Source organism: Rutidosis leptorrhynchoides, chromosome 1 (genome assembly GCF_046630445.1).
Source record: "Rutidosis leptorrhynchoides isolate AG116_Rl617_1_P2 chromosome 1, CSIRO_AGI_Rlap_v1, whole genome shotgun sequence".
Classification (NCBI taxonomy): Eukaryota; Viridiplantae; Streptophyta; class Magnoliopsida; order Asterales; family Asteraceae; genus Rutidosis; species Rutidosis leptorrhynchoides.
In genome coordinates, this window is record NC_092333.1 from 463,340,966 (window position 1) to 464,494,398 (window position 1,153,433).

Here is a 1,153,433-nt window from a genome sequence, read left to right on the forward strand (position 1 = left end):
TTCAAATTATTTAAAATCGCTCCTTTACCGAGTTATTCAACTTAAGTCAAATAGTTTTGAGTAAAACGGTGCACGTTGTACCTACTTTTAAATTTACTAGGAACTTCATTCCGTTTACGTTGTCACAACAAACATTTGAAGGTTTTGTTTTTCAAAATTCCGTTAGTTGATTTTATTAAAGGTTTTCGTATTATACTACACCATGTATGGAACACACTTTTCTCGCCCTCTGATAAGAGATGAAACTTACTATTAAGATCTTTTGTTAAAAACTCTTGAGCCACCTTGGATGACGATTTTATAAAAAAAAAAGAAGAATTTATTAGAAAATCCTTGCACTCATAAAATGTTCTTTTAAAGCTAGACATGACAAAACGCGGGCCGATAGATCAGTTTACTGAGGTACACTCATTGGTCATCCTATTGTAGAAAAGGTACCAGGTGAGTTACTGTTCTCAATACTTCACGACAAATCACAACTCCCTCGTAAACCTCATCTCTATGAATCAGTATATTGAGACACGTGAATCATTTTTGGAGATTCTTTTCACCCGGAGTAAACCATTCGTTAGGACCAAGGGTTCACGTATCTTCTCATCCGCACACCCCCTTAAGTACACGGATAAATTCAAAACGAGCCACTCGAAGAGTTCACTCTCGTTCAAGACCACACCTTCGTGCAATTTTCTTTCGAAGATGTAATATAAGATACTTTGAGAACCTATGCATCTCGTTGTCCCTTTTGGGAAGAGACTGCTTAAAACATTTGCGACACTCAGGTGGCTACTCTACATATTTCCTCCTTCATCGGTTGCAACTGTATGTTGCTCTAGTTAACGTTAACCCTAACTTCAACATATAACTAAAAGGATGAAGTTACATCGCGGAACTGTGTTTTCATCTCATCCAAGGATAGGTTCACCTGCAGTATGGTAAACTAGGTGATATTCCTCTTTGTTCGTTCAGACCGTCCTGGAGGCACTATGAATAATTATGGCTTGCAAGTCCGGTTGGTCACTTTAGCTAAAACTACAATTCACTCATTCAAATGGAACATTCTTAATTATCGGGTCCTTTATGCATTAGGCCTCCTTCTGAAATCAAGGGATTAGTAAAATCCGTGACTAACACTATCCAGACATCAAATCGCATGGTTGTGATCACCATGTTTTCCATCCTAACTGTCAGCTTTGTATTACGACATAAACGCTTGATGTTTTAAATAAGTCTAGAATCATTCAAGTGCGTATCACGCATCCAGCTTACTGAAGGTGCCTGTAAGGCTAAACACACCATCTTTCCTTTTGTGGATATACATTCAGATAACATACTCATGTTAAGCAGAAACGAAATCGATTTGTTGATCTCTTAGGACAAGAGACTTAAAGTAACGGCATATACCTATTCTTACCTTCATACGCCGAAGTACCTTTCAAGGTAGATAACTTACTTCTGAGGCCACGGGTCTCATAGAACTATGACACGCTCTTTCTTATTCGAATACGGCACCATTGTTGGTCACTCCTTAAAATTTCGGGACGAAATTTTCTTTAACAGGTGGGTAATGTAACGACCCTGGTTTTTCCAACATTATTTATTAATAATTATTATTATTAATACGTGTGATTAAACGAATGTATGCTATTACATTTACATGTTGCCTCGATTGCCCGTACTTGACTTTTAAGTGCCCGAAACGTCTTTGTGACACACGAAACTTCACGAATAATATTTTTAGAATATTATTTACATTCATGATTATTTATTATTAATCATTTTAATTAACCAAGGTTAGTGGTTAATTACTTGGGCTTTATCTATTTAATTGCACCTTTATTTAAACTTGGGCCTTTAATTAATAGATTTGGGCTAGTAAGCCCACCCTACTCATTATATGGACTTGTAAGCCCATTCCTTAAGCTAGTATTACATTAGACATAAGCTTGTCTTAATTAAGCTAATTAAGGGACAAACTTTTCAAGCATGCTACTCCATACTCCCATGCACTTAACCTTACTACCCCATTCTAGCATTCACCCTTTTTCCACACATGAAAGACAAGTTTTGACCTCCCCCTTTCACCTAGTAAACCGTCGGCCAGCTTGGTACACAAGGGGAGCTCAATTTCATTTTACTTATTACATTATTACTTGCTTTTCTCTTACATTATCACACACAACAATTTACACTTCAACTTCCTCTCATATTCTCTCTAGTTGTAAGTAAACCAACTTCATTTTCTTCTTCTTTTTCTTGTAAAGAAACCGAAGCATATAAGCTTCATCATCATCATTTCCTACTTGTTAACTACTTGTTCTTTGTTTATGGTTACTTACTTATTGTTGTTGTTACTTACTACTAGTTATAAGGATCAAACTTTCTAGTTGATTCTTCATACCATCTTGTTTATTCAAGAACATACAAGAATCTAAACTCTCTAGTTTATGGTTCTATATTTAGTGTTTTCAAAGATTTAAAGTTCATAAATTGTAATCTTCTTTATTTTCATGATTTGTAGACTTGAACTCTTAAGATTCAAGACTTAGTTTGAATCTTCTCAAGTATGAAACAAACATGAATAATACTTAGAGATCAAGTTATTTTCTTCATTATGTTCACTTTAAATTCATGTTTTCAAGTTCATAAGTTTTATAACTTATTATGATTTCATGTTTGTAGACTTAAACACTAAGATTCAACTTTGTTTTGAATCTTCCTAAGTATGACATGAACATGAGACATAATACTTGTAGATCTAGTTTGTTTCTTCATTTTTACTTACTTTAAAGTTATGTTGATGTTTATGGTCAAGTATTACTAGTTAAGACTTGATCTCATATTTCTTGAAACCAAAAGTTAACTTTGTAGGTTCAAGAACATGGAAGTTTAACTTCCTAGTTACAACATCACATACTTGTGTTTGATTTAACTTAAGAACTATAGATCTAGACTTTTGAGTCTTGGATCTTCAAGATCTAACTAAGAACTATGTTCTACAACCTAAGATCTTGTTTACTTAAGTTTACTTTCAAGTTTGTAACTTATTACTAGTTTTAAAGTTCATGTATGTGTTAGATCTAAGACTTTGATGTAACTTTGGTTCATCAAACTTCATACAACTCTTAAGTAAGTTGATATACATGTCTTAGACTCACACTTGTGTTATAATTGTCAAAACTTAGTTGTACTACTTTTACATTTCATGTTTGTGCTAAATCTAAGACTATTGATGTAACTTTGGTTCATCAAAACACTTACAACACTTAAATGAGTTGTGCTTCATGTCTTAGACTTGCACTTGGGTTATGATGGACAAATCTTTGTCAAGATGATGTTAACACATCCATGAGTTGTGCACTTGAAGCTATATGCATCAAGGATGAGAACCATGATGAACATCAAGCACCAAGACCACCGGAATCCTCAAAACTCACTGTTTCTGTCCCAAACATCCTGCTCAGATGTTTATGGAACAGACCCGAAGGTCTGGGCTGACCAAACCATGATTTTTGGATAGAACTTTTCGAGTAGATAATTTTTCATATAGGACTCGTCTTCATTCGAGTCACGGTTTAGGAGTTATGGCCCTCCGTTCGTCACTATGTCCATTTAACGTTGTGCAGAAATTTCAGACCTACTCGCACTTATACCGTTGCCACGGTCAAACGAAGACGAGTTAGCTTCTGGAATTTTTACCACAATTAAACGACTCATATACGGAGCCATATCCACTGGTCTCACCTCTGTTCGGTTTGTGTAGAGGCCGTGGTGACTGATCCAAGTCAGACCTTGTTTTAAACCACTTTCATAAACGAACCTTACTTGTTACCTTTTGTTTAATGATGATTGATGATGACCCTTATGACCTTAATTACATACTTATAAACCTTTTGAGACGACTTACTGACTTAGTACTATTTGACTTAGGTTGAGGACATTCGGACCGTTACTTGCACACCTTTCCCGACTACTACTTTACCGCTACTACATAATCATTGTGAGTTATAGCATTCCCTTTTTACTTTAACTTATTTTGGGAACTGAGAATACATGCGGATTTTATGTTTTACATACTAGGCACGAGTACTTAAACTTTATATATGTGTGGGTTATATAACGGCAGAAACATTCCCTTTAGCTCGGTAACGTTTAATCATTGGTTTTTGAACCGTGAACGCGAATCTTAGATATGGATCCATAGGGTTTGACATCCCCACTCGGGCTAGTCGCGCTAGCATTTAACGAGTGTTTAATACTTCGAGGTTATACGCACTTGCCAAGTGCACTTTCAGGGGGTACATTAAACGTTAAGTTAGTTACCGGGTGCCCACGGTTAAGCATATACTTTTACATACTTTGAAACGCTCTTTGTAGCACTGAAATCTCGTGGCCTACTTACATTACTGTTATACTTAAACTATAGCTCACCAACCTTTGTGTTGACGTTTTTAAGCATGTATTTCTCAGGTGCTTGAGGTTGCTTCCGCTGTCTTACTTGTTGTGCTGTAGACACCCGCTGCTTAGAGTTGTCCACGCATGAACTACTTTACTTTGCATTCAAATACTAGTACTTTTGAATTATGACTTGTAACGACCATTTGGGGTCACGTACACTTACTTATTGCTTCTACTTAGCGAAGCAGGCTTTTGAATTGTAAAACATTTGACGTTTGATATGACGTCACTTTTATTAATGAATGCAAACTCTGTTTTGAAAACGCATATAGTACTTAACCTTGTAATGATCCTGTTGTTGATGGTCCGTACATGATGATTTAGTACGGGGCGTCACAGAAAACATCTACGTTTGCGGATAATATACCATGTAACTTAGCCTTGGTTTCAGCTGATAAACCTGCGCCGATTTTGAAATGTCCCGTTCTTATTGATTAAAAACGTTCCATATTAATTGATTTCGTTGCGAGGTTTTGACCTCTATATGAGACGTTTTTCAAATACCGCATTCATTTTTAAAACAAACCATAACCTTTATTTCATAAATAAAGGTTTAAAAAATTTTACGTAGATTATCAAATAATGATAATCTAAAATATCCTGTTTACACACGACCATTACATAATGGTTTACAATACAAATATGTTACATCGAAATCAGTTTCTTGAATGCAGTTTTTACACAATATCGTATAAAAATGGACTCCAAATCTTGTCCTTATTTTAGTATGCAACAGCGGAAGCTCTTAATATTCACCTGAGAATAAACATGCTTTAAACGTCAACAAAAATGTTGGTGAGTTATAGGTTTAACCTATATATATCAAATCGTAACAATAGACCACAAGATTTCATATTTCAATCCACATCCCATACATAGAGATAAAAATCATTCATATGGTGAACACCTGGTAACCAACATTAACAAGATGCATATATAAGAATATCCCCATCATTCCGGGACACCCTTCGGATATGATATAAATTTCGAAGTACTAAAGCATCCGGTACTTTGGATGGGGTTTGTTAGGCCCAATAGATCTATCTTTAGGATTCGCGTCAATTAGGGTGTCTGTTCCCTAATTCTTAGATTACCAGACTTAATAAAAAGGGGCATATTCGATTTCGATAATTCAACCATAGAATGTAGTTTCACGTACTTGTGTCTATTTTGTAAATCATTTATAAAACCTGCATGTATTCTCATCCCAAAAATATTAGATTTTAAAAGTGGGACTATAACTCACTTTCACAGATTTTTACTTCATCGGGAAGTAAGACTTGGCCACTGGTTGATTCACGAACCTATAACAATATATACATATATATCAAAGTATGTTCAAAATATATTTACAACACTTTTAATATATCTTGATGTTTTAAGTTTATTAAGTCAGCTGTCCTCGTTAGTAACCTACAACTAGTTGTCCACAGTTAGATGTACAGAAATAAATCGATAAATATTATCTTGAATCAATCCACGACCCAGTGTATACGTATCTCAGTATTGATCACAACTCAAACTATATATATTTTGGAATCAACCTCAACCATGTATAGCTAACTCCAACATTCACATATAGAGTGTCTATGGTTGTTCCGAAATATATATAGATGTGTCGACATGATAGGTCGAAACATTGTATACTTGTCTATGGTATCTCAAGATTACATAATATACAATACAAGTTGATTAAGTTATGGTTGGAATAGATTTGTTACCAATTTTCACGTAGCTAAAATGAGAAAAATTATCCAATCTTGTTTTACCCATAACTTCTTCATTTTAAATCCGTTTTGAGTGAATCAAATTGATATGGTTTCATATTGAACTCTATTTTATGAATCTAAACAGAAAAAGTATAGGTTTATAGTCGGAAAAATAAGTTACAAGTCGTTTTTGTAAAGGTAGTCATTTCAGTCGAAAGAATGACGTCTAGATGATCATTTTAGAAAACATACTTCCACTTTGAGTTTAACCATAATTTTTGGATATAGTTTCATGTTCATAATAAAAATAATTTTCTCAGAATAACAACTTTTAAATCAAAGTTTATCATAGTTTTTAATTAACTAATCCAAAACAGCCCGCGGTGTTACTACGACGGCGTAAATCCGGTTTTACGGTGTTTTTCGTGTTTCCAGGTTTTAAATCATTAAGTTAGCATATCATATAGATATAGAACATGTGTTTAGTTGATTTTAAAAGTCAAGTTAGAAGGATTAACTTTTGTTTGCGAACAAGTTTAGAATTAACTAAACTATGTTCTAGTGATTACAAGTTTAAACCTTCGAATAAGATAGCTTTATATGTATGAATCGAATGATGTTATGAACATCATTACTACCTTAAGTTCCTTGGATAAACCTACTAGAAAAGAGAAAAATGGATCTAGCTTCAATGGATCCTTGGATGGCTCGAAGTTCTTGAAGCAGAATCATGACACGAAAACAAGTTCAAGTAAGATCATCACTTGAAATAAGATTGTTATAGTTATAGAAATTGAACCAAAGTTTGAATATGATTATTACCTTGTATTAGAATGATAACCTACTGTAAGAAACAAAGATTTCTTGAGGTTGGATGATCACCTTACAAGATTGGAAGTGAGCTAGCAAACTTGAAAGTATTCTTGATTTTATGAAACTAGAACTTTTGGAATTTATGAAGAACACTTAGAACTTGAAGATAGAACTTGAGAGAGATCAATTAGATGAAGAAAATTGAAGAATGAAAGTGTTTGTAGGTGTTTTTGGTCGTTGGTGTATGGATTAGATATAAAGGATATGTAATTTTGTTTTTATGTAAATAAGTCATGAATGATTACTCATATTTTTGTAATTTTATGAGATATTTCATGCTAGTTGCCAAATGATGGTTCCCACATGTGTTAGGTGACTCACATGGGCTGCTAAGAGCTGATCATTGGAGTGTATATACCAATAGTACATACATCTAAAAGCTGTGTATTGTACGAGTACGAATACGGGTGCATACGAGTAGAATTGTTGATGAAACTGAACGAGGATGTAATTGTAAGCATTTTTGTTAAGTAGAAGTATTTTGATAAGTGTCTTGAAGTCTTTCAAAAGTGTATGAATACATATTAAAACACTACATGTATATACATTTTAACTGAGTCGTTAAGTCATCGTTAGTCGTTACATGTAAATGTTGTTTTGAAACCTTTAGGTTAACGATCTTGTTGAATGTTGTTAACCCATTGTTTATTATAACAAATGAGATGTTAAATTATTATATTATCATGATATTATGATATATAATATATCTTAGTATGATGTATATACAGTTAAATGTCGTTACAACGATAATCGTTACATATATGTCTCGTTTCGAAATCATTAAGTTAGTAGTCTTATTTTTACATATGTATTTCATTGTTAATACACTTAATAATATATTTACTTATCATTTAACATAATTAACCAAGTGTATCAATATCTTAATATGATTCATATGTACCTAGTAAGACGTTGTTATAACGATAATCGTTATATATATCGTTTTCGAGTTTCTTAAATTAATAGTCTCATTTTTATGTATATAACTCATTGTTAAAATACCTAATGAGATACATACTTATAATAAAAACATGTTAACTATATATATAACCATATATATGTCATCGTATAGTTTTTACAAGTTTTAACGTTCGTGAATCACCGGTCAACTTGGGTGGTCAATTGTCTATATGAAACATATTTCAATTAATCAAGTCTTAACAAGTTTGATTGCTTAACATGTTGGAAACATTTAATCATGTAAATACCAATCTCAATTAATATATATAAACATGAAAAAGTTCGGGTCACTACAGTACCTACCCGTTAAATAAATTTCGTCCCGAAATTTTAAGCTGTTGAAGGTGTTGACGAATCTTCTGGAAATAGATGCGGGTATTTATTCTTCATCTGATCTTCATGCTCCCAGGTGAACTCGGGTCCTCTATGAGCATTCCATCGAACCTTAACAATTGGTATCTTGTTTTATTTAAGTCTTTTAACCTCACGATCCATTATTTCGACGGGTTCTTCGATGAATTGAAGTTTTTCGTTGATTTGGATTTCATCTAACGGAATAGTGAGATCTTCTTTAGCAAAACATTTCTTCAAATTCGAGACATGGAAAGTGTTATGTACAGCCGCGAGTTGTTGAGGTAACTCAAGTCGGTAAGCTACTGGTCCGACACGATCAATAATTTTGAATGGTCCAATATACCTTGGATTTAATTTCCCTCGTTTACCAAATCAAACAACGCCTTTCCAAGGTGCAACTTTAAGCATTACCATCTCTCCAATTTCAAATTCTATATCTTTTCTTTTAATGTCAGCGTAGCTCTTTTGTCGACTTTGGGCGGTTTTCAACCGTTGTTGAATTTGGATGATCTTCTCGGTAGTTTCTTGTATAATCTCTGGACCCGTAATCTGTCTATCCCCCACTTCACTCCAACAAATCGGAGACCTACACTTTCTACCATAAAGTGCTTCAAACGGCGCCATCTCAATGCTTGAATGGTAGCTGTTGTTGTAGGAAAATTCTGCTAACGGTAGATGTCGATCCCAACTGTTTCCGAAATCAATAACACATGCTCGTAGCATGTCTTCAAGCGTTTGTATTGTCCTTTCACTCTGCCCATCAGTTTGTGGATGATAGGCAGTACTCATGTCTAGACGAGTTCCTAATTCTTGCTGTAATGTCTGCCAGAATCTTGAAATAAATCTGCCATCCCTATCAGAGATAATAGAGATTGGTATTCCATGTCTGGAGATGACTTCCTTCAAATACAGTCGTGCTAACTTCTCCATCTTGTCATCTTCTCTTATTGGCAAGAAGTGTGCTGATTTGGTGAGATGATCAACTATTACCCAAATAGTATCAAAACCACTTGCAGTCCTTGGCAATTTAGTGATGAAATCCATGGTAATGTTTTCCCATTTCCATTCCGGGATTTCGGGTTGTTGAAGTAGACCTGATGGTTTCTGATGCTCAGCTTTGACCTTAGAACACGTCAAACATTCTCCTACGTATTTAGCAACATCGGCTTTCATACCCGGCCACCAAAAATGTTTCTTGAGATCCTTGTACATCTTCCCCGTTCCAGGATGTATTGAGTATCTGGTTTTATGAGTTTCTCTAAGTACCATTTCTCTCATATCTCCAAATCTTGGTACCCAAATCCTTTCAGCCCTATACCGGGTTCCGTCTTCCCGAATATTAAGATGCTTCTCCGATCCTTTGGGTATTTCATCCTTTAAATTTCCTTCTTTTAAAACTCCTTGTTGCGCCTCCTTTATTTGAGTAGTAAGGTTATTATGAATCATTATATTCATAGATTTTAATCGAATGGGTTCTCTGTCCTTCCTGCTCAAGGCATCGGCTACCACATTTGCCTTTCCCGGGTGGTAACAAATCTCAAAGTCGTAATCATTCAATAATTCAATCCACCTACGCTGCCTCATATTCAGTTGTTTCTGATTAAATATGTGTTGAAGACTTTTGTGGTCAGTATATATAATACTTTTGACCCCATATAAGTAGTGCCTCCAAGTCTTTAATGCAAAAACAACCGTGCCTAATTCCAAATCATGCGTCGTATAATTTTGTTCGTGAATCTTCAATTGTCTAGACGCATAAGCAATCACCTTCGTTCGTTGTATTAATACACAACTGAGACCTTGCTTTGAAGCGTCACAATAAATCATAAAATCATCATTCCCTTCAGGCAATGACAATATAGGTGCCGTAGTTAGCTTTTTCTTCAATAACTGAAACGCTTTCTCTTGTTCATCATTCCATTCAAATTTCTTCCCTTTATGCGTTAATGCAGTCAAGGGTTTTGCTATTCTGGAAAAGTCTTGGATGAACCTTCTGTAGTAACCAGCTAGTCCTAAAAACTGGCGTATGTGTTTCGGAGTTTTCGGGGTTTCCCACTTTTCAACAGTTTCTATCTTTGCCAGATCCACCTTAATACCTTCTTTGTTCACTATGTGACCGAGGAATTGAACTTCTTCCAACCAAAATGCACACTTTGAAAACTTAGCGTACAATTCTTCCTTCCTCAATACTTCTAACACCTTTCTCAAATGTTCACCGTGTTCTTGGTCATTCTTTAAGTAAATAAGTATGTCATCAATGAAAACAATGACAAACTTGTCAAGGTATGGTCCACACACTCGGTTCATAAGGTCCATGAACACAGCTGGTGCATTAGTTAAACCAAACGGCATGACCATAAACTCGTAATGACCGTAACGTGTTCTGAAAGCAGTCTTTGGAATATCATCTTCTTTCACCCGCATTTGATGATACCCGGAACGTAAGTCAATCTTTGAGTAAACAGACGAGCCTTGTAGTTGATCAAATAAGTCGTCGATTCTCGGTAGTGGGTAGCGGTTCTTGATGGTAAGTTTGTTCAACTCTCGGTAGTCGATACACAACCTGAATGTACCATCTTTCTTCTTGACAAACAAAACAGGAGCTCCCCACGGTGATGTGCTTGGTCGAATGAAACCACGCTCTAAAAGTTCTTGTAATTGGCTTTGTAGTTCTTTCATCTCGCTGGGTGCGAGTCTGTAAGGAGCACGAGCTATTGGTGCAGCTCCTGGTACAAGATCTATTTGAAATTCAACGGATCGATGTGGGGGTAATCCCGGTAATTCTTTCGGAAATACATCGGGAAATTCTTTTGCAATGGGAACATCATTGATGCTCTTTTCTTCAGTTTGAACTTTCTCGACGTGTGCTAGAACAGCATAGCAACCTTTTCTTATTAGTTTTCGTGCCTTCAAATTACTAATAAGATGTAGCTTCGTGTTGCCCTTTTCTCCGTACACCATTAAGGGTTTTCCTTTTTCTCGTATAATGCGAATTGCATTTTTGTAACAAACGATCTCCGCTTTCACTTCTTTCAACCAGTCCATACCGATTATCACATCAAAACTCCCTAACTCTACTGGTATCAAATCAATCTTAAATGTTTCGCTAACCAGTTTAATTTCTCGATTCCGACATATATTATCTGCTGAAATTAATTTACCATTTGCTAATTCGAGTAAAAATTTACTATCCAAAGGCGTCAATGGACAACTTAATTTAGCACAAAAATCTCTACTCATATAGCTTCTATCCGCACCCGAATCAAATAAAACGTAAGCAGATTTATTGTCAATAAGAAACGTACCCGTAACAAGCTCCGGGTCTTCCTGTGCCTCTGCCGTATTAATATTGAAAACTCTTCCGCGGCCTTGTCCATTCGTGTTCTCCTGGTTCGGGCAATTTCTAATAATGTGGCCCGGTTTTCCACATTTATAACAAACTACATTGGCATAACTTGCTCCGACACTACTTGCTCCGCCATTACTTGTTCCGACACCATTTGTTCCTTTCGTTCTGTTAACCCCTGGTCCGTAGACATCACACTTCGCCGCGCTATGACCATTTCTTTTACACTTGTTGCAAAATTTGGTGCAGAACCCCGAGTGATACTTTTCACACCTTTGGCATAGCTGCTTCTGATTGTTGTTGTTGTTGCGATTATTATTGTTGTTAAGATGATTGTTGTGGTTGCTGTTGTTGTTGTTGTTGTTGTTGGGCCTTTTGTTGTAGTTGCGATTGATGTTGCGATTGTTAGGATAGTTGTTGCGATTATTGTTGTAATTACTGTTGTTGTTGTATTGGTGATTCTTATCACCGTTTTCCTCCCACTTTCTTTTGACTTGCTTCACACTGGCCTCTTCAGCAGTCTGTTCTTTAATTCTTTCTTCAATCTGGTTCACGAGTTTGTGAGCCATTCTACATGCCTGTTGTATGGAGGCGGGCTCGTGTGAACTTATATCTTCTTGGATTCTTTCTGGTAATCCTTTCACAAACGCGTCGATCTTCTCTTCCTCATCTTCGAATGCTCCCGGACACAATAGGCACAATTCTGTGAATCGTCTTTCATACGTGGTAATATCAAATCCTTGGGTTCGTAACCCTCTAAGTTCTGTCTTGAGCTTATTGACCTCGGTTCTGGGACGGTACTTCTCGTTCATCAAGTGCTTGAATGCTGACCACGGTAGTGCGTACGCATCGTCTTGTCCCACTTGCTCTAGATAGGTATTCCACCATGTTAACGCAGAACCTGTGAAGGTATGCGTAGCGTACTTTACTTTGTCCTCTTCAGTACACTTACTTATGGCAAACACCGATTCGACCTTCTCGGTCCACCGTTTCAATCCGATCGGTCCTTCGGTTCCATCAAATTCCAAAGGTTTGCAGGCAGTGAATTCTTTGTAGGTGCATCCTACACGATTTCCTGTACTGCTAGATCCAAGGTTATTGTTGGTATGTAGCGCAGCCTGTACTGCGGCTATGTTTGTAGCTAGAAAAGTACGGAATTCCTCTTCATTCATATTCACGGTGTGTCGAGTAGTTGGTGCCATTTCCTTCAAAATAGTCAAATGGAACAAGTTAATCATACAGAATATTAAGAGTAGTTAATAGTATTTCGTAGCATAATATGAACTCATTTATAAAAGCTTTTTCTTCATATTAGCGTTTTATAAGTTTAAATTCGGGTAGTACCTACCCGTTAAGTTCATACTTAGTAGCTAATATACAATTCAACTACTACAATTCTATATGAAAAACTGATTATAATAATATTTCGCGTTCAAACTTTTACACAATATTTTACAAACTTACAATACCGCTTATTTTACATATAGCATGAAATATAGCACACAATAAATTTGATACAAGATGGTTGTGAAGATAATTCTAGCTAGTACACAAGTCGTTCAGCAAAGGCAATAAAGACACGTAATTCATACGTCCAGAAACAAGTCATGCATTCTGGTTTTACTAGGATTACTTCCCATCCTTGGTCTTGTGGAACATAACCATTATGGCCGTTGATAAAACAGCGTGTTGTAACATCGTCAAAGGGACGAGGGTTACGTAATGTCCAACAGTCCCGTAACAATCTAAAAACCTCATTTCTTACCCCAATTACCGACTCCGTCACTTGTGGAAACGTTTTGTTTAATAGTTGTAGCCCGATGTTCTTGTTCTCACTTTGGTGAGAAGCGAACATTACTAATCCGTAAGCATAACATGCTTCTTTATGTTGCATGTTAGCCGCTTTTTCTAAATCACGAAGTCCAATATTCGGATATATTGAGTCAAAATAATTTCTTAACCCGTTGCGTAAAATAGCATTTGGGTTCCCCGCAATATATGCGTCAAAGTAAACACATCGCAACTTATGGGTTTCCCAATGTGATATCCCCCATCTTTCAAACGAAAGTCTCTTATAAACCAAGACATTCTTGGAACGTTCGAAGAATGTCTTACAAACTGATCTCGCCTTAAATAGTTGTGCCGAAGAATTCTGACCGACTCTAGACAAGATTTCATCAATCATGTCTCCGGGTAGGTCTCTTAAAATATTGGGTTGTCTATCCATTTTGTGTTTTTATACTGTAAAATATACAAGAGTTAGATTCATAAAAAAATACTTATTAATACAAGCAATTTTTACATATATCATAAAGCATAAGCACACTATATTACATATATTACACCACACGAATACAACTATCTTATTCCGACTCGCTCATTTCTTCTTGTTCGGTTTTGGTTCGTTTTGCCAAGTTTCTAGGGATATATGATGTTCCCCTAATACGAGCCGTCGTTGTCCACATTGGTTTAGAAAAACCTGGTGGTTTAGAGGTTCCCGGGTCATTGTTACAACTTAAGGACTTCGGGGGTTGACGATACATATAAAGTTCATCGGGGTTGGAATTAGATTTCTCTATTTTTATGCCCTTTCCCTTATTATTTTCTTTTGCTTTTTTAAATTCAGTTGGGGTAATTTCTATAACATCATCGGAATTTCTCGTCGGAATCCGATTCATCGGAGAATTGGTAATCCTCCCAATATTTTGCTTCCTTGGCGGAAACACCATTGACCATAATTAACCTTGGTCGGTTGGTTGAGGATTCTCTTTTACTTAACCATTTTATTATTTCCCCCACCGGTTTTATTTCTTCTTCCGGTTCCGATTCTTCTTCCGGTTCCGATTCTTCTTCCGGTTCCGACTCTTCTTCCGGTTCCTCTTCGGGAACTTGTGAATCAGTCCACGAATCATTCCAATTTACATTTGACTCTTCATTATTATTAGGTGAGTCAATGGGACTTGTTCTAGAGGTAGACATCTATCACATAATATCAAACGCGTTAAGAGATTAATATATCACATAATATTCATATGTTAAAAATATATAGTTTCCAACAAAATTTGTTAAGCAATCATTTTTCAAGTAAACAAGGTCGAAGTCCAGACTCACTAATGCATCCTAACAAACTCGATAAGACACACTAATGCAAAATTCTGGTTCTCTAAGACCAACGCTCGGATACCAACTGAAATGTCCCGTTCTTATTGATTAAAAACGTTCCATATTAATTGATTTCGTTGCGAGGTTTTGACCTCTATATGAGACGTTTTTCAAATACCGCATTCATTTTTAAAACAAACCATAACCTTTATTTCATAAATAAAGGTTTAAAAAATTTTACGTAGATTATCAAATAATGATAATCTAAAATATCCTGTTTACACACGACCATTACATAATGGTTTACAATACAAATATGTTACATCGAAATCAGTTTCTTGAATGCAGTTTTTACACAATATCGTATAAAAATGGACTCCAAATCTTGTCCTTATTTTAGTATGCAACAGCGGAAGCTCTTAATATTCACCTGAGAATAAACATGCTTTAAACGTCAACAAAAATGTTGGTGAGTTATAGGTTTAACCTATATATATCAAATCGTAACAATAGACCACAAGATTTCATATTTCAATACACATCCCATACATAGAGATAAAAATCATTCATATGGTGAACACCTGGTAACCAACATTAACAAGATGCATATATAAGAATATCCCCATCATTCCGGGACACCCTTCGGATATGATATAAATTTCGAAGTACTAAAGCATCCGGTACTTTGGATGGGGTTTGTTAGGCCCAATAGATCTATCTTTAGGATTCGCGTCAATTAGGGTGTCTGTTCCCTAATTCTTAGATTACCAGACTTAATAAAAAGGGGCATATTCGATTTCGATAATTCAACCATAGAATGTAGTTTCACGTACTTGTGTCTATTTTGTAAATCATTTATAAAACCTGCATGTATTCTCATCCCAAAAATATTAGATTTTAAAAGTGGGACTATAACTCACTTTCACAGATTTTTACTTCGTCGGGAAGTAAGACTTGGCCACTGGTTGATTCACGAACCTATAACAATATATACATATATATCAAAGTATGTTCAAAATATATTTACAACACTTTTAATATATTTTGATGTTTTAAGTTTATTAAGTCAGCTGTCCTCGTTAGTAACCTACAACTAGTTGTCCACAGTTAGATGTACAGAAATAAATCGATAAATATTATCTTGAATCAATCCACGACCCAGTGTATACGTATCTCAGTATTGATCACAACTCAAACTATATATATTTTGGAATCAACCTCAACCCTGTATAGCTAACTCCAACATTCACATATAGAGTGTCTATGGTTGTTCCGAAATATATATAGATGTGTCGACATGATAGGTCGAAACATTGTATACGTGTCTATCTTATCTCAAGATTACATAATATACAATACAAGTTGATTAAGTTATGGTTGGAATAGATTTGTTACCAATTTTCACGTAGCTAAAATGAGAAAAATTATCCAATCTTGTTTTACCCATAACTTCTTCATTTTAAATCCGTTTTGAGTGAATCAAATTGCTATGGTTTCATATTGAAATCTATTTTATGAATCTAAACAGAAAAAGTATAGGTTTATAGTCGGAAAAATAAGTTACAAGTCGTTTTTGTAAAGGTAGTCATTTCAGTCGAAAGAATGACGTCTAGATGATCATTTTAGAAAACATACTTCCACTTTGAGTTTAACCATAATTTTTGGATATAGTTTCATGTTCATAATAAAAATCATTTTCTCAGAATAACAACTTTTAAATCAAAGTTTATCATAGTTTTTAATTAACTAACCCAAAACAGCCCGCGGTGTTACTACGACGGCGTAAATCCGGTTTTACGGTGTTTTTCGTGTTTCCAGGTTTTAAATCATTAAGTTAGCATATCATATAGATATAGAACATGTGTTTAGTTGATTTTAAAAGTCAAGTTAGAAGGATTAATTTTTGTTTGCGAACAAGTTTAGAATTAACTAAACTATGTTCTAGTGATTACAAGTTTAAACCTTCGAATAAGATAGCTTTATATGTATGAATCGAATGATGTTATGAACATCATTACTACCTTAATTTCCTTGGATAAACCTACTGGAAAAGAGAAAAATGGATCTAGCTTCAATGGATCCTTGGATGGCTCGAAGTTCTTGAAGCAGAATCATGACACGAAAACAAGTTCAAGTAAGATCATCACTTGAAATAAGATTGTTATAGTTATAGAAATTGAACCAAAGTTTGAATATGATTATTACCTTGTATTAGAATGATAACCTACTGTAAGAAACAAAGATTTCTTGAGGTTGGATGATCACCTTACAAGATTGAAAGTGAGCTAGCAAACTTGAAAGTATTCTTGATTTTATGAAACTAGAACTTTTGGAATTTATGAAGAACACTTAGAACTTGAAGATAGAACTTGAGAGAGATCAATTAGATGAAGAAAATTGAAGAATGAAAGTGTTTTTAGGTGTTTTTGGTCGTTGGTGTATGGATTAGATATAAAGGATATGTAATTTTGTTTTCATGTAAATAAGTCATGAATGATTACTCATATTTTTGTAATTTTATGAGATATTTCATGCTAGTTGCCAAATGATGGTTCCCACATGTGTTAGGTGACTCACACGGGCTGCTAAGAGCTGATCATTGGAGTGTATATACCAATAGTACATACATCTAAAAGCTATGTATTGTACGAGTACGAATACGGGTGCATACGAGTAGAATTGTTGATGAAACTGAACGAGGATGTAATTGTAAGCATTTTTGTTAAGTAGAAGTATTTTGATAAGTGTATTGAAGTCTTTCAAAAGTGTATGAATACATATTAAAACACTACATGTATATACATTTTAACTGAGTCGTTAAGTCATCGTTAGTCGTTACATGTAAATGTTGTTTTGAAACCTTTAGGTTAACGATCTTGTTGAATGTTGTTAACCCATTGTTTATTATAACAAATGAGATGTTAAATTATTATATTATCATGATATTATGATATATAATATATCTTAGTATGATGTATATACAGTTAAATGTCGTTACAACGATAATCGTTACATATATGTCTCGTTTCGAAATCATTAAGTTAGTAGTCTTATTTTTACATATGTATTTCATTGTTAATACACTTAATAATATATTTACTTATCATTTAACATAATTAACCAAGTGTATCAATATCTTAATATGATTCATATGTACCTAGTAAGACGTTGTTATAACGATAATCGTTATATATATCGTTTTCGAGTTTCTTAAATTAATAGTCTCATTTTTATGTATATAACTCATTGTTAAAATACCTAATGAGATACATACTTATAATAAAAACATGTTAACTATATATATAACCATATATATGTCATCGTATAGTTTTTACAAGTTTTAACGTTCGTGAATCACCGGTCAACTTGGGTGGTCAATTGTCTATATGAAACATATTTCAATTAATCAAGTCTTAACAAGTTTGATTGCTTAACATGTTGGAAATATTTAATCATGTAAATACCAATCTCAATTAATATATATAAACATGAAAAAGTTCGGGTCACTACAGTTTTTGATACGCTTATCAGGATGCAAACGGTTAGCGATCACCGCACTGCTTGCAATCTGTTTTCCCACGCTGGGAATGTTTGCTGGCACAACTGCCGCACATATTTCATTTGTTTTATGCGACGCCATTGTGGCAACTCCTCCCTTAGTGGGAAACTTAATCAAGCCATGCACTACCGACGGTATGATGTTAAAACGCCGTATGAAATTTCTCCCCAGCAGCGCATTATATCGCGAAGTCGAACGAATGACATAAAAGTCAACTAACTCATGTCTTACTAACTGCGGATTCTTATCATCTTCGAGCTCTATCAATAACTCTATTCGGCCCAACGGCCATGAGCTTTCTCCAGAGAAACCAGACAGCGTAATATCGGACTGACGTAGCTGCGCCTTTACGTTTGCTGGGAGAAATCGATAGCAATGCTCGTACATAATGTCAACGCCACTCCGGTGTCGACATGCATATGCTTAACCTGTACCCCGCAGGTAGGGATGCGACACTTGATGACAATAGGCTCGTTAACTGTGTCAATTGACATTACAGGAGGGAAAGTGATTGGAAGAAGCTCCCAATCCTGATGATCATTGTACTTTCTTCGCTGACTAACTTTTTATGCATCAACCATATTGATGGTTAAGTCGGCGCTTTTGGCTTTGTCGACTTTCTGCCATGCGAAAGTTTTAGCTTTTGACCCCTCATCTGCGGTTTTTCCCTTATCCTTCTTTGGCGGTTTAAGGTGATCCAATTTACCCGCACACAATGCCTCAAGAACCCGCTCAATCAAGTTTTTACATCGATTAGTATCATGGCCATAATCGTCATGGAATTCGCAATACTTTGTTTTATCCCGCTTACCAAATTCTGTAAGCGGAGTTGGAATTGCGAAGGTCGCGCATATTGGTTCTGTTGCCAAAATTTCCTTTGGCATTTTAGACAAACTTTTAAGCAACGCATAGTTCTGATTATTGATACCGCGCTGATTATTGTTTCGATAATTGCCACCGGTCTTCCCTTTATCATTCCTGATAGGACCACCGCTGTGATACCGTCCGCGAGAGTTGTTCCCGCGGCTTTGATCACGCAATCGATCATCATCATCTTTCCTTTCATTCCGTGAGCTAGCGGTGGGAATATCGCTATCTTCGCCACTCCGCATGTAATCATGGCATTCTTTAAGTGCTTCAGCGTAAGTTGTTGGCACAGTATGGCGCAAACGCTTGACCAGCGTAGGGTGACGCTCTGAATTTATACCGTGTATGAGCCCTGAAATCTGTTGCTCCGGCTTAAGATCTGGTATGCGCAAGCATTCATTAGTATACCTTGTAAGAAACTCCCCCAAAGATTCCTTGGACTTCTGCACGATGTCATGGCATTCAATGTGAGTGCGCTTGCGCGGTCTTTGATTCTGATACTACTGTAAAAACTTTGTCCGCGGATCCATTAACCCGGCAATACTACCTGCCGGTAATTTATTAAACCATTCACGAGCAATACCCTGTAGTGTCATAGGAAATATCTGACACGCAACCGGATCCACCCAACCTTGAGTGCGCATTGCGCCTTCAAAACGCTGTAGAAAGTCATCTGGATCTGTTAGGCCATTGTAATTACCCAACGTGCTAGGTATCTTTGGCGCCGATGGAAACGGATATGCAGTTATATGCTTGGAGAATAAACGCGTTAAGACCTTCGGCTACAATAAGGAAAAGGTATGGGGATAGAGGGTCCCCTTGCCTTACACCTCTATGTAAAGAGAATTCCTCGGTGGGACTACCATTTACTAAAACCGAAACCGAAGCCGAAGAAAGACATGCCTGAATCCAATTTCTCCATTTAACACCGAAACCCATTCTTTCCATGACTTTAAATAGGAAGTCCCAATTAATACTATCAAACGCCTTTTCGAAATCCGCTTTAAAGATGAAGCATTTTTTCTTTTGTCTTTTAACTTCGTCAAGCATTTCATTAGCTACTAAAATGCCATCAAGAATGAACCTTCCCTTTAAGAACGCACTCTGTTCGGCCCCAATTAACTTGTGAATCACCTTTTGGAGACGCCTTGATAAAATCTTGGAAATAATCTTGTAGTAACTCCCGATTAGGCTAATCGGTCGGTAGTCGCCAAGATTCATCGGATTAACTTTTTTCGGTATCAAGGATAGAAAACTAGCATTACACCCTTTTGAAATCGCTTCCTTGGACCAAAACCAGTCAATAGCCGCTTTCAAGTCATCTTTAATAAGCCAAAAGAATTTTTTGTAGAAGCTTAAGTTGAAACCGTCCGGACCCGGGGAACGGTTTGAGTCGCAGTTCTTGATTGCTTCCCAAACCTCTTCTTCAGTAAATTCAGTCTCAAGCATCCTCGCTTCCTCACAAGATATTCTTTCGAAAGGAAAAGAGTTTAAAGTGCTCAAATCAGGTATGTCATCTTGTTTACACTCGAATAGCGTCTTGTAATAATTGAAGATTTCCTTTTTTATTGCCTTGGGGCATTCGTCCCATAAGCCATTTATGAACAGCCCTCTCAAATTATAACGATTAAATCTTCGCCGAATAGAAGCATGAAAGAAGAAGGTGTTCTCGTCCCCTTCGACTGCCCATTTAAGCCTCGCCTTTTGTTTGAGCATCTCTGCTTTCTCTTGCTCCTTTCTCAACCAATTTACTCTCGCATCCAACCACTTCTCACGATCCTCATCGTCTAAAACACCGATATCAGCTTTTATTTCAAGCTCAGACACCGCATTCTGCCATTTTTCTATTTCAACGTCCAAAGCACCATACTTTGTTTTGCTCCAAGATCTCAACACCTCTTTGACGGATTTAAGTTTGTCTCTGAACTTACAATCCAACCTGGAACCTGCCACATTACTACTCCATGCTTCCACAATAATCTTTTCGACTTCCTTCGATTCTAACCAAACATCGAAAAGTTTAAATGGTTTAGGACCAAAGTCCACGTGTTTGTCCCTAAGGAGAATAAGGCAGTGATCTGATTTGTTGCGATCTAAAGGTATAACCGAGACATCATCCCAAGATTGGAGGAAGGAGTCACTCACAAGGAAACGGTCCAGTTTACTGAATATAACACCCCTATCTCCTTGGGTTAAGTATGTGATATGTAAATGTATATAACCACTCCTATCTCCTTGGGTCCCAAGCCATATGAGTCGAATCCTGATATGTACTGCCACAATAAGAATACCCCTAAACTATCTTCCCCGATATACCCTAAATAAGCATAAAAGATGAACTACAAAATTAGGGACGGAGAGAGTAACATTGATCAACCATACCATCCATCAAACAATTACAATAACATTGTAGCAAGTAACTTTCTTGATTATGTTTCTTGTAAATTAGCGTAGTCAATAGCAATCCCACATAAGTGGGGTATGGGCAGTGGCAGAAGTAGGTTTTTTTCCATCGGGGACAAGTAACTTTCTTGATTATGTTTCTCTCTTAATGTTTTATTTATGGATAGAGAGACTGCTTCCGAATGGACATCCGACTAATAAGTAGGTTAAGTGTGAGACGCCATGAAATGGATTATCCAATTTTACGATGGTTGTTATAATGACAATAGTAAAAAAATACGAATAACCTTGTATTTTGCGATATGTTTGTGTTTTGAACGCGACCCGACCCGACCTGATTTGACCCGCCAAATTCAATATTTTGTGCAAGTTATCAAATAAAATTTTGGGATTCCATTGGGTTTTGATTCTACTGCATGTAGGGTATTGATGTAAATTTTGAAAATTTTAGAAGCATTCTTGTCATTTTGATTTTTAAAAGAAAAATTCACGAACTGGGCCCTGAGTTGTCTCAACCCTTTGTTATGAAGATTAATGAAATGAAAGATATATTAAAATTGTCAAATTAAATTTAAGAAAAGTTACATTGACGATCTTTAGAAAGGTGTTAATCAGAGGAACATAATGGGTAACATCTACGGCCACAAGAACTGTCCACATTTATAAAAGATTTAGGGGCGCATTTAATAGTATCATACAAACACTACATATAATATCCTTATAGTGATAGTTTTTTCTATTTAAAATATCGTCTTTAAATACAGTTTAGATAAATGTGGAAATTTAATAATCAAGAGCGGGCATGCTTAAGTTGAACAAGAGAAATATATCGTTTTGATTTGGTCTTAATTAATGTAAGAAGTTTTAAGTTTCATTTTGAGAGGTGAAAGTAACACTTTCATAAAAATAATTTCCGATACCATTTTAACTGAAGGTCCTCGTAAAGAAGATACTTGTAAGTCATAACTGTATATGCGTAGGTCATGAGATAAAGAAGAAGAAAACTGAAGAAGATAAGTTGCACAATGGCTCCAAGAATGATACAATATAGTGAAGTTGTCTAATTTTGCAACAATGGAAAAAGACACTAGTGATAATTATACATATTATCAATCAATTACAAAAGGATTGGGTAACATACAACAGTATCATCTATATAAACATACAACATTATCATCTAAATTAACTTCACTAATTAGCGATCTTGTAACTTACTCAAGCATCTATGAGTCGAATATCAAAGGTATTTGGACGGATCTGCCACAGATTCAGCCCTGCATATTCCTCTAAACGTTCTTTCAGTTGAGCTTCAATGTACAACCATCAAATTAAACAGTTGGTTTATATAACTTAACTGAATGTAACAAAAACAATAAGCATATCAGATACAATAAAAGAAAGTGAAAGAGGCTAAGCTAACCATTCTTGAAATCAGGTTGTGAGAGCCTGTGCATAGCTTACGTCCATCTTATTCGCCCTTGAAACTTCATAGCGTAAGATTGAATAAATATCTGAGATGGCATCAAGACCAGACCGCGTCGATCATCGGAGTAGAAAGAAAACTTTGACATCAGCATCAACCTAAGTGACTCATCCACATCACTCTGACCAACAGTACAAAACAAAATTTCATTACTATATTGTAATTTAGAAAAGAAAAAATAAAATAAAAAAACTCACAGCTGATATATCCTTAGAATACTGACAAGAGTTCTGATGGTTGGGTATGAAGTTGGGCGCCTGTTTGATTTTTTCTTATTATTGTACATTATAAGTATATTGCTTGAGTATATGCAGCAGCTATATACTCCTCCAGCTGTCTTGGAATAGATAGATGGAGACGACTTTTTTGGGCAGCATAAATGTTATGCCCTATCATTCAACAACCAATCAGAATTTTCAACTTAGAAAGCGCAGTTAAGTAAAGAACAAGACTGCACAGTATATTTACCGATTAGCAAGTTGGAAAAGTCGCAAGACCGGGACATTTTGAAACGACTAGTCGGTCGAGTCGGGGTCAAGTCGGATGTTGAGTAACGTTGACTTTTAGTAATAAAAATATGCAACACACACACACACACACACACACACACACATGAATATGTACAACACAAAAAGTATATCAAACCTAAATATTCCAAACATATGTACAGGGGGCACGATATCTGAATACAAAAATATTTAAAATTTTGACATACCTTTGACCAACCTTGACTTTGACTGACTTTCTAGCATTGACCGACTAATAATAAGATGTTATTGGGCGAAACGGGGCAAGATAGTCACCAACGTTTACAGCACCGCCCATTAGACATGGAAAATACCTAACTAACAACGGAAGCTTCAAGTGGGGCAGGTGATTCTCTATCCTTGTTGAACATAAACAACATGTGAAGCCAATTCAAGATCATTGTCCATATTGGCTTTGTCTATTCTTGTGAACATAAACAACGTGTCTAGCCAATTCATGATCATTGTCCATATCTGATCTGTCAAGGATCAACCACAAAAGATCAAATCTTGATAGTAGTGCTGGAGGGAGTTCTACGTAGATCATATCTTCCCCTTCAAGAAAATAAATATATTTAAAATTAACACAATACAACAGTGACGAATAACTAATATAGAAACAGAAGAAGAAAAAAAAAAATGTTTAGAAAGTATCACACCAGGCAGGATTGGCAGCAGCAAGGACAGCGGTTCTTGCTTTTAAAGAAGTGGTGATCCCAGCCTTGGCAATGCTTACGGCCGCCTGCTATCTATCTGACTCATCTATTGCACAAATCCCCATATCTGCCAACCAACACCTGATGAATCAATCACACACCAAATTTCAGATTCGGGTCATTTTGAAAACTAGCTAATTAACGAATCGGTAACAAATTGAAGAATTCTTAATTCGTAAAACCTTTTAAACCATTTTTATTAGAAGTCTGAGTTGATACCAAATGATACATATTGTGTAATTTTTGTAATCATATTTGACAATCTAATGGAAGATTTAGAATTTTCAGCAGTATGTAGGCAACACCCAATCTGTTTAGAATTTTTGTAATCATATTTGACACAATTCAAAGATTTTTACTAATACAAAATAAAGTTTGAATTCATTATGATCCAACAGTTTAATCAATTAGGTATAGGTATTCAGGAATTGATGGAAGATATCCACTAGAAGCAAACAGTGCATTATTATGGTTCGGAGAAATATACTTCAATATAAGATATTTATGAGTTATGACTACGATGATCTTGTAGTTGCTTATACTCCTCGTATCTTTTCTTAAAACGGGAAACTGACATACCCTCCAAATATGTATCTGCTACTAAGCCTGCTCGCATTGCCCTAAATCCAGTGTAAAGGAAGAGGTAGAAATATGCCATATAGCTCAACAACATCGCCGGGGGATACCTGAGAAGTTTAAAAAGGCTATAAATTCTTAGTTACACACAAAAAAAACCATGAGAATATAGATTGTCAACTTCATAGAAATCAACCTTTCTTGTAAGTTCGCATCGAAAGTGGACAGTCAAGGTACGACGAATATGACCTTTCGGAACATGTTCAGCTAGCTCTTGAAAGCTTGGCCTCGCATATTTATTAAAACAACTCATGTAAGATGATGATCACGAATATCATAAAACATCAGACTAACCTCCTCCTCCTCCTCCTCCTGAAACTTCAAAAACTTAAAACCTATAAGTTTGCATGATAAGATTTCCTTTAAGCCCGATTAACATTACAACGCCTTGATGGGCATTCAAACAGAGGCATAAACACTCGACCAGTTACCTCCTATTTCATAGAAGTAGCATCTTACATAAGCAATAACGTTCAATAGTAAAAATTTTAGAGCGCTAACCAAGCACCTGCTTTTTTTACTAGATGTCTAGGATATAGCTTTGGTAACCCTAAATTCATTGTCTAAGAATCCACAATCTTTTATACATGCTAATTATACATTAAAATTGTTCCCAGGTTCTAAAAGAAAATAGATACTACTATACTAACAGAATTTACAGCATATATAACAGAAGTTATTATCACTGTTATTATTATTCAGCTCCTTCTTCAGCTCTGTGTGTCATTAATATATCATGATCATCCGTCACGTCAGGTAAAAGCTTCAGTTTGCTCATGAATCATCTCAATTTAGCATCAGCAAAAAATAAAGACGATGTTTGTACAACTTTATAATATTAATATAAATTAGTACACGAAGATAGAACTTAAATAAAGACAATAATCTTTTCTTTTTTAGGAAAAGCAATAATAATTTCATCATAACATTAAAAAACTACAAGATACATTAGGAATCATGTCTGTGACGAGTGGAAACTACACGCATTCTCGGAATAAGCACATACTCAAACACGTCAAACCCAACCCTACTAAATCCACCGTCACCCCACTTCTCACCATGCGTGTTCTTGATTTCACACCATCGCTCATTAGGATCGGTTGGCCGGGTATCAATTCCCACAATAACGACCGCATGCTGTTCCCCATATGTTTTAACGGCGTCGTCTTCATTATTAGGTAGTCGAGGGTGATGGAAAGGGGACGTGCCTACATTGGCAAATTCCTTTGCAATTTCGGGGTTTACCAATTCACCCAAACGGAGCACCCCTATACAAGGTAATCTTTCGCCTCCTTCTTTAAACATTTTTGTCAAACGTTTTTCTACTTCGGCCCCACCACCCGGATAGTAGACTAACTCCAAGTTGGGACCTTCGGCTGCAGCTATTCCTTCATAGTAACCTAAATATCGAACGGTATGACGCTCGTCGGGGTCGGTTTGATATGCTATGCCCCTAGATCGTTTATACCGAATGAACGGGCATACATCAACGCTTTCCAGCCCTTTTTCTCTATCGGTACAATAGAGCACTGTCTCTCTTAGGTCTGTCTTTACTGGTAAGTCAGTAAGATTTTGTGGTGAGACCACAAGCTTCGTATTCATGCTTCCATGTATGCGTAGCACAGTTCCTACCATGTCTGCCAAGGCCATCTTCATGCACAGACCTTCTTCTTTCTGATTTGAGACCTGTTCAGTTGCAGCACGGCATGAGAAGTTGACTGCTCGTCGTGGAGCCATTTTCTATTATGAAGTCAACGAGCAATACGTTAGTAATGAATATATATATAACAATCATTAGTATGATTACAGTAAACTAATTAAATGAAACTAAACTTGAAAATAAGTGAAATGTTATGCGAGGACAAGTATAATTCACCCATTGTTGATTTGATCTAGTAGTTACAATTACTAGGTCTATAAATAAGCAGTTAATGTAAGATTATATAGATGTTTATTAGATTTTGTTTTTTAAAACAGTAACAAAAGAAAAGAAGAAAGAAAGAAAGAAAAGAAAAAAAAACAAAAAAAGGCTAGAGTGTATTGGTAAGCAAAACAAGAAAAACAATCTATTCTACTCCTTTAAACCTCTAACTTAATGACATCATTAAATAAGAATTTTCCTTCTTTAAAAAAAATCAAAAAATAAAAGAAAAAAGGAGAAGGCATCTGCATGATGTCATAACAGAATTATTTTACAATTAAATTTAAATGTTATGAATTATTTAACTAATATAAATTTAAATACTGAAATTGATTTTTTTTAGGCACGCGTGACTAATTAAAATACAGACTTTTTTTTGAGACTAGCAACATTGCAGACACCTCTCCACCACCACCACACGCCTCTTTCTCCAAACCTTGAAACCATTTTGATTTTGAATTTGAATTTTAAATCTCTCATCCACCTCTATAATATCAGTCATCATAATCGAGCATTCATCATAATCTTTCATTTTGAGCAGATGAAGTTAAACCCAATCAAGGTATAATTGTTAAGTTTCAACTTCATCCTTCATCAACCACCACCGTTGCCGCCACTACGCCGCCACCGCCGAGACCACCGCCACCGCGACCGAGACCACCGCCACCGCGACCACCTCCACCGCGACCGCCACCGTTAGATCTCTTTATATAAAGGTTCGATTTTTACGATTATTGATTGTTTATATTGATTATTTGATTTGTTTCACATGGGTTTTTATTTTGTATTTCTTGATTGATGGATGTATACTTGAGGCTTTTCTGTTGAAGATATGAAGATGAATTTTTATTTTGTAGGATTTTTGGCAATATATGGTAAGGATGTTCCAAATAATACAAGTTACACTTGACCTTTTTCTGTTGAATTTGATCTTGATTTTTGATGATGGTTTTTATATAGGACACATGAAGATATGAAGATGGATAACAAGCTTGAATGGAGGTTTTGTTATTTGTTTTATGTATACTATTTAGAATGTTATTTGATCTTAATCAAGTGTTTGACGTAATGTCCCAGTGAACCTAATTTTGACCCTGTTGTAAAATCCACCTAAATTGAAGCTGCAATGAAGTTATAAAAAACACTATGAATTTATTCTTTTCTAATCGTCACCCAAGGTAATTTATTCTTTTCTAATCAGTTCACTGTGGATTTTGAACATTTATTTTGTTGTTCTTAGGAGTTTTCTTAACATAATTTTCATCTACTATTTCTATTTGTATTTTATGATGCATGTTTTGTTCCTACATAAGACGAGACACATACAGGTTGTAACTTAGATCATCTTCACACAAAGCATTGAAATGAATCTATTCAATTGATGTATCGTTTCCATTATTTGTGAATCAAAATATGGTGTTTGTCATAAATTTCTGATTTAAGTTTTTTGATATTTTTCTTTATGTACAGGAAAAAGATTCAAGGTTTTTTGTTTTCTTATCAACTTTGGATTTGAAAGTGGAAGAAGGCTAATAATCTGAATCGAATTGAATTTTAGTTGGTGCTATTAAATTCTATTCTATCTCACCTCAAATACTTTGGGCTTTATGGATCTTATGGAGTAATTAATTGTATGTACAGATCTCATACTTGGCTTAATGAGCTTCTTATGTTATATGCAACTATATTTTCTTCTTTTTTTATTATAGTATTTCTTTTGAACTTTCTGACTATTATAGTGTTTATGTGATTTTTTTTAGGAGGATGTCAAGGCTACTCCATCTGGTGAAATGGTTTTTGGGCTGAAAATTGTATTTTGACTCTTAGATAATGGGTTATTTAATATTTAAATTGGTATTTTTTTTGGGTCAGATTGACTGCAAAGTTGCTGGTTTATGGACTTAAATCAAGTTAATATCAAGGGTGATTGGGGTAATGTTGGTTTGGCTAACCCAAATGGGTCTTGAATGGTTTTTTAATGATTGTTCAAGTGGGTTGTCTTTTTGTCAAACGGGTCACTAAGAAAATATTTAATAACAGGTAAATGGTTTTAAACAACCCGTGATTGTTGCTTAATTGATGCTTATTGGTATAGCTATAAAGGAGAGTAAGGTGTGAATGTAATTGTAATGATATTGGCTTGGTTAATTGATGTTGGCTTATAAAATGGTGTCTAGGACTGATTTTTACTACCAAGTGAGAGTCAATTTTGTTAATGTTGATCTATATAGCAAAACTTTAGTAAATGGGCATCGAGAACACATCTTTTATCCTATTATCTTTTTAATTCTTTGATCTTAATAGTGAAAGCTGAAGCAGAGAGATAGTGAATAAGCGAGAAAAAGAAGGAAGATGAAGGCGTTTGGTAAGTCTCGTGTGGGTCCCAACAGCAGTGTTCCAAAGTGTCCCAAGTTCTGAAGGTAAAATCTCATTAGTTTTGTATTTTTGCATTTTAAACTTCAATTTCTAACTATGTTTTGTATTTTGAAGTTGAAAACGCTGCATTTTTTGGCAATCTGTTTGATTTTAGTTTATTCTTAACAACACTTGCAGATGAAATAAGGAATAAGGAGTTAGATCATGTGAAGCATTTTGATAAACTTAGTTGGTAAGGACTTAGTTGCCGGATTTTGATGAAGTTTTAATTTTGCTTCCATATAATTGCTTTACTATCAGGCACACATTTGGCGGGTCCACTCAATGAAGTTTCAATTAGTAAGTTTTTTTTGTTTAAGGAGATTCAATTCAGTATTTGTTGTTTAGTTGATTGTTTTATATAGCATTTATTTTGTTAATAAAAATTGTTATTTTGTTGAAAAGATTGAAATGGAATATTCAAAAACTATTAGTACATTGTTGGAGACTTTTGACCCATTTGAGCAATATGAACCATTTATATGTTTTGTCAGTAAATGAAATACCAAGTGTACCATAAATTAGGATAAGCAAAGGTTATTTCATATAGATGGGAATGTTAGTTGGGCAATTGGTTTTATATTTGAAGACTATAATGATAAAGATTAGGACTAATCATGAACATTTTTCAGGGGATAATGATCAAGACCTTTTGCAGTTCATGAATCTGGACGTTCGCTTTAAAGACTGTGCATTTCAAATATGATATCGTAAGTTGATTGCTTCATTTATATATCTCAAAATTTTTTACAGTAATTCTATTTATTCTCTTTTTATATGATTTTGGATTTATATTTTGAGTTTGAAATTTTATTAATGTATTTCTGTGGTATATGGTTTCAAGAAATACCACTGATAGGCTGGTAGTTGAATGAATTTGAACATGTTGAGAGTTAGGGAAAAAGTCATACATATTGTGTCTTTGATCACTTTTTTGACTGATTAATATGTGCTAAATTGTTGATGTAGTATCTATACCTACTATGTTCAAAATGTAAGTACTCACTGATAAAAATTTCTTATGTAGTTTTGTTAGCAATAGTTTGGTAATTTCCAGGAGCATGGTAGTGAGTCTTCTTCGATAATTTAGTTGGTGTATTTTGCAGCAATTTCTAGGGCCAAATTCCAGGAGCATGTTTTTCTTTAGTTATCTACATATCAAGTCACTACTCGAAGCAAATAACATGTTTTGCAGGAAATTTCAGGAATCAGGTTTGCGTTTTGGATTTTTGTTCACTCAACCAACTGTACTTTGAGGTTGGATTCAGAGCAGATTATGGATATATAAGTTGACAAGTCTGATAGGAATACATTAATGTTAAAGTAGTTTAGTAAATAATGTAGTGCATCGAGTGGTAGGACCTTATTTTGACATTCATTTATTATACAATCATATAGAGTCATGTTTAAATAACCATCTTCAACTAAAAGTTATCATTCAAATATTTTTTCCTTTAAAACCCCGTGTTACCACGGGTCCTTGAACTAGTATAATCAAAAGCAACTAGCTTCTTTCATTACTATTAGATAGCTATTATATAGCTTCACAACGTCTGCATTTTAATAGCATATCACTCCCACTCCTCAATAGTCAGTCAAATTAAAACCAATTCTACTTGGATAAACAATTATCTTCCAAAATGAAACCCTAACTTATAACAAAAATAAATGTACTTATAATTAAATCAATTCAAATATCAACTATTAGTAATTTATTCTAAACTATTGAGGAGTGGGAGTGATATGCTATTGAAATGCAGACGTTGTGAAGCTATATAATAGCTATCTAATAGTAATGAAACCAATTCTACTTGGATAAACAATTATCTTCCAAAATGAAACCCTAACTTATAACAAAAATATATGTACTTATAATTAAATCAATTCAAATATCAACTATTAGTAATTTATTCTAAACTCGTAACCAATCAGGCAAACAGATAAGTTGAGTTAATCGATAGAGGTGTTATATATAACTTACCAAGTGGTCGGAAGCGGTGGAGTAGCGAGCCGGATTGAAGTTGATTTTGGTGTCGGCGTCAACACTTTTAGGGTTACGGGTGAAAGAATAATCGAGGAAAAGAGGTTGGGTGACAGTGATATGAATCCAATGTGAGGTCCGGGCCGTGTTTCGTAATGGGCCACATGTTCAATGTCCTAGAACATCATCAAGATTAGGGGCCACTATTTATTTAAAATATAGCCCATACAATATCTATAACCAAGGTTGAAGAACTCGGAACTCGGGGAGTTTTCGGCAGGATAATTTTTGGGAGTTCTCGGAGAACTCGGGAGAACTCGGTTGTTGACTAACGTTGACTCTCTAATATAAATATATATTTTCCAATATATATGTATAAATATTAGAATTTTGAGATAATTTTTATGATACATAATATAATATGTAGCTATAAACAAATGTTGACCGAGATTTGACCGAGATATTTAATTTATCGGACGTTGACCGAGATTTGACCAAGATTTGACCGAGATTTGGCCAAGAAACTCAATTTATCGGTCGTTGACAGATAAAATCGGAAGCTGACCGATTTTTTGAAAGGAGAACTCGGCAGTCTCCTAAAAACGAGTTATCGGGGAGTTCTCGGCCTATTTTTCCGATTTTTGCAACCATGTCTATAATAACTATATAAAAAGTGACTCCTTGAGTCATAATTATGCACATTAACTCAACTAATTTACCCATTTACCACCACTTAATATTAACCCATTTATCCACTTATATATCTATCTATCTATATATTTTTAAAGACTCCCAGCTTATTAAATATGAGTATTTCTCCATGTCATTTAATAATTAAAATTGTATTAGCTACTTATATAAAATTGAGTTCAAGAAAAATAAATGTGATTAATAAATATGGCTTAGTAAATAACATAAAGTAAAATCTAAATTAATAATGATGTTTCAGGATGGAATACAAGGAGAGTAGTATAGTTCCAAATTCTCCGACAAATAAATAATACGAAATATATAATATTGATAGTTTCATTCTGAATCTATTCATCTCCTTTCATTTCCAAAAAAAAATCTCCATATTAAATATTTCAACTTATGATCCATTATAATTATGGATAAATGTTTGAATGAGAAACTTGCATTAACAATTTAACTTATTACATGACTAGCAAAATAATACCCTTTTATTTTCTAAACTTACATTAACTTATAACATGACTAACAAAATAATGCTCTTCTATTTTTTTAGCTTTTAATATCATTAATTAATAATTTAAATGCCAAACTTAGTGACCAATGAAATAGAATATGAAAAGCTTACGTAATAAATTAAACAACTCTTTATTTTCTTAACTCAAATATAATGAAAACATGCATTTACTCCATATAATCCACTATATATAAACCATATTTTATGTTATTTGTGAAACATTGTTTTCAAACAATCTTCAATTAAGCATTTCATGGTAACAAATTATACAAAATGGTTGATACACAATTCTATATACCACATGACGTGTATAGATGCTGATAATATTCAATGACAAACTGCATCGATACATATATTGAAGAATGAAAATTGATTTGTTTTGTTATTGACTTATGGGTATGTTACATTTATTTGTTGTCTTTTTCTTTCTTTTAATTCTTGACATTTTATTTTGATGTTTGTATTATCAGTTGTTTAATTTCGACAATGATGTATGTGTTATAGTCCATTGATAATGTGTGATAATGTGTTAATAATAAGAACATGTCTTTTTTGTAACTTCAACAAGAAAATTATAAAAATGCATTATTTATGCTATATGATTTATGATTGAACCCAAATAAGACTATACTAATTTAATCGATCACTATAGTTTATGAATGAATATTAAATGTCACACATTGTCTAATATTAATGTGTGGTAATGTTAAACTTACTTCTATAGAAGATTAGTTCTGAAATTGCAGTACAATTTGAATTAAAAACAATTAAACAACTAGGATATATAACATATATAAGTTCGTCTACATTGCATGATGAATTATAGTTTAAAGTTTATGATAGATCCTCAAATGGCATAAGATACTAATAGATGTTAAGAATATAAAAAAATAATGGGCCACATGTTCAATGTCCTAGAACATCATCAAGATTAGGGGCCACTATTTATTTATAGCCCATACAATATATTACCTTATTTTTTAAGTCCAAATATAATATAATACTCCGTATTAATTTTAATTTAGCCAAACAAATTATGTGCAATCGGCCCAAAATTTTACAAAGGCGAGCACGTGATTTACTTTTTTTTTTTCCCTTGTCTTTGCCTAAAAATAACGATAACAATAACATTTAGTGCTATTAACAAAAGGAACCTTCATCGAAGATGAAGGAACCTAAACAATTATAACCGAGACAAGGGACGATGGTTCGAAGTCAATAAACACAAAAACGAGCAGTAACTAAGGCAACAAACCACAACTAATAATATGTTGCTAACTGAAGCATATGATGGAGAAAGACCTTGGACATCTATTTAGATCATGGAGTTCAGTGGCGGAGCTATGTTATGTGCGACGGTGGCAAAGTCCACAAGTCAACTTGAAGTTAAATGCCGAAATTGATAGCAATATCACATATCTCTTGCTAGATCAGTTGTTAAAGTACGACCCCTCTAAGCTTGTAGTATTACGTTCGAACCATGCATTCAATATATCTTTTGTTTTGACTTTTCCTATGTTAAGTTTGTAATATAATATAAGCGGTTACAGAGTATAATATATTGTTGGTTAGTTTCTTAGTTAAATTGGTAGAGTACAAATCTCTTAATTTTGTATTCAAGACCCACTACAACAAATTTGCTAATTAACCACGCATAAATTTACACACTTTTATAAAGTGTGTACTTTTTTGTTAAATTCCTCACACTTGTAAAGGTTTGTAAATGTATTACATTTATAAGTGTAGAATATCATTATAGTTTCACACATAAAAGTGTGGAGAAAAAAGTTCACACTAATTTGTGTGTATAATTATAAATATAACTACACTTAAGAGTGTTAAGTTAATTTTGTCGCACTAGATTTGTTCACGCTCCCTCATGTGTGAAGAAATGAGGTGTAACAAATTTTACTCACATTTCTAAATGTGATTAAATTTGTGTTTGTATGCACTAATAAGTGTGAAGAAACTTTTTCTACAATTTTAAGTGTAAAATTTGAATAACATTCAACATTTATAAATGTAACAAACTTATACATATCTATAAGTGTGAGGAATTTGACAAAAAACTCACACTTTCTTACAAGTGTGTAAAAATATGCGTGAACAATTGATAAATTTGTTGTAGTGACCCACACACCCACTTACACATCCATATTTTTATATATGCAGTCTTATTTTTTACTTTTTAAATTTTAATGTTTAATTTACCTATTATATTAAAATACATCCATAACTATATCGTTTGACTTAAACACCTATGATAAAAAAAAATATAATAATAATAATAAAAAAAAATTACATCCCTAACTGTGTCGCACTACAACAAATTTGTTAATTAATCACGCATAAATTTACACACTTTTAAAAAGTGTGTACTTTTTTGTTGAATTTCTCACACTTGTAAATGTGTGTAAATGTATTACATTTATAAGTGTAGAATATCATTATAGTTTCACATATAAAAGTGTGGGGAAAAAAGTTCACACTAATTTGTGTGTATAATTATAAATATAATCACACTTAAGAGTGTTAAGTTAATTTTGTCGCATTAGATTTGTTCACGCTTCCTCTTGTGTGAAGAAATGAGGTGTAACAAAATTTACTCACATCTTAAAATGTGATTAAATTTGTGTTTGTATACACTAATAAGTGTGAACAAACTTTTCCTACAATTTTAAGTGTGAAATTTGAATAACATTCAACATTTATAAATGTAATAAGCTTATACATATTTATAAGTGTGAGGAATTTGACAAAAAAACTCACACTTTCTTAAAAAAAAAAACTCACTATAACTTTACAAGTAACTAGTGAATTAAACATTAGAAGAGTCAACTTCTCTGTGTTAAATATTTATGCATGTTACATCAATTAGTTTAAAAGAATACTATACATTAAGTTATGATCCATCCTACAACTTATAATCCATGAAATTTGTAAGCATATATTCAGTTGTATTATTACAATTCTGACTAGTTTAGGGTTTATAAACCTGAGTCGCCGAGTATATATTGTTCAAATGGGATGGATGTGCTTGAACAATGGCACGATATGCACTCCTCCTCCCCTGGATAGTCTGGAGCAAGAATAAACAATCAGCTAATGAGCAGAAGTTCACCGAAATGGTAGTTTTAAGTAGCATATATATAAAGATGATAGTGAGACACAAATACCCCAAAGTCAAAGAAGAAATTTGATGGGTCAACCATAAACAATTCCAGAGCACTTCTTCTTAGTAGATACCTGTCAGTTCAATATAACTGTTAGGCCAGTAATAACCAAAAGAACCAAGTATAAAAGAATGAAAAATGACTTAACCTCCTACTTTATTCTCCTATACCCTTGTCCCATGTGTCAATCTCTTAGGTATTAGGAGGATAATTAGGATAAATATATTAGGAGGATGTTGGAAGCTTCGACGAGCCTAACACACCCACTATAGAGGACCTAGGTTATACTCACTCACTACACCAACACTTTGACGTTGGTTAGCCTTTAATTTTATGAATTCTTAGTGCACAATAATACTTAGCGACAGTGTCGACCATATATCGTTCAGGCGGTATAACCGACCATATATCACTTAGGCGGCAAAGCCGACCATATAGTAGATACAACACAAGTGCACTAAGAACTTAAACACAAACTGAGGCTTAACCGGGAAACTTAACAAAGAACACTTTTATTAATACAAAGAAACAATTACAATATTACTTATAAGTTTTCTTTTCTCTACTTATAAGTTCTCTCTAACTCACACTCTTCTTACTTGACACCTTACTTCACACTTCACAATACCAAATGAAAACATTCACCCATATTTATACTACTCCATGGAACCTTCTACACACTAGATATTTCCATGGATATATAAATATCTAGATATTTCCTACACATGAAAATATCTAGATTTTTCTACCATATACAACTATCTAGATTTTCCTTTTACATTTTAATATCTAGATATTTTTCATATACATATTAATATCTAGATATTTTACCCATACACATTTATTAATTTCATATTATTCTAAATTTGCATTGTATTTTAACACTCCCCCTCAATGCAAATTTTCTTCCAACGATGTCTTGCAGACCATTCCAAGTGCTTCTCTGAATTTTGTAAACTTCGGTTTACTTAGGCTCTTGGTGAATATATCTGCAACCTGTTCATCTGTCTTTGTTGGCACCATCTTGATCTCCCCTTCAAGGACCTTCTCGCGAACATAGTGATAGTGCACTTCTATATGTTTTGTTCTTGCATGAAAGACTGGATTCTCTGCTAATCGAATAGCTGATAGATTATCGCAGAAAAGTTTTACTTGATAATCTGTTGATTGATGAAGATCTTCCATTAGTTGCTTCAACCATGTAATTTCTTGTGTTGCTGATGATGCCGATCGATATTCTGCTTCTGTGCTTGACAAGGATACTGTTGGTTATCTCTTGCTGCACCATGATATTACTCCCGATCCAAGACTAAACATTTATCCAGTTGTTGACCGTCGTGTATCATAGTCTCCAGCGTAATCGGCGTCACAATATCCAGTCACGTGACATTCTTTTGTTTTCTTGTACAAAATACCAAAGTTAATAGTGCCTTTAACACACCTTAAGATGCGTCGTACAACATCAAGGTGAGGCTTCTTCGGATTGCTCATGTATCGACTAACCACTCCAACTGCATAAGATATGTCTGGCCGGCTTAGTGTGAGATAAATAAGACTTCTCACCATCTTTCGATACATGCTAACATCTTGAAGACTTTTTCCTTCATCTGCTCGTAGTTTTGTATTCGGATCCATCGGAGTTGAGATAGGTTTGCAATTAAGCATTCCGTACTTTTGTAAAAGATCTCGCGCATATTTCTGTTGTCCCAGAAATAATCCTTCTCTCTTTCTGCTCTATTTTGAGTCCAAGAAAATGTTTGAGTTCTCCAAGCTCCTTCATATGAAATCTGATAGACAGATTCTCTCTTGTCCTTTGGATCTCCTCACAGTGATCTCCCGTGATGATTAAGTCATCCACATATACTAGCACTATCGCTAGTTTTCCTTGATCTTGTTTCACAAATAAACTAGAATCTGAAGGAGCAACTGTGAAACCACTTTGTACTAAGAACTCGCCAATTTTCCCATACCAAGCTCTTGGAGCCTGCTTCAAGCCATATAGTGCCTTCTTTAATTTGCAGACATGCTCAGGATGGAACTTGTTCTCAAAGCCTCTTGGTTGCTCCATATAAATGTCTTTGTCAAGTTCTCCATGTAAGAAAGCGTTCTTGACATCCATCTGCCACATCTTCCAAGATTTGCTAGCGGCTAAAGCTAGTAGAGCTCGAATTGTTGTGATCTTCGCCACTTGACTAAACGTTTCTTCATAATCTAGCCCATATTGTTGAGAAAAACCTCTAGCAACAAGTCGAGCTTTATACCTTTCAATGGAGCCATCTGATCGAGTCTTCACCTTGTAAACCTATTTACAAGATATTGGTTTCACATCTTTTGGCTTTGGAACTAAACTCCATGTCTGGTTTTCTTTTAGTGCATTAATTTCTTCTTCCATCGCTTTCTGCCATTCTCGACTTTGCGCTGCTTCTTCATAAGTAGAAGGCGCAATAGGTATTGATTCATCCACATGAGCAGCATTGGCATACCTTGGATTAGGTTGTCTCGGCCTTGTTGATCTCCTTAATTCTTGTGCATGCTCCTCGACTTCCTTTTGGCTTGGACGAACCTCCTCGGATATAGATTGATGTACACTCGTTTTCCATGGACTCTTTTCCTTAGAGTACGACCCTTCTTCTTTAATTGGATCCGATATGTGCTCTTTAGGTTCTTCTTTTTCTTCTGGACCTTCTTCTAATCCATGAGATTCTGGAAGCTCTATCTTTTGAGGTGACCACCATGAAGAAGCTTCATCAAATACCACATTTCTTGAAGTATGACACTTTCCAGTATTTGGATCACAACATCTCCATCCTTTTCTTGATTCATCATAACCGACGAAAATGCACCGAATTGCCTTCTTATCAAATTTGCTTCGTAGATGATCTGGCACGAAGACGTAACATACACATCCAAAAACCTTAAGATGGTTGACGGTTGGCTTGATCTTTCATAATCTTTCATACGGTGAAATATGCCCCAACTTGTTTGTGGAAGCCTATTTATCACGTATGATGTCGTTCTCATGCATTCAGCCCAAAATCTTCCTTGCACATTCTTACCATGAAGCATACTTCTACAAGTTTCGGCAAGGTGACGATTCTTGCGTTCTGCGACTCCATTCTGTTGTGGAGTATTGGGACAAGTTAATTGTCTTCTAATCTTGTGCTTCTCAAGATAGATATTGAACTCAGTCGATAAATATTCTCCTCCATTATCTGTGCGTAAGCACCTAATCTTATTATTGAGCTCACTTTCTATCTTCTTCTTGAACTCTTTAAACTTCTGAAAAGTATCCGACTTTTCCTTCATGAAGTAAAACCACACATACCTTGAGAAGTCATCAATGAATGTCACCATATACTTCATACCTCCAAGTGATGTTTGTTTCACTGGGCCAAAGACATCTGAGTGTATGAGCTCTAGTGGTGTCTTGGACTGATGCGTTGACTCCTTGAATGGCAATTGGTGAGCTTTGCCAAATTGACATCCAGCACATATTGTATCTGTTCGGATATCAATTTGAGGAAGGCCATTTACTATGTGTTTCACCATCATCTCCTTTAACTTGTTGTAGCCCACATGCCCAAGACGTTCATGCCAAAGATCAGCCGTCTCATTCTTTCGAGTCTTATCCACATATGCTGTTTCAGCAGATGGTACATAGACCGACTCTATTCTTCTTCCTTGCATAATTGGATCGCCAACCACCTTTACTCTCTTGAATACGGACACATCTTCTGGTCCAAAGAGCACATAATTCCCTTCTGCTGTCAATTGTGGTACTGACAGTAAGTTCTTCTTTAGGCCAGGGACAAGATACACCTTCTCGAGTTGAAGCTTATGAGATCCACCTTCACTTGGAATTATTGTCTTTCCAATGTGAGAAATAGACAACCTTGAATTGTCGGCTGTCAATACGACTCTCTTTCCTTTGTAATCATCCATTTCTTGCAGCTTCGTCTCATCATTGGTCATATGATTTGAGCACCCAGAATCGATGATCCAATCATCTTTGTAGTTTATTTTTGACTTTAAAGTTGTTGTAAGAGCTTGATCATCTATGTCAGTTTCAACAGAGAGTCCAGCTTCTGCATCCCATGTTTCCTCATTAATGGTTGCTTCAAATGTGACCTCTTTCTTCTCATCTCTTGCGGTAGACGCATTTCCTTCGAAAGTTCGCCTTCTGGGGAATCTACAATCTCGAGCAAAATGACCCTTCTTGCCACAATTGAAGCATTCACCATTCTTTCTCTTATCATTTTCCCCGTAATGTTGGCGATGATCTCTTCTTCCTTGTTGAGCTCCCCCTGAAGCGTTGCCTTTTGATTTTGGGTGACCCTTCCACCCATATGTCTTACTTTCTTTTATCGCCTCTTGTCTTCGAGATGTTGCTTTCTTCTTATTGGTGAAGAGTGCATCTTCTCCGTCTTTTATGGTTACTTCATTCATCTGCTTGGTTAATGCCTCTTGATTAGCCAATAAATTCTCCAGCCCTATTAATGATGGTTGAGTAGGCCATCCTCTCACAGCGGCTATAAATCCATTATACTCGGATCTTAAGCCGTGGATGATAATTCTCTTCATCCTTGCATCACTCACTTTCTCTTCAGGAGCAAGTTGAGATATCTCACGACAAATAGATTTCACCTTGGTGAAATATTGAGAAATAGATAAACTTCCTTGTGAGATACATGCGAGCTCATTTTCCAAGAGCTGGAGGCGTGCTTCATTCTTCTTTGAAAATAACATGTCAAAAGTTTCCCAAACTACATTCTGTGTTTTCTCGTCACGGATGTGCTCCAATAGATCCTCCTCGATTGTAGTCTTTAGTATAAATAAAGCCTTCCCAGCCTTGATGTTCCATTTTCTCAAGGCTTCGGCATTTTCTTTTGGTGGAGGCGTTGCGTCACTGCCAGCAACTATTTTCCATAAATCCTGACCTTGTAGGTAGGATTCTATACAAGTCTTCCAATAACCATAGTTGTGGTTATTGAGTCTCTTGATTCCACTGCTCGTACTTGCAAGATCTGTCATCATGACGTCCAACGTCAAATAAGCTTGGTCCCTGACCGATGAGCTTTCACAGTTCCTAACTGTGCTCTGACAAAATCTCCCTTAGGGCCTTGGTGTTAACAAGATGATGTAAACGTCCAACGTTTACCGATGAGTACCTCCACTAGCAATGGTCCCGAACGACCCGCTCTGATACTAATTGTTGGAAGCTTCGACGAGTCCAACACACCCACTATAGAGGACCTAGGTTATACTCACTCACTACACCAACACTTTGACGTTGGTTAGCCTTTAATTTTATGAATTCTTAGTGCACAATAATACTTAGGCGACAGTGTCGACCATATATCGTTCAGGCGGTATAACCGACCATATATCACTTAGGCGGCAAAGCCGACCATATAGTAGATACAACACAAGTGCACTAAGAACTTAAACACAAACTGAGGCTTAACCGGAAAACTTAACAAAGAACACTTTTATTAATACAAAGAAACAATTACAATATTACTTATAAGTTTTCTTTTCTCTACTTATAAGCTCTCTCTAACTCACACTCTTCTTACTTGACACCTTACTTCACACTTCACAATACCAAATGAAAACATTCACCCATATTTATACTACTCCATGGAACCTTCTACACACTAGATATTTCCATGGATATATAAATATCTAGATATTTCCTACACATGAAAATATCTAGATTTTTCTACCATATACAACTATCTAGATTTTCCTTTTACATTTTAATATCTAGATATTTTTCATATACATATTAATATCTAGATATTTTACCCATACACATTTATTAATTTCATATTATTCTAAATTTGCATTGTATTTTAACAGAGGATAGATCATTACTAAAAGAATATCGCAAGAAGTCGAAGAAATGTAAAGTCTTCATTATCCAGATGTGATCCAAGACCTTTAAAGTCGAATGTATAAGAGAAACAATGCAATGGAAAAAAAATTCATTTTTATAGCTTTCATTATTGGCGGTTTGGTGTTAGTAACGTCATTTAGGTTACACGATTTAGATGTGGGTAAGGAGGCATAGTAGTAAGATTCTTTATTATATAATAATGACATATGAACCAACATTTTATTCAAAAAAAAAAAAGAAGATAATAAGCTATTAATATGACCTCATTGTCACGGACTTATCTCGATAAGCTCACGTGCGGCACTTAGTCTCTACTAAGTCAGCCTTACTCGGACCTTATAACGATTCAAGTAACCAAAAGAGAAAATATTATAGAACAAGTGGAATTGAAGAAAATACTTATATTGCTTGAGAATGCTTTACAAGAGAGAATGTTTGAGATTTGAGGTGAGATTTGAGGTGTGGTGTGCCAAATGAGACCACCCCTATTTATACTACTTCTAACACAAAATGGATGGCTAAGATTAATCTAAATCAATGGTTAGGATCTAAGTACTAGAAACTTCAAGTATATACATGGAGATAGATGTTTCCATGAACATTCCATACCATTCCATGGAAGAACTCATGGGAAAGTTCTAGGGAGCTTCCATGATGTTCTTGGGCCTTCCATGAAATTCTTGGGTTAAAACCCTTAATTGGGTCATAATCTTAGTCGGTTGGGCCACAAACTTATTGGGTTGTGACATTCTCCCCCACCTAAGCTCGCGACGTCCTCGTCGTGTGATCCTCGTGATACTTCTTGATTTTGTCTGTGAACTGCCACAATAAGTCTTCGGCTTCCCAGCTTGCTTCACTATCGGGCAAGTTACGCCACTTAACCAGGTATTCTCTATAGCTCGGCACACCTCGTCTCCGTACCGTTCGATGCAACAAGATATCTTCCACTTCACGATCGAACGAAGTCGCAACTGCCATTGGTGCTCGTTTGGAAACTCCTCGTTCTGGGTCTTCCTCGTCCCCATGATAAGGTTTTAGAAAACTTACGTGGAAGACTGGATGAATCTTTAATTTGGGCGGTAGTTGAACTCGATAAGATACATTCCCAACACGTCCAATTACCGGGAATGGGCCTTCATATCTCCGGATCAATCCTTTGTGCACCTTCCTAAATGTTTTGAATTGTTGAGGTAAAAGCTTCACCATCACTTGGTCCCCAACTTTGAACTCAACATGTCGTCTTTTCTCATCCGCCCATTTCTTCATTTTCTTGGCCGCCTTATCTAGTGATGCTCGCGCCAAGTCGGCTTGTTCATGCCACTCCTTCATCGTTCTATAAGCGGCTGGGCTGCTTCCATCATATGAAGCGGCCAAAGCATTCGGGGTCAATGGTTGGCGTCCTGTCACCAACTCAAAAGGACTCTTCCCCGTGGACTCACTCCTTTGCATGTTATAAGAGAACTGAGCAATATCAAGAAGCTTAGCCCAATCATGTTGATTTGCACTTACATAGTGTCGAAGATAGAGCTCCAATAGTGCATTCACCCTTTCCGTCTGTCCGTCTGTTTGGGGATGAAAACTCGTGGAGAAATTCAAGTCCGTCCCCATGATCTTGAACAACTCCGTCCAAAAACGCCCTGTGAACCTCGGATCTCGATCACTTACTATCACATGCGGTATCCCCCAATACTTCACCACATTCTTGAAAAATAGTTTTGCGGTTTCATCCGCGGTAACTTCGGATGATGCGGCTATGAAGGTACCATACTTAGAAAACCGGTCTACCACGACTATAATACTCCCACACCCTTCCGACTTAGGTAAGCAAGTAATGAAGTCCATGGAAACACTCTCCCATGGTCCTTTCGGTGTAGGTAGCGGCTGTAATAGTCCTCCTGGTTGGCGTTGCTCTATCTTATCTTGTTGGCATATTAGGCATGTTCGCACGTACGTCTCTACGTCGTCTTCCATCCTTGGCCAATAATAAGTGCCTTCTACTAATGCCAGTGTCCTCTTGATACCTGGATGACCAGCCCACTTTGAATCATGACACTCCTTCAAGATTGTCCGTCTAAGATCACCCCACTTAGGCACATATAACCGGTCTCCTTTGGTGAATAATAGATCACCCTTGAGCCAAAACCTTCGCGTTTTCCCATCTCGAGCCAATCCAACAAGGTTTTTGGCTATAGAATCATGCTCTAATCCCTCCTTTATACGATCTTGAAGGAAGAATTGTGGTTTTGTGATCGCTGCAAACTCCGCCTTACGACTTAGGGCATCAGCTACCACATTGGCTTTCCCAGGCTTATACTCCAACACATAGTCAAATTCGGCTAGGAAGTCTTGCCAACGAGCTTGTTTGGGACTCAACTTCTTTTGGGTTTGAAAATAACTCGTTGCCACATTATCCGTCTTAATCACGAACCTTGATCCCAAAAGATAATGCCTCCATGTCCTCAGACAATGAACCACTGCCGTCATCTCCTTCTCCTGCACAGTGTACTTCCTTTCCGCCTCGTTAAGTTTTCGGCTTTCGAACGCGATTGGGTGACCCTCTTGCATTAGAACTCCTCCAATAGCAAAGTCCGATGCGTCTGTGTGTAACTCGAACGGAATGGTCACATCCGGAAGTCTCAACACCGGTTCTTCCATGACCGCTCCTTTCAACTCTTCGAATGCTGCTTGACATTTCTCATCCCACAACCAAGCTTTGTTCTTCTTTAACAATTCTGTCAATGGAGCCGCTTTCGCCGAGTATCCCTTGATAAAACGACGATAGTAGTTTACTAAACCAAGAAAAGATCGTAAATCAGTCACCTTCATTGGTGCCTCCCACTCTTGAATTGCCTTGACCTTAGCCCCGTCCATGAGTAACTTCCCATTTTTAATTCGATGTCCAAGAAAATCCACCTCCTCTAATCCGAATGAACATTTCTCTAGCTTCACATACAACTCGTTGTCCCTTAGTACTTGGAATACTTGCTTCAAGTGCCTCACATGATCTTCCATGGTATCGCTATACACGACTATGTCATCCAGGTACACCACGACAAACTTGTCGAGGAACGGGTGGAATAATTTGTTCATCAAAGTACAAAATGTGGCAGGGGCATTGGTTAAACCAAAGGGCATGACTAGGAATTCATAAGTGCCATACCTCGTCACGCATGTGGTCTTAGCCTCATCTCCTTCGGCAATTCGGACTTGATAATATCCCGATCTCAAGTCTAACTTGGAGAAGTATCTCGCCTTCCCAAGTTGATCGAACAAATCAGCAATAAGTGGGATTGGGTATTTGTTCTTGATAGTTACCTTGTTGAGTGCTCGGTAATCTATACACATCCGCAAGGACCCATCCTTCTTTCTTTGAAATAGCACCGGAGCACCATACGGGGATTTTGACGGTCGGATGTATCCCGCATCCAGCAACTCCTTGAGTTGTCTTCGCAACTCCTCTAACTCGGGTGGTGGCATTCGGTATGGGGCTTTGGAAGGTGGTTTTGATCCCGGCTCCAACTCGATCGCATGGTCAACCTCCCTTCTAGGTGGTAACTTCTTTGGTAACTCCTTGGGCATGACATCCTTGAACTCATCAAGGACCTTCTCAATTTCCTTGGGTACCTCTAGTTTTCCCTTATCTTCAATCGTCTCTTGCTTTGCTACCGCTAAATAGCATGTCTCATTCTTGTTGTACCCCTTCTTGAATTGCATGGCCGAAAGTGACTTGGATGCACTCTTGCTTCCACGTTCGGCTGACACCATACAAGTCTTCTCACCATCCAAGATACACAGTGAATTAGCAAACGGCATAGGGAAACCGCGTACCTTATCTAGGAACTCCATCCCAAGTACCAACTTGAAGTCGTCCATAGGCACGACCGAGAGATCAATCATTCCTTCCCATTCTCCAATCTTCACATATACGTCTTTAGCCACCCCACTAATCGGTCTGGCACTCGTGTTCACCGTCTTCATCATGCCACTCTCTTTTGTTTCCTTAAGTCCTAGCCTTTTGGCTTCATCGATGGAGATAAAGTTATGAGTTGCTCCCGTATCCACCAAAGCTCGTACCCGATCTCCACAAATGTTAATATCTACGAATTGGAGTCCTTTAGCCACTACCTTGGGTATCTCCGTCTTGGCCTTGATTGCGTTGAGGATATGCATTGATCCTATGCACCGCTCCTCATCCTGACAACCCGCCTTTTGAGCTTCCATAGCATGAAGGCTAGCTTTCTTCGGACAATCTCGGGCTCTATGCGGTCCATCACATATGAAACATCCATCATTCTTGTAAGAAGTTTTTATGCTCTTGTTATTCCCGGTTGGTGGCTTACGTGTATTATCATTCCTTGATTGGGCGGGCTTATCTCCCCCACCTTTCTCATGGCTCACCTTCTTATCTTTTGACTTGAACGAATCTTTCCTATTAGCATGATCGACTAGTGCCTCCGCTTGAGCAATTGCGGTGGCAAGGTCTTGGACTCCTCGTCTCTCCAACTCCGTTTTAGCCCAAGGTTGCAAACCATCGAGAAAATAGAAGAGGAGAATATCATCGGGAATATTTGGGACCTCCAGGCTAAGGTTCGTGAATTCTTTAATATACTCCCGAATCGTCCCGGAATGATGTAATTTACGTAGACGACTCATCGCATCCTTTTGAGCATTCTTGGGGTAGAATTGATTCTTAAGTTCAGTAAGGAAATCATCCCAAGTATCAATAGTAACCGTACCTTTCTCGATATCTCCATATCGACGACGCCACCATAACGCTGCGGTATCCTTCAGGTAACGGGTTGCCGTCTTGATCTTCATTGCATCATCCACTATGTTGACTCCCTCCAAGTATTGTTCCATCTCCCATATAAAATCATCAACCGCTCGGGCTTCCCGCTTCCCCATGAACGGTGACGGCTTGGGAACGTCCACCTTCGGATCATTGCATCCAGTGTTGCTACCCCCACTAGCCATGAATCTCAAACAAGAGTTCATGTTGGTTTGTAAATCCACGAGGCGTTGGTGAATAGTGGAGACCTCCCCCTCCATTTCGCCTCGCAACTTCGTAATCTCACCCATGAGCATACCCCTTAAGTCATGGATCTCACGTCGCATGTCAACGTCTAGCACGTTGATTGCACTCTTGCAATCATCTTTCAATTCGTCAAAGTCCCCGTCCAAACCATCCAAACGTTGGTGGACGTCTTCGACCTTTGCTTTCACGTCGTCCATGGATGTCTCTACATCCATGATCCTCTTGTCCAAGTTTGCGACAAAGTCTTTGGACATACCTCGGTTCTTCTTGGCTCCTTGTCGAGTCTCTACCCGACCACGAGTCTCATCACCCATCACACCACTTGTTGCGCTCACATTCTTCTCGGTCTCGGTTGCCATCTCCTTGAATCGACCTGGCTCTGATACCAAATGTCACGGACTTATCTCGATAAGCTCACGTGCGGCACTTAGTCTCTACTAAGTCAGCCTTACTCGGACCTTATAACGATTCAAGTAACCAAAAGAGAAAATATTATAGAACAAGTGGAATTGAAGAAAATACTTATATTGCTTGAGAATGCTTTACAAGAGAGAATGTTTGAGATTTGAGGTGAGATTTGAGGTGTGGTGTGCCAAATGAGACCACCCCTATTTATACTACTTCTAACACAAAATGGATGGCTAAGATTAATCTAAATCAATGGTTAGGATCTAAGTACTAGAAACTTCAAGTATATACATGGAGATAGATGTTTCCATGAACATTCCATACCATTCCATGGAAGAACTCATGGGAAAGTTCTAGGGAGCTTCCATGATGTTCTTGGGCCTTCCATGAAATTCTTGGGTTAAAACCCTTAATTGGGTCATAATCTTAGTCGGTTGGGCCACAAACTTATTGGGTTGTGACATCATGCTATATACTTGATGAAGAGAATATATTAACTAACTGCGGTGCTTATCTTTAACTTTGCTTTCACTTTTTATGCTCTAATCCATCCTCTGATACATTGCTCTCAGATTTAGTAAGAAGAAAATTAATTTTTTTAGTCGTAATCTGGGAACATAAACACATGTATATTAAGATCAATTCAGATAGTTTAAATAGATATCACATAGATGCCAATTGCCAAGTATTAGGTATCGTATACAAAAGATTAGAAACCAAGAACCCAGGGTTCTAAAAAACTATTTGATTATACAGATATTTTGGTCTGCATTTCAAGGTCCTATATTCATCCATCTATAGAATAAGAAGGACGCACACCCATCTTAATTTTTACTCGCTGATGCATTACAACAACCAGTGGCGAAGCTAGAGTTATGAGCCAGCGGGGTCACCGAATATAGAGAAATGAGTGACGATTCCTACAATAAAAATTTTCAGCAATACACCACTAAACATGCTTTAAAGCATTTACTGCTTTGAAATATATTTAGTGGTATATGATTAAAAATGATGATGTAAAAATTAACTTTTGACAAACATATCGAGTAAAATTTTCTATTCAAACACTATAACTATAAAAAAAAAAAAATCATGTTACCTCTTTTTTTTTGTCAAGCATACAAACTTTTTTGTTCATTTAATTTAATTATATAAGGAAGAAGTACCAAATTTTTGTGATTACATTCCTTACATATACACCGAATAACTTTTGAGTGAGTGAGTGAGTGGGGTCACATGCTTATTTTCACATCTTAAATCCATTACTTACATACGTATATAATGACTTTCGAGTGAAATGAATGAGGTCAATTGACCCCAGTGCTTTACAAGTAGCTACGTCACTGGCAACAACAATAAAACCCAATACCATATAAGTGGTATATGGGGGAGGTGAGATGTAGAAAATTCTTCTCCTATCCGAGAATAAACACAAGTCATTTCTCCACCCAGAGTCAAAACACTCTCAAAAGTAGATAAAGTCATCCCTCTCTCTATTCGACGGATAGAGAGATTGTTTTCGAGTGGACCTCCGGCCAATAAGTAGGAAAAAAATATTTAAAATATTAAATTAAATTGAAAATAAAATTGAGACGCCATGAAAATGGTAAAATCAAATTTCCACGGGTTTTAAATCTTGCCTAAAATTTACTTTAAGCTCTAAGAGTCAGTCAAGTCGCCAATAAATCGACGCTTACTGTTGACTCAAAAACTAGAGTCGTACCCGCTGATGCTTTAGAACTAGCAAAGTGTAACTATTGAATGGCCAATAAAGTTTGGACTTACTTTTATTAATGAAACTACATTTGTTTGTCTCATGTAATTTATATCTGGCATGTGATTACAATCATCTCTAACAAGAGAGAGAGAGAGAGAGAGAGAGAGAGAGAGAGAGAGAGAGAGAGAGAGAGAGAGAGAGAGAGAGAGAGAGAGGCTATTTGGTTTACTTCAGCAGCTGGATATTCCGCAATGGAAGTGAGAATGCATCACTATGGACTTTATTACTAAATTGCCCAAGACTTCTAGTGGCAATGATACTATTTGGGTCATAGTGTATCGTCTTACTAAATCTGCACACTTCTTACCCATCAAGGAAGTCGACAAAATGGAGAAATTGTCACAACTTTATATCAAAGAGATTGTCTCACGTCATGGTGTTCCTATCTCTACCATCTCTGATCGCGATAACCGATTCACTTCTAGATTCTAGAAATCCTTACAATCTACTCTTGGAACTCAACTCGACATGAGTACTGCTTATCATCCGCAAACCGATGGTCAAAGTGAACGAACCATTCAAACATTGGAAGATATGCTTCGTGCTTTTGTTATCGATTTCAGCAAAGGTTGGGATAGACATTTGCCATTAGTTGAATTCTCCTACAATAATAGTTACCACACAAGTATTAAGGTTGCACCTTTTGAGGTCTTATACGGGGTCCCCACTGTGATTGAGTGTAAACTTTGCTTTAACACAACGTTGACCGAATTGTAATTTTTAGTCAACACTTCCTGTTAATTAAAGTTAATACATCTCACGTCTCAAATCTTAAAAATTGTCTTGCTTATGATACTTTCGTTATTCCTTGGGATGACCTTCGCATTGATGATAAGATGCATTTCATAGAAGAACCCCGTTGAGGTCATGGACCGATATGCTAAACTCTTGAAACAAAGCACTATTCCTATTGTTAAGATCCGTTGGAATTCACGAAAAGGCCCCGATTATACCTGGGAGCGTGAAGACCAAAAGAAATGGAAATATCCCCATATCTTCTCAAACGATGATGCATCCGAGAAGTCTACCTAAAACTTCGAGACGAAGTTTTCTTTTACGGGGGGATACTGTGACAACCCTCATTTTTTCATTCCGAAAAGACTATTTTACCCATAGGGTTTCTGCATGCTTAATTAATATAGTGGTTAATATGTTATTACTATATAAATTATTCAAGGTTGACTAATTATAAATGTTTAGACAACACTATATATTAATTAAAGTTTATATTTATTATATAATTAACTTTAGTTAATATTACAAATTATTAAATAGTAAGGTGCATTTATATAAAATGTAAAACTATAAGGTAACCTAATTAACTAAATGATAAATTATTTAATTAATTTATTTAAAAATCGAATTTATTATTTATATTTAATTAAAAATCGGTTTTAATAATAATAAAGAAATCATTGTATTTTTCTAGAATTTTTCAAGTAAAGAATATGCCAAGAATATGCCAAACTTGTTCTTAAAGAAAAATATATTATCAAATCTTTAAGATAAGATCAAATCTGTTAAAATAAATAAAAAGGATTTTATCCATAAATTAATGGAACATTCTAGAGCATATTTTCTAAGAAACTTCCTAATTAAACTTTAACTTGTTCTTGAAGAAAAAGTTACCTAAGCCTAATATTTACCCTATAAATAGACCCCCTAGCTCCTTAGTTTTTCATTCATTCCAAAACCAAAAACACCTACAAAAATTCTCTCCCTCCACTCTCCTTGATTTCGACCGACCGAAGTCATCACCATCACCATCGACTATTTTTGGTTGACCACCACCACGCGCCGCCTTGAGCCGTCGTATCTCCGTCCACCGCCATCACCGCCGAATTTTACCGTTTTTCATTTCGTTCATCTTCTTTTGAGGTAGATCTATTTTTTTCAACTTATTTTACTAAAACATAACATATAGATCTGAATATATCGAGTATCTTTAACTATTAAACTTACTAATTTTGTTTTAAGGGTGGTTAAATTCGTATTTATTAAAACCTAATTTTTCAGAAACTTAAAAAGTCTTATTTTCTTATTTTGAGTTCATATTTAGATTCTTCATTCGAAACCATTAAAAACGCATATATGGAACATGTTTTTTCGATTTAAAACGAATTAGTTATGATTAAAACAAGATTTTGAAATCCATTGTTAGGCGCATACGGGATTTTGTATAAATTTTCATTAAAATTATATTTTAATATCTTTATAAGATAAGTAAAATATATTTAATTTATATATTATAACTATCTTGTTTTACAAGATAAAAATAAAGATTTTGTATATCTTCTATATTTAGAAAATATATATGTTACTGTATATATTGGATATTGGATTTATTAAATATGAACATTAATACATTTATTATATTAAAACTTTTATGGATAATTATTATAAATAATTGGATATTTATATATAATATAATTATAAACTTGTACGTGTAATATAATAATAAAAGTGAAGTGATAATGGTAAATACACATGATATAAGATAAAAGTTAAACCTAATACTATAAGGATACTTAAAACATGATAAATATAAAGTAATATGAATTAAAGAATAAATAATATAATAATAATAAGAAAACACATTATTATACTATAACATTATAATTCAACTAATATTAATTAACATATTATATTATACTAATTAATAAAAACTTTAAAGTATAATAATAATAATAATAATAATAATAATAATAATAATAATAATAATAATATATTAACGTATCGTATTTATACGCCTATAATACGTGAAGGTTATAATCAAAAGATAACGTACAATATATACGAACTTCGTCGCTACTTACGGTCGTAAGGGGATGATGTCTAGGTTGCCATTTATGGGACAAGCTTGTGGATCTTGAATGTCATGACTTAGTTTCTGATCAAGAGTCTTGGGCCCCCGGTTACATCTGCTCGTCCCCAACTTACTTGATAGCAACAAAGTTCAGGAAAAGTTGTACAACGTCTTTGTGAAGGATTATAACTCAAACTTTCTAAAACTAAAAACTTACTATAAGTGGAGGCTTTCCATAAATAGTAACTTTCTGAAAATAGAAATTTTCGAGAAATAGGAACTTTTCTCGTGAACCGTCACTGTTAATATAGTTGCTATATTAATAAACATACTTTTTGTCTGTTAGACAAATAACTAACCAAACGTTATATCTCTAGGTTGAGATCTCCGGTCACTTACTCTGTTCATTCTTCTTTGCATGGAATAACTTACTTGCTACTAAGGTGAACTTCATAGCCCCACTTTTTACTATTTCTTAATTGTTTACAAATTTTGGGATGAGACACATGCTTGCTTTTAAAACTGTTTTACGCTTAGACACATGTACTCAAAACTGTTTAACAGTGCTGCCATGTTATGTTTCATGCTAAATCCCTACCATGATATCGTTAATTGCTTAGTGAACACAAACTTAGTTAATGTGAGTAGGCCTGATATCGGCTAAAAAGTCACGTTTTCACCCCAGTATTGAGGCCCAAAAACAAGAAAGATTCGAACTTTGTTGGAAAAATACCCACTTCGTTGGTTAGAATTGAAGAACAAGAGATTACGCAGACGGTGCAAAAAAAATCAAGAGAATCGGAGCTAAAACGAAGATTCTAGAGCGAAAACGGTGAAAGACAAGAAATCAAGTTACGATCCAGGGAATTCAGGCTGACCAGGTGCCAAAAACGGCCTGCCATACGGCCTGCCAAACGGCCTGCCGTATGGAAACGACCTACCATATACGTGCCACCACACGTGTTGCCAAACGACCTGCCACAAAAACGGCCTGCCAAATACGGCCTGCCAAACGGCCTGCCGGCCGTATTTGGCTATTTTCCAAGTCTATTTAAAGGGTCTTTGTCATTCATTCCAACACACACTTCAATTCACATCTTTCTCTCTCTTGTACAATATTAGTCATACTCTCAAGGCCTTCGACTCCGTGCGGGAAACCTAGTACCCAGAGAAGAACGCTGAAGATTGTATTAGGAGCGGTCTGGAGTCTTGAAGTTGTCACTTTTGTATTCAGAACTCGTTTAATCTACTGGTACTTCTATCCTTTATCTTATAGGGCAAATTGCCCAAAAAGGTAACATAAGAATCACTATTTTCCAATAAAGGTAATATCGATTTTTCTTTTGCCCACAAAGATTTCTAATTTGAATTTAGTGCGTAGAAGGGTCACTGATTAGAAAAATGTTGCAATTGGGGTAAAAACTGACATGTGCCATTTTTTTTTTTTTTTTCTTTTGTTGAGGTGTAAATTCCATGTCAAATTTCAATGCCACATCATTGTTCCGATCATCTTCTCCGATCAAATTCCGGCCAAAACACAACACATAGAAACACGTCGTCATTTTCTCTGATCACATTCACGTCAAAACACAACACATAGAAACACGTTGGAAAATAATACGGAGTATGAATCTGGGTCCATCTTGTTTTATTTTAGGTAATATATCAATTGTTGTGTATATAATAAATCTAATCAACAAAAGTATAAGGTATTACATTGCAGCAAAAGTGACGGTGACTGAAAGAACCAACGCCATCTCCGACCATGGTCGCCAACACTGAATCCACCATGGATCTTTCGTTCCAGATCTGAACGATGGTGGTGATGTCATGTTGGGTCTTTCGAATCTGCTCATAGTGATAATCAGTGGTCTTCTTCATCTCACATCTAAAAGATCATGTTGTTCTATTAGGGTTTAGCCACCGATTGTCGGCACCGGAGTAAATGTTCCATCGTGTTTGGGATTTGTGTTTACTATATGTTTGTTGGGAATTTGATGTGTTTATGTTTGTTGTGTTTTGACTGTAATTATCAAACCTGCAACCTATTTGTTGTTGATTAGTTTATTTGTTCAATTGCAACTATAACTATATTTGATTCTTTGTTATTTTTTCTAACTGATTTTCTCCCAATTTCAGCTTTTTTTCAAGTGGGTAAGTTGAAATTGTGAGACTTTTGCAAAAAGGTTTAATCTTTATTGTCCCAACTTCAGTTTTTCATCTGCTCAATTTCCAGTTTTAGTGAACTGAAACTTTGTGAATTTCGCTCAAAGTTAGAGCCTTTATTGTACCCAAATTCAGATTCTCATCTAGGTTTCTCTCAATTTTAGTTTTTAGTAACTGGGTGATTTGCCTAAAACAAGATAGATCCAAATTCATATTATTTTCCGACGTGTTTTTAATTGTTGTGTTTTGACCGGAATTTGATCGGAGAAGATGACCGGAAAATTGATATGGCACTAAGGTTTGACATGGAATTTACACTTCAATAAAAGAAATAAACTTAAAATGCCAAGTGTCAGTTGTTACCCCAATTGCAATGCTTTTTCAATCAGAGACCCTTCTTCGCATTAAATTCAAATCAGAGACCTTTGTGGGCAAAAGAAAAATCGATATTACCTTTATTGGAAAAAAGTGGTTCTTATATTACCTTTTTGGGCAATTTGCCCTATCTTATATAATGTTTTATGATATTGTTGCCATGATTAGCGAGTAGTTATCTTTAGTGTATGCTATGATGTAAGCAGTTATAATGCCGAAATAATATTATGGCTTGTGTATGTTGTCGAAATGCTTTTCGATTATGCTTTAAACTCAATCGCTTTTCCAACTAATAGAACGTAGTTATAGGCTCTGTTATTGGGAAGTCGCGAACCCCGATTCATAGTACACTATCTGTGTCACCCCTTGGTAAGAGAAGTCTCTCGGATACAACGTAAGATCTACTGAGGCACACCGGTTGTAGTAAGTCTATCAAGCCTTGGACTCTGATTGAGGACTCTTTCGTAGTGAAACATCTGACTAGACCCTTAGTACATTGTCGGTCCCAGACCATGCTAGTGTAGTCACAAAGCATATAAACTTCGTACGTGCACGCTGAAGCACATCGGTTGTTGTAAGCTGTACCTCTGCTAAGTAAGGCCATGGAACACGGTTAGTGTTGACCAGTACACTGCACCATAACGCGGTCTCAAGCATTGCACCCCGCTTGAGGGATTCTTAGTTAATTAAGGAACTGTTTGTTTAGACGCATAAAGGATTGGACCGTTAGGATAACCGAACGTGTTCATGGAAGTCATCTTGACTTGGCCATGGTGTTCCTTATGGTTGAACTCTTTTTAGGGCCTAACTATATTTTACCAATCATTAATGAAAGCATTGAAACACATCACGTCTCTCGGATATGGTAAACCATGTATTCTATTACGCTTAAGAAAGTTTAGACCATTTTGGAATGTTAATACGTCACCCAACCGAGTCGCTCAATTGGATGAGCCGTCTGAACGTGTATGCCTGTAGTCAGACTGCACGGGCGTCGGGGGTAAGGGACGTTGCTGTCTATTCAGAATCTTCAAGCCTAACGCATTACCCAGTGACATGTCTTATGACAGGGGCGTTTAGGACTAGTGTAATGAATACAAGGCCTCTGCCTATTTATGAGCCAGCATTCCATAATCTCGGCAGAATAACTGACGAAATCATAGTATGGACTTACTTTAACCTTATCTGAATTACAAATTTTATCGCATTTACTTTATCTGCTTTATAAATAAGAAAATCCCAAAATAAATATTCACTACTCCCTAACTATTTTAGGTTAGAATATAGGTTCGATGTTACTGATATCTTAAAAATACGACCCTAGGTCATACTTCCCTTACTTATAAGGAGTAGTAAGATTAAGGTCCCGCTAAATATAAATTTAAAACTAGTACCCTTTCCCATGAGTGGCTGATTCTGGCGAGCCGCGGCTTAACGACACCGCGCAATTAAAACCATCCGTTTCGGCCATATCACGGAAAGAACTGTAGTTTTTGGCGCCGCTGCCGGGGAACTCAATACTGTTTCAATCAAACTTATTCACAAGCATTTAGTGGTGTCTAAGAAAGACAATTATACACGGACTTGGTTATTGGATTTTCCGAACAGTCGCCAATTATATTGGGACCAAAAGGATCCTGCCTCTCCGTAGTTGGCCTGGCCACTTGGTTTGTTGGATAGTTTGTGCGGATCTTTGTTACCGAAATACCAGGTAATCAGTAGCCAGAACCAAAAACATATTCCACCGTAGAGTAGTTGATGAAATGTCCCGTTCTTATTGATTAAAAACGTTCCATATTAATTGATTTCGTTGCGAGGTTTTGACCTCTATATGAGACGTTTTTCAAAGACTGCATTCATTTTTAAAACAAACCATAACCTTTATTTCATAAATAAAGGTTTAAAAAGCTTTACGTAGATTATCAAATAATGATAATCTAAAATATCCTGTTTACACACGACCATTACATAATGGTTTACAATACAAATATGTTACATCGAAATCAGTTTCTTGAATGCAGTTTTTACACAATATCATACAAACATGGACTCCAAATCTTGTCCTTATTTTAGTATGCAACAGCGGAAGCTCTTAATATTCACCTGAGAATAAACATGCTTTAAACGTCAACAAAAATGTTGGTGAGTTATAGGTTTAACCTATATATATCAAATCGTAACAATAGACCACAAGATTTCATATTTCAATACACATCCCATACATAGAGATAAAAATCATTCATATGGTGAACACCTGGTAACCGACATTAACAAGATGCATATATAAGAATATCCCCATCATTCAATGACACCCTTCGGATATGATATAAATTTCGAAGTACTAAAGCATCCGATACTTTGGATGGGGTTTGTTAGGCCCAATAGATCTATCTTTAGGATTCGCGTCAATTAGGGTGTCTGTTCCCTAATTCTTAGATTACCAGACTTAATAAAAAGGGGCATATTCGATTTCGATAATTCAACCATAGAATGTAGTTTCACGTACTTGTGTCTATTTTGTAAATCATTTATAAAACCTGCATGTATTCTCATCCCAAAAATATTAGATTTTAAAAGTGGGACTATAACTCACTTTCACAGATTTTTACTTCGTCGGGAAGTAAGACTTGGCCACTGGTTGATTCACGAACCTATAACAATATATACATATATATCAAAGTATGTTCAAAATATATTTACAACACTTTTAATATATTTTGATGTTTTAAGTTTATTAAGTCAGCTGTCCTCGTTAGTAACCTACAACTAGTTGTCCACAGTTAGATGTACAGAAATAAATCGATAAATATTATCTTGAATCAATCCACGACCCAGTGTATACGTATCTCAGTATTGATCACAACTCAAACTATATATATTTTGGAATCAACCTCAACCCTGTATAGCTAACTCCAACATTCACATATAGAGTGTCTATGGTTGTTCCGAAATATATATAGATGTGTCGACATGATAGGTCGAAACATTGTATACGTGTCTATGGTATCTCAAGATTACATAATATACAATACAAGTTGATTACGTTATGGTTGGAATAGATTTGTTACCAATTTTCACGTAGCTAAAATGAGAAAAATTATCCAATCTTGTTTTACCCATAACTTCTTCATTTTAAATCCGTTTTGAGTGAATCAAATTGATATGGTTTCATATTGAACTCTATTTTATGAATCTAAACAGAAAAATTATAGGTTTATAGTCGAAAAAATAAGTTACAAGTCGTTTTTGTAAAGGTAGTCATTTCAGTCGAAAGAACGACGTCTAGATGACCATTTTAGAAAACATACTTCCACTTTGAGTTTAACCATAATTTTTTTGGATATAGTTTCATGTTCATAATAAAAATCATTTTCTCAGAATAACAACTTTTAAATCAAAGTTTATCATAGTTTTTAATTAACTAACCCAAAACAGCCCGCGGTGTTACTACGACGGCGTAAATCCGGTTTTACGGTATTTTTCGTGTTTCCAGGTTTTAAATCATTAAGTTAGCATATCATATAGATATAGAACATGTGTTTAGTTGATTTTAAAATTCAAGTTAGAAGGATTAACTTTTGTTTGCGAACAAGTTTAGAATTAACTAAACTATGTTCTAGTGATTACAAGTTTAAACCTTCGAATAAGATAGCTTTATATGTATGAATCGAATGATGTTATGAACATCATTACTACCTTAAGTTCCTTGGATAAACCTACTGGAAAAGAGAAAAATGGATCTAGCTTCAATGGATCCTTGGATGGCTCGAAGTTCTTGAAGCAGAATCATGACACGAAAACAAGTTCAAGTAAGATCATCACTTGAAATAAGATTGTTATAGTTATAGAAATTGAACCAAAGTTTGAATATGATTATTACCTTGTATTAGAATGATAACCTACTGTAAGAAACAAAGATTTCTTGAGGTTGGATGATCACCTTACAAGATTGGAAGTGAGCTAGCAAACTTGAAAGTATTCTTGATTTTATGAAACTAGAACTTTTGGAATTTATGAAGAACACTTAGAACTTGAAGATAGAACTTGAGAGAGATCAATTAGATGAAGAAAATTGAAGAATGAAAGTGTTTGTAGGTGTTTTTGGTCGTTGGTGTATGGATTAGATATAAAGGATATGTAATTTTGTTTTCATGTAAATAAGTCATGAATGATTACTCATATTTTTGTAATTTTATGAGATATTTCTTGCTAGTTGCCAAATGATGGTTCCCACATGTGTTAGGTGACTCACATGGGATGCTAAGAGCTGATCATTGGAGTGTATATACCAATAGTACATACATCTAAAAGCTGTGTATTGTACGAGTACGAATACGGGTGCATACGAGTAGAATTGTTGATGAAACTGAACGAGGATGTAATTGTAAGAATTTTTGTTAAGTAGAAGTATTTTGATAAGTGTATTGAAGTCTTTCAAAAGTGTATAAATACATATTAAAACACTACATGTATATACATTTTAACTGAGTCGTTAAGTCATCGTTAGTCGTTACATGTAAGTGTTGTTTTGAAACCTTTAGGTTAACGATCTTGTTAAATGTTGTTAACCCAATGTTTATAATATCAAATGAGATTTTAAATTATTATATTATCATGATATTATCATGTATGAATATCTCTTAATATGATATATATACATTAAATGTCTTTACAACGATAATCGTTACATATATGTCTCGTTTAAAAATCATTAAGTTAGTAGTCTTGTTTTTACATATGTAGTTCATTGTTAATATACTTAATGATATGTTTACTTATCATAGTATCATGTTAACTATATATATATCCATATATATGTCATCATATAGTTTTTACAAGTTTTAACGTTCGTGAATCACCGGTCAACTTGGGTGGTCAATTGTCTATATGAAACATATTTCAATTAATCAAGTCTTAACAAGTTTGATTGCTTAACATGTTGGAAACATTTAATCATGTAAATATCAATCTCAATTAATATATATAAACATGGAAAAGTTCGGGTCACTACAGTACCTACCCGTTAAATAAATTTCGTCCCGAAATTTTAAGCTGTTGAAGGTGTTGACGAATCTTCTGGAAATAGATGCGGGTATTTCTTCTTCATCTGATCTTCACGCTCCCAGGTGAACTCGGGTCCTCTACGAGCATTCCATCAAACCTTAACAATTGGTATCTTGTTTTGCTTAAGTCTTTTAACCTCACGATCCATTATTTCGACGGGTTCTTCGATGAATTGAAGTTTTTCGTTGATTTGGATTTCATCTAACGGAATAGTGAGATCTTCTTTAGCAAAACATTTCTTTAAATTCGAGACGTGGAAAGTGTTATGTACAGCTGCGAGTTGTTGAGGTAACTCTAGTCGGTAAGCTACTGGTCCGACACGATCAATAATCTTGAATGGTCCAATATACCTTGGATTTAATTTCCCTCGTTTACCAAATCGAACAACGCCTTTCCAAGGTGCAACTTTAAGCATGACCATCTCTCCAATTTCAAATTCTATATCTTTTCTTTTAATGTCAGCGTAGCTCTTTTGTCGACTTTGGGCGGTTTTCAACCGTTGTTGAATTTGGATGATCTTCTCGGTAGTTTCTTGTATAATCTCCGGACCCGTAATCTGTCTATCCCCCACTTCACTCCAACAAATCGGAGACCTGCACTTTCTACCATAAAGTGCTTCAAACGGCGCCATCTCAATGCTTGAATGATAGCTGTTGTTGTAGGAAAATTCTGCTAACGGTAGATGTCGATCCCAACTGTTTCCGAAATCAATAACACATGCTCGTATCATGTCTTCAAGCGTTTGTATCGTCCTTTCGCTCTGCCCATCAGTTTGTGGATGATAGGCAGTACTCATGTCTAGACGAGTTCTTAATGCTTGCTGTAATGTCTGCCAGAATCTTGAAATAAATCTGCCATCCCTATCAGAGATAATAGAGATTGGTATTCCATGTCTGGAGACGACTTCCTTCAAATACAGTCGTGCTAACTTCTCCATCTTGTCATCTTCTCTTATTGGTAGGAAGTGTGCTGATTTGGTGAGACGATCAACTATTACCCAAATAGTATCAAAACCACTTGCAGTCCTTGGCAATTTAGTGATGAAATCCATGGTAATGTTTTCCCATTTCCATTCCGGGATTTCGGGTTGTTGAAGTAGACCTGATGGTTTCTGATGCTCAGCTTTGACCTTAGAACACGTCAAACATTCTCCTACGTATTTAGCAACATCGGCTTTCATACCCGGCCACCAAAAATGTTTCTTGAGATCCTTGTACATCTTCCCCGTTCCAGGATGTATTGAGTATCTGGTTTTATGAGCTTCTCTAAGTACCATTTCTCTCATATCTCCAAATTTTGGTACCCAAATCCTTTCAGCCCTATACCGGGTTCCGTCTTCCCGAATATTAAGATGCTTCTCCGATCCTTTGGGTATTTCATCCTTTAAATTTCCCTCTTTTAAAACTCCTTGTTGCGCCTCCTTTATTTGAGTAGTAAGGTTATTATGAATCATTATATTCATAGATTTTACTCGAATGGGTTCTCTGTCCTTCCTGCTCAAGGCATCGGCTACCACATTTGCCTTCCCCGGGTGGTAACGAATCTCAAAGTCGTAATCATTCAACAATTCAATCCACCTACGCTGCCTCATATTCAGTTGTTTCTGATTAAATATGTGTTGAAGACTTTTGTGGTCGGTATATATAATACTTTTGACCCCATATAAGTAGTGCCTCCAAGTCTTTAATTCAAAAACAACTGCGCCTAATTCCAAATCATGCGTCGTATAATTTTGTTCGTGAATCTTCAATTGTCTAGACGCATAAGCAATCACCTTCGTTCGTTGCATTAATACACAACCGAGACCTTGCTTTGATGCGTCACAATAAATCACAAAATCATCATTCCCTTCAGGCAATGACAATATAGGTGCCGTAGTTAGCTTTTTCTTCAATAACTGAAACGCTTTCTCTTGTTCATCATTCCATTCAAATTTCTTCCCTTTATGCGTTAATGCAGTCAAGGGTTTTGCTATTCTGGAAAAGTCTTGGATGAACCTTCTGTAGTAACCAGCTAGTCCTAAAAACTGGCGTATGTGTTTCGGAGTTTTCGGGGTTTCCCACTTTTCAACAGTTTCTATCTTTGCCGGATCCACCTTAATACCTTCTTTGTTCACTATGTGACCGAGGAATTGAACTTCTTCCAACCAAAATGCACACTTTGAAAACTTAGCGTACAATTCTTCCTTCCTAAATACTTCTAACACCTTTCTCAAATGTTCACCGTGTTCTTGGTCATTCTTTGAGTAAATAAGTATGTCATCAATGAAAACAATGACAAACTTGTCAAGGTATGGTCCACACACTCGGTTCATAAGGTCCATGAACACAGCTGGTGCATTAGTTAAACCAAACGGCATGACCATAAACTCGTAATGACCGTAACGTGTTCTGAAAGCAGTCTTTGGAATATCATCTTCTTTCACCCGCATTTGATGATACCCATAACGTAAGTCAATCTTTGAATAAACAGACGAGCCTTGTAGTTGATCAAATAAGTCGTCGATTCTCGGTAGTGGGTAGCGGTTCTTGATGGTAAGTTTGTTCAACTCTCGGTAGTCGATACACAACCTGAATGTACCATCTTTCTTCTTGACAAACAAAACAGGAGCTCCCCACGGTGATGTGCTTGGTCGAATGAAACCACGCTCTAAAAGTTCTTGTAATTGGCTTTGCAGTTCTTTCATCTCGCTGGGTGCGAGTCTGTAAGGAGCACGAGCTATTGGTGCAGCTCCTGGTACAAGATCTATTTGAAATTCAACGGATCGATGTGGGGGTAATCCCGGTAATTCTTTCGGAAATACATCGGGAAATTCTTTTGCAATGGGAACATCATTGATGCTCTTTTCTTCAGTTTGTACTTTCTCGACGTGTGCTAGAACAGCATAGCAACCTTTTCTTATTAGTTTTTGTGCCTTCAAATTACTAATAAGATGTAGCTTCGTGTTGCCCTTTTCTCCGTACACCATTAAGGGTTTTCCTTTTTCTCGTATAATGCGAATTGCATTTTTGTAACAAACGATCTCCGCTTTCACTTCTTTCAACCAGTCCATACCGATTATCACATCAAAACTCCCTAACTCTACTGGTATCAAATCAATCTTAAATGTTTCGCTAACCAGTTTAATTTCTCGATTCCGACATATATTATCTGCTGAAATTAATTTACCATTTGCTAATTCGAGTAAAAATTTACTATCCAAAGGCGTCAATGGACAACTTAATTTAGCATAAAAATCTCTACTCATATAGCTTCTATCCGCACCCGAATCAAATAAAACGTAAGCAGATTTATTGTCAATAAGAAACGTACCCGTAACAAGCTCCGGGTCTTCCTGTGCCTCTACCGCATTAATATTGAAAACTCTTCCACGGCCTTGTCCATTCGTGTTCTCCTGGTTCGGGCAATTTCTAATAATGTGGCCTGGTTTTCCACATTTATAACAAACTACATTGGCATAACTTGCTCCGACACTACTTGCTCTGCCATTACTCGTTCCGACACCATTTGTTCCTTTCGTTCTATTAACCCCTGGTCCGTAGACCTCACACTTCGCCGCGCTATGACCATTTCTTTTACACTTGTTGCAAAATTTGGTGCAGAACCCAGAGTGATTCTTTTCACACCTTTGGCATAGCTGCTTCTGATTGTTGTTGTTGTTGCGGTTATTATTGTTGTTGGGATGATTGTTGTAGTTGCTGTTGTTGTTGTTGTTGTTGTTGTTGGGCCGTTTGTTGTAGTTGCGATTGATGTTGCGATTGTTGGGATAATTGTTGCGATTATTGTTGTAATTGCTGTTGTTGTTGTATTGGTGATTCTTATCACCGTTTTCCTCCCACTTTCTTTTGACTTGCTTCACATTGGCCTCTTCAGCAGTCTGTTCTTTAATTCTTTCTTCAATCTGGTTCACTAGTTTGTGAGCCATTCTACATGCCTGTTGTATGGAGGCGGGCTCGTGTGAACTTATATCTTCTTGGATTCTTTCCGGTAATCCTTTCACAAACGCGTCGATCTTCTCTTCCTCATCTTCGAATGCTCCCGGACACAATAGGCACAATTCTGTGAATCGTCTTTCGTACGTGGTAATATCAAATCCTTGGGTTCGTAACCCTCTAAGTTCTGTCTTGAGCTTATTGACCTCGGTTCTGGGACGGTACTTCTCGTTCATCAAGTGCTTGAATGCTGACCACGGTAGTGCGTACGCATCATCTTGTCCCACTTGCTCTAGATAGGTATTCCACCATGTTAACGCAGAACCTGTGAAGGTATGCGTAGCGTACTTCACTTTGTCCTCTTCAGTACACTTACTTATGGCAAACACCGATTCAACCTTCTCGGTCCACCGTTTCAATCCGATTGGTCCTTCGGTTCCATCAAATTCCAAAGGTTTGCAGGCAGTGAATTCTTTGTAGGTGCATCCTACACGATTTCCTGTACTGCTAGATCCAAGGTTATTGTTGGTATGTAGCGCAGCCTGTACTGCGGCTATGTTTGAAGCTAGAAAAGTACGGAATTCCTCTTCATTCATATTCACGGTGTGTCGAGTAGTCGGTGCCATTTCCTTCAAAATTATCAAATGGAACAAGTTAATCATACAGAATATTAAGAGTAGTTAATAGTATTTCGTAGCATAATATGAACTCATTTATAAAAGCTTTTTCTTCATATTAGCGTTTTATAAGTTTAAATTCGGGTAGTACCTACCCGTTAAGTTCATACTTAGTAGCTAATATACAATTCAACTACTACAATTCTATATGAAAAACTGATTATAATAATATTTCGCGTTCAAACTTTTATACAATATTTTACAAACTTACAATACCGCTTATTTTACATAAAGCATGAAATATAGCACACAATAACTTTGATACAAGATAGTTGTGAAGATAATTCTAGCTAGTACACAAGTCGTTCAGCAAAGACAATAAAGACACGTAATTCATACGTCCAGAAACAAGTCATGCATTCTGGTTTTACTAGGACTACTTCCCATCCTTGGTCTTGTGAAACATAACCGTTATGGCCGTTGATAAGACAGCGTGTTGTAACGTCATCAAAGGGACGAGGGTTACGTAATGTCCAACAGTCCCGTAATAATCTAAAAACCTCATTTCTTACCCCAATTACCGACTACGTCACTTGTGGAAACGTTTTGTTTAATAGTTGTAGCCCGATGTTCTTGTTCTCACTTTGGTGAGAAGCGAACATTACTAATCCGTAAGCATAACATGCTTCTTTATGTTGCATGTTAGTCGCTTTTTCTAAATCACGAAGTCCAATATTCGGATATATTGAGTCAAAATAATTTCTTAACCCGTTGCGTAAAATAGCATTTGGGTTCCCCGCAATATATGCGTCAAAGTAAACACATCGTAACTTATGGGTTTCCCAATGTGATATCCCCCATCTTTCAAACGAAAGTCTCTTATAAACCAAGACATTCTTGGAACGTTCTTCGAATGTCTTACAAACTGATCTCGCCTTAAATAGTTGTGCCGAAGAATTCTGGCCGACTCTAGACAAGATTTCATCAATCATGTCTCCGGGTAGGTCTCTTAAAATATTGGGTTGTCTATCCATTTTGTGTTTTTAAACTGTAAAATAGACAAGAGTTAGTTTCATAAAAAAATACTTATTAATACAAGCAATTTTTACATATATCATAAAGCATAAGAACACTATATTACATATATTACACCACACGAATACAACTATCTTATTCCGACTCGCTCATTTCTTCTTCTTCGGTTTTGGTTCGTTTTGCCAAGTTTCTAGGGATATATGATGTTCCCCTAATACGAGCCGTCGTTGTCCACATTGGTTTAGAAAAACCTGGTGGTTTAGAGGTTCCCGGGTCATTGTTACAACTTAAGGACTTCGGGGGTTGACGATACATATAAAGTTCATCGGGGTTGGAATTAGATTTCTCTATTTTTATGCCCTTTCCCTTATTATTTTCTTTTGCCTTTTTAAATTCAGTTGGGGTAATTTCTATAACATCATCGGAATTCTCGTCGGAATCCGATTCATCGGAGAATTGGTAATCCTCCCAATATTTTGCTTCCTTGGCGGAAACACCATTGACCATAATTAACTTTGGTCGGTTGGTTGAGGATTTTCTTTTACTTAACCGTTTTATTATTTCCCCCACCGGTTCTATTTCTTCATCCGGTTCCGATTCTTCTTCCGGTTCCGATTCTTCTTCCGGTTCCGACTCTTCTTCCGGTTCCTCTTCGGGAACTTGTGAATCAGTCCACGAATCATTCCAATTTACATTTGACTCTTCATTATTATTAGGTGAGTCAATTGGACTTGTTCTAGAGGTAGACATCTATCACATAATATCAAACGCGTTAAGAGATTAATATATCACATAATATTCACATGTTAAAAATATATAGTTTCCAACAAAATTTGTTAAGCAATCATTTTTCAAGTAAACACGGTCGAAGTCCAGACTCACTAATGCATCCTAACAAACTCGATAAGACACACTAATGAAAAATTCTGGTTCTCTAAGACCAACGCTCGGATACCAACTGAAATGTCCCGTTCTTATTGATTAAAAACGTTCCATATTAATTGATTTCGTTGCGAGGTTTTGACCTCTATATGAGAAGTTTTTCAAAGACTGCATTCATTTTTAAAACAAACCATAACCTTTATTTCATAAATAAAGGTTTAAAATGCTTTACGTAGATTATCAAATAATGATAATCTAAAATATCCTGTTTACACACGACCATTACATAATGGTTTACAATACAAATATGTTACATCGAAATCAGTTTCTTGAATGCAGTTTTTACACAATATCATACAAACATGGACTCCAAATCTTGTCCTTATTTTAGTATGCAACAGCGGAAGCTCTTAATATTCACCTGAGAATAAACATGCTTTAAACGTCAACAAAAATGTTGGTGAGTTATAGGTTTAACCTATATATATCAAATCGTAACAATAGACCACAAGATTTCATATTTCAATACACATCCCATACATAGAGATAAAAATCATTCATATGGTGAACACCTGGTAACCGACATTAACAAGATGCATATATAAGAATATCCCCATCATTCAATGACACCCTTCGGATATGATATAAATTTCGAAGTACTAAAGCATCCGGTACTTTGGATGGGGTTTGTTAGGCCCAATAGATCTATCTTTAGGATTCGCGTCAATTAGGGTGTCTGTTCCCTAATTCTTAGATTACCAGACTTAATAAAAAGGGGCATATTCGATTTCGATAATTCAACCATAGAATGTAGTTTCACGTACTTGTGTCTATTTTGTAAATCATTTATAAAACCTGCATGTATTCTCATCCCAAAAATATTAGATTTTAAAAGTGGGACTATAACTCACTTTCACAGATTTTTACTTCGTCGGGAAGTAAGACTTGGCCACTGGTTGATTCACGAACCTATAACAATATATACATATATATCAAAGTATGTTCAAAATATATTTACAACACTTTTAATATATTTTGATGTTTTAAGTTTATTAAGTCAGCTGTCCTCGTTAGTAACCTACAACTAGTTGTCCACAGTTAGATGTACAGAAATAAATCGATAAATATTATCTTGAATCAATCCACGACCCAGTGTATACGTATCTCAGTATTGATCACAACTCAAACTATATATATTTTGGAATCAACCTCAACCCTGTATAGCTAACTCCAACATTCACATATAGAGTGTCTATGGTTGTTCCGAAATATATATAGATGTGTCGACATGATAGGTCGAAACATTGTATACGTGTCTATGGTATCTCAAGATTACATAATATACAATACAAGTTGATTACGTTATGGTTGGAATAGATTTGTTACCAATTTTCACGTAGCTAAAATGAGAAAAATTATCCAATCTTGTTTTACCCATAACTTCTTCATTTTAAATCCGTTTTGAGTGAATCAAATTGATATGGTTTCATATTGAACTCTATTTTATGAATCTAAACAGAAAAAGTATAGGTTTATAGTCGAAAAAATAAGTTACAAGTCGTTTTTGTAAAGGTAGTCATTTCAGTCGAAAGAACGACGTCTAGATGACCATTTTAGAAAACATACTTCCACTTTGAGTTTAACCATAATTTTTTTGGATATAGTTTCATGTTCATAATAAAAATCATTTTCTCAGAATAACAACTTTTAAATCAAAGTTTATCATAGTTTTTAATTAACTAACCCAAAACAGCCCGCGGTGTTACTACGACGGCGTAAATCCGGTTTTACGGTGTTTTTCGTGTTTCCAGGTTTTAAATCATTAAGTTAGCATATCATATAGATATAGAACATGTGTTTAGTTGATTTTAAAATTCAAGTTAGAAGGATTAACTTTTGTTTGCGAACAAGTTTAGAATTAACTAAACTATGTTCTAGTGATTACAAGTTTAAACCTTCGAATAAGATAGCTTTATATGTATGAATCGAATGATGTTATGAACATCATTACTACCTTAAGTTCCTTGGATAAACCTACTGGAAAAGAGAAAAATGGATCTAGCTTCAATGGATCCTTGGATGGCTCGAAGTTCTTGAAGCAGAATCATGACACGAAAACAAGTTCAAGTAAGATCATCACTTGAAATAAGATTGTTATAGTTATAGAAATTGAACCAAAGTTTGAATATGATTATTACCTTGTATTAGAATGATAACCTACTGTAAGAAACAAAGATTTCTTGAGGTTGGATGATCACCTTACAAGATTGGAAGTGAGCTAGCAAACTTGAAAGTATTCTTGATTTTATGAAACTAGAACTTTTGGAATTTATGAAGAACACTTAGAACTTGAAGATAGAACTTGAGAGAGATCAATTAGATGAAGAAAATTGAAGAATGAAAGTGTTTGTAGGTGTTTTTGGTCGTTGGTGTATGGATTAGATATAAAGGATATGTAATTTTGTTTTCATGTAAATAAGTCATGAATGATTACTCATATTTTTGTAATTTTATGAGATATTTCTTGCTAGTTGCCAAATGATGGTTCCCACATGTGTTAGGTGACTCACATGGGATGCTAAGAGCTGATCATTGGAGTGTATATACCAATAGTACATACATCTAAAAGCTGTGTATTGTACGAGTACGAATACGGGTGCATACGAGTAGAATTGTTGATGAAACTGAACGAGGATGTAATTGTAAGAATTTTTGTTAAGTAGAAGTATTTTGATAAGTGTATTGAAGTCTTTCAAAAGTGTATAAATACATATTAAAACACTACATGTATATACATTTTAACTGAGTCGTTAAGTCATCGTTAGTCGTTACATGTAAGTGTTGTTTTGAAACCTTTAGGTTAACGATCTTGTTAAATGTTGTTAACCCAATGTTTATAATATCAAATGAGATTTTAAATTATTATATTATCATGATATTATCATGTATGAATATCTCTTAATATGATATATATACATTAAATGTCTTTACAACGATGATCGTTACATATATGTCTCGTTTAAAAATCATTAAGTTAGTAGTCTTGTTTTTACATATGTAGTTCATTGTTAATATACTTAATGATATGTTTACTTATCATAGTATCATGTTAACTATATATATATCCATATATATGTCATCATATAGTTTTTACAAGTTTTAACGTTCGTGAATCACCGGTCAACTTGGGTGGTCAATTGTCTATATGAAACATATTTCAATTAATCAAGTCTTAACAAGTTTGATTGCTTAACATGTTGGAAACATTTAATCATGTAAATATCAATCTCAATTAATATATATAAACATGGAAAAGTTCGGGTCACTACAGTTGATATGGCCGAAACGGACGATTTTATTTGCGCGCTGTCGTTAAGCCGCGCCTCGTCAGAATTAGCCACTCGTGGGAGAGGGTACTTGTTTTAAATTTATATTTAGCGGGGCCTAAATCTTACTACTCCTTATAAGTAAGGTAAGTATGACCTAGGGTCGTATTTTTAAGATATCAGTAACATCGAACCTATATTCTAGCCTAAGTTAGTTAGGGAGTAGTGAATATTTATTTTGGGGTTTTCTAATTTATAAGACAGATAAAGTAAATGCAATAAAATTTGTAATTCATATAAGGTAAAAGTAAGTGCATACTATGACTTCATCAGTTATTCTGCCGAGATTATGGAATGCTGGCTCATGAATAGGCAGAGGCGTTGTATTCATTACACTAGTCCTAAACGCCCCTGTCATAAGACATGTCATTGGGAAATGCGTTAGGCTTGAAGATTCTGAATAGACAGCAATGTCCCTTACCCCCGACGCCTGTGCAGTCTGACTACAGGCATACACGTTCAGACGGCTCATCCAATTGAGCGGCTCGGTTGGGTGATGTATTAACATTCCGAAATGGTCTAAACTTTCTTAAGCGTAATAGAATACATGGTTTACCATATCCGAGAGACGTGATGTGTTTCAATGCTTTCGTTAATGATTGGTAAAAGATAGTTAGGCCCTAAAAAGAGTTCAACCATAAAGAACACCATGGCCAAGTCAAGATGACTTCCATGAACACGTTCGGTTATCCTAACGGTCCAATCCTTTATGCGTCTAAACAAACAGTTCCTTAATTAACTAAGAATCCCTTAAGCGGGGTGCAATGCTTGAGACCGCGTTATGGTGCAGTGTACTGGTCAACACTAACCGTGTTCCATGGCCTTACTTAGCATAGGTACAACTTACAACAACCGTTGTGCTTCAGCGTGCACGTACGAAGTTTATATGCTTGGTGACTACACTAGCATGGTCTGGGACCGACAATGTACTAAGGGTCTAGTCAGATGTTTTACAACGAAAGAGTCCTCAGTCAGAATCCAAAGCTTGATAGACTTACTACAACCGGTGTGCCTCAGTCGATCTTACGTTGTATCCAAGAGACTTCTCTTACCAAGGGGTGACACAGATAGTGTACTCTGAATCGGGGTTCCGACTTCCCAATAACAGAGCCTATAACTACGTTCTATTAGTTGGAAAAGCGATTGAGTTTAAAGCATAATCGGAAAGCATTTCGACAACATACACAAGCCATAATATTATTTCGGCATTATAACTGCTTACATCATAGCATACACTAAAGATAACTACTCGCTAATCATGGCAACAATATCATAAAACATTATATAAGATAAAGGATAGAAGTACCAGTAGATTAAACGAGTTCTGAATACAAAAGTGACAACTTCAAGACTCCAGACCGCTCCTAATACAATCTTCAGCGTTCTTCTCCGGGTACTAGGTTTCCCGTAAGGAGTCGAAGGCCTTGAGAGTATGACTAATATTGTACAAGAGAGAGAAAGAAGTGAATTGAAGTGTGTGTTGGAATGAATGACAAAGACCCTTTAAATAGACTTGGAAAATAGACAAATACGGCCGGCAGGCCGTTTGGCAGGCCGTATTTGGCAGGCTGTTTTTGTGGCAGGCCGTTTGGCAACAAGTGTGGTGGCACGTATATGGCAGGCCGTTTCCATATGGCAGGCCGTTTGGCAGGCCGTTTGGCAGGCCGTTTTTGGCACCTGGTCAGCCTGAATTCCCCGGATCGTAACTTGATTTCTTGTCTTTCACCGTTTTGGCTCTAGAATCTTCGTTTTAGCTCCGATTCTCTTGATTCTTTTTGCACCGTCTTCGTAATTACTTGTTCTTCAATTCTAACCGATGAAGTGGGTATTTTGCCGACAAATCTCAAATCTTTCTTGTTTTTGGGCCTTAATACCGGGGTGAAAACGTGACTTTTTAGCCGATATCAAATATCCCACACTTAGACTTTGCTTGTCCTCAAGCAAACTCTCATTTTAAAGACCTTTTCAGCGTTTGTTTTCTAATAGCCTAAGCGTTTTGCTTTTATTATAAGAGCAAAAAGATAAGGTGAGTCATCTATGTTAGGATTGAAATTATCTCTGCAAGCATGCGAGGAGGTTACATGACATAGGCTAGCTTTCACGGGTCACTCAAATCACTCAAGTGTTTAGGGTTCCCTATAGATCTAAGAAATGAATACACTCATAGCCAGTCATGTTGCGTTCATCGTCATAGGCTTGATAAAGACTCAAATCCTTGCTGCTAACGCGAGAACGGTAGTAATCTCAGCTTTATGGGTCATTTGTCAATGATGGAAAAGGAATTTTGGAGTGGTAGTGAAGTTGTTTTTGAGGGGTGAGATAAAAAGGGTAATGTAGTCTTTCTACAGACTTTTATTCGGATAGGAGTGCTGAAGTATTTGAGAAGCACTTTCGAACTTTTCTTCGTTTGATAATCATTTTCGGTCGAGTTCTCTTCGGCGTTTCTCGAGAAACTTTTTGCCGGTAAACTTTTTCAAGACCTTTGCCATGATACTTGAGAGGTTCATAACATCGGGTTTTCGGAAGGGATCTCATTTTCTGGATTTTCTAATAAGTAATAAAGGTGATGTGGATGTGGTGGTGGAGTAGAAGTAATGGATGTACGGAAGGTTTTTGTTTGACAAATGGGTAGCTATTTTGATTACAGCCGAATCATGCTTTGCTGCTTGGAGATGTAGATCTAAAGAAAGTTCTGATTCTGAGCACAGACATCGGCACTCTCAACGGAAAATAGTGAAGCATTGAAGATGAATGCTGGTCTTATTTGGGGTGCCTCACCATAATCAATTTAGGTCGATAATGCCTTAGTCATGCAATGCTCTATTAGAGATCTCAATCTAACAAGATTTCCACCTTACTTAAGCCTTATTTTTATTGACAAACGTTTTAGGTTTTCAAAAATACTTTTTCGAAAAGGGGTTTCTTTGAAAAATTTTGAAATTTGGCTTAAGGACTTGGAATCTTCATAATGGTTTATTATGATATAGCATAAAAAGATACCAACATCCCACACTTAGACGAACATTGTCCTCAATGTTCTAGTGTATCCCACACTTAGGAGTTTTAGTTGAAGATTTTGGAGTATTTGTCTAGTGTTTTTATTGGGTGTTATCCCACACTTAGTGATAAGCTAGAATGCGGTATAATTTGAATCTTGAGCTAGTAGCGATAGAAAGAAATACCCCTAGCAGATGCGGCTGGTTTCCTTGCTTCTTTATCGGCTCATTTGTCATCCTTTATTCTTCTACTCTACTTTATTGCACGGGTTGCCTCCCAAGAAGCGCTTTTGTTTAAGGTCGTTAGCTCGACCGTAGTGACGCTTCAAAAAGCAAACATTCCTTGCTGATGGTGGTGATCTTGGTCTTCTCGAGGGAATGTGAGTCTTGGTGGATAAATCCTGAGAAAGTGTCGGACCAACAGCGGTAACAGATCCGACACTTCTTTTGAAGGTCTTATGAAAGATAAGTAGTGCGCAGTTTCTGCTCTTGATAAATCCTGAAGTCCAATGAGAATGTGATCCACAGCTCTGCTGGTTGACCCATGGATGTCGATAATGGTAGCAGTGCTGGTGTTGATGATTTCTCTGACGGGATGCTCATTTATGAGGTCTTCAAACAATGTAAGAAACTGTATCTTTAGAATTTCGAAGTCTTCGGAACGGTGATCTCCACAGTAAGAGTCTGTAGCTTTGCATAGATCAGTTAAGAGACGAAGCTGGAAAGAAGTGAACAACAATCCTGATCTGAGTATCAATTTCACCGTCTTTGAGTATATCTCCCGACATCCAGCTTTGAATGTGAAACTAGGATCTGTGGATTCGTGGAAGATATGTGATAGCTGCTTCGTAACATAGGTGGCAATGTTGACTCGATCTGGTTCAAGATGAGAGAACGGATTGTTTCGTCTTGCTTCCTCCATGACAGCGTCTTGTAACTCTTTGATAATTAGATTAGCGTGGTGATCAATCGTCACGTAAATCACTAGTCTGTCTGGTGTGCTTTCAAAGTTATCTCTCTCCAGAAGAGCGAAAAAGCTGTGAATATCCTCGATTATTTGCAAATCAGAGTGGTAAGTCGGGCGGCCGGTGGAAAGATCCATATGCTTCCGGATGAGAGTCAGTAGTGCTCGTTCGTTTCATGAGAACGGAAGTGCAGATCCAGCCAAGGCGTTATAATGCAGATATACGGAGAGATAAATATTCTCAGATAAGAATAGTTGTGAAAATTTAGAAACATTCATACTTTAAAACATTCATATTTTAAACTTGGAGGTTTCAAAATTTAGAAATTGACACAGTTTCTTTTATGTTGTAATGCAGATATTACGGAGAGATAAATATTCTCAGATAAGAATAGTTGTGAAAATATCTCCAGAAATATGGAGAATATGTATAACGGAAGATATGAAGATATCTTATAATATCTAAGATAAGATGATGATGAAGAATATCATCGGGAGAGGTTTAGAATAAGGGGTAGGGTTTTTACTAATGGTTTCAGCAGACACTGAATCGTTTGAATCCTTTGAAAGCAGATTCAGTTCTTGTTATTTATCCACAACCTCTTTCATACTTTGCTCAAACCGTTTTCCGGTTCCAACTCTTCTCTTTCTCTGAGTTTTATCGACACACTGTGCTTCATCATCAAACTTTTGACTGTTTAAAATCGTTTACAATTTTCGCTGCTTCATCAGCATTTAAAGAACTACTTCATAATTCAGGGTGTTTTTCAGAAACTTCACCTTCGGAGTATGAAATCCTTAGGAATAGACGTTATAGGTATGACTGAGAAGTTTTGCGAGATTTTTAAAATACTAATTGCGGATTCTGCCAAAAAGATGACAAGCTGCTGGTACATGATGTCGTGGAATATGAAAGGTTCTCCGGTAACAATGGTGAAAGGACAAGGTATATATATCGAGGTTATAATAAGAGTGGTCCTACTGAGAAATCAAAGTGGAGCTGTGACAAAATTGACTTATATTGAAAAGAGAAATGTAAGGTTGTTTTTGCCAATGAATGATAAGGAATTTGACGCGGATAAGTTTTAACGATAACTTCGGTTTTGAAAGTTTCAGGTGTATAACTGTATGCATAAATCTTTCTTCCGTAAACGAGGTGCGGCTGGTTCAACTTCTCGATTGAAGTGTTTTCAAGAATCATGAAAGATTTGAACGAGGATTATAATTGTCGAAGTACAAATGAGGTTTAGGATGAAATCAAATGGCAAACTTGAAGAATTATTTAGTTTCATATGTTATAATCAATATTTTAATTTAATTCATTTTAATTGTCCAAAGTTAGCAGTCCAATAGTCCGATGGTTCAATGATTCATATATAATTTAATATATAATATTCGAATTAAATAATACGTATCGTGACCCGTATACCGGTCTCGGTGTCGATCACAACTCAAAGTATATATATATTTTGAAATCAACTCCGACCCTGTATAGCCAACTCCCGCCTTCACATATAGAGTGTCTACGGTTGTTCCGAAATATATATATAGATGGGTCGATATGATAAGTCGAAACCTTGCATACGTGTCCCGTTATTTAAAGTGCGTAAAAGTAAATAACAGAAATTAAATGATGATAAATAAAATTGCGAGAATGTAAATTGCGATAAATTAAATGTTAATCAGTTAACTGGGAACAGTTAGCCGGAACAGTTAGCGTGAAATCCTATCACAATTTCAATTAATTAATTCGTTTGTTTCTAACACTTTTTATTTTTGTCCAATGTTTTCTTCATTATGCCACTTGTTGGATTCTGATAGATCAAAATCCAAATATGAAATTTGAATAGAAATGGTTATTCTGTGGTGAACGGATACGTATATCGGTAGCTGTAAGTAGGATAGTAAATGACCGTTGAATCAGATTTAGAGAATGTACAACGTAACTTATTAATGTGAATTCTAAATATTCCTCGGGTACTACCCACCCGTTAAAATATTTTCATCATTAACAGTTTGTACGAAAGAATTTTTAATTACAATCTTTATAAAAATATACTTGCATATATATTTTCTTCAGATGTAATCATAGATTCAATGAGTCAATGAAGTATTAAACTCATTTGATTTATCGTTAATACTAGATTACATAACTTCTAAAGCATTAGAGATTACATAATTGCCAGGTCGAACGAAGATAAATGAGGTAAAACGATACGTAAAGCGAAGATAATCGATGTAGAACGATATATAGAACGAAGATCATACTCGAAGTTCCGATGAGGTTTTTGAGGTATGTGATGTTGATATCCGAGATACAGTTTGTGATGTTGAGATTTTGGGGGTGACAAGAGTACTGTCGGCGTTGTTGATAGTGATACAGATTATGCTGCTGGTGCTGCTGCTGGTGTTTGTAACCTTCGCACCGTATTTTCTAAAGCCACTACCCGAGCGCGAAGCTCGTTGACTTCTTCTATTATACCGGGATGATTGACAGTTGGAACGAGCGAATGAACAAGATTCGAAATATGGGATAGTATGTAGTCATGACGAGATACTCTAGAAATGAGCGAGAAAATGGTGTTTCGAATAGGTTCGCCGGTAAGTGCTTCAGGTTCATCGTTAAGAGGACAATTTGGTGGATGGAATGGATCACCTTCTTCTTGCCTCCAGAAATTTAGTATATTACGAACCCATCCCCAATTCATCCAGAATAGATGATGGGAAATTGGTTGATCCATTCCGGTAACGCTGTTCTCGGAGCTCGAATGGAAATCCATATCGGCGAAGCTATCGAAGTCGGAGGAAATTGAGCTGGATGAAGAATCCATCTTGTATGGTCGGAGAAATGAATTTTTGGTTTGGAATAGATTATAGGAGTTGGGTTTGGTACTCTTCAATACATAATTTACATATGTATATATAATATCAAAATCCCATGAATTACGGAGAATCTTTGAAATACGTCAGGCAATGTCTATAGTAACAGATACGCTAGGATATGAATTTTGTCTATACACTATCGATGCACTAAATGCAGTAAGACGTGTCTAGACTTAAGAATGATAAGCAGGCAGTTCCCTAAGGATGATAAGCAGATGATTTCCGACTAGGATTGATAAGCAAAACTTTTGACAGGCAGACACGGTCAAAGTCCAGACTCACTTAATGTATCCTAACAACTACTAGTTAGACACACTAATGCAAGGCCTGGTTCGCTAAGACCAACGCTCTGATACCAACTGAAAGGATCCGAAACTAATCATCCGGACGTTGTCCATATTGATTACAAACGAATTACAATAGTTGATAACATTGCGAGGTACTTGCCCTCTATATGATACATCTTACAAACGTTGCATTTATTCTTAAAAGGCAATCTATAGTTACATCCAGAATTGACATAATCGCCTGACATTTCATAATATTCAAATGACCTAAACCGCCATTTACTTAATAATAGTCTCTATGAACTTCAATGACTCGAATGCAACGCCTTATGATATAAGTCCTTAATAGCCTCAAGTAGTATCCTTAGTACGAGCTAATGCACAGCGGAAGACTTAATTCATACCTGAGAATAACATGCTTTAAAATGTCAACATAAAGTTGGTGAGATATAGGTTTAATGCCGGCAGCGATATATATATATATAGACCACAAGATTTCATATATAAACATTTTCATAAAAATATTCTAAGTGGTTGAGCACTTGGTAACCATACTTAACATTCAATCACGTCGCATATTCCCTTTAATATGAAATCTTACTACACCGTACCAAGTGTAGTCACAAAACGAAGTACTGTGCAACTGTTGAATACTGGTCGTCCAGTCCGGTTGGGGTTGTCAGGCCCGATAGATCTATCAACAGGATTCGCGTTTACAATACCGCTGTAAATATTAGTTACCAAGCTATAGGGAAGTATGCCAGTGGTACAACTCAACGTAGAATATATTTTTCAGTTACTTGTGTCCATATCGTAAAACATAAAATACATGTATTCTCATCCCGAAATATTTAGAGTTTAAAAGTGGGACTATATACTCACTGTTGTCTTGAAGATATAAATATTTTGACTTGGTCTTCCGGTTGATATCACGAACCTATCCATATATAATATATCAATATATTTTCATTTTTAAACAATCGTCACATATATATACTTGTTATACTTTTAATACTTTTAATAATTCCTTGGTCCGTAGTTAGCAGTCCGATGTTAGTAATTCAATTTTAATGGTTCATTTTTAGGTGTTTAATAAACCCCCAATGAAATGAATAAAACCCCCATCGTATATGTATTGGTCGAGATTAATCTTGACCCACGGTACCGGTGTTGTCAAATGACGTGTTGCGTACATAAAGTACCGGTGTTGTCAAATGACGTGTTGCGTACAATCATGGGATCTTATGATTAATCTTCTCGTATTGTTTACGGGTGATCCTGAACCATATAAAATTGAATTATGAGTGCATATATATAAAATATCATGTTATCTTAGAAAGATGTGATTTATTTAATTTCTCCCAATTATTTTCGTGGCTAAACTAGTCTTGGATATCCGATTTTGTTTCGGTCATAGTTTCTTCGTTACAACTCCGTTTTTGTTGATTCAACTTGCCATCTCCTTGGATCGAGTCCCTCTTTAAGACTATGAACTGTAAATACCTTAGTTTGTATTCAAAATCACACGGCATAGGTGAAACTTTAGTGAAACTTATGAAGTTAAACATTTTTGTTACAAAAATATCATTTAATGACCATTTTTCTAAAAATACCTATACTTTGAATTAAATCATGAAATTTTTATGTGTTAACATATTTATAGTAAAAATCATTTTTCCAGAAAATAAACCTCCAATTCAAAGTTTAAGATGGTTTTTAATTATCCAACCCAAAACAGTCCCCGGTTGCACTCCGACGTCGTAAAAATAGTTTTTAAGGTATTCTTTGAAAAACCAAGTTTTACCTTGTTAAATTAGCATATATTTAAGTTATATTACAGGTCTTGAAGTATTTTAAAAGTTAAGTTAGAAGGATCTATTTAGTTTGCAAACAAGTTTGAAAACTTTCAAACTATGTTCTTGTTGTTAAAATTTTATACCACAAAATAAGATAGCTATATATATATGAATCGAATAAGATTATGAACATAGTTACTACCTCAAGTTCCTTGGACAAGGTTGCTGTAAAAGAGGAGTAAGAAACTAGAACCAAAAGGGTGATGGAAGTGGATGAAAGATTGGAAGTAAGTTTGTGTTCTTGGAAGGATTTCTTGAAGTGTTTTTGTATGGTTTTCTTATGTTGATTAAGTAAGGTTTTTGAAGCTAAATGATGGGGAAAATGCTTGTAGATGATCAAGTATGAAGTTAAGAGTATTTTGAGAGAGAAATGGGAGTGTAAGTATGAGAAAATGGGGTGAAGAAATGGTGTGCATGCATAAAAACGTTTTTAGTATATAAAGAAAAAAAATGATACCTAACTTTGTTTTCTTGCTAAATAATTCATGCTACTTGACAAATGGTTGGTTCCACATGTTTCTTAATCATTTAAGGCTGCTAAGGAGCAGATTTTTATTGGTATATACCAATAGTAAATACATCTAGAAGCTGCGTATGATACGGGTACATATACCCTAAATATACGTGTAGAAATCTTTGAGAAAACGGAACGAGGATTCAAATATAGCTATCTTTTGTGAATATACTTATATTGTTTTATGTATTTAAGTCCTTAAAAGTGATTAAATACATTACTTATACGTTATATGTATAAACATTATAAGTCATAAGTATTTATATCAAATAACGTTATGTATGGTTATTGTTTTGAAAACTTAAGTTAGTAGTTTCAAAATATACTTATAACTTATTGTTATTAATACAAAATGAGATATTAAAACATCCATAAACCATGTTAAATATGTATATATACATATATATACACAAACGTATAATTATCATATGTTATATAGTTCGTGATATCATCGGTCAAACTAGACGGTCAAACGTTGTGTAAAACTCTTTTCGAAAACATAAGTCTCAACAATTTGGATTGCTTATCATGTTGGTAAGGTTTAATTTATGTAAATATTAATCTTATAAGTATAGAACGATCGAAAAAGTGCGGGTCAACTTTAGGGTTTTTGCTTATCGTGTCGGAACCATATAGAGATTAGAGTTTAAATTTGGTCGGAAATTTCCGGGTCGTTACAGTACCCATCCGTTAAAGAAATTTCGTCCTCGAAATTTGGTAGAGGTTGTCATAAATAACAATAGGAATGTTTTCATGACGAATATGAGGTAATAATGAAATTTTATCATTATTGAAAGATTTAGATAAAACGATTTGGTTATGTGAGACGCACGAGCGAAGCTATCACAAAAGAGTGAATTGAGTAAATATAGAATTGTTGTAACCGATGACGTGATTATGATCGATTTCCGGGATTTAAGGGTTTTAAAGAAAATCTTATGTAATAAGATTTAGTTTTGCGGCGATCAGGATCTTCTTTGATTTAACGCGGCAATCTGTTTTGATTTCTTTGTCGAATATTTCACTATAAATTTACCTCCTTCCCTTTCTTTCTTCCCACATCTTCTATTCTTTCTCTTTAGTTCCTACTTTAAGACATTCGCTAATATGCTCCATCCCATTCTAACCCTTGTTATATTTCTAACTTTCATATCTTTCATTCTTCTTTTTCATCTATCACCAGAAGAATCTATTCTCTTTTATCCTTTCCTTGGAATTATAATGTTTTTAATTCTCCCGTGCCTTTACGTTGCAATACGTATTGATATGCACGGTTTGTAGTTTCGGGGTTGTTGTTAGGTTTTATACCTTCCCTTATATTTCGATGTTCCTACTCCCGTCCCTTAAAATCATTGTCATCCACAGTTAATGCTCTCTCTTATTTGCTATAGTTTATGTTCCTATTTCTATTCTGAGGTTTTGTCCCTTCATTTCTTCTTCCCGTCCTCGAGCCAAGCGAACAATGGTCCGAAATTCGTAGGTAGGAAATTTGGAATGAACCTAGCTATTGGTTTTAGAATGAAATTGTAATGGCACGATCTTGATTCGTTAAATTACTCGAATATTCCGAAAAAATAGAACTATCAAGGTGATACGTTCTAATATGTTTGGAGACTTGATAGAAGGTAAGAGCCGTGTAACATGGCACATGATGACGGTACTGTGAATCATCACATTCCATTAGAAACTTAACATGACTTACTGTAATATAATGAAGTTGATCAAGTTTCATTATATTATACTAATTCATGCATCAGTTCCCAACAGTACTTTAAAACATTCATATTTTAAACTTGGAGGTTTCAAAATTTAGAAATTGACACAGTTTCTTTTATGTTGTAATGCAGATATTACGGAGAGATAAATATTCTCAGATAAGAATAGTTGTGAAAATATCTCCAGAAATATGGAGAATATGTATAACGGAAGATATGAAGATATCTTATAATATCTAAGATAAGATGATGATGAAGAATATCATCGGGAGAGGTTTAGAATAAGGGGTAGGGTTTTTACTAATGGTTTTAGCAGACACTGAATCGTTTGAATCCTTTGAAAGCAGATTCAGTTCTTGTTATTTATCCACAACCTCTTTCATACTTTGCTCAAACCGTTTTCCGGTTCCAACTCTTCTCTTTCTCTGAGTTTTATCGACACACTGTGCTTCATCATCAAACTTTTGACTGTTTAAAATCGTTTACAATTTTCGCTGCTTCATCAGCATTTAAAGAACTACTTCATAATTCAGGGTGTTTTTCAGAAACTTCACCTTCGGAGTATGAAATCCTTAGGAATAGACGTTATAGGTATGACTGAGAAGTTTTGCGAGATTTTTAAAATACTAATTGCGGATTCTGCCAAAAAGATGACAAGCTGCTGGTACATGATGTCGTGGAATATGAAAGGTTCTCCGGTAACAATGGTGAAAGGACAAGGTATATATATCGAGGTTATAATAAGAGTGGTCCTACTGAGAAATCAAAGTGGAGCTGTGACAAAATTGACTTATATTGAAAAGAGAAATGTAAGGTTGTTTTTGCCAATGAATGATAAGGAATTTGACGCGGATAAGTTTTAACGATAACTTCGGTTTTGAAAGTTTCAGGTGTATAACTGTATGCATAAATCTTTCTTCCGTAAATGAGGTGCGGCTGGTTCAACTTCTCGATTGAAGTGTTTTCAAGAATCATGAAAGATTTGAACGAGGATTATAATTGTCGAAGTACAAATGAGGTTTAGGATGAAATCAAATGGCAAACTTGAAGAATTATTTAGTTTCATATGTTATAATCAATATTTTAATTTAATTCATTTTAATTGTCCAAAGTTAGCAGTCCAATAGTCCGATGGTTCAATGATTCATATATAATTTAATATATAATATTCGAATTAAATAATACGTATCGTGACCCGTATACCGGTCTCGGTGTCGATCACAACTCAAAGTATATATATATTTTGAAATCAACTCCGACCCTGTATAGCCAACTCCCGCCTTCACATATAGAGTGTCTACGGTTGTTCCAAAATATATATATAGATGGGTCGATATGATAAGTCGAAACCTTGCATACGTGTCCCGTTATTTAAAGTGCGTAAAAGTAAATAACAGAAATTAAATGATGATAAATAAAATTGCGAGAATGTAAATTGCGATAAATTAAATGTTAATCAGTTAACTGGGAACAGTTAGCCGGAACAGTTAGCGTGAAATCCTATCACAATTTCAATTAATTAATTCGTTTGTTTCTAACACTTTTTATTTTTGTCCAATGTTTTCTTCATTATGCCACTTGTTGGATTCTGATAGATCAAAATCCAAATATGAAATTTGAATAGAAATGGTTATTCTGTGGTGAACGGATACGTATATCGGTAGTTGTAAGTAGGATAGTAAATGACCGTTGAATCAGATTTAGAGAATGTACAACGTAACTTATTAATGTGAATTCTAAATATTCCTCGGGTACTACCCACCCGTTAAAATATTTTCATCATTAACAGTTTGTACGAAAGAATTTTTAATTACAATCTTTATAAAAATATACTTGCATATATATTTTCTTCAGATGTAATCATAGATTCAATGAGTCAATGAAGTATTAAACTCATTTGATTTATCGTTAATACTAGATTACATAACTTCTAAAGCATTAGAGATTACATAATCGCCAGGTCGAACGAAGATAAATGAGGTAAAACGATACGTAAAGCGAAGATAATCGATGTAGAACGATATATAGAACGAAGATCATACTCGAAGTTCCGATGAGGTTTTTGAGGTATGTGATGTTGATATCCGAGATACAGTTTGTGATGTTGAGATTTTGGGGGTGACAAGAGTACTGTCGGCGTTGTTGATAGTGATACAGATTATGCTGCTGGTGCTGCTGCTGCTGTTTGTAACCTTCGCACCGTATTTTCTAAAGCCACTACCCGAGCGCGAAGCTCGTTGACTTCTTCTATTATACCGGGATGATTGACAGTTGGAACGAGCGAATGAACAAGATTCGAAATATGGGATAGTATGTAGTCATGACGAGATACTCTAGAAATGAGCAAGAAAATGGTGTTTCGAATAGGTTCGCCGGTAAGTGCTTCAGGTTCATCGTTAAGAGGACAATTTGGTGGATGGAATGGATCACCTTCTTCTTGCCTCCAGAAATTTAGTATATTACGAACCCATCCCCAATTCATCCAGAATAGATGATGGGAAATTGGTTGATCCATTCCGGTAACGCTGTTCTCGGAGCTCGAATGGAAATCCATATCGGCGAAGCTATCGAAGTCGGAGGAATTTGAGCTGGATGAAGAATCCATCTTGTATGGTCGGAGAAATGAATTTTTGGTTTGGAATAGATTATAGGAGTTGGGTTTGGTACTCTTCAATACATAATTTACATATGTATATATAATATCAAAATCCCATGAATTACGGAGAATCTTTGAAATACGTCAGGCAATGTCTATAGTAACAGATACGCTAGGATATGAATTTTGTCTATACACTATCGATGCACTAAATGCAGTAAGACGTGTCTAGACTTAAGAATGATAAGCAGGCAGTTCCCTAAGGATGATAAGCAGATGATTTCCGACTAGGATTGATAAGCAAAACTTTTGACAGGCAGACACGGTCAAAGTCCAGACTCACTTAATGTATCCTAACAACTACTAGTTAGACACACTAATGCAAGGCCTGGTTCGCTAAGACCAACGCTCTGATACCAACTGAAAGGATCTGAAACTAATCATCCGGACGTTGTCCATATTGATTACAAACGAATTACAATAGTTGATAACATTGCAAGGTACTTGCCCTCTATATGATACATCTTACAAACGTTGCATTTATTCTTAAAAGGCAATCTATAGTTACATCCAGAATTGACATAATCGCCTGACATTTCATAATATTCAAATGACCTAAACCGCCATTTACTTAATAATAGTCTCTATGAACTTCAATGACTCGAATACAACGCCTTATGATATAAGTCCTTAATAGCCTCAAGTAGTATCCTTAGTACGAGCTAATGCACAGCGGAAGACTTAATTCATACCTGAGAATAACATGCTTTAAAATGTCAACATAAAGTTGGTGAGATATAGGTTTAATGCCGGCAGCGATATATATATATATATAGACCACAAGATTTCATATATAAACATTTTCATAAAAATATTCTAAGTGGTTGAGCACTTGGTAACCATACTTAACATTCAATCACGTCGCATATTCCCTTTAATATGAAATCTTACTACACCGTACCAAGTGTAGTCACAAAATGAAGTACTGTGCAACCGTTGAATACTGGTCGTCCAGTCCGGTTGGGGTTGTCAGGCCCGATAGATCTATCAACAGGATTCGCGTTTACAATACCGCTGTAAATATTAGTTACCAAGCTACAGGGAAGTATGCCAGTGGTACAACTCAACGTAGAATATATTTTTCAGTTACTTGTGTCCATATCGTAAAACATAAAATAATGTATTCTCATCCCGAAATATTTAGAGTTTAAAAGTGGGACTATATACTCACTGTTGTCTTGAAGATATAAATATTTTGACTTGGTCTTCCGGTTGATATCACGAACCTATCCATATATAATATATCAATATATTTTCATTTTTAAACAATCGTCACATATATATACTTGTTATACTTTTAATACTTTTAATAATTCCTTAGTCCGTAGTTAGCAGTCCGATGTTAGTAATTCAATTTTAATGGTTCATTTTTAGGTGTTTAATAAACCCCCAATGAAATGAATAAAACCCCCATCGTATATGTATTGGTCGAGATTAATCTTGACCCACGGTACCGGTATTGTCAAATGACGTGTTGCGTACATAAAGTACCGGTGTTGTCAAATGACGTGTTGCGTACAATCATGGGATCTTATGATTAATCTTCTCGTATTGTTTACGGGTGATCCTGAACCATATAAAATTGAATTATGAGTACATATATATAAAATATCATGTTATCTTAGAAAGATGTGATTTATTTAATTTCTCCCAATTATTTTCGTGGCTAAACTAGTCTTGGATATCCGATTTTGTTTCGGTCATAGTTTCTTCGTTACAACTCCGTTTTTGTTGATTCAACTTGCCATCTCCTTGGATCGAGTCCCTCTTTAAGACTATGAACTGTAAATACCTTAGTTTGTATTCAAAATCACACGGCATAGGTGAAACTTTAGTGAAACTTATGAAGTTAAACATTTTTGTTACAAAAATATCATTTAATGACCATTTTTCTAAAAATACCTATACTTTGAATTAAATCATGAAATTTTTATGTGTTAACATATTTATAGTAAAAATCATTTTTCCAGAAAATAAACCTCCAATTCAAAGTTTAAGATGGTTTTTAATTATCCAACCCAAAACAGTCCCCGGTTGCACTCCGACGTCGTAAAAATAGTTTTTAAGTTATTCTTTGAAAAACCAAGTTTTACCTTGTTAAATTAGCATATATTTAAGTTATATTACAGGTCTTGAAGTATTTTAAAAGTTAAGTTAGAAGGATCTATTTAGTTTGCAAACAAGTTTGAAAACTTTCAAACTATGTTCTTGTTGTTAAAATTTTATACCACAAAATAAGATAGCTATATATATATGAATCGAATAAGGTTATGAACATAGTTACTACCTCAAGTTCCTTGGACAAGGTTGCTGTAAAAGAGGAGTAAGAACCTAGAACCAAAAGGGTGATGGAAGTGGATGAAAGATTGGAAGTAAGTTTGTGTTCTTGGAAGGATTTCTTGAAGTGTTTTTGTATGGTTTTCTTATGGTGATTAAGTAAGGTTTTTGAAGCTAAATGATGGGGAAAATGCTTGTAGATGATCAAGTATGAAGTTAAGAGTATTTTGAGAGAGAAATGGGAGTGTAAGTATGAGAAAATGGGGTGAAGAAATGGTGTGCATGCATAAAAACGTTTTTAGTATATAAAGAAAAAAAATGATACCTAACTTTGTTTTCTTGCTAAATAATTCATGCTACTTGACAAATGGTTGGTTTCACATGTTTCTTAATCATTTAAGGCTGCTAAGGAGCAGATTTTTATTGGTATATACCAATAGTAAATACATCTAGAAGCTGCGTATGATACGGGTACATATACCCTAAATATACGTGTAGAAATCTTTGAGAAAACGGAACGAGGATTCAAATATAGCTATCTTTTGTGAATATACTTATATTGTTTTATGTATTTAAGTCCTTAAAAGTGATTAAATACATTACTTATACGTTATATGTATAAACATTATAAGTCATAAGTATTTATATCAAATAACGTTATGTATGGTTATTGTTTTGAAAACTTAAGTTAGTAGTTTCAAAATATACTTATAACTTATTGTTATTAATACAAAATGAGATATTAAAACATCCATAAACCATGTTAAATATGTATATATACATATATATACACAAACGTATAATTATCATATGTTATATAGTTCGTGATATCATCGGTCAAACTAGACGGTCAAACGTTGTGTAAAACTCTTTTCGAAAACATAAGTCTCAACAATTTGGATTGCTTATCATGTTGGTAAGGTTTAATTTATGTAAATATTAATCTTATAAGTATAGAACGATCGAAAAAGTGCGGGTCAACTTTAGGGTTTTTGCTTATCGTGTCGGAACCATATAGAGATTAGAGTTTAAATTTGGTCGGAAATTTCCGGGTCGTTACATGATCCGTCTAGTGGAAATAGCAAACATCTCTGCCTGTCCAGAAAGATCGGTTGGTCGGTCAATTTTGAAGGTAACGCTCTCCCCATGTGATCGCAAGATCATGGTTTGATTGTACACATCAATGACAATCCTAGTCGTATTCATAAAAGGTCTTCCTAACACTACTGGGGTGTGTAGGTCTTCCTTAATATCCATTACTACGAAATCCGTAGGATACAAGAATTTGTCGACTTTCACCAAGACGTTCTCAACTATGCCCTTAGGATATCGAATTGTGTGATCGGCAAGTTGGAATGTCATTTTGGTAGGTGACAAGTCTCCTAACTCTAATCTCTTGTAGAGAGAGTAGGGGATTAGGTTGATACTTGCTCCTAAATCTGCTAGCGCATGAATGGTTCCAGATTGGTAGATTGAACACGAAAATACGAATCGGCCCGTATCTCCTAGCTTAGGTGGTAGAGAGTTTCTGAGCAATGCAGAGCATTCTTCACTCAGTGGAATTTTGTTAGAGTCTGGTATCCTCTCCTTTGTAGAAAGAAGCCTTCGGATGTATCTCTTCTGGTTGGGAACTTTGGACATAGTGTTCAGGAATCTTCCATCAAGTTTGAAGGAATCAAGCTTGGATGGTTCTCCTTGTAGCCTCCCAGGAAAAGTACGCGAACTGGAGTTTCGGGAGTCAGCTTCTGAGTATATGTTGATTTGTTCTTGAGCCTAGCTGATCTTCTCCTTGGTTCTTCCTCTGAGATTACGGAATCCATTTGCTTTGCTTCTTCTATGTGGGGATTTTGGATAGTATTACTTGGCAATCTTCCCTGCAGTCAGGTTTCAAGGCGTTGTGATAACTGTCCGAGCTGCGTTTCCAAACTTTTGAGCAGAGCCAATTGATTTCTCATTAGTATCTCCGTCTGATCTTGTCTGGCTGCAGCTCTCTGATTTAGCTGTTGTTGTCCTTGAATGAACTGAGTCAACTGGTCATCAGCTCCGAGAGTGGGGTTAGCTGCTTTTGTAATCTGGGTGGTAGGGGAATTTTCCTCAACTGGGGACCAGTGAGTGGAAGTGGTTGATCGTAGGTCAATTGAGATTGTTGGGCTGGATAAGGTGGATAGCGATAGCGGAAAGGTTGATTGCTTCGTTGAAATTGATTAACCCTTGGTGGTTGATTGAATCCGGGATTTGGTGGACGAGCTGGGTATTGAACGTAACAGACTGAACCGTCAGGATTTTCGTACTCAACTTGATATTCTTCAGTGGATTGCGGGTTGGTACAATTAGCACAAGCCTGAGCTTGGTTAACCTGTTGCGGCTGCGTCTTCAATTCTCCTAGCTGCTTAGCAAGAGATTCCATCTTATCCGTGAGGGATTTGATAGCCTCCGTTTGATTGTTAAGTGCGTAGAGCGGGGCAGATGATGAAGTTGTTTCACCACTGTTCCAGTCATGATGATGCATCGTCATGTTCTCGAGCAATTCCCATGCTTCATCTGTGGTTTGGTTCATCAGATTCCCTTGAGCTGCTGCATCGATCGTCGTCCTATGATTTACCGTAAGACCATTGTAGAAGGTACAGATTTGGGCTGACCGTTCTAACTGGTGATTAGGGCACTTCTTCAACAGGGTTTCGAAATGCTCCCATGTGGTATAAAGAGATTCATCATAACTTTGTTTGAAGTTAATGATGTCATTCTTTAGTATGGTTTGTTTAGAAGGAGGAAAATATTTGGTTAGGAATTTAGTAGCCATCTCCGTCCATGACGTGATGGAATCTTTTTCCAGTCCTTCAAACCAAGTTTGAGCATGATGAGTGAGAGAATAGGGGAACAAGTATAGCCGGACTATATCCTGTCCTATCCCTGGTTGTTTGTAGGAGTTCGAAAGAGATATGAATTTATCAAGGTGAGAATTAGGATCGTCATTCGGTAATCCATGAAACTGACAGCTATTTTGAATGAGCTGAATGATGTGATGTTTTAACTCGAACGAGTGTCCTTGAATCTATGGAAATCTGATCGGTCCTCCTCGACCTTCAATCGAGGGTTTGGTATTTTCTGCTAAAGTAACGCGTAACGCCATTTCGTTTCTGATTCGTGCTTCCTTGCGTGCTTTATAGATTATTGCGTTTGGATCAGGTACGAATAACAACTGCCATGGTCTAGATCGGGTTTGGGTCATACACTGGGTATGCCTTTTTGTTTTTAATTTTTCACAAATAAACTAAATTATAAGAAACTAAATTATACGGCAGGCCGTATGGCAGGCCGTTTTTGGCACCTGGTCAGCCTGAATTCCCTGGATCGTAACTTGATTTCTTGTCTTTCACCGTTTTCGCTCTAGAATCTTCGTTTTAGCTCCGATTCTCTTGATTCTTTTTGCACCATCTTGGTAATTACTTGTTCTTCAATTCTAACTGACGAAGTGGGTATTTTGCCGACAAAGCTCAAATCTTTCTTGTTTTTGGGCCTTAATACCGGGGTGAAAACGTAACTTTTTAGCCGATATCAGTAGTTAGTTAATTAGAATACTTTAGATTACCTTATATTAGATTACCTTAGATTAGATTACGATTAGATTAATTTAGCTTACCTTAGATTAGATTAGTTTAGTTTCTTATAATTTAGTTTATTTGAGAAAAATAAAAAACAAAAAGGCATACCCAGTGTATGACCCAAACCCGATCTAGACGAGGGCAGTTGTTATTCGTACCTGATCTAGACACAATAATCTTTAAAACACGCAAGGAAGCAAGAATAAGAAACCAAATGGCGTTACGCATTACTTTAGCAGAAAATACCAAACCCTCGATTGAAGGTCGAGGAGGACCGATCAGATTTCCAGAGATTCAAGGACACTCGTTCGAATTAAAACATCACATCATTCAGCTCATTCAAAATAGCTGTCAGTTTCATGGATTACCGAATGACGATCCTAATTCTCACCTTGATAAATTCATATCTCTTTCGAACTCCTACAAACAGCCAGGGATAGGACAAGATATAGTCCGACTATACTTGTTCCCCTATTCTCTCACTCATCATGCTCAAACTTGGTTTGAAGGACTGGAAAAAGATTCCATCACGTCATGGACGGAGATGGCTACTAAATTCCTGACCAAATATTTCCCTCCTTCTAAACAAACCAAACTAAAGAATGACATCATTAACTTCAAACAAAGTTATGATGAATCTCTTTATACCGCATGGGAGCGTTTTAAAACCCTGCTGAAGAAGTGCCCTAATCACCAGTTAGAACGGTCAGCCCAAATCTGTACCTTCTACAATGGTCTTACGGTAAATCATAGGACGACGATCGATGCAGCAGCTCAAGGGAATCTGATGAACCAAACCGCAGATGAAGCATGGGAATTTCTCAAGAACATGACGATGCATCATCATGACTGGAACAGTGGTGAAACAACTTCATCATCTGCCCCGCTCTCCGCACTTAACAATCAAACGGAGGCCATCAAATCCCTCACGGATAAGATGGAATCTCTTGCTAAGCATCTAGGAGAATTGAAAACGCAACCGCAATAGGTTAACCAAGATCAGGCTTGTGTAAATTGTACCAACCCGCAACCCACTGAAGAATATCAAGTTGAGTACGAAAATCCTGACGGTTCAGTCTGTTACGTTCAATACCCAGCTCGTCCACCAAATCCCGGATTCAATCAAGGACCACCAAGGGTTAATCAATTTCAGCGAAGCAATCAACCTTTTCGCTATCGCTATCCACCTTACCCAGCCCAACAATCTCTATTGACCTATGATCAACCAGTTCCACTCACTGGTCCCCCAGTTGAGGAAAATTCCCCTACCACCCAGATTACAAAAGCAGCTAACCCCACTCTCGGAACTGATGAACAGCTAACTCAGTTCATTCAAGGTCAACAACAGCTAAATCAAAGAACTGCAGCCAGACAAGATCAGACGGAGATACTAATGAGAAATCAATTGGCTCTGCTCAAAAGTTTGGAGACGCAGCTCGGACAGTTATCACAACGCCTTGAAACCCGACCGCAGGGAAGATTGCCAAGTAATACTATCCAAAATCCCCACATAGAAGAAGCAAAGCAAATGGATTCTGTAATCCCAGAGGAAGAACCAAGGAGGAGGTCAGCTAGGCTCAAGAACAAATCAACATATACTCAGAAGCTGACTCCTGAAACTCAAGTTTGTGTACCTTATCCTGGGAGGCTACAAGGAGAACCATCCAAGCTTGATTCCTTCAAACTTGATGGAAGATTCCTGGACACCATGTCCAAAGTTCCCAACCAGAAGAGATACATCCGAAGGCTTCTTTCTACAAAGGAGAGGATACCAGACTAACAAAATTCCATTGAGTGAAGAATGCTCTGCATTACTCAGAAACTCTCTACCACCTAAGCTAGGAGATACGGGCCGATTCTTATTTCTGTTCAATCTACCAATTTGGAACCATTCATGCGCTAGCAGATTTAGGAGCAAGTATCAACATAATCCCCTACTCTCTCTACAAGAGATTAGAGTTAGGAGACTTGTCACCTACCAAAATGACAATCCAACTTACCGATCATACAATTCGATATCCTAAGGGCATAGTTGAGAACGTCTTGGTGAAAGTCGACAAATTCTTGTATCCTACGGATTTCGTAGTAATGGATATTAAGGAAGACCTACACACCCCAGTAGTGTTAGGAAGACCTTTTATGAATACGGCTAGGAGTGTCATTGATGTGTACAATCAAACCATGATCTTGCGGTCACATGGGGAGAGCGTTACCTTCAAAATTGACCGAACAACCGATCTTTCTGGACATGCAGAGATGTTTGCTATTTCCACTAGACGGATCACTTCCGATGATGAGTCATTGCCACCAGCGGAAGATATCGAGATGGGTGTCGAATCACAGCCTGTTGACGACCCAGAAACGGAAGAAGAGGATCCTTGCGAAGAAATAGAGGAAGAAGAGGAATCTGAAGAGGAAGAGGAAATGGAAGACGTAAAAGAAACTGCAACAGCACCCGTTCCAAGCACTGAGCGTCACAAAGAAATAATGAGGCTTGAGACGACAGATCACAGTTTAATCATTCGCTTCAACAAGAAGACCGTGAAGGCTGAGGTTAAGGATATAGAAATTGATCCTGTAAGTATCAAAGTGGAAAATTAGAATACTGAAGAAACCCGTTCATCAGACGCATCCTCAGAGGAGCAAGATACCGATGATGACGAGGAAGAGCATCATGAAGACATTCTGACTAATTCGCGCTCTCCAACCGAACCAGATCAAGGGGAGCCGGACTCTCCAGATCGAATTCTGGTTATATGCACACATGCAGACATGATCACCTTCATCAATGATACCGATGAACTTGAAGACATTCTCGAAGCCATCCGAAAATCAACCATTGATTTTTCGCTACGCTTAACAGAACGAATCATGGCTATCAGAGAAGAGCACCACCTCTATCTCCGAAGAGAGGACAATGATGTCTAAATCCTAGAAGAACGCATTCAAGACTTTATCAATTCTCTTCACGATCATATCTATCACGAAGAAAGGCAGCGAGAGCATAATTCAGTGGTTCGCACTATTCTCGAAACAATATTCTGTCGAGATCAGAAGATCATTTACTCTAAGGTTTATAACGCCTTATCCGGATCTGCACTTCCATTCTCACGAAATGAACGAGCACTACTGACTCTCATCCGGAAGCATATGGATCTTTCCACCGGCCACCCGACTCACCACTCTGATTTGCAAATGATCGAGGATATTCACAGTTTTTTCGCTCTTTTGGATAGAGATAACTTTGAAAGCACACCAGACAGACTAGTGATTTACGTAACGATTGATCACCATGTTGATCTGATTATCAAAGAGTTACAAGACGCTGTTATGGAGGAAGCAAGACGAAACAATCCGTTCTCTCATCTTGAACCAGATCGAGTCAACATTGCCACCTATGTTACGAAGCAGCTATCACGTATCTTCCACGAGTCCACAGATCCTAGTTTCACATTCAAAGCTGGATGTCGGGAGATATACTCAAAGACGGTGATATTGATACTCGGATCAGGATTGCTGTTCACTTCTTTCTAGCTTCATCTCTTAACCGATCTGTGCAAAGCTACCGACTCTTACTGTGGAGATCACCGTTCTGAAGACTTCGAAATTCTAAATATACAGTTTCTTATCAAGACCTCGGAAATGAGCATCCCGTCAGAGAAATCATCAACACCAGCACTGCTACCATGATTGACATCCATGGGTCAACCAGCAGGGCTGTGGATCATATTCTCATCGGACTTCGGGACTTATCAAGAGCCGAAACTGCGCACTACTTATCTTTCAGATGATCTTCAAGAGAAGTACCAGATCTATTACCAGTATTGGTCCGACACTTTCTCAGGATTTATCCACCAAGACTCACATTCCCTCAAAAAGACCAAGATCACTACCATCAGCAAGGAATGTTTGCTTTTTGAAGCATCACTACGGTCGAGCCAACGACCTTAAACAAAAGCGCTTCTCGGGAGGCAACCCGTGCAATAAAGTAGAGTAGAAGAATAAAGGATGACAAATGAGCCGATAAAGAAGCAAGGAAACCAGCCGCATCTGCTAGGGGTATTTCTTTCTTTCGCTACTAGCTCAAGATTCAAACTATACCGCATCCTAGCATATCACTAAGTGTGGGATAACACCCAATAAAAACACTAGAAAAACACTCCCAAATCTTCAAATAAAACTCCTAAGTGTGGGATACACTAGGAACATTGAGGACAATGTTCGTCTAAGTGCGGGATGTTGGTATCTTTTTATGCTATATCATAATAAACCATTACGAAGATTCCAAGTCCTTAAGCCAAATTTTCAAAATTTTTGCAAAAGTAACCCTTTTCGAAAAAGTATTTTTGAAAACCTAAAGCGTTTGTCAGTAAAAATAAGGCTTAAGTAAGGTGGAAATCTTGTTAGATTGAAATCTCTAATAGAGCATTGCATGACTAAGGCATTATCGACCTAAATTGATTATGGTGAGGCACCCCAAATGAGACCAACATTCATCTTTAATGCTTCACTATTTTCCGTTGAGAGTGCCGATGTCTGTGTTCAGAATCAGAACTTGCTTTAGATCTACATCTCCAAGCAGCAAAGCGTGATTCGGTGGTAATCAAAATAGCTCCCCATTTGTCAAACATAAACCTTCCGCACCTCCATTACTTCTACTCCACCACATCCACATCACATTTATTACTTATTAGTAAACCCAGAAAATGAGATCCCTTCCGAAAACCCGATGTTATAAACCTCTCAAGTATCATAGCAAAGGTCTTGAAAAAGTTTACCGGCAAAAAAAAATTTCTCGAGAAGAAATCTCAAAAAAAAAAAATTTATGAAGTTCTGAGAAAAGGAGCAGAACTAAGTAAGAGAAATGCCGAAAAGAACTTGACCGAAAATGATTATCAAATGAAGAAAAGTTCGAAAGTGCTTCTCAAATATTTCAGCACTCCTATCTATCCGAATAAAAGTCTGTATAAAGATTACATTACCCTCTTTATCTCACCCACAACTTCACTACCACTCCAAAATTCCTTCTCCATCATTGACAAATAACCCATAAAGCTGATATTACTACCGTTCTCACGTTAGCAGCAAGGATTTGAGTCTTTATCAAGCCTATGACGATGGGTGCAACATGACTGGCTATGAGTGTATTCATTTCTTAGATCTATAGGGAACCCCAAGCACTTGAGTGATTTGAGTGACCCGCGAAAGATAGCCTATGTCATGTAACCTCCTCGTATGCTTGTAGAGATAATTTCAATCCTAACATAGATGAATCACCTTATCTTTTTGCTCTTATAATATAAGCAAACCGCTTAGGCTATTAGAAAAGAAACACCGAAAAGGTCTTTAAAATAAGAGTTTGCTTGAGGACAAGCAAAGTCTAAGTGTGAGATATTTGATATCGGCTAAAAAGTCACGTTTTCACCCCGGTATTGAGGCCCAAAAACAAGAAAGATTCGAACTTTGTCGGCAAAATACCCACTTCGTCGGTTAGAATTGAAGAACAAGAGATTACGAAGACGGTGCAAAAAGAATCAAGAGAATCGCAGCTAAAACGAAGATTCTAGAGCGAAAATGGTGAAAGACAAGAAATCAAGTTACGATCCAGGGAATTCAGGCTAACCAGGTGCCAAAAACGGCCTGCCATACGGCCTGCCAAACGGCCTGCCGTATGGAAACGGCCTGCCATATACGTGCCACCACTCGTGTTGACAAACGGCCTGCCACAAAAACGGCCTGCCAAATACGGCCTGCCAAACGGCCTGCCAAACGGCCTGCCGGCCGTATTTGGCTATTTTCCAAGTCTATTTAAAGGGTCTTTGTCATTCATTCCAACACACACTTCAATTCACTTCTTTCTCTCTCTTGGACAATATTAGTCATACTCTCAAGGCCTTCGATTCCGTGCTGGAAACCTAGTACCCGGAGAAGAACGCTGAAGATTGTATTAGGAGCGGTCTGGAGTCTTGAAGTTGTCACTTTTGTATTCAGAACTCGTTTAATCTACTGGTACTTCTATCCTTTATCTTATATAATGTTTTATGATATTGTTGCCATGATTAGCGAGTAGTTATCTTTAGTGTATGCTATGATGTAAGCAGTTATAATGCCGAAATAATATTATGGCTTGTGTATGTTGTCGAAATGCTTTCCGATTATGCTTTAAACTCAATCGCTTTTCCAACTAATAGAACGTAGTTATAGGCTCTGTTATTGGGAAGTCGCTAACCCCGATTCAGAGTACACTATCTGTGTCACCCCTTGGTAAGAGAAGTCTCTCGGATACAACGTAAGATCGACTGAGGCACACCGGTTGTTGTAAGTCTATCAAGCCTTGGACTCTGATTGAGGACTCTTTCATAGTGAAACATCTGACTAGACCCTTAATACATTGTCGGTCCCAGACCATGCTAGTGTAGTCACCAAGCATATAAACTTCGTACGTGCACGCTGAAGCACAGCGGTTGTTGTAAGCTGTACCTCTGCTAAGTAAGGCCATGGAACACGGTTAGTGTTGACCAGTACACTGCACCATAACGCGGTCTCAAGCATTGCACCCCGCTTGAGGGATTCTTAGTTAATTAAGGAACTGTTTGTTTAGACGCATAAAGGATTGGACCGTTAGGATAACCGAACGTGTTCATGGAAGTCATCTTGACTTGGCCATGGTGTTCCTTATGGTTGAACTATTTTTAGGGCCTAATTATCTTTTACCAATCATTAACGAAAGCATTGAAACACATCACGTCTCTCAGATATGGTAAACCATGTATTCTATTACGCTTAAGAAAGTTTAGACCGTTTTGGAATGTTAATACGTCACCCAACCGAGTCGCTCAATTGGATGAGCCGTCTAAACGTGTATGCCTGTAGTCAGACTGCACGGGCGTCGGGGGTAAGGGACGTTGCTGTCTATTCAGAATCTTCAAGCCTAACGCATTACCCAGTGACATGTATTATGACAGGGGCGTTTAGGACTAGTGTAATGAATACAAGGCCTCTGCCTATTCATGAGCCAGCATTCCATAATCTCGGCAGAATAACTGACGAAGTCATAGTATGCACTTACTTTAACCTTATCTGAATTACAATTTTATCGCATTTACTTTATCTGCTTTATAAATTAGAAAATCCCAAAATAAATATTCACTACTCCCTAACTATTTTAGGTTAGAATATAGGTTCGATGTTACCGATATCTTAAAAATACGACCCTAGGTCATACTTCCCTTACTTATAAGGAGTAGTAAGATTTAGGCCCCGCTAAATATAAATTTAAAACTAGTACCTTTTCCCACGAGTGGCAGATTCTGGCGAGCCGCGGCTTAACGACACCACGCAATTAAAACCGTCCGTTTCGGCCATATCAAGGCCTATTGAGAGTGACGTCTCTATCTAGTTGACCGTTGGTCAATGGATACATGTTAATGATTCAACGACACGAACGAATAAAGTGTTTAGGGTAACTTATGTTTAGTCTCGATATCATAACTTCAGCACTTACTTTTGAACGATGTCTCTACATCAAACTTTATAACTAAATCTTGTGGTCTAAAATCTTTATTTCAATTATTAAACCTATGTTGTTCATTCAACCTTTGTGTTGACTATTTAAGCATGTTTTGTCTCAGGTAACGATTAGCTTAAATGCTGATGATGATTGCTATATGTGTGCTGCCTTGCATTGGAGTCTAATATATTTTATTACTTATTAAACATTTGACATTTACTTTTAGATTATGATGTAAAACTTCATTTTTATTCCGCTGCAATACAATTTATGTTTTTATAAAACGTCTCATTTAGAGTCGTTCTCGTTATATACTTGTGTTTTGGTATTGAAAGGCCACATTTACCCCCGGTCCTATTTGGGGGGTGTGACACAACACATTCATGTACACGTACAAGAATTAAAATACCACTATCCTCTACTACCCACATTCTTCTACCTATTAAAATGGTAAAAGTCAACATGCATCTAAAAGTCAATCAACATGACTATCGAAAACAAACTAACATACAATTAAATATTAATTTTATCCTAACATTTAGGATCATGGATGACCCACTACTTCTTACATGACCATTCTTTCTAATGCAACTAAAGTCTGACTTCTTCTTTCTACTTGAACTTTACTACTTGGACTTGTTAGCCCAATAAATTGGACAAACGGGTTGGAACACTTCCGATCCTTTTGGGCCTTTGAATTCCCAAATCTTTGGGCATTCAAGATTACACTAACAATCACCCCCTTAATCTTGAAAACCTAGTTGCTTTTATTTTACGCTTCTGCCTTTTTCTTTTTGTTTTTTTGCTGCCACTGCATCTTCCTTCCTGCTGTTACTATTTTCAACTGCTTTTGTTGCTGCTATTAACAACTTCTTCAACCTGCTATTTTCCTACTGTAAACTGCTGATGCGTTTTGATGATCAATCGTGATCATTGCTGCTAAACTGCTGCTAAGTTAAACTATTGCACATTGTAGCTGCTTCCAACTGCGCTTTTCTGCTACGATTTCTGCTATTTTTCTGCGGCAAAATTGCTTCTTCTTTCTGGTACAACACTCTTCTTATTGCTTCTAATCACCGGTGATTAGAAGCTGCTGCTAATTTGTTGAATTTTCTGCTCATGAATTCAACCCTGCTATTGCTTTTTTTTTTTATCAAAATATGATCAACCCTGTTGCATCTTTTCTTCTGTTGATGCTTTTCTGCTACCGCTTTTCTGATCTTACTACAATGACTAGATCATTGCCTGTGTTCTTTTGATGATCGATGGTGATCATCCTTTCTACTATGACTGCTTTCTTTTAGGAATCAGGACCTACTTCCTGCTCTAGATACCAATTGTTGGAACATTCAAGTTTCTTCTTGCTTTTGTTTCATTACAAATATTAAAATACTCCCAAAATACACTCAAATATAATAATTAATAAAGATTTTCACTTATTGGTCTGAAAAGACATTTTGTCTCTATCAAATAATGGATGAGTTTCTGCCACGCATGTATGCAAGTGCATGCATGATGCCGAGCAATGGAATCAACTTGAGTATATCTATCGGCCTGAGAATAGGATTGGAAAATTCCTTTGAAAGGGGGTGTTCGAAAGTTCGTTATAATAGCAAGTGATATTGAATAATCATAATCACATAATCAGCTGTGAAAGAAAGGGTTGTAACCAAGTGATGTACTGATGTGCTTCAATTACTTTCAATGGTGGGCTAATCAGAAAATCAGACGTTTGAGTGCTCGGCCAAATCAGAACTTGAAAAACTGACGGATAAAATCATAATGAAGAACATAATTGTGAAAGACGGGTCATTAAATGAAAAAATCTCTCCTGAGAGTATGTTAAAATTCAGGGGTAAATTGTGAATTTATAAAATTAGTTTTGTTACAAGTGGTGATTATCCAAAACTGATTATTTGACCCCCTAAATAAATAATCAGATAATCAGAAGCACTTGCAACACTAAAAGTGAATAATACTGCATGAAGTCTCCATAATCAGAAAAGTAAATTCAAATTGCAAAGCTAAACATTAAATTCCATAAGTTTCAAATAGACCGCAATAAGGAACAGTTGGTGCAATGATACCTCAGATCGTTGCATGTTTCGTATACACTGGTTTATTACTATCAGCAGACGGGAAACATTCTGTCCTGGCATTTTCCATTGCTTCAGAAACGTCCCATCTCTTAACACGGCCTGCATTACTTCCGTGTCGTCTCTGTTGTAGAATTAGGACTTAACACAAACAGATACAAATGAAGTTAGATGCTTAAAGTAAATGGAAGTAACACTAGCATATGCACTCAAAACAATATGCTTTTCTGGGATATATTAACATGCTGGAAAATGACTCTATAAATAGAGTTACATGGAAAATAAAATAATATAAAGCACACTTCATAAAGCCACAATATGCTCCACTACTTCTGTGTGACAGAAATAAAGCCACAATATGAGAAATAAATAAACAACCACCAACCCACTTATTCATTTAAGGAAATATAAAAGATAAAGATGGTGATCATGGGTTGGTCTACTGACTTTGTCATGATGATGTTGCCACTTTTAACACTCCCCTTCAACATCAAGAATCTTCATCCCTAGCTGACAACAAAATTGTTCAAACTTGTTGCCAACTAAACTCTTCGTGAATACGTCTGCTACTTGATCATTTGTCTTGACATGATTTAACTGAATTTCCCCCTTCAACACTTTTTCTCTTATAAAATGATAATGGACCTCTACATGCTTAGTTCTAGCATGGAAAACGGGATTCTCAGCCAATCGAATAGTTGACAGATTGTCACAGTAAAGCTGAACTTTATAATCAACTTGTTGATGTAATTCAGCTAGAAGTTGCACAAGCCACGTACTTTCCTGAGCTGCCATTGCAGCTGCACGATACTCAGCTTCAGTGGTCGAAAGTGACACTGTAGGTTGTCTTTTGCTGCACCACGAAACTGCTCCATTACCAAGCAAGAACACGAATCCAGTAGTTGACCTTCGTGTATCAAGATCTCCTGCATAATCAGCATCACAAAATCCAACTAGCTTGCAATCTCCTCCTTTCTTGAACATAACTCCACGTCCAAGTGAACCCTTAACATACCTTAAGATGCGACGAACAACCTCTAAATGAGGTTTCTTTGGTTCTTGCATGTAACGACTCATCACACTGATTGCAAACGAGATGTCGGGCCTAGTTAACGATAGATAAATCAAACTGCCCGCTAGTTGTCTATACATTGTTCCATCTTCAAGGTCATTACCCTTATGAGCACACACTTTGAAATTTGACTCCAGAGGTGTTGAAATAGGTTTGCACTGAAGCATCCCAAACTTGTTCAAAAGATCCACTGAATATTTAGTTTGATGAAGTAAAATACCTTCATCACTGCGATCAAGTTCCAAACCAAGAAAGTGCTTGAGTTGCCCTAGATCCTTCATTTGGAAACGAACAGATAGATTGTTTTTAATTTGAGCAATCTCTTCTTCCCAATCACCTGTAATGATAAGATCGTCCACATATACTAGCACTACTGCTAGCTTCTTTTCAATTACTTTAACAAATAAACTTGAGTCAGCTGCAGTTACCACATAACCGTTATGAGTAAGGAATTCAGAAATTTTACCATACCACGCTCTTGGTGCTTGCTTTAGCCCATAGAGTGCCTTCCTTAGTTTGCACACATACTCCGGATGGTGATTACTTTGAAACCCCATTGGTTGATTCATGTAAATTTCTCGGTCCAATTCCCCGTGCAAAAACGCATTTTTTACGTCCATTTGCCATAAACTCCAATCTTTGTTAGCTGCAAGAGCTAATAATACTCGAACAGTTGTAAGCTTAGCAACTGGACTGAACGTCTCTTCATAATCTAGTCCATATTGTTGTGAAAAACCCCGAGCTACTAAACGTGCCTTGTATCTTTCAATCGATCCATCCGTACGGCGTTTTATTTTGTACACCCACTTGCAAGAGATCGGCTTCACATCAGCAGGCTTTGGTACAAGATCCCAGGTCTGATTTTGCTTTAATGCCACTATTTCTTCCTTCATAGCTTTGAGCCATTCGGTATTAGATACCGCGTCTTCAAAAGATTCAGGTTCAATTTCTTTCTCTTCAGTTACTATAGCTGCATTGGCATACTTGGGATTTGGCTTCCTGTTTCTTGTTGATCTTCTTGGTGTATGTGATGTTTCTTGTTCTTCAAATTGTTGATGCAAACCAGTGGTCCAAGGATCATTTTCTTCAACTACTTTGTCATCATTGACAGCCTTTGCTTCTTCAGATATGAGTTGAATTGTTGACCCATTTTGCTCTTCATTATCCACATCGTCATGTGGTAATTTTTCATTAGTAGAGGACCACCAAGATGAAGCTTCATCAAACACCACATTTCGTGATGTATAACACTTTCCTGACGTCGGATCACAACACCTCCACCCTTTTCGATGATTATCGTAACCTACAAAAATGCACCGAATGGCTTTCTTCTCCATTTTGCTGCGTAAGTGATCAGGAATGAACACATAACATACACATCCGAAAACACGAAAATAACTAACCGAAGGCTTAGTTTTCCATAATTTTTCGAAGGGTGATTGATACGCTAACCGTTGTTGAGGAAGTCGATTCACAACATAAGCACCGGTTTGCATGGCTTCTGCCCAGAATCGTCCGGGGATATTCTTTGCATGCATTATACTTCTACACACCTCGGCAAGATGTCTGTTCTTCCGTTCTGATACACCATTTTGTTGAGGTGTATTTGGACAAGTAAGATGATGACGAATTTTGCATTCTCGAAGGTAGCTTGAGAACTCACTCGAAACATATTCGCCACCATTATCTGTACGAATGCATTGCACAGATTCATGCAGCTCCGATTCTGCTTCTTCCTTAAACATCTTGAATTTTGTTAGAGTGTCAGATTTATTCTTCATAAAATACACCCATACATACCTTGAAAAATCGTCTATAAATGTCACCATATACTTCATTCCACCTATTGATGCTTGTTTGACAGGACCAAAAACATCTGAGTGAACTAGCTCAAGTGCCCTCTTTGCCTTAAACTTGGAATCATCAAATGGCAATTGGTGTGCTTTACCGAATTGACAACCTGCACATACTACATCCTTTCGAACTTCAAGTTTGGGAAGACCCTTGAGCATCGATTTCTTCATCATCATGTCCAACTTATCATAGCCAACATGACTTAGACGCATATGCCATAGATCAACAGTTTCACTCTTCCTTGTCTTGTCCATGTATGCTACCTCAGCCGACATAACATAGACCGATTCTTTCCTTTTTCCCATCATGACAGGCTCTCCTATAACCTGTATTTTCTCATAAACTTTTACATCTTCGGGACCAAATAGAACAAACTGACCCGATGAAGTAACTTGTGAAACAGAGAAAAGGTTTTTCTTCAACCCAGGAACATGATAAACATTTTTCAAAGGAACTTCAGTTTCACCTTGTGAAGATGTGACAACAGTATTACCAATATGAGCTATAGGGAGCTTAGAGTTATTTGCTGTCAACACAACTCTATTACCTTTGTACTTTACCATATCTTGGAGCTTTTCTCTACCTCCGGTCATATGGTTTGTACAACCAGAATCAACAATCCAATCACGATCATTATCAAATTGTGTGGATTTTGCAGCAGTCAGTGAGAAATCTTCTTCTTCTGTTGCCACCAGTGCCTCGGCGTCCCACTCATCTTCACTTTTAGATTGAGCAGTGTTGCTTTCTTCTACCTTCTTTGAACGACAATACCTTGCCAAGTGCCCCTTTTTACCACAATTATAGCACGTTGGTCTATACTTTTTACCATTAGCACGATTTCTTTGTCCGTCTTGAGAACTTTTTCCATCATCAGGTTGTTTTCCTTTGTCATCGGTCTTCTTTGATCCAATGTTATATGGTTGCTTCGATTTCCACTTGCTCTTGTTAACATAGAGGGCTTCTTCTTCATTCTTTGATGAAACTCCTCCCATTTGTTTTGTCAATGCTTCTTGTCCACCAAGTAGATTTTCGAACTCCACAATTGATGGTTGTGTTTGCCATCCTTGTACAGCTGCACAAAGCTTCGGAATTCTGCCTTCAAGCCATGGATGATTATTCGTTTCATCCTAGCTTCACCTATTCGAGCCTCTGGATCCAACTCTGAGATTTCGCGACATATAGATTTCACCTTGTAGAAATATTGTGAAATCGACATGTCCCTTTGTGCCACAGATAACAATTCACTCTCCAAAAGTTGGAGCCTTGTGTCATTTTTCTTGGAAAATAGCTTCGTGAACGTATCCCATGCTGCCTTTGGTGTTGCTGCTTCCCGAATGTGCTCTAGCACATCTTCATCGACCGTTGTTTTTAACACAAACATGGCCTTTCCAGCTTTCACTTTCCATTTTCTTAAAACTTCATTGTTGTCTTCTGTTGCCGGTTGTTGAGTGTCATTACCATTCACAACCTCCCACAAATCTTGTCCTTGCATGTAAGACATTATACATGTGGACCAAGAATTGTAGTTCTGATTGTTTAGCCTCTTAATTCCTCCAACAACTTGTAGATCGCCCATTATAGAAATGGCCTGCTCTTGATACCAGATGTAGAATTAGGACTTAACACAAACAGATACAAATGAAGTTAGATGCTTAAAGTAAATGGAAGTAACACTAGCATATGCACTCAAAACAATATGCTTTTCTGGGATATATTAACATGCTGGAAAATGACTCTATAAATAGAGTTACATGGAAAATAAAATAATATAAAGCACACTTCATAAAGCCACAATATGCTCCACTACTTCTGTGTGACAGAAATAAAGCCACAATATGAGAAATAAATAAACAACCACCAACCCACTTATTCATTTAAGGAAATATAAAAGATAAAGATGGTGATCATGGGTTGGTCTACTGACTTTGTCATGATGATGTTGCCACTTTTAACATCTGTGTAGCACGAGCAGCAGATAGCGATGCAGCTTTAGCAGAAGCCTTATCCCTTACAGTTGATGACTTGCTAACTTGACCCATAGGCTCTTGAAAGCTAGAAAAAGACTGAAGCTTTGGCTTCCTGTCGAGTGTAGAAGATTCCCGCTTTAGATGCGTGGTTGCTGCCGGGGCAGAAGCTTCCCCTCCTCCAGCACCCGCAGTAATCATTACCAATGCCAATGCAACAGGAGGAGATGCAAAAGCTGCAGCCCAACCAGGCGAGATCATAGCAAGAGCACCCTAACTGCACCAACAAGTATAAACCTAATGAACATTTATCATTGGAAAAAATTGCAACCATTACAAATTTTTAGTACATATCAAGAAGGTCCATTTTCTAAATTGGTCACTCGACTAACATTTTGAGATGGCAAGAGCAGCAGGTTAAATTAAAACTGCAAACAGTCCAAGCAGGGCAAAGTAAACCCACAAATATTTTTGTCCCTTTTTTTGAAGTTAAGAAATAATTTATTTGTTAATACTTAATAATGATTTGTAAAACAATATTGTTTTCGAAAAAGTACAAAAGCAATATTATTGAATGATAATGTGGGTTACTTTTGAATATATCATATTTGAAGATGATAAACATTCGAGCTCAAATTTTTTTTAATTAGGCTTGATTTAGATAGAACCATCACACTTTTGAACATTGTTATAAACCACATGCAACTTTCAGAAACTGTTAGCAAGCTAATAGACAAGCTACATTTTCAGAGTATAATTTTTTTAACAAATCTACAGAGGAATTAAAAAACCTAAAAAGAAGTTTATAATCTGCCAATTCAGTAGTTCAACCTCATAGGCAATGCATCAGCAGCCAGAGCAGGGTCATCAACAGCAAGAGGATTTAAATCATCGGTACCAGCAAGTTCATGAATTCAAGCTAAATACGGTCGCCATCTCCTTAAATAAGGTGGCAAAATAGCTTCCAGTTTTTGTAGAGGGACTCTGTCACGGCTAACCGCATGCCACACCTACAATTGTATTGTATTTTCATTAAGTAACAGCACAACGATACAGTATGTTCCCTGCCATATGTTAAAATAGTAGAATTACACATTTTAAAAAGTTTCAATGTTAAGATAAGTTATCTATTGACTATTATCGTTAAAGCAACACCTGCGCTATCTATTTGGGTCCACAACACTATTTTATTTTCCCCTTACTTGAAACTATTTGAGATACCCAATTTTTTTTTCATATGTTTTATTAAGCTATATTTCATATCCATGGTTAAAATATCATGGGAAAAGAGGCATACAGATAAGCAATTGAAGAGAAAAAGTTAATAGTGTAAGTGAGTCATAAATTATTTATAAAAAGAACCTCGGAATATAAAACGGAAGAGGCAACCAATAATCACTGTCGCCTGGACTCTGAAATTAGCATGTTCAACAGGGTCGAAAGGACGATGTTCATCATCAATGTAAGAATTAGTTAACCCATCCAAGTAATATAACTTACAGAAATAATTCTAAAATGTATATGTGCACACACAAATCACTAGAAGGCATATTGAACTTACTAAGCTTCACTATAGTCAAGATGAATTATAAAATAAACATCAAGACATATACGAGTACATAAGAAGGTTAATACTAAGAAACCAAAGAATACAATCAAACAATCATCATTTAAAAGATTAATATCGATATTAGATACCAAATTAATTATTTACGAGAACCCAAATCTTAGATACAGTCTCCCTTATCCTATTTTAATGTCGCACATCATTTTAAAAGGATCTAATGGCTTTAGCATTCATTTGCACTAGAAGGGTGTGATATAAAAATGTAAGACTAATTAATAGTGACCTACAAATTCAACTCAGGCCTTTCAATAGATCTCCTGCAGTCCTGCCTTATGTACCTCACTCCACATAAACTTAAGGCCCCACCTCATCAAAGATGGTGGGCCACAATGGATACATCTTGATAGATATATATTATACCTCCGTAATAATGCATAACGAGGCTGCCTCAATGATGACCGAGGACTGTTGTCCAAAGATGATGGAACACTTCCATCTTGTTCACGTGATCCTTTGAACGGGCCTTCATCAACGCTAACACTCCTAGTAAGCATATTATTTTCACCATTATCTTCTTCGATCATAGATACAAGTATCATCCGAAGCATACATAAAAAACGCTTGATCACTATCTAACACCTGATAAAGAGGAGCCATACCACCCATCCATGTACCCGAACCACCCCCCGATACCAAGACCACCACAGAGTCCTGACTCATCCAATAATAAAGCTTGTAACATGGAAATACACTTATTCACCAATTTATGTTCAATCCAGTTTCCATTTGAATCTTTCTCCAAAGACGAACTCCAAGCATCCCAGCCGCTGCCGTTGAAGTCGGATGTTTTCGAAAGACCGACACCGTACCATAATCTAGTTCTGTATTTCCAACCTCCAACTAAATCTAAAGCACGACTACCATATGATACAAATGCACAAGAAACGGAGTCATAGGGTTCTGTATTTGGAGGTTTGGTGTTGTTTCCTACGCGAACCTCAGATGAAATAGAAGGATCAGAACCAGCTTGAAGGGAAAAATGAAAAGTTTGCTTTGCAATCTCAAATGATCTTCAACAAGCATTAACACCACGATTGCATTTTCGACTAAAGCCACAGAGAGTAGTGCAACATTCTCTGCTTCTGATTTGGAAACCTCGGGGTGATAATCCATAAGCTAAAGATGATTTATACAGCTTATGTTAGTTTCCGACAATTACCATGCTCAAGGACACATTTCATCTCAATATATGCAATAAGATTATGCCTTAAAAAAAGGATCCAACATCAAGACAGAAGAATTACCTGAACCTGCAGCATCGCTGTTCTTTGATTCATCATCTCCCAAATCATAGACACTTATCAAAATCATCGATTCATCATCTAAAAGAAACATCGATGTTCTTTGAATCGGGATAGAAAATCATTTAATTGAAACCCTAAATCTAGCGCTCCAAATTCTCCGTCCTTTCTCAACCTGTCTTTCACAATTCCAGATTATCTTTAGGCATTCTTTATAATTAGCAGAACTTGTTGCTTTGTTGGTTAACTTGCTTCTTTGATAGGCATTACATTTCAACATAGGTATATAAAGAGGTATGTTGATGTCAGGTGCGCTTTGATAGGCATTAATATTGATTCTTTAAGGTTCCATAGATATTATGCTTGATTATAATGGCACTTAATTTATTTTATGGGTTTTAACCTTTCATCTTGTCTACATCTTCTATTATTCATTTTGTAAGTATTTTTTATCAGTCAACAACTTTGCTTTTACATTTGACATTCTCCCCTATTTTAGTTGGTGTAGTTATTAATTATGCGATGTCTATCCAAAATTGTTTATTTATAATTGTGCTATATCTATCAACTTTGCTAGATCATGTTTATTTATAAGTTTTTTATCTTGATCATGTCATGTAAATATATGCAGACCAATATCAAGGCCTGAGTAATACCAACAGTCCAACACGAATGATCATTGACCTTCACTAATATCAAAGTGAAGGTTAATGTATAATCTCATTGTTGTATAATGACATTTTATCTGATTATAACTAGTTGGGGGTACAAATATAGTTTTGTCGAGGAAGCTGTAGGTGATATCCGAACGTCCAACAATTATATTTGGTGCAGATGTAACCCATCCTCAACCTGGGGAGGGTTCAGGCCCTTCGATTACTGCTGTAAGTTTATATTTGTATTTATGATCACCATATCTTAAATATTCAATAAGATTAAAATTAATAATGCACTCACTGAGTTTAATTCGATACATTTATAGTTAGTGGCATCAGTTGACTGGCCACACGTTACCAAATATTGAGCATTGGTATCTTCGCAGCCCCACATGCACGAAATCATTGAGGATCTACACCATGACTGTTGTGGATGAAAAGAAAGGTTTGGTTCACAAGGGCATGATCAGGTAATTATATACACAATCAAACATGTTTGAACTGATTTAATTTTATCTTTCAAAAGAAAACTTGAACTTATTGTTTTTGGATACTAAATTGAATACCTGCGTTAAGGGGATCACCTTATTGCATTCAGGAGAGCAACTGGACAGAAGCCTTACAAGATCATCTTTTATAGGTTGGTATATTAAGACAGTGTTTGGTTGTGCTGTTCAAATCTTATTTACCTGATTTGGTTGTGGAGAATCAACCAAAAAGCCAAGTAAGCAACGAATATCATCGACTGCCATTGAGGGAGGAGCTACCACCACAAAAAGTTCAATAAGCACAAGGAGCTCATCAACTAAAGCATTCACTTCTCCAATTGGACGTGTAGCTTCATTAAGCAAAAAAGTATTCATTAAATCTTTCTCACGAATGATCCAATAACATATCCTGCAACTATCAAGAAGAGCATGAATAGCTTTTGCATCACGCATTACATATGACTCTGTAAAAACAATATTCGCTAAAGAAGCTAAAAGCTTCTTCTATAAAAGCTTCTAAAAACATTTGAGCTCTAGATGTATTCGGTTGGACCACCAACCTGTATAGCAGGTGTAACTCCCTTGCGACCTGCAACGAGAACAAAACTAAAATGAAGAACACACAAATTGAAGAAACATATAGAAATATATTAAGACAGTGTTTGGTTGTGGGTTCAAATCTTTTTTTACCTGATTTGGTTGTGGAGAATCAACCAAAAAGCCAAGTAAACAACGAATATAATCCACAACCAATGAGGGAGGAGCAGCCACCAAAAAAAGTTCAATAAGCACAAGGAGCTCATCAACTAAAGCATTCACTTCTGCATTTGGACATGTATCTTCATTAAGCGAAAAAGTATTCATTGAATCTTTCTCACGAATGATCCAATAACATCTCCTGCAACCATCAAGAAGAGTCTGAATAGCTTTTGCATCACGCATTCAGATGACTCTATAAACACCATATCCGCTAAAGATGCTAAAATCTTCTTCTGTAACCCGTAACTGCATAAGCTCAACAATACTCTCTTGATCTAATGAAACCTACTCAAATGTAGCATCGGCTGCTAATCTACTTTCAGAATTAACTCTTCCTTCATCGTAAGTGATGTTAACATCAACCATGTCGATATCTCATGCATCGGATATTTCTACTCTTAAATCAACACCATTGCTCCTCCCAACTTCACCATTTGAATTACCTTCAAAAATGTCTACATGTTCTTCCATAATATCACTTCTATAAGTTATCAATTAATAAATCCTTAATGATCAGTCACCTACAGAGATCAAATCATGTAGCGTCCCTGACAAATCGTCATTTGACGGCGTCGTCTACTTAGGTCACGTTACGTGGTCGTAAGTCATTAAAACAGACGTTTGACCCAAAACATGTCGCATTCATTTCAAATGTAAATATTGTTTCAATGTTTACAAAAATAGATCAACCATTGTTACGTTACATCGTTAAAAGTACAATTGAAACCGATGCGACACAATTTAAAAGTAGCCAAAAGACGCTCCATGTATGCATATATACTCGACATCCAATGCAGGTATCAAAAAGTGAGCGGAAGCATGTATCACATATCGTTCAAGGACCTGAGAAAAACATAGAAATCTGTCAACGAAAACGTTGGTGAAATCATAGGTTTAAGTAAGTAATTGAATAAGTAAGTAAGTGGAACCACAAGATTTGCAACAATGAAATAATAGTAACACATTCTAAGAATTTATATTCACGAGCACCCAATTATCAAGGCTTAACTTTCCTTCCATAGAACCCCATCACAATAGTGTTAGAACATACACTGTTTCTCGAAAATATATTTCATCCGAATAACGGTAGCGAACCGTCCGAATGAGGGTTTGTCAAACCCATATGGCCATATAACATAAGTTCTCGCTTACACCCGGAAAGTGTAACTAATGATAATCGAATTGAGGATTTTTGTTCAAACTCGTATGTAGAATGTTTGTTTTCGTGTACTTGTGTTCACTTAGTAAAAATGAAACGTTTATGTTTTCCCATCCCAAGTATAAGTTCAAAAGAGTAAAAGTGGGACTATGATCTCACCTTGAGCGCGAGAGTATTAAAGTACTTCAACAAGTAAACGTGTGCAAAGAACAATGCTAGTCTTGACCTAAACAAATAGATTGTATCAATAACGATAGTCACGATTGGTCAAAGATGTTCAATTAGTCCTATGGCTCGTCACGACTCGATTATATAGCATGTGGATCAAATTGTCAAGTTTCATGCAAGATACAAGTATAGAACCATGTTAGAACAATCGCATAAACGTTTGGTTAAGTTTGAAAAAAAGTCAAACTTTGGTCGGGTCAAAGTCAACGAAAAAGTCAACACATTCGGGTCGGGTCCCGAACTATTTTTCCGAGGTTATTAATCATATATAAGCATGTTAGAACAAGTTGTATGTGAAACGGAGGCCCATAGCATAGCAAACATTGTACGTGAAAGTGACAAGTGAAACAGAACATGGACCACGACAAACGTTGCGCCGCGGCCCCAGGTGTCGCGCCGCGCCAACAGGCGTGGCCTGGTGCCTGGTCTGTTTCAATTGTCCAAGACTTAATCAAAATTCAATCAAACACAATTCACAAACCGTAAACACTTATGACACGTATCTTATATCGTTAGAAAGGTAATTTGACAAGGAACACAACTAAACACATTTCACCAACCAAAAACATCATTTGCAACAACCGACTTTCCAAATTGAATGCTCAATTAATGCTCCTCATTAATGTTCAAGTTCATAAATGCATAATTATGATTCGGGAATTAAATGCATACATATGACACGCCGTTTCGTAGGTAATCAAGCATACAATCTAACTAACCACTTACCAACAACAATTCATGGCATTCAATACATCAAAAGTTCATTTCAAGTTCATCAAACCCTAAACCAAATTCACCAAAATCAATAATCAAGTTTATGAAGTTTTCTAAAGCAACCTACACATCAGATTGAAGCTAGTGATCTTAGGAACACATTTAATACATGTACTTATAACATTTAACAACATTCAAGCAACAAAATCACCAAATCAAACACACCAAAGTTCATGTTCATGCTAGTTGCTTAAAATAACAAGATCGAACATATAAATCACATATTCATGTTAGACTTGAGCCATAGACACTAATTAACAACTTTGTAAGTTAAAAACATCAAGAACACAAAATCTAGTGATTTTAGAAAGTTACCCAAATGAGATGTAATCGGTATGGAATCAAAGAGGAAGTTGCAAGGATTCCAAATATGTAATTTGTTTGAATTGAAGCTTGCTAGATTTTGAATAGATGATGAATCTTTGAAAGGGTGTTTGAGAGAAAAGTGTGAAAGTATTTAAGAAAAAGGAAACATGAATGGATAATGAATGGAGGAGAAAGAGTTGACTCCTTTGACCTAGTCAAATCTTTGGCACTTTGGCAAGTTTAGTCCCTCAAGTTTCATTCGGGTGCGTGAATTACCTAAACGAGATAATTTAAAACGCGTATCAACGGGAGATGTTATAATCATATAACGGACTTTTAAAATAGTTAAACGGAAAGTAAACGGAAAAAAGGCGGGATGTTACATTACCTACTCCTTAAAAGAAATTTCGTCCCGAAATTTAAGTTGGCATAGTAGTCGTTGTTTCTTCCTCGGAATCTTGCGTTTCCGGTTCCGGGAATAGATGAGGGTATTTCCTTTGCATTTGATCTCGTCTTTCCCATGTAAACTCGGGTCCTCTTTTGGTGTTCCAGCGGACCTTGAAAATCGGTATTCGGCTTTGTTTTAGCTTCTAATCGGAGGTGTCCACAATTTCAAGCGGTTTCTCCACAAAATGAAGTTTCTCATCAATAGTTAGTTCCTCGAGAGGGATGACGACATTGGGCGCGGCAAGACATTTCTTCTAATTTGATACATGGAAGGTAAGATGAACGGAGCTCAATTGAGGCGGAAGATCTAAGCGATATGCAACGGTTCCAACACGCTCCAAGATTTTGAAAGGACCAACATACCGCAGATTTAGCTTCCCACGTTTCCCAAAACGACTAACACCTTTCCAAGGTGCGACTTTTAACATTACGCGATCACCGACTTGAAATTCGAGGTCGTTGCGTCTTTTGTCGGTATAGCACTTTTGACGACTACGGGCCGTCCTGAGTCTATCTCGGATTTGAACGATCTTCTCGGTCATTTCGTGAATAAGTTCGGGTCCGGTGATTTGTACGTCGCCTACTTCGGCCCAACAAAGAGGAGAGCGACATTTTCGGCCGTATAATGCTTCAAAAGGTGCGGCCTTAATACTGGCGTGGTAACTATTTTTGTAAGAGAATTCAGCGAGAGGTAAGTGCTTGTCCCAAGCTTTTCCAAAATCGATAACGGAAGCTCGTAACATATCTTCCAAAGTTTGGATTGTGCGTTCGCTTTGTCCGTCGGTTTGTGGATGATATGCGGTGCTCATGTCCAATCGCGTTCCCAACGCTTCTTGTAAGGTACGCCAAAATCTAGAAACAAAACGGCCATCTCGGTCAGAGATAATCGATAAAGGTACACCGTGTCGGGCTACGATCTCCTTAATGTAAAGTTGTGCAAGTTTCTCCATTTTGTCGGTTTCTTTCATAGCGAGAAAGTGTGCGAATTTGGTGAGACAGTCAACAATAACCCAAATAGTATCATATCCGCCCACCGTCTTTGGTAGCTTGGTGATAAAATCCATTGTTATTCTTTCCCACTTCCATTGTGAGATTTCGGATTGTTGAAGTAACCCGGACGGTCTTTGGTGTTCGGCTTTGACTTTGGAGCAAGTTAGGCATTTTCCAACGTAAGTAGTGACGTCCCTTTTAATGTTTGGCCACCAATATTGTTCTTTAAGGTCATGGTACATCTTATTGGCACCGGGGTGAATCGAGTATCGTGACTTGTGGGCTTCATTTAGGATGAGGTTTCGTAAATCCCTATATCTAGGTACCCAAATTCTTCCGGTGAAATATCGAAGTCCGGTCTCCTTAACTTCGAATCGAGAGACGAGAATGTTTAAAGGTTCGCGCGAAATGTTTTCGTCCTTGAGAGCCTCCTCTTGGGCTACATGAATTTGGCTATTAAGGTTTGTGTGGATGGTGATGTTTAAAGCTCGGACACGAAGAGGCACCGCTCTTTCCTTTCGACTTAAGGCATCGGCTACTACGTTTGCCTTTCCGGGATGGTAACGAAGCTCACAATTGTAATTGTTCAAGGTTTCAATCCACCTTTGTTGTCTCATGTTTAGTTGCTTTTGGTCGAAGATGTGTAGGAGACTTTTGTGATCGTTAAAGATAGTACTCTTGGTTCCATAAAGATAGTGTCTCCACATTTTAAGTGCAAAGACAACGGCTCCGAGTTTAAGATCATGGGTCGTGTAGTTCCGTTCATGAATTTTTAATTGTCGAGAGGCGTAAGCAATAACATTCATTCGTTGCATCAACACACACCCAAAACCACTTTTCGAGGCATTGCAATATACAACGAAGTCATCATTGCCTTCGGGTAGGGACAAAATAGGAGCGGTGGTTAACTTTGTCTTCAAGATTTGGAATGTGGTTTCTTGTTCGGATGCCCAAATGAATTTTCTTCCATTTTGAGTTAACGCGGTTAGAGGACTAGCAACCAAGGAGAAATCTTTGATGAACCTACGATAGTATCTGGCAAGACCCAAGAATTGACGAATGTGAGTAGGAGTAGTAGGGGTCTCCCATTTACTAATGGCTTCGATTTTCGCGGGATCGACTTTAATACCTTGATCACTTACAACATGACCAAGAAATTGAACTTCCTTCAACCAAAATTCACACTTGGAGAATTTGACATAGAGTCGTTCTTTTCTCAAGAGTTCAAGCACGAGTCGGAGATGTTGTTCGTGTTCTTTCTCGCTTTTAGAATAGACCAAAATATCATCGATGAACACGATAACGAATTTGTCGAGCTACGGTTTGCACACGCGGTTCATAAGATCCATGAACACCGCCGGTACGTTAGTGAGACCAAATGGCATTACAAGAAATTCATAACTACTGATGATACGCATAACGATCCATCTCAAATTAAGTAAGCGTCTTGGCAAAAACCATACCCGGCACCACGCGTCCCGGTTTGCCAACTCCTTTTCTTGCAATCCGTCTAGCCGATTCCCGGACATTCTACCATAATGGACAAATGCAAGACCAAGAACCTAGATGACATACACGTAACCGGCACCTTATAGCTGGTCAATATAATCATAACTAGGCACCGCAAAACCAACCATCATAATCGTGACCGACAAGAAACACTTGGAACGTGCCTAGGCGAAACTTACCCGGCTGGACTGAGAGTATCGTAATGCCACAACCGGGATCAACTTACCGAAATCATCATTTTGATCCACCTAGCCAACATAAGGGCACTCTCGGGACAAGCACGTCGTCCCGGGACAAGAGTGCATCACCTCGGAGCAGGCACCTCGTCCCGGAATGATTACTCGGTGACGGAGCGAGCATGCAAGCAAGTTGTATGCCACGTCAGCTCGCAAATCTAGGGAAGTTCGTTAGGATCTGTTATTCTCCATGAAAGGGACAGGTGCCACGTCACCTCTCGAGATTGGCAAAGTTTGTTACAACTATGAAATGGACATGTGCCACGTCATCATTCCCACCATAACATCTATAAATACGCAAGTGAAATCATTCATCATAACGACGCTGGATGCATGAACGTTACTCTGCCAAAATAAATTGCGATAACGTTACTCCAGTCGTTAACTTAATTCCGACCGGTGCTCCGATCACCGTCTGAGCTAATACAAGCTAAGATATTAACTTATTCGATTCCGATCGAATAAGGTTAATTCACTTGGTTGTTTTACGCCCTTGGAATCCAGATTCCAAATTGGGGTTTGCACAATTATTGGAGTTAAAACAATCAACCTACTCTTTTTCCCAAATTAAGCACTCAAACCCGAAATCTAATCACACTTAACGATTTTGGTTTGATCAAATGGCGCCACCAAAAGGTACGAACAACGCATTGAAACCAAGTAGCAAAAACGGCAAACAAGAAAGGTACGACCGACGATGGTCAGCCACCTTTGGACAAGAGAAGCTCACCACCGGTGGAACCACCTCAGCCTCCAAAGCAGTCAATCACCCACATTCACACTAGTGATACGTCGGGAGACGAAATGAATGTCTCTGACGACGATGAGTATACACATGAGGGATCACCGCTTGGTGGAGACAGGTTGAAACTCGGCACCCTTGGCCCCAAAGCTGGTGGATCAAGTGGCATCGGATCGTCTCAAAAAACCACCGACATGATCACCAAAATGATATCAGTCGATGTTGAGAAGCAAGTAATCGATAAACTGAAGTCCATGCTAAACGATAACGGTCTAGCAGAAAGGCAACAATCTCAAACTCTAGACATTCTGAAAAATGGCCCGATGCTAAACGTCGGTACAGGAAGTGGGGTGTCAGCAAGGATGCCGCAAAAGCATGGTTGACTGAGCTCCTCGTGCAAGCTGCGCCGCCGGCATACAAACACTCCCTGTCACAACCCTCCGTCCAGGGGACAGCACTTGAAAATCTCTTTGCACTAATCACCGGTAACAAGGCAAAGCGACCGGTTGAGACGTCAGCTACTAGCCAGAAGTTGTGCAAACGAATTGCTAGCTGCACGCTCCCCGCTAACATCGTCATACTGGTCACTTTGGGGGTGTATAACGGCACCACAGACCCGGACGATTTTCTGCAAATTTTTGAAGGTGCCGTGAAAACCCAGCACTGGAGTGATGAGGTGGCGTGTCATCTCTTTCCGACGGTACTACAGTCGGCCGCCAGGGAATGGTTTGCAAAGTTACCACCTAACGGTATCACTTGCTTCGCGGACCTGCGAGAAAAGTTTCTCATGCAATACCAGAATCTCCGCCGACACACGTACACACATCTGTACGCTCATGAAATCCCAATGTACCAAGGAGAGAAGATCGAGAGCTTCATTACAAGGTATATGCTGGAGTGTCAAAAAATCCCAGGACTCCCGGAAACACAACAGATTTCCGGATTTATCACTTGCCTGAACAAAGACACACACCCGTCACTTGTCTCGGAACTCCGTTGGAACATCTCGGGTACATTTGCAGATGCCATAACGGTAGCCAGGCAGTACCAACACTCGGGAAGGGAGAGACAAGTCGGGTATCATCGAGAAGAAAGGAAGCGAGAAGAAGAGAGAAGAAGCGACAGCAGACACCGCCATGACAGCAACAGGCGCAATGAAAGCCACAGTAAACACCACAACAGTCACGGCAAGAGTCATGATAGTCATAGGCATGACAAAGGTGCCCGGAAGCCGTATGACAAAGGGTCCCTAATTGACAACCTTTCCAAAACTCCCAGGGAGATACTGCTGACAGAACCCGCGAAGGCAAAGTTTACTCCGCCGGCACCGCTGGAGAAGCGTGACGGTCAAAAATCAGACAAATATTGCGAGTTCCATGAAGACAATGGCCATGATACCGATGAATGCAAGGCACTAATACGTGAAATCGTCGCCAAGATTAAAGCAGGTGAACTCAATCACTTGTTGACTGGAAGGAAGTTCAAAAAGGCCGACCCCAACAAAACGTTTAGTTGGCAGAAAGAAGACAGAAAAAGCGAGAAAAAGCAAAGGATAAAGTTGTTATCAACATGATTAACGTTCAGAAGGACGATTTTGCCCCACATAACTCCTGGAAAGATGCTGCCATCACTTTCCCGGGAATACCAACATGGTACTCGTGGGATGAGCCGGTAGTCATCACCGGACTGATAGATGGATTCTCGGTGAACGAGATGTACACCGATACGGGAAGTGAATTCGAAGTGATTTACGCTCATTGACTCTCCTGGTTACCCAAGCGTGTCGGGAGGAAGATGAGGCAATCTAATACCATCATCTCTGGATTCTCTGGTCACGCTGAAGAAACAATTGGAAGGCTCAAGGCCACGGTCACGGTGGGCACTCGACCCTACCTTCACAGCGAAGAGATTGACTTCTATGTCATCAAATCTGTGACTGAATGTAATACTGAGGAGACAATTTTTCAAAACGTTCGGCGCCATAGCATCCACTGCTCACGGTGTACTCAAGCTCCCCACCCGGCAAGGTGTGGTAACGATTCAATCTACCCGACATCCTTTTCCCGGCAATGAAGCTATTCAAGACAGGCAAAATGACGAGTCACAAAGGACACCCCATGTCATGGAAGAGGAACGTGTCTCGGTTCTTAGAAGACAAACCTTTTTCTCCCCAACGACACACCCCGGCAACCAAAGTGCAAACATGCTTCATAAAGCAGAGAAGGCAATTGCCGGCAGACATCGCCGATCAGAGTGGGAAAAACCTCTTAAAGGCACGCATGGAAAGGTTAAACCACTTCGCCCGACACTCAAATGGTCAAGGACCGAAAGTCGTGAAAGTTCCAACCGAGACAAGATGGCGGTTGAGGAAAATGAAAGTGGCTGAAATAGCAACCGAAGTTTCGATAGGTACCGTGATTGAACTTGATCACCTCAATTCACGGTTATCTTGATTTTTATCTTTTGTTTCTTGTAATAAAAGATCTGACGAATGTAATTTCCCTTTCAAGGAATTAATAAAAAGCTTTTTATCATTTGCAATAACTTTGTCATTATGTTATTCACAACAATGTTCAAACAATCATAAACGGCCAGTGGCAAAATGGATTCCGACATCCAAGTAAGTCCCATGCATGTTTTGTACCCCCTTAAGAGGTGACCGCCTAGCCCTTGCCGATATGAGTTTATACTGATAAACGGCCAATGAGTAGATGGCATAAACACGCGTGACTGCACGGTGTACACGCCAAAACTAACACAAACGTATTTCTAGGCATACATATGAAGATATAAACTAGTTCAACTCAAGAAAGATCGATACAAAACATATACAATTAAAATTTCATTAGCCATGCGCAACTCGTTACAAATCCCAATGGAAGGTACATAATAACCACGGGATAACTATTACAATAATAGGCATCCGTAGTACACACCTCGGATGCACGGCAATTGCCCGGTAAAACGACGAACCTATGTCCTAACAACTGGTCAAGACGTACCCTCGCCCGGCGTACGGACCACGTTTATTAAAATAGCTACTCACTACTATCCACACCATAGGTGTCACCTGGAAGGTGCTGGATTAAACCCTGACAGTCATCCCTAGCCCGGGAGCAAGGTCAGGTTCGAAACAGTGCCTCTACGAGTGCACAAACGTGTTGGACATCGGCAGTAGCAAGAGAAACCGATGGTTCAATCACGATCGACGGGACGATATGCCGCATCAATAATGGCGGAAATCAAGGTCCCGGAAACACAAGACTTCCTGGTTAAAACTAACCACAAAGCGCTATAGGCCGTGAGGGTTCAGACCCAACCGGCTCCCGCCACATCAACAAATGAAACGAAAACCAATTTCAACATATCCGACGAGGGCCCCACAGGATCGATATCTATGTGAACAGCATAGTTAAACATCAAACTCGAAGAACGATTGAACAAACTAATTCCTCCTAGAACAGTCAGGTTTACCCTCGGCTAGATCTTCGACTAAAACCCACCAGGGTCACCCGGTATCATAAGAACCGCGAGAGTATTCTAACGGATTCTTTGTCTCTTTCACAAGAACAAACAAAAAACGAAGAGTTAAAAAGAATTCACAGACAGTTCCACAGTTACGGTTGCAAGAAGACTCCTTCAAAACGGAACACGCAAGCATGAAGAAAAAAATATAAACATATATGTCGTCAATATACTGTATAAACATTTACATCAAGACGGAAGACAATTACAGCTTAATTCATTACTAAGAATGAAAATTAAACATACAAAAGAAGTAAAACCTAACAACCTATGGTTTTCAACACAGACATCCGGTCTAATACAAACAAGAGACAGCTTTTGCATGCAGTCTTTCCAAGATCTCCCTGAAAAAGAAGAAAGGCGGGCACGGATGTTGAAAGAAATCAAAAGTTCCCTAACGAACACCACCACCATGGCCCGGCCGGTATTGGGAAGATCGCAGCACAGACGAATGTCCGACAGTCACATAGGTCGACGTTTTAGTCTTAAAATCAGCCGGACGCACAAGAAACAACTCTCGTTCGCAAGGGATGAGCATAGGACATCAGCATCAACCATGAACCATGAACGAGTCATGTTTCTCAAATCCAGAAGTTCGAACGACCCAGATACCAGCCGGATGACGTAAGATGCATCGAACGACCACCGGCATCCGGTTGTCCCCAATCTATCCGCAGTTGAAAGCGGAACACATTTGGAAAAATCCAAGGATTCGAAACAAGTCTTCGGATCCAAATCAAAGCCTGAAATAAAACAAAACAGCAATGAGAAGAAAAAACGCAAAGAGAAAGGAAAGAGCGCAAATACTCACCAATGTCGTGGGTAAAATGGCTTAGAAAGTGACGGCAACGCCGTCCTTTGGGAATCAACAACAACATCAATGAATATCCAAGCAAATACGCTATTCATAACATTGACAGACGACTTTCGAAGACTGAAGATTTATAAAGATAGCACTATTGAAGAACAACAATTTACCAATGGGAAGCAAATGTTCCAAAAGAAATAATGACAAAAGGGGAAAAATTGCTCCTTGGAAAATGTTCCAAGACATCGATAAGAGGAAAAAAGCATAAAAAGGAGGCGCGTTTGCAGAAACTGTCTTTTTACGCTGACAAGCATTAAATGCATATCCAATCAGGAAGCATGGCCTTGTCTTAGAGGTTTGACAACGGTAACCATTCTGGCTACCCTCATCAAACTGGGGGACTTGATGATACGCATAACGATCCGTCTCAAATTAAGCAAGCGTCTTGGCAAAAACCATACCCGGCACCACGCGTCCCGGTTTGCCAACTCCTTTTCTTGCAATCCGTCGAGCCGATTCTCGGACATTCTACCTGATAACTCCTAAATTATACAGTTTTTTAATAACATTTTGAGGAGTTATCTTAGTATTTTTAAGTCATTTTTATTCCAAAACACACTAAAATGGGTAAAAGGGGGAAAATGGTAATTCTAATGATTATGTTCAAGTTATGTATCAAACAGGATCAAAAATACAGGAAAAAGCAAGTTGGCTGCATGAAGCCGCCGGCCTGGCATTAAGGAAGCCGCCGGCTTTGTGATGAAAGTTCCAGAAAGTCTCAAATTCGATAAAAAATTGAAAGAACTTGTTGATCAAGCAAAAAGGCAAGGAAGCCGCCGGCCTTCTACTGAAGCCGCCGGCTTGGATAACACGGTTTTTCTACTTATTGATCAAGTCAAGTAAAAATGGAAACAAAATCAAGATAAAATTAGAAAGATCCGGCAAATCTTTGAAGCCGCCGGCCTGGCTTTGAAGCCGCCGGCTTTGTTAAAGCGGTTAAGAAGATAACTTGTTGGTTACGTATAACTTGCACAAGGAGTCACCGACTCAAGGGCAAGCCGCCGGCTTCCCACTGAAGCCGCCGGCTTGGGCTGCCGACTCAAAACAGTATAAATATCAGATTTTTGTTCAGTTTTTCATATGTTCAAAAGTTTTAAGCTTTTGTAGGGTAGTTAGTTCGTTTAGGGGTTCTCTCTAAACCCTTTTAGAGTAGATTTGTTATTTTGTAATCAAGATTCAAGTTTAAATCAAGTTATTTTACATCTACCTTCATTTATAAGGTATGATTCTATCCTTATTTTATTATTTTGTCTCTTTTATTTTCTGTTTCTGTTTCTGTTCGTCTTTTATCATGAATTAAACGTTTACAGTATTTACGTGGATTAAAAGTCACTTCGTCTGGAATTCAGATGAAGCAGCCGGCTTCACTCCCAAGCCGCCGGCTTGGAGTGAGCAAAGCCGTCGGCTTTGTGCTCTATCCTGTGCAGTTTCTGGTTCTTTTCCAGATCTGTATGGTTGAGTTCCTGTGATGATATTTGAACTGTTTTAAATCTGTTTTGTTTGATTATGCTTGTTTGCCATGCTTAATGTTTAAATAACATGATTTTAGGATTGATTAGTCCTTAATCTTATAAATCTATTTATTTGATTCATGCTACTTGTTTAGATCTAGTCCATCAAACTTGTTAAATTGAATTGCATGCAACTAAGTTAAAGAACTTAATAGAGATAAACGTGTTTAATTGGAATTACGCTTATATAATAAAGATTGATTTTGTTAGGTTTAATCGAAGACCCTTCGTTTGGATTTGTTTAATTAATGATTGCATGAGAACTTAGTAGTAATTGACTTTCAGCTAGTAACTTGAGTTGATCTACTTGGTGTTTAATAGCTTATATAATTTGTCAGTCTATTTGCATATTGGTCCTCATCACAAGATTGATATGTATCATGTAATTGAATTAAACATGAAGAATTGAGATGTTAGTTATGCACATAAAATATCTAGCATATGCTTTAAATCCTACTTATTAATTGATATGCGACACTTAGTTTAACCTATCAAGGGATAATGATTGGTCTATGATTGTTATTCTACTTTGTGTTAATATAAGTTATGAGCTCTTCTAATATGAATTCCGTATGAATTGATTATCCATGTAATTACTTGTATAATAATTTGTATTTATATTTATTGATTTATTTTTGAATCTTTAATTCCTTGTTTTATTTTATTTATATCTTGAAAAACCAAAACTCTTTCCTAAGAGAAATCTATCCTATAAAATCACAAAAATATATCTTTAATTCTTTAATAAGAATTAAATAATAATAACAACTTTATTCGTTTTCAAGCTTCTCTATTGGGACGATAACCTATAATACTACATCTAAACTTGGTTTTGTTGCTCGTTTGGGTGTTAAAGTGTATTAATAAAAGGTTCTATAAATTTAAAAGTTTGAATATTAAGATAAGCACTACTGCACACACTTTCAACACATCAACTTTTTGGCGCCGCTGCCGGGGAGAAGCGCGGTAAATACGGAATTTGAATATACTTTGGTTATTGATATTTCTTGAAAACGAGTGATGACTGCCTTCCTTTAGGAGAGGGTTGCTGGGGTTCCGATTTAAAGGCTCCTGCCCAAACCTAGACGCGGACGGGTCACTTAAGTATTGAAAGATTCAATAGGCCGAGTATGTTTGATTATTCGTTGTTATGCGATAAAAGTTGTTAGTTAAAATTTATATTAGTAATTATTATATATTTAATATAATTTAATTTTTAATTTAAAATACTTCTTAAATAGAAAATTAAAGAGAGAAACATAAATCCTTTAAGGCTTAAAATTTTTCTTCTAAAACATTTTTTTTTATGATTCTAGATTAAATGAATACTCGATCCAAGAAACCGGTCTTACAAAGAACATTGTCAAATCCTGATATATTACTTAAGCGTTAATGAAAGCTGGTCAAGAAGAGTTAGGTCATGCTATTACTCAGCCCGTAATTAAAGAGAATTTTGATATTAAGGGGCTTATTTTTCATTTGTTAAAAGATAATCAATTTAGGGGTACGGAGAAGGAAGATGCTAATGCTCACATTCGAAATTTTAAAGATATCTGTAATCTGTTCAATATTAATAATGTGGAGAGTAATGTTATTTATCTTCGTCTCTTCCCATGGTCACTAAAGGATGAAGCTAGGGAATGGTTGAATTCGTTACCTGCAGGAGATATTACTAGTTGGGATACGATGATTGAGAAATTTCTTACTAGATTCTTTCCTGCATCTAAAACTGTCACTCTGCAAATTGAAATTACTAATTTTCGTCAGAAAACTAATGAATCTCTTTATTCTGCGTGGGTTCGTTTTGGTCAAATGCTTAGAGGTTGTCCGCAACATGGTTTGGATAAGTTTAAAATAGTAACTACTTTTTATAAGGGTTGTGATATTGCTACTAGAAGGGAAATTGATACATCTGCTGGAGGAAACATTATGAGCAAAACTGCCGAAGAAGCCGAAACTCTTATTAACAAGTTGGCTGCTCATTCCCATGAATGGCACCAAGACTTAGATATTTCTCGTTCGGTAAAATCTGTTAGTTATGATTCTGAAGATATGGTTAAAGCTATGAATGTGCAACTGGGTAATTTAGGCAGGCAGATTGAAAAGCTTACTAAGGAAATGCATATGATTAAAGTAGGTTGTGAAAAATGCCAAGGTCCTCATGCTACTAAGGATTGTGTTGCTAGTCTTACCATGGAGCAAGTCGAGAATGTTTCGTATGTTAATCAATTTCAAGGAAACCCGAACTACAGAAATAATTATAATGCGCCTTATCCTAATAATAATAACAATAATAAAAACCCGCCTGGTTTCTTTCCTGTGAGAGCACCTTTCATTCCGAATTCTAATGCTCAAAAGTCTAATCTTGAAGAAAGCATCCTCACATTTATTAAAAATCAAAATGAAGCTAATGATAACATAAAAGCTCAACTTTCCCAAGTACAAAATAATCATCAAGCGTCAATTCAAAACTTAGAGCGCAATGTTACTAAGTTATTCAAACTTGTCGAGGGAAAAGTTCCGGTTGAATCTGAAGTTTCTAAGGATGTTTGTTTTGAAAAGGTTAATGTTATTAGAGAAGTAAATAGGGTTGATGTTTATGAGCCTGGTGTGAAATACTTATGGGAGTTTGATATGGTTGAGGAAGAGTATGAACAAGAAATAAAGAAGTTAACTGCTGTTGAGGAAGATAAGTCAAAAGATGCTAAGGTTCGAGGTCTTGATCGTGATGAGGTAATTTTTATGCATGAGTTGTTTGATGAAGAGGAAGAAGTTAGTAAAAAGGATGATGAAAATGATGTAGTTGAGAATGAGAAAATTGAAAAATCGGAAGGTGAAAATAAGGAATATTGGTTAGCTGATACTATGAGAGAGTTAGAAAGAAGGAGAAAGGAAGGTTTTCGTCCTCTTTATTCATTCACCATTAATCCGGTGGATCCGTATTCATCACCTGAAGTTCCTGTTGCTATGTGCACTGATCCTGGGGAATTTCAAATTCCTTGCTTGATTCGTGGTCCAATACCAGTTATGGGATTAGCTGACACTGGTTCTAGTATTAATGTTATGTCATTTTCTGTCTATAATCGTTTGGGATTACCGTCATTAGAACCAATCAGAGGGAATGTTTGTTTTGCTGATAGTCATCCAAATGAGCCGTTGGGGATTGTTAAAAATATTGAAGTGATTGTTGGTTATGCTTTTTATAAGATTGATTTTATTGTGATGGACATGAAAGAAGATCCAATAACTCCGTTAATCTTAGGATCTCCGTTTTTAGCCACTGCTCGTGCTACCATTAACTATGCTGATAATTCATTAACTATCCGTTATGGTGCAATATTCGAGACTATTCCGTTAGTTCCGAGATCTAAGGTTCCCCGCTCTAATGTTAAGATAGTTAAAGTTGATAAGGAGGATGATGATGACTTCACGGTGGATAAAATTGTTACTGAATTCATAAAAGAACAATATAAGCTTAGTACTGAAGTAAGAAAGCATATTCATGAATTAAGTGTTTCGTTCGAAATGTCTTTTCGTAGGGGTCTTGACACTACATTGAACTTCTTACAACAAATTAAAGCTTTGAATGAGTATGAAAAGAGTAAGAGTGAAGAAAATAAGTCTAAGGAATAATTCGTTGAGAAGAAAAGAGACGCGAAAACGACTCTATAATCAAAACTACCTATCCCTATGTGTTTGTTTATTAGGACTATATTATTGTCCAAGTGTTTTAAGTGTTTTAATTATTTTATTATGATTGTAAGAGCAATATAGCTCATAAGTGTCTAAGTGTTTTAATGATTAAGTAATGATTGAATGATGAATAAAATATTATGTTTGTGTTATTTTTTTGTTATTTAATATTTTTGTTAAATTATTTAAATTCAAAAGAAGTCCATGAACACCAAATTCTATGATGATCCTGCAAATCAAGTAACATCACTCTTTCCCTTATTTTTAATTATGTCCTTTAATTATTTATTTTTATTCTTTCATAAATGCAATGAGGACATTGCATAATCTAAGTGTGGGGAGGGAAGTGATTAATCACTTAAGTATAATGAACATAAAATATTATAAAATTTTCCCGAAAAGGTTGAAAAAATGGGTATAATTTTAAATTTTTCGATTTTTCGAAAGTATAAATTCTTAGTCAAACTTATGTCTTTCTACTAACTTAATCTTAAAGTTAATAAAAGAACTACTCTCAATTTCGAGATCGGATTACTTGTTTAAGATAAGTAAATTGAAAGCCAAAAATTGTGAAACGAGTGCGAACTTATAGCCACTACCATATGGCATAATAAGCATGGACCACTGAGGTAAAAGCAAAAGAGTCCCAATGAGGGCCAACTTAGAAAATTGCCAAGTGTAAAGCTAAAAGCTAAGCATGAAAGCAAAAGAAATGAAAAAGGAAAAAGAGCCCAATGAAGGCCAATAAAAGAAAAGAGTTCCAATGAGAACCATACACTTATAAAAATTAGAAAACAAAAGAGTCCAATGATGACCAAACTGTATAAATTTGACTTAATAACCGTTAGGACTACTTGTAATCATTGGTCTGGTTCAGACTAGTTCTTATGAATAATAAATACTAACTTTTTAGTAAGACATATTTTTGATTTTGCAATTTTACTTTGAAATACCCATGATAAAAGTTCTAAGGTTTACTTGAGGACAAGTAAAGTTTAAGTGTGGGGAATTTGATAACTCCTAAATTATACAGTTTTTTAATAACATTTTGAAGAGTTATCTTAGTATTTTTAAGTCATTTTTATTCCAAAACACACTAAAATGGGTAAAAAGAGGAAAATGGTAATTCTAATGATTATGTTCAAGTTATGTATCAAACAGGATCAAAAATACAGGAAAAAGCAAGTTGGCTGCATGAAGTCGCCGGCCTGGCATTAAGGAAGCCGCCGGCTTTGTGATGAAAGTTCCAGAAAGTCTCAAATTCGATAAAAAAATTGAAAGAAATTGTTGATCAAGCAAAAAGGCAAGGAAGCCGTCGGCCTTCTACTGAAGCCGCCGGCTTGGATAACACGGTTTTTCTACTTATTGATCAAGTCAAGTAAAAATGGAAACAAAATCAAGATAAAATTAGAAAGATCCGGCAAATCTTTGAAGCCGCCGGCCTGGCTTTGAAGCCGCCGGCTTTGTTAAAGTGGTTACGAAGATAACTTGTTGGTTACGTATAACTTGCACAAGGAGTCACCGACTCAAGGGCAAGCCGCCGGCTTCCTACTGAAGCCGCCGGCTTGGGCTGCCGACTCAAAACAGTATAAATATCAGATTTTTGTTCAGTTTTTCATATGTTCAAAAGTTTTAAGCTTTTGTAGGGTAGTTAGTTCGTTTAGGGGTTCTCTCTAAACCCTTTTAGAGTAGATTTGTTATTTTGTAATCAAGATTCAAGTTTAAATCAAGTTATTTTACATCTACCTTCATTTATAAGGTATGATTCTATCCTTATTTTATTATTTTGTCTCTTTTATTTTCTGTTTCTATTTCTGTTCGTCTTTTATCATGAATTAAACGTTTACAGTATTTACGTGGATTAAAAGTCACTTCGTCTGGAATTCAGATGAAGCCGCCGGCTTCACTCCCAAGCCGCTGGCTTGGAGTGAGCAAAGTCGCCGGCTTTGTGCTCTATCCTGTGCAGTTTCTGGTTTTTTTCCAGATCTATATGGTTGAGTTCCTGTGATGATATTTGAACTGTTTTAAATCTGTTTTGTTTGATTATGCTTGTTTGTCATGCTTAATGTTTAAATAACATGATTTTAGGATTGATTAGTCCTTAATCTTATAAATCTATTTATTTGATTCATGCTACTTGTTTAGATCTAGTCCATCAAACTTGTTAAATTGAATTGCATGCAACTAAGTTAAAGAACTTAATAGAGATAAACGTGTTTAATTGGAATTACGCTTATATAATAAAGATTGATTTTGTTAGGTTTAATCGAAGACCCTTCGTTTTGATTTGTTTAATTAATGATTGCATGAGAACTTAGTAGTAATTGAATTTCAGCTAGTAACTTGAGTTGATCTACTTGGTGTTTAATAGCTTATATAATTTGTCAGTCTATTTGCATATTGGTCCTCATCACAAGATTGATATGTATCATGTAATTGAATTAAACATGAAGAATTGAGATGTTAGTTATGCACATCACATATCTAGCATATGCTTTAAATCCTACTTATTAATTGATATGCGACACTTAGTTTAACCTATCAAGGGATAATGATTGGTCTATGATTGTTATTCTACTTTGTGTTAATATAAGTTATGAGCTCTTCTAATATGAATTCCGTATGAATTGATTATCCATGTAATTACTTGTATAATAATTTGTATTTATATTTATTGCTTTATTTTTGAATCTTTAATTCCTTGTTTTATTTTATTTATATCTTGAAAAACCAAAACTCTTTCCTAAGAGAAATCTATCCTATAAAATCACAAAAATATATCTTTAATTCTTTAATAAGAATTAAATAATAATAACAACTTTATTCGTTTTCAAGCTTCTCTCTTGGGACGATAACCTATAATACTACATCTAAACCGGGTTGTTTTGCTCGTTAGGGTGTTAAAGTGTATTAATAAAAGGTTCTATAAATTTAAAAGTTGAAGATTAAGATAAGCACTACTGCACACACTTTCAACACATCACTACCATAACGGACAAATGCATGACCAAGAACCTAAATGACATACACGTAACCGGCACCTTATAGCCGGTCAAGATAATCATAACTAGGCACCGCAAAACCAACCATCATAATCGTGACCGACAAGAAACACTTGGAACGTGCCTAGGCGAAACTTACCCGGCTGGACTGAGAGCATCGTAATGCCACAACCGGGATCAACTTACCGACATCATCATTTTGATCCACCTAGCTGACATAAGGGAACTCCCGGGACAAGCATGTTGTCCCGGGACAAGAGTGCGTCACCTCGGACAGGCACCTCGTCCCGGAATGATTACTCGGTGATGGAGCGAGCATGCAAGCAAGTTGTATGCCACGTCAGCCCGCAAATCTAGGGAAGTTCGTTAGGATCTGTTATTCTCCATGAAAGGGACAGGTGCCACGTCACCCATCGAGATTGGCAAAGTTTGTTACAACTATGAAAGGGACATGTGCCACGTCATCATTCCCTCCATAATATCTATAAATACGCAAGTGAAATCATTCATCATAACGACGCTGGATGCATGAACGTTACTCTGCCAAAATCAACTACGATAACGTTACTCCAATCGTTAACTTATGTAATGACCCGCACTTTTTCGATTGTTCTATACTTATAAGATTAATACTTACATAAATTAAACCTTACCAACATGATAAGCAATCCAAATTGTTGAGACTTATGTTTTTGAAATGAGTTTTACACAACGTTTGGCCGTCTAGTTTGACCGATGATATCATGAACTATACAATATATGATAATTATACGTTTGTGTATATATATGTATATATACATATTTAACATGATCCAAGAATGTTTTAATATCTCATTTTGTATTAATAACAATAAGTTATAAGTATATTTTGAAACTACTAACTTAAGTTTTCAAAACGATAACCATACGTAACGTTATTTGACATAAATACTTATGACCTATAATGTTTATACATATATCGTATAAGTAATGTATTTAATCACTTTTTAAGGACTTAAATACATAAAACAATATAAGTGTATTCACAAAAGATAGCTATATTTGAATTCTCATTCCATTTTTCACAAAATTTCTATACGTATATCTAGAGTACATGTACTCGTATCATACCTAGCTTCTATACGTATTTACTATTGGTATATACACATCAAATCACCACCAACCAGCCCTTGTTCAATGCCTTATGTATAAGGTAACTACTTTTGTTATCTAGTATGACAATTTCACATGATTAAAAGATTTTTTCACAAAATTACAAACTTATACACCTTTTACATCACCATTTATACTCCATCCATTTTCAATTTTTGATTCATTTTTACCTCAAATCTCTAGCTAAAAACACACACACTTTTAAGAGTCTTAAACTCCATAACCATTCAGCTAATATCCATGAAGATCTAGCCATAAAAACATCACTTAATCACCATAAGAAAACTCTTACAAAAACACTTCAAGAATCCTTCCAAGAACACAAACTTACTTCCAATCTTTCATCCAATTCCATCACCCTTTTGGTTCTAGGTTCTTACTCCTCTTTTACAGAAATCTTATCCAAGTAACTTGAGGTAGTAACTTTGTTCATAACCTTATTCGATTCATATATATATAGCTATCTTATTTTGTGGTATAAAATTTTAACAACAAGAACATAGTTTGAATGTTTTCAAACTTGTTTGCAAACTAAATAGATCCTTCTAACTTAACTTTTAAAATACTTCAAGACCTGTAATATAACTTAAATATATGCTAATTTAACAAGGTATAATTTGGTTTTTCAAAGAACACCTTAAAAACTGTTTTTACGACGTCGGAGTGTAACCGGGGGCTGTTTTGGGTTGGATAATTAAAAACCATCTTAAACTTTGAATTGGAGGTTTATTTTCTGGAAAAATGATTTTTACTATGAATATGATAACACATAAAAATTTCATGATTTAACTCAAAGTATAAGTATTTTTAGAAAAATAATCATTTAAGGTTGTTTACATGATGGAAAATGATTAACTTCATAAGTTTTACTAAAGTTTGACCTATGACCTGTGATTTCGAATACAAACTAAGGTATTTACAGTTCATAGTCTTAAATAGGGACTCGATCCAAGGAAGTGGCAAGTTGAATCAATGAAAACGGAGTTGTAACGAAGAAACTATGACCAAAACGAGATCGGATATCTAAGACTAGTTTAGCTACGAAAATAATTGGAGAAAATTTAATAAATCACATCTTTTTAAAATAACATGATATTTTATATATATGTACTCATAATTTAATTTTATATGGTTCAGGATCACCCGTAAACAACACGAGAAGATTAATCATAAGATCCCATGATTGTACGCAACACGTCATTTGACAACACCGGTACTTTATGTACGCAAACACGTCATTTGACAACACCGGTACCGTGGGTCAAGATTAATCTCGACCAATACATATACGATGGGGTTTTATTTATTTCGTTGGGGGTTTTATTTATTTCATTGCGGGTATATTAAACATCTAAAAATGAACCATTAAAATTGAATTACTAACAACGAACTGCTAACTACGGACTAAGGAATTATTCAAAGTATTAAAAGTATAACAAGTATATATATGTGACGTTTGTTTAAAAAGAAAAGGTATTGATATATTATATATGGATAGGTTCGTGATATCAACCGGAGACCAAGTCAAATTATATATATATATCTTCAAGACGAAAGTGAGTATATAGTCCCACTTTTAAACTCTAAATATTTCGGGATGAGAATACATGTATTTTATGTTTTACAATATGGACACAAGTAACTGAAAAATATATTCTACGTTGAGTTGTACCACTGGCATACTTCCCTGTAGCTTGGTAACTAATATTTACAGCGGTATTGTAAACGCGAATCCTGTTGATAGATCTATCGGGCCTGACAACCCCAACCGGACTGGACGACCAGTATTCAACGGTTGCACAGTACTTCGTTTCATGACTACACTTGGTACAGTGTAGTAAGATTTCATATTAAAGGGAATATGCGACGTGATTAATTGTTAAGTATGGTTACCAAGTGCTCAACCACTTAGAATATTTTTATTAAACTGTTTATATACGAAATCTTGTGGTCTATATATATATTGCTGCCGGCACTAAACCTATATCTCACCAACTTTATGTTGACCTTTTAAAACATGTCTATTCTCAGGTGATTTCTAAAAGCTTCCGCTGCATTATGTTGAATTTGAGCAGGATCTTGCGTACGCATATTTGTGTCAAAAATAAGACTGCATATCCAAGAACTTGTGTTGTAAAATATGCTAGAAATCGTGTTGTTATCATCATTTGTAAAGTTTGTATGTCGAAGATTATCGCTAAACGATAATCATCTTTATTTCGTCCAAAGCTTGTATCAAAAATAAGAATCATGGTTTGTAATGTATAATATATGCAGTTTTTCTTTTAAAAATGTCGCATATAGAGGTCAATACCTCGCAATGAAATCATACGTTATCTAACACGTTCTTACGGTTAAGGACGGGTTATGACATGTGGTATCAGAGCGGTGGTCTTAACGAACCAGGTTTGCATTAGTGTGTCTAACTGATAAGTCGTTAGAATACATTAGTAAGTCTGGACTTTGACCGGGTCTGATTTAAAAACCATTGCTTATCATTGTTGGTTAAAATTTATATGTAAATATTATGTAGTACTAATGGGTTAGTTGTTGTGTGATAGATGTCAGGCTCAAAACTTGTTATCACATTCAGCGACTCCGAACCAGAATCTTCAGATGGTGTTCCAGTCATTAACCTATCCGATGACGAAAATAATATCTTTGGGGAAGACTCACAAATTCTGGATGAACCGACTATAGAGAACCCGGAAAGTGAACCCGAGGAGGAAAGTGAACCCGAGGAGGAAAGTGAACCCGAGGAAGAAATACAGGAAATTACGAAAGACAAGTTCGAATTAGGAAATAAACGAAAGGCTAATGAATTAGAAAATTCAAATCCCGAGTTTAGTAATGATGATGTGGCACCAACTCCACTAAACACTACCACCCCTATTCCCGCTATTCCTATTCGTTCTATCCCGGCATCTAGTTCTTCAGTCCCACAGCCAAAATATAGGCAGACAGCCAGGATAAGCGTTAAGCGATTCTTTGAACCTAAACGTCCTAGAAAATAGACCAAACGATGCGCTGCCGTATTAAACCATGGGATCATATAATGTTTTGTATAATATTATTAGTGTGGTTTGCTTAATGTTCGATGTAAGATAAGCATATGTAAAATAGTGAAGTGTGAAATGCAATAATTTTCCATGGTTAAGTATTATTTAGATGGTAGTAATTGAATCTGTACTAAGCTATTAAGTATGGACATTAACGGGTAGGTACTACCCTAGATATAATTATAAAACGCTAATAAGAAGAAAAGGCTTTTATAATAATACCTGGTTCATATTATTAATAAGCTATAATGTACTGTAAATATACACTACATCTATAATATTCCATGTGAATAATTATTTTCTTTTCATTCTTATAGAAGAATATGGCGCGATTGAACCGAATGACGGAACAAGAAATCCAGGAACTCATCAATCAGCGAGTGAACGACAGAATGTTATGGGTCGAGGCTGCAAGAGGTGCTGCAGTTAACCCAAATCCTCGTGTGGGGTGCACTTACAAAACTTTTCAAGCTTGCAAGCCCTCATCATTCAGTGGAACAGAAGGACCGATCGGTTTAACCCGGTGGATAGAAAAGATGGAGACTGTGTTTAAAATCAGTGGTTGTGTTGAAAAGGACATGACCAAGTATGCATCGTGCACTTTACAAGATAGTGCACTCACGTGGTGGAAAAATTATGTGAAGGCTGTAGGAGGAGATGTAGCTTATGATACTCCATGGGAAGAATTCAAAATAATGTTAATCAACGAGTATTGTCCAAGGAACGAGGTTAGAAAGTTGGAAGATGAATTACGAAGCCTGAAGGTTGTTGGTACTGAAATCACCAACTACAATCAGCGATTCATGGAATTAGTTTTGCTATGTCCTGAATTGGTTCCAACCGAAGAACGGAAGATTGAAATGTACAAAGATGGTTTGCCCAAAAAGGTCAAGGCAAACGTTACAGCATCGAAACCTAAGACAATTCATGAAGCTATAACCATGGCAAACGAGCTAATGGATCAGGTCATCATGGATAAGAAAGCATCCAATACTGATGTGAAGGTATCAGGTAACAAAAGAAAGTGGAATGGAAATTATGATCGAGGTAACCAACAACAATCTTTTAAGAAACAAGAAACCACGCAAGGTGCAGGTAGTGGTTCAAGCTTTGGTTACAAAGGACAAAATCCTTTATGCAACCGATGCCACAAACATCACTCTGGCTACTGTAATGTGGTATGCAACAAATGTAATCGAAAGGGTCATCTTGCTGAAGATTGTAGGGCTCTCGTTACAAATACAAATGGTACCAAGACTCCTGCCACCAATGCAAATAGAACTGCTTTGGCTACCATTACTTGTTATGGGTGTGGAAAACAAGGTCACTATAAGAGCCAGTGTCCGAATCCAGAGAAGAATAATGGATCTGCACGTGGAAGAGCATTTGTTATTAATGCTAGAGAGGCGTGTGAAGACCCGGAGCTTGTTACGGGTACGTTTACCATTAATAACTTATCAGCATCTATTATATTTGATACTGGTGCCGATAGAAGTTACGTGTGTAGAAATTTTTACACTAAATTGAATTGTTCATCATTACCTCTAGATGCTAAGTACATGATTGAGTTAGCTAATGGTAAACTAATTAAAGCCGATAAAATTTGTCGTGATTGTAAAATAAATTTAGCCAGAGAAACGTTTAAAATTGACTTGATACCCGTAGAATTAGGAAGTTTTGATGTAATAGTCGGCATGGACTGGATGTCCAAAGTAGGAGCTGAAGTTGTGTGTGCCAAGAAGGCAATTCGCATTCCTTGTAAGGATAAAATGCCGGTGATGATTTATGGAGAGAAGGGTAACTCAAAGTTAAAACTCATTAGCTGTTTGAAAGCCAAGAAGTGTTTAGAAAAGGGATGTTATGCTATTCTAGCACATGTTAATAAAGTCGAAAAGAAAGAAAAAGAGAAGTGCATCAACGACGTGCCTGTGGCAAGAGATTATCCTGAAGTTTTTCCGGAAGAGTTGCCAGGATTACCTCCATTTAGATCTGTAGAATTTCAAATAGATTTAGTACCAGGAGCTGCACCAGTGGCTCGTGCGCCATATAGACTTGCACTGTCCGAATTAAAAGAACTTCAAAGTCAGTTAAAAGAATTACTAGACCGTGGATTCATACGACCAAGTACTTCACCGTGGGGAGCTCCAATTTTGTTTGTTAAGAAGAAAGATGGATCTTTTAGGATGTGTATAGATTATCGTGAATTAAATAAGTTAACTATCAAGAATCGGTATCCACTACCGAGAATTGACGACTTATTTGATCAACTGCAATGATCATGTGTGTACTCAAAAATTGACCTAAGGTCGGGCTATCATCAATTACGTGTCAAAGAAGAAGATATACCGAAAACTGCTTTTCGGACACGTTACGGTCATTACGAATTTTTGGTCATGCCGTTTGGATTGACGAATGCGCCAGCTGTATTCATGGACCTCATGAATCGAGTTTGTAGTCCATATTTAGATAAGTTTGTTATCGTTTTCATTGATGATATTCTTATCTATTCCAAGAGTGAGCAAGAGCATGAGCAGCATTTAAGGTTGATATTAGAGTTGTTGAGAAAAGAACAGCTATATGCTAAATTTTCTAAATGTGCTTTCTGGTTGAAAGAAGTGCAATTTCTTGGCCACGTTGTTAGTAGCAAAGGAATTCAGGTTGATCCAGCAAAAATTGAAGCCATTGAAAAATGGGAGACTCCTAAGACACCAACGCAGATACGCCAATTTTTGGGTTTAGCCGGTTATTATAGAAGGTTTATTCAAGATTTTTCCCGAATAGCTAAGCCGTTGACAGCGTTAACGCAAAAAGGGAAGAAATATGAATGGACCTCTGAGCAGGAGAGTGCATTTCAATTACTAAAGAAGAAGTTAACTACGGCGCCCATTTTATCGTTACCAGAAGGGAACGATGATTTTGAAATATATTGTGACGCTTCGCGACAAGGTTTTGGTTGTGTTCTTATGCAACGGAAGAAAGTTATTGCATACGCATCCCGACAATTGAAGATTCACGAGCGAAATTATACGACGCATGATCTAGAATTGGGAGCAGTCGTGTTTGCATTGAAGATGTGGAGACACTACTTGTATGGAGTTAAATGCACTGTGTTTACTGATCATAAAAGCCTTCAACATATTTTTGATCAGAAACAGCTGAACATGAGGCAACGTAGGTGGGTCGAGTTAATAAACGACTATGATTGTGAAATTCGTTATCATCCCGGGAAAGCGAATGTGGTGGCTGACGCATTAAGCAGAAAGGAACGAGAACCAATTCGAGTACGAGCGATGAACATAAAAATTCGCATGAATCTCAACTCACAAATCAAAGAAGTTCAACGAGAAGCACTTACTAAAGAAAACATAAGAAATGAAATAATGAAGAAGTATGAGAAGCAACTCGTTATACGGGAAGATGGAATTCGATATTTTGCAAACCGTATTTGGGTACCAAAGTTGGGTGGATTAAGGAAGTTAATATTGAATGAGGCACATAAGACAAGATACTCGATACATCCTGGAGTTGGAAAGATGTATCAAGATCTTAAGACGCATTATTGGTGGCCTAATTTGAAGACAGACGTTGCAACATATGTTGGGGAATGTTTAACTTGTTCCAAAGTCAAAGCAGAACACCAAAAGCCGTCAGGGTTACTTCAACAACCAGAAATCCCAGAATGGAAATAGGATGGTATTACCATGGATTTCATCACGAAGTTACCAAAGATTGCCTGGGGTTACGACACCATTTGGGATTGTTGATCGTCTCACCAAGTCTGCACATTTCTTGCCTATAAAGGAAACGGATAGAATAGAGAAACTATTACGATTGTATATAAAGGAAGTTGTTTCAAGGCATGGAATACCTATTTCCATTATATCTGATCGTGATAGTAGATTTACCTCAAAGTTCTGGCAATCACTACAGGAGGCACTAGGAACTCATTTGGATATGAGTACCGCATATCATCCGCAAACGGACGGGCAGAGTGAAAGAACAATTCAGACTCTTGAAGACATGCTCAGGGCATGTGTGATCGATTTTGGAAACGGATGGGATAAGTATCTACCATTAGCAGAATTCTCGTATAATAATAGTTATCATGCGAGCATTAAAGCTGCACCATTCGAAGCATTGTACGGAAGGAAGTGTAGATCTCCTATTTGTTGGAATGAAGTAGGAGATCGACAATTAACTGGACCCGAGATCATCCATGAAACTACTGAGAAGATAGTACAAATCAAGGAGAGATTGAAAACAGCCCGTAGTCGCCAAAAGAGCTACGCCGATGTCCGAAGGAAACCATTAGAGTTTCAGGTCGGGGACATGGTTATGTTAAAGGTGTCACCTTGGAAAGGTGTAATACGTTTCGGCAAAAGGGGTAAGCTGAACCCAAGATATGTAGGCCCGTTCAAGATCATCGAACGCATTGGACCGGTAGCTTATCGACTCGAGTTACCGCAACAACTCGTCGGAGTACATAATACATTTCACGTCTCGAACCTTAAGAAGTGTCTTGCAAAGGAAGACCTCACCATTCCTCTTGAAGAAATCCATGTCGATGAAAAACTTCAATTCATCGAAGAACCAATCGAAATCATGGATCGTGAAGTTAAACGGCTCAAGCAGAGCAGCATACCGATCGTTAAGGTTCGTTGGAATGCTCAAAGAGGTCCCGAGTTTACTTGATAAAGAGAGGTTCAGATGAAACAAAAGTATCCACACTTGTTTCTCGATGACGCAAAATAGGTACAATTTTAAAATTTCGGGACGAAATTTATTTAACGGGCAGGTACTGTAATGACCCGCACTTTTTCGATCGTTCTATACTTATAAGATTAATATTTACATAAATTAAACCTTACCAACATGATAAGCAATCCAAATTGTTGAGACTTATGTTTTTGAAATGAGTTTTACACAACGTTTGGCCGTCTAGTTTGACCGATGATATCATGAACTATACAATATATGATAATTATACGTTTGTGTATATATATGTATATATACATATTTAACATGATCCAAGAATGTTTTAATATCTCATTTTGTATTAATAACAATAAGTTATAAGTATATTTTGAAACTACTAACTTAAGTTTTCAAAACGATAACCATACGTAACGTTATTTGACATAAATACTTATGACCTATAATGTTTATACATATATCGTATAAGTAATGTATTTAATCACTTTTTAAGGACTTAAATACATAAAACAATATAAGTGTATTCACAAAAGATAGCTATATTTGAATTCTCATTCCATTTTTCACAAAATTTCTATACGTATATCTAGAGTACATGTACTCGTATCATACCTAGCTTCTATACGTATTTACTATTGGTATATACACATCAAATCACCACCAACCAGCCCTTGTTCAATGCCTTATGTATAAGGTAACTACTTTTGTTATCTAGTATGACAATTTCGCATGATTAAAAGATTTTTTCACAAAATTACAAACTTATACACCTTTTACATCACCATTTATACTCCATCCATTTTCAATTTTTGATTCATTTTTACCTCAAATCTCTAGCTAAAAACACACACACTTTTAAGAGTCTTAAACTCCATAACCATTCAGCTAATATCCATGAAGATCTAGCCATAAAAACATCACTTAATCACCATAAGAAAACTCTTACAAAAACACTTCAAGAATCCTTCCAAGAACACAAACTTACTTCCAATCTTTCATCCAATTCCATCACCCTTTTGGTTCTAGGTTCTTACTCCTCTTTTACAGAAATCTTGTCCAAGTAACTTGAGGTAGTAACTTTGTTCATAACCTTATTCGATTCATATATATATAGCTATCTTATTTTGTGGTATAAAATTTTAACAACAAGAACATAGTTTGAATGTTTTCAAACTTGTTTGCAAACTAAATAGATCCTTCTAACTTAACTTTTAAAATACTTCAAGACCTGTAATATAACTTAAATATATGCTAATTTAACAAGGTATAATTTGGTTTTTCAAAGAACACCTTAAAAACTGTTTTTACGACGTCGGAGTGTAATCGGGGGCTGTTTTGGGTTGGATAATTAAAAACCATCTTAAACTTTGAATTGGAGGTTTATTTTCTGGAAAAATGATTTTTACTATGAATATGATAACACATAAAAATTTCATGATTTAACTCAAAGTATAAGTATTTTTAGAAAAATAATCATTTAAGGTTGTTTACATGATGGAAAATGATTAACTTCATAAGTTTTACTAAAGTTTGACCTATGACCTGTGATTTCGAATACAAACTAAGGTATTTACAGTTCATAGTCTTAAATAGGGACTCGATCCAAGGAAGTGGCAAGTTGAATCAACGAAAACGGAGTTGTAACGAAGAAACTATGACCAAAACGAGATCGGATATCTAAGACTAGTTTAGCTACGAAAATAATTGGAGAAAATTTAATAAATCACATCTTTTTAAAATAACATGATATTTTATATATATGTACTCATAATTTAATTTTATATGGTTCAGGATCACCCGTAAACAACACGAGAAGATTAATCATAAGATCCCATGATTGTACGCAACACGTCATTTGACAACACCGGTACTTTATGTACGCAAACACGTCATTTGACAACACCGGTACCGTGGGTCAAGATTAATCTCGACCAATACATATACGATGGGGTTTTATTTATTTCGTTGGGGGTTTTATTTATTTCATTGCGGGTATATTAAACATCTAAAAATGAACCATTAAAATTGAATTACTAACAACGAACTGCTAACTACGGACTAAGGAATTATTCAAAGTATTAAAAGTATAACAAGTATATATATGTGACGTTTGTTTAAAAAGAAAAGGTATTGATATATTATATATGGATAGGTTCGTGATATCAACCGGAGACCAAGTCAAATTATATATATATATATCTTCAAGACGAAAGTGAGTATATAGTCCCACTTTTAAACTCTAAATATTTCGGGATGAGAATACATGTATTTTATGTTTTACAATATGGACACAAGTAACTGAAAAATATATTCTACGTTGAGTTGTACCACTGGCATACTTCCCTGTAGCTTGGTAACTAATATTTACAGCGGTATTGTAAACGCGAATCCTGTTGATAGATCTATCGGGCCTGACAACCCCAACCGGACTGGACGACCAGTATTCAACGGTTGCACAGTACTTCGTTTCGTGACTACACTTGGTACAGTGTAGTAAGATTTCATATTAAAGGGAATATGCGACGTGATTAATTGTTAAGTATGGTTACCAAGTGCTCAACCACTTAGAATATTTTTATTAAACTGTTTATATACGAAATCTTGTGGTCTATATATATATTGCTGCCGGCACTAAACCTATATCTCACCAACTTTATGTTGACCTTTTAAAACATGTCTATTCTCAGGTGATTTCTAAAAGCTTCCGCTGCATTATGTTGAATTTGAGCAGGATCTTGCGTACGCATATTTGTGTCAAAAATAAGACTGCATATCCAAGAACTTGTGTTGTAAAATATGCTAGAAATCGTGTTGTTATCATCATTTGTAAAGTTTGTAAGTCGAAGATTATCGCTAAACGATAATCATCTTTATTTCGTCCAAAGCTTGTATCAAAAATAAGAATCATGGTTTGTAATGTATAATATATGCAGTTTTTCTTTTAAAAATGTCGCATATAGAGGTCAATACCTCGCAATGAAATCATACGTTATCTAACACGTTCTTACGGTTAAGGACGGGTTATGACAACTTAATTCCTACCGATGCTCCGATCACCGTCCGAGCTAATCCAAGCTAAGATATTAACTTATTTGATTCCGATCGAATAAGGTTAATTCACTTGGTTGTTTTACACCCTTGGAATCCAGATTCCAAATCGGGGTTTGCACAATTATTGGAGCTAAAATAATCAACCTACTCTTTTTCCCAAATTAAGCACTCAAACCCGAAATCTAATCAAACTTAACGATTTTAGTTTGATCAACTACCATAACGAGTCTGGAAAGCGGTTTTGGAGACATCTTCCCCCTTAACCCTTAGTTGATGATAGCCCGAACGGAGATCGATTTTTGAGTATACACAAGACCCTTGTAGTTGATCAAAGAGATCATCGTTGCGAGGAAGAGGATATCGGTTCTTAACCGTCAATTTGTTTAGTTCACTATAATCAACGCACATTCGTAGGGATCCATCTTTCTTTTTAACGAATAAAATTGGAGCGCCCCATGGTGAATGGCTAGGTTGGATGAAACCACGGTCAAGTAGTTCTTGGATTTGACTTTGCAATTCTTGCATTTCGGATGGAGTGAGTCTATATGGTGCACGTGCTACGGGTGCGGCTCCCAGAATAAGATCGATTTGAAATTCAACCGGTCATTGAGGTGGAAGACCCGACAATTCGTCGGGAAATACATCGGAAAATTCACTAACTATTGGCACATCGTCGATACGCTTCTCATCGGTCTCGACTTTCTTAACGTGAGCTAGAATTGCGAAGCAACCTTTACGAAGTATCAAGTCAATTTCAAAACTCCCTAGTTCCATGGGTATCAAGTAAATTTCAAATTCATTACCCAAAATGTTTAACGTACACCCCCAGTAATATGTGTCGGCACTTAATAGTTTTCCGTCGGCCACTTCGATGGAATAAGTAGTATCTAAGGGGTGTGGTGGAATGCAAAGAGTAGGAGCTAAAGTCTTGGATACAAAACATTTATCGGCACCCGAATCGAATAAGCAAGTAACATAAGAGTTGTTGAGAAGAAACGTACCTGTGACTAGTTCATTATCATCTCGGGCTTCCTCGGTGTTAATGTTGAAGGCTCGGCCACGTGTGTTGGGGTTGGCTTTCTTCTTCGGGCAGTCGTTCCTATAATGGCCCGTTTGGCCACATTCGTAACAAGTGACCGTCTTTGGTGTGTTGGGCCCCTTTCGAGCGACGGGGGCAGCACTTTTACAATCATTGGCCTTATGACCAATTCCTTGGCACCGGTGGCAAATTAGCTTTCTACATTCGCCATAGTGATGCTTGTTGCATTTGTTGCAAAGAGGTAGGTTTCCGGCATAACCCTTCTTGTCGTCGTTGGTGAAAGGCTTTTTGGTGAAGTTGTTGTTGTTGCTTGATTGGGGGGCTTCCCACTTTCTTTTATTGCCACTCGACTTATCCTTGGCCTTAGGTGCCGGTACTACGATTTCATCTACCGTCTCAATCAATTGACGGGCCATCTTTAAAGCTTCTTGGTGGTTAGCGGGCTTGGATGACATTACCCCGTGTTTGATGCTCTTTGGAAGACCATCCATGTAAAGTTCAACCCTTAAAGATTCGGGGTTCACAAGGTTGGGGCACATCAAGGCTAGTTCGGAGAATCGTTGATTATAGGCCTTGAGATCGTTTCCGACCGCTTTCAAAGATCTTAGCTCTTGTTCGAGCCTTCGGGTTTCTTCACGAGAGAAATATTCGGTGATCATCTTTTCCCTTAAATCGGCCCAAGAGAGGGCGTGAGCTTCATCGGTACCCAACGATTGTACACAAGTGTTCCACCATGAGAGAGCGACACCGGCGAAGGTGTGGGTGGAGTATTTGACCTTGTCTTGGTCCCGACAACCGCTTATGCTAAAGACGGCTTCCGTTTGCTCAAACCATCGGGTGAGCACAACCGGTCCCCCGGTTCCATCAAAAGTATGAGGTTTACACCCCATGAAGGATTTGTAGGAGCACCCTTCGCTTGAGTTATCGGCCCCTTGATTGTTGTTGTTGTGATTGTTGTTATTGTTGTTGGAGGAGTGACCGGCCATGGCCGCATCCACAGCGGTGGCTATCATCTGTTGAAGAGCTTGTTCGGGAGTTTCGTTGCATGGCACACGGTGAGGAGGCATTGTTCCTTCAAAACAAAAGAATATCGTTGATTAGTATTCTCAATAATACTAACCATGATATGGAATAAGGATAGAGAGAAAATTTTCCTTGACTCGCCTTAAATTCTTTACGTTCATACTCGACATCCAATGCAAGTATCAAAAATAGTGAGCGCAAGCATGTATCACATATCGTTCAAGGACCTGAGAAAAACATAGAAATCTGTCAACGAAAACGTTGGTGAAATCATAGGTTTAAGTAAGTAATTGAATAAGTAAGTAAGTGGAACCATAAGATTTGCAACAATGAAATAATAGTAACACATTCTAAGAATTTATATTCACGAGCACCCAATTATCAAGGCTTAACGTTCCTTCCATAGAACCCATCACAATAGTGTTAGAACATACAATGTTTCTCGAAAATATATTCCATCCGAATAACGGTAGCGAACCGTCCGAATGAGGGTTTGTCAAACCCATATGGCCATATAACATAAGTTCTCGCTTACACCCGGCAAGTGTAACTAATGATAATCGAATTGAGAATTTTTGTTCAAACTCGTATGTAGAATGTTTGTTTTCGTGTACTTGTGTTCACTTAGTAAAAATGAAACGTTTATGTTTTCCCATCCCAAGTATAACTTCAAAAGAGTAAAAGTGGGACTATGATCTCACCTTGAGTGCGAGAGTATTAAAGTACTTCAACAAGTAAACGTGCGCAAAGAACAGTGCTAGTCTTGACCTAAACAAATAGGTTGTATCAATAACGATAGTCACGATTGGTCAAAGATGTTCAATTAGTCCTATGGCTCGTCACGACTCGATTATATAGCATGTGGATCAAATTGTCAAGTTTCATGCAAGATACAAGTATAGAAGCATGTTAGAACGATCGCATAAACGTGTGGTTAAGTTTGACAAAAAGTCAAACTTTGGTCGGGTCAAAGTCAACGAAAAAGTCAACACGTTCGGGTCGGGTCCCGAACTATTTTTCTGAGGTTATTAATCATATATAAGCATGTTAGAATAAGTTGTATGTGAATCGGAGGTCCATAGCATAGCAAACATTTTACGTGAAAGTGACAAGTGAAACAGAACCTGGACCACGGCAAACGCCGCGCCGCGGCCCCAGGTGTCGCGCCGCGCCAACAGGCGTGGCCTGGTGCCTGGTCTGTTTCAATTGTCCAAGACTTAACCAAAATTCAATCAAACACAATTCACAAACCGTAAACACTTATGACACGTATCTTATATCTTTAGAAAGGTAATTTGACAAGGAACACAACTAAACACATTTCACCAACCAAAAACATCATTTGCAACAACCGATTTTCCAAATTGAATGCTCAATTAATGCTCCTCATTAATGTTCAAGTTCATAAATGCATAATTATGATTCGGGAATTAAATGCATACATATGACACGCCGTTTCGTAGGTAATCAAGCATACAATCTAACTAACCACTTACCAACAACAATTCATGACATTCAATACATCAAAAATTCATTTCAAGTTCATCAAACCCTAACCCAAATTCACCAAAATCAATAATCAAGTTTATGAAGTTTTCTAAAGCAATCTACACATCAAATTGAAGCTAGTGATGTTAGGAACACATTTAATACATGTACTTATAACATTTAACAACATTCAAGCAACAAAATCTCTAAATCAAACACACCAAAGTTCATGTTCATGCTAGTTGCTTAAAATAACAAGATCGAACATATAAATCACATATTCATGTTAGACTTGAGCCATAGACACTAATTAACAACTTTATAAGTTAAAAACATCAAGAACACAAAATCTAGTGATTTTAGAAAGTTACCCAAATGAGATGTAATCGGTATGGAATCGAAGAGGAAGTTGCAAGGATTCCAAATATGTAATTTGTTTGAATTGAAGCTTGCTAGATTTTGAATAGATGATGAATCTTTGAAAGGGTGTTTGAGAGAAAAGTGTGAAAGTATTTAAGAAAAAGGAAAAATGAATGGATAATGAATGAAGGAGAAGGAGTTGACTCCTTTGACCTAGTCAAATCTTTGGAACTTTGACAAGTTTAGTCCCTCAAGTTTCATTCGGGTGCGTGAATTACCTAAACGAGATAATTTAAAACGCGTATCAACGGGAGATGTTATAATCATATAACGGACTTTTAAAATAGTTAAACGGAAAGTAAACAGAAAAAAGACGGGGTGTTACAAATCACATCTCAAATAAATAATGCCAGAAATCACATAAATCAACAATATACAAAAGTGAAGAACACTCCATAAATCTAATTGAATTTATTAAGTACAAGATCCAAATACATACCAACACTAATTCGCACACATTCTATATATTTAACACTTACATCTAATCATAAAACCCTAACTAAACGAGCTAACACAATAACACTAACAAAACATAATCAAATCATATTCATTCCACATAAAATCATTAGCACACTAAGTTTTAATCGCATTAAGTACGGACAAAAAGTAAAAACACAGTAAAAACGTAAAACTATACCTAATTATCGTAGATGTTGATCCAACTGTTTAGTAGAGAGATCGAGATCAATGTTGAGTAATAACAAATAACAAGTGTATAATAGATCTGTAATAATGGATAATACACCGGGTTTAGAACACTGTCAACCTGGCCGAGTGTGTGTATTACTAGCATTTTTTTATAAAAACAAAAAAACAAAAACTATATCACTATCGCTATTTCATCGAATGATGAAAGAGGCCAACAGAATTACAACCGTGAAACGGAAAGACTTGAAATAAGAAAAACATACTACCAAACGAAATATGCTAACTACGACCAAGCCTAACCAAAACCTATATCAACTTAACAAGAACCAACAAACCAAAAAAAGGAAACGCAATAATATAGAAACCTACTAAATAAACTAACACGACAAATACCAAACGACTCAAACACACAACGAACCTAAACATATTAGAATATACATAATATAGGGGGAAAAGTGAAACAAGCTAAGATAACTTACGCTCCCTATAACCCGATTTTCTCACTTTTTTGTCCACATTGTCGAAATGAACGCCTTTTTCGACCAATTCACAAAAGAATACGATAAAATATTTGGCGGCTCGTTAACATTCAAAACCAAATTTGGGAGGGGAATAATTCCCTTATAATTAACCAAACCTTCAAAACCAAGTGTATTACTAGCCTCTAAGATTTCATAATAATGAGTACTTAATAATAAATATAATTATAATATAATTATTAATATCTGCATTAAATATGTTTAGAGTATTTCAAAGGATTATCCTCTTTTCATTTTCACTAACATAACAAAATTAAGGAAACTTTTATTTTCATTTATTTTCATTTTTGTACTGTAATATTTTCATAACCGTTGTTATTATAAATGGTCATTTTTTTAATTCTAAAACTGTACTCCGTAATAGACTTCGGAAATTGCTAAATAAACATTAAGATACACAGAAATTATTTAAATACTAGTTTTATGAGCATGTGCGTTGCACGACATTTGTATAAATTAGTAGTCGATAACGTTAATATTGACACTTATCATGTAACGACCCAACCCGTTATCCAACCGAAAACACTTAAATTTTTTTTTTTATAAACAGTCCAGTTTCAGGCATATGGAGCGCCGCTCCATATAGGGGCACGCCGCTCCAAAGTGGCCTGTCCACTTTCTTTTTATGCTCGTTCGTAAAACACGTTTTTCAACACTTTCAAATGAAACAAATTGTCATAACACGTCAATATAAGTAAAACTAAGAATTTTCCACAATAAAATCGAGTTTTACAACATCGGGGCCACATCGACCCAAATTACTGTTTAGTAGAGAGATCGAGATCAATGTTGAGTAATAACAAATAACAAGTGTACAATAGATCTGTAATAATGGATAATACACCGGGTTTAGAGCACTGTCAACCTGGCCGAGTGTGTGTATTACTAGCATTTTTTTATTAAAAAAAAAACTATATCACTATCGCTATTTCATCGAATGATGAAAGAGGCCAACAGAATTACAGCCGTGAAACGGAAAGACTTGAAATAAGAAAAACATACTACCAAACGAAATATGCTAACTACGACCAAGCCTAACCAAAACCTATATCAACTTAACAAGAACCAACAAATCAAAAAAAGGAAACACAATAATATAAAAACCTACTAAATAAACTAACACAATAAATACCAAACGACTCAAACACACAACGAACCTAAACATATTAGAATATACATAATATAGGGGAAAAAGTGAAACAAGCTAAGATAACTTACGCTCCCTATGACCCGATTTTCTCACTTTTTTGTCCACATTGTCGAAACGAACGCCTTTTTCGACCAATTCACAAAAGAATACGATAAAATATTTGGCAGCTCGTTAACATTCAAAACCAAATTTGAGAGGGGAATAATTCCCTTATAATTAACCAAACCTTCAAAACCAAGTGTATTACTAGCCTCTAAGATTTCATAATAATGAGTACTTAATAATAAATATAATTATAATATAATTATTAATATCTGCATTAAATATGTTTAGAGTATTTCAAAGGATTATCCTCTTTTCATTTTCACTAACATAACAAAATTAAGGAAACTTTTATTTTCATTTATTTTCATTTTTGTATTGTAATATTTTCATAACCGTTGTTATTATAAATGGTCATTTTTTTAATTCTAAAATTGTACTCCGTAATAGACTTCGGAAATTGCTAAATAAACATTAAGATACACAGAAATTATTTAAATACTAGTTTTATGAGCATGTGCGTTGCACGACATTTGTATAAATTAGTAGTCGATAACGTTAATATTGACACTTATCATGTAACGACCCAACCCGTTATCCAACCGAAAACACTTAAATTTTTTTTTTTATATATAAACAGTACAGTTTCAGGCATATGGAGCGCCGCTCCAAAGTGGCATGTCCACTTTCTTTTTATGCTCGTTCGTAAAACACGTTTCTCAACACTTTTAAATGAAACAAATTGTCATAACACGTCAATATAAGTAAAAATAAGAATTTTCCACAATAAAATCGAGTTTTACAACACCGGGGCCACATCGACCCAAATTACGACAAAGTGACCATTTTGACCCATTTTAGTTTAATACAAAACATAGACCGAGCATGGCGATTGGGGATACGCTACCCAATCCTAATCAAATCCAACAGCACGTCTTCTAAAGCAAACTACGCAAGTCCACTAGTCCCCACACTTACCTGAGCCATCACCTCCACGCAAATCTATAAATATGTAAACAACGAGAGGGTAAGCTAAACGCTTAGTGAATTCAATAATTATACATATACATATATAACCTACTTACTTGCAATCACTTACACAATTACCTCGTACCACCTAGCAATTTATATAGCATACCATCGCAAAGTATAACGCTAAAACTTCAAGACCACAAGCTAGCACAAACAATAGCATATGTAACTCGAACAATATAATATGCTACACTGCAACACATAACCATGGTTAACCATTCGCACACGGGGATGGTACTCGAATTTCCCATCGGTGTTCATAACAACAGTTAGTGTAAAACGACATATATCATTAACCCTTGGGCGGTGACTGAAATGTCCCGTTCTTATTGATTAAAAACGTTCCATATTAATTGATTTCGTTGCGAGGTTTTGACCTCTATATGAGACGTTTTTCAAAGACTGCATTCATTTTTAAAACAAACCATAACCTTTACTTCATCAATAAAGGCTTAAAAAGCTTTACGTAGATTATCAAATAATGATAATCTAGAATATCCCGTTTACACACGACCATTTCGTAATGGTTTACAATACAAATATATTACATCGAAATACGTTTCTTGAATGCAGTTTTTACACAATATCATACAACATGGACTCCAAAACTTGTCCTTATTTTAGCATGCGACAGCGGAAGCTCTTAATAATCACCTGAGAATAAACATGCTTTAAATGTCAACAAAAATGTTGGTGAGTTATAGGTTTAATTCCTACATATATCAAAACATAATAATAATAGACCACAAGATTTAATTTTTCATAACAACCATCTCAAAATCCGGCATTCGCAAACGGCAGAGATAAAATCATTCATATGGTGAACACCTGGTAACCGACATTAACAAGATGCATATAGAATATCCCCAATCATTCCGGAACTACCTCGGACCTGATTAAAATCGAAGTACTAAAACATCCGGTACTTTGGATGGGGCTCGTTGGGCCCGATAGATCTATCTTTAGGATTCGCGTCAATTAGGGTGTACGTTCCCTAATTCTTTGGCTACCAAGCTAAAAGGGGTGATATCCAAATTCGATCATTCAACCATAGAAAGTAGTTTCACATACTTGTGTCTATTTTGTAAAGCATTTATAAAACTGCATGTATTCTCATCCCAAAAATATTTAGATTTTTAAAAGTGGGACTATAACTCACTTTCACCGATTAACAATTCGTCGGGAATAGACTTGGCCACTGGTTGATTCACGAACCTATAATATATACATATATCAAAATATGATCGAAACATATTCACAATATTTTCTTTATTACGTGTTGATGATTTTTAGTTGTCCAGTTAGCGGTCCGAAGTTAGAAGTTCCATAATTTATCGTACATAAATAACTTAATATATATATCTTGAATCAATCCACGACCCAGTGTATACGTATCTCAGTATTGATCACAACTCAAAGTATATATATATTTTGGAATCAACCTCAACCCTGTATAGCCAACTCCCACCTTCACATATAGAGTGTCTATGGTTGTTCCGAAATATATATATAGATGGGTCGATATGATAGGTCAAAACATTGTATACGTGTCTATGGTATCTCAAGATTACATAATATACAATATAAGTTGATTAAGTTATGGTTGGAATAGATTTGTTACAAAGTTTCACGTAGCTAAATTGTGTAATTTTTACCAATCTTGTATTACTCGTCATTTCTTCGTTTCTAATCCGTTTTGAGTGATTCAAGCGGCCACGGTTTCGTATTGAACTTATCTTTTTGAAACTAAACAGAAAAAGTATGAGTTTATAGTCGGAAATACAATTTTCAAGTCGTTTAGTAAAAGGTAGTCATTTCCGTCGAAAGAACGACATCTTGATGACCATTTTGAAAAACATACTATCACTTTGAGTTTAACCATGATTTTTGGATATAGTTCCATGTTCATAAGAAAAATCATTTTTCCAGAAATATAGCTTTTAAATCAAAGTTCTTCATAAATTTTAATTATCCAAACCAAAACAGCCCCCGGTTGTACTACGACGGCATATATCCAGTTTTACGGTGTTCTTCGTGTTTCCCGGTTTCAAATAATTAAGTTAGCATATCATATAGATATAGAACATGTGTTTAGTTGATTTTAAAAGTCTAGTTAGAAGGATTAAATTTATTTGCGAACAAGTTTAGGATTAACTAAACTATGTTCTAGTAATTACAAGTTATAATCTTCGAATAAGGTAGCTTTATATATATGAAACGAATGATGTTATGAACATCATTACTACCTTAATTTTAGTAGGTAAACCTACTGTAAGTGACAAGAAATGATCTAGCTTCAAAGGATCCTTGGATGGCTTGAAAGTTCTTGAAGTAGAATCATGACACGAAAACAAGTTCAAGTAAGATTTCTACTCGAATTAAGATATTTAAAGTTATGGAAATCGAATCAAAGCTTGAATATGAATATTACCTTGAATTAGAATTATAACCTACTGTAAATAACAAAGATTTCTTGAGGTTGGATGATCACTTGAAATGGATTAGCAAGATTGGAAGTAAACTAGTAAATTTGGAAGTGTTCTTGATGTGTTCTTGAGTAATTATTTTTGTGATGATTATAGGTAATAACCAAAACTTGTATTTGATGATTTTTACTGGAAAAATAGTAACTTAGACGTTCATAGAAGAGTGTGTGTGTTTTGAGAGAGAATTGGGAAGGAAATTGGAAGTGAAATGGAGTAGGTGGTGAGTGGTGAAGGTGAGTGGGGTTAAAAGGAGTTCTTGTTTTTGTTTCCTTGCTCATAAGTCATGCTAGTTGTCTAATTGTTGGTTCCACATGTTTGTTGACTATCTAGGGCTGCTAAGAGCTGAATTATTATGGGTATATACCTTTTTAACGGAGTCGTTAAGTCATCGTTAGTCGTTACATGTTTTGATTTGTTTTGAAGTCCTAAAGTTAACGATCTCATTTAATCTTGTTAATCCATAGTTTATTATATCAAATGAGATGTTAATTATTATACTATCATGTTAACATGATATATAAATATATCTTAATATGATATATATACATTAAAATATCGTTACAACGATAATCGTTACATATATGCCTCGTTTCGAAATTCTTAAGTTAGTAGTCTTGTTTTTACTTATGTAGTTCATTGTTATAACACTTAATGATATATTTAATTATCATTTTATCATGTTATACACATATATTTATTCGTATATGTTTCATCATGTCATATACAAATTATAGCGTTCGTGAATCATCGGTCAAACTGGGTGATCAGACATTTACATAATTTCCGTTTCAAATAACCAAGTCTTAACAAGTTTGATTGCTTAACATATTGGAAACATTTAATCATGCAAAATATAGTTTTCATGTAAATATATAATCATAGAAGAGTTCGGAAAAGTTCGGGTCACTACATTACCTACCCGTTAAATAAATTTCGTCCCGAAATTTTAAGCGATTGAAGGTGTTGGCTCATCTTCTGGAAATAAGTGCGGGTATTTCTTCTTCATCTGACTTTCACATTCCCAGGTGAACTCGGGTCCTCTACGAGCATTCCATCGAACCTTAACGATTTTAAATGTATTTTGCTTGAGTCTTTTAACCTCACTATCCATTATTTCGACGGGTTCTTCAATGAATTGAAGTTTTTCGTTGATTTTGATTTCGTCTAACGGAATAGTGAGATCTTCTTTAGCAAAACATTTCTTCAAATTCGAGACGTGGAAAGTGTTATGTACAGCAGCTAGTTGTTGGGGTAACTCGAGTCGATAAGCTACTGGTCCGACACGATCAATAATTTTGAATGGTCCAATGTACCTTGGATTTAGTTTCCCCCGTTTACCAAATCGAACAACGCCTTTCCAAGGTACAACTTTAAGCATGACCATCTCTCCAATTTCAAATTCTATATCTTTTCTTTTAAGGTCCGCGTAACTCTTTTGTCGACTTTGGGCGATTTTCAATCGTTGCTGAATTTGAATGATTTTCTCGGTAGTTTCTTGAATAATCTCTGGACCCGTAATTTGTCTATCCCCCACTTCATTCCAACAAATCGGAGACCTGCACTTTCTACCATAAAGTGCCTCAAATGGCGCCATCTCTATACTCGAATGGTAACTGTTGTTGTAGGAAAATTCTGCTAACGGTAGATGTCGATCCCAACCGTTTCCAAAATCAATAACACATGCTCGTAGCATGTCTTCCAAGGTTTGTATCGTCCTTTCGCTTTGCCCATCAGTTTGTGGATGATAGGCAGTACTCATGTCTAGACGAGTCCCTAACACTTGTTGCAATGTTTGCCAGAACCTTGAAATAAATCTGCCATCTCTATCAGAGATAATAGAGACAGGTATTCCATGTCTGGAAACAACTTCTTTTAAGTATAATCGCGCCAGCTTCTCCATTTTATCATCTTCTCTCATTGGCAGAAAATGTGCTGATTTGGTGAGACGATCGACTATTACCCAAATAGTATCATAACCACTTGCAGTCATTGGCAATTTAGTAATGAAATCCATGGTAATGTTTTCCCATTTCCATTCCGGGATTTCAGGTTGTTGAAGTAGACCTGATGGTTTCTGATGTTCAGCTTTGACTTTAGAACATGTCAAACATTCTCCTACATATCTTGCAATATCAGCTTTCATACCCGACCACCAGAAATGTTTCTTAAGATCCTTGTACATCTTTCCCATTCCGGGATGTATTGAATATCTGGTTTTATGTGCCTCCTTAAGTACCATTTCTCTCACATCTCCAAACTTTGGTACCCAAATTCTTTCAGCCCTATATCGAGTTCCGTCTTCTTGAATATTAAGATGTTTCTCCGATGCTTTGGGTATCTCACTTTTCAAATTCCCTTCCTTTACAACTCCCTGTTGCGCTTCTTTTATTTGAGTAGTAAGGTTAGTATGAATAATTATATTCATAGCTTTTACCCGTATCGGTTCTCTGTCCTTTCTACTCAGAGCGTCGGCTACCACAATCGCCTTCCCCGGGTGGTAACGAATCTCGAAATCGTAATCATTCAACAATTCAATCCACCTGCGCTGTCTCATATTCAGTTGCTTCTGATTAAATATGTGTTGGAGACTTTTGTGGTCGGTATATATAGTACTCTGGACCCCATATAAGTAATGCCTCCAAGTCTTTAATGCAAAAACAACTGCGCCTAATTCCAAATCGTGAGTCGTATAATTTTGCTCGTGAATCTTCAATTGTCTAGACGCATAAGCAATTACCTTCGTTCGTTGCATCAATACACAACCAAGACCTTGCTTCGAAGCATCACAATAAACTACAAAATCATCATTCCCTTCTGGCAATGACAATATAGGTGCCGTAGTTAGCTTTTTCTTCAACAATTGAAACGCTTTCTCTTGTTCATCCTTCCATTCAAATTTCTTCCCTTTATGCGTTAATGCAGTCAAGGGTTTTGCTATCTTGGAAAAATCTTGGATGAATCTTCTGTAGTAACCAGCCAATCCTAAAAATTGGCGTATATGCTTCGGAGTTTTCGGGGTTTCCCACTTTTCAACAGTTTCAATCTTTGCTGGATCCACCTTAATACCTTCTTTGTTCACTATGTGACCGAGGAATTGAACTTCTTCCAACCAAAATGCACACTTTGAAAACTTAGCGTACAATTCTTCCTTCCTCAATACTTCTAACACTTTTCTCAAATGTTCTTCGTGCTCTCGATCATTCTTTGAGTAAATAAGTATGTCATCGATGAAAACAATGACAAACTTGTCAAGGTATGGTCCACACACTCGGTTCATGAGATCCATGAACACAGCTGGTGCATTAGTTAAGCCAAACGGCATGACCACAAACTCGTAATGACTGTAACGTGTTCTGAAAGCAGTCTTCGGAATATCGTCTTCCTTCACCCGCATTTGATGATACCCGGAACGTAAATCAATCTTCGAATAAACCGACGAGCCTTGTAGTTGATCAAATAAGTCGTCGATTCTCGGTAGTGGATAACGGTTCTTGATGGTGAGTTTGTTCAACTCTCTGTAGTCAATACACAATCTGAACGAACCATCCTTCTTCTTGACAAATAACACCGGTGCTCCCCATGGTGATGTGCTTGGTCGAATGAAACCACGCTCCAAAAGTTCTTGTAGTTGGCTTTGGAGTTCCTTCATTTCGCTGGGTGCGAGTCTGTATGGAGCACGAGCTATTGGTGCAACTCCTGGTACAAGATCTATTTGAAATTCAACGGATCGATGTGGAGGTAGTTGATAAGGCTAAAAAGGAACATATATTTAGGCGCATTATCCCTCAAGAAAGACAAGATTTTAGTTGTAATTGTTCCATATTCAAGCGATATTCGTTTATATTTAATAAGTGCGAAGACAAAAGGCGAAAATGAAGATTTGAAGACAAAAAGGTCCAAAATGCTCAAATGTACAAGATACAATTAAAAAGGTTCGATTTATTTATGAAGAACGTCTAAAAATGACAAGAGTACAAGTTTCAATACGCAAAGTACACGATATAAAATAGTGCGAAAGGACGTTCGAAAATCCGGAATCGGGACATGAACCAAGAAGAAACGCTCGACGTAACGGACTAAAAATATCTAGTCTACTATGCAAGGGAATAAAATATAATATATAAATAATTATTTAAATTATTTATATTTTATATTTAATTATTATTATATTATGTCGGCAGAAGAAAAAAAAAAGGAGCTGTCTCCAGCTGGGGCGCGACTCGCGTTGATTTCAAGCATAAAGTGGCGCGACTCGCGCCACCACGGGTCCCACATTCTGCCTATAAATGAACACGTTTTCTGCTGTTTTTCATCATCCCATATCCATTTCAATCTCACTCTCTCTCGATGTATTATATATTTATAATATAAATTTTAATTTTAATTTTAATAATAATGTAATTTTAGTTATGTAATAAATAAATTACGGGTTTTAAGTCAGAACTCTGCCCGTGTAATACTACGATATTATTACCCACTGTAAGTTATGTATTTCCTTTTTAATTTAATGTCTAGTAGCTAAATCGTTATTATGCTTATTTAATACCGAAGTAATCGTGATGTTGGACTAAATTAAGACGGGACTATTGGACTTTGGACCATAATTAGGATATGGACAAAAGACCGACACCTGTGGACTTTGGACCATGGACAATTAATAGATGGGGGGTATTGTCTAAATTAGATGACAACTAATGAGAGCCTGTCGAACCTATCTTCAAATTAATTAATCTAAATAAATTATTAAATGGTTATGGGTGTCCTATTTAGTGACGTTTATTCGATATCCTTTACAATCGTTTAATTAATTATTCGGGTTGGGTAATTTATTATTCACGAAGGCCAAGTGGATAAATTAATATTCATGGACCAATAAAATAGGGGTGGATTACTTTCGAGGGAAATTGGGGTAATTGTTAACAAAGTATTAAAACCTTGGATTACACGCAGTCGTTAACCCGGTGTATTCATTAAAAACAAAGTATTAAGACCTTGTTACAGTTCGGATTCCTAATTAGTTGGAATATTTGACTTCGGGAAATAAGGATAAATTGCCGAGTGATTTATAATTATGACCGATGAACTTTTATGGACAAGAACCATTTGGGTATCAAATAAACCAGGACAAAGGACAATTAACCCATTGAACTAAACTAAAACCAAACAGTCAAACATCATGATTACGGAAGTTTAAATAAGCATAATTGTTTTATTGTATTTCTTACCGAACCTTTATTTACTGTAATTTTAATTTCTGTATTTTTATTTTCTGTCATTTACTTTACCGCAATTTAAATTCTGTAATTTATTTTATTGTCATTTATATTTACGCTTTAGTTAAAATCGACAAACCGGTCATTAAACGGTAAAAACCCCCTTTTATAATACTACTATATATATATATATATATATATATATATATATATATATATATATATATATATATATATATATATATATATATATATATATATATATATATATATATATATATATATATATATATATATTTATATTTTTGTGTGCGTTTTACTTCACGTGCTTCCCTGTGGAACGAACCAGACTTACTAAAAGCTATACTACTCCGCGACTAGGTACACTGCCTATAAGTGTTGTAGCAAGGTTTAAAGTATATCCCATCCGTAAAATAAATAAAACTTGTAGCATATTTCATCGCTTTTCGTACTAAAAATTAACACTATTTCGTACCCCTCGCGACACACATCAAGTTTTTGGTGCCGCTGCCGGGGAAAGCCGAAGCGAAACGCCATTAAAAAAAAAAGATTTTTATTAAGTTTTTGTAAAATATATATTTTTGTTTAAAAAAAAAAATCTAAAAACCGAAAAAAAAAATATATTTAAGTTTCTTTTTAAGAATTTTGTAAAATTATATAATATTTCTATTTTTATTTTAGTTTTCTAAAAATATAAGTTTTTATTATATATATTTTATATTATTGTTAAAACAGAAAAAAGTAAAAACAGAAAAAGTAAAAAAGAAAATAAATATAAAATAATAATAAACGTACCTGAACCTGTCAAAAGAAACTTGACCTGTCCCGTGACTTTTGAACCACCGCGAGTCGCGGTCAATTTGAACCAGGACCAGCGCGACTCGCGCCGCCCCTCTGACAGGTCACAGGCCAGCTGCCGACATGCATTAATTACGGGTATTATTATTATTATTAATTACAAAACCCTAATTAGGTTATGTTTATTATATTATTTATTTTTAGTTTTGTTTATTTAGTTTTAATTAAGTTTTAACTAGTTTTATTTTATTTATAAAACTTAATACTTTTATAAAATAATAATATAAAAATCATATTTTTATAAAAATCATATTTTTACAACTTTAAGTCTTATTTCTATTTTGTATCTTTTTATCGTTTAGCGTAGTATTTTATATTTGTCGTTCGTAACTAGTTTTAAGTCGTAGTTTTTGCCGTAGCTTATTATTCATTTCTAGATTTTTAGGTTTGCCGTAAAATCCCTTAAGTGCTTATTCCTTAGACTAAGATTTAGGTGCTTTAGAATTTTGCGACGCCGTTTTTCGTGCTACTTTCTTATTTTTATTTTTCGACGCCTACTTTCTATCTTTTTATTTTTCGACGTTTTTCGACGCGCAATCTATTTCTTTCTTATTTCTCGACGCTCTAGTTTTAGGACTTAGAATTTTCTCTATTTCTTATCTAATTCTTCAAAACGGAAAGAAAAATTATTTAAGCGGTTAAATTAATAGACGTTGACATTTTTCTGGTTCGTAGTAATAGTTGGATTTGTTAGTGGCTAGTTGTGGGCTTCCGATTTAAAGGGTCCTGGCTACCTGCTACATCTTTTGGCTATTCGAAACGTGGGCAAAATCAGAAAAGTCTATTAATTGGACAACTTATATAAGTTTTTCTTATTTTTATAACTAATAGGATATTCCTGAACCATTAACCCCAAACCATTAAATCAGAATCCTCTAGTGATTCAGATACAACAAATCCAATCATGGAAAATCTAGAACCTCTAAGTATGGAAGATCGAATGAGAGCTACACGCACGGGCCAAGGTCACGCCATTATTAAGCCAGAAGTTAATGCGCCAGATTATGAAATCAAAGGACAAATTCTACATATGGTGACTAACCAATGCCAATTTAGTGGTGCGCCGAATGAAGACCCAAACGAACACCTTCGTACATTTAATAGAATTTGTACACTATTCAAAATCCGAGAAGTAGAAGACGAACAAATCTATCTCATGTTATTTCCATGGACTTTAAAGGGAGAAGCCAAAGATTGGTTAGAATCGTTACCTGAAGGGGCGATTGATACATGGGATGTCTTAGTTGAAAAATTTCTTAAACAATTCTTTCCGGCATCCAAAGCCGTAACACTTCAAGGAGAAATTGTTACGTTCACGCAAAAGCCAAATGAAACTCTATATGAGGCGTGGACAAGATTCGGAAAGATGTTGAGAGGATGTCCTCAACACGGATTAGATACTTTTCAAATAGTACAAATATTCTACCAAGGTGTCAACGTTGCTACACGAAAAGACATCGACATAACAGCTGGTGGTTCCATTATGAAGAAAACCGCAACTGAAGCTTACAAAATTATTGATAACACAGCCTCCCACTCACATGAGTGGCACCAAGAAAAAGATATCCTTCGATCATCTAAAGCGGCTAGAGCCGATTCTAGCCATGACCTTGGTTCCGTTTCCGCAAAAATAGATGCTTTCGAAAGAAGAATGGAAAAGATGAATAAAGATATTCACGCTATACGAATTAGTTGTGAGCAATGCGGTGGACCACACTTATTGAAAGGTTGTTAAATTGAACCAACGATGGAACAACGAGAGAATGTTTCTTATATGAACCAAAGGCTGGGAAATGATTACCAAAATAATTATCAACCGCCAAAGCCGAACTTCAATCGAAATCAATACATTCTTTACAATCCAAAAGGACCCGAAAATAATTCGTATAACCAACAAGGTCCGAATAACCAACCAACTCAAAACAACACTTTCAATCAACCAAGACCTAGCTTGTATAAACCACCACAACAAACCGAAGAGAAAAAGCCAAATCTAGAAGAAATGATGGCAAAGCTAGTTGAATCTCAAACACAATTTATTACAACTCAAACCCAAACGAACGAGAGGTTTGATCAGTCATTAAGAACTCAACAAGCTTCCATTTTGAATCTAGAAAAACACGTAGGTACTCTTGCTAGCATGATGAGTGAGAGGGAACAAGGAAAGCTACCGAGTAATACTGAAGTGAATCCTCGGAATGAGAATGTTAATATGGTGTCAACAAATCCTGAAAAACCAGCTCCAGAAGATGGGAAGGTTTTAGATGTGAGTAACAATGAAGAAGTTACACCACCACCACCACCCGAGTATGTAAAGCCAGTGGTGGCACCATACAAACCACCCATCCCAATTCCAAGAAAAGGAGTTGAGTATGAGCAAGTGATAGGTAATAAAGATTGTGATACCTCTGGAAAGAAGAAGAAGAAAAAGAAGAAGAAAGTACAAGAAACAAAAACCGTAGAAGTAAACCCGGTGAAGACAGTTCCACCTAAACCTCCACCTAGAGTAGGTGATCCGGGTGAATTTATTGTTCCTTGTCTACTTAGTGATTGTGTCATGTATGATGCACTAGCAGATTTAGGTGCGAGTGTAAGTGTTATGCCTCTTTCCTTATATAAGAGATTAGGTGTAGGTGAGTTAAGTCCAACGGATATGAGTGTTCGACTCTTTGATCAAACCATTAAGCACCCAGTTGGAATTGCTGACAACCTACCCATTCAAGTAGGTAATTTAACCTTTCTAGTCGAATTCATTGTCATTGACATAGAAGAGGACCCAAACATTCCTCTAATTTTAGGTCGACCATTTTTAGCGTCCACCGGGGCGTTATTTGATGTAGGAAACGGTAAAATGACACTTAAAAGTGGTAACAAATCAATCACCTTTATGATTCGAAAGTCTAAATCTCCACCAACCAAAACTGTTGAACCAGTAAAAACGATTGGTAAGAACCATGTGGTTTTACCAACTCCAACGGTAGTGCTTAATAATAATGAAACGCCTAAGTTGAAATGTCCCGTTCTTATTGATTAAAAACGTTCCATATTAATTGATTTCGTTGCGAGGTTTTGACCTCTATATGAGACGTTTTTCAAAGACTGCATTCATTTTTAAACAAACCATAACCTCTATTTCATTAATAAAGGTTTAAAAAGCTTTACGTAGATTATCAAATAATGATAATCTAAAATATCCTGTTTACACACGACCATTACATAATGGTTTACAATACAAATATGTTACAACAAAATAAGTTCCTTGAATGCAGTTTTTACACAATATCATACAAGCATGGACTCCAAATCTTGTCCTTATTTAAGTATGCGACAGCGGAAGCTCTTAATAATCACCTGAGAATAAACATGCTTAAAACGTCAACAAAAATGTTGGTGAGTTATAGGTTTAACCTATATATATCAAATCGTAACAATAGACCACAAGATTTCATATTTCAATACACATCCCATACATAGAGATAAAAATCATTCATATGGTGAACACCTGGTAACCGACAATAACAAGATGCGTATATAAGAATATCCCCATCATTCCGGGACACCCTTCGGATATGATATAAATTTCGAAGTACTAAAGCATCCGGTACTTTGGATGGGGTTTGTTAGGCCCAATAGATCTATCTTTAGGATTCGCGTCAATTAGGGTGTCTGTTCCCTAATTCTTAGATTACCAGACTTAATAAAAAGGGGCATATTCGATTTCGATAATTCAACCATAGAATGTAGTTTCACGTACTTGTGTCTATTTTGTAAATCATTTATAAAACCTGCATGTATTCTCATCCCAAAAATATTAGATTTTAAAAGTGGGACTATAACTCACTTTCACAGATTTTTACTTCGTCGGGAAGTAAGACTTGGCCACTGGTTGATTCACGAACCTATAACAATATATACATATATATCAAAGTATGTTCAAAATATATTTACAACACTTTTAATATATTTTGATGTTTTAAGTTTATTAAGTCAGCTGTCCTCGTTAGTAACCTACAACTAGTTGTCCACAGTTAGATGTACAGAAATAAATCGATAAATATTATCTTGAATCAATCCACGACCCAGTGTATACGTATCTCAGTATTGATCACAACTCAAACTATATATATTTTGGAATCAACCTCAACCCTGTATAGCTAACTCCAACATTCACATATAGAGTGTCTATGGTTGTTCCGAAATATATATAGATGTGTCGACATGATAGGTCGAAACATTGTATACGTGTCTATGGTATCTCAAGATTACATAATATATAATACAAGTTGATTAAGTTATGGTTGGAATAGATTTGTTACCAATTTTCACGTAGCTAAAATGAGAAAAATTATCCAATCTTGTTTTACCCATAACTTCTTCATTTTAAATCCGTTTTGAGTGAATCAAATTGCTATGGTTTCATATTAAACTCTATTTTATGAATCTAAACAAAAAAAATATAGGTTTCTAGTCGGAAAAATAAGTTACAAGTCGTTTTTGTAAAGGTAGTCATTTCAGTCGAAAGAACGACGTCTAGATGACCATTTTAGAAAACATACTTCCACTTTGAGTTTAACCATAATTTTTGGATATAGTTTCATGTTCATAATAAAAATCATTTTCTCAGAATAACAACTTTTAAATCAAAGTTTATCATAGTTTTTAATTAACTAACCCAAAACAGTCCGCGGTGTTACTACGACGGCGTAAATCCGGTTTTACGGTGTTTTTCGTGTTTCCAGGTTTTAAATCATTAAGTTAGCATATCATATAGATATAGAACATGTGTTTAGTTGATTTTAAAAGTCAAGTTAGAAGGATTAACTTTTGTTTGCGAACAAGTTTAGAATTAACTAAACTATGTTCTAGTGATTACAAGTTTAAACCTTCGAATAAGATAGCTTTATATGTATGAATCGAATGATGTTATGAATATCATTACTACCTTAAGTTCCTTGGATGAACCTACTGGAAAAGAGAAAAATGGATCTAGCTTCAATGGATCCTTGGATGGCTCAAAGTTCTTGAAGCAAAATCATGACACGAAAACAAGTTCAAGTAAGATCATCACTTGAAATAAGATTGTTATAGTTATAGAAATTGAACCAAAGTTTGAATATGATTATTACCTTGTATTAGAATGATAACCTACTGTAAGAAACAAAGATTTCTTGAGGTTGGATGATCACCTTACAAGATTGAAAGTGAGCTAGCAAACTTGAAAGTATTCTTGATTTTATGAAACTAGAACTTTTGGAATTTATGAAGAACACTTAGAACTTGAAGATAGAACTTGAGAGAGTTCAATTAGATGAAGAAAATTGAAGAATGAAAGTGTTTGTAGGTGTTTTTGGTCGTTGGTGTATGGATTAGATATAAAGGATATGTAATTTTGTTTTCATGTAAATAAGTCATGAATGATTACTCATATTTTTGTAATCTTATGAGATATTTCATGCTAGTTGCCAAATTATGGTTCCCACATGTGTTAGGTGACTCACATGGGCTGCTAAGAGCTGATCATTGGAGTGTATATACCAATAGTACATACATCTAAAAGCTGTGTATTGTACGAGTACGAATACGGGTGCATACGAGTAGAATTGTTGATGAAACTGAACGAGAATGTAATTGTAAGCATTTTTGTTAAGTAGAAGTATTTTGATAAGTGTATTGAAGTCTTTCAAAAGTATATAAATACATATTAAAACACTACATGTATATACATTTTAACTGAGTCGTTAAGTCATCGTTAGTCGTTACATGTAAGTGTTGTTTTGAAACCTTTAGGTTAACGATCTTGTTAAATGTTGTTAACCCAATGTTTATAATATCAAAAGAGATTTTAAATTATTATATTATCATGATATTATGATGTACGAATATCTCTTAATATGATATATATACATTAAATGTCGTTACAACGATAAACGTTACATATATGTCTCGTTTCAAAATCATTAAGTTAGTAGTCTTGTTTTTACATATGTAGTTCATTGTTAATATAATTAATGATATGTTTACTTATCATAATATCATGTTAACTATACATATAACCATATATATGTCATCATATAGTTTTTTACAAGTTTTAACGTTCGTGAATCACCGGTCAACTTGGGTGGTCAATTGTCTATATGAAACCTATTTCAATTAATCAAGTCTTAACAAGTTTGATTGCTTAACATGTTGGAAACATTTAATCATGTAAACATCAATCTCAATTAATATATATAAACATGGAAAAGTTCGGGTCACTACAGTACCTACCCGTTAAATAAATTTCGTCCCGAAATTTTAAGCTGTTGAAGGTGTTGACGAATCTTCTGGAAATAGATGCGGGTATTTCTTCTTCATCTGATCTTCACGCTCCCAGGTGAACTCGGGTCCTCTACAAGCATTCCATCGAACCTTAACAATTGGTATCTTGTTTTGCTTAAGTCTTTTAACCTCACGATCCATTATTTCGATGGGTTCTTCGATGAATTGGAGTTTTTCGTTTATTTGGATTTCATCTAACGGAATAGTGAAATCTTCTTTAGCAAAACATTTCTTCAAATTCGAGACGTGGAAAGTGTTATGTACAGCCGCGAGTTGTTGAGGTAACTCAAGTCGGTAAGCTACTGGTCCGACACGATCAATAATCTTGAATGGTCCAATATACCTTGGATTTAATTTCCCTCGTTTACCAAATCGAACAACGCCTTTCCAAGGTGAAACTTTAAGCATGACCATCTCTCCAATTTCAAATTCTATATCTTTTCTTTTAATGTCAGCGTAGCTCTTTTGTCGACTTTGGGCGGTTTTCAACCGTTGTTGAATTTGGATGATCTTCTCGGTAGTTTCTTGTATAATCTCCGGACCCGTAATCTGTCTATCCCCCACCTCACTCCAACAAATCGGAGACCTGCACTTTCTACCATAAAGTGCTTCAAACGGCGCCATCTCAATGCTTGAATGGTAGCTGTTGTTGTAGGAAAATTCTGCTAACGGTAGATGTCGATCCCAACTGTTTCCGAAATCAATAACACATGCTCGTAGCATGTCTTCAAGCGTTTGTATCGTCCTTTCGCTCTGCCCATCAGTTTGTGGATGATAAGCAGTACTCATGTCTAGACGAGTTCCTAATGCTTGCTGTAATGTCTGCCAGAATCTTGAAATAAATCTGCCATCCCTATCAGAGATAATAGAGATTGGTATTCCATGTCTGGAGACGACTTCCTTCAAATACAGTCGTGCTAACTTCTCCATCTTGTCATCTTCTCTTATTGGTAGGAAGTGTGCTGATTTGGTGAGACGATCAACTATTACCCAAATAGTATCAAAACCACTTGCAGTCCTTGGCAATTTAGTGATGAAATCCATGGTAATGTTTTCCCATTTCCATTCCGGGATTTCGGGTTGTTGAAGTAGACCTGATGGTTTCTGATGCTCAGCTTTGACCTTAGAACACGTCAAACATTCTCCTACGTATTTAGCAACATCGGCTTTCATACCCGGCCACCAAAAATGTTTCTTGAGATCCTTGTACATCTTCCCCGTTCCAGGATGTATTGAGTATCTGGTTTTATGAGCTTCTCTAAGTACCATTTCTCTCATATCTCCAAATTTTGGTACCCAAATCCTTTCAGCCCTATACCGGGTTCCGTCTTCCCGAATATTAAGATGCTTCTCCGATCCTTTGGGTATTTCATCCTTTAAATTTCCCTCTTTTAAAACTCCTTGTTGCGCCTCCTTTATTTGAGTAGTAATGTTATTATGAATCATTATATTCATAGATTTTACTCGAATGGGTTCTCTTTCCTTCCTGCTCAAGGCATCGGCTACCACATTTGCCTTCCCCGGGTGGTAACGAATCTCAAAATCGTAATCATTCAATAATTCAATCCACCTACGCTGCCTCATATTCAGTTGTTTCTGATTAAATATGTGTTGAAGACTTTTGTGGTCGGTATATATAATACTTTTGACCCCATATAAGTAGTGCCTCCAAGTCTTTAATGCAAAAACAACCGCGCCTAATTCCAAATCATGCGTCGTATAATTTTGTTCGTGAATCTTCAATTGTCTAGACGCATAAGCAATCACCTTCGTTCGTTGCATTAATACACAACCGAGACCTTGCTTTGATGCGTCACAATAAATCACAAAATCATCATTCCCTTCAGGCAATGACAATATAGGTGCCGTAGTTAGCTTTTTCTTCAATAACTGAAACGCTTTCTCTTGTTCATCATTCCATTCAAATTTCTTCCCTTTATGCGTTAATGCAGTCAAGGGTTTTGCTATTCTGGAAAAGTCTTGGATGAACCTTCTGTAGTAACCAGCTAGTCCTAAAAACTGGCGTATGTGTTTCGGAGTTTTCGGGGTTTCCCACTTTTCAACAGTTTCTATCTTTACCGGATCCACCTTAATACCTTCTTTGTTCACTATGTGACCGAGGAATTGAACTTCTTCCAACCAAAATGCACACTTTGAAAACTTAGCGTACAATTCTTCCTTCCTCAATACTTCTAACACCTTTCTCAAATGTTCACCGTGTTCTTGGTCATTCTTTGAGTAAATAAGTATGTCATCAATGAAAACAATGACAAACTTGTCAAGGTATGGTCCACACACTCGGTTCATAAGGTCCATGAACACAGCTGGTGCATTAGTTAAACCAAACGGCATGACCATAAACTCGTAATGACCGTAACGTGTTCTGAAAGCAGTCTTTGGAATATCATCTTCTTTCACCCGCATTTGATGATACCCGGAACGTAAGTCAATCTTTGAATAAACAGACGAGCCTTGTAGTTGATCAAATAAGTCGTCGATTCTCGGTAGTGGGTAGCGGTTCTTGATGGTAAGTTTGTTCAACTCTCGGTAGTCGATACACAACCTGAATGTACCATCTTTCTTCTTGACAAACAAAACAGGAGCTCCCCACGGTGATGTGCTTGGTCGAATGAAACCACGCTCTAAAAGTTCTTGTAATTGGCTTTGCAGTTCTTTCATCTCGCTGGGTGCGAGTCTGTAAGGAGCACGAGCTATTGGTGCAGCTCCTGGTACAAGATCTATTTGAAATTCAACGGATCGATGTGGGGGTAATCCCGGTAATTCTTTCGGAAATACATCGGGAAATTCTTTTGCAATGGGAACATCATTGATGCTCTTTTCTTCAGTTTGTACTTTCTCGACGTGTGCTAGAACAGCATAGCAACCTTTTCTTATTAGTTTTTGTGCCTTCAAATTACTAATAAGATGTAGCTTCGTGTTGCCCTTTTCTCCGTACACCATTAAGGGTTTTCCTTTTTCTCGTATAATGCGAATTGCATTTTTGTAACAAACGATTTCCGCTTTCACTTCTTTCAACCAGTCCATACCGATTATCACATCAAAACTCCCTAACTCTACTGGTATCAAATCAATCTTAAATGTTTCGCTAACCAGTTTAATTTCTCGATTCCGACATATATTATCTGCTGAAATTAATTTACCATTTGCTAATTCGAGTAAAAATTTACTATCCAAAGGCGTCAATGGACAACTTAATTTAGCACAAAAATCTCTACTCATATAGCTTCTATCCGCACCCGAATCAAATAAAACGTAAGCAGATTTATTGTCAATAAGAAACGTACCCGTAACAAGCTCCGGGTCTTCCTGTGCCTCTACCGCATTAATATTGAAAACTCTTCCACGGCCTTGTCCATTCGTGTTCTCCTGGTTCGGGCAATTTCTAATAATGTGGCCTGGTTTTCCACATTTATAACAAACTACATTGGCATAACTTGCTCCGACACTACTTGCTCCGCCATTACTCGTTCCGACACCATTTGTTCCTTTCGTTCTATTAACCCCTGGTCCGTAGACCTCACACTTTGCCGCGCTATGACCATTTCTTTTACACTTGTTGCAAAATTTGGTGCAGAACCCCGAGTGATTCTTTTCACACCTTTGGCATAGTTGCTTCTGATTGTTGTTGTTGTTGTTGCGGTTATTATTGTTGTTGGGATGATTGTTGTAGTTGCTGTTGTTGTTGTTGTTGTTGTTGGGCCGTTTGTTGTAGTTGCGATTGATGTTGCGATTGTTGGGATAATTGTTGCGATTATTGTTGTAATTGCTGTTGTTGTTGTATTGGTGATTCTTATCACCGTTTTCCTCCCACTTTCTTTTGACTTGCTTCACATTGGCCTCTTCAGCAGTCTGTTCTTTAATTCTTTCTTCAATCTGGTTCACTAGTTTGTGAGCCATTCTACATGCCTGTTGTATGGAGGCGGGCTCGTGTGAACTTATATCTTCTTGGATTCTTTCCGGTAATCCTTTCACAAACGCGTCGATCTTCTCTTCCTCATCTTCGAATGCTCCCGGACACAATAGGCACAATTCTGTGAATCGTCTTTCGTACGTGGTAATATCAAATCCTTGGGTTCGTAACCCTCTAAGTTCTGTCTTGAGCTTATTGACCTCGGTTCTGGGACGGTACTTCTCGTTCATCAAGTGCTTGAATGCTGACCACGGTAGTGCGTACGCATCATCTTGTCCCACTTGCTCTAGATAGGTATTCCACCATGTTAACGCAGAACCTGTGAAGGTATGCGTAGCGTACTTCACTTTGTCCTCTTCAGTACACTTACTTATGGCAAACACCGATTCAACCTTCTCGGTCCACCGTTTCAATCCGATCGGTCCTTCGGTTCCATCAAATTCCAAAGGTTTGCAGGCAGTGAATTCTTTGTAGGTGCATCCTACACGATTTCCTGTACTGCTAGATCCAAGGTTATTGTTGGTATGTAGCGCAGCCTGTACTGCGGCTATGTTTGAAGCTAGAAAAGTACGGAATTCCTCTTCATTCATATTCACGGTGTGTCGAGTAGTCGGTGCCATTTCCTTCAAAATAGTTAAATGGAACAAGTTAATCATACAGAATATTAAGAGTAGTTAATAGTATTTCGTAGCATAATATGAACTCATTTATAAAAGCTTTTTCTTCATATTAGCGTTTTATAAGTTTAAATTCGGGTAGTACCTACCCGTTAAGTTCATACTTAGTAGCTAATATACAATTCAACTACTACAATTCTATATGAAAAACTGATTATAATAATATTTCGCGTTCAAACTTTTATACAATATTTTACAAACTTACAATACCGCTTATTTTACATAAAGCATGAAATATAGCACACAATAACTTTGATACAAGATAGTTGTGAAGACAATTCTAGCTAGTACACAAGTCGTTCAGCAAAGGCAATAAAGACACGTAATTCATACGTCCAGAAACAAGTCATGCATTCTGGTTTTACTAGGACTACTTCCCATCCTTGGTCTTGTGCAACATAACCGTTATGGCCGTTGATAAGACAGCGTGTTGTAACGTCATCAAAGGGACGAGGGTTACGTAATGTCCAACAGTCCCGTAATAATCTAAAAACCTCATTTCTTACCCCAATTACCGACTCCGTCACTTGTGGAAACGTTTTGTTTAATAGTTGTAGCCCGATGTTCTTGTTCTCACTTTGGTGAGAAGCGAACATTACTAATCCGTAAGCATAACATGCTTCTTTATGTTGCATGTTAGCCGCTTTTTCTAAATCACGAAGTCCAATATTCGGATATATTGAGTCAAAATAATTTCTTAACCCGTTGCGTAAAATAGCATTTGGGTTCCCCGCAATATATGCGTCAAAGTAAACACATCGTAACTTATGGGTTTCCCAATGTGATATCCCCCATCTTTCAAACGAAAGTCTCTTATAAACCAAGACATTCTTGGAACGTTCTTCGAATGTCTTACAAACTGATCTCGCCTTAAATAGTTGTGCCGAGGAATTCTGACCGACTCTAGACAAGATTTCATCAATCATGTCTCCGGGTAGGTCTCTTAAAATATTGGGTTGTTTATCCATTTTGCGTTTTTATACTGTAAAATAGACAAGAGTTAGATTCATAAAAAAATACTTATTAATACAAGCAATTTTTACATATATCATAAAGCATAAGCACACTATATTACATATATTACACCACATGAATACAACTATCTTATTCCGACTCGCTTGTTTCTTCTTCTTCGGTTTTGGTTCGTTTTGCCAAGTTTCTAGGGATATATGATTTTCCCCTAATATGAGCCGTCGTTATCCACATTGGTTTAGAAAAACCTGGTGGTTTAGAGGTTCCTGGGTCATTGTTACAACTTAAGGACTTCGGGGGTTGACGATACATATAAAGTTCATCGGGGTTGGAATTAGATTTCTCTATTTTTATGCCCTTTCCCTTATTATTTTCTTTTGCCTTTTTAAATTCAGTTGGGGTAATTTCTATAACATCATCGGAATTCTCGTCGGAATCCGATTCATCGGAGAATTGGTAATCCTCCCAATATTTTGCTTCCTTGGCGGAAACACCATTGACCATAATTAACTTTGGTCGGTTGGTTGAGGATTTTCTTTTACTTAACCGTTTTATTATTTCCCCCACTGGTTCTATTTCTTCATCCGGTTCCGATTCTTCTTCCGGTTCCGATTCTTCTTCCGGTTCCGACTCTTCTTCCGGTTCCGACTCTTCTTCCGGTTCCTCTTCGGGAACTTGTGAATCAGTCCACAAATCATTCCAATTTACATTTGACTCTTCATTATTATTAGGTGAGTCAATGGGACTTGTTCTAGAGGTAGACATCTATCACATAATATCAAACACGTTAAGAGATTAATATATCACATAATATTCATATGTTAAAAATATATAGTTTCCAACAAAAATGTTAAGCAATCATTTTTAAAGAAAACACGGTCGAAGTCCAGACTCACTAATGCATCCTAACAAACTCGATAAGACACACTAATGCAAATTTTCTGGTTCTCTAAGACCAACGCTCGGATACCAACTGAAATGTCCCGTTCTTATTGATTAAAAACGTTCCATATTAATTGATTTCGTTGCGAGGTTTTGACCTCTATATGAGACGTTTTTCAAAGACTGCATTCATTTTTAAACAAACCATAACCTCTATTTCATTAATAAAGGTTTAAAAAGCTTTACGTAGATTATCAAATAATGATAATCTAAAATATCCTGTTTACACACGACCATTACATAATGGTTTACAATACAAATATGTTACAACAAAATAAGTTCCTTGAATGCAGTTTTTACACAATATCATACAAGCATGGACTCCAAATCTTGTCCTTATTTAAGTATGCGACAGCGGAAGCTCTTAATAATCACCTGAGAATAAACATGCTTAAAACGTCAACAAAAATGTTGGTGAGTTATAGGTTTAACCTATATATATCAAATCGTAACAATAGACCACAAGATTTCATATTTCAATACACATCCCATACATAGAGATAAAAATCATTCATATGGTGAACACCTGGTAACCGACAATAACAAGATGCATATATAAGAATATCCCCATCATTCCGGGACACCCTTCGGATATGATATAAATTTCGAAGTACTAAAGCATCCGGTACTTTGGATGGGGTTTGTTAGGCCCAATAGATCTATCTTTAGGATTCGCGTCAATTAGGGTGTCTGTTCCCTAATTCTTAGATTACCAGACTTAATAAAAAGGGGCATATTCGATTTCGATAATTCAACCATAGAATGTAGTTTCACGTACTTGTGTCTATTTTGTAAATCATTTATAAAACCTGCATGTATTCTCATCCCAAAAATATTAGATTTTAAAAGTGGGACTATAACTCACTTTCACAGATTTTTACTTCGTCGGGAAGTAAGACTTGGCCACTGGTTGATTCACGAACCTATAACAATATATACATATATATCAAAGTATGTTCAAAATATATTTACAACACTTTTAATATATTTTGATGTTTTAAGTTTATTAAGTCAGCTGTCCTCGTTAGTAACCTACAACTAGTTGTCCACAGTTAGATGTACAGAAATAAATCGATAAATATTATCTTGAATCAATCCACGACCCAGTGTATACGTATCTCAGTATTGATCACAACTCAAACTATATATATTTTGGAATCAACCTCAACCCTGTATAGCTAACTCCAACATTCACATATAGAGTGTCTATGGTTGTTCCGAAATATATATAGATGTGTCGACATGATAGGTCGAAACATTGTATACGTGTCTATGGTATCTCAAGATTACATAATATATAATACAAGTTGATTAAGTTATGGTTGGAATAGATTTGTTACCAATTTTCACGTAGCTAAAATGAGAAAAATTATCCAATCTTGTTTTACCCATAACTTCTTCATTTTAAATCCGTTTTGAGTGAATCAAATTGCTATGGTTTCATATTAAACTCTATTTTATGAATCTAAACAAAAAAAATATAGGTTTCTAGTCGGAAAAATAAGTTACAAGTCGTTTTTGTAAAGGTAGTCATTTCAGTCGAAAGAACGACGTCTAGATGACCATTTTAGAAAACATACTTCCACTTTGAGTTTAACCATAATTTTTGGATATAGTTTCATGTTCATAATAAAAATCATTTTCTCAGAATAACAACTTTTAAATCAAAGTTTATCATAGTTTTTAATTAACTAACCCAAAACAGTCCGCGGTGTTACTACGACGGCGTAAATCCGGTTTTACGGTATTTTTCGTGTTTCCAGGTTTTAAATCATTAAGTTAGCATATCATATAGATATAGAACATGTGTTTAGTTGATTTTAAAAGTCAAGTTAGAAGGATTAACTTTTGTTTGCGAACAAGTTTAGAATTAACTAAACTATGTTCTAGTGATTACAAGTTTAAACCTTCGAATAAGATAGCTTTATATGTATGAATCGAATGATGTTATGAATATCATTACTACCTTAAGTTCCTTGGATGAACCTACTGGAAAAGAGAAAAATGGATCTAGCTTCAATGGATCCTTGGATGGCTCAAAGTTCTTGAAGCAAAATCATGACACGAAAACAAGTTCAAGTAAGATCATCACTTGAAATAAGATTGTTATAGTTATAGAAATTGAACCAAAGTTTGAATATGATTATTACCTTGTATTAGAATGATAACCTACTGTAAGAAACAAAGATTTCTTGAGGTTGGATGATCACCTTACAAGATTGAAAGTGAGCTAGCAAACTTGAAAGTATTCTTGATTTTATGAAACTAGAACTTTTGGAATTTATGAAGAACACTTAGAACTTGAAGATAGAACTTGAGAGAGTTCAATTAGATGAAGAAAATTGAAGAATGAAAGTGTTTGTAGGTGTTTTTGGTCGTTGGTGTATGGATTAGATATAAAGGATATGTAATTTTGTTTTCATGTAAATAAGTCATGAATGATTACTCATATTTTTGTAATCTTATGAGATATTTCATGCTAGTTGCCAAATGATGGTTCCCACATGTGTTAGGTGACTCACATGGGCTGCTAAGAGCTGATCATTGGAGTGTATATACCAATAGTACATACATCTAAAAGCTGTGTATTGTACGAGTACGAATACGGGTGCATACGAGTAGAATTGTTGATGAAACTGAACGAGAATGTAATTGTAAGCATTTTTGTTAAGTAGAAGTATTTTGATAAGTGTATTGAAGTCTTTCAAAAGTGTATAAATACATATTAAAACACTACATGTATATACATTTTAACTGAGTCGTTAAGTCATCGTTAGTCGTTACATGTAAGTGTTGTTTTGAAACCTTTAGGTTAACGATCTTGTTAAATGTTGTTAACCCAATGTTTATAATATCAAAAGAGATTTTAAATTATTATATTATCATGATATTATGATGTACGAATATCTCTTAATATGATATATATACATTAAATGTCGTTACAACGATAAACGTTACATATATGTCTCGTTTCAAAATCATTAAGTTAGTAGTCTTGTTTTTACATATGTAGTTCATTGTTAATATAATTAATGATATGTTTACTTATCATAATATCATGTTAACTATACATATAACCATATATATGTCATCATATAGTTTTTTACAAGTTTTAACGTTCGTGAATCACCGGTCAACTTGGGTGGTCAATTGTCTATATGAAACCTATTTCAATTAATCAAGTCTTAACAAGTTTGATTGCTTAACATGTTGGAAACATTTAATCATGTAAACATCAATCTCAATTAATATATATAAACATGGAAAAGTTCGGGTCACTACATAAGTGTGGGGAAAATGAAGTAACACCAAATGATGACATGATAACAAAGAACCCCGTTGTTGATACGAAATTAGATGACCCCGTTATTAATAGTTCAATGAAGAAACTTATTAAACGGATTCGCGATGCTAGAACCAAGGGGAACTTTAAGTTATGTAACCGGTTAGTATCCAATCTATCACCTAAAGAAAAGGCGAAGCTAGTTGAAATTGTGGATATTACACAGGAATCCGACCAATGGCTTAAAGAAAAATTCACAGATACGCAAGTTGATTATGGACCAAGAGAAATTGACGATGAAGTTAATCACAATTTCGACACCACAGCTACCTAAGTGTGGGGAGATTCAAATGTTCTAAAAAGAAAATGCTATCTAGAGTTATTTGTTCTGTTCTCGTGTAGTTCCGAGAATGGAATCCGATTGGTCTTTTCCGCTAGCAGACACTAAAGAACTAGTTTTCTCCCCCCATTCTGAATTTTTTTGTTTTTTTTAGGTTTTATTTAAAATTTATATGCTTTTTAAAATTTCGTTTTGTGTGATTTTTAAAAAACAAAATTTACTTTATTTCATTAAGTTAAAAATTGATTTCTAAAATTCGTCGTGAGTTGAAGACTAGGTCGTTGAGCCGAAATTGCTTTACCCGAGGGCGGGACGACAAATTTTGTTATCATTATTTTTAATTTTATTGATTTAAAGTATGCCAAAAAATATTATATTTTATAAATTTTTGAACGTGGGGTTATACACCAAACTTCAAAAATATGTTTATATGTTTGTATTTTATCATGTACACAACAGGGTAAAACAACGCATTTTCAAAGACTGTCATTAAAGTTCAGCAAAAGGTACTAATTTTGACGAGAAGACGCAAAATATCAAATGTGATATAACAACAATATGTTTGCAAACTCGGTATTTTTAATCACTTTTCTACACTAATCACCCTCATGAATTTATAATTAGAGTCTGATTTCATGCAAATGAGGGCATTGCATGATCTTAAGTGTGGGGAAGGGTTATAAATTCTCTCGGGTTTATACTCGATTTATTTGCCAAATTTCGTGAAAATTTGAAAAAATTTCAACTAAAATACTAGTAACGCAGTAGTTGTATTAGAATCTAGTGCTCTCTGATAACAAAGAACAGCCCTAGTCTTATATACTGACTACCCACTTCTAGTAAATTTTTCAAAATTTTCAACAAAATGAATTCAAAATCATGTTTATACATATTTATGAACGATTAAAACTAGGTCATTGAGCCGAAATTATCGTTACCTCGGAAAGGACATAAATTGAGAAACAACCAAAACGTTAGAATTCATTTAAGAATGGAATAGAGGAGAAAAAGGCAAAGAAAGGATAATAAAAGCCAAGTGTGGGAAATTTTTACCAAACTATTCAAACATATATCACATATTTTTGTACAAATTTTTGAAAATACTTTTGTTTTGGACGATAATCAACTGTTTTATCCACTAAAACTATTGAAGAAGAGATGGATCTACACGATGAATCAATTCCATCATTAAAAGGAAGTAAAGTCTTCCGAAAAAGACACGCGCTTCTTGATTTAGGTCATGAAGTTGTCGTCCAGACCAGCTGTAGGTTGACGAAAAATCTAGAAAAGTCATCTCTAAAATCAGCAGGAAATCCACGGACCTCAGCATCAAACAGGGTCGCCAAGTGGTCAGATTTATCCTAACCATGAGAAGGATTTATCTCGTACAATGGGGGGCACCGTGCAAATTAGCTGGATAAGACTAATGAATCAGATCCCCAGAAAAGGATAATCTCCTTAAAGATTAAAAATCAGCTTTTAAGCCTGATATTACTCAATCCTTGAGATTGACCTTAAAGATTGAGAATTACAAACTCATGGAATTCAATGATATCTAAACTCGAGCTTGAACGATAAAATATTTTGATCAAAAATACAAACCGATTTGTTTTCTGAAAACCCATTTTCAATGCGTTCATTACCATTAAACGTAAAATCCTAAGAATTCACCTGGAATTCATTAGGTTACCTGAACCAAATCGGGTGTCAACCGTAAGAACGGTGGTTGCATAGCATGGTCGGAGACAGGACCTTGTGCCAGACCGAAAAATTAAAGGATGATCTTTACTATCGCTCCTACCAAGGATAGTTCTAGCATCCGACACGTTAATAAGACCATAATCATCTGCATGTAACGGGACATTACCTTAACAGTTTCTTGTTCATCGCTTTCCTTTACAACCGGACGGTAGTTTATCGAAAGGTAATATACGGAACATGTAAACTGGATGTGTGCTATTCGATACCGGGATAGCAGTGGATTACACGAACCTAAAAGTTTTTAGCCAAAATATTGATCCACAAATATATTTTGCAACACCGATGATGGATCAAATCAGAAAACTTGTCTAGGGTAAAATCTAGCATGAATTTTCAAAAGATCAAATGTTTTCATAAAGATCCAATTTCCTTAAGGATCTAAATTTTTATAGTCATGTGGGACTGTAAACCACCTTTCAAATGTGCACTTTGCTTTGGAAACCGAAAGTAAATCGGCTATTTGATTGCCAGTGTCGTTGACCTAAACCCGAGGTAACTATAAAAGACACAACCACCTTTAACCATGGTTCTATCATTACTATCATTGTTTATACCGCCATATCAAAATTACTGATGTACAAAGTGTGAAGAATAAAGAAGTGATTCGTGTGATGTATTATATTTCAAGACTGTATTGCTTGAGGACAAGCAACGTTCAAGTGTGGGGATATTGATAAGGCTAAAAAGGAACATATATTTAGGCGCATTATCCCTCAAGAAAGACAAGATTTTAGTTGTAATTGTTCCATATTCAAGCGATATTCGTTTATATTTAATAAGTGCGAAGACAAAAGGCGAAAATGAAGATTTGAAGACAAAAAGGTCCAAAATGCTCAAATGTACAAGATACAATTAAAAAGGTTCGATTTATTGATGAAGAACGTCTAAAAATGATAAGAGTACAAGTTTCAATACGCAAAGTACACGATATAAAATAGTGCGAAAGGACGTTCGAAAATCCGGAATCGGGACATGAACCAAGAAGAAACGCTCGACGTAACGGACTAAAAATATCTAGTCTACTATGCAAGGGAATAAAATATAATATATAAATAATTATTTAAATTATTTATATTTTATATTTAATTATTATTATATTATGTCGGCAGAAGAAAAAAACAAAAAAATGAGCTGTCTCCAGCTGGGGCGCGACTCGCGTTGATTTCAAGCATAAAGTGGCGCGACTCGCGCCACCACGGGTCCCACATTTTGCCTATAAATGAACGCGTTTTCTGCTGTTTTTCATCATCCCATATCCATTTCAATCTCACTCTCTCTCGATGTATTATATATTTATAATATAAATTTTAATTTTAATTTTAATAATAATGTAATTTTAGTTATGTAATAAATAAATTACGGGTTTTAAGTCAGAACTCTGCCCGTGTAATACTACGATATTATTACCCACTGTAAGTTATGTATTTCCTTTTTAATTTAATGTCTAGTAGCTAAATCGTTATTATGCTTATTTAATACCGAAGTAATCGTGATGTTGAACTAAATTAAGACGGGACTATTGGACTTTGGACCATAATTAAGATATGGACAAAAGACCGACACCTGTGGACTTTGGACCATGGACAATTAATAGATGGGGGGTATTGTCTAAATTAGATGACAACTAATGAGAGCCTGTCGAACCTATCTTCAAATTAATTAATCTAAATAAATTATTAAATGGTTATGGGTGTCCTATTTAGTGACGTTTATTCGATATCCTTTACAATCGTTTAATTAATTATTCGGGTTGGATAATTTATTATTCACGAAGGCCAAGTGGATAAATTAATATTCATGGACCAATAAAATAGGGGTGGATTACTTTCGAGGGAAATTGGGGTAATTGTTAACAAAGTATTAAAACCTTGGATTACACGCAGTCGTTAACCCGGTGTATTCATTAAAAACAAAGTATTAAGACCTTGTTACAGTTCGGATTCCTAATTAGTTGGAATATTTGACTTCGGGAAATAAGGATAAATTGCCGAGTGATTTATAATTATGACCGATGAACTTTTATGGACAAGAACCATTTGGGTATCAAATAAACCAGGACAAAGGACAATTAACCCATTGAACTAAACTAAAACCAAACAGTCAAACATCATGATTACGGAAGTTTAAATAAGCATAATTGTTTTATTGTATTTCTTACCGAACCTTTATTTACTGTAATTTTAATTTCTGTATTTTTATTTTCTGTCATTTACTTTACCGCAATTTAAATTCTGTAATTTATTTTATTGTCATTTATATTTACGCTTTAGTTAAAATCGACAAACCGGTCATTAAACGGTAAAAACCCCCTTTTATAATACTACTACTATATATATATATATATATATATTTTTATATTTTTATATTTTTGTGTGCGTTTTACTTCACGTGCTTCCCTGTGGAACGGACCGGACTTACTAAAAGCTATACTACTCCGCGACTAGGTACACTGCCTATAAGTGTTGTAGCAAGGTTTAAAGTATATCCCATCCGTAAAATAAATAAAACTTGTAGCATATTTCATCGCTTTTCGTACTAAAAATTAACACTATTTCGTACCCCTCGCGACACACATCAGTAGTCCCGGTAATTCTTTCGGAAATACGTCGGGAAATTCTTTTGCGATGGGAACATCATTGATGTTCTTTTCTTCGGTTTGCACCTTCTCGACATGTGCTAAAATGGCATAGCAACCTTTTCTTATTAGTTTTTGCGCCTTCAGGTTACTAATAAGATTTAACTTCGCGTTGCTCTTTTCTCCGTACACCATTAAAGGTTTTCCTTTTTCTCGTACAATGCGAATCGCATTTTCATAACACACGACCTCTGCTCTCTCCTTTTTCATCCAATCCATGCCAATTATCACATCAAAACTTCCTAACACTACTGGTATCAAATTTATCTTAAATACTTCTCCAACCAGTTTAATTTCACGATCTCGACATATCTTATCTGCTGACATTAAGTTACCGTTTGCTAGTTCGAGTAAAAATTTATTATTCATAGACGTCAATGGACCGTTTAATTTAGCACAAAAATCTCTACTCATATAGCTCTTATCCGCACCCGAATCAAATAAAACATAAGAAGGTTTATCGTCAATAAGAAACGTACCCGTAACAAGCTTCATGTCTTCCTGTGCTTCTGCTCCGTTGATGTTGAAGACTCTTCCACGGTTTTGCCCATTAGTATTCCCTTGGTTTGGGCAACTTCTGATCATGTGGCCCGGTTTTCCACATTTAAAACAAACAACGTTGGCATTATTTGATCCAACACTATTTGTCCCATTAGTCTTGTTAAACTTCGGTCCGTAGACCTCACACTTTACTGCGCCATGACCAGTTCTTTTACACTTGGTGCAAAATGTTGAGCAATACCCCGGGTGATTTTCTCCACACCTTTGGCATGTCTGATTCTGATTCTTGTTGTTATAGGAATTGTTGTTGTTGCGATTGATATTGTTGTTGGGACGATTGTTGTAGTTGTTGTTGTTGAGATGGTTTTTGTTGTGGTTATTACCGCGAAAAAAGTTGCGTTTGTTTTTGTGAGTTTGGGGTTGGTTGTTGACACGATAGTTATTGTTGTTGTTATATTCGTAACCCCTGTCACTGGTTTCTTCCCACTTTCTCTTGAGTGGTTTCGTGTTGACCTCTTCGGTCGCTTGATTATTCATTCTCCCTTGGATCTGGTTCATGAGCTTGTGAGCCATTCGACTTGCCTTTTGTATGGAGGCAGGGTCGTTTGAACCCACATCTTCCTGGATCCTTTCCGGTAACCCTTTCACAAACGCGTCGATCTTCTCTTCTTCATCTTCAAACGCTCTTGGACACAATAGGCGCAATTCTGTGAATCTCCGTTCATACGTGGTAATGACGAAACCTTGCGTTTGTAACCCTCTAAGCTCCGCCTTGAGCTTATTGACCTCGTTTCTGGGACGGTACTTTTCATTTACCAAGTGCTTGAATGCTGACCACGGTAGTGCGTAAGCAGCATCTTGTCCTACTTGCTCGAGATAGGTATTCCACCATGTTAACGCAGCACCTGTGAAGGTATGCGTAGCGTATTTCACTTTGTCATCTTCAGCACACTTGCTGATAGCAAATACCGATTCGGCCTTTTCAGTCCATCGTTTTAATCCGATTGGACCCTCGATTCCATCAAATTCCAGTGGTTTGCAGGCAGTGAACTCTTTGTAGGAACATCCGACACGAGTTCTCGCGGCATTTGTTCCGTTGCTAGTTTCAGAGTTATTGTTGTTATGCATCGCGGCCTGTACTGCGGCTATGTTCGCAGCAAGAAAGGTACGGAAATCTTCTTCGGTCATATTCATGGTATGTCGAGTGGTTGGTGCCATTTCCTTCAAAAATAGCCAAAAGAAACGAGTTAATCATATAGAATATCAAGAGTAGCCAATAGTATTTCGTAGCATAATATGAACTTATTTATAAAAGCTCTTTCTTCATATTAGCGTTTTAAATATTTAATTCGGGTAGTACCTACCCGTTAAGTTCATACTTGGTAGCTAACATACCATTTCAACTACTACAATTCTATATGAAAAACTATTCGTAGAAAAAAAATACATATATCATATTCAAACTTTTATACAATAACTTGCAAACTTACAATACCACTATTTTACATATAGCATAAAATATAGCACATAAAAACTTGATACAAAGTAGTTGCGAAGATAATTCTAGTTACGCGCAAGGCGTTCCGCAAAGGCAATAAGGACACGTAATTCATACGTCCAGAAACACGTCATGCATTCTGGTTTTACCAATACCACTTCCCATCCTTGGTTTTGTGGAACATATCCGTTGTGACCGATAGTAAGACAACGTGTTGTAACGTCGTCAAAAGGACGAAGGTTACGTAATGACCAACAGTCTCGTAATAACCTAAAAACTTCATTTCTTACCCCAATTACCGACTCCGTTACTTGTGAGAATGTTTTGTTTAACAACTGTAGCCCGATGTCCTTGTTCTCACTTTGGTGAGAAGCGAACATTACTAACCCGTAGGCATAACATGCTTCTTTATGTTGCATGTTAGCCGCTTTTTCTAAATCACGAAGTCCTATATTCGGATACATTGAGTCAAAATAATTTCTTAACCCTTTGCGTAAAATAACATTTGGGTTTCCCGCATTATATGCGTCAAGGTAAACACGGTTTAACTTAGGGACTCCCCAATCTGAGGTCCCCCACCTTCCGAACGAAAGCCTTTTATAAACCAAGGCATTCTTGGAACGTTCTTCGAATGTCTTACAAACTGATTTTGCCAAAAATAGTTGTGCCGAGGAATCCTGACCGACTCTAGACAGGATTTCATCAATCATGTCTCCGGGTAAGTCTTCTAAAATATTGGGTTGTCTAACCATTTTGTGTTTTTATACTATAAAATAGACAAGAGTTAGATTCATAAAAGATACATATTAATACAAGCAATTTTTACATATATTGTAAAACATAAGCACACTATATTACATATATTACACCGCACGAATACAACTATCTTATTCCGACTCGCTCGTTTCTTCTTCTTCTTCTTCTTCGGTTTTGGTACGTTTTGCTAAGTTTCTAGGGATATACCACATTGGTCTAGAAAAACCTGGTGGTTTAGAGGTTCCCGGGTTATTGTCACAACTTAAGAAACACGGGTGTTGACGATACATATAAAGTTCATCGGGTTTGGAATCAGATTTCTCTATTTTTATTCCCTTTCCCTTATTGTTCTCTATTGCCTCTTTAAATTGTGTTGAGGTAATTTCTATAACCTTATCGGAATCCTCGTCGGGATCCGATTCATCGGAGAATTGATAATCCTCCCAATACTTTGCTTCCTTGGCGGAAACACCATTGACCATAATTAACTTTGGTCGGTTGGTTGAGGATTTTCTATTACTTATCCGTTTTATTATTTCTACCACCGGTTCTACTTCTTCCTCCGGTTCCTCCTCCTCCGGTTCCGATTCTTCTTCCGGTTCCTCTTCGGAATCTTGTGAATCAGTCCACGAATCATGCCAATTTACATTTGACTCTTCATTATTAACAGGCGAGTCAATGGGACTTTCATTAGAGGTAGACATCTATCACATAATATTAAACATGTTAAGAGATTTATATATCACATAATATTCACATGTTAAATATATAGTTTCCAACAAAATGTGTTAAGCAATCATGTTTCAAATAAACACGGTCGAAGTCCAGACTCACTAATGCATCCTAACAAACTCGGTTAGACACACACTAATGCAAATTTCTGGTTCTCTAAGACCAACGCTCGGATACCAACTGAAATGTCCCGTTCTTATTGATTAAAAACGTTCCATATTAATTGATTTCGTTGCGAGGTTTTGACCTCTATATGAGACGTTTTTCAAAGACTGCATTCATTTTTAAAACAAACCATAACCTTTACTTCATCAATAAAGGCTTAAAAAGCTTTACGTAGATTATCAAATAATGATAATCTAGAATATCCCGTTTACACACGACCATTTCATAATGGTTTACAATACAAATATATTACATCGAAATACGTTTCTTGAATGCAGTTTTTACACAATATCATACAACATGGACTCCAAAACTTGTCCTTATTTTAGCATGCGACAGCGGAAGCTCTTAATAATCACCTGAGAATAAACATGCTTTAAATGTCAACAAAAATGTTGGTGAGTTATAGGTTTAATTCCTACATATATCAAAACATAATAATAATAGACCACAAGATTTAATTTTTCATAACAACCATCTCAAAATCCGGCATTCTCAAACGGCAGAGATAAAATCATTCATATGGTGAACACCTGGTAACCGACATTAACAAGATGCATATAGAATATCCCCAATCATTCCGGAACTACCTCGGACCTGATTAAAATCGAAGTACTAAAACATCCGGTACTTTGGATGGGGCTCGTTGGGCCCGATAGATCTATCTTTAGGATTCGCGTCAATTAGGGTGTACGTTCCCTAATTCTTAGGCTACCAAGCTAAAAAGGGTGATATCCAAATTCGATCATTCAACCATAGAAAGTAGTTTCACATACTTGTGTCTATTTTGTAAAGCATTTATAAAACTGCATGTATTCTCATCCCAAAAATATTTAGATTTTTAAAAGTGGGACTATAACTCACTTTCACCGATTAAAAATTCGTCGGGAATAGACTTGGCCACTGGTTGATTCACGAACCTATAATATATACATATATCAAAATATGATCGAAACATATTCACAATATTTTCTTTATTACGTGTTGATGATTTTTAGTTGTCCAGTTAGCGGTCCGAAGTTAGAAGTTCCATAATTTATCGTACATAAATAACTTAATATATATATCTTGAATCAATCCACGACCCAGTGTATACGTATCTCAGTATTGATCACAACTCAAAGTATATATATATTTTGGAATCAACCTCAACCCTGTATAGACAACTCCCACCTTCACATATAGAGTGTCTATGGTTGTTCCGAAATATATATATAGATGGGTCGATATGATAGGTCGAAACAACGTATACGTGTCTATGGTATCTCAAGATTACATAATATACAATATAAGTTGATTAAGTTATGGTTGGAATAGATTTGTTACAAAGTTTCACGTAGCTAAATTGTGTAATTTTTACCAATCTTGTATTACTCGTCATTTCTTCGTTTCTAATCCGTTTTGAGTGATTCAAGCGGCCACGGTTTCGTATTGAACTTATCTTTTTGAAACTAAACAGAAAAAGTATGAGTTTATAGTCGGAAATACAATTTTCAAGTCGTTTAGTAAAAGGTAGTCATTTTCGTCGAAAGAACGACATCTAGATGACCATTTTGAAAAACATACTATCACTTTGAGTTTAACCATGATTTTTGGATATAGTTCCATGTTCATAAGAAAAATCATTTTTTCCAGAAATATAGCTTTTAAATCAAAGTTCTTCATAACTTTTAATTATCCAAACCAAAACAGCCCCCGGTTGTACTACGACGGCATATATCCAGTTTTACGGTGTTCTTCGTGTTTCCCGGTTTCAAATAATTAAGTTAGCATATCATATAGATATAGAACATGTGTTTAGTTGATTTTAAAAGTCTAGTTAGAAGGATTAAATTTATTTGCGAACAAGTTTAGGATTAACTAAACTATATTCTAGTAATTACAAGTTATAATCTTCGAATAAGGTAGCTTTATATATATGAAACGAATGATGTTATGAACATCATTACTACCTTAATTTTAGTAGGTAAACCTACTGTAAGTGACAAGAAATGATCTAGCTTCAAAGGATCCTTGGATGGCTTGAAAGTTCTTGAAGTAGAATCATGACACGAAAACAAGTTCAAGTAAGATTTCTACTCGAATTAAGATATTTAAAGTTATGGAAATCGAATCAAAACTTGAATATGAATATTACCTTGAATTAGAATTATAACCTATTGTAAATAACAAAGATTTCTTGAGGTTGGATGATCACTTGAAATGGATTAGCAAGATTGGAAGTAAACTAGTAAATTTGGAAGTGTTCTTGATGTGTTCTTGAGTAATTATTTTTGTGATGATTATAGGTAATAACCAAAACTTGTATTTGATGATTTTTACTGGAAAAATAGTAACTTAGACGTTCATAGAAGAGTGTGTGTGTTTTGAGAGAGAATTGGGAAGAAAATTGGAAGTGAAATGGAGTAGGTGGTGAGTGGTGAAGTTGAGTGGGGTTAAAAAGGAGTTCTTGTTTTTGTTTCCTTGCTCATAAGTCATGCTAGTTGTCTAATTGTTGGTTCCACATGTTTGTTGACTATCTAGGGCTGCTAAGAGCTGAATTATTATGGGTATATACCTTTTTAACGGAGTCGTTAAGTCATCGTTAGTCGTTACATGTTTTGATTTGTTTTGAAGTCCTAAAGTTAACGATCTCATTTAATCTTGTTAATCCATAGTTTATTATATCAAATGAGATGTTAATTATTATACTATCATGTTAACATGATATATAAATATATCTTAATATGATATATATACATTAAAATATCGTTACAACGATAATCGTTACATATATGCCTCGTTTCGAAATTCTTAAGTTAGTAGTCTTGTTTTTACTTATGTAGTTCATTGTTATAACACTTAATGATATATTTAATTATCATTTTATCATGTTATACACATATATTTATTCGTATATGTTTCATCATGTCATATACAAATTATAGCGTTCGTGAATCATCGGTCAAACTGGGTGATCAGACATTTACATAATTTCCGTTTCAAATAACCAAGTCTTAACAAGTTTGATTGCTTAACATGTTGGAAACATTTAATCATGCAAAATATAGTTTTCATGTAAATATATAATCATAGAAGAGTTCGGAAAAGTTCGGGTCACTACAGTGACGACAACACATATCCGTTCATAACAACCGTTAGTGTACAACGACATATATCACTAATCCTTGGGCGGTAACGACAACACATATCCGTTCATAACAACCGTTAGTGTACAACGACATATATCACTAACTCATGGGTGGTATAGACAACACATATCTATCCTACACAAATAAATACATTATATACATACACGTATAATTATTCCACTCACCTCGATTACTTGAAGAGCCAATCCCGCTTGAGCTCCTAATCGTCCAAAAGTAAATCACCTAAGAGATTCGTAACAAATAAGCTTTACACCTAAGCTATACTCAAACCACCATAAGTTCAACTTCGACTATTTACACATGCACTAACTTTGACTAAGTCAAAACTCACCCGAACTTCTCATAATCACAATCAACTTGTGATTATGTTCCAATAACACATTTTACAAAAGGTTTGATCAACCATTCTCTCACTTGGACTCTTGACCCGCCCAAATTGACATAAAGTGCAATATACACCTTTTTGCACTTTTAACGTTACCCGAAGGTCCAAAATTATCGAGACTAGTTCCCGCATTCCCGAAATAGTCAAAGACACCACACTTAGCCATTAAACACTCGCTAGCCCGAGTTTCGTACAAAAACCCATTTTGACCCTTACAAAGTCAAATTCCAACGTTTGCTAGTTTCGACACCAAAACACTTTTAATTCAAGTTTGTCTTCTTAACTTAACACTTATAAGTTAATAAACTTTACATAATCGAAAACCGATCCAAAATCACCAACTAACCCTAATTTTGGCTCATTACAAAATTAGTCAACCAAATATACTCAAATGGTTTCCAACACTTCTATAATCACTAATACTGGTGATTATACACCATTTACAAGCTTTAAACAAAGCTAAATCGTTCACTAACCCAAAACTTGCCAACATCAACAATAAACCTTATTACTAGTTCCAATCTTCCATTAATGAACTAATTAGGTTATCTCAAGAACATACAAGTTAAAACCCCAAATTGATTATCAAATAAAATAATGAAAACTTGGAGTTAGAACTTACCAACACTACCACAACGTAGCTGTGAATGAGGAGAACAACGTTAACTCTTGTGACCTGACCCGAAACACACTTCTTCTTCCCCCGATTCGAGCTTTCTCTCTCTAGAGCTCTACCCTCTCTCTAGGGTTTGGCGTGTGAGTGGATGTGAGTGAGGAGGAAGAAAATTAGGTTGGATAAGGTTTTGGATCAGTTTCATGGCTCCAAATCCGTCCATATACGAAAGGACTATAATAGCCCTCATTTAAACCCTTTAAAAATGCTGAAAAATGCATCAGAGGCAATTGGAGCGCCGCTCCAAAGGGTGGAGCTCTGCTCCAACCTACCAGAACTGGTGGCCGAGCAAAAATAGGTTTCGGCAACTTGTTTTGGCCATAACTTTTCGACCGTAACTCCGTTTTCGATGAATCAAATATCGTTGGAAACGTAATAATATATTCTTTCAAATGGTAAGGCTTTGAAACATCACCTCAAACTTTATTTGGGGTTGAAAATTTACGTTACACACCTTGTAACTCAAACAACATCCACAATAACGTGTAACAGAAAAACGGGGTGTTACAACTCTCCCCCACTTAAATTGGATCACGTCCCCGTGATCCGCGACAACACTAGAAGTTAAGCACTTCTCCTTCGAACATTTCCGCTTCCAATACGGAGTTACGCATGTAGCAATCACACATCCGAGTTCTTGCTTCATGCACTAATGCATCATATTACAACGAAAAAGGGTAATCATCCTACGAGACAAAACAATCGCAGCCGTTTGCTCCTCCACTGAGTATCCAAACTCGTACCATACACTTCACAATCATCCTAAAAGTAGAACAAATCACGACAATCATCGTCGTTGCGCCTTTCAATCGTGGAATATTCGGAAATCATCCTGACGCTTTCTGAAAATCTCTCGTATCCGCCATTCGGGAACTTCGCCATTCCAACTCATGTCTCAAAAATACCTTCACAATTTATTCAAAAGTCCAACTTGGGACTTCTCCAAAGACCATCGAAGTCTTCCTTTCCTAAATAAGCGACACCCGTTCACCCATCACGTCTACTAGATAGGGATTATTCCGAAATCTCCGGTACTTACTCCCCCTCTTAGGATTCTAATCCCTAACACCTGCCGCCAAGGTGATAACATTTCGTGAAATCTTGACATTACACAACCCACATGACCGGTATCGTCGCTGGTCATACTCAACGATTCTTCACGGACCTATAACAAGGTATTCGAACCTCGATCCTTCAAATTGGTCAAACGCTAACGCCCGCTAAATACAGCAGTAAACCACAGTTGTATCTTCGGGTTTCTCACCATTACTCAAATACAGAGTAATCACACCATTGGAGTGGAGCATTTCACTAGCAGGTATAAGAAGGCACCTGGCGCAGTGTTATGTAACTTCGTTCACTACCACCAAGTCTCAAGAGCTCAACCTTTACGGGGTCTACTCTCGGTGTCCCGTGTCTTCTGGCTACTCGAAGTCACGGAATTTCCAAGAACCTTACGGATCAATGCCCACAACTTTCTAGCGACACCCGCTAGTCACAATTCATCTAGGTCGCACAACTAGCCTATTAACCTTCCAACTCATCCTTAAGGAGATGCTTGGTACACCAAGGCTTATACTCTTCCAACTTTGTTATAACCATTAACACGGTCATCTTCTCACATCAAGTCTATGAACACTCGCCACACGCACCGTACCGTACTGCAATCGTGGTTAACGAAGAGTGAGATTCTTACAAAATCACTCACCACATTATATCATGTAACGACCCCACTTTTTCCGTTATCTTTTACCGTTAATTATTTAACGATCGTTAACCATTATTCGTGCCACGTCATTTCTATGACCTATATTATTATTTTTTTAATAATATATTAATTAATATGTGTTATATGAATATTTGTATTCATATTTTAAGTTGTACGTTTCTACGTGTCGTGGATTTCTATCCGGCGAATCTTTTCGGTTTTCAAACCAACGGTCAAGCTTTTGGGATTTTTAAGTCCTAATTATTTTAAGTGTGATATTTTAATGTCATATGTTTATATATAGTATTTATATATATTTTTTGACGCGTATTTGTTATCTCTCCGAATTTTCAATCGCGTTGTCGTGTTTTCGCGTTTCGGATTTCGTTCGGGCATTCAGGCCACAAGACTTTTTCCATTTATCAAATTGGCCCATAAAAGGGGCCCAGCCTCTTGCTAGAACCGGCCATCACCCCATGGGGAGGGGGTGTTTGTGCCACTTTTTCAAACTTGAAGATTTTAGATCAAAACTCACTAGTTACCCTCATTTGAAACCTAATCACATTTTTTTTTCACTTCTCCTCTCCTTTTCTCTATTTTGAAGTCGTCACCCATCACCACCATTATCTTCATCATCTTCAATCAATTTTTTTCTTGGATCATAGGGCTTTTCACATGAACGGATTCATCTCTTCGATCTCTACACGTTCATACTCTTCAATTCTTGATTAGGGTATAAACCCTAACCTTAACTTTTTAATTTTTCTTTAATTTAATGTTTTTGTATGTTATTTTGATAGTATGATGCTTATATGTTATTGTATTGTTGATTGTATGCGTAGAAATGCTCGTTAATTCATGTTTTCGGTTTGATTAATTTGGGACAGCAGCTTGTTTGATCATTTCTGTAAACTTAACTGTTATAAAAGTGGAATTAAAGTGTCTATATGAGTTCCTCTCATCAACTTGTTTGATCATTAATTTTAGACTCCGGATTCATGTCATTTCAATTCCCGGAGCTCTAGTTATGATTAAAATGGTGTTTTGTTGGAATTAAATTGTGAAAATGAATTGTTCCCGGTTTGGTCCGACTTTGTGACCACTTTTAGAGTCTTTAGGGTGTACTAGTGTGTTAGGATTGATGATGGGATGAACTTTCATGTTCGGGTCATCGAAATCCGAGCCACCAAATCACCCGTTATGACTAAAACATGTTTTTGAACGGATTAAAGCTCCAAGTTGTTTAATGGCTGATCATCACGACTTGGTTGTTGTTCTTGGGGTGTTATTGATTGCACTAGTATGTTGGGAGGGTTGGTTAGGCGGAGATATATATTAGACTCGCCGAAAACCGACACCCGAGGCTCAAGTTATGACCCGATGAACTTTTAATTAAAACTTATAGTTAATTATTAAAACTTATGATATAAATAACGATTTTCATTATTATTAAATTACTTATGATATAAAAAGTAATTAATTTAATTTAAGACTTATGATATATATTTATTATATCATTTAATAATTACTTATGATTTAATTAAACTTTTAATTAAACTTATGATTAATAATACTTTTATTATTAATGAAAAATACTTATGATAAGTATTAAACTTATGTTATGAGATTATTATAATAAGACTTATAATAAGGATTTTTTAATTATTTAATTATTATAAGGCTTAGTTATTATTCAATTATTAAATACTTATGATTTAATAATTATAATTAGAAACTTATGATATGATTAATAATTCATTATTAATTAATAATACCTATGATATGATTAAAATTTATTAGTAATTAATAATACTTATATTATGGATAATATTTAATTAATTAATTAAATACTTATGTTATATTGATTATATCATTTAAACTTATGTTAACTTAATAATTTATTTTAATTTAATTAAACTTATGTTATGACATAATTATACATATGTGACTTTAAATAACATTATAACTTATATTATTATTATAACTTATACTTTTAAAATTATTTTTTACTATGTTTGACCAAGGTTGACTTTTAAGTTGACTTTCGGTTGACTTTGACTTTTAGTTGACTTTTGTTGACTTTCTGATTAAGTAAACTTTCCTAACTTAAACACTTCCTAAAAATAGAAACTTTCTAAATATGGAAACTTTCTAAATTTGGAAACTTTCCAAAATAGAAACTTTCCTAAAATAGAAACTTTCCTAAAATAGAAACTTTCCTAAAATGGAAACCTGCTAAAAATAGAAACTTTCTAAAAATAGAAAGTGTGTGTCCGTACGCTGTTCCGATCAAACGGATGCATGTTGAGTATTGTTCTATGACTACTTGCAACCTGTACAATAGCTATCATACTAAGACTTGACCTAAGTTAGTTATTTATATCGACCTGCTTTATTTATAGGTCGGCGTTGTGATCATTTCTGATTACTTTACTTCTTTTGCTGTTCGCATATTTGTGTGGTTACTCCGTTTGCTATTAAGGTGAGTTATAGTCCCATTTTTCTATTTTAAATCTTTTGGGATGAGAATACATGCAATTTATTTTATATTTTGGACACAAGTAGAAGTTGGTTTAAATTATTCATTGTGAGTCGAACAAAAATATTCCCTAATCTGGTAATTGTAATCACTGGTTTCTACTGGTGAACGCGAATCCTATGGATAGATCTATCGGGTTTGACAACCCCATTTCGAGCTAGTCGCGCTAGCAATTTATAATCGGAATGTTTAGTACTTCGTATTTAGTTGAAGATACACTTGTTCGGTGTATATTATTTATTGTGTTTGGCAAGGGTAAATAAATGGTTAAGTGGTTACCAGGTGGCTCACGGAAAATGGAATAATGTTTTTATATGTTTTCTAGCATATAATTTGGTGGTCCAAAAAGGAGTTTTTATGTTTTCAAACATAAATTTTTATGGTTTAAATTTAAATATTGTTTGCAATATTAAACCTATAATTCACTCAACATTTTTGTTGACAGTTACTCGCATGTTTTATTCTCAGGTTCATGATTGATTGCTTCCGCTGTGCTTAGAGAGTCTGCATATTTATGATGGCAGCCTTTGTTAAACATTAACTTGCATTCTATTTTGATACATTTAATAGTGGAAGTTGTTGACTTTGTTTTGGTCAACTTTTGGTTAAGTAATAATGTATGGTTTTTCTAAACTTACATATTTTGTTAGGTTTCCTTTATTGGAAATCATTTTTAAATAAAGAATGCAATGTTATTTATCAAATTCATATAGAGTTATGATCAAGCTGTGGGACCATGATAACGATGGTCGTCAAGTGTACTTTGATGGGTCTTTTCAGTTGGTATCAGAGCATTGGTTGTAGGGAATTAGGCTGCATTGATGTCGTTACCCGAGTCAATAGGGTGCATTAGTGAGTCTAGTCTACAACCCGGCCTATAATATATTATTATATGTGATTATTTGTATCGTATTGGTATGTATATTGTTATCATACATACATCTCTAATATGTTCTGAATTCGGGAGGAACTCCCATTCCGATTTAAACGTATTCTCCGACTCATGCAAACTTATCCTTATAAGAACACCTCGGGTAATGAAACCGAGGGATGTCATTCTTGACTTCTGAAATTCTCGACATTTTATGTCATCTATTATGGTTATGTATATAACGTTTGAGTTATATTACGCGAGATGTCATTCTTGACTTCTAAATGCTCGGCATTTCAATGTCAGCTATTATGTTTAGGTATATAACATTCTTGTTATATTACGTGCCTTTGTGTCGTTGTGCCTATGTGCTTTGGTTTTTGAACCGAAAAACGTCATTCTTGACTTTTAGAGATTCTTAGTACTTCGAAGACATTTTTATGTCATCGTTACTCCTATTCGTTACTTATGATGTTTTTGTCTCTTGTGCTATCCTTAGCACATTGTTTACGAAATTGTTTTAGAGAAATTGTGTGGAAATCCGAGGTTGATCGCGTATCCTGACCTCATGTATTGTTATTGGAATGTAACTATGAATTAGTGAAATATAATGGCGTCAGGCCAACGTGATTACATTACGTTAATTCATAAAGAAGTCCCAATATTGTGACATGAGGAATAGAAAGCGAGTCAAAGAAAAATTTTTACACCACCCATTCAGAAATTCCGATGTATTACATGGATAGGGAAAATATTCATTATCTTATTTGTTGATATGCGAGGAGCTCGTTTTAACCAGATTATCTATCTCAAGCTCTATCCTTCATAACTCGCTTGTTAGCAACAACTTCGCTCGGGAAAAGTTTTGGCCCAAGGACTTATGTCCTGATAATAGTCAAAACAACATTTAACTCATTAGTTTTCATGACCTCGTAACATTTGTTGGTCAAATGCCGCACGACAATTCAAGTCCTTTACTCGATCTTCCACAATCTTACTTCAACTTGTAACCTCTAAAATATAGATACTCTGTTTATCATCGGTAGTTTTACACATTTGTTTAATTGGTCGGTTCTCACGAGATTTATAGGCGAATAGAAGTAATGAAATATTTTGTCATGTATACAATTTATAAAATCATATATGTACGTATGGATTCAAATGAATAAATTTACCCTTACCTATTTTGGCTAGTATATACTAAATCATACCTTCAAAATTATTTTAAAGCCACTCATTTATTGAGATGTTTGACTAAGTCAATTTGTTTTATATAAAATGGTACACGTTGTACGTACTTCTAAATTTACTAAGAACTTCGTTCTGTTTATGTTGTCACATCAAATGTTTAAAGCTTTTTCAAAACTCTTTTGATTGATTTTATCAAATTTTCGCATTACTCTACAGAGTGTTTGGATCACAGTTCTTCTCATCCTCCATTTAAGTATGAAACTTACCACTAAGTTCATTGATAGAAACTCTTACACCACTTTGGATGCCGGTTTTATAAAATTTGTTGGAAAGTCTTTGCGCTCATAAAATTTTCCCTCTTATGGTTGGACATGGCCAAAACGCGAACTGATAAATCAATTTTCTAGGGTAGACTCGGTGGTCACCCTATTGTAGAAAAGGCGCTAGGTGGGTTTCTACCCCAACTGTTGTTATAGTGGGTATCATGGATATATATTACACTAGACTGTTTGAGGAGTTTCTACTCTCAATATTTGCTATCAACCGCAACACCCTCGTAAACATCAATCCTAGGATTCAATACTTTGAGGTGCACGAAATTATTTTTGGAGATTCATCTCACCTGGAGTCGGCCATTCTTTATAACCCGCGATTCGCGTTCTTTTCATCCGCACATAAATTTAAGAACACGGATGAATCCAAGATTTCCTCGCTCGATGTACAAGGAAGTTCACTCTAGTTGAAATATCACACCTTCCGTACGTCTTCCTTTCGGAAGTGTAATGAAAATTTACTTTGAAGTCCATGATCCTCGTTATCTCCTTTGAGAGAATTGCTTTAAATATTTATGCCACCAATGTGACTACTCCATATATTTCTTCCTTAATTGTTGCAACTATATTTCATTCATCCTAGTTCGTTACCTTGGGGAGCTCCTGTTTTGTTTGTTAAGAAGAAAGGTGGTTCGTTCCGATGGTATATTGATTATCGCGAGTTGAACAAGCTTACGGTTAAGAGCCGTTACTCTCTTCCGAGAATTGATGATCTGTTCGATCAACTTCAAGGTTCGTCCATTTATTCTAAGATTGATCTTCGTTTCGGCTATCACCAATTGCGGGCTAAAGAAACTGATATTCCGAAAACCGCTTTCCGTACCCATTATGGTCACTGCGAATTTCTTGTTATGCCGTATGGATTGACTTATGCACCTGTTGTGTTCATGGACCTCATGAACCGTGTTGTAGCCCCTATCTGGATAAATTCGTTATCGTTTTCATCGATGATATCCTTATCTATCCCAAGAAGTGATCAAGAGCACGAAGATAAGTGCTGAATTTTCCTAAATGTGCGTTCTGGTTGAAAGAAGTTCAACTCCTTGGGCACGTTGTTAGTAAACGGGGAATTCAAGTTGATCCTGCTAAAATTGAGACAATTGGGAAGTGGGAAATTTCCGAAAACTCCTACTCAGATTCGTCAGTTCCTAGGTTTGGCAGGCTATTATAGAAGGTTCATTCAACATTTTTTTTTCACGAGTAGAGAAACCTATGACTGCTTTAACGCATAAGGAAGAAGTACGAGTGGAAGAGTGAACAAGAGTCTGCTTTCCAAACTCTGAAGAAGAAGGTAACTTCTGCACCGATATTATCACTACCTTGTGATGCTTCGTGCCAAGACTTTGGTTGTGTTTTGATGCAGCGAAAGAAAGTCATTGCTTACGCGTCACGTTAGTTGAAGTTTCAACAACAAGAATTATATAACCCATGATTTAGAATTGGGAGCTGTTGTCTTCGCACTCAAGAATTAGAGACATTACTTATATGGGGTCAAATGTACAGTGTACACTGATCACAAAAGTCTTCAACATATCTTTGATCATAGACAGTGGAATACGAGGTAGCGAAGATGGGTTGAATTGTTGAACGATTATGATTGTGAACTCCTTTAGCCATTCCGGGAAAAAGCCAATGTCGTGGCTGATGCTCTGAGTCGAAAAGAGAGAGTTGAACCTCGTAGGTTTAGAGCCTTGAATATGACAATATGAACTAACCTCGCTAGGCAGATTCTTGAGGCACAACAAGAAGCCTTAAAGGAGGAGAATTTTGTAACGGGAAGGTCAGAGGCATGAGTAAGAAATTTGAGGTACGAGCAGATGGCACACAGTATTTTGCGGGACGTCTTTGGGTTCCAAAATTTGGTGATTTGCGACAACTTGTGCTAGATGAGAGCATGCGGCTCATAAGTCTAGGTACTCTATTCATCCTGGTTCAGGAAAGATGTATCATGATCTTAAGGAGCTGTATTGGTGGCCTAATTTGAAAGCTGACGTGGATACTTATGCGGCTAAGTGTTTGACCTGTGCTAAGGTTAAAGCCGAATATCAGAAACCGTCTAGACTTTTGGTGCAACATGAGATTCCCAAGTGGAAGTGGGAAGGTATTACAATGGATTTTATTACGAAGTTACCAAGAGTTGTGGGTGGATATGATACCATTTGGGTGATTGTAGATCGACTCACAAATTCAGCTCATTTCTTGTCGATTAAAGAAACTGATTCGATGGAGAAGTTTACCCATTTATATTTGAAGGAAATTGTTTCGAGGCAGGGTATTCCTGTATCTATTATTTCAGACCTAGACAGTCGATTTACATGGAGGTTTTGGCAGTCATTACAGGAAACTTTAGGAACAAAATTGGATATGAGCACTGCTTATCATCCACAGTCTGATGGTCAGAGTGAAAGGACCATCCAAGCGTTAGAAGACATGTTACGAACGTGTGTTATTGATTTCGGTATTGGGTGGGATAGATATTTGCCACTAGCTGAATTTTCTTATAACAACAGCCATCATGCAAGTATTAAAGCCGCACCGTTTGAAGCTCTGTATGGTAGAAAGTGTAGGTCTCCTGTCTGCTGGAATGAGGTTGGGGATGCTCAACTCACAGGTCCAAAAATTATTCATGAGACTACCGAGAAGATCGTACAGATTAAGGAAAGATTGAGAATCACCAGAAGTCGGCAGAAGAGCTATGCCAATAAGAGAAGGAAAGATATTGAATTTCAGGAGGTCAGTGTCTGTGTTATGTTAAAGGTATCACCTTGGAAAGGTGCGGTACATTTTGGTAAAAGGGGAAAGTTGAATCCTCATTTTGTTGGACCGTTCGAGATTAGTGAGAGAGTTGGACCTGTGGCTTATTGTTTGAGATTGCCCCAAGAACTCAGTGTTGTTCACGATGTTTTTCATGTATCGAATTTGAATAAGTGTTTGGCCGAGGCCGATGAAACTATTGTAATAACCCGTCCTTACCCCCCTGGACGAAATCATCAACATCTAGTTCCATTGCGTTGATCGACTCCAAGTAATGTCCTTAAAATGAGCAAATGCACAGCGGAAGACTTAATTCGTACCTGAGAATAACATGCTTTAAAATGTCAACATAAAGTTGGTGAGATATATAGGTTTGATGCTAGCAGTGTTATAACTATGGACCACAAAATTTCATATATAAAAATATAATACACTCGCAAGTGTATAAAATCATTCTGCTTATGTTGAGGCCTCAGTAACCAACCTTAACAATAATATAATAAGTCATCTTCGCAAAGATGGATACGTACACTCGCAAGTGTATAAATAATCCTCGAAGTACTAAACATCCGCCCACTAGTTCTTATGTCTAGTGCAGCCTACTGGATGGGGGTGTTAAGCCCGATAGATCTATCTTTAGGATTCGCGCTTACATGCTATTATAACATATAACTAAATTACCTAGCACATCAATCCACAGAATATCATTTTTAATCACTTGTGTCCATAACGTAAATCATTTACAAAAACAGCGCATGTATTCTCAGCCCAAAAATATTTAAAGTTTAAAAGGGACTATATACTCACCGGACTGTATTTTGTAGTAAAAATACATATAACATCATTGAACACGTAAAAGGTTGGCCTCAGATTCACGAACCTATATTCAATATGTATATTAATATATGTAATAAAAATCTTATAATTTCATTTAATATTTATGTATAACTTTCATACAACTTTTTATTTTATACATATACTTTGTTTATATATTTTATAACTTAAATTTTATGTTACATATCTATTTTCTATATATATATATATATATATACACATTGAAAATGATTAATATTTATTCAGTAAGTTATATTAATATTTCTATACATATATATATATATATATATATATATATATATATATATATATATATATATATATATATATATATGATTATATGCTTAAGTGTTATAAAAATATAGTCGGTTATATGTAACATCATTTACCATTTATAATAATAATAATACTAACCTACATGAAATCTTTAATAATATCATAACCTTATATAAAATTAATAATTTTTGATAAGGTGATAGTTTTAACAAAAATAATTATAATAATCATATTTATAAATATAATGATAATAATAATAATAATAATAATAATGATAATAATAATAATAATAATAATAATAATAATAATAATAATAATAATAATAATAATAATAATAATAATAATAATAATAATAATAATTAAAATGGAGTGGAGAAGAAAGAATATACCCTAAAAAAAATATTATGCACCAAAGGGGACTCGAACCCGTGACCTCAGCTAACACACCAACACCCTAAACCGTTGAGCCATTGCCCGTTTTTCTGATTTTAATTGAGTTTAAAATTTATTAAACCCGTATTATTTGTTCCAAAAATCCCTTTCTTCCTCACAGATCATGCCGACCAGGGAACAACTCCCACAACGATTTTAATGATTGTGTTTTATCATCAAATGAAACAGAAACGTACGATTTTAGGTTAATTGATTTGATAAAACGAAAATAAAATTAAAAAAAATTCCTCACAGATCCGATACTCCATCATGAACTCAAAATCAAATTTTAATTTCTAATACGTTTTAGATCATATGTTCAACATGAAATCAGTTCTAAATCTAACATGAAAACTTTCTGGGTCGTAAATTCCATTTGAAACGTTCAAATAAATCCGAATTTTGAAGGGAAGCAATCGATTAACTTTTTGAAACCAAAGCTTTAACTCAGAATTGGAAATCGATAGCTAGGATTAGGATATGATATATTGCTGAAAGGTTAAGTAAAATAATCCTAATAAGACTGTAATAACACCTTTTGGTATTGTATTCGATTTTTAATTTTGTCAAAAGAAAATTATAGAAATACAGAGGAACCGTCGGGTTCCATAGGAAATTTCTGTTTTTCCATTCTGTTATCCGAAAGTCAAGGATGGATATATATCACTTATTTTGAACTGTAACTAGATTTGATTAATTCTTGTTTGCTTCTTGAATCTCGACAGAAACACACGGGTAACCAGGAACTTAAGAAACAGACATAAATAGATAGTGATATGTGTAATTATCTGTATATAATTTGTTTTATAATTTGCTGTTAAGATACCTAATCCGTATCATATATATATATTTTTATATATATTCGATTTTTTTTTATATATATCTATATATTTATATATATGTGTTATTATATATATATATATATATATATATATATATATATATATATATATATATATATATATATATATATATATATATATATATATATATATATATATATATATATATATATGTAATTATATTATTCATTATTTATAATAATAATAATAATAATAATAACAATAATAATAATAATAATAATAATAATAATAATAATAATAATAATAATACTATTTATAAATGATAATTATGATAATAGGGTTAATTAGATTAATATTGATGCTAATAATATTTTTATATATCAAATTTCAGATTTATTAATTACAATTGTATTGATATTAATATCAGATGTAAATACAATATTATTACAACAAATATATCGGTATTACATATAATAAATATGATATAATGATGAGTATTAAATTTTTATTATATTTTAATAATAATAATGTCTAATGATAATGAAGATATAATAGTTACATGTTTTCATAACAATATTAATGATACAGATATCATCTTCTAGTTCCATCAATAACCAAATATTATATATCTAATACCTTGTTTACGTTTTCAATTAATATGTATATATATATATATATATATATATATATATATATATATATATATATATATATATATATATATATATATATATATATATATATATATATATATATATGTCAACATTCACATAACTGTTCGTGAATCGTCAGGCTTGGTCAAAGGGTAACTAGTTAACCGAATATAGATTTCAAACTTTCTAGACTCAATATTAGGGTTTTTGCTTATCGTGTCGGAAACGTATAGAGATTAGAGTTTAAATTTGGTCGGAAATTTCCGGGTCGTTACAGTACCCACCCGTTAAAGAAATTTCGTCCCCGAAATTTGATAGAGGTCGTCATGAATAACAATAAGAATGTTTTCATGACTAATATGAGGCACTAATGGAGTTTTATCATTATTGAGTGATATAGATAAAATGATTCGATCATGTGAAGCGCACGAGTGAAGCTATCACAAAATAGTGAAATAAGTAAATATAGAATATTTTTTTTTAACCGATGACATGATTAGGATTGATTTCCGGAATTTATGGGATTTAAAGAAAATCTTACGTAATAAGATTTGGTTCTTCGGCGATTTAGAAAATCGGGATCTTCTTTGATTAAATGCATTAATCTGTTTCGATTTCTCTGTCGGGTATATTACTATAAATCCACCTCCTTCCCGTCCTCGAGTCAAACGAGCAATGATCCGGAATTCGTAGGTATGAAATTTGGATTGAACATAATTAATGCTCTTAGAAAGAAAGGGTAATGACACGATTTTGATTTGTCAAATTACCAGAATATCTTGGAAAAGACCGAATCACCAAGAGAATATTTTCTTGTTAGATTTAAAGATTGGATAGAATGTAAGAGCCGTGTAACATGGCATATGATGATGGTACTGTGAATCATCACATTTCATTAGAAACTTAACATGACTTACTTTAATATAATGAAGTTGATCAAGTTTCATTATATTATACTAATTCATGTATCAGTTCCCAACACTACTTCAAAACATTCATATTTTAATTTCAAAGGCTTCAGAATTTAGAAACTTACACAGTTTCTTTTATGTTGTAACGCAGATGTTACGGAGAGAAACATGGTCTCGGATAAGAGTAGTTGTGAAAATATCCCCAGGAATATGGAGAATATGTATAACGGAAGATATGAAGATATCTTATAATGTCTAAGTTAAGATGATGATGAAAAATATCATCTGGAAGAGTTTAAGATAAGGAGTAGGGTTTTTACTAACGGTTTCAGCAGGCACTGAATCATTTGAATTCTTTGAAGTCAAACTTAGTCTTTGTGATTTATTCACGGTTTCCTTCATGGTTTATTCAATCCATTTTCCAGTTTCAACACTTCTCTTTTTCCTGGGCTTTTCCAACATACTGTACTTCATTGTAAACTTTTGACTGTTAAAGTCGTTTAAAGTTTTTGCTGCTTCATCAGCATTTCAAGAACTACTTCGCAGTTCAGGATGTTTTTCAAAAACTTCACATTCGAAATATGAAATTCTTAGGGATAGACGTTATAGGGATAACTGGAGAAGTTCTACGAAATTTTCAAAATACTGATTGCGGATTCCGCCGAAGAGATAACGAGCTGCTGGTACATCAGCTAATGATGTCGTGGAATATAAAAGGTTTTCTGGTAACGACAGAGAAAGGACAACGTATATATATCGAGGTTATAATAAGACTATTTTTGCTGAGAAATCGAGGTTAACTTGCTGGAGCTGTGACAAAATTGGCAACTTTGAAAAGGAGTCTTAAGGTTGTTTTTGTTAATGAATGGCAAAAGATTCAACACGGGTACTATAAATTTGGGTTTGAGAGTTTTTCAGGTGCATAACTGTATGCATAAATCTTTCTTCCGTAGACGAGGTGCGGCGGGTTCAACTTCTCGATCGAGGTGTTTTCAAGAATCTTGAAAAGATTTGAACGCGGATTGTAACTGTCGAGGTACAAATGAGGTTTATGATGAAATCAAGTGGCAAACTTGAAGAATTGTTTAGTTTCATATGTTATAATCAACTTTTTAATTCATTTTAATTGTCCCAAAGTTAGCAGTCCGATAGTCCGATGGTTCAATAATTCATATATAATTTAATATATAATATTCGAATTAAATAATACGTATCGTGACCCGTGTACCGGTCTCGGTGTCGATCACAACTCAAAGTATATATATATTTTGGAATCAACTCCGACCCTGTATAGCCAACTCCCACCTTCACATATAGAGTGTCTACGGTTGTTCCGAAATATATATATAGATGGGTCGATATGATAAATCGAAACCTTGCATACGTGTCCCGTTATTTAAAGTGCGTAAAAGTAAATAACAGAAATTAAATGACGATAAATAAAATTGCGAGAATGTAAATTGCGATAAATTAAATGTTAAACAGTTAGCTGGGAACAGTTAGCCGGATCAGTTAGCGTGAAATCCTATCACAATTCCAATTAATTAATTCGTTTGTTTCTAACACTTTTTATTTTTGTCCAATGTTTTCTTCGTTATGCCACTTGTTGGATTATGATAAGTCAAAATTCAAATATGAAATTTGAATTGAAATGGTTATTCTGTGGTGAACGAATACGTATATCGGTAGTTGTAAGTAGGATAGTAAATGATCGTTGAATCAGATTCGAAGAATGTACAGTGTAACTTATTAATGTGAATTCTAAATATTCCTCGGGTACTACCCACCCGTTAAAATATTTTCATCATTAACAGTTTGTACAAAAGAATTTTTAATTACAATCTTTATGAAAATATACTTGCATATATATTTTCATCGGATGTAACCATGGATTTAATGAGTCAAAAACTCATCTGTTCTATCGTTAATACTAGATTACATAATTTCTAAAACTTTAGAAATTACATAATCACCATGTCGAACGAGGAAATATGGGGTAAAATGATACGTAAAGCGAAGATAGTCGATGTAGATCGATGTGTAGAACGAAGTTCATACTCAAAGTACAGATGGTGATATTGAGGCGTGTAATATTGATATTCGAGGTACAAGCTGTGATGTTGAGAGTTACGGCGCAGTTATGGTTTAGGGATAATAAGGGTACTGTCGACGTCGATAATGGTGGCATTGATTATGCTGCTGGTGCTGCTGCTGGTATTCGTAACCTTCGCACCAGGTTCTCCAAAGTCGTCACACGAGTGCGTAGTTATTTAATTTCTTCTAATACTACGGAATGATTGACGGTTGAGACGAGCGGTTGAGTAAGATTCGAAATATAGGATAATATATAATCGTGACGGAATACTCTAGAAATGAGAGGGTAAATGGTTTCTCGAACAGGTTTGCCGGTAAGTACTTTCAGGTTCATCACCAGAAGGACAATTTGAGAAGAACCTTTAACGTGAAATGATTTTTGAATATAGAATGATATTCTAACTTCATAGAATATCTATAATAATAGAGATTTTGTAGCCTACAGAGGATCTTACGGCATATGACAAGCAAGTCTACGGATGCGCTAAGATATGAATTATCAGATACGCTAAGATATGAATTTCGTCCATACACTATCGATGCACTAAATGCAGTAGGACGTGTCTAGACTTGAGAATGATAGGCAGGCACTTTCCTAAGGATGATAAGCAGATGATTTCCGACTAGAAACGATAAGCAAAACTTTTGACAGGCAGACACGGTCAAAGTCCAGACTCACTAACGTATCCTAACAACTATCAGTTAGACACATTAATGGGAGACCTGGTTCGCTAAGACCAACGCTCTGATACCACATGTAATAACCCGTCCTTACCCCCTGGATGAAATCATCAACATCTGGTTCCATTGCGTTGATCGACTCCAAGTAATGTCCTTAAAATGAGCAAATGCACAGCGGAAGACTTAATTCGTACCTGAGAATAACATGCTTTAAAATGTCAACATAAAGTTGGTGAGATATATAGGTTTGATGCTAGCAGTGTTATAACTATGGACCACAAGATTTCATATATAAAAATATAATACACTCGCAAGTGTATAAAATCATTCTGCTTATGTTGAGGCCTCAGTAACCAACCTTAACAATAATATAATAAGTCATCTTCGCAAAGATGGATACGTACACTCGCAAGTGTATAAATAATCCTCGAAGTACTAAACATCCGCCCACTAGTTCTTATGTCTAGTGCAGCCTACTGGATGGGGGTGTTAAGCCCGATAGATCTATCTTTAGGATTCGCGCTTACATGCTATTATAACATATAACTAAATTACCTAGCACATCAATCCGCAGAATATCATTTTTAATCACTTGTGTCCATAACGTAAATCATTTACAAAAACAGCGCATGTATTCTCAGCCCAAAAATATTTAAAGTTTAAAAGGGACTATATACTCACCGGACTGTATTTTGTAGTAAAAATACATATAACATCATTGAACACGTAAAAGGTTGGCCTCGGATTCACGAACCTATATTCAATATGTATATTATTATATGTAATAAAAATCTTATAATTTCATTTAATATTTATGTATAACTTTCATACAACTTTTTATTTTATACATATACTTTGTTTATATATTTTATAACTTAAATTTTATGTTACATATCTATTTTCTATATATATATATATACACATTGAAAATGATTAATATTTATTCAGTAAGTTATATTAATATTTCTATATATATATATATATATATATATATATATATATATATATATATATATATATATATATATATATATATATATATATGCTTAAGTGTTATAAAAATATAGTCGGTTATATGTAACATCATTTACCATTTATAATAATAATAATACTAACCTAAATGAAATCTTTAATAATATCATAACCTTATATAAAATTAATAATTTTTGATAAGGTGATAGTTTTAACAAAAATAATTATAATAATCATATTTATAAATATAATGATAATAATAATAATAATAATAATGATAATAATAATAATAATAATAATAATAATAATAATAATAATAATAATAATAATAATAATAATTAAAATGGAGTGGAGAAGAAAGAATATACCCTAAAAAAAATATTATGCACCAAAGGGGACTCGAACCCGTGACCTCAGCTAACACACCAACACCCTAAACCGTTGAGCCATTGCCCGTTTTTCTGATTTTAATTGAGTTTAAAATTTATTAAACCCGTATTATTTGTTCCAAAAATCCCTTTCTTCCTCACAGATCATGCCGACCAGGGAACAACTCCCACAACGATTTTAATGATTGAGTTTTATCATCAAATGAAACAGAAACGTACGATTTTAGGTTAATTGATTTGATAAAACGAAAATAAAATTAAAAAAAAATTCCTCACAGATCCGATACTCCATCATGAACTCAAAATCAAATTTTAATTTCTAATACGTTTTAGATCATATGTTCAACATGAAATCAGTTCTAAATCTAACATGAAAACTTTCTGGGTCGTAAATTCCATTTGAAACGTTCAAATAAATCCGAATTTTGAAGGGAAGCAATCGATTAACTTTTTGAAACCAAAGCTTTAACTCAGAATTGGAAATCGATAGCTAGGATTAGGATATGATATATTGCTGAAAGGTTAAGTAAAATAATCCTAATAAGACTGTAATAACACCTTTTGGTATTGTATTCGATTTTTAATTTTGTCAAAAGAAAATTATAGAAATACAGAGGAACCGTCGGGTTCCATAGGAAATTTCTGTTTTTCCATTCTGTTATCCGAAAGTCAAGGATGGATATATATCACTTATTTTGAACTGTAACTAGATTTGATTAATTCTTGTTTGCTTCTTGAATCTCGACAGAAACACACGGGTAACCAGGAACTTAAGAAACAGACATAAACAGATAGTGATATGTGTAATTATATGTATATAATTTGTTTTATAATTTGCTGTTAAGATACCTAATCCGTATCATATATATATTTTTATATATATTCAATTTTTTTTATATATATATCTATATATTTATATATATGTGTTATTATATATATATATATATATATATATATATATATATATATATATATATATATATATATATATATAATTATATTATTCATTATTTATAATAATAATAATAATAATAATAATAATAATAACAATAATAATAATAATAATAATAATAATAATACTATTTATAAATGATAATTATGATAATAGGGTTAATTAGATTAATATTGATGCTAATAATATTTTTATATATCAAATTTCAGATTTATTAATTACAATTGTATTGATATTAATATCAGATGTAAATACAATATTATTACAACAAATATATCGGTATTACATATAATAAATATGATATAATGATGAGTATTAAATTTTTATTATATTTTAATAATAATAATGTCTAATGATAATGAAGATATAATAGTTACATGTTTTCATAACAATATTAATGATACAGATATCATCTTCTAGTTCCATCAATAACCAAATATTATATATCTAATACCTTGTTTACGTTTTCAATTAATATATATATATATATATATATATATATATATATATATATATATATATATATGTCAACATTCACATAACTGTTCGTGAATCGTCAGGCTTGGTCAAAGGGTAACTAGTTAACCAAATATAGATTTCAAACTTTCTAGACTCAATATTAGGGTTTTTGCTTATCGTGTCGGAAACGTATAGAGATTAGAGTTTAAATTTGGTCGGAAATTTCCGGGTTGTTACAACTATTCCTCCAGAGAAACTTCATGTTGATAAGCAACTACATTTTATTGAGGAACCTGTTTAAATTATGGACCGAGAGGTTAAGACTCTCAAGCAGAGCAAAATTCCTATTGTTCGAGTTAGATGGAACGCCAGACGTTGTCCCAAGTTCACTTGGGAGCGTGGAGGTCAGATGAGGCAGAAGTACCTGCATTTGTTCCCAGATGCCGAGTCAACCCCTGCACCTGCTTAAATTTCGGGACGAAATTTCCGTAACGGGAAAGTACTGTAACGACCCTACTTTTTTCGTTATCTTTTACCGTTAATTATTTAACGAACGTTAACTGTTATTCGTGCCATGTCATTTCTATGACCTATATTAATATTTTTGTAATAATATATTAATTATTATGTGTTATATGAATATTTGTATTCATATTATAAGTTATACGTTTCTACGTGTCGTGGATTTCTATCCGGCGAATCTTTTCGGTTTTCAAACCAACGATCAAGCTTTTGGGATTTTTAAGTCCTAATTATTTTAAATATGATATTTTAATGTCATATGTTTATATATAGTATTTATATATATTTTTCGTCGCGTATTTGTTATCTCTCCGAATTTTCAATCGCGTAGTCGTGTTTTCGCGTTTCGGGTTTCGTTCGGGCATTCAGGCCACAAGACTTCTTCCATTTATCAAATTGGACCATAAAAGGGTCCCACCCTATTGCTAGAACCGGCCATCACTCCATGGGGAGGGGTGTTTGTGCCACTTTTTCAAACTTGAAGATTTTAGATCAAAACTCACTAGTTACCCTCATTTGAAACCTAATCACATTTTTTTTTCACTTCGCCTCTCCTTTTTTCTCTTTTGAAGCCGTCACCCATCACCACCATTATCTTCATCATCTTCAATCAATTTTTTTCTTGGATCATAGGACTTTTCACATCAACGGATTCATCTCTTCGATCTTTACACGTTCATACTCTTCAATTATTGATTAGGGTATAAACTCTAACCCTAACTTTTTGATTTTTCTTTAATTTTACTATTTTTGTATGTTATTTTGATAGTATTATGCTTATATGTTATTGTATTTTTGATTGTAAGCGTAGAAATGCTTGTTAATTCATGTTTTCGGTTTGATAAATTTGGGACAGCAGCTTGTTTGATCATTTCTGTAAACTTCACTGTTATAAAAGTGGAATTAAAATGTCTAGATGAGTTCCTCTCATCAAGACATTAATTTTAGACTCCGGATTCATGTCATTTCGATTCCCGAAACTCTAGTTATGATTAAAAAGGTATTTTGTTGGAATTAAATTGTGAAAACGAATTATTCCAGGATTGGTCCGACTTTGTGACCACTTTTGGAGTCTTTAGGGTGTACTAGTGTGTTAGGATTGATGATGGGATGAACTTTCATGTTCGGGTCATCGAAATTCGAGCCACGGATCACCCGTTATGACTAAAACATGTTTTTGAACGGATTAAAGCTCCAAGTTGTTTAACGACTGATCATCATGACTTGTTTGCTGTTCTTGGGGTGTTCTTGAGTGCACTAGTGTGTCGGGTGGGTTGGTTAGGCGGAGATATATATAAGACTCGCCGAAAACCGACACTCGGGCCTCAAGTTATGACCCGATAAACTTTTAATTAAAACTTATGGTTAATTATCAAAATTTATGATATAAAATAACGATTTTCATTATTATTAAATTACTTATGATATGAAAAGTAATTAATTAATTTAAGACTTATGATATATATTTATTATATCATTTAATAATTACTTATGATTTAATTAAACTTTTAATTAAACTTATTATTAATAATACTTTTATTATTAATGAAAAATACTTATGATAAGTATTAAACTTATGTTATGAGATTATTATAATAAGACTTATAATAAGGATTAATTAATTATTTAATTATTATAAGGCTTAGTTATTATTTAATTATTATTTAATTATTAAATACTTATGATTTAATAATTATAATTAGAAACTTATGATATGATTAATAATTCATTATTAATTAATAATACCTATGATATGATTAAAATTTATTAGTAATTAATAATACTTATATTATGGCTAATATTAAATTAATTAATTAAATACTTATGTTATATTGATTATATCATATAAACTTATGTTAACTTAATAATTCATTTTAATCTAATTAAACTTATGTTATGACATAATTATACATATATGACTTTAAATAACATTATAACTTATACTTTTAAAATTATTGTTGACTATGTTTGACCAAGGTTGATTTTTGAGTTGACTTTCGGTTGACTTTGACTTTCAGTTGACTTTTGTTGACTTTCTAATTAAGGAACTTTCCTAACTTAAAAACTTCCTAAAAATAGAAACTTTCTAAATATGAAAACTTTCTAAATTTGGAAACTTTCTAAATTTGGAAACTTTCCAAAAATAGAAACTTTCCTAAAATAGATACTTTCCTAAAATTGAAACCTGCTAAAAATAGAAACTTTCTAAAAATAGAAAGTGTGTGTCCGTACGCTATTTCGATCAAACCGATGAATGTTGAGTATTGTTCTATGACTACTTGCAACCTGTACAATAGCTATCATACTAAGACTTGACCTAAGTTAGTTATTTATATCGACCTGCTTTATTTATAGGTCGGCGTTGTGATCATTCCTAATTACTTTACTTCTTTTGCCGTTCGCATATTTGTGTGGTTACTCCGTTTGCTATTAAGGTGACTTATAGTCCCATTTTTCTATTTTAAATCTTTTGGGATGAGAATACATGCAATTTATTTTATATTTTGGACACAAGTGGAAGTTGGTTTAAATTATTCATTGTGAGTCGAACAAAAATATTCCCTAATCTGGTAATTGTAATCACTGGTTTCTACTGGTGAACGCGAATCCTATGGATAGATCTATCGGGTTTGACAACCCCATTTCGAGCTAGTCGCGCTAGCAATTTATAATCGGAATGTTTAGTACTTCGTATTTAGTTGAAGATACACTTGTTCGGTGTATATTATTTATTGTATTTGGCAAGGGTAAATAAATGGTTAAGTGGTTACCAGGTGGCTCACGGAAAATGGAATAATGTTTTTATATGTTTTCTAGCATATAATTTGGTGGTCCAAAAAGGAGTTTTTATGTTTTCAAACATAAATTTTTATGGTTTAAATTTAAATATTGTTTGCAATATTAAACCTATAATTCACTCAACATTTTTGTTGACAGTTACTCGCGTGTTTTATTCTCAGGTTCATAATTGATTGCTTCCGCTGTGCTTAGAGAGTCTGCATATTTATGATGGCAGCCTTTGTTAAACATTAACTTGCATTCTATTTTGATACATTTAATAGTGAAAGTTGTTGACTTTGTTTAGGTCAACTTTTGGTTAAGTAATAATGTATGGTTTTTCTAAACTTACATATTTTGGTAGGTTTCCTTTATAGAAAATCATTTTTAAATAAAGAATGCAAGGTTATTTATCAGATTCATATAGAGTTATGATCAAGCTGTAGGTCCAGGATAACGATGGTCGTCAAGTGTACTTTGACGGGTCGTTTCAGTTGGTATCAGAGCATTGGTTGTAGGGAATTAGGCTGCATTGATGTCGTTACCCGAGTCAATAGGGTGCATTAGTGAGTCTAGTCTACAACCCGGCCTATAATATATTATTATATGTGATTATTTGTATCGTATTGGTATGTATATTATTATCATACATACATCTCTAATATGTTCTGAATCCGGGAGGAACTCCCATTCCGATTTAAACGTATTCTCCGACTCATGCGAACTTATCCTTATAAGAACACCTCGGGTAGTGAAACCGAGGGATGTCATTCTTGACTTCTGAAATTCTCGACATTTTATGTCATCTATTATGGTTATGTATATAACGTTTGAGTTATACTATGCGAGATGTCATTCTTGACTTCTAAATTCTCGGCATTTCAATGTCAGCTATTATGTTTAGGTATATAACATTCTTGTTATATTACGTGCCTTTGTGTCGTTGTGCCTATGTGCTTTGGTTTTTGAACCGAAAAATGTCATTCTTGACTTTTAGAGATTCTTGGTACTTCGAAGACATTTTTATGTCATCGTTACTCCTATTCGTTACTTATGATGTTTTTGTCTCTTGTGCTATCCTTAGCACATTGTTTAAGAAATTAGTTTAGAGAAATTGTGTGGATATCTGAGGTTGATCGCGTGTCCTGACCTCACGTAGTGTTATTGGAATGGAACTATGAATTAGTGAAATATAATGGCGTCAGGCCAACGTGATTACATTACGTTAATTCATAAAGAAGTCCCAATATTGTGACATGAGGAATAGAAAGCGAGTCAAAGAAAAATTTTTACACCACCCATTCAGAAATTCCGATGTATTACATGGGTAGGAAAAAAATTCATTATCTTATTTGTTGATATGCGAGGAGCTCGTTTTAACCAGATTATCTATCTCATGCTCTATCCTTCATAACTCGTTTGTTAGCAACAGCTTCGCTCGGGAACAGTATTGGCCCAAGGACTTATGTCCTGATAATAGTCAAAACAACATTTAACTCATTAGTTTCCATGACCTCGTAACATTTGTTGGTCAAATGTCGCACGACAATTCAAGTCCTTTACTCGATCTTCCACAATCTTACTTCAACTTGTAACCTCTGAAATATAGATACTCTGTTTATCATCAGGGGTTTTACACATTTGTTTAATTGGTCAGTTCTCACGAGATTTATAGGCGAATAGAAGTAATGAAATATTTTGTCATGTATACAATTTATAAAATCATATATGTACGTATGGATTCAAATGAATAAATTTACCCTTACCTATTTTGGCTAGTATATACTAAATCATACCTTCAAAATTATTTTAAAGCCACTCATTTATTGAGCTGTTTGACTAAGTCAATTTGTTTTATATAAAATGGTACACGTTGTACATACTTCTAAATTTACTAAGAACTTCATTCCGTTTATGTTGTCACATCAAACGTTTAAAGCTTTTTCAATTCTCCTTTGATTGATTTTATCAAATTTTCGCATTAGTCTACAAAGTGTTTGGATCACAGTTCTTCTCATCCTCCGTTTAAGAATGAAACTTACCATTAAGTTCATTGATAGAAACTCTTACACCACTTTGGATGCCGGTTTTATAAAATTTGTTGGAAAGTCTTTGCGCTCATAAAATTTTCCCTCTTGTGGTTGAACATGGCTAAAACGCGGACCGATAAATCAATTTTCTGGGGTAGACTCGGTGGTCACCCTATTGTAGAAAAGGCGTTAGGTGGGTTTCTACCCCAACTGTTGTTATAGTGGGTATCATGGATATATATTACACTAGACTGCTTCAAGAGTTTCTACTCTCAGTATTCGTTGTCAACCGCAACACCCTCGTAAACATCAATCCTAGGATTCAATACTTTGAGGTGCACGAAATTATTTTTGGAGATTAATCTCAACTGGAGTCGGCCATTCTTTATAACCCGTGATTCGCACAACACACCGACCTATACGACCAATCTCCTCATCAATCATAGCCCACGAACTCTCGCGAATTCGTTTCACCATAAAACTGACGCCCATTTTCCTCCGTTGGCATCAATTAAGTAACGACCTAACGTCAACATAACTCGTACTTTGTATATCAAGAACACCGCTACCCGCAGGGTAGACTTTTCCAACCAGTAGGTTCATTCGACCCGTTGTGCCCGAAATTGTCCGACCGACAATACACCTATGCTTATCTTCTAGAAAAAGAGTGAACGATGTTATTATAACAATTGCGTTACTCACATCTTCGCCATCAAACACTGTCCTTGAGTTGTTCAACCATCAAGTCCGTGTCCGCATCCCCGACAATCTTGCACATCCATCTCGTTAGGGTGATGAAATTTACCAGTCTAGTATCTCACGATTCGTATGCCACGTCACACTGTTCCATTCGTCCGATGCTACCAGTCTCACGATAAATGACTTCAATCATAACCAACCTATGAACCTTACGGTTCTTCAACTTCCGACACCACAACGTGCACTCGTTATCAACTAAACACTAAATCCCATTTATGTAGGTCGGTAAAACCAACCCTTTACTCAATGCCAAGGAATGCTTAGAAGGATTAAGTCTTACGCCCTTCGTTTGTCCATCCAATAGTCAATGTGGGGTAATTCCATTAGGAATGCTACCCATAACTATACTACGTATTTACACAATGCCTTCGACCCAGGTCAACTCTCACGAGTCAACGACTCTAGCGCTACCCTAGTGGCCTATAAGGGTACTAATGAAATATACGCTCACTCGAGACTAACTAGATCGAAACGAGATTTAAGTCTCTAAATTCATAACCGAATCCATCGGCACACAACAAATAATAATAAGGCATATTTGTATCGAAAAACGAAAGTACCTGAAACTACATTGTTGGACTTCTGCGCTTCAATATCCATCAAATAGTCGCGCTCTAACCTCCTAACCTGATCGTCAAATGATTCGGAACACTCTGACATTCGGTGTCCCTCCTTCCGGCAAATGAAGCACTTGATCGCTCTTAGAGGTACACCCGTACAATCCCGTGCCAAATGACCTTGACCTCCACACTTAAAACATGTAGGCACAAATCCTCCTAACTTTTTAGTCTGATTACCAACCAACTCGGGACACTTGGAATTTTGGTGCCCTTCCTTTCGACACTTAAAACATACAAGCTCACCCGACGGACATTCACGAGACTTATGTCCCCTTTGCCCATAATTGTAACATCTAGACGTACTGGAGTCTGACACTCCCTTCTCCATGCTACCCGTGATCTCAATTACACCTTTACCTTGATCATAAAACAACTCAGGACACTCAGACCTTCGGTGTCCATCTTTTCGACACTCAAAACATATTTCACTTTTAGGAGGTGCATTTGTGCAACTACGTGACAAATGACCCTTTTGTGCGCAATTATAGCACGTAGGTCCATAACCTCACTTACTACTCTTCTTCACATTTTCAACACCCTCAGGCGTACTTCTCGCCCTCTTACTAGGAGCACCTTGTGACTCAAACTTCCCTTTACCCGAAAAGTGATCGAATGTTTTCAGAGAATGTGATTCAAAACTCACTAATACTCCTTCACCGCTACCAACTTGAGGCTTGGGAAACCTCTTATCAAAATCTTCCCTTACGACTTTAACCACTTGGTCTCGGACCATTTCAGTTACTCGTCCTTCAACCAACTCTTTGGTTACTTCTCTAACTTTTTCGGTGAAAACCGAGACATATTGTTCAAACACGGCCTCAACCCTTGTCGTTAGCTCATCCTTCCTTTCATGAGTAGGCGTGTCCGCTCCGGTTCCATCTTCCGTCTTCATTCTAAATAATGCATATAGATTAACCAATGAAACGAAGAGGAAACGACATACATATACCACATCGCCCCATCTTGCTTGACATTCGTCGTACATCGCTTGTTTTGTAGTGACCCGAACTTTTCCATGTTTATATAAATTAATTAAGATTGATATTTACATGATTAAATGTTTCCAACATGTTAAGCAATCAAACTTGTTAAGACTTGATTAATTGAAATATGTTTCATATAGACAATTGACCACCCAAGTTGACCGGTGATTCACGAACGTTAAAACTTATAAAAACTATACGATGACATATATATGGTTATATATATAGTTAACATGTTTTTATTATAAGTATGTATCTCATTAGGTATTTTAACAATGAGTTATATACATAAAAATGAGACTATTAATTTAAGAAACTCGAAAACGATATATATAACGATTATCGTTATAACAACGTCTTACTAGGTACATATGAATCATATTAAGATATTGATACACTTGGTTAATTATGTTAAATGATAAGTAAATATATTATTAAGTGTATTAACAATGAAATACATATGTAAAAATAAGGCTACTAACTTAATGATTTCGAAACGAGACATATATGTAACGATTATCGTTGTAACGACATTTAACTGTATATACATCATACTAAGATATATTATATATCATAATATCATGATAATATAATAATTTAACATCTCATTTGTTATAATAAACAATGGGTTAACAACATTCAACAAGATCGTTAACTTAAAGGTTTCAAAACAACATTTACATGTAACGACTAACGATGACTTAACGACTCAGTTAAAATGTATATACATGTAGTGTTTTAATATGTATTCATACACTTTTGAAAGACTTCAAGACACTTATCAAAATACTTCTACTTAACAAAAATGCTTACAATTACATCCTCGTTCAGTTTCATCAACAATTCTACTCGTATGCACCCGTATTCGTACTCGTACAATACACAGCTTTTAGATGTATGTACTATTGGTATATACACTCCAATGATCAGCTCTTAGCAGCCCATGTGAGTCACCTAACACATGTGGGAACCATCATTTGGCAACTAGCATGAAATATCTCATAAAATTACAAAAATATGAGTAATCATTCATGACTTATTTACATGAAAACAAAATTACATATCCTTTATATCTAATCCATACACCAACGACCAAAAACACCTACAAACACTTTCATTCTTCAATTTTTTTCATCTAATTGATCTCTCTCAAGTTCTATCTTCAAGTTCTAAGTGTTCTTCATAAATTTCAAAAGTTCTAGTTTCATAAAATCAAGAATACTTTCAAGTTTGCTAGCTCACTTCCAATCTTGTAAGGTGATCATCCAACCTCAAGAAATCTTTGTTTCTTACAGTAGGTTATCATTCTAATACAAGGTAATAATCATATTCAAACTTTGGTTCAATTTATATAACTATAACAATCTTATTTCAAGTGATGATCTTACTTGAACTTGTTTTCGTGTCATGATTCTGCTTCAAGAACTTCGAGCCATCCAAGGATCCGTTGAAGCTAGATCCATTTTTCTCTTTTCCAGTAGGTTTATCCAAGGAACTTAAGGTAGTAATGATGTTCATAACATCATTCGATTTATACATATAAAGCTATCTTATTCGAAGGTTTAAACTTGTAATCACTAGAACATAGTTTAGTTAATTCTAAACTTGTTCGCAAACAAAAGTTAATCCTTCTAACTTGACTTTTAAAATCAACTAAACACATGTTCTATATCTATATGATATGCTAACTTAATGATTTAAAACCTGGAAACACGAAAAACACCGTAAAACCGGATTTACGCCGTCGTAGTAACACCGCGGGCTGTTTTGGGTTAGTTAATTAAAAACTATGATAAACTTTGATTTAAAAGTTGTTATTCTGAGAAAATGATTTTTATTATGAACATGAAACTATATCCAAAAATTATGGTTAAACTCAAAGTGGAAGTATGTTTTCTAAAATGGTCATCTAGACGTCGTTCTTTCGACTGAAATGACTACCTTTACAAAAACGACTTGTAACTTATTTTTCCGACTATAAACCTATACTTTTTCTGTTTAGATTCATAAAATAGAGTTCAATATGAAACCATAGCAATTTGATTCACTCAAAACGGATTTAAAATGAAGAAGTTATGGGTAAAACAAGATTGGATAATTTTTCTCATTTTAGCTACGTGAAAATTGGTAACAAATCTATTCCAACCAAAACTTAATCAACTTGTATTGTATATTATGTAATCTTGAGATACCATAGACACGTATACAATGTTTCGACCTATCATGTCGACACATCTATATATATTTCGGAACAACCATAGACACTCTATATGTGAATGTTGGAGTTAGCTATACAGGGTTGAGGTTGATTCCAAAATATATATAGTTTGAGTTGTGATCAATACTGAGATACGTATACACTGGGTCGTGGATTGATTCAAGATAATATTTATCGATTTATTTCTGTACATCTAACTGTGGACAACTAGTTGTAGGTTACTAACGAGGACAGCTGACTTAATAAAATTAAAACATCAAAATATATTAAAAGTGTTGTAAATATATTTTGAACATACTTTGATATATATGTATATATTGTTATAGGTTCGTGAATCAACCAGTGGCCAAGTCTTACTTCCTGACGAAGTAAAAATCTGTGAAAGTGAGTTATAGTCCCACTTTTAAAATCTAATATTTTTGGGATGAGAATACATGCAGGTTTTATAAATGATTTACAAAATAGACACAAGTACGTGAAACTACATTCTATGGTTGAATTATCGAAATCGAATATGCCCCTTTTTATTAAGTCTGGTAATCTAAGAATTAGGGAACAGACACCCTAATTGACGCGAATCCTAAAGATAGATCTATTGGGCCTAACAAACCCCATCCAAAGTACCGGATGCTTTAGTACTTCGAAATTTATATCATATCCGAAGGGTGTCCCGGAATGATGGGGATATTCTTATATATGCATCTTGTTAATGTCGGTTACCAGGTGTTCACCATATGAATGATTTTTATCTCTATGTATGGGATGTGTATTGAAATTTGAAATCGTGTGGTCTATTATTATGATTTGATATATATAGGTTAAACCTATAACTCACCAACATTTTTGTTGACGTTTTAAGCATGTTTATTCTCAGGTGATTATTAAGAGCTTCCGCTGTCGCATACTTAAATAAGGACGAGATTTGGAGTCCATGCTTGTATGATATTGTGTAAAAACTGCATTCAAGAAACTTATTTTGTTGTAACATATTTGTATTGTAAACCATTATGTAATGGTCGTGTGTAAACAGGATATTTTAGATTATCATTATTTGATAATCTACGTAAAGTTTTTTTTAAAACCTTTATCTATGAAATAAAGGTTATGGTTTGTTTTAAAAATGAATGCAGTCTTTGAAAAATGTCTCATATAGAGGTCAAAACATCGCAACGAAATCAATTAATATGGAACGTTTTTAATCAATAAGAACGGGACATTTCAGTTGGTATCCGAGCGTTGGTCTTAGAGAACCAGAATTTTGCATTAGTGTGTCTTATCGAGTTTGTTAGGATGCATTAGTAAGTCTGGACTTCGACCGTGTTTACTTGAAAAATGATTGCTTAACAAATTTTGTTGGAAACTATATATTTTTAACATGTGAATATTATGTGATATATTAATCTCTTAATGCGTTTGATATTATGTGATAGATGTCTACCTCTAGAACAAGTCCCATTGACTCATCTAATAATAATGAAGAGTCAAATGTAAATTGGAATGATTCGTGGACTGATTCACAAGTTCCCGAAGAGGAACCGAAAGAAGAGTCGGAACCGGAAGAAGAATCGGAACCGGAAGAAGAATCGGAACCGGATGAAGAAGTAGAACCGGTGGGGGAAATAATAAAACGGTTAAGTAAAAGAAAATCCTCAACCAACCGACCAAGGTTAATTATGGTCAATGGTGTTTCCGCCAAGGAAGCAAAATATTGGGAGGATTACCAATTCTCAGATGAATCGGATTCCGACGAGAATTCCGATGATGTTATAGAAATTACCCCAACTGAATTTAAAAAGGCAAAAGAAAATAATAAGGGAAAGGGCATAAAAATAGAGAAATCTAATTCCAACCCCGATGAACTTTATATGTATCGTCAACCCCCGAAGTCCTTAAGTTGTAACAATGACCCGGGAACCTCTAAACCACCAGGTTTTTCTAAACCAATGTGGATAATGACGGCTCGTATTAGGGGAACATCATATATCCCTAGAAACTTGGCAAAACAAACCAAAACCGAAGAAGAAGAAACAAGCGAGTCGGAATAAGATAGTTGTATTCGTGTGGTGTAATATATGTAATATAGTGTGCTTATGCTTTATGATATATGTAAAAATTGCTTGTATTAATAAGTATTCTTTTTTATGAATCTAACTCTTGTCTATTTTACAGTATAAAAACACAAAATGGATAGACAACCCAATATTTTAAGAGACCTACCCGGAGACATGATTGATGAAATCTTGTCTAGGGTCGGTCAGAATTCTTCGGCACAACTATTTAAGGCGAGATCAGTTTGTAAGACATTCGAAGAACGTTCCAAGAATGTCTTGGTTTATAAGAGACTTTCATTTGAAAGATGGGGGATATCACATTGGGAAACCCATAAGTTACGATGTGTTTACTTTGACGCATATATTGCGGGGAACCCAAATGCTATTTTACGCAACGGGTTAAGAAATTATTTTGACTCAATATATCCGAATATTGGACTTCGTGATTTAGAAAAAGCGGCTAACATGCAACATAAAGAAGCATGTTATGCTTACGGATTAGTAATGTTCGCTTCTCACCAAAGTGAGAACAAGAACATCGGGCTACAACTATTAAACAAAACGTTTCCACAAGTGACGGAGTCGGTAATTGGGGTAAGAAATGAGGTTTTTAGGTTATTACGAGACTGTTGGTCATTACGTAACCCTCGTACCTTTGATGACGTTACAACACGCTGTCTTATCAATGGCCATAACGGTTATGCTCCACAAGACCAAGGATGGGAAGTAGTACTAGTAAAACCAGAATGCATGACTTGTTTCTGGACGTATGAATTACGTGTCTTTATTGCCTTTGCTGAACGACTTGTGTACTAGCTAGAATTATCTTCGCAACCATCTTGTATCAAATTTATTGTGTGCTATATTTCATGCTATATGTAAAATAAGCGGTATTGAAAGTTTGTAAAATATTGTGTAAAAGTTTGAACGCGAAATATTATTATAATCAGTTTTTCATATAGAATTGTTGTAGTTGAATTGTATATTAGCTACTAAGTATGAACTTAACGGGTAGGTACTACTCGAATTTAAACTTATAAAACGCTAATATGAAGAAAAAGCTTTTATAAATGAGTTCATATTATGCTACGAAATACTATTAACTACTCTTAATATTCTGTATGATTAACTTGTTCCATTTGACTATTTTGAAGGAAATGGCACCGACTACTCGACACACCGTGAATATGAATGAAGAGGAATTCCGTACTTTTCTAGCTTCAAACATAGCCGCAGTACAGGCTGCGCTACATACCAACAATAACCTTGGATCTAGCAGTACAGGAAATCGTGTAGGATGCACCTACAAAGAATTCACTGCCTGCAAACCTTTGGAATTTGATGGAACCGAAGGACCGATCGGATTGAAACGGTGGACCGAGAAGGTCGAATCGGTGTTTGTCATAAGTAAGTGTAGTGAAGAGGACAAAGTGAAGTACGCTACGCATACCTTCACAGGTTCTGCGTTAACATGGTGGAATACCTATCTAGAGCAAGTGGGACAAGACGATGCGTACGCACTACCGTGGTCAGCATTCAAGCACTTGATGAACGAGAAGTACCGTCCCAGAACCGAGGTCAATAATCTCAAGACAAAACTTAGAGGGTTACGAACCCAAGGATTTGATATTACCACGTACGAAAGACGATTCACAGAATTGTGCCTATTGTGTCCGGGAGCATTCGAAGATGAGGAAGAGAAGATCGACGCATTTGTGAAAGGATTGCCGGAAAGAATCCAAGAAGATATAAGTTCACACGAGCCCGCCTCTATACAACAGGCATGTAGAATGGCTCACAAACTAGTGAACCAGATTGAAGAAAGAATTAAAGAACAGACTGCTGAAGAGGCCAATGTGAAGCAAGTCAAAAGAAAGTGGGAGGAAAACGGTGATAAGAATCACCAATATAACAACAACAGCAATTACAACAATAATCGCAACAATTATCCCAACAATCGCAACATCAATCGCAACTACAACAAACGGCCCAACAACAACAACAACAACAACAACAACAACAGCAACAGCAACTACAACAATCATCCCAACAACAATAATAACCGCAACAACAACAACAATCAGAAGCAGCTATGCCAAAGGTGTGAAAAGTATCACTCGGGGTTCTGCACCAAATTTTGCAACAAGTGTAAAAGAAATGGTCATAGCGCGGCGAAGTGTGAGGTCTACGGACCAGGGGTTAATAGAACGAAAGGAACAAATGGTGTCGGAACGAGTAATGGCGGAGCAAGTAGTGTCGGAGCAAGTTATGCCAATGTAGTTTGTTATAAATGTGGAAAACCGGGCCACATTATTAGAAATTGCCCGAACCAGGAGAACACGAATGGACAAGGCCGCGGAAGAGTTTTCAATATTAATGCGGCAGAGGCACAGGAAGACCCGGAGCTTGTTACGGGTACGTTTCTTATTGACAATAAATCTGCTTACGTTTTATTTGATTCGGGTGCGGATAGAAGCTATATGAGTAGAGATTTTTGTGCTAAATTAAGTTGTCCATTGACGCCTTTGGATAGTAAATTTTTACTCGAATTAGCAAATGGTAAATTAATTTCAGCAGATAATATATGTCGGAATCGGGAAATTAAACTGGTTAGCGAAACATTTAAGATTGATTTGATACCAGTAGAGTTAGGGAGTTTTGATGTGATAATCGGTATGGACTGGTTGAAAGAAGTGAAAGCAGAGATCGTTTGTTACAAAAATGCAATTCGCATTATACGAGAAAAAGGAAAACCCTTAATGGTGTACGGAGAAAAGGGCAACACGAAGCTACATCTTATTAGTAATTTGAAGGCACAAAAACTAATAAGAAAAGGTTGCTATGCTGTTCTAGCACACGTCGAGAAAGTACAAACTGAAGAAAAGAGCATCAATGATGTTCCCATTGCAAAAGAATTTCCCGATGTATTTCCGAAAGAATTACCGGGATTACCCCCACATCGATCTGTTGAATTTCAAATAGATCTTGTACCAGGAGCTGCACCAATAGCTCGTGCTCCTTACAGACTCGCACCCAGCGAGATGAAAGAACTGCAAAGCCAATTACAAGAACTTTTAGAGCATGGTTTCATTCGACCAAGCACATCACCGTGGGGAGCTCCTGTTTTGTTTGTCAAGAAGAAAGATGGTACATTCAGGTTGTGTATCGACTACCGAGAGTTGAACAAACTTACCATCAAGAACCGCTACCCACTACCGAGAATCGACGACTTATTTGATCAACTACAAGGCTCGTCTATTTATTCAAAGATTGACTTACGTTCCGGGTATCATCAAATGCGGGTGAAAGAAGATGATATTCCAAAGACTGCTTTCAGAACACGTTACGGTCATTACGAGTTTATGGTCATGCCGTTTGGTTTAACTAATGCACCAGTTGTGTTCATGGACCTTATGAACCGAGTGTGTGGACCATACCTTGACAAGTTTGTCATTGTTTTCATTGATGATATACTTATTTACTCAAAGAATGACCAAGAACACGGTGAACATTTGAGAAAGGTGTTAGAAGTATTGAGGAAGGAAGAATTGTACGCTAAGTTTTCAAAGTGTGCATTTTGGTTGGAAGAAGTTCAATTCCTCGGTCACATAGTGAACAAAGAAGGTATTAAGGTGGATCCGGCAAAGATAGAAACTGTTGAAAAGTGGGAAACCCCGAAAACTCCGAAACACATACGCTAGTTTTTAGGACTAGCTGGTTACTACAGAAGGTTCATCAAAGACTTTTCCAGAATAGCAAAACCCTTGACTGCATTAACGCATAAAGGGAAGAAATTTGAATGGAATGATGAACAAGAGAAAGCGTTTCAGTTATTGAAGAAAAAGCTAACTACGGCACCTATATTGTCATTGCCTGAAGGGAATGATGATTTTGTGATTTATTGTGATGCATCAAAGCAAGGTCTCGGTTGTGTATTAATGCAACGAATGAAGGTGATTGCTTATGCGTCTAGACAATTGAAGATTCACGAACAAAATTATACGACGCATGATTTGGAATTAGACGCGGTTGTTTTTGCATTAAAGACTTGGAGGCACTACTTATATGGGGTCAAAAGTATTATATATACCGACCACAAAAGTCTTCAACACATATTTAATCAGAAACAACTGAATATGAGGCAGCGTAGGTGGATTGAATTATTGAATGATTACGACTTTGAGATTCGTTACCACCCGGGGAAGGCAAATGTGGTAGCTGATGCCTTGAGCAGGAAGGATAGAGAACCCATTCGAGTAAAATCTATGAATATAATGATTCATAATAACATTACTACTCAAATAAAGGAGGCGCAACAAGGAGTTTTAAAAGAGGAAAATTTAAAGGATGAAATACCCAAAGGATCTGAGCAGCACCTTAAGATTCGGGAAGACGGAACCAGGTATAGGGCTGAAAGGATTTGGGTACCAAAATTTGGAGATATGAGAGAAATGGTACTTAGAGAAGCTCATAAAACCAGATACTCAATACATCCTGGAACGGGGAAGATGTACAAGGATCTCAAGAAACATTTTTGGTGGCCGGGTATGAAAGCCGATGTTGCTAAATACGTAGGAGAATGTTTGACGTGTTCTAAGGTCAAAGCTGAGCATCAGAAACCATCAGGTCTACTTCAACAACCCGAAATCCCGGAATGGAAATGGGAAAACATTACAATGGATTTCATCACTAAATTGCCAAGGACTGCAAGTGGTTTTGATACTATTTGGGTAATAGTTGATCGTCTCACCAAATCAGCACACTTCCTACCAATAAGAGAAGATGACAAGATGGAGAAGTTAGCACGACTGTATTTGAAGGAAGTCGTCTCCAGACATGGAATACCAATCTCTATTATCTCTGATAGGGATGGCAGATTTATTTCAAGATTCTGGCAGACATTACAGCAAGCATTAGGAACTCGTCTAGACATGAGTACTGCCTATCATCCACAAACTGATGGGCAGAGCGAAAGGACGATACAAACGCTTGAAGACATGCTACGAGCATGTGTTATTGATTTCGGAAACAGTTGGGATCGACATCTACCGTTAGCAGAATTTTCCTACAACAACAGCTACCATTCAAGCATTGAGATGGCGCCGTTTGAAGCACTTTATGGTAGAAAGTGCAGGTCTCCGATTTGTTGGAGTGAAGTGGGGGATAGACAGATTACGGGTCCGGAGATTATACAAGAAACTACCGAGAAGATCATCCAAATTCAACAACGGTTGAAAACCGCCCAAAGTCGACAAAAGAGCTACGCTGACATTAAAAGAAAAGATATAGAATTTGAAATTGGAGAGATGGTCATGCTTAAAGTTGCACCTTGGAAAGGCGTTGTTCGATTTGGTAAACGAGGGAAATTAAATCCAAGGTATATTGGACCATTCAAGATTATTGATCGTGTCGGACCAGTAGCTTACCGACTTGAGTTACCTCAACAACTCGCGGCTGTACATAACACTTTCCACGTCTCGAATTTGAAGAAATGTTTTGCTAAAGAAGATATCACTATTCCGTTAGATGAAATCCAAATCAACGAAAAACTTCAATTCATCGAAGAACCCGTCGAAATAATGGATCGTGAGGTTAAAAGACTTAAGCAAAACAAGATTGTTAAGGTTTAATGGAATGCTCGTAGAGGACCCGATTTCACCTGGGAGCGTGAAGATCAGATGAAGAAGAAATACCCGCATCTATTTCCAGAAGATTCGTCAACACCTTCAACAGCTTAAAATTTCGGGACGAAATTTATTTAACGGGTAGGTACTGTAGTGACCCAAACTTTTCCATGTTTATATAAATTAATTAAGATTGATATTTACATGATTAAATGTTTCCAACATGTTAAGCAATCAAACTTGTTAAGACTTGATTAATTGAAATATGTTTCATATAGACAATTGACCACCCAAGTTGACCGGTGATTCACGAACGTTAAAACTTATAAAAACTATACGATGACATATATATGGTTATATATATAGTTAACATGTTTTTATTATAAGTATGTATCTCATTAGGTATTTTAACAATGAGTTATATACATAAAAATGAGACTATTAATTTAAGAAACTCGAAAACGATATATATAACGATTATCGTTATAACAACGTCTTACTAGGTACATATGAATCATATTAAGATATTGATACACTTGGTTAATTATGTTAAATGATAATTAAATATATTATTAAGTGTATTAACAATGAAATACATATGTAAAAATAAGGCTACTAACTTAATGATTTCGAAACGAGACATATATGTAATGATTATCGTTGTAACGACATTTAACTGTATATACATCATACTAAGATATATTATATATCATAATATCATGATAATATAATAATTTAACATCTCATTTGTTATAATAAACAATGGGTTAACAACATTCAACAAGATCGTTAACCTAAAGGTTTCAAAACAACATTTACATGTAACGACTAACGATGACTTAACGACTCAGTTAAAATGTATATACATGTAGTGTTTTAATATGTATTCATACACTTTTGAAAGACTTCAAGACACTTATCAAAATACTTCTACTTAACAAAAATGCTTACAATTACATCCTCGTTCAGTTTCATCAACAATTCTACTCGTATGCACCCGTATTCGTACTCGTACAATACACAGCTTTTAGATGTATGTACTATTGGTATATACACTCCAATGATTAGCTCTTAGCAGCCCATGTGAGTCACCTAACACATGTGGGAACCATCATTTGGCAACTAGCATGAAATATCTCATAAAATTACAAAAATATGAGTAATCATTCATGACTTATTTACATGAAAATAAAATTACATATCCTTTATATCTAATCCATACACCAACGACCAAAAACACCTACAAACACTTTCATTCTTCAATTTTCTTCATCTAATTGATCTCTCTCAAGTTCTATCTTCAAGTTCTAAGTGTTCTTCATAAATTTCAAAAGTTCTAGTTTCATAAAATCAAGAATACTTTCAAGTTTGCTAGCTCACTTCCAATCTTGTAAGGTGATCATCCAACCTCAAGAAATCTTTGTTTCTTACAGTAGGTTATCATTCTAATACAAGGTAATAATCATATTCAAACTTTGGTTCAATTTCTATAACTATAACAATCTTATTTCAAGTGATGATCTTACTTGAACTTGTTTTCGTGTCATGATTCTGCTTCAAGAACTTCGAGCCATCCAAGGATCCGTTGAAGCTAGATCCATTTTTCTCTTTTCCAGTAGGTTTATCCAAGGAACTTAAGGTAGTAATGATGTTCATAACATCATTCGATTTATACATATAAAGCTATCTTATTCGAAGGTTTAAACTTGTAATCACTAGAACATAGTTTAGTTAATTCTAAACTTGTTCGCAAACAAAAGTTAATCCTTCTAACTTGACTTTTAAAATCAACTAAACACATGTTCTATATCTATATGATATGCTAACTTAATGATTTAAAACCTGGAAACACGAAAAACACCGTAAAACCGGATTTACGCCGTCGTAGTAACACCGCGGGCTGTTTTGGGTTAGTTAATTAAAAACTATGATAAACTTTGATTTAAAAGTTGTTATTCTGAGAAAATGATTTTTATTATTAACATGAAACTATATCCAAAAATTATGGTTAAACTTAAAGTGGAAGTATGTTTTCTAAAATGGTCATCTAGACGTCGTTCTTTCGACTGAAATGACTACCTTTACAAAAACGACTTGTAACTTATTTTTCCGACTATAAACCTATACTTTTTCTGTTTAGATTCATAAAATAGAGTTCAATATGAAACCATAGCAATTTGATTCACTCAAAACGGATTTAAAATGAAGAAGTTATGGGTAAAACAAGATTGGATAATTTTTCTCATTTTAGCTACGTGAAAATTGGTAACAAATCTATTCCAACCAAAACTTAATCAACTTGTATTGTATATTATGTAATCTTGAGATACCATAGACACGTATACAATGTTTCGACCTATCATGTCGACACATCTATATATATTTCGGAACAACCATAGACACTCTATATGTGAATGTTGGAGTTAGCTATACAGGGTTGAGGTTGATTCCAAAATATATATAGTTTGAGTTGTGATCAATACTGAGATACGTATACACTGGGTCGTGGATTGATTCAAGATAATATTTATCGATTTATTTATGTACATCTAACTGTGGACAACTAGTTGTAGGTTACTAACGAGGACAGCTGACTTAATAAAATTAAAACATCAAAATATATTAAAAGTGTTGTAAATATATTTTGAACATACTTTGATATATATGTATATATTGTTATAGGTTCGTGAATCAACCAGTGGCCAAGTCTTACTTCCCGACGAAGTAAAAATCTGTGAAAGTGAGTTATAGTCCCACTTTTAAAATCTAATATTTTTGGGATGAGAATACATGCAGGTTTTATAAATGATTTACAAAATAGACACAAGTACGTGAAACTACATTCTATGGTTGAATTATCGAAATCGAATATGCCCCTTTTTATTAAGTCTGGTAATCTAAGAATTAGGGAACAGACACCCTAATTGACGCGAATCCTAAAGATAGATCTATTGGGCCTAACAAACCCCATCCAAAGTACCGGATGCTTTAGTACTTCGAAATTTATATCATATCCGAAGGGTGTCCCAGAATGATGGGGATATTCTTATATATGCATCTTGTTAATGTCGGTTACCAGGTGTTCACCATATGAATGATTTTTATCTCTATGTATGGAATGTGTATTGAAATTTGAAATCTTGTGGTCTATTATTATGATTTGATATATATAGGTTAAACCTATAACTCACCAACATTTTTGTGGACGTTTTAAGCATGTTTATTCTCAGGTGATTATTAAGAGCTTCCGCTGTCGCATACTTAAATAAGGACGAGATTTGGAGTCCATGCTTGTATGATATTGTGTAAAAACTGCATTCAAGAAACTTATTTTGTTGTAACATATTTGTATTGTAAACCATTATGTAATGGTCGTGTGTAAACAGGATATTTTAGATTATCATTATTTGATAATCTACGTAAAGTTTTTTTTAAAACCTTTATCTATGAAATAAAGGTTATGGTTTGTTTTAAAAATGAATGCAGTCTTTGAAAAATGTCTCGTATAGAGGTCAAAACCTCGCAACGAAATCAATTAATATGGAACGTTTTTAATCAATAAGAACGGGACATTTCATGTTTGACACGATCTGAACCCGTAACAATAGTAGCTAGTCATTGTTACGCGAGCACGTCGCATTAACTCGCTAGTACAACGTATATCTCGCTTGATGATTGCAAACACAATAAGGAACAATTAATCCCAAGTTAGTTCACCTAAACCTAGGCACTAACCAATCCCGGTCCGACCCGTCTCCTACAAGTCCCACATAACACGCACACACAATAAAGTCTAAGTCTAGGCACCTATCTCAAGTCGCCTAAATCCCTTAGATCAGGCTCTGATACCACTTGTAACGACCCAACCCATTATCCAACCGAAAACACTTCAAATTTTTTTTATAAACAGTCCAGTTTCAGGCATATGGAGCGCCGCTCCATATAGGGGCGCGCCGCTCCAAAGTGGCTTGTCCACTTTCTATTTATGCTCGTTCGTAAAACACGTTTCTCAACACTTTTAAATGAAACAAATTGTCATAACACGTCAATATAAGTAAAACTAAGAATTTTCCACAATAAAATCGAGTTTTACAACACCGAGCCCACATCGACCCAAATTACGACAAAGTGACCATTTCGACCCATTTTAGTTTAATACAAAGCATAGACCGAGCATGGCGATTGGGGATACGCTACCCAATCCTAATCAAATCAAACAGTACGTCTTCTAAAGCAAACTACGCAAGTCCACTAGTCCCCACACTTACCCGAGTCATCACCTCCACGCTAATTTATAAAAATGTAAACAACGAGAGGGTAAGCTAAACGCTTAGTGAATGCAATAATTATACATATACATATATAACCTACTTACTTGCAATCACTTACACAATTACCTCGTACCACCTAGCAATTTATATAGCATACCATCGCAAAGTATAACGCTAAAACTTCAAGACCACAAGCTAGCACAAACAATAGCATATATAACTCGAACAATATAATATGCTACACTGCAACACATAACCATGGTTAACCATTCGCACACGGGGATGGTACTCGAATTTCCCATCGGTGTTCATAACAACCGTTAGTGTAAAACGACATATATCACTAACCCTTGGGCGGTAACGACAACACATATCCGTTCATAACAACCGTTAGTGTACAACGACATATATCACTAACCCTTGGGCGGTAACAACAACACATATCCGTTCATAACAACCGTTAGTGTACAACGACATATATCACTAACTCATGGGTGGTATAAACAACACATATGTATCCTACACAAATAAATACATTATATACATACAAGTATAATTATTCCACTCACCTCGATTACTTGAAGAGCCAATCACGCTTGAGCTCATAATCGTCCAAAAGTAAATCACCTAAGAGATTCACAACAAATAAGCTTTACACCTAAGCTACACTCAAACCACCATAAGTTCAACTTCGACCATTTACACATGCACTAACTTTGACTAAGTCAAAACTCACCCGAACTTCTCATAATCACAATCAACTTGTGATTATGTTCCAATAACACATTTTACAAAAGGTTTGATCAACCATTCTCTCACTTGGACTCTTGACCCGCCCAAATTGACATAAAGTGCAATATACACCTTTTTGCACTTTTAACGTTACCCGAAGGTCCAAAATTATCGAGACTAGTTCCCGCGTTCCCGAAATAGCCAAAGACACCACACTTAGCCATTAAACACTCGCTAGCCCGAGTTTCGTACAAAAACCCATTTTGACCCTTACAAAGTCAAATTCCAACGTTTGCTAGTTTCGACACCAAAACACTTTTAATTCAAGTTTGTCTTCTTAACTTAACACTTATAAGTTAATAAACTTTACATAATCGAAAATCGATCCAAAATCACCAACTAACCCTAATTTTGGCTCATTACAAAATTAGTCAACCAAATATACTCAAATGGTTTCCAACACTTCTATAATCACTAATACTGGTGATTATACACCATTTACAAGCTTTAAACAAAGCTAAATCGCTCACTAACCCAAAACTCGCCAACATCAACAATAAACCCGATTACTAGTTCCAATCTTCCATTAATGAACTAATTGGGTTATCTCAATAAAATACAAGTTAAAACCCCAAATTGATTATCAAATCAAATAATGAAAACTTGGAGTTAGAACTTACCAACACTCCCACAACGTATCCGTGAACAAGGAGAACAACGTTAACTCTTGTGACCTGACCCAAAACACACTTCTTCTTCCCCGATTCGAGCTTTCTCTCTCTAGAGCTCTACCCTCTCTCTCTAGGGTTTTGTGTGTGAGTGGATGTGAGTGAGGAGGAAGAAAATGAGGTTGGATAAGGTTTTGGATCAGTTTCATGGCTCCAAATCCGTCCATATATGAAAGGACTATAATACCCCTCATTTAAACCCTTTAAAAATGTTGAAAAACGCATCAGAGGCAATCGGAGCACCGCTCCAAAGGGTGGAGCGCCGCTACAACCTACCAGAACTGGTGGCCGAGCAAAAACAGGTTTCGGCAACTTGTTTTGGCCATAACTTTTCGACCGTAACTCCGTTTTCGATGAATCAAATATCGTTGGAAACGTAATAAGATATTTTTCAAATGGTAAGGCTTTGAAACATCAACTCAAACTTTATTTGGGGTTGAAAATTTACGTTACACACCTTATAACTCAAACAGCAACCGTTTGCTCCTACACTGAGTATCCAAATTCGTACCATACACTTCACAATCGTCCTAAAAGTAGAACAATTCACGACAATCATCGTCGTCGCGCCTTTCAATCGTGGAATATTCGGAAATCATCCTGACGCTTTCCAAAATCTCTCGTATCCGCCATTCGGGAACTTCGCCATTCCAACTCATATCGCAAAAATACCTTCACAGTTTATTCAAAAGTCCAACTTGGGACTTCTCCGAAGACGATTGAAGTCTTCCTTTCCTAAATAAGCGACACCCGTTCGCCCATCACGTCTACTAGATAGGGATTATTGCGAAATTTCCGGTACTTAATCCTCCACTTAGGATTCTAATCCCGTACACCTGCCACCAAGGTGATAACATTTCATGAAATCTTGACATTATATAACCCACATGACCGGTCTCGATGCTGGTCATACTCAACGATTCTTTGCGGACCTATAACAAGGTATTCGAACCTCGATCCTTCAAATCGGTCAAACGCTAACGCCCGCTAAATACAGCAGTAGACCACAGTTGTATCTTCGGGTTTCTCACCGGTACCCAAATACAGAGTAATCACACCATTGGAGTGGAGCATTTCACTAGCAGGTATAAGAAGGCACCTGGCGCAGTGTTATGCAACTTCGTTCACTACCACCGAGTCTCAAGAGCTCGACCTTTACGGGGTCTACTCTCGGTGTCCCGCGTCTTCTGGCTACTCGAATTCACGGAATTTCCAAGAACCTTACAGATCAACGCCCACAACTTTCTAGCGACACCCGCTAGTCACAATTCATCTAGGTCGCACAACTAGCCTATTAACCTTTTAACTCATCCCTAAGGAGATGCTTGGTACACCAAGGCTTATACTCTTCCAACTTTGTCATAACCATTAACACGGTCATCTTCTCACATCAAGTCTATGAACACTCGCTACACGCACCGTACCGAACTGCAATCGTGGTTAACGAAGAGTGAGATTCTTACGGAATCACTCACCACATTATATCATGTAACCTTCGAAAGCCGAATCCTTACGCTGGGATGTCACCTGCCACTGACAACAAATGGGTTCGATGGGCGAAAAGATAAACTATATATCATGTCATCTTTAGTTAAACTCTAATTGTTTTGGACAAGATGTTATCCCACATGTATAGTCTAATGGTGAAAAAAACCAGATCTGAAAAGAAACCAAAAGAAAATCTAAAACTAGATGCGACGAAAGAGGATCCAGATCTAATTATATGAACTGGATCTAACAGGATTTTCCAGATCCAAACCAAATTTAAGTATGTTCCGAAGAAAACCGAATTCAAAACGATTTTTTTGGATCCGGTTTTTGTACTTCACTTGTATAGTCCCATTATCTTAAATAAAGTAGATATATCATCAAAACAAGAAGTACTAATTTTATACAATTTGATTTAGGCCCGTCAAAGGTTCATTTATAATATCGTTCAAGAACTATGCATGTCTCAAGTGTGGTTTTGGAGTCATAAAAAAACAACTCATGTATTAATACCTTGTTTTGGGATGATCATCTTTATTATTATCATTTCAGATGACCGTCAATTACATGAGTGGCCAGAGGAACAATATGCTTATGCAAAGATATGGCCTTTCCACACCTTCTGTAAACTCCTCAAATTCTTCAAAACTGCTAAACTAGACCCATTTGTCTAATCAATTTACTTTCAGTTATCATCTTCGGTGTTTTTGGCAACATGTATGTTTCTTCAAGTTAAATGGGAAATTATGTGGGGTGGGGTGGGGTGGGTCAAAATGGTAAATTAGTGGAGGCCTGGTTTTATGGTATCTTCCCATATATTTTTACATTTGAATAAATAATTACTGTGATATCTATGATAACAAAAACTATATTATTACAATACCTAATCTAATCCAAATTCATAATAAATCAATTTTGAAGGTAATATGCATTCAAGAGCACACATGCCGACCCTATACACATTTAATGCCAATGTTACCCACAAAATGAAAAAAAAAAAAAGTAAACAAGTTTTTGATCAATTTTTTTTTTTTTTTTGAACAGCAAAATTTTATTAAAATGGGACTCCCCCCTAGTAAGGCACTAGAGAGGATCCAACAACAATTACAAAGGCATCAATTGCCAAGAATCCCAACGCAAATTACATTTACTACTACTTTTTAACCAACCAAAAGAAGAAAAAAATTAATAGAATCAAAAAGGACTTCTTTCCTCATTCTCCGCGTACCAAAAAGCATGTTGTTTCGAAATCTCCAAATGTGCCATACAAGTGAGGCAATAATAGTGTGCATCCGCATTTTTGAATCGGCCAAAATATGAAGTGAGTCGAACCATTCTAACCATTCTTGCCACGAGTTACATAAGGGAATGTCGATACCGATCCAAATCTTTACTCTCCTCCATAAATCGGACGCAAGAGGACATTCAAATAATAAATGATCAAGAGATTCTATGCTACAATTACAGATAGCACATCCAATATCTTCAATCTCCATCCCTCTAATGAAAAAATTCAATCTTGTCGGCAACCGGTTCCAAGCAACTCTCCATAAGAATATATTTATTTTTCTAGGAAGTTCTTTCGACCAACGAGTATGATTTTCGGCCATTGGTAGTGTGCACTCGTCCAGTTGCACCCGAGTACCAGCAACTTGAAACTTACCATCTTCGGACATCGACCAAACCCAAGCATCTTTGTTCTCTCTCAAGTCAACATTCCCAACATGTGAAGTAAGTTGTTGAAGGATGTCACGATTTCTAGCGCCTATATCATCTCTTTTCCAATCCCATTTCCACTCATCTTCAACGAATCTATCGGCTAAAGTGCACATTTTATTAGCCTCTAGGTGAAACAATATACTATATTTAGAAGCCAATGACCTATCTCCTAACCAATTATCATAACAAAATCGAGTGTCTTTACCATCCCCCACGCTTACTCTTAAAACATTAGATGGTAACTTACCTTCTATTTTAAGCTTCTGAAATAACTTGACAATAGTAGGCCATGAGCCAGTCCCTTTTAAATCTCCTCTCATCCCACCATCTATACCATATATAGCCCGTATTACACATGCCCATTTCTACTCCGGTACCGCAAAAAAATACCATAGCTATTTTAGTAATAGAGCATAGTTAAACGAACGACTACCGCCAATACCAAGACCTCCATTTTCACAAGAGGCCAAGACTTGATCCCACCGTGTCCAGTGCATCTTTTTATTAAATTCTGAACTACCCCCAAAAAAGAAGAACTCATGCTTTCGATATTGTTTTTCACCGACTATATGGAAAAGTAATATATGGCCAGCGACCCTAGAACCGTTTTCACTAATGTTGATCGACCACCAATTGATAACAAATTAGCTTGCCATCCCGCTAACCTCTTTTTAAATTTTTCGATAAAACCCGACAACTAGAAATACGTTTCATCGATGCGCCCAACGGGATCCCCAAATACATGAAAGGCATTACGCCTTTAGAACAGCCTGCTCTAGCCACGAGCATATCAATTTCCATATCATTAACTCCCATACCATGTAAGGTGGACTTATTCATATTAATTTGTGACGTGGCGTGAATATACCATACATAACTTCCCAAATTTATACAAGATTCAAATATCACAAAAAGCACGCACAATCTATCGAGCACTTAAAAACCCGGTTGCTATAGTACTTAATGCAAGTATTCTTATCAAGTTCGTCCTGAGAGAGCGGCTTAGATTATGTATTTGGAACTAATAGTTATCCTAGGGGTTTTGTTTTGATTGGGGGGTTTGCGAGAGATTTGACTAATTACCTAAATTTGTAATTAACAAACTAAACTAAACAAGTAACAAGTAACAAGTAACAAGTAACAAGTAACGAGAAGTAATCAATATGATGAAGAGTGTTCACTTATCTAATCCTCTTTATGCTTAGATGGCCCTTGTTTGCCCCAAATTGTTATCACTTAAGTTGTTTGAACTAGTAAATATTCTTAATCCAAATTTACCTTGCGAATTCACATAAGCTTAGCAACACTAGATCAAGTAATGTATGAGTTGATTATTGAGATTATGCCCGGGTTAAAATCACTTAAAACCCTTCAACTATCAAAGTCACCTAAGATAGTCAAACACCACTATGATGAACAAAGGTCAATTGAAAACCAACCTAGCCTAGAAACACAATCACTTGAAATTCCTATTCTAGTTGTCTAGATCACCAAAGGTGTTGAAGCATAAATTGATTCACTACCAAAATCACTTAAGGAGCTACTCAATCCATGTAATCAAAGTAAAACCAATATCAAACATAGCAATGGACCTCATGGCTAACTCAATAACACTAGCTCATGTATTTTCATTCAAAAACAACTTCCATTCAATAGATTAAGGGCACATCATGCATTAAAGATTCATAGATAAGCAAACACAAGTGATTTAGCTACTCATAGCAAAGATTACACTAACAATAATCATGAAAACTTCAATAAACACCATTGTTAATGATTACAAGCTAAGATTCAAAGATAGATGATGAAAAACAAAGATTACAAGCAAAGATTAAACTTAAATGAAGATTAAGTACAGATTACAACTAATTGATTCAAAATTAGAAAGATTAAAGTTAAGATTACAACCCAATTTGATGAATAAAGATAGATCTAGCACTAATGAAGATGAAACTTGAGCTTGATTCCTCCAATTAACCTTTAAACTCTAATGGATGATGAAATTAGGGTTTAGTGTGTGTTTTTCGGAGTCGAAACTGCAGCTCTCTCTTGAAATGACCCATCTTATTCTATTTATAGTGGTGAGCAAAATGGGTTGAAACAGCGACAGGAGCGCCGCTCTTGAAGTAGGTGCGGCGCTCTTAGCACAGGTAGGTGTGGCGCTCTTAGCACAGGTGCGGCGCTCTTGGCTTGCTTTGGTGCGGCGTTGTTGACTTAGGTGCGGCGCTCTTGTAACTGTAGGAGCGGCGCTCTTGGCCTTAGGTGCAACGCTTCTGCTCACTGTGAAGAAATTGAGACAAAACGTTGGTGACTGCGCCGCTCTTACTTGAGGTGCGGCGCTTTTGGCGACTAGGTGCGGCGCACCTGTTCAAGGTGCGGCGCTCTTGGTACTGTTTCCTGCACTTGTCAAATTCTTTGCACTTTTTGAGCATTTCTTGGTCAATTTTACACCAAGTTAGGCATTTTGCCTTGAGTGGACACTTTGGCACAGGAAAGCAATTCTAAAGCCCCAACGATCATCAAAACCGAGTAAAATGAGGTCGATATTGCGTAATAAATATGTATAAATGGAGCAATATCAAACCCCCTACATTTGAACCTTGCTTGTCCTCAAGCAAGCAAATCAATAGAACAAGGCTTGGAGCAAATAAACGATTAATGATTAGAGCCAAAGTGCAATGTAGGCAATAAGTGATACCTTCTTAGAATGAGCACTAGTTGGCTAACATGAACTCCAAGACCTTCTTAATATTGCCGAGGACTAAGCATTCTCCTATTCGTCTCCTTCTACTAGTGGCTTGAGCATGAATTAACGTCTCCATAGTCTTCAATTACCACCAAATCAATCAACAATTCATACCTAGGTCTACCCGAAACAATCATTCCCCGGTCAAGATCAATCTACATCACCTAAGAGGCCATCAAACACTAAATCATCAAGCCTTAGGATTATTACAATAAACACCTTGACCTCCTTGACCTTGACCAATAATGTAGGATTCGCGGGATAGCCATCAATCAAGCCAAAAATCAACGCTATTCACAAAATAAGCACATTCACCACTATACAAACAAGGTGATATGAAATATAGACAACAAGCTTAGATCACCATAAAGATCACAAAATGTACCCAAATTAGGAATGGGTCATGAGAGATCATCAAAATTACCGTTCGCCAAGAATTCTTTCAAGTAATAAGCACACGCCCCGAAAAATATGATCCTTCAATCAACCCCGCGATGGCTATCCCTCTTCCACCTCCATGCCCCCAAAACACCTAACTTTTTGTCAATTCCAAAATATGATACCGTCAATTCCAAGTTTAGGGTTAAGGTGGGTGCGCCAAAGCGTAGAGGACTGGTTACCCCTATCTTTATGGTCGATCCGGGCATAGGATGAACGGCACTCATCAAGCTTTCTATCACAACTCTATGGTTTCTCTCATAGTAGGGCGAAAGCATTGAAGGAGGTTCGTGGAATTGGGGCCCCACGTGGCCAAAATAAGAGATCCATCAATTCCAAATTTTTTTTGGGCGGAATTGAATTCCTTGACGAGCGGGTATGAACCACACTCGAGTGATAAAGATGAAACCTTTAACACTCGGTTAGAGAGACTTTACTCCCTAAATGAGACAACTTTACTTGGGAGACTTTAACTCCCAAGTTTGGAACAAAAACTTAACTTGAAAGACTTTACTTTCAAGGTTGGTACCCGAGATTACTTGGAAGACTTTACTTCCAAGTGTTTGATTTTTCTACTTCCCACATAACAAGCTTTTATGCTTATTTTAAGAAAAGGTAGGAAGTAGCTACTACCTTTCCGTTAGTTGAAATCTCAACAAGGTGCCATAGCTTTTGGCTATGGGTTGTGTTGTCTAGCAACACTAGCACGAAGCCATTGCTCTTCATCAAGAAGATAGCACACGTTGAAGCACGGTGGCTCCTCTTCCCTCGGTATGATACATCGGTTGAGCCATCTTGAAATGATGAAACAACCAATGTCAATATGAAATGGTGTGGATTAGAAAGTGTCCCACACCAAGTAGTACGAAATTCGGGAGACTTTACTCCCTACCAAGATGGATGGACTTGAGTCATCCGGGAGTGCTAAGGCACGAAGCTTTAAACACTTGGTTTTTGAAGCAATGTGCATGAAAGACTTTAACTTTCAAGCACAAATTTGATTTTTTTCTTTTGATGTTTAACATTTGAAGCACAAAATCTCATGAAAGTGAAAGACTTTACTTCCACGTGGTGTTACAATTGCCAATATAAAGGAAGACTTTACTTCCCCAAAGATTTGAAGCACAATGGAAAAAGACTTTACTTTTTCCAAAAAGTTTAAAATCTTTCACAAGTTTTAACCGTTTTAGATGTTTATGATGTTGGTTAATGTAATGGTTAAAAACTTGTTCCAAAAATTGATCAACAATGCAAGTTTTAGCATTTATAGAGCGTATGTGATAAGTTCAACTCGAAAAAGTTCAAAATGACCCGAGATTTACTCTTCCCCCTACATTTAGTTTGATGCAATGCCCTCGTTGTATTAAACGAAAGAATTTTTAGAAAATTGAGGGGCATTTCGAAATAGAATATAGAAGAGAAGAGAAAATAAAAACCGGAGTAGATCAATCGATCTTTGTCGTCACCATTCGAGAAACTTAATCACCAAATTTGCTTGCATGTTGTTGCACCCTTAGTTGAGCCAAAAGAAGGAGCCAAGTGAATATGGCATTCCCTACAATTTGAAGTATGCTCACAAGGTACAAAAATGTGTGGGGCTATACTCGGGTGAGTATGAGCGCCCACAATAAACCCACAATAATCCAAAAATATCAAGCAAGTATACCAAAAACTATCTCCATGACGATTCACACAACCAAACAATTTATGTCACCAATATCACAAGCAAACGATAATCACCACAAACACAAAATAACAACAATGATAACCACCACATGCATGCACAATTCGAATAAACAAGTGATATCAAACACAAACATTCATAGATAAACGTCATGTTCCTAGAATAGTGCTTAATTATTACAAACCATCACCAAATTAAAATTGTTTTATCCGGGAATCACATACCCTCCGGATTCAAATTCGATCATTCAACCACAATCAAAATAGTTTTCAAACACGCCAAGACATTCAAACATTTGTTCAAGTCTCCTCCCAAACCGTCCGCCCATGATTATTACAAACCAACGAGTTAAATAAAAAGTTGCACCAACAAACAAACACCATAAGTTTTTACCGAAACAAGAGTTAAGAGAGCTAGAACACAACCATAGAATTTACCACCAACTATACCCTCCGGAGTAAGAACTTCCGGCTTGGTCCGGATTCGGGTAGTCATAGTAGTTTGGCGGCATGGTTTGTTGATTTGGATCTTGTGGTTGTTGGTTCCTCAAGCTTTCAAAGTAAGCAAACTCCTCGGCCCTCCTATACGCCTCGTTTGGGTCATAGTCAATAAACGGTTGAGATTGCGGGTGTTGTTGATCATACGGGTCATACGTGGGGACAAATGGTTGTGGGGCATTTGGGTCCGCATGGCTAAGTTGACTACAATGGACTTGCCATTGTGAAACCGCACGGAGCCCCGAAAAATTATAGGTCGCCTCGTATGCCTGATTTTGTTGGTTGATGTTGATTTGCTCAAATTGGTTTGCAATCCATTCGGGATCATACTCACTCGAAACACTACTACCTTGACCTTGAGACCGCATGCTTTCACGTCTAGCCCTTTCCTCCGCTTCTTCCTCGCCTCTACCATAATTAAACCATTTCCTCATATTTTTGTTCATATCCCGCTTAAGAATTTTCCCCCCTTTGAAATCCGAATAGCTAAATTGATTCATTTTCATGGGTGTGAACCTTGAAAGATCAATCCTTAAACTCTTAGCAATCTTGGTCACAAACACACCTCCAACCGTACCCTTTTTCTCTTTTGTCCCCGTTTTGTCAAAGAGATAGTCGTTAATTACGTGAGGGACATGGATGTGTGTCTTTTTAAAGATTTGGTGAGTAAGCCAAATATCAAGGTAAGACATCTTCTCGTTGCTATTGTAGCGGTAGTTGACGGTGTTTGCGATAAAACTAGCTATAGTCCTAAAGTCGTGGTTCCTAAGGGTGTTGGCCACGGTTTTGCCCGGGCCAAAAACTCCACTACTGATTTCATTCCAGGACGTAGGATAGTTAAAGTTTTCGGGGTTGAGGACTGGAATGTGGCATATTGAAAGGTATTCCCAAAGGTCATCGGAATTCCTAAACTCTGAATAAATTTCTAAGGCTCGAATAAATTGAAGCATGCTCATGGATCTTTGTTTTCCCCCAGTTGGAAGTTCATGTAGCTTGGATCGGTGATGCTTGACACATGGAAGTTCACAATTAAAGTTGAGGCGAACTCTAGGGTAGGGACAGGGTAAATGGGCTCATTGTACCTTAAAATTGGGACCCATGGATTGATCTTCATATGTTCATACTCAACCTCAAAAAGTTTTTCTATCTCATTCGTGAAACCACCCTCGTCTAAAAGTGTCCAATCAATCATTTTCCCAACATAGAATTTATCTTTGAGCCTAATAGTCAAACCATCCCTGAAGCGTGGGTTAATTAAGATTGCTTGCAACCAAGGGTCCGTAGAGAGCCTCTGAACATCCTCGGAGACCTGAGGCATTTCCTCATCCTCAGCGTCTGCAACTTCTTGTGCGGGCCTTTTGCCCCTTCCCTTAACCCCAATAATCTTTTGACGCTTCCCGCTACCTGAGCCGCCATGTGATTGTGTTGGAACATTAGTCTGCATGTCAAAGCAACAAAGAAAAACATTGTGGAGAAATACAAGTTAGCTCATAACAATTCAATTTCAATCTTATGCCACAATTCCCAAGTTGATTTTCAAAATTCACAATTAGTTCCATCATATAAGGTATGTGCGTGAATAGCAAATATGAATAAAACAAGTGCATTAAGTCATGACAACAAGTGAGATCAAACATGGGCAACAACTTAGTAAACTTCCACATTCTTATAAAAAGTTGTACATTTAGCTCATGCAAAAGATTCGTTAACAACATGTGGTATCATAAGCTAAGCATGCATTGTATTTATCTATTAAGCTCCTCTTGGTCAAACTAGTCAACATGAAAAAGTTTCAAAAAGTCAACCCTAGTCAAAGCCTAATTAGTGAAAAATTTGACTAAGACAAGAGTAATCATTAAATCTTTTCAACTTTACATGCTATGATAACAATATACCGCAAGCAGGCACATTAACAAAAACCACAACCCGAATTAGTCAAACTAAGTCAAAACCCTAGCTCATGAACCCTAATTTGCAATATCAAATCATACAAGCATAAAAGTTGGATTCAAAGCAAGATTATCATGGTAGACTATCAATTAAGCAACAATATCAACACCTAACACATTAATTTGGTTCGAATTTTAAAACCCCAAATTGGATGAACCCTAGAAATTCAAAGTTGAAATCGTTGTAACAAATCATGCAAAACACGTTAATCAACAACAATGTAGTCTAGAATCATCAACAAATTGAACATTAACATCATTATTCAAGCATAATCTACTAATTAAGCATAAAGAAAAAAATTGTAAAAATCACTCAAATCATGTTAAAGAACGAATTAGAATGAAAGATTCTTACTTTTCCCATGTTAAATGATGAAGATTTGCAAGAAAATGTATGTAATTTGAAGTATTGGGTCGAATTTTGGTGATTAGGGTTGTAATTGCGCCGCTATTTGAGAGAAAAAGTGAGTTGGGTGTGAAAAAATGGGGTTTTGGCCGTTTAAAATTGTTTAAGTACCAGATGCAAGAGCGCCGCACCTGGGTCAGGTGCGCCGCACCTGCCTGCACCAAAAGCGCCGCAGTTAGACTAAGAGCGTCGCTCCTGGACAAGCAAGAGCGTCGCTCCTGGAGGTGAGAGCGGCGCTCTTGGCTACTGATCAAAAATTGTTCCAAAACCATATGAAAAAGCGTCGCTCCTGAGTCAGAAGCGTCGCTCTTGAGTGGTAAGAGCGCCGCACCTTCCCCAGGTGCGCCGCACTTGGGCCTGAAGCAGCATTTCCTTCTTTTTAAGTAAATTTTGACCATGTTAACAAACTATTTTTGGATTTTTCCATTTTAACAAAGTGCACGAAATTTATCTAAATGCATGATGACTACTAAAAAGAAATATAATACAATCCTATATGCAATGCAATTAAAGAAAGCTATAAACAAGATTGTGGAAATTGTTTAACGAGTCTATCACCCGACTCAACTTCCACGTGGATCTTAGCTAACTCCGGGGTGGTATACCTCTCCACCCCTTGAGCTAAGTGAACCGTTACCTTTTTCACTTTCATTGATTACCAACATTATCCAATCATTAATCGCCTTGGTTTCCTTGATCAATTCCTCAAGCTTTCATTTTTCCTGCTTTGACAAGTTTGAAACTAAACATTTTCTCAACTTCTCATCCTTTTGAGATGAGACATGATGAATTTGACCATATAATTTCCGTATCGATTTGTCAATAGCGTTATTTCTATGATTAAGCTTACTTGAGACTAACAAACCACCACTTCTAGTTGGTGAACCAACTAGTTTTGGGCTAGTAGCACATTGCACACTAGCAACAACTTGTGGTGTGGTCAAAGGTTTTGTTGGTAACTTAACACTTTTGCTCTTAATGCTTACGCATTTCCCTTTGTCTCTAAGGGTCAACTTTCTGGTTCTAAAGTCAAAGAAAGAACCCGTGAAAGAACCCGTGGTTGCCAAGAATGGCCTCCCTAATACAAGGGGTACAACCGGGTCTTCCTTTATATCAACAATTACAAAGTCGGTTGGAAATTCCATGCTCCCAACTTTAACAATTAGGTCTTCGGCGATCCCCACACTTGGGTTAATTGATTGGTCAATTAATTTCACTCCCATTTTGGTGGGTGAAAGGTCTCCTAGGCCAAGCTTTTTATAAATGGATAGGGGCATGAAATTTATGCTAGCCCCCGAGTCGGCTAATGAAGTAAATGGTTCCGACCCGTTTACTTTGCATGGTATTAAAAATTGTCCGGGATCGCCCATTTTAGTTGGTAGGTTTTGCTTTTTCAAAATTCCATCACACTCCTTAAGCAAGAAAGTGGTGGATGCTTGTTCAACTTCTCCCTTCTTGGCCATAAGTGCTTTCAAGAATTTCCCATAATTGGGCATGTTTTCAAGCACTTCCGCCAAGGGAAGTTTGACATAAATATTACGGTTTTCATCTTGGGTCAACTTACAATCCACATCCTTTATATGTGTAGGAGGTAATGTTTGAGGTTTGGATACGGGTGTTTTCTTGTTTCCTTCAATTGATGGCTTGAGTACCTCAACGCTCGAGCTTTGTGCTTTAATATCCAAGATGCTTTCTACCGTATCACTTTTCTCCAAGTCACCCAATTCAACCTACTTCAATTCACCCTCTAGACTCTTGCATATCAACCCGGTAGTTTCCATTGTCATAACACTTTTTACTTGAAAGGGAATGAATTCCGCCTCGGTCGAATCATCCGAAAACTTGAACACACCAAGATCCATGGTATCCATGTCTAAAGCTCCGTCCAAATCAAACTCTCCTTCATCAAGGTCAATTGCAAAGACTTGAGGAGATTCGATTCCCCCCTCCTCTTCCGTTGAAGAAATAGAATTCACTTGAGCATAATTGTTGTTAGGATTTGAAGAGCTTGCTTGGTTGGCATTTTGATTGGTAGTGTTGCTTTCTATTGGAATAACTCTAGTGGTGGTGTTGTTATTTTGATTATTCCGGTGGTTGTTATAATTGGTGCTTGGGTTAACTTGAGTGTTGCATGGTAAGGTTCCTTGAGGTCTTTCGGCAACTTGACTTGAAAGTCTCCCCACGGTGCTCTCAAGATTTTGGAATGAGGCTTGGTTGTGCCGAATTTATTGCTTTAAGAACTCATTTTCCTTTAATAATAGCGCTTCGGTCGATTCCACCTTCTTGATATAAGTTTGCATAAGTTCCTCTAGACTTTTAGAAGGTTGTGAAGCTTGGTTATTTGGTTGAGTTTGTTGCGGTTGTTGATTGTAACCTTGGTTATTTTGAGGTTGACTATAACCTTGGTTTTGATAACTTTGGTTTCCTTGGTAATTTGGGTTGTAAGATTGGTTGTTGTAACTTTGTTGGTTGTGGGATTGGAAGTTATTTTGGCGGTTTTGGTTATAGTTGGAATTATATCCTTGGTTTCGGTTTTGGTTGGAGAATCCGGGAGGTGTATTGGATTGAGTGTTGAATGATACTTGTTTTTGGTTAGGATTGTAGTAGCTATTGTTCGATTGATAAGAGTTGTTGCCTTGGTTCGAAGTTCCCCCTCTTTGAAAATTTTGGTTGCTCACAAAGTTTACATGAGCTTCCGAATTCATAGGAATGTCATCCAAGTCAATGTGGGTACATTGATTAACTTGGGGAAAATTTTTGGTGAGGTGTGGTCCTTCACACCTTTGACAACCTACTTGCATAGCCACTAGTGTTTGTTGTATCTTTTTCAATTCTTTCCCATATAATTGAAATTGGTTATTCAAGTTTGCCAAGGTAACTTGCCCATCTTCACTCTCCACTTGAGCCACATTCTTTCTCGCCAAATCTCTTGGTGAAGGTGCCCATTCATATGTATTAACCGCGATGTCCTCTAGTAACTTTTCGGCCGCATTGGGAGAATTGTACATAAACACTCCACCCGAAGATGAATCAAGGTATTGCTTCGTTTGAAAATTGGTACCCCGGTAGAACGTATTGATGTACTCCTTCTTGGTTAAACCATGCGGTGGGCAAGCTCTTAATAACTTCTTGAAACGCACCCACGCATCATACAAAGACTCATCTCCCCTTTGCGTGAACCCATTAATTTCCATTCTTAAACGCTCCACCTTTGAAGGTGGGAAAAAGTGATTAATAAATGCTTCATTCAAATCTTGAAAAGATCTAATAGAATCCGATGGCAAGTTCCTTAACCAAGCCTTAGCTTCCCCATCAAGCGTGAATGGGAATGCTCTTAGCTTAAAAGCATCCTCGGTGACATCCTTGTTTTTGTAGATATCACAAATATCGTTAAAATATTGCATGTGATCAAAAGGGTTTTCATCTATAAGCCCGCGAAAAAGTCTATCCTTGAACATTGTGAAAAAGTTACACTCGATCTTCCAATTTTCCGCCGTGATTGGTGGTTTTGTGATGGCCGAAGGCACAACCGTTTGTGCCACCATTCTAACATTCCACATCGGAGTGTCATTTGGATCATTTGCAACTACTTCATTAACACCCGGTGGAGGAACACCATTTAGATTACCCTCTTCTTCTCCGTCCATTTCTATCAAACCGAATGGCAAAACCTCAAAATTCTTCCTTAATTCCCATTTTTCTCTACGCATATAAACCCCGTGTATGTGTTTCTCCGGATCGGAAAATGGTTGTGTGAAATCTTGATCCTTGCGGGACCTTCTTATCATACACCAATAGACCTAATCCTTCAAGACAACAAAAACACAAGTGATTATCCAATACAAAATAATAAATAAAAGACAATAAAAGTAACTTTTGTAAGGACGAATCCTTACAAAAGGATCGAATAACTAAAAGCTTACACCAAATACACAAACTAACTTAGCTAACCGCTCCCCGGCAGCGGCGCCAAGAAAGTGTGACGTGACGTGAATATACCATACATAACTTCCCAAATTTATACAAGATTCAAATAACACAAAAAGCACGCACAATCTATCGAGCACTTAAAAACCCGGTTGCTATAGTACTTAATGCAAGTATTCTTATCAAGTTCGTCCTGAGAGAGCGGCTTAGATTATGTATTTGGAACTAATAGTTATCCTAGGGGTTTTGTTTTGATTGGGGGGTTTGCGAGAGATTTGACTAATTACCTAAATTTGCAATTAACAAACTAAACTAAACAAGTAACAAGTAACGAGAAGTAATCAATATGATGAAGAGTGTTCACTTATCTAATCCTCTTGATGCTTAGATGGCCCTTGTTTTCCCCAAATTGTTATCACTTAAGTTGTTTGAACTAGTAAATATTCTTAATCCAATTTTACCTTGCGAATTCACATAAGCTTAGCAACACTAGATCAAGTAATGTATGAGTTGATTATTGAGATTATGTCAGGGTTAAAATCACTTAAAACCAACTATCAAAGTCACCTAAGATAGTCAAACACCACTATGATGAACAAAGGTCAATTGAAAACCAACCTAGCCTAGAAACACAATCACTTGAAATTCCTATTCTAGTTGTCTAGATCACCAAAGGTGTTGAAGCATAAATTGATTCACTACCAAAATCACTTAAGGAGCTACTCAATCCATGTAATCAAAGTAAAACCAATATCAAACATAGCAATGGACCTCATGGCTAACTCAATAACACTAGCTCATGTATTTTCATTCAAAAACAACTTCCATTCAATAGATTAAGGGCACATCATGCATTAAAGATTCATAGATAAGCAAACACAAGTGATTTAGCTACTCATAGAAAAGATTACACTAACAATAATCATGAAAACTTCAATAAACACCATTGTTAATGATTACAGGCTAAAATTCAAAGATAGATGATGAAAAACAAAGATTACAAGCAAAGATTAAACTTAAATGAAGATTAAGTAAAGATTACAACTAATTGATTCAAAACTAGAAAGATTAAAGTTAAGATTACAACCCAATTTGATGAATAAAGATAGATCTAGCACTAATGAAGATGAAACTTGAGCTTGATTCCTCCAATTAACCTTTAAACTCTAATGGATGATAAAATTAGGGTTTAGTGTGTGTTTTTCGGAGTGAAAACTGCAGCTCTCTCTTGAAATGACCCATCTTATTCTATTTATAGTGGTGAGCAAAATGGGTTGAAACAGCGACAGGAGCGCCGCTCTTGAAGTAGGTGCGGCGCTCTTAGCACAGGTAGGTGCGGCGCTCTTAGCACAGGTGCGGCGCTCTTGGCTTGCTTTGGTGCGGCGTTGTTGACTTAGGTGCGGCGCTCTTGTAACTGTAGGAGCGGCGCTCTTGGCCTTAGGTGCGACGCTTCTGCTCACTGTGAAGAAATTGAGACAAAACGTTGGTGACTGCGCCGCTCTTACTTGAGGTGTGGCGCTTTTGGCGGCTAGGTGCGGCGCACCTGTTCAACGTGCGGCGCTCTTGGTATTGTTTCCTGCACTTGTCAAATTCTTTGCACTTTTTGAGCATTTCTTGGTCAATTTTACACCAAGTTAGACATTTTGCCTTGAGTGGACACTTTGGCACAGGAAAGCAATTCTAAAGCCCCAACGATCATCAAAACCGAGTAAAATGAGGTCGATATTGCGTAATAAATATGTATAAATGGAGCAATATCAATTTGTAAACCAGAATATGCATGAAAGTTATCCAAAATTTGTAACAAATATTCCAAGTTCTCTCTATTCCAACTAGATATAACAACCACATCATCCGCATAAAATAAATGAGAAACCGGAGTTAAATTGTTACCTATTGAAACACCTTGAAACGCCCCTTCAACAATTTTCTCTTTGATGCATAAATGAAGACCTTCCATGATAATCAAAAACAAGAAAGGGCTTAACGGGTCACCTTGCCTCAAACCTCTACGAACCGGGAATTCGTTAGTGGGACTTCCATTGACAAGAATAGATGTCCGAGAAGATTGTTGAATCATTCTCACCCATGCTCGCCAATTAGAACCGAACCCGAGAGTATTGAGCATAAAATCAAGGAACTCCCAATGGACCGTGCCATATGCTTTATCAAAATCAATCTTGAAGAGCATCAATTTTTCTTTTCGCTTCTTGCACCACTCTAGAATTTCATTCAAAATAAATGGGCCATCTAATATTTGACGACCCGCAATAAAAGCGGATTGTTCTTTACAAATGATTTTATCTATCACCTTCACAATTCTAGACGCCATAATCTTAGTAATCACCTTGTAAATAATACCAACTAAAGATATAGGTCTATAATCTTTAATAAATGAATGAATTTTTACCTTAGGAATTAAAGTGATGAAGAACGCGGACCCTGCTTCTTTTGGGCATCTTCTTCAATGCAAAAGCATCTATCACTGTTTTTACCAACTCGTCTTTAAGAATCTCCCAATATCTTTTAATAAACGCAAAATTGAATCCGTCAGAACTCGGCTCTTTGTAACTGCCACAATCCCATATCGCCTTTTTTACTTCCATTTCAGTTATTTCCTTTTCCATATCATTAGCTTCCTCTAAAGACAACACATAATCTAGAGTAAATTGTGGAGCTTGCCTACATGCATTCTGCACCTCAAATTTCTGGGAGAAAAAAATTAAAAAATGCTTGTTTAATAAGAGTTGGATTAACAACCCAAACCCCATTGATTGAAATCCCTTTAATCATGTGATCATTACGGTGTTGTTTAAGTAAACAGTGAAAATATCGTGAGTTTTCGTCCCCTTCCGCATCCCATTTAATACGGCTTTGTTGTATAACATCTAACTCTTCAACTTTTTGAATATTATCGAATTCATGCACCAGATTCAATCTTTCATTTATCTCCTCATCTACTGCTTGCCCATTTGTTCCGATCTTATTAATCTGATCCATAGTATGCGATTTCCTAGTTTTCTCGTTCGTTTTTTTAACTTTAATCCAAACTTTGATTTTTGACTTTACATGCTTCATCTTCTCGTGAAGAGATATATTGGAATTATCCATAACTTCTGAAGCAGCGATGCTTACTACCGAATCAAAATCATCATAAAGAAACCATGAATCGAAACACTTGAAAGGCGAAGGACCAAAATCAAGCTTCAAGTCTTGTAATAACAATGGTAAATGATCAGGGTAACCTCGTGTTAAGGTAGATAACTTTTAATCTGTAAAAATATCAAACACATTGGGAGAAATGAGAACACGGTCAATACGACTCATTTTGGAAGCCGCTTTATTCACCCATGTGAATCTCCTTCCACTCAACGGGATATCTACCAGACCCGTATTCCCAATAAACATATTAAAAGTCAAAGCCTCGTCCACATGATAGTTCGAACCAAATCTTTCCACTTCCTCTCTAACTTCGTTGAAGTCCCCAAAAAAAACATATTCTCCTTCATTTGAGTTAATAAAATTATACAATCTGTCCCATAGTAACCGTTTTTTCACGGGGTCGTTTGGACCATAAACATTCACCATATAGAATACCTCATTCGAACAAGTCCACTTTCTTTCACAATAATAAAGTTAGTATCGCACCACACCCGTTCTTTAATAAAGAAATTAGGATCCCAAACAGAATTCAATACTCCTGAAAAAAACTCTAGAAAGCGAGCATGCATAATCAAAAGTATAATTACCCCACATTGATTTGATACGAAAGAGTTCCAATGACACCAGTTTAGATTCTTGAATCCCCAAAAATTGAATATTATTAGCAAAACACATTTCCTTTACCCAAACCCTTTTGTACCTCTTTTTACTCCCCCTAATATTGACTGATAGAAGCTTCATTGACTATTAGACACCACCCCTAATTGATCGATAAACTCAGCCAACAACTCTCTAATCTTATTTTCATCGAACCCCGCTTTTGCCCCTACCTTAGCCATTTGGTCCAATTCTTTAGAAAATACACATGAATAACCATCACCAACTTTAGCCTTATCTTCCTTGTTCACTTTATTATTGGGTGTAGGATGCTCACTATCTACTGCTTGTTGAGGTTTAACCCCATTACCCTGCTCATTTGTATTCCTTTTATCTTCGTTTTTCTTACTAGGCGATGCAACTTGGTGTACATCCTCTTCATCAATAACCACCTTATCCTTTTTATCCCCATCATCGAAATATGAAGGGATTTAAGAAACCTCTGAATCCGTGTCATCCTCATCACCTTCTTCCTATTTTACTCTCCAAGACCCCACTCCTTTCACATTCACCGTAAAAGACACACCATTAATAATCACTGACACCTCTTCGTCAATGAGGTTTCTGAATTTCGTAGAGATACACATCCTAGCCATCCCAATATATGTGCCTGCTGTGTGGTCACAAAACATAAACCTCCCCACCGTTGCGGCTACTTTTCTATATGCCGTATCCTTCCAAGCACATAACGCCATACAATACATTTCAACCCACGCCATTCGCTCCTCCACAACGAAATTTTTTGTGATTGATCAATTTTAGTAGCTTGGTTTGATCCATTTTCATTATGTGTTTCAAGTAATATAAGAACATTGATACTTTTAAAACGTAATATACATCGAATGATTAATTATAGGAATAAGGGCAAGAAATCGAATTAGTTTTTTTTATTTTCTTATTTATAAAATCATTTATGTATCGTGATATCTTGATATTCATAGATGCAAAAATAAAATAAAATGAAAACGATCTATAGAAGGGTAAGGGTTTCATCGTGACTCGTGTTTGATTTGCTATTCGTTTTTGATCAGTTATTAAATAAGGAATGATTTAGAAGAAAGGATTGTACTGCAAATTGAAACACGGGTGACGTTTTTTGTTTTGAAGATACGTATCAAATTTATTGAAAGGCTAAGATTAAAGACAAATTTTGCATCTAAGGACTAAGGGTGTATGTTTTGACAGCTAGAAATTTTTAAAAAGACTGATGTATTAAAATTTTCTTATATAATATATAAGAAAGAAGTATCTCCTTATGGTTATCAATTGAAACTGTAGTATCTCTATGGGTACGATTGTACAAGTGTGTTTGATGAGCGAAAAGATACTATATATCATCTATCTCATCTTTTAGACAAACTCAAATTGTTTTAAACAAGATGTTATCCCACATGTATAGTCTGGTGGTGACATATATAAAAAAAAAGATCCGAAAAGAAACCGAAAGAAAATCCAAAACCGGATCCAACGAAGAACGGTTCTAAAGATTCGCATCTAACGGCTTGTAAACAACCGGATTTTTACCGGATCTAAACCAAATTTAATCTGGTTCCGAAGAAAACCGGATTCGAACCGATTTTTTGGGATAAAAATATCACTAATATTATATACATACTTTTTGACAAATTAATTTATAACAAAAACTCTCTGTGATAAGACATACACTATTTATAATAACGTAAATGTAAATACGCCCAACTTTGTGGGTAATTTAGTAAGCCAATATTATTATTTTTTAAACTTTTTTCCGTTACTTTTTTACAACTTTTTTTACTTCAATTTCTTTTTTTAACCTTTATTTAACCAACCGTTAGCCATTTTTTAAAAATGGATTTTTCTAAAGATAGTCCTAAGGATTATGTTTAAACTTCTAGGACATGCATTATTGACTTGTAACATGCTAATAACCACCTCATTACCTTGCATAAAACTACCTTCCTAGAAAAGATGTACTCATGCATCTGAGTATTTTCTCAAAGATAGCCCTAAGGGCTATGTTTAGAAAAATCCTTTAAATATATTAAATTAATCAAACAAAACCACCCAAAAACGACCATTAACCATTTTTTAAAACGTACAGTTAAACAACCATTAACTGACCAAAACTACTCCGCAGCGAAGTGCAATTTTTTATCCTCGATACATACAAACACTTTAGATACAATGCATCAAATACGGACAACCAGACAATCAACACTAACATATTTGTGAAAGCAAAGAGCTTCATAGTTGTTGAATATCATGCTTTATGTAGTATAATAACAAAAGTACCTCTTATGTATGTCGATTCAACCTGTAGTATTTGTACGGCTACAAATGTGTGTGAATAGTGAAAAGATATACTATATATCATGTCATCTTTAGTCAGACTCTAATTGTTTTGCACGAGATGTTATCGCACATGTTTAGTGATTAAAACAAAAAAAAAATAAGATCCGAAAAGAAACCAAAAGAAAATTCAAAACCAAATGCGACAAAAAACCGGTTCAAGAGGATCCTTAAATAACGGCATTTTTTTCCGGATCTAAACCAAATTTAATTAGGTTGTAACCAGATTCGAACTTGAACTGAACTGGTTTTTGTAAATCATTAGTTTAGAGTTTAGACCCATTATCTTAAATAAAGTAGATATATAATCAAAACAAAAAGTACTCAACTTACAATTGGATTTAAGCCCGTCGAATGTTGACGCTCAGTTATTAAGAAGTGCACTAGTTGATTAAATACAATGGACGGGATTCGTTGACTTGCTTAACTACAAGCACCGGTTGATCATTCGTTAACTTGCTTAACCACACAAATTTCACGAATATACTGGTTCAAACAGCCTCAAAACGTGAGTGAGGAATAACACAAAATATACTGGTTAAAGTGGGTTTCTTTAGTATTCCCTATATATATATATATATATATATAAAAATATAATATAAGTAGATATATAAATATAAAACCATCTTCGAAACCCATCCATATCACATCACCACAAGCTTGGCAGAACTAAGGAGCTTCGAATGCTGAAAAGTAAAGAATAAACTAGATTAAACTAACTTACATACATACATACATACATACATACATACATACTTGATAAAAGGCATATATATATATATATATATATATATATATATATATATATATATATATATATATATACACACACACACACACACAAAGAAAGAAAGAAAAAAAAGAAAGAAAGGCCTTCAAGTACATACCATACCGATACGGGCAGATGAAGTCGTAACCCTTACAAGTGGCGTCCTTAAGCCTACGCCTCATCCCGGTACACATAAATTCAGGTTCAGGTACATAATCACCCTCATCCTCAGATTCAGATGAACTACTATGTCCCTCACCATAATCCTCATAATCACCCTCATCCTCAGATTTAGATGAACTCTCATCGGTGTTTTCTTTATAAGATGCAAGATCAAACGGAAAGAGACCATAGGATGGAAGAAAGGAGATGCATATATTAATATTAATTAATAAATAAAATAATATATATATATATATATATATATATATATATATATATATATATATATATATATATATATATATCAATTAATTAAATAAGGTGGAATTAGCCTTTCAAAAATAAAAAAATAAAAAAAAAATAAGGTGGAATTAAAAGCCTTTTAAATTTCTTATTAGTTTCAAGCAATTTTTGTGAAATTTTATATATAAGAAGAAGAAGAAGAAGAAGAAGAAAAAGGCAAATTTTGTTAAAAACTAGCTACTTATATATGTTAGTAGTAAGTAAATAAACACGATTACAAAAACTATATATGTTTTTCTTATCTTATTGAGACTTGAAGCAACCAAATAATCACATACCTGGTGTTGGTTTAGAGAGAATAAACCTGCTCAGTGATCTGTTACCGTCAAACATATCACATATAACTTTAGTTTCATACAAGCCTTCCTTCCCCTTTTCAACAGCCTTTATTGTCATGTAGAAGAAATACTCGCGGAAGTACCCAAAACTAATTTTATATTCGCACTTGATAAACTCGGTAGGATCGATGCGCTTGTGTTGATTCTCGTTGACAAGCTAACAACCATATATAATAAATAAATTTGCTAATAATAATAATAATAATAATAATAATAATAATAATAATAATAATAATAATAATAATAATAATAATAATAATAATAATAATAATTAGTAAAACTAACCACCTAGGATAATTAAAGAAACCACACATACGTACCAACTGATAGGCCTTGTTGAAGGTATCAACGGCAAAGTTGCCAACAAGAATAGCCATCGGATGATCAATTTGAAGCAACCTTAATTCATTTGCATGACCCCGGAGATGATGATCGCTTATTTTTCTTTTAGGATTGCTTCTGAGTTCGTACCGCTACAATAGAAGACGAAATTTCATTGGTAAATTCCCCCCAAGATCAAATGACAAGGAGCCAAAAGATAACTGAGCCACGTGTGTAGGGTGTCAAAGGCAAATATAAAATAAATTAAAAGTACTTGCTGTGAACATGTGTGGAGCCCCCGGGGATAGATGTGTAGATGATATAAATAAATAGATAAATAAATAAAAGGGATGAGAAAATCTTAGGCATATATACCGGCCTATTAGCGAACTTTTTGAAATCCAGCCATATCGTCTTCTCTCTCTCATTTAAGTGAACGAAACGTGTTTCTGGAATCTCAATCTCCCTCGGCGGTTCTGTTACCAAGTTAAGTTATCATCATTCACGAGGTATTAATTTTTTTCCATAGCGCAATATTGTACATAAATATAAGAACATGGCAAAAAAAAAAAAAAAAAAAAAATAGATAAATAAATTAAAATAAATTAAAGATGCACACCATTTATCTTTGCATAAGTAACTGTATCCTTATATTCCACTGGAACAAGACGGTTATTTTCTACAAGGTTCTGCGCAATGTCCGGGTCACTGCAAGAAATGGGTAATATATAATGTTGTATGTATGTATGAATAGTTACAAAGATAAATACTTGATTTGATATATAATCAATCAATTAGACTCGAAAGCTATATATATATATATATATATATATATACAACAACAATAACAACAATAACAATACCCAATCCCGCGCCTGCGAGGTATGGGGGAGGTAAGATGTAGACAATCCTTCCTCTACCCTAAAATAGAAGAGAAGTCGTTTCCTTAACCACGAGTCAAGAAAAGGAAATCTCCACCCACAGTAAAGAAAATTCATCCCCCTCTCTACTCCAGGGTAGAGAGATTGCTTCCGTGAGGACCTCCGGCTAAAAAAGAATTTTTTATTTTTAAAAAAAAAAAAAAAAAAAAAAAAAAAAAAAAAAAAAAAAAGTAAAAAAATAAATAAAAATAGATAAGTAAAAATAAAATAAATAAATATATAGATAAATAATATATAGATAAATAATAATAATAAAAATAAAATGTAAAAAAAAAAAAAAAAAAAAAAAAAAAAAGATAAAAGATAAACGCCATGAAAATGGTAGAATCAAATTTTCATGGGTTTAAAGTCTGCCTGAAAATCAATTTAGGCTTTAAGCGGCAGTCAAGACGCCACTAAAACGACGCTTGTCGTTGCCTCAAAAAGTAGAGCCAAAAGACCTTATGGACGGCAACTCGAGGGCATGCCGGGTGGAAGTTGTTGCGCAAGCAAAGAGCAGATCATACTATTTCAAACATACTATTTCCATTTACGTGGCAGATCATCTCCCTTATACATGTCACTAACAACCTCAATATCATATTCAGCACCAAGCACAGCGTCTTTATAACTCTGGTTATCTGGATGTGACTTAAAACGTCTCCTATGTTGAACCGCTTCCTTAATGAGGTCATACAAATCCCTTGGAATTTTCATAGGTCCCTCCCCTACCCAAAAAAAAAAAAAAAAAAAAAAAACAATATATATATAATTATATAATAATAATAATTAATACTAATATTAATTATAATTACAAACTGTGATATGGCAATCAATCAATAAGACTAGGTTGATCGATTAGAAAGGAAAATCATACCAAAAATCATCCTGTCTCTTTTTTTGTCTCTTTTTTTTTCAGCCTTTTCTGCAGTTACCTTGTTCACCTAATTTATCAATGCCATCAGAGAATCATGAAAGATAAGCCATCATATACTGGAATTTAACTCCTTTGTTAAAGGGAATAAAACAAAATCAGGAACGCATATGCTGGAATTTAAATCTTTAAATTGCTCAAGGGAATAAAACATAGCAAACAGTCAACTTTCTATGAGTGCACACAAAGAAGGGATAACCTTTACAAGACATCGCCGAAAAACAACAACAAAACAGTTAACAAACTTAGAAAGACCTTTATTGTTGTATACACCAACTATGGAATATTGACACTTCAACGGAGCTTGTTTCTTTTTAGGCTGAAACTTTTAGGATTCATGAGGCTGAATAAAACTAAAACAGATGCTAGTTGGAAACAATCAAATAACCCTAGACCAAATCAGACAGATAAATGGTGAACACAAACTTTAAAACATATATGATGATTACAATGATGATGATGATGATGATGATGATGATGATAAGCATAATTATAATTATAATTATAATTATAATTATAATTATAATTATAATAATAATCTCTATCTCTACTATATATTAAATATTAATAGAAAAGCTTAATAGAACAATTATTTAATTGAAACCGTTCGAGCCTTCCAATCCTGTGAGTTTTGAGTTAAACTTATCAATCACGGGTTTCCACCCTATTCATATTCCGGCCAATAGGAAGACCTACGTGAGAAAAGGGGAATTCCACCAACTTTACAACCCACTTTATTGGCCAAATTTTTAACTTCTTCTTTTACCACCCCTAATCCGAATAATGAACTTTTATGGTAATTAATTTTGAGACCCGACACATTCTCGAAGCATTTGAGGAGCTTCATCAGATCACTAAAATTATGCTTATTAAAAATTTTGTCATCCGCGTATTGTAAATGAGAAATTAAGACTTTAAAACAGATGCTGGTTGGAAACCATCAATAACCCTAGACCAAATCAAGCAGATAAATGGTAAACACAAACTTTATAACGTATATGATGATTACGATGATGATGATGATGATGATGATAAGCATAATAATAATAATAACATAAACAAAATTATTATCCATGAAATTAATACAACACGAAGAAGGCTTACCAATTTGAGGATAAACTCATTGCTATAAGAACTACGCTTCCTGGATAAGCCACTATATTTCAAAACAACAAAATTACAATCAACCGTAAACAATTGAAAGATTCAGATTTGGATATATACAAATTAATATGAGAGTAACAAAATAGTTTTATTGATTAGTATACCCGCGAGTTTTCATGCTGAATAAAAGTTTATTTGATTGAGGAAGAGATTCGCCGCTATTGTCGATTGATTCTAGGGTTTTTTTTTTTATGTGGTGGAAATCTAACCTAAATGTTAGAAAGAGGAAAAGGGGAAAATCCTAACCTAAATGTTTGTTTAGGTCGCCCGGTCAATTTTTTTGTTGTATGTATCTATACGGGTTTTAATAAGCACTTGCATTTATGAGCCCGTGCGTTGCATGATATTTGTATAGATTAGTGGTCAATAATTTTAATATTGATATTTATCAAATGTATAATACAATTACAATAAAAAAAAACTTTTATTATTGATAACATTTGTATCGAAAACATTAGTATTGAAGAGAAATATTCAAATGAGACAAACTTTTAAGTTGAGATCCAAGAAACCAATCAGAGTGCGACACGTGGCGTAATAATCACATGTAATTGAAAAAAAAAATTCGAAAAAAAAATTTCAAAAAAAAAAAAAAAATTTTAATTTTTTTTCGAAATTTTTTTTTGAAAATATTTTTTTCGAAATTTTTTTTTCAATCACATGTGATTGGATTTGACATGCAGTAAATCACATGTGATTCTGCATGCGAAATCTAATCACATGTGATTGAATTTTTTTTTTTAGTAAAATGACAAATTTCAGTAAATTTGTGTTAAAACCTTTAAATCCAATCACATGTGATTGAATTTTTTTTTAGTAAAATGACAAATTTCAGTAAATTTGTGTTAAAACCTTTAAACACCAAGTTTTTGATCAAAACTTGCTCAAATCACCGAATTAAAGTCTGAAATTTTGAATATATGATCACGAAACGCTAACAAACTTGATGAAATCACTCAATTAAAGTCTGGAATTTATATATATATATATATATATATATATATATATATATATATATATATATATATATGTATATACATATATGTATATATATATATACATACATATGTATGTATATATATATATATATATATATATAAATACATACATATATATATACATATATGTATATACATATATATACATATATATATATACATGTATATATATATATATATACTTTTTGAGCTCGTGCGTTGCACGAGTGTATAAAAACCGTGCAAAAAATGTAATTTACAGTTTATATTGGTATTTAAATAGCGATACTAAAAATAGAAAAAATAGAAGAATTATTTAAGAGCTCGTGGTGTTGACAAATTTTAAAAAATTCTTTTGAGTTTAAAAGCCCGTGATGTTGACAAATTTTAGAAGTTCTTTTAAATTTAAGAGCCCGTTGTATTGACAAATTTTAAAAGTTCTTTTGAGTTTAAGAGCTTGTGGTGTTAACAAATTTTAAAAGCTCTATTGAGTTTAAGAGCCCGTGATGTTGACAAATTTTAAAAGTATGTTTGAGTTTAAGAGTCTTTGGTGTTGACAAACTTTAAAAGTGATTTTGGGTGATGTTAATAACTTAATGTTTACAATTTTTTTTCTCACTATTAATATATTTTTAATTATATATAAATTATATAGTGCGTAATATTTGGATAAATATGAGTAGATTGAATATTTATCATGGAAGTGTAAACCACGAGTAAAATTTTAGAAAAATTATTAGTCATTTCAGCAAAATAATAGTACTTAGGGGAGTCGTCATGTATAATTAATATCATAATAGTTATATTTGTTTGTTTATAAATAATCTAAGGACTTAAACTGTAAATTCAAATCACTTCCATATTTATTGCTAAAAAAATGATTCGTTGGTAGCGCATCGAAGCTCCGTGTCGAATACAATTTATTGAGTTTAGTTCGTAAAATTATTTCAAGTTGAACGGTGATGGCGGTGGTACCTAACTCTTGGCGAACAAAAAGATAAATCCCATCAAAAAATTTGGTAAGTTTTGTTTAGTGAGTTTATATTAAATAGTGAAATTATCGTTTATACCCCTGAAATTATCTTTTATACTTCTGATAAAATTACAATTAGATACCAAATGTGAGGGGATAAATTATAAATTTGAAGAAAAATATATATATAAAAAAGGAAGTCTTAATGTAATATACAATTAGATACGGAGCATTTTATAGTTTATTATTGCCAATCAAGTTACCGTTTGTGAGCAATTAAAAGTTTTTGTTGTAGCCATTATACGGAGCAATATTTATTTATAGTCATCATACGGTGCAATATTTACTTTTTCATCAATATTAATTGATTTTATATTTTATTATTTTATACATTTATATTTATATAATAATAATAATAATTGTAATAATATATATAATCTATACATATAACCTATACATATAAGAATCCATAAATAACTTTCAACCACAATCAAAAATATTTTTTTCTTTTATATATTTATATATACATATATATATATATACACACACATATATATATATATATATATATATATATATATATATATATATATATATATATATATATGTATATATATATATATATGTATATATATATATATATATATATGTATATATATATATATACTAGGTTTTGGAGCCCGTGCGTTGCACGTTGGAATTTATATTATTTTTAAGATACTGTAGTTATAATATTAGTAACATCACGTGGAAACTTATACAATTTTTTTTTACATATCTGACATGAATGAAACATGTTTAAAAATAAAATTATACTTGGTGGAAATCATAATAATATAACATAATTCTAATATTTCAAAAAAAAAAAGAAAAAAAACATTATACATACATAATAGTTCAAAGATATGATAGGAATTGAAAATTTTTGAAAACATTTCTTCAAATAAGTCTATAAGTGTTGTAAGACTTATTTGTATACCACATTTTTTGTTGTGTTGGAAATTTGGTACTCCTTTTCTAAGATTAATATCTTGATTCCTTCCCGATTAGTAACTCGAGATAGTGCAACGTATAGTTGTCCATGACTAAACACCAGTTTTGGAAGAAATAAACCGACACATGATAGTGATTGTCCTTGACTTTTATTTATTGTCATTGCAAAGCAAACCAGCAATGGATATTTTCTTCTTTGGAATCTGAAAGGTATTCTCTTGTCCGTCGGTACGATAATCGTACGTGATAACGCTGTAATCTTCCCCACGTTTGACCCCGTTTAAATTTTTGTTTTGATGATTTTTTCTCTTAAGTGAACAATTTGTAAACGTGTCTGATATGAATGAAATATCTTTAAAATTAGATAATTCTTGGTGGAACTCATAATAATTTTACATTATTCTAATATTTGTAAAAAAACATTATACATACATAATAGTTCAATTATATGATACAAATGGTAATTTTTTGAAACATTTATTTAATTTAGTCTATACGTGTTGCAAGACATGCTTGTATACTAAAATTTTTCTTCTGTTGATACTTTCTTATCCTTGTCTAAGAATAATATCTTGATTCCTTGGCAATTAGTGTAACATCCCGCCTTTTTCCGTTTACTTTTCCGTTATACTATTTTAAACTCCGTTATATGCTTATAACATCTCCCGTTAATACGCGTTTTAAATTATCTCGTTTAGGTAATTCACGCACCCGATTCAAAGTTGAGGGACTAGACTTGCCAAGAGGCCAAAGATTTGACTAGGTCAACTAGTCAAACCTTCAACCTCATCCATTCATCTTTTTCTCATTTCATTTCTCTTTTCTTCTCCTACTTTCACATTTTCTTTCAATTCACCATATCAAAGAATCATCATCCATTTAAATTCTAGCAAGCTTCAATTCAAACAAAATACATATTTGGAATCCTTGCAACATCCTCTTCGATTCCATACCAATTTCATTGCATTTGGGTAACTTTCTAAAATCACTAGATTTTGTATTCTTGATATTTTTGAGTTATAAAGTTGTTAATTAGTGTCTATGGCTCAAGTCTAACATGATTATATGATTTATATGCTTGATTTCGTTATTTAGAGTAACTAGCTTGAATATGAACTTGGGTGTGTTTAATTTGGTGATTTGGTTGATTAAAAGTTGTTAAATGTTATAAATGCATGTATTAAATGTGTTCCTAGTGTTACTAGCTTCAATTTGATGTGTAGGTTGCATGAGAAAACTCTAAGAACTTGATTAGTGATTTTTGGTGGAATTGAGTTAGGGTTTGATGAATTTGAAATGATTATTTGATGCATTGATTGCCATGAATTGTTATTAGTAAGTTGTTAGTTGCATTGTATGCTCAATTACCTACAAAATGGTGTGTTGTATGTATGCATTGAATGCCCGGAATCATAAATGTGCAATGATGAACTTGAACATTAAATGAGGTGCATTGATTGTTCATTAAGCTAGAAAGTCGGTTATTGCAAATGTTGTTTTTGGTTAATGAAATGTGTTTAGTTGCATTTTACGTCAAAAGAGCTTTCCAACGATATAAGATACGTGTTTTGAATGTTTACGGTTCTCGATTTATGGTTGTTTGAAGTTTGGCTCGACACTTAGAAAATTTCAGCATTCAGCACCTGAAGGACCAAAGTTACGGCCGCAACTTTGGACATTGCGGCCATAACTTTTGGGGCTGTTCAACTTTGCATTTTCACGAAAAATGTTTGACATGCTACGGACCTCCAATTCACATGTAACTTGTTCTAACATGCTTATATATGAATAACTAGCATAGAAAAATAGTTCGGGACCCGACCCGAACATGTTGACTTTTTCGTTGACTTTGACCCGACCAAGTTTGACTTTTTGTCAAACTTAACCAATTAATTATGCAATCTTTCTAACATGATTCTATACTTGTATCTTGCATGAAACTTGACAATTTGATTCACATGCTACGTAATCTAGTCGTGTCGAGCCATAGAACTAATTGAACAACTTTGACCCTTCGTGACTATCGTTATTGATACAACCAATTTGTTTAGGTCGAGACTAGCGTTGTTCTTTGCGCACGTTACTTGTTGAAGTACTTATTCACTCTTGCAACCAAAGGTGAGATCATAGTCCCACTTTTACCCTTTTATATAAACTTTTGGGATGAGAAAACATAAACATTTCTTTTGAACTAAGTGAACACAAGTGGAGGAAAACAAACATTCTACATACGAGTTTAGAACATAAATCCTCAATTCAATTATCATTAGTTACATTTGCAGTGTGTAAGTGTAGGCGTGAACTTATGTTGTATGGCCATATGGGTTTGACAAACCCTCATCTTTGACGGTTCGCTACCGTCTACGGATGAAATATATTTTCGAGAAACAGTGTTGTTCTAGCACTATGAATGGGGTATCAACGGACGGAACGTTAAGCCTTGATAATTGGGTGCTCGTGAATATTAACTTTTAGAATGTACTATTATATTATCGATGTTACAAATCTTGTGGTTCGACTTACTTTTACTCACTTGCTTATTTAAACCTATGATTTCACCAACGTTTTCATTGACAGATTCTCTATGTTTTTCTCAGGTCCTTGAACTTAGGTGATACATGCTTCCGCACATACTTTTTGATACTTGCATTGGATGTCGAGTATATTGCATACGTGGAGCGTCTTTTGACTACTTAAAACTGTGTCGCATGTGTTTCATATGAACTTTATACATTTGTTATGTACTTTCTTGGGAATTACTTTTGTAAACATTGAAACATCCTTTTATGAAATGAATGCGACATATTTTCGGTCAAACTTTGTTATAAAGACTTATGACCATGTAATGGGACCATACGTAGATGACGCCGTCATTTGACGATTTGTCGGGGTCGCTACAAGTGGTATCAGAGCATTGGTTGTAGGGATTTAGAGTTCATTGGTGTCAACCCCGAGTCATAGGGTACATTGGTGAGTCTAGACTACAACTGGCATATAGACTTGACATAGGAATTACTTGACTATTTGTGCATTTATACTCGAACTCTCTTACTCATATCTACTCTTATTCTATCTTACTCTTGCGTTGTATAATTTAATTGACACGCCACCTTGACTATATGTAGTAATGTCGAATGCACATATGAATTAGGGTAATATAATTTCCGGGATTATATTACGGTGACTCATATGAACATGCCGACATTATGACATAAAGAATTTAAGGCGGGTCAAGGATAATTTTCTCTCTATCTTTATTCCATATCACGGTTAGTATTATTTAGAATACTAACCAACGGTATTCTTTTGTTTTGAAGGAACAATGCCTCCTCGTCGTGCGCCACGCCGTGAAACTCCCGAACAAGCTTTGCAACGAATGGTAGCCACCGCCGTTGAGGCCGCCATGGCCGGTCACTCCACCAAAAACAATAACAACAACCATAACAACAACACCAACAACCAAGGAGCCGGTAACTCTAGCGAAGGGTGCTCCTACAAAGCTTTCATGGGGTGCAAACCTCACACTTATGATGGAACCGGGGGACCGGTTGTGCTTACTAGATGGTTCGAACAAACGGAGGCCGTCTTTAGCATAAGCGGTTGCCGGGACCAAGACAAGGTCAAATACTCCACCCACACTTTCTCCGGTGTTGCTCTCACATGGTGGAACACCTATGTTCAATCGGTGGGAACCGATGAAGCTCATGCCCTTTCTTGGGCCGATTTGAAGGAAAAGATGATTGTTGAATATTTTCCGCGCGAAGAAACCCGCAAGCTCGAACAAGAGCTAAGAGCTTTGAAGGCGGTCGGGAACGATCTTAAGGCTTATAATCTACGCTTCGCCGAACTATCCTTGATGTGTCCTAATCTCGTTAACCCCGAACCTCAAAGGATTGAGCTCTACATGCACGGTCTTCCGAAAAGCATCAAACAAGGGGTGATGTCATCCAAACCCACTACTCATCAAGCCGCTATGAACATGGCCCGCCAATTAATTGAAACGGTTGACGAAATCGTAGTGCCGGCTCCTAAGGCCGAAGACAAGTCGGGTGGCAACAAAAGGAAATGGGAAGCCACTCCATCAACCAACTACAACAACAACACCTCCACCAAAAAGCCTTTCAACAACGACGGGAAGAAAGGTTATGCCGGAACTCAACCTTATTGCAACAAATGTCACAAGCACCACTCGGGTGAATGTGGCAAGCTAGTTTGTCATCGATGTCAAGGAGTTGGTCACAAGGCCAACAATTGCACAAGCGCCGCCCCCGTCGCTCGAAAGGGGCCCAATCCTCCAAGAACGGTCACTTGTTATGAATGTGGCCAAACGGGCCATTATAGGAATGAATGCCCGAAGAAGAAAGCCAACCCCAACAACCGAGGCCGAGCCTTCAACATCAACACCGAGGAAGCCCGAGATGACAATGAACTAGTCACGGGTACGTTTCTTCTCAACAACACTTATGTTACTTGCTTATTCGATTCGGGTGCCGATAAATGTTTTGTGTCTAAGACTTTGGCTCCTACTCTTTGCACCCCACCACACCCTTTAGATACTACTTATTCCATCGAAGTGGCCGACGGAAAACTCTTAAGTGCCGACACATATTACCGGGGGTGTACTTTGAACATTTTGGGTAATGAATTTGAAATTGACTTGATACCCATGGAACTAGGAAGTTTTGATGTAATAATCGGTATGAATTGGATGGTCAAACATAAATCTCATATTCTTTGCGATCTCCACGCAATCCGAATTCCTATCGAGAACGGTGAACCTTTGATCGTCTATGGCGACAAGAATTGCACCGGACTCAATCTCGTTTCGTGCCTTAAAGTTAGAAAACTACTCCGTAAGGGTTGTTTCACGATTCTTGCTCACGTTAAGAAAGTCGAGACCGATGAAAAGCGCATTGATGATGTGCCGATTGTTAGTGACTTTTCCGATGTATTTCCCGACGAATTACCGGGTCTTCCACCTCATCGACCGGTTTAATTTCAAATCGATCTTATTCCGAGAGCCGCACCCATAGCGCGTGCACCATATAGACTCGCTCCATCCGAATTGCAAGAATTGCAAAGTCAAATCCAAGAGTTACTTGACCGTGGTTTCATTCAACCTAGCCATTCACCATGGGGCGCTCCGATTTTGTTCGTCAAGAAGAAAGACGGATCCCTACGAATGTGCATCGATTATCGTGAACTAAACAAATTGACGATTAAAAATCGATATCCTCTTCCGCGCATTGATGACCTCTTTGATCAACTACAAGGTTCTCGTGTATATTCAAAAATCGATCTCCGTTCGGGTTATCATCAACTAAGGGTTAAGGGGGAAGATGTCTCCAAAACCGCTTTTCGGACTCGTTATGGTAGTTATGAATTCCTTGTCATGCCTTTTGGTCTTACTAACGCACCGGCGGTGTTCATGGATCTCATGAACCGCGTGTACAAACCTTACCTCGACAAATTCGTTATCGTGTTCATCGATGATATTTTGGTCTATTCTAAAAGCGAAGAGGAACACAAAGAACATCTCCGACTCGTGCTCGAGCTCTTGAGAAAAGAGCAACTCTATGCCAAGTTCTCCAAGTGTGAGTTTTGGTTAAAGGAAGTTCAATTCCTCGGTCATGTTGTAAGTGATCAAGGCATTAAAGTCGATCCCGCAAAAATCGAAGCCATTAGTAAATGGGAGACTCCCGCTACTCCTACTCAAATTCGTCAATTCTTGGGTCTCGCCGGATACTATCGTAAATTCATCAAGGATTTCTCCCTAATCGCTCGTCCTTTAACCGCGTTAACTCACAAGGACCGAAAGTTCATTTGGTCATCCGAGCAAGAAACCGCATTCCAAATCTTGAAAACTAAGCTAACCACCGCTCCTATCTTGTCACTCCCCGAGGGCAATGATGATTTTGTTGTATATTGCGATGCCTCGAAAAACGGTTATGGGTGCGTATTAATGCAACGAAAGAAAGTCATTGCTTATGCCTCTCGACAACTCAAAGTCCACGAACGAAACTACACGACACACCATCTTGAACTCGGTGCCGTCATCTTTGCACTTAAGTTATGGAGACATCATCTTCTTGGTACCAAGAGTACTATCTTTACCGATCACAAAAGTCTCCAACACATCTTCGATCAAAAGCAACTAAACATGAGACAACGACGGTGGATTGAAACCTTGAACGATTACAATTGTGAGCTCCGTTACCATCCCGGAAAGGCAAATGTAGTGGCCGATGCCTTAAGTCGAAAAGAAAGAGCGGTGCCTCTTCGTGTCCGAGCTCTAAATATCACCATCCACACCAACCTTAATAGCCAAATTCGGGTAGCCCAAGATGAGGCTCTTAAAGACAACCACATCGGACGTGAACTTTTAAACATCCTCGTCTCTCGATTCGAAGTTAGGGAGAACGGACTTCGATATTACGCCGGAAGAATTTGGGTGCCTAGATATGGCGACTTACGAAACCTCATCCTAGACGAAGCCCACAAATCACGATACTCAATTCACCCCGGCGCCAATAAGATGTACCATGACCTTAAAGAACAATATTGGTGGCCGAACATCAAAAAGGAAGTTGCTAGATACGTTGCCAAATGTTTGACTTGCGCTAAAGTCAAAGCCGAACACCAAAGACCGTCCGGGTTACTTCGACAACCCGAGATCCCGCAATGGAAGTGGGAAAGGATCACGATGGATTTTATCACAAAATTACTTAAAACGTCGGGCGGTTATGATACTATTTGGGTCATTGTCGATCGCCTCACCAAATCCGCGCACTTTCTCGCCATGAAAGAAACCGACAAAATGGAGAAACTTGCACGACTTTACATTAAGGAGATTGTAGCCCGACACGGTGTACCTCTATCGATTATCTCCGACCGAGATGGCCGTTTCATTTCTAGATTTTGGCGTACATTACAAGAAGCGTTGGGAACGCGTTTAGACATGAGTACCGCATATCATCCTCAAACCGATGGGCAAAGCGAACGTACGATACAAACCTTGGAAGACATGCTACGAGCTTGTGTTGTTGATTTTGGAAAAGCTTGGGACAAGCACTTACCTCTCGCCGAGTTCTCTTATAACAATAGTTATCACGTGAGTATTAAGGCCGCACCTTTTGAAGCATTATATGGCCGAAAATGTCGCTCTCCTCTTTGTTGGGCCGAAGTGGGTGACGTTCAAATTTCCGGGCCCGAACTCATTCACGAAACCACCGAGAAAATCCTTCAAATCCGAGATAGGCTTCGGACGGCCCGGAGTCGTCAAAAATGTTATACCGACAAAAGACGCAAAGACCTCGAATTTCAAGTCGGTGATCGCGTCATGTTAAAAGTCGCACCTTGGAAGGGTGTCATTCGTTTTGGGAAACGTGGGAAACTAAATCCGAGGTATGTGGGTCCTTTCGAAATCTTAGAGCGTGTTGGAACCGTTGCTTATCGTTTGGATCTCCCGCCTCAACTAAGCTCTGTCCATCCTACATTTCATGTATCTAATTTGAAGAAATGTCTTGCCGAACCCGATATCGTCGTCCCTCTCGAGGAACTTACTATCAATGACAAACTCCACTTTGTGGAGGAACCGGTTGAAATTGTGGACTACGTCGAGAAGGAATTGAAACAAAGCCGGATCCCGATTGTTAAGGTCCGATGGAACGCCAAAACAGGACCCGAGTTTACTTGGGAAAGGGAGGATCAAATGCGAAAGAAATACCCTCATCTATTTCCGGTTCCGGAAACGTCAGATTCCGAGGAAGAAACAACGATTACTACGCCTGCTTAAATTTCGGGACGAAATTTCTTTTAAGGAGTAGGTAATGTAACATCCCGCCTTTTTCCGTTTACTTTTCCGTTATACTATTTTAAACTCCGTTATATGCTTATATCATCTCCCGTTAATACGCGTTTTAAATTATCTCGTTTAGGTAATTCACGCACCCGATTCAAAGTTGAGGGACTAGACTTGCCAAGAGGCCAAAGATTTGACTAGGTCAACTAGTCAAACCTTCAACCTCATCCATTCATCTTTTTCTCATTTCTTTTCTCTTTTCTTCTCCTACTTTCACATTTTCTTTCAATTCACCATATCAAAGAATCATCATCCATTTAAATTCTAGCAAGCTTCAATTCAAACAAAATACATATTTGGAATCCTTGCAACATCCTCTTCGATTCCATACCAATTTCATTGCATTTGGGTAACTTTCTAAAATCACTAGATTTTGTATTCTTGATATTTTTGAGTTATAAAGTTGTTAATTAGTGTCTATGGCTCAAGTCTAACATGATTATATGATTTATATGCTTGATTTCGTTATTTAGAGTAACTAGCTTGAATATGAACTTGGGTATGTTTAATTTGGTGATTTGGTTGATTAAAAGTTATTAAATGTTATAAATGCATGTATTAAATGTGTTCCTAGTGTTACTAGCTTCAATTTGATGTGTAGGTTGCATGAGAAAACTCTAAGAACTTGATTAGTGATTTTTGGTGGAATTGAGTTAGGGTTTGATGAACTTGAAATGATTATTTGATGCATTGATTGCCATGAATTGTTGTTAGTAAGTTGTTAGTTGCATTGTATGCTCAATTACCTACAAAATGGTGTGTTGTATGTATGCATTGAATGCCCGGAATCATAAATGTGCAATGATGAACTTGAACATTAAATGAGGTGCATTGATTGTTCATTAAGCTAGAAAGTCGGTTATTGCAAATGTTGTTTTTGGTTAATGATATGTGTTTAGTTGCATTTTACGTCAAAAGAGCTTTCCAACGATATAAGATACGTGTTTTGAATGTTTACGGTTCTCGATTTATGGTTGTTTGAAGTTTGGCTCGACACTTAGAAAATTTCAGCATTCAGCACCTGAAGGACCAAAGTTACGGCCGCAACTTTGGACATTGCGGCCATAACTTTTGGGGCTGTTCAACTTTGCATTTTCACGAAAAATGTTTGACATGCTACGGACCTCCAATTCACATGTAACTTGTTCTAACATGCTTATATATGAATAACTAGCATAGAAAAATAGTTCGGGACCCGACCCGAACATGTTGACTTTTTCGTTGACTTTGACCCGACCAAGTTTGACTTTTTGTCAAACTTAACCAATTAATTATGCAATCTTTCTAACATGATTCTATACTTGTATCTTGCATGAAACTTGACAATTTGATTCACATGCTACGTAATCTAGTCGTGTCGAGCCATAGGACTAATTGAACAACTTTGACCCTTCGTGACTATCGTTATTGATACAACCAATTTGTTTAGGTCGAGACTAGCGTTGTTCTTTGCGCACGTTACTTGTTGAAGTACTTATTCACTCTTGCAACCAAAGGTGAGATCATAGTCCCACTTTTACCCTTTTATATAAACTTTTGGGATGAGAAAACATAAACATTTCTTTTGAACTAAGTGAACACAAGTGGAGGAAAACAAACATTCTACATACGAGTTTAGAACATAAATCCTCAATTCAATTATCATTAGTTACATTTGCAGTGTGTAAGTGTAGGTGATGTGTGTAGCGTGGTGTACGAAATAGTTATATATTTTTAATGCGGATTGCTACAAAATATGACAAGTTTTAATTATTTATTTACAAATGAGATATACCTAAACCTTGCTACAACACTATAGGCAGTGTACCTAATCGTAAAGTAGCGTAGTTTTTAGTAAGTCCGGTTCGTTCCACAGGGAGCTAGTGAAGTTTAACACTATATTTTTAACAACTATATTTATACAAAATATATATAATTATATAAGTAGTATTATTATTATATAAAGGGGAGTTTTTACCGTTTAGTGACCGGTTTGTCGATTTTAAAACTTAAGTTACAATTAAAACCTAATGCAAAATATTAAATATAAATATATCTTAATTTTAAAGCGTAAAGTAAATGACAATAATTAAAATGACAGAAAATTAAAGTGCGATAAAATATGAAATAAAGGAATTATGCTTATTTAAACTTCCGTAATCATGATGTTTAGCGTGTTGATTTTAATTTAGTCCGATGGGTTAATTGTCCTTTGTCCTGGAATTATTTGAAACCTATCTGGCTTTTGACCAAAATAGTTCATCGGTTATGATTATAAAATGCTCGGCAATTTAGCCTTATACCCGAAGTCAAATAACTCCAACTATTTGGGGATTTAAACTGTAACAAGGTCTTAATTCTTTGTTTAATGAATACACCATGTTATCGACTGCGAGTATTCCAAGGTTTTAATACTTTGTTAACAATTACACCAATTACCCTTGAATGTAATCCACCCCTGTTTCAATGAATCTAGTGGCCAATAATTCACCCCCGTGTCCGGTCAAATGAATAATAATATGTACTTATAAATATCCCGCCCACCGTATCCGATTAAGCGTATATGGATATTTATAGATACATAAAATTATAACCTTTATATAAAATTAACGAGGTATCGTTAATTAAATATAAAGCCCATTAAAAGCCCATAGTCTAATTTCCACAAGTGTCGTTCTTTTGTCCAAAGCCCAATTACCCCATTTTTAGTATTTAGCCTAACATCACGATTACTTCGGTATTAAATAAGCATAATAACGGCTTAGCTACTAAACATTAATGGAAATAATATAAACATAACTTACAGTGGGTATTAATAGCGTAGTATTACACGGGCAGAGCTTCGACTTAAAACCCGTAAAACATTTCTTACAATAACCCAATTATTATTAAACTTAAATTAAAATTAAAATTAAAATTATAAATATATATATATATATATATTACATACGTAAAGAGAAAGAGAATTGAAAAAGGTGTACTCAATTCATTGAATTACATCGCCTTTTATAGGCAAAAGATTAATTTGAATTTTCACTTATGACCCCTGAACTATGCTCAATTAACAACTTTTTATTATTTAATATTATTCTTATTATGAATTATTTAAATATTATATTATATTCTTGTGCATAGCTGACTTGTACTTTCAGCTCCGTTGCGTCGAGCGTTGAAAGTTGGTTCATGCCTCGGTTCCGGATTTTCGAACGCCTTTTCGTACAATTTTATATCGTGTACTTTGCGTTTTGTAACTTGTACTCTTGTCGTTTTTAGACGTTCTTCATCAATAATTTAAACCTTTTTAATTGTATCTTGTACTTTTTAGCTTTTTGGACCTTTTTGTCTTTGAATCTTCGTTTTCGCCTTTTGTCTTCGCACTTATTTAATATAAACGAATATTACTTGAAAATGGAACAATTGCAACTAAAATCTTGTCTTTCTAGGGGGATAATGCTATGAAATATATGTTCCTTTTTAGCCTTATCAATATCCCCACACTTGAGCGTTGCTTGTCCTCAAGCAATACAGTCTTGAAATAAAAACATACGAATCACTTCTTTATTCTTCACACTTTGTACATCAGTGATTTTGATACGGCGGTATAAACAATGATAGTAATGATAGAACCATGGTTAAAGGTGGGTGTGTCATCCACAGTTGCCTCGGGTTTAGGTCAACGACACTTGCAATCAAATAGCCGATTTACTTTCGGTTTCCAAAGCAAAGTGCACATTTGAAAGGCGGTTTAAAGTCCCACATGACTTATGAAAATGTAGATCCTTAAGGAAATTGGATCTTTATGAAAACATTTGATCTTTTGAAAATTCAAGCTAGATTTTACCCTAGACAAGTTTTCCGGAATAACCCTTCACCGGTGTTTGCAAAATGATTTTTGTGGGTTTTGTGGGTTTCAGATTTGAAAATTTTAGCTTAAAACTTATGGTTTTGTGTCACCCACTTGCTAACCTTGTATTAGGAAAGCAACACGTCCAGTTTACTTGTTCCGTATATTACCTTTCGGTAAACTACCGTTCGGTTGTAAAGGAAAGCGATGAACAAGAAACTATTAAGGCAATGTCTAATGACATGCAGATGATTATGGTCTTTAAACGTGTCGGATGCTAGAACTATCCTTTGTAGGAGCAATAGTAAAGATCATCCTATAATTTTTCGGTCTGGAACAAGGTCCCGTCTCCGACCATGCTATGCAACCACCGTTCTTACGGTTGACACCCGATTTGGTTCAGGTGACCTAATGAATTCCAGATGAATTCCTAGGATTTTACGTTCAATGGTAATGAACGCATTGAAAATGGGTTTTCAGAAAACAAATCGGTTTGTATTTTTGATCAAAATATTTTCTCGTTCAAGCTCGAGTTTAGATATCATCGAATTCCATGAGTTTGTAATTCTCAATCTTTAAGGTCAATCTCAAGGATTGAGTAATATCAGTCTTAAAAGCTGATTTTTAATCTTTAAGGAGATTATCCTTTCTAGGGATCTGATTCATTAGTCTTGTCAAGCTAATTTGCACGGTGCCTCCTCATTGTACGAGATAAATCCTTCTCATGGTTAGGATAAATCTGACCACATGGCGACCCTGTTTGATGCTGAGGTCCGTGGATTTCCAGCCGATTTTAGAGATGACTTTTCTAGATTTTTCGTCAACCTACAGCTGGTCTGGACGACAACTTCTTGACCTAAATCAAGAAGCGCGTGTCTTTTTCGGAAGACTTTACTTCCTTTTAATGATGGAATTGAGTCATCGTGTAGATCCATCTTTTCTTTTCCTTCATCGAGTAAAACAGTTAATTTAGTCCAAAATAAAAACACCTGCAATAACTTTGCACAAACATGTGATAGATTATTTTTAATTGAATAACTTGGTATATTCTCCCCACACTTAGTTTCTTTCTTTGCCTTTTTATTTTCTTCTATTCCATTCTTAAATGAATTCTAACATTTTGGGTTGTTTCTCAATTTTTGTCCTTTCCTAGGCAACAATAATTTCGGCATTAACACCTAGCTTTATTGTTCATAAATAAATATAAACATGATTTTGAGTTCATTTAGTTGAAAATTTTTCAAATTTTCACAAAATTTGGCAAATAAACTAAGTGTAATCCCGAGAGAATTTATAACCCTTCCCCACACTTGAGATCATGCAATGCCCTCATTTGCATGAAATCAGACTCTAATTATAAATTCATGAGGGTGATTAGTGTAGAAAAGTGATTAGAAATACCCAGTTTGTAATTACAAAGCTCATCGAATGATAGATGGCGCGCCTCATCGTTCATTCCTTCTTGCATTATCACACATGTTTTTCTTCAAAAATGGTTGCTTTTCTGAACTGTTTGATAATTTTTGAAAATGCGTTTTTTTTACCCTAATCATCATGCATTTTTATTAACGAGTTATGCACTAACCCGAACCCCTAGTTTAAAGTTAAGTGGGGTTAGACTTCCCCACACTTAGCTGACGACATATGAAGTCGGTAGAATAAGTTCCACGAATTAGAATTGTGAGCCAATTATTTATATCTCGGGTGGTGTATAATATATCAAAGGGTTTAAAGTTTAGACTCACCCGATCGTCACTACTTAATTCTTTTTTAAGTGTAGATTTTAGTAAATGGATATGTCTCTTTTCTGGTTCTTGGTCAAATGGATCATCATACACTGACATACATATTCCTATAGGGTGGTCAATTCCTAACATTTCCTTCCGTTCATTCTCGGGATCAAAGTTTTTACCTCTATTACCCATTTGGGTAAAATTTGAGGTGTCATTATCTATTACAGTTCTTAGTTCATCTTCGGTAGATGATTTCTCTATTGAGAATATTGGGTTGGAAGGTTGTGGAATGGTGAATTTCGGGATCGAAGTAGATTCTTCTTCATTAATGGTACTTATCGGTCCCACCACTTTGGTCTCGGGGGTAAAATTTTCAACGTTATCGTTTTCCCAAGAGTACCAATTTGTCACCCTTACTTCTTCTTCATCCATTGATGGATCGATGATTTCGTCGGTAGAGGCTAATGTGTCGATATGTTGTGAATTTGGTAAGACTGAATAAAAAGTATCATCGGGATAGTTGGTGATTTCGGAGCTCTCGAATTCATCAAAATTCGATGATTTGAGATTTTCTTGCACACGACTCCTCGGATCAACAGGTGTGTAGTCTGATAGAGTTTCAGCTTGCCTAGTTACAAACTCTCTCAATTGTTCATTTTGAGCATCGAGTTTTTCGAGTTTGATTTTCATATGATCTAAAGAATTTTCGAACACGTAATTTTCCTCGTCTTCTGGTTGTTGAGTTTGAATAAATTCTTGGGAATAATCCCAATTTGAATTGTGTTCTTCATAATCGTTCCATTCAGGTTTTGTGGGTGCATAATTTTCCATAGGAACATAATAGTAACATTCCCATGTTGAGTGATAATCTCCACAGATTTCACAACCAGTTATTGTTTCGTTATTTGTGATCCAAGATTGACTGAACGAATTGTCATCAACACTCGTTTGAGAGTATTGACTTAATTGATTTTGGAGTTCAAAAAGAGTTTCCAAGGCCTTGTTTTCAAAATTTTCCATTTTATTGCGATGGTCCAATTTTAGCTACAATGTGGTGCATTCAATAATCATCCTATTAGTTATAAAAATAGAAAAACTTATATAAGTTGTCCAATTAATAGACTTTTCTGATTTTTGCCCACGTTTCGAATAGCCAAAAGATGTAGCAGGTAGCCAGGACCCTTTAAATCGGAAGCCCACAACTAGCCACTAACAAATCCAACTATTACTACGAACCAGAAAAATGTCAACGTCCATTAATTTAATCACTTAAATAATTTTTCTTTCCGTTTGAGATATTAGATAAGAAATAGAGAAATTTCTAAGTCCTAAAAACTAGAGCGTCGAGAAATAAGAAACAAATAGATTGCGCGTCGAAAAATGTCGAAAAATAAAAGGTCGAAAAATAAAAATAAGAAGGTAGTGCGAAAAAAAAACGGCGTCGCAAAATTCTAAAGCACCTAAATCTTAGTTTAAGGAATAAGCACTTAAGGGATTTTACGGCAAAGCCTAAAAAAATCTAGAAATAAAAATAACTATGGCAAAACTAAACTTAATACTAAAAATTGTAACTAGAGTCTAAAAATCTAAAGGTAATAAAATTTAATTTTTTTTTTAAAAAAAAAAAAATTTAAAATTTTTTTTTTAGATTTTTTTTTTAATTTTTTTTTTAAAAAAACGAATTTTTTTTATTTTTTTTAATTTTTTTTTTAAAAACGAATTTTTTTCTTTAAAAAAAACGTTTTTTTTTACACATTTTTTTAACTCATTTACTATTCATGAATAGTAAATGAAAAGAAATTAATTAATTTATTATTCACATGAAAGCGACATGATAGTAATTATTAATTACAAGTTACATAATATACCCCTGAAGTATTTAATAAATACGACTTTTTAAAACTTTTACGATTATTAATTAATTTACTATTCACATGAAAGCGACATTATAGAAATTATTAATTATAAGTTACAATATATACCCCTGAAGTATTTAATAAATACGACTTTTTAAAACTTTTACGATTCAATTTTGATTCTAAAATATTATTATATTATTATATTCTATTTCAATATTATTATATTATTATATTCTATTTCAATATTATTATATTATTATATTTATTTCAATATTATTATATTATTAAAAATATAGCGTTTTAGCGCTCCCCGGCAGCGGCGCCAAAAACTTGATGTGTGTAGCGTGGTGTACGAAATAGTTATATATTTTTAATGCGGATTGCTACAAAATATGACAAGTTTTAATTATTTATTTACAAATGGGATATACCTAAACCTTGCTACAACACTATAGGCAGTGTACCTAATCGTAGAGTAGCGTAGTTTTTAGTAAGTCCGGTTCGTTCCACAGGGAGCTAGTGAAGTTTAACACTATATTTTTAACAACTATATTTATACAAAATATATATAATTATATAAGTAGTATTATTATTATATAAAGGGGAGTTTTTACCGTTTAGTGACCGGTTTGTCGATTTTAAAACTTAAGTTACAATTAAAACCTAATGCAAAATATTAAATATAAATATATCTTAATTTTAAAGCGTAAAGTAAATGACAATAATTAAAATGACAGAAAATTAAAGTGCGATAAAATATGAAATAAAGGAATTATGCTTATTTAAACTTCCGTAATCCTGATGTTTAGCGTGTTGATTTTAATTTAGTCCGATGGGTTAATTGTCCTTTGTCCTGGAATTATTTGAAACCTATCTGGCTTTTGACCAAAATAGTTCATCGGTTATAATTATAAAATGCTCGGCAATTTAGCCTTATACCCGAAGTCAAATAACTCCAACTAATTGGGGATTTAAACTGTAACAAGGTCTTAATTCTTTGTTTAATGAATACACCAGGTTATCGACTGCGAGTATTCCAAGGTTTTAATACTTTGTTAACAATTACATCAATTACCCTTGAATGTAATCCACCCCTGTTTCAATGAATCTAGTGGCCAATAATTCACCCCCGTGTCCGGTCAAATGAATAATAATATGTACTTATAAATATCCCGCCCACCGTATCCGATTAAGCGTATATGGATATTTATAGATACATAAAATTATAACCTTTATATAAAATTAACGAGGTATCATTAATTAAATATAAAGCCCATTAAAAGCCCATAGTCTAATTTCCACAAGTGTCGTTCTTTTGTCCAAACCCCAATTATGGTCCAAAGCCCAATTACCCCTTTTTTAGTATTTAGCCTAACATCACGATTACTTCGGTATTAAATAAGCATAATAACGGCTTAGCTACTAAACATTAATGGAAATAATATAAACATAACTTACAGTGGGTATTAATAGCGTAGTATTACACGGGCAGAGCTTCGACTTAAAACCCGTAAAACATTTCTTACAATAACCCAATTATTATTAAACTTAAATTAAAATTAAAATTAAAATTATATATATATATATATATATATATATATATATATATATATATATATATATATATATTACATACGTAAAGAGAAAGAGAATTGAAAAAGGTGTACTCAATTCATTGAATTACATCGCCTTTTATAGGCAAAAGATTAATTTGAATTTTCACTTATGACCCCTGAACTATGCTCAATTAACAACTTTTTATTATTTAATATTATTCTTATTATGAATTATTTAAATATTATATTATATTCTTGTGCATAGTTGACTTGTACTTTCAGCTCCGTTGCGTCGAGCGTTGAAAGTTGGTTCATGCCTCGGTTCCGGATTTTCAAACGCCTTTTCGTACAATTTTATATCGTGTACTTTGCGTTTTGTAACTTGTACTCTTGTCGTTTTTAGACGTTCTTCATCAATAATTTGAACCTTTTTAATTGTATCTTGTACTTTTTAGCTTTTTGGACCTTTTTGTCTTTGAATCTTCGTTTTCGCCTTTTGTCTTCGCACTTATTTAATATAAACGAATATTACTTGAAAATGGAACAATTGCAACTAAAATCTTGTCTTTCTTGGGGGATAATGCTATGAAATATATGTTCCTTTTTAGCCTTATCAGTAGGCGTGAACTTATGTTGTATGGCCATATGGGTTTGACAAACCCTCATCTTTGACGGTTCGCTACCGTCTACGGATGAAATATATTTTCGAGAAACAGTGTTGTTCTAGCACTATGAATGGGGTATCAACGGACGGAACGTTAAGCCTTGATAATTGGGTGCTCGTGAATATTAACTTTTAGAATGTACTATTATATTATCGATGTTACAAATCTTGTGGTTCGACTTACTTTTACTCACTTGCTTATTTAAACCTATGATTTCATCAACGTTTTCGTTGACAGATTCTCTATGTTTTTCTCAGGTCCTTGAACTTAGGTGATACATGCTTCCGCACATACTTTTTGATACTTGCATTGGATGTCGAGTATATTGCATACGTGGAGCGTCTTTTGACTACTTAAAACTGTGTCGCATGTGTTTCATATGAACTTTATACATTTGTTATGTACTTTCTTGGGAATTACTTTTGTAAACATTGAAACATCCTTTTATGAAATGAATGCGACATATTTTCGGTCAAACTTTGTTATAAAGACTTATGACCATGTAATGGGACCATACGTAGATGACGCCGTCATTTGACGATTTGTCGGGGTCGCTACAATTAGTAACCCGAGATAGTACAACGTATAGTTGTCCATGACTAAACACAGGTATTTGAAGAAATAAAGCGACATGCGATCCTGGACTTTTAATTATTAACATTTCAAAAACTACATGATCGTATCATTAATGATTTAGAATACTTTATCACTAAGAACACGATCTGGCCGTTCCTGTTAACATGCCGTCTTAATGTTAAATAGACTTCAAAAAGAGACATATGTGTGCAAGAGGGAATCCACGTTCGTGAAATTCAGATGTGATAACAACTGCATTGAAAACGTTAAATAATTAGAGTTCTATTAAAAAAAAAGGTATACTTTTAGTCAATATACAATTAAGGGATATGAAGATAGTCATTGAAAATACCTTTTTCAACCTCGCCAAAGACATGATTCTCTTTGAAGTCTTTTATCATACTTTGTAACTTCATTTGAAATAGCCAACACAATTTTTTGGTGATGTCTTCGGGTCTCAAATTCTGATTATGAAAGTAACGGACAATTTCGCGCCACTTTGGATTGCAAGTAACATTTATGAACACTTTGAATTGCATCACATGTGTATCACCTATGAAAAAAGTTCAAAGGAGACATGAGTGAAAGTAGATAACAGAACATTGTAAATTGTCAAAAAAAAATTGGAATAAGTCAATTGATTGGCGAATATTTCAATCTTAAACATTTTTAATAAGCTAAAACTTAAAGCCGGATATTACAATATCATAAAAAAAACAACTTCGAAGAAATGTTTATGAAACATAAATGAGAAAAAAAATAAACCTGGCCGAAATTTTGATTAGAATTAGATAGAAAATTAGATATTCAAAAGAAGGTGATTGCAAAAGAATATGAGGAATAGAGAAAGATTTAGGTTTTTTTATTTGTTTGTACATCATAGCCTTTGAATTTCCAAATTTATAGAGATTGAATTAAGAATCCATGATTTCAAATTTCAAATTTTAAAAACCTACACACACAAATTGAACTGTCTTGGTAGATGTGTGTATTTGAGTGCCTTTTTTTTAAAAAAGGAAAAAAAATTACTTTTGACACATGGGGATACACATATATTGTACTACAAAAAGTAAATCTTGGTTCCTTCCCTATGCATTTGCACAATTTAAAAAAAAATAATAAAAAGATTAAATAAAGTCATTTGGAAGTCTAATGTGTAGTATGTTTTACAATTTCAGGATTTTTAGTTTGAGGTCAATAACATAGAAAAACTTGTGACATTTATGGGTTTTTTTAGACAATCTTGTCTCTTATGTTGTCCTTAAATCATGGTTTATTCACAAATCAGACTACATAAAAACATTTAATACTAAAACCTGTCTCTTATGTTTTTCACGGTCAATAAGTCGCTAAGGTTATATAGAATGGTATATTGTAAACGAACTAAGTAATATAGACGGTCATTGTCGGAAAGAATTTTTTGGGCTAAATTTGTAAGGTACGTAGAATACACTATACAAAAACGTTTAATAATAATGTTCTAACATTTTTTTTAATTTTGTCAAAATTTTGCCCCTTATTTTCTTTCATATATTTGAAGATGTACCGTCCATAATACAATTAAATTGAAAAATAAAAGAAATTTATAACAATGAAATTTTCCTGAATATAAATAAACGGAATCATGATCTGTAACAAATGTTTAAAAACATGTTATTTTGTATGTTATATTCATTAAGTCGTATTCTGGATCAAAACATGGTTAATATATTTCCCAAAATCAAAATATGATACAAATTAAAACCATTCCATGAACATTATAATAATAATACCTTCACACTAATAGTTTTAATAAATATCGAAATAAGAGTAATATAACATAATTTTAAATTACCATCAGTAAGATAATTTGACAAAAAATTAGGACATGTTTTTTAGTTAGATTCATAAAAAAAAGGAACACAAACATCATGTTTTCACCGACTAATATTCCTTCATCCACTTGATCTTTTCACTATCTTTGTAACATTCTTAAGCAGAAACATTGATTTACTGGGCATGTAGACAACTTCACATTCATCACCAACTCCTAGGTTGTTTTTTTGCATAAAAGGCAGCCAGCCACCAGAAATCTTCAACTTTCGTGTTTTTGAATCTTTAACAGGTATGAAGCACCACGTCACTTTAACGCCATATGCGTTAACAATGTCCATAGAACCACCATTTTCAACTCCATGAATCTTATAGAACTCAGTTGGAATATGCTATATAAAACCAAATAAAAAGTTCATCATTAGAAAACCTTCTATTAAAAAGGTATAAAAAAAACTCAGGTGGAATCATACTGAAATGTTTTTGGAACTAATTCGAACGAATTTATAATTAAATTAAATATTAAGAATAAAAATATGTTAATGAAATTGAGTTTGAACAAATTAGTTAATTTTAAAGGAGAAGAATCATACACAACATCTTGACTTTAGGATTTTAAACTTGATGAAACGATCTTCCACAATAGATGTTGAAATAACTTCGTTGTCCTGATGTTTTAGTACAACAGAAGTAGAAGCTGCATCCACAGGTGTGGTTGAATGTTTTTGATGCGGGTTAGTTCCAAGATAGCTTATAAATAGAAAATTATCATTCTCTACAGGCTTGAATATCAAAATGCTGAATTGTTGAAGGTTCATTTTTTCAACAAAACTTCTCCATCGGATTGTAAACATAAAATGCACACCATCCGAACCGATCTCTATGATCGAACGATTAACTATTGTGGTGTTAAGGTAGACTTCAGAAGGAGGAACTGTATTGTGATATGTGATGTCAAACCACTTTAATGGTAATAGCTGTGTAACAAATCAAGATAAATGTAGTTAATAATATATAGGTTGATTAAAAATTAAGTAATTGTAAACCTAAATGTAATTGATAAACATACCATGCTTGGGTCATGACAATCCAGTAACCATTTAATGAACATTGGCGGTCGATGTTCTGGAACATGAATTTCAACCAAATCATCATTAAACACAGCCAAATCAAATGTTTTCCTATCAAGTAATGTGATTCGCAGTATGTGTTTCTTGGTAATCTTAAGATCTTCCACAATCTGACTCCACCCTGTTGAAAAAGTGAGATAATCTCCTATCCACTTCAATTCAAGTGCAGATTCATAACCGGATTCATTAACGATGTGCATTAACTTGGAGGTTTTTGTTTTCCTGAAGTAGTTGTGTGCAAAATCATGCGGCATAGTCTGCAAATTAACGTTTAGTTTTGTTTTAGAGAGTATTATTTTCAATTCTGATTATATAAATTTGATAAGTTTATAAGTAAAATTGTGTATTTAAAAAAATTAACATCGTAATACCTGTAATTGCTCATACGGGCAACGAAACATGATAATAAAATAAGGAAGCCAGAAAGTTTGTTCCATTGGTTGAGTATATCTGTCTAGTAACCTCCAAGTTAAATAAATTTATACAATGAACTTCTGATTATATAATATAAAATTTCTCCAGTAAATATTAATGTGTGTATATTTTAATTACAAATGTGTAAGTTAGAATGTAATTTAAATCATATAATTATTAATGATAAATATTTGTAAAAGCACAATCTTATTTTTATAAAAAAAACATATCACAAATTTTAAAATTAAAGCTTATATTTTTAAAAATTTTGAAGAATATATAGATTCTTTAGCTAATTGTATAAACAGACATATATAATGGAATAACACAATATTCAGATTAAAAGTGTCTGATAGAAGTATCTTTCCCATGTAAATACAATATATGGATTTATATTTCAAAGTTGAAATTACAAAGCCGATTTAACTACTTGGAAGGATGCATGCATTCATGAATTAGCAATTTATTTAACATGGGAAAATTATTAAGAAACTAACATAATAGGCATTACAAACCCTAACAAATCTAATAAATTAGATAACAATATAACATCTCGAAGAAATCTAGACGTTTCCAGATACTATAAATAGTATGAAATCGAAGTAGATATGCCAGAAAAATAAGTAAAAAAAGAAGATGACACTCACAGGTATATTGTGGTCCTTGAGCACAAAACCGTTTTCGAAGGTCGAAAGATTTTGAAGAGGTCAAGGGAAACAAACATATGTTTTTCTTATCTCAGCTACCTTTTTTATTTTACAGTAAAAACTATGCACAGTAAAAAGGCCATTTTTATTGGACTAAAATATTATTGGGCCTAAATTTAGAGAAAAACAAATTAGTCCAAAATTAAACAAAAACCAAATCACAGATTAATGGTGTTGTAAAAATTAATGTTATAAGTACATGAATATCAAGACACCTACACTAAGAAGCAAAAAATATCTTTCTTGAAAGCTGTAGTTGGAAAACAAACAGACATTAAATTTCACTGTAAGTAAAAAAAGTTTTTCATCACTTTGTACTTCATTTCATTGTAAGTAAACAATTTTTCAATCACTTTCTACTTCATTTGTTAAATCAAGAGTTGTATATGCTTTGTTTTTATAGAAAGTTGTTTATTTAATATTACTGATGTCGTAGGGGGTGTATACAAAATAGTATTATTTTTAGTGCGAAATACTATTAAATATGCTACAATTTTACACAAGTTATTTATTTATTTATTCGAGTGGATATACTTAAACCTTGCTACAACACTTATAGGCAGTGTACCTAATCGTATTATAGTATAGTTTTTAGTAAGTCCGGTTCGTTCCACAGGGAAAGCTCGAGAAGTTTAACGCACACAAAATAGAAAAATAGAAAAATATATAAATATATATATATAAAGTAGTAGTAGTATTAGAAATATATAAAAGGGGGGTTTTTACCGTTTAATGACCGGTTTGTCGATTTTTTAAAACTTAAAATACAGTTAAATCCTAAAACAAAATATTAAAAATAAATAAAACTTAATTTAAAGAGTAAAGTAAATGACGATAATTTAAATGGCAGAAATTAAAATGCGATAATTAGAAGTGCAATTAAATATGAAATTAAAGGGATTATGCTTATTTAAACTTCCGTAATCATGATGTTTGGCGTATTAATTTTAGTTTTAGTCCGATGGGTTAATTGTCCTTTATCCTGGATTATTCAAGATGTCCATACGGTTTTGTCCATAATGGTCCAACGGGCATAATTATAAATGCGAGGTTCTTCGTCAAATAGTCCTTATGTCCGAAGTCAAATATTCCAACTAACTGTGGACTTAAACTGTAACAAGGTCTTAATTCTTTGTTTAATGAATACACCAGGTTATCGACTGCGTGTACCCCAAGGCTTTAATACTTTGTTAACAATTACACCCAATTACCCTTGAATGTAATCCATCCCTGTTTCAACAAGTCTAGTGACCAATAATTCACCCCCCGTTTCCGGTCAAATGAATAATAATATGTACTTATAAATATCCCGCCCACCGTATCCGATTAGGCGTATGTGGATATTTATAGATACACAAAATTATAACCTTTATATAAAATTAGCGAGGTATCGTTAACTAAATATAAAGCCCATTAAAAGCCCATAGTCTAATTTCCACAAGTGTCGTTCTTTTGTCCAAACCCCAATTATGGTCCAAAGTCCAATTACCCCAAATTTAGTATTTAGCCTTACATCACGATTACTTCGGTATTAAATAAGCATAATAACGGCTTAGCTACTAGACATTAATGAAAATAATATAGACATAACTTACAGTGATTAATAATATAGAGTAATATTATACGGGCAGAATTTCAACTTATACACTCAAAACACTCATTAACATAAACTTATTATGATTATTAATTAAAATTAAAATTATATTTATTTATTTATATAGAGTACGTAGAGAGATAGATTGATTATATATTTATGGTGTATTAAACTCGTCGCCCAAACTTGTAATTTATAGGAAGGTGGCCAGAAAAAGTAGGCCATGCGACTCGCATGGGCTTCACCCTTCCTGCCATGCGAGTCGCATGGAAAGGTTGGACAGCTCAGGATCATTTAACTTCTTGCTTGCCGACATAATAAAATAATAATATATATATAAATAATTTTAATAATTATTTATATATTATATTATATTTATATGCATAGTTGACTAGATATTTTTAGTCCGTTGCGTCGGGCGTTTCTTCTAGGCTCAGGTCCCGGTTCCGGATTTTCGAACGTCCTCGCGTACTATTTTATATCGTGTACTTTGCGTCTTGTAAAGTGTACTCTTGTCATTTTGAGACGTTCCTCATCAATAATTTGAACCTTTTTGATTGAATCTTGTACTTTTTAGCTTTTTGGACCTTTCCGTCTTTAATTTGTCGAATCTGCCTTTTGTCTTCACTTTTTAATATTTAAACGAATATCGCTTGTAAATCGAACAATATCAACTAAAATCTTGTCTTTCTTGGGGAATAATGCTATGAAATATGTGTTCATTTTTGGCATTATCAATATTCCCACACTTAAGCGTTGCTTGTCCTCAAGCAATATAGTCTTGAAAAACACTTGAATCACATCTTTATTCTTCACACTTTGTACATCAGTGACTTCAATACGGCGGTATAAACAATGGTAGTAACAATGTGGTTAAAGGTGGGTGTGTCTTTTTATAGTTGCCTCGGGCTTAAGTCAACGACACTTGCAATCAAATAGCCGATTTACTTTCGGTTTCCAAAGCAAAGTGCACATTTGAAAGGTGGTTTACAGTCCCACATGACTATAAAAATTTAGATCCCTTAAGGAAATTGGATCTTTATGAAAACATTTGATCTTTTGAAAATTCATTCTAGTTTTTACCCTAGATAAGTTTTCTGATTTGATCCACCATCGGTGTTGCAAAATATATTTGTGGATCAATATTTTGGCTAAAACATTTAGGTTCGTGTAATCCACTGCTATCCCGGTATCGGAAAGCACACATCCAGTTTACTTGTTCCGTATATTACCTTTCGGTAAACTACCGTCCGGGTGTAAAGGAAAGCGATGAACAAGAAACTGTTAAGGCAATGTCCCGTGACATGCAGATGATTATGGTCTTATTAACGTGTCGGATGCTAGAACTATCCTTGGTAGGAGCGATAGTAAAGATCATCCTATAATTTTTCGGTCTGGCACAAGGTCCTGTCTCCGACCATGCTATGCAACCACCGTTCTTACGGTTGACACCCGATTTGGTTCAGGTGACCTAATGAATTCCAGGTGAATTCCTAGGATTTTACGTTCAATGGTAATGAACGCATTGAAAATGGGTTTTCAGAAAACAAATCGGTTTTAATTTTGATCAAAATATTTTCTCGTTCAAGCTCGAGTTTAGATATCATTGAATTCCATGAGTTTGAATTCTCAATCTTTAAGGTCAATCTCAAGGATTGAGTAATATCAGGCTTAAATGCTGATTTTTAATCTTTAAGGAGATTATCCTTTCTGGGGATCTGATTCATTAGTCTTATCAAGCTAATTTGCACGGTGCCTCCCCATTGTACGAGATAAATCCTTCTCATGGTTAGGATAAATCTGACCACCTGGCAACCCTGTTTGATGCTGAGGTCCGTGGATTTCCAGCCGATTTTAGTGATGACTTTTCTAGATTTTTCGTCAACCTACAGCTGGTCTGGACGACAACTTCATGACCTAAATCAAGAAGCGCGTGTCTTTTTCGGAAGACTTTACTTCCTTTTAATGATGGAATTGATTAATCATGTAGATCCATCTCTTCTTCGATAGTTTCATCGGATAAAATAGTTGATTATTGTTCAAAACAAAAGTATTTTCAATTGTTTGTACAAAAATATGTGATATATTTTGAATAACTTGGCAAACTTTTCCCACACTTGGCTTTTATTTATGTTTTTCTTTGCCTTTTTCTCCTCTATTCCATTCTTATTAAATGAACTCTAACGTTTTGGTTGTTTCTCAATTTATGTCCTTTCCGAGGTAACGATAATTTCGGCTCAATGACCTAGTTTTCATCGTTCATAAATATGTATAAACATGATTTTGAATTCATTTTGTTGAAAATTTTGAAAAATTTACTAGAAGTGGGTAGTCAGTATATAAGACTAGGGCTGTTCCTTGTTATCGGAGAGCACTAGATTCTAATACAACTACTGCGTTACTAGTATTTTTAATGGTAACCAAGTGTTTAAATCAAAAAAAAAAATTTAAAATCCGAAAGAATTTAACCCCTTCCCACACTTAAGATCTTGCAATGCCCTCATTTGCAAGAAATCAGTAACAATTTTAAATTATTGAGGGTGATTAGCGTAGAAAAGTTGTTAAATTTTACCAAAGTTTCCAAACATATTGTTTTTTGATTGTTGAATGATAAATGGTGCACGTCATTTGTTCATTCCGTCTTGTTTGTTATTTCACACATATTTTGCATCTTGTCATCAAAATTACTTGCTTTTGCTGAACTTAATGCCAGTCTTTGAAAACGCGTTGTTTTACCCTGTTTTGTGCATAAAATGAAATATATACAACACAAATATAATTATACATGCAATTTGAAATGGAACTTTGGTATCCCACTTTCAAACTATAAGAAAGAAATATTAGTACACAATAATAATAAAAATATCAAACATTACATAAACGTAATAAAATGTTAATTGTTTAAAACAATAAAAATAAAAATTACCAACTTATCTCTACTGATTAGGAGGAGGGTTAGGAGGGTAATTAGGATAGGGATCCCACCTCATGTTATCGTCCGGGTTCCATGCCTGGTTATAGGTGAACTGGTATGCTGCATCATAATCATATAAGTCATAGGGTGGTCTCATTTCTGGCTGGTGTGCAGGATAGAATGCGGGTCAGGTCGGATAATAGATCTCATTAGGCTGCAGCTGGCTTATGATCTGGCGCTGATGATAATCCCATTTATGATGCTCTCGTTGCCTGGAATGCTCGTAATCATTCCGGCGTTGTCATACCTCGTACTGCCTATGCCTTTCCTCGTTTGTCATATGTTCCTCTTCCATACTAACGTGTAAATCAAGAGCGGTTTCCCTAATGACTTCCCTAATGTCATTCGCCTCCTCCATCTCGTCATCCGAACCCCTCTCTTGCTGTGGCTGAGGTCCCTCATATGGTATTACCCGACCACGTCTCATTAACAACACCTTTGCACCCTGATAAAGATGTGAACCTATAGTTTCACCTTGGTCCTCTATTTCGAACATTGGACCCCCTCGGTTCTTGTCAACACCTAGATACTCTCCAATGAGAGTAATGAAAATACCACCACCTATTATGCTCCCTGATTTCATCCCCCCAACTACATTAGATAGATAATAACCAACACAATAGGAAGTGTTAACGAAATTCCTTGGGTCTCTAATACACTTAAGGTAGAATAAATCGTTTAAGGTCAATTTCTCCTTATTCTTACCCCTTTGTGTAATCGTGTTTGCTAAGAATCGATGTATCACCCGGAGTTCAGCTCTATCTATGTCTAAGTAAGTATGATTTCCACCGGCGTGAAACTCATTAAAATGGGACATACGCCTCCAGACGGCGTTAACATTATATTCCCTATCTACCCTTTCTCCTTGGGCAATCAGGCCATTACAGTCGGGGCTCAAAAGTTCAGCAGGGGTGTAAATCTGTAATGCCCTGGCCAAATCTATCATGGACATCCTGTACATGCGTCCACCTAACAGAAATCTAATAAAGCTTCTATCATCTAACCTCCTAACATCACTGTTCAACTTAATAGTACTAAGTAATTCTATACACCATTCCCTATATATGGTTCTACGAATGGAAAATAGGCGCATCCAATCGTTAAACTGAGAATTACCATACCTTTGCACCAGTAGTTCTCTAATAGGATCGGCAAGGTCAACTGTTTCCAAAGGTACCCAGTCAATTGCCCTTGGCATTTCTACATTCTTAAAGTAGAGAACGTGCATGTTCCTTTGATATTCTGGATACTCTATCCAACCTCGATCAAATCTCAGATTTGGGTGTAACTGATCTTCATTAATATCTGGGTGCAGAATCATTTGATGTGGAGCGAATTGACGAAACTGATTCATGAATAATTGATCTTGATCATGATATGGAATATGCTGATCGTCATGTTGTTCTTCTTCTTGTTGCACTTGTTGTTCCTGTTCATAAAACATTTCCGGTTCAGCCTCTGGTTGCCTGGACGATGATGCACCGTCCGTATTTGTATATTTCTGCAAAACACATTAAATGCAAAAATTGTGCATCCAAATATGCATTAGTGTTAGCAAAATAATAACTTGAAACAATTATGATGACATGTTTAATTCATAACACATTTTATATACATTTTCTTAATAATAACAATTCTACACTTTTACATACGAAAGTGTATACAATGTTTTATCACATTTAAACTCTTAAACATGTCAAAAATTATAACAATTAAACACTTTTTATATGGCATTCAAATCAAACTCATGCTCATTTTCATATTTTTGTCAAATCTACTCTTTTTCAAATAAGTACATATGAAAATGTTCATCAAGTTTTTAAACATTCATCTCAAATTATATGCCAAAATAATCACTACTAGCAATTAAACAAGTTTCAAATGGCCTTTAAATCAAATTAACCAAGTTCATGAATTTTTAGACTTAAAAAGTCTACTTTAATTCTCAAAATCATGTTTAGGCTCAAAGTTTGGATCAATTAACTACCTAAACATGCTTCACTACTTAATTTAGCAACAATTCATGACAAAAATCGGCCATAACCTGTTTATATCAAAAAGCCCCAAATTGTTCAAGAACACAAACCCTAGATTCCTAAAAATTTGAAGTTTAAGGCTTCTAATCATGTTAAATAGCTTCAATCTAGGTTATACATGCATAATATAACAACAATTTAAGTCTAATTACACTAGAATTTAACAAAATCGAATTATACAAATATTAGCTCAAGAACACACCAAATTCGAATTTTAAGAAATTTAGTGGTGAAATCTTTACCTTCCTTCCGAAAATGTTGAACCCACTGAACCTAGGCATGATTATTGTGAAGTTTTGCAAGAAATTTGGTAAAAATTGGTGGATTTTTTGAGAGAGTTTGGGTGTAAGTTCGCGTATGTGTGTGTGTGTTGTGAGAAAGAAACAGATCGACTGATTAAATGATCCTTTCCAGTTTCTTGTTTCCATGCGAGTCGCATGGCTCCATGCCCAATCCCCATGCGAGTCGCATGGGGGTAAATTCCAGGTATTTTTTTTTTCTTTATATAAAATCTTATACTTTTAAAACTTAGAATTAAATAAAATTTTAAAAATTTTGTTTCTTTTTAAGACGAGGTCGTTTCGGGACGATGCCCTAGTCTGTCCCTCGACAAAATTTTAGAATTTGTCATTTTCAAGCAATTGTTTTAAAAGCTTAGATTTTTGAATTTTTTTAATTTTTTTGGCATACTTTAAATCAACAAGATTAAAAATAATGATAATAAAAATTCTCGTCCCGCCCTCGGGTAAAGCAATTTCGACTCAACGGTCTAGTCTTCAACTCACGACGAATTTTGAAAATCATATTTTGAACTTAATGAGATAAAGAAAATTTTTGTTTTTAAAATCACACAACTTAAATTTAAAAATGCATAAAATTAAAAATTCATATTAAAAATTAAAGATGCAATATATCATTAATATTTTTATATATTGATTTTATAAGCTTAAATTGAATATTAATTTATAAAATATTTAAAAACTTAAAGATATTTATACTATAAGATTTAAAATATTAAATATATGTATTAGTTTTAAAACAAAGTAAAAATAAAATTAAAAATCTTTTTGGTCTTTTATCCCACTTTAATCAATCAAATATTATCAAAAATATACGCCCCTCTTTTTGGGTAAAGTAATTTCAGTTTCCTAACCTAATTTTACTCATGACGAATTTTTGAAATATTTCGGTTTGATTGATTAAAGATATTTATACCTTATGAATAAACGGTAAGCTTCGCAGTGATGTAATAAATTTTTGTATGATATCAATAATTTCGGCTTATGCCTAATTTTATTGAATACCAATTTAATACTTTATAGCGAACGATTTAGCGTTTAATTTCAAAAGGTTAAAAGCAATAAAAATAAAAATAAAAACTGTACATACTTACCTGATAGATGGATGATGATGTAGCGTGAGGGTACGAAATAGTATTATTTTTACTACAAAATATGACACAAGTTTTATTAATTTACGGATGGGATATACCTAAACCTTGCTACAACACTATAGGCAGTGTACCTAATCGTAGAGTAGTGTAGTTTTTAGTAAGTCCGGTTCGTTCCACAGGGAGCTGGTGATACTTACTATATTTTTAACTATATTTATACAAAATATATATAATTATATAAGTAGTAATATTATTATAAAAGGGGGGTTTTACCGTTTAATGACCGGTTTGTCGATTCTATATTTTAAGCGTAAAGATAAATGACGATAATTAAAGTGCGTAAAATAATGACAATAAATAAAATGACAGTAAATAAAATTGCGAGTAATAAAATGACAGTAAATAAAGATACGATGAGAAATATAATAAAAGAATTATGCTTATTTAAACTTCCGTAATCATGATGTTTGACGTGTTGATTTTAATTTATTACCATGGGTTAATTGTCCTTTGTCCTGGTTTATTTGATACGTCTATCTGGTTTTTGTCCATAATAGTCCATCGGTCATAAAAATAAAGTGCGAGTATCCTCGTCAAATTACCCTTATACCCGAAGTCAAATATTCCAACTGATTAAGGATTTAAACTGTGACGCAGTTATCACTTCTGTCAACAATTACACCAGTTATCACTGTATGTAATCCACCCCTGTTTTAATTAGTTTATGAATATTAATTCATCCACTTGATCAGAATGAATAATCAATTACCCAACCCAATTGATTAATTAAATGATTATAACAGATTCCATATGAACATCACTAAATAGGACAACCATAATCATTATTAATTATTAGGTTAATTAATTTGAAGATAGGTTCGACAGACTCCAATGAGTTGTCACTCAATTAGACAATACCCCCCATCTATTAATAGTCAATAGTTCAATTTTCACAAGTGTCGGTCTTTTGCCCAAACCTTAATTATGGTCCAAAGTTCAATAACCCCTTCTTAATATTTTAGCCCAACATCACGATTACTTCGGCTCAAATAAGCATAATAATAACTTAGTTACGATACATTAATGTAAAAAGGTTGAACATAACTTACAATGATTAAAAATAGCGTAGCGTTACACGGACAGAATTTCGACTTACACACTCAAACGATCTCTATCATAAATCTTATTATTATCATAATTTAAAATTAAAATTAAGATTATTGTTATATCTTATTAAGTTAACATTATGATAGAGATATAGAATATAGATATTGATAATTGATATTGATAAATAAGAAAAAGATAGAAAAAGGTGTGTTTTTACATTACGATTACAAAGCCTTTTATAGGCGAATTTAGAAATTGAATTTTCACTTATGACCCCTGAACTATGCTCAATTAACAACTTTTTATTATTTAATATTATTCTTATTATGAATTATTTAAATATTATATTTTATTCTTGTGCATAGTTGACTCGTAATTTTTACACCGTTGCGTCGAGCGTTGAGAGTTGACTCTGGTCCCGGTTCCGGATTTTCGAACGTCCTTGCGTACAATTTTATATTTTGTACTTTGCGTTTTGTAACTTGTACTCTTGTCATTTTTAGACGTTCCTCATCAATAATTTGAACCTTTTTGATTGTATCTTGTACTTTTGAGCTTTTTGGACCTTTGTGTCTTCAATTCATCGTTTTCGCCTTTTGTCTTCGCACTTATTTAAAATAAACTAATATTACTTGAAAATGGAACAATTGCAACTAAAATCTTGTCTTTCTTGGGGGATTTTGCTATGAAATATATGTTCATTTTTAGCCTTATCAATATCCCCACACTTGAGCGTTGCTTGTCCTCAAGCAATACAGTCTTGAAATAATATAATACATCACACGAATCACTTCTTTATTCTTCACACTTTGTACATCAGTGATTTTGATAGAGCGGTATAAACAATGATAGTAACGATATGGTTAAAGGTGGGTGTGTCATCCACAGTTGCCTTGGGTTTAGGACAACGACACTTGCAATCAAATAGCCGATTTACTTTCGGTTTCCAAAGCAAAGTGCACATTTGAAAGGCGGTTTACAGTCCCACATGACTATAAAAATTTAGATCCTTTAAGGAAATTGGATCTTTATGAAAACATTTGATCTTTTGAAAATTCAAGCTAGATTTTACCCTAGACAAGTTTTCTGATTTGATCCATCATCGGTGTTGCAAAATATATTTGTGGATCAATATTTTGGCTAAAACTTTTAGGTTCGTGTAATCCACTGCTATCCCGGTATCGGAAAGTACACATCCAGTTTACTTGTTCCGTATATTATCTTTCGGTAAACTACCGTCCGGTTGTAAAGGAAAGCGATGAACAAGAAACTGTTAAGGCAATGTCCCGTGACATGCAGATGATTATGATCTTTTAACGTGTCGGATGCTAGAACTATCCTTGGTAGGAGCGATAGTAAAGATCATCCTATGATTTTTCGGTCTGGCACAAGGTCCTGTCTCCGACCATGCTATGCAACCACCGTTCTTACGGTTGACACCCGATTTGGTTCAGGTGACCTAATGAATTCCAGGTGAATTCCTAGGATTTTACGTTCAATGGTAATGAACGCATTGAAAATGGGTTTTCAGAAAACAAATCGGTTTGTATTTTTGATCAAAATATTTTCTCGTTCAAGCTCGAGTTTAGATATCATTGAATTCCATGAGTTTGAATTCTCAATCTTTAAGGTCAATCTCAAGGATTGAGTAATATCAGTCTTAAAAGCTGATTTTTAATCTTTAAGGAGATTATCCTTTCTGGGGATCTGATTCATTAGTCTTATCAAGCTAATTTGCACGGTGCCTCCCCATTGTACGAGATAAATCCTTCTCATGGTTAGGATAAATCTGACCACTTGGCGACCCTGTTTGATGCTGAGGTCCGTGGATTTCCTGCTGATTTTAGAGATGACTTTTCTAGATTTTTCGTCAACCTACAGCTGGTCTGGACGACAACTTCTTGACCTAAATCAAGAAGCGCGTGTCTTTTTCGGAAGACTTTACTTCCTTTTAATGATGGAATTGATTCATCGTGTAGATCCATCTTTCTTTCAAATATATTACAGTAAACCGGGTAAAACTGATTAGTATCATCCAAAACAAAAGTACCTGCAATAATCTTGTACAAAGATATGTGATAGATAATTTTTAATTGAATAACTTGGTACATTCTCCCCACACTTAGTTTCTTTCTTTGCCTTTTTATTCTCCTTTATTCCATTTTAAATGAATTCAAGCATTTTAGGTTGTTTCTCAATTTATGTCCTTTCCGAGGTAACGATAATTTCGGCATTAACACCTAGTTTTATCGTTCATAAATATGTATAAACATGATTTTGAATTCATTTAGTTAAAAAATTTTAAAATTTTCATAATATTTAGAAAATAAGCCAAGTATAAACCCGAGAGAATTTATAACCCTTCCCTACACTTGAGATCATGCAATGCCCTCATTTGCATGAAATCAGACTATAATTATTAATTCATGAGGGTGATTAGTGTAGAAAAGTGATTAAAAATACCCAGTTTGTAATTACAAAGCTCGTCGAATGATAGATGACGCGCCTCATCGTTCATTCCTTCATTTATTATATCACATTTGTTGTTTTGCATCTTGTCGTCAAAATCAGTACCTTTTGCTGAACTTAATGTTAGTCTTTGAAAGTGCGTTGTTTTACCCTGTTGTTTACATGATAAAATACGAACATATATACATATTTTTAAAGTTGGGTATATTACCCCACGTTCAAAAATTTATAAAATCAAATATATTTTTTTTTTGGCATACTTTAAATCAATAAAATTAAAAATAATGATGAAAAAAATTTTCGCCCCGCCCTCGGGTAAAGTAATTTCGGCTCAACGGCCTAGTCTTCAACTCACGACGAATTTTAGAAATCATTTTTTTTCAACTTAATGAAATAAAGTAAATTTTTGTTTTTAAATTCACACAAAACTTAAAAAGAAAACATATTAATTTCATATAAAACCTAAAAAACAAAAAAAATTCAGAATGGGGGGAGAAAACTAGTTCTTTAGTGTCTGCTAGCGGAAAAGACCAATCGAATTCCATTCTCGGAACTACACGAGAACAGAACAACTAACTCCAAACAGCATTTTCTTTTTAGAATATTTGAATCTCCTCACACTTAGGTAGATGTGGTGTCGAAATTGTGATTAACTTCATCGTCAATTTCTCTTGGACCATAATCAACTTGCATATCTGTGACTTTTGCTTTAAGCCAGTGACCAGCTTTTTCCGTAATATCCACAAATTCAACTAGCTTCGCCTTTTCTTTAGGCGACAGATTGGATACTAACCGGTTATATAACCTAAAGTTTCCCTTACTTTTAGCATCAATAACCCGTTTAAAAAGTTTCTTCATTGAACTGTTAATAACGGGGTTATTTAATTTCGTATCAACTATGGGGTTCTTTATTATCAAGTCATCATTAGGTGTTACTTCATTTTCCCCACACTTAGGCGTTCTATTATTGTTAAGCATTACCGTTGGAGTTGGTAAAACAACATGGTTCTTACCAATCGTTTTTGTCGGTTCAACGGTTTTGGTTTGTGGATATTTAGACTTTCGAATCATAAAGGTGATCGATTTCTCATCATTACTAAGTGTCATTCTACCCTTTCTTACATCAAATAACGCCCCGGTGGACGCTAAGAATGGTCGACCTAAAATTAGAGGAACGTTTGAGTCCTCTTCTATGTCAATGACAATGAATTCGACTAGAAAGGTTAAATTACCTACTTGAACGGGTAGGTTGTCAGCAATTCCAACTGGGTGCTTAATGGTTTGATCAAGGAGTCGAACACTCATATCCGTTGGAGTTAACTCACCTACACCTAATCTCTTATATAATGAAAGAGGCATAACACTCACACTTGAACCTAAATCTGCTAGTGCATCATACATGACACAGTCACTAAGTAGACAAGGAACAATAAATTCACCCGGATCACCTACCCTAGGTGGAGGATTTGGTGGAACTGTCTTCACCGGGTTTACTTCTACTGTTTTTGTTTCTTGCACTTTTTTATTCTTCTTCTTCTTCTTCTTTCCAGAGGTATCACAAACTTTATTACCTATTACTTGCTCATACTCAACTCCTTTTCTTGGAAACGGGATGGGTGGTCTGTATGGTGCCACCACTAGCTTTACATACTCGGGTGGTGGTGGTGTAACTTCTTCATTGTTACTTACATCTAAAACTTTCCCATCTTCTGGTATTGGTTTTTCAGAATTTGTTGATATCATGTTAACATTTTCATTCCGAGGATTTACTTCATTATTACTCGGTAGCTTTCCTTGTTCCCTTTCACTCATTAATGTAACAAGAGTACCTACTTGTTTTTCTAGATTCAAAATGGAAGCTTGTTGAGTTCTAAATGACTGCTCAAACCTCTCATTCGTTTGGGTTTGAGTTTCAATAAATTGTGTTTGAGATTCAACTAGCTTAAATACCACTTCTTCCAGATTTGACTTCTTCTCGTCGGTTTGTTGTGGTGGTTTATACAAGCCAGGTCTTTGTTGATTGAAAGTGTTGTTTTGAGTTGGTTGGTTATTCGGACCTTGTTGGTTGTACGAATTATTGTTTGGTCCATTTGGATTATAAAGAATGTTTTGATTTCGATTGAAGTTTAGCCTTGGCGGTTGATAATTATTTTGATAATTATTTCCCGGCCTTTGGTTCATATAGGAAACATTCTCACGTTGTTCCATCGTTAGTTCAATGTGACAGTCTTTCATTAAGTGTGGTCCACCGCATTGCTCACAACTGATTCGTATTGCGTGAATATCTTTATTCATCTTTTCCATTCGTCTTTCGAAAGCATCTATTTTTGCGGAAACGGAATCAAAGTCATGGCTAGAATCGGCTCTAGCCGCTTTAGATGAACGAAAAATATCTTTTTCTTGATGCCACTCATGAGAGTGGGAGGCTGTGTTATCAATAATTTTGTAAGCTTCAGTTGCGGTTTTCTTCATAATGGAACCACCAGCTGTTATGTCGATGTCTTTTCGTGTAGCAACGTTGACACCTTGATAGAATATTTGTACTATTTGATAAGTGTCTAAACCGTGTTGAGGACATCCTCTCAACAACTTTCCAAATCTTGTCCACGCCTCATATAGAGTTTCATTTGGCTTTTGCGCGAACGTAACAATTTCTCCTTGAAGTCTCACGGCTTTGGATGCCGGAAAGAATTGTTTAAGAAATTTTTCAACTAAAACATCCCATGTGTCAATCGCCCCTTCAGGTAACGATTCTAACCAATCTTTGGCTTCTCCCTTTAAAGTCCAGGGAAACAACATGAGATAGATCTGCTCATCTTCCACTTCTCGGATTTTGAATAGTGTACAAATTCTTTTAAACGTACGAAGGTGTTCGTTAGGATCTTCATTCGGTGCACCACTGAATTGGCATTGGTTAGTTACCATGTGTAGAATTTGTCCTTTGATTTCATAATCTGGCGCATTAACTTCTGGCTTAATAATGGCGTGACCTTGGCCCGTGCGTGTGGCTCTCATTCGATCTTCCATACTTAGAGGTTCCGTTACTTCCATAATTGAATTTGTTGAATACGAAACACTAGAGGATTCTGATTTAATGGTTTGTGGCTCAGGAGGAATAATTAGTGGTTCAGGATCTTGGAATTGTCCTTGAATATGCTCCGGGTTCTTAATTGTGAAGTCGGGTTCAAAAGATGGATTATCGGAAATTTGAGTTGGAGTTCTTGTTCGACTAGATGACGATTCTAAAGAAAAATCAACGGTGACAATATTTGCTAGATGTCTTGATCGAGTTACAGGTGGTGAACGTATGAAAGGTGGTGAACGTTTTGCTCGGTGCATTCACAGAATATCATATTAGTTATAAAAATAAGAAAAACTTATATAAGTTGTCCAATCAATAGACTTTTCTGATTTTGCCCACGTTTCGAATAGCCAAAAGATGCAGCAGAGGGGCAGGATTCGTTTGGTCTCAATATAATTGAGTACTGTTTGGCTCCAATAACCCGGTCCACGTACAAATCCAACTATTACTACGAACCAGAAAATTTTGATGTCTATCAATTTAACCACTTAAAATAAATTTTCGTAATTTTAAGAAATTTAGAGAAGAAGTAGAAAAAAATCTAAGTCCTAAAAACTAGAATGGCGAGAAATAAGAAAGAAAAAGGTCGAAAAATAGGCGTCGAAAAATAAAAATAAGAAAGTAGTGCGAAATACGGCGTCGTAAAATTCTAAAGCACCTAAAACTTAATCTAAGGAATAAGCACTTAAGGGATTTTACGGCAAAGCCTAAAAATTCTAGAAGTAAAAATAACTATGGCAAAACTAAACTTAATACTAAAAGTTGCGACTATAGTCTAAAAATCTAAAGGTAATAAAACTAAAAAAAAACAATTTTTTTTTATAGACAAAATCTTAAAAAATATATATTTTTTTTTTAATAATTTTTTTTTTTTTTTTACGTTTTTGTTTTTTTTACGTTTTTTTTTTTTTTAAGTTTTTTTTTTTACGTTTTTTTTTTTTTAAAAAATGATTTTTTTTACAAATTAATACTTTTTTTTATAATTATTATTTTTTTTTCAAAACTTTTTTTTTAATTCATTTACTATTCATGAATAGTAAATGAAAAGAAATTAATTAATTTACTATTCACATGAAAGCGACATGATAGAAATTATTAATTTACAATTAAACACTTTTTATATGGCATTCAAATCAAACTCATGCTCATTTTCATATTTTTGTCAAATCTACTCTTTTTCAAATAAGTACATATGAAAATGTTCATCAAGTTTTTAAACATTCATCTCAAATTATATGCCAAAATAATCACTACTAGCAATTAAACAAGTTTCAAATGGCCTTTAAATCAAATTAACCAAGTTCATGAATTTTTAGACTTAAAAAGTCTACTTTAATTCTCAAAATCATGTTTAGGCTCAAAGTTTGGATCAATTAACTACCTAAACATGCTTCACTACTTAATTTAGCAACAATTCATGACAAAAATCGGCCATAACCTGTTTATATCAAAAAGCCCCAAATTGTTCAAGAACACAAACCCTAGATTCCTAAAAATTTGAAGTTTAAGGCTTCTAATCATGTTAAATAGCTTCAATCTAGGTTATACATGCATAATATAACAACAATTTAAGTCTAATTACACTAGAATTTAACAAAATCGAATTATACAAATATTAGCTCAAGAACACACCAAATTCGAATTTTAAGAAATTTAGTGGTGAAATCTTTACCTTCCTTCCGAAAATGTTGAACCCACTGAACCTAGGCATGATTATTGTGAAGTTTTGCAAGAAATTTGGTAAAAATTGGTGGATTTTTTGAGAGAGTTTGGGTGTAAGTTCGCGTATGTGTGTGTGTGTTGTGAGAAAGAAACAGATCGACTGATTAAATGATCCTTTCCAGTTTCTTGTTTCCATGCGAGTCGCATGGCTCCATGCCCAATCCCCATGCGAGTCGCATGGGGGTAAATTCCAGGTATTTTTTTTTTCTTTATATAAAATCTTATACTTTTAAAACTTAGAATTAAATAAAATTTTAAAAATTTTGTTTCTTTTTAAGACGAGGTCGTTTCGGGACGATGCCCTAGTCTGTCCCTCGACAAAATTTTAGAATTTGTCATTTTCAAGCAATTGTTTTAAAAGCTTAGATTTTTGAATTTTTTTAATTTTTTTGGCATACTTTAAATCAACAAGATTAAAAATAATGATAATAAAAATTCTCGTCCCGCCCTCGGGTAAAGCAATTTCGACTCAACGGTCTAGTCTTCAACTCACGACGAATTTTGAAAATCATATTTTGAACTTAATGAGATAAAGAAAATTTTTGTTTTTAAAATCACACAACTTAAATTTAAAAATGCATAAAATTAAAAATTCATATTAAAAATTAAAGATGCAATATATCATTAATATTTTTATATATTGATTTTATAAGCTTAAATTGAATATTAATTTATAAAATATTTAAAAACTTAAAGATATTTATACTATAAGATTTAAAATATTAAATATATGTATTAGTTTTAAAACAAAGTAAAAATAAAATTAAAAATCTTTTTGGTCTTTTATCCCACTTTAATCAATCAAATATTATCAAAAATATACGCCCCTCTTTTTGGGTAAAGTAATTTCAGTTTCCTAACCTAATTTTACTCATGACGAATTTTTGAAATATTTTGGTTTGATTGATTAAAGATATTTATACCTTATGAATAAACGGTAAGCTTCGCAGTGATGTAATAAATTTTTGTATGATATCAATAATTTCGGCTTATGCCTAATTTTATTGAATACCAATTTAATACTTTATAGCGAACGATTTAGCGTTTAATTTCAAAAGGTTAAAAGCAATAAAAATAAAAATAAAAACTGTACATACTTACCTGATAGATGGATGATGATGTAGCGTGAGGGTACGAAATAGTATTATTTTTACTACAAAATATGACACAAGTTTTATTAATTTACGGATGGGATATACCTAAACCTTGCTACAACACTATAGGCAGTGTACCTAATCGTAGAGTAGTGTAGTTTTTAGTAAGTCCGGTTCGTTCCACAGGGAGCTGGTGATACTTACTATATTTTTAACTATATTTATACAAAATATATATAATTATATAAGTAGTAATATTATTATAAAAGGGGGGTTTTACCGTTTAATGACCGGTTTGTCGATTCTATATTTTAAGCGTAAAGATAAATGACGATAATTAAAGTGCGTAAAATAATGACAATAAATAAAATGACAGTAAATAAAATTGCGAGTAATAAAATGACAGTAAATAAAGATACGATGAGAAATATAATAAAAGAATTATGCTTATTTAAACTTCCGTAATCATGATGTTTGACGTGTTGATTTTAATTTATTACCATGGGTTAATTGTCCTTTGTCCTGGTTTATTTGATACGTCTATCTGGTTTTTGTCCATAATAGTCCATCGGTCATAAAAATAAAGTGCGAGTATCCTCGTCAAATTACCCTTATACCCGAAGTCAAATATTCCAACTGATTAAGGATTTAAACTGTGACGCAGTTATCACTTCTGTCAACAATTACACCAGTTATCACTGTATGTAATCCACCCCTGTTTTAATTAGTTTATGAATATTAATTCATCCACTTGATCAGAATGAATAATCAATTACCCAACCCAATTGATTAATTAAATGATTATAACAGATTCCATATGAACATCACTAAATAGGACAACCATAATCATTATTAATTATTAGGTTAATTAATTTGAAGATAGGTTCGACAGACTCCAATGAGTTGTCACTCAATTAGACAATACCCCCCATCTATTAATAGTCAATAGTTCAATTTTCACAAGTGTCGGTCTTTTGCCCAAACCTTAATTATGGTCCAAAGTTCAATAACCCCTTCTTAATATTTTAGCCCAACATCACGATTACTTCGGCTCAAATAAGCATAATAATAACTTAGTTACGATACATTAATGTAAAAAGGTTGAACATAACTTACAATGATTAAAAATAGCGTAGCGTTACACGAACAGAATTTCGACTTACACACTCAAACGATCTCTATCATAAATCTTATTATTATCATAATTTAAAATTAAAATTAAGATTATTGTTATATCTTATTAAGTTAACATTATGATAGAGATATAGAATATAGATATTGATAATTGATATTGATAAATAAGAAAAAGATAGAAAAAGGTGTGTTTTTACATTACGATTTCAAAGCCTTTTATAGGCGAATTTAGAAATTGAATTTTCACTTATGACCCCTGAACTATGCTCAATTAACAACTTTTTATTATTTAATATTATTCTTATTATGAATTATTTAAATATTATATTTTATTCTTGTGCATAGTTGACTCGTAATTTTTACACCGTTGCGTCGAGCGTTGAGAGTTGACTCTGGTCCCGGTTCCGGATTTTCGAACGTCCTTGCGTACAATTTTATATTTTGTACTTTGCGTTTTGTAACTTGTACTCTTGTCATTTTTAGACGTTCCTCATCAATAATTTGAACCTTTTTGATTGTATCTTGTACTTTTGAGCTTTTTGGACCTTTGTGTCTTCAATTCATCGTTTTCGCCTTTTGTCTTCGCACTTATTTAAAATAAACGAATATTACTTGAAAATGGAACAATTGCAACTAAAATCTTGTCTTTCTTGGGGGATTTTGCTATGAAATATATGTTCATTTTTAGCCTTATCAATGGAATTCTCAATGACCTGCTTTAGATGACTCATAGGAGAGTCTTTCGATTTCGTTCTCCATTGCTACATAAGCGTATCCACGAGTGTTTAGTAACTTTTCTTCTGAACATACGTACGGTCCTTCTCTGCATAAGGTAACGAATTCGGTATTGGAATGAGTTTGATTGTTCGAACATTTCCCTTCGTGTGACAATTTTCCGCATTTGTAACACTTTTCAAGGTGTCGTGCTCTTCTTTTTGCTGCGGATTTTGATTTTCCTTTTCCAAAATTCATTTTATTATGATTGTTCCTTAATTCTTTTCTTTCGATGTCCATTCTTCCTCTTATTAAGGATACCAGTTCACTCGGGAGTTCATCATTATTACGTTTAGTGATCATAGCATGTAGCAGTAAACCATGGTTCAGATCAAATGAATTCTTCATCTTGTAAAACCTAAAAGAAATAAAAATTCAGAATGGGGAAGAAGACTAGTTCTTTAGGGTCTGCTAGGGAAAGACCAATCGGGTTCCATTTTCGAAAAGTACACGAAAACAGACAATCTAACTCTAACAGAAATTCATATTATCCTTAAAAAGACTCGATTATCCCCACACTTAGTTAGTTGTGGTATCGAATTTGTGATTAACTTCATCTTCAACCTTGACTTTTGTTCTAAGCCAATTGATGACTTCTTCTCTAAAATTCACATATTCAACTAACATCGCTCTTTCTTCAGGTGATGAATTGAATATTAATCGGTTACATAACTCAAAATTCCCCCTATTTCTAGCATCTCGAATCCGATGATAAAGTTTCTTCGTTGAACTTTTAATAACGGGTTTTTCTACTTTCATATCATCATCGGGGTTCTTTGTTATTGGTTTCTCAACAGGTGTTTCTTCATCTTCCCCACACTTAGACATTTCTATTGGTTCAACAGTTTTGGTTGGTGGAGGTCTAAACTTTTTGTTCACGAAGGTGACTGATTCATCTCCATCCCTAAGTGTTATTCTACCGTTTCTTACATCAATAAACGCGTCGGTGGTTGCTAAAAATGGGCGACCTAAAATTAGAGGAATATTAAGATCTTCCTCCATATTAATGACTATGAAGTTTGCAACAAAGGTCAGACTTCCCACTTTAACAATCAAGTTGTTTGCTATTCCAACCGGGTGTTTAATGGTTTGGTCGAATAATTGAACTTTTAGTTTGGTTGGTTTTAATTTACCTACACCTAATCTTTTGTGTAAGGAAAGCGGCATAACATTTGCACTTGCTCCTAAATCTGCGAGTCCATTATACATAGTGTAGTGACCCGAACTTTTCCGAACTCTTCTATGATTATATATATACATGAAAACTATATTTGCATGATTAAATGTTTCCAACATGTTAAGCAATCAAACTTTTTAAGACTTGGTTAATTGAAATGGAAATTATGTAAATGTCTGATCACTCAGTTTGACCGATGATTCACGAACGCTATATGTGGTATATGACATGATGATACATATATGATTAAATATATATGTTTAACATGATAAAATGATAAGTAAATATATCATTAAGTGTGTCAACAATGAACTACATAAGTAAAAACAAGACTACTAACTTAAGAATTTCGAAACGAGACATATACGTAACGATTATCATTGTAACGATATTTTAATGTATATATATCATATTAAGATATATTCATATATCATGTTAACATGATAATATAATAATTTAACATCTCACTTGATATAATAAACAATGGTTTAACAAGATTAAATGAGATCGTTAACTTAAGGACTTCAAAACAAATCAAAACATGTAACGACTAACGATGACTTAACGACTCAGTTAAAATGTATACACATATGATGTTTTTAAATGTATTTGAACACTCTTGAAAGACTTCAAGATACATATCAAAATACTTCTACTTAGCAATAGCGCATACAAATTCATCCTCATTCATTTTCATCAACAATTCCACTCGTAGTCTTTCAGTATCCGTACCGTACGGCTTCTAGACGTACTTACTATAAGTATATACCAATAGGAACTAGCATGGGATTCCCCTCTTGATTATGTCATGCATGACAAAATCAAATTTAACTTCTACCATGAGCTAGTCAACAAACAAGAACTCCTTTTAACCCCACTCACCACTCACCACTCACCATTCACTTCATTTCATTTCCAAATTCTCTTTCTAATTCTCTCTCAACACACACACACTCTTATGAACGAATTCTTTCAGTATCTAATCATCATCTTCATCAAAAATTACTTCAAGAACCAAGCTATAATTATCATAGGAAGAACACTTCAAAAACACTTCGAAAATCCTTCCAAGTTTACTAGTTTACTTCCAATCTTGCTAATCCATTTCAAGTGATCATCCAACCTCAAGAAATCTTTGTTATTTACAGTAGGTTATCATTCTAATTCAAGGTAATATTCATATTCAAGCTTTGATTCGATTTCCATAACTTTGAATATCTTAATTCGAGTAGAAATCTTACTTGAACTTGTTTTCGTGTCATGATTCTACTTCAAGAACTTTCAAGCCATCCAAGGATCATTTGAAGCTAGATCATTTCTTGTCACTTACAGTAGGTTTACCTACTATATTTGAGGTAGTAATGATGTTCATAACATCATTCGATTCATATATATAAAGCTACCTTATTCGAAGATTATAACTTGTAATTACTAGAACATAGTTTAGTTAATTCTAAACTTGTTCGCAAATAAATTTAATCCTTCTAACTAGACTTTTAAAATCAACTAAACACATATTCTATATCTATATGATATGCTAACTTAATGATTTAAAACCCGGAAACACGATAAACACCATAAAACCGGATATACGCCGTCGTAGTAAAACCGGGGGCTGTTTTGGTTGGGATAATTAAAAGCTATGAAGAACTTTGATTTAAAAGCTAGATTTCTGGAAAAATGATTTTTCTTATGAACATGAAACCATATCCAAAAATCATGGTTAAATTCAAAGTGAAAGTATGTTTTTCAAAACAGTCTTCAAGATGTCGTTCTTTCAACGGAAATGACTACCTTTTACTACACGACTTGAAAATTGTATTTCCGACTATAAACTCATACTTTTTCTGTTTAGTTTCAAAAAGATAAGTTCAATACGAAACCGTGGCCGCTTGAATCACTCAAAACGGATTAGAAACGAAGAAATGGCGAGTAATACAAGATTGGTAAAAACTACACAATTTAGCTACGTGAAACTTTGTAACAAATCTATTCCAACCATAACTTAATCAACTTGTATTATATATTATGTAATCTTGAGATACCATAGACACGTATACAATGTTTCGACCTATCATGTCGACACATCTATATATATTTCGGAACAACCATAGACACTCTATATGTGAATGTGGGAGTTGGCTATACAGGGTTGAGGTTGATTCCAAAATATATATAGTTTGAGTTGTGATCAATACTGAGATATGTATACACTGGGTCGTGGATTGATTCAAGATATATATTATGTTATTCATGTACGACAAATTATGGAACTTCTAACTTCGGACCGCTAACTGGACAACTAAAAATCATCAACACGTAATAAAGAAAATATTGTGATTATGTTTCAATCATATTTCGATATATGTATATATTGTTATAGGTTCGTGAATCAACCTATGGCCAAGTCTATTCCCGACGAATTGTTAATCGGTGAAAGTGAGTTATAGTCCCACTTTTAAAAATCTAAATATTTTTGGGATGAGAATACATGCAGTTTTATAAATGCTTTACAAAATAGACACAAGTATGTGAAACTACTTTCTATGGTTGAATGATCGAACTTTGGATATACCCCGTTTAGCTTGGTAGCCTAAGAATTAGGGAACGTACACCCTAATTGACGCGAATCCTAAGGATAGATCTATCGGGCCCAACGAGCCCCATCCAAAGTACCGGATGTTTTAGTACTTCGATTTTAATCAGGTCCGAGGTAGTTCCGGAATGATTGGGGATATTCTATATGCATTTTGTTAATGTCGGTTACCAGGTGTTCACCATATGAATGATTTTTATCTCTAAGTACGATGCGAAATGCCTGTTTGAGATGGTTATTATGAAAAATGAAATCTTGTGGTCTATTATTATTATGATTTGATATATGTAGGAATTAAACCTATAACTCACCAACATTTTTTGTTGACATTTAAAGCATGTTTATTCTCAGGTGATTATTAAGAGCTTCCGCTATCGCATGCTAAAATAAGGACAAGTTTTGGAGTCCATGTTGTATGATATTGTGTAAAAACTGCATTCAAGAAACGTATTTCGATGTAATATATTTGTATTGTAAACCATTATGTAATGGTCGTGTGTAAACAAGATATTCTAGATTATCATTATTTGATAATCTACGTAAAGCTTTTAAGCCTTTATTGATGAAGTAAAGGTTATGGTTTGTTTTAAAAATGAATGCAGTCTTTGAAAAACGTCTCATATAGAGGTCAAAACCTCGCAACGAAATCAATTAATATGGAACGTTTTTAATCAATAAGAACGGGACATTTCAGTTGGTATCCGAGCGTTGGTCTTAGAGAACCAGAAATTTGCATTAGTGTGTGTCTAACCGAGTTTGTTAGGATGCATTAGTGAGTCTGGACTTCGACCGTGTTTATTTGAAACATGATTGCTTAACACATTTTGTTGGAAACTATATATTTAACATGTGAATATTATGTGATATATAAATCTCTTAACATGTTTAATATTATGTGATAGATGTCTACCTCTAATGCAAGTCCCATTGACTCGCCTGTTAATAATGAAGAGTCAAATGTAAATTGGCATGATTCGTGGACTGATTCACAAGATTCCGAAGAGGAACCGGAAGAAGAATCGGAACCGGAGGAGGAGGAACCGGAGGAAGAAGTAGAACCGGTGGGAGAAATAATAAAACGAATAAGTAATAGAAAATCCTCAACCAACCGACCAAAGTTAATTATGGTCAATGGTGTTTCCGCCAAGGAAGCAAAGTATTGGGAGGATTATCAATTCTCCGATGAATCGGATCCCGACGAGGATTCCGATAAGGTTATAGAAATTACCCCAACACAATTTAAAGAGGCAATAGAGAATAATAAAAGAAAGGGTATAAAAATAGAGAAACCTGTTTCCAAACCCGATGAACTTTATATGTATCGTCAACACCCGTATTTCTTAAGTTGTGACAATAACCCGGGAACCTCTAAACCACCAGGTTTTTCTAGACCGATGTGGTATATCCCTAGAAACTTAGCAAAACGTACCAAAACCGAAGAAGAAGAAGAAGAAACGAGCGAGTCGGAATAAGTTAGTTGTATTCGTGCGGTGTAATATATGTAATATAGTGTGCTTATGTTTTACAATATATGTAAAAATTGCTTGTATTAATATGTATCTTTTATGAATCTAACTCTTGTCTATTTTACAGTATAAAAACACAAAATGGTTAGACAACCCAATATTTTAGAAGACTTACCCGGAGATATGATTGATGAAATCCTGTCTAGAGTCGGTCAGGATTCCTCGGCACAACTATTTTCGGTGAAATCAGTTTGTAAGACATTCGAAGAACGTTCCAAGAATGCCTTGGTTTATAAAAGGCTTTCGTTCGAAAGGTGGGGGACCTCAGATTGGGGAGTCCCTAAGTTAAACCATGTTTACATTGACGCATATAATGCGGGAAATCCAAGTGTTATTTTACGCAAAGGGTTAAGAAATTATTTTGACTCAATATATCCGAATATAGGATTTCGGGATTTAGAAAAAGCGGCTAACATGCAACATAAAGAAGCATGTTATGCTTACGGGTTAATAATGTTCGCTTCTCACCAAAGTGAGAACAAGAACATCGGGCTACAATTGTTAAACAAAACGTTCCCACAAGTGACGGAGTCGGTAATTGGAGTAAGAAATGAAGTTTTTAGGTTATTACGAGACTGTTGGTCATTACGTAACCTTCGTCCTTTTGATGACGTTACAACACGTTGTCTTACTATCGGTCACAACGGATATGTTCCACAAAACCAAGGATGGGAAGTGGTATTGGTAAAACCAGAATGCATGACGTGTTTCTGGACGTATGAATTACGTGTCCTTATTGCCCTTGCGGAACGTCTTGCGCGTAACTAGAATTATCTTCGCAACTACTTTGTATCAAGTTTTTATGTGCTATATTTTATGCTATATGTAAAATAGTGGTATTGTAAGTTTGCAAGTTATTGTATAAAAGTTTGAATATGATATATGTATTTTTTTTTTCTACGATTAGTTTTTCATATAGAATTGTAGTAGTTGAAATGGTATGTTAGCTACCAAGTATGAACTTAACGGGTAGGTACTACCCGAATTAAATATTTTAAAACGCTAATATGAAGAAAGAGCTTTTATAAATAAGTTCATATTATGCTACGAAATACTATTGGCTACTCTTGATATTCTATATGATTAACTCGTTTCTTTTGGCTATTTTTGAAGGAAATGGCACCAACCACTCGACATACCATGAATATGACCGAAGAAGATTTCCGTACCTTTCTTGCTGCGAACATAGCCGCAGTACAGGCCGCGATGCATAACAACAATAACTCTGAAACTAGCAACGGAACAAACGCCGCGAGAATTCGTGTCGGATGTTCCTACAAAGAGTTCACTGCCTGCAAACCGCTGGAATTCGATGGAACCGAGGGTCCAGTCGGATTAAAACGATGGACTGAAAAGGCCGAATCGGTATTTGCTATCAGCAAGTGTGCTGAAGATTACAAAGTGAAATACGCTACGCATACCTTCACAGGTGCTGCGTTAACATGGTGGAATACCTATCTCGAGCAAGTAGGACAAGATGCTGCTTACGCACTACCGTGGTCAGCATTCAAACACTTGATAAATGAAAAGTACCATCCCAGAAACGAGGTCAATAAGCTCAAGGCGGAGCTTAGAGGGTTACAAACGCAAGGTTTCGACATTACTACGTATGAACGGAGATTCACAGAATTGTGCCTATTGTGTCCAAGAGTGTTTGAAGATGAAGAAGAGAAGATCGACGCGTTTGTGAAAGGGTTACCGAAAAGGATCCAGGAAGATGTGGGTTCAAACGACCCTGCCTCCATACAAAAGGCAAGTCGAATGGCTCACAAGCTCATAAACCAGATCCAAGGAAGAATGAATAATCAAGCGACCGAAGAGGTCAACACGAAACCACTCAAGAGAAAGTGGGAAGAAACCAGTGACAGGGGTTACGAATATAACAACAACAATAACTATCGTGTCAACAACCAACCCTAAACTCACAAAAACAAACGCAATTTTTTTCGCGGTAATAACCACAACAAAAACCATCTCAACAACAACAACTACAACAATCGTCCCAACAACAATATCAATCGCAACAACAACAATTCCTATAACAACAAGAATCAGAATCAGACATGCCAAAGGTGTGGAGAAAATCACCCGGGGTATTGCTCAACATTTTGCACTAAGTGTAAAAGAACTGGTCATGGCGCAGTAAAGTGTGAGGTCTACGGACTGAAGTTTAACAAGACTAATGGGACAAATAGTGTTGGATCAAATAATGCCAACGTTGTTTGTTTTAAATGTGGAAAACCGGGCCACATGATCAGAAGTTGCCCAAACCAAGGGAATACTAATGGGCAAAACCGTGGAAGAGTCTTCAACATCAACGGAGCAGAAGCACAGGAAGACCCGGAACTTGTTACGGGTACGTTTCTTATTGACGATAAACCTGCTTATGTTTTATTTGATTCGGGTGCGGATAAGAGCTATATGAGTAGAGATTTTTGTGCTAAATTAAACGGTCCATTGACGTCTATGAATAATAAATTTTTACTCGAACTAGCAAACGGTAACTTAATGTCAGCAGATAAGATATGTCGAGATCGTGAAATTAAACTGGTTGGAGAAGTATTTAAGATAAATTTGATACCAGTAGTGTTAGGGAGTTTTGATGTGATAATTGGCATGGATTGGATGAAAAAGGAGAGAGCAGAGGTCGTGTGTTACGAAAATGCGATTCGCATTGTACGAGAAAAAGGAAAACCTTTAATGGTGTACGGAGAAAAGAGCAACGCGAAGTTAAATCTTATTAGTAACCTGAAGGCGCAAAAACTAATAAGAAAAGGTTGCTATGCCATTTTAGCACATGTCGAGAAGGTGCAAACCGAAGAAAAGAACATCAATGATGTTCCCATCGCAAAAGAATTTCCTGACGTATTTCCGAAAGAATTACCAGGACTACCTCCACATCGATCCGTTGAATTTCAAATAGATCTGGTACCAGGAGCTGCACCAATAGCTCGTGCTCCATACAGACTCGCACCCAGCGAAATGAAGGAACTCCAAAGTCAATTACAAGAACTTTTGGAGCGTGGTTTCATTCGACCAAGCACATCACCATGGGGAGCACCGGTGTTATTTGTCAAGAAGAAGGATGGTTCGTTCAGATTGTGTATTGACTACAGAGAGTTGAACAAACTCACCATCAAGAACCGTTATCCACTACCGAGAATCGACGACTTATTTGATCAACTACAAGGCTCGTCGGTTTATTCGAAGATTGATTTACGTTCCGGGTATCATCAAATGCGGGTGAAGGAAGACGATATTCCGAAGACTGCTTTCAGAACACGTTATGGTCATTACGAGTTTATGGTCATGCCGTTTGGCTTAACTAATGCACCAGCTGTGTTCATGGATCTCATGAACCGAGTGTGTGGACCATACCTTGACAAGTTTGTCATTGTTTTCATCGATGACATACTTATTTACTCAAAGAATGATCAAGAGCACAAAGAACATTTGAGAAAAGTGTTAGAAGTATTGAGGAAAGAAGAATTGTACGCTACGTTTTCAAAGTGCGCATTTTGGTTGGAAGAAGTTCAATTCCTCGGTCACATAGTGAACAAGGAAGGTATTAAGGTGGATCCGGCAAAGATTGAAACTGTTGAAAAGTGGGAAACCCCGAAAACCCCAAAGCATATACGCCAATTTTTAGGATTGGCTGGTTACTACAGAAGATTCATCCAAGACTTTTCCAAAATAGCAAAACCCTTGACTGCATTAACGCATAAAGGGAAGAAATTTGAATGGAAGGATGAACAAGAGAAAGCGTTTCAATTGCTGAAGAAAAAGCTAACTACGGCACCTATATTGTCATTGCCAGAAGGGAATGATGATTTTGTAGTTTATTGTGACGCTTCGAAGCAAGGTCTTGGTTGTGTATTGATGCAACGAACGAAGGTAATTACTTATGCGTCTAGACAATTGAAGATTCACGAGCAAAATTATACGACTCACGATTTGGAATTAGAAGCAGTTGTTTTTGCATTAAAGACTTGGAGGCATTACTTATATGGGGTCCAAAGTATTATATATACCGACCACAAAAGTCTCCAACACATATTTAATCAGAAGCAACTGAATATGAGACAACGCAGGTGGATCGAATTGTTGAATGATTACGATTTTGAGCTTCGATATCACCCGGGGAAGGCGAATGTGGTAGCCGACGCTTTGAGTAGAAAAGACAGAGAACTTATACGGGTAAAAGCTATGAATATAATTATCCGTACTAACCTTACTACTCAAATAAAAGAAGCACAACAGGGAGTTGTAAAGGAAGGAAATTTGAAAAGTGAAATACCCAAAGCATCGGAGAAACATCTTAATATTCGGGAAGATGGAACCCGATATAGGGCTGAAAGAATTTGGGTACCAAAGTTTGGAGATGTGAGAGAAATGGTACTTAAGGAGGCACATAAAACCAGATATTCAATACATCCCGGAACGGGAAAGATGTACAAGGATCTTAAGAAACACTTCTGGTGGCCGGGTATGAAAGCCGATATTGCAAGATACGTAGGAGAATGTTTGACATGTTCTAAAGTCAAAGCTGAACATCAGAAACCATCAGGTCTACTTCAACAACCTGAAATCCCGGAATGGAAATGGGAAAACATTACCATGGATTTCATTACTAAATTGCCAAGGACTGCAAGTGGTTATGATACTATTTGGGTAATAGTCGATCGTCTCACCAAATCAGCACATTTTCTGCCAATGAGAGAAGATGATAAAATGGAGAAGCTGGCACGATTATATTTAAAGGTAGTCGTTTCCAGACATGGAATACCCGTCTCTATTATCTCTGATAGAGACGGCAGATTTGTTTCAAGGTTCTGGCAAACATTGCAACAAGCGTTAGGGACTCGTCTAGACATGAGCACCGCCTATCATCCACAAACTGATGGGAAAAGCGAAAGGACGATACAGACCTTGGAAGACATGCTACGAGCATGTGTTATTGATTTTGGAAACGGTTGGGATCGACATCTACCGTTATCAGAATTTTCCTACAACAACAGTTACCATTCGAGTATAGAGATGGCGCCATTTGAGGCACTTTATGGTAGAAAGTGCAGGTCTCCGATTTGTTGGAATGAAGTGGGGGATAGACAAATTACGGGTCCAGAGATTATTCAAGAAACTACCGAGAAAATCATTCAAATTCAGCAACGATTGAAAACCGTCCAAAGTCGACAAAAGAGTTACGCGGACCTTAAAAGAAAAGATATAGAATTTGAAATTGGAGAGATGGTCATGCTTAAAGTTGCACCTTGGAAAGGCGTTGTTCGATTTGGTAAACGGGGGAAACTAAATCCAAGGTACATTGGACCATTCAAAATTATTGATCGTGTCGGACCAGTAGCTTATCGACTCGAGTTACCTCAACAACTAGCTGCTGTACATAACACTTTCCACGTCTCGAATTTGAAGAAATGTTTTGCTAAAGAAGATCTCACTATTCCGTTAGACGAAATCAAAATCAACGAAAAACTTCAATTCATTGAAGAACCCGTCGAAATAATGGATAGTGAGGTTAAAAGACTCAAGCAAAATACATTTAAAATCGTTAAGGTTCGATGGAATGCTCGTAGAGGACCCGAGTTCACCTGGGAACGTGAAAGTCAGATGAAGAAGAAATACCCGCACTTATTTCCAGAAGATGAGCCAACACCTTCAATCGCTTAAAATTTCGGGACGAAATTTATTTAACGGGTAGGTAATGTAGTGACCCGAACTTTTCCGAACTCTTCTATGATTATATATATACATGAAAACTATATTTTCATGATTAAATGTTTCCAACATGTTAAGCAATCAAACTTTTTAAGACTTGGTTAATTGAAATGGAAATTATGTAAATGTCTGATCACCCAGTTTGACCGATGATTCACGAACGCTATATGTGGTATATGACATGATGATACATATATGATTAAATATATATGTTTAACATGATAAAATGATAAGTAAATATATCATTAAGTGTGTCAACAATGAACTACATAAGTAAAAACAAGACTACTAACTTAAGAATTTCGAAACGAGACATATACGTAACGATTATCATTGTAACGATATTTTAATGTATATATATCATATTAAGATATATTCATATATCATGTTAACATGATAATATAATAATTTAACATCTCACTTGGTATAATAAACAATGGTTTAACAAGATTAAATGAGATCGTTAACTTAAGGACTTCAAAACAAATCAAAACATGTAACGACTAACGATGACTTAACGACTCAGTTAAAATGTATACACATATGATGTTTTTAAATGTATTTGAACACTCTTGAAAGAATTCAAGATACATATCAAAATACTTCTACTTAGCAATAGCGCATACAAATTCATCCTCATTCATTTTCATCAACAATTCCACTCGTAGTCTTTCAGTATCCGTACCGTACGGCTTCTAGACGTACTTACTATAAGTATATACCAATAGGAACTAGCATGGGATTCCCCTCTTGATTATGTCATGCATGACAAAATCAAATTTAACTTCTACCATGAGCTAGTCAACAAACAAGAACTCCTTTTAACCCCACTCACCACTCACCACTCACCATTCACTTCATTTCATTTCCAAATTCTCTTTCTAATTCTCTCTCAACACACACACACTCTTATGAACGAATTCTTTCAGTATCTAATCATCATCTTCATCAAAAATTACTTCAAGAACCAAGCTATAATTATCATAGGAAGAACACTTCAAAAACACTTCGAAAATCCTTCCAAGTTTACTAGTTTACTTCCAATCTTGCTAATCCATTTCAAGTGATCATCCAACCTCAAGAAATCTTTGTTATTTACAGTAGGTTATCATTCTAATTCAAGGTAATATTCATATTCAAGCTTTGATTCGATTTCCATAACTTTGAATATCTTAATTCGAGTAGAAATCTTACTTGAACTTGTTTTCGTGTCATGATTCTACTTCAAGAACTTTCAAGCCATCCAAGGATCATTTGAAGCTAGATCATTTCTTGTCACTTACAGTAGATTTACCTACTATATTTGAGGTAGTAATGATGTTCATAACATCATTCGATTCATATATATAAAGCTACCTTATTCGAAGATTATAACTTGTAATTACTGGAACATAGTTTAGTTAATTCTAAACTTGTTCGCAAATAAATTTAATCCTTCTAACTAGACTTTTAAAATCAACTAAACACATGTTCTATATCTATATGATATGCTAACTTAATGATTTAAAACCCGGAAACACGATAAACACCATAAAACCGGATATACGTCGTCGTAGTAAAACCGGGGGCTGTTTTGGTTGGGATAATTAAAAGCTATGAAGAACTTTGATTTAAAAGCTAGATTTCTGGAAAAATGATTTTTCTTATGAACATGAAACCATATCCAAAAATCATGGTTAAATTCAAAGTGAAAGTATGTTTTTCAAAACAGTCTTCAAGATGTCGTTCTTTCGACGGAAATGACTACCTTTTACTACACGACTTGAAAATTGTATTTTCGACTATAAACTCATACTTTTTCTGTTTAGTTTCAAAAAGATAAGTTCAATACGAAACCGTGGCCGCTTGAATCACTCAAAACGGATTAGAAACGAAGAAATGGCGAGTAATACAAGATTGGTAAAAACTACACAATTTAGCTACGTGAAACTTTGTAACAAATCTATTCCAACCATAACTTAATCAACTTGTATTATATATTATGTAATCTTGAGATACCATAGACACGTATACAATGTTTCGACCTATCATGTCGACACATCTATATATATTTCGGAACAACCATAGACACTCTATATGTGAATGTGGGAGTTGGCTATACAGGGTTGAGGTTGATTCCAAAATATATATAGTTTGAGTTGTGATCAATACTGAGATATGTATACACTGGGTCATGGATTGATTCAAGATATATATTATGTTATTCATGTACGACAAATTATGGAACTTCTAACTTCGGACCGCTAACTGGACAACTAAAAATCATCAACACGTAATAAAGAAAATATTGTGATTATGTTTCAATCATATTTTGATATATGTATATATTGTTATAGGTTCGTGAATCAACCTATGGCCAAGTCTATTCCCGACGAATTGTTAATCGGTGAAAGTGAGTTATAGTCCCACTTTTAAAAATCTAAATATTTTTGGGATGAGAATACATGCAGTTTTATAAATGCTTTACAAAATAGACACAAGTATGTGAAACTACTTTCTATGGTTGAATGATCGAACTTTGGATATACCCCGTTTAGCTTGGTAGCCTAAGAATTAGGGAACGTACACCCTAATTGACGCGAATCCTTAGGATAGATCTATCGGGCCCAACGAGCCCCATCCAAAGTACCGGATGTTTTAGTACTTCGATTTTAATCAGGTCCGAGGTAGTTCCGGAATGATTGGAGATATTCTATATGCATTTTGTTAATGTCGGTTACCAGGTGTTCACCATATGAATGATTTTTATCTCTAAGTACGATGCGAAATGCCTGTTTGAGATGGTTATTATGAAAAATGAAATCTTGTGGTCTATTATTATTATGATTTGATATACGTAGGAATTAAACCTATAACTCACCAACATTTTTTGTTGACATTTAAAGCATGTTTATTCTCAGGTGATTATTAAGAGCTTCCGCTATCGCATGCTAAAATAAGGACAAGTTTTGGAGTCCATGTTGTATGATATTGTGTAAAAACTGCATTCAAGAAACGTATTTCGATGTAATATATTTGTATTGTAAACCATTATGTAATGGTCGTGTGTAAACAAGATATTCTAGATTATCATTATTTGATAATCTACGTAAAGCTTTTAAGCCTTTATTGATGAAGTAAAGGTTATGGTTTGTTTTAAAAATGAATGCAGTCTTTGAAAAACGTCTCATATAGAGGTAAAAACCTCGCAACGAAATCAATTAATATGGAACGTTTTTAATCAATAAGAACGGGACATTTCACATAGCACCATCTTTGAGTAAACAAGAAATGATAAATTCACCTGGATCTCCCACTTTAGTAGGTACAGTTGGTTTGTTAACCTTATCCTGGTGATCTTTTCTTGGTTCTTCTACTTCTTGTTTTCCTTTGTTTCTTAGAGTAGGTGGTTTGTATAGAAATTCTTCTTCATCACTCCAGTTTGATGCTTCATCTTCTTTAGGTTTTGGCTTTTCAAATTTTGTTGAAAACATATTTATGATTTCATTCTGAGGGTTTTCTTTGGTAATGAAATTATGACTAACTTCATTGTCAACTTCCCTAGGACCATGTATGTAATGTTTAACTCTGTGACCATTAACCTTAAATTCAACTCCATTTGAATCTATCAACTCTATTGTTCCGTATGGGAAAACTCTTTTGACTGTGAATGGTCCAGACCATCTTGATTTCAATTTTTCGGGAAATAGCTTGAATCGTGAATTGAAAAGAAGAACTCGGTCTCCTTCTCTAAAATCTTTTGAACTTCTGATTCTTTTATCATGCCATCTCTTCGTTCTTTCTTTATAGATTAACGAATTTTCATAAGCTTCATTTCTTTATTCTTCTAATTCGTTAAGTTGACTTAATCGTAGACGTCCGGCTTCATGTAAATCAAGATTACATGTCTTCAAAGCCCAAAATGCTTTATGCTCAATTTCTACTGGAAGGTGACATGCTTTTCCGTAAACAAGTTTAAAAGGTGTAGTTCCAATTGGAGTTTTGTAGGCTGTTCTAAAAGCCCAGAGTGCATCCTCCAATTTCATGGACCATTCCTTCAGATTTGATCCTACGATTTTCTCTAGAATTCTTTTTAATGCTCGGTTAGTATTTTCAACTTGCCCACTTGTTTGTGGATGATAAGCGGTTGAGATTTTATGAGTTACTCCATAACGTTTGAGAACTTTCTCAAGTTGATGATTACAGAAATGAGTTCCCCGATCACTTATTAAAGCTTTCGGTGCTCCAAACCTTGCAAAAAGACGTTTTAAGAAATTGACTACAACTCGTGCATCGTTAGTTGGGAGAGCTTGTGCTTCCGCCCATTTAGATACATAATCAATGGCAACGAGAATGTAGCGATTATTATGAGATTTTGGAAATGGACCCATAAAGTCAATACCCCAAATGTCAAATACTTCACATACTTGGATGACATTTTGTGGCATTTCATCACGTTGACTTATTTTTCCGGCCCTTTGACATGCATCACAGGATTTGCAAAGAAGGTGTGCGTCTTTGTAAATTGTAGGCCAATAGAATCCAGCATCGAAGACTTTTCTTGCTGTGAGTTGAGGCCCATAATGCCCTCCTGTTGGTCCTGTGTGACAATGGTTTAAAATTTGATTGGCTTCTTCTCCGAATACGCATCGGCGTATTATTCCATCGGGACATCTTTTGAACAAATGTGGATCTTCCCAGAAATAGTGTTTTATATCACTAAAGAATTTCTTTCGTTTTTGGTACGACAACCCTTTTTCAAGGAATCCACATACTAAGTAGTTTGCAAAGTCAGCAAACCATGGAATTTCAATATAATCTATCTTCAATAGATATTCATCGGGAAAGTTATCTTGTATGGCCGATTCATTTAGAACTTCTAAATCGGGATTTTCAAGACGAGAAAGATGATCGACTGCGAGATTTTCTGCTCCCTTCTTGTCTCGGATTTCAATATCGAATTCTTGTAAGAGTAAGATCCAACGAATTAATCGTGGTTTGGCATCTTGTTTCGAAAATAAGTATCTAAGAGCAGAATGATCGGTATAAACTATTGTTTTTGATAGAACGAGATATGAACGAAATTTGTCAAAAGCAAAGACAATAGCAAGGAGTTCTTTTTCAGTAGTTGTGTAATTCGTTTGTACTCCTTGTAACGTCTTACTGGCGTAGTAAATAGGTTGAAATCGTTTTTCAATCCTTTGTCCTAAAACAGCTCCCATTGCAAAATCACTTGCATCGCACATGAGTTCAAATGGTAGGTTCCAATTTGGTGTTATCATGATCGGCGCATTAGTGAGTTTCTCTTTAAGAATATTAAAAGATTTGATGCATTCATCCGAAAAGATGAATGGAGCATCCTTCTCTAGGAGTTTATTCAAAGGAGTGGCAATTTTAGAAAAATCTTTTATAAAACGTCGGTAAAAACCGGCATGCCCTAGAAAACTCCTAACTCCTCTAACATTGGTGGGATGTGGAAGTTTAGCAATTATATCTACTTTAGCTCTATCCACTTCAATTCCTTTCTGTGAAATTTTATGACCAAGAACGATGCCTTCTTTAACCATGAAATGGCATTTCTCCCAATTAAGAACTAGATTTGATTGTTCGCATCTAATAAGCATTCGTTCAAGATTAACTAGACATGATTCAAATGTATCACCGAAAACTGAAAAATCATCCATGAAAACTTCCATGCATTCTGCTATCATGTCGTGAAAAATCGCCATCATGCACCTTTGAAAGGTTGCAGGGGCGTTGCAAAGTCCAAATGGCATTCGTTTGTAAGCAAAGGTACCATAAGGGCACGTAAAAGTGGTTTTCTCTTGATCTTCGGGTGCTATTGGAATTTGAAAGTATCCGGAAAAATCATCTAGAAAACAATAGTAACTGTTTCCGGCTAACCTTTCCAACATTTGATCAATGAAAGGTAAGGGAAAGTGATCTTTTCTGGTGGCGTCATTTAATTTTCTATAATCAATACAAACACGCCATCCTGTTACAGTCCTAGTAGGAATAAGCTCATCTTTTTCATTTGTTATGACAGTCATGCCACCCTTCTTAGGTACGCATTGAACTGGGCTTACCCATGGACTATCAGAAATTGGATAAATTAAACCTGCATCTAGCAGTTTAATAATTTCCTTCTTAACAACATCTTGCATATTAGGATTTAGTCTTCGTTGGCGTTGCACATACGTTTTATGACCTTCTTCCATAAGGATTTTATGAGTGCAATACGAAGGACTTATGCCTTTAATGTCATGAATCTTCCATGCAATGGCTGGTTTATGAGCTTTAAGTACAGAAATGAGTCGAGATTTTTCATCATTTGTGAGAGAAGACGATATTATTACAGGTAATTCAGATTTACCATGTAAATAAGCGTATTCCAAATGGGTTGGAAGTGGCTTTAACTCTAATATCGGCGGTTCTTCTATCGATGATTTGTATCGATATCGGTCTTCCTCTTTTAATATTTGAAGTTCTTCTGTTGTTGGTTCATATCCATTATCCATAAGTGTAGCTAACATTTCAGCTTCATCAATTGGTTCAGTTCCTTCTCCTACCGAACATTCTCCCGTTCCTTGTAATTCTGGAAATTCTTCTAACAATTATGCATATGGATCTACAGTTTGAATATAATAGCATGTATCATCTGCAGATTACGGTTGTTGCATGGCTCTATCCACTGAAAAGGTAACACTCTCGTCCTCTATACTTAGGGTCAGTTTCTTATTGAACACGTCTATTATTGCTTTAGCCGTGTTTAAAAATGGTCTTCCTAATATGAGAGGAACTCGAGAATCTTCTTCCATGTCCAGAATAACAAAATCTACTGGAAATACTAAATTACCAACTTTAACTAGCATGTTCTCCATTATCCCTCTAGGATATTTTACTGATCGATCGGCTAGTTGTATGCTTATTCTTGTTGGTTTCAATTCTCCAAGGTCTAGTTTAGCGTATAGTGAATACGACATTAAACTTATACTAGCACCTAAATCTGCCAATGCTTTTATTGAACTAAGACTACCCAGAAAACATGGAATTGTAAAACTTCCTGGATCAGAGAGTTTTTCGGGTATCTTATTCAACAGCACTGCTGAACAATTTGCATTCATAGTGACAGCCGAGAGTTCTTCCATTTTCTTTCTATTTGTGATTAGATCTTTCAAGAATTTAGCATACCTTGGCATTCCTGAAATCACATCAATGAAAGGAAGATTTACATTTATTTGTTTAAACATATCCAAGAATTTGGATTGCTCGGCTTCAAGTCTTTCTTTTCTCATTTTACTCGGGTAAGGAAGTGGTGGTTGGTATGGTTTAACATAAGGTTTAGCCTTAACTGTGTTATCTTCATTAACCTTTTCAACTACCGGTTCTTTTTCCTTTTCTTGATCAGATTGTGGTTCTTGTAGAGTAGGATTAGAATCATCTGAAATTACAGGTATTTCAGGTGGTTTAAGTGTAATACCACTTCTCGTGGTAATAACTTTAGCTGTTTCATTCCGGGGGTTAGTATTTGTATCGCTCGGTAAACTTCCCGGTTTTCTTTCACCTATCAACCTTGCTAGGTTGCTCACTTCTTGTTCCAAATTTTGAATCGAAGCTTGTTGATTCCTAAATGCTTGAGCATTTTGTTCATTGGTTTGTTTTTGAGATGTGAAAAACTGAGTTTGAGATTCAACTAGCTTTGACATCATGTCTTCAAAATTTGGCTTTTTATCTTCGGTTTGTGATGGTTTAATTGGAAAAATAGGTCTTTGCTGGTTGTAAGTATTATTAGATACTTGTTGATTGCTAGGACCTTGTTGGTTGTTGTATGGAACATTTCGGTTATAGTTTTGGTTTTGATTGTAGTTTGGTCTTGGCGGTTGATAATTATTCTGATAATTATTTCCAAGCCTTTGGTTCATGTACGAAACATTCTCTCTTTGTTCCATTGTTTGTTCAATACTGAGACAATCTTTTGTCAAATGTGGTCCTCCACACTGCTCACAACTAATTCGTATAGCGTGAATATCTTTAGTCATCTTTTCCATTCGTCTTTCGAAAGCATCTATCTTTGCGGAAATGGAATCTAAGTCATGGCTAGAATCGGCTCTAGATGCTTTAGATGATCTAACGATATCTTTTTCTTGGTGCCACTCATGTGAGTGGGAAGCAGTGTTATCAATGATTTTATAAGCTTCGGTTGCGGTTTTCTTCATTATGGAACCACCGGCTGCTATGTCGATGTCCTTCCTTGTAGTGATGTCACAACCTTGGTAGAATATTTGCACTATTTGATAAGTATCTAAATCATGTTGCGGACATCCTCTTAACAACTTTCCAAATCTTGTCCATGCCTCATATAGAGTTTCATTTGGCTTTTGCTTGAACGTAACAATTTCTCCTTGAAGTCTTACGGCTTTGGATGCCGGAAAGAATTGTTTGAGAAATTTTTCAACTAAATCATCCCATGTAGTAATCGCCCCTTCAGGTAACGATTCTAACCAATCTTTGGCTTCTCCCTTTAAAGTCCAGGGAAATAACATGAGATAGATTTGTTCATCTTCCACTTCTCGGATTTTGAATAGTGTACAAATTCTATTGAACGTACGAAGATGTTCGTTCGGATCTTCATTTGGCGCACCACTGAATTGGCATTGGTTAGTTACCATATGTAGAATTTGTCCTTTGATTTCATAATCTGGCGCATTAACGTTTGGTTGAGTAATTGCATGACCTTGGCCAGTGCGTTTAGCTCTCATTCGGTCTTCCATACTTAGAGGTTCTAGATTTTCCATGATTGGAAGTGTTGTATCCGAATCACTAGAGGTTTCTGATTTAATGGTTTCTTCCTCAACAATCTCTGTTTGAATGATTGGAGGTTCCGGAGGAATGATTAATGGATCAGGGTCTCGGAATTGTCCCTGAGTATTCTCCGGATTCTCAATTGTGAGGTTTGTTTCAAAAACTGGATTATCGGAAATTTGAGTTGAAGTACTCGGTCGACTTGATGACGAGTCTAAAGAAAAATCAACGGCGGCGATATTTGTTAAACGATGTCTTGATCGAGTTACAGGCGGTGAACGTATGACTGGCGATGAACGTCTTGCTCGGTGCATTCACAGAAAATCCTATTAGTTATAAAAATAATAAGAAAAACTTATATAAGCTATCCAATTAATAGACTTTTCTGATTTTTTGCCCACGTTTCGAATAGCCAAAAGATGCAGCAGAGGGGCAGGATTCGTTTGGTCTCAATATAATTGAGGACTGTTTGGCTCCAACAACCCGTTCCACGTACAAATCCAACTATTACTACGAACCAGAAAAATGTCAGCGTCTATTAATTTAACCACTTAGATAATTTTTCTTTCCGTTTAAGAAATATTAGGTAAGAAGTAGATAAAATTCTATGTCCTATAACTAGAATGTCGAGAAATAAAGGAGAAATAGATTGCGCGTCGAAAAGTGTCGAAAAATTGAAAAAGGCGAAGAGCGGCTTAAGACTTTAAAACACACAACTAATCGATCCTTATTACGACTATTATCTTAAAATTAAAACTACAAATGGAGATTACTAATTGAAATTGTAATTGATACATAGGTAAAAGCGTCGAAAAATAAGAAAATAGCACGAAAAATGGCGTCGCAAAATTCTAAAGCACCTAATACTTAGTCTAAGGAATAAGCACTTAAGGGATTTTACGGCAATCCTAAAAATTCTAGAAGTAAAAATAAAACTACGGCAAAAACTAGACTAAAAACTAAGTACGAATAAAGAAAATACAAAAATTACGCTAAAAACAAATAAAGATACAAAATAAAAAAATAATAAAAAGTTATAAAAATTATTATTATTTTTATAAAAATATTATTTTTATATTTTATATTAAAAGTATTAAGTATTATATATAATAAAACTAGTTAAAAGTAATAATACTTTAATTAACTAAAAACTAAATATAGTAATTAATAAAAAAAACTAGGGTTTAGATAAATAATAAATAATAATAATTAATACGTGTAATAAATGCAAGATTAGGGTAAGTATGTGGCCTGACTGGACCTGTCATGCGACTCGCATGAATTCAGGCAGAGGGGTCATGCGATCGCATGGCCTTTCTGGACCGGTTCAACAGACAGGTCAAATATGACAGGTTCAAACGTAATTATATTATATTTATTTATTATTTTCTGTTTTATTAAGATATTTATATATAAATAATTAAAATTAAAACTTAATTTTAAAAACTAAAATAAAATAAAAATACTTTAATATTTTGTAAATATAAAAGAAAAACTTAAAGATAAATTTTAAAATATTTTTTTTTCGATTTTTTCAATTTTTTTAATTTTTATATTTTTTCAAAATTTAAACAAAAATATATATTTATTACAAAAACTAATTAAAACTTAAATTTTTTTTATATATTGACGTTTCGCTTCGGCGTTCCCCGGCAGCGGCGCCAAAAATTACTTGATGTCGTAGGGGGTGTATACAAAATAGTATTATTTTTAGTGCGAAATACTATTAAATATGCTACAATTTTACACAAGTTATTTATTTATTTATTCGAGTGGATATACTTAAACCTTGCTACAACACTTATAGGCAGTGTACCTAATCGTATTATAGTATAGTTTTTAGTAAGTCCGGTTCGTTCCACAGGGAAAGCTCGAGAAGTTTAACGCACACAAAATAGAAAAATATATAAATATATATATATAAAGTAGTAGTATTATAAATATATAAAAGGGGGGTTTTTTACCGTTTAATGACCGGTTTGTCGATTTTTTAAAACTTAAAATACAGTTAAATCCTAAAACAAAATATTAAAAATAAATAAAACTTAATTTAAAGAGTAAAGTAAATGACGATAATTTAAATGGCAGAAATTAAAATGCGATAATTAGAAGTGCAATTAAATATGAAATTAAAGGGATTATGCTTATTTAAACTTCCGTAATCATGATGTTTGGCGTATTAATTTTAGTTTTAGTCCGATGGGTTAATTGTCCTTTGTCCTGGATTATTCAAGATGTCCATACGGTTTTGTCCATAATGGTCCAACGGGCATAATTATAAATGCGAGGTTCTTCGTCAAATAGTCCTTATGTCCGAAGTCAAATATTCCAACTAATTGGGGACTTAAACTGTAACAAGGTCTTAATTCTTTGTTTAATGAATACACCAGGTTATCGACTGCGTTGTAGTGACCCGAACTTTTCCATGTTTATATATATTAATTGAGATTGATATTTACATGATTAAATGTTTCCAACATGTTAAGCAATCAAACTTGTTAAGACTTGATTAATTGAAATATGTTTCATATAGACAATTGACCACCCAAGTTGACCGGTGATTCACGAACGTTAAAACTTGTAAAAACTATATGATGACATATATATGGATATATATATAGTTAACATGATACTATGATAAGTAAACATATCATTAAGTATATTAACAATGAACTACATATGTAAAAACAAGACTACTAACTTAATGATTTTTAAACGAGACATATATGTAACGATTATCGTTGTAAAGACATTTAATGTATATATATCATATTAAGAGATATTCATACATGATAATATCATGATAATATAATAATTTAAAATCTCATTTGATATTATAAACATTGGGTTAACAACATTTAACAAGATCGTTAACCTAAAGGTTTCAAAACAACACTTACATGTAACGACTAACGATGACTTAACGACTCAGTTAAAATGTATATACATGTAGTGTTTTAATATGTATTTATACACTTTTGAAAGACTTCAATACACTTATCAAAATACTTCTACTTAACAAAAATGCTTACAATTACATCCTCGTTCAGTTTCATCAGCAATTCTACTCGTATGCACCCGTATTCGTACTCGTACAATACACAGCTTTTAGATGTATGTACTATTGGTATATACACTCCAATGATCAGCTCTTAGCAGCCCATGTGAGTCACCTAACACATGTGGGAACCATCATTTGGCAACTAGCATGAAATATCTCATAAAATTACAAAAATATGAGTAATCATTCATGACTTATTTACATGAAAACAAAATTACATATCCTTTATATCTAATCCATACACCAACGACCAAAAACACCTACAAACACTTTCATTCTTCAATTTTCTTCATCTAATTGATCTCTCTCAAGTTCTATCTTCAAGTTCTAAGTGTTCTTCATAAATTCCAAAAGTTCTAGTTTCATAAAATCAAGAATACTTTCAAGTTTGCTAGCTCACTTCCAATCTTGTAAGGTGATCATCCAACCTCAAGAAATCTTTGTTTCTTACAGTAGGTTATCATTCTAATACAAGGTAATAATCATATTCAAACTTTGGTTCAATTTCTATAACTATAACAATCTTATTTCAAGTGATGATCTTACTTGAACTTGTTTTCGTGTCATGATTCTGCTTCAAGAACTTCGAGCCATCCAAGGATCCATTGAAGCTAGATCCATTTTTCTCTTTTCCAGTAGGTTTATCCAAGGAACTTAAGGTAGTAATGATGTTCATAACATCATTCGATTCATACATATAAAGCTATCTTATTCGAAGGTTTAAACTTGTAATCACTAGAACATAGTTTAGTTAATTCTAAACTTGTTCGCAAACAAAAGTTAATCCTTCTAACTTGACTTTTAAAATAAACTAAACACATGTTCTATATCTATATGATATGCTAACTTAATGATTTAAAACCAGGAAACACGAAAAACACCGTAAAACCGGATTTACGCCGTCGTAGTAACACCGCGGGCTGTTTTGGGTTAGTTAATTAAAAACTATGATAAACTTTGATTTTAAAGTTGTTATTCTGAGAAAATGATTTTTATTATGAACATGAAACTATATCCAAAAATTATGATTAAACTCAAAGTGGAAGTATGTTTTCTAAAATGGTCATCTAGACGTCGTTCTTTCGACTGAAATGACTACCTTTACAAAAACGACTTGTAACTTATTTTTCCGACTATAAACCTATACTTTTCTGTTTAGATTCATAAAATAGAGTTCAATATGAAACCATAGCAATTTGATTCACTCAAAACGGATTTAAAATGAAGAAGTTATGGGTAAAACAAGATTGGATAATTTTTCTCATTTTAGCTATGTGAAAATTGGTAACAAATCTATTCCAACCATAACTTAATCAACTTGTATTGTATATTATGTAATCTTGAGATACCATAGACACGTATACAATGTTTCGACCTATCATGTCGACACATCTATATATATTTCGGAACAACCATAGACACTCTATATGTGAATGTTGGAGTTAGCTATACAGGGTTGAGGTTGATTCCAAAATATATATAGTTTGAGTTGTGATCAATACTGAGATACGTATACACTGGGTCGTGGATTGATTCAAGATAATATTTATCGATTTATTTCTGTACATCTAACTGTGGACAACTAGTTGTAGGTTACTAACGAGGACAGCTGACTTAATAAACTTAAAACATCAAAATATATTAAAAGTGTTGTAAATATATTTTGAACATACTTTGATATATATGTATATATTGTTATAGGTTCGTGAATCAACCAGTGGCCAAGTCTTACTTCCCGACGAAGTAAAAATCTGTGAAAGTGAGTTATAGTCCCACTTTTAAAATCTAATATTTTTGGGATGAGAATACATGCAGGTTTTATAAATGATTTACAAAATAGACATAAGTACGTGAAACTACATTCTATGGTTGAATTATCGAAATCGAATATGCCCCTTTTTATTAAGTCTGGTAATCTAAGAATTAGGGAACAGACACCCTAATTGACGCGAATCCTAAAGATAGATCTATTGGGCCTAACAAACCCCATCCAAAGTACCGGATGCTTTAGTACTTCGAAATTTATATCATATCCGAAGGGTGTCCCGGAATGATGGGGATATTCTTATATATGCATCTTGTTAATGTCGTTTACCAGGTGTTCACCATATGAATGATTTTTATCTCTATGTATGGGATGTGTATTGAAATATGAAATCTTGTGGTCTATTGTTACGATTTGATATATATAGGTTAAACCTATAACTCACCAACATTTTTGTTGACGTTTAAAGCATGTTTATTCTCAGGTGAATATTAAGAGCTTCCACTGTTGCATACTAAAATAAGGACAAGATTTGGAGTCCATGTTTGTATGATATTGTGTAAAAACTACATTCAAGAAACTGATTTCGATGTAACATATTTGTATTGTAAACCATTATGTAATGGTCGTGTGTAAACAGGATATTTTAGATTATCATTATTTGATAATCTACGTAAAGCTTTTTAAACCTTTATTTATGAAATAAAGGTTATGGTTTGTTTTAAAAATGAATGCAGTCTTTGAAAAACGTCTCATATAGAGGTCAAAACCTCGCAACGAAATCAATTAATATGGAACGTTTTTAATCAATAAGAACGGGACATTTCAGTTGGTATCAGAGCGTTGGTCTTAGAGAACCAGAATTTTTCATTAGTGTGTCTTATCGAGTTTGTTAGGATGCATTAGTGAGTCTGGACTTCGACCGTGTTTACTTGAAAAATGATTGCTTAACAAATTTTGTTGGAAACTATATATTTTTAACATGTGAATATTATGTGATATATTAATCTCTTAACGCGTTTGATATTATGTGATAGATGTCTACCTCTAGAACAAGTCCCATTGACTCACCTAATAATAATGAAGAGTCAAATGTAAATTGGAATGATTCGTGGACTGATTCACAAGTTCCCGAAGAGGAACCGAAAGAAGAGTCGGAACCGGAAGAAGAATCGGAACCGGAAGAAGAATCGGAACCGGATGAAGAAATAGAACCGGTGGGGGAAATAATAAAACGGTTAAGTAAAAGAAAATCCTCAACCAACCGACCAAGGTTAATTATGGTCAATGGTGTTTCCGCCAAGGAAGCAAAATATTGGGAGGATTACCAATTCTCCGATGAATCAGATTCCGACGAGAATTCCGATGATGTTATAGAAATTACCCCAACTGAATTTAAAAAGGCAAAAGAAAATAATAAGAGAAAGGGCATAAAAATAGAGAAATCTAATTCCAACCCCGATGAACTTTATATGTATCGTCAACGCCCGAAGTCCTTAAGTTGTAACAATGACCCGGGAACCTCTAAACCACCAGGTTTTTCTAAACCAATGTGGACAACGACGGCTCGTATTAGGGGAACATCATATATCCCTAGAAACTTGGCAAAACGAACCAAAACCGAAGAAGAAGAAACGAGCGAGTCGGAATAAGATAGTTGTATTCGTGTGGTGTAATATATGTAATATAGTGTTCGTATGCTTTATGATATATGTAAAAATTGCTTTTATTAATAAGTATTTTTTTATGAATCTAACTCTTGTCTATTTTACAGTTTAAAAACACAAAATGGATAGACAACCCAATATTTTAAGAGACCTACCCGGAGACATGATTAATGAAATCTTGTCTAGAGTCGGCCAGAATTCCTCGGCACAACTATATAAGGCGAGATCAGTTTGTAAGACATTCGAAGAACGTTCCAAGAATGTCTTGGTTTATAAGAGACTTTCGTTTGAAAGATGGGGGATATCACATTGGGAAACCCATAAGTTACGATGTGTTTACTTTGACGCATATATTGCGGGGAACCCAAATGCTATTTTACGCAACGGGTTAAGAAATTATTTTGACTCAATATATCCGAATATTGGACTTCGTGATTTAGAAAAAGCGGCTAACATGCAACATAAAGAAGCATGTTATGCTTACGGATTAGTAATGTTCGCTTCTCACCAAAGTGAGAACAAGAACATCGGGCTACAACTATTAAACAAAACGTTTCCACAAGTGACGGAGTCGGTAATTGGGGTAAGAAATGAGGTTTTTAGATTATTACGGGACTGTTGGACATTACGTAACCCTCGTCCCTTTGACGACGTTACAACACGCTGTCTTATCAACGGCCATAACGGTTATGTTGCACAAGACCAAGGATGGGAAGTAGTCCTAGTAAAACCAGAATGCATGACTTGTTTCTGGACGTATGAATTACGTGTCTTTATTGCCTTTGCTGAACGACTTGTGTACTAGCTAGAATTATCTTCACAACTATCTTGTATCAAAGTTATTGTGTGCTATATTTCATGCTTTATGTAAAATAAGCGGTATTGTAAGATTGTAAAATATTGTATAAAAGTTTGAACGCGAAATATTATTATAATCAGTTTTTCATATAGAATTGTAGTAGTTGAATTGTATATTAGCTACTAAGTATGAACTTAACGGGTAGGTACTACCCGAATTTAAACTTATAAAACGCTAATATGAAGAAAAAGCTTTTATAAATGAGTTCATATTATGCTACGAAATACTATTAACTACTCTTAATATTTTGTATGATTAACTTGTTCCATTTAACTATTTTGAAGGAAATGGCACCGACTACTCGACACACCGTGAATATGAATGAAGAGGAATTCCGTACTTTTCTAGCTTCAAACATAGCCGCAGTACAGGCTGCGCTACATACCAACAATAACCTTGGATCTAGCAGTACAGGAAATCGTGTAGGATGCACCTACAAAGAATTCACTGCCTGCAAACCTTTGGAATTTGATGGAACCGAAGGACCGATCGGATTGAAACGGTGGACCGAGAAGGTCGAATCGGTGTTTGCCATAAGTAAGTGTACTGAAGAGGACAAAGTAAAGTACGCTACGCATACCTTCACAGGTTCTGCATTAACATGGTGGAATACCTATCTAGAGCAAGTGGGACAAGACGATGCGTACGCACTACCGTGGTCAGCATTCAAGCACTTGATGAACGAGAAGTACCGTCCCAGAACCGAGGTCAATAAGCTCACGTTTTATTTGATTCGGGTGCGGATAGAAGCTATATGAGTGGAGATTTTTGTGCTAAATTAAGTTGTCAATTGACGCCTTTGGATAGTAAATTTTTACTCGAATTAGCAAATGGTAAATTAATTTCAGCAGATAATATATGTCAGAATCGAGAAATTAAACTGGTTAGCGAAACATTTAAGATTGATTTGATACCAGTAGAGTTAGGGAGTTTTGATGTGATAATCGGTATGGACTGGTTAAAAGAAGTGAAAGCGGAGATCGTTTGTTACAAAAATGCAATTCGCATTATACGAGAAAAAGGAAAACCCTTAATGGTGTACGGAGAAAAGGGCAACACGAAGCTACATCTTATTAGTAATTTGAAGGCACAAAAACTAATAAGAAAAGGTTGCTATGCTGTTCTAGCACACGTCGAGAAAGTACAAACTGAAGAAAAGAGCATCAATGATGTTCCCGTCGCAAAAGAATTTCCTGATGTATTTCCGAAAGAATTACCGGGATTACCCCCACATCGATCCGTTGAATTTCAAATAGATCTTGTACCAGGAGCTGCACCAATAGCTCGTGCTCCTTACAGACTCGCACCCAGCGAGATGAAAGAACTACAAAGCCAATTACAAGAACTTTTAGAGCGTGGTTTCATTCGACCAAGCACATCACCGTGGGGAGCTCCTGTTTTGTTTGTCAAGAAGAAAGATGGTACATTCAGGTTGTGTATCGACTACCGAGAGTTGAACAAACTTACCATCAAGAACCGCTACCCACTACCGAGAATCGATGACTTATTTGATCAACTACAAGGCTCGTCTGTTTATTCAAAGATTGACTTACGTTCCGGGTATCATCAAATGCGGGTGAAAGAAGATGATATTCCAAAGACTGCTTTCAGAACACGTTACGGTCATTACGAGTTTATGGTCATGCCGTTTGGTTTAACTAATGCACCAGCTGTGTTCATGGACCTTATGAACCGAGTGTGTGGACCATACCTTGACAAGTTTGTCATTGTTTTCATTGATGACATACTTATTTACTCAAAGAATGACCAAGAACACGGTGAACATTTGAGAAAGGTGTTAGAAGTATTGAGGAAGGAAGAATTGTACGCTAAGTTTTCAAAGTGTGCATTTTGGTTGGAAGAAGTTCAATTCCTCGGTCACATAGTGAACAAAGAAGGTATTAAGGTGGATCCGGCAAAGATAGAAACTGTTGAAAAGTGGGAAACCCCAAAAACTCCGAAACACATACGCCAGTTTTTAGGACTAGCTGGTTACTACAGAAGGTTCATCCAAGACTTTTCCAGAATAGCAAAACCCTTGACTGCATTAACGCATAAAGGGAAGAAATTTGAATGGAATGATGAACAAGAGAAAGCGTTTTAGTTATTGAAGAAAAAGCTAACTACGGCACCTATATTGTCATTGCCTGAAGGGAATGATGATTTTGTGATTTATTGTGATGCATCAAAGCAAGGTCTCGGTTGTGTATTAATGCAACGAACGAAGGTGATTGCTTATGCGTCTAGACAATTGAAGATTCACGAACAAAATTATACGACGCATGATTTGGAATTAGGAGCGGTTGTTTTTGCATTAAAGACTTGGAGGCTCTACTTATATGGGGTCAAAAGTATTATATATACCGACCACAAAAGTCTTCAACACATATTTAATCAGAAACAACTGAATATGCGACAGCGTAGGTGGATTGAATTATTGAATGATTACGACTTTGAGATTCGTTACCACCCAGGGAAGGCAAATGTGGTAGCCGATGCCTTGAGCAGGAAGGACAGAGAACCCATTCGAGTAAAATCTATGAATATAATGATTCATAATAACATTACTACTCAAATAAAGGAGGCGCAACAAGGAGTTTTAAAAGAGGGAAATTTAAAGGATGAAATACCCAAAGGATCGGAGAAGCATCTTAATATTCGGGAAGACGGAACCCGGTATAGGGCTGAAAGGATTTGGGTACCAAAATTTGGAGATATGAGAGAAATGGTACTTAGAGAAGCTCATAAAACCAGATACTCAATACATCCTGGAACGGGGAAGATGTACAAGGATCTCAAGAAACATTTTTGGTGGCCGGGTATGAAAGCCGATGTTGCTAAATACGTAGGAGAATGTTTGACGTATTCTAAGGTCAAAGCTGAGCATCAGAAACCATCAGGTCTACTTCAACAACCCGAAATCCCGGAATGGAAATGGGAAAACATTACCATGGATTTCATCACTAAATTGCCAAGGACTGCAAGTGGTTTTGATACTATTTGGGTAATAGTTGACCGTCTCACCAAATCAGCACACTTCTTGCCAATAAGAGAAGATGACAAGATGGAGAAGTTAGCACGACTGTATTTGAAGGAAGTCATCTCCAGACATGGAATACCAATCTCTATTATCTCTGATAGGGATGGCAGATTTATTTCAAGATTCTGGCAGACATTACAGCAAGCATTAGGAACTCGTCTAGACATGAGTACTGCCTATCATCCACAAACTGATGGGCAGAGCGAAAGGACGATACAAACGCTTGAAGACATGCTACGAGCATGTGTTATTGATTTCGGAAACAGTTGGGATCGACATCTACCGTTAGCAGAATTTTCCTACAACAACAGCTACCATTCAAGCATTGAGATGGCGCCGTTTGAAGCACTTTATGGTAGAAAGTGCAGGTCTCCGATTTGTTGGAGTGAAGTGGGGGATAGACAGATTACGGGTCCGGAGATTATACAAGAAACTACCGAGAAGATCATCCAAATTCAACAACGGTTGAAAACCGCCCAAAGTCGACAAAAGAGCTACGCTGACATTAAAAGAAAAGATATAGAATTTGAAATTGGAGAGATGGTCATGCTTAAAGTTGCACCTTGGAAAGGCGTTGTTCGATTTGGTAAACGAGGGAAATTAAATCCAAGGTATATTGGACCATTCAAGATTATTGATCGTATCGGACCAGTAGCTTACCGACTAGAGTTACCTCAACAACTCGCGGCTGTACATAACACTTTCCATGTCTCGAATTTAAAGAAATGTTTTGCTAAAGAAGATCTCACTATTCCGTTAGATGAAATCCAAATCAACGAAAAACTTCAATTCATCGAAGAACCCGTCGAAATAATGGATCGTGAGGTTAAAAGACTTAAGCAAAACAAGATACCAATTGTTAAGGTTCGATGGAATGCTCGTAGAGGACCCGAGTTCACCTGGGAGTGTGAAGATCAGATGAAGAAGAAATACCCGCATCTATTTCCAGAAGATTCGTCAACACCTTCAACAGCTTAAAATTTCGGGACGAAATTTATTTAACGGGTAGGCACTGTAGTGACCCGAACTTTTCCATGTTTATATATATTAATTGAGATTGATATTTACATGATTAAATGTTTCCAACATGTTAAGCAATCAAACTTGTTAAGACTTGATTAATTGAAATATGTTTCATATAGACAATTGACCACCCAAGTTGACCGGTGATTCACAAACGTTAAAACTTGTAAAAACTATATGATGACATATATATGGATATATATATAGTTAACATGATACTATGATAAGTAAACATATCATTAAGTATATTAACAATGAACTACATATGTAAAAACAAGACTACTAACTTAATGATTTTTAAACGAGACATATATGTAACGATTATCGTTGTAAAGACATTTAATGTATATATATCATATTAAGAGATATTCATACATGATAATATCATGATAATATAATAATTTAAAATCTCATTTGATATTATAAACATTGGGTTAACAACATTTAACAAGATCGTTAACCTAAAGGTTTCAAAACAACACTTACATGTAACGACTAACGATGACTTAACGACTCAGTTAAAATGTATATACATGTAGTGTTTTAATATGTATTTATACACTTTTGAAAGACTTCAATACACTTATCAAAATACTTCTACTTAACAAAAATGCTTACAATTACATCCTCGTTCAGTTTCATCAGCAATTCTACTCGTATGCACCCGTATTCGTACTCGTACAATACACAGCTTTTAGATGTATGTACTATTGGTATATACACTCCAATGATCAGCTCTTAGCAGCCCATGTGAGTCACCTAACACATGTGGGAACCATCATTTGGCAACTAGCATGAAATATCTCATAAAATTACAAAAATATGAGTAATCATTCATGACTTATTTACATGAAAACAAAATTACATATCCTTTATATCTAATCCATACACCAACGACCAAAAACACCTACAAACACTTTCATTCTTCAATTTTCTTCATCTAATTGATCTCTCTCAAGTTCTATCTTCAAGTTCTAAGTGTTCTTCATAAATTCCAAAAGTTCTAGTTTCATAAAATCAAGAATACTTTCAAGTTTGCTAGCTCACTTCCAATCTTGTAAGGTGATCATCCAACCTCAAGAAATCTTTGTTTCTTACAGTAGGTTATCATTCTAATACAAGGTAATAATCATATTCAAACTTTGGTTCAATTTCTATAACTATAACAATCTTATTTCAAGTGATGATCTTACTTGAACTTGTTTTCGTGTCATGATTCTGCTTCAAGAACTTCGAGCCATCCAAGGATCCATTGAAGCTAGATCCATTTTTCTCTTTTCCAGTAGGTTTATCCAAGGAACTTAAGGTAGTAATGATGTTCATAACATCATTCGATTCATACATATAAAGCTATCTTATTCGAAGGTTTAAACTTGTAATCACTAGAACATAGTTTAGTTAATTCTAAACTTGTTCGCAAACAAAAGTTAATCCTTCTAACTTGACTTTTAAAATAAACTAAACACATGTTCTATATCTATATGATATGCTAACTTAATGATTTAAAACCAGGAAACACGAAAAACACCGTAAAACCGGATTTACGCCGTCGTAGTAACACCGCGGGCTGTTTTGGGTTAGTTAATTAAAAACTATGATAAACTTTGATTTTAAAGTTGTTATTCTGAGAAAATGATTTTTATTATGAACATGAAACTATATCCAAAAATTATGATTAAACTCAAAGTGGAAGTATGTTTTCTAAAATGGTCATCTAGACGTCGTTCTTTCGACTGAAATGACTACCTTTACAAAAACGACTTGTAACTTATTTTTCCGACTATAAACCTATACTTTTCTGTTTAGATTCATAAAATAGAGTTCAATATGAAACCATAGCAATTTGATTCACTCAAAACGGATTTAAAATGAAGAAGTTATGGGTAAAACAAGATTGGATAATTTTTCTCATTTTAGCTATGTGAAAATTGGTAACAAATCTATTCCAACCATAACTTAATCAACTTGTATTGTATATTATGTAATCTTGAGATACCATAGACATGTATACAATATTTCGACCTATCATGTCGACACATCTATATATATTTCGGAACAACCATAGACACTCTATATGTGAATGTTGGAGTTAGCTATACAGGGTTGAGGTTGATTCCAAAATATATATAGTTTGAGTTGTGATCAATACTGAGATACGTATACACTGGGTCGTGGATTGATTCAAGATAATATTTATCGATTTATTTCTGTACATCTAACTGTGGACAACTAGTTGTAGGTTACTAACGAGGACAGCTGACTTAATAAACTTAAAACATCAAAATATATTAAAAGTGTTGTAAATATATTTTGAACATACTTTGATATATATGTATATATTGTTATAGGTTCGTGAATCAACCAGTGGCCAAGTCTTACTTCCCGACGAAGTAAAAATCTGTGAAAGTGAGTTATAGTCCCACTTTTAAAATCTAATATTTTTGGGATGAGAATACATGCAGGTTTTATAAATGATTTACAAAATAGACATAAGTACGTGAAACTACATTCTATGGTTGAATTATCGAAATCGAATATGCCCCTTTTTATTAAGTCTGGTAATCTAAGAATTAGGGAACAGACACCCTAATTGACGCGAATCCTAAAGATAGATCTATTGGGCCTAACAAACCCCATCCAAAGTACCGGATGCTTTAGTACTTCGAAATTTATATCATATCCGAAGGGTGTCCCGGAATGATGGGGATATTCTTATATATGCATCTTGTTAATGTCGGTTACCAGGTGTTCACCATATGAATGATTTTTATCTCTATGTATGGGATGTGTATGGAAATATGAAATCTTGTGGTCTATTGTTACGATTTGATATATATAGGTTAAACCTATAACTCACCAACATTTTTGTTGACGTTTAAAGCATGTTTATTCTCAGGTGAATATTAAGAGCTTCCGCTGTTGCATACTAAAATAAGGACAAGATTTGGAGTCCATGTTTGTATGATATTGTGTAAAAACTGCATTCAAGAAACTGATTTCGATGTAACATATTTGTATTGTAAACCATTATGTAATGGTCGTGTGTAAACAGGATATTTTAGATTATCATTATTTGATAATCTACGTAAAGCTTTTTAAACCTTTATTTATGAAATAAAGGTTATGGTTTGTTATAAAAATGAATGCAGTCTTTGAAAAACGTCTCATATAGAGGTCAAAACCTCGCAACGAAATCAATTAATATGGAACGTTTTTAATCAATAAGAACGGGACATTTCATGCGTGTACCCCAAGGTTTTAATACTTTGTTAACAATTACACCCAATTACCCTTGAATGTAATCCACCCCTGTTTCAACAAGTCTAGTGACCAATAATTCACCCCCCGTTTCCGGTCAAATGAATAATAATATGTACTTATAAATATCCCGCCCACCGTATCCGATTAGGCGTATGTGGATATTTATAGATACACAAAATTATAACCTTTATATAAAATTAACGAGGTATCGTTAACTAAATATAAAGCCCATTAAAAGCCCATAGTCTAATTTCCACAAGTGTCGTTCTTTTGTCCAAACCCCAATTATGGTCCAAAGTCCAATTACCCCAAATTTAGTATTTAGCCTTACATCACGATTACTTCGGTATTAAATAAGCATAATAACGGCTTAGCTACTAGACATTAATGAAAATAATATAGACATAACTTACAGTGATTAATAATATAGAGTAATATTATACGGGCAGAATTTCGACTTATACACTCAAAACACTCATTAACATAAACTTATTATTATTATTAATTAAAATTAAAATTATATTTATTTATTTATATAGAGTACGTAGAGAGATAGATAGATTATATATTTATGGTGTATTAAACTCGTCGCCCAAACTTGCAATTTATAGGAAGGTGGCCAGAAAAAGTAGGCCATGCGACTCGCATGGGCTTCACCCTTCCTGCCATGCGAGTCGCATGGAAAGGTTGGACAGCTCAGGATCATTTAACTTCTTGCTTGCCGACATAATAAAATAATAATATATATATAAATAATTTTAATAATTATTTATATATTATATTATATTTATATGCATAGTTGACTAGATATTTTTAGTCCGTTGCGTCGGGCGTTTCTTCTAGGCTCAGGTCCCGGTTCCGGATTTTCGAACGTCCTCGCGTACTATTTTATATCGTGTACTTTGCGTCTTATAAATTGTACTCTTGTCATTTTGAGACGTTCCTCATCAATAATTTGAACCTTTTTGATTGAATCTTGTACTTTTTAGCTTTTTGGACCTTTCCGTCTTCAATTTGTCGAATCTGCCTTTTGTCTTCACTTTTTAATATTTAAACGAATATCGCTTGTAAATCGAACAATATCAACTAAAATCTTGTCTTTCTTGGGGAATAATGCTATGAAATATGTGTTCATTTTTGGCATTATCAATTACTTATATTAATATGACTATATATTTATATTTTTTTTTGCTGTTAGCATTTTAAAAGATCTTAATAATAAATTAATGTAAACATGATCAATATTTTATAGATAAAGTTATACTGATTTATTTGTTTTGATATTTTTATAGGTTGCATGTATGTTAGTTGTTGGATAAGAATAAGTGTTTAATATATATAATTCCTCTCTTAATTAGTATAAATTGGTCTTTAAATAGGGTTTAGTAACCAAAGTTAGTATTATTAGTTTTTTTGTAGAAAATAATATTTTGGTTTACATAAATAAAAAAAATTAAAGACAACAACCGGGAGGATTTTTGTAATACTTGAAGATTACTTGAATAGTTTATCATAAAGATTGTTGTTTAGTTTATGAGATTAATTTTTGATGATTGATAATCATTGTGTAGAGATGTAAAAGATTATAATCTATTGTGATATTAGGGATTATGAGGAATAGTAGATTATGTTAGAAAGCAAAAACTGTCTCATTTACTATGATTTTGATTGGTGATACTCTTTTATTGATTTTAAGTTTGATGTATTATTTATTCATTTATCAATTTTGAATGGATAAATGTAATAGAATTTTGTGTTAACTAATATATATTAATTTTATTGATCAAATAATAGATTTGAATGGATTTTTCTTAAAGACTACCTACTTTTCTGACGGTCATTCATGATCCAAAAGGGAAGGAAATGGTAAACCATTGTCAGACTTATTGTTTTGTAGGATAATGTATTGTGAAATTATTCAGCATATGCTTAAATCAAACTTTTCAATGTCGATTTAACGGAACATTTATTCATTTATCCAGGAAGCACCAGAAGAATTTGTGAGAAGACATATTGATCCACCAGGTACTATTGATTCTTTCAGCCTTAAGTTAAGAAGCACATATTCTATTCGGATTGAAGTGCGTTGGGAAGGTACAAAATTGTTCTTCAGTAATGGTTGGGAAGAAATTAATAATTATTTCCAAACTGAAGAAAGTGACATATTAACGTTGGCATATGTGGATCAGTACACATTTCAAGTGAAACATTACGTAGCTAGAGATGATTTCTGTGAACATTTTTCTTCGGCAACGCCCCGTCCATCATGGTTAAAATTGAACATGAATCCAAACGCCTCAGAACTGGTATTAATTTTTACCAATAATCACTATCACTATCACTATCACTATCACTATATACATTAAAAGAGAGTCTCGATTAGCTAATAAATATTTTCAAAATCCCTTTAATCACCGTTAGATTAGAAAATTACGTTACAATACCCCTTAATCCAACAGTCATTAATCATCCACTAAAAATATTAGCTAATAAATCAATTTTACATACACTTCATCCCTAAAATACCCTTCTAATCAATTATCCGTATTCAACTTTTCTAATAATTCCTTTATACTGATATTCGTAACAAGAAATCGATTTTTCCACGGAAACCATATACTCCGTAACACTTTTACAGCTTCTCCTTTTCACGCACACACATCTCTTCATCACAAATTGGCGACGTCAAACAAACCAACCGCTGCCTCCGTATCAGTTGCCGGATGTCCATCGTCCACCCCTGCCTCCGCATCAGTTGCCGGATGTTCATCGTCCACCGCACACTCAAAAATCCCAAAAACCACCATCAATTGCAAAACCACAGTCGCATAATGTCGAATCGGATCCTGGAAAAACATCCGACCCCTGCTTTTTTCCATCCGACCCCTGCTTTTTTTATGAGGTGAGTTTAATTGTTTATGATCTATTTATGCTATTAATTGTTTATAATATTAAATGTTTATTGACCATTAGTACTTTGTTTTTAATAATCTCTTATATTTTCTGTAAAATTTATGCATTAATGTACAGGCAGTTGGTTTGGACTATTCTTCTGGAACTACAGTTGCAGCTTCTGCCGCTGCAATTAGGTGATTTTCTAAATATTCCCTGCATTTGTTGAAATAAATGTAAGAAATTTATTTTAGGCTAATGTCAACATATACTTGGTGTATAGAATGATTGTAGAATAGAAAGGTTTTTCTGGCTAGTGACATGTTTACTAAACATACAAATGGGTGTCGAAAGATGGAACTGGTGTTGTTGGCCGCTTTTTTATTAAAAGCTCATAGATGTTCCGAATAATAGACATCCTAGGTTCATGAAGTGGTTCGTAGACATAAACCAAAAAAGGATGGTATGTGAATATATGGTTACGGGTTTAGGGTTTAGGGTTTAGTGTGTAGGGTTAGGGGTTGTTTCTTATATACAAAGAACTTTCATACAATTTTGGAACTTTTTTTTTAATTTCAATAGAAAAGGGTCAAATGTCGTTACCTTTATGGATGAGTGCAACAAGTGCAATAGTTCTTGGGTTTGGCGCGTGGACCATAAAACTTGCCTTTGGGAATCAAAGATAAAAGAGGTGTATAACAATATCTAATATTCAAATCAGGTGATTTGTGTTCAAATTCCATCATGAAAGTTCAAATTCCATATTATTAGAGATTACAAGATGAATAGGTCAAGTGATGATTCCAAAAATGTTCTGGCTAAAACTGGATTTTTTTTCATCTTTGTACCTGTTAAATCTTATAAACCCAATAGAATAGTTTGACTTGTTTTTGATTAACAGGTATGTTTTAAATGTGGATTCTCAATGATAGATTTATATTTTAAAAGGAGGAAAAATTGAGATGTATAAGCTTTGCTTGAGATTGGACTTTTTCACCACAGCTGGTGCAAATCTTACCAAATTATTAGGTCATTAGAGTGGCCCACTCCTTTTATAATTAGCACGTATTGTTGATAGAAGATGTTGTATGTCATTGATGGTTTGTGAGTTCCTTGGTTGTTGCACTTTTTTATGTGGCTAACACCTGACCCTAAAATAATTCTGTTGATTGCTTTTGGAAGTTTGATACTTTTTACTTTAGATAGTCTTGATGATGTTATGTATAAACACCGAAAGTTTGATAACAATGAATGAATGCGCATTGGTGCTGATGTTGTGGATGTGAGGATTATTACAAAAACGGATATTGATTTATTGTATAAAGGTTTAATAAAATTGTTTTTGTGATGGTTTGGTGTTATTGGGAATGTTCTTGATATATGTGGCGACTTTTTAGTTCTATTTAAGCAACGTGTGCACATATTTTAAATGTAAGTTTTTTTTTTTTACATATATGTGCAGTGGGCATATAAAGGTATGATAGAAAACGACTATCCCCAAGTTCATATTTGGCTTTACGATGACAGAGTAGTATTTATACGTTGGGTAAATCACTTTCCCATTGTTTGATTTATTGATTACTCAAATCGTATCATGTTATTAATTTGATTCTTGATAAGTGTGTATATGATTATAAGTAATTTTAGGTGTATTTTCTGCCATTAGTATTTGATTATTTGCAGATCAACGTTTAAATTATTTCTATTCAGGTGTCAACGATATATGGTTAATAAATTATGATAAATTGTGAGTTAGAAGTTTTGTAGAATTATAGGTATTTTTAGTGCCCTGATCATTTGCATGGATATCAAATTTGTCATTTTTGTATTAAATAAATAGTCATAATATCTTATTTTGTATCTATATTATTGATATCTTAGTGGTGTTCTTTAGTCATAATTAACTGTTGTGCCTTTGTAGGTCTTGACCGCTTATACTCTTTTTATGGGTTTGGTTCACCTTATACAATACTTGTCACAAGATCACATACTTGAAAAAGAGAAACCCCGATGCTGGTACTGGCACAACGGTTGTTGGTCTAGGAGTCGGATCCTTATGTTTAGGGTATGTTCTGATTATTCATAAATCATAACTAATAGTTTATTAAGCTTGCGTATTTTGTAGGGTTCATAATCAAACACGCTGATTATACTTTAGATCACTTATCAATTTAATTTGTACTTCATCATTATCAATTTGGTGATTGATCCATCTCCATTTTAACTTTAACTGAATTCCTGAATTCAGGCAATCGTAAGTCAACAAATGTTATTTTCGTCTTCTAGGCTCCCATGGGAAGTAACTGCGGTGATGCTGGTGGACACCATTGAAGGCTATAGAAAATAAGAGAAAGGTTTAATATCTGAATTATGTTGGTGTTTTGATTTGCGTATAAAACACACTGGACATGTAAATTGGATAGAACATCAGCATCCAAGAAAGTAGGTTCTGTGCACATTCATATATCGAATTTGAAATTTCTTATTTTCTAGCATTTTATTGTATGCATCTTCACAAATATTTATTTATTGTTGCTTCAAATTAGATTCGGGACTGTTTTGTCTAATTGCAGAATGTGAACCTCGAAATGGATAGTAGAAGCTGCTATTTTGAGCTACTATTGTGAGCATCATGTATTGTTTACACCATTCTTCTAATATGGGACTTGAACGTACAACGTGTAAGGTGTGACATTCATTTATTTCTATATGTGTGCATTGGTCATTGCAATTCTAATCATGATTATCAAAATTCAAGTCTGATATTGGTTGTTAGATGAGGAGTTTAACTATAATTTGCATACAGGAGTAAGTTCTCTATGTGAATGAGTTGCAAGTTATGATTCATTGATAGTAACACCCCTAAACTAAAATATAAAAGTGGCATGCCGTTCAAAGTTATTAATATATTTTTCGTTTAATTTCAGATATTCTTGACCTTTTCAGCATGGATTTTGATTTTGATGATTTGATCTCAAGTGACGCTGCAATTAATGGTATATGAATCTGTCTTATCTCTCTTCTTCTTCTCACTATTTACATTTTAATGCTTCAAAGTTTAGTAAAGGTTATAATTAATTGTTTTCTGTTGCAGCAGCAAAAGCCAGTAAGAAGTTTCAACCCGTAGCTAAACCCAAACCCAAACCCAAACCCAAAACACTACCCGAACCAAAATCCATACCCACCCCATTAAAATAGTACGTTGAGACTACTTTAACTGCAAATAATGAGCCTATAGGCAGGATTGAAGACGAACGGATTGAAAATGATGTCAATATTCATGATCATCGGCAATCTTTTGATAATAAATCACAGGAAGAGGTGTGTAAATATTATATTAAGTTTTCATGTTTTTGTTCACCATATCTATATAATTTTTTTTTGGATTGTACACAGAATGCCAAATCAGTTCTTGCATCGGAATCACTTGATGAATCTTTACATGAATCTAGAATGGCAACAGGTTAGTAAAGCCAGTAAACCGCACTAATTATTATACTCCTACCAAGTATAGTTTAATAAGATAACATATGGTTTTATCCCTCTTATCAGTGTATGGACCACTTCTGTAAAGTCGCCCAAAAACGCCTAAAATGTCAGTCAACATTAAAAAGTCGGATCAAAGTCGGGCTGAGTCGGTTAAAGTCAAAATTGGTCAAAATCGGTCAAAATCTAATATTTATAATTTACATTTTATAGTTTAGATTTTGTGCCCTGTATCTATATTAGAAATTAGAAATATCTAAGTTTATGTTTAATATTTTTATATGTTTAATTCATATATTACTAAAAGTCAACACTGGTCAACGCTCGACTTGTCTTGACTCTTGACTTATACAACCTTACTTCTGGGAACGGAATTCATATTAGTTATAGAGCTGTAACAAAAACGCCTTTAGACAATGACACTTGTGACATAATGCAACAACTTTTATTATGTATGATAAATTTTGTCTGATTCCCGTTTTTTGCGATGCAGAGAATGCATCAATTCAGTCAGAGTCACCAAATGTTAATGTTTCCATGGATGGGAATCTAGAAACGGGGCCCCTTGAACGTGATTTTATCAACGATATCGATTCTTGCGCAAACATAGAAAGTCATGAACAGGTAGATCCTTTGACAGGGGAGGAAGCTACCACTTATAATGAAAATTTGTCATCAGCATTAAAGGTGAAAATTAATCTAACTATATCTCATCTTACTTAATAACGCCATGTCAATTATGTTCGCTACATACTAACTACAATTTAACATATTCAAATTTAGGATCCAGAAAGCTCCTCAAAGTGGGGATCTCTTAACATTATGTCCGAGTCAAAAACTCGCTCAGGTACATCCACATGCTACATATAGATATGACGATTGTGACCCGTTTATGTGGAGTATTAAAACAGAGCAAAAATTACCCAAATGGTGTACTGTAATACATAAAACCTTCTATATAGTTTAATTCAAAAATTTAGACAATTAGCTTATTAATGAATTACGGAGTACGTAATATATTGCAATCATATTCGACACAATAGTTATTGCTAAAAATACCATTTTCATTTTTTGGAAAACAAGCAGGCTGGCTTAACCGGACCTGGACCATTTGTCATGATTTTGAAAGATTACTTGCTAGACCTGTTTTCCAACCTGTTCGATCTACCTATTTGGCCATCTCTACATTTTTTTTTTATTATGTTCTTAGTTATATAATAGTTGCTTACTCCAGTGAATTCTATATATAGGAACAAAGCTTGGAAAATTTAAGCCAAAACCCAATGCACAAACCCGTAAAGTGCAACAGATTTCTAACGCTCCAGTGGAAGACGAATCTATACCTTCGTTTCAACCAACAGACGAAAGTCTCGGTCCGACATACACAATATCTGAATTTCACGCGATTGAAGATTCAACAAATCTGAATGAAGCTGCTGGTAGATCTTCAAAGAGATTAAAAAAGAAATCCAGTAAGGCACTTGAACTTGTAGACGAGCCTGATGATGACATCACTAATGATGCTATTGTACATGTAAATAATAGAAACAATAATGTCATTCTCCTCATATTAGGATGTGGTATATCATTTGATCACTTATATGCCATGAATTATGTAGTATCTCTATGAGTTTAGCGTCACTCTGTGTTTTTGTATGCACGCCATGTCCTCTTAAATGCTTAATATGAAGTTGTCTAATACACATGTGACGATTATTTTTTTTCTAAAAAACATGGTACTGTCAAAGATAGCTTGCAAAATACAATGTGTCGGGATATATGGAATGAATATATATGGGAATCGTAACTGTGAACTACGTTGATATATAGCAATATTGATACAAACAGTTGACTCACCAAAGTATAAACTACTTTGTTATATTTTTTTAATGGTTTTGGATTTAGATTTAGGGTTTAGGTATAGGGTTTAGGGTTAACATTCTAGGGTTTGGGGTTTATATTTTAGGGCTTAGGGTATAGGGTCAGGGTTTGGAGTTTTTAGGGTTTAGGTTAGGGTTAAGAGTTTAGGGTTTAGAGTTTAGGTTTAGGGTTTAGATTTAGCGTTTAGAGTTTTGGTTAAGGTTTAGGGTTTAAATTTAGGGTTTAGGGTTTAGATTAAGGGTTTAGATTTTAGGGTTTAGAGTTTAGGTATAGGGTTTTAGGTTTAAATTTAGGTTTAGGGTTTAGATTCTAGGGTGTAGGGTTTTGAGACTAGATTCAGGGTTTAGAGTGTAGGTTTAAGGTTTAGATTCTAGGGTTTAGGGTTTATATTTTATGGCATAGAGTTTAGGGTTAGGGTTTAGAGTTTTTAGGGATTAGGTTAGGGTTTAGGGTTTAGATTTAGGGTGTAGGGTTTAGAGTTTAGGTTTAGGGGTTTAAGTTTAGATTTAGGGTTTTGGGTTTAGATTAGGGTTTATGGTTTAGATTTAGGGTTTTGGGTTTAGATTAGGGTTTATGGTTTAGATTTAGGGTTTATGGTTTAAATTTTAGGGTTTAGAGTTTAGTGTTTAGGGCTTAGGTTAAGGTTTAGGGTTTAAACTCTAGGGTTTAGATTTTAGGGCTTACGGTTTAGGATTAGGGTTTAGATTAGTTTTTAAATCAAAGGATTTAGAAGAGTTTAGGGTTTAAGGTGTTGAGTTTAGATTTTAGGGTGTAAGGTTTAGATTTTATGGTTTAGATTATAGTGTTTAGGGTTTAGGTTAGGATTACCTAATATTATCATATGTGATCTGTAATTTGTACATTGGTTTTAGTAATTAAATCTGTAATCTGTATATTATGTATATTATGATGTATTTTTACTATAATTATTTATGAGTTGAGTTGGTTTGACTTGGTTACATTCGTTGTTGTGATTCGTTGATGTACGCTCAGCATTGTGTATGTGTATCTGCAGGATCGACGACATCATCTCAAGAAGCCAGCAAGTCTCCATTACAGTTTAAGGTGAAAAAGAGTCTAAAAATTAAATCAAAGAAAGCAATCAAGCAAATTACCCCTTGGACATGTATATATTCGTCTGTACTTTTACTCATAAGCATCTCTTATTCAACGGATTTTTTTTCAATTTCGTTTTGATTGAGCAATTTAAAACGTGTAGATTGGTAACTGTCCACCTACATGGTTACGGTTTCTGCTGTTTAGCAAGTACCGGTAACATTTGTGATTTGATAACAAAAATTGTTTAGAAGAATATTGTAAAGAAAGCCTACGCACATGGTCAGTACATTCTCTATATTCATGTATTCGTGCAAAGTGATGTAAATATAAGAAACATAAATTGAATATTATCAATTTGGATTTACAAGTTTATCACTAATTTTCAAGCAAGATATATTTTTAAGCTTGAAGAGTCTGTTTTTGGAGCTTTTGGAGCTAAACGGGACATTGAATAATTTTTTGCAGATCAAAATTTTGGATGTGCAGATTAAATATTTTGATGATGAATGTGGTTATGGAATCGGTAGTCAAAAAACAGGAACTAAACGTCGGATCAAAAATTGGGTGGGGTATACACTGTAGGTTCAATATGTGGGTACCTAGGTTTGCTAAGTATTCAACACCGGTTGATCATTCGTTAACTTGCTTAACCACACAAATTTCACGAATATACTGGTTCAAACAGCCTCAAAACGTGAGTGAGGAATAACACAAAATATACTGGTTAAAGTGGGTTTCTTTAGTATTCCCTATATATATATATATATATAAAAATATAATATAAGTAGATATATAAATATAAAACCATCTTCGAAACCCATCCATATCACATCACCACAAGCTTGGCAGAACTAAGGAGCTTCGAATGCTGAAAAGTAAAGAATAAACTAGATTAAACTAACTTACATACATACATACATACATACATACTTGATAAAAGGCATATATATATATATATATATATATATATATATATATATATATATATATATATATATACACACACACACACACACACACACACAAAGAAAGAAAGAAAAAAAAGAAAGAAAGGCCTTCAAGTACATACCATACCGATACGGGCAGATGAAGTCGTAACCCTTACAAGTGGCGTCCTTAAGCCTACGCCTCATCCCGGTACACATAAATTCAGGTTCAGGTACATAATCACGCTCATCCTCAGATTCAGATGAACTACTATGTCCCTCACCATAATCCTCATAATCACCCTCATCCTCAGATTTAGATGAACTCTCATCGGTGTTTTCTTTATAAGATGCAAGATCAAACGGAAAGAGACCATAGGATGGAAGAAAGGAGATGCATATATTAATATTAATTAATAAATAAAATAATATATATATATATATATATATATATATATATATATATATATATATATATATATATATATATATATATATATATATATATATCAATTAATTAAATAAGGTGGAATTAGCCTTTCAAAAAAAAAATAAAAAAAAAATAAGGTGGAATTAAAAGCCTTTTAAATTTCTTATTAGTTTCAAGCAATTTTTGTGAAATTTTATATATAAGAAGAAGAAGAAGAAGAAAAAGGCAAATTTTGTTAAAAACTAGCTACTTATATATGTTAGTAGTAAGTAAATAAACACGATTACAAAAACTATATATGTTTTTCTTATCTTATTGAGACTTGAAGCAACCAAATAATCACATACCTGGTGTTGGTTTAGAGAGAATAAACCTGCTCAGTGATCTGTTACCGTCAAACATATCACATATAACTTTAGTTTCATACAAGCCTTCCTTCCCCTTTTCAACAGCCTTTATTGTCATGTAGAAGAAATACTCGCGGAAGTACCCAAAACTAATTTTATATTCGCACTTGATAAACTCGGTAGGATCGATGCGCTTGTGTTGATTCTCGTTGACAAGCTAACAACCATATATAATAAATAAATTTGCTAATAATAATAATAATAATAATAATAATAATAATAATAATAATAATAATTAGTAAAACTAACCACCTAGGATAATTAAAGAAACCACACATACGTACCAACTGATAGGCCATGTTGAAGGTATCAACGGCAAAGTTGCCAACAAGAATAGCCATCGGATGATCAATTTGAAGCAACCTTAATTCATTTGCATGACCCCGGAGATGATGATCGCTTATTTTTCTTTTAGGATTGCTTCTGAGTTCGTACCGCTACAATAGAAGACGAAATTTCATTGGTAAATTCCCCCCAAGATCAAATGACAAGGAGCCAAAAGATAACTGAGCCACGTGTGTAGGGTGTCAAAGGCAAATATAAAATAAATTAAAAGTACTTGCTGTGAACATGTGTGGAGCCCCCGGGGATAGATGTGTAGATGATATAAATAAATAGATAAATAAATAAAAGGGATGAGAAAATCTTAGGCATATATACCGGCCTATTAGCGAACTTTTTGAAATCCAGCCATATCGTCTTCTCTCTCTCATTTAAGTGAACGAAACGTGTTTCTGGAATCTCAATCTCCCTCGGCGGTTCTGTTACCAAGTTAAGTTATCATCATTCACGAGGTATTAATTTTTTTCCATAGCGCAATATTGTACATAAATATAAGAACATGGCAACAAAAAAAAAAAAAAAAAAAATAGATAAATAAATTAAAATAAATTAAAGATGCACACCATTTATCTTTGCATAAGTAACTGTATCCTTATATTCCACTGGAACAAGACGGTTATTTTCTACAAGGTTCTGCGCAATGTCCGGGTCACTGCAAGAAATGGGTAATATATAATGTTGTATGTATGTATGAATAGTTACAAAGATAAATACTTGATTTGATATATAATCAATCAATTAGACTCGAAAGCTATATATATATATATATATATATATATATATATATATATATATATATATATATAAGAGCCCTTGATTGAATTCAAACATACTATTTCCATTTACGTGGCAGATCATCTCCCTTATACATGTCACTAACAACCTCAATATCATATTCAGCACCAAGCACAGCGTCTTTATAACTCTGGTTATCTGGATGTGACTTAAAACGTCTCCTATGTTGAACCGCTTCCTTAATGAGGTCATACAAATCCCTTGGAATTTTCATAGGTCCCTCCCCTACCCAAAAAAAAAAAAAAAAAAAAAAAAAAACAATATATATATAATTATATAATAATAATAATTAATACTAATATTAATTATAATTACAAACTGTGATATGGCAATCAATCAATAAGACTAGGTTGATCGATTAGAAAGGAAAATCATACCAAAAATCATCCTGTCTCTTTTTTTGTCTCTTTTTTTTTCAGCCTTTTCTGCAGTTACCTTGTTCACCTAATTTATCAATGCCATCAGAGAATCATGAAAGATAAGCCATCATATACTGGAATTTAACTCCTTTGTTAAAGGGAATAAAACAAAATCAGGAACGCATATGCTGGAATTTAAATCTTTAAATTGCTCAAGGGAATAAAACATAGCAAACAGTCAACTTTCTATGAGTGCACACAAAGAAGGGATAACCTTTACAAGACATCGCCGAAAAACAACAACAAAACAGTTAACAAACTTAGAAAGACCTTTATTGTTGTATACACCAACTATGGAATATTGACACTTCAACGGAGCTTGTTTCTTTTTAGGCTGAAACTTTTAGGATTCATGAGGCTGAATAAAACTAAAACAGATGCTAGTTGGAAACAATCAAATAACCCTAGACCAAATCAGACAGATAAATGGTGAACACAAACTTTAAAACATATATGATGATTACAATGATGATGATGATGATGATGATGATGATGATAAGCATAATTATAATTATAATTATAATTATAATTATAATTATAATTATAATAATAATCTCTATCTCTACTATATATTAAATATTAATAGAAAAGCTTAATAGAACAATTATTTAATTGAAACCGTTCGAGCCTTCCAATCCTGTGAGTTTTGAGTTAAACTTATCAATCACGGGTTTCCACCCTATTCATATTCCGGCCAATAGGAAGACCTACGTGAGAAAAGGGGAATTCCACCAACTTTACAACCCACTTTATTGGCCAAATTTTTAACTTCTTCTTTTACCACCCCTAATCCGAATAATGAACTTTTATGGTAATTAATTTTGAGACCCGACACATTCTCGAAGCATTTGAGGAGCTTCATCAGATCACTAAAATTATGCTTATTAAAAATTTTGTCATCCGCGTATTGTAAATGAGAAATTAAGACTTTAAAACAGATGCTGGTTGGAAACCATCAATAACCCTAGACCAAATCAAGCAGATAAATGGTAAACACAAACTTTATAACGTATATGATGATTACGATGATGATGATGATGATGATGATAAGCATAATAATAATAATAACATAAACAAAATTATTATCCATGAAATTAATACAACACGAAGAAGGCTTACCAATTTGAGGATAAACTCATTGCTATAAGAACTACGCTTCCTGGATAAGCCACTATATTTCAAAACAACAAAATTACAATCAACCGTAAACAATTGAAAGATTCAGATTTGGATATATACAAATTAATATGAGAGTAACAAAATAGTTTTATTGATTAGTATACCCGCGAGTTTTCATGCTGAATAAAAGTTTATTTGATTGAAGAAGAGATTCGCCGCTGTTGTCGATTGATTCTAGGGTTTTTTTTATGTGGTGGAAATCTAACCTAAATGTTAGAAAGAGGAAAAGGGGAAAATCCTAACCTAAATGTTTGTTTAGGTCGCCCGGTCAATTTTTTGTTGTATGTATCTATACTAGTTTTTATAAGCACGTGCATTTATGAGCCCACCATTGATGTGTGAAATCGCGTCTATAAATTAATAATGGGAAATACCGGTTAAAAGGATTACTACACACTAACGGCAGTGTACCCGATCGTGCAATAGTATAAAGTTAGTAAATCCAAGTTCGTTCCAAGGACAGTTTAGACATGAAAATTAAGATTGTAACTAATATAATTAAACTAAGTTAATCTAGAAAATGGAAATTACGAGATAATAGTTCTGTTGGCTATTTAACGATTAGCCAAAATCAAAGATAGCTTTAATTAATAACGAGAAAGAACAACATTTTTGTTGTTTTAAGATTTAAGCTTTAAAGCAAACAAACAAATAAAAATAAGATAGTTGTAAACAAATAAGAAGACGAATGCTTGTCTAGACCTTTTACACCTAGTATTGGATGCATTTAGATTAAGCCCCAGTTATTATCTAACTTATGTGAATTATCTAGTCGGTTCACCTGGAATTCCCCAGCGCAAACATTTCAATTAAGATTACACGACACGGAATTCCCCGTAGCCTAAGACCTCATAATTGTGACTAAATATTTCAACTGAGATGAAGACTCAAATCATAATCACACCAACTCTCGTTGCGTATAATTCACCCATATTTTGTCTAGCCTTTTGAATTCAATTTACTCTCGTCTCCGAGTAAGCAAACAACCAATTAAGACAAACCAATTGTAAATTTATGCACTAAATTAATGAACTCTCGTCCTATTAAACAAGTACACAACCAATTGAATCGAAAAGTCTAGCTTTAATAAGAATCGTTCTTTAATTCCAATATCAAATCATCATAAATTAAACGATAAACTGATAAGTAGCATCCAATACAAAGGTTTATGAATCTAGACAAACATTAAATAATTTAGCCAACAACCATGGCAACAATAAAAATCAAAGTGACAAATAATAAAGAAAACATTGTTGTATAATTTAGAATCAACCTAACACAATGAATCTTGATGAGTGTTGGGATTGATCCTTGAAATCGTAATGATTGGAGCGTTAAAGAAACCTTGGAATTCCCCAAAAGTTGCTGAAAATCGCCCTTGATGCTCTCCAATTCGGCTGCCAAAATGATAACCCCTTAAATAAAAAACTGCATTCTTCGCATAATGTGCGCGGCGCGCAAAACCTGATTAAATTATGGTGCCCGTAACCAAAAGACCTTGATCTGTTATAAAGCATGGTTGCGCGGTGCGCAAGTCCCCGCGCGGCGCGCACTCTTATATACAGCTATTCTTGATCGTTTTTACGTATAACTTGACTCAAACATAACCAAAATCACCCGATAACCTGGAAACTGCTATAAACACGCCATAAACACCATAATATCAGTAAATTAACACTTCTCTGCTCTCAAATCATAATCTTCAGAATACTCGGGAATAATAACCAAAAATCGTATCCGAATGGACTAAAAATGACGGATATTGCCATGATAAATATATGAGAAATGTGCAATATCAAATCACCCCACACTAGAGTCTTGCTTGTCCTCAAGCAAATCCGACTCGAAAATAATCGTCTACTAAATAATAACGTCTTCATAAGTGTAAGTAGAACCAACGAACGATAACCAAATGAATCAACTAGCGTGGGTACGGTTTTTAAAGAGAACATATCAACAACGTGACTTCCACTTGTAACCCCAAAATCTCCAAAATCCCCAAATAAAGTATCGGCACAATAATAATAACTCAAACAAAGTGTACCAAATATAGAATCCAAATAAACATAGAAGATCTCGAACCTGATAATGTTTTCAAATATATGAAACAAGGGGTACAAGTGGAAGCTGTGAATCGAGAAGGTGAAACCAACGAACCCAAGAACCGTACGGGCTACCCCGCGATTGGTCAAGCCAATGCCTCCCACAGTACCTAACATCATGAGATGTTGGTAAGAAAATAATGTGCTTAGGAGGATACACATTACGTCCGGATATCATCGATAATTTTGAGGTAATCATCTAATTCGTTACGTCAATCATGAAGATTGAAGTTCATCAGGCTTAAAAGCTGATATATTACCTTTCCGGAGGTTATCCACTGGGAATCTGATCAATCACTGACATTTTGTGTATCATGGTGCGCTTCCCATTTGGCTAGCAAATCTCCCTCATTGAGACAAGCTTTGACTACCAGTTGCCCTGTTTGACGTTGAGGCCTGGTAGATTTCCAGTCGATTTTAGCAATGACTTTTCAAGATTTTTCGTCACCCTACAACTGGTCTGGACTACAACTTCTGAAATAAATCAGCAAGTGTGTCGTTCGGGAGACTTGACTCCCTTTAGGATGGAATGGATACATCCTATATAGTAATGTTAGGTGGTCGAGTGCAACATTGTCCTTGTTAGGAGAAACAATGAGGATCGCCCTGTTTAAGTTTTTGATCTAGCGTATGGTCCGGCTTCGACCACACGATCCAATCACCGTTCATACGGTTGACACCCGTTTTTATACAAGTGACCTACGTATGAACTGTTATGTTCATGTAGGATTTCACATTCAAAATAATGAACATGTTTTGAAAGTTCAAGACTTTCTCCTCTAACAGTACCTTATCGTGAAATGATGGGTAATAAAATGGCACGCTTATAAGGTATACATACCAATTAGAACGATCGGAAGACTTTACTTCCTTATTGAGTGGATCTGAGTCACTCGGAAGTGCCAATCTATTTCAATTGACACTGGTTTTGAAGCACTTTCGGAAGACTTTACTTCCGATAAATTCCGAAAACCTTCGGGTTCCATAGCTTTTGGCTATGGGTTGTGTTGTCTAAGCAAACACAAGCACGTAGCTATTGCTCCTAAAAAGGACAGCACTGGTGAAGCTCGAGGCTCCTCTTCCCACAGTATCACACCATTAGATGATGTAATAATAAAATGATATAGTTTCGGAAGTTTGCTATACCAAGTAATCAAAAGTTTTTGATCTGGCACGTGATTCGGTCACAATCACGCTATGCAATCACCGCTCTCTCACGGTTTACACCCGTTTTGGTACAGGTGACCTACTATTGAGTTTTTTGAACTAGTAGGATTTCATGTCCAAGAAAATGAACATGTGGAACAATTTTGGCTTCTTCAAAATAATGAAACATACCATAAAATACCAAGCCATATCTTAAACAAGGGTTTTGGTCGAACTTTTAATTATTTTTCTATTTTTTTTTTTCTTTTTCTCTAACTTTTCTCATTTTTTTTTTATTTTCCCCTAAATTTTTCAATTTTTTTTTACGACCAAAACTAGTGAAACGTCAAGTCTTTTAATAACAAAACTATGATGATGATTTCATTAACAACCAACCCGAAAGATTTTACATCCCCACCCCACACTTGAGATCAAGTAATGTCTCCATTACTTGAGATCAAAAATAGATTAAAATCGAGAGGGTAAGAAAAATAAAAACTTATCGAGTTAACCACTGATCGTGGAATGACAGTGACAGATGGCGCTGAACTGACTGCCAGCATAAGAACATCGTCCATTCTCGATCCTCACACCAATATCATCACTCAAGTAGTTTTGCTGAACTTAATGCCAAACTTGAAAAATTGTTTCACCAACATACCTAAGAAAAGAAAAACACAAGAACTACATAAATGGGACAAGGTGGCACCACCCGATGCCGAAACGCCTTGTCCCAAAATAAGGTTCAAAGTACATAATCAGAACATAAAATTATTCAAGTACAGAACAAATGAAAAGGAAATAGTTTCAAACAAATACAACATGATCCACGGGCTCGCAGGCCCTCCTCACTGAAAGCCGTTATACGGCCAGTTGCCGTATGGATACTGCTGATGGAACCTCTGTCGCGCATCATCCAATCTTTCCCGCTCATTATAAATCGGGGCTGAACTCGTGGCCGAACTGGACTACGATAATAAACCGGTGTCTGAGCAGTAGTACCATAATAATTCTCCGAGTCATAGTAGTAAAGACGATCATTGTGGCATTGCCAATCGTTCCCATATGCCATCCATTGTTGGTCATGGACGGACTCGATCATCCTCTCCTCTTGCCTTTGCTGACTCTGCCACATTCGCTCATTATGTGTACGAACCTCGGTATTATGTCTCTCAATCTCCGAATGATGCCTACGCATCTCATCCTGAAACTCTATATTATCCGAACGATCAATACCATATTGAACCACGTGGTTCTCCAACTGACCCGATATATCACCATAATCTAACCCCATTCGGTTCACACCGTTAATCAAATTATCCCAGCATTGTTGACTCGGGTGCCAGGAACCAGCAACATGTGCACTAGCCGACGGACCCGCGCTCGGTCCCGGCGCTGAACCCATTGCAGCCCCAGCTGCACTAGAACCTACGGGCTCCCGATACATAACCAAATGATTATTAAAACCTGGCATCAAAATCTTCCCATTGGTGTAGAACAATGAACCAAAAACGGGCATACTCTGATCCGTAGTAGCCAACCTACTCAAGTCAACATCCAAAGCTCTCGTGAATTTCGTGATGTAATGACAACCAAGAAGTTTCTTCCCACTAGCCGTTTCATTCGTACATTTACTCAAATAAGAACCAATAGAACCAACGATATCGGTATGTTTCCCCCGCTTAATTTGATCCATGAACCAAAGATCCTTTTTGTTCGGCTTCTCGTTCCCATTAACCCGCGCATTAAAAGTGGTTGCAATCACCCTTTGTAACAACCTATCAAATGGAAGTTTAATTCTCTCATACCCGATTCGCCCGGCATTAAATCGCTCACCTCCAGTTATACTTCCCCAAAATACATCATCATCAAAGGGTTCCCGCTTATAGAATTCGGTCCTGGACAAATAATTTTTAAGTCTTAAATCATCTAACCCCGGATATAGATCCAAAGCTTTTTCCACTTGAACCCGACTCAACGATTGATTCTTACCACCAAGACGAAACCGCATATAAGTACGTTCAGTTGGGTTCCGACTACCCGAAACTACTAACGAAGAGAAGAACTCTTTAACTAACAATGGATAGATATCGTCAACAAGCGAAAACACTCTCTCCCATGGGCGGAGAATCGTGTTGTTATAAGAAACCATCAATCAATCAATCAATTAAAGTATAACTAACACAATTATAGATGAAATTAAGTGTAAGAGTAAGAGAAACGGACCCTAGGATGCATGATTCACAAGTAATTTGAGAGAAAATCACAAGAAGAATTATGAAAATTGAAGAACCCTAGCTTGTAGATCCGTTTGTATGTGTTTGTGTGTGATAAAGTAGGTGTAAATTGGGACAAAATAGCCTTAAACCCCTTTAAATATCGACTGGACCCATATAAAATTCGGGTTATATACTTTGGAGTCGGGTCATTTAAAACAGCGACGGCGCTGGAAACAGATATGAGCGGTGCGCAAAAGCTGCGCGGTGCGCAAGTGCACTGGAAAATTTCTGCGCGACGTGGGAACGTATGCGCGGTGCGCATCCATGTATAAAACCAAATCAGAAATTTTCAGAAAAACGCCCAGCTATTTTTTTTCAATGTGCGCGGTGCGCTTATTCTGCGCGGCACGCGTAACCTGAGACACAAATTTTTTAGCATTTTTTCACTCTTACTTCATTTTTTACTCATTACAATCCATTCCCATGAGCCAATACATTACCGTAGATCATATTGTACCTGTTTCAAGCATGAAAACACAAACTACAAAAATAATTTACAAAATTTACAACAACAATTTTACCCAAGATTATCACGCGTCGTTCGAGGTAAAGATGAGTTTAATCTCATCATCCACCTCTTGTGGTCCATCGACATAATGTTTTAACCGATGACCGTTCACCTTAAACTCTTCTCCCTTCGATTTAACCAAATCAATCGCCCCATGGGAATACGCCTTACGCACAACAAAAGGTCCCGGCCATTTAGATTTTAACTTCCCGGGAAACAAACGAAACCGGGAATTGAAAAGAAGCACATGATCCCCCTCCTTAAATTCTTTAGGATCTTTTAAACGACTATCGTGCCACTTCTTTGGCCTTTCCTCATTAATCAATGAGTTTTCATACGCATCGAGCCTTAGCTCTTCTAACTCATTTAACTGGCTCAAACGAAGGCGACCCACCTCCTTAAGATCAAGATTGCTCGTTTTTAGAGCCCAAAAAGCTTTATGTTCAATCTTCACTGGGAGATGACACGCTTTACCATAAAGTAACTGAAAAGGAGTGGTTCCGGTTGGCGTTTTATACGCCATTCTAAACGCCCACAAGGCATCATCAAGCTTAAACGACCACTCCTTTGGATTAGAACCAATAGTTTTCTCAAGAATCCTCTTTAAAGCTCGGTTGGTGTTTTTGACTTGCCCATTCGTTTGAGGATGGTAGGATGTAGAAACTTTATGAGTTACCCCATATCGTTTCAACACCTTTCTAGTTGCGCATTACAAAAGTGAGTTCCACGATCGCTAATTAAAGCTTTTGGGGCACCAAACCGAGAAAAGAGTTGCTTTAGGAACGAAACTACAACCTGTGCATCATTAGTGGTCACAGCTTGTGCTTCAACTCATTTTGAAACATAATCAATAGCAACAAGAATGTAGAGCTTATTATTCGACTTCGGGAACGGGCCCATGAAATCAATCCCCCAAATATCAAAAACCTCACAAACTTGGATGACATTTTGAGGCATCTCATCTCGTTGGGTGATTTGGCCCGCCCGTTGACAAGCATCGCACGATTGACAAATTCGGTGGGCATCCTTGAAGATAGTAGGCCAATAAAACCCGGCCTCAAAGACTTTTCGCCCCGTAACTTGGGGACCATAATGCCCACCCGTCGGCCCATGATGACATTGGACAAGAATGCGTTCGCATTCTTCTCCGGAAACACATCGGCGGATCATTCCATCGGAACACCGCCTAAAGAGATAAGGGTCCTCCCAAAAATAATACTTAAGGTCACTAAAGAATTTCTTACGTTTATGATGTGACCAACCTTTTTCTAAGAACCCACCAACCAAGTAATTCACAAAATCAATGAACCAATGGTCTTCACACTCCTCCACCTTCATGAGATATTCATCGGGAAAATCATCATGAATAGAAGTCTCATCGAGAACCTCACGGGAGGGGTTCTCAAGACGTGAAAGGTGATCGGCCGCTAAATTCTCGGCACCCTTTTTATCCCGGATTTCTACATCGAATTCTTGCAAAAGCAATACCCAACGTATCAACCTCAGTTTAGCATCGGGGTTAGAGAGTAAATGCTTAAGTGCCGAGTGGTCCGTATACACAACCGTCTTTGCTAGTATGAGATATGCACGAAATTTGTCAAAAGAGAAGACAATTGTTGGGAGTTCCTTTTCGGTAGTGGTATAGTTTAGTTGCGCTCCTTGCAATGTCTTACTAGCATAGTAAATGGGCTGAAAATGTTTACCAACACGTTGCCCCAAGACGGATCCGATTGCAAAGTCACTAGCATCACACATAAGTTCGAATGGCATAGACCAATCCGGACTAATAAGGATAGGTGAATTAGTGAGCTTTGCCTTAAGAAGATTAAAAGCTTTGTGACACTCCTCCGAGAAAACGAAAGGAGCGTCCTTTTCGAGAAGTTTATTCAAGGGCGTGGAAATTTTGGAAAAATCCTTGATAAATCGCCGGTAAAACCCGGCGTGCCCTAGAAAACTTCGAACACCTTTGACATCGGTAGGGGCTTTAAGCCCGACGATAACATTAATTTTCGCCTTATCTACCTCAATTCCAACTTTAGAAATCTTGTGCCCGAGAACGATGTCTTCACGAACCATAAAGTGGCATTTCTCCCAGTTGAGCACAAGATTGGCTTTTTCGCACCGAATCAACATACGCTCAAGATTAAGAAGACATGACTCGAAGGTGTCTCCGTAGACTGAGAAGTCATCCATAAACACCTCCATGCAGTCTTCGATCATATCATGGAATATCGCCACCATACACCTTTGAAAGGTAGCAGGGGCGTTACATCAACCGAACGGCATACGTCGATAAGAAAATGTGCCATACGGGCACGTGAACGTGGTTTTCTCTTGGTCTTCGGGTGCAATAGGGATTTGGAAATATCCCGAAAAAACATCAAGAAAACAATAGAAACTTTTTCCCGCCAACCTCTCCAACATTTGATCGATGAAGGGTAGGGGAAAATGGTCCTTTCGGGTGGCATCGTTCAATTTTCGATAGTCAATGCACACCCGCCACCCTGTGACAGTCCTGGTAGAAATTAATTCATTCTTTTCGTTTGTGATTTTGGTCATGCCACCCTTTTTGGGCACACATTGAACCGGACTCACCCAAGGACTGTCAGAGATAGGGTAGATAAGACCCGCGTCGAGGAGTTTAACAATCTCCTTTTTAACCACTTCCTGCATATGCGGGTTTAGTCGCCTCTGTCGTTGCACACACGGTTTGAAGTTATCTTCCAGTAGGATCTTGTGTGTACAATAAGGGGGACTTATACCCTTAATATCCTGAATTTTCCATGCAATAGCCGGTTTATGGGCTTTTAGCATGGAGACAAGTTTAGATTTTTGACTTACAGAAAGATCGGAAGCAATAATCACCGGGAGTTTATACTCCTCCTCAAGAAAAGCATACTCCAAATTATCTGGGAGTGGTTTCAACTCTAATTCAGGAGGCTCTTCAATTGAAGTTTTGCTCCTGTATGCATTTGCTTTTTCTAACTTCTCATGCTCTTCTTCGGTTGGCTCATAACCTTCAGCCATTAGGGTGGTCATCAAATCCACCTCATCTAACACATCCCCTTCACCACATCCTATTTCACATTCACCTGTTCCCTGCAATTCTGGAAACTCCTGCAAAAACTCAACATGCGTATCCACAGTTTGCAAATAATAACAAGTGTTATCTAGGTAACCGGGGTATTTTAATGCCTTATCAATAGCAAAGGACACCTTTTGGTCACCTATTCTAAGGGTCAACTGTTAGCCATAAACATCAATTAGACATATAGCGGTATTCAAAAATGGCCTACCCAAAATAAGTGGAATCCTTTCATCCACTTCCATGTCTAGAACTACAAAATCGGTGGGGAAAATTAATGTCCCGGTCTTAACTAGCATATTCTCTATAATTCCACGAGGGTATTTAATAGAGCGGTCCGCTAGTTGTATGGCCATACGAGTGGGTCTAAGTTCCCCAGGTGCTAGTTTAAGGTAAATAGAGTAGGGCATTAAATCAATACTAGCACCCAAATCCGCCAATGCCCGCATACAAGCCAGATCCCCCAATAAATAAGGAATAGTAAAACAACCCGGATCTTCCAACTTCTCGGGAAGTTGGTTTGTCACCACCGCTGTACATGCTGCATTCAACGTCACAGATGAAAACTTTCCATCTTTTTCCGGTTGGTGAGCAAATCTTTCATGAACCGAGCATACTTGGGCATCCTCGCAATAACATCAATAAAAGGCAAGTTGACATTCACTTTCTTAATCAACTCCATGAACTTTGACTTTTCCGCCTCTAACTACTCTAGTCTCTGTTTCCTCGGGTATGGGAGCGGTGGTTGATACTCCTTAACTACCGGTTTAGTAGCAACCTTTACCAGTATCTTTTCAACTTCCTCAATCACCTATTCCGGCTCCTTATCCCCATCCGATTCACTAACAACTACCGGCTCACTATCTTTAACCAATGGAAATCGCAAATCATACTCATCGGGTTTCTTTGGTGGATCCTATGCTAAGCCACTTCGGGTGGTGATAGCATTAACGTGTGATAATGCTAAAAATGAACATATATTTAGGCGCATTATCCTCCAAGAAAGACAGGATTTTAGTTGTAATTGTTCCATATTCAAGCGATATTCGTTTATATTTAATAAGTGCGAAGACAAAAGGCGAAAACGAAGAATTGAAGACAAAAAGGTCCAAAAAGCTCAAATGTACAAGATACAATTAAAAAGGTTCAAAATATTGATGAAGAACGTCTAAAAATGACAAGAGTACAAGTTACAAGACACAAAGTACGCGATATAAAATAGTACGCGAGGACGACCGAAAATCCGGAACCGGGACCCGAGCCAAGAAGAAACGCGCGATGCAACGGACCAAAAATATCGAGTCAACCATGCATATAAATATAATATAATATATAAATAATTATTAAAATTATTTATATTTTATTTATATTTATTAATTATGTCGACGAGCTAGCAAACAAACAAACCTGAGCTGGATCCCATTGCCATGCGACTCGCATGGCTGAAGGCACAAACTCATGCGAGTCGCATGGCCCAAAAATTCTGGCCACATCTATAAATTTCGCAGTTTTTGGCCGAGTTATGGACCACTTATCAATCTATCTCTCTCTCGTGTAACATAAATATATAAATATAATTTTAATTATAATTTTAATTTTAAGTTTTAATTTAGTTATGGTACAAATGATTTACGGGTTTTAAGTCGAAATTCTGCCCGTGTAATACTACAATATTATCACCCACTGTAAGTTATGTCTTTTCTTTTTAATTTAATGTCTAGTAGCTAAATCGTTATTATGCTTATTTAATACCGAAGTAATCGTGATGTTGGACTAAATTAAGACGGGACTATTGGACTTTGGACCATAATTAGGATATGGACAAAAGACCGACACCTGTGGACTTTGGACCATGGACAATTAATAGATGGGGGGTATTGTCTAAATTGGGTAACAACTCAGGGGAGCCTGTCGAACCTATCTTCAAATTAATTAATCTAAATAAATTATTAAATGGTTATGGATGTCCTATTTAGTGACGTTTATTTGACATCCTTTACAATCGTTTAATTAATTATTTGGGTTGGGTAATTGATTATTCAAAGTGATCAATTGGATAAATTAATATTCATGGACCAATAAAATAGGGGTGGATTATTTTCAAGGGCATTTGGGGTAATCGTTAATAAAGTATTAAAACCTTGGATTACACGCAGTCGTTAACCTGGTGTATTCATTAAACAAAGTATTAAGACCTTGTTACAGTTCGGATCCCTAATTAGTTGGATTATTTGACTTCGGACATAAGGACTATTTGACGAAAAACTTCGCATTTATAATTATGCCCGTTGGTCCATTATGGACAAAAACCATATAGGTTTTAAATACTCCAGGACAAAGGACAATTAACCCATTGGACTTAACTAAAATCTAAAAGTCAAACATCATGATTACGGAAGTTTAAATAAGCATAATTGTTTTATTGTATTTCTTACCGTACCTTTATTTACTGTATTTTCATTTTCTGCAATTTACTTTATCGCAATTTATTTTATGCACTTTAGTTTCCGTCATTTATTTTTACGCTTTAGTTAAAATCGACAAACCGGTCACTAAACGGTAAAATCCCCACTTTAATAATTATAATACTACTACTATATATTTATATTTATATTTTTATAATTTTGTGTGCGTTTTACTTCACGTGCTCCCTGTGGAACGAACCGGACTTACTAAAAACTACACTACACTACGATTAGGTACACTGCCTATAAGTGTTGTAGCAAGGTTTAGGTATATCCCATTCGATAAATAAATAAAACTTGTGTAAAATTGTATCGCATTTCGTACTAAAAATAACACTATTTCGTACACCCCCGCTACCACATCAAGTTTTTGGCGCCGCTGCCGGGGAACCGCCGAAGCGAAACGTCAAGAAAGAAAAAAAAAATATTTTAAGTTTTAATTAGTTTTTATTATATATATATATATATATTTTTGCTTAAATTTTGAAAAATATAAAAAAAAATCTTTTAAAATCGAAAAAAAAAAATTATTTTTTAAAAGTCTATTTTAAGTTTTTCTTTATTATTTACAAATTTATAAAGTATTTTAAGTTTATTTTTAGTTTTTAAAATTAAGTTTTTATTTTATTATTTATATATTTTATTTAAATATAAAACAGAAAAAGAATATAAATATAAAATAATTACGCGTTTGAACTTGTTATTGACCTGTCAACTGAACCAGTCCAGTTCAGTCATGCGACTCGCATGACCCTCTGGCTTATTCCATGCGACTCGCATGGTTGGTTTGACCAGGCCACCAACTTGACCTAAAAACGCATTAATTACGTATTTATTTTATTATTATTATTTAAACCCTAATCTATTTATTATTATTAATTAAGTTTTTAATTTAGTTATTATATTTACTTTTATATCTAGTTTATTATTTATAATACTTAATACTTTTATAAAAAAAAATATAAAAATAATATTTTTATAAAATCTAATATTTTTATAACTTTTTGTAACTTTTATATTTTTGTATTTTTATTTGTTTTAGCGTAATTTTTGTATTTTCTTCGTTCGTACTTAGTTTTAAGTCTAGTTTCTTGCCATAGTTTTATTTTTATTTCTAGAATCTTTAGGATTGCCGTAAAATCCCTTAAGTGCCTATTCCTTAGATTAAGTATTAGGTGCTTTAGAAGTTTGCGACGCCATTTTTCGTGCTATTTTCTTATTTTTCGACGCTTTTACCTATGTATCAATTACAATTCCAATTAGTGATCTCTATTTGCAATTTTAATTTTAAGATAATAGTCGTTATAAGGATCGATTAGTTGTGTGTCTTAAGCTACTCTTCGCCTTTTTCATTTTTCGACACTTTTCGACGCGCAATCTATTTCTTCCTTATTTCTCGACACTCTAGTTATAGGACATAGAATTTTATCTACTTCTTATCTAATATTTCTTAAACGGAAAGAGAAATTATCTAAGTGGTTAAATTAATAGACGTTGACATTTTTCTGGTTCGTAGTAATAGTTGGATTTGTACGTGGAACGGGTTGTTGGAGCCAAACAGTCCTCAATTATATTGAGACCAAACGAATCCTGCCCCTCTGCTGCATCTTTTGGCTATTCGAAACGTGGGCAAAAATCAGAAAAGTCTATTAATTGGATAGCTTATATAAGTTTTTCTTATTATTTTTATAACTAATAGGATATTCTGTGAATGCACCGAGCAAGACGTTCGCCGCCGGTCATACGTTCACCACCTGTAACTCAATCAAGACATCGTTTAACAAATATCCCCACACTTTGGTATCGCCGCCGTTGATTTTTCTTTAGAATCGTCAAACAGAGATTGTTGAGGAAGAAACCATTAAATCAGAAACCTCTAGTGATTCGGATACAACACTTCCAATCATGGAAAATCTAGAACCTCTAAGTATGGAAGACCGAATGAGAGCCAAACGTACTGGCCAAGGTCATGCAATTACTCAACCAAACGTTAATGCGCCAGATTATGAAATCAAAGGACAAATCCTACATATGGTGACTAACCAATGCCAATTCAGTGGTGCGCCGAATGAAGACCCAAATGAACATCTTCGTACGTTTAATAGAATTTGTACACTATTCAAAATCCGAGAAGTGGAAGACGAACAAATCTATCTCATGTTATTTCCCTGGACTTTAAAGGGAGAAGCTAAAGATTGGTTAGAATCGTTACCTGAAGGGGCGATTGACACATGGGATGTTTTAGTTGAAAAATTTCTTAAACAATTCTTTCCGGCATCCAAAGCCGTGAGACTTCAAGGAGAAATTGTTACGTTCGCGCAAAAGCCAAACGAAACTTTATATGAGGCGTGGACAAGATTCGGAAGGATGTTGAGAGGATGTCCTCAACATGGTTTAGATACTTATCAAATAGTACAAATATTCTACCAAGGTGTCAACGTTGCAACACGAAAAGACATTGACATAACAGCTGGTGGTTCCATTATGAAGAAAACCGCAACTGAAGCTTACAAAATTATTGATAACACAGCCTCCCACTCTCATGAGTGGCACCAAGAAAAAGATATATATCGTTCATATAAAGTGGCTAGAGCCGATTCTAGCCATGACTTTGATTCATTTTCCGCAAAAATAGATGCTTTCGAAAGACGAATGGAAAGGATGAATAAAGATATTCACGCAATACGAATCAGTTGTGAGCAATGCGGTGGACCACACTTATTGAAAGATTGTTACATTGAACCAACGATGGAACAACGAGAGAATGTTTCCTATATGAACCAAAGGCCGGGAAATGATTATCAAAATAATTATCAACTGCCAAGGCCGAACTTCAATCGAAATCAATACATTCTTTACAATCCAAAAGGACCCGAAAATAACTTGTACAACCAACAAGGTCCGAATAACCAACCGACTCAAAACAACACTTTCAATCAACAAAGACCTGGCTTGTATAAACTACCACAACAACCCGAAGAGAAAAAGTCAAATCTAGAAGAAATGATAGCAAAGCTAGTTGAATCTCAAACACAATTTATTACATCTCAAACCCAAACGAATGAGAGGTTTGATCAGTCACTTAGAACTCAACAAGCTTCCATCTTGAATCTAGAAAAACAAGTAGGTACTGTTGTTAGATTAATAAGTGAAAGGGAACAAGGAAAACTACCGAGTGATACTGAAGTAAATCCTCGGAATGAGAATGTTAACATGGTGTCAACAAATTCTGAAAAACCAGCTCCAGAAGATGGGAAGGTTTTAGATGTGTAACGACCCGGATTTTTCCGATCGTTTTACACTTATAAGATTAATATTTACATAAATTAAACCTTACCAACATGATAAGCAATCCAAATTGTTGAGACTTATGTTTTCGAAAAGAGTTTTACACAACGTTTGACCGTCTAGTTTGACCGATGATATCACGAACTATACAATATATGATAATTATACGTTTGTGTATATATAAGTATATATACATATTTAACATGATCTAAGGATGTTTTAATACCTCATTTTGTATTAATAACAATAAGTTATAAGTATATTTTGAAACTACTAACTTAAGTTTCCAAAACGATAACCATACGTAACGTTATTTGACATAAATACTTATGACCTATAATGTTTATACATATATCGTATATGTAATGTATTTAATCACTTTTTAAGAACTTAAATACATAAAACAATATAAGTATATTCACAAAAGATAGCTATATTTGAATTCTCATTCCATTTTTCACAAAATTTCTATACGTATATCTAGAGTATATGTACTCGTATCATACCTAGCTTCTATACGTATTTACTATTGGTATATACACATCAAATCACCACCAACCAGCCCTTGTTCATGCCTTATGTATAAGGTAACTACTTTTGTTATTTAGTATGACAATTTTACATGATTAAAAGATTTTTTTCACAAAATTACAAACTTATACACCTTTTACACCATCATTTATACTCCATTCCATTTTCATTTTTACTACACATTTCCTTTAACTAAAACACACTCTTTTAAGAAAGAAAAAAAATCCCTTAAACACTCCAGCAAATTTTCATCATGAACTAGCTTCAAAAACAACATTTAAACATCATAAGAAAATCCTTTCAAGAACACTTCAAAAAAAAAAAAAAAATTCTTCCGACTATACAAGTTTACTTCCAATCTTTCATCCAATTCCATCACTCTTTTGGTTCTAGGTTTTTACTCCTCTTTTATAGCAATCTTGTCCAAGTAACTTGAGGTAGTAACTTTGTTCATAACCTTATTCGATTCATATATATATAGCTATCTTATTTTGTGGTATAAAATTTTAATAACAAGAACATAGTTTGAATGTTTTCAAACTTGTTTGCAAACTAAATAGATCCTTCTAACTTAACTTTTAAAATACTTCAAGACCTGTAATATAACTTAAATATATGCTAATTTAACAAGGTATAACTTGGTTCTTCAAAGAACACCTTAAAAACTGTTTTTAAGACGTCGGAGTGTAACCGGGGACTGTTTTGGGTTGGATAATTAAAAACCATCTTAAACTTTGAATTGGAGGTTTATTTTCTGGAAAAATGATTTTTACTATGAATATGATAACACATAAAAATTTCATGATTTAATTCAAAGTATAAGTATTTTTAGAAAAATGGTCATTAAATGATATTTTTTGTAACAAAAATGATTAACTTCATAAGTTTCACCAAAGTTTCACCTATGACCTGTGATTTCGAATACAAACTAAGGTATTTGCAGTTCATATTCTTAAAGAGGGACTCGATCCAAGAAGATGGCAAGTCGAATCAACAAAAACGGAGTTGTAACGAAGAAACTACGACTAAAACAAAATTGGTTATCCAAGACTAGTTTAGCTACGAAAATAATTGGAGAAAATTAAATAAATCACATCTTTCTAAAATAACATGATATTTTATATATATGTACTCATAATTTAATTTTATATGGTTCAGGAACACCCGTAAACAACACGAGAAGATTAATCATAAGATCCCATGATTGTACGCAACACGTCATTTGACAACACCGGTACTTTATGTACGCAACACGTCATTTGACAACACCGGTACCGTGGGTCAAGATTAATCTCGACCAATACATATACGATGGGGGTTTTATTTATTTCATTGGGGGTTTATTAAACATCTAAAAATGAACCATTAAAATTGAATTACTAACATCGGACTGCTAACTACGGACTAAGGAATTATTCAAAGTATTAAAAGTATTATAAGTATATATATGTGACGATTGTTTAAAAATGAAAATATATTGATATATTATATATGGATAGGTTCGTGATATCAATCGGAGACCAAGTCGAAATTATATATCTTCAAGGCAAAGTGAGTATATAGTCCCACTTTTAAACTCTAAATATTTCGGGATGAGAATACATGTATTTTATGTTTTACGATATGGACACAAGTAACTGAAAAATATATTCTACGTTGAGTTGTACCACTGGCATACTTCCCTGTAGCTTGGTAACTAATATTTACAGCGGTATTGTAAACGCGAATCCTGTTGATAGATCTATCGGGCCTGACAACCCCAACCGGACTGGACGACCAGTATTCAACGGTTGCACAGTACTTCGTTTCGTGACTACACTTGGTACAGTGTAGTAAGATTTCATATTAAAGGGAATATGCGACGTGATTAAATGTTAAGTATGGTTACCAAGTGCTCAACCACTTAGAATATTTTTATTAAAATGTTTATATATGAAATCTTGTGGTCTATATATATATATATATATTGCTGCCGGCATTAAACCTATATCTCACCAACTTTATGTTGACATTTTAAAGCATGTTATTCTCGGGTATGAATTAAGTCTTCCGCTGTGCATTAGCTCATATTAAGGATACTATTTGGGACCATTTAAGCCAGGATTCAAGAACGTTGCATTCGAGTCATTGAAGATCATTAGAGACTATTATTAAGTATATGACAGATTAGGTCATTTGGATATTATGAAATGTTAGGCGAACATGTCAACTTTTGATGTAATGATAGATTGCCTTTTAAGAATAAATGCAACGTTTGTAAAAATATATCATATAGAGGTCAAGTACCTCGCAATGTTATCATATGTTATTGTATTCGTCCCTATGGATTGGGTCGGGTCGTCTCAAGATGTGAGTAACAATGAAGAAGTTACACCACCACCACCACCCGAGTATATAAAGCCAGTGGTGGCACCATACAAACCAACCATCCCATTTCCAAGAAAAGGAGTTGAGTATGAGCAAGTAATAGGTAATAAAGTTGGTGATACCATTGGAAAGAAGAAGAAGAAAAAGAAGAAGAAAGTACAAGAAACAAAAACCGTAGAAGTAAACCCGGTGAAAACAGTTCCACCAAAACCACCTCCTAGGGTAGGTGATCTGGGTGAATTTATTGTTCCTTGTCTACTTAGCGATTGTGTCATGTATGATGCACTAGCAGATTTAGGTGCAAGTGTAAGTGTTATGCCTCTTTCCTTATATAAGAGATTAGGTGTAGGTAAGTTAAGTCCAACGGATATGAGTGTTCGAATCCTTGATCAAACCATTAAACACCCAGTTGGAATTGCTGACAACCTACCCATTCAAGTAGGAAAATTAACCTTTCTAGTCGAATTCATTGTCATTGACATAGAAGAGGACCTAAACATTCCTCTAATTTTAGGTCGACCATTCTTAGCGTCCACCGGGGCGTTATTTGATGTAGGAAATGGAAGAATGACACTTAAAAGTGGTGACAAGTCAATCACCTTTATGATTCGAAAGTCTAAATCTCCACCAATCAAAACCGTTGAACCAGTAAAAACGATTGGTAACAACCATGTTGTTTTACCAACTCCAACGGTAGTGCTTAGCAATAATGAAACGCCTAAGTGTGGGGAAAATGAAGTAACACCTAATGATGACTTGAACCCCGTTGTTGATACGAAATTAGATGACCCCGTTATTAACAGTTCAATGAAGAAACTTTTTAAACGGGCTATCGATGCTAGAAGTAAGGGGAACTTTAAGTTATGTAACCGGTTAGTATCCAATCTGTCGCCTAAAGAAAAGGCGAAATTAATAGAATTTGTGGATGCTAGCCAGTGGCTTAAAGAAAAAGTCACAGATAGGCAAGTTGATTATGGACCAAGAGAAATTGACGATGAAGTTAATCACAATTTCGACACCACAGCTACCTAAGTGTGGGGAGATTCAAATGTTCTAAAAGGAAAATGTTGTCGAGAGTTATTTGTTCTGTTCTCGTGTAGTTCCGAGAATGGAATCCGATTGGTCTTTTCCGCTAGCAGACACTAAAGAACTAGTTTTCTCCCTCCATTCTGAATTTTTCGTTTTTTTTTAGGTTTTATATAAAATTAATATGCTTTTTAAAATTTAAGTTTTGTGTGATTTTAAATACAAAATTTACTTTATTTCATTAAGTTAAAAATTGATTTCTAAAATTCGTCGTGAGTTAAAGACTAGGTCGTTGAGCCGAAATTGCTTTACCCAAGGACGGGGCGACAAATTTTGTTATCATTATTTTTAATTTTATTGATCTAAAGTATGCGAAAAAAAAAAATAATATTATGTTTTATAAATTTTTGAACGTGGGGTTATAAACCAAACTTAAAAAATATATGTATATATATGTTTGTATTTTATCATGTACACAACAGGGTAAAACAGTGCACTTTCAAAGGTTAACATTAAGTTCAGCAAAAGCTACTGATTTTGACGACAAGACGCAAAACAACAAATGTGATATAACAAATGGAGGAATGAACGATGAGGCGCCATCAATCATTCGACGAGCTTTGTAATTACAAACTGGGTATTCTTAATCACTTTTCTACACTAATCACCCTCATAAATTTATAATTATAGTCTGATTTCATGCAAATGAGGGCATTGCATGATCTCAAGTGTGGGGAAGGGTTATAAATTCTCTCGGGTTTACACTTAGTTTATTTGCCAAATTTTGTGAAAATTTGAAAAATTTTCAACTAAATGAAGTCAAAATCATGTTTATACATATTTATGAACGATGAAAATTAGGTGTTAATACCGAAATTATCGTTACCTCGGAAAGGACATAAATTGAGAAACAACCAAAACGTTAGAATTCATTTAAAATGGAATAGAAGAAAATAAAAAGGCAAAGAAAAACATAAATAAAAACTAAGTGTGGGGAGAATGTACCAAGTTATTCAATTAAAAACTATCTATCACATGTTTTTTTTGTACAAGATTATTGCAGGTAATTTTGCTTTGGACGATACTAATCAGTTTTACCCTGTTTACTGTAATATATTTAAAAGAAGAGATGGATCTACACGATGAATCATTTCCATCATTAAAAGGAAGTAAAGTCTTCCGAAAAAGACACGCGCTTCTTGATTTAGGTCATGAAGTTGTCGTCCAGACCAGCTGTAGGTTGACGAAAAATCTAGAAAAGTCATCACTAAAATCGGCTGGAAATCCACGGACCTCAGCATCAAACAGGGTCGCCAAGTGGTCAGATTTATCCTAACCATGAGAAGGATTTATCTCGTACAATGGGGAGGCACCGTGCAAATTAGCTTGATAAGACTAATGAATCAGATCCCCAGAAAGGATAATCTCCTTAAAGATTAAAAATCAGCATTTAAGCCTGATATTACTCAATCCTTGAGATTGACCTTAAAGATTGAGAATTCAAACTCATGGAATTCGATGATATCTAAACTCGAGCTTGAACGAGAAAATATTTTGATAAAAATTACAAACCGATTTGTTTTCTGAAAACCCATTTTCAATGCGTTCATTACCATTGAACGTAAAATCCTAGGAATTCACCTGGAATTCATTAGGTCACCTGAACCAAATCGGGTGTCAACCGTAAGAACGGTGGTTGCATAGCATGGTCGGAGACAGGACCTTGTGCCAGACCGAAAAATCATAGGATGATCTTTACTATCGCTCCTACCAAGGATAGTTCTAGCATCCGACACGTTAATAAGACCCTAATCATCTGCATGTCACGGGACATTGCCTTAACAGTTTCTTGTTCATCGCTTTCCTTTACAACCGGACGGTAGTTTACCGAAAGGTAATATACGGAACAAGTAAACTGGATGTGTGTTATTCGATACCGGGATAGCAGTGGATTACACGAACCCAAAAGTTTTTAGCCAAAATATTGATCCACAAGTATATTTTGCAACACCGATGATGGATCAAATCAGAAAACTTGTCTAGGGTAAAATCTAGCTTGAATTTTCAAAAGATCAAATGTTTTCATAAAGATCCAATTTCCTAAAGGATCTAAATTTTATAGTCATGTGGGACTGTAAACCGCCTTTCAAATGTGCACTTTGCTTTGGAAACCGAAAGTAAATCGGCTATTTGATTGTCAGTGTCGTTGACCTAAACCCGAGGCAACTATAAAAGACACACCCACCTTTAACCACATCGTTACTATCATTGTTTATACCATTCTATCAAAATCACTGATGTACAAAGTGTGAAGAATAAAGAAGTGATTCGTGTGATGTATTATATTTCAAGACTGTATTGCTTGAGGACAAGCAACGCTCAAGTGTGGGGATATTGATAATGCTAAAAATGAACATATATTTAGGCGCATTATCCTCCAAGAAAGACAGGATTTTAGTTGTAATTGTTCCATATTCAAGCGATATTCGTTTATATTTAATAAGTGCGAAGACAAAAGGCGAAAACGAAGAATTGAAGACAAAAAGGTCCAAAAAGCTCAAATGTACAAGATACAATTAAAAAGGTTCAAAATATTGATGAAGAACGTCTAAAAATGACAAGAGTACAAGTTACAAGACACAAAGTACGCGATATAAAATAGTACGCGAGGACGACCGAAAATCCGGAACCGGGACCCGAGCCAAGAAGAAACGCGCGATGCAACGGACCAAAAATATCGAGTCAACCATGCATATAAATATAATATAATATATAAATAATTATTAAAATTATTTATATTTTATTTATATTTATTAATTATGTCGACGAGCTAGCAAACAAACAAACCTGAGCTGGATCCCATTGCCATGCGACTCGCATGGCTGAAGGCACAAACTCATGCGAGTCGCATGGCCCAAAAATTCTGGCCACATCTATAAATTTCGCAGTTTTTGGCCGAGTTATGGACCACTTATCAATCTATCTCTCTCTCGTGTAACATAAATATATAAATATAATTTTAATTATAATTTTAATTTTAAGTTTTAATTTAGTTATGGTACAAATGATTTACGGGTTTTAAGTCGAAATTCTGCCCGTGTAATACTACAATATTATCACCCACTGTAAGTTATGTCTTTTCTTTTTAAGTTAATGTCTAGTAGCTAAATCGTTATTATGCTTATTTAATACCGAAGTAATCGTGATGTTGGACTAAATTAAGACGGGACTATTGGACTTTGGACCATAATTAGGATATGGACAAAAGACCGACACCTGTGGACTTTGGACCATGGACAATTAATAGATGGGGGGTATTGTCTAAATTGGGTAACAACTCAGGGGAGCCTGTCGAACCTATCTTCAAATTAATTAATCTAAATAAATTATTAAATGGTTATGGATGTCCTATTTAGTGACGTTTATTTGACATCCTTTACAATCGTTTAATTAATTATTTGGGTTGGGTAATTGATTATTCAAAGTGATCAATTGGATAAATTAATATTCATGGACCAATAAAATAGGGGTGGATTATTTTCAAGGGCATTTGGGGTAATCGTTAATAAAGTATTAAAACCTTGGATTACACGCAGTCGTTAACCTGGTGTATTCATTAAACAAAGTATTAAGACCTTGTTACAGTTCGGATCCCTAATTAGTTGGATTATTTGACTTCGGACATAAGGACTATTTGACGAAAAACTTCGCATTTATAATTATGCCCGTTGGTCCATTATGGACAAAAACCATATAGGTTTTAAATACTCCAGGACAAAGGACAATTAACCCATTGGACTTAACTAAAATCTAAAAGTCAAACATCATGATTACGGAAGTTTAAATAAGCATAATTGTTTTATTGTATTTCTTACCGTACCTTTATTTAATGTCATTTTATTTACTGTATTTTCATTTTCTGCAATTTACTTTATCGCAATTTATTTTATGCACTTTAGTTTCCGTCATTTATTTTTACGCTTTAGTTAAAATCGACAAACCGGTCACTAAACGGTAAAATCCCCACTTTAATAATTATAATACTACTACTATATATTTATATTTATATTTTTATAATTTTGTGTGCGTTTTACTTCACGTGCTCCCTGTGGAACGAACCGGACTTACTAAAAACTACACTACACTACGATTAGGTACACTGCCTATAAGTGTTGTAGCAAGGTTTAGGTATATCCCATTCGATAAATAAATAAAACTTGTGTAAAATTGTATCGCATTTCGTACTAAAAATAACACTATTTCGTACACCCCCGCTACCACATCAACGTGCCCATTCTTCGGGTTAGCATCCGTGTTACTTGGTAATTCTCCCGGTTTTCTCTCATTTCTCTGATTAGCAAGTTGACCAATCTGTTGTTCCAAATTATGAATAGCAGCTTGTTGATTCCGAAACATTTGATCATTCTTCTCATTATTCTGAGTAACGGTATTAACAAGCTGAGTTTGAGATATCACAAGCTTTTCGATCATAGCTTCAAGATTCGACTTTTTCTCTTCGGCTTGGGGCTTTTGAAAATACCCAGGAGCTTGTTGCTGAAATCCTCCACTCAGCTGATTCTGATAATTACTACTACCTCCCTGTCGACCATGATGATTGTAGGGATTATTAAAGTTGCGGTTAAACTGAGCGCGCCCTTGAAACTGATTATTATTTTGCTGACTGATGTACGCTATCTCTTCCTTTTGACCTATCGTTAATCCTGCATCACAATCTTTAGCCAAATGTAAACCCCCACAATACTCACAACCAACCTTCATACCATGAATATCCTTATTTATCTTCTCCAAATTCCTACAAAAAGAATCCAACTTAGCATTTATAGACCCAAAATCATCATACGCACCAGTGGTTTCGGTTCTCTTAACTGAAGCTGAATAAGATGACTCATGATCTTGATGCCACTTGTGAGAGTAGGCAGCTTGCTTTTCAATGTTCTCTAGCGCCTCTTCTTCGGTCTTATCCATTAAAGTACCACCTGCTGCTTGATCAATACTCTGACGCGTTGAGATGTCACAACCTTTGTAGAAAATCTGAACCTTTTGTAAATCATTCAACCCGTGTTGCGGACACGAGCGTAACATAGTAGCAAAACGGTCCCAAGCGTCAAATAATGTCTCACTGCTCTTTTGTCTAAATTGTGATATTTCAGCTTGAAGTCTCGTAGCTCGAGACGCAGGGAAAAACTTCGATAAAAACTTATCCTCCAAAATCTCCCAAGAGGTAATCGTGCCCTCAGGTTGCTTATCTAACCATCTCTTGGCTTCGCCCTTAAGAGTCCAAGGGAAAAGCCTTGTCTTGATTGAAGTATCGGTAACCTCATGTAGCTTAAACAAATTGCAAACATCATTAAAATTACGGAGATGCTCGTTAGCATCCTCAGTATCCTTTCCATAAAATCGGCAATCAGAAGAAATCAAATTCAGGATCGGCCCTGTGATTTAAAAAGGCTGATTAATATCCGACTGAGTAATCGAATTGCCTTGGCCTCCTCGGGTGGCCTTCAACTTTTCTGCCATAGTCTGAGGACGAGGTGGTTGTTCAGCCATCTCTTCAGTTTCAAGAAAATCTAATGAAATTTAAGATTCCTCTTCTTCGTTGATTTCAGGTGGTGTCTCGGGCACCACAGTCTCAGAACTACTACCCAAATTAATTAAAATATCACTCGAAGAAGGAGATGAATCCACTGTAGACTTTTGCTCTTGACTTAATGCTTTGAACAACTCTCTTTCAGGCTCGTCAAATGGTTTAAGAATCAGAGAAGCTGAAGAACGCGTATGTGGCATGCACTACCTGTAACTGCAAGAACACAGCTAACAAACCGATTAAACGCACCGACTCAATAAAAATTAAAATTAAACTAAAACAGTTAGACTTAACTAAGAACAATTAGAAATCAAACTTAATTTTCAACACAACTGTCCTCGGCAGCGGCGCCAAAAACTTGATGTGTGAAATCGCGTCTATAAATTAATTATGGGAAATACCGGGTAAAAGGATTACTACACACTAACGGGCAGTGTACCCGATCGTGTAATAGTATAAAGTTGGTAAATCCAAGTTCGTTCCAAGGACAGTTTAGACGTGAAAATTAAGATTGTAACTAATATAATTAAACTAAGTTAATCTAGAAAATGGAAATTACGAGATAATAGTTTTGTTGGCTATTTAACGATTAGCCAAAATCAAAGATAGCTTTAATTAATAACGAGAAAGAACAATATTTTTGGTGTTTTAAGATTTAAGCTTTAAAGCAAACAAACAAATAAAAATAAGATAGTTGTAAACAAATAAGAAGATGAATGCTTGTCTAGACCTTTTACACCTAGTATTGGATACATTTAGATTAAGCCCCAATTACTATCTAACTTATGTGAATTATCTAGTCGGTTCACCTGGAATTCCCCAACGCAAACATTTCAATTAAGATTACACGACACGGAATTCCCCGTAGCCTAAGACCTCCTAATTGTGACTAAATATTTCAACTGAGATGAAGACTCAAATCATAATCACACTAACTCTCGTTGCGTATAACTCACCCCTATTTCGTCTAGCCTTTTGAATTCAGTTTACTCTCGTCTCCGAGTAAGCAAATAACCAATTAAGACAAACCAATTGTAAATTTATGCACTAAATTAATGAACTCTCGTCCTATCAAACAAGTACACAACTAATTGAATCGAAAAGTCTAGCTTTAATAAGAATCGTTCTTTAATTCGAACATCAAATCATCATAATTTAAACGATAAACTGATAAGTAGCATCCAATACAAAGGTTTATGAATCTAGACAAACATTAAATAATTTAACCAACAACCATGGCAACAATAAAAATCAAAGTGACAAATAATAAAGAAAACATTGTTGGATAATTTAGAATCAACCTAACACAATGAATCTTGATGAGTGTTGGGATTGATCCTTGAAATCGTAATTATTGGAGCGTTAAAGAAACCTTGGAATTCCCCAAAAGTTGCTGAAAATCGCCCTTGATGCTCTCCAATTCGGCTGCCAAAAAGATAACCCCTTAAATAAAAAACTGCATTCTTTTTATACCCTAAAATTTCTGGCCGACCCAGTTGCGCGGTGCGCAGAATGTGCGCGGCGCGCAAAACCTGATTAAACTATGGTGCCCGTAATCAAAAGACCCTGATATGTTATAAAGCATGGTTGCGCGGTGCGCAAGTCCCCGTGCGGCGCGCACTCTTATATACAGCTATTCTTGATCGTTTTTACGTATAACTTGACTCAAACATAACCAAAATCACCCGATAACCTGGAAACTGCTATAAACGCGCCATAAACACCATAATATCAATAAATTAACACTTCTCAGCTCTCAAATCATAATCTTCCGAATACTCGCGAATAATAACCGAAAACCGTATCCGAATGGACTAAAAATGACGGATATTGCCATGATAAATATATGAGAAATGTGCAATATCATGCATTTATAAGCCCGTGCGTTGCATGACATCTGTATAGATTAGTGGGACTTTTTTGCTCCGTTGGTCCTTCAAATATACACGAAATTGCAATCCGAGTCCCTCAAGTTTTTTTTGGATTTTCGAGTCCTTAATATTGCAAAATTTTGCAATCCAAGTCCCTTCGTCTAACTTCCGTCTAAATTGGCTGTTAAACTTTGACATGTGCCATGCATGTGAGGGTAAAATCATCTTTTTACTTTTTTCTTTGACTTTTTTGCTTCGTTGGTCCTTTGTTGTATACTAGTTTTTATGAGCCCGTGCATTTATGAGCCCGAGCGTTGCATGACATTTATATAGATTAGTGGGACTTTTTTGCTCCGTTGGTCCTTCAATTATACACGAAATTGCAATCCGAGTCCCTCAAGTTTTTTTTGGATTTTCGAGTCCTTAATATTGCAAAATTTTGCAATCCGAGTCCATTCGTCTAACTTCCGTCTAAATTGGCCGTTAAACTTTGACATGTGCCATGCATGTGAGGGTAAAATCGTCTTTTTTACTTTTTTCTTTGACTTTTTTGCTTCGTTGGTCCTTCGTTTATACACAAAATTGCAATCCGAGTCCCTCAACTTTTTAATTCGAATTTTTATCTTTTTTAATCTTTAATTCATACTTTTTATCTTTGATTCGACTTTTTATCATCATCATCTCTCATCTTCTTCTTCTAACTTTCTCCGGCGCTTCGCATTGCCGTCAAGGAATGGGTAGGGTTTGTCCGATTTAAAACGCTTGTTAGTTCATGTTTTTCGTCATCTTGTTTGTTCACCATCGTCATCATCTTCATCTTTTTTTCGTCAAATCATCATCGACAGATATGAAGTTCATTCGGATTCGAAATCAGGAAGAAAATTTTCTTTCCTAGGTGGTTTATCCGTAAATTTTATTTTTATTCGATTTATCTAATAATTTAACAATTTCGGTATATAACTAAATAAAGAATAAATATTTCAAATAATGTATAAATTGTATTTCCGATTCTAATAATTATTATAAGTTAATTACATTCTGTAAAAATTATTTTTACTATTCTAAATGTTTACAACAATAAATATAGATTTTTCATTATATATGTACTAGCCGATTCAATAATAAATACATAATAATTATTTAATTGATCAAATAAAATTTATAAAAATTATGCTTTCACCAAATCTATTATATTACAAATTTGCATCAGTTAATGATAGTAAAAATCGATTTTTAACTATTTATTCTTTATTTATCCTAGTTTCGGTTAATAAATAATAATAATAATAATAATTAATAAATTGTAATATAATTATATAAATTAAGTTTTGATCAGAAAAATACTTATAAACATGTTATTAAACTGATATAAAACTTTGATAAATTAATTCTCAATATTTGTAATTATTAACTAATAAGTAAACCATATAGATATAATATTGTTAAATTTTAATTTTTAATTGTTAATAAATACAAATTCGACTTTAAAAATTAAAAAAATAATTTTTTATCAGATTTTGATACAAAATACTAATTGTAAACCATTAATATAAAAAGTATGAATTAAAGATAAAAAAAGATAAAAATTCGAATTAAAAAGATGAGGGGATTCGGATTGCAATTTTGTGTATAAACGAAGGACCAACGAAGCAAAAAAGTCAAAGAAAATAGTAAAAAGACAATTTTACCCTCACATACATGGCACATGTCAAAGGTTAACGGCCAATTTAGACGGAAGTTAGACGGAGGGACTCGGATTGCAAAATTTTGCAAATTTAAGGACTCGAAAATCCAAAAAAAAAACTTGAGGGACTCGGATTGCAATTTCATGTATAATTGAAGGACCAACAGAGCAAAAAAGTCGATTAGTGGTCAATAACTTTAATATGATATTTATCAAATGTATAATACAATTACAATAAAAAAAACTTTTATTATTGATAATATTTGTATCGAAAACATTAGTATTGAAGAGAAATATTCAAATGAGACAAACTTTTAAGTTGAGATCGAAGAACCCAATCAGAGTGCGACACGTGGCGTGATAATCACATGTGATTGAAAAATAAAATTTTAAAAAAAAAAATTCAAAATTTTTTTTTTAATTCTTTTTTTCGAATTTTTTTTTTCAATCACATGTGATTGGATTTGACATGCAGTAAATCACATGTGATTCTGCATGTGAAATCCAATCAATCACATGTGATTGAATTTTTTTTTTAGTAAAATGACAAATTTCAGTAAATTTGTGTTAAAACCTTTAAACACCAAGTTTTTGATCAAAACTTGATCAAATCACCGAATTAAAGTCTGGAATTTTGAATATATGATCACGAAACGCTAACAAACTTGATCAAATCACTCAATTAAAGTCTTTTTCGGTTGAAATTATTTTTTAAAAAAAAAATTTGAATCATGTGATTGGATTTGACATGCAGAATCACATGTGATTGTGTTTTATAGTCACATGTGATTGGGCTTTAAAATCTCACATGTGATTGGAATTGAAATGCTAAATTTAAAAAAAAATTATTTTTAAAAAAAAAATTTAATTTTTTTAAATTATTTAAAAAAAATTATGAATTTTTTTTTCAATCACATGTGATTGTCGCACCACATGTTGTGCTCTGATTGATCTGTTGGTTTTCAAGCAAATTATTAGATTCAAGTGATTACATATAACACATAGATTATGAGCTCATTCGTTCGAATCATTTTTAGATCAATTGACAAATAATCTATACACACCTAACATGAGCCTATAAAAAGTTGTTTTAACACGGATCATTAAGAATAATATTTATGTACATTTCTAATTGTATATGTTTTTTAGTACAAACTAATTCTATAATATCACAATTTCAAACGAAATAGAGCATACATTCATCTAAATATATATAAGGATTATCAAATAATTATTTTAACTTCAATTGACAACATGAGCTCGTACATTTATATAATATTCTACAAATATTGTAGTAACGTAATTTTTTAAATTTATGCACAAACTGCAAATTAATTTGATATTATATAAAATAGCATTCATAAATAATATTATAAATATAATAAAGAAATGTGTATTTTATAATTTTTACTACAATTAAAACATTATAAATAATTTTTGAATATATTACCTTCTATATAAATAAATATTATAAATATTTATATTAAATTAATGTATCATTTTAAACAATATTATTTACTATTATTTAAAACAATTTTATAATAATTGATAAAGGGATGTGTGAATGAATAAAGGAGGAGTTGACACGTGACATGAATTAACCAGGAGTTGACAAGTAGTATTATCATCACACGCTTTATATAATGTATAGATTATAATAAAAAAATCATTTATCACTGATAAAATTTGTATCGAAAGTATTACTATCAAAAACATTGTATACGATAACGTTAGTATTATGCACACTTTATATAATGTATGATAACATGAGTACGAAGTATTGAAAACATTAGTATCGTAAACGTTAGTATTAAATACAATTAGTATACAACAATAAGTTTTTCTTATTCAATGTCGCAAAGTTTCTTAAACATAGAGTGACACGTTTATGAGCCCGTCCGTTAAAATACGTATCGCAAATGTCAAAAAGTTGATATACTTTAAATTTATTTAAATATCTTATTTTGTATTTAGTATAGATGTTTGATTGTTTATTTAAGTTAAAAGTCGTGCAAAAATCGTAGCGGATTATATCATTCAAATATGTAAATAGCAAAAACAAATAAAAAGTTGGAGTCCATGATTTGCACAGGTGGATAAAATAATCGTGAAAATTAATTGGTTTTTTCAAAAATTATTCTTGAGTTTATGAGCCTGTGACCATGGTATTGAAATTTTTTTTAAAAGTTCTCTTGGGTTTATGATATTCATAGTTGAGGGAGTAAAAGTGTAAATATACATAAAATATTGTAGGTATAATAAGTAGAGTATATCATAATCAAATAAAATATAACGGGTACTGAAACCTTTATTCAAAAATTTGTATGTCTAACTATTAATCTATACTTATATTAATAATTAATATAAAAAATAATATATAATATGAGCTAACTTCTCAGTTTTCAAGCGTATCTACTTTTCATTTTTATAATGTTCGCTTGCTATTCAAATCTATACATATACCAACTATACGTATATAATAATAATTATATAATAAATCAAATTTAATTAAAAAAATGACACATGCTATTAATTAATTTGTAATTAATTTAAATAATATATAGATATAATATATAGATACAAACATCCATAAATAATTTTCAACCACATTCAAGAATAACTTTTTCGTTTATATATATGTATAGATATTACAATTAATTAATATATATTATATTAATAGAATAGCTATATAGATAAGAGGTTCGTGTATATATATATATATATATGGACACGATCCGTGGCTAAGCTTAAAATGAGTACAAACTGGATAAGCAAATGTGGACCATAAAATATCATAAAATTTCATTTTACCTTAAAATTTATGGAAGGGTAAAAAGTCATTTTAATAATTATAATTAATAAAAATTGATTATACAAAAGTTAACATATTATGAACTACCTTCATCACCAACACCCAACACCACCACCCACCACCACCACCAACCACCACCACCACCACCAACCACCCATCACCACCACCACCACCCACCACCAACCACCACCACCCACCACCAACCACCACCAACCAACACCACCAACCACCACCACCACCAACCACCATCACCATCCACCACCACCAACCACCGTCACCATCCACCACCACCAACCACCACCACCAACCACCACACTCCACAACCACACACCATCACCACCACCAACCACCATCAACATCTACCACCACCAACCATCACCACCAACCACCACCACTAATCACCACCACTAATCACCACCATCCAACAACCACCACCACCACCACCACCACCACCACCCACCACCACCACTAACTACCACCAGCACCATCCACCACCACCACCCACTACCAGCACCAACACCACCAACCAACCAACACCACCAACCACCACCACCACCACCAACCACCACCACCCACCACCAACCAACCACCACCACCAACCAACCACCACCACCACCTACCACCACCACCACCACCCACTACCACCACCCACCATCACTACCACCCACCACCACCCACCTCCAACCACCACCACTACCATCCTCCACCACCACCACCAACCACCACCACCACCACCACCCACCACCACCACCATCAACCACCACCCACCACCACCCATCACCACCAACCACCACCCACCACCACCACCCATCACCACAACCAACCACCACCGCCACACTACCCACCACCACCACCCAATACCACCACCACCACCACCACCCACCGCCACCACCCACCGTCACCACCAACCACTGCCACCACCCACCGCCACCATCAACCACCACCACCCACCACAACCACCCACCACTACCAACTACTACCACTACGACCTACCACCCACTACCACCACAACCCACCATCACCCACCACCACAACCACCACCACCACCCACCACTACCCACCACCACCCATCACCACCACCACCGCCACCACCCAACACTACCACCAACCACCACCACTACAACCTTTCAGCCACCACCATCAACCACCATCACCACCACCATCTACCACCACCACCACCAACCACCCCCTACCACCACCCACCGCCACCCACATCTGCCACCGCCGCCACCACCACCACCCACCACTACCCACCTCTACCCACCACCACCACCACCATTCACCACCCGCCACCAGCCACGACCACCCGCCACCACCCGCCACCACCACCTACCATCACCACCACCATAACCCACCACCAACCACCACCAACCATGACAACCACCACCACCACAACCAACCACCCCCACCAACCACTACCACCAACCATTACCACCACCCACCACCACCAACAACCACCACTAACCACCCGAACCACCACCAACCATCAGAAAAACATTTATCATTCATCGAAAAACATTTTTATAATTCATCAAAAAACAATTATCATTCATCAAAAAATATTTATCATTCATCAAACATTTATTATTCATCGAAAAACGTTTATCATTCATCAAAAAATATTTATCATTCATCGAAAAATAATTATCATTCATCGAATAATATTTGTCATTCATCGAAAAAATTTATAATTCATCGAAGATATTTAACATTCATCGAAAATAATTATCATTCATCAAATAGTTATCATTTCAATAGAAAATTATCATTCATCAAACATATATCATTCATTAGAAAAACTTATCATTCATCTAAATTATTTTTCATCAAATAGTTATCATTTTTTAAAAATCGGTTATCATTCATAAGAAAACAATAACCATTCATCACAAACTGATTATCTTGCATTAAAATATTTAATATCATCAAACATTTTAATAGAGTTACAAAAGTTGTGGAATTTCAAATAGTTTTATAAAAAAGAATAGGACATTCCGAGAATCGAACTCGGGACCTCCCGCACCGAAAGCGAGAATCATACCACTAGACCAAATGCCCAATTATCAAACAATTATCCAACAATTATCATTCATCTAATTGTTGTCATTCATATAAAAAACACGTATCTTTTATCAGAATACGGTTATCATTCATCATAATGCTATCATTCTTCAAACACTTCTCATTTTCAAAAAATAGTATCATTCATCAAGCATTTATCATTCATCAAACACTTCTCATTTATCAAAAAATAGTATCATTCATCAAGCATTTATCATTCATCAAAATACCCGATAATTGATAAAAATACTAAATGAATGATAAAAGTAGCTGGATAAATGATAAACAATGAATGATAAAAGAACGTGATGAATGATAAAAAGTACCCGATAAATGATAAAAATACCCAGTGAATGATAAAGACAACTGATGAATAAAAAGCGAAGAATGACAAAATTACGTGATGAATGATAAAAAAAGAAGATGAATGATAAAAATAAGCGATGAATGATAAAAATGAGGCAATGAATGACAAAAAAAGTGATGAATGATAAAAATTAGGTGATCAGTGGTAAAAAAGATGTCAATGATAAAAAAAGATTTAATGAATGCTAAAAAAGGATATAATGAATGATAAAAGACTTGCAAAAAATGAGGTGAAGAATAATAAAAAACAAGATAAATGACAAAAAAGAGGTGATGAATGATAAAAAAGAGTGATGAATAATAAAAAGTAGGTGACAAATGATTAAACACAAGATGAATGATAAAAAAGATATAATGAATGATAAAACGGGGGTGATGAATGACAAAAATGAGGTGACGAATGATGAAAAACAAGATGAATGATAAAAAGGAAGTGATTATTGATAAAAATGAGGTAATGAATGATAAAAATAAGACGATGAATGATATAAAATTATTGAGTAATCCATAATTTGAACCTAGTAATGTCCTAATCATATAAAGGGAAAACAGTAATAACTCTACAATATGATACATTTATAAAAAAACCACAAAAAAAATAACAACCTCTTGGTCATGGATAGAAATGAGGGCTTTCAACTGAGCTCGTCTAAAAAGAGCATCATTATGTCCGAGTACCAAATCAAGCATCTGGATTCAACAAATACTGTAAGCATAAGCTGAAATGGTCTACCAATATGATAAAGTCATATTTATAATCATGCTGACGATCAGTTCAAATTACAAGGATAGAAGAAGTAAAAAGATTTTACTTTGACTTAATTTCACTAACAAGACAACTACTAAAAAGTTCAAGAGAAAAACAAGAAGTTACCTTGCCTATAGGATAAGCAATTGGGTAGCGCACTATCATCAGAATCTTAACTAGCCAAATAAAACTAGAACCTGTAGCTAATCCACATCTGGTACAAACAACTTGTGGAATCACCGCTCCAAAAAAGAGAACAAAAGTTACGAAAAGCAATATCGCAACAACTTGATTAAAAATCTTATCCAGGTATATTGGTAGCGCCTGCATATTGCAGCAGAAGGAACAATGTACATTAGAAAGATATATGTGTGACCATCACCAAAAAAAAAAAGGTGAATTACGAAGTTGTAAGGAAGCTAAGATATATCTTCTCAAATTGTGCTATATGCTTTTGTAAGGCTTCCCTATTTAGGCTACCCACGGAGGGCGAGTATTTTTACTCGGATTCATATACTGCCCAATTTTTTTTATACATATGAGCATTCATATACTTATTCAATCTACTTTGACTAATACTACTCCCATGGAGGCTTATGATAATTGTTGAACATACTGCCCGATTCTTTTATACATATGATATATATTGATTTATGGCCCATCTCACATAATCTCCAAATACACAATCGATTATAATATTCATATTAAACTACTCAAATCATGTATCACTAAATTATAATAATACTTTCGTTGCCTCCGATGGGCATTGATGTTCTGCAACGATAATTATAAAAGCCTATTTTATAATAAATTTAACTTATATGCTAGACACCAAAAGCGAAATGCATACTCAACCCATTTTTTGTATGAATGTGTCAATTTGAGTTATCCTATCTACAATAAACTTGTAATGTTATCAGGGTTGTAGAACTTGAGCTTTATAATAAGTAGCTTACATGAGATACCTTAAATTGGGTCACAAGTAGCCCAAAGGGTATTCTTAATGCATAAGTCTCTTCAATTATTTAATGCAAAAGAATAAGACTTTGATGAAATATGAAAAAACTTATGTAATCATATTTGAAAGCTGATCAGTTAAAAAGAAGAAAAATTTAGACAGTAACGGATTCAAGTTGACCTAACGAAAACTATTTCAGCTGGTACCAAAGTTACTGTTTTGAATCTGAACCCATTTTCACCCATTACCCGGCCCGTTTGCTAGTATTTTACCATCTCTATTAAATACATTATACAATTATACAATGAAATACAACAAGATGAAGCATACCATTATAGTATTTCTCCAGTGCTGCAACTTGTCTGCCATGAGCTTTTCCACTTCTTTCTTTGATGAACCGTTTTTTCTCAAGGTAATCAATTTTTGAAGGTGATGGTGCATTCGATCAATTAAGAAGCCAAGATAAAGTGAAACTCCTGCAAAAATTAATCCCTAATATTAACACTTATTTATGTTTGAATGGTCCTACACTTAAAGCTGCAAGCAGCCCACTAACCTTATATGTCACCTTTAACATAAATAAACTACACGAAATATGATATGGATAACTTAAGCTGCATATCAATATTCAAATTTTCATATTTCCATTTACAGACGAAGCAAGGATAATCAAACGCATAAACTTACCAGTTATAGCTCTAACAGTTTCACTGGAGGCATATTCTTAGATGGCATTGTTAGAGAAAAGAAGCTTAATAAACATAGCAGCCTGAACTGATGTATCTCCCTCACTTGAAGCAATCAAATCCAGTTTCACCTGGACCCCACCAGCTTCAACCACCGGTCATTTATTTGACCGACTATTCTTCACAAGAATCTGCAAAGCACATATAGCCACCACTTTCATTTCTTCCGAAGGTTGATCCTCAAGTAAATTCACCAACACCCGACAAGCTGCAACAGTATCAGCAGACTGTGCCAAACTTAAACAATTCTTAAACAATTCAAAACAACAACGAAGAAAAAACAAACGAGAGATAAACAATTCTTCTATCACAATTGAAGCAAATACATAAATTAACTGTAGGCCGAATTTCATGAAAAACGTAAGGTTTACATCATATGCAAGCAGATATACCTTCATGATACAAAATATAGTTACAGGAAAATACTTATGTAGGTGCAGGAATGTTTCTTTTTGTGTGTGTGTGTGTGTGTTGTTAGAGAACTACCCGAAAGTTGTTAGCACCGAATATAAACCTTTGAACAAAGTTACGCAATCAGTTGGTTGGTGTTTGGTTTGCATAAAGCGTCCCTACGGATATAGGTTTCATACAAGGTGGAAGTCCATAGGTATGATAGCATAAAAAAAAACTGATGATTAGTTAAAGTTTCAGATTAAAAACTAGTATCATCCCTAAAAGTTAATTTTACACTTATAGGTGTATGAGTTAATTGTACCCTTATAGGTTGCATGAGTTAATCTTACCATAAGTTTCATAAGAACCTTTGGTGTCAAATTGCAGGTGAATTTATAAGTTGAAAATAGTAGCTACATTAAATCATCATTCTATAACAACCACAAACAAGTGTCATAAATTCTAGCTTGCGTAATTTTAATTCCATAAACTCAAAGTTGATAAGAACATTAAAAAAATAAAGTAACCTATACAAGCACAATATACATGTATAATTGTGTGATATATAATTATGTGTGAAGTTATACCTTCATTACAAAGAAGACCATAAGCATTTTTTGTAACGACCCGGATTTTTCCGATCGTTTTACACTTATAAGATTAATATTTACATAAATTAAACCTTACCAACATGATAAGCAATCTAAATTGTTGAGATTTATGATTTTGAAAAGAGTTTTACATAACGTTTGACCGTCCAATTTGACCGATGATATCACGAACTATATAACATACGATAATTATACGTTTGTATATATATATGTATTTATTTATATTTAACATGATCTAAGGATGTTTAACATCTCATTGTGTACTAATAACAATAAGTTATAAGTATATTTTGAAACTACTAACTTAAGTTTTCAAAACGATAACTATACGTAATGTTTTTCGACGTAAATACTTATAACCTATAATACTTATACATGCATCGTATAGAAATGTATTTTATCACTTTTAAAGGGCTTACATACATAAAACAATATAAGTATATTTACAAAAGATAGCTATATTTGAATCCTCGTTTCGTTTTCTCAAAGATTTCTATACGCACACCTAGGGTATAGGTACCCATATCATACCCATCTTCTAGATGTATTTACTATTGGTATATACACATCAAATCAACCTTTTTAATCAGGTCTTGTTCATGCCCTCAAGGAGAGGTAATTAGAATTGGAAGCTAGCATAGATTTTTATACAAAATAACAAAATTAGGAATCTTTTCTTTCTTTATAAACTAAAAACGTTTTTATGAATGAACACCATTTCTTCACCCCATTTTCTCATACTTACACTCCCATTTCTCTCTCAAAATACTCTTAACTTCATACTTGATCATCTCCAAGCATTTTCCCCATCATTTAGCTTCAAAAACAACACTTAAACCTCATAAGAAAACCTTTCCAAAAACACTTCAAAAATCCTTCCAAACTTACAAGTTTACTTCCAACCTTTTAATCCAACTTCACCACTCTTTTGGTTCTAGGATTTTACTCATATTTTACAGCAATCTTGTCCAAGTAACTTGAGGTAGTAACTTTGTTAAAAATCTTTTTCGATTCATATTTATATAGCTATCTTATTTTGTGATATAAAATCTTAACAACAAGAACATAGTTTGAATGATTTCAAACTTGTTCGCAAACTAAATAGATCCTTCTAACTTAACTTTTAAAATACTTCAAGACCTGTAATATATCATAATGATATGCTAACTTAACAAGATACAACTTGTTTTTGCAAAGAATAACTTAAAACTGAATCTACGGTGTCAGAGTGTAACCGGGGGCTGTTTTGGGTTGGATAATTAAAAACCATCTTGAACTTTGAATTAGAAGTTCATGTTCTGGAAAAATGATATTTCTTATAAATATGTTAACACATAAAAATTTCATGGTTTAATCCAAAGTATAAGTATTTTTAGAAAAATGATCATTAAATGATGTTTTTGTGACAAAAATGAATACTTTCATAAGATTCACCTAGAGTTTGGACTATAACCTGTGATCCTGAATATAAACCATGGTATTTACAGTTCATATTCTTATATTTTGACTCGATCCAAGGAGATGGCAAGTTGAATCAACAAAAACGGAGTTGTAACGAAGAAACTACGACTAAAATAAGATCGGGTGTCCAAAGCTTGTTTAACAACGAAAATAATTGGAGAAAAATTGAATAAATCATATATTTCCTAATTAACATGATATTTCATATATATTTACTCATGATTTAATTTTATATATTTCAGGACCACTCGTAAACAACACGAGAAGATTAATCATAAGACCTCATGTACGTACGCAACACGTCATTTGACAACACCGGTACTTTATGTACGCAACACGTCATTTAACAACACGGTACCGTGGGTCAAGATTAATTTCGATCAACATGAATACGATGGGGTCTTTATTTATTTTATTAAGCAACTAATTGTGAACTACTAACATCGGACTGCTAACTACGGACTAAGAAATTATTAAAAGTATTAAAAGTATATATATGAAACGTTTATTTCTTAAAAAGAAAATATATTGATATATTACATATGGTTAGGTTCGTGATATCAATCGGAGACCAAGTCGTGTTATTATCTTCAAGACAAAAGTGAGTATATAGTCCCACTTTTAAACTTTAAATATTTCGGGATGAGAATACATGCATTTTATGATTTACGTTATAGACACAAGTGACTAAAAATATATATTCTACGTTGAGTTGTACCACTGGCATATTTCTCTGTAGCTTGGTAACTACAATTTACATGGGTATTGTAAACGCGAATCCTGTTGATAGATCTATCGGGCCTGACAACCCCAACCGGACTGGACGACCAGTATTTAACGGTTGCACAGTACTTCATTTCATTACTACACTTGGTACGGTGTAGGGAGATTTCATAATAAAGGGAATATGCGACGTTGATTAAATGTTAAGTATGGTTACCAAGTGCTCAACAACTTAGAATATTTTTATTAAAATGTTTACATATGAAATCTTGTGGTCTATATTTATATCGCTGCCGGCATTAAACCTATATCTCACCAACTTTATGTTGACGTTTTAAGCATGTCTATTCTCAGGTGATAACTAAAAGCTTCCGCTGCATCATGTTGAACTTAAGCAAGATTTGGAGTTCGCATATTTGTGTCAAAAATAAAACTGCATATCGGAAGATTTGTAATGTAAAATATGTTGGAAATCGTGTTGTCGTTATTACATGTAAAGTTTGTAAGGCTAAGATTATCGCTAGGCGGTAATCAATATTATGTTGTTTAAACCTTGGTTTTTGATTAAAAGTTATGGTTTGTATTGTAAAAACGAATGCAGTTTTTGAAAAACGTCGCATATAGAGGTCAATACCTCGCAATGAAATCATATGTTATTGTATTCGTCCTTATGGTTAAGGTCGGGTCGTCTCATGTGGTATCAGAGCGGTGGTCTTAGTGAACCAGGTTTACGTTAGTGTGTCTAATTGATAAGTCGTTAGGATGCATTAGTAAGTCTGGACTTTGACCGTGTCGGGTTTTGAAAACTATTGCTTATCATTGTTGGTTAAAAATTGATATGTAAATATTATGAGGTACTAACTTGCTAGTTGTTGTGTGATAGATGTCCGGCTCAGAACTTATTATCATATTCAACGACTCCGAACCCGATTCCCCATATGGTATTACAGTCATTAATCTATCCGATGACGAAAACGACACCTTTAGGGAAGACTCACAATATCCGGATGAACCAACTATAGAGGAACCGTAAAGTGAACCGGAGGAGGAATAAAAACATGAAATTACAAAAGATGAGATCAAACTAGGAAAGAAACGAAAGGCTAATGAATTAAAAAATCCAAATCCCGAGATTAGTGAGGATGTTGTGGCACCAACTTCACTGGACACTACCACCCCTATCCCCGCTATTCCTATTAGTGCTATCCCGGCATCTAGTTCTTCGGCCCCTCAGCCAAAATGTAGGGAGACAGCTAGGATTCGCGTTGGGGGATTCCCTGAACATAAACGTTTTGGGATATAGGCTGAATGATGCACTGTTGTTTAAAAACCATGGGATCAAATAACATTTTGTATAATATTACTAGTGTGGTTTGCTTAATGTTTGATATAAGATAAGCTTATGTAAAATAGTGGAGTGTGAAATGCAATAATTTTCCATGGTTGAGTATTATTTGGATGGTAGTAATTGATTTCCGTACTAAGCTATTAAGTATGAACTTTAACGGGTAGGTACTACCCCAGATATAATTATAAAACGCTAATAAAAAGAAATGGCTTTTATAATAATAACTGGTTCATATTATTAATAAGTTGCGATGTACTGTAATTACATACTACATCTAAAATATTCCATGTGAATAATTATTTTTTTTCATTCTTATAGAAGAAAATGGCGCGAGTGAACCGAATGACGGAACAAGAAGTCGAGGAACTCATAAATCAACGAGTGAACGACAGAATGTTATGGGTCAAGGCTGCAAGAGTTGCTGCAGTTAACCCAAATCCTCGTGTAGGATGCACTTACAAGACTTTTCAAGGTTGCAAGCCTTCATCATTCAGTGGAACAGAAGGACCAATCGGTTTAACCCGGTGGATCAAAAAGATGGAGTCCGTGTTTAAAATCAGTGGTTGTGTTGAGAAGGACATGACCAAGTATGCATCGTGCACTTTACAAGATAGTGCACTCACGTGGTGGAAAAACTATGTGAAGGATGTGTGAGGAGATGTAGCTTATGATACTCCATGGAAAGAATTCAAAACAATGCTAATCAACGAGTATTGTCCAAGAAATGAAGTTAGGAAATTGGAAGCTGAATTACGAAGTCTGAAAGTTGTTGGTACTGAACTCACCAATTACAATTAGCGATTCATGGAATTAGCCTTGCTATGTCCCGAATTGGTACCAACCGAAGAACGGAAGATTGAATTGTACAAGGATGGGTTGCCCAAAAATGTCAAGGCAAATGTTACAGCATCGAAACCTAAGACAATTCATGAGGCCATCACCATGGAAAATGAACTGATGGACCAGATTATTCTGGATAAGAACACCGATGTCAAGACACCGAAAAACAAAAGAAAGTGGGAAGGTAATCGTGATCGAGGTTACCATCAACAATCCAACAAGAAACCATAAATTGTACAAGGTGCGGGTAGTGGGACAGGCGCAGGATACATAGGACGACAACCTTATTGTAATAGGTGTTATAAACATCACTCAGGCTATTGCAATATTGTGTGTAACAAATGCCACCGAAGGGGTCATCACACTAAGGATTGTAGGGTTCCTGTCGTAAGAAATACCAAAACTCCTGCCACCAACGCAAATGGGACTGCGTTAGGCCCGGTTATTTGTTTTGGGTGTGGAAAACCAGGACATATTAAGACTTATTGCCCGAATGCAGAAATGAAGAATGAACCTGCTCGTGGAAGGGTGTTTAATATCAATACCAGAGAGGCACGAGAAGACCCGAAGTTGGTTACGGGTACGTTTTCTGTTAATAATTTATCAGCATCTATTATATTCGATACCGGTGCCGATAAAAGTTACATGAATAAAGACTTTTACACTAAGTTAAATTGCTCATCATTACCCTTGGATGCCATGTATTTAATTGAATTAGCTAATGGTAAGTTATTAAGAGCCGATAAAATCTGTCATGATTGTAAGATAAAGATAGCCGGAGAAACATTTAAGATTGATTTGATACCTGTTGAATTGGGAAGTTTTGATATAATTATTGGCATGGGCTGGATGTCCAAAGTAGGAGTCGAAGTGGTGTGTGCTGAAAAGGCAATTCGCATTCCCCAAAAAGATAAATCAATGATAATGATTTACGGAGATAAAGGTAACTCGAACCTAAATCTCATTAGCTGTTTGAAAGCCCGAAAGTGCTTAGAAAAGGGATGTTATGCCATCCTAGCACATGTAAAGAAAGTTGAAGAAAAGGAGAAGAATATTAACGATGTAAATGTAGTAAGAGACTTTCCCGATGTATTTCCGGAAGAATTACCGGGACTACCTCCTTTTAGGTGTAGTGACCCGGAAATTTCCGACCAAATTTAAACTTTAATCTTTATATGTTTCCGACACGATAAGCAAAATCTTTAATGTTAAGTCTCGAAAGTTTTGAAATCTAAATTCATGTAATCAAATACCCTTTGACCATGCCCGACGATTCACGAGCTGTAGTTATAAATATATATATATATATATATATATATATATATATATATATATATATATATATATATATATATATATATATAATAACTAGAATTACATTAATAAACTATTATGTGTTTTTATGTAAATAATTTATGAAATAATAAAACTTGTCATCAATTAATTGTGACTCTATAACACCCCTAATTATTTGTACCTTTAATAAGTAGGATTAATAATAATATACAATGTGTCGGTAGGGAAATCAACAACAAACTTTCACGGATATACTCAAACAATAAAGGTGAGTACTATGTGGGAACTAGTATCTTTTGTTAGTAAGTGAAAATTTAACTTTATATTAACACTACGTGCATGCATCTTATCTGCTTTTCCTTTTCTTTGAATAATTGTTTGAATTACTTTACTACCTACTACTGATATAATATGCATATATATTTATAGAGATTCAAGTGGTAGATATAAAACACCAATTAAAGACAACATGACTACTGTTTGTTTCTGCTTTTTGGTCGAGTATCAATCTCAAACTAAACCATCCTACTATTTGATTTTCTACTTCTTTTAACCAATCATTCCTACACATACATGCATCTACATATATTTTAATATATTATTCTATTTATTGATATGCTTTGTAACTGAATTTGTAAATATATACATAATGTATGCATTATGAAAGTCACTAAACAAAACCCACCAACTTTTGTTTCTGTCTTTCTTGTTGAATGTCACGAGATTGATTTGTTAAACCTTACTGTGTTTGTTACGCATCCCGTCACGTTTTTCATTTTCCTGATTGAGAATATTAGTGTACTATTATTTTCATTGATTGAGGATCACTATATTACTTTTTCAATTCATAATCATCACTATTCGATTACTAGTGGAGTTTTGTTTTGTTTGTTACCAATCTCATCAATCTATCTTATTCTTATTCTATAGTTAATTACGTAATACCTCTTACAATATGGATATATACATACACTTTTGAGAAGCATTATTTGACAACCAACACACCAACTCCATCTTCTTCTTCTTTGTTTCGGTTGATCAAAACCACAAACCACCACCGATCATTGTCTTAGTTGATCACCTCCAACCACCATCTTCATCACATCCTTTCGGTTTCTGGTTCAACTACACAAACACACTACTATATTTTTACTACTTGATGAACCAAGATCAACCATAACCTTTCTGCCTTTTCTCTTCTACTTGCTGTCATGTTCACAAGAAATCAACTTGGGGGTGGACTACCGGTCTGCTACTCTTCTTCGTGTGTTGCTACTGCACGACTTCGGTTTGTATAAAACTCTAACCGAAAATCATCCAAAATATATAACATCTTTTTCTGCAATTGTAATTGAATTAAAAACTGAAAATAATAAACTCTGTCCCTTGTTCGTGACCCATTTAGAAACACCACTTTCATCAAGACCCATCTTCAACAATCGACCTAGTTGCTATCACCACTTCTGTCTCAGTCTCGAACCACTTTTGATGCTATGCTACAACCGTTGAAGATGACCCATACACTTTCGAAAACCACCTTCTTCAATCTCACTAACCAAACAAACTGAACTGCTATTGTATTCTTTTTGCTACGACTATTTTCTGTTTCAAACCAAAACTAAAAACCCCCATCATTTGCAGCCTACTTCTACTTGTTGATTGAAACCCATTTCTTAATTCTGATTTCATGATAGTCGAACAAACACCAAGAACCCTATGACTAGTACATGCTTCTGTTCGAGACCTTCGAAAACCCTTTTAGCAGTCATCACCTCCATCAAAACATAATCGAACTCACCACCTGCAATCACGGTCACCATAACCACTAAACTAGAACTCCACTCAAGTGTATCTGTTTCTACTAATCAAACAGTATACCACCACAAGCCGCCATGGAACTCCATCACCACTCATCACGAAGAAATAAAAACGGTACTATTTTTCCTCTCTTGATTCAACTCAAACCAAAACATGTCTTCTTGCTTATTGTTCGTTCTAACCCACGAAACCACCACTGGAGCCACCCTCTTCAACCTTACCACCACCACCTCTATCGAATTACCTGACCGTCCCTTTTGAATCCTGCTTTCGACCCATAACAAAAACCAAAACATCATGATCGAACCTACTGTTATTATTACTATTAATTTTCAAAACCCAAAAGTACGCACACAATGATGAACGATGAAACTAGGAGAATTAAAGAATATAACAAAGATGGTTATGTGGTTACAGCTAGTACATGATGAAAAAGTATCGATTATTATATTCATGATTATGATGAGCTGTTAAAGGAGATGTTGATGTTAAAGGAATATCGATGATGTTTTAAATCAAAACCCTTTTTATCCTTTTATGTTTTGTCGACTCCTACACCTGGACACCGAAATTGTTTATCATGGGTCGATTAATTTTGTAGTGGGCTGTCATGATCCTCCTGGTTGGGACGTTTATGAGTTAAATGGAAACAGGAAAATATTCGTTTAAATAGATTCGGGATATGAATTAAAATAGAAAGTAATAGATAGAGCAGTGGTTAAGGGGTGTTGGGTTTAGCGAGAGGTCTTGGGTTCGAATCCTGGCGGTGGTGTCTTTTTGAACTTTTCTCCAAAGGTTGTAAAACTTTATTTTCTTTCTTTATCATTATTATTATTATTTATTATTATGATATTATGACTATGATTAGGATTATGATTTAAATATTGAAGTGTTAGGAAATTATTATTTATAACATGAAAATAAATATAACATAAGTATGATTAAATTTATTGTATGAAATGAATATAGGTATAATAAAAGATAGTTTTATGAAAATGAATATTATATTAAAAATGATTAAAAATAATAATTAAGATATAAGTGATATAGATGGAAGTAAAAATATATGTATATAACTTTTATCATTATTGTTATTATTATTTTATTATTATTATTATTATTATTATTATTATTGTTATTATTATTATTATTATTATTATTATCATCATTTTTAAAGTATGTAGTATTATAATTGAAAACTAAATTTTTATATAAAAATTATCATTTTATTATTAGAACTATCATTATTATTATTATTAGAATTATCATTATTTTTATCAATATTTTTGTTATTTCTAACACTAATATTATTATTTTTATCATTATTATTATTATTATTATTAATAATTATTAATATATATCAAATAAAGATTTTCTATATAAAAATATATAATTTACATAAAACATAACTATATTAAAAATGTTTGTAATAAATATTAATTATCTATTTATTGTATATAAAAATAAATATAGTTAATTTAGTTATGAATGAAACGTACAAGTTACTAAAATAACAATTAATAATAATACCTAAATCTGTTCGAATTCCATTATATGTGTTAATATACATATAAATGATATAGGTTCGTGAATCCGAGGCCAACCTTGCTTTTATTCAATGATGATATATGTATTTTTACTACAAAATACAGTATGGTGAGTTTCATTTGCTCCCCTTTTACTCTTTACATTTTTGGGGCTGAGAATACATGCGAATGTTTTATTAACTGTTTTACAATAATTATATGCGTGAGTTTCATTTACCTTTTTACCCTTTACATATTTTCGGGCTGAGAATACATGCGCAACTTTTATAACTGTTTTACGAAATAGACACAAGTAATCGAAACTACATTCTATGGTTGAATGATCGAATTTGGATATCACCCCTTTTAGCTTGGTAGCCTAAGAATTAGGGAACGTACACCCTAATTGACGCGAATCCTAAAGATAGATCTATCGGGCCTAACGAGCCCCATCCAAAGTACCAGATGTTTTAGTACTTCAATTTTAATCAGGTCCGAGGTAGTTCCGGAATGATTGGGGATATTCTATATGCATCTTGTTAAGGTCGGTTACCAGGTGTTCACCATATGAATGATTTTAATCTCTAGTACGATGCGAAATGCCTGCTATGAGAATGATATTTATGGAAATGAAAAATGAAAATCTTGTGGTCTATTAAGATGATGAAAATGAAATGATTACTATAAACTAATGAACTCACCAACCTTTTGGTTGACACTTTAAAGCATGTTTATTCTCAGGTTTGAAAGAGATCTTCCGCTGTGCATTAGCTCATTTTAAAGATATTACTTGGAGTCGTACATGACATATTTCAAAAGACGTTGCATTCAAGTCATTGGAGTTCATTAAAGATTATTATTAAGTAAATGACATATTAGGTCATTTATAGTTTGTGTATTATGAAATGGTATGCATACATGTCAACTTTTGATGAAATGAAAGGTTGTCTTTTATAAATGAATGCAATGTTTGTAAAATGTATCATATAGAGGTCAATTACCTCGCGATGTAATCATATGTTATTGTATTCGTCCCTATGGATTGGGTCGGGTCATCTCATGTGGTATCAGAGCGGTGGTCTTAGCGAACCAGGTCTGCATTAGTGTGTCTAACTGATAAGTCGTTAGGATACATTAGTGAGTCTGGACTTCGACCGTGTCTGCATGTTAAAAGTTTTGCTTATCATTTCTTGTCAAAAATTACCTGCCTATCATTCTTAGTCTAGACACATCTTACTGCATTGACTGCATGAATAATGTATAGACAAAATTCATATCTTAGCGTATCTGCTAATCCATATCTTAGCGTATCTGTTACCATAAACTATGCCTTATATATTTCGTAAATTCCTCTGTAATCTACGAAATCTTTTGTTCTATATATATAGATATTCTATGTAATTAGAATATCATCCGATATCCGAAAATCATTTCATATCGAAAATTCCTTTATTCAATCGTACGCAATGGAACTCACCAATTAGTTCAAGTCCCTCAGATTCCGATATGGAGTCCCACTCCAGCTTCGAAAGCAGCGTCACCAGAATGAATCAATTAATCAACCATTCCCAATTCATCTGATGGGTTCGTAGTCGACTTAATCAATGACAACGAGAAGAAGACGATCTTTTCCACCAACCAAATTCACCTCTTGGCGATAAACCTGAAGCGATCACCGGCGAACCAATTCGAAACACCATTTCCACCCTCATTACCCGAGTATCTCGCTATGATTATATACTATCTCAAATTCAAAACCTTATTCACTCGCCCATTCCTACCGACAATCATCCCGGAGTAATAAGTCAACGAGCTTCGCACCCGAGTTGTAGCCGTGAACAGTATGGTGCAAAATGTACCAGCTTCAGCAACATTACCAGGCACCAACAGTACCACCAACAACAACATCCGCATCCCAAGCCTCAACATTACAATCTATACCTCGAACATCAATATCATATGCACCATAGATACCAAGGAGTACCAACAGCAATGAACGATGAAGTATTGATCCATAACTTCATTAATATTCTGCGAATAATATGTGGTTCCTAATAGTTTTAGAGATTACTTATTCTAGCTCCAATCGAAAAACAAATGAGTCTAATATTATTTTGACTCATTAAATCCATAATTACATCTGAAGAAAATATATATGTATATATATTTTCATAAAGATTGTGATTAAAAATTCTTTTATACAAACTGTTAATGATGAAAATATTTTAACGGGTAGGTAATACCCGAGGAATATTTATATTTCACATTAATAAGTTACACTGTACATTCTTCAATTTAGATTCAGCAATCATTTAACAACACTGCTCAAATTCACACATATACGTATCCGTTCACCAAAGAACAACTATTTTTCATCCAAGTTAAATTTCATATTTAGATTTTGACCTATCAGAATCCAACAAGTGGCATAACGAAGAAAAACAATTGACGGAATAAAATTTGTTAGAAACAAACAAATTAACTATGAGAAATTTTGTTAAGAATCCACGCTAACAAAATCCTAGCTAACTGTTCCTAGCTAACTGTGGACTAATCATCTGAGGACTACCAACAGTGGACAATTAAAATGAATTCAAATATTGATTATAACATATGAAACTAAACAATTCTTCAAGTTGCCACTTGATTTCATCTTAAACCTCATTTGTATATTGACGATTACAATCTGTGTTCAAACCTTTCGTAATTATTGAAAACACCTCAATCGGGAGGATGAATCAACCGCACTTCATCTACGGAAGAAAAGATTGATGCATATAGTTATGCACATAAAAACTCTCAGAAACTGAGTAAACGTTTAACGCGTAGCTGTACTAATTTCCTTTAGCGTTATTATTACCGAAAATAACTTTTCAATCTCTTTCCAAATTAGCCAATTTTGTCACAACTCCAACAAGTCAACTTCGACTTTTCGTTCGAAACAACCTTATTATAACCTTGAAATATATGTGTGCCCTTTTATCGTTACCGGAGAACCTTTTATATTCCACCATATTACCATCAGCGTTTAATCATCTAAAAACACAATTCATTTGAAACCACCTCGGCTTGACAACCGACGATTCAGTTATGGTAGCATTAAATACAGAGGAAACAGCAAAATTGTAGATGGTCTAAACGGCCAAAAGTTTGATAAAAAGGAATGGAAGGTTGGAAATGCTCAATAGAAAATTTAGTATCGAAAAGCGAATTATGTAAAACCATGAAGGAGACTCTGAACAAATCACAAGGACTAAACTTGTACATAAAGAATCCTGATGATTCTGTTTCTGATGAAATCTTTAGCGAATACCTTACTTCTTAACCACTCTAAATCATCGTGAATGAATTTCTTCATTTCAATTTAATTCTGAAATCCTAAGATATCATCGTACCTTTCTTTATTAATATCCTCAATATTTCTGAAGATATCTTTATAAATATTCTCGTCCGATATTAATTATCTCTTCGCGCTATCTGTGTTATATCATAAAAAGAAACTGTGTTAGTTTCTAAATTCTGAGAAACTCGAATATGAATGTTTTTGAAGTAGTGTTGGGAACTGATGCATGAGTTAGTATAATATAATGACACTTGATCAACGTCATTATATTACATTAATACATGCTGAGTTTCTAATGAAATGTGATGATTCATAGTACCATCATCATGTGCCATTTACACGACTCTTACATTCTACCCAATCTCCAAACATATTAAGAACATATCTTATTGATAGTTCTATCTTTTCAGATATTCTAGTAATTTGACAAATCAAGAATCTGCCATTATGATTTCCTTCTTAGAACATTAACTATGTTCATCCAAAACTTCATACCTATGAATTCTAGACCATTATTCGCTTGACTTAAGGTCGGGAAGAGAAAATGAAAGCATGAAGCTCCGAAATGTAATGAAAAATAAAAAAAAATCCCGATAATAACCCTGAAATTACAAACCGTGTATATCAATGCGTATAGCAATATAAAGACACGGGAGAATGAAAAATACTATAACCCCAAGGTAATGGTAGAAGAAAATAACTTCCTCCGGTGGTAGATGAAAAAGAAGAATGACAGATATGAAAGTTAGAAGTATATCAAGGATCAGAATGGGATGGAGCATATTAACGAATGTTTCAAGTATGAATTAAGGAGAAAGAATAAAAGGTGTGAGTTGTGGAAAATAAGGAAACGAAGGGGGTAGATTTATAATAAAATATCCGACATAGCAATCAAAACAGATGATCGCATTTAAAGCGGATCCTAATTTCCTTGATTACCGAAGAATCAAATCTTATTACGAAGATTTTCTTCAGTTCTCTTGAACTTGGGAATCAATCATATATACGTCAAAAGATATGACGAATCTATACCTACTCATTTTACTCTTTGGTGATAGCTTCACTCGTACTCTTCACAAAATCAAATCGTTTTATCTATATTACCTAATGATGATAAAACCCTATGTATCAACTCATATTTGTCATGAAAACATTTTTATTGTTAGCCATGACGACCTCACTCAAATTTCGGGACGAAATTTCTTTTAACGGGTAGGTACTGTAGTGACTCGGAAATTTCCGACCAAATTTAAACTTTAATCTTTATATGTTTCCGACACGATAAGCAAAATCTTTAATGTTAAGTCTCGAAAGTTTTGAAATCTAAATTCATGTAATCAAATACCCTTTGACCATGCCAGACGATTCACGAGCTGTAGTTATAAATATATATATATATATATATATATATATATATATATATATATATATATATATATATATATATATATAATAACTAGAATTACATTAATAAACTATTATGTGTTTTTATGTAAATAATTTATGAAATAATAAAACTTGTCATCAATTAATTGTGACTCTATAACACCCCTAATTATTTGTACCTTTAATAAGTAGGATTAATAATAATATACAATGTGTCGGTAGGGAAATCAACAACAAACTTTCACGGATATACTCAAACAATAAAGGTGAGTACTATGTGAGAACTAGTATCTTTTGTTAGTAAGTGAAAATTTAACTTTATATTAACACTACGTGCATGCATCTTATCTGCTTTTCCTTTTCTTTGAATAATTGTTTGAATTACTTTACTACCTACTACTGATATAATATGCATATATATTTATAGAGATTCAAGTGGTAGATATAAAACACCAATTAAAGACAACATGACTACTGTTTGTTTCTGCTTTTTGGTCGAGTATCAATCTCAAACTAAACCATCCTACTATTTGATTTTCTACTTCTTTTAACCAATCATTCCTACACATACATGCATCTACATATATTTTAATATATTATTCTATTTATTGATATGCTTTGTAACTGAATTTGTAAATATATACATATTGTATGCATTATGAAAGTCACTAAATAAAACCCACCAACTTTTGTTTCTGTCTTTCTTGTTGAATGTCACGAGATTGATTTGTTAAACCTTACTGTGTTTGTTACGCATCCCGTCACCTTTTTCATTTTCCTGATTGAGAATATTAGTGTACTATTATTTTCATTGATTGAGGATCACTATATTACTTTTTCAATTCATAATCATCACTATTCGATTACTAGTGGAGTTTTGTTTTGTTTGTTACCAATCTCATCAATCTATCTTATTCTTATTCTATAGTTAATTACGTAATACCTCTTACAATATGGATATATACATACACTTTTGAGAAGCATTATTTGAAAACCAACACACCAACTCCATCTTCTTCTTCTTTGTTTCGGTTGATCAAAACCACAAACCACCACCGATCATTGTCTTAGTTGATCACCTCCAACCACCATCTTCATCACATCATTTCGGTTTCTGGTTCAACTACACAAATACACTACTATATTTTTACTACTTGATGAACCAAGATCAACCATAACCTTTCTGCCTTTTCTCTTCTACTTGCTGTCATGTTCACAAGAAATCAACTTGGGGGTGGACTACCGGTCTGCTACTCTTCTTCGTGTGTTGCTACTGCACGACTTCGGTTTGTATAAAACTCTAACCGAAAATCATCCAAAATATATAACATCTTTTTCTGCAATTGTAATTGAATTAAAAACTGAAAATAATAAACTCTGTCCCTTGTTCGTGACCCATTTAGAAACACCACCTTCATCAAGACCCATCTTCAACAATCGACCTAGTTGCTATCACTACTTCTGTCTCAGTCTCGAACCACTTTTGATGCTATGCTACAACCGTTGAAGATGACCCATACACTTTCGAAAACCACCTTCTTCAATCTCACTAACCAAACAAACTGAACTGCTATTGTATTCTTTTTGCTACGACTATTTTCTGTTTCAAACCAAAACTAAAAACCCCCATCATTTGCAGCCTACTTCTACTTGTTGATTGAAACCCATTCCTTAATTCTGATTTCATGATAGTCGAACAAACACCAAGAACCCTATGACTAGTACATGCTTCTGTTCGAGACCTTCGAAAACCCTTTTAGCAGTCATCACCTCCATCAAAACATAATCGAACTCACCACCTGCAATCACGGTCACCATAACCACCAAACTAGAACTCCACTCAAGTGTATCTGTTTCTACTAATCAAACAGTATACCACCACAAGCCGCCATGGAACTCCATCACCATTCATCACGAAGAAATAAAAACGGTACTATTTTTCCTCTCTTGATTCAACTCAAACCAAAACATGTCTTCTTGCTTATTGTTCGTTCTAACCCACGAAACCACCACTGGAGCCACCCTCTTCAACCTTACCACCACCACCTCTATCGAATTACCTAACCGTCCCTTTTGAATCCTGCTTTTGACCCATAACAAAAACCAAAACATCATGATCGAACCTACTGTTATTATTACTATTAATTTTCAAAACCCAAAAGTACGCACACAATGATGAACGATGAAACTAGGAGAATTAAAGAATATAACAAAGATGGTTATGTGGTTACAGCTAGTACATGATGAAAAAGTATCGATTATTATATTCATGATTATGATGAGCTGTTAAAGGAGATGTTGATGTTAAAGGAATATCGATGATGTTTTAAATCAAAACCCTTTTTATCCTTTTATGTTTTGTCGACTCCTACACCTGGACACTGAAATTGTTAATCATGGGTCGATTAATTTTGTAGTGGGCTGTCATGATCCTCCTGGTTGGGCCGTTTATGAGTTAAATGGAAACAGGAAAATATTCGTTTAAATAGATTCGGGATATGAATTAAAACAGAAAGTAATAGATAGAGCAGTGGTTAAGGGGTGTTGGGTTTAGCGAGAGGTCTTGGGTTCGAATCCTGGCGGTGGTGTCTTTTTGAACTTTTCTCCAAAGGTTGTAAAACTTTATTTCTTTCTTTATCATTATTATTATTATTATTTATTATTATGATATTATGACTATGATTAGGATTATGATTTAAATATTGAAGTGTTAGGAAATTATTATTTATAACATGAAAATAAATATAACATAAGTATGATTAAATTTATTGTATGAAATGAATATAGGTATAATAAAAGATAGTTTTATGAAAATGAATATTATATTAAAAATGATTAAAAATAATAATTAAGATATAAGTGATATAGATGGAAGTAAAAATATATGCATATAACTTTTATCATTATTGTTATTATTATTATTATTATTATTATTATTATTATTATTATTATTATTGTTATTATTATTATTATTATTATCATCATTTTTAAAGTATGTAGTATTATAATTGAAAACTAAATTTTTATATAAAAATTATCATTTTATTATTAGAACTATCATTATTATTATTATTAGAATTATCATTATTTTTATCAATATTTTTGTTATTTCTAACACTAATATTATTATTTTTATCATCATTATTATTATTATTAATAATTATTAATATATATCAAATAAAGATTTTCTATATAAAAATATATTATTTACATAAAACATAACTATATTAAAAATGTTTGTAATAAATATTAATTATCTATTTATTGTATATAAAAATAAATATAGTTAATTTAGTTATGAATGAAACGTACAAGTTACTAAAATAACAATTAATAATAATACCTAAATCTGTTCGAATTCCATTATATGTGTTAATATACATATAAATGATATAGGTTCGTGATGATATATGTATTTTTACTACAAAATACAGTATGGTGAGTTTCATTTGCTCCCCTTTTACTCTTTACATTTTTGGGGCTGAGAATACATGCGAATGTTTTATTAACTGTTTTACAATAATTATATGCGTGAGTTTCATTTGCCTTTTTACCCTTTACATATTTTCGGGCTGAGAATACATGTGCAACTTTTATAACTGTTTTACGAAATAGACACAAGTAATCGAAACTACATTCTATGGTTGAATGATCGAATTTGGATATCACCCCTTTTAGCTTGGTAGCCTAAGAATTAGGGAACGTACACCCTAATTAACGCGAATCCTAAAGATAGATCTATCGGGCCTAACGAGCCCCATCCAAAGTACCGGATGTTTTAGTACTTCGATTTTAATCAGGTCCGAGGTAGTTCCGGAATGATTGGGGATATTCTATATGCATCTTGTTAAGGTCGGTTACCAGGTGTTCACCATATGAATGATTTTAATCTCTAGTACGATGCGAAATGCCTGCTATGAGAATGATATTTATGGAAATGAAAAATGAAAATCTTGTGGTCTATTAAGATGATGAAAATGAAATGATTACTATAAACTAATGAACTCACCAACCTTTTGGTTGACACTTTAAAGCATGTTTATTCTCAGGTTTGAAAGAGATCTTCCGCTGTGCATTAGCTCATTTTAAAGATATTACTTGGAGTCGTACATGACATATTTCAAAAGACGTTGCATTCAAGTCATTGGAGTTCATTAAAGATTATTATTAAGTAAATGACATATTAGGTCATTTATAGTTTGTGTATTATGAAATGGTATGCATACATGTCAACTTTTGATGAAATGAAAGGTTGTCTTTTATAAATGAATGCAATGTTTGTAAAATGTATCATATAGAGGTCAATTACCTCGCGATGTAATCATATGTTATTGTATTCGTCCCTATGGATTGGGTCGGGTCATCTCATTAGGTCTGTGGAGTTTCAAATAGATCTTGTACCAGGTGCTGCACCGGTTGCTCGTGCTCCATATAGACTTGCACCGTCTGAGTTAAAAGAACTTCAGAGTCAGTTAAAAGAATTACTGGATCGTGGATTTATACGACCAAGTACTTCACCGTGGGGAGCTCCAATTTTATTTGTTAAGAAGAAAGATGAATCTTTTAGGATGTGTATAGATTATCGTGAATTAAAAAAGTTAACTATCAAGAATCGGTATCCATTACCGAGAATTGATGACTTATTTGATCAATTGCAAGGATCATGTGTTTACTCGAAAATTGACTTAAGATCGGGCTATCATCAACTACGTGTCAAAGAAGAAGACATTCCGAAAACAGCTTTTCGGACACGTTATGGTCATTACGAATTTCTAGTCATGCCGTTTGGATTGACAAATGCGCCAGCTGTATTCATGGACCTCATGAATCGAGTTTGTAGTCCGTATTTAGATAAGTTTGTTATCGTTTTCATTGACGATATTCTTATCTATTCCAAGAGTGAGCAAGAGCATGAACAACATTTAAGGTTAATATTAGAATTGTTAAGAAAAGAACAGCTATACGCCAAATTTTCTAAGTGTGCTTTTTGGTTGAAAGAAATGCAATTTCTTGGTCACGTTGTTAGTAGCAAGGGAATTTAGGTTGATCCAGCTAAAATTGAGGCCATCGAAAAATGGGAAACTCCTAAGACACCAACGCAGATACGCCAATTTTTGGGTTTAGCTGGTTATTATAGAAGGTTTATTCAAGATTTCTCTCGAATAGCTAAGCCGTTGACAGCGTTAACGCAAAAAGGGAAGAAGTATGAATGGACTTATGAGCAGGAGAATGCATTTCAATTACTGAAGAAGAAATTGACTACAGCGCCTATTTTATCGTTACCAGAAGGGAACGAGGATTTTGAGATATATTGTGACGCTTCGCGACAAGGTTTTGGTTGAGTCCTTATGCAACGGAAGAAGGTTATAGCATACGCATCTCGACAATTGAAGATTCATGAGCGGAATTATTCGACGCATGACCTAGAATTGGAGCAGTAGTGTTTGCATTAAAGATATGGAGACACTACTTATATGGAGTTAAATGCACTGTGTTTACGGATCATAAAAGCCTTCAGCATATTTTTGATCAGAAACAGCTAAATATGAGACAACGTAGGTGGGTTGAGCTGATAAACGACTATGATTGTGAAATTCGCTATCATCCCGGGAAGGCGAACGTGGTGGCCGACGCTTTAAGCAGGAAAGAACGGGAACCAATTCGAGTACGAGCAATGAACATAAAAATTCGCATGAATCTCAACTCACAAATCAAAGAGGCTCAACGAGAAGCTCTCACTAAGGAAAACATAGGAAATGAAGTAATGAAGAAGTATGAGAAGCAACTCGTTATACGAGAAGACGGAATTCGATATTTCGTAAACCGTATTTGGGTACCAAAGTTGGGTGGATTAAGGAAGTTGATTTTGAACGAGGCACATAAGACAAGATACTCGATACATCCTGGAGTTGGAAAGATGTATCAAGATCTTAAGACGCATTATTGGTGGCCTAATCTGAAGACAGACGTTGCAACATATGTTGGGGAATGTTTAACTTGTTCCAAAGTCAAAGCAGAACACCAGAAGTCGTCAGGGTTACTTCAACAACCAGAAATCCCAGAATGGAAATGGGATGGTATTACCATGGATTTCATCACGAAGTTACCTAAGACTGCTTGGGGTTATGACACTATCTGGGTGATAGTTGATCGTCTCACCAAATCTGCACATTTCTTGCCTATAAAAGAAACGGATAGAATGGAGAAACTATTACGATTGTATATAAAGGAAATTGTTTCAAGGCATGGAATACCTATTTCTATTATATCCGATCGTGATAGTAGATTTACATCAAAGTTCTGGCAATCACTACAGGAGGCCCTAGGAACTCGTTTGGATATGAGCACCGCATATCATCCACAAACTGACGGGAAAAGTGAAAGAACAATTCAGACTCTCGAAGACATGCTCAGGGCATGTGTGATCGATTTTGGAAACGGATGGGATAAGTATCTACCATTAGCAGAATTCTCGTATAATAACAGTTATCACGAGAGCATTAAAGCTGCACCATTTGAAGCACTGTATGGAAGGAAATGTAGATCCCCTATCTGTTGGAATGAAGTAGGAGATCAACAATTAACTGGTCCCGAGATCATACATGAAACTACTGAGAAGATAGTACAAATTAAAGAGAGATTGAAAACAGCCCGTAGTCGCCAAAAGAGCTACGCCGATGTCCGAAGGAAACCATTAGAGTTTCAGACTGGTGACATGGTTATGCTAAAGGTGTCACCTTGGAAAGGTGTAATACGTTTCGGTAAAAGGGGTAAATTGAACCAAAGGTATGTAGGCCCGTTCAAGATCATTGAACGTATTGGACCGGTAGCTTATCGACTCGAGTTACCGCAACAACTCGCTGGAGTACATAATACGTTCCATGTCTCAAACCTTAAGAAATGTCTTGCAAAGGAAGATCTCACCATTCCTCTTGAAGAAATCCAAGTCAACGAGAAACTGCAATTTATAGAAGAACCAGTCGAAATCATGGACCGTGAGGTTAAACGGCTTAAGCAGAGCAACATACCAATCGTTAAGGTTCGTTGGAATACTCGAAGGGGTCCCGAGTTTACTTGGGAATGAGAGGATCAAATGAAACAAAAGTACCCACATCTGTTTTCCGATGACGCATAATAGGTACAATTTTAAAATTTCGGGACGAAATTTATTTAACGGGTAGGTAATGTAACGACCTGGATTTTTCCGATCATTTTACACTTATAAGATTAATATTTACATAAATTAAACCTTACCAACATGATAAGCAATCTAAATTGTTGAGATTTATGATTTTGAAAAGAGTTTTACATAACGTTTGACCGTCCAATTTGACCGATGATATCACGAACTATATAACATACGATAATTATACGTTTATATATATATATATGTATTTATTTATATTTAACATGATCTAAGGATGTTTAACATCTCATTGTGTACTAATAACAATAAGTTATAAGTATATTTTGAAACTACTAACTTAAGTTTTCAAAACGATAACTATACATCATATGCAAGCAGATATACCTTCATGATACAAAATATAGTTACAGGAAAATACTTATGTAGGTGCAGGAATGTTTCTTTTTGTGTGTGTGTGTGTGTGTGTTGTTAGAGAACTACTCGAAAGTTGTTAGCACCGAATATAAACCTTTGAACAAAGTTACGCAATCAGTTGGTTGGTGTTTGGTTTGCATAAAGCGTCCCTACGGATATAGGTTTCATACAAGGTGGAAGTCCATAGGTATGATAGCATAAAAAAAAACTGATGATTAGTTAAAGTTTCAGATTAAAAACTAGTATCATCCCTAAAAGTTAATTTTACACTTATAGGTGTATGAGTTAATTGTACCCTTATAGGTTGCATGAGTTAATCTTACCATAAGTTTCATAAGAACCTTTGGTGTCAAATTGCAGGTGAATTTATAAGTTGAAAATAGTAGCTACATTAAATCATCATTCTATAACAACCACAAACAAGTGTCATAAATTCTAGCTTGCGTAATTTTAATTCCATAAACTCAAAGTTGATAAGCACATTAAAAAAATAAAGTAACCTATACAAGCACAATATACATGTATAATTGTGTGATATATAATTATGTGTGAAGTTATACCTTCATTACAAAGAAGACCATAAGCATTTTTTGTAACGACCCGGATTTTTCCGATCGTTTTACACTTATAAGATTAATATTTACATAAATTAAACCTTACCAACATGATAAGCAATCTAAATTGTTGAGATTTATGATTTTGAAAAGAGTTTTACATAACGTTTGACCGTCCAATTTGACCGATGATATCACGAACTATATAACATACGATAATTATACGTTTGTATATATATATGTATTTATTTATATTTAACATGATCTAAGGATGTTTAACATCTCATTGTGTACTAATAACAATAAGTTATAAGTATATTTTGAAACTACTAACTTAAGTTTTCAAAACGATAACTATACGTAATGTTTTTCGACGTAAATACTTATAACCTATAATACTTATACATGCATCGTATAGAAATGTATTTTATCACTTTTAAAGGGCTTACATACATAAAACAATATAAGTATATTTACAAAAGATAGCTATATTTGAATCCTCGTTTCGTTTTCTCAAAGATTTCTATACGCACACCTAGGGTATATGTACCCATATCATACCCATCTTCTAGATGTATTTACTATTGGTATATACACATCAAATCAACCTTTTTAATCAGGTCTTGTTCATGCCCTCAAGGAGAGGTAATTAGAATTGGAAGCTAGCATAGATTTTTATACAAAATAACAAAATTAGGAATCTTTTCTTTCTTTATAAACTAAAAACGTTTTTATGAATGAACACCATTTCTTCACCCCATTTTCTCATACTTACACTCCCATTTCTCTCTCAAAATACTCTTAACTTCATACTTGATCATCTCCAAGCATTTTCCCCATCATTTAGCTTCAAAAACAACACTTAAACCTCATAAGAAAACCTTTCCAAAAACACTTCAAAAATCCTTCCAAACTTACAAGTTTACTTCCAACCTTTTAATCCAACTTCACCACTCTTTTGGTTCTAGGATTTTACTCATATTTTACAGCAATCTTGTCCAAGTAACTTGAGGTAGTAACTTTTTTAAAAATCTTTTTCGATTCATATTTATATAGCTATCTTATTTTGTGATATAAAATCTTAACAACAAGAACATAGTTTGAATGATTTCAAACTTGTTCGCAAACTAAATAGATCCTTCTAACTTAACTTTTAAAATACTTCAAGACCTGTAATATATCATAATGATATGCTAACTTAACAAGATACAACTTGTTTTTGCAAAGAATAACTTAAAACTGAATCTACGGTGTCAGAGTGTAACTGGGGGCTGTTTTGGGTTGGATAATTAAAAACCATCTTGAACTTTGAATTAGAAGTTCATGTTCTGGAAAACTGATATTTCTTATAAATATGTTAACACATAAAAATTTCATGGTTTAATCCAAAGTATAAGTATTTTTAGAAAAATGATCATTAAATGATGTTTTTGTGACAAAAATGAATACTTTCATAAGATTCACCTAGAGTTTGGACTATAACATGTGATCCCGAATATAAACCATGGTATTTACAGTTCATATTCTTAAATTTTGACTCGATCCAAGGAGATGGCAAGTTGAATCAACAAAAACGGAGTTGTAACGAAGAAACTACGACTAAAATAAGATCGGGTGTCCAAAGCTTGTTTAACAACGAAAATAATTGGAGAAAAATTGAATAAATCATATCTTTCCTAATTAACATGATATTTCATATATATTTACTCATGATTTAATTTTATATATTTCAGGACCACTCGTAAACAACACGAGAAGATTAATCATAAGACCTCATGTACGTACGCAACACGTCATTTGACAACACCGGTACTTTATGTACGCAACACGTCATTTAACAACACGGTACCGTGGGTCAAGATTAATTCCGATCAACATGAATACGATGGGGTCTTTATTTATTTTATTAAGCAACTAATTGTGAACTACTAACATCGGACTGCTAACTACGGACTAAGAAATTATTAAAAGTATTAAAAGTATATATATGAAACGTTTATTTCTTAAAAAGAAAATATATTGATATATTACATATGGTTAGGTTCGTGATATCATTCGGAGACCAAGTCGTGTTATTATCTTCAAGACAAAAGTGAGTATATAGTCCCACTTTTAAACTTTAAATATTTCGGGATGAGAATACATGCATTTTATGATTTACGTTATAGACACAAGTGACTAAAAATATATATTCTACGTTGAGTTGTACCACTGGCATATTTCTCTGTAGCTTGGTAACTACAATTTACATGGGTATTGTAAACGCGAATCCTGTTGATAGATCTATCGGGCCTGACAACCCCAACCGGACTGGACGACCAGTATTTAACGGTTGCACAATACTTCATTTCGTTACTACACTTGGTACGGTGTAGGGAGATTTCATAATAAAGGGAATATGCGACGTTGATTAAATGTTAAGTATGGTTATGTCACGACCCGGAAAATTTCGGCTAATTTTAAACCAAACTCTCGATACGATGTAATATTTTTGGCACGATTAGCAAAGTCTGTTAAGTTGAGTCACAAAAATTTTGAACTATGTTCATGTGTTCATTGACCTTCGACCATTCCCAACGATTCACGAACAACTATTTGTAAATAGTTTCATATATATTAAAGTATGTATATTTATATGTACATGAATATTAATTGTAAATATATAAGATTAAATATTAAATTTATTTATTTATTTGAAAACATATATTTAATGTAGTTAATTTAAAAATATGAAATTTTTCTGAAGACCCATATCCGCCACTGATTTACAACGGGGTACGAAATATTAGCCCTATTAATCTGTCGGTAGAATGAATATAAGGTTTGGGACTGCTGATCGATCTTAACACGTTTATTATTATATATTATTAATTATTAATATTATATTATATATATATTCTATTTGATTAAACATCTAACTGAATTTGGAAGTTAATGAAATGATATCCGTGATATTTGAAATTTTGATTCTCTACACTGCTCTTCTTTTTCATTTTGTTGGACACTACATTTCTTTCTTCTATATATATATACACACATATACTCTTACATATGCATATACATACATGAAGTTTAAATAAAACATCATCACGAACCATCGATAATCACCATCCTTCACCTTCCTCTCTCACCGTCTCTCTCTCTCATCTTCCTTCTCTATCTTTTCTATTTTCTTTTCGAACGTGAACAACCCACAACACCTTGAAAACATCAACGAACACCGTCTTCAATCACAAACCACCCTATGATCACCTTCAACCCGCCACCCTTCTAATACTATCACCTTTCTAGTAATTCGCTGTGATAAATTAATGATGAGGAAGAACCGAAGCTAGGTTGATTAACCTGCTATCTACTTGTTACCTGTTTTTCTTTCTCTGCAAAACCCACGATCCAGGCAGCTGCAACGATTAAGATTATGATTTTAAAGAATAAAAATAGTGAGAATTATAATATTTGGTGTGACCTAATAAAGAAGATGATACATGATTGATAAAACCGAGATGAGCTGTAAACGTGATGTTTTTGTTTGTGTCGGTTATCAGATGAAACCCCACCATAATCACATCGAACAATTTAATCTAAAATCTGTTTTGGGCCGTGAACTTATGGATCGTTTATAATCTTGGACTTGATATACGAATTGGGTTGAGTTTTTGGATTGGTTTCTTTTAAACAGACGAATGATATGGATTAAAAGAATTTAATTACAAACAAAAATAGATAGAAATGAATGGAGGGACGGTTTAAGAGTGTTGATTGTATCCAGGTGGTCACGGGTTCAAGCCTGGACAGTGGCATTTTTTTTGAAAATTGGTTACTTTAAGGTAGCATTTATATTTATATTTATTATTATTATTATTATATTTATTATTATTATTATTATTATTATTATTATTATTATTATTATTATTATTATTATTATTATTATTATTATTATTATTATTATTATTATTAGTAACATAAATATCATTATAAATATTATCATTACTATTATTTTTATTAAAATTATTATTTTATAATCATTAAAACTACAATTATCAAAATTATATATATTATCATTATTAAAATGATTATGTTTACTAAAAATTAAAAGATTTAATAACGTTGTTAAGATTATAGGTATAAGAATAAAGATTTTTATATACAAAAATATATTTAAATTACATAACTTAAATATATCAATATATCTACGCATATAAAATGAAAATCTAAATAAATAATGAAATTTATAAATTATTAATATAACAAATACATCACTAAAAATAAATAGAATTAATTGATTACAAGTATATGTATTAATAGATATACAATTGATATAGGTTCGTGAATCCGAGGCCAACCCTACACTTGTTCAATGATGTTATATGTATTTTTACTACAAAATACAGTATGGTGAGTATATAGTCCCCTTTTAAACTTTAAATATTTTGGGCTGAGAATACATGCGCTGTTTTTATAAATGATTTACGTTATGGACACAAGTGATCAAAAATAAATTCTACGTTGAGTTGTACCATGGCATATTTCTTTATACTTGGTAGCTAATATTTACGTGAGGAGCGTAAACGCGAATCCTGTTGATAGATCTATCGGGCCTGACAACCCCAACCGGGCTGGACGACCAGTTTTTAACGGTTGCACAGTACTTCGTTTCGTTACTACACTTGGTACGGTGTAGGGTTTATTTAAGAATATGCTGCTGTGATTTAAATGTTAAGTATGGTTACCAAGTGCTAAACGAATTTTCATACACGAGGAGTGTATTATGTATTAACATGAAATCTTGTGGTCCATAGTTATAACGTGTAATAACCCGTCCTTATCCTCCTGGACAAAGTCATCAACATCTGGTTCCATTGCGATGATCGACTCCAAGTACTGTCCTTAAAATGAGTAAATGCACAGCGGAAGACTTAATTCGTACCTGAGAATAACATGCTTTAAAAAGTCAACAAAAAGTTGGTGAGATATATAGGTTTGATGCTAGCAGCGTTATAACTATGGACCACAAGATTTCATATTTAAAAACATAATACACTCGCAAGTGTATGAAAAGCATTCCAAGCAGTAGGCACCCGGTAACTAGCCTTAACAAGAGTGTGTACCCCTGAGTTATAATAATATGTGCACCGAATCAAGTGCGTTCCGTTAACCTCGAAGTACTAAACACCCGTTCTTCTACTCTAGTAGTGACTAGAACAACATCTGGGTGGGGGTGTAAAACCCGATAGATCTATCTTTAGGATTCGCGCCTACCAGTTCATAAACCAATAGTTAAAGTTACCAAGCTAGGGGATTTTTGATTCAAACCCATGTAGAACGTAATTTTAGTCACTTGTGTCCATAACGTAAATCATTTATAAAAATAGCGCATGTATTCTCAGCCCAAAAATATTTAAAGTTTAAAAGGGACTATATACTCACCTAATGTATTTTGTAGTAAAAATACATATGACATCATTGATCAATTATAAGGTTGGCCTCGGATTCACAAACCTATATCATTTATATATATATATTAACACACATTATTGTATTCGAATAAAGTTATATATATAAATATATTAGTTATATTATTTTGTTATTATTAATCTATATGTTTTATATATATATATATTTTTTTTTATATTTAAAATGGTTTTTTTTTTTTAAGTTATATGTAGTAAATATATTTTTGTATGTATATATATATACCCTTTGTTGGTTAAAGTTATATTGATACTAAAATAATATTAGAAATGATAATAATAATAATAATAATGATAATTGGGTTTTAAAAAAAAAAAAAAAACTTTTAATAAAGATGATAATTTTAATAATAATTTATACTAATAATAATAATCCTAAAAATAATAATAATAATAATAATAATAATAATAATAATAATAATAATAATAATAATAATAATAATAATAATAATAATAATAATAATAATAATAATAATAATAATAATAAGAAGAAGAAGAAGAATGGAAATAGAATGTATATACCCTTTTTAAATCTTGCATCAAAAAGAAAAGCTCACAATGGGACTCGAACCCTTGACCTCTCGTTCCTCAACACAACCCTTAACCATTCTCCCTAACCCGTTTTTCTGTTTTAAATCTCATCTAAATTTTAAAATACTTTTATCTGCTCCTGCTACTTCTTCCGAAATGATTAGAACCCAAATCAAAATACCCCGTTTTATATTTACTTTCCTCTTTTCCCAAAATTACACAACCCGAGACATTTACCATTCTATAACCGAAACACAGGCCCAACACATTTTCGGTTTAGCAAGCCCATAAACAGGTAGAATACATGCTTTAATAAATTTTCTTTTGGGCCGTCCGAAAATAAAAAAAACGCAGCAACTATTATTCTATTGTCACGTTTGATTCTTTCATAAATCCATCAGCATGCCAATTTTAAAATGATAAGGTTTGTCGGCCATTTAATCCTATCACTTTCCACTTGCAATTCATTATTAATATGTGACAATATAAAAAAAAACATGCCCTCTGTTTGTTTGTGGTATAAATAATTGAGACAGATTTGTTTGGCTTTCATCCAAACACTTTACAGCAACCTTCGATGGTGGCTTAAGGTGATAAATATTAATGATGATAGTCCTTGAGTGGAGTGTAAGTGCTTCGGTTGCAGCAGAAGAAAGGAAAAAAAAATACATCATCAATTATTACTAACGAATGATGTTGAGTTGTTGATCATAATCAAGAGGGTGTTCATGGAAAAGGTGGTGATTTTATTTATTTCATTGAAGATGAAGGGTGGTTCGTTGGTTTGGGTTTAGCAACCGAAACAGGAAGCATAATGGTTTGATTCGAAAACGAAAATATAGTCGTTTATATTAGATCAAAGATTACTATCAACTCAACAAAGTGGGTTTGGTATTTTAAATGAAGGTGGTGGTTGATCGAAGAAGAGATGGAGAGAGAGATAAATAAAGAGAGAGAGTGAGAAGAGATGGATGATGAAAGTTGTTCATTTGAGTTATGGGGTTGTTGAGTTCGGTTGTTGTGTTGATTTCAAAGTTAGGAGAAGAAGAAGAGTTGTGTTGAAGGATGATGGATTTTCGGTGGTGATAAATAGAAGAAGGTGGTCACATGGTTATTTTAGTTGATCGGTACTGAGGGTCTTGGGAGTTGATCAAGTTGATCGTTTATGGTTCAAAGGTTTAATAATGATGATGGTTTGTCCTTCGAAAGGTTGCAACATTCATGTGGGTCTCGGTTGGGTGGTCTGAGATTGACGAGGAATTGCAACAATAAAAGAAAAACAGTGGTGGTCGTTGTTGGTTGCTCACGAAGAGAGTGAAGAGAGGGATTGAAAATGGTAGAGGTTGTGGTGATCGATTCTTGGTGGTTTAAACAAGGATGGTGGCGATTATTATGGTGAGTTTAGGAAGAAGAAAAGCGAATGAGAGGAAGAGAGAAATAGGTGGATTCAATATCTTCAAGTGTACATGTGTATGTATAAATAATATGATAAAGGCAAGGACAAACACAACATGGTAATCCCATTTTAATTGACACGGGTGTACATGTAACAACGAAAAAGAAGGAGAAAACCAAAACAGAAATAATAAATAAAACCGATAAATATCACACATAAGATCCGTTATTAAATATTGTATTTAATTTAATTTTAATAATAAGTAAATATCTTGATAATAATATTGAGTACAGAATTAATAATAATATAAAATCTTATTATTATCAATTAATACTAAAAATAATGTTATTAATGTTAAATATAATAATTTTGTATTATGTAGAGTTTATTCATTCATATATATTTTCATATTAATTTACACACCCATGTTCGTGAATCGTCAGCCATGACCAAAGGGTAACTAATCATCCAAATATAGATTTTAAACTTTCTAGACTCAACATTAAGGTTTTTGCTTATCGTGTCGGAAATATATAGAGTTTAAGGTTTAAATTTGGTCGGAAATTTCCGGGTCGTTACAGTACCCACCCGTTAAAGAAATTTCGTCCCCGAAATTTGGTAGAGGTTGTCATAAATAACAATAGGAATGTTTTCATGATGAATATGAGGTAATAATAGAGTTTTATCATTATTGGAAGATATGGATAAAACAATTCAATTATATGAAACGCATGAATGAAGTTATCATAAAAGAGTGAAATGAGTAAATATGGATTTGTTCTAACCGATGACGTGGTTATGATTGATTTCCGGAATTTAAAGAATTTAGAGAAAATCTTATGTAATGAGATTTGGTTCTTCGGCGATTTAGGAAACAGGATCTCCTTTGATTTAATGCGGCAAATCTGTTGCGATTTCTTTGTCGGATATTTTACTATAAAACTACTCCCTTCATTTCTTCTTTCCGTCCTTGAGTCAAACGAGCAATAGTCCGGAGTTCGTAGGTATGAGATTCGGAATGAACATAGCTAATGTTCTAAGAAAAAATGGTAGTGGCACGATTTTGATCTGTCAGGTTACCAGAATACCTTGGAAAAGACCGAATCATCAAGGAAATATTTTCTTGATATGTTTAGAGATTGGATAGATTGTAAGAGCCGTGTAACATGGCATATGATGATGGTACTGTAAATCATCACATTCCATTAGAAACTCAACATGACTTACTGTAATATAATGAAGTTGATCAAGTTTCATTATATTATACTAATTCATGCATCAGTTCCCAACACTACTTCAAAACATTCATATTTTAAATTCGGAGGTTTCAGAATTTAGAAATTAACACAGTTTCTTTTATGATGTGATACAGATAGCGCGAGAAGATAGATGATTTCCGATATGAATAGTTATAAAAATATCTTCAGAAACATTGAAAGATATAATAATATCTTGGAACTTCTAATGCCGAAGGATGATGACGATGAATAGTGTCAGCAAAGGTTTTAGAGTAAGGAGTAGGGTATGTACTAAGGATTTCAGCAGGCACTGAATCTTTTAAATTCTTTGAAGTCAAACTTATTCTTTGTGATTTGTCCACGGCTTACTTCATAGTTTCGCATAATCCGCTTTTTGGTACTAAATTTTCTATTGAGTGTTTCCAATATTCCGTTCTTTATCAACTTTTGGCTATTAAGACCATCTACAACATGCTGCTTCGTCAGCATTCTCAAAGTTAACGGATCTGGGTCATCGGTTATCAAACTGAGGTGGTTTCAGGAGAATTGTGTTTTTAGATGGTTAAACGCTGATGATGGAATATAAAAGATTCTCCGGTAACGACAGCGAAAGAATAACGTGTATATATATCGAAACTAACCTTTCTGAGAAGTCGAGGTTAACTTGCTGGAGCTGTGACAAAATTGGCTAATTTGAAAAGGGATTGCAAAGTTATTTTGGGTAATAATAACACTAAAGAAATTAACACTGCTGCTTGTTAAACGTTGACTCAGCCTCCGAGAGTCTTACAGGAGCATAAGTCTTTTCTTCCATAGATGAAACGCGGTTGGTTCATCCTCTCGATTGAGGGGTTTTCAAGAATCATGAAAGATTTGAACACGCATTGTAATTGTCGAGATACAAATGAGGTTTAAGATGAAATCAAGTGGCAAGCTTGAAGAATTATTTAGTTTCATATGTTATAATCAATATTTTAATTTAATTCATTTTAATTGTCCAAAGTTAGCAGTCCAATAGTCCGATGGTTCAATGATTCATATATAATTTAATATATAATATTCGAATTAAATAATACGTATCGTGACCCGTGTACCGGTCTCGGTGTCGATCACAACTCAAACCATATATATATTTTGGAATCCACCTCAACCCTGTATAGCCAACTATAGAGTGTCTATGGTCGTTCCGAAATATATATATAGATGGGTCGATATGATAAATCGAAACCTTGTATACGTGTCCCGTTATTTAAAGTGCGTAAAAGTAAATAACAGAAATTAAATGACGATAAATAAAATTGCGAGAATGTAAATTGCGATAATGTAAATTGCGATAAAATGTAATCAGTTAGCTGGGAACAGTTAGCTAGGAACAGTTAGCGTGGAATCTTAGCAGATTTTTAATTAGTTAATTCGTGTGTTTCTAACAATTTTTAATTTGTCCAATATTTCTTCTTTTATGCCACTTGTTGGATTCGGGTAGGTAAAATTCAAATATGAAATTTAAATGGAAATGATTAATCTGGAATGAACGGATACGTATATCGGTGATTGCAAGTAGGATAGCAAATGTCCGTTGAATCAGATTCGAAAAATGTACAGTGTAACCTATTAACGTGAAATCCAAATATTCCTCGGGTACTACCCACCCGTTAAAATATTTTCATCATTAACAATTTGTACGAGAGAAATTTTTAATTACAATCTTTATGAAATATACTTGCATATATATTTTCATCAAATGTAATCTTGGATTTAATGAGTCAATAAGATATCAAACTCATTTGTTTTATTGTTAATACTTGATTACATGATCTCTAAAACATTAGAGGTTACATAATTGCCATGTCGAACGAAGGTAAATGGGGTAGAACGATATGTAAAGCGAAGATAATCGATGTCGAATGAAGACTATATTTGAAGAACAGACGGTGGTACTGAGGCGCGGGATGTTGATATCTGAGATACAGATTACGATGTTGAGGATTACGACGTGGTTGTGGTTTGGGGTGATAAGGGTACTGTCGACGTTGATGATGGTGGTGCTGATTATGCTGCTGGTGCTGCTGCTGGTGTTTGCAACCTTTGCACCATATTCTCCAAAATTGTCACGCGAGCACGTAGTTCGTTAACTTCTGCTAGTACGCCAGGATGATTGACGATCGGAGCAAGCGAATGAATAAGATTCGAAATATGGGATAGTATATAGTCATGACGGAATACTCTAAAAATGAGAGAAAAAATGGTTTCTCGAACAGGTTCGCCGGTAAGTGCTTCAGGTTCATCGCCAAGAGGCAATTTGGTGGATGGAATGGATCTTCAATGTGAAATGATTCTCAGATATCGAGTGATATTCTAGCTATATAGAATATCTATATATGTAATACTAAAGATTTCGTAGACTACAGAGGAACCTACGGCATATGTCAGGCAAGTCTACGGATGTGCTAAGATATGAATTTTGTCTATACACTTATCAATGCAGTAAATGCAGTAAGACGTGTCTAGACTTATGAATAATAAACAGGCAATTCTCTAAGGATGATAAGCAGATGGTTTCCGACTAGAAATGATAAGCAAAACTTTGACAGGCAGACACGGTCAAAGTCCAGACTCACTAATGTATCCTAACAACTACTAGTCAGACACACTAATGCAAGGCCTGGTTCGCTAAGACCACCGCTCTGATACCAAATGTAATAACCCGTCCTTATCCTCCTGGACAAAGTCATCAACATCTGGTTCCATTGCGATGATCGACTCCAAGTACTGTCCTTAAAATGAGTAAATGCACAGCGGAAGACTTAATTCGTACCTGAGAATAACATGCTTTAAAAAGTCAACAAAAAGTTGGTGAGATATATAGGTTTGATGCTAGCAGCGTTATAACTATGGACCACAAGATTTCATATTTAAAAACATAATACACTCGCAAGTGTATGAAAAGCATTCCAAGCAGTGGGCACCCGGTAACTAGCCTTAACAAGAGTGTGTACCCCTGAGTTATAATAATATGTGCACCGAATCAAGTGCGTTCCGTTAACCTCGAAGTACTAAACACCCGTTCTTCTAGTCTAGTAGTGACTAGAACAACATCTGGGTGGGGGTGTAAAACCCGATAGATCTATCTTTAGGATTCGCGCCTACCAGTTCATAAACCAATAGTTAAAGTTACCAAGCTAGGGGATTTTTGATTCAAACCCATGTAGAACGTAATTTTAGTCACTTGTGTCCATAACGTAAATCATTTATAAAAATAGCGCATGTATTCTCAGCCCAAAAATATTTAAAGTTTAAAAGGGACTATATACTCACCTAATGTATTTTGTAGTAAAAATACATATGACATCATTGATCAATTATAAGGTTGGCCTCGGATTCACAAACCTATATCATTTATATATATATATTAACACACATTATTGTATTCGAATAAAGTTATATATATAAATATATTAGTTATATTATTTTGTTATTATTAATCTATATGTTTTATATATATATATATATATATATATATATATTTTTTTTTTTTATATTTAAAATGGTTTTTTTTTTTAAGTTATATGTAGTAAATATATTTTTGTATGTATATATATATATACCCTTTGTTGGTTAAAGTTATATTGATACTAAAATAATATTAGAAATGATAATAATAATAATAATGATAATTGGGTTTTAAAAAAAAAAAAAAAACTTTTAATAAAGATGATAATTTTAATAATAATTTATACTAATAATAATAATCCTAAAAATAATAATAATAATAATAATAATAATAATAATAATAATAATAATAATAATAATAATAATAATAATAATAATAATAATAAGAATGGAAATAGAATGTATATACCCTTTTTAAATCTTGCATCAAAAAGAAAAGCTCACAATGGGACTCGAACCCTCGACCTCTCGTTCCTCAACACAACCCTTAACCATTCTCCCTAACCCGTTTTTCTGTTTTAAATCTCATCTAAATTTTAAAATACTTTTATCTGCTCCTGCTACTTCTTCCGAAATGATTAGAACCCAAATCAAAATACCCCGTTTTATATTTACTTTCCTCTTTTCCCAAAATTACACAACCCGAGACATTTACCATTCTATAACCGAAACACAGGCCCACATTTTCGGTTTAGCAAGCCCATAAACAGGTAGAATACATGCTTTAATAAATTTTCTTTTGGGCCGTCCGAAAATAAAAAAAACGCAGCAACTATTATTCTATTGTCACGTTTGATTCTTTCATAAATCCATCAGCATGCCAATTTTAAAATGATAAGGTTTGTCGGCCATTTAATCCTATCACTTTCCACTTGCAATTCATTATTAATATGTGACAATATAAAAAAAAACATGCCCTCTGTTTGTTTGTGGTATAAATAATTGAGACAGATTTGTTTGGCTTTCATCCAAACACTTTACAGCAACCTTCGATGGTGGCTTAAGGTGATAAATATTAATGATGATAGTCCTTGAGTGGAGTGTAAGTGCTTCGGTTGCAGCAGAAGAAAGGAAAAAAAATACATCATCAATTATTACTAACGAATGATGTTGAGTTGTTGATCATAATCAAGAGGGTGTTCATGGAAAAGGTGGTGATTTTATTTATTTCATTGAAGATGAAGGGTGGTTCGTTGGTTTGGGTTTAGCAACCGAAACAGGAAGCATAATGGTTTGATTCGAAAACGAAAATATAGTCGTTTATATTAGATCAAAGATTACTATCAACTCAACAAAGTGGGTTTGGTATTTTAAATGAAGGTGGTGGTTGATCGAAGAAGAGATGGAGAGAGAGATAAATAAAGAGAGAGAGTGAGAAGAGATGGATGATGAAAGTTGTTCATTTGAGTTATGGGGTTGTTGAGTTCGGTTGTTGTGTTGATTTCAAAGTTAGGAGAAGAAGAAGAGTTGTGTTGAAGGATGATGGATTTTCGGTGGTGATAAATAGAAGAAGGTGGTCACATGGTTATTTTAGTTGATCGGTACTGAGGGTCTTGGGAGTTGATCAAGTTGATCGTTTATGGTTCAAAGGTTTAATAATGATGATGGTTTGTCCTTCGAAAGGTTGCAACATTCATGTGGGTCTCGGTTGGGTGGTCTGAGATTGACGAGGAATTGCAACAATAAAAGAAAAACAGTGGTGGTCGTTGTTGGTTGCTCACGAAGAGAGTGAAGAGAGGGATTGAAAATGGTAGAGGTTGTGGTGATCGATTCTTGGTGGTTTAAACAAGGATGGTGGCGATTATTATGGTGAGTTTAGGAAGAAGAAAAGCGAATGAGAGGAAGAGAGAAATAGGTGGATTCAATATCTTCAAGTGTACATGTGTATGTATAAATAATATGATAAAGGCAAGGACAAACACAACATGGTAATCCCATTTTAATTGACACGGGTGTACAGGTAACAACGAAAAAGAAGGAGAAAACCAAAACAGAAATAATAAATAAAACCGATAAATATCACACATAAGATCCGTTATTAAATATTGTATTTAATTTAATTTTAATAATAAGTAAATATCTTGATAATAATATTGAGTACAGAATTAATAATAATATAAAATCTTATTATTATCAATTAATACTAAAAATAATGTTATTAATGTTAAATATAATAATTTTGTATTATGTAGAGTTTATTCATTCATATATATTTTCATATTAATTTACACACCCATGTTCGTGAATCGTCAGCCATGACCAAAGGGTAACTAATCATCCAAATATAGATTTTAAACTTTCTAGACTCAACATTAAGGTTTTTGCTTATCGTGTCGGAAATATATAGAGTTTAAGGTTTAAATTTGGTCGGAAATTTCCGGGTCGTTACATAACGCTGCTAGCATCAAACCTATATATCTCACCAACTTTATGTTGACGTTTTAAAGCATGTTATTCTCAGGTACGAATTAAGTCTTCCGCTGTGCATTTGCTCATTTTAAGGACATTACTTGGAGTCGAACATCGCAATGGGACCAACTGTTGAAGATTTCGTCCGAATGGATAAGGACGGGTCTTTACAGGTTACCAAGTGCTCAACAACTTAGAATATTTTTATTAAAATGTTTACATATGAAATCTTGTGGTCTATATTTATATCGCTGCCGGCATTAAACCTATATCTCACCAACTTTATGTTGACGTTTTAAGCATGTCTATTCTCAGGTGATAACTAAAAGCTTCCGCTGCATCATGTTGAACTTAAGCAAGATTTGGAGTTCGCATATTTGTGTCAAAAATAAAATTGCATATCGAAAGATTTGTAATGTAAAATATGTTGGAAATCGTGTTGTCGTTATTACATGTAAAGTTTGTAAGGCTAAGATTATCGCTAGGCGGTAATCAATATTATGTTGTTTAAACCTTGGTTTTTGATTAAAAGTTATGGTTTGTATTGTAAAAACGAATGCAGTTTTTGAAAAACGTCGCATATAGAGGTCAATACCTCGCAATGAAATCATATGTTATTGTATTCGTCCTTATGGTTAAGGTCGGGTCGTCTCATTTTTTCTTTCAACATAGCTGACATTTCAATATCAAGTCTCCTTGCATCCACCTGGTTAACTCTAGATATTGCAATTGGAATTGCAACCTGCAAACAACATATAATAATTTATATCCAATTCCCTAATTTAATTAGAAATAACAAAAACTGAATTAATTAAATTCAATTGAGGAAGTGTACGAGTGGAGAAAGTGTGATTGATTGCAAACGAGGTGATAGTGATTCATGAGCATTAATCCAAGCTGTTTCATTTAGTGGAGGTTAGTGGATGCTAGGGTTTCTCTCATCGCTATTTTTATTTTGTGTGAAAAGGAAATGGCACACCTATTGTTAACTTTATATTAAGCAAATGTGAATAAGGAGGTAAGACATACATGTATACGATCGACAATGATGAACAACGGTGGCTGTAAATTCGGCGGCTGCAGCGGCGGTCCGATCGACGATGATGAACGACGGTCCGACGATGATGAACCATGAGTGTAAGTGAAATTTTGGGGGTTGGGGGAAGGTTTTGCAGGAAAGGAAAGAGAGGAAACATTAATTGGTGATAATTATAAAATGACCATATTATCTCTCCGCGTTTTTCAGCCTTTTTACTAAAATTTTTAAAATAAGAGGCTCATATTCACTTACCCAGTTTGTACCCCATTTAGTGCTTATCCATGGATTGGTGCACTATATATATATATATATATATATATATATATATATATATATATATATATATATATATATATATATATATATATATATATATATATATATATATATATATAGGGGCAGGTTCAAACGAGAACCATTAAAAATGTGAGAACTGCGAGAACTATTTAATTTAATAGTTTTTATGCGTTTAAATTCAACAAATTACATGCAAACATTAATTAATGCACATAATATTAACAAATATATGTTCATTAACTCAAATTACATGTTAAATTGTCAATTATATAGGTAAAATATAAGTGTCTTTCAACTATTTTATGTTCATTCATACTTTTCATCAAGGTTTATGTGTGATTCAATCTAGTTACATGTGAAAATCTTTATAAATCAAAAGTTCTCGCAGTTCTCGCCTTTTTTATGGTTCTCGTTTGAACTTTTGGCGGCAGGTTCAAACGAGAACCATTAAAAACACTATAAAATAGCCGATATTTTTGGTTATAAGATACGTAATATACTCATGTTGTTGTTTTTACAATAAACTAAAAGAATCTCATATATTGATATTAGACCATGTTGTTGTTTTTCATATTCTTATATGATTAGACTTAGCCTTTTTGGATAAAATAATCCGTATTCATTTAAGTAAATGAAAAACTTAATATTCAATAAATAAGGTTCAATCTTAATAAAAACATATATACTAAATTGATAACTTTATAAAATAAGTGTAGATATTTTTATGTTTAATTTAAATTCGAAAAACATGAAACTAATATATTTGTTATTAGAGTTGTAATCACTTGCATCCATAAATTTGCTTGAAAACAAAGGGACCAATGAGAACGCGACATGTGGCGCGAAAATCACATGTGATAGAAAAAAAAAATTTCGAAAATTTTTTTTTTGAACTTTTTTTTTCCGAAATTTTTTTTTCAAATTTTTTTTAGCAATTTTTTTTTTCGATTTTTTTTTAAAATCATATGTGATTATGCATGTCAATCACATGTGATTGTAAACCCAAACACATGTGATTATGCATGGCAAATCCAATCACATGTGATTGTACAATTCAATCACATGTGATTGTGCAGGTAAATCACATCTGATTGTAAAAAAAAAAATTTTAAAAACTTAAAAAAAAAATTTTGAAAAAAAATTTAAAATTTTTGTTTCGAAAAAATTTTTTTGAATTTTTTTTCAATCACATTTGATTTTCGCGACACATGTCGCTCTCTAATTGATCCCTTGGATCTCAACTTAATTTCTGGACTCAAATAAATATTCCTCTATTATCACTATCAATTTTTAAATAATTTTATAAATCAGATTCTTGAATTGAATGCAGATAAAAATGTGAAGTTGATAGATGATAAATAAATATATAAATTCATATTGACCTTATAATCAACATATTTTTTAATTTAATTTTTGTTATTATTCATTTTTAATTATTATTGTTATTATTATTATTATGTGGGTATACGGGCCGGGTAAACGGACCGGGTAGACGGATCTTTACTTAAACCCAGACACGAACCAGAATCCGAATATTTTTGAAAATCAATCCCATACCCGACCCGAGACCCGTAGACCCGGACCAGACCCGACCCAATTATGTCGGTTTCGGTTTTCCCCGTCGGGTTCGAGCTTTTTTCCCATCATGTGATAAGGAGAAGGGGGAATCAGAATTTATGTAGGTCACGAGAAGGCTAAGGCGGTCAAAAGGAAATCAGAATTCATGTAGTATCAGCAGGTTGTACCTTGACAATGACTGAACATTAATATGTGATTGTGACTGAACATGTAGAATAAATAGTTAACATGGAATATGCTTTTTTGTCATATAACATAATGGTAACAAATATTGATATTGCTTTTCAACATGGAAATAATGTAATATGGAGTATGTCACCATCCGTCTCAAAATAAGTGTCTATCTTACTATTTATATTTGTTTTAAAATAATTGTTCATTTCTAAAAATACTCAATAAATATCATGAAACTCTCATATTTACCTTTATTTATCACTCTTAATCATTCATATTTTAAATAAATTCAGTCAAACTTACCTTAATTATATGAACAAAATCGAGATTTATCATCAATATCTTAAATCAAACAAAAATAACTCTCAGACACTCTTTTTGGGACGGAGTGAGTATTATGGAGTAATAGACAAAAATTGAAATTGCAAATAATGTAATACTCCGATATCATAAGGGTACTTCCTAATGTAACGGACTTTCACATAACTTCTTTACTTTACATTATTGTCACATAAACACAATTATTTTTAATATTCATTTAACTAATTTCTCTCTATCATAAACTTCAACATTCAACTTTAACCCATTTAATTATTATTTAAATAAAAACCATGAATATAAATATAAAATAATCAAAAATAAAATAAACATTAGATAATTAAAAAACGATTACATTAATTAAACTACGATTACATAAAATTAAAAATACGATTAAATAAATTAAACTACGATTAATCAAACTAAAACTACGATTAATGATATATATACACTCAATCAGTATAATATCCATCCTCACTATGATCAGTCTCGTGAGGAATGTCTTCCCAAATATACTTGGTATCCAATGGCAACATGTGTCGAGTTTTTATTGCTTTTTCGAGTATTTCGGCTCATTTATCATTATCCTCAAGCCACTTGAACATCGCCTTATCTTCATCCCTATACGCAAACTTGGACACCTTGCAATCAATGTTCTGTCTTGAATAGTCGAACAAAGTAGATACATAAACGCCTCTAACAATAACATACAAGGTATGAACAGTTCCACCACCAGAGTGTTGTTTCATATCATCGGAATAAAACTCACCGACATTAACATCAAAGGTAACAATGTTTGTAAAGACCATGTTTGTGAGAAGAGAGATGTGAAATACGAGAGTAAAAGTAAAGTATAAAAAGTGTGAGTAATATATTGGTAAAAAGTAGAATTTAAAAAAAAAAATTAAACGGCTCAAAATAGAACCGTTTGAAATTGTGCTGGGTCCCACATATCTTCGTCACTCCATCGTTGCAGGCCTAACGAACGAAGCCTCTGGCGATCCGCTGCCTATGGTCGTCAAGGGGTGGCCATCGGTGGCGGTGGGTGGCAGCTTCTCTGGCGGTTAATAGGCTATGGTCTAATAGAAAAAATTGAAATTGTGTGACATGCATAAGTCACAAGTTTATCACTTAACTTGATAGTTAGCAATTAGGTTAGATGATGAGTTTGGAAGTTAAATATCACTTTAAAAACTTGGTGAGCGTTGAAGTACCTATCAAAAATGACCTAATTACCTAAAATTAATTAGGTTAAGAAAGGTCTGTTTCAAAATTGTGGTTAAAACCAAGCAATTTGACAGATCAATAATGGCCATAATTTGGAAGATCTCTTTCTTTTTTGGTTAAATATATTGAGAGTTAAATGGCGGATATAGCAAAATAATGCTTCTCTTAAGCCTTTCATCCATTTTCTATTAAGACCAACCGTAGCTAGTTAAATAAAATGGAAGCCCCAAGAGAAGCATTTTCGTGCTTTATTCGCCATTTAACTCCCAGTGTCTCTAAATAAAAGGAGGGAAAATCTGTAACATTATGGCCAACACTAATATAGTTGACACGATCTTGCTCACTCGCGGAGGCCAAAATGCAAATCTTGTCCTCTCACTCAGATTCATATTGTTGTTGCTGCTACTTCTAATCTAAGGAGGAAAATCTCATAATCTACAACTCGAAATTTGGGTCTTGAAAGCCAACAATCCTATTTATTCGGTAAAAAAGATCTATTGGAGATGTATACCAGGCTGCACCCCAAGATCGTTATAAGATTCGACATATATATTACTATGCGAGTTCAGTTGAAGTCAAAGGCGAAGGTAAGAAAATGGTGTTCATAGATGTTGTTTTATGATACGCATAATGATCCGTCTCAAAATATGCAAGCATCTCGGGAAAAACCATACCCGGCACTACGCATCCCGGATTGCCAACTCCTTTTCTCGTCATCCGTCTGACGTCTTCCCCGATGTCTTACCATGACGGACATATGGCAAGACTAAGAGCCTGGATGACAGATACGTCACCGACACCATGCAACCGGTCAAGATAATCATAACTAGGCACCATAAAGCCAATCATCATAATCGTGACCGTCAAGAAACACTTGGAACAAATGTTTGACAAGACCTACCCGGCTAGACTGAGAGCACCACGATGCCTTAACTGGAATCAACCCACCGACACTACCGTATCGGCCTTCTAAACCGACATGAAGACACTCCCGGGACAAGCACGATGTCCCGGGAGAGAATGCATTGCCCCGGAGCAAGCACCCTGTCCCGGAACAACCACTTGATGACGGAACGAGCATGCAAGCAAGTTACATGCCACGTCAGCCCGCAAATCTAGGGAAGTTCGTTAGGATCTGTTATTCCCCACGAAAGGGACATGTGTCACGTCACCTCTCGGGATTGACAAAGTTCGTTACAACCATGAAAAGGACATGTGCCACGTCATCATTCCCTCCATAACATCTATAAATACACAAGTGAAATCATTCATTTGGACAACACTGGATGCATGAACGTTACTCTGCCAAAATCTGTGACAACGTCACTCCAATCGTTAACTTAATTCCTATCGGTGCTCCTATCACCATCCGAGTTAATTCATACTAAGATATTAACTTATTTGATTCCGATCGAATAAGGTTAATCCACTTGATTTTTTTAAGCCCTTGGAAATCCAGATTCCAAATCGGGGTTTGCACAATTATTGGAGTTAAAACAATCAACCTACTCTTTTTCCCAAATTAAGTACTCAAACCCGAAATCTAATCACACCTAACGATTTTGGTTTGATCAAATGGAGCCACCTAAAGTGTAAGACCCGAATATTTATAATACGTATTTTGGGAATAAATCGTATGTGACGCGTATAAATTGATTAGGTAAGGCCGTACGCGAAGCTAGTAGTGGTATATGTTGATAGGTACAATATATATATATATATATATATATATATATATATATATATATATATATATATATATATATATATATATAAAGTGCGCGAGAAAAACATATATATATTTTTATATATATATATATATATATATATATATATATATATATATATATATATATATATAGATAAACATAAGAATGATTATATGTAATGTAATCAAGTGTACGAGATCTATATATATTTACATACTTGGAGGTATATATATATATATATATATATATATATATATATATATATATATATATATATATATATATATATATATATATATATAGATAAACATAAGAATGATTATATGTAATGTAATCAAGTGTACAAGATCTATATATATTTACATACTTGGAGGTATATATATATATATATATATATATATATATATATAGTTCGGGTTACGTAAGTACATATAAGTACATATATATATATATATATATATATATATATATATATATATATATATATATATGTAGGTGCATGCGTATGAGTTAACATATATACATATAGGAAGTTGATATACAAGATGGATATATATATATATATATACAGGTATGAGTGTATATATATGTGTATGCATGCAAGATGCATATATGTATAAGTTTATACGTATGAATAAGGTGATGGATATGCATGCATGCAAAGGTTTGTTAGTTTGAGTGCATACTAGAGTGTTCAAGAAGGGCTTTTCTTGCATAAACGAGTCAGGAATGGAACGTACGAGTAAGATTACGAACCGAGGGCTTAACTAGACGTAAATGGGGCAAAATACTTGAACCGTCGCGCCGTGGAGGGGCTTGGTCGCGCCACGACTAAAAAAGTAAAACCGGGACAGAAAGCAGCTTAACCGAAGTACCAGCTCAAGGCTAGTCTCGCGCCGCGGTATTCTGGGTCGCGCCGCTACCATGACAGGATCCCAGACCCGTTTCTTGGTTAAATTGAGGTGTAATTGAGGGTATAATTGTCTTTTCGCGTATAGATCAGTGGGTGGACTTAAATCCCAGCCACATATCTCTTTATTTCAATTTATTTTCCATTTATTTCTCCAATTCCTCTCCAAACTCTAAACACACTCAAGATTCAAGTGGAGACTTGAGGTTCAAGGCTCGTGATTCGACCTTTGGTGCGTAAAGATTTCTCGTTCCTCTCGTTCTTGGCTACACGGAAGTACAAACGGTATGTATTAACTTCAAGATCCGTTTTTGGTTGATTTCTCATATGATTTGGGGTTTGATTTGTGTTAATGATCTTGTTAATTAGTTTAAAGAACCTCACTAGTCATGAACATGAAGGTTTAAACTAGTGATGATGAAAATGGTTGTTTAAAATGAGATTAGGGTTTGATAAAAGTGATTAGTTGATTAAGGAACTAAATTAAAGGGTTTAATCCATCTAAGGGTCTTATGATTTAAGGATTTGATGAAAGAACTCATGAACTTGAAAGTTTGACTAGTTTAGTTCATAAAATGGGTTTTTTAGTAAACGACCCGATAAATTATGTTTAATGGCTATAAGAGTTAAGATTAGCTATTTCAGGAACGCGGGAAGTGATTTCATAAGTTTTGGACTTTCGAGTATCGTTTTATGCATAAAATGGTGTAAAACACACTTTAGGACCAAATGGGCGAGTCGTGTGTTTAAATGAGTAATCAATTGACCAAACCATGTTTAAATGATGTTGTTGAGGCATAATCACAAGTCATTTGGGATTATGAAGGTTTTCGAGCGAAAAATGGTCATTGGTCAAAGTTGGTCAAATAGGATGTTCTAGAAGAACATAAGTGTTGTTTGAGTCGAATAAGCATTGTGTGTAGCTTATTTGCATTTATACTTTGCGTAGGTGATTTGCGTGAAGTCAGTGGAAGAAGTTAAGATCGCGGGATACGTTCTTTAAGTATTCAAGGTGAGTGGAATATTTATACATGTATGTATGTGGTTTATTTACTCGTACGCGATGTGGGCCTTTGGTGCCACATCGTGAGTTTTGGGCGTTATGTCACAAGTTAGTGACTTATTGAGGTTATGGGTAAAGAGAACTACGGGACGGTAGTGTCTCGTTGGTTGACTCACAAGTCGGCGACACCTCATGGTGGTTCACAAGGCGGTGACCCTCGTAGGATTTTCGTTAGGTGATTTACAAGTCGGTAATACCTTATAGTGTTCACGAGCCGGTGACACTAGATGGTGAATCACAAGTCGGTGATGCCATAGGTTGGGGGAGTGATTCACGAGTCGGTGACACTTCATAGTGTTCACAAGTCAGTGGCACTTAGTGGTGTTTCACAAGTCGGTGACACCTCTTGGAGGTTTACAAGTCGGTGACCTCATATGTATTAACGGGTGATGCACAAGTCGGTGACACCCTATAATGTTCACAAGTCGGTGACACTTGGTGGTACTTCACAAGTCGGTGATGCCACATGGCGTTCACGAGTCGGTGACCCATAAGTATTAGTGGTGGTTCACAAGTCGGTGACCCCCTTTGGGTGATTCACAAGTCGGTGACACTATATGACGAGTCACAAGTCGGTGACATGGTACGAGTGAGACTCGATGATCTTGGTCAGCTACAAGTCGGTAGTAGCAAAGCGGTGAACGGTTAGCGTGTTTATGCCTTTTATGTTTAGTTTATAATTGCGGTAATTTATATTCTAACGTCATTGCTAGTCGTGTGTTTGTTGATGCTAGCTTGTTTATACATTGTATGCATGGGATTGTAAGTGGTTGCGCGTAGGTAAATTACATATGTATATGTATAAGTATTGCATTCACTATGCATTAGCTTAACCTCTCGTTGTTTATATTTTTCTTTAGGTACGGAAGCGGAATGGCAAGGGTATGCTCGGGACTTAGATGATTTCCCGTTTTGATGCTTGCTTGGATTACTTTTGGATTCGACCTAGGATTGGGTAGTTTATCCCCAAACGTCATGCTCGTAGTCGTTTGGAACTTAAACTCATTTGGGTCGAAACTTGTATTTTGGTAAATTAAATTCGTATGATGAATGTTTTAAAGTCATTGAACTTGTTATTGTATTAAAGATGTTTTTGGAAGCATATTTGGGAACTAAAGGTTATTAATACTACTACTTTTAAAAAATATATATATGGTCCGGGTTTTAATTACGGGTTGGGTTGTTACAAGTGGTATCAGAGCATGGTCTAAGGGATTTAGGCGACTTGAGATAGGTGCCTAGACTTAGATTTTTGTGTGTGCTATTATGCGGGACTTGTAGGTATACGGGTCGGTTCGGGTTTCTAGTTAGTGCCTTGAAAATAGGCGCTCTAACTACGTGTTGTTTATGTTGATACTAATCGTGTTGTTTTGTGTTGAATATCTAGCGAAATGGTTGTTGTATTCATGAGCTCGGCATGGCGTGTGAGCGTAATAATGCTTCGCGACCATTATTACGGTTGCAAGCCAAGTCATGCAAGTGATGTACAACAATTATTGGACTAGATAACGTTGGCATACTTATATGAATGTGATTATTGTTCGTGGCAGTGTATGTGATTTATTTGTGTTACGTTCCTAACCGAATTCATTTCTTAGAATGAAGACAAGGAACGGACATGATAACGAAGATCAAGGCGAAGACGTCGAGTTTACGGCTAAGGTTGAGGCCATCATTAAACACTATAAAGTGGAGTTTCTCGAAGATGTTAGAAGGGTGTTCCGGGAATCGGTTGATGAGCAAATAACCGATCTAATTAATGAACGAATGAAGGTCGCAATCGAGGAAGCACTCGATGCTAGAAATATTTTTCCCCGAGGCGAAGGAAGTGAAGGAAATGGGAGGCGAGACTTATTACAAAAACTTCAAGGATGCACAACCACCTATGTTTAATGGGGTAAGGGATCCGTTGAAAAGTACGTGTTGGGTTTCCGACATCGAGGGAACTTTCCGTACTAGTGAATGTCCTCCCGAGAAGAAAACGAGGTACAGTTCTAGTATGTTACGTGAAGAAGCCAAGTGGTGGTGGGATGACAAGATTCAATTGTATGGCGAGGAACAATGTATGAGCTTGTCATGGGAAGAGTTCAAGAAGGAGTTCTTTAATGAGTACCGAACTTCTTCCAACCTTGATAAAATCCGGGACGAGTTACACAATTTGCGACAAGGTTCGATGGACTTGGTTACTCTCAAGTCTACTTTCTTGGCAAAAACTCGTTTTTGTCCGGAGTATGTTGGTGACGATCACAAGTTGATGAAGGATTTCTACCGTACGTTGAATGACGAGTTGAAGGGTAAGATTAGTCGGGGAATGGCTAAGTCTTTTGAAGAGTTGTTTGAGTTGGCACGGGGTTTCGAACTGGAGGTGTCGAAGCCAAGTGTGTCCGATGTTAGTAAACGGAATTTCGAAGCGACGATGTTTTCGAACAAGAAGAGTAAAAGCGCTACCGAAGGTGTCGGAAGCGTAAAGACGAATGACGCGGGTGGTTCTAAATTCGCGTGTTATAATTGTGGACAAACGGGGCATAAGTCTCGTGATTGTCCGTCGGGTAAGGTCACATGTTTTAAGTGTCGGAAAGATGGACACCGGAAGTCAGAGTGTCCCGAGTTGAAGTGATGACTCTCGCGACGTGTATTTAAGGTACTACTCGATTTCGGTACCTACTTTATTTTGTTGTATGCGTGACCTTGGGTTTTGATTTAGTTTATCCATGTGTTGTAGTGACTAGCTAGGTCGGGTTAGTCCTTTGCGGTTTGATTAGCCATGTCGGGTTAAATTAATTGGACGTTGGGTGTTGACCGAGTCGGTTGACCTAGTGTGTTTGACTTAACCGAGCCGGGTTAATCAATTGTTGTTAGGCGTTGACCGGGGCAGGTTGACTAAGGGTGTTTGACTAACCGAGCCGGGTTAATCAAATGGTTTTTAGGGGATTAACCGAGTCGGGTTGACCGAGATAGTTTGACTAACCGAGTCGGGTTAATCAATAAGTTGTTAGGAGTGTTGACCAAGTTGGGTTGACCAAATGAGTACGATTTAACCGAGTCGGGTTAAGTGATTTGGTGATAAGTGTTGATCGAGGCGGATTGACCGAGCGTATTTGACTAACTGGGTCGGGTTAATTAATTCTTGTTAATGGTTGACCAAGGGAGTTGAATTAACCAATCAGGGTTAATCAACAAGTATTAGAGGTTTGACTAAGTTGAGAGTTGACTGGGAGTATTTGACTTAGCCGAGTCGAGTGGTCACTAGATACTAAGTGTTGACTAGGTCGGATTGGTCGAGGATGTTGACTTATCAACATCGGGATTAGTGTTGTTATTGGAAGCTTAGCCGGGTCGGGCGCAACCATGAGGTGGTAAGAGATTGTTTATATTGCTTCCAATTACATGATGTCGTGACAAAGGGTTGATGTGCAAGACGATGTATAAGTCGGGATGCACATGAGAGTGGGACCCGCAAAAGAGGGCACGTGTTGTCATATTGCGGATCGAGTGACATCGAACGGATGGAATCTTTGGGATCGAGACTTTGATTCCGATGGAAGTTGGTTGTCAAGTCCACATGATGCGTCGTTAGGTGCCTTTTCATACCTACAGACGTGATAGTTGACTTTTATGTTAGTGAGGCTTGTGTGCTAAGTAGGAAATTCCTTCGTGTGAGGTGATGAAGGAACATCACAATGTATCCGGAAGAGTTCATGGTAACGGGGTCGAGTAAACCCAATATTTTGTAAAGACTACCTTGCGGGTAGCGGTAATTTGATGTACAATGTGCAAGTTAAGTTGACTTTAGGTCATTGTTTGATGAGCTTATGGAACGAGGTACCAAGTGGGGGAGTTGCACTTCCGCACGAAAGTGTTTATGGACTAAAATTTCGGATGGTGTTCGTGTTAAATTCGGAATTATTGTCGAGACCTAGGATTGGTCGGTTCAATGTAGAGTTCAGTTCGGATTAAATCGCCTTTTTCGGATAAGATTAAGTTGCTACTCGAGGTAGGAATGTAGCGAAATCTAGTAAAGAGGCGACTAGTTGAATTTCTTCTTGTTTAAGAAGGTGGTGAGCGAGGTGTAGCGCTCGAAATTGCGGTATGGATGAGTCGTTAGCGATGATTTTAATCAAAATGGCAATTTATGGAGAGAAGTCGCCAAAAGAGTTATGAAAAATATTAGAATTTTTGGAAAAGTTCGAAAGATTTCGAGTTTGGAAGTCAAAGGACCGCGGAGTGTATGTCCGAATGGTTAAGTAACGAAGGTCACGAGGACGTGATCGAGTTTAAGTGGGGGAGAGTTGTAAGACCCGAATATTTATAATACGTATTTTGGGCATAAATCGTATGTGACGCGTATAAATTGATTAGGTAAGGGCGTACGCGAAGCTAGTAGTGGTATATGTTGATAGGTACGATATATATATAAAGTGCGCGAGAAAAACATATATATATATATATATATATATATATATATATATATATATATATATTTATATGTACTTACGTATGATTATATGTAATGTAATCAAGTGTACGAGATCTATATATATATATATATATATATATATATATATATATATATATATATATATATATATATATATATATATATATATATATATATGTATAGTTCGGGTTACGTAAGTACATATAAATATATATATATATATATATATATATATATATATATATATATATATATATATATATATATATATATATATGTAGGTGCATGCGTATGAGTTAACATATATACATATAGGAAGTTGATATACAAGATGGATATATATATATATATATATATATATATATATATATATATATATATATATATATATATATATATCAGGTATGAGTGCATATATATGTGTATGCATGCAAGATGAATATATGTATAAGTTTATACGTATGAATAAGGTGATGAATATGCATGCATGCAAAGGTTTGTTAGTTTGAGTGCATACTAGAGTGTTCAAGAAGGGTTTTTTCTTGCATAAATGAGTCGGGAATGGAACGTACGAGTAAGATTACGAACCGAGGGCTTAACTAGACGTAAATGGGGCAAAATACTTGAACCGTCGCTCCGTGGAAGGGCTTGGTCGCGCCGCGACTAAACAAGCAAAACCGGGACAGAAAGCAGCTTAACCGAAGTACCAGCTCAAAGCTAGTGTCGCGCCGCGGTATTCTGGGTAGCGCTGCGACCATGACAGGATCCCAGACCCGTTTCTTGGTTAAATTGAGGTGTAATCGAGGGTATAATTGTCTTTTCGTGTATGGATCAGTGGGTGGACTTAAATCCCAGCCACATATCTCTTTATTTCATTTTCTTTTCCATTTATTTCTCCAATTCCTCTCCAAACTCTAAACACACTCAAGATTCAAGTGGAGATTTGAGGTTCAAGGCTCGTGATTCGACTTTTGGTGCGTGAAGATTTCTCGTTCCTTTCGTTCTTGGCTACATGGAAGTACAAACGGTATGTATTAACTTCGAGATCCATTTTTGGTTGATTTCTCATATGATTTGGGGTTTGATTTGTGTTAATGATCTTGTTAATTAGTTTAAAGAACCCCACTAGTCATGAACATGAAGGTTTAAACTAGTGATGATGAAAATGGTTGTTTAAAATGAGATTAGGGTTTGATAAAAGTGATTAGTTGATTAAGGAACTAAATTAAAGGGTTTAATCCATCTAAGGGTCTTATGATTTAAGGATTTGATGAAAGAACTCATGAACTTGAAAGTTTGACTAGTTTAGTTCATAAAATGGGTTTTTGAGTAAACGACCCTATAAATTGCGTTTAATGGCTATAAGAGTTAAGATTAGCTATTTCGGGAATGCGGGAAGTGATTTCATAAGTTTTGGACTTTCGAGTATCGTTTTATGCATAAAATGGTGTAAAACACACTTTAGGACCAAATGGGCGGGTCGTGTGTTTAAATGAGTAATCGATTGACCAAACCATGTTTAAATGATGTTGTTAAGGCATAATCACAAGTCATTTGGGATTATGAAGGTTTTCGAGCGAAAAATGGTCATTGGTCAAAGTTGGTCAAATAGGATGTTCTAGAAGAACATAAGTGTTGTTTGAGTCGAATAAGCATTGTGTGTAGCTTATTTGCATTTATACTTTGCGTAGGTGATTTGCGTGAAGTCGGTGGAAGAAGATAAGATCGCAGGATACGTTCTTCAAGTATTCAAGGTGAGTGGAATATTTATACATGTATGTATGTGGTTTATTTACTAGTACGCGATGTGGGCCTTTAGTGCCACATCGTGAGTTTTGGGCGTTATGTCATAAGTTGGTGACTTATTGAGGTTATGGGTAAAGAGAACTACGGAACGGTAGTGTCTCGTTGGTTGACTCACAAGTCGGCGACACCTCATGGTGGTTCACAAGGCTGTGACCCTCATAGGATTTTCGTTAGGTGATTTACAAGTCGGTAATACCTTATAGTGTTCACGAGCCGGTGACACTAGATGGTGAATCACACGTCGGTGATGCCATAGGTCGGGGGAGTGATTCACGAGTCGGTGACACTTCATAGTGTTCACAAGTCGGTGGCACTTAGTGGTGTTTCACAAGTCGGTGACACCTCTTGGAGGTTTACAAGTCGGTGACCTCATATGTATTGACGGGTGATGCACAAGTTGGTGACACCCTATAGTGTTTACAAGTCGGTGACACTTGGTGGTACTTCACAAATCGGTGATGCCACATGGCGTTCACGAGTCGGTGACCCATAAGTATTAGTGGTGGTTCGCAAGTCGGTGACCCCCTTTGGGTGATTCACAAGTCGGTGACACCATATGACGAGTCACAAGTCGGTGACATGGTACGAGTGAGACTCGATGATCTTGGTCGGCTACAAGTAGGTAGTAGCAAAGCGGTGAACGGTTAGCGTGTTTATGCCATTTATGTTTAGTTTATAATTGCGGTAATTTATATTCTAACGTCGTTGTTAGTCGTGTGTTTGTTGATGCTAGCTCGTTTATACATTGTATGCATAGGATTATAAGTGGTTGCGTGTAGGTAAATTACATATGTATACGTATAAGTATTGCATTCACTAAGCATTAGCTTACCCTCTCGTTGTTTATATTTTTCTATAGGTACGGAAGCGGAATGACAAGGGTATGCTCGGGACTTAGATGATTTCCCTTTTTGATGCTTGCTTGGATTACTTTTGGATACGACCTAGGATTGGGTAGTTTATCCCCAAACGTCATGCTCGTAGTCGTTAGGAACTTAAACTCATTTGGGTCGAAACTTGTATTTTGGTAACTTAAATTCGTATGATGAATGTTTTAAAGTCATTGAACTTGTTATTGTATTAAAGATGTTTTTGGAAGCATATTTGGGAACTAAAGTTTATTAATACTACCACTTTTAAAAAAAAAATATGGTCCGGGTTTTAATTACGAGTTGGGTTGTTACATAAAGGTACGAACAACACACTGAAACCAAGTAGTGAAACGGCAAGCAAGAAGGGTACGAACGATAACGTTCAACCACCTTTGAACAAAGGAAGCTCACCACCGGTGGAATCACCTCAACCTCAAAAGCAGTCAATTGCTCACATTCACTCTGGCGACGCGTCGGGAGACGAGATGAATGTCTCGGACGACGATGAGGATACACATGAGGGATCACCGCTCGGTGGAGATAGGTTGAAACTCGGAACGCTTGGTCTCAAAACTGGCGGATCAAGTGGCATCGGATCGTCCCAAAACGACATTGACATGATTACCAAAATGGTCTTCGTCGACGTTGAAAAGCAAGTAATCGAAAAGCTGAAGTCCATGCTGAATGATAACAGTCTAGCAGAAAAGCAACAATCTCAAACTCTAGACGTTCTGAAAACTGGACCGATGCTAAGCATTGGTGCGGGAAGTGGGGGTGTCAACAAGGATGCCATAAACGTATGGTTGACTGAGCTCCTCTTGCAAGCTGCGCCGCCAGCGTACAAACACTCCCTGTCATAACCCGCCGTCCAGGGGACAACACTTGAAAATCTCTTTGCATTAATCACCGGTAACAAAGCAAAGCGAGCGGTTGAGACGTCAACTACTAGCTAGAAGTTGTGCGACCGAATTGCTAGTTGCACGCTCCCCGCTAACATCGTCATACCAGTCACTTTGGGGGTGTATAACGGCACCACGGACCCGGACGATTTCCTGCAAATCTTTGAGGGTGCCATGAAAACCCAGCACTGGAGTGACGAGGTGGCGTGTCATCTCTTTCCGATGGTACTACAGTCGGCCACCAGGGAGTGGTTTGCAAAGTTACCACCTAACGGTATCACTTGCTTCGCGGACTTGCGAGAAAAGTTTCTCATGCAATATCAGAACCTCCCGACACACGTATACGCATCTGTATGCTCATGAAATCCCAATGTACCGGGGAGAGAAGATCAAGAGCTTCATCGCGAGGTATATGCTAGAATGTCAGAAAATCCCAGGACTCCCGGAAACACAACAGATTTCTGGATTTATCACATGCCTGGACAAAGACGCACACCCGTCACTTGTCTCGGAACTCCGTTGGAACATCCCGAGTACATTTGCAGATGCCGTAACGGTAGCCAGGCAATACCAACACTCGGGAAGGGAGAGACATGCCGGGTATCATCGAGAAGAGAGGAAAAGAGAAGAAGAGAGAAGAAGCAACAGCAGACACCGCCATGACAGCAGTAGGCGCAGCGAAAGCCACAACAAACATCACAACAGTCACGACAAAAGTCATGACAGCCATAGGCATGAAAAGGGTAGCCGGAAGCCGTATGACAAAGGGTCTCTAATTGACAGCCTCTCCAAAACTCCAAGGGAGATACTGTTGACAGAACCCGTGAAGGCAAAGTTTACTCCGTCGGCACCACTGGAGAAATGTGACGGTCAAAAGTCAGAAAAGTATTACGAGTTCCAGAAAGACAATGGCCATGACACCGATGTGTGTAAGGCGCTGATACGTGAAATCTCTCTAAGATTAAAGCAGGTGAACTCAACCACTTGTTGTCCGGAAGGAAATTCAAAAAGGCTGACCCCAACAAAACATTCAGTTGGCAGAAGGAAGACGGGAAAAAGTGAGAGAAAGCGAAGGATAAAGTTGTTATCAACATGATCAACGTTCAGAAGGACAAGTTTGCCCCACAGAATTCCTGGAAAGACGCTACCATCACTTTCTCGGGAATAACAACATGGTACTCGTGGGATGAACCGGTAGTCATTACCGGACTGATAAATGGATTCCCAGTGAACGAAATGTACACCGATACGGGAAATGAAGTTGAAGTGATACACACTCATTGCCTTTCCCAGCTACCCAAGTGTGTCGAGAGGAAAATGAGACAATCTAATGCCATCTTCTCTGGATTCTCTGGTCATGCTGAAGAAACAATTGGAAGACTCAAGGCAACGGTCACGGTGGGCACTCGGCCCTATCTTCGCAGCAAAGTAATCGACTTCTATGTCGTCAAATCTGTGACCGCAACAAACGTAATACTAGGGAGGCAGTTTTTCAAAAAGTTTGGCGCCATAGCATCCACTGCTCACGGTATACTCAAGGTTCCAACCCGGCAAGGCGTGGTAACGGTCCAATCCACCCAAAACCCTTTTCCCGGTAACGAAGCCATTCAAGACATGTAGGATAATGAGTCATGGAGGACACCCCATGTCATGGAGGAAGAACGTGTTTCTGTTCTTAAAAGACTAACATTTTTCTCCCCGACGGCACATCCCGGCAACAGAAGTTCAGACATGCTTCATAAAGCAGAAAAGGCGATTGCCGGCCGACGTCGCCGGTCAGAGTGGGAGAAATCTTTTAATGGTATGCGTGGAAAGGTTAAACCCCTTATTCCTACACTCAAATGTTCAAGGACTGAAAGTCGTGAAAGTTCTAACCGAGACAATGAAAGTGGCTAAATGAAGGAACTGAGATTTCGATAGATACCGTGATTGAATTTGATCACCTCAATCCATGGTTATCTTGATTTTTTTATCTTTTTTCTTGTAATAAAAGATCTGATGTATGTTTTTCCTTTTTCAGGAATTAATAAAAAGCTTTTTATCATTTGCAATAACTTTGTCATTATGTTATTCACAACAATGTTCAAACAACTATAATTGGCCATCGGCGGAACATATTCCGACATCCACATAAGTCCCATGCACGTTTTGTACCCCCTTAAGAGGTGACCGCCTAGACCTCGTCAGTACAAGTTTATACTGATAAACGGCCAATGAGTAGATGACATAAACACGCGTGATTGCACAGTGTACACGCCAAAACTAACACAAGTGTATTTCTAGGCATACATACGAAGATATGAACTAGTTCAACTCAAGAAAAATCGACACAAAACACATGCAATTAAAATTTCATTAGCTATACGTGACTCGTTACAAATCTCGACAGAAGGTACTTAATTACCACGGGATAACTGTTACAAAAATGGACATCCATAATACATATCCCGGACGTAAGGCAATTGCCCGGTAAAACAACGAACTTATGACTTGAAAACTGGTCAACCGACGTACCCCTACCCGGCGTACGGATTACGTTTATTAAACTGGTTACTCACTGCTGCCCACACTATAGGCGCTTCCTGGAGGGTATTCGTTTTAACCCTACAGGCTGGCCTTGGCCCGAAAACAAGGTCAGATTCGAAATAATGCCTCCATGAGAGCGAAAACGTGTCGGACGCACCGGCAACAACAGGAGAAAGACCAATGGCCCAGTCATGGGCGACAGGACAATACACCCTTTCAAGGAAAGCGGGAATTAAGGTCCCGGCAGGACAAGCCGCCCTTTCTGGTTAAAACTGACCATACAAAGTACTACAAGCCGCAAGATCTCGGACCTAACCGGCTCACGCCTCATCAACAAACTGGGCGGAAGCCAATTTCAACATATCCAAGGAGGACTCCTTAGGATCGATATCTATGTGAATAACATAGCTAAACATCAAACTCGGGGAACGATTAAACAAACTAGTTACTCCCGGTACAGTCAGGTTTGCCCTCGGCTAAACCATCGACTAAACCTACAAAGGTCACCCGGTACCATAAAAACCACGAGCGTATCATAACGGATTTCTTGTTTATTTCACGCAAACAAACAAAAACAAAAAATTATAGGGAATTCACAGATAACTCCCCAGTTACAGTTGCAAGAGATTCCTTCAAGAAAGAATACGCAAGTATGAAGACGGAAAAATAAAAACGTGTATGTCACCAATATACTGTATAAACGTTTATATCAAGACGGAAGACAAATACAGTTTATTTCATTGCTCAGCATGAAAGTTACACGTACAAAAGCTGAAAACCCTAACAACCTATGGCTTTCAGTACAAAGATATCAAGTCCCATACAAATAAAAGGAAACTCTCGCATATGGTCTGTCCAAGATCTCCCTGAAAAAGAAGAAAGGTGGGCACAAATGTTGAAAGAAATCAAAAGCTTCCTAACGAGCAATCACCAACATGGCCCGGCTGGTATTGGGAAGATCGGAGGACAGGCAAATGTTCGACGGTCCCATAGGTCGACATTTTATTCTTGAAATCGACCGGAAGCACAAGAAACAACTTTCGTTCGCAAGGGATGCGCATAACACATCGTTACCCTAGCGCGAACGAATCGTATTCCTCGAGCCCGGAAGATTGAACAACCCAGAGACCAGTCGGATGACATAAGACGCATCGAACGACCATCGGCGTCCGGTTGCTGCCAATCTATCCGCAGTTAAAAGTGGAATACGTTCGGAAAAATCCAAGGATTCGAAACAAATCTCCAGACCCAAATCGAAGCCTGAAACAAAACAAAACAACAATAAGAAGATAGAACAAGAAGAGAAAACATAAGAAGAAAAGCACAAATGCTCACCAATGTCGTGCGTAAAATGGCTCAGTAAGTAACGACAACGCCGTCCTTCGGGAATCAAAAACAACAACAACAACAACATCAAGGATTAACCAAGAAAATAGGTTATTCATAACATTGAAAGGCAACTTTCGAAGACAGAGGATTTATAAAAGTAGTATTGAAGAAAAGAAATGTATAACAGTTGGAAGTAAAAGTGAAAAACTCAGGAGAAAAGCTAGGCTATTTAGCCAACAATAAATAAGGAGTAATGACGAAAAAGGAGAAAATCGCTCCTGGGAAAATGTTCCAAGACATCGATAAAAGGAAAAAAGCATAAAAAGGAGGCGCATTTGCAGAAACTGTCTTTTCACGCTGACGAGCATTAAATGCACATCCAATGAGGAAGCGTGGCCTTGTCTCGAAAGTTTGACAACAGTAACCGTTCTGGTTACCCTCATCAAACTGGGGGGACTTAATGATACGCATAATGATCCGTCTCAAAATAGGCAAGCATCTCGGCAAAAACCATACCCGGCACTACGCGTCCCGAATTGCCAACTCCTTTTCTCGTCATCCGTCTGACGTCTTCCCGGATGTCTTACCATGACGGACAGATGGCAAGACTAAGAGCCTGGATGACATATACATAACCGACGCCATGCAACCGGTTAAGATAATCATAACTAGGCACCATAAAGCCAATCATCATAATCGTGACTGTAGCGACCTGACAAAATCATCATTGACGGTGCCGTCTACTTTGGTCCCGTTACGTGGTCATAAGTCTTTAAAATGACGTTTGACCAAAATATGTCGCATTCATTTCAAATGTAAAGGTGTTTCAAGTCTACAAAAGTAGTTCAATGACTAGTTACATTACAATGTTTAACGTACAAATGAAACCTATGCGACACAATTTAAAAGTAAGTCAAAAGATGCTCCATGTATGCATATATACTCGACATCCAAGCAAGTATCAAAAAGAGTGCGGAAGCATGTATCACATAGCATTCAAGGACCTGAGAAAACATATAGAAAACTGTCAACGAAAACGTTGGTGAAATCATAGGTGTTTTAGTAAACGTTGTATTTGAACCACAAGATTTAATATAAGTTGATTATCTAAATCATTTGCATTCCAAAGTTGTTGTTTGTATCACGAGCACCCAATTATCAAACTTAACTGTTTTGTACCCTGTTACGTAGTGTTAGAACATACACTATACTCGAAAATATATTTCATCCGCTAACGGTAGCGAACCGTCCGAATGAGACTCGTCAAGCCCATGTGATCACATAATATAAGTTCTCGTTTACACCCTGCAAGTGTAACTAATGATAATTGAATTGAGGCTTTTTGTTCAAACTCGCACGTGGAATGTTTGTTTTCGTACTTGTGTTCGAAATATAAAAGTATGATACGTATATGTTTCTCATCCCATAGTTTAAAGCGTAAAAGTTGTTGGAAAGGTGGGACTATGATCTCACCTTGAGTGCACGTATGAATAAGTACTTCACGAAGTAACGTGTGCAAGAACGAATGCTAGTCTTGATCTAAACAAGTACGTCGTATCAATAACGGTAAACACGATTGGTCAAAGATGTTCAATTAGTCCTATGGCTCATTACGACTCGATTATATAGCATGTGAATCAAATTGTCAAGTTTCCTGCAAGATACAAGTATGAAAGCATGTTAGAACGATTGCACAAACATTTGGTTAAATTTGATTAAAAGTCAACTTTGGTCGGGTCAAAGTCAACGAAAAAGTCAACACGTTCGGGTCGGGTCCCGAACTATTTTTCTGAGGTTTTTAATCATATATAAATATGTTAGAACAGGTTACATGGTAATCAGAGGTGTGTAGCATAGTTAGAATTTTCATGAAATCGTAAAATTTGAACAGCCATCTGTCCACGCTTTAAGTCGCGCCGCAGCAGGAACACGCGCGCCGCGGGCTAAAACATGTTTTGAGGGTTGAGACTTTTGATGGTCCCAGACCATCTGTATCTGTGTTAAGCTGCGCTGCGGCCTAGAAGCCCGCGCCGCGGTGAGTATCTGATCAGCAAATCTGGGTAGCTTTCAAGTGTCAAACGAGCCAAACTTCAAACAAGTCTAATTTATGAACCTTAAATACTTAAAACGCGTATCTTATGTCGTTGGAAAGGTAATCTAACGAAGAGAACAACTAAACACCTTTCATCAGTCAAAAACATTATTTACAAAAATCAAAATCAAGTTGAATGCTCATTAAATGTCCACCATTAATGCCTTTAAGTTTATAAATGCATTTTTATGATTCGGGAATCAAATGCATACATATCATACGCTGTTTTGTAGGTAATTACGCATACAATACTATTATATACTCACAATTAACATTTCAAAGCATTCAAAGCATTTAAATCCCATTTTACTTCTATCAAACCCTAACCCAATATCGCAAAATCAATAATCATGTTGATGAAGCATTCTTGATCAACCTACACATCAAATTGAAGCTAGTGATGCTAGTAACACATTTAATACATACACTTCTAACATCTAACAACATTTAGGCAACCAAATCTCAAAATCAAACACACTCATTTCAACTTTAAGCTAGTTACATCAAAATGACAAGAACAAGCATATAAATCATATATTCATGTTAGACTTGAGCCATAGACACTAATTAACACTTTTATAAGTTAAAAACCTCAAGAACAAGAAATCTAGTGATTTTAGAAAGTTACCCAAACGAGATGTAATCGGTATGGATTCGAAGAGGAAGATGCAAGGATTCCAAATATGAAATTTGTTTGAATTAATGCTTGCTAGATCTTGAATAGATGATGAATTCGTGTTGAGTGAATTGAGAGAAAAGTGGAAGTATTAGAGAAAAAGGAAGAGATGAAATGAATGGATGAGAGGTCATGGTTGACTAGTTGACGTAGTCAAAACTATGGCCTCTTAGCAAGTTTAGTCCCTCAACTTTAAATTCGGGTGCGTGAATTACCTAAACGAAATATTTTAAAACGCGTATTAACGGAAGATATTATAATTATATAAAGGACTATAAAATAGTATAACGGAAATTAAACGGAAAAAAGGCGGGATGTTACAGTGACCGTCAAGAAACACTTGGAACAAATGTTTGACAAGACCTACCCGGCTCCACCGTGATGCCTTAACCGGAATCAACCCGCCGACACTACCATATCGGCCTTCTAAACCAACAAGAAGACACTCCCGGGACAAGCACGATGTCCCGGGAGAGAATGCATTGCCCCGGAGCAAGCACCCTGTCCCGGAACAACCACTTGATGACAGAACGAGCATGCAAGCAAGTTGTATGCCACGTCAGCCCGCAAATCTAGGGAACTTCGTTAGGATCTGTTATTCCCTACGAAAGGGACAGGTGCCATGTCACCCCTCGGGATTGACAAAGTTCGTTACAACCATGAAAGGGACATGTGCCACATCATTATTCCCTCCATAACATCTATAAATACACAAGTGAAATAATTCATTTGGACAACACTGGATGCATGAACGTTACTCTGCCAAAATCAATTGCGACAACATCACTCTAGTCATTCACTTAATTCCGATCGGTGCTCCGATCAACATCCGAGTTAATTCATACTAAGATATTAACTTATTCGATCCCGATCGAATAAGGTTAATCCATTTGATTGTTTTACGCCCTTGGAATCCAGATTCTAAATCGGGGTTTGCACAATTATTGGAGTTAAAACAATCAACCTACTATTTTTCCCAAATTAAGCACTCAAACCCGAAATCTAATCACACCTAACGATTTTGGTTTGATCATTGTTGTTGGGCAAAGAGTAGAAAAACATCTTATAAGAATTTCCATGAAAAACAAATAAAAGTTTCCGTACATAAGAGTTTTAAGAATGGGTAAACATTGAGGTAGGGAACATGCAAGCCTTTTTGATGCAGAATACACCACTCCCTGCAATCACTCTACAGAACCTAGAGACTGAAAAAAGCCAAGAAACTGTGAGGAGTTCAACATTCAGTCCTCATTGTGGGCATCGACACACATTCTGAAAATCCTGATGATCGATGTTGCGAAATAAAGAACACCCACGGTAGGCGATAGGGTTTAGATGAGTTTAACAGAGTGAGTTTTTGATGTACTCGAGTACATCCTTGATCCAAAGATGTGATGAGATGAGATGCGATGAGATGAGTAGAGATGTTTTGGATGGCTTAGGGAGTATTACATATGAAATGGGACACCGGTTGATGTTCTAGATTCATTAGTGCTATGGTTAATATCAACGAACATGTAGTTTTAGTTTATTAACGATTTTGTAATTTAAAGGGATATTTCATACGTAAATTGAATGTTAATAGAAACTTGGTTCAAAGTATTACTTTGTTTCCATTGATATAACAAGAGCAATTTTTACTTGTTCAACATTTAACCAGTTACAACTTGTAGGTGTATAAAACTTGGATATCATAATACTCGTACCATGCTCCGTATTATCTTTCTAGAACTCGTTTAACATCTAACCAGAATTTTAGCTTTGAAATGACAAATATTCAATATTTTATAGCACTACAATCACTAAAAAGCACACTATCAAAGCAGAATAAATGAAACAAAAGAGTAAGCTGCCATCTTATGACAATATACCTCTAAATTTGATACAATTGGCTTGCTAGCCTCTTTGTGTTCGTTCTCTTCATTTATATATAATTGATCGCTTTTCAAAAAAAATTGATATAATTCAATAAAAATAATAATAATTTAATTAAAATAACATGGATTGATATACTCATGATTTCCAAATCATCCATTGTTGATTGTTTTTTAACTTGTGTTGGGAGAGAATGTGGGTTAATAACTATACTGATCTTAACACATAACAACAAGTGTTTTGATGATAACATATGCACATAACTAAAGGTGATGGTAGACATATTGACATAAATATACAAGTTCACTAATCCACACTTACTCTAGCAAAAGATCAAAATCAAATAAAGCTTAAAATGAAAACCTAAGCTACACGGTTAGGTCCACGGTCGACCGCAGGTCAGACCGTGGAGGCTTGCATCATGATTTGTGAAATCAGAGGTGCACGGTCAACCTCATGGTCAACCGTGGGTCGACCGCGGAAGGTTATGTCCTAATTCCCACCGTTTTTAGTTCAACCACTTCGGGGCATCTATAATTTACGAAACCTATTCAAACACGCTTAGTATAGTTGCCTCCTTCATACTCAAAGGAGTTCTGGTCACTAGAACACTAATATTGGTTAATCACACTTAATGACATCTTAATGACGATTAAGCCTTGATTAAGGATAACACATAAGTGTTATAGGAAAACATGTACATCTAAAATGTATCTAGACATACTTAGGATGGTCACCAAGTCTCAACCAAGAGTTGCTCCTTCCTTGTACATGTGTTAGACATTAATGTATACTTATACATTAATCTTGCAAATGCCACTTTGCAAGTAAAACTTACATAGCCTTAGTTCAATGTTATGTCATCACTATATGTTTAATCCTAGATTAATTAGTGATCTACTGATCTCTTGCTAGTCATTACATGAATATTACTTGACTACTTGTGATGTGCTTAAAGTGTGTGTGGAATAGTGCTTAACTTATCTTTCAACTTTTAAATTTATAAAACCTTTATTAATACACTTTAACACCCTAACGAGCAACAAAACCCGGTTGAGATGTAGTATTATAGGTTTTCGTCCCAAGAGAGAAGCTTGAAAACGAATAAAGTTGTTTATTATTATTTAATTCTTATTAAAGAATTAAAGATATATTTTTATGATTTTATAGGATAGATTTCTCTTAGGAAAGAGTTTGGTTTTCAAGATATAAATGAAATTAAACAAGGAATTAAAGATTCAAAAATAAAGATAAAGAAATAAATAAAAATACAAATAATAATACAAGCGATTACATGGATAATCAATTCATACAGAATTCATATTAGATGAGCTCATAACTTATATTAACACAAAGTAGAATAACAATCATAGACTAATTATTATCCCTTATTAGGTTAAACTATGTGTCGCATATCAATCAATAAGTAGGATTTAAAGCATATGCTAGATATGTGATGTGCATAACTAACATCTCAATTCTTCATGTTTAATTCAATTACATGATACATATCAATCTTGTGATGAGGACCAATATGCAAATAGACTGACAAATTATATAAGCTATTAAACACCAAGTAGATCAACTGAAGTTACTAGCTGAAAGTCAATTACTACTAAGTTCTCATGCAATCATTAATTAAACAAATCCAAACGAAGGATCTTCGATTAAACCTAACAAAATCAATCTCTATTATATAAGCGTAATTCAAATTAAACAAGTTTATCACTATTAAACTCTTTAACTTAGTTGCATGCAATTCAATTTAACAAGTTTAATGGACTAGATCTAAACAAGTAGCATGCATCAAATAATAGATTTATAAGATCAAGGACTAATCAATCCTAAAATCATGTTATTCAAACATTAAGCATGGTAAACAAGTATAATCCAGCAAAACAGATTCAAAATAGTTCAAATATCATCACAGGAACTCAACCATACAGATTCGGAAAGGAACCAGAAACTGCACAAGAAGGAGCACAAAGCCGGCGGCTTCCTTCACACCAAGCCGGCGGCTTGGGTGTGAAGCCGGCGGCTTCATCTAAATTCCAGATGAAGTTGACTTTTAATCCACGTAATTACTGTAAACGTTTAATTCATGATAAAAGACGAACAGAAACAAGTACAGAAAATAAAATAGACAAAACAATAAATTAAAGATAGAATCATACCTTGTAAATGAAGGTAGATGTAAAATAACTTGAATTAACTTGAATCTTGATTACAAAATAATAAATCTACTCTAAGGGTTTAGAGAGAACCCCTAAAAAACGAATTAACTACTCTACAAAAATTCTGAAACTTTTGAACATATGAAAAACTGAACAGAAAACTTCAATTTATACTGTTTTGAGTCGGCAGGCCAAGCCGGCGGCTTCAGTGGGAAGCCGGCGGCTTGCCCTTGAGTCGGTGACTCCTCGTGCAAGTTAAACTTAATCAGCAAGTCAATCTTCTTAACCGTCATATCAAAGCCGGCGGCTTCAGAGCCAGGCCGACGACTTCACTTATTTGCTGGATCTTTCTGATTTTATCTTGATTTTGTTTCCATTTTTACTTGACTTGATCAATAAGTTGAGAAAACGTGTAACTCTAGCCGGCGGCTTCAGAAGAAGGCCGACGGCTTCCTTGCCTTTTTGCTTGATCAACAAGTTCTTTCAATATTTTATCGATTCTGAAACATTCTGGAATTTTCTTGACAAAGCCGGCGGCTTCCTTTGGGTCAGGCCGGCGGCTTCAATCAGCCATCTTGCTTTTTCCTTCATTTTTGATCCTGTTTAATACATAACTTGAACATAATCATTAGAAATATCATTTTCCCCTTTTTACCCATTTTAGTGTGTTTTGGTATCAAAATGACTTAATAATACTAAGATAACTCCTCAAAATGTTATCAAAAAACTGTATAATTTAGGAGTTATCAAATTCCCCACACTTAAACCTTTACTTGTCCTTAAGTAAACTTTATAAATTATATCATGGGTATTAAAGTAAAATTGCAAAGTCAAAAGTATGTCTTACTAAAAAGTTAGTATTTATTATTCATAAGAACTTGTCTGAACCAGACCAAGGATTACAAGTAATCCTAATGGTTATTAAGTCAAATTTATACAGTTTGGTCATCATTGGACTCTTTTGTTTTCTAATTTTTATAAGTGTATGGTTCTCATTGGAACTCTTTTCTTTTGTTGGCCTTCATTGGGCTCTTTTTCCTTTTCATTTCTTTTGCTTTCATGCTTAGCTTTCAGCTTTACACTTGGCAATTTTTCTAATTTGGCCCTCATTGGGACTCTTTTACTATTGCCTCAGTGGTCCATGCTTATTATGCCATATGGTAGTGGCAATAAGTTCGCACTCGTTTCACAATTTTTGGCTTTCAATTTACTTATCTTAATCAAGTAATCCGATCTCGAAATTGAGAGTAGTTCTTTTATTAGCTTTAAGTAGTAGAAAGACATAAGTTTGACTAAGAATTTATACTTTCGACAAATTCGAAATTTTTTAAAATTATACCCATTTTTAACCTTTCCGGGAAAATTTTAATAATATATGTTATATATTTAAGTGATTAATCACTTCCCTCCCCACACTTAGATTATGCAATGTCCTCATTGCATTTATGAAAGAATAAAATAAATAATCAAAGGACATAATTAAAAATAAGGGAAAGAGTGATGTTACTTGATTTGTAGGATCATAACATGATTTGCGAACACTTTTGCAGCTTCTTTTGAATCGAATAAATAACTTAACAAAAATATTAAATAACACAAATATAACACAAACATAATATTTTATTAATATTTCTTCATTATTTAATCATTAAAACACTTAGACACTTAGGAGCTATATTGCTCTTACATTCATAATAAATCAACAAAACAATTAAAACACTTGGACAATAATATAGTCCTAATAAACAAACACATAGGGATAGGTAGTTTTGATTATAGAGTCGTTTTCGCGTCTCTTTTCTTCTCATCGAATTACTCCTTAGACTTATTTTCTTCACTCTTACTTTTTTCATACTCATTCAACTTCCTTTTCAAACCCGATTTTGAAGTTATAGGTAGAGTTTCACTATGGTGCCCTTGATGAATAATAATAGTATTACTGACATAATTGATGATGGCCTTAGATACAGATAGAAATGGTGTTCCCAAAAGAATCGGTGTGATTTTATGTTCCACCATGTCCATAACAAGGAAATGAATAAGAAATTTGGTTGACCCTATGTTAACTTTAACATTTTTCACAATACCCCTTGGACGACTTAAGCTTTGAGTACCAAAATAGACATTTCCATCAATAGGTTCTAGCGTGTTTAACTTTAATCGCTCAAACATACTAAAAGGCATAATATTCACACTAGATTCACTATCAGCCAACGCACGAATAGATGTGGAACCATTAATTTCACATGGAATATGAAATTCTCCAGAACTAGCACGAACTATTGGAAAGTCAGAATTTGAAATTTCTATTGATTTTAACGGCACTTCACTAACAAATTCATTTTCCTTAACCACATTATCATGTTGAATTTCATCACGAGGTGGAATGAATACCCAACGTTTATTTCCTTTCAACGATTCAGCGAACTTTGTAACTTCTTCGGCCTCATTATCTATCTTTCGAGTGGTTTCTTCAACTACTTTGTCCACATATTTATCTAAATCATTATCCTTCCCCTTAGTGGATTTGGATTTAATAGCAATATCTTCTTCTTCTTCCGAAGAAGGATATCCACCTTCTTCCTCTTTGGACAATTCCTCCTCAGTCAAATCATATTCCCACATTATATCAACTCCTCTAGAGGCTACGTATTCTCGGACGGCTTTTCTTCCAAGATGCTCTCTTTCAGATATTCCCTTAACAGTTTCCCAAAACCTATTATAGTCGGGATCATCTTCTCTAGGTCCCTTATCAAAATCATATTCAGAGTCAACAAAACCTTCACTATCATCACTATCACTTATATTAATAAAAGTAACCGCATTTACCTTTTCAAAACGAACATCCTTAGAAACTTCAGATTCAACTGGAACTTTTCCTCCGACAAGTTTGAATAACTTAGTAACATTGCGCTCTAAGTTTTGAATCGACGCTTGATGATTATTTTGCACTTGGGAAAGTTGAGCTTTTATGTTATCATTAGCTTCATTTTGATTTTTAATAAATGTGAGGATGCTTTCTTCAAGATTAGATTTTTAAGCATTAGAATTTGGAATGAAAGGTGCTCTAACAGGAAAGAAACCAGGCGGGTTTTTATTATTATTATTATTAGGATAAGGTGCATTATAATTATTTCTGTAATTCGGGTTTCCTTGAAATTGATTAACATACGAAACATTCTCAACTTGCTCCATGATAAGACTAGCAACACAATCTTTAGTAGCATGAGGACCTATTTTTCACAACCTACCTTAATCATATGCATTTCCTTAGTAAGCTTTTCAATTTGCCTTCCTAAATTACCCAGTTGCACATTCATAGCTTTAACCATATATTCAGAATCATAACTAACAGATTTTACCGAACGAGAAATATCTAAGTCTTGGTTCCATTCATGGAAATGAGCAGCCAACTTGTTAATAAGAGTTTTGGCTTCTTCGGCAGTTTTGCTCATAATGTTTCCTCCAGCAGATGTATCAATTTCTCTTCTAGTAGCAATATCACAACCCTTATAAAAAGTAGTTACCATTTTAAACTTATCCAAACCATGTTGTGGACAACCTCTAAGCATTTGACCAAATCGAACCCACGCAGAATAAAGAGATTCATTAGTTTTCTGACGAAAATTAGCAATTTCAGTTTGAAGGGTGACAGTTTTAGACGCAGGAAAGAATCTAGTAGGAAACTTCTCAACCATCGTATCCCAACTAGTAATATCTCCCTCAGATAACGAATTCAACCATTCCCTAGCTTCATCCTTTAGTGACCATGGGAAGAGACGAAGATACATAATATTACTCTCCACATTATTAATGTTAAATAGATTACATATATCTTTAAAATTTCGAATGTGAGCATTATCATCTTCCTTCTCCGTACCCCTAAATTGATTATCTTTTAGTAAATGAAAAATAGGACCCTTAATATCAAAATTCTCTTTAATTTCGGGCTGAGTAATAGCATGACCTAACCCTTCTCGACCAGCTTTCATTAACGCTTCCATTGAATCAGTCATTTTAATTTCTGAACCAAAAAGACATCCCATATTAGAATTAGGATTAGATGGAGGGCTAGACAACGAATCATCATCAGAAGTAGTTCCTTCTTGAAAATCTAATTTCTTAACTATTTTCGACTCCTTAGGAAGTTTAAGTAATATATCAGGATTTGACAACGTTCTTTGTAAGACCGTTTTCTTGGATCGAGTATTCATTTAATCTAGAATCATAAAAGAAATGTTTTAGAAGAAAAATTTTAAGTCTTAAAGGATTTATATTTTTAAGTTTTCTATTTAAGAAGTATTTTAAATTATAAATAAATTTTAAATTATATTGAATATATAATAATTGATAATATAAATATTAACTAACAACTTTTATCGCTTATAACAAATAAATAAATAAACTTTCAATCCATCATTCCTTCAATACGAAGTGGTAAGGTAGATCTATTGGAGAGGCAGGACCCTTTAAATCGGAAGCCCAGCAACCAAGTCCAAGTAGAAATTTTCGAACCACCCGACAAGAATTCTTGATAAACCAAAAATAAATTCAAATATGGGAAAGCTAAAGTACGCTGGAAAAATGTTTGTAATCCAAAGAGTAAAGGAGGGTTAGGAATTAAGTCCCTACATTCCTAGAATATTGCTCTGATGACAAAACATGTGTGGAACATCATTACTAATAGAAAATCTATTTGGGTTAGATGGGTTAAAAGATTAAGATGAATAAGAAGAGTTTTTGGGAGTATAGAGCTCCAGCTGATTCTAGTTGGACTTGGAGGAAAATTATGAAGTTTAGGATGAAGATTAGAAAATTCATTGTACACAGTATTGGTAATGGTGGTCAAACTTTAGCTTGGTATGATAATTGGCATCCTGCTGGACCACTTGATGAATGCATCACTAGAAGGGATATCTATGAAGTTGGATACTCTTTTAATACCACTGTTGCTGATTTAATTCAAAATGGAGAGTGGAATGTTCCTGAGATTTGGAGAAGTAAATATGGTATGCTTTTTGATATTGCTCCTCCTCTGTTAATTAGTGATAGGAATGATGTTGTGTTATGGAAATCTAAAACTGGGAAACTAGGTCACTTTAGTGTTAAGAATGCTTTTAGTGATTTAAGTGATGATACTGAAGATGTTGGTTGGGGAAAATTAGTGTGGTTTAGTCAATGTATTACTAGGCATGCTTTTGTCTTGTGGGTTGCTATGTGTAAGAAATTTAGAACCCAAGATAAGTATATGAGGGTAGAAAGACATAAATCTTATAAGTGTCCATTTTGTTTAGAATGTGAGGATAGCCATAATCATCTATTTTTTGAGTGTGAGGTTCCTCTATCCATTTGGAATCACTTCAAAGGTATGTCCAGGCTTGAGCATGTTCCTGATAGTTTGGATGATATTGTTGCTTTTCTGCATAGAATTCCAACAAATAAGTCAATCTGGAGTGTGATACATAGGTTGGTCACTGCTGCTTGTGTATATTATGTATGGCAAGAGAGAAATTTAAGGTTATTTCAACAAAAATCTAGACGTGTGGAAACAATCATAGATATTATTAAGAATATTATTAGGTCAAAGTTGATGAGTTTGAAAATTAGGAGTTATGTTCAAGTTGATTTTGCTGGAGATATTTGGGAGGTTCATATGAATGATGTTACTTTGGTTAATCATGTTTTTAATGAGGGTTAAAAATTTGGTTTTGGATATGGTAGTTGGGAGCACAGGATTTCAGAGTATGAGCTGGGTTATAGAGAATAAAAATTATATCCACAATATGCAAATGAAAATCCAAATTGGATGGGTGGGTGGTTTGGGCAATACTTATGTTTATTTGACTTTTGCAGGTCAAACATTCTTGGAGTATTGCATTCCCGTTTCATGGTTCTTTTGGTTGTCCTTGTGGGTTTGGGGTCATTACTTGGGTTTTGGAGTTATAAGGTGGATTTGGGTAGAGTCTGCAACAATTTTTTTATGTCGAATTTTGGCTGTGATGTGCATCAAGTCATTAAACCACTTATATGCTTTTTTCGCATGCAAGTGTGCTTTTTTATGGTCAAATGTCATTTTTGTTGCCATAGGATTGGAGACATTGGTGGGTGTGCATGGACATGGTGGCACAACCCTCTTTTTAAAGGAGTTATAAGGTTGATTAAATATTTCTTTTTTTCCTTTGATGTGTCCTTTGAGCTGTGCGTTTCATTTGGAGGTGAGATGGGTGTTTATGACCTGAGATATAATTACAAAGCTGGTGTTAGTTGCTGCTTTCCATTTTTGATGTGTAGAATTATATCTATGATTGTCATAAATAGCCTAGGCTGCCATGATGATTGTCAATTGTCATCATTGTGTGTCGATAAAGTACCACCGCTATTCTGGTACTTTTTGGGTCTTAGGTTAGAGTCTGTCTATTACTCTTGGCTACTGGATCTGTGGTTTGTTACTTTGAAGATGATGGTACTGATGCTCCTTGGTGTTGACCTTGCTACTTTCATGCTTAGTTTAAGGCCTTTGTGCAGAAGATTTGAGATAATAGCCCAGGGTTATGTTTTCTACTCTTGTTGGTATTATTATGGGGTTTATGGAAGTTATTTGCAAGATTATATAAGTAATTGTCATTACTGGTCAACATTAGGGATGCATATGATTTTGGTTATGTGGAGGCTGGGTCAACAGTGCATATGTCACATTTTATCAGATTCCATTTGTTGTTGCTACTATTGTTTGGGTCAAAGTTGCTACTCTTACCCCTATGTTCTTGATTTGGATTATTATTATTGCTGCAATAGGGATTTGGTCCATCATAATTGTTCTAATTATTTTTTGGGTCAAAATTGCTGCCTTTTGGTTGATATGGGTCGTATTAATAAATACACTTGTGACATGGGTTTAGCTTACTACATTATTTGTGGAATGAGTTATTGTTATTTAGGTTATGTGCATTTAAGGTTTGATTGTGATTGTGTAAAGAGGTTAATTTTGAAGTGCAGATGGTACAGTAACCTGGGTTGGTATTGCTCTCATATTATTAATATGGGTCAAAAGTGCTATTACATTGATGGAATGGCTAGTTATTTGATGGTCAATACTCAGGTTTATAATAAGCTTATTGGGTATACTATGATTGGGTTTATGAGTTTGGTTCAACATAGGAATATGTTTTGCTTAGCTGGGGTATTAAATGGCGAAAATCCTATAGTTGCTATTGGGCCTGTTGTCATCTGTAATGGGCTCAGCTGGAAGACACGAAGATAATTGGAACTGGGCTTGTTATATCATGAGTATCAGAAGTTTGGTTTTTATTTAGACTATATTTGTTTTTGTAGTAGTGATAAGATTCATTGGTTTGTATATGGTCGTGATGTTATTAGATTAGCATTTGAGATTCGAGTTTGGGAGGTTCACTAAAATCTCCCCGCTTGGTATACCGATCGTTAACTTGTAAATAATTTTATTTTTATTGCATTTTGCCGGCTTTGGGGCCTTTACTAAAAAAAAACCCTAAACCCTAAACCCTAAACCTTAAACTCTAAATCGGGCTAAAGTTTGAAAAAAAAAAACTTCATATAAGATGAAAAAAAAACAACGTTCCAAAAATATTATTAGTAATAACATTACTCATGATGAATGTTATCAATTATTTTCTTCGATCGTTTTCCCGCCTAAATAATAACATTCATCACAAAGTGTCTTTTTTAAATGTTCATATTTTCACCTAAACTTGATGTCTAAAAAAATAAAAAAATAAAAAAACGAAAAAATTTTACTTCCCCCGAAAAAAGTGATTCCCACTTGATTATGACCCTATATATATATATATATATATATATATATATATATATATATATATATATATATATATATATATATATATATATATATATATATATATATATATATATATAAGGGCATGATCAATGGGGAAGTAACCAATCGGGGGGAAGCGGGAGGAAGCAATTTTTTTTTTGTTTTTTGAAAAAACTATGTTCATGAACATTATAGAATGGATGAAAATATGAACATTTAAAAAAGACACTTCGTGGTGAATGTTATTATTTTGGCGGGAAAACGATCGACAAAAATAACATTCAAGATAATATTGTTCGTGAAGAATGTTAACGTTTTTTTCATGTTATGTGAAGTAAAATTTAGCCCGATTTAGAGTTTAGGGTTTAGGGTTTAGGGTTTAGGGTTTGGTGTTTTGGGTTTATTCCATAAACCCAAAACACCAAACCCTAAACCCTAAACTCTAAACTCTAAACCGTTCGTGTTAAAAACTTAATCTAAATCCTAAATCTAAACCCTAAACCCTAAATTTCTAAACTTTAATATCTAAACCCTATAAACTCTAATATCTAAACACTACTATCTAAACCCTAATATCTAAAACCTCAACATACGCTCAAAAAACACGATAATTGTTATATATTACTTCTTCGAGCGTTTTCCCTCCAAAATAAAAACATTTATCACAAATTGTCTTTATTAAATGTTCATATTTTCATCCAATCTATAATGTTCGTGAACAAAGATTTTTCAAAGACAAAATTGCTGAAATAGTCCCTGTGGTTTGTACCAAAACGCTGGTTTAGTCCCTGTGCTTTTTTTTTGATGGGTTTCATCCCCATGGTTTGCATATCGTGCTGATTTAGTCCCTATCACAAACGGATGTTAAAAGACTCCGTTAAAACCAGTCACATGCCAAGCACATGAGGGTGTTTTTGTCATTACAATCCCTTCATCCTTATCCTTAACTTCTTTATCATCATTCATCTTTTTCAAATTCCCAAATCACAAACCCTAATTAACACTAAATTCATTTCCATTCTCAAATCTAAGCTTAAACCAAAATCCAAATCCATCTTCCCAAATCAAGATCTTATCAACTAAAATCATAACACACTAATAAAATCATCAATGGTCTGATGTATTGCTCTAAAATCACCCTTATTAACCTGATTTGTTTAAATTCACAACAACAGCACTATAGTCATAAACGCACCCATTTCATTTTTCATTTCTAGATCTGATTTCAGGTTTCACCAAAAAATAAACAAAATCCAATACAATTTCATAGCACTATTTCAATTCACAAACCCACTAAAGTATAAACTGATGCTTCTTTTAAAGTTCATTCCATCTTTTATCAGGTTCAAAGTTTACAAAGATGAAAAATAAAAATCGCATAATACACCTAAATGTATAATACAAAGTAGATCTGAGAAAAAAACATTAATCAAATCGTTGGCATCACCTTCTTCGTCGTCGGAATTACACCATTAATCAAATCATCAATGGTGGCGGTATAGGTAGAAATCAAAACCCATACTGCTACTACGAACGGCTTCGTCTTTCTCTTTCTCTTGCACTACTACGACGAACGATATTGCTACTTGATCTTTCCAGTGACATCTTCATCGTTATTTATAGATAAAGTATATAGATGATGATGAAAGTGAAGGGTTTTTAATCGCTTGATCAGACTTTTTTAATCGATGATTTCAATTGATGGTTTTTAATTGAAGATTGAGATTGGCGATGGTGGTGGTGGTTGAAGATTGGCGGTGGTGGTGGATTTAGGGGAGATGGAAGAACATGGTTGAAGATGGAAGAAAATGGTGCTGCATATGTTTGGGGTTGGTTGAAGATGGAAGAAAAGAGTTTTAAAAAGAAAATTAAGGAAACAATGACTAAAACACCCTCATGGAAAATTTAAATACCGATTTTACCCATCACGTGTTTGTCACATGCATCCACTTAACGGCCAAATTAAACGTCCGTCAGAGATAGGGACTAAATCAGCACGATATGCAAACCATGGGGATGAAACCCATAAAAAAAAAGCACAGGGACTAAACCAGCGTCTTGGTACAAACCACAGGGACCATTTCAGCAATTTTGTCTTTTTCAAAAAACGAAAAAAAAAGAAAAAGAATTTGCTTCCCTCCGCTTCCCCCCGATTGGTTACTTCCCTCTTGATCCTACCACTATATATATATATATATATATATATATATATATATATATATATATATATATATATATATATATATATATATATATATATATATATATATATATATATATATATATATATATATAGGGCATAATCAATGGGGAAGTAACCAATCGGGGGGGAAGCAATTTTTTTTTCCGCGCATCAACAACACGACTCAAAAACGCGTGTCGGAATCGCGCGTAGTCGAAATCGCGATTAGAAAACGTTGGTCGATAAATTACTTGACATGTTATGCAAAGTTGACACTTAACTGAGAAAGTTAACAAAAGTTAACGACACCCCACTTTTTGATTAACTTTCAAAATACACTCCTTTTTTAATAGCGAAATAATATATATTACCGAAAATATGAAAACTAGTATAATGTGTTACCTTTTTTTAGAATTTGCCCCCCCCCCCCACCCCCCCCCACACACACACACATAGATAGATAAGGGGATAAGTGATATTTTTGGGATAAGGGGATAAGTAAAGTGAGATTTTTATATCTTTTACATTAGATCTCCAATTTAAAAAAAAAAAAAAAAATTCCCGTGTTTAACTGACATTGTGTAGATTCATAATTTTGTTTTTTTTAACAGGAGCTTAAAATGCATGTGATGTATGTTAACATGTTTTGAGGTTTTTTTGAGATTTTTTTAAGGATTTAGCCCGATTTAGAGTTTAGGGTTTAGGGGTTATGGGTTAGGGTTTAGGGTTTTCGGGTTTACTCCGTAAACCCTCAACCCTAAACCCTAACCCTAACCCCTAAATCCTAAACTCTAAACCGTTCGTAACTCGTTCTAAAACCCTAATTTCTAAACCAAACCCTAATTTCTAAACCCTAAACACTGTTTTTTTTAATCAAAAGTCATTTTTTCTTTGTTTTTTGTTAAGATGCATCTAATGCATGAAAAGCAGTTAACATGCATCAAACAGTGGATAACATGCATCAGATGCATCTTAACGATCCAGTTAAAAACAACATTTTATTTTTTCTCTGAATCCACACAATGAAAATAGATACCAACAATTTTTTTTTTAAATCGAAGCTGTAGAACTAAAGATATAAAAATCACAAAATCACTTATCCCCTTATTCCACCAAGTACCACTTAGCGTTTGATATTTTCCATATATATATATATATATATATATATATATATATATATATATATATATATATATATATATATATATATATATAGGGGCACGATCCATGGATAAGCTTAAAAGGAGTACAAACGGGATAAGCAAAATAAATTTTTTTTTTTTGAATTTTTTTACATTCATAAATCTGCATTAAAATGCACCTCTAATCAATTTTTTTCATAAAAAAAAAAGTTCAAAATCTTTCAAAAATCGATGATGAATGGTAAAATTAACCATTTATCTGGTTAATTTATCATTCATTTTGTTCGCGATGAATGATAAAATTAATCAATGCTAATTTAACCAGATGAATGGTTAAATTAACCATTCATCTGCTTTTTTTTAGCATTGATTAATTTTATCATTCATCGCGAACAAAATGAATGATAAATTAACCAGATGAATGGTTAATTTTACCGTTCATCATCGATGTTTACCATTCATCATCGATTTTCGAACGATTTTGTTAAAAAACTTTTTAAAATTTGTTCGTTTTCTTCTATTTTCATATTAAAGGATCGTTTTTTTTTTAAATTTTTTTTTGAAATTTTACTTATCCCGTTTGTGCCCCATTTAGTGGTTATCCATGGATTGACCAATATATATATATATATATATATATATATATATATATATATATATATATATATATATATATATATATATATAGTGGTAGGTTCAAGAGGGAAAGTAACCAATCGGGGGAAGCGGGGGGAAGTAAATTTTTTTTTTCTTTTTTTGAAAAAACTTTGTTCACGAACATTATAGATTGGATGAAAATATGAACATTTAATAAAGACACTTTGTGATAAATGTTTTTATTTTGGCGGAAAAATGCTCGAAGAAGTAATATATAACAATTATCGTGTTTTTCGAGCGTATGTTGAGGTTTTAGATATTAGGGTTTAGATATTAGGGTTTATAAATTTAGGGTTTAGGGTTTAGATTTAGGATTTAGATTGAGTTTTTAACACGAACGGTTTAGAGTTTAGGGTTTAGGGTTTAGGGTTTGGTGTTTTGGGTTTATGGAATAAACCCAAAACACCAAACCCTAAACCCTAAACCCTAAACTCTAAATCGGGATAAATTTTACTTCACAAAACATGAAAAAAAAACGTTCATATTATTCAAGAACAATATTATCTTGACTGTTAAAAACTCAATCTAAATCCTAACCCTAAATCTAAACCCTAAATTTCTAAACCCTAATATCTAAACCCTATAAACCCTAATATCTAAATCCTAATATCTAAACGCTAATATCTAAAACCTCAACATACGCTCGAAAAACACGATAATTGTTATATATTACTTCTTCGAGCGTTTTCCCACCAAAATAAAAACATTTATCACAAAGTGTCTTTATTAAATGTTCATATTTTCATCCAATCTATAATGTTCGTGAACAAAGTTTTTTCAAAAAACGAAAAAAGAATTTGCTCCCCCCACTTCCCCCGATTGGTTACTTCCCTCATATATATATATATATATATATATATATATATATATATATATATATATATATATATATATATATATATATATATATATATATATATATATATATATATATATATATATATATATATATATATATATATATATATATACCAATAGAGTTGGAAAATTGGGTGGAATTAAAACCCTTTTAAATTTCTTAGTTTCAAGTTGATCTACAATCACCTTGATTCATGACATTTTATAAAAAGGCACTCTTTGTTAACTACTTTTATGTTAAATAAATATGATTACATAAACTATATATATGTTTTTCTTATCTTTTTGAGACTTGAAACATCCAAATAATCACATACCAGGTGTTGATGTAGTGAGAGCAAACCTGTTGAGTGATCTGTTATCCTCAAACATATCACATATAACTTTTGTTTCATACAAGCCTTCCTTCCCTTTTTCAACGGCCTTTATTGTCATGTAGAAGAAATACTCGCGGAAGAACCTAAGATTTATTTTATATTAAACTCAGCATGATCGATGCGCTTGTGTTGCTTCTCATTGACAAGCTAACAACATATATAGTAAGTTTGCTAATAATAATTAGTAAAACGACAACAAAGGATAATTAAAGAAACAAAATTAAGTTAAAGGCAGGCCAGCTGCTGGATGGATGGGTAGGAAACCACGCATACGTACCAACTCATAGGCCTTGTTGAAGGTATCAACGGCAAAGTTGCCAACAAGGCTAACCATTGGATGTTTAAGGTCAAGCGGCCTTATTTAATTCGCATGATTCCGGAGATGAGGATAGCTTCTTTTTCTTTTACTACTGCTTCTTAGTTCGTATCGCTACAATAGAAGACGAAATTTCATTAGTTGATTCCCCCAGATCAAATGACAAGGAGCCAAAAGATAACGAGCCAAGTGTAGGGTGTCAACGGCTAAAATATAATAAAAACAAGCAATTGGTCCACCGCGCGATGCTGCGGTAAACTTAAGAATTTAGAAAAGTCACAGGTTATCGCAAAAAATTGTTGGTTGTTACATACAAAAGGTTATTACGTGAGTTTGCATACATTGCATGATCACATGCTCTTTTTGATCTTGGAATGTCTTTCCTGCACTTGTAGTTAGCGAAAGTTGTCCAACATAACTGTAACATCCGGAATATATTAACACAATTTAATAAGGCACCCTAAAACATAGTAGCCCGAGATATTTAGCGTTTTTTTGAAAAGCGTCCATTTTGTGTATATGTAGTTGCGTTGTGTTCGTAAAATTATTTCGAGTTGAACCGTGGTTTCAGAAAAATATAACCGTGATGAAACATGGCTAGGAACTTCGAGATCAACAGGTTTAATTCACACAAAGGCAGAATTAGTGAATCAAACCAATCAAAGTGAATATGGGTAGCTTTTTGGGATTAAATTAGTTAAACCACAACAAGGATTGTGATTAGATTAATGCCTAGAGCTATTATTCACTACCTGTAGTGATTTGGGTTGAGAGAGAATCGAATCAGGTGAACCAGATCTGAGTGTGTGTAACAAATGAGAGGCTTAACCTAAAATGAAGAACATAAACCTTTATATACCCATGCTGTTGACTTAACCGTATGAGTCATCCATCACTCGTACGAGTTGGCCTCATCGGCCGTACGGTTGATCACTCACTCGTGTCTTCTCATTTAGGTTATAATTGTGACTTAGCTCAGCATCAATCGTGCGTATGAGCCTGTCAGCCGTACGAGTGATGTTTCACTCGCACGTCTGACTAAGTCTAACATAGTCAAACATCCAAATCTCGTTTATGCAGTTCCTGTAACCACATACAAACACAGATAGGATCATAACGAGCGATCATGGTGTCCTGTAAACTATTGTACCTGTAATGGACGTGGGTAGATGTCTAGGGACTTACATAAAATGCATCAACAACTCCCCCTAGGACCTAGAATATCTATTACAATTAAGTAAACGTCCATAAAACATGCAAGTTCATAAACACAAACAGTTTAGTAAAGTTATTACATATCCAGATTCTCTCTCTCGCATAAACAAACATCAAAACTTAAAACAAACAAACTAGCAACACAACATCAGACACGGATCACACAGATCAACTGGTTTGAACTTGATTAGAGCTTTGAGCATCACTTTCTTTGTTGAGGTAGGCATAATAAACATCAATAACACGTTGATATCTCATAGCTTCCTCCTTTCTATCATCTCTGAACGTAATGTGATGGCGGTGAAGTGTCTCCACATCAAATCTCGATAAGTTCCTTAACCACATAGGATCCAGGATCCTCACATTGTCGAACTGTATGCTACCATCTTCTTTCTCAAACGCAGTTAGAATCACTGCTTCCTCCGAAAATTCGTCATAGAACCACCATCTGAAGTTTTTACAAATATCCTTGGGTAATGGCATCAAGGAAGATTGTTCCATGTACTTAGCTGGACGGAACTAAACAAAATGAATAGGACCTCCCTTAGAATTTTTCTTTGTCAGGTGTATGGAAAACCTAGCGGCTGTTGACTTGAAGATATCCCACTTTTCTGTTCTATATTCAGCTCTCAACTTTCTTTGAAACCATTGGGAAAGATCACTATCTTCAGCGTTCAACATCTTCAGCTTCGCAAGTTGCATGATCTCGAAGTATGGTAGAGTTTTGAAGTGACTTGGTCGTGCCATCTAATCTACTCCACCTTCCCTCTTAATCGCAAAACAATTGATCTCCTTGAAATAACCCCAACTCAAAATCTTACCCGTGCAGTACTTCTTGGTTATTTTCCCTTTCTCATAGAAACTAACAAACTTTGGCTCGAGTTCTGGCTTATCTACTTGACCAGGGTTAATAACGTTCTGTCTCCACCAGCTTTGAAGATCTTCGTCTTCCTTAACGTTTCCATTGACCTTAACCCTATCACGTGCAAACCAACTTTGAATCTCATTCCATCCCTCGGCCTTAGCTTGTTCGGCTCGGGGTCTCTTCTTCTTCAACTCAGATTCATTTCTTCCCTTTTCAGCGAGCAGTTTCTCATGTCGGACTCTCTTGTTCCTTTCAATTAACACATCAACTTCCTTAACCTCTTCCTTGTATGCCTTCCTCGCTTTTTCTAACTCTGTTAAGTTCTTTTGTTTCACATCACTACTCAAATTGAAGAAGTCACTTAATGTATTTAGTGACGGATTTGAGTATCGTGCAAGCGAAGGCATAACTATCTCAACTTCTTCTTCCTCGACATCCTCAGATTCAGTCTCAAACTCATCTTCGGATTCGACAATCACATTCTCCTTAACACTTTCCTTAACAACAGAATCTTCACTCTTCTCATCAGCAAACAAATTATCGAAATTGCTTAAGTTGATATTTTGGATTGATTCGGGAGGGATCTCAACAGCTGGCTCTTCTTGTGGAGCCTTGTCTTCAGCTTCAACTGACTCTGCATTCTCCGTATCGTTTTCGCTGTCATATGCCAGAGCAGCAAGCTGTTCCAAAGGAAACTCACTTGGCGGAACGTCCCCCTTTTCTGCATCATTAAAAACATTTGAATAATTCATATAATATTCAGCAGTAAAGACCTCACCATATTCATTAAAACTTCGAATAGGTATCACTAACGGTATCTCAAAAGAGGGTTCGTCAGTTCCAGCGTCTTCTTCTTCATCCTTATCATCATCTCCACCCAAATCAGAGGAATACCCTTCACCTCTATTTTATCAACTTCACTTTACCGGAGGTAAGCTGTTCAATCTTATCACTCATTAATTTCAACTTCTCCCTATTCTGTTTCTTTATCGCCAACATTTTCTTTTTCAACTTATCCGTCCTCTCCTTCTGACGGTCTAACCTTTCACTTAGCTTCCTATTCTCATCAGCTAACGACCCAATCTTCACTTCATTCAACTTCTTCTCTTCAGTAGCTTGGTTTTCAAGATTGGTTATCTTCGTGATCAAAGACATCAACAAGTTCTGTTGAGTCTTGTATTCTTCTGACGTGACCTGAGGGGTTATGGTGGTAGGTTTTGGTGAGGTAACAGCAGCTCTTGCATCCTTCATAAACCCGGATGGTTTCGTCTGAGCCTGTTGTGATGATCTTTGAGAGGAATCATAGGCGTACTTAGTTCGTTTCTGCTTCTTCTTGAGTTGATCTAAGGGCATCGGATCCTTCCCTTTTCTCTTTCTCTGAACCAAACTAGCATCCTCCTCTGTTGCTTCATCATCACCCTCAATAACCTCGTCATCAACCTTACCTTCACCTTGAACATTACCAGCAGCTTTTTGGTTATCACCTTCTCCTTCCTTATCACTTACTTCATAATCATAATCAGAATTCTCATTCCTCCACGCATTACCTGTTGGGCATTGATAATTCGCCTTGACAAGATGACAGATGAGCTTTCGATTAAAGTCAGGCTTTAACTCCTCATTCATTGTCTCTTCCATCCTGCGAAAAGTAATCGGATTCATCGGCTTTAGGTGGATAATATCTTCCTCAAGCTTCGGTAGATCAGGTGCAGCGTCATTAATGATCATTTGTAGAAAACGGGCGTAAATCAGATATCTCTGAGTTGAACTGAAATGGTTTGTCTTGAAATAGTAGAAAACAAAACCAGAAAAATCATAAGGTGCCTTGAGAACAAGTGCCACAAACATGCTTTGCACTTTCTCATTCAGCTTATCGAAACTAGCTTTTCGACCACTCAAACAGTGCATAATAACGTGTGCAATATATCTAAACTGTGGAGGCAGAAGTGTCTTCATCAGCTCGGATTTGCCACCGATGTAGCCAGAATAAGCACATCTTCTAAAACAACCATGTATCCTTTCTCTGTTGAGCGTCATGTGGGAGCAGTTCGTGTCATTGAAACCCAAAATCCTTCTAATCACATCCTTAGAAACCGTAATCTCATGATCTTGAACTTTGCTAACAAGCTTATCTTCATCAACATCCAACACAGCGTTTCTCCAAAACTCTCTCTGATGACTGTAGTAAGCAGTGCATTCAGTTGAAATAGCGGTGTGTATCCTTGATCTCTTGAGAAATTCGACAATCTCTTTAAAATGAGAACCCCTTTCAAGATCAGTATTATAAAGAGCGACTTGATTGTTCAGTGGTCCCATCTCTAGAGGAATCTCTTGTTGAGCAGGTGGGTTGACCGGATTAGCTTGAGGATTAGCTTGTTGCTCCCCCTGTCCTCCAACATTAACAACTGTAATATTGACTTGTTGATCTGCCATTTGATGATATCTAAAGAAAGACTACTAGGTGGCGTTGGATTCGTCTAAAGATGCTTAACGTTCGTTGAAAAGGAATGCTTGATCGGTGATGATTGAATTTAGAGAGAGAAAACGAGTTGGGTGCACAAGTGTGAGCTGCTGAGCTCATCACCCCTATTTATACTCTCGTCATCAACCGTGCGGTTGATCACACGATCCACCATCAAACGCGCGTCTCACCTTTATCACACGTGCGTGTGACCCAATAGTCTTAGATCAGAATGATCAGGGTCATCCGTACGGTTAACCTCAAGCGTGTGGTCAAGCGTACGGTTCACACATCAAACGTGCGTGTGAGCCACTTAGGCAATTTCAAAAAATTTCACAAACTTAGGATTTCGACTCGTTCGGCAAATCTTAAGGCTAACAAACACTTTCATTTGAGTCATAAATCACTAAAACCTTCAAGAAATGATCATTAACACTTAGGCAATCAAAACAACTTAACCTAATTGAGGTTATTACTCCCAAACATTTTGTTTATCCTGAGTAAATCCTACAGTGTAATGTCATCTTAAATTCACTTCCATACAAACTCTTTTCAATCATTCATAAGCTCTATAAACTTCAAACTTATGGATTTGGTGGCCAGAAATATCTTGATCTCAACAAAGTTCTTTCAGATGTCGTTGTGCATTCCGAGGATAGTCAGAAAACAATTAAATGATAAAATCTTTATGGATTTTCTGATGTAAAATGTCATGCAACTAAAATTATGCAAAATAAAGACATTCTATCATGAAATGCAATAACATGCAAACCAAAATCTTTTTGTTGTTTTATAATATTCATAACAAGCTATTTAACAAGCAAATAAATGAAATACACAAATCCACATTCTTTTTGTGAGCAATATGATTAACTAATATAAAAATGGATCAGAACTGACATATCAAATCAACTACTGTTGTTCATTCCCAATTATCCAGTCTATGTCTATTATCATGCAATTACTGATATCAATCCTCATTAAACATGAACATATTCATTCCGGACACTTCGACAATCATGTTGGCATTAAGTACTTTGAACATTATAGAGCAATGATTTTTGAGATCACGCTAAGTTCATTAATCCTTGATTCTTTCATCACTTATGATTGTGTGTTGTTATTGGGTTGTCAATTCATTACGCGTAACTTTCCGTTATCTCTATCTATGTATTTTCATTCAAATTGAACGGGAAGGTTCTCACGGCATTTTGAATAAACCTATCAGCCTTTTGCTTCTACCAATGTGTTGACAATCTTCAATCTAGTTGGCTCGGCTGATCTCAGAATATATTGAGTTATCCGAATAGGCGCATTATTTACCGCGGGGATTGGTCTACAGTTAAATCAGACTTTCCTGATGACCAGTCGTCACACGAAATAAATCTCGGGGCCTTTGACTTCCTTATTGTTCAAGTTGACATTAGTAAACGGAATTGAAAGTTAAACTTTCTCTTTATATGCTTTTGGCACAGTATATGCTTACGCACATTGTATGCTTTTAGCATATGTTTAGTATTCATAGAGTATACCTAGGTAAGTATCTTCCTATCTTATAGCCTTAATGGGTATAACTCTAAATCGCAGACGACAAGAATCTTGATAGTTCGGTGTGAACGTCGTGATTAAACAATTCAGGCTGCGCGGGAGCGTCACACTAAAAATGATATGAGTTCTTTCATGAGCACTTCATGATTCAGCATTCTTCATACTTTCAAACTTCAGGACTTTGCCATCTTGATACGCCAATTATTATTGACTTTGATTTTCTTTTGATATTTGAACTTTTTATAGCATATCATCGTCTTTTGATATATTGATTTTGAACTGCATCACGAATAGAACTTCCATCATGTTTTGTTGTATTCGTGCTTGAACTCATGTTTCTTTTTGTTTTTGTTGTGCTCAGATCACTCGAAGGTGTTCTCCCTTAAATGCTTGAACGGTCCGCAATAAAGAATCATACTTTTCGACTTTAAGCGAGAAGGGACACTTACTTCGACATAAACTAATTTGTATCTATGATTTTTCGGAGTTTAGTTTCGATTATTAAGTCTCAGGCCCGTGACAACGTGGTATGCACCAGCCAAACAGATAACCCTCAACTCCTTAAATGATCTATTGAATGTCCCATTCATAGCTGTGAGGCTGAATTGGTAGAGCAATGTTTGAATGTTGCTTGGGGACATCCAACACCAACTTTCTATAACGATTATCAATTATGATAGGGGATACCCTCAACCGACTGTTGAGTTCCTCAACAATTATCATTAGATACAGTTTCAGAGATAATTAGGTGATTACCTTCAAACACTACAGATCGTCCATGACTACGGATTCTTAGATGATCATTATTCTTATTATGATTGTCTAATGCCAAGAATTCATAAGTCACATCTATCAGTACATCACACAACAGATAAACATAAACGTTCAAATCAGTCCTTACTAATCAATTATCAATTCTTCGTACAGTAATTTCGTCATCTCCATCAGATTAATTAAAAGAAGCTCATTTTCGGAATTTTTCACTTTTTATGATTTTCTGGTGAGGCATTTTTCACTTTTTAGGTATTTTCTGCTGATAACATATACTCCCCCTAAAATGCTGAAATATAAAATCTTTTTGTGTTTTAGCATTTTAACCAAACAGAAAATATCTACAGACTATCATGCAATCATAAAAAAAATATGTAACGAAATGCAGACAGGAAGCAAAAATATGCAATACAGATAATCAGAAACTAAAAATCTATATGTCATGCACCCACCATGAAAAGTCTAAAAGCTTTGACTAAACCTCGCACTTAACTTCTGAAATCACTTTGTCTCGATCAACAATGCCATTCATCTCTAGTAGGTGTAAGAACCTAGGTCTATCAAAAGCCTTAGTAAACAAGTCAGCCCTCTGGTCCTTAGTACCTATTCTCTTAACCTCAATGATCTTCTTCTCATGGCAATCCCTAAGAAAATGATATTTAACACCTATGTGTTTTGTTTTAGAATGTTGAACAGGATTCTTAGTGATCGCTATTGCAGCAGTATTATCAATAAAAAGAGGAGAGAAAGAGATTCTTAAACCGTAATCGCGAAGTTGTTTTGGATCCAAACAACTTGCGAACAACAACTAGCAGCAGCTATGTATTCAGCTTCACACGTGGAAAGAGCAACTGCAATTTGTTTCTTGCATTGCCAGGTCACCAGCCTTTCTCCTAGAAATTGACATCCTCCAGATGTTCATTTGTTGTTGATTTTGTAACCTGCATAATCTGAATCGCTGTAAGCTACAAGATCAAACTTCTCATCGTTCGAATACCAGATGCCGAGATTTGGCGAATGGAACAGATAACGTAGGATTCTTTTAGCAGCTGTAAGATGAACTGTATTTGGATTAACTTGATAACGAGCACACAGACATGTCGCGAACATAATATCCGGCCTAGACGCAGTGAGATACATAAGCGACCCGATGATTGCCCGATAATACGTAGGATCAACAGGTTCTCCTTCGCAATCTAACGAAATACCATGATTCACAGCTAACGGCGTCGACACAGGACGTTCTTGAGTCATACCGAACCGTTCCAGTATATCATTCACATACTTTTCCTGATGAAGAAAAATTCCATTTTCTGTGTGTTCTACTTGAAGACCAAGAAAGTAGTGTAGACGACCCAATTTACTCATTTCGAACCCGTCCTTCATTACCTGTTCGAACTCATCAACGAGTTCCTGCTTAGTAGCACCGAAGATAATATCGTCAACATAAATCTGGACTAAAATAATGTCCATACCAAGCTCTAGGAGCCTGATGTAAACCATAAAGGGCTCGTCATAATCGGTAAACTTTGTCAGGATGAAGATTATTTTAAAAACCCGGAGGTTGACTGACATATACTCGTTCGTTTAGCTTGCCGTAAAGAAATGCACTTTTAACATCCATTTGATAAACTTTAAACTTCATGAAAGATGCGAAAGTCAAGAAAATGCGAATCGCTTCCAATCTGGCAACATGAGCAAAAACTTCATCGTAATCAAATTCAGGATCTTGCTGATAACCTTTAGCGACTAATCTTGCCTTGTTACGGGTGACATTGCCATCTTCGTCGAATTTGCACTTCCAAACCCATTTGAGGTCGATTACTTTCGCACCATTTGGCTTAATAACTAGCTTCCAAATATCAAGATGATTGAATTGCTGAATCTCTTCTTGCATAGCTATGACCCAATCAACATGCTTCAAAGCTTCTTTTGTAGTCTTTGGCTCAATTCTCGATATATGACATGAGTACTCGTAATATGCAGCAGCAGCTGTCATATGAGCATCAACTTGACCATCAAACTGAACTTGTCTTCTCGTTCGAACACATGCATTTGGATCTCCAATAATATTTTCTCTTGGATGAGCAGATGTTGTTCTGGGAACTGGGTGTGCGGGAACAGGTATCTCTTGGTGTAGATTCGTGGTATCTCCATCTTCAGGATTATCAGAATTCTTGATAAGGCTAAAAAGGAACATATATTTCATAACATTATTCCCCAAGAAAGACAAGATTTCAGTTGCAATTGTTCCATTTTCAAGTAATATTCGTTTATATTAAATAAGTGTGAAGACAAAAGGTGAAAACGAAGAATTGAAGAAAAAGCGTCCTAAAACTGGAAAAGGGTCCTTAAAGCCTAGTGCACTAAAAAGGGTCCTAAAAATTGAGTTAAGACTCGCACGGATTTTGGAATTTAAGAAGAACAATTTTTGTGCAAAATTACGAATTGCGAAACGCAAAGTACACGATATTAAATTGTACGAAAAGACGATCGAAAATCCGGAACCGGGACCCAAGCCAAGAAGAAACGCCCGACGCAACGGACCAAAAATATCTAGTCTACTATGCATATAAATATAATATAATATATAAATAATTATTAAAATTATTTATATTATATATATATTTAATAAATATGTCGACAAGCTAGGAAACAAACCAAAACAGCTGGATCCAGGTATGCCATGCGAGTCGCATGGCTGAAGGTGTAATGCCCATGCGAGTCGCATGGGCTCAAAAGGTTGGTCAGGTTCCTATAAAAGGCAGTTTATGCTCGACGTTTTACACACACCAAAAATAACAACAACATAATACTCCGTAATGTAATAAATAAATATATAATATATATATTTATAGATTAGATGTATATTAGATTAGATTAGGTAATGTAAAAATCAGTTTTATGGAATTCTGAGTTAAAATTCTGTCCGTGTAACACTCCTTTGATTAATCCCACTGTAAGTTATGTACTTCCTTTTTATTTTAATGTCTAGTAGCTAAGCCGTTATTATGCCTATTTGAACCGAAATAATCATGACGTTGGACTAAATATGGGACTATTGGACTTTGGACCATAATTGGGGTTTGGACAAAAGAACGACACTTGTGGAAATTAGACTATGGGCTTTTAATGGGCTTTATGTTTAATTAACGATACCTCGTTAATTTTATATAAAGGTTATAATTTTGTGTATCTATAAATATCCGCATACGCCTAATCGGATACGATGGGCGGGATATTTATAAGTACATATTATTGTTCATTTGACCGGAAACGGGGGGTGAATTATTGGCCACTAGAATAGTTGAAACAGGGGTGGATTACATTCAAGGGTAATTGGTGTAATTGTTAACAAAGTATTAAAACCTTGGAATACACGCAGTCGTTAACCCGGTGTATTCATTAAAACAAAGAATTAAGGCCTTGTTACAGTTTAAATCCCCAATTAGTTGGAATATTTGACTTCGGACATAAGGACTATATGACGAAGAACCTCGCATTTATAATTATGCCCGTTGGACCATTATGGACAAAACCGTATGGACATCTTGAATAATCCAGGCCAAAGGACAATTAACCCATCGGATAAAATCGATACGCCAATATCATGATTATGGAAGTTTAAATAAGCATAATAATTATTTTATTTTATTTATTTTACGCACTTTAATTATCGTCATTTATATTTTGTATTAGGTTTTAATTGTGACTTAAAATATAAAATCGACAAACCGATCATTAAACGGTAAAACCCCACTTTTATTTATTATTATATATATATTTATATATTTTATATTGTTGGATAAAAATAATTATATATAAATATAGTGTTTCATAAGCCCGTCTCCCTGTGGAACGAACCGGACTTACTAAAAACTATACTACTCCGCGACTAGGTACACTGCCTATTGTGTTGTATCAAGGTTTTGGTATATCCATTTTGTAAATAAACAATTAAAACTTGTTAAATTTTGTAGCATTCCGTATTAAAAATATACACTATTTCGTAACCCCGTGCTACGACATCAAGTTTTTGGCGCCGCTGCCGGGGAGTCGGCGAAATATTTATATTTTGTTTTTAGAAAAACAATATAAAATCTTAAAAATTAAAAAATTGAAAAACTAAAATATATATATATATATATATATATATATATATATATATATATATATATATATATATATATATATATATATATATATATATATATATATATATATATAGTGGTAGGATCAAGAGGGAAGTAACCATTCGGGGGGAAGCGGGGGGAAGAAAAAACTTTTTTTTTTTTTCGTTTTTTTAAAAAACTTTGTTCACGAACATTATAGATGAGATGAAAATATGAACATTTAGTAGAGACACTTTGTGATAAATGTTTTTATTTTGGCGGAAAAACGCTCGAAAAGTAATATATAACAATTATCGTGTTTTTCGAGCGTATTTTGAGGTTTTAACTATTGGGGTTTGGATATTAGGGTTTAGATATTAGGGTTTATAGGGTTTAGATATTAGGGTTTAGAAATTTAGGGTTTAGGGTTTAGATTTAGGGTTTAGATTTAGGATTTAGATTGAGTTTTTAACACGAACGGTTTAGAGTTTTAGGGTTTAGGGTTTAGGGTTTAGGGTTTAGGGTTTGGTGTTTTGGGTTTATGGAATAAACCCAAAACACCAAACCCTAAACCCTAAACCCTAAACCCTAAACCCTAAAACTCTAAATCGGGCTAAATTTTACTTCACAAAACATGAAAAAAACGTTCATATTCTTCACGAACAATATCATCTTGAATGTTATTTTTGTCGATCGTTTTCCCGCCTAAATAATAACATTCATCACGAAGTGTCTCTTCTAAATGTTAATATTTTCTTGTGATCTTGATGCCGGAAAAAAAAAATTTCAAAAAAAACGAAATTTTTTTTTTTTGCTTCCCCCCGCTTCCCCCCGAATGGTTACTTCCCCATTGATCCTGCCCCTATATATATATATATATATATATATATATATATATATATATATATATATATATATATATATATATATATATATATATATATATATATATATATATATATAAATCTATTTTTAAGTTTTTATTTATAAAATTATAAAGTATTTTTATTTTATTTTAGTTTTTAAAATTAAGTTTTTAATTAAATTATATATATATATATATATATATATATATATATATATATATATATATATATCTTATTTATTAAAACAGAAAATAAAAAAATATATATATAAATTATTACGTGAACCTATTGTTTGACCCCCCATCTGAACTGGACAAACAGGTCATGCGACTCGCATGACCCCTCTGCCTAAAATCATGCGAGTCGCATGAGGAGGTCTGCCAGGCCACAATCAACCCTAGTTCGCATTTAATACGGTGTAATTTATTATTATTATAATAAACCCTAGTTTATTATTATTATTATATTTAATTTTAGTTTTAGTTTTATTTAATTTGTATTAATTTGTTTTAATTAGTTTTATTATTAATTAAATTACTACTTTTATAAAATAATAATATAAAAATAATATTTTTATAAAAACTAATAATTTTTATGACTTTTTATTTTCTTTTATATTTTGTATCTTTTAGTCGTTTTTAGCGTAATTTTTGTATTTTTGTTGTTCGTGCTTAGATTTAAGTCTAGTTTTTGCCGTAGTATTTATTTTTACTTCTAGAATTTTTAGGTTTGCCGTAAAATCCCTTAAGTGCTTATTCCTTAGACTAAGATTTAGGTGCTTTAGAATTTTGCGACGCCGTTTTTCGTGTTACTTTCTTATTTTTATTTTTCTACCTTTTTATTTTTCGACGTTTTTCGACGCGCAATCTATTTCTTTCTTATTTCTCGACGCTCTAGTTTTTAGGACTTAGTATTTTCTTTACTTCTTATCTAATTCTCCAAATGGAAAGAAAAATTATTTAAGCGGTTAAATTAATGGACGTTGACATTTTTCTGGTCGTAGTAATAGTTGGATTTGTTAGTGGCTAGTTGTGGGCTTCCGATTTAAAGGGTCCTGGCTACCTGCTACATCTTTTGGCTATTCGAAACGTGGGCAAAAATCAGAAAAGTCTATTAATTGGACAACTTATATAAGTTTTTATATTTTTATAACTAATAGGATCATTTGTGAATGTAGCTAAAATTTGGCCATCGCAATAAAATGGAAAATTTTGAAAGCAAGGCCTTGGAAACTCTTTTTGAACTCCAAAATCAATTAAATCAATACTCTCAACCGAGTGTTGATGACAATTCGGTCAGTCAATCTTGGATCACGAACGACGAAACAATAACTGGTTGTGAAATCTGTGGAGATTATCACTCAACATGGGAATGTTACTATTACACTCCTATGGAAAATTACGTACCCACAGAACCTAAATGGAACGATTATGAAGAATACAATTCTAATTGGGATTATTCCCAAGAAGATATCCAAACACAACAACCAGTAGACGAAGAAAATTACGTGTCTGAAAATTCTTTAGAAAATATGAAAATCAAACTCGAAGAACTCGATGCTCAAACTGAACAATTGAGAGAGTTTGTAACTAGGCAAGCTGAAACTCTATCAGATTACACACCTGTTAATCTGAGGAGTATTGTGCAAGAAAATCTCATATCATCGAATTTTGATGAATTCGAGAGCTCCGAAATCACCAACTATCCCGATGATACTTTTTATTCAGTCTTACCAATTTCACAACATATCGACACATTAGCCTCTACCGACGAAATCATCAATCCATCAATGGATAAAGATAAAATAAGGGTAACAAATTGGTACTCTTGGGAAAACGATAACGTTGAAAATTTTACCCCCGAGACCAAACCGAACTTCACCATTCCACAACTTTCCAACCCAATATTCTCAATAGACGAGTCATCTACTCAAGATGAACTAAGAACTGTAATAGATAATGACACCTCGGATTTCACCCAATCGGGTAATAGAGGTGAAAACTTTGATCCCGAGAATGAGTGGAAGGAAATATTAGAAATTGTCCACCCTATAGATATAAGTATGTCGGTGTATATTGATCCATTTGACCAAGAACCAGAAAAGAGACATATCCATTTACTAAAAGCTACACTTAAAAAAAGAATTAAGTAGTGACGATCGGGTGAGTCTAAACTTTAAACCCATTGATATATTGTACACCACCCGAGATATAAATAACTGGCTCACTATTTTAATTCGAGGAACTTATTCCACCGACTTCACATGTCGTCAGCTAAGTATGGGGAAGTCTAACCCCACTTATCGTTAAATTAGGGGTTCGGGTTAGTGCATAACTCGTTAACAAAAATGCATGATAAGTTAGGGTAAATAGGTATTTTCAAAGATTAGTAAACAGTTCAGAAAAGCAACCGTTTTTGAAGAAAAATATGTGTGATAAAACAAGAAGGAATGAACGATGAGGTGCACCATCTATCATTCGACGAGCTTTGTAAGTACAAACTAGGTATTCTTAATCACTTTTCTACACTAATCACCCTCATGAATTTATAATTATAGTCTGATTTCATGCAAATGAGGGCATTGCATGATCTCAAGTGTGGGGAAGGGTTATAAATTCTCTCGGGTTTATACTTAGTTTATTTGCCAAATTTTGTGAAAATTTGAAAAAATTTTCAATTAAATGAAGTCAAAATCATGTTTATACATATTTATGAACGATGAAAACTAGGTGTTAATACCGAAATTATCGTTACCTTGAAAAGGACATAAATTGAGAAACACCCTAAAACGCTTGAATTCATTTAAAATGGAATAAAGGATAATAAAAAGGCAAAGAAAGAAACTAAGTGTGGGGAGAATGTACCAAGTTAAAAACTATCTATCACATGTTTCTGTAAAGTTATTGCAGGTGCTTTTGTTTTGGACTAATTTAACTATTTTACCCGGTTTATTTGAAAGAAAGATGGATCTACACGATGAATCAATTCCATCATTAAAAGGAAGTAAAGTCTTCCGGAAAAGACACGCGCTTCTTGATTTAGGTCATGAAGTTGTCGTTCAGACCAGCTGTAGGTTGACGAAAAATCTAGAAAAGTCATCACTAAAATCGGCTGGAAATCCACGGACCTCAGCATCAAACAGGGTCGCCATGTGGTCAGATTTATCCTAACCATGAGAAGGATTTATCTCGTACAATGGGGGGGCACCGTGCAAATTAGCTTGATAAGACTAATGAATCAGATCCCCAGAAAGGATAATCTCCTTAAAAGATTAAAAATCAGCTTTTAAGCCTGATATTACTCAATCCTTGAGATTGACCTTAAAGATTGAGAATTCAAACTCATGGAATTCAATGATATCTAAACTCGAGCTTGAACGAGAAAATATTTTGATCAAAATTACAAACCGATTTGTTTTCTGAAAACCCATTTTCAATGCGTTCATTACCATTGAACGTAAAATCCTAGGAATTCACCTGAAATTCATTAGGTCACCTGAACCAAATCGGGTGTCAACTGTAAGAACGGTGGTTGCATAGCATGGTCGGAGACAGGACCTTGTGCCAGACCGAAAAATCAAAGGATGATCTTTACTATTGCTCCTACCAAGGATAGTTCTAGCATCTGACACGTTTAAAAAGACCATAATCATCTGCATGTCACAAGACATTGCCTTAACAGTTTCTTGTTCATCGCTTTCCTTTACAACCGGACGGTAGTTTACCAAAAGGTAATATACGGAACAAGTAAACTGGATGTGTGCTTTCCGATACCGGGAAAAGCAGTGGATTACACGAGCCTAAAAGTTTTAGCCAAAATATTGATCCACAAATATATTTTGCAACACCGAATGGTGGGACAAATCAGAAAACTTGTCTAGGGTAAAATCTAGCTTGAATTTTCAAAAGATCAAATGTTTTCATAAAGATCCAATTTTCTTAAGGATCTACATTTTCATAAGTCATGTGGGACTGTAAACCGCCTTTCAAATGTGCACTTTGCTTTGGAAACCGAAAGTAAATCGGCTATTTGATTGCAAGTGTCGTTGACCTAAACCCGAGGCAACTGTGGATGACACACCCACCTTTAACCATGGTTCTATCGTTACTATCATTGTTTATACCGCTCTATCAAAATCACTGATGTATAAAGTGTGAAGAATAAAGAAGTGATTTGTATGTTTTTATTTCAAGACTGTATTGCTTGAGGACAAGCAACGTTCAAGTGTGGGGATATTGATAAGGCTAAAAAGGAACATATATTTCATAACATTATTCCCCAAGAAAGACAAGATTTTAGTTGCAATTGTTCCATTTTCAAGTAATATTCGTTTATATTAAATAAGTGTGAAGACAAAAGGTGAAAACGAAGAATTGAAGAAAAAGCGTTCTAAAACTGGAAAAGGGTCCTTAAAGCCTAGTGCACTAAAAAGGGTCCTAAAAATTGAGTTAAGACTCGCACGGATTTTGGAATTTAAGAAGAACAATTTTTGTGCAAAATTACGAATTGCGAAACGCAAAGTACACGATATTAAATTGTACGAAAAGACGATCGAAAATCCGGAACCGGGACCCAAGACAAGAAGAAACGCCCGACGCAACGGACCAAAAATATCTAGTCTACTATGCATATAAATATAATATAATATATAAATAATTATTAAAATTATTTATATTATATATATATTTAATAAATATGTCGACAAGCTAGGAAACAAACCAAAACAGCTGGATCCAGGTATGCCATGCGAGTCGCATGGCTGAAGGTGTAATGCCCATGCGAGTCGCATGGGCTCAAAAGGTTGGTCAGGTTCCTATAAAAGGCAGTTTATGCTCGACGTTTTACACACACCAAAAATAACAACAACATAATACTCCGTAATGTAATAAATAAATATATAATATATATATTTATAGATTAGATGTATATTAGATTAGATTAGGTAATGTAAAAATCAGTTTTATGGAATTCTGAGTTAAAATTCTGTCCGTGTAACACTCCTTTGATTAATCCCACTGTAAGTTATGTACTTCCTTTTTATTTTAATGTCTAGTAGCTAAGCCGTTATTATGCCTATTTGAACCGAAATAATCATGACGTTGGACTAAATATGGGACTATTGGACTTTGGACCATAATTGGGGTTTGGACAAAAGAACGACACTTGTGGAAATTAGACTATGTGCTTTTAATGGGCTTTATGTTTAATTAACGATACCTCGTTAATTTTATATAAAGGTTATAATTTTATGTATCTATAAATATCCGCATACGCCTAATCGGATACGATGGGCGGGATATTTATAAGTACATATTATTGTTCATTTGACCGGAAACGGGGGGTGAATTATTGGCCACTAGAATAGTTGAAACAGGGGTGGATTACATTCAAGGGTAATTGGTGTAATTGTTAACAAAGTATTAAAACCTTGGAATACACGCAGTCGTTAACCCGGTGTATTCATTAAAACAAAGAATTAAGGCCTTGTTACAGTTTAAATCCCCAATTAGTTGGAATATTTGACTTCGGACATAAGGACTATTTGACGAAGAACCTCGCATTTATAATTATGCCCGTTGGACCATTATGGACAAAACCGTATGGACATCTTGAATAATCCAGGCCAAATGACAATTAACCCATCGGATAAAATCGATACGCCAATATCATGATTATGGAAGTTTAAATAAGCATAATAATTATTTTATTTTATTTATTTTACGCACTTTAATTATCGTCATTTATATTTTGTATTAGGTTTTAATTGTGACTTAAAATATAAAATCGACAAACCGGTCATTAAACGGTAAAACCCCACTTTTATTTATTATTATTATATATATATATATATATTTTATATTGTTGGATAAAAATAATTATATATAAATATAGTGTTTCATAAGCCCGTCTCCCTGTGGAACGAACCGGACTTACTAAAAACTATACTACTCCGCGACTAGGTACACTGCCTATTGTGTTGTATCAAGGTTTTGGTATATCCATTTTGTAAATAAACAATTAAAACTTGTTAAATTTTGTAGCATTCCGTATTAAAAATATACACTATTTCGTAACCCCGTGCTACGACATCAATTCTCACTTGAAATATCAGATCCGTAGGTATCGTACACTGGATCAACATCTTGATCTGAATCTTGTACTGATTCAACGACTGTCGGTAATGGAGTTGAAGTAGGTGCTGACACTTCTGGTTCGTTCTGTAAATCAAACAGCATTTGTAACTCTACTTCATTCTCCGTCTGATCTGGAGCAAGATTGAATGAATCAATCAACTCATCATAGTTGTAGATCCAAGGATGACTTTTAGGAGTACTTTTCGTGTGATTCCTTTGAACGTCAACTTCAGACCACTCTTCAACACATCTCGTCTCATTGTTAAAGACTCGCTTGTTAGGAGAACTATACCTTAGAAACACTCCAGTAACCACCTTCGAATCAAACTTACTTCCTGGTTTTCTCTTCAAAATGGTACACGGGGCACCAAATGGTTCTAGATGCTTCAAAGAAGGTTTTCTCCTATGCAATAACTCATAGCAAGTCTTACCTAGTCGTTTAACAGTTAAAACTCGATTCATAGTGTAACAAGCATTTGCAACAGCTTCACCCCAAAAATGAATAGGTAGAGATGAATCAGCTAGCATAGTTCTAGCAGTCTCAATCAAAACCCTATTCTTTCTTTCAGCAACAACATTCATCTGTGGAGCGTATGTAGAACTGAACTGCATATTAATACCCTTTTCAATATAGAAACCTGCAAGATACTGATTCTTGAATTCTGTACCATTATCGCATCAAATCTTTCTAAATTTCAAGTTAAAACCTGTCTCTAATCGATTGATTAGCACTTCAAATTCTCAAACGTATCAGACTTCTCTTTCAGAAACATAACCCATGAGAATCTTGAATAATCATCAGTTACCACCAGACAATACTTACTACCATCAATACTTTCAAACCGAATTGGACCAAAAAGATCCATGTGCAATAATTCAAATGGAGCAGAGATCGGATTGTACTTCACTAATCTATGTGCTTTCTTGCTTTGCTTACCCTTCTTACAAGGAACACATGTGCCTGGAATCTGAAACGAACAAAGATCAACACCTTTTACAAGGTTGTTGTGAACCAGATGATTCATCTTCCGAAAACTTAAATGACCCATGCGTTTGTGCCAAGTAATAGAATCTTGTTCAGTCGCTTTAGAAACAAAAGCTTGATGATGTTCAGCAGTTGAAGTAGCAACATTCATATCTAGCATGTATAAATCAGCTTTCGAAGAGCCTTCATCAAAATCATTTTAGCTGGGATCACAAACTCTAGTTTCAAGATGTAGCTGAATTCGTCATCAAATGCTACTTTGAAAGATTTTTCACAGATTTGTGAAACTGATAACAAATTATTAGCAAGCTCTTGACAATAATTCACTTTATCAAAACTAACTTTATCATTCTTCAATAAACCTTGAGCTGAAAAATGACCACCCTTATCTCCAGCAAATGCAACATAACCTCCCTTAATTGGGTGTACATCAAAAAGAAGATATAGTTGTCCAGTCATATGTCTTGAAGCTCCGCTATCTACAATCCAGGTGTTATTTGCAGGTATCCTGGTTCCCTGCATATCACAATTAAAAGATTAATTGATAATGGGAACCCACGCCCGGACGGCAGTAGGTTGTCCATTAACACCCATCGCTTGAAATTCCATCCATTTCCCGTTTGAGTCCGGAGGAATCTCATCATTAGAAACCTTAAAGTTAGCAACTTTGGAAGGAGAGGTGTCACGCTCTTGTCATCTGACATTACTCTCTGAATCTGAATGATTCATCCGTGGTTTAGTTTCAGAAAAATACTTTCTTCGACTAGCTCTTTGAGATGGAGACCTCAACTTTGGTTCAAAAGGTCTACCTTGCTCACTAGCACTGGCAACATTTGCCTCAAAACTTCTTTTAGGGATTTTTCCCTTCACAGGAGAAACAGATCTATTGAAGTACTTTCTTTTGGAGTCTCCAAAGACAACATTTGTCTTAGATCTTTTATCACAAGGTTCATCATTCACAGGAAAACCTGTTCGATGAACATGAGATGATCTGCGATCATCTTGTGACAAGTCAACTTTATGTCTTGGGGAACGGAACCTTCTAAGACAATAAGCAGCAATGTGTCCAAAAACAGCACAATTAAAACATTGTCTAAACTCCCTATGTTCTCTGAATTGATACACATTATTAGAGTTTGAAGATGAGGGGTCTTGTGCTCTTACGAACACAGGAGTATCATTTGATCTCTCTTTTTGCACAGGCTTAGGGGTAACAGGAGGAACAGGTCTGTTAGCAAATCTAGGATTTTTCAAAATCTTAACAGGACCTTTTGGAACTGGACCTCTTGGTGTTATCACCCTTCGTCTAACTGTATTATCTCCTAGACCGTTTTTCTTATCTTCTTCATGATCGAAAGCACCTTCAGCAGTTTCATCTGAAGTCTTGTTATCAGTTGAGTTAGACTTCTTGTTCCTATCAGCATAGTTCTCATAACTAGGTGGAACACAGTCTTTCTGGTTGTCCGTCGACCACATTTGCATTAACGTAATTGTTTTGAAAAGGAGGAGATACGGACTTATATCCAATGCATTTACCCTTTTGATCATTAAGTTCAACCATAAGTGCATTCCATTGAGAAGCACTCGCCCAAATTTCATTTTGATTGACATAGCTTCTAAATCAGCTTTGACACACTCATTTTCCTTTTTAAGTTCATTTATCGTGTCAACACGTTTGATTAAAGCTTGATTTAAATCAAAGTTATAACATTTAAGATCATGAATCTGTTTCTTATAGACTTTAATTTCTTCTTTTAAATCATTTTTAATCTTTTTGGTCACAAGGTTGGCATGATATTTGTCACGCATCTCATCATATGTTTATTCAGGTTATCTATGGTTATCTTATATTTAGCACATTGAGCACATTCAGCATTTGAATTCGAACAAAAATTAGAAGTTACCTCTTGAGCACTATTTGATGAGGAAGTATCAGCCATAAAAGCAAAATAGTTCATCTTCTTCCCATCATCGAATTCATCTTCTGATTCTGACGAATCGGTAAGAAACACTGACGCATCATCATTTGCTAAACCTTTACCCAAATGTATCTCTTCAAGTTTATCCTAAATATCCTTAGCTCTTGTCAAACCTGACACTTTTTCTCAATCACTTTCAGACAAACACTTCTTGAGTAGATCCACTGCTTGCTTGTTCAACATCTCAAAATCAGTAGAACCCTTTGAACTTTCTTCATCTGAATCTGACTTAGTCTCCAGTTCATCAGCATCTGAACTTAAACTATCTAGAGTGAACCTTCACCCATAAGAACTAACCTTTCTAATCCCCATTCGTCTAGTTCCTTATCAACATCAATCAATGTTTCACTTTGATCAACTTCTAGACTGTCTTCACTCATTGGGATATCACCATACTTATACTTCTAACTGTTGAAGTAGTAGTCCTCTGATGAAGTAGGTGAAATGCTTCCTGATTCAGGTGTTCGTGGAAAAGAATCACGTGCTTTCTTGAATTTATCTTTCACCTTTTATGAACTTTGTCCTTTCTTATGGTTCGAGATATCTCTTCAGCTCTTTCAGTGCGTGCAATCATCTTCTCAATTATGCTTTGCTCAGAAACACATACTGATTCTTCTTCAGCGATATTCACCATGTTTTCTTTCTGTTGATCATTCACATTCAGCTTAATTGACCAATCTTCATCGTCTTCATGAATGACAACTAGAGCTTTGTTAGGATTTTCTGCAGTTTCTACATCATTTCCTTTGTCTGAAATGTAGATTTCACGCTTTGTCGATTGACTTTGAGAACTAACACGATTATAGTTCTGATTTCTGAACGGATTCTGATTACCTTGCTTCTTCTTCTTAGTACACTGCCTAGAGAAATGACCTAATTCTCCACAATTGTAACAAGTAACAGTATTCATATCAAAACCCAATTTGGTATCCTTGGTCAGACTGATCAATTTCCCAGTTCTCTCTTCATAATCTTTCGCTCTTCTGACCAAATTTTCCATACCCCACATGATATACATCCTTTCTGCTTCTTCTTTATCAAGTTATTGATAATCTTCCGTTGTTAGATGAATATTACCCACACGACCATCAAGATAAGTATCATAAGAGTTCACAAGATTAGACAACAATGTTATATCTTCATTAATCTTCTCCTTTCCTGCTTTTCTTATATTCTCGATCTTGAGTGCAGATAAAACTTCTGTAGCAGATGGTGTAGATGATTTGGTTGTATCTGAAGTAGGCTGTGGTTGAGTGTTAACTGAACATGGTGAAACTTGTGGTGGATACAAAGGCTGTTGGATAGGTGTACTGTTGACATTTAAACCATACATACTCTGATTGTTTGTAGCAAAAGCAGTTTGAAACGGTGCATGAGCTGATTTAGGAGGTGTATAGCCATTCAGACAATACATTTTGGTGTCTTGAACTTGTTTAGACCTCTTGAATTTGTTTAACAATTCTAACTCTTCTTCTTGAAGTCTTGCAATAAACGAGTTCACTGTAGCAGTAGCAAGTTCTCCACTGGTCTTCATAGTTAATACGAAACCATTCCATTCCAAAGGTAATGCTCCAGCTAGACAAGTAACTTTATCTTTCTCCTCGATAGTCACATCATGCTTGTGTAGTTCAGCTAGCAAATGACGATATCTTTCAACCAATTCTGTAGTAGATTCTCCGACTTGCCAGTGAAAACGATCAAACTCAGCTTTCAACTCTAAACCCTTTCTAGTTCAGTTGGATGTATTTCCTTCATTAAAATTACGAAGTGCTTCCTATATCTTGAATGAATTATTATGACACAGAAACTGATGGAAAATCGGACCATCAAGAGCACTTGTCAAATTACAATACATCTTCTTCTCTAAGTTTACTCTTCACGTTCTTCAGAAGGCATGTTGTGTAACGTATACAACTCATTCGTAACTGGTGAACGTGGCCATTGAAATTCGGTTTCAATGTACTTCCAGAGCTTCGTGTCTTGACCATCAGACCAAATCTTAAATCTCGGTTTCCAAGTGGAATAGTTATCCATGGTCATTAATCTCGGACATTTCGTACCACTTCCGGATTCGCTTTCAGCAAGAAGTAATCGTTGAGTCATACTCGTAATGCTTTGAACTAACGGTGTAGCTAACGCATAATCATTAGCGTTAAACATCTTGAAAAATTACCAAAACAGGTAAACCGTGCGGTTCAGGTTATCAACCGTACGTGTGAAAGTATCAACCGTACGTGTGAAAATATCAACAGTACGTGTCACAGACTCAAGCATACGTGTCACTACTTAACTAACCAAACCAAACACTAAGTATCAAACGTGCGAGTGATAATCACCCGTGTGATTACTCGTACGTGTCACAATCAGCCGCGTGATCACCCGTGTGATCAGACTGTAGTCACTTAACCTCAAAAGGTTATGCTAATTCGTGTGTGTGAGTTCACGAGTGACGATCAACCGTGTGGTCAACCGTGCGTGTGATCAAAAGTTTTGACCCACTCGTGTGAACTGCTGTTCAGTTCAAATCACCCAAAAACCCTAAAAATTTGATGTTAAACCCCAATTTCTTCGTCCAAAAGCTGAATTAGCACTAAACTAACATAAACACACTCTCTAATTACAATAACACGCATAAAAATGATTTCTTTTTGATTAAAATCACTTTTATCTCAAAAACCCAAATAATAAACCCTATTAATCACCAAAAATCACTTGATGGTGTTGAAATCACAACCAATGCTCTGATACCAATGATGAAACATGACTAAGAACTTCGAGATCAACCAGTTTAATTCACACAAAGGCAGAATTAGTGAATCAAACCAATCAAAGTGAATATGGGTAGCTTTTTGGGATTAAATTAGTCAAACCGCAACAAGGATTGTGATTAGATTAATGCCTAGAGCTATTATTCACTACCTGTAGTGATTTGGGTTGAGAGAGAATCGAATCAAGTGAACCAGATCTGAGTGTGTGTAACAAATGAGAGGCTTAACCTAAAATGAAGAACATAAACCTTTATATACCCCTGCTGTTGACTCAACCATACGAGTCATCCATCACTCGTACGAGTTGGCCTCATCGGCCGTACGGTTGATCACTCACTCGTGTCTTCTCATTTAGGTTATAATTGTGACTTAGCTCAGTATCAACCGTGCGTATGAGCCTGTCAGCCGTACGAGTGATGTCTCACTCGCACGTCTGACTAAGTCTAACATAGTCAAACATCCAAAACGCGTGGCGAGCGAGAAGATGTGGTCCATTGAAGATTTGAGTGATTTTTTTTAAGTTTTTTTATTTAGAAATATGTAATTTTCACTTTAACCCTTGGAGTTTGGGGTGTTTGACATTTGATAGTAAAGAATGCTTGTGGGTACAACGATTTAAGTGGAACGTACAACTACTTGAAGCATGGAAGTGGGTTACTATTTATGAATAGTAACCCAAATTTGCTCAATTGTATATATGTATAATGTATGCTAAGAACATGTGTGTCGGGGATAGATGTGTAGATGATATAAATAAATAATATAAAAAATAAAAGGGACGGCAATGTTAGGCATATATACCGGTGGCCCCATGTGATATCTAGCCATATCTCCTTCTCTCTCTCATTTAAGTGAACAAAACGTGTTTTTGGAATCTCCCTCGGCGGACGTGGTTCTGTTACCAAGTTAAGTTATCAGCATTCACGAGGTATTAATTATTAGCCACCGGGCAATATTGTACATAAATAAGAACATGGCAAAAATAATTAAGATGCACACCATTTTTCTTTGCATATGTAACTGTATCTTTATATTCCATTGAAACAAGACAGTTGTTTTCTACAACGGTGCGCAATGTCCGGGTCACTGCAAGAAATGTATATAGTCACAAAGATAAACATTTGATTTGATATATAATCAATCAATAGACTCGCTAGCTTTATCATAAAGAAAATAGAGCCCCTGATCGAATTGAAACATACTATTTCCATTTACGTGGCAAATCATGTCCCTTATATATGTCACTAACAATCTCAATATCATATTCAGCACCAAGCACATCATCTTCATAAGTCTAGTTATCTGGATTTGACTTAAAACGTCTCCTATGTTGAACCGCTTCCGTAATGAGGTCATACAAATCCCTTGAAATTTTCATAGGTCCCTCCCCTACAAATACAAAGCACCAATTATAACAGAATAGTAAAAGTAATATAAAAAGAGAGACAAAAGAAAATTGTTTACTAAACTGACATCAATCAATAAGAAAATGCATGTTGATTGTTTAGAATTAAAAAGCATACCAAAACTCATTCTGTCTCCTCTCTTTTGAGTCTTTTTTTGTGGTTACCTTGTACACCTAATTAGCAATGCCATCAGAAGGGATCACTGTTTGAAGACATCGAATTAATTAGTAGACGAACAACAAACAGAAGTACGGAACTTATGAATTCTTTGTTGTTGCAAAAACTATGGAATATTGACAGTTCATCGGTAATGATCCTAGCTGGTTTCTATTTAGGCTGAAATTTTTAGGCTTCATGAAGCTGATAAAATGACAAAATTGCGTCGTTGGTCCCTAAACTTTGTATCAAATAATATGGGTGACCTTTTTCTTTTATTTCGACTCCATTGACCTCGATTTATCCATTCGTTGCATGATTGACCCTATAAATAAACAGGGGTTGTAAATTTCCATTAAATTTTACCATGTGCCTTGGACATGGGGATAATTTCGCCAATTTACGTATTTCTTGTTTATCCTCAAATTGGAAACCTTCATTCTCAACTTGTTTTTGTCAATTAATTTATCATAAGCATAATAGGATCAATCATGTAATCACATATAACAAGAACATTAAATCAAAACTTACTTGATGGAAGAATCAATTTTAGGAATAGGGTTTGATGATGAAGACATAATCGTTAGGGTTGATCAATTCCCGCAGTATTATCAATAATCCGATAGATGGATATCTTCTCTCTTGTTCGTGGTGTTCTAGAGAGAATAGATGATACGTGAATGATAATATGCAGGAAACCACAGCCCTAATAATTATATATAGGTATTACAGTTATTTCCATCAAATAACTGTAATATTAGTTAGGAGTACATTATGTCATCTTGACAAACTTGAGGGGTGTAATATGACAAATGGTGATAAAGGTCATAATAATAATAACACGGGTCTAACATTCTCCCACTTGGCCGAATTACCGTTTGCAGATAAACTTAAAGTTAGGTTGGCCAAGTTTATCGTAATTATCATAATTTCACATAGCACCAAAACAAAAAAGATACAGCCTTACGTGTCGCGTTTGACACGGGACCCCCATCAATTATACAAATGGTACTAATATAAAATGTATGATATCTTAAAGCGAAAATGACAAATTCATAATGTGGTACATAATTAAGTTTGTCTATAATGATACATAAGTTGAAGTAATAATTGACAAACTAGACATTATAGTGAAAGATATTGAGTAGAAGCGCTTGTTTTTAAAATTAAACGTTATCATGAAATTAAACACTAACTTCAACATCAATAAGGTCTACAAGTAAACCCAATTTAGCGACGTGACTTTTAATTTGGGTTGTAGACCTTTAGTTAGCAGATCCGCAAGCATTTCATGAGTTCTAATGTTATCGATACATATAAGTTATTCCTTCACTCTTTCACGTACAAATAAATACGTTGTATCGAGGTATAAATCAGCTTCAATCGAACTATTACGTACGGTTTGAGAAGCTCATGAATGCGTTATTATCGCAATAAATCTTTAATGGCCTTGAGATGGAGTTAACAAATTTTGAGTCGAGTGATCAAGTGTCTCAACAATATTCCATGATATGTCGCATTATAAACTGAAATTTACTCAATCATCATTGTCGAGGTCATCCTAAGCACTTGCTTTTGACTCTCCAATAAATAGGCTCACTTGACAACATGAAAATATATCCCACAGTTTACATACTAGTTTCTTTGCATTTCGCAAAGCCTGAATCCATGTAACTAATAACTACAAGGTTTCAGATCTAGTATTAGTTAATTTGTAGTACTCCTTCATTCTTATAGATATCACAATACTTTCTTAGCAACTTTTCAATGATGTAGGCGAGGAGTAACTTAAAACCTGACTTACATGTCACATATATATGCGATATCAGGTCGAATACAAACTTGAGCATACGTTCTTAAGGATTTCGCCTCATTTTCTCATGTTCAACCTCGGTTCTTGAACATTGATGAGGCTCAAAATATCAACCTTTGACCACAGGAGTGATCGTGGGAGAGCAATGTTGCATATTGAACCTACTTAGTACATGTTCAATTTATGCCTTCTGGGATAATCTTAATATCCCATAGGCTCAATCTTGGCGAATTTCAATTTTATAACATGAGAAACTTCACCAAGATCTTACTTGTCAAAGTTTCTAGATAGAAAATTTTTTGACACATGCAATAAATCAACATTATTACTTGTTGAAAGGATATCATTAACCTAAAGCACAAGTACCACTCATTTTAAGGTACACTCAGTTATCTACCTGGATTACTAATGAAGTTGTGTTTCTTCATTACTTCATCAATTTTGAATACCATTGACGAGATACTTTCTTAAGCCCATAGATACATTTCTTGAGTTTACAAAGTAAATATTCATGGCTTTTAATTCAAAACCTTGTGGTTGGGCCATGAACACGTCATCATGTAAATCTCAGTTAAGAAATGTCGTTTTGACATCCATTTGGTGTAACTTCAAGTCATAATGAGATACCTGGGTCTTAACGATCCTTAGGGAGTCTTTTCTCGATACTAGAGAAAAGGTTTCTTTATAATCAATACCGTCATTTTAAGTATATCCTTTTGACACCAAATGAGTTTCGATCAACAATTCCGTTTGGTAATTTAACAAGTTCCCAAATGTCACTTTTGCTCATTGATTTCAACTCATCTTTCATTGCTTTCCCCCAATGAGCTGATTGGTCAAGGTAATGGCATCCTCAAATGATTCGGGATCATTGCATTTCCCCAAGTCAAAATCAGCCTCATTTAATTAGATATAGTAATCATCATAATTCGTGGGCTGCCTTTGTCATTGTGATATGCGCAATGACTATTGAGTTTCTTGTGGTGCAAAATTAATCACTGGGTTAGGTTCATTTTTTCTCGACTTTATTGGATGATATTGAGTTGTAAAGTGATCATTCGAGGAGTCAAGTAGCGTATTAATCAGGATGGGCACATGAATTATTAGTGTCACATCTCGAGCCACTTGTAATTCAGTTCTTTTAAATGTACCGCTCCCACTGTTATTACCATTTTCAAGAAACTCAGCATGGTGTGTCTCGGAAATTCTGGTACTGTTAGACGGGCAACTAAATTAGTAACCCTTATATCATTATGGGTACTCAATGACTCATGGAAGGTGAAACTAATGTTTTTTTAAGTCCAATTGTCGTGTTTGAGAGTGTATAGCTTTGTTTTGGCTAAACATCACCTAAACCCGTAAATATTATAAAATGGGTTTCCTTCATGTCCAAATTTCATATGGTGTAGGAAAAATCGTCAATGTAAATAATGAATGGTTTATGACCACCAATACCCAAAGGAAAAGATCCACATAATTCTAATAATTTGGTACTTCTTGTGGCACATTACTTATTTCCTTTGGTCATTTGGGCCTATATGCATTCTACAAATTGTTCAAAATATAAGAAAATAAGATCGGTAGAACTTCATCTTTCACAAGTCTAATCAGTATGAATCGTGAATGTGGCCTAAGCGTTGGCGCTACAACATCGATGAGATTTCTAGATCTCATTTCCACTTATTTTGAATTACATTCTTATTACCATTAAATGAAGATAGAGATTCCGAAAAATGATCATCTAAACATAACTTGAAAAGGTTTCCCTCAAGACAACCATTTCCAACAACGCGAAGAACTTTAAAATAATATATAATTTATTGTATTCAAACGTAAATACAAAGTCTTCAATATTTAGTTTGGATACATATATTGAGTTTAGAGTCATGATGAGTACATAAAGAGTTCCATAATGATTTGAACAAAAGCCGCCTTCAAATATTAGTGAAAAAGGTTCCAACATCTTCTACGTTCAAATCAACTCCATTATCGACTATAGTCGTTCGTTGGTTTCCTTTTAATGTACGCATTGTACGGAATCCAAATAAAGAATTAACAATGTGTATCATTGACTAATAGTTCATACACCATGAATTAATGGGACATTAATTGAAAGATTTGTTGGTTGAATGTTGGTTAATGAACTAAACGACAAAGTTAAGTATGATGATTAACCAAAGAATATGTTTTGATGATGACACATACATATGCATAAGTGATGACCGACATCTTAACATAAAACAAATAAGGTCACTAATCCATACTTTATCTTGCAAATGACCAAGTCAAACATAACTTAAAGAATGGAATTAAAGATCAGAAAAATACACGTTCAAGGTACGGTCGACCGCATACCCAGCCGTAGAACCCCAAACTGAATTGCAACGCAGTTTTAGGAAAACAACTTGCACGGTCGCCACCACGGTCAACCGCAGTGCGACCGCAGTTTTCTCTGTCACCACTTTTGACCAAATTAAGTTTGACTAGTTCCTGAAATCAATAATTCATGAAATCTTTCTCAACATACTTAGAATAGATGCCCTCTCCATACTCAATTGAGTTTTTGCCATAAAAACACTAATCGTGATTAATTACACCTAATGACACCTTAATGACAAATTAACCAAGATTAGGCATAACATATAAGTGTTAAACAACAACTTGTGATCTTAAATCTTATCTAGACATCCTTAGTATGATCATCAAGTACCAACACACTTAAGCCAATGTCACTAGAACAATAATTACTATTAAAAATGACTTAGTGATTAGTTAAGGCTAAATGAAGAACAATGCTTTCAAGTGTAACTAGTAAAGACTTGTAATCCTAAAATACACTTAGATACATTTAGGATGGTCACCAAGTCCCAACTAGAGATTGCTCTCCCCTTGTGCATGTGTTGGACATTACTGTTCTTACACATTAATCATGCAATAAGTTATATTGCAAGTAAGCTGGCTAAAAGCTTAAATTATAAGTTGTGCAAATATCTATATGATTGATCTTAGAGTAACTATCTCTTTCTATGTGTGAGTATTACTTGCTACTTGCTATTATGTTTAATACTCATAAATTTGTCAACTTAATTAATATGCTTGCTATGTGCTTACTAGTTAGAATAGTATGATTCAAGTAACTAGCCTACTCTAATAAGTTAAGTGTAAAATAGTTCACAATGGAATTATGGGCAATTGTTTATTTGGTCTTGTCTAAGTAACAAGTTATGATTGCTTATTCAAGTATGACTTAACTTTGATGTCTCTACACACTTAATGATTATCTTAGAAAGACATCATTCAATTAATCTCTACCTAATCTTAAAATGAACATAACTTGTGATTAATTGAAACTAGGAAGTTAATGACATATTGACTAGTCTTTAGAATTGAACCAAATGCATTAATGTGACTAACTAAGTCTTGACCAAACTGAGATTTTCCAAAATATCAATCAAGACACTTCTCCAAGAATGTTGGGTTTACCACTATTGGAGTGTTATGTCACTTTCACTCAGTAGGACCAAATCTCACACACTTAATGCATATAGTACTTGTATAGGATGTTGGGTTTCTTTTGCAGGTGCTAGATGGAGTAAAGGTGCCAAAATATGGTGTTCAAATTTGAGTTAAACGGCTATACAATGGATACACATTTTGGACTGGAGCACGCACGGTCGAACCACGGTCGACCATGCTGGCAACCGTGTGTCAACGGCTATTTTTTGAATCCTAATATAAAAGGCAAGCATTGAAGAGCATTTGAAGATGACCCTCTTACATATTTCAAAAGCTTATTTCCAGAGATCACAAGGGCTCTAATTACTACTCAAATGTGATCAAGCAAGAGAAGATTCTATGATCTTATAGATATAGAATTTGGTTGTTGTAAACTTACTAATCAAAATCATTAATCTTGTGAGTTTACTTGGTGTAATGTATGTTCTAGTATTGTCTTAGGATTATCATTGCAAAGTGTATAGTCTTGTAACTTCAATTAGTAGAAGCATAGGCTAGCTTAGTGATCTACTTCCTTAAAGGGACTTAGGAAGTTGATTAATCTTATTTGGAGATTAATACTTGTCCAAGGTGAAGACAAGTTGATCTAGGTTGGAGTTGATCTTTCAAAGGGATCGAAAGATTAGGTTTGTTGTCTACCAAAGAAGTTGAAGACTTGTAAATCGAATCTTCACCGGGTTTGGAGAAAAGTGCTTAGTGAAGCATGAAATCCCGATTAGTGTAATCGGGGAGTGGATTAAGGTGGATTAGTTAACATCCAACCGAACCACTATAAATCCTTGTTTCTATGTTCTTTACATTACTTTATTCATCATTTTGAACATATACACTACACACATCAAGTTTGAGTTGAATTGTTGATCATAGTTGATCAAATTTGGTGATCAATAAAAAAATTGTTAAAAACGTATTAAGTAACTATTCACCCCCTCTAGTTACTTACAATTGGTATCAGAGCGGTTGCTCAAATCATTGCTCTACAAACGTTTTTGAAAGTGTCAAAATTGATTTTGTGCAAAAACTTGAGCCAACGATTCTTGGATCAACTCAAACTATGGGATACTTGGAAGAATTGGTGAAAGAAGCACCAATCTTTGATAAGATAGATATTGATGTGTGGAAATTGAGATTTGAGACTTATCTCAAATCCAAGGATTACTACGTGTGGAGAATAATCAAAGTAGGAGATTTTATTCCACAAGCAAGTACAAGATTAGTGAAGTCGACATTTCAAAACAATGATGTCTTGAAACAATTTGATGTAATTTCACTACTTCATGAAGTTCTTCCTAATGAAGAAAGAATAAAGATGATTTCATGTGAAAGTGCAAATGAATGTTGGGATTCACTATGCTCTCAAGGAGAAGAAAACTCTAGGAGTTTAAAGGGTAAAGGGGTAAGGAAGAATTTAGAGAAGCTTGGAGATTTTCAAGAAAAGGGTTTGGATGGAAATGAAGATTTTTGCCTCATGAGTTCTTGGAATGATCTAAATCAAGATGGTCAAAGTGAAGAAGAGGTTGAATTTCCCTTAAAAGAAGATGATGTCTCAAGCATGGATTGCAATAAGGTACATGTATTCTATCCTTCTAATTATGAAGAATTGTTAGATGATTACAAGACTATTAAATTTGTGTATGATAGTAGTCGTGACAAAGAAAAACTTTTAGAAAAAGAATTACACAAAGTTAGACAACTTAACAAAGTTTTAATTGATGAAAACAACACTTTGAAAAGAAAACTCAAAAGAATGACTATTTTTGATTCATCAAATAATAAACTTGAAATGAATATGTGGTACGACTCTAGCAAACACAAATCATGTAATCAAAGTCCATTGTCTATTATTAGGAGAATTGAGAACATGGGAAAAATGGATCAAGCTAGCAATCTAATGGTAGGGATAAGTCAAGGATTGGTTAATCTTAAAATCAATCAAAACCAATGATCAAAATGCCAAATGAGAATAACCTTTTTAAAAAGACTTTTTATTAATGAAAGTTTTTTGTACAAATGCAAAATTTTTTTTGAAAAATGATTTTAAAAGATTATTGAAGGAAGTTTACTTGTATTAGGATTATGTGCTTGTGTGAAACTATGAATTGCATGCTAAATACAAGTTTGATGCGTTTTGTGTATACTATGTGTATATTACGTGTCATTGATGATTAAACATCGGGAGGATGTGATCATTCAATGTTAGAAAAAGAAAACTTGTCCTCAAATATTCTATAAAACCTAAGAATCGTCAAAACACGCTCAAAAGAAAAGAAGTGAAGAAATTGGTGATCAGAAGAATCCACAGCTGAATCACGGCTGACCGCATACTCGACCGCAGATTCCTATTTTATACGTCTGGAAATTCTTTCACGGCTAACACCACGGTCGACCGTGCTGCGACCGTGCGTGGTCTGATTCTGTTTTAAATTAAATAAAACTCTCACTTTTTATTTCATCCAAACTCACTTCAAAACACACACTTTCTACACAGCTGAGGAGATCGACCGCACGAAGAAGAACACGCATTCCTTCAATCTCAATTCCTACTTTTGGTATGATTAATCCTTGCCTTCCTAGCATTCATTGTGTTTGTATAATCAATTAGGGTCATGAAGAAACCCTAACTAGAATAAATCAAAACTTATATTAATGCAAACAATCAAAATTGTTCTTGAAGAACAACTTAGAAACGATTGTAGTAGCCCATCTATGCATTGCTTTAACCTTGAACAATTCTAGGGATCATTATACATCTAGGTTAGATTTTCATAGAATCATTGTTCATATGATATAAATGACATTGTTGCAAATTGAGCGTAATAATGTTAGATGTCAAAACATGTGTTGATGATGATCTCAAAAGTCTAGAACACATATGAACTTTGTGAAAATCATAATCTAGTTGCAAACTCATTAACACTAATGAAGAGTGAAAATGTGAAGAACATTAACATCAAAACATCTAAGTATTGATGATAATTAAAGTTTGCAAAACTTGTTGCCTACAATTGAATTATACACTTTGAATTAATTTGAAGAATCATTGTGTAGAAAATGGCAAGAACTAGGAATGCTCAATCAAGAGGTGGTGGGGAAAGATATAATCCTCCACCTGATGCAAGACAACGCACACTATAAAACAAGAAGTGGCTCAAAACGAGAACAATCGCAGAAGGAAGGATTATAAACCTTGAAGCATTTCCTGAAATAATCGACAAGCTATTCCAAAGAAATCTAGCGTCTTTTGTGCTAATCAATGGACCTATATATCCTGAGCTAATAAGAGAATTCTATGCCAACTTCAGTTTTAACTCCGAGACAAAGGTTGTAAGGTTTCATCTTAACAAAAAATGGTGGGAATACCCCCTCGAAACCTTTCGTGAAATTCTGGGTGTACCAATCGGGGGAAGGGAGTTCTACAGCAGAAGACACAAGTTGGAACATCTTCCTGAATTCATTCAAGCCACTGATGCGTTAACCCTGCTCTGCAAACCTGAAGCCAATCACTTCGAAATTTTATCCAAGGGACTAACCGGGAAGGATCTTCATTCGAATCTTGATATTCTGAATAAAATCATTTATCACAATATCTACTGCAGGCTAGGAAACCACTCCCACACCCATGTTACTCAAATCTATGTTATGTGGGCAATTGAACTAAATGAAGAGATCAATGTGGATTTTCTAATGGAATCTCGAATGAACAACTTGATGACTGAATCAACTAGGTCTCTTCCTTATGGTATGCATCTGAACAGCTTGTTTAACTACCTCAAAGTCTCTCACCCTATCGCTCAACAACCTTCGTTTGAACCACTCGACAAGTTGACCATCATTCGAAGTGGTCATCTACCAGAAACCTCTCTTGGAAGAAGATCAAGTCTTCAAGAAGATCTAGATGAAATTGAGAACTATCAACCAGAGGAGGAATCGGATGAAGAAGAAATGGAAGATGAGGAGGCGAATCTACAGGAACATCAAGAATTTGTGAACTCAAATTTTGAAACCAAAATTGACAGAATTCTTAAGCGGGAAGAGGAGATTAGTAGGAATCACTCCAAGTTCAAGAAGGCATTGAAAGGTTTTGTGAAAACAATCTCATGCAGTAGGACATAATTTGAGTGTTTAGGGTAATGAACCTTATTGAATTCTTATATGCATTTTGAAGTGCTTGAATGTTGGTACTAAACAATTATGTGTAAGACAATTTGTGATGTTATGTTTATTGTGTGTTTAAATCAATCTTGCTTGCATGCCCGTGTAAAAGGATAAATCTGCTTTTGTACGGCTACTCCCACGGTCGATCGTGATTCGACCGCAGAACATCTGACAAAATTGATTTGTCCTAACTCTCTTATACAAATTCGATGATCAATAGATAACAAAAGTACAAATTTATATTTATGTCAAAGAGCTTTCAGTTCATCTACCTACAACATCAAGTTTGCTAGATAACATTCATCATTTGTCTATAAAAACAAATACATTCAACCAATTCACACCCACATCACTTATTCCAAAAATCTCTTTGCAAACCAAAAATTCATCACATAAGGTCTATTGTTGAAAAGAGAAAGTTCTCACACATCACCTAACTACCTACTCTCTTGAAAGCTTCTCAAACATCAAGTGGGATGCTTTTCTAAATCTAAGAGGGCCACTTTATCCACTTCACATCAATGAACTCTATGAGAATTTTCAATTCTCACAAAATAATGAGAAAATCTCATTTTCTATTTATGGAAGAAATTATTCATTAACTCTTAAAGAATTTGGAAATATTATGGATGTTCCGAATGAAGGGCGAACATTCTTTCTAAAACCAAATTCATTTAATGTATTTCCTGAATGGGTTAAGAGAGACAGTGCAGTAGATATTCTGTGCAACGGAACACTTAAACCCGAATATATCAAAAAGGATGGATTCCTTTGTCAACATCTTGCATCAACGTATGACCTCTGGCAACATATCATCACTGCAAATGTTTACGGAAAGGGGGAATTACTGGATTGACTTGATGTAAACAAAATCACCTTCTTATGGTGTCTCCTGAACTCATCTAAAGTAAATGTTGCATACTTCATAGCATCAAGAATGTAACATGCAGCTCCACATTCCCATATGTCACTTCTGTATGGTCTCCATCTGACCAAACTATTCACATATGTTGGAATGACTTCTCCCTTTCACCATTCCATTCATGTCTCTTCATATCCAATATGCAGAGCCTCAACCAAACACATTCAAGAACCTCCTCTTGAAAATCCACCCAACTTTTGTTCTCTTCCGACGCAAGGACAAAACAGTGTGATTCATAGAAACATTCTAAAACTTGGTCGAAGATTGTCCCGACTTGAAGACAAGGACAAGGGTCACCCCTCTCATCATGATAATTGAACGTTTCTGACATCTCACTTGAGAAATGTACGACATGAATTATCTATGTTTAGTATTTGCTATGAATAACATATGTGCTTGTTATGTATTAATAAATATTTTCCAACGTGCACAATCTAAGGGGGAGCTTTGCTCTAAGAGCGAGCATAGTTCTAGGGGGAGCTAACCTTTTTGCTTCGACAAAAGGGGGAGAAATATGGATACAAGTGATTTCTAACACTTGTCTATTCATAGCAAAATGTCCCTAATCACTTGTATGTTTGTCATCATCAAATAGGGGGGATTGTTGAGTCCCCAAAATAATTAAGGATTTAATCATGATAAAATAGCAATTATGTACACTAAAATGTTATGTGCAACCAGCATAGGTTTAGTTATGTATAGACAGCAATTGTTGATGTGTCGAGTGTTTTAGTATGCTGTCTAATCTACCAGCACAAGGTAGACCGTATTCTTCATTTCAACACAGGATAAGTTCCCAGTAAATCATGAAGATCAAGTGACTCAGCATAGAAGAACCAGCATAGCTGGTGAGCAGCATACTACATGAAGACAGCTATGCTCCATTACAAGCATAGTGGTTTCCTGAGTGGTCTACATCAATTGTACTATTCAACAGAAGTCGAAGACAAAGTTGAACAGAAAAGGACACGTGTCATCGGCTGACAAGTGGCCTTACAAGACCACGATGGAATGCAGAAGTTTTATGCATGTGCAGACATGTGTTATACTTTGTCAACGCCTAAGGAACACAACATTCTATTTGTTTATTCAAATAGTGGTGCCAAACCAAATTGGGGTTATCCTGCAAATAGCTACGAAAGAGGAAAGAAGAGAGCACGCTCTCTAATGCAATTGTCCCCACAAGTACAGACATCCTATGTACTAATGGATGATGGAACAATTACCTGGATAATAGGACTACTATAAATAGAAGTATCCACTATTGTAATATTTAGTGGTGTGGGTTTATTTATTAAGAGTTCAAACTTGTAATAGCTTTAGATATCCTCGATAGCTATAACTTAGATATAATCTGTATCAACCAACTATCATTCCGTCAAGGATAGTTGTAATTCTTTGTGATTCATATCAATAAAGAATAATCAGTTTAAAATTTACCTTTGACTCTTATTTAAATTACTTTCTTGAATACTAAACTCTATAACTGTTAAGTTAAACAAAAGAATTGTATTCACCCCCTCTACAATACTCATGTTGTTAATCAAGGGACAACAGGAACAAATAACCAAGTACCTAAACAATGAAGCAGCAAACAGAGCACGATGCCATGTAACCCGCCAAGTAAAACAACAAATTTGATGGAAGTGCAGATTAAGCTGAAAGACGAAAGTGAGGTGATTCAATATGGGATTTGAATTTCAGCAGGTTATTTTGACAATATTTAATATCAATGTCAGTGGTATATACGATGAATATTATCAATTTATATGAAACAAATGCAAGACGGACTAAATAACAGAGTACCTGCAGATGGGCTGATGATTAAAATCAGAAAAATGGAGCAGAAGACATGTGACCATGCAAAGATATCCATAAACAAAAGTAGCAAATTTAAAAAAAAGGTTTATGATAAGGTACTGAGTGATCACATATAATAAGTTCAACATAAGTTCCTGAAGGATAACTCAACATTGTAAGTTCAACAACAAACTACAGCAAACTGTTCAAACTCAAATGTCAGATGCTGATATCAAACGGTAAAGATTGCAAGTAATTAAAAACTAACGATAAAAGATAGATGATTAATTTTTTCAGTTAATGTAAATAAAAAGTAATTATGTACCTGTGTTAATCAACAACTCGTCATATTGTATAGATCAGTAAATTAAATAAAACATCAGCAATGTATTATATGAACAAAATCAAATAATATAAAATGAGAATCTAAGTTTATTTATAATATGAACATATTAGAGAAAAGATGCAGGTTAAACAAATTAGGGTTTTGCATAATCACACACCTTTTGGTTAATGGAAAACTCATCACATATCTTCTATTGATGAATATTAAACATGGGAAGATCCATCGCCAACGATTATTGGTCATCCAACATCATGGCTCTTAATTGTTCTTTGATTTGTAGTTAGGGCACAAATTACCGATGCTAATGCTGATGTAGATGGTAATTTTGATTCCCGTAGGTCATGTGTTTGAACGTTTAAGGGTTCAAATTTAGTTTGGGAGCAATCTAGGGTTTTTTTAATGATAAAAGCGTGAATGAAAATGTATTGGTGAAACCCGGAAAATTGATTTTCTATTACGTGTTTTTTATTAAAAGGGTAATTAAGGAAGATTAAAACAAAAAAGTGATTTATTACCTCATATTTTTAGTGGAGGGTTAATGCTCGTTGAATTAAGGGGTATTATAACGTAATTCTGTAATCTAACGGAGATTAAGAGAGTTTTACAGGTATCTATTACGTAATAAAAATCCTCGTTTAATGTATATAATATATAGATTTTTTAGTGGGGGGTTAATGATCGTTGGGTTAAGGGGTATTTTAACGTAATTTTCTAATCTAACAGTGATTAAGGAGTTTCACAAATAATTATTACGTAATAAAAATACTCTTTTGATGTATAAATAGAGATAGAGATAGAGATAGAGATAGAGATAGAGATAGAGATAGAGATAGAGATAGTGATAGTGATAATTTGAGTGCTTGATTATATGGGAAGAAAGTTGAAACACCCCAATAACCTTGATTTTTTTTAGAATAGTAAAATAAAGAGGTAATTTACAGAAACAGATTTTCAAAGTCGAATTTTGTAAATATAGGAAAACTGGTATTCGAAATGCCGCTTTATCCATTTTTAACTCAAACCGGTGTTTGAAATGCCGGTTTGAGTCCAACCTGAAACTGGTTTTTGGGGTTTTGGCCCCCGTGCCCAAAATACACACAAACCGACATTTGAAATGCCGGTTTATCTGCTTTTTTCTGACAAAACTAAAACTGAATTTTAAAAGACCAGGTTGCATGCAATATTTTTAAACTTTAGGAGTTCTATTTAAACATGGTATTATTTATTTGGTTTTTCCTAAAACTATAACTTTTCACACCTTGTTTTTCTCAATTTTACTCTTCACATTATGGATCCTCGTCGTCAAATTCCACTTTCTCACAGGACAATCCTCGATGGGGGTTATTTTTTAAGAGGAACTGAGCATAGAGAAGATCATGAAATCACATACGAGCAGTTTGAAGAATTATCATTGTTGTGTATGATAACTGACATTTTTGTTGTTTACCCTGATTATCAACGTGAGTCCTATCCAGGAGCGAAGCCAAGAATTACTGATGAGGGTAGCTTACTTCACAATAATATAATTACAAAAAAAATGCTATATTAACAAGACATAACAAAATATTATCAATGTTATTAAGACGTACGATTAAAATCTATACATAAGTTTGGCAAAAATAATCTACAAAAAAATAGTTAAAATTGTACGCGTCGAACGGTTTTTCTTGAAGTAACCTGTCAGTAGTAGTTAAAATGTTATCAATTTAAAGCGATAATAAATCATATAGTAAAATGAAAGAATCTTCATAAATTGTACCTAATGTGGTAGAAGTTGTACGTGTCTACGCTTCTTGACATCAAAAGCATCTATTATCTCATCTGAAGTAAATGTTTCAGCAATTTCCCTTTCAACGTAAAGAATCAAACAACTTTTAAGAAACTCATCACCCATGCTGCAACGAAGTCTCGTTTTTGCAATTTTCATTGCTGAGATAGCTCTTTCACTTTTTGTAGTTGAAACCGGAAGAGTTAATACAAGACGAATCAATCTATCACGCATTGGATACACTTCAACCTTCTCAGTTTTTTTACGAATCTACATAACTCTGAAATCGTATGAACCTTTTGTAACTCTGGATGATTAGGCATATTGAGCTCATAATGTCGCAACTCAGCTTTCAACTGAATATTTTCTTGCTCTGTAAAGTCTAAAGGAAGGAACCTTTTTGCAATACTACAAATATCATTTTTATTGAATGAGTATTTTTGGGTTTAGAGCAACACTGAGTTGCAGAAGTTCTATCACAAACTCATTGAATCGAGAGTTCAACTCTTGAAACTGGCTATCAATAGTAGCAAAAAATACGTAATTCGATAATGATGTTCAACTGTCACATTGTCTTTTTCTGAACGAGAACGGATTATGTCCTTATAAGACCGACTCATTTTAGGAACTCGAATGTTATTACTCTCACAAAAGGAAACAACTTTATCCAAAAGTGTTTGCCATCCTTGACCTCTTAGATTTTGAATCAAAGTTTTTGTCGTGGAAACCAAAGATTAAGCATTAACGATATCTTGAGATTTGCGTTGAAAAGCTTGAGAAAGCTTATCAGTTTTCTTCATTATTTTCTTCATCAAATGCATAACAATAACAAAGTCAAATGACAACAAGTGTGTGAGAGAAAAAGAAGCATCACCTTTTTGAGAAGCAGTAGACCCGTTAATAGTAGTGTCACGTAGTACTGCAACTGCGGGACTATATAATCTCAACAAGCTACATATTGATCGATAGTGTGAACTCCATCTTGTATATCCGGGTCTTTGCAAACTCTGAATTTGATTTGCTCCTTTACCAGTCTCAGCTGGGAAAGTTTGATGCTAAGGCTGATGAAGGTATATTTCTTGGATATTCCAACATGTCAAAGGCATATAGTGTCTACAATAAAAGAAGAGGTTGTTTTGAAGAATCTATTAATGTTACATTTGATGAAACTGCCCCTACTTCATCTTCTGGTCAATAAGATGAGGTGTTACTGTTTGAAGAGCCTACTCAGCAAGCTCTAGATGATGAAGAAGGACCAGCAGCAAATCCCTCACCAATCCATGTTACTGGGTTCTCTGATGATGAGATGGAACACTCTGTTCTATCTGTGTCCAAACCAAGTGGACCTACTGGCTCTACTGAAGTTCTATAACTTGAGCACAGGTCTACTGGTTCTAAAAGATCACAAGTTGGTATTGTTTCCACTAATATTGAACAGTTGTCTCCTATTGCTGCTCATACTGCTGAACCAACTGATGATCAAGATGTTGTGTGTTCCACAACAAGCTCACCTGTTCATAACACTAGATGGACAAAGGAGCATCCAATTGAGAAGGTTATTGGTAATCTAGCTAATGGTGTTAAAATAAAAAGACATGCAACCAGCAACTTTTGTATGCATGTGAATTTTGTGTCCACCATTGAACCTACATGTCCTGAAGAAGCACTTAAAGATCCTAGCTGGGTAGGAGAAATGAAAGATGAACTTACTCAGTTCGATAGGAACAAAGTATGGAAATTGGTACCTGAACCAGAGGATAAGACAAAAAAATCATTGGTACCAAATGGGTGTTTAAGAATAAGATGGATGAAGATGGAATTGTGATCAGAAACAAAGCTAGATTGGTTTCTCAAGGGTTTAGACAGGAAGAAGGGTTAGACTATGGAGAAACTTATGCTCCAGTGGCTAGGATAGAAGCTATCAGATTATTTTTGGCATATGCTACTAAGATGAACTTTAGAGTATTCCAGATGGATGTTAAATCTGCATTTCTAAATGGGAAGCTGCAAGAAAAAGTCTTTGTCAAGCAGCCACATGGTTTTACAAGAAAAGTACTACTGGTGGTTGCCAGTTACTAGGTGGTAGGCTAGTCAGCTGGACAAGCAAAAATCAAAATACTGTGTCCACATCTACTGCTGAGGCGAAATATGTCTCTGTTGGCAGATGTACTGCTCAAGTACTATGGATGCAAAGCCAGCTGAAGGACTATGGTGTTCATGTTACAAAAACTCCCATCTAATGTGACAACACCAGTGCAATTGCTATCACCAACAATCATGTGATGCATTCAAGAAATAAGCACATTGATGTTCGATATCACTTCATAAGGGATCATGTTCAAAAAGGAGATGTGGAGCTACACTTTATTTCAACAGACCAGCAGTTAGCAGATCTTTTCACAAAGCCCTTAGATGAGAAACGTTTTAACTATCTCATCTCTGAGCTGGGTATGCTTGAACTCTAAAATAAAAGACAATTTTGTTAGTGTGCTGGTTCTACAGCATGTAGGGCAAACCAATAAGTCACAATTCTTTATTTACTGCCTACATGTCAAACAATCAGCACAACAAGGTATTTTATGTCATGGTTATATAATGTCTAAAATGAAATAATAAATAGCTGACTATACTAAAATGATACCTTAAAACTGAAACTCATTTACTCCCAATGATTTAAATTAAATACATGACATATTGGGTGTAACAAAGAATTTTTGTATTTAATACAAACTTTATTTTGTGGTTTTAACTTCAATTTTGAATTAAAACCTGCTGCATCAATGGGAGGTATGAGTATTCAAGCCGATTAAACGTCATGTCAACAGTTTGTGTCCCCTCGAAAACATGTCAGTCTGTCAAATCTGCCCACGCGCCTGCATATGACAGTTGCCATTTTTCTCTCTCCCGCACTTTTTCACCAATCAGAAAGGATAAAAGGGTGATTCATTTTCCATGATAACCTTCGGTTATTCAACTTTCAAAAACACACTCTTTTCTCAAAAAACCCCAAATCTTCAAATCTTTCAAGCATTCATCTTCACAATTCACCAATGGCAGACCAACAACAACCACAACCCATTGAAAACCAACCTGAGGAACAACAACAGCAACACCAACAACCTGAGTAAAAACAACCAAAAAAACAACCTCCACCGGCACCAGAGGAACAGAATGAACAGGCACCGTTGTTTAACCTCCATCCAAGCCTTGTACAGGATGCAAATGCCTCAGATCATGCATCAGTTCTCCTATCAAGAGGCAATGTTGCTCATGCTCTCTCAATCCCCAAGTCTAAAGCCAACATAGGCTATGACACGATGATCGATTACATCAGGTAATCCCCTCTGGCTCGAGAAATCACTGGAGATCCGTCTAGATTTTATCCAGCCTGCTTAGGCAGATTTTGGTACACGGCTACCATGACCACCACTCCACAGGGTACACCATGTGTTCATGGCATGGTTACTGAAACCCTAACTTGCTCAGTCACCATCGATGCCATTAGATGAGCGTTACAACTGCATGGTGGACCATTTACTCCTCCACCTCCAAGTGATGATGTACGAAGGGAGGTGTTGGATATCATTGATTTTGATGGTGTTGTGGCCCACAGCCCATTAAGGAAGCACATGCCAATGTTGTGGTACTATTTCTTTTGTTTGCTGACCCAGTGCATCAGCTAGAAGTTTGGCAGTTTTGATCAATGCTCAGATTTTGAGCTTAAGATAGGTCATGGGTTGCTGTTTAACAGGAACATAGATTATGCTGCAGAAATCTATCTACGGTTAAGGGAAATGGTGCTTGCACCAAAAAGAACACATTTGATCCCATTTCTAAGGTTTTTGAGCCTTGTTTTTGAAAATGAGCTAGGTGAAGCATACCAGCAAATAACTGATAGATCTTTTGACCTTCCACTAAAACAAGGGGGATGACAAAAGCAGCACCAGCTGCTCCATATACTGGTCTGACGCCAGGAATGCTCGAGTATCTTGCTGCTCGGGGTGGAGCTACCCAAACAACTGCCTCTAGTAGTGCACCAGCTAGGGGGCGGGAACTCAGCGAAAGCCAGTTGTTCGTAGGAAGAAGCCAGCTACCTCAACTAGAACAGGCACCGTCTAAGATACTAGTAAAGCAGTAGTTGTATTAGAATCTAGTGCTCTCTGATCATAAAGAACAGCCCTAGTCTTATATATTGACTACCCATTTCTAGTGTTGGAATCCGTTGCTCATCTATTTCTTGGTAACAGGGAAATTCAAACGTGCAAAAGCTGGCTCCAAGCATGCCACGGGAGAGGTTGCACCATTCTCAATTGCTGCTCCTGAAAAGGATGTTGCTATGGAACCTAGGGCGTCTCTAGACCAAACAGCAGAAATCTCTAACTCAATTAAAAATATTTTAACTGCTAACTTGAAAAATGAAAGTGGAGTTGAAGGTATAACCTTGGCTCCTAAGCTGACTGGTTTTAAAACTAGTGTTAAGAAGAGTAGCAACCCATACTCTTCTAACCAGGCACTTTCACATGTTTCAAAATTATACTTCATGAAATATCTTCTGCTGACAGTACAACCAGCAGAGAACATCATTGAAACCCAAAGCAGACGTGAGCTCCTCATCGTGTTGAACCAGCTCAGACTACTGCACAACTTGAATGTTACTTGGATCATGTTAAGAGTCACACTCCTACATTACCACCAACCAGAACTCTTACACAGTCTGGGTCAACATGTGTTGCCAATGAGTCAGCAGAGTCACATCTGCACTTACAGACACCTTACTCAATCTCAATTTAAGGGCTGACTAAATCATCAGTCTGTCCCCAGAGACCAAAACCAGATGCAATTGTTGAGTCAAATTTATTTGGTTCTACAGTTGTTAACATAAAATGTTCTTTTATTTCAGTTCTTAGCAGGGTAGATGAACAAACAGAGGGGGAGCAAGAAAGGAATCCTATTGTTTTTACTGGTTCTGAAACTGGTACTGATGTGCTCTCTGCTTTCGCTACCGGTGTTGGTGCTGCTGATTTTCCTACTGGTGGTGCTGATACTAGTATTGTTGCTTCTACTTCTGCTGGTGATACTAGGGATCAAGTTGATGCTGGTTCAACTGTTCCTATTGGTTCTGAGGAAATGGTTTCTGATGATACTGCTACTGTTATTCCTTTTCCAATTCCCAATATTGCTGACACCACTACTGTTCCAAAAGTGGATGATGAGATGATTGTTGAACCTCCTCCTGTTCTTGAAGAAGCTATTGATAAAACTGTTAAAGAGGTTCTTGTTGATGATCTTCTCACTAAAGCCAAGGGTGACACTGTGCTAACAACAGATACTGCTGCTGATATTAATGATTCATCTGATATGAAGTTTCAATCCACTCCAAATGCAGCAAATGTTATTATCATCCCTGGTTCAGATTCTGGTGAATAGGGTGTTAAATTGGATGCTGGTAACCTCGCTGCTGCTACAACTGAATCTACTCAGGCTTCTGCTTCTGGTGAAAAGCCTAACTATGTTTGCAAGGTACCAGATCCAGATGAAGTGGTGCCCAAATTTATCTACAGGGGAGCTTCTATCACCCCCCCCCCCCCCCCCTCTCAAAATTGCCTTACTGGTGGATCAGCTGAACTATTGATCCTCAAAGTACATTAGTTGCGGCCATCAAATTATGTGATGAGGAGCTGACTGAACTACTATCTTAGCTTGATCGGTCAGCACGTGAAGAGGTTTATGAGATGCTGGACACACTGGAGCAAATTAATGAACAACCTTACTACCATGTGTTTGGTATGGCTCCAGTTGTTTCTCCATGGCATGGTACTTGGAGGCCTCTCAAGTTCATCATTAATCCTGCTACTGGTAAATGTGTGATGCAGAATATTCCTGATTCACCAGTACCTTCTGATTCATCAGCTTCTTCCTCATCATCCTCATCATCTGATGGTGATGCTGATAAAGGTACTGGTATGGAAGAGCCAGTCATTCATGATAATGTGACTGGCTCCAAAGACAAACCAGTGGATCTTTGTGATGATGACATTGATGATGTTGCAAAGGATACCAGTGGTTCTAAACCTCCGGGTGAAGGTAAAAATGATGGTGATCATGGTGATGAGTCAGATACTGAGCTTCCACCTCCACCACCCCACGGAGGTACTCCTATTGTGGCTGCTAGAGATCGCCCCTCAACCAGTGGATTTGTTCCTTCTGAGGTGGCTGAAGTATCTACTCTGGATGTTTACAGAACAGTTGCCAAAATCACACCGGATATCACCAAAACTATCAAGTAAACTCTAACTGACTACATGGATAAAGCTATTCGAAGAGTTGGGTGTACTACAACGTCCACTATTGAAGCCCAGCTCAAGCAAGTGTGTGCCTTTGCAGATCTAGCAGTTGATGCCATTTGCTAACACCATGAAGAAGAAGAAAACCTTAAGCAGTTAATCATCTCTCACAATGAATATACTGATCATATTACCCGACTTCAAGCAGAACTTAATGCTGCCAATCAAAGGAACAGGTTCCTTAATGAAGAAAACGGGGTATTAGAAGAGAGATTGGAGTCATAGGAACAGCAGATGGCTACCATGATTCATGATTCATGCTTCTGCTTATGTTACTTTGGTGGAGACAATGCAACGTATAGCTGCTCTTCAAGCTGATGTTAGAGCCAGTGTAAATCAAATGGCCATGGGTGTTGCTAGGAATGAAGTTAGATCTTCAAACCTTTGTCTCAGGCAATATGGTGTAGACCCTGGTGCACATCTATCTCCTGCTGATGCTGACTGGAACAACTTTGCTTTTTCTGTTCCAGAGTCAGATAGTGATCTTGATGCTCGTATTTCCCCAGACTCTACTTCTGGCCCTGCTGATGACAAAAATGGGGAGAAGAAAGCTAAAAAACATAAGAAGAGAAAACAATCTGAGGGGGAGCATGATCATGAGAAAGCTCCCAAACAGCAAAAGAGAGATGGTGATGATGGTGGTGATGGTATTGGTCAAGGTACTGGCCCTAAGCCCAGCAACGCTCATACTGAAGCAGGTGTTAAGGCTGTTGGTGAATCTCAACCCAGTATGCCTGCCACATCTGTGGATGATATTGGTTCTGACAGTAAGCCCAGTGATGTTTCTGAACTGGCTGTAGCTGAATCTTTTGTTGTCTCTCAAACTATTAAAAGAAAGATGAAAAGAAAAGTGGAGAGGCATCAGAAGAGACAACAGGATTTAAATGATGCCTTCAATGCTAAATTTGAGGCCTATGCTGCTCGTAAAAGACATAGAATTGAGCATAGAAGAAGCCTCGTTCCTAAAAAGCTTGATATTCATGATGAACTGCTCAGCATAAGCAAATTCAAAAAGGATGCCTTAAAAAGAATTGCTAAGTTCATGGTGAAGTATGATAAGAAGAAGGCAAAGCCGTATGCTGAGCAAGCAGATAGAATAAAAAGATGACACCTGAAGAGATGCAAAGATATTTGGATTCGACTAGGTCATAAGGAGATAGAGCTTATGTATTTATGAAATGGCTGGATGCTATGTTGGGAACCAGCCAATCTTCTCGACCTGCATCTTCTGCTCAGCCAGCTGCACCACAACAGCCAGCAAAATTCATCAACCTTGATGATGATGAAGAGAAACCAATAGCAACAGATATGTCTGCTGCTAAGGGGAGTATCTTGCAATCACTCTCTATATGCCTCCACAAGAACCAGTATCAACACAAGAACCACCAGTTGAACCTAAGCCAATCGATAAACAAAGGGTAAAATTTGCCCCTAAGGACAACCAGCCCCTACGGAAAGAGCCCTTATTTGAGGCAGCTGGTGAAGATACTACGGCAGTTGTGCCAGCTGATACTAATGAGTCAGCTGGTACGGAAGACACAGCAAGGAGTGTTGTGATAGAATACCCAGCCAGAAGTGTGATGATGGGTGCGTGAAACAAGATCTGAAGACCCAGCTAAGGTGGATGAGCTGAGAGCTAATGATGATGATATTGATTCTGTTGATGCTGCTGATGTCATAGTCTGGGGCAGGGGTAGTTCAACTTTCATTCAATCACCAATACATGCGCGGACTCTTGCTTATTTTGAAAGGACACTAGATGAATGTATTGACTTTGAACCAGTGGGTCCTTCTGGCACAGCAGAATCACCTTTTATGTATCCTCCATCTTCCCCCAAGAAGAATGATAAGCATACCACTTGGAAGATGACTCAGCTGCAAAGAGTAAGCCTGACATCAGAAAAATGAATCCAGATGAAAGTGAGGCTTATAGGCTTGAGATCATTGTTCCTGAGCTGCTAGAACAAAAAGAAGCAGCTATACCAGAAAGAATTCGCCAGATCAGGCTGTTGTATCATCCGTTGGACCAGCAATTCTATATTGATGCCATGATGTATAACATTGATGTTGGTATGTATCTATACAACAGTGGTCAAAGGCTTCACACTGATGAGGAGAAAGCCCTCTTTTATGAGGCTTTGCAGCTTGACATGGACTTAAAGCAATATTGTGATGCCCTAAATACAGATGAGGGCAGGCAATTGATTGCAACAACAAAATCCATGAACATCACCGTTAATGACTATCTCATGAGTGTTCAAATTGAAAAGCAAAGAAGGGAGGATGCTGATGCCGAATATGCTGAAAGGCTGAGGCTTAAGGAAGATAAAGCTAAGTTGGCTGCTGACAGGAAAACAAGAGGCTGCATCTCTCAAGTTAGCTATTAAAGCTCAGGATAAGGTATTTGATGAACTGGAAGCTGCTGAGAAGGTACCTGCTGAAACTCCTATTTAAACTGAGGAGGGGCTTCCACGTCAGCAATTGCATCGCAGATAGCATCATGTGTACTCTCTCTAATTCTGGAGTTCTTAATGCTAAACCAGGCAGTGCCACGTCATATGGACACCTGTCTCACATGGTACCACCATCGAACGTTGACGTGGCTCGGGAATATTTTGGAAAACGTGACAAATGTTCTTCATGAGTTTGTTGGTCCTGACTCGACAGTGAAGTCATTCATATATGTGCAGCAAGCCAAAGTTTGCTTAGCCGCCTCTTTCATTCATATACGCGCAGCAACCCAAAGCCAGAGTTTATTTTTTTTTTCTTTCAATTAATCGTTTTTTTTCCACAATTGGTGGTGTTGTGATTAGATAATCTGAAATGTGCGGCACAAACTTATACGTCACTGAAGTGATTTCTGTTTCTTTTTTAGTGTGTGTTTCTTTACTGTCGGCGCAATACTTTTCAATCATCTTCTGAATAACATCAGGCTGTTCAAATTTATGCTGCATGTATTTTGGCGCAATTTTTCGAAACATATGAAACAACTGCGAGTTTTCTTTGTCTGCAGCTTGCGAAGTTTAGCCTTCTTCCATATAGCGTGGAATCGGTGTTTTAGGCCTTTTACGCTTGATTCTTGTGACTTCCACAATTTCAGGATCAATTTCTGAATTATCAGAAAGTTGGCGCCGTACTTTCGAATTTTTCGCCTTTTTCAAAATTAATACAGGTGGCCCAAACGCATTACATTCATGCGCATCGTCATTTGAATCTTCGCAATGATTTATGACTAATTGTTGCGCATGCAGCAGAGTATCGTTAAGCGGCCATTCATAATTCTACGGTATGTGAAGGTCAAGGCCTTTTTCCTGAAGCAATTGTCGTGCCTCTAAGAGCATGATTACTCGATTTGCGGTTTTTGTTGTTGCGTCTTTTTCTGCATTTTTATTAGCAACATTTGTAGTGCCTTCGTTCGTCGGATTTTTATCCGCATTCCCTTGCGAATTTGTAGAAGCAGATTTTGATCGAAACTCTTCCGCGGTGTGTTTTTCGCGGTTAACAGTAGTTTGCCGAGGATTGCGTCGAGCGCAATTATTATTTCAGCCGCAACGTTTGGCTGTGTTCCTTCACTAGATGCAACATTTCCAAATGATTTAGCGAGCAATTCTTTCGTTTGCTTACTTATCTCAGGACTCGTTTGAAATTCAAACGTCGTTGAATGTCTGAAATCACAGGCGTCGATTGTATTGTTGCTTTTCTTTTTGTTATGCGTTGTCATTTTAATTTGATTTCTTTCGTCAAAAGTAACAACCTGCAAATCGTTAAACAAGAACACGGTTAAAATTGAATTTTGAAATTAATCATTCGATTTCACGAAATAAATTTATCGAATTCAATTATACTTCGTGTCTCACGGATGGCGCCAATTGATAAATTCTAGAATAGAGTAATCAAGGTTTGGGTGCAATGTGGGGTAGAATATGGTGTTGATAATGTTTATGAGACCTTATGATCGTCTTTCACTTAACATCAAGTGATCAATCACCATGTCCCGATCTTGATGGAATTCCCTTAGCCAAAATTATGATAACTCCTCTGGCAAAGTCACGAGTGAATCACAAAGGCCAGAACAATTGCACAGAATCAACAACCCAAAATGAGAGGCCAAACTCCCTATTTATAGGTTTGGAATCTTTGCGGACGCAATATATGCACATACTTTAAAGATCCGCAGTGTTTATGCGGGACACTTTCGCAATCTTGAGTTTATGCGCATTTCCGCAGTATACTAATTTATGCCACGCAGTCTTGTTTATTCGCACAGCTTTATTTGCACTTGTTTTTGCTTTTCCTTTTGCACTTAAAATATGCATATACATGCCTATGTATCTAAATGATTTTTTGTTTTTTTGAAATGCAAACTCACACACCCACCTAATACTAACACGAATATATACAACACAAAAATGTCCTAAGCAGGACTCGAACCCTCAACTTCTAAGTTGTAAGGGTGATCTCGATACCGACAAACTATTGGCTCTTTGGTACATATCTAAATGAATATATGACTTATTTTATGGTAAGAGATATTTGTTACAGAGTATGTACCAAAATATTGAAATATTGAACTCATCAGATATTCGTGAAGCTCATAAACATATATAAGTACCTATCTTCGCAATAGGAGGTCTCTAAGTTAGTAGAAATACTGAAACAAACAGTACTACCAGCGTGAATCTTTATTCTCTGCTAATACCTCAACAAATATAACAAACATCGTCAATTTGAAATACAAATACAAAAACTTTGGTCAATTTTATCTTGTGTGAATCCTAATCAGCATAAAAATCACGCAAAATATTAACCAAACATCAATTAATGTTAACAAAGCTCATACACGATTGATGTTAAACCAAAAACAATTTAATTTTCATTCAAACATTTCATTAAACGTCTAATGTGCAAAAAGCAAATACTCATAACAAATAATTAAACGAAAGTAAAATAAATTCTAAAAATAATAATACCTTTGATTGTTTATGTGAAATACGAAATCTTCAAAAAGCATCAACAATATGGTCGCGACGCAACGCAAGTTTGGTCCTTTGTCGCTCAATGGCTCGGAATCGATATCCCTCGGTGGCAAAACTTTGATGCTTTCTGGCAATGGTGTATGGCCTCATCCAATGATTTCAAGAAGGTCATGGTGACGGAAGTGGTGTGCTACGCGGCTCTTTGGACAATTTGGCGCTATCGAAATGGAGTTATCTTTAATCCTAATAAGTTTCGGAAATGCCATTTACTAGATTCGGTAACCGGCAAAACTAATTCCCATTTGTGTTCCCCTCATTCAACTACTGCAACAGTGGCACTACCATTTTCAGGTGTTGTTTCAATTTCACATATAGAATCGTTCAATTTACTACCTAAAAGTAGACGTAGCAATTTTGACATGATTTTACACTGAACCATTTCGCCATTTGACCCGAACTATTCTGGTATGTCCTGACCCACCCATTTTTTCCATTCTTTACTTGTTACATGTACTTGACTACTGTAATCGTTGTATGCGATTAACTAATGAACATTAAAACGGAATATGATAACAATAAGACCGATGATACCTTTGGAAGTGAGTAGCAACGAATATTTGTCCTTTATGCTGTTGAGACCAAAAACTCGATGTCATCATCATCATCAGATATGTAATTGTTAACTGGAGTCGGAGTGTGAAAATGAAAATTAATGATGGATATTCAGAAAAAAAAAAAAGGTTAACATCTTATTTATCAAGGTTAACTTTTATCTTCTTCTTAGGTAATTATATAAATAAGACCATGTTAAGCTAATATAGGTTGCTCCTTATGCAAGTTGCTGATCCATCAAATTTCTTTGAGCTGCAACAACAAAATATAGTGCAGGCTTGATTAAAAGGCAAATAATTTTAAATGAAAATTATAACTAAAGAATGGTAACCTTAATTAATAAGGTTATTATATGAAACTCAATAGGAAAAATATGTGATCTGTACCTTGGTCATATGAACCCAAAATTACTCCAATTTGATTAACGATGTTCACAAAAGTCAAACAACATAATTTAACTTCAACCAAAATAATGAAAGCGGATAAAGATAGGTAATTTTTACCGGAAAATATACTTCACTAATTCAAGGGTTGTCACTTCAAAACACAAATCAAGACTCCATTTCCAGTTTCTACAGAAAATTAGATTCTTAGAAGAAATCAAGAATTTAATCAAAACCTGCAATACACAATTACAAAGTGGTAAATAAAAAATTAACTGGACTGAATGAAATCATAATTTAACAAACTGTTAGTCCTTTTTTGTAGGTAAATATGTATATACGAAACTGAAACATATAGATTACACAAACATAATATTCATATAACGATCATGTAATCATAACAAGAACGAAAAGATAGAACGATCTAACCGAATCGAAGGTTGAACCGGGCTTGTGTTTGACACAATTCCCTTAAACAGATTCTTCGTCTGTTCCCAGGGTACACCGGTTCGAAGCAGCGTACTGCCGAACTTGAACACTTGCCTGATAGATAATCGAACTGAGAGACCTTTGTTGCTTTTGAGAGAATGGAACTTATACGTGCATATGATTAGTTATATGCAAGTATGTGTTGGTTTTTCTTATGTGTATTTGTTGTGTTACACAAAGTCTTAAGGCACATATTTATAATGGAAGCTCAATCATTTAGTTTCCAACAACTTCCAATTTGGAATTATCTTAAAAGCCTTATAGAATTTGCACTAAATGCACAACTTTGAGACTCGATATCTCATTCACCTTTATCCCGTTTTGGACACACTTTAGTTCGTTGTAAAGCCCTCGTTAGTGGCTACAAAAATCATTTTTATCATCATTAATATTGACTACTCATCATATATTAATTAGTGTCCAATGTTGGTGAAAACACACTTTTAACCAATTTTTCCAACAATCCCCCACATGAATGGAGATCGATCTCAGAAACAGCAATCTTCCGATTAATTTCAGCGGTTGAATCTTGCATACGATAAGTAGGTGTTACCCTTTGAACTTTCGCTTGTGAAAACGCACTTAGTCTACTGGCTCTGAGTAGACGGCGATGTCTTTGAACTCGTCTGCCGTTTGTGTAGGCGACAATACGCTTCACACAAGACTCTCCCTGACAACGTCAAGTCCTCATAGTTATGTTCGTTATGGTCATGAACATTAGCCTGGTTCCGTGAGAGCTTATCAAGTATTGTGCCCCAACAATACCATTCGAAGCGACCCCACTTCTCTCTCACATAGGTGATTCACCACAGCGTGGCTACTGATTAACCACGCATGGTTATCTGGTTCAATCATTAAAAGCCATAGGCTTATCCTCTTACTTGTCACTTTTAGGAATGGACTAGGAAGTCTACTCTTAATTAGTAAACTCCCTTTAAAAAGGTGTAGGGGATGCTAGTTTAGTCATTATCTTCCCCACAGTGACCGTCGCCAGTTCATACAAGTAGGTTGTCCTATTGAACTCAGATCTTGGGATCTCCAGTCAACTGAGTTAGGTTTTCCTTCATATAAACTTAGCCTTTCTTGGGCTTCAGTCCCATTCCCACACACGACTCATATACTAACTCTCTGCTTAAGCCTTTTGTCAGCGGATCCGCAACATTATCCTTTGACTGTACATAGTCAATAATGATAATTTCTCTAGAGATTAGTTGTCGTACTTTATTATGTCCACGTCAATCTTACCATTACACATTCTAATATGAGCTCTACCAATCACCGATTGGCTATTACAACGTATACATATGGCCGACACCGGCTTAGGCCATCTTGGTATATTCTCAATGAATTGACGTAGCCATTCTCCTTTTCACCAGCTTTATCTAAAGCGATGAATTCTGATTCCATCATGGATCTAGCAACAACCGCTTGTTTAAACGATTTTCACGATTGTAACGACCCGCACTTTTTCGATCGTTCTATACTTATAAGATTAATATTTACATAAATTAAACCTTACCAACATGATAAGCAATCCAAATTGTCGAGACTTATGTTTTTCGAAAAGAGTTTTACACAACGTTTGACCGTCTAGTTTGACCGATGATATCACGAACTATACAATATATGATAATTATACGTTTGTGTATATATATGTATATATACAAATTTAAAATGATCTAAGAATGTTTTAATATCTCATTTTATATTAATAACAATAAGTTATAAGTATATTTTGAAACTACTAACTTAAGTTTTCAAAACGATAACCATACGTAACGTTATTTGACTTAAATACTTATGACCTATAATGTTTATACATATATCGTATAAGTAATGTATTTAATCACTTTTAAAGACTTAAATACATAAAACAATATAAGTATATTTACAAAAGATAGCTATATTTGAATCCTCGTTCCGTTTTCTCAAAGATTTCTATACGTATACCTAGGGTATATGTACCCGTATCATACGCAGCTTCTAGATGTATTTACTATTGGTATATACCAATAAAAATCTGCTCCTTAGCAGCCTTAAATGATTAAGAAACATGTGGAACCAACCATTTGTCAAGTAGCATGAATTATTTAGCAAGAAAACAAAGTTAGGTATCTTTTTTTTCCTTTATAACCTAAAAACGTTTTTATGCATGCACACCATTTCTTCACCCCATTTTCTCATACTTACACTTCCATTTCTCTCTCAAAATACTCTTAACTTCATACTTGATCATCTCCAAGCATTTTCCCCATCATTTAGCTTCAAAAACAACACTTAAACCTCATAAGAAAACCTTACAAAAACACTTCAAGAAATCCTTCCAAGAACACCAACTTACTTCCAATCTTTCATCCACTTCCATCACCCTTTTGGTTCTAGGTTCTTACTCCTCTTTTACAACAACCTTGTCCAAGGAACTTGAGGTAGAATCTATGTTCATAACCTTATTCGATTCATATATATATAGCTATCTTATTTTGTGGTATAAAATTTTAACAACAAGAACATAGTTTGAATGTTTTCAAACTTGTTTGCAAACTAAATAGATCCTTCTAACTTAACTTTTAAAATACTCCAAGACCTGTAATATAACTTAAATATATGCTAATTTAACAAGGTATAACTTGGTTTTTCAAAGATTATCTTAAAAACTGTTTTTACGACGTCGGAGTGCCACCGGGGGCTGTTTTGGGTTGGATAATTAAAAACCATCTTAAACTTTGAATTGGAGGTTTATTTTCTGGAAAAATGATTTTTACTATGAATATGATAACACATAAAAATTTCATGATTTAACTCAAAGTATAAGTATTTTTAGAAAAATAATCATTTAAGGTTGTTTACATGATGGAAAATGATTAACTTCATAAGTTTCACTAAAGTTTGACCTATGCCGTGTGATTTTGAATACAAACTAAGGTATTTACAGTTCATAGTCTTAAAGAGGGACTCGATCCAAGGAGATGACAAGTTGAATCAACGAAAACGGAGTTGTAACGAAGAAACTATGACCGAAACAAAATCGGATATCCAAGACTAGTTTAGCCACGAAAATAATTGGGAAAAATTAAATAAATCACATCTTTTTAAGTTAACATGATATTTTATATATATGTACTTATAATTCAATTTTATATGGTTCAGGATCACCCGTAAACAACACGAGAAGATTAATCATAAGATCTCATGATTGTACGCAACACGTCATTTGACAACACCGGTACTTTATGTACGCAACACGTCATTTGACAACACCGGTACCGTGGGTCAAGATTAATCTCGACCAATACATATACGATGGGGTTTTATTTATTTCGTTGGGGGTTTTATTTATTTCATTGCGGGTATACTAAACATCTAAAAATGAACCATTAAAATTGAATTACTAACAACGAACTGCTAACTACGGACTAAGGAATTATTCAAAGTATTAAAAGTATAACAAGTATATATATGTGACGTTTGTTTAAAAAGAAAAGGTATTGATATATTATATATGGATAGGTTCGTGATATCAACCGGAGACCAAGTCAAATTATATATATATCTTCAAGACGAAAGTGAGTATATAGTCTCACTTTTAAACTCTAAATATTTCGGGATGAGAATACATGTATTTTATGTTTTACGTTATGGACACAAGTAACTGAAAAATATATTCTACGTTGAGTTGTACCACTGGCATACTTCCCTGTAGCTTGGTAACTGTTATTTACAGCGGTATTGTAAACGCGAATCCTGTTGATAGATCTATCGGGCCTGACAACCCCAACCGGACTGGACGACCAGTATTCAACGGTTGCACAGTACTTCGTTTCGTGACTACACTTGGTACGGTGTAGTAAGATTTCATAATAAAGGGAATATGCAACGTGATTAAATGTTAAGTATGGTTACCAAGTGCTCAACCACTTAGGATATTTTTATTAAACTGTTTATACACGAAATCTTGTGGTCTATATATATATATATATATTGCTGCCGGCATTAAACCTATATCTCACCAACTTTATGTTGACCTTTTAAAACATGTCTATTCTCAGGTGATTACTAAAGCTTCCGCTGCATTATGTTGAATTTGAGCAGGATCTTGCGTACGCATATTTGTGTCAAAAATAAAACTGCATACCCAAGGATTTGTGTTGTAAAATATGCTCGAAATCGTGTTGTTATCATTATATGTAAAGTTTGTAAGTCGAAGATTATCGCTAAACGATAATCATCTTTTTATTGTCTAAAGCTTGTAACAAAAATAATGGTTATGGTTTGTAATGTATAATATATGCAGTTTCTCTTTTAAAAATGTCGCATATAGAGGTCAATACCTCGCAATGAAATCATACGTTATCTAACACGTTCTTATGGTTAAGGACGGGTTATGACATGTGGTATCAGAGCGGTGGTCTTAGCGAACCAGGTTTGCATTAGTGTGTCTAACTGATAAGTCGTTAGGATACATTAGTAAGTCTGGACTTTGACCGGGTCTGATTTAAAAAAAACCATTGCTTATCATTGTTGGTTAAAATTTATATGTAAATATTATGTAGTACTAATGGGTTAGTTGTTGTGTGATAGATGTCGGGCTCAAAACTTGTCATCACGTTCAGCGACTCCGAACCAGAATCTTCAGATGGTGTTCCAGTCATTAACCTATCCGATGACGAAAATAATATCTTTGGGGAAGACTCACAAATTCCGGATGAACCGACTATAGAGAACCCGGAAAGTGAACCCGAGGAGGAAAGTGAACCCGAGGAGGAAAGTGAACCCGAGGAGGAAAGTGAACCCGAGGAAGAAATACAGGAAATTACAAAAGACGAGTTCGAACTAGGAAAGAAACGAAAGGCTAATGAATTAGAAAATTCAAATCCCGAGTTTAGTAAGGATGATGTGGCACCAACTCCACTAGACACTACCACCCCTATTCCCGCTATTCCTATTCGTTCTATCCAGGCATCCAGTTCTTCAGTCCCACAGCCAAAATATAGGCAGACAGCCAGGATAAGCGTTAAGCGATTCTTTGAACCTAAACGTCCTAGAAAATAGACCAAACGATGCGCTGCCGTATTAAACCATGGGATCATATAATGTTTTGTATAATATTATTATTGTGGTTTGCTTAATGTTCGATGTAAGATAAGCATATGTAAAATAGTGAAGTGTGAAATGCAATAATTTTCCATGGTTAAGTATTATTTAGATGGTAGTAATTGATTCTGTACTAAGCTATTAAGTATGGACATTAACGGGTAGGTACTACCCTAGATATAATTATAAAACGCTAATAAGAAGAAAAGGCTTTTATAATAATACCTGGTTCATATTATTAACAAGCTATAATGTACTATAAATACACACTACATCTATAATAATCCATGTGAATAATTATTTTCTTTCATTAGGAAATGGCGCGATTGAATCGAATGACGGAACAAGAAATCCAGGAACTCATCAATCAGCGAGTGAACGACAGAATGTTATGGGTCGAGGCTGCAAGAGGTGCTGCAGTTAACCCAAATCCTCGTGTGGGGTGCACTTACAAAACTTTTCAAGCTTGCAAGCCCTCATCATTCAGTGGAACAGAAGGACCAATCGGTTTAACCCGGTGGATAGAAAAGATGGAGACTGTGTTTAAAATCAGTGGTTGTGTTGAAAAGGACATGACCAAGTATGCATCGTGCACTTTACAAGATAGTGCACTCACGTGGTGGAAAAATTATGTGAAGGCTGTAGGAGGAGATGTAGCTTATGATACTCCGTGGGAAGAATTCAAAACAATGTTAATCAACGAATATTGTCCAAGGAACGAGGTTAGGAAGTTGGAAGATGAGTTACGAAGTCTGAAGGTTATTGGTACTGAAATCACCAACTACAATCAGCGATTCATGGAATTAGTTTTGCTATGTCCTGAATTGGTTCCAACCGAAGAACGGAAGATTGAAATGTACAAAGATGGTTTGCCCAAAAAGGTCAAGGCAAACGTTACAGCATCGAAACCTAAGACAATTCATGAAGCTATAACCATGGCAAACGAGCTAATGGATCAGGTCATCATGGATAAGAAAGCATCCAATACTGATGTGAAGGTATCAGGTAACAAAAGAAAGTGGAATGGAAATTATGATCGAGGTAACCAACAACAATCTTTTAAGAAACAAGAAACCATACAAGGTGCAGGTAGTGGTTCAAGCTTTGGTTACAAAGGACAAAATCCTTTATGCAACCGATGCCACAAACATCACTCTGGCTACTGTAATGTGGTATGCAACAAATGTAATCGAAAGGGTCATCTTGCTGAAGATTGTAGGGCTCTCGTTACAAATACAAATGGTACCAAGACTCCTGCCACCAATGCAAATAGAACTGCTTTGGCTACCATTACTTGTTATGGGTGTGGAAAACAAGGTCACTATAAGAGCCAGTGTCCGAATCCAGAGAAGAATAATGGATCTGCACGTGGAAGAGCATTTGTTATTAATGCTAGAGAGGCGTGTGAAGACCCGGAGCTTGTTACGGGTACGTTTACCATTAATAACTTATCCGCATCTATTATATTTGATACTGGTGCCGATAGAAGTTACGTGAGTAGAGGCTTTTACGCTAAATTGAATTGTTCATCATTACCTCTAGATGCTAAGTACATGATTGAGTTAGCTAATGGTAAACTAATTAAAGCCGATATAATTTGCCGTGATTGTAAAATAAATTTAGCCGGAGAAACATTTAAAATTGACTTAATACCCGTAGAATTAGGAAGTTTTGATGTAATAGTCGGCATGGACTGGATGTCCAAAATAGGAGCTGAAGTTGTGTGCGCCAAGAAGGCAATTCACATTCCTCGTAAGAATAAAACGCCAGTAATGATTTATGGAGAGAAGGGTAACTCAAAGCTAAAACTCATTAGTTATTTGAAAGCTCAAAAGTGCTTGAAGAAAGGGTGCTATGCTATCTTAGCACATGTTAATAAAGTCGAAAAGAAAGAAAAAGAGAAGTGCATCAATGACGTGCCTGTGGCAAGAGATTTTCCTGAAGTATTTCCGGAAGAGTTGCCGGGATTACCTCCATTTAGATCTGTAGAATTTCAAATAGATCTTGTACCAGGAGCTGCACCGGTTGCCCGTGCTCCATATAGACTTGCACCGTCCGAGTTAAAAGAACTTCAGAGTCAGTTAAAAGAATTACTGGATCGTGGATTCATACGACCAAGTACTTCACCGTGGGGAGCTCCAATTTTATTCGTCAAGAAGAAAGACGGATCTTTCCGAATGTGTATAGATTATCGTGAATTAAATAAGTTAACTATCACGAATCGGTATCCACTACCGAGAATTGACGACTTATTTGATCAACTCCAAGGATCATGTGTGTACTCGAAAATTGACCTAAGATCGGGCTATCATCAACTACGTGTCAAAGAAGAGGACATTCCGAAAACTGCTTTTCGGACACGTTATGGTCATTACGAATTTTTGGTCATGCCGTTTGGATTGACGAATGCGCCAGCTGTATTCATGGACCTCATGAATCGAGTTTGTAGTCCGTATTTAGATAAGTTTGTTATCGTTTTCATTGATGACATTCTTATCTATTCCAAGAGTGAGCAAGAGCATGAGCAGCATTTAAGGTTGATATTAGAGTTGTTGAGAAAAGAACAGCTATACGCTAAATTTTCTAAGTGTGATTTCTGGTTGAAAGAAGTGCAATTTCTTGGCCACGTTGTTAGTAGCAAAGGAATTCAGGTTGATCCAGCAAAAATTAAAGCCATTGAAAAATGGGAGACTCCTAAAACACCAATGCAGATACGCCAATTTTTGGGTTTAGTCGGTTATTATAGAAGGTTTATTCAAGATTTTTCCCGAATAGCTAAGCCGTTGACAGCATTAACGCAAAAAGGGGAGAAATACGAATGGACCTCGGAGCAGGAGAACGCATTTCAATTACTGAAGAAGAAGTTAACTACGGCGCCTATTTTATCGTTACCTGAAGGGAACGATGATTTTGAAATATATTGTGACGCTTCGCGACAAGGTTTTGGTTGTGTTCTTATGCAACGAAAGAAAGTTATTGCATACGCATCCCGACAATTAAAGATTCACGAGCGGAATTATACGACGCATGATCTAGAACTGGGAGCAGTCGTGTTTGCATTGAAGATATGGAGACACTACTTGTATGGGGTTAAATGCACTGTGTTTACTGATCATAAAAGCCTTCAACATATTTTCGATCAAAAACAGCTGAACATGAGGCAACGTAGGTGGGTTGAGTTAATAAATGACTATGATTGTGAAATTCGTTATCATCCCGGGAAAGCGAACGTGGTGGCCGACGCTCTAAGCAGAAAGGAACGAGAACCAATTCGAGTACGAGCGATGAACATAAAAATTCGCATGAATCTCAACTCACAAATCAAAGAAGTTCAACGAGAAGCACTTACTAAAGAAAATATAGGAAATGAAATAATGAAGAAGTATGAGAAGCAACTAGTTATGCGGGAAGATGGAATTCGATATTTTGCAAATCGTATTTGGGTACCGAAGTTGGGTGGATTAAGGAAGTTGATATTGAACGAGGCACATAAGACAAGATATTCGATACATCCTGGAGTTGGAAAGATGTACCAAGATCTTAAGACGCATTATTGGTGGCCTAATTTGAAGACAGACGTTGCAACATATGTTGGGGAATGTTTAACTTGTTCCAAAGTCAAAGCAGAACACCAGAAGCCGTCAGGGTTACTTCAACAACCAGAAATTCCAGAATGGAAATGGGACGGTATTACCATGGATTTCATCACGAAGTTACCAAAGACTGCCTGGGGATACGACACCATTTGGGTGATTGTTGATCGTCTCACCAAGTCTGCACATTTCTTGCCTATGAAGGAAACGGATAGAATGGAGAAACTATTACGATTGTATATAAAGGAAGTTGTTTCAAGGCATGGAATACCTATTTCCATTATATCTGATCGTGATAGTAGATTTACCTCAAAGTTCTGGCAATCACTACAGGAGGCACTAAGAACTCGTCTGGATATGAGTACCGCATATCATCCGCAAACCGACGGGCAGAGTGAAAGAACAATTCAGACTCTTGAAGACATGCTCAGGGCATGTGTGATCGATTTTGGAAACGGATGGGATAAGTATTTACCGTTAGCAGAATTCTCGTATAATAATAGTTATCATGCGAGCATTAAAGCTGCACCATTCGAAGCATTGTATGGAAGGAAGTGTAGATCTCCTATCTGTTGGAATGAAGTAGGAGATCGACATTTAACTGGTCCCGAGATCATACACGAAACGACTGAGAAGATAGTACAAATCAAGGAGAGATTGAAAACAGCCCGTAGTCGCCAAAAGAGCTACGCCGATGTCCGAAGGAAACCATTAGAGTTTCAGATCGGTGACATGGTTATGCTAAAGGTGTCACCTTGGAAAGGTGTGATACATTTTGGAAAAAGGGGTAAACTGAACCCAAGATATGTAGGCCCGTTCAAGATCATCGAACGCATTGGACCGGTAGCTTATCGACTCGAGTTACCGCAACAACTCGCCGGAGTACATAATACCTTTCACGTCTCGAACCTTAAGAAGTGTCTTGCAAAGGAAGACCTCACCATTCCTCTTGAAGAAATCCATGTCGACGAGAAACTACAATTCGTCGAAGAACCAATCGAAATCATGGACCGTGAAGTTAAACAGCTCAAGCAGAGCAACATACCGATCGTTAAGGTTCGTTGGAATGCTCGAAGAGGTCCCGAGTTTATGTGGGAACGGGAGGATCAGATGAAACAAAAGTATCCACACTTGTTTCTCGATGACGCAAAATAGGTACAATTTTAAAATTTCGGGACGAAATTTATTTAACGGGGAGGTAATGTAACGACCCGCACTTTTTCGATCGTTCTATACTTATAAGATTAATATTTACATAAATTAAACCTTACCAACATGATAAGCAATCCAAATTGTCGAGACTTATGTTTTTCGAAAAGAGTTTTACACAACGTTTGACCGTCTAGTTTGACCGATGATATCACGAACTATACAATATATGATAATTATACGTTTGTGTATATATATGTATATATACATATTTAACATGATCTAAGAATGTTTTAATATCTCATTTTGTATTAATAACAATAAGTTATAAGTATATTTTGAAACTACTAACTTAAGTTTTCAAAACGATAACCATACGTAACGTTATTTGACTTAAATACTTATGACCTATAATGTTTATACATATATCGTATAAGTAATGTATTTAATCACTTTTAAAGACTTAAATACATAAAACAATATAAGTATATTTACAAAAGATAGCTATATTTGAATCCTCGTTCCGTTTTCTCAAAGATTTCTATACGTATACCTAGGGTATATGTACCCGTATCATACGCAGCTTCTAGATGTATTTACTATTGGTATATACCAATAAAAATCTGCTCCTTAGCAGCCTTAAATGATTAAGAAACATGTGGAACCAACCATTTGTCAAGTAGCATGAATTATTTAGCAAGAAAACAAAGTTAGGTATCTTTTTTTTCCTTTATAACCTAAAAACGTTTTTATGCATGCACACCATTTCTTCACCCCATTTTCTCATACTTACACTTCTATTTCTCTCTCAAAATACTCTTAACTTCATACTTGATCATCTCCAAGCATTTTCCCCATCATTTAGCTTCAAAAACAACACTTAAACCTCATAAGAAAACCTTACAAAAACACTTCAAGAAATCCTTCCAAGAACACCAACTTACTTCCAATCTTTCATCCACTTCCATCACCCTTTTGGTTCTAGGTTCTTACTCCTCTTTTACAACAACCTTGTCCAAGGAACTTGAGGTAGAATCTATGTTCATAACCTTATTCGATTCATATATATATAGCTATCTTATTTTGTGGTATAAAATTTTAACAACAAGAACATAGTTTGAATGTTTTCAAACTTGTTTGCAAACTAAATAGATCCTTCTAACTTAACTTTTAAAATACTCCAAGATCTGTAATATAACTTAAATATATGCTAATTTAACAAGGTATAACTTGGTTTTTCAAAGATTATCTTAAAAACTGTTTTTACGACGTCGGAGTGCCACCGGGGGCTGTTTTGGGTTGGATAATTAAAAACCATCTTAAACTTTGAATTGGAGGTTTATTTTCTGGAAAAATGATTTTTACTATGAATATGATAACACATAAAAATTTCATGATTTAACTCAAAGTATAAGTATTTTTAGAAAAATAATCATTTAAGGTTGTTTACATGATGGAAAATGATTAACTTCATAAGTTTCACTAAAGTTTGACCTATGCCGTGTGATTTTGAATACAAACTAAGGTATTTACAGTTCATAGTCTTAAAGAGGGACTCGATCCAAGGAGATGACAAGTTGAATCAATGAAAACGGAGTTGTAACGAAGAAACTATGACCGAAACAAAATCGGATATCCAAGACTAGTTTAGCCACGAAAATAATTGGGAAAAATTAAATAAATCACATCTTTTTAAGTTAACATGATATTTTATATATATGTACTTATAATTCAATTTTATATGGTTCAGGATCACCCGTAAACAACACGAGAAGATTAATCATAAGATCTCATGATTGTACGCAACACGTCATTTGACAACACCGGTACTTTATGTACGCAACACGTCATTTGACAACACCGGTACCGTGGGTCAAGATTAATCTCGACCAATACATATACGATGGGGTTTTATTTATTTCGTTGGGGGTTTTATTTATTTCATTGCGGGTATACTAAACATCTAAAAATGAACCATTAAAATTGAATTACTAACAACGAACTGCTAACTACGGACTAAGGAATTATTCAAAGTATTAAAAGTATAACAAGTATATATATGTGACGTTTGTTTAAAAAGAAAAGGTATTGATATATTATATATGGATAGGTTCGTGATATCAACCGGAGACCAAGTCAAATTATATATATATCTTCAAGACGAAAGTGAGTATATAGTCCCACTTTTAAACTCTAAATATTTCGGGATGAGAATACATGTATTTTATGTTTTACGTTATGGACACAAGTAACTGAAAAATATATTCTACGTTGAGTTGTACCACTGGCATACTTCCCTGTAGCTTGGTAACTGTTATTTACAGCGGTATTGTAAACGCGAATCCTGTTGATAGATCTATCGGGCCTGACAACCCCAACCGGACTGGACGACCAGTATTCAACGGTTGCACAGTACTTCGTTTCGTGACTACACTTGGTACGGTGTAGTAAGATTTCATAATAAAGGGAATATGCGACGTGATTAAATGTTAAGTATGGTTACCAAGTGCTCAACCACTTAGGATATTTTTATTAAACTGTTTATACACGAAATCTTGTGGTCTATATATATATATTGCTGCCGGCATTAAACCTATATCTCACCAACTTTATGTTGACCTTTTAAAACATGTCTATTCTCAGGTGATTACTAAAGCTTCCGCTGCATTATGTTGAATTTGAGCAGGATCTTGCGTACGCATATTTGTGTCAAAAATAAAACTGCATACCCAAGGATTTGTGTTGTAAAATATGCTCGAAATCGTGTTGTTATCATTATATGTAAAGTTTGTAAGTCGAAGATTATCGCTAAACGATAATCATCTTTTTATTGTCTAAAGCTTGTAACAAAAATAATGGTTATGGTTTGTAATGTATAATATATGCAGTTTCTCTTTTAAAAATGTCGCATATAGAGGTCAATACCTCGCAATGAAATCATACGTTATCTAACACGTTCTTATGGTTAAGGACGGGTTATGACAACGATATAGCAGCACCTTTAAGTGTGAATACATACGCACTTGTTGCTCTGGAATCATCTTATCAGATATCCAATTTGCCTCAGAGTGTCCCTCGATCACTGAAGGATATCTGTCACTGAATTAACCTAATCATACAACTCTAATGAGTTGTAGTTAGATTACTCTTGTATATACTTAGCTTTCTTACAGCATATGCTAAGTCGGATAGAGTACAACTCATTAGAGATACATTAGAACGCGTTATCATAAACCTTGTTCTTGATAGAAAACGCAAGACACCCCCACATTTACAAGCTATTGTGTTCATTTTACACAACCAACTAGGGTTACCTTATCAGCTTCCCCCACATGTCTTGCAACTTGTTATCATAATCATATATATCTAATATGACTTTAATCAATCAAGCGTTCAAATGCTCACACATAAGATTTGCATCTTTTGTGATCCATCTTTTAGCACATTTGAGCAATTCTTAGTCATATTCTAGGTTTGACCTAGAGACGTCGAATTTAAAAAACTTAATAAAGTTCTCGTACTTAAATTATATTTTCACAACTGAATTCTGATTAGGTAATTCAAATCTTAAGATAATAATGATATAATAAAGATTGACATCTTTATATAATAATTATCTTCAATATCATAATTCACATAACATGCGAATAATTCACATTATTAATGATGTTCACAATATACCAAATCCTTATATTACTGAATGAAATCGATTTTGTCTTTACATATATTCAACACAGTGAAATATTAGTTGTTAATTGATCTCTGCAGATGATCATCATTAACAAATCTAAGTCTAGCATTCCATAGACTTTATGTCCAATGCATTAGAATAATTGACGCATCATTCATATTCTCTATAGCTTTTCTCACAAGAAATGTAATATCATATCTCTTGTATCATGACAAAATGGATTTCACATACATAAACACCGTCTTAAATATCCAATTTAAAAGGGTCTCAAATATTATGTATATCTTTTATACATTCAGTTTTAGTTCCTCTGTAAGCATAATGTGTATGCCATTTATCGAGAAAGATTCTTTAATTATACTAGTTCCTATTGAACTAGCTCATTAGGTGTGTCTCATCTTGAACACCTTCATCGTCTATCCTAGACGAACTTCCACGTTCATTTGTAATGTATGGAAATACATTTTCAAAAATTGAAACGTTTCCCGATTCTACTATCGAATCTTCGTGTATATCCGAAATCTTGGATTCATGCACAAGGAAGCGATAAACACTACTGTGTTTAGCACATCCGATAAATATGCAGTCAACCGTCTTTTATGCTATCTTTTGTGCCTTAGGTAGTGGAACAACTACCTTTACTAGGCACCCCCACACTTTGAGGTACTCATAAGATGATTTCCTTTTCCACCATAACTCGTATGGGGTATCATCCCTTTTCCTTTGGGGCATCTTATTTAAAAGATAGTTTGCCGATAGGATGACATCCCCCCACATTGACTGGCTTACACCAGAACTCACCAATATGGCATTCACAATTTCTTTCAAAGTTCTATTCTTTCGTTCAATAGTCTCATTCGATCGAGGTAAGTAAGGTGCAGTGAATTCGTATCTAAAGCCATTTTGTGAACAAAATTCAGCAAAAGGTGCAGTGAATTCGTATCTAAAGCCATTTTGTGAACAAAATTCAGCAAAAGGAGCGACACATTTCGTTCAAGTTGATTCTCAACTTCGTTTTTATAAGCAATAAACAAATCTATTGCTTCATCTTTACTTTTCAAAAATAAAAATAACAATACTTCGTCTATTATTGATAAACGAAATAACGTATTTGTTTCCATTCATCGTTAGAATGGATCTCAAATCACACACATGAGTGTGGATCATACCAAGGGTTCCGGTTATTCGTTCAACCGATAAGAAAGATGATCTTGTTAATTTGGCTTCACACAATTTTCACATTTATTGGGCATAACCCTTATGAACATACATTCCACTTTTGGTCAACATGACCTTTTGAACATTATTCAACAACAACCAGGACATCAGATTCTTACGAATCTCATGAACATACAAACAGATTGATCAATGTAAGTTCCTTTGCAGAGTTCATTTTCGCAAAAATAATCTCATTTCCATTAATATCATCAATGGCAGACTCATGATAACACACACATGACGGATAACCCTGGTATAAGTTCACCATTCCTTAATGTTAGAACAAACCAAGTTAACTTCAGAGATCATCTGAAATTTGAACTAAACTAAACTGTTTCAACGAAACAAGTTGTTTTAGTTGCTAAGTTGTTAACAAAACAACAAGTACTACATGAACTGAACTAATTTGAGTTTTCAACCCAAATAAAAGTTTCATTTTGCCGTGAACAAACTGAGTTAAACTAAAATGTTTCAACTCAACTAGGTTAAACCAATTAGGTTTCAACCAAAAAGGTAAACCGAGCAGGTGCAACCTAAACAAGTAACCCAAATAAGTTTAAACCCAACCGGGTAAACAAAATAGGTTTCGACCCAAACAAGTAAACCAAACAGGTTTAAACTCAAACGGGTAACCAAACAGGTATCACCTTAAAACCGTTTCAACTCAAACGGGTAAACCGAACATGTTAAAACCAAAAGATTTATACTAAACGATTAAACTAAATCGTTTCAATAAAACCGGTTAAACCAAACATGTTTAAGCCCAAATGTTAAACAAACAAGTTTAAATCCGGTTTAATAACAGTCTAAAACTGTCCGAATACTATCCCGAAGACAGTCTATAACCAGTGTCGAATACTGTCTGGAAACATATCGAAATACAGTTCGAAAATAGTCCGAAAACGGTCCGAAGACTGTTCGAATACACGTTATAGAACGATCGACTTGCGCACAAGTAATCTGAATGATTCCAAACCTGAACCGTGCTCACAATTTGAGCATCATGTTAAGTCAAGAACCTCGCAAGATTCAACGTGGTCAGATAAAAGAACATCTTTTATTACCAACGCATCAAGTTCACACCTGTGAACTTCTCAGGTCTTTCAGCCTGAGTAAGTACCGCATTAGGAAGCGGTGCAACAATCAAGCTAGTCAGAGTGGTCCAAACAATCCGAATATTGTGCTGGAAATACTTTAGCATTTGTGTAAAAAACCAGTCCAAAAAGTTGTCTCGGTAACAGTCTAGAGTTATCGCGAGAACTATCTGAAAACAGCTCACCGTTTTCAGTACCAAAAACAGGTTTCAATAATACAACGGAATAAGAATCTGTAATCAAAAGTTGCTTACAAATCATGTATCGTACATGTGTGATTATAATATGATCAGTTCATGAACCAATTATATAAATAATTACCCGATAACCATTAAGTGTTGGAAGCAATTATTATATATAATCGTTAATCGAAATGCACATGTTAAGGCAACAGAGTATAGCAACTAAATATATTATAACATCAGTTTATATGAGACCAACATGTCTCTGATTTAGAATTATGTATACAACATTAAATTCCTATTCCAATAAACATGATTATTGTATCATAAATAATCGTAAAGTCATGATAACTGATATTAATAATATCCTTATCCATAAAGCAAATAAACCAATTAAATAACACAAATATATGTCGTCATGCCATACGTAGTGTGCTCCAATGATCAAGTCAACAAAGAAATGCAAACAATTTTTTTAATCGATATATTATAACCACTCCATATGTGTATTATAATATGATAAAGGTTATTATAACCACTCCATATATGTATTATATATTTCAAGGTTATCTATAATAATCGGATATTAGACAAATCTTAACCAACTACCCATATATTATATAAATCGAAGTATATTATATCAACAATTTACACAAAAATTCTGGTTTATGATTTTATCACAATACAGCACTATGCTCTATATAATATTAAAATATGAGCAATATGTTTTACCTAATTAAATTTGGCAACAATGGCCTACAAGAACTTTACGCATAAACAATTAGATATATTTATTATATCTAAATAGTAGGACTAGTATATTGTGAAGCATCTTCTATTATGCAGTATCTATCTATTCGGGTCAAAATTTAACCCGAGAATGTCCACCAAATAAAATCCTAAGACCCTGCCATTACACTATATTTCGTTCACCGGCCAGTTCGCTAAACATTTATGATTTTATAGTGCTATTTGTGGCAACTTCAAATTCAATAATTTCATATACTCCGTATTACTTGTAAGAGACAGTAGGTAATTAGTTAATAAATTCATTAATTTATAAACATCAAATAAGCAATTGACATTGCAAGCACCAAAGTAAATCTGTTTATAATCAGTTTCGTGTTTAGAACAAGGATCTGTTTAAGTTTGTAGGTAAATATGTATATACGAAACTGAAACATATAGATTACACAAACATAATATTCATATAACGATCATGTAATCATAACAAGAACGAAAAGATAGAACGATCTAACCGAATCGAAGGTTGAACCGGGCTTGTGTTTGACACAATTCCCTTAAACAGATTCTTCGTCTGTTCCCAGGGTACACCGGTTCGAAGCAGCGTACTGCCGAACTTGAACACTTGCCTGATAGATAATCGAACTGAGAGACCTTTGTTGCTTTTGAGAGAATGGAACTTATACGTGCATATGATTAGTTATATGCAAGTATGTGTTGGTTTTTCTTATGTGTATTTGTTGTGTTACACAAAGTCTTAAGGCACATATTTATAATGGAAGCTCAATCATTTAGTTTCCAACAACTTCCAATTTGGAATTATCTTAAAAGCCTTATAGAATTTGCACTAAATGCACAACTTTGAGACTCGATATCTCATTCACCTTTATCCCGTTTTGGACACACTTTAGTTCGTTGTAAAGCCCTCGTTAGTGGCTACAAAAATCATTTTTATCATCATTAATATTGACTACTCATCATATATTAATTAGTGTCCAATGTTGGTGAAAACACACTTTTAACCAATTTTTCCAACATTTTTCTCGTCTGGTGTATGGCGATGATGCATAAGTATATAAACTTTCTGAAGCTAACAATGTATAAATCTATGTAATTAACTGGTATGGGACAGTCACACGATTACGTTCTGACAGAATTACCTTACATATTTTTGCGAGAAGTTCTTCAACAATAGACGTAACTCTATAAACTTTGTATTTCTTCGACGATTAAATGTTACAGCTTTGAAAGATTGGAGATCTGTCGTCGTCTATTTAGAAGAAGACACCATGCATCGTGGAAGTTTAAAATCGGTTGGGTTTAGGGAATAAAAACTTATAACCCCTTAATAGTCGAAGAAAAAAAATAGGTGTTTTTGTTACGTAGTGAGCGATTCCGAAGATTACACAATCGTTAAAAAAGAAAAAAAGAAAAAAAACAATTGTTTAAGGTGATTTTCGAATCTTATTCCGAATTGATCTCATTGTTGGTACTTAATTGATTTGTTTTCGGAATTAATGTGATTGCTTTAACTGTTTTGATTTTGATTTTATTTAAGATGGTTTCCAAATTTAATTCTAAATTCAATATTCCATCCATATACGTTACCTATTCCCAAATTAAATTAAATTAAGGGTGTATTCTCAAGATTTTTTTAGGATGGAAAGGAGAGGAAATTGATAGATTAAAAAATAACAGCTATTCTCGAGTTTTAAATTTCAGCAGAAATGAAAGGAGAGAAGATGATTAGGAAGGATAGTCACTTTAGATTTTGTCACCAAAACTCTCCGCCCATATTTGGACGGATTGGGAAGGATAGTAAAATACTATCATCCCCTTTCTTCTCCACTCTTTTCCGTTAAAAGAAAAACTCGAGAATACAACCTAATAGAATAAATGCAATTACTCGAATTTAATAATTAAATTAACTACATTCCTAATTTGGTGGGTTTTTAAATTCAATTCAGTAAATAGATTCCGAGTTATTTTGAAATATTTGTAATTAAAATTAGGGTATTGATGTCTTTTTCATTGAATTTGAAAAAACAATTACGTAATAATTTTTTAAGATTGAAATCAATGGTTACATTTAATTTATCTTTTTAAATCAATGGCCAAGATTGAATATTTCAAATAATTATTACATATTTTAGCTTCTCTTTTAATAAGAAGAGGGATGGCAAATTTTGAATTATTTGTTTTATTTTATTTAATATTTATTACATGACCTTATATCATGACACATAGCAAAATTTTGCATGAGGTATTGCCACATAAGCAAAAATGACACATTTATAAGACCATTTTTAACCCTGCCTGTGACGTCACAGGCAGATTGTGCACTTTTTGCTCAAAAAGTGTAATCTGTCTGTGACGTGGCAGTGTCAGTTTTTGACACTCTTTAACCCTAACGCCCCATTTCTGTGTCAAATTCTTGTAGGTCCTACCAGATTTTTTTTTTTAAATTTGAATGCAAATTATATTTTATAAAATAAAATACATAAAAAAGTCACAAATTAATATTTCATAAACTTTAATCATTACATAAAATTTAACTATAACATAAATTAACAAATATATTACATAAAATAAATTACATTATTTGACAATAATAATTACATTAAATATAATATAATTAAAAGTTGGGTCTAAAACAATAATATAAGGTTTAGCCCAACAAAGGGTTTTGAGCCCTTTATTAAATAAAAAAATACGGAGTACTCATTACCCTATCTCATTCTTCTTCTTCTCCCAGCCACCATTCTCTCTATTTTATCTTCTTCAAAAATATCATTTTTTTACATTAAAAAAAATCAAGCAAAATTTAGAGTAGAACAATAGCAATAAAGGTCAAAAAGCTCAACCAATGGAAAGAAGCCACATCTCCCTGACGCTTTCGTTTTTTTCCGTCGGTTTCTTCACTGACGCCCCCGGCGCGTCAGCCCTGACGCTGCGTTAATGGCGTCAGGGGGCGTTAGATGGTGACAGCGTGGTTGACGGAAGCATGGTGACGCTGGGTTAAAACTGGTCTAAGATACTATAGATACTATTAATTTTTGCATTTATTTACAAAGTCACCTCAAATGTGAATTAAATAAATATTAATTTTTGCATTTGTTGGTTAGATACAAAGACGTCTTTTTTTTTTTGAAAGGCAAGCAATTTTATTAATAATAAACTAGAGAAAGATTACACGAAGCGTGATAAATACAAGAATACATCAACCCGACCAAGGTTGCAAAGAGAGCAACCGTGAATCAAAACTAACACGAAAGATAAGCGCTTGGACAACTAAGCCAAGTTAGCCAATCAAACTTTTTTCCCTTTGCACGAAGGGAAATCCATTCAAAAGACTTGACTTGGATTTCATTAAGTATCACCGAGGCGCTAGTTGCAACTCCACGAAAGACTTTATTGTTCCGAGATCTCCAAATAATATAAACACTAATCCATTCAATGGCTTGCCAAATTTTCCTCCCATACGTCGTCATCGGGACACCGGAGTTTCCATTTAGTAATTCGTGGAAACTTAGATTAGAGAAGGCACCTAAGCCCCACCAACGGAAAATCCGGCTCCAAATATCCATCGCATAAGAGCAAAAGATGAAAGCATGATCCGTTGATTCAATATCGTTATCGCAAAGAGGACATCGAACACTATTTAAGTCAACACCTCTTTTGTCTAACTCAATCAATACCGGAAGCCTTTTCTTCATTAGTCGCCATACAAAAATCTCGATCTTTTTTGGCACAAGACTATTTCGTAATGTGCTTGAGGTGTTTAAGTCAGGAGCTAAGATTTTTTCGTCACATAGAAGAGATAATTTACGAACCGTTAAAACCTTTTTGTTGTCGAGAGTCCACTCCCAAGCATCTTCGTTCTCGCCCAAAATTACATCTTTTAATTGTTCCTGCAGCGAAGATAATTCCCCCAGGCCTCGGCCCAAAGGATTTCTGACCCAGGCCCAATTGAACATGCCATTTGCTAGTCTGCAGCGAACCTTAACATTTTTTTCTGTTTCGAGTCTATACAGTCGCGGATAATCAACCTTGAGCAGTCTGTTTTCGAACCATCTGTCTTCCCAGAATGTAGTCGTCTCCCCGTTACCGATCACTCTTTTGAAGGAGTTCTTGAACGCGATCCCCAACTCTTCAATGGAAATTCCTGCATTAATAATGTTATACCACGTACCTAGATACGGTTGGTAACCTAAGTCACCTCCCGAATCTAAGCCGCCACGTGACCCGTAGATACTCCGAATAACCTTTACCCAAAGTGAGTTGGCTTCGGTTTTAAACCTCCACCACCACTTTGCGAGCAAAGCCAAGTTTTTCCCCTTTAATGACCCAATATTTAGACCCCCCTCCCCGTATGGTTTTAGAATAGTGTCCCATTTTACCCAAGAGATTTTTGAACCCGAATCATCCCCACCCCAAAAGAATTTCCTTCTCACACACTCTAATAGTTTTAACACACAATTCGGGGCACGAAAGAGCGAAAAGAAGTACAACGGTAGACTCGACAAGACCGATTTAATAAGAACAATTCTTCCACCATAAGACATTGTCCGCATTTTCCAACTTGAAAGACGCTTTTTCACCTTATCAACAACCGGATCCCAATCTTTTAATTTCTTCATTTTACTCCCGATTGGGAGACCAAGATAAGTAAACGGTAAGGATCCCACATTGCACCCAAATTGATTTGCAATAGAGACCAACTCCTCATGCGATACCCCAACACCATATAAACAACTCTTAGAAAAGTTTACCTTTAACCCGGAGGCATACTCGAAACATCTAAGAAGATTGTGAAGACTTCTAGCATTTTCCAAACTACAATCTCCTAGGAAAATAGTGTCGTCCGCATATTGGAGGTGCGAAACGCAAATATTATCATCCCCCACAAACAAACCTTTGAACAAACCTTTGTCAATAGCACTTTTTGTAAGTATGTTGAGCCCCTCCGCCGCGAGAATGAAGAGAAAAGGCGATAATGGATCTCCTTGCCTAACGCCCCGCTCCATATTAAATTCTAGCGTTGGTGACCCGTTAACTAGAATTGATATGGAGGCCGAGGATAAACATGAGTGGATCCACTTTCTCCATTTTTGCCCGAACCCCATACACCTCATAACATCTTGCAAAAACCCCCAATTGATACAATCAAAAGCTTTTTCGAAATCAATTTTAAAGAGTAAACCTTTTTTCTTATTTTTTCTCAAAAAATCAATACTTTCATTTACAATCAGTGCCCCGTCAAGGATAAATCTATCCTTCAAAAAAGCACTTTGTTCCGGACCAACAAGGTGCGGGACAACCTTTCGGAGCCTATTCGATAGCACTTTAGCAATTATCTTATAATAACTACTAATAAGGCTAATTGGCCGGAATTCATTTAGAACTTTCGGATCGTTTGATTTAGGGACAAGAGTAATGAAAGATGCATTACAACCTTTAGATATCTCGCCAAATTCCCAGAACCAATCTATAGCATCGATTAGATCACCTTTGATGACCTCCCAATATCTCTTAAAAAATCTCAAATTAAAACCGTCCGGTCCCGGTGCTTTGCTACCGTCACATTCGAAGACAGCAGCCCGAATTTCAGCTTCCTCAAATCTGATTTCAAGTGAATTACGATCGTGAACCTCGAGTGTTGGATATACCAGGTCTTCCAAGCTAGGCCTGTCAAAGTCAGTTTCTTTAAAACGGTTCGAGAAATGATTTACAATTTCATCTTTTAGCACCTTTGGAGAATCCACCCATGTGTCATCGATCATAAGACCACGAAGAGTATTCCTGTTATTCCTCATCCTGATAATTGAGTGGAAGAATTTACTATTTTCATCCCCATTCACCACCCACTTTATTCTCGCCTTTTGTTTTAAAATACTCGTTTTGATTTTCTCTTTCTCGATCCACTTTTTTCTAGCATTTCTCCAACACTCTAGCTCACTTTCACTAAGAGATTGTGATTCAGCTTTTAATTCTAGTTGTTGTGCAGCAGACCTATGTAACTCAATTTCATCATCTAAACTATCGAAATTTCCTTTACTCCACTTTCTAATAGCCTCCTTCACATTCTTAAGTCTATTTCTAAAGATACAATCCTTTCTATTGATGATTTTGACCTCCTTTTTCCATGAGTTTTCGATGATGTCCCCAATCTCACAATCGTCTAACCACGCATCGAAAATTTTGAAGGGTTTAGGACCAAAATTTCTAGACCCGTCTTTGAGGTAAATAGCACAATGGTCCGAAAGGTGTCTGTCAAAAATACCAGCTGTCAGGTCCTTCCAAGGTTGCAAAAACTTCTCCGTGACTAAAAAACGGTCCAATTTGCTATACTTGACGCCATCCCCGCTAACCCGAGTGAATCTACGTCCCGACATACGTCTTTAAAGGTGTAAAAGATACACAATTGAATCAGAGGTAAAAATTATTTTAAAAAACCTTAAAAAAACCTATTATATATATATATATATATATATATATATATATATATATATATATATATATATATATATATATATATATATATATATATATATATATATATAAAAGAGAAAGTTATTCTTAACTGTGGTTGAAAGTTATTTTAAAATATTTGTATCTATATATTATATTTAATCTATATCTATATATTATTAATACCACTTCCAAATTCCAATTCGCCACTCCTTTTTTACGTTGTGATAAGAATGGCAAGTCCCCATATAAATTAGTCTAAGGGTGGAGCTTATCGCTTATAGCTAGAGCTGGAGCTTATGAACTAGAGCTGGAGCTTATTTTTTAAGTTGGTAGTTGGAGCTTATTATTTTTTATAAGTGTTTGGTAAACTAGCTGGAGCTTATTTTCTAGTTCATAAGCTCTACTTTTTTTCATAAGCTACTAGAAGTAGCTTATTTTTCTAGAACTTATGATTTTCATAAGCTCTACTTTTTATGTCTACCAAACAAAGCTTGTTACTTGGAGCTTATTAAAATCATAAGCTCAAACTCCTATAAGCTCTCATAAACTCCCATAAGCTTCTCTACCAAACACACCCTAACATGTATAATCTCATATATGGAGTATAAAGTCTAATATTCTACGGAGTATCATGCATATATTATTTACCAACTATTAAATTCATCCATAATATGCATATATTATTTACCAACTATTAAATTCCTCCGTAATTACATAAAAAAATTTAACGAAGAGTTAAATTCCCCCGTCATCACCGTTCATTTCGAAATAATTTTACGAATTAAACAAACAATAGTATTTGGCACAGAGCATCGATGCATTACCACAGATCATTTCTTTTTAGCAATAAATATGGAAGTGATTTGAATTTACAAGTTTAAGTTCTTAAATTATTTATAAACACGCAAATATAACTATTATAATATTATTTATTAATGATGACTTCCCACAGTATCATTATTTTGCTGAAAAGACTAACAACTTTTCTAAAATTAAACTCGCGGGTTACACTTTATTTAAAAATATAATTGTATATAATAATTCTAAAATAATATAGCTTAGACTTTACGAACGTTACGTTCCATAATAAATTTTTAATGTTCTCATATTTTCTCTAAATATTACGTGGTATATAATTTATATATAATTAAAAAGATATTAATTGTGAGAAAAAATTATAGACATTAAGTTATTAACACCGCCATAAAACACCTTAAAATTTGTCAACACCACAGGCTCTTAAACTCAAAAGAACTTTTGAATTTTGTCAACACCACGTGCTCTTAACTCAAAAGAATAATTGTTTGAAAAAAACAATTAATTTTGCATGATTATTTTACCCACCGTACAACGCACAATTTTAAAAATTTGTCAACACTACAGGCTCTTAAATAGTTCTTATACGTTTCTTATTTTTTTGAATCGCTATTTACACATCAATATGAAGTTCAAATTACATTTTTTGCACATATTGTTATATAAATAATTATTACCATAAATTTTGAATACGTTTAGTTACTCACCTATAATAATTTGGTAACTTAACTCCATTGATTTAGACATTTCTCAAATTCTATACCAAAAAAATGAAAAGAAATACTATTATCTCAAATTCAATATGATAGTCCATCATCTCAAATTCTTATACTCACCTATAATTCGGTAAGCCAACACTTGGTATATTGTTCAATTAAAATTTTATTTTGGCTCTTAAACTTAAAAAAAATTAAAATTTGTTAACACCACAGGATCTTAAACTCATAAGAATTTTTAAAATTTGTCAACGCCACGAGCTCTTAAACTCAATTTTTTTTTATATTTATCAACACTATGGGCTTTTAAAAAGTTCTTATACTTTTTTTTTAATATCGCTATTTACATATAAATATGAACTGCAAATTAAAATTTTTTGCACGGTTTTTTTCACACACGTGTAACGTACGGGCTAAAAAACCTAGTATATATATATATATATATATATATATATATATATATATATATATATATATATATATATATATATATATATATATATATATATATAGTAGGATCAATGAAGAAGTAACCAATCGGGGGGAAATTTTTTTTTTCGTTTTTTGAAAAAATTTTGTTCACGAACATTATAGATTGAATGAAAATATGAACATTTAATAAAGACACTTTGTGATAAATATTTTTATTTTGTCAGGAAAACGCTCGAAGAAGTAATATATAGCAATTATCCTTTAAACGAGTCTAGTGAACTTGCTGAGCTTGTTCATTTAGACTTGTGGGGGCCATATAAAATCACCAGTAGAGAAGGTTATAGATTCTTTTTTACCATTGTTGATGACTATACCAGGGCTGTTTGGGTTTACCTTATTAAATTCAAGGATGAAGTGTTTGAAAACTTTAAAACCTTTTATAATCTTATTGAAAATCAATTTAATAAAAAGGTTAAAACCATTAGAAGTGACAATGGAACTAAGTTCATTAATCATAAATTTAATGAATTTTGTGACAATAATGGGATCATTCATCAGACAAGCTATGGCTATACCCCTCAGCAGAATGGAATTGCTGAGAGGAAGCACTGTAACAACCCAACTCGTAACAATCCGGATTTACCTTTTTATATTTTAAAGATAAACAATAAGTGCCAAAAGAGAGGCGGTTACATATAACCCATTAATCAACATCACAAGTTAAAAGTGTTTACAAAAGGCACGAAAGCCATTAATTAAGTTTAGTACAAGTTCGACCCACTACAAATGATAGTTTATAATCCAAACGACACTTCGAGCATGGTTTGAGACTAAACTACCCAAAACGTTAGGCCAACTTCAAAGCTCCAACAAACATCAACAAGGGACACCTAATGCCCGATAACCCCTTTGCCCTTATCCGCGCCTGCATTTAAAAAGATAAACAACGAGAGGGGTAAGCTATTGCTTAGTGAATGCAATAATTATATATACACATATATAACTTACTTACTTGCAAACACTTTGTGATGACCCGAAAATTTTTGACTTATTTAAACCAATTCTCTATACGATTTATTATTTTAACACGTTAAACAAAGTCTGTTAGATTGAGTCTCAAAATTTTAGAACTGTTACATATATACAATTACCTTTGACTACTCTCGACGATTCATGAACAATTATATGTATGTATATATATATGTACAAGTAAAAACGACTTTCCTACAGTAAAAATTACTTTGCTACAGTAAAACACAATTTGCTACAGTAAAACACTATTTGCTACAGTGAAACCGTATTTTGCTACAGTGCTACAGTGAAAACAAGTTTGCTACATTGATTTGCTACAGTAAAACACTATTTGCTACAGTAAACACTATTTGCTACAGTAAAACACTATTTGCTACAGTACCACTATTTGCTACAGTAAACACTATTTGATGTCGACGAACTAGCAAACAGAAACAGAAAAGGCGGCCATGCGATCGCATGGCAAAAACACTGAAAACTCATGCGATCGCATGAGCTACAGTAAATCGAAAAGTACTATAAAAGGTCAGTTTTGCTCGACGAAATATTTCATAAAAATTTATGTACGTAAATTTTATAATTATAATTATAATTTTAATTTTAAGTTTAATAATAATAAAGTATATTCGAGGGTATTTTTAATTCGGGTTTCAAACCGTTTTAAAATAAGGAAATATTGGGTATTGTTCGGGGTATTGTTCTTGAATCCAAGACCAACCATACAGTCGTCTACCATCACTACGTCTACGCAATTTGCCTACAATATTGAATCGCAATATTGAACTGTGAGTTATAGATCCCTTTTTAAATACTTTAAATATTTTTGGGCTGAGAATACATGCAATTTATTTTAAACGCAATAAGACACAAGTACATACAAAATTCTACACTGAGTTAAACCGAAAATCCCTTAGCTTTGGTAACTAGTAGCTGCCAGTACATAGGATATGGACTGGTGGGCGCGAATAATTGTATATGGATCCATAGGGCTTGACATCCCCGTCCGAGCTAGAGCGCTAGCCTTTTAACGGACGTATGTTATTTGAGTTTAAGACACGTTGGTTTGCGTGTATTAAAACGAATGGGGTAATTATCACTATAGCGTTAAGTTTAGTTACCAGGGTGCTCTGTTACGTAGAATCTATTGATAAACTTTTGATGAAACCTTGTGGTCTATCTTTATATATGTTTATGACTCGAGCAATTAAACCTATAACTCACCAACATTCGTGTTGACTTTTTAGCATGTTTTATTCTCATGTCCTTAGAATGCTTCCGCTGTGATGTGCTTGTTGCCTGCATGGAGTCTCTCATGCTTTGTACAAAGTTTATTGCATTCAAAATAAAACTGCGTTGTGTAATAAATAATTGGACTGTGATGTCAACCTGTAAATTAAAGACTTATGTATTTCGGGGTTTTGCTTATACCTAAGCACTCGCCCACATGTTTATAACTTTCTATGTTTAGAAAGTCACTTATTTTAATGAATGCAATATTTTATCAAAACGTATCATATAGAGGTCAAAACCTCACTGTGGAATCAATGATTAACGTGCCGCGTCAATAGCGATTTTGACGGGTCGTTACAGTTGGTATCCGAGCTTGAGGTCATAGGGAACCAGAAATTACATTAGTGTGTTTAACTGGTAATTGTTAGGATGCATTAGTGAGTCTGGACTATGACCATATTTGTTTTTACTGATTTTTGCTTATCATTTGGTCAAAAACATTATATGTAATATATTTATATGCTAACGTAATTGTTGTTTCAATTATGTGATAGATGACTTCTTCTAATCCTATCATTTTGTACGACTCGGAATCGGACACTGAATCTATTCTATCCACAACTGAAAAGGGCGTTCAAATACCTATTAAAGAAGAAATTGTGTTAGCAGGGGAATCTCAACTCCCGGTAAACCCAGAGGAGGTTCCAGCTCCACCCAGCTTTAGTTTTCCGGAGCCACAGTATCGTTGGCATGGACCCATGATCCCTGGAGTAAAAGAGGATCGTCCATTTTTAAACAAATATGGACATTGGTCCAGATATACCGCCGACGGGCGGGTTGTGCCGATTACGCCTGGCAGATTTCGGTTCATGACCACCGGTACATATTCTTGCAGTTCGTCGTCATATTCTCCTACACATGACTCAGACAGTTCGTCATCAGACGAGATCAGTAAGGAGGAGGATTTCGCTAATGAAATAAAAGAGATCACTAAGGAGAAATTCCAACTTGCAATAGATAATAAAAACAACCACAATAATAAAATGTCCTTAGTTATTAAAAAAGAACAGGACCATTCGATCCGTAACCACCCTTATTGTATAAAACCCACTGAGGTAACGGGTACCTCAAAACCCCAACTAAAAATAAAATACACTGCCAGAATGTCTGTCGGACCATGTGCACACAAACAATTGGCAGAGAGAACCAAATGGGAAGAAGTTTCTAATAGTTCTGAATGAACGACCTCGCAACCATAAATCTTCCATGCGCTATTTTATTGCTTATGTGTGCTACTCAATCTTGTTATGTAAAATAAGCATATGTAAAATATCAGTATTGTATGGTATTGTATTATTTTGGTTTATTAATAATAAATGCATGGAATGATTATTTGTATTATTACTACTTCTTATTATTATTATTACATAATAATGTAGTAACTCGCTATAATTTTTCATAGTGGAATATTATTAGGATTTTAGTAGTTAATTCCTTGTACTAGCTATTATGTATAAACTTAACGGGTAGGTAATACCCTAGAAATAATTATAAAATGCTAATAAGAAGAAAAAGCTTTTATAATAATCGGTTCATATTATTAATATGCTACGATTAACTATTGACAACTCATTTTACCTATAATATTCTATATGATTAAATTATATCTGTTGTGTTTATTGAAGAAACATGTCTCAAATGTCGGATGCTGAGTTTGAGCAACTAGTCGAGAAACGTGTGAATGAAAGAATTGCTGCAGCCGAGGCAGCAAAAGCAACAGCCGAAGCAGCAGCCAAAGCAGCAGCCGTAAACACAAACTCACGAAACGGATGCTCATACAAAACTTTTCAAGGATGCAAACCACAGACGTTTAGTGGAATCGAGGGACCAGTAGGTCTAACCCGATGGTTTGAAAAGATGGAGTCCGTTTTCAAAATCAGTAATTGTGCGAACGGAGACAAGTCAAAGTATGCTTCGTGCACGTTGCAAGATGGTGCACTTACTTGGTGGAACAATTATGCTAAAGCAGAAGGAATAAATACGGCATATGATATCTCTTGGGAAGAACTGAAAAAGATGCTAATCGAGGAGTACTGTCCTCGAAACGAGATCAGAAAAATGGAATCTGAGTTACGTAATCTGAAGGTTATCGGCGCGAATCTCAATAACTATGAAAAGCGTTTCATGGAACTAGCCTTGTTGTGTCCCGAATTGGTGCCAAACGAGAAGCGAAAGATAGAAATGTATATTGACGGTTTATCGATCAATATCAAAGGAAATGTTACATCGTCCAAACCAAATACGATGCAGGAAGCCATGACAATGGCACACCAACTCATGGACCAGATCACAGAGAGTTCGATTAAGGCACCAATTACCGAAGTCAAGACAACTGAAGGAAAGAGGAAATGGGAAGACTATAAGGGCAAAAGTACTCACCTGAAGAAACAAGAAACTTTTAAAGGTAAACAAGATGGGGCAACTGCAAGTCCAAACTATAAGGGACCTCATCCGTTCTGCAAAAGGTGTTACACACATCATGCAGGCTATTGCCAAGTGGTCTGTGATAAGTGCAACAAGAAAGGACATGTGGCGAAATGTCATAACCCGTCCTTAACCATAAGAACGCGTTAGATAACGTATGATTTCATTGCGAGGTATTGACCTCTATATGAGACATTTTTGAAAGAAAACTGCATATATTATACATTACAAACCATAACCATTATTTTTGTTACAAGCTTAAGACAATAAAAAGAAGATTAACGTTTAGCGATAATCTTCGACTTACAAACTTTACAAATGATGACAACAACACGGTTTCTAGCATATTTTACAATGCAACATCTCGGATATGCAGTTTTATTTTTGACACAAACATGCGTACGCAAGATCCTGGTTAGATCCAACATGATGCAGCGGAAGCTTTAGAAATCACCTGAGAATAGACATGTTTTAAAAAGGTCAACATAAAGTTGGTGAGATATAGGTTTAATGCCGGCAGCAATATATATATAGACCACAAGATTTCGTATATAAACAGTTTAATAAAAGTATTCTAAGTGGTTGAGCACTTGATAACCATACTTAACATTTTCACGTCGCATATTCCCTTTAATATGAAATCTTACTACACCGTACCAAGTGTAGTCACAAAACGAAGTACTGTGCAACCGTTGAATACTGGTCGTCCAGTCCGGTTGGGGTTGTCAGGCCCGATAGATCTATCAACAGGATTCGCGTTTACAATACCGCTGTAAATATTAGTTACCAAGCTACAGGGAAGTATGCCAGTGGTACAACTCAACGTAGAATATATTTTTCAGTTACTTGTGTCCATAATGTAAAACATAAAATACATGTATTCTCATCCCGAAATATTTAGAGTTTAAAAGTGGGACTATATACTCACTTTTGTCTTGATGATATAAATAATTTGACTCGGTCTTCCGGTTGATATCACGAACCTATCCATATATAATATATCAATATGTTTTCATTTTAAACAAACGTTATATATATATACTTGTTATACTTTTAATACTTTGAATATTTCCTTAGTCCGAAGTTAGCAGTCCGAGGTTAGCAATTCAATTTTTAATGGTTCATTTTTAGATGTTAATATACCCGCAATGAATAAATACAACCCCCAACGAAATAAATAAAACTCCCGTAAAACCCCATCATAAATGTATTGGTCGAGATTAATCTTGACCCATGGTACCGGTGTTGTCAAATGACGTGTTGCGTAAAATCATGGGATCTTATGATTAATCTTCTCGTGTTGCTTACGGGTGATCCTGAACCATATGAAATTGAATTATGAGTACATATATATAAAATATCATGTTATCTTAGAAGTATGTGATTTTATGTAAATTTTTCCAATGAATCCCGAAGTTGAAATTGTCTAGGATAACCAATTTTGTTTCGGTCATAGTTTCTTCGTTACAAGTCCGTTTTCGTTGATTCAAATTGCCATCTTCTTGGATCGAGTTCTTCTTTAAGACTATGAACTGTAAATACCTTGGTTTGTATTCAAAATCATACGGCATAAGTGATAGTTTAGTGAAACATATGAAGTTAAACATTTTGTTACAACAAAATCATTTAATGACCATTTTTCCAAAAATACTTATACTTTGAAAAACCAAGTTTTACCTTGTTAAATTAACATATAAATAAGTTATGTTACATGTCTTGAAGTATTTTAAAAGTTAAGTTAGAAGGATCTATTTAGTTTGCAAACAAGTTTGAAAACATTCAAACTATGTTCTTGTTGTTAAACTTGTATACCACAAAATATGATAGCTATATATATATGAATCGAATAAGGTTATGAACATAGATTCTACCTCAAGTTCCTTGGATGAAGTTGCTGTAAAAGAGAAGTAAGAAGCTAGAATCAAAAGGGTGATAGAAGTGGATGAAAGATTGGAAGTAAGTTGGTGTTCTTGGAGGGTTTTCTTGAAGTGTTTTTGTATGGTTTTCTTATGGTGTTTTAGTATGGTTTTTGAAGCTAGATCTTCTTGGAACTTTGCTGAATTGTTGAAGGTGTTTAAGGGTTATAAGTGTGTGTGTTTTAGCTAGGAGATTGAAGTAGTAAATGAATCAAAAATGATGATACATATATACTAAAAAAAACGTGAATGATGATGATGATGGACAAGTTCACATGTTGTATTTTTGTGTAATAATTCATGCATGCATCCAAATTCCAATTACCTTGCTCTAAGGGCAGTAACAAGGGTGGGTTAGGTGGTGATTTGATGTGTATTTACTATTAGTAAATACGTATAGAAGCTTGGTATGATACGAGTACAAATACTCTAGGTATACGTATAGAAATTTTGTGAAAAATGGAATGAGGATTCAAATATAGCTATCTTTTGTGAATACACTTATATGATTTTATGTATTTAAGTTCTTAAAAGTGATTAAATACATTACTTATACGATATATGTATAAACATTATAAGTCTTAAGTATTTATGTCAAATAACGTTACGTATAGTTATCGTTTTGAAAACTTAAGTTAGTAGTTTCAAAATACACATATAACTTGTTGTTATTAATACAAAATGAGATATTAAAACATTTATTAATCATGTTAAATATGTATATATACATTTATATACACAAACGTATAATTATCATATATTGTATAGTTCGTGATATCATCGGTCAAACTAGACGGTCGAACGTTGTGTAAAACTCTTTTCGGAAATATAAATCTCGACAATTTGGATTGCTTATCATGTTGGCAAGGTTTAATTTATGTAAATATTAATCTTATAAGTATAGAATGATCGAAAAAGTGCGGGTCGTTACATTACCTCCCCGTTAAATAAATTTCGTCCCGAAATTTTAAAATTGTACCTATTTTGCGTCATCGAGAAACAAGTGTGGATACTTTTGCTTCATCTGATCCTCTCGTTCCCAAGTAAACTCGGGACCTCTTCTAGCATTCCAACGAACCTTAACAATCGGTATATTGCTCTGTTTGAGCTGTTTAACTTCACGGTCCATGATTTCGATTGGTTCTTCGACGAATTGTAGTTTTTCGTCGACATGGATTTCTTCAAGAGGAATGGTGAGGTCTTCCTTTGCAAGACACTTCTTAAGGTTTGAGACGTGAAAGGTATTATGTACTCCGGCGAGTTGTTGTGGTAACTCGAGTCGATAAGCTACCGGTCCAATGCGTTCGATGATCTTAAACGGGCCTACGTATCTTGGGTTCAGTTTACCCCTTTTGCCGAAACGTATTACACCTTTCCAAGGTGACACCTTTAGCATAACCATGTCCCCGACCTGAAACTTTAATGGTTTCCTTCGGACATCGGCGTAGCTCTTTTGGCGACTGCGGGCTGTTTTTAATCTCTCCTTGATTTGCACTATCTTCTCAGTCGTTTCATGTATGATCTCGGGACCAGTTAATTGTCGATCTCCTACTTCATTCCAACAGATAGGAGATCTACACTTCCTTCCATACAATGCTTCGAATGGCGCAGCTCCAATGCTCGCATGATAACTATTATTATACGAGAATTCTGCTAACGGTAGATATTTATCCCATCCGTTTCCAAAATCGATCACACATGCCCTGAGCATGTCTTCAAGAGTCTGAATTGTTCTCTCACTCTGCCCGTCGGTCTGCGGATGATATGCGGTACTCATATCCAAACGAGTTCCTAATGCCTCCTGTAGTGATTGCCAAAACTTTGAGGTAAATCTACTATCACGATCGGATATAATGGAAATAGGTATCCCATGCCTTGAAACAACTTCCTTTATATACAATCGTAATAGTTTCTCCATTCTATCCGTTTCCTTTATAGGCAAGAAATGTGCAGACTTGGTGAGACGATCAACAATCACCCAAATGGTGTCGTATCCCCAGGCAGTCTTTGGTAACTTCGTGATGAAATCCATGGTAATACCATCCCATTTCCATTCTGGGATTTCTGGTTGTTGAAGTAACCCTGACGGCTTCTGGTGTTCTGCTTTGACCTTAGAACAAGTTAAACACTCCCCAACATATGTTGCAACGTCTATCTTCAAATTAGGCCACCAATAATGCGTCTTAAGATCTTGGTACATCTTTCCAACTCCAGGATGTATCGAATATCTTGTCTTATGTGCCTCGTTCAATATCAACTTCCTTAATCCACCCAACTTCGGTACCCAAATACGATTTGCAAAATATCGAATTCCATCTTCCCGCATAACGAGTTGCTTCTCATACTTCTTCATTATTTCATTTCCTATATTTTCTTTAGTAAGTGCTTCTCGTTGAACTTCTTTGATTTGTGAGTTGAGATTCATGCGAATTTTTATGTTCATCGCTCGTACTCGAATTGGTTCTCGTTCCTTTCTGCTTAGAGCATCGGCCACCACGTTCGCCTTCCCGGGATGATAACGAATTTCACAATCATAGTCGTTTATCAGCTCGACCCACCTACGTTGCCTCATGTTCAGCTGTTTCTGATCAAAAATATGTTGAAGGCTTTTATGATCAGTAAACACAGTGAATTTAACCCCATACAAGTAGTGTCTCCACATCTTCAATGCAAACACGACTGCTCCCAATTCTAGATCATGCGTCGTATAATTCCGCTCGTGAATCTTCAATTGTCGGGATGCAAATGCAATTACTTTCTTTCGTTGCATAAGAACACAACCAAAACCTTGTCGCGAAGCGTCACAATATATTTCAAAATCATCGTTCCCTTCAGGTAACGATAAAATAGGCGCCGTAGTTAACTTCTTCTTCAGTAATTGAAATGCGTTCTCCTGCTCCGAGGTCCATTCGTATTTCTTCCCTTTTTGCGTTAATGTTGTCAGCGGCTTAGCTATTCGGGAAAAATCTTGAATAAACCTTCTATAATAACCGGCTAAACCCAAAAATTGACGTATCTGCGTTGGTGTCTTAGGAGTCTCCCATTTTTCAATAGCTTCAGTTTTTGCTGGATCAACCTGAATTCCTTCGCTATTAACAACGTGACCAAGAAATTGCACTTCTTTCAACCAGAAAGCACACTTAGAAAATTTAGCATAAAGTTGTTCTTTTCTCAACAACTCCAGTATCAACCTTAAATGCTCTTCATGCTCTTGCTCACTCTTGGAATAGATAAGAATATCATCAATGAAAACGATAACAAACTTATCTAAATACGGACTACAAACTCGATTCATGAGGTCCATGAATACAGCTGGCGCATTCGTCAATCCAAACGGCATAACCAAAAATTCGTAATGACCATAACGTGTCCGAAAAGCAGTTTTCGGAATATCCTCTTCTTTGACGCGTAGTTGATGATAGCCCGATCTTAAGTCGATTTTTGAATAAACACATGATCCTTGCAATTGATCAAATAAGTCATCAATTCTCGGTAGTGGATACCGATTCTTGATAGTTAACTTATTTAATTCACGATAGTCTATACACATCCTAAAAGATCCATCTTTCTTCTTAACAAACAAAATTGGAGCTCCCCACGGTGAAGTACTCGGTCGTATGAATCCACGGTCCAGTAATTCTTTTAACTGACTTTGAAGTTCTTTTAACTCGGACGGTGCAAGTCTATATGGAGCACGAGCCACTGGTGCAGCTCCTGGTACTAAATCTATTTGAAATTCTACCGATCTAAATGGAGGTAATCCCGGCAACTCTTCCGGAAAAACTTCAGGAAAATCTCTTGCCACAGGCACGTCGTTGATGCCCTTTTCTTTCTTTTCGACTTTATTAACATGTGCTAAAATAGCGTAACATCCCTTTTCTAAACACTTCTTGGCTTTCAAACAACTAATGAGTTTTAGCTTTGAATTACCCTTCTCTCCATAAATCATCACTGGCATTTTATCCTTACCAGGAATACGAATTGCCTTCTTAGCACAAACAACTTCCGCTCCTATTTTGGACATCCAGTCCATGCCGACTATTACATCAAAACCTCCTAATTCTACGGGTATTAAGTCGATTTTAAACGTTTCTCCGGCTAGATTTATTTCACAATCACGACAAATTTTATCGGCTTTAATTAGCTTACCATTAGCTAACTCAATCAAGTACTTAGCATCTAGAGGTAATGATGAACAATTCAATTTAGTGTAAAAATTTATACACACGTAACTTCTATCGGCGCCAGTATCAAATAAAATAGATGCTGATAAGTTATTAATGGTAAACGTACCCGTAACAAGTTCCGGGTCTTCTCGTGCCTCTCTAGCATTAATAACAAACGCTCTTCCACGTGCAGGTCCGCCATTCTGATTCGGGCACTGGCTCTTATAATGACCTTGTTTTCCACACCCAAAACAAGTAATGTTAGCCAAAGCAGTTCTATTTGCGTTGGTGGCAGGAGTCTTGTTACCATTTGCATTCGTAACGAGAGCCTTACAATCTTCAGCAAGATGTCCCTGTCTATTGCATTTAGTGCACAACACACTACAGTAACCAAAATGATGTTTGTGACAACGGTTGCACAAAGGACTTTGTCCTTTGTAACCAAAGCCTGAACCGCTACCCGCACCTTTCGTGGTTTCTTGTTTCTTATAAGGTTGTTGTTGGTTACCTCGATCATAACCTCCATTCCACTTTTTCTTGTTCCCCGATACCTTCACCTCAGTATTGAATGCTTTCTTGTCCAAAATGACCTGATCCATTAGCTCGTTTGCCATGGTTATAGCTTCATGAATTGTCTTAGGTTTCGATGCTGTAACGTTTGCCTTGACCTTTTTGGGCAAACCACCTTTGTACATTTCAATCTTCCGTGCTTCGGTTGGAACCAATTCAGGACATAGTAAAACCAATTCCATGAATCGCTGATTGTAGTTGGTGATTTCAGTACCAACCACCTTCAAACTTCGTAACTCATCTTCTAACTTAATAACCTCATTCCTTGGACAATACTCGGTGATTATCATTGCTTTGAATTCTTCCCATGGAGTATCATAAGCTACATCTCCTCCTACCGCCTTCACATAATTCTTCCACCATGTGAGTGCACTATCTTGTAAAGTGCACGATGCAAACTTGGTCATGTCTTTTTCATCACAACCACTGATTTTAAACACCGTCTCCATCTTTTCTATCCATCGGGTTAAACCGATCGGTCCTTCCGTTCCACTGAATGATGATGGCTTGCAAGCTTGGAAAGTCTTGTAAGTACATCCTACACGAGGATTTGGATTAACTGCAGCAGCTCTTGCAGCCTCAACCCATAACATTCTGTCGTTCACTCGCTGGTTGATGAGTTCCTCGAGTTCTTGTTCCGTCATTCGATTAAATCGCGCCATTTCCTAATGAAAGAAAATAATTATTCACATGGATTATTATAGATGTAGTGTGTATTTATAGTACATTATAGCTTGTTAATAATATGAACCAGGTATTATTATAAAAGCCTTTTCTTCTTATTAGCGTTTTATAATTACATCTAGGGTAGTACCTACCCGTTAATGTTCATACTTAATAGCTTAGTACAGAACCAATTACTACAATCTAAATAATACTTAACCATGGAAAATTATTGCATTTCATACTTCGCTATTTTACATATGCTTATCTTACATCAAACTTTAAGCAAACCACACTAATAATATTATACAAAACATTATATGATTCCATGGCTTAATACGGCAGTGCATCGTTTGGTCTATTTTCTAGGGCGTTTAGTTCCAATGAATGGCCTAACGCTTATCCTAGCTGTCTGCCTACGTTTTGGCTGAGGAGCCGAAGAACTAGATGCGGGGATAGCACTAATAGGAATAGCGGGAATAGGAGTGGTAGTGTTGAGTGGAATTGGTGCCACGTCATTCTCACTAAGTTCGGGATTTGAATTTTCTAATTCATTCGCTTTTCGTTTCTTTCCTTGATCGAATTTTTCTTTCGTAATTTCTAGTATTTCTTCCTCGGGTTCACTTTCTTCTTCGGGTTCACTTTCCTCTTCGGGTTCACTTTCCTCCTCGGGTTCACTTTCCTCCTCGGGTTCACTTTCCGATATTTCTATAGTTGGTTCATCCGGAAATTGTGAGTCTTCCCCAAAAATACCACTTTCGTCATCGGATATGTTAATGACTGAAGCACAATCTGAAGGTTCTGATTCGGAGTCGCTGAATGTGATAATAAGTTTCGAGCCCGACATCTATCACATAACAACTAACCCATTAGTACTTACATAATATTTACATATGAATTTTTAACCAACAGTGATAAGCAATGGTTTTTAAAATCAGACCCGGTCAAAGTCCAGACTTTACTAATGTATCCTAACGACTTCTTGGTTAGACACACTAATGCAAACCTGGTTCGCTAAGACCAACGCTCTGATACCACATGTCATAACCCGTCCTTAACCATAAGAACGCGTTAGATAACGTATGATTTCATTGCGAGGTATTGACCTCTATATGAGACATTTTTGAAAGAAAACTGCATATATTATACATTACAAACCATAACCATTATTTTTGTTACAAGCTTAAGACAATAAAAAGAAGATTAACGTTTAGCGATAATCTTCGACTTACAAACTTTACAAATGATGACAACAACACGGTTTCTAGCATATTTTACAATGCAACATCTCGGATATGCAGTTTTATTTTTGACACAAACATGCGTACGCAAGATCCTGGTTAGATCCAACATGATGCAGCGGAAGCTTTAGAAATCACCTGAGAATAGACATGTTTTAAAAAGGTCAACATAAAGTTGGTGAGATATAGGTTTAATGCCGGCAGCAATATATATATAGACCACAAGATTTCGTATATAAACAGTTTAATAAAAGTATTCTAAGTGGTTGAGCACTTGATAACCATACTTAACATTTTCACGTCGCATATTCCCTTTAATATGAAATCTTACTACACCGTACCAAGTGTAGTCACAAAACGAAGTACTGTGCAACCGTTGAATACTGGTCGTCCAGTCCGGTTGGGGTTGTCAGGCCCGATAGATCTATCAACAGGATTCGCGTTTACAATACCGCTGTAAATATTAGTTACCAAGCTACAGGGAAGTATGCCAGTGGTACAACTCAACGTAGAATATATTTTTCAGTTACTTGTGTCCATAATGTAAAACATAAAATACATGTATTCTCATCCCGAAATATTTAGAGTTTAAAAGTGGGACTATATACTCACTTTTGTCTTGATGATATAAATAATTTGACTCGGTCTTCCGGTTGATATCACGAACCTATCCATATATAATATATCAATATGTTTTCATTTTAAACAAACGTTATATATATATACTTGTTATACTTTTAATACTTTGAATATTTCCTTAGTCCGAAGTTAGCAGTCCGAGGTTAGCAATTCAATTTTTAATGGTTCATTTTTAGATGTTAATATACCCGCAATGAATAAATACAACCCCCAACGAAATAAATAAAACTCCCGTAAAACCCCATCATAAATGTATTGGTCGAGATTAATCTTGACCCATGGTACCGGTGTTGTCAAATGACGTGTTGCGTAAAATCATGGGATCTTATGATTAATCTTCTCGTGTTGCTTACGGGTGATCCTGAACCATATGAAATTGAATTATGAGTACATATATATAAAATATCATGTTATCTTAGAAGTATGTGATTTTATGTAAATTTTTCCAATGAATCCCGAAGTTGAAATTGTCTAGGATAACCAATTTTGTTTCGGTCATAGTTTCTTCGTTACAAGTCCGTTTTCGTTGATTCAAATTGCCATCTTCTTGGATCGAGTTCTTCTTTAAGACTATGAACTGTAAATACCTTGGTTTGTATTCAAAATCATACGGCATAAGTGATAGTTTAGTGAAACATATGAAGTTAAACATTTTGTTACAACAAAATCATTTAATGACCATTTTTCCAAAAATACTTATACTTTGAAAAACCAAGTTTTACCTTGTTAAATTAACATATAAATAAGTTATGTTACATGTCTTGAAGTATTTTAAAAGTTAAGTTAGAAGGATCTATTTAGTTTGCAAACAAGTTTGAAAACATTCAAACTATGTTCTTGTTGTTAAACTTGTATACCACAAAATATGATAGCTATATATATATGAATCGAATAAGGTTATGAACATAGATTCTACCTCAAGTTCCTTGGATGAAGTTGCTGTAAAAGAGAAGTAAGAAGCTAGAATCAAAAGGGTGATAGAAGTGGATGAAAGATTGGAAGTAAGTTGGTGTTCTTGGAGGGTTTTCTTGAAGTGTTTTTGTATGGTTTTCTTATGGTGTTTTAGTATGGTTTTTGAAGCTAGATCTTCTTGGAACTTTGATGAATTGTTGAAGGTGTTTAAGGGTTATAAGTGTGTGTGTTTTAGCTAGGAGATTGAAGTAGTAAATGAATCAAAAATGATGATACATATATACTAAAAAAAACGTGAATGATGATGATGATGGACAAGTTCACATGTTGTATTTTTGTGTAATAATTCATGCATGCATCCAAATTCCAATTACCTTGCTCTAAGGGCAGTAACAAGGGTGGGTTAGGTGGTGATTTGATGTGTATTTACTATTAGTAAATACGTATAGAAGCTTGGTATGATACGAGTACAAATACTCTAGGTATACGTATAGAAATTTTGTGAAAAATGGAATGAGGATTCAAATATAGCTATCTTTTGTGAATACACTTATATGATTTTATGTATTTAAGTTCTTAAAAGTAATTAAATACATTACTTATACGATATATGTATAAACATTATAAGTCTTAAGTATTTATGTCAAATAACGTTACGTATAGTTATCGTTTTGAAAACTTAAGTTAGTAGTTTCAAAATACACATATAACTTGTTGTTATTAATACAAAATGAGATATTAAAACATTTATTAATCATGTTAAATATGTATATATACATTTATATACACAAACGTATAATTATCATATATTGTATAGTTCGTGATATCATCGGTCAAACTAGACGGTCGAACGTTGTGTAAAACTCTTTTCGGAAATATAAATCTCGACAATTTGGATTGCTTATCATGTTGGCAAGGTTTAATTTATGTAAATATTAATCTTATAAGTATAGAATGATCGAAAAAGTGCGGGTCGTTACATGAAAGATTGTTATGCCACCGTTTCTGAAGTAAAGACAAAATCGACCGATGTCAAGAAATGTTATGGATGCGGGAAGTCTGGTCACTTTATAAATCAATGCCCTGATAAGGAGAAGAACAAAGAACCCGCACGTGGGAGGGCATTTAATGTTAGTGCCAGTAAAGCACGTGAGGATCCTAATCTTGTCACGGGTACGTTTACCGTTAATAATCAACTAGCTTCTATTATGTTTGATACGGGTGCTGATAGAAGTTATATGTGTAAAGACTTTAGTTTTAAACTAAAATGTGCATCATTACCTCTAGACGATAAATATATTATTGAATTAGCTAATGGTAAACTGATAAAAGCCGATAAAATTTGCCATGGTTGCGAAATGAATCTCGCTGGTGAAACCTTCAAAATTGATTTGATACCCGTAGAATTAGGAAGTTTTGATGTAATCGTTGGCATGGACTGGATGTCCAAAACAAGAGCGGAAGTTGTTTGTGCTGAGAAAGCAATCCGCATCCCTCGTAAGGATGAAACGTCATTAATGATTTATGGGGAGAAGAACAACTCAAAACTGAACTTTATCAGCTGCATGAAGTCCCAGAAACTTATAAGAAAAGGTTGTTATGCTATTCTGGCACACGTAAAGAAGATCGATACTGAAGAAAGAAGCATTGATGACATGCCAGTTGTAAGAGAATATCCCGGAGTATTTCCAAAAGAATTACCGGGGCTACCTCCACTCAGATGTGTAGAATTCCAGATTGATCTCATACCAGGAGCTGCACCTGTAGCCCGATCTCCATATAGACTTGCACCTTCAGAAATGCAAGAATTACAAGACCAGTTGCAAGAATTATCGGACCGTGGATTTATTCGTCCTAGTTTTTCACCTTGGGGTGCTCCTATTCTGTTCGTCAAGAAGAAGGATGGATCTATGAGAATGTGCATAGATTACAGAGAATTAAACAAATTAACGATCAAGAATCGGTACCCATTACCGAGGATTGATGATTTGTTTGATCAATTGCAAGGATCAAGTGTTTATTCTAAGATTGATCTACGCTCCGGATATCATCAACTGAGAGTGAAGGAAGAAGATGTTCCTAAAACCGCGTTCAGAACCCGTTACGGTCACTATGAGTTTCTAGTCATGCCTTTTGGATTAACTAATGCTCCAGCAGTATTCATGGATCTAATGAATCGCATCTGTAGACCGTATTTAGACAAATTTGTCATTGTTTTTATCGACGACATATTGATTTACTCGAAGAACAAGGAAGAACATGAGCAACACTTAAGACTGGTACTAGAGATACTCAAGAAAGAAGAATTGTACGCAAAATTTTCGAAGTGTGATTTCTGGTTACAAGAAGTACAATTTTTGGGCCATGTTGTCAGTAAACATGGAATTAAAGTTGACCCCGCCAAGATCGAAGCCATTAGTAAATGGGAAACCCCGAAGACTCCAACACAAATTCGCCAATTCTTAGGTCTTGCTGGTTACTACCGAAGATTCATTCAAGATTTCTCTAGAATCGCCAAACCCTTAACTGCATTGACTCAAAAGGGAAAGAAGTATGATTGTTCCACAGAACAGGAATCCTCATTCCAGTTATTAAAGAAGAAGTTAACGTCTGCACCCATTTTGTCATTACCGGAAGGAAATGATGATTTCGTGATCTATTGTGATGCTTCACGCCAAGGTTTAGGATGTGTATTAATGCAACGCACAAAAGTCATCGCATATGCCTCACGACAACTAAAAATTCATGAAAAGAACTATACGACGCACGATTTAGAACTTGGAGCAGTAGTTTTTGCACTCAAAATATGGAGACACTATCTATATGGCACCAAGTGTACAGTGTACACCGACCATAAGAGTCTTCAGCATATTTTTGATCAAAAACAACTCAATATGAGGCAACATCGCTGGGTAGAGTTGTTAAACGATTACGATTGTGAAATCCGTTACCACCCCGGAAAGGCTAATGTTGTAGCTGATGCCCTAAGTCGAAAAGAAAGAGTAAAACCTCTTAGGGTCCGAGCTTTGAATATTACAATTCGTACTGATCTCACAAAGCAAATTCAAGCAGCACAGTTAGAGGCTTTAAAAGAAGAAAACGGAAAAGGCGAAATAAGCAAAGGGTTAGAAAAACAACTTGAAGAAAAAGCCGATGGAACCCTGTATTTTGCTGGTAGGATATGGGTACCAAAACATGGTAACCTAAGGCAACTAGTACTGGATGAAGCACACAAAACGAGGTACTCAATTCACCCAGGAAACGGAAAAATGTACCACGATCTCAAGAAGTTTTATTGGTGGCCTAATATGAAAACAGAAATTGCTACTTATGTAAGCAAATGTTTAACGTGTGCAAAGGTCAAAGCTGAGCACCAAAAGCCGTCAGGATTACTGCAACAACCAGAAATTCCGCAGTGGAAATGGGAAAGAATAACCATGGATTTCATTACGAAATTGCCAAGGACTGCAAGTAGTCATGATACTATTTGGGTGATAGTTGATCGTCTAACTAAATCAGCTCACTTTCTACCAATAAAGGAGACAGACAGTATGGAGAAATTAGCACGCCTATATTTGAAGGAAGTAGTTTCCAGGCATGGTGTACCCATCTCTATCATATCTGATCGCGACACCCGATTCACATCACGTTTCTGGCAGTCATTACAAAAAGCATTGGGAACTCGATTAGATATGAGCACCGCTTATCACCCACAGACAGATGGTCAAAGTGAAAGAACAATACAAACATTGGAAGACATGTTACGGGCATGCGTGATTGACTTTGGAACCAGTTGGGATCGACACTTACCGTTGGCAGAATTTTCATACAATAACAGCTATCATACGAGCATCAACGCAGCGCCATTTGAAGCACTTTACGGTAGAAAGTGCAGATCTCCTATATGTTGGAGTGAAGTAGGAGAAAGACAACTTACTGGACCAGAAATTATTCATGAAACCACCGAAAAGATCATTCAAATACAACAACTATTGAAAACGGCCATGAGTCGCCAAAAGAGTTATGCTGATGTAAGAAGAAAACCGCTAGAATTTCAAGTGGGCGACAAAGTCATGTTGAAAGTGTCACCCTGGAAAGGCGTTGTACGATTCGGTAAACGAGGAAAGCTAAGTCCTAGGTACGTAGGACCCTTTGAAATCACCGAAAGAATTGGAACAGTTGCTTATCGATTAAAGCTATCGCAAGAACTTAGTAGTGTTCACAACACATTTCACGTGTCAAATTTGAAGAAATGTTTAGCTGAAGAGGATGTCGTAATTCCTCTTGATGAAATACGAATCAATGATAAACTCCATTTTATCGAAGAACCTGTTGAAATCATGGACCGTGAGGTCAAACAATTAAAACAAAGCAAAATACCGATAGTTAGGGTTCGTTGGAACGCAAGACGAGGACCCGAGTTTACTTGGGAACGTGAAGATCAAATGAAGCAAAAGTATCCACATTTGTTCACTGATATCGCTCATGAAACAGGTACTACTCAAAATTTCGGGACGAAATTTTCTTTAACGGGGAGGTACTGTGATGACCCGAAAATTTTTGACTTATTTAAACCAATTCTCTATACGATTTATTATTTTAACACGTTAAACAAAGTCTGTTAGATTGAGTCTCAAAATTTTAGAACTGTTACATATATACAATTACCTTTGACTACTCTCGACGATTCATGAACAATTATATGTATGTATATATATATGTACAAGTAAAAACGACTTTCCTACAGTAAAAATTACTTTGCTACAGTAAAACACAATTTGCTACAGTAAAACACTATTTGCTACAGTGAAACCGTATTTTGCTACAGTGCTACAGTGAAAACGAGTTTGCTACATTGATTTGCTACAGTAAAACACTATTTGCTACAGTAAACACTATTTGCTACAGTAAAACACTATTTGCTACAGTACCACTATTTGCTACAGTAAACACTATTTGATGTCGACGAACTAGCAAACAGAAACAGAAAAGGCGGCCATGCGATCGCATGGCAAAAACACTGAAAACTCATGCGATCGCATGAGCTACAGTAAATCGAAAAGTACTATAAAAGGTCAGTTTTGCTCGACGAAATATTTCATAAAAATTTATGTACGTAAATTTTATAATTATAATTATAATTTTAATTTTAAGTTTAATAATAATAAAGTATATTCGAGGGTATTTTTAATTCGGGTTTCAAACCGTTTTAAAATAAGGAAATATTGGGTATTGTTCGGGGTATTGTTCTTGAATCCAAGACCAACCATACAGTCGTCTACCATCACTACGTCTACGCAATTTGCCTACAATATTGAATCGCAATATTGAACTGTGAGTTATAGATCCCTTTTTAAATACTTTAAATATTTTTGGGCTGAGAATACATGCAATTTATTTTAAACGCAATAAGACACAAGTACATACAAAATTCTACACTGAGTTAAACCGAAAATCCCTTAGCTTTGGTAACTAGTAGCTGCCAGTACATAGGATATGGACTGGTGGGCGCGAATAATTGTATATGGATCCATAGGGCTTGACATCCCCGTCCGAGCTAGAGCGCTAGCCTTTTAACGGACGTATGTTATTTGAGTTTAAGACACGTTGGTTTGCGTGTATTAAAACGAATGGGGTAATTATCACTATAGCGTTAAGTTTAGTTACCAGGGTGCTCTGTTACGTAGAATCTATTGATAAACTTTTGATGAAACCTTGTGGTCTATCTTTATATATGTTTATGACTCGAGCAATTAAACCTATAACTCACCAACATTCGTGTTGACTTTTTAGCATGTTTTATTCTCATGTCCTTAGAATGCTTCCGCTGTGATGTGCTTGTTGCCTGCATGGAGTCTCTCATGCTTTGTACAAAGTTTATTGCATTCAAAATAAAACTGCGTTGTGTAATAAATAATTGGACTGTGATGTCAACCTGTAAATTAAAGACTTATGTATTTCGGGGTTTTGCTTATACCTAAGCACTCGCCCACATGTTTATAACTTTCTATGTTTAGAAAGTCACTTATTTTAATGAATGCAATATTTTATCAAAACGTATCATATAGAGGTCAAAACCTCACTGTGGAATCAATGATTAACGTGCCGCGTCAATAGCGATTTTGACGGGTCGTTACACACTTACTAAATCCGCGTACATACTAGCTACATAATTAGCATACCCTTCACATGTATAACGCTAAGAACCACGATAACAAAGCTAGTATAACAATAGCATATAACACAACAATACAATATGCTACAACACGAATATAACGTTGATGTTCACAACATCCATAGTACTCAAGATCTCAAGGTTAGCCCAACGAATGGTATCGTCAACATCGAACTTAAATCCCATTCGCCTATATTAATGTGTTATCGTCAACACCGAACTTTTAACCCACATATGAGGTATCGTCAACAACGAACTTTAAACCCTCATCGACGTCACTACAATAGTCGTATGGCATCGTCAACATCGAACTTTAATTCCATACGTGAGGTATCGTCAAAAACGAACTTTAAACCCTCATCAACAACACAATATGCTCTAGGGTATGGTATTGTCAACAACGAACTTTAATCCATACCCCACAAGTAAAACAAATTATATACATACATATATAATTATTCCACTCACCTTAACAATTCGGTGACGGTTTTGTGCTTCCGCAACTTCAACGCAAAGTACCTAATACAATAAGTACTTAATCAACACACAACTAGTGGGCTAACACAACTACTAAACTCATGTGCATTTAATGGCTTAAATGCACCAAATTCCCCAAGTTTACCAAAACCGCCCGTTTAAGGTCAAGACCACTATTCATCACTAAAAGCTAGTGATTTAGGTCTATAAACGCCAACTAACATAATCTAGGGTCTTTCATACCCATTATGCCCAATCTAGGTCAACATTACCCATTTTGACTCATTTTAACACATTGACTCACAATCTAGTCAAACTTAGCTCATTAAGCATTTTCTCATCATTAACAAGTGTGTTAGTGACAAAGAACACCATTTAACACTTACAATTTCAAATCTTAAGACCAAACCCTAGATTATAACTATTTAGGGTTTCCTTTCATCAACACAACCCAAGTTCACCCATTTTAACCCCTAATGGGTCATACAAGCCTCAAGTGAAACAAAACCCTAGCCATCAAACAATTAAAACTCAAAACATAGAGTTAGAACTTACCAAGACTATCAAAGTGTTGCTAGAGACACAAGGAACAACTTTAGAACTCGGGTTCGGGTGAGGTTTGGTCTCTTTCTTCTCCAAATGAGCACTCTCTCTCTAAAACTCACTCTCTCTCACTAAAATTGAATTTTGGTAGATGATGGAGTGTTAAATGTCTTAGGGATAAGATTCAATCAGCCTTTAAGGCTCCAAAACCGGACCCCTTGTGAAAAGACTTTAACACCCCCAAAAGATGCCATTTTAATGGCTTAAAAAGTCAATTCAGCGACAACCGTCGCGTTTCGCGACACCTTGTCGCGTCTCGCGACAACCTATCGCAATATGTATTTTTGGAACGCGATGCAGAAATAGAAGCCAGGAATTTTGGGTGTCGCGTTTGGGCACGCTTTGTCGCGGTTCGCGACATACCAGAACGCGATACAAGTACATGAAACGTGATATACCTACTGTGGGGATGTTCCCAGATACACGTCGCGTTTAAATCGCTCCTATCGCGTTTCGCGATGATCTGGAACGCGATGTACCCTCTCAGAACGCGACAACATACCAGTAAGTCCACCAACTTAAACTTTAAAACTCTTAAACTATGATCAAACAACCATAGACACAATGTAAAACGTAAACGAGGTTAAATATGTACCTTAAATCACATTCGAGGAAAACGGGATGTTACAAGCACAGACATCTTCTAAATGTTGCCAGATCTTTGCTTTTTCAAGATAATTTGCCTTTAAGGTTTTGGCCTGAAAGTATTTTGACTGTTGTTTACTTAATCAACAGGTTACCCTCTTCTGTGTTATCTGGAAAGTCTCCCTTTGAAATGACTTTTAAATTTTCTCCTAATCTCTATCACTTAAGAGCTTTTGGATGTCTATGTTATGCCTCTATTTTGAATCAAAATGACAAATTTGGAAAAAGATCTGAAAAGTGTGTGTTTTTAGGCTATTCTAATTTCAAAAAAAGTTATAAGTTATTTAGTTTGGACAATAAAACCTTCATTTTCTCTAGAGATGTTAAATTTTATGAAACTGTTTTCCCTTTCAAAAATGAAATGTTTTCTGAAAAAGATGTTTGCACAAGTTCTGAGTTAAATTCTTTAAACTTTTTTGATGTTTTTGACACTCCAATTTCTCCCATAAGTCCCAATGATGAAGAGGGGGACCCAATAGATAGTGAGGGTAGTGGCAGTGATTCAAGTTACCATGGTTCTCCATCTGGCAGCATGGATACCACTACAACACTAGAAAATGAATCTATTTCCCCTGAGGGCAATTCTTCAACTGAAACTGATCAAGAGACACATTTCAATCAAGAAACACATGTTAATCAAGAAAAGGGTAACCCTAGAAAGTCAAGCAGACAAAGGACTTTTCCTGTAAAATATAACGATTATGAGGTTAATACCAATGTCAAATATCCTTTAAACAACTATGTCTGCTACTCAAATTTGTCTAAAAAAGATAAATGTTTTCAATCTAATCTTGATAAGTCTGAAGAGCCAAAGTCTTATCATGAAACATCCCAGAGTCAACACTAGAATGATGCTATGAGTGATGAGATGGAAGCTCTTAATGGCAATAACACTTGGACCCTAACTGAACTTCCTAAAGGTAGAAAACCTGTTGGGTCCAAATGGGTTTATAAGATTAAATACAAGTCTAATGGTGAGATTGAGAGATATAAGGCTAGACTTGTGGCCAAGGGATATAGTCAAAGGGAGGGCATTGATTATGAAGAAACCTTCTCCCCTGTTGCAAAAATGATCACTGTTAGATGCATTCTCAATCTTGATGTTCAAAATAATTGGACCATTTTTCAACTTGATATTAACAATGTTTTTCTTTATGGTGGCCTAACTGAAGAGGTTTATATGACTTTACTTGACGGTTACTTCTCCCCAAATGATTCTAGAGTGTGCAAACTAAATAAGTCCCTATATGGTTTAAAACAAGCCCCTAGAATGTGGAATGAAAAGCTGTCTTGTTCTTTAAATGAGTATGATTTTGTGCAAAGTGCTAATGATTACTCCTTATATACTCTATCTGTGAAAGATGTCTTTGTGATTCTACTGGTTTATGTTGATGACATAATTGTTACTGGAAACAGTGTGGGTGAAATTGAAAAGGTTAAAGACTTTCTTAAATCAAAATTTAAAATTAAAGATTTAGGAGAGTTAAAGTATTTTTTGGCTATGGAAGTGGTCAAAACTGAATCTGGTCTATGTATGTCTCAAAGGAAGTACTTTCTTGAACTTCTATGTGAGTTTAGAATGATTGAAAGCAAACCCATGGCCACTCCTCTTGAACCTGGTGTTGTCTTAAGCTCCACTGAATCTGATAATGATCATCTTCTTACTGATATAAGTGGATATCAAAAACTGGTTGGAAAGCTTATCTACCTAACCATGACTAGGCCTGACATATCCTATGCTGTTGGTTGCCTAAGCCAGTATATGCACTCTCCTCTTGAATCACATGTTAAGGATGCCTTTAGGGTTCTGAGGTACTTAAAAGGCAATCCAGGTGCTGGCATTTTCATTAAGAGATCCCCAGGTATGTCTAACTTAACTGCCTATTCAGAAGCTGACTGGGGTAAGTGTTTGGATTCTAGAAAGTCTGTTTCAGGTGATTGTCTTTACTTGGGTGGGTCCTTGATTGCCTGAAAAAGCAAAAAACAACCCACTGTATCTAAATCCTCTACAGAATCTGAATCTGTATCTAAATCCTCTACAGAATCTGAATACAGATCTTTAGCAGCCACTACTTGTGAGATAATGTGGGTGGTCAAGCTATTTGATGGTCTAAAAATAAAAAACCTACTACCTGTAAATGTTTATTGTGATAATAAATCTGCTCTTTTACTTGCTGCTAACCCTGTCTTTCATGAAAGGTCAAAACACTTTGAAATTGATGTTCATATTGCTAAAAACAAAATATTTCTGGTCTAATTAAAACAAGTTATATTAATACTGAGGATCATGTAGCAGACATCTTCACCAAAGCCTTAGGCAAGGTCCCACACAACTACTTTTGCAATAAACTTGGGATGGTTAATATTTACAAGGATAAGATTGAGGGAGGGTGTTGAAATGACAATCTCACCCTTGTAACTTTCTTGTTTTCTAATCTTGTTTGTTTTCTTTGTGTTTAGTGTTAAAAGTTGAAATTAATAAAGTTTGTGATGTTGATGAAAATTCAAATCAAAGGACCATTCCTGCCAACCCTACATTTTCCTCTCCTATATATATATATTATTTTATTTGTTTATGTGTTAGCATCTCAAAAAATTAGGGTTTGAGTCCCTTTGGTGTTTAACCGATTGTCCTTGTTTCTGTTCTATTGCTTCTTCCATTGCACTTGTTTCAGTTTCCAGTTCATTGTTATTTCCAGTGTTAAAGTGTGTGTAATTGTGGGTGTGTGTAATCTCTTTTCCAGAAATCTTCGATTGAAGATTGTCTTGTATTGTTTAATCAATCTATTGGAAGGAATAGATTAAGTTGTTGGTAATTTGTGTTCTTAATTTCTTCAGTGTAATGAAGCTTTTCATGTTTATCATATTGTAAGATGACCAAAGTAACACAACGAAAGCACATAGATATGTATGAAAGAGGGAAACGATACATACCTAGAAAATGTTGTACGGGCATCGATATGTATAACGCATAACAATACGGTTAGTAACATACAATAAGAGGAGAAAGTGATCAAATATATATTTTGCGACCAAAGAGCCTTGGACTCATATATATATATAACTAACACACTAATCGTTTAAAAAACTAGTGAATACACCAAACCTACCTGACCACGAAAATACTACATTAGTGAAAGAAATAAATTTGTATCTTATAACCATGGCATTGTTGACATTAGGAGCTGCTAGTTATTCAAAATATGTGTCATGAGATGAGTCCGTTATCAAGTGTAAGGATGTCAACTTGGGTGGGGTAGTAAAGGGTCAAATGAGTCCGTTTTCGGTATGGGTGGGGTAGTAAAGGGTCAAATGAGTCCGTTTTCGGTATGGGTTGGTCCCAAGGGCGGATGTATATAGTATTGAGTGGTAGCACGGGCTACCACTGAAATATGCGATGAAGTGGAAAATTTTCGGAGTTTTTAACTAGTGATACCACTGGATAGTGTAATTTTTTGTGTGTGACACCACTGGATAGTGTGATTTTTTTGAACTTTTAACTAGTGACACCAGTGACTACGAAACCAAGATCCGTCACTGGTTGGTCCATAACACGTTTTGTCAAAACATGATTAGAAGAGGATATTGTCAATAGCCGTAGAAATCTTTTTTACATAGATGTCTTAAGAGGTTTTACGCATTAAAAGCAACGTTTTGGGCTACTTTTGACCTGTATATCCCACTCTCTTTGTACCTACCTTTTTTTTATATAAATCTTAACTCAAATTGGACATGTATCAGTAACTATGTTTATATTCTGTCTTCAGAAAAAAACCAGAACCGTAAACACTTAAATCGTTTCTGTTCCTATTGAATAGAGTCTTGAGAGATATTATTCATTTGATTGCAGGGGCTTAAAAAAGCAGACAAACAAACAATATTACCAAATGCCAATATCTACGTCAACTTTTCATGTGATCCCTACAGCGACACCTGTACCCCGTCCCTGGTGAGTCAACCTTATAGTGCTACTGTTGGAAATTAAACTTGATTTTGGGCTATGGATTTGGGCTTGCAAGTAACCAAGTATTTTGGATCAAGATTGTAGTCCAATATGTAGAAACTTCTTGAAAAATGTAGTAGTTAAAGTGTGTAGAAAAATCTTGTAAAATATCTAAAGATAATACTTAGGAAATATCTAGATAATCTTAGGAAATATCTAGATATTTGTAGATGATAAAGAGTTCTAGACTACTCCATTGAGTAGTATAAATAGAGGGCTTCACCCCTCATTTGTAATCAAGCAAAACAATAAGCAATAAAACAAAGTTTTCAAGATCAATCAAACTTCTAAATTATCAATCCTCTCTCCCACAAATAATATACATAACCTCCTATTTCCAACAAATTGGTATCAAGAGCTTGGTTCGACAAGATGATGGCCAACAATGTCATCACATTTCCTCGCCTCACAAAGGATAATTATGACCGATGGAGCATCCAAATGAAGACCTTCCTAGGTGGACAAGACCTATGGGAGATTGTGGAGGAAGGCTATGAGGAACCTATAGAAAAAGGTTCTCTCAGCAAGGAGAAAAAGCTATTGAAGACCAACGATCAAAAGGCTCTTTCCATCATCCAACAAAGTGTAGATGATGGAGCTTTTGAGAAAATTGCAAGTGCAACCACCGCCAAGAAAGCATGGGAGATCTTGGAGAATTCTCACAAGGGAGTTGAAAAGGTGAAAAAGGTTCGACTACAAACCCTACGAGGTGAGTTCGAATCCTTAAAGAAGAAAGACTCCGAATCAATTTCCGATTATTTTACAAGAGTCTTGGCGATTGTCAATCAATTAAAGAGGAATGGTGAAACTTTAAGTGATGTGAGGGTCATTGAGAAAATTCTTAGATCATTAGATTCAAAATTCGACTATATAGTCGTAGCCATTGAAAAATCTAAAGATCTAGAATCAATGACTATCGATGAACTCATGGGTTCACTACAAGCCCATGAAGAGAGGTTTAATAAGAAAAGTAAAGAGCCTTTGGAGCAAGCTTTACAAGCAAAACTCTCTTTCAAGGAAGAGAATAGTGAAAAGACTCATCAAACGAGTCAACGAGGTCGTGGTCAAGTACGTGGCCGAGGACGAGGGCAAGGATATATCAAACGTGGAGGTTATAGTTCTTACAAAAATGAAGAAAGAAGTCAAGATTTTCACCCGACAAGAGGTCGCGGGAGAGGCTACACAAGTAGAAGGCCAAGGTATGACAATTCTCAAACCAAATGCTATAATTGTCATAAATTTGGCCACTATGCTTCGGAATGCGAGAAGTCAAACAATTACGTGCAAGAAAGAGCAAATTTTGCACAAGAAGATACTGAAGCCGTGGAAAACACTTTGTTACTAGCATGTAAAGGTGAAGATAACGGAGAATCAAATTTGTGGTATCTTGACACGGGTGCAAGCAACCATATGTGCGGTGACAAAAGCATGTTTGTAGAGTTAGACGAGGTAATAAGTGGAAATATCACCTTCGGAGATTCCTCTAAAGTCCCGGTTAAAGGCAAAGGTAAGATCCTCATCCGCTTGAAAAATGGAAGGCATCAGTTTATCTCTAACGTGTATTATGTGCCCAATATGAAGACGAATATACTGAGTATTGGACAACTCTTAGAGATAGGCTATGATATTCACATGATAAATCGTACCCTTTCTTTAAGAGACCAAAAAGGAGGTTTGATTGCTAAAGTGCCAATGTCAACGAATAGGATGTTTATGCTAAATATTCAACATGACATTCCAAGATGTTTAAAAGCATGTTTCAAAGATAATTCTTGGCTTTGGCACATGAGATACGGGCACTTAAATTTTGGAGGCTTAAAATTATTATCAAGTAAAAGAATGGTGAAGGGTTTGCCTCCAATTAATCATTCAGATCAAATATGTGAGGGAAGCCTTCTAGGAAAGCACTTCCGAAACAGTTTTCCAACAGAAGCTTCTAGTAGAGCGAAGAAACCTCTAGAACTTATTCACACGGATGTGTGTGGACCCATCAGCCCACCGTCTTTTGGTAAAAATAGATATTTTCTTCTATTCATTGATGATTTTAGTCGAAAGACATGGGTCTATTTTCTAAAAGAGAAGTCGGAAGCTTTTGGAATGTTCAAGAAGATTAAAGCGTTTGTGGAGAATCAAAGTGGTCTCACCATAAAGGCGATGAGATCCGATCGTGGAGGAGAGTTCACATCCAAAGAATTCAAGGAATTTTGCGACAACAATGGCTTACGACGTCCTCTAACTCTTCCGTATTCACCTCAACAAAATGGTGTTGCGGAAAGAAAGAATAGGACCATCCTTGATATGGCCCGGAGCATGTTAAAGAGCAAAAGGATGCCTAAGGAGTTTTGGGCTGAGGCAGTGGACTGTGCGATCTATCTAGCAAATCGCTCGCCCACTAGAAGCGTCAAGAACAAAACGCCCATTGAAGCCTGGAGTGGAAGGAAGCCTGGCATCTCACACCTACGAGTGTTCGGAAGCGTGGCATATGCTCATGTTCCAGATCAGAAGAGGACGAAGCTCGATGATAAAAGCGAGAAACTCATATTCGTGGGCTATGACTCAAGTTCGAAGGGTTACAAGCTATACAATCCCAAGAATGGTAAATTAATTTCAAGTCGAGATGTGGTGTTCGATGAAGAAGCAACATGGGATTGGAATGTTCCCGAAGAGGAGAACTACGATTTTCTCCCATATCCGTTCGAGAGTACTATAAGGAACGAAGAATATCTAGAAGTTCAAGAACCTTCTAGTACACCATCTCCGCACTCTCCACGTACTCCAACCACTACACCTAATGAAGAGACACCAACATCAGGAGGAGAATCAAGTAGGCTACAACATCACACAAGGAGTATTGAGGAGTTGTACGAGGTAACCCAGCCTATGGAGGATTTATCATTGTTCTGCCTTCTAGCCGATTGTGAGCCAATAAGTTATGAAGACGCAACTGAAAACCAAAAGTGGAAACGTGCTATGGACGAAGAGATTCAAGCAATCGAGAAGAATGATACGTGGGAACTTGCTACTCTACCAAAGGGGCATAAGGCTATTGGTGTAAAGTGGGTGTACAAGGCAAAGAAAAATTCCAAAGGAGAAGTTGAAAGATACAAGGCAAGGTTGGTGGTGAAGGGATATAGTCAACGAGCCGGCATAGACTATGATGAGGTATTTGCTCCCGTCGCTCGTCTAGAAACTATAAGATTGATAATCTCACTTGCGGCTCAACATAATTGGAAGATTTATAAAATGGATGTCAAATCCGCGTTCCTTAATGGCCACTTAGAAGAAGAAGTTTATATAGAACAACCTTTGGGATACATCGTGAAAGGCCAAGAGAATAAGGTGTTGAAATTGAAAAGGGCCTTATATGGGTTGAAGCAAGCGCCTCGAGCATGGAATAGCAGGATAGACAAGTATTTTCAACAGAATGGCTTCACAAAATGCCCCCATGAGCATGCTCTCTACACCAAAGTTAACAATGATGGAGATGTTATGATTGTGTGCCTATACGTGGATGACTTAATATTCACCGGTAGTAATCCCAAAATGTTTGAGGATTTCAAGAAAGCAATGGTTCAGGAGTTCGAGATGACCGACATTGGACTTATGGCTTACTATCTTGGGATCGAGGTAAAACAAAAGAAAGAAGGAATATTCATATCCCAAGAAGGTTATGCGAAGGAGGTGCTGAAGAAGTTTAAGATGAATGACTGCAAGTCAATGAACACACCGGTGGATTGCAATCTCAAATTATCAAAAAATGATGAAGGACACTTGGTTGACCCAACACAATACAAGAGTTTGGTTGGAAGTCTGAGGTACCTAACCTGCACAAGGCCAGATATTCTCTACGGAGTTGGACTAGTAAGTCGATATATGGAAGCACCTACAATAAATCACTTGAAGGCAGCTAAGAGGATACTTAGCTACATTAAAGGTACGGTTGACTATGGTCTGTTTTATTCACCTTTTGATCACTTTAAGCTAGTTGGATTCAGTGATAGTGATTGGGCTGGAGACAAAGATGATCGTAAGAGTACGAGTGGTTTCGTATTCTATATGGGAGATACGGCGTTCACATGGAGCTCGAAAAAGCAACCCATTGTGACTTTGTCAACGTGTGAAGCCGAGTTTGTAGCAGCAACATCGTGCACCTGTCATGCAATATGGCTCAGGAAGTTACTAAATGAGCTTAAGTTTTTTCAAAAGGAACCTACAGAGATATATGTGGATAACAAGTCTGCGATTGCTCTAGCAAAGAATCCAGTCTTCCATGATCGAAGCAAACACATCGATACAAAATACCATTACATAAGGGAGTGTGTTACAAATAAAGAGGTGCAGATAAAGTACGCGAAGTCACTTGACCAAGTTGCTGATATTTTCACAAAGCCCCTAAAACACGAGACATTTCAGAGATTACGGAATATGCTCGGAGTGACGAAATCAAGTTTAAGGGGGGCTGTTGGAAATTAAACTTGATTTTGGGCTATGGATTTGGGCTTGCAAGTAACCAAGTATTTTGGATCAAGATTGTAGTCCAATATGTAGAAACTTCTTGAAAAATGTAGTAGTTAAAGTGTGTAGAAAAATCTTGTAAAATATTTAAAGATAATACTTAGGAAATATCTAGATAATCTTAGGAAATATCTAGATATTTGTAGATGATAAAGAGTTCTAGACTACTCCATTGAGTAGTATAAATAGAGGGCTTCACCCATCATTTGTAATCAAGCAAAACAATAAGCAATAAAACAAAGTTTTCAAGATCAATCAAACTTCTAAATTATCAATCCTCTCTCCCACAAATAATATACATAACCTCCTATTTCCAACAGCTACTACTAGTTTTAAAAGGTTTCTGGCTTTGACTGAAGCTGCAAAAGACCCAACTCATGGACCTTTTAGAAAACTCTTCAACACTTGAGTAATGTTTTGGTTACGGCTAAAAAACGAGTACTATAACAATTTTTTCCGCTTGTGGATATGTATGCTAGTGCGCCAATTTTTACAGAATCAGCATATAAATTGGTGCAAAGTGCATCGATTTTTACATCCAATTATGTACTATGATTTAGCTGTATGTGTTGGCTGAGACAATGCACAATAATAATCTAATTCCCCAAAAAGTAAGAATTTTCGTGCGGAGAGCCAAAAAGAGAGAATTGTTGGTTCGTGTGGAGTTACACAAAAGTGGTATAGATTTACATTCATTAAGGTGTCTGATATGTGACGACGACATTAAAGCTTTGAGTGGATTCCAAATTGTTGAAAAAAAGTTTCGTTAGACGGGCAACTATGGTTAACAAATCCAAGATCTTCTTATTCTTCATTGCAGAGTAGAGTGGGAATTGGTTGCAAATACTAATCTAATTGAATTGGGTGCAATTACAAATTTAGTTTAAAACACTGGACCTGATACAAATTATGTATCAGTATTGTTTCCTTTGTAATTATATTGCAGAGGTATAGTTTAGAGATGTTCCATGAAAACCTGCATGGAAATGGATGCTTTTGTGTGAATAATGAGCCATCATATCAATAAAGTCAAAGTTTTGCTTTCGAAAAAGAAAAAAAATTGGTAACCTGTGTTTCATTAATATTAAGATTCCCTATAAGTTAATATAAAACCCTCTTCGAAACAGACCCATCCATATCACCATAAGCTTGGCCGAACTAAGGAGCTTTGACTCCTGAAAAGTAAACAATAAAGTACATTAAACATACATACATGATAAAGGCAAATATAGACATAATAAAGGTTTATACTATCATGCATACAAAATTTATCTTAATCATATGTAAACCATATAAACACTACGTCAAAATTAAAATACATGATATACGGAGTATATAATACAAAGCCTTCAACATACCATACGGGCACATGAAGTCGTAACCCCTACAAGTCGCATGCTTACCCCTACGCCTCATCCCGGTATACATAAATTCAGATTTAGGTACATAATCACCCTCATCCTCGGATTCAGATGAACTACTATCTCCCTCACCGTAATTCTCATAATCATAATGATGCGAACTCTCTACGGTGATTTTTTTATAACATGCAAGATCAAATGCAAAGAGACCATGAGATCGAAGAAAGGACATATATATATATATATATATATATATATATATATATATATATATATATATATATATATATATATATATATATATATATATATATATATATATATATATATATATATATATAGGGAGAAGATACCTGAGAACTCTGATCATGTGAGAACTCTGAAAACTGACGGACGAACAAAAACAAAGAAATTCGAACAAAAATTCTGGCGGGCGAACAAAAAAAATTGGGTCGAACAAAAATTAATAATCACATGTTCTACCTTTTCTGTTTGGTTCTACAAAATTGTAGAACGAACATTCGTTTGAATTGGGGCAATTTTGTTCGCCCGCCTGAATTTTTGTTCGGTTCTACAAAATTTTGGTTCAGTTCTACAAAATTTTTTAGAACGAAAATTGGTTCGAATTACTCCTGTTCTATTAAAAATCAACTTTTTCTTTTTATTTAACCCGATTTAGAGTTTAGGATTTAGGATTTTTTTTATTTATTCCGTAAACCCGAAAACCTTAAACCCTAAACTCTAAACCGTTCGTGTAAAAAACCCTAAAATCTAAACCCTAAACCCTAAAATCTAAACCCTAAACGCTAAAATCTAAACCCTAAAACCCTAAATATAAACCCTAAGTCTAAACCCTAAACTTAATTTGATGAAAATTGAGGTAGAACATGTGTAGAACAACATCTTCTACATGCTGTTCTACATAAAATGTAAAACAAAAATAGCAATTGCATCTAGCCAAAATGGTTCGACCTTCTGGAAAATTGTTCGCCCGCCAAAAGAAAATTGTTCGAATAGTTGATTTTCGTTCGCCCGCCAGAAAATTTGATAGAATATAAGGAGTTCTCAGAGTTCTCACTCCAAAAAAGTTCTTATTTAATCCCTTTACTATATATATATATATATATATATATATATATATATATATATATATATATATATATATATATATATATATATATATATATATATATATATATATATATATATATATATAGAGAGAGAGAGAGAGAGGTGGCAATTAAATTTGGTGGAGTTAAAACCTTTTTAAATTTCTAATTAGTTTCAAGCTATTTTTGTGACAATTTTATAAAAAAAAACAATTTTTGATAAATAAGTAAAAATACGATCACATAAACTATATATGTTTTTCTTATCTCTTTGAGACTTGAAGCATCCAAATAATCACATACCTGGTGTTGGTGTAGTGAGAGCAAACCTGTTGAGTGATCTGTTACCGTCAAACATATCACATATAACTTTAGTTTCATACAAGCCTTCCTTCCCCTTTTCAACAGCCTTTATTGTCATGTAGAAGAAATACTCACGGAAGTACCCAAGATGTATTTTATATTCGCACTTGATAAACTCAGCATGATCGATGCGCTTGTATTGCTTCTCATTGACAAGCTTACAATTTTGCAAATAATTAGTAAAAAGGAAACAAAGGATAACTAAAGAAACAAAATTAAGTTATGGATGGAACACACATACGTACTAAATCATAGGCCTTATTGAAGGTATCAACGGCAAAGTTTCCAACAAGACTAACCATAGGATGTTTAAGTTCAAGCAACCTTATTTCATTTGCATGATCCCGGAGATGATGATAGCTCCCTTTTCTTTTAGTATTGCTTCTGAGTTCGTATCGCTACAATAGAAAACGAAATTTCATTGGTTGATTCCCCCATATCAAATGACAAGGAACCAAAAGATAACGAGCCAAGTGTAGGGTGTCAAAGGCAAAAATAAAATAAAAATGTGTGCTGAGAACATGTGTGGAACCAGGGATAGATGTGTAGATGATATAAATAATATAAAAAATAAAATGGAAGGGAATCTTAGGCATATATACCGGCGGCCCCATAACGAACTCTATGAAAGCTAGCCAGATCTCCTTCTCTCTCTCATTTAAATGAACGAAACGTGTTTCTGGAATCTCCCTCGGCGGACTCGGTTCTATTACCAAGTTAAGTTATCATCATTCACGAGGTATTAATTTTTTTCCACCGCGCAATATTGTACATAAATATAAGAACATGGCAAAAAAAAGAAATAAATAAAAGATGCACACCATTTTGTTTTGCATAAGTAACTGTATCCTTATGTTAGTCCCATAAACATGAATGTGTATGAATATATGATGAACATGGTATGAATGTTGAGAGAATAAGTCAAATGGTCAACATCTTTAATTCATACCAAGGGCTCAAATGTTGCAAGCAAATGACAAAGGGAGCCTTGGGGTTCTATATATAACCTGATATATAGAACCCTCATTACAAGGCTTGGTAACACCAATCTAGCTCATTTCAGAGTGTCAACAATCTCCCCCATGAGATAGATTGTGTTTCAAAAATGGCTCCCTGTCAAAAATTACATATACAAAATTACATAAAAGGAATCACTAGAGCTAACTAACTAACTCCTCTATGAATTTAAGTATGTCCCGTCGAATCTTGAATCTTCGCTGAATTCGCATCACTAACATTGTCTCGGTCAATCATTACGCTTCAACCTCCCCCTAGATCCTCGAATTGTCACGCTAACAATCTTCCTTTGACTTTGTTTGAGATTTGAACTTCATCTTGATACTTCAACGGTCTTAGCAGAGTGGTGCATAGCGGAATGTGTTAGAAGATCACATCACTAACTAAATATGTCACCGTCGATTGCTAGACAACAATCTCCCCCTTGACTTAGTTGTGATATGTCTTAAAGCTTTCATCAACGTCTACCTTTGTCGATCGCTAGACAACAATCTCCTCCCTAGATATCCGTTGTGAATAGCTTGTAGAATTTGCTTGACTTATGGCAAAGTATTGAAACTCTATAAGCTCCCCCCTGAAAGTACATGGGCTCTTTCTTTCAAAGTCTCGATTAATTGCTATTAACTTCTATCAACTTCAACCTTTGTCGATTGCTAGACAACAATCTCCTCCCTAGATATCCGTTGATAATCCCCTTAGCATGATCCGAATAACCCCCCATATTATATAGGATCTTCTTTGAGTCTCTAGCTCCCCCCAAATCAAACAATTCTTTCTTTAAACTCGAGTCTTGCAACGTACATATACAAGAGTCATATTTGAAGCATCACTTCATGTGTAAAGAACACTTCGAATTCATGGAAGCACCTCCTTGGCATCGATTACGAGCGAAACCCTCTGAAAATTACAACGAAACCCTCTTGGAAGATGTTTCATCAATACAGATGCTTTGTGTGACGCCCCGTACAAAACCATCGTGTACGATTCGTCAACAACAGGATCTTCACATGGTCAAACACTATATGCTGTTTGAAAAACGATTTGCATTCATTGAAAAGATAGCGTTTTACAAAAGATGAATAGAAACATTAACATGAGTACATGATACTAAGGTCATTACAAAGCTATTGTTTTGAAAATAACACAAGTTGCGAATGCAAAGTAAAGTTCCATGCTTGAGACATCTCTAAGTAATACAGCGTAAGTCTAACACAGCAAATCTGTAACAGCAAGTCTAACAGCGGAAGCAACAACGTCTAAGCACCTGAGAAATACATGCTTAAAAAGGTCAACACGAATGTTGGTGAGCTATAGTTTAAGTATAACAGTAATGTAAGGTAGGCCACGAGATTTCAGTGCTACAACGAGCGTTTCAAAAGTATGTAAAAGTATATGCTTAACTGTGGGCACCCGGTAACTAACTTAACGTTTAAATATACCCCCTGAAAGTACACTTGGCAAGTGCGTATGTCCTCGAAGTATTAAACACTCGTTAAATGCTAGCGCGACTAGCCCGAGTGGGGATGTCAAACCCTATGGATCCATATCTAAGATTCGCGTTCACGGTTCAAAAACCAATGATTAAACGTTACCGAGCTAAAGGGAATGTTTCTGCCGTTATATAACCCACACATATATAAAGTTTAAGTACTCGTGCCTAACATGTAGAACGTATAAAAAGCGCATGTATTCTCAGTCCCAAAAATAGTAAAAGTAGTAAAAAGGGATGCTATAACTCACAGTGAATAAGCAAGACAAGTTGTAACGAAGGTAGACAAGTATCAAGTCGGTCCGAATGGTCGTCAACCTAAGTAAAAGGTCACTAAGTCAGTAGGTTGTCTATACAAGTTCAAATAGTTCAAGATTAAGTCTACGTGTCATCATCATCATCAATCATCATAAGAAATCCTAAGTAAACTAGTCAAGTGTAGAGGTCGAAACTATAGGCTGAAATGGATCAGCTGCTACGGCCTCTACGTAAATCGAAAACACGCAAAATCAGTGGTCATAGTTCCGTATGGGAGTCCTATAGTTTCTGACCAATTTCTAGACTCAAACTCGACTTAGTTTGACCGTGGTGACGGTCGGAGTGCGAGTAGGTCCGAATTTTCAGCACGACGTTACAAAGGTGTTACCACACGGAAAAGGCCATAACTTTCAAACGGTAACTCGGTTTGAGACGAGTCTTAAACGAAAATTCATCTAATCGAACCAGGATATCTGAAAATCAAGTTTTCCAGTAGCCTAGGAGTATGATCAGACACGAAAAACAGAAGGTAAGGTGCTCCGGTGGGATTCTTAGTGGTTGACGCTCATCACGGTTCTCATCCTTGATGCTTGTAGCTTCAAGTGTACAACTCGTTGGTGACTTAGAATCACTTTGACTAAGAATTCACCATCAATACACAATATGTTAATACCAAGTAATAATACAACTCATTCATGAGTCTTAGATGGATGATGAACCAAGGTTACATCATATCCTTAGTCTTAACACCAAAACAAATCATAACAACAACTAAAGTTACAAACTTTACAACAAATAAGCAAGTATAAACATATTCTAAGTCAAATGAGGTGATAGAACCACAAGCTAGAGAGCTTGGATCCATTTCACACAAGTAACAAGGTCACAAAGCTAGAAAGCTTGAACCTTTAAGTGTTCTTGAAGATCTTGAAGCATAAAGCTTGGATCTTGAAGATACATGAAGATTACAAACCAAAGTTTGAATCTTTTCAACAAAACAACATGATCAAAGTAAAAAAAAGAACTTAAATACAACAAAAGATATGAAGATTCAAGCTAGAAAGCTTGCATCTTAAGTGTTCTTGAAGATCTTGAAGCATAAAGCTTAAATCTTGAAGATGTATGAAGATTACAAACAAAAGTTTGAATCCTTTTAACAAAATAACAAGATTAAAGTAAAAGAAAGAAAGATCTAACAAGTTAGTGAAGATTCAAAGCTAGAAAGCTTGAATCTTCTTTGTTCTTGAAGGATTCATGCTTGAACCAACAAGATATAAGCAAGATCAAAGCTATAAGGAAACTTGATCTCATTAGAATGATGATGATGACCACGAAAATGAAAGGAAAAGGAGGAAGGAAAGAAAACTTACAAGTATGGAGAAGAAAGAAAGAAAGTGTGTGTGAAAAACCAAAATGATCAAGTGTTGAAATGAAGGAAAGTGGCTAGTATTTATAGACAATTAGAGATCACATGGATTGATGACATGGAGGGATCAATGGTGGAGATGGTGGACGGTTTTAGTGGGGGGAAGGAAGGACAACCTTTTTACTTTTTGGCTAATGGTGTCTAAAGTGTGTCCTTATGCTAGAATCTAGTGGGACATGAGGATAAACCTTATCCATAATGCTTACATGACTCACTAATTAATTTATTATTGATTTATTTAATTATTATGGGCCACTAGTAATTATAGTTGGGCTAGTTAATTGGGTCACTAGCTAGAGTAGGGTGGGCTTGAGCCCAACAAGGCAAAAAGTCCAAAAAGGCTAACTATTGGGCTTAAGCAATTAAATAAATAAAATCAAGCAACCAAAGGCCCAAGTAATTATTATTATAAAATAATAATTAATATTTCGCTGTCCAAAAGTTCCGGTTCCGAAAAAAGTAAAACGTGCGCGCAGTCCGCGGTTTAATCGTAACGGCAAATATCGCTAACGGTTATAAAGCATCCAATGGACAAGTTTAGCATTCTAATCATATCAGGGCACGTTTTAAAGTATATATACATATATAACACGTGTGCCAAGGTTCCAGAGTAATAAAGTAACGCAGTACGCACAAAAACGCAGTTTCGCAAAAATTACAAGGCGTGAAAGCAAGTCGAAAAAGCCGGGTCGTTACATTACCCACCTGTTAAAACATTGAGCGCTTATGTCTACCAAATTTCGAGGACGAAATTTCTTTAACGAGTGGGTACTGTAACGACCCGGAAATTTCCGACCAAATTTAAACTCTAATCTCTATATGGTTCCGACACGATAAGCAAAAACCCTAAAGTTGACCCGCACTTTTTCGATCGTTCTATACTTATAAGATTAATATTTACATAAATTAAACCTTACCAACATGATAAGTAATCCAAATTGTTGAGACTTATGTTTTCGAAAAGAGTTTTACACAACGTTTGACCGTCTAGTTTGACCGATGATATCACGAACTATACAATATATGATAATTATACGTTTGTGTATATATATGTATATATACATATTTAACATGATCTAAGAATGTTTTAATATCTCATTTTGTATTAATAACAATAAGTTATAAGTATATTTTGAAACTACTAACTTAAGTTTTCAAAACGATAACCATACGTAACGTTATTTGACTTAAATACTTATGACCTATAATGTTTATACATATATCGTATAAGTAATGTATTTAATCACTTTTAAAGACTTAAATACATAAAACAATATAAGTATATTTACAAAAGATAGCTATATTTGAATCCTCGTTCCGTTTTCTCAAAGATTTCTATACGTATACCTAGGGTATATGTACCCGTATCATACGCAGCTTCTAGATGTATTTACTATTGGTATATACCAATAAAAATCTGCTCCTTAGCAGCCTTAAATGATTAAGAAACATGTGGAACCAACCATTTGTCAAGTAGCATGAATTATTTAGCAAGAAAACAAAGTTAGGTATCTTTTTTTCCTTTATAACCTAAAAACGTTTTTATGCATGCACACCATTTCTTCACCCCATTTTCTCATACTTACACTTCCATTTCTCTCTCAAAATACTCTTAACTTCATACTTGATCATCTCCAAGCATTTTCCCCATCATTTAGCTTCAAAAACAACACTTAAACCTCATAAGAAAACCTTACAAAAACACTTCAAGAAATCCTTCTAAGAACACAAACTTACTTCCAATCTTTCATCCAATTCCATCACCCTTTTGGTTCTAGCTTTTTACTCCTCTTTTACAGCAACCTTGTCCAAGGAACTTGAGGTAGTAACTATGTTCATAACTTTATTCGATTCATATATATATATAGCTATCATATTTTGTGGTATACAATTTTAACAACAAGAACATAGTTTGAAAGTTTTCAAACTTGTTTGCAAACTAAATAGATCCTTCTAACTTAACTTTTAAAATACTTCAAGACCTGTAATATAACTTAAGTATATGCTAATTTAACAAGGTATAACTTGGTTTTTCAAAGAACACCTTAAAAACTGTTTTTACGACGTCGGAGTGCAACCGGGGGCTGTTTTGGGTTGGATAATTAAAAACCATCTTAAACTTTGAATTGGAAGTTTATTCTCTGTAAAAATGATTTTTACTATAAATATGTTAACACATAAAAATTTCATGATTTAATTCAAAGTATAAGTATTTTTAGAAAAATGGTCATTAAATGATATTTTTTGTAACAAAAATGTTTAACTTCATAAGTTTCACTAAAGTTTCACCTATGCCGTGTGATTTTGAATACAAACTAAGGTATTTACAGTTCATAGTCTTAAAGAGGGATCGATCCAAGGAGATGGCAAGTTGAATCAACGAAAACGGAGTTGTAACGAAGAAACTATGACCGAAACAAAATCGGATATCCAAGACTAGTTTAGCCACGAAAATAATTGGGAAAAATTAAATAAATCACATCTTTTTAAGATAACATGATATTTTATATATATGTACTTATAATTCAATATTATATGGTTCAGGATTACCCGTAAACAACACGAGAAGATTAATCATAAGATCCCATGATTGTACGCAACACGTCATTTGACAACACCGGTACTTTATGTACGCAACACGTCATTTGACAACACCGGTACCGTGGGTCAAGATTAATCTCGACCAATACATATACGATGGGGGTTTTATTATTTCGTTGGGGGTTTATTAAACATCTAAAAATGAACCATTAAAATTGAATTACTAACATCGAACTGCTAACTACGGACTAAGGAATTATTAAAAGTATTAAAAGTATAACAAGTATATATATGTGACGTTTGTTTAAAAAGAAAAGGTATTGATATATTATATATGGATAGGTTCGTGATATCAACCGGAGACCAAGTCAAAATATATATATCTTCAAGACGAAAGTGAGTATATAGTCCCTTTTAAACTCTAAATATTTTTGGGCTGAGAATACATGCGCTGTTTTTATAAATGATTTACGTTATGGACACAAGTAACTGAAAAATATATTCTACGTTGAGTTGTACCACTGGCATACTTCCCTGTAGCTTGGTAACTAATATTTACAGCGGTATTGTAAACGCGAATCCTGTTGATAGATCTATCGGGCCTGACAACCCCAACCGGACTGGACGACCAGTATTCAACGGTTGCACAGTACTTCGTTTTGTGACTACACTTGGTACGGTGTAGTAAGATTTCATATTAAAGGGAATATGCGACGTGATTGAATGTTAAGTATGGTTACCAAGTGCTCAACCACTTAGAATATTTTTATGAAAATGTTTATATATGAAATCTTGTGGTCTATATATATATATATATCGCTGCCGGCATTAAACCTATATCTCACCAACTTTATGTTGACATTTTAAAGCATGTTATTCTCAGGTATGAATTAAGTCTTCCGCTGTGCATTAGCTCGTACTAAGGATACTACTTGAGGCTATTAAGGACTTATATCATAAGGCGTTGCATTCGAGTCATTGAAGTTCATAGAGACTATTATTAAGTAAATGGCGGTTTATGTCATTTGAATATTATGAAATGTCAGGCGATTATGTCAATTCTGGATGTAACTATAGATTGCCTTTTAAGAATAAATGCAACGTTTGTAAGATGTATCATATAGAGGGCAAGTACCTCGCAATGTTATCAACTATTGTAATTCGTTTGTAATCAATATGGACAACGTCCGGATGATTAGTTTCGGATCCTTTCAGTTGGTATCAGAGCATTGGTCTTAGCGAACCAGGCTTTGCATTAGTGTGTCTAACTAGTAGTTGTTAGGATACATTAAGTGAGTCTGGACTTTGACCGTGTCTGCCTGTCAAAAGTTTTGCTTATCAATCCTAGTCGGAAATCATCTGCTTATCATCCTTAGGGAACTGCCTGCTTATCATTCTTAAGTCTAGACACGTCTTACTGCATTTAGTGCATCGATAGTGTATAGACAAAATTCATATCTTAGCGTATCTGTTACTATAGACATTGCCTGACGTATTTCAAAGATTCTCCGTAATTCATGGGATTTTGATATTATATATACATATGTAAATTATGTATTGAAGAGTACCAAACCCAACTCCTATAATCTATTCCAAACCAAAAATTCATTTCTCCGACTATACAAGATGGATTCTTCATCCAGTTCGAATTCCTCCGACTTCGATAGCTACGCCGATATGGATTTCCATTCGAGCTCCGAGAACAGCGTCACCGGAATGGATCAACCAATTTCCCATCATCTATTTTGGATGAATTGGGGATGGGTTCGTAATATACTAAATCTCTGGAGACAAGAAGAAGGTGATCCATTCCATCCACCAAATTGTCCTCTTAACGATGAACCTGAAGCACTTACCGGCGAACCTATTCGAAACACCATTTTCTCACTCATTTCTAGAGTATCTCGTCATGATTACATACTATCCCATATTTAAAATCTTGTTCATTCGCTCGTTCCAACTGTCAATCATCCCGGTATAATATAAGAAGTCAACGAGCTTCGCGCTCGGGTAGTGGCTTTAGAAAATACGGTGCGAAGGTTACAAACACCAGCAGCAGCACCAGCAGCATAATCTGTATCACTATCAACAACGCCGACAGTACTTTTGTCACCCCCAAAATCTCAACATCACAAACTGTATCTCGGATATCAACATCACATACCTCAAAAACCTCATCGGAACTTCGAGTATGATCTTCGTTCTATATATCGTTCTACATCGATTATCTTCGCTTTACGTATCGTTTTACCTCATTTATCTTCGTTCGACCTGGCGATTATGTAATCTCTAATGCTTTAGAAGTTATGTAATCTAGTATTAACGATAAATCAAATGAGTTTAATACTTCATTGACTCATTGAATCTATGATTACATCTGAAGAAAATATATATGCAAGTATATTTTTATAAAGATTGTAATTAAAAATTCTTTCGTACAAACTGTTAATGATGAAAATATTTTAACGGGTGGGTAGTACCCGAGGAATATTTAGAATTCACATTAATAAGTTACGTTGTACATTCTCTAAATCTGATTCAACGGTCATTTACTATCCTACTTACAACTACCGATATACGTATCCGTTCACCACAGAATAACCATTTCTATTCAAATTTCATATTTGGATTTTGATCTATCATAATCCAACAAGTGGCATAATGAAGAAAACATTGGACAAAAATAAAAAGTGTTAGAAACAAACGAATTAATTAATTGAAATTGTGATAGGATTTCACGCTAACTGTTCCGGCTAACTGTTCCCAGTTAACTGATTAACATTTAATTTATCGCAATTTACATTCTCGCAATTTTATTTATCATCATTTAATTTCTGTTATTTACTTTTACGCACTTTAAATAACGGGACACGTATGCAAGGTTTCGACTTATCATATCGACCCATCTATATATATATTTCGGAACAACCGTAGACACTCTATATGTGAAGGCGGGAGTTGGCTATACAGGGTCGGAGTTGATTTCAAAATATATATATACTTTGAGTTGTGATCGACACCGAGACCGGTATACGGGTCACGATACGTATTATTTAATTCGAATATTATATATTAAATTATATATGAATCATTGAACCATCGGACTATTGGACTGCTAACTTTGGACAATTAAAATGAATTAAATTAAAATATTGATTATAACATATGAAACTAAATAATTCTTCAAGTTTGCCACTTGATTTCATCCTAAACCTCATTTGTACTTCGACAATTATAATCCTCATTCAAATCTTTTCATGATTCTTGAAAACACCTCGATCGAGAAGTTGAACCAGCCGCACCTCGTTTACGGAAGAAAGATTTATGCATACAGTGATGCACCTGAAAAATTTTCGAAACCGAAGTTATAGTTAAAACGTATCCGCATCGAATTCCTTATCATTCATTATCAAAAACAATCATACGATTCCTTTTCAAGAAGCTAATTTTGTTACAGCTCCACTTCGACTTCTCAGTGAGACTACTCCTATTATAATCTCGATATTTATACTTTGTCCTTTCGCCGTTGTTACCGGAGAACCTTTTTCACAACATCATCAGCAGACGTACCAGCAACTCGTTATCTCTTTGGCGAGATCCGCAATCAGTATTTTGAAAATCTCGTAGAAATTCTCCCAGTTATACCGAGAACGACTATCCCTAAGAATTACATATTTCGAATGTGAAGTTCTGGAAAAAAATCCTGGACTATGAAGTAGTTCTTGAAATGCTGAAGAAGCAGCAAAAACTGTAAACGACTTTAACAGTCAAAAGTTTAATGATGAAGTACATTGTGTTGGTAAAGCTTAGAAAAAGAGGAGAGTTGGAACTGGAAAACGGATTGAGCAAAGTATGAAGGAGGATGTAGATAAATCACAAGAACTGAATCTGCTTTCAAAGGATTCAAACGATTCAGTGCCTGCTGAAACCATTAGTAAAAACCCTACCCCTTATCCTAAACCTTTCCCGATGATATTCTTCATCATCATCTTATCCTAGATATTATAAGATATCTTCATATCTTCCGTTATACATATTCTCCATATTTCTGGAAATATTTTCACAACTATTCTTATCTGAGAATATTTATCTCTCCGTAATATCTGCGTTACAACATAAAAGAAACTGTGTTAGTTTCTAAGTTCTAAAACCTTCAAGTTTAAAATAGGAATGTTCTGAAGCAGTGTTGGGAACTGATGCATGAATTAGTATAATATAATGAAACTTGATCAACTTCATTATATTACAGTAAGTCATGTTAAGTTTCTAATGAAATGTGATGATTCACCGTACCATCATCATGTGCCATGTTACACGGCTCTTACATTCTATCCAATTCTCAAACATAATAGGAACATGTCATCCTGACAGTTCTATCTTTTCCGGGGTATTCTGGTAATTTGACAAATCAAAATTTGTCCTATTACCATTTCTTTCTTAGAGCATTAGCTATACTCATTTCGAATCTCATATCTACAAATTCCGGACCATTACTCGCTTGACTCGAAGTCAGGAAGAGAAAACGAAAGTATGAAGCTTTGAAAAATAATGAAGAATACAAAGGCCGAAAATCACCCAGGATTTACAAACCGTGTATATCAATACGTATTGCAACGTAAAGACACGGGATAATTAAAAATATTATAATTCCGAGGAAAGGATAGAAGTAAATAGATTCTTCTGGAGATAAATGAAAGAGAAGAATGAAAGATATGAAAGTTAGAAGTATAACAAGAATTAGAACGGGATGGAGCATTTAAAAGAATACTTTAAGGTATGAGTTGAAGGAGAAAGGATAGAAGATGTGAGTTGTGGAAATAAGGAAGAGAAGGAAATGGATTTATAGCAAAATATTCGACAAAGAAATCGAAACAGATCGCCGCACTAAATCAAAGAAGATCTTGATCGCCAAAGAACCAAATCTTATTACGTAAGATTTTCCATAAATTCCGGAAATCAATCCTAATCACGTCATCGGTTACAACAATTCTATATTTACTCATTTCACTCTTTTGTGATAGCTTCGCTCGTGCGTCTCACATAACCGAATCGTTTTATCTAAATCTTTCAATAATGATAAAATTTCATTATTACCTCATATTCGTCATGAAAACATTCCTATTGTTATTTATGACAACCTCTACCAAATTTCGAGGACGAAATTTCTTTAACGGGTGGGTACTGTAACGACCCGGAAATTTCCGACCAAATTTAAACTCTAATCTCTATATGGTTCCGACACGATAAGCAAAAACCCTAAAGTTGACCCGCACTTTTTCGATCGTTCTATACTTATAAGATTAATATTTACATAAATTAAACCTTACCAACATGATAAGTAATCCAAATTGTTGAGACTTATGTTTTCGAAAAGAGTTTTACACAACGTTTGACCGTCTAGTTTGACCGATGATATCACGAACTATACAATATATGATAATTATACGTTTGTGTATATATATGTATATATACATATTTAACATGATCTAAGAATGTTTTAATATCTCATTTTGTATTAATAACAATAAGTTATAAGTATATTTTGAAACTACTAACTTAAGTTTTCAAAACGATAACCATACGTAACGTTATTTGACTTAAATACTTATGACCTATAATGTTTATACATATATCGTATAAGTAATGTATTTAATCACTTTTAAAGACTTAAATACATAAAACAATATAAGTATATTTACAAAAGATAGCTATATTTGAATCCTCGTTCCGTTTTCTCAAAGATTTCTATACGTATACCTAGGGTATATGTACCCGTATCATACGCAGCTTCTAGATGTATTTACTATTGGTATATACCAATAAAAATCTGCTCCTTAGCAGCCTTAAATGATTAAGAAACATGTGGAACCAACCATTTGTCAAGTAGCATGAATTATTTAGCAAGAAAACAAAGTTAGGTATCTTTTTTTCCTTTATAACCTAAAAACGTTTTTATGCATGCACACCATTTCTTCACCCCATTTTCTCATACTTACACTTCCATTTCTCTCTCAAAATACTCTTAACTTCATACTTGATCATCTCTAAGCATTTTCCCCATCATTTAGCTTCAAAAACAACACTTAAACCTCATAAGAAAACCTTACAAAAACACTTCAAGAAATCCTTCCAAGAACACAAACTTACTTCCAATCTTTCATCCAATTCCATCACCCTTTTGGTTCTAGCTTTTTACTCCTCTTTTACAGCAACCTTGTCCAAGGAACTTGAGGTAGTAACTATGTTCATAACTTTATTCGATTCATATATATATAGCTATCATATTTTGTGGTATACAATTTTAACAACAAGAACATAGTTTGAAAGTTTTCAAACTTGTTTGCAAACTAAATAGATCCTTCTAACTTAACTTTTAAAATACTTCAAGACCTGTAATATAACTTAAGTATATGCTAATTTAACAAGGTATAACTTGGTTTTTCAAAGAACACCTTAAAAACTGTTTTTACGACGTCGGAGTGCAACCGGGGGCTGTTTTGGGTTGGATAATTAAAAACCATCTTAAACTTTGAATTGAAAGTTTATTCTCTGGAAAAATGATTTTTACTATAAATATGTTAACACATAAAAATTTCATGATTTAATTCAAAGTATAAGTATTTTTAGAAAAATGGTCATTAAATGATATTTTTTGTAACAAAAATGTTTAACTTCATAAGTTTCACTAAAGTTTCACCTATGCCGTGTGATTTTGAATACAAACTAAGGTATTTACAGTTCATAGTCTTAAAGAGGGACTCGATCCAAGGAGATGTCAAGTTGAATCAACGAAAACGGAGTTGTAACGAAGAAACTATGACCGAAACAAAATCGGATATCCAAGACTAGTTTAGCCACGAAAATAATTGGGAAAAATTAAATAAATCACATCTTTTTAAGATAACATGATATTTTATATATATGTACTTATAATTCAATTTTATATGGTTCAGGATTACCCGTAAACAACACGAGAAGATTAATCATAAGATCCCATGATTGTACGCAACACGTCATTTGACAACACCGGTACTTTATGTACGCAACACGTCATTTGACAACACCGGTACCGTGGGTCAAGATTAATCTCGACCAATACATATACGATGGGGGTTTTATTATTTCGTTGGGGGTTTATTAAACATCTAAAAATGAACCATTAAAATTGAATTACTAACATCGAACTGCTAACTACGGACTAAGGAATTATTAAAAGTATTAAAAGTATAACAAGTATATATATGTGACGTTTGTTTAAAAAGAAAAGGTATTGATATATTATATATGGATAGGTTCGTGATATCAACCGGAGACCAAGTCAAAATATATATATCTTCAAGACGAAAGTGAGTATATAGTCCCTTTTAAACTCTAAATATTTTTGGGCTGAGAATACATGCGCTGTTTTTATAAATGATTTACGTTATGGACACAAGTAACTGAAAAATATATTCTACGTTGAGTTGTACCACTGGCATACTTCCCTGTAGCTTGGTAACTAATATTTACAGCGGTATTGTAAACGCGAATCCTGTTGATAGATCTATCGGGCCTGACAACCCCAACCGGACTGGACGACCAGTATTCAATGGTTGCACAGTACTTCGTTTTGTGACTACACTTGGTACGGTGTAGTAAGATTTCATATTAAAGGGAATATGCGACGTGATTGAATGTTAAGTATGGTTACCAAGTGCTCAACCACTTAGAATATTTTTATGAAAATGTTTATATATGAAATCTTGTGGTCTATATATATATATATATCGCTGCCGGCATTAAACCTATATCTCACCAACTTTATGTTGACATTTTAAAGCATGTTATTCTCAGGTATGAATTAAGTCTTCCGCTGTGCATTAGCTCGTACTAAGGATACTACTTGAGGCTATTAAGGACTTATATCATAAGGCGTTGCATTCGAGTCATTGAAGTTCATAGAGACTATTATTAAGTAAATGGCGGTTTATGTCATTTGAATATTATGAAATGTCAGGCGATTATGTCAATTCTGGATGTAACTATAGATTGCCTTTTAAGAATAAATGCAACGTTTGTAAGATGTATCATATAGAGGGCAAGTACTTCGCAATGTTATCAACTATTGTAATTCGTTTGTAATCAATATGGACAACGTCCGGATGATTAGTTTCGGATCCTTTCACTAGAACAACATATAGTTGCAACCAACGAAGAAAGGAATGCGTAGAGTAACCATATCCGTGTTACAGATGTTTTAAGCAGTCCCTTCCAAGAGGATAACAAGATTCATAGATTCTTAAGGTATTTTATACTACATTTCCGAAAGAAAATCGCACGAAAGGTGAAATCTTTGAACGAGAGTGAACTCTTCGAGCGGATTGATCCGAATTTATCCTTATACTCATGAGGATACGCGGATGAGAAGATACGTGAACCCTAGATCACAAAGAATGGTTTACTCAAGTGAAAGGAATCTTCAAAAATGATTTCTTGTACCTCAATGTACTGATTCATAGAGATGAGGTTTACGAGGGTGTTGCGACTAGTCGTGAAATATTGAGAGTAGAAATCTGCCTAGCGCCTTTCCTACGATAGGGTGGCCACCGAGTGTACCTCAAAAAACTGATTTATCGGCCCGCGTTTTTGTCAAGACTAACCCTAAAGGAACATTTTATGAGCGCAAAGACTTCTAAATAAATTTTATAAAACTGCCATCCAAAGTGACTCAAGAGTTTTTAACAAAGATCTTAATAGTAAGCTTCATCCCTAACGGAGGGCGAGAAAAAGTGTGATTCCTATATGGTGTAGTCTAATCGAAAACCTTTAATAAAATCAACCAAGGAAGTTTTGAAAAACCTTTAAACCTTTGACGTGACAACATAAACGGAACGAAGTTCCTAGTAAATTTAGAAGTATGTACAACATGCACCATTTTGCACAAAACTATTTGACTTAAGTTAAATAACTCGATAAAGGAGTGATTTTTAAATAACTTGAAGGTATAACTTGGTATGTACTAACCGAAATAAGTAAGGGTGAATTTATACATATATGATTTTATAAATCGCATCGGTGACGGAAAATTTTATGACCTTCGTTTGTCCATAAATCTCGTGAGGACCGCACAAATAGACAACGTGTAAAATCAACGTGTAAAAATTTAATAAACACAGTTTTTCGCATTTCAGAGGTTACGAGTTGAAAAGGTCGAGTGAAAAATTTTTAAATCATCGGTTGACATGTTACTAGGTGATGAAAACTAATGAATTAAATGTAGTTTCGAAAATTATCAGGACCTAAGTCTTTGGCCCAAAAATGTTCACGTGCGAAGCCGTTGTTAAAAAGTGAGGTATGAAGGATAGAGCGTGAGGATGAGAAGTTAATCGCTTCTTGACTTTGCAAAATGCCAAACAAGTTATGACTAACATTAAAGTCGGAATACTGATGGTGTTAATTATCACTAAATGAGGATTCCTTGGAATAAGTCAGGGCTTAGGGTTATGTAAGAAAAATCATTGCTCTGACAGGTGTGGCAAATAAGATCCCTGGGGTAACACAAAAATTTTGAATGGTTTAAGTGTTAGTGGGTGCCCAAAGGCTCTGCATGGCGTGATAGTATGTGCCTTCATCACATACTCACACATGAATCTCTCAATTTCGGCGGTTGTAAAGTCTTTATGAAGATTTGGATACGAATAAGCAACAAGAATTTTACATGGTAAGCAACGAAAATTTTTATGGAAATTGTTTAAGGTGACAATGTAATAAAAGAAACGAAGTTCTTAGTAAATTACGGTTATGTACAACACGTACCATTCAAAGTAAAATATCTTTTGAATAAAAGATTTGATTTGTAAAAGTGAAAGTAGAATTTCATATGTATTTGTCAAAGATAAGTAATTATTTACTTTATGTTATATAACATATACGATTTCAAAATTCTATACGAATGGCAAATAAAATAAATTTACTTTTATAAAACTTTGAGAGGATCGTACTGTAAAATAGTGTGTGGAAAAATTTTTGGCAAACAAAATTTTTATATTTCGGAGATTACAAGTTGGAAAAGGATTGATGAGGATTGAGTAAACTATTTTGAAAATCTCGGGTGATATTTGAGCAAAAATTGTTACGAGGTAATGAAAACTGTTGAATTTAAATGTGGTTGATGACTATTAGTAGGGCATAAGTCCTTTGACCAAAAATGCTTAAGTGTGAAGTTGTTGCTTATAAGTGAGATACGAAAGGGAGAGTATGAGGATGGGAATTAACTACCCATTGATTTTGGAATCTCGAACTGGTATGACTAATATCGGAGTAGGAAGGATGATGATGTGATTGCCATCGAATAAGAAATCTCTCGGAATAAGTTAGGATTCAGAATCACGTAAGAATGAGTATCAAGTAAGATTTGGGTAGTCCTTAATATAGAATTCGAATCGCTGAAGTGACGGGATACAATTTCCTTTATGTATCGTTGGGCAGGTTTATCCATTGTATCGGTTTCTTTCATGGCTAGAAAGTGAGCAGATTTGGTGAGACGATCACCAATAACCCAGGTAGTGTCATAACTGCCTATTATTTTCGGTAGCTTCGGGATGAAATCCATTGTCATCCCTTCCCATTTCCATTGTGGGATCTCGGGTTGTTAAAGTAACCCGGATGGCTTTTGGCTCACTATCCACTCGAGGTACGCGAATAATCTTGTCACTATCAATAACTTTCGCTTTCATCCTTGAAAGCCAGTCTGTTTCAAATATTTCATCAAAGCTTCCTAACTCGATGAGTATTAGGTTAATCCTAAAGTCCATTTCAACCTTTATATCAAACTTCCTGATTTGATGAGTATTAGGTTAATCTTAAAGTCCATTCCAATTAAATCTTATTTTACTATCGCGAACAATTCTATCAACCTTCTCAAATAACATCTGCTTGTGTTTAGATAACTAATCCTTTCCAACTACTACTTTAAAACTTCCAAGTTTTGTTGGCATGAGGTCATCTCCAATGACCCACCTGTTAATTTTAAGGTACTACCTTAAATTATTCCTCTATCTCTGCCAGCTTACCATTATTTTGTCCTATAGAATGCTTAACTCTCATGGTTGTTAATGGCTTATTAGTCATAACACTAAGGTTCTTAGATATTAGGTTTCTATCATTCTAGTATTAAACAACTTCGAGACAATAAACGTTGTGAAGAAATGTACCCTAACTAAAATCGGGATCCATGCGGGTTTCCATAACTGAGATAACGATTGCTCTACCGCAAGTAAGTCCAAAGTTTTTCCTGTTTGAGAACTTCTTCCTTAAGTATCCAGGGTGTCTATATCTATAACAAATTTTCGAGTTATCAGTTCGGCAATCCAGGCCCTTCTAGTATAGTATCTAGGCTAAGTGGTTATTCTTTCCCTACCTCTAACAGACCATAATGCGCATACCCAAGTGGTTCCTACCAGAAGTTTCCTTTGAATCGCTTCATATTCCTTATATAGTAACATTGGGACTTCTGCATGATTCACTTCAATATAATCACGCTGGCCTGGCGTCATTATATTGTACTGAATCGTACGTTCATTCCAAAATCATTCCATATGGTCAATGTAACGTGTTCACTTCTAATCAAATTCACCTAACGGTGCTTTATCTATGCTATCCCAAAACAAAATCTACATAAATAATCTCACGGTTTCTTGGTGTGGGTGCGTAGGTTCCGTAGGTTCCGTAGGTCATGAATCAATGCCTAAATATCCCGAAATTTCTTCAAAATGTTCGGGTTCGGGTAATGTCGTTAGGTTCCTTTCTAGAAATTCAATCTGGGTCTCGTGTCGAGTTGTACGTGTGGCAAGTAGTAATGCGATATGTTTTGAGGCGACTCCCAAGTCTTTGGGTATGGCTGAGCATTAGTGAAAGATACTATGACCTTGTGAAAGGAGATGTCCTTCCTGACTTCTCCAATTCCCAAGTGTGTTAGGGACCTAAGTCCAGAAGTGTCGTTAGATCGTCGAGTAGTGGTGAAGAATGAAAGAGGTAAGTGACGGTCATGAAATCGTACGGAGTACGGGTCAACTTGCGGGAACTTGAACAACCTTCTGTTATTCATACGTTGTACGTGGCTAATTAGGGTGAGCTCGGGCGGTGGGACGGGGTGCGGTTACTCCGACAAGTTCTCACAAATCTCCTCCTCCGAGGATCATCTTTAGTGGGCGTGTAATCCGAGGGGTACTCCTTCTAGGTTTCGTGAAGTAACGTTTCAATCTCTGGGACGGTGGAACGGTAGTAACAGGTGGATGGCAACACAAATCCTTAGGATTAGACGAGTGGGAAAGGGTTCAGAAAAACATCTGAACTAGGAACGATAGGTTCTCCAAGTCGGTACAGCGAAAAGCAAACGGGTAGCAAGCACGTAATCAGGCACTACAGCAACCTAGATCGTCTACAGCAGTATAGCATGGCAATGGAAACAGTTCTAAACAGAAGTAACATGCAAAAGCAGGCAGTAGTATGGGGTAACGAGAATAAGTAGCAACATGCAGTAAGTTCACATAACAGTAAGAGTAAGCATGCAGGAAGATCATATGGCAGTATAAGTAAGCAGTAGCATGCAGTAGTAGTAAACAGTAACATGCAGTAATATAACACAGTAGCATGCAGTGGTCCGCAGAAACAAGTAAACTAGCAAGTTGTAGATTAGTCCTATTAGTGAATCCTACTTGGTCCAGTTCTAGACTCACTAATGCAACCTAATTCCCTACAACCAATGCTCTGATACCAAATGTGACGCCCCGTACAAAACCATCATGTACGATTCGTCAACAACAGGATCTTCACATGGTCAAACACTATATGCTGTTTGAAAAACGATTTGCATTCATTGAAAAGATAGCGTTTTACAAAAGATGAATAGAAACATTAACATGAGTACATGATACTAAGGTCATTACAAAGCTATTGTTTTGAAAATAACACAAGTTGCGAATGCAAAGTAAAGTTCCATGCTTGAGACATCTCTAAGTAATACAGCGGAAGTCTAACACAGCAAATCTGTAACAGCAAGTCTAACAGCGGAAGCAACAACGTCTAAGCACCTGAGAAATACATGCTTAAAAAGGTCAACACGAATGTTGGTGAGCTATAGTTTAAGTATAACAGTAATGTAAGGTAGGCCACGAGATTTCAGTGCTACAACGAGCGTTTCAAAAGTATGTAAAAGTATATGCTTAACCGTGGGCACCCGGTAACTAACTTAACGTTTAAATATACCCCCTGAAAGTACACTTGGCAAGTGCGTATGTCCTCGAAGTATTAAACACTCGTTAAATGCTAGCGCGACTAGCCCGAGTGGGGATGTCAAACCCTATGGATCCATATCTAAGATTCGTGTTCACGGTTCAAAAACCAATGATTAAACGTTACCGAGCTAAAGGGAATGTTTCTGCCGTTATATAACCCACACATATATAAAGTTTAAGTACTCGTGCCTAACATGTAGAACGTATAAAAAGCGCATGTATTCTCAGTCCCAAAAATAGTAAAAGTAGTAAAAAGGGATGCTATAACTCACAGTGAATAAGCAAGACAAGTTGTAACGAAGGTAGACAAGTATCAAGTCGGTCCGAATGGTCGTCAACCTAAGTAAAAGGTCACTAAGTCAGTAGGTTGTCTATACAAGTTCAAATAGTTCAAGATTAAGTCTACGTGTCATCATCATCATCAATCATCATAAGAAATCCTAAGTAAACTAGTCAAGTGTAGAGGTCGAAACTATAGGCTGAAATGGATCAGCTGCTACGGCCTCTACGTAAATCGAAAACACGCAAAATCAGTGGTCATAGTTCCGTATGGGAGTCCTATAGTTGCTGACCAATTTCTAGACTCAAACTCGACTTAGTTTGACCGTGGTGACGGTCGGAGTGCGAGTAGGTCCGAATTTTCAGCACGACGTTACAAAGGTGTTACCACACGGAAAAGGCCATAACTTTCAAACGGTAACTCGGTTTGAGACGAGTCTTAAACGAAAATTCATCTACTCGAACCAGGCTATCTGAAAATCAAGTTTTCCAGTAGCCTAGGAGTCTGATCAGACACGAAAAACAGAAGGTAAGGTGCTCCGGTGGGATTCTTAGTGGTTGACGCTCATCACGGTTCTCATCCTTGATGCTTGTAGCTTCAAGTGTACAACTCGTTGGTGACTTAGAATCACTTTGACTAAGAATTCACCATCAATACACAATATGTTAATACCAAGTAATAATACAACTCATTCATGAGTCTTAGATGGATGATGAACCAAGGTTACATCATATCCTTAGTCTTAACACCAAAACAAATCATAACAACAACTAAAGTTACAAACTTTACAACAAATAAGCAAGTATAAACATATTCTAAGTCAAATGAGGTGATAGAACCACAAGCTAGAGAGCTTGGATCCATTTCACACAAGTAACAAGGTCACAAAGCTAGAAAGCTTGAACCTTTAAGTGTTCTTGAAGATCTTGAAGCATAAAGCTTGGATCTTGAAGATACATGAAGATTACAAACCAAAGTTTGAATCTTTTCAACAAAACAACATGATCAAAGTAAAAAAAAGAACTTAAATACAACAAAAGATATGAAGATTCAAGCTAGAAAGCTTGCATCTTAAGTGTTCTTGAAGATCTTGAAGCATAAAGCTTAAATCTTGAAGATGTATGAAGATTACAAACAAAAGTTTGAATCCTTTTAACAAAATAACAAGATTAAAGTAAAAGAAAGAAAGATCTAACAAGTTAGTGAAGATTCAAAGCTAGAAAGCTTGAATCTTCTTTGTTCTTGAAGGATTCATGCTTGAACCAACAAGATATAAGCAAGATCAAAGCTATAAGGAAACTTGATCTCATTAGAATGATGATGATGACCACGAAAATGAAAGGAAAAGGAGGAAGGAAAGAAAACTTACAAGTATGGAGAAGAAAGAAAGAAAGTGTGTGTGAAAAACCAAAATGATCAAGTGTTGAAATGAAGGAAAGTGGCTAGTATTTATAGACAATTAGAGATCACATGGATTGATGACATGGAGGGATCAATGGTGGAGATGGTGGACGGTTTTAGTGGGGGGAAGGAAGGACAACCTTTTTACTTTTTGGCTAATGGTGTCTAAAGTGTGTCCTTATGCTAGAATCTAGTGGGACATGAGGATAAACCTTATCCATAATGCTTACATGACTCACTAATTAATTTATTATTGATTTATTTAATTATTATGGGCCACTAGTAATTATAGTTGGGCTAGTTAATTGGGTCACTAGCTAGAGTAGGGTGGGCTTGAGCCCAACAAGGCAAAAAGTCCAAAAAGGCTAACTATTGGGCTTAAGCAATTAAATAAATAAAATCAAGCAACCAAAGGCCCAAGTAATTATTATTATAAAATAATAATTAATATTTCGCTGTCCAAAAGTTCCGGTTCCGACAAAAGTAAAACGTACGCGCAGTCCGCGGTTTAATCGTAACGGCAAATATCGCTAACGGTTATAAAGCATCCAATGGACAAGTTAAGCATTCTAATCATATCAGGGCACGTTTTAAAGTATATATACATATATAACACGTGTGCCAAGGTTCCAGAGTAATAAAGTAACGCAGTACGCACAAAAATGCAGTTTCGCAAAAATTACAAGGCGTAAAAGCAAGTCGAAAAAGCCGGGTCGTTACATTTTGGCGTCGATTGCGAGCAAAACCCTCTGAAAATTACATACGAAACCCTCTTGGAAGATGTTTCATCATTACAGATGTTTTGGCGCCGATTGCGAGCAAACGCTCTGAAAATTATATACGAAACCCTCTTGGAAGATGTTTCAACTTTCTTGATCATTACAGATGTTTTATCGCCAGAAAGAGTGCTTTGACTTTGTCTTTGAAGACCAAGTTCCATACTGAGTGTATGGAAGTCATTATATGAAGTCCGAGTCCCGTACTGAATTACACGGAAGTCATATTGTGAGGCGCGAGTCCTGTGCTAAGTTGCACAGAAGTCATTGTTGAACATCAACCATATTGTATTTCTCCCCCAAAATGATGAATTTGTTGCAAAAAAGCATCATTTTTAATTGGTTGATGTTGTTCGAAGAGGATTCGGTAATTAAATCACCAAAAGCCCTATTTGTCATCTTTAGTTGACCAAAAAAAATTTCAAGTGGGACCATGGATGAAAGATATAATCATTAACTAAGTTTCAAGGACCATGGTTGAAAAATTCACAAAAATTGAGGGACTAAAAGTGTAAAACTTAAAACTTCAGGGACCAAAAGTGTAAATTTTTTAAAGTTCAGGGTTGGTAAATAAAATTTAGAAAGTTGAGGGACTAAAAATGAAAATTCAGAAAAAGTTTTCAAAATTTTGCATTGAAAGTCCCTAGGATTTAACAGCCATTAATACGTTTAACTGGAGGGACTAACAGCGTTAAATATTATTTGGATATGGTGACGGGTCGGATCAGGTGGCTGGTTCACGGATCAGGATGATGGATACGGTTCATGGTTCAAAAGTTAAGGGGTAGGTTCAATGGTTAAGGGTGAATGGGTGGTTCATGGATGATGGGAGGTTCAACAGATGGAAGGGGGTTCACAGTTCAGGTGGGTGGTTCAAGGGGTTCAACTGTTGACCAGTTCAAGTTAGAAGGGGTCACGGTTCAAGACCAAATGTGTCAGTATTGTTTTGTTTGGTAAGAGGGGACAATGTAACTTATGATGGCAAGCACGTGGGACCCACTATCAAAGTTCTCTTAAATTACAATCACATGCCACACCATCTTTACTGTTTCTATCTTCTTTTCAAAGACATGAACGTACCAAAACCAAGTAATTCGAGCTTCTTCTTTTTTTTTTTTTTCGAGCACTCAGGTATTCGAGCAATGGGATTTCGAGCTCCATGTTTTCGAGCGTCTATCTTTTCGTACACCAAGTATTTCGAGCACCAAAATGAAGAACAGAAGGTGGCGGTTTGTGGTGGTGAGTGGTGGTTTGTGGCGGCTCTAATGGAAACACCCTCAAAACACAACAAAAACTCATGAAATTTTGCAGATAGTATCTTTAGGACCCGGTGAACACTTCTACATTTTCAGATTTCGCAAACAACTCACCAAAATCACCAATTAATTCGAAATCAGTGACTATATTTCGAAACACAAAAATTCATGGATCTCCCTCTCTGCTACGAATCAAACGCTGAGATTTTGAACACACAATCACGAGATGATTACTAAGCTTTCCATTTAAACACTTTTTCCAAATTTGTTCAAAAAATTATAACCCATAAAATCAGAAAGACGAATTTAAAAAATAAAAAACTCAGATCTGTTTGGGTTTGATGAATTTAGAACAGTTGCAGCAAGATGAAATTGTAGTAGTAATCAGATATGAAGGATGAAAAGAAAAAAAATTGTTTTGGAGTAAACAAAATTTAGGATATGAATGATGAAACCGAATATGTTTCTGTTTCAGAATCTGATTAAGAGCATGAGTGTTTAACAGCTTGAATCTGTAAATATTTTGGTATTTCATCTCAAGAAACCCCCAAAATTGAATAAGTGATGTTTTTGATAGTAGGTTTTGGATAAAAAAATTCATACAAAAACATGTTTTTGGATTAGGATCGGTGTTTGATTAGATCAAACACCCGCTCTAATACCAATTGTTAGTCCCATAAACATGACTGTGTGTGAATATATGATGAACATGGTATGAATGTTGAGAGAATAAGTCAAATGGTCAACATCTTTAATTCATACCAAGGGCTCAAATGTTGCAAGCAAATGACAAAGGGATCCTTGAGGTTCTATATATAACCTGATATATAGAACCCTCATTACAAGGCTTGGAAACACCAATCTAGCTCATTTCAGAGTGTCAACACCTTATATTCCACTCGAACAAGACAGTTATTTTCTACAAGGTTCTGCGCAATGTCCGGGTCACTGCAAGAAATGGGTAATATATAATGTTGTATATATATATATATATATATGTATATATATGTATATATATGTATATATATATATATATATATATATATATATATATATATATATATATATATATATATATATATATATATATATATGTATATATGTAGGGAAGCACTTTTTTGAGGGAAGTAATTTTTTTCGTTTTTTTCGAATTTTTTTTTTCAGGCATTAAGTTTAGGTGAAGATATGAACATTTAAAAAAGACACTTTGTGATGAATGTTATTATTTTGGCGGTAAAACGCTTGAAGAAAAAAATGAAAACATTCAATGCATTGAATGTTTTGATTCTTAGTTTATTTGCATCGTTTTGTTTTCATCTTGTGTGAAGTGTTTTTTTTTTCTTTTTTTGAAATTTAGCCCGATTTAGAGTTTGGGGTTTAGGGTTTAGTCCCTAAACCCAAAACACTAAACCCTAAACCGTTCGTGTTAAAATATCAATCTAAACCCTAATTTCTAAACCCTAAACCCTAATTTCTAAACCTAAAACCCTAATTTCTAACCCCTAATTTTTAACCCCCTAATTTCTAAACCTTAATTTCTAAACCCTAATTTCTAACTCTTTAAAAAAAAAACACAGAATCAAAACATTCAATGCGTTGAATGTTTTCATTTTTTTCTTCGAGCGTTTTACCGCCAAAATAATAACATTCATTACAAAGTGTCTTTTTTCAATGTTCATATTTTCATGTGATCTTGATGCCTGAAAAATAAAATTTTAAAAAAATGAAAAAAAATGCTTCCCCCCACTTCTCCCCCAAAAAGTGATTCCTTCTTGATTAAATATATATATATATATATATATATATATATATATATATATATATATATATATATATATATATATATATATATATATATATATATATATATATATATATATATATATATATATATGGGCAGGAACAATGGGAAGTAACCAATCGGGAGGAAGCGGAGGAAAGAAAAAAAAATTTCGTTTTTTTGGAATTTTTTTTTCGGAATCAAGATCACACGAAAATATGAACATTTAGAAAAGACACTTCGTGATGAATGTTATTATTTAGGCGAGAAAACGATCGACAATAATAACATTCAAGATAATATTGTTCGTGAAGAATGTGAACGTTTTTTTTTCCATGTTTTGTGAAGTAAAATTTAGCCCGATTTAGAGTTTAGGGTTTAGGGTCTAAGGTTTGGTGTTTTGGGTTTATTCCATAAACCCAAAACACCAAACCCAAAACCCTAAACCGTTCGTGTTAAAAACTCAATCTAAACCCTAAACCCTAAATTTCTAAACCCTAATATCTAAACCCTAATATCTAAAACCTTAACATACGCTCGAAAACACGATAATTGTTATATATTACTTCTTCAAGCGTTTTTTTGCCAAAATAAAAACATTTATCATAAAGTGTCTTTATTAAATGTTCATATTATTATCCAATCTATAATGTTGGTGAACAAAGTTTTTTCAAAAAATGAAAAAAAAATAATTTTACGTGTCAATTTCTCATTAAACTTGCACACGTGTCAATTTCTAAATTAAACTGAATTAAATAATCATGCGCGTTATTTTTTCAATTAAATTGAATTAAATAATAATAACTTCCTAAAATAACTCCCTAAATTAATGGTATGTATTTTTTTAATATTCTATTTATTAAAATATCACGTTTGTAAAAGTTGAATCATATCCACAATATAATCTGGATAATCAAAGCATTATTATTATTATAAATATAATCTGAATTAAATAATCATAAGCATTATTTTTTCAATTAAATTGAATTAAATAATAATAACTTCCTAAAATAACTCCCTAAATTAAGGGTATTTATTTTTTTAATATTCTATTTATTAAAATATCACGTTTGTAAAAGTTGAATCATATCCACAATATAATCTGAATAATCAAAGCATTATTATTATTATAAATATATGAAATATAAAATATATATATATATATATATATATATATATATATATATATATATATATATATATATATATATATATATATATATATATATATATATATATATATATTTATTATTTAGTTCTATGTTAGTAAAAAAAAGTACTTGCAACAACAAAAGGATAACCGTAGAAAAATAATTACCTGAATATTTTCAACTATTTATGAGGAAAACGCAATAAATTGTATTCGAAAAGGAGCTTCGATGCACTACTAACGGAGCATTTTTTAGCAATAAATATGAAAGTGATTTGAATTTACAGTTTAAGTCCTTATATATAATATTTATGAACACGCAAATATTACTATTATAATATTAATTATACATGATGACTCCCCGAGTACCATTATTTTGCTGAAATGACAAACAACTTTTACAAATATTAAACACGTGGGTTACACTTTTATTTAAAAAATAATTGTATATAACAATTCTAAGTATTAAGTAGTACTATATAATTTATATATTAAAAAAACTAATGGTGAGAAAAAAAATTGTACGATTAAGTTACTAACACAACTCAAAACCATTGTTAACATTTGTCAACACCACGTGCTCTTAAACTCAAAAGAACTTTTAAATTCGTCAACATCACGCGCTCTTAAACTCAAAAGAAACTTTTAAAATCTATCAACAACACCGGCTCTTAAACACAAAAGAATTTTTAAAATTTGTCAATACCCCGGGCTCTTAGATAATTCTTATAATTTTCCTATTTTTTTTTTGTATCGCTATTTACATATCAATATGAACTGTAAATGACCTTTTTTGCACGGTTTTTTACACTCGTGCAACGCACAGGCTCAAAAACTAGTGTATATATATATATATATATATATATATATATATATATATATATATATATATATATATATATATATATATATATATATATATATATATAGGGGCAGGATCAATGGGGAAGTAACCAATCGGGGGGAAGCGGGGGGAAACAAAAAAAAACTTTTTTGTCGTTTTTTTTGGTATTTTTTTTTCCTGCATCAAGATCACACGAAAATATGAACATTTAGAAAAGACACTTCGTGATGAATGTTATTATTTAGGCGAAAAAACGATCGACAAAAATAACATTCAAGATAATATTGTTCGTGAAGAATGTGAACATTTTTTTTCAAGTTTTGTGAAGTAAAATTTATCCCGATTTAGAGTTTAGGGTTTAGGGTTTGGTGTTTTGGGTTTATTCCATAAACCCAAAACACCAAACCCTAAACTCTAAATCGTTCGTGTTAAAACTCAATCTAAATCCTAAATCTAAACCCTAAACCCTAAATTTCTAAACCCTAATATCTAAACCCTATAAACCCTAATATCTAAACCTTAATATTTAAACCCTAATATCTAAAACCTCAATATACGCTCGAAAACACGATAATTGTTATATATTACTTCTTCGAGCGTTTTCTCGCTAAAATAAAAACATTTATCACAAAGTGTTTCTACTAAATGTTTATATTTTCATCCAATCTGTAATGTTCGTGAACAAAGTTTTTTCAAAAAACGGAAAAAAAAAAATTTGCTTCCCCCTATTTCCCCCGATTGAGTATTTCTCCCTTGATCCTACCAATATATATATATATATATATATATATATAGCCCTTGATTGAATTGAGACATACTATTTCCATTTACGTGATAGATCATCTCCCTTATACATGTCACTAACAACCTCAATATCATATTCAGCACCAAGCGCAGCGTCTTCATAAGTCCGGTTATATGGATTTGACTTAAAACGTCTCCTATGTTGAACCGCTTCATTAATGAGGTCATACAAATCCCTTGAAATTTTCATAGGTCCCTCCCCTACAAATACAAAACACCATTTATAACACAATAGTTAAAGTAATATAAAAAGAGAGACAAATGATAATTGTTTACTAAACTGACATCAATCAATAAGAAAATGTTGATTTAGAATGAAAAAGCATACCAAAACTCATTCTGTCTCCACTTTTTTGAGTCTTTTTTGAGGTTGCCTTGTACACCTAATTAGCAATGCCATCAGATGGGATCACCATTTGTAGACATCGAATTAATTGGTAGCCGAACAACAAACAGAAGTACGAAACTTATGAATTAGTTGTTGTTGCAAAAACTAACTATGGAATATTGACAGTTCATCAGTAATGTTATCAGATCCTAGCTGGTTTCTTTTTAGGCTTCGTGAAGCTTATAAAACTAAAAAAAAGATGCTAGTTGGAAACATTCAATAACCCTAGCCCAAATCAAGCAGATAAATGATGAACACAAACTTTAAACATGATATGACGATAACAACGATAGTTATAAATTTATAATAATGATAATCATAAGTATTATAATAACATAAACAAAATTATTATCCGTGAATTTAATACAAGAGGAAGAAGGCTTTACCATATTGAGGTTATACTGATTCATATTAGCCCTAGGCCTGCTGGATAAGCCACTATTACAAAACAAGAAAATTACAATCAATCGATGATCAATAATCCGTAATAAATTAATATGTAAGTAATGTGTTATTAATTAGTATACCCGCGAGTTTTCATGGCGATGAACAACCGATAAAAAGATAACTTGAAGAGATTAATTCTAGGGTTTTTTTATGAAGAATTAAATTCTACGATCACTTACTTTCACAATTTAATTTTGAGATGGCTTTACCTTTTAGTAACCGACTAACCGCCTCCGTTTAAATTTTGTACCTCCAACTTTCGACATTAAGATTACGAGCAAAACAACATCCCCATTGACTGAATAAATTCGGCATTCAGCCCCGGTCCAACTTCCAATGGGGATTCGGCAGGCCCATTACAAATAGGGCCCAAAGCACCCGATGGGCCTTCATGCTCCGCAACCAGGCCAGACAACAGACCCACATCCTCACTCGTTAGTCCAGGAAGCACGCATCCATCTCCACGTCATTAACTTGCTCCGACTGGATCACTGGCGAAGGAAAGTGACGTCGTTTACATTCACGTTCAACCCACCAAGCCTTTTATATCGAATATAGCGATTAAATATTTATATATTTTTATATTTATGACTCAAGTATACGTCATCTTGCCATCTCAGAATTAATTTGCGTGAAAAGTAAGTGATCGTAAAATTTCTTCATAAGAAAACTAAACCCTAGAATCAATCGACAACAGCGTCTTCAGTTGGCCAATAACTTTTTATTCGGTTGTTCATCACCATGAAAACCCGCGGGTATACTAATCATCAAAAACACCATTACTTGCATATATTGATTCTTATTAATCTCAATATGTCAATGTTAATTGTTTATTACGTAGTATTGATTTATTTGATTGTAATTTTGTTGTTTTGTATTAGTGGCTTATCCAGCAGGCCTAGATCTAATAAGAATCTGTGTAACCTCAATAAGGTAAGCCTTCTTCCTCTCGTATTACTTTCATGGATGATGATTATGATTTTGTTTATGCTATTATATTATAGTACTTATCATTGTCATCATCATATATATTTTAAAGTTTGTGTTGTCCATTCATCTGCTTGATTTAGTCTAGCGTTATTGATTGTTCCCAACTAGCATCTTTTTTCTTTTATCAGCCTCAAGCCTAAAACTTAAATTCAGCCTAAAAGAAACAAGGATTAGATAACATTACTGTTGAACTGTCAATGTTCCTTTCCATAGTTAGTTTATACAACAACAAAGAATTCATAAGTTTCTTATGCTGTTTGTTGTTCGGCTACTAATTTGATTCTTCAATTGGTGATCACAGAAAGTTGACTTCCATATCACACTTCGTTATGTTTTATTATCCCTTTAAACAGAGGAGTTTAATTATACCATATGATGGCTTTTCTTTCATGATTCTTTGATGGCATTGCTTAGGTGTACAAGTTACCTGAAGAAAATATTCAAAATAGAGAATACAGAATGAGTTTTCGTATGCTCTTTCCATTTTAATCAATCAACATTTTCTTATTGGTTGATATCTGTCAAGAAATTAATTTTATTTTTGAGTCTATGATTGATTGATTTTGTAGGTGTTCCACGTGTGAAAACTCGAAGGGATTTGGTAAGGCTTCTTCCTTTTGTATTTATTTAAATTTAAATTAATTTCATCATTATTTTAATAATTATGTACTTATACTTATCATCATCGTCATCATCATCAATATCATAATCATATAATGTTTAATGTTTGTGTTCTCCCTTTATCTGCTTGATTTGGTCTAGGGTTATTAATGTTTGTGTTCTCCCTTTATTTCCTTGATTTGGCCTAAAAGTTTCACCCCCTTAAAAAATCTTGGATTAGAAAACATTACCGCTGACATGTCGAGATTTCATAGTTATTGTATACAACGACAACAAAAAAAAAAAAAATAATTCCTAAGTTTCGAATTGTTTATCCTCTACTTATTCAATGTGTTTCAACGGTGATCCATTCTTTGTGTGCACTCAAATAAACTAGTCATCCAGATGACAGGTTATTTTGTTTTATCTTTGTTAACATAGGAGTTAAATTCCCATCATATGATGGCTTTTGTTCCATGACTTTCTGATGTCATTTCTTAATTAATTAGGTGTACCAGGTAACTGCAGAAATGAGTAAAAAAAGAGGAGACAAGATGAGTTTTGGTATGCTTAATTTTTCCATTCTAATCAATCATCATTGTCTTATTTATTAATGTGAGTCTATAAAAGAGTTTCCTTTCGTCTCTATTATTAATTGATTGATGAATTTGTAGGGGTTCCACCTATGAAAATTCCAAGGGATTTGTATGACCTCATCATGAAAGCGGTTAGCCTTAGGAAGCATTTGGAGGCAAATCCGTATGACGAGTCTGCAATAAACAAGGTGCTTGGTGCTGAATACATAATTCCCATTGTTGCTAACCACTGTAAAGGAAAGGATCTACCACGTAGATGGGAATAGTATGTTTTTCAATTCAAACTAGTTTTTGTTTTTTATTTTTGTTAATAAAAATGCGAGTTTATTTATTTATATTGAACATCAGATTGAATTGAAATTTTTATATGTAAGTGGGTCATGCAACATTAATAATCAACTCTTATCACTACAACAAATTTGCTAAATAACTACGCATAAATTTACACACTTTTATAAAGTGTGCACTTTTTTGTTATATTCCTCACACTTGTAAATGTGTGTAAATGTATCACATTTATAAGTGTAGAATATCATTATAGTTTCACACATAAAAGTTTGGGGAAAAAAGTTCACACTAATTTGTGTGTATAATTATAAAAATAACCACACTTAAGAGTGTTAAGTTAATTTTGTCGCACTAAATTTGTTCACGCTCCCCCATGTGTGAAGAAATGAGGTGTAACAAATTTTACTCACATTTCTAAATGTGATTAAATTTGTGTTTGTATACACTAATAAGTGTGAACAAACTTTTCCTACAATTTTAAGTGCGAAATTTGAATAACATTCAACATTTATAAATGTAACAAACTTATACATATTTATAAGTGTGAGGAATTTGACAAAAAACTCACACTTTCTTACAAGTGTGTAAAAATATGCGTGAACAATTGATAAATTTGTTGTAGTGTTTTTTGATGTCTTGCAGTGACCCAAACATTGCAATCACCCTTGTAGACAACAACTGTCTTGTTCCACTGGAATTTAAGGATACTATTGCCGACCGTGATGCATCTGGTATGCATGCATCTCAATGATTTATTTCATTTTTTATTTTCTTATTTATCATGGTTGCCTGTTGTTAAAAGTTGTATTTAATTAAATACCTTGTGATTCACAACTTTTATTAACCGAGTCCACCGAGGGAGCTTCCAATACCAGAAACATCCGACCTTCCCTTGAATGAAATCGAGAAGGAGATCTGGCTACGTTTTACAGAGTCCGATAAGGAGACGGTATGTATAAGAACTAATCCCATCCCATCCCATCCCATCCCTTGGTTGTATGTCTTGATATAATAGACACATCTATCCTTGGTTCTACCAAATATTTGCGAAACACGCACACACACAAATATTTTAATGCTTAATTAGCTAGTTAACATCTTTCTTAATCGCCGTTGACTGACAGCCTGTGTGTGATTCGTTATCTACGGATAATTGGGAGAATGAAGCAAGGTGGCTTGACACTAAACATCCAGTTGCTAGTCTTATTGGTAACTTTGCCGTTAATACTTTCAACAATGCTTATCAGTTGGTACGTGTATCTGTGGTTTCATTCTATCTTCCATCCAGCTTCCTTCACTTTTGTTTTGAGGCTTCATTTGTTTTTATTAATGTTGTCAGGTTGTTAATGAGAATGAACACAGCCTCATATCTGTCACTTCTCCTCAATTTTCCAACTGTCGTTATCTAAAAACACATGCTCCATATTCATCCGGACTTGAGTATTTCTTCTACATGACGATTCATTCAATTGAACAAGGGATGAATTGTTTTTACGAAACCAAAGTTGTTTGTAATATGCATAACGGTTGCAGATCCTTGAGCAGGTTTATTCGCTTTGATCCACCACCATCGCGATTGATAACAACAGCAGCAGGTATTATATGTCATTATTTTGATTGCTTCAAGTCTCTCCTACAAAAGATAAGAAAAATTGTTTCTGAAAATACATTACATATACAGTTTATATGTAATCGTATTTAATATATATTTATATAAAAAAAAATGTCAAAAGGTGGTGTTCAATTGAAACTAATAAGAAATTTTTTAAAGGGTTTTGACTCCTCCAGTTTTTCCACCTCTACTCGTATATATGGTCCATTTCCTTTATTCTCGGTCTTTCATCTTGCCATTTTTTTTTTAAACAATTCGCAGATGAGGACAAGGATGACGGTGTCAGTGAGGAAGATAGTAGTTGCTCTGAAAGGGAGGATGAGCGCCAATCTAAATTTTTGCGTACGGGGTTGAAGCGTAGGGATAAGAAAACGACTTGTAAGGGGGGTTACGACTTCTATAACCCTTATGGTAAGTTGTTTTCTACTGTATTATTATTTATTATTATTATTTTATTATTATTTTTTTTATTATTAATTATTATTTGTTATAAAATTAATTATTATTATTATTATTATTATTATAATAAAAAACTTAAAAGTTTTTAAAACTTACAAAAAATTAGTGGGAAGCCTAGAGACAATCTGGGCCCCCACACCTCTAGCAATAGCAAAACCTATCCTAGTAAAAATATGAGCAGCAGCACCGGCACCAATATCTTGCGCCATCGAACTCTTCTGAACCCGCTTTAGCAAAGAAACAGCCTCCTTCTCTAATTCCCCAAGGGAAGAAAATGAGAAAGGAATGAAACCATAACCAATCGCCTGACAACTAGATCCGTACTTGACCCGCTTCCGACGAGCCGCATCAATCACAGCACGTCCAGGGACAAAGTCAGAAAGCCCAGACTAGACTGTGTCAAAGGAGAAGACCCAAATCAACACAAACATCGCGACCACAATCCCAGGAATAAAGTAACACATCTGCAGGTCTGAGGGTCCTGTCGTTCCCCCCAGACAACCCAATGTCAACCTCCTTTCTCGCCGAAATCCCAGATCGATAACAAACATCAACAAGGGAATGAGATGAGATGCTTTATCTGCGTATTTCAATGTTCTTTTATTTATGTTAATGGTTTAATTTTCAAGATATGGTATGTTTTGTGCTATCGTTAAGACTTATATGCTTTACATTATCGTGCATGTTTAATGTAAGTTTATGTTGATTTACTTTTCAGGATATGATGGTCCTTAATTTGGCCATGCTTTTGTGGTCGTGGGGTCGTGTGTTTTGAAGACCTAGGGTCTTAATTAATTATTTACTCCGTATATATTATTGTAAGGAATATTTAATGTTTATTTAAAGACATCGACTTTAACACACCTTTTCGTCGTTGCCTATGCAGTTCAATCAGATTTTAAATAATACATACGGAGTACTATTCTTGAAACACTCGTAGTAGGTAGTAAGTAGAGAAGTGACAATTATAGACGATTGGATGTTGTCACATTTATTTAATTAACTGACACTAGAGAATGATCGTCTTTGTAATCTACATTCTCTTAATTCTTCTCAAGCACACCAGAAACACGTTTCACTTCTAGTTAATTAACATCTCTTTTGAGAAATTTATACCAAGTATAACAATGATCGAGCCTTCTATTATAAGAGTTCAAATACAGCTCATTGTGCATCGTCTTTGATTTGATCAGTGCTGACGTACATTTAAGAGTGGTTGATGATCCTATCCCATCATCTTTAAACATCATCTTTTCTTTCTTTTTTTTTTCTTTTTTTTTTGGTTGTTGAGAAAATAACGAATACTCAAATAAAATCTAGGTCGTTTTCAGAAAGAAAACGCTCTCAACATGGAATACAAAAGTACAAGGGAAACGGGGAAGCTCATGCCTAAAAACCAACATTTAAACAAAAGTATCTATAAGTGAGTCTCCGTAACATCCCATAAAAACCTTACAATCGAACTAACCAAACAGAACATAACCGAAAACTACATGATAAAGCAACGAAAACTAACCAAACAGAACAGAAGAGAAAACTACATGAATAAACAAGGAAAGAGACCAACCATAGTACACATGACGGAACACAACAATCAACCTCGAGGACCCGTCCTTTTTAGTTTTCCATTAACCGTCTCTTTCAAAAACTTTTTCTTGGATCGATTCTCAATTTTGTAAGATAAGACATTAGCGGATTAACCACCCGGCTTTTTCCCTTTGCCAAACGTGTCATCATACTATCGAATGCCGCGAAAGCCTCCATGAACATATTTTCTCTCCCAATTGCCGATGGGCCGCCGTCTCTTACATCATGAGGACCCATGAACAAGTTTTGAATTGTGTCCCCGTAATCCACATCGTCAATGTTATCTTTAAGCTTATAGGCACCCGAAGTGGACGCCTATAAGCTTTGAATAACATCTACCTAAGGCTTGTCAGTTGTTGTAATTCTAGCATCTCTTAAACCTAAGGCATGAGGTCAGTGATGGTCCTAGTGGGCCTAATTCACCCAACGATTTTGATCAACCAGATGTATACATTATAGAATGCTCAAGTTGTTTGTTTCTTTTTTCTTCCCAAATTAATGAAAACTTATATATACTGCAGAAATAACTGAAAATGTTTTTGAAAAGAAAGCGTCTTTCACGAAGGATAAAAAAGAGAAACTCAATGAGGTTTGTAACATCCCGCGTTTTTCCGTTAAATTTATTTTAACACCGTCTTTTTTTTTTTTTTAAATAACATCTCTCGTCAACTATACTCGTACACTTCGTTAACTAATGTTCTTGATAATCCCGTTACTCGATTACAACATCTCTCGTCAACTTGCGTTTTAAAAATATTCGTTTGATTAATTCCCGCACCCGACTACAAACTTGAGGGACTAATTTTGGCACTTGGCCAAAATTTTGTAACTAGTCACCACCACCACCACTTATCCCATTCATTCACCAACTCTTTCTTTCTTACTTCCATTTTTATTCTCTCAAACCTTCAAACACAAATTCATCATCTAATTTGGAACTAGAAGGCTCACAACAAATCCGACTACATATTCTTGATCCTCTCATCATTCTCTACGATTTGATACTAACTTCATCGATTTTGGGTAACATTTCTAAAACTCTAAATTTCTTTAAATTCATGTTTTGACTAGAAATGTTGTTAGTTAGTGTCTATGGCTCGTGTCTAGCATGATTATATGTTTTGTTTGCTTGATCTTGATGTTTTGGTGTAACTAGCTTGAAAATGAAAAGTGTATGCTTAATCTTTGATTTTGGATGATTAAATGTTGTTTAATTATTAAAGTTCATGTTATAATCGTGTTACTAGTATCACTAGCTTCGTTTTGATGTATAGGTTGATTAAGGAAACTTCAAAAACGCGATTATTGATTTTGTGAACTTTTGGTTAGGGTTTGATAGCTTTAAAATGAACTTTTGATGCGTTGAATACTCGTTAATGTTATTAATAAGTGTTTAGTTGTATTACATGTTTCATTACCTTCAAAACGGCATATCATATGTATAAATTGGATTCCCGGAACTTGAAATGCATCTTATGAACTTGAAACATTGGTTTTAAACGTTCAACGACCATTCAACGAGGTTTTTGTTGTCTTAAATGATAAATTTGATTTAGGAAATGTATCTAGTTGTGTTCCTTGTCGAAAGAGCTTTCCGATGATATAAGATACATGTTCTAATTGTTTGCGGATCATAAATTGTGATTGTTTGAAGTTTGGGTCGTGCACTTGTGTGTTTCAGCAACCAGGACCTGTAAGCCATTTGGGACGCCGTCTGATGTCGTAAGGGTAGGGTACGAAATAGTATATATTTTTACTACGAAAAGCAATACAAATTACACAAATTTTATTATTTTACGAATGGGATATACCTAAACTTTGCTACAACACTTATAGGCAGTGTACCTAATCGTAGAGTAGTGTAGTTTTTAGTAAGTCCGGTTCGTTCCACAGGGAGCTCGTGAAGTTTAACGCTATATTTTTATAAAACTATATTTTTACAAAAATATATAAATATAAGTAGTAATATTATTATAAAAGGGGGTTTTTACCGTTTAATGACCGGTTTGTCGATTTTAAATAAAGCGTAAAGATAAATGACAATAATTAAAGTGCGATAAATTAAATGACAGAAAATAAAATGACAGAAAATAAAAATGCGAGAAAATAAAATGACAGTAAATAAAGGTACGGTAAGAAATACAATAAAATAATTATGCTTATTTAAACTTCCGTAACCATGATGTTTGACTTTTTGATTTTAGTTTAGTCCAATGGGTTAATTGTCCTTTGCCCTGGAGTATTTGAAACATATATGGTTTTTGTCCAAAATAGTTCATCGGTCATAATTATAAATTGCTCGGCAAATTAGCCTTATGCCCGAAGTCAAATATTCCAACTAATTAGGGATCCGAACTGTAACAAGGTCTTAATACTTTGTTTGATAATTACACCAGGTTATCGACTGCGTGCAATCCAAGGTTTTAATACTTTGTTAACAATTACCCCCAAGTGTCCTTGAATGTAATCCACCCCTGTTTTATTGGTCCATGAATATTAATTTACCCACTTGGCCATAGTGAATAATAAATTACCCAACCCAAATAATTAATTAAACGATTGTAAAGGATGTCGAATAAACGTCACTAAATAGGACATCCATAACCATTTAATAATTTATTCATATTAATTAATTTGAAGATAGGTTCAACAGGCTCCCCTGAGTTGTCACCCAATTTAGACAATACCCCCCATCTATTAATTGTCCATGGTCCAAAGTCCACAGGAGTCGGTCTTTTGTCCATATCCTAATTATGGTCCAAAGTCCAATAGTCCCGTCTTAATTTAGTCCAACATCACGATTACTTCGGTATTAAATAAGCATAATAACGGCTTAGCAACTAGACATTAAATTAAAAAGGAAAGACATAACTTACAGTGGGTATTAATATCGTAGTATTACACGGGCAGAGTTTTGACTTAAAACTCGTAAATCATTTGTTACAATACTAAACTAAATCATTAAAATTAAAATTAAAATTAAAATATAAATTATAAATATATATATATATATATATATATATATATATATATATATATATATATATATATATATATATATATATATATATATATATATATATATATCGATAGAGAGATAGATAAAGGATTGAAAAGGTGTGTCCCTAAATTGATCGAATGATGTTCATTTTATAGGCGAAATATGAAATGAAATTTTCACTTATGACCCCTTAACTATGCTCAATTAACAACTTTTTATTATTTAATATTATTCTTATTATGAATTATTTAAATATTATATTTTATTCTTGTGCATAGTTGACTTGTAATTTTTACACCGTTGCGTCGAGCGTTGAGAGTTGACTCATGTCCCGATTCCGGATTTTCGAACGCCTTTTCGTATAATTTAATATCTTGTACTTTGCGTTTTGCGGCTTGTACTTTTGTTATTTTTAGACGTTTCTCATCAATAATTTGAACCTCTTGAATTGTATCTTGTACTTTTTAGCTTTTTGGACCTTTGTGTCTTCAAATCGTCAATTTCGCCTTTTGTCTTCGCACTTATTTAATATAAACGAATATTACTTGAAAATGGAACAATTGCAACTAAAATCTTGTCTTTCTTGGGGAATAATGCTATGAAATATATGTTCCTTTTTAGCCTTATCAATATCCCCACACTTGAGCGTTGCTTGTCCTCAAGCAATACAGTCTTGAAATAAAATAAAAAAAATATACAAATCACTTCTTTATTCTTCACACTTTATACATCAGTGATTTTGATAAAGCGGTATAAACAATGATAGTAATGATAGAACCATGGTTAAAGGTGGGTGTGTCATCCAGAGTTGCCTCGGGTTTAGGTCAACAACACTTGCAATCAAATAGCCGATTTACTTTCGGTTTCTAAAGCAAAGTGCACATTTGAAAGGCGGTTTACAGTCCCACATGACTATAAAAATTTAGATCCTTAAGGAAATTGGATCTTTATGAAAACATTTGATCTTTTAAAAATTCATTCTAGCTTTTACCCTAGATAAGTTTTCTGATTTAATCCACTATCGGTGTTGCAAAATATATTTGTGGATCAATATTTTGGCTAAAAACTTTTAGGTTCGTGTAATCCACTGCTATCCCGGTATCGGAAAGCACACATCCAGTTTACTTGTTCCGTATATTACCTTTCGGTAAACTACCGTCCGGTTGTAAAGGAAAGCGATGAACAAGAAACTGTTAAGGCAATGTCTAATGACATGCATTTGTTTATGGTCTTTTTAACGTGTCGGATGCTAGTACTATCCTTGGTAGGAGCAATAGTAAAGATCATCCTATGATTTTTCGGTCTGGCACAAGGTCCTGTCTCCGACCATGCTATGCAACCACCGTTCTTACGGTTGACACCCGATTTGGTTCAGGTGACCTAATGAATTCCAGTTGAATTCCTAGGATTTTACGTTCAATGGTAATGAATGCATTGAAAATGGGTTTTCAGAAAACAAATCGGTTTGCAATTTTGATCAAAATATTTTCTCGTTCAAGCTCGAGTTTAGATATCATTGAATTCCATGAGTTTGAATTCTCAATCTTTAAGGTCAATCTCAAGGATTGAGTAATATCAGTCTTAAAAGCTGATTTTTAATCTTTAAGGAGATTATCCTTTCTGGGGATCTGATTCATTAGTCTTATCAAGCTAATTTGCACGGTGCCCCCCCCCCCCCCATTGTACGAGATAAATCCTTCTCATGGTTAGGATAAATCTGACCACATGGCGACCCTGTTTGATGCTGAGGTCCGTGGATTTCCTGCTGATTTTAGAGATGACTTTTCTAGATTTTTCGTCAACCTACAGCTGGTCTGAACGACAACTTCTTGACCTAAATCAAGAAGCGCGTGTCTTTTTCGGAAGACTTTACTTCCTTTTAATGATGGAATTGATTCATCGTGTAGATCCATCTCTTCTTTTAAATATATTACAGTAAATTGGGTAAAACTGATTAGTATCGTCCAAAGCAAAAGTACCTGCAATAATCTTGTACAAAATATGTGATAGATAGTTTTTTTAATTAAATAACTTGGTACATTCTCCCCACACTTAGTTTATTTCTTTGCCTTTTTATTTTCTTCAATTAAATGAATTCAAGCGTTTTGGGTTGTTTCTCAATTTATGTCATCGAGGTAACAATAATTTCGGTATTAACACCTAATTTTATCGTTCATAAATATGTAAAAACATGATTTTAAGTTCATTTAGTTGAAAATTTTTCAAATTTTCATAAAATTTGGCAAATAAACCAAGAATAAACCCGAGAGAATTTATAACCCTTCCCCACACTTGAGATCATGCAATGCCCTCATTTGCATGAAATCAGACTCTAATTATAAATTCATGAGGGTGATTAGTGTAGAAAAGTGATTAAAAATACCCAGTTTGTAATTTCAAAGCTTGTAGAATGATAGATGGCGCCTCATCATTCATTCCTCATTTGTTATATCACATTTGTTGTTTTGCGTCTTGTCGTCAAAATTAGTACCTTTTGCTGAACTTAATGTTAATCTTTGAAAGTGCGCGGTTTTACCCTGTTTTTGTACATAAGATAAAATACAAACATATATATATATATTTTTGAAGTTTGGTTTATAACCCCACTTTTCAAAAATTTATAAAATATAATATTTTTGGCATACTTTAAATCAATAAAATTAAAAATAATGATAACAAAATTTGTCGTCCCGCCTTCGGGTAAAACAATTTCGGGTCAACGACCTAGTCTTCAACTCACGACGAATTTTAGAAATCAATTTTTTAACTTAAAGAAATAAAGTAAATTTATTTTTAAAATCACACAAAACTTAAATTTAAAAAGCATATTAATTTCATATAAAACCTAAAAAAAAAAAAAAAAATTAGAATGGAGGGAGAAAACTAGTTCTTTAGTGTCTGCTAGCGGAAAAGACCAATCGGATTCCATTCTCGGAACTACACGAGAACAGAACAACTAACTCTAGATAGCATTTTCTTTTTAGAACATTTGAATCTCCCCACACTTAGGTAGATGTGGTGTTGAAATTGTGATTAACTTCATCGAAAATTTCTCTTGGTCCATAATCAACTTGCGTATCCGTGACTTTTACTTTAAGCCATTGGTCGGATTCCTGTGTTATATCCACAATTTCAACTAGCTTCGCCTTTTCTTTAGGCGATAAATTGGATACTAACCGGTTACATAACTTAAAGTTCCCCTTGGTTCTAGCATCGCGAATCCGTTTAATAAGTTTCTTCATTGAACTATTAATAACGGGATCATTTAATTTCGTATCAACAATGGGGTTCTTTGTTATCAGGTCATCATTAGGTATTACTTCATTTTCCCCACACTTAGGCATTTCATTATTGCTAAGAACTACCGTTGGAGTTGGTAAAACAACATGGTTCTTACCAATCGTTTTTGCTGGTTCAACGGTTTTGGTTGGTGGAGATTTAGACTTTCGAATCATAAAGGTGATCGATTTTTCATCATTACTAAGTGTCATTCTACCATTTCGTACATCAAATAATGCCCCGGTGGACGCTAATAATGGTCGACCTAAAATTAGAGGAATGTTTGAGTCCTCTTCTATGTCAATGACAATGAATTCGACTAGAAAGGTTAAATTACCTACTTGAACGGGTAGGTTGTCAGCAATTCCAACTGGGTGCTTAATGGTTTGATCAAAGAGTCGAACACTCATATCCGTTGGAGTTAACTCACCTACACCTAATCTCTTATATAAGGAAAGAGGCATAACACTTATACTTGCACCTAGATCTGCTAATGCATCATACATAACACAATCACTAAGTAGACAAGGAACAATAAATTCACCCGGATCACCTACCCTAGGTGGGGGTTTTGGTGGAACTGTATTCACCGGGTTTACTTCTATGGCTTTTATTTCTTGTGCTTTCTTATTCTTTTTCTTCTTCTTCTTTCCAATGGTATCACCAACTTTATTTCCTATTATTTGCTCATACTCAACTCCTTTTCTTGGAAACGGGATGGGTGGTTTGTATGGTGCCACCACTGGCTTTACATATTCGGGTGGTGGTGGTGGTGTTGTAACTTCTTCATTGTTACTCACATCTAAAACCTTCCCAACTCCTGGAGCTGGTTTTTCAGAATTTGTTGACACCATATTAACATTCTCATTCCGAGGATTTACTTCAGTATTACTCGGTAGCTTTCCTTGTTCCCTTTCACTCATCATGCTAGCAAGAGTACCTACGTGTTTTTCTAGATTCAAAATGGAAGCTTGTTGAGTTCTTAATGACTGATCAAACCTCTCGTTCGTTTGGGTTTGAGATGTAATAAATTGTGTTTGAGATTCAACTAGCTTTGCCATCATTTCTTCTAGATTTGGCTTTTTCTCTTCGGGTTGTTGTCGTGGTTTATACAAGCTAGGTCTTTGTTGATTGAAAGTGTTGTTTTGAATTGGTTGGTTATTCGGACCTTGTTGGTTGTATGAGTTGTTGTTGGGTCCATTTGGATTGTAAAGAATGTTTTGATTTCGATTGAAGTTTAGCCTTGGCGGTTGATAATTATTTTGATAATTATTTCCCGGCCTTTGGTTCATATAGGAAACATTCTCTCGTTGTTCCATCGTTGGTTCAATGTGACAATCTTTCAATAAGTGTGGTCCACCGCATTGCTCACAACTGATTCGTATTGCGTGAATATCTTTATTCATCTTTTCCATTCGTCTTTCGAAAGCATCTATCTTTGCGGAAACGGAATCAAAGTCATGGCTAGAATCGGCTCTAGCCGCTTTAGATGAACGATAGATATCTTTTTCTTGGTGCCACTCATGTGAGTGGGATGCTGTGTTATCAATAATTTTGTAAGCTTCAGTTGCGATTTTCTTCATAATGGAACCACCAGCTGTTATGTCGATGTCTTTTCGTGTAGCAACGTTGACACCTTGGTAGAATATTTGTACTATTTGGTAAGTGTCTAAACCGTGTTGAGGACATCCTCTCAACATTCTTCCGAATCTTGTCCACGCCTCATATAATGTTTCATTTGGCTTTTGCGCAAACGTAACAATTTCTCCTTGAAGTCTCACGGCTTTGGATGCCGGAAAGAATTGTTTAAGAAATTTTTCAACTAAAACATCCCATGTATCAATCGCCCCTTCAGGTAACGATTCTAACCAATCTTTGGCTTCTCCCTTTAAAGTCCAGGGAAATAACATGAGATAAATTTGTTCGTCTTAAACTTCTCGAATTTTGAATAGTGTACAAATTCTATTAAACGTACGAAGATGTTCGTTCGGATCTTCATTCGGCGCACCACTGAATTGGCATTGGTTAGTTACCATATGTAGAATTTGTCCTTTGATTTCATAATCTGGAGCATTAACTTCTGGTTTATTAATGGCGTGACATTGGCCAGTGCGTTTAGCTCTCATTCGGTCTTCAATACTTAAAGGTTCTAGATTTTCCATGATTGGATTTGTTGAATCTGAATCACTAGAGGATTCTGATTTAATGGTTTCTTCCTCAACAATCTCTGTTTGAATGATTGGAGGTTTCGGAGGAATAATTAGTGGATCAGGGTCTCGGAATTGTCCCTGAGTATTCTCCGGATTCTCAATTGTGAGGTTTGTTTCAAAAACTGGATTATCGAAAATTTGAGTTTGAGTATTTGGTCGACTTGATGATGATTCTAAAGAAAAATCAACGGCGGCAATATTTGCTAAATGTCTTGATCGAGTTACAGGTGGTGAACGTATGACCGGCGGCGAACGTCTTGCTCGGTGCATTCACAGAATATCCTATTAGTTATAAAAATAATAAGAAAAACTTATATAAGCTATCCAATTAATAGACTTTTCTGATTTTTGCCCACGTTTCGAATAGTCAAAAGATGCAGCAGAGGGGCAGGATTCGTTTGGTCTCAATATAATTGAGGACTGTTTGGCTCCAACAACCCGTTCCACGTACAAATCCAACTATTACTACGAACCAGAAAAATGTCAACGTCTATTAATTTAACCACTTAAATAATTTTTCTTTCCGTTTAAGAAATATTAGATAAGAAGTAGATAAAATTCTATGTCCTATAACTAGAGTGTCGAGAAATAAGGAATAAAAAGATTGCGCGTCGAAAAACGTCGAAAAATAAAAGGTCGAAAAATAGGCGTCGAAAAATATAAAAAAAAAAATAAGAAAGAAGCGCGAAGAACGGCGTCGCAAAATTCTAAAGCACCTAAATCTTAGTCTAAGGAATAAGCACTTAGGGGATTTTACGGCAAAACCTAAAAATTCTAGAAATAAAAATAAATACTAAGGCAAAAACTATACTTAATACTAAAAGTTGCGACTATAGTTTAAAAATCTAAAGGTAATAAAACTTAAAATAAAATTTTTTTTTTTACACGAAATTAATAGTTTTTTTTTATTATTTTTTAAATATTTTTTTTTACACAGAGTAAAAGAGTGAGATTGAGAGATATATGTTTGTCAGAGAGTTGAGATTCTCTAATTTCTTATATTCTCTACCTACTGATGTCTATATGCTTCTTAATTTCTCTCCGTTATAGATCCAACCAAAGTAGAGTATATATTAAACTATTTAAGTGCAGTGTAAAGAATGAGATTGAGATATAATTATAAGTCGTGCTTGATTAAAGTAAGTAGACCCCTCGTTTGTCTCTTCCTCTCATTATAAGACTAGAAATATACTTCACAAATATACACTCCGTAATTCATAGTGCAGAAAAAAAGAATCCGTCCATGTTTTTTTTTTTTTTCGTATATTTAGAACTAAAAAATATCTAGACTATATATAAAGAGTGTTCTTATCTTTTATATATCGTGGGGCATGACAGAACTTATTATATAATTTATATAATAATATAATTATATTAACCCAAAAACTTGATGTATACTTATCATATATTTCCACTTAGACCACCTAGTATTCTTATCTTTTAGACTACCTAGTATTCCTTTCTTTTAAAACTAGGTGCAAATTAGTAATTATTATATATGAACATATTATATATCTACTTTTTTTTTTTTTTTTTTACTTTTTATATTTTTTTCTCAAACTTATATATAATTATATTTTTACAAATATAGATTAAAATATAGCGTTTCGCGCTCTCCCCGGCAGCGGCGCCAAAAACTTGATGTCGTAAGGGTAGGGTACGAAATAGTATATATTTTTACTACGAAAAGCAATACAAATTACACAAATTTTATTATTTTACGAATGGGATATACCTAAACTTTGCTACAACACTTATAGGCAGTGTACCTAATCGTAGAGTAGTGTAGTTTTTAGTAAGTCCGGTTCGTTCCACAGGGAGCTCGTGAAGTTTAACGCTATATTTTTATAAAACTATATTTTTACAAAAATATATAAATATAAGTAGTAATATTATTATAAAAGGGGGTTTTTACCGTTTAATGACCGGTTTGTCGATTTTAAATAAAGCGTAAAGATAAATGACAATAATTAAAGTGCGATAAATTAAATGACAGAAAATAAAATGACAGAAAATAAAAATGCGAGAAAATAAAATGACAGTAAATAAAGGTACGGTAAGAAATACAATAAAATAATTATGCTTATTTAAACTTCCGTAACCATGATGTTTGACTTTTTGATTTTAGTTTAGTCCAATGGGTTAATTGTCCTTTGCCCTGGAGTATTTGAAACCTATATGGTTTTTGTCCAAAATAGTTCATCGGTCATAATTATAAATTGCTCGGCAAATTAGCCTTATGCCCGAAGTCAAATATTCCAACTAATTAGGGATCCGAACTGTAACAAGGTCTTAATACTTTGTTTGATAATTACACCAGGTTATCGACTGCGTGCAATCTAAGGTTTTAATACTTTGTTAACAATTACCCCCAAGTGTCCTTGAATGTAATCCACCCCTGTTTTATTGGTCCATGAATATTAATTTACCCACTTGGCCATAGTGAATAATAAATTACCCAACCCAAATAATTAATTAAACGATTGTAAAGGATGTCGAATAAACGTCACTAAATAGGACATCCATAACCATTTAATAATTTATTCATATTAATTAATTTGAAGATAGGTTCAACAGGCTCCCCTGAGTTGTCACCCAATTTAGACAATACCCCCCATATATTAATTGTCCATGGTCCAAAGTCCACAGGAGTCGGTCTTTTGTCCATATCCTAATTATGGTCCAAAGTCCAATAGTCCCGTCTTAATTTAGTCCAACATCACGATTACTTCGGTATTAAATAAGCATAATAACGGCTTAGCTACTAGACATTAAATTAAAAAGGAAAGACATAACTTACAGTGGGTATTAATATCGTAGTATTACACGGGCAGAGTTTTGACTTAAAACTCGTAAATCATTTGTTACAATACTAAACTAAATCATTAAAATTAAAATTAAAATTAAATTAAAATTATAAATATATATATATATAGATATCGATAGAGAGATAGATAAAGGATTGAAAAGGTGTGTCCCTAAATTGATCGAATGATCTTCATTTTATAGGCTAAATATGAAATGAAATTTTCACTTATGACCCTTTAACTATGCTCAATTAACAACTTTTTATTATTTAATATTATTCTTATTATGAATTATTTAAATATTATATTTTATTCTTTTGCATAGTTGACTTGTAGTTTTTACACCGTTGCGTCGAGCGTTGAGAGTTGACTCATGTCCCGATTCCGGATTTTCGAACGCCTTTTCGTATAATTTAATATCTTGTACTTTGCGTTTTGCGGCTTGTACTTTTGTTATTTTTAGACGTTTCTCATCAATAATTTGAACCTCTTGAATTGTATCTTGTACTTTTTAGCTTTTTGGACCTTTGTGTCTTCAAATCATCATTTTCGCCTTTTGTCTTCGCACTTATTTAATATAAACGAATATTACTTGAAAATGGAACAATTGCAACTAAAATCTTGTCTTTCTTGGGGAATAATGCTATGAAATATATGTTCCTTTTTAGCCTTATCACCGTCCCACCCTCTTGGACGCCGTCCCACTCTTTATATTGGGACACCGTCCTGATTTTTGGGACGCCGTCCCACTCTTCATACTGGGACACCGTCCTGATTTTGGGACCCCGTCCCAATACACTAAAACTGGCTGTTTGCTTTGGTCATTTGACACAAAATGTTTGCTATGCTACGGACCTCTGATTAACATGAAACTTGGCCAACATGCTCATATATGATTATATAACTTAGAAAAATTGTCGGATACCCGACCCGACCCCGTTGACTTTGACTTTGACCAAGTTTGACTTTTAGTCAAACTTAACTAAACACTTATGCAATCGTTCTAGTCTTCCTTTTATACTTGATTCTTGCTTGAAACTTGACAATGTGATTCACATGCTATACTTTTCGAGTCGTAACGAGCCATAGGACTAATTGAACACATTTCGCCCGACCTTGTGTCGTAACCGGTTAATTGATACAACTTACTTGTTTAGGTCAAGGCTAAGCAACTATCATGCACACGTTTACTTTTTGAAGTACTTTTATACTCGTGCACTCGAGGTGAGATCATAGACCCACTTTTCAAATACTTTTATACTTTTCAACCGTGGGCTGAGAAACATATACTTGGTTACATTTTGTACTACTTACTTTTATACTTTGAACACAAGTACGATGAAACAAACATTCCACAGTGAGTTAGAACAAAAATCCTCAATTCGATTATCATTAGTTACACTTGCAGGGTGTAAGCGAGAACTTATATTGTGTTGCCATACGGGTTTGACAAACCCTCACTGCGGACGGTTCGCTACCGTCTACGGGTGAAATATATTTTTGAGAAACAGTGTATGTTCTAACACTATTGTGATGGGGTTCAATGGAAGGAAACGTTAAGCTTTGATAATTGGGTGCTCGCGAACTATCTTTTGGAATGCAAACTATTTGGATGACCGATTTATGGAATACTAAATCTTGTGGTTCAAAATAACTTTTATTACTACCCTTATGATCTCATCAACGTTTTTGCGTTGACAGTTTTCTACATGTTTTCTCAGGTTCATACTTGGTTACTTGATACATGCTTCCTCACTCTTTGATTACTTGACTGGAGTCAACCATGCATGCATACGCTAGGGCTAGCACTTTTGGATTCAAACTTTTGTCTACTTACTTACGCTATTTATAGCAACTGTGATTTCAAACTAATTATGTCGCAAGTTATTTCATTCATACTTTATAACTTTGTAAACTTAAACTTATTGTCGATCCGTTTGTTAAATTAAACTTTGTACTTTTCAAATGAACGCGACATAATTTTGGTCAAACGAGTCTCATATAGGGACTACGACCACGTAACGGGACCTCAGTTAGCGGCGCCGTCAATGACGATTTGGTCGGGTCGCTACAGATGGTATCAGAGCGTTGGTTGTAGGGAACTAGGATGTGCATTAGTGTGTTTAACAGAGTCGTTAGGACGCATTAGTGAATCTAGACTACAACCGGGTAGTTAGCCATTGCATTCTGACATACATTGCTATAGATAGCACTTACTTGACTACTTGTGCATTATACTTGAATCACTCTTAGGCAAACTTTTTAATGGTACCCAACCTTCATTATTGAACTCGTATCCTGCCACTTTGGTTCGGGAACTCTGACTCCTTGGTTGTTATTCACCTCGTCTCATCTTACTGTCCATGAGTATTGTAAAGTCACCGTCACTACTCTAGATGAGTATCCTCATCACTATTTATCACTACGGTTGCGTGCTAATCGTTGTCATGATTCGTTATACTTCTCGCACCGAAATACATTATCGTCTGACTCGAACCGCATTGACGTGAACAATCATTTATACACTTCCCACGAGGAAACGCTTCCTTAGAGTTGCAGAAATTCTTTCGATTTGATACGAGTCACGTTTGAGACGTCGTTACATCTTGTTCATTTTAGATCTTCACGATGACACGAACTTGAATCTATGGAGTGATGTGGGAATGGAGGTATGAGTTGGCGTAATATAACGACACTCGATCAACGTGGTTATATTACGGCAATTCATGCCAAAGTTCTAATGACACGTGATGGTGGTTAGACTCGATCAACCTAATCACCACCATGTGCCATGTACATGACTTCATCCTTTCATGTTTGGACATCTGAAAACTCCGCAAGTACTGACAACAACCATACCGGGGACACACCTTCGACTATTGTCGAACTATATTTATGCTTCCGAATGAATGACGAATTCATCCGACTTTGACCATACGTTACACGTGTATACTATCTCGTCCTCGCCCAGTCTTATCGAAGAACTACAATTTACTCGTTATGCTCACATCGGGGCGGAAACTTCTCTTGCATCACCCATATAATTCCGGTTCAGGAAATCTTTTATTTTAAATTCTCAATGGAGAGAGACTCTTCACGTTATACTAGTATTCGCCTCGAGGGTGAATAGTCCCGACGAACGTTTTTGGAAACCGATAAATCTTCCGCGACGCGAATCTTCTTGAGAAACTTGTCCTAACAACTTGTTCAAATATACCTTACGAAATGTACTCCATTTCGGATCGAGATCCTCGTTTCACTTCTAGTTTTCGGAGTGCCTTACAAAAAGCCTCGGGACCACGTTTATACATGAGTACCGCGTATCATCCACAACCCGACGGACTGAACAAACATACAATTCAAACCTTGGAAACCGTAATACAAATTCGTGTTATCGACTTCAAATCACTTGAGAAAAGTCTTGCCTTTAACGAAATTCTCTTACCACGATGATTTTCATTCGAGTTTTAACGTCACACCTTTCGAAACCACATGTGACCGGAAACGCCATTCTCCTTTTTGTCGAACCAAGTAAACGATGATCAATTCACCGGGGCCGAGTTTATTCATGAACAACCGAGAAAGTTTATTCATATTCAAGCAAGACCTAACGCGACTCGTAATCACCAAGAGCTACGCCGATGTTAGACGTAAACCTTTCGAATTCCATGGGGAACCGCGTAACGTTAAAAGTCGCACCTTGGAAAGGCGAAATCCGTTTCGGGAAACGTAGAAAGCTAAATCCGCGATATTTTAACCCTTTTGAAATCTTGGGGCGTTTCGGACGCGTTGCTAGCCGTTTGGATTATCCGGCTCATTTTGAGTCTCCGTTTATCCTACATTCGATGTGTCAACTTAAAGACGTGTTTTGCGAAACAAGAACTTGTTATTCCTTTTCGATGGGCTTACTATCGACGATAAACTTCATTCCTAGGAGGGTCGGTCGAAACCATGAATCGTGAACCCAAACTCTAAGACGACGTGAAACCCCGACCGTCAAAGTTCATTGAAATACCCTAGGACGTACTTCTCCATCATTCGTAGAATTGGCAACACGAGATCTCGAGGAAGATTCAACAACTACTACTTCCAACAAAATTTCGGGACGAAATTTCTTTTGAGGTGTGGATAATGTAACATCCCGCGTTTTTCCGTTAAATTTATTTTAACACCGTCTTTTTTTTTTTAAAATAACATCTCTCGTCACCTATACTCGTACACTTCGTTAACTAATGTTCTTGATAATCCCGTTACTCGATTACAACATCTCTCGTCAACTTGCGTTTTAAAAATATTCGTTTGATTAATTCCCGCACCCGACTACAAACTTGAGGGACTAATTTTGGCACTTGGCCAAAATTTTGTAACTAGTCACCACCACCACCACTTATCCCATTCATTCACCAACTCTTTCTTTCTTACTTCTATTTTTATTCTCTCAAACCTTCAAACACAAATTCATCATCTAATTTGGAACTAGAAGGCTCACAACAAATCCGACTACATATTCTTGATCCTCTCATCATTCTCTACGATTTGATACTAACTTCATCGATTTTGGGTAACATTTCTAAAACTCTAAATTTCTTTAAATTCATGTTTTGACTAGAAATGTTGTTAGTTAGTGTCTATGGCTCGTGTCTAGCATGATTATATGTTTTGTTTGCTCGATCTTGATGTTTTGGTGTAACTAGCTTGAAAATGAAAAGTGTATGCTTAATCTTTGATTTTGGATGATTAAATGTTGTTTAATTGTTAAAGTTCATGTTATAATCGTGTTACTAGTATCACTAGCTTCGTTTTGATGTATAGGTTGATTAAGGAAACTTCAAAAACGTGATTATTGATTTTGTGAACTTTTGGTTAGGGTTTGATAGCTTTAAAATGAACTTTTGATGCATTGAATGCTCGTTAATGTTATTAATAAGTGTTTAGTTGTATTACATGTTTCATTACTGTGATGACCCGGAAAATTTCCGACCAAATTTAAATTTGATCTTTATATGATTTCGACACGATAAGCAAAGTCTGTAAGGTTGAATCTCAAAAAGTTTGAACTGTTTCATGTATACATTTACCCTTCGACTGCTCTCGATAATTCACGAACCACTATTTGTAAATAGATACATAAATTTAAAATATATGAATTTGAAATATAAATTAAAATATTATATGACGTAATTGTTAGAATTAATAATGTAAAATAAAATAATATATAATAACTATTATTTAAAATATAGCTATATATGTAAATAATGTATAATGAACATATATATAGTTTTGAATTTATTTTGTAAGCAACAATAACGTTCAATTGTCATTTGAACACTAATAAGTAAATTAAAATCAAACTTATATCATTTTAAAATAAACGGTGATCCGAAAATGAGTTATATAAGTTATAGGCTTATTAAAAGTATATTTAGGATATAATTATTTAATTTTAACATTTTTTATATTTTACCCATAAATGAGAGGGACAGTTGATGTAATTTTCAATTAATGAATTGATAATTGAATTTTATACCATAATGATAGAAATAAATAAATATGATTAATTTAAAAATATGGGATTTTTCTCAGGACTTTTAATCCGCCACTAATTTACAACGGAGCACGATATAATACCCGTAAAACTGTCGGTAGAGATTAGTAGATGATGCACGTTTAAATTAGAATGAGTATTAATTATTATTATGTTGCCAGTTGTAACCAATTGAGTTTATTATTGTTAAACTATTATTATTATTATAATGACATATATAGTTATAGTTTTAGATGACAGATAGATAGATGAATATATATACATACACTCTTGATTATTAAAAGGGAAACTCACTCTCCAAATCTCTACAACACCAACTAAATCCATTATCTCGTCAATCAACCCCAATCACCTTAGACCACCACAACACTATCACCACCGAGGCCACCATTACACCAAGAACAAGCAACCACCCTATGATCACCATTAACAAAACTGCTTATGTTTCTTCTCCATCAACCCACCACAACCATTGAACCAACGGCCACCTTACAATCCACATTCATACATCTTCTAACTACAGTTGCACTCGTTTGAGCAAGACCCAACTATCTTCGAATACCAACACCATCATCAACAAACATTTATCAACTGTTGCTACTCGATATTCAAGCCACAACTAGGAAGGTTGCTGCAGCTTCTATTATCCTATCATGTTGAAGTTTTATTCGAAAAACACCATACAAACCATCATAAAACACCACTTCAACATCGAAACTCATCTGTGTTTATCGAAACCCACCTTATCACCAACCTCATCTCACATGCCACCATATATCAACACTAACCTGCAACCACCATCGGGTATCATTCTAAACTGCCACCTTTGATTATTATCTTCATCAATCATCACCAATGAAACTATTACCCTCGATCACACTCATCAACCACCGAACACCACCTTGAAACGAAACCACACACCACCATAACCATCATCGAATATTCTTTTCTGTTGTAGCTATCATTATCAAACACCCTCATTCATTCCATTTGATCAAACCCAGCGATCACCACCTCCATTAACAATCATCGAACAACCACCTGCAAGTTAATCTATCTTCCTATTCTATATTCGAAAACCAAACACCAATCAAGAACTTGCAACTATTACTGTTACGGTTCGTTTTCTTGTTGCAGCCAGAAAAATTCATCTCCGATCACTAAGAACATATCAAACTGCTGCCATCTTGTTCCTGTTTCTGCTCATCGAAACCCAAACCAACTAAACACCATTAACAAACCATCAAACTCCCATTTTTCTTTACTGTTGTTACTGCTGCTGCTATACACATTTTTTTTTTACTATCGAACAGTTCCAATCAAACACGATGGATATATTATATTTTTTTTTCTTTCTCTACTGCTAACGGAAGTAACAAAGTTATGAGTGCTGCTATCCCACTTCTTCAATTATAATTCGTTCCTGTTACCTTTCGTTTTAAATAAACCGAATTTTTTTTTTATATAATATTGCAACCCATAGAATTGGGACCACTTGATTTGAATTCTTGATGAGCTGCTAATCGAATCTGTTTAAATCCCAAACTTAACGATCCTTGGGTTTATCATATTGGGCTTGTGAAACTTGGGCTTGTTTATTCTTTAAATTTGGATCTTATAAACTTGGGCTTGAAAATTTTGATGAGCAACGATGGGGTATTGTGGTGATGTTAATGAACTCGATGATGATTATGATCATGGTGATGAGATGATGTTAGTAGAAAGTGATGAGATGAATGAGGTTGATAACATAATCACTATGATAAGATTATGTAAATGGTATGATATTATGATATTAATGATCGTAATATGAAGATGTCTATGTTATGGATCAGTTGAGTCCTGGTCCGATCAATTGGGTTAGCGAGGGGTCGCGGGTTCGAGCCCAGGCGGCGACATTTATTTGTTTTTTTTAAGCCTAGATACATCGAGGTAGTCTTTTATTATAGTTTTTATTTTTTTATTTTTAATTATTATTATTATTATTATTATTATTATTATTATTATTATTATTATTATTATTATTATTATTATTATTATTATTATTATTATCATTATCAAGATTTTTATATATTATTATCATCATTTTTACTAACACTATTATTATTTATTATTATTATTAGTATCCTTATTTTTATAAAAAAATATTACAACTTTCTATTATAAATATTATTTTATCAAATAAAGTAGTAGTTATATAAAAACATATCTTAATATAATCCTAAAACATATCATAATATAATCCTATATTAATACATTACATAATATAAATAAACTTAGTCGATTAAATGTGATATGTGTTAATATATATACATGATATAGGTTCGTGAATCCGAGGTCAAACCTACACTTGTTAAATGACGTCATATGTATTTTTACTACAAAATACAGTATGGTGAGTTTCATTTGCTCCCTTTTTATATATATTTTTGGGCTGAGAATACATGCGCTGATTTATAAATATTTACAAAATAGACACAAGTACTTAAAAGTATATTCTACGTTGAGTTGTACCACTGGCATATTTTCCTCTAGCTTGGTAACTACTATTTACATGGGTATTGTAAACGCGAATCCTGTTGATAGATCTATCGGGCCTGACAACCCCAACCGGACTGGACGACCAGTATTCAACGGTTGCACAGTACTTCGTTTCGTGACTACACTCGGTACGGTGTAGTGAGATTTCATAATAAAGGGAATATGCGACGTTGATTAAATGTTAAGTATGGTTACCAAGTGCTCAACCACTTAGAATATCGTTATTAAAACGTTTATGTATATGAAATCTTGTGGTCTATTAAAATATTGAAATGATTGTTATGATAAACCTATGAACTCACCAACCTTTTGGTTGACACTTTAAAGCATGTTTATTCTCAGGTACGAATTAAGTCTTCCGCTGTGCATTTGCTTAATATAAGGACATTACTTGGAGCCGATCATCGCAATGGGACCAAATGTTGATGACTTCGTCCAGGTGGATTAGGACGGGTCGTTACAGGTGGTATCAGAGCGTTGGTCCTAGCGAACCAGGTCTTGCATTAGTGTGTCTAACTAATAGTTGTTAGGATGCATTAGCGAGTCTGGACTTCGACCTTAGCTGCATATTATAAGTATTGTATATCATTCCTAGTGAAAAATTTCCTGCTAATCATTCCTAAGTCTAGACATGCCTTACTGCCTTTATTGCATAGATAGTGTATAAACAAATTTATATCTTAGCGTATCTATTACGTTAAACTTTGCCTGATATCTTCCGTAAATTTCTCCGTAATTTAAGGGATCCTGGTACTATATATACCTAGGCATATTATGCGTTGAGAATACCATCCAACTATCATTTGCTGTCACTAAGTTTTTTTTATACCAAAAATCTTTTCTGTGATCGCGTACGATGGCCTCTACGAATCGACCAAGTTCTTCAGACTCTGAAGATAGCGTGACGGGAGCGCACCAACTGATCAACTACCGTGATTTCTTTAGAAAGTGGGGATGGATTCGCGAAATACTTACCCTGTGGAGAAATGAAGAAGGTACTCCATATCACGAGCCGAACTTACCACCTAACGTCGGAGTGCTCGACCCGCTCACCGGCGAACCTGTTCGCAACACCGTTTATACCCTTTTTGCAAGAATTTTTCGTCTTGAGGCTACCATTAACGGAACTAGAGAAGATATCCGACCTCTACCTCACACTAATAACCAACCAGGGTTAGTAGAAGAAGTTAAAGAACTCCGAGCTCGAGTGTTAACTTTAGAGAGCACGGTACACAATTTGCAAGCACTAGCAGTATCATCAACACCAGTAACATCACCAGCCTCAGCACCAACAGCACTAGTACCACCAACAACAACATCCGCGTCACCAGCTTTAACATTTAATTCTGTACCTCGAGTATAATCATCGTTCTACATGACGTTCTACATCATTTATCTTAGTTTGACATAGTGATTATGTAATCTCTAATGTTTTAGAGATTATATATTCTTGTTCTAACGGTAAATCAGATGAGTTAATATCATATTAACTCATAAAATCCATGATTACATCTGAAGAAAATATATATATGTATGTATATTTTCATAAAGATTGTAATTAAAAAAAAAAAATCTTTCGTACAAACTGTTAATGGTAAAAATATTTTAACGGGTAGGTAATACCCGAGGAATATTTAGATTTCACATTAATAAGTTGCACTGTACATTCTTCGAATCTGATTCAACGGTCATTTACTATCCTATGTACAACCACCGATATACGTATCCATTCACCACAGAATAACCATTTCCATTTAAATTTCATATTTGGATTTTGACCTATCAGAATCCAACAAGTGGCATAATGAAGAAAACATTGGACAAAATAAAATTTGTTAGAAACAAACGAATTAATTAATTGAAATTTTGTTAAGAATCTACGCTAACTGTTCCAGCTAACTGTTCCTAGCTAACTGATTACATTTTATTTATCGCAATTTAATTATCGCAATTTTATTTATCGTCATTTAATTTCTGTTATTTACTTTACGCATTTAATTTATCGTCATTTAATTTCTGTTATTTATTTTACGCACTTTATATATCGGGACATGTATACAAGGTTTTGACATATCATATCGACGCATCTATATATATTATTTGGAATAACCATAGACACTCTATATGCAGTAATGCGGGAGTTAGCTATACAGGGTTGAGGTTGATTCTCAAATAATATATATACTTTGAGTTGTGATCGAGTCTGAGACATGTACACGGGTCACGATACGTAATAATTAACTCGAATATTAAAAATTAAATTATATATGAATTATTGTACTGCTAACTGTGGACTATCGATTGGGACTATCAACATTGGACAATTAAAAAAAAAATGAATTAAAATATTAATTATAACATATGAAACTAAACAATTCTTCAAGTTTGCCACTTGATTTCATCTTAAACCTCATTTGTATCTTGACGATTCCAATCTGCGTTTAAACATTTCATGATTCTTGAAAACACCTCGATCGAAAGGATGGACCATCCGCACTTCATCTACGGAAGAAAAGATTTATGCATATAGTTATGCATCTGAAAAACTCTCGAAACCTGAGTAAACGTTTAACACATAGCTGTGTTAATTCCTTTGGCGTTATTATTACCCAAAATAACTATGCAATTCCTTTCCAAATTAGCCAAATTTTGTCACAGCTTCAACAAGACAACTTCGACTTTTCGTTCGAAATAATCATATTATAACTTTGATATATATGCATGCTCTTTTATTGTTACCGTGGAACCTTTCATATTCCATCATATTACCATCAGCGTTTAATCATCTAAAAACACAATTCTCCTGAAATTACCTCGAATTGATAACCGATGATTCAGATATCATAGCATTAAATGCATAGGAAACAGAAAAATCGTAGATGGTCTGGACGGCCAAGAGCTTGATGATGAAGTATGGAATGTTAGGAAAGCTCGATAGAAAAATTTGGTATAAAAAAAAAAAAAAAAAAAAAAAAGGATTGAGCTAACCATAAAGGAAACCAAGGAGAAATACAAGTAACAAACCCTATATTCAGAGAATCCAGATAATTCTGAATCCGATGAAATCTTTAGAGAATATCTTGCCCCAAAGTCATGTTAAAATTTTGCGGAAAATTTTTCTTTATCAACCTTCGATCTTAGAAATTTCAAAATATCGTCATAAATATCTTCAATAGATATCTTCATAAATATCTTCGTCCGAAATTATCTATCTTCTCGTGCTATCTATGTTACCTCATAAAAGGAACTGTTTCAGTTTCTATCCTTCTATAAAAATTTGAGTTTAAATTATGGATGATTTTTGAGAAGTGTAGGGAATTGAAGCATGAGTTAGTATAATATAATGACGCCGGGCCAACGTGGTTATATTACAGTAAGTCATGCTGAGTTTCTAATGAAATGTGATGATGGTTCACAGTAGATTATACCATCATCAAGTGTCATGTTACCTAACTCTTTCATTCTACATAACCTCCGAACATATCAAGAAGAATATACTCTTGACAGTTCTATCTTCAATAATTTTGATAAATTTGAAAATCAAATCGTGCTATCACGTTCCTTCTTGCCTAGAACATTATAATCATTCGAACTTCTATATTTACAAATTCTGGACCATTATTCGCTTGACTTGAAGTCGGGAAGAGAAAACAAAAGCATAGAGCTTCAAAATATAAGGGAGAATATAAAGCCCGATAACAACACATAAATTACAAACCGTGTATGTCAATGTTTATCGCAACATAAAGACACGGGAGAATTAAAAACAATATAACCCCAAAGGCGAAGTAGAAGAAAGTAGATTCCTCTGGTGGAAGTTAAAAAAAAGAGAATGAATGTTGCGATAGTAAGGATGAGGACAACGATCAGAACTGGATTAAGCATTTTCACAATTGTTTGAAAGTATGGATCGAGAAGAAAGAATTGAAGTGGTGAAAATAATGGAACGAAAGAAGTCCATTTATAGTGAAAATACTAGACAAAGAAATCAAGACAGATTTCCGCATTTAATTAGAGAGATCCTAATTTTCTTATTCGCCGAAGAGGCAAATCTTTTAGATTTTAAAGATTTTCTTTAATCCCTTGAATTCCGAAATTCAACCAAGACAACGTCAAAAGTTAAGACGCACCTTATTTTCTAAATTCCACCATGACTACAGGAAAAGTTAAATCTCTATCTCAATCTGTTGTGACAGCTTCACTCGTACGCTTCACCTAACCGAATCGTTTTATCTATATTACTCAATAATGATAAAACTCTATTTAGCAACTCATATTCGTCATGAAAACATTTTTTTAGTGTTAGCCATGACTACCTCACTCAAATTTCGGGACGAAATTTCTTTAACGGGTAGGTACTGTGATGACCCGGAAAATTTCCGACCAAATTTAAATTTGATCTTTATATGATTTCGACACGATAAGCAAAGTCTGTAAGGTTGAATCTCAAAAAGTTTGAACTGTTTCATGTATACATTTACCCTTCGACTGCTCTCGATAATTCACGAACCACTATTTGTAAATAGATACATAAATTTAAAATATATGAATTTGAAATATAAATTAAAATATTATATGACGTAATTGTTAGAATTAATAATGTAAAATAAAATAATATATAATAACTATTATTTAAAATATAGCTATATATGTAAATAATGTATAATGAACATATATATAGTTTTGAATTTATTTTGTAAGCAACAATAACGTTCAATTGTCATTTGAACACTAATAAGTAAATTAAAATCAAACTTATATCATTTTAAAATAAACGGTGATCCGAAAATGAGTTATATAAGTTATAGGCTTATTAAAAGTATATTTAGGATATAATTATTTAATTTTAACATTTTTTATATTTTACCCATAAATGAGAGGGACAGTTGATGTAATTTTCAATTAATGAATTGATAATTGAATTTTATACCATAATGATAGAAATAAATAAATATGATTAATTTAAAAATATGGGATTTTTCTCAGGACTTTTAATCCGCCACTAATTTACAACGGAGCACGATATAATACCCGTAAAACTGTCGGTAGAGATTAGTAGATGATGCACGTTTAAATTAGAATGAGTATTAATTATTATTATGTTGCCAGTTGTAACCAATTGAGTTTATTATTGTTAAACTATTATTATTATTATAATGACATATATAGTTATAGTTTTAGATGACAGATAGATAGATGAATATATATACATACACTCTTGATTATTAAAAGGGAAACTCACTCTCCAAATCTCTACAACACCAACTAAATCCATCATCTCGTCAATCAACCCCAATCACCTTAGACCACCACAACACTATCACCACCGAGGCCACCATTACACCAAGAACAAGCAACCACCCTATGATCACCATTAACAAAACTGCTTATGTTTCTTCTCCATCAACCCACCACAACCATTGAACCAACGGCCACCTTACAATCCACATTCATACATCTTCTAACTACAGTTGCACTCGTTTGAGCAAGACCCAACTATCTTCGAATACCAACACCATCATCAACAAACATTTATCAACTGTTGCTACTCGATATTCAAGCCACAACTAGGAAGGTTGCTGCAGCTTCTATTATCCTATCATGTTGAAGTTTTATTCGAAAAACACCATACAAACCATCATAAAACACCACTTCAACATCGAAACTCATCTGTGTTTATCGAAACCCACCTTATCACCAACCTCATCTCACATGCCACCATATATCAACACTAACCTGCAACCACCATCGGGTATCATTCTAAACTGCCACCTTTGATTATTATCTTCATCAATCATCACCAATGAAACTATTACCCTCGATCACACTCATCAACCACCGAACACCACCTTGAAACGAAACCACACACCACCATAACCATCATCGAATATTCTTTTCTGTTGTAGCTATCATTATCAAACACCCTCATTCATTCCATTTGATCAAACCCAGCGATCACCACCTCCATTAACAATCATCGAACAACCACCTGAAAGTTAATCTATCTTCCTATTCTATATTCGAAAACCAAACACCAATCAAGAACTTGCAACTATTACTGTTACGGTTCGTTTTCTTGTTGCAGCCAGAAAAATTCATCTCCGATCACTAAGAACATATCAAACTGCTGCCATCTTGTTCCTGTTTCTGCTCATCGAAACCCAAACCAACTAAACACCATTAACAAACCATCAAACTCCCATTTTTCTTTACTGTTGTTACTGCTGCTGCTATACACATTTTTTTTTTACTATCGAACAGTTCCAATCAAACACGATGGATATATTATATTTTTTTTTCTTTCTCTACTGCTAACGGAAGTAACAAAGTTATGAGTGCTGCTATCCCACTTCTTCAATTATAATTCGTTCCTGTTACCTTTCGTTTTAAATAAACCGAATTTTTTTTTTATATAATATTGCAACCCATAGAATTGGGACCACTTGATTTGAATTCTTGATGAGCTGCTAATCGAATCTGTTTAAATCCCAAACTTAACGATCCTTGGGTTTATCATATTGGGCTTGTGAAACTTGGGCTTGTTTATTCTTTAAATTTGGATCTTATAAACTTGGGCTTGAAAATTTTGATGAGCAACGATGGGGTATTGTGGTGATGTTAATGAACTCGATGATGATTATGATCATGGTGATGAGATGATGTTAGTAGAAAGTGATGAGATGAATGAGGTTGATAACATAATCACTATGATAAGATTATGTAAATGGTATGATATTATGATATTAATGATCGTAATATGAAGATGTCTATGTTATGGATCAGTTGAGTCCTGGTCCGATCAATTGGGTTAGCGAGGGGTCGCGGGTTCGAGCCCAGGCGGCGACATTTATTTGTTTTTTTTAAGCCTAGATACATCGAGGTAGTCTTTTATTATAGTTTTTATTTTTTTATTTTTAATTATTATTATTATTATTATTATTATTATTATTATTATTATTATTATTATTATTATTATTATTATTATTATTATTATTATTATTATTATTATTATTATTATCATTATCAAGATTTTTATATATTATTATCATCATTTTTACTAACACTATTATTATTTATTATTATTATTAGTATCCTTATTTTTATAAAAAAATATTACAACTTTCTATTATAAATATTATTTTATCAAATAAAGTAGTAGTTATATAAAAACATATCTTAATATAATCCTAAAACATATCTTAATATAATCCTATATTAATACATTACATAATATAAATAAACTTAGTCGATTAAATGTGATATGTGTTAATATATATACATGATATAGGTTCGTGAATCCGAGGTCAAACCTACACTTGTTAAATGACGTCATATGTATTTTTACTACAAAATACAGTATGGTGAGTTTCATTTGCTCCCTTTTTATATATATTTTTGGGCTGAGAATACATGCGCTGATTTATAAATATTTACAAAATAGACACAAGTACTTAAAAGTATATTCTACGTTGAGTTGTACCACTGGCATATTTTCCTGTAGCTTGGTAACTACTATTTACATGGGTATTGTAAACGCGAATCCTGTTGATAGATCTATCGGGCCTGACAACCCCAACCGGACTGGACGACCAGTATTCAACGGTTGCACAGTACTTCGTTTCGTGACTACACTCGGTACGGTGTAGTGAGATTTCATAATAAAGGGAATATGCGACGTTGATTAAATGTTAAGTATGGTTACCAAGTGCTCAACCACTTAGAATATCGTTATTAAAACGTTTATGTATATGAAATCTTGTGGTCTATTAAAATATTGAAATGATTGTTATGATAAACCTATGAACTCACCAACCTTTTGGTTGACACTTTAAAGCATGTTTATTCTCAGGTACGAATTAAGTCTTCCGCTGTGCATTTGCTTAATATAAGGACATTACTTGGAGCCGATCATCGCAATGGGACCAAATGTTGATGACTTCGTCCAGGTGGATTAGGACGGGTCGTTACAATTACCTTCAAAACGGCATATCATATGTATAAATTGGATTCCCGGAACTTGAAATGCATCTTATGAACTTGAAACATTGGTTTTAAACGTTTAACGACCATTCAACGAGGTTTTTGTTGTCTTAAATGATAAATTTGATTTAGGAAATGTATCTAGTTGTGTTCCTTGTCGAAAGATCTTTCCGATGATATAGGATACATGTTCTAATTATTTGCGGATCATAAATTGTGATTGTTTGAAGTTTGGGTCGTGCACTTGTGTGTTTCAGCAACCAGGACCTGTAAGCCATTTGTGACGCCATCCCACCCTCTTGGACGCCGTCCCACTCTTCATATTGGGACACCGTCCTGATTTTTGGGACGCCGTCTCACTCTTCATACTGGGACACCGTCCTGATTTTGGGACCCCGTCCCAATACACTAAAACTGGCTGTTTGCTTTGGTCATTTGACACAAAATGTTTGCTATGCTACGGACCTCCGATTAACATGAAACTTGGCCAACATGCTCATATATGATTATATAACTTAGAAAAATTGTCGGATACCCGACCCGACCCCGTTGACTTTGACTTTGACCAAGTTTGACTTTTAGTCAAACTTAACTAAACACTTATGCAATCGTTCTAGTCTTCCTTTTATACTTGATTCTTGCTTGAAACTTTACAATGTGATTCACATGCTATACTTTTCGAGTCGTAACGAGCCATAGGACTAATTGAACACATTTCGCCCGACCTTGTGTCGTAACCGGTTAATTGATACAACTTACTTATTTAGGTCAAGGCTAAGCAACTATCATGCACACGTTTACTTTTTGAAGTACTTTTATACTCGTGCACTCGAGGTGAGATCATAGACCCACTTTTCAAATACTTTTATACTTTTCAACCGTGGGCTGAGAAACATATACTTGGTTACATTTTGTACTACTTACTTTTATACTTTGAACACAAGTACGATGAAACAAACATTCCACAGCGAGTTAGAACAAAAATCCTCAATTCGATTATCATTAGTTACACTTGCAGGGTGTAAGCGAGAACTTATATTGTGTGGCCATACGGGTTTGACAAACCCTCACTGCGGACGGTTCGCTACCGTCTACGGGTGAAATATATTTTTGAGAAACAGTGTATGTTCTAACACTATTGTGATGGGGTTCAATGGAAGGAAACGTTAAGCCTTGATAATTGGGTGTTCGCGAACTATCTTTTGGAATGCAAACTATTTGGATGAACGATTTATGGAAATACTAAATCTTGTGGTTCAAAATAACTTTTATTACTACACTTATGATCTCACCAACGTTTTTGCGTTGACAGTTTTCTACATGTTTTCTCAGGTTCATACTTGGTTACTTGATACATGCTTCCTCACTCTTTGATTACTTGACTGGAGTCAACCATGCATGCATACGCTAGGGATAGCACTTTTGGATTCAAACTTTTGTCTACTTACTTACGCTATTTATAGCAACTATGATTTCAAACTAATTATGTCGCAAGTTATTTCATTCATACTTTATAACTTTGTAAACTTAAACTTATTGTCGATCCGTTTGTTAAATTAAACTTTGTACTTTTCAAATGAACGCGACATAATTTTGGTCAAACGAGTCTCATATAGGGACTACGACCACGTAACGGGACCTCAGTTAGCGGCGCCGTCAATGACGATTTGGTCGGGTCGCTACAAGGTTCGTACCTAGAAAAAGAAAATACTAACAAACTATCTATACCGAACCTCGTCTATACAAAACTGTATATAAACTGATACTTGTTGGAACAAACTAAAAAAAATAAGAATCTTAAAGTTTCCAACAAGAAAACAATAAACTGGACAAGATATGAAACCACAAATTTTTTTTTAAATAATAATTTTTTCAAACCAACTTTCAAAAATGGAAACTGAATGAAAATCGTTGCAAAAATGGTAAAACCGAAGTTTGGAACTTCGGTTTTGCCATTTCCGAAGTTTCAAACTTCGGTTTTGTGTGATCAGTCAGCAGAAACCCTAAACTGAAGTTTTGAACTTCGATTTTGCAGGCTTTTCAGCAAAATGAAGTTCCAAACTTCGGTTTTGGTACTTTTTTTAAACACTTATCTTATAAATAACTTGGTTTTGATAGTTAATTTACAATTTCATACGCTAAAATTACTTTAATAAGATATAATAACATTACAAACAATAAAATATTAATATTAGTAAAATGCAAATACAAATTTTTGAACAACACTTTTATTAATATCAGAATCGCGGTTACATTTTTTTGAAAATAAAAATACATAATTTAAAACAACACATAGAAATTTAACACATAATTTAAATTAGATGCAATGGAAGAGGTTGGTTTTTCACAATTGCTTCGTTTTTTTTATCATAATCCATTCATCTTCCTCACAAAGATGCTCGAATTTTCCTTTACCTTCATTTCAAAACATCACGCCCGAATGTTCAACTATTATGTTTTCTTTGAGCCACTCAAACACCTTCGAAATTGTTGTCATCTGACTAACATTCACAGTTTTAAAGTACTTATATTTGTACCCCCAGTAAAACTTTTTTTGTGTTGAAAACGTTCCATTCCAATAGACATTAATTTGAACAGGAATTGGTGACATGTTTATGTTTACAAAATTAAAATTTATGTTTGGAGAAGGGAGAATAGAGTGATACATCCGTTTGTTGTAATAGATGTCGGTTTATATAGTGTAGTTAAAATTGAAAAACCGACCTTTTAAAGTTCGGTTTCAGTAAAAGCTACCGAACAGTAAAAGGTAATAGTAAAAGGTAACAGTATTGCTTTTTATGACATGTCTAGTACCTGACAAACCGAAGTTTCAAACTTCGGTTTTGCATGCTTTTTTCTGATAGGTCTGAAACCGAACTTTAAAACTTCGGTTATATGTAGTTTCGGGATTATAAAAGTGATCTGTGATTGTTTCATAAATACATAACAAAAAATGAATCCGACATACGTATCAATTGACGTGTATCATGGTTGTGATTTTGAATGGAATGATGGTAAAACGGAACTCTCTAAAGGGCCTAAAATGACGTTTGATAACGTAGATGTTCGGGGCTTTAATATGGATAAGTTGAATGAGTTTCTTCGAGAAAAGCTACCAAAGAATCCACATTCAATGGACATATACTACTACAAAGCAGGAGCAAGTGAAGCCGAAGCAAATGTGCTATGATGAAGAATGGTATACATTAGTAGGGAAAGCGTGTATACTTTCAGAAAACATCGAGTTGTATGTTTTATTTGGAGTTTTTGAAGACGCACTAGAGTTCGATACGATGTATGATAGTCATGGTGAATACTATTATGCACCTAGACCTTTTATAAATTAAAGTTATTTGTAATAGATTTGTAACTTGAATAAGATTGGTAACATGGAAATATTATTATTTCAACAACACCTTTTTATTCATAAGAAACAAAGTACAAGAAACAAACTACAAGAAACAAAGTACAACAAACTAAATACAACAAACTACTAATGAAAACCTATGGGTTTCTAGTACGTGGACAAGTATTCCTGTTGTGACCTTCAGTTCTGCATATACCACACTTTGGAGCTTGCTTTTCACGTTCATCCATCTGGTTCTTCATACGTTTTGATTGCTTCCACCCTCTGTGCTTAATCAATCTTGATGGATCGGCCATAATTTTCCATTCTATATGTGTCCAGTAGCTCGCATCTCTTAAAGGATTAAAATGATCACTATATTGCTCTCTCCATGTAGGAGTTGTATACTTTTTACTGATTTGTTTATTTATATCCTCGTTTAGATGGCTACATACGGAAATGGCATGAGAGCAAGGTAATCTTTGGTGTTGCCAAATACCACATGAACACCTTTTCCTTTTAAACTCCACTGTGTAATCAGTGCCACCCTCACCACTTCTTTGATACGTTGAATGAACCTTGTAGATACCTTGTTCTTCGTGATAACATGTTGTTTTGTAACGTTGAGCTCTTTTTGTCCGTTTGTTAAAGATGTTAAACATGTACTTCGAAAGTGGTGAATTACATAGCCTTGCTTCTCGACGTTGGTCGTAGAAGTGTTGTCTGGTGTAATCAAAGGTATATTCGATACACGCTTTGATCGGCATCATTCGGGCATGACGGAACACATTGTTGAGGGACTCAACAATATTTGTCGTTGTGTTACCCCAACGACTCCTCTGACTGTCCCTATACACAACCATTTGCCTACATCAGCATCTTGCAAATATTGCCAAGCCTCAACGCTAGCATGTTTTATGGCTCTGAAAGCATTCTTGTACAATATTTGATTTTTTGTTGAACCGACTGTCCAACACAAGTGTTTGAGCGATCTCACTTTATGTATTTGCTCAACAAGTTGCTACGGATGTGGCGCAAGCAGTACCTATGTTCCCAACCATATGTTTGAGCACCCATTGCATGTAAGATACCTGCGTGTCGATCAGAGATGACACACAACTTTTCGTCTCCAATAACATTTTCTTGGAGCATTTGCAAAAACCAAGACCAACTTTCGGTACTTTCTTCATCAACTAGGGCAAATGCAATAGGTAGAATTTGATTGTTAGCATTTTTGGCAACCGCTGTTAACAGTTTACCCTTATAACTACCTTTCAAATGGGTGCATCGATGCAAATCATTGGAATACACAGTTTAAATGCTTTAATGGCTGGACCGAATGTCCAAAACACAAATTTAAAGGTGGCGAAACCTTCATAAATTTCAGGTCCATTTTCAAACACAACAATTGTGTCTGGATTGGTAGTAACTAATTCATTTATATAATTTGGTAAATGAATAAAGTTACTTTCCCAAGTTCTAAACAATCGTTCAATTGCAATACGCCTAGCGTTCCATGCTTTGCTGTAACGGAAATCCACATGCCATGTATTTTTTATTTGGACTTGGATGTTTTTAACAGGATACGCAACGTCCACACATATTTGATGTTCAATTTCAGTAGCAATTAAGCTAGCGGTTAAACAACGATTGTTGTTTTCTGATACGTGTCCATAACACGTGTGTTCATCTTTCCATTTTGTTATTTTCCATACCTTAGATCGATTGTGAGACGAACCACTAACACTTCAGGCACAATGGTATCTTTCTTGTGGACCCTTAAAACTTGAGCTAGTTGTTTTACAATGTGCTTGCCAATAACCCGGCTTGCTTTGTGTAACAACTATTTCTCTATTATGCTGTATATTCCATTTTCGAACAGCATAAATAAGTTTGGATTTGTTCTGGAACACCATTCCTTTGACCACAATACCGATCTCCTTATCATAAAAAACCCATGAAGCTTCTTGGTCGTCATCGTATGGAAAACTATTACTACCCTCACCTGAACTAACAAACCCAAAACGTGAAACTGGGGCAGGTTCCAATTGTGGTTCCACGTGCTCCTCTCTACCTTCGTCACCCGAAACATTATCTTACATACCCCCAAGACCGAGTCTTGGGGGTATGTACTCCCCAAGACTCGGTCTTGGGGGTATGTACTTTTTTCCGCCCTTCTCAAGGAGCCGTACGTGGACGTTATCGCTCATACATCGGTCTTGAGGGTATGTACTTTTTAAAAAAGTACATACCCCCAAGACCGAGTCTACCCCCAAGACTCGGTCTTGGGGGTATGCAGAAACTGTATCGTCGGTTGCAGTAGACATACCATCATCGGGGTCTACTACATTTTCTACTTCGTCTCTTCATTCTTGTTCATATTTAACAACTGTTGAATGGAGGTTTGATGTTGATGGACCACCCTCCAAAGTTTGAATAAGATCAATATAACCCGAACCTTGGGTGGTTGAAAAAACTTCCTCAAACTGAATTTCAATTTGAGCCTCGTAATTTGGATCATTCTGAGAATAAAAATATATTGTTTCCAAAGTGTTATCATCAGTAAGTTCACTTTTCCATTCATTTCCATTGAAAAGAACCCATAAGAACATTTTTAACGTGTGTGATCCTTGACTCACACCTACATAATTATACGCCATTTCGTTTAACTGCATACAGTTAACCTTGATTGTCAACACAAAACTCCTTCTAATCGTTGTGTTATCACCAGTAAGCCAACCATTTTGGAATGAAATTTGCCCTCCCCAAAGAAAATGAACCATGAATGGACGAATTATAGACATTTTTTTAATTATTGATGTATGAAACTGATTAAGATTAGTTTGAATTGTGTTGTTGGTGTTTGAAACTGACTTTGAAATGCTTGAATTGTGTTCTTGGTGATGTTTGTGTTTGAGTCCATGATAAGGGTGATATAAATAAATGAAAAAGATGATAAATCAGATTTTGACATGATAGGTTAGCAGTTTCAGTACATAATTGAGACTAGGGTTGCAGGTTTCAGTCCATAATTGTGACTGGTTATGCAGACTGCAAAACCGAAGTTTGAAACTTCGGTTTTGCTAAAAAGCCTGCAAAACCGAAGTTCCAAACTTCGGTATAGGGTTTCTAGTGACAGATCACCCATAACCGAAGTTTGAAACTTCGGAAATGGTAAAACCGAAGTTCCAAACTTCGGTTTTACCATTTTTGCAACGATTTTGCTTCAGTTTCCATTTTTAAAAGTTGGTTTGAAAAAATTACCATATTAAAAAAAAAATCATGAAACCACACTAACCTAGTAAACCACAACAATATCGTGTATGGTCTCCCGTCGAATATCTTTTCTAGATCGATTTTGAATCTTGGAAAAGAGAAAATTTGATGTACCGTCTCCAATCAAAGTGCCCGATGAAGGTAGAATAAGACCTTGATCCGCCAATATTTGAAAATAAAAAAAAAAATTTGTTGACGAAACAAGAACCACATCCGTTGATCCATCCTTCTTGACTTCTTGAGAAACCATAAACAAATTTTGAATAGCTTCCCGTAATTCAAGTCTTCAATGTGATCTTTAAGCTTAAAAGAACCCGTTGTGGAAGCTTCTATCGCCTTTTTTCTCGATATCAAGTTTACGTTTCTAAGTTGAATTTTCGAAACATTCCTGTTAAAACGTACCACGATCTACAAAATCCTTCACACGAAGAGACATCGCAATCAAAATAAATTCTTCTGGTACGTCTAAACAAAACCGGTAAAGGCTTATTTTCTAACATACAAATATTCAACAAAGGCAGTTAGGACTTCGAAATTAATACAAACAGATAAATCATGAAAAAAAGACACATTTATAAAAAAAAATAGTGATTAAATCGGAGCTGCGAATCAAAAGATTTAATGAGTTAGAACAATTTTGCTTAGTTAGAATAGAAACTTGTTCAAACTTAAGTTAGAACACAATTCGAATTCGCTGAAGTTGGTCTGTACTCGGCAAGGTTGCAAAAGACGTAAGACGGGGTTGAGACGGTCGGGTCCTAAAAAGGTCGAGACGTTCAAGTCGGGGTCGAGACGGGGGTCGAGACGGACGTTGACCAAAGTTGACTTTTAAATATATAAGTATAAAAATGCATATATATGTACGCATATTTTAAAGCTAAAAATTCAATTGATTAAATTGTACCCATAATTGCTATCATCGTTAATTTAATACAAAAAATTCAAACTAAAATACGATATATTTCACCGATTTTACCGATTTTCTAGCTTTTCTGAATTGTGACCCGATTTTTTTCAACTTTGACCCGAATTTGTCCGTTGACTGTCATATTAGACGGTTTTCTTCGAGACGGGACGGGCTGGTCACCAAACCGTCGAGACGGGCGTCGCAACGGCTCGAGACGGGGTGTTTTGCAATAGGTACTCGGTGAACGAGATCGTGACACCATACGTTCGAACAACTTACTGTTCGAACTCGGCTACAATTTGTCGCAGTTATGAGTTCGAACATTTTCTATTTAGTTAGAATAAAAGATTATTTCAACGAATTGTGTATTTTGAAAATTATGAAAAAAAATGAAAAGTAAAAAGGTGTATCTTGCCTAATTTCCTTAAATAAATTGAGAAATGGGTTTCTTTATGCGATACATCTTAAATGAAAATTGGGCGTAAAGTTTAGATGTGTAAACAATGTAATTTGAATTTGTGATGTTTAAAATTGGGAATATAAAAAAATAAAGCAATTGGCTTATTGTCGTTGATGTGTGTTTTCTGCAATTATTTAAATTAGAACTAAACTTAATAATTAACTTCACACACATGAGCAACTATCTCAATCGTATGTAGCTAGCACAGACAAGTTCAGGTTTGTCTACAGAAAGCGGTTGTTTAAGATTTAAAAACTAATAGTTATTCAAAAGTAAAAGCTGTAACAGTGGGAGTTTTGTCCTTAAACTAAATACGAAAAGTAAATAAACGAATAAACAGGTGGACGAAGCAGTGTTTACTCGGATGATTCACTAATGACGTGGATTGTTCTTTCAGTTAAAACCGATTAAATTGTCTAATAAATTATAACGCACTCATTTAAACTTGACTAACCCACATTAGTCTCATTTAAACAATCAAATCATAAATTATTAAACTATTGTGATTCAATCTAGGTTAAACTCACATAAAACCTGAATTACAACGATGATTCGGAGTAACTACAGGATTGTGTTATCAAATTACCAATTAATCACCATTCACACTCACATGTAAATGTCTAGATCTCCTAAGATTTGAATCATAAGTTTATCACTAATGAACTCACGTAAACTAGTCAACAAATTATGTAATTAAAGTAAAGTAACTGATTCACACAATAATGAATCATTTGATTAAACACAATACTTATAAACCGATAAGATTAAGCTATTAAGATTTGATCCGGATTAAAATCACTTAAAATCCCAACTACAAATATTACTCAATGTAATTACACGATTATGACGTCAAACTACCATTCAATTACCGCATAAATATTCAACTCAATCACTTGAAATCGAATACCTAGATGTCTAGATCACTTAAAGTGTTGAAATACACATTATCTATCATTATTTATCTCACAATAACTAGTTGATAACATGTATAACTGAATTAATGTAGCAAGCATGCATAACAATGGGTCTTTGACCAAGCTTAATAAAACCAAATCAATCAAGCATTAAATCCATAAACATAAGAAAAATCCAACAATCAAAAGATAGTACATCTGATTAAAGGGTTTTAGCCTGACATGCTAGAAAAATCAACTAAACGAAAGATAACAAAAGTATTCATGATTTTCTCACTAAAATCGATGAAAAACAATGTACCAATGATGTTTAATGATCAAAGATTGAAATTTTATGTTAAACCCCTTTTGATTTGGTGAAGATGGGTATTCAAAGCTCCAAAATCGCCCTAGAAACGCTCCCCGACTGCCAAAATTCGTAAATAATTCATTATCCCCCAAAACTAAAAAGCTGTTGCGATTTAAATAGATGTTGTTGGCCGATACATGCTCGCGATCGCAAGCCTCTGTGTGCATTCTCGCGATCGCGAGACACCCAATTTTGGAGTTTTCGCGATCGTTTTTCATTTCTTCGGTTCGCGAACTTGCCTTTGACCTCATTCTCGCGCGGTGACCAAATTCTCGCGATAGCGAGACATGAAACGAATTTTTAAGCTAAAAACTCACTTTAACTTTTGGAGTTAACCCCGTCTCGAACTTGAAACTTTATACTCGATTTTTTTAGCCCCAAAACACTCGAAAACCACCATAAACAACCAAATGACACCATGATGCAACTAGGCGTTAATCTTTAATTATAATCATCATAAAATCTTCAATCCTTAACATAAAACCAACGAAATGGAACCGGTAAAGTGAGAGAAAATATGCATAAACCAAGTAATATCAAATTCCCCCACACTTGAACCTTGTTTTTCCTTGAGTAAATCTATCTTCAAATATAAATAATGCAAGAACAACATACCCGGAACTTGTCTTCAATAATAAATAAGAACAAGATACACCATCATTATCATCACGAAAAAACTCAACCAAAATGTGTAATCTTCAAAATAGAATTGCAAGGTTCAAGTCTTCACATGCAGATTGCACTTTTTGGCCAAGAAATACATAAATTGTCTGTGATATCACAAACATGATTGGAAATGATCTTAATGGCGAATAGAACGCCTAGTTGAGTTTACATACCTTCAAAAAATAATACCCCGTATGGAAATGTGTGTCTAAACATTAAGAATGAGGATGACTTTATTAGAAAATGAGAAAGACAAAATATTCACATTTTCATATACAGTAACCACTAATCCTCTTATTGCTAGCTTAGGGATATTCTTGAAATTTAGGTGCGTTAGCGTGTTATGTCTAGGTTGTTCGACTGATTGAACTATGTGGTGACAACGTTGTTCATATCAATGTCAATCTGATACAAGAAATATAAACTGAAACGCTAAACTGAAGCGTTAAATTGAAAATCTCAAATGCAATATTGAAACTACAACAGGTTACTAATAGCTAAAATCTGAAACACGAAACTGAAATGTGAAAATGAAGACTGAAGTGTAAAACTAAAACACGAAACTTAACACTAAAGCGTGAAACTAAAAACATAGATGCAAAACACGAAACTTAAACTAGAACGACGTGAAATGGAAACACAAATTTGAAAATAGAAAAATTGAAAACAGAAATGCAGAATGCAAAAACAAAAACTGAAACGTGATACTGATAACTGAAATGTGAAACCGAATACTGAAATGTGAATCGTGAATCTTAAAGCTGGAACGCGAAATCGAAAATTAAAAACGCATAACATAATACTAAAACGTGAAAGTGAAAACTAAAATTCAAATTTGAAAAAATGATACGAGGAACTGAAAACTGAAATGCAAAACTGTAATTAAAAGTGTGAAATTGAAAACATAGAATGCAAACGTGAAACTGAAATGTAAATCACAAAATGCAAACACAAAACTGAAAATCGAAACGTGAAATTGAAAACTGGAACGAAACTGAAATACAAAACTGAAAATTGTAACTCAAAACTGAAAAGTGAAACTGAAAGCTGAAACGTGAACTAGAAGTTGGAACGCAAAAATGAGATCGGAAACGCGAAAATTAAAACCGAAACACATAATTGAAAATTAAAACACGAAATTGAAAATGAAATGCAATCTAAAAACTAAAACGCCAAACTAAAAATTGTAAGGAAAGTAAAACGCGAAACACATAACAATGTAAGCGTAAAAAGTTAAGGATATTTTGGTATTTCATATAATCATTAGTTGAAGGAACTCAGATCCATTAATTTGAAAGAATGAATATTGCATATATGAATGAATCTTTAGCATTTTCAAAGAATTTTACTCCCTTATAATATTTTAATCAAACATAGCAGCCTAAAAAAATCAATATCAATTCTATCAAAATACTTTGGATTGCTTCAAGTCTACAAAAGATAAGAAGAATTGTTTTTAAAAAGGCATATATAGTTTACCTAATCGTATATAATATACAGATATTAGAAAAAAAAAAATAAAAAAAATAACTAGCTAGGAGTCTAGAGGTGTGCATGGTACGGGAAAAAACCGAAAAAATCGAGGACCGGACCGGAACTGAACCGGATTGGACCGAACTAGAAAATACGTAAAAATACGGGACTTGAGTTTTAATCACACGTGATGATGTTGCTTCTACTAGAATTATTGGATTTTGTATGATATTATACTATTGAAGATCAACTTAGTCACTGAATCAATATATATATATATATATATATATATATATATCTATCTCTACCATTTACAAACCATGTGGCATACTGCCACATGGCAGCCATCCATTCATTTACCTTCTCTCAATCCATTTGTCACTCTACTATTGGCCACCAAATTCCACCTATGCAGCCTAAAAAAACGCCAGGCACCAACCCCACCCCCCCCCCCCCTCTTTTTCTTTACCCTAGATTAAACACCACCCCCTCAATTTTCTGTACCCGACATCAGTCACCTTCACCACCACCACCAACGGCGACCAGCACCATCGACGCTAGCACCGCCGTCACCACCGCCATCACTGTCGCCGTCACCGTCACAACTGCCAACGCCGCTGCTTCCACAAACCAGAGCCACCACTTCCACTCAATCGTTTGCCCCAAAATCCGTGCCGGTACGAACGTTCGAGAACAGAAGGAGTACTTGAAGAATAAATCGATTCCAACGCCCTTTTCTCTAATTTTCGATTGAATACAACACTGTCATCAAATCTCTCACTTCTCAACGACGGTATATCATCTCCATCTATTTTATTTTAATTTCTCAGCTATTTATATCATAATACGACGATACGATTGATATGTTAGGGTTTTGGTGAGATATTGATGGTATAATGTTAATTGAGATGTTTATCTATAGGATGTGGTTGTTGAGATATGTATATGATGATATGATGTTGGATGGAGTGAAACCAGAGAAAGATACGTTTCGTGATTTGATTGCTGGTAGCATGAGAGGTGTCCGATTGCAGGACTGTTTCTTTTTCCGCGATCAGATGAAGTCTATGGGTTTGATTCCCGATGTAGGTTTTGAAATTGTGCTTGGTATCTTATGCTATTGCTCTATAGTTCTGTTTTTTATGAATTGGACGTTGGTTATATGTGTTATAGGTTGTGTTGTACAACTTCATGATTTCTACGTGTGGGAGGTGTAAGAAAACTGTTGAAGCAATACGGGTATGTCATTATGTGTTTTGTATAGCTGTTTATTACAACTTGATTAAGAATGGTGTGCTAACTATTTATTGTCTCTATAAATGAAGGTGTTTGAAGAAATGAAGAAACTTGAAGTGAAACCTACTGGACAGACATTCATTTGTTTGAACTGAAATGATTGTTGCAATGTTAGAGTGAACATTCATATTAGATTTACAAAAACTTCTCTGATATCATTTCATATGCTTATATATTCTTTTGCAGGCTTAATATTTTTCTGTTTCTGATGATGATTTGGTCAGGTTTAGAAATGGTTTTTTTTTTTTTTTTTTTTTTTTTTTTTTTTTTTTTTTTTTTTTTTATCAATGGAAAGGTGCATTCAAGGTGTTTGATGTAAATCATAAACTATTTTTGTTTTTTTCGATCAAGTAGCATCACCTACATATTTCAGTTTCATTTCAGCCCATCACACAGACCAGATGTACCAGAATTTGTTGTTGACACATAATTTCAAGAAACATCGGAACGCTACACGATGAGGCAAACGAGTCAACGCATGAAGCAACAACCACTCTGTTTAATCCAGGTATACTCGATGGAAATTTTATTCTTTTAGTTTAAGGTGAAATTTTGACCCATTTAGTAAGAGTAGGTCGGTTTGTGTTTGTGTTTTTTTTTTTTTTGTTGTTGTCTATATTTGAAATTTCAAAGGCAATGATCACATAACTAATAAGACTGTATGTTTTAATCTTTCACCACGATTGTATTACTTTTACCACTCTATCTTTAAGACCGTAAGTGTGATCAAATACGATTGCATAAGTTGTATGTTACCTACAAAATACATATTCTTATATGATTATTTTTGTTTGATACTGAAGCAGATTATAAATATTAATGAATGTAGAAGCTCTTGATCAATATATAAACTATGATGAGAATCACTTATTTAAGAGACTTAATCAGCTTGACCAAAGAAAATAGAAGTTATAAATGTGAAAGCCTTTATGGCATGCCAAGTTAAGTAACTGAAGTATATATATATATATATATATATATATATATATATATATATATATATATATAATTTTTTTTTCAAAATTACACATTCGATAATACAATTCGATCCTTTCAATCCTTATGGGTCAAATGTGTGTATGTTCAGTTATATAAATTTTGTTGATTTGTGAGAGTTTTTCGAAGTGAATTGATAGTATAACTATAGTTAAAATGGTGAAAAGATATAGATTTAACTATTTAGACACTTGACCCGTTTGGGTCAAATGGGGTCAATTTAGGTAACGTTCAATGTATACACGACTAATATGTCGAGATAAGAGAGTTTGGAATTTTTAGTGTCTCGAAAATGATTTTGGGCATATTTTGGTTGATATAGGAAATTATAACCCACTTGGGTCATATGCACCTATATCGACCCATATGCGTAATTTTGAGAAATAGAAGCCACTAGCACGACTAGAATGTCATTATATACTTATGGTATCAATTGGGTCAACCCAAGATGTTTACTTTAAAGGTTGAGTCATCAACAAGAAAGTTTTATCATTTTGATAAAAGCGATAAAAAAAGACTCTCGGATCTAATTTGTGGTCTTATAAATTGAAAGTTCTTAAGTTTTAGTAGAAACTAATAACTAATAAATTGAAAGGTCTTATCATTTATGCAGGTGATTTTGACTTCTGTGATTTTTGAATTAGGGCAACTGAAGAACTTCCTTAACCTTTGCTATATTATATCATGTTAAGCTTCAGGTATACACTTTTTATGTCTAATTAGTATCATCAGGTAATGTATATTCTTGATTCTTGATTTTTGGTTTTGATATGTTGTCTAAATTTGTTTTGTTAGCCTCAATCAAAAAATGATGTGGACAGCTTTGGTGGTCTTGGTGCAACATTGATTGACTCTCTTGATACCTTATACATAATGGGCCTGGATGAGCAGTTTCAAAGGGCTAAAGAGTATGCTCTAACATCTACTGTTGGCACACTCCATACTCCTTAAAGGTTATTTATTTTGTAAAGAGTATATTTTATCATAACATACTATCTCTGCCAGGTGGGTTGCATACTCTTTGGACTTCAATAAAAATTATGATGCCAGTGTGTTTGAAACGACCATAAGGTTGCTTTATACGGTTTAATATATAGTTTTTTCCCTCTATGTATGTTGTTGTTTTGTGGTATATATAGTAATTATCACATGATGAGGCACACTTAATTCCTAAATTATTTGCTATTTTCACAACAGAGTTGTGGGTGGGCTTCTTAGTGCATATGATCTATCTGACGAAAATGTTTTCCTTGAAAAGGCAAAAGACATTGTTGATAGGTTGCTCCCTGCATGGAGTACACCTTCTGGTAGTTGAAAAAAATTTAATTATTTTTCTCGCTACAATCGGTGTGTATGGGTGGACCTTTGTGCTGGCTGAGTGTTCATTTTTCATAAGTTCGTTAACATTTTATACTTAGTTTTATTAGGGCCCGCCGTGCAACGCACGGGCTCTTAAAGGCTAGTATATATATATATATATATATATATATATATAAAAGAATTGGTTCATTTACAAAGAACCTTAAAATACATAAAATAGGTTACCACTCATTTGTTGACACATGTCCACTTGAAATGAGAAAATTTTTTTAAATAAAAGGGCATTTTAGTAAAATCAAAAATTATTTGATTAATTATATGTATTTTCCATGAATATTGGCATGGCTGTTTACAATTCCAAAGGATTTTCAAACCGTCACATAATAGATTATTGTAAAAAAGTATAGATTCAATTTTATTTACACAACAATTAAAAAGTGACGAACACATGTGCAAAATTGTATCACTTGGCATTGTATCAAAAATTGCAACGCATATAGTGTATCAATTGGTTATATTGTACATCATTAAAGTGTATATAAATATCGTTGTATATCGATAAATTTCAAAGATTCATGCATCAATTTAGTTCTAATCATCGTTGTGGGCGTTGTTTATCAATCTAGTTATAACATTAATGTATCAATTTAGTGTCATTCATGTATCAAGTTTGTTTTAAGTATTAGTAATCTCCATCTAAAAATTACTGAACAAAATTGTATCATTTTTTTGCATCGTTTTTTCTAAATATCATGAACAAATTATTAAAATGTATTAGAATTTTTAAGGTTTGTGCATCAAACGACGTCATTTTTGTACTCCATGAGCATCAAAATATGTTTGTTTGTGTGCAAGCTAGTCTTTGTACGTGAAAAAATGTAGTTACTTATTTGGCTATCTGTATCACATATGGTGATTATTTCTGTTTTTAATGGCTGTTAAGAAGCAACAAACAAAACGTGATAGTAGGGAAAAATTGACAAAGACGTTGCTACCCTTAAATGATGATTAAATATAAAAGTAAAATATTTTCAGTTATGCAGGGATCTTTTAAATCCAACTAGTTTATAACTCGCAAATTCGCGGGACTTTAGCATAAATGAATATAAAAATGCTTATTAGTTTAAAAAGCAATGTATGTGAAAGAAGGTACACACTTCTTTGGATTATGAGAAATATTCTTGTGAGTTACTAATTAGAAATGTTATAAAATGACACGGAAAGTAAAACATGTAAATTTTAAGACGAAGTCACGAAAAAATGTAACAAATCATTGTTTGCTTTTTACGTTTTTTGCATCTTATTTAAAGTTTTTTCAAGTAATTGATTAGTGGTGCTAATACAAAAGTGGTTGCACATGTGGTAAACTAAACCCATATCTCATAGTTACTGCCCAAACGCATGCACACAATTTTTTATTTTCTAGTTTAGTTTCACACACAGGTGGAAACCAAAGGCATATACTTGATTTTGTGAATATACGAGTGGCAAACCAAACCTAGGTATGTTTTTATTTCAGCTGCACACACACAAATGTATCCCTTTAGAAGTAAAAAACGCTATACTCTTATTTTCAATTGCATCAAACTGAATACGCAATCTTTACGAAATAGATATCATAATGCATACATTAATTTTGTCCGTAGTAACACGGTCAACTCTTTCCATCCACTTGTCAACTTCAGCAAGAACCCAGTTTAGATTGATTGGATGTCTTCATTCCTGTAAATGATGATTTCAGAAAAGGAAAAGAAATCATAATCATTCTCGTTTAAAAAGACTAACGGGTAAATTGATGCATTTTAGCTTCTAACTGACCTAAACCTGTATGATTCCTATAGCAAAGGATGCACTTCAGTCTCAAGGGTAAAGCTTTTAACTAATGCAACAACATCTGTTGGACATAACACATGTTATAAGTGAGCACCATAAGTAGGTAGAAGATTCAGGGCTTGAGAATTTATCTCTATAAAGTCCAAGGAGATTAAAATGACGTGTGCAAACAACTAACAATTATAAGAGCTAAATAACCGAAAAATATGGTGCACCCGTGTATTCACGACAACCCCTTAGAACCGATATGTTTCTTGAATAGAAGAAAAAAAAATTCGACATTTGAATAAGGAAAAACAATTCAATGTATCCTTTTATATGCAAGAGGTTCAATATAAAAATAAATTCTTCTCTTGACCCATCTTTCTAGTTCAACATGTTGCAACCAGCCATGATTCCTAAGCCAGTTCAATCATTAATTAATGTTTTATACAACATTACTACAATTTATAACAAAAACTTTGAAATGTGAAAGTAGTGGGACAGCTAGTAATCTATGGCATGTAAGTAGATAATGCTTCAGAAAAATGAAAAGGATAGTACTTCAATTTAGATGCAGTAAATTTAACATAAAATTTGTTAACATCTAAGGAGGTTTTCATAGTGAACCCTTAATATTGTTATTGTTATCCCAAGATAAACTAAAGATGAAAACTTTTACTATAAATTGACCATTTTTAAGTTCAGTATTGAGTCAACTAAAAACAACATTTCTATAAACATTGATGGTGTAAACTCTATAATCTAAGTTGAATTGAAGTTACATAAAAGTAATATAATGGGTACTTTTGTGTAAATTTATGAAAAGGGAAGGCTCACCTGAGTGCATTCTTCTGTTGTAGTTACTAATATGAACCATGGACAAGACGGTGTAGATCTTGTTGATATGGTAATCTCCAATGAAACACCTAAGTAATGTGTTTTTTGCTTTTTAACTATAGCACCATAACACTGTTGCATATATGTAAGTCTTCAACTGCACATAAATACACAAAAATTTAATGAATTAGAAATATAATGGGTATGGAAAGTAGGGGTATGCAATAAGGAGCTTACAAAAATTAATAAGTTCAATTATCACATCCTAGCTACATATATGTATATTTATCTGTAAATCAAAAACTCTAAAAGCCCATTTCATATAAGGATCAGGATCAAGATTAAATTGTAAGCACCCAACTTTGTAATCTTTCTATACCAAAAAAGTATTTCTCCTCAAAAACCTATAAAACAAACTAATTTTTTTATCAAGTGAAAAAAGTAGCAAACATCATTTAAAAGATAATCCAATTCACATATCAGTTGTAACTCTTTATACTCTCACAAGTCACAACCATATATAAGCAAACACACAACATCTTTTATCAAGTTTTGATGTTTAGCTCAATTATGACACAAAAAATGCATTGATTAGTCTGTTGTGCCAACAAACCAATGTCCAAAGTCAATATAGAATGCAGACACAAAAAATGCATTGATTTAGGCAACATCTTCAGACATCTCCAAAGTGATGTTCACGTAGAAATATACCAGTAAAAGATTGAGATTACATACCCAAATTTAAAAACAAAAAGACCAACCTTAATGAAGTCGAGATATAGGTCACTAATGGCTTTGTCTTCTGATGCTCTCTTTTTCCTAGGTGCAACTACCAGTTTTTTCAAATGACTCCATTGGGGATGGTGGGAATTCTGAGAATGTTTCAATTTCGCAGCTACACGTTTCTGCAAAACCTCCTTCTGATTCTCATTTCCAAGTTGTTAGTAAAACTAATATAGCCAAGCCGTAAAATCAAATTGAGAAAAAACGTCGAATAAGGTTATACTTTCAATTCAAATGAAATCAAAAAAGTAAAAGTATTATAATTGCTATTCATGAACACCTATATGACAAATCAAGAACATAATTACACAACCAAATCCTATGCTAAAAAAGGTTGTAATAAAGATTTAACTTACAACAAGTGATAATAACCCTTAATAGCCGTCTAAATCAGAAACAAATCGTAAAGTTATCTGCAAATTCATAACCCCAAAATTTTAGTATCGAGTATTACAACAATTCAAACGAAACCTATACCAAAAATATTATATTATGATTCCCAAAATTGAGTCCTTAAGAAGTATACACAACACAAATGAATCTAGGGTTTCTTCTTCAACACGATAAATGACAGTAAAGTATTAAACTTATTGATTTGAGAATCGATTTCATCGTGATTTTCCAATGAATAACATTTTTGTAATTTAATGGTTTCATCGCCAACGTTTCAGGGTTTTCTCATCAAGGGTGGGATTCGTGATGATCAATCAATTTTTTAACAAAAAATCATAGAAAGGAACAAACAAATGAAACCGAAACATATTTTTACAACATAACACAATTTTTGCATACCTTATTTAAGATACAGTGGATATGAGAAGACTTGATTTGTTATGAAGAAGTGGAAGAAAATTGCAGAGGAGAAGGAAACCTCGTACGGTTATGGCAATTTTTAGGGATCCACCTTAGACTTATTAAGCAGTTGAGACCTTCAATTCAAACCGACGTGGGTACCATAGTAATTAGGAAGCGTAACTGCCTATTAGAAAGGTAAATGATGCCATCAGCAATTTAAATGGTTGTGATTAAAATTTAAAAACTATCTAATGGATGAAATTTTGCCAGGTAGATTTTTAACACAAAAAATGTCATCATAACACTTTTCTTATTAAGGTTAAGAGAGATGGCTAATATCACATAATTTAACAAACGCTAGTGTTTTTAAAACATATTTAAGAAAAGGCTGTACTCCTGAAAGTATTTAAAATTTACTATTTCTTCTTTATTTTTATTTTTTAAATTTTAAAAATATCTTAAAGTTGACCACAGGTGTCGTCATCTTCTTCGATTTTAGTACCACATTGTGCAACTGTTTCTTTTTGCTCCTAATTTTTTTTTTATATTATTGATTATTGATCGATACTGATTATTAATTATTAATAATAATATTATTATTATTATTAGATTTTTACTATTATTATTATTATTATTATTATATTATTATATCTATATATCTAAATGGCATAAGTCAAATGAATAGTAAACTTTATAAGATTCACAAATTCACACCAAACTTTTTAATTTTCGATATTTCAACCACCCCTTTTATAACACTTAACTTTTATAGCTTTATAAATTTAACACAAACTTTTCACATTTCATAATTTAGCCATAAAACTTCTTATTCATTATAAATCGATCACACAATTTTTACTATCTAATAAATATTTATTATTATTATTATTATTATTATTATCGTTTATTTTTTTTCCTTATCACAGATTAACCACGTAACTCATTTTCTAAAAACTTTACTGTTATATATATATATATATATATATACACACACACACATATTATATAAATACTTTCCCTATTTCATTAAATAGTTTGTACCAATAGTTGATGTACGTCTCACTTTATTGATTGAGCATTTGGGTCTTTTTTCTCGACAAGACGAAAACTAAAACAAAAAATGATGAATAATTACTTTCACGCTTATTACAAATCAATCACATAACTATTTTTGGTACTTCTTCGACAAAACGAAAAATAAAACAAAAAAGATGATAAATCATTTTCTTTTCAATAATTAGCTATGTAATTAATGTTAATCAAGGGTAAAGAACCGGCGCAAAGCCAGGTCCCCCAACTAGTTATTATTACTAGTTACTAGTACACTACACAAAGAGTCATGAACTCATCCAGGTATCAGAATAGGAATACGGATGCCAAAAAAAACTTGTATCTGATGAGTAAACTTGAAATCCAACACTTTTGAGTCGGGGTCGGGGTCGGGTCCGCGTATTCAGGTCAATGGCCGGGTATGAAGATGGTTTTAGTTTTTTTACGGGTGCTGGTATGGGGATGGTTTTAGATACAAACCCGTAAACCTAACCCGTATACCCGCCCCATGCACCCGTATACCTGACTTGAAGGTGATTTCAATTTCATTAATAAAAATAATAGAATTTGATAATAATCATAATATAAGCTACAATGTGGTATTGAACTATTATTCGATATTTATATATAGTCATTTAAATTTAATATTCATTTTAATAGCATTATTTAAACAAAATTAAAATAGATGAATGGTGAATGAAAATGATTAACAATAGAGATATTCAATGCTCGCGAGAAACTCGGTAACTCAAAGTTAGTATGTAAATAGGGATCCTTGTTTACTCGTGAAGAAACTCGATAACCCGACAATTAATAAGTAAATGAGGGCCCGACGGGTATAAGTCTAAGTTTGGGATATGATTTCTTAATCGGGTTGGGGTCTGAGATTACTTAGACTCGAGCCGAACTCGTCCCGATGTCAGATAAAAATAATCTGGAAAATTTCATTGGTGGCTATGAAAGACCAAACGAATCAAAGTGTGAAAAAAATTTCTAAAAAATAGTTGTAATATTCTATACACAATTAACATGATTGGAAAATTCGTAGCTAACTTATACATTTTTTAATTTTTCGTTGTGACGTTTTTTTTACAATATCTAACAACATATAATAATCCGTATATAAATGGATTAACAAATAATTTTTAAGACAGCTTCTTTGTTATCACTTACTCCGTATTATTATTATTATTATTATTATTATTATTATTATTATTATTATTATTATTATTATTATTATTATTTTCATAAAACAATAAAATATATAAATACAAAGAACAAACCATTAAACTAATGATTAGCCTTAACGATTTCAAATGAAAAGTCCAGAGGGCAATCTAAACTACTCGAATGGAACATCCCAATGTATTTATTATATTTATTATTAGATTAGATTATAAGTTATCTTTGTTAGAAAAACAAGAGACAATGTCAAATGATAAATACTTTTGAAACTACCCCATTACTTTAAATAAGTTTTCAAAGTACAGTGGTCACTTAAAAAACTCTCACATCGTACCCATTTTATTTTAAGCATTGCTGTAGCATAACCAACTCTTATATATATATATATATATATATATATATATATATATATATATATATATATATATATATATATATATATATATATATATTAGTGAAATGACCTGTGAAACCACAGGTTTGTTTAAACGAAACAGTTTAATGATATGTTTTAGGTATTAAGTGAACGTAAATGCTAAAGTCATTTAGTTTAATGACCCGTAAAACCAGTTCGAATAAGAGACTCGTCAGCTGAACATTTCATCAAACACCTAAAATGCATATTAAACAATCCACATCCAATCATAAGAGATAATATTGGTTGTTATTTTATTTTAAAAGTATAAATTAAAATATAAATTTAGAATTAGTTTCTTTCTACTTAGCTTTTATATCTTCTCGTACTGAATTCAAAATAATTAATTAAAATTATTCAAAATTATTTAATTTTAATAATTAAAATAATTATTAATAATATTTAATAATAATTAATTAATAAGATTTAATTTTAATTCAAAATTATTTAGATTAATGACATCACCCATCATGCCTAGATTTTTTTCTTTTGTTTTTTGATTTTTTTTAACAAAGAAATTAGCCTAATAATGACATCATTATTATAGGATTTTAATAGAAACTATATATATATATATATATATATATATATATATATATATATATATATATATATATATATATATATATATATATATATATATATATATATATATATATATATATATATATATAAAATAAAACAAGGGATTTTTGCTGACGTGTCGGCCTTTCATTAAAAGCTGAGATGACATTCTATGTGTAATTATCTAATTAATCCGATTAAATTTTTATTGCTTACATGTTAATTCCACGCCAGTCCAAATTACCGAAACACAAAAAACCTAAAAATGATCGAACCAATGGCCATATTTCGTCGGCTTTTTTTCCAGATACCGGCTCAATCGACCTACAAAATCACCCTAAATCCACTGTTAATCAATAGATTGATCTATTGCCATCTCTGTGAAAATTAGGGTTCAACCAATCGCCGATTCAATAATTGCTGCTATGATCGGCGGTTAGAGGAACCTAATTGATGGTGCTAATATCACCAAGAACGATTCTTGTTTGTGCACAAACAACAACAACCAAACCCAACTGATGGATTTGAAGGTCGCTTGGTTCGTATCTCATGAAGATTGGATCCAATTCAATTATACAAACCGACTTTCAAACACGTAAGGTAATCATGATTTTTTTTATTTGATTCCGTCCATAGTAATAGTAAATTAATTGTTTTCTGGTGACAATAATATGTTCCAATCACATATATTGAAAATATTGAGATACGATTCGTTGTTTAAACGAAACGATAAGAACAACAATGATTTATTTGCCACTTGTTAATGTTAATATATTGTGGATAAAATTAGGTTGGATTAATGTATTTAAAACAAATAAAATTATAAATAAAATCGGCATAAATTGCTTAAAAAATGTGTCCAGCGGTTTTTTGCCTAAAAATCCGCAATCACTTAAACTTTTTTTTCCAAAATATATGCAGACGTGATATACTGGCCAAAAATAACTGCATACAGTTTTTAATACACCTACTCATTCATAATATCTGTATCTTTAGTCATTTGAAGTTAGGCTTAATTTGATCTCAAAGATGGCTTCAAACTTAATCATGGTCAGCGGAATTACTCCACGAAAGGTTAACATCAACATACGTGTTAAGCTCCTCAAAATAAACGTTGTCAGTAGGAAAAACTTTGAATCTGGTTGCCGATTGGTCAGTTCCCTGAGTATGAGTTCCATGCACTTAATCAGATTCACACTGAAAGTGAGAAGAAAGATGATGAACAACGAAAGACCCAGACTTACTTGAATATGGCTGTAAAGTCTAATGATACTCGCAAGGTTAATTTTTGAAAACTTGTTTGATATCGTGGATAATGATGTGGATGTGGTTATTCCTTTATCTAGTGTAGAGGAAGCGACGAATCGGTATAGTAATACTCTATACGGATACTTTCTTGGAAAACTTATGGCTTTTGCCTGTTGTTCAAAATTATGTATTAAATTCTTGGCGGATGTAACAACCTAACCCGAATCCGACACAATTGTTTTTTTTTTTTTAAAGCAAAGACAGGCTGGCCTGACAGGCTTAACCCGCAGCGCAGGATATATGGCCGCGGATCGGCTTAACGAAGTCCCAGATGGTCTGGAACCATCAGACCCTCGACATCCAAAACACCCATTAGCCCGCGGCGCGGCTCGCCTCTGTTGCTGATTCCTTCTTAAATATTTTACACAATGTCCGAATTTCATATTAAACAACAAACATAGATCCAAAAAGCCTTCCATTACCGAACTAATAGAGTTTACAAGTTTTAAGGCTCCAAATCCAAGTATTCGATCACTGAGCATCATTCGCTCATTACAATTCAAAAATATAAGTTTCGACTGACAAGTTTAAATACCAAACATAAACCCGAGCATGGTGTTTGGGGTTAAACTACCCAAACCTAGGTCGAACTTCAAAAGCAATACACTAGCATAAACATTAATGAGCCCGCTAGTCTAAGCAAATACCCTTGCCTTTATCCATGCCGGAGCTTAAAAATGTAAACAACGAGATGGGTAAGCTAATGCTTAGTGAATGCAATAATTATACATATACATATATAACCTAATTACTTGCAATCGCTTACACAATACCGCATACAAGCTAGTAATTTAACAACCATGTAAACATCATGCATAAACTAAATATCCGCAATTCACAATAAGCTAGCAACGCCAATAGCATATAGTTCACAATTTAATGTGCTACTACAAAACTCACACAACCATGGTTAACCAATCGTACGAGGGAATGGAACTCGCGAAAGACCATCGGAGTTCAAAACATCCATTAGTGTACTTAACACCGCGTATCACTAACCCCCGGGTAGTGTCTTAACACCGCAACTAACCCACCCTTCGCAACAATGTGGTGTCTTAACACCGCAACTAACCCACATGTCCTTAATTCCGGAGTGGTGTCTTAACACCGCGACTGACCCACTCGTCATGTAAAATGTGATGTCTTAACACCGCGAATAGCCCACATTTTACACCACACAAATAAATACATTATATACATACACATATAATTATTCCACTCACCTTATCGCCTAGGTGACGAATTAAACAACCCGCGAGCTTCAAAGCAAGTACCTAATACATTAAGTACACATTCAATACACAAACTCGTTGGACTATTCACTAACAATCAACTCATGTGCATTTAATGACCCATTTGCATCAAATGACTCATTTATGCCAAAACCACCCATTTAAAGCCAAGACTCATCATCAATCACTAAAAGCTAGTGATTAAAGTCCCATAACAATAATTAACACCATTTAGGGTATCTTCATACCCACCTTGCCCAACTAGGTCAACATTACCCATTTGACCCATTTTAACTCTAGACTCACAAACTGGTCAAACTTGAACCCATTAACAATCTTTCAACATTACACAAGTGTATTAGTGATTTAACAACACCATTAACACTTGCAAATACCAAAACACAAGACCAAACCCTAGATTACAAAACCTTAGGGTTTCCTTACATCAATTTAACCCAAATTCACCCATTTAACCCCCAAATGGGTCTTACAAGTCTCAAATGAACAAACCCTAGCCATAAATCAATTAAAACTCAAAATACGGAGTTAGGACTTACCAACACTATCAAAATGTAGCTAGAGACGTAGGGAACAACTTTAAAACTTGGGCTCGGGCGAGATTCGGTCTTCTTCTTCCCCAAAGTGAGCTTTCTCACTCTAAATTCTAACTCTCTCTCTCTAGGATTAATGTGGAAGAGATAAGGTGGTTGAAAATAGAGTAATGACACTCCTAGATATGATCTTGTGCTTTAAATTCGTCCATTACGTGAAAGTACCAAAATGCCCCTCATCTAAATAATTTAAAACAAGAATTGCTGCCAGATGCCAGCCGCGTCGCGGGCCTACTAGCCGCGCCGCTGCCCAAGACTGAATCTGAAGGTCGCCAGCAATTTAATATACATACAATATGTACGAACCGATTTAGGGTCTTACAACTCTCCCCCACTTGATTCGGATTGCGTCCTCGCAATCCAAGCCGCATGACAAGCAGGAAGATACACCAAGACAAACTCTTCGGATTCTCACGTAAACTCGGAACCCTTTCGATGACACCATTGGACTTTGAAAGTCCTCACCTCTTTGTTACGCAATATTTTAACCTTTTCATCAAGAATGGCTATCGGCTCTTCAACATATTCTAACTTGTTATTCAATGAAATCTCATCCAATGGTACCCACGTCGAGTCATCCGCAAGACACTTACGGAGATGGGAAACATGGAATGTGTTATGAATCCCCGCAAGCTCTTCGGGCAACTCTAGTCTATAAGCAACTTCACCCACACGAGCCAAAATTTTGAAAGGACCAATAAACCGAGGAGCTAACTTTCCTCGCTTTCGAAACCGAATAACACCTTTCCATGGCGAAACTTTAAGCATCACCATGTCACCTTCTTGAAACTCAATCGGTCGTCTTCATTTATCGGCATAAGATTTTTGTCTATCTTGCGCCACCTTAAGTCGAGCCCGAATCATCTCGATCTTATTATTCGTCTCTAAAACCAAATCGGTACTCCCGATTTCTCTTTGACCCACTTCACCCCAACAAAGAGGAATTCGACACCTATGCCCATAAAGCATCTCATAAGGTGGCATTACAATACTAGCATGATCGCTATTATTGTACGAGAATTCCACCAAAGGCAAGTGCTCATCCCAACTACCACCGAAATCAATAACACACGCCCGTAACATATCTTCCAACGTTTGATTCGTACGCTCAGTTTGACCGTCCGTTTGAGGATGATACGCCGTGCTCATCTTCAATTGAATACCCATATCTTCATGAAACTTATTCCAAAAAAGAGAAGTGAAACGAGTATCTCGATCCGAAATAATAGATATAGGGACCCCATGCCTTGATATCACTTCTTTGATAAACAAATTAGACAAAGTCTCCAACGATATCGTTTCTCTAATGGGAAGAAACAAAGCACTCTTCGTCAACCGATCAACTATAACCCAAATCGTATCAAATTGGGTCCTCGCCGTCTTTGGTAACTTTGTAATGAAATCCATGGTAATGTGCTCCCATTTCCATTTTGGAATTTCCAACGTAACATACCATACGACTTTTGGTGTTCGGCCTTAACTTGCAAACACGTGACGCATTGTTCAACATACTTAACAACATCACGTTTCATGTCGGGTCACCAATACTCTTTCTTCAAATCAAGGTACATCTTTGTCGCACCCGGATGAATGGAATACTTTGACTTATGTGCTTCATCGAGTAGCACTTGTAGGTAGCCACCCATCTTAGGCACCCACACTCTTCCTTGAAAGGACAACAAACTATGCGGGCCTACAGTAATGGACTACGTTTGCCCCATGATTCGTTCTTCATGCTTGTTGTTAACAAATGCTTCAATTTGAATCTCACCAAGCTTTTCAAGAAAATCGTTAATAATGTTCATGCGTAACGATCCTACTCGTATTGCCGGATGTTGACTCTTTCGACTTAACGCATCCGCGACCACATTCGCCTTACCCGGATGATAAAGTATCTCACAATCATAATCCTTTACCACATCCATCCACCTACTGTAAAGACCCGTCCTTATCCATCCGGACGATATCTTCAACATTTGGTCCCATTGCGATGGTCGACTCCAAGTAATGTCCTTAAATTGAGCAAATGCACAGCGGAAGACTTAATTCGTACCTGAGAATAACATGTTTTAAAACGTCAACATAAAGTTGGTGAGATATATAGGTTTGTTGCTAGCAGCGTTATAACTATGGACCACAAGATTTCATACAGTTAAACATATTACACTCCTCGTGTATGAAAAGTCGTTGAGCACTTGGTAACCATACTTAACATTTAAATCACAGCAGCATATTCTTAAATAAACCCTACACCGTACCAAGTGTAGTAACGAAACGAAGTACTGTGCAACCGTTAAATACTGGTCGTCCAGTCCGGTTGGGGTTGTCAGGCCCGATAGATCTATCAACAGGATTCGCGTTTACGCTCCTCACGTAAATATTAGCTACCAAGTATAAAGAGATATGCCATGGTACAACTCAACGTAGAATTTATATTTTTGATCACTTGTGTCCATAACGTAAATCATTTATAAAAACAGCGCATGTATTCTCAGCCCAAAAATATTTAGAGTTTAAAAGGGACTATATACTCACCTAATGTATTTTGTAGTAAAAATACATATAGCACCATTGATCAATTATAAGGTTGGCCTCGGATTCACGAACCTATATCACGTGTATATATATTAACACTTAATTGAAATCAGATAATTTCATCTATTAACTTTATAATATTTATATAATAAATGTTAATGTTTATTTAATATTTTATGTAATATTAATATAATTACGTATCAAATATGTTTTTATGTATTAAAAAAATAATGTTAATATTAATAATAATAAGAATTATGTTAATGATAAAAATAATAATAATACTAATAATGATAATCTTGAAATAATGAAAATTTTAATAAAAATACTATCTTTAATAATAAATGATAATTTTAATAATAAAAACAATAATAATAATCATACTTGTAATTTTAATTATGATAGATAATAAATGATTTTTGATACCTATTTTAGTAATAATAATAATAATAATAATAATAATAATAATAATAATAATAATAATAATAATAATAATGATAATAATCTTAATAATGGAAGACTACCTTTAAAACTTTTTCCAAAAAGAATGTCTTAAATGAGGCTTAAACCTAAGACCTCTGACTCAACACCCATGCCACCAAACCATTGAACCATAAATTCGTTTCTGCATTTATTTCCCCCGATTATTTATTTAATTAATACAAACCGATTTTCCTTATATTTATATCATCATACCACTCGGCCCAATTAACATTTCGCCCCAAAAGTAATATTGCAAGCCCAAACTTACTCAGGCCCGTATCACAAGCCCGATCCTTTGACCTAGCAACTATACACCGTAAAAATTTTCTGTTTTAATAAAATAACAAAAAGAAAGCTCCTTTAATAATTCAAGTGGGATGTCATTATCTTTGTTGTCCCTCATTCGGTATACATCATCTTTCACTCATCATCAATACAATGAATTTGAATATCACCTTTGCCATCAATCTTCCTTATTAATTCGTCATATTGGAACAGAAGAAGAGAGGGAAAGAAAAATATAGTACGGCAACCTTGTTTGTTGAGGGATTCGAACAGGAAACAGAAGACCCAGCGAAGTAGCCTTTGTTGCGAGTTGTAGGTGGGTTTAGTCGAATATTTTGGTTTGTAACAGTCATAGATACCGGTTTGTTCAAAGGCATAAATAGTAAAACGACATTTATCCGTAATTGATGATGATAGTTTGTTTATGTTTTATGTGGGTTTGTTGATGTGGGTTTTGTCGATTGTGTTGGGTTGAGCCTGCTTGCAACCGAAAATAGAATAGGCTAACAATAGATCCAACGATAGGAACGGTTTGCAGGTTTTGGGTTTCGGTTTAGACACTCAGACAGAAACAACAACTATTCGAGTAACTGCGTTTATTCATGGTGATGTTCTTCGGATATGGTGGAGGTGCGTTCAGTTGCAGCAGTGGTTTTGAAGGTGGTTCAAATGGACAACAGGTGCAAGGATCACGGTGGTGTTTTGTTGGGTTGGGTCTGTTCGAGTGTTAACAAGAGTGTTTTAAAGAGGTGGTTAAGTGGTGGCTTGTTGATGAGTTTAATCTCGGTTTACAGATGTTAATGAAACAAAAGTGATATGGGTTTACAATAGTTATTTAGAACCATGGTAGTGGTGGTGTTTCATGGGGAATAAGAGTGGTGAGGGTTTGCAATCGGAACAGTAACAGGATCGAATAGCAATAATCCGAGCAGAAAACTTTGCAGCAGCAACTGGAACAGTAGCTAGGCTAGTTTGATGTTTGTTAATGGTGGTGATTCAACAAGAAGAAAAGGGAGAGAGATTGAGAGATAGGGTGGTGGCGTGTGTTGGTGGTTTCATGGAGTCGATGGTGGCTTGTGATGGTAAAGAGGTGATGTCGTTAAACGGTTTTTAAAAGTGGTGAGTTCAAGCATGATAGAAGATGGAGGTTTCATGGTATTATAGTGGTTTGGTTTCGGTAACAGAGAGCATAGAAATTGAAAGAAAGGAAGGAAGATGTAAGCATTGCATTCTATGTGTCTATGTTACATAGGCATGTAATATATAAGAATATCTACTACGTGTATGTGTTTGTTGTGTGAGGAAAAAGAACAAAATCCAATTATTATAATTAATCAATTACATCAATTAAGCAAACAGTGCATTCCATTCAATTATCATCAATCATCAACAGTTTAGCAGTACACAATTATTTGATGTTAAATGTCTTGATTCGGATACGTTCATTTAATTCAGAGCAAAAAGATATATAATATTATTAATATAATAATTATAATATAATATAAATATATATACATTTTTATTAACAAATATGTTCGTGAATAGTTGGGAATGGTCGAAGGGTAACTTGATTATCCGGATATAGATTCAAACTTTCTAGACTCAATATAACAGATTTTGCTTGTCGTGTCGGAAACATATAGAGGTTAAGGTTTAAATTTGGTCGAAAATTTCCGGGTCGTTACACCTACGTTGACGATAATTCAAATCTCGTTGGTTAAAGAGATGTTTCAAACTCTTATGATCCTAATAAATCGTACACTTGACACCATACAAGTAGTGGCGCCAAATTTTCAACGCATGAACTACCGCTGCCAATTCAAGATCATGAGTCGGGTATCTCTTTTCATGTTCCTTTAATTGTCGAGAGGCGTAAGCGATGACTTTACCTATTTGCATTAGAACACACCCGATTCCATTTAAGGAGGCATCACAATAAACCGTCATATCTTCAATTCGCTCCAGTAATACCAACACCGGAGCTTGACACAATTTCTCCTTTAACAATTGGAAAGCAATTTCTTGCTCATTTTCCCAATTAAACCTCACGTTCTTCCTTGTCAACTTTGTTAACGGAGAAGCGATCTTAGAAAAGTCTTGAATAAACCGACGATAATATCCGGCCAATCCGAGAAAACTTCGGATTTCCGTTGGCGTATTCGGTTGTCCCCAATTCTTCATCGTCTCTATCTTCTCCGGATCTACTTGAATACCTTCTTTATTCACAATATGGCCAAGGAATTGCACTTCCCTTAGCCAAAATTCACATTTGGAGAATTTAGCATACAACTTCTCCTTCCGCAATTTCTTCAACACTTCGCGCAAGTGGTGTTCATGTTCCTTCATACTCTTAGAATAGACAAGTATGTAGTCAATGGAGTCAATGAACACAATTACCGACTTGTCCAACATAGGTTAGCACACTCGATTCATAAGATCCATGAATGCCGCCGCTGCATTCGTAAGACCAAAAGGCATAACTACAAACTCAAAATGCCCGTAACGAGTTCGAAAATCCGTTTTCTCTATATCTTCCTCACGGACCCGCACTTGGTGATAGCCGGACCGTAAGCCAATATTATAAAAATACGTTGCACCTTGGAGTTGGTCAAACAAATCGTCAATCCGAGGCAATGGATAACGATTCTTGATCGTCACTTTGTTCAACTCCCGATAATCGATGCACATCCGCATACTACCATCTTTCTTTTTCACAAATAAAAGCGGAGCGCCCCAAGGCGAAGTAATCGGTCGGATAAAACCCTTTTCAAACAACTCCTGGGTTTGATTTAACAACTCTTGCATTTGCGTCGGTGCTAAACGATAAGGACTTTTAGCAATAGGAGTAGCTCCCGGAACCAACTCAATGAGAAATTCAACTTGTCTTTCCGCTGGAACACCCGGTAACTCGTCCGAAAAAACGTCTTCGAACTCATTAACCACCGGAATTTCACGAATGGATGGTGGCTCATCACGAGTATCAACTACATGGGCAAGAAAAATCATACCATCACTATTAAGAAAACGTCGCGCCCGTGCATAAGTGCATCATGGTACGAGTCTTCTTTGCTTATCGCCATGAATGATCAACTCTCCCCCACTTGGGGTCTTTACACGAATGAACTTCTCGTGGCATGCAATATCGGCTCTATAACGATCGAGCTAATCCATGCCAACAACAATATCAAACTCACCTAAGGTCATCAGAATGAGATCAATTTTAAACGTTTCGGTACCAAACACAACATTACAATCTTTACAAACATCACCCCCTAGCACCGTCTTGCCATCCACTATTTCGACTTCTACCAGATGAGTTAACTTAGATAACAGTTTATTAAGTTTAGGCACAAATCGAGGTGACACAAATGACAAATTAGCACCGCTATCAAATAATATCCTTGGCAGATTAGATTTAACCATGAAAGTACCTGAGACAACTTCATTGGATTGCTTGGCCTCATCATTGGTCATTAAATAATTTCGCCCCCGAGCCGTACCCGCCGCTTTCTCCAACTTCTTAACATGATCACCCCGCAAATCGGGACAATCCGACTTTCGATGCCCTTCTTTATTACAATTAAAACAAGTGAGTTTGGTTGTTGAAGATGGTTTCGGGCAATCACGAGCCATATGCCCCTTTTGTCCGCAATTGTGACAAGAATAAGGAAAACTTCCGGAAACGCTCTTTTTCACACTACCGACACTTTCGGTTGCACCCCTACTCTTTTTGTTCAAATGACTAGTAGCTTCAAACTTCCTTTTGCCAAAAGTAAAGCCACTCTTTCTCAAAACGAGCGACTTAAAACCCTTGTCCATATCGAAAAACTCGTCAAAAGATTTCACCGAGTTTACACTAATCTTTTCTTGATAGTTGTCGTTCAAGGTTCGATAGAAATCTTCTTTCAACATATGATCATTCCCGACATAATCCGGGCAAAATTGGGTCTTTGACAAGAAAACAGATTTGAGAGTGTTCAAATCCATCGACCCTTACCTCAAAGCACGTAACTCATCCTTAAGCCTAGAAAGATCAGCCGAAGTTCGATATTCTTTGAAAAATTCCGTCTTGAATAATCCCATGTGAATTCCATACATTGCTCTTCACCATAAAGCCGAATCTTTTCATCCCACCACATCTTGGCATCACCCCTTAACATGCTACAACCATACCTCGTATTCTTATCGAGAGGGAATTCACAAGTGCAAGAATCCCCCTCCATATCGGAGATCCAACGGGCACTCTTAAGTGGGTCCCGTTCACCTTCAAAAGTGGGAGGTTGAGCATCCTTGAAATTTTTGTAGAATAAGTCTCGTCTCCCCACATTATCTTCGTGGAGAACAACCTTTACTTGTTCCTTGACTAGATTGACTACTTGCTCATCAATCGAATCTAAGAACATCTTCTTAACGTCCTCCAAAAAGGCCGAGTGACGCCTTTGCATAATGGCCTCAACTTTGGCCGTGAACTCGGGGTCCTCGCTCGTACCCCCATTTTCAGTGTCGTATCCGTTTCTCATCTTCATTCTATAAAATGGAAAAGGTTAAACAACGAAACAAAAAGACATGACACACATATATATACATATACACCTCACCGCCCCATCTTGCTCAACAATCGTCGTACATCGCTAGTTTGACACGATTTGCACCCGTAACAATGGTAGCTAGTCATTATTACTCGAGCACGTTGCATTAACTTACTAGTACAACATCTATCTCACTTGATGATTGCAAATACAACACAAAACAAGTAGCGCAAGGTTAGTTCACCTAACCCTAGGCACTAACCAAACCCGGTCCGACCCGTCTCATACAAATCCAGCATAAAACGCATACACAATAAATAAGTCTAGGCACCTATCTCAAGTCGCCTAAATCCCTTAGACCATGCTCTTATACCACTTGTAACAACCCAAACCGAATCCGACACAATATTTGTTTTAAAGCAAAGACAGGCTCCCGCGGCGCGGGATATATGGCCGCGGCGCGGCTTATCGAAGTCCCAGATGGTCTGGAACCATCAGACCCTCGACATCCAAAACACCCATTAGCCCGCGGCGCGCCCGTAAAGGCCGTGGCACGACTCGCCTCTGTTGCTGATTCCTTCTTAAATATTTTACACAAGGTCCGAATTTCATATTAAACAACAAACATTGATCAAAAAACCCTTCAATTACCGAACTAATAGAGTTTATAAGTTTTAAGGCCCCAAATCCAAGTCTTCGATCACCAAGCATCATTCGCTCATTACAATTCAAAAATATAAGTTTCGACCGACAAGTTTAAATACCAAATATAAACCCGAGCATGGTGTTTGGGGTTAAACTACCCAAACCTAGGTCGAACTTCAAAAGCAATACACTAGCATAAACATTAAGGAGCCCGCTAGTCCAAGTAAATACCCTTGCCTTTATCCACGACGGAGCCTAAAAATGTAAACAACGAGAGGGGTAAGCTAATGCTTAGTGAATGCAATAATTATACATATACATATATAACCTAGTTACTTGCAATCACTTACACAATACCGCATACAAGCTAGTAATTTAACAACCATGCAAACATCATGCATAAACTAAATATCCGCAACTAACAATAAGTTAGCAACGCCAATAACATATAGTTCAAAATTTAATGTGCTACTACAAAACTCACACAGCCATGGTTAACCAATCGTACGAGGGAATGGAACTCGCGAAAGACCATCGGAGTTCACAACATCCATTAGTGTACTTAAAAACAACTCGCGAAAGACCATCGGAGTTCACAACATCGGAGTTCACACATCCATGGTTAACCAATCGTACGAGGGAATGGAACTCGCGAAAGACCACCGTAACTAACCCACCTTTCGCAACAATGTGGTGTCTTAACACCGCGACTAACCCACATCTTAATTCCAGAATGGTGTCTTAACACCGTGAATAATCCACTCGTCATGTAAAATGTTATGTCTTAACACCTCGACTAGCCTACATTTTACACCACATAAATAAATACATTATATACATACACGTATAATTATTCCACTCACCTTATCGCATAGGTGACGAATTAAACAACCCACGAGCTTCAAAGCAAGTACCTAATACATTAAGTACACATTCAATACACAAACTTGTTGGACTATTCACCAACAATCAACTCATGTGCATTTAATGACCCATTTGCATCAAATGACCCATTTGCATCAAATGACTCATTTATGCCAAAACCGCCCATTTAAAGCCAAGGCTCATCATCAATCACTAAAACCTAGTGATTAAAGTCCCATAACAATAATTAACAACATTTAGGGTATGTTCATACCCACCTTGCCCAACTAGGTCAACATTACCCATTTGACCCATTTTAACACTAGACTCACAAATTAGTCAAACTTGAACCCATTAACAATCTTTCAACATTACACAAGTGTATTAGTGATTTAACAACACCATTAACACTTGCAAATACCAAAACACAAGACCAAACCCTAGATTACAAAACCTTAGGGTTTCCTTACATCAATTTAACCCAAATTCACCCATTTAACCCCCAAATGGGTCTTACAAGTCTCAAATGAACAAACCCTAGCCATAAATCAATTAAAACTCAAAACACGGAGTTAGGACTTACCAACACTATCAAAATATAGCTAGAGACGTAGGGAACAACTTTAAAACTTGGGATAGGGCGAGATTCGGTCTTCTTTTTCCCCAAAGTGAGCTTTCTCACTCTAAACTCTAAATCTCTCTCTAGGATTAATGTGGAAGAGATAAGGTGGTTGAAAATGGAGTACTGACACTCCTAGATCATATCTTATGCTTTAAATTCGTTCATTACGCGAAAGTACCAAAATGCCCCTCATTTAAATAATTTAAAACAAGAATTGCTGCCAGTTGCCAGCCGCGACGCGGGCCTACTGGCCACGCCGCGGCCCAAGACTGAATTTGAAGGTCGCCAGCAATTTAATATACATACAAGATGTACGAACCGATTTCGGGTCTTACAGCGGAAGTATGGTATTGAGAAGGTGATGATGAATTCTAAAGGATTCTTTTTCTTAAATTCACGTCGCATAAAGGTATGTTGGATGTTCTTGAGAATGGCCCTTGGATTATTCGTTGTGTGCCCATAATTCTGAATCAATGGTCTCCAAATGTTTCTCTGACCAAGGAGGAACTTTCTAAAATACCCGTGTAGATTAAGTTGCATGATGTGCCCTTCACTGCATTTACTAAAGATGGATTGATTGTATCGCATCCAAACTTGGGACTACAATAATGTCGGACTCATATATGAGCACAATGTGTATGGAATCATGGGGTTGACCAAATTATGCGAGATCAATGATAGAAGTTCCAGCGTCGATGGAGTTAAAAGATAGCTTACGTGTGGCCATTCCTTGGTTAGAGGGGAATGGGATGACTATGGATGTGGTGAGGGTAGAGTATGAATGGAAACCTCCGAGATGTGTTGGTTGTTAAGTGTTCGGTCATACTAATGATCAATGTCTAAAAATATACAAGAAAAAGTGACGGAACCAGAACTTGTGGATGGTTTCCAAGAAGTTCAGAAGAAGCCAGGAAAAGGTCATAAGACCAATAATAATCATGGGAATTTGCAGGCAAGCTAAAGCAGAATTTGGCGTGGGTAAACAAAAGACCAAAGTGGTGTATAAGCCGAAGACTTTAATCGAGCAAGAGGAGAAGGTTGCTGGAACAAATAAAAAGGATCATACAGGTCATGTTGGAACTAGTAAAGGGGTTCAAGTGAAGGTCCACAATGCTTTTGATGCACTTATGGATGAGGCGTATAACCTAGTTGATTAACCGAGTGATGTTGAATAGGAGGATAACAAAATGGCCATGTTTATGGCAGGAAAAATTCTAATAAACCTTCGACTCCGTTCGGGATGAAGTCGGGCTGGTTATAGTATGTCTTCATTTTGTTTGTTGGTTTTGATAGGCTTCTTAGTTGTGTAATGTCTAGCGAGGATAGTGGTTGTTTGTGAGGCCGCAAGGTTCGCTTGTGATCGTTTGTTCTTTATTGTATTTTTTATTATTTTTTTAAATAATATTTAGCAGGTAGAACCCTTTACCAAAAAAAAAGAAATTTTAAATTTATACAAACTATTGTATACTTAAATGAATTATGTGCAAGTCTGTTTTTGTTGTAGCTGTGTCAACTGTTGATTTTTTTGATTGATTTTCAAGAATACCCAATTAAAAGCTACAAAGAGTTTGTGATAGTTTCTGGTAAGAAAATGTAAGTTTGTATTTTTAAAATTCATCTTTGTTAACCTTATCAAGATTCTTTACAATAATAAACCCACTTTTGTTACTGGAGATCAGGGCCGGGCTTGGTTCATCTACGTTACTTGAATCAGGAAATTTTAATTCAATAAAGGCAAGTATAATAGTGTTTGCTTTTGAGACAAGTTATCGAGCTGTATAGTTTATTTGTAATTTGATTTTTATGCATTTCAAGTGTTTGATGAAATGCCATAACTACCATAAACACTAGAATGTAGCTACTTTATGCTTCATGTTATGGGATATGATAATCAAGTACTCATAAATGGATTTCAATTGAGTTCATATTGATTGTGATTATAGTTGAGTGTAGCTACATAGGGATTTCGAGACGAAGGCTACAATAAATTTGGTGTTCGTTTGGGTTGATGAAGGAACGGAACTGAAGGTTGATGTGCCTGTTGTCTTTAAAGGCGAAGATGTTTGTGTTAAATTGAGTAACAATCTAACTATGATATGTCTTTCATGTTCTAAATTCTGGGTTAAGATGTGCAGGGACCATTGAGTCATTTTGTCAAAGTTAAAGTTGTGGCTAAAGTGCAAAAGATGATTCTTTGGTGCAGCTGTTGAAAAGAAGAAAAAGGAACATGAGACACTTGGTTGCAAATTTAATTTATATATTAAGTTATTTTGTTTAATTTATTATTCATCATTCTGCGAGTTTTTTCTTTCTACCCATATTAGGGTTTCGTTCGTCTTTGTTTGTGTATACTGTGAGAGAGATTAATAAGTTCAAATATGTTGAACTTATCTTGTGAGAATTATACTATGTGAATTGGTTTTGTGATTTACAATCGTTTTTGATTGTGTTGAGACTAATCCAGTATGCAAGACCAAGCCCGTTACAGACTTCAGCCCATTTACACTTTATATTGGGTTAGTACTAGTATTCCTTAGTCAAAATGGACTAAGGCTGTTAGTACATATACCTGTTGCTTTTAATTGCTTTTATATACCAATTGATGTAAACAATCGCTGTAATCGAAATCATCTAACATCAAATAAACCTCGGGTATTCATCTCTGTCCAGATTTTATATGGTATCTAGAGGAAAGATCCTACAATCAATTCAATTATTGATCATCAGTTAATCATACTGATCAAGAAAAATTAACAATTGTTATTTTCTTCAAACCCTAAAATCTTCAGTCGATTGAAAATTAAATCGCAGTCATCAAACGACGATCATTCGCATCGTACGATAACCAAAACATAAATTCATCAAAACCCTAAACCAATCGAAATCAAGAACACTGATTTAATGGCTGGTGACGAAGCAGAGACTAGCGCCAAGAACACCATTGATATCAATTCACCATATTATCTGACACCCTCCGATCACCCTGGCCAAAATTTTGTTGGCGAATACCTTCTTCACGACGGAAACTACACAGATTGGAAGAATGAAATAATGAATGCTCTATTCGCTAAGAATAAAATAGGTTTTGTAGACGGGACGATTCCAAAACTTGCAGAGGGATCGACGAAATTGAACAACTGGCAGCGGTGTAATGCTATGGTGAGAGGATGGCTGACAAGCACCATGACTAAGGAAATCAGGAGTAGTGTTAAGTATGGTACAACTGCTAGGGATATTTGGGTTGATCTTGATGAAAGATTTAATAAAGATAATGCTCCACGAGTGTATGAGTTACGAAGAAAGATCACCACCATTCATCAAGATAACATGTCTCTATCAGCATACTACACCAAGATGAGAGGAATTTGGGATGAAATTCAATCTGTAAGTCCACTTCCAACATGTAAGTGAAATAAGTGTACTTGTGATGTAAAAAGTTGTTACTATAATGTGTGATAAAGATAGATTGTATGACTTCTTGATGGGGTTGAATGAAGAGTTTAATGTGGTTAGAACCCAAATATTGAGTAGTGACCCAATTCCTAGTGTTGGGGCTTCGTTTCACATTGTGAGTCAAGATGAACACCAAAGGTCATTTGGAAATTCCAGGATGCATAACACTGATGCAGCTGCCTTTCAAGTTAGTGGAAGAAATCCACGAATGACAGAAGACAGAACAATCAGAATTGGAGTAAAAGAGATGAGCGTGCCAAAACTGAAGAAAAAGATTGTACTTATTGTCAAAAGAATGGACACACTGTTGATGGTTGTTTTGAATCATTTGATACCCTGAATGGTGGACAAAGAAATCCATGTCCAATCAACGGTTTTAACAAAATAAACCAAGAAACCAACCGAAAGCCGCTGCGGTCAATGAGGAAAGGCTAATGTCAAGCTTGACAAAGGAAGAATATGACCATCTGGTGCAACTAATCAAGGCTGCAAAATCCACATCAAAGGAGACAACTCCCACCGTCAACATGGCAGGTACGGTTAATTTGTCAAATAATATTGACACACAAAATTCTTGGGTAATAGACTCCGAGGCTAGTGAGCATATCACTCACCGTGATGACTGGGTTAAACAAACGAATGACCAAACTCCTTGTTTACCATTAGTCATACCCGATGGAAGCTTGGTCTCTGTTAAGAAAGTTGGTGATGTTCAATTACCAGGAGGATTTAATTAAAACGAGTTTTGAACGTCCCGGGTTTTAAATGTAATCTTTTGTCGGTGAGCAAATTAAGTCGTGAATTGAACTATGCTCACTCTCATACCTGACAAATGCTTCATACAGGACTTACATTCCAAGAGCGTGGTTGGGATGGGTGAAGAGCACGATGGCTTATACTACTTGAAGCCCTTCAAACGATCAAGTATGGCAATGGCAGTCTTACAAAACCAAGTGGCTTGGCATAGAAGATTAGGTCATACGTCTGATACTGTTCTTAAAAAGTTGAAACTTTTGAAAAAATTAGATATAGATTTCCATTATTGTGATTCTTGTATTCGGGCTAAACAATGTCGATTACCTTTTCCTATTAGCTTCTCAACAACTAGTGAATGTTTTGATTTGATACATATAGATATTTGGGGACGATATAAGCATGCTACAATAAATGGCGAGTACTATTTTTTGTCTATTGTAGATGATTACAGTCGGGGAGTTTGGGTGTTTCTAATGAAAACAAGTTGGATACCTCCTGACTACCTTCTATAACATGGTTGAAACCCAATTTGATAAAAGAATCAAGAGGATACGAACAGATAATGGATGCGAGTTTCAATCAAATTACATGAAAGACTTTTAAAAGGACAAAGGTATCAATCTTGAAACATCATGCCCTTATACGCCACAACAAAATGGAGTAGTCGAGAGAAAACATCGACATCTATTGGAGATGGGACGTGCTTTAAGATTCCAAGCGTCCTTACCAATCGAGTTTTGGGGCGATTGCATTCTTACCGCAGCCTACATTATTAATAAATTACCAAGTCGTGTTATTGACAACAAAACGCCTCATGAAATACTCCTAGGAAGAACACCGTCTTATGACTATTTTCGAGTCTTTGGGTGCCTTGCTTACGTACATGACGCACTGTACAAACAAGATAAGTTCGGTGAAAAGGGGAGAGCTTGTGTGTTCCTTGGTTACCCGTTGGGAAAAAACGGGTACAAATTATATGATCTAAAGGAAGAAAAGATGTATGTCACGGAACGTAACGTTTGTCGAAGACAAATTTCCATTTGACATTCATTGACATAAAACAATAGAAAAAGAGTTTTTGGAGGAAGCCCTTCCTAGTGTCCAACATATGTGTGATGAAAGTGAAATTTACCAAAATTTGAATAAGCACATGTTGATTTAAAGGCTACTGATTTAAATAACTTAAGTAGTCAACAAATAATTGACAACTCAAGAGAACTACACACAAGTGATGTTGAAATACAACTTGATGTCATGGCCACTTAAGAAACATCGGTCGAAGTTCAAGAAAATAATGGGACTCAAAGCAATGAAATACATGTGCAAACACGTGTACAAACTGAATATAACACACGAACAAGTACGAGACGAATGGCAAGACCGAAGCATTTTGATGAGTTTGTCACAGAATTACCACCTTCTCTCGAACATTCAGATGCTAATTTGGATTTTTTTTCAAAATAGTAAATATATTTAAAGGTTTTACAGAAATAGTTTTTCAAAAAAAAAATTTATAAACATGGGTAAATCGGTTATTCATTTGTCGGTTTGATGTTTTTAAAGCCAAACCGATTGTTCATTCGCCGGTTTGAGGTTTTCTGATGTCACCGTTACAAGAAATTAGGGTTTCGGACGTGGATCCGTATTTTTAACCAAACCGGCATTTGAAATGCCGGTTTGCAATTTTATATTTTTTTTCCTTATTTATGTTATGTTTGTGTTATTTTATTATGATTTTTATATAATTTTTTTTTCATTAATTAATTATTTATTCGTTTATAAATAATTAGATTATTTTTTGTTTTTCATATTATATTATGTTTTTATCATTTAATTATAATAATTTGTAGTTTGTAAAATGAGTTTTCAAATAACAAATTATTCATTATAACAAAATATAATAAAAGTACATTCATTAAAATAAAAGAGTTTTTATTAAAACAACCATTAAAACACCCATACTATTACAATCATTTATAATACGCTCATTCAACGTCCACGTCTATGCCAATGTTTGTGTCCACCGGTACCACATCGTGGTGGATTTAAAACCCGGTCACTCCTCCGAAGTTGCTATGGTTGTGGGTCGGGCTCATCATAACCTAGATCCATCGCATCATGAACATTATGATCAACTTGTGATGTACCTTCAAAATCCGGGAATGCCAAGGGAGAGTTTCGCCGAACATATATTTGAGTTCGTTGAGATCCCAAATCAAACGCAGAGTTCACTGGGGTTGATAGACTTCCCATATCAAATGATGAGTTCATTGGTGTTTGATGAGGGGTAGTACCATAACCATAATCCCCTATAGACACGTTCTGGTGTGGGGTGGCACTGGATGATTGACCCTGATTTGTATATTGAGGGAAACCATAATCCGGCCATTGGTAGTTTTGTGTACCATAGAACTGGAATCCCGGATCATGCTGAGTTTGATGCGTGATGCCCATCAAATGACGCGGAAAGTCAACAAAAGCCTGCAGGTTTGGTTGACTGTTTGGTTGCATTTGAGATGTAGCCATCGCGCTTATCCTCGCTAAACTCTCCTCCTGCACAATAGGTAAATGTAAACAAATATTAAAACTAATTCATTTCACACAAATATTAACACTAATTCAAGAGCAACACTAATTATTTTACGTACATAAAGATTCTCTTCGGTTGCCCAATCACGATATTGGTTGGCGGGTTGTGGTCTCCTAATATTACGCATAGTAACAATTGTACGTGCGTAGTACCACGGAAAGTAACGAGCAGTCGTGCCAGTGCCCACCCCCGCCGTAGGCATATAGCCCCGAGTTGCTCGTTCATACCACTGTCCAATGTACTCAACTTGCGGTTTCGTTAGTCTTATATCCGCGTTTGCTCTTGATCGTACGGTTGTGCGGTGTATGGCATGATTCCATTGCGGTGTCCACAACAAGTCCGACGGCGGAATATCCTGAATCCATCCGAACTGTCTGCATACCCTATTTGGGAGATGCATCTCAATCGTAGCCCAAAATAGAATAGCGCCACGGTATGTCCACAAGTTAACATCACCTCTACACTCATCAGGTAGACGGTTGATAATTGTTCGATACGGAAGTCAAAGAAACTTCAACAACATGATAAGATATTAGTTCATTTTAATATCCACATGTAATTTATAAACTTTATATGTAGATTTATATATCCTCGTTAAATACCTCATTAGGGCGTAACGTCGACAACCTTGCGACACGTACTCAATACATGTGTGGGTGTAAGTTCGAAGCTCCGGCGTCCATACCACCTACATTAATGAAATAATCAAAAGAACTATAAGTAACTATTAACTAGAAGTATATATATTACAAATAATATACCGCACACCGTACGGTCCCTTCAAAGTATCATTGGATGTCAATACTATATCGTTCAAAAGACGTGGCGCGAGACTAGGAATTCTTGCATACACCCAATGTTGAACTAAAAGCATCGAACCATTTATGCCTGATTGGTCTGTCTTTTCAGCTGTACAACACAAATTTCTATATACATGTGCTAGCACCGCACTACCCCAACTCAAACGTTCAACATTGATGAGCTTTTGCACATAGTTTAACGGAGCACTGGTCGAATTACCGTCGGGGAATAGAAAGGAAGACAATGCAGCTAACAAATAAACTCTAGCCCGTTGTTGGTGAGATCTCTCAGTATCACCAATGGGCTCATTCAACTCTGCACATAAAGCAGATAAGATGTGTCCTGATTTTATGTTATTAGGATGAACATCAATCCCTAAATATTGGCCAGCAAAATCAGACCATTGATCCGGCATTAAACTATGCCATACACCCGAAACAACATCTCCATTTATGGGTAAACCCCATAAAAAATTTGAACATCTTGCAACGTTATCGTTGCTTCTCTTACGCAAAACATATATACGAATATAAATAATAGAAATACAAATATATACGTACATATATATATATATATATATATATATATATATATATATATATATATATATATATATATATATATATATATATATATATATGAATTATATAATATATATATATAGCAAAACATATATACGAATATAAATATTAGAAATACAAATTATATATAGTGAACACAAATTATACATTTATATATGAATTACATATATATATATATATATATATATATATATATATATATATATATATATATATATATATATATATATATATATAAATTAATTTAAATACAAATTAGCTATATTTTCACATTTAATCAATTAAAATACTAATTATATTAAATACAGATTATTTGTTTAAAAACATTTTACCAATAGGGAAGTGGAAGGTATGCGTCTCCGGCCGCCACCGTTCAACCAACGCTGAAATAAGAGCGTGATCTAATAGTTGGTATCCTATTCTGAAAACCTGCCCTAAACCCGTTTGTTCAATATAACGGTATACCTGTGGATCTATAAACTCATCTGCGGCTGCCAGACCTTCCATATGATGCCATAAACCCCGATCTGATCATCTTGGTTTAAATTTTTCCGATCTATCAGGATCATCAGGATCTTGAACAGCACCCATAAATACCTTATACGCTTGGTGAGTTCCTTGAGATTGCAAAAATAATAGTGATTCGTCTAGCGGAGTTGCTCGAGGTTGGGCGGGATCCATTTCAAATTCGTGTGTGTGTTAAAAAAATCCGTCTGTGTGTGGAAAGAATGAAGGAGGATGGTGGAGTGATACAAACCGATGTACCAGAGGTCGGCTTATATAAAGCTTCAAACCTGCAATTGAAAAGCCGGTTTGGACACGTGGCCAACTTTGATTCGCAGCAATTATGTCACAGGTTGGAGAATAAATGAGGAGGCAGTTGGTGCGAAAACTGTTAGGGTCAAAGGGTCAAACCGGCAAATGAAATGCCGGTTTGAGTGAGAATTTTAAACGTGTCCAAACCGGCGTTTAAAAGATCGGTTTTCCTATTTTTATAATTGTCCTGTCTAAAAAACCATTTCTATAATTACTATAAGAAAAAAAACCATTTTAAAAAAATGGCTAATTTGGCGTACCCTCTTTCTCTGTAACATCCCGCCTTTTTCCGTTTACTTTTCCGTTTAACTATTTTAAATTCCGTTATGTGTGTATAACATCCCTCGTTAATACGCGTTTTAAAAATATCTCGTTTAGGTAATTCGCGCACCCGCAACCGAACTCGAGGGACTAGAATCGCCAAAGTGCCAAAGAGATGACTAGCTTTTGACTAGTCAACCCCACCTCCCATCTTTTTCATTTTCATTTTTCCTTTTCTTTCACTACTTCCATATTTTCTCTCATTTCTCCATTTTGAAGATTCATCATCTAAATCAAATCGGTCAAGCTTCAATCCAAACAAATTACATATTTGGAATCCTTGCAACTTCCTCTTCGATTCCATACCGATTTCATTACATTTGGGTAACTTTCTAAAATCACTAGATTTTGTGTTCTTGATGTTTTTAACTTATAAAGTTGTTAATTAGTGTCTATGGCTCAAGTCTAACATGAATATATGATTTATATGTTCGATCTTGTTATTTTTGGTAAATAGCATGAACTTGAAAGTTTGGTGTGTTTGATTGATGATTTGGTTCCTTAAATGTTGTTGTTATGTTAAAGTGCAAGCATTAAATGTGTTCCTAGAATCACTAGCTTCATTTTGATGTGTAGTTTGATTAAGGAAACCTCATAAACTTGATTAGTGATTTTGGTGAATTTGGGTTAGGGTTTGATGAACTTGAATTGAACATTTAATGAATTGAATGTCATGAATTGTTATTGGTAAGTGGTTAGTTATATTGTATGCTTGATTTCCTACAAAACGGCGTGTTATATGTATGCATTAAATGCCCGAATTAAAAACTTGCATTGATGAACTTGAACATTAATGATGTGCATTTATTGATCATTTAACTTGGAAAGTCGGTTGTTGCAAATGATGTTGTCTGTTGGTGAAATGTATTTAGTTGTGTTCTTTGTCAAATTACCTTTCTAACGACATAAGATACGAGTTCTAAGTGTTAGCGGTTGGTGATTTATGCTTGAAAGAGTTTTGATTTGAGACTTGGACATTTGAGACTGACCAGGTACCAGCACACGTTAAATGCCGCGGCGCGGGAGTCTTGGGTCGCGGCGCGACCTAAGGCGTGTCCAGGTTCTGACCCACTTGGCAATTATACGAAAAATGTGTGGCATGCTATGGACCTCCGATTCACATGACACTTGTTCTAACATGCTTATATATGAATAACTAGCACGGAAAAATAGTTCGGGACCCGACCCGAACGTGTTGACTTTTTCGTTGACTTTGACCCGACCAAAGTTTGACTTTTTGTCAAACTTAACCAAATGATGATGCAACCTTTCTAACTTGTTTCTATACTTGTATCTTGCATGAAACTTGACAATTTGTTTCACATGCTACATAATCGAGTCATAACGAGCCATAGGACTAATTGAACTTCTTGATCAAACATGATTACCAATATTGATACAAACCTATTTTTTTAGGTCAAGACTAGCATTGTCTTTTGCACACATTACTTGTTGAAGTACTTATTACTCGTGCATACAAGGTGAGATCATAGTCCCATCTTTCAAGCAACTTTTATGCTTTAAACTATGGGATGAGAAACATATACGTATCATACTTTTACACTTTGAACACAAGTACGAAAACGAACATTCCACGTACGGGTTTTGATATCGGCCAAAAAGTCACGTTTTTACCCCCGATATTGAGCCCTAAAACCATAAAATTCCAAACTTTATCGCCAAAATAATCACTTTATTGGGTAACTTGGTAGATTTAGTCATTACAAAGGCTATGTTTCAAGAATCACTAAAAACGGATGAGAAACGAGGAAAAACGAGCTAAACCGGCTAAGACGATTAACTCGCGTTTAAATAACTTATTTTATAATTTTTGGAAAAGTTTAATTACTTAACCTCATGTTGTAGGATATTCAATTACGAAAGCGTGGGCGCAAGAATCGTCAAAAACGGAGATAAAACGAAGATTCTAGAGCGAAAACGAGAAATCAAGTTAAGATCCAGGGAATCAAGGCTGACCAGCAAAAAATCCGCCCTGCCAAACGGCCTGCCAAACGGCCTGCCAAATCCGCACTGCCAAACGGCCTGCCAAGTAAACAGCTTGCCAAATACGGCCTGCCAAACGGCCTGCCAAGCGGCAGGCCGTTTTTCAGCCAAAAAATTACAATTTTGCCATCAAGCTTTGCTTATAAAAGGAGGGCTTCATTTCTCATTTCAACACACCAAAAAATACACCAATTCTTCACTTTTCTCTCTAAATATCTCTCTATAGTCGCTCTCTAGTGATCTATAGGAGATTAGTTCTCTCTACTTTCTCTCTCTAGTTTCTAGAGAGAGAAAAGTACAGAGATTAGGAAATGTAATTATCTCTCTATTGTCGCTCTCTAGTGATCAATAGGAGATTAGTATGTAGTTAGTAGTAGAAGCTATCGAGCATTGTAACGCTATGGATATTATGAAGTAATACAATTGTTATTCTGCGCACATTATCCGGTACTATCTATCCTTTTCTTTTATTAATTCATCATAATGTTCTTGTTTGATGTTTGTGATTTATTAATGATTGAAGTGCTTGTTGCCATGATGTGTGAGTAATTGCTTGATTGTTTGCCATGATTTAGTAATGTTAGTTAGGGATGATTATCGTTTCATACTCGCTTTCTGTCTATGATATTAAACCTCGTTATTATCGTCCTTCCACCAATAAACGTGATTAAAACCTTTTATAAAGTCGACATTATAAAGGTAATTAGTTATCTGTGTTTATACATTGGTCAAGGTATCAACCCATTGGAAATACTATAAAGTACATGGGGAATTATCGTAGGACCAGATCAAGACATTCGTCAAGAGTATAAGACTCGAGGAAATACTGTTGCAACAGTAGAGTACAGTGTTGATGTACTATAGGACCACTTGAGCATGGTCAAGGTTAGAAGCTATGGAACCACTATAAGTCTAGTACATGGTGGATAACTAAGGGATTTATTGGGTAGATTTAAGTAAGGGCTGGTTTAAGTCATAAATGGGAGTTTAACGCACTACAATACGAACTAAGCTTATAAATCTTTAAGGATGACTGAGAACCATCAGAGGTTCTAATTTGTCTACAAACCCTTAGATTTTACCAAACCATTGACAGAAAGAGATTCGAAACACAATCATAACCACTCACTTGGGTGATACACTAAGGTGTTAAGAAAGGTTGGATATTCTATATATGGCTATGCTAATTTATTCGTGCACCCAAGGTCTGCACTGCATCTAAGATGGGCCGCTTATATTCTTAAACCGGATAAAGCGTCGGGAGTTGAGCATAGTCTATCCGATCAGAATCTTCAAAGCCTATTTCCTCGTGACATGCTAACCGGGAAACCGCTTAGTAGGGAATCTAGTGTTCACACCAAGGTATATCTATCCAAGGAGTGTCTCGCAATCATCCTGACACTACGTTATCTTAAATCATGGTGAACCACGTCTTCTCTGTCTTTAGCTATTGCATGCTAGCTAGCTTATTTTAATTATATTGCTTTAATATTTTATTACAATTATATATAAACTATTCAACCCAACTATTGCCTTTACACAATTTGATATTCCGAATAAAGTGGTGTCTAGAATAAACCTGTTGGACTTGGTTATTGGATTTTCCGAAGAGTCGCCAATTTATTGGGACCAAAAGGATCCTGCCTCTCCACACAAGGTGTACCTGGCCACTAGTATTGGATACTAAATTGTGTACAAACCCATCTTAATTACTAAATTATCTAGATAAGCTCCGTTTCAAATTCGACCGCTCAAGGAACGACCCTAGGTCATATTTGCCCTTGCTAACCCATCGGAAGGAATAATAGATTTAGGCCCCGCACATATAAATTAAACAATCGACTTCTCCCGTTGGTGTCCTGAATTGACGTTTTGCGACCTAACGACACCACATAAATAAACCGTCCGATTCAGGCATATCACGGGGTAGTTAGATTTTTGGCGCCGCTGTCAGGGAGCGGTTGTACGATTTGGAGCCTGTTTAGATTAGTTAGTTTCTAAGAGATCCTTTTGACTGAGATTAGCTTTGTCAAAAGTTACTAGTTTGCCGTGGTTAGGTTAGATAATATTAGCTTAATTTAGATAAATTGAAAAATTTAAAATGGACTTCCTTATTAGTGAACCTTTAGGATGGTTTAACCTACTTAGACCGCTAAGAATTCTTCCAACACATCCTTTCTTCTATCCGATATCATACGTTGTACCCATCCGACGAGATCCACACTTACCTGCGGATAGTTCGATGATGGCCGCACACATCACTCTCGCTGACATCACCAAACCCTCGTTAGAAGGACGAGGAGGACCGATACTCTATCCAGAGGTTAACGGAGCGTCTTTCGTTCTTAAGCATAGCATCATACAATTCATTCAGAATCATTGTCTATTCCATGGCTTACCAATTGACGATCCCAACTCTCACTTAGATAGATTCCTCTCCTTATCCAACTCATATAAGCAAAACGGGGTTGAACAAGATGTAGTTTGTCTGTATCTGTTCCCCTATTCCTTAACTCTTCATGCAAAATCCTGGTTCGAGGAGTTAGAATCCAACTCTATCACCTCATGGGAGGAAATGGCAACAACTTTCTTAATCAAGTACTTTCCCCCATCAAAACAAATCAGACTTAGGAATGACATCGTAAACTTTCAACAAGCCTACGATAAATCACTCTACAATGCATGGGAAAGATTCAAACACTTGCTTCGAAGATGCCCGAATCACCGTCTTGAGAGCTCTGATCAGATTTTGACCTTCTACAAAGGTCTGAATCAGAAAAATAAGTCTACTCTTGATGCTATTTCTCAAGGTAACTTCATGAACTTCACTGCTGAAGAGGCCTGGAGATTGATCGAGGAGATGGCTATGCACCATCACGATTGGAACACCGAAGAGCACATTTCATCAGCAACACTGCTTTCTGCCTCCGATCCTATCAAAACCATAAAATATCTCTCGGAACAAATAGAAAACCTCACTAAAGAAGTTGGAGAGCTAAAGAAACTCCCGCAACATGTGTCTCAAGTGCAATTATGCGATAATTGTACTGAACCACATCCGGCCAAGGTATACGAGGCTGAATGTGAGGACTCTGTTGCCTACATCGATCAGATCCTAGCTCATCCACATAACCCACCCACTATGAAAGAACCCGTTCATATACATTATAAACGATTCACAATAGTTGATTACATTGCGAGGTATTTGACCTCTATATGATACATTTTACAAACATTGCATTCGTTTTTAAAAGACAATCTTTCTTTACATCAAAAATTGACAGGCATGCATACCATTTCATAATATCCACTATCCAACTATAAATTGATTTAATAATAATCTTTGATGAACTCAATGACTCGAATGCAACGTTCTTCGAAATATGCTATGAAAGACTCCAAGTAATATCTTTAAAATGAGCAAATGCACAGCGGAAGATTTCTTTAACACCTGAGAATAAACATGCTTTAAAGTGTCAACCAAAAGGTTGGTGAGTTCATTAGTTTATCATAATCATTTATTTCCATCATTTTAATAGACCACAAGAATTTCATTTCCAGTTCTCATAAATATACGTCCCATGCATAGAGACAAAAAAATAATCATTCATATGGTGAACACCTGGTAACCGACATTAACTAGATACATATAAGAATATCCCCTATCATTCCGGGATCCTCCTTCGGACATGATATAATTTCGAAGTACTAAAGCATCCGGTACTTTGGATGGGGTTTGTTAGGCCCAATAGATCTATCTTTAGGATTCGTGTCAATTAGGGTGTCTGTTCCCTAATTCTTAGATTACCAGACTTTAATAAAAAGGGGCATATTCGATTTCGATAATTCAACCATAGAATGTAGTTTCAATTACTTGTGTCTATTTCGTCAAACATTTATAAAAGCGCATGTATTCTCAGTCCCAAAAATATAAAGGGTAAAAAGGCAAATGAAACTCACCATACTGTATTTCGTAGTAAAAATACATATAACGTCATTGAACAAGTGCAAGGTTGGCCTCGGATTCACGAACCTAAATTAATTATATATATTTATGTATTGGTCAATATTTGTCTAACAAATTAGGTCAAGTCATAGTGTACCACAATCCTAATGCTCGAGACTAATATGCAAAAGTCAACAAAAGTAAATTTGACTCAAAATAATTTCCAAAAATTTATACATGATTAATATATAGTTTAAATATCGTCGTTTTATATTTTTAAATATTTTTAAAAGATTTATTAGAGTAAATAATATAATTTATTTATTAATAAATAAAATTTTATATTATATTTATATAATAAAATATACTTTTATATATATTAAGTAATAAAATTTATAGGGTTCATTTAATATTATAAAGATAATATGATGCGTATTATTAAAGTAAGTTATTACACGTAGTAAAATATGTTTGTATCAAATATTTATTTGATAAAATAATATCTATAATGATAGTAAGTAAAAGTTGTATTATTTTGTAATAATAATAATTATTATAAAAATATCAATATTTATAATTACTAAGATGACATTATGATAAAACGATAATTCTAATTATGATAACTTTAATATTTACTATAATTTTTAATATTATCTTTAAAATAATAATTCTATTTAAAATAATAATAATAATAATGATAATGATATTTTATAGTAACAATGACATTTCTATTAAAATGATAATTTTTGTTAAAATGATAGTTTTAATACTAACGATAATTTTAATAATAATAGTAATGATAAAAATAATAAGAACGATAATTTTATCAATATCTTATAATATTTTAATTTCATCATGATACTCTTACCCATTATTTCCTAATCGTTTCGTTTAATAGCTTTTAATCATCTTTTATATCGTGTTCGTAATAATGATAATAATAGTAATCAAAATAATTAGGTGTTACAAATATTTGTTTTAATTACACTAATATTAATAATGATAGTTACTATAACATTATTAACGATAATACTAATAATTATCTTAATGATAATATAGTAATAATAATAATAACAATAACAATAACCATTTTTAAATAATGATATATATATTAATAATGATAATAATAATAATACCAATAATAATAATAATAATAATAATAATAATAATAATAATAATTGGATAATAATAATAATACTAATTATAACTTTAACGATAATAACGATAGTAATAATAAAAAAAATAACAATTTTTAATGATAAATCCTTTTATTGATAAAGATAATAATAATAATAATAAGATAAAACTAGAACGACGATAATAACGACGATAATAATAATCATTTTTAATAATAATACAAAAATTCGATGGACTATAACTTCAAATCCGTTCATCGAAATCATTCGATATCTAAATAAAAAGTTCTTAATTTTTCGCTAGCTTTCCAACGACATGCATATCTTATACCTTATCTCAGTCGCATATATAACTAATTCAGGATTCAACATAACCTAACTAAAGGCAATATCAAAAGTACAAACATGCATAATCCTATATACTCGAGCACTAGTCAGGGATACACTATTAATATGTAAAAGTTAAATTATGAGTACTCACGTATCAATATTGAGATTCAATATTGCAGGAAAGGTACGTAGACGCAACGGAGATGATAAACACTATATTGACCTCACGAGCATACCCATGAACCATACCAATCACCTCCATAGCTATAACCCATAATTTCCTTAATCCAATCCCACTCGAAAAACAATTTCGAAATCACTCGGACAGCACTCTGACGTAATATTTTATGTATACTAATAATATCTTGAAATAATACGGAGTAAATATATATATGTAAATCGATTGAGAGAGTTTAGAGAAAAATATTTTCAAGTTTCTATGAAATAATGAAACCTATTGAATTCTATTTATAATATATTTTTGAATTATTAAAGTGAATTATTAAAGTATGAATTATTAAAGTGAATTATTAAAGTATGAATTATTAAAGTGAATTATTAAAGTATGAATTATTAAAGTGAATTATTAAAGTGAATTATTAAAGTTAAAGTAAAATAAAAATAAAGTAAAGGTAAAGTTTAAGTATAGTAAAAGTATAAAACTATGTACGTATAATACGCGTATAAATATATATAATATTAATTTAAATCGTTATATATATTTAATAAAATAAAATATAAATATCGTTATCTTTATCATACTGGTTAAGTAATGAGTTGTCAAAAGTGGTTCTAGATATTTATAAAAGTTATATACGTTTTAATAATAAAGTTCTTTTTAAACTGAAAACGTTTTTGTACGTTTGAAACTAAATCAAATAAATATAATAATTTTGTTTTTCAAAACCAAATATATTTTTAAGAATCATTTTGTTTAAAGGTTCAAATAATGGAAATCGTTATATCATAAAATGTTTTAAAAAAATAGAATCATATATATTCATAATAGGTTTCAAGTTTTTAAATTACAGTTTGTTGGTGAAGCATGGGATAAAGTTCAAAGGTTAAATAAACGTATGAAATCATCTTAATGAAAAATTTCGAGTTACTTAACTTGTCGATATCCAACATCTAAGTTATTTACACTTCACGTTCTTACTTATAAATCATTTTACCATTTTCCGAATGTTGTCAAAAAGAATAGATTTCTTAAATCACAGTGGACCTCATAACATAGACCCGTAATCATATCATAATGTATCTGATAAATCAACAATTTGATATTATCTTCTAATTCCATCGATAAACATATTGAAACAAATACGATCATGTAAAGTATTATACGTTTAATACTTTATTAATATTCTCAAGTTATAATATATATATATACATATATATACATATTTATTTATATATAACGGTTCGTGAATCGTCTGAATTTGGTCGAGGTTATAATGAATGTATGAACATAATTTAATATTCTTGAGATTTAACTTAACAAACTTTGCTTATCGTGTTGGAATAATATAAAGATAAAGTTTAAATTTGATTGGAAATTTTCGGGTTGTCACAGTACCTACCCGTTAAAGAAATTTCGTCTCGAAATTTGAGTGGAAAGGTCGTGAATGATAATAAGTATGTTTTCATGATGCATACAGGCTGAAAATTAGAGTTTTATCATCAGCAAATAATTTGGATAAACAATCCATTTATACGAAGAGTACGAATGAAGCTAACATAGAAGAGTGAAATGAGTAAGTGTAGATTCATCTTATCATTTGACGTAGATATGATTGATTTCCAGATTTCAAGGGATTTGAAGAAAATCTTTGTAATAAGATTTGATTCTCCGGTAACAAAAGGAATTAGGATCCGCTTTAAATGCGATCATCCATTTTAATTGTTCTGTCAGAGATTTTCTTATAAATTTACCTCCTTCCTTTTCTTACAACTCACACCTTCTGTTGATGCATTTTATGCAAGTCCCTAGACATCTACCCATGTCCATTGCAGGTACAACAGTTTACAGGCCACCATGATCATTTGTTATTATCCTATCCGTGTTTGTATGTGGTTACAACAACTGCAGGAACGAGATGTGGATGTTTGACTATGTTAGACTTAGTCAGATGTTCGAGTGAAGCCTCACTCGTACGGCTGACAGGCTCATACGCACGATTGATGCTGAGCTAAGTCACAATTACAACCTAAATGGGAAGACACGAGTGAGTGATCACCCGTACGGCTGATGAAGCCAACTCGTATGTGTGATGGATGAATCGTACGGGTGAGTCAACAGCAGGGGTATATAAAGTCTTATGTTCTTCATTTTTAGGTTAAGCCTCTCATTTGTTACACACAGTCAGATCTGGTGAGCTCCTCCGATTCTCTCTCAACCCAAATCACCCAGGTGGTGAATAATAGCTCTAGGTGTTGATCTAATCACACTTGATTTAGTTGTGGTATGACTAAATTAATCACAAAAAGCTTAACCTATTCACTAGAGGGTTTGATTCACTTATTCCGTCATTGTGTGAGTTAAATCTGTTGATTTCTAAGTTCCTAGTCATGTTTCATCACCTTCTATTCTTTCCCCCTCAACTCATATTTTAAAGTATTCATCAATATGCTCCATCCAGTTCTGATTCTCGATATACTTATAACTTTCATATCGGTCATTATTCTTTTTCATCTACTACCGGAAGAATCTATTTACTTCTACTATACTCTTGGGTTTATAGTGTTTCTAGTTCTCCCGTATCTTTATATTGCTATATGCATCGATATATATGGTTTATAATTTTTGGTTTGTCGTTGGGCTTTATATCTTCCCTTATATTTCAAAGTCTCTGTTTCTATCTTCTATAATCATTGTCATCCACATTTAATGCTCTCTTTTATTTGCTGCAATTTATACTCCAATTTCTATTTCGGAGTTTTGTCCTTTCGTTTCTTCTTCTTGCGATTAAGCACCGCTTGTAATGGTCCAGAATTTACAAATATGATTTTCGGAATGAACATTGTTAATGTTCTAGGAAGGAAATTGTGATGGCACGATCTTGACTTGTCAAATTACTAGAATACCTTAGAAAAGGCCGAATCATCAAGAAATATTTTCTTGATATTTTAGAGGTTAAATAGAATACAAGAGTCGTATAACATGGCACATGATGATGTTATGATCTGTGAATCATCACGTTCCATTTAGAAACTCAGCATGAATTACTGTAATATAATCACGTTGATCAAGTGTCATTATATTATACTAACTCATGCTTCAGTTTCCAACACTACTTCAAAAACATTCATATTTTAAACTCAAAGGTTTACAGAGTATAGGAACTAAACAGTTTCCTTTTTGATGTAATACAGATAGCGCAAAGAGATAAATGATTCCAGATAAGAATAGTTATGGAAATATCTTCAGAAATATGGAGGATATTTATAATGAAAGATACGATGATATCTTAGAATTTCTAATATCAGAGGATGATGAAGAATATTGTCTGTAAGGGTTTAGTGTCAGGAGCAAGGTATTCGTTAATGACTTCAGCAGACACTGAATCATTTGGATTCTTTGAAGGCAGGTTCAGTCTTTGTGATTTGTCCACAGCCTCCTTCAAACTTTGCTCAATCCGTTTTCCAGTTCCAAAACTTCTCTATTTCTGAGCTTTGTTAATACACTAATCTTTATCATCAAACTTTTTACTGCTAAGGTCGTTTACAGTTTTTGTTGCTTCATCAGCATTTCGAGAACTAGTTCGCGGTTCAGAGTGTTTTTCAGAAACTTCACATTCGAAGTATGTAAGCCTTGGAAATAGACGTTATGTATAACTGTTGGCGTCAACATGCTGTGAGATTTCAAAATACTGATTGCTAATTCCCAATGATTCGTATGACAATTCTCGTTACAAGAGGCAGATGAGTAAATGATGAGGTTTCGATAAATATAAAGATTCTTCGGAATGCCCAAGATCAGTGAAGTTGTTGGTAAGTTTATTGCTAATGTGGTGGAATATGAAAGGTTCTCCGGTAACAAAAGGGTAATCACATATATCAAAATTATGATAAGGCTACTCCGAATGAAAAAATCGAAGTTGTCTTGCTGGAGCTGTGATATAATTTGCTACTTTGCAAAGGAATTGCAAGGTTATTTTTGCTAATAAATGCCAAAAGATCTGACACAGATATGTGTTGAATTATGACTTTGGTTTCGAGAGCTTTTTAAGTACATAACTGTGGGTAATATGTGGTTGGATCATCATCTCGATTGCTCATTATTTGAAGTGTCTTCAGAGATTTTCGAAGGGTTTGAACATAGATTGTAATCGTTTGTATACATTTGATGTTCTAACACACTTTTGAAGTCAAAGTATAGCTTTGAAAGATGTAGGAATCTAAAAGTAATGGTACCGGTTATATCTCGAATTGAATTCTGAGATTTTAAAATCAGAATACTTAATTGGGTTTGAATGAGTATGGTTGTTTTGATTTCTATGAAAGAATGTATATTATTGTGAAAGTAGAAAGTATAATTGATAATTTGCTTAATCTGATTCGAAGAATGTAACATATTAATTGTGAATTTATATATATCTCTCGAGTATTACCTACCCGTTAAAAAAATTTCACAATTAATATTTTGTACATAAGAATTTTATTACAGTCTTTATGAAAATATATATGTATATATTCTCCTCAGATGTAACATAGATTTTAATGAGTTAATACTAAATTAAACTCATTCGATTTACGGTTAGAACTAGAATTGAATAATTCCTTGAAGGTTTAGAGGTTACATAAGTATTTCTTCAATAATATTGAAATTATGAATCAATACTTCGTTATTTGTTGAGATGTGATGTTGGTTTTCGTTAAATTCTTGTGAACTTCGCAAAGTACGAATGATGTTATCTGAAAAGTTTCGGTTACATCAATGATGAAGTGTAAAATCAAATATATACTTGATTTATTAGGAATTGGAATTTGTTGAATTGAGACAGAGATTGTAGTTAACGATGGTTAAGTCGCGGGTGAGGGACGTACATTATTGCATATTTGTAATATGAATTAACTGAGTAGTTAAGATTCACACACAATAGCTTAGCACGGAAAGATTTATTTTTTATTTCAAAAAATATATATATATATATAATTTCTTCAGAGGGAATGAGTTAATTCTTCATAACTTGTTGATACAATAGACACGTTATTGATTCGTAATGATGTCCACAGTGATTCTTGAACTGACGGAGTTTGTGATGTTATAGGTGTTGTTGATTCTGATGTTGACTGTACTGACGATGCTGGTGACGTTGACGGTACTGTTGATGCTGTTGGTAAAACAAGTTTAACATGTTAATCACACACCATTTTTGTCAGGGTTTCTACTCTTCCTTCTATCATTTTGGTTCGCTTAACTGATTTATGGTTAGGGCTAGATTAGATAATCTCTAAGACTTTAGAGATTATATAATCGCCGCGGAATGTTTCTCCAATGAAGTTATGAATTAATACTTCGTCAGTTATTGTTGTTGGTACTCCTTGGTATCTATGGTGCGTATGACGTTGATGCTCGTGGGACAGATTGTGAAGTTGAGGTTTACAACGCGGTTGTGGTTGGAGGTGGTAATGGTACTGTTGGCGTTGATGATGGTGGTACTGGTTATGCTGCTGGTGCTGCTGCTGGTGTTTGTAATCTCTGCACCATATTCTCCAAAGCCACTACCCAAGCGCGAAGTTCGTTGACTTCTTCTGTTATTCCAGGATGATTGTCGGTCGGAACGAGCGGATAAATAAAATCTAGAATTTGATGTAGTATATAATCGTGATGAGATACCCTGGAAATGAGAGAGAAAATGGTGTCTCGAACAGGTTCGCCGGTAAGTGCTTCAGGTTCTTCGCCAAGAGGGCAATGTGGTGGATGGAAAGGATCGCCTTCTTCTTGTTTCCAATGATTGAGGAGGCTACGAACCCATCCCCAATTCATCCAGAATAGGTGATGACTGATTGGTTGATCCATTCCGGTCACACTGCTTTCGGAGCTTGAGTGAGATTCCATTTCAGAATCCGAGTGACTTGAACTGATGACAAATTCCATTTCGTACGATTGGATAAAGGATTTTCGATATAAAAATGATTTTTCGACTATCGGGTGGTATTCTATTTACATAGGATATCTATATATAGAGATCAAAAGATTTCATAGATTACGGAGGAATTTGCGGGGTATGTCAGGTAAAGTTTAAAGTAACATATACGATAAGATATGATTTAGCAGATACGCTAAGATATGAAGTTTGTCTATACACTACTCATGCAATTAATGTAGCAAGACGTGTCTAGACTAATAATGATAAGCAGGTAATTTCCTATGGATGATAAGCAGATGATTTCCGACTAGAAATGATAAGAAAAACTTTTGACATGCAGACACGGTCGAAGTCCAGACTCACTAATGCATCCTAACGACTTATCAGTTAGACACACTAATGCAGACCTGGTTCACTAAGACCACCGCTCTGATACCAACTGAAAGAACCCGTTCATATACATTATAAACGATTCACAATAGTTGATTACATTGCGAGGTATTTGACCTCTATATGATACATTTTACAAACATTGCATTCGTTTTTAAAAGACAATCTTTCTTTACATCAAAAATTGACAGGCATGCATACCATTTCATAATATCCACTATCCAACTATAAATTGATTTAATAATAATCTTTGATGAACTCAATGACTCGAATGCAACGTTCTTCGAAATATGCTATGAAAGACTCCAAGTAATATCTTTAAAATGAGCAAATGCACAGCGGAAGATTTCTTTAACACCTGAGAATAAACATGCTTTAAAGTGTCAACCAAAAGGTTGGTGAGTTCATTAGTTTATCATAATCATTTATTTCCATCATTTTAATAGACCACAAGAATTTCATTTCCAGTTCTCATAAATATACGTCCCATGCATAGAGACAAAAAAATAATCATTCATATGGTGAACACCTGGTAACCGACATTAACTAGATACATATAAGAATATCCCCTATCATTCCGGGATCCTCCTTCGGACATGATATAATTTCGAAGTACTAAAGCATCCGGTACTTTGGATGGGGTTTGTTAGGCCCAATAGATCTATCTTTAGGATTCGCGTCAATTAGGGTGTCTGTTCCCTAATTCTTAGATTACCAGACTTTAATAAAAAGGGGCATATTCGATTTCGATAATTCAACCATAGAATGTAGTTTCAATTACTTGTGTCTATTTCGTCAAACATTTATAAAAGCGCATGTATTCTCAGTCCCAAAAATATAAAGGGTAAAAAGGCAAATGAAACTCACCATACTATATTTCGTAGTAAAAATACATATAACGTCATTGAACAAGTGCAAGGTTGGCCTCGGATTCACGAACCTAAATTAATTATATATATTTATGTGTTGGTCAATATTTGTCTAACAAATTAGGTCAAGTCATAGTGTACCACAATCCTAATGCTCGAGACTAATATGCAAAAGTCAACAAAAGTAAATTTGACTCAAAATAATTTCCAAAAATTTATACATGATTAATATATAGTTTAAATATCGTCGTTTTATATTTTTAAATATTTTTAAAAGATTTATTAGAGTAAATAATATAATTTATTTATTAATAAATAAAATTTTATATTATATTTATATAATAAAATATACTTTTATATATATTAAGTAATAAAATTTATAGGGTTCATTTAATATTATAAAGATAATATGATGCGTATTATTAAAGTAAGTTATTACACGTAGTAAAATATGTTTGTATCAAATATTTATTTGATAAAATAATATCTATAATGATAGTAAGTAAAAGTTGTATTATTTTGTAATAATAATAATTATTATAAAAATATCAATATTTATAATTACTAAGATGACATTATGATAAAACGATAATTCTAATTATGATAACTTTAATATTTACTATAATTTTTAATATTATCTTTAAAATAATAATTCTATTTAAAATAATAATAATAATAATGATAATGATATTTTATAGTAACAATGACATTTCTATTAAAATGATAATTTTTGTTAAAATGATAGTTTTAATACTAACGATAATTTTAATAATAATAGTAATGATAAAAATAATAAGAACGATAATTTTATCAATATCTTATAATATTTTAATTTCATCATGATACTCTTACCCATTATTTCCTAATCGTTTCGTTTAATAGCTTTTAATCATCTTTTATATCGTGTTCGTAATAATGATAATAATAGTAATCAAAATAATTAGGTGTTACAAATATTTGTTTTAATTACACTAATATTAATAATGATAGTTACTATAACATTATTAACGATAATACTAATAATTATCTTAATGATAATATAGTAATAATAATAATAACAATAACAATAACCATTTTTAAATAATGATATATATATTAATAATGATAATAATAATAATACCAATAATAATAATAATAATAATAATAATAATAATAATAATAATAATAATAATTGGATAATAATAATAATACTAATTATAACTTTAACGATAATAACGATAGTAATAATAAAAAAAAATAACAATTTTTAATGATAAATCCTTTTATTGATAAAGATAATAATAATAATAATAAGATAAAACTAGAACGACGATAATAACGACGATAATAATAATCATTTTTAATAATAATACAAAAATTCGATGGACTATAACTTCAAATCCGTTCATCGAAATCATTCGATATCTAAATGAAAAGTTCTTAATTTTTCGCTAGCTTTCCAACGACATGCATATCTTATACCTTATCTCAGTCGCATATATAACTAATTCAGGATTCAACATAACCTAACTAAAGGCAATATCAAAAGTACAAACATGCATAATCCTATATACTCGAGCACTAGTCAGGGATACACTATTAATATGTAAAAGTTAAATTATGAGTACTCACGTATCAATATTGAGATTCAATATTGCAGGAAAGGTACGTAGACGCAACGGAGATGATAAACACTATATTGACCTCACGAGCATACCCATGAACCATACCAATCACCTCCATAGCTATAACCCATAATTTCCTTAATCCAATCCCACTCGAAAAACAATTTCGAAATCACTCGGACAGCACTCTGACGTAATATTTTATGTATACTAATAATATCTTGAAATAATACGGAGTAAATATATATATGTAAATCGATTGAGAGAGTTTAGAGAAAAATATTTTCAAGTTTCTATGAAATAATGAAACCTATTGAATTCTATTTATAATATATTTTTGAATTATTAAAGTGAATTATTAAAGTATGAATTATTAAAGTGAATTATTAAAGTATGAATTATTAAAGTGAATTATTAAAGTATGAATTATTAAAGTGAATTATTAAAGTGAATTATTAAAGTTAAAGTAAAATAAAAATAAAGTAAAGGTAAAGTTTAAGTATAGTAAAAGTATAAAACTATGTACGTATAATACGCGTATAAATATATATAATATTAATTTAAATCGTTATATATATTTAATAAAATAAAATATAAATATCGTTATCTTTATCATATTGGTTAAGTAATGAGTTGTCAAAAGTGGTTCTAGATATTTATAAAAGTTATATACGTTTTAATAATAAAGTTCTTTTTAAACTGAAAACGTTTTTGTACGTTTGAAACTAAATCAAATAAATATAATAATTTTGTTTTCCAAAACCAAATATATTTTTAAGAATCATTTTGTTTAAAGGTTCAAATAATGGAAATCGTTATATCATAAAATGTTTTAAAAAAATAGAATCATATATATTCATAATAGGTTTCAAGTTTTTAAATTACAGTTTGTTGGTGAAGCATGGGATAAAGTTCAAAGGTTAAATAAACGTATGAAATCATCTTAATGAAAAATTTCGAGTTACTTAACTTGTCGATATCCAACATCTAAGTTATTTACACTTCACGTTCTTACTTATAAATCATTTTACCATTTTCAGAATGTTGTCAAAAAGAATAGATTTCTTAAATCACAGTGGACCTCATAACATAGACCCGTAATCATATCATAATGTATCTGATAAATCAACAATTTGATATTATCTTCTAATTCCATCGATAAACATATTGAAACAAATACGATCATGTAAAGTATTATACGTTTAATACTTTATTAATATTCTCAAGTTATAATATATATATATACATATATATACATATTTATTTATATATAACGGTTCGTGAATCGTCTGAATTTGGTCGAGGTTATAATGAATGTATGAACATAATTTAATATTCTTGAGATTTAACTTAACAAACTTTGCTTATCGTGTTGGAATAATATAAAGATAAAGTTTAAATTTGATTGGAAATTTTCGGGTTGTCACACACTAAACCCAATACCCCACCAGAGATAAGTCCAGACGATGTCCTACTGCGAATCATCAACATGATCACAGCAAGACAAGACACGACTGACTTAATCATGACTAATCACCTGAGTAGTCTTGAAAACCAAATAAGCCAGCTAAATCAACGTCTCGATTCTCTAGGTTGCCCTAAAAATGACTCAAAGGTGGCTCATAGCCAACCTTCAGTTTCTTCTAAGGAGAAGAAACTAACTAATACCCGTTCGGTAGTAGTCATTGAGTCATCACCTAAAACACCCATTCCATTCCCGAACCGTCTCAAGCAAAGACATAACAAGATGAAATCTTTCAAGCTTGACGGTAAATTTTTGGACACTGTGTCTAAAAATCCTCATAGTAAGAAGTATTTTAGGAAACTGCTATCAACCAAGGATAAGGTACCCGAAGTACCCAATGTTCTGCTGAACGCGAATTGTTCAACCATTCTCTTAAATAATCTTCCTGAAAAACTAGGAGATACCGGACGATTTACCATTCCTTGTTTCATCTACCAATCTGGTACTATCTATTCTCTCGCTGACCTTGGTTCCAGTATCAATCTCATGCCCTACTCATTGTTCCAGAGACTTGAAATGGGAAACCTTAACCCTACCAAAATGAGCATCCATCTAGTTGACCAATCCACTAGATATCCTAAGGGAATAGCTGAGAACGTCATGGTTAAGGTCGACAAATTCCTCTTTTCGACCGACTTTGTGGTTATGGACTATAAAGAAGACATGAAAACCCCTATCATCTTAGGAAGGCCTTTCATGAATACATCCAAAGCAATCGTGGACGTTTATTCACAGACTATCACCCTGAGAGCCCGTGGAGAAGAAGTCACTTTCACGATCGACGAGTCTGTATGTCCTTCTGATGGGAAAGCCGAAGTAAATACCATCTCCACTAGGAAAGTCACATTCTATTCCGAGAATGAAGAGAAGAAGATAGAAGTAGAAGACAAGAAGAATAACCACTCTAAACCCACCCAATCTTCACTCCCACCTTATTTTGATCTTTTAATGACTGGAAAGGATTTCGTTCTAGAAGAACTCTCTGAACCAATTATTCTTGAAACTCCTGACCAGAGTGACGAGGAGGTGGATGAAGAAATAGAAATGGAGAGCCCGGAGAAAAAGAAAAAGATGGAGGATTCTAGCACCGAAGTAGTTGTTAATGTTGCTACCGTAATGGAGACATCAATGGACATCGTCCCACCTCCATCCTTAATGTACAACATTACAACCAACCTGAAGTCACAAAGAAGAAAGACGGGTTGTGCGTCAGGGCTACCCTATAAACCATCACTCAAATACATAATGACATACACATCATTAAGTGATGACGACCCCTTTAACTAACCCGCACCAATCAAGGAGGTAAAAGAAACTGATAGTTTTGTTATACCTCAAGTTAAACAAAGCATTCACTTCAAACCACCTTCTCCTCTCATTGGACATACCTTATCCTATGTCTGCTTCAATCTCATTGGTATGTTCCAATATAACCTCTTGTGTCTACTGATGGATGCAACGGAGCCGCCTAGATTTCCTGAGAAACAAGGCTAGAGTCAGGCTCGTGACTCGAACAAAAACAAGCGCTTCTCGGGAGGCAACCCGTGTGTTTATCTTTTCTATAGCTTTAGTAGTAGTTAGATTAGAATAATTAGGTTAAGTGAATAAATGAGAAAGTGAAACTTAAAATGATATTTTCAAAGTTTCTTACTTGTCATGAACTTAATTGCAATATTTTCAAAGTCTTAAAATTAAAGGCAGTCAACACTTTAAGTGTGGGATTAAGCTTTTTAGTCATACACTGATTTGTAGAATTTTCAAAAACCTCAAGTTTTCAAAAACTTTTTCATCAAAATGCGAATCAGTGAGTCTATGGCCTAAAGCTTAATCACCTGTCTAGGATTAATGTTTCCATTTTTACAAGTAATAGACAGTTACTGATGCCTGTGGTGGAGACTCTTTGAATAATGATGAAACGACAAGGAAACCCGTTGATTATTTCATTGCAAGTTATTGGTGGATGTTGAATGGAGAATAAGAACGCCCTAATGAGCTCGAGTACACTTCAAGAAGACCGATTCGAATCCAGCGGTAGATGGTTACGACTCAGTCTACATTCGGATCCTCAGCTCACAACCGCAAAAGGGGAGTAATTCGTTTCTTTCTCTTCTTTTAGTTATTTTGCTTCGTTATATCCTTAAACTATACCCTATCCTAAGCTTATCACTAAGTGTGGGATTCCAACCCAATATTGAGCTTAGATACATTTTTCGACATGTTCAAACTCTAAGTGTGGGATTTTAGTCCCTAAAATCTAAGAATGAACATTAGGAACAATGTTCCTCTAAGTGTGGGATAGCGGTGAAGTACACCGTAATTAGCTAGGGGATGCTCGGAAAATATTCTTAACATAAAATATTACTAAGATTTTCGAGTATACCTACTATTTAGATTCTTTATCCTCAACGTAAATTTTTCAAAAATTTTGACTAAATGACATTTTTTGAAAAAGTACTTTCGAAAATCAAGTTTGTTTGTTCTAAAATTAAGACAAATGAGGACATAAATCTTCTTAAGGATGAACCGATTCTCTAAAAGAGCATTGCATGACTAGGCATTATCAACCCACTGTAATTGTTGTGAGGCACCCAAAAAATGGCCCAATAAGCATTCATGCTTCACTATATTTTCCATTGAGAGTGCCGATGTTAGCATTTAGAGTTAGAACTTGACCTTGACATACATTTCGAGGCCAATGGTTAGTAAGCGCCATACGTGGTGTAGGTGAGATAGTCCTTCCGAAATCATTCTGAATAGAGAAGACAAAAACCATTCATTTCCGTTTCCACTCCACGCATTTAAACCGACCAACTCACGTCAAAGAGTTGATGAATCAGAAAATACTCACCCCAAATTCACTATCAAATACGTTACCCTTTCCACCTTCTTTCCTTTCTCATTTCCAAAATCTAGAAATTCAAATAGATAGATCGACCAAGTTTACTTCAAACACTTGTCGAAAAATTCGAAATTCCAGACTGTTTTTGATAGGTCAAAAGATCTGGTGAAATACCTTTCTCTCTGGGCACAAGAAGAAATAGACAAAGTTATGAAGATGGGATATGCCGAAAAAAAAATAGTTGAGCAAAGTCTCAAAAATAAAGAAGAGAAAAGTCTTCAAAATCATATATCCCCAAGAAAATGAAGATTGTGACCCAGGAGGATTGCAGAAAAGAAGCAAAGTCTTAGCTGAAAATCGGCACCCTCTAAAGGAACTCTTCAACAAAAATAGAGTACCATCTTTCCTAGAAAAAGTATATCCTCATGAAACCAAAATCTATCGAATCTCTCTAAATTTCAATGATTCGAAAAATCACCCTTTTCGCCATATCAAAACCTTCGCTTTTCTCCGTAAACCAACCTTTAAACCCGCTCTTCCTCTTGAAAGAATGATTAAGGAGAAGATCAGTGCCGTCCTTAGCTAACCAGTGGAGATTTGATTCTTGGTCAAGCCTATGACAATACTTGCAACATGACTGGCTATGAGCGAATTCATTTCATAGATTGATAGGGAACCCCAAACACTTGAGTGATTTGAGTGACCCGTGTAAGGAAGCCAAAGTCATGTAACCTCCTCTCATGCTTGCAGAGATAATTTCTACCCCTTTTAGAAGACGATTTGTCTGATCTTGCTCTTATAATACATAACAAGCCACTTGAATAATAGAACGGAAACCTCAGAAGCATCCTTGAACTCAAAATAAAAGAAAGGTTTGCTTGAGGACAAGCAAATTCTAAGTGTGGGATATTTGATATGGGCCAAAAGTCACATTTTTACCCCCGATATTGAGCCCTAAAACCATAAAGTTCCAAACTTTATCACCAAAATAATCACTTTATTGGTTAACTTGGTAGATTTAGTCATTACAAAGGCTATGTTTCAAGAATCACTAAAAACGGATGAGAAACGAGGAAAAACGAGCTAAACCGGCTAAGACGATTAACTCGCGTTTAAATAACTTATTTTATAATTTTTGGAAAAGTTTAATCACTTAACCTCATGTTGTAGGATATTCAATTACGAACACGTGGGCACAAGAATCGTCAAAAACGGAGCGAAAACGAGAAATCAAGTTACGATCCAGGGAATCAAGGCTGACCAGCACAAAATCCGCCCTGCCAAACGGCCTGCCAACGGCTTGCTAGTATGGAAACGGCCTGCCAAATCCGCCCTACCAAACGGCCTGCCAAGCAAACGGCTTGCCAAATACGGCCTGCCAAACGGCCTGCCAAGCAAACGGCTTGCCAAATACGGCCTGCCAAACGGCCTGCCAAGCGGCAGGCCGTTTTTCAGCCAAAAAATTACAATTTTGCCATCAAGCTTTGTTTATAAAAGGAGGGCTTCATTTCTCATTTCAACACACCAAAAAACACACCAATTCTTCACTTTTCTCTCTAAATATCTCTCTATAGTCGCTCTCTAGTGATCTATAGGAGATTAGTTCTCTCTCTAATTCCTCTCTCTAGTTTCTAGAGAGAGAAAAGTACAGAGATTAGGAAATGTAATTATCTCTCTATTGTCGCTCTCTAGTGATCACTAGGAGATTAGTTGTGATGACCCGGAAATTTTCGATCAAATTTAAACTTTAAACTTTATATGCTTCCGACACGATAAGCAAAAATTTGTAATGTTGAGTCTCAAAATTTAAGAACTGTTTTCTTGCATTCAGTTAACCTAGACCATTTCCAACGATTCACGAACTATTATTTGTAAATAGATTTGTATATATAAATAATTATATATAATAATTTTAAATATTTTGAAGATTTAAGATGCATCGAGTTTTGTATGTATTTCACTATATTATGCATTCATGATCTTGCTATCGTTAATGTGACATGATTCCAACTATAAATTTGTTTTGATGCATCCATAATTCAATGTAAATCATATATTTTATATGCATTAATTATAGTTGAATGATGCTACATGTCTATAATATTTAATGAATATCATTCATTCATAAAAAGTATTTTAATAGATGAAATGAAAAGTAAGAATTGATTGCCACTAAAGACTTTACAAATTCGGTGATTTAAAGCCGCAAATCTCGCTTGTGACTTAATTGATTCTTTTCACCCCACATCAATAATTCATCTTTTACATTTACATATATTATATATATATATCATGATGATACATTGATTTAGAAACTAGTACTTAAATTTTATTTGTCTTGTTCGACCAAAACCAAAAATTTAAAGCTTTTATGTTGCTTTTTGCTATTTAACACACCCCACCAATTATTGTATTTGTTTGATATAGGCCACTAACATATTTCATTACATTTTATATAACATATACATATAACATGCATGCACACCCCAACTTCCATCGTCATTCAATTATTGCCGTCCAAATTCAATTATATACCTATATCAACTTTATTTATTTTATTCTTCATTATTCCTTATTTTACTTTATTTTTTTTTCTTTGTCTATGTAATAATAAACGTGTCGACCCCTTTATGCTACAAATTAAACGGGTTACCAGCGTTTTTAACAAGTTCATTCAAATCATCAATTACCATTATCAATTACGTCTGCAAAGGTTCAAAATAAAAGAAAAGAAAAATTGGAGAATAACTCCCTGTTTCCGTTCGTTCTAATTTTTTTTTTTGCCAAGTCTCAAATATGAATCAATTTTAAAAATGTGTTAATACAGTTGAGTTAGTAATCCTTCATTCAAACTATTTGTAAAATCTCAGGTTCAAATTCATTCTATCGAGTCCCAATTCTTGAGTCAAAGTTTTAAGACTTAAAAGTCAACTCTGTGTTCTTGATCAAAATTCGAATTTTATGTTTTGTATTAAGTTAAATTGATGATTTGGAAAGTTTCCACAAATGTTTTCTAAACTATTTCATGTAATAATCATAGTCTAATACGCGATCAAAATCAAGATCATTTTTTTTCTCTCAAAAGTAAACAGCGACGCAGGTTATTTTTTTTATTTTTTTATTTAAATAAAAATCTTTTTTTTCTAGCTCTCTGTTTGTGTAAAAGTCTTAAACAAAATCACAAAAATCATTTTTTTATACTTTTAATCTCCTATGGTCGAACTTAATTTTGTGAGGAAGAAGATGATTACGAATTAAGGGTTAAAATCAATTAGAACGATACATGAACATAAAAGCTGGCTGGCTCAGAGGGTTGGGAGTGTACTTGCGAAACAGAAGGTCCTGGGTTCGAACCCAGGCGACTGCAAGTATTTTTTTTTTAAAAGCTGTCTTGTGAACGTGGGCTTGTGTAATGGGCTGTCAGAAGGTTTGACACTTGGACTGCACAAGAGAGTTGGGCTGCAAATATAGTTGGGCTGAAGAAAATAGGTTAAATATATATAAATCGCATTGTAAATAAGAAAGGACGAGTCTGATGAACGGTTATGGGAGGTGACGGGTTAGCGAGAGGTCTTGAGTTCGAGCCCGGTCTAGGGAATTTCTTTTTATAAAAAGCTTTTGAAGGGGTATACACTCTTACTTTAAATTCTATCATTATTATTATTAGTTTATCCCTGACTAGTGCTCGAGAAAATAGGATTATGCATGCTTGTATTTTTGAGATTGTCCTTAGATAGGTTATGCTGAATCTTGAATTAGTTACATATGCGGTTAAGATAAGGTATAAGATATGCATATCGTTGGAAAGCTGGCGAAAAACTATAAACTTTTCATTTAGATATCGAATGGATTCGATGAACGGATTAGAAGTGATTATCAACTGAATTTTTGTATTATTATTAAAAATGATTATTATTATCGTCGTTATTATCGTCGTCCTAGTTTTTATCTTATTATTATTATTATTATTATTATTATTATTATTATTATTATTATTATTATTATTATTATTATTATTATTATTATTATTATAATTATAATTGTTATTATTATTATTATTATAGTTATTAGTATTATCATTATCATTGATTATTATTAGTATTATTAGAATTAAAACTAATATTGGTAACACGTAATTATTATGGTTACTATTATTATCATTAAAATGAACGCGATATAAAAGATGATTTAAAAGCTAATAACAAATTGATTAGGAAATAATGAGTATGAGTATCATGATGAAATTTAAAGATATTGATTTAGATAAAAGTATCTTTTTTTCATTATTTTTATCACTATTATTTTTTTATAAGCATTATTATAAATATTAAAAATATCATCTTTACAAAAATTATTATTATTAATAGGAATATCATTGTTAATATAAAATTTCATTATTAATAGGAACTATCATATTGTTATAATACCATTTTCGTAAATATCAATATTGTTATTATTATTAGTAGAATAATAATAATTATTAATACAAAATAATAAAACTTTTACTTATTATTATTATCAATGTTATTTGATCAAATAAAAATGTAATGTAAATAATATAATTACCTTAATAAAACCTATCGTGATATTTTTATGATATTCAATGAACTTTATAAATTTTACTATCTAAGATATATAAAAGTATATTTTTTATATAAAGTTTTATTTATTAATAAAATGAATTATATTATTTACTCTAATAAATCTTTTAAAAAATATTTAAAAATATAAAACGACGATATTTAAACTATATAATAATCCTGTATAAATTTTGGAAATCATTTTGAGTCAAATTGACTTTTATTAACTTTTGCATATTAGTCTCGAGCACTAGGATTGTGGTAAACTATGACTTGACCTTAATTGTTAAGATAGATATTGATCAACATATAAATATATATAATTAATATAGGTTCGTGAATCCGAGGCCAATCTTACACTTGTTCAATGATGTTATATGTATTTTTACTACAAAATACAGTATGGTGAGTTTCATTCGCCTTTTTACCCTTTATATTTTTGGGCTGAGAATACATGTGCAACTTTTATAACTGTTTTACGAAATAGACACAAGTAATCGAAACTACATTCTATGTTGAATTTATCGAACCGAATATACCCCTTTTAGCTTGGTAGCCTAAGAATTGGTGTTCTGACACCAATTGACGCGAATCCTAAAGATAGATCTATTTGGCCCAACGAGCCTCACCCGATACGGGGTGCTTTTGATGTTATAGCGAAGGGGTACGAAATATACTTATTTTTAGTACGAAAAGCGATGAAATATGCTACAAGTTTTATTATTTTACTGATGAGATATACCAAAACCTTGCTACAACACTTATAGGCAGTGTACCTAATCGTAGAGTAGTGTAGTTTTTAGTAAGTCCGGTTCGTTCCACAGGGAGCTCGTGAAGTAAAACGCACACAAAAATATAAAAATATATATATATATATAGTAGTAGTATTATAAAAAGGGGTTTTTACCGTTTAATGACCGGTTTGTCAATTTTAACTAAAGCGTAAAAATAAATGACAATAAAATAAATTACAGAATTTAAATTGCAATAAAGTAAATGACAGAAAATAAAATGCGAGAAAATAAAATTACAGTAAATAAAGGTACGGTGAAAAATACAATAAAACAATTATGCTTATTTAAACTTCCATAATCATGATGTTTGACTTTTAGATTTTAGTTTAGTGTCCCGGGTTAATTGTCCTTTGTCCTGGTTTATTTGATACCCAAATGGTTTTTTTTTTCCATAATAGTTCATCGGTCATAATTATAAATTGCTCGACAAATTATCCTTATTCCCGAAGTCAAATATTCCAACTAATTAGGAATCCGAACTGTAACAAGGTCTTAATACTTTGTTTGAATGATTCACCAGGTTAACAACTGTGTGTAATCCAAGGTCTTAATTCTTTGTTAACAATTACCCCAAGTTCCCTTGAAAGTAATCCACCCCTATTTTATTGGTCCATGAATATTAATTTATCCACTAGGCCTTAGTGAATAATAAATTACCCAACCCGAATAATTAATTAAACGATTGTAAAGGATGTCGAATAAACGTCACTAAATAGGACATCCATAACCATTTAATAATTTATTTAGATTAATTAACTTAAAGATAGGTTCGACAGGCTCTCATTTGTTGTCATTCAAATTAGACAATACCCCCCATCTATTAATTGTCCATGGTCCAAAGTCTACAGGTGTCGGTCTTTTGTCCATATCCTAATTATGGTCCAAAGTCCAATAGTCCCGTCTTAATTTAGTCCAACATCATGATTACTTCGGCATTAAATAAGCATAATAACGATTTAGCTACTAGACATTAAATTAAAAAGGAAAGACATAACTTACAGTGGGTAATAATATCGTAGTATTATACGGGCAGAATTTCGATTTTTACACTTACATATTTGCTAACATAATCTTAATATTAAGATTAAAATTATAATTATAATTATAAATTATATTTATTTATATTTATGTATCATATACGGGAGAGAGATAGAAAAAGGGGTGAAGAACTCGGCCAAAAACTGCGAAATTTATAGACCTGAGCCACTTTCTTGAGTCATGCGACTCGCATGGAAATGGGCATGTGGCCATGCGACTCGCATGGCAGCCCTGGACAGCTCACATTGCTTTTGTCATCTTGTTCGTCGACATATTTAATAAATATAAATATAATATAAATAATTTATATAATTATTTAAATATTATATTATATTTATATGCATAGTTGATTCGTAATTTTTAGTCCGTTGCGTCGGGCGTTTCTTCTTGGCTCAGGTCCCGGTTCCGGATTTTCGATCGTCTTTTCGAACGCGTAGATATCTTGCACTTTGCGTTTCGCAATTTGTAATTTTTCACAAAAATTGTCCTCCTTAAATTCCAAAATCCGTGCGAGTCTTAACTCAATTTTTAGGACCCTTTTTAGTGCACTAGGGCTTTTAGGACCCTTTTCCAGTTTTAGGACACTTTTTCTTCAATTCTTTAATCTTTGTGCTTTTCGTTTCGTAACTTGTACTCTTGTCATTTTTAGACGCTCCTCATCCATAATTTGAACCTTTTTAATTGTATCTTGTTCTTTTGAGCTTTTTGGACCTTTCCGTCTTCAATTCGTCATTTTCGCCTTTTGTCTTCGCACTTATTAAATATAAACGAATATCGCTTGAATATGGAACAATTACAACTAAAATCTTGTCTTTCTTGGAGGATAATGCGCCTAAATATATGTTCATTTTTAGCATTATCAGCTTTAGTACTTCGAATTATCCTACCGATGAGAGTTTCGAAAAGGATGGGGATATTCTATATGCATTTCCGTTAAGGTCGGTTACCAGGTGTTCGACATATGAATGATTTTTATCTCTGCCGTTTGCGAAATGTCGGATTTGAGATAGTTATTATGAAAAATGAAATCTTGTGGTCTATTAAAATGATGAAAATGAAATGATTACTATAAACTGATGAACTCACCAACCTTTTGGTTGACACTTTAAAGCATTTTTATTCTCAGGTTTGAAAGAAATCTTCCGCTGTACATTAGCTCATTTTAAGGATATTACTTGGAGTCATTCATGACATGTTTCAAAAGACGTTGCATTCGAGTCGTTGAAGTTCTTTAGAGATTATTATTAAGTAAATGACGGATTATGTCATTTATAGTTGAATATTATGAAATGGTATGCATACCTGTCAACTTTCGATGTAATGAAAGTTTGTCTTTTAAAAACGAATGCAATGTTTGTAAAATGTATCATTTAGAGGTCAAATACCTCGCGATGTAATCAACTATTATGAATCATTTATAATCGATATGGATTTCGTCCAGATGGATTAGGACGAGGTGTGAAAGTTGGTATCAGAGCGGTGGTCTTAGCGAACCAGGTCTTGCATTAGTGTGTCTAACTAGTAGTTGTTAGGATGCATTAATGAGTCTGGACTTCGACCGTGTCTGCATGTCAAAAGTTTTGCTTATCATTTCTAGTCGGAAATCATCTGCTTATCATCCTTAGGAAATTACCTGCTTATCACTCTTAGTCTAGGCACATCTTACTGCATTGATTGCATGATTAGTGTATAGACAAATTCATATCTTAGCGTATCTATTACTGTAGACTTTATCTGACACGTTTTCTTAATTTCCTTCGCAATCTACGGGATCTTCTGTACTATGTATAGGTATTCTATATAATTAGAATATCATCCGATATCCGAAAATCATTTCATATCGAAAAATCCTTTATTCAATCTTACGCAATGGAACTCACCACTAGTTCAAGTCTCTCGGATTCCGATATGGAATCCCACACCGGCTCCAAAAGCAGCGTCACCAGAATGAATCAATCAATCATCCATCCCCAATTCATCTGATGAGTTCGTAGTCAACTTAATCAATGGAGACAAGAAGAAGGCGATCCTTTCCACCCACCGAATTTCCCTCTTGGTGATGAACCTAAAGCACTTACCGGCGAACCTATCCGAAACACCATTTTCACCCTCATTTTTCTGAATATCTCGTCATGATTTTATACTATCTCAAATTCTAAATTTTATTCATCCGCTCGTCCGAACTGACAATCATTCCGTAGTAATAAGTCAACGAGCTTCGCACCCGAGTTGTAGTCTTGAAAAATATGGTGCAAAATGTACCAGCTTCAGCAACATTACCGACATCAACAGTACCACCAACAGCAACATCCGCATCCCACACATCAACATCACCATCTGTTCCACGAACATCAACATTATACGCACCATAGGTACCAAGGAGTACCAACAACAATGAACAATGAATTATTGATCTATAACTTGATTAATATTCTGCGAAGGATATGTGGTTCCTAATAGTTTTAGGGATTATTTATTCTAGCTCAAACCGAAAATCAAATGTGTCTAATATTATATTGACTCGTTAAATCCATAATTATATCTGAAGAAAACATATATGTATATATATTTTCATAAAGATTGTGATTAAAAATTCTTTCGTACAAACTGTTAATGATGAAAATATTTTAACGGGTAGGTAATACCCGAGGAATATTTATATTTCACATTAATAATTTACACTGTACATTCTTCGAATTTGATTCAACGGTCATTTACTATCCTACTTACATCCATAGATATACGAATCCATTCAGCACAGAACAATCGATCTCATCCACAATCGATTACATATTCTGATTTTAATAGATCAGAATTCAAGTCAAGAAATAACCGATACCAGCATTTTTTTTTAAATTCCTACATCTTTCAAAGTTATACTTTGACTTTAAAACTGTGCTAGAACATCACTTCTATTCACAAAAACTTAGAAAAATATTCATGTCGATCTGCGTTCAAACCTTTCATGATTCTTGACAACACCTCAATCGAGAGGATGAACCAACCGCACTTCATCTACAGAAGAAAAGATTGATGCATATAATTATGCACCTAAAAACGCTCAGAACCTGAGTAAACGTTTAACATGCATATGTGCTAACTCCTTTGGCGTTGTTATCACCAAAAACAACTTCACGATTTCCTTTCCAAATTAGCCAATTTTGTCACAGCTCCAGCAAGTCAACTTCGACTTTTCAGTCGGACTAGTCTTATTATAACCTCGATAGATACGTTGCCCTTTTACCATTGTTACTGGGTAACCTTTTTATATCTCGCCACATTAGCAGTAAAGTTAGCAACAACTTCATGAACCTTCGACTTAAGCCTCTTCGAAAAGTCACTATACTTATTCATTGAAACCCCATCTTTTACTCATCCACATCTTGCAACAAGAATTTCCATACCCATTTACTGAAAATCAGCAATCAGTATTTTGAAATCTCGCAGAGTTTCTACTTCAATAATTACATATACATATAACGTCTATCTCCTAAACTTACACACTTCGAATGTGAAGTTTCTGAAAAACATCTCAAACTATAAATTAGTTCTCAAAATGCTAATGAAGCAGCAAAAACTGTAAACGACTTTAACAGTCAAAAGTTTGATGACAAAGAATAATGTGTTGGTAAAGCCAGAAAAAAGAGAAGAGTTGGTACTGAACAATGGAGTGAGCAGACCGTGAAGGAGACCAAGGACAAATACAAGGACTAAAGTCTGTATTTAAATAATCTTGATGATTCTGTTTCTGACAAAGTCATTAATGAATACATTGTTACTGACTCTAAACCTTTGCAGACAATATTCTTCTTCATCATCATATCTTAAACATTCTAAGATATCATCGCATCTTTCATTATAAATATCCTCGATATTTCTGAAGATATTTTCATAAGCATTCCTATCTGAAATCATTTATCTCTTCGTAATATCTGCAACATAAAAGAAACTGTGTTAGTTTCTAAATTCTGAAAAATTCGAATATGAATGTTTTTGAAGTAGTGTTGGGAACTGATGCATGAGTTAATATAATATAATGACACTTGATCAACGTGATTATATTACAGTAATTCATGCTGAGTTTCTAATGGAACGTGATGATTCACAGAACATACCGTCATCATGTGTCATTTACACGACTCTTACATTCTAACCAATCTCCAAACATATTAAGAACATATATTCTTGATAGTTTTTTTTATTTTTCCGGATACTCTGGTAATTTTCCAAATAAAGATCGTGCCATTACGATTCCATTCTTAGAATATTAACTATGTTCATTTCAAAATGCATACTTACAAATTCTGGACCATTATTCGCTTGACTCGCGGACGGGAAGAGAAAACGAAATCATGAAGCTCCGAAATATTATAGAGAATATAAAGCCCGATAGCAACACCGAAACTACAAACCGTATATATCAATACGTAATGCCATGTAAAGACACGGGAGGATGAAAAACACTATAACCCCAAGGTAATAGTAGAAGTAAATAAAATCCTCCGGTGGTAGATGAAAGAGAAGAATAACAGATATGAAAGTTAAGGGTATATCAAGGATGAGGACGGGATGGAGCATATTGACGAATGTTTTAAAGTATGAGTTGAGGGAGAAAGAATAGAAGGTGTTAGTTGTAAGGAAACGACAGGGGTGGATTTATAGTGAAATATCTGACAGAGCAATCGAAATAGATTATTGCATTTAATCAAAGAAGATCCTGATTTCCTTAATCGCTGAAGAACCAAATCTTATTACGAAGATTTTCTTTAAATCTCATGAATTCCGGAAATCAATCATAACTACGTCATCGGTTAAAACGATTCTACATTTACTCATTTCACTCTCTTGCGATAGCTTCACTTATACTCTTCGTGTAATCAAATTGTTTTATCTATATTACTCAATAATGATAAAACTCTATTATCACCTCATATTCGCCATGAAAACATTTTTATAGTTAGCCATGACGACCACGATCAAATTTCGGGACGAAATTTCTTTTAACGGGTAGGTACTGTGATGACCCGGAAATTTTCGATCAAATCTAAACTTTAAACTTTATATGCTTCCGACACGATAAGCAAAAGTTTGTAATGTTGAGTCTCAAAATTTAAGAACTATTTTCTTGCATTCAGTTAACCTAGACCATTTCCAACGATTCACGAACTATTATTTGTAAATAGATTTGTATATATAAATATATATATATAATAATTTTAAATATTTTGAAGATTTAAGATGCATCGAGTTTTGTATGTATTTCACTATATTATGCATTCATGATCTTGCTATCGTTAATGTGACATGATTCCAACTATAAATTTGTTTTGGTGCATCCATAATTCAATGTAAATCATATATTTTATATGCATTAATTATAGTTGAATGATGCCACATGTCTATAATATTTAATGAATATCATTCATTCATAAAAAGTATTTTAAGAGATGAAATGAAAAGTAAGAATTGATTGCCACTAAAGACTTTACAAATTCGGTGATTTAAAGCCGCAAATCTCGCTTATGACTTAATTGATTCTTTTCACCCCACATCAATAATTCATCTTTTACATTTACATATATTATATATATATATCATGATGATACATGCATTTAGAAACTAGTACTTAAATTTTATTTGTCTTGTTCGACCAAAACCAAAAATTTAAAGCTTTTATGTTGCTTTTTGCTATTTAACACACCCCACCAATTATTGTATTTGTTTGATATAGGCCACTAACATATTTCATTACATTTTATATAACATATACATATAACATGCATGCACACCCCAACTTCCATCGTCATTCAATTATTGCCGTCCAAATTCAATTATATACCTATATCAACTTTATTTATTTTATTCTTCATTATTCCTTATTTTACTTTTTTTTTCTTCTTTGTCTATGTAATAATAAACGTGTCGACCCCTTTATGCTACAAATTAAACGGGTTACCAGCGTTTTTAACAAGTTCATTCAAATCATCAATTACCATTATCAATTACGTCTGCAAAGGTTCAAAATAAAAGAAAAGAAAAATTGGAGAATAACTCCCTGTTTCCGTTCGTTCTAATTTTTTTTTGCCAAGTCTCAAATATGAATCAATTTTAAAAATGTGTTAATACAGTTGAGTTAGTAATCCTTCATTCAAACTATTTGTAAAATCTCAGGTTCAAATTCATTCTATCGAGTCCCAATTCTTGAGTCAAAGTTTTAAGACTTAAAAGTCAACTCTGTGTTCTTGATCAAAATTCGAATTTTATGTTTTGTATTAATTTAAATTGATGATTTGGAAAGTTTCCACAAATGTTTTCTAAACTATTTCATGTAATAATCATAGTCTAATACGCGATCAAAATCAAGATCATTTTTTTTTCTCTCAAAAGTACACAGCGACGCAGGTTTTTTTATTTATTTATTTTTTATTTAATTAAAACTCTTTTTTTTTCTAGCTCTCTGTTTGTGTACAAGTCTTAAACAAAATCACAAAAATCGTTTTTTTTATACTTTTAATCTCCTATGGTCGAACTTAATTTTGTGAGGAAGAAGATGATTACGAATTAAGGGTTAAAATCAATTAGAACGATACATGAACATAAAAGCTGGCTGGCTCAGAGGGTTGGGAGTGTGCTTGCGAAACAGAAGGTCGTGGGTTCGAACCCAGGCTACTGCAAGTATTATTTTTTTTAAAAGCTGTCTTGTGAACGTGGGCTTGTGTAATGGGCTGTCAGAAGGTTTGACACTTGGACTGCACAAGAGAGTTGGGCTGCAAATATAGTTGGGCTGAAGAAAATAGGTTAAATATATATAAATCGCATTGTAAATAAGAAAGGACGAGTCTGATGAACGGTTATGGGAGGTGACGTGTTAGCGAGAGGTCTTGAGTTCGAGCCCGGTCTAGGGAATTTCTTTTTAGAAAAAGCTTTCGAAGGGGTATACACTCTTACTTTAAATTCTATTATTATTATTATTATTATTATTATTATTATTATTATTATTATTATTATTATTATTATTATTATTATTATTATTATTATTATTATTATTATTATTATTATTATTATTATTATTATTATTATTATTATTATTATTATTATTATTATTATTATTATTAGTTTATCCCTGACTAGTGCTCGAGAAAATAGGATTATGCATGCTTGTATTTTTGAGATTGTCCTTAGATAGGTTATGCTGAATCTTGAATTAGTTACATATGCGGTTAAGATAAGGTATAAGATATGCATGTCGTTGGAAAGCTGGCGAAAAAATATAAACTTTTCATTTAGATATAGAATGGATTCGATGAACGGATTAGAAGTTATTATCAACTGAATTTTTGTATTATTATTAAAAATGATTATTATTATCGTCGTTATTATCGTCGTCCTAGTTTTTATCTTATTATTATTATTATTATTATTATTATTATTATTATTATTATTATTATTATTATTATTATTATTATTACTATTATTATTATTATTATTATTATTATTATTATTATTATTATTATTATTATTATTATTATTATTATTATTATTATTATTATTATTATTATTATTATTATTATTATTACTATAATTATAATTATAATTATAATTATTATTATTATTATAGTTATTAGTATTATCATTATCATTGATTATTATTAGTATTATTATAATTAAAACTAATATTGGTAACACGTAATTATTATGGTTACTATTATTATCATTAAAATGAACGCGATATAAAAGACGATTTAAAAGCTAATAACAAATTGATTAGGAAATAATGAGTATGAGTATCATGATGAAATTTAAAGATATTGATTTAGATAAAAGTATCTTTTTTTTATTATTTTTATCACTATTATTTTTTATAAGCATTATTATAAATATTAAAAATATCATCTTTACAAAAATTATTATTATTAATAGGAATATCATTGTTAATATAAAATTTCATTATTAATAGGAACTATCATATTGTTATAATACCATTTTCGTAAATATCAATATTGTTATTATTATTAGTAGAATAATAATAATTATTAATACAAAATAATAAAACTTTTACTTATTATTATTATCAATGTTATTTGATCAAATAAAAATGTAATGTAAATAATATAATTACCTTAATAAAACCTATCGTGATATTTTTATGATATTCAATGAACTTTAAAAATTTTACTATCTAAGATATATAAAAGTATATTTTGTATATAAAGTTTTATTTATTAATAAAATGAATTATATTATTTACTCTAATAAATCTTTTAAAAAATATTTAAAAATATAAAACGACGATATTTAAACTATATAATAATCCTGTATAAATTTTGGAAATCATTTTGAGTCAAATTGACTTTTATTAACTTTTGCATATTAGTCTCGAGCACTAGGATTGTGGTAAACTATGACTTGACCTTAATTGTTAAGGTAGATATTAATCAACATATAAATATATATAATTAATATAGGTTCGTGAATCCGAGGCCAATCTTACACTTGTTCAATGATGTTATATGTATTTTTACTACAAAATACAGTATGGTGAGTTTCATTCGCCTTTTTACCCTTTATATTTTTGGGCTGAGAATACATGCGCAACTTTTATAACTGTTTTACGAAATAGACACAAGTAATCGAAACTACATTCTATGTTGAATTTATCGAACCGAATATACCCCTTTTAGCTTGGTAGCCTAAGAATTGGTGTTCTGACACCAATTGACGCGAATCCTAAAGATAGATCTATTTGGCCCAACGAGCCTCACCCGATACGGGGTGCTTTAGTACTTCGAATTATCCTACCGATGAGAGTTTCGGAAAGGATGTGGATATTCTATATGCATTTCCGTTAAGGTCGGTTACCAGGTGTTCGACATATGAATGATTTTTATCTCTGCCGTTTGTGAAATGCCGGATTTGAGATAGTTATTATGAAAAATGAAATCTTGTGGTCTATTAAAATGATGAAAATGAAATGATTACTATAAACTGATGAACTCACCAACCTTTTGGTTGACACTTTAAAGCATGTTTATTCTCAGGTTTGAAAGAAATCTTCCGCTGTGCATTAGCTCATTTTAAGGATATTACTTGGAGTCATTCATGACATGTTTCAAAAGACGTTGCATTCGAGTCGTTGAAGTTCTTTAGAGATTATTATTAAGTAAATGACGGATTATGTCATTTATAGTTGAATATTATGAAATGGTATGCATACCTGTCAACTTTCGATGTAATGAAAGTTTGTCTTTTAAAAACGAATGCAATGTTTGTAAAATGTATCATTTAGAGGTCAAATACCTCGCGATGTAATCAACTATTATGAATCGTTTATAATCGATATGGATTTCGTCCAGATGGATTAGGACGGGGTGTGAAATTAGTATGTAGTTAGTAGTAGAAGCTATCAAACATTGTAACGCTATGGATATTATGAAGTAATACAAGTGTTATTCTGCCGACATTATCCGGTACTATCTATCCTTTTCTTTTATTAATTCATCATAATGTTCTTGTTTGATGTTTGTGATTTATTAATGATTGAAATGCTTGTTGCCATGATGTGTGAGTAATTGCTTGATTGTTTGCCAAGATTTAGTAATGTTAGTTAGGGATGATTATCGTTTCATACTCGCTTTCTGTCTATGATATTAAACCTAGTTATTATCGTCCTTCCACCAATAAACGTGATTAAAACCTTTTATAAAGTCGACATTATAAAGGTAATTAGTTATTTGTGTTTATACATTGGTGAAGGTATCAACCCATTGGAAATACTATAAAGTACATGGGGAATTATCGTAGGACCAGATCAAGACATTGGTCAAGAGTATAAGACTCGAGGAAATACTGTTGCAACAGTAGAGTACAGTGTTGATGTACTATAGGACCACTTGAGCATGGTCAAGGTTAGAAGCTATGGAACCACTATAAGTCTAGTACATGGTGGATAACTAAGGGATTTATTGGGTAGATTTAAGTAAGGGCTGGTTTAAGTCATAAATGGGAGTTTAACGCACTATAATACGAACTAAGCTTATAAATCTTTAAGGATGACTGAGAACCATCAGAGGTTCTAATTTGTCTACAAACCCTTAGATTTTACCAAACCATTGACGGAAAGGGATTCGAAACACAATCATAACCACTCACTTGGGTGATACACTAAGGTGTTAAGAAAGGTTGGATATTCTATATATGGCTATGCTACTTTATTCGTGCGCCCAAGGTCTGCACTGCATCCAAGATGGGCCGCTTATATTCTGAAACCGGATAAAGCGTCGGGAGTTGAGCATAGTCTATCCGATCAGAATCTTCAAAGCCTATTTCCTCGTGACATGCTAACCGGGAAACCGCTTAGTAGGGAATCTAGTGTTCACACCAAGGTATATCTATCCAAGGAGTGTCTCGCAATCATCCCGACACTACGTTATCTTGAATCATGGTGAACCACGTCTTCTATGTCTTTAGCTGTTGCATGCTAGCTAGCTTATTTTAATTATATTGCTTTAATATTTTAATTAAAATTATATATAAAATATTCAACCCAACTATTGCCTTTACACAATTTGATATTTCGGATAAAGTGGTGTCTAGAATAAACCGGTTGGACTTGGTTATTGAATTTTCCGAACAGTCGCCAATTTATTGGGATCAAAAGGATCCTGCCTCTCCACACAAGGTGTACCTGGCCACTAGTCTTGGATACTGAATTGTGTACAAACCCATCTTAATTACTAAATTCTCTAGATAAGCTCCGTTTTAAATTCGACCGCTCAAGGAACGACCCTAGGTCATATTTGCCCTTGCTAACCCATAGGAAGGAATAATAGATTTAGGCCCCGCACATATAAATTAAACAATCGACTTCTCCCGTTGGTGTCCTGAATTGACGTTTTGCGACCTAACGACACCGCATAAATAAACCGTCCGATTCGGGCATATCAGGTTTGAACAAAAAGCCTCAATTCAATTATCATTAGTTACACTTGCAGGGTGTAAACGTGAGCTTATATTATGTGATCACATGGGCTTAACGAGCCTCATTCGGACGGTTCGCTACCGTTAGCGGATGAAATATATATTCGAGTATAGTGTATGTTCTAACACTACGTAACAGGTACAAAACAGTTAAGTTTGATAATTGGGTGCCCGCGAAACAAATAACAACTTTGGAATGAAAATGATTTTGATAATCATATTATATTAAATCTTATGGTTCAAATGCAACGTTTACTAAAACACCTATGATTTCACCAACGTTTTCGTTGACAGTTTTCCATATGTTTTCTCAGGTCCTTGAACGCTACTTGATACATGCTTCTGCACTCTTTTTGATACTTGCTTGGATGTCGAGTATACATGGATAGTTGGAGCGTCTTTTGACTACTTTTAAATTGTGTCGCATAGGTTTCATTCGTACTTTAAACATTGTAATGTAACTAGTCAAAGAACTACTTTTGTAAACTTGAAACATCCTTTTACTTATGAAATGAATGCGACATATTTTGGTCAAACGTCTTGTTAAAGACTTACGACCACGTAACGGGACCTAAGTAGACGGCGCCGTCAAACATGATTTGGTCGGGTCACTACAGATGGTATCAGAGTGTTGGTTGTAGGGATTTAGAGTTCATTGGTGTCGACCCCGAGTCATAGGGTACATTAGTGAATCTAGACTACAACCGGCATATAGACTTAGTAGGAATTACTTGACTACTTGTGCATTTATACTCGAACTCTCCTACTCATAGCTATTCTTATTCTATCTTAATCTCACGATGTTAAATTTGATTGACACGCCACCTTGACTATATGAAATAATGTCGAATGCACATATGAATTAGGGTAATATAATTGCCGGGATTATATTACGGTGACTCATATGAACGTTCCGACATTATGACATAAAGAATTTAAGGCGGGTCAAGGAAAATTTTCTCTCTATCCTTATTCCATATCACGGTTAGTATTATTAAGAATACTAATCAACGATATTCTTTTGTTTTGAAGGAACAATGCCTCCTCGCCGTGTACGACGCAATGAAACTCCCGAACAAGCCTTACAGCGCATGATAGCCACCGCTGTGGATGCGGCCATGGCCGGTCACTCATCCAACAACAACAATAACAACAATAACAACAACCACAATAACAACAACAACAATGGAGCCGGTAACTCAAATGAAGGGTGCTCCTACAAATCCTTCATGGGGTGCAAACCTCACACTTTTTATGGAACCGGGGGACCGGTTGTGCTCACTCGATGGTTCGAACAAACGGAAGCCGTTTTTAGCATAAGCGGTTGTCGAGACCAAGATAAGGTCAAATATTCCACCCACACCTTTGCCGGTATCGCCCTCACGTGGTGGAATACGTATGTACAATCGGTGGGTACCGATGAAGCTCATGCCCTCTCTTGGGCCGATTTAAGGGAAAAGATGGTCGTCGAATTTTTCCCTCGTGAAGAAACCCAAAAGTTCGAACAAGAGCTAAGAACTTTAAAGGCGGTCGGAAACGATCTCAAGGCCTACAATCAACGATTCACCGAACTATCCTTGATGTGTCCCAACCTCGTAAACCTCGAATCTCAAAGGGTTGAACTCTATATGGATGGTCTTCCAAAGAGTATCAAACAAGGAGCGATGTCATCCAAACCCGCTAACCTACAACAAGCCTTGAACATGGCCCGCCAACTAATCAAAACGGTTGACGAAATTGTAGTTCCGGCACCTAAGGCCGAGGATAAATCAGGTGGCAACAAAAGAAAATGGGAAGCCCCCCAATCAAGCAACAACTACAACAACAACTTCACCAAAAAGCCTTTCACCTCCGACGCCAAGAAAAGTTATGGCAGAAATAAACCTTTTTGCAACAAATGCCACAAACATCACCATGGCGAATGTAACAATCTATTTTGCCACCGTTGTCAAAGAAGTGGTCATGTGGCCAATGATTGTAGAAGTGCCGCCCCCGTAGCTCAAAAGGGGCCCAATGCACTAAAACCGGGTGTATGTTTCGAATGTGACCAAACGGGTCATTATAGAAACGCATGCCTAAAGAAGAAAGCCAACCCCAACACACGCGGCCAAGCTTTCAACATTAACACCGAGGAAGCCCGAGATGACAATGAACTAGTCACGGGTACATTTCTTCTCAACAACTCTTATGTTACTTGCTTATTCGATTCGGGTGCCGATAAATGTTTTGTATCCAAGACTTTAGCTCCTACTCTTTGCATTCCACCACGCGCCTTAGATACTACTTATTCCATCGAAGTGGCCGACGGAAAACTATTAAGTGCCGACACTTATTACCGGGGGTGTACTTTAAACATTTTGGGTAATGAATTTGAAATTGACTTGATACCCATGGAACTAGGGAGTTTTGATGTAATAATCGGTATGAATTGGATGGTCAAAACGAAATCTCACATCCTTTGCGATCTTCACGCAATCCGAATTCCTATCGAGAATGGTGAACCCTTGATCGTCTATGGCGACAAGAATTGTACCGGACTCAATCTCGTTTCGTGCCTTAAAGTTAGAAAACTACTCAGTAAGGGTTGTTTTGCAATCCTTGCCCACGTTAAGAAAGTCGAGACCGATGAAAGGCGCATCGATGATGTGCCAATCGTTAGTGAATTTTCCGATGTATTTCCCGACGAATTACCGGGTCTTCCACCCCATCGACCGGTCGAATTTCAAATCGATCTTATTCCGAGAGCCGCACCCGTAGCACGTGCACCTTATAGACTTGCTCCATCCGAAATGCAAGAATTGCAAAGTCAAATCTAAGAACTACTTGATCGTGGTTTTATCCAACCTAGCCATTCGCCATGGGGCGCTCCGATCTTATTCGTTAAGAAGAAAGATGGATCCCTACGAATGTGCATTGATTATCGTGAATTAAACAAATTGATGGTTAAGAATCGATATCCTCTTCCTCGCATCGATGATCTCTTTGATCAACTACAAGGTTCTTGTGTAAACTCAAAAATCGATCTCCGTTCGGGTTATCATCAACTAAGGGTTAAGGGGGAAGATGTCTCCAAAACCGCTTTCCGGACTCGTTATGGTAGTTATGAATTCCTTGTCATGCCATTTGGTCTCACTAAAACACCGGCGGTGTTATTGGACCTCATGAACCGCGTGTGCAAACCGTACCTCGACAAATTCGTTATCGTGTTCATCGATGATATTTTGGTCTATTCTAAAAGCGAAGAAGAACACGAGGAACACCTCCGACTTGTGCTTGAACTTCTAAGACAAGAACGACTCTATGCCAAATTCTCCAAGTGTGAATTTTTGTTGAAGGAAGTTCAATTTCTTGGTCATGTTGTAAGTGATCAAGGTATTAAAGTCGATCCATCAAAAATCGAAGCCATTAGTAAATGGGAGACTCCTACTACTCCTACTCATATCCGTCAATTCTTGGGTCTCGCCGGATACTATCGTAAATTCATCAAAGATTTCTCCTTGATTGCTCGTCCTTTAACCGCGTTAACTCATAAGGGGAGAAAGTTCATTTGGACATTCGAACAAGAATTCACATTCCAAATCTTGAAGACAAAGCTAACCACCGCTCCTATCTTGTCACTTCCCGAAGGCAATGATGATTTTGTTGTATATTGTGATGCCTCGAAACACAGTTTTGGGTGTGTATTAATGCAACGAAAGAAAGTCATTGCTTATGCCTCTCGATAACTCAAGGTTCACGAACGAAACTATACGACACATGATCTCGAACTCGGAGCCGTCGTCTTTGCGCTTAAGATATGGAGGCACCATCTTTATGGAACCAAGAGTACTATCTTTACCGATCATAAAAGTCTCCAACACATCTTCGATCAAAAGCAACTAAACATGCGGCAACGAAGGTGGATTGAAACCTTGAACGATTACAATTGTGAGCTTCGTTACCACCCCAGAAAGGCAAATGTAGTGGCCGATGCCTTAAGTCGAAAGGAAAGAGCGGTGCCTCATTATGTCTGAGCTTTAAACATCACCATCCACACCAAACTTAATAGCCAAATTCGGGTAGCCCAAGATGAGGCTCTTAAGGACGAAAACATTGAACGCGAACTTTTAAACATTCTTATCTCTCGATTCGAAAATAAGGAGACCGGACTTCGATATTACGCTGGAAGAATTTGGGTGCCTAGATATGGCGATTTACGAAACCTCATCCTAGATGAAGCCCACAAATCACGATACTCGATTCATCCCGGCGCCAATAAGATGTACCACGACCTTAAAGAACAATATTGGTGGCCGAACATTAAAAAGGACGTTGCTACTTACGTTGCCAAGTGTTTGACTTGCTCTAAGGTCAAAGCCGAACACCAAAGACCGTCCGGGTTACTTCAACAACCCGAAATCCCGCAATGGAAGTGGGAAAGGATAACGATGGATTTTATCACCAAGCTACCGAAAACGTCGGGCGGTTATGATACTATTTGGGTTATTGTTGACCGTCTCACCAAATCCGCGCACTTTCTCGCTATGAAGGAAACCGAAAAAATGAAGAAACTTGCACAACTCTACATCAAGGAGATTGTAGCCCGTCACGGTGTACCTTTATAGATTATCTCCGACCGAGATGGCCGTTTTGTTTCTAGATTTTAGCGTACTTTACAAGAAGCATTGGGAACGCGTTTAGACATGAGCACCGCATATCATCCCCAAATCGATGTGCAAAGCGAACGCACAATCCAAACCTTGGAGGACTTGTTACGAGCTTGCGTTGTCGGTTTTGGAAAAGCTTGGGACAAGCACTTACCTCTCGCCGAATTCTCTTACAATAATAGTTATCAGGCGAGTATAAAAGTCGCACCTTTTGAAGCGTTATATGGCCGAAAATGTCTCTCCCCTCTTTGTTGGACCGAGGTAGGCAACGTACAAATCACCGGACCCGAACTCATTCACGAAACCACCGAGAAGATCGTTCAAATCCGAGATAGGCTTCGAACGGCCCGAAGTCGTCAAAAGTGCTATACCAACAAACGACGCAACGACCTCGAATTTCAAGTCGGTGACCGAGTAATGTTAAAAGTTGCACCTTGGAAAGTTGTAATCCGTTGTGGGAAACGCGGGAAGCTAAATCCGCGGTATGTTGGTCCTTTCGAAATTTTGGAGCGTGTTGGAACCGTTGCTTATCGTTTAGATCTTCCGCCCCAACTAAGCTCCATCCATCCTACTTTCCATGTATCTAACTTTAAGAAGTGTCTTGCCGAGCCCGATATCGTCGTCCCTCTCGAGGAACTTACTATTAATTACAAACTTCACTTTGTGGAGGAACCGGTTGAAATTGTGGACACCTCCGATAAGAAGTTAAAACAGAGCCGAATTCCGATTGTTAAGGTCCGATGGAATGCCAAAAGGGGACCCGAGTTTACTTGGGAAAGGCGAGATCAAATGCAAACGAAATACCCTCATCTATTCCCGGTTCCGGAAACGTCACATTCCGAGGAAGAAACAACGACTGCTACGCCTACTTAAATTTCGGGACGAAATTTCTTTTAAGGAGTAGGTAATGTAACATCCCGCCTTTTTCCGTTTACTTTTCCATTTAACTATTTTAAATTCCGTTATATGTTTATAACATCCCTCGTTAATACGCGTTTTAAAAATATCTCGTTTAGGTAATTCGCGCACCCGCAACCGAACTCGAAGGACTAGAATCGCCAAAGTGCCAAAGAGATGACTAGCTTTTGACTAGTCAACCCCACCTCCCATCTTTTTCATTTTCATTTTTCCTTTTCTTTCACTACTTCCATATTTTCTCTCATTTCTCCATTTTGAAGATTCATCATCTAAATCAAATCGGTCAAGCTTCAATCCAAACAAATTACATATTTGGAATCCTTGCAACTTCCTCTTCGATTCTATACCGATTTCATTACATTTGGGTAACTTTCTAAAATCACTAGTGATATCGGGCAAAAAGTCACGCTTTTACCCCCTAAATCAGGCCCTAAAACAATAAAGATTAAAACTTTGTCAGCAAAATTATCGCTTTTTCAGTTGATTTTGTAGATTAAGTACTTACAAAGGCGATGCAAAAAGAATCAAGTAAAACGGAACTAAAACGAAGAATCTAGAGCGAAAACGGTGAAAGACAAGAAATCAAGTTACGATCCAGTGATTCAGGATGACCAAGGCTCCAGATACGGGCTGCCATACGGCTTGCCATACGGCTTGCCGTATGGGTACGCCTTGCCAGATACGAGCCACCAAGCGAGACACCAAACGGCTTGCCACGAATACGGCTTGCCAGATACGGCCTGCCATACGGCTTGCCGTACGGCTTGCCAGCCGTATCTGGCAGAAATCCTAGCCTATTTAAAGGGCACTCTCCATTCATTTCAACACACACTCAACTTGCAATTCAATTCATATTTTCAATAGTTTAGGTAGTTTTTAGCAGTAGTTAGTTAGCTTTTTATTTTTCGGAGGATATCCCGGCGAGTCCCTCGGATCCCGGGCAGATTAAGTTCGGCTTTTTCAGGCTTTTATCCGGTACGCCTATCTTTTGTATTAAACATGTATTCTTACTCTTTATGTTTAATAAAGCGTTCTGATATTGCCATGATAGCTTAATTTATCTGTATGTTGCCATGATAGAAGTTTGGGTTAGCGTAATTATGTTAATTTAGTACGGTTACTGTTATACTGCTGAACTAGGAAGTCCGATAGATTTGTATGCTAGCATCTTAAGGATTGACCAACTTAGGTTGTGATCAGGACTTGTCCACCTATATGAAATTAGCTACTTCATAGGATTAAGACCCCTGGTTATACTGTATCTGAAGATTCTATGAACTCGGTATGGCCGGAGTTCCCGAGAGGCATCTAATGCACTTTTAGGACACGAAACCTAGGAATTGAGATATGAATGACCTAGTATGCCTATTGACTATTCCGAAGAGACCTCTTAGGAGCTGTTAAGATCTAGTTAGTGCCTTTACTGTATGACCCAAGCCTATTGCATGTTCTTGTCTGATTGTTGCCTTAGGTCTTAGTCATATCAACCGTTTAGGTACTCATTAGGTTTCTATCTGCTTTACCATCAGTATGTTAAATGTAATGCTGTATAATGTTTGTTTTGTTGCGATCTCACTAGTATGATGAAACGGTAGTTAGTTTTCATTCAAGGTTTTGCCAACTTAAACCGACGGACTCCTTCCGTTTGTGATCAGTGTTCAATCAACACGGCACGCTGTTATTCAGTTATCTAAACTGATAACAGGGGTTAGGATTAGAGCTCAACCCACTAACACACCTAGTACTCTACTTAGGATAACCTCCGAGGTATTGTTATGCTTCAGTTATACGACCAAGTGACATACTTCTCCCTGCTCAAAGAGAACTCCGAGAGTTCAGAGATAAGTAGGTCTGTGTAATTGGCTCATCCAACCAGATCAAAATCTACCCAAGCATAGCCCTAACATAAGCATAATTACCTTCACCTAACCCAATACTGATATCTTGGTCAACATTTTCCTGATCTGCATACTCCGGATATCCTCTCACCTTATTTACTTTTTTGCATTTAGGACCTTTAGTTAAAAATCAACTACTATCTTCTATCCAGGTAGTTTAAATAAAAGATAATTATCCACTTGATCTTCAATTCGTTAATCAGCATAAAATTCGACACTAGGTTAACTTACACTTCTACACCTTAGAAAGTAAAGTAATTTAGGCCCGCAAAATATAAATAACAAAACGACCGTGCGCTGCTTTGATCAACCGAATCGGACATCCTGCGACCTAACGACACCGCGAAAAAAAAACCTTCCGTTTCGGCCGTACCTTTGCAGTGACATCAACTAGATTTTGTGTTCTTGATGTTTTTAACTTATAAAGTTGTTAATTAGTGTCTATGGCTCAATTCTAACATGAATATATGATTTATATGTTCGATCTTGTTATTTTTGGTAACTAGCATGAACTTGAAAGTTTGGTGTGTTTGATTGATGATTTGGTTGCTTAAATGTTGTTGTTATGTTAAAGTGCAAGCATTAAATGTGTTCCTACAATCACTAGCTTCATTTTGATGTGTAGTTTGATTAAGGAAACCTCATAAACTTGATTAGTGATTTTGGTGAATTTGGGTTAGGGTTTGATGAACTTGAATTGAACATTTGATGTATTGAATGTCATGAATTGTTGTTGGTAAGTGGTTAGTTATATTGTATGCTTGATTTCCTACAAAACGGCGTGTTATATGTATGCATTAAATGTCCGAATTAAAAACTTGCATTGATGAACTTGAACATTAATGATGTGCATTTATTGATCATTTAACTTGGAGAGTCGATTGTTGCAAATGATGTTGTCGGTTGGTGAATGTATTTAGTTGTGTTCTTTGTCAAATTACCTTTCTAACGACATAAGATACGAGTTCTAAGTGTTAGCGGTTTGTGATTTATGCTTGAAAGAGTTTTTATTTGAGACTTGGACATTTGAGACTGACCAGGTACCAGCACACGTTAAATGCCGCGGCGCGACAGTCTTGGGTCGCGGCGCGACCTAAGGCGTGTCCAGGTTCTGACCCACTTGGAAATTATATGAAAAATGTGTGGCATGCTATGGACCTCCGATTCACATGACACTTGTTCTAACATGCTTATATATGAATAACTAGCACTATTAAATAGTTCGGGACTGTCAAAACCCGTCCTTAACCATAAGAACGTGTTAGATAACGTATGATTTCATTGCGAGGTATTGACCTCTATATGCGACATTTTTAAAAGAACAACTGCATATATTTTACATTACAAACCATAATTCTTATTTTAATACAAGCTTTGAACAAAATAACTATGATTATCGTTTAGCGATAATCTTAGACTTACAAACTTTACATATGATGATAACAACACGATTTCTAGCATATTTTACAATACAAATCCTTGGATATGCAGTTTTGTTTTTGACACAAATATGAGTACGCAAGATCCTGCTTAAATTCAACATGTTGCAGCAGAAGCTTCTAATTATCACCTGAGAATAGACATGCTTAAAACGTCAACATAAAGTTGGTGAGATATAGGTTTAATGCCGGCAGCAATATATATATATATATATAGACCACAAGATTTCATATATAAACATTTTAATAAAAATATTCTAAGTGGTTGAGCACTTGGTAACCATACTTAACATTTAATCACGTCGCATATTCCCTTTATTATGAAATCTTACTACACCGTACCAAGTGTAGTTACGAAACGAAGTACTGTGCATCCGTTGAATACTGGTCGTCCAGTCCGGTTGGGGTTGTCAGGCCCGATAGATCTATCAACAGGATTCGCGTTTACAATACCGCTGTAAATAATAGTTACCAAGCTACAGGGAAGTATGCCAGTGGTACAACTCAACGTAGAATATATTTTTCAGTTACTTGTGTCCATAACGTAAAACATAAAATACATGTATTCTCATCCCGAAATACTTAGAGTTTAAAAATGGGACTATATACTCACTTTTATCTTGAAGATATGTAATTTCGACTTGGTCTCCGATTGATATCACGAACCTATCCATATATAATATATCAATATATTTTCATTTTAAACAAACGTCACGTATATATATTTATAATACTTTTAATACTTTTAATAATTCCATAGTCCGTAGTTAGCAGTCCGATGTTAGTAATTCAATTTTAATGGTTCATTTTTAGGTGTTTAATAAACCCCCAATGAAATAAATAAAACCCCCATCGTATATGTATTGGTCGAGATTAATCTTGACCCACGGTACCGGTGTTGTCAAATGACGTGTTGCGTACATAAAGTACCGGTGTTGTCAAATGACGTGTTGCGTACAATCATGGGATCTTATGATTAATCTTCTCGTATTGTTTACGGGTGATCCTGAACCATATAAAATTAAATTATGAATACATATATATAAAATATCATGTTATTTTAAAAAGATGTGATTTATTTAATTTTTCTCCAATTATTTTCATGGCTAAACTAGTCTTAGATATCCGATCTCGTTTTGGTCATAGTTTCTTCGTTACAACTCCGTTTTCGTTGGTTCAACTTGCCACTTCCTTGGATCGAGTCCCTATTTAAGAATATGAACTGCAAATACCTTAGTTTGTATTCGAAATCACAGGTCATAGGTCAAACTTTGGTGAAACTTATGAAGTTAATCATTTTCCATCATGTAAACAACCTTAAATGATTATTTTTCTAAAAATACTTATACTTTGAGTTAAATCATGAAATTTTTATGTGTTATCATATTCATAGTAAAAATCATTTTTCCAGAAAATAAACCTCCAATTCAAGGTTCAAAATAGTTTTTAATTAACCAACCCAAAACAGCCCCCGGTTGCACTCCGACGTCGTAAAAACAGTTTTTAAGGTGTTCTTTGAAAAACCAAGTTATACCTTGTTAAATTAGCATATATTTATGATATATTACAGGTCTTGAAGTATTTTAAAAGTTAAGTTAGAAGGATCTATTTAGTTTGCAAACAAGTTTGAAAACATTCAAACTATGTTCTTGTTGTTAAAATTTTATACCACAAAATAAGATAGCTATATATATATGAATCGAATAAGGTTATGAACAAAGTTACTACCTCAAGTTACTTGGACAAGATTGCTGTAAAAGAGGAGTAAGAACCTAGAACCAAAAGGGTGATGGAATTGGATGAAAGATTGGAAGTAAGTTTGTGTTCTTGGAAGGATTCTTGAAGTGTTTTTGTAAGGGTTTTCTTATGGTGATTAAGTGATGTTTTTGAAGCTAGATCTTCATAGATGTGAGCTGAGATGGTTAAGGTGTTTAAGGGTTATGGAAGTGTGTGTTTTTAACTAAGAAATGATGATAAAAATTGAATCAAAATGATGATCCATGAGGACTCCTTAAAAACGTGTTTCAAAGGTAGACATGGACAAAATTTTAAGTTGTTTTCTTGTATAATTAGTCAAGCAATCATACAAAAGTAATTACCTTATACATAAGGCATGAACAAGGGCTGGTTGGTGGTGATTTGATGTGTATATACCAATAGTAAATACGTATAGGAGCTAGGTATGATACGAGTACATATACTCTAGATATACGTATAGAAATCTTGTGAAAAATGGAATGAGAATTCAAATATAGCTATCTTTTGTGAATACACTTTTATTGTTTTATGTATTTAAGTCCTTAAAAAGTGATTAAATACATTATATATACGATATATGTATAAACATTATAGGTCATAAGTATTTATGTCAAATAACGTTACGTATGGTTATCGTTTTGAAAACTTATGTAACGACCCGCACTTTTTCGATCGTTCTATACTTATAAGATTAATATTTACATAAATTAAACTTTACCAACATGATAAGCAATCCAAATTGTTGAGACTTATGTTTTCGAAAAGAGATTTACACAACGTTTTACCGTCTAGTTTGACCGATGATATCACGAACTATACAATATATGATAATTATACGTTTGTGTATATATATGTATATATACATATTTAACATGATTTATGGATGTTTTAATATCTTATTTTGTATTAATAACAATAAGTTATAAGTATATTTTGAAACTACTAACTTAAGTTTTCAAAACAATAACCATACGTAACGTTATTTGACATAAATACTTATAACCTATAATGTTTATACATATATCGTATAAGTAATGTATTTAATCACTTTTTAAGAACTTAAATACATAAATCAATATAAGTGTATTCACAAAAGATAGCTATATTTGAATTCTCATTCCATTTTTCACAAAATTTCTATACGTATATCTAGAGTATATGTACTCGTATCATACCTAGCTTCTATACGTATTTACTATTGGTATATACACATCAAATCACCACCAACCAGCCCTTGTTCAATGCCTTATGTATAAGGTAATTTCTTTTGAATGATTGTAAGACTAATTACAAAATTACAAACTTGAAATTTGTCCATGTCTACCCCCATGATCACGTTTTTAAGACCTAAAGGGTATCCTCATTTTGATTCATTTCAACTTCCATTTTCTAGCTAAAAACACACACTCTTTCAAGAACCTTAAACTCCATAACAATCCAGCAAGAAACCTTGAAGATCTAGCCATAGAAACAAGCTTTAATCACCATAAGAAAACCTTTACAAAAACACTTCAAGAATCCTTCCAAGAACACAAACTTACTTCCAATCTTCCATCCAATTCTATCACCCTTTTGGTTCTAGGTTTTTACTCCTCTTTTACAGCAACCTTGTCCAAGGAACTTGAGGTAGTAACTATGTTCATAACCTTATTCGATTCATATATATATAGCTATCATATTTTGTGGTATAAAATTTTAACAACAAGAACATAGTTTGAATGTTTTCAAACTTGTTTGCAAACTAAATAGATCCTTCTAACTTAACTTTTAAAATACTTCAAGACCTGTAATATAACTTAAATATATGCTAATTTAACAAGGTATAACTTGGTTTTTCAAAGAACACCTTAAAAACTGTTTTTACGACGTCGGAGTGTAACCGGGGACTGTTTTGGGTTGGTTAATTAAAAACCATCTTAAACTTTGAATTGGAGGTTTATTTTCTGGAAAAATGATTTTTACTATGAATATGATAACACATAAAAATTTCATGATTTAATTCAAAGTATAAGTATTTTTAGAAAAATGGTCATTAAATGATGTTTTTGTAACAAAAATGATTAGCTTCATAAGTTTCACTAAAATTTGACCTATGACCTGTGATTTCGAATACAAACTAAGGTATTTACAGTTCATAGTCTTAAAGAGGAACTCGATCCAAGGAGATGGCAAGTTGAATCAACGAAAACGGAGTTGTAACGAAGAAACTATGACCAAAACGAGATCGGATATCTAAGACTAGTTTAGCTACGAAAATAATTGGGAAAAATTAAATAAATCACATATTTCTAAGATAACATGATATTTTATATATATGTACTCATAATTCAATTTTATATGGTTCAGGATCACCCGTAAACAACACGAGAAGATTAATCATAAGATCCCATGATTGTACGCAACACGTCATTTGACAACACCGGTACTTTATGTACGCAACACGTCATTTGACAACACCGGTACCGTGGGTCAAGATTAATCTTGACCAATACATATACGATGGGGGTTTTATTTATTTCATTGGGGGTTTATTAAACACCTAAAAATGAACCATTAAAATTGAATTACTAACATCGGACTGCTAACTACGGACTAAGGAATTATTAAAAGTATTAAAAGTATTATAAGTATATATATGTGACGTTTGTTTAAAAAGAAAAGGTATTGATATATTATATATGGATAGGTTCGTGATATCAATCGGAGACCAAGTAGAAATTACATATCTTCAAGACAACAGTGAGTATATAGTCCCACTTTTAAACTCTAAATATTTCGGGATGAGAATACATGTATTTTATGTTTTACGATATGGACACAAGTAACTGAAAAATATATTCTACGTTGAGTTGTACCACTGGCATACTTCCCTGTAGCTTGGTAACTAATATTTACAGCGGTATTGTAAACGCGAATCCTGTTGATAGATCTATCGGGCCTGACAACCCCAACCGGACTGGACGACCAGTATTCAACGGTTGCACAGTACTTCGTTTCGTGACTACATTTGGTACAGTGTAGTAAGATTTCATATTAAAGGGAATATGCGACGTGATTAATTGTTAAGTATGGTTACCAAGTGCTCAACCACTTAGAATATTTTTATTAAACTGTTTATATATGAAATCTTGTGGTCTATATATATATATTGCTGCCGGCATTAAACCTATATCTCACCAACTTTATGTTGACGTTTTAAACATGTCTATTCTCAGGTGATAACTAGAAGCTTCCGCTGCATTATGTTGAATTTGAGCAGGATCCTGCGTACGCATATTTGTGTCAAAAATAAAACTGCATACCCAAGGATTTGTATTGTAAAATATGCTCGAAATCGTGTTGTTATCATTATATGTAAAGTTTGTAAGTCGAAGATTATCGCTAAACGATAATCATCTTTTTTATTGTCTAAAGCTTGTATCAAAAATAAAGGTTATGGTTTGTAATGTATAATATATGCAGTTTTTCTTTTAAAAATGTCGCATATCGAGGTCAATACCTCGCAATGAAATCATACATTATCTAACACGTTCTTATGGTTAAGGACGGGTTATGACATGTGGTATCAGAGCGGTGGTCTTAGCGAACCAGGTTTGCATTAGTGTGTCTAACCGATAAGTCGTTAGGATACATTAGTAAGTCTGGACTTTGACCGAGTCTGATTTAAAAACCATTGCTTATCATTGTTGGTTAAAATTTATATGTAAATATTATGTAGTACTAATGGGTTAGTTGTTGTGTGATAGATGTCGGGCTCAAAACTTATTATCACATTCAGCGACTCCGAATCAGAATCTTCATATGGTGTTCCAGTCATTAACCTATCCGATGACGAAAATGATATCTTTGGGGAAGACTCACAAATTCCGGATGAACCAACTATAGAAAAACCGGAAAGTGAACCCGAGGAGGAAAGTGAACCCGAGGAAGAAATACAGGAAATTACAAAAGACAAGTTCAATCAAGGAAAGAAACGAAAAGCTAATGAATTAGAAAATTCAAATCCCGAGTTTAGGGAGGATGATGTGGCACCAACTCCACTAAACACTACCACCCCTATACCCGCTATTCCTATTAGTGCTATCCCGGCATCCAGTTCTTCAGCCCCACCGCCAAAATATAGGCAGACAGCTAGGATAAGCGTTAGGCCATTCCTTGGACCTAAACGTCCTAGAAAATAGACCAAACGATGCGCTGCCGTATTAATCCATGGGATCATATAATGTTTTGTATAATATTATTAGTGTGGTTTGCTTAATGTGCGATGTAAGATAAGCATATGTAAAATAGTGAAGTATGAAATGCAATAATTTTCCATGGTTAAGTATTATTTAGATTGTAGTAATTGGTTCTGTACTAAGCTATTAAGTATGAACATTAACGGGTAGGTACTACCCTAGATATAATTATAAAACGCTAATAAGAAGAAAAGGCTTTTATAATAATACCTGGTTCATATTGTTAAAGCTATAATGTACTATAAATACACACTACATCTATAATAGTCCATGTGAATAATTATTTTCTTTCATTAGGAAATGGCGCGATTGAATCGAATGACGGAACAAGAAGTCGAGGAATTCATCAACCAGCGAGTCAACGACAGAATGTTATGGGTCGAAGCTGCAAGAGCTGCTGCAGTTAACCCAAATCCTCGTGTAGGATGTACCTACAAGACTTTTCAAGCTTGCAAGCCCTCATCATTCAGTGGAACGGAAGGACCGATCGGTTTAACCCGGTGGATAGAAAAGATGGAGACTGTGTTCAAAATCAGTGGTTGTGTTGAAAAGGACATGACCAAGTATGCATCGTGCACTTTACAAGATAGTGCACTCACGTGGTGGAAAAATTATGTGAAGGCCGTAGGGGGAGATGTAGCTTATGATACTCCATGGGAAGAATTCAAAGCAATGTTAATTAACGAATATTGTCCAAGGAACGAGGTTAGAAAGTTGGAAGATGAATTACGAAGCTTGAAGGTTGTTGGTACTGAAATCACCAACTACAATCAACGATTCATGGAATTAGTTTTACTATGTCCTGAATTGGTTCCAACCGAAGAACGGAAGATCGAAATGTACAAAGATGGTTTGCCCACAAAGGTCAAGGAAAACGTTACAGCATCGAAACCTAAGACAATTCATGAAGCTATAACCATGGCGAACGAGCTAATGGACCAGGTCATTTTGGATAAGAAAGCATTCAATACTGATGTGAAGGTATTGGGTAACAAAAGAAAGTGGAACGGAAATTATGATCGAGGTAACCAACAACAATCTTTTAAGAAACAAGAAACCACGAAAGGTGCGGGTAGTGGTTCAGGTTTTGGTTACAAAGGACAAAGTCCTTTATGCAACCGATGTCACAAACATCACTTTGGTTACTGTAGTGTGGTATGCACCAAATGTAATCGACAGGGTCATCTTGCTGAAGATTGTAGGGCTCTCGTTACAAATACAAATGGTACCAAGACTCCTGCCACCAACGCAAATAGAACTGCTTTGGCTACCGTTACTTGTTTTGGGTGTGGAAAACAATGTCACTATAAGAGCCAGTGCCCGAATCCAGAAAAGAATGTCGGACCTGCACGTAGGAGAGCATTTGTTATTAATGCTAGAGAGGCATATGAGGATCCGGAGCTTGTTACGGGTACGTTTACCATTAATAACTTATCAGCATCTATTATATTTGATACTGGTGCCGATAGAAGTTATGTGTGTAGAAATTTTTGCACTAAATTGAATTGTTCATCATTACCTCTAGATGCTAAGTACATGATTGAGTTAGCTAATGGTAAACTAATTAAAGCCGATAAAATTTGTCGTGATTGTGAAATAAATTTAGCCGGAGAAACGTTTAAAATTGACTTGATACCCATAGAATTAGGAAGTTTTGATGTAATAGTCGGCATGGACTGGATGTCCAAAGTAGGAGTTGAAGTTGTGTGTGCCAAGAAGGCAATTCGCATTCCTTGTAAGGATAAAATGCCGGTGATGATTTATGGAGAGAAGGGTGATTCAAAGCTAAAACTTATTAGCTGTTTGAAAGCCAAGAAGTGTTTAGAAAAGGGATGTTATGCTATTTTATCACATGTTAATAAAGTCGAAAAGAAAGAGAAGTGCATCAACGACGTGCCTGTGGCAAGAGATTTTCCTGAAGTTTTTCCGGAAGAGTTGCCGGGATTACCTCCATTTAGATCTGTAGAATTTCAAATAGATTTAGTACCAGGAGCTGCACCAGTGGCTCGTGCGCCATATAGACTTGCACCGTCCGAACTAAAAGAACTTCAAAGTCAGTTAAAAGAATTACGGGACCGTGGATTCATACGACCAAGCACTTCACCGTGGGGAGCTCCAATTTGTTTGTTAAGAAGAAAGATGGATCTTTTAGGATGTGTATAGATTATCGTGAATTAAATAAGTTAACTATCAAGAATCGGTATCCACTACCGAGAATTGACGACTTATTTGATCAACTGCAAGGATCATGTGTTTATTCGAAAATCGACCTAAGATCGGGTTATCATCAACTACGCGTCAAAGAAGAAGATATACCGAAAACTGCTTTTCAGACACGCTACGGTCATTACGAGTTTTTGGTTATGCCGTTTGGATTGACGAATGCGCCAGCTGTATTCATGGACCTCATGAATCGAGTTTGTAGTCCGTATTTAGATAAGTTTGTTATCGTTTTCATTGATGATATTCTTATCTATTCCAAGAGTGAGCAAGAGCATGAGCAGCATTTAAGGTTGATATTGGAGTTGTTGAGAAAGGAACAACTATATGCTAAATTTTCTAAGTGTGCTTTTTGGTTAAAAGAAGTGCAATTTCTTGGCCACGTTGTTAGTAGCAAAGGAATTCAGGTTGATCCAGCAAAAACTGAAGCCATTGAAAAATGGGAGACTCCTAAGACACCAACGCAGATACGCCAATTTTTGGGTTTGGCCGGTTATTATAGAAGGTTTATTCAAGATTTTTCCCGAATAGCTAAGCCGTTGACAGCGTTAACGCAAAAAGGGAAGAAATACGAATGGACCTCGGAGCAGGAGAACGCATTTCAAATACTGAAGAAGAAGTTAACTACGGCGCCTATTTTATCGTTACCAGAAGGGAACGATGATTTTGAAATATATTGTGACGCTTCGCGACAAGGTTTTGGTTGCGTTCTTATGCAACAGAAGAAAGTTATTGCATACGCATCCCGACAATTGAAGATTCACGAGCGAAATTATACGACGCATGATCTAGAATTGGGAGCATTCGTGTTTGCATTGAAGATGTGGAGACACTACTTGTATGGGGTTAAATTCACTGTGTTTACTGATCATAAAAGTCTTCAACATATTTTTGATCAGAAACAGCTGAACATGAGGCAACGTAGGTGGGTCGAGTTAATAAACGACTATGATTGTGAAATTCGTTATCATCCCGGGAAAGCGAATGTGGTGGCTGACGCACTAAGCAGAAAGGAACGAGAACCAATTCGAGTTCGAGCGATGAACATAAAAATTCGCATGAACCTCAACTCACAAATCAAAGAAGTTCAACGAGAAGCACTCAATAAAGAAAACATAAGAAATGAAATAATGAAGAAGTATGAGAAGCAACTCGTTATACGGGAAGATGGAATTAGATATTTTGCAAATCGTATTTGGGTACCGAAATTGGGTGGATTAAGGAAGTTGATATTGAACGAGGCACATAAGACAAGATACTCGATACATCCTGGAGTTGGAAAGATGTATCAAGATCTTAAGACACATTATTGGTGGCCTAATTTAAAGACAGACGTTGCAACATATGTTGGGGAGTGTTTAACTTGTTCCAAAGTCAAAGCAGAACACCAAAAGCCTTCAGGGTTACTTCAACAACCAGAAATCCCAGAATGGAAATGGGATGGTATTACTATGGATTTCATCACGAAGTTACCAAAGACTGCCTGGGGATACGACACCATTTGGGTGATTGTTGATCGTCTCACCAATTCTGCACATTTCTTGCCTATAAAGGAAACGGATAGAATGGAGAAACTATTACGATTATATATAAAGGAAGTTGTTTCAAGGCATGGAATACCTATTTCCATTATATCTGATCGTGATAGTAGATTTACCTCAAAGTTCTGGCAATCACTACAAGAGGCCCTAGGAACTCGTTTGGATATGAGCACCGCATATCATCCGCAAACCGACGGGCAGAGTGAAAGAACGATTCAGACTCTTGAAGACATGCTCAGGGCATGTGTGATCGATTTTGGAAACGGATGGGATAAGTATTTACCGTTAGCAGAATTCTCGTATAATAACAGTTATCATGCGAGCATTAAAGCTGCACCATTCGAAGCACTGTATGGAAGGAAGTGTAGATCTCCTATTTGTTGGAATGAAGTAGGAGATCGACAATTAACTGGTCCCGAGATCATACATGAAACTACTGAAAAGATAGTACAAATCAAGGAGAGATTGAAAACAGCCCGTAGTCGCCAAAAGAGCTACGCCGATGTCCGAAGGAAACCATTAGAGTTTCAGATCGGTGACATGGTTATGCTAAAGGTATCACCTTGGAAAGGTGTAATACGATTCGGAAAAAGAGGTAAACTGAACCCAAGATACGTAGGACCGTTCAAGATCATTGAACGCATTGGACCGGTAGCTTATCGACTCGAGTTACCGCAACAACTCGCCGAAGTACACAATACCTTTCACGTCTCGAACCTTAAAAAGTGTCTTGCAAAGGAAGACCTTACCATTCATCTTGAAGAAATCCATATCGACGAGAAACTACAATTCGTCGAAGAACCAATCGAAATCATGGACCGTGAAGTTAAACAGCTCAAGCAGAGCAACATACCGATCGTTAAGGTTCGTTGGAGTGCTAGAAGAGGTCCCGAGTTTACTTGGGAACGACAGGATCAGATGAAACAAAAGTATCCACACTTGTTTCTCGATGACGCAAAATAGGTACAATTTTAAAATTTCGGGACGAAATTTATTTAACGGGGAGGTAATGTAACGACCCGCACTTTTTCGATCGTTCTATACTTATAAGATTAATATTTACATAAATTAAACTTTACCAACATGATAAGCAATCCAAATTGTTGAGACTTATGTTTTCGAAAAGAGATTTACACAACGTTTGACCGTCTAGTTTGACCGATGATATCACGAACTATACAATATATGATAATTATACGTTTGTGTATATATATGTATATATACATATTTAACATGATTTATGGATGTTTTAATATCTTATTTTGTATTAATAACAATAAGTTATAAGTATATTTTGAAACTACTAACTTAAGTTTTCAAAACAATAACCATACGTAACGTTATTTGACATAAATACTTATAACCTATAATGTTTATACATATATCGTATAAGTAATGTATTAAATCACTTTTTAAGAACTTAAATACATAAATCAATATAAGTGTATTCACAAAAGATAGCTATATTTGAATTCTCATTCCATTTTTCACAAAATTTCTATACGTATATCTAGAGTATATGTACTCGTATCATACCTAGCTTCTATACGTATTTACTATTGGTATATACACATCAAATCACCACCAACCAGCCCTTGTTCAATGCCTTATGTATAAGGTAATTGCTTTTGAATGATTGTAAGACTAATTACAAAATTACAAACTTGAAATTTGTCCATGTCTACCCCCATGATCACGTTTTTAAGACCTAAAGGGTATCCTCATTTTGATTCATTTCAACTTCCATTTTCTAGCTAAAAACACACACTCTTTCAAGAACCTTAAACTCCATAACAATCCAGCAAGAAACCTTGAAGATCTAGCCATAGAAACAAGCTTTAATCACCATAAGAAAACCTTTACAAAAACACTTCAAGAATCCTTCCAAGAACACAAACTTACTTCCAATCTTCCATCCAATTCTATCACCCTTTTGGTTCTAGGTTTTTACTCCTCTTTTACAGCAACCTTGTCCAAGGAACTTGAGGTAGTAACTATGTTCATAACCTTATTCGATTCATATATATATAGCTATCATATTTTGTGGTATAAAATTTTAACAACAAGAACATAGTTTGAATGTTTTCAAACTTGTTTGCAAACTAAATAGATCCTTCTAAATTAACTTTTAAAATACTTCAAGACCTGTAATATAACTTAAATATATGCTAATTTAACAAGGTATAACTTGGTTTTTCAAAGAACACCTTAAAAACTGTTTTTACGACGTCGGAGTGTAACCGGGGACTGTTTTGGGTTGGTTAATTAAAAACCATCTTAAACTTTGAATTGGAGGTTTATTTTCTGGAAAAATTATTTTTACTATGAATATGATAACACATAAAAATTTCATGATTTAATTCAAAGTATAAGTATTTTTAGAAAAATGGTCATTAAATGATGTTTTTGTAACAAAAATGATTAGCTTCATAAGTTTCACTAAAATTTGACCTATGACCTGTGATTTCGAATACAAACTAAGGTATTTACAGTTCATAGTCTTAAATAGGAACTCGATCCAAGGAGATGGCAAGTTGAATCAACGAAAACGGAGTTGTAACGAAGAAACTATGACCAAAACGAGATCGGATATCTAAGACTAGTTTAGCTACGAAAATAATTGGAAAAAATTAAATAAATCACATATTTCTAAGATAACATGATATTTTATATATATGTACTCATAATTCAATTTTATATGGTTCAGGATCACCCGTAAACAACACGAGAAGATTAATCATAAGATCCCATGATTGTACGCAACACGTCATTTGACAACACCTGTACTTTATGTACGCAACACGTCATTTGACAACACCGGTACCGTGGGTCAAGATTAATCTCGACCAATACATATACGATGGGGGTTTTATTTATTTCATTGGGGGTTTATTAAACACCTAAAAATGAACCATTAAAATTGAATTACTAACATCGGACTGCTAACTACGGACTAAGGAATTATTAAAAGTATTAAAAGTATTATAAGTATATATATGTGACGTTTGTTTAAAAAGAAAAGGTATTGATATATTATATATGGATAGGTTCGTGATATCAATCGGAGACCAAGTCGAAATTACATATCTTCAAGACAACAGTGAGTATATAGACCCACTTTTAAACTCTAAATATTTCGGGATGAGAATACATGTATTTTATGTTTTACGATATGGACACAAGTAACTGAAAAATATATTCTACGTTGAGTTGTACCACTGGCATACTTCCCTGTAGCTTGGTAACTAATATTTACAGCGGTATTGTAAACGCGAATCCTGTTGATAGATCTATCGGGCCTGACAACCCCAACCGGACTGGACGACCAGTATTCAACGGTTGCACAGTACTTCGTTTCGTGACTACATTTGGTACAGTGTAGTAAGATTTCATATTAAAGGGAATATGCGACGTGATTAATTGTTAAGTATGGTTACCAAGTGCTCAACCACTTAGAATATTTTTATTAAACTGTTTATATATGAAATCTTGTGGTCTATATATATATATATATATATATTGCTGCCGGCATTAAACCTATATCTCACCAACTTTATGTTGACGTTTTAAACATGTTTATTCTCAGGTGATAACTAGAAGCTTCCGCTGCATTATGTTGAATTTGAGCAGGATCCTGCGTACGCATATTTGTGTCAAAAATAAAACTGCATACCCAAGGATTTGTATTGTAAAATATGCTCGAAATCGTGTTGTTATCATTATATGTAAAGTTTGTAAGTCGAAGATTATCGCTAAACGATAATCATCTTTTTTATTGTCTAAAGCTTGTATCAAAAATAAAGGTTATGGTTTGTAATGTATAATATATGCAGTTTTTCTTTTAAAAATGTCGCATATAGAGGTCAATACCTCGCAATGAAATCATACGTTATCTAACACGTTCTTATGGTTAAGGACGGGTTATGACAACTTAAGTTAGTAGTTTCAAAATATACTTATAACTTATTGTTATTAATACAAAATAAGATATTATAACATTCTTAGATCATGTTAAATATGTATATATACATATATATATACACAAACATATAATTATCATATATTATATAGTTCGTGATATCATCGGTCAAACTAGACGGTCAAACGTTGTGTAAAACTCTTTTCAAAAACATAAATCTCAACAATTTGGATTGCTTATCATGTTGGTAAGGTTTAATTTATGTAAATATTAATCTTATAAGTATAGAACGATCGAAAAAGTGCGGGTCATTACAGTACCTACCCGTTAAATAAATTTCGTCCCGAAATTTTAAAATTGTACCTATTTTGCGTCATCGAGAAACAAGTGTGGATACTTTTGTTTCATCTGATCCTCTCGTTCCCAAGTAAACTCGGGACCTCTTCGAGCATTCCAACGAACTTTAACGATCGGTATGTTGCTCTGCTTGAGCTGTTTAACTTCACGATCCATGATTTCGATTGGTTCTTCGATGAATTGTAGTTTCTCGTCGACATGGATTTCTTCAAGAGGAATGGTGAGATCTTCCTTTGCAAGACACTTCTTAAGGTTTGAGACGTGAAATGTATTATGTACTCCGGCGAGTTGTTGCGGTAACTCGAGTCGATAAGCTACCGGTCCAATGCGTTCGATGATCTTGAACGGACCTACATATCTTGGGTTCAGTTTACCCCTTTTTCCGAAGCGTATTACACCTTTCCATGGTGACACCTTTAACATAATCATGTCCCCAATCTGAAACTCCAATGGTTTCCTTCGGACATCGGCGTAACTCTTTTGGCGACTACGGGCTGTTTTCAATCTCTCCTTAATTTGTACTATCTTCTCAGTCGTTTCGTGTATGATCTCGGGACCAGTTAATTGTCGATCTCCTACTTCATTCCAACAGATAGGAGATCTACACTTCCTTCCATACAGTGCTTCGAATGGTGCAGCTTTAATGCTTGCATGATAACTATTATTATACGAGAATTCTGCTAACGGTAAATATTTATCCCATCCGTTTCCAAAATCGATCACACATGCCCCGAGCATGTCTTCAAGAGTCTGAATTGTTCTTTCACTCTGCCCGTCCGTTTGCGGATGATATGCGGTACTCATATCCAAACGAGTTCCTAGTGCCTCCTGTAGTGATTGCCAGAACTTTGAGGTAAATCTACTATCACGATCGGATATAATGGAAATAGGTATTCCATGCCTTGAAACAACTTCCTTTATATACAATCATAATAGTTTCTCCATTCTATCCGTTTCCTTTATAGGCAAGAAATGTGCAGACTTGGTGAGACGATCAACAATCACCCAAATGGTGTCGTATCCCCAGGCAGTCTTTGGTAACTTCGTGATGAAATCCATGGTAATACCATCCCATTTCCATTCTGGGATTTCTGGTTGTTTAAGTAACCCTGACGGCTTTTGGTGTTCTGCTTTGACCTTGGAACAAGTTAAACACTCCCCAACATATGTTGCAACGTCTGTCTTTAAATTAGGCCACCAATAATGCGTCTTAAGATCTTGATACATCTTTCCAACTCCAGGATGTATCGAGTATCTTGTCTTATGTGCCTCGTTCAATATCAACTTCCTTAATCCACCCAACTTTGGTACCCAAATACGGTTTGCAAAATATCGAATTCCGTCTTCCCGTATAACGAGTTGCTTCTCATACTTCTTCATTATTTCATTTCTTATGTTTTCTTTAGTAAGTGCTTCTCGTTGAACTTCTTTGATTTGTGAGTTGAGATTCATGCGAATTCTTATGTTCATCGTTCGTACTCGAATTGGTTCTCGTTCCTTTCTGCTTAATGCGTCAGCCACCACATTCGCTTTCCTGGGATGATAACGAATTTCACAATCATAGTCGTTTATTAACTCAACCCACCTACGTTGCCTCATGTTCAGCTGTTTCTGATCAAAAATATGTTGAAGGCTTTTATGATCAGTAAACACAGTGAATTTAACCCCATACAAGTAGTGTCTCCACATCTTCAATGCAAACACGACTGCTCCCAATTCTAGATCATGCGTCGTATAATTCCGCTCGTGAATCTTCAATTGTCGGGATGCGTATGCAATAACTTTCTTCCGTTGCATAAGAACGCAACCAAAACCTTGTCGCGAAGCGTCACAATATATTTCAAAATCATCGTTCCCTTCTGGTAACGATAAAATAGGCGCCGTAGTTAACTTCTTCTTCAGTATTTGAAATGCGTTCTCCTGCTCAGAGGTCCATTCATATTTCTTCCCTTTTTGCGTTAACGCTGTCAACGGCTTAGTTATTCGGAAAATATCTTGAATAAACCTTCTATAATAACCGGCTAAACCCAAAAATTGGCGTATCTGCGTTGGTGTCTTAGGAGTCTCCCATTTTTCAATGGCTTCAGTTTTTGCTGGATCAACCTGAATTCCTTTGCTACTAACAACGTGGCCAAGAAATTGCACTTCTTTTAACCAGAAAGCACATTTAGAAAATTTAGCATATAGCTGTTCTTTTCTTAACAACTCTAATATCAACCTTAAATGCTGCTCATGCTCTTGCTCACTCTTGGAATAGATAAGAATATCATCAATGAAAACGATAACAAACTTATCTAAATATGGACTACAAACTCGATTCATGAGGTCCATGAATACAGCTGGCGCATTCGTCAATCCAAACGGCATGACCAAAAATTCGTAATGACCGTAGCGTGTCCGAAAAGCAGTTTTCGATATATCTTCTTCTTTGACGCGTAGTTGATGATAGCCCGATCTTAGGTCGATTTTTGAATAAACACATGATCCTTGCAATTGATCAAATAAGTCATCAATTCTCGGTAGTGGATATCGATTCTTGATAGTTAACTTATTTAATTCATGATAATCTATACACATCCTAAAAGATCCATCTTTCTTCTTAACAAACAAAATTGGAGCTCCCCACGGTGAAGTGCTTGGTCGAATGAATCCACGGTCCAGTAATTCTTTTAACTGATCTTGAAGTTCTTTTAACTCGGACGGTGCAAGTCTATATGGCGCACGAGCCACTGGTGCAGCTCCTGGTACTAAATCTATTTGAAATTCTACAGATCTAAATGGAGGTAATCCCAGCAATTCTTCCGGAAAAACTTCAGGATAATCTCTTGCCACAGGCACGTCGTTGATGCACTTCTCTTTTTCTTTCTTTTCGACTTTATTAACATGTGCTAGAATAGCATAACATCTCTTTTCTAAACACTTCTTGGCTTTCAAACAGCTAATGAGTTTTAGCTTTGAATTACCCTTCTCTCCATAAATCATCACCGGCATTTTATCCTTACCAGGAATGCGAATTGCCTTCTTGGCACACACAACTTCAACTCCTACTTTGGACATCCAGTCCATGCCGACTATTACATCAAAACTTCCTAATTCTACGGGTATCAAGTCAATTTTAAACGTTTCTCCAGCTAAATTTATTTCACAATCACAACAAATTTTATCGGCTTTAATTAGTTTACCATTAGCTAACTCAATCATGTACTTAGCATCTAGAGGTAATGATAAACAATTCAATTTAGTGTAAAAATTTCTACACACGTAACTTCTATCGGCACCAGTATCAAATATAATAGACGTTGATAAGTTATTAATGGTAAACGTACCCGTAACAAGCTCCGGGTCTTCACGTGCCTCTCTAGCATTAATAATAAATGCTCTCCCACGTGCAGGTCCGACATTCTTCTCTGGATTCGGGCACTGGCTCTTATAGTGACCTTGTTTTCCACACCCAAAACAAGTAACGGTAGCCAAAGCAGTTCTATTTGCATTGGTGGCAGGAGTCTTGGTACCATTTGTATTTGTAATGAGAGCCCTACAATCTTCAGCAAGATGACCCTGTCGATTACATTTGTTGCATACCACATTACAGTAACCAAAGTGATGTTTGTGGCATCGGTTGCATAAAGGACTTTGTCCTTTGTAACCAAAACCTGAACCACTACCCGCACCTTTCGTGGTTTCTTGTTTCTTAAAAGATTGTTGTTGGTTACCTCGATCATAATTTCCATTCCACTTTCTTTTGTTACCCAATACCTTCACATCAGTATTGGATGATTTCTTATCCAAGATGACCTGATCCATTAGCTCGTTTGCCATGGTTATAGCTTCATGAATTGTCTTAGGTCTTGATGCTGTAACGTTTGCCTTAACCTTTGTGGGCAAACCATCTTTGTACATTTCAATCTTCCGTTCTTCGGTTGGAACCAATTCAGGACATAGCAAAACTAATTCCATGAATCGCTGATTGTAGTTGGTGATTTCAGTACCAACAACCTTCAGACTTCGTAATTCATCTTCCAACTTCCTAACCTCGTTCCTTGGACAATATTCGTTGATTAACATTGTTTTGAATTCCTCCCATGGAGTATCATAAGCTACATCTCCTCCTACAGCCTTCACATAATTTTTCCACCACGTGAGTGAACTATCTTGTAAAGTGCACGATGCATACTTGGTCATGTCCTTTTCAACACAACCACTGATTTTAAACACAGTCTCCATCTTTTCTATCCACCGGGTTAAACCGATCGGTCCTTCCGTTCCACTGAATGATGAGGGCTTGCAAGCTTGAAATGTCTTGTAGGTGCATCCTACACGAGGATTTGGGTTAACTGCAGCAGCTCTTGCAGCCTCGACCCATAACATTCTGTCGTTCACTCGCTGGTTGATGAATTCCTCGACTTCTTGTTCTGTCATTCGATTCAATCGCGCCATTTCCTAATGAAAGAAAATAATTATTCACATGGAATATTATAGATGTAGTGTGTATTTATAGTACATTATAGCTTGTTAATAATATGAACCAGGTATTATTATAAAAGCCTTTTCTTCTTATTAGCGTTTTATAATTATATCTAGGGTAGTACCTACCCGTTAATGTTCATACTTAATAGCTTAGTACAGAACCAATTACTACAATCTAAATAATACTTAACCATGGAAAATTATTGCATTTCATACTTCACTATTTTACATATGCTTATCTTACATCGAACATTAAGCAAACCACACTAATAATATTATACAAAACATTATATGATCCCATGGTTTAATACGGCAGCGCATCGTTTGGTCTATTTTCTAGGACGTTTAGGTTCAAGGAATGGCCTAACGCTTATCCTAGCTATCTGCCTATATTTTTGCGGTGGGGCTGAAGAACTGGATGCCGGGATAGCACTAATAGGAATAGCGGGTATAGGGGTGGTAGTGTTTAGTGGAGTTGATGCCACATCATCCTCACTAAACTCGGGATTTGAATTTTCCAATTCATTAGCCTTTCGTTTCTTTCCTTGTTCGAACTTGTCTTTCGTAAATTCCTGTATTTCTTCCTCGGGTTCACTTTCCTTCTCGGGTTCACTTTCCTCCTCGGGTTTACTTTGTCATACCCCGTCCAAAATTCTTCCTGAACGAACACACTAACATATGGTACCATTGCGATGAACGGACCTTTATATGCCATGAACGACTCCATGTAATATGAGAAAATGCACAGCGGAAGATTTCTTTCATACCATACTGTATTTTGTAGTAAAAATGCATATGACGACATTGAACAACTGAACAATGCAGGGTTGGCCTCGGGTTCACGAACCTTTCCAGAAAAAATTTCCAAAATTAAATGTGCCTATGCAGAGCTTGAACCCATGACCTCTCGTTTAGGTGACACACGCCTTAACCATCCTTCTGTTTTGATATTTCTGTTTTATCTTACACCGTAACTTATATAACTATGTATCTGCTTTCTCCTTCTTCATCTTCCATCCTAATATCTCAAATTCTGTTGTTGGGTCTCGCTGGCACAAGAAACAACCCAAATCCAACAGCCCAACTATATGTCGTAGCCCATTAATCAGTTTATTCGGCCCAAAAAATATAGAACAGACCCATGTCGAATTAGTGTTCAATTTTGTGAAAAAAATCAGTCGACAAGAATACATGGTGGGGTTTTCGGTTCATTGGATAATTATTTGCTAAAACACTATCTCCTTTAATATATTCAATGTCACTTTTAATCACCCTCATCTTTGTTTATCACGATCATCATCAACTTATCATTATTTATATCAACCGTCAATTCCTATTCATCGTCTTTATCATCTTAATTAAACTATCATCATCATCCTTAATAGAAATAGTAACACAGGAACGTACAGTAACAGCTAAACAGCGATGGGAAGACGAAGAAAAGAAAATATGACGATGTACAGCAGTAGCGTAACAGGTGGGTGGTGTTTTGGTTATATTTGATGAAGGTAATTAAATGGGTTTAGTGTGGTGTCGCGGTGGTGGAGATGATTGCTACAGTTAAAACAGGATTGAATGACAGAAAAAAAAAATGGTGACCGTTATGGTGTGGTGGTGATTAGGGTGGAGGCTGGGTGGTGATCCGGCGAGTGTGGTGGTCGATGGAAGCAACAGAAACATACTCAACAGTCGTAGCAGTTAAATAGTAGCGGTAACAAGATTGCAAACTGAAGGAAACGAGTAGTAACGATGAATGAAAATGGTGATAAAGTGGTGTTGTGTGGTAGTCTTCTTCGGTCATAAAATAGAAACAGACCGGAATAGAAATAGATCCTAGTGATTGTTGAATGGTGACAATAACTAGATACGTATCAGTATTAAATCTCAAGTTGTTGGGTGATTATGTTGATCGTAACAAAAACAGTAAAGTTTGGGTTTGAGTTTGACGTGGTGGTGGCGACTTGGGTGGTGATCAAGTGGTTGTAGGTGATCGTGGTTAACCGGTGGTTATCATGGTGAGGGTTTTGGTGACCGATGGTTGTGACCTTGGTGGTGATTTAGGCCGAATAAGGGAGTGATTAGATGGTTTCGTTCAAGCGGGTTTCGTTGGAGATGATGCAATGTGGGTTTGGTTTGGTGAACTTCGTATAAAAACGGCAAAAACAGAAGTGACGGGTGATGATGGTTATGGTGGCTTCCATATACATGAATTGGAGAGATGACTATATGTGTTTACATATATCACAAAGATATTTCATTCACCTGCGTCCAAATAGAAGATTATGAACTTGTTTGATTGTGGGTAAAAGCAAAAAGGTTCAGCAGTAACCTCTCTTAATTTATTTCAATCAGTTAGCGTGTGTGAATATGTATATGTGATATAGATTAGAGAGTTGAATGAGATGAAAAAAAAGAAAACAGTAATTCAATTAAATATAATATACGTAATCCTTTCTAATTCAAACGTGACCATATCAATTATCATCCAATAATATCTGTCGACAATTTTCAGGGACTATGTATCGTGCACTATTTGAAATCAGTGACGGATAAAAGTCTTAAGAAAAATCCCAAACTCTCACAGTAATTATCTTTATTTATTTCAGTCATTATGGTATAAAATTCAGTCATTAATTTAATAAATAAAAATTACATCAACTGTTCCCCTCATTTATGGGTAAAATATAAAAAGTGTTATAATTAAATAATTAGATCCTAAATATACATTTAACAAGCCTATAACTTATATAACTCATTTTCGAATCACCGTTTATTTTAAAATCATATAAGTTCATTTAGACTTGTTTAATATTAATCGAAACCTCAAACGAGTATTACAATCATTTAATATTTATTTTTAATATACTTTATATATAGAGATACATTTTAAATGATAATTATTATAATATCTTATTTTTTTATTTTATTAAATTTTAATAACAACAATATATAATACTTCAAATTATATTTCAAATTATTATTTATATATACATGCACTCATATCTATTTACAATTAATGATTCGTGAATCGTCGAGAGCAGTCGAAGGGTAAATGAATTCATGTAAACAAATTCCAAAATTTTGAGACTCAACTTTACAGACTTTGCTTATCGTGTCGGAAACATATAAAGATTAAAGTTTAAATTTGGTCGAAAATTTCCGGGTCACTACAGTACCTACCCGTTAAAAGAAATTTCGTCCCGAAATTTGAGTGAAGTCGTCATGGCTAACAATAAAAAAAATGTTTTCATGACGAATATGAGTTGATAAATAGAGTTTTATCATTATTGCTTAATATAGATAAAATCAATTGATTTTGTGAAGAATACGAGTGAAGCTATCACCAAAGAGTGAAATGAATAGGTATAGATTTGTCATATCTTTTGACATAGATAGGATTGATTTCCAATTTCAAGAGATTTGGAGAATATTTTCGTAATAAGATTTGATTCTTTGGTAATCAAGGGAATTAGGATCCGATTTAAATGCGATCATCTGTTTTGATTACACTGTCGGACATTTTACTATAAATCCACCTTCTTCATTTCCTTTATATTTTTGAGTTCCATGCTTTTGTTTTATCCTCCTGACTTTAAGTCAAGCGAATAATGGTCCGGAATTCGTAGGTATGGATTTTGAAATGAACATAGTTATTGTTCTAAGAAGAAATCGTCATTGCACGATCTTGATTTGGTAATTTACTAGAGTATCCGAAAAGACAGAACTAACAAGAATATATGTTCTTAATATGTTTGGAGATTGAGTAGAATGTAAGAGTCGTGTAAATGACACATGATGATGGTACTGAGAATCATCACGTTTCATTAGAAACTCAGCATGAATTACTGTAATATAATGACGTTGATCAAGTGTCATTATATTATACTAACTCATGCATCAGTTCCCAACACTACTTCAAAACATTCATATTTTAAATTCGAAGATGTACAGAATATAGAAACTAAAACAGTTTCCTTTTATGATATAATGCGGATAGCACAGAGAGATAATTACTATCGAACGAGAATATTTATGAAAATATCTTCAGAAATATTGAGGATATTTATAATGCAAGATACGATAATAGCTTAGAATTTTTGAATCAAATTGTGATGAAGAAATTCATTCACGATGATTTAGAACAATTACGGAACAAGGAATTTGCTAAAGATTTCATCAGAAACAGAATCATCTGGATTCTTTATGTACAAGTTTAGTCCTTGTAATTTGTTCAGAGTCTCCTTCATGGTTTGCTCAATCCGGTTTCCAGTTCCAACTTTTCTGAGCTTTGCCAATATACTATCTTTATCTTTATACCTTCGACGGTTAAGGTCGTGTACAGTTTTTGCTGCTGTATTCAGCTTATACAGTTTTTGCTGTTGTATTCAGCTTATACAGTTTTTGCTGTTGTATTCAGCTTTTTCAGAATTTGGAGTATTGATTTGTAGACTGGGTGCTTTTCAAAATTTCAGAATGGAAGGTCATAATTCTAAAAGATAAATGTTATATGTATATAACTGTTGATGTAGTAACGCTGCGAGATTTCAAAATATTGATTGCTGATTTCCCGATACTTGGTATGGCAATTCTCGTTACAAGATGCCGATGAGTTCATGATAAGACTTCATTAGATAAATATAGTGATTTGTCGAAGAGGTTTAAGCCAAGGAGCAACGAGGTTGCTGGTATGTCTGCTGGTAATATGATGGAATATAAAAGGTTCCCCGGTAACAATAAAAGAGCACGCATATATATCAAAGTTATAATAAGGTTGTTTCGAACGAAAAGTCGAAGTTGACTTGCTGGAGCTGTGACAAAATTGGCTAATTTGGAAAGAAATTGCGTTGTTATTTTCGGAAATAACAATGCCAAAGAAGCTAATACGTGTTAAACATTTATACAGGTTCCGAGAATTTTTCAGGTGCATAACTATATGCGTAAATCTTTTCTTCCGTAGATGAAGTGCAGTTGATTCATCCTCCCGATTGAGGTGTATCCAAGAATCACGAAAGGTTTGAACGCAGATTGTAATCGTCAAGATACAAATGAGGTTTAAGATGAAATCAAGTGGCAACTTGAAGAATTGTTTAGTTTCATATGTTATAATCAATATTTTAATTTATTTTAATTGTCCACTGTTGGTAGTCATCAGTTAGCTAGGAACAGTTAGCGTGGTTTCTTAACAAAATTTTTCTCGTAGTTAATTTGTTTGTTTCTAACAAATTTTATTCCGTCAAATGTTTTCTTCATTATGCCACTTGTTGGATTCTGATAGGTCAAAATCCAATTATGAAAGTTGAATGGAAATGGTTATTCTGTGGTGATCGGATTCATATATCTGTGGATGTAAGTAGGATAGGAAATGACTGTTGAATCAGAGTTGAAGAATGTACAATGTAACTTATTAATGTGAAATCTTAAATATTCCTCGGGTATTACCTACCCGTTAAAATATTTTCATCATTAACAGTTTGTACGAAATAATTTTTAATTACAATCTTTATGAAAACATATATACATATATATTTTCTTCGAATGTAATTATGGATTAAATGAGTCAATATAATATTATACTTATTTGATTTTCGGTTTGAGCTAGAATAAGTAATCCCTAAAATTATTAGGATCCACATATTCTTCGCAGAATATTAATGAAGTTATGGTTCGATACTTCATTGTTAATTGCTGTTGGTACTCCTTGGTATCTATGGTGCGTATGATGTTGATGTTCGTGAAACAGATTGTGATATTGAGGTTTGGGATGCGGATGTTGTTGTTGGTGGTACTGTTATTGTCGGTGCTGTTGCTGAAGCTGGTAGGTTTTGCACCACGTTTTTCCAAATTGATTACTCAAGCGCGAAGTTCGTTGACTTCTTATATTATTCCGGGATGATCGTCGGTTGGAACGAGCAGATGAATAAGGTTTATAATTGTGGATAGAATATAATTGTGTCGAGATACTCGGGAAATGAGAGAAAAAATGGTGTTTCGAACAGGTTTGCCGGTAAGTGCTTCAGGTTCATCGCCAAGAGAGCAATTTGGTTGGTGAAAAGGATCGCCTTCTTCTTGTCTCCAATGATTGAGTAGACTACGAACTCATCAGATGAATTGGGGATGGCTGATTGATTGATCCATTCCGGTCACACTGTTTCCGGAGCTTGAGTGGAATTCCATATCGGAATCCGAGGGACTTGAACTAGCGGTGAGTTCCATTGCGTACGATTGAATAAAGGAGTTTTCGATATGAAATGATTTTCGGATATCGGATGATATTCTAATTACATAGAATATCTATGTATAGTACATAAGATCCCGTAGATTACGAAGGGAATTAAGGAAACGTTTCAGATTAAGTCTACGGTAACAGATACGCTAAGATATGAATTAGCAGATACGCTAAGATATGAATTTTGTCTGTACACTTATCTATGCAAAAAAATGCCATAAGACGTGTCGAGACTGAAAATGATAAGTAGATATTTTTTGACAAATGGTGGTAAACAAAAACTTTTAACATGCAGACCAGGTTCAAGTCCAGACTTAATAATATAACCTAACAACTACTAGGTCGAAGTCCAGACTTCACTAATGCATCCTAACAACTAGCTGTTAGTCACACTAATGTAGACTCACTAATGCATCCTAACAACTACCTGTTAGACACACTAATGTTGACCTGGTTCGCTAAGACCACCGCTCTGATACCACATGTCATACCCCGTCCAAAATTCTTCCTGAACGAACACACTAACATATGGTACCATTGCGATGAACGGACCTTTATATGCCATGAACGACTCCATGTAATATGAGCAAATGCACAGCGGAAGATTTCTTTCATACCATACTGTATTTTGTAGTAAAAATGCATATGACGACATTGAACAACTGAACAATGCAGGGTTGGCCTCGGGTTCACGAACCTTTCCAGAAAAAATTTCCAAAATTAAATGTGCCTATGCAGAGCTTGAACCCATGACCTCTCGTTTAGGTGACACACGCCTTAACCATCCTTCTGTTTTATCTTACACCGTAACTTACATAACTATGTATCTGCTTTCTCCTTCTTCATCTTCCATCCTAATATCTCAAATTCTGTTGTTGGGTCTCGCTGGCACAAGAAACAACCCAAATCCAACAGCCCAACTATATGTCGCAGCCCATTAATCAGTTTATTCGGCCCAAAAAAATATAGAACAGACCCATGTCGAATTAGTGTTCAATTTTGTGAAAAAAATCAGTCGACAAGAATACATGGTGGGGTTTTCGGTTCATTGGATACTTATTTGCTAAAACACTATCTCCTTTAATATATTCAATGTCACTTTTAATCACCCTCATCTTTGTTTATCACGATCATCATCAACTTATCATTATTTATATCAACCGTCAATTCCTATTCATCGTCTTTATCATCTTAATTAAACTATCATCATCATCCTTAATAGAAATAGTAACACAGGAACGTACAGTAACAGCTAAACAGCGATGGGAAGACGAAGAAAAGAAAATATGACGATGTACAGCAGTAGCGTAACAGGTGGGTGGTGTTTTGGTTATATTTGATGAAGGTAATTAAATGGGTTTAGTGTGGTGTCGCGGTGGTGGAGATGATTGCTACAGTTAAAACAGGATTGAATGATAGAAAAAAAAATGGTGACCGTTATGGTGTGGTGGTGATTAGGGTGGAGGCTGGGTGGTGATCCGGCGAGTGTGGTGGTCGATGGAAGCAACAGAAACATACTCAACAGTCGTAGCAGTTAAATAGTAGCGGTAACAAGATTGCAAACTGAAGGAAACGAGTAGTAACGATGAATGAAAATGGTGATAAAGTGGTGTTGTGTGGTAGTCTTCTTCGGTCATAAAATAGAAACAGACCGGAATAGAAATAGATCCTAGTGATTGTTGAATGGTGACAATAACTAGATACGTATCAGTATTAAATCTCAAGTTATTGGGTGATTATGTTGATCGTAAAAAAACAGTAAAGTTTGGGTTTGAGTTTGACGTGGTGGTGGCGACTTGGGTGGTGATCAAGTGGTTGTAGGTGATCGTGGTTAACCGGTGGTTATCATGGTGAGGGTTTTGGTGACCGATGGTTGTGACCTTGGTGGTGATTTAGGCCGAATAAGGGAGTGATTAGATGGTTTCGTTCAAGCGGGTTTCGTTGGAGATGATGCAATGTGGGTTTGGTTTGGTGAACTTCGTATAAAAACGGCAAAAACAGAAGTGACGGGTGATGATGGTTATTGTGGCTTCCATATACATGAATTGGAGAGATGACTATATGTGTTTACATATATCACAAAGATATTTCATTTACCTGTGTCCAAATAGAAGATTATGAACTTGTTTGATTGTGGTTAAAAACAAAAAGGTTCAGCAGTAACCTCTCTTAATTTATTTCAATCAGTTAGCGTGTGTGAATATGTATATGTGATATAGATTAGAGAGTTGAATGAGATGAAAAAAAAAAAGAAAACAGTAATTCAATTAAATATAATATACGTAATCCTTTCTAATTCAAACGTGACCATATCAATTATCATCCAATAATATCTGCCGACAATTTTCAGGGACTATGTATCGTGCACTATTTGAAATCAATGACGGATAAAAGTCTTAAGAAAAATCCCAAACTCTCACAGTAATTATCTTTATTTATTTCAGTCATTATGGTATAAAATTCAGTCATTAATTTAATAAATAAAAATTACATCAACTGTTCCCCTCATTTATGGGTAAAATATAAAAAGTGTTATAATTAAATAATTAGATCCTAAATATACATTTAACAAGCCTATAACTTATATAACTCATTTTCGAATCACCGTTTATTTTAAAATCATATAAGTTCATTTAGACTTGTTTAATATTAATCGAAACCTCAAACGAGTATTACAATCATTTAATATTTATTTTTAATATACTTTATATATAGAGATACATTTTAAATGATAATTATTATAATATCTTATTTTTTTATTTTATTAAATTTTAATAACAACAATATATAATACTTCAAATTATATTTCAAATTATTATTTATATATACATGCACTCATATCTATTTACAATTAATGATTCGTGAATCGTCGAGAGCAGTCGAAGGGTAAATGAATTCATGTAAACAAATTCCAAAATTTTGAGACTCAACTTTACAGACTTTGCTTATCGTGTCGGAAACATATAAAGATTAAAGTTTAAATTTGGTCGAAAATTTCCGGGTCACTACACACTTTCCTCCTCGGGTTCACTTTCCGGGTTCCCTATAGTTGGTTCATCCGGAATTTGTGAGTCTTCCCCAAAGATATTATTTTCGTCATCGGATAGGTTAATGACTGAAACACCATCTGAAGATTCTGATTCGGAGTCGCTGAATGTGATAATAAGTTTCGAGCCCGACATCTATCACATAACAACTAACCCATTAGTACTACATAATATTTACATATAAATTTTAACCAACAATGATAAGCAATGGTTTTTAAATCAGACCCGGTCAAAGTCCAGACTTACTAATGTATCCTAACGACTTATCAGTTAGACACACTAATGCAAACCTGGTTCTCTAAGACCACCGCTCTGATACCACATGTAACCAGTGGGGACGCATCCCACTCAGTGCCTTCCCAGCTAACCGCCTGGTGACCACTGAGCGTACCTCAGACACTGATTTTACAGCCCGCCTCTCGGCAGTACAGCCAACCCTAATAGGGACCGCGAGGGGCAAGAGCCAATGCTTCGTCACAGGTAACACTGTGAGAACCCCCTCTACGATTAACCCGCTCATAAACGGCATTAAACCAGCTCTGATACCACATGTCAAAACCCGTCCTTAACCATAAGAACGTGTTAGATAACGTATGATTTCATTGCGAGTTATTGACCTCTATATGCGACATTTTTAAAAGAACAACTGCATATATTTTACATTACAAACCATAATTCTTATTTTAATACAAGCTTTGAACAAAATAACGATGATTATCGTTTAGCGATAATCTTAGACTTACAAACTTTACATATGATGATAACAACACGATTTCTAGCATATTTAACAATACAAATCCTTGGATATGCAGTTTTTTTTTGACACAAATATGAGTACGCAAGATCCTGCTTAAATTCAACATGTTGCAGCGGAAGCTTCTAATTATCACCTGAGAATAGACATGCTTAAAATGTCAACATAAAGTTGGTGAGATATAGGTTTAATGCCGGCAGCAATATATATATATAGACCACAAGATTTCATATATAAACATTTTAATAAAAATATTCTAAGTGGTTGAGCACTTGGTAACCATACTTAACATTTAATCACGTCGCATATTCCCTTTATTATGAAATCTTACTACACCGTACCAAGTGTAGTTACGAAACGAAGTACTGTGCAACCGTTGAATACTGGTCGTCCAGTCCGGTTGGGGTTGTCAGGCCCGATAGATCTATCAACAGGATTCGCGTTTACAATACCGCTGTAAATAATAGTTACCAAGTGTAACGACCCGAAAATTTCCGACCAAATTTAAACCTTAAGCTTTATATGTTTCCGACACGATAAGCAAATGTCATAACCCGTCCTTAACCATAAGAACGCGTTAGATAATGTATGATTTCATTGCGAGGTATTGACCTCTATATGCGACATTTTTAAAAGGAAAACTGCATATATTATACATTACAAACCATAACCTTTATTTTTGTTACAAGCTTTGGACAACAAAAAGATGATTATCGTTTAGCGATAATCTTCGACTTACAAACTTTACAAATAATGATAACAACACGGTTCCTAGCATATTTCACAATACAAATCCTCGGATATGCAGTTTTATTTTTGACACAAATATGAGTACGCAAGATCCTGCTTAGATTCAACATGATGCAGCGGAAGCTTCTAATTATCACCCGAGAATAAACATGTTTAAAACGTCAACATAAAGTTGGTGAGATATAGGTTTAATGCCGGCAGCAATATATATATAGACCACAAGATTTCATATATAAACAGTTTAATAAAAATATTCTAAGTGGTTGAGCACTTGGTAACCATACTTAACAATTAATCACGTCGCATATTCCCTTTAATATGAAATCTTACTACACCGTACCAAGTGTAGTCACAAAACGAAGTACTGTGCAACCGTTGAATACTGGTCGTCTAGTCCGGTTGGGGTTGTCAGGCCCGATAGATTTATCAACAGGATTCGCGTTTACAATACCGCTGTAAATATTAGTTACCAAGCTACAGGGAAGTATGCCAGTGGTACAACTCAACGTAGAATATATTTTTCAGTTACTTGTGTCCATATCGTAAAACATAAAATACATGTATTCTCATCCCGAAATATTTAGAGTTTAAAAGTGGGACAATATACTCACTTTCGTCTTGAAGATATATATAATTTGACTTGGTCTCCGGTTGATATCACGAACCTATCCATATATAATATATCAATACCTTTTCTTTTTAAACAAACGTCACATATATATACCTGTTATACTTTTAATACTTTTAATAATTCCTTAGTCCGTAGTTAGCAGTTCGTTGTTAGTAATTCAATTTTAATGGTTCATTTTTAGATGTTTAATATACCCGCAATGAAATAAATAAAACCCCCAACGAAATAAATAAAACCCCATCGTATATGTATTGGTCGAGATTAATCTTGACCCACGGTACCGGTGTTGTCAAATGACGTGTTGCGTACATAAAGTACCGGTGTTGTCAAATGACGTGTTGCGTACAATCATGGGATCTTATGATTAATCTTCTCGTGTTGTTTACGGGTGATCCTGAACCATACAAAATTAAATTATGAGTACATATATATAAAATATCATGTTATCTTAGAAAGATGTGATTTTATTTAATTTTTCCCAATTAATCCCGAAGTTAAACAAGTCTTGGAGAACCAATTTTGTTTCGGTCATAGTTTCTTCGTTACAAATCCATTTTCGTTGATTCAACTTGCCATCTCCTTGGATCGAGTCCCTCTTTAAGACTATGAACTGAAAATACCTTGGTTTGTATTCAAAATCACACGGCATAGGTGAAACTTTAGTGAAACTTATGAAGTTAAACATTTTCCTTTATGTAAACAACCTTAAATGATTATTTTTCTAAAAATACTTATACTTTGAATTAAATCATGAAATTTTTATGTGTTATCATATTCATATTAAAAGTCATTTTCCAGAACATAAACCTCCAATTCAAAGTTTAAGATAGTTTTTAATTATCCAACCCAAAACAGTCCCCGGTGGCACTCCGACGTCGTAAAAACAGTTTTTAAGATATTCTTTGAAAAACCAAGTTATACCTTGTTAAATTAGCATATATTTAAGTTATATTACAGGTCTTGAAGTATTTTAAAAGTTAAGTTAGAAGGATCTATTTAGTTTGCAAACAAGTTTGAAAACATTCAAACTATGTTCTTGTTGTTAAAATCTTATACCACAAAATAAGATAGCTATATATATATATGAATTGAATAAGGTTATGAACATAGATTCTACCTCAAGTTCCTTGGACAAGGTTGCTGTAAAAGAGAAGTAAAAAGCTAGAACCAAAAGGGTGATGGAAGTGGATGAAAGATTGGAAGTAAGTTTGTGTTCTTGGAAGGATTTCTTGAAGTGTTTTTGTATGGTTTTCTTATGGTGATTAAGTAAGGTTTTTGAAGCTAGATCTTCAAGGTTTCTTGCTGAATGATTATGGAGTTCAAAGGTTAAGAAAGAGTGTGTGTTTTAGCTAAGATAATTGAAGTTAAAATGAAACAAAATGATGATACATATATACACCATGAAAACGTGATTCTTAAGGGTACATGGACAAAATTTTAGTTTGTATTTTTGTAATTAGTCTTACAATCATTCAAAAGTAATTACCTTATACATAAGGCATTGAACAAGGGCTGGTTGGTGGTGATTTGATGTGTATATACCAATAGTAAATACGTATAGAAGCTAGGTATGATACGAGTACAAATACTCTAGATATACGTATAGAAATTTTGTGAAAAATGGAATGAGGATTCAAATATAGCTATCTTTTGTGAATACACTTATATGATTTTATGTATTTAAGTCCTTAAAAGTGATTAAATACATTACTTATACGATATATGTATAAACATTATAAGTCTTAAGTATTTATGTCAAATAACGTTACGTATGGTTATTGTTTTGAAAACTTAAGTTAGTAGTTTCAAAATATACTTATAACTTGTTGTTATTAATACAAAATGAGATATTAAAACATTCATTAATCATGTTAAATATGTGTATATACATATATATACACAAACGTATAATTATCATATATTGTATAGTTCGTGATATCATCGGTCAAACTAGACGGTCAAACGTTGTGTAAATCACTTTTCGAAAACATAAGTCTCAACAATTTGGATTGCTTATCATGTTGGTAAGGTTTAATTTATGTAAATATTAATCTTATAAGTATAGAACGATCGAAAAAGTGCGGGTCCTTACATTACCTCCCCGTTAAATAAATTTCGTCTCGAAATTTTAAAATTGTACCTATTTTGCGTCATCGAGAAACAAGTGTGGATACTTTTGTTTCATCTGATCCTCCCGTTCCCACGTAAACTCGGGACCTCTTCGAGCATTCCAACGAACCTTAACGATCGGTATGTTGCTCTGCTTGAGCTGTTTAACTTCACGGTCCATGATTTCGATTGGTTCTTCGACGAATTGTAGTTTCTCGTCGACATGGATTTCTTCAAGAGGAATGGTGAGGTCTTCCTTTGCAAGACACTTCTTAAGGTTCGAGACGTGAAAGGTATTATGTACTCCGGCGAGTTGTTGCGGTAACTCGAGTCGATAAGCTACCGGTCCAATGCGTTCGATGATCTTGAACGGGCCTACATATCTTGGGTTCAGTTTACCCCTTTTTTCGAAACGTATTACACCTTTCCAAGGTGACACCTTTAGCATAACCATGTCACCGATCTGAAACTCTAATGGTTTCCTTCGGACATCGGCGTAGCTCTTTTGGCGACTACGGGCTGTTTTCAATCTCTCCTTAATTTGTACTATCTTCTCAGTCGTTTCGTGTATAATCTCGGGACCAGTTAATTGTCGATCTCCTACTTCATTCCAACAAATAGGAGATCTACACTTCCTTCCGTATAATTCTTCGAATGGCGCAGCTTTAATGCTCGCATGATAACTATTATTATACGAGAATTCTGCTAATGGTAGATATTTATCCCATCCGTTTCCAAAATCGATCACACATGCTCTGAGCATGTCTTCGAGAGTCTGAATTATTCTTTCACTCTGCCCGTCCGTTTGCGGATGATATGCGGTACTCATATCCAAACGAGTTCCTAATGCCTCCTGTAGTGATTGCCAAAACTTTGATGTAAATCTACTATCACGATCAGATATAATGGAAATAGGTATTCCATGCCTTGAAACAACTTCCTTTATATACAATCGTAATAGTTTCTCCATTCTATCCGTTTCCTTTATTGGCAAGAAATGTGCAGACTTGGTGAGACGATCAACAATCACCCAAATGGTGTCGTATCCCCAGGCAGTCTTTGGTAACTTCGTGATGAAATCCATGGTAATACCATCCCATTTCCATTCTGGGATTTCTGGTTGTTGAAGTAACCCTGACGGCTTCTGGTGTTCTGCTTTGACCTTGGAACAAGTTAAACATTCCCCAACATATGTTGCAACGTCTGTCTTTAAGTTAGGCCACCAATAACGTGTCTTAAGATCTTGATACATCTTTCCAACTCCAGGATGTATCGAGTATCTTGTCTTATGTGCCTCGTTCAATATCAACTTCCTTAATCCACCCAACTTCGGTACCCAAATACGGTTTGCAAAATATCGAATTCCGTCTTCCCGTATAACGAGTTGCTTCTCATACTTCTTCATTATTTCATTTCTTATGTTTTCTTTATTGAGTGCTTCTCGTTGAACTTCTTTGATTTGTGAGTTGAGGTTCATGCGAATTTTTATGTTCATCGCTCGTACTCGAATTGGTTCTCGTTCCTTTCTGCTTAAAGCATCGGCCACTACGTTCGCTTTCCCGGGATGATAACGAATTTCACAATCATAGTCGTTTATTAATTCGACCCACCTACGTTGCCTCATGTTCAGCTGTTTCTGATCAAAAATATGTTGAAGACTTTTATGATCAGTAAACACAGTGAATTTAACCCCATACAAATAGTGTCTCCACATCTTCAATGCAAACACGACTGCTCCCAGTTCTAAATCATGCGTCGTATAATTCCGCTCGTGAATCTTCAATTGTCGGGATGCGTATGCAATCACTTTCTTACGTTGCATAAGAACACAACCAAAACCTTGTCGCGAAGCGTCACAATATATTTCAAAATCATCGTTCCCTTCTGGTAACGATAAAATAGGCGCCGTAGTTAACTTCTTCTTCAGTATTTGAAATGCGTTCTCCTGCTCCGAGGTCCATTCGTATTTCTTCCCTTTTTGTGTTAACGCTGTCAACGGCTTAGCTATTCGGGAAAAATCTTGAATAAACCTTCTATAATAACCGGCTAAACCCAAAAATTGGCGTATCTGTGTTGGTGTCTTAGGAGTCTCCCATTTTTCAATGGCTTCAGTTTTTGCTGGATCAACCTGAATTCCTTTGCTACTAACAACGTGGCCAAGAAATTGCACTTCTTTCAACCAGAAAGCACACTTAGAAAATTTAGCATATAGTTGTTCTTTTCTTAACAACTCTAATATTAACCTTAAATGCTGCTCATGCTCTTGCTCACTCTTGGAATAGATAAGAATATCATCAATGAAAACGATAACAAACTTATCTAAATACGGACTACAAACTCGATTCATGAGGTCCATGAATACAGCTGGCGCATTCGTCAATCCAAACGGCATGACTAAAAATTCGTAATGACCATAACGTGTCCGAAAAGCAGTTTTCGAAATGTCCTCTTCTTTGACGTGTAATTGATGATAACCCGATCTTAGATCGATTTTCGAATAAACACATGATCCTTGCAATTGATCAAATAAGTCATCAATTCTCGGTAGTGGATACCGATTCTTGATAGTTAACTTATTTAATTCACGATAATCTATACACATCCTAAAAGATCCATCTTTCTTCTTAACAAACAAAATTGGAGCTCCCCACGGTGAAGTACTTGGTCGTATGAATCCACGGTCCAGTAATTCTTTTAACTGACTTTGTAGTTCTTTTAACTCGGACGGTGCAAGTCTATATGGAGCACGAGCCACTGGTGCAGCTCCTGGTACTAAATCTATTTGAAATTCTACAGATCTAAATGGAGGTAATCCCGGCAACTCTTCCGGAAAAACTTCAGGAAAATCTCTTGCCACAGGCACGTCGTTGATGCACTTCTCTTTCTTTTCGACTTTATTAACATGTGCTAGAATAGCATAACATCCCTTTTCTAAACACTTCTTGGCTTTCAAACAGCTAATGAGTTTTAGCTTTGAATCACCCTTCTCTCCATAAATCATCACCGGCATTTTATCCTTACAAGGAATACGAATTGCCTTCTTGGCACACACAAATTCAACTCCTACTTTGGACATCCAGTCCATGCCGACTATTACATCAAAACTTCCTAATTCTACGGGTATTAAGTCGATTTTAAACGTTTCTCCGGCTAAATTTATTTCACAATCACGACAAATTTTATCGGCTTTAATTAGTTTACCATTAGCTAACTCAATCATGTACTTAGCATCTAGAGGTAATGATGAACAATTCAATTTAGTGTAAAAATTTCTACACACATAACTTCTATCGGCGCCAGTATCAAATATAATAGATGCTGATAAGTTATTAATGGTAAACGTACCCGTAACAAGCTCCGGATCCTCATATGCCTCTCTAGCATTAATAACAAATGCTCTCCCACGTGCAGGTCCATTATTCTTCTCTGGATTCGGGCACTGACTCTTATAGTGACCTTGTTTTCCACACCCAAAACAAGTAACGGTAGCCAAAGCAGTTCTATTTGCGTTGGTGGCAGGAGTCTTGTTACCATTTGTAACGAGAGCCTTACAATCTTCAGCAAGATGACCCTGTCGATTACATTTGGTGCACAACACACTACAGTAACCAAAGTGATGTTTGTGACATCGGTTGCATAAAGGACTTTGTCCTTTGTAACCAAAGCCTGAACCACTACCCGCACCTTTCGTGGTTTCTGGTTTCTTAAAAGATTGTTGTTGGTTACCTCGATCATAATTTCCGTTCCACTTTCTTTTGTTACTCGATACCTTCACATCGGTAGTGAATGCTTTCTTATCCAAAATGACCTGATCCATTAGCTCGTTTGCCATGGTTATAGCCTCATGAATTGTCCTAGGTTTTGATGCTGTAACGTTTGCCTTAACCTTTGAGGGCAAACCATGTTTGTACATTTCAATCTTCCGTGCTTCGGTTGGAACCAATTCAGGACATAGAAAAACTAATTCCATGAATCGCTGATTGTAGTTGGTGATTTCAGTACCAACAACCTTCAAACTTCGTAACTCATCTTCTAACTTCCTAACCTCGTTCCTTGGACAATACTCGTTGATTAACATCGTTTTGAATTCTTCCCATGGAGTATCATAAGCTACATCTCCTCCTACAGCCTTCACATAATTCTTCCACCACGTGAGTGCACTATCTTGTAAAGTGCACGATGCATACTTGGTCATGTCTTTTTCATCACAACCTCTGATTTTGAACACAGTCTCCATCTTTTCTATCCACCGGGTTAAACCGATCGGTCCTTCCGTCCCACTGAATGATGAAGGCTTGCAAGCTTGAAACGTCTTGTAGGTGCATCCTACACGAGGATTTGGGTTAACTGCAGCAGCTCTTGCAGCCTCGACCCATAACATTCTGTCGTTCACTCGCTGGTTGATGAATTCCTCGACTTCTTGTTCCGTCATTCGATTCAATCGCGCCATTTCCTAATGAAAGAAAATAATTATTCACATGGAATATTATAGATGTAGTGTGTATTTATAGTACATTATAGCTTGTTAATAATATGAACCAGGTATTATTATAAAAGCCTTTTCTTCTTATTAGCATTTTATAATTATATCTAGGGTAGTACCTACCCGTTAATGTTCATACTTAATAGCTTAGTACAGAACCAATTACTACAATCTAAATAATACTTAATCATGGAAAATTATTGCATTTCATACTTCACTATTTTACATATGCTTATCTTACACCGAACATTAAGCAAACCACACTTATAATATTATACAAAACATTATATGATCTCATGGTTTAATACGGCAGCACATCGTTTGGTCTATTTTCTAGGACGTTTAGTTCCAATGAATGGCCTAACGCTTATCCTAGCTGTCTGCCTATATTTTGGCGGTGGGGCTGAAGAACTGGATGCCGGAATAGCACTAATAGGAATAGCGGGTATAGGGGTGGTAGTGTCTAGTGGAATTGGTGCCACATCATCCTCCCTAAACTCGGGATTTGAATTTTCTAATTCATTAGCTTTTCGTTTCTTTCCTTGATCAAACTTTTCTTTCGTAATTTCTAGTATTTCTTCCTCGGGTTCACTTTCTTCCTCGGGTTCACTTTCCGATTTTTCTATAGTTGGTTCATCCGGAATTTGTGAGTCTTCCCCAAAGATACTACTTTCATCATCGGATAGATTAATGACTGGGACACCATATGAAGATTCTGATTCGGAGTCGCTGAATGTGATAATAAGTTTCGAGCCCGACATCTATCACACAACAACTAACCCATTAGTACTACATAATATTTACATGTAAATTTTAACCAACAATGATAAGCAATGGTTTTTAAAATCAGACCCGGTCAAAGTCCAGACTTACTAATGTATCCTAACGACTTCTCGGTTAGACACACTAATGCAAACCTGGTTTGCTAAGACCACCGCTCTGATACCACATGTCATAACCCGTCCTTAACCATAAGAACGCGTTAGATAATGTATGATTTCATTGCGAGGTATTGACCTCTATATGCGACATTTTTAAAAGGAAAACTGCATATATTATACATTACAAACCATAACCTTTATTTTTGTTACAAGCTTTGGACAACAAAAAGATGATTATCGTTTAGCGATAATCTTCGACTTACAAACTTTACAAATAATGATAACAACACGGTTCCTAGCATATTTCACAATACAAATCCTCGGATATGCAGTTTTATTTTTGACACAAATATGAGTACGCAAGATCCTGCTTAGATTCAACATGATGCAGCGGAAGTTTCTAATTATCACCTGAGAATAAACATGTTTAAAACGTCAACATAAAGTTGGTGAGATATAGGTTTAATGCCGGCAGCAATATATATATAGACCACAAGATTTCATATATAAACAGTTTAATAAAAATATTCTAAGTGGTTGAGCACTTGGTAACCATACTTAACAATTAATCACGTCGCATATTCCCTTTAATATGAAATCTTACTACACCGTACCAAGTGTAGTCACAAAACGAAGTACTGTGCAACCGTTGAATACTGGTCGTCCAGTCCGGTTGGGGTTGTCAGGCCCGATAGATCTATCAACAGGATTCGCGTTTACAATACCGCTGTAAATATTAGTTACCAAGCTACAGGGAAGTATGCCAGTGGTACAACTCAACGTAGAATATATTTTTCAGTTACTTGTGTCCATATCGTAAAACATAAAATACATGTATTCTCATCCCGAAATATTTAGAGTTTAAAAGTGGGACTATATACTCACTTTCGTCTTGAAGATATATATAATTTGACTTGGTCTCCGGTTGATATCACGAACCTATCCATTTATAATATATCAATACCTTTTCTTTTTAAACAAACGTCACATATATATACCTGTTATACTTTTAATAATTCCTTAGTCCGTAGTTAGCAGTTCGTTGTTAGTAATTCAATTTTAATGGTTCATTTTTAGATGTTTAATATACCCGCAATGAAATAAATAAAACCCCCAACGAAATAAATAAAACCCCATCGTATATGTATTGGTCGAGATTAATCTTGACCCACGGTACCGGTGTTGTCAAATGACGTGTTGCGTACATAAAGTACCGGTGTTGTCAAATGACGTGTTGCGTACAATCATGGGATCTTATGATTAATCTTCTCGTGTTGTTTACGGGTGATCCTGAACCATACAAAATTAAATTATGAGTACATATATATAAAATATCATGTTATCTTAGAAAGATGTGATTTTATTTAATTTTTCCCAATTAATCCCGAAGTTAAACAAGTCTTGGATAACCAATTTTGTTTCGGTCATAGTTTCTTCGTTACAAATACGTTTTCGTTGATTCAACTTGCCATATCCTTGGATCGAGTCCCTCTTTAAGACTATGAACTGAAAATACCTTGGTTTGTAATCAAAATCACACGGCATAGGTGAAACTTTAGTGAAACTTATGAAGTTAAACATTTTCCTTTATGTAAACAACCTTAAATGATTATTTTTCTAAAAATACTTATACTTTGAATTAAATCATGAAATTTTTATGTGTTATCATATTCATATTAAAAGTCATTTTTCCAGAACAAAAACCTCCAATTCAAAGTTTAAGATAGTTTTTAATTATCCAACCCAAAACAGTCCCCGGTGGCACTCCGACGTCGTAAAAACAGTTTTTAAGATATTCTTTGAAAAACAAAGTTATACCTTGTTAAATTAGCATATATTTAAGTTATATTACAGGTCTTGAAGTATTTTAAAAGTTAAGTTAGAAGGATCTATTTAGTTTGCAAACAAGTTTGAAAACATTCAAACTATGTTCTTGTTGTTAAAATCTTATACCACAAAATAAGATAGCTATATATATATGAATCGAATAAGGTTATGAACATAGATTATACCTCAAGTTCCTTGGACAAGGTTGCTGTAAAAGAGAAGTAAAAAGCTAGAACTAAAAGGGTGATGGAAGTGGATGAAAGATTGGAAGTAAGTTTGTGTTCTTGGAAGGATTTCTTGAAGTGTTTTTGTATGGTTTTCTTATGGTGATTAAGTAAGGTTTTTGAAGCTAGATCTTCAAGGTTTCTTGCTGAATGATTATGGAGTTCAAAGGTTAAGAAAGAGTGTGTGTTTTAGCTAAGATAATTGAAGTTAAAATGAAACAAAATGATGATACATATATACACCATGAAAACGTGATTCTTAAGGGTACATGGACAAAATTTTAGTTTGTATTTTTGTAATTAGTCTTACAATCATTCAAAAGTAATTACCTTATACATAAGGCATTGAACAAGGGCTGGTTGGTGGTGATTTGATGTGTATATACCAATAGTAAATACGTATAGAAGCTAGGTATGATACGAGTACAAATACTCTAGATATACGTATAGAAATTTTGTGAAAAATGGAATGAGGATTCAAATATAGCTATCTTTTGTGAATACACTTATATGATTTTATGTATTTAAGTCCTTAAAAGTGATTAAATACATTACTTATACGATATATGTATAAACATTATAAGTCTTAAGTATTTATGTCAAATAACGTTACGTATGGTTATTGTTTTGAAAACTTAAGTTAGTAGTTTCAAAATATACTTATAACTTGTTGTTATTAATACAAAATAAGATATTAAAACATTCATTAATCATGTTAAATATGTGTATATACATATATATACACAAACGTATAATTATCATATATTGTATAGTTCGTGATATCATCGGTCAAACTAGACGGTCAAACGTTGTGTAAATCACTTTTCGAAAACATAAGTCTCAACAATTTGGATTGCTTATCATGTTGGTAAGGTTTAATTTATGTAAATATTAATCTTATAAGTATAGAACGATCGAAAAAGTGCGGGTCGTTACAGCAAACACCTCAATGTTGAGTCTAGAAAGTCTGAAATCTATCAGTTACCCTTGACCAAGCCCGATGATTCACGAACAATTGTTTGTATAATAGTATTACTACTTCCTTTATTGTTGATAAAAAATAAATATTAGCATTACTAATATAATGATATAAATTTGTTCGATTACCAATAGATGTGTTAATATATATACTTGATATAGGTTCGTGAATCGAAGGCCAACCTTATAATTTACCAAGGGTGTTATATGCATTTTTACTACAAAATACAGTATGGTGAGTATATAGTCCCTTTTAAACTCTAAATATTTTTGGGCTGAGAATACATGCGCTGTTTTTATAAATGATTTACATTATGGACACAAGTAACTGAAAATATACTCTACGTTGAGTTGTACCACTGGCATACTTCCCTGTAGCTTGGTAACTAATATTTACACCGGTATTGTAAACGCGAATCCTGTTGATAGATCTATCGGGCCTGACAACCCCAACCGGACTGGACGACCAGTATTCAACGGTTGCACAGTACTTCGTTTCGTGACTACACTTGGTACGGTGTAGTAAGATTTCATAATAAAGGGAATATGCGACGTGATTAAATGTTAAGTATGGTTACCAAGTGCTCAACCACTTAGAATATTTTTATTAAAATGTTTACATATGAAATCTTGTGGTCCATTGTTATAACGCTGCTAGCATCAAACCTATATCTCACCAACTTTATGTTGATGTTTTAAAGCATGTTATTCTCAGGTATGGATTAAGTCTTCCGCTGTGCAATAGCTCATGTGAAGGACCTTATTTGGAGTCGATCATCGCAATGGGACCAACTGTTAAAGATTTCGTCCGGGAGGATTAGTTTCGGATTCTTACACCAAGCTACAGGGAAGTATGCCAGTGGTACAACTCAACGTAGAATATATTTTTCAGTTACTTGTGTCCATAACGTAAAACATAAAATACATGTATTCTCATCCCGAAATACTTAGAGTTTAAAAATGGGACTATATACTCACTTTTGTCTTGAAGATATGTAATTTCGACTTGGTCTCCGATTGATATCACGAACCTATCCATATATAATATATCAATATATTTTCATTTTAAACAAACGTCACGTATATATATTTATAATACTTTTAATACTTTTAATAATTCCATAGTCCGTAGTTAGCAGTCCGATGTTAGTAATTCAATTTTAATGGTTCATTTTTAGGTGTTTAATAAACCCCCAATGAAATAAATAAAACCCCCATCGTATATGTATTGGTCGAGATTAATCTTGACCCACGGTACCGGTGTTGTCAAATGACGTGTTGCGTACATAAAGTACCGGTGTTGTCAAATGACGTGTTGCGTACAATCATGGGATCTTATGATTAATCTTCTCGTATTGTTTACGGGTGATCCTGAACCATATAAAATTAAATTATGAATACATATATATAAAATATCATGTTATTTTAAAAAGATGTGATTTATTTAATTTTTCTCCAATTATTTTCGTGGCTAAACTAGTCTTAGATATCCGATCTCGTTTTGGTCATAGTTTCTTCGTTACAACTCCGTTTTCGTTGGTTCAACTTGCCACTTCCTTGGATCGAGTCCCTCTTTAAGAATATGAACTGCAAATACCTTAGTTTGTATTCAAAATCACAGGTCATAGGTCAAACTTTGGTGAAACTTATGAAGTTAATCATTTTCCATCATGTAAACAACCTTAAATGATTATTTTTCTAAAAATACTTATACTTTGAGTTAAATCATGAAATTTTTATGTGTTATCATATTCATAGTAAAAATCATTTTTCCAGAAAATAAACCTCCAATTCAAGGTTCAAAATAGTTTTTAATTAACCAACCCAAAACAGCCCCCGGTTGCACTCCGACGTCGTAAAAACAGTTTTTAAGGTGTTCTTTGAAAAACCAAGTTATACCTTGTTAAATTAGCATATATTTATGATATATTACAGGTCTTGAAGTATTTTAAAAGTTAAGTTAGAAGGATCTATTTAGTTTGCAAACAAGTTTGAAAACATTCAAACTATGTTCTTGTTGTTAAAATTTTATACCACAAAATAAGATAGCTATATATATATGAATCGAATAAGGTTATGAACAAAGTTACTACCTCAAGTTACTTGGACAAGATTGCTGTAAAAGAGGAGTAAGAACCTAGAACCAAAAGGGTGATGGAATTGGATGAAAGATTGGAAGTAAGTTTGTGTTCTTGGAAGGATTCTTGAAGTGTTTTTGTAAGGGTTTTCTTATGGTGATTAAGTGATGTTTTTGAAGCTAGATCTTCATAGATGTGAGATGAGATGGTTAAGGTGTTTAAGGGTTATGGAAGTGTGTGTTTTTAACTAAGAAATGATGATAAAAATTGAATCAAAATGATGATCCATGAGGACTCCTTAAAAACGTGTTTCAAAGGTAGACATGGACAAAATTTTAAGTTGTTTTCTTGTATAATTAGTCAAGCAATCATACAAAAGTAATTACCTTATACATAAGGCATGAACAAGGGCTGGTTGGTGGTGATTTGATGTGTATATACCAATAGTAAATACGTATAGGAGCTAGGTATGATACGAGTACATATACTCTAGATATACGTATAGAAATCTTGTGAAAAATGGAATGAGAATTCAAATATAGCTATCTTTTGTGAATACACTTTTATTGTTTTATGTATTTAAGTCCTTAAAAAGTGATTAAATACATTATATATACGATATATGTATAAACATTATAGGTCATAAGTATTTATGTCAAATAACGTTACGTATGGTTATCGTTTTGAAAACTTAAGTTAGTAGTTTCAAAATATACTTATAACTTATTGTTATTAATACAAAATAAGATATTATAACATTCTTAGATCATGTTAAATATGTATATATACATATATATACACAAACGTATAATTATCATATATTATATAGTTCGTGATATCATCGGTCAAACTAGACGGTCAAACGTTGTGTAAAACTCTTTTCAAAAACATAAATCTCAACAATTTGGATTGCTTATCATGTTGGTAAAGTTTAATTTATGTAAATTTTAATCTTATAAGTATAGAACGATCGAAAAAGTGCGGGTCATTACAGTGACCCGACCCGAACGTGTTGACTTTTTCGTTGACTTTGACCCGACCAAAGTTTGACTTATTGTCAAACTTAACCAAATGATTATGCAACCTTTCTAACTTGTTTCTATACTTGTATCTTGCATAAAACTTGACATTTTGTTTCACATGCTACATAATCGAGTCATAACGAGCCATAGGACTAATTGAACTTCTTGATCAAACATGATTACCAATATTGATACAAACCCATTTGTTTAGGTCAAGACTAGCATTGTCTTTTGCACACGTTACTTGTTGAAGTACTTATTACTCGTGCATACAAGGTGAGATCATAGTCCCAACTTTCAAACAACTTTTATGGTTTAAACTATGGGATGAGAAACATATACATATCATACTTTTACACTTTGAACACAAGTACGAAAACGAACATTCCACGTACGGGTTTGAACAAAAAGCCTTAATTCAATTATCATTAGTTACACTTGCAGGGTGTAAACGAGAACTTATATTATGTGATCACAGGGGCTTGACGAGCCTCATTCGGACGGTTCACTACCGTTAGCGGATGAAATATATTTTCGTGTATAGTGTATGTTCTAACACTACGTAACAGGGTACAAAACAGTTAAGTTTGATAATTGGGTGCCCTTGAAACAAATAACAACTTTGGAATGCAAATGATTTTGATAATCATATTATATTAAATCTTGTGGTTCAAATGCAACATTTACTAAACACCTATGATTTCACCAACGTTTTCGTTGACAGTTTTCCATATGTTTTCTCAGGTCCTTGAACGCTACTTGATACATGCTTCCGCACTCTTTTTGATACTTGCTTGGATGTCGAGTATACATGCATAGTTGGAGCGTCTTTTGACTACTTTTAAATTGTGTCGCATAGGTTTCATTCGTACTTAAACATTGTAATGTAACTAGTCAAAGAACTACTTTTGTAAACTTGAAACATCCTTTTACTTATGAAATGAATGCGACATATTTTGGTCAAACGTCTTGTTAAAGACTTACGACCACGTAACGGGACCTAAGTAGACGACGCCGTCAAACATGATTTGGTCGGGTCGCTACATTCTCAATACGTTTCATACAATAAATTTTCAAAAACGCATCGGGCTTTCTTAGCGGCAATTACGTCCAAAGATGAACCAAAGAGCTTTAAGCAAGCTGTTCAACATCAAGAATGGCGTGATGCCATGCAAAAGGAAATCCATGCGCTCGAAGAAAATAAGACTTGGATCATAACCGAGTTACCTCTTGGCAAGAAAGCAATTGAATCTAAGTGGGTTTACAAAATTAAATATAAACCCAACGGAGATGTTGAGAGATACAAAGCTCGGTTGGTTGCAAAGGGGTATACACAAATTGAAGGCATTGATTTTAATGAGACGTTTGCACCGGTGGCTAAACTCGTTACTGTAAGATATGCAATAGCTATAGCAGTAAAAAAGCAATGGGTGATCCATCAAATGGATGTAAACAATGCATTTCTTTAAGGAGATCTTGATGAAGAAATATACGTGAGAGTGCCACAAGGTTTCCATAAGGCAGATGAAGTCAAGGTGTGCAAGTTACAAAAGTCCATATATGGTCTAAAACAAGCTTCAAGAAATTGGTATCAAAAGTTCACTAAGTCGCTTCTAGCTATTGGGTTCCAACAATCAAAGGCCGATTACTCGATGTTCACATACATGAAAGGAGCAATTCATGTTGTGGCATTTATATATGTTGATGACATTTCATTGATGGGTAATGACAATCAAGTAATGGACATGGTTAAGACTCATCTACATCATAACTTTAGTATTAATGATCTAGGGCCATTAAGTATTTTCTTGGAATAGAGGTTGCTAGATCACCCGAAGGTTTCGTTATTAGCCAGAGAAAATATACACTCGATATTCTCGAAGATAGTAGAGTCCAAGCTTGCCACCAAGTAAGTTCCCTATGGAGCAGAATCTCAAGTTACAAAAGGATGATTCAAGCAATGAAATTGATGCTGCAAAGTATAGACGGCTTATTGGTCGTCTACTCTACCTCACTGTTACTAGGCCCGACATAACGTACTCTGTTAATTAGCTTGGTCAATTTTTAAGTTCTCCTCGACAAACTCACATGAATGCTGCTATGCGTGTATTGCGATATTTAAAGTCTACTCCTGGACAAGGTTTGTATTTTCCATCGAGCGAAAACTTGAATCTTCTAGCTTACTGTGATGCTAGTTGGCTCAGTTGTCCTTTGACAAAAAGGTCAAATACTGGTTATTACATTAGTCTTGGAGGGGCATCGTTGTCATGAAGAACAAAGAACAAAGCGTAGTATCACGCTCATTGGCGGAAGCAGAATATCGTGCAATGGCAACTACAGTGTGCGAGGTTCTGTGGTTGCGATGGTTGCTAGAAGATTTTGACGCGAAACAAAAGAATGCGACTCCTTTAGTATGTGATAATGAAGCTGCAAACACATTTCTGAAAATCCAGTATATCATGAACGGACAAATCACGTTGAAATGGATTGTTATTTCGTTCGCGAATGAGTTAATAGTGGCGAGATTAAACGAGCAAAATTGGCACCAAATTGCAAGTAGCTGACTTATTTACCAAAGCGCTTGGGACTGATCAATTTCAGTTTTTACGGAACAAGTTGGGTGTTCGAGATCTTCATAATCCAACCTGAAGGGGAGTGTTGAGACTAATCCGGTATGCAAGCCCAAGCCCATTACAGACTTCAGCCCATTTACACTTTATATTGGGTTAATACTAGTATTCCTAAGTCAAACTAGACTAAGCCTGTTAGTACATATACCTATTGCTTTTAATTGCTTTTATATACCAATTGATGTAAACAATTGCTGTAATCGAAATAATCTAACATCAAATAAACCTCGAGTATTCATCTTTGTCCAGATTTTATAGATTGTGAATCTGTTGCAGTTTATTTCGACTTCCTGTGATTGGAAGATTTTTCTTCTTGTGATTGGAAGATTAATACTGTGTTTTGTTCTGTTTGCCCTGGTCTTAAGAAAGGTTTGTATTCTTTATTGTTAATCATGTTTTATTATTATTGGTGTTGGTAAGTGCTAATGTGATTTATTATTGGTATCAAATATAAGTATTAGATGTTGGAGTGCGAAGTTCGAATTAAACAAGGTTTGCTGAATCTGTGAATTTGGTGACCACGAGTTTTGAGCTATGGTTGCAAGAAGCTGAAAAACCAAAACTCGCGACCACCAGAAATTCAATGCGGTCGCGAAAATGGTGCTGACGGGAGAAAATTCTAGAATTGAGTTTTTCTTGCTCGTTAAGTAGTTTCCTTGTTTAGATTTGCCTATATAAACACCCTATGTAACCCATACAATATGTGCACAAAAATAATAGTGAAAAATCTCTGGTTTGCGCCCGTGGAGTAAACGCTTCTCCGTGTTTTGGAGTTGGGATATAACCACGTTAAAATCCTTGTGTCGTTTTATGCTTTTATTTATCGTTCTTATGCTTTAATTATTCGTTTATTGTTCGTGGGTTGTTTGTGATTGACGATACCACAATCACATGTTCTTGTTTGGGTCCTAAATCCTAACAAGTGGTATCAAGAGCTTCAAGGTTACGAGTTCGGGCACGATAGCGAATTGAAAGCAAGTGTTTTCGATATGGTTGATGAATCGGTTTTTTTCTTCAAGGTTATTAAAACGACGGGCTTAAGGATTTGTTTGCAACATGTATCGAGACCATGTGACTTAGTTGTTCGCGGTAATCTTGGGGTATGTCTATGTATCCATGAAGATTAATCACACCAAGGTTAGTTTGATCTTGGCTTTCATGATGCAATTAGTCGACGAATTGTTTTATGATAGTGATGGTTAGCGAAGGGATACGGAGTCAGAGGTCGGGTCGATGGATTCGTTGCGGAGAGATTTTTCGGGAGATCCGGGTATCGGATCTGAGTTCTTGTTCTTCGTGATCCCGTGCGAAAGAATGATTGAACTTTCAAATTCGGAGTTCCAGGAGCTGTTGTAGTAGAAAATTCGTAGCGGGTTCGTTAACCGTTGGATCGACTTGATTTTTTGTGTGTTGATAGTAGACTTACTGATCTACGCGTGGTAAAAATTTGAAGCTGATCTGGCCGTTGGATCTTGAGATATGATTCTTCGAATCTGGGCAGTTTTCGGGATAATGTTTTTCGGGTTTGATGGCGCGAGCTTGAGGTGGTTTTGTCTCGAAAAACTTCGAGCGATACGAGCTATGTTTTCGAAGATGTTGGTTTGTTATGGAAGCTCAGGAGGGTGTTTTTTCTCTCAGTTTAGAGTGGTTGAATAACGAACAAGATGCATCGGGTTGAAAGTCGATAGTGGGAGTATCGGGGAAGTTTGGTGCTTGCGGGGTTTGGAAACGGGATGACCAATGGTGTTTGGTCAATATTCCATGATCTATGGAATATGCGGACGGATTAGAGTTCCTTGTCACTAAGGAAATTGGTAGTCGAAGGGTGTCGGATAGAACGCGTTCGACGGTTGCTCGGGTTTGGTTGATGTTTCAACAAAAGGAGCGGTTTTCTTCGAGGGTGATCAATTAGGAGTCTTTAGGTGATGGAAGAGGGGCGGATAATCTTGTAAGTCCCGGAACTTGAGCTTTCTAGGATCGTTGAGGGTGTCGGGAACTCGGTTGAGTTTGGTAACCGACGGAAGTTATCAAGCTAGTGGGAGTTAGTCAACTAGTAGAGTGGTGGAGATGATTATGCGACGTTGTTCTCCAAAGTTCCCAAGATTAGTGTGATAATTCTGGGTAACACTAGAGCTTCGAGTACTTGTTTTACTCTCCGATGGCAAAGAAATTTGCGACTGACTGGTGGTACGAACCAAGTTTCTTCTCGAGTAGCCGCGGTTTTATTTCTTACTCGCACAGTGGGAGCGTGCTTGGGATGAGAAGATGTGTTTGTGAAATTCATAGCTATGAGGAGGTCAGTGAACTAGCGAGAAAGCGGAAAGTTGAAAAGTTAGTAGATTTCAAGGTTGTGATTGCGTTCTCACTGGAGCCTTGATGAATAGTCTACGAGGGCGTCTGTTGGATTTTTCTGATGGCTGGGAAGGAAAATCATAGATAGACGGTGAAATCCTGTACGAGGGTGATCATTGACATGTGTGTTCGGGATTGGACATGTCTAGGGTGATCGGTGAGGCGGTGTAGTCTCATGAAGAATCCCATATTTGAAGTGTCGCATACTTCGATTGGTCTTCTAGTATAAGAAGATGATATTCGTGTTAGAAGATGGTGACGATAGAAACCGAGATGTCCCAAGCTAATAACTAAGAGATTGGATTATCGCTTAGCGGTGTTTTTTGGTGTCGAAAGACTTCACTTGTTCGAAGGTTATCGAATGAAGTGCGGCGTGATTCGGGTGTCTCATCCGGCGGTATCAAAAGGAGTTGGTAATCGGCTAGTCTAGAGTTATTGTGGGTTTGTTTAAACATAGTTGATGAGTTTGGCGAAGGTTGTTTAATGTCTCCTTCGAGTGGGAGATTGTTGGAGTGCGAAGTTCGAATTAAACAAGGTTTGCTGAATCTGTGAATTTGGTGACCACGAGTTTTGAGCTATGGTCGCAAGAAGCTGAAAAACCAAAACTCGCGACCACCAGAAATTCAATGCGGTCGCGAAAATGGTGCTGACGGGAGAAATTTCTAGAATTGAGTTTTTCTTGCTCGTTAGGTAGTTTCCTTGTTTAGATTTGCCTATATAAACACCCTATGTAACCCATACAATATGTGCACGAAAATAATAGTGAAAAATCTCTTGTTTGCGCCCGTGGAGTAAACCCTTCTCCGTGTTTTGGAGTTGGGATATAACCACGTTAAATCCTTGTGTCGTTTTATGCTTTTATTTATCGTTCTTATGCTTTAATTATTCGTTTATTGTTCGTGGGTTGTTTGTGATTGACGATACCACAATCACATGTTCTTGTTTGGGTCCTAAATCCTAACATTAGATGTTAATCTTGAAGTTACTATGTGTCAATTAGGTGTGATACTAGAGCAAAAGAGTCGAAAGTTTTGTTAAAATTGCAAGAATAGAAGTAGAAACTAACATGTCAAATTCTATTTGGCAATTCAAAGTGTGAATATACTATTTCTTGAAAACTGTTTTTGTTGAATTGATTAAAACTTTGAACTGTTAATGTTCTTTTTGGCCTAATGAGAACTTAATAAGAGTAGTCAAAATAGACCACTGACCTAATATGTTAGTTCCTTTTTATTATCCACATGTGGGTTTAAAAAGTGCTAATGTGATTTAGAAACATATTTGAGATTATATCATCAACTGCAATCTAAATGGAAATAGGATAAAACTATACATTTTTAAGCGTCATATAATATTATCATCTACTTTTTGGTGAGATAACAGGTGGTTTCTTGAACAAGATCACTGATACAAGCCTATCCCACGCTAGGCATGCATCAAGCTTAAAAGGGGAAGTGTAGAACTCACTCCCAAAAGCTAGCTTGAAGGAGGAGGGAACACCCACCCTTATAAGGCATCAACTAGTTTAGTCTCTAGTCAATGTGGGATTGTATCAATACCCCACCCTTTAAAGATCCAACGTCCTCGTTGGTCACGGTTGGCACCCTTTCTTTCCGTCCAAGCCACCACTCCGAGGCCTCGTTGATCACGGCTATGTTGGTCACGGTTGGCACCCTCTCTCTTCTGGTCCAAGCCACCACTCCATAGGCCACCACTCCGAGGTGTTGGGATCTCGAAAGATGGGATCTCTCAATGAAAGCACCAATGATACAAGCCTATCCCACGCTAGGCATGCATCAAGCTTAAAAGGGAAAGTGTAGAACTCACTCCCAAAAGCTAGCTTGAAGTAGGAGGGAACACTCACCCTTATAAGGCATCAACTAGTTTAGTCTCTAGTCAATGTGGGATTGTATCAATCACCACATATGTGAAGGCATATATAATTGTCATTGCATTAATTTCACATTCTGTAGTATGGCATCCACATTTTGTATTTGTTAGCATTATTTGGTCATATTTCAAACGGTTAGTCAAATTTACAAGCCATTACGTAGTAGTAAAATTTGTAACCTTTAGTTTCTTACACATATTTGATATAGATTGTTTGCTAAGTAAACATCTGGAACTTTTGTGGTAGTTTTTTACATGCTATTATATCTTTTGCAGAGGCTCGCATATAATGTAAAAGTATAACACTAAATTTTACAATGTAGCGTACACATTTCTTTTGGATTTTCTCCTTATGGATTCAAACATTTAGGTAATACATTTCATGAATTGTATATTGAGGATCTTACCTGTTTGAGGAATGGAATGGAATGCGATCAAGGAGTTGACCGGGAACGAGTTTGAGCTTTGGGAACGAGAGAAGAAAATCCAAAAGAAACCTCAAAAGTTCATCCCAATCGACATGGTGAGTTGATGTAAATGTTTCATATCTTTAGTACTGATCTTTATTTTACATTTTATTGCTATTGCTATTATCAGTAATTTCAAGAAATGGGTTTTGTAAATTATATGTAAAAGTTTAAATCTTGAACAAAAATGAATCACTTTTATGTTACTTTATATAAATTAAGTGTGTGCGTCTTTTTTTTATAATTTGATGTAAAAGTTTGAATCTTGAACAAAAAGCATTGATATTAATTCATTTTCGTTGAATGTATGAAGCGGGTTTTATGTTTCTTGCTTATGCTCTACATTCTTCAGCTTAACATTGAGCTAATGTTGTTTTAAGTCAATAGTTTTTATTACCCTTTCGAAATCTTCTACTTTCATTATATTTTTTGGTATTTTTTTTTTATCTTTCTCTTTAATTCCTTTTGTTGATATTAATTTTTTTTTAAATAGACGAAGGGGATGTCGTTTTTGGGACATTTGTGAAGCAAACGGCCAAAATTCTGACGCCTATTAGTATGTAAGGATAATAATATTATTCTTCACTTTTGCTTAACTTAAACTTCATCTACATAATTCATAGGGCTTGGAATCAGAGTCCACTTCATCAATGAGTTGAACAAGGTAAGCATTGCTCTGATTTTGAACAAGGTAAGCATTACTCTGATTTTGATTTCATTTTTTTTTTGTCTAAGTTCATCACCGAGTCCACTTCATCATTGAGTTGCATTTCATCGACAATTACATGAACGATCGATCCAGAGATGAACTCGAATCAAATCGAAACGCCTGGAGAAATCATTCCAACATCGAAAACCATCGATGAATCCGGTTGCTTAACTTCATTCAAGATATAAAAAGGTAACAAATTTGAGGTTCTAGATTAAATTCACTAACCTTAATGAGGGTTTGTGTAACGACCCGGCTTTTTCGACTTGCTTTTGTGCTTTGTGCTTTCACGAAACTGCGTATATGTGCGTGCTGAGCTGGTTTATGCTCCGGGACCTTATTTAATGATTAATTACTTTCATTAATACCTTACAAGGTGCTAATAAGTGTGTAATCACTTAACTTGATCCCCGAATGCTTTTACAACCGTTGGTGTCACTTGACGTTTTAAACGAGCTATAGGTTTTGGTAAACGTTTAACTTTGGTCATAATTGGAATATTATGACTACTAAATACTAATTGTTATTTTATAATAACAATTACTTGGGTTTTGGATGCTTAATTACGCTTAGTAATTTACTAGAACACACTAGTTAGTCTTGTTGGATTTTCTACCTTGTTGGACTTTAGCCCACCCTACTCTAGCTAGTGGACTATTTAATTAGCCCAATTATTAATGACTAGTGACCCATTTATATGTAAGACAAATGCCCATTTATTAGAGGGAACATACTAGCATTTTTGTTAAGCATTATCCTTAATGTTGCATGGGATCCCAACATAAGCACCAACTTTAGACAACCATTAACCAAAAAGCAAAAGTTTGTCCCCCTTGTCCTCCCACCAAAACCAACAGCCTAAGGGCCTCTCCATGCCCATTTTCACTATAAATACAAGCCTTAGCTCACCCATTTCACACTTGATTCCATTCACAATTTACACACACTTGTTCATTTATTTTCTCTCTAGTCTAAAGCTTGTAAGTATATTGAATTTCTTCTCTTCTTCTTCTTCTCATCATCACGTGTTCATCATCATCATTAGAAGATCAAGCTCTTTAGCTTTTGATCTTGTTATATCTTGTAGATTCAAACATGGCTTTGAATCCTTCAAGAACATGGAAGATTCAAGCTTTCTAGCTTTGAATCTTCACTTATTTTGTAGATCTAGATCATTTTAGCTTTTAATCTTTGTATTTTGTTGTAAAGATTCAAACTTGTGTTTGTAGTCTTCATGTAACTTGAAGATCTAGCTTCATGCTTCAAGGATCTTCAAGAACAATCAAGATTCAAGCTTTCTAACTTTGAATCTACATACTTTGGGTGAAAATATGTTTTCTTACTTATTATCTTGTTATTTTGTTGAAAAGATTCAAACTTGTGTTTGTAGTCTTCATGTAACTTGTAGATCTAAGCTTTATGCTTCAAGATCTTCAAAGACACCAAAGATTCAAGCTTTCTAGCTTTGTAATCTTATAATTTGTGTGAAAAGGATCCAAGCTCTCTAGCTTAGGGTTCCATCACTTTGTTTGATCTATTTTATGTTTATATTTGTTTGATTTAAATGAAAGTTTGTAGCTTTTGTTGTAGATAGATTTTGTGTTTGTGTTAAGACTAAGAATATGATGTAACCTTGGTTTATCATCCTTCCAACTCTCTTAACGGAGTTGAATCTTTACTTAGTCTTAATACTTTGTGTGTTGAAAGTTGAATCTTGGTCAAAGTGATACTACCACATCATTGAGTTGTACACTTGAAGCTACAAGCATCAAGGATGAGAGCCATGATGAGTATCAAGCACCAAGAATCTCACCGGAGCACTTGTTTGCTGATTTTCAAGGTCTGATCAGGTTATTTGGGCTTCTGGAAAGTTGATTTTCAGATAGTTCATTTCGAGTAGACGACTTTTCGTTTAAGATTCACTTAAATCCGAAATACGGTTTAGGAATTATAGCCTTTTCAAAATCACTACACCTTTGTAACGTCGTGCTGAAAATTCTGACCTACTCGCACTTAAACCGTCGCCACGGTCAAACGAAGACGACTTTGGTTCAATAAATTGGTCAGCAAGTATAGGACTCCCATACGGAGCCATAGCCACTGATTTCGCGTGTTTTCGATTTACATAGAGGTCGTAGCAGCTGATCAAAGTCAGCCTATTGTTTCGATCTCTATACTTGTTAGATTTATTTAGTTTTTACGATGATGAATGATGATGATGATGACACTTAAACTTATTTTATGCACTATTAGAACTTATGAGAACAACATACTGACCTAGTAACCTTTGACTTAGGTTGACGACCTTTCGGACCGACTTACTACTTGCACACTTTCGTATCGACTTTTACTGTTTATTCACTGTAAGTTATAGCATCATTTTTTACTTTTTTTTTTTTTACTATTTTTGGGACTGAGAATTCATGCGCTTTTTATGTTTTACTTACTTGACACGAGTACTTAAACTTTACATATGTGTGGGTTATATAACGGCATAAACTTTCCCCTTAGCTCTGTAACGTTTAATCATTGGTTTCCTAACCATGAACGTGAATCTTAGATATGGATCCATAGGGTTTGACATTCCCACTCGGGCTAGTCGCGCTAGCATTTAACGGGTGTTTAATACTTCGAGGATACGCACTCGCCAGGTGTACTTTTAGGGGGTGATATATTATATTTACGTTAAGTTAGTTACCAAGTGCCCACGGATAAACTTATACTTTTCATACTGTTTTGTAAACCGAAATCTTGTTGTCGACATTATATTGTGTCTATTAAAAACTATAGCTCACCAACATTCGTGTTGACATTTTTAGCATGTTTTTCTCAGGTGCTTAAACGTTGTTGCTTCTGCTGTTAGAATGCTGTTACACTCTGCTGTTAGACCTGCTGTTTTAGTCAAGCTGTGTTAGACTTTCGCTGCATTACTTAGAGATGTCTCAATCATGGAACTTATATTTTACATTCGTAACTTATCTTATTTTGATTTATGGTTTTGTAATAACTTTTATGTCACGTTATCTTTTGTAAAACATTTGATGTTATCTTTTTCATGAATGAAAAACTCGTTTTTAAACCGCATATAGTGTTTGACCTTGTAAAGATCCTGTTGTTGATGATCCGTACGTTGATTTTGTACGGGGCGTCACAGTTTGTGATTTGATTTGGATCTTTATGTGTTTTTTATTATTTGGTTTGGATTTTATGGTACCAAATTAGCACTCGTGCTTCATCTATGCTTATCACCATCATTCAAAGAGTAAGCAATTTTGTTCATTATTCAAATTGTTCATCAAATCACAAATTTGAATTTTATTCAATATTTCATATTGTTCATCATTAACCAATTCTCTTCGGTAGTGGCACAGGTGGTTTAACTCAATGACATCTTGCAAGTATCCTGCTTCCACTTTGTTATTTCCTTTGATTTTGACTGCTTACTGATATTTCACAATGTCACACCTCCTAAATGGGACCGGGGGTAATCTGTGACTAACCAATACCAAAACACGAGTGTAAAGCGAGAACGACTCTAAATGTGATGTTTTTATTAAAATTCAAAGTATCAAAGCAGCGGAATTAAATTGTCATTACAAATGAAAAACATCCAAAATGTAAATTGTAAAAGTTCTAAATGCAATAAGTAATAAATGCGGAATCCATAGTAGCCAAGTCCAAGTAGCAAATAATCTTTTAGCAGTCATCACCTGAGATAAAACATGCTTAAAGTGTCAATCAAAAATGGTTGGTGAATTCATAGGTTTATATAGTCACCAAGTTTTTTGACCACAAGATTTAGTTAAAACAGTTGAAAGTAGTGTTGAAGTGTATGATATCGAAACTAAACAAAGTTACCCTATGTCAACTTGAACTGTCAGTGTCGTTGAAATCATTATTATGTAACCAAAGGCCAACGGTCAACTGGTTAGAGACATCGCTCTCAATATGCCTACTCACAATAACTAAGTTTGCGTTATGCATAGCAATTAATGATATCATGGCAGAGATTTAGCATTAAACATAGCATGACAACACAGTTAAAGTTTGAGTACTTGTGTCTAAAGCGTAAAACAGTTTAAAAGCAAGCATGTTTTTGATTATATACATTTTCTTAATTAACAAGGAAATCAAGATAAACACCTATCTTTTTTTGAAAAATTTCCGATCGGAAATTATCATCATCATTTTTTTTTATTATTTAATAAATCTATAGTTTTACCTATAAATACCACATTAATCTATATAACAATTTGCATCAAAAACATGAAAGAAAACCTCTCTCTTTCTTGAAGAAAAACTTTTGTAAGTTTTCTTTTCTTTCTATTTATTTTATTTTATTTTTCGTTTTCTTTATTTATTTTAGCCGAATTCTTTTTTTATTTTTTTATAAATTGTACACAAACAAAATATATAATTATAGCATATAATAATTAGTATTATATATTACTGGATATTATAAAAGTATTTTTATGAAATTATAATTCGGATTTATATTTAATAAAAATTAAAAAAGAATTATGAATATATATATATATATATATATATATATATATATATATATATATATATATATATATATATATATATATATATATATATAACAATTATATAAAATTTAAACAAAATATTTTACAGGTTTTCTAACCTTATTATCATCTAAATTTATTTAGAAATATTTTTTTATAAATTTTAAAAAGGTCAAAAACGAATTTATAACTATTTATTGTATTTTTATGTACCGAATAGTATATATGTAAAAATCGAAATAAATAATTATAAATCAGTAAAAATTATGAAAATATTTTTCAAAAATCATATTAATCATATATAGATCAGAAAAATTGAAATATGAATTTATATAATATTCTACATATCTAATTTCTATTTATTTGTATTCGAAATTGTTTAATAAACAATTAATTCTATATTTCGAATACAATATATTTTTAAAACAGTAGGACCTGACAAAAATTATTTTTATATTATATTAGAGTTGTAATAAATTCTATATGGTTTATATATCAGTAGAAATATTTTATTTGATTTAAAACCATTCGATTAACCTGTAGATAATGAATAAATCGAATTTAATTGGTAAAAAGTATTAAAAACTGAAGACATTACTTATAAAATACCTAAACATGTTATAGAACATACTTACTGAGTTATATAAATTTTTGGAATATTTAATCTATTTATTTCAATTTATTATTCGATATATATAGTAAATATCATTTAATTCGTAAATAAATAATGCATATTGTATAAAATAGATTTATAAATTTTTATATTACCTTTGCAGTATATAAAACTTGTTAAAAATACAAATCCAATTATTTAGGTTGATTTGGTATTTTATACATAATTAACTTTGATTTAGTGTAAACCGAGGAAATAATTAAAGGAAAATAGAAAATAAATATAAAAACGTAATAAACATATTTTTATAAAAATTTTATATATTTATTATGATTATTAGACACTAATAAAAATATAAAATATGATTTTAAATTTGTTTACCTATTTTTAAGCATTTTAGTTACTAAACAATTCTTGAAGATAAGATTAAATGCATAAAAGTGGAAAATATTGCATAGAATATTTTTATAAAATTTTCTACAGATTAACATGCCTAAATAAGTGTATAAAACTATATATATAATTATTGGATTGTTAGTGTAATTAAAAAAAGAATTTTTATATAAATAAACATAAATTTGACATATATAAATGTAGAAACTATAAATATTAATTTAAATATTATTATTTTAAGTATTGGATCAATAGATAAATATGAAATATAAAGTTTTATACTTATCTAGTTACTTAATTAGTTATCTAATTATTTAAGTACATTATTTAATATTGAAACTAATAATAAACAATAATACTTATAACCTAAAATAAATTAATAATGAAAATACATTACTAATAATAATCATATCATAACTTACATAATATAATAAAGACTTATTATATAAGTAAACTACATGTATCTATACGCCCATAATACGTGAAGATTATAATCAAAAGATAACGTATAACTTATACAAACTCACCGTTACTTACGGACAAGGGGATGATGTCTATGGTTGTTGGTCCCTTGATTAATAACGAGAGTATTGTAGAGGGGGGTGAATACAATTTTCTTCAATTAACTTAACAGTTAAAACGGTTTAATATTCAAGAAAGTAATTTAAATAGAATCTAAGGTAATTTTAAACGTTTATTCTTTGTTGATTGAATCACAAAGAATTACAACTATCATTGGCGGAATGATAGTTGGTTGATACAGATTATACCTAAGTTATAGCTATCGAGGAAATTCTAAAGCTATTACAAGTTTGGACTCTAAATAAATAAACCCACACCACTAGTTGTTACAATAGTGGATACATCAATTTATAGTAGTCCTATTAACTGTGTAATTGTTCTATTGTCCGTTGGTACATAGGATGTCTGTACTTGTGGGGACAACTGCATCAGAGAGCGTGCTCTCTTCTTTTCTCTTTGATATCTATTTGCAGGAACACCCCAATTCGGTTTGGAACCACTATTTGATTAAACAAATAGAATGTTGTGTTCCCTAGGTGTTGACAAAGAATAACACATGTCTGCACATGCGTTAAACTTCTGCATTCCCACGTGGTCTTGTAAGGTCACTTGTCAGCCGCCGACACGTGTCCTTTTCTGTTCAACTTTATCTTCGACTTCTGTTGAATAGTACGATTGATGTAGACCACTCAGGAAACAACTATGCTTGTAATGGAGCATAGTTGTCTAGTGTTGTATGCTGTTTACCAGCTACGCTGGTTCTTCATTTGCTGAGACACTTAATCTTCATGATTTGCTGGCAATACATCCTGTGCTATATGAAGATTACTGTCTACCTTGTGCTGTAGACAAGGCATCATACAAAACACTCGACATAGCACATTTGCTGTCTATACGTAAATAAACCTGTGCTGGTTGCACATTACATTTTAGTGCAAATAAATTTCTGTTTTGTCATAATTAAATCCTTAATTATACTGGGGACTCAACAATCTCCCCCTATTTGATGATGACAAAACCTATGACATATAGAGAAAACACTAAAGTCAGCACTAAGGGACCTAATAGAAAATATGTAGTAAATTTGTCCCTTTTTGGCTTATTTTGGGATCTTTTGCACAGTTATCTATATATTATAAATTAAAATGATCTTGAAGATAAAATCATTTCATTTTTATTACAACAGAATATATACAATAATTACAAGACAGTATAATGAAACATGAAATAACAAAAGATACAGTTTTAGGTACTAGAAGGCTATCTGTCTTTATCCTTGTCTTTATCTGGTTCATCATCAGATAGCTCTTCTTCTTTCACTTTTATGGTTGCCCAGGCTTCAGGGAACAGAATAGGTAGTTCAGCAGGATCATACACTGGTACTTGAGAGGGTAGAATGATGTGATCTCTTCTGTGTGGGCCTGCACCAATTGATTTCTTTCTTTTAGGCTTCTGAGAAAGGACTTCTTCTACTTTCACCACTGGTGCATTCCCATACTTGACTGCTTTATCAAAAAGCTCTTGTAGATCACGTTTTAATGCTTCTTTAAGAGCACTTTTACCTTTATCAATGAAGTATTGCAGTATCTCCATCCATTCACTAAACCCAAATGTTCTTAGATCAGTGTAATCTACCCTCTCATAGACATTATTGTCCCTGCTAACATTGAAGGACCTTTTTGTACCTTTATGCCACTTGATGATCTTACCAGGATTGGATCTTCTGGTCATCACATCAACATACTTGCTACTAAAGAAATGATCATATAGCTCTATTGTTCTTCAGTCTCTATAGGAGCTACAGTAGGTACTGTAGTGACCCGAACTTTTCCGAACTCTTCTATGATTATATATTTACATGAAAACTATATTTTGCATGATTAAATGTTTCCAACATGTTAAGCAATCAAACTTGTTAAGACTTGGTTATTTGAAACAGAAATTTTATAAATATTTGATCACCCAGTTTGACCGATGATTCACGAACGCTATAAGTGGTATATGACATGATGATACATATATGAATAAATATATATGTTTAACATGATAAAATGATAATTAAATATATCATTAAGTGTGTCAACAATGAACTACATATGTAAAAACAAGACTACTAACTTAAGAATTTCGAAACGAGACATATACGTAACGATTATCGTTGTAACGATATTTTAATGTATATATATCATATTAAGATATATTCATATATCATGTTAACATGATAATATAATAATTTAACATATCATTTGATATAATGAACAATGGGTTAATAACATTAAATGAGTTCATTAACTTAAAGGTTTTAAAACAATACTTACATGTAACGACTAGCGGTGACTTAACGACTCAGATAAAATGTATATACATGTAGTGTTTTAAGACGTATTCATACACTTTTAAAAAGACTTCAAGATACATATCAAAATACTTCTACTTAACAAAAGCGCATACAATTTCATTCTCATTCATTTTCATCAACAATTCCACTCGTAGTCGTTCAGTATCTGTACCGTACGGCTTCTAGACGTACTTACTATGAGTATATACTAATAGGAACTAGCATGGGATTCCTCTCTTGATTATGTCATGCATGACTAATCAAATTTTAACTTCTACCATGAACTAGTCAACTAGCAACAACTCCTTTTAACCCCACTCACCACTCACCATTCACTTCATTTCATTTCCAAATTCTCTTTCTAATTCTCTCTCAACACCCCCACACACTTATGAACGAATTTTTCCAGTAACTAATCATCATCTTCATCAAAAATTACTTCAAGAATCAAGCTATAATCATCATAGGAAGAACACTTCAAGAACACTTCGAAAACCCTTTCAAGTTTACTAGTTTACTTCCAATCTTGCTAATCCATTTCATGTGATCATCCAACCTCAAGAAATCATTGTTATTTATAGTAGGTTTTAATTCTAATTCAAGGTAATATTCATATTCAAGCTTTGATTTGATTTCCATAACTTTAAATATCTTAATTCGAGTAGAAATCTTACTTGAACTTGTTTTCGTGTCATGATTCTACTTCAAGAACTTTCAAGCCATCCAAGGATCCTTTGAAGCTAGATCATTTCTTGTCACTTACGGTAGGTTTACCTACTAAAATTAAGGTAGTAATGATGTTCATAACATCATTCGATTCACATATATAAAGCTACCTTATCCGAAGATTATAACTTGTAATTACTAGAACATAGTTTAGTTAATTCTAAACTTGTTCGCAAATAAATTTAATCCTTCTAACTAGACTTTTAAAATCAACTAAACACATGTTCTATATCTATATAATATGCTAACTTAATTAGTTGAAACCGGGAAACACGAAGAACACCGTAAAACTGGATATATGCCGTCGTAGTACAACCGGGGGCTGTTTTGGTTTGGATAATTAAAAGTTATGAAGAACTTTGATTTAAAAGCTATATTTCTGTAAAAATGATTTTTCTTATGAACATGGAACTATATCCAAAAATCATGGTTAAACTCAAAGTGATAGTATGTTTTTCAAAATGGTCATCAAGATGTCGTTCTTTCGACGGAAATGACTACCTTTTACTAAACGACTTGAAAATTGTATTTCCGACTATAAACTCATACTTTTTTGTTTAGTTTCAAAAAGATAAGTTCAATACGAAATCGTGGCCGCTTGAATCACTCAAAACGGATTAGAAACGAAGAAATGGCGAGTAATACAAGATTGGTAAAAACTACATAGTTTAGCTACGTGAAAATTGGTAACAAATCTATTCCAACCATAACTTAATCAACTTGTATTATATATTATGTAATCTTGAGATACCATAGACACGTATACAATGTTTCGACCTATCATGTCGACACATCTATATATATTTCGGAACAACCATAGACACTCTATATGTGAATGTGGGAGTTGGCTATACAGGGTTGAGGTTGATTCCAAAATATATATAGTTTGAGTTGTGATCAATACTGAGATATGTATACACTGGGTCATGGATTGATTCAAGATATATATTATGTTATTCATGTACGACAAATTATGGAACTTCTAACTTCGGACCGCTAACTGGACAACTAAAAATCATCAACACGTAATAAAGAAAATATTGTGAATATGTTTCGATCATATTTTGATATATGTATATATTGTTATAGGTTCGTGAATCAACCCGTGGCCAAGTAATTTTTCTCGACGAAGTAACATTCGGTGAAAGTGAGTTATAGTCCCACTTTTAAAAATCTAAATATTTTTGGGATGAGAATACATGCAGTTTTATAAATGCTTTACAAAATAGACACAAGTATGTGAAACTACTTTCTATGGTTGAATGATCGAATTTGGATATCACCCCTTTTAGCTTGGTAGCCTAAGAATTAGGGAACGTACACCTTAATTGACGCGAATCCTAAAGATAGATCTATCGGGCCCAACGAGCCCCATCCAAAGTACCGGATGTTTTAGTACTTCGATTTTAATCAGGTCCGAGGTAGTTCACCATATGAATGATTGCATCTTGTTAATGTCGGTTACCAGGTGTTCACCATATGAATGATTTTATCTCTGCCGGTTGCGAATGCCGGATTTTGAGATGGTTGTTATGAAAAATTAAATCTTGTGGTCTATTATTATTATGATTTGATATATGTAGAATTAAACCTATAACTCACCAACATTTTTGTTGACATTTAAAGCATGTTTATTCTCAGGTGATTATTAAGAGCTTCCGCTGTCGCATACTAAAATAAGGACAAGATTTGGAGTCCATGTTGTATGATATTGTGTAAAAACTGCATTCAAGAAACTTATTTCGATGTAATATATTTGTATTGTAAACCATTATGAAATGGTCATGTGTAAACGGGATATTCTAGATTATCATTATTTGATAATCTACGTAAAGCTTTTTAAGCCTTTATTGATGAAGTAAAGGATATGGTTTGTTTTAAAAATGAATGCAGTCTTTGAAAAACGTCTCATATAGAGGTCAAAACCTCGCAACGAAATCAATTAATATGGAACGTTTTTAATCAATAAGAACGGGACATTTCAGTTGGTATCCGAGCGTTGGTCTTAGAGAACCAGAAATTTGCATTAGTGTGTGTCTAACCGAGTTTGTTAGGATGCATTAGTGAGTCTGGACTTCGACCGTGTTTACTTGAAAAATGATTGCTTAACACATTTTGTTGGAAACTATATATTTAACATGTGAATATTATGTGATATATAAATCTCTTAACATGTTATGTGATAGATGTCTACCTCTAATGCAAGTCCCATTGACTCGCCTATTAATAATGAAGAGTCAAATGTAAATTGGCATGATTCGTGGACTGATTCACAAGATTCCGAAGAGGAACCGGAAGAAGAATCGGAACCGGAGGAGGAGGAACCGGAGGAAGAAGTAGAACCGGTGGGAGAAATAATAAAACGGATAAGTAACAGAAAATCCTCAACCAACCGACCAAAGTTAATTGTGGTCAATGGTGTTTCCGCCAAGGAAGCAAAGTATTGGGAGGATTATCAATTCTCCGATGAATCGGATCCCGACGAGGATTCCGATGATGTTATAGAAATTACCCCAACACAATTTAAAGAGACAATAGAGAATAATAAAGGAAAGGGCATAAAAATAGAGAAACCTGTTTCCAAACCCGATGAACTTTATATGTATCGTCAACACCCGTATTTCTTAAGTTGTGACAATAACCCGGGAACCTCTAAACCACCAGGTTTTTCTAGACCGATGTGGTATATCCCTAGAAACTTAGCAAAACGAACCAAAACCGAAGAAGAAGAAGAAGAAGCGAGCGAGTTGGAATAAGATAGTTGTATTCGTGCGGTGTAATATATGTAATATAGTGTGCTTATGTTTTATGATATATGTAAAAATTGCTTTTATTAGTATGTATTTTTTTTTATGAATCTAACTCTTGTCTATTTTACAGTATAAAAACACAAAATGGTTAGACAACCCAATATTTTAGAAGACTTACCCGGAGATATGATTGATGAAATCCTGTCTAGAGTCGGTCAGGATTCCTCGGCACAATTATTTTTGGCAAAATCAGTTTGTAAGACATTCGAAGAACGTTCCAAGAATGCCTTGGTTTATAAAAGGCTTTCGTTCGGAAGGTGGGGGACCTCAGATTGGGGAGTCCCTAAGTTAAACCATGTTTACATTGACGCATATAATGCGGGAAATCCAAGTGTTATTTTACGCAAAGGGTTAAGAAATTATTTTGACTCAATATATCCGAATATAGGATTTCGGGATTTAGAAAAAGCGGCTAGCATGCAACAAAAAGAAGCATGTTATGCTTATGGGTTAATAATGTTCGCTTCTCACCAAAGTGAGAACAAGAACATCGGGCTACAATTGTTAAACAAAACGTTCCCACAAGTGACGGAGTCGGTAATTGGAGTAAGAAATGAAGTTTTTAGGTTATTACGAGACTGTTGGTCATTACGTAACCTTCGTCCTTTTGACGACGTTACAACACGTTGTCTTACCATCGGTCACAACGGATATGTTCCACAAAACCAAGGATGGGAAGTGGTATTGGTAAAACCAGAATGCATGACGTGTTTCTGGACGTATGAATTACGTGTCCTTATTGCCTTTGCAGAACGCCTTGCGCGTAACTAGAATTATCTTCGCAACTACTTTGTATCAAAGTTTTTATGTGCTATATTTCATGCTATATGTAAAATAGCGGTATTGTAAGTTTGCAAGTTATTGTATAAAAGTTTGAATATGATATATGTTTTTTATTTATACGATTAGTTTTTCATATAGAATTGTAGTAGTTGAAATGGTATGTTAGCTACCAAGTATGAACTTAACGGGTAGGTACTACCCGAATTAAATATTATAAAACGCTAATATGAAGAAAGAGCATTTTTAAATAAGTTCATATTATGCTACGAAATACTATTGGCTACTCTTGATATTCTATATGATTAACCCGTTTCTTTTGGCTATTTTTGAAGGAAATGGCACCAACCACTCGACATACCATGAATATGACCGAAGAAGATTTCCGTACCTTTCTTGCTGCGAACATAGCCGCAGTGCAAGCCGCGATGCATAATAACAACAATAACTCTGAAACTAGCAACGGAACAAACGCCACACGAACTCGTGTCGGATGTTCCTACAAAGAATTCACTGCCTGCAAACCGTTAGAATTTGATGGAACCGAGGGTCCAATCGGATTAAAACGATGGACTGAAAAGGCCGAATCGGTATTTGCTCTAAGTAAGTGTGCTAAAGACGACAAGGTGAAATACGCTACGCACACCTTCACAGGTGCAGCGTTGACATGGTGGAACACCTACCTCGAGCAGGTGGGACAAGATGCTGCTTACGCACTACCGTGGTCTGCATTCAAGCACTTAGTAAACGAGAAATACCGTCCCAGGAACGAGGTCAATAAACTTAAGGCGGAGCTTAGAGGGTTACAAACGCAAGGTTTCGACATTATCACGTATGAACGGAGATTCACAGAATTGTGCCTATTGTGTCCAAGAGCGTTCGAAGATGAAGAAGAGAAGATCGACGCGTTTGTGAAAGGGTTACCGGAAAGGATCCAGGAAGATGTGAGTTCAAACGACCCTGCATCCATACAAAAGGCAAGTCGAATGGCTCACAAGCTCATAAACCAGATCCAAGGGAGAATGAATAATCAAGCGACCGAAGAGGTCAACACGAAACCACTCAAGAGAAAGTGGGAAGAAACCAGTGACAGGGGTTACGAATATAACAACAACAATAACTATCGTATCAACAACCAACCCCAAACTCACAAAAACAAACGCAACTTTTTTCGCGGTAATAACCACAACAAAAACCATCTCAACAACAACAACCACAACAATCGTCCCAACAACAATATCAATCGCAACAACAACAATTCCTATAACAACAAGAATCAGAATCAGACATGCCAAAGGTGTGGAGAAAATCACCCGGGGTATTGCTCAACATTTTGCACCAAGTGTAAAAGAACTGGTCATGGCGCAATAAAGTGTGAGGTCTACGGACCGAAGTTTAACAAGACTAATGGGACAAATAGTGTTGGATCAAATAATGCCAACGTTGTTTGTTTTAAGTGTGGAAAACCGGGCCACATGATCAGAAGTTGCCCAAACCAAGGGAATACTAATGGGCAAAACCGTGGAAGAGTCTTCAACATCAACGGAGCAGAAGCACAGGAAGACCTGGAGCTTGTTACGGGTACGTTTTGAAATGTCCCGTTCTTATTGATTAAAAACGTTCCATATTAATTGATTTCGTTGCGAGGTTTTGACCTCTATATGAGACGTTTTTCAAAGACTGCATTCATTTTTAAAACAAACCATAACCTTTATTTCATAAATAAAGGTTTAAAAAGCTTTACGTGGATTATCAAATAATGATAATCTAAAATATCCTGTTTACACACGACCATTACATAATGGTTTACAATACAAATATGTTACATCGAAATCAGTTTCTTGAATGCAGTTTTTACACAATATCATACAAACATGGACTCCAAATCTTGTCCTTATTTTAGTATGCAACAGCGGAAGCTCTTAATATTCACCTGAGAATAAACATGCTTTAAACGTCAACAAAAATGTTGGTGAGTTATAGGTTTAACCTATATATATCAAATCGTAACAATAGACCACAAGATTTCATATTTCAATACACATCCCATACATAGAGATAAAAATCATTCATATGGTGAACACCTGGTAACCGACAATAACAAGATGCATATATAAGAATATCCCCATCATTCCGGGACACCCTTCGGATATGATATAAATTTCGAAGTACTAAAGCATCCGGTACTTTGGATGGGGTTTGTTAGGCCCAATAGATCTATCTTTAGGATTCGCGTCAATTAGGGTGTCTGTTCCCTAATTCTTAGATTACCAGACTTAATAAAAAGGGGCATATTCGATTTTGATAATTCAACCATAGAATGTAATTTCACGTACTTGTGTCTATTTTGTAAATCATTTATAAAACCTGCATGTATTCTCATCCCAAAAATATTAGATTTTAAAAGTGGGACTATAACTCACTTTCACAGATTTTTACTTCGTCGGGAAGTAAGACTTGGCCACTGTTGATTCACGAACCTATAACAATATATACATATATATTAAAGTATGTTCAAAATATATTTACAACACTTTTAATATATTTTGATGTTTTAAGTTTATTAAGTCAGCTGTCCTCGTTAGTAACCTATAACTAGTTGTCCACAGTTAGATGTACAGAAATAAATCGATAAATATTATCTTGAATCAATCCACGACCCAGTGTATACGTATCTCAGTATTGATCACAACTCAAACTATATATATTTTGGAATCAACCTCAACCCTGTATAGCTAACTCCAACATTCACATATAGAGTGTCTATGGTTGTTCCGAAATATATATAGATGTGTCGACATGATAGGTCGAAACATGGTATACGTGTCTATGGTATCTCAAGATTACATAATATACAATACAAGTTGATTAAGTTATGGTTGGAATAGATTTGTTACCAATTTTCACGTAGCTAAAATGAGAAAAATTATCCAATCTTGTTTTACCCATAACTTCTTCATTTTAAATCCGTTTTGAGTGAATAAAATTGCTATGATTTCATATTGAACTCTATTTTATGAATCTAAACAGAAAAAGTATAGGTTTATATTCGGAAAAATAAGTTACAAGTCGTTTTTGTAAAGGTAGTCATTTCAGTCGAAAGAACGACGTCTAGATGACCATTTTAGAAAACATACTTCCACTTTGAGTTTAACCATAATTTTTGGATATAGTTTCATGTTCATAATAAAAATCATTTTCTCAGAATAACAACTTTTAAATCAAAGTTTATCATAGTTTTTAATTAACTAACCCAAAACAGCCCGCGGTGTTACTACGACGGCGTAAATCCGGTTTTACGGTGTTTTTCGTGTTTCCAGGTTTTAAATCATTAAGTTAGCATATCATATAGATATAGAACATGTGTTTAGTTGATTTTAAAAGTCAAGTTAGAAGGGTTAACTTTTGTTTGCGAACAAGTTTAGAATTAACTAAACTATGTTCTAGTGATTACAAGTTTAAACCTTCGAATAAGATAGCTTTATATGTATGAATCGAATGATGTTATGAACATCATTACTACCTTAATTTCCTTGGATAAACCTACTGGAAAAGAGAAAAATGGATCTAGCTTCAATGGATCCTTGGATGGCTCGAAGTTCTTGAAGCAGAATCATGACACGAAAACAAGTTCAAGTAAGATCATCACTTGAAATAAGATTGTTATAGTTATAGAAATTGAACCAAAGTTTGAATATGATTATTACCTTGTATTAGAATGATAACCTACTGTAAGAAACAAAGATTTCTTGAGGTTGGATGATCACCTTACAAGATTGGAAGTGAGCTAGCAAACTTGAAAGTATTCTTGATTTTATGAAACTAGAACTTTTGGAATTTATGAAGAACACTTAGAACTTGAAGATAGAACTTGAGAGAGATCAATTAGATGAAGAAAATTGAAGAATGAAAGTGTTTGTAGGTGTTTTTGGTCGTTGGTGTATGGATTAGATATAAAGGATATGTAATTTTGTTTTCATGTAAATAAGTCATGAATGATTACTCATATTTTTGTAATTTTATGAGATATTTCATGCTAGTTGCCAAATGATGGTTCCCACATGTGTTAGGTGACTCACATGGGCTGCTAAGAGTTGATCATTGGAGTGTATATACCAATAGTACATACATCTAAAAGCTGTGTATTGTACGAGTACGAATACGGGTGCATACGAGTAGAATTGTTGATGAAACTGAACGAGGATGTAATTGTAAGCATTTTTGTTAAGTAGAAGTATTTTGATAAGTGTATTGAAGTCTTTCAAAAGTGTATAAATACATATTAAAACACTACATGTATATACATTTTAACTGAGTCGTTAAGTCATCGTTAGTCGTTACATGTAAGTGTTGTTTTGAAACCTTTAGGTTAACGATCTTGTTAAATGTTATTAATTCAATGTTTATAATATCAAATGAGATTTTAAATTATTATATTATCATGATATTATCATGTATGAATATCTCTTAATATGATATATATACATTAAATGTCTTTACAACGATAATCGTTACATATATGTCTCGTTTAAAAATAATTAAGTTAGTAGTCTTGTTTTTACATATGTAGTTCATTGTTAATATACTTTATGATATGTTTTCTTATCATAGTATCATGTTAACTATATATATATATCCATATATATGTCATCATATAGTTTTTACAAGTTTTAACGTTCGTGAATCACCGATCAACTTGGGTGGTCAATTGTCTATATGAAACATATTTCAATTAATCAAGTCTTAACAAGTTTGATTGCTTAACATGTTGGAAACATTTAATCATGTAAATATCAATCTCAATTAATATATATAAACATGGAAAAGTTCGGGTCACTACAGTACCTACCCGTTAAATAAATTTCGTCCCGAAATTTTAAGCTGTTGAAGGTGTTGACGAATCTTCTGGAAATAGATGCGGGTATTTCTTCTTCATCTGATCTTCATGCTCCCAGGTGAACTCGGGTCCTCTACGAGCATTCCATCGAACCTTAACAATTGGTATCTTGTTTTGCTTAAGTCTTTTAACCTCACGATCCATTATTTCGACGGGTTCTTCGATGAATTGAAGTTTTTCGTTGATTTGGATTTCATCTAACGGAATAGTGAGATCTTCTTTAGCAAAACATTTCTTTAAATTCGAGACGTGGAAAGTGTTATGTACAGCCGCGAGTTGTTGAGGTAACTCTAGTCGGTAAGCTACTGGTCCGACACGATCAATAATCTTGAATGGTCCAATATACCTTGGATTTAATTTCCCTCGTTTACCAAATCGAACAACGCCTTTCCAAGGTGCAACTTTAAGCATGACCATCTCTCCAATTTCAAATTCTATATCTTTTCTTTTAATGTCAGCGTAGCTCTTTTGTCGACTTTGGGCGGTTTTCAACCGTTGTTGAATTTGGATGATCTTCTCGGTAGTTTCTTGTATAATCTCTGGACCCGTAATCTGTCTATCCCCCACTTCACTCCAACAAATCGGAGACCTGCAATTTCTACCATAAAGTGCTTCAAACGGCGCCATCTCAATGCTTGAATGGTAGCTGTTGTTGTAGGAAAATTCTGCTAACGGTAGATGTCGATCCCAACTGTTTCCGAAATCAATAACACATGCTCGTAGCATGTCTTCAAGCGTTTGTATCGTCCTTTCGCTCTGCCCATCAGTTTGTGGATGATAGGCAGTACTCATGTCTAGACGAGTTCCTAATGCTTGCTGTAATGTCTGCCAGAATCTTGAAATAAATCTGCCATCCCTATCAGAGATAATAGAGATTGGTATTCCATGTCTGGAGACGACTTCCTTCAAATACAGTCGTGCTAACTTCTCCATCTTGTCATCTTCTCTTATTGGTAGGAAGTGTGCTGATTTGGTGAGACGATCAACTATTACCCAAATAGTATCAAAACCACTTGCAGTCCTTGGCAATTTAGTGATGAAATCCATGGTAATGTTTTCCCATTTCCATTCCGGGATTTCGGGTTGTTGAAGTAGACCTGATGGTTTCTGATGCTCAGCTTTGACCTTAGAACACGTCAAACATTCTCCTACGTATTTAGCAACATCGGCTTTCATACCCGGCCACCAAAAATGTTTCTTGAGATCCTTGTACATCTTCCCCGTTCCAGGATGTATTGAGTATCTGGTTTTATGAGCTTCTCTAAGTACCATTTCTCTCATATCTCCAAATTTTGGTACCCAAATCCTTTCAGCCCTATACCGGGTTCCGTCTTCCCGAATATTAAGATGCTTCTCCGATCCTTTGGGTATTTCATCCTTTAAATTTCCCTCTTTTAAAACTCCTTGTTGCGCCTCTTTTATTTGAGTAGTAATGTTATTATGAATCATTATATTCATAGATTTTACTCGAATGGGTTCTCTGTCCTTCCTGCTCAAGGCATCGGCTACCACATTTGCCTTCCCCGGGTGGTAACGAATCTCAAAGTCATAATCATTCAATAATTCAATCCACCTACGCTGCCTCATATTCAGTTGTTTCTGATTAAATATGTGTTGAAGACTTTTGTGGTCGGTATATATAATACTTTTGACCCCATATAAGTAGTGCCTCCAAGTCTTTAATGCAAAAACAACCGCGCCTAATTCCAAATCATGCGTCGTATAATTTTGTTCGTGAATCTTCAATTGTCTAGACGCATAAGCAATCACCTTCGTTCGTTGCATTAATACACAACCGAGACCTTGCTTTGATGCATCACAATAAATCACAAAATCATCATTCCCTTCAGGCAATGACAATATAGGTGCCGTAGTTAGCTTTTTCTTCAATAACTGAAACGCTTTCTCTTGTTCATCATTCCATTCAAATTTCTTCCCTTTATGCGTTAATGCAGTCAAGGGTTTTGCTATTCTGGAAAAGTCTTGGATGAACCTTCTGTAGTAACCAGCTAGTCCTAAAAACTGGCGTATGTGTTTCGGAGTTTTCGGGGTTTCCCACTTTTCAACAGTTTCTATCTTTGCCGGATCCACCTTAATACCTTCTTTGTTCACTATGTGACCGAGGAATTGAACTTCTTCCAACCAAAATGCACACTTTGAAAACTTAGCGTACAATTCTTCCTTCCTCAATACTTCTAACACCTTTCTCAAATGTTCACCGTGTTCTTGGTCATTCTTTGAGTAAATAAGTATGTCATCAATGAAAACAATGACAAACTTGTCAAGGTATGGTCCACACACTCGGTTCATAAGGTCCATGAACACAGCTGGTGCATTAGTTAAACCAAACGGCATGACCATAAACTCGTAATGACCGTAACGTGTTCTGAAAGCAGTCTTTGGAATATCATCTTCTTTCACCCGCATTTGATGATACCCGGAACGTAAGTCAATCTTTGAATAAACAGACGATCCTTGTAGTTGATCAAATAAGTCGTCGATTCTCGGTAGTGGGTAGCGGTTCTTGATGGTAAGTTTGTTCAACTCTCGGTAGTCGATACACAACCTGAATGTACCATCTTTCTTCTTGACAAACAAAACAGGAGCTCCCCACGGTGATGTGCTTGGTCGAATGAAACCACGCTCTAAAAGTTCTTGTAATTGGCTTTGCAGTTCTTTCATCTCGCTGGGTGCGAGTCTGTAAGGAGCACGAGCTATTGGTGCAGCTCCTGGTACAAGATCTATTTGAAATTCAACGGATCGATGTGGGGGTAATCCCGGTAATTCTTTCGGAAATACATCGGGAAATTCTTTTGCAATGGGAACATCATTGATGCTCTTTTCTTCAGTTTGTACTTTCTCGACGTGTGCTAGAACAGCATAGCAACCTTTTCTTATTAGTTTTTGTGCCTTCAAATTACTAATAAGATGTAGCTTCGTGTTGCCCTTTTCTCCGTACACCATTAAGGGTTTTCCTTTTTCTCGTATAATGCGAATTGCATTTTTGTAACAAACGATCTCCGCTTTCACTTTTTTCAACCAGTCCATACCGATTATCACATCAAAACTCCCTAACTCTACTGGTATCAAATCAATCTTAAATGTTTCGCTAACCAGTTTAATTTCTCGATTCCGACATATATTATCTGCTGAAATTAATTTACCATTTGCTAATTCGAGTAAAAATTTACTATCCAAAGGCGTCAATGGACAACTTAATTTAGCACAAAAATCTCTACTCATATAGCTTCTATCCGCACCCGAATCAAATAAAACGTAAGCAGATTTATTGTCAATAAGAAACGTACCCGTAACAAGCTCCGGGTCTTCCTGTGCCTCTATCGCATTAATATTGAAAACTCTTCCACGGCCTTGTCCATTCGTGTTCTCCTGGTTCGGGCAATTTCTAATAATGTGGCCTGGTTTTCCACATTTATAACAAACTACATTGGCATAACTTGCTCCGACACTACTTGCTCCGCCATTACTCGTTCCGACACCATTTGTTCCTTTCGTTCTATTAGCCCCTGGTCCGTAGACCTCACACTTCGCCGCGCTATGACCATTTCTTTTACACTTGTTGCAAAATTTGGTGCAGAACCCCGAGTGATTCTTTTCACACCTTTGGCATAGCTGCTTCTGATTGTTGTTGTTGTTGCGGTTATTATTGTTGTTGGGATGATCGTTGTAGTTGCTGTTGTTGTTGTTGTTGTTGTTGTTGTTGGGCCGTTTGTTGTAGTTGCGATTGATGTTGCGATTGTTGGGATAATTGTTGCGATTATTGTTGTAATTACTGTTGTTGTTGTATTGGTGATTCTTATCACCGTTTTCCTCCCACTTTCTTTTGACTTGCTTCACATTGGCCTCTTCAGCAGTCTGTTCTTTAATTCTTTCTTCAATCTGGTTCACTAGTTTGTGAGCCATTCTACATGCCTGTTGTATGGAGGCGGGCTCGTGTGAACTTATATCTTCTTGGATTCTTTCCGGTAATCCTTTCACAAACGCGTCGATCTTCTCTTCCTCATCTTCGAATGCTCCCGGACACAATAGGCACAATTCTGTGAATCGTCTTTCGTACGTGGTAATATCAAATCCTTGGGTTCGTAACCCTCTAAGTTCTGTCTTGAGCTTATTGACCTCGGTTCTGGGACGGTACTTCTCGTTCATCAAGTGCTTGAATGCTGACCACGGTAGTGCGTACGCATCATCTTGTCCCACTTGCTCTAGATAGGTATTCCACCATGTTAACGCAGAACCTGTGAAGGTATGCGTAGCGTACTTCACTTTGTCCTCTTCAGTACACTTACTTATGGCAAACACCGATTCAACCTTCTCGGTCCACCGTTTCAATCCGATCGGTCCTTCGGTTCCATCAAATTCCAAAGGTTTGCAGGCAGTGAATTCTTTGTAGGTGCATCCTACACGATTTCCTGTACTGCTAGATCCAAGGTTATTGTTGGTATGTAGCGCAGCCTGTACTGCGGCTATGTTTGAAGCTAGAAAAGTACGGAATTCCTCTTCATTCATATTCACGGTGTGTCGAGTAGTTGGTGCCATTTCCTTCAAAATAGTTAAATGGAACAAGTTAATCATACAGAATATTAAGAGTAGTTAATAGTATTTCGTAGCATAATATGAACTCATTTATAAAAGCTTTTTCTTCATATTAGCGTTTTATAAGTTTAAATTCGGGTAGTACCTACCCGTTAAGTTCATACTTAGTAGCTAATATACAATTCAACTACTACAATTCTATATGAAAAACTGATTGTAATAATATTTCGCGTTCAAACTTTTATACAATATTTTACAAACTTACAATACCGCTTATTTTACATAAAGCATGAAATATAGCACACAATAACTTTGATACAAGATAGTTGTGAAGACAATTCTAGCTAGTACACAAGTCGTTCGGCAAAGTCAATAAAGACACGTAATTCATACGTCCAGAAACAAGTCATGCATTCTGGTTTTACTAGGACTACTTCCCATCCTTGGTCTTGTGCAACATAACCGTTATGGCCGTTGATAAGACAGCGTGTTGTAACGTCATCAAAGGGACGAGGGTTACGTAATGTCCAACAGTCCCGTAATAATCTAAAAACCTCATTTCTTACCCCAATTACCGACTCCGTCACTTGTGGAAACGTTTTGTTTAATAGTTGTAGCCCGATGTTCTTGTTCTCACTTTGGTGAGAAGCGAACATTACTAATCCGTAAGCATAACATGCTTCTTTATGTTGCATGTTAGCCGCTTTTTCTAAATCACGAAGTCCAATATTCGGATATATTGAGTCAAAATAATTTCTTAACCCGTTGCGTAAAATAGCATTTGGGTTCCCCGCAATATATGCGTCAAAGTAAACACATCGTAACTTATGGGTTTCCCAATGTGATATCCCCCATCTTTCAAACGAAAGTCTCTTATAAACCAAGACATTCTTGGAACGTTCTTCGAATGTCTTACAAACTGATCTCGCCTTAAATAGTTGTGCCGAAGAATTCTGGCCGACTCTAGACAAGATTTCATCAATCATGTCTCCGGGTAGGTCTCTTAAAATATTGGGTTGTCTATCCATTTTGTGTTTTTAAACTGTAAAATAGACAAGAGTTAGTTTCATAAAAAAATACTTATTAATACAAGCAATTTTTACATATATCATAAAGCATAAGAACACTATATTACATATATTACACCACACGAATACAACTATCTTATTCCGACTCGCTCGTTTCTTCTTCTTCGGTTTTGGTTCGTTTTGCCAAGTTTCTAGGGATATATGATGTTCCCCTAATACGAGCCGTCGTTGTCCACATTGGTTTAGAAAAACCTGGTGGTTTAGAGGTTCCCGGGTCATTGTTACAACTTAAGGACTTCGGGGGTTGACGATACATATAAAGTTCATCGGGGTTGGAATTAGATTTCTCTATTTTTATGCCCTTTCCCTTATTATTTTCTTTTGCCTTTTTAAATTCAGTTGGGGTAATTTCTATAACATCATCGGAATTCTCGTCGGAATCCGATTCATCGGAGAATTGGTAATCCTCCCAATATTTTGCTTCCTTGGCGGAAACACCATTGACCATAATTAACTTTGGTCGGTTGGTTGAGGATTTTCTTTTACTTAACCGTTTTATTATTTCCCCCACCGGTTCTATTTCTTCATCCGGTTCCGATTCTTCTTCCGGTTCCGATTCTTCTTCCGGTTCCGACTCTTCTTCCGGTTCCTCTTCGGGAACTTGTGAATCAGTCCACAAATCATTCCAATTTACATTTGACTCTTCATTATTATTAGGTGAGTCAATGGGACTTGTTCTAGAGGTAGACATCTATCACATAATATCAAACACGTTAAGAGATTAATATATCACATAATATTCATATGTTAAAAATATATAGTTTCCAACAAAAATGTTAAGCAATCATTTTTAAAGAAAACACGGTCGAAGTCCAGACTCACTAATGCATCCTAACAAACTCGATAAGACACACTAATGCAAATTTTCTGGTTCTCTAAGACCAACGCTCGGATACCAACTGAAATGTCCCGTTCTTATTGATTAAAAACGTTCCATATTAATTGATTTCGTTGCGAGGTTTTGACCTCTATATGAGACGTTTTTCAAAGACTGCATTCATTTTTAAAACAAACCATAACCTTTATTTCATAAATAAAGGTTTAAAAAGCTTTACGTGGATTATCAAATAATGATAATCTAAAATATCCTGTTTACACACGACCATTACATAATGGTTTACAATACAAATATGTTACATCGAAATCAGTTTCTTGAATGCAGTTTTTACACAATATCATACAAACATGGACTCCAAATCTTGTCCTTATTTTAGTATGCAACAGCGGAAGCTCTTAATATTCACCTGAGAATAAACATGCTTTAAACGTCAACAAAAATGTTGGTGAGTTATAGGTTTAACCTATATATATCAAATCGTAACAATAGACCACAAGATTTCATATTTCAATACACATCCCATACATAGAGATAAAAATCATTCATATGGTGAACACCTGGTAACCGACAATAACAAGATGCATATATAAGAATATCCCCATCATTCCGGGACACCCTTCGGATATGATATAAATTTCGAAGTACTAAAGCATCCGGTACTTTGGATGGGGTTTGTTAGGCCCAATAGATCTATCTTTAGGATTCGCGTCAATTAGGGTGTCTGTTCCCTAATTCTTAGATTACCTGACTTAATAAAAAGGGGCATATTCGATTTTGATAATTCAACCATAGAATGTAATTTCACGTACTTGTGTCTATTTTGTAAATCATTTATAAAACCTGCATGTATTCTCATCCCAAAAATATTAGATTTTAAAAGTGGGACTATAACTCACTTTCACAGATTTTTACTTCGTCGGGAAGTAAGACTTGGCCACTGTTGATTCACGAACCTATAACAATATATACATATATATTAAAGTATGTTCAAAATATATTTACAACACTTTTAATATATTTTGATGTTTTAAGTTTATTAAGTCAGCTGTCCTCGTTAGTAACCTATAACTAGTTGTCCACAGTTAGATGTACAGAAATAAATCGATAAATATTATCTTGAATCAATCCACGACCCAGTGTATACGTATCTCAGTATTGATCACAACTCAAACTATATATATTTTGGAATCAACCTCAACCCTGTATAGCTAACTCCAACATTCACATATAGAGTGTCTATGGTTGTTCCGAAATATATATAGATGTGTCGACATGATAGGTCGAAACATGGTATACGTGTCTATGGTATCTCAAGATTACATAATATACAATACAAGTTGATTAAGTTATGGTTGGAATAGATTTGTTACCAATTTTCACGTAGCTAAAATGAGAAAAATTATCCAATCTTGTTTTACCCATAACTTCTTCATTTTAAATCCGTTTTGAGTGAATAAAATTGCTATGATTTCATATTGAACTCTATTTTATGAATCTAAACAGAAAAAGTATAGGTTTATATTCGGAAAAATAAGTTACAAGTCGTTTTTGTAAAGGTAGTCATTTCAGTCGAAAGAACGACGTCTAGATGACCATTTTAGAAAACATACTTCCACTTTGAGTTTAACCATAATTTTTGGATATAGTTTCATGTTCATAATAAAAATCATTTTCTCAGAATAACAACTTTTAAATCAAAGTTTATCATAGTTTTTAATTAACTAACCCAAAACAGCCCGCGGTGTTACTACGACGGCGTAAATCCGGTTTTACGGTGTTTTTCGTGTTTCCAGGTTTTAAATCATTAAGTTAGCATATCATATAGATATAGAACATGTGTTTAGTTGATTTTAAAAGTCAAGTTAGAAGGGTTAACTTTTGTTTGCGAACAAGTTTAGAATTAACTAAACTATGTTCTAGTGATTACAAGTTTAAACCTTCGAATAAGATAGCTTTATATGTATGAATCGAATGATGTTATGAACATCATTACTACCTTAATTTCCTTGGATAAACCTACTGGAAAAGAGAAAAATGGATCTAGCTTCAATGGATCCTTGGATGGCTCGAAGTTCTTGAAGCAGAATCATGACACGAAAACAAGTTCAAGTAAGATCATCACTTGAAATAAGATTGTTATAGTTATAGAAATTGAACCAAAGTTTGAATATGATTATTACCTTGTATTAGAATGATAACCTACTGTAAGAAACAAAGATTTCTTGAGGTTGGATGATCACCTTACAAGATTGGAAGTGAGCTAGCAAACTTGAAAGTATTCTTGATTTTATGAAACTAGAACTTTTGGAATTTATGAAGAACACTTAGAACTTGAAGATAGAACTTGAGAGAGATCAATTATATGAAGAAAATTGAAGAATTAAAGTGTTTGTAGGTGTTTTTGGTCGTTGGTGTATGGATTAGATATAAAGGATATGTAATTTTGTTTTCATGTAAATAAGTCATGAATGATTACTCATATTTTTGTAATTTTATGAGATATTTCATGCTAGTTGCCAAATGATGGTTCCCACATGTGTTAGGTGACTCACATGGGCTGCTAAGAGTTGATCATTGGAGTGTATATACCAATAGTACATACATCTAAAAGCTGTGTATTGTACGAGTACGAATACGGGTGCATACGAGTAGAATTGTTGATGAAACTGAACGAGGATGTAATTGTAAGCATTTTTGTTAAGTAGAAGTATTTTGATAAGTGTATTGAAGTCTTTCAAAAGTGTATAAATACATATTAAAACACTACATGTATATACATTTTAACTGAGTCGTTAAGTCATCGTTAGTCGTTACATGTAAGTGTTGTTTTGAAACCTTTAGGTTAACGATCTTGTTAAATGTTATTAATTCAATGTTTATAATATCAAATGAGATTTTAAATTATTATATTATCATGATATTATCATGTATGAATATCTCTTAATATGATATATATACATTAAATGTCTTTACAACGATAATCGTTACATATATGTCTCGTTTAAAAATAATTAAGTTAGTAGTCTTGTTTTTACATATGTAGTTCATTGTTAATATACTTTATGATATGTTTTCTTATCATAGTATCATGTTAACTATATATATATATCCATATATATGTCATCATATAGTTTTTACAAGTTTTAACGTTCGTGAATCACCGATCAACTTGGGTGGTCAATTGTCTATATGAAACATATTTCAATTAATCAAGTCTTAACAAGTTTGATTGCTTAACATGTTGGAAACATTTAATCATGTAAATATCAATCTCAATTAATATATATAAACATGGAAAAGTTCGGGTCACTACACGTTTCTTATTGACGATAAACCTGCTTATGTTTTATTTGATTCGGGTGCGGATAAGAGCTATATGAGTAGAGATTTTTGTGCTAAATTAAACGGTCCATTGACGTCTATGAATAATAAATTTTTACTCGAACTAGCAAACGGTAACCTAATGTCAGCAGATAAAATATGTCGGGATCGTGAAATTAAACTGGTTGGAGAAGTATTTAAGATAAATTTGATACCAGTAGTGTTAGGGAGTTTTGATGTGATAATCGGCATGGATTGGATGAAAAAGGAGAGAGCAGAGGTCGTGTGTTACGAAAATGCGATTCGCATTGTACGAGAAAAAGGAAAACCTTTAATGGTGTACGGAGAAAAGAGCAACGCGAAGTTAAATCTTATTAGTAACCTGAAGGCGCAAAAACTAATAAGAAAAGGTTGCTATGCCATTTTAGCACATGTCGTGAAGGTGCAAACCGAAGAAAAGAACATCAATGATGTTCCCATTGCAAAAGAATTTCCTGACGTATTTCCGAAAGAATTACCAGGACTACCTCCACATCGATCCGTTGAATTTCAAATAGATCTGGTACCAGGAGCTGCACCAATAGCTCGTGCTCCATACAGACTCGCACCCAGCGAAATGAAGGAACTCCAAAGTCAATTACAAGAACTTTTGGAGCATTCGACCAAGCACATCACCATGGGGAGCACCGGTGTTATTTGTCAAGAAGAAGGATGGTTCGTTCAGATTATGTATTGACTACAGAGAATTGAACAAACTCACCATCAAGAACCGTTATCCACTACCGAGAATCGACGACTTATTTGATCAACTACAAGGCTCGTCGGTTTATTCGAAGATTGATTTACGTTCCGGGTATCATCAAATGCGAGTGAAGGAAGACGACATTCCAAAGACTGCTTTCAGAACACGTTACGGTCATTACGAGTTTATGGTCATGCCGTTTGGTTTAACTAATGCACCAGCTGTGTTCATGGATCTCATGAACCGAGTGTGTGGACCATACCTTGACAAGTTTGTCATTGTTTTCATCGATGACATACTTATTTACTCAAAGAATGATCAAGAGCACGAAGAACATTTGAGAAAAGTGTTAGAAGTATTAAGGAAGGAAGAATTGTACGCTAAGTTTTCAAAGTGTGCATTTTGGTTGGAAGAAGTTCAATTCCTCGGTCACATAGTGAACAAAGAAGGTATTAAGGTGGATCCAGCAAAGATTGAAACTGTTGAAAAGTGGGAAACCCCGAAAACTCCGAAGCATATACGCCAATTTTTAGGATTGGCTGTGTAACGACCCGCACTTTTCGATCGATCTATACTTATAAGATTAATATTTACATAAATTAAACCTTACCAACATGATAAGCAATCCAAATTGTTGAGACTTATGTTTTCGAAAAGAGTTTTACACAACGTTTGACCGTCTAGTTTGACCGATGATATCACGAACTATACAATATATGATAATTATACGTTTGTGTATATATATGTATATATACATATTTAACATAATTCTTGAATGGTTTAACATCTCATTGTGTACTAATGACAATAAGTTATAAGTATACTTTGAGACTACTAACTTAAGTTTCGAAATGATAACAATAAGTTACCTTGATCATGACGGGGGTTCGGGGGTAGCGCCCCCGATAAGCGGGGTCCAAGGGGTGGCAACCCCTGGCGGGGTCCAAGGGGCAGAGCCCCTGGCTGGGGTCGAGCTGCCAGGTCAGCTTGGAAATTTTTTTTTTGGGCTAACATTGCTTTATTAAAAATGTCTTAGAATTTTATTTTAGCCCGGTTTGACCCAAAAATAAAAGCCCGATTTTGAGCCTCTTTTACAGTTAAGAAATACCAAAAATATCCTCCTTACCTACCCTCATACCAAAAATACCCTCCTTACCAACCCTCAATCAGTAGCAAACATGTGGGGATAAACCATTTAACCTCATGTGTGACTCACATGCTAGAAAACAAACTACAAACTTCTATATAACCACCCCATAATCACATCATTTTGCACACACACACATACAATTTCATTTCCAGTTTTCTTTCAAAGTTAATTCACTCCCTAATCTCTCTTCATTTACCTACTCCGATTTCAAGAAGATTACTTCCAATTTTTCAATCCCACTCCATCACTCTTTTGATTCCAAGATTTTTCTTATCTTTTCCAGTAGCTTTATCCAAATAGCTTGAGGTAGTAACCTTATTCATAATCTTTTTCGATTCATATTCATATAGCTATCTTATTTTGTGTTATAAAAATTTTAACAACAAGAACATAGTTTGAATGATTTTAAACCTGTTCGCAAACTAAATAGATCCTTCTAACTTAACTTTTAAAACAAAATCGGATATCCAAAACTAGTTTAGCCACGAAAATAATTGGGAAAAATTAAATAAATCACATCTTTCTAAGATAACATGATATTTTATATATATGTACTCATAATTCAATTTTATATGGTTCAGGATCACCCGTAAACAACACGAGAAGATTAATCATAAGATCCCATGATTGTACGCAACACGTCATTTGACAACACCGGTACTTTCTGTACGCAACACGTCATTTGACAACACCGGTACCGTGGGTCAAGATTAATCTCGACCAATACATATACGATGGGGGTTTTATTTATTTCATTGGGGGTTTATTAAACATCTAAATATGAACCATTAAAAATTGAATTACTAACATTGAACTGCTAACTACGGACTAAGGAATTATAAAAAGTATTAAAAGTATTATATATGTGACATTTGTTTAAAATGAAAGTATATTGATATATTATATATGGATAGGTTCGTGATATCAACCGGAGACCAAGTCAAAATATATATATATCTTCAAGGCAAAGTGAGTATATAGTCCCACTTTTAAACTCTAAATATTTCGGGATGAGAATACATGTATTTTATGTTTTACGTTATGGACACAAGTAACTGAAAAATATATTCTACGTTGAGTTGTACCACTGGCATACTTCCCTGTAGCTTGGTAACTAATATTTACAGCGGTATTGTAAACGCGAATCCTGTTGATAGATCTATCGGGCCTGACGACCCCAACCGGACTGGACGACCAGTATTCAAAGGTTGCACAGTACTTCGTTTTATGACTACACTTGGTACGGTGTAGTAAGATTTCATATTAAAGGGAATATGCGACGTGATTGAATGTTAAGTATGGTTACCAAGTGCTCAACCACTTAGAATATTTTTATTAAACTGTTTATATATGAAATCTTGTGGTCTATATATATATTGCTACCGGCATTAAACCTATATCTCACCAACTTTATGTTGACCTTTTAAAACATGTCTATTCTCAGGTGATTACTAAAAGCTTCCGCTGCATCATGTTGAACCTAAGCAGGATCTTGCGTACTCATATTTGTGTCAAAAATAAAACTGCATATCCGAGGATTTGTGTTGTAAAATATGCTAGAAATCGTGTTGTTATCATCATTTGTAAAGTTTGTAAGTCGAAGATTGTCGCTAAACGATAATCATCTTTTTATTGTCTAAAGCTTGTAACAAAAATAATGGTTATGGTTTGTAATGTATAATATATGCAGTTTTTCTTTTAAAAAATGTCGCATATAGAGGTCAATACCTCGCAATGAAATCATACATTATCTAACACGTTCTTATGGTTAAGGACGGGTTATGACAGGCTGGTTACTACAGAAGATTCATCCAAGATTTTTCCAAGATAGCAAAACCCTTGACTGCATTAACGCATAAAGGGAAGAAATTTGAATGGAAGGATGAACAAGAGAAAGCATTTCAATTGTTGAAGAAAAAGCTAACTACGGCACCTATATTGTCATTGCCAGAAGGGAATGATGATTTTGTAGTTTATTGTGACGCTTCGAAGCAAGGTCTTGGTTGTGTATTGATGCAACGAACGAAGGTAATTGCTTACGCTTCTAGACAATTGAAGATTCACGAGCAAAATTATACGACTCACGATTTGGAATTAGGCGCAGTTGTTTTTGCATTAAAGACTTGGAGGCATTACTTATATGGGGTCCAAAGTATTATATATACCGACCACAAAAGTCTCCAACACATATTTAATCAGAAGTAACTGAATATGAGACAGCGCAGGTGGATTGAATTGTTGAATGATTACGATTTTGAGCTTCGATATCACCCGGGGAAGGCGAATGTGGTAGCCGACGCTTTGAGTAGAAAGGACAGAGAACCTATACGGGTAAAAGCTATGAATATAATTATTCGTGCTAACCTTACTACTCAAATAAAAGAAGCACAACAGGGAGTTGTAAAGGAAGGGAATTTGAAAAGTGAAATACCCAAAGCATCGGAGAAACATCTTAATATTCGGGAAGATGGAACCCGATATAGGGCTGAAAGAATTTGGGTACCAAAGTTTGGAGATGTGAGAGAAATGGTACTTAAGGAGGCACATAAAACCATATATTCAATACATCCCGGAACGGGAAAGATGTACAAGGATCTTAAGAAACATTTCTGGTGGCCGGGTATGAAAGCCGATATTGCAAGATATGTAGGAGAATGTTTGACATGTTCTAAAGTCAAAGCTGAACATCAGAAACCATCAGGTCTACTTCAACAACCTGAAATCCCAGAATGGAAATGGGAAAACATTACCATGGATTTCATTACTAAATTGCCAAGGACTGCAAGTGGTTATGATACTATTTGGGTAATAGTCGATCGTCTCACCAAATCAGCACATTTTCTGCCAATGAGAGAAGATGATAAAATGGAGAAGCTGGCACGATTATACTTAAAGGAAGTCGTTTCTAGACATGGAATACCTGTCTCTATTATCTCTGATAGAGATGGCAGATTTGTTTCAAGGTTCTGGCAAACATTGCAACAAGCGTTAGGGACTCGTCTAGACATGAGCACCGCCTATCATCCACAAACTGATGGGCAAAGCGAAAGGACGATACAGACCTTGGAAGACATGCTACGAGCATGTGTTATTGATTTTGGAAACGGTTGGGATCGACATCTACCGTTAGCAGAATTTTCCTACAACAACAGTTACCATTCGAGTATAGAGATGGCGCCATTTGAGGCACTTTATGGTAGAAAGTGCAGGTCTCCGATTTGTTGGAATGAAGTGGGGGATAGACAAATTACGGGTCCAGAGATTATTCAAGAAACTACCGAGAAAATCATTCAAATTCAGCAACGATTGAAAACCGCCCAAAGTCGACAAAAGAGTTACGCGGACCTTAAAAGAAAAGATATAGAATTTGAAATTGGAGAGATGGTCATGCTTAAAGTTGCACCTTGGAAAGGCGTTGTTCGATTTGGTAAACGGGGGAAACTAAATCCAAGGTACATTGGACCATTCAAAATTATTGATCGTGTCGGACCAGTAGCTTATCGACTCGAGTTACCTCAACAACTAGCTGCTGTACATAACACTTTCCACGTCTCGAATTTGAAGAAATGTTTTGCTAAAGAAGATCTCACTATTCCGTTAGACGAAATCAAAATCAACGAAAAACTTCAATTCATTGAAGAACCCGTCGAAATAATGGATAGTGAGGTTAAAAGACTCAAGCAAAATACATATAAAATCGTTAAGGTTCGATGGAATGCTCGTAGAGGACCCGAGTTTACTTGGGAACGCGAAAGTCAGATGAAGAAGAAATACCCGCACTTATTTCCAGAAGAGGAGCCAACACCTTCAATCGCTTAAAATTTCGGGACGAAATTTATTTAACGGGTAGGTAATGTAGTGACCCGAACTTTTCCGAACTCTTCTATGATTATATATTTACATGAAAACTATATTTTGCATGATTAAATGTTTCCAACATGTTAAGCAATCAAACTTGTTAAGACTTGGTTATTTGAAACAGAAATTTTATAAATATTTGATCACCCAGTTTGACCGATGATTCACGAACGCTATAAGTGGTATATGGCATGATGATACATATATGAATAAATATATATGTTTAACATGATAAAATGATAATTAAATATATCATTAAGTGTGTCAACAATGAACTACATATGTAAAAACAAGACTACTAACTTAAGAATTTCGAAACGAGACATATACGTAACGATTATCGTTGTAACGATATTTTAATGTATATATATCATATTAAGATATATTCATATATCATGTTAACATGATAATATAATAATTTAACATCTCATTTGATATAATGAACAATGGGTTAATAACATTAAATGAGTTCATTAACTTAAAGGTTTTAAAACAATACTTACATGTAACGACTAGCGGTGACTTAACGACTCAGATAAAATGTATATACATGTAGTGTTTTAAGACGTATTCATACACTTTTAAAAAGATTTCAAGATACATATCAAAATACTTCTACTTAACAAAAGCGCATACAATTTCATTCTCATTCATTTTCATCAACAATTCCACTCGTAGTCATTCAGTATCCGTACCGTACGGCTTCTAGACGTACTTACTATGAGTATATACTAATAGGAACTAGCATGGGATTCCTCTCTTGATTATGTCATGCATGACTAATCAAATTTTAACTTCTACCATGAACTAGTCAACTAGCAACAACTCCTTTTAACCCCACTCACCACTCACCATTCACTTCATTTCATTTCCAAATTCTCTTTCTAATTCTCTCTCAACACCCCCACACACTTATGAACGAATTTTTCCAGTAACTAATCATCATCTTCATCAAAAATTACTTCAAGAATCAAGCTATAATCATCATAGGAAGAACACTTCAAGAACACTTCGAAAACCCTTTCAAGTTTACTAGTTTACTTCCAATCTTGCTAATCCATTTCATGTGATCATCCAACCTCAAGAAATCATTGTTATTTACAGTAGGTTTTAATTCTAATTCAAGGTAATATTCATATTCAAGCTTTGATTTGATTTCCATAACTTTAAATATCTTAATTCGAGTAGAAATCTTACTTGAACTTGTTTTCGTGTCATGATTCTACTTCAAGAACTTTCAAGCCATCCAAGGATCCTTTGAAGCTAGATCATTTCTTGTCACTTACGGTAGGTTTACCTACTAAAATTAAGGTAGTAATTATGTTCATAACATCATTCAATTCACATATATAAAGCTACCTTATCCGAAGATTATAACTTGTAATTACTAGAACATAGTTTAGTTAATTCTAAACTTGTTCGCAAATAAATTTAATCCTTCTAACTAGACTTTTAAAATCAACTAAACACATGTTCTATATCTATATGATATGCTAACTTAATTATTTGAAACCGGGAAACACGAAGAACACCGTAAAACTGGATATATGCCGTCGTAGTACAACCGGGGGCTGTTTTGGTTTGGATAATTAAAAGTTATGAAGAACTTTGATTTAAAAGCTATATTTCTGTAAAAATGATTTTTCTTATGAACATGGAACTATATCCAAAAATCATGGTTAAACTCAAAGTGATAGTATGTTTTTCAAAATGGTCATCAAGATGTCGTTCTTTCGACGGAAATGACTACCTTTTACTAAACGACTTGAAAATTGTATTTCTGACTATAAACTCATACTTTTTTGTTTAGTTTAAAAAAGATAAGTTCAATACGAAACCGTGGCCGCTTGAATCACTCAAAACGGATTAGAAACGAAGAAATGGCGAGTAATACAAGATTGGTAAAAACTACATAGTTTAGCTACGTGAAAATTGGTAACAAATCTATTCCAACCATAACTTAATCAACTTGTATTATATATTATGTAATCTTGAGATACCATAGACACGTATACAATGTTTCGACCTATCATGTCGACACATCTATATATATTTCGGAACAACCATAGACACTCTATATGTGAATGTGGGAGTTGGCTATACAGGGTTGAGGTTGATTCCAAAATATATATAGTTTGAGTTGTGATCAATACTGAGATATGTATACATTGGGTCGTGGATTGATTCAAGATATATATTATGTTATTCATGTACGACAAATTATGGAACTTCTAACTTCGGACCGCTAACTGGACAACTAAAAATCATCAACACGTAATAAAGAAAATATTGTGAATATGTTTCGATCATATTTTGATATATGTATATATTGTTATAGGTTCGTGAATCAACCCGTGGCCAAGTAATTTTTCTCGACGAAGTAACATTCGGTGAAAGTGAGTTATAGTCCCACTTTTAAAAATCTAAATATTTTTGGGATGAGAATACATGCAGTTTTATAAATGCTTTACAAAATAGACACAAGTATGTGAAACTACTTTCTATGGTTGAATGATCGAATTTGGATATCACCCCTTTTAGCTTGGTAGCCTAAGAATTAGGGAACGTACACCCTAATTGACGCGAATCCTAAAGATAGATCTATCGGGCCCAACGAGCCCCATCCAAAGTACCGGATGTTTTAGTACTTCGATTTTAATCAGGTCCGAGGTAGTTCCGGAATGATTGGGGATATTCTATATGCATCTTGTTAATGTCGGTTACCAGGTGTTCACCATATGAATGATTTAATCTCTGCCGGTTGCGAATGCCGGATTTTGAGATGGTTGTTATGAAAAATTAAATCTTGTGGTCTATTATTATTATGATTTGATATATGTAGAATTAAACCTATAACTCACCAACATTTTTGTTGACATTTAAAGCATGTTTATTCTCAGGTGATTATTAAGAGCTTCCGCTGTCGCATACTAAAATAAGGACAAGATTTGGAGTCCATGTTGTATGATATTGTGTAAAAACTGCATTCAAGAAACTTATTTCGATGTAATATATTTGTATTGTAAACCATTATGAAATGGTCGTGTGTAAACGGGATATTCTAGATTATCATTATTTGATAATCTACGTAAAGCTTTTTAAGCCTTTATTGATGAAGTAAAGGATATGGTTTGTTTTGAAAATGAATGCAGTCTTTGAAAAACATCTCATATAGAGGTCAAAACCTCGCAACGAAATCAATTAATATGGAACGTTTTTAATCAATAAGAACGGGACATTTCAGGTACCTCCTCAGCAGATTCCAGTTTATCAAAGGCCTTTTCCTGTGCTTTGACTATGGCTTTTGCTAACTTTCGAGATGCAACCTCTTGTTCCCTGTCAGCAGCCAGTTTAGCTTCTTCTTCCCTGAGCCTCAGCCTTTCAGCATATTCAGCATCATCCCTTCTTTGTTGTTCAAGCTGAACACTTGTGATATATTCATTGACAGTGATATTTAGGGATTTTGCTGTTGCAATCAATTTCCTGCCTTCATCAGTTGTTAAGGCATTGCAATATTGCTCTAAGTCCATGTCCAGCTGCAGAGCCTCATAAAAGAGGGCTTTCTCTTCATCATTATGTAGCCTTTGACCACTGTTGCACAAATACATACCAATATCATTGTCGAACTCCATAGCAGTTATGTAGAATTGCTGATCAAGTGGATGATACAGCAATCTGATCTGGCGTATTCTTTCTAGTATAGCTGCTGCTCTTTGTTCTAGCAGCTCAGGAACAGTGATTTCAAGCGTCTAAGCCTCTCTTTCATCTGGATTCATCTTTCTGATGTCAGGCTTTCCTTGTGCAGCTGACTCATCTTTCCAAGTAGTATGTTTATCATTAGGCTTGGGGGAAGATGGAGGATATACGAAGGGTGATTCTGCTGTGCCGGAAGGACCCACTGGTTCAAAGTCATGTTCACCCATTGTCCTATCAAAATAAGCAAGAGTCTGTGCAGTTATAGGTGATAGAATAAACGTTGAGCTGCCCTACCCCAGACTGTAAAGTTGGCAGCATCAGCAGAATCGTTATCATGTTTAGCTCCCAGCTCATCCTTCTTTGTTGGGTCTTCAGCTCTTGTTTCACCCAGCAGCACACTTTTGGCTGGGTCTTCAATCAAAGCACTCCTTGCTGTGTCTTCAGTACCAGCTGACTGATTAGTATCAGCTGGTACAACTACCACACTATCTTCACCAGCTTACTCGAATAGAGGCTCTTTCCTTAGGGGCTGGTTATCCCTAGGAGCAAATTTCACCCTTTGTTTATCAATTGGCATGGGTTCAGTTGGTGGTTCTTGTGTTGATACTAGTTCTTGTGGAGGCATAAAGGGAGTGATTGCTAGATACTCCCCCTCAGTAGCAGACATATTTGTCTCTACTGGTTTGAACTCTGCTGGTTGTTGTGGTGCAGCTGGCTGAGCAGAAGATGCAGGTCGGGAAGATCGGCTGGATTCCAACATAGCATCCAGCCATTTCATAAATACATCAGTTCTTTCTCCTCCTGACCTGTTAGAATCCAAATATCTTTGCATCTCTTTGGGTGTCATCTTTTTGATTCTATCTGCTCGTTCAGCGTACAACTTTGCTTTCTTCCTATCATACTTCACCACGAACTTAACATATCTTTTTAAAGAATCCCTCTTGTATTCGTTTATGCTGAGCAGTTCATCATGAATATCACACTTTTCAGAAGTGAGGCTTCTTCAATGCTCAATTCTATGTCTTTTTCGAGCAGCATAGGCCTCAAATTTAGCATTGAAAGCATCATTTAAATCCTGATGTCTCTTCTGATGCCTCTCCCTTTTGCTTTTCATCTTTCTTTCAATGGTTTGAGAGACAACAAAAGATTTAGCTATAGCCAGTTCAGAAACATCACTGGCCTTACTGCCAGAACCAATATCATCCACATATGTGGCAGGCTACTAGGTTGAGATTCACCAGCAGTCTTAACACCTACTTCAGTATGAGCGTTGTTGGGCTTAGGGCCAATACCTTGATCAGCACCATCACCACCACCATCATCTCTCCTTTGCTGTTTGAGAGCTTTTTCATGCTCTTGCTCCCCCTCAGATTGTTTTCTCTTTCTATGCTTCTTAGATTTCTTCTCCCACCTTTTGTCATCACCAGGGGCAGAAGTAGAGTCTGGGGAAACACGTACATCAAGATCACTATCTGACTCAGGAATAGAAAAGGCAAGGTTGTTCCAGTCAGCATCAGCAGGAGATAGATGTGCACCTGGGTCTACACCATATTGCATGAGACACAGGTTTGAAGATCTGACTTCATTCCTAGCAACTCTCATGGCCATTTGATTAACACTGGCTCTAACATCAGCTTGAAGAGCAGCCATGCGTTGCATTGTCTCCACCAAAGGAACATAAGCAGAAGCAGGAATCATTGTAGCCATCTGCTATTCCTGCGATTCTAATCTCTCTTCCAAAACCCTGGTCTCTTCACTCAGAAATTGATTTCTTCGATTAGCAGCATCTAGTTCTGCTTGAAGACGGGTAATGTGATCAGTATACTCGTTGTGACAGATGATTCACTGCTTAAGTTGATCCTCTTCTTCATAGTGGCGACGAATGGCATCAACTACTAGGTCTGCAAAGGCAGTGACTTGCTTGAGCTGTGTCTCAATAACAGACGTTGTAATGCATCTAGCCCTTCTAATAGCTTCAGCCATGCAGTCAACTAGAGTTTCCCTGATTGTTTTGGTGATATCAGGTGTGATTCTGGAAACTGTTCGGTAAACAGCCAGAGTAGATACTCCAGCCACCTCAGTAGGAACAGTTTTACTGGTTGAGGGGCGATCACTAGCAGCCACAATAAGAGTACCTCAGTAGGGAGGTGGAGGTGGAAGGTCAGAATCTGACTCATCACCATGATCACCATCATTTTTACCTTCACCCGAAGGTTTAGAACCACTTGTATCCTTTGTAGCATTATCAGTTTCATCATCACTTAGATTCACTGGTTTGTCCTTGGAGCCAGTCACATTATCATGAATGACTGGCTCTTCCTTACCAGTACCTTTATCAGCATCACCATCAGATGAAGAAGATGATGAGGAAGAAGCTGATGAATCAGAAGGTACTGACAAATTAGGAATTTTCTGCATCACACATTTACCAGTAGTAGGATCAATGACGAATTTGAGTGGCCTCCAAGTACCAGGCCATGGAGAAGCAGCATGAGCCATACCAAAATAGTGGTAGTATGGTTGTTCATTAGGTTGCTCCAGTGTAGCCAGCCTTTCAAAAACTTCTTCACATGCTGGTTGATCAAGCTGAGAGAGTAGTTCTGTCAGCTCCTCAGTGGGTAATTTGCTGGCTGAAACTAATGCACTTTGTGGATCAATAGTCATCTGATCCACCAGTAAGGCAATTTTGGGGGTGACAGAGGCTCCCATGTAAATGAAGTTGGGCACCACTTCATCCGGATCTGGTACCTGGCAGACATACTTAGGCTTTTCAGCAGAAGCAGAAGCCTGAGTAGATTCAGTTGTAGTAGCAGCAGAGGTACCATCATCCAATTTAACACCCTGTTCACCAGAATCTGAACCATGGAAGATAGTGTTATCAGTAAGATCAGTAGCAGTATCAGTAGTTAACACAGTGTCACCCTTGGTTTCAGTGACAGGATCATCAACTAGAACCTCCTTAACAATTTTATCAATAATCTCTTCAAGAACAGGAGGAGGATCAATAATCATCTCATCAGCCACTTCTAGAACAGTGCTGGTGAAAGTAATATTGGGAATTGGAGGAGGAATAACAGTAGCATTGTAACGACCCGGAAATTTCCGACCAAATTTAAACTTTAATCTTTATACGATTCCGACACGATAAGCAAAATCTGTAATATCGAGTCTCGAAAATTTTGAAATCTATATTCATGTGATTAGTTACCCTTTGACTGTGCTCGATGATTCACGAACATTTTACTATAAATAGAAATGTATATATAAATAATTATGTATGTAAATAATTAAATATAATAAGTTAAATATATTTATTAACTATTATATGAATTAGTTTTTATGAAAGATAATTTAAAAATAACTACAACTTGTTATTGTGGATATATTTAAAGTATATATTGAATATAAATGATTACGAACATAATGTGTTAACATTAGCAAAGTATTTAATGTATAATGTTATACTTGGAGTTTACATGTATTTATATGTATATATATAATTAACATTATTAATAATATTACTAATAAAAGGGTAGTAATAATAAAATTATTATTAATTAGAATTATTATTATTATAATTATTATTATTATTATTATTATTAATATTATTATTATATTTATTATTTATAAATGTTTATTAAAAAAATATATAAATATAAATCTGTTTCTCTTTCTTCTGTCATTATCCGTATTATTTTTTTTGATTCGGCTTCAGAAAAATCCGATTTCACATCCATATCAATTATATGTAATTTTTGTTGCTATCTTTAAAATTCACTTTAAGTCTAAACAAATTCTATGAATCTGTCTGATTTCATTTTCTCCTTTTTATTTTTTTTGTTATTTTCTGTTGGAAGAAGAATCTCCCTGTCGACCCCTTAAATACTATAAAACAAACGATTTCTCAAGGTTATTGTCAAAATCATTCAACTTATCAATTTCATTAACACACTACCTTCTTCTATTTCTTGTTAAGATATACACACACATATATGATATAACAATAACCTACACAACTCACAACCCATATCATCACCATTATTTAAAAACGCCACCCTCGACTTCCATCACCACCTTTTCCATTTCTTGTTCATCATGAAAACCACCAACACTCTCAACACCAAAACATTCCATGTGATCAAACCCATATAACCACTATTATTTCCGTTTTGGCGCGATCAAACCCAAGACAACAACACGTATACGGATTGCAAGTTATCTATCAATTTTTTTTCACCATCAAACAACTTAAGGCCAACACCACCCCATATCACACGCTTGCACCATCAAAGACTTGCTGCTCTTTTATTTGTCCGAAAAAGGGTTCCAACATAACCGCTAGCATTCGAAACTCCTTGCTGCTCAATCCTTTTCTTGTTTTGTTTCCGTTTTAACAACCAAACCAGACCACGGTATTGTTCACCGCAAACCGCCTTCGAATAAACTACTGCAGGTCTGTTTCGACTTTTGTGAAAATAAAGAATGAATGATGAAGGTTAGGATAATGATGAGAGAATAATGGTTTGTTTCAATTATTCTTGTTGTTGGCCGACATCCTCTAAAGTAAAGAGTCCCACTTGATTTTTCTTTATGGCATAAACTAATGATAATGATTGATAAATTTTGGTGGCTTATATTTCGGTTATAAACATTGAAGGAACCGCAAATGAATTTGAAATTGGGTTTAGGAAATTGTTTTTAGGTCGTAAAGTAGTAGACACACTAAATAGGTCTCTTTATTTGTATCAGACAATTATTGGGCTTTGTGTGCTTATTTTTGTTGGGCTGCCATGATCCTGTTTTCCATTGAGCTGAATGATAGGATGGTGATGATACATAGAAGTATTGATGATGATGATGATAGTATGAATAATTTGATGAAGTTGACAATAGGGATGATACATGATATTAGATAATGATTAGATGATGAGTGTAATAAGGGATAAATGATGGTCATAATAATATCGATTTTAGATGATGATGATAAAGAAATTAAATGGGTGTTGATGAAGAAGAAAGCAGAAATATTATATGAGTAGAAATAAAATCCGAAAAGAAATAGTAGGCCAATGGTATGAGGTGTTTGCATTCAACCGAGAGGTCCTGGGTTCGAACCCAGGTCACTACAGTATTCTTTTTATTATAAAAAGTGCTGTTGGGCCGAAGTTTTATAGCTAAGCCGAAATTCTTCTGTTGGGCCAGACTTCAATCATTTTACATCATGGGCCGAGAGGTTGGGCTGATAGGACGAGTTATATATTTATGATTACAAATATATTCAGAAAATTAGAGAAGGAAGAATGGTTTGAGTTGTGTTAGGATATACGAGAGGTCATGGGTTCGAGTCCGGTCTAAGGCACTTCTTTTTACTAAAAGCTTCTAAAGGGGTATACATTCTTATTTTATTTCTATCATTAGTATTATTATTATATTATTAGTATTGTTATTATTATTATTATTATTTTAACATTAATATTATTTTTACATCAATATTATTATTATTATTATTATTATTACTATTATTATTATTATTGTTAATATTATTACTTATATTATTATTATTACTACAATAAAAATTAATCATATAGAAATATATTTAACTAATCTATATTAACATTTTTATTTAAGGTATATAAAATAAATATAATTAAATTATTAATGAAACTCATAAACTATTAAAAATAGCAATTAAATCACCAATAATACTCAAATATGTTCGATTACGATTATATGTGTTAATATATATACATAAATGTTATAGGTTCGTGAATCCGAGGCCAAACTTACACTTGTTCAATGATGTTATATGTATTTTTACTACAAAATACAGTATGGTGAGTATATAGTCCCTTTTAAACTCTAACTATTTTTGGGCTGAGAATACATGCGCTGTTTTTATAAATGTTTTACGTTATGGACACAAGTGATCAAAAATAAATTCTACGTTGAGTTGTACCATGACATATTTCTTTATACTTGGTAGCTAATATTTACGTGAGGAGCGTAAACGTGAATCCTGTTGATAGATCTATCGGGCCTGACAACCCCAACCGGGCTGGATGACCAATTTTAAACGGTTGCACAGTACTTCGTTTCGTTACTACACTTGGTATGGTGTAGGGTTTATTTAAGAATATGCTGCTGTGATTTAAATGTTAAGTATGGTTACCAAGTGCTCAATGACTTTTCATACACGAGGAGTGTATTATGTATAAACATGAAATCTTGTGGTCCATAGTTATAACGCTGCTAGCATCAAACCTATATATCTCACCAACTTTATGTTGACATTTTAAAGCATGTTATTCTCAGGTACAAATTAAGTCTTCCGCTGTGCATTTGCTCATTTTAAGGAAATTACTTGGAGTCGATCATCGCAATGGGACCAAATGTTGATGACTTCGTCCAGGAGGATAAGGACTGGGTCGTCACAGGTGGTATCAGAGCGGTGGTCTTAGCAAACCAGGTCTTGCATTAGTGTGTCTGACTAGTAGTTGTTAGGATGCATTAATGAGTCTGGACTTCGAGCGTGTCTACATGTCAAAAGTTTTGCTTATCTTTCTAGTCGGAAATCATCAGTTTATCATTCTTAGGGAATTGCCTATTTATCATCCTTAAGTCTAGACACGTCTTACTGCATTTAGTGCATCGATAGTGTATAGAAAAAATTAATATCATAGCGTATCTGTTACTGTAGAATTGCCTGACGCATATCGTAAATTCCTCCGTAGTCTACGGAATCTGTGATATTCTATGAAGATAGAATATCATTCTATATTCGGAAATTATTTCACATCGAAGATCCATTCCATTCACCAAATTGCTCTTTTGGCAATGAATCTGAAGCGCTTACCAGCGAACCTGTTCGAAACATCATTTTCTCTCTCCTTTCTAGTGTATCTCGTCACGATTATATATTATCCTATATTTCGAATCTTACTCATCCGCTCGCTTCAACCGTCAATCATCCCGGCATAAGAAGTTAACGAACTACGCGCTCGTGTGACGGCTTTGGAAAAACATGGTGCGAAGGTTACAAACACTAGCAGTATCACCAGCAGCATAATCCATATCACCATCATCAACGTCGACAATACCCTTATCACCCCAACCACAACCACGTCGTAAACCTCAACATCGTAACCTGTATCTCGGATATCAATATCACACGCCTCAATATCACCATCTGTACTTTGAGTATGATCTTCGTTCTATATATCGCTCTATATTGATTATCTTTGCTTTACATACCGATCCACCTCATTTATTTTCATTCGACATGATGATTATGTAATCTCTAATGTTTTAGAGATTATGTGATCTAGTATCAACGATAAATCAAATGAGTTTAATATTTTATTGACTCATTAAATCCATGATTACATCCGAAGAAAATATATATGCAAGTATATTTTCATAAAGATTGTAATTAAAATTTCCTTCGTACAAACTGTTAATGATGAAAAATATTTTAACGGGTAGGTAGTACCCGAAGAATATTTAGATTTCACATTAATAAGTTACACTGTACATTCTTCGAATCTGATTCAACGGTCAATTACTATCCTACTTACAACAACCGATGTACGAATCCGTTCACCGAAAAATAACTATTTTCATTCAATTTCATATTTGGATTTTGACCTATCAGAATCCAACAAGTGGCATACTGAAGAAAACATTGGACAAAATAAAAAGTGTTAGAAACAAACAAAGTAATTATGAGAAATTCTGTTAGGAATCCACGCCAACTGTTCCTAGCTAACTGTTCCTGGCTAACATTTAATTTATCGCAATTTACATTCTCGCAATTTTATTTATTGTTATTTAATTTCTGCACTTTACATACCGTCGGGACACATGTACAACAATACGTCGGATTAATTCTGAGACAACACGTTGTATAATGGGTCATGATATATATTTATTTATTTTACGCATTTTAAATAACGGGACACGTATGCAAGGTTTCGACTTATCATATTGACCCATCTATATATATTTTGGAACAACCATGGACACTCTATATGTGAAGGTGGGAGTTGGCTATACAGGGTTGGAGTTGATTCCAAGATATATATATGGTTTGAGTTGTGATCGACACTGAGACCGGTACACGGGTCACGATACGTATTAATTAATTCGAATATTATATATTAATTTATATATGAATATATTGGACGATTGGACAATTGAACTATTGGACTGCTAACTTTGGACAATTAAAACGAATTAAAATGTTGATTATAACATATGAAATTAAACTAATCTTCAAGTTTGCCACTTGATTTCATCTTAAATCTCATTTGTATCTCGACAATTACAATCCGCGTTCAAATCTTTCATAATTCTTGAAAATATCTCAATCGAGAGGATGAACCAACCGCACTTCGCCTACGGAAGAAAAGATTTATGCACCTGAAAAACTCTCAAATCCGAAATCATAGTTTAACACGTAACCGCGTCGAATTCCTTAGCATTTATTAGCAAAAACAACCTCACAATTCCTTTTCAAAGTAGTCTATTTTGTCACAGCTCCACTTCGACTCCTCAGAAAGACTACTCTTATTATAACCTCGATATATATACCTTGTCCTTTCGTCGTCAACCTTTTATATTCCGCGACATCATCAGCAGATGTGCCAGCAGCTCGTCATCCCTTTGGCAGAATCAACCATTAGTATTTTGAAAATCTCGCAGAACTTCTCCAATTATATCTATTAAGTCTATCCCTAAGAATTTCATACTCCGAATGTGAAATTTTTGAAAAACACCCTGAACTACGGATTAGTTCTTGAAATGCTGATGAAGCAGCAAAAACTGTAAACGACTTTAACAGTCAAAAGTTTGACGATAAAGTACAGTGTGTTGGTAAAGCTCAGAAAAAGAAAAGATTGGGAACTGGACAACGGATTGAGCAAAGTATGAAGGAGGTTGTGGACAAATTATAAAAAAAAAAAAAAAACTAAACCGACTTCAAAGGATCCAAATGATTCAGTGCCTGCTGAAACCGTTAGTAAGAACCCTACTCCTTATTCAAAACCTTTTCAGATGATATTCTTCATCATCATCTTATCTTAGATATTATAAGATATCTTCATATCTTCCGTTATACATATTCTCCATATTTCTGGAGATATTTTCACAACTATCCTTATCTGAAATCATGTATCTCTCCGTAACATCTTCGTTACAACATAAAAGAAACTGTGTTAGTTTCTAAAATCTGAAACCTCCGAGTTTAAATTATGAATGTTTTGAAGTAGTGTTGGGAACTGATACATGGATTAGTATAATATAATGACACTTGATCAACGTCATTATATTACAGTAACTCATGTTGAGTTTCTAATGGAATGTGATGATTTACAGTACCATCATCATGTGCCATGTTACACGGCTCTTACATTATATTCAATCTCCAAATATATTAGGAACATATCATCTTGATAGTTCTATCTTTTCCAGGATATTCTGGTAATTTGACAAATCAAAATCGTGCCATTACCATTTTTTTCTTAGAGCATTAGCTATGTTCATTCCGAATTTCATACCTACGAATTCCAGACCATTACTCGCTTGACTCGAAGTCGGGAAGAGAAACGAAAGCATGAAGCTATGAAATATAATGAAGAATACAAGCGCCGAAAACCACCCAGGATTTACAAACCGTGTATATCAATACGTATTGCAACGTAAAGACACGGGAGAATTAGAAACATTATACATCCAAGGAAATCACAGAAGTGAATAGACTCTTCTGGCGGAAGATGAAAGAGAAGAATGAAAGATATGAAAGTTAGAAGTATAACAAGAATCAGGACGGGATGGAGCATTTTAAAGAATACTTAAAGGTATGAATTGAGGGAGAAAATATAGAAGATGTGAGGTATGGAAGTAAGGAAGGGAAGGAGGTGAATTTATAGTGAAATATCCGACGGAGAAATCAAAATAGATTGCCGCATTAAATCAAAGAAGATCCTGATCGCCGAAGAACCAAATCTTATTACGTAAGATTTTCTTTAAATCCCTTAAATCTCGAAGTCAACAGTAATTATGTCATCGGTTGAAACGAATATATATATTTACTCATTTCACACTTTTGTGATAGCTTCACTCGTACGTTTCATATGATCGAATCGTTTTATCTACATTATTCAATGATGATAAAACTCCATTATTTCCTTATATTCGTCATGAAAACATTCCTATTTTTATCTATGACGACCTCTAACAAATTTCGGGGACGAAATTTCTTTAACGGGTGGGTACTGTAACGACCCGGAAATTTCCGACCAAATTTAAACTTTAATCTTTATACGATTCCGACACGATAAGCAAAATCTGTAATATCGAGTCTCGAAAATTTTGAAATCTATATTCATGTGATTAGTTACCCTTTGACTATGCTCGACGATTCACGAACATTTAACTTTAAATAGAAATGTATATATAAATAATTATGTATGTAAATAATTAAATATAATAAGTTAAATATATTTATTAACTATTATATGAATTAGTTTTTATGAAAGATAATTTAAAAATAACTACAACTTGTTATTTTGGATATATTTAAAGTATATATTGAATATAAATGATTACGAACATAATGTGTTAACATTAGCAAAGTATTTAATGTATAATGTTATACTTGGAGTTTACATGTATTTATATGTATATATATAATTAACATTATTAATAATATTACTAATAAAAGGGTAGCAATAATAAAATTATTATTAATTAGAATTATTATTATTATCATTATTATTATTATTATTAATATTATTATTATATTTATTATTTATAAATGTTTATTAAAAAAATATATAAATATGAATCTGTTTCTCATTCTTCTGTCATTATTCGTATTATTTTTTTTGATTCGGCTTCAGAAAAATCCGATTTCACATCCATATCAATTATCTGTAATTTTTGTTGCTATCTTTAAAATTCACTTTAAGTCTAAACAAATTCTATGAATCTGTCTGATTTCATTTTCTCCTTTTTATTTTTTTTGTTATTTTCTTTTGGAAGAAGAATCTCCCTGTCGACCCCTTAAATACTATAAAACAAAAGATTTCTCAAGGTTATTGTCAAAATCATTCAACTTATCAATTTCATTAACACACTACCTTCTTCTATTTCTTGTTAAGATATACACACACATACATGATATAACAATAACCTACACAACTCACAACCCATATCATCACCATTATTTAAAAACGCCACCCTCGACTTCCATCACCACCTTTTCCATTTCTTGTTCATCATGAAAACCACCAACACTCTCAACACCAAAACATTCCATGTGACCAAACCCATATAACCACTATTATTTCCGTTTTGGCGCGATCAAACCCAAGACAACAACACGTATACGGATTGCAAGTTATCTATCAATTTTTTTTTCACCATCAAACAACTTAAGGCCAACACCACCCCATATCACACGCTTGCACCATCAAAGACTTGCTGCTCTTTTATTTGTCCGAAAAAGGGTTCCAACGAAACTGCTAGCATTCAAAACTCCTTGCTGCTCAATCCTTTTCTTGTTTTGTTTCCATTTTAACAACCAAACCAGGCCACGGTATTGTTCACCTCAAACCGCCTTCGAATAAACTACTGCAGGTCCGTTTCGACTTTTGTGAAAATAAAGAATGAATGATGAAGGTTAGGATAATGATGAGAGAATAATGGTTTGTTTCAATTATTTTTGTTGTTGGCCGACATCCTCTAAAGTAAAGAGTCCCACTTGATTTTTCTTTATGGCATAAACTAATGATAATGATTGATAAATTTTGGTGGCTTATATTTCGGTTATAAACATTGAAGGAACCGTAAATGAATTTGAAATTGGGTTTAGGAAATTGTTTTTAGGCCGTAAAGTAGTAGACACACTAAATGGGTCTCTTTAATTGTATCAGACAATCATTGGGCTTTGTGTGCTTATTTTTGTTGGGCTGCCATGATCCTGTTTTCCATTGAGCTGAACGATAGGATGGTGATGATACATAGAAGTATTGATGATGATGATGATAGTATGAATAATTTGATGAAGTTGACAATAGGGATGATACATGATATTAGATAATGATTAGATGATGAGTGTAATAAGGGATAAATGATGGTCATAATAATATCGATTTTAGATGATGATGATAAAGAAATTAAATGGGTTTGATGAAGAAGAAAGCAGAAATATTATATTAGTAGAAATAAAATCCGAAAAGAAATAGTAGGCCAATGGTCTGAGGTGTTTGCATTTAACCGAGAGGTCTTGGGTTCGAATATTCTTTTTATTATAAAAAGTGCTGTTGGGCCGAAGTTTTATAGCTAAGCCGAAATTCTTCTGTTGGGCCAGACTTCAATCATTTTACATCATGGGCCGAGATGTTGGGCTGATAGGACGAGTTATATATTTATGATTACAAATATATTCAGAAAATTAGAGAAGGAAGAATGGTTTGAGTTGTGTTAGGATATACGAGAGGTCATGGGTTCGAGTCCGGTCTAAGGCACTTCTTTTTACTAAAAGCTTCTAAAGGGGTATACATTCTTATTTTATTTCTATCATTAGTATTATTATTATATTATTAGTATTGTTATTATTATTATTATTATTTTAACATTAATATTATTTTTACATCAATATTATTATTATTATTATTATTATTATTATTATTATTATTATTATTATTATTATTATTATTATTATTATTATTGTTAATATTATTACTTATATTATTATTATTACTACAATAAAAATTAATCATATATATTTAACTAAACTATATTAACATTTTTATTTAAGGTATATAAAATAAATATAATTAAATTATTAATGAAACCCATAAACTATTAAAAATAGCAATTAAATCACCAATAATACTCAAATATGTTCGATTACGATTATATGTGTTAATATATATACATAAATGTTATAGGTTCGTGAATCCGAGGCCAACCTTACACTTGTTCAATGATGTTATATGTATTTTTACTACAAAATACAGTATGGTGAGTATATAGTCCCTTTTAAACTCTAACTATTTTTGGGCTGAGAATACATGCGCTGTTTTTATAAATGTTTTACGTTATGGACACAAGTGATCAAAAATAAATTCTACGTTGAGTTGTACCATGGCATATTTCTTTATACTTGGTAGCTAATATTTACGTGAGGAGCGTAAACGCGAATCCTGTTGATAGATCTATCGGGCCTGACAACCCCAACCGGGCTGGACGACCAGTTTTAAACGGTTGCACAGTACTTCGTTTCGTTACTACACTTGGTACGGTGTAGGGTTTATTTAGAATATGCTGCTGTGATTTAAATGTTAAGTATAGTTACCAAGTGCTCAACGACTTTTCATACACGAGGAGTGTATTATGTATAAACATGAAATCTTGTGGTCCATAGTTATAACGCTGCTAGCATCAAACCTATATATATCACCAACTTTATGTTGACATTTTAAAGCATGTTATTCTCAGGTACAAATTAAGTCTTCCGCTGTGCATTCGCTCATTTGAAGGAAATTACTTGGAGTCGATCATCGCAATGGGGCCAAATGTTGATGACTTCGTCCAGGAGGATAAGGACAGGGTCGTCACAAGCATAATCATCAAGAACCATCTCCTCAGAACCAGTAGGAACAGTTGAACCAACATAAACTAGATCCCCAGTATCAATAGCAGCAGTAGAAGCAGCAGTACTAGTATCAGCACCACCAATAGGAACATCAGCAGCACCAATACCAGTAGCAGAAATAGAGAGCTTATCAGTACCATGTAACAACCCAAACCAATACGCAAATTATATAACAAAAAAAAAATTTCTTTTGTACAGCATAGTGGCGCGGCGCGCCACCTGGCCTGGAGCGGCGCTCCAAAACGGACTGTCCAATCTTTCCATTTTTGCGAAAAAGATCAATCACTTCCCGACACTTTTAGAAAAAACGCTTTTCACATCATATTAATATAAGTAAAACTAACACGTTCCAATAATAAAACAAGTTTTACGACACCGGGCCCACATATGCCCGAATTACCCCTTGATTACAAAATACAAGTTCGACCCAAATGAGTTTAAGTTCCAACAAAACTATGAGCATGATGTTGGGGATAAACTACCCAATCCTAGGTCGAATCCAAAAGTAATCCAAGTAAGCATCAAAAGGGGAAATCATCTAAATCCCGATCATACCCTTACCAAATCCGCTTCCGTACCTAAAAATGTAGTGAATGCAATACTTATACATATACATATGTAATTTACCTACACGCATCCACTTACAATACCATGCAAACAAAATGCATAAACGAGCTAGCAACACCAACATACGACTAGCAACAACGTTAGTATATAAAGCGTCATAATAATATACTAAATCACAACAATGCAATAAATATAATAAACCGTTCCCCGCTATGGCACTACCGACTTGTAGAGGACCAATAACGTCGAGTCTCACTCGCGTGATGTCACCGACTTGTGACTCATCATAAGGTGTCACCGACTCGTGAATCACCAAAGGGTGTCACCGACTTGCGAATCACCACTAATACTTATGGGTCACCGACTTGTGAAGGCCATGTGGCATCACCGACTTGTGAAGCACCACTAAGTGTCACCGACTTGTGAGCACTAAGAAATGTCACCGACTTGTGAATCACTTCTCCGACTAATGGTTTCATCGACTTGTGAATCACCATCTAGTGTCACCTACTCGTGAACACTATGAAGTGTCACCGACTTGTGAATCACTTCCCCAACTTATGGTATCACCGACTTGTGAACAACCAACCAACTGCTAACGGGGTCATCGCCTCGTGAACCACCATGAGGTGTTACCGACTTGCGAGGCACCTAACGAGACACTACCGACCAGTAGTTCCACTTACCTTGATTACAAGAAAGGCAAATCCCGCTTGAGCTCCTAAACGTCCAAATGTAAATCACCTAAGTAATTCACAAACAAATAAGCTAAACACTCTAGCTTATGCCCAAAACACCATAAGTGCAATTTCGACCCATTTGCACTTACTTCCACTTTGACTAAGTCAAATCTTGCCCAAAACACCCATAATCACAATTAACTAGTGATTATATTCCAACACTACATTTTACTCAATGTTTAATCATCAAAACACTTACTTGCATCATTTTGACACAAAACCCATTTTGACCTAATCTCAAGTCAAAACACCAATTTGCAAGTTTACACCCCCAATCACTAACAATCCAAGTTAGCTAGTGATTTCATCAACAAATTTAGTTTACAAACTAACAATATCATCATCCAACCCTAAACCCACCAATATTAGGGTTCTTACACCAAAACTTAACCCATTTACCCCAAACTTTCAAGAAATGGGGTTTACATCCACTTTAACACAAACCCTAGCATCATAAACGAATTAACACAACTAAATCCGAATTAGGGTTTTACCTTTTGAAGAAAACGAAGCTAGTACAACAACAACACAAGAAATGAGCTTCAATTTGATGAACACAAGCTTCTTCTGCCTTTTTCTTAAGCTTTCTCACTCTACTCTCTCTCTCTCAAGGGTTTGAAGTGTGTGGGTGAAGGAGAAGGAAGAAAATGAGTTAGGATAAGGTTTTGGATCAGTTTTGAGGTCCCCAAACCGTCCATATGCGAAAGGACCATAATACCCCCCATTTAAACTCTTTAAAAATGCTGAAAAACGCATCAGACGCAATCGGAGCGCCGCTCCATAAGGTGGAGCGCCGCTCCAACCTTTAGGTCAGTTTTCAGTAACTTGTTTTGGCCATAACTTTTTGACCGTAGCTCCGTTTTCGATGAATCAAATATCGTTAGAAACGTAATAAGATTTTCTTTCCAATGGAAAGGCTTTGAAACATCAACTCAAACTTTATTTGGGGTTGAAAAGATACGTACACACCTTGTAACTCAAACAACGTCCAGTTTTCTTCGACGTTCGAGCAAGAAACACGTACATGCTTCGTACACTTCATACACGCATCGTACACCATAAATACATTATGTACAATAAATATTTGGGTCTTAAAACTCTCTCCCACTTAAATTAGATCGCGTCCTCACGATCTAAACCTCATCGCGAACAAGGACAACACACTTTTCTCAAGTTTTCGAGTTCTCACACTATCTCGGACCCTTTGATGCCGCCATTGCATCCTATGAGTCCCACATCCTTGGAACGTAACGTCCCATCCACACAATAATCCTCCATGATCTCTTGGCACACTCTAATTTACAACTCAGAGTATCCTTGCCAACTGTCAACTAGTTTGGGTCATCCGCACCACGCACACAGTGATGGAATTTCCCGCAACTTTTCCGTAATTCCAACCGACACACAACCCCAAAATTCCCAAAACTCGTCCGCCATTACACGGTGAACATCATTTCGATCAGCCATTAAAGATGATCTTGTCACTTCTCGCGCATACAAGTACTCAATACTCCCGAGAACTCACTCTCGAATGCGCATTACACTAGTATAACTCTACACGAGACGATCCAAATTAACACTCCACGTCTCTAGTCAGCTCCCAATACGAGACGACTTCCGGCAATTTCTCAAACACGCCTACCAAACCGAGGGACCACCGTACCCTCCGGGTACATACTCCCCCACTTAGGGTTTTAACCCCACGCTATCACCGTCAAGATGATAATATCTTGTGAAATTTCAACATTCCACAACACACATGACCGGTACTATCGTTGGTCATTCTTAAAAATCTTCCGCGTACTCACTACAAGGTACTCGAACCTTGACCTTTCGAATCGGTCAGACGTTAATGCCCGCAAATCATCACAATAAACCATTACCGTACCTTCGGGTTTCTCGTCGGTACCCAAGTACAAAACAATCACAACAGCGGAGTGAAGCATTCCACTTGCAGGTATACGGAGGCACCTGACATAGTGTTATACAACTCCCATTACTACCACCGAGTCTCAATAGCTCAACCCTTACAAGGTCCATCCTCGGTGTCATAAGTCACTTGATGTAACGACCCGGAAATTTCCGACCAAATTTAAACCTTAAACTCTATATGTTTCCGACACGATAAGCAAAAACCCTAATGTTGAGTCTAGAAAGTCTGAAATCTATATCTGGATGATTAGTTACCCTTTGACCAAGCCTGACGATTCACGAACATTTATGTGTATATGTGTTTTATATTTATTAATAGTAAACGAAAACAAAGTATTAGATACGTAATAGGTTTTGAAATAAGATTATTATATTTATTGGTAAGAGTAAAAGATAATAGGTTTTATAAATATCTGAAACCATTTTGTCAAATTATTTAAGAGTCATTTTAATAAGATTAAACGTTTTAACGTTATTTTAAAAAGTCGTAACTTTTCTAGAAACCTTTTGTTAAACGATAAATGTAACGGTCCGTGATTTTATAAAAACGAATATTTAATAAAACGTGTTCATTATATATATATATATATATATATATATATATATATATATATATATATATATATATTTTACAAAACAATATTAAACGTTTTCAATTTAAAAATATATTTTGGTAAATAATTAAACTTTGATTTATACGAGTAAATGACCACAATACTCAAAAGGGTAAGTTATATTTTTTAGTGGGATTGTTTTTATAATTAAAAACCCATTATTTTGATAAAGGTACGAGTCCCAAAACGTAAAATGTTAATTTTCTTAGCGTACGAAACGTTGTCCGAAAAACTGGACCCGAGACTTTTGTCATGTGAAAAAGTAAAAGTGATTTGTGTAAAAATTATAATTTTATCCTTAAGGTAAATATAATATATTATTTAATTAATTAATAAAATTTAATATATTAAAATAATATATATATACTCATGTCGGCAGGCCATTAAAGGTGGAATACAGCTGTCACATAAGGCCGCGAGTCGCGGGCCCTTTCCCCCTATATTGCCGCGAGTCGCGGTGGCCGTGGGTCCCGAATCCAGCTTATAAAACTCGAGTTTCCTTGTGTTAAACGTATGAACTTATATTTTTTTTTATTCTTTTCCCTTATCAGATACAAGTACTCCGTGATATTTACTTAGTTAACTATAATTATAATTATAATTATTATTAAGATTATAATTATCAATATTACAAAAATTTTAGGATTATCACTAGTTATAAAGATGATACTAAGTGTATCATTACTAATATTTGGGAACAATATTAGTAAAATTCTATGACGGGGTTCTGCCCAAGTGTTCTAAAACTGGTTTCATGAGTGGGATAAGATTAAGGAAATTATGGGTCAAATTTATGAAAGTTATGGATATGGATCGGGGGTTTTGCTCGTGGGACAAACAAGTGTTTATCATCTCCGTGACATTTATATACCTTTCCTGCAATATTGAATCTCAATATTGATACGTGAGCACTCAAAACTTGACTTTTATTTACTTCTAGTATGTCCCTGACTAGTGCTCGAGAATTTAGGATCAAGCATGTTTACTTATCTATTTTTGTCAAAATATACATTAGGATAGAATCTGAATTAGTTACTCCTGCGGTTAAAATAAGGTGTATGATATATATGTTTTTGGAAAGGTGGCGAAAAACTATAAACTTTTCATCTAGATGTTGAAAGAATTCGACGGATGGATTTGAAGTTATAGTCAATCGAACTTTTGTACAAATTGTTTAAAAATGAATATTTTTATTTTTACGTCATTGTTAAAATCATCATTATTATCATAATTACTATCATTAATATTACTATAATTTTTATTATTATTAGTAACTAATATTTTTACCAACAAATGTAAAATTATTATTTTAATTGTTATTATTATTATTGAAACTATTAATTATTATCTTTATTAAAAATATTATTTTTGTTATTATTATCATTATGATTATTATTATTAAGATTATTTATGTTAATAACTAAAAACAATTAATATTTATGTCAAAAATTATCAAAATATTATTCTGGTTATTATAATCAATAAAATTATCAATTTATCATTTTTATTAATATTAATATTAAATTATTATTATAAATTATCAATTTATTAATAAAATTTATCATTTTAAATAAATATATTATTCTTAAGGGAAATATTATTATTATGAAATATTAATTCATCGTTTTAATATATTTTTATATACAAAATTTTATTTATTAACAAATGAATTATATTGTTATTTACTATAAATAAATTTTGTTAAATATTTTAAAATATAAAATGACAATATTTATTTATGTATAAATTTTTGGAAATCATTTTAAGTCAAATGAATTTCTGTTAACTTTTACATATTAGTCTCGAGCATTAGGATTGGTACACTATAAATTGACTTTATTTGTTAAATAGATATTAATCTATATATAAATATATAATTAATTAGGTTCGTGAATCCGAGGCCAACCTTATAAGTTACCGATGGTGTTATATGTATTTTTACTACAAAATACATTAGGTGAGTTATAGTCCCATTTTTTTACTATCTAAATTATTCTGGGATAAGAATACATGCAAATTTATAAATGTTTTACAAAATAAGCACAAGTTCATGAAACTACATTCTACGATTGTTTTGTTATACCGGATATCTGTACTTATTATTATTATGCTTGGTAATCTAATAATTAGTGAAAAACACTAATTGACGCGAATCCTAAAGGTAGATCTACGGGCACCAACCACCCCCATTTTCGAATAGTGGAAATGCTTTAGTACTTCGAAGGGTCCTTGTCCTACATTTGAATAGTGGAATGTATGATGCCAGATATCTTAAGCGCTCTATGTTAAGGTCGGTTATCAGGCGACTCATCGTATGAATGATTTTTGCAGTTGTAATGATCCTGCACATTTAATTAAATGAAATCTTGTGGCTTATTAAATGTTATGATTATTATATAGAAACTAAACCTATGACTCACCAACTTTGTGTTGACGTTTTAAAGCATGTTATTCTCAGGTATGAATTAAGTCTTCCGCTGTGCATTAGCCTATGTTAAGGATACTACTTGGGACCATTTAAGCCATGAATCAAAAGATGTTGCATTCGAGTCATTGAAGTTCATTAGAGATTATTATTAAGTAAATGGCAGAATAGGTCATTTGGATATAATGAAATGTTAGCCGAACATGTCAATTCTTGATGTAATAATAGATTGCCTTTTAAGAATAAATGCAACGTTTGTAAAATGTATCATATAGAGGTCAAGTACCTCGCGATGTTATCAACTATTGTAATTCGTTTGTAATCAATATGGACTTCGTCCGGATGGATTATGGACGGGTTGTTATAGGTGGTATCAGAGCGTTGGTCTTAGCGAACCAGGTCTGCATTAGTGTGTCTAACTGGTAGTTGTTAGGATACATTAGTGAGACTGGACTTTGACCGTGTCTGCCTGTAAAAAAGTTTTGCTTATCATTTCTAGTCAGAAACCATATGCTTATCATCCTTAGGGAGTTGCCTGCTTATTATTCTTAAGTCTAGACACGTCTTATTGTATTTAAGTGCATCGATAGTGTATAGACAAAATTCATATCCTAGTGTATCTGTTACTATAGACATTGCCTGACGTATTTCAAAGATTCTCCGTAATTCACGGGATTTTGGTATTATATATACATATGTAAATTATGTATTAAAGAGTACCAAACCCAACTCCTATAATCTATTCCAAACCAAAAATTCATTTCTCCGACCATACAAGATGGATTCTTCATCCAGCTCAAATTCCTCTGACTTTGATAGCTTCGCCGATATGGATTTCCATTCGAGCTCCGAGAACAGCGTCACCGGAATGGATCAACCAATTTCCCATCATCTATTTTGGATGAATTGGGGATGGGTTCGTAATATACTAAATTTCTGGAGGCAAGAAGACGGTGATCCATTCCATCCACCAAATTGTCCTCTTAACGATGAACCTGAAGCACTTACCGGCGAACCTATTCGAAACACCATTTTCTCGCTCATTTCTAGAGTATCTCATCATGATTACATACTATCCCATATTTCAAATCTTGTTCATTCGCTCGTTCCAACCGTCAATCATCCCGGTATAATAGAAGAAGTCAACGAACTTCGTGCTCGGGTAGTGGCTTTGAAAAATATGGTGCGAAGGTTACAAACACCAACAACAGCACCAGCAGCATAATCCGTACTACCATCGTCAACGCCGACAGTACCTTTATCACCCCAATTACAACCGCGCTTTAAATCTCAACATCACAATCTGTATCTCGAATATCAACATCACACGACTCAATATCTGTACTTCGAGTATGATTTTAGTTCTATATATCGTTCTACATCGATTATCTTCGCTTTACGTATCGTAGGATAATTATGTAATTTCTAAAGTCTTAGAGATTATGTAATCTAGAATTAACGATAAATCAAATGAGTTTAATATCTTATTGACTCATTAAATCTATGATTACCTCTGAAGAAAATATATATGCAAGTATATTTTCATAAAGATAGTAATTAAAAATTCCTTCGTAAAAACTATTAATGATGAAAATATTTTAACGGGTGGGTAGTACCCGAGAAATATTTAGGATTCACATTAATAAGTTACACTGTACATTCTCGAATCTGATTCAATGGTTATCTATTATCTTACTTACAACCATCAATATTTGTATCCGCTCACCCCAGAATAACCATTTTCATTCAAATTTCATATTCGGATTTTGACCTACCAGAATCCAACAAGTGGCATAAAGAAGAAAACATTGGACAAAATAAAAATTGTTAGAAACACACGATTTAACTAATTAAAATCTATTAAGGATTCCACGCTAACTGTTCCGGCTAACTGTTCCCAGCTAACTGATTAACATTTAATTTATCGCAATTTACATTCTCGCAATTTTAATTTCCGCACTGTACTACTGTCGGGACACATGTACAACAATACGTCGGATTAATTCTGAGACAACACGTTGTATAATGGGTCATGATATATATTTATTTATTTTATGCACTTTAAATAACGGGACAGGTATACAAGGTTTCTACTTATCATATTGACCCATCTATATATATATTTCGGAACAACCGTAGACACTCTATATGAAGGTGGGAGTTGGCTATACAGGGTCGGAGTTGATTCCAAAATATATATATACCTTGAGTTGTGATCGACACCGAGACCGGTACACGGGTCACGATACGTATTAAGTAATTTAAATATTATATATCTAACTTATATATGAACCATTGGACAATTGGACTATTGGACTGTTAACTTTGGACAAGTAAAATGAATTAAAATGTTGATTATAACATATGAAACTAAACTAATCTTCAAGTTTGCCACTTGATTTTATCCTAAACCTCATTCGTATCTTAGCGATTACAATTCGCATTCAAAATCTTTTCGTGATTTTTGAAAACACCTCGATCGAAAAGTTGAACCAGCTGCACCTCGTCTACGAAAGAAAGATTTATGCATACAGTTATGCACCTGAAAAACATTCGAAACCAAAGATATAGTTAAAACGTATTCGTGTCGAATTCCTTTTCCTTTATTAGTAAAAACAACCTTACAACTCCTTTCCTAGAAGCTAATTTTGTCACAGCTCCACTTTGACTCCCTAGAAAGACTACTTTTCTTAAAATCTCGGAATTTATACCTTGTCCTTTCGCTGTCGTTACCGGAGAACCTTTTATATTTCACAACATCATCAGCAGATGTACCAGCAACTCGTTATCTTTTTGGCGAAATCCGCAATCAGTATTTTGAAAAATCTCGTAGAAATTCTTCCAGTTATATCAAACACGTTTATTCCTAAGAATCTCATACTTCGAATATGAAGTTTTAAAAAAAAAAAAAAAAAACACCCTGAACTGTGAAGTAGTTCTTGGAATGCTGATGAAGCAGCAAAAATCATAAACGACTTTAACAGTCAAAAGTTTGATGACAAAGAATAGTAAGGTGGTAAAGCTGAGAAAAAGAGAAGGTTTGGAACTGGAAAACGGATTGAGCAAAGTATGAAGGAGGCCGTGAACAAATCATGAAAACAGAACCTGTCTTCAAAGGATCCAAATGATCCAGTGCCTGCTGAAACCGTTAGTAAGAACTCTACTCCTTATTCTAAACTTTTCAAGATGATATTCTTCACCATCATTTTATCTTAGATATTATAAGATATCTTCATATCTCTCGTTATACATATTCTCCATATTTCTGGAGATACTTTCACAACTATTCCTGTCTGCGATCATTTAACTCTCCATAACATCTGCGTCACAATATAAAAGAAACTGTGTTAGTTTCTAAATTCTAAAATCTCTAAGTTTAAAAATATGAATGTTTTGAAGCAGTGTTGGGAACTGATGCATGAATTAGTATAATATAATGAAACTTGATCAACTTCATTATATTACAGTAAGCCATGTTAAGTTTCTAATGGAATGTGATGATTCACAGTACCATCATCATGTGCCATGTTACACGGCTCTTACATTTTATCCAATTCCGAAACGTATTAAGAACATATCATCTTGATAAGTTCTATTTTTCTGGTAAATTGACAAATCAAAATCGTGCCGTTACTATTCCTTTCTGAGAACATTAGCTATGTTCATTCCAAATCTTATATCTACGAATTCCGGACCATTGCTCGCTTGACTTGAGGACGGGAAGAAGAAACAAAGGGACAAAACCCCGCAATAGAAATTGGGGTAAAAATCACAGCAAATAGGAGGAGATATTAACTGTAGATGACAATGATTATAGAAGACAGAAGCCGGAGCATCGAAGTATAAAGGAAGATATAAAACTCAACAACCACCCAGAATTTACAAACCATGTATATCGATGCAAATAGCAATATAAAGACATGGGAGAATTAGAAACACTATAAACACAAAAGTATAGTAGAAGTAAACAGATTCTTCTGGTGGTAAATGAAAGAGAAGAATGATAGATGTGAAAATTAAGAGTATATCAAGGATCAGAATGGGATGGAGCATTTTAAAGAATACTCTAAGATATGAATTGGGGATAGAAGATGTGGGAAGTAAGGAAGGAAAGGAGGTGGATTTATAGTGAAATATCCGATAAAGAAATCGAAACAGATTACCGCATTAAATCAAAGGAGATCCTGTTTTCTAAATCGCCGAAAAACCAAATTTTATTATGTAAGATTTTCTTTAGATCCCTTAAATTCCGGAAATTAATCCTAATCACGTCATCGGTAAAAACAATTCCATATTACCCATTTCATTCTTTTGTGATAACTTCATTCGTGCGCTTCATAGGATCGAATCGCTTTATCTATATATCTCAATAATGATAAAACTCTATTATTATCTCATATTCGTCATAAAAACATTCCCATTGTTATCTATGACAACCTCTATCAAAATTTCGAGGACGAAATTTCTTTAACGGGTGGGTACTGTAACGACCCGGAAATTTCCGACCAAATTTAAACCTTAAACTCTATATGTTTCCGACACGATAAGCAAAAACCCTAATGTTGAGTCTAGAAAGTCTGAAATCTATATCTGGATGATTAGTTACCCTTTGACCAAGCCTGACGATTCACGAACATTTATGTGTATATGTGTTTTATATTTATTAATAGTAAACGAAAACAAAGTATTAGATACGTAATAGGTTTTGAAATAAGATTATTATATTTATTGGCAAGAGTAAAAGATAATAGGTTTTATAAATATCTGAAACCATTTTGTCAAATTATTTAAGAGTCATTTTAATAAGATTAAACGTTTTAACGTTATTTTAAAAAGTCGTAACTTTTCTAGAAACCTTTTGTTAAACGATAAATGTAACGGTCCTGTCATAACCCGTCCTTAACCATAAGAACGTGTTAGATAACGTATGATTTCATTGCGAGGTATTGACCTCTATATGCGACATTTTTAAAAGAAAAACTGCATATATTATACATTACAAACCATGATCCTTATTTTTGATACAATCTTTGGACAAAATAAAGATGATTATCGTTTAGCGATAATCTTTGACTTACAAACTTTACAAATGATAATAACAACCCGATTTCTAGCATATTTTACAACACAAGTTCTTGGTGTTGGGATTTAACAAGTTACAAGATGTTCTAAACCTTTTAAGAATTAAATAAAAGCGGAAGCATGTAAATGACCATTTTGATACTTGTTATTCTTTAACCAATTAAAGTTAAATCCCAATTAGGATCAAGTTGTGAAACATACTTACAAACTATAAGCAAGAAAAGAGATTATACCTACTCCAAGCTTGTTGATAAGTGATGAAGATGATGATGATGAATGGAGCCTCAAAACTATGAAACCTAAAGTAGTTATACCCCAAGCTTATCACCAACACCTTGTACTTTGGTTAGGATTTGTTGACACTTGAATTTGGCTTCCAAAAACCAAATTATGAAACCCTTTTGTGCACAAAAAGGCCACGGCCAGAACAGCTCTTGGAGAGAGCTTTGTGCAGTTTTTTTTATGTATTTTTGCAAGTGTTACCTTCCACAAAGTGTCAAAGTGCATGTATATGGAAAAGGGAAAGTATGGTCAAGTTTTGGGAATCATTAGCATGCTTTCTCCCAACTCCAAGGCCACTTCCATATTAGTTTAAATAAAATAGTTTTAAATAAGTTGAACTTTTATAAAACTATTATATATAAACTTTCATATAATTTATAATGCACATTTTATAAACTTGCATTTTAATTATGTACATTTTATATAAAACCAATTATATAAAAAAAAATGTAACATAACATTATTAATTATTTAACCTATAAATAATTAAATCCATATTATATAAATTATTCCATAATTTATATATGTACACATCAAGTAGTATTTCAGAAAACCATTTTTCTTAAAGTTCAAGTGTCGCGTATTTGATCAATGATCCAATCGTTAACATCAAATACGAATAAGGTGTCAGTAAGCTTGTTATTGGGTATGACCCGACTTGGATCATAACATGTTAGCCACATTAATTTAATATGTCTCTCGGGCATACGAAATACCTTCAATCTCCCACTTGCACGAGAAACATAAGAAATTAATGCAAGTGATGGATACAGCCTAACACACCGTCCATCACCGCTAATATGTTATGACTTTGTGCCATTCAATAACATCATCCCTTTCGAGTTCCCATTTCGAATATGATTAGGTGAATCTTTCATTATTTCCTTTCGTCCTAGATGTCATGTTAAATCCAAGAGATACAGAGTGATCACTCTCTTATAGATTTAACTTTTCAGGCCTTAGACATCTGACTCTCAACGAATAAGAGGGACAAATTCCATCTTGACTACATACGTCCTAGATATACACTTTGTAATATACCTGAGTTCTTCCTTATGTACTACCATGTTTCAGAATAGCGAAGGAAAGAATCAAGGCATAATACTCGGTGAATGTCAGAACCCAATATGTATCTCAGGTCAGAGGATACAATGATATTCTCCTTTACTCAAGATTACATGTGATCAACCACAAAAGTTCTATACAGTAATTCTTGAGAGCGGGTCTTCCAATATTTGTTTCCCACAAATATCTATGAACCTTGGTTGCAACCTTGCCCCACATTCAACCTATGAATGTATACCAATCCGAGTTCATAATAGTCTAAACCTCACACTTGTTCCCACAAATGTGATCAACTACGGAATTTAGAATAATAGTTTATTCATGGGTGAAATATGCTAAATTGGAACATGACTCATAATTAAATTAATACCATAATTATATTAATGAGTTTGAACTAATTCGTTCCGTTACAATACATAAAGTAGATCAATTCCAATCACTAGAATATCGAAGCCCTAACGCACAAACATGTCCCTCATGTTTTGGCCCATGTAAAAGCTTCGTGAGTGGATCCGCAAAATTATGATCTGTGTGAACTTTGTGAATACATATCTTTCCCTTTTCAACCTCATCCCTGATGTAGTTGAATCTCCGCTCAATGTGACGAGTCTTTTGATGAGCACGAGGTTCCTTGATTTGAGCAATCGCACCCTCGTTGTCACAAAAGATCTCAAGAGGGTCCTGAATGGAAGGGACCACTCCTAAGTCGTCGATGAATTTCTTCATCCATGCAGCTTCCTGAGCTGCCAGTGAGGCGGCAATGTACTCCGACTCTATAGTGGATAACGCAACAACCTCCTGTTTCGAACTCTTCCAAGAGACCGCACCACCATTTAACATGAAGACATAACCGGATTGTGATCGAGAGTCATCTCGATCAGTTTGGAAACTCGCGTCCACGTAACCTTTTACGGCGAGTTCCTCCTCACCAGACCCATATATTAGAAACATATCCTTAGTTCTCCTAAGGTATTTCAATATACTTTTAACAGCAATCCAATGACTGTTTCCTGGGTTATTCTGGTATCTACTTGTCAAGCTTAGAGCGCATGACACATCTGGTCTAGTACATATCATCGCATACATGATAGACCCAATAGCAGATGCGTATGGGACTTTCTTCATTCTCTCTTGTTCATCTTTCGTGGTAGGACACTGAGATGAATTGAGAACGGTTCCTCTTTGAATAGGTACCAAACCTTTCTTAGAGTTTTCCATCTTGAACCTTTTCAAGATTTTATCAATGTATGTACTTTGACTTAAACCTATCAATCTCTTGGATCTATTCCTATAGATCCCTATCCCCAATATGTATTGTGCGTCTCCAAGATCCTTAATGGAGAAGCAACTCTTTAGCCAAGTTTTGACTCCTTGCATTGTGGTAATATCATTCCCAAATAATAATATATCATCCACATATAGCACAAGGAACATTATAGAGCTCCCACTAGCCTTCTTGTACACACAAGCTTCATCACCATTTTTAATGAAGCCAAATTTCTTTGCCTCTTCATTAAAGCGATGATTCCACATTCTAGATGCTTGTTTCAATCCGTAGATTGATTTCTTCAACTTGCATACCTTTTTAGGATTTTTCGGATCAACAAAACCTTCGGGCTGTACCATATAGACATCTTCCTCAAGATATCCATTTAGGAAAGCGGTTTTGACATCCATTTACCATATTTCATAGTCATAGTGAGCAGCAATGGCAAATAATATCCTAATAGACTTTAGCATTGCCACTGGCGAGAAAGTTTCATCATAATCAACCCCTTGAGTTTTAGTGAAACCTTTTGCTACAAGTCTAGCTTTGTATGTATCCAAGTTTCCATGTATGTCGGTTTTCTTCTTGAAAAGCCATTTGCAATCAACTAGCTTGGAGCTAGGAGGTTGCATAACAAGTTCCCAAACTTGGTTTTCATACATGGATTGCATCTCGGCGTTCATGGCTTCCTGCCATTTATCTTTATCAATTCTTGATAAAGCATCTTTGTAGTTTGTCGGTTCATCCAAATCAACCGTATAGCAACCTTCCACGAGAAACCCATATCTCTCGGGAGGATTACTAATCCTACTAGATCTTCGAACGTCTTGTGTACCTTGATCATCCACTTGATCATTTTCAACATCCTCATGTTGAGTACTAGTGCCAACCAATTGTGTATCATCGGCTTGATCTTGTACCTCTACAAGATCTATCTTCCTTTCACCATCACCTTCCATAAGGAACTTGGTTTCAAGGAATTCCGCTTTCCGAACAACAAATACGGTTTGCTCGGATGGATCATAGAAGTAATATCTTATGTCATCTTTGGGATATCCTATGAAGATACACTTTGTGGATCGAGCATGTAGCTTATTTGCTACATAACGCTTAGGATAAGCTTCACATCCCCATACTTTCAAGTATGAAAGATAAGGAGGTTTTCCAAACCACATCTCATGAGGAGTTCGTTCCACCTTCTTGGTTGGGGCCATATTTAAAATACGAGCCGCGGAGCTTAGACAATAACCCCAAAATGATAGAGGCAACGAGCTTCTTGCCATCATAGATCGAACCATATCCATTAGGGTTCGGTTCCTCCTTTCGGAAACTCCATTAAGTTGGGGTGTTCCGGGTGGAGTAAGTTGTGAGATAATCCCACAACTCCTAAGATGATCTTGGAAGGCATCGCTTAGGTATTCACCTCCTCTATCGGTACGTAGTACCTTAATTGTCTTATTGAGTTGATTTTGTACTTCGTTTTGATATTCTTTGAATGCTTCAAACGTTTCGTCCTTGTGTCTTAATAAGTAGACATATCCGAAACGACTAAAGTCATCAATGAAAGTAACGAAGTATCTTTCACCTTTCCTAGTCATGGGTTTAAAGGGTCCACATACATCCGAATGTATTAATCCCAATAAATCTTTAGCCCTTTCATAGGTCCCTTTGAAAGGTGCTTTAGTCATCTTGCCTTGTAAACAAGATTCACATACTTCAAACGAATCCATTTCATTTGATTTCAAAAGTCCATTCTTTTGAAGTGTATGTATTCGGTTCTTGTTTATGTGACCAAGGCGACAATGCCATAAGTAGGAATCACTCAAATCCCTTTTGAGTTTCTTGGTGCTTGTATGGTACATTGAGCTACTAGATGATGTGTCATCATGAACCAATTCATAAATTCCATTTGAAGGCGAAGCCTTGAAATAGAATACATTATCTTTAGAAACATGAATATCATCATCAATAAAATTAACAACGTAACCACATTGTTTTAAGCGAGAAATAGAAATAATGTTTCTACACAAATCCGGAGCATACAAAACATTTTCTAAAATAAGTTCCAATCCGCTTGGAAGCTTCAAAATAAAATCTCCTTGAGCTTTAACATGCACCTTTGCACCATTGCCCATATAGAGACTTGATGTTCCCGCCTTATGATCACTTCTTTTGAACCCCTGCAAAGAATTGCAAATATGAGTTCCACATCCAGTGTCTAATACCCATGTATTAGAAGAAGTAATACTTAGCTCTATATATACCATATATATATATTACCTGAGGTTTGCCCTGCATCCCTCTTGTCCTTCAACTCCTTAAGGTAGACCGGACAGTTTCGTTTCCAATGACCCATCTCACCGCAACCAAAACATGGGTCTTCCTTGGGGTTTGCCTTCTCGGTGACCTTTTGCTTCTTGGCCTTGTTGATGGTTGGGGTAACCATCTTCCCCTTCCCTTTGCCTTGATAGGCGGGTCTTTTTCTCTTAGCCACCTTTGGCTTAGAGGTGTTACCTTTGGACCCACCTTGATCGATTGCTAACACGGGTAAAGCCCTTTTACCCATGCTAGTTTCCGCCGTTCTAAGCATACCGTGAAGCTCACCTATGCTCTTATCCATCCCATTCATATTGTAATTAATTACAAATTGATCAAACTTTTTTGATAGGGAATTAAGGATAAGATCGGTGGCTAACTCATTTGATATGTTTAGGTTAAGACGGTTAGCACGATCAATAAGGCTCTTCATTTTGAGGACATAAGAGGAGACGGATTGGGTGTCATCCATACGACATGCATGTAGCGCTCGAACCGTTTCGAAGCGCTCGACACGTGCTTGTTGAAGGAACATCTCCTTCAATTGCGTAATCATGTCATATGCACTATGATGTTCGAAATCCTTTTGGAGTTCGGGTATCATAGTCCCAAGCATTAGACAAGCGACTTGCACCGAATCGGCGCAATACTTGTCATAATAAGCCATGCCCTCTATATCTTCCTCATCCGGTTGGTCGGGAATAGGGTCCTCCAACACATACGCTTTGTCCTCAAGTTTGAGGACAATCCTAAGATTACGGAACCAATCCATAAAGTTCGTATGGTTGAGTTTGTCTTTCTCGAGGAGAGACCTTAATGATAGGTTGTTTAGGTTAAGTGGTGCATTTTGCATGTTGTTGTTATTTGCGGCCATCTACAAAATTTAACAAAGTCCTTTTAAGTATCGATTTTAAATTTAATAAACAATACCCTTTTATTTTTAATTGTTTTATTAAATCTTAGAATCCAACGGTAAATCAAATTTCGGTTAGGTGACCTTTATCCCGTTATTTGATTTAGCTAGGTAGTCATTTATGTGACAATTGCAATCCTTTTGCAACTTCTAAGTTATGGGATCATGCAATCCTTTTTCATGGCATATTTATCCCATCAACGCCTATTTGTTCCTCATGCTTCGGTGACCCTAAGTTCATGATTCCTAAATCAAGTCGTCCTACTTGTGTAAACATGTAGACTTAACATACAAGTGGTTAGGTGACCTTTATCCCACATGTATGCGAAGTGTACCTTATTCATATTAGTTCACTCATGACGGTTAGGTGACCTTTATCCCATCAAGAGATTCCTAATATGTCTAAGTGTTTCCACAAAAGGATGGCGTTTAACTTGTTTACCTTGTTTTAGTTAAGGGATTTTAAGTTTTCATAAATTCTAGTTTAAGAAAACATTTGCCATACACCAACATGCATTTGGTGTATAGTTCATTATGAAAAGCCAATTTCATGTCTATAAACCATTTTATATATATGATCCTAATCATGATCTTAATAACCGTTTATTAATGTCCTTTTAGCCATTTTTAATTCAACCAATTAAATTGTCGTTTTGCATGTCGTTAATTAATGTATAATTTAACCAATTAAATTTCCATTTTGCTTGTTGTTAACTTGTGTGATTAACTTGTAGCATACAAACATACAATCCACAATCATACAATAAACAACCATGCATGCAAAACAAATATGTTCACAATCAAGCCATTTTGGTAGACATTTGTTTAGCCGAAAACAAATGCCACCGGATAAGGGGTAATTACACAAAGTAGGAGATTTCAAATCTCCCACTTAACCTTGCATCCAAATGCTTCTTCATGTGTTCTTCAAGTCTTCATCATTCTTCATCATTTTACAAAATATATCCTAATACATTTTGTCTAAAAAATGAAATTACAACCTAATCTATTTTACATACCAAATATAAAATAAATTACATAACCAAATGAATTATTACATGCCAAATGAATAAATATTATTACAAACCAATTGAATAAATATCAATCAACCATGCATGCAACCAAACACAAGGTCAAGGCTTAGATTGTGAACATCATCAACATAAGTGATAGGCAATACAGAATCACAAGTGATTGGAAACACAGAATCACAAGTGATCTGCAACACAGAATCACAAGTGATTGGCAATACAGAATCACAAGTGATCGGCAACACAGAATCACAAGTGATTGGCAGTACAGAATCACAAGTGATTGGCAGTACAGAATCACAAGTGATTGGCAGTACAGAATGCAGAATCACAAGTGATTTTGGCCAAAATGACAACCACCTAAAACCGAAAATTTTACATTCTACTTCATGCATGTTCATAGAATGCAAAATTATAGTGGGTTTAATAACCATCTCGAAGCATATTTCAACAACTTCGGCTCTAGATACCATTGTTGGGATTTAACAAGTTACAAGATGTTCTAAACCTTTTAAGAATTAAATAAAAGCGGAAGCATGTAAATGACCATTTTGATACTTGTTATTCTTTAACCAATTAAAGTTAAATCCCAATTAGGATCAAGTTGTGAAACATACTTATAAACTATAAGCAAGAAAAGAGATTATACCTACTCCAAGCTTGTTGATAAGTGATGAAGATGATGATGATGAATGGAGCCTCAAAACTATGAAACCTCAAGTAGTTATACCCCAAGCTTATCACCAACACCTTGTACTTTGGTTAGGATTTGTTGACACTTGAATTTGGCTTCCAAAAACCAAATTATGAAACCCTTTTGTGCACAAAAAGGCCACGGCCAGAACAGCTCTTGGAGAGAGCTTTGTGCAGTTTTTTTTATGTATTTTTGCAAGTGTTACCTTCCACAAAGTGTCAAAGTGCATGTATATGAAAAAGGGAAAGTATGGTCAAGTTTTGGGAATCATTAGCATGCTTTCTCCCAACTCCAAGGCCACTTCCATATTAGTTTAAATAAAATAGTTTTAAATAAGTTGAACTTTTATAAAACTATTATATATAAACTTTCATATAATTTATAATGCACATTTTATAAACTTGCATTTTAATTATGTACATTTTATATAAAACCAATTATATAAAAAAATGTAACATAACATTATTAATTATTTAACCTATAAATAATTAAATCCATATTATATAAATTATTCCATAATTTATATATGTACACATCAAGTAGTATTTCAGAAAACCATTTTTCTTAAAGTTCAAGTGTCGCGTATTTGATCAATGATCCAATCGTTAACATCAAATACGAATAAGGTGTCAGTAAGCTTGTTATTGGGTATGACCCGACTTGGATCATAACATGTTAGCCACATTAATTTAATATGTCTCTCGGGCATACGAAATACCTTCACTTGGATATGCAGTTTTGTTTTTGACACATATATGCGTACGCAAGATCTTGCTCAAATTCAACATAATGCAGCGGAAGCTTTTAGAAATCACCTGAGAATAGACATGTTTTAAAAGGTTAACATAAAGTTGGTGAGATATAGGTTTAATTCCGGCAGCAATATATATATATATATAGACCACAAGATTTTGTATATAAACAGTTTAATAAAAAATATTCTAAGTGGTTGAGCACTTGGTAACCATACTTAACATTCAATCACGTCGCATATTCCCTTTAATATGAAATCTTACTACACCGTACCAAGTGTAGTCACAAAACGAAGTACTGTGCAACCGTTGAATACTGGTCGTCCAGTCCGGTTGGGGTTGTCAGGCCCGATAGATCTATCAACAGGATTCGCGTTTACAATACCGCTGTAAATATTAGTTACCAAGCTACAGGGAAGTATGCCAGTGGTACAACTCAACGTAGAATATATTTTTCAGTTACTTGTGTCCATAATGTAAAACATAAAATACATGTATTCTCATCCCGAAATATTTAGAGTTTAAAATTGGGACTATATACTCACTTTCGTCTTGAAGATATATATATTTTGACTTGGTCTCCCGGTTGATATCACGAACCTATCCATATATAATATATCAATACCTTTTCTTTTTAAACAAACGTCATATATATATATACTTGTTATACTTTTAATACTTTGAATAATTCCTTAGTCCGTAGTTAGCAGTTCGTTGTTAGTAATTCAATTTTAATGGTTCATTTTTAGATGTTTAATATACCCGCAATGAAATAAATAAAACCCCCAACGAAATAAATAAAACCCCATCGTATATGTATTGGTCGAGATTAATCTTGACCCACGGTACCGGTGTTGTCAAATGACGTGTTGCGTACATAAAGTACCGGTGTTGTCAAATGACGTGTTGCGTACAAACATGGGATCTTATGATTAATCTTCTCGTGTTGATTACGGGTGATCCTGAACCATATAAAATTGAATTATAAGTACATATATATAAAATATCATGTTATCTTAGAAATATGTGATTTATTTAATTTTTCCCAATTAATCCCGAAGTTAAACTAGTCTTGGATAACCAATTTTGTTTCGGTCATAGTTTCTTCGTTACAACTCCATTTTCGTTGATTCAACTTGCCATCTCCTTGGATCGAGTCCCTCTTTAAGACTATGAACTGAAAATACCTTGGTTTGTATTCAAAATCATACGGCATAGGTGAAACTTTAGTGAAACTTATGAAGTTAAACATTTTCCTTTATGTAAACAACCTTAAATGATTATTTTTCTAAAAATACTTATACTTTGAATTAAATCATGAAATTTTTATGTGTTATCATATTCATAGTAAAAATCATTTTTCCAGAACATAAACCTCCAATTCAAAGTTTAAGATAGTTTTTAATTATCCAACCCAAAACAGTCCCCGGTTGCACTCCGACGTCGTAAAAACAGTTTTTAAGATATTCTTTGAAAAACCAAGTTATACCTTGTTAAATTAGTATATATTTAAGTTATATTATAGGTCTTGAAGTATTTTAAAAGTTAAGTTAGAAGGATCTATTTAGTTTGCAAACAAGTTTGAAAACATTCAAACTATGTTCTTGTTGTTAAAATTTTATACCACAAAATAAGATAGCTATATATATATGAATCGAATAAGGTTATGAACATAGATTCTACCTCAAGTTCCTTGGACAAGGTTGCTGTAAAAGAGAAGTAAAAAGCTAGAACCAAAAGGGTGATGGAAGTGGATGAAAGATTGGAAGTAAGTTTGTGTTCTTGGAAGGATTTCTTGAAGTGTTTTTGTATGGTTTTCTTATGGTGTTTAAGTGATGTTTTTGAAGCTAGATCTTCAAGGTTTCTTGCTGGATGATTATGGAGTTTAAAGTTCTTGAAAGAGTGTGTGTTTTTAGCTAGAGAATGGAAGTAAAAATGAATCAAAGTGAGGGTACATGATGGCTCTTAAAAACGTGATTCTAAGGGGTATATGGACAAAATTTTAAACTTGTAATCTTGTGTATTTGTCAAACAATCATACAAAAGCAATTACCTTATACATAAGGCATTGAACAAGGGCTGGTTTGTGGTGATTTGATGTGTATATACCAATAGTAAATACGTATAGAAGCTAGGTATGATACGAGTACAAATACTCTAGATATACGTATAGAAATTTTGTGAAAAATGGAATGAGGATTCAAATATAGCTATCTTTTGTGAATACACTTATATGGTTTTATGTATTTAAGTTCTTAAAAGTGATTAAATACATTACTTATACGATATATGTATAAACATTATAAGTCTTAAGTATTTATGTCAAATAACGTACGTATAGTTATCGTTTTGAAAACTTAAGTTACTAGTTTCAAAATATACTTATAACTTGTTGTTATTAATACAAAATGAGATATTAAAACATTCTTAGATCATGTTAAATATGTATATATACATATATATACACAAACGTATAATTATCATATATAGTATAGTTCGTGATATCATCGGTCAAACTAGACGGTCAAACATTGTGTAAAACTCTTTTCGAAAATATAATTCTCAACAATTTGGATTGCTTATAATGTTGGTAAGGTTTAATTTATGTAAATATTAATCTTATAAGTATAGAACGATCGAAAAAGTGCGGGTCGTTACAGGTCCGTGATTTTATAAAAACGAATATTTAATAAAACGTGTTCATTATATATATATATATATATATATATATATATATATATATATATATATATATATATATATATATATATATATATATATATATATATATATATATATATATATATATATATATATATATATATATATATATATATTTTACAAAACAATATTAAACGTTTTCAATTTAAAAATATATTTTGGTAAATAATTAAACTTTGATTTATACGAGTAAATAACCACAATACTCAAAAGGGTAAGTTATATTTTTTAGTGGGATTGTTTTTATAATTAAAAACCCATTATTTTGATAAAGGTACGAGTCCCAAAACGTAAAATGTTAATTTTCTTAGCGTACGAAACGTTGTCCGAAAAACTGGACCCGAGACTTTTGTCATGTGAAAAAGTAAAAGTGATTTTTGTAAAAATTATAATTTTATCCTTAAGGTAAATATAATATATTATTTAATTAATTAATAAAATTTAATATATTAAAATAATATATATATACTCATGTCGGCAGGCCATTAAAGGTGGAATACAGCTGTCACATAAGGCCGCGAGTCGCGGGCCCTTTCCCCCTATATTGCCGCGAGTCGCGGTGGCCGTGGGTCCCGAATCCAGCTTATAAAACCCGAGTTTCCTTGTGTTAAACGTATGAACTTATATTTTTTTTTTTTATTCTTTTCCCTTATCAGATACAAGTACTCCGTGATATTTACTTAGTTAACTATAATTATAATTATAATTATTATTAAGATTATAATTATCAATATTACCAAAATTTTAGGATTATCACTAGTTATAAAGATGATACTAAGTGTATCATTACTAATATTTGGGAACAATATTAGTAAAATTCTATGATGGGGTTCTGCCCAAGTGTTCTAAAACTGGTTTCATGAGTGGGATAAGATTAAGGAAATTATGGGTCAAATTTATGAAAGTTATGGATATGGATCGGGAGTTTTGCTCGTGGGACAAACAAGTGTTTATCATCTCCGTGACATTTATATACCTTTCCTGCAATATTGAATCTCAATATTGATACGTGAGCACTCAAAACTTGACTTTTATTTACTTCTAGTATGTCCCTGACTAGTGCTCGAGAATTTAGGATCAAGCATGTTTACTTATCTATTTTTGTCAAAATATACATTAGGATAGAATCTGAATTAGTTACTCCTGCGGTTAAAATAAGGTGTATGATATATATGTTTTTGGAAAGGTGGCGAAAAACTATAAACTTTTCATCTAGATGTCGAAAGAATTCGACGGATGGATTTGAAGTTATAGTCAATCGAACTTTTGTACAAATTGTTTAAAAATGAATATTTTTATTTTTACGTCGTTGTTAAAATCATCATTATTATCATAATTACTATCATTAATATTACTATAATTTTTATTATTATTAGTAACTAATATTTTTACCAACAAATGTAAAATTATTATTTTAATTGTTATTATTATTGAAACTATTAATTATTATCTTTATTAAAAATATTATTTTTGTTATTATTATCATTATGATTATTATTATTATTATTAAGATTATTTATGTTAATAACTAAAAACAATTAATATTTTTGTCAAAAATTATCAAAATATTATTCTGGTTATTATAATCAATAAAATTATCAATTTATCATTTTTATTAATATTATTATAAATTATCAATTTATTAATAAAATTTATCATTTTAAATAAATATATTATTTTTAAGGGAAATATTATTATTATGAAATATTAATTCATCGTTTTAATATATTTTTGTATACAAAATATTATTTATTAACAAATGAATTATATTGTTATTTACTATAAATAAATTTTGTTAAATATTTTAAAATATAAAATGACAATATTTATTTATGTATAAATTTTTGGAAATCATTTTAAGTCAAATGAATTTCTGTTAACTTTTACATATTAGTCTCGAGCATTAGGATTGGTACACTATAAATTGACTTTATTTGTTAAATAGATATTAATCTATATATAAATATATAATTAATTAGGTTCGTGAATCCGAGACCAACCTTATAAGTTACCGATGGTGTTATATGTATTTTTACTACAAAATACATTAGGTGAGTTATAGTCCCATTTTTTTATTATCTAAATTATTTTGGGATGAGAATACATGCAAATTTATAAATGTTTTACAAAATAAGCACAAGTTCATGAAACTACATTCTACGATTGTTTTGTTATACCGGATATCTGTACTTATTATTATTATGCTTGGTAATCTAATAATTAGTGAAAAACACTAATTGACACGAATCCTAAAGGTAGATCTACGGGCACCAACCACCCCCATTTTCGAATAGTGGAAATGCTTTAGTACTTCGAAGGGTCCTTGTCATACATTTGAATAGTGGAATGTATGATGCCAGATATCTTAAGCACTCTATGTTAAGGTCGGTTACCAGGCGACTCATCGTATGAATGATTTTTGCAGTTGTAATGATCCTGCACATTTAATTAAATGAAATCTTGTGGCTTATTAAATGTTATGATTATTATATAGAAACTAAACCTATGACTCACCAACTTTATGTTGACGTTTTAAAGCATGTTATTCTCAGGTATGAATTAAGTCTTCCGCTGTGCATTAGCCTATGTTAAGGATACTACTTGGGACCATTTAAGCCATGAATCAAAAGACGTTGCATTCGAGTCATTGAAGTTCATTAGAGATTATTATTAAGTAAATGGCAGAATAGGTCATTTGGATATAATGAAATGTTAGCCGAACATGTCAATTCTTGATGTAATAATAGATTGCCTTTTAAGAATAAATGCAACGTTTGTAAAATGTATCATATAGAGGTCAAGTACCTCGCGATGTTATCAACTATTGTAATTCGTTTGTAATCAATATGGACTTCGTCCGGATGGATTAAGGACGGGTTGTTATACTTGACTATTCGAAGTCACACAAATCCCACGAACCTTACGGCTCAACGCCCAAAACTCCCTAGCATTCAACTGCTAGTCGAGATCTACTTAGGCCGCAAAGCAGGCCTAGCAACCTTTCACTTACAGTGGCGATGCTTGGGGTCACCAAGACTTATACCCTACTCGCACCGTCTCGATCGTTAACACGGTCAATTACACACAATCAAAGATAGTCAACAGTCATGACTATACTCGCACACATACATGGTCAACGTAAACGCCTCTCGAACGGCATACCATTACTACGCTAACCCTTATGGAGAGCAATATAAATAACCTTCTAATCAAATCACGGTTACACCCGACTTGGTTAAGCCTCCAACACCAAAACGATTAACCCGACCTGGTTAGTCAAACACACTCGGTCAACCTACCTCGGCCAACCCTTAACAAGAATTGATTAACCCGGCTTGGTTAGTCAATCACCCTTGGTTAATCCCAACCCGGTCCACACCTACAAAAATTGATTAACCCGACTCGGTCAAGTCAAATACACTATGTCGACCCGTCTCGGTAAACACCTAACAACAATCGATTAACCCTACTTGGTTAAGTCAAACACACACGGTCAACCCGACTTGGTCAAACCCTAACAACAATTGATTAACCCGACTTGGTCAAACCCTAACAACAATTGATTAACCCGACTTGGTTAATTAAACCGGAATGGACTAACTCGACCTAGCTAGTCACTACAACACATGGATAAACTCAATCATTACCCAAAATCACCCGCATAAAGATAGTACTAAAATCGAACAGTACCTGAATAAAGCGTCGCTAGATTTTCGCGCTCCGTCACTATTCCACTCGGGACATTCCGACTTCCGGTGTCCCTCTTTTCCGGCACTTAAAACATGTTACCTTACCCAACGGACAATCACGAGACTTATGCCCCGTTTGCCCACAATTATAACACGCGAATTCAGAACCACCCGTGAGACGACCCGACCTTAACCATAAGGACAAATATAATAACATATGATTTCATTGCGAGGTATTGACCTCTATATGCGACGTATTTCAAAAACTGCATTCGTTTTTACAATACAAACCATAACTTTTATTTAAAAAACCAAGGTTTAAACAACATAATACTGATTACTGCCTAGCGATAATCTTAGCCTTACAAACTTTACATGTAATAACGACAACACGATTTCCAACATATTTTACATTACAAATCTTCCGATATGCAGTTTTATTTTTGACACAAATATGCGAACTCCAAATCTTGCTTAAGTTCAACATGATGCAGCGGAAGCTTTTAGTTATCACCTGAGAATAAACATGCTTAAAACTTCAACATAAAGTTGGTGAGATATAGGTTTAATGCCGGCAGCTATATATATATATATAGACCACAAGATTTCATATTTGTAAACATAAAAATATTCTAAGTGGTTGAGCCCTTGGTAACCATACTTAACTACAAATCATCGTCGCATATTCCCTTTCATATAACATCAACTACACAGTAATTAAACAAGCTGTAGTCATCCGTGTAAAGACCCGTCATTATCCACCTGGACAAAGTCTTTAACATTTGGTGCCATTGCGATGATCGACTCCAAGTAATGTCTTTAGTATGAGCTAATGCACAGTGGAAGACTTAATTCGTACCTGAGAATAAACATGATTTAAAACGTCAACATAAAGTTGGTGAGATATATAGGTTTGATGCTAGCAGCGTTATAACTATGGACCACAAGATTTCATATATAAACATTTTAATAAAAATATTCTAAGTTGTTGAGCACTTGGTAACCATACTTAACATTTAATCAACGTCGCATATTCCCTTTATTATGAAATCTCCCTACACTGTACCAAGTGTAGTAACGAAACGAAGTACTGTGCAACCGTTAAATACTGGTCGTCCAGTCCGGTTGGGGTTGTCAGGCCCGATAAATCTATCAACAGGATTCGCGTTTACAATACCCATGTAAATTGTAGTTACCAAGCTACAGGGAAATATGCCAGTGGTACAACTCAACGTAGAATATATATTTTTAGTCACTTGTGTCCACAACGTAATTCATAAAATGCATGTATTCTCATCCTAAAATGTTTAAAGTTTAAAAGGGACTATATACTCACCTAATGTATTTTGTAGTAAAAATACATATAACATCATTGATCAAATATATGGTTGGCCTCGGATTAACGAACCTAAATCAAGTATATATATTAAAACCTATAATATTATCAAGTAAGTTTATATATTATTTTTTAGTATTATACTTTATATTTTCATTTTCTATCTTGTTAATAAATAGTTAATATTTATTTATTTATTTATTTATTTTTTTTATCTTAAGTTCTTATATATAACTTTTTTTTTAATAAAATGTTATTTTTTTTTAGAAAAAAGATGGTTTTTGTTATAAATGATAATTTTATCAATAATAATTCTCCTAATAATAAAAATAATAATTTTAATATTAATGATAATAATATTAATAATAATAATAATTTTATTGGGATATTTTGTTAATATTAATGATAGAAATAATAATAATAATAATAAAAATACTTATGCTAGAATACTACCTTTTAATTATGCTGTAAAAAGAATAAGCCATTGTGAGACTCGAACCCGTGACCTCTCAAACCCCCAACGACACCCATGACCATGGCTCCACCCGTGCTTTTTCTGGAGTTAACTCAACCCGTGTAAATATAAACCTTAATCTCTTGTTCTTATTTCTTTTTGACCCAACTAGTTGTCTAACCCAATTAATAAGAATCGGCCCAACATCAAATCTCTTAAGTATACTTTCACAAGCCCAATCGTCTGGCCCAACTAGAAGCATACGGCCCAACTTTTTAAAGAAAGAATTCGGTCGTTTTGCTAGGCTATAACAGTATCTGTTCCTTGTTTTTAGTGGACATACAGCTGTGCAAGTTCTCATATAATTATACTTAAATAATTCTAGGCGGCTTTAAAGGAAATAATGTGTTTAAAAAAAATATCGATTTATTAGCTGTATCCATCCAATTCCATACCATGGATACCGACATTCACTTTTGTTTAATATTATTCCAAATCTATAGTCAATTTTTATCACTATCATTGTTCCCACGTTCGTTGAATCTTGTGACCCATATTATGCAGATCGTGTACCTAATTAAAAGGAACACGTAATCTTTGGCCATGGTTACTGTATCTTCTTAATATTCACAGAAACAAAACGTATATAGCTGCAGCAGGTGGTTACGTGGATGTTTGATGGTTTATGGTGGTTTGCAGCGGTGATTAAATGGATTTGTGGTGAGGAATCATAGATGTTTAAAAGGTGACAGGTTTTGGTGAGGATGATCGATTAAACATTAGTACAGTAGTCGTGATTTTATGGGGATGATTGTTGTACATGGTAGTCGTGGTTGTGGTTTGTGGCGACGGCTGAAACAGAAGCGAGTAGAAACAGATAGAAAGCAAGCATATAGTAATAGCTCGAGGGTTGTTGGGTCATTCGAAGGTGTCCATAGTTTTAAAGTGTGATGGAAAGTGGCGGTTGTGTGGATGGAAGAAGATTGAAGTTGACACCCGTAAGAGAAGAAGAAAGAAACAAGGTGGTGTATGTTTGGTTGTGAATTCAAAACATAAAACGAAAAATCATAAAGCTTGATGGTGGTGATCGAAACCAAATAGTTCAACAAGTAGCAAGAGTGTTTGTGTTGGTGGTTCTTGGCCAAAAAGATGAATCAAAGTTGTAGTGGTGGCTGTATGTGCAAGTGGGTTTGATCATGGTGATTTAACATGGCGGTTCGGGTGATGATCGTGAGGTGGTGAGTTTGGGTATTCACGATGGTAAGATTGTGGGATGGCGGAGGTGGGTTGCAGTATCTAAATAGGGTCGAATAATAGAAGTACTCAAATGGTTTTCGGTTTGTTGCTATAGAAAATGCTAGGTGGTTGTTGATGGTGTGATTGTAGTGAGGGTTATGTTCTTCGGTTGGTCAGAAAACATAAAGAAAATAGTAGCAAATGGTGGTGGTTTGTGTGGTGTTTGGATCGCAGTTATTTTAGTTTGACATCAAATCAGAAATCCATAGTAGCAATAGAGATGTACAAGGTGGTTTTTGGGTTGGTCATAACCGATGATAGCTACGGGTTTAGGTGGTTGGGTATGGTTTTTGTTTCACTAAGAAAAGAAAGAAATTTAGAAAGAGAGGTGGAGGTGATTCTCGGTTTAGGGTATAAGGGTGGTGGACGGTATGGTGGTGGTGAAAGTGAACGATGGAGAAGGTGAGCGGTTAAGGTGATCATAGAAAGGTGATACATGGTGGTTAGTTTCATGAATTTAAACAAAAATAGAAACTAGAAAAGAAAACATCAAGTGGTGGTGGTGTTGGCCTATAGTTGTGAAGATCAACAACTCAAAGTGTGGTGGTGATTTTTGGTTGTGTCACCTATATGCATATGGCATATATATACATACAAATATAGTTAATAAAATAATATAATAATTAATATAATATAAAACAACGATAAGAATAATCCAGAAAAAAAAAATATGTGCAAAATCTTAGCAGACGTGAATTTTGGATCCATATTACCGACGCTTAGATATTTTAACTTCGCGGAGTGATATATCGTGTTCGAGGCTAAACAATTAATATCTAAAAGTGTTCCTAAAAATCCCAAATTTTAGATTAAATGTATCTAATTATTCCGCTCATTAACTGTTTGAAACCTGATCCAAAATGGTTCAATAATTATTTATTTTCTATTCCAATTTATATGTACGGCGTACTAATATTACTTTATATATTTGCAAATAATATTCATATACACATTTATATACATACACATATATATGTATCTATTTACAAATAGTTGTTCGTGAATCGTCGGGCATAGTCAAAGGGTAACTGATTATCCGAATATAGATTTCAGACTTTCTAGACTCAACATTATAGACTTTGCTTATCGTGTCGGAAACATATAAAGATTAAGGTTTAAATTTGGTCGGAAATTTCTGGGTCGTTACAGTACCCACCCCTTAAAGAAATTTCGTCCCCGAAATTTGATCGAGATCGTCATGACTAACAATAAAATGTTTTTATGACGAATATGAATTGATAACTAGAGTTTTATCACCATTTAGTAATAGTGGTAAAACAATTTGATCATGTGAAGCGTACGAATGAAGCTGTCACAAGAGATTTAACTTTTCACGTAGTCACAGTAAATTTCCGGAATTTAAGGAAATTTAAAAGAAAATCTTGAAATCTAAAAGATCTGATTCTTCGGCGAATAAGGAGATTATGATCTTCTTTGATTTAATGCGCTAATCTTTTTCGATTTCTCGGTTGGATATTTTACTATAAATCCATTCCCTTTGTTTCTTTATTTCCACAGCTCACACCTTCTATTCTTTCCCCCTCACTCCATACTTTAAAACATTCGTCAGTATGCTTCATCCTGTTCTGATTCTTGTTATACTTCTAACTTTCATATCTTTCATTCTTCTCTTTCATCTGCCGCCAGAAGAATCTCTTCAATTTTATCATTTCCTTGGAATTATAATGTTTTTAATTCTCCCGTGTCTTTACGTTGCAATACGTATTGATATACACGGTTTGTAATTTCGGGGTTACTATCGGGCTTTATAATCTTCATTATTTTTCGGAGCTTCATGCTTTTGTTTTCTCCTCCCGATTTTGAGTCAAGCGAGTAATGGTCCGGAGTTTGTAGGTATGAAATTTGGAATGAACATAGCTAATGTTCTAAGAAAGAAATGGTAATGGGACGATTTTGATTTGTCAAATTATTAGAATATCCTGGAAAAGACTGAATCTTTAAGAAAATATTTTCTTGATATGTTTAGAGATTAGATAGAATGTAAGAGTCGTGTAACATGTCACATGATGATGGTACTGTGAATCATCACATTCCATTAGAAACTCAACATGACTTACTGTAATATAATGACGTTGATCAAGTGTCATTATATTATACTAATCCATGCATCAGTTCCCAACACTACTTCAAAACATTCCATATTTTAAACTCAGAGGTTTCGGAATTTAGAAACTAACACAGTTTCTTTTATGTTGTAGATATTACGGAGAGATACGTGATCTCAGATAAGATAGTTGTGAAAATATCTCCAGAAATATGGAGAATACGTATAACGGAGGATATGAAGATATCTTATAATATCTAAGATAAGATGATGATGAAGAATATCATCTGGAAAGGTTTAGAATAAGGAGTAGGGTTCTTACTAACGGTTTCAGCAGGTACTGAATCATTTGGATTCTTTGAAGGCAGGTTCAGTCCTTGTATTTGTTCTTTGTTTCCTTCACGGTTAGCTCAATCCGTTCTTCAGTACCAAATTTTCTATCGTGCGTTCCCAACACTCTATTCTTTTATCATCACTTTTGGCCATTAAAACCATTTACTACATGCTGCTTCGTCAGCATTTTCAAAGTTAACGGATCTGGATCATCAAATCGAGGTGTTTTCAGGAGAATTGTGTTTTGAGATGATTAAACGCTGATGATAGTATGGTGGAATATAAAAGGTTCTCCGGTAACGACGGCGAAAGGACAACGTATATATATATCGAGGTTATAATAAGACTAGTCTTACTGAGAAGTCGAAGTTAACTTGCTGGAGCTGTGACAAAAATTGGCTACCTTGAAAAAGGAATCGTAAGGCTGTTTTTTTTTTTTTTTTTTTTTTTTTTTGCTAATGAATGGTAAAAGATTTTACACGATACGTGTTAAACTATGAATTTGGGTTCGAGAGTTTTTCAGGTGCATAAATCTTTTCTTCCATAGATGAAGTGCGGTTGGTTCAACTCCTCGGTTGAGGTGTTTTCAAGAATCATGAAAGATTTGAACGCGGATTGTAATTGTCGAGGTACAAATGAGATTTAGGATGAAATCAAGTGGCAAACTTGAAGAATTGTTTAGTTTCATATGTTATAAACAATATTTTAATTCATTTTAATTGTCCAAAGTTAGCAGTCCAATTGTCCAATGGTCCAATAAATTCATAGATAATTTTAATATATAATATTCGAATTAAATAATACGTATCGTGACCCGTGCACCGGTCTCAGTATTGATCACAACTCAAACCACATATATATTTTGGAATCAACTCCAACCCTGTATAGCCAACTCCCACCTTCACATATAGAGTGTCTACGGTTGTTCCGAAATATATATATAGATGGGTCAATATGATAAGTCGAAACCTTGTATACGTGTCCCGTTATTTATAATGCGTAAAATAAATAAATATATATCATGACCCATTATACAACGTGTTGTCTCAGAATTAATCCGACGTATTGTTGTACATGTGTCCCGATTAAAGTGCGTAAAAGTAAATAACAGAAATTAAATGACGATAAATAAAATTGCGAGAATGTAAATTGCGATAATATAAATTGCGATAAAATGTAATCAGTTAGCTGTGAACAGTTAGCTAGGAACAATTAGCGTGGAATCTTAACAATATTTCAATTAGTTAATCCGTTTGTTTCTAACATATTTTATTTTTCCAATGTTTTCTTCGTTATGCCACTTGTTGGATTCCGATAGGTCAAAATCCAAATATGTAATTTGAATGAAAATGATTGTTCTGTGGTGAACGGATACGTATATCGGTAGTTGTAAATAGGATAGTAAATGACCGATGAATCAGTTTCGAAGAATGTACAGTGCAACTTATTAATGTGAAATCTAAATATTCCTCGGGTACTACCTACCCGTTAAAATATTTTCATCATTAACAGTTTGTACGAATGAATTTTAATTACAATCTTTATGAAAATATACTTGTATATATATCTTCTTCGGAAGTAATCATGGATTTAATGAGTCAATAAGATATTAAACTCATTTGATTTATCGTTAGTACTAGATTACATAATCTCTAAAACATTAGAGATTACATAATTGCCATGTCGAACGAAGAGAAATGAGGTAGAACGTTACGTAAAACGAATATAATCGATGTAGAACGATATGTAGAACGGAATCGTACTTGAAATACAGATGGTGATATTGAGGCGTGTGATGTTGATATCCGAGGTACAGATTGTGACGTTAAGGTTTACAACGCGGTTGTGGTTGAGGGTGATAAGGGTACTGTCGGCGGTTGTTGATGGTGGTACGGATTATGCTGCTGGTGCTGCTGCTGGTGTTTGTAACCTTCGCACCACATTCTCCAAAGCCACTACCCGTTCGCGGAGTTCGTTGACTTCTTCTATTATACCGGGATGATTGGCGGTTGGAACGAGCGAATGAATAAGATTCGAAATATGGGATAGTATATAGTCATGACGGGATACTATAGAAATAAGAGAGAAAATGGTTTCTCGAACAGGTTCGCCGGTAAGTGCTTCAGGTTCATCGCCAAGAGGGCAATTTGGTGGATGGAATGGATCACCTTCTTCTTGTCTCCAGTGATTTAGTATATTACGAACCCACCCCCAATTCATCCAGAATAGATGATGGGAGTTTGGTTGATCCATTCCGGTGACGATGCCTTCAGAGCCCGAATGGAAATCTATATCGGCGTAGCTGTCGGAGTCGGAGGAATTCGAACTGGACGCGGAGTTCATCTTGTATAGTCGGGGAAATAAATTTTTGGTATGGAATAGATTGTAGGAGTTGGGTTTGGTACTCTTCAATACATAACTTACATATGTATATAATACCAAAATCCCATGAATTACGGAGAATCTTTGAAATACGTGAAGCAATGTCTATAGTAACAGATACGCTAGGATATGAATTTGTCTGTACACTATCGATGCACTAAATGCAGTAAGACGTGTCTAGACTTAAGAATGATAAGCAGGTAGTTTCCTAAGGATGATAAGCAGATGATTTCCGACTAGATATGATAAGCAAAAATTTTAACATGTAGACACGGTCAAAGTCCAGACTCACTAATGTATCCTAACAACTACCAGTCAGACACACTAATGCAAGGCCTGGTTCGCTAAGACCACCGCTCTGATACCACCTGTAACGAACAGTGGGGACAACGTCCCACCCAGTGCCTTCCGCAGCTGCTGATACCCAGCTAACCGCCTGGTGACCACTGAGCGTACCTCAGACACTGATTTTACGGCCCGCATATCTGCCAAGCCAGCCAACCCTCATAAGGGATCGCAAGGAGTAAGAGCCAATGCTTCGTCACAGGTAACACTGTGAGAACCTCCTTTACGACTAACCCGCCACACATGGACGGCGTTATACCAGCTCTGATACCACCTGTAAAGACCCGTCATTATCCACCTGGACAAATTCTTTAACATTTGGTGCCATTGCGATGATCGACTCCAAGTAATGTCTTTAGTATGAGCTAATGCACAGCGGAAGACTTAATTCGTACCTGAGAATAAACATGCTTTAAAACGTCAACATAAAGTTGGTGAGATATATAGGTTTGATGCTAGCAGCGTTATAACTATGGACCACAAGATTTCATATATAAACATTTTAATAAAAATATTCTAAGTTGTTGAGCACTTGGTAACCATACTTAACATTTAATCAAAGTCGCATATTCCCTTTATTATGAAATCTCCCTACACTGTACCAAGTGTAGTAATGAAACGAAGTACTATGCAACCGTTAAATACTGGTCGTCCAGTCCGGTTGGGGTTGTCAGGCCCGATAGATCTATCAACAGGATTCGCGTTTACAATACCCATGTAAATTGTAGTTACCAAGCTACAGGGAAATATGCCAGTGGTACAACTCAACGTAGAATAAATATTTTTAGTCACTTGTGTCCACAACGTAATTCATAAAATGCATGTATTCTCATCCCAAAATGTTTAAAGTTTAAAAGGGACTATATACTCACCTAATGTATTTTGTAGTAAAAATACATATAACATCATTGATCAAATATATGGTTGGCCTCGGATTCACGAACCTAAATCAAGTATATATATTAAAACCTATAATATTATCAAGTAAGTATATATATATTAATTTTTAGTATTATACTTTATATTTTCATTTTCTATCTTGTTAATAAATAGTTAATATTTATTTAAATTTTTTTTTATCTTAAGTTCTTATATATAAATTTTTTTTTTAATAAAATGTTATTTTTTTTAGAAAATAGATGGTTTTTGTTATAAATGATAATTTTATCAATAATAATTCTCCTAATAATAAAAATAATAATTTTAATATTAATGATAATAATATTAATAATAATAATAATTTTATTGGGATATTTTGTTAATATTAATGATAAAAATAATAATAATAATAAAAATACTTATGCTAGAATACTACCTTTTAATTATGCTGTAAAAAGAATAAGCCATTGTGAGACTCGAACCCGTGACCTCTCAAACCCCCAACGACACCCATGACCATGGCTCCACCCGTGCTTTTTCTGGAGTTAACTCAACCCGTGTAAATATAAACCTTAATCTCTTGTTCTTATTTCTTTTTGACCCAACTAGTTGTCTAACCCAATTAATAAGAATCAGCCCAACATCAAATCTCTTAAGTCTACTTTCACAAGCCCAATCGTCTGGCCCAACTAGAAGCATACGACCCATCTTTTTAAAGAAAGAATTCGGTTATTTTGCTAGGCTATAACAGTATCTGTTCCTTGTTTTTAGTGGACATACAGCTGTGCAAGTTCTCATATAATTATACTTAAATAATTCTAGGCGGCTTTAAAGGAAATAATGTGTTTAAAAAAATATCGATTTATTAGCTGTATCCATCCAATTCCATACCATGGATACTGACATTCACTTTTGTTTAATATTATTCCAAATCTATAGTAAATTTTTATCACTATCATTGTTCCCACGTTCGTTGAATCTTGTGACCCATATTACGCAGATCGTGTACCTAATTAAAAGGAACACGTAATCTTTGGCCATGGTTACTGTATCTTCTTAATATTCACAGAAACAAAACGTATATAGCTGCAGCAGGTGGTTACGTGGATGTTTGATGGTTTATGGTGGTTTGCAGCGGTGATTAAATGGATTTGTGGTGAGGAATCATAGATGTTTAAAAGGTGACAGGTTTTGGTGAGGATGATCGAATAAACATTAGTACAGTAGTCGTGATTTTATGGGGATGGTTGTTGTACATGGTAGTCGTGGTTGTGGTTTGTGGCGATGGCTGAAACAGAAGCGAGTAGAAACAGATAGAAAGCAAGCATATAGTAATAGCTCGAGGGTTGTTGGGTCATTCGAAGGTGTCCATAATTTTAAAGTGTGATGGAAAGTGGCGGTTGTGTGGATGGAAGAAGATTGAAGTTGACACCCGTAAGAGAAGAAGAAAGAAACAAGGTGGTGTATGTTTGGTTGTGAATTCAAAACATAAAACGAAAAATCATAAAGCTTGATGGTGGTGATCGAAACCAAATAGTTCAACAAGTAGCAAGAGTGTTTGTGTTGGTGGTTCTTGGCCAAAAAGATGAATCAAAGTTGTAGTGGTGGCTGTATGTGCAAGTGGGTTTGATCATGGTGATTTAACATGGCGGTTCGGGTGATGATCTCGAGGTGGTGAGTTTGGGTATTCACGATGGTAAGATTGTGGGATGGCGGAGGTGGGTTGCAGTATCTAAATAGGGTCGAATAATAGAAGTACTTAAATGGTTTTCGGTTTGTTGCTATAGAAAATGCTAGGTGGTTGTTGATGGTGTGATTGTAGTGAGGGTTATGTTCTTCGGTTGGTCAGAAAACATAAAGAAAACAGTAGCAAACGGTGGTGGTTTGTGTGGTGTTTGGATCGCAGTTATTTTAGTTTGACATCAAATTAGAAATCCATAGTAGCAATAGAGATGTACAAGGTGGTTTTTGGGTTGGTCATAACCGATGATAGCTACGGGTTTAGGTGGTTGGGTATGGTTTTTGTTTCACTAAGAAAAGAAAGAAATTTAGAAAGAGAGGTGGAGGTGATTCTCGGTTTAGGGTATAAGGGTGGTGGCCGGTATGGTGGTGGTGAAAGTGAACGATGGAGAAGGTGAACGGTTAAGGTGATCATAGAAAGGTGATACATGGTGGTTAGTTTCATGAATTTAAACAAAAATAGAAACTAGAAAAGAAAACATCAAGTGGTGGTGGTGTTGGCCTATAGTTGTGAAGATCAACAACTCAAAGTGTGGTGGTGATTTTTGGTTGTGTCACCTATATGCATATGGCATATAAATACATACAAATATAGTTAATAAAATAATATAATAATTAATAGAATATAAAACAACGATAAGAATAATCCTGAAAAAAAATATGTGCAAAATCTTAGCAGACGTGAATTTTGGATCCATATTACCGACGCTTAGATATTTTAACTTCGCGAAGTGATATATCGTGTTCGAGGCTAAACAGTTAATATCTAAAAGTGTTCCTAAAAATCCCAAATTTTAGATTAAATGTATCTAATTATTCCACTCATTAACTGTTTGAAACCTGATCCAAAATGGTTCAATAATTATTTATTTTCTATTCCAATTTATATGTACGGAGTACTAATATTACTTTATATATTTGCAAATAATACTCATATACACATTTATATACATACACACATATATGTATCTATTTACAAATAGTTGTTCGTGAATCGTCGGGCATAGTCAAAGGGTAACTGATTATCCGAATATAGATTTCAGACTTTCTAGACTCAACATTACAGACTTTGCTTATCGTGTCGGAAACATATAAAGATTAAGGTTTAAATTTGGTCGGAAATTTCTGGGTCGTTACAATCCGCCACGAAGTACTGTGCAACCGTTAAAAACTGGTCGTCCAGCCCGGTTGGGGTTGTCAGGCCCGGTAGATCTATCAACAGGATTCGCGTTTACACTGGCCCATGTAATTATAGTTACCAAGTTACAGGGAAGTATGCCAATAACACAACCCACATAGAATTCATATTTTTGATCACTTGTGTCTATAACGTAAATCATAAAATGCATGTATTCTCATCCCAAAATATTTAGAGTTTAAAAGTGGGACTATATACTCACTTTTGCCTTGAAGATAATAAACACGACTTGGTCTCCGATTGATATCACGAACCTAACCATATATATAATATATCAACATATTTTCTTTTTAAGAAATAAACGTTTCATATATATACTTTTAATACATTTAATAATTTCTTAATCCGTAGTTAGCAGTCCGATGTTAGTAGTTCACAATTAGTTGCTTAATAAAATAAATAAAGACCCTATCGTATTCATGTTGATCGGAATTAATCTTGACCCACGGTACCGTGTTGTCAAATGACGTGTTGCGTACATAAAGTACTGTGTTGTCAAATGACGTGTTGCGTACGTACATGAGGTCTTATGATTAATCTTCTCGTGTTGTTTACGGGTGGTCCTGAAATATATAAAATTAAATCATGAGTAAATATATATGAAATATCATATTAATTAGGGAAGATATGATTTATTTAATTTTTCTCCAATTATTTTCGTTGTTAAACTAGCTTTGGACACCCGATCTTATTTTAGTCGTAGTTTCTTCGTTACAACTCCGTTTTTGTTGATTCAACTTGCCATCTCCTTGGATCGAGTCAAAATTTAAGAATATGAACTGTAAATACCATGGTTTATATTCGGGATCACAGGTTATAGTCCAAACTCTAGGTGAATCTTATGAAAGTAATCATTTTTGTTACAAAAACATCATTTAATGATCATTTTTCTAAAAATACTTATACTTTGAATTAAACCATGAAATTTTTATGTGTTAACATATTTATAAGAAATATCATTTTTCCAGAACATGAACTTCTAATTCAAAGTTCAAGATGGTTTTTAATTATCCAACCCAAAACAGCCCCCGGTTACACTCCGACATCGTAGATTCAGTTTTAAGATGTTCTTTGTAAAAACAAGTTTTATCTTGTTAAGTTAGCATATCATTATGATATATTACAGGTCTTGAAGTATTTTAAAAGTTAAGTTAGAAGGATCTATTTAGTTTGCGAACAAGTTTGAAATCATTCAAACTATGTTCTTGTTATTAAAATTTTATATCACAAAATAAGATAGCTATATAAATTTGAATTGAATAAAATTATGAACAAGGTTACTACCTCAAGTTACTTGGACAAGGTTGCTGTAAAAGATGAGTAAAATCCAGAACCAAAAGAGTGGTGGAGTTGGACCAAAAGATTGGAAGTAAACTTGTAAGTTTGGAAGGATTTTTGAAGTGTTTTTGGAAAGGTTTTCTTATGATGTTTAAATGTTGTTTTTGAAGCTAGATCTTCATGGTTGTGTGCTGAGATGGTTAAGGGGTTTAAAGCTCTTGAAGGTGTGTGTGTTTTGCTAGAAAAAGGGAAGTGAAATTTGAATCAAAATGAGGTTTCATACACCTCCTTAAAAACGTGATTCAAGGGGGGACAAAGACAAGATTTTTAAGTTGTAATTTTATGTAATTAGTCAACAAACTTCCAAATTCTAATTACCTTATACCTAGGGAAGTAACATGGTTGATTAAAAGGTTGATTTTATGTGTATATACCAATAGTAAATACATCTAGAAGATGGGTATGATACGGGTACCTATACCCTAGGTGTACGTATAGAAATCTTTGAGAAAACGGAACAAGGATTAAAATATAGCTATCTTTTGTAAATATACTTATATTGTTTTATGTATGTAAACCCTTTAAAAGTGATAAAATACATATCTATACGATGCATGTATAAGTATTATAGGTTATAAGTATTTATGTCGAAGAACGTTACGTATAGTTATCGTTTTGAAAACTTAAGTTAGTAGTTTCAAAATATACTTATAACTCATTGTTATTAGTACTCAATGAGATGTTAAACATCCTTAGATCATGTTAAATATATATAAATACATATATATACACAAATGTATAATTATCGTATGTTATATAGTTCGTGATATCATCGGTCAAATTGGACGGTCAAACGTTTTGTAAAACTCTTTTCAAAAACATAAATCTCAACAATTTAGATTGCTTATCATGTTGGTAAGGTTTAATTTATGTAAATATCAATCTTATAAGTGTAAAACGATCGGAAAAATCCGGGTCGTTACATTACCTACCCGTTAAATAAATTTCGTCCCGAAATTTTAAAATTGTACCTATTATGCGTCATCGGAAAACAGATGTGGGTACTTTTGTTTCATTTGATCCTCTCGTTCCCAAGTAAACTCGGGACCCCTTCGAGCATTCCAACGAACCTTGACGATAGGTATGTTGCTCTGCTTGAGCCGTTTAACTTCACGATCCATAATTTCGACTGGTTCTTCTATAAATTGCAGTTTCTCGTTGACTTGGATTTCTTCAAGAGGAATGGTGAGATCTTCCTTTGCAAGACATTTCTTAAGGTTTGAGACATGGAACGTATTATGTACTCCGGGGAGTTGTTGCGGTAACTCGAGTCGATAAGCTACCGGTCCAATACGTTCAATGATCTTGAATGGACCTACATACCTTGGGTTCAGTTTACCCCTTTTACCGAAACGTATTACACCTTTCCAAGGTGACACCTTTAGCATAACCATGTCACCGATCTGAAACTCTAATGGTTTCCTTCGGACATCGGCGTAGCTCTTTTGGCGACTACGGGCTGTTTTCAATCTCTCTTTAATTTGTACTATCTTCTCAGTAGTTTCATGTAAGATCTCGAGACCAGTTAATTGTCGATCTCCTACTTCATTCCAACAGATAGGGGATCTACACTTCCTTCCATACAGTGCTTCAAATGGTGCAACTTTAATGCTCTCGTGATAACTGTTATTATACGAAAATTCTGCTAATGGTAGATACTTATCCCATCCGTTTCCAAAATCGATCACACATGCCCTGAGCATGTCTTCGAGAGTCTGAATTGTTCTTTCACTTTGCCCGTCAGTTTGTGGATGATATGCGGTGCTCATATCCAAACGAGTTCCTAGGGCCTCCTGTAGTGATTGCCAGAATTTTGATGTAAATCTACTATCACGATCGGATATAATAGAAATAGGTATTCCATGCCTTGAAACAATTTCCTTTATATACAATCGTAATAGTTTCTCCATTCTATCCGTTTCCTTTATAGGCAAGAAATGTGCAGATTTGGTGAGACGATCAACTATTACCCAAATGGTGTCATAACCCCAAGCAGTCTTAGGTAACTTTGTGATGAAATCCATGGTAATACCATCCCATTTCCATTCTGGGATTTCTGGTTGTTGAAGTAACCCTGATGGCTTCTGGTGTTCTGTTTTGACTTTGGAACAAGTTAAACATTCCCCAACATATGTTGCAACGTCTGTCTTCAGATTAAGCCACCAATAATGCATCTTAAGATCTTGATACATTTTTCCAACTCCAGGATGTATCGAATATCTTGTCTTATGTGCCTCATTCAATATTAACTTCCTTAATCCACCCAACTTCGGTACCCAAATACGGTTTGCAAAATATCGAATTCCGTCTTCCCGTATAACGAGTTGCTTCTCATACTTCTTCATTACTTCATTTCCTATGTTTTCCTTAGTGAGAGCTTCTCGTTGAGCCTCTTTGATTTGTGAGTTAAGATTCATGCGAAATTTTTATGTTCATCGCTCGTACTCGAATTGGTTCCCGTTCCTTTCTGCTTAAAGCGTCGGCCACCACGTTCGCCTTCCCGGGATGATATCGGATTTCACAATCATAGTCGTTTATCAGCTCAACCCACCTACATTGCCTCATGTTCAGCTGTTTCTGATCAAAAATATGTTGAAGGCTTTTATGATCCGTAAACACAGTGCATTTAACTCCATATAAGTAGTGTCTCCATATTTTTAATGCAAACACTACTGCTCCCAATTCTAGATCATGCGTCGTATAATTCCGCTCATGAATCTTCAATTATCGAGATGCGTATGCTATAACCTTCTTCCGTTGCATAAGGACGCAACCAAAACCTTGTCGCGAAGCATCACAATATATCTCAAAATCCTCGTTCCCTTCTGGTAACGATAAAATAGGCGCTGTAGTCAATTTCTTCTTCAGTAATTGAAATGCATTCTCCTGCTCAGAAGTCCATTCATACTTCTTCCCTTTTTGCGTTAACGCTGTCAACGGCTTAGCTATTCGGGAGAAATCTTGAATAAACCTTCTATAATAACCAGCTAAACCCAAAAATTGGCGTATCTGCGTTGGTGTCTTAGGAGTTTCCCATTTTTTGATGGCCTCAATTTTAGCTGGATCAACCTGAATTCCCTTGCTACTAACAACGTGACCAAGAAATTGCACTTCTTTCAACCAAAAAGCACACTTAGAAAATTTGGCGTATAGCTGTTCTTTTCTTAACAGCTCTAATATTAACCTTAAGTGTTGTTCATGCTCTTGTTCACTTTTGGAATAGATAAGAATATCGTCAATGAAAACGATAACAAACTTATCTAAATACGGACTACAAACTCTATTCATGAGGTCCATAAATACAGCTGGCGCATTTGTCAATCCAAATGGCATGACTAAAAATTCGTAATGACCATAACGTGTCCGAAAAGCTGTTTTCGGAATGTCTTCTTCTTTGACACGTAATTGATGATAGCCCGATCTTAAGTCAATTTTCGAGTAAACACATGATCCTTGCAATTGACCAAATAAGTCATCAATTCTCGGTAATGGATACCGATTCTTGATAGTTAACTTATTTAATTCACGATAATCTATACACATCCTAAAAGATCTATCTTTCTTTTTAACAAATAAGATTGGAGCTCCCCACGGTGAAGTACTTGGTCGTATGAATCCATGGTCCAGTAATTCTTTTAACTGACTCTGAAGTTCTTTTAACTCGGACGGTGCAAGTCTATATGGAGCACGAGCAACCGGTGCAGCACCTGGTACAAGATCTATTTGAAATTCTACAGACCTAAAAGGAGGTAGTCCCGGTAATTCCTCCGAAAATACATCAGGAAAGTCTCTTACTACCTTTACATCGTTAATATTCTTCTCCTTTTCTTCAACTTTCTTTATATGTGCTAGGATGGCATAACATCCCTTTTCTAAGCACTTTCGAGCTTTCAAACAGCTGATGAGATTTAGGTTTGAGTTACCTTTATCTCCGTAAATCATTATCATTGATTTATCTTTTCGAGGAATGCGAATTGCCTTTTCAGCACACACAACTTCGACTCCTACTTTGGACATCCAATCCATCCCGACAATTATATCAAAACTTCCCAATTCAATAGGTATCAAATCGATCTTAAATGTTTCTCCGGCTATCTCTATTTTACATTCACGATAGACTTTATCGGCTCTCAATAACTTACCATTAGCTAATTCAATTAAGTACATAGAATCCAATGGTATTGATGAGCAATTTAACTTAGTGTAAAAGTCTTTATTCATGTAACTTTTATCGGCACCTGTATCGAATATAATAGATGCTGTTAAATTATTAACAGAAAACGTACTCGTAACCAACTTCGGGTCTTTTCGTGCGGCTCTAGTATTGACATTAAACACCCTTCCACGAGCAGGTTCATCCTTCTTTTCCGCATTCGGGCAATAAGTCTTGATATGTCCTGGTTTTCCACATCCATAACAAATAACGTTGGCTAACGCAGTTCTATTTGCGTTGGTGGCAGGAGTTTTAGTATCTCTTACGACAGAAATCCTACAACACTTAGCGTGATGACCTTTTCGGTGGCAGTTGTCACACACAATACGGCAAAAGCCTGTGTGACGTTTGTAACACTTATTATAATAAGGTGGTTGTCTTACGTATCTTGCATCGGTCCCACTACCCGCACCTTGTACCATTTCTGGTTTCTTGTTGGATTGTTGATCGTCAAAAACGGTTGAAAAATGGTGGATTGGTGGTTATGGTGGTGGCGACGGTATGGGGTTCAGGGGAAGAAGAAACACTTCAAAAAAATGAAGGGAAAAGAGAAAGAAAGAGAAGAAAAAAGAGAAAGAAAAAGGCCCGTGTGGCACGCGGGCTTATTTCCCCGACCCGACTCGCACAATTTTTAAGTTTTTATAATTTTAAAAATTAAAGAGTTTTAAGAAAAGATAAATAAAATAAAACCTCGGATTTTAATCCGGTTATTATTTTTGTTATTTTTGTGTATTTTATATTTTTCTGAGACAAGAAATAAAATAAAAGATAAGTAAAAGGGAAATAACTAAAAATTAAAATATTTTATTAAAATTTTAAAATTTTCAAATTACACAGGTTCTACAACTAAATTCCAGAAATGACGCGGAAAGAAAGACAAGTTTAAATCTTCTTTGACCATCCAGAGCAGATCCGCGGAGTGTATTGAAAATACTCCGAAATCACTTATCATTTTGCACTCGCGTTTCTGTAAATCCCCGATATCGTCCATAAGTTTTACCAAAGCCCTTTTAACTTTTTTAGCATTCGAAATTCCGTCCCGAGGCCCAGTATCTCTATAATTTAGTTCAAAAAGAAGTTTTGCCACTGTGTCTTGGAATAAAAGATCTTCCGCGCAGTCAGGATCACCGATAGTAAATTTAAAGTTTGAAGATATTTCTCGAATGATCTTTCTTTGCGGGTTTGTAAATGGAAATTTTGACGTAGTGAGGATTTGCACGAGTTCTGAATATACTTCCTTTCTTTTTGCGAAGAAATTCTGATGTATTCTTTCCTCGGTAGAATCTGGAAAAACTTCAACTAATCTTTTGATAAGAAATGAGGATGGATCAAAGTAAAAGAAATCTCGATTTTCGTAGGTTGAAACAGGGTTAGGTATCTTGCTTTCACTCCAAAATTCTAATTCAGAGATCATTGCCGAGACGTAACGGTTGACGTGGATTGGAGAAATCTCCTTATTGGTGAAGTGAGGGAGAAAAGCGACGAATGACTCTAAATCGAATTTAAAATTTATTTCTGCATCTCGATACTTGACGAAAAGGTCATCTCCACATTCTTTTAACAGTTTGTGAAGGGAACCAGTCTGAGAACGCAGCTCTTTTAACAAATTGAGTTGAAATGTTGAAAATGGGAAGTCTGAGGAATAGAGGTGTCTAACGAATTCTCTATAGACGTCTAACCTTCTACTGGGATTTAACAGACTTCCAATAAACGGAGCTTTTGTTTTATCAGGGTTTCGTATCTTTTTAGGATCAAATTCGAACAAGTCTGGATAGTTGAAAATAGTTGGATATTCTTCCCTTATCTCATCTTCCATTATCAGGAGTTCGTTAAAACTGAGCCTCCCTTTTGGATCGGGAAGAGGGTCGAATCCTGGTGAATTTGAATAAAACTTATCCAAAAGCAATGAAATCTCAGAGTCAGATGAAATTATCCGGCTCCTTGGACTACAAGAATCAAGAACCAAGTCTTGATGAGACTCATCAGGGTTTAGATTTGTTTTTGGTTTAAAAAGAAAAACTTCGCCGGTTTCCGAAGTCGTGGGAGAGCAACTGCCATTCACACTTTCTTCGTAGTCGGTTAAGTTTGAACTGGACACTACAGAAAGAACAACCATAATTAATATTTTGTTTTGTTTTTATGTTAAAAAGAATAGGGTTTACTATAATGGCGACTTTAAATCCTATACCGACAAACTCTCTGCTTGTTAAGCATGTGTGATTCTTGTCAATCTATCTTTGAAACAAGTGGCCAGGCAGACAACCGGAGAGGCAGGATCCTTTTGGTTCCAATATAATTGGAGACTGTTCGGAAAATCCAATAACCAACGTCCGTGTATAATTGTCTTTCTTAGACACCACCCAAGAATCTCAGATATTTTGATAGAATCAGCGATTACCTTAACAGACAGAAAATAAGTCCCCGGCAGCGGCGCCAAAAACTTTACCTACCCTCGTGATATGGCCAAAACGTACGGTTTTATTTTCGCGGTGTCGTTAGGCCGCGGCACGTCAGAATCAGCTATCACAAGGGTGAGTAGTGGTTGTTTTTTTATTTATATTTAGCTGGGGTTCCAAGCTATAGCTCACCTACTTGTCTTCCTTTTAACGAGTAAGTGGTAAATATAACTCAGGTACGTATTTTTGTATGTTTGCTCAGTAACGTGGGACAAAAGTGCCTATATAGTTAACCCTAGTGACAAGAGGTGATTGATTAAGATTAACTAGGTAAGACAGAATAATAACTAGACAGGAAAAGTAAAGATAGGTATGATGAATAGAATTCTGAAGGGGAATTATCGCAAGAGTTCAACTTCCTAGGATAAACACTAAACCTCAATCAACTGGGCTATGAACCTAACTGATTTGTCACTAAGAGTTTAGGCTTTGAAGATTCTGGCTAAGACAGGTAATCCCTACTCCCAACGCTAACCTAAAAGGTTTAACGACCTTATGGATAGAATCCTAGGTACATGAACAAAGTGGTTTACCCTATAAAGGAACGTCTCGGCTTTTCTTAATCCTAGTTGGTCTAACTAAAGCAATATCCTACCACTAGATTACTATGCTATGCCTCAACATTAACAGATGTGCAATCTTAGATATCCTAAGGTACTGCTAATTGGGATAGAAGTCTCTCCTTTGCGATCACTTATTCAACCCCGGATCATCTTACAGCATCTCAAGAACACTGCTTCTGACGCGAATCATGCTTCTGAGTAAGCTAGTGTTCACTGAACTCTCTATTGCTAACTCTAATCACAACCTAAATGGGCAGCTCTTCTATGACGAACAATTACTTATTCGTACGTAGGTACTATATCCCTATTGTGACGTTAAGCACACATAACTACTTACCAGGTATCCTAGGGTTGATCAGGTCCTAATACTAGGTTATAGCCACGTGAATAAGTGGAAAGGGTGATCCGTAAATTAAACTTCTAGACCGTCAAGGTTTCAGCATAACAACATAACAAGTTTCAGATAAAATATTCAATCATATGATAAACAATTGTAACAGATAGATAATCATGCAAGATGAAAGCAACTCAAGATAATAACTTTATTAAATTAAGGAAAGCGTTCACCGTTTACAGACGAGATCTGAACCATTACAAGTGCTGACAACCTCTAGCCCGCTCCTAGTACAATCTTCGGCGTTCGCCTCCGGGTACTTAATTTCCCGCTCGGAGGTGAGAAGGCCTTGAAAGCTCTAGTGAGAGAAAGTGTATTGTAGTGAGAGAGTGAAGAGAGGTGTGTGTTGAAATGAGTGAACAAAGCCCTTTAAATAAGCATAGAATTTCAGCCAAATCCGGCCGGCAAGCCGTACGGCAAGCCGGATGGCAAGCCGTATCTGGCAAGCCGGATCCGGGTTGGCAAGACGCATGGTGGGGCGGATTTGGCAAGCCGTACCCATACGGCAAGCCGGATGGCAAGCCGTATGGCAGGCCGGATTCGTTGCCTGGTCAGCTTTTGTTTCCTGGATTGTAACTTGATTTCTTGATTTTCACCGTTTTCGCTCTAGAATCTTCGTTTTAGCTCCGATTCTCTTGATTCTTTTTGCATCGTCTTCGTAATTACTTTGCCTACAAGTTTAACAGAAAAAACGATTATTTTGCCGACAAAGCGTTAAACTTTATGCTTTTAGGACTCAATATCGGGGGTAAAAACGTGACTTTTTAGCCGATATCAAATATCCCACACTTAGACTTTGCTTGTCCTCAAGCAAACTTCTGAACTTAAAACAGTGAGGACTTTGATTCGTAGAGATCAAGCTGCTTCGTTCCGCAAGACGGAAGAGCGGAAACTCGGCTTCTATACTTTTTGCTTATTCTCAAATCTTTTCCCGCAAGCATGAGAGGAGGTTACATAACTGAGGCTATCTCACTCGGGTCACTCATTTCACTCGAGTGTTTAGGGTGTCGTAAAGTTCTAAGAAATGAAGTCACTCTTAGCCAGTCATGCTCACATTCTTCGTCATAGGCTTGATCAAGACTCAAATCTCTATCACTTATTTGTGAGAATTTTCGGTTATTGACCCAGCTTGAATTATGAAGAGACGGGGATTGTTGAAGTTTCTAGAGTGCGAAAGGTTTTTGATAGATAGGAGTTTTGTTTTGAAAGACTGATTTCGTCGATCCTTTTAGCTTTTTGTCGGGAATTTCTTTGATGAGCATCCTTACTTTTACCGCCAGGAGTTCTGTTCTCGAGTCTTTGCTGGTTCTGCTCCTTTTTTCAGAGCCTTTTATTCATAGAGACTTTGCTCTAGTTTTTTTTTTTGAAGCATCTTTTGCTTTTCTCTTCGAGGTCTCCTTTTTGGGCGATCTTCTTTGATACTTGACTTGGATGCTCGCATTTTTCTGCTTGTGATTAGAGGTTTTCCGGAAAAGAATGATTTGTCGAGATTTATTTGTTTATGAAGCGGATAGAGTAAATAAAGGAAAATGAAATGGATTTGGTGGAGCGAAAGTGAAAGTGGAAATGAAGGTGGGGGTTGTTTTCGTCTTCATGGGTAGCTAAGGTTCTAACTTATTCATTCTCGTCAAACTGTGTGATTCTGAAATGTAGATCAAGAGCAAGTTTTGATTCCGAGATGCTAACATCGGCGCGCTCAACGTAAACATAGTGAAGCACTAAAAATGAGTGCTTATAAAGCCTTATTTAGAGGTGCCTCACAACAATTATAATGGGTCGAATTTCGCCTTTTGTTATGCAATGCTCTATTGGAAATTGATTTTGATTTTTTGCAAAAAGTTTTCGACCTTGTTTTACCCTTTTGTCTATTTTGTAATAAAAACGTTTTGATCTTTTATAGAATTTAATCATCCTTATCGTTTTATAATTCAAAAAGTTTTGAATTTTGTGAAAAACATGAGGATTTTACAAGAATCGTTATGTGCAATATTTGCTATCCCACACTTTAAAATAACATTGTCCTCAATGTTAAGGATACGGAGTATCCCATACTTTAGTTTTTTTTTTTTTTTAAAAGAGGCGTTTGTGTTATTAAAAGTTTATGTTGGTGGGGTTGCCAATCCCACACTTAGTTTTTATAGTGGTATAGTAATTGCGTATATTCTAATTGAAAAGGTGTTTGAAAACGTAGTACCCCTAGGATTTCAGGACGTGCATTTGGACGGCACATTCTATCTGGATTCTTCAATTCTGGTACCGGCGTCATCCTCGTTCACGTCGTCTTTGCTCCATCGTTCGTCTTGTATGGTCCCGATCGTCGTTTGCTTTGTGACGATTATTCATGCAATATTATTCTAGAAACAAACAGAATAATAATAAAAGTAGTAATGCCCAAAACCGGGCGTACACAATATAATGTAAAATGATAAAAAGAAATGTAGCGATCATGATAATATAATGTTCCAAAAGTGTACTCAAGGTCCTGGCTGGGGTGCGGAGTAGGGTGGAGAATAGACGACTCTGGTACGAGCTCCTGTCGGGTTCCGTAGCCTAGACTGACCCTCGTTGGTCATCTCCTCATCAGTCGCAAGTTGAGCTGCCAACTCTGCCGTGTTAACGTCCGAGGATACCCTAAACTCAATCTCTCCCGGTCTAGCTATTAACCCTGTCAATGATGAAGTTCTCGTGTGTACCATCGGGCCCATGTTCCAACTAAAACTACCCTGTGAATCCCTGTTCTGCCCCCACTGGCGGTTCACGTCCATGCCCTGTATACCCTGAGTTACCCCGGCAGCTGTACTATGCTCCACAGCCTGATCCCACACCGAGTCCTGTCCAACAACAGAAGTAGGAATGGGGTCGGTGTGAAATAACTGATTGATGAAGTCCTCGCCCCCTGTAGTATGTGGAGGATGTGGTGGAGATGGGATCACTGTATGCTGCGAGTAATGAGTAGGTGGAACTGGAGGTCCAGAGAACTGATGGCTAGGACCGGCACCCGTAGGATCACGAAATGGCTGCATCACCGAATACTCATGAGGAGGCGGCGGGATGTTGAAGCGCCTCGCTTGCGTGATATGTCCAATGATCCAAGTTCTCGAGGATCGCATGATGAGAAACCAACTCTCCGGTCCCGGTACGTCCCCCATATGATACTGATAACCGTAAGGCGGGTAACGTGATCTCGGACGATCACCCTCTCCGACTGATGAATGTCGGCGGGTGTCTGTGGGCCTACCATGGGCCGTCGGATCGTCCTCGTCCCTAGGTTCCTGAGAACCTCTCCTCCTACTACCATGCTGAGTGCGGCTATCATGCCTGAACCCCTGAACTCTCACACCTGGTACCATCCGTTCCTCGGAGTCAGGTATGTCGGGATTCGCTTGGATGATCAAGCGCTCATCTTCTACGCGAATCAAATCCCATTTGCTCAATAACTTATACCCTATTTCCTCGGACATGGCCCCTTACCCTATAACGATCAACATCACCCAACAAACCCATTCGCCTAAGTAGCTTTGTGACAACCCCTCCCAAAACTGGAACAACTGTACTATTCGAACCTTTTTCTGCAGTAATGGATTGAGCGAGGAGATGCGCCACCTGCATGTTTTGGTTGTTGATGATGGCGTTCATTAGGCACATATCCCTGATAGTGACTGCGCCGCCGTGTTTGGCTTTTGGATAAAGGGTTTTGGTGATCAAGTGGTGGAGTATTCGGAATGCGGGGTTTCTAAATTTAGATGCCTTTTTATTCGAGTGCCAGTCGTCGTTGTCGGTTGTGTGTTCGCGCCAGAAATCATGGTGTCGAATTTGATTTGGGGAGGTTAGACCGTTTCTGAATATCCGTCGGTTCAGCTGAGTTTCCTTATATAATTCGAGGTATCTTGCAAACTGCCCAAGAGTTAAGTGGTGCATTCTGTTTCGGTGCCTGAAGTGAATACACTGCTGAGTGAGATAATCGGTTCGGCTCACTTCCGAATCAAAGCTCCATGTGGCCATAAATTCCGCATATGGCTCATCATAGGTGGTCTCGTTAAGCTCAAACAACACTTTCCAAGCCCTATGCGTCCTATTTTCGGCTTGGAACTGAAGCATCCGCCCAAGATCCTGGTTCCATCCACACTCCTCGAGGATTGTCCAATTAATGTATTTATTCCCCGATTTAACACGGTTATACCAAACCCGCATGAAAGGTTCATATATTTCCGGGTCATCTTGGTTAAGAAGACAGTTGGGCAATTCTATGTGGTTGCGACGACCAGACATCTGCACAATCAAATAAAGTAGGTCATGTTCCAAAGATTAAAATTTAAACTCCAAAAATGCCTATATTTTTCGAAAAAAAAATTCGAAATGAGGGCTTTAAAAATGGAGTTTTCCAAAATCCTGTTATAGTCAAATATAGCCAAAATTACCGCAAACAACATAGAAATGAACCATATTCTAAATTTAGAGGAAAATTCAAAGCGTACCCGTGATTACTAGAAATAATGCAATAAATAATAATTATAGTCATTTAGTCGTAATAAGCAATTTTTAGCCAAAATTGATGAAATTTAAGCATACAATGATCCGAAAGACCATTTTTAATTACCTTAAATATTTTTAGACATCAAAGATGAGCTATAACGTGTCAAAGTCAAAGTTTAGAGCCGTTTGACCGAAAATATCCATTTTGTTCAAAACGTACGAAATAAGGAAAAATGAGGATTGGGCTACATTTTCATGAGCAAACCATTGATTCCATCATTTGAACTAGTTCTAAGGCAATCCTAAGTTTTAAAAAACGTTTTAACTATAGGAAAAACCGAAGTCCCAATATTGTGTAGTTTGACCAAAAATTCAAAATCAAGCAAACTAGCCTATTTTGTTCCAAATTCAGATTCTAAGCAATCCTAATGAATCACTAAGCCTAACAAAGCTAGCAAAACATCAAATTTCCAAGAATTTCACCCAATTTTCACCCTAAAACCTCAAGTGACGAGTCGTGAGCCAAAAACTATCCTAATTGCCTCAATCTAGCCTAAAAACTAACACAAAGCAATCACATTATCTATCTAAGCACAAAGGAATTCAAAATCGAGTCAAAAATCAAGTTTTTCCTAAAAAGTCAAAAATTGATATTTAGAGAAAAATCGAATTTTCATCAAGAAAGAGTATCTTTTGTTCGAAATTGACGCAAGAATCGAGTTTAGGAGGCTTGAGAGAGTAGGATTCGAGCTTTGATTCGTCAAAAACGGTTGAAAAATGGTGGATTGGTGGTTATGGTGGTGGCGACGGTATGGGGTTCAGGGGAAGAAGAAACACTTCAAAAAACTGAAGGGAAAAGAGAAAGAAAGAGAAGAAAAAAGAGAAAGAAAAAGGCCCGTGTGGCACGCGGGCTTATTTCCCCGACCCGACTCGCACAATTTTTAAGTTTTTATAATTTTAAAAATTAAAGAGTTTTAAGAAAAGATAAATAAAATAAAACCTCGGATTTTAATCCGGTTATTATTTTTGTTATTTTTGTGTATTTTATATTTTCTGAGACAAGAAATAAAATAAAAGATAAGTAAAAGGGAAATAACTAAAAATTAAAATATTTTATTAAAATTTTAAAATTTTCAAATTACACAGGTTCTACAACTAAATTCCAGAAATGACGCGGAAAGAAAGACAAGTTTAAATCTTCTTTGACCATCCAGAGCAGATCCGCGGAGTGTATTGAAAATACTTCGAAATCACTTATCATTTTGCACTCGCGTTTCTGTAAATCCCCGATATCGTCCATAAGTTTTACCAAAGCCCTTTTAACTTTTTTAGCATTCGAAATTCCGTCCCGAGGCCCAGTATCTCTATAATTTAGTTCAAAAAGAAGTTTTGCCACTGTGTCTTGGAATAAAAGATCTTCCGCGCAGTCAGGATCACCGATAGTAAATTTAAAGTTTGAAGATATTTCTCGAATGATCTTTCTTTGCGGGTTTGTAAATGGAAATTTTGACGTAGTGAGGATTTGCACGAGTTCTGAATATACTTCCTTTCTTTTTGCGAAGAAATTCTGATGTATTCTTTCCTCGGTAGAATCTGGAAAAACTTCAACTAATCTTTTGATAAGAAATGAGGATGGATCAAAGTAAAAGAAATCTCGATTTTCGTAGGTTGAAACAGGGTTAGGTATCTTGCTTTCACTCCAAAATTCTAATTCAGAGATCATTGCCGAGACGTAACGGTTGACGTGGATTGGAGAAATCTCCTTATTGGTGAAGTGAGGGAGAAAAGCGACGAATGACTCTAAATCGAATTTAAAATTTATTTCTGCATCTCGATACTTGACGAAAAGGTCATCTCCACATTCTTTTAACAGTTTGTGAAGGGAACCAGTCTGAGAACGCAGCTCTTTTAACAAATTGAGTTGAAATGTTGAAAATGGGAAGTCTGAGGAATAGAGGTGTCTAACGAATTCTCTATAGACGTCTAACCTTCTACTGGGATTTAACAGACTTCCAATAAACGGAGCTTTTGTTTTATCAGGGTTTCCTATCTTTTTAGGATCAAATTCGAACAAGTCTGGATAGTTGAAAATAGTTGGATATTCTTCCCTTATCTCATCTTCCATTATCAGGAGTTCGTTAAGACTGAGCCTCCCTTTTGGATCGTGAAGAGGGTCGAATCCTGGTGAATTTGTATAAAACTTATCCAAAAGCAATGAAATCTCAGAGTCAGATGAAATTATCCGGCTCCTTGGACTACAAGAATCAAGAACCAAGTCTTGATGAGACTCATCAGGGTTTAGATTTGTTTTTGGTTTAAAAAGAAAAACTTCGCCGGTTTCCGAAGTCGTGGGAGAGCAACTGCCATTCACACTTTCTTCGTAGTCGGTTAAGTTTGAACTGGACACTACAGAAAGAACAACCATAATTAATATTTTGTTTTGTTTTTATGTTAAAAAGAATAGGGTTTACTATAATGGCGACTTTAAATCCTATACCAACAAACTCTCTGCTTGTTAAGCATGTGTGATTCTTGTCAATCTATCTTTGAAACAAGTGGCCAGGCAGACAACCGGAGAGGCAGGATCCTTTTGGTTCCAATATAATTGGAGACTGTTCGGAAAATCCAATAACCAACGTCCGTGTATAATTGTCTTTCTTAGACACCACCCAAGAATCTCAGATATTTTGATAGAATCAGCGATTACCTTAACAGACAGAAAATAAGTCCCCGGCAGCGGCGCCAAAAACTTTACCTACCCTCGTGATATGGCCAAAACGTACGGTTTTATTTTCGCGGTGTCGTTAGGCCGCGGCACGTCAGAATCAGCTATCACAAGGGTGAGTAGTGGTTGTTTTTTTATTTATATTTAGCTGGGGTTCCAAGCTATAGCTCACCTTCTTGTCTTCCTTTTAACGAGTAAGTGGTAAATATAACTCAGGTACGTATTTTTTTATGTTTGCTCAGTAACGTGGGACAAAAGTGCCTATATAGTTAACCCTAGTGACAAGAGGTGATAGATTAAGATTAACTAGGTAAGACAGAATAATAACTAGACAGGAAAAGTAAAGATAGGTATGATGAATAGAATTCTGAAGGGGAATTATCGCAAGAGTTCAACTTCCTAGGATAAACACTAAACCTCAATCAACTGGGCTATGAACCTAACTGATTTGTCACTAAGAGTTTAGGCTTTGAAGATTCTGGCTAAGACAGGTAATCCCTACTCCCAACGCTAACCTAAAAGGTTTAACGACCTTATGGATAGAATCCTAGGTACATGAACAAAGTGGTTTACCTATAAAGGAACGTCTCGGCTTTTCTTAATCCTAGTTGGTCTAACTAAAGCAATATCCTACCACTAGATTACTATGCTATGCCTCAACATTAACAGATGTGCAATCTTAGATATCCTAAGGTACTGCTAATTGGGATAGAAGTCTCTCCTTTGCGATCACTTATTCAACCCCGGATCATCTTACAGCATCTCAAGAACACTGCTTCTGACGCGAATCATGCTTCTGAGTAAGCTAGTGTTCACTGAACTCTCTATTGCTAACTCTGATCACAACCTAAATGGGCAGCTCTTCTATGACGAACAATTACTTATTCGTACGTAGGTACTATATCCCTATTGTGACGTTAAGCACACATAACTACTTACCAGGTATCCTAGGGTTGATCAGGTCCTAATACTAGGTTATAGCCACGTGAATAAGCGGAAAGGGTGATTCGTAAATTAAACTTCTAGACCGTCAAGGTTTCAGCATAACAACATAACAAGTTTCAGATAAAATATTCAATCATATGATAAACAATTGTAACAGATAGATAATCATGCAAGATGAAAGCAACTCAAGATAATAACTTTATTAAATTAAGGAAAGCGTTCACCGTTTACAGACGAGATCTGAACCATTACAAGTGCTGACAACCTCTAGCCCGCTCCTAGTACAATCTTCGGCGTTCGCCTCCGGGTACTTAATTTTCTGCTCGGAGGTGAGAAGGCCTTGAAAGCTCTAGTGAGAGAAAGTGTATTGTAGTGAGAGATTGAAGAGAGGTGTGTGTTGAAATGAGTGAACAAAGCCCTTTAAATAAGCATAGAATTTCAGCCAAATCCGGCCGGCAAGCCGTACGGCAAGCCGGATGGCAAGCCGTATCTGGCAAGCCGGATCCGGGTTGGCAAGACGCATGGTGGGGCGGATTTGGCAAGCCGTACCCATACGGCAAGCCGGATGGCAAGCCGTATGGCAGGCCGGATTCGTTGCCTGGTCAGCTTTTGTTTCCTGGATCGTAACTTGATTTCTTGATTTTCACCGTTTTCGCTCTAGAATCTTCGTTTTAGCTCCGATTCTCTTGATTATTTTTGCATCGTCTTCGTAATTACTTTGCCTACAAGTTTAACCGAAAAAACGATTATTTTGCCGACAAAGCGTTAAACTTTATGCTTTTAGGACTCAATATCGGGGGTAATAACGTGACTTTTTAGCCGATATCAATTTGCCTTGACGTTTCTGGGCAAACCATCTTTGTACAATTTAATCTTACATTCTTCGGTTGGTACCAATTCAGGACATAGTAAAGCTAATTCCATGAATCACTGATTGTAATTGGTGAGTTCAGTACCAACAACTTTCAGACTTCGTAATTCAGCTTCCAATTTCCTAACTTCATTTCTTGGACAATACTCGTTGATTAGCATTATCTTGAATTCTTCCCATGGAGTATCATAAGCTACATCTCCTCCCACAGCCTTCACATAGTTTTTCCACCACGTGAGTGCACTATTTTGTAAAGTGCACGATGCATACTTAGTCATGTCCTTCTCAACACAACCACTGATTTTAAACACAGACTCCATCTTTTCGATCCACCGAGTTAAACCGATCGGTCCTTCTGTTCCACTGAATGATGAAGGCTTACAACCTTGAAAAGTCTTGTAAGTGCATCCTACACGAGGATTTGGGTTAACTGCAGCAGCTCTTGCAGCCTCGACCCATAACATTCTGTCGTTCACTCGTTGATTTATGAGTTCCTCGACTTCTTGTTCCGTCATTCGGTTCACTCGCGCCATTTTCTTCTATAAGAATGATAAAAAAATAATTATTCACATGGAATATTTTAGATGTAGCATGTATTTACAGTACATCGCAACTTATTAATAATATGAACCAGTTATTATTATAAAAGCCTTTTCTTCTTATTAGCGTTTTATAATTATATCTGGGGTAGTACCTACCCGTTAAAGTTCATACTTAATAGCTTAGTACGGAAATCAATTACTACCATCCAAATAATACTCAACCATGGAAAATTATTGCATTTCACACTCCACTCTTTTACATAAGCTTATCTTACATCAAACATTAAGCAAACCACACTAGTAATATTATACAAAACATTATTTGATCCCATGGTTTTAAACAACAGTGCATCATTCAGCCTATATCCCAAAACGTTTATGTTCAGGGAATCCCCCAACGCGAATCCTAGCCGTCTCCCTACGTTTTGGCTGAGGGGCCGAAGAACTAGATGCCGGGATAACACTAATAGGGATAGCGGGGATAGGGGTGGTAGTGTCTAGTGGAGTTGGTGCCACAACATCCTTACTAATCTCGGGATTTGAATTTTCTAATTCATTAGCCTTTCGTTTCTTTCCTTGCTTGATCTCGTCTTTCGTAATTTCATGTTTTTCATCCTCCTCCGGATCACTTTCCGGGTCCTCTATAGTTAGTTCATCCGGATATTGTGAGTCTTCCCCAAAGGTGTCATTTTCGTCATCGGATAGGTTAATGACTGTAATACCATATGGGGAATCGGGTTCGGAGTCGCTGAATATGATAATAAGTTCTGAGCCGGACATCTATCACACAACAACTAGCAAGTTAGTACCTCATAATATTTACATATCAATTTTTAACCAACAATGATAAGCAATAGTTTTTAGAATCCGACACGGTCAAAGTCCAGACTTACTAATGCATCCTAACGACTTATCAATTAGACACACTAATGTAAACCTGGTTCGCTAAGACCACCACTCTGATACCACATGAGACGACCCGACCATAACCATAAGGACGAATACAATAACATATGATTGTATTGACCTCTATATGCGACGTTTTTCAAAAACTGCATTCGTTTTTACAATACAAACCATAACTTTTATTTAAAAAATCAAGGTTTAAACAACATAATACTGATTACCGCCTAGTGATAATCTTAGCCTTACAAACTTTACATGTAATAACGACAACACGATTTCCAACATATTTTACATTACAAATCTTCCGATATGCAGTTTTATTTTTGACACAAATATGCGAACTCCAAATCTTGCTTAAGTTCAACATGATGCAGCGGAAGCTTTTAGTTATCACCTGAGAATAAACATGCTTAAAATGTCAACATAAAGTTGGTGAGATATATGTTTAATGCCGGCAGCTATATATATATAGACCACAAGATTTCATATTTGTAAACATAAAAATATTCTAAGTGGTTGAGCCCTTGGTAACCATACTTAACTACAAATCATCGTCGCATATTCCCTTTCATATAACATCAACTACACAGTAATTAAACAAGCTGTAGTCATCCGCCACGAAGTACTGTGCAACCGTTAAAAACTGGTCGTCCAGCCCGGTTGGGGTTGTCAGGCCCGATAGATCTATCAACAGGATTCGCGTTTACACTGGCCCATGTAATTATAGTTACCAAGTTACAGGGAAGTATGCCAATAACACAACCCACATAGAATTCATATTTTTGATCACTTGTGTCTATAACGTAAATCATAAAATGCATGTATTCTCATCCCAAAATATTTAGAGTTTAAAAGTGGGACTATATACTCACTTTTTCCTTGAAGATAATAAACACGACTTGGTCTCCGATTGATATCACGAACCTAACCATATATATAATATATCAACATATTTTCTTTTTAAGAAATAAACGTTTCATATATATACTTTTAATACTTTTAATACTTTTAATAATTTCTTAGTCCGTAGTTAGCAGTCCGATGTTAGTAGTTCACAATTAGTTGCTTAATAAAATAAATAAAGACCCCATCGTATTCATGTTGATCGGAATTAATCTTGACCCACGGTACCGTGTTGTCAAATGACGTGTTGTGTACATAAAGTACCGTGTTGTCAAATGACGTGTTGCGTACGTACATGAGGTCTTATGATTAATATTCTCGTGTTGTTTACGGGTGGTCCTGAAATATATAAAATTAAATCATGAGTAAATATATATGAAATATCATATTAATTAGGGAAGATATGATTTATTTAATTTTTCTCCAATTATTTTCGTTGTTAAACAAGCTTTGGACACCCGATCTTAATTTAGTCGTAGTTTCTTCGTTACAACTCCGTTTTTGTTGATTCAACTTGCCATCTCCTTGGATCGAGTCAAAATTTAAGAATATGAACTGTAAATACCATGGTTTATATTCGGGATCACAGGTTATAGTCCAAACTCTAGGTGAATCTTATGAAAGTAATCATTTTTGTTACAAAAACATCATTTAATGATCATTTTTCTAAAAATACTTATACTTTGAATTAAACCATGAAATTTTTATGTGTTAACATATTTATAAGAAATATCATTTTTCCAGAACATGAACTTCTAATTCAAATTTCAAGATGGTTTTTAATTATCCAACCCAAAACAGCCCCCGGTTACACTCCGACATCATAGATTCAGTTTTAAGATGTTCTTTGTAAAAACAAGTTGTATCTTGTTAAGTTAGCATATCATTATGATATATTACAGGTCTTGAAGTATTTTAAAAGTTAAGTTAGAAGGATCTATTTAGTTTGCAAACAAGTTTGAAATCATTCAAACTATGTTCTTGTTATTAAAATTTTATATCACAAAATAAGATAGCTATATATATTTGAATCGAATAAAATTATGAACAAGGTTACTACCTCAAGTTACTTGGATAAGGTTGCTGTAAAAGATGAGTAAAATCCTAGAACCAAAAGAGTGGTGGAGTTGGATCAAAAGATTGGAAGTAAACTTGTTAGTTTGGAAGGATTTTTGAAGTGTTTTTGGAAAGGTTTTCTTATGATGTTTAAGTGTTGTTTTTGAAGCTAGATCTTCATGGTTGTGGGCTGAGATGGTTAAGGGGTTTAAAGCTCTTGAAGGTGTGTGTGTTTTGCTAGAAAAAGGGAAGTGAAATTTGAATCAAAATGAGGTTCCATACACCTCCTTAAAAACGTGATTCAAGGGGGGACAAAGACAAGATTTTTAAGTTGTAATTTTATGTAATTAGTCAACAAACTTCCAAATTCTAATTACCTTATACCTAGGGCAGTAACATGGTTGATTAAAAGGTTGATTTTATGTGTATATACCAATAGTAAATACATCTAGAAGATGGGTATGATACGGGTACCTATACCCTAGGTGTACGTATAGAAATCTTTGAGAAAACGGAACAAGGATTCAAATATAACTATCTTTTGTAAATATACTTATATTGTTTTATGTATGTAAACCCTTTAAAAGTGATAAAATACATATCTATACGATGCATGTATAAGTATTATAGGTTATAAGTATTTATGTCGAAGAACGTTACGTATAGTTATCGTTTTGAAAACTTAAGTTAGTAGTTTCAAAATATACTTATAACTCATTGTTATTAGTACTCAATGAGATGTTAAACATCCTTAGATCATGTTAAATATATATAAATACATATATATACACAAACGTATAATTATCGTATGTTATATAGTTCGTGATATCATCGGTCAAATTGGACGGTCAAACGTTTTGTAAAACTCTTTTCAAAAACATAAATCTCAACAATTTAGATTGCTTATCATGTTGGTAAGGTTTAATTTATGTAAATATTAATCTTATAAGTGTAAAACGATCGGAAAAATCCGGGTCGTTACATTACCTACCCGTTAAATAAATTTCGTCCCGAAATTTTAAAATTGTACCTATTATGCGTCATCGGAAAACAGATGTGGGTACTTTTGTTTCATTTGATCCTCTCGTTCCCAAGTAAACTCGGGACCCCTTCGAGCATTCCAATGAACCTTGACGATTGGTATGTTGCTCTGCTTGAGCCGTTTAACTTCACGGTCCATAATTTCGACTGGTTCTTCTATAAATTGCAGTTTCTCGTTGACTTGGATTTCTTCAAGAGGAATGGTGAGATCTTCCTTTGCAAGACATTTCTTAAGGTTTGAGACATGGAACGTATTATGTACTCCGGCGAGTTATTGCGGTAACTCGAGTCGATAAGCTACCGGTCCAATACGTTCAATGATCTTGAATGGACCTACATACCTTGGGTTCAGTTTACCCCTTTTACTGAAACGTATTACACCTTTCCAAGGTGACACCTTTAGCATAACCATGTCACCGATCTGAAACTCTAATGGTTTCCTTCGGACATCGGCGTAGCTCTTTTGGCGACTACGGGCTGTTTTCAATCTCTCTTTAATTTGTACTATCTTCTCAGTAGTTTCATGTATGATCTCGGGACCAGTTAATTGTCGATCTCCTACTTCATTCCAACAGATAGGGGATCTACACTTCCTTCCATACAGTGCTTCAAATGGTACAACTTTAATGCTCTCGTGATAACTGTTATTATACGAAAATTCTGCTAATGGTAGATACTTATCCCATCCGTTTCCAAAATCGATCACACATGCCCTGAGCATGTCTTTGAGAGTTTGAATTGTTCTTTCACTTTGCCCATCAGTTTGTGGATGATATGCGGTGCTCATATCCAAACGAGTTCCTAGGGCCTCCTGTAGTGATTGCCAGAATTTTGATGTAAATCTACTATCACGATCGGATATAATAGAAATAGGTATTCCATGCCTTGAAACAATTTCCTTTATATATAATCGTAATAGTTTCTCCATTCTATCCGTTTCCTTTATAGGCAAGAAATGTGCAGATTTGGTGAGACGATCAACTATTACCCAAATGGTGTCATAACCCCAAGCAGTCTTAGGTAACTTTGTGATGAAATCCATGGTAATACCATCCCATTTCCATTCTAGGATTTCTGGTTGTTGAAGTAACCCTGATGGCTTCTGGTGTTCTGCTTTGACTTTGGAACAAGTTAAACATTCCCCAACATATGTTGCAACGTCTGTCTTCAGATTATGCCACCAATAATGCGTCTTAAGATCTTGATACATTTTTCCAACTCCAGGATGTATCGAATATCTTGTCTTATGTGCCTCATTCAATATTAACTTCCTTAATCCACCCAACTTCGGTACCCAAATACGGTTTGCGAAATATCGAATTCCGTCTTCCCGTATAACGAGTTGCTTCTCATACTTCTTCATTACTTCATTTTCTATGTTTTCCTTAGTGAGAGCTTCTCGTTGAGCCTCTTTGATTTGTGAGTTAAGATTCATGCGAATTTTTATGTTCATCGCTCGTACTCGAATTGGTTCCCGTTCCTTTCTGCTTAAAGCGTCGGCCACCACGTTCGCCTTCCCGGGATGATATCGGATTTCACAATCATAGTCGTTTATGATGAAACATGACTAGGAACTTCGAAATCAACAGGTTTGATCCACACAAAGGCGGAATAAGTGAATCAAGCCAATCAAAGTGAATAGGTTAAGCTTTTTGGGATTAAATTAGTCAAACCACAACAAGGATTGTGATTAGATTAATGCCTAGAGCTATTATTCACTACTTGTAGTGATTTGGGTTGAGAGAGAATCGGACCAGGAACCAAATCTGAGTGTGTGTAATCAAATGAGAGGCTTAACCTAAAATGAAGAACATACCCTTAAATACCCCTGCTGATAGCTCAACCGTACGTGTGATCCATCACTCGTGCGAGTTGGCCTTGTCAACTGTGCGGTTGATCACTCACTCGTGTCTTCTTAATTAGGTTATAAACATGACTTAGCTCAGCATCAACCGTGCGTATGAGCCTGTCATCCGTACGAGTGATACCTCACTCGCACGTCTGACTAAGTCTGACATAGTCAAAACATCCGTATCGCGTTCCTGCAGTCCCTGTAACCACATATAAACACAGATAGGATAATAACGAGCGATCATGATCTCCTGTAAACTGTTACACTTGCAATGGACGTGGGTAGATGTCTAGGGACTTGCATAAAATGCATCAACAACTCCCCCTAGGACCTAGAACATCTATTACAATTAAGTAAACGTCCATAAAACATGCAAGTTTATAAACACAACCAGTTTAAACAGTTTAGTAACATTATTACATGTCCAAATTCTCTCTTTCGCATAAACAAACATCAAAACTTAACAACCAAAACTAGCAACTCAGCATCTGACAAGGATCAACTGGCTTAAACTTGATTTGAGCTTTGAGCATCACATTCTTTGTTGAGGTAGGCATAGTAAACATCAATAACACGCTGATATCTCATAGCTTCCTCTCTTCGATCATCTCTGAACGTAATATGATGGCGGTGAAGTGTCTCCACATCAAATCTCGACAAGTTCCTTAACCACATTGGATCCAGGATCCTCACATTGTCAAATCTTATGCTACCATCTTCTCTTTCAAATGCAGTCAGAATTACTGCTTCTTCCGACAACTCATCATAGAACCACCATCTGAAGTTTTTACAAATATCCTTGGGTAATGGCATCAAGGGAGATTGTTCCATGTACTTAGCTGGACGGAACTTGACAACGCGAATAGGTCCTCCCTTAGAATTTTTCTTTGTAGGATGAATGGAGAACTTAGCGGTTGTCGACCTGAAGATATTCCACTTCCCTGTTTTATATTCAGCTCTCAACTTTCTTTGAAACCACTGGGAAAGGTCACTGTCTTCGGCGTTCAACATCTTCAGCTTGGCAAGCTGCATGATCTCGAAGTACGGTAGAGTTTTAAAGTGACTAGGTCGTGCCATATAATCAACTCCTCATTCCCTCTTGATCGCGAAACAATTGATCTCCTTGAAATAGCCCCAACTCAAAATCTTACCCTTGGAGTACTTCTTGGTTCTCTTACCCTTTTCATAGAAACTAACAAGCTTTGGCTCGAGTTCAGGCTTATCTACATGACCCGAGTTAACAACGTTCTGTCTCCACCAGCTTTGACGATCTTCGTCTTCCTTAACGTTCCTTTTAACCTTAACCCTATCACGCACAAACCAACTTTGAATCTCATTCCATCCCTCGGCTTTGGCTTGTTCGGCTCGGAGTCTCTTCTCCTTCAACTCGGATTCATTCTTTTCTTTTTCAGCGAGCAGTTTCTCATGTCGGACTCTTTTGTTTTTCTCAATCATAACATCCACATCTTTCATTTGTTCTTTGTATACCTTCCTCGCTTTTTCTAAACCAATTAAGTTCTTTCTTTTCACATCACTACTCAAATTGAAGAAGTCACTTAAAGTATTGAGTGACGGATTTGAGTATCGTGCAAGCGAAGGTATAACCAGTTCAACTTCTTCTTCTTCGACATCCTCAGACTCTGTCTCAAACTCGTCTTCGGACTCGATAATCACATTCTCGTACATACTCTCCTGACCAACTGAACTTTCACTTTTCTCATCAGCAAACAAATTTTCAAAATCGCTTAAGTTGATATTTTGGATTGATTCGGGAGGGATCTCAACAGATGGCTCTTCTTGTGGAGCCTTTTCTTCAGCTTCAACTGACTCTGCATTCTCCGTATCATTTTCGCTAACATATGCCAGAGCAGCAAGCTGTTCCAACGGAAACTCACTTGGCGGAACGTCCCCCTTTTCTGCATCATTAAAAACATTTGAATAATTCATATAATATTCTGCAGTAAAGACCTCACCATATTCATTAAAACTTCAAATAGGTATCACTAACGGTATATCAAAAGAGGGTTCGCCAATTCCAGCGTCTTCTTCATCCTTCTCATCATCATCTCCACCCAAATCAGAGGAATATTCTTCACCTCTATCCTTAATCAACTTCACATTACCAGAGGTAAGCTGTTCAATCTTCTCACTCATCAGCTTCAACTTCTCCCTGTTTTGCTTCTTAACAGCCAAAAATTTCTTCTTCAACTTATCCGTCCTCTCCTTCTGACGGTCCAACATATCATTTAACTTCCGGTTCTCTTCAACTAACGACCCAATCTTTATCTCATTCAACTTCTTATCCTCCGTAGCTTGGTTTTCAAGATTGGTGAGTTTAGTGATCAAAGATATCAACAAGCTCTGTTGAGTCTTGTATTCTTCTGACGTGACCTGAGGGGTTGTGGTGGCAGGTTTTGGTGGGATAGGTTTTGGTGAGACAACAGCAGCTCTCGCATCCTTCATGAACCCGGATGGCTTCTTCTGAGACTGTTGCTTTAATGAATCGTAGGCATATTTAGTTCGTTTCTCACTCTTCTTGAGCTGTTCAGCAGTCATGGGATCCTTTCCTTTCCTCTTTCTCTGCTTCAAACTAATATCCTCCTCAGTAGCTTCATCATCACCATCAATAACCTCTTCATTAACCTTACCCTCACCCTGTACGTTACCAGCAGCTTTTTGAGTTTCACCTTCACCTTCCTTATCACTCACTTCATAATCTGAGTCAGAGTTATCATTCCTCCACGCATTGCCACCTGGGCATTGATAATTCTCCTTGATAAGATGACAGATGAGCTTTCGACTGAAATCCGGCTTCAAATCCTCATTCCTAGTTTCCTCCATTCGACGAAAAGTGATCGGATTCATCGGCTTCAAATGCATAATGTCTTCCTCAAGCTTAGGTAAATCAGGTGCAGCGTCATTAATGATCAGTTGAAGAAAACGAGCGTAGATCAAATACTTCTGATTTAAGCTGAAGTGGTTTGCCTTGAAGTAGTAAAAGACAAAACCAGAGAAATCGTAGGGAGCACTGAGAACAAGCGCGACAAACATACTTTGCACCTTCTCGTTGAGCTTATCGAAACCAGCTTTTCTTCCACTTAAGCAGTGCATGATGACATGAGCAAGATATCTAAACTATGGAGGCAGCAGCGTCTTCATCAGTTCGGATTTGCCAGCTATGTACCCTGAATAAGCACATCTACGAAAACAACCGTGGATTCTTTCTCGGTTTAACGTCATGTGTGTAGCGACCCCGACAAATCGTCAAATGACGGCGTCAGCTACGTACGTTCCCATTACATGGTTATAAGTATTTATAACAAAGTTTGACTGAAAATATGTCGCATTCATTTCATAAAAGGATGTTTCAACGTTTACAAAAGTAATTCCCAAGACAAGTACACAACAAAAGTTATAGTTCATATGAAACACGTGCGACATAGTTTAAAGAAGCCAAAAAGACGCTCCACGTATGCAAGTATACTCGACATCCAAGGCAAGTATCAAAAAGTATGAGCGGAAGCATGTATCACCTAAGTTCAAGGACCTGAGAAAAACATAGAGAATCTGTCAACGAAAACGTTGGTGAAATCATAGGTTTAAGTAAGCAAGTGAGTAAAAGTAAGTAAGTCGAACCACAAGGTTTGCAAAGTTGAAATAATAGTAAAACATTCTAAAAGTTAATATTCACGAGCACCCAATTATCAAAGCTTAACATTCCATCCATTGTATACCCCATCCATAGTGCTAGAACAAACACTGATTCTCGAAAATATATTTCATCCGTAGACGGTAGCGAACCGTCAAAGATGAGGGTTGTCAACCCATATGGCCATATAACATAAGTTCTCGCTTACACCCGTCAAGTGTAACTAATGATAATCGAATTAAGGCTTTTTGTTCTAAACTCGTATGTAGAATGTTTGTTTTCCCGTTCTTGTGTTCACTTAGTTCAAAAGAATCGTTTATGTTTTCTCATCCCAAATATAAGTTCAAAAAGAGTAAAAGTGGGACTATGATCTCACCTTTGATTGCAAGAGTGAAATAGTACTTCAACAAGTAAACGTGCAAAGAACAATGCTAGTCTCGACCTAAACAATTAGGTTGTATCAATATCGATAGTCACGAAGGGTCAAAGATGTTCAATTAGTCCTTTGGCTCAATACGACTCGATTAATATAGCATGTGAAGCAAATTGTCAAGTTTCATGCAAGATACAAGTATAAAAGCATGTTAGGAAGATTGCATAATTAATTGGTTAAGTTTGACAAAAAGTCAAACTTGGTCGGTCAAAGTCAACGAAAAAGTCAACATGTTCGGGTCGGGTCTCGGACAAGTTTTCTATGCTAATTATTCATATATAAGCATGTTGGGACAAGTTGCATGTGAATTGGAGGTCTAGAACGTGCCAAACATTTTTCATAAAATGGACACCGGAGACAGAAGCTGGGCACGGCTTATGCCGCGCCGCGGCACCCTTCTGTCGCGCCGCGACAATAGGCGGGTGCTGGTGCCTGGTCTGTTTCACTTGTCCAACTTGATCCAAACTTCAAATAAGCATAAAACGCAAACCACAAACACTTAGGACTCGCACCTTATATCGTTGGAAAGCTCTTTTGACATAGAATGCAACTAAACACAATTTAACAATCAAAAACCTCATTTGTAACAACCGAGTTTTCCAACCAAGTGATCATTCAATGCCCACATTAATGCTTCAAACTCACCAATGCACATTTAATGATTTGGGCATTCAATGCATACATATGACATGCCATTTTGTAGGTAATTGAGCATACAATACAACTAACAACTTACTAACAACAATTCATGGCAATCAATGCATCAAATAATCACTTCAAGTTCTTCAAACCCTAACTCAATTCCACCAAAAATCACTAATCAAGTTCTTAGAGTTTTCTCATGCAACCTACACATCAAATTGAAGCTAGTAACACTAGGAACACATTTAATACATGCATTCATAACATTTAACAACTTTTAATCAACCAAATCACCAAATTAAACACACCCAAGTTCATATTCAAACTAGTTACTCTAAATAACGAAATCAAGCATATAAATCATATAATCATGTTAGACTTGAGCCATAGACACTAATTAACAACTTTATAACTCAAAAATCTCAAGAACACATAAAATTAGTGATTTTAGAAAGTTACCCAAATGCAAAGAAATCGGTATGGAATCGAAGAGGAGATCACGAGGAGTTCAAATATGTAATTTGTTTTGATCGAATCCTTCTTGAACGAATTTGGATGATGAATTGCTTTATGGAGAAATTAGAGAAAAGGTGGAAGTAATTTAGAAAAAGGAAAAATGAAAGGATAATTGTGGGGAGGTGGTTGACTAGTCAAATGGCTAGTCACCATTTTGGGGTTTTGGCAAAACAAGTCCCTCAAGTTGTAATCGGGTGCGTTAATTTACCTAAACAAGATAAATTGAAACGCGTATTAACGGAAGATGTTATATACATATAACGGAGTTTAAAATAGTATAACGGAGAAATAAACGGAAAAAGGCGGGATGTTACATTACCTACACCTTAAAAGAAATTTCGTCCCGAAATTTAAGTAGGCGTAGCAATCGTTGTTTCTTCCTCGGAGTCTGACGTTTCCGGAATCGGGAATAGATGAGGGTGTTTCTTTCGCATTTGATCTTCTCTTTCCCAAGTAAACTCGGGTCCCCTTTTTGCGTTCCAACGGACCTTAACAATCGGGATCCGGCTTTGTTTTAATTCCTTCTCGACGTAGTCCACAATTTCAACCGGTTCCTCCACAAAATGGAGTTTGTCATTAATAGTGAGTTCCTCAAGAGGAACGACGATATCGGGCTCGGCAAGACATTTCTTCAAGTTAGATACGTGAAAAGTAGGGTGGACGGAGCTTAGTTGAGGCGGAAGATCCAAACGATACGCAACGGTTCCAACATGCTCTAAGATTTCGAAAGGACCAACATACCGCGGATTTAGTTTCCCACGTTTCCCAAAACGAATGACACCCTTCCAAGGTGAGACTTTTAACATGACGCGGTCACCGACTTGAAATTCGAGGTCTTTGCGTCTTTTGTCGGTATAGCATTTTTGACGACTCCGGGCCGTCCGAAGCTTATCTTGGATTTGAAGAATCTTCTCGGTTGTTTCGTGAATGAGTTCGGGCCCGGAAATTTGCACGTCACCAACTTCGGCCCAACAAAGAGGAGAGCGACATTTTCGGCCATATAATGCTTCAAAAGGTGCGGCCTTTATACTCGCGTGATAACTATTGTTATAAGAGAACTCGGCGAGAGGTAAGTGCTTGTCCCAAGCTTTTCCAAAATCAACAACACAAGCTCGTAACATGTCTTCCAAGGTTTGTATCGTACGTTCACTTTGCCCATCGGTTTGCGGATGATATGCGGTGCTCATGTCTAAACGCGTTCCCAACGCTTCTTGTAAAGTACGCCAAAATCTAGAAACGAAACGACCATCTCGGTCGGAGATAATCGATAAAGGTACACCGTGTCGGGCTACAATCTCCTTAATGTAAAGTCGTGCAAGTTTCTCCATTTTGTCGGTTTCTTTCATGGCAAGAAAGTGCGCGGATTTAGTGAGGCGATCGACAATAACCCAAATAGTGTCATAACCGCCCGACGTTTTCGGTAATTTGGTGATAAAATCCATCGTGATCCTTTCCCACTTCCATTGTGAGATCTCGGGTTGTTGAAGTAACCCGGACGGTCTTTGGTGTTCGGCTTTGACTTTAGCGCAAGTCAAACATTTGGCAACGTATCTAGCAACTTCCTTTTTGATGTTCGGCCACCAATATTGTTCTTTAAGGTCATGGTACATCTTATTGGCGCCGGGATGAATCGAGTATCGTGATTTGTGGGCTTCGTCTAGGATGAGGTTTCGTAAATCGCCGTATCTAGGCACCCAAATTCTTCCGGCGTAATATCGAAGTCCGTTCTCCTTAACTTCGAATCGAGAGACGAGAATGTTTAAAAGTTCACGCCCGATGTGGTTGTCTTTAAGAGCCTCCTCTTGAGCTACCCGAATTTGGCTATTAAGGTTGGAGTGGATGGTGATGTTTAATGCTCGGACGCGAAGAGGTACCGTTCTTTCCTTTCGACTTAAGGCATCGGCCACTACATTTGCCTTCCTGGGGTGGTAACGAAGCTCACAATTGTAATCGTTTAAGGTTTCAATCCACCGTCGTTGTCTCATGTTTAGTTGCTTTTGATCGAAGATGTGTTGGAGACTTTTGTGATCGGTAAAGATAGTACTTTTGGTACCAAGAAGATGATGTCTCCATAACTTAAGTGCAAAGATGACGGCACCGAGTTCAAGATCATGTGTCGTGTAGTTTCGTTCGTGAACTTTGAGTTGTCGAGAGGCATAAGCAATGACTTTCTTTCGTTGCATTAGTACGCACCCATAACCGTTTTTCGAGGCATCACAATATACAACAAAATCATCATTGCCTTCGGGAAGTGACAAGATAGGAGCGGTGGTTAGCTTAGTTTTCAAGATTTGGAAAGCGGTTTCTTGTTCGGATGTCCAAATGAATTTTCGTTCCTTGTGAGTTAACGCGGTTAAAGGACGAGCGATTAAGGAGAAATCCTTGATGAATTTACGATAGTATCTGGCAAGACCCAAGAATTGACGAATTTGAGTAGGAGTAGTAGGAGCCTCCCATTTACTAATGGCTTCGATTTTTGCGGGATCGACTTTAATGCCTTGATCACTTACGACGTGACCGAGGAATTGAACTTCCTTCAACCAAAATTCACACTTGGAGAACTTGGCATAGAGTTGTTCTTTTCTCAAGAGTTCAAGCACGAGTCGGAGATGTTCTTTGTGTTCCTCTTCGCTTTTAGAATAGACTAAAATATCATCAATGAACACGATAACGAATTTGTCGAGGTAAGGTTTGCACACGCGGTTCATGAGATCCATGAACACCGCCGGTGCGTTAGTGAGACCGAAAGGCATGACAAGAAACTCGTAACTACCGTAACGAGTCCGGAAAGCGGTTTTGGAGACATCTTCCCCCTTAACCCTTAGTTGATGATAACCCGAACGGAGATCGATTTTTGAATATACACGAGAACCTTGTAGTTGATCAAAAAAATCATCGATGCGAGGAAGAGGATATCGATTCTTAACCGTCAATTTTTTTAGTTCACGATAATCAATGCACATTCGTAGGGATCCGTCTTTCTTCTTGACGAACAAAATCGGAGCGCCCCATGGTGAATGGCTAGGTTGAATGAAACCACGGTCGAGTAACTCTTGGATTTGACTTTGCAATTCTTGCAATTCGGATGGAGCGAGTCTATATGGTGCACGAGCTACGGGTGCGGCTCCCGGAATAAGATCGATTTGAAATTCAACCGGTCGATGAGGTGGAAGACCCGGTAATTCGTCGGGAAATACATCGAAAAAGTCACTAACAATTGGCACATCATCGATGCGCTTTTCATCGGCCTCGACTTTCTTAACGTGAGCAAGAATCGCGAAACAACCCTTGCGAAGTAGCTTTCGAACTTTAAGGCATGAAACGAGATGGAGTCCGGTGCAATTTTTGTCGCCATAGACAATCAATGGTTCACCATTCTCGATAGGGATTCGGATTGCGTGAAGATCGCAAAGAATGTGAGATTTATTTTTGACCATCCAATTCATACCGATTATTACATCAAAACTCCCTAGTTCAATGGGTATCAAGTCAATTTCAAATTCATTACCCAAAATGTTCAAAGTACACCCCCGGTAGTATGTGTCGGCACTTAAAAGTTTTCCGTCGGCCACTTCGATGGAATAAGTAGTATCTAAAGGGTGTGTTGGAGTGCAAAGAGTAGGAGCCAAAGTCTTAGACACAAAACATTTATCGGCACCCGAATCGAATAAGCAAGTAACATAAGTGTTGTTGAGAAGAAACGTACCCGTGACTAATTCGTTATCGTCTCGGGCTTCCTCGGTGTTGATGTTGAAGGCTCGGCCTCGGTTGTTGGGGTTGGCTTTCTTCTTCGGGCATTCGTTCCTATAGTGACCCGGTTGACCACATTCATAACAAGTGGCCGTTCTTGGAGGATTGGGCCCCTTTCGAGCGACGGGGGCGGCGTTTGTACAATTGTTGGCCCTATGACCAACTCCTTGGCAACGGTGACAAATTAGCTTGTTACATTCGCCGTAATGATGCTTGTGGCATTTGTTGCAAAGGGGTAAGTTCCCGACATAACCCTTCTTGCCGTCGTTGTTGAAAGGCTTTTTGGTGAAGGTGTTGTTGTTGTAGTTGGTTGATGGAGTGGCTTCCCATTTCCTTTTGTTGCCACCCGACTTGTCCTCGGCCTTAGGAGCCGGCACTACGATTTCGTCAACCGTTTCAATTAATTGGCGAGCCATGTTCATAGCGGCTTGATGAGTAGTGGGTTTGGATGACATCACCCCTTGTTTGATGCTTTTTGGAAGACCGAGCATGTAGAGCTCAATCCTTTGAGATTCGGGGTTAACAAGATTAGGACACATCAAGGATAGTTCGGCGAAGCGTTGATTATAAGCTTTAAGATCGTTTCCGACCGCTTTCAAAGCCCTTAGTTCTTCCTCAAGCTTTCGGGTTTCTTCGCGCGGAAAATATTCAACAATCATCTTTTCCCTTAGATCGGCCCAAGAGAGGGCATGAGCTTCATCGGTACCCACCGATTGAACATAGGTGTTCCACCATGTTAGAGCAATCCCGGAGAAAGTGTGGGTGGAGTATTTGACCTTGTCTTGATCCCGACAACCGCTTATGCTAAAGACGGCCTCGATTTGTTCAAACCAACGAGTAAGCACAACCGGTCCACCGGTCCCATCATAAGAGTGAGGTTTGCACCCCATGAAAGCTTTGTAGGAGCACCCTTCGCTAGAGTTACCGGCTCCTTGGTTGTTGTTGTTGTTATTATTGTTGTTGTTGGACGAGTGACCGGCCATGGCCGCATCCACGGCGGTGGCTATCATGCGTTGCAAAGCTTGTTCGGGGGTTTCGGGAGGGGCGCGTCGACGAGCCATTGTTCCTTCAAAACACAAGAATACCGTTGGTTAGTATTCTAAATAATACTAACCGTGATATGAAATAAAGATAGAGAGAAAAATTATCCTTGACTCGCCTTAAATTCTTTATGTCATAATGTCGGAATGTTCATATGAGTCACCGTAATATAATCCCGGAAATTATATTACCCTAATTCATATGTGCATTCGACATTACTACATATAGTCAAGGTGGCGTGTCAATTAAATCATACAACGCAAGAGTAAGATAGTATAAGAGTAGATATGAGTAGAAGAGTTAGAGTATAAATGCACAATTTGCCAAGTAATTCCTATGTCAAGTCTATATGCCGGTTGTAGTCTAGACTCACCAATGTACCCTATGACTCGGGGTTGACACCAATGAACTCTAAATCCCTACAACCAAAGCTCTGATACCACTTGTAGCGACCCCGACAAATCGTCAAATGACGGCGTCAGCTACGTACGGTCCCATTACATGGTTATAAGTATTTATAACAAAGTTTGACTGAAAATATGTCGCATTCATTTCATAAAAGGATGTTTCAACGTTTACAAAAGTAATTCCCAAGACAAGTACACAACAAAAGTTATAGTTCATATGAAACACGTGCGACATAGTTTAAAGAAGCCAAAAAGACGCTCCACGTATGCAAGTATACTCGACATCCAAGGCAAGTATCAAAAAGTATGAGCGGAAGCATGTATCACCTAAGTTCAAGGACCTGAGAAAAACATAGAGAATCTGTCAACGAAAACGTTGGTGAAATCATAGGTTTAAGTAAGCAAGTGAGTAAAAGTAAGTAAGTCGAACCACAAGGTTTGCAAAGTTGAAATAATAGTAAAACATTCTAAAAGTTAATATTCACGAGCACCCAATTATCAAAGCTTAACATTCCATCCATTGTATACCCCATCCATAGTGCTAGAACAAACACTGATTCTCGAAAATATATTTCATCCGTAGACGGTAGCGAACCGTCAAAGATGAGGGTTGTCAACCCATATGGCCATATAACATAAGTTCTCGCTTACACCCGTCAAGTGTAACTAATGATAATCGAATTGAGGCTTTTTGTTCTAAACTCGTATGTAGAATGTTTGTTTTCCCGTTCTTGTGTTCACTTAGTTCAAAAGAATCGTTTATGTTTTCTCATCCCAAATATAAGTTCAAAAAGAGTAAAAGTGGGACTATGATCTCACCTTTGATTGCAAGAGTGAAATAGTACTTCAACAAGTAAACGTGCAAAGAAAAATGCTAGTCTCGACCTAAACAATTAGGTTGTATCAATATCGATAGTCACGAAGGGTCAAAGATGTTCAATTAGTCCTATGGCTCAATACGACTCGATTAATATAGCATGTGAAGCAAATTGTCAAGTTTCATGCAAGATACAAGTATAAAAGCATGTTAGGAAGATTGCATAATTAATTGGTTAAGTTTGACAAAAAGTCAAACTTGGTCGGTCAAAGTCAACGAAAAAGTCAACATGTTCGGGTCGGGTCTCGGACAAGTTTTCTATGCTAATTATTCATATATAAGCATGTTGGGACAAGTTGCATGTGAATTGGAGGTCTAGAACGTGCCAAACATTTTTCATAAAATGGACACCGGAGACAGAAGCTGGGCACGGCTTATGCCGCGCCGCGGCACCCTTCTGTCGCGCCGCGACAATAGGCGGGTGCTGGTGCCTGGTCTGTTTCACTTGTCCAACTTGATCCAAACTTCAAATAAGCATAAAACGCAAACCACAAACACTTAGGACTCGCACCTTATATCGTTGGAAAGCTCTTTTGACATAGAATGCAACTAAATACAATTTAACAATCAAAAACCTCATTTGTAACAACCGAGTTTTCCAACCAAGTGATCATTCAATGCCCACATTAATGCTTCAAACTCACCAATGCACATTTAATGATTTGGGCATTCAATGCATACATATGACATGCCATTTTGTAGGTAATTGAGCATACAATACAACTAACAACTTACTAACAACAATTCATGGCAATCAATGCATCAAATAATCACTTCAAGTTCTTCAAACCCTAACTCAATTCCACCAAAAATCACTAATCAAGTTCTTAGAGTTTTCTCATGCAACCTACACATCAAATTGAAGCTAGTAACACTAGGAACACATTTAATACATGCATTCATAACATTTAACAACTTTTAATCAACCAAATCACCAAATTAAACACACCCAAGTTCATATTCAAACTAGTTACTCTAAATAACGAAATCAAGCATATAAATCATATAATCATGTTAGACTTGAGCCATAGACACTAATTAACAACTTTATAACTCAAAAATCTCAAGAACACATAAAATTAGTGATTTTAGAAAGTTACCCAAATGCAAAGAAATCGGTATGGAATCGAAGAGGAGATCACGAGGAGTTCAAATATGTAATTTGTTTTGATCGAATCCTTCTTGAACGAATTTGGATGATGAATTGCTTTATGGAGAAATTAGAGAAAAGGTGGAAGTAATTTAGAAAAAGGAAAAATGAAAGGATAATTGTGGGGAGGTGGTTGACTAGTCAAATGGCTAGTCACCATTTTGGGGTTTTGGCAAAACAAGTCCCTCAAGTTGTAATCGGGTGCGTTAATTTACCTAAACAAGATAAATTGAAACGCGTATTAACGGAAGATGTTATATACATATAACGGAGTTTAAAATAGTATAACGGAGAAATAAACGGAAAAAGGCGGGATGTTACAATGTGGGAGCAGTTCGCGTCATTAAAACCCAAAATCCTTCTAATAACATCCTTAGAAACAACAAACTTATGACCTTGAACAGTACTAACAAGCGCATCAATATCAACATCTAATGCAGTGTTCCTTCAGAACTCTCTCTGATGACTGAAATATGCAGTACATTCGGTAGAAATAGCAACATGAATCCTTGATCTCTTTAGGAATGCAACAATCTCCTTGAAATGAGAACCTCTTTCTAGATCAGTATTGTAAAGAGCAACTTGATTATTCGATGCTCCCATCTCGAGTGGAATCTCTCGCCTAGCAGGTTGAATGACAGGATTAGCCTGTGGATTAGCCTGTTGATTTGCTTGTTGATTTGCTTGTTGCTCCCCCTGAGCCTCAACATTTACAATGGGGATATTGATCTGTTGATCAGCCATTTGATGATATCTGAATAAATACTGAAACATTTAACAGAGCCGTCAGATATATAAATCAAACACCGTAAAACATTATAGCATTAGCATCATTGTGTCATTATAAACGAGATGAACCGTGCGAGTGATAAAGTCACACGTGCGGCTGAGAAATCAACCGTGCGAGTGATAATGTCACTCGTGTCACTGTTGACACTTCTGAGCAGAAATATGGTTTCAGACTATGTACACGGCTGATGTAAGCGAGTGAGTCAACCGTGTGGTGACTCGTGCGGTTAATCACGCGTGTCAGCTCTTGCAGACGAGTGATGAACAAATTCACAGTAGACGAGTGAGCTCAAATGGTCCACACGGTTGATCATCAACCGTGTACTGACTCGTGCGAGTCAAGTCTCACGCGCGCGAGTGATATCACTCGTGCATGTCTGATGAAACCCGATATTAAATGCCTTTTAAATTCACAAAATCACATAATAGGTAGTTTTAGGGGCCGATTTACATCACAATAGCAAGAATAACAACCGTTTAACATAAACCAATAGCTAAAACAGTTCATTTCAAGCTTAAAATGCCTAAAATTCGAATTATAACCCTAAGGGTTTCGAATCATTCAAACTACAAATTGATAGTCTTAAACTTGATGAAATTTTAGTTGGTGGCGCTGGGATTGTCTAAGAGTGCTTAACGTTCGCTCAAAAGGAATCCTTGATCGGTGTTGATCGAATTTAGAGAGAGAAAGTGGGTAGGATGCACAAGTGTGAGCGACTGTGCTCAACCTGCCTATTTATACTCTCGTGATCAACCGTGCGGTTGATCACACGATCCACCGTCAATCGCGCATTCCAACTTTATCACACGTGCGTGTGACCTAATAGACTTAGAACAATTTGGTCAGGGTCATCCGTACGGTTTGACCTCAAACGTGTGGTCAGGCGTACGGTTCACACATCAAACGTGCGTGTGAGCCACTTAGGCAATTTCACAAATTTCACAAACTTAAGATTTCGACTCATTTGGCAATCTTAAATCCAACTAACACCTTCATTTGAGTCATAAATCACTAAAACCATCGAAGAATGATCATTAACACTTAGGTAATCCATAACAACTTAACCTTAATTGAGGTTATTACTCCCAAACATTCTGTTTATCCTGAGTAAAGCCTACAGTGTAACGCCATCTTAAATTCACATCCAAACAAAACCTTTTCCATCATTCACAAACTCTACAAACTTCAAACTTATGGATTTGGTGGCTAGAAATATCTTGATCTCAACAAAGTTCTTCCAGTTGTTGTTGTGCATTCCGAGGATAGTCAGAAAAACAAGAATTTGATAAAATCTTTATGTATTTTCTGATATAAAATGTCATGCAACTAAAATTATGCAAAATAAAGGACATTCTATCATGAAATGCAATAACATGCAAACCAAAATCTTTTTGTTGTTTTTCAATTTTCAGAACAAACTATTTAGCAATTAAATAAAAGTAATACACAAATCCACATTCTTTTTGTGAGCAATATGATTAACAGATATAAAAATGGATCAGAACTGACATAACGAATCAAATACTGTTGTTCATTCCCAATTATCCAATCTATGTCTATTGTCATGCAATTATTGATATCAATCCTCATTAAACATGAACAAATTCATTCCGGACACTTCGACAATCATGTTGGCGTTAAGTACTTTGAACATTATAGAGCAGTGATTTTTGAGATCACGCTAAGTTCATTAATCCTTGATTCTTTCATCACTTATGATTGTGCGTTGTTATTGGGTTGTCAATTCATTACTAGTAACTTTCCATTATCTCTATCCATGTACTTTCATTCAAATTGAACAGGAAGGTTCTCACGGCATTTTGAATAACCCTGTCAGCCTTTGGCTTCTACCAATGTGTTGACAATCTTCAATCTAGTTGGCTCGGCTGATCTCAGAATATATTGAGTTATCCGAATAGGCGCATTATTTACCGCGGGGATTGGTCTACAGTTAGAGCAGACTTGCCTGATGACCAGTCATCACACGAAATAAATCTCGAGGCCTTTGACTTCCTTATTATTCAAGTTGACATTAGTAAACGGAATCGAAAGTTAAACTTTCTCTTTATATGCCTTTGGCACAATATATGCTTGCGCACATTGTATGCTTTTAGCATATGTTAGTATTCATAGAGTATACCTAGGTAAGTATCTTCCTAACTTATAGTTTTACTGGGTATAACCCTAAATCGCAGACGACAAGAATCTTGATAGTTCGGTGTGAACGTCGTGATTAAACAATTCAAGCTGCGCGGGGGCGTCACACTAAGAATGATCTGAGTTCTTTTATGAGCACATCATGAATCAGCATTCTTCATACTTTCAAACTTCAGGACTTTGCCATCTTGATACGCCAATTATTTTTGACTTTGATTTTCTTTTGATTTTTGAATTTTACTGCGCATCATCGTCTTTTGATATATTGATTTTGAACTGCATCATGAATGGAACTTCCATCATGTTTTGTTGTATTCGTGCTTGAACTCATGTTTCTTTGTTTTGTTGTGCTCAGATCACTCGAAGGTGTTCTCCCTTAAATGCTTGAACAGTCCGCAATAAAGAATCATACTTTTCGACTTTAAGCGAGAAGGGACACTTACTTCGACATAAACTAATTTTTCACTGATATTTTTGGAGTTTAGTTTCGATTATTAAGTCGCAGGCCCGTGACAACATGGTATGTACCAGCCAGACAGATAACCCTCAACTCCTTAAATGATCTATTGAATGTCCCATTCATAGCTGTGAGGCTGAATTGGTAGAGCAACGTTTGAATATTGCTTGGGGACATCCAACACCAACCTTTTCTAACGATTATCAATTATGATAGGGGATACCCTCAACCGACTGTTGAGTTCCTCAACAATTATCATTAGATACAGTTTCGGAGATAATTAGGTGACTACCTTCAAACGCTACAGGTCATCCATGACTACGGATTCTTAGATGATCATTATTCTTATTATGATTGTCTAATGCCAAGAATTCATAAGTCACATCTATCAGTACATCACATAACATATATACATAAACGTTCAAATCAGTCCTTACTAATCAATAATCAACTCTACGTAAAGTAATTTCGTCATCTCGAACAATATATTAACCAACAAAAGCTCAATTTCGGAATTTTTCACTTTTTAAGATTTTCTGGTGAGGCAGTTTTTCACTTTTAGGTATTTTCTGCTGATAACATATACTCCCCCTAAAATGCTGAAATATAAAATCTTTTTGTCTTTAAGCATTTTAAACAAACAGAAAATATCTACAGACTAGCATGCAATCATGAAAAAAAATCATGTAATGAAATGCAGACAGGAAGCATAAATATGCAATACAGATAATTAACAGCTAAAAATCTATATGTCGTGCACCCTACATGCAAAGTCTAAAAGCGTTGACTAAACCTCGCACACAACTTCCGAAATCACCTTATCTCGATCAACAATGCCATTCATCTCTAGTAGGTGTAAGAACCTAGGTCTATCAAAAGCCTTAGTAAACAAATCAGCCCTCTGGTCCTTAGTACCTATTCTCTTAACCTCAATGATCTTCTTCTCATGGCAATCCCTAAGAAAATGATATTTAACACCTATGTGTTTTGTTTTAGAGTGTTGAACAGGATTCTTAGTTATCGCTATGGCGGCAGTATTATCAATAAAAAGATGAGAGAAAGAGATTCTTAGCCCGTAATCGCGAAGTTGTTGTTGGATCCAAACAACTTGCGAACAACAACTAGCAGCGGCTATGTATTCAGCTTCACACGTTGAAAGAGCAACTGCAGTTTGTTTCTTGCACTGCCAGGTCACCAGCCTTTCTCCTAAGAATTGACATCCTCCTGATGTAGATTTGTTGTTGAATTTGCAACCTGCATAATCTGAATCGCTGTAAGCTACAAGATCAAACTTCTCATCGTTCGAATACCAGATGCCGAGATTTGGCGAATGCAACAAATAATGTAGGATTCTTTTGGAAGCTGTCAGATGAACAGTATTCGGATTGACTTGATAACGAGCACACAGACATGTTGCGAACATGATGTCTGGTCTAGACGCAGTGAGATACATAAGCGACCCGATGATTGCCCGATAATACGTAGGATCGACAGGTTCTCCTTCGCAATCTAACGAAATACCATGATTAAAAGCTAACGGAGTTGACACCGGACGTTCTTGAGTCATACCGAACCTTTCTAATATATCATTCACATACTTTGCCTGATGAAGAAAAATTCCATTTTCTGTATGTTCTACTTGAAGACCAAGAAAGTAGTGTAGAAGACCCAATTTACTCATTTCGAACTCGTCCTTCATCACCTGTTCGAACTCATCAACGAGTTCTTGCTTAGTAGCACCAAAGATAATGTCGTCAACATAAATCTGAACTAAAATAATGTCGTCATCGTGAACCTTAGTGAACAGAGTACAGTCTACCGTGCCCATTTGGTATCCTTTCTCGATAAGATAACTCGATAACCGACCGTACCAAGCTCTAGGAGCCTGATGCAAACCATAAAGGGCTCGTCGTAACCGGTAAACCTTGTCAGGATGAAGATGATCTTCAAAACCCGGAGGTTGACTGACATATACTCGTTCGTTTAGCTTGCCATAAAGAAATGCACTCTTAACATCCATTTGATAAACTTTAAACTTCATGAATGACGCGAAAGTCAGGAAAATGCGAATCGCTTCTAATCTGGCAACAGGAGCAAAAACTTCATCGTAATCGAATTCAGGATCTTGCTGATAACCTTTAGCAACCAATCTAGCTTTGTTACGGGTGACATTGCCATCTTCGTCGAACTTGTACTTCCAAACCCATTTCAGGTCAATTACTTTCGCCCCATGAGGCTTAGTAACTAGCTTCCAAATATCAAGACGATTGAATTGCTGAATCTCTTCTTGCATAGCTATGAGCCAATCAACATGCTTCAAAGCTTCCTTAGTAGTCTTTGGCTCAATTCTCGAAATATGACATGAGTACTCGTAATATGCAGCAGCGGCTGTCATATGAGCATCAACTTGACCATCAAACTGAACTTGTCTTCTCGTTCGAACACATGCATTTGGATCTCCAATAATGTTTTCTCTTGGATGAGCAGCTGTTGTCCTGGGAACTGGGTGTGCGGGAACAGGTATCTCTTGGTGTAGATTCGTGGTATCTCCATCTTCAGGATTATCAGAATTTTCACTCGAAATATCAGAACCGCAGGTATCGTACACTGGATCAATATCATGATCTGAATCTTGTACTGAGTCAACGACAGTCGGTAATGGAGTTGGAGTAGGTGCAGACATTTCTGGTTCATTCTGCAAATCAAACAACATTTGTAGCTCTACTTCGCTCTCCGTCTGATCTGGAGCAAGATTGAATGAATCAATCAGCTCATCGTAGTTGTAGATCCAAGAATGACTTTTCGGCGTACTTTTTGTATGATTCCTTTGGACGTCAACTTCAGACCACTCTTCAACACATCTTGTCTCATTGTTAAAGACTCACTTGTTGGGGGAACTATAACCTAGAAACACTCCAGTAACCACCTTAGAATCAAACTTACTTCCTGGTTTTCTTTTCAAAATGGTACACGGGGCACCAAATGGCTCTAGATGCTTCAACGAAGGTTTTCTCCCATGCAGTAACTCGTAGCACGTCTTACCTAGTCTTTTAACAGTTAACACTCGATTCATAGTGTAACAAGCGTTTGCAACAGCTTCACCCCAAAAATGAACAGGTAAAGATGAATCAGCTAGCATAGTTCTAGCAGTCTCAATCAAAACCCTATTTTTCCTTTCAGCAACACCATTCATCTGTGGAGCGTATGCAGAACTGAATTGCATGTTAATACCTTTATCAATACAGAAACCTGCAAGATACTGATTCTTGAATTCTGTACCATTGTCACATCGAATCTTTCTAACTTTCAAGTTAAAACCTGTTTCTAATCTGTTGATTAGCAGTTTCAAGTTCTCAAACGTATCAGACTTCTCTCTTAGAAACATAACCCATGAGAATCTTGAATAATCATCAGTAACCACCAGACAATACTTACTACCATCAATACTCTCAAACCGTATTGGACCAAAAAGATCCATGTGCAATAACTCAAGCGGAGCAGAGATCGGATTGTACTTCACCAATCTATGAGCTTTCTTGCTTTGCTTACCCTTCTTACAAGGAACACATGTGCCTGGAATCTGAAACGAACGAAGATCAACACCTTCAACAAGGTTGTTGTGAACCAAATGGTTCATCTTCCGAAAACTTAGATGACCCATACGTTTGTGCCATGTAATTGAATCTTGTTCAGTCGCTTTAGAAACAAAAGCTTGATGATGTTCAGCAGTTGAAGTAGCAACATTCATATCTAGCATATATAAATCAGCTTGTCGAGGAGCCTTCATCAAAATCATTTCAGCTGGGATCACAAACTCTGGTTTCAGGATGTAGCTGAATTCGTCATCAAATGCTACTTTGAAAGATTTTTCACAGATTTATGAAACTGATAACAGATTATTAGCAAGCTCTTGACAATAATTCACTTTATCAAAACTGACTTTATCATTTTTCAATAAACCTTGAGCTGAAATATGACCACCCTTATCTCCAGCAAATGCAACATAACCTCCTTTAATCGGATGTACGTCAGAAAGAAGAGATAGTTGTCCAGTCATATGTCGCGAAGCGCCGCTATCTACTATACAGGTGTTATTTGCAGGTAGTCTGGTTCCCTGCATATCACAATTAAAAGATTAATTGATAATGGGAACCCACGCTCGGACGGCAGTAGGTTGTCCATTAACACCCATCGCTTGAAATTCCATCCATTTCCCGTTTGAGTCCGGAGGAATCTCATCATTAGAAACCTTAAACTTAGCAGTTTTGGAAGGAGAGGTGTCGCGCTCTTGGCGTTTGACATTCCTCTCTGAATCTGAATGATTCATCCGTGGTCTAGTTTTTGAAAAATACTTTCTGCGACTAGCTCTTTGAGATGGAGACCTCAACTTTGGTTCAAAAGGTCTACCTTGCTCACTAGCACTGGCCTCAAAATTTCTTTTATGGATTTTTCCCTTCACAGGAGAAACAGATCTATTGAAGAACTTCCTTTTGGAGTCTCCAAAGACAACATTTGTCTTAGATCTTTTATCACGAGGTTCATCATTCACAGGAAAGCCTGTTCGATGAACATGAGATGATCTGCGATCAACTTGCGATAAATCGACTTTATATCTTGGGGATCGAAACCTTCTAGGACAATAAGCAGCAATGTGTCCGAAGACAGCACAATTAAAACATTGTCTAAACTCCCTATGTTCTCTGAATTGTTAAACATTGTTAGAGTTTGAAGATGAGGGGTCTTGTGGTCTTACAAACACAGGAGCATCATTTGATCTCACTTTTTGCACAGGTTTAGGTGTAACAGGAGGAACAGGTCTGTTAGCAAATCTAGGATTCTTTAAAATCTTAACAGGACCTTTTGGAACTGGACCTCTTGGTGTTATCACCCTTCGTCTAACTGTATTATCTCCTAGACCGTTTTTCTTATCCTCTTCATGATCTAAAGCACCTTCAGCAGTTTTATCTGTAGTCTTATTCTCAGTTGAGTTAGACTCTTTATTCCTATCAGCATAGTTTTCATAACTAGGTGGAACACAATCTTCTGGTTGTCCATCGACCACATTTGCATTAACGTAATTGTTTTGAAAAGGAGGAGATACGGACTTATATCCAATGCCTTTACCCTTTTGATCATTTAGCTCAACCATAAGTGCATTCCATTGAGAAGCACTTGCCCAACATTTCATTTTGATTGACACAGCTTCTAAATCGGCTTTGACACATTCATTTTCCTTTTTAAGTTCATTTATCGTGTCAACACGTTTGATTAAAGCTTGATTTAAATCAAAGTTATAACATTTAAGATCATGAATCTGTTTTTTGTAAACTTTAATTTCTTCTTTTAAATCATTTTCAATCTTTTTAGTCACAAGGTTGGCATGATATTTGTCACGCATCTCGTCATAAGATTTATTCAGGTTATCTATGGTTATCTTATATTCAACACATTGAACACATTCAGTATTTGAATTCGAACAAAATTTAGAAGTTACCTCTTGAGCACTGTTTGATGAGGAAGTTTCAGCCATAAAAGCAAAATAGTTCGTCTTCTTCCCATCATCGAATTCATCTTCTGATTCTGAGGAATCGGTAAGAAACACTGATGCGTCATCGTTTGATAAACCTTTACCCAAATGTATCTCTTCAAGTTTATCCCAGATATCCTTAGCTCTTGTTAAACCTGACACTTTTTCTCTATCTCTTTCAGACAAACACTTCTTGAGTAGATCCACTGCTTGCTTGTTCAGTAACTCGAAATCAGTAAAACCTTCAGCACTTTCTGCATCTGAATCTGACTTAGATCCCATTTCATCAGCATCTGAACTCAAACTGTCTAGATCTGAACCTTCACCCATAAGAACTAACATCTCCAATTCTACAGCGATCATTCTACCCCATTCGTCTAGTTCCTTATCAGCATCAATCATTGTTTCCTCACATTGATCAACTTCTAGACTGTCTTCACTCATTGGGATATCACCATACTTGTATTTCCATATGTTGAAATAGTAGTCCTCTGATGAAGTAGGTGAAATGCTTCCTGATTCAGGTGTTCGAGGAACAGAATCACGTGCCTTCTTGAATTTATCTTTCACCTTTTTCTGAACCTTATCCTTCCTGATGGTTCGACAAATCTCTTCAGCTCTTTCAGTGTGTGCAATCATCTTCTCAATTATGTTTTGCTTTGAAGCACATACAGATTCTTCTTCAGTGATATTTGCCATGTTTGCCTTTTGTTGTTCATTCACATTCAGCTTTATTGACCAATCGTCATCATCTCCATGAATGACAACTAGAGCTTTGTTAGGATTTTCTGCAGTTTCTACATCATTTCCTTTATCTGAAATGTAGATTTCTCGTTTTGTCGATTGACTTTGAGAATTAACACGATTGTAATTCTGATTTCTGAACGGATTCTGATTACCTTGCTTCTTTTGCTTAGTACACTGCCTAGAGAAATGACCTAATTCTCCACAATTGTAACAAGTAACTGTGTTCATATCAAAACCCAATTTTGTATCCTTGGTCAGACTAATCGATTTCCCAGTTCTTTCCTCATAATCTTTCGCTCGTCTAACCAAATTTGCCATACCCCACATGATATCCATCCTTTCTGCTTCTTCTTTATCAAGTTGTTGATAATCTTCCGTTGTTAAGTGAATATTACCCACACGACCATCAAGATAAGTATCATAAGAGTTTACAAGACTGGATAACAATGCTATATCTTCACTGATTTTCTCCTTTCCTGCTTTTCTTATATTCTCAATCTTGAGTGCAGACAAAACTTCTGTAGCAGATGGTGTAGATGATTCGGTTGTATTTGAAGTAGGCTGTGGTTGAGTGTTAAGAGAACATGGTGAAACTTGAGGTGGATACGAAGACTGTTGGATAGGTGAATTGTTTGCATTCAAACCATACATACTCTGACTGTTTGTAGCAAAAGCAGTTTTAAACGGTGCATGAGCTGATTTAGGAGGTGTATAGCCATTTGGACAATACATTTTTGTGTCTTGAACTTGTTTAGACCTCTTGACTTTGTTTAGTAACTCTAACTCTTTTTCTTGAAGTCTTGCAATAAACGAGTTCACTGTAGCAGTAGCAAGTTCTCCACTGGTCTTCATAGTTAATACGAAACCATTCCATTCCAAAGGTAATGCTCCAGCTAGACAAGTAACTTTATCTTTCTCCTCAATCGCTACTTCATGCTTATGTAGTTCAGCTGGCAAATGACGATATCTTTCAACCAATTCTGTAATAGATTCTCCAACTTGCCAGTGAAAACGATCAAACTCAGCTTTCAACTCTAAACCCTTTCTGGTTCGGTAAGATGTATTTCCTTCATTAAAAGTGTGAAGTGCTTCCCATATCTTGAAAGAATTATCATGACATAGAAATTGATGGAAAATCGGACCATCAAGAGCACTTGTCAAATTACAGTACATCTTCTTCTCTAAGTTATACTCTTCACGTTCTTCAGAAGGCATGTTGTGCAATGTATACAACTCATTCGTAACTGGTGAACGTGGCCATTGAAATTCGGTTTCAATGTACTTCCAAAGCTTCGTGTCTTGACCATCAGACCAAATCTTAAACCTCGACTTCCAAGTAGAATAATTATCCATGGTCATCAATCTCGGACATTTCGTACCACTTCCGGATTCACTTTCAGCAAGAAGTAATCGTTGTGTCATACTCGTAATGCTTTGAACTAACGGTGCAGCTAACGCATAATCATTAGCGTTATACATCTTGAACAATTACCAAAACAGGTAAACCGTGTGGTTCAGGTTATCAACCGTGCGGTTCAGGATATCAACCGTACAAGTTAAAGTGTCAATCGTACGTGTCACAGACTCAAGCGTACGTGTCACTACTTAACCAATAAACCAACACAAAGTATCAAACGTGCGAGTAACAGTCAACCGTGTTATTACCCGTACGTGCAACGTCAACCGTATGATCACCCGTGTGATCAGACGTGTAGTTACTTAACCAAAAAGGTTATGCTAATTCGTGCGTGTGATGTTCACGAGTGAGATCACCCGCGTGGTCACTCGCGCGTGTGATCAAAAATTTTGACCCACTCGTGTGACTGCTGTTCAGTCCAAAATCACTCAAAAACCCTAAAATTTGATGTTTAAGCTCAAATCTTTCGTTCAAAAGTTGAATTAGCAGCAAACTAACATAAACACACTCTCTAATTACCAAAACACACGTAAAAATGACTTCTTTTTAATGAAAATCACTTTTAACTCAAAAACCCAAATAATAAACTCTATTAATCACCAAAAATCACTTGATGATGTTGAAATCACAACCAATGCTCTGATACCAATGATGAAACATGACTAGGAACTTCTAAATCAACAGATTTGATCCACACAAAGGCGGAATAAGTGAATCAAGCCAATCAAAGTGAATAGGTTAAGCTTTTTGGGATTAAATTAGTCAAACCACAACAAGGATTGTGATTAGATTAATGCCTAGAGCTATTATTCACTACTTGTAGTGATTTGGGTTGAGAGAGAATCGGACCAGGAACCAGATCTGAGTGTGTGTAATCAAATGAGAGGCTTAACCTAAAATGAATAATATAAACCCTTAAATACCCCTGCTGATAGCTCAACCGTACGTGTGATCCATCACTCGTACGAGTAGGCCTTGTCAACCGTGCGGTTGATCACTCACTCGTGTCTTCTTAATTAGGTTATAAACATGACTTAGCTCAGCATCAACCGTGCGTATGAGCCTGTCATCCGTACGAGTGATACCTCACTCGCACGTCTGACTAAGTCTAACATAGTCAAAACATCCGTATCGCGTTCCTGCAGTCCCTGTAACCACATATAAACACAGATAGGATAATAACGAGCGATCATGGTCTCCTGTAAACTGTTACACTTGCAATGAACGTGGGTAGATGTCTAGGGACTTGCATAAAATGCATCAACAGTTTATCAGCTCAACCACCTACGTTGCCTCATGTTCAGCTGTTTCTGATCAAAAATATGTTGAAGGCTTTTATGATCCGTAAACACAGTGCATTTAACTCGATATAAGTAGTGTCTCCATATTTTTAATGCAAACACTACTGCTCCCAATTCTAGATCATGCGTCGTATAATTCCGCTCGTGAATCTTCAATTGTCGAGATGCGTATGCTATAACCTTCTTCCGTTGCATAAGGACGCAACCAAAACCTTGTCGCGAAGCGTCACAATATATCTCAAAATCCTCGTTCCCTTCTGGTAATGATAAAATAGGCGCTGTAGTCAATTTCTTCTTCGGTAATTGAAATGCATTCTCCTGATCAGAAGTCCATTCATACTTCTTCCCTTTTTGCGTTAACGCTGTCAACGGCTTAGCTATTCGGGAGAAATCTTGAATAAACCTTCTATAATAACCAGCTAAACCCAAAAATTGGCGTATCTGCGTTGGTGTCATAGGAGTTTCCCATTTTTTAATGGCCTCAATTTTAGCTGGATCAACCTGAATTACCTTGCTACTAACAACGTGACCAAGAAATTGCACTTCTTTCAACCAAAAAGCACACTTAGAAAATTTGGCGTATAGCTGTTCTTTTCTTAACAGCTCTAATATTAACCTTAAGTGTTGTTCATGCTCTTGTTCACTTTTGGAATAGATAAGAATATCGTCAATGAAAACGATAACAAACTTATCTAAATACGGACTACAAACTCGATTCATGAGGTCCATAAATACAGCTGGCGCATTTGTCAATCCAAACGGCATGACTAAAAATTCGTAATGACCATAACGTGTCCGAAAAGCTGTTTTCGGAATGTCTTCTTCTTTGACACGTAATTGATGATAGCCCGATCTTAAGTCAATTTTCGAGTAAACACATGATCCTTGCAATTGATCAAATAAGTCATCAATTCTCAGTAATGGATACCGATTCTTGATAGTTAACTTATTTAATTCACGATAATCTATACACATCCTAAAAGATCCATCTTTCTTTTTAACAAATAAGATTGGAGCTCCCCACGGTGAAGTACTTGGTCGTATGAATCCATGGTCCAGTAATTCTTTTAACTGACTCTGAAGTTCTTTTAACTCGGATGGTGCAAGTCTATATGGAGCACGAGCAACCGGTGCAGCACCTGGTACAAGATCTATTTGAAATTCTACAGACCTAAAAGGAGGTAGTCCCGGTAATTCCTCCGGAAATACATCGGGAAAGTCTCTTACTACCTTTACATCGTTAATATTCTTCTCCTTTTCTTCAACTTTCTTTATATGTGCTAGGATGGCATAACATCCCTTTTCTAAGCACTTTCGAGTTTTCAAACAGCTGATGAGATTTAGGTTTGAGTTACCTTTATCTCCGTAAATCATTATCATTGATTTATCTTTTCGAGGAATGCGAATTGCCTTTTCAGCACACACAACTTCGACTCCTACTTTGGACATCCAATCCATGCCGACAATTATATCAAAACTTCCCAATTCAACAGGTATCAAATCGATCTTAAATGTTTCTCCGGCTATCTCTATTTTACATTCACGACAGACTTTATCGGCTCTCAATAACTTACCATTAGCTAATTCAATTAAGTACATAGAATCCAATGGTATTGATGAGCAATTTAACTTAGTGTAAAAGTCTTTATTCATGTAACTTTTATCGGCACCTGTATCGAATATAATAGATGCTGTTAAATTATTAACAGAAAACGTACTCGTAACCAACTTCGGGTCTTTTCGTGCGGCTCTAGTATTGACATTAAACACCCTTCCACGAGCAGGTTCATCCTTCTTTTCTGAATTCGGGCAATAAGTCTTGATATGTCCTGGTTTTCCACATCCATAGCAAATAACGTTGGCTAACGCAGTTCTATTTGCGTTGGTGGCAGGAGTTTTAGTATCTCTTACGATAGAAATCCTACAATCCTTAGCGTGATGACCTTTTCGGTGGCAGTTGATGAAACATGACTAGGAACTTCGAAATCAACAGGTTTGATCCACACAAAGGCGGAATAAGTGAATCAAGCCAATCAAAGTGAATAGGTTAAGCTTTTTAGGATTAAATTAGTCAAACCACAACAAGGATTGTGATTAGATTAATGCCTAGAGCTATTATTCACTACTTGTAGTGATTTGGGTTGAGAGAGAATCGGACCAGGAACCAGATCTGAGTGTATGTAATCAAATGAGAGGATTAACCTAAAATGAAGAACATAAACCCTTAAATACCCCTGCTGATAGCTCAACCGTACGTGTGATCCATCACTCGTACGAGTTGGCCTTGTCAACCGTGCGGTTGATCACTCACTCGTATCTTCTTAATTAGGTTATAAACATGACTTAGCTCAGCATCAACCGTGCGTATGAGCCTGTCATCCGTACGAGTGATACCTCACTCGCACGTCTGACTAAGTCTAACATAGTCAAACATCCGTATCGCGTTCCTGCAGTCCCTGTAACCACATATAAACACAGATAGGATAATAACAAGCGATCATGGTCTCCTGTAAACTGTTACACTTGCAATGGACGTGGGTAGATGTCTAGGGACTTGCATAAAATCCATGTCCAAATTCTCTCTTTCGCATAAACAAACATCAAAACTTAACAACCAAAACTAGCAACTCAGCATCTGACAAGGATCAACTGGCTTAAACTTGATTTGAGCTTTGAAGCATCACATTCTTTGTTGAGGTAGGCATAGTAAACATCAATAACACGCTGATATCTCATAGCATCCTCTCTTCGATCATCTCTGAACGTAATATGATGGCGGTGAAGTGTCTCCACATCAAATCTCGACAAGTTCCTTAACCACATTGGATCCAGGATCCTCACATTGTCAAATCTTATGCTACCATCTTCTTTCTCAAACGCAGTCAGAATTACTGATAAGGCTAAAAAGGAACATATATTTTATAGCATTATTCCCCAAGAAAGACAAGATTTTAGTTGGTATTGTTCGATTTACAAGCAATATTCGTTTAAATATTAAAAAGTGAAGACAAAAGGCAGATTCGACAAATTGAAGACAAAAAGGTCCAAAGAGCTAAAAAGTACAAGATACAACTAAAAAGGTTCAAAATATTGATGAGGAACGTCTCAAAATGACAAGAGTACAAGTTACAAGACGCAAAGTACACGATATAAAATAATACGCGAAGACGTCCGAAAATCAGGAACCGGGACCTGAGCCAAGAAGAAACGCCCGACGCAACGGACCAAAAATATCTAGTCTACTATGCACAAGAATATAATATAATATATATATAATTATATATAATTATATATTATATTATATATTATTATTATATTATGTCGGCAAGAAGAAAACAAACCAATTTGGCTGGATCCAGGGTGGCCATGCGACTTGCATGGCCAGAGGCACAAAATCCATGCGAGTCGCATGGAGTGAAAATGCTGGTCAGGTCCTATATAAAGCCAGTTTTCTGCCGAGTTTTAAACACCATAATATCTATCTCCCTCTATCTCAAACATATGATATAAATAAATATTTATAATTTTAATTTTAATTAATAATAATAATAAGGTTATGTTAAGGATTGTTTTAAGGGTGTAAGTCGAAATTCTGTCCGTGTAACGCTACGCTATTTTTAATCATTGTAAGTTATGTTCAACCTTTTTATATTAATGTCTCGTAGCTAAGTTATTATTATGCTTATTTAAAACGAAGTAATCATGATGTTGGGCTAATTACTAAAATTGGGTAATTGGGCTTTGTACCATAATTGGGGTTTGGACAAAAGAACGACACTTGTGGAAATTAGACTATGGGCTATTAATGGGCTTTATATTTGTTTAACTAAATGAAAGTTTGTTAATGTTAATATAAAGATTTACAATTGGGCGTCCCTATAAATTACCATATACACTCGATCGGACACGATGGGCGGGGTATTTATATGTACGAATAATCGTTCATTTAACCGGACACGGGAATGGATTAATAGCCACTAGAATAATTAAAACAGGGGTGAAATTACATTCAAGGGTAATTGGTGTAATTGTTAACAAAGTAGTAAAACCTTGGTTTACACACAGTCGATAACCTGGTGTATTCATTAAACAAAGTATTAAAACCTTGTTACAATTCGAATCCCCAATTAGTTGGAATATTTAACTTCGGGTATAATAATAATTTGATGAGGACACTCGCACTTTATATTTATGACTGATGGACTGTTATGGACAAAAACCAGATGGACATATTGAATAATCCAGGACAAAGGACAATTAACCCATGGGCATAAAACTAAAATCAACACGTCAAACATCATGATTACGGAAGTTTAAATAAGCATAATTCTTTTATTTCATATTTAATTTCCTTTATTTTATATTTAATTGCACTTCTAATTATCGCACTTTTATTTATTGTTATTTAATCGCACTTTTAATTATCGTACTTTTTAATTATCGCAATTTTATTTTATCGCATTTTTATTATTCGTAATTTCATTATCGTTATTTACTTTACGCTTTAAATTAAGTCTTTTATTTATTTTATATTTTACATTAGGTTTTAACTGTGACTAAAATCTTAAAATCGACAAACCGGTCATTAAACGGTAAAAACCCCCCTTTATAATAATAATATTACTTATATATATGTTTGTATTTTTATAAAAGTAAACTAATATAGCGTTGAGCTTTGTTTAAAGATTTCCCTGTGGAACGAACCGGACTTACTAAAAACTACACTACTGAACGATTAGGTACACTGCCTATAAGTGTTGTAGCAAGGTTTAAGTATATCCATTCTATAAATAAATAAATATCTTGTGTAAAATTGTATCGTATTTAATAGTTTTTCCTAGTAAAATATAAACTATTTTATATACACCTCGTACGACATCAAGTATTTTTGGCGCTGCTGCCGGGGAACACCGAAGCGAAACGTCAATATAAAAAAAAAAAAAATTTATATTTTAAGTTTTAATTAGTTTTTGTTATATATATATTTTTGTTTAAAAATTATAAAAATTAAAAAGATAAAAAAAAAGTATTTTAAATATATTTTTAAGTTTTTCTTTTATTTTTACAAAATTATAAAGTATTTTAAGTTTATTTTTAAGTTTTTATTTTAATTATATATATATATTTTATTTAAATTTAAAACAGAAAAAAAGAAATTAAAATATTAAATATTACGTTGAACCTGTCATTTGACCCCCTGATTTGAACCTGCAAGGCAGGTCATGCGACTCGCATGACCCACCCCCTTATTCCATGCGACTCGCATGAAGGGGTTGACCAGGTCACAACCGAACCCTAATTCCGCATTTATTACGGATATTATTTAATTATTATTACTTAAACCCTAAAACTATTATTATTATTATAATTAAGTTTTTAATTTATTTAGTTATTTTTACTTTTGTTTAGTTTTATTATTTATTTACTTAATACTATAATATAAAAAAAATATAAAAATAATATTTTTATAAAATCTAATATTTTTATAACTTTTTATAACTTTTATATTTTGTACCTTTTTAATCGTTGTAGCGTAATATTTGTATTTTTAGCTCATATTTAATTTTAAACTTAGTTTTTGCTTTAGTTATTTTTACTCCTAGATTTTTAGGCTTTGCCGTAGAATTCCTTAAGTGCTTTTTCTTTAGACTAAGATTTAGGTGCTTTAGAATTTTGCGACGCCTTTTTAAGTTTTAGTTTCTTTTTAAGTTATTTCCATTTGGGATTTAGTTTTTCCTGTAAGCTTTAATATTTTTAGACCTTTTACTATGTATCAATTATCATTCCAATTAGTAATATCAATTTGCGATTATAATTTTAAGTTAGTTGTAGTAATAAGGTTAGGTTAGTCAAGTATTTTTAAGTTTTTATAAGTTTCTTTTATTTTTCCGTCACCTTTTATTCTTCAACCATTTTTTTTTCTTTTTCAACCTTTTTCGACGAACTCTTTTTTTTTTTTTTTCTTTTTCTCTCTTATTTCTCGCTATTCTAGTTTTTAGGACTTAGAATTTTTTCTACTTCTTATCTAAATTTCTTAAAATTACGAAAATTTATTTTAAGTGGTTAAATTGATAGACATTAAAATTTTCTGGTTCGTAGTAATAGTTGGATTTGTACGTGGACCGGGTTATTGGAGCCAAACAGTCCTCAATTATATTGAGACCAAACGAATCCTGCCCCTCTGCTGCATCTTTTGGCTATTCGAAACGTGGGCAAAATCAGAAAAGTCTATTAATTGGATAACTTATTATAATTTTTCTTTCCTTTTTAAAACTAATAGGATATTCAGTGAATGCACGGAGCAAGACGTTCACCACCTTTTGTACGTTCACCACCTGTAACTAGATCAAGACATTTAGCAAATATAACCGCCGTTGATTTTTCTTTAGAATCGTCATCCAGTCAACCAAGTACTTCAGTTCAAATTTCCGATAATCCATTTTTTGAACCCAACCTCACAATTGAGAATCCGGAGAATATTCAGGAACGGTTCATAGATCCTGAACCATTAAACTTTCCTCCGGAACCACCAATCATTCAAACAGAGATTGTTGAGGAACGAACCATTAAATCAGAATCATCTAGTGATACCGATTCAACAAATTCAATTATGGAGAATCTGGAACCTTTAAGTATGGAAGACCGAATGAGAGCTAAACGCACTGGCCAAGGTCACGCAATTACTCATCCAGACATTAATGCGCCAGATTATGAAATCAAAGGACAAATTCTACACATGGTGACTAATCAATGCCAATTTAGTGGTGCGCCGAAGGAAGATCCAAATGAACATCTACGTACCTTTAATAGGATCTGCACACTATTTAAAATCCGAGAAGTGAAGGATGAACAGATATATCTCATGTTATTTCCCTGGACTTTAAAGGGAGAAGCCAAAGATTGGTTGGAATCGTTACCTGAAGGGGCGATTGATACATGGGATGTTTTAATTGACAAATTTCTTAAACAATTCTTTCCTGCATCTAAAGCCGTAAGACTTCAAGCAGAAATTGTTACGTTCACACAGAAACCAAATGAAACTCTATATGAGGCGAGGACAAGATATGGAAAGTTATTAAGAGGATGTCCGCAACATGGTTTAGACACCTGTCAAATAGTACAAATATTCTACCGAGGATGCGACATCACTACAAGAAAAGACATAGATATAGCAGCTGGTGGTTCTATTATGAAGAAAACCGAAACTGATGCTTACAAAATTATTGATAATACTGCTTCCCACTCACATGAGTGGCACCAAGAAAAAGATATCATTAGATCATCTAAAGCAGCTAGAGCCGATTCTAGCCATGACTTAGATTCCATTTCCGCAAAGATAGATGCTTTCGAGAGACGAATGGAAAAGATGACTAAAGATATTCACTCAATACGAATTAGTTGTGAGCAGTGTGGAGGACCACATTTGACAAAAGATTGTCTCAGTATTGAATTAACAATGGAACAAAGAGAGAATATTTCATACATAAACCAAAGGCCTGGAAATAATTATCAGAATAATTATCAACCGCCAAGACCGATTTACAATCAAAACCAGAATTATAACCGAAATATTCCATACAACAACCAACAAGTTCCTAGCAATCAACAAGTATCCAATAATACTTACAATCAGCAAAGACCTAATTTTCAAAACAAACCACCACAACAAACCGATGATAAAAAGCCGAATTTAGAAGATATGATGAAGAAGCTAGTTGAAACTCAAACGCAGTTTTTCACATCTCAAAAACAAACTAATGAACAAAATGCTCAAGCATTTAGAAATCAACAAGCTTCTATTCAAAATCTGGAACAAGAAGTGAGTAACCTAGCAAGGTTAATAGGTGAAAGAAAACCGGGAAGTCTACCTAGTGATACAAATGCTAACCCCCGGAATGAAACAGCTAAAGCCATTACCACAAGAAGTGGTACAACACTTAAACCACCTGAAATACCTGTAACTTCTGATGAAACTATTCCTACTCCACAAGAACCACAACTTGATCAAGATAAGGAAAAAGAACCGGTAGTTGAAAAGGTTAATGAAGATAACACAGTTAAGGATAAACCTTATGTTAAACCATACCAACCACCACTTCCTTACCCGAGTAAAATGAAGAAAGAAAAACTTGAAGCCGAGCAATCCAAATTCTTGGATATGTTTAAACAGATAAATGTAAATCTTCCTTTCATTGATGTGATTTCAGGAATGCCAAGATATGCTAAATTCTTGAAAGATCTAATCTCAAATAGAAAGAAAATGGAAGAACTCTCGGCTGTTACTATGAATGCCAATTGTTCAGTAGTGCTGTTGAATAAGATACCAGAAAAACTATCTGATCCAGGAAGTTTCACAATTCCATGTTTTCTGGGTAGTCTTAGTTCAATAGAAGCATTGGCAGACTTAGGTGCTAGTATAAATCTAATGCCGTATTCACTATACGCTAAACTAGACCTTGGAGAATTGAAACCAACCAGAATAAGCATACAACTAGCCGATAGATCAATAAAATATCCTAGAGGGATAATGGAGAACATGCTAGTTAAAGTTGGTACTTTAGTATTTCCAGTAGATTTTGTTGTTTTGGACATGGAAGAAGATTCTCAAGTTCCTCTCATATTAGGAAGACCATTCTTAAACACGGCTAAAGCAATGATAGACGTGTTCGGTAAGAAACTGACCCTAAGTATAGAGGATGAGAGTGTTACCTTTTCAGTTGATAGAGCAATGCAACAACCACAATCTGCAGATGATACATGTTATTATATTCAAACTATAGATGCACATGCAGAATTATTAGAAGAATTTCCAGAATTACAAGGAACAGGAGAATGTTCTTTAGGAGAAGGTAATGAACCAATTGATGAAGCTGAAATGTTAGCTACACTTATAGCTAATGGATATGAACCAACAACAGAAGAAATTCAAATGCTAAAAGAAGAAGACAGATATCGATATAAATCATCGATAGAAGAACCTCCGAAATTAGAGTTAAAGCCACTTCCAAACCATTTGGAATACGCTTATTTACATGGTGAATCTGAATTACCTGTAATAATATCGTCTTCTCTTACTGAAAATGAAAAATCACAACTCATTTCTGTGTTGAAAGCTCATAAACCAGCCATTGCATGGAAGATTCATGATATTAAAGGAATAAGTCCTTCGTATTGCACACATAAAATCCTTATGGAAGAAGGTCATAAAACGTATGTGCAACGTCAACGAAGACTAAATCCTAATACGCAAGATATAGTTAAGAAAGAGATTATTAAACTGCTAGATGCAGGTTTAATTTATCCAATCTCTGATAGTCCATGGGTAAGCCCAGTTCAATGCGTACCTAAGAAGGGTGGTATGACTGTCATTACAAATGAGAAAAATGAGCTTATTCCTACTAGGACTGTAACAGGATGGCGTGTATGTATTGATTATAGAAAATTAAATGACGCCACCAGAAAAGATCACTTTCCCTTACCTTTCATAGATCAAATGTTGGAAAGATTAGCCGGAAATAGTTACTATTGTTTTCTAGATGGATTTTCCGGATATTTTCAAATTCCAATAGCACCCGAAGATCAAGAGAAAACCACATTCACGTGCCCTTATGGTACTTTTGCTTACAAAAGAATGCCATTTGGACTTTGCAACGCCCCTGCAACCTTTCAAAGGTGTATGATGGCGATTTTTCATGACATGATAGAAGAATGCATGGAAGTATTCATGGATGACTTTTCAGTCTTCGGTGATACATTTAAATCATGTCTAGTTAATCTGGAACGAATGCTAATTAGATGCGAAAAATCAAATCTAGTACTTAATTGGGAGAAATGCCATTTCATGGTTAAAGAAGGCATCGTTCTTGGACATAAAATTTCAAAAGAAGGAATTGAAGTGGATAGAGCTAAAGTAGATGTAATTGCTAAACTTCCACATCCCACCAATGTTAGAGGAGTTAGGAGTTTTCTAGGGCATGCCGGTTTTTACCGACGTTTCATAAAAGATTTTTCTAAAATTGCCACTCCTATGAATAAACTCCTAGAAAAGGATGCTCCATTCATCTTTTCAGATGAGTGTATCAAATCTTTTAATATTCTTAAAGAAAAACTCACTAATGCACCGATCATGATAACACCAAATTGGAATCTACCATTTGAACTAATGTGCGATGCAAGTGATTTTGCAATGGGAGCCGTTTTAGGACAAAGGATTGAAAAACGATTTCAACCTATATATTATGCTAGTAAGACGTTACAAGGAGCACAAACGAATTATACAACTACTGAAAAAGAACTCCTTGCTATTGTCTTTGCTTTTGACAAATTTCGATCATATCTCGTTCTAGCAAAAACGGTGGTCTATACCGACCATTCTGCTCTTAGATACCTATTTTCAAAACAAGATGCTAAACCAAGATTAATCCGTTGGATCTTACTCTTACAAGAGTTTGATATTGAAATCCGAGATAAAAGAGGAGCAGAAAATCTCGCCGCTGATCATCTTTCTCGTCTTGAAAATCCCGAATTAGAAGTTCTGAATGAATCAGCCATACAAGACAACTTTTCTGATGAATATCTATTGAAGATAGATTATAAAGAAATCCCATGGTTTGCAGACTATGCAAACTACTTAGTTTGTGGATTCCTTGAAAAAGGATTATCGTACCAAAGACGAAAGAAATTCTTCAGTGATATAAAACACTATTTCTGGGAAGATCCACATCTGTTTAAAAGTTGTCCCGATGGAATAATACGCCGATGTGTATTTGGAGATGAAGCTAGTAAAATATTAAACCATTGTCACACAGGACCAACAGGAGGGCATTATGGGCCTCAACTAACAGCAAGAAAAGTTTATGAAGCTGGATTCTATTGGCCTACAATTTACAAAGACGCACACCTTCTTTGCAAATCTTGTGATGCATGTCAAAGGGCCGGAAAAATAAGTCAACGTGATGAAATGCCACAAAATGTCATCCAAGTATGTGAAGTATTTGACATTTGGGGTATTGACTTTATGGGTCCATTTCCAAAATCTCATAATAATTTATATATACTCGTAGCCATTGATTATGTATCTAAATGGGCGGAAGCACAAGCTCTCCCAACTAACGATGCACGAGTTGTAGTCAACTTTTTAAAACGTCTTTTTGCAAGGTTTGGAACACCGAAAGCTTTAATAAGTGATCGGGGTACTCATTTCTGTAATAATCAACTTGAGAAAGTTCTTAAAAGATATGGAGTAACTCATAAAATCTCCACCGCATATCATCCACAAACAAGTGGACAAGTTGAAAATACCAACCGAGCTTTAAAACGTATTCTAGAGAAAACCGTAGGATCAAATCCGAAGGAATGGTCCATTAAATTGGAGGATGCACTCTGGGCTTTTAGAACAGCCTACAAAACTCCAATTGAAACCACACCTTTTAGACTTGTTTATGGAAAAGCATGTCATCTTCCAGTAGAAATTGAACACAAAGCATTTTGGGCTTTGAAGACATGTAATCTTGATTTACATGAAGCCGGACGTCTACGATTAAGTCAACTAAATGAATTAGAAGAATTAAGACATGAAGCATACGAAAATTCGTTAATCTATAAAGAAAGAACGAAGAAATGGCATGATAAAAGAATCAGAAGTTCAAAAGAATTTAAAGAAGGAGACAGAGTTCTTCTTTTCAATTCACGATTCAAGCTATTTCCTGGAAAATTAAAATCAAGATGGTCTGGACCATTCATAGTCAAAAGAGTTTTCCCATACGGAACGATAGAATTAATAAATTCAAATGGGATTGAATTTAAAGTTAATGGTCACAGAGTTAAACATTACATACATGGTCCGATGGAAGTCGACAACGAAGTTAATCACAATTTCGACACCACAGCTAACTAAGTGTGGGGAGAATCAAGTCTTTAAAGGATAATATGTATTTCTGTTAGAGTTAGATTGTCTGTTTTCGTGTAGTTCTCGAAAATGGAACCCGAATGGTCTTTCCCTAGCAGACCCTAAAGAACTAGTCTTCTCCCCCCATTCTGAATTTTTATTTTTTTTAGGTTTTTACGAAATGAAGACTGCCTGTTAACTAAACCATGGTCTAATGCTACACGCTTTGATCACTAAAAGAAATAATGACATACTACCGAGTGAATTAGTATCAGTAATCAGAGAAAGAATGGACGGAGTTAGAAAAGAATCCAGATGCGAAGATAATAAGTTACAATTTGGTAAAGGAAAATCAAAATCCGCAGCAAAAAGAAGAGCACGACACCTAGAAAGATGTCACAAATGCGGAAAATGGTCACATGGAGGTAAATGTTCAAATAATCAAACCTATTCAAATACCGAATTTGTTACTTTATGCTGAGACGGACCGTTCATATGTTTAGAAGAAAAGACACTGAATGCTCGAGGTTACGCTTATGTAGCAATGGAAAACCAATTAAACCGACTATCTTATGAATGGAATAGATCATATAACTAAGAAATCTATTTCACAGGTATGTCTGTACAGTTTTTATTTTTATTTTTATTTTTAACCTTTTGATAATAAACGCTAATTTGTTCGCTAAAAAGTATTAAATTGGTATTGAATAAAATTAGGTTTGGCGACCGAAATTATTGATATCATTCAAAAATTTATTACATCACTGCGAAATTTAACGTTTATTCTTAAGGTATAAATATCTTTAATCAATCAACCCAAAATATTTCAAAAATTCGTCATGAGTTAAATTAGGTCTTGGAACCGAAATTACTTTACCGAAAAGAGGGGCGCATATTTTTGATAATATTTGATTGATTAAAGTGGGATAAAAAGACAAAAAGATTTTTAATTTTATTTTTACCATGTTTTTAAAATTAATATTTAAATCTTAAATTAATATTGTAAACTTTGTAAAAACAATATATTTAAAATTGTAAATATTTGAAAAATTAATATAAGTTTGATATGAATTTATAAATTTTTAAATTAAGTTTGGTATAAATTTTTAATTTTTAAAATATTAATTTTTAATTTTATGCATTTCAAATTTTAAGTTTGGTGTGAATTTTTAATATTAATTTTGAATTTTATATTTAAGTTGTGTGAATTTAAAAACAAAAATTTACTTTATCTCATTAAGTTAAAAATATGATTTTTAAAATTCGTCGTAAGTTGAAGACTAGGTCTTTGAACCGAAATTGCTTTACCCGAGGGAGGGACGAGAACTTTTATTATCATTATTTTTAATCTTTTTGATTTAAAGTATGCAAAAAAAATTAAAAAATCCAAAAATCTAAGCTTTTAAAACAATCGCTTGAAAATGACAAAATTTTAAAATTTTGTCGAGGGACAGACTAGGGCATCGTCCCGAAACGACCTCGTCTTAAAAAGAAACAAAATTTTTAAAATTTTATTAAATTTTATGTTTTAAAAGTATAAGGTTTTTATTAAAAAAAAAAAAAAAAAAAGAAAAAAAAAATTACCTGGAAAATACCCCCATGCGACTCGCATGGGGATGGGCAGGAAACCATGCGACTCGCATGGCTAAAGAAATCTGGTCAGGATCATTTATCCAGCGAATCTGCTTATGTCTCTCACAAATACACACACATACACGAACTTACTCCAAAACCCTCTCAAAAATTCATCAATTTTAACCAAATTTCTTGCAAAACTTCACAACAATTATGCCTAGATTCAGTAGTCTCAACCCCTTCAGGAGAACGGTAAAGATTTCACCCCTAATCTCTTTAAATTCGAATTATGTGTGTTCTTGAGCCATTTTACCTAATTTAATTTTTGTTAATTTTTAGTGAAATTAGTGTTAAATTGATGTTATATTATGCATGTATATCCTAGATAGAAGCTATTTAACATGAATTGAAGCTAAAAACTTCAAATTTTTAAGAATCTAGGGTTTGTGTTCTTGAGCAATTTGGGGCTTTTTGATATAAACAGGTTATGGCCGATTTTTGTCATGAATTGTTGCTAAATTAAGTAGTGTAACATGTTTAGGTAGTTAATTGATCCAAACTTTGAGCCTAAACATGATTTTGAGAATTAAAGTAGACTTTTTAAGTCTAAAAAATTCATGAACTTGGATAATTTAATGTAAAGGCCATTTTAAACTTGTTTAATTGCTAGTAGTGATTATTTTGGCATGTTATTTGAGATAAATGCTTATGAAATTGATGTACATTTTTCGTATATGCTTATTTGACAAAGTGTAGACTTGACAAAAATATGAAAATGAGCACTAGTTTGATTTGAATGCCATGTAACAAGTGTTTAATTGCTATAATGATTATTGTTGACATGTTTAAGAGTTTAAATGTGATAAAACATTGTACACATTTTCGTATGTAAAAGTGTAGAATTGTTATTGTTAAGAAAATGTGTATAAAATGTGTTATGAATTGAACATGTCATCATAATTGTTTCAAGTTATTATTTTGCTAACACTAATGCATATTTGGATGCACAAATTTTGTATTTAATGTGTTTTGCAGAGAAATACAGATACGGACGGTGCATCATCGTCCAGACAACCAGAGCCCGAACCGGAAATGTTTTATGAACAAGAACAACATATGCAACAAGAAGAAGAACAACATGAGGATCAACATATTCCATATCACGATCAAGATCAATTATTCATGAATCAGTTTCGTCAATTCGCTCCACATCAAATGATTCTGAGCTTAGACATTAATGAAGATCAGTTACACCCAAATCTGAGATTTGATCGATGTTGGATAGAGTATCCAGATTATCAAAAGAACATGCACATTCTCTACTTTAAGGTTGTTGAAATGCCAAGGGCAATTGACTGGGTACCTTTGGAAACAGTTGACCTTGCCGAACCGATTCGGGAATTATTGGTGCAAAGGTATGGTAATTCTCAGTTTAACGATTGGATGCGCCTATTTTCCATTCGTAGAACCATATATAGGAAATGGTGTATAGAATTACTTAGTACTATTAAGTTAAACAGTGATGTTAGGAGGATAGATGATAGAAGCTTTATTAGATTTCTGTTAGGTGGACGCATGTACAGAATGTCCATGATAGATTTAGCCAGGGCCTTACAGATTTACACCCCTGCTGAACTTTTGAGCCCCGACTGTAATAGCCTGATTGCCCAAGGAGAAAGGATAGATAGGGAATTTGATATTAACGCCGTCTGGAGGCGTATGTCCCACTTTAATGAATTTCACGCCAGTGGAAATCATACATACTTAGATATAGACAGAGCTGAACTCCGGGTGATTCATAGATTCTTAGCAAACACAATTACACAAAGGGGTAAGAATAAGGAGAAATTGACCGTAAACGATTTGTTCTACCTCAAGTGTATTAGAGACCCGAGGAGTTTCGTTAACATTCCCTATTGTGTTGGTTATTATCTCGCTAATGTAGTTTCGGGGATGAAATCGGGGAGTATTATAGGTGGTGGTATTTTCATTACTCTCATTGGAGAGTATTTAGGTGTGGATAAGCACCAAGGGGGTCCAATGAACGAAATAGAGGACGAAGGTGAAACTATAAGTTCAAACCTTTATCACGGTGCAAGGGTATTATTGATGAGACGTGGTCGGGTATATCGATACGAGGGACCTCAGCGACAGGTAGAAAGAGGTTCGGATGACGAAATGGAAGAGGCGAACAACATTATAGGAGTTGTTCGGGAGACTGCTCTTGATTTAGGCGTTCGTATGGAGGATGAATACATGACGAACTATGATAGGCATATGCAGTACGAGGCATGGCAACGTCGGAATGACTACGAGCATTCCCGGCAACGAGAGCATGGCCGATGGGATTATCATCAGCGCCAAATTATAAGCCAGTTGCAGCCTGGCGAGATGTATTATCCGACCCGACCCGCATACTATCCCGCACATCAGCCAGAAATGAGACCACCCTATGATTTATATGATTATGACGCAGCATACCAGTTCACCTATAATCAGCCATGGAACCCGGACGCGAACATGAATTGGGATCCATATCCTAATTTTTCTCCTAACCCACCTCCTGATCAGTAGAGATAAGTTGGTAATTTTTATTTTTATTTTAAACACTTAACATTTTATTACGTTTATGTAATGTTTGATATTCTTATTATTATTGTGTACTAATATTTTTCTTATAGTTTGAAAGTGGGATGCCAAAGTTCCATTTCAAATTGCATGTATGATTATATTTGTATTGTATGTATTCTATTTTATGCACAAAACAGGGTAAAACAACGCGTTTTCAAAGACTGGCATTAAGTTCAGCAAAAGCAAGTAATTTTTGACGACAATGATGCAAAATATATGTGAAATAACAACAAGACGGAATGAACAAATGACGTGCACCATTTATCATTCAGCAAACAAACGCCAATATATTTGGAAACTTTGGTAAAAATTTAATCATTTTCACACAAATCACCCTCAATAATTTAAATTGTTACTGATTTCTTGCAAATGAGGGCATTGCAAGATCTTAAGTGTGGGAAGGGGTTAAATTCTTTCGGATTTTAAAAATTTTTTTTATTTAAACACTTGGTTACCATTAAAAATGCTAGTAACGCAGTAGTTGTATTAGAATCTAGTGCTCTCCGATAACAAGGAACAGCCCTAGTCGTATATACTGACTACCCACTTCTAGTAAATTTTTCAATATTTTTAACAAAATGGATTCAAAATCATGTTTATACATATTTATGAACGATTAAAACTAGGTCATTGAGCCGAAATTATCGTTACCTCGGAAAGGACATAAATTGAGAAACAACCAAAACGTTAGAATTCATTTAATAAGAATGGAATAGAAGAGAAAAAGGCAAAGAAAAATATAAATAAAAGCCAAGTGTGGGAAAAGTTTGCCAAGTTATTCAAAACATATCACATATTTTTGTACAAACAATTGAAAATACTTTTGTTTTGAACAATAATCAAATGTTTTACCCGATGAAAGAAAAGAAGAGATGGATCTACACGATGAATCAATTCCATCATTAAAAGGAAGTAAAGTCTTCCGAAAAAGACACGCGCTTCTTGATTTAGGTCATGAAGTTGTCGTCCAGACCAGCTGTAGGTTGACGAAAAATCTAGAAAAGTCATCACTAAAATCGGCTGGAAATCCACGGACCTCAGCATTAAACAGGGTCGCCAAGTGGTCAGATTTATCCTAACCATGAGAAGGATTTATCTCGTACAATGGGGGGGCACCGTGCAAATTAGCTTGATAAGACTAATGAATCAGATCCCCAGAAAGGATAATCTCCTTTAAAGATCAAAAATAAGCTTTTAAGCCTGATATTACTCAATCCTTGAGATTGACCTTAAAGATTGAGAATTCAAACTCATGGAATTCGATGATATCTAAACTCGAGCTTGAACGAGAAAATATTTTGATAAAAATTACAAAACAATTTGTTTTCTGAAAACCCATTTTCAATGCGTTCATTACCATTGAACGTAAAATCCTAGGAATTTACCTGGAAATCATTAGGTCACCTGAACCAAATCAGGTGTCAACCGTAAGAACGGTGGTTGTATAGCATGGTCGGAGACAGGACCTTGTGCCAGACCGAAAAATCATAGGATGATCTTTACTATTGCTCCTACCAAGGATAGTTCTAGCATCCGACACGTTAAAAAACCATAATCATCTGCATGTCACGGGACATTGCCTTAACAGTTTCTTGTTCATCGCTTTCCTTTACAACCGGACAGTAGTTTACCGAAAGTTAATATACGGAACAAGTAAACTGGATGTGTGCTTTCCGATACCAGGATAGCAGTGGATTACACGAACCTAAAAGTTTTAAGCCAAAATATTGATCCACAAATATATTTTGCAACACCAAAGAATGGATTAAATCAGAAAACTTGTCTAGGATAAAATCTAGCTTGAATTTTCAAAAGATCAAATGTTTTCATAAAGATCCAATTTCCTTAAGGATCTACATTTTTATAAGTCATGTGGGACTGTAAACCGCCTTTCAAATGTGCACTTTGCTTTGGAAACCGAAAGTAAATCGGCTATTTGATTGCCAGTGTCGTTGACCTAAACCCGAGGCAACTATAAAAGACACACCCACCTTAACCACATCGTTACTATCATTGTTTATACCGCCATATCAAAATCACTGATGTATAAAGTGTGAAGAATAAAGAAGTGATTTGTATGTTTTTATTTCAAGACTGTATTGCTTGAGGACAAGCAACGCTCAAGTGTGGGGATATTGATAAGGCTAAAAAGGAACATATATTTTATAGCATTATTCCCCAAGAAAGACAAGATTTTAGTTGGTATTGTTCGATTTACAAGCAATATTCGTTTAAATATTAAAAAGTGAAGACAAAAGGCAGATTCGACAAATTGAAGACAAAAAGGTCCAAAGAGCTAAAAAGTACAAGATACAACTAAAAAGGTTCAAAATATTGATGAGGAACGTCTCAAAATGACAAGAGTACAAGTTACAAGACGCAAAGTACACGATATAAAATAATACGCGAAGACGTCCGAAAATCCGGAACCGGGACCTGAGCCAAGAAGAAACGCCCGACGCAACGGACCAAAAATATCTAGTCTACTATGCACAAGAATATAATATAATATATATATAATTATATATAATTATATATTATATTATATATTATTATTATATTACGTCGGCAAGAAGAAAACAAACCAATTTGGCTGGATCCAGGGTGGCCATGCGACTCGCATGGCCAGAGGCACAAAATCCATGCGAGTCGCATGGAGTGAAAATGCTGGTCAGGTCCTATATAAAGCCAGTTTTCTGCCGAGTTTTAAACACCATAATATCTATCTCCCTCTATCTCAAACATATGATATAAATAAATATTTATAATTTTAATTTTAATTAATAATAATAATAAGGTTATGTTAAGGATTGTTTTAAGGGTGTAATTCGAAATTCTGTCCGTGTAACGCTACGCTATTTTTAATCATTGTAAGTTATGTTCAACCTTTTTATATTAATGTCTCGTAGCTAAGTTATTATTATGCTTATTTAAAACGAAGTAATCATGATGTTGGGCTAATTACTAAAATTGGGTAATTGGGCTTTGTACCATAATTGGGGTTTGGACAAAAGAACGACACTTGTGGAAATTAGACTATGGGCTATTAATGGGCTTTATATTTGTTTAACTAAATGAAAGTTTGTTAATGTTAATATAAAGATTTACAATTGGGCGTCCCTATAAATTACCATATACACTCGATCGGACACGATGGGCGGGGTATTTATATGTACGAATAATCGTTCATTTAACCGGACACGGGAATGGATTAATAGCCACTAGAATAATTAAAACAGGGGTGAAATTACATTCAAGGGTAATTGGTGTAATTGTTAACAAAGTAGTAAAACCTTGGTTTACACACAGTCGATAACCTGGTGTATTCATTAAACAAAGTATTAAAACCTTGTTACAATTCGAATCCCCAATTAGTTGGAATATTTAACTTCGGGTATAATAATAATTTGATGAGGACACTCGCACTTTATATTTATGACTGATGGACTGTTATGGACAAAAACCAGATGGACATATTGAATAATCCAGGACAAAGGACAATTAACCCATGGGCATAAAACTAAAATCAACACGTCAAACATCATGATTACGGAAGTTTAAATAAGCATAATTCTTTTATTTCATATTTAATTTCCTTTATTTTATATTTAATTGCACTTCTAATTATCGCACTTTTATTTATTGTTATTTAATCGCACTTTTAATTATCGTACTTTTTAATTATCGCACTTTTATTTTATCGCATTTTTATTATTCGCAATTTCATTATCGTTATTTACTTTACGCTTTAAATTAAGTCTTTTATTTATTTTATATTTTACATTAGGTTTTAACTGCGACTAAAATCTTAAAATCGACAAACCGGTCATTAAACGGTAAAAACCCCCCTTTATAATAATAATATTACTTATATATATGTTTGTATTTTTATAAAAGTAAACTAATATAGCGTTGAGCTTTGTTTAAAGATTTCCCTGTGGAACGAACCGGACTTACTAAAAACTACACTACTGAACGATTAGGTACACTGCCTATAAGTGTTGTAGCAAGGTTTAAGTATATCCATTCTATAAATAAATAAATATCTTGTGTAAAATTGTATCGTATTTAATAGTTTTTCCTAGTAAAATATAAACTATTTTATATACACCTCGTACGACATCAATTACTGCTTCTTCCGACAACTCGTCATAGAACCACCATCTGAAGTTTTTACAAATATCCTTGGGTAATGTCATCAAGGGAGATTGTTCCATGTACTTAGCTGGACGGAACTTGACAACGCTAATAGGTCCTCCCTTAGAATTTTTCTTTGTAGGGTGAATGGAGAACTTAGCGGCTGTCGACCTGAAGATATTCCACTTCCATGTTTTACTTCTTAACAGCCAAAAATTTCTTCTTCAACTTATCCGTCCTCTCCTTCTGACGGTCCAACCTATCATTTAACTTTCGGTTCTCCTCAACTAACGACCCAATCTTTATTTCATTCAACTTCTTGTCCTCTGTAGCTTGGTTCTCAAGATTGGTGAGTTTTGTGATCAAAGACATCAACAAGCTCTGTTGAGTCTTGTATTCTTCTGACGTGACCTGAGGGGTTGTGGTGGCAGGTTTCGGTGTGACAGGTTTTGGTGAGACAACAGCAGCTCTTGCATCCTTCATGAACCCGGATGGCTTCTTCTGAGACTGTTGCTTTGATGAATCATAGGCGTACTTAGTTCGCTTTTCACTCTTCTTGAGTTGCTCAGCAGTCATAGGCTCTTTACCTTTCCTCTTTCTCTGCCTTAAACTAGTATCCTCCTCGGTAGCTTCATCATCACCTTCGATAACATCTTCATTAACCTTACTCTCACCCTGTAGGTTACCAGTAGCTTTTTGAGTTTCACCTTCACCTTCCTTATCACTCACTTCATAATCTGAGTCAGAGTTATCATTCCTCCACGCATTGCCAGCTGGGCATTGATAATTCTCCTTAATAAGATGACAGATGAGCTTTCGACTGAAATCCGGCTTCAAATCCTCATTCCTAGTTTCCTCCATTCGACGAAAAGTGATCGGATTCATCGGCTTCAAATGCATAATGTCTTCCTCAAGCTTAGGTAAATCAGGTGCAGCGTCATTGATGATCAATTGAAGAAATCGAGCATAGATCAAATACTTCTGATTTAAGCTGAAGTGGTTTGCCTTGAAGTAGTAAAAGACAAAACCAGAGAAATCGTAGGGAGCTCTGAGAACAAGCGCGACAAACATACTTTGCACTTTCTCGTTGAGCTTATCGAAACCAGCTTTTCTTCCACTTAAGCAGTGCATGATGACATGAGCAAGATATCTAAACTGTGGAGGCAGCAGCGTCTTCATCAGTTCGGATTTGCCAGCTATGTACCCTGAATAATCACATCTACGAAAACAACCGTGGATTCTTTCTCGGTTTAGCGTCATGTGGGAGCAGTTCGCGTCATTAAAACCCAAAATCCTTCTAATAACATCCTTAGAAACAATAATCTTATGACCTTGAACAGTACTAACAAGCACATAAATATCAACATCTAATGCAACGTTCCTCCAGAACTCTCTCTGATGACTGAAATAAGCAGTACATTCGGTAGAAATAGCAACATGAATCCTTGATCTCTTTAGGAATGCAACAATCTCCTTAAAATGAGAACCTCTTTCTAGATCAGTGTTGTAAAGAGCAACTTGATTATTCGATGCTCCCATCTCGAGTGGAATCTCTCGCCTAGCAGGTTGAATGACAGGATTAGCCTGTGGATTAGCCTGTTGATTTGCTTGTTGATTTGCTTGTTGCTCCCCCTGAGCTTCAACATTTACAACGGGAATATTGATCTGTTGATCAGCCATTTGATGATATCTGAATAAAGACTGAAACATTTAACAGAGCCGTCAGATATATAAATCAAACATCGTAAAACATTATAGCATTAGCATCATTGTGTCATTATAAACAAGATGAAACGTGCGAGTGATAAAGTCACACGTGTCACTGTTGACACTTCTGAGCAGTAATATGGTTTCAGACTATGTACACGGCTGATGTAAGCGAGTGAGTCAACCGTGTGGTGACTCGTGCGGTTAATCACGCGTGTCAGCTCTTGCAGACGAGTGATAAACAAAATCAAAGTAGACGAGTGAGCTCAAATGGTCCACACGGTTGATCATCAACCGTGTACTGACTCGTGCGAGTCAAGTCTCACGCGCGCGAGTGATATCACTCGTGCATGTCTGATGAAACCCGATATTAAATGCCTTTTAAATTCACAAAATCACATAATAGGTTGTTTTAGGAGCCGATTTACATCACAATAGCAAGGATAAGTTCCGATTAACATAACACAATAGCTAAAACAGTTCATATCAAGCTTAAAATGCCTAAAATTCGAATTGTAACCCTAAGGGTTTCGAATCATTCAAACTACAAATTGATAGGCTTAAACTTGATGAAATTTTACCTAGTTGATGGCGCTGGAATCGTCTAAGAGTGCTTAACATTCGCTCAAAAGGAATCCTTGATCGGTGTTGATCGAATTTTAGAGAGAGATAGTGGGTTGGGTGCACAAGTATGAGCGACTGTGCTCAACCTGCCTATTTATACTCTCGTGATCAACCGTGCGGTTGATCACACGATCCACCGTTAATCGCGCGTGCCAACTTTATCACACGTGCGTGTGACCTAATAGACTTAGAACAATTTGGTCAGGGTCATCCGTACGGTTTGACCTCAAACGTGTGGTCAGGCGTACGGTTCACACATCAAACGTGCGTGTGAGCCACTTAGGCAATTTCACAAGTTTCACACACTTAAGATTTCGACTCGTTTGGCAATCTTAAATCTAACTAACACCTTCATTTGAGTCATAAATCACTAAAACCTTCAAAGAATGAGCATTAACACTTAGGTAATCCAAACAACTTAACCTTAATTGAGGTTATTACTCCCAAACATTCTGTTTATCCTGAGTAAAGCCTACAGTGTAACGTCATCTTAAATTCACATCCCTACAAAACCTTTTCCATCATTCACAAACTCTACAAACTTCAAACTTATGGATTTGGTGGCTAGAAATATCTTGATCTCAACAAAGTTCTTCCAGTTGTTGTTGTGCATTCCGAGGATAGTCAGAAAACAAAGAATTGATAAAATCTTTATGGATTTTCTGATATAAAATGTCATGCAACTAAAATTATGCAAAATAAGACATTCTATCATGAAATGCAAAAGCATGCAAACCTAAATCTTTTGATGTTTTTCAATTTTAAGAACAAAACATTTAGCAATTAAATAAATATAATACACAAATCCACATTCTTTTTGTGAGCAATATGATTAACAAATATAAAAATGGATCAGAACTGACATAACGAATCAAATACTGTTGTTCATTCCCAATTATCCAGTCTATGTCTATTGTCATGCAATTACTGATATCAATCCTCATTAAACATGAACAAATTCATTCCGGACACTTCGACAATCATGTTGGCGTTAAGTACTTTGAACATTATAGAGCAGTGATTTTTAAGATCACGCTAAGTTCATTAATCCTTGATTCTTTCATCACTTATGATTGTGCGTTGTTATTGGGTTGTCAATTCATTACGCGTAACTTTCCGTTATCTCTTTCCATGTACTTTCATTCAAATTGAACAGGAAGGTTCTCACGGCATTTTGAATAACCCTGTCAGCCTTTGGCTTCTACCAATGTGTTGACAATCTTCAATCCAGTTGGCTCGACTGATCTCAGAATATATTGAGTTATCCGAATAGGCGCATTATTTACCGCGGGGATTGGTCTACAGTTAGAGCAGACTTGCCTGATGACCAGTCGTCACACGAAATAAATCTCGAAGCCTTTGACTTCCTTATTGTTCAAGTTGACATTAGTAAACGGAATCGAAAGTTAAAATTTCTCTTATATGCCTTTGGCACAGTATATGCTTGCGCACATTGTATGCTTTTAGCATATGTTAGTATTCATAGAGTATACCTAGGTAAGTATCTTCCTAACTTATAGCCTTAATGGGTATAACCCTAAATTGCAGACGACAAGAATCTTGATAGTTCGGTGTGAACGTCGTGATTAAACAATTCAAGCTGCGCGGGGGCGTCACACTAAGAATGATCTGAGTTCTTTTATGAGCACATCATGAATCAGCATTCTTCATACTTTCAAACTTCAGGACTTTGCCATCTTGATACGCCAAATATTTTTGACTTTGATTTTCTTTTGATATTTGAATTTTACTGCGCATCATCGTCTTTTGATATATTGATTTTGAACTGCATCATGAATGGAACTTCCATCATGTTTTGTTGTATTCGTGCTTGAACTCATGTTTCTTGTGCTCAGATCACTCGAAGGTGTTCTCCCTTAAATGCTTGAACGGTCCGCAATAAAGAATCATACTTTTCGACTTTAAGCGAGAAGGGACACTTACTTCGACATAAACTAATTTTTCACTGATATTTTTGGAGTTTAGTTTCGATTATTAAGTCGCAGGCCCGTGACAACGTGGTATGCACCAGCCAGACAGATAACCCTCAACTCCTTAAATGATCTATTGAATGTCCCAATCATAGCTGTGAGGCTGAATTGGTAGAGCAACGTTTGAATATTGCTTGGGGACATCCAACACCAACCTTTTCTAACGATTATCAATTATGATAGGGGATACCCTCAACCGACTATTGAGTTCCTCAACAATTATCATTAGATACAGTTTCGGAGATAATTAGGTGACTACCTTCAAACGCTACAAATCGTCCATGATTACGGATTCTTAGATGATCATTATTCTTATTATGATTTTCTAATGCCAAGAATTCATAAGTCACATCTATCAGTACATCACACAACATACAAACATAAACGTTCAAATCAGTCCTTACTAATCAATAATCAACTCTACGTACAGTAATTTCGTCATCTCCATCAGATTAATCAAAACAAGCTCAATTTCGGAATTTTTCACTTTTTATGATTTTCTGGTGAGGCAGTTTTTCACTTTTTAGGTATTTTCTGCTGATAACATATACTCCCCCTAAAATGCTGAAATATAAAATCTTTTTGTCTTTTAGCATTTTAATCAAACAGAAAATATCTACAGACTAGCATGCAATCATGAAAAGAAATTATGTAATGAAATGCAGACAGGAAGCATAAATATGCAATACAGATAATTAACAGCTAAAAATCTATATGTCGTGCATCCTACATGCAAAGTCTAAAAGCGTTGACTAAACCTCGCACACAACTTCCGAAATCACCTTATCTCGATCAACAATGCCATTCATCTCTAGTAGGTGTAAGAACCTAGGTCTATCAAAAGCCTTAGTAAACAAATCAGCCCTCTGGTCCTTAGTACCTATTCTCTTAACCTCAATGATCTTCTTCTCATGGCAATCCCTAAGAAAATGATATTTAACACCTATGTGTTTTGTTTTAGAGTGTTGAACAGGATTCTTAGTTATCGCTATGGCGGCAGTATTATCAATAAAAAGAGGAGAGAAAGAGATTCTTAGCCCGTAATCGCGAAGTTGTTGTTGGATCCAAACAACTTGCGAACAACAACTAGCAGCGGCTATGTATTCAGCTTCACACGTTCAAAGAGCAACTGCAGTTTGTTTCTTGCACTGCCAGGCCACCAGCCTTTCTCCTAAGAATTGACATCCTCCTGATGTAGATTTGTTGTTGATTTTGCAACCTGCATAATCTGAATCGCTGTAAGCTACAAGATCAAACTTCTCATCGTTCGAATACCAGATGCCGAGATTTGGCGAATGCAACAAATAACGTAGGATTCTTTTGGCAGCTGTCAGATGAACAGTATTCGGATTGACTTGATAACGAGCACACAGACATGTTGCGAACATGATGTCTGGTCTAGACGCAGTGAGATACATAAGCGACCCGATGATTGCCCGATAATACGTAGGATCGACAGGTTCTCCTTCGCAATCTAACAAAATACCATGATTAACAGCTAACGGAGTTGACACCGGACGTTCTTGAGTCATACCGAACCTTTCTAATATATCATTCACATACTTTGCCTGATGAAGAAAAATTCCATTTTCTGTCTGTTCTACTTGAAGACCAAGAAAGTAGTGTAGAAGACCCAATTTACTCATTTCGAACTCGTCCTTCATCACCTGTTCGAACTCATCAACGAGTTCTTGCTTAGTAGCACCGAAGATAATGTCGTCAACATAAATCTGGACTAAAATAATGTCGTCATCGTGAACCTTAGTGAACAGAGTACAGTCTACCGTGCCCATTTGGTATCCTTTCTCGATAAGATAACTCGATAACCGACCGTACCAAGCTCTAGGAGCCTGATGCAAACCATAAAGGGCGCGTCGTAACCGGTAAACCTTGTCAGGATGAAGATGATCTTCAAAACCCAGAGGTTGACTGACATATACTCGTTCGTTTAGCTTGCCATAAAGAAATGCACTCTTAACATCCATTTGATAAACTTTAAACTTCATGAATGATGCGAAAGTCAGGAAAATGCGAATCGCTTCCAATCTGGCAACAGGAGCAAAAACTTCATCGTAATCGAATTCAGGATCTTGCTGATAACCTTTAGCAACCAATCTAGCTTTGTTACGGGTGACATTGCCATCTTCGTCGAACTTGCACTTCCAAACCCATTTCAGGTCAATTACTTTCGCCCCATGAGGCTTAGTAACTAGCTTCCAAATATCAAGACAATTGAATTGCTGAATCTCTTCTTGCATACCTATGACCCAATCAACATGCTTCAAAGCTTCCTTAGTAGTCTTTGGCTCAATTCTCGAAATATGACATGAGTACTCGTAATATGCAGCAGCGGCTGTCATATGAGCATCAACTTGACCATCAAACTGAACTTGTCTTCTCGTTCGAACACATGCATTTGGATCTCCAATAATGTTTTCTCTTGGATGAGCAGCTGTTGTTTTGGGGACTGGGTGTGCGAGAACAGGTATCTCTTGGTGTAGATTCGTGGTATCTCCATCTTCAGGATTATCAGAATTCTCACTCGAAATATCAGAACCGCAGGTATCGTACACTGGATCAACGTCATGATCTGAATCTTGTACTGAGTCAACGACAGTCGGTAATGGAGTTGGAGTAGGCGCAGACATTTCTGGTTCATTCTGCAAATCGAACAACATTTGTAGCTCTACTTCGCTCTCCGTCTGATCTGGAGCAAGATTGAATGAATCAATCAGCTCATCGTAGTTGTAGATCCAAGGATGACTTTTCGGCGTACTTTTTATATGATTCCTTTGGACGTCAACTTCAGACCACTCTTCAACACATCTTGTCTCATTGTTAAAAACTCGCTTGTTGGGTGAACTATAACCTAGAAACACTCCAGTAACCACCTTAGAATCAAACTTACTTCCTGGTTTTCTTTTCAAAATGGTACACGGGGCACCAAATGGCTCTAGATGCTTCAACGAAGGTTTTCTCCCATGCAGTAACTCGTAGCACGTCTTACCTAGTCGTTTAACAGTTAATACTCGATTCATAGTGTAACAAGCGTTTGCAACAGCTTCACCCCAAAAATGAACAGGTAAAGATGAATCAGCTAGCATAGTTCTAGCAGTCTCAATCAAAACCCTATTTTTCCTTTCAGCAACACCATTCATCTGTGGAGCGTATGCAGAACTGAATTGCATGTTAATACCTTTATCAATACAGAAACCTGCAAGATACTGATTCTTGAATTCTGTACCATTGTCACATCGAATCTTTCTAACTTTCAAGTTAAAACCTGTTTCTAATCTGTTGATTAGCACTTTCAAGTTCTCAAACGTATCAGACTTCTCTCTTAGAAACATAACCCATGAGAATCTTGAATAATCATCAGTAACCACCAGACAATACTTACTACCATCAATACTCTCAAACCGTATTGGACCAAAAAGATCCATGTGCAATAACTCAAGCGGAGCCGAGATCGGATTGTACTTCACCAATCTATGAGCTTTCTTGCTTTGCTTACCCTTCTTACAAGGAACACATGTGCCTGGAATCTGAAACGAACGAAGATCAACACCTTCAACAAGATTGTTGTGAACCAAATGGTTCATCTTCCGAAAACTTAGATGACCCATGCGTTTGTGCCATGTAATTGAATCTTGTTCAGTCGCTTTAGAAACAAAAGCTTGATGATGTTCAGCAGTTGAAGTAGCAACATTCATATCTAGCATGTATAAATCAGCTTGTCGAGGAGCCTTCATCAAAATCATTTCAGCTGGGATCACAAACTCTGGTTTCAGGATGTAGCTGAATTCATCATCAAATGCTACTTTGAAAGATTTTTCACAGATTTGTGAAACTGATAACAGATTGTTAGCAAGCTCTTGACAATAATTCACTTTATCAAAACTGACTTTATCATTTTTCAATAAACCTTGAGCTGAAATATGACCACCCTTATCTCCAGCAAATGCAACATAACCTCCTTTAATCGGATGTACGTCAGAAAGAAGAGATAGTTGTCCAGTCATATGTCGCGAAGCGCCGCTATCTACTATCCAGGTGTTATTTGCAGGTAGCCTGGTTCCCTGTATATCACAATTAAAAGATTAATTGATAATGGGAACCCACGCCCGGACGGCAGTAGGTTGTCCATTAACACCCATCGCTTGAAATTCCATCCATTTCCCGTTTGAGTCCGGAGGAATCTCATCATTAGAAACCTTAAACTTAGCAACTTTGGAAGGAGAGATGTCACGCTCTTGGTGCTTGACATTCCTCTCTGAATCTGAATGATTCATCCGTGGTCTAGTTTTTGAAAAATACTTTCTACGACTAGCTCTTTGAGATGGAGACCTCAACTTTGGTTCAAAAGGTCTACCTTGCTCACTAGCACTGGCCTCAAAATTTCTTTTAGGGATTTTTCCCTTCACAGGAGAAACAGATCTATTGAAGAACTTCCTTTTGGAGTCTCCAAAGACAACATTTGTCTTAGATCTTTTATCACGAGGTTCATCATTCACAGGAAAGCCTGTTCGATGAACATGAGATGATCTGCGATCATCTTGCGATAAATCGACTTTATGTCTTGGGGATCGAAACCTTCTAGGACAATAAGCAGCAATGTGTCCGAAGACAGCACAATTAAAACATTGTCTAAACTCCCTATGTTCTCTGAATTGATAAACATTATTAGAGTTTGAAGATGAGGGGTCTTGTGGTCTTACAAACACAGGAGCATCATTTGATAACTGGTCTTATGGTCAAATCTTTCATTCAAAAGTTGAATTAGCAGTAAACTAACATAAACACACTCTCTAATTACCAAAACACACGTAAAAATGACTTCTTTTTAATGAAAATCACTTTTAACTCAAAAACCCAAATAATAAACTCTATTAATCACCAAAAATCACTTGATGATGTTGAAATCACAACCAACGCTCTGTTACCAATGATGAAACATGACTCGGAACTTCGAAATCAACAGGTTTGATCCACACAAAGGCGGAATAAGTGAATCAAGCCAATCAAAGTGAATAGGTTAAGCTTTTTGGGATTAAATTAGTCAAACCACAACAAGGATTGTGATTAGATTAATGCCTAGAGCTATTATTCACTACTTGTAGTGATTTGGGTTGAGAGAGAATCGGACCAGGAACCAGATCTGAGTGTGTGTAATCAAATGAGAGGCTTAACCTAAAATGAATAACATAAACCCTTAAATACCCCTGCTGATAGCTCAACCGTACGTGTGATCCATCACTCGTACGAGTTGGCCTTGTCAACCGTGCGGTTGATCACTCACTCGTGTCTTCTTAATCAGGTTATAAACATGACTTAGCTCAGCATCAACCGTGCGTATGAGCCTGTCATCCGTACGAGTGATACCTCACTCGCACGTCTGACTAAGTCTAACATAGTCAAACATCCGTATCGCGTTCCTGCAGTCCCTGTAACCACATATAAACACAGATAGGATAATAACGAGCGATCATGGTCTCCTGTAAACTGTTACACTTGCAATGGACGTGGGTAGATGTCTAGGAACTTGCATAAAATGCATCAACAACTCCCCCTAGGACCTAGAACATCTATTACAATTAAGTAAACGTCCATAAAACATGCAAGTTTATAAACACAAACAGTTTAAACAGTTTAGTAACATTATTACATGTCCAAATTCTCTCTTTCGCATAAACAAACATCAAAACTTAACAACCAAAACTAGCAACTCAGCATCTGACAAGGATCAACTGGCTTAAACTTGATTTGAGCTTTGAGCATCACATTCTTTGTTGAGGTAGGCATAGTAAACATCAATAACACGCTGATATCTCATAGCTTCCTCTCTTCGATCATCTCTGAATGTAATATGATGGCGGTGAAGTGTCTCCACATCAAATCTTGACAAGTTCCTTAACCACATTGGATCCAGGATCCTCACATTGTCAAATCTTATGCTACCATCTTCTCTTTCAAATGCAGTCAGAATTACTGCTTCTTCCGACAACTCGTCATAGAACCACCATCTGAAGTTTTTACAAATATCCTTGGGTAATGGCATCAAGGGAGATTGTTCCATGTACTTAGCTGGACGGAACTTGACAACGCGAATAGGTCCTCCCTTAGAATTTTTCTTTGTAGGGTGAATGGAGAACTTAGCGGCTGTCGACCTGAAGATATTCCACTTCCCTGTTTTATATTCAGCTCTCAACTTTCTTTGAAACCACTGGGAAAGGTCACTGTCTTCGGCGTTCAACATCTTAAGCTTAGCAAGCTGCATGATCTCGAAGTACGGTAGAGTCTTAAAGTGACTTGGTCGTGCCATATAATCAACTCCTCCTTCCCTCTTGATCGCGAAACAATTGATCTCCTTGAAATAGCCCCAACTCAGAATCTTACCCTTGGAGTACTTCTTGGTTCTCTTACCCTTTTCATAGAAACTAACAAACTTTGGCTCGAGTTCAGGCTTATCTACATGACCCGGGTTAACAACGTTCTGTCTCCACCAGCTTTGACGATCTTCGTCTTCCTTAACGTTCCTTTTAACCTTAACCCTATCACGCACAAACCAACTTTGAATCTCATTCCATCCCTCGGCTTTGGCTTGTTCGGCTCGGAGTCTCTTCTCCTTCAACTCGGATTCATTCTTTTCTTTTTCAGCGAGCAGTTTCTCATGTCGGACTCTTTTGTTTTTCTCAATAATAACATCCACATCTTTCATCTGTTCTTTGTATACCTTCCTCGCTTTTTCTAAACCAATTAAGTTCTTTCTTTTCACATCACTACTCAAATTGAAGAAGTCACTTAAAGTATTGAGTGACGGATTTGAGTATCGTGCAAGCGAAGGCATAACCAGTTCAACTTCTTCTTCTTCGACATCCTCAGACTCTGTCTCAAACTCGTCTTCAGATTCGATAATCACATTCTCGTACATACTCTCCTGACCAACTGAACTTTCACTTTTCTCATCAGCAAACAAATTTTCAAAATCGCTTAAGTTGATATTTTGGATTGATTCGGGAGGGATCTCAACAGATGGCTCTTCTTGTGGAGCCTTTTCTTCAGCTTCAACTGACTCTGCATTCTCCGTGTCGTTTTCGCTATCGTATGCCAGAGCAACAAGCTGTTCCATTGGAAACTCACTTGGCGGAACGTCCCCCTTTTCTGCATCATTAAAAACATTTGAATAATTCATATAATATTCTGCAGTAAAGACCTCACCATATTCATTAAAGCTTCGAATAGGTATCACTAACGGTATCTCAAAAGAGGGTTCGCCAGTTCCAGCGTCTTCTTCATCCTTCTCATCATCATCTCCACCCAAATCAGAGGAATATTCTTCACCTCTATCCTTAATCAACTTCAAATTACCAGAGGTAAGCTGCTCAATCTTCTCATTCATCAGTTTCAACTTCTCCCTGTTTTGCTTCTTAACAGCAAAAAATTTCTTCTTCAACTTATCTGTCCTCTCCTTCTGATGGTCCAACCTATCATTTAACTTTCAGTTCTCCTCAACTAACGACCCAATCTTTATTTCATTCAACTTCTTGTCCTCTGTAGCTTGGTTCTCAAGATTGGTGAGTTTTGTGATCAAAGACATCAACAAGCTCTGTTGAGTCTTGTATTCTTCTGACGTGACCTGAGGGGTTGTGGTGGCAGGTTTCGGTGTGACAGGTTTTGGTGAGACAACAGCAGCTCTTGCATCCTTCATGAACCCGGATGGCTTCTTCTGAGACTGTTGCTTTGATGAATCATAGGCGTACTTAGTTCGCTTTTCACTCTTCTTGAGTTGCTCAGCAGTCATAGGCTCTTTACCTTTCCTCTTTCTCTGCCTTAAACTAGTATCCTCCTCGGTAGCTTCATCATCACCTTCGATAACCTCTTCATTAACCTTACCCTCACCCTGTACGTTACCAACAGCTTTTTGAGTTTCACCTTCACCTTCCTTATCACTCACTTCATAAACTGAGTCAGAGTTATCATTCCTCCACGCATTGCTAGCTGGGCATTGATAATTCTCCTTAATAAGATGACAGATGAGCTTTCGACTGAAATCCGGCTTCAAATCCTCATTCCTAGTTTCCTCCATTCGACGAAAAGTGATCGGATTCATCGGCTTCAAATGCATAATGTCTTCCTCAAGCTTAGGTAAATCAGGTGCAGCGTCATTGATGATCAATTGAAGAAATCGAGCATAGATCAAATACTTCTGATTTAAGCTGAAGTGGTTTGCCTTGAAGTAGTAAAAGACAAAACCAGAGAAATCGTAGGGAGCTCTGAGAACAAGCGCGACAAACATACTTTGCACTTTCTCGTTAAGCTTATTGAAACCAGCTTTTCTTCCACTTAAGCAGTGCATGATGACATGAGCAAGATATCTAAACTGTGGAGGCAGCAGCGTCTTCATCAGTTCGGATTTGCCAGCTATGTACCCTGAATAATCACATCTACGAAAACAACCGTGGATTCTTTCTCGGTTTAGCGTCATGTGGGAGCAGTTCGCGTCATTAAAACCCAAAATCCTTCTAATAACATCCTTAGAAACAACAATCTTATGATCTTGAACAGTACTAACAAGCGCATCAATATCAACATCTAATGCAACGTTCCTCCAGAACTCTCTCTGATGACTGAAATAAGCAGTACATTCGGTAGAAATAGCAACATGAATCCTTGATCTCTTTAGGAATGCAACAATCTCCTTAAAATGAGAACCTCTTTCTAGATCAGTGTTGTAAAGAGCAACTTGATTATTCGATGCTCCCATCTCGAGTGGAATCTCTCGCCTAGCAGGTTGAATGACAGGATTAGCCTGTGGATTAGCCTGTTGATTTGCTTGTTGCTCCCCCTGAGCTTCAACATTTACAACGGGAATATTGATCTGTTGATCAGCCATTTGATGATATCTGAATAAAGACTGAAACATTTAACAGAGCCGTCAGATATATAAATCAAACATCGTAAAACATTATAGCATTAGCATCATTGTGTCATTATAAACAAGATGAAACGTGCGAGTGATAAAGTCACACGTGTCACTGTTGACACTTCTGAGCAGTAATATGGTTTCAGACTATGTACACGGCTGATGTAAGCGAGTGAGTCAACCGTGTGGTGACTCGTGCGGTTAATCATGCGTGTCAGCTCTTGCAGACGAGTGATAAACAAAATCAAAGTAGACGAGTGAGCTCAAATGGTCCACACGGTTGATCATCAATCGTGTACTGACTCGTGCGAGTCAAGTCTCACGCGCGCGAGTGATATCACTCGTGCATGTCTGATGAAACCCGATATTAAATGCCGTTTAAATTCACAAAATCACATAATAGGTTGTTTTAGGAGCCGATTTACATCACAATAGCAAGGATAAGTTCCGATTAACATAACACAATAGCTAAAATAGTTCATATCAAGCTTAAAATGCCTAAAATTCGAATTGTAACCCTAAGGGTTTCGAATCATTCAAACTACAAATTGATAGGCTTAAACTTGATGAAATTTTACCTAGTTGATGGCGCTGGAATCGTCTAAGAATGCTTAACGTTCGCTCAAAAGGAATCCTTGATCGGTGTTGATCGAATTTTAGAGAGAGAAAGTGGGTAGGGTGCACAAGTGTGAGCGACTGTGCTCAACCTGCCTATTTATACTCTCGTGATCAACCGTGCGGTTGATCACACGATCCACCGTTAATCGCGCGTGCTAACTTTATCACACGTGCGTGTGACCTAATAGACTTAGAACAATTTGGTCAGGGTCATCCGTACGGTTTGACCTCAAACGTGTGGTCAGGCGTACGGTTCACACATCAAACGTGCGTGTGAGCCACTTAGGCAATTTCACAAGTTTCACACACTTAAGATTTCGACTCGTTTGGCAATCTTAAATCTAACTAACACCTTCATTTGAGTCATAAATCACTAAAACCTTCAAAGAATGAGCATTAACACTTAGGTAATCCAAACAACTTAACCTTAATTGAGGTTATTACTCCCAAACATTCTGTTTATCCTGAGTAAAGCCTACAGTGTAACGTCATCTTAAATTCACATCCCTACAAAACCTTTTCCATCATTCACAAACTCTACAAACTTCAAACTTATGGATTTGGTGGCTAGAAATATCTTGATCTCAACAAAGTTCTTCCAGTTGTTGTTGTGCATTCCGAGGATAGTCAGAAAACAAAGAATTGATAAAAATCTTTATGGATTTTCTGATATAAAATGTCATGCAACTAAAATTATGCAAAATAAGACATTCTATCATGAAATGCAAAAGCATGCAAACCTAAATCTTTTGATGTTTTTCAATTTTAAGAACAAAACATTTAGCAATTAAATAAATATAATACACAAATCCACATTCTTTTTGTGAGCAATATGATTAACAAATATAAAAATGGATCAGAACTGACATAACGAATCAAATACTGTTGTTCATTCCCAATTATCCAGTCTATGTCTATTGTCATGCAATTACTGATATCAATCCTCATTAAACATGAACAAATTCATTCCGGACACTTCGACAATCATGTTGGCGTTAAGTACTTTGAACATTTTAGAGCATTGATTTTTGAGATCACGCTAAGTTCATTAATCCTTGATTCTTTCATCACTTTTGATTGTGCGTTGTTATTGGGTTGTCAATTCATTACGCGTAACTTTCCGTTATCTCTTTCCATGTACTTTCATTCAAATTGAACAGGAAGGTTCTCACGGCATTTTGAATAACCCTGTCAGCCTTTGGCTTCTACCAATGTGTTGACAATCTTCAATCCAGTTGGCTCGGCTGATCTCAGAATATATTGAGTTATCCGAATAGGCGCATTATTTACCGCGGGGATTGGTCTACAGTTAGAGCAGACTTTCCTGATGACCAGTCGTCACACGAAATAAATCTCGAGGCCTTTGACTTCCTTATTATTCAAGTTGACATTAGTAAACGGAATCGAAAGTTAAACTTTCTCTTATATGCCTTTGGCACAGTATATGCTTGCGCACATTGTATGCTTTTAGCATATGTTAGTATTCATAGAGTATACCTAGGTAAGTATCTTCCTAACTTATAGCCTTAATGGGTATAACCCTAAATTGCAGACGACAAGAATCTTGATAGTTCGGTGTGAACGTCGTGATTAAACAATTCAAGCTGCGCGGGGGCGTCACACTAAGAATGATCTGAGTTCTTTTATGAGCACATCATGAATCAGCATTCTTCATACTTTCAAACTACAGGACTTTGCCATCTTGATACGCCAATTATTATTGACTTTGATTTTCTTTTGATTTTTGAATTTTACTGCGCATCATCGTCTTTTGATATATTGATTTTGAACTGCATCATGAATGGAACTTCCATCTTGTTTTGTTGTATTCGTGCTTGAACTCATGTTTCTTGTGCTCAGATCACTCGAAGGTGTTCTCCCTTAAATGCTTGAACGGTCCGCAATAAAGAATCATACTTTTCGACTTTAAGCGAGAAGGGACACTTACTTCGACATAAACTAATTTTTCACTGATATTTTTGGAGTTTAGTTTCGATTATTAAGTCGCAGGCCCGTGACAACGTGGTATGCACCAGCCAGACAGATAACCCTCAAATCCTTAAATGATCTATTGAATGTCCCAATCATAGCTGTGAGGCTGAATTGGTAGAGCAACGTTTGAATATTGCTTGGGGACATCCAACACCAACCTTTTCTAATGATTATCAATTATGATAGGGGATACCCTCAACCGACTGTTGAGTTCCTCAACAATTATCATTAGATACAGTTTCGGAGATAATTAGGTGACTACCTTCAAACGCTACAAATCGTCCATGACTACGGATTCTTAGATGATCATTATTCTTATTATGATTGTCTAATGCCAAGAATTCATAAGTCACATCTATCAATACATCACACAACATACAAACATAAACGTTCAAATCAGTCCTTACTAATCAATAATCAACTCTACGTACAGTAATTTTGTCATCTCCATCAGATTAATCAAAACAAGCTCAATTTCGGAATTTTTCACTTTTTATGATTTTCTGGTGAGGCAGTTTTTCACTTTTTAGGTATTTTCTGCTGATAACATATACTCCCCCTAAAATGCTGAAATATAAAATCTTTTTGTCTTTTAGCATTTTAATCAAACAGAAAATATCTACAGACTAGCATGCAATCATGAAAAGAAATTATGTAATGAAATGCAGACAGGAAGCATAAATATGCAATACAGATAATTAACAGCTAAAAATCTATATGTCGTGCATCCTACATGCAAAGTCTAAAAGCGTTGACTAAACCTCGCACACAACTTCCGAAATCACCTTATCTCGATCAACAATTCCATTCATCTCTAGTAGGTGTAAGAACCTAGGTCTATCAAAAGCCTTAGTAAACAAATCAGCCCTCTGGTCCTTAGTACCTATTCTCTTAACCTCAATGATCTTCTTCTCATGGCAATCCCTAAGAAAATGATATTTAACACCTATGTGTTTTGTTTTAGAGTGTTGAACAGGATTCTTAGTTATCGCTATGGCGGCAGTATTATCAATAAAAAGAGGAGAGAAAGAGATTCTTAGCCCGTAATCGCGAAGTTGTTGTTGGATCCAAACAACTTGCGAACAACAACTAGCAGCGGCTATGTATTCAGCTTCACACGTTCAAAGAGCAACTGCAGTTTGTTTCTTGCACTGCCAGGTCACCAGCCTTTCTCCTAAGAATTGACATCCTCCTGATGTAGATTTGTTGTTGATTTTGCAACCTGCATAATCTGAATCGCTGTAAGCTACAAGATCAAACTTCTCATCGTTCCAATACCAGATGCCGAGATTTGGCGAATGCAACAAATAACGTAGGATTCTTTTGGCAGCTGTCAGATGAACAGTATTCGGATTGACTTGATAACGAGCACACAGACATGTTGCGAACATGATGTCTGGTCTAGACGCAGTGAGATACATAAGCGACCCGATGATTGCCCGATAATACGTAGGATCGACAGGTTCTCCTTCGCAATCTAACGAAATACCATGATTAACAGCTAACGGAGTTGACACCGGACGTTCTTGAGTCATACCGAACCTTTCTAATATATCATTCACATACTTTGCCTGATGAAGAAAAATTCCATTTTCTGTCTGTTCTACTTGAAGACCAAGAAAGTAGTGTAGAAGACCCAATTTACTCATTTCGAACTCGTCCTTCATCACCTGTTTGAACTCATCAACGAGTTCTTGCTTAGTAGCACCAAAGATAATGTCATCAACATAAATCTGGACTAAAATAATGTCGTCATCGTGAACCTTAGTGAACAGAGTACAGTCTACCGTGCCCATTTGGTATCCTTTCTCGATAAGATAACTCGATAACCGACCGTACCAAGCTCTAGGAGCCTGATGCAAACCATAAAGGGCGCGTCGTAACCGGTAAACCTTGTCAGGATGAAGATGATCTTCAAAACCCGGAGGTTGACTGACATATACTCGTTCGTTTAGCTTGCCATAAAGAAATGCACTCTTAACATCCATTTGATAAACTTTAAACTTCATGAATGACGCGAAAGTCAGGAAAATGCGAATCGCTTCCAATCTGGCAACAGGAGCAAAAACTTCATCGTAATCGAATTCAGGATCTTGCTGATAACCTTTAGCAACCAATCTAGCTTTGTTACGGGTGACATTGCCATCTTCGTCGAACTTGCACTTCCAAACCCATTTCAGGTCAATTACTTTCGCCCCATGAGGCTTAGTAACTAGCTTCCAAATATCAAGACGATTGAATTGCTGAATCTCTTCTTGCATAGCTATGACCCAATCAACATGCTTCAAAGCTTCCTTAGTAGTCTTTGGCTCAATTCTCGAAATATGACATGAGTACTCGTAATATACAGCAGCGGCTGTCATATGAGCATCAACTTGACCATCAAACTGAACTTGTCTTCTCGTTCGAACACATGCATTTGGATCTCCAATAATGTTTTCTCTTGGATGAGCAGCTGTTGTTCTGGGGACTGGGTGTGCGGGAACAGGTATCTCTTGGTGTAGATTCGTGGTATCTCCATCTTCAGGATTATCAGAATTCTCACTCGAAATATCAGAACCGCAGGTATCGTACACTGGATCAACGTCATGATCTGAATCTTGTACTGAGTCAACGACAGTCGGTAATGGAGTTGGAGTAGGCGCAGACATTTCTGGTTCATTCTGCAAATCGAACAACATTTGTAGCTCTACTTCGCTCTCCGTCTGATCTGAAGCAAGATTGAATGAATCAATCAGCTCATCATAGTTGTAGATCCAAGGATGACCTTTCGGCGTACTTTTTATATGATTCCTTTGGACGTCAACTTCAGACCACTCTTCAACACATCTTGTCTCATTGTTAAAGACTCGCTTGTTGGGTGAACTATAACCTAGAAACACTCCAGTAACCACCTTAGAATCAAACTTACTTCCTGGTTTTCTTTTCAAAATGGTACACGGGGCACCAAATGGCTCTATATGCTTCAACGAAGGTTTTCTCCCATGCAGTAACTCGTAGCACGTCTTACCTAGTCGTTTAACAGTTAATACTCGATTCATAGTGTAACAAGCGTTTGCAACAGCTTCACCCCAAAAATGAACAGGTAAAGATGAATCAGCTAGCATAGTTCTAGCAGTCTCAATCAAAACCCTATTTTTCCTTTCAGCAACACCATTCATCTGTGGAGCGTATGCAGAACTGAATTGCATGTTAATACCTTTATCAATACAGAAACCTGCAAGATACTGATTCTTGAATTCTGTACCATTGTCACATCGAATCTTTCTAACTTTCAAGTTAAAACCTGTTTCTAATCTGTTGATTAGCACTTTCAAGTTCTCAAACGTATCAGACTTCTCTCTTAGAAACATAACCCATGAGAATCTTGAATAATCATCAGTAACCACCAGACAATACTTACTACCATCAATACTCTCAAACCGTATTGGACCAAAAAGATCCATGTGCAATAACTCAAGCGGAGCCGAGATCGGATTGTACTTCACCAATCTATGAGCTTTCTTGCTTTGCTTACCCTTCTTACAAGGAACACATGTGCCTGGAATCTGAAACGAACGAAGATCAACACCTTCAACAAGGTTGTTGTGAACCAAATGGTTCATCTTCCGAAAACTTAGATGACCCATGCGTTTGTGCCATGTAATTGAATCTTGTTCAGTCGCTTTAGAAACAAAAGCTTGATGATGTTCAGCAGTTGAAGTAGCAACATTCATATCTAGCATGTATAAATCAGCTTGTCGAGGAGCCTTCATCAAAATCATTTCAGCTGGGATCACAAACTCTGGTTTCAGGATGTAGCTGAATTCATCATCAAATGCTACTTTGAAAGATTTTTCACAGATTTGTGAAACTGATAACAGATTGTTAGCAAGCTCTTGACAATAATTCACTTTATCAAAACTGACTTTATCATTTTTCAATAAACCTTGAGCTGAAATATGACCACCCTTATCTCCAGCAAATGCAACATAACCTCCTTTAATCGGATGTACGTCAGAAAGAAGAGATAGTTGTCCAGTCATATGTCGCGAAGCGCCGCTATCTACTATCCAGGTGTTATTTGCAGGTAGCCTGGTTCCCTGCATATCACAATTAAAAGATTAATTGATAATGGGAACCCACGCCCAGACGGCAGTAGGTTGTCCATTAACACCCATCGCTTGAAATTCCATCCATTTCCCGTTTGAGTCCGGAGGAATCTCATCATTAGAAACCTTAAACTTAGCAACTTTGGAAGGAGAGATGTCATGCTCTTGGCGCTTGACATTCCTCTCTGAATCTGAATGATTCATCCGTGGTCTAGTTTTTGAAAAATACTTTCTACGACTAGCTCTTTGAGATGGAGACCTCAACTTTGGTTCAAAAGGTCTACCTTGCTCACTAGCACTGGCCTCAAAATTTCTTTTAGGAATTTTTCCCTTCACAGGAGAAACAGATCTATTGAAGAACTTCCTTTTGGAGTCTCCAAAGACAACATTTGTCTTAGATCTTTTATTACGAGGTTCATCATTCACAGGAAAGCCTGTTCGATGAACATGAGATGATCTGCGATCATCTTGCGATAAATCGACTTTATGTCTTGGGGATCGAAACCTTCTAGGACAATAAGCAGCAATGTGTCCGAAGACAGCACAATTAAAACATTGTCTAAACTCCCTATGTTCTCTGAATTGATAAACATTATTAGAGTTTGAAGATGAGGGGTCTTGTGGTCTTACAAACACAGGAGCTTCATTTGATCTCACTTTTTGCACAGGTTTAGGGGTAACAGGAGGAACAGGTCTGTTAGCAAATCTAGGATTCTTTAAAATCTTAATAGGACCTTTAGGAACTGGACCTCTTGGTGTTATCACCCTTCGTCTAACTGTATTATCTCCTAGACCGTTTTTCTTATCCTCTTCATGGTCTAAAGCACCTTCAGCAGTTTTATTTGTAGTCTTATTCTCAGTTGAGTTAGACTCTTTGTTCCTATCAGCGTAGTTCTCATAACTAGGTGGAACACAATCTTCTGGTTGTCCATCGACCACATTTGCATTAACGTAATTGTTTTGAAAAGGAGGAGATACGGACTTATATCCAATGCCTTTGCCCTTTTGATCATTTAGCTTAACCATAAGTGCATTCCATTGAGAAGCACTTGCCCAACATTTCATTTTGATTGACACAGCTTCTAAATCGGCTTTGACACATTCATTTTCCTTTTTAAGTTCATTTATCGTGTCAACACGTTTGATTAAAGCTTGATTTAAATCAAAGTTATAACATTTAAGATCATGAATCTGTTTTTTGTAAACTTTAATTTCTTCTTTTAAATCATTTTCAATCTTTTTAGTTACAAGGTTGGCATGATATTTGTCACGCATCTCGTCATAAGATTTATTCAGGTTATCTATGGTTATCTTATATTTAGCACATTGAACACATTCAGTATTTGAATTCGAACAAAATTTAGAGGTTACCTCCTGAGCACTGTTTGATGAGGAAGTTTCATCCATAAAAGCAAAATATTTCGTCTTCTTCCCATCATCGAATTCATCTTCTGATTCAGAGGAATCGGTAAGAAACACTGATGCGTCATCGTTTGATAAACCTTTACCCAAATGTATCTCTTCAAGTTTATCCCAGATATCCTTAGCTCTTGTTAAACCCGACACTTTTTCTCTATCTCTTTCAGACAAACACTTCTTGAGTAGATCCACTTCTTGCTTATTCAGTAACTCGAAATCAGTAAAACCTTCAGCACTTTCTGCATCTGAATCTGACTTAGATCCCATTTCATCAGCATCTGAACTCAAACTGTCTAGATCTGAACCTTCACCCATAAGAACTAACATCTCCAATTCTACAGCGATCATTCCACCCCATTCGTCTAGTTCTTTATCAGCATCAATCATTGTTTCCTCACATTGATCAACTTCTAGACTGTCTTCACTCATTGGGATATCACCATACTTGTATTTCCAACTGTTGAAATAGTAGTTATCTGATGAAGTAGATGAAATGCTTCCTGATTCAGGTGTTCGAGGAACAGAATCACGTGCCTTCTTGAATTTATCTTTCACCTTTTTCTGAACCTTATCCTTCCTGATGGTTCGACAAATCTCTTCAGCTCTTTCAGTGCGTGCAATCATCTTCTCAATTATGTTTTGCTCTGAAGCACATACAGATTCTTCTTCAGTGATATTTGCCATGTTTGCCTTTTGTTGTTCATTCACATTCAGCTTTATTGACCAACCGTCATCATCTCCATGAATGACAACTAGAGCTTTGTTAGGATTCTCTGCAGTTTCTACATCATTTCCTTTATCTGAAATGTAGATTTCTCTTTTTGTCGATTGACTTTGAGAATTAACACGATTGTAATTCTGATTTCTGAACGGATTCTGATTACCTTGCTTCTTTTGCTTAGTGCACTGCCTAGAGAAATGACCTAATTCTCCACAATTGTAACACGTAACTGTGTTCATATCAAAACCCAATTTTGTATCCTTGGTCAGACTAATTGATTTCCTAGTTCTTTCCTCATAATCTTTCTATCGTCTAACCAAATTTGCCATACCCCACATGATATCCATCCTTTCTGCTTCTTCTTTATCAAGTTGTTGATAATCTTCCGTTGTTAAGTGAATATTACCCACACGACCATCAAGATAAGTATCATAAGAGTTTACAAGACTGGATAACAATGCTATATCTTCACTGATTTTCTCCTTTCCTGCTTTTCTTATATTCTCAATCTTGAGTGCAGACAAAACTTCTGTAGCAGATGGTGTAGATGATTCGGTTGTATTTGAAGTAGGCTGTGGTTGAGTGTTAAGAGAACATGGTGAAACTTGAGGTGGATACGAAGACTGTTGGATAGGTGAATTGTTTGCATTCAAACCATACATATTCTGACTGTTTGTAGCAAAAGCAGTTTGAAACGGTGCATGAGCTGATTTAGGAGGTGTATACCCATTTGGACAATACATTTTTGTGTCTTGAACTTGTTTAGACCTCTTGACTTTGTTTAGTAACTCTAACTCTTCTTCTTGAAGTCTTGCAATAAACGAGTTCACTGTAGCAGTAGCAAGTTCTCCACTGGTCTTCATAGTTAATACGAAACCATTCCATTCCAAAGGTAATGCTCCAGCTAGACAAGTAACTTTATCTTTCTCCTCAATCGCTACTTCATGCTTATGTAGTTCAGCTAGCAAATGACGATATCTTTCAACCAATTCTGTAATAGATTCTCCAACTTGCCAGTGAAAACGATCAAACTCAGCTTTCAACTCTAAACCCTTTCTAGTTCGATAAGATGTATTTCCTTCATTAAAAGTGCGAAGTGCTTCCCATATCTTGAAAGAATTATCATGACATAGAAATTGATGGAAAATCGGACCATCAAGAGCACTTGTCAAATTACAGTACATCTTCTTCTATAAGTTATACTCTTCACGTTCTTCAGAAGGCATGTTGTGCAATGTATACAACTCATTCGTAACTGGTGAACGTGGCCATTGAAATTCGATTTCAATGTACTTCCAAAGCTTCGTGTCTTGACCATCAGACCAAATCTTAAACCTCGACTTCCAAGTAGAATAGTTATCCATGGTCATCAATCTTGGACATTTCGTACCACTTCCGGATTCACTTTCAGCAAGAAGTAATCGTTGTGTCATATTCGTAATGCTTTGAACTAACGGTGCAGCTAACGCATAATCATTAGCGTTATACATCTTGAACAATTACCAAAACAGGTAAACCGTGCGGTTCAGGTTATCAACCGTGCGGTTCAGGATATCAACCGTACGAGTTAAAGTGTCAATCGTACGTGTCACAGACTCAAGCGTACGTGTCACTACTTAACCAATAAAACCAACACAAAGTATCAAACGTGCGAGTCACAGTCAACCGTGTTATTACCCGTACGTATAACGTCAACCGTATGATCACCCGTGTGATCAGACGTGTAGTTACTTAACCAACAAGGTTATGCTAATTCGTGCGTGTGATGTTCACGAGTGAGATCACTCGCGTGGTCACTCGCGAGTGTGATCAAAAATTTTGACCCACTCGTGTGACTGCTGTTCAGTCCAAAATCACTCAAAAACCCTAAAATTTGATGTTTAACCTCAAATCTTTCGTTCAAAAGTTGAATTAGCAGTAAACTAACATAAACACACTCTCTAATTACCAAAACACACGTAAAAATGACTTCTTTTTAATGAAAATCACTTTTAACTCAAAAACCCAAATAATAAACTCTATTAATCACCAAAAATCACTTGATGATGTTGAAATCACAACCAACGCTCTGATACCAATGATGAAACATGACTAGGAACTTCGAAATTAACAGGTTTGATCCACACAAAGGCGGAATAAGTGAATCAAGCCAATCAAAGTGAATAGGTTAAGCTTTTTGGGATTAAATTAGTCAAACCACAACAAGGATTGTGATTAGATTAATGCCTAGAGCTATTATTCACTACTTGTAGTGATTTGGGTTGAGAGAGAATCGGACCAGGAACCAGATCTGAGTGTGTGTAATCAAATGAGAGGCTTAACCTAAAATGAAGAACATAAACCCTTAAATACCCCTGCTGATAGCTCAACCGTACGTGTGATCCATCACTCGTACGAGTTGGCCTTGTCAACCGTGCGGTTGATCACTCACTCGTGTCTTCTTAATTAGGTTATAAACATGACTTAGCTCAGCATCAACCGTGCGTATGAGCCTGTCATCCGTACGAGTGATACCTCACTCGCACGTCTGACTAAGTCTAACATAGTCAAACATCTGTATCGCGTTCCTGCAGTCCCTGTAACCACATATAAACACAGATAGGATAATAACGAGCGATCATGGTCTCCTGTAAACTGTTACACTTGCAATGGACGTGGGTAGATGTCTAGGGACTTGCATAAAATGCATCAATAGCAGTTGTCACACACAATACTGCAAAAGCCTGTGTGACGTTTGTAACACCTATTATAATAAGGTGGTTGTCTTACGTATCTTGCATCGGTCCCACTACCCGCACCTTGTACCATTTCTGGTTTCTTGTTGGATTGTTGATGGTAACCCCGATCACGATTACCTTCCCACTTTCTTTTGTTTTCTGATGTCTTAACATCAGTATTCTTATCCAGAATAATCTGATCCATTAATTCATTTGCCATAGTAATGGCTTCATGAATAGTCTTAGGTTTTGATGCTGTAATATTTGCCTTGTCATTTCTGGGCAAACCATCTTTGTACAATTCAATCTTCCGTTCTTCGGTTGGTACCAATTCAGGACATAGTAAAGCTAATTCCATGAATCACTGATTGTAATTGGTGAGTTCAGTACCAATAACTTTCAGACTTCGTAATTCAGCTTCCAATTTTCTAACTTCATTTCTTGGACAATACTCGTTGATTAGCATTATCTTGAATTCTTCCCATGGAGTATCATAAGCTACATCTCCTACCACAGCCTTCACATAGTTTTTCCACCACGTGAGTGCACTATCTTGTAAAGTGCACGATGCATACTTAGTCATGTCCTTCTCAACACAACCACTGATTTTAAACACAGACTCCATCTTTTCGATCCACCGAGTTAAACCGATCGGTCCTTCTGTTCCACTGAATAATGAAGGCTTACAACCTTGAAAATTCTTGTAAGTGCATCCTACACGAGGATTTGGGTTAACTGCAGCAGCTCTTGCAGCCTCGACCCATAACATTCTGTCGTTCACTCGTTGATTTATGAGTTCCTCGACTTCTTGTTCCGTCATTCGGTTCACTCGCGCCATTTTCTTCTATAAGAATGATAAAAAAATAATTATTCACATGGAATATTTTAGATGTAGTATGTATTTACATGTAAGAATCCGAAACTAATCATCCGGACGGCGTCCATATTGATTACAAACAAGTTACAACAGTTGATAACATCGCGAGGTACTTGACCTCTATATGATACATTTTACAAACGCTGCATTTATTCTTAAAAGGCATTCTATCTTTACATCAAGAGTTGTCATATTCGCCTAACATTTCACAATATCCAAATGACCTAATCTGTCATTTGCTTAATAGTAGTCTCTAATGAACTTCAATGACTCGAATGCAACGTCCTTGTATTATGGCTTAAATGGTCCCAAATGGTATCCTTAATGTGAGCTAATGCACAGCGGAAGACTTAAATCGTACCTGAGAATAACATGCTTTAAAATGTCAACATAAAGTTGGTGAGATATATAGGTTTGATGCTAGCAGCGATATAATAACCATGGACCACAAGATTTCATATGTAAACATTTTAATAAAAATATTCTAAGTGGTTGAGCACTTGGTAACCATACTTAACATTTAATCACGTCGCATATTCCCTTTATTATGAAATCTTACTACACTGTACCAAGTGTAGTCACGAAATGAAGTACTGTGCAACCGTTGAATACTGGTCGTCCAGTCCGGTTGGGGTTGTCAGGCCCGATAGATCTATCAACAGGATTCGCGTTTACAATACCGCTGTAAATAGTAGTTACCAAGCTACAGGGAAGTATGCCAGTGGTACAACTCAACGTAGAATATATTTTTCAGTTACTTGTGTCCATAGCGTAAAACATAAATACATGTATTCTCATCCCGAAATATTTAGAGTTTAAAAGTGGGACTATATACTCACTTTTTCCTTGAAGATATGTAATTTCGACTTGGTCTCCGATTGATATCACGAACCTATCCATATATAATATATCAATACTTTTTTTTCTTTTTAAAACAATCGTCACATATATATACTTATAATACTTTTAATACTTTTAATAATTCCTTAGTCCGTAGTTAGCAGTCCGATGTTAGTAATTCAATTTTAATGGTTCATATTTAGATGTTTAATAAACCCCCAATGAAATAAATAAAACCCCCATCGTATATGTATTGGTCGAGATTAATCTTGACCCACGGTACCGGTGTTGTCAAATGACGTGTTGCGTACATAAAGTACCGGTGTTGTCAAATGACGTGTTGCGTACAATCATGGGATCTTATGATTAATCTTCTCGTATTGTTTACGGGTGATCCTGAACCATATAAAATTAAATTATGAGTACATATATATAAAATATCATGTTATTTTAGAAAGATGTGATTTATTTAATTTTTCTCCAATTAATTTCGTGGCTAAACTAGTTTTGGATATCCGATTTTGTTTTGGTCATAGTTTCTTCGTTACAACTCCGTTTTTGTTGATTCAACTTGCCATCTCCTTGGATCGAGTCCTTCTTTAAGAATATGAACTGCAAATACCTTAGTTTGTATTCGAAATCATAGGTCATAGGTCAAATTTTGGTGAAACTTATGAAGTTAATCATTTTTGTTACAAAAACATCATTTAATGACCATTTTTCTAAAAATACTTATACTTTGAATTAAATCATGAAATTTTTATGTGTTAACATATTCATAAGAAATATCATTTTTCCAGAATATAAACCTCCAATTCAAAGTTCAAGATGGTTTTTAATTATCCAACCCAAAACAGCCCCTGGTTGCACTCCGACGTCGTAAAAACAGTTTTTAAGGTGTTCTTTGAAAAACCAAGTTATACCTTGTTAAGTTAGCATATATTTATGATATATTACAGGTCTTGAAGTATTTTAAAAGTTAAGTTAGAAGGATCTATTTAGTTTGCAAACAAGTTTGAAAACATTCAAACTATGTTCTTGTTGTTAAAATTTTATACCACAAAATAAGATAGCTATATATATATGAATCGAATAAGGTTATGAACAAAGTTACTACCTCAAGTTACTTGGACAAGATTGCTGTAAAAGAGGAGTAAAAACCTAGAACCAAAAGGGTGATGGAATTGGATGAAAGATTGGAAGTAAACTTGTATAGTTGGAAGAATTTTTGAAGTGTTCTTGAAAGGATTTTCTTATGATGTTTAAATGTTGTTTTTGAAGCTAGTTCATGATGAAAATTTGCTGGAGTGTTTAAGGGATTTTTTTTTCTTTCTTAAAAGAGTGTGTTTTGGTTAAAGGAAATGTGTAGTAAAATGAAAATGGAATGGAGTATAAATGGTGGTGTAAAAGGTGTATAAGTTTGTAATTTTGTGAAAAAATCTTTTAATCATGTGAAATTGTCATACTAGATAACAAAAGTAGTTACCTTATACATAAGGCATTGAACAAGGGCTGGTTGGTGGTGATTTGATGTGTATATACCAATAGTAAATACGTATAGAAGCTAGGTATGATACGAGTACATGTACTCTAGATATACGTATAGAAATCTTGTGAAAAATGGAATGAGAATTCAAATATAGCTATCTTTTGTGAATATACTTATATTGTTTTATGTATTTAAGTCCTTAAAAAGTGATTAAATACATTACTTATACGATATATATATAAACATTATAGGTTATAAGTATTTATGTCAAATAACGTTACGTATGGTTATCGTTTTGAAAACTTAAGTTAGTAGTTTCAAAATATACTTATAACTTATTGTTATTAATACAAAATGAGATATTAAAACATTCTTAGATCATGTTAAATATGTATATATACATATATATACATAAACGTATAATTATCATATGTTATATAGTTCGTGATATCATCGGTCAAACTAGACGGTCAAACGTTGTGTAAAACTCATTTCAAAAACATAAATCTCAACAATTTGGATTGCTTATCATGTTGGTAAGGTTCAATTTATGTAAATATTAATCTTATAAGTATAAATTGATCGATAAAGTGCGGGTCATTACAGTACCCACCCGTTAAAGAAATTTCGTCCTCGAAATTTGGTAGAGGTTGTCATAAATAACAATAGGAATGTTTTCATGACAATTATGAGGTGATAATGAAGTTTTATCATTATTGATAGATATGGATAAAACATTTCGATCATGTGAAGCGTACGAGCGAAGCTATCACAAAAGAGAGTGAAATGAGTAATATGGTATCGTTTTAACTGATAACGTGGTTATGATTGATTTCCGGAATTTACGAGATTTAAAGAAAATCTTTTGTTATAAGATTTGGTTCTTCGGTGATTAGGAAACAGGATATCCTTTGATTTAATGCGGCAAATCTGTTGTGATTTCTTTGTCGGATATTTCACTTATAAAACTACTCCCTTCGTTCCCTTATTTTCATATATCACATCTTTTACTCTTTTTCCTATCTGCTGCGATTTATACTCTAGTTCTATTTTGGAGCTTCATTCTTTCATTTCCCCTTCCCGTCCTCAAGTCAAGCGAACATTGGTCCGGAATTCGTAGGTAGGAAATTTGGAATGAACCTAGCTATTGGTTTTAGAATGAAATTGTAATGGCACGATCTTGATTCGTTAAATTACCAGAATATACAGGGAAATAAAACTATCAAGACGATTTGTTCTTGATACGTTTCGGAATTGGTTAAAATGTAAGAGCCGTGTAACATGAAAGATGATGACGGTACTGTGAATCATCATGCTTTATTAGAAACTTAACATGGCTTGCTATAATATAATGAAGTTGATCAAGTTTCATTATATTATACTAATTCATGCATCAGTTCCCAACACTGCTTCAAAACATTCATATTTTTAAACTTAGAGATTTCAGAATTTAGAAACTAACACAGTTTCTTTTATATTGTAGCGCAGATGTTACGGAGAGTTAAATGATCGCAGATAGGAATAGTTGTGAAATTATCTCCAGAAATATGGAGAATATGTATAACGAAAGATATGAAGATATCTTATAATATCTAAGATAAAATGATGGTGAAGAATATCATCTTGAAAAGTTTAGAATAAGGAGCAGTTGTAACGACCCGGAAATTTCCGACCAAATTTAAACTCTAATCTCTATATGGTTCCGACAATATAAGCAAAAACCCTAAAGTTGACCCGCACTTTTTCGATCGTTCTATACTTATAAGATTAATATTTACATAAATTAAACCTTACCAACATGATAAGCAATCCAAATTGTTGAGACTTATGTTTTCGAAAAGAGTTTTACACAACGTTTGACCGTCTAGTTTGACCGATGATATCACGAACTATATAACATATGATAATTATACGTTTGTGTATATATATGTATATATACATATTTAACATGATCTAAAGATGTTTAACATCTCATTGTGTACTAATAACAATGAGTTATAAGTATATTTTGAAACTACTAACTTAAGTTTTCAAAACGATAACTATACGTAATGTTTTTCGACTTAAATACTTATGACCTATAATGTTTATACATATATCGTATAAGTAATGTATTTAATCACTTTTAAAGACTTAAATACATAAAACAATATAAGTATATTTACAAAAGATAGCTATATTTGAATCCTCGTTCCGTTTTCTCAAAGATTTCTATACGTATACCTAGGGTATATGTACCTGTATCATACGCAGCTTCTAGATGTATTTACTATTGGTATATACCAATAAAAATCTGCTCCTTAGCAGCCTTAAATGATTAAGAAACATGTGGAACCAACCATTTGTCAAGTAGCATGAATTATTTAGCAAGAAAACAAAGTTAGGTATCTTTTTTTTCCTTTATAACCTAAAAACGTTTTTATGCATGCACACCATTTCTTCACCCCATTTTCTCATACTTACACTTCCATTTCTCTCTCAAAATACTCTTAACTTCATACTTGATCATCTCCAAGCATTTTCCCCATCATTTAGCTTCAAAAACAACACTTAAACCTCATAAGAAAACCTTACAAAAACACTTCAAGAAATCCTTCCAAGAACACAAACTTACTTCCAATCTTTCATCCAATTCCATCACCCTTTTGGTTCTAGGTTCTTACTCCTCTTTTACAGCAACCTTGTCCAAGGAACTTGAGGTAGTAACTATGTTCATAACCTTATTCGATTCATATATATATATATATATATAGCTATCTTATTTTGTGGTATAAAATTTTAACAACAAGAACATAGTTTGAAAGTTTTCAAACTTGTTTGCAAACTAAATAGATCCTTCTAACTTAACTTTTAAAATACTTCAAGACCTGTAATATAACTTAAAAATATATGCTAATTTAACAAGGTAAAACTTGGTTTTTCAAAGAATACCTTAAAAACTGTTTTTACGACGTCGGAGTGCAACCGGGGACTGTTTTGGGTTGGATAATTAAAAACCATCTTAAACTTTGAATTGGAGGTTTATTTTCTTGAAAAAATGATTTTTACTATAAATATGTTAACACATAAAAATTTCATGATTTAATTCAAAGTATAAGTATTTTTAGAAAAATAATCATTTAAGGTTGTTTACATAAAGGGAAATGTTTAACTTCATAAGTTTCACTAAAGTTTCACCTATGCCGTGTGATTTTGAATACAAACTAAGGTATTTACAGTTCATAGTCTTAAAGAGGGACTCGATCCAAGGAGATGGCAAGTTGAATCAACGAAAACGGAGTTCTAACGAAGAAACTATGTCCGAAACAAAATCGGATATCCAAGACTAGTTTAGCCACGAAAATAATTGGGAAAAATTAAATAAATTACATCTTTCTAAGATAACATGATATTTTATATATATGTACTTATAATTCAATTTTATATGGTTCAGGATCACCCGTAAACAACACGAGAAGATTAATCATAAGATCCCATGTTTGTACGCAACACGTCATTTGACAACACCGGTACCGTGGGTCAAGATTAATCTCGACCAATACATATACGATGGGGGTTTTATTTATTTCATCGGGGGTTTATTAAACACCTAAAAATGAACCATTAAAATTGAATTACTAACATCGGACTGCTAACTACGGACTAAGGAATTATTCAAAGTATTAAAAGTATTATAAGTATATATATGTGACGATTGTTTAAAATGAAAATATATTGATATATTATATGGATAGGTTCGTGATATCAATCGGAGACCGAGTCGAAATTACATATCTTCAAGACAAGAGTGAGTATATAGTCCCACTTTTAAACTCTAAATATTTCGGGATGAGAATACATGTATTTTATGTTTTACGTTATGGACACAAGTAACTGAAAAATATATTCTACGTTGAGTTGTACCACTGGCATACTTCCCTGTAGCTTGGTAACTAATATTTACAGCGGTATTGTAAACGCGAATCCTGTTGATAGATCTATCGGGCCTGACAACCCCAACCGGACTGGACGACCAGTATTCAACGGTTGCACAGTACTTCGTTTTGTGACTACACTTGGTACGGTGTAGTAAGATTTCATATTAAAGGGAATATGCGACGTGATTGAATGTTAAGTATGGTTACCAAGTGCTCAACCACTTAGAATATTTTTATGAAAATGTTTATATATGAAATCTTGTGGTCTATATATATATATATATATATATATATATATATATATATATATATATATATATATATATATATATATATATATATATATATATATATATATATATATATATATATATATATATATATATATATATATATATATATATATATATATATATATATATCGCTGCCGGCATTAAACCTATATCTCACCAACTTTATGTTGACATTTTAAAGCATGTTATTCTCAGGTATGAATTAAGTCTTCCGCTGTGCATTAGCTCGTACTAAGGATACTACTTGAGGCTATTAAGGACTTATATCATAAGGCGTTGCATTCGAGTCATTGAAGTTCATAGAGACTATTATTAAGTAAATGGCGGTTTAGGTCATTTGAATATTATGAAATGTCAGGCGATTATGTCAATTCTGGATGTAACTATAGATTGCCTTTTAAGAATAAATGCAACGTTTGTAAGATGTATCATATAGAGGGCAAGTACCTCGCAATGTTATCAACTATTGTAATTCGTTTGTAATCAATATGGACAACGTCCGGATGATTAGTTTCGGATCCTTTCAGTTGGTATCAGAGCGTTGGTCTTAGCGAACCAGGCCTTGCATTATTGTGTCTAACTAGTAGTTGTTAGGATACATTAAGTGAGTCTGGACTTTGACCGTGTCTGCCTGTCAAAAGTTTTGCTTATCAATCCTAGTCGGAAATCATCTGCTTATCATCCTTAGGGAACTGCCTGCTTATCATTCTTAAGTCTAGACACGTCTTACTGCATTTAGTGCATCGATAGTGTATAGACAAAATTCATATCCTAGCGTATCTGTTACTATAGACATTGCCTGACGTATTTCAAAGATTCTCCGTAATTCATGGGATTTTGATATTATATATACATATGTAAATTATGTATTGAAGAGTACCAAACCCAACTCCTATAATCTATTCCAAACAAAAAAAAAATTCATTTTTCCGACCATACAAGATGGATTCTTCATCCAGCTCAAATTCCTCCGACTTCGATAGCTTCGCCGATATGGATTTCCATTCGAGCTCCGAGAACAGCGTTACCGGAATGGATCAACGAATTTCCCATCATCTATTTTGGATGAATTGGGGATGGGTTCGTAATATACTAAATTTCTGGAGGCAAGAAGAAGGTGATCCATTCCATCCACCAAATTGTCCTCTTAACGATGAACCTGAAGCACTTACCGGCGAACCTATTCAAAACACCATTTTCTCGCTCATTTCTAGAGTATCTCATCATGATTACATACTATCCCATATTTCAAATCTTGTTCATTCGCTCGTTCCAACCGTCAATCATCCCGGTATAATAGAAGAAGTCAACGAACTCCGTGCTCGGGTAGTGGTTTTGGAGAATATGGTGCGAAGGTTACAAACACCAACAGCAGCACCAGCAGCATAATCCGTACTACCATCGTCAACGCCGACAGTACCTTTATCACCCCAATCACAACCGCGCCTTAAATCTCAACATCACAATCTGTATCTCGAATATCAACATCACATGACTCAATATATGTACTTCGAGTATGATCTTCGTTCTATATATCGTTCTACATCGATTATCTTCGCTTTACGTATCGTATGACGATTATGTAATTTCTAAAGTCTTAGAGATTATGTAATCTAGAATTAACGATAAATCAAATGAGTTTAATATCTTATTGACTCATTAAATCTATGATTATCTCTGAAGAAAATATATATGCAAGTATATTTTCATAAAGATAGTAATTAAAAATTCCTTCGTACAAACTATTAATGATGAAAATATTTTAACGGGTGGGTAGTACCCGAGGAATATTTAGAATTCACATTAATAAGTTATATTGTACATTCTTGAATCTGATTCAACGGTTATCTATTATCTTACTTACAACCACCGATATTCGTATCCGCTCACCCCAGAATAACCATTTTCAATCAAATTTCATATTCGGATTTTGACCTACCAGAATCCAACAAGTGGCATAAAGAAGAAAACTCTGGACAATTAAAATGAATTAAAATGTTGATTGTAACATATGAAACTAAACAATTCTTCAAGCTTGCCACTTGATTTTATCTTAAACCTCATTCGTAACTTGACGATTACAATTCGCATTCAAATCCTTTCATGATTCCTGAAAACACCTCGACCGAGAAGTTGAACCTGCCGCACCTCGCCTAAGGAATGAAGATTTATACATACAGTTATACACCTGAAGAACTCTCGAACCCAAATTCATAATTTAACACATAACGTATTGAATCCTTTGCCATTTATTAGAACAACCCTACAATTCCTTTTCAAGAAGCTAATTTTGTCACAGCTCCACTTCGACTTTTCAGTGAGATTATTTCTATTATAATCATGATATTTATACCTTGTCCTTTCGCCGTCATTACCGGAAAACCTTTTATATCCCTCGACAACATCAACAGGTGCACCAGCAGATCGTTATCCTTTTGGCGAAATCAACAATCAGTATTTTGAAAATCTCGCGGAACTTCTTCCATCATATCTATAATGTCTATCCCTAAGAATTTCATAATCTGAACGTGAAGTTTTTGAAAAACACCCGGGACTATGAAATAGTTCTTGAAATGCTAACGAAGCAGCAAAAACTGTAAACGACTTTAACGGTCAAAAGTTTGATGACAAAGAATAGTAAGGTGGTAAAGCTGAAAAAAAAAAAAGAGTTTGGAACTAGAAAACGGATGAAGCAAAGTATGAAAGAGGCTGTGGATAAATCACAGGGACTGAACCTGCTCTCAAAGAATACAAACGATTCCGTACCTGCTGAAACCGTCAGTAAGAACCCTACTCTTTATTCAAAACCTTGCCCGGATGATATTTTTCATCATCATCTTATCTTAGATATTATAAGGTATCTTCATATCATTCGTTATACATATTTTTCATATTTCTGGAGATATTTTTACAACTATTCCTATCTGCGATCATTTATCTCTCCGTAACATCTGCGTTACAATATAAAAGAAACTGTGTTAATTTCTAAATTCTGAAACCTCCGAGATTAAAATATAAATGATTTAAAGTAGTGTTGGGAACTGATGCATGAATTAGTATAATATAATGAAACTTGATCAACTTCATTATATTACAGTAAGTCATGTTAAGTTTCTAATGGAATGTGATGATTCACAGTACCGTCATCATGTGCCATGTTACACGGCTCTTACCTTCTATCAAGTCTCCAAACATATTAGAACGTATCACCTTGATAGTTCTATTTTTTCGGAATATTCGAGTAATTTAACGAATCAAGATCGTGCCATTACAATTTCATTCTAAAACCAATAGCTAGGTTCATTCCAAATTTCCTACCTACGAATTTCGGACCATTGTTCGCTTGGCTCGAGGACGGGAAGAAGAAATGAAGGGACAAAACCTCAGAATAGAAATAGGAACATAAACCACAGCAAATAAGAGAGAGCATTAACTGTGGATGACAATGATTTTAAGGGACGGGAGTAGGAACATCGAAATATAAGGGAAGGTATAAAACCTAACAACAACCCCGAAACTACAAACCGTGCATATCAATACGTATTGCAACGTAAAGGCACGGGAGAATTAAAAACATTATAATTCCAAGGAAAGGATAAAAGAGAATAGATTCTTCTGGTGATAGATGAAAAAGAAGAATGAAAGATATGAAAGTTAGAAATATAACAAGGGTTAGAATGGGATGGAGCATATTAGCGAATGTCTTAAAGTAGGAACTAAAGAGAAAGAATAGAAGATGTGGGAAGAAAGAAAGGGAAGGAGGTAAATTTATAGTGAAATATTCGACAAAGAAATCAAAACAGATTGCCGCGTTAAATCAAAGAAGATCCTAATCGCCGCAAAACTAAATCTTATTACATAAGATTTTCTTTAAAACCCTTAAATCCCGGAAATCGATCATAATCACGTCATCGGTTACAACAATTCTATATTTACTCATTTCACTCTTTTGTGATAGCTTCGCTCGTGCGTCTCACATAACCAAATCGTTTTATCTAAATCTTTCAATAATGATAAAATTTCATTATTACCTCATATTCGTCATGAAAACATTCCTATTGTTATTTATGACAACCTCTACCAAATTTCGAGGACGAAATTTCTTTAACGGATGGGTACTGTAACGACCCGAAAATTTCCGACCAAATTTAAACTCTAATCTCTATATGGTTCCGACACGATAAGCAAAAACCCTAAAGTTGACCCGCACTTTTTCGATCGTTCTATACTTATAAGATTAATATTTACATAAATTAAACCTTACCAACATGATAAGCAATCCAAATTGTTGAGACTTATGTTTTCGAAAAGAGTTTTACACAACGTTTGACCGTCTAGTTTGACCGATGATATCACGAACTATATAACATATGATAATTATACGTTTGTGTATATATATGTATATATACATATTTAACATGATCTAAAGATGTTTAACATCTCATTGTGTACTAATAACAGTGAGTTATAAGTATATTTTGAAACTACTAACTTAAGTTTTCAAAACGATAACTATACGTAATGTTTTTCGACTTAAATACTTATGACCTATAATGTTTATACATATATCGTATAAGTAATGTATTTAATCACTTTTAAAGACTTAAATACATAAAACAATATAAGTATATTTACAAAAGATAGCTATATTTGAATCCTCGTTCCGTTTTCTCAAAGATTTCTATACGTATACCTAGGGTATATGTACCTGTATCATACGCAGCTTCTAGATGTATTTACTATTGGTATATACCAATAAAAATCTGCTCCTTAGCAGCCTTAAATGATTAAGAAACATGTGGAACCAACCATTTGTCAAGTAGCATGAATTATTTAGCAAGAAAACAAAGTTAGGTATCTTTTTTTTTCCTTTATAACCTAAAAACGTTTTTATGCATGCACACCATTTCTTCACCCCATTTTCTCATACTTACACTTCCATTTCTCTCTCAAAATACTCTTAACTTCATACTTGATCATCTCCAAGCATTTTCCCCATCATTTAGCTTCAAAAACAACACTTAAACCTCATAAGAAAACCTTACAAAAACACTTCAAGAAATCCTTCCAAGAACACAAACTTACTTCCAATCTTTCATCCAATTCCATCACCCTTTTGGTTCTAGGTTCTTACTCCTCTTTTACAGCAACCTTGTCCAAGGAACTTGAGGTAGTAACTATGTTCATAACCTTATTCGATTCATATATATATATATAGCTATCTTATTTTGTGGTATAAAATTTTAACAACAAGAACATAGTTTGAAAGTTTTCAAACTTGTTTGCAAACTAAATAGATCCTTCTAACTTAACTTTTAAAATACTTCAAGACCTGTAATATAACTTAAAAATATATGCTAATTTAACAAGGTAAAACTTGGTTTTTCAAAGAATACCTTAAAAACTGTTTTTACGACGTCGGAGTGCAACCGGGGACTGTTTTGGGTTGGATAATTAAAAACCATCTTAAACTTTGAATTGGAGGTTTATTTTCTGGAAAAATGATTTTTACTATAAATATGTTAACACATAAAAATTTCATGATTTAATTCAAAGTATAAGTATTTTTAGAAAAATAATCATTTAAGGTTGTTTACATAAAGGGAAATGTTTAACTTCATAAGTTTCACTAAAGTTTCACCTATGCCGTGTGATTTTGAATACAAACTAAGGTATTTACAGTTCATAGTCTTAAAGAGGGACTCGATCCAAGGAGATGGCAAGTTGAATCAACGAAAACGGAGTTGTAACGAAGAAACTATGTCCGAAACAAAATCGGATATCCAAGACTAGTTTAGCCACGAAAATAATTGGGAAAAATTAAATAAATTACATCTTTCTAAGATAACATGATATTTTATATATATGTACTTATAATTCAATTTTATATGGTTCAGGATCACCCGTAAACAACACGAGAAGATTAATCATAAGATCCCATATTTGTACGCAACACGTCATTTGACAACACCGGTACTTTATGTACGCAACACGTCATTTGACAACACCGGTACCGTGGGTCAAGATTAATCTCGACCAATACATATACGATGGGGGTTTTATTTATTTCATCGGGGGTTTATTAAACACCTAAAAATGAACCATTAAAATTGAATTACTAACATCGGACTGCTAACTACGGACTAAGGAATTATTCAAAGTATTAAAAGTATTATAAGTATATATATGTGACGATTGTTTAAAATGAAAATATATTGATATATTATATGGATAGGTTCGTGATATCAATCGGAGACCGAGTCGAAATTACATATCTTCAAGACAACAGTGAGTATATAGTCCCACTTTTAAACTCTAAATATTTCGGGATGAGAATACATATATTTTATGTTTTACGTTATGGACACAAGTAACTGAAAAATATATTCTACGTTGAGTTGTACCACTGGCATACTTCCCTGTAGCTTGGTAACTAATATTTACAGCAGTATTGTAAACGCGAATCCTGTTGATAGATCTATCGGGCCTGACAACCCCAACCGGACTAGATGACCAGTATTCAACGGTTGCACAGTACTTCGTTTTGTGACTACACTTGGTACGGTGTAGTAAGATTTCATATTAAAGGGAATATGCGACGTGATTGAATGTTAAGTATGGTTACCAAGTGCTCAATCACTTAGAATATTTTTATGAAAATGTTTATATATGAAATCTTGTGGTCTATATATATATATATATATATATATATCGCTGCCGGCATTAAACCTATATCTCACCAACTTTATGTTGACATTTTAAAGCATGTTATTCTCAGGTATGAATTAAGTCTTCCGCTGTGCATTAGCTCGTACTAAGGATACTACTTGAGGCTATTAAGGACTTATATCATAAGGCGTTGCATTCGAGTCATTGAAGTTCATAGAGACTATTATTAAGTAAATGGCGGTTTAGGTCATTTGAATATTATGAAATGTCAGGCGATTATGTCAATTCTGGATGTAACTATAGATTGCCTTTTAAGAATAAATGCAACGTTTGTAAGATGTATCATATAGAGGGCAAGTACCTCGCAATGTTATCAACTATTGTAATTCGTTTGTAATCAATATGGACAACGTCCGGATGATTAGTTTCGGATCCTTTCAGCAGTGTTCTTACTAACGGTTTCAGCAGGCACTGGATCATTTGGATCCTTTGAAGGCAGGTTCTATTTTTATGATTTGTTCACGGCCTCCTTCATACTTTGCTCAATCCGTTTTCCAGTTCCAAACCTTCTCTTTTTTTCTCAGCTTTACCACCTTACTATTCTTTGTCATCAAACTTTTGACTGTTAAAGTCGTTTACAGTTTTTGCTGCTTCGTTAGTATTTCAAGAACTACTTCATAGTCCAGGGTGTTTTTCAGAAATTTCACGTTCAAAATATGCAACTCTTAGGGATAGACGTGTTTGGTATAACTGGGAGAATTTCTACGAGATTTCCAAAATACTGATTGCAGATTATGCCAAAACGAGTTGCTGGTACATCTGCTGATGATGTTGTGAAATATAAAAGGTTCTCCAGTAACGACGGCGAAGGACAAGGTATAAATTTCGAGGTTATAGTAGGAGTAGTCTCACTGAGAAGTCGAAGTGGAGCTGTGACAAAATTAGCTTCTTGGAAAGGAGTTGCAAGGTTGTTTTTACTAATAAAGGATAAGGAATTCGACGCGAATACGTTTTAACTATATCTTTGGTTTCGAATGTTTTTCAGGTGCATAACTGTATGCATAAATCTTTCTTTCGTAGACGAGGTGCGGCTGGTTCAACTTCTCGATCGAGGTGTTTTCAACAATCACGAAAAGATTTTTGAATGCGAATTGTAATCGCTAAGATACGAATGAGGTTTAGGATAAAATCAAGTGGCAAACTTGAAGATTAGTTTAGCTTCATATATTATAATCAACATTTTAATCCATTTTATTTGTTCAAAGTTAACAGTCTAATAGTCCAATTGTCCAATGGTTTATATATAAGTTAGATATATAATATTTAAATTACTTAATACGTATCGTGACCCGTGTACCGGTCTCGGTGTCGATCACAACTCAAAGTATATATATATTTTGGAATCAACTCCGACCCTGTATAGCCAACTCCCACCTTCACATATAGAGTGTCTACGGTTGTTCCGAAATATATATATAGATGTGTCAATATGATAAGTCGAAACCTTGTATACGTGTCCCGTTATTTAAAGTGCATAAAATAAATAAATATATATCATAACCCATTATACAACGTGTTGTCTCAGAATTAATCCGACGTATTGTTGTACATGTGTCCCGACAGTAGTACAGTGCGGAAATTAAAATCGCGAGAATGTAAATTGCGATAAATTAAATGTTAATCAGTTAGCTGGGAACAGTAGCCGGAACAGTTAGCGTGGAATCCTTAATAGATTTTTAATTAGTTAAATCGTGTGTTTCTAACAATTTTTATTTTGTCCAATGTTTTCTTCTTTATGCCACTTGTTGGATTCTGGTAGGTCAAAATCCGAATATGAAATTTGAATGAAAATGGTTATTCTGAGGTGAGCGGATACGAATATCAGTGGTTGTAAGTAAGATAATAGATAACCGTTGAATCAGATCCGAGAATGTACAGTGTAACTTATTAATGTGAATCATAAATATTCTTCGGGTACTACCCACCCGTTAAAATATTTTCATCATTAATAGTTTGTATGAAGGAATTTTTAATTACCATCTTTATGAAAATATACTTGCATATATATTTTCTTCAGAGGTAATCATAGATTTAATGAGTCAATAAGATATTAAACTCATTTGATTTATCGTTACTTCTAGATTACACAATCTCTAAGACGCTAGAAATTACATAATCGTCATACGATACGTAAAGCGAAAATAATCGATGTAGAACGATATATAGAACGAAGATCATACTCGAAGTACAGATATTGAGTCGTGTGATGTTGATATTCGAGATACAGATTGTGATGTTGAGATTTAAGGCGCGGTTGTGATTGGGGTGATGAAGGTATTGTCGGCGTTGACGATGGTAGTACAGATTATGCTGTTGATGCTGTTGTTGGTGTTTGTAACCTTCGCACCATATTCTCCAAAGCCACTACCCGAGCACGGAGTTCATTGACTTCTTCTATTATGCCAGGATGATTGACGGTTGGAACGAGCGAATGAACAAGATTCGAAATATGGGATAGTATATAATCATGACGAGATACTCTAGAAATGAGCGAGAAAATTGTGTTTCGAATAGGTTCGCCGGTAAGTGCTTCAGGTTCATCGTTAAGAGGACAATTTGGTGGGTGGAATGGATCACCTTCTTCTTGCCTCCAGAAATTTAATATATTATGAACCCATCCCCAATTCATCCAGAATAGATGATGGGAAATTGGTTGATCCATTCCGGTGACGCTGTTCTCAGAGCTCGAATGAAAATCCATATCGGCGAAGCTATCAGAGTCGGAGGAATTGGAGCTGGATGAAGAATCCATCTTGTATGGTCGGAGAAATGAATTTTTGATTTGGAATAGGTTATAGGAGTTGGGTTTGGTAATTTTCAATACATAATTTACATATGTATATATAACACCAAAATCCCGTGAATTACGGAGAATCTTTGAAATACGTCAGGCAATGTCTATAGTAACAGATACGCTAGGATATGAATTTTGTCTATACACTATCGATGCACTTAAATGCAATAAGACGTGTCTAGACTTAAGAATGATAATCAGACAACTCCCTAAGGATGATAAGCAGATGGTTTCCGACTAGAAATGATAAGCAAAACTTTTTAACAGGCAGACACGGTCAAAGTCCAGTCTCACTAATGTATCCTAACAACTACCAGTTAGACACACTAATGGGTGACCTGGTTCGCTAAGACAAACGCTCTGATACCAACTGTAAGAATCCTAAACTAATCATCCGGACGGCGTCCATATTGATTACAAACGAGTTACAACAGTTGATAACATCGCGAGGTAATTGACCTCTATATGATACATTTTACAAACGCTGCATTTATTCTTAAAAGGCATTCTATCTTTACATCAAGAGTTGTCATATTCGCCTAACATTTTACAATATCCAAATGACCTAATCTGTCATTTGCTTAATAGTAGTCTCTAATGAACTTCAATGACTCGAATGCAACGTCCTTGTATTATGGCTTAAATGGTCCCAAATGGTATCCTTAATGTGAGCTAATGCACAGCGGAAGACTTAAATCGTACCTGAGAATAACATGCTTTAAAATGTCAACATAAAGTTGGTGAGATATATAGGTTTGATGCTAGCAGCCATATAATAACTATGGACCACAAGATTTCATATGTAAACATTTTAATAAAAATATTCTAAGTGGTTGAGCACTTGGTAACCATACTTAACATTTAATCACGTCACATATTCCCTTTATTATGAAATCTTACTACACTGTACCAAGTGTAGTCACGAAACGAAGTACTGTGCAACCGTTGAATACTGGTCGTCCAGTCCGGTTGGGGTTGTCAGGCCCGATAGATCTATCAACAGGATTCGCGTTTACAATACCGCTGTAAATAGTAGTTACCAAGCTACAGGGAAGTATGCCAGTGGTACAACTCAACGTAGAATATATTTTTCAGTTACTTGTGTCCATAGCGTAAAACATAAATACATGTATTCTCATCCCGAAATATTTAGAGTTTAAAAGTGGGACTATATACTCACTTTTGCCTTGAAGATATGTAATTTCGACTTGGTCTCCGATTGATATCACGAACCTATCCATATATAATATATCAATACTTTTTTTTCTTTTTAAAACAATCGTCACATATATATACTTATAATACTTTTAATACTTTTAATAATTCCTTAGTCCATAGTTAGCAGTCCGATGTTAGTAATTCAATTTTAATGGTTCATATTTAGATGTTTAATAAACCCCCAATGAAATAAATAAAACCCCCATCGTATATGTATTGGTCGAGATTAATCTTGACCCACGGTACCGGTGTTGTCAAATGACATGTTGCGTACATAAAGTACCGGTGTTGTCAAATGACGTGTTGCGTACAATCATGGGATCTTATGATTAATCTTCTCGTATTGTTTACGGGTGATCCTGAACCATATAAAATTAAATTATGAGTACATATATATAAAATATCATGTTATTTTAGAAAGATGTGATTTATTTAATTTTTCTCCAATTAATTTCGTGGCTAAACTAGTTTTGGATATCCGATTTTGTTTTGGTCATAGTTTCTTCGTTACAACTCCGTTTTTGTTGATTCAACTTGCCATCTCCTTGGATCGAGTCCTTCTTTAAGAATATGAACTGCAAATACCTTAGTTTGTATTCAAAATCACAGGTCATAGGTCAAATTTTGGTGAAACTTATGAAGTTAATCATTTTTGTTACAAAAACATCATTTAATGACCATTTTTCTAAAAATACTTATACTTTGAATTAAATCATGAAATTTTTATGTGTTAACATATTCATAAGAAATATCATTTTTCCAGAATATAAACCTCCAATTCAAAGTTCAAGATGGTTTTTAATTATCCAACCCAAAACAGCCTCTGGTTGCACTCCGACGTCGTAAAAACAGTTTTTAAGGTGTTCTTTGAAAAACCAAGTTATACCTTGTTAAGTTAGCATATATTTATGATATATTACAGGTCTTGAAGTATTTTAAAAGTTAAGTTAGAAGGATCTATTTAGTTTGCAAACAAGTTTGAAAACATTCAAACTATGTTCTTGTTGTTAAAATTTTATACCACAAAATAAGATAGCTATATATATATATGAATCGAATAAGGTTATGAACAAAGTTACTACCTCAAGTTACTTGGACAAGATTGATGTAAAAGAGGAGTAAAAACCTAGAACCAAAAGGGTGATGGAATTGGATGAAAGATTGGAAGTAAACTTGTATAGTTGGAAGAATTTTTGAAGTGTTCTTGAAAGGATTTTCTTATGATGTTTAAATGTTGTTTTTGAAGCTAGTTCATGATGAAAATTTGCTGGAGTGTTTAAGGGATTTTTTTTTCTTTCTTAAAAGAGTGTGTTTTGGTTAAAGGAAATGTGTAGTAAAATGAAAATGGAATGGAGTATAAATGGTGGTGTAAAAGGTGTATAAGTTTGTAATTTTGTGAAAAAATCTTTTAATCATGTGAAATTGTCATACTAGATAACAAAAGTAGTTACCTTATACATAAGGCATTGAACAAGGTCTGGTTGGTGGTGATTTGATGTGTATATACCAATAGTAAATACGTATAGAAGCTAGGTATGATATGAGTACATGTACTCTAGATATACGTATAGAAATCTTGTGAAAAATGGAATGAGAATTCAAATATAGCTATCTTTTGTGAATATACTTATATTGTTTTATGTATTTAAGTCCTTAAAAAGTGATTAAATACATTACTTATACGATATATATATAAACATTATAGGTTATAAGTATTTATGTCAAATAACGTTACGTATGGTTATCGTTTTGAAAACTTAAGTTAGTAGTTTCAAAATATACTTATAACTTATTGTTATTAATACAAAATGAGATATTAAAACATTCTTAAATCATGTTAAATATGTATATATACATATATATACATAAACGTATAATTATCATATGTTATATAGTTCGTGATATCATCGGTCAAACTAGACGGTCAAACGTTGTGTAAAACTCATTTCAAAAACATAAATCTCAACAATTTGGATTGCTTATCATGTTGGTAAGGTTCAATTTATGTAAATATTAATCTTATAAGTATAAATTGATCGATAAAGTGCGGGTCATTACATTACAGTACATCGCAACTTATTAATAATATGAACCAGTTATTATTATAAAAGCCTTTTCTTCTTATTAGCGTTTTATAATTATATCTGGGGTAGTACCTACCCGTTAAAGTTCATACTTAATAGCTTAGTACGGAAATCAATTACTACCATCCAAATAATACTCAACCATGGAAAATTATTGCATTTCACACTCCACTATTTTACATAAGCTTATCTTACATCAAACATTAAGCAAATCACGCTAGTAATATTATACAAAATATTATTTGATCCCATGGTTTTAAACAACAGTGCATCATTCAGCCTATATCCCAAAACGTTTATGTTCAGGGAATCCCCCAACGCGAATCCTAGCCGTCTCCCTACGTTTTGGCTGAGGGGCCGAAGAACTAGATGCCGGGATAGCACTAATAGGGATAGCGGGGATAGGGGTGGTCGTGTCTAGTGGAGTTTGTGCCACAACATCCTTACTAATCTCGGGATTTGAATTTTCTAATTCATTAGCCTTTCGTTTCTTTCCTCGCTTGATCTCGTCTTTCGTAATTTCATGTTTTTCTTCCTCCTCCGGATCACTTTCCGGGTTCTCTATAGTTAGTTCATCCGGATATTGTGAGTCTTCCCCAAAGGTGTCGTTTTCGTCATCGGATAGGTTAATGACTGTAATACCATATGGGGAATCGGGTTCGGAGTCGCTGAATATGATAATAAGTTCTGAGCCGGACATCTATCACACAACAACTAGCAAGTTAGTACCACATAATATTTACATATCAATTTTTAACCAACAATGATAAGCAATAGTTTTTAGAATCCGACACGGTCAAAGTCCAGACTTACTAATGCATCCTAACGACTTATCAATTAGACACACTAATGTAAACCTGGTTCGCTAAGACCACCGCTCTGATACCACATGAGACGACCCGACCTTAACCATAAGGACGAATACAATAACATATGATTTCATTGCGAGGTATTGACCTCTATATGCGACGTTTTTCAAAAACTGCATTCGTTTTTACAATACAAACCATAACTTTTATTTAAAAAACCAAGGTTTAAACAACATAATACTGATTACCGCCTAGCGATAATCTTAGCCTTACAAACTTTACATGTAATAACGACAACACGATTTCCATCATATTTTACATTACAAATCTTCCGATGTGCAGTTTTATTTTTGACACAAATATGCGAACTCCAAATCTTGCTTAAGTTCAACATGATGCAGCGGAAGCTTTTAGTTATCACCTGAGAATAAACATGCTTAAAACGTCAACATAAAGTTGGTGAGATATATGTTTAATGCCGGCAGCTATATATATATAGACCACAAGATTTCATATTTGTAAACATAAAAATATTCTAAGTGGTTGAGCCCTTGGTAACCATACTTAACTACAAATCATCGTCGCATATTCCCTTTCATATAACATCAACTACACAGTAATTAAACAAGCTGTAGTCATCCGCCACGAAGTACTATGTAACCGTTAAAAACTGGTCGTCCAGCCCGGTTGGGGTTGTGAGGCCCGATAGATCTATCAACAGGATTCGCGTTTACACTGGCCCATGTAATTATAGTTACTAAGTTACAGGGAAGTATGCCAATAACACAACCCACATAGAATTCATATTTTTGATCACTTGTGTCTATAACGTAAATCATAAAATGCATGTATTCTCATCCCAAAATATTTAGAGTTTAAAAGTGGGACTATATACTCACTTTTTCCTTGAAGATAATAAACACGACTTGGTCTCCGATTGATATCACGAACCTAACCATATATATAATATATCAACATATTTTCTTTTTAAGAAATAAACGTTTCATATATATACTTTTAATACTTTTAATACTTTTAATAATTTCTTAGTCCGTAGTTAGCAGTCCGATGTTAGTAGTTAACAATTAGTTGCTTAATAAAATAAATAAAGACCCCATCGTATTCATGTTGATCGGAATTAATCTTGACCCACGGTACCGTGTTGTCAAATGACGTGTTGCGTACATAAAGTACCGTGTTGTCAAATGACATGTTGCGTACGTACATGAGGTCTTATGATTAATCTTCTCGTGTTGTTTACGGGTGGTCCTGAAATATATAAAATTAAATCATGAGTAAATATATATGAAATATCATATTAATTAGGGAAGATATGATTTATTTAATTTTTCTCCAATTATTTTCGTTGTTAAACAAGCTTTGGACACCCGATCTTATTTTAGTCGTAGTTTCTTCGTTACAACTCCGTTTTTGTTGATTCAACTTGCCATCTCCTTGGATCGAGTCAAAATTTAAGAATATGAACTGTAAATACCATGGTTTATATTCGGGATCACAGGTTATAGTCCAAACTCTAGGTGAATCTTATGAAAGTAATCATTTTTGTTACAAAAACATCATTTAATGATCATTTTTCTAAAAATACTTATACTTTGAATTAAACCATGAAATTTTTATGTGTTACCATATTTATAAGAAATATCATTTTTCCAGAACATGAACTTCTAATTCAAAGTTCAAGATGGTTTTTAATTATCCAACCCAAAACAGCCCCCGGTTACACTCCGACATCGTAGATTCAGTTTTAAGATGTTCTTTGTAAAAACAAGTTGTATCTTGTTAAGTTAGCATATCATTATGATATATTACAGGTCTTGAAGTATTTTAAAAGTTAAATTAGAAGGATCTATTTAGTTTGCGAACAAGTTTGAAATCATTCAAACTATGTTCTTGTTATTAAAATTTTATATCACAAAATAAGATAGCTATATAAATTTGAATCGAATAAAATTATGAACAAGGTTACTACCTCAAGTTAATTGGACAAGGTTTCTGTAAAAGATGAGTAAAATCCTAGAACCAAAAGAGTGGTGGAGTTGGATCAAAAGATTGGAAGTAAACTTGTAAGTTTGGAAGGATTTTTGAAGTGTTTTTGGAAAGGTTTTCTTATGATGTTTAAGTGTTGTTTTTGAAGCTAGATCTTCATGGTTGTGGGCTGAGATGGTTAAGGGGTTTAAAGCTATTGAAGGTGTGTGTGTTTTGCTAGAAAAAGGGAAGTGAAATTTGAATCAAAATGAGGTTCCATACACCTCCTTAAAAACGTGATTCAAGGGGGGACAAAGACAAGATTTTTAAGTTGTAATTTTATGTAATTAGTCAACAAACTTCCAAATTCTAATTACCTTATATCTAGGGCAGTAACATGGTTGATTAAAAGGTTGATTTGATGTGTATATACCAATAGTAAATACATCTAGAAGATGGGTATGATACGGGTACCTATACCCTAGGTGTACGTATAGGAATCTTTGAGAAAACGGAACAAGGATTCAAATATAGCTATCTTTTGTAAATATACTTATATTGTTTTATGTATGTAAACCCTTTAAAAGTGATAAAATACATATCTATACGATGCATGTATAAGTATTATAGGTTATAAGTATTTATGTCGAAGAACGTTACGTATAGTTATCGTTTTGAAAACTTAAGTTAGTAGTTTCAAAATATACTTATAACTCATTGTTATTAGTACTCAATGAGATGTTAAACATCCTTAGATCATGTTAAATATATATAAATACATATATATACACAAACGTATAATTATCGTATGTTATATAGTTCGTGATATCATCGGTCAAATTGGACGGTCAAACGTTGTGTAAAACTCTTTTCAAAAACATAAATCTCAACAATTTAGATTGCTTATCATGTTGGTAAGGTTTAATTTATGTAAATATTAATCTTATAAGTGTAAAACGATCGGAAAAATCCGGGTCGTTACAACCCGTGTCACCCATCTTTACGCTTCCGACACCTTTGGTAGCACTTTTACTCTTCTTGTTCGAAAACATCGTCGCTTCGAACTTCCGTTTACCAAAATCGGACACACTTGGCTTCGACACCTCCGGTTTGAAACCCCGAGCCAACTTAACCAACTCTTCAAAAGACTTAGCCATTCCCCGACTAATCTTACCCTTCAACTCGTCATTCATCGTACGGTACAAATCTTTCATCAACTTATGATTGTCACCAACATACTCCGGACAAAAACGAGTCTTTGCCAAGAAGGTAGACTTGAGAGTAACCAAGTCCATCGAACCTTTTCGCAAATTGTGTAACTCGTCCCGAATTTTATTAAGGTCAGAAGAAGTTCGGTACTCATTAAAGAATTCCTTCTTGAACTCTTCCCATGACAAGCTCATACATTTTTCTTCGCCAAACAATTGAATCTTGTCATTCCACCACAACTTGGCTTCTTCACGTAACATACTAGAACCGTACCTCGTTTTCTTCTCGGGAGGACATTCACTAGTACGGAAAGCCCCCTCGATGTCGGAAACCCAACATGTACTCTTCAACGGATCCCTTACCCCATTAAACATAGGAGGTTGTGCATCCTTGAAGTTCTTGTAATGGAAGTCCCGCCTCCCATTTCCATCACTCCCTTTGCCTCGGGGATAAACATTTCTAGCATCAAGTGCTTCCTCGATTGCGACCTTCATTCGTTCATCAATTAGATCGGTTACTTGCCGATCAACCAAATCCTTGAAGACCTTTCTAACCTCCTCGAGAAACTCTGCTTTTTGACGTTTAAAGATGGCCTCAACCTTAGCCGTGAACTCGACGTCTTCGCCTTGATCTCCGCTAACTTGTTTGTTCCTTGTCGTCATTCTAAGAAATGAACTCGGTTAGGAAACGCAACACGAATAAATTACATACACCGCCACGATCAATATTCACAATCATATAAGTATGTCACCGTTCGTACACCCCATCTAGTTCAATACTTGTTGTACGTCACTTGCTTGACTTGGCTTGCAACCGTAATAATGGTCGCGAAGCATTATTACGCTCACACGCCATGCCGAGCTCATGAATACAACAACCATCTCGCTAGATATTCAACGCAAACAACATGATTAATAACAACATAATCAATACATAGCTAGTTCACCCATTCTCTAAGGCACTAACTAACACCAGAACCGACCCGTAATCCTACAAGTCCCGCATAATAGCACACACAAAAAGTCTAAGTCTATGTAGTGACCCGAACTTTTCCATGTTTATATATATTAATTGAGATTGATATTTACATGATTAAATGTTTCCAACATGTTAAGCAATCAAACTTGTTAAGACTTGATTAATTGAAATATGTTTCATATAGACAATTGACCACCCAAGTTGACCGGTGATTCACGAACGTTAAAACTTGTAAAAACTATATGATGACATATATATGGATATATATATATATATATATATATATAGTTAACATGATACTATGATAAGTAAACATATCATTAAGTATATTAACAATGAACTACATATGTAAAAACAAGACTACTAACTTAATGATTTTTAAACGAGACATATATGTAACAATTATCGTTGTAAAGACATTTAATGTATATATATCATATTAAGAGATATTCATACATGATAATATCATGATAATATAATAATTTAAAATCTCATTTGATATTATAAACATTGGGTTAACAACATTTAACAAGATCGTTAACCTAAAGGTTTCAAAACAACACTTACATGTAACGACTAACGATGACTTAACGACTCAGTTAAAATGTATATACATGTAGTGTTTTAATATGTATTTATACACTTTTGAAAGACTTCAATACACTTATCAAAATACTTCTACTTAACAAAAATGCTTACAATTACATCCTCGTTCAGTTTCATCAACAATTCTACTCGTATGCACCCGTATTCGTACTCGTACAATACACAGCTTTTAGATGTATGTACTATTGGTATATACACTCCAATGATCAGCTCTTAGCAGCCCATGTGAGTCACCTAACACATGTGGGAACCATCATTTGGCAACTAGCATGAATATCTCATAAAATTACAAAAATATGAGTAATCATTCATGACTTATTTACATGAAAACAAAATTACATATCCTTTATATCTAATCCATACACCAACGACCAAAAATACCTACAAACACTTTCATTCTTCAATTTTCTTCATCTAATTAATCTCTCTCAAGTTCTATCTTCAAGTTCTAAGTGTTCTTCATAAATTCCAAAAGTTCTAGTTTCATAAAATCAAGAATACTTTCAAGTTTGCTAGCTCACTTCCAATCTTGTAAGGTGATCATCCAACCTCAAGAAATCTTTGTTTCTTACAGTATGTTATCATTCTAATACAAGGTAATAATCATATTCAAACTTTGGTTCAATTTCTATAACTATAACAATCTTATTTCAAGTGATGATCTTACTTGAACTTGTTTTCGTGTCATGATTCTGCTTCAAGAACTTCGAGCCATCCAAGGATCCGTTGAAGCTAGATCTATTTTTCTATTTTACAGTAGGTTTATCCAAGGAACTTAAGGTAGTAATGATGTTCATAACATCATTCGATTCATACATATAAAGCTATCTTATTCGAAGGTTTAAACTTGTAATCACTAGAACATAGTTTAGTTAATTCTAAACTTGTTCGCAAACAAACGTTAATCCTTCTAAATTGACTTTTAAAATCAACTAAACACATGTTCTATATCTATATGATATGCTAACTTAATGATTTAAAACCTGGAAACACGAAAAACACCGTAAAACCGGACTTACGCCGTCGTAGTAACACCGCGGGCTGTTTTGGGTTAGTTAATTAAAAACTATGATAAACTTTGATTTAAAAGTTGTTATTCTGAGAAAATTATTTTTATTATGAACATGAAACTATATCCAAAAATTATGGTTAAACTCAAAGTGGAAGTATGTTTTCTAAAATGGTCATCTAGACGTCGTTCTTTTGACTGAAATGACTACCTTTACAAAAACGACTTTTAACTTATTTTTTTGACTACAAACCTATACTTTTTCTATTTAGATTCATAAAATAGAGTTCAATATGAAACTATAGCAATTTGATTCACTCAAAACGGATTTAAAATGAAGAAGTTATGGGTAAAACAAGATTGGATAATTTTTCTCATTTTAGCTACGTGAAAATTGGTAACAAATCTATTCCAACCGTAACTTAATCAACTTGTATTGTATATTATGTAATCTTGAGATACCATAGACACGTATACAATGTTTCGACCTATCATGTCGACACATCTATATATATTTCGGAACAACCATAGACACTCTATATGTGAATGTTGGAGTTAGCTATACAGGGTTGAGGTTGATTCCAAAATATATATAGTTTGAGTTGTGATCAATACTGAGATACGTATACACTGGGTCGTGGATTGATTCAAGATAATATTTATCGATTTATTTCTGTACATCTAACTGTGGACAACTAGTTGTAGGTTACTAACGAGGACAGCTGACTTAATAAACTTAAAACATCAAAATATATTAAAAGTGTTGTAAATATATTTTGAACATACTTTGATATATATGTATATATTGTTATAGGTTCGTGAATCAACCAGTGGCCAAGTCTTACTTCCCGACGAAGTAAAAATCTGTGAAAGTGAGTTATAGTCCCACTTTTAAAATCTAATATTTTTGGGATGAGAATACATGCAGGTTTTATAAATGATTTACAAAATAGACACAAGTACGTGAAACTACATTCTATGGTTGAATTATCGAAATCGAATATGCCCCTTTTTATTAAGTCTGGTAATCTAAGAATTAGGGAACAGACACCCTAATTGACGCGAATCCTAAAGATAGATCTATTGGGCCTAACAAACCCCATCCAAAGTACCGGATGCTTTAGTACTTCGAAATTTATATCATATCCGAAGGGTGTCCCGGAATGATGGGGATATTCTTATATATGCATCTTGTTAATGTCGGTTACCAGGTGTTCACCATATGAATGACTTTTATCTCTATGTATGGGATGTGTATTGAAATATGAAATCTTGTGGTCTATTATTATGATTTGATATATAGGTTAAACCTATAACTCACCAACATTTTTGTTGACGTTTTAAGCATGTTTATTCTCAGGTGATTATTAAGAGCTTCCGCTGTCGCATACTTAAATAAGGACGAGATTTGGAGTCCATGCTTGTATGATATTGTGTAAAAACTGCATTCAAGAAACTTATTTTGTTGTAACATGTTTGTATTGTAAACCATTATGTAATGGTCGTGTGTAAACAGGATATTTTAGATTATCATTATTTGATAATCTACGTAAAGCTTTTTAAAACCTTTATCTATGAAATAATGGTTATGGTTTGTTTTAAAAATGAATGCAGTCTTTGAAAAACGTCTCATATAGAGGTCAAAACCTCGCAACGAAATCAATTAATATGGAACGTTTTTAATCAATAAGAACGGGACATTTCAGTTGGTATCCGAGCGTTGGTCTTAGAGAACCAGAATTTTGCATTAGTGTGTCTTATCGAGTTTGTTAGGATGCATTAGTGAGTCTGGACTTCGACCGTGTTTACTTGAAAAATGATTGCTTAACAAATTTTGTTGGAAACTATATATTTTTAACATGTGAATATTATGTGATATATTAATCTCTTAACGCGTTTGATATTATGTGATAGATGTCTACCTCTAGAACAAGTCCCATTGACTCACCTAATAATAAATGTAAATTGGAATGATTCGTGGACTGATTCACAAGTTCCCGAAGAAGAACCGGAAGAAGAGTCGGAACCGGAAGAAGAATCGGAACCGGAAGAAGAATCGGAACCGGATGAAGAAATAGAACCGGTGGGGGAAATAATAAAACGGTTAAGTAAAAGAAAATCCTCAACCAACCGACCAAGGTTAATTATGGTCAATGGTGTTTCCGCCAAGGAAGCAAAATATTGGGAGGATTACCAATTCTCCGATGAATCGGATTCCGACGAGAATTCCGATGATGTTATAGAAATTACCCCAACTGAATTTAAAAAGGCAAAAGAAAATAATAAGGGAAAGGGCATAAAAATAGAGAAATCTAATTCCAACCCCGATGAACTTTATATGTATCGTCAACCCCCGAAGTCCTTAAGTTGTAACAATGACCCGGGAACCTCTAAACCACCAGGTTTTTCTAAACCAATGTGGATCACGACGGCTCGTATTAGGGGAACATCATATATCCCTAGAAACTTGGCAAAACGAACAAAAACCAAAGAAGAAGAAACAAGCGAGTCGGAATAAGATAGTTGTATTCGTGTGGTGTAATATATGAAATATAGTGTGCTTATGCTTTATGATATATGTAAAAATTGCTTGTATTAATAAGTTTTTTTTTTATGAATCTAACTCTTGTCTATTTTACAGTATAAAAACACAAAATGGATAGACAACCCAATATTTTAAGAGACCTACCCGGAGACATGATTGATGAAATCTTGTCTAGAGTCGGTCAGAATTCTTCGGCACAACTATTTAAGGCGAGATCAGTTTGTAAGACATTCGAAGAACGTTCCAAGAATGCCTTAGTTTATAAAAGGCTTTCGTTCGAAAGATGGGGGATATCACATTGGGAAATCCATAAGTTACGATGTGTTTACTTTGACGCATATATTGCGGGGAACCCAAATGCTATTTTACGCAATGGGTTAAGAAATTATTTTGACTCAGTATATCCGAATATAGGACTTCGTGATTTAGAAAAAGCGGCTAACATGCAACATAAAGAAACATGTTATGCTTATGGGTTAGTAATGTTCGCTTCTCACCAAAGTGAGAACAAGAACATCGGGCTACAACTATTAAACAAAACGTTCCCACAAGTGACGGAGTCGGTAATTGGGGTAAGAAATGAGGTTTTTAGATTGTTACGGGACTGTTGGACATTACGTAACCCTCGTCCCTTTGACGACGTTACAACACGCTGTCTTATCAATGGCCATAACGGTTATGTTCCACAAGACCAAGGATGGGAAGTAATCCTAGTAAAACCAGAATGCATGACTTGTTTCTGGACGTATGAATTACGTGTCTTTATTGCCTTTGCTGAACGACTTGTGTACTAGCTAGAATTATCTTCACAACCATCTTGTATCAAATTTATTGTGTGCTATATTTCATGCTATATGTAAAATAAGCGGTATTGTAAGTTTGTAAAATATTGTGAAAAAAGTTTGAACGCGAAATATTATATTATAATCAGTTTTTCATATAGAATTGTAGTAGTTGAATTGTATATTAGCTACTAAGTATGAACTTAACGGGTAGGTACTACCCGAATTTAAACTTATAAAACGCTAATATGAAGAAAAAGCTTTTATAAATGAGTTCATATTATGCTACGAAATACTATTAACTACTCTTAATATTCTGTATGATTAACTTGTTCCATTTGACTATTTTGAAGGAAATGGCACCGACTACTCGACACACCGTGAATATGAATGAAGAGGAATTCCGTACTTTTCTAGCTTCAAACATAGCCGCAGTACAGGCTGCGCTACATACCAACAATAACCTTGGATCTAGCAGTACAGGAAATCGTGTAGGATGCACCTACAAAGAATTCACTGCCTGCAAACCTTTGGAATTTGATGGAACCGAAGGACCGATCGGATTGAAACGGTGGACCGAGAAGGTCGAATCGGTGTTTGCCATAAGTAAGTGTACTGAAGAGGACAAAGTGAAGTACGCTACGCATACCTTCACAGGTTCTGCGTTAACATGGTGGAATACCTATCTAGAGCAAGTGGGACAAGACGATGCGTACGCACTACCGTGGTCAGCATTCAAGCACTTGATGAACGAGAAGTACCGTCCCAGAACCGAGGTCAATAAGCTCAAGACAGAACTTAGAGGGTTACGGACCCAAGGATTTGATATTACCACGTACGAAAGACGATTCACAGAATTGTGCCTATTGTGTCCGGGAGCATTCGAAGATGAGGAAGAGAAGATCGACGCGTTTGTGAAAGGATTACCGGAAAGAATCCAAGAAGATATAAGTTCACACGAGCCCGCCTCCATACAACAGGCATGTAGAATGGCTCACAAACTCGTGAACCAGATTGAAGAAAGAATTAAAGAACAGACTGCTGAAGAGGCCAATGTGAAGCAAGTTAAAAGAAAGTGGGAGGAAAACGGTGATAAGAATCACCAATACAACATCAACAGCAATTACAACAATAATCGCAACAATTATCCCAACAATCGCAACATCAATCGCAACTACAACAAACGGTCCAACAACAACAACAACAACAACAACAGCAACTACAACAATCATCCCAACAACAATAATAACCGCAACAACAACAACAATCAGAAGCAGCTATGCCAAAGGTGTGAAAAGAATCACTCGGGGTTCTGCACCAAATTTTGCAACAAGTGTAAAAGAAATGGTCATAGCGCGGCGAAGTGTGAGGTCTACGGACCAGGGGTTAATAGAACGAAAGGAACAAATGGTGTCGGAACGAGTAATGGCGGAGCAAGTAGTGTCGGAGCAAGTTATGCCAATGTAGTTTGTTATAAATGTGGAAAACCGGGCCACATTATTAGAAATTGCCCGAACCAGGAGAACACGAATGGACAAGGCCGTGGAAGAGTTTTCAATATTAATGTGGCAGAGGCACAGGAAGACCCGGAGCTTGTTACGGGTACATTTCTTATTGACAATAAATCTGCTTACGTTTTATTTGATTCGGGTGCGGATAGAAGCTATATGAGTAGAGATTTTTGTGCTAAATTAAGTTGTCCATTGACGCCTTTGGATAGTAAATTTTTACTCGAATTAGCAAATGGTAAATTAATTTCAGCAGATAATATATGTCGGAATCGAGAAATTAAACTGGTTACCGATACATTTAAGATTGATTTGATACCAGTAGAGTTAGGGAGTTTTGATGTGATAATCGGTATGGACTGGTTGAAAGAAGTGAAAGCAGAGATCGTTTGCTATAAAAATGCAATTCGCATTATACGAGAAAAAGGAAAACCCTTAATGGTGTACGGAGAAAAGGGCAACACGAAGCTACATCTTATTAGTAATTTGAAGGCACAAAAACTAATAAGAAAAGGTTGCTATGCTGTTCTAGCACACGTCGAGAAAGTACAAACTGAAGAAAAGAGCATCAATGATGTTCCCATTGCAAAAGAATTTCCCGATGTATTTCCGAAAGAATTACCGGGATTACCCCCACATCGATCCGTTGAATTTCAAATAGATCTTGTACCAGGAGCTGCACCAATAGCTCGTGCTCCTTACAGACTCGCACCCAGCGAGATGAAAGAACTGCAAAGCCAATTACAAGAACTTTTAGAGCGTGGTTTCATTCGACCAAGCACATCACCGTGGGGAGCTCCTGTTTTGTTTGTCAAGAAGAAAGATGGTACATTCAGGTTGTGTATCGACTACCGAGAGTTGAACAAACTTACCATCAAGAACCGCTACCCACTACCGAGAATCGACGACTTATTTGATCAACTACAAGGCTCGTCTGTTTATTCAAAGATTGACTTACGTTCCGGGTATCATCAAATGCGGGTGAAAGAAGATGATATTCCAAAGACTGCTTTCAGAACACGTTATGGTCATTACGAGTTTATGGTCATGCCGTTTGGTTTAACTAATGCACCAGCTGTGTTCATGGACCTTATGAACCGAGTGTGCGGACCATACCTTGACAAGTTTGTCATTGTTTTCATTGATGACATACTTATTTACTCAAAGAATGACCAAGAACACGGTGAACATTTGAGAAAGGTGTTAGAAGTATTGAGGAAAGAAGAATTGTACGCTAAGTTTTCAAAGTGTGCATTTTGGTTGGAAGAAGTTCAATTCCTCGGTCACATAGTGAATAAAGAAGGTATTAAGGTGGATCCGGCAAAGATAGAAACTGTTGAAAAGTGGGAAATCCCGAAAACTCCGAAACACATACGCCAGTTTTTAGGACTAGCTGGTTACTACAGAAGGTTCATCCAAGACTTTTCCAGAATAGCAAAACCCTTGACTGCATTAACGCATAAAGGGAAGAAATTTGAATGGAATGATGAACAAGAGAAAGCGTTTCAATTATTGAAGAAAAAGCTAACTACGGCACCTATATTGTCATTGCCTGAAGGGAATGATGATTTTGTGATTTATTGTGATGCATCAAAGCAAGGTCTCGGTTGTGTATTAATGCAACGAACGAAGGTGATTGCTTATGCGTCTAGACAATTGAAGATTCACGAACAAAATTATACGACGCATGATTTGGAATTAGGCGCGGTTGTTTTTGCATTAAAGACTTGGAGGCACTACTTATATGGGGTCAAAAGTATTATATATACCGACCAAAAAAGTCTTCAACACATATTTAATCAGAAACAACTGAATATGAGGCAGCGTAGGTGGATTGAATTATTGAATGATTACGACTTTGAGATTCGTTACCACCCGGGGAAGGCAAATGTGGTAGCCGATGCCTTGAGCAGGAAGGACAGAGAACCCATTCGAGTAAAATCTATGAATATAATGATTCATAATAACCTTACTACTCAAATAAAGGAGGCGCAACAAGGAGTTTTAAAAGAGGGAAATTTAAAGGATGAAATACCCAAAGGATCGGAGAAGCATCTTAATATTCGGGAAGACGGAACCCGGTATAGGGCTGAAAGGATTTGGGTACCAAAATTTGGAGATATGAGAGAAATGGTACTTAGAGAAGCTCATAAAACCAGATACTCAATACATCCTGGAACGGGGAAGATGTACAAGGATCTCAAGAAACATTTTTGGTGGCCGGGAATGAAAGCCGATGTTGCTAAATACGTAGGAGAATGTTTGACGTGTTCTAAGGTCAAAGCTGAGCATCAGAAACCATCAGGTCTACTTCAACAACCCGAAATCCCAGAATGGAAATGGGAAAACATTACCATGGATTTCATCACTAAATTGCCAAGGACTGCAAGTGATTTTGATACTATTTGGGTAATAGTTGATCGTCTCACCAAATCAGCACACTTCCTGCCAATAAGAGAAGATGACAAGATGGAGAAGTTAGCACGACTGTATTTGAAGGAAGTCGTCTCCAGACATGGAATACCAATCTCTATTATCTCTGATAGGGATGGTAGATTTATTTCAAGATTCTGGCAGACATTACAGCAAGCATTAGGAACTCGTCTAGACATGAGTACTGCCTATCATCCACAAACTGATGGGCAGAGCGAAAGGACGATACAAACGCTTGAAGACATGCTACGAGCATGTGTTATTGATTTCGGAAACAGTTGGGATCGACATCTACCGTTAGCAGAATTTTCCTACAACAACAGCTACCATTCAAGCATTGAGATGGCACCGTTTGAAGCACTTTATGGTAGAAAGTGCAGGTCTCCAATTTGTTGGAGTGAAGTGGGGGATAGACAGATTACGGGTCCGGAGATTATACAAGAAACTACCGAGAAGATCATCCAAATTCAACAACGGTTGAAAACCGCCCAAAGTCGACAAAAGAGCTACGCTGACATTAAAAGAAAAGATATAGAATTTGAAATTGGAGAGATGGTCATGCTTAAAGTTGCACCTTGGAAAGGCGTTGTTCGATTTGGTAAACGAGGGAAATTAAATCCAAGGTATATTTGACCATTCAAGATTATTGATCGTGTCGGACCAGTAGCTTACCGACTTGAGTTACCTCAACAACTCGCGGCTGTACATAACACTTTCCACGTCTCGAATTTGAAGAAATGTTTTACTAAAGAAGATCTCACTATTCCGTTAGATGAAATCCAAATCAACGAAAAACTCCAATTCATCGAAGAACCCGTCAAAATAATGGATCGTGAGGTTAAAAGACTTAAGCAAAACAAGATACCAATTGTTAAGGTTCGATGGAATGCTAGTAGAGGACCCGAGTTCACCTGGGAGCGTGAAGATCAGATGAAGAAGAAATACCCGCATCTATTTCCAGAAGACTCGTCAACACCTTCAACAGCTTAAAATTTCGGGACGAAATTTATTTAACGGGTAGGTACTGTAGTGACCCGAAATTTTCCATGTTTATATATATTAATTGAGATTGATATTTACATGATTAAATGTTTCCAACATGTTAAGCAATCAAACTTGTTAAGACTTGATTAATTGAAATATGTTTCATATAGACAATTGACCACCCAAGTTGACCGGTGATTCACGAACGTTAAAACTTGTAAAAACTATATGATGACATATATATGGATATATATATATATATAGTTAACATGATACTATGATAAGTAAACATATCATTAAGTATATTAACAATGAACTACATATGTAAAAACAAGACTACTAACTTAATGATTTTTAAACGAGACATATATGTAACAATTATCGTTGTAAAGACATTTAATGTATATATATCATATTAAGAGATATTCATACATGATAATATCATGATAATATAATAATTTAAAATCTCATTTGATATTATAAACATTGGGTTAACAACATTTAACAAGATCGTTAACCTAAAGGTTTCAAAACAACACTTACATGTAACGACTAACGATGACTTAACGACTCAGTTAAAATGTATATACATGTAGTGTTTTAATATGTATTTATACACTTTTGAAAGACTTCAATACACTTATCAAAATACTTCTACTTAACAAAAATGCTTACAATTACATCCTCGTTCAGTTTCATCAACAATTCTACTCGTATGCACCCGTATTCGTACTCGTACAATACACAGCTTTTAGATGTATGTACTATTGGTATATACACTCCAATGATCAGCTCTTAGCAGCCCATGTGAGTCACCTAACACATGTGGGAACCATCATTTGGCAACTAGCATGAAATATCTCATAAAATTACAAAAATATGAGTAATCATTCATGACTTATTTACATGAAAACAAAATTACATATCCTTTATATCTAATCCATACACCAACGACCAAAAATACCTACAAACACTTTCATTCTTCAATCTTCTTCATCTAATTAATCTCTCTCAAGTTCTATCTTCAAGTTCTAAGTGTTCTTCATAAATTCCAAAAGTTCTAGTTTCATAAAATCAAGAATACTTTCAAGTTTGCTAGCTCACTTCCAATCTTGTAAGGTGATCATCCAACCTCAAGAAATCTTTGTTTCTTACAGTAGGTTATCATTCTAATACAAGGTAATAATCATATTCAAACTTTGGTTCAATTTCTATAACTATAACAATCTTATTTCAAGTGATGATCTTACTTGAACTTGTTTTCGTGTCATGATTCTGCTTCAAGAACTTCGAGCCATCCAAGGATCCGTTGAAGCTAGATCTATTTTTCTATTTTATAGTAGGTTTATCCAAGGAACTTAAGGTAGTAATGATGTTCATAATATCATTCGATTCATACATATAAAGCTATCTTATTCGAAGGTTTAAACTTGTAATCACTAGAACATAGTTTAGTTAATTCTAAACTTGTTCGCAAACAAACGTTAATCCTTCTAACTTGACTTTTAAAATCAACTAAACACATGTTCTATATCTATATGATATGCTAACTTAATGATTTAAAACCTGGAAACACGAAAAACACCGTAAAACCGGACTTACGCCGTCGTAGTAACACCGCGGGCTGTTTTGGGTTAGTTAATTAAAAACTATGATAAACTTTGATTTAAAAGTTGTTATTCTGAGAAAATTATTTTTATTATGAACATGAAACTATATCCAAAAATTATGGTTAAACTCAAAGTGGAAGTATGTTTTCTAAAATGGTCATCTAGACGTCGTTCTTTCGACTGAAATGACTACCTTTACAAAAACGACTTGTAACTTATTTTTTTGACTACAAACCTATACTTTTTCTATTTAGATTCATAAAATAGAGTTCAATATGAAACTATAGCAATTTGATTCACTCAAAACGGATTTAAAATGAAGAAGTTATGGGTAAAACAAGATTGGATAATTTTTCTCATTTTAGCTACGTGAAAATTGGTAACAAATCTATTCCAACCGTAACTTAATCAACTTGTATTGTATATTATGTAATCTTGAGATACCATAGACACGTATACAATGTTTCGACCTATCATGTCGACACATCTATATATATTTCGGAACAACCATAGACACTCTATATGTGAATGTTGGAGTTAGCTATACAGGGTTGAGGTTGATTCCAAAATATATATAGTTTGAGTTGTGATCAATACTGAGATACGTATACACTGGGTCGTGAATTGATTCAAGATAATATTTATCGATTTATTTCTGTACATCTAACTGTGGACAACTAGTTGTAGGTTACTAACGAGGACAGCTGACTTAATAAACTTAAAACATCAAAATATATTAAAAGTGTTGTAAATATATTTTGAACATACTTTGATATATATGTATATATTGTTATAGGTTCGTGAATCAACCAGTGGCCAAGTCTTACTTCCCGACGAAGTAAAAATCTGTGAAAGTGAGTTATAGTCCCACTTTTAAAATCTAATATTTTTGGGATGAGAATACATGCAGGTTTTATAAATGATTTACAAAATAGACACAAGTACGTGAAACTACATTCTATGGTTGAATTATCGAAATCGAATATGCCCCTTTTTATTAAGTCTGGTAATCTAAGAATTAGGGAACAGACACCCTAATTGACGCGAATCCTAAAGATAGATCTATTGGGCCTAACAAACCCCATCCAAAGTACCGGATGCTTTAGTACTTCGAAATTTATATCATATCCGAAGGGTGTCCCGGAATGATGGGGATATTCTTATATATGCATCTTGTTAATGTCGGTTACCAGGTGTTCACCATATGAATGACTTTTATCTCTATGTATGGGATGTGTATTGAAATATGAAATCTTGTGGTCTATTATTATGATTTGATATATAGGTTAAACCTATAACTCACCAACATTTTTGTTGACGTTTTAAGCATGTTTATTCTCAGGTGATTATTAAGAGCTTCCGCTGTCGCATACTTAAATAAGGACGAGATTTGGAGTCCATGCTTGTATGATATTGTGTAAAAACTGCATTCAAGAAACTTATTTTGTTGTAACATGTTTGTATTGTAAACCATTATGTAATGGTCGTGTGTAAACAGGATATTTTAGATTATCATTATTTGATAATCTACGTAAAGCTTTTTAAAACCTTTATCTATGAAATAAAGGTTATGGTTTGTTTTAAAAATGAATGCAGTCTTTGAAAAACGTCTCATATAGAGGTCAAAACCTCGCAACGAAATCAATTAATATGGAACGTTTTTAATCAATAAGAACGGGACATTTCAGTCTAGGCGCCTATCTCAAGTCACCTAAATCCCTTAGACCATGCTCTGATACCACTTGTAACAACCCAAACCAATACATAAATTATATAACAAAAAAAAAATTTCTTTTATACAGCATAGTGGAGCGGCGCGCCACCTGGCTTGGAGCGGCGCTCCAAAACGGACTGTCCAACTTTCCATTTTTGCGAAAAAGATCAATCACTTCCCGACACTTTTAGACGAAACGCTTTTCGCATCATATTAATATAAGTAAAACTAACACGTTCCAATAATAAAACAAGTTTTACTACACCGGGCCCACATATGCCCGAATTACCCATTGATTACAAAATACAAGTTCGACCCAAATGAGTTTAAGTACCAACAAAACTACGAGCATGATGTTGGGGATAAACTACCCAATCCTAGGTCGAATCCAAAAGTAATCCAAGTAAGCATCAAAAGGGGAAATCATCTAAATCCCGAGCACACCCTTGCCAATTCCGCTTCCGTACCTAAAAATGTAAACAACGAGAGGGTAAGCTAATGCTTAGTGAATGCAATACTTATACATATACATATGTAATTTACCTACACGCATCCACTTACAATACCATGCAAACAAAATGCATAAACGAGCTAGCAACACCAACATACGACTAGCAACAATGTTAGTATATAAACCGTCATAATAATATACTAAATCACAACAATGCAATAAATATAACAAACCGTTCCCCGCTATGGCACTACCGACTTGTAGACGACCAATAACGTCGAGTCTCACTCGCGTGATGTCACCGACTTGTGACTCATCATAAGGTGTCACCGACTCGTGAATCACCAAAGGGTGTCACCGACTTGCGAATCACCACTAATACTTTTGGGTCACCGACTTGTGAATGCCATGTGGCATCAACGACTTGTGAAGCACCACTAAGTGTCACCGACTTGTGAGCACTAAAAAATGTCACCGACTTGTGAATCACTTCTCCGACTTATGGTATCACCGACTTGTGAATCACCATCTAGTGTCACCGACTCGTGAACACTATGAAGTGTCACCGACTTTTGAATCACTTCCCCAACTTATGGTATCACCGACTTGTGAACAACCAACCAACTACTAACGGGGTCATCGCCTCGTGAACCACCATGAGGTGTCACCGACTTGCTAGGCACCTAACGAGACACTACCGACCCGTAGTTCTCTTCACCCAAAACCTCAATAAGTCACCAACTTGTGACTTACTGCCCATTACTCACGACGTGGCACCAAAGGCCCACATCGCGTACGAGTAAATAAACTACATACATACATGTATAAATATTCCACTCACCTTGATTACAAGAAAGGCAACTCCCGCTTGAGCTCCTAAACGTCCAAATGTAAATCACCTAAGTAATTTACAAACAAAAAAGCTAAACACTCTAGCTTATGCCCAAAACACCATAAGTGCAATTTCGACCCATTTGCACTTACTTCCACTTTGACTAAGTCAAATCTCGCCCAAAACACCCATAATCACAATTAACTAGTGATTATGTTCCAACACCACATTTTACTCAATGTTTAATCATCATAAAACTTACTTGCATCATTTTGACGCAAAACCCATTTTGACCTAATCTCAAGTCAAAACACCAAATTGCAAGTTTATACCCCCAATCACTAACAATCCAAGTTAGCTAGTGATTTCATCAACAAATTTAGTTTACAAACTAACAATATCATCATCCAACCCTAAACCCACCATTATTAGGGTTCTTACACCAAAACTTAACCCATTTACCCCAAACTTTCAAGAAATGGGGTTTACATCCACTTTAACACAAACCCTAGCATCATAAACAAATTAACACAACTAAATCCGAATTAGGGTTTTACCTTTTGAAGAAAACGAAGCTAGTACAACAACAACACAAGAAATGAGCTTCAATTTGATGAACACAAGCTTCTTCTTCCTTTTTCTCAAGCTTTCTCACTCTACTCTCTCTCTCTCAAGGGTTTGAAGTGTGTGGGTGAAGGAGAAGGAAGAAAATGAGTTAGGATAAGGTTTTGGATCAGTTTTGAGGTCCCCAAACTGTCAATATGAGAAAGAACCATAATACCCCCCATTTAAACACTTTAAAAATGCTGAAAAATGCATCAGACGCAATCGGAGCGCCGCTCCAACCTTCAGGTCAGTTTTCAGTAACTTGTTTTGGCCATAACTTTTTGACCGTAGCTCCGTTTTCGATGAATCAAATATCGTTGGAAACGTAATAAGATTTCCTTTCCAATGGTAAGGCTTTGAAACATCAACTCAAACTTTATTTGGGGTTGAAAAGATACGTACACACCTTGTAACTCAAGCAACGTCCAGTTTTCTTCGACGTTTGAGCAAGCAACATGTACATGCTTCGTACACTTCATATACGCATCGTACACCATAAATACATTATGTACAATAAGTATTTGGGTCTTACATACTAGTTTCAGAACCAGTAAATACAATAGGATTTCTTTCATGCTCCGCCTCTGCCTGTTCCTCTACCCTGCTAAGAACTGAAACAAAAGAACATTTTATGTTAACAACTGTAGAACCAAATAAATTTGACTCAAAAATTGCATCTGGTGTTGGTCTCTGAGGACAGACTGGTGGTTTAGTCAGCCCTTCGATTGAGACAGAGTAATGTGTCTGTAAATGCAGCTGTGATTCTGTTGACTCATTGGCAACACATGTTGACTCAGATGGTGTAAGAGTTTTAGCAGGTTTAGATTTATTATTGTGACTCTTATCATGATCCAAGTTGTAAGTGGGCTGAGCAGTAGCATGAGCTAGTTCAACACGATGAGGACCCAGCTCAAGTCTACATTGGGGGTCAAGTATGTTCTCTGCTGGTTGTACTGTCGACAGAGGATATTTTTTGAAGTACAAAATTGAAAAATGTGAAAGTGCCTGGTTAGAAGAGTATGGGTTGCTACTCCTCTTAACACTAGTTTTAAAACAGTGAGCTTAACAACATTTAAGTCAGCAGTAAAAATATTTTCAATTATGTTAGTTATTTCTGTTGTTTGGTCTAGAGACGCACCAGGTTCCATAACAGCATCCTTTTCAGGAGCAGCAGTTGAGACTGGTGCAACCTCCCCTGTGGCATGCTTGGAGCCAGCTTTCACACGTTTCGATTTGCCTGTTACTAAGAAATAGATAAGCAACGGATTCCAATACTAGAAGTGGGTAGTCAGTATATAAGACTAGGGTTGTTCTTTATTATCAGAGAGCACTAGATTCTAATACAACTACTGCTTTTCCAGTAGACGATGGCTGCACTAGTTGAGGTAGCTGACTTCTTTCGTCGTGCAGCTGGCTTGCGCTGAGGTCCCTCCCCCTCAGCTGGTGCACACCAGAGGCAGTCGATTGGCTTACTCTACCTTGAGCAGCTAGATACTCAAGAATTGCTGGCGTCAAATCATCATATGGAGCAGTAGGTTTGGCTTTTGGCATCCCCCTTACTTTAGAGGCAGGTCGAAAGAAAGATCAGCAATCTGCCTATAGGCATCACCCAGCTCGTTTTCAAAAACAAGGCTCAAAAACCTTAGAAAGGGGATCAAATGAGTTCGTTTTGGTGCAAGCACCATTTCCCTTAATCGTAAGTAGATTTCTGCAGCATAGTCAATGTTCCTGTTGAACAGAAGCCCATGACCCATCTTTAGCTCAAAATCTGAGCACTGATCAAAGCTTCCTGACTTCTGGATGATGCACTGGGTTAGCAGACCAAAGAAGTAGTACCATAGATGTGGCATGCGCTTCCTTAAAGGCTATGCGTCACAACACTAGTATACCCAATTATCTTCAACACCTCCCTTCTTACTTCATCACTAGAAGGTGAATTGACAAATGGTCCACCTGGAAATTAAAGAGATCGTCTAATGGCATATACGATGCAGGTTAGGGTTTCAGTGACCACACCACGAACACATGGTGTACCCTGTGGAGTGTTGGTAATGGTGGCCGTGTACTAAAATCTGCTTAAGCAGGCCAGATAGAGTCTGGAAGGAACTCTGGTGATAGATCTAGCCAAATGACACTTCCTGATGTAGTCGATCAATGTCTCATAACCCATGTTGGCTTTAGACTTAGGGATATAAAGAACACGTGCAACATTGCCTCTTGAAAGGCGAATTATATCGTGTGTTGGTGCATTTGCAGCCTATAGTAGGCTTGGGTACAAGGCAAACAACAGTGCCTATTCATGTTGCTCCTCCGGTGTCGGTGGTTTTTGTTGTTGCTGTTCAGGCTATTCCGGTTGTTGTTGTTGTTTCTATTGTTCCTCGGGTAAGTTATCGATAGGTTGTGGTTGTTGTTGTTGATCTGCCATTGATGAAAGTGTAAGATGAATGTTTAAATGATTTGATGATTTGGGGATTTTTGAGAGAGAAAGGTAAATTTGAAGAGTTAATAACCGAAGGTTATTATGGAAATTGAGTCAGCTTATTTAACCTTTCGGATTGGTGGAAAAATGCAGGAGAGAGAAAATGGCAACTTTCATCTGCAGGCGCGTGGGCAGATGTGACAGACTGGCATGTTTTTGAGGGGACACAGACTGTTGACATGACGTTTAATCGGCTTGAGCACTCATACCTCCCATTACGCATTAAATGCAGTAGGTTTTAATTCAAAATGTGAAGTTAAAGACCACAAAATAAAGTTTGTATTAAACACAAAAATTCTTTGTTACATTTAATATGTCGTGTATTTAATTAAAATCATTGGGATTAAATGAGTTTCAGTTTTAAGGTATCATTTTAATGTTGTGAGTTATTTATTACTTCATTATGTACATTGTGTAACCATGATATAGAAGACCTTGTTGTGCTGAGTGTTTGACAAGTAGGCAGTAAGTAAAGATTTGTGACTTACTGGTTTGTCCTACATGTTGTTGAGCCAGCATACTAACAAAATTGTCTTTTATTTTAGAGTTCAAGCATACCCAGCTCAGAGTGAGATAGGTAAAACGTTTCTCATCAAAGGGCTTTGTGAAGAGATCTGCTAACTGCTGGTCTGTTGAAATAAAGTGAAGCTCCACATCTCCTTTTTGAACATGATCCGTTATGAAGTGATATCGAACGTCAATATGCTTTGTCCTAGAATGCATCACAGGATTGTTGGTAATGGCAATTGCACTGGTGTTGTCACAGTAGATTGGAGTTTTAGTAACATGAACACCATAGTCTTTCAGTTGGCTTTGCATCTACAGTACTTGAGCAGTACAGCTCCCAGCACAAACATATTCTGCCTCAGCAGTAGATGTGGACACAGTGTTTTGCTCTTTGCTTGTCCAGTGATGCGTGCGTTACAATACATCTTTTTACCCTCGAAATTTATATTTGACTTAAACACTACAATCAAGCACACAAAACTAACGAGCACTTAAAACCCGGTTATTATAGCACTTTAATGTAAGTATTCTTATCAAGTTCGTCCTAAGGGAAGCGGTGTAAGTTGGTTATTTGAACTAGTAATTGTCCTAGGGTTTGTTTGATTGGGGTAGGGGGGTTGTTTGATTATTAACTAACAACTAAAACTTGTGCAATTAAACAAACCTAAATTTAACAATTAAACAAGAAGCGAGAAACAAGTAGCAAAGATTTAAGACTTAAATCAATTAACTAAGACGTGTTCACTTATCTAATCCTCTCTATGCTTGGCTTGTCCCGTTTTGCCTATTTTGTTATCTCATAAGCTGTTGAACTATTAAATGTTAGAATCACTTCTAAACCTTAAATCAAATGATACTCCACGAATTCACATAAGCGTTGTATCCTAAGATCGAGTTAAGCATGATTTGGTCAGTAAGATTGAGCTTGAGTTAAAATCACTTAAAACTCCCAACTATCAAAATCACTTAAGATAATCGACACTACTATGTTGACTAAAGGCCAATTGAAAACCAACCTAGATCAAGAACACAATCACTTGTAATTCCCTAGCTAGTTTTCTAGATCACCTAAGGTGTTGAAGTACACATTAATTCACTACTCAAATCACTAAGAGAGTTACTCAACATATGTAATCAAAGTCAAGCCTAAAACAAACTCATAGCAATGGTTCTTTAGCCAACTCAATAAAACATGATCATGTAATTCATTCAAACAACAATATTCAATAGATTTGGGGCAAACACTAGTATTAGAGATTCATAGATAAGCAAACACAAGAGATTTAGCCAATCATGGCTAAAACCAAACTAATAATAAGCATAGAAATGTAAATCATCATCATATTCAAGCTATTACAAGTAATCAAAGCAAAGCATGTAGATTAAAGTAATGATTACAACTACATAGTGCAAAGTAATTAAAGAAAAGTAAAGATTACAACCCAAAATGTAAAGAAGATGAAGATCTAAGCTAAGTGATGAGGAATCTTGAGCAATCTTCCTTGAATCCTCCCTTAATCTCCAATGGATGATGAAATTAAGGTTTTGTGTGTGAAATTCGGACCCTAAGCAGCTGCTCTCAAAGATGCATATGAAAAATGACCTAATCTCGTTCCTTTTATAGTGCTGAAAATCTGGACTGAAACAGCGTCAGGAGCGTCGCTTTTACTACAGGAGCGGCGCTTTTAACTAATTCAGGAGCGGCGCTTTTGTATTTAGAACGTTTGGCCTTGAACAGGGGCGATGCTTTTGTTGAGGAGCGACGCTTTTGGCTGATTAGGAACGACGCTATTAGCTTGAAGAATGGCGCTTCTGCTCACTGATGAGAAATGGGACAAATCGTGCATAATAGCGGCGCTTTTAGTCCAAGAGCGGCACTTTTGGAGCTGTTCCCTGCACTTGTCATTTTCTTAGCCAATTTTGCCCAAGATTTAGTCAATTTACACCAAACCAACTCCTTAGCCCATTATTTACCAAATAGCTCAATATCACACTAAACAGGCCCCGAGATAGTCAAAAACCGAGCAAAGTGAGGTAGATATCGCGAGATAAACATATATAAATTGAGCGATATCAAACCCCCTACATTTGAACTTTGCTTGTCCTAATGCAAACAATCACAAAACAAGCTTTGGAGATAGAGCACGAACAAGCGAACAATGCCAAAGCGCAAAAAGTTTAGGTTCAAAGTGATACCTTTCATGAATATGCACTTGATGGCAAGAGTGTTCTCCAAAAACTTGCACTTGCTAGGACCAAGCACAATCATCCTCTTCTTCTACTAAACAAAAGACTAACTCAAGATCCAATTAATCTCTTCAATATCATAGCTTCACATCTTCAATCCTCAAACAAAATCACGAACATAATTCAAGCCTAAGTCTACCCGAACCAATCTTGCCCCCGGTTAAAGTCAACTCCATCTACGAGAAGGTCATCAATCACCAATCAATAAGTATTAAATCTATACAAACTCGAACTTGACCTCCCTGACCTTGACCAAATATGTAGGATTCACGGGATAGCCATAAACTCATCAAACAAATCAATCTCAATCTATCATCAACCTACTCAAACAAGCTCAAAGTGTACTCAAAATATGTAAAATGCACCCCGAAATGAACAAGGGCCATGAAAATTGTACACATCATCACATATCATGAAATAATGCATCGTGTAAAGAACATGCTTCCCGGAAAGAATGCTCACCTCATCATTCCGCAATGGCTATCCCTCTTCCACCTCAATGCCCCCAAAACACCTATTTTCGTCAATTCCAAGTATGATCGTCAATTCCAAATATAAACCATTAATTCCAAGTATAGGGTTAAGGTGGGTGTGCCAAAGGTAAGGGAATGGTTACCCTACCTTTATTGGTCAACTCGGGCTCGAGCCAACCGGCACTCATCAAGCTTTCTATCACAACTCTATGGTTTCTCTCATAGTAGGGCGAAAGCATTGACGGAGGTTCATGGAATTAGGGCCCCACGTGACTAAATAAGAGAGTCTGAAAATTCCAAGTTTTTAAAGTATTAGGAGGACTTTAACCTCCTTTCAAGTGACTAAGCTTGACTTGGGAGACTTTACTCCCAAGCTTGGAACATGCATGACTTGGAAGACTTTACTTCCAAGTTGGAAGACTTGACTTCCAAAATGAGACAATGGGAGGACTTGACTCTCCCGGAAGTGTCAAAGCTCGAAGCTTTTATTCACTATTATACTTCCCACATAACAAGATTTTATGCTTATTTTTAAAAAAGGTAGGAAGTAGGCACTACCTTTCTGTTAGTTGAAAGACCAACGGGGTGCCATAGCTTTTGGCAATGGGTTGTGTTGTCTAGCAACACTATCACGAAGCCATTGCTCTTCATCAAGAAGATAGCACACGTTGAAGCTCGGTGGCTCCTCTTCCCTCGGTATGATACATCAGTTGAAACATCGTGAAATGATAAGACAACCAATGTCAATATGAAATGGTATGGATTAGGAAGTGTCCCACACCAAGTAGTACGGCATTCGGGAGACTTGACTCCCTTTAATGGATGGACTCGATTCATCCAGAAGTGTTAAAGCATAGAGCTTTGAACACTTGGCTTTGGTGCATGTGCATTGAAAGACTTTAATTTCCAAGCACAAACTTGATTTTTCTCAAAAATTTTATCATTTTCCCGCAAAATCATATGGAAAGTGAAAGACTTTACTTTCACTTGGTGGAATACAAGCATAAAACAAGGAAAAGACTTTACTTTTCCCAAAAAGTTTGAAAATTTTACAAGTTTTAACCATTTTTAGATGTTTATGATATGAATTAGTGTAATGGTTAAAAACTTGCTCCAAAAATTGATCGACATTGCAAGCTTCAAACTTTGTAGCATATGTGATATATATACCCGAAAAAGTTTAAAAATGGCCCGAAATTTTAATTCTCTCCCCCCTACATTTAACGTATGCAATGTCCTCATTGCATTAAAGCGATAGAGTAAGTGAAAATGAGGGACATTTTGAAATAGAAAAGATGAGAGAAAGAAATTAAAACTAGCGAAGATCAAACGATCTTTGATGTTACCATTCGAGTAATATGTAGTCACCAAAGTCGCTTGTATGTCGTTGTACCAATTGATGAGCCAAAAGAAGGGGCCAAGTGCATATGGCATTCCCTTTATTTGAAGTATGCTCACAAGGTACACAAATGTGCAGGGCTATACTCGGGGGAGTATAACCGTCCACAATAAAGTCATAACGCTCCTCAATCAACATCAAAGCCATACAAACATTCATCAACCATGAAATATTCAACCAAACTAATCAATTAACAAGATCACAAACAAGATAATGTCTCCATGATTCAACCAAACAAGCATAATCTAACAAATATCAACCCCACAAAATGCAATATCCAACGAATTCATCGCCCAACAAACAAATCGACATTAAACACACACAATCAACATTAAAAAAAAACATCACAATCCTAAATAGTCTTAAGTTATTACATGCCAACATTCAAATTTAAATTGTTTTATTCGGGAACTAAAAGCCTCCGAATTCTACCATCAACACACAAACATAAACTAAATTGTTTTAAACACAAAATCAATGTTACTGAATTGTTCAAACCTTCCCAAACCAACCATCCTTAGATCTTACATGCCAACACATTCAAATAAAGTGTTTCACAAATAAACCATCATAAAATTAACTAAACCAACAAACATGAGAGAGTGAGAATGTAACCATAGGAATCACCACCAATTGTACCCTCCATAATATGAGCTTGCGCTCCCGTATGATTGGTCCTGATTTGGGTAATCGTCATAATTGGGTGGCCTATTCCACTCGTTTGACTCATGCGGTTGTTGATTACTTAAACGTTCAAAATACACAAACTCCTCGGATCTCCTATTCGCTTCATTTGCGTCGTAGTCAATGAAAGGTTAAGTTCTAGGTTGTGTGTAGTCATACGGGTTAAAGGTGGGAGCAAATGGCCTCGGGGAAGTTGGGTCCACTTGATGAAGTTAGCTACAATGAGCTTCCCAATGAGTATGTGCCCGTAGGTCCGAGAAGTTGTAGCGCGCTTCATATTCTTGGTTTGCTTGGTTAATATTAATTTGATTAAAGCCAAGCTTGGTCATAATCGCTCGGAGCACCACTACTACTACCTCATGTACCTTGTGCTCCTACATTACCCGTTTCATATTCATGCCTCACCCTTTATTCTTCTTCTTCTTCTTCTTCTTTTTCTTCTTCTTATTCTTCTTCTTCTTCTTCTTCTTCTTCATTTCTCCCAATAGCATTTAGATCAAACCACCTCCTCATTAGTTTGTTCACGTCCCTCTTGAGAATTTTACCGCCCTTAAAGTCAGCATACCCAAATTTGGCCATTTCATAGGCTGTGAACCTCGAAAGATCAATTTCCAAATACCTTGCTATCCTTGTGACAAAAACACCACCCACAGTACATCTCTTCCCTTTTGTCCCAGTCTTGTCAAAAAGATAGTCAGCAATAAGATGAGGGATATGGACATTCACCTTATTTGAGATTCGATTAGTGAGCCAAATGTCCAAGTAGGACATCTTCTCATTGCTATGGAAACGGTAGTTGACCGTATTCGTAATGAATCGGGCTATGATCCGAAGGTTATGTGTCCTAAGAGTGTTTGCTACGGTTTTACCCAGGTAGAAAGCCCCAGTGCGCATTTCATGCCAAGCGGCTGGAAAGTTAAACTCTTCCGGGTTGGTAGTGGGGATTCGGTAAGTCAAAAGATAGCTCCAAAGGGCATTGGTGTTGTTCCTAAACTCTGTGTAAATCCCTAAGGCCCTGATAAGTTGGAGCATGCTCATCATTCGTTATTGGCCGCCCAGGTAAAAGGTCATGTATTCGGGGTCAATAATTGTTTCTACCCTGAAATTGACAATAAGGGTGGAAGTGAACTCCAAGGTTGGGAGCATGTAAATGGGCTCATTATACCTAAAGATTGGAACCCAAGGGTTGATTTGCCTATTCTCATATGGAGCATTAAAAAGGCCCTCAGCCTCAACAATCATACTGGCCTCATCAAGAAGAGACCAGTCAATGCATTTCCCCGGATAGAAACTATCCTTGAGCCTAAGCTCTAAACCATCTCTAAAATGTGGGTTCAGCAAAATCTGTTGTAACCATGGGTATGATGAAAGTCTTTGGATATCCTCTAGGATTTATGGCGTTTCCTCGTCCTCAACCTCAACCTCAACCTCATCTTCAGCCACACGTTTACCCCTACCCTTTACTCCAATACTTTTCTGGCATTTTGCTCTACTGGATGGCCCACCATGTGACTTTGTGGGTTGGTTAGTCTACAAAATAAGACAACAAGAGACAAACATTGTAGAGAGATAAAAGTTATCACTAAAACAATTTGATTTCAAACTCCAATTGTAATTTCCAGGTTAATTCTAAAAATTCACAACAAGTTTCATCATGCAATTCATGTCAACATTTAGCATACATGACTAAAACAAATGTGATTAAATCATTATAAAGCATGAAATCAAACAAGGCAAACAGCTTGGTGAAATTCAAACTTACAAAAGGTTGTAACATTTAGCTCATGCAATCAATTGTCAATCATATGTAGTATCATAAGGTAAACGTGCATTACATTCAACTATTAAGCTCATCTTGGTCAAACATGGTCAACATGAATCAATTACAAAAAGTCAACTCTACTCAAAGCTTAATTTGTGCAAAATCCGGCTAAGACAAGAGTAATCATCAAATCATATCAATCTTTCATGTTATAACATAAATATACCGCAAACAAGCACATTATCACTAATCACATGTTCAAATAGGTCAAACCAAGTCAAAACCCTAACTTATGAACCCTAATTTGAAATTTCAATTCATACAAGCATGAAAGATGGATTCAAAGCAAGATAATCATGGTAGACTAACAATTAAGCATCAACAACATCAATTAACACTCCAATTTGGCTCAGAATTAAAAACCCCCAAATTGGATAAACCCTAAAATTTCAAAGTTGGAATCGATGTAACTAATCATGCAAATCATGTTAATAATCAACAATGTAGTCTAGAGTCATCAACAATTAGACCAATAACATCATTAATCAAGCATATTCTACAAATTAAGCATACAGAGAAAAAGAGTAAAAGTCATCCAAATCATGTTAAAGATTGAATTAAAATTATAGATTCTTAATTTTCACATGTTAGATTATGAAGATTTGCAAGAAAATTGATGAAATCTGAAGTTATAGGTCGATTTAGGTCGATTAAGGTTATGGATGCGCCGCTATTTGAGAGAAAATTGAAGTTGGGTGTGAAAAAGTGAGGTTTGGTGTGTGCAGAATTGGTTAAGTAGCAGATGCAAAAGCGCCGCTTTTCACCAGGAGCGCCGCTCCTGACAAAACAGAAGCGTCGCTTCTGAAGGAAAAACGTCGCTCTTGTCGATTTAAAAGCGCCGCTTTTCGATACAAAAGTGTCGCTCTTGGCTACTGATCAAATTTGGTTCCAAAACACAGGTTAAAGCGCCGTACTTGAGATAGAAGCATCGCTCTTGTTGGGCAAAAAGCGCCGCTTCTACGACAAAAGCGCCACTTTTGTACCTGATTGCAGTTTTCTCATTTTAAAGTCCATTTTAACCAAGTAACAAACTATTTTTGGTGTTTTTCAGTTTTACCCATATGCATGCAATATAAAACATAATAATGCAACTAAGAAAAGGAATATCATACAAGTCTAACAAAATGCAACTAAAATAAACTATCTACACAACCATGGAAAGATTTTAACTAGTCTATCACCCGAATCTCATCCCCTTGAGATTTTAACTAATCCCGGGGTGGTAAACTTCCCTTCCCTTTGAACTTAGGGAAACATTTCCATTACCGCCACCATTTATCATTGACATTAACCAATCATTCATTACCTTGTTTTTGTTGATTAACTCTTTAAGTTTGACTTTCTCATGTTTTGACAATTTTCACACAAGGCATTTTCTCAAGTGTTCATCTTTTTTGGATGAATCCCTATGCACCCGCCCAAATAACTTTCGCATGGACGTGTCAACGATGTCATTTTAATCCTTGGGTTTACCTTGAATTTCCTTGGTCAAACCCCCACTACCTTTTGTTGGTGAACCAACTTGTCTTGTGCTTGTGATGCATTACATACTAGAAACAACTTGTGGTGTAGTCAATGGTATTGATGGTGTCTTATCACATTTTGTTCTTATGCTCATGCATTTCCCTTTATCCCGAAGGGTCAATTTCTCGGTTCTAAAGTCAAAGAAAGAGCCAGCGGTTGCTAAGAATGGTCTTCCCAAAACAAGGGGTACAACCGGGTCTTCCTTTATGTCAACAATAACAAAGTTAATGGGGAATTCCATGTCCCCTACCTTAACAATTAAATACTCGGCAATTCCCATACTAGAGTTAATTGGTTGATTAATTAGTTTAACTCCCATTGTGATGGGTGAGAGCTTACCTAGGCCTAACCTTTTGTAAATGGAGTAGGTCATGAAGTTGATACTCGCCCCCGAGTCGGCTAAAGAAGTAAGCATCTCTTACCCGTTCATATTGCATGGAATAAGGAAAGGTCCGGGATCACCCATTTTTGGTGGTAGGTTACATTTCTTTAAAATACCATCACACTCCTTTTTCAAGAAAGCGGTGGATGCTTGTTCAACATCTCCCTTTTTGGCCATGAGTGTCTTTAAAAATTTCCCATAGTTGGGCATATTCTCAAGCACCTCCGCCAAAGGAGTTTAATATGAATATTTTCATTGTCGGATAAAGTTGACTTACAATCCACATCATTTAGATGTGTAGGAGGTAATGATTGAAGACTTGAGACCGGTGTCTCATTTTTCTCCTCGGTTGATGTAGCAAGAACCTCGACCTCGTTCTTTTGCTCGTTTTCATTCAATAAAGTTTCGATCTTTTGCTCTTTCTCTACCTTTTCCAACTTAATTTGCCCAAATTCATCCCTTAACTCCTCACATGTTGACTCGGTAGCCTCCATGGACATTACACTTCTAACTTGATAGGGAATGAATGTTGCATCGTCCGAATCTTCCAAAAACTTGAATACCCCATAATCGATAGTATCAATCTCTAATGTCTCGTCAAAATCAAACTCGTCTCCTTCGATGTCGAGCTTGAAAACTTGAGGATATTCGGGTTTATCTTCTATAATTGAATCAATTGAGTTCACTTAAGCATAAGTATTGGTATGATTTGATGAACTCGCTTGACTTTGGTTCGGATTGGTAATGTTACTCTCGATAGGAATAAGTGTTAGTTTGGTGGTTTTGTTGGTTGTTTCGTTTATTGTTGTAATTATTCGGGTTAACTTAGGTGTTTGAAGGTAAAGTTCCTTGTGGTATTTTGCCAACTTGATTTGAAATTTTTTCAACGGTGCTCTCAAGGTTTTGGAATGAGGCTTGCTAGTTTCGGAGTTGTTGCTTCAAGAGCTCATTCTCTTTCATTAGGAAAGCTTCGGTTGATTCTACCTTCTTGATGTAGTTTTGCATTATCTCTTCTAAGCTTTTTGAAGGTTGGGATTGTTGAATGTTTTGTTGAGGTTGTTGATTGTAACCTTGGTTATTTTGTGTTTGATTATAACGTTGGTTGTTTTGATAATTTGAATTGCTTTGGTTGTTATAAGGTTGGTTGTTGTAAGGTTGTTGGTTTTGGTATTGGGAATTGTTGTTTCGGTTTTGGTTGTAGTTGTTGTTATAACTTTGGTTTCGGTTTTGGTTTGTGAATCCGGGTGGTGTATTGGTTTTGTTGTTGAATGACACTTGTTTTTTATTAGGATTATGGTAGCTTTGATTAGATGATCCTCCCCGTTGGTAGTTTTGATTGCTCATGTAGTTCATATGAGCATCCGAATTCATGGGAATGTCATCTAGATCAACATGATTGCATTGAGTAATTTGAGGATAATTCTTTATGAGATGTGGACCCTCGCATCTTTGACAACCAACTTGCATTGCAACTACCGTTTGTTGAATCTTTTTCAACTCCTTCCCAAATGTTTGAAATTCATTGTTCAAGCTTGCAAGCGTCACTTGCCCATTTTCACTCTCGACTTGTGCTACATTCATCCTTGCTAAATCTCGTGGTGAAGGTGCCCATTCATATGTGTTGACCGAGATATCTTCTAACATAATTTCGGCCACATTTGGTGATTTGTAAATAAATACCCCACCAGATGAAGAATCAAGATGTCGCTTTGTTGCATATTACGACCGTGATAGAATGTGTTGAGGTACTCTTTCTTTGTCAAACCATGCGGTGGGAAAGCTCTTAGTAACTTCTTGAATCTAACTCATGCATCATACAAAATCTCATCACCCCGTTGGGTGAACCCATTAATCTCCATTCTTAATCGCTCTCTTTGGATGGTGGAAAGAAATGATTGATAGACTCGTTTGTTAACTCTTGAAAAGATCTTATGGAATCGGATGGTAAATTTTCCATCCAAGCTTTTGCGTCTCCTTGAAGTGTAAAGGGGAATGCCCTTAACTTAAAAGCGTCATTGGTGACATTTTTGGTTTTGTAAATATCACAAAGCTCATTGAAGTGTTGAATATGCTCGAACGGATTTTCATCTATCAACCCATGAAAGTAAGTATCCTTGATCAACGTGAAAAAGTTACCCTCGATCTTCCAATTGTCCGCGTCAATTGGTGGTTTTGTTATAGCCGGTGCTATCAATGTTGGTGCAACCAATCTAGCGTTCCACATTGGTGTGTCGTTTGGGTCGTTCAATACTTCTTGATCAACCGGAGGACCATTAAGATTGCCCTCTTCATTAACAATTGGATTACCGTCTGGATCCATCTCTTCTAAACAAAATGGCAAAGCTTCAAACTTTTTCCTTAATACCCTTGCTTCTCTGCGGTAATAAACCCCGTGCACGTATCGTTCCGGATCGGATAATGGATGCGTGAATTCTTGATCCTTGTGAGACCTTGTTTTCATACACCAAAGGCACCAATTCTTCAATCACAACACAAACACAATGGTTTTTCCAAACAAAAAATATATATATAAAATGCGAAAAGTAACTTTCGCAAGGGCAAGCCCTTACGAAAGGATCGAACAATCAAAAGTTTAAACCAAATTACCCACTAGGCTAACCGCATCTCCGACAGCGGCGCCAAGAAAGTGTGATGCGTGCGTTACAATACAAATTTTTACCCCTTAAATTTATATTTGACTTAAACACTACAATCAAGCACACAAAACTAACGAGCACTTAAAACCCGGTTATTATAGCACTTTAATGTAAGTATTCTTATCAAGTTCGTCCCAAGGGAAGCGGTGTAAGTTGGTTATTTGAACTAGTAATTGTCCTAGGGTTTGTTTGATTGGGTTGGGGAGGTTTGATTGATATTAACTAACAACTAAAACTTGTGCAATTAAACAAACCTAAATTTAACGATTAAACAAGAAGCGAGAAACAAGTAGCAAAGTGTGTAAGACGTAAATCAATTAATTAAGACGTGTTCACTTATCCAATCCTCTCTATGCTTGGCTTGCCCTATTTTGCCTATTTTGTTATCTCATAACCTGTTGAACTATTAAATGTTAGAATCACTTCTAAACCTCAATTCGAATGATACTCCACGAATTCACATAAGCTCTGTATCCTAAGATCGAGTTAAGCATGATTTGGTCATTAAGATTGAGCTTGAGTTAAAATCACTTAAAACTCCCAACTATCGAAATCACTTAAGATAATCGGCGCTACTATGTTGACTAAAGTCCAATTGAAAACCAACCTAGATCAAGAACACAATCACTTGTAATTCCCTAGCTAGTTGTCTAGATCACCTAAGGTGTTAAAGCACACATTGATTCACTACTCAAATCACTAAGAGAGTTACTCAACATATGTAATCAATGTCAAGCCTAAAACAAACTCATAGCAATGGTTCTTTAGCCAACTCAACAACACATGATCATGTAATACATTCACACAACAATATTCAATGGATTTGGGGCAAACACTAGCATTAGAGATTCATAGATAAGCAAACACAAGAGATTTAGCCAATCATGGCTAAAACCAAACTAATAATAAGCATAGAAATGTAAATCATCATCATATTCAAGCTATTACAAGTAATGAAAGCAAAGTATGTAGATTAAAGTTAAGATTACAACTAAATAGTGCAAAGTAATTAAAGCAAAGTAAAGATTACAACCCAAAATGTAAAGAAGATGAAGATCTAAGCTAAGTGATGATGAATCTTGAGCAATCTTCCTTGAATCCTCCCTTAATCTCCAATGGATGATGAAATTAGGGTTTTGTGTGTGAAATTCAGACCCTACGCAGCTGCTCTCAAAGATGCATATGAAAAATTACCTAATCTGGTTCCTTTTATAGTGCTGAATATCTGGGCTGAAACAGCGTCAGGAGCGCTGCTTTTACTACAGGAGCGGTGCTTTTGGCTAACTCAGGAGCGGCGCTTTTTCATTTAGAATGCCGCTTTTGGCCTTGAACAGGGGCGACGCTTTTGTTGAGGAGCGACGCTTTTGGCTGATTAGGAATGACGCTTTTAGCTTGAAGAACGGCGCTTCTGATCACTGATGAGAAATGGGGACAAATCGTGCATAATAGCGGCGCTTTTAGTCTAGGAATGGCGCTTTTGGTCCTTCAGGAGTGGCGCTCCTATACAGGAGCGGAGCTTTTGGAGCTGTTCCTTGCACTTGTCATTTTCTTAGCCAATTTTGCCCAAGATTTGGTCAATTTTACACCAAATCAACTCCTTAGCCCATTATTTACCAAATAGCTCAATATCACACTAAATAGGCCCCGAATAGTCAAAAACCGAGCAAAGTGAGGTAGATATCGCGAGATAAACATATATAAATTGAGCGATATCATCCAGCTGACTAGCCTACCACCTAGTAACCGGCAGCCAACAGTAGTACTTTTACTGTCTATTTTACATCCTGCAAAATCAGCATCTGAATACCCAATTAGTTCAAAGTCCTGGTCTTTGGGATACCAAAGACCACGTTTGGAAGTATCTTTCAGATACCTAAATATCATCTTTACTGGCAGCAAATGTGACTCTTTAGGATCAGCTTAATATCTGGCACAGAGACATGTGGCAAACATAATATCTGGTCGGATGGCTGTGAGATAAAGTAGGGACCCAATCATACCTCTATATTCAGTGATATTAACTGGTTCACTATTGGAATCAGCATCTATTTTGATGGATGCTGCCATTGGAGTCCCTATATCTTTTAAACAGGTAAGACTAAATTTCTTTAACATATCTTTGATATATTTATCTTGACTTATAAAAATCCCATCATCAAGTTGTTTAATTTGAAATCCTAAAAAGTATTGCAAATCTCTTTGTAAGCTCATTTCATATGTCTTTGACATAAGTTTTGAAATTTCTTGACAATGTGTTTCATTTTTAGAACCATAAATAATATCATCTACATATATTTGTACCAACAAGAGATCACCATCTATCTCTTTTGAGAATAGAGTGGTATCAATTGTTCCAACTTTAAAACCTAAACCAGTGAGATACACATGTAGTGTCTCATACCATGCTCTTGGAGTCTGTTTGAGGCCATAAAGAGCTTTGTCTAACTTGTAGACATGGTCTGGATATTTACTGCTTCCCAAGAATAATCTGATAACTTCCATCCTAGCCACAGGAGCATATGTCTCTCCATAATCCAATCCTTCTTCTTGTCTGAAACCCTGAGCTACTAATCTAGCTTTGTTTCTGATCATAATCTCATCTTCATCCATCTTATTCTTGAACACCCACTTGGTACCAATGATTTTCTTTATTTTATCCTCAGGTTCAGGTACCAATCTCCATACTTTGTTCCTATCAAACTGAGTAAGTTCATCTTGCATTGCTCCTACCCAGCTAGGATCTTTTAGTGCTTCTTCAGGAGATGTAGGTTCAATGGTTGACACAAAGTTTACATGCATGCAAAAGTTGCTGGTTGCGTATCTTCTAGTTTTAACACCACTAGCCAAATTTCCAATAACTTGCTCAATAGGATGTTCCTTTGTCCATCTAGTATTATGAACAGGTGAGCTTGTTGTGGAACACACATCATCTTGGTCATTAGTTGGTTCAGCAGTATGAGCAACAATTGGAGACAACTGTTCATAGTCAGTGGAAACAATACCAACTTGTAATCTTTCACGACCAGTAGACCTCTAATCAAGTTGTAGTATTTCAGTAGAGCCAGTAGGTCCACTTGGCTTAGATACAGATGGAACAGAGTGTTCCATTTCATCATCAGAGAACCCAGAAACATGGATTGGAGAGGGAGTTGCTGCTGGTTCTTCTTCATCATGAGAGGTTGCTGAGTAGGCTCTTCAAATAATAACTCTACATCTTCTTGACCAGAAGGTGAAGTGGGGCAATTTCATCAAATGTAACATTAATGGATTCTTCAAAACAGCCCCTTCTCTTGTTGAAAACCCTATATACCTTTGACATGTGGGAATATCTAAGAAATATACCTTGATTAGCTTTAGCATCAAACTTACCAAGTTGATCCCTATTATTCAGAATGAAACAGGGAGTGCCAAATATATGAAGAAATGAAATTGAGGGTCTTCTTCCTTTGAGAACTTCATAAGCAGTTTTCTGATGTCTTTTCACTACTAAAGATCTATTCTGGGTAAAATAAGCAGTGTTCACAGCTTCTGCCCAGTATGAATTTTTCAACCCAGACTCAGCCAACATAGATCTTACTGCTTCAATGAGATTTCTGTTTCTTCTTTCCGCAACACCATTATGTTGAGGTGTTCTCACAGCAGAAAAGTTCTGTGAAATACCTTTGTCAGCACAAAATTTTTCTAATGTAGCATTTCTGATTTCTGTACCATGATCACTTCTTAACTGCTTCACCAGTTGCCCATTCAAAAGTTTCATTTATTTGATAAAATTTATAATTTCATCAGCAGCTTCACTCTTTTACTTCAAAAAGAATACCCAAGTGTATCTGGAGTATTCATCAACAATGACCAGTGTATAATTCTTCCCACTAAAGCTGGCTATATTAACAGGACCAAAAAGATTCACATGAAGTAGGTGAAATGGTTTTCATTAGATGAAATCTACTTTGACTTGAATGAAGCATGGTGATGCTTTTTTTTTTCACAACAGGACACAATCTGTCTTTCGCATAATACATAGTGGGTAGCCCAGACACTAAACTTTTACTTGATAATTTGTGAATATCTTTAAAGTTAAGATGTGAGAGTCTCTTGTGCCATAACCACTTGATGTTGTCTGCTGCCTTCGAATAGAAACAAGTATCAGTTGTTGTGACTGCTGTGTTCATGTTAATTTGATACATGTTCTCATGTCTTTTTGCTATCAGCAGTGGCTTCCCAGTCTTATCAAAAATAGTGCCAACCTTCCTTCGGAATTAGACTATCTTACTCTTGCTTTTCAGTTGGTTTATGCTAAGTAAATTATGTTTAAGCCCAATGACATGTGCCACATTCGTAAATGTAACATTCCCATTTGTTAAAGTACCAAAACCCTTTATATAACCCAATGAATTATCTCTATATGAAAAAACTGAACCATCCTTTTCTTGATAGTCCATCAGCAGGGACTTACATTCGATCATATGTCTCAAACAACCAATATCGAGATACCAGATTTGCTTTTTTGAATGCCCTGCACAGTAGCTAAGAAATTAGTTCTTTTTGGGAATCCATCCAAGGATGGGTTCTGGAAGAGTCATCTTAGATGCTTTCTTCCTTGCTGCTTGGTTGCTTTGAGGGGTAGCAGCATTGGGGTTCATAACATGGGTACACTGATGGGACAGGTGAGTTTTGCTGCCACATTTGTAGCATTTTCTCTCTTTTGGTCTCGGTAGCTGGTTGGCAGTAGATGTACTAGGTAACTGGTTCTGCTGCTAGCTTTAAGTGACTGTCAGTAGCAGCTGGTCGAGCTTCACAGTCAGTATCTCAGCGATAGATGTCTCAGTACTTGACTCTACTGTTTTAGCTTTTCCCTTATGGGCAGCTTTTGGCTTGGAACCAGTACCATCAACGCGATTTACTGCTTTGCCTTTGGATTTTAACTTACCAGTGTGGAAAGTTATTGGTTTGTCTGTTGCTACTGATTGACCATCAGAAGTCACTTTAGACTTTTCAGCATTAGGATTTGTTGGTTCGTCTGAAGTTATTGGTTGACCACTTTGACTTTCAGCAATAGGCTCAGTGGTTAGACACTGCACAGATTTAACCGATTTTGAATTTCTTCGATTATTTTTAGTTATCTATTTCTTGATTTTTATTTCCTTGGGTGTCATGTAATAAATGCTTGAGGGATCAGTAATTTCATCATTTGGAATACTTATTTCCTTAGCTTTAACTTCACTCTCCAAAATGTCTTTCATGGACGGTGGTGGGGTCACTGTAGGTCTAACAAACTTATTTGTTAATACCTTTTTACCCTTAACTATCTTGGCAAAAGTATTTGGCAAGACAGCTTCATGATCAGTTTCAAGAATAGGGTCCATAAAGGCAACTTCTGCAAGAGTAGCAGCAGCAACATAGTAACCGGCAAAGAAGGCTTCAACTTGGGCAGGCACCTGCTCGTTAACACATTTAGCTGTACGTTGAGTAGATGTACACCATGAAACAACAATCTTTTTAAGATTGTTCAGATGGTCCTTGACTTTTGTTGTCTCAACGTGAAGAGACTTTAAAGCAAAATTTTGTTTTTCAAGTTTGGAAATTTCATCTTTCAAGATTTTAATTTGATCATTTTTGCCTTTAAGTTTTTCATTTAAAGATGTAACATCAGTTTTAAGAATTTCTTCACTTTTACTACCTTTGCATAAAGCAATTCTTAGATTGTCAAACATTTCAGCTTTTTCATCATCAGTATAAGTTCGAAAGTTATCAACCTTTTACATCATTTCAGATTTCCAATGAGGTGAGTCTCTTTTCTGATCAGCTTCTCTCATATCAGCTACAAATGTACTACCACTATCATCATCATCACACTCCTCGACCTCCTTGGCCATTAAACACAACTTTTTACCAGAAGCATAACCAGCATAATCATCATCAGTTTCATTATCATAAGATGAAGATGAACTGGTTTCATCCCAATCATGATGCTCAGCTACTAGTACCTTTTCTGGTTTCTTCTCCTTCTTACCAGCCTTTGAATTTTCCTTCATCCGAGCCTTCATAGCCGTGCACTTGTTTTTGTACTTTTCAGCCTTTGAGAAGGAGTTAGCATGTGATAAAGGTTTCTTGGACATGCATTCAACATCAAAGTGTCCAACCTTCCCACAGTTGTAACACTCGGATTTGGGAGTTTTTACTGATTTGCTACTATACCTAGCACTAGGTTTCTTACTCATTTTGTATGGCTTGTTGGTTCTATTTCTATTGAACCTTTTGAACTGCATAGCCAGAAAAGCCATACCTTCAGCAAACTCTTCAACATCATCATCATCATCACTACTTTCCTCAGACCCAGTACCACTACTCACATCGTCTTCATCTGCTGCCTCTTCTTCTGCCAGTAACTTTTAAACCAGTAAAGCTTTTTAAACTTTCTTTTTAGCAGCAGCAACAAGAGCAGTATTAGCCGACTTTATAGATTTTGAAGTGGTGGAAGCAGACTTAAAGTTTTCTTTTAAGTTAAGTTCAAGTTTAGCCTCAGCCTTCTCATGGTTCCAATGTGTTCCATAGAGAGAATACATATTAAAGTTCTTTAAAGTCTGGGTGGTTCATAATGGGTCTGTGACTGGTTTCCATTTAGCAGGCAGTGACTCAATGGATTTGTTCACTTGTTCAAAATCAATGAGTGATTTTAAGGGTAAGCAAGTCAACAATTAAAGAATTAAAGCTAATGAAGGTTTGATTATGAGTCTCACTTTTATAGGCAAAGAACATTTCATATTCTCTCTTAAGAGCAATTATCTTATTTTGCCTGACTTCATCCATACCCTGATATGTGACATCCAGGTAGTCTAACATAGCTTTAGCATTTGGTTTTCCCTTAATCAGTTTAAACAGATGGTTTGGTAAAGTTATAACACGACGTTTATCCTCAGCATCCCAGTTAGCTGGGGTGAGAATAACCTCTCTACTAGGGACGACAGGAGTGTCAACTGTTGCAGGTACACTACCAATTGTTTCAGTAGGGATGAAAGGACCATCAGTAGCAATTCAAGGCATGAGTGGGTCAATAGACTCAAGATGAATCATGAATCTAGCCTTCCAGGTTTCATACTCATCTTCATCAAATTTGAGTAGTCTATTGGATGACCCTTTTTCTAGGTAAGCTGTATTCTAATATGCAGCCATAAGAGAATTCAGATCCAAGATATTAAATTATCAAGACTGAAACTCTAATACCAGTTATTGGTACCTTGATTAACAACGGGAGTATTGTAGAGGGGGTGAATACAAATTTCTTTAATTAACTTAACAGTTAAAACGGTTTAGTATTCAAGCAAGTAATTTAAATAGAGTCTAAGGTAATTTTCAACTGTTTATTCTTTATTGATTGAATCATAAAGAATTACAACTATCCTTGGCGGAATGATAGTTGGTTGATACAGATTATTCCTAAGTTATAGCTATCGAGGAAATTCTAAAGCTATTATAGGTTTGGACTCTAAATAAATAAACCCACATCACTAGTTGTTACAATAGTAGATACATCAATTTATAGTAGTCCTATTAACTGTGTAATTATTCTATTGTCTGTTGGTACATAGGATGTCTGTACTTGTGGGGACAACTGCATCAGAGAGCGTGCTCTCTTCTTTCCTCTTTGGTAGCTATTTGCAGGAACACCACAATTCAGTTTGGCACCACTATTAGATTAAACAAATAGAATGTTGTGCTCCCTAGGCGTTGACAAAGAATAACACATGTCTGCACATGCGTTAAACTTCTGCATTCTCACGTGGTCTTGTAAGGCCACTTGTCAGCCGCCGACGCGTGTCCTTTTCTGTTCAACTTTGTCTTCGACTTCTGTTGAATAGTACGATTGACGTAGACCACTCAGGAAACAATTATGCTTGTAATGGAGCATAGTTGTCTAGTGTTGTATGCTGTTTACCAGCTATGCTGGTTCTTCATTTGCTGAGTCACTTAATCTTCATGATTTGCTGGCAATACATCCTGTGCTATATGAAGATTACTGTCTACCTTGTGCTGGTAGACAAGGCATCATACAAAACACTCAACACAACAAATTTTCTGTCTATACGTAAATAAACTTGTGCTGGCTGCACATTACATTTTAGTGCAAATAAATTTCTGTTTTTTCATAATTAAATCCTTAATTATACTGGGGACTCAACAATGGTTGCCATTTATGGGATAAGCTTGTGGATCTCGAATGTCATGACTTAGTTTCTGATCAAGAGTCCTAGGCCTCAGTTACATCTGGTCATCCCCGACTTACTTAATAGCAACGAGGTTTGGGTAAAGTTGTACAACGTCTTAGTAAAGGATTATAACCCAAAATTTCTAAAACTGGAAACTTACTATAAGTGAAAACTTTCCATAAATAGTAACCTTCCGAAAATGGAAACTTTTATCATAAACCATCACTGTTAATATAGTTACTATATTAATAAACATACTTTTGTCTGTTAGGCAATAACTGACCAAACGTTATATCTCTAGGTTGAGATTTCCGATCAACTACTCCCAGTCATTCTTCTTTTTCGAGGATAACTTCAACTACTGTTAAGGTGAACTTCATAGCCCCGCTTTTTACTATCTCATAATTGTTTTACAACTTGGGGTGAGACACATGCTTGCTTTTAAACTGTTTTACGCTTTAGACACAAGTACTCAAACTTTAACTGTGCTGTCACGCTATGTTTCATGCTAAATCCCTGCCATGATATCGTTAATTGTTATGAATAACGCAAACTTATTTATTATGAGTAGGCCTATTGAGGATGGGGAATCTTACACTGCACGCAGAGAACAAGCTTTTGAGTCGATACAAGAATAACTGCTTTTCTCACTTCTGATATCGCCAGGTCTTGTCACCAAAAACCTTCCCCGTTCTGCACCGGTTAGAGTGGAATAGGAATCTAAAACAGAATTCGATCAATTGGCTTCTCTATCCAGTTGACCATTGGTCTTTGGTTACATAATAATGATTTCAACGACACTGACAGTTCAAGGTGTCATGGGGTAACTTTGTTTAGTTTCGATATCATACACTTCAGCACTACTTTCAACTGTTTTAACTAAATCTTGTGGTCTAAAAACTTGGTGACTATATATAAACCTATGAATTCACCAACCATTTTGGTTGACACTTTAAGCATGTTTTATCTCAGGTGATGACTGCTAAAAGATTACTTGCTACTTGGACTTGGCTGTTATGGAGTCCGCATTTATTACTTATTGCATTTAGAACTTTTACAATTTACATTTTGGATTTTTTTCATTTGTAATGACAATTTAATTTCGTTGCTTTAATACTTTGAATTTTAATAAAAACATATCATTTAAAGTCGTTCTCGCTTTACACTTGTGTTTTGGTATTGGTTAATCAATTATTACCCCCGGTCCTATTTAGGGGGTGTGTGTAACACCGGCCATTTTTTTTTTAAACACAGGGGAAGACTTTATTTACAAACACACCATAAGTCACGTCATTACATTAATCTGAGAAATTATGTTTAGTTTACAAAACGGCGTTACGTTATTACAATACATTATTTAAACAAAAGTCCACATCAGAGTAGAGTTGTCAAACATGTCTTCTACAACAGCACCTATCTCGACTAGCAGTACCTAAACCTGCAAGGGGAAATATGTGGGGGATTAACGCACCGCTAAGTGAATGGAATCTATCTAACAGATATAGCTTAAGTCACACACAAGCTATATACTAACAACAACACTTGCTAACTACCAACTAGCAAACAATAAGACAATACAAGGATCGACGGCTTGTACGAGCACACGACTCCCATCTGATCGGGCCTGAGTCTACTGATAGTCCCTACTACTCAATCCACAGTATAGTTATCCAGATGCAGGGGGTGCATCGTTCACACTATACTCACAATCAATATCATATGGACCCAACCTCCCCTAGGCACGGTTGACCTCATACGGACTCTGACCTCCCCTAGTGTAACACCCCGTTCTTCCCAATTTTGTTATAAGGTACACATTTAAGCCCGTAAACGTTTAATATTGAACCATTTTTGGTTTGTGGTTAGTTTATGTGTTTTAAAATGGAAAAATGGCCGACCAGACCCCCCCCATCACGTCCCAGTCATTTCTATCGTGTCCCAGGCTGTCGCTAAACGCGACATAGTACACCAAAACGTGACGGCTCCAGATCCAGCCCTTCTGTTCAAACGTCACGTCCGAAAAATGATTATCGCGTTCAGGTTGTCGCGATTCGCGATAAGGGGCCTCGATACGCGACTTTCCTCGCTGTTTTCCATTTTTAACCTTTTAAATTGGAATCTTTTGAGGGCTTTGAGGTCTTTTCACAAAGGGCCGGTTTTGGAGACTTAATTGTTGATCCAACCTTATCTAAATTCATTAAACACTCCCTTCATCTACCCCAAATTAAATTTGAGAGAGAGAGAGTGATATTTGAGAGAGAGAAAGCTTGATTTAGTGAAGAAGGAGGTTGAATCTTGCCCAAACCCGAGTATTAAACTTGTTCCTAGTGTCTCTAGCTACGTTTTGGTGGTCTTGGTAAGTCTTATCTCTTTGTCTTGAGTTTTAATTAGTTTATGGATAAGGTTTTGGCCACTAGAGACTTGTATAACCCATTTGGGGTTAAAATGGGTGGGTTTTGGGTTAGTTTGGTGAAAGTAAACCCAAATGGCCATAACCTAGGGTTTGGTCTTATGGATTGTGGATTTTAAATGTTAAATGGCGTTTTTGGTCATTAATACACTTATTAAACTTGAAAGAGATGTAATTTGGGTCATGTTTGACTAAGTTGTACGTGTGGGTATTATAATGGGTCATAAGTGTAATGTTGACCTAGCTAGGGTGAAATGGGCATGGAATTCCCTAGGTTGGTGTTAGTAGACTTTAATTCACTAGCCTTAGTGATTTAAAGTCAAGTCTTGACCTTAAATAGACGGTTTTGGTATAGTTGGGGCTTTTGGTGCATTTAAGACATTAAATGCACATGTGTTATGTATTTTGTGCTAGCCTCGAGTTGTGTGTTGATTGAGTACTTATTGTATTAGGTACTTTGCGTTGAAGTTTGTGGAAGTTCAAACCGTCACCGAATCGTTAAGGTGAGTGGAGTAATTAGACGTATATGTATATTATGTGTTTATTTGTAGGTGTTATGGTATGAACCATCGAGCCGGTAGTGCCATAACATGTATGCGAATAGATGTGAACCACGAGCGGGTAGCATCGAGTGTGAACCATGAGCCGGTAGCACTATAAGCAATAGATGTGAACCACGAGCCGGTAGCATCGAGTGTGAACCACGAGCCGGTAGCACTATAAAAAAAGTGTGAACCACGAGCCGGTAGCACTATAAAAGAGTATGACTCAATTGCGTATGGTGTGAACCACGAGCCGGTAGCACCATGGTGTTATGGTTAACCATTTTGAGATTTGTTGATTATGTAGCATATTATATATTGTGTTGGGTATATGCTAATGCGGTTTGTGATTATGGTATGACTTGTTAGTATTATGTTTATGTTGACATGCTAATTGAGTTACAAGTTCGTACGAGGTATTTTGTGGATGTGATTGCAAATAGATGGATTATATATATGTATGTATAATTATTGCACTCACTAAGCATTAGCTTACCCCTCTCGTTGTTTATCTTTTTAGATGCAGGATTGGACAAAGGCAAAGGGGTCGTTGGGCACTAGGTGACCTTGTTGATGATAGGTTGGAGATTTTGGAAGTTGGCCTAGTTTTGGGTAGTTTAGTCCCAAACCATGCTCGGGATGTCATTTAGTTTATAAACTATCATGTGTATGGGTCAAACTTGTATTAAACTATATTCGTGGCCTTTGTGTCTTTTGTAAACAATTAACTCTTGTATGTTGAAATGGTACTCATGAGTGAGTTACCGATTTTATTGGCGCGAATTTGTGTTGTACAAAAAAAAAATTGTCTTGTGGATTAAGGGTTGGGTTGTTACAAGTGGTATCAGAGCATGGTCTAAGGGATTTAGGCAACTTGAGATAGGTGCCTAGACTTAGACTTGAATGTGTATGCGCTTTCATGCGGGACTTGAAGGGTTTCGGGTCGAAACGGGTGTTATTAGTGCTAGGCTTATGTGATTTAACCTTGCGCTAATCGTTTGTGTTGTGTTTAGCAATCATCAAGCGAGATGGACGTTGTACTAGCAAGTTAATGCGACGTGCTCGTGTAGTAATGACTAGCTACCATTACTACGGGTGCAAATCGTGTCAAACAAGCGATGTACGACGATTGTTGGGCGAGATGGAGTAGTGTGGCGTATATGTATATACATATGTAATTTGTCCTTCCGTTTTGTGGTTTAACCTATTTTGTTTTATAGAATGAAGACGAGAAACGGTCCCGAACATGATAACGGAAGTACAAGCGAGGACGCCTAGTTTTCGACCAAGGTCGAGGCCGTCTTTAAAAAGTTAAAATCGGATTTTCTTGCGGACGTTCGAAAGGTCTTTCAAGATTCGGTTGATGAGCAAATAACCGATCTAATCAATGAATGAATGAAGGCCACTATCGAAGAGGCCCTTGATGCTAGGAATCTCTATCCTCGTGGTAAAGGAGGGGAAGGAAGGCGGGACTTCCACTACAAGAATTTCAAGGATGCTCAACCCCCAATGTTTAATGGGGTGCGGGATCCTTTAAAGAGTACATGTTAGATCTCCGATATTGAGGGAGCTTTCCGTACCGCGGAATGTCCTCCCGAAAAGAAGACGAGGTATGGTTCTAGCATGTTACAGGAAGAGGCTAAGTTATGGTGAGACGATAAAATCAACTTGTATGGGGAAGATCAATGTATGAGTTTGACATGGGAAGAGTTCAAGAAAGAGTTCTTCAAAGAATACCGAACTTCTTCCGATCTTGATCGAATCCGGGACGAGTTGCATCATTTGCAACAAGGTTCCATGGATTTGGTTACCCTCAAGTCTACATTCTTGGCAAAGACTCGTTTTTGCCCGGAATATGTTGGTGATGATCATAAGCTCATGAAGGATTTCTACCGTACTTTGAATGATGAGTACAAGGGCAAGATTAGCCGGGGTATGGCTAAGACTTTTGATGAGTTGTTTGAGTTGGCTCGGGGTTTTGAGCCGGAAGTGCCTAGAAAGAGTGATTTTACTTTTTCAAAGAGGAAGTTTGAAGGTTCGAGCCATTCGAATTTTTCAAACAAGAAGTCCAAGACAGGCTCGGAGAGCGTTAATAGTGTGAAGAAGGGTGCTTCCGGGGGTTTTGGACCCACTTGTTATAATTGTAATCAAAAGGGGCACATGGCTCGTGATTGTACTAAGGCGTTGACCAAAGTCACATGCTTTAATTGCGGTAAGGAGGGGCACAAGAGGCTAGAATGTCCCAATTTGAATAATGATAATGTTAAACGGTTTGAGAAAGCGGCGGGTACGGCTAAGGGTCGCAACTACTTGATGACTAATGAAGAAGCCAAACAATCCAACGAAGTCGTTTCAGGTACTTTCATGGTTAACTCTAATCCGGCACGGATACTTTTTGATAGTGGTGCTAATTTGTCTTTCGTGTCTCCAAGATTTGTGCCTAAGTTAAATAAACCGCTAGTAAAGTTGAGTCGTCCGGTAGAAGTTGAAATAGCGGATGGCAAGACGGCGCTAGTGGTTGATGTGTGTAAAAATTGCAATGTTGTGTTTGGTGCCGAAAGTTTTGAAATTGATCTTATCCCGATGACTTTGGGTGATTTTGATATTGTTGTTGGTATGGATTGGCTCGATCGTTATAGAACCGATATTGCATGCCATGATAAATTTATTCGTGTAAAGACCCTAAGTGGGGGAGAGATGATTATTCATGGTGATAAGCGGAGGAGACCGGTGTCGATATGCACTTTTGCACGGGCACGCCGTTCCGTCATTACCGGTGGCATGGCTTTTCTTGCTCATGTTGTTGATACTCGTAATGAGCCACCACTCATTCGTGAAATTCCGGTGGTTAATGAGTTTGAAGATGTTTTTTCGGATGAGTTACCGGGTATTCCGGCGGAAAGACAAGTTGAATTTCGAATTGAGTTAGTTCCGGGGGGTACCCCCATTGCTAAAACTCCTTATCGTTTAGCACCAACGGAGATGCAAGAGTTGTTAAATCAAATTCAAGAGTTACTCGAGAAGGGTTTCATTCGACCGAGTGCTTCGCCGTGGGGTGCTCCAGTGTTATTTGTGAAGAAGAAAGATGGTAGTATGCGTATGTGCATTGATTACCGTGAGTTGAATAAAGTGACGATCAAGAATCGTTATCCGTTACCTAGGATTGACGATTTGTTTGACCAACTCCAAGGTGCAACGTATTTCTCGAAAATCGACCTACGGTCCGGCTATCACCAAATGCGGGTCCGTGAGGAAGACATTGAGAAAACGGCTTTTCGAATGCGTTATGGGCATTTTGAATTTGTGGTGATGCCTTTTGGTCTTACGAATGCACCGGCGGCATTCATGGATCTTATGAACCGAGTGTGCCAACCTATGTTGGACAAGTCGGTAATTGTGTTCATTGACGACATACTAGTCTACTCGAAAAGTATGAACGAACATGAACGTCATTTGCGTGAAGTTTTGAAGACGTTACGAAAGGAGAAGTTGTATGCAAAGTTCTCCAAATGTGACTTTTGGCTAAGGGAAGTTCAATTCCTTGGCCATATTGTGAACAAGGACGGTATTCAAGTAGATCCGGGGAAGATTGAGACGGTGAATGTCATAACCCGACCTTAACCATAAGAACGAGTTAGATAACGTATGATTTCATTGCGAGGTATTGACCTCTATATGCGACATTTTTAAAAGAACAACTGCATATATTTTACATTACAAACCATATCTCTTATTTTTAATACAAACTTTAGACAATAAAAAGATGATTATCGTTTAGCGATAATCTTAGACTTACAAACTTTACATGTGATGATAACAATACGATTTCTAGCATATTTTACATTACAATTCCTCAGATATGCAGTTTTGTTTTTGACACAAATATGCGTACGCAAGATCTTGCTTAAATTCAACATGTTGCAGCGGAAGCTTTTAGTTATCACCTGAGAATAGACATGTTTAAAACGTCAACATAAAGTTGGTGAGATATAGGTTTAATGCCGGCAGCAATATAAGTATAGACCACAAGATTTCATATGTAAACATTTTAATAAAAATATTCTAAGTGGTTGAGCACTTGGTAACCATACTTAACATTTAATCACGTCGCATATTCCCTTTATTAAGAAATCTTACTACACCGTACCAAGTGTAGTCACGAAACGAAGTACTGTGCAACCGTTGAATACTGGTCGTCCAGTCCGGTTGGGGTTGTCAGGCCCGATAGTTCTATCAACAAGATTCGCGTTTACAATACCGCTGTAAATATTAGTTACCAAGCTACAGGGAAGTATGCCAGTGGTACAACTCAACGTAGAATATATTTTTCAGTTACTTTTGTCCATAACGTAAAACATAAAATACATGTATTCTCATCCCGAAATACTTAGAGTTTAAAAGTGGGACTATATACTCACTTTTGCCTTGAAGATATATATATTTTGACTTGGTCTCCGGTTGATATCACGAACCTATCCATATATAATATATCAATATATTTTCATTTTAAACAATCGTCACATATATATACTTATAATACTTTTAATGTCTTCTTAGTCCGTAGTTAGCAATTCAATTTTAATGGTTCATATTTAGGTGTTTAATAAATAAATAAAACCCCCATCGAAATAAATAAAACCCCATCGTATTTGTATTGGTCGGGATTAATCTTGACCCACGGTACCGGTGTTGTCAAATGACGTGTTGCGTACATAAAGTACCGGTGTTGTCAAATGACGTGTTGCGTACAATCATGGGATCTTATGATTAATCTTCTCGTATTGTTTACGGGTGGTCCTGAAATATATAAAATTAAATTATGAGTACATATATATAAAATATCATGTTATTTTAAAAAGATGTGATTTATTTAATTTTTCTCCAATTATTTTCGTGGCTAAACTAGTTTTGGATATCCGATTTTGTTTTGGTCATAGTTTCTTCGTTACAACTCCGTTTTCGATGGTTCAACTTGCCACTTCCTTGGATCGAGTCCTTCTTTAAGAATATGAACTGTAAATACCTTAGTTTGTATTCGAAATCACAGGTCATAGGTCAAACTTTGGTGAAACTTATGAAGTTAATCATTTTCCATCATGTAAACAACCTTAAATGATTATTTTTCTAAAAATACTTATACTTTGAGTTAAATCATGAAATTTTTATGTGTTAACATATTCATAGTAAATATCAATTTTTCCAGAATATAAACCTCCAATTCAAAGTTCAAGATGGTTTTTAATTATCCAACCCAAAACAGCCCCCGGTTATACTCTGACGTCGTAAATTCAGTTTTTAAGGTGTTCTTTGAAAAACCAAGTTATACCTTGTTAAGTTAGCATATCTTTATGATATATTACAGGTCTTGAAGTATTTTAAAAGTTAAGTTAGAAGGATCTATTTAGTTTGCAAACAAGTTTGAAATCATTTAAACTTTGTTCTTGTTGTTAAAATTGTATACCATAAAATAAGATAGCTATATATATATATGAATCGAATAAGGTTATGAACAAAGTTACTACCTCAAGTTACTTGGACAAGATTGCTGTAAAAGAGGAGTAAAAACCTAGAACCAAAAGAGTGATGGAGTTGGATGAAAGATTGAAAGTAAACTTGTGTTCTTGGAAGGATTCTTGAAGTGTTTTTGTAAGGGTTTTCTTATGATGATTAAGGCTTGTTTCTATGGCTAGATCTTCATGGTTTCTTGCTGAATTGATGAGGGTTTCTTATGGCTTTCAAGTAGGTGTGTTAGAGAGTAATTTGGAAGTGATAATGGTGAACTAAAATTGATATGGGGATAACCATATAAAACGTGAATTGGGGGGGGGGGGGAGACAAGACAAGTTTCAAGCTTGTAATCTTGTTAATTAGTCATACAATCATACAAAAGTAATTACCTTATACATAAGGCATGAACAAGGGCTGGTTGGTGGTGATTTGATGTGTATATACCAATAGTAAATACGTATAGAAGCTAGGTATGTTACGGGTACATATACCGTAGATATACGTATAGAAATCTTGTGAAAATGGAATGAGAATTCAAATATAGCTATCTTTTGTGAATATACTTATATTGTTTTATGTATTTAAATCCTTAAAAAGTGATTAAATACATTACTTATACGATATATGTATAAACATTATAGGTCATAAGTATTTATGTCAAATAACATTACGTATGGTTATCGTTTTGAAAACTTAAGTTAGTAGTTTCAAAATATACTTATAACTTATTGTTATTAATACAAAATGAAGTATTAAAATATCCTTAGATCATGTTAAATATGTATATATACATATATATACACAAACGTATAATTATCATATGTTATATAGTTCGTGATATCATCGGTCAAACTAGACGGTCAAACGTTGTGTAAAACTCTTTTCAAAAACATAAGTCTCAACAATTTGGATTGCTTATCATGTTGGTAAGGTTTAATTTATGTAAATATTAATCTTATAAGTATAAATTGATCGAAAAAGTCCGGGTCATTACAGTACCTACCCGTTAAATAAATTTCGTCCCGAAATTTTAAAATTGTACCTATTTTGCGTCATCGAGAAACAAGTGTGGATACTCATGTTTCATCTGATCCTCTCGTTCCCAAGTAAACTCGGGACCTCTTCGAGCATTCCAACGAACCTTAACGATCGGTATGTTGCTCTGCTTGAGCCGTTTAACTTCACGATCCATGATTTCGATTGGTTCTTCGATGAATTGTAGTTTCTCGTCGACATGGATTTATTCAAGAGGAATGGTGAGGTCTTCCTTTGCAAGACACTTTTTAAGGTTCGAGACGTGAAATGTATTATGTATTCCGGCGAGTTGTTGCGGTAACTCGAGTCGATAAGCTACCGGTCCAATGCGTTCGTTGATCTTGAACGGGCCTACATATCTTGGGTTCAGTTTACCCCTTTTCCGAAGCGTATTACACCTTTCCACGGTGACACCTTTAACATAACCATGTCCCCGATCTGAAACTCTAATGGTTTCCTTCGGACATCGGCGTAGCTCTTTTGGCGACTACGGGCTGTTTTCAATCTTTCCTTGATTTGTACTATCTTCTCAGTCGTTTCGTGTATGATCTCGGGACCAGTTAATTGTCGATCTCTTACTTCATTCCAACAAATAGGAGATCTACACTTCCTTCCGTACAATGCTTCGAATGGCGCAGCTTTAATGCTCGCATGATAACTATTATTATACGAGAATTCTGCTAATGGTAGATACTTATCCCAACCGTTTCCAAAATTGATCACACATGCCCTGAGCATGTCTTCAAGAGTCTGAATTGTTCTTTCACTCTGCCCGTCAGTTTGCGGATGATATGCGGTGCTCATATCTAAACGAGTTTCTAAGGCCTCTTGTAGTGATTGCCAGAACTTTGATGTAAATCTACTATCACGATCGGATATAATGGAAATAGGTATTCCATGCCTTGAAACAATTTCCTTTATATACAATCGTAATAATTTCTCCATTCTATCCGTTTCCTTTATAGGCAAGAAATGTGCAGATTTGGTAAGACGATCAACAATTACCGAAATGGTGTCGTATCCCCAGGCAGTCTTTGGTAACTTCGTGATGAAATCCATGGTAATACCATCCCATTTCCATTCTAGGATTTCTGGTTGTTGAAGTAACCCTGACTGCTTTTGGTGTTCTGCTTTGACTTTGGAACAAGTTAAACACTCCCCAACATATGTTGCAACATCTGTCTTTAAATTAGGCCACCAATAATGTGTCTTAAGATCTTGGTACATCTTTCCAACTCCAGGATGTATCGAGTATCTTGTCTTATGTGCCTCATTCAATATCAACTTCCTTAATCCACCCAACTTCGGTACCCAAATACGATTTGCAAAATAGCGAATTCCATCTTCCCGTATAACGAGTTGCTTCTCATACTTCTTCATTATTTCATTTCCTATATTTTCTTTAGTAAGTGCTTCTCGTTGAACTTCTTTGATTTGTGAGTTGAGATTCATGCGAATTTTTATGTTCATCGCTCGTACTCGAATTGGTTCTCGTTCCTTTCTGTTTAGAGCATCGGCCACCACGTTCGCCTTCCCGGGATGATAACGAATTTCACAATCATAGTCGTTTATTAACTCGACCCACCTACGTTGCCTCATGTTCAGCTGTTTCTGATCAAAAATATGTTGAAGGCTTTTATGATCAGTAAACACAGTGCATCTAACCCCATACAAGTAGTGTCTCCATATCTTCAATGCAAACACGACTGCTCCCAGTTCTAGATCATGCGTCGTATAATTCCGCTCGTGAATCTTCAATTGTCGGGATGCGTATGCAATAACTTTCTTCCGTTGCATAAGAACGCAACCAAAACCTTGTCGCGAAGCGTCACAATATATTTCAAAATCATCGTTCCCTTCTGGTAACGATAAAATAGGCGCCGTAGTTAACTTCTTCTTTAGTAATTGAAATGCACTCTCCTGCTCAGAGGTCCATTCATATTTCTTCCCTTTTTGCGTTAACGCTGTCAACGGCTTAGCTATTCGGGAAAATCTTGAATAAACCTTCTATAATAACCAGCTAAACCCAAAAATTGGCGTATCTGCGTTGGTGTCTTAGGAGTCTCCCATTTTTCAATGGCTTCAATTTTTGCTGGATCAACCTGAATTCCTTTGCTACTAACAACGTGGCCAAGAAATTGCACTTCTTTCAACCAGAAAGCACATTTAGAAAATTTAGCATATAGCTGTTCTTTTCTCAACAACTCTAATATCAACCTTAAATGTTGCTCATGCTCTTGCTCACTTTTGGAATAGATAAGAATATCATCAATGAAAACGATAACAAACTTATCTAAATACGGACTACAAACTCGATTCATGAGGTCCATGAATACAGCTGGCGCATTCGTCAATCCAAACGGCATGACCAAAAATTCGTAATGACCGTAGCGTGTCCGAAAAGCAGTTTTCTGAATGTCCTCTTCTTTGACACGTAGTTGATGATAGCCCGATCTTAGGTCGATTTTCGAATAAACACATGATCCTTGCAATTGATCAAATAAGTCATCAATTCTCGGTAGTGGATACCGATTCTTGATAGTTAACTTATTTAATTCACGATAATCTATACACATCCTAAAAGATCCATCTTTCTTCTTAACAAACAAAATTGGAGCTCCCCACGGTGAAGTGCTTGGTCGTATGAATCCACGGTCCAGTAATTCTTTTAACTGATCTTGAAGTTCTTTTAATTCGGACAGTGCAAGTCTATATGGAGCACGAGCCACTGGTGCAGCTCCTGGTACTAAATCTATTTGAAATTCTACAGATCTAAATGGAGGTAATCCCGGCAACTCTTCCGGAAAAACTTCAGGAAAATCTCTTGCCACAGGCACGTCGTTGATGCACTTCTCTTTTTCTTTCTTTTCGACTTTATTAACATGTGCTAGAATAGCATAACATCCCTTTTCTAAACACTTCTTGGCTTTCAAACAGCTAATGAGTTTTAGCTTTGAATTACCCTTCTCTCCATAAATCATCACCGACATTTTATCCTTACCAGGAATGCGAATTGCCTTCTTGGCACACACAACTTCAGCTCCTACTTTGGACATCCAGTCCATGCCGACTATTACATCAAAACTTCCTAATTCTACGGGTATTAAGTCAATTTTAAACGTTTCTCCAGCTAAATTTATTTCACAATCACGACAAATTTTATCGGCTTTAATTAGTTTACCATTAGCTAACTCAATCATGTACTTAGCATCTAGAGGTAATGATGAACAATTCAATTTAGCGTCAAAATTTCTACACACGTAACTTCTATCGGCACCAGTATCAAATATAATAGACGCTGATAAGTTATTAATGGTAAACGTACCCGTAACAAGCTCCGGGTCTTCACGTGCCTCTCTAGCATTAATAATAAATGCTCTCCCACGTGCAGGTCCGATATTCTTCTCTGGATTCGGGCACTGGCTCTTATAGTGACCTTGTTTTCCACACCCAAAACAAGTAACGGTAGCCAAAGCAGTTCTATTTGCATTGGTGGCAGGAGTCTTGGTACCATTTGTATTTGTAACGAGAGCCCTACAATCTTCAGCAAGATGACCCTTTCGATTACATTTGTTGCATACCACATTACAGTAACCAAAGTGATGTTTGTGGCATCGGTTGCATAAAGGATTTTGTCCTTTGTAACCAAAGCTTGAACCACTACCCGCACCTCGCGTGGTTTCTTGTTTCTTAATGGATTGTTGTTGATTACCTCGATCATATTTTCCATTCCACTTTCTTTTGTTACCTGATACCTTCACATCAGTATTGGATGCTTTCTTATCCAAGATGACCTGATCCATTAGCTCGTTTGCCATGGTTATAGCTTCATGAATTGTCTTAGGTTTCGATGCTGTAACGTTTGCCTTGACCTTTTTGGGTAAACCATCTTTGTACATTTCAATCTTCCGTTCTTCGGTTGGAACCAATTCAGGACATAGTAAAACTAATTCCATGAATCGCTGATTGTAGTTGGTGATTTCAGTACCAACAACCTTCAAGCTTCGTAATTCATCTTCCAACTTCCTAACCTCGTTCCTTGGACAATATTCGTTGATTAACATTGTTTTGAATTCTTCCCATGGAGTATCATAAGCTACATCTCCTCCTACAGCCTTCACATAATTTTTCCACCACGTGAGTGCACTATCTTGTAAAGTGCACGATGCATACTTGGTCATGTCCTTTTCAACACAACCACTGATTTTAAACACAGTCTCCATCTTTTCTATCCACCGGGTTAAACCGATCGGTCCTTCCGTTCCACTGAATGATCAGGGCTTGCAAGCTTGAAAAGTCTTGTAGGTACATCCTACACGAGGATTTGGGTTAACTGCAGCAGCTCTTGCAGCTTCGACCCATAACATTCTGTCGTTCACTCGTTGGTTGATGAATTCCTCAACTTCTTGTTCCGTCATTCGATTCAATCGCGCCATTTCCTAATGAAAGAAAATAATTATTCACATGGAATATTATAGATGTAGTGTGTATTTATAGTACATTATAGCTTGTTAATAATATGAACCAGGTATTATTATAAAAGCCTTTTCTTCTTATTAGCATTTTATAATTATATCTAGGGTAGTACCTACCCGTTAATGTTCATACTTAATAGCTTAGTACAGAACCAATTACTACAATCTAAATAATACTTAACCATGGAAAATTATTGCATTTCATACTTCACTATTTTACATATGCTTATCTTACATCGAACTTTAAGCAAACCACACTAATAATATTATACAAAACATTATATGATCCCATGGTTTAATACGGCAGCGCATCGTTTGGTCTATTTTCTAGGACGTTTAGGTTCAATGAATCGCCTAACGCTTATCCTAGCTATCTGCCTATATTTTGGCTGTGGGACTGAAGAACTGGATGCCAGGATAGAACAAATAGGAATAGCGGGAATAGGGGTGGTAGTGTCTAGTGGAGTTGGTGCCACATCATCCTCACTAAACTCGGGATTTGAATTTTCTAATTCATTAGCCTTTCGTTTCTTTTCTAGTTCGAACTTGTCTTTCGTAATTTCCTGTATTTCTTCCTCGGGTTCACTTTCCTCCTCGGGTTCACTTTCCTCCTCGGGTTCACTTTCCGGGTTCCCTATAGTTGGTTCATCCGGAATTTGTGAGTCTTCCCCAAAGATATCATTTTCGTTATCGGATAGGTTAATGACTGGAACACCATCTGAAGATTCTGGTTCGGAGTCGCTGAATGTGATAACAAGTTTTGAGCCCGACATCTATCACACAACAACTAACCCATTAGTACTACATAATATTTACATATAAATTTTAACCAACAATGATAAGCAAAGGTTTTTAAATCAAACCCGGTCAAAGTCCAGACTTACTAATGTATCCTAACGACTTATCAGTTAGACACACTAATGCAAACCTGGTTCGCTAAGACCACCGCTCTGATACCACATGTCATAACCCGACCTTAACCATAAGAACGAGTTAGATAACGTATGATTTCATTGCGAGGTATTGACCTCTATATGCGACATTTTTAAAAGAACAACTGCATATATTTTACATTACAAACCATATCTCTTATTTTAATACAAACTTTAGACAATAAAAAGATGATTATCGTTTAGCGATAATCTTAGACTTACAAACTTTACATGTGATGATAACAATACGATTTCTAGCATATTTTACATTACAATTCCTCGGATATGCAGTTTTGTTTTTGACACAAATATGCGTACACAAGATCTTGCTTAAATTCAACATGTTGCAGCGGAAGCTTTTAGTTATCACCTGAGAATAGACATGTTTAAAACGTCAACATAAAGTTGGTGAGATATAGGTTTAATGCCGGCAGCAATATAAGTATAGACCACAAGATTTCATATGTCAACATTTTAATAAAAATATTCTAAGTGGTTGAGCACTTGGTAACCATACTTAACATTTAATCACGTCGCATATTCCCATTATTAAGAAATCTTACTACACCGTACCAAGTGTAGTCACGAAACGAAGTACTGTGCAACCGTTGAATACTGGTCGTCCAGTCCGGTTGGGGTTGTCAGGCCCGATAGATCTATCAACAGGATTCGCGTTTACAATACCGCTGTAAATATTAGTTACCAAGCTACAGGGAAGTATGCCAGTGGTACAACTCAACGTAGAATATATTTTTCAGTTACTTGTGTCCATAACGTAAAACATAAAATACATGTATTCTCATCCCGAAATACTTAGAGTTTAAAAGTGGGACTATATACTCACTTTTGCCTTGAAGATATATATATTTTGACTTGGTCTCCGGTTGATATCACGAACCTATCCATATATAATATATCAATATATTTTCATTTTAAACAATCGTCACATATATATACTTATAATACTTTTAATGTCTTCTTAGTCCGTAGTTAGCAATTCAATTTTAATGGTTCATATTTAGGTGTTTAATAAATAAATAAAACCCCCATCGAAATAAATAAAACCCCATCATATTTGTATTGGTCGGGATTAATCTTGACCCACGGTACCGGTGTTGTCAAATGACGTGTTGCGTACATAAAGTACCGGTGTTGTCAAATGACGTGTTGCGTACAATCATGGGATCTTATGATTAATCTTCTCGTATTGTTTACGGGTGGTCCTGTAATATATAAAATTAAATTATGAGTACATATATATAAAATATCATGTTATTTTAAAAAGATGTGATTTATTTAATTTTTCTCCAATTATTTTCGTGGCTAAACTAGTTTTGGATATCCGATTTTGTTTTGGTCATAGTTTCTTCGTTACAACTCCGTTTTCGATGGTTCAACTTGCCACTTCCTTGGATCGAGTCCTTCTTTAAGAATATGAACTGTAAATACCTTAGTTTGTATTCAAAATCACAGGTCATAGGTCAAACTTTGGTGAAACTTATGAAGTTAATCATTTTCCATCATGTAAACAACCTTAAATGATTATTTTTCTAAAAATACTTATACTTTGAGTTAAATCATGAAATTTTTATGTGTTAACATATTCATAGTAAATATCAATTTTTCCAGAATATAAACCTCCAATTCAAAGTTCAAGATGGTTTTTAATTATCCAAACCAAAACAGCCCCCGGTTATACTTTGACGTCGTAAATTCAGTTTTTAAGGTGTTCTTTGAAAAACCAAGTTATACCTTGTTAAGTTAGCATATCATTATGATATATTACAGGTCTTAAAGTATTTTAAAAGTTAAGTTAGAAGGATCTATTTAGTTTGCAAACAAGTTTGAAATCATTCAAACTTTGTTCTTGTTGTTAAAATTGTATACCATAAAATAAGATAGCTATATATATATGAGGGTTTCTTGCTGAATTGATGAGGGTTTCTTATGGCTTTCAAGTAGGTGTGTTAGAGAGTAATTTGGAAGTGATAATGGTGAACTAAAATTGATATGGGGATAACCATATAAGACGTGAATGGGGGGGAGACAAGACAAGTTTCAAGCTTGTAATCTTGTTAATTAGTCATACAATCATACAAAAGTAATTACCTTATACATAAGGCATGAACAAGGGCTGGTTGGTGGTGATTTGATGTGTATATACCAATAGTAAATACGTATAGAAGCTAGGTATGTTACGGGTACATATACCGTAGATATACGTATAGAAATCTTGTGAAAATGGAATGAGAATTCAAATATAGCTATCTTTTGTGAATATACTTATATTGTTTTATGTATTTAAATCCTTAAAAAGTGATTAAATACATTACTTATACGATATATGTATAAACATTATAGGTCATAAGTATTTATGTCAAATAACGTTACGTATGGTTATCGTTTTGAAAACTTAAGTTAGTAGTTTCAAAATATACTTATAACTTATTGTTATTAATACAAAATGAAGTATTAAAACATCCTTAGATCATGTTAAATATGTATATATACATATATATACACAAACGTATAATTATCATATGTTATATAGTTCGTGATATCATCGGTCAAACGTTGTGTAAAACTCTTTTCAAAAACATAAGTCTCAACAATTTGGATTGCTTATCATGTTGGTAAGGTTTAATTTATGTAAATATTAATCTTATAAGTATAAATTGATCGAAAAAGTCCGGGTCATTACAGTGAAGAGTTGGGGGCGACCGACTACGCCTACGGAAATCCGGAGTTTTCTCGGATTGGCCGGTTATTATCGTCGGTTTATCCAAGACTTTTCTAAGATTGCTTCTCCATTAACGAAGTTGACAAGGAAGAGTGCTAAGTTTAATTGGGAGAACGAGCAAGAAATTGCTTTCCAATTGTTAAAAGAGAAGTTGTGTCAAGCTCCGGTGTTAGTGTTGCCGGAAGGTGTAGAAGACATGGTGGTTTATTGTGATGCTTCCTTAAATGGGCTCGGGTGTGTTCTTATGCAAAGGGGTAAAGTCATCGCTTATGCCTCTCGACAATTAAAGGAACATGAAACGAGGTACCCGACTCATGATCTCGAAATGGCGGCGGTTGTGCATGCGTTGAAAATTTGGCGCCATTACTTGTATGGTGTCAAGAGTACGATTTATTCGGATCATAAGAATTTGAAACATCTTTTCACTCAAAGAGATTTGAATTATCGTCAACGTAGATGGATGGATGTGGTGAAAGACTACGATTGTGAGATACTTTATCATCCGGGTAAGGCGAACGTTGTTGCGGACGCCTTGAGTCGAAAGAGTCAACATCCGGCGATAAAGGTAGGATCGTTACTCTCGATTATTACCAATGACTTTCTTGAGAAGCTTGGTGAGATTCAAATAGAGGCTTACGTTCACAACAAGCATACAGAGCGAATCGTGGGCCAATCGGAGTTCATTACAATGGGCCCGCGGGGTTTGTTGTCTTTTCAAGGAAGGGTGTGGGTGCCCATGATGGGTGATTACCGACGGGTGCTACTTGATGAAGCACATAAGTCAAAGTATTCCATTCATCCGGGTGCGACAAAAATGTATCTTGACTTGAAGAAAGATTATTGGTGGCCGGGCATGAAGCGTGATGTTGTGAAGTATGTTGAGCAATGTGTTACTTGTTTGCAAGTTAAGGCCGAGCACCAAAAGCCGTATGGTAAATTGCAACCGTTAGAAATCCCGAAATGGAAATGGGAGCACATTACCATGGATTTCGTTACAAAGTTACCTAAGACGGCGAGAACCCAATATGATACGATTTGGGTGATAGTTGATCGTTTGACGAAAAGTGCCTTTTTTCTTCCCATTAAAGAAGCAATATCGTCAGAGGCCTTGGCAAAGTTGTTTATCAAGGAGGTGATTTCTCGACATGGGGTTCCTATATCTATTTTCTCGGATCGAGATACCCGTTTTACATCTCGATTCTGGGAAAAGTTTCATGAAGATATGGGTAAACAATTGAAGATGAGCACGGCATACCATCCTCAAACGAACGGTTAAACCGAACGTACGAATCAAACTTTGGAAGATATGTTACGAGCATGCATTATTGACTTCGATGGTAGTTGGGATGAACATTTGCCCTTGGTGGAATTCTCGTACAATAATAGTTATCATACTAGTATCGGGATGCCACCTTATGAGATGCTTTACGGGCGAAGGTGTCGAACTCCCATTTGTTGGGGAGAAGTGGGACAAAGGGAAATCGGGAGTACCGATTTGGTTTTAGAGACTAATAGCAAGATTGATGTGATTCGGGAACATTTGAAAAAGGCTCAAGATAGACAAAAGTCGTATGCCGATAAGCGTAGACGATGGATTGAGTTCCAAGAAGGTGATATGGTGATGCTCAAAGTTTCGCCATGGAAGGGTATTATTCGGTTTCGGAAACGAGGAAAGTTAGCTCCTCGGTTTATTGGGCCATTTAAGGTGTTAGCTCGTGTTGGTGAAGTTGAGTATCGTTTAGAATTACTCGAAGAACTTGCGGGGATCCATAACACATTTCATGTTTTCCACCTCCGTAAGTGTCTTGCGGATGATTATTCTTGGATGCCGTTAGACGAGATCGAGCTAAACAACAAGTTAGAATATGTGGAAGAGCCGATTGCTATACTTGACGAGAAGGTAAAGTTGTTGCGTAACAAAGAGGTGAGGACCTTTAAGGTCCAATGGCGTCGTAGTAAAGGTTCTGAGTTTACTTGGGAGCCCGAAGAGTTTGTGTTGGTTTATCTTCCATCGTGTCATGCGGCTTGGATTGCGAGGAGGCGCTCCGATTTAAGTGGGGGAGAGTTGTAACATGTAACATCCCGCGTTTTTCCAATAAATTATTTTTAACGCCGTCTTTTTTTTTTAATATCCTCAGTATCTCGATTCGTATCCTCCATTAGCTACATTCTTAAAATATTTTCGTTATTGGATTATAACGTCTCCCGTACTCTCGTGTAATTTAAAATAATTCGTTTGGTTAATTCACGCACCCGAATGAAACTTGAGGGACTAGTTTTGCCAAGGTGCCAAACATTTGACTAGGTCAAATGGTCAACACCTTCTCCCATCCACTCATCTTTTTCATTTCATTTCCCATTTCTCTAATACTTTCACTAAATTCTCTCAAACTCCATTTCAAGAAATCATCATCCAAATTCGTTCAAGCAAGCTTCCATTAAAACAAAATACATATTTGGAATCCTCTCTTCATCCTCTTCAATTTGATACCGATTTCATCTCATTTGGGTAACATTTCTAAAACACTAGATTTTCTTTAAATTCGTGTTCTTGACTTAAAAGTGTGTTAATTAGTGTCTATGGCTCATTGTGATGTCGTGTATGTAATTTGTATGCTCGATTTGTTGTTTTTGGTGTAACTAGCTTGAATATGAAAAGTGCTTGCTTAATCTTGTGTTTTAGATGCTCATATGTTGTTAAATTGTTAAAGTTCATGTTTTAATTGTGTTACTAGTATCACTAGCTTCATTTTGATGTGTAGGTTGATTTGTAAAACTTCAAAAACATGATTATTGATTTTGTGAATTCTTGGCTAGGGTTTGATGAACTCTAAAATGAACTTTTGATGCTTGAATGCCAGGAACCAGCACACGACCAGGAACCAGCACACGACTAGGAACCAGCACACGACCAATGCAACGGCGCGGCAGTCCTGGTCGCGGCGCGACCTAAGGCGGGTCCAGATTTCTATTTCACTTGTCCATTTTACTAAAAATGTTTGGCATGCTACGGACCTCCAATTCACATGCAACTTGTTCTAACATGCTTATATATGAATAACTAGCATAGAAAAATAGTTCGAGACCCGACCCGAACATGTTGACTTTTTTGTTGACTTTGACTCGACCCAAGTTTGACTTTTTGTCAAACTTAACCAAATGATTATGCAATCTTTCTAACATGATTCTTTACTTGTATCTTGCATGAAACTTGACAATTTGATTCACATGCTATATAATCGAGTCGTAACGAGCCATAGGACTAATTGAACATCTTTGACCGTTTGTGTTTACCGTTATTGATACAACCTATATGTTTAGGTCAAGACTAGCTTTGTCTTTGCACACGTTTACTTGTTAAAGTACTTATTTAACTCTTGCACTCAAGGTGAGATCATAGTCCCACTTTTACTCTTTTTGAACTTATATTTGGGATGAGAAAACATAAACGATTATTTTAAACTAAGTGAACACAAGAACAGGAAAAAAAACATTCTACATACGAGTTTAGAACAAAAACCCTCAATTCAATTATCATTAGTTACATTTGCAGTGTGTAAGTGTAGGCGTGAACTTATGTTGTATGGCCATATGGGTTTGACAAACCCTCATCTCGGACAGTTCGCTACCGTCCACTAAAGAAATATATTTTCGAGAAACAGTGTTGTTCTAGCACTATGAATGGGGTATCGACGGACGGAATGTTAAGCTTTGATAATTGGGTGCTCGTGAATATTAACTTTTAGAATGTATCACTATTATATTCAACTTTACAAATCTTGTGGTTCGACTCACTTTACTTTTACTCAATTACTTACTTAAACCTATGATTTCACCAACGTTTTCGTTGACAGATTTCTATGTTTTTCTCAGGTCTTGCACGATATGTGAAACATGCTTCCGCTCATTATTTGATACTTGCATTGGATGTCGAGTGTACATGCATTTCATGGAGCGTCTTTTGACTTTAATTTAAACCGTGTCGCCTAGATTTCATTTGTACTAATAACTTTGTAACTTAACTTTTGGATGAATAATTCTTGTAAACCTTGGAATAATCTTTACTTTAGAAATGAAGGCGACATATTTTGGTCAAACGTTGTCTTAAAGACTTATGACCATGTAATGGGACCTACGTAGATGACGCCGTCACTTGACGATTTGTCGGGGTCGCTACAAGTGGTATCAGAGCATTGGTTGTAGGGATTTAGAGTTCATTTGTGTCCACCCCGAGTCATAGGATACATAGGTGAATCTAGACTACAACCGGCATATAGACTGAAGTAGGAATTACTTGACTATTTGTGCATTATACTCGAACTTTTTCTATCATATCTAACTCATATTCGATCTTGATCTTACGTTGATAAATTTTGTTGGCGTGCCACCTTGACTTTATGAGGTAATGTTAAATGCACATGTGAATCAGGGTAATATAATTTCCGGGATTATATTACGGTGATTCACATGGACGTTCCGACATTATGACATAAAGAATTTAAGGCGAGTCAAGGAAAAATTTTCTCTCCATCCTTATTTCCATATCACGGTTAGTATTGTTGAGAATACTAATCAACGATATTCTTGTGTCATGAAGGAACAATGACTCACCAAGGCCAACACAACACTCCTCTCGAAACTCTGGAACAAACTCTTCAACGAATGATAACCACCGCCGTGGGTACGGCTGTGGATGATCACTTTTCTAAAAACAACAATCATGGAGCAGGTAATTCAAGCGAAGGTTGCTCCTACAAGAACTTCATGAAGTACAACCCTCCCACTTTCGATGGAACCGGAGGACCGGTTACTCTCACCCGATGGTTTGAACAAATGGAGGCCGTTTTTAACACAAGCGGTTGTCGAGACCGAGATAAGGTCAAGTTTTCCACCCTCACTCTTACCGGTATCGCTCTCTCATGGTGGAACACGTATGTACAATCAGTGGGTATCGATGAAGCCCACACACTCTCTTGGACCGAATTAAGAGAAAGAATGATCACCGAATATTTTCTGCGCGACGAGACTCGAAGGCTCGAACAGGGTCTAAGGAATTTAAAAACGGTCGGGAATGACCTCGAAGCTTATAATCAACGGTTTACCGAACTAGTCTCAATGTGTCCAAATCTCATGACTCCCGAATCCCTAAGAGTCGAACTTTACATGGAGAGCCTCCCTAAGAGCATTCAACACGAGGTAATGACATTCCAACCCACTAACCTACAAGAGGCTTTAACAATGGCCTGCCAAACCTTAGAAACGGTGAATGAAATGGAAGCGCCGGCACCAATGGTCGAGAACCAATCGAGCGGCAATAAAAGAACATGGGAAGCCTCTCAATCAAGCAACCACAACCACAACAACCTCTCCAAGAAGCCTTTCACCCCCGGCGGCAAGAAAGGGTATGCCGGAAACCTACCTTATTGTAACAAGTGTCGCAAACATCATTTTGGTGAATGTGGCAAACCATTTTGCATCAAGTGTCAAAGAAGTGGCCATGTGGCCCATGTTTGTAAGAGTACCGTTATCGTCGCTCAAAAGACGCCCAAAGCGCCAAAAGCGTTTGTTTATTTCGAATGTGGCCAACCGGGTCATTATAGGAATGCGTGCCCAAATAAGAAAATCAACCCCAACGCATGCCGTTGAACTTTCAACATCGACACCTAGGATGGCCGAGACGACGATGGACTAGTCACGGGTACGTTTCTTCACAACAAACCGCATATTTCATACATATTTGATTCAGCTAGCGCTAGACGTTTTATAACCAAGGCTTTGACTAGTGCTCTTTGCACTCCACCTTTTCCCCTAGACACTACTTAGGCAATTTAAGTGACCAACGGAAAGATATTGTGTGCCTATAAATTTTATCGGAGGATATACGTTAAGAATTTTGACTTGACACCTATAGAACTAAGGAGCTCAAAAACCTATTCGTTAAGGAGAAATTATTTCCCTACAATTATGTATAGATTATTGTGAACTAAGTAATTTTCGGTTGGAAACCGATACCCTCTTCCTCGTATCCATGGCCTCATGATTATTTGCGTGGATCCCGTGTATTCCAAATCGACCTCCGTTCCGGTTATCATCAATTGGGGGTTAAGGGAGACGATGTCTCCTAAGCCATTTTCCGCACTCATTACGTTAGTTGTAAAACCCTCTTGGTACCATTCTATTCATCCAGGGCTCCATCCGTAGCCATAAACCTCCTGAACCGCGTATGCAAATTTATATAGACAAATCCGTTATCGTATTTATAGATGATATTTTAACCTATTCAAGTAAAGAAAGAAAACGAACAGCATCACCGCCTTACGCTCGAACTGTTGAGAAAAGAGCAACTTTATGCGGAATTTTCCAAGTGAGAATTTTAGTTAAACGAAGTCCAATTTTCTAGACCATGATGATAATGGTCAAGGCATTACAATCAATCTCGAAATCAAGCCTCACGTAATCAGGAAACTCTCCCAACTCCGACTTGTATTCATAAAATCTTAGATCTCGCCGGTTATTACCGAAGATTCATTTCTGACTTTTCTCGTGTCACACGACTTTTAACCTCGTTAACTCACTGAGGGAAAATTTAAACCCCTCCGTGGCCGAACCTTGAGCGTGATTTTTCACACCAACATTACTAGCTAAATTCTTATAGCACTAGATGGAACCCAAATATGGAAATATTTCTACTTGAACGCCGAAAGGCATACTCTCTCAACTCAAAAATCAATGTAACTGAAATTTGTTATTTTGCACGAAGAATTCGAATACTTAATTGTGGATCCGATCAATTTTCTCGTCATCACGTACCACACTACATACCTCTGTTATTTCACCGTTACTGTCTGATGTTACTGGAACTTAAGATAACCCACAATCCAAGGATACTTCACTCTTCTTTGACTTAACGTCCTTGTGTTTCTGATATTCGGCCAACTACTATTCAACCCCGGACTATACAACTACGTGTACTATCTCGTTTCTCTTTCAAACTTCAACTTTTGACAATTAGATGCACGATATGGCAACCTCGAGGTGTAAACTCAGTCTACTCTAAGTTCTCATTTGAAAGGATCCGAAACTAATCATCCGGACGTTGTCCATATTGATTACAAACGAATTACAATAGTTGATAACATTGCGAGGTACTTGCCCTCTATATGATACATCTTACAAACGTTGCATTTATTCTTAAAAGGCAATCTATAGTTACATCCATAATTGACATATTCGCTTGACATTTCATAATATTCAAATGACCTAAACCGCCATTTACTTAATAATAGTCTCTATGAACTTCAATGACTCGAATGCAACGCCTTATGATATAAGTCCTTAATGGCCTCAAGTAGTATCCTTAGTACGAGATAATGCACAGCGGAAGACTTAATTCATACCTGAGAATAACATGCTTTAAAATGTCAACATAAAGTTGGTGAGATATAGGTTTAATGTCGACAGCGATATAAATATAGACCACAAGATTTCATATATAAACATTTTAATAAAAATATTCTAAGTGGTTGAGCACTTGGTAACCATACTTAACAATTAATCACGTCACATATTCCCTTTAATATGAAATCTTACTACACTGTACCAAGTGTAGTCACGAAACGAAGTACTGTGCAACCGTTGAATACTGGTCGTCCAGTCCGGTTGGGGTTGTCAGGCCCGATAGATCTATCAACAGGATTCGCGTTTACAATACCGCTGTAAATATTAGTTACCAAGCTACAGGGAAGTATGCCAGTGGTACAACTCAACGTAGAATATATTTTTCAGTTACTTGTGTCCATAACGTAAAACATAAAATACATGTATTCTCATCCCGAAATATTTAGAGTTTAAAAGTGGGACTATATACTCACTTTCGTCTTGAAGATATATATAATTTGACTTGGTCTCCGGTTGATATCACGAACCTATCCATATATAATATATCAATACCTTTTCTTTTTAAACAAACGTCACATATATATACTTGTTATACTTTTAATACTTTGAATAATTCCTTAGTCCGTAGTTAGCAGCTCGTTGTTAGTAATTCAATTTTAATGGTTCATTTTTAGATGTTTAATATACCCGCAATGAAATAAATAAAACCCCCAACGAAATAAATAAAACCCCATCGTATATGTATTGGTCGAGATTAATCTTGACCCACGGTACCGGTGTTGTCAAATGACGTGTTGCGTACATAAAGTACTGGTGTTGTCAAATGACGTGTTGCGTACAAACATGGGATCTTATGATTAATCTTCTAGTGTTGTTTACGGGTGATCCTGAACCATATAAAATTGAATTATAAGTACATATATATAAAATATCATGTTATCTTAGAAATATGTGATTTATTTAATTTTTCCCAATTAATCCCGAAGTTAAACAAGTCTAGGATAACCAATTTTGTTTCGGTCATAGTTTCTTCGTTACAAATCCGTTTTCGTTGATTCAACTTGCCATCTCCTTGGATCGAGTCCCTCTTTAAGACTATGAACTGAAAATACCTTGTTTTGTATTCAAAATCACACGGCATAGGTGAAACTTTAGTGAAACTTATGAAGTTAAACATTTTTGTTACAAAAAAATAACACTTAATGACCATTTTTCTAAAAATACTTATACTTTGAATTAAATCATGAAATTTTTATGTGTTATCATATTCATAGTAAAAATTATTTTTCCAGAAAATAAACCTCCAATTCAAAGTTTAAAATGGTTTTTAATTATCCAACCCAAAACAGTCCCCGGTTGCACTCCGACGTCGTAAAAACAGTTTTTAAGATATTCTTTGAAAAACTAAGTTATACCTTGTTAAGTTAGCATATATTTAAGTTATATTACAGGTCTTGAAGTATTTTAAAAGTTAAGTTAGAAGGATCTATTTAGTTTGCAAACAAGTTTGAAAACTTTCAAACTATGTTCTTGTTGTTAAAATTGTATACCACAAAATATGATAGCTATATATATATATGAATCGAATAAGGTTATGAACATAGATACTACCTCAAGTTCCTTGGACAAGGTTGCTGTAAAAGAGGAGTAAAAAGCTAGAACCAAAAGGGTGATGGAATTGGATGAAAGATTGGAAGTAAGTTTGTGTTCTTGGAAGGATTTCTTGAAGTGTTTTTGTATGGTTTTCTTATGGTGTTTAAGTAAGGTTTTTGAAGCTAAATGATGGGGAAAATGCTTGGAGATGATCAAGTATGAAGTTAAGAGTATTTTGAGAGAGAAATGGAAGTGTAAGTATGAGAAAATGGGGTGAAGAAATGGTGTGCATGCATAAAAACGTTTTTAGGTTATAAAGGAAAAAAAAAATACCTAACTTTGTTTTCTTGCTAAATAATTCATGCTACTTGACAAATGGTTGGTTCCACATGTTTCTTAATCATTTAAGGCTGCTAAGGAGCAGATTTTTATTGGTATATACCAATAGTAAATACATCTAGAAGCTGCATATGATACGGGTACATATACCCTAGGTATACGTATAGAAATCTTTGAGAAAACGGAACGAGGATTCAAATATAGCTATCTTTTGTAAATATACTTATATTGTTTTATGTATTTAAGTCTTTAAAAGTGATTAAATACATTACTTATACGATATATGTATAAACATTATAGGTCATAAGTATTTAAGTCAAATAACGTTACGTATGGTTATCGTTTTGAAAACTTAAGTTAGTAGTTTCAAAATATACTTATAACTTATTGTTATTAATACAAAATGAGATATTAAAACATTCTTAGATCATGTTAAATATGTATATATACATATATATACACAAACGTATAATTATCATATATTGTATAGTTCGTGATATCATCGGTCAAACTAGACGGTCAAACGTTGTGTAAAACTCTTTTCGAAAACATAAGTCTCAACAATTTGGATTGCTTATCATGTTGGTAAGGTTTAATTTATGTAAATATTAATCTTATGAGTATAGAACGATCGAAAAAGTGCGGGTCAACTTTAGGGTTTTTGCTTATCGTGTCGGAACCATATAGAGATTAGAGTTTAAATTTGGTCGGAAATTTCCGGGTCGTTACAGTACCCACCCGTTAAAGAAATTTCGTCCTCGAAATTTGGTAGAGGTTGTCATAAATAACAATACGAATGTTTTCATGACGAATATGAGGTAATAATTAAATTTTATCATTATTGAAAGATTTAGATAAAACGATTCGGTTATGTGAGACGCACGAGCGAAGCTATCACAAAAGAGTGAAATGAGTAAATATAGAATTGTTGTAACCGATGACGTGATTATGATCGATTTTCGGGATTTAAGGGTTTTAAAGAAAATCTTATGTAATAAGATTTAGTTTTGCGGCGATCAGGATCTTCTTTGATTTAACGCGGCAATCTGTTTTGATTTCTTTGTCGAATATTTCACTATAAATTTACCTCCTTCCCTTTCTTTCTTCCCACATCTTCTATTCTTTCTCTTTAGTTCCTACTTTAAGACATTCGCTAATATGCTCCATCCCATTCTAATCCTTGTTATATTTCTAACTTTCATATCTTTCATTCTTCTTTTTCATCTATCACCAGAAGAATCTATTCTCTTTTATCCTTTTCTTGGAATTATAATGTTTTTAATTCTCCCGTGCCTTTACGTTGCAATACGTATTGATATGCACGGTTTGTAGTTTCGGGGTTGTTGTTAGGTTTTATACCTTCCCTTATATTTCGATGTTCCTACTCCCGTCCCTTAAAATCATTGTCATCCACAGTTAATGCTCTCTCTTATTTGCTGTGGTTTATGTTCCTATTTCTATTCTGAGGTTTTGTCCCTTCGTTTCTTCTTCCCGTCCTCGAGCCAAGCGAACAATGGTTCGAAATTCGTAGGTAGGAAATTTGGAATGAACCTAGCTATTGGTTTTAGAATGAAATTGTAATGACACGATCTTGATTCGTTAAATTACTCGAATATTCCGGAAAAATAGAACTATCAAGGTGATACGTTCTAATATGTTTGGAGACTTGATAGAATGTAAGAGCCGTGTAACATGGCACATGATGACGGTACTGTGAATCATCACATCCATTAGAAACTTAACATGACTTACTGTAATATAATAAAGTTGATCAAGTTTCATTATATTATACTAATTCATGCATCAGTTCCCAACACTACTTCAAATCATTTATATTTTAATCTCGGAGGTTTCAGAATTTAGAAATTAACACAGTTTCTTTTATATTGTAACGCAGATGTTACGGAGAGATAAATGATCGCAGATAGGAATAGTTGTAAAAATATCTCCAGAAATATGAAAAATATGTATAACGAATGATATGAAGATATCTTATAATATCTAAGATAAGATGATGATGAAAAATATCATCCGGGCAAGGTTTTGAATAAAGAGTAGGGTTCTTACTGACGGTTTCAGGAGGTACGGAATCGTTTGTATTCTTTGAGAGCAGGTTCAGTCCCTGTGATTTATCCACAGCCTCTTTCATACTTTGCTTCATCCGTTTTCTAGTTCCAAACTTTTTTTTCAGCTTTACCACCTTACTATTCTTTGTCATCAAACTTTTGACCGTTAAAGTCGTTTACAGTTTTTGCTGCTTCGTTAGCATTTCAAGAACTATTTCATAGTCCTGGGTGTTTTTCAGAAACTTCACGTTCAGATTATGAAATTCTTAGGGATAGACATTATAGATATGATGGAAGAAGTTCCGCGAGATTTTCAAAATAATGATTGTTGATTTCGCCAAAAGGATAACGATCTGCTTGTGCACCTGTTGATGTTGTCGAGGGATATAAAAGGTTTTCCGGTAATGACGGCGAAAGGACAAGGTATAAATATCATGATTATATATAGAAATAATCTCACTGAAAAGTCGAAGTGGAGCTGTGACAAAATTAGCTTCTTGAAAAGGAATTGTAGGGTTGTTCTTGCTAATAAATGGCAAAGGATTCAATACGTTATGTGTTAAATTATGAATTTGGGTTCGAGAGTTCTTCAGGTGTATAACTGTATGTATAAATCTTCATTCCGTAGGCGAGGTGCGGCGGGTTCAACTTCTCGATCGAGGTGTTTTCAGGAATCATGAAAGGATTTGAATGAGGTTTAAGATAAAATCAAGTGGCAAGCTTGAAGAATTGTTTAGCTTCATATGTTACAATCAACATTTTAATTCATTTTAATTGTCCAGAGTTAGCCGGAACAGTTAGCGTGGAATCCTTAATAGATTTTTAATTAGTTAAATCGTGTGTTTCTAACAATTTTTTTTTTATTTTGTCCAATGTTTTCTTCTTTATGCCACTTGTTGGATTCTGGTAGGTCAAAATCCGAATATGAAATTTGATTGAAAATGGTTATTCTGGGGTGAGCGGATACGAATATCGGTGGTTGTAAGTAAGATAATAGATAACCGTTGAATCAGATTCAAGAATGTACAATATAACTTATTAATGTGAATTCTAAATATTCCTCGGGTACTACCCACCCGTTAAAATATTTTCATCATTAATAGTTTGTACGAACGAATTTTTAATTACTATCTTTATGAAAATATACTTGCATATATATTTTCTTCAGAGATAATCATAGATTTAATGAGTCAATAAGATATTAAACTCATTTGATTTATCGTTAATTCTAGATTACATAATCTCTAAGACTTTAGAAATTACATAATCGTCATACGATACGTAAAGCGAAGATAATCGATGTAGAACGATATATAGAACGAAGATCATACTCGAAGTACAGATATTGAGTCGTGTGATGTTGATATTCGAGATACAGATTGTGATGTTGAGATTTAAGGCGCGGTTGTGTTTGGGGTGATAAAGGTACTGTCGGCGTTGACGATGGTAGTACGGATTATGCTGCTGGTGCTGCTGTTGGTGTTTGTAACCTTCGCACCATATTCTCCAAAACCACTACCCGAGCACGGAGTTCGTTGACTTCTTCTATTATACCGGGATGATTGACGGTTGGAACGAGCGAATGAACAAGATTTGAAATATGGGATAGTATGTAATCATGACGAGATACTCTAGAAATGAGCGAGAAAATGGTGTTTCGAATAGGTTCGCCGGTAAGTGCTTCAGGTTCATCGTTAAGAGGACAATTTGGTGGATGGAATGGATCACCTTCTTCTTGCCTCCAGAAATTTAGTATATTACGAACCCATCCCCAATTCATCCAGAATAGATGATGGGAAATTGGTTGATCCATTCCGGTAACGCTGTTCTCGGAGCTCGAATGGAAATCCATATCGGCGAAGCTATCCAAGTCGGAGGAATTTGAGCTGGATGAAGAATCCATCTTGTATGGTCGGAGAAATGAATTTTTGGTTTGGAATAGATTATAGGAGTTGGGTTAGGTACTCTTCAATACATAATTTACATATGTATATATAATATCAAAATCCCATGAATTACGGAGAATCTTTGAAATACGTCAGGCAATGTCTATAGTAACAGATACGCTAGGATATGAATTTTGTCTATACATTATCGATGCACTAAATGCAGTAAGACGTGTCTAGACTTAAGAATGATAAGCAGGCAGTTCCCTAAGGATGATAAGCAGATGATTTCCGACTAGGATTGATAAGCAAAACTTTTGACAGGCAGACACGGTCAAAGTCCAGACTCACTTAATGTATCCTAACAACTACTAGTTAGACACACTAATGCAAGGCCTGGTTCGCTAAGACCAACGCTCTGATACCAACTGAAAGGATCCGAAACTAATCATCCGGACGTTGTCCATATTGATTACAAACGAATTACAATAGTTGATAACATTGCGAGGTACTTGCCCTCTATATGATACATCTTACAAACGTTGCATTTATTCTTAAAAGGCAATCTATAGTTACATCCATAATTGACATATTCGCCTGACATTTCATAATATTCAAATGACCTAAACCGCCATTTACTTAATAATAGTCTCTATGAACTTCAATGACTCGAATGCAACGCCTTATGATATAAGTCCTTATAGTATCCTTAGTACGAGATAATGCACAGCGGAAGACTTAATTCATACCTGAGAATAACATGCTTTAAAATGTCAACATAAAGTTGGTGAGATATAGGTTTAATGTCGACAGCGATATAAATATAGACCACAAGATTTCATATATAAACATTTTAATAAAAATATTCTAAGTGGTTGAGCACTTGGTAACCATACTTAACAATTAATCACGTCGCATATTCCCTTTAATATGAAATCTTACTACACTGTACCAAGTGTAGTCACGAAACGAAGTACTGTGCAACCGTTGAATACTGGTCGTCCAGTCCGGTTGGGGTTGTCAGGCCCGATAGATCTATCAACAGGATTCGCGTTTACAATACCGCTGTAAATATTAGTTACCAAGCTACAGGGAAGTATGCCAGTGGTACAACTCAACGTAGAATATATTTTTCAGTTACTTGTGTCCATAACGTAAAACATAAAATACATGTATTCTCATCCCGAAATATTTAGAGTTTAAAAGTGGGACTATATACTCACTTTCGTCTTGAAGATATATATAATTTGACTTGGTCTCCGGTTGATATCACGAACCTATCCATATATAATATATCAATACCTTTTCTTTTTAAACAAACGTCACATATATATACTTGTTATACTTTTAATACTTTGAATAATTCCTTAGTCCGTAGTTAGCAGCTCGTTGTTAGTAATTCAATTTTAATGGTTCATTTTTAGATGTTTAATATACCCGCAATGAAATAAATAAAACCCCCAACGAAATAAATAAAACCCCATCGTATATGTATTGGTCGAGATTAATCTTGACCCACGGTACCGGTGTTGTCAAATGACGTGTTGCGTACATAAAGTACCGGTGTTGTCAAATGACGTGTTGCGTACAAACATGGGATCTTATGATTAATCTTCTAGTGTTGTTTACGGGTGATCCTGAACCATATAAAATTGAATTATAAGTACATATATATAAAATATCATGTTATCTTAGAAATATGTGATTTATTTAATTTTTCCCAATTAATCCCGAAGTTAAACAAGTCTAGGATAACCAATTTTGTTTCGGTCATAGTTTCTTCGTTACAAATCCGTTTTCGTTGATTCAACTTGCCATCTCCTTGGATCGAGTCCCTCTTTAAGACTATGAACTGAAAATACCTTGGTTTGTATTCAAAATCACACGGCATAGGTGAAACTTTAGTGAAACTTATGAAGTTAAACATTTTTGTTACAAAAAAATAACACTTAATGACCATTTTTCTAAAAATACTTATACTTTGAATTAAATCATGAAATTTTTATGTGTTATCATATTCATAGTAAAAATTATTTTTCCAGAAAATAAACCTCCAATTCAAAGTTTAAAATGGTTTTTAATTATCCAACCCAAAACAGTCCCCGGTTGCACTCCGACGTCGTAAAAACAGTTTTTAAGATATTCTTTGAAAAACCAAGTTATACCTTGTTAAGTTAGCATATATTTAAGTTATATTACAGGTCTTGAAGTATTTTAAAAGTTAAGTTAGAAGGATCTATTTAGTTTGCAAACAAGTTTGAAAACTTTCAAACTATGTTCTTGTTGTTAAAATTGTATACCACAAAATATGATAGCTATATATATATATGAATCGAATAAGGTTATGAACATAGATACTACCTCAAGTTCCTTGGACAAGGTTGCTGTAAAAGAGGAGTAAAAAGCTAGAACCAAAAGGGTGATGGAATTGGATGAAAGATTGGAAGTAAGTTTGTGTTCTTGGAAGGATTTCTTGAAGTGTTTTTGTATGGTTTTCTTATGGTGTTTAAGTAAGGTTTTTGAAGCTAAATGATGGGGAAAATGCTTGGAGATGATCAAGTATAAAGTTAAGAGTATTTTGAGAGAGAAATGGAAGTGTAAGTATGAGAAAATGGGGTGAAGAAATGGTGTGCATGCATAAAAACGTTTTTAGGTTATAAAGGAAAAAAAAAATACCTAACTTTGTTTTCTTGCTAAATAATTCATGCTACTTGACAAATGGTTGGTCCCACATGTTTCTTAATCATTTAAGGCTGCTAAGGAGCAGATTTTTATTGGTATATACCAATAGTAAATACATCTAGAAGCTGCGTATGATACGGGTACATATACCCTAGGTATACGTATAGAAATCTTTGAGAAAACGGAACGAGGATTCTAATATAGCTATCTTTTGTAAATATACTTATATTGTTTTATGTATTTAAGTCTTTAAAAGTGATTAAATACATTACTTATACGATATATGTATAAACATTATAGGTCATAAGTATTTAAGTCAAATAACGTTACGTATGGTTATCGTTTTGAAAACTTAAGTTAGTAGTTTCAAAATATACTTATAAATTATTGTTATTAATACAAAATGAGATATTAAAACATTCTTAGATCATGTTAAATATGTATATATACATATATATACACAAACGTATAATTATCATATATTGTATAGTTCGTGATATCATCGGTCAAACTAGACGGTCAAACGTTGTGTAAAACTCTTTTCGAAAACATAAGTCTCAACAATTTGGATTGCTTATCATGTTGGTAAGGTTTAATTTATGTAAATATTAATCTTATGAGTATAGAACGATCGAAAAAGTGCGGGTCAACTTTAGGGTTTTTGCTTATCGTGTCGGAACCATATAGAGATTAGAGTTTAAATTTGGTCGGAAATTTCCGGGTCGTTACATCATTTCACTCCTATCTTTATCGCCCGCACTTCCATATAAGGAAACTTTTTGTAACATTTCTCAATGGATAGAGAAACTCTTCATATTGCATTAGTATTCGCCACGAGGGTGAATAGTCCTAGCGAACATTTTCGGACTCTAACTAACTTGTTCAAACACATCTTAAGAAATCCTATTCTAACACAGTGTACCATTGCCAATTATCTCGGATCAAAATACTCATATCGCTTCTAGTTTTGCAAGATACCTTAGGAACCCACTTAGACGTGAGTACCGCGTATCTTCCACAAACCGACGAACCAAGCAAACGAACGATTTACATCTTGGAAAGACATGTTTCAAACTCGTATGGTCGCTTTTAGTTGAATCCTCCCACTATGGTAATATCACTCATGTGCTAACGCCGCACTTCCGAAACCCTATATGACCGCAAATTTCATACCCCTATTCGTTGGACCAACGCATGTGGCAAACAAACACCGAATCTTAACTCATTCAAGAAACAACATTTAAGATCATCCAAGTCCGAGAAGGGATCAAGACGACCCGTAGCCGCCAAAAGGGCTATACCGATATTCGACGTAAACCTCCCGAATCCCAAGTTAGCAACCGTGTAATATTGAGAACCCGCACCTTGGGAAGGTGTAATCCGTTTCGGGAATCAGGGAAAGTTAAACCCGCGATATATTAATCCTTTTGAAACCTTGGGGCGTATTGGAACCGCTCCTACCGTTTAGAACTCCAGACTTAATTAAGTTTCCGTTTACCATACTTTTCGTGTAACAAACTTAGAAACGTGTCCTGCGGAACAGAAACGTGCAATCCTTCTAGATGCACCAACTATTGATGACAAACTCCCCTTCATGGGAAAACTGGTTGAAATTACGGATCGTAAAACCAAGCCTTAATACTACGTAACACCCCGACTACCCAGATTCGTGTAATATCCAAGAAAGTACCTTCACTCATTCGTAGAGTACAACACTAGGTCTCGAGTAAGCAGACATCGATTATTACTTCCAACTAAATTTCGAGACGAAATTTCTTTTGAGGTGTGGATAATGTAACATCCCGCGTTTTTCCGTTAAATTATTTTTAACGCCGTCTTTTTTTTTTATATCCTCAGTATCTCGATTCGTGTCCTCCATTAGCTACATTCTTAAAATATTTTCGTTATTGGATTATAACGTCTCCCGTACTCTCGTGTAATTTAAAATAATTCATTTGGTTAATTCACGCACCCGAATGAAACTTGAGGGACTAGTTTCGCCAAGGTGCCAAACATTTGACTAGGTCGAATGGTCAACACCTTCTCCCATCCACTCATCTTTTTCATTTCATTTCCCATTTCTCTAATACTTTCACTAAATTCTCTCAAACTCCATTTCAAGAAATCATCATCCAAATTCGTTCAAGCAAGCTTCCATCAAAACAAAATACATATTTGGAATCCTCTCTTCATCCTCTTCAATTTGATACCGATTTCATCTCATTTGGGTAACATTTCTAAAACACTAGATTTTCTTTAAATTCGTGTTCTTGACTTAAAAGTGTGTTAATTAGTGTCTATGGTTCATTGTGATGTCGTGTATGTAATTTGTATGCTCGATTTGTTGTTTTTGGTGTAACTAGCTTGAATATGAAAAGTGCTTGCTTAATCTTGTGTTTTGGATGCTCATATGTTGTTAAATTGTTAAAGTTCATGTTTTAATTGTGTTACTAGTATCACTAGCTTCATTTTGATGTGTAGGTTGATTTGTAAACCTTCAAAAACATGATTATTGATTTTGTGAATTCTTGGCTAGGCTTTGATGAACTCTAAAATGAACTTTTGATGCTTGAATGCCATGATATGCAAATTGTAAATGTTTAATTATATTGTATGTTCAATTACCTTCAAAACGGCATATCATATGTGCGAATTGGATTCCCGAAACTCAAAATGCATTTGAGGAACTTGAAACCTTGAAAATAAGCGTTTAGTGATCACATGACGAGAATTTGATTATTGTAAATGATGTTTTTGTTTGATGACACATGTTTAGTTGTGTTCCTTGCCAAAAGAGCTTTACAATGATATAAGATACGAATTCTAAGTGTTTACGGTTTGCGTTTTGCGTTTGTTTGAAAATTGATTTAGTCTTGAACAAGTGAAACAGACCAGGAACCAGCACACGACCAATGCCGCGGCGCGGCAGTCCTGGTCGCGGCGCGACCTAAGGTGGGTCCAGATTTCTGTTTCAGTTGTCCATTTTACTAAAAATGTTTGGCATGCTACGGACCTCCAATTCACATGCAACTTGTTCTAACATGCTTATATATGAATAACTAGCATAGAAAAATAGTTCGAGACCCGACCCGAACATGTTGACTTTTTCGTTGACTTTGACTCGACCCAAGTTTGACTTTTTGTCAAACTTAACCAAATGATTATGCAATCTTTCTAACATGATTCTTTACTTGTATCTTGCATGAAACTTGACAATTTGATTCACATGCTATATAATCGAGTCGTAACGAGCCATAGGACTAATTGAACATCTTTGACCGTTTGTGTTTACCGTTATTGATACAACCTATATGTTTAGGTCAAGACTAGCTTTGTCTTTGCACGCGTTTACTTGTTGAAGTACGTATTTAACTCTTGCACTCAAGGTGAGATCATAGTCCCACTTTTACTCTTTTTGAACTTATATTTGGGATGAGAAAACATAAACGATTCTTTTAAACTAAGTGAACACAAGAACAGGAAAACAAACATTCTACATACGAGTTTAGAACAAAAACCCTCAATTCAATTATCATTAGTTACATTTGCAGTGTGTAAGTGTAGGTATGAACTTAGTATGGCCATACGGGTTTGACAAACCCTCATCTCGGACGGTTCGCTACCGTCCACAGATGAAATATATTTTCGAGAAACAGTGTTGTTCTAGCACTATAAATGGGGTATCGACGGACGGAATGTTAAGCTTTGATAATTGGGTGCTCGTGAATATTAACTTTTAGAATGTATCACTATTATATTCAACTTTACAAATCTTGTGGTTCGACTCACTTTACTTTTACTCAATTACTTACTTAAACCTATGATTTCACCAACGTTTTCGTTGACAGATTTCTATGTTTTTCTCAGGTCTTGCACGATATGTGAAACATGCTTCCGCTCATTATTTGATACTTGCATTGGATGTCGAGTGTACATACATTTCATGGAGCGTCTTTTGACTTTAATTTAAACCGTGTCGCCTAGATTTCATTTGTACTAATAACTTTGTAACTTAACTTTTGGATGAACAATTCTTGTAAACCTTGGAATAATCTTTACTTTAGAAATGAAGGCGACATATTTTGGTCAAACGTTGTCTTAAAGACTTATGACCATGTAATGGGACCTACGTAGACGACGCCGTCACTTGACGATTTGTCGGGGTCGCTACATAACACCCCATTCTTTCCAATTGTGTTATAAGGTACGTATTTAAGCCCGTAAACGTTTAATATTGAACCATGTTTGGTTTGTGGTTAGTTTATGTGTTTTAAAATGGAAAAATGGCCGACCAAACCCCCCCATCGCGTCCCAGTCATTTCTATCACGTCTCAGGCTGTCGCTAAACGCGTCATAGTACACCAAAACGCGACGGCTCCAGATCCAGCCCTTCTATTCAAATGTCACGTCCGAAAAATGATTATCGCATTCAGGTTGTCGCGATTCGTGATAAGGGGTCGCGATACACGACTTTCCTCGCTGTTTTCCATTTTTAACCTTTTAAATTGGAATTTTGAGGGCTTTGAGGTCTTTTCACATAGGGCCGGTTTTAGGGACTTAATTGCTGATCCAACCTTATCTAAATTCATTAAACACTCCCTTCATCTACCCCAAATTAAATTTGAGAGAGAGAGAGAGTGATATTTGAGAGAGAGAAAGCTTGATTTAGTGAAGAAGGAGGTTGAATCTTGCCCAAACCCAAGTATTAAAGTTGTTCCTAGTGTCTCTAGCTACGTTTTGGTGGTCTTGGTAAGTCTTAACTCTTTCTCTTGAGTTTTAATTAGTTTATGGATAAGGTTTTGGCCACTAGAGACTTGTATAACCTATTTGGGGTTAAAATGGGTGGGTTTTGGGTTAGTTTGGTGAAAGTAAACCCAAATGGCCATAACCTAGGGTTTGGTCTTATGGATTGTGGATTTTAAATGTTAAATGGCATTTTTGGTCATTAATACACTTATTAAACTTGAAAGAGATGTAATTTGGGTCATGTTTGACTAAGTTGTAAGTGTGGGTATTATAATGGGTCATAAGTGTAATGTTGACCTAGCTAGGGTGAAATGGGCATGGAATTCCCTAGGTTGGTGTTAGTAGACTTTAATTCACTAGCCTTAGTGATTTAAAGTCGAGTCTTGACCTTAAATGGACGGTTTTGGTATAGTTGGGGCTTTTGGTGCATTTAAGACATTAAATGCACATGTGTTATGTATTTTGTGCTAGCCTCGAGTTGTGTGTTGATTGAGTACTTATTGTATTAGGTACTTTGCGTTGAAGTTTGTGGAAGTTCAAACCGTCACCGAATCATTAAGGTGAGTGGAGTAATTATACGTATATGTATATGATGTGTTTATTTGTGGGTGTTATGGTATGAACCATCGAGCCGGTAGTGCCATAACATGTGTGCGAATAGATGTGAACCACGAGCGGGTAGCATCGAGTGTGAACCATGAGCCGGTAGCACTATAAGCAATAGATGTGAACCACGAGCCGGTAGCATCGAGTGTGAACCACGAGCCGGTAGCACTATAAAAAAAGTGTGAACCACGAGCCGGTAGCACTATAAAAGAGTATGACTCAATTGCGTATGGTGTGAACCACGAGCCGGTAGCACCATGGTGTTATGGTTAACCATTTTGAGATTTGTTGATTATGTAGCATATTATATATATTGTGTTGGGTATATGCTAATGCGGTTTGTGATTATGGTACGACTTGTTAATATTATGTTTATGTTGACATGCTAATTGAGTTACAAGTTCGTACGAGGTATTTTGTGGATGTGATTACAAATAGATGGATTATATATGTGTATGTATAATTATTGCACTCACTAAGCATTAGCTTACCCCTCTCGTTATTTATCTTTTTAGATGCAGGATTGGACAAAGGCAAAGGGGTCGTTGGGCACTAGGTGACCTTGTTGATGATAGGTTGGAGATTTTGGAAGTTGGCCTAGTTTTTGGTAGTTTAGTCTCAAACCATGCTCGGGATATCGTTTGGTTTATAAACTATCATGTGTATGGGTCAAACTTGTATTAAACTATATTCGTGGCCTTTGTGCCTTTTGTAAACAATTAACTCTTGTATGTTGAAATGGTACTCATGAGTGAGTTACCGATTTTATTGGCGCGAATTTGTGTGGTACAAAAAAAAATTGTCGTGTGGATTAAGGGTTGGGTTGTTACACCTAGGCACGGTCTCGAGTCCCTAGTCTCCCTAAGCCCGACTGGTGCCATTCACACAGTGTACACATAATTCACATACAACATCAGACATACTATATAATCTAACATGGAAATTTTACACTATGCATGGTAAAAGAGTCGAACACAGTAGCATGATATGCTACTTAAACTCTATCCGTAGATAGACCCACTCACCGATTACCAGCAACAGAAGGCACTCAGAATTCTAATCTTACTGAGCCTTCTCTTCGTCTTTATCACCTGTGAATAGACATAACACAGTCAGTAATCGTGTCTTGATAACAACCTGACAACAACACAACAACACTACAAACAACACTTAAGCACTTCCACAATTACATACAAAACACCAAAATACAAACGGGCAGCATAACGGCTAGAAAATGGCACTTTGGTAAAACATTCTGCCCTGGACACACAGTCGGTCGACTGTCTCCTCAGTCGGTCGACTGACACTGACAGTCGGTCGACTGTCCACACAATCGGTCGACTGACCTTTCCAGTCGGTCGATTCACTTGGTAAAACCTCAATCGGTCGAAGGTGATCTCAGTCGGTCGATTCACTCGTCATTCGGTCGGTTCACTCCCCCAGTCGGTTGACTGTCGACCGACAGTCGGCCGACTGTGTTCATCTTTCTCAGATTCTAAACACAACCTACGGACTTCACGTTGAAATCCTCAAATCTCGATCTAGAGCTCGTTTTAAACACCAAAATCGACCACAACATGTTCACTACTTGTTATAGACTCAAAACCCACAATAATTTGACCATAACAACACTTAAATCACTTGTTTTGACACAAATTCAAGCTTTTTACAAAACCTCCACAAAACCTTGAATTTAACAACGAATTGAACATAAAAACACATGTTACTTACCTTGATAGAATCAGTAAACGATAACAAACACGATTCTAACACCAATTTGAGCTCAAGATCAATGTTTAAGGATTAGGGTTTGTGAAAATGAGAGGGATGAAGGTACGGGGTTTTTTGGGGAAATTTCTAGAAATGGAAAGAAAAGGCGGTACACAAGTCACTTAATTGTTTTAATCCCTACACTGCACAATACACGGGTATTTATCAGTTATCTCTGATATCTTTCGCACAAGATTAGATAACTCAAACGAGGTCCAATTAAATAAATCAAAACGGTTCTGTGACCCTTGTCACAAACTAGTCTTAACCAACTAATAAAATAACACTTAATAAAATAATTAAAATAAAAGCACTTAAGACTAACCACAAACCCTAAGGGCAAAATAGACAACTTACAACTAGCCCGGGTTTCAGTCTGTTACAAATCCACCCCCTTAAGAAGATTCCGTCCTCGGAATCTGGTCTCGGTCAAACAATTGAGGGTAGCGAGTTCTCATCAACTTTTCTGTCTCCCACGTAAGATTCGACCCCAAACTATGCTTCCACTCAATCATTACCATCGGAAGCTCTTTCTTCTTTCTTAGCTTAGTCACCTTTCGGTCAACTATACGGACCGACTCTTCCACCAATTTCTTATTCAAATCAACCCTTAAATCTTCTAAGGGAAGAATTTGCGTTTCATCGTCGACTTTTGATGTGTGTGCAGCGTGGTACGAAATAGTGTATATTTTTAATACGGAATACTACAAAATACACAAGTTTTAATTATTTATTTACAAATGGGATATACCAAAACCTTGCTACAACACTATAGGCAGTGTACCTAATCGTAGAGTAGTATAGTTTTTAGTAAGTCCGGTTCGTTCCACAGGGAGACGGGCTTATGAAACACTTTATTTTTATATAATTATTTTTGTACAACAATATAAAAATATATAAATAATAATATATAAAAGGGGATTTTTACCGTTTAATGACCGGTTTGTCGATTTTATATTTTAAGTCACAATTAAAATCTAATACAAAATTTAAATGACGATAATTAAAGTGCGTAAAATAAATAAAATAAAATAATTATTATGCTTATTTAAACTTCCATAATCATGATATTGGCGTATCGATTTTAATTTAGTTCAATGGGTTAATTGTCCTTTGGCCTGGAATTATTTGAAAGCTATCCGGCTTTTGACCAAAATAGTTCATCGGTTATAATTATAAAATGCTCGGCAAATTACTCTCATACCCGAAGTCAAATAATTCCAACTAATTGGGGATTCAAACTGTAACAAAGTATTAAAACTTTGTTTGAATGATTCACCAGGTTAACGACTGCGTGTAATCCAAAGTTTTAATACTTTATTAACAATTACACCCAAGTTTCCTTTAAATGTAATCCACCCCTGTTTCAACGAGTCCATTAACTATTAATTCATTCCCCCGTGTCCGGTCAAATGAACAATAAAATGTACTTATAAATATCCCGCCAACCGTGTCCGATTAAACGTATATGGATATTTATAGATACATAAAATCATAACCTTTATATAAAATTAACGAGGTATCGTTAACTAAATATAAAGCCCATTAATAGCCCATAGTCCCATTTCCACAAGTGTCGGTCTTTTATTCAAACCCCAATTATGGTCCAAAGTCCAAAAGTCCCATATTTAGTCCAACGTCATGATTATTTCGGTTCAAATAGGCATAATAACGGCTTAGCTACTAGACATGAAATTAAAAAGGAAGTTCATAACTTACAGTGATTATTAATAACGGATTGTTATACGGACAGAATAATGGCTTAAAAACCCGTAAAACTAATTTTTACATTACCCAATCTAATCTAATATACATCTAATCTATATAAATATATATATTATATATTTATTTATTTATTACATTACTACTACGGAGTATTATGTTGTTATTATTATTTTTGGTGTGTTAAAAACGAACGAAAACTGGCAAATTTATAGATCCTGACCAGCTACAGTGCCCCATGCGACTCGCATGGGGTTTGGGCATAAAGCCATGCGACTCGCATGGCTATGGATTCCAGCTCACATTGATTTGTCTCATAGCTTGCCGACATAATATTAAATATAAATAAAATATAAATAATTTTAATAATTATTTATATATTATATTATATTTATATGCATAGTAGACTAGATATTTTTGGTCCGTTGCGTCGCGCGTTTCTTCTTGGCTCGGGTCCCGGTTCCTGATTTTCGAACGTCCTTGCGTACTATTTTATATCGTGTACTTTGCGTCCCGCAACTTATACTCTTGTCCTTTTTAGACGTTCTTCATCAATATTTTGAGCCACTTTAATTGTATCTTGTACTTTTTAGCATTTTGGACCTTTCCGTCTTTAATTCGTCGTTTTCGCCTTTTGTCTTCACACTTATTTAATATAAACGAATATTACTTGAAAATGGAACAATTACAACTAAAAACTTGTCTTTCCTGAGGGATAATGCTATGAAATATATGTTTATTTTTAGCCTTATCAATATCCCCACACTTGAACGTTGCTTGTCCTCAAGCAATACAGTCTTGAAATAAAATAATACATCACACGAATCACTTCTTTATTCTTCACACTTTGTACATCAGTGATTTTGATAGAGCGGTATAAACAATGATAGTAACGATAGAACCATGGTTAAAGGTGGGTGTGTCATCCACAGTTGCCTCGGGTTTAGGTCAACGACACTTGCAATCAAATAGCCGATTTAATTTCGGTTTCCAAAGCAAAGTGCACATTTGAAAGGCGGTTTACAGTCCCACATGACTATAAAAATGTAGATCCATAAGGAAATTGGATCTTTATGAAAACATTTGATCTTTTGAAAATTCAAGCTAGATTTTACCCTAGACAAGTTTTCTGATTTGACCCACCATTGGTGTTGCAAAATATACTTGTGGATCAATATTTTGGCTAAAACTTTTAGGCTCGTGTAATCCACTTCTATCCCGGTATCGGATAGCACACATCCAGTTTACTTGTTCCGTATATTACCTTTCGGTAAACTACCGTCCGGTTGTAAAGGAAAGCGATGAGCAAGAAACTGTTAAGGCAATGTCTTGTGACATGCAGATGATTATGGTCTTTTTAAACGTGTCAGATGCTAGAACTATCCTTGGTAGGAGCTATAGTAAAGATCATCCTATGATTTTTCGGTCTGGCACAAGGTCCTGTCTTCGACCATGCTATGCAACCACCGTTCTTACGGTTGACACCCGATTTGGTTCAGGTGACCTAGTGAATTCCAGGTGAATTCTTAGGATTTTACGTTCAATGGTAATGAACGCATTGAAAAATGGGTTTTCAGAAAACAAATCGGTTTGTAATTTTTGATCAAAATATTTTCTCGTTCAAGCTCGAGTTTAGATATCATTGAATTCCATGAGTTTGAATTCTCAATCTTTAAGGTCAATCTCAAGGATTGAGTAATATCAGTCTTAAAGGCTGATTTTTAATCTTTAAGGAGATTATCCTTTCTGGGGATCTGATTCATTAGTCTTATCAAGCTAATTTGCACGGTGCCTCCCCATTGTACGAGATAAATCCTTCTCATGGTTAGGATAAATCTGACCACTTGGCGACCCTGTTTGATGCTGAGGTCCGTGGATTTCCAGCCGATTTTAGTGATGACTTTTCTAGGTTTTTCGTCAACCTACAGCTGGTCTGGACGACAACTTCATGACCTAAATCAAGAAGCGCGTGTCTTTTTCGGAAGACTTTACTTCCTTTTAATGATGGAATTGATTCATCGTGTAGATCCATCTCTCATTACAGTAAATCGGGTAAAACAGTTAATTTAGTCCAAAACAAAACACCTGCAATAACTTTACAGAAACATGTGATAGATAGTTCTTAATTGAATGACTTGGTATATTCTCCCCACACTTAGTTTCTTTCTTTGCCTTTTTATTCTCCTTTATTCCATTCTTAAATGAATTCAAGCATTTTGGGCTGTTTCTCAATTTATGTCCTTTTCGAGGTAACGATAATTTCGGTATTAACACCTAGTTTTCACCGTTCATAAATATGTATAAACATGATTTTGAGTTCATTTAATTGAAAATTTTTCAAATTTTCGCAAAATTTGGCAAATAAACCAAGTATAAACCCGAGAGAATTTATAACCCTTCCCCACACTTAAGATCATGCAATGCCCTCATTTGCATGAAATCAGACTATAATTATAAATTCATGAGGGTGATTAGTGTAGAAAAGTGATTAAGAATACCTAGTTTGTACTTACAAAGCTCGTCGAATGATAGATGGCGTGCCTCATCGTTCATTCCTTCTTGTTTTATCAAACATGTTTTTCTTCAGAAACGGTTGCTTTTCTGAACAGTTTGCTAATCTTTGAAAATTTGTCTTTTACCCTAACTTATCATGCATGTTTATTAACGAGTTATGCACTAACCCGAACCCCTAATTTAACGTTAAGTGGGGTTAGACTTCCCCACACTTAGCTGACGATATGTAAAGTCGGTGGAATAAGTTCCACGAATTAAAATAGTGAGCCAGTTATTTATATCTCGGGTGGTATATAAAATATCAATGGGTTTAAAGTTTAGACTCACCCGATCGTCACTACTTAATTCTTTTTTAAGTGTAGCTTTTAGTAAATGGATATGTCTCTTTTCTGTTTCTTGGTCAAATGGATCGATATACACCGACATACATTCTATAGGGCGGACAATTCCTAATATTTTCTTCCGTTTATTCTCAGGATCAAAGTTTTCACCTCTATTACCCAATTGGGTGAAATCCGAGGTGTCATTATCTATTACAGCTCGTAGTTCATCTTCGGTAGATGACTTGTCTATTGAGAATATTGGGTTGGAAGGTTGTTGAATGGTGAAGTTCAGTTTGGTCTCGGGGGTAAAATTTTCAACGTTATCGTTTTCCTAAGAGTACCAATTTGTTACCCTTATTTCATCTTCATCATCCATTGATGGATTGATAATTTCGTCGGTAGAGGCTAATGTGTCGATATGTTGTGAATTTGGTAAGACTGAATAAAAAGTATCATCGGGATAATTGGTGATTTCGGAGCTCTCGAATTCATCAAAATTCGATGATTTGAGATTTTCTTGCACACGACTCCTCAGATCAACAGGTGTGTAGTCTGATAGAGTTTCAGCTTGCCTAGTTACAAACTCTCTCAATTGTTCATTTTGAGCATCGAGGTCTTCGAGTTTGATTTTCATATGATCTAAAGAATTTTCGGACACATAATTTTCCTCGTCTTCTGGTTGTTGAGTTTGAATAAATTCTTGGGAATAATCCCAATTTGAATTGTGTTCTTCATAATCGTTCCATTCAGGTTCTGTGGGTGCGTAATTTTCCATAGGAATGTAATAGTAACATTCCCATGTTGAGTGATAATCTCCACAGATTTCACAAACCAGTTATTGTTTCGTCGTTCGTGATCCAAGATTGACTGATTGAATTGTCATCAACACTCGGTTGAGGGTATTGATTTAATTGATTTTGGAGTTCGAAAAGAGTTTCCAAGGCCTTGCTTTCAAAATTTTCCATTTTATTGCGATGGCCAAATTTTAGCTACAATGTGTGCATTTACTAATTATCCTATTAGTTATAAAAATAGAAAAACTTATATAAGTTGTCCAATTAATAGACTTTTCTGATTTTTGCCCACGTTTCGAATAGCCAAAAGATGTAGCAGGTAGCCAGGACCCTTTAAATCGGAAGCCTACAACTAGCCACTAACAAATCCAACTATTACTACGAACCAGAAAAATGTCAACGTCCATTAATTTAACCGCTTAAATAATTTTTCTTTCCGTTTGAGATATTAGATCAGAAATAGAGAAAATTCTATATCCTAAAAACTAATGCGTCGAGAAATAAGAAAGAAATAGATTGCGCGTCGAAAAACGTCGAAAAATAAAAATAAGAAAGAAAAACGTCGGAACTTAAAAGTCTAAAAACCAAATCTAAAAAGTTGCGCCTAAAGGTCTACAGGTAAATGCAATTTTTTTTTCGGAAAATGGCAATTACTTAAAGGCACTAAAATCTATTTAAAATTAAAGCGAAAAACGGCGTCGCAAAATTCTAAAGCACCTAAATCTTAGTTTAAGGAATAAGCACTTAAGGGATTTTACGGCAAAACCTAAAAATCTAGAAATAAAAATGAGCTACGGCAAAAACTAAACTTAAAACTAAGCACGAACAAAGAAAATACAAAAATTACGCTAAAAATGACTAAAAGATACAAAATATAAAAGTTAATAAAAAGTTATAAAAATTATTAGTTTTATAAAAATATTATTTTTATATTTTATATTATAAAAGTATTAATTTTATATATTATAAAACTAATTAAAAGTAATAATAACTAAATAGATTAAAAAAAACTGAATTATAATAATAATAATAAATAGGGTTTATAATAATAATAATAATAATAATATAATCCGTAATAAATGCAGAAGTAGGGCAAGGATGTGGCCCTGTCAGACCCCTCATGCGACTCGCATGGGGTCAGGTGTAAAGGTCTTGCGACTCGCATGACCTGCTGAGCCGGTTCAAATGGGGGGGTCAAATGACAGGTTCAATCGTATTATTTATTTATTATTTATATTTTCTGTTTTAAAATAAAATATATATATAATTAATAGAAAACTTAATTTAAAAACAAAAAATAAAATAAAAATGTTTTATAATTTTATAAATATATAAAAGACAAACTTAAAAATAGATTTTAAAATATATATTTTTTCGGTTTTTTTTTTATATATTTTTAAATTTTTAAATTTTTTTTTTTTTAATTTTTAGGATTTTATATTGTTTTTCTAAAAATGTAAATAAATATTTCGCCGACTCCCCGGCAGCGGCGCCAAAAACTGTGATGTGTGTGCAGCGTGGTACGAAATAGTGTATATTTTTAATACGGAATACTACAAAATACACAAGTTTTAATTATTTATTTACAAATGAGATATACCAAAACCTTGCTACAACACTATAGGCAGTGTACCTAATCGTAGAGTAGTATAGTTTTTAGTAAGTCCGGTTCGTTCCACAGGGAGACGGGCTTATGAAACACTTTATTTTTATATAATTATTTTTGTACAACAATATAAAAATATATAAATAATAATATATAAAAGGGGATTTTTACCGTTTAATGACCGGTTTGTCGATTTTATATTTTAAGTCACAATTAAAATCTAATACAAAATTTAAATGATGATAATTAAAGTGCATAAAATAAATAAAATAAAATAATTATTATGCTTATTTAAACTTCCATAATCATGATATTGGCGTATCGATTTTAATTTAGTTCAATGGGTTAATTGTCCTTTGGCCCGGAATTATTTGAAAGCTATCCGGCTTTTGACCAAAATAGTTCATCGGTTATAATTATAAAATGCTCGGCAAATTACTCTCATACCCGAAGTCAAATAATTCCAACTAATTGGGGATTCAAACTGTAACAAAGTATTAAAACTTTGTTTGAATGATTCACCAGGTTAACGACTGCGTGTAATCCAAAGTTTTAATACTTTATTAACAATTACACCCAAGTTTCCTTTAAATGTAATCCACCCCTGTTTCAACGAGTCCATTAACTATTAATCCATTCCCCCGTGTCCGGTCAAATGAACAATAAAATGTACTTATAAATATCCCGCCAACCGTGTCCGATTAAACGTATATGGATATTTATAGATACATAAAATCATAACCTTTATATAAAATTAACGAGGTATCGTTAACTAAATATAAAGCCCATTAATAGCCCATAGTCCCATTTCCACAAGTGTCGGTCTTTTATTCAAACCCCAATTATGGTCCAAAGTCCAAAAGTCCCATATTTAGTCCAACGTCATGATTATTTCGGTTCAAATAGGCATAATAACGGCTTAGCTACTAGACATGAAATTAAAAAGGAAGTTCATAACTTACAGTGATTATTAATAACGGAGTGTTATACGGACAGAATAATGCTTTAAAACCCATAAAACTAATTTTTACATTACCCAATCTAATCTAATATACATCTAATCTATATAAATATAAATATTATATATTTATTTATTTATTACATTACTACTACGGAGTATTATGTTGTTATTATTATTTTTGGTGTGTTAAAAACGAACGAAAACTGGCAAATTTATAGATCCTGACCAGCTACAGTGCCCCATGCGACTCGCATGGGGTTTGGGCATAAAGCCATGCGACTCGCATGGCTATGGATTCCAGCTCACATTGATTTGTCTCATAGCTTGCCGACATAATATTAAATATAAATAAAATATAAATAATTTTAATAATTATTTATATATTATATTATATTTATATGCATAGTAGACTAGATATTTTTGGTCCGTTGCGTCGCGCGTTTCTTCTTGGCTCGGGTCCCGGTTCCTGATTTTCGAACGTCCTTGCGTACTATTTTATATCGTGTACTTTGCGTCCCGCAACTTATACTCTTGTCCTTTTTAGACGTTCTTCATCAATATTTTGAGCCACTTTAATTGTATCTTGTACTTTTTAGCATTTTGGACCTTTCCGTCTTTAATTCGTCGTTTTTGTCTTTTGTCTTCACACTTATTTAATATAAACGAATATTACTTGAAAATGGAACAATTACAACTAAAAACTTTTCTTTCCTGAGGGATAATGCTATGAAATATATGTTTATTTTTAGCCTTATCAACTTTACACTTACAAAGATAACACACGTTAAATGTATTATGAATACCGGCTAACTCTGGCGGAAGATCTAACACCACTGTCTGATCATTCAACACTTCACTGATCGGAAAGGGACCAATGAATCTCGGTTCTAACTTACCACGTTTACCAAATCTGATAACCCCTTTCCACGGTGAAACTTTCAGATACACTCGTTCACCCACATGAAAGGTTACCGGATGTCTACACGGATCAGCATACATTTTCTGTCTATCTCTAGCGGCTTTCAACTTCTCTCTCGCAATTGCAACTTTTTCGGCTGTCATTTGAACAATTTTAGGACCTGCAAACTGTTTCTCCCCGGCTTCTAACCAACAAGTCGGAGTTCTGCAACAACGACCGTACAACATTTCATAAGGAGGCATGCCTATACTCGAATGATATGAATTATTATACGCGAATTCGACCAACGGCAAATGTGTATCCCACGAACCACCGTATTCTAACACACAAGCCCTTAACATATCCTCTAAAGTCTGTATCGTTCTTTCACTCTGACCGTCTGTCTGAGGATGATAAGCGGTACTTAAATTCACACGCGTACCCAGATTCTGTTGAAGACTATTCCAGAAATTCGACACAAATCTAGAATCTCTATCTGAAACAATCGATAACGGTACACCATGTCAACTAACTATATCTTTAACATACAATTCGGCTAACTCACTTAACGAAGCTGTTTCACGAGTAGCAAGAAAATGAGCACTTTTAGTTAGACGATCCACTATTACCCAAATCATATCATGTCTTTTCTTAGTTCGAGGTAATTTGGTCACAAAATCCATCGTTATATGTTCCCACTTCCACTCTGGAATCTGTAACTGACGTAATGAACCATAAGGTTTCTGATGTTCTGCCTTCACTTGAGCTTCTGATGTTCTGCCTTCACTTGAGCACAAATATGACACTTTTCAACATATCGAGCGATATCTGTTTTCATTGTCGGCCACCAATACACTGTTTTCAAATCATGATACATCTTATTACTACCAGGATGTACTGTTAATCTGGATTTGTGAGCTTCTGTCATGATTAAATCCCTCAAATCTCCCAGCTTAGGCACCCAAACACGATTGTTCAAGGTCTTTAGTCCACGTAAGTCATCAATTAAGTTCACTTTCCTTTTGATCATTTGTTCAGATTTAATATGTTCGTCCTCCAAAGCACAGGGCTGAACAGTTCTTAAGCTATTAATCAAATCTGAAGTTATATTCAAACGAAGAAATCTCACATTTTCACTTGATCTTTTACGACTTAGTGCATCTGCAACAACATTTGCCTTACCCGGATGGTACTTAATTTCACAATCATAATCTTTGATCAACTCTTGCCACCGTCTCTGTCTCATGTTCATTTCTTTCTGTGAGAAGATATACTGCAAACTCTTGTGATCTGTACAAATAACACAATGGGTTCCATACAAATAGTGTCTCCACAGTTTCAAAGCAAACACTACTGCAGCCATTTCAAGATCATGCACTGGATAATTCTTCTCATGAACTTTCAACTGTCGCGAGGCGTAGGTGATTACTTTATCTCTTTGCATTAACACACAGCCCAACCCAGCATACGACGCATCACAGTATACCACGAAGTCGTCTGAACCTTCTGGTAAAGCTAACACTGGTGCCTGACACAGTAACTTTTTCAAAGTCTGAAAAGCTTTTTCCTGTTCATCAGTCCATCGAAATGCTACATCTTTACGAGTTAACTTAGTCAATGGACCTGCTATTTTTGAGAAATTCTTGATAAATCTACGATAATAACCGGCTAATCCTAGAAAACTCTTTATCTCTGTCGGAGTCTTCGGAGAATTCCATTTCATTACCGCTTCTATCTTTATTGGATCAACCTTTATACCTTCAGCACAAATCACATGACCCAAAAACTGCACTTCACGTAACCAAAATTCACACTTTGAAAATTTTGCAAATAGTTGTTCACGTTTCAGCAAATTCAAAACCTGTCTCAGATGTTCAGCATGTTCACTTTCGGTCTTTGAATACACTAGTATATCGTCTATAAACACAATCACGAACTTATCTAAGAACGGACGACATACTCTATTCATTAGATCCATGAAGACTGTTGGCGCATTCGTCAACCCAAACGGCATGACAAGAAATTCATAATGAGCATACCTTGTCAAGAACGCTGTTTTCGATATATCTGATTCAGCAACACGAACCTTATGATATCCGGATCGTAAGTCTATCTTAGAAAAGAATGAAGCACCCTGTAACTGATCGAACAAATCATCTATTCGAGGTAACGGATACTTATTCTTCACTGTTCTTTTGTTCAATTCACGATAATCAATACACATACGCATTGACCCATCTTTCTTTTTAACAAACAATACTGGAGCACCCCACAGTGAAGTACTCGGTCGGATAAACCCCCGATCTAATAACTCTTGAATCTGTGACATCATTTCACGGATTTCAGACGGCGCTAACCGATATGGAGCTTTTGCAACTGGAGTTGTTCCAGGAACCAACTCTATCTTATATTTGACTTCCCTTACCGGCGGCAGACCTGATACTATCGGAATATCGGCCACTGTTTTCTTTTCTTTCTTCGTATCGATCGCATATGCAAGAAATGATTCATAACCTTTTGCCATCAACTTTTTCGCTTTCATCATGGTTATCAACGGAAAATTATACCCGCCCCGCTCCCCTCGGGCCACAACACGGGTTCCATCAGTCGAACGAAAGGTTATCATTTTCATATCACACTTTATATTAGCCCTAAGTGAGCTCAGCCAATCCATTCCTAGTACTACATCAAAGCTAGGAATAGGTAACACTAAACAAGTCACAGGGAAAGACTTCCCCTCGATCTCTATACAAACACCAGACACATACGTTGTGACGGGTGTGGTCTTACCATCGGCTACTTCTACACTAACCGGCTTGGGTAACACAGTAGCTGGTAACTTCAACTTAGCATAGAAATCTAGGGACATAAAACACCTATTAGCACCACAATCAAACAATACGCGAGTAGGTATTGAGTTGATTAGAAACATACCGGTGATCACTTCGTCGGTTGCCACAGCATTCTCAACTGACATCTGAAAAGCTCTAGCCTCTGCTTTTGGAGGGTTCTTCCTCTTCTGCCCACTCAAGGCAGTTGACCCTACAGCTGATGATGAACGCGCCCCTGACCCTGCCCCGGAACTACCACTCTTCGACGGACAACTAACTGCACGATGCCCTGGTTTGTGACAACTCCAACATACACTATTCAGATACTGACATGCTGGAGACTCATGCCCAACAACACCACACTTTAAACATCTTCTGGTAGCCTCAGAACACGGACCATTGTGAGAAGAGCGACACGTGTGACACCAATTCCCTTTACCTGATCCAGACCCAGAACTATTCTGACCACTTTTACTCTTCGATTTAAACCCACTAGACTTCTTGGATTTAGATCGTGATTGACCAGATACTTGCCCACCTTGTTGTAGCACATTACCAAACATTCTGTTTCTGGCAGCTTGAACATCACTTTCTACCATCTTAGCCATCACAACAGCTTGAGACAACGACGTAGTTGTTCTAACAAAAGTTCGGTACTCTGGCAGAATAATATTAACAAAATGCTGGATACGAGATGCTTCGTCTGGCACCCACTTTTGTACAAACCTCAGTTTATCCATATACTTCTCCACTACCTCATCTATCGACATTTGAGGTGTCATTTTCATTTCAAGAAATTCAGTCTTGATTCGGTTCATATCAAATGGATTACAATACTGTTCACACACCTTCCCATAAAACTGCTCCCACGTGATCATACTCACTTGCTCCTTTGGTATACTGGAAATCAAAGAATCCCACCAAATCATAGCCCTACCTTTCAGCATTCGACTTGCATACGTTACTTTCAGCTCAAGTTCACACTGACACGCTTCAAATACCCTTTCAACTTCTCGCAACCAATTGAGAGTTACAGTCGGATCAGTACTTCCAGAAAACTCGGAGGGTTTCCAATCACGGAAGTTCTTATAAGTACATCTTTTGGGTGGTTGCATGTAAGATTGTTGGAACATTTGCATTTAGTATGGGTTCAGCATCATGAGATTTTGGTAAGTAAAAGCGTTTTGCGGTGGCATATAATATTGGTTAGGTATTTCATTTTGAAACTGGTTCTGGTGTACGTTAGGTATCTTTTGGGATTGAGCGGTTGGGAATCCAGGTGGTGTACCATCATTTTCAGAATGCCTCACTAATTCTAGCTCATTAATTTTATCTTCAGCTTCTTTTAATTTGCTTTCTAACTGTAGAATGTAGCTATTCTGATCCTCCTCAGTTTCAACACCCTTTTCTGGTACTCTGAATGTTTCGGGGTAGAATGGGCCAGTTGCGTTTCCATCAGCCATACCTGTGCTACAAAACAGCTCACACAAAAGCTTAGTGGATAACAGTTAGTTCATTCACAACTAACACACGTATATCCTATATTCACTTAGCCCCCACTCCCACAGACATGTTTGACTTGCTTTAAGGTTTGGGAACAAAATACGTGCACGTACTTGCTGCCAAACCATGCTCTGATACCAACTTGTAACACCGGCCTTTTTTTTAAACACAGCGGAAGATTTTATTTACAAACACACCATGAGTCACGTCATTACATTAATCTGATAAATTATGTTTAGTTTACAAAATGGCGTTACGTTATTACAATACATTATTTAAACAAAAGCCCACATCAGAGTAGAGTTGTCAAACATGTCTTCTACAACAGCACCCATCCCGACTAGCAGTACCTAAACCTGCAAGGGGAAATATGTGGGGGATTAGCGCACCGCTAAGTGAATGGAATCTATCTAATAGATATAGCTTAAGTCACACACAAGCTATATACTAACAACAACACTTGCTAACTATCAACTAGCAAACAACAAGACAATACAAGGATCGGCGGCTTGTACGAGTACACGACTCCCAGCTGATCGGGCCTGAGTCTACCGATAGTCCCTGCTACTCAATCCACAGTATAGTTATCCAGATGCAGGGGGTGCATCGTTCACACTATACTCATAATCAGTAGCCTATGGACCCAACCTCCCCTAGGCATGGTTGACCTCATACGGACTCTGACCTCCCCTAGGCACGGTCTCGAGTCCCCAGTCTCCCTAAGCCCGACTAGTGCCATTCACACAGTGTACACATAATTCACATACAGCATCAGACATACTATATAATCTAACATGGCAATTTTACACTATGCATGGTAAAAGAGTTGAACACAGTAGCATGATATGCTACTTAAACTCTATCCGTAGATAGACCCACTCACCGATTACCAGTAACAGAAGGCACTCAGAATTCTAATCTTACTGAGCCTTCTCTTCATCTTTATCACCTGAGAATAGACATAACACAGTCAGTAATCGTGTCTTGATAACAACCTGACAACAAGACAACAACACAACAACACTACAAACAACACTTAAGCACTTCCACAATTACATACAAAACACCAAAATACAAACGGGCAGCATAACGGCTACAAAATGGCACTTTGGTAAAGCATTCTGCCCTGGACACACAGTCGGTTGACTGTCTACTCAGTCAGTCAACTGACACTGACATTCAGTCGATTGTCCACACAATCGGTCGACTGACCTTTCCAGTCGGTCGATTCACTTGGTAAAACCTCAATCGGTCGAAGGTGATCTCAGTCGGTCGATTCACTCGTCAGTCGGTCGGTTCACTCCCCCAGTCGGTCGACTGTCGACCGACAGTCGGCCGACCGTGTTCATCTTTCTCAGATTCTGAACACAACGTACGGACTTCACGATGAAATCCTCAAATCTCAATCTAGAGCTCGTTTTAAACACTAAAATTGACCACAACATGTTCACTACTTGTTATAGACTCAAAACCCACAACAATTTGACCATAACAACACTTAAATCACTTGTTTTGACACAAATTCAAGCTTTTTACAAAACCTCCACAAAACCTTGAATTTAACAACGAATTGAACATAAAAACACATGTTACTTACCTTGATAGAATCAGTAAACGATAACAAACACGATTCTAACACCAATTTGAGCTCAAGATCAATGTTTAAAGATTAGGGTTTGTGAAAATGGGAGGGATGAAGGTACGGGGTTGTTTGGGGAAAATTCTAGAAATGGAAAGAAAAGGCAGTACACAAGTCACTTAATTGTTTTAATCCCCACACTGTACAATACACGGGTATTTATCAGTTATCTGATATCTTTCGCACAAGATTAGATAACTCAAACGAGGTCCAATTAAATAAATCAAACCTGTTCTGTGACCCTTGTCACAAACTGGTCTTAACCAACTAATAAAATAACACTTAATAAAATAATTAAAATAAAAGCACTTAAGACTAACCACAAACCCTAAGGGCAAAATAGACAACTTACAACTAGCCCGGGTTTCAGTCTGTTACAGTGTGACACTGTAACACCGAATTTTTTTTTTTTAAATTACACAACGGAATATCAGTTTATCAAATCGTGGTTATAAGCATATATTAAACATATATGATACTATTCATTACAGTTCAACTGGTGTTACTTTTCGAAACAGTGAAACATAGTTAATTCAAACATCAGAGTTCTTCAGTGTGTCAAACATAACCAAAGTACAACTATCTTCTTCCGTCTCTAGCATGCAAACAACATAACCTGCAGGGAAGAAAATGTGGGGGATTAGCACAACGCTAAGTGAGTGAGATATCCCAATAGATACTAATACAAAGTACCAAGCCTAGCTTTTAGGGATCATGCATTAGGTAAAGGGTATAAGGACATAGCATTACTCAACTATATCATACAGAGCTAGGCATGTAAGACCCAAATAATTTTTGTACAGTTGTGTAAATTGGGCACATAAAGTGTGGGATTTATTATGCTGTTAAACAGAAGGCAGAGACTGATCTGATCTGGGTGCGCTCAGCGCACAATTCTGGGTGCGTGTGGCGCACTACTTACTGTAGCCGGATTCTGTTTCTTTTAATGAGATATTTTGAAGGGTTTTTTGGTAATTTCACTTGTGGACGAGTTTAAGACCAGTTGGTCAGATCTTGGGGTGTCATTCACTCCATTTCCAACAACCTTATCCTATCCACTTCAATTTTAGAGAGAGTGAGATTCTTGCGTGAGAAAGCTTAAGCAAAGGAAGAAGGAGCTAGTTTTAAGTCTTAGCTCGAGTTATAAAGTTGTTCATCTCCTCTCTAGCTACATTTTGGTTGTAGTGGTATGTTCTAACTTTGATTTCCTTACTTTGATTTATGTATGGGTTAGGGTTTGTGAAAATGAAGAACATAAAACCCACATTTGGTGATGTTGGGTGTTCTTGGGTAAGATCGAGTCATGAAGGCTCAAGAATGACTAACCTAGGGTTTCAAGGTGTTAATTGGTGGTTATGGGTCTTAAATGGTAGTTAGTCACTAGCACACTTAGTGTTTAAAATGAATGGGTGTATTTGGGTTGTTAGTAACCCAAATGGGTGTGTTAACCTTGAAAAGGGTCAATGAGTCCTTGATGACCTAAGTGGGTTAATGGTTGCAAAAATGAGATAACCTTGTGTTAAAAGGTGTATTAAGACCATAATCGAATTGTCGCAGTGTTCAAGACACTACTCATTGGTTGATTGACATGTGGTATTGTCGCGGTGTTCAAGACACCACATTGTCATAGGAGTGGATGCCGCGGTGTTCAAGGCACCACTCATTGTTTTGATTGACATGTGGAATCGTCGCGGTGTTCAAGACGCCACATTGTCATGGGGGTGAGTTAGTCGCGGTGTTTAAGACATCACCCGGGGGATTAGTGATTACGCGGTGTTTAAGTGACACTAATGGATGTTATGAACTCCGACGGTCTTTTATGAGTACCGTTCCCTAGTACGATTGGTTAACCATAGTTGTGTGAATTTTGTATTAGCATATTTAATTGTGAACTATATGCTTTTAATGTCGCTAGCTTATTGTGAATTGTGGATCTTGGTTTATGCATAATGTTTGCATAGTTGTCGAATTGCTAGCTTGTATACAGTATCGTGTAAGTGATTACAAGTAAGTAGGTTATATATGTATATGTATAATTATTGCATTCACTAAGCTTTAGCTTACCCTCTCGTTATTTACCTTTTTATAGGCACAGGTGTGGATAAGGGTAAGGGCGTTTGTTTGGATTAGAGATCCCGCTTTATTTGATAGGGGACGCTTTTGGATGTGATAGCTTTTGGAGTTTGACCGAAACTTGGGTAGTTTAACCCCCAAACACCATGCTCATAGTGTCGTTTGGAATTTAAACTAATGTGATCGAAACTCATGTTTTGTATAAAACTCATAGTTCGGGCCGATGTGGGCCCCGTCTTGTAAAACTTATTTTATTATTGGAATGTGTTAGTTTTACATATTATAACATGTTGTGAAAAGCGTTTCGTCTAAATATGTCGGGAAGTAGGCGACCTTTTTTGGAAAATTGGACGTTTTGATCAGAACTGCCCAGGTGCTTCTGCGTGCCGCGCACCCTAAGGTGGTGCCTGTGGCGCACCCTCCTGTAAAAAAATATATTTTTTTTGTTTGCTGTTTTCTTTTGGATATTGGGTTGGATTGTTAGTTTGTTACAAGTGGTATCAGAGCATGGTCTAAGTGATTTAGGCAACTTGAGATAGGTGCCTAGACTTAGACATTATTGTGTATGCGTATTATGCGGGACTTGTAGGACTTCGGGTCGGATCGGGTGTGGTTAGTGCATAGGTTTATGTGATCTAACCTTGCGTTATTGTTTTGTGTTTTATTTGGAATCCATTAAGCGAGATAGACGTGGTACTAGCAAGCTAACGCGAGATGCTCGCGTAACTATGACTAGCTACCATTGTTACGGGTGCAAATCGTGTCAAACAAGCGATGTACGACGATTGTTAAGCAAGATGGGATGGTAAGGTGTATGTGTGTATATGTGTCATGTCTTATCATTTCATTATTAACCTCTTTCGTTTTATAGAATGAAGATGAGAAACGGACACGACACCGATAATGCGAGCACGAGTGAGGATGCCGAGTTCACGGCCAAAGTTGAGGCCATTTTGAAAAGTCATCATGCGGCTTTTCTAGAAGACGTTAAGAAGATGTTTCTTGATACGATTGACGAGCAACTAGTCAACGTAGTAAAGGAACAAATTAAGGTTGTCCTTTAAGAGGATAACGTTGGAAGACGCGACTTTTCCTATAAGAATTTCAAGGATTCTCAGCCTCCCACATTTGAAGGTGAACGAGACCCTCTTAAGAGTGCTCGTTGGATCTCCGATATGGAGGGGGCCTTCCGTACTTGTGAATGTCCTCTCGATAAGAAAACAAGGTACGAGTATAGTATGTTGAGGGGCGATGCCAAGTTGTGGTGGGACGCGAAAATCCAAGTGTATGGTGAAGAACAATGCATGGAATTCACTTGGGATGAATTCAAGGCAGAATTTTTCGATGAATACCGAACTTCGGTCGATCTTACAAGGCTTAAGGACGAGCTACGTTCCTTGAGGCAAGGGTCGATGTAAGACCCAAATATTTATTGTAGATAATGTATTTATGGTGTACTATGCATGTATGAAGTGTACGAAGCATGTACGTGTTGCTTGCTCGAACGTTGGAGGAAACTGGACATTGTCTGAAGTGACAAGGAGTGTACGTATCTTTTCAACCCCAAATAAAGTTTGTGTTAATGTTTCGAAGCCTTACCATTGGAAAGAAAATCTTATTACGTTTCCAACGATATTTGATTCATCGAAAACGGAGCTACGGTCAAAAAGTTATGGCCAAAACAAGTTTCTGAAATCTGACCTGCAGAGTGGAGCGGCGCTCCACAATGTGGCGCGGCGCGCCGAATGGGTCAGAAGCAATTTTCAGCCTTTTTAAAGGCTTTAAATGAAGGGTACTTTGGTCTTTTCACTTGGGGTCGGTTTAGGGTCATCAAAACTGATCCTTTGATCAGTTTGGATCAAATTCTCACCAACCAAAAACACTCTCAACCATTTTTAGAGAGAGAGTAAGAGTTTAGAGAGAGATTGGAGGTTTTGGTGAGGAAGGAGCTCAAATCGTTCAAAGTCTCGGTTTTCAAAGTTGTTCTCCTCGTTCCTAGCTACGTTGTGGTGGTATTGGTAAGCTCAAACTCCGAATTTCATTTGTTTAATTTGATATTCAAGTTAGGGTTTAAGTTTGATTTGTTGTGAAAACCTCTTAGATGATGAAATGGGTTTATGGTGACTAGTTATTCTTGTCACTTGGCGGGTTTTGGGTTGATTGACGATTTGGCCTTGATTAGGCTTTAATCTTGGGATTTATCACTTGGATTAGTGATTATGGAAGTGTTGAAACCTATTTAGGGTTATTTGGTTGACTAACTTTGACTTTGGGTCAAATTAGGGTTTGGTGGTGATTATGACCCATTTGGTGACTTAATGAAGTTTATAAACTTAAAATGGATTAAGTTGAAGTATAGAACCGAGTTAAATGTGTTTTGGTGTCAAAACTTGTAAAGGATGAGATTTTGACCTTTATGGGTCAAAATTAGGGTTTAAGTGTCAAAATGGGTATGACACGTGTTTGGCACTTGTGTTCGGGTTTAATTGGCATATTAGGACCATTCTCACTTGTGTTAGTGATTATTGGTTAGTTTGGGTACGGTTTGTGCTTGGAAGTGCATTTGGGTCGAAATGGCACTAAGTGACGAATTGGGTTAATTTGTGAATCCAATCTAATTGTGTTGTGGTATTTGTGATAATGGATTAGGTATTTTCCATCGGCGAGTTGCGGTTTACTTGGAAGCTTTCTTCAAGACTTCAAGGTGAGTGTTAATATCCTATATGCATATGTATGTGTAGGATGGGTGCGGGTCGGGTGAAGTGATTCTCGGCTATAGAGCTCACTTCACATATAGGTGGATTTGATGGACTTGTGCATAGGTCCAATTGGCACGGTTGTGCGTTTTGGTTGACTACCTTTGGCAAAGTACACATTTTGGGTGTACGTTATCACACGTGGTTGTGAGTGGAATAATTATGCGTATGTGTATATAATGTATTTATTTGTGTCGTATGAATGTGGCATTGTCGCGTTGCTTAAGACACCACATTGTAAAGAAGTGGATGTCGCGTTGTTTAAGACACCACATGGTAAGGAAGTGGATGTCGCGTTGTTTAAGACACCACAATGTATTGGAGTGGATGTCGCGTTGTTTAAGACACCACCCATCGTATTGAATGGCATGTGGAATCGTCGCGTTGTTTAAGACGCCACATTGGAAAGGGTGAGTGAGTCGCGTTGTTTAAGACATCACCCGGGGGATTAGTGACTACGCGTTGATTAAGTAGCACTAACGGATGTTATGAACTCCAACGGTCTTGTATGTGCCGTTTCCCTTGTTCGAATTGGTTAACCATGGTTGTATGAATTATGTATTGGCATATTTAATTATGAACTATATGCTATTGGTATTGCTAGCTAATGTGGATTTGCGGTTATTGGTATATGCACGATATGTTGCATGATTGTCGAATTGCTAATTCGTGATTAATGTTGTATTGACGTGATGTAGTTAACCCTCCGGGTGTAGTTATTGGCGTTGTTCGCATTGACGTTGGTGATCTTACCTTATTGATGGTATTATTAGCTTGTTGCTTAGTGATCGTACGGTATACTTAGATTAGCTTGCCTTTAGGCTTGGACGCTCCGGTATGCGGTATTTGTTTATTTATGTGGCGTGTCCATTTTATGCATATATATGTATGTAGTATATTATCATTCACTAAGCGTTAGCTTACCCTCTCGTTGTTGACTCTTTTTATAGATTGCATGCGGATGGTGGCTCGGGTAAGCGCGAGGACTAGAAGACGTGCATAGTTGCTTTAGTGACTTACTTTTGGATCATTTAGGATTGGGTAGCGTATTCCCAATCGCCATGCTCGGCTTTGTTGTATTAAAAGTCTTTTGGTCAAATATTGTATTTCGGTACTTAAGGTGGTAAAATGGGTCGTTGTGGGACCCGCTTCGTAAACTCAATTTTATTAATTAAACGTGCTAGTTTTATATATATGAATTTATGGTTAAAAGCGTTTTGGCTAAAAACGTCGGGAACTAGTCAAACATTTTCGTTAAATTGACTTCCGGGGACAGTGGGCTGTCCAGGTGGTTCGGCGCGCCGCGCACCCACCTGGCGCGCCGCGCGAATGAACTGATCAGCAAAATTTTTTTTATGTTGTGAAAATTAACGGGGTTTTGTCGTGGTTTGGTTTGGGTTGTTACAAGTGGTATCAGAGCATGGTCTAAGGGATTTAGGTGACTTGAGATAGGTGCCTAGACTTAGACTTTGTGTGTGCTTACTTTGTTGCGGGACTTGTAGGATTACGGGTCAGGAATAGGTTTAGTTAGTGCCTTGTTATAGGTTGACTAACGTTTGTATTAGTAATGCGGATATTATTAATATGCTTTTGTGTTGTGGTAATAATTCTCGCGTGTGTTTGTATCGCGTAGAATTTTGGTTGTGTTTGTTCTTATCATCGAGCGAGGCGGTCGTTGTACTAACGAGTCGATGCGGCGTGTGTGCGTAATAAGAACTTGCAAACCTTATTACGGGTGCAAATCGTGTCTAACGAGTGATGTACGACGAGTGTTTAGCAAGATGGGACGGAGTTGTGCGTGCGATTTTATACGTTCGTGATCTAATCGTTTTGCATTTTGAGATTGACGACGCGAAACGAGATCGAGGCGAATAACGTGGAGTTTAACGCTAGAGTTGCGGCCGCCGTTGTGGAGCAAATGAGAGCGTTTCGAGAAGAAATGGATAGGAAGTATTCCAAACTTCAAAGTAGTGGCGAAATGAAGCGTTATCTTAAGAGCTTCATGAGGACTAAACCACCGATGTACGACGGGAAACCGGATCCATTGGTAAGCACAACTTGGATTTCGGATGTCGAAGGGCGTTTTCGCACGATTGATTGCCCTCCGAGAAGAAGACGAGGCTCGCAACTAGTTTGTTGCGGGGTAGGGCAAGGGATTGGTTGGATGGTAAGATTGATCTTGTTGGTGGTGAAACGTTTATGGTCTTATCGTGGGACGAGTTTAAGGAGGAATTCTTCGAGGAGTTCCGGACTTCGGCCGATTTGTGGGAATTGCGTAATGAGTTGCGAAACTTGCGACAAGGATCTATGGATTTGAGTACTCTCAAGACGACCTTTATGGCGAAGGCTCGTTTTTGTCCGGAGTATTTGGGAAGTGATCGTTTATTAATGGGGGATTTCTATCGGACTTTGAATGACGACTTGAAAAGAAAAATTAGACGTGGTCAAGCGAAATCGTTTTCGGAATTATTCGACTTGGCTAGGGGATTCGAGTCGCATACACGATCGAAGAAGGGTGAGCCTTCAAGGGATAGAAGGGTTGTTTCTTATGGTGCTCCGAGTAAGAGGACTAAGGGTCCGAGTGTGAGCACGGGTGGTACGCGGACGAGTATATCGAATTCTAGCGCGTCTAGATGTTACAATGGTGGCATGAGGGGTCACAAGTCTTGGGAATGTTCGATGCTGTTTGAGTTTGAGTTGTTAATGCCTTGTGTTGTGCATATTGTTGTTATGGGTGACGTTCCTAATGGAAGTACCCTATGGTGACGTTTGATTGTCGGGCGAAGGGCGTAAGACTTGGTGCAACCAAGCATTCCTTGATATTTGAGAAATGTTTCTACCAAGCCACGGAAATGGTTTTGGTGTTCGATTGTTAAGCGCGTGTTCGCTTTTATGTTGAAGTGATGAACCATGAGGTTCGTCGGGTGGTTGGAACCCTTGAGATCGAGTGTTTTTAATCTCGATGTGTGTTGGTAATGGAGTCTACATGATGCAACCTTAGGTGCCTCTTTTATACCTACTAGCGTGGTGTTCGACTCCGATTGTGTTGCGGTACGCTTTCGTTCAAAGTGTATAAGGATTGGTTAAAATCCTTCGTGTGCTCAAGGTTTGGAGCAAGGTATGGTAACGGGTCGTGTGAACCCAATTGTTTGTAAAGTCTACCTTTGGTAGCATTGTACGGTTGTACGAGTTGTGGATATGGAACGTAGTTCCAAGTGAGGGAGTGGCACTCCCGCACAAGGAGGTTTTAGTGTGAGATTTCGGATGATGCTTTTGTTAGATACGGAAATTTGGTCGAGACCTAGTTTTGGTCAATTGGTGGTAGAGTACAATTTTTGGCTCATTGGTACTTATGATATTGGATTTGTAAATTACCACCGAGGTGGTAAGTTTGGTGAATCTCGTCGAGAGATAATGGACGTGTTTTGGCGAGCAAGGTGAAATCCCTCGGTTAAGGGATGTGCGTATCGGATTATCTTCTAGAGGAATAGTGTTTTGTGCCTATGTTTGATATAGGTGGTTCTTGCTCGATAGCGTGAATGGTTAGTGGTATCCGTGAGGTATTGTTACAGTGGTGAAGCATGACTTTCGGGGTCCGCTGACTTCATCATGAGGTATTGTTATATCGGTGAAGCATGACTTTCGGGTCCGCTGACTTCATCCGGTGTTGAGTGATCTATCAGTTGTTTTATACTCCTATGGTGGGATCGTGAGGATCGTATTGTGTGATTACTGATGCGATAGCCGTATTTTGCTCACATGTTGTTACGGGTGTGACAATAGTCGATTTTGTACACCTTAGGTTTAGCGTTGCCATCATCGTTTTGGATGCTATCGGTTTTAGCCGTTTGTTATGATGTTACGGTAGTTGCGCTTTGGTCGTATTGCGCACTACAAGGGATGTTAGTGGTTGGTGTTGTCCGTAAGGATTCGTTTGGTTCGGTCTTCATCGTTTCGGATTGTTGACCTTAGGTTGAAACTTGGTTGCTTTTAGCGTTGTCCTTGGTAAAGGTACGCTAAGGAATTGATATCTCGGTACGAGATGGGTCGAGTTTTTCCCGATATGGGAAATTGAGCAGGTTTCAGTGCTCGGATTGTAGTTTTGATAAATCACGGTTGACGACTTTAGTTGTTGAAAGTGATCCATTGGGAAGAATGGTCTAGGAAAGTTCGTATTGGGACTTGAGTGAGGATCGTTAAGCAGGTCCGGATTGTTTAAGTGGAGAAGATCACGAGGACGTGATCAAGTTTAAGTGGGGGAGAGTTGTAAGACCCAAATATTTATTGTAGATAATGTATTTATGGTGTACTATGCATGTATGAAGTGTACGAAGCATGTACGTGTTGCTTGCTCGAACGTTGGAGGAAACTGGACATTGTCTGAAGTGACAAGGAGTGTACGTATCTTTTCAACCCCAAATAAAGTTTGTGTTAATGTTTCGAAGCCTTACCATTGGAAAGAAAATCTTATTACGTTTCCAACGATATTTGATTCATCGAAAACGGAGCTACGGTCAAAAAGTTATGGCCAAAACAAGTTTCTGAAATCTGACCTGCAGAGTGGAGCGGCGCTCCACAATGTGGCGCGGCGCGCCGAATGGGTCAGAAGCAATTTTCAGCCTTTTTAAAGGCTTTAAATGAAGGGTACTTTGGTCTTTTCACTTGGGGTCGGTTTAGGGTCATCAAAACTGATCCTTTGATCAGTTTGGATCAAATTCTCACCAACCAAAAACACTCTCAACCATTTTTAGAGAGAGAGTAAGAGTTTAGAGAGAGATTGGAGGTTTTGGTGAGGAAGGAGCTCAAATCGTTCAAAGTCTCGGTTTTCAAAGTTGTTCTCCTCGTTCCTAGCTACGTTGTGGTGGTATTGGTAAGCTCAAACTCCGAATTTCATTTGTTTAATTTGATATTCAAGTTAGGGTTTAAGTTTGATTTGTTGTGAAAACCTCTTAGATGATGAAATGGGTTTATGGTGACTAGTTATTCTTGTCACTTGGCGGGTTTTGGGTTGATTGACGATTTGGCCTTGATTAGGCTTTAATCTTGGGATTTATCACTTGGATTAGTGATTATGGAAGTGTTGAAACCTATTTAGGGTTATTTGGTTGACTAACTTTGACTTTGGGTCAAATTAGGGTTTGGTGGTGATTATGACCCATTTGGTGACTTAATGAAGTTTATAAACTTAAAATGGATTAAGTTGAAGTATAGAACCGAGTTAAATGTGTTTTGGTGTCAAAACTTGTAAAGGATGAGATTTTGACCTTTATGGGTCAAAATTAGGGTTTAAGTGTCAAAATGGGTATGACACGTGTTTGGCACTTGTGTTCGGGTTTAATTGGCATATTAGGACCATTCTCACTTGTGTTAGTGATTATTGGTTAGTTTGGGTACGGTTTGTGCTTGGAAGTGCATTTGGGTCGAAATGGCACTAAGTGACGAATTGGGTTAATTTGTGAATCCAATCTAATTGTGTTGTGGTATTTGTGATAATGGATTAGGTATTTTCCATCGGCGAGTTGCGGTTTACTTGGAAGCTTTCTTCAAGACTTCAAGGTGAGTGTTAATATCCTATATGCATATGTATGTGTAGGATGGGTGCGGGTCGGGTGAAGTGATTCTCGGCTATAGAGCTCACTTCACATATAGGTGGATTTGATGGACTTGTGCATAGGTCCAATTGGCACGGTTGTGCGTTTTGGTTGACTACCTTTGGCAAAGTACACATTTTGGGTGTACGTTATCACACGTGGTTGTGAGTGGAATAATTATGCGTATGTGTATATAATGTATTTATTTGTGTCGTATGAATGTGGCATTGTCGCGTTGCTTAAGACACCACATTGTAAAGAAGTGGATGTCGCGTTGTTTAAGACACCACATGGTAAGGAAGTGGATGTCGCGTTGTTTAAGACACCACAATGTATTGGAGTGGATGTCGCGTTGTTTAAGACACCACCCATCGTATTGAATGGCATGTGGAATCGTCGCGTTGTTTAAGACGCCACATTGGAAAGGGTGAGTGAGTCGCGTTGTTTAAGACATCACCCGGGGGATTAGTGACTACGCGTTGATTAAGTAGCACTAACGGATGTTATGAACTCCAACGGTCTTGTATGTGCCGTTTCCCTTGTTCGAATTGGTTAACCATGGTTGTATGAATTATGTATTGGCATATTTAATTATGAACTATATGCTATTGGTATTGCTAGCTAATGTGGATTTGCGGTTATTGGTATATGCACGATATGTTGCATGATTGTCGAATTGCTAATTCGTGATTAATGTTGTATTGACGTGATGTAGTTAACCCTCCGGGTGTAGTTATTGGCGTTGTTCGCATTGACGTTGGTGATCTTACCTTATTGATGGTATTATTAGCTTGTTGCTTAGTGATCGTACGGTATACTTAGATTAGCTTGCCTTTAGGCTTGGACGCTCCGGTATGCGGTATTTGTTTATTTATGTGGCGTGTCCATTTTATGCATATATATGTATGTAGTATATTATCATTCACTAAGCGTTAGCTTACCCTCTCGTTGTTGACTCTTTTTATAGATTGCATGCGGATGGTGGCTCGGGTAAGCGCGAGGACTAGAAGACGTGCATAGTTGCTTTAGTGACTTACTTTTGGATCATTTAGGATTGGGTAGCGTATTCCCAATCGCCATGCTCGGCTTTGTTGTATTAAAAGTCTTTTGGTCAAATATTGTATTTCGGTACTTAAGGTGGTAAAATGGGTCGTTGTGGGACCCGCTTCGTAAACTCAATTTTATTAATTAAACGTGCTAGTTTTATATATATGAATTTATGGTTAAAAGCGTTTTGGCTAAAAACGTCGGGAACTAGTCAAACATTTTCGTTAAATTGACTTCCGGGGACAGCGGGCTGTCCAGGTGGTTCGGCGCGCCGCGCACCCACCTGGCGCGCCGCGCGAATGAACTGATCAGCAAAATTTTTTTTATGTTGTGAAAATTAACGGGGTTTTGTCGTGGTTTGGTTTGGGTTGTTACAGTCGATGGATTTGAACACTCTCAAATCCGTTTTCTTGTCCAAAATCCAATTTTGCCTGGAGTATGTCGGGAATGATAAAATGTTAAAGGAAGACTTCTATCGAATCTTGAACGATAGTTATCAAGAGAAGATAAGTGTGAATGTGGTGAAGAGTTTTGATGAGTTGTTCAATATGGCCAAAGGTTTTGAGGCGCTTGTGTTGAGAAAGAGTGGTTTTACTTTGAACAAGATAAAGTTCGAAGCTACTAGTCATTCGAACAAGAAGGGTAAAGGTGCAACTGAGAGTGTCGGTAGTGTGAAGATGAGTGCTTCCGGAGAATTCCGTTATTCTTGTCACAATTGTGGACGAAAGGGGCATGTGGCCCGTGATTGCACCAACCCACCTTCTACAACCAAATTCACTTGTTACAATTGTGGTAAAGAGGGGCACAAGAGGCAGGAGTGTCCCGAGTTGCGTAATTATAATGTTAAGCGGCTAGAGAAGGCGGCGGGTACGGCTAGGGGTCGAAATTATTTGATGACCAATGACGAAGCCAAGTAATCTAACGAAGTTGTCTCAGGTACTTTCATGGTTAACTCTAATCCAGCACAGATACTTTTTGATAGTGGTGCTAATTTGTCTTTTGTGTCTCCAAGATTTGTGCCTAAGTTAAATAAACCGCTAGTTAAGTTAAGTCGTCCGGTAGAAGTTGAAATAGCGGATGGCAAGACGGCACTAGTGGTTGATGTGTGTAAAAATTGTAATGTTGTGTTTGGTGCCGAAAGTTTTAAAATCGACCTCATTCCGATGACTTTGGGTGATTTTGATATTGTCGTTGGTATGGATTGGCTCGATCGTTATAGAACCGATATTGCATGCTATGATAAGTTGATTCGGGTAAAGACCCCAAGTGGGGGAGAGTTAAGTATTCACGGCGATAAACGAAGAAGACTTGTGCCGATATGCACTTTTACACGGGCACGTCGTTTCCTTGTTAGTAGTGGCATGGCTTTTCTTTCCCATGTTGTTGATACTCATGATGAGCCACCATCCATTCGTGAAATTCCGGTGGTTAGTGAATTTGAAGATGTTTCTCCGGATGAGTTACCGGGTGTTCCGGCGGAAAGATAAGTTGAATTTCGCATTGAGTTGGTTCCGGGGGCTAAATCTCCTTATCGTTTAGCACCAACGGAAATGCGAGAATTGTTAAATCAACCCCAAGAGTTACTTGAGAAGGGTTTTATTCGACGAGTGCTTCGCCATGGGGCGCTCCGGTTTTATTCGTGAAGAAGAAGGATGGTAGTATGTGGATGTGTATTGATTATCTGGATTTAAACAAAGTGACGATCAAGAATCGTTATCCATTACCTCAGATTGACGATTTGTTTGACCAACTCCAAGGTGCAACGTATTTCTCAAAAATTGACCTACGGTCCGGCTATCACCAAATGCGGCTCCGTGAGGAAGATATTGAGAAGACGGCTTTTCGAACGCGTTATGGGCATTTTGAATGCGTAGTTATGCCTTTCGGTCTTACGAATGCACCGGTGGCATTCATGGACCTTGTGAACCGAGTGTGCCAACCTATGTTAGACAAGTCGGTAATTATGTTCATTGACGACATACTTGTCTATTCGAAGAGTATGAAGGAACATGAACATCATTTGCGGAGTGTGTTAAAGACGTTGCGGAAAGAGAAGTTGTATGTTAAATTCTCCAAATGTGAATTTTGGATAAGGGAAGTTCAATTCCTCGGACACATTGTGAACAAAGATGGTATTCAAGTAGATCCGGGGAAGATAGAGACGGTGAAGAGTTGGGGACGACCGACTATGCCTAAGGAAATCCGAAGTTTCCTCGGATTGGCCGGTTATTATCGTCGGTTTATCCAAGACTTTTCCAAGATTGCTTCTCCATTGACAAAGTTGACAATGAAGAACACGAGATTTAATTGGGAGAACGAGCAAGAAATTGTTTTTCAATTGTTAAAAGAAAAGTTATGTCAAGCTCCGGTGTTAGTGTTGCCGGAAGGGGTAGAAGACATGACGGTCTATTATGATGCTTCTTTAAATGGGCTCGGGTGTGTTCTAATGCAAAGTGGTAAAGTCATCGCTTATGCCTCTCGACAATTAAAGGAGCACGAAACGAGATATCCGACTCATGATCTTGAGTTGGCGGCGGTGGTGCATGCGTTAAAAATTTGGCGCCATTACTTATATGGTGTTAAGTGCACGATTTATTCGGATCATAAGAACTTAAAACATCTTTTTAGTCAACGGGATTTGAATTATCGTCAACGTAGATGGATGGATGTGGTAAAGGACTATGATTGTGAGATACTTTATCATCCGAGTAAGGCGAACATTGTCGCGGATGCGTTGAGTCGAAAGAGTCAACATCCGGCGATACGAGTAGGATTGTTACGTTTGATTATTACTAACGATTTTCTTGTGAAGCTTGGTGAGACTCAAATTGAGGCTTTTGTTAACAATAAGCATGAGGAACGAATCGTGGGGCAAACGGAGTTCAATACTTTAGGCCCGCATTGTTTGTTCTCTTTTCAAGGAAGAGTGTGGGTGCCTAGAATGGGAGATTTTCGACGAGTGCTACTTGATGAGGCACATAAGTCAAAGTATTCCATTCATACGGGCGCGACAAAAATGTATCTTGACTTGAAGAAGGATTATTGGTGGCCGGACATGAAACGTGATGTTGTTAAGTATGTTGAACAATGCGTCACGTGTTTGCAAGTTAAAGCCGAACATCAAAAACCGTATGGTAAGTTGCAACCGTTAGAAATTCCGAAATGGAAATGGGAGCACATTACCATGGATTTCATCACAAAGTTACCTAAGACGGCGAGAACCCAATTTGATACGATTTGGGTGATAGTTGACCGATTGACGAAAAGTGCCTTGTTTCTTCCTATTCGGGAAGCGATATTGTCGGAGACTTTGGCTAAGTTGTTTATCAAGGAAGCGATATCAAGGCATGGGGTTCCTATATCTATTATTTCGGATTGAGATACTCGTTTCACATCTCGGTTTTGGGAAAAGTTTCATAAAGATATGGGTACGCAACTAAAATTGAGCACAGCGTATCATCCTCAAACGGACGGTCAAACCGAACGTACGAACCAAACATTAGAGGATATGCTACGGGCATGCATTATTGATTTCGGTGGTAGTTGGGATGAGCACTTGCCTTTGGTGGAATTTTTGTACAATAATAGTTACCATACTAGTATCGGGATGCCACCTTATAAGATGCTTTATGGGCGAAGGTGTCGAACTCCAATTTATTGGGGGTGAAGTGGGACAAAGAGAAATTGGGAGTACCGATTTGGTTTTAGAGACGAATAGCAAGATTGATATGATTAGGGCTCATTTTAAAGCAGCTCAAGATAGACAAAAGTCGTACGCCGACAAACGTAGGCGATTGATTGAGTTCCAAGAAGGTGACATGGTGATCCTTAAGGTTTCACCATGGAAGGGGATTATTCGGTTTTGAAAACGGGGAAAGTTAGCTCCTCGTTTTATTGGGCCATTTAAAATCCTAGCTCGTGTCGGCGAAGTTGCGTATCGTTTGGAATTACCCGAAGAGCTTGCGGGGATCCATAATTTTAACAACCCGTCCTAATCCATCTGGACGAAGTCATCAACATTTGGTCCCATTGTGATGATCGACTCCAAGTAATGTCCTTAAAATGAGCTAATGCACAGCGGAAGATTTCTATCAAACCTGAGAATAAACATGCTTTAAAACGTCAACATAAAGTTGGTGAGATATAGGTTTAATGCTAGCAGCGTTATAAATATAGACCACAAGATTTCATAATCAAAAACATAATACACTCGCAAGTGTATGTAAAGCATTCTAAGTGGTTGAGCACTTGGTAACCATACTTAACATTTAATCAACGTCGCATATTCCCTTTATTATGAAATCTCCCTACACTGTACCAATTGTAGTAACGAAACGAAGTACTGTGCAACCGTTGAATACTGGTCATCCAGTCCGGTTGGGGTTGTCAGGCCCGATAGATTTATCAACAGGATTCGCGTTTACAATACCACATGTAAATAGTAGTTACCAAGCTACAGGGAAGTATGTCAGTGGTACAACTCAACGTAGAATGTATTTTTAGTCACTTGTATCCATAACGTAAATTATAAAATGCATGTATTCTCATCCCGAAATATTTAGAGTTTAAAAATGGGACTATATACTCACCATACTGTATTTTGTAGTAAAAATACATATAACATCATTAAACAAGTGTAGGGTTGGCTCGGATTCACGAACCTATATCATTCATATATATTAACACATATAATGGTAGTTGAACAAATTGATATATTCTATCTTAATTTATATATTTTATATATTTAATTTGTGTATATATTTAAAATGATTAATATTTATATAGCTATATTAATATCTATATATGATTAATATTAAAAATACCTAATTTGTTATATATGAATATTTATATTAAAAATGTTAATATGATCAATACATGCTTATATGTGATATTAATAAAACTATATTTTTATATACAAATTATTTATTTGGTAACATAATATCAATGATAGTAATAAAAATTGTATTTACTTATAATGATAATAATACTACTACTCATGATAATAATAAAAATAATAATAATATTCTTACTAAAAATGAATCTTTTAATAATACTATAGTTGTTAAAATAATAATAATGATAATAAAGATAATAATACTTAATAATAATAATAATTTAATAATAATAATAATAATAATAATAAATGATACTTAATACTTGTATTAGTAATAATAATAATAATAATAATAATAATAATAATAATAATAATAATAATAATAATAATAATAATAATAATAATAATAATAATAATAATACTAATAATAATAACAATAAAAATAAAACTACCTTTAAAGCTTTTCCCAAAAAAAAAAAAAATGCCTCAAACGAGTCTCAAACTCGAGACCTCTTCATTAAACACAAACACCCATAACCATCCCACTGCTTCTATTTTTCTCTTTTAACTTACACCCTTAAAGCTCTTATCCTATAATTTCGGCCCACTAAATAAACTTAGTTCTCGGTCCAAGTAATTAATCACGGCCCATCAGCAACTTAATTCGTGGCTCAACTAAATAAGATGGATCCTTGGCCCAACAGAATAAACAAAGATCACGGCCCAAGTAGTACTCATTAGCCCAATACTTTAAGTAAATCAGTCCCACCCATTATTTAATTGATACGTTTAAGAGAAGAAAAAAATTTCGGTATGCCAAAGAACAAACACACTCAAGTGGGGCTTACCAAATATGTTGGCCACTAGTGTTCCACCTACTTCCATACCCTCATTTCACGATCATGTTCCTAACCACCTCTATTCATCATCTTCATCATCGACTAGTCATCCTCATAGATCATCATCATCGTTATCTGTTTCGTAACTGCTCAACAGGGGATAAGAAGGTAGCTGTAGTAGTCTTGTGATGTTTTGTGTTCGAGGTTTAAGTAGAAACAGAAGGAACGAAAAGAAAAAAAATGCAGCGAAGGTGTCGATGATTTGCAGGTGGCGGTAACAGTAGGAACAATAACAAATGAAATGGGTTTGTTGAAGATGGAGGTCATAAGTGGTGATAGATGGTGGCGTTTGGTGGTGATAGAAGGTGTTCGGTGGTGGTCTTCGAATATAACATAAGTAGAAATCCACGAGCAACAATTCAGACCAACAGTGGCGGGTTATTAATGATGGTTCATACGGTGGTGGGTTTCGAATAACAAACAGTAACATGTAGCTTGATTGAGCAACAGTAGACATCGAATAGAAGGATTTAGAACAAATGGGTGTTAAGGTTCTTGAACGTAAATAGAAGTAGGAACCTTGTTGCAATAGCATTCGATGGTTGAAAGTGATAAATAAAGGTAGTGGCCGATAGTTGTATGAGGGTGAGGTGACGTGTATTTGATGGATTCTTGGTGACGGTTTAGAGTGACCAAAAAGTGGGTTTACAAGGATGTCGATTAGATGGAAAAGAGTGGTTCTTTCCGGTGAGGTTGTGCTATGGGTTGAGCGACGGGTTTGTTAGCTACAAACAGAAATACTTTATAATAACTAGTAATTGGGTGATGAGGTGAATCGTATGGTGGTTTAACATGGAGAAGGAGATGGTGTTGGTGGTTTCTGCAGAGGTGGTCGTAACCGGGGTAGGGTGGCGTAGAGGTGTAGCTAGGGTGGCGTAGAGGTGTAGCTAGGGTGGCGGTGAGTTGTACCCCAAGTGGGTTTTCATGAAGGTGGGTTGATTGTATCAGAAACATAAATGGATTAATGGCAGTTGTAATTATGATTATGGTTTGATGATGGTGCAACAACAATATTAAGAAAAGACGCGAAGAAGATAAAGTGTTGGTTGAGTTGTGTTCGGCAAACCAGAAACAACATAAATAGTCAGGACAAGGGTGGTTCAAGTAGGTGAGGTTAGTTATGGTTGTTGTAGAAGTAGAGTGGTGATTGATTATCTCGTTTTTCTGATTCAACGATGGTGGGTTATGTATATGTATAAATAATATGATGAGGACAAGAAGTACAAATTTAACACTGTAATCCCTTTTTAATTATCACGGGTCTTTGTATCTATCAATTAAACACAGTACTCAAATACGATAATGGATACACTAATGTGACAAAGGATATTGAAAAGTGAAAACAACTTGCATGATTGAGTTGGTACATGCATTAGATGTATATATATATATATATATATATATATATATATATATATATATATATATATATATATATATATATATATATATATATATATATATATATATATATATATATATATATATATATATATATATATATATATATATATATGATGGATGATAGATACAGAAAGGTGGATTGATATCCACATGTGTCTAACGGAAACAATACAGTCATTACATAATTTCAATTAAGCACAGTATAAATCACGGATGAAATGAAAGTTTGTTATTGTTTCTTTCAATAATCTAAAGTAGAATATATAATACTATATTAATTAAAAACATGGTGTATTATATAGTCGCCTGCTATTTTATATAACTTATTTTCATATCAACCAAACCGTTAAATGTTTTATTAATATTTCTCAATTTAATAATCACACATATGTATATATTCATACATATCTATTTACACATAATTGTTCTTGAATCATTGGAATCTGGTCGAGGTTAAATGTATGTATGAACACAGTTTAAATTTTTTTGAGATTCAACTTAACAAACTTTGCTTATCGTCTCAGAATAATATAAAGATTAAGTTTAAATTTGGTCGGAAATTTCTGGGTCATTACAGTACCTACCCGTTAAAGAAATTTCGTCCCCGAAATTTGATAGAGGTTGTCATGGATAACAATAATAATGTTTTCATGATAAACATGAGTTGATAAATAGAGTTTTATCATCATCGAGTGATACAGATAAAACAATATGATTACACGATGAATATAAGTGAAGCTATCACAAGAGAGTGAAATGAGTAAATGTATACTTGTTTTAACCGATGACGTAGTTACGATTGATTTCCAAAATTTATGGGATTTTAGAGAAAGTCTTCGTAATAAGATTTGGTTCTTCGGCGATCAAGGAAATCAAGATCTTCTTTGATTAAATGCAATAACCTGTTTTGATTTTTCTGTCGGATCTTTCACTATAAATTCATCCCCTTCATTTCCTTACAACTCACACCTTTCATTCTTTTTCCCTTAATTCATATTTTTAGAGCATTCGTCAATATGCTTCATCCAATTTCTGATTCTTGATATACTCCTAACTTTCATATCTGTCTTTCTTCTCTTTCATCTGCCACCAGAAGAATCTATTCATTTCTACTATTTCCTTGGGGTTATAGTATTTTTAATTCTCCCGTGTCTTTACGTTGCAATACGTATTGATATACCCGGTTTGTAATTTAGGTGTTGTGGTCGGAATTTATATCTTCCCTTATATTTCGAATCTCTTTGCCTTTTTATTCTCCTCTCGATCTCTAGTAAAGCGAGTAATGGTCCAGAATTCGTATGTATAAAGTTTTGGATAAACATGGTTAATGTTCTATGAAGGAAATGGTAATGGCACAATTTTGATTTGTCAAATTACCAGAATTTCCCGGAAAACACCGAATCATCAAGAAAAATATTTTCTTGATATGTTTAGAGATTAGATAGAATGTAAGAGTCGTGTAAATGCCACATGATAACGGTACTGTGAATCATCATGCTTCATTAGAAACTCAGCATGAATTACTGTAATATAATCACGTTGATCAAGTGTCATTATATTATACTAACTCATGCTTCAGTTCCCAACACTACTTCAAACATTCGAATTTTTCAGAATTTAGAAACTAACATCGTTTCTTTTATGTTGTATCGCATGTATTTGAAGAGATAACTGATCTCAGATAAGATTAGTTGTGAAAATATCTTCAGGAATATCGAAGATGTTTATAACGGAAGATACGATGATATCTTATAATATCTAAGATAAGATGATGAAGAAAAATATCTGTCTGTGAAGGTTTAGAATAAGGAGTAAGGTTCTTACTAACGGTTTCAGCAGACACTGAATGATTTGGATTCTTTGAAGGTAGATTTTGTCCTTGTGATTTGTCCACAGCTTCCTTCATACTTTGCTCTATTCGTTTCCAGTTTCAGACCTTCTCTTTTTCTCAGCTTTACAACCATACAATTCTTTATCATCAACTTTTGACTGTTAAAGTCGTTTACAGTTTTTGCTGCTTCATCAGCATTTCGAGAACTAGTTCATAGTTTTGGATGTCTTTCATAAACTTCGCATCCGAAGTATGTAAGTCCAGGAGATAGACGTTATATGTATATATATAACTGTTGAAGTAGAAATGCTGTGAGATTTCAAAATACTCATTGCTGATTCCCGGTAATTGGTATAGCAATTCTTGTTTCAAGATACGGATGAGTATATGATGGGATTTCATGAATAATACAGATATTTTTCAAAGAGACTAATCTGAAGTTGTTGGTACAGCTGCTGATAATATAGTGGAATATAAAAGGTTCTCTGGTAATGATGACGAAAGGGTAACGTATATATCGAGGTTATAATAAGACTAGTCTGACTGAAGGGTCGAAGTTGTCTTGCTGAAGTTGTGATGAAACCGGCTACTTTAAAGAGGAATTGCAAAGTTATTTTCGATAATAACAATGCCAAAGGAGTTAGCACAGATCCAGGTTAAACGTTTACTCAGTTTCCGAGAGTTTTTCAGATGCATAACTATATGCAAAAATCTATTCTTCCGTAAATGAAGTGCGGTTGGTTCATCCTCTCGATTGAGGTGTTTTCAAGAATCATGAAAGGTTTGAACGCGGATTGTAATTGTCAAGGTACAATTGAGATTTAAGATGAAATCAAGTGGCAAACTTGAAGAATTGTTTAGTTTCATATGTTATAATCAATATTTTAAATTCATTTTTTAATTGTCCAATGTTGATAGTCCAGTAATCGGTTTATATATATAATCTTAGAATTATCCCACAACGTATTGTATACGTATTGTCTTTGCATCAACCCAGAGACGTATTGTATACGTATTGTCATTGAATTTACTAAGACGTATTGTGTACGTGTTGTCTTAGGATTTATCAAAACGTATTGTATACTTATTGTGTTAGGATGTATCAAGAATACAATTACTTAAATTGCGGTAAATAAAATGTAACCAGTTAGCTAGGAACAGTTAGCGTGGATTCATAACAAAATTCTTTATAATTAATTTATTTGTTTCTAACAAATTTTATTTTGTCCAATGTTTTCTTCATTATGCCACTTGTTGGATTCTGATAGGTCAAAACCCAAATATGAAATTGAATGAAAATGGTTATTCTGTGGTGTACAGATTCATATATCGGTGAATGTAAACAGTGTAATAGATGATCATTGAATCAAATTTGAAGAATGTACAGTGTAACTTATTAATGTGAAATCTAAATATTCCTCGGGTATTACCTACCCGTTAAAATATTTTCACCATTAACAGTTTGTGCAAAAGAATTTTTTAATTACAATCTTTATGAAAACATATATACATATATATTTTCTTCAGATGTAATCATGGATTTAATGAGTTAATATGATATTAAACTCATTTGATTTACCGTTAGAACAAGAATATTTAATCTCTAAAACATTAGAGATTACATAATCGCCATGTCAAACGAAGATAAATAATGTAGAACGTCATGTAGAATGATGATTATACTCGAGATACAGAATGAGATGTTGAGGCACGTGGTGTTGAAACTTGGGTTGTTGGTGGTACTATTGGTGCCGGTGATGTTGGTGAAGCTGGTAAGTTTTGCACCATATTCTCCAAATAGATTACTCGAGCGCGAAGTTCGTTGACTTCTTCTATTATTCCGGGATGATTGTCGGTTGGAACAAGCGGATGAATAAGATTTGTAATATGGGATGATATATAATCGTGACGAGATACTCTAAGAGAAAATGGTGTTTCGAATAGGTTCGCCGGTAAGTGCTTCAGGTTCATCGCCAAGAGGTGATTGTGGTGGGTGGAAGGGATCGCCTTCTTCTTGTCTCCAGTGATTTAGTATATTACGAACCCATCAGATGAATTGGGGATGGCTGATTGATTGATTCATTCTGGTGACGCTGCTTCTGGGGCTGGGGTGGGACTCCATATCGGAATCCGAGGGACTTGAACTAGTTGTGAGTTCCATTGCGTACGATTGAATAGAGGATTTTTCGATATGAAACGATTTTTCGGATATCGGATGATATTCTAATTATATAGAATACCTATACATAGTACAGAAGATCCCATAGATTACGAAGGGATTTAAGGAAACGTGTCAGATAAAGTCTACAGTAACAGATACGCTAAGATATGAATTTGTATATACACTATCGATGCAATAGTGGCAGTAAAACGTGTCTAAACTTAAGGATGGTAAGCAAGTAATTTCTGACAAGAAATGATAAGCAAAACTTATAATATGCGGCTAAGGTCGAAGTCCAGACTCGCTAATGCATCCTAACAACTATCAGTTAGACATACTAATGCAAGACCTGGTTCGCTAGGACCAACGCTCTGATACCAACTTTAACAACCCGTCCTAATCCATCTGGACGAAGTCATCAACATTTGGTCCCATTGCGATGATCGACTCCAAGTAATGTCCTTAAAATGAGCTAATGCACAGCGGAAGATTTCTATCAAACCTGAGAATAAACATGCTTTAAAACGTCAACATAAAGTTGGTGATATATAGGTTTAATGCTAGCAGCGTTATAAATATAGACCACAAGATTTCATAATCAAAAACATAATACACTCGCAAGTGTATGTAAAGCATTCTAAGTGGTTGAGCACTTGGTAACCATACTTAACATTTAATCAACGTTGCATATTCCCTTTATTATGAAATCTCCCTACACCGTACCAAGTGTAGTAACGAAACGAAGTACTGTGCAACTGTTGAATACTGGTCGTCCAGTCCGGTTGGGGTTGTCAGGCCCGATAGATCTATCAATAGGATTCGCATTTACAATACCACATGTAAATAGTAGTTACCAAGCTACAGGGAAGTATACCAGTGGTACAACTCAACGTAGAATGTATTTTTAGTCACTTGTGTCCATAACGTAAATCATAAAATGCATGTATTCTCATCCCGAAATATTTAGAGTTTAAAAATGGGACTATATACTCACTTTGGTCTTGAAGAAAATAACACGACTTGGTCTCCGATTGATATCACGAACCTAACCATATGTAATATATCAATATATTTTCTTTTTAAGAAATAAACGTTTCATATATATACTTTTAATACTTTTAATACTTTTTATAATTCCTTAGTCCGTAGTTAGCAGTCTGATGTTAGTAGTCCACAATTAGATGTTTAATGAAATAAATAAAGACCCCATCGTATTCATGTTGATCGGAATTAATCTTGACCCACGGTACCATGTTGTCAAATGACGTGTTGCGTACATAAAGTACCGGTGTTGTCAAATGACGTGTTGCGTACGTACATGAGGTCTTATGATTAATCTTCTCGTGTTGTTTACGGGTGGTCCTGAAATATATAAAATTAAATCATGAGTAAATATATATGAAATATCATATTAATTAGGGAAGGTATGATTTATTTAATTTTTCTCCAATTATTTTCGTTGTTAAATAAGCTTTGGGTACCCGATCTTATTTTAGTCGTAGTTTCTTCGTTACAACTCCGTTTTTGTTGATTCAACTTGCCATCTCCTTGAATCGAGTCAAAATTTAATAATATGAACTGTAAATACCATGGTTTATATTCGGGATCACAGGTTATAGTCCAAACTCTAGGTGAATCTTATGAAAGTAATCATTTTTGTCATAAAAACATCATTTAATGATCATTTTTCTAATAATACTTATACTTTGAATTAAACCATGAAATTTTTATGTGATAACATATTCATAGAAATAGTAGGCCTCCCAAAAGGTAACGGAGGCGTGCAAAGGTTTCCTCGGGCCGGACGGTGTTCTTTTAATGGCTTCAGTACCCGCGGGATTATTAACAGTACCCTTTTTAGAGAATGTTAATAAATTCCAAAATCCATTTCGTCGTCCAGTAGCGACAACCGTATTTTTGGAGAAGAGGGGTGTATAATGAAAACTTCCTCATCAATCCCGGTGTAAGTTCCTTGGCTTGGACAGGGCATTTAGTCCATGTCGCTATTCCTGCATCCAGAGGGGAGTACGTTCGATGGAATAATTTCTCTGAACTTCTAATTCAAAGTTCAAGTTGGTTTTTAATTATCCAACACAAAACAGCCCCCGGTTACACTCCGACGCCGTAGATTCAGTTTTAAGGTGTTCTTTGTAAAAACAAGTTGTATCTTGTTAAGTTAGCATATCATTATGATATATTACAGGTCTTGAAGTATTTTAAAAGTTAAGTTAGAAGGATCTATTTAGTTTGCGAACAAGTTTGAAATCATTCAAACTATATTCTCGTTGTTAAAATTTTATATCACAAAATAAGATAGCTATATAAATTTGAATAGAATAAAATTATGAACAAGGTTACTACCTCAAGTTACTTGGACAAGGTTGCTGTAAAAGATGAGTAAAATCCTAGAACCAAAAGAGTGGTGGAGTTGGATCAAAGGTTGGAAGTAAACTTGTAAGTTTGGAAGGATTTTTGAAGTGTTTTTGGAAAGGTTTTCTTATGAGGTTTAAGTGTTGTTTTTGAAGCTAAATAATGGGGAAAATGCTTGGAGATGATCAAGTATGAAGTTAAGAGTATTTTGAGAGAGAAATGGGAGTGTAAGTATGAGAAAATGGGGTGAAGAAATGGTGTTCATTCATAAAAACGTTTTTAGTTTATAAAGAAAGAAAAGATTCCTAATTTTGTTATTTTGTATAAAAATCTATGCTAGCTTCCAATTCTAATTACCTCTCCTTGAGGGCATAAACAAGAGCTGATTAAAAAGGTTGATTTGATGTGTATATACCAATAGTAAATACATCTAGAAGATGGGTATGATACGGGTACCTATACCCTAGGTGTACGTATAGAAATCTTTGAGAAAACGAAACGAGGATTCAAATATAGCTATCTTTTGTAAATGTACTTATATTTTTATGTATGTAAGCCCTTTAAAAGTGATAAAATACATATCTATACGATGCATGTATAAGTATTATAGGTTATAAGTATTTATGTCGAAGAACGTTACGTATAATTATCGTTTTGAAAACTTAAGTTAGTAGTTTCAAAATATACTTATAACTCATTGTTATTAGTACACAATGAGATGTTAAACATCCTTAGATCCTGTTAAATATAAATAAATACATATATATATATATATATATATATATATATATATATATATATATATATATATATATATATATATATATATATACAAACGTATAATTATCGTATGTTATATAGTTCGTGATATCATCGGTCAAAATTGGACGGTCAAACGTTAAGTAAAACTCTTTTCAAAATCATAAATCTCAACAATTTAGATTGCTTATCATGTTGGTAAGGTTTAATTTATGTAAATATTAATCTTATAAGTGTAAAACGATCAGAAAAATCCGGGTCGTTACATTACCTACCCGTTAAATAAATTTCGTCCCGAAATTTGATAGAGATCGTCATGGATAACAATATGGGTGTTTTCATGACGTATATGAGGTGATAATGGAGTTTTATCATTATTGGGAGGTATAGATACAACGGTTCGATCAAGTGAAGCGCACAAGTGAAGCTATCACAAAAGAGTGAATTGAGTAAATATGGATTTGTTTGAACCGATAACGTGATTAGAATTGATTTCCGGAATTTATGGAAAATCTTACGTAATAAGATTTGGTTCTTTGGCGATCAAGATCTTCTTTGATTTAGTGCGGCGATTTGTTTCGATTTCTTTGTCGAATATTTTACTATAAATCCACTTCCTTCTCTTCCTTATTTCCACAACTCACATCTTCTATCCTTTCTCCTTCAACTCATACCTTAAAGTATTCTTTTAAATGCTCAATCCCGTTCTAATTCTTGTTATACTTCTAACTTTCATATCTTTCATTCTTCTCTTTCATTTATTGCCAGAAGAATCTATTTACTTCTATCCTTTCCTCGGAATTATAATGTTTTTAATTCTCCCGTGTCTTTACGTTGCAATACGTATTGATATACACAGTTTGTAAATCCTGGGTGATTTTCGGCCTTTGTATTCTTCATTATTTTTCAAAGCTTCATACTTTCGTTTTCTCTTCCCGACTTCGAGTCAAGCGAGTAATGGTCCGGAATTTGTAGATATGAGATTCGAAATGAGTATAGCTAATGCTCTAAGAAAGAAATGGTAATAGAACAATTTTGATTTGTCAAATTACCAGAATACCCCGGAAAAGATAGAACTGTCAGGATGACATGTTCCTATTATGTTTGAGAATTGGATAGAATGTAAGAGCCGTGTAACATGGAACATGATGATGGTACTGTGAATCATCACATTTCATTAGAAACTTAACATGACTTACTATAATATAATGAAGTTGATCACGTTTCATTATATTATACTAATTCATGCATCAGTTCCCAACACTGCTTCAGAACATTCCTATTTTAAACTTGAAGGTTTTAGAACTTAGAAACTAACACAGTTTCTTTTATGTTGTAACGCAGATATTACGGAGAGATAAATATTCTCAGATAAGAATAGTTGTGAAAATATCTCCAGAAATATGGAGAATATGTATAACGAAAGATATGAAGATATCTTATAATATCTAAGATAAGATGATGATGAAGAATATCATCGGGAAAGGTTTAGAATAAGGGGTAGGGTTTTTACTAATGGTTTCAGCAGGCACTGAATCGTTTGAATCCTTTGAAAGCAGATTCAGTTCTTATGATTTATCCACAACCTCTTTCATACTTTTCTCAAACCGTTTTCCGGTTCCAACTCTTCTCTTTTTCTGAGTCTTATCAACACACTGTGCTTCATCATCAAACTTTTGACTGTTTAAAATCGTTTACAATTTTCGCTGCTTCATCAGCATTTAAAGAACTACTTCATAATTCAGGGTGTTTTTCAGAAACTTCACCTTCGGAGTATGAAATCCTTAGGAATAGACGTTATAGGTATGACTGAGAAGTTTTGCGAGATTTTTAAAATACTAATTGCGAATTCCGCCAAAAAGATGACAAGCTGCTGGTACATGATGTCGTGGAATATGAAAGGTTCTCCGGTAACAACGGTGAAAGGACAAGGTATATATATCGAGGTTATAATAAGAGTAGTCCTACTGAGAAATCAAAGTGGAGCTGTGACAAAATCGACTTATATTGAAAAGAGAAATGTAAGGTTGTTTTTGCCAATGAATGATAAGGAATTTGACGCGGATAAGTTTTAACGATAACTTCGGTTTCGAAAGTTTCAGGTGTATAACTGTATGCATAAATCTTTCTTCCGTAGACGAGGTGCGGCTGGTTCAACTTCTCGATCGAGGTGTTTTCAAGAATCATGAAAAGATTTGAACGAGGATTATAATTGTCGAAGTACAAATGAGGTTTAGGATGAAATCAAGTGGCAAACTTGAAGAATTGTTTAGTTTCATATGTTATAATCAACATTTTATTTCATTTTAATTGTCCAAAGTTAGCAGTCCAAAAGTCCGATTGTCCAATGGTTCAATAAATTCGTATATAAATTAAATATATAATATTCGAGTTAATTTATACGTATCGTGACCCGTGTACCGGTCTCAGTGTCGATCACAACTCAAACTATATATATATTTTGGAATCAACTCCAACCCTGTATAGCCAACTCCCATCTTCACATATAGAGTGTCTACGGTTGTTCCGAAATATACATATAGATGGGTCGATATGATAAGTCGAAACCTTGCATACGTGTCCCGTTATTTAAAATGCGTATAATAAATAAATATACATCATGACCCATTATACAACGTGTTGTCTCAGAATTAATCCGACGTATTGTTGTACATGTGTCCCGACGGTATGTAAAGTGCGGAAATTAAATAACAATAAATAAAATTGCGAGAATGTAAATTGCGATAAATTAAATGTTAATCAGTTAGCTGGGAACAGTTAGCTGAAACAGTTAGCGTGGAATCTTAACAATGTTCATCATAGTTAATTCGTGTGTTTCTAACCAATTTTTAATTTGTCCAATGTTTCTTCTTTATGCCACTTGTTGGATTCGGATAGGTAAAAATCCAAATATGAAATTTAAATGGAAATGGTTATTCTGGGGTGAACGGATACGTATATCGATGGTTGTAAGTAGAATAACAAATGACCGTTGAATCAGATTCGAAAAATGTACAGTGTAACTTATTAATATGAAATCCAAATATTTCACGGGTACTACCTACCCGTTAAAATATTTTTCATCATTAACAGTTTGTATGAAAGAATTTTTAATTACAATCTTTATGAAAATATACTTGCATATATATTTTCTTCGGATGTAATTATGAATTTAATGAGTCAATAAGATATTAAACTCATTTGATTTTTTTGGTTAGAATTGGAGTACATAATCTTTAAAACATTAAAGATTACATAATCGCTATGTAGAACGAAAACAAATGATGTAGAACAATACGTAGAATGATGATAATCAATGTGGAACAATATATAGAACAAAGATCATACTCGAAGTTCCGATGAGGTTTTTGAGGTATGTGATGTTGATATCCGAGATACAGTTTGTGAGGTTGAGATTTTGGGGGTGACAAGAGTACTGTCGGCGTTGATGATGGTGGTACAGATTATGCTGCTGGTGCTGCTGCTTGTGCTGCTGCTGGTGTTTGTAACCTTCGCACCGTATTTTCTAAAGCCACTACCCGAGCGCGAAGCTCGTTGACTTCTTCTATTATACCGGGATGATTGACGGTTGGAACGAGCGAATGAACAAGATTCGAAATATGGGATAGTATGTAGTCATGACGAGATACACTAGAAATGAGCGAGAAAATGGTGTTTCGAATAGGTTCGCTGGTAAGTGCTTCAGGTTCATCGTTAAGAGGACAATTTGGTGGATGGAATGGATCACCTTCTTCTTGCCTCCAGAGATTTAGTATATTACGAACCCATCCCCAATTCATCCAGAATAGATGATGGGAAATTGGTTGATCCATTCCGGTGACGCTGTTCTCAGAGTTCGAATGGAAATCCATATCGGCGTAGCTATCGAAGTCGGAGGAATTCGAACTGGATGAAGAATCCATCTTGTATAGTCGGAGAAATGAATTTTTGGTTTGGAATAGATTATAGAAATTGGGTTTGGTACTCTTCAATACATAATTTACATATGTATATATAATACCAAAATCCCGTGAATTACGGAGAATTTTTGAAATACGTCAAGCAATGTCTATAGTAACAGATACGCTAAGATATGAATTTTGTCTATACACTATCGATGCACTAAATGCAGTAAGACGTGTCTAGACTTAAGAATGATAAGCAGGCAGTTTCCTAAGGATGATAAACAGATGATTTCCGACTAGAAATGATAAGCAAAACTTTTAACATGTAGACACGGTCAAAGTCCAGACTCACTAATGCATCCTAACAACTACCAGTTAGACACACTAATGCAAGGCCTGGTTCGCAAAGACCAACGCTCTGATACCACATGAGACGACCCGACCCAATCCATAGGGACGAATACAATAACATATGATAACATTGCGAGGTACCTGACCTCTATATGATACATTTTACAAACGTTGCATTTATTCTTAAAAGGCAATCTATCATTACATCAAAAGTTGACATGTTCGCCTAACACTTCATAATATCCAAATGACCTAATCTGTCATTTACTTAGTAATAGTCTCTAATGATCTTCAATGACTCGAATGCAACGTTCTTGAATCCTGGCTTAAATGGTCCCAAATAGTATCCTTAATATGAGCTAATGCACAGCGAAAGACTTAATTCATACCTGAGAATAACATGCTTTAAAACGTCAACATAAAGTTGGTGAGATATAGGTTTAATGCCGGCAGCGATATAAATATAGACCACAAGATTTCATATGTAAACATTTTAATAAAAATATTCTAAGTTGTTGAGCACTTGGTAACCATACTTAACATTTAATCAACGTCGCATATTCCCTTTATTATGAAATCTCCCTACACCGTACCAAGTGTAGTAACTAAACAAAGTACTGTGCAACCGTTAAATACTGGTCGTCCAGTCCGGTTGGGGTTGTCAGGCCCGATAGATCTATCAACAGTATTCGCGTTTACAATACCCATGTAAATTGTAGTTACCAAGCTACAGAGAAATATGCCAGTGGTACAACTCAACGTAGAATATATATTTTTAGTCACTTGTGTCTATAACGTAAATCATAAAATGCATGTATTCTCATCCCGAAATATTTAAAGTTTAAAAGTGGGACTATATACTCACTTTGGTCTTGAAGAAAATAACACGACTTGTCTCCGATTGATATCACGAACCTAACCATATGTAATATATCAATATATTTTCTTTTTAAGAAATAAACGTTTCATATATATACTTTTAATACTTTTAATACTTTTTATAATTCCTTAGTCCGTAGTTAGCAGTCTGATGTTAGTAGTCCACAATTAGATGTTTAATGAAATAAATAAAGACCCCATCGTATTCATGTTGATCGGAATTAATCTTGACCCACGGTACCGTGTTGTCAAATGACGTGTTGCGTACATAAAGTACCGGTGTTGTCAAATGACGTGTTGCGTACGTACATGAGGTCTTATGATTAATCTTCTCGTGTTGTTTACGGGTGGTCCTGAAATATATAAAATTAAATCATGAGTAAATATATATGAAATATCATATTAATTAGGGAAGGTATGATTTATTTAATTTTTCTCCAATTATTTTCGTTGTTAAATAAGCTTTGGGTACCCGATCTTATTTTAGTCGTAGTTTCTTCGTTACAACTCCGTTTTTGTTGATTCAACTTGCCATCTCCTTGAATCGAGTCAAAATTTAATAATATGAACTGTAAATACCATGGTTTATATTCGGGATCACAGGTTATAGTCCAAACTCTAGGTGAATCTTATGAAAGTAATCATTTTTGTCATAAAAACATCATTTAATGATCATTTTTCTAAAAATACTTATACTTTGAATTAAACCATGAAATTTTTATGTGATAACATATTCATAGAAATATCATTTTTCCAGAACATGAACTTCTAATTCAAAGTTCAAGTTGGTTTTTAATTATCCAACCCAAAACAGCCCCCGGTTACACTCCGACGCCGTAGATTCAGTTTTAAGGTGTTCTTTGTAAAAACAAGTTGTATCTTGTTAAGTTAGCATATCATTATGATATATTACAGGTCTTGAAGTATTTTAAAAGTTAAGTTAGAAGGATCTATTTAGTTTGCGAACAAGTTTGAAATCATTCAAACTATATTCTCGTTGTTAAAATTTTATATCACAAAATAAGATAGCTATATAAATTTGAATCGAATAAAATTATGAACAAGGTTACTACCTCAAGTTACTTGGACAAGGTTGCTGTAAAAGATGAGTAAAATCCTAGAACCAAAAGAGTGGTGGAGTTGGATCAAAGGTTGGAAGTAAACTTGTAAGTTTGGAAGGATTTTTGAAGTGTTTTTGGAAAGGTTTTCTTATGAGGTTTAAGTGTTGTTTTTGAAGCTAAATAATGGGGAAAATGCTTGGAGATGATCAAGTATAAAGTTAAGAGTATTTTGAGAGAGAAATGGGAGTGTAAGTATGAGAAAATGGGGTGAAGAAATGGTGTTCATTCATAAAAACGTTTTTAGTTTATAAAGAAAGAAAAGATTCCTAATTTTGTTATTTTGTATAAAAATCTATGCTAGCTTCCAATTCTAATTACCTCTCCTTGAGGGCATGAACAAGAGCTGATTAAAAAGGTTGATTTGATGTGTATATACCAATAGTAAATACATCTAGAAGATGGGTATGATACGGGTACCTATACCCTAGGTGTACGTATAGAAATCTTTGAGAAAACGAAACGAGGATTCAAATATAGCTATCTTTTGTAAATGTACTTATATTTTTTTATGTATGTAAGCCCTTTAAAAGTGATAAAATACATATCTATACGATGCATGTATAAGTATTATAGGTTATAAGTATTTATGTCGAAGAACGTTACGTATAATTATCGTTTTGAAAACTTAAGTTAGTAGTTTCAAAATATACTTATAACTCATTGTTATTAGTACACAATGAGATGTTAAACATCCTTAGATCATGTTAAATATAAATAAATACATATATATATATATATATATATATATATATATATATATATATATATATATATATATATATATATATATATATATATATATATATATATATATACAAACGTATAATTATCGTATGTTATATAGTTCGTGATATCATCGGTCAAATTGGACGGTCAAACGTTAAGTAAAACTCTTTTCAAAATCATAAATCTCAACAATTTAGATTGCTTATCATGTTGGTAAGGTTTAATTTATGTAAATATTAATCTTATAAGTGTAAAACGATCGGAAAAATCCGGGTCGTTACACATTCACTCCATTTCCAACAACCTTATCCTATCCACTTCAATTTTAGAGAGAGAGTGAGATTCGTGTGTGAGAAAGCTCAAGCAAAGGAAGAAGGAGCTAGTTTTGAGTCTTAGCTCGAGTTATAAAGTTGTTCATCTCCTCTCTAGCTACGTTTTGGTTATAGTGGTATGTTCTAACTTTGATTTCCTTACTTTGATTTATCTATGGGTTAGGGTTTGTGAAAATGAAGAACATAAAACCTATATTTGGTAATGTTGGGTGTTCTTGGGTAAGATTGAGTCATGAAGACTCAAGAATGACTAACCTAGGGTTTCAAGATGTTAATTGGTGGTTATGGGTCTTAAATGGTAGTTAATCACTAGCGCACTTAGTGTTTAAAGTGAATGGGTGTATTTGGGTTTAAGCCAAATGGGTGTGTTAACCTTGAAAAGGGTCAATGAGTCCTTGATGACCTAAGTGGGTTAATGGGTGCGAAAATGAGATTACCTTGTGTTAAAAGGTGTATTAAGACCATAATCGAATTATTGGTTAGGGTTTGACATAATCCCAACCTAGTGTTGAATGAATGGTGCAAATGTGGTCACATTTGCACTATGGGCCAAATGGCACTTGGATGGCGAATAAGTTGGTTGACCAACTTGAATGAATGTTTGATATATGTGCATAATGTAATAGGTACGTTACCTTAAAGTTTCAAGCTTGGTTATCAATTCACCGAAGGCGTAAGGTGAGTGGAATAATTATGCTTGTACGTATATAATGTATTTATTTGTGTAGTATGAATGTGGCATTGTCGCGGTGTTTAAGACACCACCTTCTAAGTAACGAGTAGTATTGTCGCGGTGTTCAAGACACTACTCATTGGTTGATTGATATGTGGTATTGTCGCGGTGTTCAAGACACCACATTGTCATGGGAGTGGATGCCGCGGTGTTCAAGGCACCACTCATTGTTTTGATTGACATGTGGAATCGTCGCGGTGTTCAAGACACCACATTGTCATGGGGGTGAGTTAGTCGCGGTGTTTAAGACATCACCCGGGGGATTAGTGATTACGCGGTGTTTAAGTGACACTAATGGATGTTATGAACTCCGACGGTCTTTTATGAGTACCGTTCCCTAGTACGATTGGTTAACCATGGTTGTGTGAATTTTGTATTAGCATATTTAATTATGAACTATATGCTTTTAATGTTGCTAGCTTATTGTGAATAGCGGATCTTGGTTTATGCATAATGTTTGCATAGTTGTCGAATTGCTAGCTTGTATACGGTATCGTGTAAGTGATTGCAAGTAAGTGGGTTATATATGTATATGTATAATTATTGCATTCACTAAGCTTTAGCTTACCCTCTCGTTGTTTACCTTTTTATAGGCACGGGTGTGGACAAGGGTAAGGGCGTTTGTTTGGATTAGAGATCCCGCTTTATTTGATAGGGGACGCTTTTGGATGTGATAGCTTTTGGAGTTTGACCGAAACATGAGTAGTTTAACCCCCAAACACCATGCTCATAGTGTCGTTTGGAATTTAAACTAATGTGGTCGAAACTCATGTTTTGTATAAAACTCATAGTTCGGGCCGATGTGGGCCCCGTCTTGTAAAACTTATTTTATTATTGGAATGTGTTAGTTTTACATATTATAACATGTTGTGAAAAGCGTTTCATCTAAATATTTCGGGAAGTAGGCGACCTTTTTTGGAAAATTGGACGTTTTGATCAGAACTGCCCAGGTGCTTCTGCGCACCGCGCACCCTAAGGTGGTGCGCGTGGCACACCCTCCTGTAAAAAAAAAAAAATTTTGTTTGCTGTTTTCTTTTGGATATTGGGTGGGTTGTTACAAGGCAGTGATTCAATTAACAGAGTAACAATAACATCAACAAGCTATTTAGTAAAGGCACCAAAGGCACTATACTACACAACCTTACATACTTATATAATAAAGGTATCCATAGCTATGCATAGCTTTTACTAATGATATCAATAGCTTTACACATCTATTCACTCTCATAGCACTAACGGCTATACATAGCACTAACGGCTATAAAACCCCAAGAGGATCGTTAACCCTGCCAGGTCTACAACTACTAGTTGATCAAGCTAGAGTCGTACCGATAGCTCCAGTTATTGTCACACAGTATACCTCTCCTGACATTTACATACGTCAATTACAGTATATTGCCAGTACAATAACCCCCGAGCCCAACCCTTCTATACACGGTTGACCTCTTCCGTCCCTTCTATACACGGACGGTACTGACCCTTCTATACACGGCCAGTTCCCTAATGTGCACATAACCCACCTACAATCTCACCGTAGGTAACATCACTAATAACCACAAGGCAATCTAATCAGGCATTCTACTATTTCAATCTAAGCGGAAACCTGATAACAGTAGTATAACCTACTACTTATCATTACAATAATAATTAACATGTGTAAAGACCTCGACCTTATCCTCCCGGACGAAGTCTTCAACATTTGGTTCCATTGCGATGATCAACTCCAAATAGGGTCCTTAGTATGAGCTAATGCACAGCGGAAGACTTTATCCATACCTGAGAATAAACATGCTTTAAAAAGTCAACATAACATTGGTGAGATATATAGATTTGATGCTAGCAGCGTTATAACTATGGACCACAAGATTTCATATTAAAAAAAAAACATAATACACTCGCAAGTGTATGAAAAGCATTCCAAGCAGTGGGCACCCGGTAACTAGCCTTAACAAGAGTGTGTACCCCTGAGTTATAATAATATGTGCACCAAATCAAGTGCGTTCCGTTAACCTCGAAGTACTAAACACCCGTTCTTCTAGTTTAGTAGTGACTAGAACAACATCTGGGTGGGGGTGTAAAACCCGATAGATCTATCTTTAGGATTCGCGCCTACCAGTTCATAAACCAATAGTTAAAGTTACCAAGCTAGGGGATTTTTGATTCAAACCCATGTAGAACGTAATTTTAGTCACTTGTGTCCATAACGTAAATCATTTATAAAAAATAGCGCATGTATTCTCAGCCCAAAAATATTTAAAGTTTAAAAAGGGACTATATACTCACCTAATGTATTTTGTAGGAAAATACATATAACATCATTGAACACGTATAAGGTTGGCCTCGGATTCACGAACCTATATTAATTATAGATTTATTAACACATAATTGAAGTAAACTAATTTCACCTATTAATTATATAATACTTATATAATAAATGTTAATGTCTATTTAATATTTTATGTAATATAGTTATGTATAAAATAATTTTATATTTATTTAGAAATATTGTTAGCAATAATAAAAATGATAATTTAATAATAATGAAAATTTAAAAAAAAATTTAATAATAATAATAATAATAATGATTCAAATTCAAATTCTAATTTTAATTCTAATAATAATGATAATGATAATAATTAATAATAATAACAATAATAATAATATTAATAACATTAATGATAATAATAATAATAATAATAGAAGTTGAATTAAAAGTATATACCCATTTAAGTCTTTTCTTAAAAAGAAATGCCCACGAAGGGGCTCGAACCCGAGACGTCTTGAACACCCAATAATACCCACAATCACTCGTCCATTCCATTTTATCTTTTTAATTAACATCACCATTCGTCATCTAAAATCATCATCTTTATCAATACTAGTTTTTATCTCATCATCATCATTCTTTCATAATCATGATCATAATTATGATTATCATAACCTTATTATAACATAATCATGATCATAACATATTCATTATCATTACGACTCATGATCAACATCACCCTCGTTGGCATCATCTATTATTATAATCATCGATCATTATATAAACCTCGTCACCAACATCATAATCTTATATCATTTATCATCCTACTCTCCATTTCTCATAATCATCATCAAATCGTTCACTACCAAAATAGAAGAAAAAAAATATATCAAGCGATATGGCAGCAGCCTAGTAGTACCTAGTCTAGCGAGTTATGTCCCAATGATAGGAATTTACGGCCCAACAACTTAGTATATTGCAACCCAAATAAAGGATTCTAAGTAATCCACAACAGAATTTAATAACCATCTTCGATGGTTTGTGAATGGAACAGACAATTCTTTTTTTTTATACGGAAATGGAGTTGTTGGGGTGGGGTTCCTTGAATAACAAAAAGAAGGGAAACATCTCGACATCTATTAAATATGGGGTCACCATATACCCTTTTCTTCATCTTTATAAAAAAAATATATCATCTTCAATCATGGTCCATCATTGTGTAACATCATCATTTTCCTCGTTGCAATATCATCATACGCATTTATCATTCTATTTGTTTTATCAAAGTCGAACCATGATTACAACAGCCTTGTTTGTTGTGGTAACAGTACTTTTGTGGTGATGGAGTTTGGAGGTGGTGCCGAGAGTGAAGTTAATGAAGAGAAGTCGTAGGTTTTTGGGTGGTGATAAATCGAAGAAAGGTGGTGTTTGATGGTTAAAGGTCGATGGGACTTGAGGTTATACTGTACCGGAAAACGAAGTAGAATGGATGGTAGCAGTAGTGGTGATTTCGGTGACTAGTAGATCAAGACGCCATGGAGGTGACCCCGGTTGTGGGTGGTGTGTCGTTGTGGTTGTTGAACTGAAACAGTAGTGGTTTTAAAAGGGTGTTTTTAATGGTGGTTTGATGAATCATCCGAACAAAACAAAAACAAGAAAAATAGAAGTAGTAACGGTACAATGGTAAGGTTGTCGTCAACAATGGGTGATGACATGTCTCGTCTTCGAACACAATAAACAACGATGGTTTCGAGTTGGGTACGTGGTGGTTCCCGTATAATCGTGGTGGCAGTTTAACTATGGTTAAGTGGGTTTGTGATGGCGTGAGGTGGCGTTTCGTGATGATAGAGATTAGGTGACCGTGATGGTGGTGAAAGAAGAAGAAAGGAAATACAAGGAAGGTGGTCTCGATAGTAAATTGGGACGATGATGATTGTAGTTCAACGAAGATGATGGTGGTCGTTTAGATGATGAGGGTTTCAATGGGTGATGACCGAAATTTAATGGTAAACAGAATCAAGAAAGAAGAAGGAAGATGAATAAGGTGATTCATGATTGTGAAGGTGATTCCTTTGGTTGTGGTTTGTTTTATAGAGAAAAATGGTTCGACAAGTTCCATCTTGTGAAAGAATAAGAGGAAGAAAAAAAAATGTATAAAACAAAATATAGCTGGATACTCTTATCTGATTTTTGGTTGTATACACTTGTTTTAATTGGCTGGAATCAATTTAGAGATAGAATCCAAAAATTAGCTACACAATGATAGAAACATATAAGTAATTCTGTTTCCAAATCCATTTTACACGATGTATATGAATGATTTTTAATGATTAATAATTTAAATAGGAATGATACTGATTTCTAGTATACATCTACTTATTATTGCGTATACATATATTATATATAGTTGTATATATCTATCTCTATATATGCATAACACTTATCTTTATATATTTATTGTAATAAGTTATAATTAATATTACTAATAAATATACTACAACAACAATACCCTTAATATTATATATAATAATCATACAATTTATAATGATATAATAGTAATAATAATATTACTAATGATAATGATAACAATTACAATAAATGTATAGAAATAATATTGTTAATAACAATAATACTAATTATACTAATATTATTAGTATTAAGGATGTTATTAATAGTAATAATGATATATTAGTTTATATATATCAACTTATTCATATAAAGTTTCAAATATATATATATATATATATATATATATATATATATATATATATATATATATATATATATATATATATATATATATATATATGTAATTATATTTTACCTATTAAAATAATTTGCGACTTATAATATCCATAACTTCTATAAATAATCACATGCATATTTATTTACAACCAAATGTTCGTGAATCGTCATGCATGATCAAAGGGTAACTGATTATCCGAAAATATATTTCAAACTTTCTAGACTCAACATTACAGGTTTTGCTTATCATGTCGGAATCATATAAAGATTTAGGTTCAAATTTGGTCGGAAATTTCCTGGTCGTTACAACATGCATACATAGATTATCATAATCTATATTAACCAAATAGCGGATAGTAACTACACTTGTTACTAAATACCAATTTTCATAAGGATAGTCCCACTCACCAATTACCAGCAAGAACTCAGTGATCTAATGTTACTGAGTCTTCTCCGTTCCTTTATCACCTGAGAATGATACAATCCGAGTCAGTAATCATATCTTGATAACAACCCAACAATAAGAAAATAACACCAAAACCAATAGTTATTCACTTTACAAGTGGCCTGTCAATCGTACGAGTAATACCATCACACACACGTTTGAGAACACTCAACCGTGCGGTTGACAACTCACTTGTACGTTTGGTCTATGACCAAACATCCTACAATGAATCACATGATCCGTACGGTTCATCACACGAGTGACTAGTGACTCGTACGAGTCACGTATCATCCGTACGTATCATCACGATCAAAACATAAGTTGCTCATCATCACTCACTCGCACAGTTCACCACACGGTTGACTACCTCAACCGTACGAGTGAATGCTCACTTGTGCGAGTGATGAAGAACAGTAGTAACATTCAACGAATAATCGATATTATACCATCAAATCATGATATTAAGTTACTCAACTAAGTTTATGATCCATTATGGGCAAGTTTACCCAAAATCCCTATCAATAACATCTCCCGTATGAGCGTAAAATGGAGCATACACGCTTCCGAATAACTTTGACCCAAAATAAAGTTTGAATTATTATTTTAAAACCTTACCATTAGAAAGTAAACTTCAAGACAATTCCAACGATAGTTTATTCGTCGAAATGGAGTTACGGTTTGAAAGTTATGACCAAAACAAGTTTCCACAAATCTGACCGGTGCTCACACGTGTGGCTGAGGCCTCACTCGTGCGAGAGAGTCCTCACACGTGTGGTTAACCCTCAAAAGTGTGGTCACTCATGCGTGTGACCTGTCACTCGTGTGGGAGCTGAAAAACAGCTCCAGCACGCTATTTTTCGCGTTTTTGACCCAAAAACTCGATTTTTGCAAGTTCTAACACCAAAAACACTTCAAATACATCATATAAACTATATAGCAACTATTTCTAACAACAATTAACACTTACAAACACAAAACATGAAGATTCAAGCTCATATCATCAAAAACCCATATTACACCCAAAACCTAATTCTTAAGAATTAAACCACGAATTCAAGCATGGTAACCTGGATAGATGCTTACAAAGATGATATAATTCAGTTCCTATAGCTTCACAAATCAATTTCAAGCTTGGATCAATTTAGAGTTTCAAGGTGAAAGAGTTTAGGTACGTTCTTGTTTGGGAATGTTCTAAGAAAATGGATAAAAGAAGCTGATACATACACTCTTATGTGTTAAAATATAATATCGCATTACACACGGGTATTTACCAGTTATCTAATATCTTTTACTTAATTAGGTGGCCCTAACGGAGTCCAAATTAAATAGATGAACCTGTTCTGTGACCCTTGTCACAAACTAGTCTTAACCAAATCATCAAATAATCAAAAACATACAATTATTAAAATTACTAATATTAATAAATTAGTATTAACTAAGGATAAAAGGTCATTTACTACTAAGCCCAGTTTGAGGGTGTTACAAATTTACCCCCCTTAAGAAGATTTCGTCCTCGGAATCTGGTCCGTCATTATCACAAATGTCACACGTTCATCACCACCTCTAATTTCTAATTCACATTCAAGTCCAAACGATCATACCCAATTATTCTAACTTACTTAATCGGTCATCATTATCAGCGAACCTTGAATCAATGGATTACACATACTCACTTACCAAGGTCAATACTACAATCCAACCCCTTTGTCATTCTAAACTTATCATCATTCCCGTCAAAATGCAAAGGATAGTCAAGTTTTACAGCCAATCATCGTCCAAAACAATGACATTCACTCCAAACGTCATTCTACTAACTACCATTGCCCATATACGGTCAACTCATGAGTTAAGGTCAAAATTCTGTCAGTATACCACTTGTACCATCAATATCACCCAAAATTATCACCAAGTTTAACTCTTTACCCCGTTAAATTTCCTCAATTTTCTAAGCAAAGGCAATTAAATTTCATTTATTCTACTAGAATATGTACATATGTTTACAATATATGTCTTTAATCTACCAAAATTATTCAGATTAGTCATTTCATACTCATAAAATTTATTGTTCAACAGTCAATCCACTATCCATGCATAGTTTGAGTCTTCTATATTTCCTTCAGGTTCTCAGAATTCCTGTATGATTTACCACAATATACTTTCGTTGGCTAGACGCTAGTATATTCTTCTAAATCATACTTTCTTTCTGAGTCACTTGATAAGGAAAATCCTATATGATTCTCACCTTGGTCAAGACACACAATTTCCTGTCAAGCATCGGAGTAAAGGAAATTTACTTTATCACTGGTCAACAAGTCTTATTAGTCTTAAATCATTAATCATCATGAATCTTCACACATGGATTTCTAACAAAATCCGATCTAGTCATCATTTACAACATATCACAATAGTCCAAGTTCAGTTTATGGAAGTTACACCGTTTGTAAATCAATAACAGTCCATGTATCATCAATCTAATTCCCGAAGGTTATAACTGTTATATACAATTATCACACGACCATTGATGTGTGTGTAGCGTGGTACGAAATAATATATATTTTTAATACGGAATGCTACAAATATGACAAGTTTTAATTATTATTTTTTTTACAAAAGGGATATACCAAAACTGTAGTGACCTGAACTTTTCCGAACTCTTCTATGATTATATATATATATATATACATGAACACTATATTTGCATGATTAAATGTTTCCAACATGTTAAGCAATCAAACTTGTTAATACTTGGCTAATTGAAACGGAAATTTTGTAAATATTTGATCACCCAGTTTGACCGATGATTCACGAACGCTATAAGTGGTATATGACATGATGTTACATATATGAATAAATATATATATGTTTAACATGATAAAATGATAAGTAAATATATCATTAGGTGTGTCAACAATGAACTACATAAGTAAAAACAAGACTACTAACTTATTTCGAAACGAGACATATACGTAACGGTTATCGTTGTAACGATATTTTAATGTATATATATCATATTAAGATATATTCATATATCATTTTAATATGATAGTATAATAATTTAACATCTCATTTGATATAATAAACAATGAATTAACAAGATTAAATGAGATCGTTAACTTAAGGACTTCAAAACAAATCAAAACATGTAACGACTAACGATGACTTAACGACTCATTTAAAATGTATATATTTATAATGTTTTTAAATGTATTTGAACACTTTTGAAAGACTTCAAGACATATATCAAAGTACTTCCAGTTAACAAAAATGCTTACAATTACATCCTCGTTCATTTTCTTCAACAATTCTACACGTACGTACCCATATATGTACTCGTAGAATATACAGCTTCTAGATGTATGTACTATTGGTATATACACTCCAATTATCAGCTCTTAGCAGCCCTTGTGAGTCACCTAACACATGTGGGAACCATCATTTGGCAACTAGAATGAAATATCTCATAAAACTACAAAAATTTGGTAAATCATTCATGACTTTTTACAAGTAAACAAAATTACATATCCTTTATATCTAATCCATATACCAACGACCAAAAACACCTACAAACACATTCATTCTTCAGTTTTATTCATCTAATGAATCTCTCTCAAGTTCTATCTTCAAGTTCTAAGTGTTCTTCATAAATTCCAAAAGTTCTAGTTTCATAAAATCAAGAATACTTTCAAGATTGCAAGTTTACTTCCAAGTTTTCTAAATCCATTCCAAGTGATCATTCAACCTCAAGAAATCTTTGTTTCTTAAAGTAGGTTATCTTTCTAATTCAAGGTAATAATCATATTAAAACTTTGGTTCAATTCCTATAACTTTAACAATCTTATTTCGAGTGAAAATCTTACTTGAACTTGTTTTCGTGTCATGATTCTGCTTCAAGAATTTTCAAGCCATCCAAGGATCCTTTGAAGCTAGATCCATTTTTCTCATTTCTAGTAGGTTTATCCAAGGATCTTAAGGTAGTAATAATGTTCGTAACATCATTCGATTCTTGCATAAAAAGCTGTCTTATTTTACGATACAAAGTTGTAATCACTAGAACATAGTTTAGTTAATTCTAAACTTGTTCGCAAATAAAGTTAATCCTTCTAACTAGACTTTTAAAATCAACTAAACACATGTTCTATATCTATATGATATGCTAACTTAATGATTTGAAACTTGGAAACACGATAAACACCATAAAATCGGATATACGCCGTCGTAGTAAAACCGGGGACTGTTTTGGTTGGGATAATTAAAAGCTATGAAGAACTTTGATTTAAAAGCTAGATTTCTGGAAAAATGATTTTTCTTATGAACATGAAACCATATCCAAAAATCATGGTTATACTCAAAGTGAAAGTATGTTTTTCAAAATGGTCATCAAGATGTCGTTCTTTTGACGAAAATGACTACCTTTTACTAAACGACTTAAAAATTGTATTTCTGACTATAAACTCATACTTTTTCTGTTTAGTTTCAAAAAGATAAGTTCAATACGAAACCGTGGCCGCTTGAATCACTCAAAACGGATTAGAAACGAAGAAATGGCGAGTAATACAAGATTGGTAAAAACTACATAGTTTAGCTACGTGAAAATTGGTAACAAATCTATTCCAACCATAACTTAATCAACTTGTATTATATATTATGTAATCTTGAGATACCATAGACACGTATACAATGTTTCGACCTATCATGTCGACACATCTATATATATTTCGGAACAACCATAGACACTCTATATGTGAAGGTGGGAGTTGGCTATACAGGGTTGAGGTTGATTCCAAAATATATATAGTTTGAGTTGTGATCAATACTGAGATATGTATACACTGGGTCGTGGATTGATTCAAGATATATATTAAGTTATTCATGTACGATAAACGATGAACGATGGACGATGGACCGCTAACTGGACAACTAAAAATCATCAACACATAATAAAGAGTTATTGTGAATATATTTTGATCATATTTTGATATGTGCATATATTGTTATAGGTTCATGAATCAACCAGTGGCCAAGTCTATTCCCGACGAATTGCTAATCGGTGAAAATGAGTTATAGTCCCACTTTTAAAAATCTAAATATTTTTGGGATGAGAATACATGCAGTTTTATAAATGCTTTACAAAATAGACACAAGTAATCGAAACTACTTTCTATGGTTGAATGATCGAATTTGGATATCACCCCTTTTAGCTTGGTAGCCTAAGAATTAGGGAACGTACACCCTAATTGACACGAATCCTAAAGATAGATCTATCGGGCCCAACGAGCCCCATCCAAAGTACCGGATGTTTTAGTACTTCGATTTTAATCAGGTCCGAGGTAGTTCCGGAATGATTGGGGATATTCTATATGCATCTTGTTAATGTCGGTTACCAGGTGTTCACCATATGAATGATTTTTATCTCTAAGTACGATGCGAAATGCCTGCTTGAGATGGTTATTATGAAAAATGAAATCTTGTGGTCTATTATTATTATGATTTGATATATGTAGGAATTAAACCTATAACTCACCAACATTTTTGTTGACATTTAAAGCATGTTTATTCTCAGGTGATTATTAAGAGCTTCCACTGTCGCATGCTAAAATAAGGACAAGTTTTGGAGTCCATGTTGTATGATATTGTGTAAAAACTGCATTCAAGAAACGTATTTCGATGTAATATATTTGTATTGTAAACCATTATGAAATGGTCGTGTGTAAACGGGATATTCTAAATTATCATTATTTGATAATCTACGTAAAAGCTTTTTCAGCCTTTATTGATGAAGTAAAGGACATGGTTTGTTTTAAAAATGAATGCAGTCTTTGAAAAACGTCTCATTTAGAGGTCAAAACCTCGCGACGAAATCAATTATTATGGAACGTTTTTAATTAATAAGAACGGGACATTTCAGTTGGTATCCGAGCGTTGGTCTTAGAGAACCAGAAATTGCATTAGTGTGTCTTATTGAGTTTGTTAGGATGCATTAGTGAGTCTGGACTTCGACCGTGTTTTCTTTAAAAAAAAAAAAAACGATTTCTTAACAATTTTTGTTGGAAACTATATATTTTTAACATGTAAATATTATGTGATATATTTCTAATATGGTAGTTAATGTGTGTTAGATGTCTACTTCTAGCACCGATCTCATTATCGTAATCAGCGACTCCAAAGAGGAATCTTCAGCAAAAGTGCCGATCATCAATTTGTCTGATGATGATAAAGACCCGAAAGAAGACCCGTATTGGAAAGATTCACAATTTCCAAAAGAACCGGAAGTGAAAGAACCTGAAAATGATCCTGAGGTGGAGGAGGAAATCAAAGAAATTTTCAAACAAGATTGGATTAACGCAACAAGAGATGTTAAACTTCCTATTGTAGTAGGGCTTGAAAACCGACATCTTTTGCCATCAAACCACCCTTATCGCATAAATCTTCCTGATAATCCCACCGAGATACCAAGTACCTCCAACCCCCGACCAACAATAAAATACACTGTGCGTCTATCTCTGATTCCACCAAAACAAATTGATTCACAAACAACTAAAAGGCCCCGTCGTTTCTGAGTCACTTCCCGCTATGATAACCTTTTCATGCCATGTATAATATTATATAGTGTGCTCGTACTCTTATGTTGTATGTGAAAAAAATTGTTTGTACTGTTTGATAATTATCTTTTACGAATCTAATCTTCATCTATTTTTACAGTATAAAAACAAAATGGATGTTAAGGATAGACAACCAAAAATTTTAGAAGACCTACCCGGGGACATGATTGATGAAATTTTGTATAAAGTCGGTCAGAGTTCGTCGGCACAATTATTTAGGGCAAAACTAGTTTGCAAAACATTTGAAGAACGTTCCGAGAATGCCTTAGTTTATAAAAGGCTTTCGTTCGAAAGATGGGGTATATCCCATTGGGGAAACCATAAGTTACGCCGTGTTTACTCTCAAGCATATAATGCGGGGAACCCGAATGTAATGTTACGCTACGGGTTAAGAACTTATTTTGACTCGACATATCCAAACGTAGGACTTCATACCTTAGAAAGAGCTGCTAACATGCAAAATAAAGAAGCATGTTATGCTTACGGGTTAGTGATGTTCGCTTCTCACCAAAGTAAGAAAAAGAACATAGGATTACAACTACTGAACGAAACTTTCCCACAAGTGACGGATTCGGTAATTGGGGTGAGAAATGAAGTTTTTAGGTTGTTACGAGGTTGTTGGTCATTACGTAACCTTCGTCCTTTTGACGTCGTTACAACAAGCTGTCTTGCTAACGGTCATAACGGTTACGTTCCGCAATACCAAGGTTGGGAAGTAGTCTTAATAGAACCAGAGTGCATGACTTGTTTCTGGACGTATGAATTACGTGTGTTTATTGCCTTTGCTGAACGTCTTGCGCGTAACTAGAATTATCTTCGCAACTACTTTGTATCAAAGTTTTTATGTGCTATATTTTATGCTATATGTAAAATAACGGTATTGTAAGTTTGCAAGTTATTGTATAAAAGGTTTGAATATGATATATGTATTTTTTTTTCTACGATTAGTTTTTCATATAGAATTGTAGTAGTTGAAATGGTATGTTAGCTACCAAGTATGAACTTAACGGGTAGGTACTACCCGAATTAAATATTATAAAACGCTAATATGAAGAAAGAGCATTTATAAATAAGTTCATATTATGCTACGAAATACTATTGGCTACTCTTGATATTCTATATGATTAACTCGTTTCTTTTGGCTATTTTTGAAGGAAATGGCACCAACCACTCGACATACCATGAATATGACCGAAGAAGATTTCCGTACCTTTCTTGCTGCGAACATAGCCGCAGTGCAAGCCGCGATGCATAATAACAACAATAACTCTGAAACTAGCAACGGAACAAACGCCACACGAACTCGTGTCGGATGTTCCTATAAAGAGTTCACTGCCTGCAAACCGCTGGAATTCGATGGAACCGAGGGTCCAATCGGATTAAAACGATGGACTGAAAAGGTCGAATCGGTATTTGCTATCAGCAAGTGTGCTGAAGATGACAAAGTAAAATACGCTACGCATACCTTCACAGGTGCTGCGTTAACATGGTGGAATACCTACCTCGAGCAGGTGGGAAAAGATGCTGCTTACTCACTACCGTGGTCTGCATTCAAGCACTTAGTAAACGAGAAATACCGTCCCAGGAATGAGGTCAATAAACTTAAGGCGGAGCTTAGAGGGTTACAAACGCAAGGTTTCGACATTACCACGTATGAACGGAGATTCACAGAATTGTGCCTATTGTGTCCAAGAGCGTTCGAAGATGAAGAAGAGAAGATCGACGCGTTTGTGAAAGGGTTACCAGAAAGGATCCAGGAAGATGTGAGTTCAAACGACCCTGCCTCCATACAAAAGGCAAGTCGAATGGCTCACAAGCTCATAAACCAGATCCAAGGGAGAATGAATAATCAAGCGACCGAAGAGGTCAACACGAAACCACTCAAAAGAAAGTGGGAAGAAACCAGTGACAGGGGTTATGAATACAACAACAACAACAATAACTATCGTGTCAACAACCAACCCCAAAATTACAACAACAAACGCACCATTTTTCGCAACAACCGCAACAAAAATCATCCCAACAACAACAACTACAACAATCGTTCCAACAACAACCGTTTCAACAACAATAAAAATCCTAACAACAACCTTAATAACAACAATGGCAACAACAATCAGAACAATAAATGTCCAAGATGTGAAGAGAATCACTCAGGGTTCTGCCAGAAATTTTGCACCAAGTGTAAAAGAACTGGTCATGGCACAGTAAAGTGTGAGGTCTACGCACCGAAGTTTAACAAGACTAATGGGACAAATAGTGTTGGATCTAATAATGCCAACGTTGTTTGTTATAAATGTGGAAAACCGGGCCACATGATCAGAAGTTGCCCAAACCAAGGGAATACTAATGGGCAAAACCGTGGAAGAGTCTTCAACATCAACAGAGCAGGAGCACAGGAAGACCCGGAGCTTGTTACGGGTACGTTTCTTATTGACGATAAACCTGCTTATGTTTTATTTGATTCGGGTGCGGATAAGAGCTATATGAGTAGAGATTTTTGTGCTAAATTAAACGGTCCATTGACGGCTATGAATAATGAATTTTTACTCGAACAAGCAAACGGTAACTTAATTTCAGCAGATAAGATATGTCGAGATCGCGAAATTAAAATGGTTGGAGAAGTATTTAAGATAAATTTGATACCAGTAGTGTTAGGGAGTTTTGATGTGATAATTGGCATGGATTGGATGAAAAAGGAGAGAGCAGAGGTCGTGTGTTACGAAAATGTGATTCGCATTGTACGAGAAAAAGGAAAACCTTTAATGGTGTACGGAGAAAAGATCAAAGCGAAATTAAATCTTATTAGTAACCTGAATGCGCAAAAACTAATAAGAAAAGGTTGTTATGCCATTCTAGCACATGTAGAGAAGGTGCAAACCGAAGAAAAGAACATCAATGATGTTCCTGTCGCAAAAGAATTTCCCGACGTATTTCCGAAAGAATTACCGGGACTACCTCCACATCGATCCGTTGAATTTCAAATAGATCTTGTACCAGGAGCTGCACCAATAGCTCGTGCTCCATACAGACTCGCACCCAGCGAAATGAAGGAACTCCAAAGCCAACTACAAGAACTTTTGGAGCGTGGTTTCATTCGACCAAGCACATCACCATGGGGAGCACCGTGTTATTTGTCAAGAAGAAGGATGGTTCGTTCAGATTGTGTATTGACTATAGAGAGTTGAACAAAATCACCATCAAGAACCGTTATCCACTACCGAGAATTGACGACTTATTTGACCAACTACAAGGCTCGTCGGTTTATTCGAAGATTGATTTACGTTCCGGGTATCATCAAATGCGGGTGAAGGAAGACGATATTCCGAAGACTGCTTTCAGAACACGTTACGGTCATTACGAGTTTATGGTCATGCCATTTGGTTTAACTAATGCACCAGCTGTGTTCATGGATCTCATGAACCGAGTGTGTGGACCATACCTTGACAAGTTTGTCATTGTTTTCATCGATGACATACTTATTTACTCAAAGAATGATCAAGAGCACGAAGAACATTTGAGAAAAGTGTTAGAAGTATTAAGGAAGGAAGAATTGTACGCTAAGTTTTCAAAGTGTGCATTTTGGTTGGAAGAAGTTCAATTCCTCGGTCACATAGTGAACAAAGAAGGTATTAATGTGGATCCAGCCAAGATTGAAACTGTTGAAAAGTGGAAAACCCCGAAAACTCCGAAGCATATACGCCAATTTTTAGGATTGGCTGGTTACTACAGAAGATTCATCCAAGATTTTTCCAAAATAGCAAAACCCTTGACTGCATTAACGCATAAAGGGAAGAAATTTGAATGGAAGGATGAACAAGAGAAAGCGTTTCAATTGTTAAAGAAAAAGCTAACTACGGCACCTATATTGTCATTGCCAGAAGGGAATGATGATTTTGTAGTTTATTGTGACGCTTCGAAGCAAGGTCTTGGTTGTGTATTGATGCAACGAACGAAGGTAATTGCTTACGCGTCTAGACAATTGAAGATTCACGAGCAAAATTATACGACTCATGATTTGGAATTAGGCGCAGTTGTTTTTGCATTAAAGACTTGGAGGCATTACTTATATGGGGTCCAAAGTATTATATATACCGACCACAAAAGTCTCCAACACATATTTAATCAGAAGCAACTGAATATGAGACAACGTAGGTGGATTGAATTGTTGAATGATTACGATTTTGAACTTCGATATCACCCGGGGAAGGCGAATGTGGTAGCCAACGCTTTGAGTAGAAAGGACAGAGAACCTATACGGGTAAAAGCTATGAATATAATTATTCGTACTAACCTTACTACTTAAATAAAAGAAGCGCAACAGGGAGTTGTAAAGGAAGGGAATTTGAAAAGTGAAATACCCAAAGCATCGGAGAAACATCTTAATATTCGGGAAGATGGAACCCGATATAGGGCTGAAAGAATTTGGGTACCAAAGTTTGGAGATGTGAGAGAAATGGTACTTAAGGAGGCACATAAAACCAGATATTCAATACATCCCGGAACGGGAAAGATGTACAAGGATCTTAAGAAACATTTCTGGTGGCCGGGTATGAAAGCCGATATTGCAAGATATGTAGGAGAATGTTTGACATGTTCTAAAGTCAAAGCTGAACATCAGAAACCATCAGGTCTACTTCAACAACCTGAAATCCCGGAATGGAAATGGGAAAACATTACCATGGATTTCATTACTAAATTGCCAAGGACTGCAAGTGGTTATGATACTATTTGGGTAATAGTCGATCGTCTCACCAAATCAGCACATTTTCTGCCAATGAGAGAAGATGATAAAATGGAGAAGCTGGCACGATTATACTTAAAGGAAGTCGTTTCCAGACATGGAATACCTGTCTCTATTATCTCTGATAGAGATGGCAGATTTGTTTCAAGGTTCTGGCAAACATTGCAACAAGCGTTAGGGACTCGTCTAGACATGAGCACCGCCTATCATCCACAAACTGATGGGCAAAGCGAAAGGACGATACAGACCTTGGAAGACATGCTACGAGCATGTGTTATTGATTTTGGAAACGGTTGGGATTGACATTTACCGTTAGCAGAATTTTCCTACAACAACAGTTACCATTCGAGTATAGAGATGGCGCCATTTGAGGCACTTTATGGTTGAAAGTGCAGATCTCCGATTTGTTGGAATGAAGTGGGGGATAGACAAATTACGGGTCCAGAGATTATTCAAGAAACTACCGAGAAAATCATTCAAATTCAGCAACGATTGAAAACCGCCCAAAGTCGACAAAAGAGTTACGCGGACCTTAAAAGAAAAGATATAGAATTTGAAATTGGAGAGATGGTCATGCTTAAAGTTGCACCTTGGAAAGGCGTTGTTTGATTTGGTAAACGGGGGAAACTAAATCCAAGGTACATTGGACCATTCAAAATTATTGATCGTGTCGGACCAGTAGCTTATCGACTCGAGTTACCTCAACAACTAGCTGCTGTACATAACACTTTCTACGTCTCGAATTTGAAGAAATGTTTTGCTAAAGAAGATCTCACTATTCCGTTAGACGAAATCAAAATCAACGAAAAACTTCAATTCATTGAAGAACCCGTCGAAATAATGGATAGTGAGGTTAAAAGACTCAAGCAAAATACATATAAAATCGTTAAGGTTCGATGGAATGCTCGTAGAGGACCCGAGTTCAATTGGGAACGCGAAAGTCAGATGAAGAAGAAATACCCGCACTTATTTCCAGAAGATGAGCCAACACCTTCAATCGCTTAAAATTTCGGGACGAAATTTATTTAACGGGTAGGTACTGTAGTGACCTGAACTTTTCCGAACTCTTCTATGATTATATATATATACATGAACACTATATTTGCATGATTAAATGTTTCCAACATGTTAAGCAATCAAACTTGTTAATACTTGGTTAATTGAAACAGAAATTTTGTAAATATTCGATCACCCAGTTTGACCGATGACTCACGAACGCTATAAGTGGTATATGACATGATGTTACATATATGAATAAATATATATATGTTTAACATGATAAAATGATAAGTAAATATATCATTAGGTGTGTCAACAATGAACTACATAAGTAAAAACAAGACTACTAACTTATTTCGAAACGAGACATATACGTAACGGTTATCGTTGTAACGATATTTTAATGTATATATATCATATTAAGATATATTCATATATCATTTTAACATGATAGTATAATAATTTAACATCTCATTTGATATAATAAACAATGAATTAACAAGATTAAATGAGATCGTTAACTTAAGGACTTCAAAACAAATCAAAACATGTAACGACTAACGATGACTTAACGACTCATTTAAAATGTATATATTTATAATGTTTTTAAATGTATTTGAACACTTTTGAAAGACTTCAAGACATATATCAAAGTACTTCCAGTTAACAAAAATGCTTACAATTACATCCTCGTTCATTTTGTTCAACAATTCTACACGTACGTACCCGTATACGTACTCGTAGAATATACAGCTTCTAGATGTATGTACTATTGGTATATACACTCCAATTATCAGCTCTTAGCAGCCCTTGTGAGTCACCTAACACATCTGGGAACCATCATTTGGCAACTAGCATGAAATATTTCATAAAACTACAAAAATTTGGTAAATCATTCATGACTTTTTACAAGTAAACAAAATTACATATCCTTTATATCTAATCCATATACCAACGACCAAAAACACCTACAAACACATTCATTCTTCAGTTTTCTTCATCTAATGAATCTCTCTCAAGTTCTATCTTCAAGTTCTAAGTGTTCTTCATAAATTCCAAAAGTTCTAGTTTCATAAAATCAAGAATACTTTCAAGATTGCAAGTTTACTTCCAAGTTTTCTAAATCCATTCCAAGTGATCATCCAACCTCAAGAAATCTTTGTTTCTTACAGTAGGTTATCTTTCTAATTCAAGGTAATAATCATATTAAAACTTTGGTTCAATTCCTATAACTTTAACAATCTTATTTCGAGTGAAAATCTTACTTGAACTTGTTTTCGTGTCATGATTCTGCTTCAAGAATTTTCAAGCCATCCAAGGATCCTTTGAAGCTAGATCCATTTTTCTCATTTCCAGTAGGTTTATCCAAGGATCTTAAGGTAGTAATGATGTTCGTAACATCATTCGATTCTTGCATAAAAAGCTGTCTTATTTTACGATACAAACTTGTAATCACTAGAACATAGTTTAGTTAATTCTAAACTTGTTTGCAAATAAAGTTAATCCTTCTAACTAGACTTTTAAAATCAACTAAACACATGTTCTATATCTATATGATATGCTAACTTAATGATTTGAAACTTGGAAACACGATAAACACCATAAAATCGGATATACGCCGTCGAAGTAAAACCGGGGACTGAATTGGTTGGGATAATTAAAAGCTATGAAGAACTTTGATTTAAAAGCTAGATTTCTGGAAAAATGATTTTTCTTATGAACATGAAACCATATCCAAAAATCATGGTTATACTCAAAGTGAAAGTATGTTTTTCAAAATGGTCATCAAGATGTCGTTCTTTCGACGAAAATGACTACCTTTTACTAAACGACTTAAAAATTGTATTTCCGACTATAAACTCATACTTTTTCTGTTTAGTTTCAAAAAGATAAGTTCAATACGAAACCGTGGCCGCTTGAATCACTCAAAACGGATTAGAAACGAAGAAATGGCGAGTAATACAAGATTGGTAAAAACTACATAGTTTAGCTACGTGAAAATTGGTAACAAATCTATTCCAACCATAACTTAATCAACTTGTATTATATATTATGTAATCTTGAGATACCATAGACACGTATACAATGTTTCGACCTATCATGTCGACACATCTATATATATTTCGGAACAACCATAGACACTCTATATGTGAAGGTGGGAGTTGGCTATACAGGGTTGAGGTTGATTCCAAAATATATATAGTTTGAGTTGTGATCAATACTGAGATATGTATACACTGGGTCGTGGATTGATTCAAGATATATATTAAGTTATTCATGTACGACAAACGATGGACGATGGACGATGGACCGCTAACTGGACAACTAAAAATCATCAACACATAATAAAGAGTTATTGTGAATGTATTTTGATCATATTTTGATATATGCATATATTGTTATAGGTTCGTGAATCAACCAGTGGCCAAGTCTATTCCCGACGAATTGTTAATCGGTGAAAGTGAGTTATAGTCCCACTTTTAAAAATCTAAATATTTTTGGGATGAGAATACATGCAGTTTTATAAATGCTTTACAAAATAGACACAAGTAATTGAAACTACTTTCTATGGTTGAATGATCGAATTTGGATATCACCCCTTTTAGTACTTCGATTTTAATCAGGTCCGAGGTAGTTCCGGAATGATTGGGGATATTCTATATGCATCTTGTTAATGTCGGTTACCAGGTGTTCACCATATGAATGATTTTTATCTCTAAGTACGATGCGAAATGCCTGCTTGAGATGGTTATTATGAAAAATGAAATCTTGTGGTCTATTATTATTATGATTTGATATATGTAGGAATTAAACCTATAACTCACCAACATTTTTGTTGACATTTAAAGCATGTTTATTCTCAGGTGCTTATTAAGAGCTTCTGCTGTCGCATGCTAAAATAAGGACAAGTTTTGGAGTCCATGTTGTATGATATTGTGTAAAAACTGCATTCAAGAAACGTATTTCGATGTAATATATTTGTATTGTAAACCATTATGAAATGGTCGTGTGTAAACGGGATATTCTAGATTATCATTATTTGATAATCTACGTAAAAGCTTTTTAAGCCTTTATTGATGAAGTAAAGGACATGGTTTGTTTTAAAAATGAATGCAGTCTTTGAAAAACGTCTCATTTAGAGGTCAAAACCTCGCGACGAAATCAATTATTATGGAACGTTTTTAATCAATAAGAACGGGACATTTCAAAAACCTTGCTACAACACTATAGGCAGTGTACCTAATCGTAGAGTAGTATAGTTTTTAGTAAGTCCGGTTCGTTCCACAGGGAGACGGTGATACGTACTATATTTTTATATAATTATTTTTGTACAACAATATATAAATATATATAATAATATATCAAAGGTGGGGTTTTACCGTTTAATGACCGGTTTGTCGATTTTATAATTTAAATTCACAATTAAAACCTAATGCAAAATATAAATGACGATAAATAAAGGTGCGATGAAAAATAAAAATAAAAATAATTATTATGCTTATTTAAACTTCTGTAATCATGATGTTTGGCGTGTTGATTTTAGTTTAGTCCAATGGGTTAATTGTCCTTTGTCCTGGAATTATTTGAAACCTATCTGGCTTTTGACCAAAATAGTTCATCGGTTATAATTATAAAATGCTCGGCAATTTATCCTTATACCCGAAGTCAAATAACTCCAACTAATTGGGGATTCAAACTGTAACAAGGTATTAAAACTTTGTTTGAATGATTTACACCAGGTTATCGACTGCGTGTAATCCAAGGTTTTAATACTTTATTATCAATTACACCCAAGTTTCCTTTAAATGTAATCCACCCCTGTTTCAACGAGCCCATTAACTATTAATCCATCCCCGTGTCCGGTCAAATGAACAATAATATGTACTTATAAATATCCCGCCCACCGTGTCTGATTAAGCGTATGTGGATATTTATAGATACATAAAATCATAACCTTTATATAAAATTAACGAGGTATCATTAATTTAATATAAAGCCCATTAATAGCCCATAGTCCCATTTCCACAAGTGTCGTTCTTTTGTCCGAACCCCAATTATGGTCCAAAGTCCAATAGTCCCATATTTAGTCCAACGTCATGATTATTTCGGTTCAAATAGGCATAATAACGGCTTAGCTACTAGACATTAAATTAAAAAGGAAGTTCATAACTTACAGTGGGTATTAACAACGAAGTGTTACACGGACAGAATTTTAACTTTAGAATTCGAAAATTACACTACCTAATCTAATATACATCTAATCTATACTATATATATATATATATATATATATATATATATATATATATATATATATATATATATATATATAGATATATATATATATATATATATATAAATTATATATATATATTTATTTATTTATATTACTACGGAGTATTATGTTATTATTGTTGGTATGGTGTCAAACAGAAGCAGAAACCAGCGGCATTTATAGAGGAATTGTGGGCCAGGGTACCTCCGCGACTCGCGCGCAAAATAGGCATAAAGCTCCGCGACTCGCGGAGCCAGGTGGATCCAGCTCAGTTTTGTCTATTTCCTTTGCCGACAGATTTAATAAATAATTAAATATAAAATATAAATAAATTATATAATTATTTATATATTATATTATATTTATGTGCATAGTAGACTCGTAATTTTTAGTCCGTTGCGTCGAGCGTTGAGAGTTGACTCATGTCCCGGTTCCGGATTTTCGAACGTCCTTTCGTACTATTTTATATCGTATACTTTGCGTTTTGTAACTTGTACTCTTGTCATTTTGAGACGTTCCTCATCAATAAATTGAACCTTTTTAATTGTATCTTGTACATTTGAGCATTTTGGACATTTTTGTCTTCAATTCGTCGTTTTCGCCTTTTGTCTTCGCACTTATTTAATATAAACAAATATTACTTGAAAATGGAACAATTGCAACTAAAATCTTGTCTTTCTTGGGGGATAATGCTACGAAATATATGTTCCTTTTTAGCCTTATCAATATCCCCACACTTGAGCGTTGCTTGTCCTCAAGCAATACAGTCTTGAAATAAAAACATACAAATCACTTCTTTATTCTTCACACTTTGTACATCAGTGATTTTGATACAGCGGTATGAAGAATGATAGTAATGAAAGAACTATGGTTAAAGGTGGGTGTGTCATCCACAGTTGCCTCGGGTTTAGGTCAACGACACTTGCAATCAAATAGCAGATTTACTTTCGGTTTCCAAAGCAAAGTGCACATTTGAAAGGCGGTTTAAAGTCCCACGTGACAATGAAAATGTAGATCCTTAAGGAAATTGGATCTTTATGAAAACATTTGATCTTTTTGAAAATTCATTCTAGCTTTTACCCTAGATAAGTTTTCCGGAATAACCCTTTACCGGTGTTTGCAAAATGTTTTTGTGGGTTGTGTGGGTTTCAGATTTGAAATTTTAGCTTAAAACTTATGGTTTTGTGTTACCCACTTGCTAACCTTGTATTAGGAAAGCAACACGTCCAGTTTACTTGTCTCGTATATTACCTTTTGGTAAACTACCGTCCGGTTGTAAAGGAAAGCGATGAACAAGAAACTGTTAAGGCAATGTCTAATGATATGCATTTGTTCATGGTCTAATTACGTGTCGGATGCTAGTACTATCCTTGGTAGGAGCAATAGTAAAGATCATCCTATAATTTTTTTTTGGTCTGGCACAAGGTCCTGTCTCCGACCATGCTATGCAACCACCGTTCTTACGGTTGACACCCGATTTGGTTCAGGTGACCTAATGAATTCCAGGTGAATTCCTAGGATTTTACGTTCAATGGTAATGAACGCATTGAAAATGGGTTTTCAGAAAACAAATCGGTTTATAGTTTTGATCAAAATATTTTCTCGTTCAAGCTCGAGTTTAGATATCATCGAATTCCATGAGTTTGAATTCTCAATCTTTAAGGTCAATCTCAAGGATTGAGTAATATCAGGCTTAAAAGCTGATTTTTAATCTTTAAGGAGATTATCCTTTCTGGGGATCTGATTCATTAGTCTTATCAAGCTAATTAGCACGGTGCCCCCCCATTGTACGAGATAAATCCTTCTCATGGTTAGGATAAATCTGACCACATGGCGACCCTGTTTGATGCTGAGGTCCGTGGATTTCCTGCTGATTTTAGAGATGACTTTTCTAGATTTTTCGTCAACCTACAGCTGGTCTGGACGACAACTTCATGACCTAAATCAAGAAGCGCGTGTCTTTTTCGGAAGACTTTACTTCCTTTTAATGATGGAATTGATTCATCGTGTAGATCCATCTTTCAAAAGTATTACAATAAATCGGGTAAAATTGATTAGTATCGTCCAAAACAAAAGCACCTGCAATAACTTTGCACAAACATGTGATAGATAGTTTTTAATTGAATAACTTGGTATATTCTCCCCACACTTAGTTTCTTTCTTTGCCTTTTTATTCTCCTTTATTCCATTTTAAATGAATTCTAGCATTTTAGGTTGTTTCTCCATTTATGTCCTTTTTTAGGTAACGATAATTTCGGTATTAACACCTAGTTTTCATCGTTCATAAATATGTATAAACATGATTTTGACTTCATTTAATTGAAATTTTTTCAAATTTTCACAAAATTTGGCAAATAAACCAAGTATAAACCCGCGAGAATTTATATCCCCACACTTGAGCGTTGCTTGTCCTCAAGCAATACAGTCTTGAAATAAAAACATACAAATCACTTCTTTATTCTTCACACTTTGTACATCAGTGATTTTGATACAGCGGTATGAACAATGATAGTAATGATAGAACCATGGTTAAAGGTGGGTGTGTCATCCACAGTTGCCTCGGGTTTAGGTCAACGACACTTGCAATCAAATAGCCGATTTACTTTCGGTTTCCAAAGCAAAGTGCACATTTGAAAGGCGGTTTAAAGTCCCACGTGACAATGAAAATGTAGATCCTTAAGGAAATTGGGTCTTTATGAAAACATTTGATCTTTTTGAAAATTCATTCTAGCTTTTACCCTAGATAAGTTTTCCGGAATAACCCTTTACCGGTGTTTGCAAAATGTTTTTGTGGGTTGTGAGGGTTTCAGATTTGAAATTTTAGCTTAAAACTTATGGTTTTGTGTTACCCACTTGCTAACCTTGTATTAGGAAAGCAACACGTCCAGTTTACTTGTCCCGTATATTACCTTTTGGTAAACTACCGTCCGGTTGTAAAGGAAAGCGATGAACAAGAAACTGTTAAGGCAATGTCTAATGACATGCATTTGTTCATGGTCTAATTACGTGTCGGATGCTAGTACTATCCTTGGTAGGAGCAATAGTAAAGATCATCCTATAATTTTTTTTTGGTCTGGCACAAGGTCCTGTCTCCGACCATGCTATGCAACCACCGTTCTTACGGTTGACACCCGATTTGGTTCAGGTGACCTAATGAATTCCAGGTGAATTCCTAGGATTTTACGTTCAATGGTAATGAACGCATTGAAAATGGGTTTTCAGAAAACAAATCGGTTTATAGTTTTGATCAAAATATTTTCTCGTTCAAGCTCGAGTTTAGATATCATCGAATTCCATGAGTTTGAATTCTCAATCTTTAAGGTCAATCTCAAGGATTGAGTAATATCAGGCTTAAAAGCTGATTTTTAATCTTTAAGGAGATTATCCTTTCTGGGGATCTGATTCATTAGTCTTATCAAGCTAATTTGCACGGTGCCCACCCATTGTACGAGATAAATCCTTCTCATGGTTAGGATAAATCTGACCACATGGCGACCCTGTTTGATGCTGAGGTCTGCGGATTTCCTGCTGATTTTAGAGATGACTTTTCTAGATTTTTCGTCAACCTACAGCTGGTCTGGACGACAACTTCATGACCTAAATCAAGAAGCGCGTGTCTTTTTCGGAAGACTTTACTTCCTTTTAATGATGGAATTGATTCATCGTGTAGATCCATCTTTCAAAAGTATTACAATAAATCGGGTAAAATTGATTAGTATCGTCCAAAACAAAAGCATCTGCAATAACTTTGCACAAACATGTGATAGATAGTTTTTAATTGAATAACTTGGTATATTCTCCCCACACTTAGTTTCTTTCTTTGCCTTTTTATTCTCTTTTATTCCATTTTAAATGAATTCTAGCATTTTAGGTTGTTTCTCAATTTTTGTCCTTTTTTAGGTAACGATAATTTCGGTATTAACACCTAGTTTTCATCGTTCATAAATATGTATAAACATGATTTTGACTTCATTTAATTGAAATTTTTTCAAATTTTCACAAAATTTGGCAAATAAACCAAGTATAAACCCGAGAGAATTTATATCCCCACACTTGAGCGTTGCTTGTCCTCAAGCAATACAGTCTTGAAATAAAAACATACAAATCACTTCTTTATTCTTCACACTTTGTACATCAGTGATTTTGATACAGCGGTATGAACAATGATAGTAATGATAGAACCATGGTTAAAGGTGGGTGTGTCATCCACAGTTGCCTCGGGTTTAGGTCAACGACACTTGCAATCAAATAGCCGATTTACTTTCGCTTTCCAAAGCAAAGTGCACATTTGAAAGGCGGTTTAAAGTCCCACGTGACAATGAAAATGTAGATCCTTAAGGAAATTGGATCTTTATGAAAACATTTGATCTTTTTGAAAATTCATTCTAGCTTTTACCCTAGATAAGTTTTCCGGAATAACCCTTTACCGGTGTTTGCAAAATGTTTTTGTGGGTTGTGTGGGTTTCAGATTTGAAATTTTAGCTCAAAACTTATGGTTTTGTGTTACCCACTTGCTAACCTTGTATTAGGAAAGCAACACGTCCAGTTTACTTGTCCCGTATATTACCTTTTGGTAAACTACCGTCCGGTTGTAAAGGAAAGCGATGAACAAGAAACTGTTAAGGCAATGTCTAATGACATGCATTTGTTCATGGTCTAATTACGTGTCGGATGCTAGTACTATCCTTGGTAGGAGCAATAGTAAAGATCATCCTATAATTTTTTTTTGGTCTGGCACAAGGTCCTGTCTCCGACCATGCTATGCAACCACCGTTCTTACGGTTGACACCCAATTTAGTTCAAGTGACCTAATGAATTCCAGGTGAATTCCTAGGATTTTACGTTCAATGGTAATGAACGCATTGAAAATGGGTTTTCAGAAAACAAATCGGTTTATAGTTTTGATCAAAATATTTTCTCGTTCAAGCTCGAGTTTAGATATCATCGAATTCCATGAGTTTGAATTCTCAATCTTTAAGGTCAATCTCAAGGATTGAGTAATATCAGGCTTAAAAGCTGATTTTTAATCTTTAAGGAGATTATCCTTTCTGGGGATCTGATTCATTAGTCTTATCAAGCTAATTTGCACGGTGCCCCCCCCCCCCTTGTACGAGATAAATCCTTCTCATGGTTAGGATAAATCTGACCACATGGCGACCCTGTTTGATGCTGAGGTTCGTGGATTTCCTGCTGATTTTAGAGATGACTTTTCTAGATTTTTCGTCAACCTACAGCTGGTCTGGACGACAACTTCATGACCTAAATCAAGAAGCGCGTGTCTTTTTCGGAAGACTTTACTTCCTTTTAATGATGGAATTGATTCATCGTGTAGATCCATCTTTCAAAAGTATTACAATAAATCGGGTAAAATTGATTAGTATCGTTCAAAACAAAAGCACCTGCAATAACTTTGCACAAACATGTGATAGATAGTTTTTAATTGAATAACTTGGTATATTCTCCCCACACTTAGTTTCTTTCTTTGCCTTTTTATTCTCCTTTATTCCATTTTAAATGAATTCAAGCATTTTAGGTTGTTTCTCAATTTATGTCCTTTTTTAGGTAACGATAATTTCGGTATTAACACCTAGTTTTCATCGTTCATAAATATGTATAAAAATGATTTTGACTTCATTTAATTGAAATTTTTTCAAATTTTCACAAAATTTGGCAAATAAACCAAGTATAAACCCGAGAGAATTTATAACCCTTCCCCACACTTAAGATCATGCAATGCCCTCATTTGCATGAAATCAGACTATAATTATAAATTCATGAGGGTGATTAGTGTAGAAAAGTGATTAAGAATACCCAGTTTGTACTTACAAAGCTCGTCGAATGATAGATGGCGCGCCTCATCGTTCATTCCTTCTTGTTTTATCACACATGTTTTTCTTCAAAAATAGTTGCTTTTCTGAACTGTTTGCTAAAAATGCGTATTTTACCCTAACTTATCATGCATTTTTATTAACGAGTTATGCACTAACCCGAACCCCTAATTTAACGTTAAGTGGGGTTAGACTTCCCCACACTTAGCTGACGACATGTGAAGTCGGTAGAATAAGTTCCACGAATTAGAATAGTGAGCTAGTTATTTACATCTCGGGTGGTGTATAATATATCAATAGGTTTAAAGTTTAGATTCACCCGATCGTCACTACTTAATTCTTTTTTAAGTGTAGCTTTTAGTAAATGGATATGTCTCTTTTCTGGTTCTTGGTCAAATGGATCGATACTTATTTCTATAGGGTGGACAATTCCTAATATTTTCTTCCGTTTATTCTCGGGATCAAAGGTTTCACCTCTATTACCCAATTGGGTGAAATTCGAGGTGTCATTATCTATTACAGCTCGTCGTTCATCTTCGGTAGATGACTCGTCTATTGAGAATATTGGGTTGGAAGGTTGTAGAATGGTGAAGTTCGGTTTGGTCTCGGGGGTAAAATTTTCAACGTTATCGTTTTCCCAATAGTACCAATTTGTTACCCTTATTTCTTCATCATCATCCATTGATGGATTGATGATTTCATCGGTAAAGGTTAATGTGTCGATATGTTGTGAAATTGGTAAGACTGAATAAAAAGTATCATCGGGATAGTTGGTGATTTTGGAGCTCGCGAATTCATCAAAATTCGATGATATGAGATTTTCTTGCACAATACTCCTCAGATCAACAGGTGTATAATCTGATATAGTTTCAGCTTGCCTATTTACAAACTCTCTCATTTGTTCATTTTTAGCATCGAGTTCTTCGAGTTTGATTTTCATATTGTCTAAAGAATTTTCGGACACGTAATTTTTCTCGTCTTCTGGTTGTTGAGTTTGGATAAATTCTTGGGAATAATCCCAATTTGAATTGTGTTCTTCATAATCGATCCATTCAGGTTCTATGGGTGCATAATTTTCCATAGGAACGTAATAATAACATTCCCATGTTGAGTGATAATCTCCACAGATTTCACAACCAGTTATTGTTTCGTCGTTCGTGATCCAAGATTGACTGACCGAATTGTCATCAACACTCGGATGAGAGTATTGATTTAATTGATTTTGGAGTTCAAAAAGAGTTTCCAAGGCCTTGTTTTCAAAAATTTTCATTTTATTGCGATGGCCAAATTTTAGCTACAATGTGGTGCATTCATCAATTATCCTATTAGTTATAAAAATAGAAAAACTTATATAAGTTGTCCAATTAATAGACTTTTCTGATTTTGCCCACGTTTCGAATAGCCAAAAGATGCAGCAGGTAGCCAGGACCCTTTAAATCGGAAGCCCACAACTAGCCACTAACAAATCCAACTATTACTACGAACCAGAAAAATGTCAACGTCCATTAATTTAACCACTTAAATAATTTTTCTTTCCGTTTGAGATATTAGATAAGAAATAGAGAAAATTTCTAAGTCCTAAAAACTAGAGCGTCGAGAAATAAGAAAGAAATAGATTGCGCGTCGAAAAGTGTCGAAAAATAAAAAGGTAGAAAAATTAGTGTCGAAAAATAAAAATAAGAAAGTAGCGCGAAAAATGGCGTTGCAAAATTCTAAAGCACCTAAATCTTAGTTTAAGGAATAAGCACTTAATGGATTTTACGGCAAAGTCTAAAAAAAATTCTAGAAATAAAAATTAGCTACAGCAAAAACTAGAACTTAAAACTAGCTACGAACGACAAAAATATAAATATTACGCTAAACGATTAAAAAGATACAAAATATAAAAAGTTATAAAAAGTTATAAAAAGTACAATTTTTTTTATAAAAATATTATATTTATATTATTTTATAAAAGTATTAATTTAAATATTTTATAAAAACTAAGTAAACTAATAAAACAATTTAATTAAATAAAAACAAAAAGTAAATATATTAAAATAAGTAACCCTAGTTAGGGTTTAATATTAATAATTAATAAAAATCCGTAATTAATGCAGTTGCAGGGATCTGGTCTGACAGGTCAAGGGTGCTCCGCGAGTCGCGGTCTACCCAGTTCAAATCTCTGCAAGTCGCGGAGGTTAAGGTTCAAAGCGAGTGGCAGGCCAAAATCGCGTGACAGGTCAGTTTTTATTATAAATTTTTTTTTCTTTTTACTCTTTCTGTCTTAAATTTTCTGTTTAATAATTAAATAAAATATATATAAAATAAATAAAAAAACTTATATTTTAAAAACTAAAATAAAAATAAAGATATTTTATAATTTTATAAATAAAAATCTTAAAAATAGATTTATATATATTCTTTTTTTCGGTTTTTTTTTATAGATTTTATATTATTTTTCTAAAAAAAAAATAATATATAAATATTTCGCCGACTCCCCGGCAGCGGCGCCAAAAAGCTTGATGTGTGTGTAGCGTGGTACGAAATAATATATATTTTTAATACGGAATGCTACAAATATGACAAGTTTTAATTATTATTTTTTTTACAAAAGGGATATACCAAAACCTTGCTACAACACTATAGGCAGTGTACCTAATCGTAGAGTAGTATAGTTTTTAGTAAGTCCGGTTCGTTCCACAGGGAGACGGTGATACGTACTATATTTTTATATAATTATTTTTGTACAACAATATATAAATATATATAATAATATATCAAAGGTGGGTTTTACCGTTTAATGACCGGTTTGTCGATTTTATAATTTAAATTCACAATTAAAACCTAATGCAAAATATAAATGACGATAAATAAAGGTGCGATGAAAAATAAAAATAAAAATAATTATTATGCTTATTTAAACTTCCTTAATCATGATGTTTGGCGTGTTGATTTTAGTTTAGTCCAATGGGTTAATTGTCCTTTGTCCTGGAATTATTTGAAACCTATCTGGCTTTTGACCAAAATAGTTCATCGGTTATAATTATAAAATGCTCGGCAATTTATCCTTATACCCGAAGTCAAATAACTCCAACTAATTGGGGATTCAAACTGTAACAAGGTATTAAAACTTTGTTTGAATGATTTACACCAGGTTATCGACTGCGTGTAATCCAAGGTTTTAATACTTTATTATCAATTACACCCAAGTTTCCTTTAAATGTAATCCACCCCTGTTTCAACGAGCCCATTAACTATTAATCCATCCCCGTGTCCGGTCAAATAAACAATAATATGTACTTATAAATATCCCGCCCACCGTGTCCGATTAAGCGTATGTGGATATTTATAGATACATAAAATCATAACATTTATATAAAATTAACGAGGTATCGTTAATTAAATATAAAGCCCATTAATAGCCCATAGTCTTATTTCCACAAGTGTCGTTCCTTTGTCCGAACCCCAATTATGGTCCAAAGTCCAATAGTCCCATATTTAGTCCAACGTCATGATTATTTCGGTTCAAATAGGCATAATAACGGCTTAGCTACTAGACATTAAATTAAAAAGGAAGTTCATAACTTACAGTGGGTATTAACAACGAAGTGTTACACGGACAGAATTTTAACTTTTGAATTCGAAAATTACACTACCTAATCTAATATACATCTAATCTATACTATATATATATATATATATATATATATATATATATATATATATATATATATATAAATTATATATATATATATATATATATATATATATATATATATTTATATTACTACGGAGTATTATGTTATTATTGTTGGTATGGTGTCAAACAGAAGCAGAAACCAGCGGCATTTATAGAGGAATTGTGGGCCAGGGTACCTACGCGACTCGCGCCCAAAATAGGCATAAAGCTCCACGACTCGCGGAGCCAGGTGGATCCAGCTCAGTTTTGTCTGTTTCCTTTGCCGACAGATTTAATAAATAATTAAATATAAATTATAAATAAATTATATAATTATTTATATATTATATTATATTTATGTGCATAGTAGACTCGTAATTTTTAGTCCGTTGCGTCGAGCGTTGAGAGTTGACTCATGTCCCGGTTCCGGATTTTCGAACATCCTTTCGTACTATTTTATATCGTATACTTTGCGTTTTGTAACTTGTACTCTTGTCATTTTGAGACGTTCCTCATCAATAAATTGAACCTTTTTAATTGTATCTTGTACATTTGAGCATTTTGGATCTTTTTGTCTTCAATTCGTCGTTTTCGCCTTTTGTCTTCGCACTTATTTAATATAAACAAATATTACTTGAAAATGGAACAATTGCAACTAAAATCTTGTCTTTCTTGGGGGATAATGCTACGAAATATATGTTCCTTTTTAGCCTTATCAACCATCCAAGAATAGAAATTTATCAAGTCATGCCATTCTATCTTAATGATACACTAGTCACAATTCTAAACATTGTCCAACACTTAGCTCTTTCTTCCAGTAATAATACACACTCAGTATCAATAACCACTCAGGTCAAGGGTTTCCCTATCTTTTAAAAGACCACTCAGCGAACACTACCCATAATTCCTTTCTAAAGGTTACCACAATTCACGCAAGTCTAAGGAAAGAAAAACAATTCCTTAAGGCTTCACAACTATCTCATGCATTTTAATCTAAGCATGTATTATAAGCAATACAGTAGGGCCAACATCCTACATAATGTACAAATCACATACACCTGGGGGCTACATACAGGGTTTAAGTCCTTTATCTATATATAATGAGACTACTACCCTATTCCAATCCTTACGGGCCACTACGTGTGTCCCGTCAGTTCGAGGTAAAAGTACAAATCACATAAGCCCTACACAGTCTTATCAGTTCATACATGACGTTATAGCAAGACTTTCATAACAGACAAGTCACTAAAAGCAGGGCAACCACTTCACATGGAACATAGCCAAAAGTCACATGTAGTATATAACCAACAATTTACAAGAATCATGGAAAGCATAACTAGTGCATCATATTTAACCAGTCTTAGAGAACATAGCAATCACCTAAGGCATGGTAACCAATCACAAGGGAATAAAATCCCAATAATGTCAATGGTCTCAAGACATAACTTATGTAACAGGAGTCATCAAACCACCGACTACTTTTACTTTAGGGTGAGAAGTAATCACTTCACATGCACATAATCATGCAGCAGAGCAAACACATTACAAAAGGCCGGAGAAACAATCTATAAATATCACACAGACATGTCATAGAGACTAAGTTCCATAAATCTCCAAAAGTACTTCCAGTCACAATCATTGTGTTGGAACCACTAAACCTTTGATTACTTCGGCCCTTAGGGAGGAAGTAATTGTATCATAAGTAATCTCAGTGAATCCCCACTGACTACAAGCACATTCAAGTAGTTGTTCACAATCAACAGTACAGTTATATATATAACAATTAATCAAGAACATACCTTATAGATTCAAGAGGATTTCTTCCTCTTCTGCCCCATCACTAAAACTGATGATCCTCCCGTCGAACCCCCAGTTGATCCTGACCTTGCCCCAGACCTAGACTCAGAATATGACTTTCTCACAGATGGACACTGATCAGATCGATGACCTTCATTCTGAAAATTCCAAAATACATTATCCTTAAATGAACAAGACTGGACATCATGTCCTATTAAACCACATTGGTAACATCGGTGCATTCTTTCAGAACAATCTCCAGCGTGACTTGCTCTAAATGAACACACCACGTTTTAAATTTTGACTTAGATACACTCTGAGTCTGTTTCCTTTTCATCTTTTTCCAAAAAGATTTCTTTGACTTTAAACTAGGTTGACTTATTGTTTGACTTTGCTGCTGAAGACTTACATTCTCTTTTTTACGGTTTGTTGAAGCTTTAACATCACCCTCAACTATTTTTGCCATAATAAAAGCTTGAGATAAAGTGGTGGCAGTTCTTGCCAAAGTTCGATATTCAGGTAATAACATTTCCACAAAATGATCAATTTTAGATCATTCAGCTGGAACCCATTGATGCGCAAACCTTAGTTTGTCAGTATTTTGATCAATCGCCTCATCCACAGACATTTGTTCGATCATTTTCAATTCCATAAACTCTCTCCTTAACTTTCCTATCCCGTACGGGGTACAATACTGTTCGTACACTTTTTCACAAAATTGCTCCCAAGTGATTTGACCAAATTGTTCCTTTATTATATGGGTAATGACAGAATCCCACCATACCATAGCTTTATTCTTCAATAACCGACAAGCAAAAGTAACTCTGAGTTCTGGTTCACATTGACACGCTTCAAACGTCCGATCCACTTCTCTCAGCCAATTTAATGTGTCATTCGGGTTAGTACTGCCCGAATACGTAGGAGGATTACAATTTAAGAACTGTTTATAGGTACACTTTTTCATGGTTTTAATTGAGGATTGTTGAAAGATCTGATACGGATACAACGTCTGTGCTGGATTTGAATAATTAGACTGGAGTGGAATTTGAGATTGTGGTTGCGATCGGTGTGGCAATGTGCCTCTAATAGGCATAGACGTACTTTGCGAAGTTACATATTCTGGAGGTGTACCTGGAATAGTTGTGAATGGAGCAATAGTAGTAATATCTGCTTGCGACTTTTATTGTTCCAACTCTCGTATTTTATCCCTCATTTCATTTAGTTGACTTTGTAATTGAAAATTATACTTTTGTAAATCATCTTCTGCACTAATCTCCTCTGAGGACGCTCTTGTTAGTCTAGGGGTCAAGGGGGTATCGACGTCCTGAATTTGATCAGCCATACCTGTCTTATCACAACATCTCACAAAAACTTAGTGGATAATCGGTTAGTACCTATCAACTAAAACGTATTCCACCCATATTCACTTTCCCTTCCCCCACTAGTATGTTTGACACAACTCCAAACTCGATTTGGGAACATGAAATTCATCACAATGTACATGCGGCCAAACCTATGCTCTGATACCAAGTTGTAACACCGTACTTTTTCTTTTTTTTTAAATTACACAGCGGAATATCAGTTTATCAAATTGTGGTTATAAGCATATATTAAACATATATGATACTATTCATTACAGTTCAACTGCTGTTACTTTTCGAAACAGTGAAACATAGTTAATTCAAACATCAGAGTTCTTCAGTGTGTCAAACATAACCAAAGTACAACTATCTTCTCCCGTCTCTAGCATGCAAACAACATAACCTGCAGGGGAGAAAATGTGGGGGATTAGCACAACGCTAAGTGAGTGAGATATCCCAATAGATACTAATACAAAGTACCAAGCCTAGCTTTTAAGGATCATGCATTAGGTCAAGGGTATAAGGACATAGCATTACTCAACTATATCATACAGAGCTAGGCAGTGATTCAATTAACAGAGTAACAATAACATCAACAAGCTATTCAGTAAAGGCACCAAAGGCACTATACTATACAGCCTTACATACCTATATAATAAAGGTATCCATAGCTATACATAGCTACTTACTAATGATATCAATAGCTTTACACAGCTATTCACTCTCATAGCACTAATGGCTATAAAACCCCAAGAGGATCGTTGACCTTGCCAGGTCTACAACTACTAGGTGATCAAGCTAGAGCCGTACCGATAGCTCCAGTTATTTTCCCACATTATACCTCTCCTGACGTTTACATACGTCAATTGAAGTATACTGCACGTACAATAACCCTCGAGCCCAACCCTTCTATACACGGTTGACCTCTTCCGTCCCTTCTATACACGGACGGTACTGACCCTTCTATACACGGCCAGTTCCCTAATGTGCACATAACCCACCTACAATCTCACCGTAGGTAACATCACTAATAACCACAAGGAAATCTAATCAGGCATTCTACTATTTCATTCTAAGCGAAAACCTGATAACAATAGTATAACCTACTACTTATCATTACAATAATAATTAACATGCATACATAGATTATCATAATCTATATTAACCAGACAGCGGGTAGTAACTACACTTGTTACTAAATACCAATATCCATAAGGATAGTCCCACTCACCAATTACCAGCAAGAACTCAGTGGTCTAATGTTACTGAGTCTTCTCTGTTCCTTTATCACCTGAGAATGATACCATCCGAGTCAGTAATCATATCTTGATAACAACCTGACAATAAGAAAACAACACCAAAACCAACACTTAATCACTTTACAAGTGGTCTATCAACTGTACGAGTAACACCATCACATGCACGTTTAAGAACACTCAACCGTGCGGTTGACAACTCACTCGTACGTTTGGTCTATGACCAAACATCCTACAATGAATCACATGATCCGTACGATTCATCACACGAGTGACTAGTGACTCGTACGAGTCATGTATCATTCGTACGTATCATCACAATCAAAACATAAGTTGCTCATCACCACTCACTCGCACGGTTCACCACACGGTTGACTACCTCAACCGTACGAGTGAATGCTCACTCGTGCGAGTGATGAAGAACAGTAGTAACATTTAACGAATAATCGATATCATACCATCAAATCATGCTATTAATTTACTTAACTAAGTTTATGATCCATTATGGGCAAGTTTACCCAAAATCCTTATCAATAACAACTCCCGTATGAGCGTAAAATAGAGCATACAATCTTCCGAATAAATTTGACCCAAAATAAAGTTTGGATCCTTATTTTAAAACCTTACCATTATAAAGTAAACTTCAATACGATTCCAACGATAGTTTATTCGTCAAAAACGGAGTTACGGTTTGAAAGTTATGACCAAAGCAAGTTTCCACAAATTTGACCGGTGCTCACACGTGTGGCTGAGACCTCACTCGTGCGAGTGAGTCGTCACATGTGTGGTTGACCCTCAAAAGCGTGGTCACTCGTGCGGGTGACCTATCACTCGTCTGGGAGCTGAAGAACAGCTCCAGCATGCTGTTTTCGCGTTTTTGACTCAAAAACTCGATTTTTGAAAGTTCTAACACCAAAACCACTTCAAATACATCATATAAACTATATAGCAACTATTTCTAACAACAATTAACACTTACAAACACAAAACATGAAGATTCAAGCTCATATTCATCAAAAACTCATATTACACCCAAAACCCAATTATTAAAAATTAAACCACGAATTCAAGCATGCTAACCTGGATAGATGCTTACAAAGATGATATAATTCAGTTCCTATATCTTCACAAATCAATTTCAAGCTTGGATCAATTTAGGGTTTCAAGGTGAAAGAGTTTAGGTACGTTCTTGTTTGGGAATGTTCAAGAAAATGGATAAAAGAAGCTGATACATACACTCTTATGTGTTAAAATATAATACCCCATTACACACGGGTATTTACCAGTTATCTAATATCTTTCGTACTTAATTAGGCGGCCCTAATGGAGTCCAAATTAAACAGACGAACCTGTTCTGTGACCCTTGTCACAAACTGGTCTTAACCAAATCATCAAATAATCAAAAACATACAATTATTAAAATTACTAATATTAATAAATTAATATTAACTAAGGATAAAAGGTCATTTATTACTAAGCCCAGTTTGAGAGTGTTACAGACACACAATAATAATTTTACTCCTAATTTTGATATCATAATAATGCCTATTAGCGATTAGCGGTGACTAAATGACACAATGTACTTTGGAAGATAGTAGTTGCTCTGAAAGGGAGGATGAGCGCCAATCTAAATTTTTGTGTACGTTGTTGAAGCGTAGGGATAAGAAAACGACCTATAGGGGGTTACGACTTCTATAACCCTTATGGTAAGTTGTTTTCTACTCTATTATTTATTATTATTATTATTATTATTATTATTATTATTATTATTATTATTATTATTATATTATTATTATTTATTTTCATTGATTATTATTTTTTATATTTTTATTAATTATTATTTGTTATAAAATTTATTATTAATATTAATTATTTATTAGTTATCATTATGGTATATATATGAAAGTAGTGAAATGACCCGTAGAATTACGGGTTTGTATAAATGAAACAGTTTAATAATATATTTTAAGTATTAAGTGAATTTAAGCGCTAAAGTAATTTAGTTTAATGACCCGACGGATTTCAACTAAGGAAACTTCTTGTTGTTTTTACAAACACATTGATGTACTTAACTTGGTCGGAATAAATGAACTACATTTATTCTCTTACCATCATCTTCCAATTTTCATCACAATTACTATTTTCCTTGTTATAAAAGTCTACATTACAACCTTTTATTGAGGCGTGTATTTCGCATACATATATGACGTAATTATTTTCGTAAATAGAATTCATATTTGATTCTGAATAATAATATAATAATAATAATTAATGACAGTGAATTTTTTTTCCGAAAAACATGAAATAAATAAATAAGTAGATTTAATTTAATTAGTCATTAATTAGATTAATGACATCACCTTAAGGGCTTAGATTTTTTTTTCTTTTTCTTTTTGATTTTTTTAACAATGGAATTAATCTAATAATGACATCATCATTGTAGTATTTTAATAGAAACTATAGATATATGAATGAGATGAGATGCTTTATCTATGTATTTTAATGTTTTTTTTATAAGTAAGCAAAATTATATTGATATAACGGAGTCAATTACAAGGCCCTATAAACTATACAGTGAACTTAAAATGGAGGATTTACATTAAGAGCTATAAATATTTAAGGACGAGGACCCGCTACGAACCGCGGCACTTAAAAAATAAGCTGGGAGGAAGCAAACCAACAGTACCGCAACCGCGATGACAAAGCTGATCACAACCACCCATTTAACCAAGTGCGTAGCCGGCGACCAATACCCGAAATATTCTAGCTATTATCACGTGGGCTTCCGGATGGTATGATATGTTCCATAATTAGCCAATACTCATTCGTTGCGTGTTCGAGGAAATGTAGAATGATGGGTTAATAAGCCATCGGTGCCATTCGATTGTTGCTTTTTTGACTTTTTTGAGATCCATGTGAAGGTTTGGGATTGAATTTCAGCAAGGATGCTGGCGTCGTTCCATTCTTTTTTACTAAATACGTTAGCGTTTCGGTATTTCCAAATTATGTACGTAGAGGCCCATTTGGTGGCTTGCCAAATTGAGGCGCCGGTATGTGTAGAAGCGAAGCTTTAGTTATTTGTTGTAATGTCGTTGATAATGGTTAGGGAATTATTTGGGAGGTTCCACCAATGTATGATAGAATTCCAAATCGACGTTGTTTTTCGACAATGAAATAGAACATGTTCAATGGTCTCTACATGTGAGTTACAAAGTGGGCAAAGAAGTGTGTCAAGGTCAATGCTTCGTTTGTTGAGTTCGATTCTTGTTGGGATTCTTCCAATTATTACACGCCATATGAAAATGTTGATTTTGAGAGGTATGAATTTATTATTAGGTGTTTCCAGTGTGGTGTGGGAGTTGGCGAGTTTTTGATTGTCGACAGTGCGGGATAGTGATTTAGTTGTGAAGATGCCAGATAGATCAAGGTTCCACTTCTAAGTGTCAGGATTTTCGGAGAGGTTGATGGATGCTACAAGGGAGTTTAATTCTGACAATTGAGTGAGAACGCGGCCTGTGAGAGCTCGTGTCCAGTTCCATGAGCCGGTAGTGATGGAGTTAATTGTAGTGAGCCTATCCAATACCAAAGCATGTTTGTTTGCTTCGAGCATAAATAGTCTTCGAAATAGGTTACAAAATTTTTCAGTTCCGCACAAGTTTTCTAGCCAAAATTTGGTGTTGATTCCGTTTCCGATGCTTTTGTTGAAGGAGGTGGAGAAGTTGCTTCCGATGTCATCCGCTATTTTTCCTACTTTAATAATCTCGTTCCAAATAGTGTTACCTGAAACTTTTCTAGAAAAACCATTAGGCCGAAATGAACGATTTTATTTGCACGGTGTCGTCAGGCCGCGGCTCGCCAGGATCAGCCACTCATGGGAGAAGGTACTTGTTTTAAATTTATATTTAGCGGGGCTTAAATCTTACTACTCCTTATAAGTAAGGGAAGTATGACCTAGGGTCGTATTTTTGAGATATCAGTAACATCGAACCTATATTGTAGCCTAAGATAGTTAGGGAGTAGTGAATACTTATTTTGGGATTTTCTAATTTATAAGACAGATAAAGTAAATGCGATAAAATTTGTAATTCAGATAAGGTTAAACTAAGTGCATACTATGACTTCATCAGTTATTCTGCCGAGATTATGGAATGCTGGCTCATGAATAGGCAGAGGCCTTGTATTCATTACACTGGTCCTAAACGCCCCTGTCTGCCCCTGTCATAAGACATGTCACTGGGTACTGCGTTAGGCTTGAAGAATCTTGAATAGACAGTAACGTCTCGTACCCCCGACGCCCGTGCAGTCTGACTACAGGCATACACGTTCTCACGGCTCATCCAATTGAGCGACTCGGTTGGGTGATGTATTAACATTCCAAAATGGTCTAAACTTTCTTAAGCATAATAGAATACTTGGTTTACCATATCCGAGAGACGTGATGTTTTTCAATGCTTTCATTAATGATTGGTAAAAGATAGTTAGGCCCTTAAAAAGAGTTCAACCATAAAGAACACCATGGCCAAGTCAAGCCTGCCTTCCATGAACACGTTCGGTTATCCTAACGGTCTAATCCTTTATGCGTCTAAACAAACAGTTCCTTAATTAACTAAGAATCTCTCAAGCGGGATGCAATGCTTGAGACCGTGTTATGGTGTAGTGTACTGGTCAACACTAACCGTTTTCCATGGCCTTACTTAGCAGAGGTATAGCTTACAACAACAGATGTGCTTCAGCGTGCACATACGAAGTTTATATGCTTGGTGACTACACTAGCATGGTCTGGGACTGACAATGTACTAGGGGTCTAGTCAGATGTTTCACTACGAAAGAGTCCTCAATCGGAGTCCAAAGCTTGATAGACTTACTACAACCGGTGTGCCTCATTCGATCTTACGTTGTATCCGAGAGACTTCTCTTACCAAGGGGTGACACAGATAGTGTACTCTGAATCGGGGTTCGTGACTTCCCAATAACAGAGCCTATAACTACGTTCTATTAGTTGGAAAAGCGATTAAGTTTAAAGCATAATCGGAAAGCATCTCGACAACATACACAAGCCATAATATTATTTCGGCATTATAACTGCTTACATCATAGCACACACTAAAGATAACTACTCGCTAATCATGGCAACAATATCATAAAACATTATATAAGATAAAGGATAGAAGTACCAGTAGATTAAACGAGTTCTGAATACAAAAGTGACAACTTCAAGACTCCAGACCGCTCCTAATACAATCTTCAGCGTTCTTCTCCGGGTACTAGGTTTCCCACACGGAGTCGAAGGCCTTGAGAGTATGACTAATATTGTACAAGAGAGAGAAAGAAGTGAATTGAAGTGTGTGTTGGAATGAATGACAAAGACCCTTTAAATAGACTTGAAAATTGCCAAATACGCCTGGCAGGCCGTATGGCAGGCCGTATTTGGCAGGCCGTATGCAAGGCAGGCCGTTTCCATACTGGCAGGCTGTATGGCTTGCTGGTCAGCCTGAATTCCCTGAATCGTAACTTGATTTCTTATCTTTCACCATTTTCACTCTAGAATCTTCGTTTTAGCTCCGATTCTCTTGATTCTTTTTGAACCGTCTTTATAATTACTTGTTCTTCAATTCTAACCGACTAAGTGGGTATTTTGCCGATAAAGTTTGAATCTTTCTTTTTTTGGGCCTTAATACCGGGGTGAAAACATGACTTTTTAGCCGATATCAGAAATCGCCACCACCATTTACATAGTAGTGAAATGTTTTTACAAAGTAAGGATCCGATGTTCAGCCGGCCTTTATCATATGGTGATAGGATTTGTTCCCATTTTATCCAATTTATTTTGTTTTAAGTTTTAGATCAACCCCAAAAAAAATTTCTTCTTTTAGATTCAAGTGTGTTGATTATTTTAGTGGGTGCGTGGAAAAGGGAGAAGTAGTATAAAGGAAGACTTGATAAGACAGATTTGATTAGGATGAGCCTTCCACCATAGGAAATGGTTTTAGCTTTCCAATCGGAGAGGCGTTTATCAAATTTATCAAGAATAGGTTGCCATGTGGATGCTTTTGTGGTGGGGACGCCAATAGGTAGCCCGAGGTAGGTGAAGGGGGTGGTGCTTGCCGTGCACTAAATGAAGTTGGCCATTTCTTCGACCTCATTCATTGGAACCCCAATTCCGTATAGATTACTTTTTTTAAGGTTAACTTTTAGACCGGAGATGTTTTCAAAACACTTTAATAATTTAGAGACATTTTTTGTATTGCGTTTGCTCCATTCGCCAAAAAAGATTGTGTCATCCGCATAGTGGAGATGCGATACCACGATCTTATCGTGACCGACGCAAATACCGCGGAATTAGTCATTTGCGATTGCACGTTTGGCGAGGATGTTAAGACCTTCGGCAGCGATGATGAATAGGAAAGGGGAGATTGGGTCACCTTGACAAATGCCCCCACCAGGAGTGAATTCCGAAGTAGGGGAGCCGTTGATGAGGATGGAAATGGAGGATGATGAGAGACATGCATTAATAAATTTTATCCACTTATTTCCGAAGCCCATACATCTCATAGTGTCGAAAAGAAAATCCCATTCGATGTAATCAAATGCCTTTTCAAAATCTACTTTTAAAATGAGACCCTTTTGTTTTATTCTTTTTAGTTCATCGATTATTTCATTCGCAATTAGAACGCTATCTAGGATGTTTCGACCTTTTAGGAAAGTGGTTTGTTCGATACCAATTATTTTATGTATTATTTTTGCAAGACGATTGGAGAGTATTTTTGTGAGAATTTTAAAGTAGCTTCCAATTAGGCAAATGGGTCGGTTGATATCGGCTAAAAAGTCATATTTCACCACGGTATTAAGGCCCAAAAACAAGAAAGATTTGAACTTTGTCGGCAAAATACCCACTTCGTCGGTTAGAATTGAAGAACAAGTAATTACGAAGGCGGTGCAAAAAGAATCAAGAGAATCGGAGCTAAAACGAAGAT

The 1,153,433-nt window shown here is 35.3% G+C and overlaps 9 protein-coding genes, 1 long non-coding RNA gene, 1 other non-coding gene and 1 pseudogene across 12 annotated transcripts; 4 read left to right on the top strand and 8 right to left on the bottom strand.

Moving 5' to 3' along the window:
* Nucleotides 1-22,843: 22,843 nt before the first annotated feature.
* LOC139904253 (DNA replication licensing factor MCM7-like) lies at nt 22,844-25,550 on the bottom strand (annotated as a pseudogene).
* On the bottom strand, nt 25,544-31,453 carry LOC139874355 (uncharacterized). Its single transcript, XM_071861799.1, has 2 exons — nt 31,308-31,453; nt 25,544-26,730 (listed from the first exon to the last, which is right to left on the bottom strand). The coding sequence occupies exon 2, from the start codon at nt 26,725-26,727 to the stop codon at nt 25,939-25,941; it is 789 nt and encodes a 262-aa protein (XP_071717900.1). The 5' UTR covers nt 26,728-26,730; nt 31,308-31,453; the 3' UTR covers nt 25,544-25,938.
* On the top strand, nt 28,382-30,736 carry LOC139874348 (uncharacterized). Its single transcript, XR_011767866.1, has 4 exons — nt 28,382-29,331; nt 29,465-29,626; nt 29,959-30,036; nt 30,522-30,736. It is a non-coding gene; the product is annotated as an uncharacterized lncRNA (long non-coding RNA).
* A 57,958-nt stretch (nt 31,454-89,411) lies between the features above and the next one.
* On the bottom strand, nt 89,412-89,518 carry LOC139887182 (small nucleolar RNA R71). Its single transcript, XR_011773022.1, has one exon. It is a non-coding gene; the product is annotated as a small nucleolar RNA R71 (small nucleolar RNA).
* Nucleotides 89,519-102,351: 12,833 nt separating this feature from the next.
* Nucleotides 102,352-102,927, bottom strand: LOC139904274 (uncharacterized). Its single transcript, XM_071886218.1, has one exon. The coding sequence runs from the start codon at nt 102,925-102,927 to the stop codon at nt 102,352-102,354; it is 576 nt and encodes a 191-aa protein (XP_071742319.1).
* A 134,611-nt stretch (nt 102,928-237,538) lies between these two features.
* Nucleotides 237,539-240,613, bottom strand: LOC139904295 (uncharacterized). Its single transcript, XM_071886235.1, has 3 exons — nt 239,461-240,613; nt 238,625-239,034; nt 237,539-238,555 (listed from the first exon to the last, which is right to left on the bottom strand). The coding sequence occupies exons 1-3, from the start codon at nt 240,611-240,613 to the stop codon at nt 237,539-237,541; spliced, it is 2,580 nt and encodes an 859-aa protein (XP_071742336.1).
* A 2,550-nt stretch (nt 240,614-243,163) lies between these two features.
* Nucleotides 243,164-243,863, bottom strand: LOC139904315 (uncharacterized). Its single transcript, XM_071886252.1, has 2 exons — nt 243,519-243,863; nt 243,164-243,460 (listed from the first exon to the last, which is right to left on the bottom strand). The coding sequence occupies exons 1-2, from the start codon at nt 243,861-243,863 to the stop codon at nt 243,164-243,166; spliced, it is 642 nt and encodes a 213-aa protein (XP_071742353.1).
* A 3,455-nt stretch (nt 243,864-247,318) lies between these two features.
* LOC139874361 (uncharacterized) lies at nt 247,319-252,065 on the bottom strand. The gene is made up of 10 exons (XM_071861806.1): nt 251,915-252,065; nt 251,751-251,802; nt 250,590-250,656; nt 250,254-250,440; nt 249,412-249,500; nt 249,168-249,268; nt 248,792-248,944; nt 248,412-248,628; nt 247,787-247,984; nt 247,319-247,585 (listed from the first exon to the last, which is right to left on the bottom strand). The coding sequence occupies exons 1-10, from the start codon at nt 251,926-251,928 to the stop codon at nt 247,569-247,571; spliced, it is 1,095 nt and encodes a 364-aa protein (XP_071717907.1). The 5' UTR covers nt 251,929-252,065; the 3' UTR covers nt 247,319-247,568.
* Nucleotides 252,066-340,825: 88,760 nt separating this feature from the next.
* LOC139874368 (uncharacterized) lies at nt 340,826-344,830 on the bottom strand. The gene is made up of 10 exons (XM_071861812.1): nt 344,678-344,830; nt 344,514-344,565; nt 343,353-343,419; nt 343,014-343,200; nt 342,744-342,832; nt 342,499-342,599; nt 342,123-342,275; nt 341,779-341,995; nt 341,145-341,342; nt 340,826-340,943 (listed from the first exon to the last, which is right to left on the bottom strand). The coding sequence occupies exons 1-10, from the start codon at nt 344,689-344,691 to the stop codon at nt 340,927-340,929; spliced, it is 1,095 nt and encodes a 364-aa protein (XP_071717913.1). The 5' UTR covers nt 344,692-344,830; the 3' UTR covers nt 340,826-340,926.
* Nucleotides 344,831-558,210: 213,380 nt separating this feature from the next.
* On the top strand, nt 558,211-559,113 carry LOC139904339 (uncharacterized). The gene has a single exon (XM_071886279.1). It carries the CDS (start codon nt 558,211-558,213, stop codon nt 559,111-559,113), a length of 903 nt encoding a protein of 300 aa, XP_071742380.1.
* Nucleotides 559,114-600,133: 41,020 nt separating this feature from the next.
* LOC139874375 (uncharacterized) lies at nt 600,134-602,457 on the top strand. 2 transcript variants are annotated; one of them, XM_071861820.1, is made up of 7 exons: nt 600,134-600,207; nt 600,308-600,339; nt 600,848-600,902; nt 601,013-601,199; nt 601,865-601,953; nt 602,072-602,171; nt 602,347-602,457. In XM_071861820.1, the coding sequence occupies exons 1-6, from the start codon at nt 600,198-600,200 to the stop codon at nt 602,116-602,118; spliced, it is 420 nt and encodes a 139-aa protein (XP_071717921.1). In that variant the 5' UTR covers nt 600,134-600,197; the 3' UTR covers nt 602,119-602,171; nt 602,347-602,457. The 2 variants fall into 2 exon arrangements, with proteins under 2 accessions (XP_071717921.1, XP_071717926.1); XM_071861825.1 differs by having other exon boundaries at nt 601,845-602,171; nt 602,347-602,382.
* A 68,248-nt stretch (nt 602,458-670,705) lies between these two features.
* On the top strand, nt 670,706-671,597 carry LOC139904358 (uncharacterized). The gene is made up of 2 exons (XM_071886296.1): nt 670,706-671,207; nt 671,266-671,597. The coding sequence occupies exons 1-2, from the start codon at nt 670,706-670,708 to the stop codon at nt 671,595-671,597; spliced, it is 834 nt and encodes a 277-aa protein (XP_071742397.1).
* Nucleotides 671,598-1,153,433: the final 481,836 nt, after the last annotated feature.

What these genes read in the sequence shown, in the direction of transcription:
- LOC139874355 (XM_071861799.1), bottom strand. Translation starts at nt 26,727, where the DNA reads ATGGCTCCACGACGAGCAGTCAACTTCTCATGCCGTGCTGCAACTGAA.
- LOC139904274 (XM_071886218.1), bottom strand. Translation starts at nt 102,927, where the DNA reads ATGGGCGATCTACAAGTTGTTGGAGGAATTAAGAGGCTAAACAATCAG.
- LOC139904295 (XM_071886235.1), bottom strand. Translation starts at nt 240,613, where the DNA reads ATGATAAGAAGGTCCCGCAAGGATCAAGATTTCACACAACCATTTTCC. An exon ending in AGGGGGAACTTCGAACCAAG is followed by an intron (nt 239,035 to 239,460) that starts GCAACAACTCTT and finishes GGCACAACCAAG; the next exon opens with CCTCATTCCAAAATCTTGAG. An exon ending in CGGAATTCATTCCCTTTCAA is followed by an intron (nt 238,556 to 238,624) that starts GTAAAAAGTGTT and finishes GAATTGAAGTAG; the next exon opens with GTTGAATTGGGTGACTTGGA.
- LOC139904315 (XM_071886252.1), bottom strand. Translation starts at nt 243,863, where the DNA reads ATGGATAATTCCAATATATCTCTTCACGAGAAGATGAAGCATGTAAAG. An exon ending in AAGGGATTTCAATCAATGGG is followed by an intron (nt 243,461 to 243,518) that starts GTTTGGGTTGTT and finishes TTTTTCTCCCAG; the next exon opens with AAATTTGAGGTGCAGAATGC.
- LOC139874361 (XM_071861806.1), bottom strand. An exon ending in AAAAGTTCGCTAATAGGCCG is followed by an intron (nt 248,945 to 249,167) that starts GTATATATGCCT and finishes CTTCTATTGTAG; the next exon opens with CGGTACGAACTCAGAAGCAA. An exon ending in TCAACAAGGCCTATCAGTTG is followed by an intron (nt 248,629 to 248,791) that starts GTACGTATGTGT and finishes TATGGTTGTTAG; the next exon opens with CTTGTCAACGAGAATCAACA.
- LOC139874368 (XM_071861812.1), bottom strand. An exon ending in ATGAGTTTATCCTCAAATTG is followed by an intron (nt 343,420 to 344,513) that starts GTAAGCCTTCTT and finishes TTGATAAATTAG; the next exon opens with GTGAACAAGGTAACTGCAGA. An exon ending in CTGCCACGTAAATGGAAATA is followed by an intron (nt 342,833 to 343,013) that starts GTATGTTTGAAT and finishes CATTTCTTGCAG; the next exon opens with TGACCCGGACATTGCGCAGA.
- LOC139904339 (XM_071886279.1), top strand. Translation starts at nt 558,211, where the DNA reads ATGTACCTTAAATCACATTCGAGGAAAACGGGATGTTACAAGCACAGA.
- LOC139874375 (XM_071861820.1), top strand. An exon ending in TGAAAACTCGAAGGGATTTG is followed by an intron (nt 600,340 to 600,847) that starts GTAAGGCTTCTT and finishes TTAATTAATTAG; the next exon opens with GTGTACCAGGTAACTGCAGA. An exon ending in CTACCACGTAGATGGGAATA is followed by an intron (nt 601,200 to 601,864) that starts GTATGTTTTTCA and finishes GATGTCTTGCAG; the next exon opens with TGACCCAAACATTGCAATCA.
- LOC139904358 (XM_071886296.1), top strand. Translation starts at nt 670,706, where the DNA reads ATGGCTGGTGACGAAGCAGAGACTAGCGCCAAGAACACCATTGATATC. An exon ending in TGTAAGTCCACTTCCAACAT is followed by an intron (nt 671,208 to 671,265) that starts GTAAGTGAAATA and finishes TGTGTGATAAAG; the next exon opens with ATAGATTGTATGACTTCTTG.